A 1,153,433-nucleotide genomic window follows, 5' to 3' on the forward strand; every position below is an offset into this window, starting at 1 on the left:
AACTATTCGATCTGGTTGAACAACGCCCTAGAGTGAAGCCTAGGTTGCCTATAACGTTGAAATGACCATCACATTCACAAGTGTTGCAATTATTCCTGTTATAGGATGGAAAGACGGTTGTATTTTTATTGTATTTTATACTTCGGGCGTAGCATTCTATGGCCCTACCTATTCGATCTGGTGGAGCAACACCGTACAGTGAAGCCACGGTTGCCCGGAACGTAGATATGTTCATAACCTTCACACAGGTTGCAATTATACGTTTTCTGCGATGGAAAAGCTGTTGTATTTATATTGCATTTTATGCTTCCGGTGTTGACTTCTTAGACCCTAACTCTTCGATCTGGTGGAGCAACGCCTCAGAGTTAAGTCTAGGATGCCCGAAACGTCGAAATGATCGTTACTTTCGCACTGGTTGCAGTTGGTCATGCTATACAATGGAAAATCTGTTGCATTTATACTGTATTTTATGCTTCTGGCGTAGACTTCTAAAGCCGTAGCTATCCGATGTGGTGGAGCAACGCCCTAGAGTGAAGCCTAGGTTGCCCGGAACGTAGAAATGCCCATTACTTTCACACTGGTTGCAATTATTAGTTTTATGCGATGGAAAAACTGTTCAATTTATTTTGTATTTTATGCTTCGGGCGTTGACTTCTAAGGCCCTAACAATTCGAACTGGTGGAACAGCGCCCTAGGGTGAAGCCTAGGTTGCCCGGAACGTAGAAATGACCATAACTTTTACACAGGTACTAATTATTCGTTTTATACAATGGAAAAACTGTTCTATTTATTTTGTATTTTATGCTTCGGGCGTTGACTTCTAAGGCCCTAACTGTTTGATCTGGTGGAGCAACGCCCTAGAGTGAAGCCTAGGTTGCCCGGAACGTAGAAATGGCCATAACTTTCACACTGGTTGCAATTATTCGTTTTATATGATGGAAGAACTGTTGTATTTATATTGTATTTTATGCTGCTGGCTTTCATTTCTTAGGCCCTAACTATTCAATCTGGTGAAACAACGCGCTAGAGTGAGGCCTAGGTTGCCCGGAACGTAGAAATGACCATAACTTTCATACTGGTTGCAATTATTCGTTTTATACGATGGAAAAACTGTTGTATTCATATTGTATTTTATGCTTCAGGCGTTGACTTCTGAGGCCGTAGCTATTCGATGTGGTGGAAGAACGCCATAGAGTGAAGCCTGGGTTTCCCGGAACGTAGAAATGACCATAACCTTCATACTGGTTGCAATTATTCGTTTTATATGATGGAAGAACTGATGTATTTATATTGTATTTTATGCTGCTGGCGTTGACTTCTAAGGTCCCAGCTGTTTGATCTGGTGGAACAACGCCCTAGAGTGAAGCCTAGGTTGCCTGGAACGTACAAATGACCATCTCTTACACACGGGTTGCAATTATTCCTGTTATAGGACGGAAAGACTGTTGTATTTTTATTGTATTTTATGCTTCAGGCGTTGACTTCTGAGGCCGTTGCTATTCGATGTAGTGGAAGAACGCCATAGAGTGAAGCCTAGGTTGCCCGAAACGTAGAAATGACCATAACTTTCATACTGGTTGCAATTATTCGTTTTATACGTCGGAAAAACTGTTGTATTTATATTGTATTTTATGCTTCTGGCGTTGACTTCTGAGGCACTAACTATTCGATCTGGTGGAGCAACGCCCTAGAGTGAAGCCTAGGTTGCCCGGAACGTAGAAATGACCATCACTTTCAAACTGGTTGCAATTATTCCTGTTATATGATGGAAAAACTGTTGTATTTATATTGTATTTTCTGCTTCGGGCGTTGACTGCTAAGGCCCTAACTATTCAGTCTGTAGGATCAACGCCCTAGAGTGAAGCCTAGGTTGCTCGGAATGTAGAAATGACCATAACATTCACACTGGTTGAAATTATTCGTTTAATACGATGGAAAAGCTGTTGCACCTTCATTGTATTTTATGATTCTGGCGTTGACTTCTAAGGCCCTAACTATTCGATCTGGTGGAGCAACGCCCTAGAGTGAAGCCTAGGTTGCCCGCAACGTAGAAATGTCCATCACTTTCAAGCTGGTTGCAATTAATCCATTTATACGATGGAAAAACTGTTGTATTTTTGTTGCATTTTACGCTTCGGCCATTGACTTCTAAGGCCCTAACTATTCAATCTGTTGAAGCAACGCCCTGGGGTGTAGCCTAGGTTGCCCGGAAAGTAGAAATGACCACAACTTTCATACAGGTTGCAATTACTCGTTTTATATGATAGAAAAACTGTTGTACTTATATCGTCTTTTATGCTTCTGGCATTGACTTCTTATGCCCTAACTATTCCATCTGGTGGAACAACGCCCTAGGGTGAAGCCTAGGTTGCCCGGAACGTAGACATGGAAATAACTTTCATACCGGTAGCAATTAGTCGTTTTATACGATGGAAAAACAGTTCTATTTATTTTGTATTTTATGCTTCGGCCGCTGACTTCTAAGGCACTAACTACTCGATCTGTTGGAGCAACGCCCTAGGGTGAAGCCTAGGTTGCCCGGAACGTAGAAATGACCATAACTTTCACACTGGTTGCTATTATTCGTTTTATACGATGGAAAAACTGTTATATTTATATTGTATTTTATGCTTCTGGCGCTGACTTCTTAGGCCCTAACTATTCGATCTGGTGGAACAACGCCGTAGAGTGAAGCCTAGGTTGCCCGGAACGTACAAGTGACCATCACTTTCAAACTGGTTGCAAATATTCCTGTTATATGATGGAAAAACTGTTGTATTTTTATTGCATTTGATGCTTCGGGCATTGACTTCTAAGGCCCTAACTATTCACTCTGTAGGAGCAACGCCCTAGGGTGTAGCCTAGGTTGCCCGTAAAGTAGAAATGACCATAGCCTTCATACTGGTTGCAATTATTCGTTTTATATGATGGAAAAACTGTTGCATCTTCATTAAATTTTATGCTTCTGGCGTTGACTTCTAAGGCCCTCACTATTCTATCTGGTGGATCAACGACCTAGAGTGAAGCCTAGGTTGCTCGGAATGTAGAAATGACCATAACATTCACACTGGTTGAAATTATTCGTTTTACACGATGGAAAAACAGTTATATTTATATTGTATTTTATGCTTCTGCCGTTGATTTCTTAGACCCTCACTATTCAATCTGGGGGAACAACGCCCTAGAGTGAGGCCTAGGTTGCCCGGAACGTAGAAATGAGCATCACTACCATACTGGTAGCAATTATTCGTTTTATACGATGGAAAAACTGTTGTGTTTATATTGTATTTTATGCTTCTGGCGTTGACTTCTAAGGCACTAACTATTCGATCTGGTGGAGCAACGCCCTAGAGTAAAGCCTAGGTTGCCCGGAACGTAGAAGTGACCATCACTTTCAAACTGTTTGCAATTAATCCTTTTATACGATGTAAAAACTGATGTATTTTTATTGCATTTTATGCTTCCGGCGTTGACTTCTAAGGCCCTAACTATTCAATCTGGTGGAACAACGCCCTAGAGTGAGGCCTAGGATGCCCGGAACGTAGAAATGACCATAACTTTCATACTGGTTGCAATTATTCGTTATATACGTTGGAAAAACTGTTGTATTTATATTGTATTTTATGCTTCTGGCGTTGACTTCTGAGGCACTAACTATTCGATCTGCTGGAACGACGCCCTAGAGTGAAGCCTAGGTTGCCCGGAACGTAGAAATGACCATCACTTTCAAACTGTTTGCAATTAATCCTTTTATACGATGTAAAAACTGATGTATTTTTATTGCATTTTATGCGTCGGTCGTTTACTTCTAAGGCCCTAACCATTCAATCTGTTGGAGCGACGCCCTAGGGTGAAGCCTAGGTTGCCCGGAACTTAGAAATGACCATAACTTTCACACTGATTGCTATTATTCGTTTTATACGATGGAAAAACTGTTATATTTATATTGTATTTTATGCTCCTGGCGGTGCCTTCTTAGGCCCTAAGTGTTCGATCTGTTGGAACAACGCCCTAGAGTGAAGCCTACGTTGCCCGGAACGTAGAAATGACCATCACTTTCACACTGGTTGCAATTATTCCTGATATACGATGGAAAAACTCTTGTATATTTATTGTATTTTATGCTTCTGGCGTTGACTTCTAAGGCCGTAGCTATTCGATGTGGTAGAGCAACGCCCTAGAGTGAAGCCTAGGTTGTCCGGAACGTAGAAATGCCCATTACTTTCACACTGGTTGAAATTACTAGTTTTATACGATGGAAAAACTGTTCTATTTATTTTGTATTTTATGCTTCTGGCGCTGACTTCTTAGGCCCTAACTATTCGATCTGGTGGAACAACGCCGTAGAGTGAAGCCTAGGTTGCCCGGAACGTAGAAGTGACCATAACTTTCACACTGGTTGCTATTATTCGTTCTATACGATGGAAAAACTGTTACCTTTATATTGTATCTTATGCTTCTGGCGTTGACTTCTTAGGCCCTAACAATTCGATCTGGTGGAACAACGCCCTAGAGTGAAGATTAGGTTGCCTGGAACGTCCAAATGACCATCACTTTCACACGGGTTGCAATCATTCCTGTTATAGGACGGAAAGACTGTTGTATCTTTATTGTATTTTATGCTTCGGGCGTTGACTTCTAAGGCCCTAACTATTCGATCTGGTGGAGCAACGCCCTAGAGTGAAACCTAGGTTGCCCGGAACGTAGAAATGACCATCACTTTCAAGCTGGTTGCAACTAATCCTTTTATACGATGGAAAAACTGTTGCATTTATATTGCATTTTATGCTTCGGCCATTCACTTCTAAGGCCCTAACTATTCAATCTGTTGGAGCAACGCCCTAGGGTGTAGCCTAGGTTGCCCGGAAAGTAGAAATGACCACAACCTTCATACTGGTTGCAATTACTCGTTTTATATGATAGAAAAACTGTTGTATTTATATTGTATTTTATGCTTCTGGCGTTGACTTCTAAAGCCCTAACTATTCAATCTGTTGGAACAGCGCCCTGGGGTGAAGCCTAGGTTGTCCGGAACGTAGAAGTGACCATCATTTTCGAACTGTTTGCAATTAATCCTTTTATACGATGTAAAAACTGATGTATTTTTATTGCATTTTATGCTTCCGGCGTTGACTTCTAAGGCCCTAACTATTCAATCTGGTGGAACAACGCCCTAGAGTGAGGCCTAGGTTGCCCGGAACGTAGAAATGACCATAACTTTCATACTGGTTGCAATTATTCGTTTTATACGTTGGAAAAACTGTTGTATTTATATTGTATTTTATGCTTCTGGCGTTGACTTCTGAGGCACTAACTATTCGATCTGCTGGAACAACGCCCTAGAGTGAAGCCTAGGTTGCCCGGAACGTAGAAATGACCATCACTTTCAAACTGTTTGCAATTAATCCTTTTATACGATGTAAAAACTGATGTATTTTTATTGCATTTTATGCGTCGGTCGTTGACTTCTAAGGCCCTAACCATTCAATCTGTTGGAGCGACGCCCTAGGGTGAAGCCTAGGTTGCCCGGAACTTAGAAATGACCATAACTTTCACACTGATTGCTATTATTCGTTTTATACGATGGAAAAACTGTTATATTTATATTGTATTTTATGCTCCTGGCGGTGCCTTCTTAGGCCCTAAGTGTTCGATCTGTTGGAACAACGCCCTAGAGTGAAGCCTACGTTGCCCGGAACGTAGAAATGACCATCACTTTCACACTGGTTGCAATTATTCCTGATATACGATGGAAAAACTCTTGTATATTTATTGTATTTTATGCTTCTGGCGTTGACTTCTAAGGCCGTAGCTATTCGATGTGGTAGAGCAACGCCCTAGAGTGAAGCCAAGGTTGTCCGGAACGTAGAAATGCCCATTACTTTCACACTGGTTGAAATTACTAGTTTTATACGATGGAAAAGCTGTTCTATTTATTTTGTATTTTATGCTTCTGGCGCTGACTTCTTAGGCCCTAACTATTCGATCTGGTGGAACAACGCCGTAGAGTGAAGCCTAGGTTGCCCGGAACGTAGAAGTGACCATAACTTTCACACTGGTTGCTATTATTCGTTCTATACGATGGAAAAACTGTTACCTTTATATTGTATCTTATGCTTCTGGCGTTGACTTCTTAGGCCCTAACAATTCGATCTGGTGGAACAACGCCCTAGAGTGAAGATTAGGTTGCCTGGAACGTCCAAATGACCATCACTTTCACACGGGTTGCAATCATTCCTGTTATAGGACGGAAAGACTGTTGTATCTTTATTGTATTTTATGCTTCGGGCGTTGACTTCTAAGGCCCTAACTATTCGATCTGGTGGAGCAACGCCCTAGAGTGAAACCTAGGTTGCCCGGAACGTGGAAATGACCATCACTTCCATACTGGTAGCAATTGTTCGTTTTATACGATGGAAAAACTGTTGTGTTTATATTGTATTTTATGCTTCTGGCGTTGACTTCTAAGGCACTAACTATTCGATCTGGTGGAGCAACGACCTAGAGTAAAGCCTAGGTTGCCCGGAACGTAGAAGTGACCATCACTTTCAAACTGTTTGCAATTAATCCTTTTATACGATGGAAAAACTGATGTATTATTATTGCATTTTATGCTTCCGGCGTTGACTTCTAAGGCCCTAACTATTCAATCTGTTGGGGCAACGCCCTAGGCTGAAGCCTAGGTTGCCCGGAAGGTAGAAATGACGTTATCTTTCATACTGGTTGCAATTATTCGTTTTATATGATGGAAAAACTGTTGTATTTATATTGTATTTTATGCTTCTGTCGTTGACGTCTAAGGCCGTAGCTATTAGAGGTGGTGGAGCAACGCACTAGAGTGACGCCTAGGCTGCCCGGAACGTAGAAATGACCATTACTTTCGCAATGTTTGCAATTATACATTTTATACGATGGAAAAACTGTTGTACTTATATCGTCTTTTATGCTTCTGGCGTTGACTTCTTATGCCCTAACTATTCCATCTGGTGGAACAACGCCCTAGGGTGAAGCCTAGGTTGCCCGGAACGTAGAGATGGAAGTAACTTGCACACCGGTAGCAATTATTCGTTTTATACGATGGAAAAACTGTTCTATTTATTTTGTATTTTATGCATCGGGCGTTGACGTCTAAGGCCCTAACTATTCAATCTGTTGCAGCAACGCCCTAGGGTGAAGCCTAGGTTGCCCGGAAAGTAGAAATGACGTTAACTTTCACACTGGTTGCTATTATTCGTTCTATACGATGGAAAAACTGTTATATTTATATTGTATTTTATGCTTCGGGCGTTGACTTCTAAGGCCCTAGCTGTTTGGTCTGGTGGAGCAACGCCCTAGAGTGAAGCCCAGGTTGCCCGAACGTAGAAATGACCATAACTTTCACACTGGTTGCTATTATTCGTTTTATACAATGGAAAAACTGTTCTATTTATTTTGTATTTTATGCTTCGGTCGTTGACTGCTAAGGCCCTAACTATTCGATCTGGTGGAGCACCGCCCTAGAGTGAAGCCTAGGTTGCCCGGAACGTAGAAATGACCATCACTTTCAAACTGGTTGCAATTATTCCTGTTATATGATGGAAAAACTGTTGTATTTTTATTGCATTTTATGCTTCGGGCATTGACTTCTAAGGTCCTAGCTATTCAATCTGTTGGGGCAACGCCCTAGGGTGAAGCCTAGGTTGCGCGGAAAGTAGAAATGACAGTAACTTTCACACTGGGTGCAATTATTCGTTTTATACGATGGAAAAGCTGTTGCATCTTTATTGTATTTTATGCTTCTGTCGTTGACGTCTAAGGCCGTAGCTGTTAGATGTTGTGGAGCAACGCACTATAGTGACGCCTAGGTTGCCCGGAACGTGGAATGACCATTACTTTCGCAATGTTTGCAATTATTCATTTTATACGATGGAAAAACTGTTGTACTTATATTGTATTTTATGCTTCTGGCGTTGACTTCTAAGGCCCTCACTATTCTATCTGGTGGATCAACGACCTAGAGTGAAGCCTAGGTTGCTCGGAATGTAGAAATGACCATAACATTCACACTGGTTGAAATTATTCGTTTTACACGATGGAAAAACAGTTATATTTATATTGTATTTTATGCTTCTGCCGTTGATTTCTTAGACCCTCACTATTCAATCTGGGGGAACAACGCCCTAGAGTGAGGCCTAGGTTGCCCGGAACGTAGAAATGAGCATCACTACCATACTGGTAGCAATTATTCGTTTTATACGATGGAAAAACTGTTGTGTTTATATTGTATTTTATGCTTCTGGCGTTGACTTCTAAGGCACTAACTATTCGATCTGGTGGAGCAACGCCCTAGAGTAAAGCCTAGGTTGCCCGGAACGTAGAAGTGACCATCACTTTCAAACTGTTTGCAATTAATCCTTTTATACGATGTAAAAACTGATGTATTTTTATTGCATTTTATGCTTCCGGCGTTGACTTCTAAGGCCCTAACTATTCAATCTGGTGGAACAACGCCCTAGAGTGAGGCCTAGGATGCCCGGAACGTAGAAATGACCATAACTTTCATACTGGTTGCAATTATTCGTTATATACGTTGGAAAAACTGTTGTATTTATATTGTATTTTATGCTTCTGGCGTTGACTTCTGAGGCACTAACTATTCGATCTGCTGGAACGACGCCCTAGAGTGAAGCCTAGGTTGCCCGGAACGTAGAAATGACCATCACTTTCAAACTGTTTGCAATTAATCCTTTTATACGATGTAAAAACTGATGTATTTTTATTGCATTTTATGCGTCGGTCGTTTACTTCTAAGGCCCTAACCATTCAATCTGTTGGAGCGACGCCCTAGGGTGAAGCCTAGGTTGCCCGGAACTTAGAAATGACCATAACTTTCACACTGATTGCTATTATTCGTTTTATACGATGGAAAAACTGTTATATTTATATTGTATTTTATGCTCCTGGCGGTGCCTTCTTAGGCCCTAAGTGTTCGATCTGTTGGAACAACGCCCTAGAGTGAAGCCTACGTTGCCCGGAACGTAGAAATGACCATCACTTTCACACTGGTTGCAATTATTCCTGATATACGATGGAAAAACTCTTGTATATTTATTGTATTTTATGCTTCTGGCGTTGACTTCTAAGGCCGTAGCTATTCGATGTGGTAGAGCAACGCCCTAGAGTGAAGCCTAGGTTGTCCGGAACGTAGAAATGCCCATTACTTTCACACTGGTTGAAATTACTAGTTTTATACGATGGAAAAACTGTTCTATTTATTTTGTATTTTATGCTTCTGGCGCTGACTTCTTAGGCCCTAACTATTCGATCTGGTGGAACAACGCCGTAGAGTGAAGCCTAGGTTGCCCGGAACGTAGAAGTGACCATAACTTTCACACTGGTTGCTATTATTCGTTCTATACGATGGAAAAACTGTTACCTTTATATTGTATCTTATGCTTCTGGCGTTGACTTCTTAGGCCCTAACAATTCGATCTGGTGGAACAACGCCCTAGAGTGAAGATTAGGTTGCCTGGAACGTCCAAATGACCATCACTTTCACACGGGTTGCAATCATTCCTGTTATAGGACGGAAAGACTGTTGTATCTTTATTGTATTTTATGCTTCGGGCGTTGACTTCTAAGGCCCTAACTATTCGATCTGGTGGAGCAACGCCCTAGAGTGAAACCTAGGTTGCCCGGAACGTAGAAATGACCATCACTTTCAAGCTGGTTGCAACTAATCCTTTTATACGATGGAAAAACTGTTGCATTTATATTGCATTTTATGCTTCGGCCATTCACTTCTAAGGCCCTAACTATTCAATCTGTTGGAGCAACGCCCTAGGGTGTAGCCTAGGTTGCCCGGAAAGTAGAAATGACCACAACCTTCATACTGGTTGCAATTACTCGTTTTATATGATAGAAAAACTGTTGTATTTATATTGTATTTTATGCTTCTGGCGTTGACTTCTAAAGCCCTAACTATTCAATCTGTTGGAACAGCGCCCTGGGGTGAAGCCTAGGTTGTCCGGAACGTAGAAGTGACCATCATTTTCGAACTGTTTGCAATTAATCCTTTTATACGATGTAAAAACTGATGTATTTTTATTGCATTTTATGCTTCCGGCGTTGACTTCTAAGGCCCTAACTATTCAATCTGGTGGAACAACGCCCTAGAGTGAGGCCTAGGTTGCCCGGAACGTAGAAATGACCATAACTTTCATACTGGTTGCAATTATTCGTTTTATACGTTGGAAAAACTGTTGTATTTATATTGTATTTTATGCTTCTGGCGTTGACTTCTGAGGCACTAACTATTCGATCTGCTGGAACAACGCCCTAGAGTGAAGCCTAGGTTGCCCGGAACGTAGAAATGACCATCACTTTCAAACTGTTTGCAATTAATCCTTTTATACGATGTAAAAACTGATGTATTTTTATTGCATTTTATGCGTCGGTCGTTGACTTCTAAGGCCCTAACCATTCAATCTGTTGGAGCGACGCCCTAGGGTGAAGCCTAGGTTGCCCGGAACTTAGAAATGACCATAACTTTCACACTGATTGCTATTATTCGTTTTATACGATGGAAAAACTGTTATATTTATATTGTATTTTATGCTCCTGGCGGTGCCTTCTTAGGCCCTAAGTGTTCGATCTGTTGGAACAACGCCCTAGAGTGAAGCCTACGTTGCCCGGAACGTAGAAATGACCATCACTTTCACACTGGTTGCAATTATTCCTGATATACGATGGAAAAACTCTTGTATATTTATTGTATTTTATGCTTCTGGCGTTGACTTCTAAGGCCGTAGCTATTCGATGTGGTAGAGCAACGCCCTAGAGTGAAGCCTAGGTTGTCCGGAACGTAGAAATGCCCATTACTTTCACACTGGTTGAAATTACTAGTTTTATACGATGGAAAAGCTGTTCTATTTATTTTGTATTTTATGCTTCTGGCGCTGACTTCTTAGGCCCTAACTATTCGATCTGGTGGAACAACGCCGTAGAGTGAAGCCTAGGTTGCCCGGAACGTAGAAGTGACCATAACTTTCACACTGGTTGCTATTATTCGTTCTATACGATGGAAAAACTGTTACCTTTATATTGTATCTTATGCTTCTGGCGTTGACTTCTTAGGCCCTAACAATTCGATCTGGTGGAACAACGCCCTAGAGTGAAGATTAGGTTGCCTGGAACGTCCAAATGACCATCACTTTCACACGGGTTGCAATCATTCCTGTTATAGGACGGAAAGACTGTTGTATCTTTATTGTATTTTATGCTTCGGGCGTTGACTTCTAAGGCCCTAACTATTCGATCTGGTGGAGCAACGCCCTAGAGTGAAACCTAGGTTGCCCGGAACGTGGAAATGACCATCACTTCCATACTGGTAGCAATTGTTCGTTTTATACCATGGAAAAACTGTTGTGTTTATATTGTATTTTATGCTTCTGGCGTTGACTTCTAAGGCACTAACTATTCGATCTGGTGGAGCAACGACCTAGAGTAAAGCCTAGGTTGCCCGGAACGTAGAAGTGACCATCACTTTCAAACTGTTTGCAATTAATCCTTTTATACGATGGAAAAACTGATGTATTATTATTGCATTTTATGCTTCCGGCGTTGACTTCTAAGGCCCTAACTATTCAATCTGTTGGGGCAACGCCCTAGGCTGAAGCCTAGGTTGCCCGGAAGGTAGAAATGACGTTATCTTTCATACTGGTTGCAATTATTCGTTTTATATGATGGAAAAACTGTTGTATTTATATTGTATTTTATGCTTCTGTCGTTGACGTCTAAGGCCGTAGCTATTAGAGGTGGTGGAGCAACGCACTAGAGTGACGCCTAGGCTGCCCGGAACGTAGAAATGACCATTACTTTCGCAATGTTTGCAATTATACATTTTATACGATGGAAAAACTGTTGTACTTATATCGTCTTTTATGCTTCTGGCGTTGACTTCTTATGCCCTAACTATTCCATCTGGTGGAACAACGCCCTAGGGTGAAGCCTAGGTTGCCCGGAACGTAGAGATGGAAGTAACTTGCACACCGGTAGCAATTATTCGTTTTATACGATGGAAAAACTGTTCTATTTATTTTGTATTTTATGCATCGGGCGTTGACGTCTAAGGCCCTAACTATTCAATCTGTTGCAGCAACGCCCTAGGGTGAAGCCTAGGTTGCCCGGAAAGTAGAAATGACGTTAACTTTCACACTGGTTGCTATTATTCGTTCTATACGATGGAAAAACTGTTATATTTATATTGTATTTTATGCTTCGGGCGTTGACTTCTAAGGCCCTAGCTGTTTGGTCTGGTGGAGCAACGCCCTAGAGTGAAGCCCAGGTTGCCCGAACGTAGAAATGACCATAACTTTCACACTGGTTGCTATTATTCGTTTTATACAATGGAAAAACTGTTCTATTTATTTTGTATTTTATGCTTCGGTCGTTGACTGCTAAGGCCCTAACTATTCGATCTGGTGGAGCACCGCCCTAGAGTGAAGCCTAGGTTGCCCGGAACGTAGAAATGACCATCACTTTCAAACTGGTTGCAATTATTCCTGTTATATGATGGAAAAACTGTTGTATTTTTATTGCATTTTATGCTTCGGGCATTGACTTCTAAGGTCCTAGCTATTCAATCTGTTGGGGCAACGCCCTAGGGTGAAGCCTAGGTTGCGCGGAAAGTAGAAATGACAGTAACTTTCACACTGGGTGCAATTATTCGTTTTATACGATGGAAAAGCTGTTGCATCTTTATTGTATTTTATGCTTCTGTCGTTGACGTCTAAGGCCGTAGCTGTTAGATGTTGTGGAGCAACGCACTATAGTGACGCCTAGGTTGCCCGGAACGTGGAATGACCATTACTTTCGCAATGTTTGCAATTATTCATTTTATACGATGGAAAAACTGTTGTACTTATATTGTATTTTATGCTTCTGGCGTTGACTTCTAAGGCCCTAACTATTCGATCTGGTGGAGCAACGCCCTAGAGTGAAGCCTAGGTTGCCCGGAACGTAGAAATGACCATCACTTTCAAACTGGTTGCAATTAATCCTTTTATACGATGTAAAAACTGATGTATTTATATTGTATTTTATGCGTCGGTCGTTGACTTCTAAGGCCCTAACCATTCAATCTGTTGGAGCGACGCCCTAGGGTGAAGCCTAGGTTGCCCGGAACTTAGAAATGACCATAACTTTCACACTGATTGCTATTATTCGTTTTATACGATGGAAAAACTGTTATATTTATATTGTATTTTATGCTCCTGGCGGTGCCTTCTTAGGCCCTAAGTGTTCGATCTGTTGGAACAACGCCCTAGAGTGAAGCCTACGTTGCCCGGAACGTAGAAATGACCATCACTTTCACACTGGTTGCAATTATTCCTGATATACGATGGAAAAACTCTTGTATATTTATTGTATTTTATGCTTCTGGCGTTGACTTCTAAGGCCGTAGCTATTCGATGTGGTAGAGCAACGCCCTAGAGTGAAGCCTAGGTTGTCCGGAACGTAGAAATGCCCATTACTTTCACACTGGTTGAAATTACTAGTTTTATACGATGGAAAAGCTGTTCTATTTATTTTGTATTTTATGCTTCTGGCGCTGACTTCTTAGGCCCTAACTATTCGATCTGGTGGAACAACGCCGTAGAGTGAAGCCTAGGTTGCCCGGAACGTAGAAGTGACCATAACTTTCACACTGGTTGCTATTATTCGTTCTATACGATGGAAAAACTGTTACCTTTATATTGTATCTTATGCTTCTGGCGTTGACTTCTTAGGCCCTAACAATTCGATCTGGTGGAACAACGCCCTAGAGTGAAGATTAGGTTGCCTGGAACGTCCAAATGACCATCACTTTCACACGGGTTGCAATCATTCCTGTTATAGGACGGAAAGACTGTTGTATCTTTATTGTATTTTATGCTTCGGGCGTTGACTTCTAAGGCCCTAACTATTCGATCTGGTGGAGCAACGCCCTAGAGTGAAACCTAGGTTGCCCGGAACGTGGAAATGACCATCACTTCCATACTGGTAGCAATTGTTCGTTTTATACGATGGAAAAACTGTTGTGTTTATATTGTATTTTATGCTTCTGGCGTTGACTTCTAAGGCACTAACTATTCGATCTGGTGGAGCAACGCCCTAGAGTAAAGCCTAGGTTGCCCGGAACGTAGAAGTGACCATCACTTTCAAACTGTTTGCAATTAATCCTTTTATACGATGGAAAAACTGATGTATTATTATTGCATTTTATGCTTCCGGCGTTGACTTCTAAGGCCCTAACTATTCAATCTGTTGGGGCAACGCCCTAGGCTGAAGCCTAGGTTGCCCGGAATGTAGAAATGACGTTATCTTTCATACTGGTTGCAATTATTCGTTTTATATGATGGAAAAACTGTTGTATTTATATTGTATTTTATGCTTCTGTCGTTGACGTCTAAGGCCGTAGCTATTAGATGTGGTGGAGCAACGCACTAGAGTGACGCCTAGGCTGCCCGGAACGTAGAAATGACCATTACTTTCGCAATGTTTGCAATTATACATTTTATACGATGGAAAAACTGTTGTACTTATTTCGTCTTTTATGCTTCTGGCGTTGACTTCTTATGCCCTAACTATTCCATCTGGTGGAACAACGCCCTAGGGTGAAGCCTGGGTTGCCCGGAACGTAGAGATGGAAGTAACTTGCACACCGGTAGCAATTATTCGTTTTATACGATGGAAAAACTGTTCTATTTATTTTGTATTTTATGCATCGGGCGTTGACGTCTAAGGCCCTAACTATTCAATCTGTTGCAGCAACGCCCTAGGGTCAAGCCTAGGTTGCCCGGAAAGTAGAAATGACGTTAACTTTCACACTGGTTGCTATTATTCTTTCTATACGATGGAAAAACTGTTATATTTATATTGTATTTTATGCTTCGGGCGTTGACTTCTAAGGCCCTAGCTGTTTGGTCTGGTGGAGCAACGCCCTAGAGTGAAGCCCAGGTTGCCCGAACGTAGAAATGACCATAACTTTCACACTGGTTGCTATTATTCGTTTTATACAATGGAAAAACTGTTCTATTTATTTTGTATTTTATGCTTCGGTCGTTGACTGCTAAGGCCCTAACTATTCGATCTGGTGGAGCACCGCCCTAGAGTGAAGCCTAGGTTGCCCGGAACGTAGAAATGACCATCACTTTCAAACTGGTTGCAATTATTCCTGTTATATGATGGAAAAACTGTTGTATTTTTATTGCATTTTATGCTTCGGGCATTGACTTCTAAGGTCCTAGCTATTCAATCTGTTGGGGCAACGCCCTAGGGTGAAGCCTAGGTTGCGCGGAAAGTAGAAATGACAGTAACTTTCACACTGGGTGCAATTATTCGTTTTATACGATGGAAAAGCTGTTGCATCTTTATTGTATTTTATGCTTCTGTCGTTGACGTCTAAGGCCGTAGCTGTTAGATGTTGTGGAGCAACGCACTATAGTGACGCCTAGGTTGCCCGGAACGTGGAATGACCATTACTTTCGCAATGTTTGCAATTATTCATTTTATACGATGGAAAAACTGTTGTACTTATATTGTATTTTATGCTTCTGGCGTTGACTTCTTAGGCCCTAACAATTCGATCTGGTGGAACAACGCCCTAGAGTGAAGATTAGGTTGCCTGGAACGTCCAAATGACCATCACTTTCACACGGGTTGCAATCATTCCTGTTATAGGACGGAAAGACTGTTGTATCTTTATTGTATTTTATGCTTCGGGCGTTGACTTCTAAGGCCCTAACTATTCGATCTGGTGGAGCAACGCCCTAGAGTGAACCCTACGTTGCTCGGAATGTAGAAATGACCATAACATTCACACTGGTTGAAATTATTCGTTTAATACGATGGAAAAGCTGTTGCATCTTCATTGTATTTTATGATTCTGGCGTTGACTTCTAAGGCCCTAACTATTCGATCTGGTGGAGCAACGCCCTAGAGTGAAGCCTAGGTTGCCCGGAACGTAGAAATGACCATCACTTTCAAACTGGTTGCAATTAATCCTTTTATACGATGTAAAAACTGATGTATTTATATTGTATTTTATGCTTCTGGCGTTGACTTCTGAGGCACTAACTATTCGATCTGCTGGAACGACGCCCTAGAGTGAAGCCTAGGTTGCCCGGAACGTAGAAATGACAATCACTTTCAAACTGTTTGCAATTAATCCTTTTATACGATGTAAAAACTGATGTATTTTTATTGCATTTTATGCGTCGGTCGTTTACTTCTAAGGCCCTAACCATTCAATCTGTTGGAGCGACGCCCTAGGGTGAAGCCTAGGTTGCCCGGAACTTAGAAATGACCATAACTTTCACACTGATTGCTATTATTCGTTTTATACGATGGAAAAACTGTTATATCTATACTGTATTTTATGCTCCTGGCGGTGCCTTCTTAGGCCCTAAGTGTTCGATCTGTTGGAACAACGCCCTAGAGTGAAGCCTACGTTGCCCGGAACGTAGAAATGACCATCACTTTCACACTGGTTGCAATTACTCCTGATATACGATGGAAAAACTCTTGTATATTTATTGTATTTTATGCTTCTGGCGTTGACTTCTAAGGCCGTAGCTATTCGATGTGGTAGAGCAACGCCCTAGTGTGAAGCCTAGGTTGTCCGGAACGTAGAAATGCCCATTACTTTCACACTGGTTGAAATTACTAGTTTTATACGATGGAAAAACTGTTCTATTTATTTTGTATTTTATGCTTCTGGCGCTGACTTCTTAGGCCCTAACTATTCGATCTGGTGGAACAACGCCGTAGAGTGAAGCCTAGGTTGCCCGGAACGTAGAAGTGACCATAACTTTCACACTGGTTGCTATTATTCGTTCTATACGATGGAAAAACTGTTACCTTTATATTGTATCTTATGCTTCTGGCGTTGACTTCTTAGACCCTAACAATTCGATCTGGTGGAACAACGCCCTAGAGTGAAGATTAGGTTGCCTGGAACGTCCAAATGACCATCACTTTCACACGGGTTGCAATCATTCCTGTTATAGGACGGAAAGACTGTTGTATCTTTATTGTATTTTATGCTTCGGGCGTTGACTTCTAAGGCCCTAACTATTCGATGTGGTGGAGCAACGCCCTAGAGTGAAGCCTAGGTTGCCCGGAACGTGGAAATGACCATCACTTCCATACTGGTAGCAATTATTCGTTTTATACGATGGAAAAACTGTTGTGTTTATATTGTATTTTATGCTTCTGGCGTTGACTTCTAAGGCACTAACTATTCGATCTGGTGGAGCAACGCCCTAGAGTAAAGCCTAGGTTGCCCGGAACGTAGAAGTGACCATCACTTTCAAACTGTTTGCAATTAATCCTTTTATACGATGGAAAAACTGATGTATTATTATTGCATTTTATGCTTCCGGCGTTGACTTCTAAGGCCCTAACTATTCAATCTGTTGGGGCAACGCCCTAGGCTGCAGCCTAGGTTTCCCGGAAGGTAGAAATGACGTTATCTTTCATACTGGTTGCACTTATTCGTTTTATATGATGGAAAAACTGTTGTATTTATATTGTATTTTATGCTTCTGTCGTTGACGTCTAAGGCCGTAGCTATTAGATGTGGTGGAGCAACGCACTAGAGTGACGCCTAGGCTGCCCGGAACGTAGAAATGACCATTACTTTCGCAATGTTTGCAATTATACATTTTATACGATGGAAAAACTGTTGTACTTATATCGTCTTTTATGCTTCTGGCGTTGACTTCTTATGCCCTAACTATTCCATCTGGTGGAACAACGCCCTAGGGTGAAGCCTAGGTTGCCCGGAACGTAGAGATGGAAGTAACTTGCACACCGGTAGCAATTATTCGTTTTATACGATGGAAAAACTGTTCTATTTATTTTGTATTTTATGCATCGGGCGTTGACTTCTAAGGCCCTAACTATTCAATCTGTTGCAGCAACACCCTAGGGTGAAGCCTAGGTTGCCCGGAAAGTAGAAATGACGTTAACTTTCACACTGGTTGCTATTATTCGTTCTATACGATGGAAAAACTGTTATATTTATATTGTATTTTATGCTTCGGGCGTTGACTTCTAAGGCCCTAGCTGTTTGGTCTGGTGGAGCAACGCCCTAGAGTGAAGCCCAGGTTGCCCGAACGTAGAAATGACCATAACTTTCACACTGGTTGCTATTATTCGTTTTATACAATGGAAAAACTGTTCTATTTATGTGTATTTTATGCTTCGGTCGTTGACTTCTGAGGCCCTAACTGTTTGATCTGGTGGAGCAACGCCCTAGAGTGAAGCCTAGGTTGCCCGGAACGTAGAAGTGACCATAACTTTCACACTGGTTGCTATTATTCGTTCTATACGATGGAAAAACTGTTACCTTTATATTGTATCTTATGCTTCTGGCGTTGACTTCTTAGGCCCTAACAATTCGATCTGGTGGAACAACGCCCTAGAGTGAAGATTAGGTTGCCTGGAACGTCCAAATGACCATCACTTTCACACGGGTTGCAATCATTCCTGTTATAGGACGGAAAGACTGTTGTATCTTTATTGTATTTTATGCTTCGGGCGTTGACTTCTAAGGCCCTAACTATTCGATCTGGTGGAGCAACGCCCTAGAGTGAAGCCTAGGTTGCCCGGAACGTAGAAATGACCATCACTTTCAAGCTGGTTGCAACTAATCCTTTTATACGATGGAAAAACTGTTGCATTTTTATTGCATTTTATGCTTCGGCCATTCACTTCTAAGGCCCTAACTATTCAATCTGTTGGAGCAACGCCCTAGGGTGTAGCCTAGGTTGCCCGGAAAGTAGAAATGACCACAACCTTCATACTGGTTGCAATTACTCGTTTTATATGATAGAAAAACTGTTGTATTTATATTGTAGTTTATGCTTCTGGCGTTGACTTCTAAGGCCCTAACTATTCAATCTGTTGGAACAGCGCCCTGGGGTGAAGCCTAGGTTGTCCGGAACGCAGAAGTGACCATCATTTTCGAACTGTTTGCAATTAATCCTTTTATACGATGTAAAAACTGATGTATTTTTATTGCATTTTATGCTTCCGGCGTTGACTTCTAAGGCCCTAACTATTCAATCTGGTGGAACAACGCCCTAGAGTGAGGCCTAGGTTGCCCGGAACGTAGAAATGACCATAACTTTCATACTGGTTGCAATTATTCGTTTTATACGTTGGAAAAACTGTTGTATTTATATTGTATTTTATGCTTCTGGCGTTGACTTCTGAGGCACTAACTATTCGATCTGCTGGAACAACGCCCTAGAGTGAAGCCTAGGTTGCCCGGAACGTAGAAATGACCATCACTTTCAAACTGTTTGCAATTAATCCTTTTATACGATGTAAAAACTGATGTATTTTTATTGCATTTTATGCGTCGGTCGTTGACTTCTAAGGCCCTAACCATTCAATCTGTTGGAGCGACGCCCTAGGGTGAAGCCTAGGTTGCCCGGAACTTAGAAATGACCATAACTTTCACACTGATTGCTATTATTCGTTTTATACGATGGAAAAACTGTTATATTTATATTGTATTTTATGCTCCTGGCGGTGCCTTCTTAGGCCCTAAGTGTTCGATCTGTTGGAACAACGCCCTAGAGTGAAGCCTACGTTGCCCGGAACGTAGAAATGACCATCACTTTCACACTGGTTGCAATTATTCCTGATATACGATGGAAAAACTCTTGTATATTTATTGTATTTTATGCTTCTGGCGTTGACTTCTAAGGCCGTAGCTATTCGATGTGGTAGAGCAACGCCCTAGTGTGAAGCCTAGGTTGTCCGGAACGTAGAAATGCCCATTACTTTCACACTGGTTGAAATTACTAGTTTTATACGATGGAAAAGCTGTTCTATTTATTTTGTATTTTATGCTTCTGGCGCTGACTTCTTAGGCCCTAACTATTCGATCTGGTGGAACAACGCCGTAGAGTGAAGCCTAGGTTGCCCGGAACGTAGAAGTGACCATAACTTTCACACTGGTTGCTATTATTCGTTCTATACGATGGAAAAACTGTTACCTTTATATTGTATCTTATGCTTCTGGCGTTGACTTCTTAGGCCCTAACAATTCGATCTGGTGGAACAACGCCCTAGAGTGAAGATTAGGTTGCCTGGAACGTCCAAATGACCATCACTTTCACACGGGTTGCAATCATTCCTGTTATAGGACGGAAAGACTGTTGTATCTTTATTGTATTTTATGCTTCGGGCGTTGACTTCTAAGGCCCTAACTATTCGATCTGGTGGAGCAACGCCCTAGAGTGAAACCTAGGTTGCCCGGAACGTGGAATTGACCATCACTTCCATACTGGTAGCAATTGTTCGTTTTATACGATGGAAAAACTGTTGTGTTTATATTGTATTTTATGCTTCTGGCGTTGACTTCTAAGGCACTAACTATTCGATCTGGTGGAGCAACGCCCTAGAGTAAAGCCTGGGTTGCCCGGAACGTAGAAGTGACCATCACTTTCAAACTGTTTGCAATTAATCCTTTTATACGATGGAAAAACTGATGTATTATTATTGCATTTTATGCTTCCGGCGTTGACTTCTAAGGCCCTAACTATTCAATCTGTTGGGGCAACGCCCTAGGCTGAAGCCTAGGTTGCCCGGAAGGTAGAAATGACGTTATCTTTCATACTGGTTGCAATTATTCGTTTTATATGATGGAAAAACTGTTGTATTTATATTGTATTTTATGCTTCTGTCGTTGACGTCTAAGGCCGTAGCTATTAGATGTGGTGGAGCAACGCACTAGAGTGACGCCTAGGCTGCCCGGAACGTAGAAATGACCATTACTTTCGCAATGTTTGCAATTATACATTTTATACGATGGAAAAACTGTTGTACTTATATCGTCTTTTATGCTTCTGGCGTTGACTTCTTATGCCCTAACTATTCCATCTGGTGGAACAACGCCCTAGGGTGAAGCCTAGGTTGCCCGGAACGTAGAGATGGAAGTAACTTGCACACCGGTAGCAATTATTCGTTTTATACGATGGAAAAACTGTTATATTTATTTTGTATTTTATGCATCGGGCGTTGACGTCTAAGGCCCTAACTATTCAATCTGTTGCAGCAACGCCCTAGGGTGAAGCCTAGGTTGCCCGGAAAGTAGAAATGACGTTAATTTTCACACTGGTTGCTATTATTCGATCTATACGATGGAAAAACTGTTATATTTATATTGTATTTTATGCTTCGGGCGTTGACTTCTAAGGCCCTAGCTGTTTGGTCTGGTGGAGCAACGCCCTAGAGTGAAGCCCAGGTTGCCCGAACGTAGAAATGACCATAACTTTCACACTGGTTGCTATTATTCGTTTTATACAATGGAAAAACTGTTCTATTTATTTTGTATTTTATGCTTCGGTCGTTGACTGCTAAGGCCCTAACTATTCGATCTGGTGGAGCACCGCCCTAGAGTGAAGCCTAGGTTGCCCGGAACGTAGAAATGACCATCACTTTCAAACTGGTTGCAATTATTCCTGTTATATGATGGAAAAACTGTTGTATTTTTATTGCATTTTATGCTTCGGGCATTGACTTCTAAGGTCCTAGCTATTCAATCTGTTGGGGCAACGCCCTAGGGTGAAGCCTAGGTTGCGCGGAAAGTAGAAATGACAGTAACTTTCACACTGGGTGCAATTATTCGTTTTATACGATGGAAAAGCTGTTGCATCTTTATTGTATTTTATGCTTCTGTCGTTGACGTCTAAGGCCGTAGCTGTTAGATGTTGTGGAGCAACGCACTAGAGTGACGCCTAGGTTGCCCGGAACGTGGAATGACCATTACTTTCGCAATGTTTGCAATTATTCATTTTATACGATGGAAAAACTGTTGTACTTATATTGTATTTTATGCTTCTGGCGTTGACTTCTAAGGCCCTAACTATTCGATCTGGTGGAGCAACGCCCTAGAGTGAAGCCTAGGTTGCCCGGAACGTAGAAATGACCATCACTTTCAAACTGGTTGCAATTAATCCTTTTATACGATTTAAAAACTGTTGTATATTTATTGCATTTTATGCTTCGGGCATTAACTTCTAAGGCCCTAGCTATTCAATCTGTAAGAGCAACGCCCTAGGGTGAAGCCTAGGTTGACCGGAACGTAGAAATGACCATAATTTTCACACCGGTAGCAATTATTCGTTTTACACGATGGAAAAACTGTTCTATTTATTTTGTATTTTATGCATCGGGCGTTGACTTCTAAGGCTCTAACTATTCAATCTGTTGGAGCAACGCCCTAGGGTGAAGCCTAGGTTGCCCGGAAAGTAGAAATGACGTTAACTTTCACACTGGTTGCTATTATTCGTTCTATACGATGGAAAAACTGTTATATTTATATTGTATTTTATGCTTCGGGCGTTGACTTCTAAGGCCCTAGCTGTTTGATCTGTTGGAGCAACGCCCTAGAGTGAAGCCCAGGTTGCCCGAACGTAGAAATGACCATAACTTTCACACTGGTTGCTATTATTCGTTTTATACAATGGAAAAACTGTTCTATTTATGTGTATTTTATGCTTCGGTCGTTGACTTCTGAGGCCCTAACTGTTTGATCTGGTGGAGCAACGCCCTAGAGTGAAGCCTAGGTTGCCCGGAACGTAGAAGTGACCATAACTTTCACACTGGTTGCTATTATTCGTTCTATACGATGGAAAAACTGTTACCTTTATATTGTATCTTATGCTTCTGGCGTTGACTTCTTAGGCCCTAACAATTCGATCTGGTGGAACAACGCCCTAGAGTGAAGATTAGGTTGCCTGGAACGTCCAAATGACCATCACTTTCACACGGGTTGCAATCATTCCTGTTATAGGACGGAAAGACTGTTGTATCTTTATTGTATTTTATGCTTCGGGCGTTGACTTCTAAGGCCCTAACTATTCGATCTGGTGGAGCAACGCCCTAGAGTGAAGCCTAGGTTGCCCGGAAAGTAGAAATGACCACAACCTTCATACTGGTTGCAATTACTCGTTTTATATGATAGAAAAGCTGTTGTATTTATATTGTATTTTATGCTTCTGGCGTTGACTTCTAAGGCCCTAACTATTCAATCTGTTGGAACAGCGCCCTGGGGTGAAGCCTAGGTTGTCCGGAACGTAGAAGTGACCATCACTTTCACACTGGTTGCAATTATTCCTGATATACGATGGAAAAACTCTTGTATATTTATTGTATTTTATGCTTCTGGCGTTGACTTCTAAGGCCGTAGCTATTCGATGTGGTAGAGCAACGCCCTAGAGTGAAGCCTAGGTTGTCCGGAACGTAGAAATGCCCATTACTTTCACACTGGTTGAAATTACTAGTTTTATACGATGGAAAAACTGTTCTATTTATTTTGTATTTTATGCTTCTGTCGTTGACGTCTAAGGCCGTAGCTATTAGATGTGGTGGAGCAACGCACTAGAGTGACGCCTAGGCTGCCCGGAACGTAGAAATGACCATTACTTTCGCAATGTTTGCAATTATACATTTTATACGATGGAAAAACTGTTGTACTTATATCGTCTTTTATGCTTCTGGCGTCGACTTCTTATGCCCTAACTATTCCATCTGGTGGAACAACGCCCTAGGGTGAAGCCTAGGTTGCCCGGAACGTAGAAATGCAAGTAACTTTCACACCGGTAGCAATTATTCGTTTTATACGATGGAAAAACAGTTCTATTTATTTTGTATTTTATGCTTCGGCCGTTGACTTCTAAGGCACTAACTATTCGATCTGTTGGAGCAACGCCCTAGGGTGAAGCCTAGGTTGCCCGGAACGTAGAAATGACCATCATTTTCACACCGGTAGCAATTATTCGTTTTACACGATGGAAAAACTGTTCTATTTATTTTGTATTTTATGCATCGGGCGTTGACTTCTAAGGCCCTAACTATTCAATCTGTTGGAGCAACGCCCAAGGGTGTAGCCTAGGTTGCCCGGAAAGTCGAAATGACGTTAACTTTCACACTGGTTGCTATTATTCGTTCTATACGATGGAAAAACTGTTATATTTATATTGTATTTTATGCTTCGGGCGTTGACTTCTAAGCCCCTAGCTGTTTGGTCTGGTGGAGCAACGCCCTAGAGTGAAGCCCAGGTTGCCCGAACGTAGAAATGACCATAACTTTCACACTGGTTGCTATTATTCGTTTTATACAATGGAAAAACTGTTCTATTTATTTTGTATTTTATGCTTCGGTCGTTGACTGCTAAGGCCCTAACTATTCGATCTGGTGGAGCACCGCCCTAGAGTGAAGCCTAGGTTGCCCGGAACGTTGAAATGACCATCACTTTCAAACTGGTTGCAATTATTCCTGTTATATGATGGAAAAACTGTTGTATTTTTATTTCATTTTATGCTTCGGGCATTGACTTCTAAGGTCCTAGCTATTCAATCTGTTGGAGCAACGCCCTAGGGTGAAGCCTAGGTTGCGCGGAAAGTAGAAATGACAATAACTTTCACACTGGGTGCAATTATTCGTTTTATACGATGGAAAAGCTGTTGCATCTTTATTGTATTTTATGCTTCTGTCGTTGACGTCTAAGGCCGTAGCTGTTAGATGTTGTGGAGCAACGCACTAGAGTGACGCCTAGGTTGCCCGGAACGTGGAATGACCATTACTTTCGCAATGTTTGCAATTATTCATTTTATACGATGGAAAAACTGTTGTACTTATATTGTTTTTTATGCTTCTGGCGTTGACTTCTTATGCCCTAACTATTCCATCTGGTGGAACAACGCCCTAGGGTGAAGCCTAGGTTGCCCGGAACGTAGAAATGGAAGTAACTTTCACACCGGTAGCAATTATTCGTTTTATACGATGGAAAAACAGTTCTATTTATTTTGTATTTTATGCTTCGGCCGTTGACTTCTAAGGCACTAACTATTCGATCTGTTGGAGCAACGCGCTAGGGTGAAGCCTAGGTTGCCCGGAACGTAGAAATGACCATCATTTTCACACCGGTAGCAATTATTCGTTTTACACGATGGAAAAACTGTTCTATTTATTTTGTATTTTATGCTTCTGGCGTTGACTTCTAAGGCCCTAACTATTCAATCTGTTGGAGCAACGCCCTAGGTGATGCCTAGGTTGCCCGGAAAGTAGAAATGACGTTATCTTTCATACTGGTTGCAATTATTCGTTTTATATGATGGAAAAACTGTTGTATTTATATTGTATTTTATGCTTCGGCCGTTGACTTCTAAGGCGCTAACTATTCGATCTGTTGGAGCAAAGCCCTAGGGTGAAGCCTAGGTTGCCCGGAACGTAGAAATGACCATAACTTTCACACTGGTTGCAATAATTCGTTTTTTATGATGGAAAAACTGTTGTATTTATATTGTATTTTATGCTTCTGGGGTCCTTTTCTTAGGCCCTAACTATTCGATCTGGTGGAGTAACGCCCTATGGTGAAGCCTAGGTTGCCCGGAACGTATAAATGACCATAACTTTCACACCGGTAGCAATTATTCGTTTTGTACGATGGAAAAACTGTTCTATTTATTTTGTATTTTATGCTTCTGTCGTTGACGTCTAAGGCCGTAGCTATTAGATGTGGTGGAGCAACGCACTAGAGTGACGCCTAGGCTGCCCGGAACGTAGAAATGACCAATACTTTCGCAATGTTTGCAATTATACATTTTATACGATGGAAAAACTGTTGTACTTATATCGTCTTTTATGCTTCTGGCGTTGACTTCTTATGCCCTAACTATTCCATCTGGTGGAGCAACGCCCTAGGGTGAAGCCTAGGTTGCCCGGAACGTAGAAATGCAAGTAACTTTCACACCGGTAGCAATTATTCGTTTTATACGATGGAAAAACAGTTCTATTTATTTTGTATTTTATGCTTCGGCCGTTGACTTCTAAGGCACTAACTATTCGATCTGTTGGAGCAACGCCCTAGGGTGAAGCCTAGGTTGCCCGGAACGTAGAAATGACCATCATTTTCACACCGGTAGCAATTATTCGTTTTACACGATGGAAAAACTATTCTATTTATTTTGTATTTTATGCATCGGGCGTTGACTTCTAAGGCCCTAACTATTCAATCTGTTGGAGCAACGCCATAGGGTGAAGCCTAGGTTGCCCGGAAAGTAGAAATGACGTTAACTTTCACACTGGTTGCTATTATTCGTTCTATACGATGGAAAAACTGTTATATTTATATTGTATTTTATGCTTCGGGCGTTGACTTCTAAGGCCCTAGCTGTTTGGTCTGGTGGAGCAACGCCCTAGAGTGAAGCCCAGGTTGCCCGAACGTAGAAATGACCATAACTTTCACACTGGTTGCAATTAATCCTTTTATACGATGTAAAAACTGATGTATTTTTATTGCATTTTATGCGTCGGTCGTTGACTTCTAAGGCCCTAACCATTCAATCTGTTGGAGCGACGCCCTAGGGTGAAGCCTAGGTTGCCCGGAACTTAGAAATGACCATAACTTTCACACTGATTGCTATTATTCGTTTTATACGATGGAAAAACTGTTATATTTATATTGTATTTTATGCTCCTGGCGGTGCCTTCTTAGGCCCTAAGTGTTCGATCTGTTGGAACAACGCCCTAGAGTGAAGCCTACGTTGCCCGGAACGTAGAAATGACCATCACTTTCACACTGGTTGCAATTATTCCTGATATACGATGGAAAAACTCTTGTATATTTATTGTATTTTATGCTTCTGGCGTTGACTTCTAAGGCCGTAGCTATTCGATGTGGTAGAGCAACGCCCTAGAGTGAAGCCTAGGTTGTCCGGAACGTAGAAATGCCCATTACTTTCACACTGGTTGAAATTACTAGTTTTATACGATGGAAAAGCTGTTCTATTTATTTTGTATTTTATGCTTCTGGCGCTGACTTCTTAGGCCCTAACTATTCGATCTGGTGGAACAACGCCGTAGAGTGAAGCCTAGGTTGCCCGGAACGTAGAAGTGACCATAACTTTCACACTGGTTGCTATTATTCGTTCTATACGATGGAAAAACTGTTACCTTTATATTGTATCTTATGCTTCTGGCGTTGACTTCTTAGGCCCTAACAATTCGATCTGGTGGAACAACGCCCTAGAGTGAAGATTAGGTTGCCTGGAACGTCCAAATGACCATCACTTTCACACGGGTTGCAATCATTCCTGTTATAGGACGGAAAGACTGTTGTATCTTTATTGTATTTTATGCTTCGGGCGTTGACTTCTAAGGCCCTAACTATTCGATCTGGTGGAGCAACGCCCTAGAGTGAAACCTAGGTTGCCCGGAACGTGGAATTAACCATCACTTCCATACTGGTAGCAATTGTTCGTTTTATACGATGGAAAAACTGTTGTGTTTATATTGTATTTTATGCTTCTGGCGTTGACTTCTAAGGCACTAACTATTCGATCTGGTGGAGCAACGCCCTAGAGTAAAGCCTGGGTTGCCCGGAACGTAGAAGTGACCATCACTTTCAAACTGTTTGCAATTAATCCTTTTATACGATGGAAAAACTGATGTATTATTATTGCATTTTATGCTTCCGGCGTTGACTTCTAAGGCCCTAACTATTCAATCTGTTGGGGCAACGCCCTAGGCTGAAGCCTAGGTTGCCCGGAAGGTAGAAATGACGTTATCTTTCATACTGGTTGCAATTATTCGTTTTATATGATGGAAAAACTGTTGTATTTATATTGTATTTTATGCTTCTGTCGTTGACGTCTAAGGCCGTAGCTATTAGATGTGGTGGAGCAACGCACTAGAGTGACGCCTAGGCTGCCCGGAACGTAGAAATGACCATTACTTTCGCAATGTTTGCAATTATACATTTTATACGATGGAAAAACTGTTGTACTTATATCGTCTTTTATGCTTCTGGCGTTGACTTCTTATGCCCTAACTATTCCATCTGGTGGAACAACGCCCTAGGGTGAAGCCTAGGTTGCCCGGAACGTAGAGATGGAAGTAACTTGCACACCGGTAGCAATTATTCGTTTTATACGATGGAAAAACTGTTATATTTATTTTGTATTTTATGCATCGGGCGTTGACGTCTAAGGCCCTAACTATTCAATCTGTTGCAGCAACGCCCTAGGGTGAAGCCTAGGTTGCCCGGAAAGTAGAAATGACGTTAACTTTCACACTGGTTGCTATTATTCGATCTATACGATGGAAAAACTGTTATATTTATATTGTATTTTATGCTTCGGGCGTTGACTTCTAAGGCCCTAGCTGTTTGGTCTGGTGGAGCAACGCCCTAGAGTGAAGCCCAGGTTGCCCGAACGTAGAAATGACCATAACTTTCACACTGGTTGCTATTATTCGTTTTATACAATGGAAAAACTGTTCTATTTATTTTGTATTTTATGCTTCGGTCGTTGACTGCTAAGGCCCTAACTATTCGATCTGGTGGAGCACCGCCCTAGAGTGAAGCCTAGGTTGCCCGGAACGTAGAAATGACCATCACTTTCAAACTGGTTGCAATTATTCCTGTTATATGATGGAAAAACTGTTGTATTTTTATTGCATTTTATGCTTCGGGCATTGACTTCTAAGGTCCTAGCTATTCAATCTGTTGGGGCAACGCCCTAGGGTGAAGCCTAGGTTGCGCGGAAAGTAGAAATGACAGTAACTTTCACACTGGGTGCAATTATTCGTTTTATACGATGGAAAAGCTGTTGCATCTTTATTGTATTTTATGCTTCTGTCGTTGACGTCTAAGGCCGTAGCTGTTAGATGTTGTGGAGCAACGCACTAGAGTGACGCCTAGGTTGCCCGGAACGTGGAATGACCATTACTTTCGCAATGTTTGCAATTATTCATTTTATACGATGGAAAAACTGTTGTACTTATATTGTATTTTATGCTTCTGGCGTTGACTTCTAAGGCCCTAACTATTCGATCTGGTGGAGCAACGCCCTAGAGTGAAGCCTAGGTTGCCCGGAACGTAGAAATGACCATCACTTTCAAACTGGTTGCAATTAATCCTTTTATACGATTTAAAAACTGTTGTATATTTATTGCATTTTATGCTTCGGGCATTAACTTCTAAGGCCCTAGCTATTCAATCTGTAAGAGCAACGCCCTAGGGTGAAGCCTAGGTTGACCGGAACGTAGAAATGACCATAATTTTCACACCGGTAGCAATTATTCGTTTTACACGATGGAAAAACTGTTCTATTTATTTTGTATTTTATGCATCGGGCGTTGACTTCTAAGGCTCTAACTATTCAATCTGTTGGAGCAACGCCCTAGGGTGAAGCCTAGGTTGCCCGGAAAGTAGAAATGACGTTAACTTTCACACTGGTTGCTATTATTCGTTCTATACGATGGAAAAACTGTTATATTTATATTGTATTTTATGCTTCGGGCGTTGACTTCTAAGGCCCTAGCTGTTTGATCTGTTGGAGCAACGCCCTAGAGTGAAGCCCAGGTTGCCCGAACGTAGAAATGACCATAACTTTCACACTGGTTGCTATTATTCGTTTTATACAATGGAAAAACTGTTCTATTTATGTGTATTTTATGCTTCGGTCGTTGACTTCTGAGGCCCTAACTGTTTGATCTGGTGGAGCAACGCCCTAGAGTGAAGCCTAGGTTGCCCGGAACGTAGAAGTGACCATAACTTTCACACTGGTTGCTATTATTCGTTCTATACGATGGAAAAACTGTTACCTTTATATTGTATCTTATGCTTCTGGCGTTGACTTCTTAGGCCCTAACAATTCGATCTGGTGGAACAACGCCCTAGAGTGAAGATTAGGTTGCCTGGAACGTCCAAATGACCATCACTTTCACACGGGTTGCAATCATTCCTGTTATAGGACGGAAAGACTGTTGTATCTTTATTGTATTTTATGCTTCGGGCGTTGACTTCTAAGGCCCTAACTATTCGATCTGGTGGAGCAACGCCCTAGAGTGAAGCCTAGGTTGCCCGGAAAGTAGAAATGACCACAACCTTCATACTGGTTGCAATTACTCGTTTTATATGATAGAAAAGCTGTTGTATTTATATTGTATTTTATGCTTCTGGCGTTGACTTCTAAGGCCCTAACTATTCAATCTGTTGGAACAGCGCCCTGGGGTGAAGCCTAGGTTGTCCGGAACGTAGAAGTGACCATCACTTTCACACTGGTTGCAATTATTCCTGATATACGATGGAAAAACTCTTGTATATTTATTGTATTTTATGCTTCTGGCGTTGACTTCTAAGGCCGTAGCTATTCGATGTGGTAGAGCAACGCCCTAGAGTGAAGCCTAGGTTGTCCGGAACGTAGAAATGCCCATTACTTTCACACTGGTTGAAATTACTAGTTTTATACGATGGAAAAACTGTTCTATTTATTTTGTATTTTATGCTTCTGTCGTTGACGTCTAAGGCCGTAGCTATTAGATGTGGTGGAGCAACGCACTAGAGTGACGCCTAGGCTGCCCGGAACGTAGAAATGACCATTACTTTCGCAATGTTTGCAATTATACATTTTATACGATGGAAAAACTGTTGTACTTATATCGTCTTTTATGCTTCTGGCGTCGACTTCTTATGCCCTAACTATTCCATCTGGTGGAACAACGCCCTAGGGTGAAGCCTAGGTTGCCCGGAACGTAGAAATGCAAGTAACTTTCACACCGGTAGCAATTATTCGTTTTATACGATGGAAAAACAGTTCTATTTATTTTGTATTTTATGCTTCGGCCGTTGACTTCTAAGGCACTAACTATTCGATCTGTTGGAGCAACGCCCTAGGGTGAAGCCTAGGTTGCCCGGAACGTAGAAATGACCATCATTTTCACACCGGTAGCAATTATTCGTTTTACACGATGGAAAAACTGTTCTATTTATTTTGTATTTTATGCATCGGGCGTTGACTTCTAAGGCCCTAACTATTCAATCTGTTGGAGCAACGCCCAAGGGTGTAGCCTAGGTTGCCCGGAAAGTCGAAATGACGTTAACTTTCACACTGGTTGCTATTATTCGTTCTATACGATGGAAAAACTGTTATATATATATTGTATTTTATGCTTCGGGCGTTGACTTCTAAGCCCCTAGCTGTTTGGTCTGGTGGAGCAACGCCCTAGAGTGAAGCCCAGGTTGCCCGAACGTAGAAATGACCATAACTTTCACACTGGTTGCTATTATTCGTTTTATACAATGGAAAAACTGTTCTATTTATTTTGTATTTTATGCTTCGGTCGTTGACTGCTAAGGCCCTAACTATTCGATCTGGTGGAGCACCGCCCTAGAGTGAAGCCTAGGTTGCCCGGAACGTTGAAATGACCATCACTTTCAAACTGGTTGCAATTATTCCTGTTATATGATGGAAAAACTGTTGTATTTTTATTTCATTTTATGCTTCGGGCATTGACTTCTAAGGTCCTAGCTATTCAATCTGTTGGAGCAACGCCCTAGGGTGAAGCCTAGGTTGCGCGGAAAGTAGAAATGACAATAACTTTCACACTGGGTGCAATTATTCGTTTTATACGATGGAAAAGCTGTTGCATCTTTATTGTATTTTATGCTTCTGTCGTTGACGTCTAAGGCCGTAGCTGTTAGATGTTGTGGAGCAACGCACTAGAGTGACGCCTAGGTTGCCCGGAACGTGGAATGACCATTACTTTCGCAATGTTTGCAATTATTCATTTTATACGATGGAAAAACTGTTGTACTTATATTGTTTTTTATGCTTCTGGCGTTGACTTCTTATGCCCTAACTATTCCATCTGGTGGAACAACGCCCTAGGGTGAAGCCTAGGTTGCCCGGAACGTAGAAATGGAAGTAACTTTCACACCGGTAGCAATTATTCGTTTTATACGATGGAAAAACAGTTCTATTTATTTTGTATTTTATGCTTCGGCCGTTGACTTCTAAGGCACTAACTATTCGATCTGTTGGAGCAACGCCCTAGGGTGAAGCCTAGGTTGCCCGGAACGTAGAAATGACCATCATTTTCACACCGGTAGCAATTATTCGTTTTACACGATGGAAAAACTGTTCTATTTATTTTGTATTTTATGCTTCTGGCGTTGACTTCTAAGGCCCTAACTATTCAATCTGTTGGAGCAACGCCCTAGGTGATGCCTAGGTTGCCCGGAAAGTAGAAATGACGTTATCTTTCATACTGGTTGCAATTATTCGTTTTATATGATGGAAAAACTGTTGTATTTATATTGTATTTTATGCTTCGGCCGTTGACTTCTAAGGCGCTAACTATTCGATCTGTTGGAGCAAAGCCCTAGGGTGAAGCCTAGGTTGCCCGGAACGTAGAAATGACCATAACTTTCACACTGGTTGCAATAATTCGTTTTTTATGATGGAAAAACTGTTGTATTTATATTGTATTTTATGCTTCTGGGGTCCTTTTCTTAGGCCCTAACTATTCGATCTGGTGGAGTAACGCCCTATGGTGAAGCCTAGGTTGCCCGGAACGTATAAATGACCATAACTTTCACACCGGTAGCAATTATTCGTTTTGTACGATGGAAAAACTGTTCTATTTATTTTGTATTTTATGCTTCTGTCGTTGACGTCTAAGGCCGTAGCTATTAGATGTGGTGGAGCAACGCACTAGAGTGACGCCTAGGCTGCCCGGAACGTAGAAATGACCAATACTTTCGCAATGTTTGCAATTATACATTTTATACGATGGAAAAACTGTTGTACTTATATCGTCTTTTATGCTTCTGGCGTTGACTTCTTATGCCCTAACTATTCCATCTGGTGGAGCAACGCCCTAGGGTGAAGCCTAGGTTGCCCGGAACGTAGAAATGACCATCATTTTCACACCGGTAGCAATTATTCGTTTTACACGATGGAAAAACTGTTCTATTTATTTTGTATTTTATGCATCGGGCGTTGACTTCTAAGGCCCTAACTATTCAATCTGTTGGAGCAACGCCATAGGGTGAAGCCTAGGTTGCCCGGAAAGTAGAAATGACGTTAACTTTCACACTGGTTGCTATTATTCGTTCTATACGATGGAAAAACTGTTATATTTATATTGTATTTTATGCTTCGGGCGTTGACTTCTAAGGCCCTAGCTGTTTGGTCTGGTGGAGCAACGCCCTAGAGTGAAGCCCAGGTTGCCCGAACGTAGAAATGACCATAACTTTCACACTGGTTGCTATTATTCGTTTTATACAATGGAAAAACTGTTCTATTTATTTTGTATTTTATGCTTCGGTCGTTGACTGCTAAGGCCCTAACTATTCGATCTGGTGGAGCACCGCCCTAGAGTGAAGCCTAGGTTGCCCGGAACGTAGAAATGACCATCACTTTCAAACTGGTTGCAATTATTCCTGTTATATGATGGAAAAACTGTTGTATTTTTATTGCATTTTATGTTTCGGGCATTGACTTCTAAGGTCCTAGCTATTCAATCTGTTGGAGCAACGCCCTAGGGTGAAGCCTAGGTTGCGCGGAAAGTAGAAATGACAATAACTTTCACACTGGGTGCAATTATTCGTTTTATACGATGGAAAAGCTGTTGCATCTTTATTGTATTTTATGCATCTGTCGTTGACGTCTAAGGCCGTAGCTGTTAGATGTTGTGGAGCAACGCACTAGAGTGACGCCTAGGTTGCCCGGAACGTGGAATGACCATTACTTTCGCAATGTTTGCAATTATTCATTTTATACGATGGAAAAACTGTTGTACTTATATTGTATTTTATACTTCTGGCGTTGACTTCTTATGCCCTAACTATTCCATCTGGTGGAACAACGCCCTAGGGTGAAGCCTAGGTTGCCCGGAACGTAGAAATGGAAGTAACTTTCACACCGGTAGCAATTATTCGTTTTATACGATGGAAAAACAGTTCTATTTATTTTGTATTTTATGCTTCGGCCGTTGACTTCTAAGGCACTAACTATTCGATCTGTTGGAGCAACGCCCTAGGGTGAAGCCTAGGTTGCCCGGAACGTAGAAATGACCATCATTTTCACACCGGTAGCAATTATTCGTTTTACACGATGGAAAAACTGTTCTATTTATTTTGTATTTTATGCTTCTGGCGTTGACTTCTAAGGCCCTAACTATTCAATCTGTTGGAGCAACGCCCTAGGTGATGCCTAGGTTGCCCGGAAAGTAGAAATGACGTTATCTTTCATACTGGTTGCAATTATTCGTTTTATATGATGGAAAAACTGTTGTATTTATATTGTATTTTATGCTTTGGCCGTTGACTTCTAAGGCACTAACTATTCGATCTGTTGGAGCAAAGCCCTAGGGTGAAGCCTAGGTTGCCCGGAACGTAGAAATGACCATAACTTTCACACTGGTTGCAATAATTCGTTTTTTATGATGGAAAAACTGTTGTATTTATATTGTATTTTATGCTTCTGGGGTCCTTTTCTTAGGCCCTAACTATTCGATCTGGTGGAGTAACGCCCTATGGTGAAGCCTAGGTTGCCCGGAACGTATAAATGACCATAACTTTCACACCGGTAGCAATTATTCGTTTTGTACGATGGAAAAACTGTTCTATTTATTTTGTATTTTATGCTTCTGTCGTTGACGTCTAAGGCCGTAGCTATTAGATGTGGTGGAGCAACGCACTAGAGTGAAGCCCAGGTTGCCCGAACGTAGAAATGACCATAACTTTCACACTGGTCGCTATTATTCGTTTTATACAATGGAAAAACTGTTCTATTTATTTTGTATTTTATGCTTCGGTCGTTGACTGCTAAGGCCCTAACTATTCGATCTGGTGGAGCACCGCCCTAGAGTGAAGCCTAGGTTGCCCGGAACGTAGAAATGACCATCACTTTCAAACTGGTTGCAATTATTCCTGTTATATGATGGAAAAACTGTTGTATTTTTATTTCATTTTATGCTTCGGGCATTGACTTCTAAGGTCCTAGCTATTCAATCTGTTGGAGCAACGCCCTAGGGTGAAGCCTAGGTTGCGCGGAAAGTAGAAATGACAATAACTTTCACACTGGGTGCAATTATTCGTTTTATACGATGGAAAAGCTGTTGCATCTTTATTGTATTTTATGCTTCTGTCGTTGACGTCTAAGGCCGTAGCTGTTAGATGTTGTGGAGCAACGCACTAGAGTGACGCCTAGGTTGCCCGGAACGTGGAATGACCATTACTTTCGGTATGTTTGCAATTATTCATTTTATACGATGGAAAAACTGTTGTACTTATATTGTATTTTATGCTTCTGGCGTTGACTTCTTATGCCCTAACTATTCCATCTGGTGGAACAACGCCCTAGGGTGAAGCCGAGGTTGCCCGGAACGTAGAAATGGAAGTAACTTTCACACCGGTAGCAATTATTCGTTTTATACGATGGAAAAACAGTTCTATTTATTTTGTATTTTATGCTTCGGCCGTTGACTTCTAAGGCACTAACTATTCGATCTGTTGGAGCAACGCCCTAGGGTGAAGCCTAGGTTGCCCGGAACGTAGAAATGACCATCATTTTCACACCGGTAGCAATTATTCGTTTTACACGATGGAAAAACTGTTCTATTTATTTTGTATTGTATGCATCGGGCGTTGACTTCTAAGGCCCTAACTATACAATCTGTTGGAGCAACGCCCTAGGGTGAAGCCTAGGTTGCCCGGAAAGTAGAAATGACGTTAACTTTCACACTCGTTGCTATTATTCGTTCTATACGATGGAAAAACTGTTATATTTATATTGTATTTTATGCTTCGGGCGTTGACTTCTAAGGCCCTAGCTGTTTGGTCTGGTGGAGCAACGCCCTAGAGTGAAGCCCAGGTTGCCCGAACGTAGAAATGACCATAACTTTCACACTGGTTGCTATTATTCGTTTTATACAATGGAAAAACTGTTCTATTTTTATTGCATTTTATGCTTCGGGCATTGACTTCTAAGGTCCTAGCTATTCAATCTGTTGGAGCAACGCCCTAGGGTGAAGCCTAGGTTGCGCGGAAAGTAGAAATGACAATAACTTTCACACTGGGTGCAATTATTCGTTTTATACGATGGAAAAGCTGTTGCATCTTCATTGTATTTTATGATTCTGGCGTTGACTTCTAAGGCCCTAACTATTCGATCTGGTGGAGCAACGCCCTAGAGTGAAGCCTAGGTTGCCCGGAACGTAGAAATGACCATCACTTTCAAACTGGTTGCAATTAATCCTTTTATACGATGGAAAAACTGTTGTATTTTTATTGCATTTTATGCTTCGGGCATTAACTTCTAAGGCCCTAACTATTCAATCTGTAAGAGCAACGCCCTAGGGTGAAGCCTAGGTTGACCGGAACGTAGAAATGACCATAATTTTCACACCGGTAGCAATTATTCGTTTTACACGATGGGAAAACTGTTCTATTTATTTTGTATTTTATGCATCGGGCGTTGACTTCTAAGGCCCTGACTATTCAATCTGTTGGAGCAACGCCCTAGGGTGAAGCCTAGGTTGCCCGGAAAGTAGAAATGACGTTAACTTTCACACTGGTTGCTATTATTCGTTCTATACGATGGAAAAACTGTTATATTTATATTGTATTTTATGCTTCGGGCGTTGACTTCTAAGGCCCTAGCTGTTTGATCTGGTGGAGCAACGCCCTAGAGTGAAGCCCAGGTTGCCCGAACGTAGAAATGACCATAACTTTCACACTGGTTGCTATTATTCGTTTTATACAATGGAAAAACTGATCTATTTATTTTGTATTTTATGCTTCGGTCGTTGACTTCTTAGGCCCTAACTGTTTGGTCTGGTGGAGCAACGCCCTAGAGTGAAGCCTAGGTTGCCCGGAACGTAGAAGTGACCATAGCTTTCACACTGGTTGCTATTATTCGTTCTATACGATGGAAAAACTGTTATCCTTATATTGTATCTTATGCTTCTGGCGTTGACTTCTTAGGCCCTAACAATTCGATCTGGTGGAACAACGCTCTAGAGTGAAGACTAGGTTGCCTGGAACGTACAAATGACCATCTCTTTCACACGGGTTGCAATTATTCCTGTTATAGGACGGAAAGACTGTTTTATTTTTATTGTATTTTATGCTTCAGGCGTTGACTTCTGCGGCCGTTGCTATTCGATGTAGTGGAAGAACGCCATAGAGTGAAGCCTAGGTTGCCCGAAACGTAGAAATGACCATAACTTTCATACTGGTTGCAATTATTCGTTTTATACGTTGGAAAAACTGTTGTATTTATATTGTATTTTATGCTTCTGGCGTTGACTTCTGAGGCACTAACTATTCGATCTGCTGGAGCAACGCCCTAGAGTGAAGCCTAGGTTGCCCGGAACGTAGAAATGACCATCACTTTCAAACTGGTTGCAATTATTCCTGTTATATGATGGAAAAACTGTTGTATTTATATTGTATTTTACGCTTCGGGCGTTGACTGCTAAGGCCCTAACTATTCAATCTATTGGATCAACGCTCTAGAGTGAAGCCTAGGTTGCTCGGAATGTAGAAATGACCATAACATTCACACTGGTTGAAATTATTCGTTTAATACGATGGAAAAGCTGTTGCATCTTCATTGTATTTTATGATTCTGGCGTTGACTTCTAAGGCCCTAACTATTCGATCTGGTGGAGCAACGCCCTAGAGTGAAGCCTAGGTTGCCCGGAACGTAGAGATGACCATCACTTTCAAGCTGGTTGCAACTAATCCTTTTATACGATGGAAAAACTGTTGCATTTTTATTGCATTTTATGCTTCGGCCATTCACTTCTAAGGCCCTAACTATTCAATCTGTTGGAGCAACGCCCTAGGGTGTAGCCTAGGTTGCCCGGAAAGTAGAAATGACCACAACCTTCATACTGGTGGCAATTGCTCGTTTTATATGATAGAAAAACTGTTGTATTTATGTTGTATTTTATGCCTCTGGCGTTCACTTCTTAGGCCCTAACTATTCGATCTGGTGGAACAACGCCCTGGTGTGAAGCCTAGGTTGCCGGAACGTAGAAATGACCATAACTTTCACACTGGTTGTTATTATTCGTTTTATACGATGGAAAAACTGTTCTATTTATTTTGTATTTTGTGCTTCGGGCGTTGACTTCTAAGGAACTAACTGTTTGATCTGGTGGAGCAACGCCCTAGAGTGAAGCCTAGGTTGCCTGGAACGTTCAAATGACCTTCACTTCCACACGGGTTGCAATTATTCCTGTTATAGGATGGAACGTCTGTTGTATTTTTATTGTATTTTATCCTTCAGGCGTTGACTTCTGAGGCCGTAGCTGTTCGACGTGGTGGAAGAACGCCATAGAGTGAAGCCTAGGTTGCCCGGAACGTAGCAAATACCATCACTTTCAAACTGGTTGCAAATACTCCTGTTATATGATGGAAAAACTGTTGTATTTTTATTGCATTTTATGCTTCGGGCATTGACTTCTGAGGCCCTAACTATTCAATCTGTAGGAGCAACGCCCTAGGGTGTAGTCTAGGTTGCCCGTAAAGTAGAAATGACCATAGCTTTCATACTGGTTGCTATTATTCGTTTTATACGATGGAAAAACTGTTATATTTATATTGTATCTTATGCTTCTGGCGTTGACTTCTTAGGCCCAAACAATTCGATCTGGTGGAACAACGCCCTAGAGTGAAGCCTAGGTTGCCTGGAACGTACAAATGACCATCACTTCCACACGGGTTGCAATTATTCCTGCTATTGGATGGAAAGACTGTTGTATTTTTCTCGTATTTTATGCTTCAGTCGTTGACTTCTGAGGCCGTAGCTATTCGATGTGGTGGAAGAACGCCATAGAGTGAAGCCTAGGTTGCCCGGAACGTTGAAATGACCATAACTTTCACACCGGAAGCAATTATACGTTTTATACAATGGAAAAACTGTACTATTTATTTTGTATTTTATGCTTCGGGCGTTGACTTCTAAGGCCCTAGCTATTCGATCTGGTGGAGCAACGCCCTAGAGTGAAGCCTAGGTTGCCCGGAACGTAGAAATGACCATCACTTTCAAACTGGTTGCAATTATTCCTGTTATATGATGGAAAAACTGTTATATTTATATTGTATTTTATGCTTCGGGCGTTGACTTCTAAGGCCCTAACTATTCTCTCTGCACGATCAACGCCCTAGAGTGTAGCCTAGGTTGCCCGGAATGTAGAAATGACCATAACATTCACACTGGTTGAAATTATTCGTTTTATACGATGGAAAAGCTGTTATATTTATATTGTATTTTATGCTTCTGGCGTTGATTTCTTAGGCCCTAACTATTCGATCTGGTGGAACAACGCCCTAGAGTGAGGCCTAGGTTGCCCGGAACGTAGAAATGACCATCACTTCCATACTGGTAGCAATTATTCGTTTTATACGATGGAAAAACTGTTGTGTTTATATTGTATTTTATGCTTCTGGCGTTGACTTCTAAGGCACTAACTATTCGATCTGGTGGAGCAACGCCCTAGAGTAAAGCCTAGGTTGCCCGGAACGTAGAAGTGACCATCACTTTCAAACTGGTTGCAATTAATCCTTTTATACGATGGAAAAACTGTTGCATTTTTATTGCATTTTATGCGTCGGGGGTTGCCTTCTTATGCCCTAACTACTCCATCTGGCGGAACAACGCCCTAGGGTGAAGCCTAGGTTGCCCGGAACGTAGAAATGACCATAACTTTCACACCGGTAGCAATTATACGTTTTATACAATGGAAAAACTGTACTATTTATTTTGTATTTTATGCTTCGGGCGTTGACATCTAAGGCCCTAGCTATTCGATCTGGTGGACCAACGCCGTAGAGTGTAGCCTAGGTTGCCCGGAACGTAGAAATGACCATCACTTTCAAACTGGTTGCAATTATTCCTGTTATATGATGGAAAAACTGTTATATTTATATTGTATTTTATGCTTCGGGCGTTGACTTCTAAGGCCCTAACTATTCTCTCTGGACGATCAACGCCCTAGAGTGTAGCCTAGGTTGCCCGGAATGTAGAAATGACCATAACATTCACACTGGTTGAAATTATTCGTTTTATACGATGGAAAAGCTGTTATATTTATATTGTATTTTATGCTTCTGGCGTTGATTTCTTAGGCCCTAACTATTCGATCTGGTGGAGCGACGCCCTAGGGTGAAGCCTAGGTTGCCCGGAGCATAGAAATGGCCATAACTTTCACACTGATTGCTATTATTCGTTTTATACGATGGAAAAACTGTTATATTTATATTGTATTTTATGCTTCTGGCGGTGCCTTCTTAGGCCCTAAGTGTTCGATCTGTTCGAACAACGCCCTAGAGTGAAGCCTACGTTGTCCGGAACGTAGAAATGACCATCACTTTCACACTGGTTGCAATTATTCCTGATATACGATGGAAAAACTCTTGTATATTTATTGTATTTTATGCTTCTGGCGTTGACTTCTAAGGCCGTAGCTATTCGATGTGGTGGAGCAACGCCCTAGAGTGAAGCCTAGGTTGTCCGGAACGTAGAAATGCCCATTACTTTCACACTGGTTGAAATTATTAGTTTTATACGATGGAAAAACTGTTCTATTTATTTTGTATTTTATACTTCGGGCGTTGACTTCTAAGGCCCTAACTATTCCATCTGGTGGAACAACGACCTAGGGTGAAGCCTAGGTTGCCCGGAACGTAGAAATGACCATAACTTTCACACCGGTAGCAATTATACGTTTTATACAATGGAAAAACTGTACTATTTATTTTGTATTTTATGCTTCGGGCGTTGACATCTAAGGCCCTAGCTATTCGATCTGGTGGACCAACGCCGTAGAGTGTAGCCTAGGTTGCCCGGAACGTAGAAATGACCATCACTTTCAAACTGGTTGCAATTAATCCTTTTATACGATGGAAAAACTGTTGTATTTTTATTGCATTTTATGCTTCGGGCATTAACTTCTAAGGCCCTAACTATTCAATCTGTAAGAGCAACGCCCTAGGGTGTAGCCTAGGTTTCCCGTAAAGTAGAAATGACCCTAGCTTTCATACTTTTTGCAATAATTCGTTTTTTATGATGGAAAAACTGTTGTATTTATATTGTATTTTATGCTTCTGGGGTCCTCTTCTTAGGCCCTAACTATTCGATCTGGTGGAGTAACGCCCTATGGTGAAGCCTAGGTTGCCCGGAACGTATAAATGACCATAAGTTTCACACCGGTAGCAATTATTCGTTTTATACGATGGAAAAACTGTTCTATTTATTTTGTATTTTATGCTTCGGGCGTTGACTTCTAAGGCCCTAAATATTCAATCTGTTGAAGCAACGCCATAGGGTGATGCCTAGGTTGCCAGGAAAGTAGAAATGACGTTATCTTCCATACTGTTTGCAATTATTCGTTTTATGCGATGGAAAAACTGTTGTATTTATATTGTGTTTTATGCTTCTGGCGTTGACTTCTAAGGCACTAACTATTCGATCTGGTGGAGCAACGCCCTAGAGTTAAGCCTAAGTTGCCCGGAACGTAGCTAATACCATCACTTTCAAACAGGTTGCAAATACTCCTGTTATATGATGGAAAAACTGTTGTATTTTTATCGTATTTTATGCTTCTGGCGTTGACTTCTAAGGCACTAACTATTCGATCTCGTGGACCAACGCCCTAGAGTGAAGCCTAGGTTGCCCGGAACGTAGAAATGACCATCACTTCCATACTGGTAGCAATTATTCGTTTTATACGATGGAAAAACTGTTGTGTTTATATTGTATTTTATGCTTCTGGCGTTGACTTCTAAGGCACTAACTATTCGATCTGGTGGAGCAACGCCCTAGAGTAAAGCCTAGGTTGCCCGGAACGTAGAAGTGACCATCACTTTCAAACTGGTTGCAATTAATCCTTTTATACGATGGAAAAACTGTTGCATTTTTATTGCATTTTATGCGTCGGGGGTTGCCTTCTTATGCCCTAACTACTCCATCTGGCGGAACAACGCCCTAGGGTGAAGCCTAGGTTGCCCGGAACGTAGAAATGACCATCACTTTCAAACTGGTTGCAATTAATCCTTTTATACGATGGAAAAACTGTTGCATTTTTATTGCATTTTATTCGTCGGGCGTTGACTTCTAAGGCCCTAACTATTCAATCTGTTGGAGCGACGCCCTAGGGTGAAGCCTAGGTTGCCCGGAACATAGAAATGGCCATAACTTTCACACTGATTGCTATTATTCGTTTTATACGATGGAAAAACTGTTATATTTATATTGTATTTTATGCTTCTGGCGGTGCCTTCTTAGGCCCTAAGTGTTCGATCTGTTCGAACAACGCCCTAGAGTGAAGCCTACGTTGTCCGGAACGTAGAAATGACCATCACTTTCACACTGGTTGCAATTATTCCTGATATACGATGGAAAAACTCTTGTATATTTATTGTATTTTATGCTTCTGGCGTTGACTTCTAAGGCCGTAGCTATTCGATGTGGTGGAGCAACGCCCTAGAGTGAAGCCTAGGTTGTCCGGAACGTAGAAATGCCCATTACTTTCACACTGGTTGAAATTATTAGTTTAATACGATGGAAAAACTGTTCTATTTATTTTGTATTTTATACTTCGGGCGTTGACTTCTAAGGCCCTAACTATTCCATCTGGTGGAACAACGACCTAGGGTGAAGCCTAGGTTGCCCGGAACGTAGAAATGACCATAACTTTCACACCGGTAGCAATTATACGTTTTATACAATGGAAAAACTGTACTATTTATTTTGTATTTTATGCTTCGGGCGTTGACATCTAAGGCCCTAGCTATTCGATCTGGTGGAGCAACGCCGTAGAGTGTAGCCTAGGTTGCCCGGAACGTAGAAATGACCATCACTTTCAAACTGGTTGCAATTAATCCTTTTATACGATGGAAAAACTGTTGTATTTTTATTGCATTTTATGCTTCGGGCATTAACTTCTAAGGCCCTAACTATTCAATCTGTAAGAGCAACGCCCTAGGATGTAGCCTAGGTTTCCCGTAAAGTAGAAATGACCCTAGCTTTCATACTTTTTGCAATAATTCGTTTTTTATGATGGAAAAACTGTTGTATTTATATTGTATTTTATGCTTCTGGGGTCCTCTTCTTAGGCCCTAACTATTCGATCTGGTGGAGTAACGCCCTATGGTGAAGCCTAGGTTGCCCGGAACGTATAAATGACCATAAGTTTCAGACCGGTAGCAATTATTCGTTTTATACGATGGAAAAACTGTTCTATTTATTTTGTATTTTATGCTTCGGGCGTTGACTTCTAAGGCCCTAAATATTCAATCTGTTGAAGCAACGCCCTAGGGTGATGCCTAGGTTGCCAGGAAAGTAGAAATGACGTTATCTTCCATACTGTTTGCAATTATTCGTTTTATGCGATGGAAAAACTGTTGTATTTATATTGTGTTTTATGCTTCTGGCGTTGACTTCTAAGGCACTAACTATTCGATCTGGTGGAGCAACGCCCTAGAGTTAAGCCTAAGTTGCCCGGAACGTAGCTAATACCATCACTTTCAAACAGGTTGCAAATACTCCTGTTATATGATGGAAAAACTGTTGTATTTTTATCGTATTTTATGCTTCTGGCGTTGACTTCTAAGGCACTAACTATTCGATCTCGTGGACCAACGCCCTAGAGTGAAGCCTAGGTTGCCCGGAACGTAGAAATGACCATCACCTTCAAACTGGTTGCAATTATTCCTGTTATATGATGGAAAAACTGTTGCATTTTTATTGCATTTTATGCGTCGGGGGTTGACTTCTTATGCCCTAACTACTCCATCTGGCGGAACAACGCCCTAGGGTGAAGCCTAGGTTGCCCGGAACGTAGAAATGACCATCACTTTCAAACTGGTTGCAATTAATCCTTTTATACGATGGAAAAACTGTTGCATTTTTATTGCATTTTATTCGTCGGGCGTTGACTTCTTATGCCCTAACTACTCCATCTGGCGGAACAACGCCCTAGGGTGAAGCCTAGGTTGCCCGGAACGTAGAAATGACCATCACTTTCAAACTGGTTGCAATTAATCCTTTTATACGATGGAAAAACTGTTGTATTTATATTGCATTTTATGCTGCTGGCGTTCACTTCTAAGGCTCTAACTATTCCATCTGGTGGAGCAACGCCCTAGGGTGTAGCCTAGGTTGCCCGTAAAGTAGAAATGACCATGGCCTTCATACTGGTTGCAATTATTCGTTTTATATGATGGAAAAACTGTTGCATCTTTATTAAATTTTATGCTTCTGACGTTGACTTCTAAGGCCCTCACTATTCTATCTGGAGGATCAACGACCTAGAGTGAAGCCTATGTTGCTCGGAATGTAGAAATGACCATAACATTCACACTGGTTGAAATTATTCGTTTTACACGATGGAAAAACAGTTATATTTATATTGTATTTTATGCTTCTGCCGTTGATTTCTTAGGCCCTAACTATTCAATCTGGAGGAACAACGCCCTAGAGTGAGGCCTAGGTTGCCCGGAACGTAGAAATGAGCATCACTTCCATACTGGTAGCAATTATTCGTTTTATACGATGGAAAAACTGTTGTATTTATATTGTATTTTATGCTTCTGGCGTTGACATCTAAGGCACTAACTATTCGATCTCGTGGACCAACGCCCTAGAGTGAAGCCTAGGTTGCCCGGAACGTAGAAATGACCATCACCTTCAAACTGGTTGCAATTATTCCTGTTATATGATGGAAGAACTGTTATATTTATATTGTATTTTATGCTTCGGGCGTTGACTCCTAAGGCCCTAACTGTTCAATCTGTTGGATCAACGCCCTTGAGTGAAGCCTAGGTTGCTCGGAATGTAGAAATGACCCTAACATTCACACTGGTTGAAATTATTCGTTTAATACGATGGAAAAGCTGTTGCATCTTCATTGCATTTTATGCTTCTGGCGTTGACCTCTAAGGCCCCAACTATTCGATCTGTTGGAGCAACGCCCTAGAGTAAAGCCTAGGTTGCCCGGAACGTAGAAGTGACCATCACTTTCAAACTGTTTGCAATTAATCCTTTTATACGATGGAAAAACTGATGTATTATTATTGCATTTTATGCTTCCGGCGTTGACTTCTAAGGCCCTAACTATTCAATCTGTTGGGGCAACGCCCTAGGCTGAAGCCTAGGTTGTCCGGAACGTAGAAATGACGTTAACTTTCGTACTGGTTGCGATTACTCGTTTTATACGATTGAAAAACTGTTGTATTTATATTGTATTTTATGCTTCTGGCGTTGACTTCTAAGGCCCTAACTATTCAATCTGTTGGAGCAACGCCCTAGGGTGAAGCCTAGGTTGCCCTGAAAGTAGAAATGACGTTAACTTTCACACTGGTTGCTATTATTCGTTCTATACGATGGAAAAACTGTTATATTTATATTGTATTTTATGCTTCGGGCGTTGACTTCTAAGGCCCTAGCTGTTTGGTCTGGTGAAGCAACGCCCTAGAGTGAAGCCCAGGTTGCCCGAACGTAGAAATGACCATAACTTTCACACTGGTTGCTATTATTCGTTTTATACAATGGAAAAACTGTTATATTTATATTGTATTTTATGCTTCTGGCGGTGCCTTCTTAGGCCCCAAGTGTTCGATCTGTTGGAACAACGCCCTAGAGCGAAGCCTACGTTGCCCGGAACGTAGAAATGACCATCACTTTCACACTGGTTGCAATTATTCCTGATATACGATGGAAAAACTCTTGTATATTTATTGTATTTTATGCTTCTGGCGTTGACTTCTAAGGCCGTAGCTATTCGATGTGGTGGAGCAACGCCCTAGAGTGAAGCCTAGGTTGTCCGGAACGTAGAAATGCCCATTACTTTCACACTGGTTGAAATTATTAGTTTTATACGATGGAAAAACTGTTCTATTTATTTTGTATTTTATACTTCGGGCGTTGACTTCTAAGGCCCTAACTATTCCATCTGGTGGAACAACGACCTAGGGTGAAGCCTAGGTTGCCCGGAACGTAGAAATGACCATAACTTTCACACCGGTAGCAATTATACGTTTTATACAATGGAAAAACTGTACTATTTATTTTGTATTTTATGCTTCGGGCGTTGACATCTAAGGCCCTAGCTATTCGATCTGGTGGACCAACGCCGTAGAGTGTAGCCTAGGTTGCCCGGAACGTAGAAATGACCATCACTTTCAAACTGGTTGCAATTAATCCTTTTATACGATGGAAAAACTGTTGTATTTTTATTGCATTTTATGCTTCGGGCATTAACTTCTAAGGCCCTAACTATTCAATCTGTAAGAGCAACGCCCTAGGGTGTAGCCTAGGTTTCCCGTAAAGTAGAAATGACCCTAGCTTTCATACTTTTTGCAATAATTCGTTTTTTATGATGGAAAAACTGTTGTATTTATATTGTATTTTATGCTTCTGGGGTCCTCTTCTTAGGCCCTAACTATTCGATCTGGTGGAGTAACGCCCTATGGTGAAGCCTAGGTTGCCCGGAACGTATAAATGACCATAAGTTTCACACCGGTAGCAATTATTCGTTTTATACGATGGAAAAACTGTTCTATTTATTTTGTATTTTATGCTTCGGGCGTTGACTTCTAAGGCCCTAAATATTCAATCTGTTGAAGCAACGCCATAGGGTGATGCCTAGGTTGCCAGGAAAGTAGAAATGACGTTATCTTCCATACTGTTTGCAATTATTCGTTTTATGCGATGGAAAAACTGTTGTATTTATATTGTGTTTTATGCTTCTGGCGTTGACTTCTAAGGCACTAACTATTCGATCTGGTGGAGCAACGCCCTAGAGTTAAGCCTAAGTTGCCCGGAACGTAGCTAATACCATCACTTTCAAACAGGTTGCAAATACTCCTGTTATATGATGGAAAAACTGTTGTATTTTTATCGTATTTTATGCTTCTGGCGTTGACTTCTAAGGCACTAACTATTCGATCTCGTGGACCAACGCCCTAGAGTGAAGCCTAGGTTGCCCGGAACGTAGAAATGACCATCACTTCCATACTGGTAGCAATTATTCGTTTTATACGATGGAAAAACTGTTGTGTTTATATTGTATTTTATGCTTCTGGCGTTGACTTCTAAGGCACTAACTATTCGATCTGGTGGAGCAACGCCCTAGAGTAAAGCCTAGGTTGCCCGGAACGTAGAAGTGACCATCACTTTCAAACTGGTTGCAATTAATCCTTTTATACGATGGAAAAACTGTTGCATTTTTATTGCATTTTATGCGTCGGGGGTTGCCTTCTTATGCCCTAACTACTCCATCTGGCGGAACAACGCCCTAGAGTGAAGCCTAGGTTGCCCGGAACGTAGAAATGACCATCACTTTCAAACTGGTTGCAATTAATCCTTTTATACGATGGAAAAACTGTTGCATTTTTATTGCATTTTATTCGTCGGGCGTTGACTTCTAAGGCCCTAACTATTCAATCTGTTGGAGCGACGCCCTAGGGTGAAGCCTAGGTTGCCCGGAACATAGAAATGGCCATAACTTTCACACTGATTGCTATTATTCGTTTTATACGATGGAAAAACTGTTATATTTATATTGTATTTTATGCTTCTGGCGGTGCCTTCTTAGGCCCTAAGTGTTCGATCTGTTCGAACAACGCCCTAGAGTGAAGCCTACGTTGTCCGGAACGTAGAAATGACCATCACTTTCACACTGGTTGCAATTATTCCTGATATACGATGGAAAAACTCTTGTATATTTATTGTATTTTATGCTTCTGGCGTTGACTTCTAAGGCCGTAGCTATTCGATGTGGTGGAGCAACGCCCTAGAGTGAAGCCTAGGTTGTCCGGAACGTAGAAATGCCCATTACTTTCACACTGGTTGAAATTATTAGTTTAATACGATGGAAAAACTGTTCTATTTATTTTGTATTTTATACTTCGGGCGTTGACTTCTAAGGCCCTAACTATTCCATCTGGTGGAACAACGACCTAGGGTGAAGCCTAGGTTGCCCGGAACGTAGAAATGACCATAACTTTCACACCGGTAGCAATTATACGTTTTATACAATGGAAAAACTGTACTATTTATTTTGTATTTTATGCTTCGGGCGTTGACATCTAAGGCCCTAGCTATTCGATCTGGTGGAGCAACGCCGTAGAGTGTAGCCTAGGTTGCCCGGAACGTAGAAATGACCATCACTTTCAAACTGGTTGCAATTAATCCTTTTATACGATGGAAAAACTGTTGTATTTTTATTGCATTTTATGCTTCGGGCATTAACTTCTAAGGCCCTAACTATTCAATCTGTAAGAGCAACGCCCTAGGATGTAGCCTAGGTTTCCCGTAAAGTAGAAATGACCCTAGCTTTCATACTTTTTGCAATAATTCGTTTTTTATGATGGAAAAACTGTTGTATTTATATTGTATTTTATGCTTCTGGGGTCCTCTTCTTAGGCCCTAACTATTCGATCTGGTGGAGTAACGCCCTATGGTGAAGCCTAGGTTGCCCGGAACGTATAAATGACCATAAGTTTCAGACCGGTAGCAATTATTCGTTTTATACGATGGAAAAACTGTTCTATTTATTTTGTATTTTATGCTTCGGGCGTTGACTTCTAAGGCCCTAAATATTCAATCTGTTGAAGCAACGCCCTAGGGTGATGCCTAGGTTGCCAGGAAAGTAGAAATGACGTTATCTTCCATACTGTTTGCAATTATTCGTTTTATGCGATGGAAAAACTGTTGTATTTATATTGTGTTTTATGCTTCTGGCGTTGACTTCTAAGGCACTAACTATTCGATCTGGTGGAGCAACGCCCTAGAGTTAAGCCTAAGTTGCCCGGAACGTAGCTAATACCATCACTTTCAAACAGGTTGCAAATACTCCTGTTATATGATGGAAAAACTGTTGTATTTTTATCGTATTTTATGCTTCTGGCGTTGACTTCTAAGGCACTAACTATTCGATCTCGTGGACCAACGCCCTAGAGTGAAGCCTAGGTTGCCCGGAACGTAGAAATGACCATCACCTTCAAACTGGTTGCAATTATTCCTGTTATATGATGGAAAAACTGTTGCATTTTTATTGCATTTTATGCGTCGGGGGTTGACTTCTTATGCCCTAACTACTCCATCTGGCGGAACAACGCCCTAGGGTGAAGCCTAGGTTGCCCGGAACGTAGAAATGACCATCACTTTCAAACTGGTTGCAATTAATCCTTTTATACGATGGAAAAACTGTTGCATTTTTATTGCATTTTATTCGTCGGGCGTTGACTTCTTATGCCCTAACTACTCCATCTGGCGGAACAACGCCCTAGGGTGAAGCCTAGGTTGCCCGGAACGTAGAAATGACCATCACTTTCAAACTGGTTGCAATTAATCCTTTTATACGATGGAAAAACTGTTGTATTTATATTGCATTTTATGCTGCTGGCGTTCACTTCTAAGGCTCTAACTATTCCATCTGGTGGAGCAACGCCCTAGGGTGTAGCCTAGGTTGCCCGTAAAGTAGAAATGACCATGGCCTTCATACTGGTTGCAATTATTCGTTTTATATGATGGAAAAACTGTTGCATCTTTATTAAATTTTATGCTTCTGACGTTGACTTCTAAGGCCCTCACTATTCTATCTGGAGGATCAACGACCTAGAGTGAAGCCTATGTTGCTCGGAATGTAGAAATGACCATAACATTCACACTGGTTGAAATTATTCGTTTTACACGATGGAAAAACAGTTATATTTATATTGTATTTTATGCTTCTGCCGTTGATTTCTTAGGCCCTAACTATTCAATCTGGAGGAACAACGCCCTAGAGTGAGGCCTAGGTTGCCCGGAACGTAGAAATGAGCATCACTTCCATACTGGTAGCAATTATTCGTTTTATACGATGGAAAAACTGTTGTATTTATATTGTATTTTATGCTTCTGGCGTTGACATCTAAGGCACTAACTATTCGATCTCGTGGACCAACGCCCTAGAGTGAAGCCTAGGTTGCCCGGAACGTAGAAATGACCATCACCTTCAAACTGGTTGCAATTATTCCTGTTATATGATGGAAGAACTGTTATATTTATATTGTATTTTATGCTTCGGGCGTTGACTCCTAAGGCCCTAACTGTTCAATCTGTTGGATCAACGCCCTTGAGTGAAGCCTAGGTTGCTCGGAATGTAGAAATGACCCTAACATTCACACTGGTTGAAATTATTCGTTTAATACGATGGAAAAGCTGTTGCATCTTCATTGCATTTTATGCTTCTGGCGTTGACCTCTAAGGCCCCAACTATTCGATCTGTTGGAGCAACGCCCTAGAGTAAAGCCTAGGTTGCCCGGAACGTAGAAGTGACCATCACTTTCAAACTGTTTGCAATTAATCCTTTTATACGATGGAAAAACTGATGTATTATTATTGCATTTTATGCTTCCGGCGTTGACTTCTAAGGCCCTAACTATTCAATCTGTTGGGGCAACGCCCTAGGCTGAAGCCTAGGTTGTCCGGAACGTAGAAATGACGTTAACTTTCGTACTGGTTGCGATTACTCGTTTTATACGATTGAAAAACTGTTGTATTTATATTGTATTTTATGCTTCTGGCGTTGACTTCTAAGGCCCTAACTATTCAATCTGTTGGAGCAACGCCCTAGGGTGAAGCCTAGGTTGCCCTGAAAGTAGAAATGACGTTAACTTTCACACTGGTTGCTATTATTCGTTCTATACGATGGAAAAACTGTTATATTTATATTGTATTTTATGCTTCGGGCGTTGACTTCTAAGGCCCTAGCTGTTTGGTCTGGTGAAGCAACGCCCTAGAGTGAAGCCCAGGTTGCCCGAACGTAGAAATGACCATAACTTTCACACTGGTTGCTATTATTCGTTTTATACAATGGAAAAACTGTTATATTTATATTGTATTTTATGCTTCTGGCGGTGCCTTCTTAGGCCCCAAGTGTTCGATCTGTTGGAACAACGCCCTAGAGCGAAGCCTACGTTGCCCGGAACGTAGAAATGACCATCACTTTCACACTGGTTGCAATTATTCCTGATATACGGTGGAAAAACTCTTGTATATTTATTGTATTTTATGCTTCTGGCGTTGACTTCTAAGGCCGTAGCTATTCGATGTGGTGGAGCAACGCCCTAGAGTGAAGCCTAGGTTGTCCGGAACGTAGAAATGCCCCTTACTTTCACACTGGTTGAAATTATTAGTTTTATACGATGGAAAAACTGTTCTTTTTATTTTGTATTTTATACTTCGGGCGTTGTATTCTAAGGCCCTAACTATTCGATCTGGTGGAACAACGCCCTAGAGTGAGGCCTAGGTTGCCCGGAACGTAGAAATGACCATCACTTCCATACTGGTAGCAATTATTCGTTTTATACGATGGAAAAGCTGTTGTACTTATATCGTCTTTTATGCTTCTGGCGTTGACTTCTTATGCCCTAACTATTCCATCTGGTGGAACAACGCCCTGGGGTGAAGCCTAGGTTGCCCGGACCGTAGAAATGGAAATAACTTTCACACCGGTAGCAATTATTCGTTTTATACGATGGAAAAACAGTTCTATTTATTTTGTATTTTATGCTTCGGCCGAGGACTTCTAAGGCACTAACTGTTCGATCTGTTGGAGCAACGCCCTAGGGTGAAGCCTAGGTTGCCCGGAACGTAGAAATGACCATAACTATCACACTGGTTGCTATTATTCGTTTTATACGATGGAAAAACTGTTATATTTATATTGTATTTTATGCTTCTGGCGCTGACTTCTTAGGCCCTAACTATTCGATCTGGTGGAACAACGCCGTAGAGTGAAGCCTAGGTTCCTCGCAACGTAGAAATGCCCATAACTTTCACACTGATTGCTATTATTCGTTCTATACGATGGAAAAACTGTTATATTTATATTGTATTTTATGCTTCTGGCGGTGCCTTCTTAGGCCCTAAGTGTTCGATCTGTTGGAACAACGCCCTAGAGTGAAGCCTACGTTGCCCGGAACGTAGAAATGACCATCACTTTCACACTGGTTGCAATCATTCCTGATATACGATGGAAAAACTCTTGTATATTTATTGTATTTTATGCTTCTGGCGTTGACTTCTAAGGCCGTAGCTATTCGATGTGGTGGAGCAACGCCCTAGAGTGAAGCCTAGGTTGTCCGGAACGTAGAAATGCCCATTACTTTCACACTTGTTGAAATTATTAGTTTCATACGATGGAAAAACTGTTCTATTTATTTTGTATTTTATGCATCGGGCGTTGACTTCTAAGGCCCTAACTATTCAATATGGTGGATCAACGACCTAGAGTGAAGCCTAGGTTGCTCGGAATGTAGAAATGACCATAACATTCACACTGGTTGAAATTATTCGTTTTACACGATGGAAAAACAGGAATATTTATATTGTATTTTATGCTTCTGCCGTTGATTTCTTAGGCCCTAACTATTCAATCTGGAGGAACAACGCCCTAGAGTGAGGCCTAGGTTGCCCGGAACGTAGAAATGAGCATCACTTCCATACTGGTAGCAATTATTCGTTTTATACGATGGAAAAACTGTTGTATTTATATTGTATTTTATGCTTCTGGCGTTGACTTCTAAGGCACTAACTATTCGATCTCGTGGAGCAACGCCCTAGAGTGAAGCCTAGGTTGCCCGGAACGTAGAAAGGACCATCACTTTCAAACTGGTTGCAATTATTCCTGTTATATGATGGAGAACTGTTATATTTATATTGTATTTTATGCTTCGGGCGTTCACTCCTAAGGCCCTAACTGTTCAATCTGTTGGATCAACGCCCCAGAGTGAAGCCTAGGTTGCCCGGAAAGTAGAAATGACGTTAACTTTCATACTGGTTGCAATTATTCGTTTTATACGATGGAAGAACTGTTGTATTTATACTGTATTTTATGCTTCTGGCGTTGACTTCTAATGCACTAACTATTCGACCTGGCGGAGCAACGCCCTAGAGTGAAGCCGAGGTTTCCCGGAACGTAGAAATGACCATCACTTTCAAACTGGTTGCAATTATTCCTGTTGTATGATGGAAAAACTGTTGTATTTTTATTGCATTTTATGCTTCGGGCGTTGACTTCTAAGGCCCTAACTATTCAAACTGCTGGAGCAACGCCCTATTGTGTAGCCTAGGTTGCCCGGAAAGTAGAAATGACCATAACTTTCATACTGGTTGCAATTATTCGTTTTATATGATGGAAAAACTATTGTATTTATATTGCATTTTATGCTGCTGGCGTTCACTTCTTAGGCCCTAACTATTCGATCTGGTGGCACAACGCCCTGTGGTGAACCCTAGGTTGCCCGGAACGTAGAAATGACCATAACTATCACACTGGTTGCTATTATTCGTTTTATACGATGGAAAAACTGTTCTATTTATTTTGTATTTTATGCTTCGGGCGTTGACTTCTAAGGAACTAACTGTTTGATCTGGTGGAGCAACGCCCTAGAGTGAAGCCTAGGTTGCCCGGAACGTAGAAATGACCATAACTTTCACACTGGTTGCTATTATTCGTTTTATACGATGGAAAAACTGTTATATTTATATTGTATTTTATGCTTCTGGCGCTGACTTCTTAGGCCCTAACTATTCGATCTGGTGGAACAGCGCCCTAGAGTGAAGCCTAGGTTGCCTGGAACGTACAAATGACCATCACTTCCACACGGGTTGCAATTATTACTGTTATAGAATGGAAAGACTGTTGTATTTTTATCGTATTTTATGCTTCAGGCGTTGACTTCTGAGTACGTAGCTATTCGATGTGGTGGAAGAACGCCATAGAGTGAAGCCTAGGTTGCCCGGAACGTAGAAATGGCCATAACTTTCATACTGGTTGCAATTATTCGTTTTATATGATGGAAGAACTGTTGTATTTATATTGTATTTTATGCTGCTGGCGTTCACTTCTAAGGCCCTAACTATTCCATCCGGTGGAACAACGACCTAGGGTGAAACCTAGGTTGCCCGGGACGTAGAAATGACCATAACTTTCACACCGGTAGCAATTATACGTTTTATACAATGGAAAAACTGTACTATTTATTTTGTATTTTATGCTTCGGGCTTTGACTTCTAAGGCCCTAGCTATCCGATCTGGTGGAGCAACGCCCTCGAGTGAAGCCTAGGTTGCCCGGAACGTACAAGTGACCATCACTTTCAAACTGGTTGCAAATATTCCCGTTATATGATGGAAAAACTGTTGTATTTTTATTGCATTTGATGCTTCGGGCATTGACTTCTAAGGCCCTAACTATTCAATCTGTAGGAGCAACGCCCTAGGGTGTAGCCTAGGTTGCCCGTAAAGTAGAAATGACCATAGCTTTCATACTGGTTGCAATTAATCGTTTTATATGATGGAAAAACTGTTGCATCTTTATTGAATTTTATGCTTCTGGCGTTGACTTCTAAGGCCCTCACTATTCTATCTGGTGGATCAACGACCTAGATTGAAGCCCAGGTTGTTCGGAATGTAGAAATGACCATAACATTCACACTGGTTGAAATTATTCGTTTTACAGGATGGAAAAACAGTTATGTTTATATTGTATTTTATGCTTCTGCCGTTGATTTCTTAGGCCCTAACTATTCAATCTGGAGGAACAACGCCCTAGAGTGAGGCCTAGGTTGCCCGGAACGTAGAAATGACCATCACTTCCATACTGGTAGCAATTATTCGTTTTATACGATGGAAAAACTGTTGTGTTTATATTGTATTTTATGCTTCTGGCCTTGCCTTCTTATGCCCTAACTGTTCGATCTGGTGGAACAACGCCCTAGAGTGAAGCCTAGGTTACCCGGAACGTAGAAATGACCAGTACTTTCACACTGTTTGCAATTATTCCTGCTATACGATGGAAAAACTGTTGCATCTTTATTGAATTTTATGCTTCTGGCGTTGACTTCTAAGGCCCTAACTATTCTCTCTGGTGGACCAACGCCCTAGAGTGTAGCCTAGGTTGCTCGGAATGTAGAAATGACCATAACATTCACACTGGTTGAAATTATTCGTTTTATACGATGGAAAAACAGATATATTTATATTGTATTTTATGCTTCTGTCGTTGACGTCTAAGGCCGTAGCTATTAGATGTGGTGGAGTAACGCACTAGAGTGACACCTAGGTTGCCCGGAACGTAGAAATGACCATTACTTTCGCAATGTTTGCAATTATACATTTTATACGATGGAAAAGCTGTTGTATTTATACCGTATTTTATGCTTCTGACGTTGACTTCTTATTGCCTAGCTATTCCATCTGGTGGAACAACGCCCTAGGGTGAAGCCTAGGTTGCCCGGAACGTAGAAATGACCATCACTTTCAAACTGGTTGCAATTAATCCTTTTAAACGATGGAAAAACTGTTGCATTTTTATTGCATTTTATGCGTCGGGCGTTGACTTCTAAGGCCCTAACTATTCCATCTGTTGGAGCGACGCCCTAGGGTGAAGCCTAGGTTGCCCGGAACTTAGAAATGACCATAACTTTCACACTGATTACTATTATTCGTTTTATACGATGGAAAAACTGTTATATTTATATTGTATTTTATGCTTCTGGCGGTGCCTTCTTAGGCCCCAAGTGTTCGATCTGTTGGAACAACGCCCTAGAGCGAAGCCTACGTTGCCCGGAACGTAGAAATGACCATCACTTTCACACTGGTTGCAATTATTCCTGATATACAGTGGAAAAACTCTTGTATATTTATTGTATTTTATGCTTCTGGCGTTGACTTCTAAGGCCGTAGCTATTCGATGTGGTGGAGCAACGCCCTAGAGTGAAGCCTAGGTTGTCCGGAACGTAGAAATGCCCATTTCTTTCACACTGGTTGAAATTATTAGTTTTATACGATGGAAAAACTGTTCTTTTTATTTTGTATTTTATACTTCGGGCGTTGTATTCTAAGGCCCTAACTATTCGATCTGGTGGAACAACGCCCTAGAGTGAGGCCTAGGTTGCCCGGAACGTAGAAATGACCATCACTTCCATACTGGTAGCAATTATTCGTTTTATACGATGGAAAAACTGTTGTACTTATATCGTCTTTTATGCTTCTGGCGTTGACTTCTTATGCCCTAACTATTCCATCTGGTGGAACAACGCCCTGGGGTGAAGCCTAGGTTGCCCGGACCGTGGAAATGGAAATAACTTTCACACCGGTAGCAATTATTCGTTTTATACGATGGAAAAACAGTTCTATTTATTTTGTATTTTATGCTTCGGCCGAGGACTTCTAAGGCACTAACTGTTCGATCTGTTGGAGCAACGCCCTAGGGTGAAGCCTAGGTTGCCCGGAACGTAGAAATGACCATAACTATCACACTGGTTGCTATTATTCGTTTTATACGATGGAAAAACTGTTATATTTATATTGTATTTTATGCTTCTGGCGCTGACTTCTTAGGCCCTACCTATTCGATCTGGTGGAGCAACGCCGTAGAGTGAAGCCTAGGTTCCTCGCAACGTAGAAATGCCCATAACTTTCACACTGATTGCTATTATTCGTTCTATACGATGGAAAAACTGTTATATTTATATTGTATTTTATGCTTCTGGCGGTGCCTTCTTAGGCCCTAAGTGTTCGATCTGTTGGAACAACGCCCTAGAGTGAAGCCTACGTTGCCCGGAACGTAGAAATGACCATCACTTTCACACTGGTTGCAATTATTCCTGATATACGGTGGAAAAACTCTTGTATATTTAATGTATTTTATGCTTCTGGCGTTGACTTCTAAGGCCGTAGCTATTCGATGTGGTGGAGCAACGCCCTAGAGTGAAGTCTAGGTTGTCCGGAACGTAGAAATGCCCATTACTTTCACACTTGTTGAAATTATTAGTTTCATACGATGGAAAAACTGTTCTATTTATTTTGTATTTTATGCATCGGGCGTTGACTTCTAAGGCCCTAACTATTCAATATGGTAGATCAACGACCTAGAGTGAAGCCTAGGTTGCTCGGAATGTAGAAATGACCATAACATTCACACTGGTTGAAATTATTCGTTTTACACGATGGAAAAACAGGAATATTTATATTGTATTTTATGCTTCTGCCGTTGATTTCTTAGGCCCTAACTATTCAATCTGGAGGAACAACGCCCTAGAGTGAGGCCCAGGTTGCCCGGAACGTAGAAATGAGCATCACTTCCATACTGGTAGCAATTATTCGTTTTATACGATGGAAAAACTGTTGTATTTATATTGTATTTTATGCTTCTGGCGTTGACTTCTAAGGCACTAACTATTCGATCTCGTGGAGCAACGCCCTAGAGTGAAGCCTGGGTTGCCCGGAACGTAGAAAGGACCATCACTTTCAAACTGGTTGCAATTATTCCTGTTATATGATGGAGAACTGTTATATTTATATTGTATTTTATGCTTCGGGCGTTCACTCCTAAGGCCCTAACTGCTCAATCTGTTGGATCAACGCCCCAGAGTGAAGCCTAGGTTGCCCGGAAAGTAGAAATGACGTTAACTTTCATACTGGTTGCAATTATTCGTTTTATACGATGGAAGAACTGTTGTATTTATACTGTATTTTATGCTTCTGGCGTTGACTTCTAATGCACTAACTATTCGACCTGGCGGAGCAACGCCCTAGAGTGAAGCCGAGGTTTCCCGGAACGTAGAAATGACCATCACTTTCAAACTGGTTGCAATTATTCCTGTTGTATGATGGAAAAACTGTTGTATTTTTATTGCATTTTATGCTTCGGGCGTTGACTTCTAAGGCCCTAACTATTCAAACTGCTGGAGCAACGCCCTATTGTGTAGCCTAGGTTGCCCGGAAAGTAGAAATGACCATAACTTTCATACTGGTTGCAATTATTCGTTTTATATGATGGAAAAACTATTGTATTTATATTGCATTTTATGCTGCTGGCGTTCACTTCTTAGGCCCTAACTATTCGATCTGGTGGCACAACGCCCTGTGGTGAACCCTAGGTTGCCCGGAACGTAGAAATGACCATAACTATCACACTGGTTGCTATTATTCGTTTTATACGATGGAAAAACTGTTCTATTTATTTTGTATTTTATGCTTCGGGCGTTGACTTCTAAGGAACTAACTGTTTGATCTGGTGGAGCAACGCCCTAGAGTGAAGCCTAGGTTGCCTGGAACGTACAAATGACCATCACTTCCACACGGGTTGCAATTATTACTGTTATAGAATGGAAAGACTGTTGTATTTTTATCGTATTTTATGCTTCAGGCGTTGACTTCTGAGTACGTAGCTATTCGATGTGGTGGAAGAACGCCATAGAGTGAAGCCTAGGTTGCCCGGAACGTAGAAATGGCCATAACTTTCATACTGGTTGCAATTATTCGTTTTATATGATGGAAGAACTGTTGTATTTATATTGTATTTTATGCTGCTGGCGTTCACTTCTAAGGCCCTAACTATTCCATCCGGTGGAACAACGACCTAGGGTGAAACCTAGGTTGCCCGGGACGTAGAAATGACCATAACTTTCACACCGGTAGCAATTATACGTTTTATACAATGGAAAAACTGTACTATTTATTTTGTATTTTATGCTTCGGGCTTTGACTTCTAAGGCCCTAGCTATTCGATCTGGTGGAGCAACGCCCTCGAGTGAAGCCTAGGTTGCCCGGAACGTACAAGTGACCATCACTTTCAAACTGGTTGCAAATATTCCCGTTATATGATGGAAAAACTGTTGTATTTTTATTGCATTTGATGCTTCGGGCATTGACTTCTAAGGCCCTAACTATTCAATCTGTAGGAGCAACGCCCTAGGGTGTAGCCTAGGTTGCCCGTAAAGTAGAAATGACCATAGCTTTCATACTGGTTGCAATTAATCGTTTTATATGATGGAAAAACTGTTGCATCTTTATTGAATTTTATGCTTCTGGCGTTGACTTCTAAGGCCCTCACTATTCTATCTGGTGGATCAACGACCTAGATTGAAGCCCAGGTTGTTCGGAATGTAGAAATGACCATAACATTCACACTGGTTGAAATTATTCGTTTTACAGGATGGAAAAACAGTTATGTTTATATTGTATTTTATGCTTCTGCCGTTGATTTCTTAGGCCCTAACTATTCAATCTGGAGGAACAACGCCCTAGAGTGAGGCCTAGGTTGCCCGGAACGTAGAAATGACCATCACTTCCATACTGGTAGCAATTATTCGTTTTATACGATGGAAAAACTGTTGTGTTTATATTGTATTTTATGCTTCTGGCCTTGCCTTCTTATGCCCTAACTGTTCGATCTGGTGGAACAACGCCCTAGAGTGAAGCCTAGGTTACCCGGAACGTAGAAATGACCAGTACTTTCACACTGTTTGCAATTATTCCTGCTATACGATGGAAAAACTGTTGCATCTTTATTGAATTTTATGCTTCTGGCGTTGACTTCTAAGGCCCTAACTATTCAATCTGTAGGAGCAACGCCCTAGGGTGTAGCCTAGGTTGCCCGTAAAGTAGAAATGACCATAGCTTTCATACTGGTTGCAATTATTCGTTTTATATGATGGAAAAACTGTTGCATCTTTATTGAATTTTATGCTTCTGGCGTTGACTTCTAAGGCCCTCACTATTCTATCTGGTGGATCAACGACCTAGATTGAAGCCCAGGTTGTTCGGAATGTAGAAATGACCATAACATTCACACTGGTTGGAATTATTCGTTTTACAGGATGGAAAAACAGTTATGTTTATATTGTATTTTATGCTTCTGCCGTTGATTTCTTAGGCCCTAACTATTCAATCTGGAGGAACAACGCCCTAGAGTGAGGCCTAGGTTGCCCGGAACGTAGAAATGACCATCACTTCCATACTGGTAGCAATTATTCGTTTTATACGATGTAAAAACTGTTGTGTTTATATTGTATTTTATGCTTCTGGCCTTGCCTTCTTATGCCCTAACTGTTCGATCTGGTGGAACAACGCCCTAGAGTGAAGCCTAGGTTACCCGGAACGTAGAAATGACCAGTACTTTCACACTGTTTGCAATTATTCCTGCTATACGATGGAAAAACTGTTGCATCTTTATTGAATTTTATGCTTCTGGCGTTGACTTCTAAGGCCCTAACTATTCAATATGGTGGATCAACGACCTAGAGTGTAGCCTAGGTTGCTCGGAATGTAGAAATGACCATAACATTCACACTGGTTGAAATTATTCGTTTTACACGATGGAAAAACAGGAATATTTATATTGTATTTTATGCTTCTGCCGTTGATTTCTTAGGCCCTAACTATTCAATCTGGAGGAACAACGCCCTAGAGTGAGGCCTAGGTTGCCCGGAACGTAGAAATGACCATCACTTCCATACTGGTAGCAATTATTCGTTTTATACGATGGAAAAACTGTTGTATTTATATTGTATTTTATGCTTCTGGCGTTGACTTCTAAGGCACTAACTATTCGATCTCGTGGAGCAACGCCCTAGAGTAAAGCCTAGGTTGCCCGGAACGTAGAAGTGACCATCACTTTCAAACTGTTTGCAATTAATCCTGTTATACGATGGAAAAACTCTTGTATATTTATTGTATTTTATGCTTCTGGCGTTGACTTCTAAGGCCGTAGCTATTCGATGTGGTGGAGCAACGCCCTAGAGTGAAGCCTAGGTTGTCCGGAACGTAGAAATGCCCATTACTTTCACACTTGTTGAAATTATTAGTTTTATACGATGGAAAAACTGTTCTATTTATTTTGTATTTTATGCATCGGGCGTTGACTTCTAAGGCCCTAACTATTCAATCTGTTGGAGCAACGCCCTAGGGTGAAGCCTAGGTTGCCCGGAAAGTGGAAAAGACGTGAACTTTCACACTGGATGCTATTATTCGTTCTATACGATGGAAAAACTGTACTATTTATTTTGTATTTTATGCTTCGGGCGTTGACTTCTAATGCCCTAGCTATTCGATCTGGTGGAGCAACGCCCTAGAGTGAAGCCTAGGTTGCCCGGAACGTAGAAATGACCATCACTTTCAAACTGGTTGCAATTAATCCTTTTATACGATGGAAAAACTGTTGTATTTTTATTGCATTTTATGCTTCGGGCATTAACTTCTAAGGCCCTAACTATTCAATCTGTAAGAGCAACGCCCTAGGGTGTAGCCTAGGTTGCCCGTAAAGTAGAAATGACCCTAGCTTTCATACTGGTTGCAATTATTCGTTTTGTATGTTGGAAAAACTGTTGTATTTATATTGTGTTTTATGCTTCTGGGGTTCACTTCTTAGGCCCTAACTACTCCATCTGGCGGAACAACGCCCTAGAGTGAGGCCTAGGTTGCCCGGAACGTAGAACTGACCATCACTTCCATACTGGTAGCAATTATTCGTTTTATACGATGGAAAAACTGTTGTGTTTATATTGTATTTTATGCTTCTGGCGTTGCCTTCTTATGCCCTAACTGTTCGATCTGGTGGAACAACGCCCTAGAGTGAAGCCTAGGTTACCCGGAACGTAGAAATGACCAGTACTTTCACACTGTTTGCAATTATTCCTGCTATCCGATGGAAAAACTGTTGCATCTTTATTGAATTTTATGCTTCTGGCATTGACTTCTAAGGCCCTAACTATTCTCTCTGGTGGATCAACGCCCTAGAGTTTAGCCTAGGTTGCTCGGAATATAGAAATGACCATAACATTCACACTGGTTGAAATTATTCGTTTTATACGATGGAAAAACTGTTATATTTATATTGTATTTTATGCTTCTGGCGTTGATTTCTTAGGCCCTAACTATTCAATCTGGTGGAACAACGCCCTAGAGTGAGGCCTAGGTTGCCCGGAACGTAGAAATGACCATCACTTCCATACTGGTAGCAATTATTCGTTTTATACGATGGAAAAACTGTTGTGTTTATATTGTATTTTATGCTTCTGGCGTTGCCTTCTTATGCCCTAACTGTTCGATCTGGTGGAACAACGCCCTAGAGTGAAGCCTAGGTTACCCGGAACGTAGAAATGACCAGTACTTTCACACTGTTTGCAATTATTCCTTTTATACGATGGAAAAACTGATGTATTATTATTGCATTTTATGCTTCCGGCGTTGACTTCTAAGGCCCTAACTATTCAATCTGTTGGAGCATCGCCCTAGGGTGTAGCCTAGGTTGCCCGTAAAGTAGAAATGACCATAGCTTTCATACTGGTTGCAATTATTCGTTTTATATGATGGAAAAACTGTTGCATCTTTATTGAATTTTATGCTTCTGGCGTTGACTTCTAAGGCCCTAACTATTCTCTCTGGTGGATCAACGCCCTAGAGTGTAGCCTAGGTTGCTCGGAATATAGAAATGACCATAACATTCACACTGGTTGAAATTATTCGTTTTATACGATGGTAAAACTGTTATATTTATATTGTATTTTATGCTTCTGGCGTTGATTTCTTAGGCCCTAACTATTCAATCTGGTGGAACAACGCCCTAGAGTGAGGCCTAGGTTGCCCGGAACGTAGAAATGACCATCACTTCCATACTGGTAGCAATTATTCGTTTTATACGATGGAAAAACTGTTGTGTTTATATTGTATTTTATGCTTCCTGGCGTTGCCTTCTTATGCCCTAACTGTTCGATCTGGTGGAGCAACGCCCTAGAGTGAAGCCTAGGTTACCCGGAACGTAGAAATGACCATCACTTTCACACTGGTTGCAATTATTCCTGTTATATGGTGGAAAAACTGTTATATTTATATTGTATTTTATGCTTCGGGCGTTGACTCCTAAGGCCCTAACTATTCAATCTGTTGGATCAACGCCCTAGAGTGAAGCCTAGGTTGCTCGGAATGTAGAAATGACAATAACATTCACACTGGTTGAAATTATTCGTTTAATACGATGGAAAAGCTGTTGCATCTTTATTGTATTTTATGCTTCTGTCATTGACTTCTAAGGCCCCAACTATTCGATCTGGTGGAGCAACGCCCTAGAGTGAAGCCTAGGTTGCCCGGAACGTAGAAATGACCATCACTTCCATACTGGTAGCAATTATTCGTTTTATACGATGGAAAAACTGTTGTGTTTATATTGTATTTTATGCTTCTGGCGTTGACTTCTAAGGCACTAACTATTCGATCTGGTGGAGCAACGCCCTAGAGTAAAGCCTAGGTTGCCCGGAACGTAGAAGTGACCATCACTTTCAAACTGTTTGCAATTAATCCTTTTATACGATGGAAAAACTGATGTATTATTATTGCATTTTATGCTTCCGGCGTTGACTTCTAAGGCCCTAACTATTCAATCTGTTGGAGCAACGCCCTAGGGTGAAGCCTAGGTTGTCCGGAACGTAGAAATGACGTTAACTTTCGTACTGGTTGCAATTACTCGTTTTATACGATTGAAAAACTGTTGTATTTATATTGTATTTTATGCTTCTGGCGTTGACTTCTAAGGCCCTAACTATTCAATCTGTGGGAGCAACGTCCTAGGTGATGCCTAGGTTGCCCAGAAAGTAGAAATGACGTTATCTTTCATACTGGTTGCAATTATTCGTTTTATATGATGGAAAAACTGTTGTATTTATATTGTATTTTATGCTTCTGTCGTTGACGTCTAAGGCCGTAGCTATTAGATGTGGTGGAGCAACGCCCTAGAGTGAAGCCTAGGTTGCCCGGAACGTAGAAATGACCATCACTTTCAAACTGGTTGCAATTATTCCTGCTATATGATGGAAAAACTGTTGTATTTATATTGTATTTTATGCTTCGGGCGTTGACTGCTAAGGCCCTAACTATTCAATCTGTTGGATCAACGCCCCAGAGTGAAGCCTAGGTTGCTCGGAATGTAGAAATGACCATAACATTCACACTGGTTGAAATTATTCGTTTAATACGATGGAAAAGCTGTTGCATCTTCATTGTATTTTATGATTCTGGCGTTGACTTCTAAGGCCGTAACTATTCGATCTGGTGGAGCAACGCCCTAGAGTGAAGCCTAGGTTGCCCGGTACGTAGAAATGACCACCACTTTCAAACTGGTTGCAATTAATCCTTTTATACGATGGAAAAACTGTTGTATTTTTATTGCATTTTATGCTTCGGGCATTGACTTCTATGGCCCTAAGTATTCAATCTGTTGGAGCAACGCCCTAGGGTGTAGCCTAGGTTGCCCGGAAAGTAGAAATGACCATAACTTTCATACTGGTTGCAATTACTCGTTTTATATGATAGAAAAACTGTTGTATTTATATTTTATTTTATGCTTCTGGCGTTCACTTCTTACGCCCTAACTATTCGATCTGGTGGAACAACGCCCTGGGGTGGAGCCTAGGTTGCCGGAACGTAGAAATGACCATCACTTCCATACTGGTAGCAATTATTCGTTTTATACGATGGAAAAACTGTTGTGTTTATATTGTATTTTATGCTTCTGGCGTTGCCTTCTTATGCCCTAACTGTTCGATCTGGTGGAACAACGCCCTAGAGTGAAGCCTAGGTTACCCGGAACGTAGAAATGACCAGTACTTTCACACTGTTTGCAATTATTCCTGCTATACGATGGAAAAACTGTTGCATCTTTATTGAATTTTATGCTTCTGGCGTTGACTTCTAAGGCCCTAACTATTCTCTCTGGTGGACCAACGCCCTAGAGTGTAGCCTAGGTTGCTCGGAATGTAGAAATGACCATAACATTCACACTGGTTGAAATTATTCGTTTTATACGATGGAAAAACTGTTATATTTATATTGTATTTTATGCTTCTGGCGTTGATTTCATAGGCCCTAACTATTCAATCTGTTGGATCAACGCCCTAGAGTGAAGCCTAGGTTGCTCGGAATGTAGAAATGACAATAACATTCACACTGGTTGAAATTATTCGTTTAATACGATGGAAAAGCTGTTGCATCTTTATTGTATTTTATGCTTCTGGCGTTGACTTCTAAGGCCCCATCTATTCGATCTGGTGGAGCAACGCCCTAGAGTGAAGCCTAGGTTGCCCGGAACGTAGAAATGACCATCACTTTCAAACTGGTTGCAATTAATCCTTTTATACGATAGAAAAACTGTTGTATTTTTATTGCATTTTATGCTTCCGGCGTTGACTTCTAAGGCCCTAACTATTCAATCTGTTGGAGCGATGCCCTAGGGTGAAGCCTAGGTTGCCCGGAACTTAGAAATGACCATAACTTTCTCACTGATTGCTATTATTCGTTCTATACGATGGAAAAACTGTTATATTTATATTGTATTTTATGCTTCTGGCGGTGCCTTCTTAGGCCCTAAGTGTTCGATTTGTTGGAACAACGCCCTAGAGTGAAGCCTACGTTGCCCGGAACGTAGAAATGATCATAACTTTCACACTGGATGCTATTATTCGTTCTATACGATGGAAAAACTGTTATATTTATATTGTATCTTATGCTTCTGGCGGTGACTTCTTAGGCCCTAACAATTCGATCTGGTGGAACAACGCCCTAGAGTGAAGCCTAGGTTGCCTGGAACGTACAAATGACCATCACTTCCACACGGGTTGCAATTATTCCTGTCATAGGATGGAAAGACTGTTGTATTTTTATCGTATTTTATGCTTCAGGCGTTGACTTCTGAGGCCGTAGCTATTCGATGTGGTGGAAGAACGCCATAGAGTGAAGCCTAGGTTGCCCGGAACGTAGAAATGACCATAACAGTCATACTGGTTGCAATTATACGTTTTATATGATGGAAGAACTGTTGTATTTATATTGTATTTTATGCTGCTGGCGTTCACTTCTTAGGCCCTAACTATTCGATCTGGTGGAACAACGACCTGGGGTGAAGCCTAGGTTGCCCGGAACGTAGAAATGACCATAACTTTCACACTGGTTGCTATTATTCGTTTTATACGATGGAAAAACTGTTATATTTATATTGAATTTTATGCTTCTGGCGTTGCCTTCTTATGCCCTAACTGTTCGATCTGGTGGAACAACGCCCTAGAGTGAAGCCTAGGTTACCCGGAACGTAGAAATGACCAGTACTTTCACACTGTTTGCAATTATTCCTGCTATACGATTGAAAAACTGTTGCATCTTTATTGAATTTTATGCTTCTGGCGTTGACTTCTAAGGCCCTAACTATTCTCTCTGGTGGACCAACGCCCTAGAGTGTAGCCTAGGTTGCTCGGAATGTAGAAATGACCATAACATTCACACTGGTTGAAATTATTCGTTTTATACGATGGAAAAACTGTTATATTCATATTGTATTTTATGCTTCTGGCGTTGATTTCTTAGGCCCTAACTATTCAATCTGGTGGAACAACGCCCTAGAGTGAGGCCTAGGTTGCCCGGAACGTAGAAATGACAATCACTTCCATACTGGTAGCAATTATTCGTTTTATACGATGGAAAAACTGTTGTATTTATATTGTATTTTATGCTTCTGGCGTTGGCTTCTAAGGCACTAACTATTCAATCTGTTGGAGCAACGCGCAAGGGTGAAGCCTAGGTTGTCCGGAAAGTAGAAATGACGTTAACTTTCATACTGGTTGCAATTATTCGTTTTATACGATGGAAAAACTGTTGTATTTATATTGCATTTTATGCTTCTGGCGTTGACTTCTAATGCACTAACTATTCGATCTGGCGGAGCAACGCCCTAGAGTGAAGCCGAGGTTTCCCGGAACGTAGAAATGACCATCACTTTCAAACTGGTTGCAATTATTCCTGTTATATGATGGAAAAACTGTTGTATTTTTATTGCATTTTATGCTTCGGGCATTGACTTCTAAGGCCCTAACTATTCAAACTGCTGGAGCAACGCCCTATGGTGTAGCCTAGGTTGCCCGGAAAGTAGAAATGGCCATAACTTTCGTACTGGTTGCAATTACTCGTTTTATACGATTGAAAAGCTGTTGTATTTATATTGTATTTTATGCTTCTGGCGTTGACTTCTAAGGCCCTAACTATTCAATCTGTTGGAGCAACGCCCTAGGTGATGCCTAGGTTGCCCGGAAAGTAGAAATGACGTTATCTTTCATACTGGTTGCAATTATTCGTTTTATATGATGGAAAAACTGTTGTATTTATATTGTATTTTATGCTTCTGTCGTTGACGTCTAAGGCAGTTGCTATTTGATGTGGTGGAGCAACGCACTAGAGTGACGCCTACGTTGCCCGGTACGTAGAAATGACCATTACTTTCGCAATGTTTGCAATTATACATTTTATACGATGGAAAAACTGTTGTACTTATATCGTCTTTTATGCTTCTCGCGTTGACTTCTTATGCCCTAACTATTCCATCTGGTGGAACAACGCCCTACGGTGAAGCCTAGGTTGCCCGGAACGTAGAAATGGAAATAACTTTAACACCGGTAGCAATTATTCGTTTTATACGATGGAAAAACAGTTCTATTTATTTTGTATTTTATGCTTCGGCCGTTGACTTCTAAGGCACTAACTATTCGATCTGTTGGAGCAACGCCCTAGGGTGAAGCCTAGGTTGCCCGGAACTTAGAAATGACCATAACTTTCATACTAGTTGCAATTATTCGTTTTATACGATGGAAAAACTGTTGTATTTATATTGTATTTTATGCTTCGGGCGTTGACTGCTAAGGCCCTAACTATTCAATCTGTTGGATCAACGCCCTAGAGTGAAGCCTAGGTTGCTCGGAATGTAGAAATGACCATAACATTCACACTGGTTGAAATTATTCGTTTAATACGATGGAAAAGCTGTTGCATCTTCATTGTATTTTATGATTCTGGCGTTGACTTCTAAGGCCCTAACTATTCGATCTGGTGGAGCAACGCCCTAGAGTGAGCCTAGGTTGCCCGGAACGTAGAAATGACCATCACTTTCAAACTGGTTGCAATTAATCCTTTTATACGTTGGAAAAACTGTTGCACTTTTATTGCATTTTATGCGTCGGGGGTTGACTTCTTATGCCCTAACTACTCCATCTGGCGGAACAACGCCTTAGGGTGAAGCCTCGGTTGCCCGGAACGTAGAAATAACCATCACTTTCAAACTGGTTGCAATTAATCCTTTTATACGATGGAAAAACTGTTGCATTTTTATTGCATTTTATGCGTCGGGCGTTGACTTCTAAGGCCCTAACTATTCAATCTGTTGGAGCGACGCCCTAGGGTGAAGCCTAGGTTGCCCGGAACTTAGAAATGACCATAACTTTCTCACTGGTTGCTATTATTCGTTCTATACGATGGAAAAACTGTTATATTTATATTGTATTTTATGCTTCTGGCGGTGCCTTCTTAGGCCCTAAGTGTTCGATTTGTTGGAACAACGCCCTAGAGTGAAGCCTACGTTGCCCGGAACGTAGAAATGACCATCACTTTCACACTGGTTGCAATTATTCCTGTCATAGGATGGAAAGACTGTTGTATTTTTATCGTATTTTATGCTTCAGGCGTTGACTTCTGAGGCCGTAGCTATTCGATGTGGTGGAAGAACGCCATAGAGTGAAGCCTAGGTTGCCCGGAACGTAGAAATGACCATAACATTCATAGTGGTTGCAATTATACGTTTTATATGATGGATGAACTGTTGTATTTATATTGTATTTTATGCTGCTGGCGTTCACTTCTTAGGCCCTAACTATTCGATCTGGTGGAACAACGACCTGGGGTGAAGCCTAGGTTGACCGGAACGTAGAAATGACCATAACTTTCACACTGGTAGCTATTATTCGTTTTATACGATGGAAAAACTGTTATATTTATATTGAATTTTATGCTTCTGGCGTTGCCTTCTTATGACCTAACTGTTCGATCTGGTGGAACAACGCCCTAGAGTGAAGCCTAGGTTACCCGGAACGTAGAAATGACCAGTACTTTCACACTGTTTGCAATTATTCCTGCTATACGATTGAAAAACTGTTGCATCTTTATTGAATTTTATGCTCCTGGCGTTGACTTCTAAGGCCCTAACTATTCTCTCTGGTGGATCAACGCCCTAGAGTGTAGCCTAGGTTGCTCGGAATGTAGAAATGACCATAACATTCACACTGGTTGAATTTATTCGTTTTATACGATGGAAAAACTGTTACATTTATATTGTATTTTATGCTTCTGGCGTTGATTTCTTAGGCCCTAACTATTCAATCTGGTGGAACAAGGCCCTAGAGTGAGGCCTAGGTTGCCCGGAACGTAGAAATGACCATCACTTCCATACTGGTAGCAATTATTCGTTTTATACGATGGAAAAACTGTTGTGTTTATATTGTATTTTATGCTTCTGGCGTTGACTTCTAAGGCACTAACTATTCGATCTGGTGGAGCAACGCCCTAGAGTAAAGCCTAGGTTGCCCGGAACGTAGAAGTGACCATCACTTTCAAACTGTTTGCAATTAATCCTTTTATACGATGGAAAAACTGATGTATTTTTATTGCATTTTATGTTTCCGGCGTTGACTTCTAAGCCCCTAACTATTTAATCTGTTGGAACAACGCCCTGGTGTGAAGCCTAGGTTGCCGGAACGTAGAAATGACCATAACTTTCACACTGGTTGCTATTATTCGTTTTATACGATGGAAAAACTGTTCTACTTATTTTGTATTTTATGCTTCGGGCGTTGACTTCTAAGGCCCTAGCTATTCGATCTGGTGGAGCAACGCCCTAGAGTGAAGCCTAGGTTGCCCAGAACGTAGAAATGACCATCACTTTCAAACTGGTTGCAATTAATCCTTTTATACGATGGAAAAACTGTTGTATTTTTATTGCATTTTATGCTTCGGGCATTAACTTCTAAGGCCCTAACTATTCAATCTATAAGAGCAACGCCCTAGGGTGTAGCCTAGGTTGCCGGTAAAGTAGAAATGACCCTAGCTTTCATACTGGTTGCAATTATTCGTTTTTTATGATGGAAAAACTGTTGTATTTATATTGTATTTTATGCTTCTGGGGTTCACTTCTTAGGCCCTAACTATTCGATCTGGTGGAGTAACGCCCTATGGTGCAGCCTAGGTTGACCGGAACGTAGAAATGACCATAATTTTCACACCTGTAGCAATTATTCGTTTTACACGATGGAAAAACTGTTCTATTTATTTTGTATTTTATGCATCGGGCGTTGACTTCTAAGGCCCTAACTATTCAATCTGTTGGAGCAACGCCCTAGGGTGAAGCCTAGGTTGCCCGGAAAGTAGAAATGACGTTAACTTTCACACTGGTTGCTATTATTCGTTCTATACGATGGAAAAACAGTTATATTTACATTGTATTTTATGCTTCGGGCGTTGACTTCTAAGGCCCTAGCTGTTTGATCTGGTGGAGCAACGCCCTAGAGTGAGGCCTAGGTTGCCCGGAACGTAGAAATGACCATCACTTCCATACTGGTAGCAATTATTCGTTTTATTCGATGGAAAAACTGTTATATTTATATTTTATTTTATGCTTCTGGCGGTGCCTTCTTAGGCCCTAAGTGTTCGATTTGTTGGAACAACGCCCTAGAGTGAAGCCTACGTTGCCCGGAACGTAGAAATGACCATCACTTTCACACTGGTTGCAATTATTCCTGATATACGATGGAAAAACTCTTGTATATTTATTGTATTTTATCCTTCTGGCGTTGACTTCTAAGGCCGTAGCTATTCGATGTGGTGGAGCAACGCCCTAGAGTGAAGCCTAGGTTGTCCGGAGCGTAGAAATGCCCATTACTTTCACACTTGTTGAAATTATTAGTTTTATACGATGGAAAAACTGTTCTATTTATTTTGTATTTTATACTTCGGGCGTTGACTTCTAAGGCCCTAACTATTCCATTTGGCGGAACAACGACCTAGGGTGAAGCCTAGGTTGCCCGGAACGTAGAAATGACCATAACTTTCACACCGGTAGCAATTATACGTTTTATACAATGGAAAAACTGTACTATTTATTTTGTATTTTATGCTTCGAGCGTTGACTTCTAATGCCCTAGCTATTCGATCTGGTGGAGCAACGCCCTAGAGTGAAGCCTAGGTTGCCCGGAACGTAGAAATGACCATCACTTTCAAACTGGTTGCAATTAATCCTTTTATACGATGGAAAAACTGTTGTATTTTTATTGCATTTTATGCTTCGCGCATTAACTTCTAAGGCCCTAACTATTCAATCTGTAAGAGCAACGCCCTAGGGTGTAGCCTAGGTTGCCCGTAAAGTAGAAATGACCCTAGCTTTCATACTGGTTGCAATTATTCGTTTTGTATGATGGAAAAACTGTTGTATCTATATTGTGTTTTATGCTTCTGGGGTTCACTTCTTAGGCCCTAACTATTCGATCTGGTGGAGTAACGCCCTGCGGTGAAGCCTAGGTTGACCGGAACGTAGAAATGACCATAATTTTCACACCGGTAGCAATTATTCGTTTTACACGATGGAAAAACTGTTCTATTTATTTTGTATTTTATGCATCGGGCGTTGACTTCTAAGGCCCTAACTATTCAATCTGTTGGAGCAACGCCCTGGAGTGAAGCCCAGGTTGCCCGAACGTAGAAATGACCATAACTTTCACACTGGTTGCTATTATTCGTTTTATACAATGGAAAAACTGTTCTATTTATTTTGTATTTTATGCTTCGGTCGTTGACTGCTAAGGCCCTAACTGTTTGATCTGGTGGAGCAACGCCCTAGAGTGAAGCCTAGGTTGCCCGGAACGTAGAAGTGACCATAACTTTCACACTGGTTGCTATTATTCGTTTTATACGATGGAAAAACTGTTCTAATTATTTTGTATTTTATGCTTCGGGCGTTGACTTCTAAGGCCCAAAATATTCAATCTGTTGAAGCAACGCCCTAGGGTGATGCCTATGTTGCCCGGAAAGTAGAAATGACGTTATCTTTCACACCGGTAGCAATTATACGTTTTATACAATGGAAAAACTGTACTATTTATTTTGTATTTTATGCTTCGGGCGTTGACTTCTAAGGCCCTAGCTATTCGATCTGGAGGAGCAACGCCCTAGAGTGAAGCCTAGGTTGCCCGGAACGTACAAGTGACCATCACTTTCAAACTGGTTGCAAATATTCCTGTTATATGATGGAAAAACTGTTGTATTTTTATTGCATTTAATGCTTCGGGCATTGACTTCTAAGGCCCTAACTATTCAATCTGTAGGAGCAACGCCCTAGGGTGTAGCCTAGGTTGCCCGTAAAGTAGAAATGACCATAGCTTTCATACTGGTTGCAATTATTCGGTTTATATGATGGAAAAGCTGATGCATCTTTATTGAATTTTATGCTTCTGGCGTTGACTTCTAAGGCCCTCACTATTCTATCTGGTGGATCAACGACCTAGGGTGAAGCCTAGGTTGCTCGGAATGTAGAAATGACCATAACATTCACACTGGTTGAAATTATTCGTTTTACACGATGGAAAAACAGTTATATTTATATTGTATTTTATGCTTCTGCCGTTGATTTCTTAGGCCCTAACTATTCAATCTGGAGTAACAACGCCCTAGAGTGAGGCCTAGGTTGCCCGGAACGTAGAAATGACCATCACTTCCATACTGGTAGCAATTATTCGTTTTATACGATGGAAAAACTGTTCTATTTATTTTGTATTTTATGCTTCGTGCGTTGACTTCTAAGGAACTAACTGTTTGATCTGGTGGAGCGACGCCCTAGAGTGAAGCCTAGGTTGCCTGGAACGTACAAATGACCATCACTTCCACACGGGTTGCAATTATTCCTGTCATAGGATGGAAAGACTGTTGTATTTTTATCGTATTTTATGCTTCAGGCGTTGACTTCTGAGGCCGTAGCTATTCGATGTGGTGGAAGAACGCCATAGAGTGAAGCCTAGGTTGCCCGGAACGTAGAAATGACCCTAGCTTTCATACTGGTTGCAATTATTCGTTTTGTATGGTGGAAAAACTGTTGTATTTATATTGTATTTTATGCTTCTGGGGTTCACATCTTAGGCCCTAACTATTCGATCTGGTGGAGTAACGCCCTATGGTGAAGCCTAGGTTGACAAGAACGTAGAAATGACCATAACTTTCACACTGGTTGCTTTTATTCGTTTTATACGATGGAAAAACTGTTATATTTATATTGTATTTTATGCTTCTGGCGGTGCCTTCTTACGCCCTAAGTGTTCGATCTGTTGGAACAACGCCCTAGAGTGAAGCCTACGTTGCCCGGAACGTAGAAATGACCATCACTTTCACACTGGTTGCAATTATTCCTGAAATACGATGGAAAAACTCTTGTATATTTATTGTATTTTATGCTTCAGGCGTTGACTTCTGAGGCCGTTGCTATTCGATGTAGTGGAAGAACGCCATAGAGTGAAGCCTAGGTTGCCCCGAACGTAGAAATGACCATAACTTTCATACTAGTTGCAATTATTCGTTTTATACGTTGGAAAAACTGTTGTATTTATATTGTATTTTATGCTTCGGGCGTTGACTGCTAAGGCCCTAACTATTCAATCTGTTGGATCAACGCCCTAGAGTGAAGCCTAGGTTGCTCGGAATGTAGAAATGACCATGACATTCACACTGGTTGAAATTATTCGTTTAATACGATGGAAATGCTGTTGCATCTTCATTGTATTTTATGATTCTGGCGTTGACTTCTAAGGCCCTAACTATTCGATCTGGTGGAGCAACGCCCTAGAGTGAGCCTAGGTTGCCCGGAACGTAGAAATGACCATCACTTTCAAACTGGTTGCAATTAATCCTTTTATACGATGGAAAAACTGTTGTATTTTTATTGCATTTTATGCTTCGGGCATTGACTTCTAAGGCCCTAACTATTCAATCTGTTGGAGCAACGCCCTAGGGTGTAGCCTAGGTTGCCCGGAAAGTAGAAATGACCACACCTTTCATACTGGTTGCAATTACTCGTTTTATATGATAGAAAAACTGTTGTATTTATATTTTATTTTATGCTTCTGGCGTTCACTTCTTACGCCCTAACTATTCGATCTGGTGGAACAACGCCCTGGGGTGAAGCCTAGGTTGCCGGAACGTAGAAATGACCATAACTTTCACACTGGTTGCTTTTATTCGTTTTATACGATGGAAAAACTGTTCTATTTATTTTGTATTTTATGCTTCGGGCGTTGACTGCTAAGGCCCTAACTATTCAATCTGTTGGATCAACGCCCTAGAGTGAAGCCTAGGTTGCTCGGAATGTAGAAATGACCATAACATTCACACTGGTTGAAATTATTCGTTTAATACGATGGAAAAGCTGTTGCATCTTCATTGTATTTTATGATTCTGGCGTTGACTTCTAAGGCCCTAACTATTCGATCTGGTGGAGCAACGCCCTAGAGTGAGCCTAGGTTGCCCGGAACGTAGAAATGACCATAACTTTCACACTGGTTGCTTTTATTCGTTTTATACGATGGAAAAACTGTTCTATTTATTTTGTATTTTATGCTTCGGGCGTTGACTTCTAAGGCCCTAGCTATACGATCTGGTGGAGCAACGCCCTAGAGTGAAGGCTAGGTTGCCCGGAACGTAGAAATGACCATCACTTTCAAACTGGTTGCAATTAATCCTTTTATACGATGAAAAAACTGTTGTATTTTTATGGCATTTTATGCTTCGGGCATTAACTTCTAAGGCCCTAACTATTCAATCTGTAGGAGCAACGCCCTAGGGTGTAGCCTAGGTTGCCCGTAAAGTAGAAATGACCATAGCTTTCATACTGGTTGCAATTATTCGGTTTATATGATGGAAAAACTGTTGCATCTTTATTGAATTTTATGCTTCTGGCGTTGACTTCTAAGGCCCTCACTATTCTATCTGGTGGATCAACGACCTAGGGTGAAGCCTAGGTTGCTCGGAATGTAGAAATGACCATAACATTCACACTGGTTGAAATTATTCGTTTTACACGATGGAAAAACAGTTATATTTATATTGTATTTTATGCTTCTGCCGTTGATTTCTTAGGCCCTAACTATTCAATTTGGAGTAACAACGCCCTAGAGTGAGGCCTAGGTTGCCCGGAACGTAGAAATGACCATCACTTCCATACTGGTAGCAATTATTCGTTTTATACGATGGAAAAACTGTTCTATTTATTTTGTATTTTATGCTTCGGGCGTTGACTTCTAAGGAACTAACTGTTTGATCAGGTGGAACGACGCCCTAGAGTGAAGCCTACATTGCCCGGAACGTAGAAATGACCATAACTTTCACACTGGATGCTATTATTCGTTCTATACGATGGAAAAACTGTTATATTTATATTGTATCTTATGCTTCTGGCGTTGACTTCTTAGGCCCTAACAATTCGATCTGGTGGAACAACGCCCTAGAGTGAAGCCTAGGTTGCCTGGAACGTACAAATGACCATCACTTCCACACGGGTTGCAATTATTCCTGTCATAGGATGGAAAGACTGTTGTATTTTTATCGTATTTTATGCTTCAGGCGTTGACTTCTGAGGCCGTAGCTATTCGATGTGGTGGAAGAACGCCATAGAGTGAAGCCTAGGTTGCCCGGAACGTAGAAATGACCCTAGCTTTCATACTGGTTGCAATTATTCGTTTTGTATGATGGAAAAACTGTTGTATTTATATTGTATTTTATGCTTCTGGGGTTCACATCTTAGGCCCTAACTATTCGATCTGGTGGAGTAACGCCCTATGGTGAAGCCTAGGTTGACAAGAACGTAGAAATGACCATAACTTTCACACTGGTTGCTTTTATTCGTTTTATACGATGGAAAAACTGTTATATTTATATTGTATTTTATGCTTCTGGCGGTGCCTTCTTACGCCCTAAGTGTTCGATCTGTTGGAACAACGCCCTAGAGTGAAGCCTACGTTGCCCGGAACGTAGAAATGACCATCACTTTCACACTGGTTGCAATTATTCCTGAAATACGATGGAAAAACTCTTGTATATTTATTGTATTTTATGCTTCAGGCGTTGACTTCTGAGGCCGTTGCTATTCGATGTAGTGGAAGAACGCCATAGAGTGAAGCCTAGGTTGCCCCGAACGTAGAAATGACCATAACTTTCATACTAGTTGCAATTATTCGTTTTATACGTTGGAAAAACTGTTGTATTTATATTGTATTTTATGCTTCGGGCGTTGACTGCTAAGGCCCTAACTATTCAATCTGTTGGATCAACGCCCTAGAGTGAAGCCTAGGTTGCTCGGAATGTAGAAATGACCATAACATTCACACTGGTTGAAATTATTCGTTTAATACGATGGAAAAGCTGTTGCATCTTCATTGTATTTTATGATTCTGGCGTTGACTTCTAAGGCCCTAACTATTCGGTCTGGTGGAGCAACGCCCTAGAGTGAGCCTAGGTTGCCCGGAACGTAGAAATGACCATCACTTTCAAACTGGTTGCAATTAATCCTTTTATACGATGGAAAAACTGTTGTATTTTTATTGCATTTTATGCTTCGGGCATTGACTTCTAAGGCCCTAACTATTCAATCTGTTGGAGCAACGCCCTAGGGTGTAGCCTAGGTTGCCCGGAAAGTAGAAATGACCACCCCTTTCATACTGGTTGCAATTACTCGTTTTATATGATAGAAAAACTGTTGTATTTATATTTTATTTTATGCTTCTGGCGTTCACTTCTTACGCCCTAACTATTCGATCTGGTGGAACAACGCCCTGGGGTGAAGCCTAGGTTGCCGGAACGTAGAAATGACCATAACTTTCACACTGGTTGCTTTTATTCGTTTTATACGATGGAAAAACTGTTCTATTTATTTTGTATTTTATGCTTCGGGCGTTGACTGCTAAGGCCCTAACTATTCAATCTGTTGGATCAACGCCCTAGAGTGAAGCCTAGGTTGCTCGGAATGTAGAAATGACCATAACATTCACACTGGTTGAAATTATTCGTTTAATACGATGGAAAAGCTGTTGCATCTTCATTGTATTTTATGATTCTGGCGTTGACTTCTAAGGCCCTAACTATTCGATCTGGTGGAGCAACGCCCTAGAGTGAGCCTAGGTTGCCCGGAACGTAGAAATGACCATCACTTTCAAACTGGTTGCAATTAATCCTTTTATACGTTGGAAAAACTGTTGTATTTTTATTGCATTTTATGCTTCGGGCATTGACTTCTAAGGCCCTAACTATTCAATCTGTTGGAGCAACGCCCTAGGGTGTAGCCTAGGTTGCCCGGAAAGTAGAAATGTCCACACCTTTCATACTGGTTGCAATTACTCGTTTTATATGATAGAAAAACTGTTGTATTTATATTTTATTTTATGCTTCTGGCGTTCACTTCTTACGCCCTAACTATTCGATCTGGTGGAACAACGCCCTGGGGTGAAGCCTAGGTTGCCGGAACGTAGAAATGACCATAACTTTCACACTGGTTGCTTTTATTCGTTTTATACGATGGAAAAACTGTTCTATTTATTTTGTATTTTATGCTTCGGGCGTTGACTTCTAAGGAACTAACTGTTTGACCTGGTGGAGTAACGCCCTATGGTGAAGCCTAGGTTGACCGGAACGTAGAAATGACCATAATTTTCACACCGGTAGCAATTATTCGTTTTACACGATGGAAAAGCTGTTCTATTTATTTTGTATTTTATGCATCGGGCGTTGACTTCTAAGGCCCTAACTATTCACTCTGTTGGAGCAACGCCCTAGGGTGAAGCCTAGGTTGCCCGGAAAGTAGAAATGACGTTAACTTTCACACTGGTTGCTATTATTCGTTCTATACGATGGAAGAACTGTTATATTTGTATTGTATTTTATGCTTCGGGCGTTGACTTCTAAGGCCCTAGCTGTTTGATCTGGTGGATCAACGCCCTAGGGTGAAGCCTAGGTTGCCCGGAACGTAGAAATGCCCATCACTTTCAAACTGGTTGCAATTAATCCTTTTATACGATGGATAAACTGTTGCATTTTTATTGCATTTTATGCGTCGGCCGTTGACTTCTAAGGCACTAACTATTCGATCTGTTGGAGCAACGCCCTAGGGTGAAGCCTAGGCTGCCCGGAACGTAGGAATGACCATAACTTTCACACTGGCTGCTATTATTCGTTTTATACGATGGAAAAACTGTTATATTTATATTGTATTTTATGCTTCTGGCGCTGACTTCTTAGGCCCTAACTATTCGATCTGGTGGAACAACGCCGTAGTGTGTAGCCTAGGTTGCCCGGAACGTAGAAATGCCCATAACTTTCACACTGGTTGCTATTATACGTTTTATACGATGGAAAAGCTGTTGTATTTATAGCGTATTTTATGCTTCTGGCGTTGACTTCTTATGCCCGAACTATTCCATCTGGTGGAACAACGCCCTAGGGTGAAGCCTAGGTTGCCCGGAACGTAGAAATGACCATCACTTTCAAACTGGTTGCAATTAATCCTTTTATACGATGGAAAAACTGTTGCATTTTTATTGCATTTTATGCGTCGGGGGTTGACTTCTTATGCCCTAACCACTCCATCTGGCGGAACAACGCCCTAGGGTGAAGCCTAGGTTGCCCGGAACGTAGAAATGACCATCACTTTCAAACTGGTAGCAATTAATCCTTTTATACGATGGATAAACTGTTGCATTTTTATTGCATTTTATGCGTCGGGCGTTGACTTCTCAGGCCCTAACTATTCAATCTGTTGGAGCGACGCCCTAGGGTGAAGCCTAGGTTGCCCGGAACTTAGAAATGACCATAACTTTCACACTGATTGCTATTATTCGTTTTCTACGATGGAAAAACTGTTATATTTATATTGTATTTTATGCTTCTGGCGGTGCCTTCTTAGGCCCTAAGTGTTCGATCTGTTGGAACAACGCCCTAGAGTGAAGCCTACGTTGCCCGGAACGTAGAAATGACCATCACTTTCACACTGGTTGCAATTATTCCTGATATACGATGGAAAAACTCTTGTATATTTATTGTATTTTATGCTTCTGGCGTTGACTTCTAAGGCCGTAGCTATTCGATGTGGTGGAGCAACGCCCTAGAGTGAAGCCTAGGTTGCCCGGAACGTAGAAATGGCCATTACTCTCACACTGGTTGAAATTATTAGTTTTATACGATGGAAAAACTGTTCTATTTATTTTGTATTTTATACTTCGGGCGTTGACTTCTAAGGCACTAACTATTCGATCTGGTGGAGCAACGCCCTAGAGTGAAGCCTAGGTTGCCCGGAACGTAGAAATGACCATCACTTTCAAACTGGTTGCAATTATTCCTGTTATATGATGGAAAAACTGTTGTATTTATATTGTATTTTATGCTTCGGGCGTTGACTGCTAAGGCCCTAACTATTCAATCTGTTGGATCAACGCCCTAGAGTGAAGCCTAGGTTGCTCGGAATGTAGAAATGACCATGACATTCACACTTGTTGAAATTATTCGTTTAATACGATGGAAAAGCTGTTGCATCTTCATTGTATTTTATGATTCTGGCGTTGACTTCTAAGGCCCTAACTATTCGATCTGGTGGAGCAACGCCCTAGAGTGAAGCCTAGGTTGCCCGGAACGTTGAAATGACCATCACTTTCAAACTGGTTGCAATTAATCCTTTTATACGATGGAAAAACTGTTGTATTTTTATTGCATTTTATGCTTCGGGCATTGACTTCTAAGGCCCTAACTATTCAATCTGTTGGAGCAACGCCCTAGGGTGAAGCCTAGGTTGCCCGGAAAGTAGAAATGACGTTAACTTTCACACTGGTTGCTATTATTCGTTCTATACGATGGAAAAACTGTAATATTTATATTGTATTTTATGCTTCGGGCGTTGACTTCTAAGGCCCCAGCTGTTTGATCTGGTGGAGCAACGCCCTAGAGTGAAGCCCAGGTTGCCCGAACGTAGAAATGACCATAACTTTCACACTGGTTGCTATTATTCGTTTTATACAATGGAAAAACTGTTCTATTTATTTTGTATTTTATGCTTCGGTCGTTGACTTCTGAGGCACTATCTATTCGATCTGTTGGAGCAACGCCCTAGGGTGAAGCCTAGGTTGCCCGGAACGTAGAAATGACCATAACTTTCACACTGGCTGCTATTATTCGTTCTATTCGATGGAAAAACTGTTATATTTATATTGTATTTTATGCTTCTGGCGCTGACTTCTTATGCCCTAACTATTCCATCTGGTGGAACAACGCCCTAGGGTGAAGCCTAGGTGGCCCGGAACGTAGAAATAGAAATAACTTTCACACCGGTAGCAATTATTCGTTTTATACGATGGAAAAACAGTTCTATTTATTTTGTATTTTATGCTTCGGCCGTTGACTTCTAAGGCACTAACTATTCGATCTGTTGGAGCAACGCCCTAGGGTGAAGCCTAGGTTGCCCGGAACGTAGAAATGACCATAACTTTCACACTGGCTGCTATTATTCGTTTTATACGATGGAAAACCTGTTATATTTATATTCTATTTTATGCTTCTGGCGCTGACTTCTTAGGCCCTAACTATTCGATCTGGTGGAACAACGCCGTAGAGTGTAGCCTAGGTTGCCCGGAACGTAGAAATGCCCATAACTTTCACACTGGTTGCTATTATACGTTTTATACGATGGAAAAGCTGTTGTATTTATAGCGTATTTTATGCTTCTGGCGTTGACTTCTTATGCCCGAACTATTCCATTTGGTGGAACAACGCCCTAGGGTGAAGCCTAGGTTGCCCGGAACGTAGAAATGACCATCACTTTCAAACTGGTTGCAATTAATCCTTTTATACGATGGATAAACTGTTGCATTTTTATTGCATTTTATGCGTCGGTGGTTGACTTCTTATGCCCTAACTACTCCATCTGGCGGAACAACGCCCTAGGGTGAAGCCTAGGTTGCCCGGAACGTAGCAATGACCATCACTTTCAAACTGATTGCAATTAATCCTTTTATACGATGGATAAACTGTTGCATTTTTATTGCATTTTATGCGTCGGGCGTTGACTTCTCAGGCCCTAACTATTCAATCTGTTGGAGCGACGCCCTAGGGTGAAGCCTAGGTTGCCCGGAACTTAGAAATGACCATAACTTTCACACTGATTGCTATTATTCGTTTTCTACGATGGAAAAACTGTTATATTTATATTGTATTTTATGCTTCTGGCGGTGCCTTCTTAGGCCCTAAGTGTTCGATCTGTTGGAACAACGCCCTAGTTTGAAGCCTACGTTGCCCGGAACGTAAAAATGACCATCACTTTCACACTGGTTGCAATTATTCCTGATATACAATGGAAAAACTCTTGTATATTTATTGTATTTTATGCTTCGGGCGTTGACTTCTACGGCCCTAGCTATTCGATCTGGTGGAGCAACGCCCTAGAGTGAAGGCTAGGTTACCCGGAACGTAGAAATGACCATCACTTTCAAACTGGTTGCAATTAATCGTTTTATACGATGGAAAAACTGTTGTATTTTTATTGCATTTTATGCTTCGGGCATTAACTTCTAAGGCCCTAGCTATTCAATCTGTAAGAGCAACGCCCTAGGGTGTAGCCTAGGTTGCCCGTAAAGTAGAAATGACCCTAGCTTTCATACTGGTTGCAATTATTCGTTTTGTATGATGGAAAAACTGTTGTATTTATATTGTATTTTATGCTTCTGGGGTTCACATCTTAGGCCCTAACTATTCGATCTGGTGGAGCAACGCCCTAAGGTGAAGCCTAGGTTGCCCGGAAAGTAGAAATGACGTTAACTTTCACACTGGTTGCTATTATTCGTTCTATACGATGGAAAAACTGTTATATTTATATTGTATTTTATGCTTCGGGCGTTGACTTCTAAGGCCCCAGCTGTTTGATCTGGTGGAGCAACGCCCTAGAGTGAAGCCCAGGTTGCCCGAACGTAGAAATGACCATAACTTTCACACTGGTTGCTATTATTCGTTTTATACAATGGAAAAACTGTTCTATTTATTTTGTATTTTATGCTTCGGTCGTTGACTTCTGAGGCACTAACTATTCGATCTGTTGGAGCAACGCCCTAGGGTGAAGCCTAGGTTGCCCGGAACGTAGAAATGACCATAACTTTCACACTGGCTGCTATTATTCGTTCTATACGATGGCAAAACTGTTACCTTTATATTGTATCTAATGCTTCTGGCGTTGACTTCTTAGGCCCTAACAATTCGATCTGGTGGAACAACGCGCTAGAGTGAAGATTAGGTTGCCTGGAACGTCCAAATGACCATCACTTTCACACGGGTTGCAATTATTCCTGTTATAGGACGGAAAGACTGTTGTATTTTTATTGTATTTTATGCTTCAGGCGTTGACTTCTGAGGCCGCTGCTATTCGATGTAGTGGAAGAACGCCATAGAGTGAAGCCTAGGTTGCCCCGAACGTAGAAATGACCATAACTTTCATACTGGTTGCAATTATTCGTTTTATACGTTGGAAAAACTGTTGTATTTATATTGTATTTTATGCTTCTGGCGTTGACTTCTAAGGCACTAACTATTCGATCTGGTGGAGGAACGCCCTAGAGTGAAGCCTAGGTTGCCCGAACGTCGAAATGTCCATCACTTTCAAACTGGTTGCAATTATTCCTGTTATATGATGGAAAAACTGTTGTATTTAAATTGTATTTTATGCCTCGGGCGTTGACTGCTAAGGCCCTAACTTTTCAATCTGTTGGATCAACGCCCTAGAGTGAAGCCTAGGTTGCTCGGAATGTAGAAATGACCATAACATTCACACTGGTTGAAATTATTCGTTTAATACGATGGAAAAGCTGTTGCATCTTCATTGTATTTTATGATTCTGGCGTTGACTTCTAAGGCTCTAACTATTCTGTCTGGTGGAGCAACGCCGTAGAGTGAGCGTAGGTTGCCCGGAACGTAGAAATGACCATCACTTTCAAACTGGTTGCAATTAATCCTTTTATACGATGGAAAAACTGTTGTATTGTTATTGCATTTTATGCTTCGGGCATTGACTTCTAAGGGCCTAACTATTCAATCTGTTGGAGCAACGCCCTAGGGTGAAGCCTAGGTTGCCCGGAACGTAGAAATGACCATCACTTTCAAACTGGTTGCAATTAATCCTTTTATACGATGGAAAAACTGTTGCATTTTTATTGCATTTTATGCGTCGGGGTTGACTTCTTATGCCCTAACTACTCCATCTGGCGGAACAACGCCCTAGGGTGAAGCCTAGGTTGCCCGGAACGTAGAAATGACCATCACTTTCAAACTGGTTGCGTTTAATCCTTTTATACGATGGAAAAACTGTTGTATTTTTATTGCATTTTATGCTTCGGGCATTAACTTCTAAGGCCCTAACTATTCAATCTGTAAGAGCAACGCCCTAGGGTGTAGCCTAGGTTGCCCGTAAAGTAGAAATGACCCTAGCTTTCATACTGGTAGCAATTATTAATTTTGTATGATGGAAAAACTGTTGCATTTATATTGTATTTTATGCTTCTGGGGTTCACATCTTAGGCCCTAACTATTCGATCTGGTGGAGTAACGCCATATGGTGAAGCCGAGGTTGACCGGAACGTAGAAATGACCATAATTTTCACACCGGTAGCAATTATTCGTTATACACGATGGAAAAACTGTTCTACTTATTTTGTATTTTATGCATCGGGCGTTGACTTCTAAGGCCCTAACTATTCAATCTGTTGGAGCAACGCCCTAGGGTGAAGCCTAGGTTGCCCGGAAAGTAGAAATGACGTTAACTTTCACACTGGTTGCTATTATTCGTTCTATACGATGGAAAAACTGTTATATTTATATTGTATTTTATGCTTCGGGCGTTGACTTCTAAGGCCCCAGCTGTTTGATCTGGTGGAGCAACGCCCTAGAGTGAAGCCCAGGTTGCCCGAACGTAGAAATGACAATAACTTTCACACTGGTTGCTATTATTCGTTTTATACAATGGAAAAACTGTTCTATTTATTTTGTATTTTATGCTTCGGTCGTTGACTTCTGAGGCACTAACTATTCGATCTGTTGGAGCAACGCCCTAGGGTGAAGCCTAGGTTGCCCGGAACGTAGAAATGACCATAACTTTCACACTGGCTGCTATTATTCGTTCTATACGATGGAAAAACTGTTGTATTTTTATTGCATTTTATGCTTCGGGCATTAACTTCTAAGGCCCTAACTATTCAATCTGTAAGAGCAACGCCCTAGGGTGTAGCCTAGGTTGCCCGTAAAGTAGAAATGACCCTAGCTTTCATACTGGTTGCAATTATTCGTTTTGTATGATGGAAAAACTGTTGTATTTATATTGTATTTTATGCTTCTGGGGTTCACATCTTAGGCCCTAACTATTCGATCTGGTGGAGCAACGCCCTAAGGTGAAGCCTAGGTTGCCCGGAAAGTAGAAATGACGTTAACTTTCACACTGGTTGCTATTATTCGTTCTATACGATGGAAAAACTGTTATATTTATATTGTATTTTATGCTTCGGGCGTTGACTTCTAAGGCCCCAGCTGTTTGATCTGGTGGAGCAACGCCCTAGAGTGAAGCCCAGGTTGCCCGAACGTAGAAATGACCATAACTTTCACACTGGTTGCTATTATTCGTTTTATACAATGGAAAAACTGTTCTATTTATTTTGTATTTTATGCTTCGGTCGTTGACTTCTGAGGCACTAACTATTCGATCTGTTGGAGCAACGCCCTAGGGTGAAGCCTAGGTTGCCCGGAACGTAGAAATGACCATAACTTTCACACTGGCTGCTATTATTCGTTCTATACGATGGAAAAACTGTTACCTTTATATTGTATCTAATGCTTCTGGCGTTGACTTCTTAGGCCCTAACAATTCGATCTGGTGGAACAACGCGCTAGAGTGAAGATTAGGTTGCCTGGAACGTCCAAATGACCATCACTTTCACACGGGTTGCAATTATTCCTGTTATAGGACGGAAAGACTGTTGTATTTTTATTGTATTTTATGCTTCAGGCGTTGACTTCTGAGGCCGCTGCTATTCGATGTAGTGGAAGAACGCCATAGAGTGAAGCCTAGGTTGCCCCGAACGTAGAAATGACCATAACTTTCATACTGGTTGCAATTATTCGTTTTATACGTTGGAAAAACTGTTGTATTTATATTGTATTTTATGCTTCTGGCGTTGACTTCTAAGGCACTAACTATTCGATCTGGTGGAGGAACGCCCTAGAGTGAAGCCTAGGTTGCCCGAACGTCGAAATGTCCATCACTTTCAAACTGGTTGCAATTATTCCTGTTATATGATGGAAAAACTGTTGTATTTAAATTGTATTTTATGCCTCGGGCGTTGACTGCTAAGGCCCTAACTATTCAATCTGTTGGATCAACGCCCTAGAGTGAAGCCTAGGTTGCTCGGAATGTAGAAATGACCATAACATTCACACTGGTTGAAATTATTCGTTTAATACGATGGAAAAGCTGTTGCATCTTCATTGTATTTTATGATTCTGGCGTTGACTTCTAAGGCTCTAACTATTCTGTCTGGTGGAGCAACGCCGTAGAGTGAGCGTAGGTTGCCCGGAACGTAGAAATGACCATCACTTTCAAACTGGTTGCAATTAATCCTTTTATACGATGGAAAAACTGTTGTATTGTTATTGCATTTTATGCTTCGGGCATTGACTTCTAAGGGCCTAACTATTCAATCTGTTGGAGCAACGCCCTAGGGTGAAGCCTAGGTTGCCCGGAACGTAGAAATGACCATCACTTTCAAACTGGTTGCAATTAATCCTTTTATACGATGGAAAAACTGTTGCATTTTTATTGCATTTTATGCGTCGGGGTTGACTTCTTATGCCCTAACTACTCCATCTGGCGGAACAACGCCCTAGGGTGAAGCCTAGGTTGCCCGGAACGTAGAAATGACCATCACTTTCAAACTGGTTGCGTTTAATCCTTTTATACGATGGAAAAACTGTTGTATTTTTATTGCATTTTATGCTTCGGGCATTAACTTCTAAGGCCCTAACTATTCAATCTGTAAGAGCAACGCCCTAGGGTGTAGCCTAGGTTGCCCGTAAAGTAGAAATGACCCTAGCTTTCATACTGGTGGCAATTATTAATTTTGTATGATGGAAAAACTGTTGCATTTATATTGTATTTTATGCTTCTGGGGTTCACATCTTAGGCCCTAACTATTCGATCTGGTGGAGTAACGCCATATGGTGAAGCCGAGGTTGACCGGAACGTAGAAATGACCATAATTTTCACACCGGTAGCAATTATTCGTTATACACGATGGAAAAACTGTTCTACTTATTTTGTATTTTATGCATCGGGCGTTGACTTCTAAGGCCCTAACTATTCAATCTGTTGGAGCAACGCCCTAGGGTGAAGCCTAGGTTGCCCGGAAAGTAGAAATGACGTTAACTTTCACACTGGTTGCTATTATTCGTTCTATACGATGGAAAAACTGTTATATTTATATTGTATTTTATGCTTCGGGCGTTGACTTCTAAGGCCCTAGCTGTTTGATCTGGTGGAGCAACGCCCTAGAGTGAACCCCAGGTTGCCCGAACGTAGAAATGACCATAACTTTCACACTGGTTGCTATTATTCGTTTTATACAATGGAAAAACTGTTCTATTTATTTTGTATTTTATGCTTCGGTCGTTGACTGCTAAGGCCCTAACTGTTTGATCTGGTGGAGCAACGCCCTAGAGTGAAGCCTAGGTTGCCCGGAACGTAGAAGTGACCATAACTTTCACACTGGTTGCTATTATTCATTCTATACGATGGAAAAACTGTTACCTTTATATTGTATCTTATGCTTCTGGCGTTGACTTCTTAGGCCCTAACAATTCGATCTGGTGGAACAACGCCCTAGAGTGAAGATTAGGTTGCCTGGTACGTCCAAATGAAAATCACTTTCACACGGGTTGCAATTATTCCTGTTATAGGACGGAAAGACTGTTGTATTTTTATTGCATTTTATGCTTCCGGCGTTGACTTCTAAGGCCCTAACTATTCAATCTGTCGGAGCAACGCGCAAGGGTGAAGCCTAGGTTACCCGGAAAGTAGAAATGACGTTAACTTTCATACTGGTTGCAATTATTCGTTTTATACAATGGAAAAACTGTTGTATTTATATTGTATTTTATGCTTCTGGCGTTGACTTCTAATGCACTAACTATTCGATCTGGCGGAGCAACGCCCTAGAGTGAAGCTGAGGTTTCCCGGAACGTAGAAATGACCATCACTTTCAAACTGGTTGCAATTATTCCTGTTATATGATGGAAAAACTGTTGTAGTTTTATTGCATTTTATGCTTCGGGCATTGACTTCTAAGGCCCTAACTATTCAAACTGCTGGAGCAACGCCCTATGGTGTAGCATAGGTTGCCCGGAAAGTAGAAATGACCATAACTTTCATACTGGTTGCAATTATTCGTTTTATATGCTGGAAAAACTGTTGTAATTATATTGCATTTTATGCTGCTGGCGTTCACTTCCTAGGCCCTAACTATTCGATCTGGTGGAACAACGACCTGGGGTGAAGCCTAGGTTGCCCGGAACGTAGAAATGACCATAACTTTCACACTGGTTGCTATTATTCGTTTTATACGATGGAAAAACTGTTATATTTATATTGAATTTTATGCTTCTGGCGTTGCCTTCTTATGCCCTATCTGTTCGATCTGGTGGAACAACGCCCTAGAGTGAAGCCTAGGTTACCCGGAACGTAGAAATGACCAGTACTTTCACACTGTTTGCAATTATTCCTGCTATACGATGGAAAAACTGTTGCATCTTTATTCAATTTTATGCTTCTGGCGTTGACTTCTAAGGCCCTAACTATTCTCTCTGGTGGATCAACGCCCTAGAGTGTAGCCTAGGTTGCCCGGAACGTAGAAATGACCATAAGTTTCACACCCGTAGCAATTATTCGTTTTATACGATGGAAAAACTGTTTTATTTATTTTGTATTTTATGCTTCGGGCGTTGACTTCTAAGGCCCTAAATATTCAATCTTTTGAAGCAACGCCCTAGGGTGAAGCCTAGGTTGCCCGGAAAGTAGAAATGACCATAACTTTCATACTGGTTGCAATTATTCGTTTTAGACGATGGAAAAACTGTTGTATTTTTATTGCATTTTATGCTTCCGGCGTTGACTTCTAAGGCCCTAACTATCCAATCTGTTGGAGCAACGCCCTAGGTGATGCCTAGGTTGCCCGGAAAGTAGAAATGACGTTATTTTTCATACTGGTTGCAATTATTCGTTTTATACGATAGAAAAACTGTTGTATTTATATTGTATTTAATGCTTCTAGCATTGACTTCTAAGGCACTAACTATTCGATCTGGTGGAGCAGCGCCCTAGAGTGAAGCCTAAGTTGCCCGGAACGTAGCAATTACCATCACTTTCAAACTGGTTGCAAATACTCCTGTTATATGATGGAAAAGCTGTTGTATTTTTATTGCATTTTATGCTTCGGGCATTTACTTCTAAGGCCCTTACTATTCAATCTGTAGGAGCAACGCCCTAGGGTGTAGCCTAGGTTGCCCGTAAAGTAGAAATGACCATAGCTTTCATACTGGTTGCAATTATTCGTTTTATATGATGGAAAAACTGTTGTATTTATATCGTCTTTTATGCTTCTGGCGCTGACTTCTTAGGCCCTAACTATTCGATCTGGTGGAGCAACGCCCTAGAGTGAAGCCTAGGTTGCCCGGAACGTAGAAATGACCATAACTTTCACACTGGATGCTATTATTCGTTCTATACGATGGAAAAACTGTTATATTTATATTGTATCTTATGCTTTTGGCGTTGACTTCTAAGGCCCTAACTATTCTCTCTGGTGGATCAACGCCCTAGAGTGTAGCCTAGGTTGCTCGGAATGTAGAAATGACCATAACATTCACACTGGTTGAAATTATTCGTTTTATACGATGGAAAAACTGTTATATTTATATTGTATTTTATGCTTCTGGCGTTGATTTCTTAGGCCATAACTATTCAGTCTGGTGGATCAACGCCCTAGAGTGTAGCCTAGGTTGCTCGGAATGTAGAAATGACCATAACATTCACACTGATTGCTATTATTCGTTTTATACGATGGAAAAGCTGTTAGATTTATATTGTATTTTATGCTTCTGGCGGTGCCTTCTTAGGCCCTAAGTGTTCGATCTGTTGGAACAACGCCCTAGAGTGAAGCATACGTGGCCCGGAACGTAGAAATGACCATCACTTTCACACTGGTTGCAATTATTCCTGATATACGATGGAAAAACTCTTGTATATTTATTGTATTTAATGCTTCTGGCGTTGACTTCTAAGGCCGTAGCTATTCGATGTGGTGGAGCGACGCCCTAGAATGAAGCCTAGGTTGTCCGGAACGTAGAAATGCCCATTACTTTCACACTGGTTGAAATTATTAGTTTTATACGATGGAAAAACTGTTCCATTTATTTTGTACTTTATACTTCGGGCGTTGACTTCTAAGGCCCTAACAATTCCATCTGGTGGAACAACGACCTAGGGTGAAGCCTAGGTTGCCCGGAACGTAGAAATGACCATAACTTTCACACCGGTAGCAATTATACGTTTTATACAATGGAAAAACTGTACTATTTATTTTGTATTTTATGCTTCGGGCGTTGACTTCTAAGGCCCTAGCTATACGATCTGGTGGAGCAACGCCCCAGAGTGAAGCCTAGGTTGCCCGGAACGTAGAAGTGACCATCACTTTCAAACTGGTTGCAAATATTCCTGTTATATGATGGAAAAACTGTTGTATTTTTATTGCATTTTATGCTTCGGGCATTGACTTCTAAGGCCCTAACTATTCAATCTGTAGGAGCAGCGCCCTAGGGTGTAGCCTAGGTTGCCCGTAAAGTAGAAATGACCATAGCTTTCTACTGGTTGCAATTATTCGTATTATATGATGGAAAAACTGTTGCATCTTTATTGAATTTTATGCTTCTGGCGTTGACTTCTAAGGCCCTCACTATCCTGTCTGGTGGATCAACGACCTAGAGTGAAGTCTAGGTTGCTCGGAATGTAGAAATGACCATAACATTCACACTGGTTGAAATTATTCGTTTTACACGATGGAAAAACGGTTATATTTATATTGTATTTTATGCTTCAGCCGCTGATTTCTTAGGCCCTAACAATTCAATCTGGAGGAACAACGCCCTAGAGTGAGGCCTAGGTTGCCCGTAAAGTAGAAATGACCATAGCTTTCATACTGGTTGCAATTATTCGTATTATATGACGGAAAAACTGTTGCATCTTTATTGAATTTTATGCTTCTGGCGTTCACTTCTAAGGCCCTCACTATTCTGTCTGGTGGATCAACGACCTAGAGTGAAGCCTAGGTTGCTCGGAATGTAGAAATGACCATAACATTCACACTGGTTGAAATTATTCGTTTTACACGATGGAAAAACAGTTATATTTATATTGTATTTTATGCTTCTGCCGCTGATTTCTTAGGCCCTAACAGTTCAATCTGGAGGAACAACGCCCTAGAGTGAGGCCTAGGTTGCCCGGAACGTAGAAATGACCATCACTTCCATACTGGTAGCAATTATTCGTTTTATACGATGGAAAAACTGTTGTATCTATATTGTATTTTATGCTTCTGGCGTTGACTTCTAAGGCCCTAACTATTCAATCTGCTGGAGCAACGCCCTGTGGTGTAGCCTAGGTTGCCCGGAAAGTGGAAATGACCATTACTTTCATACTGGTTGCAATTATTCGTTTTATATGATGGAAAAACTGTTGTATTTATATTGTATTTTATGCTTCTGTCTTTGACGTCAAAGGCCGTAGCTATTAGATGTGGTGGAGCAACGCACTAGAGTGACGCCTAGGTTGCCCGGAACGTAGAAATCACCATTACTTTCGCAATGTTTGCAATTATACATTTTATAGGATGGAAAAATTGTTGTACTTATATCGTATTTTATGCTTCTGGCGTTGACTTATTATGCCCTAACTATTCCATCTGGTCGAACAACGCTCTACGGTGAAGCCTAGGTTGCCCGAAATGAACAAATGGAAATAACTTTCACACCTGTAGCAATTATTCGTTTTATACGATGGAAAAACATTTCTATTTATTTTGTATTTTATGCTTCGACCGTTGACTTCTAAGGCACTAAATATTCGATTGTTGGAGCAACGCCCTAGGGTGAAGCCTAGGTTGCCCGGAACGTAGAAATGACCATAACTTTCACACCGGTAGAAATTATACGTTTTATACAATGGAAAAACTGTTCTATTTATTTTGTATTTTATGCTTCGAGCGTTGACTTCTAAGGCCCTAGCTATTTGATCTGTTGGAGCAACGCCCTAGAGTAAAGCCTAGGTTGCACGGAACGTAGAAGTGACCATCACTTTCAAACTGGTTGCAATTAATCCTTTTATACGTTGGAAAAACTGATATATTTTTATTGCATTTTATGTTTCCGGCGTTGACTTCTAAGGCCCTAACTATTCAATCTGTTGGAGCAACGCCCTAGGGTGAAGCCTAGGTTGCCGGGAACGTAGAAATGACGTCAACTTTCGTACTGGTGGCAATTACTCGTTTTATACGATTGAAAAACTGTTGTATTTATATTGTATTTTATGCTTCTCGCGTTGACTTCTTATGCCCTAACTATACCATCTGGTGGAACAACGCCATATGGTGAAGCCTAGGTTGCCCGGAACGTAGAAATGACCATAACTTTCACACCGGTAGCAATTATTCGTTTGATATGATGGAAAAACTGTTCTATTTATTTTGTATTTTATGCTTCGGGCGTTGACTTCTAAGGCCCTAAATATTCAATCTGTTGAAGCAACGCCCTAGGGTGAAGCCTAGGTTGCCCGGAATGTAGAAATGACCATAACTTTCATACTGGTTGCAATTATTCGTATTATATGATGGAAAAACTGTTGCATCTTTATTGAATTTTATGCTTCTGGCGTTGACTTCTAAGGCCCTCACTATCCTGTCTGGTGGATCAACGACCTAGAGTGAAGTCTAGGTTGCTCGGAATGTAGAAATGACCATAACATTCACACTGGTTGAAATTATTCGTTTTACACGATGGAAAAACGGTTATATTTATATTGTATTTTATGCTTCAGCCGCTGATTTCTTAGGCCCTAACAATTCAATCTGGAGGAACAACGCCCTAGAGTGAGGCCTAGGTTGCCCGTAAAGTAGAAATGACCATAGCTTTCATACTGGTTGCAATTATTCGTATTATATGACGGAAAAACTGTTGCATCTTTATTGAATTTTATGCTTCTGGCGTTCACTTCTAAGGCCCTCACTATTCTGTCTGGTGGATCAACGACCTAGAGTGAAGCCTAGGTTGCTCGGAATGTAGAAATGACCATAACATTCACACTGGTTGAAATTATTCGTTTTACACGATGGAAAAACAGTTATATTTATATTGTATTTTATGCTTCTGCCGCTGATTTCTTAGGCCCTAACAATTCAATCTGGAGGAACAACGCCCTAGAGTGAGGCCTAGGTTGCCCGGAACGTAGAAATGACCATCACTTCCATACTGGTAGCAATTATTCGTTTTATACGATGGAAAAACTGTTGTATCTATATTGTATTTTATGCTTCTGGCGTTGACTTCTAAGGCCCTAACTATTCAATCTGCTGGAGCAACGCCCTGTGGTGTAGCCTAGGTTGCCCGGAAAGTGGAAATGACCATTACTTTCATACTGGTTGCAATTATTCGTTTTATATGATGGAAAAACTGTTGTATTTATATTGCATTTTATGCTGCTGGCGTTCACTTCTTAGGCCCTAACTATTCGATCTGGTGGAACAACTCTCTGTGGTGAACCCTAGGTTGCCCGGAACGTAGAAATGACCATAACTTTCACACTGGTTGCTATTATTCGTTTTATACGATGTAAAAACTGTTCTATTTATTTTGTATTTTATGCTTCGGGCGTTGACTTCTAAGGCCCTAACTATTCAATCTGTAGGAGCAACGCCCTAGGGTGTAGCCTAGGTTGCCCGTAAAGTAGAAATGACCATAGCTTTCATACTGGTTGCAATTATTCGTTTTATATGATGGAAAAACTGTTGTATTTATATTGTATTTTATGCTTCTGTCTTTGACGTCAAAGGCCGTAGCTATTAGATGTGGTGGAGCAACGCACTAGAGTGACGCCTAGGTTGCCCGGAACGTAGAAATCACCATTACTTTCGCAATGTTTGCAATTATACATTTTATAGGATGGAAAAATTGTTGTACTTATATCGTATTTTATGCTTCTGGCGTTGACTTATTATGCCCTAACTATTCCATCTGGTCGAACAACGCTCTACGGTGAAGCCTAGGTTGCCCGAAATGAAGAAATGGAAATAACTTTCACACCTGTAGCAATTATTCGTTTTATACGATGGAAAAACATTTCTATTTATTTTGTATTTTATGCTTCGACCGTTGACTTCTAAGGCACTAAATATTCGATTGTTGGAGCAACGCCCTAGGGTGAAGCCTAGGTTGCCCGGAACGTAGAAATGACCATAACTTTCACACCGGTAGAAATTATACGTTTTATACAATGGAAAAACTGTTCTATTTATTTTGTATTTTATGCTTCGAGCGTTGACTTCTAAGGCCCTAGCTATTTGATCTGTTGGAGCAACGCCCTAGAGTAAAGCCTAGGTTGCACGGAACGTAGAAGTGACCATCACTTTCAAACTGGTTGCAATTAATCCTTTTATACGTTGGAAAAACTGATATATTTTTATTGCATTTTATGTTTCCGGCGTTGACTACTAACGCCCTAACTATTCAATCTGTTGGAGCAACGCCCTAGGGTGAAGCCTAGGTTGCCGGGAACGTAGAAATGACGTCAACTTTCGTACTGGTTGCAATTACCCGTTTTATACGATTGAAAAACTGTTGTATTTATATTGTATTTTATGCTTCTCGCGTTGACTTCTTATGCCCTAACTATTCCGTCTGGTGGAACAACGCCATATGGTGAAGCCTAGGTTGCCCGGAACGTAGAAATGACCATAACTTTCACACCGGTAGCAATTATTCGTTTGATATGATGGAAAAACTGTTCTATTTATTTTGTATTTTATGCTTCGGGCGTTGACTTCTAAGGCCCTAAATATTCAATCTGTTGAAGCAACGCCCTAGGGTGAAGCCTAGGTTGCCCGGAATGTAGAAATGACCATAACTTTCATACTGGTTGCAATTATTCGTTTTATACGAAGGAAAAACTATTGTATTTATATTGTATTTTATGCTTCTGGCGTTGACTTCTAAGGCCCTAGTTATTCGATATGGTGGAGCAACGCCCTAGAGTGATGCCTAGGTTGGCCGGAACGTAGAAATGACCACCACTTTCAAACTGGATGCAATTAATCCTTTTATACGATGGAAAATCTGTTGTATTTTTATTGCATTTGATGCTTCCGGCGTTGACTTCTAAGGCCCTAACTATTCAATCTGTTGGAGCAACGCCCTAGGGTGAAGCCTAGGTTGCATGGATAGTAGAAATGACGTTATCTTTCATACTGGTTGCAATTATTCGTTTTATACGATGGAAAAACTGTTGTATTTATATTGTATTTTATGCTTCTGGCGTTGACTTCTAGGGGACTAACCATTCTATCTGGTGGAGCAACGCCCTAGAGTGAAGCCTAAGTTGCCCGGAACGTAGCAATTACCATCACTTTCAAACTGGTTGCAAATATTCCTGTTATATGATGGAAAAACTGTTGTATTTATATTGTATTTTATGCTTCTGTCGTTGACGTCTAAGGCCGTAGCTATTAGATGTGGTGGAGCAGCGCACTAGAGTGACGCCTAGGTTGCCCGGAACGTAGAAATGACCATAACTTTTACACTGGTAGCAATTATTCTTTTTATACAATGGAAAAACTGTTCTATTTATTATGTATTTTATGCTTCGGGCGTTGAATTCTAAGGCCCTCACTGTTTGATCTGGTGGAGCAACGCCCTAGAGTGAAGCCTAGTTTGCCCGGAACGTAGAAATGACCATCACTTTCAAACTGGTTGCAATTATTCCTGTTATATGATGGAAAAACTGTTGTATTTTTATTGCATTTTATGCTTCCGGCATTGACTTCTAAGGCCCTAACTATTCAATCTGTTAGAGCAACGCACTAGGGTGTAGCCTAGGTTGCCCGGAAAGTAGAAATGACCATAACTTTCACACTGGTTGCTATTATTCGTTCTATACGATGGAAAAACTGTTATATTTACATTGTATCTTATGCTTCTGGCGTTGGCTTCTTAGGCCCTAACAATTCGATCTGGTGGAACAACGCCCTAGAGTGATGCCTAGGTTGCCTGGAACGTACAAATGACCATCACTTTCACAAGGGGTGCAATTATTCCTGTTATAGGACGGAAAGGCTGTTGTATTTTTATTGTATTTTATGCTTCAGGCGTTGACTTCTGAGGCCGTTTCTTTTCGATGTAGTGGAAGAACGCCATAGAGTGAAGCCTAGGTTGCCCGGAACTTTGAAATGACCATAACTTTCATACTGGTTGCAATTATTCGTTTTATACGATGGAAAAACTGTTGTATTTATATTGTATTTTATGCTTCTGGCGTTGACTTCTAAGTCACTAACTATTCGATCTGGTGGAGCAACGCTCTAGAGTGAAGCCTAGGTTGCCCGGAACGTAGAAATGACCACAACATTCATACTGGTTGCAATTACTCGTTTTATATGATGGAAAAACTGTTGTATTTATATTGTATTTTATGCTTCTGGCGTTCACTTCTTAGGCCCTAACGATTCGATCTGGTGGAACAACGCCCTAGGGTGAAGCCTAGGTTGCCCGGAACGTAGAAATGACCATAACTTTTACACTGGTAGCAATTACTCGTTTTATATGATAGAAAAACTGTTGTACTTATATCGTCTTTTATGCTTCTGGCGTTGGCTTCTTATGCCCTAACTATTCCATTTGGTGGAACAACGACCTAGGGTGAAGCCTACGTTGCTCGGAACGTAGAAATGGAAATAACTTTCACACCGGTAGCAATTAGTCGTTCTATACGATGGAAAAACAGTTCTATTTATTTTGTATTTTATGCTTCTGGCGCTGACTTCTTAGGCCCTAACTATTCGATCTGGTGGAACAACGCCGTAGAGTGAAGCCTAGGTTGCCCGGAACGTAGAAATGCCCATAACTTTCACACTGGTTGCTATTATTCGTTTTATACGATGGAAAAGCTGTTGTATTTATACCGTATTTTATGATTCTGGCGTTGACATCTTATGCCCTAACTATTCCATCTGGTGGAACAACGCCCTAAGGTGAAGCCTAGGTTGCCCGGAACATAGAAATGACCATCACTTTCAAACTGGTTGCAATTAATCCTTTTATACGATGGAAAAACTGTTGCATTTTTATTGCATTTTATGCGTCGGGCGTTGACTTCTAAGGCCCTAACTATTGAATCTGTTGGAGCGACGCCCTAGGGTGAAGCCTAGGTTGCCCGGAACTTAGATATGACCATAACCTTCACGCAGGTTGCAATTATTCGTTTTCTACGATGGAAAAGCTGTTGTTTTTATACTGTATTTTATGCTTCCGGTGTTGACTTCTTAGACCCTAACTCTCCGATCTGGTGGAGCAACGCCTCAGAGATAAGTCTAGGATGCCCGAAACGTCGAAATGATCGTTACTTTCGCACTGGTTGCAATTGGTCATGCTATACAATGGAAAAACTGTTGTATTTATACTGTATTTTATGCTTCTGGCGTTGACTTCTAAGGCCGTAGCTATTCGATGTGGTGGAGCAACGCCCTAGAGTGAAGCCTAGGTTGCCCGGAACGTAGAAATGCCCATTACTTTCATACTGGTTGCAATTACTCGTTTTATATGATGGAAAAACTGTTGTATTTATATTGTATTTTATGCTTCTGGCGTTGATTTCTTAGGCCCTAACTATTCAATCTGGTGGAACAACGCCCTAGGGTGAGGCCTAGGTTGCCCGGAACTTAGAAATGTCCATCACTTCCAAACTGGCAGCAATTATTCGTTTTATACGATGGAAAAACTGTTGTGTTTATATTGTATTTTATGCTCCTGGCGTTGACTTCTGTGGCCGTAGCTATTCGATGTGGTGGGAGAACGCCATAGAGTGAAGCCTGGGTTGCCCGGAACGTAGAAATGACCATAACTTTCATACTGGATGCTATTATTCGTTCTATACGATGGAAAAACTGTTATATTTATATTGTATCTTATGCTTCTGGCGTTGACCTCTTAGGCCCTAACAATTCGATCTGGTGGAACAACGCCCTAGAGTGAAGCCTAGGTTGCCTGGAACGTACAAATGACCATCACTTTCACACGGGTTGCAATTATTCCTGTTATAGGACGGAAAGGCTGTTGTATTTTTTTTGTATTTTATGCTTCAGGCGTTGACTTCTGAGGCCGTTGCTATTCGATGTAGTGGAAGAACGCCATAGAGTGAAGCCTAGGTTGCCCGAAACGTAGAAATGACCATAACTTTCATACTGGTTGCAATTATTCGTTTTATACGTCGGAAAAACTGTTGTATTTATATTGTATTTTATGCTTCTGGCGTTGACTTCTGAGGCACTAACTATTCGATCTGGTGGAGCAACGCCCTAGAGTGAAGCCTAGGTTGCCCGGATCGTAGAAATGACCATCACTTTCAAACTGGTTGCAATTATTCCTGTTATATGATGGAAAAACTGTTGTATTTATATCGTATTTTCTGCTTCGGGCGTTAACTGCTAAGGCCCTAACTATTCAATCTGTTGGATCAACGTCCTAGAGTGAAGCCTAGGTTGCTCGGAATGTAGAAATGACCATAACATTCACACGGGTTGAAATTATTCGTTTAAGACGATGGAAAAGCTGTTGCACCTTCATTGTATTTTATGATTCTGGCGTTGACTTCTAAGGCCCTAACTATTCAATCTGGTGGAGCAACGCCCTAGAGTGAAGCCTAGGTTGCCCGGAACGCAGAAATGACCATCACTTTCAAGCTGGTTGCAATTAATCCTTTTATACGATGGAAAAACTGTTGTATTTTTATTGCATTTTACGCTTCGGCCATTGACTTCTAAGGCCCTAACTATTCAATCTGTTGAAGCAACGCCCTAGGGTGTAGCCTAGGTTGCCCGGAAAGTAGAAATGACCACAACTTTCATACTGGTTGCAATTACTCGTTTTATATGATAGAAAAACTGTTGTACTTATATCGTCTTTTATGCTTCTGGCGTTGACTTCTTATGCCCTAACTATTCCATCTGGTGGAACAACGCCCTAGGGTGAAGCCCAGGTTGCCCGGAACGTAGAAATGGAAATAACTTTCACACTGGTTGCTATTATTCGTTTTATATGATGGAGGAGCTGTTGTATTTATATTGTATTTTATGCTTCTGGTGTTGACTTCTTAGGCCGTAACTATTCGATCTGGTGGAGCACCGCCCTAGAGTGAAGCCTAGGTTGCCCGGAACGTAGAAATGACCATCACTTTCAAACTGGTTGCAATTATTCCTGTTATATGATGGAAAAACAGTTGTACTTTTATTGCATTTTATGCTTCAGGCATTGACTTCTAAGGTCCTAACTATTCAATCTGTTGGAGCAACGCCCTAGGCTGAAGCCTAGGTTGCGCGGAAAGTAGAAATGACAATAACTTTCACACTGGGTGCAATTATTCGTTTTATACGAAGGAAAAGCTGTTGCATCTTTATTGTATTTTATGCTTCTGTCGTTGACGTCTAAGGCCGTAGCTATTAGATGTGGTGTAGCAACGCACTAGAGTGACGCCTAGGTTGCCCGGAACGTGGAATGACCATTACTTTCGCAATGTTTGCAATTATTCATTTTATACGATGGAAAAACTGTTGTACTTATATTGTATTTTATGCTTCTGGCGTTGACTTCTAAGGCCCTAACTATTCGACCTGGTGGAGCAACGCCCTACAGTGAAGCCTAGGTTGCCCGGAACGTAGAAATGACCGTCACTTTCAAACTGGTTGCAATTAATCCTTTTATACGATGTAAAAACTGTTGTATTTTTATTGCATTTTATGCTTCGGGCATTAACTTATAGGGCCCTAACTATTCAATCTGTAAGAGCAACGCCCTAGGGTGTAGCCTAGGTTGCCGGTAAAGTAGAAATGACCCTAGCTTTCATACTGGTTGCAATTATTCGTTGTGTATGATGGAAAAACTGTTGTATTTATATTGTATTTTATGCTTCTGGCGTTCACTTATTCGGCCGAAACTATTCGATCTGGTGGAGTAACGCCCTATGGTGAAGCCTAGGTTGACCGGAACGTAGAAATGACCATAATTTTCACACCGGTAGCAATTATTCGTTTTACACGATGGAAAAACTGTTCTATTTATTTTGTATTTTATGCATCGGGCGTTGACTTCTAAGGCCCTAACTACTCAATCTGTTGGAGCAACGCCCTAGGGTGAAGCCTAGGTTGCCCGGAAAGTAGAAATGACGTTAACTTTCACACTGGTTGCTATTATTAGTTCTATACGATGGCAAAACTGTTATATTTATATTGTATTTTATGCTTCGGGCGTTGACTTCTAAGGCCCTAGCTGTTTGATCTGGTGGAGCAAAGCCGTAGAGTGAAGCCTAGGTTGCCCGGAACGTAGAAATGACCATAACTCTCACACTGGTTGCTATTATTCGTTTTATACAATGGAAAATCTGTTCTATTTATTTTGTGTTTTATGCTTCGGGCGTTGACTTCTAAGGCGCTAACTGTTTTATCTGGTGGAGCAACGCCCTAGAGTGAAGCCTAGGTTGCCCGGAACGTAGAAGTGACCATAACTTTCACACTGGTTGCTATTATTCGTTCTATACGATGGAAAAACTGTTATATTTATATTGTATCTTATGCTTCTGGCGTTCACTTCTTAGGCCCTAACAATTCTATCTGGTGGAACAACGCCCTAGAGTGAATCCTAGGTTGCCTGGAACGTCCAAATGACCATCACTTTCACACGGGTTGCAATTATTCCTGTTATAGGACGGAAAGACTGTTGTATTTTTATTGTATTTTATGCTTCAGGCGTTGACTTCTGAGGCCGTAGCTATTCGATGTGGTGGAAGAACGCCATAGAGTGAAGCCTAGGTTGCCCGGAACGTAGAAGTGACCATAACTTTCATACTGGTTGAAATTATTCGTTTTATATGATGGAAGAACTGTTGTATTTATATTGTATTTTATGCTTCTGGCGTTGATTTCTTAGGACCTAACTATTCAATCTGGTGGAACAACGCCATATAGTGAGGCCTAGGTTGCCCGGAACGTAGAAATGACCATCACTTCCATACTGATAGCAATTATTCGTTTTATACGATGGAAAAACTGTTGTGTTTATATTGTATTTTAAGCTTCTGGCGTTGACTTCTGTGGCCGTAGCTATTCGATGTGGTGGAAGAACACCCAAGAGTGAAGCCTAGGTTGCCCAGAACGTAGAAATGACCATCACTTTCAAACTGGTTGCAACTAATCCTTTTATACGATGGAAAAGCTGTTGTATTTTTATTGCATTTTATGCTTCGGGCATTGACTTCTAAGGCCCTAACTATTCAATCTGTTGGAGCAACGCCCTAGGGTGTAGCCTAGGTTGCCCGGAAAGTAGAAATGACCACAACTTTCATACTGGTTGCAATTACTCGTTTTATACGATGGAAAAACTGTTCTATTTATTTTGTATTTTATGCTTCGGGCGTTGACTTCTAAGGAACTAACTGTTTGATCTGGTGGAGTAACGCCCTATGGTGAAGCCTAGGTTGACCGGAACGTAGAAATGACCATAATTTTCACACCGGTAGCAATTATTCGTTTTACACGATGGAAAAACTGTTCTATTTATTTTGTATTTTATGCATCGGGCGTTGACTTCTAAGGCCCTAACTAGTCAATCTGTTGGAGCAATGCCCTAGGGTGAAGCCTAGGTTGCCCGGAAAGTAGAAATGACGTTAACTTTCACACTGGTTGCTATTATTCGTTCTGTACGATGGAAAAACTGTTATATTTATATTGTATTTTATGCTTCGGGCGTTGATTTCTAAGGCCCTAGCTGTTTCATCTGGTGGAGCAACGCCCTAGAGTGAAGCCCAGGTTGCCCGAACGTAGAAATGACCATAACTTTCACACTGGTTGCTATTATTCGTTTTATACGATGGAAAAGCTGATGTATTTTTATTGCATTTTATGCTTCCGGCGTTGACTTCTAAGGCCCTAACTATTCAGTCTGGTGGAACAACGCCCTAGAGTGAGGCCTAGGTTGCCCGGAACGTAGAAATGACCATAACTTTCATACTGGTTGCAATTATTCGTTTTATACGTTGGAAAAACTGTTGTATTTATCTTGTATTTTATGCTTCTGGCGTTGACTTCTGAGGCACTAACTAGTCGATCTGGTGGAGCAACGCCCTAGAGTGAAGCCTAGGTTGCCCGGAACGTAGAAATGACCATCACTTTCAAACTGGTTGCAATTATTCCTGTTATATGATGGAAAAACTGTTGTATTTATACTGTATTTTATGCTTCGGGCGTTGACTGCTAAGGCCCTAACTATTCAATCTGTTGGATCAACGCCCTAGAGTGAACCCTACGTTGCTCGGAATGTAGAAATGACCATAACATTCACACTGGTTGAAATTATTCGTTTAATACGATGGAAAAGCTGTTGCATCTTCATTGTATTTTATGATTCTGGCGTTGACTTCTAAGGCCCTAACTATTCGATCTGGTGGAGCAACGCCCTAGAGTGAAGCCTAGGTTGCCCGGAACGTAGAAATGTCCATCACTTTCAAGCTGGTTGCAACTAATCCTTTTATACGATGGAAAAACTGTTGCACTTTTATTGCATTTTATGCTTCTGCCATTCACTTCTAAGGCCCTAGCTATTCAATCTGTTGGAGCAACGCCCTAGGGTGTAGCCTAGGTTGCCCGGAAAGTAGAAACGACCACAACCTTCATACTGGTTGCAATTACTCGTTTTATATGATAGAAAAACTGTTGTATTTATATTGTATTTTATGCTTCTGGCGTTGACTTCTAAGGCCCTAACTATTCAATCTGTTGGAACAACGCCCTGGGGTGAAGCCTAGGTTGTCCGGAACGTAGAAGTGACCATCACTTTCAAACTGTTTGCAATTAATCCTTTTATACGATGTAAAAACTGATGCATTTTTATTGCATTTTATGCTTCCGGCGTTGACTTCTAAGGCCCTAACTATTCAATCTGGTGGAACAACGCCCTAGAGTGAGGTCTAGGTTGCCCGGAACGTAGAAATGACCATAACTTTCATACTGGTTGCAATTATTCGTTTTATACGTTGGAAAAACTGTTGTATTTATATTGTATTTTATGCTTCTGGCGTTGACTTCTGAGGCACTAACTATTCGATCTGGTGGAGCAAGGCCCTAGAGTGAAGCCTAGGTTGCCCGGAACGTAGCAAATACCATCACTTTCAAACTGGTTGCAAATACTCCTGTTATATGATGGAAAAACTGTTGTATTTTTATTGCATTTTATGCTTCGGGCATTGACTTCTAAGTCCCTAACTATTCAATCTGTAGGAGCAACGCCCTAGGGTGTACCCTAGGTTGCCCGTAAAGTAGAAATGACCATAGCTTTCATACTGGTTGCAATTATTCGTTTTATATGATGGAAAAAATGTTGTATTTATATTGTATTTTATGCTTCTGTCGTTGACGTCTAAGGCCGTAGCTATTAGATGTGGTGGAGCAACGCAATAGAGTGACGCCTAGGTTGCCCGGAACGTAGAAATGACCATCACTTTCAAACTGGTTGCAATTATTCCTGTTATATGATGGAAAAACCGTTGTATTTTTATTGCATTTTATGCTTCAGGCATTGACTTCTAAGGTCCTAACTATTCAATCTGTTGGAGCAACGCCCTAGGCTGAAGCCTAGGTTGCGCGGAAAGTAGAAATGACAATAACTTTCACACTGGGTGCAATTATTCGTTTTATACGAAGGAAAAGCTGTTGCATCTTTATTGTATTTTATGCTTCTGTCGTTGACGTCTAAGGCCGTAGCTATTAGATGTGGTGTAGCAACGCACTAGAGTGACGCCTAGGTTGCCCGGAACGTGGAATGACCATTACTTTCGCAATGTTTGCAATTATTCATTTTATACGATGGAAAAACTGTTGTACTTATATTGTATTTTATGCTTCTGGCGTTGACTTCTAAGGCCCTAACTATTCGACCTGGTGGAGCAACGCCCTACAGTGAAGCCTAGGTTGCCCGGAACGTAGAAATGACCGTCACTTTCAAACTGGTTGCAATTAATCCTTTTATACGGTGTAAAAACTGTTGTATTTTTATTGCATTTTATGCTTCGGGCATTAACTTATAGGGCCCTAACTATTCAATCTGTAAGAGCAACGCCCTAGGGTGTAGCCTAGGTTGCCGGTAAAGTAGAAATGACCCTAGCTTTCATACTGGTTGCAATTATTCGTTTTGTATGATGGAAAAACTGTTGTATTTATATTGTATTTTGTGCTTCTGGCGTTCACTTATTAGGCCGAAACTATTCGATCTGGTGGAGTAACGCCCTATGGTGAAGCCTAGGTTGACCGGAACGTAGAAATGACCATAATTTTCACACCGGTAGCAATTATTCGTTTTACACGATGGAAAAACTGTTCTATTTATTTTGTATTTTATGCATCGGGCGTTGACTTCTAAGGCCCTAACTACTCAATCTGTTGGAGCAACGCCCTAGGGTGAAGCCTAGGTTGCCCGGAAAGTAGAAATGACGTTAACTTTCACACTGGTTGCTATTATTAGTTCTATACGATGGCAAAACTGTTATATTTATATTGTATTTTATGCTTCGGGCGTTGACTTCTAAGGCCCTAGCTGTTTGATCTGGTGGAGCAAAGCCGTAGAGTGAAGCCTAGGTTGCCCGGAACGTAGAAATGACCATAACTCTCACACTGGTTGCTATTATTCGTTTTATACAATGGAAAATCTGTTCTATTTATTTTGTGTTTTATGCTTCGGGCGTTGACTTCTAAGGCGCTAACTGTTTTATCTGGTGGAGCAACGCCCTAGAGTGAAGCCTAGGTTGCCCGGAACGTAGAAGTGACCATAACTTTCACACTGGTTGCTATTATTCGTTCTATACGATGGAAAAACTGTTATATTTATATTGTATCTTATGCTTCTGGCGTTCACTTCTTAGGCCCTAACAATTCTATCTGGTGGAACAACGCCCTAGAGTGAATCCTAGGTTGCCTGGAACGTCCAAATGACCATCACTTTCACACGGGTTGCAATTATTCCTGTTATAGGACGGAAAGACTGTTGTATTTTTATTGTATTTTATGCTTCAGGCGTTGACTTCTGAGGCCGTAGCTATTCGATGTGGTGGAAGAACGCCATAGAGTGAAGCCTAGGTTGCCCGGAACGTAGAAGTGACCATAACTTTCATACTGGTTGAAATTATTCGTTTTATATGATGGAAGAACTGTTGTATTTATATTGTATTTTATGCTTCTGGCGTTGATTTCTTAGGCCCTAACTATTCAATCTGGTGGAACAACGCCATATAGTGAGGCCTAGGTTGCCCGGAACGTAGAAATGACCATCACTTCCATACTGATAGCAATTATTCGTTTTATACGATGGAAAAACTGTTGTGTTTATATTGTATTTTAAGCTTCTGGCGTTGACTTCTGTGGCCGTAGCTATTCGATGTGGTGGAAGAACACCCAAGAGTGAAGCCTAGGTTGCCCAGAACGTAGAAATGACCATCACTTTCAAACTGGTTGCAACTAATCCTTTTATACGATGGAAAAGCTGTTGTATTTTTATTGCATTTTATGCTTCGGGCATTGACTTCTAAGGCCCTAACTATTCAATCTGTTGGAGCAACGCCCTAGGGTGTAGCCTAGGTTGCCCGGAAAGTAGAAATGACCACAACTTTCATACTGGTTGCAATTACTCGTTTTATACGATGGAAAAACTGTTCTATTTATTTTGTATTTTATGCTTCGGGCGTTGACTTCTAAGGAACTAACTGTTTGATCTGGTGGAGTAACGCCCTATGGTGAAGCCTAGGTTGACCGGAACGTAGAAATGACCATAATTTTCACACCGGTAGCAATTATTCGTTTTACACGATGGAAAAACTGTTCTATTTATTTTGTATTTTATGCATCGGGCGTTGACTTCTAAGGCCCTAACTAGTCAATCTGTTGGAGCAATGCCCTAGGGTGAAGCCTAGGTTGCCCGGAAAGTAGAAATGACGTTAACTTTCACACTGGTTGCTATTATTCGTTCTGTACGATGGAAAAACTGTTATATTTATATTGTATTTTATGCTTCGGGCGTTGATTTCTAAGGCCCTAGCTGTTTCATCTGGTGGAGCAACGCCCTAGAGTGAAGCCCAGGTTGCCCGAACGTAGAAATGACCATAACTTTCACACTGGTTGCTATTATTCGTTTTATACGACGGAAAAGCTGATGTATTTTTATTGCATTTTATCCTTCCGGCGTTGACTTCTAAGGCCCTAACTATTCAGTCTGGTGGAACAACGCCCTAGAGTGAGGCCTAGGTTGCCCGGAACGTAGAAATGACCATAACTTTCATACTGGTTGCAATTATTCGTTTTATACGTTGGAAAAACTGTTGTATTTATCTTGTATTTTATGCTTCTGGCGTTGACTTCTGAGGCACTAACTAGTCGATCTGGTGGAGCAACGCCCTAGAGTGAAGCCTAGGTTGCCCGGAACGTAGAAATGACCATCACTTTCAAACTGGTTGCAATTATTCCTGTTATATGATGGAAAAACTGTTGTATTTATACTGTATTTTATGCTTCGGGCGTTGACTGCTAAGGCCCTAACTATTCAATCTGTTGGATCAACGCCCTAGAGTGAAGCCTACGTTGCTCGGAATGTAGAAATGACCATAACATTCACACTGGTTGAAATTATTCGTTTAATACGATGGAAAAGCTGTTGCATCTTCATTGTATTTTATGATTCTGGCGTTGACTTCTAAGGCCCTAACTATTCGATCTGGTGGAGCAACGCCCTAGAGTGAAGCCTAGGTTGCCCGGAACGTAGAAATGTCCATCACTTTCAAGCTGGTTGCAACTAATCCTTTTATACGATGGAAAAACTGTTGCACTTTTATTGCATTTTATGCTTCTGCCATTCACTTCTAAGGCCCTAGCTATTCAATCTGTTGGAGCAACGCCCTAGGGTGTAGCCTAGGTTGCCCGGAAAGTAGAAACGACCACAACCTTCATACTGGTTGCAATTACTCGTTTTATATGATAGAAAAACTGTTGTATTTATATTGTATTTTATGCTTCTGGCGTTGACTTCTAAGGCCCTAACTATTCAATCTGTTGGAACAACGCCCTGGGGTGAAGCCTAGGTTGTCCGGAACGTAGAAGTGACCATCACTTTCAAACTGTTTGCAATTAATCCTTTTATACGATGTAAAAACTGATGCATTTTTATTGCATTTTATGCTTCCGGCGTTGACTTCTAAGGCCCTAACTATTCAATCTGGTGGAACAACGCCCTAGGGTGTACCCTAGGTTGCCCGTAAAGTAGAAATGACCATAGCTTTCATACTGGTTGCAATTATTCGTTTTATATGATGGAAAAAATGTTGTATTTATATTGTATTTTATGCTTCTGTCGTTGACGTCTAAGGCCGTAGCTATTAGATGTGGTGGAGCAACGCACTAGAGTGGCGCCTAGGTTGCCCGGAACGTAGAAATGACCATCACTTTCAAACTGGTTGCAATTAATCCTTTTATACGATGGAAAAACTGTTGCATTTTTATTGCATTTTATGCGTCGGGCGTTGACTTCTAAGGCCCTAACTATTCAATCTGTTGGAGCGACGCCCTAGGGTGAAGCCTAGGTTGCCCGGAACTTAGAAATGACCATAACTTTCACACTGATTGCTATTATTCGTTTTATACGATGGAAAAACTGTTATATTTATATTGTATTTTATGCTTCGGGCGGTGCCTTCTTAGGCCCTAAGTGTTCGATCTGTTGGAACAACGCCCTAGAGTGAAGCCTACGTTGCCCGGAACGTAGAAATGACCATCACTTTCACACTGGTTGCAATTATTCCTGATATACGATTGAAAAACTCTTGTATATTTATTGTATTTTATGCTTCTGGCGTTGACTTCTAAGGCCGTAGCTATTCGATGTGGTGGAGCAACGCCCTAGAGCGAAGCCTAGGTTGTCCGGAACGTAGAAATGCCCATTACTTTCACACTGGTTGAAATTATTAGTTTTATACGATGTAAAAACTGTTCTATTTATTTTGTATTTTATACTTCGGGCGTTGACTTCTAAGGCCCTAACTATTCCTTCTGGTGGAACAACGACCTAGGGTGAAGCCTAGGTTGCCCGGAACGTAGAAATGACCACAACTTTCACACTGGTTGCTATTATTCGTTTTATACGATGGAAAAACTGTTCTATTTATTTTGTATTTTATGCTTCGGGCGTTGACTTCTAAGGAACTAACTGTTTGATCTGGTGGAGTAACGCCCTATGGTGAAGCCTAGGTTGACCGGAACGTAGAAATGACCATAATTTTCACACCGGTAGCAATTATTCGTTTTACACGATGGAAAAACTGTTCTATTTATTTTGTATTTTATACATCGGGCGTTGACTTCTAAGGCCCTAACTATTCAATCGGTTGGAGCAACGCCCTAGGGTGAAGCCTAGGTTGCCCGGAAAGTAGAAATGACGTTAACTTTCACACTGGTTGCTATAATTCGTTCTATACGATGGAAAAACTGTTATATTTATATTGTATTTTATGCTTCGGGCGTTGACTTCTAAGGCCCTAGCTGTTTGATCTGGTGGAGCAACGCCCTAGAGTGAAGCCCAGGTTGCCCGAACGTAGAAATGACCATAACTTTCACACTGGTTGCTATTACTCGTTTTATACAATGGAAAAACTGTTCTATTTATTTTGTATTTTATGCTTCGGTCGTTGACTTCTAAGGCCCTAACTGTTTGATCTGGTGGAGCAACGCCCTAGAGTGAAGCCTAGGTTGCCCGGAACGTAGAAGTGACCATAACTTTCACACTGGTTGCTATTATTCGTTCTATACGATGGAAAAACTGTTATCCTTATATTGTATCTTATGCTTCTGGCGTTGACTTCTTAGGCCCTAACAATTCGATCTGGTGGAACAACGCCCTAGAGTGAAGACTAGGTTGCCTGGAACGTACAAATGACCATCTCTTTCACACGGGTTGCAATTATTCCTGTTATAGGACGGAAAGACTGTTGTATTTTTATTGTATTTTATGCTTCAGGCGTTGACTTCTGAGGCCGTAGCTATTCGATGTGGTGGAAGAACGCCATAGAGTGAAGCCTAGGTTGCCCGGAACGTAGAAGTGACCATAACTTTCATACTGGTTGAAATTATTCGTTTTATATGATGGAAGAACTGTTGTATTTATATTGTATTTTATGCTTCTGGCGTTGATTTCTTAGGCCCTAACTATTCAATCTGGTGGAACAACGCCATATAGTGAGGCCTAGGTTGCCCGGAACGTAGAAATGACCATCACTTCCATACTGATAGCAATTATTCGTTTTATACGATGGAAAAACTGTTGTGTTTATATTGTATTTTAAGCTTCTGGCGTTGACTTCTGTGGCCGTAGCTATTCGATGTGGTGGAAGAACACCCAAGAGTGAAGCCTAGGTTGCCCAGAACGTAGAAATGACCATCACTTTCAAACTGGTTGCAACTAATCCTTTTATACGATGGAAAAGCTGTTGTATTTTTATTGCATTTTATGCTTCGGGCATTGACTTCTAAGGCCCTAACTATTCAATCTGTTGGAGCAACGCCCTAGGGTGTAGCCTAGGTTGCCCGGAAAGTAGAAATGACCACAACTTTCATACTGGTTGCAATTACTCGTTTTATACGATGGAAAAACTGTTCTATTTATTTTGTATTTTATGCTTCGGGCGTTGACTTCTAAGGAACTAACTGTTTGATCTGGTGGAGTAACGCCCTATGGTGAAGCCTAGGTTGACCGGAACGTAGAAATGACCATAATTTTCACACCGGTAGCAATTATTCGTTTTACACGATGGAAAAACTGTTCTATTTATTTTGTATTTTATGCATCGGGCGTTGACTTCTAAGGCCCTAACTAGTCAATCTGTTGGAGCAATGCCCTAGGGTGAAGCCTAGGTTGCCCGGAAAGTAGAAATGACGTTAACTTTCACACTGGTTGCTATTATTCGTTCTGTACGATGGAAAAACTGTTATATTTATATTGTATTTTATGCTTCGGGCGTTGATTTCTAAGGCCCTAGCTGTTTCATCTGGTGGAGCAACGCCCTAGAGTGAAGCCCAGGTTGCCCGAACGTAGAAATGACCATAACTTTCACACTGGTTGCTATTATTCGTTTTATACGACGGAAAAGCTGATGTATTTTTATTGCATTTTATCCTTCCGGCGTTGACTTCTAAGGCCCTAACTATTCAGTCTGGTGGAACAACGCCCTAGAGTGAGGCCTAGGTTGCCCGGAACGTAGAAATGACCATAACTTTCATACTGGTTGCAATTATTCGTTTTATACGTTGGAAAAACTGTTGTATTTATCTTGTATTTTATGCTTCTGGCGTTGACTTCTGAGGCACTAACTAGTCGATCTGGTGGAGCAACGCCCTAGAGTGAAGCCTAGGTTGCCCGGAACGTAGAAATGACCATCACTTTCAAACTGGTTGCAATTATTCCTGTTATATGATGGAAAAACTGTTGTATTTATACTGTATTTTATGCTTCGGGCGTTGACTGCTAAGGCCCTAACTATTCAATCTGTTGGATCAACGCCCTAGAGTGAAGCCTACGTTGCTCGGAATGTAGAAATGACCATAACATTCACACTGGTTGAAATTATTCGTTTAATACGATGGAAAAGCTGTTGCATCTTCATTGTATTTTATGATTCTGGCGTTGACTTCTAAGGCCCTAACTATTCGATCTGGTGGAGCAACGCCCTAGAGTGAAGCCTAGGTTGCCCGGAACGTAGAAATGTCCATCACTTTCAAGCTGGTTGCAACTAATCCTTTTATACGATGGAAAAACTGTTGCACTTTTATTGCATTTTATGCTTCTGCCATTCACTTCTAAGGCCCTAGCTATTCAATCTGTTGGAGCAACGCCCTAGGGTGTAGCCTAGGTTGCCCGGAAAGTAGAAACGACCACAACCTTCATACTGGTTGCAATTACTCGTTTTATATGATAGAAAAACTGTTGTATTTATATTGTATTTTATGCTTCTGGCGTTGACTTCTAAGGCCCTAACTATTCAATCTGTTGGAACAACGCCCTGGGGTGAAGCCTAGGTTGTCCGGAACGTAGAAGTGACCATCACTTTCAAACTGTTTGCAATTAATCCTTTTATACGATGTAAAAACTGATGCATTTTTATTGCATTTTATGCTTCCGGCGTTGACTTCTAAGGCCCTAACTATTCAATCTGGTGGAACAACGCCCTAGGGTGTACCCTAGGTTGCCCGTAAAGTAGAAATGACCATAGCTTTCATACTGGTTGCAATTATTCGTTTTATATGATGGAAAAAATGTTGTATTTATATTGTATTTTATGCTTCTGTCGTTGACGTCTAAGGCCGTAGCTATTAGATGTGGTGGAGCAACGCACTAGAGTGGCGCCTAGGTTGCCCGGAACGTAGAAATGACCATCACTTTCAAACTGGTTGCAATTAATCCTTTTATACGATGGAAAAACTGTTGCATTTTTATTGCATTTTATGCGTCGGGCGTTGACTTCTAAGGCCCTAACTATTCAATCTGTTGGAGCGACGCCCTAGGGTGAAGCCTAGGTTGCCCGGAACTTAGAAATAACCATAACTTTCACACTGATTGCTATTATTCGTTTTATACGATGGAAAAACTGTTATATTTATATTGTATTTTATGCTTCGGGCGGTGCCTTCTTAGGCCCTAAGTGTTCGATCTGTTGGAACAACGCCCTAGAGTGAAGCCTACGTTGCCCGGAACGTAGAAATGACCATCACTTTCACACTGGTTGCAATTATTCCTGATATACGATTGAAAAACTCTTGTATATTTATTGTATTTTATGCTTCTGGCGTTGACTTCTAAGGCCGTAGCTATTCGATGTGGTGGAGCAACGCCCTAGAGCGAAGCCTAGGTTGTCCGGAACGTAGAAATGCCCATTACTTTCACACTGGTTGAAATTATTAGTTTTATACGATGTAAAAACTGTTCTATTTATTTTGTATTTTATACTTCGGGCGTTGACTTCTAAGGCCCTAACTATTCCTTCTGGTGGAACAACGACCTAGGGTGAAGCCTAGGTTGCCCGGAACGTAGAAATGACCACAACTTTCACACTGGTTGCTATTATTCGTTTTATACGATGGAAAAACTGTTCTATTTATTTTGTATTTTATGCTTCGGGCGTTGACTTCTAAGGAACTAACTGTTTGATCTGGTGGAGTAACGCCCTATGGTGAAGCCTAGGTTGACCGGAACGTAGAAATGACCATAATTTTCACACCGGTAGCAATTATTCGTTTTACACGATGGAAAAACTGTTCTATTTATTTTGTATTTTATACATCGGGCGTTGACTTCTAAGGCCCTAACTATTCAATCGGTTGGAGCAACGCCCTAGGGTGAAGCCTAGGTTGCCCGGAAAGTAGAAATGACGTTAACTTTCACACTGGTTGCTATAATTCGTTCTATACGATGGAAAAACTGTTATATTTATATTGTATTTTATGCTTCGGGCGTTGACTTCTAAGGCCCTAGCTGTTTGATCTGGTGGAGCAACGCCCTAGAGTGAAGCCCTGGTTGCCCGAACGTAGAAATGACCATAACTTTCACACTGGTTGCTATTACTCGTTTTATACAATGGAAAAACTGTTCTATTTATTTTGTATTTTATGCTTCGGTCGTTGACTTCTAAGGCCCTAACTGTTTGATCTGGTGGAGCAACGCCCTAGAGTGAAGCCTAGGTTGCCCGGAACGTAGAAGTGACCATAACTTTCACACTGGTTGCTATTATTCGTTCTATACGATGGAAAAACTGTTATCCTTATATTGTATCTTATGCTTCTGGCGTTGACTTCTTAGGCCCTAACAATTCGATCTGGTGGAACAACGCCCTAGAGTGAAGACTAGGTTGCCTGGAACGTACAAATGACCATCTCTTTCACACGGGTTGCAATTATTCCTGTTATAGGACGGAAAGACTGTTGTATTTTTATTGTATTTTATGCTTCAGGCGTTGACTTCTGAGGCCGTTGCTATTCGATGTAGTGGAAGAACGCCATAGAGTGAAGCCTAGGTTGCCCGAAACGTAGAAATGACCATAACTTTCATACTGGTTGCAATTATTCGTTTTATACGTTGGAAAAACTGTTGTATTTATATTGTATTATATGCTTCTGGCGTTGACTTCTGAGGCACTAACTATTCGATCTGCTGGAGCAACGCCCTAGACTGAAGCCTAGGTTGCCCGGAACGTAAAAATGACCATCACTTTCAAACTGGTTGCAATTACTCCTGTTATATGATGGAAAAACTGTTGTATTTATATTGTATTTTATGCTTCGGGCGTTACTGCTAAGGCCCTAACCATTCAATCTGTTGGATCGACGCCCTAGAGTGAAGCCTAGGTTCCTCGGAATGTAGAAATGACCATAACATTCACACTGGTTGAAATTATTCGTTTAATACGATGGAAAAGCTGTTGCATCTTCATTGTATTTTATGATTCTGGCGTTGACTTCTAGGGCCCTAACTATTCGATCTGGTGGAGCAACGCCCTAGAGTGAAGCCTAGGTTGCCCGGAACGTACAAATGACCATCACTTTCAAGCTGGTTGCAACTAATCCTTTTATACGATGGAAAAACTGTTGCTTTTTTATTGCATTTTATGCTTCGGCCATTCACTTCTATGGCCCTAATTATTCAATCTGTTGGAGCAACGCCCTAGGGTGTAGCCTAGGTTGCCCGGAAAGTAGAAATGACCACAACCTTCATACTGGTGGCAATTACTCGTTTTATATGATAGAAAAACTGTTGTATTTATGTTGTATTTTATGCTTCTGGCGGTGCCTTCTTAGGCCCTAAGTGTTCGATCTGTTGGAACAACGCCCTAGAGTGAAGCCTACGTTGCCCGGAACGTAGAAATGACCATCACTTTCACACTGGTTGCAATTATTCCTGATATACGATGGAAAAACTCTTGTATTTTTATTGTATTTTATGCTTCAGGCGTTGACTTCTGAGGCCGTTGCTATTCGATGTAGTGGAAGAACGCCATAGAGTGAAGCCTAGGTTGCCCGAAACGTAGAAATGACCATAACTTTCATACTGGTTGCAATTATTCGTTTTATACGTTGGAAAAACTGTTGTATTTATATTGTATTTTATGCTTCTGGCGTTGACTTCTGAGGCACTAACTATTTGATCTGCTGGAGCAACGCCCTAGAGTGAAGCCTAGGTTGCCCGGAACGTAGAAATGACCATCACTTTCAAACTGGTTGCAATTACTCCTGTTATATGAAGGAAAAACTGTTGTATTTATATTGTATTATATGCTTCGGGCGTTGACTGCTAAGGCCCTAACTATTCAATCTGTTGGATCAACGCCCTAGAGTGAAGCCTAGGTTCCTCGGAATGTAGAAATGACCATAACATTCACACTGGTTGAAATTATTCGTTTAATACGATGGAAAAGCTGTCGCATCTTCATTGTATTTTATGATTCTGGCGTTGACTTCTAGGGCCCTAACTATTCGATCTGGTGGAGCAACGCCCTAGAGTGAAGCCTAGGTTGCCCGGAACGTAGAAATGTCCATCACTTTCAAACTGGTTGCAATTATTCCTGTTATATGATGGAAAAACTGTTGCACTTTTATTGCATTTTATGCTTCTGCCATTCACTTCTAAGGCCCTAGCTATTCAATCTGTTGGAGCAACGCCCTAGGGTGTAGCCTAGGTTGCCCGGAAAGTAGAAACGACCACAACCTTCATACTGGTTGCAATTACTCGTTTTATATGATAGAAAAACTGTTGTATTTATATTGTATTTTATGCTTCTGGCGTTGACTTCTAAGGCCCTAACTATTCAATCTGTTGGAACAACGCCCTGGGGTGAAGCCTAGGTTGTCCGGAACGTAGAAGTGACCATCACTTTCAAACTGTTTGCAATTAATCCTTTTATACGATGTAAAAACTGATGCATTTTTATTGCATTTTATGCTTCCGGCGTTGACTTCTAAGGCCCTAACTATTCAATCTGGTGGAACAACGCCCTAGAGTGAGGTCTAGGTTGCCCGGAACGTAGAAATGACCATAACTTTCATACTGGTTGCAATTATTCGTTTTATACGTTGGAAAAACTGTTGTATTTATATTGTATTTTATGCTTCTGGCGTTGACTTCTGAGGCACTAACTATTCGATCTGGTGGAGCAAGGCCCTAGAGTGAAGCCTAGGTTGCCCGGAACGTAGCAAATACCATCACTTTCAAACTGGTTGCAAATACTCCTGTTATATGATGGAAAAACTGTTGTATTTTTATTGCATTTTATGCTTCGGGCATTGACTTCTAAGTCCCTAACTATTCAATCTGTAGGAGCAACGCCCTAGGGTGTACCCTAGGTTGCCCGTAAAGTAGAAATGACCATAGCTTTCATACTGGTTGCAATTATTCGTTTTATATGATGGAAAAAATGTTGTATTTATATTGTATTTTATGCTTCTGTCGTTGACGTCTAAGGCCGTAGCTATTAGATGTGGTGGAGCAACGCAATAGAGTGACGCCTAGGTTGCCCGGAACGTAGAAATGACCATCACTTTCAAACTGGTTGCAATTATTCCTGTTATATGATGGAAAAACCGTTGTATTTTTATTGCATTTTATGCTTCAGGCATTGACTTCTAAGGTCCTAACTATTCAATCTGTTGGAGCAACGCCCTAGGCTGAAGCCTAGGTTGCGCGGAAAGTAGAAATGACAATAACTTTCACACTGGGTGCAATTATTCGTTTTATACGAAGGAAAAGCTGTTGCATCTTTATTGTATTTTATGCTTCTGTCGTTGACGTCTAAGGCCGTAGCTATTAGATGTGGTGTAGCAACGCACTAGAGTGACGCCTAGGTTGCCCGGAACGTGGAATGACCATTACTTTCGCAATGTTTGCAATTATTCATTTTATACGATGGAAAAACTGTTGTACTTATATTGTATTTTATGCTTCTGGCGTTGACTTCTAAGGCCCTAACTATTCGACCTGGTGGAGCAACGCCCTACAGTGAAGCCTAGGTTGCCCGGAACGTAGAAATGACCGTCACTTTCAAACTGGTTGCAATTAATCCTTTTATACGGTGTAAAAACTGTTGTATTTTTATTGCATTTTATGCTTCGGGCATTAACTTATAGGGCCCTAACTATTCAATCTGTAAGAGCAACGCCCTAGGGTGTAGCCTAGGTTGCCGGTAAAGTAGAAATGACCCTAGCTTTCATACTGGTTGCAATTATTCGTTTTGTATGATGGAAAAACTGTTGTATTTATATTGTATTTTATGCTTCTGGCGTTCACTTATTAGGCCGAAACTATTCGATCTGGTGGAGTAACGCCCTATGGTGAAGCCTAGGTTGACCGGAACGTAGAAATGACCATAATTTTCACACCGGTAGCAATTATTCGTTTTACACGATGGAAAAACTGTTCTATTTATTTTGTATTTTATGCATCGGGCGTTGACTTCTAAGGCCCTAACTACTCAATCTGTTGGAGCAACGCCCTAGGGTGAAGCCTAGGTTGCCCGGAAAGTAGAAATGACGTTAACTTTCACACTGGTTGCTATTATTAGTTCTATACGATGGCAAAACTGTTATATTTATATTGTATTTTATGCTTCGGGCGTTGACTTCTAAGGCCCTAGCTGTTTGATCTGGTGGAGCAAAGCCGTAGAGTGAAGCCTAGGTTGCCCGGAACGTAGAAATGACCATAACTCTCACACTGGTTGCTATTATTCGTTTTATACAATGGAAAATCTGTTCTATTTATTTTGTGTTTTATGCTTCGGGCGTTGACTTCTAAGGCGCTAACTGTTTTATCTGGTGGAGCAACGCCCTAGAGTGAAGCCTAGGTTGCCCGGAACGTAGAAGTGACCATAACTTTCACACTGGTTGCTATTATTCGTTCTATACGATGGAAAAACTGTTATATTTATATTGTATCTTATGCTTCTGGCGTTCACTTCTTAGGCCCTAACAATTCTATCTGGTGGAACAACGCCCTAGAGTGAATCCTAGGTTGCCTGGAACGTCCAAATGACCATCACTTTCACACGGGTTGCAATTATTCCTGTTATAGGACGGAAAGACTGTTGTATTTTTATTGTATTTTATGCTTCAGGCGTTGACTTCTGAGGCCGTAGCTATTCGATGTGGTGGAAGAACGCCATAGAGTGAAGCCTAGGTTGCCCGGAACGTAGAAGTGACCATAACTTTCATACTGGTTGAAATTATTCGTTTTATATGATGGAAGAACTGTTGTATTTATATTGTATTTTATGCTTCTGGCGTTGATTTCTTAGGCCCTAACTATTCAATCTGGTGGAACAACGCCATATAGTGAGGCCTAGGTTGCCCGGAACGTAGAAATGACCATCACTTCCATACTGATAGCAATTATTCGTTTTATACGATGGAAAAACTGTTGTGTTTATATTGTATTTTAAGCTTCTGGCGTTGACTTCTGTGGCCGTAGCTATTCGATGTGGTGGAAGAACACCCAAGAGTGAAGCCTAGGTTGCCCAGAACGTAGAAATGACCATCACTTTCAAACTGGTTGCAACTAATCCTTTTATACGATGGAAAAGCTGTTGTATTTTTATTGCATTTTATGCTTCGGGCATTGACTTCTAAGGCCCTAACTATTCAATCTGTTGGAGCAACGCCCTAGGGTGTAGCCTAGGTTGCCCGGAAAGTAGAAATGACCACAACTTTCATACTGGTTGCAATTACTCGTTTTATACGATGGAAAAACTGTTCTATTTATTTTGTATTTTATGCTTCGGGCGTTGACTTCTAAGGAACTAACTGTTTGATCTGGTGGAGTAACGCCCTATGGTGAAGCCTAGGTTGACCGGAACGTAGAAATGACCATAATTTTCACACCGGTAGCAATTATTCGTTTTACACGATGGAAAAACTGTTCTATTTATTTTGTATTTTATGCATCGGGCGTTGACTTCTAAGGCCCTAACTAGTCAATCTGTTGGAGCAATGCCCTAGGGTGAAGCCTAGGTTGCCCGGAAAGTAGAAATGACGTTAACTTTCACACTGGTTGCTATTATTCGTTCTGTACGATGGAAAAACTGTTATATTTATATTGTATTTTATGCTTCGGGCGTTGATTTCTAAGGCCCTAGCTGTTTCATCTGGTGGAACAACGCCCTAGAGTGAAGCCCAGGTTGCCCGAACGTAGAAATGACCATAACTTTCACACTGGTTGCTATTAATCGTTTTATACGACGGAAAAGCTGATGTATTTTTATTGCATTTTATCCTTCCGGCGTTGACTTCTAAGGCCCTAACTATTCAGTCTGGTGGAACAACGCCCTAGAGTGAGGCCTAGGTTGCCCGGAACGTAGAAATGACCATAACTTTCATACTGGTTGCAATTATTCGTTTTATACGTTGGAAAAACTGTTGTATTTATCTTGTATTTTATGCTTCTGGCGTTGACTTCTGAGGCACTAACTAGTCGATCTGGTGGAGCAACGCCCTAGAGTGAAGCCTAGGTTGCCCGGAACGTAGAAATGACCATCACTTTCAAACTGGTTGCAATTATTCCTGTTATATGATGGAAAAACTGTTGTATTTATACTGTATTTTATGCTTCGGGCGTTGACTGCTAAGGCCCTAACTATTCAATCTGTTGGATCAACGCCCTAGAGTGAAGCCTACGTTGCTCGGAATGTAGAAATGACCATAACATTCACACTGGTTGAAATTATTCGTTTAATACGATGGAAAAGCTGTTGCATCTTCATTGTATTTTATGATTCTGGCGTTGACTTCTAAGGCCCTAACTATTCGATCTGGTGGAGCAACGCCCTAGAGTGAAGCCTAGGTTGCCCGGAACGTAGAAATGTCCATCACTTTCAAGCTGGTTGCAACTAATCCTTTTATACGATGGAAAAACTGTTGCACTTTTATTGCATTTTATGCTTCTGCCATTCACTTCTAAGGCCCTAGCTATTCAATCTGTTGGAGCAACGCCCTAGGGTGTAGCCTAGGTTGCCCGGAAAGTAGAAACGACCACAACCTTCATACTGGTTGCAATTACTCGTTTTATATGATAGAAAAACTGTTGTATTTATATTGTATTTTATGCTTCTGGCGTTGACTTCTAAGGCCCTAACTATTCAATCTGTTGGAACAACGCCCTGGGGTGAAGCCTAGGTTGTCCGGAACGTAGAAGTGACCATCACTTTCAAACTGTTTGCAATTAATCCTTTTATACGATGTAAAAACTGATGCATTTTTATTGCATTTTATGCTTCCGGCGTTGACTTCTAAGGCCCTAACTATTCAATCTGGTGGAACAACGCCCTAGGGTGTACCCTAGGTTGCCCGTAAAGTAGAAATGACCATAGCTTTCATACTGGTTGCAATTATTCGTTTTATATGATGGAAAAAATGTTGTATTTATATTGTATTTTATGCTTCTGTCGTTGACGTCTAAGGCCGTAGCTATTAGATGTGGTGGAGCAACGCACTAGAGTGGCGCCTAGGTTGCCCGGAACGTAGAAATGACCATCACTTTCAAACTGGTTGCAATTAATCCTTTTATACGATGGAAAAACTGTTGCATTTTTATTGCATTTTATGCGTCGGGCGTTGACTTCTAAGGCCCTAACTATTCAATCTGTTGGAACGACGCCCTAGGGTGAAGCCTAGGTTGCCCGGAACTTAGAAATGACCATAACTTTCACACTGATTGCTATTATTCGTTTTATACGATGGAAAAACTGTTATATTTATATTGTATTTTATGCTTCGGGCGGTGCCTTCTTAGGCCCTAAGTGTTCGATCTGTTGGAACAACGCCCTAGAGTGAAGCCTACGTTGCCCGGAACGTAGAAATGACCATCACTTTCACACTGGTTGCAATTATTCCTGATATACGATTGAAAAACTCTTGTATATTTATTGTATTTTATGCTTCTGGCGTTGACTTCTAAGGCCGTAGCTATTCGATGTGGTGGAGCAACGCCCTAGAGCGAAGCCTAGGTTGTCCGGAACGTAGAAATGCCCATTACTTTCACACTGGTTGAAATTATTAGTTTTATACGATGTAAAAACTGTTCTATTTATTTTGTATTTTATACTTCGGGCGTTGACTTCTAAGGCCCTAACTATTCCTTCTGGTGGAACAACGACCTAGGGTGAAGCCTAGGTTGCCCGGAACGTAGAAATGACCACAACTTTCACACTGGTTGCTATTATTCGTTTTATACGATGGAAAAACTGTTCTATTTATTTTGTATTTTATGCTTCGGGCGTTGACTTCTAAGGAACTAACTGTTTGATCTGGTGGAGTAACGCCCTATGGTGAAGCCTAGGTTGACCGGAACGTAGAAATGACCATAATTTTCACACCGGTAGCAATTATTCGTTTTACACGATGGAAAAACTGTTCTATTTATTTTGTATTTTATACATCGGGCGTTGACTTCTAAGGCCCTAACTATTCAATCGGTTGGAGCAACGCCCTAGGGTGAAGCCTAGGTTGCCCGGAAAGTAGAAATGACGTTAACTTTCACACTGGTTGCTATAATTCGTTCTATACGATGGAAAAACTGTTATATTTATATTGTATTTTATGCTTCGGGCGTTGACTTCTAAGGCCCTAGCTGTTTGATCTGGTGGAGCAACGCCCTAGAGTGAAGCCTAGGTTGCCCGAACGTAGAAATGACCATAACTTTCACACTGGTTGCTATTACTCGTTTTATACAATGGAAAAACTGTTCTATTTATTTTGTATTTTATGCTTCGGTCGTTGACTTCTAAGGCCCTAACTGTTTGATCTGGTGGAGCAACGCCCTAGAGTGAAGCCTAGGTTGCCCGGAACGTAGAAGTGACCATAACTTTCACACTGGTTGCTATTATTCGTTCTATACGATGGAAAAACTGTTATCCTTATATTGTATCTTATGCTTCTGGCGTTGACTTCTTAGGCCCTAACAATTCGATCTGGTGGAACAACGCCCTAGAGTGAAGACTAGGTTGCCTGGAACGTACAAATGACCATCTCTTTCACACGGGTTGCAATTATTCCTGTTATAGGACGGAAAGACTGTTGTATTTTTATTGTATTTTATGCTTCAGGCGTTGACTTCTGAGGCCGTTGCTATTCGATGTAGTGGAAGAACGCCATAGAGTGAAGCCTAGGTTGCCCGAAACGTAGAAATGACCATAACTTTCATACTGGTTGCAATTATTCGTTTTATACGTTGGAAAAACTGTTGTATTTATATTGTATTATATGCTTCTGGCGTTGACTTCTGAGGCACTAACTATTCGATCTGCTGGAGCAACGCCCTAGACTGAAGCCTAGGTTGCCCGGAACGTAGAAATGACCATCACTTTCAAACTGGTTGCAATTATTCCTGTTATATGATGGAAAAACTGTTGTATTTATACTGTATTTTATGCTTCGGGCGTTGACTGCTAAGGCCCTAACTATTCAATCTGTTGGATCAACGCCCTAGAGTGAACCCTACGTTGCTCGGAATGTAGAAATGACCATAACATTCACACTGGTTGAAATTATTCGTTTAATACGATGGAAAAGCTGTTGCATCTTCATTGTATTTTATGATTCTGGCGTTGACTTCTAAGGCCCTAACTATTCGATCTGGTGGAGCAACGCCCTAGAGTGAAGCCTAGGTTGCCCGGAACGTAGAAATGTCCATCACTTTCAAGCTGGTTGCAACTAATCCTTTTATACGATGGAAAAACTGTTGCACTTTTATTGCATTTTATGCTTCTGCCATTCACTTCTAAGGCCCTAGCTATTCAATCTGTTGGAGCAACGCCCTAGGGTGTAGCCTAGGTTGCCCGGAAAGTAGAAACGACCACAACCTTCATACTGGTTGCAATTACTCGTTTTATATGATAGAAAAACTGTTGTATTTATATTGCATTTTATGCTTCCGGCGTTGACTTCTAAGGCCCTAACTATTCAATCTGGTGGAACAACGCCCTAGAGTGAGGTCTAGGTTGCCCGGAACGTAGAAATGACCATAACTTTCATACTGGTTGCAATTATTCGTTTTATACGTTGGAAAAACTGTTGTATTTATATTGTATTTTATGCTTCTGGCGTTGACTTCTGAGGCACTAACTATTCGATCTGGTGGAGCAAGGCCCTAGAGTGAAGCCTAGGTTGCCCGGAACGTAGCAAATACCATCACTTTCAAACTGGTTGCAAATACTCCTGTTATATGATGGAAAAACTGTTGTATTTTTATTGCATTTTATGCTTCGGGCATTGACTTCTAAGTCCCTAACTATTCAATCTGTAGGAGCAACGCCCTAGGGTGTACCCTAGGTTGCCCGTAAAGTAGAAATGACCATAGCTTTCATACTGGTTGCAATTATTCGTTTTATATGATGGAAAAAATGTTGTATTTATATTGTATTTTATGCTTCTGTCGTTGACGTCTAAGGCCGTAGCTATTAGATGTGGTGGAGCAACGCAATAGAGTGACGCCTAGGTTGCCCGGAACGTAGAAATGACCATCACTTTCAAACTGGTTGCAATTATTCCTGTTATATGATGGAAAAACCGTTGTATTTTTATTGCATTTTATGCTTCAGGCATTGACTTCTAAGGTCCTAACTATTCAATCTGTTGGAGCAACGCCCTAGGCTGAAGCCTAGGTTGCGCGGAAAGTAGAAATGACAATAACTTTCACACTGGGTGCAATTATTCGTTTTATACGAAGGAAAAGCTGTTGCATCTTTATTGTATTTTATGCTTCTGTCGTTGACGTCTAAGGCCGTAGCTATTAGATGTGGTGTAGCAACGCACTAGAGTGACGCCTAGGTTGCCCGGAACGTGGAATGACCATTACTTTCGCAATGTTTGCAATTATTCATTTTATACGATGGAAAAACTGTTGTACTTATATTGTATTTTATGCTTCTGGCGTTGACTTCTAAGGCCCTAACTATTCGACCTGGTGGAGCAACGCCCTACAGTGAAGCCTAGGTTGCCCGGAACGTAGAAATGACCGTCACTTTCAAACTGGTTGCAATTAATCCTTTTATACGGTGTAAAAACTGTTGTATTTTTATTGCATTTTATGCTTCGGGCATTAACTTATAGGGCCCTAACTATTCAATCTGTAAGAGCAACGCCCTAGGGTGTAGCCTAGGTTGCCGGTAAAGTAGAAATGACCCTAGCTTTCATACTGGTTGCAATTATTCGTTTTGTATGATGGAAAAACTGTTGTATTTATATTGTATTTTATGCTTCTGGCGTTCACTTATTAGGCCGAAACTATTCGATCTGGTGGAGTAGTGCCCTATGGTGAAGCCTAGGTTGACCGGAACGTAGAAATGACCATAATTTTCACACCGGTAGCAATTATTCGTTTTACACGATGGAAAAACTGTTCTATTTATTTTGTATTTTATGCATCGGGCGTTGACTTCTAAGGCCCTAACTACTCAATCTGTTGGAGCAACGCCCTAGGGTGAAGCCTAGGTTGCCCGGAAAGTAGAAATGACGTTAACTTTCACACTGGTTGCTATTATTAGTTCTATACGATGGCAAAACTGTTATATTTATATTGTATTTTATGCTTCGGGCGTTGACTTCTAAGGCCCTAGCTGTTTGATCTGGTGGAGCAAAGCCGTAGAGTGAAGCCTAGGTTGCCCGGAACGTAGAAATGACCATAACTCTCACACTGGTTGCTATTATTCGTTTTATACAATGGAAAATCTGTTCTATTTATTTTGTGTTTTATGCTTCGGGCGTTGACTTCTAAGGCGCTAACTGTTTTATCTGGTGGAGCAACGCCCTAGAGTGAAGCCTAGGTTGCCCGGAACGTAGAAGTGACCATAACTTTCACACTGGTTGCTATTATTCGTTCTATACGATGGAAAAACTGTTATATTTATATTGTATCTTATGCTTCTGGCGTTCACTTCTTAGGCCCTAACAATTCTATCTGGTGGAACAACGCCCTAGAGTGAATCCTAGGTTGCCTGGAACGTCCAAATGACCATCACTTTCACACGGGTTGCAATTATTCCTGTTATAGGACGGAAAGACTGTTGTATTTTTATTGTATTTTATGCTTCAGGCGTTGACTTCTGAGGCCGTAGCTATTCGATGTGGTGGAAGAACGCCATAGAGTGAAGCCTAGGTTGCCCGGAACGTAGAAGTGACCATAACTTTCATACTGGTTGAAATTATTCGTTTTATATGATGGAAGAACTGATGCATTTTTATTGCATTTTATGCTTCCGGCGTTGACTTCTAAGGCCCTAACTATTCAATCTGGTGGAACAACGCCCTAGGGTGTACCCTAGGTTGCCCGTAAAGTAGAAATGACCATAGCTTTCATACTGGTTGCAATTATTCGTTTTATATGATGGAAAAACTGTTGTGTTTATATTGTATTTTAAGCTTCTGGCGTTGACTTCTGTGGCCGTAGCTATTCGATGTGGTGGAAGAACACCCAAGAGTGAAGCCTAGGTTGCCCAGAACGTAGAAATGACCATCACTTTCAAACTGGTTGCAACTAATCCTTTTATACGATGGAAAAGCTGTTGTATTTTTATTGCATTTTATGCTTCGGGCATTGACTTCTAAGGCCCTAACTATTCAATCTGTTGGAGCAACGCCCTAGGGTGTAGCCTAGGTTGCCCGGAAAGTAGAAATGACCACAACTTTCATACTGGTTGCAATTACTCGTTTTATACGATGGAAAAACTGTTCTATTTATTTTGTATTTTATGCTTCGGGCGTTGACTTCTAAGGAACTAACTGTTTGATCTGGTGGAGTAACGCCCTATGGTGAAGCCTAGGTTGACCGGAACGTAGAAATGACCATAATTTTCACACCGGTAGCAATTATTCGTTTTACACGATGGAAAAACTGTTCTATTTATTTTGTATTTTATGCATCGGGCGTTGACTTCTAAGGCCCTAACTAGTCAATCTGTTGGAGCAATGCCCTAGGGTGAAGCCTAGGTTGCCCGGAAAGTAGAAATGACGTTAACTTTCACACTGGTTGCTATTATTCGTTCTGTACGATGGAAAAACTGTTATATTTATATTGTATTTTATGCTTCGGGCGTTGATTTCTAAGGCCCTAGCTGTTTCATCTGGTGGAGCAACGCCCTAGAGTGAAGCCCAGGTTGCCCGAACGTAGAAATGACCATAACTTTCACACTGGTTGCTATTATTCGTTTTATACGACGGAAAAGCTGATGTATTTTTATTGCATTTTATCCTTCCGGCGTTGACTTCTAAGGCCCTAACTATTCAGTCTGGTGGAACAACGCCCTAGAGTGAGGCCTAGGTTGCCCGGAACGTAGAAATGACCATAACTTTCATACTGGTTGCAATTATTCGTTTTATACGTTGGAAAAACTGTTGTATTTATCTTGTATTTTATGCTTCTGGCGTTGACTTCTGAGGCACTAACTAGTCGATCTGGTGGAGCAACGCCCTAGAGTGAAGCCTAGGTTGCCCGGAACGTAGAAATGACCATCACTTTCAAACTGGTTGCAATTATTCCTGTTATATGATGGAAAAACTGTTGTATTTATACTGTATTTTATGCTTCGGGCGTTGACTGCTAAGGCCCTAACTATTCAATCTGTTGGATCAACGCCCTAGAGTGAAGCCTACGTTGCTCGGAATGTAGAAATGACCATAACATTCACACTGGTTGAAATTATTCGTTTAATACGATGGAAAAGCTGTTGCATCTTCATTGTATTTTATGATTCTGGCGTTGACTTCTAAGGCCCTAACTATTCGATCTGGTGGAGCAACGCCCTAGAGTGAAGCCTAGGTTGCCCGGAACGTAGAAATGTCCATCACTTTCAAGCTGGTTGCAACTAATCCTTTTATACGATGGAAAAACTGTTGCACTTTTATTGCATTTTATGCTTCTGCCATTCACTTCTAAGGCCCTAGCTATTCAATCTGTTGGAGCAACGCCCTAGGGTGTAGCCTAGGTTGCCCGGAAAGTAGAAACGACCACAACCTTCATACTGGTTGCAATTACTCGTTTTATATGATAGAAAAACTGTTGTATTTATATTGTATTTTATGCTTCTGGCGTTGACTTCTAAGGCCCTAACTATTCAATCTGTTGGAACAACGCCCTGGGGTGAAGCCTAGGTTGTCCGGAACGTAGAAGTGACCATCACTTTCAAACTGTTTGCAATTAATCCTTTTATACGATGTAAAAACTGATGCATTTTTATTGCATTTTATGCTTCCGGCGTTGACTTCTAAGGCCCTAACTATTCAATCTGGTGGAACAACGCCCTAGGGTGTACCCTAGGTTGCCCGTAAAGTAGAAATGACCATAGCTTTCATACTGGTTGCAATTATTCGTTTTATATGATGGAAAAACTGTTATATTTATATTGTATTTTATGCTTCGGGCGGTGCCTTCTTAGGCCCTAAGTGTTCGATCTGTTGGAACAACGCCCTAGAGTGAAGCCTACGTTGCCCGGAACGTAGAAATGACCATCACTTTCACACTGGTTGCAATTATTCCTGATATACGATTGGAAAACTCTTGTATATTTATTGTATTTTATGCTTCTGGCGTTGACTTCTAAGGCCGTAGCTATTCGATGTGGTGGAGCAACGCCCTAGAGCGAAGCCTAGGTTGTCCGGAACGTAGAAATGCCCATTACTTTCACACTGGTTGAAATTATTAGTTTTATACGATGTAAAAACTGTTCTATTTATTTTGTATTTTATACTTCGGGCGTTGACTTCTAAGGCCCTAACTATTCCTTCTGGTGGAACAACGACCTAGGGTGAAGCCTAGGTTGCCCGGAACGTAGAAATGACCACAACTTTCACACTGGTTGCTATTATTCGTTTTATACGATGGAAAAACTGTTCTATTTATTTTGTATTTTATGCTTCGGGCGTTGACTTCTAAGGAACTAACTGTTTGATCTGGTGGAGTAACGCCCTATGGTGAAGCCTAGGTTGACCGGAACGTAGAAATGACCATAATTTTCACACCGGTAGCAATTATTCGTTTTACACGATGGAAAAACTGTTCTATTTATTTTGTATTTTATACATCGGGCGTTGACTTCTAAGGCCCTAACTATTCAATCGGTTGGAGCAACGCCCTAGGGTGAAGCCTAGGTTGCCCGGAAAGTAGAAATGACGTTAACTTTCACACTGGTTGCTATAATTCGTTCTATACGATGGAAAAACTGTTATATTTATATTGTATTTTATGCTTCGGGCGTTGACTTCTAAGGCCCTAGCTGTTTGATCTGGTGGAGCAACGCCCTAGAGTGAAGCCCAGGTTGCCCGAACGTAGAAATGACCATAACTTTCACACTGGTTGCTATTACTCGTTTTATACAATGGAAAAACTGTTCTATTTATTTTGTATTTTATGCTTCGGTCGTTGACTTCTAAGGCCCTAACTGTTTGATCTGGTGGAGCAACGCCCTAGAGTGAAGCCTAGGTTGCCCGGAACGTAGAAGTGACCATAACTTTCACACTGGTTGCTATTATTCGTTCTATACGATGGAAAAACTGTTATCCTTATATTGTATCTTATGCTTCTGGCGTTGACTTCTTAGGCCCTAACAATTCGATCTGGTGGAACAACGCCCTAGAGTGAAGACTAGGTTGCCTGGAACGTACAAATGACCATCTCTTTCACACGGGTTGCAATTATTCCTGTTATAGGACGGAAAGACTGTTGTATTTTTATTGTATTTTATGCTTCAGGCGTTGACTTCTGAGGCCGTTGCTATTCGATGTAGTGGAAGAACGCCATAGAGTGAAGCCTAGGTTGCCCGAAACGTAGAAATGACCATAACTTTCATACTGGTTGCAATTATTCGTTTTATACGTTGGAAAAACTGTTGTATTTATATTGTATTATATGCTTCTGGCGTTGACTTCTGAGGCACTAACTATTCGATCTGCTGGAGCAACGCCCTAGACTGAAGCCTAGGTTGCCCGGAACGTAGAAATGACCATCACTTTCAAACTGGTTGCAATTATTCCTGTTATATGATGGAAAAACTGTTGTATTTATACTGTATTTTATGCTTCGGGCGTTGACTGCTAAGGCCCTAACTATTCAATCTGTTGGATCAACGCCCTAGAGTGAACCCTACGTTGCTCGGAATGTAGAAATGACCATAACATTCACACTGGTTGAAATTATTCGTTTAATACGATGGAAAAGCTGTTGCATCTTCATTGTATTTTATGATTCTGGCGTTGACTTCTAAGGCCCTAACTATTCGATCTGGTGGAGCAACGCCCTAGAGTGAAGCCTAGGTTGCCCGGAACGTAGAAATGTCCATCACTTTCAAGCTGGTTGCAACTAATCCTTTTATACGATGGAAAAACTGTTGTATTTATCTTGTATTTTATGCTTCTGGCGTTGACTTCTGAGGCACTAACTAGTCGATCTGGTGGAGCAACGCCCTAGAGTGAAGCCTAGGTTGCCCGGAACGTAGAAATGACCATCACTTTCAAACTGGTTGCAATTATTCCTGTTATATGATGGAAAAACTGTTGTATTTATACTGTATTTTATGCTTCGGGCGTTGACTGCTAAGGCCCTAACTATTCAATCTGTTGGATCAACGCCCTAGAGTGAAGCCTACGTTGCTCGGAATGTAGAAATGACCATAACATTCACACTGGTTGAAATTATTCGTTTAATACGATGGAAAAGCTGTTGCATCTTCATTGTATTTTATGATTCTGGCGTTGACTTCTAAGGCCCTAACTATTCGATCTGGTGGAGCAACGCCCTAGAGTGAAGCCTAGGTTGCCCGGAACGTAGAAATGTCCATCACTTTCAAGCTGGTTGCAACTAATCCTTTTATACGATGGAAAAACTGTTGCACTTTTATTGCATTTTATGCTTCTGCCATTCACTTCTAAGGCCCTAGCTATTCAATCTGTTGGAGCAACGCCCTAGGGTGTAGCCTAGGTTGCCCGGAAAGTAGAAACGACCACAACCTTCATACTGGTTGCAATTACTGGTTTTATATGATAGAAAAACTGTTGTATTTATATTGTATTTTATGCTTCTGGCGTTGACTTCTAAGGCCCTAACTATTCAATCTGTTGGAACAACGCCCTGGGGTGAAGCCTAGGTTGTCCGGAACGTAGAAGTGACCATCACTTTCAAACTGTTTGCAATTAATCCTTTTATACGATGTAAAAACTGATGCATTTTTATTGCATTTTATGCTTCCGGCGTTGACTTCTAAGGCCCTAACTATTCAATCTGGTGGAACAACGCCCTAGGGTGTACCCTAGGTTGCCCGTAAAGTAGAAATGACCATAGCTTTCATACTGGTTGCAATTATTCGTTTTATATGATGGAAAAACTGTTATATTTATATTGTATTTTATGCTTCGGGCGGTGCCTTCTTAGGCCCTAAGTGTTCGATCTGTTGGAACAACGCCCTAGAGTGAAGCCTACGTTGCCCGGAACGTAGAAATGACCATCACTTTCACACTGGTTGCAATTATTCCTGATATACGATTGGAAAACTCTTGTATATTTATTGTATTTTATGCTTCTGGCGTTGACTTCTAAGGCCGTAGCTATTCGATGTGGTGGAGCAACGCCCTAGAGCGAAGCCTAGGTTGTCCGGAACGTAGAAATGCCCATTACTTTCACACTGGTTGAAATTATTAGTTTTATACGATGTAAAAACTGTTCTATTTATTTTGTATTTTATACTTCGGGCGTTGACTTCTAAGGCCCTAACTATTCCTTCTGGTGGAACAACGACCTAGGGTGAAGCCTAGGTTGCCCGGAACGTAGAAATGACCACAACTTTCACACTGGTTGCTATTATTCGTTTTATACGATGGAAAAACTGTTCTATTTATTTTGTATTTTATGCTTCGGGCGTTGACTTCTAAGGAACTAACTGTTTGATCTGGTGGAGTAACGCCCTATGGTGAAGCCTAGGTTGACCGGAACGTAGAAATGACCATAATTTTCACACCGGTAGCAATTATTCGTTTTACACGATGGAAAAACTGTTCTATTTATTTTGTATTTTATACATCGGGCGTTGACTTCTAAGGCCCTAACTATTCAATCGGTTGGAGCAACGCCCTAGGGTGAAGCCTAGGTTGCCCGGAAAGTAGAAATGACGTTAACTTTCACACTGGTTGCTATAATTCGTTCTATACGATGGAAAAACTGTTATATTTATATTGTATTTTATGCTTCGGGCGTTGACTTCTAAGGCCCTAGCTGTTTGATCTGGTGGAGCAACGCCCTAGAGTGAAGCCCAGGTTGCCCGAACGTAGAAATGACCATAACTTTCACACTGGTTGCTATTACTCGTTTTATACAATGGAAAAACTGTTCTATTTATTTTGTATTTTATGCTTCGGTCGTTGACTTCTAAGGCCCTAACTGTTTGATCTGGTGGAGCAACGCCCTAGAGTGAAGCCTAGGTTGCCCGGAACGTAGAAGTGACCATAACTTTCACACTGGTTGCTATTATTCGTTCTATACGATGGAAAAACTGTTATCCTTATATTGTATCTTATGCTTCTGGCGTTGACTTCTTAGGCCCTAACAATTCGATCTGGTGGAACAACGCCCTAGAGTGAAGACTAGGTTGCCTGGAACGTACAAATGACCATCTCTTTCACACGGGTTGCAATTATTCCTGTTATAGGACGGAAAGACTGTTGTATTTTTATTGTATTTTATGCTTCAGGCGTTGACTTCTGAGGCCGTTGCTATTCGATGTAGTGGAAGAACGCCATAGAGTGAAGCCTAGGTTGCCCGAAACGTAGAAATGACCATAACTTTCATACTGGTTGCAATTATTCGTTTTATACGTTGGAAAAACTGTTGTATTTATATTGTATTATATGCTTCTGGCGTTGACTTCTGAGGCACTAACTATTCGATCTGCTGGAGCAACGCCCTAGACTGAAGCCTAGGTTGCCCGGAACGTAGAAATGACCATCACTTTCAAACTGGTTGCAATTATTCCTGTTATATGATGGAAAAACTGTTGTATTTATACTGTATTTTATGCTTCGGGCGTTGACTGCTAAGGCCCTAACTATTCAATCTGTTGGATCAACGCCCTAGAGTGAACCCTACGTTGCTCGGAATGTAGAAATGACCATAACATTCACACTGGTTGAAATTATTCGTTTAATACGATGGAAAAGCTGTTGCATCTTCATTGTATTTTATGATTCTGGCGTTGACTTCTAAGGCCCTAACTATTCGATCTGGTGGAGCAACGCCCTAGAGTGAAGCCTAGGTTGCCCGGAACGTAGAAATGTCCATCACTTTCAAGCTGGTTGCAACTAATCCTTTTATACGATGGAAAAACTGTTGCACTTTTATTGCATTTTATGCTTCTGCCATTCACTTCTAAGGCCCTAGCTATTCAATCTGTTGGAGCAACGCCCTAGGGTGTAGCCTAGGTTGCCCGGAAAGTAGAAACGACCACAACCTTCATACTGGTTGCAATTACTCGTTTTATATGATAGAAAAACTGTTGTATTTATATTGTATTTTATGCTTCTGGCGTTGACTTCTAAGGCCCTAACTATTCAATCTGTTGGAACAACGCCCTGGGGTGAAGCCTAGGTTGTCCGGAACGTAGAAGTGACCATCACTTTCAAACTGTTTGCAATTAATCCTTTTATACGATGTAAAAACTGATGCATTTTTATTGCATTTTATGCTTCCGGCGTTGACTTCTAAGGCCCTAACTATTCAATCTGGTGGAACAACGCCCTAGAGTGAGGTCTAGGTTGCCCGGAACGTAGAAATGACCATAACTTTCATACTGGTTGCAATTATTCGTTTTATACGTTGGAAAAACTGTTGTATTTATATTGTATTTTATGCTTCTGGCGTTGACTTCTGAGGCACTAACTATTCGATCTGGTGGAGCAAGGCCCTAGAGTGAAGCCTAGGTTGCCCGGAACGTAGCAAATACCATCACTTTCAAACTGGTTGCAAATACTCCTGTTATATGATGGAAAAACTGTTGTATTTTTATTGCATTTTATGCTTCGGGCATTGACTTCTAAGTCCCTAACTATTCAATCTGTAGGAGCAACGCCCTAGGGTGTACCCTAGGTTGCCCGTAAAGTAGAAATGACCATAGCTTTCATACTGGTTGCAATTATTCGTTTTATATGATGGAAAAAATGTTGTATTTATATTGTATTTTATGCTTCTGTCGTTGACGTCTAAGGCCGTCGCTATTAGATGTGGTGGAGCAACGCAATAGAGTGACGCCTAGGTTGCCCGGAACGTAGAAATGACCATCACTTTCAAACTGGTTGCAATTATTCCTGTTATATGATGGAAAAACCGTTGTATTTTTATTGCATTTTATGCTTCAGGCATTGACTTCTAAGGTCCTAACTATTCAATCTGTTGGAGCAACGCCCTAGGCTGAAGCCTAGGTTGCGCGGAAAGTAGAAATGACAATAACTTTCACACTGGGTGCAATTATTCGTTTTATACGAAGGAAAAGCTGTTGCATCTTTATTGTATTTTATGCTTCTGTCGTTGACGTCTAAGGCCGTAGCTATTAGATGTGGTGTAGCAACGCACTAGAGTGACGCCTAGGTTGCCCGGAACGTGGAATGACCATTACTTTCGCAATGTTTGCAATTATTCATTTTATACGATGGAAAAACTGTTGTACTTATATTGTATTTTATGCTTCTGGCGTTGACTTCTAAGGCCCTAACTATTCGACCTGGTGGAGCAACGCCCTACAGTGAAGCCTAGGTTGCCCGGAACGTAGAAATGACCGTCACTTTCAAACTGGTTGCAATTAATCCTTTTATACGGTGTAAAAACTGTTGTATTTTTATTGCATTTTATGCTTCGGGCATTAACTTATAGGGCCCTAACTATTCAATCTGTAAGAGCAACGCCCTAGGGTGTAGCCTAGGTTGCCGGTAAAGTAGAAATGACCCTAGCTTTCATACTGGTTGCAATTATTCGTTTTGTATGATGGAAAAACTGTTGTATTTATATTGTATTTTATGCTTCTGGCGTTCACTTATTAGGCCGAAACTATTCGATCTGGTGGAGTAACGCCCTATGGTGAAGCCTAGGTTGACCGGAACGTAGAAATGACCATAATTTTCACACCGGTAGCAATTATTCGTTTTACACGATGGAAAAACTGTTCTATTTATTTTGTATTTTATGCATCGGGCGTTGACTTCTAAGGCCCTAACTACTCAATCTGTTGGAGCAACGCCCTAGGGTGAAGCCTAGGTTGCCCGGAAAGTAGAAATGACGTTAACTTTCACACTGGTTGCTATTATTAGTTCTATACGATGGCAAAACTGTTATATTTATATTGTATTTTATGCTTCGGGCGTTGACTTCTAAGGCCCTAGCTGTTTGATCTGGTGGAGCAAAGCCGTAGAGTGAAGCCTAGGTTGCCCGGAACGTAGAAATGACCATAACTCTCACACTGGTTGCTATTATTCGTTTTATACAATGGAAAATCTGTTCTATTTATTTTGTGTTTTATGCTTCGGGCGTTGACTTCTAAGGCGCTAACTGTTTTATCTGGTGGAGCAACGCGCTAGAGTGAAGCCTAGGTTGCCCGGAACGTAGAAGTGACCATAACTTTCACACTGGTTGCTATTATTCGTTCTATACGATGGAAAAACTGTTATATTTATATTGTATCTTATGCTTCTGGCGTTCACTTCTTAGGCCCTAACAATTCTATCTGGTGGAACAACGCCCTAGAGTGAATCCTAGGTTGCCTGGAACGTCCAAATGACCATCACTTTCACACGGGTTGCAATTATTCCTGTTATAGGACGGAAAGACTGTTGTATTTTTATTGTATTTTATGCTTCAGGCGTTGACTTCTGAGGCCGTAGCTATTCGATGTGGTGGAAGAACGCCATAGAGTGAAGCCTAGGTTGCCCGGAACGTAGAAGTGACCATAACTTTCATACTGGTTGAAATTATTCGTTTTATATGATGGAAGAACTGTTGTATTTATATTGTATTTTATGCTTCTGGCGTTGATTTCTTAGGCCCTAACTATTCAATCTGGTGGAACAACGCCATATAGTGAGGCCTAGGTTGCCCGGAACGTAGAAATGACCATCACTTCCATACTGATAGCAATTATTCGTTTTATACGATGGAAAAACTGTTGTGTTTATATTGTATTTTAAGCTTCTGGCGTTGACTTCTGTGGCCGTAGCTATTCGATGTGGTGGAAGAACACCCAAGAGTGAAGCCTAGGTTGCCCAGAACGTAGAAATGACCATCACTTTCAAACTGGTTGCAACTAATCCTTTTATACGATGGAAAAGCTGTTGTATTTTTATTGCATTTTATGCTTCGGGCATTGACTTCTAAGGCCCTAACTATTCAATCTGTTGGAGCAACGCCCTAGGGTGTAGCCTAGGTTGCCCGGAAAGTAGAAATGACCACAACTTTCATACTGGTTGCAATTACTCGTTTTATACGATGGAAAAACTGTTCTATTTATTTTGTATTTTATGCTTCGGGCGTTGACTTCTAAGGAACTAACTGTTTGATCTGGTGGAGTAACGCCCTATGGTGAAGCCTAGGTTGACCGGAACGTAGAAATGACCATAATTTTCACACCGGTAGCAATTATTCGTTTTACACGATGGAAAAACTGTTCTATTTATTTTGTATTTTATGCATCGGGCGTTGACTTCTAAGGCCCTAACTAGTCAATCTGTTGGAGCAATGCCCTAGGGTGAAGCCTAGGTTGCCCGGAAAGTAGAAATGACGTTAACTTTCACACTGGTTGCTATTATTCGTTCTGTACGATGGAAAAACTGTTATATTTATATTGTATTTTATGCTTCGGGCGTTGATTTCTAAGGCCCTAGCTGTTTCATCTGGTGGAGCAACGCCCTAGAGTGAAGCCCAGGTTGCCCGAACGTAGAAATGACCATAACTTTCACACTGGTTGCTATTATTCGTTTTATACGACGGAAAAGCTGATGTATTTTTATTGCATTTTATCCTTCCGGCGTTGACTTCTAAGGCCCTAACTATTCAGTCTGGTGGAACAACGCCCTAGAGTGAGGCCTAGGTTGCCCGGAACGTAGAAATGACCATAACTTTCATACTGGTTGCAATTATTCGTTTTATACGTTGGAAAAACTGTTGTATTTATCTTGTATTTTATGCTTCTGGCGTTGACTTCTGAGGCACTAACTAGTCGATCTGGTGGAGCAACGCCCTAGAGTGAAGCCTAGGTTGCCCGGAACGTAGAAATGACCATCACTTTCAAACTGGTTGCAATTATTCCTGTTATATGATGGAAAAACTGTTGTATTTATACTGTATTTTATGCTTCGGGCGTTGACTGCTAAGGCCCTAACTATTCAATCTGTTGGATCAACGCCCTAGAGTGAAGCCTACGTTGCTCGGAATGTAGAAATGACCATAACATTCACACTGGTTGAAATTATTCGTTTAATACGATGGAAAAGCTGTTGCATCTTCATTGTATTTTATGATTCTGGCGTTGACTTCTAAGGCCCTAACTATTCGATCTGGTGGAGCAACGCCCTAGAGTGAAGCCTAGGTTGCCCGGAACGTAGAAATGTCCATCACTTTCAAGCTGGTTGCAACTAATCCTTTTATACGATGGAAAAACTGTTGCACTTTTATTGCATTTTATGCTTCTGCCATTCACTTCTAAGGCCCTAGCTATTCAATCTGTTGGAGCAACGCCCTAGGGTGTAGCCTAGGTTGCCCGGAAAGTAGAAACGACCACAACCTTCATACTGGTTGCAATTACTCGTTTTATATGATAGAAAAACTGTTGTATTTATATTGTATTTTATGCTTCTGGCGTTGACTTCTAAGGCCCTAACTATTCAATCTGTTGGAACAACGCCCTGGGGTGAAGCCTAGGTTGTCCGGAACGTAGAAGTGACCATCACTTTCAAACTGTTTGCAATTAATCCTTTTATACGATGTAAAAACTGATGCATTTTTATTGCATTTTATGCTTCCGGCGTTGACTTCTAAGGCCCTAACTATTCAATCTGGTGGAACAACGCCCTAGGGTGTACCCTAGGTTGCCCGTAAAGTAGAAATGACCATAGCTTTCATACTGGTTGCAATTATTCGTTTTATATGATGGAAAAAATGTTGTATTTATATTGTATTTTATGCTTCTGTCGTTGACGTCTAAGGCCGTAGCTATTAGATGTGGTGGAGCAACGCACTAGAGTGGCGCCTAGGTTGCCCGGAACGTAGAAATGACCATCACTTTCAAACTGGTTGCAATTAATCCTTTTATACGATGGAAAAACTGTTGCATTTTTATTGCATTTTATGCGTCGGGCGTTGACTTCTAAGGCCCTAACTATTCAATCTGTTGGAGCGACGCCCTAGGGTGAAGCCTAGGTTGCCCGGAACTTAGAAATGACCATAACTTTCACACTGATTGCTATTATTCGTTTTATACGATGGAAAAACTGTTATATTTATATTGTATTTTATGCTTCGGGCGGTGCCTTCTTAGGCCCTAAGTGTTCGATCTGTTGGAACAACGCCCTAGAGTGAAGCCTACGTTGCCCGGAACGTAGAAATGACCATCACTTTCACACTGGTTGCAATTATTCCTGATATACGATGGAAAAACTCTTGTATATTTATTGTATTTTATGCTTCTGGCGTTGACTTCTAAGGCCGTAGCTATTCGATGTGGTGGAGCAACGCCCTAGAGCGAAGCCTAGGTTGTCCGGAACGTAGAAATGCCCATTACTTTCACACTGGTTGAAATTATTAGTTTTATACGATGTAAAAACTGTTCTATTTATTTTGTATTTTATACTTCGGGCGTTGACTTCTAAGGCCCTAACTATTCCTTCTGGTGGAACAACGACCTAGGGTGAAGCCTAGGTTGCCCGGAACGTAGAAATGACCACAACTTTCACACTGGTTGCTATTATTCGTTTTATACGATGGAAAAACTGTTCTATTTATTTTGTATTTTATGCTTCGGGCGTTGACTTCTAAGGAACTAACTGTTTGATCTGGTGGAGTAACGCCCTATGGTGAAGCCTAGGTTGACCGGAACGTAGAAATGACCATAATTTTCACACCGGTAGCAATTATTCGTTTTACACGATGGAAAAACTGTTCTATTTATTTTGTATTTTATACATCGGGCGTTGACTTCTAAGGCCCTAACTATTCAATCGGTTGGAGCAACGCCCTAGGGTGAAGCCTAGGTTGCCCGGAAAGTAGAAATGACGTTAACTTTCACACTGGTTGCTATAATTCGTTCTATACGATGGAAAAACTGTTATATTTATATTGTATTTTATGCTTCGGGCGTTGACTTCTAAGGCCCTAGCTGTTTGATCTGGTGGAGCAACGCCCTAGAGTGAAGCCCAGGTTGCCCGAACGTAGAAATGACCATAACTTTCACACTGGTTGCTATTACTCGTTTTATACAATGGAAAAACTGTTCTATTTATTTTGTATTTTATGCTTCGGTCGTTGACTTCTAAGGCCCTAACTGTTTGATCTGGTGGAGCAACGCCCTAGAGTGAAGCCTAGGTTGCCCGGAACGTAGAAGTGACCATAACTTTCACACTGGTTGCTATTATTCGTTCTATACGATGGAAAAACTGTTATCCTTATATTGTATCTTATGCTTCTGGCGTTGACTTCTTAGGCCCTAACAATTCGATCTGGTGGAACAACGCCCTAGAGTGAAGACTAGGTTGCCTGGAACGTACAAATGACCATCTCTTTCACACGGGTTGCAATTATTCCTGTTATAGGACGGAAAGACTGTTGTATTTTTATTGTATTTTATGCTTCAGGCGTTGACTTCTGAGGCCGTTGCTATTCGATGTAGTGGAAGAACGCCATAGAGTGAAGCCTAGGTTGCCCGAAACGTAGAAATGACCATAACTTTCATACTGGTTGCAATTATTCGTTTTATACGTTGGAAAAACTGTTGTATTTATATTGTATTATATGCTTCTGGCGTTGACTTCTGAGGCACTAACTATTCGATCTGCTGGAGCAACGCCCTAGACTGAAGCCTAGGTTGCCCGGAACGTAAAAATGACCATCACTTTCAAACTGGTTGCAATTACTCCTGTTATATGATGGAAAAACTGTTGTATTTATATTGTATTTTATGCTTCGGGCGTTGACTGCTAAGGCCCTAACCATTCAATCTGTTGGATCGACGCCCTAGAGTGAAGCCTAGGTTCCTCGGAATGTAGAAATGACCATAACATTCACACTGGTTGAAATTATTCGTTTAATACGATGGAAAAGCTGTTGCATCTTCATTGTATTTTATGATTCTGGCGTTGACTTCTAGGGCCCTAACTATTCGATCTGGTGGAGCAACGCCCTAGAGTGAAGCCTAGGTTGCCCGGAACGTACAAATGACCATCACTTTCAAGCTGGTTGCAACTAATCCTTTTATACGATGGAAAAACTGTTGCTTTTTTATTGCATTTTATGCTTCGGCCATTCACTTCTATGGCCCTAATTATTCAATCTGTTGGAGCAACGCCCTAGGGTGTAGCCTAGGTTGCCCGGAAAGTAGAAATGACCACAACCTTCATACTGGTGGCAATTACTCGTTTTATATGATAGAAAAACTGTTGTATTTATGTTGTATTTTATGCTTCTGGCGGTGCCTTCTTAGGCCCTAAGTGTTCGATCTGTTGGAACAACGCCCTAGAGTGAAGCCTACGTTGCCCGGAACGTAGAAATGACCATCACTTTCACACTGGTTGCAATTATTCCTGATATACGATGGAAAAACTCTTGTATTTTTATTGTATTTTATGCTTCAGGCGTTGACTTCTGAGGCCGTTGCTATTCGATGTAGTGGAAGAACGCCATAGAGTGAAGCCTAGGTTGCCCGAAACGTAGAAATGACCATAACTTTCATACTGGTTGCAATTATTCGTTTTATACGTTGGAAAAACTGTTGTATTTATATTGTATTTTATGCTTCTGGCGTTGACTTCTGAGGCACTAACTATTTGATCTGCTGGAGCAACGCCCTAGAGTGAAGCCTAGGTTGCCCGGAACGTAGAAATGACCATCACTTTCAAACTGGTTGCAATTACTCCTGTTATATGAAGGAAAAACTGTTGTATTTATATTGTATTATATGCTTCGGGCGTTGACTGCTAAGGCCCTAACTATTCAATCTGTTGGATCAACGCCCTAGAGTGAAGCCTAGGTTCCTCGGAATGTAGAAATGACCATAACATTCACACTGGTTGAAATTATTCGTTTAATACGATGGAAAAGCTGTCGCATCTTCATTGTATTTTATGATTCTGGCGTTGACTTCTAGGGCCCTAACTATTCGATCTGGTGGAGCAACGCCCTAGAGTGAAGCCTAGGTTGCCCGGAACGTAGAAATGACCATCACTTTCAAGCTGGTTGCAACTAATCCTTTTATACGATGGAAAAACTGTTGCTTTTTTATTGCATTTTATGCTTCGGCCATTCACTTCTATGGCCCTAATTATTCAATCTGTTGGAGCAACGCCCTAGGGTGTAGCCTAGGTTGCCCGGAAAGTAGAAATGACCACAACCTTCATACTGGTGGCAATTACTCGTTTTATATGATAGAAAAACTGTTGTATTTATGTTGTATTTTATGCTTCTGGCGTTCACTTCTTAGGCCCTAACTATTCGATCTGGTGGAACAACGCCCTGGTGTGAAGCCTAGGTTGCCGGAACGTAGAAATGACCATAACTTTCACACTGGTTGTTATTATTCGTTTTATACGATGGAAAAACTGTTCTATTTATTTTGTATTTTGTGCTTCGGGCGTTGACTTCTAAGGAACTAACTGTTTGATCTGGTGGAGCAACGCCCTAGAGTGAAGCCTAGGTTGCCTGGAACGTACAAATGACCATCACTTCCACACGGGTTGCAATTATTCCTGTTATAGGATGGAAAGGCTGTTGTATTTTTATTGTATTTTATGCTTCAGGGGTTGACTTCTGAGGCCGTAGCTGTTCGATGTGGTGGAAGAACGCCATAGAGTGAAGCCTAGGTTGCCTGGAACGTACAAATGACCATAACATTCACACTGGTTGAAATTATTCGTTTTATATGATGGAAAAACTGTTATATTAATATTGTATTTTATGCTTCTGGCATTGACTTCTAAGGCACTAACTATTCGATCTGGTGGAGCAACGCTCTAGAGTTAAGCCTAAGTTGCCCGGAACGTAGCAAATACCATCACTTTCAAACTGGTTGCAAATACTCCTGTTATATGATGGAAAAACTGTTGTATTTTTATTGCATTTTATGCTTCGGGCATTGACTTCTGAGTCCCTAACTATTCAATCTGTAGGAGCAACGCCCTAGGGTGTAGTCTAGGTTGCCCGTAAAGTAGAAATGACCATAGCTTTCATACTGGTTGCAATTATTCGTTTTATATGATGGAAAAAATGTTGTATTTATATTGTATTTTATGCTTCTGTCGTTGACGTCTAAGGCCGTAGCTATTAGATGTGGTGGAGCAACGCAATAGAGTGACGCCTAGGTTGCCCGGAACGTAGAAATGACCATTACTTTAGCAATGTTTGCAATTATACATTTTATACGATGGAAAAGCTGTTGTATTTATACCGTATTTTATGCTTCTGGCGTTGACTTCTTATGGACCACCTATTCCATCTGGTGGAACAACGCCCTAGGGTGAAGCCTAGGTTGCCCGGAACGTAGAAATGACCATCACTTTCAAACTGGTTGCAATTAATCCTTTTATACGATGGAAAAACTGTTGCATTATTATTGCATTTTATGCGTCGGGCGTTGACTTCTAAGGCCCTAACTATTCAATCTGTTGGAGCGACGCCCTAGGGTGAAGCCTAGGTTGCCCGGAACTTAGAAATGACCATAACTTTCACACTGATTGCTATTATTCGTTTTATACGATGGAAAAACTGTTATATTTATATTGTATTTTATGCTTCTGGCGGTGCCTTCTTAGGCCCTAAGTGTTCGATCTGTTGGAACAACGCCCTAGAGTGAAGCCTACGTTGCCCGGAACGTAGAAATAACCATCACTTTCACACTGGTTGCAATTATTCCTGATATACGATGGAAGAACTCTTGTATATTTATTGTATTTTATGCTTCTGGCGTTGACTTCTAAGGCCGTAGCTATTCGATGTGTTGGAGCAGCGCCCTAGAGTGAAGCCTAGGTTGTCCGGAACGTAGAAATGCCCATTACTTTCACACTGGTTGAAATTATTAGTTTTATACGATGGAAAAACAATTCTATTTATTTTGTATTTTATACTTCGGGCGTCGACTTCTAAGACCCTAACTATTCCATCTGGTGGAACAACGACCTAGGGTGAAGCCTAGGTTGCCCGGAACGTAGAAATGACCATAACTTTCACACCGGTAGCAATTATAAGTTTTATACAATGGAAAAACTGTACTATTTATTTTGTATTTTATGCTTCGGGCGTTGACTTCTAAGGCCCTAGCTATTCGATCTGGTGGAGCAACGCCCTAGAGTGAAGCCTAGGTTGCCCGGAACGTAGAAGTGACCATCACTTTCAAACTGGTTGCAAATATTCCTGTTATATGATGGAAAAACTGTTGTATTTTTATTGCATTTGATGCTTCGGGCATTGACTTCTAAGGCCCTAACTATTCAATCTGTAGGAGCAACGCCCTAGCGTGTAGCCTAGGTTGCCCGTAAAGTAGAAATGACCATAGCTTTCATACTGGTTGCAATTATTCGTTTTATATGATGGAAAAACTGTTGCATCTTTATTGAATTTTATGCTTCTGGCGTTGACTTCTAAGGCCCTCACTATTCTATCTGGTGGATCAATGACCTAGAGTGAAGCCTAGGTTGCTCGGAATGTAGAAATGACCATAACATTCACACTGGTTGAAATTATTCGTTTTACACGATGGAAAAACTGTTGTATTTATATTGTATTTTATGCTTCTGGCGTTGACTTCTAAGGCACTAACTATTCGATCTCGTGGAGCAACGCCCTAGAGTGAAGCCTAGGTTGCCCGGAACGTAGAAATGACCATCACTTTCAAACTGGTTGCAATTATTCCTGTTATATGACGGAAAAACTGTTATATTTATATTGTATTTTATGCTTCTGGCGTTGACTTCTAAAGCCCCAACTATTCGATCTGGTGGAGCAACGCCCTAGAGTGAAACCTAGGTTGCCCGGGACGTAGAAATGACCATCACTTTCAAACTGGTTGCATGTAATCCTTTTGTACGATGGAAAAACTGTTGTATTTTTATTGCATTTTATGCTTCCGGCGTTTACTTCTAAGGCCCTAACTATTCAATCTGTTGGAGCAACGCCCTAGAGTGAAGCCTCGGTTGCCCGGAACGTAGAAATGACCATCACTTTCAAGCTGGTTGCAATTAATCCTTTTATACGATGGAAAAACTGTTGCATTTTTATTGCATTTTATGCGTCGGGCGTTGACTTCTAAGGCCCTAACTATTCAATCTGTTGGAGCGACGCCCTAGGGTGAAGCCTAGGTTGCCCGGAACTTAGAAATGACCATAACTTTCACACTGATTGCTATTATTCGTTTTATACGATGGAAAAACTGTTATATTTATATTGTATTTTATGCTTCTGGCGGTGCCTTCTTAGGCCCTAAGTGTTCGATCTGTTGGAACAACGCCCTAGAGTGAAGCCTACGTTGCCCGGAACGTAGAAATAACCATCACTTTCACACTGGTTGCAATTATTCCTGATATACGATGGAAGAACTCTTGTATATTTATTGTATTTTATGCTTCTGGCGTTGACTTCTAAGGCCGTAGCTATTCGATGTGTTGGAGCAGCGCCCTAGAGTGAAGCCTAGGTTGTCCGGAACGTAGAAATGCCCATTACTTTCACACTGGTTGAAATTATTAGTTTTATACGATGGAAAAACAATTCTATTTATTTTGTATTTTATACTTCGGGCGTCGACTTCTAAGACCCTAACTATTCCATCTGGTGGAACAACGACCTAGGGTGAAGCCTAGGTTGCCCGGAACGTAGAAATGACCATAACTTTCACACCGGTAGCAATTATAAGTTTTATACAATGGAAAAACTGTACTATTTATTTTGTATTTTATGCTTCGGGCGTTGACTTCTAAGGCCCTAGCTATTCGATCTGGTGGAGCAACGCCCTAGAGTGAAGCCTAGGTTGCCCGGAACGTAGAAGTGACCATCACTTTCAAACTGGTTGCAAATATTCCTGTTATATGATGGAAAAACTGTTGTATTTTTATTGCATTTGATGCTTCGGGCATTGACTTCTAAGGCCCTAACTATTCAATCTGTAGGAGCAACGCCCTAGCGTGTAGCCTAGGTTGCCCGTAAAGTAGAAATGACCATAGCTTTCATACTGGTTGCAATTATTCGTTTTATATGATGGAAAAACTGTTGCATCTTTATTGAATTTTATGCTTCTGGCGTTGACTTCTAAGGCCCTCACTATTCTATCTGGTGGATCAATGACCTAGAGTGAAGCCTAGGTTGCTCGGAATGTAGAAATGACCATAACATTCACACTGGTTGAAATTATTCGTTTTACACGATGGAAAAACTGTTGTATTTATATTGTATTTTATGCTTCTGGCGTTGACTTCTAAGGCACTAACTATTCGATCTCGTGGAGCAACGCCCTAGAGTGAAGCCTAGGTTGCCCGGAACGTAGAAATGACCATCACTTTCAAACTGGTTGCAATTATTCCTGTTATATGACGGAAAAACTGTTATATTTATATTGTATTTTATGCTTCTGGCGTTGACTTCTAAAGCCCCAACTATTCGATCTGGTGGAGCAACGCCCTAGAGTGAAACCTAGGTTGCCCGGGACGTAGAAATGACCATCACTTTCAAACTGGTTGCATGTAATCCTTTTGTACGATGGAAAAACTGTTGTATTTTTATTGCATTTTATGCTTCCGGCGTTTACTTCTAAGGCCCTAACTATTCAATCTGTTGGAGCAACGCCCTAGAGTGAAGCCTCGGTTGCCCGGAACGTAGAAATGACCATCACTTTCAAGCTGGTTGCAATTAATCCTTTTATACGATGGAAAAACTGTTGTATTTTTATTGCATTTTACGCTTCGGCCATTGAATTCTAAGGCGCTAACTATTCAATCTGCTGAAGCAACGCCCTAGGGTGTAGCCTAGGTTGCCCGGAAAGTAGAAATGACCATAACTTTCACACTGGTTGCAATTATTCGTTTTATACGATGGAAAACCTGTTTTATTTATATCGTATTTTATGCTTCTGGCGTTGACTTCTTAGGCCGTAACTTTTCGATCTGGTGGAGCAACGCCCTGGAGTGAAGCCTAGGTTGCGCGGAACGCAGAATTGGCCATCACTTTCAAACTGGTTGCAATTATTCCTCTTATATGATGGAAACACTGTTGTACTTTTATTGCATTATGCTTCGGGCGTTGACTTCTAAGGCCCTAACTATTCGATCTGGTGGAGCACCGCCCTAGAGTGAAGCCTAGGTTGCCCGGAACGTAGAAATGACCATCACTTTCAAACTGGTTGCAATTAATCCTTTTATACGATGGAAAAACTGTTGTATTTTTATTGCATTTTATGCTTCGGGCATTAACTTCTAAGGCCCTAACTATTCAATCTGTTGGAGCAACGCCCTAGGGTGAAGCCTAGGTTGCCCGGAAGTAGAAATAACGTTAACTTTCACACTGGTTGCTATTATTCGTTCTATACGATGGAAAAACTGTTATATTTATATTGTATTTTATGCTTCGGGCGTTGACTTCTAAGGCCCTAGCTGTTTGATCTGTTGGAGCAACGCCCTAGAGTGAAGCCCAGGTTGCCCGAACGTAGAAATGACCATAACTTTCACACTGGTTGCTATTATTCGTTTTATACAATGGAAAAACTGTTCTATTTATTTTGTATTTTATGCTTCGGTCGTTGACTTCTGAGGCCCTAACTGTTTGATCTGGTGGAGCAACGCCCTAGAGTGAATCCTAGGTTGCCCGGAACGTAGAAGTGACCATAACTTTCACACTGGTTGCTGTTATTCGTTCTATACGATGGAAAAACTGTTACCTTTATATTGTATCTTATGCTTCTGGCGTTGACTTCTTAGGCCCTAACAATTCGAGCTGGTGGAACAACGCCCTAGAGTGAAGATTAGGTTGCCTGGAACGTCCAAATGACCATCACTTTCACACGGGTTGCAATCATTCCTATTATAGGACGGAAAGACTGTTGTATCTTTATTGTATTTTATGCTTCAGGCGTTGACTTCTGTGGCCGTTGCTATTCGATGTAGTGGAAGAACGCCATAGAGTGAAGCCTAGGTTGCCCCGAACGTAGAAATGACCATAAATTTCATACTGGTTGCAATTATTCGTTTTATACGTTGGAAAAACTGTTGTATTTATATTGTATTTTATGCTTCTGGCGTTGACTTCTAAGGCACTAACTATTCGAACTGGTGGAGCAACGCCCTAGAGTGAAGCCTAGGTTGCCCGGAACGTAGAAATGACCATCACTTTCAAACTGGTTGCAATTATTCCTGTTATATGATGGAAAAACTGTTGTATTTATATTGTATTTTATGCTTCGGGCGTTGACTGCTAAGGCCCTAACTATTCAATCTGTTGGATCAACGCCGTAGAGTGAAGCCTAGGTTGCTCGGAATGTAGAAATGACCATAACATTCACACTGGTTGAAATTATTCGTTTAATACGATGGAAAAGCTGTTGCATCTTCATTGTATTTTATGATTCTGGCGTTGACTTCTAAGGCCCTAACTATTCGATCTGGTGGACCAACACCCTAGAGTGAAGCCTAGGTTGCCCAGAACGTAGAAATGACCATCACTTTCAAACTGGTTGCAACTAATCCTTTTATACGATGGAAAAACTGTTGCATTTTTATTGCATTTTATGCTTCGGCCATTCACTTCTAAGGCCCTAACTATTGAATCTGTTGGAGCAACGCCCTAGGGTGTAGCCTAGGTTGCCCGGAAAGTAGAAATGACCACAACCTTCATACTGGTTGCAATTACTCGTTTTATATGATAGAAAAACTGTTGTATTTATATTGTATTTTATGCTTCTGGCGTTGACTTCTAAGGCCCTAACTATTCAATCTGTTGGAACAACGCCCTGGGGTGAAGCCTAGGTTGTACGGAACGTAGAAGTGACCATCACTTTCAAACTGTTTGCAATTAATCCTTTTATACGATGTAAAAGCTGATGTATTTTTATTGCATTTTATGCTTCCGGCGTTGACTTCTAAGGCCCTAACTATTCAATCTGGTGGAACAACGCCCTAGAGTGAGGCCCAGGTTGCCCGGAACGTAGAAATGACCATAACTTTCATACTGGTTGCAATTATTCGTTTTACACGTTGGAAAAACTGTTGTATTTATATTGTATTTTATGCTTCTGGCGTTGACTTCTGAGGCACTAGCCATTCGATCTGGTGGAGCAACGCCCTAGAGTGAAGCCTAGGTTGCCCGGAACGTAGCAAATACCATCACTTTCAAACTGGTTGCAAATACTCCTGTTATATGATGGAAAAACTGTTGTATTTTTATTGCATTTTATGCTTCGGGCATTGACTTCTAAGGCCCTAACTATTCAATCTGTAGGAGCAACGCCCCAGGGTGTACCCTAGGTTGCCCGTAAAGTAGAAATGACCATAGCTTTCATACTGGTTGCAATTATTCGTTTTATATGATGGAAAAAATGTTGTATTTATATTGTATTTTATGCTTCTGTCGTTGACGTCTAAGGCCGTAGCTATTAGATGTGGTGGAGCAACGCACTAGAGTGACGCCTAGGTTGCCCGGAACGTAGAAATGACCATCACTTTCAAACTGGTTGCAATTAATCCTTTTATACGATGGAAAAACTGTTGCATTTTTATTGCATTTTATGCGTCGGGCGCTGACTTCTAAGGCCCTAACAATTCAATCTGTTGGAGCGACGCCCTATGGTGAAGCCTAGGTTGCCCGGAACTTAGAAATGACCATAACTTTCACACTGATTGCTATTATTCGTTTTATACGATGGAAAAACTGTTATATTTATATTGTATTTTATGCTTCTGGCGGTGCCTTCTTAGGCCCTAAGTGTTCGATCTGTGGAACAACGCCCTAGAGTGAAGCCTACGTTGCCCGGAACGTAGAAATGACCATCACTTTCACACTGGTTGCAATTATTCCTGATATACGATGGAAAAACACTTGTATATTTATTGTATTTTATGCTTCTGGCGTTGACTTCTAAGGCCGTAGCTATTCGATGTGGTGGAGCAACGCCCTAGAGTGAAGCCTAGGTTGACCGGAACGTAGAAATGCCCATTACTTTCACACTGGTTGAAATTATTAGTTTTATACGATGGAAAAACTGTTCTATTTATTTTGTATTTTATACTTCGGGCGTTGACTTCTAAAGCCCTAACTATTCCTTCTGGTGGAACAACGACCTAGGGTGAAGCCTAGGTTGCCCGGAACGTAGAAATGACCACAACTTTCACACTGGTTTCTATTATTCGTTTTATACGATGGAAAAACTGTTCTATTTATTTTGTATTTTATGCTTCGGGCGTTGACTTCTAAGGAACTAACTGTTTGATCTGGTGGAGTAACGCCCTATGGTGAAGCATAGGTTGACCGGAACGTAGAAATGACCATAACATTCACACTGGTTGAAATTATTCGTTTTACACGATGGAAAAACTGTTCTATTTATTTTGTATTTTATGCATCGGGCGTTGACTTCTAAGGCTCTAACTATTCAATCTGTTGGAGCAACGCCCTAGGGTGAAGCCTAGGTTGCCCGGAAAGTAGAAATGACGTTAACTTTCACACTGGTTGCTATTATTCGTTCTATACGATGGAACAACTGTTATATTTATATTGAATTTTATGCTTCGGGCGTTGACTTCTAAGGCCCTAGCTGTTTGATCTGGTGGAGCAACGCCCTAGAGTGAAGCCCAGGTTGCCCGAACGTAGAAATGACCATAACTTTCACACTGGTTGCTATTATTCGTTTTATACAATGGAAAAACTGTTCTATTTATTTTGTATTTTATGCTTCGGTCGTTGACTTCTAAGGCCCTAACTGTTTGATCTGGTGGAGCAACGCCCTAGAGTGAAGCCTAGGTTGCCCGGAACGTAGAAGTGACCATAACTTTCACACGGGTTGCAATTATTCCTGTTATAGGACGGAAAGACTGTTGTATTTTTATTGTATTTTATGCTTCGGGCGTTGACTGCTAAGGCCCTAACTATTCAATCCGTTGGATCAACGCCCTAGAGTGAAGCCTAGGTTTCTCGGAATGTAGAAATGACCATAACATTCACAGTGGTTGCAATTACTCGTTTTATATGATAGAAAAACTGTTGTACTTATATCGTCTTTTATGCTTCTGGCGTTGACTTCTTATGCCCTAACTATTCCATCTGGTGGAACAACGCCCTAGGGTGAAGCCTAGGTTGCCCGGAACGTAGAAATGGAAATAACTTTCACACCGGTAGCAATTAGTCATTTTATACGATGGAAAAACAGTTCTATTCATTTTGTATTTTATGCTTCGGCCGCTGACTTCTAAGGCACTAACTATTCGATCTTTTGGAGCAACGCCGTAGGGTGAAGCCTAGGTTGCCCGGAACGTAGAGATGACCATAACTTTCACACTGGTTGCTATTATTCGTTTTATACGATGGAAAAACTGTTATATTTATATTGTATTTTATGCTTCTGGCGCTGACTTCTTAGGCCCTAACTATTCGATCTGGTGGAACAACGCCGTAGAGTGAAGCCTAGGTTGCCCGGAATGTAGAAATGCCCATAACTTTCACACTGGTTGCTATTATTCATTTTATACGATGGAAAAGCTGTTGTATTTTTATTGCATTTTATGCGTCGGGCGTTGACTTCTAAGGCCCTAACTATTGAATCTGTTGGAGCGACGCCCTAGGGTGAAGCCTAGGTTGCCCGGAACTTAGATATGACCATAAACTTCACACAGGTTGCAATTATTCATTTTCTACGATGGAAAAGCTGTTGTTTTTATATTGTATTTTATGCTTCCGGTGTTGACTTCTTAGACCCTAACTCTCCGATCTGGTGGAGCAACGCCTCAGAGTTAAGTCCAGGATGCCCGATACGTCGAAATGATAGTTACTTTCGCACTGGTTGCAATTGGTCATGCTATACAACGGAAAAACTGTTGTATTTATACTGTATTTTATGCTTCTGGCGTTGACTTCTAAGGCCGTAGCTATTCGATGTGGTGGAGCAACGCCCTAGAGTGAAGCCTAGGTTGCCCGGAACGTAGAAATGCCCATTACTTTCACACTGGTTGAAATTATTAGTTTTATACGATGGAAAAACTGTTCTATTTATTTTGTATTTTATACTTCGGGCGTTGACTTCTAAGGCCCTAGCTATTCGATCTGGTGGAGCAACGCCCTAGAGTGAAGCCTAGGTTGCCCGGAACGTAGAAGTGACCATCACTTTCAAACTGGTTGCAATTAATCCTTTTATACGATGGAAAAACTGTTATATTTATATTGTATTTTATGCTTCTGGCGTTGATTTCTTAGGCCCTAACTATTCAATCTGGTGGAACAACGCCCTAGGGTGAGGCCTAGGTTGCCCGGAACTTAGAAATGACCATCACTTCCAAACTGGTAGCAATTATTCGTTTTATACGATGGAAAAACTGTTGTGTTTATATTGTATTTTATGCTCCTGGCGTTGACTTCTGTGGCCGTAGCTATTCGATGTGGTGGAAGAACGCCATAGAGTGAAGCCTGGGTTGCCCGGAACGTAGAAATGACCATAACTTTCATACTGGTTGCAATTATTCGTTTTCTATGATGGAAGATCTGTTGTATTTATATTGTATTTTATGCTGCTGGCGTTGACTTCTAAGGCCCTAACTATTCGATCTGGTGGAGCAACACCCTAGAGTGAAGCCTAGGTTGCCCAGAACGTAGAAATGGCCATCACTTTCAAACTGGTTGCATTTAATCCTTTTATACGATGGAAAAACTGTTGTATTTTTACTGCATTTTATGCTTCGGGCATTGACTTCTAAGGCCCTAGCTATTCAATCTGTTGGAGTAACGCCCTATGGTGAAGCCTAGGTTGACCGGAACGTAGAAATGACCGCAATTTTCACACCGGTAGCAATTATTCGTTTTACACGATGGCAAAACTGTTGTATTTATTTTGTATTTTATGCATCGGGCGTTGACTTCTAAGGCCCTAACTATTCGATCTGGTGGAGCAACGCCCTAGAGTGAAGCCTAGGTTGCCCGGAACGTAGAAATGACCATCACTTTCAAACTGGTTGCAATTATTCCTGTTATATGATGGAAAAACTGTTGTATTTATACTGTATTTTATGCTTCGGGCGTTGACTGCTAAGGCCCTAACTATTCAATCTGTTGGATCAACGCCCTAGAGTGAAGCCTAGGTTGCTCGGAATGTAGAAATGACCATAACATTCACACTGGTTGAAATTATTCGTTTAATACGATGGAAAAGCTGTTGCATCTTCATTGTATTTTATGATTCTGGCGTTGACTTCTAAGGCCCTAACTATTCGATCTGGTGGAGCAACGCCCTAGAGTGAAGCCTAGGTTGCCCGGAACGTAGCAAATACCATCACTTTCAAACTGGTTGCAAATACTCCTGTTATATGATGGAAAAACTGTTGTATTTTTATTGCATTTTGTGCTTCTGTCGTTGACTTCTAAGGCCGTAGCTATTCGATGTGGTGGAGCAACGCCCTAGAGTGAAGCCTAGGTTGTCCGGAACGTAGAAATGCCCATTACTTTCACACTGGTTGAAATTATTAGTTTTATACGATGGAAAAACTGTTCTATTTATTTTGTATTTTATACTTCGGGCGTTGACTTCTAAAGCCCTAACTATTCCTTCTGGTGGAACAACGACCTAGGGTGAAGCCTAGGTTGCCCGAACGTAGAAATGACCATAACTTTCACACTGGTTGCTATTATTCGTTTTATACACTGGAAAAACTGTTCTATTTATTTTGTATTTTATGCTTCGGTCGTTGACTTCTAAGGCCCTAACTGTTTGATCTGGTGGAGCAACGCCCTAGAGTGAAGCCTAGGTTGCCCGGAACGTAGAAGTGACCATAACTTTCACACTGGTTGCTATTATTCGTTCTACACGATGGAAAAACTGTTATCCTTATATTGTATCTTATGCTTCTGGCGTTGACTTCTTAGGCCCTAACAATTCGATCTGGTGGAACAACGCCCTAGAGTGAAGCCTAGGTTGCCCGGAACGTAGAAATGACCATCAGTTTCAAACTGGTTGCAATTATTCCTGTTATATGATGGAAAAACTGTTGTATTTATATTGTATCTTATGCTTCGGGCGTTGACTGCTAAGGCCCTAACTATTCAATCTGTTGGATCAACGCCCTAGAGTGAAGCCTAGGTTCCTCGGAATGTAGAAATGACCATAACATTCACACTGGTTGAAATTATTCGTTTAATACGATGGAAAAGCTGTTGCATCTTCATTGTATTTTATGATTCTGGCGTTGACTTCTAGGGCCCTAACTATTCGATCTGGTGGAGCAACGCCCTAGAGTGAAGCCTAGGTTGCCCGGAACGTAGAAATGACCATCACTTTCAAGCTGGTTGCAACTAATCCTTTTATACGATGGAAAAACTGTTGCATTTTTATTGCATTTTAAGCTTCGGCCATTCACTTCTAAGGCCCTAACTATTCAATCTGTTGGAGCAACGCCCTAGGGTGTAGCCTAGGTTGCCCGGAAAGTAGAAATGACCACAACCTTCATACTGGTGGCAATTACTCGTTGTATATGATAGAAAAACTGTTGTATTTATGTTGTATTTTATGCTTCTGGCGTTTACTTCTTACGCCCTAACTATTCGATCTGGTGGAACAACGCCCTGGGGTGAAGCCTAGGTTGCCGGAACGTAGAAATGACCATAACTTTCACACTGGTTGTTATTATTCGTTTTATACGATGGAAAAACTGTTCTATTTATTTTGTATTTTGTGCTTCGGGCGTTGACTTCTAAGGAACTAACTGTTTGATCTGGTGGAGCAACGCCCTAGAGTGAAGCCTAGGTTGCCTGGAACGTACAAATGACCATCACTTCCGCACGGGTTGCAATTATCCCTGTTGTAGGATGGAAACACTGTTGTATTTTTATTGCATTTTATGCTTCGGGCATTGACTTCTGAGGCCCTAACTATTCAATCTGTAGGAGCAACGCCCTAGGGTGTAGTCTAGGTTGCCCGTAAAGTAGAAATGACCATAGCTTTCATACTGGTTGCAATTATTCGTTTTATATTTAGGAAAAAATGTTGTATTTATATTGTATTTTATGCTTCTGTCGTTGACGTCTAAGGCCGTAGCTATTAGATGTGGTGGAGCAACGCAATAGAGTGACGCCTAGGTTGCCCGGAACGTAGAAATGACCATTACTTTAGCAATGTTTGCAATTATACATTTTATACGATGGAAAAGCTGTTGTATTTATACCGTATTTTATGCTTCTGGCGATAACTTCTTATGGCCCAGCTATTCCATCTGGTGGAACAACGCCCTAGGGTGAAGCCTAGGTTGCCCTGAACGTCGAAATGACCATCACTTTCAAACTGGTTGCAATTAATCCTTTGATACGATGGAAAAACTGTTGCATTTTTATTGCATTTTATGCGTCGGGGTTCACTTCTTATGCCCTAACTACTCCATCTGGCGGAACAACGCCCTAGGGTGAAGCCTAGGTTGCCCGGAACGTAGAAATGACCATCACTTTCAAACTGGTTGCAATTAATCCTTTTATACGATGGAAAAACTGTTGCATTTTTATTGCATTTTATGCGTCGGGCGTTGACTTCTAAGGCCCTAACTATTCAATCTGTTGGAGCGACGCCCTAGGGTGAAGCCTAGGTTGCCCGGAACTTAGAAATGACCATAACTTCCACACTGACTGCTATTATTCGTTTTATACGATGGAAAAACTGTTATATTTATATTGTATTTTATGCTTCTGGCGGTGCCTTCTTAGGCCCTAAGTGTTAGATCTGTTGGACCAACGCCCTAGAGTGAAGCCTGCGTTGCCCGGAACGTAGAAATGACCATCACTTTCACACTGGTTGCAATTATTCCTGATATACGATGGAAAAACTCTTGTATATTTATTGTATTTTATGCTTCTGGCGTTGACTTCTAAGGCCCTAACTATTCAATCTGTTGGAACAACGCCCTGGGGTGAAGCCTAGGTTGTCCGGAACGTAGAAGTGACCATCACTTTCAAACTGTTTGCAATTAATCCTTTTATACGATGTAAAAACTGATGTATTTTTATTGCATTTTATGCTTCCGGCGTTGACTTCTAAGGCCCTAACTATTCAATCTGGTGGAACAACGCCCTAGAGTGAGGCCTAGGTTGCCCGGAACGTAGAAATGACCATAACTTTCATACTGGTTGCAATTATTCGTTTTATACGTTGGAAAAACTGTTGTATTTATATTGTATTTTATGCTTCTGGCGTTGACTTCTGAGGCACTAACTATTCGATCTGGTGGAGCAGCGCCCTAGAGTGAAGCCTAGGTTGCCCGGAACGTAGCAAATACCATCACTTTCAAACTGGTTGCAAATACTCCTGTTATATGATGGAAAAACTGTTGTATTTTTATTGCATTTTATGCTTCGGGCATTGACTTCTAAGGCCCTAACTATTCAATCTGTAGGAGCAGCGCCCTAGGGTGTACCCTAGGTTGCCCGTAAAGTAGAAATGACCATAGCTTTCATACTGATTGCAATTATTCGTTCTATATGATGGAAAAAATGTTGTATTTATATTGTATTTTATGCTTCTGTCGTTGACCTCTAAGGCCGTAGCTATTAGATGTGGTGGAGCAACGCACTAGAGTGACGCCTAGGTTGCCCGGAACGTAGAAATGACCATCACTTTCAAACTGGTTTCAATTAATCCTTTTATACGATGGAAGAACTGTTGCATTTTTATTGCATTTTATGCGTCGGGCGTTGACTTCTAAGGCCCTAACTATTCCTTCTGGTGGAACAACGACCTAGGGTGAAGCCTAGGTTGCCCGGAACTTAGAAATGACCATAACTTTCACACTGATTGCTATTATTCGTTTTATACGATGGAAAAACTGTTATATTTATATTGTATTTTATGCTTCTGGCGGTGCCTTCTTAGGCCCTAAGTGTTCGATCTGTTGGAACAACGCCCTAGAGTGAAGCCTACGTTGCCCGGAACGTAGAAATGACCATCACTTTCACACTGGTTGCAATTATTCCTGATATACGATGGAAAAACTCTTGTATATTTATTGTATTTTATGCTTCTGGCGTTGACTTCTAAGGCCGTAGCTATTCGATGAGGTGGAGCAACGCCCTAGGGTGTACCCTAGGTTGCCCGTAAAGTAGAAATGACCATAGCTTTCATACTGGTTGCAATTATTCGTTTTATATGATGGAAAAAATGTTGTATTTATATTGTATTTTATGCTTCTGTCGTTGACGTCTAAGGCCGTAGCTATTAGATGTGGTGGAGCAACGAACTAGAGTGACGCCCAGGTTGCCCGGAACGTAGAAATGACCATCACTTTCAAACTGGTTGCAATTAATCCTTTTATACGATGGAAAAACTGTTGCATTTTTATTGCATTTTATGCGTCGGGCGTTGACTTCTAAGGCCCTAACTATTCCTTCTGGTGGAACAACGACCTAGGGTGAAGCCTAGGTTGCCCGGAACGTAGAAATGACCACAACTTTCACACTGGTTGCTATTATTCGTTTTATACGATGGAAAAACTGTTCTATTTATTTTGTATTTTATGCTTCGGGCGTTGACTTCTAAGGAACTAACTGTTTGATCTGGTGGAGTAACGCCCTATGGTGAAGCCTAGGTTGACCGGAACGTAGAAATGACCATAATTTTCACACCGGTAGCAATTATTCGTTTTACACGATGGAAAAACTGTTCTATTTATTTTGTATTTTATGCATCGGGCGTTGACTTCTAAGGCTCTAACTATTCAATCTGTTGGAGCAACGCCCTAGGGTGAAGCCTAGGTTGCCTGTAACGTACAAATGACCATCACTTCCACACGGGTTGCAATTATTCCTGTTATAGGATGGAAACACTGTTGTATTTTTATCGTATTTTATGCTTCAGTTGTTGACTTCTGAGGCCGTAGCTATTCGATGTGGTGGAAGAACGCCATAGAGTGAAGCCTAGGTTGCCCGGAACGTTGAAATGACCATAACTTTCATACTGGTTGCAATTATTCGTTTGATATGTTGGAAGAACTGTTGTATTTATATTGTATTTTATGCTGCTGGCGTTCACTTCTAAGGCCCTAACTATTCCATCTGGTGGAACAATGACCTAGGGTGAAGCCTAGGTTGCCCGGGACGTAGAAATGACCATAACTTTCACACCGGAAGCAATTATACGTTTTATACAATGGAAAAACTGTACTATTTATTTTGTATTTTATGCTTCGGGCGTTGACTTCTAAGGCCCTAGCTATTCGATCTGGTGGAGCAACGCCCTAGAGTGAAGCCTAGGTTGCCCGGAACGTACAAGTGACCATCACCTTCAAACTGGTTGCAAATATTCCTGTTATATGATGGAAAAACTGTTGTATTTTTATTGCATTTGATGCTTCGGGCATTGACTTCTAAGGCCCTAACTATTCAATCTGTAGGAGCAACGCCCTAGGGTGAAGCCTAGGTTGCCCGTAAAGTAGAAATGACCATAGCTTTCATACTGGTTGCAATTATTCGTTTTATATGATGGAAAAACTGTTGCATTTTTATTGAATTTTATGCTTCTGGCGTTGACTTCTTAGGCCCTAACTATTCAATCTGGAGGAACAACGCCCTAGAGTGAGGCCTAGGTTGCCCGGAACGTAGAAATGACCATCACTTCCATACTGGTAGCAATTATTCGTTTTATACGATGGAAAAACTGTTTTATTTATATTGCATTTTATGCTTCGGGCATTGACTTCTAAGGCCCTAACTATTCAATCTGTAGGAGCAACGCCCTAGGGTGTACCCTAGGTTGCCCGTAAAGTAGAAATGACCATAGCTTTCATACTGGTTGCAATTATTCGTTTTATATGATGGAAAAAATGTTGTATTTATATTGTATTTTATGCTTCTGTCGTTGACGTCTAAGGCCGTAGCTATTAGATGTGGTGGAGCAACGCACTAGAGTGACGCCTAGGTTGCCCGGAACGTAGAAATGACCATCACTTTCAAACTGGTTGCAATTAATCCTTTTATGCGATGGAAAAACTGTTGCATTTTTATTGCATTTTATGCGTCGGGCGTTGACTTCTAAGGCCCTAACTATTCAATCTGTTGGAGCGACGCCCTAGGGTGAAGCCTACGTTGCCCGGAACTTAGAAATGACCATAACTTTCACACTGATTGCTATTATTCGTTTTATACGATGGAAAAACTGTTATATTTATATTGTATTTTATGCTTCTGGCGGTGCCTTCTTAGGCCCTAAGTGTTCGATCTGTTGGAACAACGCCCTAGAGTGAAGCCTACGTTGCCCGGAACGTAGAAATGACCATCACTTTCACACTGGTTGCAATTATTCCTGATATACGATGGAAAAACTCTTGTATATTTATTGTATTTTATGCATCTGGCGTTGACTTCTAAGGCCGTAGCTATTCGATGTGGTGGAGCAACGCCCTAGAGTGAAGCCTAGGTTGTCCGGAACGTAGAAATGCCCATTACTTTCACACTGGTTGAAATTATTAGTTTTATACGATGGAAAAACTGTTCTATTTATTTTGTATTTTATACTTCGGGCGTTGACTTCTAAGGCCCTAACTATTCCTTCTGGTGGAACAACGACCTAGGGTGAAGCCTAGGTTGCCCGGAACGTAGAAATGACCACAACTTTCACACTGGTTGCTATTATTCGTTTTATACGATGGAAAAACTGTTCTATTTATTTTGTATTTTATGCTTCGGGCGTTGACTTCTAAGGAACTAACTGTTTGATCTGGTGGAGTAACGCCCTATGGTGAAGCCTAGGTTGACCGGAACGTAGAAATGACCATAATTTTCACACCGGTAGCAATTATTCGTTTTACACGATGGAAAAACTGTTCTATTTATTTTGTATTTTATGCATCGGGCGTTGACTTCTAAGGCTCTAACTATTCAATCTGTTGGAGCAACGCCCTAGGGTGAAGCCTAGGTTGCCTGGAACGTACAAATGACCATCACTTCCACACGGGTTGCAATTATTCCTGTTATATGATGGAAAAACTGTTGTATTTTTATTGCATTTGATGCTTCGGGCATTGACTTCTAAGGCCCTAACTATTCAATCTGTAGGAGCAACGCCCTAGGGTGTAGCCTAGGTTGCCCGTAAAGTAGAAATGACCATAGCTTTCATACTGGTTGCAATTATTCGTTTTATATGATGGAAAAACTGTTGCATCTTTATTGAATTTTATGCTTCTGGCGTTGACTTCTAAGGCCCTCACTATTCTATCTGGTGGATCAACGACCTAGAGTGAAGCCTGGGTTGCTCGGAATGTAGAAATGACCGTATCATTCACACTGGTTGAAATTATTCGTTTTACACGATGGAAAAACAGTTATATTTATATTGTATTTTATGCTTCTGCCGTTGATTTCTTAGGCCCTAACTATTCAATCTGGAGGAACAACGCCCTAGCGTGAGGCCTAGGTTGCCCGGAACGTAGAAATGACCATCACTTCCATACTGGTAGCAATTATTCGTTTTATACGATGGAAAAACTGTTTTATTTATATTGTATTTTATGCTTCTGGCGTTGACTTCTAAGGCACTAACTATTCGATCTCGTGGAGCAACGCCCTAGAGTGAAGCCGAGGTTTCCCGGAACGTAGAAATGACCATCACTTTCAAACTGGTTGCAATTAATCCTTTTATACGATGGAAAAGCTGTTGTATTTTTATTGAATTTTATGCTTCGGGCGTTGACTTCTAAGGCCCTAGCTGTTTGATCTGGTGGAGCAACGCCCTAGAGTGAAGCCCAGGTTGCCCGAACGTAGAAATGACCATAACTTTCACACTGGTTGCTATTATTCGTTTTATACAATGGAAAAACTGTTCTATTTATTTTGTATTTTATGCTTCGGTCGTTGACTTCTAAGGCCCTAACTGTTTGATCTGGTGGAGCAACGCCCTAGAGTGAAGCCTAGGTTGCCCGGAACGTAGAAGTGACCATAACTTTCACACGGGTTGCAATTATTCCTGTTATAGGACGGAAAGACTGTTGTATTTTTATTGTATTTTATGCTTCGGGCGTTGACTGCTAAGGCCCTAACTATTCAATCTGTTGGATCAACGCCCTAGAGTGAAGCCTAGGTTCCTCGGAATGTAGAAATGACCATAACATTCACAGTGGTTGCAATTACTCGTTTTATATGATAGAAAAACTGTTGTACTTATATCGTCTTTTATGCTTCTGGCGTTGACTTCTTATGCCCTAACTATTCCATCTGGTGGAACAACGCCCTAGGGTGAAGCCTAGGTTGCCCGGAACGTAGAAATGGAAATAACTTTCACACCGGTAGCAATTAGTCATTTTATACGATGGAAAAACAGTTCTATTCATTTTGTATTTTATGCTTCGGCCGCTGACTTCTAAGGCACTAACTATTCGATCTTTTGGAGCAACGCCGTAGGGTGAAGCCTAGGTTGCCCGGAACGTAGAGATGACCATAACTTTCACACTGGTTGCTATTATTCGTTTTATACGATGGAAAAACTGTTATATTTATATTGTATTTTATGCTTCTGGCGCTGACTTCTTAGGCCCTAACTATTCGATCTGGTGGAACAACGCCGTAGAGTGAAGCCTAGGTTGCCCGGAATGTAGAAATGCCCATAACTTTCACACTGGTTGCTATTATTCATTTTATACGATGGAAAAGCTGTTGTATTTATACTGTATTTTATGCTTCTGGCGTTGACTTCTAAGGCCGTAGCTATTCGATGTGGTGGAGCAACGCCCTAGAGTGAAGCCTAGGTTGCCCGGAACGTAGAAATGCCCATTACTTTCACACTGGTTGAAATTATTAGTTTTATACGATGGAAAAACTGTTCTATTTATTTTGTATTTTATACTTCGGGCGTTGACTTCTAAGGCCCTAGCTATTCGATCTGGTGGAGCAACGCCCTAGAGTGAAGCCTAGGTTGCCCGGAACGTAGAAGTGACCATCACTTTCAAACTGGTTGCAATTAATCCTTTTATACGATGGAAAAACTGTTATATTTATATTGTATTTTATGCTTCTGGCGTTGATTTCTTAGGCCCTAACTATTCAATCTGGTGGAACAACGCCCTAGGGTGAGGCCTAGGTTGCCCGGAACTTAGAAATGACCATCACTTCCAAACTGGTAGCAATTATTCGTTTTATACGATGGAAAAACTGTTGTGTTTATATTGTATTTTATGCTCCTGGCGTTGACTTCTGTGGCCGTAGCTATTCGATGTGGTGGAAGAACGCCATAGAGTGAAGCCTGGGTTGCCCGGAACGTAGAAATGACCATAACTTTCATACTGGTTGCAATTATTCGTTTTCTATGATGGAAGATCTGTTGTATTTATATTGTATTTTATGCTGCTGGCGTTGACTTCTAAGGCCCTAACTATTCGATCTGGTGGAGCAACACCCTAGAGTGAAGCCTAGGTTGCCCAGAACGTAGAAATGACCATCACTTTCAAACTGGTTGCATTTAATCCTTTTATACGATGGAAAAACTGTTGTATTTTTACTGCATTTTATGCTTCGGGCATTGACTTCTAAGGCCCTAGCTATTCAATCTGTTGGAGTAACGCCCTATGGTGAAGCCTAGGTTGACCGGAACGTAGAAATGACCGTAATTTTCACACCGGTAGCAATTATTCGTTTTACACGATGGCAAAACTGTTGTATTTATTTTGTATTTTATGCATCGGGCGTTGACTTCTAAGGCCCTAACTATTCAATCTGTTGGAGCAATGCCCTAGGGTGAAGCCTAGGTTGCACGGAAAGTAGAAATGACGTTAACTTTCACACTGGTTGCTATTATTCGTTCTATACGATGGAAAAACTGTTATATTTATATTGTATTTTATGCTTCGGGCGTTGACTTCTAAGGCCCTAGCTGTTTGATCTGGTGGAGCAACGCCCTAGAGTGAAGCCCAGGTTGCCCGAACGTAGAAATGACCATAACTTTCACACTGGTTGCTATTATTCGGTTTATACGATGGAAAAGCTGATGTATTTTTATTGCATTTTATGCTTCCGGCGTTGACTTCTAAGGCCCTAACTATTCGATCTGGTGGAGCAACACCCTAGAGTGAAGCCTAGGTTGCCCAGAAGGTAGAAATGACCATCACTTTCAAACTGGTTGCAATTAATCCTTTTATACGATGGAAAAACTGTTGTATTTTTATTGCATTTTATGCTTCGGGCATTGACTTCTAAGGCCCCAGCTATTCAATCTGTTGGAGTAACGCCCTATGGTGAAGCCTAGGTTGACCGGAACGTAGAAATGACCATAATTTTCACACCGGTAGCAATTATTCGTTTTACACGATGGCAAAACTGTTGTATTTATTTTGTATTTTATGCATCGGGCGTTGACTTCTAAGGCCCTAACTATTCAATCTGTTGGAGCAATGCCCTAGGGTGAAGCCTAGGTTGCCCGGAAAGTAGAAATGACGTTAACTTTCACACTGGTTGCTATTATTCGTTCTATACGATGGAAAAACTGTTATATTTATATTGTATTTTATGCTTCGGGCGTTGACTTCTAAGGCCCTAACTATTCGATCTGGTGGAGCAACGCCCTAGAGTGAAGCCTAGGTTGCCCGGAACGTAGAAATGACCATCACTTTCAAACTGGTTGCAATTATTCCTGTTATATGATGGAAAAACTGTTGTATTTATACTGTATTTTATGCTTCGGGCGTTGACTGCTAAGGCCCTAACTATTCAATCTGTTGGATCAACGCCCTAGAGTGAAGCCTAGGTTGCTCGGAATGTAGAAATGACCATAACATTCACACTGGTTGAAATTATTCGTTTAATACAATGGAAAAGCTGTTGCATCTTCATTGTATTTTATGATTCTGGCGTTGACTTCTAAGGCCCTAACTATTCGATCTGGTGGAGCAACGCCCTAGAGTGAAGCCTAGGTTGCCCGGAACGTAGCAAATACCATCACTTTCAAACTGGTTGCAAATACTCCTGTTATATGATGGAAAAACTGTTGTATTTTTATTGCATTTTGTGCTTCTGTCGTTGACTTCTAAGGCCGTAGCTATTCGATGTGGTGGAGCAACGCCCTAGAGTGAAGCCTAGGTTGTCCGGAACGTAGAAATGCCCATTACTTTCACACTGGTTGAAATTATTAGTTTTATACGATGGAAAAACTGTTCTATTTATGTTGTATTTTATACTTCGGGCGTTGACTTCTAAAGCCCTAACTATTCCTTCTGGTGGAACAACGACCTAGGGTGAAGCCTAGGTTGCCCGAACGTAGAAATGACCATAACTTTCACACTGGTTGCTATTATTCGTTTTATACACTGGAAAAACTGTTCTATTTATTTTGTATTTTATGCTTCGGTCGTTGACTTCTAAGGCCCTAACTGTTTGATCTGGTGGAGCAACGCCCTAGAGTGAAGCCTAGGTTGCCCGGAACGTAGAAGTGACCATAACTTTCACACTGGTTGCTATTATTCGTTCTACACGATGGAAAAACTGTTATCCTTATATTGTATCTTATGCTTCTGGCGTTGACTTCTTAGGCCCTAACAATTCGATCTGGTGGAACAACGCCCTAGAGTGAAGCCTAGGTTGCCCGGAACGTAGAAATGACCATCACTTTCAAACTGGTTGCAATTATTCCTGTTATATGATGGAAAAACTGTTGTATTTATATTGTATTTTATGCTTCGGGCGTTGACTGCTAAGGCCCTAACTATTCAATCTGTTGGATCAACGCCCTAGAGTGAAGCCTAGGTTCCTCGGAATGTAGAAATGACCATAACATTCACACTAGTTGAAATTATTCGTTTAATACGATGGAAAAGCTGTTGCATCTTCATTGTATTTTATGATTCTGGCGTTGACTTCTAGGGCCCTAACTATTCGATCTGGTGGAGCAACGCCCTAGAGTGAAGCCTAGGTTGCCCGGAACGTAGAAATGACCATCACTTTCAAGCTGGTTGCAACTAATCCTTTTATACGATGGAAAAACTGTTGCATTTTTATTGCATTTTAAGCTTCGGCCATTCACTTCTAAGGCCCTAACTATTCAATCTGTTGGAGCAACGCCCTAGGGTGTAGCCTAGGTTGCCCGGAAAGTAGAAATGACCACAACCTTCATACTGGTGGCAATTACTCGTTGTATATGATAGAAAAACTGTTGTATTTATGTTGTATTTTATGCTTCTGGCGTTTACTTCTTACGCCCTAACTATTCGATCTGGTGGAACAACGCCCTGGGGTGAAGCCTAGGTTGCCGGAACGTAGAAATGACCATAACTTTCACACTGGTTGTTATTATTCGTTTTATACGATGGAAAAACTGTTCTATTTATTTTGTATTTTGTGCTTCGGGCGTTGACTTCTAAGGAACTAACTGTTTGATCTGGTGGAGCAACGCCCTAGAGTGAAGCCTAGGTTGCCTGGAACGTACAAATGACCATCACTTCCGCACGGGTTGCAATTATCCCTGTTGTAGGATGGAAACACTGTTGTATTTTTATTGCATTTTATGCTTCGGGCATTGACTTCTGAGGCCCTAACTATTCAATCTGTAGGAGCAACGCCCTAGGGTGTAGTCTAGGTTGCCCGTAAAGTAGAAATGACCATAGCTTTCATACTGGTTGCAATTATTCGTTTTATATTTAGGAAAAAATGTTGTATTTATATTGTATTTTATGCTTCCTTCGTTGACGTCTAAGGCCGTAGCTATTAGATGTGGTGGAGCAACGCAATAGAGTGACGCCTAGGTTGCCCGGAACGTAGAAATGACCATTACTTTAGCAATGTTTGCAATTATACATTTTATACGATGGAAAAGCTGTTGTATTTATACCGTATTTTATGCTTCTGGCGATAACTTCTTATGGCCCAGCTATTCCATCTGGTGGAACAACGCCCTAGGGTGAAGCCTAGGTTGCCCTGAACGTCGAAATGACCATCACTTTCAAACTGGTTGCAATTAATCCTTTGATACGATGGAAAAACTGTTGCATTTTTATTGCATTTTATGCGTCGGGGTTCACTTCTTATGCCCTAACTACTCCATCTGGCGGAACAACGCCCTAGGGTGAAGCCTAGGTTGCCCGGAACGTAGAAATGACCATCACTTTCAAACTGGTTGCAATTAATCCTTTTATACGATGGAAAAACTGTTGCATTTTTATTGCATTTTATGCGTCGGGCGTTGACTTCTAAGGCCCTAACTATTCAATCTGTTGGAGCGACGCCCTAGGGTGAAGCCTAGGTTGCCCGGAACTTAGAAATGACCATAACTTCCACACTGATTGCTATTATTCGTTTTATACGATGGAAAAACTGTTATATTTATATTGTATTTTATGCTTCTGGCGGTGCCTTCTTAGGCCCTAAGTGTTAGATCTGTTGGACCAACGCCCTAGAGTGAAGCCTGCGTTGCCCGGAACGTAGAAATGACCATCACTTTCACACTGGTTGCAATTATTCCTGATATACGATGGAAAAACTCTTGTATATTTATTGTATTTTATGCTTCTGGCGTTGACTTCTAAGGCCCTAACTATTCAATCTGTTGGAACAACGCCCTGGGGTGAAGCCTAGGTTGTCCGGAACGTAGAAGTGACCATCACTTTCAAACTGTTTGCAATTAATCCTTTTATACGATGTAAAAACTGATGTATTTTTATTGCATTTTATGCTTCCGGCGTTGACTTCTAAGGCCCTAACTATTCAATCTGGTGGAACAACGCCCTAGAGTGAGGCCTAGGTTGCCCGGAACGTAGAAATGACCATAACTTTCATACTGGTTGCAATTATTCGTTTTATACGTTGGAAAAACTGTTGTATTTATATTGTATTTTATGCTTCTGGCGTTGACTTCTGAGGCACTAACTATTCGATCTGGTGGAGCAGCGCCCTAGAGTGAAGCCTAGGTTGCCCGGAACGTAGCAAATACCATCACTTTCAAACTGGTTGCAAATACTCCTGTTATATGATGGAAAAACTGTTGTATTTTTATTGCATTTTATGCTTCGGGCATTGACTTCTAAGGCCCTAACTATTCAATCTGTAGGAGCAGCGCCCTAGGGTGTACCCTAGGTTGCCCGTAAAGTAGAAATGACCATAGCTTTCATACTGATTGCAATTATTCGTTCTATATGATGGAAAAAATGTTGTATTTATATTGTATTTTATGCTTCTGTCGTTGACCTCTAAGGCCGTAGCTATTAGATGTGGTGGAGCAACGCACTAGAGTGACGCCTAGGTTGCCCGGAACGTAGAAATGACCATCACTTTCAAACTGGTTTCAATTAATCCTTTTATACGATGGAAGAACTGTTGCATTTTTATTGCATTTTATGCGTCGGGCGTTGACTTCTAAGGCCCTAACTATTCCTTCTGGTGGAACAACGACCTAGGGTGAAGCCTAGGTTGCCCGGAACTTAGAAATGACCATAACTTTCACACTGATTGCTATTATTCGTTTTATACGATGGAAAAACTGTTATATTTATATTGTATTTTATGCTTCTGGCGGTGCCTTCTTAGGCCCTAAGTGTTCGATCTGTTGGAACAACGCCCTAGAGTGAAGCCTACGTTGCCCGGAACGTAGAAATGACCATCACTTTCACACTGGTTGCAATTATTCCTGATATACGATGGAAAAACTCTTGTATATTTATTGTATTTTATGCTTCTGGCGTTGACTTCTAAGGCCGTAGCTATTCGATGAGGTGGAGCAACGCCCTAGGGTGTACCCTAGGTTGCCCGTAAAGTAGAAATGACCATAGCTTTCATACTGGTTGCAATTATTCGTTTTATATGATGGAAAAAATGTTGTATTTATATTGTATTTTATGCTTCTGTCGTTGACGTCTAAGGCCGTAGCTATTAGATGTGGTGGAGCAACGAACTAGAGTGACGCCCAGGTTGCCCGGAACGTAGAAATGACCATCACTTTCAAACTGGTTGCAATTAATCCTTTTATACGATGGAAAAACTGTTGCATTTTTATTGCATTTTATGCGTCGGGCGTTGACTTCTAAGGCCCTAACTATTCCTTCTGGTGGAACAACGACCTAGGGTGAAGCCTAGGTTGCCCGGAACGTAGAAATGACCACAACTTTCACACTGGTTGCTATTATTCGTTTTATACGATGGAAAAACTGTTCTATTTATTTTGTATTTTATGCTTCGGGCGTTGACTTCTAAGGAACTAACTGTTTGATCTGGTGGAGTAACGCCCTATGGTGAAGCCTAGGTTGACCGGAACGTAGAAATGACCATAATTTTCACACCGGTAGCAATTATTCGTTTTACACGATGGAAAAACTGTTCTATTTATTTTGTATTTTATGCATCGGGCGTTGACTTCTAAGGCTCTAACTATTCAATCTGTTGGAGCAACGCCCTAGGGTGAAGCCTAGGTTGCCTGTAACGTACAAATGACCATCACTTCCACACGGGTTGCAATTATTCCAGTTATAGGATGGAAACACTGTTGTATTTTTATCGTATTTTATGCTTCAGTTGTTGACTTCTGAGGCCGTAGCTACTCGATGTGGTGGAAGAACGCCATAGAGTGAAGCCTAGGTTGCCCGGAACGTTGAAATGACCATAACTTTCATACTGGTTGCAATTATTCGTTTGATATGATGGAAGAACTGTTGTATTTATATTGTATTTTATGCTGCTGGCGTTCACTTCTAAGGCCCTAACTATTCCATCTGGTGGAACAATGACCTAGGGTGAAGCCTAGGTTGCCCGGGACGTAGAAATGACCATAACTTTCACACCGGAAGCAATTATACGTTTTATACAATGGAAAAACTGTACTATTTATTTTGTATTTTATGCTTCGGGCGTTGACTTCTAAGGCCCTAGCTATTCGATCTGGTGGAGCAACGCCCTAGAGTGAAGCCTAGGTTGCCCGGAACGTACAAGTGACCATCACCTTCAAACTGGTTGCAAATATTCCTGTTATATGATGGAAAAACTGTTGTATTTTTATTGCATTTGATGCTTCGGGCATTGACTTCTAAGGCCCTAACTATTCAATCTGTAGGAGCAACGCCCTAGGGTGAAGCCTAGGTTGCCCGTAAAGTAGAAATGACCATAGCTTTCATACTGGTTGCAATTATTCGTTTTATATGATGGAAAAACTGTTGCATTTTTATTGAATTTTATGCTTCTGGCGTTGACTTCTTAGGCCCTAACTATTCAATCTGGAGGAACAACGCCCTAGAGTGAGGCCTAGGTTGCCCGGAACGTAGAAATGACCATCACTTCCATACTGGTAGCAATTATTCGTTTTATACGATGGAAAAACTGTTTTATTTATATTGCATTTTATGCTCCGGGCATTGACTTCTAAGGCCCTAACTATTCAATCTGTAGGAGCAACGCCCTAGGGTGTACCCTAGGTTGCCCGTAAAGTAGAAATGACCATAGCTTTCATACTGGTTGCAATCATTCGTTTTATATGATGGAAAAAATGTTGTATTTATATTGTATTTTATGCTTCTGTCGTTGACGTCTAAGGCCGTAGCTATTAGATGTGGTGGAGCAACGCACTAGAGTGACGCCTGGGTTGCCCGGAACGTAGAAATGACCATCACTTTCAAACTGGTTGCAATTAATCCTTTTATGCGATGGAAAAACTGTTGCATTTTTATTGCATTTTATGCGTCGGGCGTTGACTTCTAAGGCCCTAACTATTCAATCTGTTGGAGCGACGCCCTAGGGTGAAGCCTACGTTGCCCGGAACTTAGAAATGACCATAACTTTCACACTGATTGCTATTATTCGTTTTATACGATGGAAAAACTGTTATATTTATATTGTATTTTATGCTTCTGGCGGTGCCTTCTTAGGCCCTAAGTGTTCGATCTGTTGGAACAACGCCCTAGAGTGAAGCCTACGTTGCCCGGAACGTAGAAATGACCATCACTTTCACACTGGTTGCAATTATTCCTGATATACGATGGAAAAACTCTTGTATATTTATTGTATTTTATGCTTCTGGCGTTGACTTCTAAGGCCGTAGCTATTCGATGTGGTGGAGCAACGCCCTAGAGTGAAGCCTAGGTTGTCCGGAACGTAGAAATGCCCATTACTTTCACACTGGTTGAAATTATTAGTTTTATACGATGGAAAAACTGTTCTATTTATTTTGTATTTTATACTTCGGGCGTTGACTTCTAAGGCCCTAACTATTCCTTCTGGTGGAACAACGACCTAGGGTGAAGCCTAGGTTGCCCGGAACGTAGAAATGACCACAACTTTCACACTGGTTGCTATTATTCGTTTTATACGATGGAAAAACTGTTCTATTTATTTTGTATTTTATGCTTCGGGCGTTGACTTCTAAGGAACTAACTGTTTGATCTGGTGGAGTAACGCCCTATGGTGAAGCCTAGGTTGACCGGAACGTAGAAATGACCATAATTTTCACACCGGTAGCAATTATTCGTTTTACACGATGGAAAAACTGTTCTATTTATTTTGTATTTTATGCATCGGGCGTTGACTTCTAAGGCTCTAACTATTCAATCTGTTGGAGCAACGCCCTAGGGTGAAGCCTAGGTTGCCTGGAACGTACAAATGACCATCACTTCCACACGGGTTGCAATTATTCCTGTTATATGATGGAAAAACTGTTGTATTTTTATTGCATTTGATGCTTCGGGCATTGACTTCTAAGGCCCTAACTATTCAATCTGTAGGAGCAACGCCCTAGGGTGTAGCCTAGGTTGCCCGTAAAGTAGAAATGACCATAGCTTTCATACTGGTTGCAATTATTCGTTTTATATGATGGAAAAACTGTTGCATCTTTATTGAATTTTATGCTTCTGGCGTTGACTTCTAAGGCCCTCACTATTCTATCTGGTGGATCAACGACCTAGAGTGAAGCCTGGGTTGCTCGGAATGTAGAAATGACCGTATCATTCACACTGGTTGAAATTATTCGTTTTACACGATGGAAAAACAGTTATATTTATATTGTATTTTATGCTTCTGCCGTTGATTTCTTAGGCCCTAACTATTCAATCTGGAGGAACAACGCCCTAGCGTGAGGCCTAGGTTGCCCGGAACGTAGAAATGACCATCACTTCCATACTGGTAGCAATTATTCGTTTTATACGATGGAAAAACTGTTTTATTTATATTGTATTTTATGCTTCTGGCGTTGACTTCTAAGGCACTAACTATTCGATCTCGTGGAGCAACGCCCCAGAGTGAAGCCTAGGTTGCCCGGAACGTAGAAATGACCATCACTTTCAAACTGGTTGCAATTATTCCTGTTATATGATGGAAAAACTGTTATATTTATATTGTATTTTATGCTTCGGGCGTTGACTCCTAAGGCCCTAACTATTCAGTCTGTTGGATGAACGCCCTAGAGTGAAGCCTAGGTAGCTCGGAATGTAGAAATGACAATAACATTCACACTGGTTGAAATTATTCGTTTAATACGATGGAAAAGCTGTTGCATCTTTATTGTATTTTATGCTTCTGGCGTTGACTTCTAAGGCCCCAACTATTCGATCTGGTGGAGCAACGCCCTAGAGTGAAGCCTAGGTTGCCCGGAACGTAGAAATGACCATCACTTTCAAACTGGTTGCAATTAATCCTTTTATACGATGGAAAAGCTGTTGTATTTTTATTGCATTTTATGCTTCCGGCGTTGACTTCTAAGGCCCTAACTATTCAATCTGTTGGAGCAACGCGCAAGGGTGAAGCCTAGGTTGCCCGGAAAGTAGAAATGACGTTAACTTTCATACTGGTTGCAATTATTCGTTTTATACGATGGAAAAATTGTTGTATTTATATTGTATTTTATGCTTCTGGCGTTGACTTCTAATGCACTACCTATTCGATCTGACGGAGCAACGCCCTAGAGTGAAGACGAGGTTTCCCGGAACGTAGAAATGACCATCACTTTCAAACTGGTTGCAATTATTCCTGTTATATGATGGAAAAACTGTTGTATTTTTATTGCATTTTAAGCTTCGGGCATTGACTTCTAAGGCCCTAACTATTCAAACTGCTGGAGCAACGCCCTATGGTGTAGCCTAGGTTGCCCGGAAAGTAGAAATGACCATAACTTTCATACTGGGTGCAATTATTCGTTTTATATGATGGAAAAACTGTTGTATTTATATTGTATCTTATGCTGCTGGCGTTCACTTCTTAGGCCCTAACTATTCGATCTGGTGGAACAACGCCCTGTGGTGAACCATAGGTTGCCCGGAACGTAGAAATGACCATAACTTTCACACTGGTTGATATTATTCGTTTTATACGATGGAAAAACTGTTCAATTTATTTTGTATTTTATGCTTCGGGCGTTGACTTCTAAGGAACTAACTGTTTGATCTGGTGGAGCAACGCCCTAGAGTGAAGCCTAGGTTGCCCGGAACGTAGAAATGACCATAACTTTCACACTGGATGCTATTATTCGTTCTATACGCTGGAAAAACTGTTATATTTATATTGCATCTTATGCTTCTGGCGTTGACTTCTTAGGCCCTAACAATTCGATCTGGTGGAACAACGCCCTAGAGTGATGCCTAGGTTGCCCGGAACGTAGAAATGACCATCACTTCCATACTGGTAGCAATTATTCGTTTTATACGGTGGAAAAACTGTTGTGTTTATATTGTATTTTATGCTTCTGGCGTTGACTTCTAATGCACTAGCTATTCGATCTGGCGGAGCAACGCCCTAGAGTGAAGCCGAGGTTTCCCGGAACGTAGAAATGACCATCACTTTCAAACTGGTTGCAATTATTCCTGTTATATGATGGAAAAACTGTTGTATTTTTATTGCATTTTATGCTTCGGGCGTTGACTCCCAAGGCCCTAACTATTCAATCTGTTGGATCAACGCCCTAGAGTGAAGCCTAGGTTGCTCGGAATGTAGAAATGCCAATAACATTCACACTGGTTGAAATTATTCGTTTAATACGATGGAAAAGCTGTTGCATCTTTATTGTATTTTATGCTGCTGGCGTTCACTTCTAAGGACCTAACTATTCCATCTGGTGGAACAACGACCTAGGGTGAAGCCTAGGTTGCCCGGGACGTAGAAATGACCATAACTTTCACACCGGAAGCAATTATACGTTTTATACAATGGAAAAACTGTACTATTTATTTTGTATTTTATGCTTCGGGCGTTGACTTCTAAGACCCTAGCTATTCGATCTGGTGGAGCAACGCCCTAGAGTGAAGCCTAGGTTGCCCGGAACGTACAAGTGACCATCACTTTCAAACTGGTTGCAAATATTCCTGTTATATGATGGAAAAACTGTTGTATTTTTATTGCATTTGATGCTTCGGGCATTGACTTCTAAGGCCCTAACTATTCAATCTGTAGGAGCAACGCCCTAGGGTGTAGCCTAGGTTGCCCGTAAAGTGGAAATGACCATAGCTTTCATACTGGTTGCAATTATTCGTTTTATATGAAGGAAAAACTGTTGCATCTTTATTGAATTTTATGCTTCTGGCGTTGACTTCTAAGGCCCTCACTATTCTATCTGGTGGATCAACGACCTAGAGTGAAGCCTAGGTTGCTCGGAATGTAGAAATGACCATAACATTCACACTGGTTGAAATTATTCGTTTTACACGATGGAAAAACAGTTATATTTATATTGTATTTTATGCTTCTGCCGTTGATTTCTTAGGCCCTAAATATTCAATCTGGAGGAACAACGCCCTAGAGTGAGGCCTAGGTTGCCCGGAACGTAGAAATGGCCATCACTTCCATACTGGTAGCAATTATTCGTTTTATACGGTGGAAAAACTGTTGTGTTTATATTGTATTTTATGCTTCTGGCGTTGACTTCTAATGCACTAGCTATTCGATCTGGCGGAGCAACGCCCTAGAGTGAAGCCGAGGTTTCCCGGAACGTAGAAATGACCATCACTTTCAAACTGGTTGCAATTATTCCTGTTATATGATGGAAAAACTGTTGTATTTTTATTGCATTTTATGCTTCGGGCGTTGACTCCCAAGGCCCTAACTATTCAATCTGTTGGATCAACGCCCTAGAGTGAAACCTAGGTTGCTCGGAATGTAGAAATGACAATAACATTCACACTGGTTGCTATTATTCGTTTTATACGATGGAAAAACTGTTCTATTTATTTTGTATTTTATGCTTCGGGCGTTGACTTCTAAGGAACTAACTGTTTGATCTGGTGGAGTAACGCCCTATGGTGAAGCCTAGGTTGACCGGAACGTAGAAATGACCATAATTTTCACACCGGTATCAATTATTCGTGTTACACGATGGAAAAACTGTTCTATTTATTTTGTATTTTATGCATCGGGCGTTGACTTCTAAGGCTCTAACTATTCAATCTGTTGGAGCAACGCCCTAGGGTGAAGCCTAGGTTGCCTGGAACGTACAAATGACCATCACTTCCACACGGGTTGCAATTATTCCTGTTATAGGATGGAAAGACTGTTGTATTTTTATCGTATTTTATGCTTCAGGCGTTGACTTCTGAGGCCGTAGCTATTCGATGTGGTGGAAGAACGCCATAGAGTGAAGCCTAGGTTGCCCGGAACGTACAAGTGACCATCACTTTCAAACTGGTTGCAAATATTCCTGTTATATGATGGAAAAACTGTTGTATTTTTATTGCACTTGATGCTTCGGGCATTGACTTCTAAGGCCCTAACTATTCAAACTGCTGGAGCAACGCCCTATGGTGTAGCCTAGGTTGCCCGGAAAGTAGAAATGACCATAACTTTCATACTGGTTGCAATTATTCGTTTTATATGATGGAAAAACTGTTGTATTTATATTGCATTTTATGCTGCTGGCGTTCACTTCTTAGGCCCTAACTATTCGATCTGGTGGAACAACGCCCTGTGGTGAACACTAGGTTGCCCGTAAAGTAGAAATGACCATAGCTTTCACACTGGTTGAAATTATTCGTTTAATACGATGGAAAAGCTGTTGCATCTTTATTGTATTTTATGCTTCTGGCGTTGACTTCTAAGGCCCCAACTATTCGATCTGGTGGAGCAACGCCCTAAAGTGAAGCCTAGGTTGCCCGGAACGTAGAAATGACCATCACTTTCAAACTGGTTGCAATTAATCCTTTTATACGATGGAAAAGCTGTTGTATTTTTATTGCATTTTATGCTTCCGGCGTTGACTTCTAAGGCCCTAACTATTCAATCTGTTGGAATAACGCGCAAGGGTGAAGCCTAGGTTGCCCGGAAAGTAGAAATGACGTTAACTTTCATACTGGTTGCAATTATTCGTTTTATACGATGGAAAAACTGTTGTATTTATATTGTATTTTATGCTTCTGGCGTTGACTTCTAATGCACTACCTATTCGATCTGACGGAGCAACGCCCTAGAGTGAAGCCGAGGTTTCCCGGAACGTAGAAATGACCATCACTTTCAAACTGGTTGCAATTATTCCTGTTATATGATGGAAAAACTGTTGTATTTTTATTGCATTTTAAGCTTCGGGCATTGACTTCTAAGGCCCTAACTATTCAAACTGCTGGAGCAACGCCCTATGGTGTAGCCTAGGTTGCCCGGAAAGTAGAAATGACCATAACTTTCATACTGGGTGCAATTATTCGTTTTATATGATGGAAAAACTGTTGTATTTATATTGTATCTTATGCTGCTGGCGTTCACTTCTTAGGCCCTAACTATTCGATCTGGTGGAACAACGCCCTGTGGTGAACCATAGGTTGCCCGGAACGTAGAAATGACCATAACTTTCACACTGGTTGATATTATTCGTTTTATACGATGGAAAGACTGTTCAATTTATTTTGTATTTTATGCTTCGGGCGTTGACTTCTAAGGAACTAACTGTTTGATCTGGTGGAGCAACGCCCTAGAGTGAAGCCTAGGTTGCCCGTAAAGTAGAAATGACCATAGCTTTCATACTGGTTGCAATTATTCGTTTTATATGATGGAAAAACTGTTGCATCTTTATTGAATTTTATGCTTCTGGCGTTGACTTCTAAGGCCCTCACTATTCTATCTGGTGGATCAACGACCTAGAGTGAAGCCTGGGTTGCTCGGAATGTAGAAATGACCGTATCATTCACACTGGTTGAAATTATTCGTTTTACACGATGGAAAAACAGTTATATTTATATTGTATTTTATGCTTCTGCCGTTGATTTCTTAGGCCCTAACTATTCAATCTGGAGGAACAACGCCCTAGCGTGAGGCCTAGGTTGCCCGGAACGTAGAAATGACCATCACTTCCATACTGGTAGCAATTATTCGTTTTATACGATGGAAAAACTGTTTTATTTATATTGTATTTTATGCTTCTGGCGTTGACTTCTAAGGCACTAACTATTCGATCTCGTGGAGCAACGCCCTAGAGTGAAGCCGAGGTTTCCCGGAACGTAGAAATGACCATCACTTTCAAACTGGTTGCAATTAATCCTTTTATACGATGGAAAAGCTGTTGTATTTTTATTGAATTTTATGCTTCGGGCGTTGACTTCTAAGGCCCTAGCTGTTTGATCTGGTGGAGCAACGCCCTAGAGTGAAGCCCAGGTTGCCCGAACGTAGAAATGACCATAACTTTCACACTGGTTGCTATTATTCGTTTTATACAATGGAAAAACTGTTCTATTTATTTTGTATTTTATGCTTCGGTCGTTGACTTCTAAGGCCCTAACTGTTTGATCTGGTGGAGCAACGCCCTAGAGTGAAGCCTAGGTTGCCCGGAACGTAGAAGTGACCATAACTTTCACACGGGTTGCAATTATTCCTGTTATAGGACGGAAAGACTGTTGTATTTTTATTGTATTTTATGCTTCGGGCGTTGACTGCTAAGGCCCTAACTATTCAATCTGTTGGATCAACGCCCTAGAGTGAAGCCTAGGTTCCTCGGAATGTAGAAATGACCATAACATTCACAGTGGTTGCAATTACTCGTTTTATATGATAGAAAAACTGTTGTACTTATATCGTCTTTTATGCTTCTGGCGTTGACTTCTTATGCCCTAACTATTCCATCTGGTGGAACAACGCCCTAGGGTGAAGCCTAGGTTGCCCGGAACGTAGAAATGGAAATAACTTTCACACCGGTAGCAATTAGTCATTTTATACGATGGAAAAACAGTTCTATTCATTTTGTATTTTATGCTTCGGCCGCTGACTTCTAAGGCACTAACTATTCGATCTTTTGGAGCAACGCCGTAGGGTGAAGCCTAGGTTGCCCGGAACGTAGAGATGACCATAACTTTCACACTGGTTGCTATTATTCGTTTTATACGATGGAAAAACTGTTATATTTATATTGTATTTTATGCTTCTGGCGCTGACTTCTTAGGCCCTAACTATTCGATCTGGTGGAACAACGCCGTAGAGTGAAGCCTAGGTTGCCCGGAATGTAGAAATGCCCATAACTTTCACACTGGTTGCTATTATTCATTTTATACGATGGAAAAGCTGTTGTATTTATACTGTATTTTATGCTTCTGGCGTTGACTTCTAAGGCCGTAGCTATTCGATGTGGTGGAGCAACGCCCTAGAGTGAAGCCTAGGTTGCCCGGAACGTAGAAATGCCCATTACTTTCACACTGGTTGAAATTATTAGTTTTATACGATGGAAAAACTGTTCTATTTATTTTGTATTTTATACTTCGGGCGTTGACTTCTAAGGCCCTAGCTATTCGATCTGGTGGAGCAACGCCCTAGAGTGAAGCCTAGGTTGCCCGGAACGTAGAAGTGACCATCACTTTCAAACTGGTTGCAATTAATCCTTTTATACGATGGAAAAACTGTTATATTTATATTGTATTTTATGCTTCTGGCGTTGATTTCTTAGGCCCTAACTATTCAATCTGGTGGAACAACGCCCTAGGGTGAGGCCTAGGTTGCCCGGAACTTAGAAATGACCATCACTTCCAAACTGGTAGCAATTATTCGTTTTATACGATGGAAAAACTGTTGTGTTTATATTGTATTTTATGCTCCTGGCGTTGACTTCTGTGGCCGTAGCTATTCGATGTGGTGGAAGAACGCCATAGAGTGAAGCCTGGGTTGCCCGGAACGTAGAAATGACCATAACTTTCATACTGGTTGCAATTATTCGTTTTCTATGATGGAAGATCTGTTGTATTTATATTGTATTTTATGCTGCTGGCGTTGACTTCTAAGGCCCTAACTATTCGATCTGGTGGAGCAACACCCTAGAGTGAAGCCTAGGTTGCCCAGAACGTAGAAATGACCATCACTTTCAAACTGGTTGCATTTAATCCTTTTATACGATGGAAAAACTGTTGTATTTTTACTGCATTTTATGCTTCGGGCATTGACTTCTAAGGCCCTAGCTATTCAATCTGTTGGAGTAACGCCCTATGGTGAAGCCTAGGTTGACCGGAACGTAGAAATGACCGTAATTTTCACACCGGTAGCAATTATTCGTTTTACACGATGGCAAAACTGTTGTATTTATTTTGTATTTTATGCATCGGGCGTTGACTTCTAAGGCCCTAACTATTCAATCTGTTGGAGCAATGCCCTAGGGTGAAGCCTAGGTTGCACGGAAAGTAGAAATGACGTTAACTTTCACACTGGTTGCTATTATTCGTTCTATACGATGGAAAAACTGTTATATTTATATTGTATTTTATGCTTCGGGCGTTGACTTCTAAGGCCCTAGCTGTTTGATCTGGTGGAGCAACGCCCTAGAGTGAAGCCCAGGTTGCCCGAACGTAGAAATGACCATAACTTTCACACTGGTTGCTATTATTCGGTTTATACGATGGAAAAGCTGATGTATTTTTATTGCATTTTATGCTTCCGGCGTTGACTTCTAAGGCCCTAACTATTCGATCTGGTGGAGCAACACCCTAGAGTGAAGCCTAGGTTGCCCAGAAGGTAGAAATGACCATCACTTTCAAACTGGTTGCAATTAATCCTTTTATACGATGGAAAAACTGTTGTATTTTTATTGCATTTTATGCTTCGGGCATTGACTTCTAAGGCCCCAGCTATTCAATCTGTTGGAGTAACGCCCTATGGTGAAGCCTAGGTTGACCGGAACGTAGAAATGACCATAATTTTCACACCGGTAGCAATTATTCGTTTTACACGATGGCAAAACTGTTGTATTTATTTTGTATTTTATGCATCGGGCGTTGACTTCTAAGGCCCTAACTATTCAATCTGTTGGAGCAATGCCCTAGGGTGAAGCCTAGGTTGCCCGGAAAGTAGAAATGACGTTAACTTTCACACTGGTTGCTATTATTCGTTCTATACGATGGAAAAACTGTTATATTTATATTGTATTTTATGCTTCGGGCGTTGACTTCTAAGGCCCTAACTATTCGATCTGGTGGAGCAACGCCCTAGAGTGAAGCCTAGGTTGCCCGGAACGTAGAAATGACCATCACTTTCAAACTGGTTGCAATTATTCCTGTTATATGATGGAAAAACTGTTGTATTTATACTGTATTTTATGCTTCGGGCGTTGACTGCTAAGGCCCTAACTATTCAATCTGTTGGATCAACGCCCTAGAGTGAAGCCTAGGTTGCTCGGAATGTAGAAATGACCATAACATTCACACTGGTTGAAATTATTCGTTTAATACAATGGAAAAGCTGTTGCATCTTCATTGTATTTTATGATTCTGGCGTTGACTTCTAAGGCCCTAACTATTCGATCTGGTGGAGCAACGCCCTAGAGTGAAGCCTAGGTTGCCCGGAACGTAGCAAATACCATCACTTTCAAACTGGTTGCAAATACTCCTGTTATATGATGGAAAAACTGTTGTATTTTTATTGCATTTTGTGCTTCTGTCGTTGACTTCTAAGGCCGTAGCTATTCGATGTGGTGGAGCAACGCCCTAGAGTGAAGCCTAGGTTGTCCGGAACGTAGAAATGCCCATTACTTTCACACTGGTTGAAATTATTAGTTTTATACGATGGAAAAACTGTTCTATTTATTTTGTATTTTATACTTCGGGCGTTGACTTCTAAAGCCCTAACTATTCCTTCTGGTGGAACAACGACCTAGGGTGAAGCCTAGGTTGCCCGAACGTAGAAATGACCATAACTTTCACACTGGTTGCTATTATTCGTTTTATACACTGGAAAAACTGTTCTATTTATTTTGTATTTTATGCTTCGGTCGTTGACTTCTAAGGCCCTAACTGTTTGATCTGGTGGAGCAACGCCCTAGAGTGAAGCCTAGGTTGCCCGGAACGTAGAAGTGACCATAACTTTCACACTGGTTGCTATTATTCGTTCTACACGATGGAAAAACTGTTATCCTTATATTGTATCTTATGCTTCTGGCGTTGACTTCTTAGGCCCTAACAATTCGATCTGGTGGAACAACGCCCTAGAGTGAAGCCTAGGTTGCCCGGAACGTAGAAATGACCATCACTTTCAAACTGGTTGCAATTATTCCTGTTATATGATGGAAAAACTGTTGTATTTATATTGTATTTTATGCTTCGGGCGTTGACTGCTAAGGCCCTAACTATTCAATCTGTTGGATCAACGCCCTAGAGTGAAGCCTAGGTTCCTCGGAATGTAGAAATGACCATAACATTCACACTGGTTGAAATTATTCGTTTAATACGATGGAAAAGCTGTTGCATCTTCATTGTATTTTATGATTCTGGCGTTGACTTCTAGGGCCCTAACTATTCGATCTGGTGGAGCAACGCCCTAGAGTGAAGCCTAGGTTGCCCGGAACGTAGAAATGACCATCACTTTCAAGCTGGTTGCAACTAATCCTTTTATACGATGGAAAAACTGTTGCATTTTTATTGCATTTTAAGCTTCGGCCATTCACTTCTAAGGCCCTAACTATTCAATCTGTTGGAGCAACGCCCTAGGGTGTAGCCTAGGTTGCCCGGAAAGTAGAAATGACCACAACCTTCATACTGGTGGCAATTACTCGTTGTATATGATAGAAAAACTGTTGTATTTATGTTGTATTTTATGCTTCTGGCGTTTACTTCTTACGCCCTAACTATTCGATCTGGTGGAACAACGCCCTGGGGTGAAGCCTAGGTTGCCGGAACGTAGAAATGACCATAACTTTCACACTGGTTGTTATTATTCGTTTTATACGATGGAAAAACTGTTCTATTTATTTTGTATTTTGTGCTTCGGGCGTTGACTTCTAAGGAACTAACTGTTTGATCTGGTGGAGCAACGCCCTAGAGTGAAGCCTAGGTTGCCTGGAACGTACAAATGACCATCACTTCCGCACGGGTTGCAATTATCCCTGTTGTAGGATGGAAACACTGTTGTATTTTTATTGCATTTTATGCTTCGGGCATTGACTTCTGAGGCCCTAACTATTCAATCTGTAGGAGCAACGCCCTAGGGTGTAGTCTAGGTTGCCCGTAAAGTAGAAATGACCATAGCTTTCATACTGGTTGCAATTATTCGTTTTATATTTAGGAAAAAATGTTGTATTTATATTGTATTTTATGCTTCTGTCGTTGACGTCTAAGGCCGTAGCTATTAGATGTGGTGGAGCAACGCAATAGAGTGACGCCTAGGTTGCCCGGAACGTAGAAATGACCATTACTTTAGCAATGTTTGCAATTATACATTTTATACGATGGAAAAGCTGTTGTATTTATACCGTATTTTATGCTTCTGGCGATAACTTCTTATGGCCCAGCTATTCCATCTGGTGGAACAACGCCCTAGGGTGAAGCCTAGGTTGCCCTGAACGTCGAAATGACCATCACTTTCAAACTGGTTGCAATTAATCCTTTGATACGATGGAAAAACTGTTGCATTTTTATTGCATTTTATGCGTCGGGGTTCACTTCTTATGCCCTAACTACTCCATCTGGCGGAACAACGCCCTAGGGTGAAGCCTAGGTTGCCCGGAACGTAGAAATGACCATCACTTTCAAACTGGTTGCAATTAATCCTTTTATACGATGGAAAAACTGTTGCATTTTTATTGCATTTTATGCGTCGGGCGTTGACTTCTAAGGCCCTAACTATTCAATCTGTTGGAGCGACGCCCTAGGGTGAAGCCTAGGTTGCCCGGAACTTAGAAATGACCATAACTTCCACACTGATTGCTATTATTCGTTTTATACGATGGAAAAACTGTTATATTTATATTGTATTTTATGCTTCTGGCGGTGCCTTCTTAGGCCCTAAGTGTTAGATCTGTTGGACCAACGCCCTAGAGTGAAGCCTGCGTTGCCCGGAACGTAGAAATGACCATCACTTTCACACTGGTTGCAATTATTCCTGATATACGATGGAAAAACTCTTGTATATTTATTGTATTTTATGCTTCTGGCGTTGACTTCTAAGGCCCTAACTATTCAATCTGTTGGAACAACGCCCTGGGGTGAAGCCTAGGTTGTCCGGAACGTAGAAGTGACCATCACTTTCAAACTGTTTGCAATTAATCCTTTTATACGATGTAAAAACTGATGTATTTTTATTGCATTTTATGCTTCCGGCGTTGACTTCTAAGGCCCTAACTATTCAATCTGGTGGAACAACGCCCTAGAGTGAGGCCTAGGTTGCCCGGAACGTAGAAATGACCATAACTTTCATACTGGTTGCAATTATTCGTTTTATACGTTGGAAAAACTGTTGTATTTATATTGTATTTTATGCTTCTGGCGTTGACTTCTGAGGCACTAACTATTCGATCTGGTGGAGCAGCGCCCTAGAGTGAAGCCTAGGTTGCCCGGAACGTAGCAAATACCATCACTTTCAAACTGGTTGCAAATACTCCTGTTATATGATGGAAAAACTGTTGTATTTTTATTGCATTTTATGCTTCGGGCATTGACTTCTAAGGCCCTAACTATTCAATCTGTAGGAGCAGCGCCCTAGGGTGTACCCTAGGTTGCCCGTAAAGTAGAAATGACCATAGCTTTCATACTGATTGCAATTATTCGTTCTATATGATGGAAAAAATGTTGTATTTATATTGTATTTTATGCTTCTGTCGTTGACCTCTAAGGCCGTAGCTATTAGATGTGGTGGAGCAACGCACTAGAGTGACGCCTAGGTTGCCCGGAACGTAGAAATGACCATCACTTTCAAACTGGTTTCAATTAATCCTTTTATACGATGGAAGAACTGTTGCATTTTTATTGCATTTTATGCGTCGGGCGTTGACTTCTGAGGCCCTAACTATTCCTTCTGGTGGAACAACGACCTAGGGTGAAGCCTAGGTTGCCCGGAACTTAGAAATGACCATAACTTTCACACTGATTGCTATTATTCGTTTTATACGATGGAAAAACTGTTATATTTATATTGTATTTTATGCTTCTGGCGGTGCCTTCTTAGGCCCTAAGTGTTCGATCTGTTGGAACAACGCCCTAGAGTGAAGCCTACGTTGCCCGGAACGTAGAAATGACCATCACTTTCACACTGGTTGCAATTATTCCTGATATACGATGGAAAAACTCTTGTATATTTATTGTATTTTATGCTTCTGGCGTTGACTTCTAAGGCCGTAGCTATTCGATGAGGTGGAGCAACGCCCTAGGGTGTACCCTAGGTTGCCCGTAAAGTAGAAATGACCATAGCTTTCATACTGGTTGCAATTATTCGTTTTATATGATGGAAAAAATGTTGTATTTATATTGTATTTTATGCTTCTGTCGTTGACGTCTAAGGCCGTAGCTATTAGATGTGGTGGAGCAACGAACTAGAGTGACGCCCAGGTTGCCCGGAACGTAGAAATGACCATCACTTTCAAACTGGTTGCAATTAATCCTTTTATACGATGGAAAAACTGTTGCATTTTTATTGCATTTTATGCGTCGGGCGTTGACTTCTAAGGCCCTAACTATTCCTTCTGGTGGAACAACGACCTAGGGTGAAGCCTAGGTTGCCCGGAACGTAGAAATGACCACAACTTTCACACTGGTTGCTATTATTCGTTTTATACGATGGAAAAACTGTTCTATTTATTTTGTATTTTATGCTTCGGGCGTTGACTTCTAAGGAACTAACTGTTTGATCTGGTGGAGTAACGCCCTATGGTGAAGCCTAGGTTGACCGGAACGTAGAAATGACCATAATTTTCACACCGGTAGCAATTATTCGTTTTACACGATGGAAAAACTGTTCTATTTATTTTGTATTTTATGCATCGGGCGTTGACTTCTAAGGCTCTAACTATTCAATCTGTTGGAGCAACGCCCTAGGGTGAAGCCTAGGTTGCCTGTAACGTACAAATGACCATCACTTCCACACGGGTTGCAATTATTCCAGTTATAGGATGGAAACACTGTTGTATTTTTATCGTATTTTATGCTTCAGTTGTTGACTTCTGAGGCCGTAGCTATTCGATGTGGTGGAAGAACGCCATAGAGTGAAGCCTAGGTTGCCCGGAACGTTGAAATGACCATAACTTTCATACTGGTTGCAATTATTCGTTTGATATGATGGAAGAACTGTTGTATTTATATTGTATTTTATGCTGCTGGCGTTCACTTCTAAGGCCCTAACTATTCCATCTGGTGGAACAATGACCTAGGGTGAAGCCTAGGTTGCCCGGGACGTAGAAATGACCATAACTTTCACACCGGAAGCAATTATACGTTTTATACAATGGAAAAACTGTACTATTTATTTTGTATTTTATGCTTCGGGCGTTGACTTCTAAGGCCCTAGCTATTCGATCTGGTGGAGCAACGCCCTAGAGTGAAGCCTAGGTTGCCCGGAACGTACAAGTGACCATCACCTTCAAACTGGTTGCAAATATTCCTGTTATATGATGGAAAAACTGTTGTATTTTTATTGCATTTGATGCTTCGGGCATTGACTTCTAAGGCCCTAACTATTCAATCTGTAGGAGCAACGCCCTAGGGTGAAGCCTAGGTTGCCCGTAAAGTAGAAATGACCATAGCTTTCATACTGGTTGCAATTATTCGTTTTATATGATGGAAAAACTGTTGCATTTTTATTGAATTTTATGCTTCTGGCGTTGACTTCTTAGGCCCTAACTATTCAATCTGGAGGAACAACGCCCTAGAGTGAGGCCTAGGTTGCCCGGAACGTAGAAATGACCATCACTTCCATACTGGTAGCAATTATTCGTTTTATACGATGGAAAAACTGTTTTATTTATATTGCATTTTATGCTCCGGGCATTGACTTCTAAGGCCCTAACTATTCAATCTGTAGGAGCAACGCCCTAGGGTGTACCCTAGGTTGCCCGTAAAGTAGAAATGACCATAGCTTTCATACTGGTTGCAATTATTCGTTTTATATGATGGAAAAAATGTTGTATTTATATTGTATTTTATGCTTCTGTCGTTGACGTCTAAGGCCGTAGCTATTAGATGTGGTGGAGCAACGCACTAGAGTGACGCCTGGGTTGCCCGGAACGTAGAAATGACCATCACTTTCAAACTGGTTGCAATTAATCCTTTTATGCGATGGAAAAACTGTTGCATTTTTATTGCATTTTATGCGTCGGGCGTTGACTTCTAAGGCCCTAACTATTCAATCTGTTGGAGCGACGCCCTAGGGTGAAGCCTACGTTGCCCGGAACTTAGAAATGACCATAACTTTCACACTGATTGCTATTATTCGTTTTATACGATGGAAAAACTGTTATATTTATATTGTATTTTATGCTTCTGGCGGTGCCTTCTTAGGCCCTAAGTGTTCGATCTGTTGGAACAACGCCCTAGAGTGAAGCCTACGTTGCCCGGAACGTAGAAATGACCATCACTTTCACACTGGTTGCAATTATTCCTGATATACGATGGAAAAACTCTTGTATATTTATTGTATTTTATGCTTCTGGCGTTGACTTCTAAGGCCGTAGCTATTCGATGTGGTGGAGCAACGCCCTAGAGTGAAGCCTAGGTTGTCCGGAACGTAGAAATGCCCATTACTTTCACACTGGTTGAAATTATTAGTTTTATACGATGGAAAAACTGTTCTATTTATTTTGTATTTTATACTTCGGGCGTTGACTTCTAAGGCCCTAACTATTCCTTCTGGTGGAACAACGACCTAGGGTGAAGCCTAGGTTGCCCGGAACGTAGAAATGACCACAACTTTCACACTGGTTGCTATTATTCGTTTTATACGATGGAAAAACTGTTCTATTTATTTTGTATTTTATGCTTCGGGCGTTGACTTCTAAGGAACTAACTGTTTGATCTGGTGGAGTAACGCCCTATGGTGAAGCCTAGGTTGACCGGAACGTAGAAATGACCATAATTTTCACACCGGTAGCAATTATTCGTTTTACACGATGGAAAAACTGTTCTATTTATTTTGTATTTTATGCATCGGGCGTTGACTTCTAAGGCTCTAACTATTCAATCTGTTGGAGCAACGCCCTAGGGTGAAGCCTAGGTTGCCTGGAACGTACAAATGACCATCACTTCCACACGGGTTGCAATTATTCCTGTTATATGATGGAAAAACTGTTGTATTTTTATTGCATTTGATGCTTCGGGCATTGACTTCTAAGGCCCTAACTATTCAATCTGTAGGAGCAACGCCCTAGGGTGTAGCCTAGGTTGCCCGTAAAGTAGAAATGACCATAGCTTTCATACTGGTTGCAATTATTCGTTTTATATGATGGAAAAACTGTTGCATCTTTATTGAATTTTATGCTTCTGGCGTTGACTTCTAAGGCCCTCACTATTCTATCTGGTGGATCAACGACCTAGAGTGAAGCCTGGGTTGCTCGGAATGTAGAAATGACCGTATCATTCACACTGGTTGAAATTATTCGTTTTACACGATGGAAAAACAGTTATATTTATATTGTATTTTATGCTTCTGCCGTTGATTTCTTAGGCCCTAACTATTCAATCTGGAGGAACAACGCCCTAGCGTGAGGCCTAGGTTGCCCGGAACGTAGAAATGACCATCACTTCCATACTGGTAGCAATTATTCGTTTTATACGATGGAAAAACTGTTTTATTTATATTGTATTTTATGCTTCTGGCGTTGACTTCTAAGGCACTAACTATTCGATCTCGTGGAGCAACGCCCCAGAGTGAAGCCTAGGTTGCCCGGAACGTAGAAATGACCATCACTTTCAAACTGGTTGCAATTATTCCTGTTATATGATGGAAAAACTGTTATATTTATATTGTATTTTATGCTTCGGGCGTTGACTCCTAAGGCCCTAACTATTCAGTCTGTTGGATGAACGCCCTAGAGTGAAGCCTAGGTAGCTCGGAATGTAGAAATGACAATAACATTCACACTGGTTGAAATTATTCGTTTAATACGATGGAAAAGCTGTTGCATCTTTATTGTATTTTATGCTTCTGGCGTTGACTTCTAAGGCCCCAACTATTCGATCTGGTGGAGCAACGCCCTAGAGTGAAGCCTAGGTTGCCCGGAACGTAGAAATGACCATCACTTTCAAACTGGTTGCAATTAATCCTTTTATACGATGGAAAAGCTGTTGTATTTTTATTGCATTTTATGCTTCCGGCGTTGACTTCTAAGGCCCTAACTATTCAATCTGTTGGAGCAACGCGCAAGGGTGAAGCCTAGGTTGCCCGGAAAGTAGAAATGACGTTAACTTTCATACTGGTTGCAATTATTCGTTTTATACGATGGAAAAATTGTTGTATTTATATTGTATTTTATGCTTCTGGCGTTGACTTCTAATGCACTACCTATTCGATCTGACGGAGCAACGCCCTAGAGTGAAGACGAGGTTTCCCGGAACGTAGAAATGACCATCACTTTCAAACTGGTTGCAATTATTCCTGTTATATGATGGAAAAACTGTTGTATTTTTATTGCATTTTAAGCTTCGGGCATTGACTTCTAAGGCCCTAACTATTCAAACTGCTGGAGCAACGCCCTATGGTGTAGCCTAGGTTGCCCGGAAAGTAGAAATGACCATAACTTTCATACTGGGTGCAATTATTCGTTTTATATGATGGAAAAACTGTTGTATTTATATTGTATCTTATGCTGCTGGCGTTCACTTCTTAGGCCCTAACTATTCGATCTGGTGGAACAACGCCCTGTGGTGAACCATAGGTTGCCCGGAACGTAGAAATGACCATAACTTTCACACTGGTTGATATTATTCGTTTTATACGATGGAAAAACTGTTCAATTTATTTTGTATTTTATGCTTCGGGCGTTGACTTCTAAGGAACTAACTGTTTGATCTGGTGGAGCAACGCCCTAGAGTGAAGCCTAGGTTGCCCGGAACGTAGAAATGACCATAACTTTCACACTGGATGCTATTATTCGTTCTATACGCTGGAAAAACTGTTATATTTATATTGCATCTTATGCTTCTGGCGTTGACTTCTTAGGCCCTAACAATTCGATCTGGTGGAACAACGCCCTAGAGTGATGCCTAGGTTGCCCGGAACGTAGAAATGACCATCACTTCCATACTGGTAGCAATTATTCGTTTTATACGGTGGAAAAACTGTTGTGTTTATATTGTATTTTATGCTTCTGGCGTTGACTTCTAATGCACTAGCTATTCGATCTGGCGGAGCAACGCCCTAGAGTGAAGCCGAGGTTTCCCGGAACGTAGAAATGACCATCACTTTCAAACTGGTTGCAATTATTCCTGTTATATGATGGAAAAACTGTTGTATTTTTATTGCATTTTATGCTTCGGGCGTTGACTCCCAAGGCCCTAACTATTCAATCTGTTGGATCAACGCCCTAGAGTGAAGCCTAGGTTGCTCGGAATGTAGAAATGCCAATAACATTCACACTGGTTGAAATTATTCGTTTAATACGATGGAAAAGCTGTTGCATCTTTATTGTATTTTATGCTGCTGGCGTTCACTTCTAAGGACCTAACTATTCCATCTGGTGGAACAACGACCTAGGGTGAAGCCTAGGTTGCCCGGGACGTAGAAATGACCATAACTTTCACACCGGAAGCAATTATACGTTTTATACAATGGAAAAACTGTACTATTTATTTTGTATTTTATGCTTCGGGCGTTGACTTCTAAGGCCCTAGCTATTCGATCTGGTGGAGCAACGCCCTAGAGTGAAGCCTAGGTTGCCCGGAACGTACAAGTGACCATCACTTTCAAACTGGTTGCAAATATTCCTGTTATATGATGGAAAAACTGTTGTATTTTTATTGCATTTGATGCTTCGGGCATTGACTTCTAAGGCCCTAACTATTCAATCTGTAGGAGCAACGCCCTAGGGTGTAGCCTAGGTTGCCCGTAAAGTGGAAATGACCATAGCTTTCATACTGGTTGCAATTATTCGTTTTATATGAAGGAAAAACTGTTGCATCTTTATTGAATTTTATGCTTCTGGCGTTGACTTCTAAGGCCCTCACTATTCTATCTGGTGGATCAACGACCTAGAGTGAAGCCTAGGTTGCTCGGAATGTAGAAATGACCATAACATTCACACTGGTTGAAATTATTCGTTTTACACGATGGAAAAACAGTTATATTTATATTGTATTTTATGCTTCTGCCGTTGATTTCTTAGGCCCTAAATATTCAATCTGGAGGAACAACGCCCTAGAGTGAGGCCTAGGTTGCCCGGAACGTAGAAATGGCCATCACTTCCATACTGGTAGCAATTATTCGTTTTATACGGTGGAAAAACTGTTGTGTTTATATTGTATTTTATGCTTCTGGCGTTGACTTCTAATGCACTAGCTATTCGATCTGGCGGAGCAACGCCCTAGAGTGAAGCCGAGGTTTCCCGGAACGTAGAAATGACCATCACTTTCAAACTGGTTGCAATTATTCCTGTTATATGATGGAAAAACTGTTGTATTTTTATTGCATTTTATGCTTCGGGCGTTGACTCCCAAGGCCCTAACTATTCAATCTGTTGGATCAACGCCCTAGAGTGAAGCCTAGGTTGCTCGGAATGTAGAAATGACAATAACATTCACACTGGTTGCTATTATTCGTTTTATACGATGGAAAAACTGTTCTATTTATTTTGTATTTTATGCTTCGGGCGTTGACTTCTAAGGAACTAACTGTTTGATCTGGTGGAGTAACGCCCTATGGTGAAGCCTAGGTTGACCGGAACGTAGAAATGACCATAATTTTCACACCGGTATCAATTATTCGTGTTACACGATGGAAAAACTGTTCTATTTATTATGTATTTTATGCATCGGGCGTTGACTTCTAAGGCTCTAACTATTCAATCTGTTGGAGCAACGCCCTAGGGTGAAGCCTAGGTTGCCTGGAACGTACAAATGACCATCACTTCCACACGGGTTGCAATTATTCCTGTTATAGGATGGAAAGACTGTTGTATTTTTATCGTATTTTATGCTTCAGGCGTTGACTTCTGAGGCCGTAGCTATTCGATGTGGTGGAAGAACGCCATAGAGTGAAGCCTAGGTTGCCCGGAACGTACAAGTGACCATCACTTTCAAACTGGTTGCAAATATTCCTGTTATATGATGGAAAAACTGTTGTATTTTTATTGCACTTGATGCTTCGGGCATTGACTTCTAAGGCCCTAACTATTCAAACTGCTGGAGCAACGCCCTATGGTGTAGCCTAGGTTGCCCGGAAAGTAGAAATGACCATAACTTTCATACTGGTTGCAATTATTCGTTTTATATGATGGAAAAACTGTTGTATTTATATTGCATTTTATGCTGCTGGCGTTCACTTCTTAGGCCCTAACTATTCGATCTGGTGGAACAACGCCCTGTGGTGAACACTAGGTTGCCCGTAAAGTAGAAATGACCATAGCTTTCACACTGGTTGAAATTATTCGTTTAATACGATGGAAAAGCTGTTGCATCTTTATTGTATTTTATGCTTCTGGCGTTGACTTCTAAGGCCCCAACTATTCGATCTGGTGGAGCAACGCCCTAAAGTGAAGCCTAGGTTGCCCGGAACGTAGAAATGACCATCACTTTCAAACTGGTTGCAATTAATCCTTTTATACGATGGAAAAGCTGTTGTATTTTTATTGCATTTTATGCTTCCGGCGTTGACTTCTAAGGCCCTAACTATTCAATCTGTTGGAATAACGCGCAAGGGTGAAGCCTAGGTTGCCCGGAAAGTAGAAATGACGTTAACTTTCATACTGGTTGCAATTATTCGTTTTATACGATGGAAAAACTGTTGTATTTATATTGTATTTTATGCTTCTGGCGTTGACTTCTAATGCACTACCTATTCGATCTGACGGAGCAACGCCCTAGAGTGAAGCCGAGGTTTCCCGGAACGTAGAAATGACCATCACTTTCAAACTGGTTGCAATTATTCCTGTTATATGATGGAAAAACTGTTGTATTTTTATTGCATTTTAAGCTTCGGGCATTGACTTCTAAGGCCCTAACTATTCAAACTGCTGGAGCAACGCCCTATGGTGTAGCCTAGGTTGCCCGGAAAGTAGAAATGACCATAACTTTCATACTGGGTGCAATTATTCGTTTTATATGATGGAAAAACTGTTGTATTTATATTGTATCTTATGCTGCTGGCGTTCACTTCTTAGGCCCTAACTATTCGATCTGGTGGAACAACGCCCTGTGGTGAACCATAGGTTGCCCGGAACGTAGAAATGACCATAACTTTCACACTGGTTGATATTATTCGTTTTATACGATGGAAAGACTGTTCAATTTATTTTGTATTTTATGCTTCGGGCGTTGACTTCTAAGGAACTAACTGTTTGATCTGGTGGAGCAACGCCCTAGAGTGAAGCCTAGGTTGCCCGGAACGTAGAAATGACCATAGCTTTCACACCGGAAGCAATTATACGTTTTATACAATGGAAAAACTGTACTATTTATTTTGTATTTTATGCTTCGGGCGTTGACTTCTAAGGCCCTAGCTATTCGATCTGGTGGAGCAACGCCCTAGAGTGAAGCCTAGGTTGCCCGGAACGTACAAGTGACCATCACTTTCAAACTGGTTGCAAATATTCCTGTTATATGATGGAAAAACTGTTGTATTTTTATTGCATTTGATGCTTCGGGCATTGACTTCTAAGGCCCTAACTATTCAATCTGTAGGAGCAACGCCCTAGGGTGTAGCCTAGGTTGCCCGTAAAGTGGAAATGACCATAGCTTTCATACTGGTTGCAATTATTCGTTTTATATGAAGGAAAAACTGTTGCATCTTTATTGAATTTTATGCTTCTGGCGTTGACTTCTAAGGCCCTCACTATTCTATCTGGTGGATCAACGACCTAGAGTGAAGCCTAGGTTGCTCGGAATGTAGAAATGACCATAACATTCACACTGGTTGAAATTATTCGTTTTACACGATGGAAAAACAGTTATATTTATATTGTATTTTATGCTTCTGCCGTTGATTTCTTAGGCCCTAAATATTCAATCTGGAGGAACAACGCCCTAGAGTGAGGCCTAGGTTGCCCGGAACGTAGAAATGGCCATCACTTCCATACTGGTAGCAATTATTCGTTTTATACGATGGAAAAACTGTTTTATTTATATTGTATTTTATGCTTCTGGCGTTGACTTCTAAGGCCCCAACTATTCGATCTGGTGGAGCAACGCCCTAGAGTGAAGCCTAGGTTGCCCGGAACGTAGAAATGACCATCACTTTCAAACTGGTTGCAATTAATCCTTTTATACGATGGAAAAACTGTTGTATTTTTATTGCATTTTATGCTTCCGGTGTTGACTTCTAAGGCCCTAACTATTCAATCTGTTGGAGCAACGCGCAAGTGTGAAGCCTAGGTTGCCGGAAAGTAGAAATGACGTTAACTTTCATACTGGTTGCAATTATTCGTTTTATACGATGGAAAAACTGTTGTATTTATATTGTATTTTATGCTTCTGGCGTTGACTTCTAATGCACTACCTATTCGATCTGACGGAGCAACGCCCTAGAGTGAAGCCGAGGTTTCCCGGAACGTAGAAATGACCATCACTTTCAAACTGGTTGCAATTATGCCTGTTATATGATGGAAAAACTGTTGTATTTTTATTGCATTTTAAGCTTCGGGCATTGACTTCTAAGGCCCTAACTATTCAAACTGCTGGAGCAACGCCCTATGGTGTAGCCTAGGTTGCCCGGAAAGTAGAAATGACCATAACTTTCATACTGGGTGCAATTATTCGTTTTATATGATGGAAAAACTGTTGTATTTATATTGCATTTTATGCTGCTGGCGTTCACTTCTTAGGCCCTAACTACTCGATCTGGTGGAACAACGCCCTGTGGTGAACCATAGGTTGCCCGGAACGTAGAAATGACCATAACTTTCACACTGGATGCTATTATTCGTTCTATACGATGGAAAAACTGTTATATTTATATTGTATCTTATGCTTCTGGCGTTGACTTCTTAGGCCCTAACAATTCGATCTGGTGGAACAACGCCCTAGAGTGATGCCTAGGTTGCCCGGAACGTAGAAATGACCATCACTTCCATACTGGTAGCAATTATTCGTTTTATACGGTGGAAAAACTGTTGTGTTTATATTGTATTTTATGCTTCTGGCGTTGACTTCTAATGCACTAGCTATTCGATCTGGCGGAGCAACGCCCTAGAGTGAAGCCGAGGTTTCCCGGAACGTAGAAATGACCATCACTTTCAAACTGGTTGCAATTATTCCTGTTATATGATGGAAAAACTGTTGTATTTTTATTGCATTTTATGCTTCGGGCTTTGACTCCCAAGGCCCTAACTATTCAATCTGTTGGATCAACGCCCTAGAGTGAAGCCTAGGTTGCTCGGAATGTAGAAATGACAATAACATTCACACTGGTTGCTATTATTCGTTTTATACGATGGAAAAACTGTTCTATTTATTTTGTATTTTATGCTTCGGGCGTTGACTTCTAAGGAACTAACTGTTTGATCTGGTGGAGTAACGCCCTATGGTGAAGCCTAGGTTGACCGGAACGTAGAAATGACCATAATTTTCACACCGGTATCAATTATTCGTGTTACACGATGGGAAAACTGTTCTATTTATTTTGTATTTTATGCATCGGGCGTTGACTTCTAAGGCTGTAACTATTCAATCTGTTGGAGCAACGCCCTAGGGTGAAGCCTAGGTTGCCTGGAACGTACAAATGACCATCACTTCCACACGGGTTGCAATTATTCCTGTTATAGGATGGAAAGACTGTTGTATTTTTATCGTATTTTATGCTTCAGGCGTTGACTTCTGAGGCCGTAGCTATTCGATGTGGTGGAAGAACGCCATAGAGTGAAGCCTAGGTTGCCCGGAACGTTGAAATGACCATAACTTTCATACTGGTTGCAATTATTCGTTTTATATGATGGAAGAACTGTTGTATTTATATTGTATTTTATGCTGCTGGCGTTCACTTCTAAGGCCCTAACTATTCCATCTGGTGGAACAACGACCTAAGGTGAAGCCTAGGTTGCCCGGGACGTAGAAATGACCAAAACTTTCACACCGGAAGCAATTATACGTTTTATACAATGGAAAAACTGTACTATTTATTTTGTATTTTATGCTTCGGGCGTTGACTTCTAAGGCCCTAGCTATTCGATCTGGTGGAGCAACGCCCTAGAGTGAAGCCTAGGTTGCCCGGAACGTACAAGTGACCATCACTTTCAAACTGGTTGCAAATATTCCTGTTATATGATGGAAAAACTGTTGTATTTTTATTGCACTTGATGCTTCGGGCATTGACTTCTAAGGCCCTAACTATTCAAACTGCTGGAGCAACGCCCTATGGTGTAGCCTAGGTTGCCCGGAAAGTAGAAATGACCATAACTTTCATACTGGTTGCAATTATTCGTTTTATATGATGGAAAAACTGTTGTATTTATATTGCATTTTATGCTGCTGGCGTTCACTTCTTAGGCCCTAACTATTCGATCTGGTGGAACAACGCCCTGTGGTGAACACTAGGTTGCCCGTAAAGTAGAAATGACCATAGCTTTCACACTGGTTGAAATTATTCGTTTAATACGATGGAAAAGCTGTTGCATCTTTATTGTATTTTATGCTTCTGGCGTTGACTTCTAAGGCCCCAACTATTCGATCTGGTGGAGCAACGCCCTAGAGTGAAGCCTAGGTTGCCCGGAACGTAGAAATGACCATCACTTTCAAACTGGTTGCAATTAATCCTTTTATACGATGGAAAAGCTGTTGTATTTTTATTGCATTTTATGCTTCCGGCGTTGACTTCTAAGGCCCTAACTATTCAATCTGTTGGAATAACGCGCAAGGGTGAAGCCTAGGTTGCCCGGAAAGTAGAAATGACGTTAACTTTCATACTGGTTGCAATTATTCGTTTTATACGATGGAAAAACTGTTGTATTTATATTGTATTTTATGCTTCTGGCGTTGACTTCTAATGCACTACCTATTCGATCTGACGGAGCAACGCCCTAGAGTGAAGCCGAGGTTTCCCGGAACGTAGAAATGACCATCACTTTCAAACTGGTTGCAATTATTCCTGTTATATGATGGAAAAACTGTTGTATTTTTATTGCATTTTAAGCTTCGGGCATTGACTTCTAAGGCCCTAACTATTCAAACTGCTGGAGCAACGCCCTATGGTGTAGCCTAGGTTGCCCGGAAAGTAGAAATGACCATAACTTTCATACTGGGTGCAATTATTCGTTTTATATGATGGAAAAACTGTTGTATTTATATTGTATCTTATGCTGCTGGCGTTCACTTCTTAGGCCCTAACTATTCGATCTGGTGGAACAACGCCCTGTGGTGAACCATAGGTTGCCCGGAACGTAGAAATGACCATAACTTTCACACTGGTTGATATTATTCGTTTTATACGATGGAAAGACTGTTCAATTTATTTTGTATTTTATGCTTCGGGCGTTGACTTCTAAGGAACTAACTGTTTGATCTGGTGGAGCAACGCCCTAGAGTGAAGCCTAGGTTGCCCGGAACGTAGAAATGACCATAGCTTTCACACTGGATGCTATTATTCGTTCTATACGATGGAAAAACTGTTATATTTATATTGTATCTTATGCTTCTGGCGTTGACTTCTTAGGCCCTAACAATTCGATCTTGTGGAACAACGCCCTAGAGTGATGCCTAGGTTGCCCGGAACGTAGAAATGACCATCACTTCCATACTGGTAGCAATTATTCGTTTTATACGGTGGAAAAACTGTTGTGTTTATATTGTATTTTATGCTTCTGGCGTTGACTTCTAATGCACTAGCTATTCGATCTGGCGGAGCAACGCCCTAGAGTGAAGCCGAGGTTTCCCGGAACGTAGAAATGACCATCACTTTCAAACTGGTTGCAATTATTCCTGTTATATGATGGAAAAACTGTTGTATTTTTATTGCATTTTATGCCTCGGGCGTTGAGTCCCAAGGCCCTAACTATTCAATCTGTTGGATCAACGCCCTAGAGTGAAGCCTAGGTTGCTCGGAATGTAGAAATGACAATAACATTCACACTGGTTGAAATTATTCGTTTAATACGATGGAAAAGCTGTTGCATCTTTATTGTATTTTATGCTGCTGGCGTTCACTTCTAAGGCCCTAACTATTCCATCTGGTGGAACAACGACCTAGGGTGAAGCCTAGGTTGCCCGGGACGTAGAAATGACCATAACTTTCACACCGGAAGCAATTATACGTTTTATACAATGGAAAAACTGTACTATTTATTTTGTATTTTATGCTTCGGGCGTTGACTTCTATGGCCCTAGCTATTCGATCTGGTGGAGCAACGCCCTAGAGTGAAGCCTAGGTTGCCCGGAACGTACAAGTGACCATCACTTTCAAACTGGTTGCAAATATTCCTGTTATATGATGGAAAAACTGTTGTATTTTTATTGCATTTGATGCTTCGGGCATTGACTTCTAAGGCCCTAACTATTCAATCTGTAGGAGCAACGCCCTAGGGTGTAGCCTAGGTTGCCCGTAAAGTGGAAATGACCATAGCTTTCATACTGGTTGCAATTATTCGTTTTATATGAAGGAAAAACTGTTGCATCTTTATTGAATTTTATGCTTCTGGCGTTGACTTCTAAGGCCCTCACTATTCTATCTGGTGGATCAACGACCTAAAGTGAAGCCTAGGTTGCTCGGAATGTAGAAATGACCATAACATTCACACTGGTTGAAATTATTCGTTTTACACGATGGAAAAACAGTTATATTTATATTGTATTTTATGCTTCTGCCGTTGATTTCTTAGGCCCTAACTATTCAATCTGGAGGAACAACGCCCTAGAGTGAGGCCTAGGTTGCCCGGAACGTAGAAATGGCCATCACTTCCGTACTGGTAGCAATTATTCGTTTTATACGATGGAAAAACTGTTTTATTTATATTGTATTTTATGCTTCTGGCGTTGACTTCTGAGGCACTAACTATTCGATCTCGTGGAGCAACGCCCTGTGGTGAACCATAGGTTGCCCGGAACGTAGAAATGACCATAACTTTAACACTGGTTGATATTATTCGTTTTATACGATGGAAAGACTGTTCAATTTATATTGTATTTTATGCTTCGGGCGTTGACTTCTAAGGAACTAACTGTTTGATCTGGTGGAGCAACGCCCTTGAGTGAAGCCTAGGTTGCCCGGAACGTAGAAATGACCATAACTTTCACACTGGATGCTATTATTCGTTCTATACGATGGAAAAACTGTTATATTTATATTGTATCTTATGCTTCTGGCGTTGACTTCTTAGGCCCTAACAATTCGATCTGGTGGAACAACGCCCTAGAGTGATGCCTAGGTTGCCCGGAACGTAGAAATGACCATCACTTCCATACTGGTAGCAATTATTCGTTTTATACGGTGGAAAAACTGTTGTGTTTATATTGTATTTTATGCTTCTGGCGTTGACTTCTAATGCACTAGCTCTTCGATCTGGCGGAGCAACGCCCTAGAGTGAAGCCGAGGTTTCCCGGAACGTAGAAATGACCATCACTTTCAAACTGGTTGCAATTATTCCTGTTATATGATGGAAAAACTGTTGTATTTTTATTGCATTTTATGCTTCAGGCGTTGACTCCCAATGCCCTAACTATTCAATCTGTTGGATCAACGCCCTAGAGTGAAGCCTAGGTTGCTCGGAATGTAGAAATGACAATAACATTCACACTGGTTGAAATTATTCGTTTAATACGATGGAAAAGCTGTTGCATCTTTATTGTATTTTATGCTTCTGCCGTTGACTTCTAAGGCCCCAACTATTCGATCTGGTGGAGCAACGCCCTAGAGTGAAGCCTAGGTTGCCCGGAACGTAGAAATGACCATCACTTTCAAACTGGTTGCAATTAATCCTTTTATACGATGGAAAAACTGTTGTATTTTTATTGCATTTTATGCTTCCGGCGTTGACTTCTAAGGCCCTAACTATTCAATCTGTTGGAGCAACGCGCAAGTGTGAAGCCTAGGTTGCCCGGAAAGTAGAAATGACGTTAACTTTCATACTGGTTGCAATTATTCGTTTTATACGATGGAAAAACTGTTGTATTTATATTGTATTTTATGCTTCTGGCGTTGACTTCTAATGCACTACCTATTCGATCTGACGGAGCAACGCCCTAGAGTGAAGCCGAGGTTTCCCGGAACGTAGAAATGACCATCATTTTCAAACTGGTTGCAATTATTCCTGTTATATGATGGAAAAACTGTTGTATTTTTATTGCATTTTAAGTTCGGGCATTGACTTCTAAGGCCCTAACTATTCAAACTGCTGGAGCAACGCCCTATGGTGTAGCCTAGGTTGCCCGGAAAGTAGAAATGACCATAACTTTCATACTGGTTGCAATTATTCGTTTTATACGATGGAAAAACTGTTGTATTTATATTGCATTTTATGCTGCTGGCGTTCACTTCTTAGGCCCTAACTATTCGATCTGGTGGAACAACGCCCTGTGGTGAACCCTAGGTTGCCCGGAACGTAGAAATGACCATAACTTTCACACTGGTTGATATTATTCGTTTTATACGATGGAAAGACTGTTCTATTTATTTTGTATTTTATGCTTCGGGCGTTGACTTCTAAGGAACTAACTGTTTGATCTGGTGGAGCAACGCCCTAGAGTGAAGCCTAGGTTGCCCGGAACGTAGAAATGACCATAACTTTCACAATGGATGCTATTATTCGTTCTATACGATGGAAAAACTGTTATATTTATATTGTATCTTATGCTTCTGGCGTTGACTTCTTAGGCCCTAACAATTCGATCTGTTGGTGCAACGCCCTAGGGTGAAGCCTAGGTTGCCTGGAACGTACAAATGACCATCACTTCCACACGGGTTGCAATTATTCCTGTTATAGGATGGAAAGACTGTTTTATTTTTATCGTATTTTACGCTTCAGGCGTTGACTTCTGAGGCCGTAGCTATTCGATGTGGTGGAAGAACGCCATAGAGTGAAGCCTAGGTTGCCCGGAACGTTGAAATGACCATAACTTTCATACTGGTTGCAATTATTCGTTTTATATGATGGAAGAACTGTTGTATTTATATTGTATTTTATGCTGCTGACGTTCACTTCTAAGGCCCTAACTATTCCATCTGGTGGAACAACGACCTAGGGTGAAGCCTAGGTTGCCCGGGACGTAGAAATGACCATAACTTTCACACCGGAAGCAATTATACGTTTTATACAATGGAAAAACTGTAATATTTATTTTGTATTTTATGCTTCGGGCGTTGACTTCTAAGGCCCTAGCTATTCGATCTGGTGGAGCAACGCCCTAGAGTGAAGCCGAGGTTTCCCGGAACGTAGAAATGACCATCACTTTCAAACTGGTTGCAATTATTCCTGTTATATGATGGAAAAACTGTTGCATTTTTATTGCATTTGATGATTCGGGCATTGACTTCTAAGGCCCTAACTATTCAATCTGTAGGAGCAACGCCCTAGGGTGTAGCCTAGGTTGCCCGTAAAGTAGAAATGACAATAGCTTTCATACTGGTTGCAATTATTCGTTTTATATGATGGAAAAACTGTTGCATCTTTATTGAATTTTATGCTTCTGGCGTTGACTTCTAAGGCCCTCACTATTCTATCTGGTGGATCAACGACCTAGAGTGAAGCCTAGGTTGCTCGGAATGTAGAAATGACCATAACCTTCACACTGGTTGAAATTATTCGTTTTACACGATGGAAAAGCAGTTATATTTATATTGTATTTTATGCCTCTGCCGTTGATTTCTTAGGCCCTAACTACTCAATCTGGAGGAACAACGCCCTAGAGTGAGGCCTAGGTTGCCCGGAACGTAGAAATGACCATCACTTCCATACTGGTAGCAATTATTCGTTTTATACGATGGAAAAACTGTTTTATTTATATTGTATTTTATGCTTCTGGCGTTGACTTCTAAGGCACTAACTATTCGATCTCGTGGAGCAACGCCCTAGAGTGAAGCCCAGGTTGCCCGGAACGTAGAAATGACCTTCACTTTCAAACTGGTTGCAATTATTCCTGTTATATGATGGAAAAACTGTTATATTTATATTGTATTTTATGCTTCGGGCGTTGACTCCTAAGGCCCTAACTATTCAATCTGTTGGATCAACGCCCTAGAGTGAAGCCTAGGTTGCTCGGAATGTAGAAATGACAATAACATTCACACTGGTTGAAATTATTCGTTTAATACGATGGAAAAGCTGTTGCATCTTTATTGCATTTTATGCTTCTGGCGTTGACTTCTAAGGCCCCAACTATTCGATCTGGTGGAGCAACGCCCTAGAGTGAAGCCTAGGTTGCCCGGAACGTAGAAATGACCATCACTTTCAAACTGGTTGCAATTAATCCTTTTATACAATGGAAAAACTGTTGTATTTTTATTGCATTTTATGCTTCCGGCGTTGACTTCTAAGGCCCTAACTATTCAATCTGTAGGAGCAACGCCCTAGGGTGTAGCCTAGGTTGCCCGTAAAGTAGAAATGACCATAGCTTTCATACTGGTTGCAATTATTCGTTCTATATGATGGAAAAACTGTTGCATCTTTATTGAATTTTATGCTTCTGGCGTTGACTTCTATGGCCCTCACTATTCTATCTGGTGGATCAACGACCTAGAGTGAAGCCTAGGTTGCTCGGAATGTAGAAATGACCATAACATTCACACTGGTTGAAATTATTCGTTTTACACGATGGAAAAACAGTTATATTTATATTGTATTTTATGCTTCTGCCGTTGATTTCTTAGGCCCTAACTACTCAATCTGGAGGAACAACGCCCTAGAGTGAGGCCTAGGTTGCCCGGAACGTAGAAATGACCATCACTTCCATACTGGTTGCAATTATTCGTTTTATACGATGGAAAAACTGTTTTATTTATATTGTATTTTATGCTTTTAGCGTTGACTTCTAAGGCACTAACTATTCGATCTCGTGGAGCAACGCCCTAGAGTGAAGCCCAGGTTGCCCGGAACGTAGAAATGACCATCACTTTCAAACTGGTTGCAATTATTCCTGTTATATGATGGAAAAACTGTTATATTTATATTGTATTTTATGCTTCAGGCGTTGACTCCTAAGGCCCTAACTATTCAATCTGTTGGATCAACGCCCTAGAGTGAAGCCTAGGTTGCTCGGAATGTAGAAATGACAATAACATTCACACTGGTTGAAATTATTCGTTTAATACGATGGAAAAGCTGTTGCATCTTTATTGTATTTTATGCTTCTGGCGTTGACTTCTAAGGCCCCAACTATTCGATCTGGTGGAGCAACGCCCTAGAGTGAAGCCTAGGTTGCCCGGAACGTAGAAATGACCATCACTTTCAAACTGGTTGCAATTAATCCTTTTATACGATGGAAAAACTGTTGTATTTTTATTGCATTTTATGCTTCCGGCGTTGACTTCTAAGGCCCTAACTATTCAATCTGTTGGAGCAACGCGCAAGTGTGAAGCCTAGGTTGCCCGGAAAGTAGAAATGACGTTAACTTTCATACTGGTTGCAATTATTCGTTTTATACGATGGAAAAACTGTTGTATTTATATTGTATTTTATGCTTCTGGCGTTGGCTTCTAATGCACTACCTATTCGATCTGACGGAGCAACGCCCTAGAGTGAAGCCGAGGTTTCCCGGAACGTAGAAATGACCATCACTTTCAAACTGGTTGCAATTATTCCTGTTATATGATGGAAAAACTGTTGTATTTTTATTGCATTTTAAGCTTCGGGCATTGACTTCTAAGGCCCTAACTATTCAAACTGCTGGAGCAACGCCCTATGGTGTAGCCTAGGTTGCCCGGAAAGTAGAAATGACCATAACTTTCATACTGGTAGCAATTATTCGTTTTATATGATGGAAAAACTGTTGTATTTATATTGCATTTTATGCTGCTGGCGTTCACTTCTTAGGCCCTAACAATTCGATCTGGTGGAACAACGCCCTAGAGTGATGCCTAGGTTGCCCGGAACGTAGAAATGACCATCACTTCCATACTGGTAGCAATTATTCGTTTTATACGGTGGAAAAACTGTTGTGTTTATATTGTATTTTATGCTTCTGGCGTTGACTTCTAATGCACTAGCTATTCGATCTGGCGGAGCAACGCCCTAGAGTGAAGCCGAGGTTTCCCGGAACGTAGAAATGACCACCACTTTCAAACTGGTTGCAATTATTCCTGTTATATGATGGAAAAACTGTTGTCTTTTTATTGCATTTTATGCTTCGGGCGTTGACTCCCAAGGCCCTAACTATTCAATCTGTTGGATCAACGCCCTAGAGTGAAGCCTAGGTTGCTCGGAATGTAGAAATGACAATAACATTCACACTGGTTGAAATTATTCGTTTAATACGATGGAAAAGCTGTTGCATCTTTATTGTATTTTATGCTTCTGGCGTTGACTTCTAAGGCCCCAACTATTCGATCTGGTGGAGCAACGCCCTAGAGTGAAGCCTAGGTTGCCCGGAACGTAGAAATGACCATCACTTTCAAACTGGTTGCAATTAATCCTTTTATACGATGGAAAAACTGTTGTATTTTTATTGCATTTTATGCTTCCGGCGTTGACATCTAAGGCCCTAACTATTCAATCTGTTGGAGCAACGCGCAAGTGTGAAGCCTAGGTTGCCCGGAAAGTAGAAATGACGTTAACTTTCATACTGGTTGCAATTATTCGTTTTATACGATGGAAAAACTGTTGTATTTATATTGTATTTTATGCTTCTGGCGTTGACTTCTAATGCACTACCTATTCGATCTGACGGAGCAACGCCCTAGAGTGAAGCCGAGGTTTCCCGGAACGTAGAAATGACCATCACTTTCAAACTGGTTGCAATTATTCCTGTTATATGATGGAAAAACTGTTGTATTTTTATTGCATTTTAAGCTTCGGGCATTGACTTCTAAGGCCCTAACTATTCAAACTGCTGGAGCAACGCCCTATGGTGTAGCCTAGGTTGCCCGGAAAGTAGAAATGACCATAACTTTCATACTGGTTGCAATTATTCGTTTTATACGATGGAAACACTGTTGTATTTATATTGCATTTTATGCTGCTGGCGTTCACTTCTTAGGCCCTAACTATTCGATCTGGTGGAACAACGCCCTGTGGTGAACCCTAGGTTGCCCGGAACGTAGAAATGACCATAACTTTCACACTGGTTGATATTATTCGTTTTATACGATGGAAAGACTGTTATATTTATATTGTATCTTATGCTTCTGGCGTTGACTTCTTAGGCCCTAACAATTCGATCTGTTGGTGCAACGCCCTAGGGTGAAGCCTACGTTGCCTGGAACGTACAAATGACCATCACTTCCACACGGGTTGCAATTATTCCTGTTATAGGATGGAAAGACTGTTGTATTTTTATCGTATTTTACGCTTCAGGCGTTGACTTCTGAGGCCGTAGCTATTCGATGTGGTGGAAGAACGCCATAGAGTGAAGCCTAGGTTGCCCGGAACGTTGAAATGACCATAACTTTCATACTGGTTGCAATTATTCGTTTTATATGATGGAAGAACTGTTGTATTTATATTGTATTTTATGCTGCTGGCGTTCACTTCTAAGGCCCTAACTATTCCATCTGGTGGAACAACGACCTAGGGTGAAGCCTAGGTTGCCCGGGACGTAGAAATGACCATAACTTTCACACCGGAAGCAATTATACGTTTTATACAATGGAAAAACTGTAATATTTATTTTGTATTTAATCTTCGGGCGTTGACTTCTAAGGCCCTAGCTATTCGATCTGGTGGAGCAACGCCCTAGAGTGAAGCCGAGGTTTCCCGGAACGTAGAAATGACCATCACTTTCAAACTGGTTGCAATTATTCCTGTTATATGATGGAAAAACTGTTGTATTTTTATTGCATTTGATGCTTCGGGCATTGACTTCTAAGGCCCTAACTATTCAATCTGTAGGAGCAACGCCCTAGGGTGTAGCCTAGGTTGCCCGTAAAGTAGAAATGACCATAGCTTTCATACTGGTTGCAATTATTCGTTTTATATGATGGAAAAACTGTTGCATCTTTATTGAATTTTATGCTTCTGGCGTTGACTTCTAAGGCCCTCACTATTCTATCTGGTGGATCAACGACCTAGAGTGAAGCCTAGGTTGCTCGGAATGTAGAAATGACCATAACATTCACACTGGTTGAAATTATTCGTTTTACACGATGGAAAAACAGTTATATTTATATTGTATTTTATGCTTCTGCCGTTGATTTCTTAGGCCCTAACTACTCAATCTGGAGGAACAACGCCCTAGAGTGAGGCCTAGGTTGCCCGGAACGTAGAAATGACCATCACTTCCATACTGGTAGCAATTATTCGTTTTATACGATGGAGAAACTGTTTTATTTATATTGTATTTTATGCTTCTGGCGTTGACTTCTAATGCACTAACTATTCGATCTCGTGGAGCAACGCCCTAGAGTGAAGCCCAGGTTGCCCGGAACGTAGAAATGACCATCACTTTCAAACTGGTTGCAATTATTCCTGTTATATGATGGAAAAACTGTTATATTTATATTGTATTTTATGCTTCGGGCGTTGACTCCTAAGGCCCTAACTATTCAATCTGTTGGATCAACGCCCTAGAGTGAAGCCTAGGTTGCTCGGAATGTAGAAATGACAATAACATTCACACTGGTTGAAATTATTCGTTTAATACGATGGAAAAGCTGTTGCATCTTTATTGCATTTTATGCTTCTGGCGTTGACTTCTAAGGCCCCAACTATTCGATCTGGTGGAGCAACGCCCTAGAGTGAAGCCTAGGTTGCCCGGAACGTAGAAATGACCATCACTTTCAAACTGGTTGCAATTAATCCTTTTATACAATGGAAAAACTGTTGTATTTTTATTGCATTTTATGCTTCCGGCGTTGACTTCTAAGGCCCTAACTATTCAATCTGTTGGAGCAACGCGCAAGTGTGAAGCCTAGGTTGCCCGGAAAGTAGAAATGACGTTAACTTTCATACTGGTTGCAATTATTCGTTTTATACGATGGAAAAACTGTTGTATTTATATTGTATTTTATGCTTCTGGCGTTGACTTCTAATGCACTACCTATTCGATCTGACGGAGCAACGCCCTAGAGTGAAGCCGAGGTTTCCCGGAACGTAGAAATGACCATCACTTTCAAACTGGTTGCAATTATTCCTGTTATATGATGGAAAAACTGTTGTATTTTTATTGCATTTTAAGCTTCGGGCATTGACTTCTAAGGCCCTAACTATTCAAACTGCTGGAGCAACGCCCTATGGTGTAGCCTAGGTTGCCCGGAAAGTAGAAATGACCATAACTTTCATACTGGTTGCAATTATTCGTTTTATATGATGGAAAAACTGTTGTATTTATATTGCATTTTATGCTGCTGGCGTTCACTTCTTAGGCCCTAACTATTCGATCTGGTGGAACAACGCCCTGTGGTGAACCCTAGGTTGCCCGGAACGTAGAAATGACCATAACTTTCACACTGGTTGATATTATTCGTTTTATACGATGGAAAGACTGTTCTATTTATTTTGTATTTTATGCTTCGGGCGTTGACTTCTAAGGAACTAACTGTTTGATCTGGTGGAGCAACGCCCTAGAGTGAAGCCTAGGTTGCCCGGAACGTAGAAATGACCATAACTTTCACACTGGATGCTATTATTCGTTCTATACGATGGAAAAACTGTTATATTTATATTGTATCTTATGCTTCTGGCGTTGACTTCTTAGGCCCTAACAATTCGATCTGGTGGAACAACGCCCTAGAGTGATGCCTAGGTTGCCCGGAACGTAGAAATGACCATCACTTCCATACTGGTAGCAATTATTCGTTTTACACGGTGGAAAAACTGTTGTGTTTATATTGTATTTTATGCTTCTGGCGGTGACTTCTAATGCACTAGCTATTCGATCTGGCGGAGCAACGCCCTAGAGTGAAGCCGAGGTTTCCCGGAACGTAGAAATGACCATCACTTTCAAACTGGTTGCAATTATTCCTGTTATATGATGGAAAAACTGTTGTATTTTTATTGCATTTTATGCTTCGGGCGTTGACTCCCAAGGCCCTAACTATTCAATCTGTTGGATCAACGCCCTAGAGTGAAGCCTAGGTTGCTGGGAATGTAGAAATGACAATAACATTCACACTGGTTGAAATTATTCGTTTAATACGATGGAAAAGCTGTTGCATCTTTATTGTATTTTATGCTTCTGGCGTTGACTTCTAAGGCCCCAACTATTCGATCTGGTGGAGCAACGCCCTAGAGTGAAGCCTAGGTTGCCCGGAACGTAGAAATGACCATCACTTTCAATCTGGTTGCAATTAATCCTTTTATACGATGGAAAAACTGTTGTATTTTTATTGCATTTTATGCTTCCGGCGTTGACTTCTAAGGCCCTAACTATTCAATCTGTTGGAGCAACGCGCAAGTGTGAAGCCTAGGTTGCCCGGAAAGTAGAAATGACGTTAACTTTCATACTGGTTGCAATTATTCGTTTTATACGATGGAAAAACTGTTGTATTTATATTGTATTTTATGCTTCTGGCGTTGACTTCTAATGCACTACCTATTCGATCTGATGGAGCAACGCCCTAGAGTGAAGCCGAGGTTTCCCGGAACGTAGAAATGACCATCACTTTCAAACTGGTTGCAATTATTCCTGTTATATGATGGAAAAACTGTTGTATTTTTATTGCATTTTAAGCTTCGGGCATTGACTTCTAAGGCCCTAACTATTCAAACTGCTGGAGCAACGCCCTATGGTGTAGCCTAGGTTGCCCGGAAAGTAGAAATGACCATAACTTTCATACTGGTTGCAATTATTCGTTTTATACGATGGAAACACTGTTGTATTTATATTGCATTTTATGCTGCTGGCGTTCACTTCTTAGGCCCTAACTATTCGATCTGGTGGAACAACGCCCTGTGGTGAACCCTAGGTTGCCCGGAACGTGAAATGACCATAACTTTCACACTGGTTGATATTATTCGTTTTATACGATGGAAAGACTGTTCTATTTATTTTGTATTTTATGCTTCGGGCGTTGACTTCTAAGGAACTAACTGTTTGATCTGGTGGAGCAACGCCCTAGAGTGAAGCCTAGGTTGCCCGGAACGTAGAAATGACCATAACTTTCACACTGGATGCTATTATTCGTTCTATACGATGGAAAAACTGTTATATTTATATTGTATCTTATGCTTCTGGCGTTGACTTCTTAGGCCCTAACAATTCGATCTGTTGGAGCAACGCCCTAGGGTGAAGCCTAGGTTGCCTGGAACGTACAAATGACCATCACTTCCACACGGGTTGCAATTATTCCTGTTATAGGATGGAAAAACTCTTGTATATTTATTGTATTTTATGCTTCTGGCGTTGACTTCTAAGGCCGTAGCTATTCGATGTGGTGGAGCAACGCCCTAGAGTGAAGCCTAGGTTGTCCGGAACGTAGAAATGCCCATTACTTTCACACTGGTTGAAATTATTAGTTTTATACGATGGAAAAACTGTTCTATTTATTTTGTATTTTATACTTCGGGCGTTGACTTCTAAGGCCCTAACTATTCCTTCTGGTGGAACAACGACATAGGGTGAAGCCTAGGTTGCCCGGAACGTAGAAATGACCACAACTTTCACACTGGTTGCTATTATTCGTTTTATACTATGGAAAAACTGTTCTATTTATTTTGTATTTTATGCTTCGGGCGTTGACTTCTAAGGAACTAACTGTTTGATCTGGTGTAGTAACGCCCTATGGTGAAGCCTAGGTTGACCGGAACGTAGAAATGACCATAATTTTCACACCGGTAGCAATTATTCGTTTTACACGATGGAAAAACTGTTCTATTTATTTTGTATTTTATGCATCGGGCGTTGACTTCTAAGGCTCTAACTATTCAATCTGTTGGAGCAACGCCCTAGGGTGAAGCCTAGGTTGCCTGGAACGTACAAATGACCATCACTTCCACACGGGTTGCAATTATTCCTGTTATAGGATGGAAAGACTGTTGTATTTTAATCGTATTTTATGTTTCAGGCGTTGACTTCTGAGGCCGTAGCTATTCGATGTGGTGGAAAAACGCCATAGAGTGAAGCCTAGGTTGCCCGGAACGTTGAAATGACCATAACTTTCATACTGGTTGCAATTATTCGTTTTATATGATGGAAGAACTGTTGTATTTATATTGTATTTTATGCTGCTGGCGTTCACTTCTAAGGCCCTAACTATTCCATCTGGTGGAACAACGACCTAGGGTGAAGCCTAGGTTGCCCGGGACGTAGAAATGACCATAACTTTCACACCGGAAGCAATTATACGTTTTATACAATGGAAAAACTGTACTATTTATTTTGTATTTTATGCTTCGGGCGTTGACTTCTAGGGCCCTAGCTATTCGATCTGGTGGAGCAACGCCCTAGAGTGAAGCCTAGGTTGCCCGGAACGTACAAGTGACCATCACTTTCAAACTGGTTGCAAATATTCCTGTTATATGATGGAAAAACTGTTGTATTTTTATTGCGTTTGATGCTTCGGGCATTGACTTCTAAGGCCCTAACTATTCAATCTGTAGGAGCAACGCCCTAGGGTGTAGCCTAGGTTGCCCGTAAAGTAGAAATGACCATAGCTTTCATACTGGTTGCAATTATTCGTTTTATATGATGGAAAAACTGTTGCATCTTTATTGAATTTTATGCTTCTGGCGTTGACTTCTAAGGCCCTCACTATTCTATCTGGTGGATCAACGACCTAGAGTGAAGCCTAGGTTGCTCGGAATGTAGAAATGACCATAACATTCACACTGGTTGAAATTATTCGTTTTACACGATGGAAAAACAGTTATATTTATATTGTATTTTATGCTTCTGCCGTTGATTTCTTAGGCCCTAACCATTGAATCTGGAGGAACAACGCCCTAGAGTGAGGCCTAGGTTGCCCGGAACGTAGAAATGACCATCACTTTCAAACTGGTTGCAATTATTACTGTTGTATGATGGAAAAACTGTTGTATTTTTATTGCATTTTAAGCTTCGGGCATTGACTTCTAAGGCCCTAACTATTCAAACTGCTGGAGCAACGCCCTATGGTGTAGCCTAGGTTGCCCGGAAAGTAGAAATGACCATAACTTTCATACTGGTTGATATTATTCGTTTTATACGATGGAAAGACTGTTCTATTTATTTTGTATTTTATGCTTCGGGCGTTGACTTCTAAGGAACTAACTGTTTGATCTGGTGGAGCAACGCCCTAGAGTGAAGCCTAGGTTGCCCGGAACGTAGAAATGACCATAACTTTCGCACTGGATGCTATTATTCGTTCTATACGATGGAAAAACTGTTATATTTATATTGTATCTTATGCTTCTGGCGTTGACTTCTTAGGCCCTAACAATTCGATCTGGTGGAACAACGCCCTAGAGTGATGCCTAGGTTGCCCGGAACGTAGAAATGACCATCACTTCCATACTGGTAGCAATTATTCGTTTTATACGGTGGAAAAACTGTTGTGTTTATATTGTATTTTATGCTTCGGGCGTTGACTCCCAAGGCCCTAACTATTCAATCTGTTGGATCAACGCCCTAGCGTGAAGCCTAGGTTGCTCGGAATGTAGAAATGACAATAACATTCACACTGGTTGAAATTATTCGTTTAATACGATGGAAAAGCTGTTGCATCTTTATTGTATTTTATGCTTCTGGCGTTGACTTCTATGGCCCCAACTATTCGATCTGGTGGAGCAACGCCCTAGAGTGAAGCCTAGGTTGCCCGGAACGTAGAAATGACCATCACTCTCAAACTGGTTGCAATTAATCCTTTTATACGATGGAAAAACTGTTGTATTTTTATTGCATTTTATGCTTCCGGCGTTGACTTCTAAGGCCCTAACTATTCAATCTGTTGGAGCAACGCGCAAGTGTGAAGCCTAGGTTGCCCGGAAAGTAGAAATGACGTTAACTTTCATACTGGTTGCAATTATTCGTTTTATACGATGGAAAAACTGTTGTATTTATATTGTATTTTATGCTTCTGGCGTTGACATCTAATGCACTACCTATTCGATCTGACGGAGCAACGCCCTAGAGTGAAGCCGACGTTTCCCGGAACGTAGAAATGACCATCACTTTCAAACTGGTTGCAATTATTCCTGTTATATGATGGAAAAACTGTTGTATTTTTATTGCATTTTAAGCTTCGGGCATTGACTTCTAAGGCCCTAACTATTCAAACTGCAGGAGCAACGCCCTATGGTGTAGCCTAGGTTGCCCGGAAAGTAGAAATGTCCATAACTTTCATACTGGTTGCAATTATTCGTTTTATACTTTGGAAAAGCTGTTGTATTTATATTGTATTTTATGCTTCTGGCGTTGACTTCTAAGGCACTAACTATTCGATCTGGTGGAGCAACGCCCTAGAGTGAAGCCTAGGTTGCCCGGAACGTAGAAATGACCATCACTTTCAAACTGGTTGCAATTATTCCTGTTATATGATGGAAGAACTGTTGTATTTATATTGTATTTTATGCTTCGGGCGTTGACTGCTAAGGCCCTAACTATTCAATCTGTTGGATCAACGCCCTAGAGTGAAGCCTAGGTTGCTCGGAATGTAGAAATGACCATAACATTCACACTGGTTGAAATTATCCGTTTAATACGATGGAAAAGCTGTTGCATCTTCATTGTATTTTATGATACTGGCGTTGGCTTCTAAGGCCCTAACTATTCGATCTGGTGGAGCAACGCCCTAGAGTGAAGCCTAGGTTGCCCGGAACGTAGAAATGACCATCACTTTCAAACTGGTTGCAATTAATCCTTTTATACGATGGAAAAACTGTTGTATTTTTATTGCATTTTATGCGTCGGGGGTTGACTTCTTATGCCCTAACTACTCCATCTGGCGGAACAACGCCCTAGGGTGAAGCCTAGGTTGCCCGGAACGTAGAAATGACCATCACTTTCAAACTGGTTGCAATTAATCCTTTTATACGATGGAAAAACTGTTGTATTTTTATTGCATTTTAAGCTTCGGGCATTGACTTCTAAGGCCCTAACTATTCAAACTGCTGGAGCAACGCGCTATGGTGTAGTCTAGGTTGCCCGGAAAGTAGAAATGACCATAACTTTCATACTGGTTGCAATTATTCGTTTTATACGATGGAAAAACTGTTGTATTTATATTGAATTTTATGCTTCTGGCGTTGACTTCTAAGGCCCTAACTATTCTCTCTGGTGGACCAACGCCCTAGAGTGTAGCCTAGGTTGCTCGGAATGTAGAAATGACCATAACATTCACACTGGTTGAAATTATTCGTTTTACACGATGGAAAAACAGTTATATTTATATTGTATTTTATGCTTCTGCCGTTGATTTCTTAGGCCCTAACTATTCAATCTGGAGGAACAACGCCCTAGAGTGAGGCCTAGGTTGCCCGGAACGTAGAAATGACCATCACTTCCATACTGGTAGCAATTATTCGTTTTATACGATGGAAAAACTGTTGTATTTTTATTGCATTTTATGCTTCCGGCGTTGACTTCTAAGGCCCTAACTATTCAATCTGTTGGAGCAACGCGCAAGTGTGAAGCCTAGGTTGCCCGGAAAGTAGAAATGACGTTAACTTTCATACTGGTTGCAATTATTCGTTTTATACGATGGAAAAACTGTTGTATTTATATTGTATTTTATGCTTCTGGCGTTGACTTCTAATGCACTACCTATTCGATCTGATGGAGCAACGCCCTAGAGTGAAGCCGAGGTTTCCCGGAACGTAGAAATGACCATCACTTTCAAACTGGTTGCAATTATTCCTGTTATATGATGGAAAAACTGTTGTATTTTTATTGCATTTTAAGCTTCGGGCATTGACTTCTAAGGCCCTAACTATTCAAACTGCTGGAGCAACGCCCTATGGTGTAGCCTAGGTTGCCCGGAAAGTAGAAATGACCATAACTTTCATACTGGTTGCAATTATTCGTTTTATACGATGGAAACACTGTTGTATTTATATTGCATTTTATGCTGCTGGCGTTCACTTCTTAGGCCCTAACTATTCGATCTGGTGGAACAACGCCCTGTGGTGAACCCTAGGTTGCCCGGAACGTGAAATGACCATAACTTTCACACTGGTTGATATTATTCGTTTTATACGATGGAAAGACTGTTCTATTTATTTTGTATTTTATGCTTCGGGCGTTGACTTCTAAGGAACTAACTGTTTGATCTGGTGGAGCAACGCCCTAGAGTGAAGCCTAGGTTGCCCGGAACGTAGAAATGACCATAACTTTCACACTGGATGCTATTATTCGTTCTATACGATGGAAAAACTGTTATATTTATATTGTATCTTATGCTTCTGGCGTTGACTTCTTAGGCCCTAACAATTCGATCTGTTGGAGCAACGCCCTAGGGTGAAGCCTAGGTTGCCTGGAACGTACAAATGACCATCACTTCCACACGGGTTGCAATTATTCCTGTTATAGGATGGAAAAACTCTTGTATATTTATTGTATTTTATGCTTCTGGCGTTGACTTCTAAGGCCGTAGCTATTCGATGTGGTGGAGCAACGCCCTAGAGTGAAGCCTAGGTTGTCCGGAACGTAGAAATGCCCATTACTTTCACACTGGTTGAAATTATTAGTTTTATACGATGGAAAAACTGTTCTATTTATTTTGTATTTTATACTTCGGGCGTTGACTTCTAAGGCCCTAACTATTCCTTCTGGTGGAACAACGACATAGGGTGAAGCCTAGGTTGCCCGGAACGTAGAAATGACCACAACTTTCACACTGGTTGCTATTATTCGTTTTATACTATGGAAAAACTGTTCTATTTATTTTGTATTTTATGCTTCGGGCGTTGACTTCTAAGGAACTAACTGTTTGATCTGGTGTAGTAACGCCCTATGGTGAAGCCTAGGTTGACCGGAACGTAGAAATGACCATAATTTTCACACCGGTAGCAATTATTCGTTTTACACGATGGAAAAACTGTTCTATTTATTTTGTATTTTATGCATCGGGCGTTGACTTCTAAGGCTCTAACTATTCAATCTGTTGGAGCAACGCCCTAGGGTGAAGCCTAGGTTGCCTGGAACGTACAAATGACCATCACTTCCACACGGGTTGCAATTATTCCTGTTATAGGATGGAAAGACTGTTGTATTTTAATCGTATTTTATGTTTCAGGCGTTGACTTCTGAGGCCGTAGCTATTCGATGTGGTGGAAAAACGCCATAGAGTGAAGCCTAGGTTGCCCGGAACGTTGAAATGACCATAACTTTCATACTGGTTGCAATTATTCGTTTTATATGATGGAAGAACTGTTGTATTTATATTGTATTTTATGCTGCTGGCGTTCACTTCTAAGGCCCTAACTATTCCATCTGGTGGAACAACGACCTAGGGTGAAGCCTAGGTTGCCCGGGACGTAGAAATGACCATAACTTTCACACCGGAAGCAATTATACGTTTTATACAATGGAAAAACTGTACTATTTATTTTGTATTTTATGCTTCGGGCGTTGACTTCTAGGGCCCTAGCTATTCGATCTGGTGGAGCAACGCCCTAGAGTGAAGCCTAGGTTGCCCGGAACGTACAAGTGACCATCACTTTCAAACTGGTTGCAAATATTCCTGTTATATGATGGAAAAACTGTTGTATTTTTATTGCGTTTGATGCTTCGGGCATTGACTTCTAAGGCCCTAACTATTCAATCTGTAGGAGCAACGCCCTAGGGTGTAGCCTAGGTTGCCCGTAAAGTAGAAATGACCATAGCTTTCATACTGGTTGCAATTATTCGTTTTATATGATGGAAAAACTGTTGCATCTTTATTGAATTTTATGCTTCTGGCGTTGACTTCTAAGGCCCTCACTATTCTATCTGGTGGATCAACGACCTAGAGTGAAGCCTAGGTTGCTCGGAATGTAGAAATGACCATAACATTCACACTGGTTGAAATTATTCGTTTTACACGATGGAAAAACAGTTATATTTATATTGTATTTTATGCTTCTGCCGTTGATTTCTTAGGCCCTAACCATTGAATCTGGAGGAACAACGCCCTAGAGTGAGGCCTAGGTTGCCCGGAACGTAGAAATGACCATCACTTTCAAACTGGTTGCAATTATTACTGTTATATGATGGAAAAACTGTTGTATTTTTATTGCATTTTAAGCTTCGGGCATTGACTTCTAAGGCCCTAACTATTCAAACTGCTGGAGCAACGCCCTATGGTGTAGCCTAGGTTGCCCGGAAAGTAGAAATGACCATAACTTTCATACTGGTTGATATTATTCGTTTTATACGATGGAAAGACTGTTCTATTTATTTTGTATTTTATGCTTCGGGCGTTGACTTCTAAGGAACTAACTGTTTGATCTGGTGGAGCAACGCCCTAGAGTGAAGCCTAGGTTGCCCGGAACGTAGAAATGACCATAACTTTCGCACTGGATGCTATTATTCGTTCTATACGATGGAAAAACTGTTATATTTATATTGTATCTTATGCTTCTGGCGTTGACTTCTTAGGCCCTAACAATTCGATCTGGTGGAACAACGCCCTAGAGTGATGCCTAGGTTGCCCGGAACGTAGAAATGACCATCACTTCCATACTGGTAGCAATTATTCGTTTTATACGGTGGAAAAACTGTTGTGTTTATATTGTATTTTATGCTTCGGGCGTTGACTCCCAAGGCCCTAACTATTCAATCTGTTGGATCAACGCCCTAGCGTGAAGCCTAGGTTGCTCGGAATGTAGAAATGACAATAACATTCACACTGGTTGAAATTATTCGTTTAATACGATGGAAAAGCTGTTGCATCTTTATTGTATTTTATGCTTCTGGCGTTGACTTCTATGGCCCCAACTATTCGATCTGGTGGAGCAACGCCCTAGAGTGAAGCCTAGGTTGCCCGGAACGTAGAAATGACCATCACTCTCAAACTGGTTGCAATTAATCCTTTTATACGATGGAAAAACTGTTGTATTTTTATTGCATTTTATGCTTCCGGCGTTGACTTCTAAGGCCCTAACTATTCAATCTGTTGGAGCAACGCGCAAGTGTGAAGCCTAGGTTGCCCGGAAAGTAGAAATGACGTTAACTTTCATACTGGTTGCAATTATTCGTTTTATACGATGGAAAAACTGTTGTATTTATATTGTATTTTATGCTTCTGGCGTTGACTTCTAATGCACTACCTATTCGATCTGACGGAGCAACGCCCTAGAGTGAAGCCGACGTTTCCCGGAACGTAGAAATGACCATCACTTTCAAACTGGTTGCAATTATTCCTGTTATATGATGGAAAAACTGTTGTATTTTTATTGCATTTTAAGCTTCGGGCATTGACTTCTAAGGCCCTAACTATTCAAACTGCAGGAGCAACGCCCTATGGTGTAGCCTAGGTTGCCCGGAAAGTAGAAATGTCCATAACTTTCATACTGGTTGCAATTATTCGTTTTATACTTTGGAAAAGCTGTTGTATTTATATTGTATTTTATGCTTCTGGCGTTGACTTCTAAGGCACTAACTATTCGATCTGGTGGAGCAACGCCCTAGAGTGAAGCCTAGGTTGCCCGGAACGTAGAAATGACCATCACTTTCAAACTGGTTGCAATTATTCCTGTTATATGATGGAAGAACTGTTGTATTTATATTGTATTTTATGCTTCGGGCGTTGACTGCTAAGGCCCTAACTATTCAATCTGTTGGATCAACGCCCTAGAGTGAAGCCTAGGTTGCTCGGAATGTAGAAATGACCATAACATTCACACTGGTTGAAATTATCCGTTTAATACGATGGAAAAGCTGTTGCATCTTCATTGTATTTTATGATACTGGCGTTGACTTCTAAGGCCCTAACTATTCGATCTGGTGGAGCAACGCCCTAGAGTGAAGCCTAGGTTGCCCGGAACGTAGAAATGACCATCACTTTCAAACTGGTTGCAATTAATCCTTTTATACGATGGAAAAACTGTTGTATTTTTATTGCATTTTATGCGTCGGGGGTTGACTTCTTATGCCCTAACTACTCCATCTGGCGGAACAACGCCCTAGGGTGAAGCCTAGGTTGCCCGGAACGTAGAAATGACCATCACTTTCAAACTGGTTGCAATTAATCCTTTTATACGATGGAAAAACTGTTGTATTTTTATTGCATTTTAAGCTTCGGGCATTGACTTCTAAGGCCCTAACTATTCAAACTGCTGGAGCAACGCGCTATGGTGTAGTCTAGGTTGCCCGGAAAGTAGAAATGACCATAACTTTCATACTGGTTGCAATTATTCGTTTTATACGATGGAAAAACTGTTGTATTTATATTGAATTTTATGCTTCTGGCGTTGACTTCTAAGGCCCTAACTATTCTCTCTGGTGGACCAACGCCCTAGAGTGTAGCCTAGGTTGCTCGGAATGTAGAAATGACCATAACATTCACACTGGTTGAAATTATTCGTTTTACACGATGGAAAAACAGTTATATTTATATTGTATTTTATGCTTCTGCCGTTGATTTCTTAGGCCCTAACTATTCAATCTGGAGGAACAACGCCCTAGAGTGAGGCCTAGGTTGCCCGGAACGTAGAAATGACCATCACTTCCATACTGGTAGCAATTATTCGTTTTATACGATGGAAAAACTGTTGTATTTTTATTGCATTTTATGCTTCCGGCGTTGACTTTTAAGGCCCTAACTATTCAATCTGTTGGAGCAACGCGCAAGTGTGTAGCCTAGGTTGCCCGGAAAGTAGAAATGACGTTAACTTTCATACTGGTTGCAATTATTCGTTTTATACGATGGAAAAACTGTTATATTTATATTGTATTTTATGCTTCTGGCGTTGGTTTCTTAGGCCCTAACTATTCAATCTGGAGGAACAACGCCCTAGAGTGAGGCCTAGGTTGCCCGGAACGTAGAAATGACCATTACCTTCGCAATGATTGCAATTATACATTTTATACGATGGAAAAACTGTTGTACTTATATCGTCTTTTATGCTTCTGGCGTTTACTTCTTATGCCCTAACTATTCCATCTGGTGGAACAACGCCCTATGGTAAAGCCTAGGTTGCCCGGAACGTATAAATGACCATAACTTTCACACCGGTAGCAATTATTCGTTTTATACGATGGAAAAACTGTTCTATTTATTTTGTATTTTATGTTTCGGGCGTTGACTTCTAACGCCCTAAATATTCAATCTGTTGAAGCAACGCCCTAGGGTGATGCCTAGGTTGCCCGGAAAGTAGAAATGACGTTATCTTTCACACCGGTAGCAATTATACGTTTTATACAATGGAAAAACTGTACTATCTATTTTGTATTTTATGCTTCGGGCGTTGACTTCTAAGGCCCTAGCTATTCGATCTGGTGGAGCAACGCCCTAGAGTGAAGCCTAGGTTGCCCGGAACGTACAAGTGACCATCACTTTCAAACTGGTTGCAAATATTCCTGTTATATGATGGAAAAACTGTTGTATTTTTATTGCATTTAATGCTTCGGGCATTGACTTCTAAGGCCCTAACTATTCAATCTGTAGGAGCAACGCCCTAGTGTGTAGCCTAGGTTGCCCGTAAACTAGAAATGACCATAGCTTTCATACTGGTTGCAATTATTCGTTTTATATGATGGAAAAACTGTTGCATCTTTATTGAATTTTATGCTTCTGGCGTTGATTTCTAAGGCCCTCACTATTCTATCTGGTGAAACAACGACCTAGAGTGAAGCCTAGGTTGCTCGGAATGTAGAAATGACCATAACATTCACACTGGTTGAAATTATTCGTTTTACACGATGGAAAAACAGTTACATTTATATTGTATTTTATGCTTCTGCCGTTGATTTCTTGGGCCCTAACTATTCAATCTGGTGGAGCAACGCCCTAGAGTGAAGCCTAGGTTGCCCGGAACGTAGAAATGACCATCACTTTCAAACTGGTTGCAATTATTCCTGTTATATGATGGAAGAACTGTTGTATTTATATTGTATTTTATGCTTCGGGCGTTGACTGCTAAGGCCCTAACTATTCAATCTGTTGGATCAACGCCCTAGAGTGAAGCCTAGGTTGCTCGGAATGTAGAAATGACCATTACATTCACACTGGTTGAAATTATCCGTTTAATACGATGGAAAAGCTGTTGCATCTTCATTGTATTTTATGATACTGGCGTTGACTTCTAAGGCCCTAACTATTCGATCTGGTGGAGCAACGCCCTAGAGTGAAGCCTGGGTTGCCCGGAACGTTGAAATGACCAGTACTTTCACACTGTCTGCAATTATTCCTGCTATACGATGGAAAAACTGTTGCATCTTTATTGAATTTTATGCTTCTGGCGTTGACTTCTAAGGCCCTAACTATTCTCTCTGGTGGATCAACGCCCTAGAGTGTAGCCTAGGTTGCTCGGAATGTAGAAGTGACCATAACATTCACACTGGTTGAAATTATTCGTTTTATACGATGGAAGAACTGTTATATTTATATTGTATTTTATGCTTCTGGCGGTGCCTTCTTAGGCCCTAAGTGTTCGATCTGTTGGAACAACGCCCTAGAGTGAAGCCTACGTTGCCCGGAACGTAGAAATTACCATCACTTTCACACTGGTTGCAATTATTCCTGATATACGATGGGAAAACTCTTGTATATTTATTGTATTTTATGCTTCTGGCGTTGACTTCTAAGGCCGTAGCTATTCGATGTGGTGGAGCAACGCCCTAGAGTGAAGCCTAGGTTGTCCGGAACGTAGAAATGCCCATTACTTTCACACTGGTTGAAATTATTAGTTTTATACGATGGAAAAACTGTTCTATTTATTTTGTATTTTATACTTCGGGCGTTGACTTCTAAGGCCCTAACTATTCCATCTGTTGGAACAACGACCTAGGGTGAAGCCTAGGTTGCCCGGAACGTAGAAATGACCATAACTTTCACACCGGTAGCAATTATACGTTTTATACAATGGAAAAACTGTACTATTTATTTTGTATTTTATGCTTCGGGCGTTGACTTCTAAGGCCCTAGCTATTCGATCTGGTGGAGCAACGCCCTAGAGTGAAGGCTAGGTTGCCCGGAACGTAGAAATGACCATCACTTTCAAACTGGTTGCAATTAATCCTTTTATACGATGGAAAAACTGTTGTATTTTTATCGCATTTTATGCTTCTGGCATTAACTTGTAAGGCCCTAACTATTCAATCTGTAAGAGCAACGCCCTAGGGTGTAGCCTAGGTTGCCCGTAAAGTAGAAATGACCCTAGCTTTCACACTGGTTGCAATTATTCGTTTTGTATGATGGAAAAACTGTTGTACTTATATTGTATTTTATGCTTCTGGGGTTCACATCTTAGGCCCTAACTATTCGATCTGGTGGAGTAACGCCCTATGGTGAAGCCTAGGTTGACCGGAAAGTAGAAATGACCATAATTTTCACACCGGTAGCAATTATTCGTTTTATACGATGGAAAAGCTGTTGTATTTATACCGTATTTTATGCTTCTGGCGTTGACTTCTTATGCCCTAACTATTCCATCTGGTGGAACAACGCCCTAGGGTGAAGCCTAGGTTGCCCGGAAAGTACAAATGACCACAACTTTCATACTGGTTGCAATTACTCGCTTTATATGATAGAAAAACTGTTGTATTTATATTTTATTTTATGCTTCTGGCGTTCACTTCTTACGCCCTAACTATTCGATCTGGTGGAACAACGCCCTGGGGTGAAGCCTAGGTTGCCCGGAACGGAGAAATGCCCATAACTATCACACTGGTTGCTATTATACGTTTTATACGATGGAAAAGCTGTTGTATTTATACCGTATTTTATGCTTCTGGCGTTGACTTCTTATGCCCTAACTATTCCATCTGGTGGAACAACGCCCTAGGGTGAGGCCTAGGTTGCCCGGAACGTAGAAATGACCATCACTTTCAAACTGGTTGCAATTAATCCTGTTATACGATGGAAAAACTGTTGCATTTTTATTGCATTTTATGCGTCGGGGGTTGACTTCTTATGCCCTAACTACTCCATCTGGCGGAACAACGCCCTAGGGTGAAGCCTAGGTTGCCCGGAACGTAGAAATGACCATCACTTTCAAAAAGTTGCAATTAATCCTTTTATACGATGGAAAAACTGTTGCATTTTTATTGCATTTTATGCGTCGGGCGTTGACTTCTAAGGCCCTAACTATTCGATCTGTTGGAGCAACGCCCTAGGGTTAAGCCTAGGTTGCCCGGAACGTAGAAATGACCATAACTTTCACACTGGCTGCTATTATTCGTTTTATACGATTGAAAAACTGTTATATTTATATTGTATTTTATGCTTCTGGCGCTGACTTCTTAGGCCCTAACTATTCGATCTGGTGGAACAACGCCGTAGAGTGTAGCCTAGGTTGCCCGGAACGTAGAAATGACCATCACTTTCACAAAGGTTGCTATTATACGTTTTATACGATGGAAAAGCTGTTGTATTTATACCGTATTTTATGCGTCGGGGGTTGACTTCTTATGCCCTAACTACTCCATCTGGCGGAACAACGCCCTAGGGTGAAGCCTAGGTTGCCCGGAACGTAGAAATGATCATCACTTTCAAACTGGTTGCAATTAATCCTTTTATACGATGGAAAAACTGTTGTATTTTTATTGCATTTTATGCTTCGGGCATTAACTTCTAAGGCCCTAACTATTCAATCTGTAAGGGCAACGACCTAGGGTGTAGCCTAGGTTGCCCGTAAAGTAGAAATGACCCTAGCTTTCATACTGGTTGCAATTATTCGTTTTGTATGATGGAAAAACTGTTGTATTTATATTGTATTTTATGCTTCTGGGGTTCACATCTTAGGCCCTAACTATTCGATCTGGTGGAGTAACGCCCTATGGTGAAGCCTAGGTTGACCGGAACGTAGAAATGACCATAATTTTCACACCGGTAGCAATTATTCGTTTTACACGATGGAAAAACTGTTCTATTTATTTTGTATTTTATGCATCGGGCGTTGACTTCTAAGGCCCTAACTATTCAATCTGTTGGAGCAACGCCCTAGGGTGAAGCCTAGGTTGCCCGGAAAGTAGAAATGACGTTAACTTTCACACTGGTTGCTATTATTCGTTCTATACGATGGAAAATCTGTTATATTTATATTGTATTTTATGCTTCGGTCGTTGACTGCTAAGGCCCTAACTGTTTGATCTGGTGTAGCAACGCCCTAGAGTGAAGCCTAGGTTGCCCGGAACGTAGAAGTGACCATAACTTTCACACTGGTTGCTATTATTCGTTCTATACGATGGAAAAACTGTTACCTTTATATTGTATCTTATGCTTCTGGCGTTGACTTCTTAGGCCCTAAAAATTCGATCTGGTGGAACAACGCCCTAGAGTGAAGATTAGGTTGCCTGGAACGTCCAAATGACCATCACTTTCACACGGGTTGCAATTATTCCTGTTATAGGACGGAAAGACTGTTGTATTTTTATTGTATTTTATGCTTCAGGCGTTGACTTCTGAGGCCGTTGCTATTCGATGTAGTGGAAGAACGCCATAGAGTGAAGCCTAGGTTGCCCCGAACGTAGAAATGACCATAACTTTCATACTGGTTGCAATTATTCGTTTTATACGTTGGAAAAACTGTTGTATTTATATTGTATTTTATGCTTCTGGCGTTGACTTCTAAGGCACTAACTATTCGATCTGGTGGAGCAACGCCATAGAGTGAAGCCTAGGTAGCCCGGAACGTAGAAATGACCATCACTTTCAAACTGGTTGCAATTATTCCTGTTATACGGTGGAAAAGCTGTTGTATTTATATTGTATTTTATGCTTCGGGCGTTGACTGCTAAGGCCCTAACCATTCAATCTGTTGGATCAACGCCCTAGAGTGAAGCCTAGGTTGCTCGGAATGTAGAAATGACCATAACATTCACACTGGTTGAAATTATTCGTTTAATACGATGGAAAAGCTGTTGCATCTTCATTGTATTTTATGATTCTGGCGTTTACTTCTAAGGCCCTAACTATTCGATCTGGTGGAGCAACGCCCTAGAGTGAGCCTAGGTTGCCCGGAACGTAGAAATGACCATCACTTTCAAACTGGTTGCAATTAATCCTTTTATACGATGGAAAAACTGTTGTATTTTTATTGCATTTTATGCTTCGGGCGTTGACTTCTAAGGCCCTAACTATTCAATCTGTTGGAGCAACGCCCTAGGGTGAAGCCTAGGTTGCCCGGAAAATAGAAATGACGTTAACTTTCACACTGGTTGCTATTATTCGTTCTATACGATGGAAAAACTGTTATATTTATATTGTATTTTATGCTTCGGGCGTTGACTTCGAAGGCCCTAGCTGTTTGATCTGGTGGAGCAACGCCCTAGAGTGAAGCCCAGGTTGCCCGGAACGTAGAAATGACCATAACTTTCACACTGGCTGCTATTATTCGTTTTATACGATGGAAAAACTGTTATATTTATCTTGTATTTTATGCTTCTGGCGCTGACTTCTTAGGCCCTAACTATTCGATCTGGTGGAACAGCGCCGTAGAGTGTAGCCTAGGTTGCCCGGAACGGAGAAATGCCCATAACTTTCACACTGGTTGCTATTATACGTTTTATACGATGGAAAAGCTGTTGTATTTATACCGTATTTTATGCTTCTGGCGTTGACTTCTTATGCCCTAACTATTCCATCTGGTGGAACAATGCCCTAGGGTGAAGCCTAGGTTGCCCGGAACGTAGAAATGACCATCACTTTCAAACTGGTTGCAATTAATCCTGTTGTACGATGGAAAAACTGTTGCATTTTTATTGCATTTTATGCGTCGGGGGTTGACTTCTTATGCCCTAACTACTCCATCTGGCGGAACAACGCCCTAGGGTGAAGCCTAGGTTGCCCGGAACGTAGAAATGACCATCAGTTTCAAAAAGTTGCAATTAATCCTTTTATACGATGGAAAAACTGTTGCATTTTTATTGCATTTTATGCGTCGGGCGTTGACTTCTAAGGCCCTAACTATTCGATCTGTTGGAGCAACGCCCTAGGGTTAAGCCTAGGTTGCCCGGAACGTAGAAATGACCATAACTTTCACACTGGCTGCTATTATTCGTTTTATACGATTGAAAAACTGTTATATTTATATTGTATTTTATGCTTCTGGCGCGGACTTCTTAGGCCCTAACTATTCGATCTGGTGGAACAACGCCGTAGAGTGTAGCCTAGGTTGCCCGGAACGTAGAAATGACCATCACTTTCACACTGGTTGCTATTATACGTTTTATACGATGGAAAAGCTGTTGTATTTATACCGTATTTTATGCTTCTGGCGTTGACTTCTTATGCCCTAACTATTCCATCTGGTTGTACAACGCCCTAGGGTGAAGCCTAGGTTGCCGGGAACGTAGAAATGACCATCACTTTCAAACTGGTTGCAATTAATCCTTTTATACGATGGAAAAACTGTTGCATTTTTATTGCATTTTATGCGTCGGGGGTTGACTTCTTATGCCCTAACTACTCCATCTGGCGGAACAACGCCCTAGGGTGAAGCCTAGGTTGCCCGGAACGTAGAAATGACCATCACTTTCAAACTGGTTGCAATTAATCCTTTTATACGATGGAAAAACTGTTGCATTTTTATTGCATTTTATGCGTCGGGCGTTGACTTCTAAGGCCCTAACTATTCAATCTGTTGGAGCGACGCCCTAGGGTGAAGCCTACGTTGCCCGGAACGTAGAAATGACCATCACTTTCACACTGGTTGCAATTATTCCTGATATACGATGGAAAAACTCTTGTATACTTATTGTATTTTATGCTTCTGGCGTTGACTTCTAAGGCCGCAGCTATTCGATGTGGTGGAGCAACGCCCTAGGGTGAAGCCTAGGTTGTCCGGAACGTAGAAATGACCATAACTTTCACACTGGCTGCTATTATTCGTTTTATACGATGGAAAAACTGTTATATTTATCTTGTATTTTATGCTTCTGGCGCTGACTTCTAAGGCACTAACTATTCGATCTGGTGGAGCAACGCCCTAGGGTGAAGCCTAGTTTGCCCGGAACGTAGAAATGACCATCACTTTCAAACTGGTTGCAATTAATCATTTTATACCATGGACAATCTGTTGCATTCTTATTGCATTTTATGCGTCGGGCGTTGACTTCTAAGGCCCTAACTATTCAATCTGTTGGAGCGACGCCCTAGGGTGAAGCCTAGGTTGCCCGGAACTTAGAAATGACCATAAGCTTCACACTGATTGCTATTATTCGTTTTATAAGATGGAAAAACTGTTATATTTATATTGTATTTTATGCTTCTGGCGGTGCCTTCTTAGGCCCTAAGTGTTCGATCTGTTGGAACAACGCCCTAGAGTGAAGCCTACGTTGCCCGGAACGTAGAAATGCCCATTACTTTCACACTGGTTGAAATTATTAGTTTTATACGATGGAAAAACTGTTCTATTTATTTTGTATTTTATACTTCGGGCGTTGACTTCTAAGGCCCTAACTATTCCATCTGGTGGAACAACGACCTAGGGTGAAGCCTAGGTTGCCCGGAACGTAGAAATGACCATAACTTTCACACCGGTAGCAATTATACGTTTTATACAATGGAAAAGCTGTACTATTTATTTTGTATGTTATGCTTCGGGCATTGACTTCTAAGGCCCCAGCTGTTTGATCTGGTGGAGCAACGCCCTAGAGTGAAGCCCAGGTTGCCCGAACGTAGAAATGACCATCACTTTCAAACTGGTTGCAATTATTCCTGTTATACGATGGAAAAGCTGTTGTATTTATATTGTATTTTATGCTTCGGGCGTTGACTGCTAAGGCCCTAACCATTCAATCTGTTCGATCAACGCCCTAGAGTGAAGCCTAGGTTGCTCGGAATGTAGAAATGACCATAACATTCACACTGGTTGAAATTATTCGTTTAATACGATGGAAAAGCTGTTGCATCTTCATTGTATTTTATGATTCTGGCGTTTACTTCTAAGGCCCTAACTATTCGATCTGGTGGAGCAACGCCCTAGAGTAAGCCTAGGTTGCCCGGAACGTATAAATGACCATCACTTTCAAACTGGTTGCAATTAATCCTTTTATACGATGGAAAAACTGTTGTATTTATTTTGTATTCTATGCATCGGGCGTTGACTTCTAAGGCCCTAACTATTCAATCTGTTGGAGCAACGCCCTAGGGTGAAGTCTAGGTTGCCCGCAAAGTAGAAATGACGTTAACTTTCACACTGGTTGCTATTATTCGTTTTACACGATGGAAAAACTGTTCTATTTATTTTGTATTTTATGCATCGGGCGCTGACTTCTAAGGCCCTAACTATTCAATCTGTTGGAGCAACGCCCTAGGGTGAAGCCTAGGTTGCCCGGAAAGTAGAAATGACGTTAACTTTCACACTGGTTGCTATTATTCGTTCTATACGATGGAAAAACTGTTATATTTATATTGTATTTTATGCTTCGGGCGTTGACTTCTAAGGCCCTAGCTGTTTGATCTGGTGGAGCAACGCCCTAGAGTGAAGCCCAGGTTGCCCGGAACGTAGAAATGACCATAACTTTCACACTGGCTGCTATTATTCATTTTATACGATGGAAAAACTGTTATATTTATCTTGTATTTTATGCTTCTGGCGCTGACTTCTTAGGCCCTAACTATTCGATCTGGTGGAACAACGCCGTAGAGTGTAGCCTAGGTTGCCCGGAACGCAGAAATGCCCATAACTTTCACACTGGTTGCTATTATACGTTTTATACGATGGAAAATCTGTTGTATTTATACCGTATTTTATGCTTCTGGCGTTGACTTCTTATGCCCTAACTATTCCATCTGGTGGAACAACGCCCTAGGGTGAAGCCTAGGTTGCCCGGAACGTAGAAATGACCATCACTTTCAAACTGGTTGCAATTAATCCTGTTATACGATGGAAAAACTGTTGCATTTTTATTGCATTTTATGCGTCGGGGGTTGACTTCTTATGCCCTAACTACTCCATCTGGCGGAACAACGCCCTAGGGTGAAGCCTAGGTTGCCCGGAACGTTGAAATGACCATCACTTTCAAAAAGTTGCAATTAATCCTTTTATACGATGGAAAAACTGTTGCATTTTTATTGCATTTTATGCGTCGGGCGTTGACTTCTAAGGCCCTAACTATTCGATCTGTTGGAGCAACGCCCTAGGGTTAAGCCTAGGTTGCCGGGAACGTAGAAATGACCATAACTTTCACACTGGCTGCTATTATTCGTTTTATACGATTGAAAAACTGTTATATTTATATTGTATTTTATGCTTCTGGCGCTGACTTCTTAGGCCCTAACTATTCGATCTGGTGGAACAACGCCGTAGAGTGTAGCCTAGGTTGCCCGGAACGTAGAAATGACCATCACTTTCACACTGGTTGCTATTATACGTTTTATACGATGGAAAAGCTGTTGTATTTATACCGTATTTTATGCTTCTGGCGTTGACTTCTTATGCCCTAACTATTCCATCTGGTTGTACAACGCCCTAGGGTGAAGCCTAGGTTGCCCGGAACGTAGAAATGACCATCACTTTCAAACTGGTTGCAATTAATCCTTTTATACGATGGAAAAACTGTTGCATTTTTATTGCATTTTATGCGTCGGGGGTTGACTTCTTATGCCCTAACTACTCCATCTGGCGGAACAACGCCCTAGGGTGAAGCCTAGGTTGCCCGGAACGTAGAAATGACCATCACTTTCAAACTGGTTGCAATTAATCCTTTTATACGATGGAAAAACTGTTGCATTTTTATTGCATTTTATGCGTCGGGCGTTGACTTCTAAGGCTCTAACTATTCAATCTGTTGGAGCGACGCCCTAGGGTGAAGCCTAGGTTGCCCGGAACTTAGAAGTGACCATAACTTTCACACTGATTGCTATTATTCGTTTTATACGATGGAAAAACTGTTATATTTACATTGTATTTTATGCTTCTGGCGGTGCCTTCTTAGGCCCTAAGTGTTCGATCTGTTGGAACAACGCCCTAGAGTGAAGCCTACGTTGCCCGGAACGTAGAAATGACCATCACTTTCACACTGGTTGCAATTATTCCTGATATACGATGGAAAAACTATTGTATATTTATTGTATTTTATGCTTCTGGCGTTGACTTCTAAGGCCGTAGCTATTCGACGTGGTGGAGCAGCGCCCTAGGGTGAAGCCTAGGTTGTCCGGAACGTAGAAATGCCCATTACTTTCACACTGGTTGAAATTATTAGTTTTATACGATGGAAAGACTGTTCTATTTATTTTGTATTTTATACTTCGGGCGTTGACTTCTAAGGCCCTAACTATTCCATCTGGTGGAACAACGACCTAGGGTGAAGCCCAGGTTGCCCAGAACGTAGAAGTGACCATAACTTTCACACTGGTTGCTATTATTCGTTCTATACGATGGAAAAACTGTTACCTTTATATTGTATCTTATGATTCTGGCGTTGACTTCTTCGGCCCTAAAAATTCGATCTGGTGGAACAACGCCCTAGAGTGAAGATTAGGTTGCCTGGAACGTCCAAATGACCATCACTTTCACACGGGTTGCAATTATTCCTGTTATAGGTCGGAAAGACTGTTGTATTTTTATTGTATTTTATGCTTCAGGCGTTGACTTCTGAGGCCGTTGCTATTCGATGTAGTGGAAGAACGCCATAGAGTGAAGCGTAGGTTGCCCCGAACGTAGAAATGACCATAACTTTCATACTGGTTGCAATTATTCGTTTTATACGTTGGAAAAACTGTTGTATTTATATTGTATTTTATGCTTCTGGCGTTGACTACTAAGGCACTAACTATTCGATCTGGTGGAGCAACGCCATAGAGTGAAGCCTAGGTAGCCCGGAACGTAGAAATGACCATCACTTTCAAACTGGTTGCAATTATTCCTGTTATACGATGGAAAAGCTGTTGTATTTATATTGTATTTTATGCTTCGGGCGTTGACTGCTAAGGCCCTAACCATTCAATCTGTTGGATCAACGCCCTAGAGTGAAGCCTAGGTTGCTCGGAATGTAGAAATGACCATAACATTCACACCGGTTGAAATTATTCGTTTAATACGATGGAAAAGCTGTTGCATCTTCATTGTATTTTATGATTCTGGCGTTTACTTCTAAGGCCCTAACTATTCGATCTGGTGGAGCAACGCCCTAGAGTGAGCCTAGGTTGCCCGGAACGTAGAAATGACCATCACTTTCAAACTGGTTGCAATTAATCCTTTTATACGATGGAAAAACTGTTGCATTTTTATTGCATTTTATGCGTCGGGGGTTGACTTCTTATGCCCTAACTACTCCATCTGGCGGAACAACGCCCTAGGGTGAAGCCTAGGTTGCCCGGAACGTAGAAATGACCATCACTTTCAAACTGGTTGCAATTAATCCTTTTATACGATGGAAAAACTGTTGCATTTTTATTGCATTTTATGCGTCGGGCGTTGACTTCTAAGGCCCTAACTATTCAATCTGTTGGAGCGACGCCCTAGGGTGAAGCCTACGTAGCCCGGAACGTAGAAATGACCATCACTTTCACACTGGTTGCAATTATTCCTGATATACGATGGAAAAACTCTTGTATATTTATTGTATTTTATGCTTCTGGCGTTGACTTCTAAGGCCGCAGCTATTCGATGTGGTGGAGCAACGCCCTAGGGTGAAGCCTAGGTTGTCCGGAACGTAGAAATGACCATAACTTTCACACTGGCTGCTATTATTCGTTTTATACGATGGAAAAACTGTTATATTTATCTTGTATTTTATGATTCTGGCGCTGACTTCTAAGGCACTATCTATTCGATCTGGTGGAGCAACGCCCTAGGGTGAAGCCTAGTTTGCCCGGAACGTAGAAATGACCATCACTTTCAAACTGGTTGCAATTAATCATTTTATACCATGGACAATCTGTTGCATTCTTATTGCATTTTATGCGTCGGGCGTTGACTTCTAAGGCCCTAACTATTCAATCTGTTGGAGCGACGCCCTAGGGTGAAGCCTAGGTTGCCCGGAACTTAGAAATGACCATAACCTTCACACTGATTGCTATTATTCGTTTTATAAGATGGAAAAACTGTTATATTTATATTGTATTTTATGCTTCTGGCGGTGCCTTCTTAGGCTCTAAGTGTTCGATCTGTTGGAACAACGCCCTAGAGTGAAGCCTACGTTGCCCGGAACGTAGAAATGACCATCACTTTCACACTGGTTGCAATTATTCCTGATATACGATGGAAAAACTCTTGTATATTTATTGTATTTTATGCTTCTGGCGTTGACTTCTAAGGCCGTAGCTATTCGATGTGGTGGAGCAACGCCCTAGAGTGAAGCCTAGGTTGTCCGGAACGTAGAAATGCCCATTACTTTCACACTGGTTGAAATTATTAGTTTTATACGATGGAAAAACTGTTCTATTTATTTTGTATTTTATACTTCGGGCGTTGACTTCTAAGGCCCTAACTATTCCATCTGGTGGAACAACGACCTAGGGTGAAGCCTAGGTTGCCCGGAACGTAGAAATGACCATAACTTTCACACCGGTAGCAATTATACGTTTTATACAATGGAAAAGCTGTACTATTTATTTTGTATTTTATGCTTCGGGCGTTGACTTCTAAGGAACTAACTGTTTGACCTGGTGGAGTAACGCCCTATGCTGAAGCCTAGGTTGACCGGAACGTAGAAATGACCATAATTTTCACACCGGTAGCAATTATTCGTTTTACACGATGGAAAAGCTGTTCTATTTATTTTGTATTCTATGCATCGGGCGTTGACTTCTAAGGCCCTAACTATTCAATCTGTTGGAGCAACGCCCTAGGGTGAAGCCTAGGTTGCCCGGAAAGTAGAAATGACGTTAACTTTCACACTGGTTGCTATTATTCGTTCTATACAATGGAAAAACTGTTCTATTTATTTTGTATTTTATGCTTCGGTCGTTGACTTCTGAGGCACTAACTATTCGATCTGGTGGAACAACGCCGTAGAGTGTAGCCTAGGTTGCCCGGAACGTAGAAATGCCCATAACTTTCACACTGGTTGCTATTGTACGTTTTATACGATGGAAAAGCTGTTGTATTTATACCGTATTTTATGCTTCTGGCGTTGACTTCTTATGCCCTAACTATTCCATCTGGTGGCACAACGCCCTAGGGTGAAGCCTAGGTTGCCCGGAACGTAGAAATGACCATCACTTTCAAACTGGTTGCAATTAATCCTTTTATACGATGGAAAAACTGTTGCATTTTTATTGCATTTTATGCGTCGGGGGTTGACTTCTTATGCCCTAACTACTCCATCTGGCGGAACAACGCCCTAGGGTGAAGCCTAGGTTGCCCGGAACGTAGAAATGACCATCACTTTCACACGGGTTGCAATTATTCCTGTTATAGGTCGGAAAGACTGTTGTATTTTTATTGTATTTTATGCTTCAGGCGTTGACTTCTGAGGCCGTTGCTATCCGATGTAGTGGAAGAACGCCATAGAGTGAAGCCTAGGTTGCCCCGAACGTAGAAATGACCATAACTTTCATACTGGTTGCAATTATTCGTTTTATACGTTGGAAAAACTGTTGTATTTATATTGTATTTTATGCTTCTGGCGTTGACTACTAAGGCACTAACTATTCGATCTGGTGGAGCAACGCCATAGAGTGAAGCCTAGGTAGCCCGGAACGTAGAAATGACCATCACTTTCAAACTGGTTGCAATTATTCCTGTTATACGATGGAAAAGCTGTTGTATTTATTTTGTATTTTATGCTTCGGGCGTTGACTGCTAAGGCTCTAACCATTCAATCTGTTGGATCAACGCCCTAGAGTGAAGCCTAGGTTGCTCGGAATGTAGAAATGACCATAACATTCACACCGGTTGAAATTATTCGTTTAATACGATGGAAAAGCTGTTGCATCTTCATTGTATTTTATGATTCTGGCGTTTACTTCTAAGGCCCTAACTATTCGATCTGGTGGAGCAACGCCCTAGAGTGAGCCTAGGTTGCCCGGAACGTAGAAATGACCATCACTTTCAAACTGGTTGCAATTAATCCTTTTATACGATGGAAAAACTGTTGCATTTTTATTGCATTTTATGCGTCGGGGGTTGACTTCTTATGCCCTAACTACTCCATCTGGCGGAACAACGCCCTAGGGTGAAGCCTAGGTTGCCCGGAACGTAGAAATGACCATCACTTTCAAACTGGTTGCAATTAATCCTTTTATACGATGGAAAAACTGTTGCATTTTTATTGCATTTTATGCGTCGGGCGTTGACTTCTAAGGCCCTAACTATTCAATCTGTTGGAGCGACGCCCTAGGGTGAAGCCTACGTTGCCCGGAACGTAGAAATGACCATAATTTTCACACCGGTAGCAATTATTCGTTTTACACGATGGAAAAGCTGTTCTATTTATTTTGTATTCTATGCATCGGGCGTTGACTTCTAAGGCCCTAACTATTCAATCTGTTGGAGCAACGCCCTAGGGTGAAGCCTAGGTTGCCCGGAAAGTAGAAATGACGTTAACTTTCACACTGGTTGCTATTATTCGTTCTATACAATGGAAAAACTGTTCTATTTATTTTGTATTTTATGCTTCGGTCGTTGACTTCTGAGGCACTAACTATTCGATCTGGTGGAACAACGCCGTAGAGTGTAGCCTAGGTTGCCCGGAACGTAGAAATGCCCATAACTTTCACACTGGTTGCTATTGTACGTTTTATACGATGGAAAAGCTGTTGTATTTATACCGTATTTTATGCTTCTGGCGTTGACTTCTTATGCCCTAACTATTCCATCTGGTGGCACAACGCCCTAGGGTGAAGCCTAGGTTGCCCGGAACGTAGAAATGACCATCACTTTCAAACTGGTTGCAATTAATCCTTTTATACGATGGAAAAACTGTTGCATTTTTATTGCATTTTATGCGTCGGGGGTTGACTTCTTATGCCCTAACTACTCCATCTGGCGGAACAACGCCCTAGGGTGAAGCCTAGGTTGCCCGGAACGTAGAAATGACCATCACTTTCAAACTGGTTGCAATTAATCATTTTATACGATGGACAATCTGTTGCATTTTTATTGCATTTTATGCGACGGGCGTTGACTTCTAAGGCCCTAACTATTCAATCTGTTGGACCGACGCCCTAGGGTGAAGCCTAGGTTGCCCGGAACGTAGAAATGACCATAACTTTCACACCGGTAGCAATTATACGTTTTATACAATGGAAAAGCTGTACTATTTATTTTGTATTTTATGCTTCGGGCGTTGACTTCTAAGGCCCCAGCTGTTTGATCTGGTGGAGCAACGCCCTAGAGTGAAGCCCAGGTTGCCCGAACGTAGAAATGACCATAACTTTCACACTGGTTGCTATTATTCGTTCTATACGATGGAAAAACTGTTACCTTTATATTGTATCTTATGCTTCTGGCGTTGACTTCTTAGGCCCTAAAAATTCGATCTTGTGGAACAACGCCCTAGAGTGAAGATTAGGTTGCCTGGAACGTCCAAATGACCATCACTTTCACACGGGTTGCAATTATTCCTGTTGTAGGACGGAAAGACTGTTGTATTTTTATTGTATTTTATGCTTCAGGCGTTGACTTCTGAGGCCGTTGCTATTCGATGTAGTGGAAGAACGCCATAGAGTGAAGCCTAGGTTGCCCCGAACGTAGAAATGACCACAACTTTCATACTGGTTGCAATTATTCGTTTTATACGTTGGAAAAACTGTTGTATTTATATTGTATTTTATGCTACTGGCGTTGACTTCTAAGGCACTAACTATTCGATCTGGTGGAGCAACGCCCTAGAGTGAAGCCTAGGTTGCCCGGAACGTAGAAATGACCATCACTTTCAAACTGGTTGCAATTATTCCTGTTATATGATGGAAAAACTGTTCTATTTATTTTGTATTTTATGCTTCGGGCGTTGACTTCTAAGGAACTAACTGTTTTATCTGGTGGAGTAACGCCCTATGGTGAAGCCTAGGTTGACCGGAACGTAGAAATGACCATAATTTTGACACCGGTAGCAATTATTCGTTTTACACGATGGAAAAACTGTTCTATTTATTTTGTATTTTATGCATCGGGCGTTGACTTCTAAGGCCCTAACTATTCAATCTGTTGGAGCAACGCCCTAGGGTGAAGCCTAGGTTGCCCGGAAAGTAGAAATGACGTTAACTTTCACACTGGTTGCTATTATTCGTTCCATAAGATGGAAAAACTGTTTTATTTATATTGTATTTTATGCTTCGGGCGTTGACTTCTAAGGCCCTAGCTGTTTGATCTGGTGGAGCAACGCCCTAGAGTGAAGCCCAGGTTGCCCGGAACATAGAAATGACCATAACTTTCACACTGGCTGCTATTTTTCGATTTATACGATGGAAAAACTGTTATATTTATCTGGTATTTTATGCTTCTGGCGCAGACTTCTTAGGCCCTAACTATTCGATCTGGTGGAACAACGCCCTAGGGTGAAGCCTAGGTTGCCCGGAACGTAGAAATGACCATCACTTTCAAACTGGTTGCAATTAATCCTGTTGTACGATGGAAAAACTGTTGCATTTTTATTGCATTTTATGCGTCGGGGGTTGACTTCTTATGCCCTAACTACTCCATCTGGCGGAACAACGCCCTAGGGTGAAGCCTAGGTTGCCCGGAACGTAGAAATGACCATCACTTTCAAAAAGTTGCAATTAATCCTTTTATACGATGGAAAAACTGTTGCATTTTTATTACATTTTATGCTTCGGGCATTGACTTCTTAGGCCCTAACTATTCGATCTGGTGGAACAACGCCGTAGAGTGTAGCCTAGGTTGCCCGGAACGTAGAAGTGACCATAACTTTCACACTGATTGCTATTATTCGTTTTATACGATGGAAAAACTGTTATATTTATATTGTATTTTATGCTTCTGGCGGTGCCTTCTTAGGCCCTAAGTGTTCGATCTGTTGGAACAACGCCCTAGAGTGAAGCCTACGTTGCCCGGAACGTAGAAATGACCATCACTTTCACACTGGTTGCAATTATTCCTGATATACGATGGAAAAACTCTTGTATATTTATTGTATTTTATGCTTCTGGCGTTGACTTCTAAGGCCGTAGCTATTCGACGTGGTGGAGCAGCGCCCTAGGGTGAAGCCTAGGTTGTCCGGAACGTAGAAATGCCCATTACTTTCACACTGGTTGAAATTATTAGTTTTATACGATGGAAAGACTGTTCTATTTATTTTGTATTTTATACTTCGGGCGTTGACTTCTAAGGCCCTAACTATTCCATCTGGTGGAACAACGACCTATGGTGAAGCCTAGGTTGCCCGGAACGTAGAAGTGACCATAACTTTCACACTGGTTGCTATTATTCGTTCTATACGATGGAAAAACTGTTACCTTTATATTGTATCTTATGCTTCTGGCGTTGACTTCTTAGGCCCTAAAAATTCGATCTTGTGGAACAACGCCCTAGAGTGAAGATTAGGTTGCCTGGAACGTCCAAATGACCATCACTTTCACACGGGTTGCAATTATTCCTGTTGTAGGACGGAAAGACTGTTGTATTTTTATTGTATTTTATGCTTCAGGCGTTGACTTCTGAGGCCGTTGCTATTCGATGTAGTGGAAGAACGCCATAGAGTGAAGCCTAGGTTGCCCCGAACGTAGAAATGACCACAACTTTCATACTGGTTGCAATTATTCGTTTTATACGTTGGAAAAACTGTTGTATTTATATTGTATTTTATGCTACTGGCGTTGACTTCTAAGGCACTAACTATTCGATCTGGTGGAGCAACGCCCTAGAGTGAAGCCTAGGTTGCCCGGAACGTAGAAATGACCATCACTTTCAAACTGGTTGCAATTATTCCTGTTATATGATGGAAAAACTGTTCTATTTATTTTGTATTTTATGCTTCGGGCGTTGACTTCTAAGGAACTAACTGTTTTATCTGGTGGAGTAACGCCCTATGGTGAAGCCTAGGTTGACCGGAACGTAGAAATGACCATAATTTTGACACCGGTAGCAATTATTCGTTTTACACGATGGAAAAACTGTTCTATTTATTTTGTATTTTATGCATCGGGCGTTGACTTCTAAGGCCCTAACTATTCAATCTGTTGGAGCAACGCCCTAGGGTGAAGCCTAGGTTGCCCGGAAAGTAGAAATGACGTTAACTTTCACACTGGTTGCTATTATTCGTTCCATAAGATGGAAAAACTGTTTTATTTATATTGTATTTTATGCTTCGGGCGTTGACTTCTAAGGCCCTAGCTGTTTGATCTGGTGGAGCAACGCCCTAGAGTGAAGCCCAGGTTGCCCGGAACATAGAAATGACCATAACTTTCACACTGGCTGCTATTTTTCGATTTATACGATGGAAAAACTGTTATATTTATCTGGTATTTTATGCTTCTGGCGCAGACTTCTTAGGCCCTAACTATTCGATCTGGTGGAACAACGCCCTAGGGTGAAGCCTAGGTTGCCCGGAACGTAGAAATGACCATCACTTTCAAACTGGTTGCAATTAATCCTGTTGTACGATGGAAAAACTGTTGCATTTTTATTGCATTTTATGCGTCGGGGGTTGACTTCTTATGCCCTAACTACTCCATCTGGCGGAACAACGCCCTAGGGTGAAGCCTAGGTTGCCCGGAACGTAGAAATGACCATCACTTTCAAAAAGTTGCAATTAATCCTTTTATACGATGGAAAAACTGTTGCATTTTTATTACATTTTATGCTTCGGGCATTGACTTCTTAGGCCCTAACTATTCGATCTGGTGGAACAACGCCGTAGAGTGTAGCCTAGGTTGCCCGGAACGTAGAAGTGACCATAACTTTCACACTGATTGCTATTATTCGTTTTATACGATGGAAAAACTGTTATATTTATATTGTATTTTATGCTTCTGGCGGTGCCTTCTTAGGCCCTAAGTGTTCGATCTGTTGGAACAACGCCCTAGAGTGAAGCCTACGTTGCCCGGAACGTAGAAATGACCATCACTTTCACACTGGTTGCAATTATTCCTGATATACGATGGAAAAACTCTTGTATATTTATTGTATTTTATGCTTCTGGCGTTGACTTCTAAGGCCGTAGCTATTCGACGTGGTGGAGCAGCGCCCTAGGGTGAAGCCTAGGTTGTCCGGAACGTAGAAATGCCCATTACTTTCACACTGGTTGAAATTATTAGTTTTATACGATGGAAAGACTGTTCTATTTATTTTGTATTTTATACTTCGGGCGTTGACTTCTAAGGCCCTAACTATTCCATCTGGTGGAACAACGACCTATGGTGAAGCCTAGGTTGCCCGGAACGTAGAAGTGACCATAACTTTCACACTGGTTGCTATTATTCGTTCTATACGATGGAAAAACTGTTACCTTTATATTGTATCTTATGATTCTGGCTTTGACTTCTTAGGCCCTAAAAATTCGATCTGGTGGAACAACGCCCTAGAGTGAAGATTAGGTTGCCTGGAACGTCCAAATGACCATCACTTTCACACGGGTTGCAATTATTCCTGTTATAGGACGGAAAGACTGTTGTATTTTTATTGTATTTTATGCTTCAGGCGTTGACTTCTGAGGCCGTTGCTATTCGATGTAGTGGAAGAACGCCATAGAGTGAAGCCTAGGTTGCCCCGAACGTAGAAATGACCATAACTTTCATACTGGTTGCAATTATTCCTGTTATACGATGGAAAAGCTGTTGTATTTATATTGTATTTTATGCTTCGGGCGTTGACTGCTAAGGCCCTAACCATTCAATCTGTTGGATCAACGCCCTAGAGTGAAGCCTAGGTTGCTCGGAATGTAGAAATGACCATAACATTCACACTGGTTGAAATTATTCGTTTAATACGATGGAAAAGCTGTTGCATCTTCATTGTATTTTATGATTCTGGCGTTTACTTCTAAGGCCCTAACTATTCGATCTGGTGGAGCAACGCCCTAGAGTGAGCCTAGGTTGCCCGGAACGTAGAAATGACCATCACTTTCAAACTGGTTGCAATTAATCCTTTTATACGATGGAAAAACTGTTGTATTTTTATTGCATTTTATGCGTCGGGCGTTGACTTCTAAGGCCCTAACTATTCAATCTGTTGGACCGACGCCCTAGGGTGAAGCCTAGGTTGCCCGGAACGTAGAAATGACCATAACTTTCACACCGGTAGCAATTATACGTTTTATACAATGGAAAAGCTGTACTATTTATTTTGTATTTTATGCTTCGGGCGTTGACTTCTAAGGCCCCAGCTGTTTGATCTGGTGGAGCAACGCCCTAGAGTGAAGCCCAGGTTGCCCGAACGTAGAAATGACCATAACTTTCACACTGGTTGCTATTATTCGTTCTATACGATGGAAAAACTGTTACCTTTATATTGTATCTTATGCTTCTGGCGTTGACTTCTTAGGCCCTAAAAATTCGATCTTGTGGAACAACGCCCTAGAGTGAAGATTAGGTTGCCTGGAACGTCCAAATGACCATCACTTTCACACGGGTTGCAATTATTCCTGTTGTAGGACGGAAAGACTGTTGTATTTTTATTGTATTTTATGCTTCAGGCGTTGACTTCTGAGGCCGTTGCTATTCGATGTAGTGGAAGAACGCCATAGAGTGAAGCCTAGGTTGCCCCGAACGTAGAAATGACCACAACTTTCATACTGGTTGCAATTATTCGTTTTATACGTTGGAAAAACTGTTGTATTTATATTGTATTTTATGCTACTGGCGTTGACTTCTAAGGCACTAACTATTCGATCTGGTGGAGCAACGCCCTAGAGTGAAGCCTAGGTTGCCCGGAACGTAGAAATGACCATCACTTTCAAACTGGTTGCAATTATTCCTGTTATATGATGGAAAAACTGTTCTATTTATTTTGTATTTTATGCTTCGGGCGTTGACTTCTAAGGAACTAACTGTTTTATCTGGTGGAGTAACGCCCTATGGTGAAGCCTAGGTTGACCGGAACGTAGAAATGACCATAATTTTGACACCGGTAGCAATTATTCGTTTTACACGATGGAAAAACTGTTCTATTTATTTTGTATTTTATGCATCGGGCGTTGACTTCTAAGGCCCTAACTATTCAATCTGTTGGAGCAACGCCCTAGGGTGAAGCCTAGGTTGCCCGGAAAGTAGAAATGACGTTAACTTTCACACTGGTTGCTATTATTCGTTCTATAAGATGGAAAAACTGTTATATTTATATTGTATTTTATGCTTCGGGCGTTGACTTCTAAGGCCCTAGCTGTTTGATCTGGTGGAGCAACGCCCTAGAGTGAAGCCCAGGTTGCCCGGAACATAGAAATGACCATAACTTTCACACTGGCTGCTATTTTTCGATTTATACGATGGAAAAACTGTTATATTTATCTGGTATTTTATGCTTCTGGCGCAGACTTCTTAGGCCCTAACTATTCGATCTGGTGGAACAACGCCGTAGAGTGTAGCCTAGGTTGCCCGGAACGGAGAAATGCCCATAACTTTCACACTGGTTGCTATTATACGTTTTATACGATGGAAAATCTGTTGTATTTATACCGTATTTTATGCTTCTGGCGTTGACTTCTTATGCCCTAACTATTCCATCTGGTGGAACAACGCCCTAGGGTGAAGCCTAGGTTGCCCGGAACGTAGAAATGACCATCACTTTCAAACTGGTTGCAATTAATCCTGTTGTACGATGGAAAAACTGTTGCATTTTTATTGCATTTTATGCGTCGGGGGTTGACTTCTTATGCCCTAACTACTCCATCTGGCGGAACAACGCCCTAGGGTGAAGCCTAGGTTGCCCGGAACGTAGAAATGACCATCACTTTCAAAAAGTTGCAATTAATCCTTTTATACGATGGAAAAACTGTTGCATTTTTATTACATTTTATGCTTCGGGCATTGACTTCTTAGGCCCTAACTATTCGATCTGGTGGAACAACGCCGTAGAGTGTAGCCTAGGTTGCCCGGAACGTAGAAGTGACCATAACTTTCACACTGATTGCTATTATTCGTTTTATACGATGGAAAAACTGTTATATTTATATTGTATTTTATGCTTCTGGCGGTGCCTTCTTAGGCCCTAAGTGTTCGATCTGTTGGAACAACGCCCTAGAGTGAAGCCTACGTTGCCCGGAACGTAGAAATGACCATCACTTTCACACTGGTTGCAATTATTCCTGATATACGATGGAAAAACTCTTGTATATTTATTGTATTTTATGCTTCTGGCGTTGACTTCTAAGGCCGTAGCTATTCGACGTGGTGGAGCAGCGCCCTAGGGTGAAGCCTAGGTTGTCCGGAACGTAGAAATGCCCATTACTTTCACACTGGTTGAAATTATTAGTTTTATACGATGGAAAGACTGTTCTATTTATTTTGTATTTTATACTTCGGGCGTTGACTTCTAAGGCCCTAACTATTCCATCTGGTGGAACAACGACCTAGGGTGAAGCCTAGGTTGCCCGGAACGTAGAAGTGACCATAACTTTCACACTGGTTGCTATTATTCGTTCTATACGATGGAAAAACTGTTACCTTTATATTGTATCTTATGATTCTGGCTTTGACTTCTTAGGCCCTAAAAATTCGATCTGGTGGAACAACGCCCTAGAGTGAAGATTAGGTTGCCTGGAACGTCCAAATGACCATCACTTTCACACGGGTTGCAATTATTCCTGTTATAGGACGGAAAGACTGTTGTATTTTTATTGTATTTTATGCTTCAGGCGTTGACTTCTGAGGCCGTTGCTATTCGATGTAGTGGAAGAACGCCATAGAGTGAAGCCTAGGTTGCCCCGAACGTAGAAATGACCATAACTTTCATACTGGTTGCAATTATTCCTGTTATACGATGGAAAAGCTGTTGTATTTATATTGTATTTTATGCTTCGGGCGTTGACTGCTAAGGCCCTAACCATTCAATCTGTTGGATCAACGCCCTAGAGTGAAGCCTAGGTTGCTCGGAATGTAGAAATGACCATAACATTCACACTGGTTGAAATTATTCGTTTAATACGATGGAAAAGCTGTTGCATCTTCATTGTATTTTATGATTCTGGCGTTTACTTCTAAGGCCCTAACTATTCGATCTGGTGGAGCAACGCCCTAGAGTGAGCCTAGGTTGCCCGGAACGTAGAAATGACCATCACTTTCAAACTGGTTGCAATTAATCCTTTTATACGATGGAAAAACTGTTGTATTTTTATTGCATTTTATGCTTCGGGCATTGACTTCTAAGGCCCTAACTATTCAATCTGTTGGAGCAACGCCCTAGGGTGAAGCCTAGGTTGCCCGGAAAGTAGAAATAACGTTAACTTTCACACTGGTTGCTATTATTCGTTCTATACGATGGAAAAACTGTTCTATTTATTTTGTATTTTATGCTTCGGGCGATGACTTCTAAGGAACTAACTGTTTGACCTGGTGGAGTAACGCCCTATGCTGAAGCCTAGGTTGACCAGAACGTAGAAATGACGATAATTTTCACACCGGTAGCAATTATACGTTTTATACAATGGAAAAGCTGTACTATTTATTTTGTATTTTATGCTTCGGGCGTTGACTTCTAAGGCCCCAGCTGTTTGATCTGGTGGAGCAACGCCCTAGAGTGAAGCCCAGGTTGCCCGAGCGTAGAAATGACCATAACTTTCACACTGGTTGCTATTATTCGTTCTATACGATGGAAAAACTGTTACCTTTATATTGTATCTTATGCTTCTGGCGTTGACTTCTTAGGCCCTAAAAATTCGATCTTGTGGAACAACGCCCTAGAGTGAAGATTAGGTTGCCTGGAACGTCCAAATGACCATCACTTTCACACGGGTTGCAATTATTCCTGTTGTAGGACGGAAAGACTGTTGTATTTTTATTGTATTTTATGCTTCAGGCGTTGACTTCTGAGGCCGTTGCTATTCGATGTAGTGGAAGAACGCCATAGAGTGAAGCCTAGGTTGCCCCGAACGTAGAAATGACCACAACTTTCATACTGGTTGCAATTATTCGTTTTATACGTTGGAAAAACTGTTGTATTTATATTGTATTTTATGCTACTGGCGTTGACTTCTAAGGCACTAACTATTCGATCTGGTGGAGCAACGCCCTAGAGTGAAGCCTAGGTTGCCCGGAACGTAGAAATGACCATCACTTTCAAACTGGTTGCAATTATTCCTGTTATATGATGGAAAAACTGTTCTATTTATTTTGTATTTTATGCTTCGGGCGTTGACTTCTAAGGAACTAACTGTTTTATCTGGTGGAGTAACGCCCTATGGTGAAGCCTAGGTTGACCGGAACGTAGAAATGACCATAATTTTGACACCGGTAGCAATTATTCGTTTTACACGATGGAAAAACTGTTCTATTTATTTTGTATTTTATGCATCGGGCGTTGACTTCTAAGGCCCTAACTATTCAATCTGTTGGAGCAACGCCCTAGGGTGAAGCCTAGGTTGCCCGGAAAGTAGAAATGACGTTAACTTTCACACTGGTTGCTATTATTCGTTCTATAAGATGGAAAAACTTTTATATTTATATTGTATTTTATGCTTCGGGCGTTGACTTCTAAGGCCCTAGCTGTTTGATCTGGTGGAGCAACGCCCTAGAGTGAAGCCCAGGTTGCCCGGAACATAGAAATGACCATAACTTTCACACTGGCTGCTATTTTTCGATTTATACGATGGAAAAACTGTTATATTTATCTGGTATTTTATGCTTCTGGCGCAGACTTCTTAGGCCCTAACTATTCGATCTGGTGGAACAACGCCGTAGAGTGTAGCCTAGGTTGCCCGGAACGGAGAAATGCCCATAACTTTCACACTGGTTGCTATTATACGTTTTATACGATGGAAAATCTGTTGTATTTATACCGTATTTTATGCTTCTGGCGTTGACTTCTTATGCCCTAACTATTCCATCTGGTGGAACAACGCCCTAGGGTGAAGCCTAGGTTGCCCGGAACGTAGAAATGACCATCACTTTCAAACTGGTTGCAATTAATCCTGTTGTACGATGGAAAAACTGTTGCATTTTTATTGCATTTTATGCGTCGGGGGTTGACTTCTTATGCCCTAACTACTCCATCTGGCGGAACAACGCCCTAGGGTGAAGCCTAGGTTGCCCGGAACGTAGAAATGACCATCACTTTCAAAAAGTTGCAATTAATCCTTTTATACGATGGAAAAACTGTTGCATTTTTATTACATTTTATGCTTCGGGCATTGACTTCTTAGGCCCTAACTATTCGATCTGGTGGAACAACGCCGTAGAGTGTAGCCTAGGTTGCCCGGAACGTAGAAGTGACCATAACTTTCACACTGATTGCTATTATTCGTTTTATACGATGGAAAAACTGTTATATTTATATTGTATTTTATGCTTCTGGCGGTGCCTTCTTAGGCCCTAAGTGTTCGATCTGTTGGAACAACGCCCTAGAGTGAAGCCTACGTTGCCCGGAACGTAGAAATGACCATCACTTTCACACTGGTTGCAATTATTCCTGATATACGATGGAAAAACTCTTGTATATTTATTGTATTTTATGCTTCTGGCGTTGACTTCTAAGGCCGTAGCTATTCGACGTGGTGGAGCAGCGCCCTAGGGTGAAGCCTAGGTTGTCCGGAACGTAGAAATGCCCATTACTTTCACACTGGTTGAAATTATTAGTTTTATACGATGGAAAGACTGTTCTATTTATTTTGTATTTTATACTTCGGGCGTTGACTTCTAAGGCCCTAACTATTCCATCTGGTGGAACAACGACCTAGGGTGAAGCCTAGGTTGCCCGGAACGTAGAAGTGACCATAACTTTCACACTGGTTGCTATTATTCGTTCTATACGATGGAAAAACTGTTACCTTTATATTGTATCTTATGATTCTGGCTTTGACTTCTTAGGCCCTAAAAATTCGATCTGGTGGAACAACGCCCTAGAGTGAAGATTAGGTTGCCTGGAACGTCCAAATGACCATCACTTTCACACGGGTTGCAATTATTCCTGTTATAGGACGGAAAGACTGTTGTATTTTTATTGTATTTTATGCTTCAGGCGTTGACTTCTGAGGCCGTTGCTATTCGATGTAGTGGAAGAACGCCATAGAGTGAAGCCTAGGTTGCCCCGAACGTAGAAATGACCATAACTTTCATACTGGTTGCAATTATTCCTGTTATACGATGGAAAAGCTGTTGTATTTATATTGTATTTTATGCTTCGGGCGTTGACTGCTAAGGCCCTAACCATTCAATCTGTTGGATCAACGCCCTAGAGTGAAGCCTAGGTTGCTCGGAATGTAGAAATGACCATAACATTCACACTGGTTGAAATTATTCGTTTAATACGATGGAAAAGCTGTTGCATCTTCATTGTATTTTATGATTCTGGCGTTTACTTCTAAGGCCCTAACTATTCGATCTGGTGGAGCAACGCCCTAGAGTGAGCCTAGGTTGCCCGGAACGTAGAAATGACCATCACTTTCAAACTGGTTGCAATTAATCCTTTTATACGATGGAAAAACTGTTGTATTTTTATTGCATTTTATGCTTCGGGCATTGACTTCTAAGGCCCTAACTATTCAATCTGTTGGAGCAACGCCCTAGGGTGAAGCCTAGGTTGCCCGGAAAGTAGAAATAACGTTAACTTTCACACTGGTTGCTATTATTCGTTCTATACGATGGAAAAACTGTTCTATTTATTTTGTATTTTATGCTTCGGGCGATGACTTCTAAGGAACTAACTGTTTGACCTGGTGGAGTAACGCCCTATGCTGAAGCCTAGGTTGACCAGAACGTAGAAATGACGATAATTTTCACACCGGTAGCAATTATTCGTTTTACACGATGGAAAAGCTGTTCTATTTATTTTGTATTCTATGCATCGGGCGTTGACTTCTAAGGCCCTAACTATTCAATCTGTTGGAGCAACGCCCTAGGGTGAAGCCTAGGTTGCCCGGAAAGTAGAAATGACGTTAACTTTCACACTGGTTGCTATTATTCGTTCTATACGATGGAAAAACTGTTCTATTTATTTTGTATTTTATGATTCGGTCGTTGACTTCTGAGGCACTAACTATTCGATCTGGTGGAACAACGCCGTAGAGTGTAGCCTAGGTTGCCCGGAACGTAGAAATACCCATAACTTTCACACTGGTTGCTATTATACGTTTTATACGATGGAAAAGCTGTTGTATTTATACCGTATTTTATGCTTCTGGCGTTGACTTCTTATGCCCTAACTATTCCATCTGGTGGAACAACGCCCTAGGGTGAAGCCTAGGTTGCCCGGAAAGTAGAAATGACCATCACTTTCAAACTGGTTGCAATTAATCCTTTTATACGATGGAAAAACTGTTGCATTTTTATTGCATTTTATGCGTCGGGGGTTGACTTCTTATGCCCTAACTACTCCATCTGGCGGAACAACGCCCTAGGGTGAAGCCTAGGTTGCCCGGAACGTAGAAATGACCATCACTTTCAAACTGGTTGCAATTAATCATTTTATACGATGGACAATCTGTTGCATTTTTATTGCATTTTATGCGTCGGGCGTTGACTTCTAAGGCCCTAACTATTCGATCTGTTGGAGCAACGCCCTAGGGTTAAGCCTCGGTTGCCCGGAACGTAGAAATGACCATAACTTTCACACTGGCTGCTATTATTCGTTTTATACGATGGAAAAACTGTTGCATTTTTATTGCATTTTATGCGTCGGGGGCTGACTTCTTATGCCCTAACTACTCCATCTGGCGGAACAACGCCCTAGGGTGAAGCCTAGGTTGCCCGGAACGTAGAAATGACCATCACTTTCAAACTGGTTGCAATTAATCCTTTTATACGATGGAAAAACTGTTGCATTTTTATTGCATTTTATGCGTCGGGCGTTGACTTCTAAGGCCCTAACTATTCAATCTGTTGGAGCGACGCCCTAGGGTGAAGCCTAGGTTGCCCGGAACTTAGAAGTGACCATAACTTTCACACTGATTGCTATTATTCGTTTTATACGATGGAAAAACTGTTATATTTATATTGTATTTTATGCTTCTGGCGGTGCCTTCTTAGGCCCTAAGTGTTCGATCTGTTGGAACAACGCCCTAGAGTGAAGCCTACGTTGCCCGGAACGTAGAAATGACCATCACTTTCACACTGGTTGCAATTATTCCTGATATACGATGGAAAAACTCTTGTATATTTATTGTATTTTATGCTTCTGGCGTTGACTTCTAAGGCCGTAGCTATTCGATGTGGTGGAGCAACGCCCTAGGGTGAAGCCTAGGTTGTCCGGAACGGAGAAATGCCCATTACTTTCACACTGGTTGAAATTATTAGTTTTATACGATGGAAAAACTGTTCTATTTATTTTGTATTTTATACTTCGGGCGTTGACTTCTAAGGCCCTAACTATTCCATCTGGTGGAACAACGACCTAGGGTGAAGCCTAGGTAGCCCGGAACGTAGAAATGACCATAACTTTCACACCGGTAGCAATTATACGTTTTATACAATGGAAAAACTGTACTCTTTATTTTGTATTTTATGCTTCGGGCGTTGACTTCTAAGGCCCTAGCTATTCGATCTGGTGGAGCAACGCCCTAGAGTGAAGGCTAGGTTGCCCGGAACGTAGAAATGACCATCACTTTCAAACTGGTTGCAATTAATCCTTTTATACGATGGAAAAACTGTTGTATTTTTATTGCATTTTATGCTTCGGGCATTAACTTCTAAGGCCCTAACTATTCAATCTGTAAGAGCAACGACCTAGGGTGTAGCCTAGGTTGCCCGTAAAGTAGAAATGACCCTAGCTTTCATACTGGTTGCAATTATTCGTTTTGTATGATGGAAAAACTGTTGTATTTATATTGTATTTTATGCTTCTGGGGTTCACATCTTAGGCCCTAACTATTCGATCTGGTGGAGTAACGCCCTATGGTGAAGCCTAGGTTGACCGGAACGTTGAAATGACCATAATTTTCACACCGGTAGCAATTATTCGTTTTACACGATGGATAAACTGTTCTATTTATTTTGTATTTTATGCTTCTGGCGTTGACTTCTAAGGCCCTAACTATTCAATCTGTTGGAGCAACGCCCTAGGGTGAAGCCTAGGTTGCCCGGAAAGTAGAAATGACGTTAACTTTCACACTGGTTGCTATTATTCGTTCTATACGATGGAAAAACTGTTATATTTATATTGTATTTTATGCTTCGGTCGTTGACTGCTAAGGCCCTAACTGTTTGATCTGGTGCAGCAACGCCCTAGAGTGAAGCCTAGGTTGCCCGGAACGTAGAAGTGACCATAACTTTCACACTGGTTGCTATTATTCGTTCTATACGATGGAAAAACTGTTACCTTTATATTGTATCTTATGCTTCTGGCGTTGACTTCTTAGGCCCTAAAAATTCGATCTGGTGGAACAACGCCCTAGAGTGAAGATTAGGTTGCCTGGAACGTCCAAATGACCAACACTTTCACACGGGTTGCAATTATTCCTGTTGTAGGACGGAAAGACTGTTGTATTTTTATTGTATTTTATGCTTCAGGCGTTGACTTCTGAGGCCGTTGCTATTCGATGTAGTGGAAGAACGCCATAGAGTGAAGCCTAGGTTGCCCCGAACGTAGAAATGACCACAACTTTCATACTGGTTGCAATTATTCGTTTTATACGTTGGAAAAACTGTTGTATTTATATTGTATTTTATGCTACTGGCGTTGACTTCTAAGGCACTAACTATTCGATCTGGTGGAGCAACGCCCTAGAGTGAAGCCTAGGTTGCCCGGAACGTAGAAATGACCACAACTTTCATACTGGTTGCAATTACTCGTTTTATATGATAGAAAAACTGTTGTATTTATATTTTATTTTATGCTTCTGGCGTTCACTTCTTACGCCCTAACTATTCGACCTGGTGGAACAACGGCCTGGGGTGAAGCCTAGGTTGCCGGAACGTAGAAATGACCATAACTTTCACACTGGTTGCTACCATTCGTTTTATACGATGGAAAAACTGTTCTATTTATTTTGTATTTTATGCTTCGGGCGTTGACTTCTAAGGAACTAACTGTTTGACCTGGTGGAGTAACGCCCTATGGTGAAGCCTAGGTTGACCGGAACGTAGAAATGACCATAATTTTCACACCGGTAGCAATTATTCGTTTTACACGATGGAAAAGCTGTTCTATTTATTTTGTATTTTATGCATCGGGCGTTGACTTCTAAGGCCCTAACTATTCAATCTGTTGGAGCAACGCCCTAGGGTGAAGCCTAGGTTGCCCGGAAAGTAGAAATGACGTTAACTTTCACACTGGTTGCTATTATTCGTTCTATACGATGGAAAAACTGTTATATTTATATTGTATTTTATGCTTCGGGCGTTGACTTCTAAGACCCTAGCTGTTTGATCTGGTGGAGCAACGCCCTAGAGTGAAGCCCAGCTTGCCCGAACGTAGAACTGACCATAACTTTCACACTGGTTGCTATTATACGTTTTATACGATGGAAAAGCTGTTGTATTTATACCGTATTTTATGCTTCTGGCGTTGACTTCTTATGCCCTAACTATTCCATCTGGTTGTACAACGCCCTAGGGTGAAGCCTAGGTTGCCCGGAACGTTGAAATGACCATCACTTTCAAACTGGTTGCAATTAATCCTTTTATACGATGGAAAAACTGTTGCATTTTTATTGCATTTTATGCGTCGGGGGTTGACTTCTTATGCCCTAACTACTCCATCTGGCGGAACAACGCCCTAGCGTGAAGCCTAGGTTGCCCGGAAAGTAGAAATGACCATCACTTTCAAAAAGTTGCAATTAATCCTTTTATACGATGGAAAAACTGTTGCATTTTTATTGCATTTTATGCGTCGGGCGTTGACTTCTAAGGCCCTAACCATTCAATCTGTTGGATCAACGCCCTAGAGTGAAGCCTAGGTTGCTCGGAATGTAGAAATGACCATAACACTCACACTGGTTGAAATTATTCGTTTAATACGATGGAAAAGCTGTTGCATCTTCATTGTATTTTATGATTCTGGCGTTTACTTCTAAGGCCCTAACTATTCGATCTGTTGGAGCAACGCCCTAGGGTGAAGCCTAGGTTGCCCGGAAAGTAGAAATGACGTTAACTTTCACACTGGTTGCTATTATTCGTTCTATACGATGGAAAAACTGTTCTATTTATTTTGTATTTTATGCTTCGGGCGTTGACTTCAAAGGAACTAACTGTTTGACCTGGTGGAGTAACGCCCTATGCTGAAGCCTAGGTTGACCGGAACGTAGAAATGACCATAATTTTCACACCGGTAGCAATTATTCGTTTTACACGATGGAAAAGCTGTTCTATTTATTTTGTATTCTATGCATCGGGCGTTGACTTCTAAGGCCCTAACTATTCAATCTGTTGGAGCAACGCCCTAGGGTGAAGCCTAGGTTGCCCGGAAAGTAGAAATGACGTTAACTTTCACACTGGTTGCTATTATTCGTTCTATACGATGGAAAAACTGTTATATTTATATTGTATTTTATGCTTCGGGCGTTGACTTCTAAGGCCCTAGCTGCTTGATCTGGTGGAGCAACGCCCTAGAGTGAAGCCCAGGTTGCCCGGAACGTAGAAATGACCATAACTTTCACACTGGCTGCTATTATTCGTTTTATACGATGGAAAAACTGTTATATTTATCTTGTATTTTATGCTTCTGGCGCTGACTTCTTAGGCCCTAACTATTCGATCTGGTGGAACAACGCCGTAGAGTGTAGCCTAGGTTGCCCGGAACGTAGAAATGCCCATTACTTTCACACTGGTTGAAATTATTAGTTTTATACGATGGAAAAACTGTTCTATTTATTTTGTATTTTATACTTCGGGCGTTGACTTCTAAGGCCCTAACTATTCCATCTGGTGGAACAACGACCTAGGGTGAAGCCTAGGTTGCCCGGAACGTAGAAATGACCATAACTTTCACACCGGTAGCAATTATACGTTTTATACAATGGAAAAACTGTACTCTTTATTTTGTATTTTATGCTTCGGGCGTTGACTTCTAAGGCCCTAGCTATTCGATCTGGTGGAGCAACGCCCTAGAGTGAAGGCTAGGTTGCCCGGAACGTAGAAATGACCATCACTTTCAAACTGGTTGCAATTAATCCTTTTATACGATGGAAAAACTGTTGTATTTTTATTGCACCTTATGCTTCGGGCATTAACTTCTAAGGCCCTAACTATTCAATCTGTAAGGGCAACGACCTAGGATGAAGCCTAGGTTGCCCGGAACGTAGAAGTGACAATAACTTTCACACTCGTTGCTATTATTCGTTCTATACGATGGAAAAACTGTTACCTTTATATTGTATCTTATGCTTCTGGCGTTGACTTCTTAGGCCCTAAAAATTCGATCTGGTGGAACAACGCCCTAGAGTGAAGACTAGGTTGCCTGGAACGTTCAAATGACCATCACTTTCACACGGGTTGCAATTATTCCTGTTATACGATGGAAAAGCTGTTGTATTTATATTGTATTTTATGCTTCGGGCGTTGACTGCTAAGGCCCTAACCATTCAATCTGTTGGATCAACGCCCTAGAGTGAAGCCTAGGTTGCTCGGAATGTAGAAATGACCATAACATTCACACTGGTTGAAATTATTCGTTTAATACGATGGAAAAGCTGTTGCATCTTCACTGTATTTTATGATTCTGGCGTTTACTTCTAAGGCCCTAACTATTCGATCTGGTGGAGCAACGCCCTAGAGTGAAGCCTAGGTTGCCCGGAACGTAGAAGTGACCATAACTTTCACACTGGTTGCTATTATTCGTTCTATACGATGGAAAAACTGTTACCTTTATATTGTATCTTATGCTTCTGGCGTTGACTTCTTAGGCCCTAAAAATTCGATCTGGTGGAACAACGCCCTAGAGTGAAGATTAGGTTGCCTGGAACGTCTAAATGACCATCACTTTCACACGGGTTGCAATTATTCCTGTTATAGGACGGAAAGACTGTTGTATTTTTATTGTATTTTATGCTTCAGGCGTTGACTTCTGAGGCCGTTGCTATTCGATGTAGTGGAAGAACGCCATAGAGTGAAGCCTAGGTTGCCCCGAACGTAGAAATGACCATAACTTTCATACAGGTTGCAATTATTCGTTTTATACGTTGGAAAAACTGTTGTATTTATATTGTATTTTATGCTTCTGGCGTTGACTTCTAAGGCACTAACTATTCGATCTGGTGGAGCAACGCCATAGAGTGAAGCCTAGGTAGCCCGGAACGTAGAAATGACCATCACTTTCAAACTGGTTGCAATTATTCCTGTTATACGATGGAAAAACTGTTGCATTTTTATTGCATTTTATGCGTCGGGCGTTGACTTCTAAGGCCCTAACCATTCAATCTGTTGGATCAACGCCCTAGAGTGAAGCCTAGGTTGCTCGGAATGTAGAAATGACCATAACATTCACACTGGTTGAAATTATTCGTTTAATACGATGGAAAAGCTGTTGCATCTTCATTGTATTTTATGATTCTGGCGTTTACTTCTAAGGCCCTAACTATTCGATCTGTTGGAGCAACGCCCTAGGGTGAAGCCTAGGTTGCCCGGAAAGTAGAAATGACGTTAACTTTCACACTGGTTGCTATTATTCGTTCTATACGATGGAAAAACTGTTCTATTTATTTTGTATTTTATGCTTCGGGCGTTGACTTCTAAGGAACTAACTGTTTGACCTGGTGGAGTAACGCCCTATGCTGAAGCCTAGGTTGACCGGAACGTAGAAATGACCATAATTTTCACACCGGTAGCAATTATTCGTTTTACACGATGGAAAAGCTGTTCTATTTATTTTGTATTTTATGCATCGGGCGTTGACTTCTAAGGCCCTAACTATTCAATCTGTTGGAGCAACGCCCTAGGGTGAAGCCTAGGTTGCCCGGAAAGTAGAAATGACGTTAACTTTCACACTGGTTGCTATTATTCGTTCTATACGATGGAAAAACTGTTATATTTATATTGTATTTTATGCTTCGGGCGTTGACTTCTAAGGCCCTAGCTGCTTGATCTGGTGGAGCAACGCCCTAGAGTGAAGCCCAGGTTGCCCGGAACGTAGAAATGACCATAACTTTCACACTGGCTGCTATTATTCGTTTTATACGATGGAAAAACTGTTATATTTATCTTGTATTTTATGCTTCTGGCGCTGACTTCTTAGGCCCTAACTATTCGATCTGGTGGAACAACGCCGTAGAGTGTAGCCTAGGTTGCCCGGAACGTAGAAATGCCCATTACTTTCACACTGGTTGAAATTATTAGTTTTATACGATGGAAAAACTGTTCTATTTATTTTGTATTTTATACTTCGGGCGTTGACTTCTAAGGCCCTAACTATTCCATCTGGTGGAACAACGACCTAGGGTGAAGCCTAGGTTGCCCGGAACGTAGAAATGACCATAACTTTCACACCGGTAGCAATTATACGTTTTATACAATGGAAAAACTGTACTCTTTATTTTGTATTTTATGCTTCGGGCGTTGACTTCTAAGGCCCTAGCTATTCGATCTGGTGGAGCAACGCCCTAGAGTGAAGGCTAGGTTGCCCGGAACGTAGAAATGACCATCACTTTCAAACTGGTTGCAATTAATCCTTTTATACGATGGAAAAACTGTTGTATTTTTATTGCACCTTATGCTTCGGGCATTAACTTCTAAGGCCCTAACTATTCAATCTGTAAGGGCAACGACCTAGGATGAAGCCTAGGTTGCCCGGAACGTAGAAGTGACAATAACTTTCACACTCGTTGCTATTATTCGTTCTATACGATGGAAAAACTGTTACCTTTATATTGTATCTTATGCTTCTGGCGTTGACTTCTTAGGCCCTAAAAATTCGATCTGGTGGAACAACGCCCTAGAGTGAAGACTAGGTTGCCTGGAACGTTCAAATGACCATCACTTTCACACGGGTTGCAATTATTCCTGTTATACGATGGAAAAGCTGTTGTATTTATATTGTATTTTATGCTTCGGGCGTTGACTGCTAAGGCCCTAACCATTCAATCTGTTGGATCAACGCCCTAGAGTGAAGCCTAGGTTGCTCGGAATGTAGAAATGACCATAACATTCACACTGGTTGAAATTATTCGTTTAATACGATGGAAAAGCTGTTGCATCTTCACTGTATTTTATGATTCTGGCGTTTACTTCTAAGGCCCTAACTATTCGATCTGGTGGAGCAACGCCCTAGAGTGAAGCCTAGGTTGCCCGGAACGTAGAAGTGACCATAACTTTCACACTGGTTGCTATTATTCGTTCTATACGATGGAAAAACTGTTACCTTTATATTGTATCTTATGCTTCTGGCGTTGACTTCTTAGGCCCTAAAAATTCGATCTGGTGGAACAACGCCCTAGAGTGAAGATTAGGTTGCCTGGAACGTCTAAATGACCATCACTTTCACACGGGTTGCAATTATTCCTGTTATAGGACGGAAAGACTGTTGTATTTTTATTGTATTTTATGCTTCAGGCGTTGACTTCTGAGGCCGTTGCTATTCGATGTAGTGGAAGAACGCCATAGAGTGAAGCCTAGGTTGCCCCGAACGTAGAAATGACCATAACTTTCATACAGGTTGCAATTATTCGTTTTATACGTTGGAAAAACTGTTGTATTTATATTGTATTTTATGCTTCTGGCGTTGACTTCTAAGGCACTAACTATTCGATCTGGTGGAGCAACGCCATAGAGTGAAGCCTAGGTAGCCCGGAACGTAGAAATGACCATCACTTTCAAACTGGTTGCAATTATTCCTGTTATACGATGGAAAAGCTGTTGTATTTATATTGTATTTTATGCTTCGGGCGTTGACTGCTAAGGCCCTAACCATTCAATCTGTTGGATCAACGCCCTAGAGTGAAGCCTAGGTTGCTCGGAATGTAGAAATGACCATAACATTCACACTGGTTGAAATTATTCGTTTAATACGATGGAAAAGCTGTTGCATCTTCATTGTATTTTATGATTCTGGCGTTTACTTCTAAGGCCCTAACTATTCGATCTGTTGGAGCAACGCCCTAGGGTGAAGCCTAGGTTGCCCGGAAAGTAGAAATGACGTTAACTTTCACACTGGTTGCTATTATTCGTTCTATACGATGGAAAAACTGTTCTATTTATTTTGTATTTTATGCTTCGGGCGTTGACTTCTAAGGAACTAACTGTTTGACCTGGTGGAGTAACGCCCTATGCTGAAGCCTAGGTTGACCGGAACGTAGAAATGACCATAATTTTCACACCGGTAGCAATTATTCGTTTTACACGATGGAAAAGCTGTTCTATTTATTTTGTATTCTATGCATCGGGCGTTGACTTCTAAGGCCCTAACTATTCAATCTGTTGGAGCAACGCCCTAGGGTGAAGCCTAGGTTGCCCGGAAAGTAGAAATGACGTTAACTTTCACACTGGTTGCTATTATTCGTTCTATACGATGGAAAAACTGTTATATTTATATTGTATTTTATGCTTCGGGCGTTGACTTCTAAGGCCCTAGCTGCTTGATCTGGTGGAGCAACGCCCTAGAGTGAAGCCCAGGTTGCCCGGAACGTAGAAATGACCATAACTTTCACACTGGCTGCTATTATTCGTTTTATACGATGGAAAAACTGTTATATTTATCTTGTATTTTATGCTTCTGGCGCTGACTTCTTAGGCCCTAACTATTCGATCTGGTGGAACAACGCCGTAGAGTGTAGCCTAGGTTGCCCGGAACGTAGAAATGCCCATTACTTTCACACTGGTTGAAATTATTAGTTTTATACGATGGAAAAACTGTTCTATTTATTTTGTATTTTATACTTCGGGCGTTGACTTCTAAGGCCCTAACTATTCCATCTGGTGGAACAACGACCTAGGGTGAAGCCTAGGTTGCCCGGAACGTAGAAATGACCATAACTTTCACACCGGTAGCAATTATACGTTTTATACAATGGAAAAACTGTACTCTTTATTTTGTATTTTATGCTTCGGGCGTTGACTTCTAAGGCCCTAGCTATTCGATCTGGTGGAGCAACGCCCTAGAGTGAAGGCTAGGTTGCCCGGAACGTAGAAATGACCATCACTTTCAAACTGGTTGCAATTAATCCTTTTATACGATGGAAAAACTGTTGTATTTTTATTGCACCTTATCCTTCGGGCATTAACTTCTAAGGCCCTAACTATTCAATCTGTAAGGGCAACGACCTAGGATGAAGCCTAGGTTGCCCGGAACGTAGAAGTGACCATAACTTTCACACTGGTTGCTATTATTCGTTCTATACGATGGAAAAACTGTTACCTTTATATTGTATCTTATGCTTCTGGCGTTGACTTCTTAGGCCCTAAAAATTCGATCTGGTGGAACAACGCCCTAGAGTGAAGACTAGGTTGCCTGGAACGTTCAAATGACCATCACTTTCACACGGGTTGCAATTATTCCTGTTATACGATGGAAAAGCTGTTGTATTTATATTGTATTTTATGCTTCGGGCGTTGACTGCTAAGGCCCTAACCATTCAATCTGTTGGATCAACGCCCTAGAGTGAAGCCTAGGTTGCTCGGAATGTAGAAATGACCATAACATTCACACTGGTTGAAATTATTCGTTTAATACGATGGAAAAGCTGTTGCATCTTCATTGTATTTTATGATTCTGGCGTTTACTTCTAAGGCCCTAACTATTCGGTCTGGTGGAGCAACGCCCTAGAGTGAGCCTAGGTTGCCCGGAACGTAGAAATGACCATCACTTTCAAACTGGTCGCAATTAATCCTTTTATACGATGGAAAAACTGTTGTATTTTTATTGCATTTTATGCTTCGGGCATTGACTTCTAAGGCCCTAACTATTCAATCTGTTGGAGCAACGCCCTAGGGTGAAGCCTAGGTTGCCCGGAAAGTAGAAATGACGTTAACTTTCACACTGGTTGCTATTATTCGTTCTATACGATGGAAAAACTGTTCTATTTATTTTGTATTTTATGCTTCGGGCGTTGACTTCTAAGGAACTAACTGTTTGACCTGGTGGAGTAACGCCCTATGCTGAAGCCTAGGTTGACCGGAACGTAGAAATGACCATAATTTTCACACCGGTAGCAATTATTCGTTTTACACGATGGAAAAGCTGTTCTATTTATTTTGTATTCTATGCATCGGGCGTTGACTTCTAAGGCCCTAACTATTCAATCTGTTGGAGCAACGCCCTAGGGTGAAGCCTAGGTTGCCCGGAAAGTAGAAATGACGTTAACTTTCACACTGGTTGCTATTATTCGTTCTATACGATGGAAAAACTGTTATATTTATATTGTATTTTATGCTTCGGGCGTTGACTTCTAAGGCCCTAGCTGCTTGATCTGGTGGAGCAACGCCCTAGAGTGAAGCCCAGGTTGCCCGGAACGTAGAAATGACCATAACTTTCACACTGGCTGCTATTATTCGTTTTATACGATGGAAAAACTGTTATATTTATCTTGTATTTTATGCTTCTGGCGCTGACTTCTTAGGCCCTAACTATTCGATCTGGTGGAACAACGCCGTAGAGTGTAGCCTAGGTTGCCCGGAACGTAGAAATGCCCATTACTTTCACACTGGTTGAAATTATTAGTTTTATACGATGGAAAAACTGTTCTATTTATTTTGTATTTTATACTTCGGGCGTTGACTTCTAAGGCCCTAACTATTCCATCTGGTGGAACAACGACCTAGGGTGAAGCCTAGGTTGCCCGGAACGTAGAAATGACCATAACTTTCACACCGGTAGCAATTATACGTTTTATACAATGGAAAAACTGTACTCTTTATTTTGTATTTTATGCTTCGGGCGTTGACTTCTAAGGCCCTAGCTATTCGATCTGGTGGAGCAACGCCCTAGAGTGAAGGCTAGGTTGCCCGGAACGTAGAAATGACCATCACTTTCAAACTGGTTGCAATTAATCCTTTTATACGATGGAAAAACTGTTGTATTTTTATTGCACCTTATGCTTCGGGCATTAACTTCTAAGGCCCTAACTATTCAATCTGTAAGCGCAACGACCTAGGATGAAGCCTAGGTTGCCCGGAACGTTGAAGTGACCATAACTTTCACACTGGTTGCTATTATTCGTTCTATACGATGGAAAAGCTGTTACCTTTATATTGTATCTTATGCTTCTGGCGTTGACTTCTTAGGCCCTAAAAATTCGATCTGGTGGAACAACGCCCTAGAGTGAAGACTAGGTTGCCTGGAACGTTCAAATGACCATCACTTTCACACGGGTTGCAATTATTCCTGTTATAGGACGGAAAGACTGTTGTATTTTTATTGTATTTTATGCTTCAGGCGTTGACTTCTGAGGCCGTTGCTATTCGATGTAGTGGAAGAACGCCATAGAGTGAAGCCTAGGTTGCCCCGAACGTAGAAATGACCATAACTTTCATACAGGTTGCAATTATTCGTTTTATACGTTGGAAAAACTGTTGTATTTATATTGTATTTTATGCTTCTGGCGTTGACTTCTAAGGCACTAACTATTCGATCTGGTGGAGCAACGCCATAGGGTGAAGCCTAGGTTGCCCGGAAAGTAGAAATGACGTTAACTTTCACACTGGTTGCTATTATTCGTTCTATACGATGGAAAAACTGTTCTATTTATTTTGTATTTTATGCTTCGGGCGTTGGCTTCTAAGGAACTAACTGTTTGACCTGGTGGAGTAACGCCCTATGCTGAAGCCTAGGTTGACCGGAACGTAGAAATGACCATAATTTTCACACCGGTAGCAATTATTCGTTTTACACGATGGAAAAACTGTTCTATTTATTTTGTATTTTATGCTTCGGTCGTTGACTTCTGAGGCACTAACTATTCGATCTGGTGGAACAACGCCGTAGAGTGTAGCCTAGGTTGCCCGGAACGTAGAAATGCCCATAACTTTCACACTGGTTGCTATTATACGTTTTATACGATGGAAAAGCTGTTGTATTTATACCGTATTTTATGCTTCTGGCGCTGACTTCTTAGGCCCTAACTATTCGATCTGGTGGAACAACGCCGTAGAGTGTATCCTAGGTTGCCCGGAACGTAGAAATGACCATCACTTTCACACTGGTTGCAATTATTCCTGATATACGATGAAAAACTGTTGTATTTATATTGTATTTTATGCTTCTGGCGTTGACTTCTAAGGCCCTAACTGTTCAATCTGTTGGATCAACGCCCTAGAGTGAAGCCTAGTTTGCTCGGAATGTAGAAATGACAATAACATTCACACTGGTTGAAATTATTCGTTTAATACGATGGAAAAGCTGTTGCATCTTTATTGTATTTTATGCTTCTGGCGTTGACTTCTAAGGATCCAACTATTCGAGCTGGTGGAGCAACGCCCTAGAGTGAAGCCTAGGTTGCCCGGAACGTAGAAATGACCATCACTTTCAAACTGGTTGCAATTATTCCTGTTATATGATGGAGTACTGTTATATTTATATTGTATTTTATGCTTCGGGCGTTCACCCCTAAGGCCCTAACTGTTCAATCTGTTGGATCAACGCCCTAGAGTGAAGCCTAGGTTGCCCGGAAAGTAGAAATGACGTTAACCTTCATACTGGTTGCAATTATTCGTTTTATACGATGGAAGAACTGTTGTATTTATACTGTATTTTATGCTTCTGGCGTTGACTTCTAATGCACTAACTATTCGACCTGGCGGAGCAACGCCCTAGAGTGAGGCCGAGGTTTCCCTGAACGTAGAAATGACCATCACTTTCAAACTGGTTGCAATTATTCCTGTTATATGATGGAAAAACTGTTGTATTTTTATTGCATTTTATGCTTCGGGCATTGACTTCTAAGGCCCTAACTATTCAAACTGCTGGAGCAACGACCTATTGTGTAGCCTAGGTTGCCCGGAAAGTAGAAATGACCATAACTTTCATACTGGTTGCAATTATTCGTTTTATATGATGGAAAAACTGTTGTATTTATATTGCATTTTATGCTGCTGGCGTTCACTTCTTAAGCCCTAACTATTCGATCTGGTGGCACAACGCCCTGTGGTGAACCCTAGGTTGCCCGGAACGTAGAAATGACCATAACTATCACACTGGTTGCTATTATACGTTTTATACGATGGAAAAACTGTTCTATTTATTTTGTATTTTATGCTTCGGGCGTTGACTTCGAAGGAACTAACTGTTTGATCTGGTGGAGCAACGCCCTAGAGTGAAGCCTAGGTTGCCCGGAACATAGAAATGACCATAACTTTCACACTGGATGCTATTATTCGTTCTATACGATGGAAAAACGGTTATATTTATATTGTATCTTATGCTTCTGGCGTTGACTTCTTAGGCCCTAACAATTCGATCTGGTGGCACAACGCCCTAGAGTGAAGCCTAGGTTGCCTGGAACGTACAAATGACCATCACTTCCACACGGGTTGCAATTATTCCTGTTATAGGATGGAAAGACTGTTGTATTTTTATCGTATTTTATGCTTCAGGCGTTGACTTCTGAGGCCGTAGCTATTGGATGTGGTGGAAGAACGCCATAGAGTGAAGCCTAGGTTGCCCGGAACGTAGAAATGACCATAACTTTCATACTGGTTGCAATTATTCGTTTTATATGATGGAAGAACTGTTGTATTTATATTGTATTTTATGCTGCTGGCGTTCACTTCTAAGGCCCTAACTATTCCATCTGGTGGAACAACGACCTCGGGTGAAACCTAGGTTGCCCGGGACGTAGAAATGACCATAACTTTCACACCGGTAGCAATTATACGTTTTATACAATGGAAAAACTGTACTATTTATTTTGTATTTTATGCTTCGGGCTTTGACTTCTAAGGCCCTAGCTATTCGATCTGGTGGAGCAACGCCCTAGAGTGAAGCCTAGGTTGCCCGGAACGTACAAGTGACCATCACTTTCAAACTGGTTGCAAATATTCCTGTTATATGATGGAAAAACTGTTGTATTTTTATTGCATTTGATGCTTCGGGCATTGACTTCTAAGGCCCTAACTGTTCAATCTGTAGGAGCAACGCCCTAGGGTGTAGCCTAGGTTGCCCGTAAAGTAGAAATGACCATAGCTTTCATACTGGTTGCAATTATTCGTTTTATATGATGGAAAAACTGTTGCATCTTTATTGAATTTTATGCTTCTGGCGTTGACTTCTAAGGCCCTCACTATTCTATCTGGTGGATCAACGACCTAGATTGAAGCCTAGGTTGTTCGGAATGTAGAAATGACCATAACATTCACACTGGTTGAAATTATTCGTTTTACACGATGGAAAAACAGTTATATTTATATTGTATTTTATGCTTCTGCCGTTGATTTATTAGGCCCTAGCTATTCCATCTGGTGGAACAACGCCCTAGGGTGAAGCCTAGGTTGCCCGGAACGTAGAAATGACCATCACTTTCAAACTGGTTGCAATTAATCCTTTTATACGATGGAAAAACTGTTGCATTTTTATTGCATTTTATGCGTCGGGGTTGACTTCTTATGCCCTAACTACTCCACCTGGCGGAACAACGCCCTAGGGTGAAGCCTAGGTTGCCCGGAACGTAGAAATGACCATCACTTTCAAACTGGTTGCAATTAATCCTTTTATAGGATGGAAAAACTGTTGCATTTTTATTGCATTTCATGCGTCGGGCGTTGACTTCTAAGGCCCTAACTATTCAATCTGTTGGAGCGACGCCCTAGGGTGAAACCTAGGTTGCCCGGGACGTAGAAATGACCATAACTTTCACACCGGTAGCAATTATACGTTTTATACAATGGAAAAACTGTACTATTTATTTTGTATTTTATGCTTCGGGCTTTGACTTCTAAGGCCCTAACTATTCAATCTGTTGGAGCAACGCCCTAGGGTGAAGCCTAGGTTGCCCGGAAAGTAGAAATGACGTTAACTTTCAAACTGGTTGCAAATATTCCTGTTATATGATGGAAAAACTGTTGTTTTTTTATTGCATTTGATGCTTCGGGCATTGACTTCTAAGGCCCTAACTATTCTATCTGTAGGAGCAACGCCCTAGGGTGTAGCCTAGGTTGCCCGTAAAGTAGAAATGACCATAGCTTTCATACTGGTTGCAATTATTCGTTTTATATGATGGAAAAACTGTTGCATCTTTATTGAATTTTATGCTTCTGGCGTTGACTTCTAAGGCCCTCACTATTCTATCTGGTGGATCAACGACCTAGGGTGAAGCCTAGGTTGCTCGGAATGTAGAAATGACCATCACTTTCAAACTGGTTGCAATTATTCCTGTTATAGGATGGAGTACTGTTATATTTATATTGTATTTTATGCTTCGGGCGTTCACTCCTAAGGCCCTAACTGTTCAATCTGTTGGATCAACGCCCTAGAGTGAAGCCTAGGTTGCCCGGAAAGTAGAAATGACGTTAACCTTCATACTGGTTGCAATTATTCGTTTTATACGATGGAAGAACTGTTGTATTTATACTGTATTTTATGCTTCTGGCGTTGACTCCTAATGCACTAACTATTCGACCTGGTGGAACAACGCCCTAGAGTGAAGCCTAGGTTGCCTGGAACGTACAAATGACCATCACTTCCACACGGGTTGCAATTATTCCTGTTATAGGATGGAAAGACTGTTGTATTTTTATCGTATTTTATGCTTCAGGCGTTGACTTCTGAGGCCGTAGCTATTGGATGTGGTGGAAGAACGCCATAGAGTGAAGCCTAGGTTGCCCGGAACGTTGAAATGACCATAACTTTCATACTGGTTGCAATTATTCGTTTTATATGATGGAAGAACTGTTGTATTTATATTGTATTTTATGCTGCTGGCGTTCACTTCTAAGGCCCTAACTATTCCATCTGGTGGAACAACGACCCAGGGTGAAACCTAGGTTGCCCGGGACGTAGAAATGACCATAACTTTCACACCGGTAGCAATTATACGTTTTATACAATGGAAAAACTGTACTATTTATTTTGTATTTTATGCTTCGGGCTTTGACTTCTAAGGCCCTAACTATTCAATCTGTTGGAGCAACGCCCTAGGGTGAAGCCTAGGTTGCCCGGAAAGTAGAAATGACATTAACTTTCACACTGGTTGCTATTATTCGTTCTATACGATGGAAAAACTGTTATATTTATATTGTATTTTATGCTTCGGGCGTTGACTTCTAAGGCCCTAGCTGCTTGATCTGGTGGAGCAACGCCCTAGAGTGAAGCCCAGGTTGCCCGGAACGTAGAAATGACCATAACTTTCACACTGGCTGCTATTATTCGTTTTATACGATGGAAAAACTGTTATATTTATCTTGTATTTTATGCTTCTGGCGCTGACTTCTTAGGCCCTAACTATTCGATCTGGTGGAACAACGCCGTAGAGTGTAGCCTAGGTTGCCCGGAACGTAGAAATGCCCATTACTTTCACACTGGTTGAAATTATTAGTTTTATACGATGGAAAAACTGTTCTATTTATTTTGTATTTTATACTTCGGGCGTTGACTTCTAAGGCCCTAACTATTCCATCTGGTGGAACAACGACCTAGGGTGAAGCCTAGGTTGCCCGGAACGTAGAAATGACGTTAACTTTCACACTGGTTGCTATTATTCGTTCTATACGATGGAAAAACTGTTCTATTTATTTTGTATTTTATGCTTCGGTCGTTGACTTCTGAGGCACTAACTATTCGATCTGGTGGAACAACGCCGTAGAGTGTAGCCTAGGTTGCCCGGAACGTAGAAATGCCCATAACTTTCACACTGGTTGCTATTATACGTTTTATACGATGGAAAAGCTGTTGTATTTATACTGTATTTTATGCTTCTGGCGTTGACTTCTTATGCCCTAACTATTCCATCTGGTGGAACAACGCCCTAGGGTGAAGCCTAGGTTGCCCGGAACGTAGAAATGAATATCACTTTCAAACTGGTTGCAATTAATCCTTTTATACGATGGAAAAACTGTTGCATTTTTATTGCATTTTATGCGTCGGGGGTTGACTTCTTATGCCCTAACTACTCCATCTGGCGGAACAACGCCCTAGGGTGAAGCCTAGGTTGCCCGGAACGTAGAAATGACCATCACTTTCAAACTGGTTGCAATTAATCATTTTATACGATGGACAATCTGTTGCATTTTTATTGCATTTTATGCGTCGGGCGTTGACTTCTAAGGCACTAACTATTCGATCTGGTGGAGCAACGCCCTAGAGTGAAGCCTAGGTTGCCCGGAACGTAGAAATGACCATCACTTTCAAACTGGTTGCAATTATTCCTGTTATATGATGGAAAAACTGTTCTATTTATTTTGTATTTTATGCTTCGGGCGTTGACTTCTAAGGAACTAACTGTTTGATCTGGTGGAGTAACGCCCTATGGTGAAGCCTAGGTTGACCGGAACGTAGAAATGACCATAATTTTGACACCGGTAGCAATTATTCGTTTTACACGATGGAAAAACTGTTCTATTTATTTTGTATTTTATGCATCGGGCGTTGACTTCTAAGGCCCTAACTATTCAATCTGTTGGAGCAACGCCCTAGGGTGAAGCCTAGGTTGCCCGGAAAGTAGAAATGACGTTAACTTTCACACTGGTTGCTATTATTCGTTCTATACGATGGAAAAACTGTTATATTTGTATTGTATTTTATGCTTCGGGCGTTGACTTCTAAGGCCCTAGCTGTTTGATCTGGTGGAGCAACGCCCTAGAGTGAAGCCCAGGTTGCCCGGAACGTAGAAATGACCATAACTTTCACACTGGCTGCTATTATTCGTTTTATACGATGGAAAAACTGTTATATTTATCTTGTATTTTATGCTTCTGGCGCTGACTTCTTAGGCCCTAACTATTCGATCTGGTGGAACAACGCCGTAGAGTATAGCCTAGGTTGCCCGGAACGTAGAAATGACCATAACTTTCAAACTGGCTGCTATTATTCGCTTTATACGATTGAAAAACTGTTATATTTATATTGTATTTTATGCTTCTGGCGCTGACTTCTTAGGCCCTAACTATTCGATCTGGTGGAAGAACGCCGTAGAGTGTATCCTAGGTTGCCCGGAACGTAGAAATGACCATCACTTTCACACTGGTTGCAATTATTCCTGATATACGATGGAAAAACTGTTGTATTTATATTGTATTTTATGCTTCTGGCGTTGACTTCTAAGGCCCTAACTGTTCAATCTGTTGGATCAACGCCCTAGAGTGAAGCCTAGGTTGCTCGGAATGTAGAAATGACAATAACATTCACACTGGTTGAAATTATTCGTTTAATACGATGGAAAAGCTGTTGCATCTTTATTGTATTTTATGCTTCTGGCGTTGACTTCTAAGGCCCCAACTATTCGATCTGGTGGAGCAACGCCCTAGAGTGAAGCCTAGGTTGCCCGGAACGTAGAAATGACCATCACTTTCAAACTGGTTGCAATTATTCCTGTTATATGATGGAGTACTGTTATATTTATATTGTATTTTATGCTTCGGGCGTTCACTCCTAAGGCCCTAACTGTTCAATCTGTTGGATCAACGCCCTAGAGTGAAGCCTAGGTTGCCCGGAATGTAGAAATGACAATAACATTCACACTGGTTGAAATTATTCGTTTAATACGATGGAAAAGCTGTTGCATCTTTATTGTATTTTATGCTTCTGGCGCTGACTTCTTAGGCCCTAACTATTCGATCTGGTGGAACAACGCCGTAGAGTGTAGCCTAGGTTGCCCGGAACGTAGAAATGCCCATTACTTTCACACTGGTTGAAATTATTAGTTTTATACGATGGAAAAACTGTTCTATTTATTTTGTATTTTATACTTCGGGCGTTGACTTCTAAGGCCCTAACTATTCCATCTGGTGGAACAACGACCTAGGGTGAAGCCTAGGTTGCCCGGAACGTAGAAATGACGTTAACTTTCACACTGGTTGCTATTATTCGTTCTATACGATGGAAAAACTGTTCTATTTATTTTGTATTTTATGCTTCGGTCGTTGACTTCTGAGGCACTAACTATTCGATCTGGTGGAACAACGCCGTAGAGTGTAGCCTAGGTTGCCCGGAACGTAGAAATGCCCATAACTTTCACACTGGTTGCTATTATACGTTTTATACGATGGAAAAGCTGTTGTATTTATACTGTATTTTATGCTTCTGGCGTTGACTTCTTATGATCTAACTATTCCATCTGGTGGAACAACGCCCTAGGGTGAAGCCTAGGTTGCCCGGAACGTAGAAATGAATATCACTTTCAAACTGGTTGCATTTAATCCTTTTATACGATGGAAAAACTGTTGCATTTTTATTGCATTTTATGCGTCGGGGGTTGACTTCTTATGCCCTAACTACTCCATCTGGCGGAACAACGCCCTAGGGTGAAGCCTAGGTTGCCCGGAACGTAGAAATGACCATCACTTTCAAACTGGTTGCAATTAATCATTTTATACGATGGACAATCTGTTGCATTTTTATTGCATTTTATGCGTCGGGCGTTGACTTCTAAGGCACTAACTATTCGATCTGGTGGAGCAACGCCCTAGAGTGAAGCCTAGGTTGCCCGGAACGTAGAAATGACCATCACTTTCAAACTGGTTGCAATTATTCCTGTTATATGATGGAAAAACTGTTCTATTTATTTTGTATTTTATGCTTCGGGCGTTGACTTCTAAGGAACTAACTGTTGATCTGGTGGAGTAACGCCCTATGGTGAAGCCTAGGTTGACCGGAACGTAGAAATGACCATAATTTTGACACCGGTAGCAATTATTCGTTTTACACGATGGAAAAACTGTTCTATTTATTTTGTATTTTATGCATCGGGCGTTGACTTCTAAGGCCCTAACTATTCAATCTGTTGGAGCAACGCCCTAGGGTGAAGCCTAGGTTGCCCGGAAAGTAGAAATGACGTTAACTTTCACACTGGTTGCTATTATTCGTTCTATACGATGGAAAAACTGTTATATTTGTATTGTATTTTATGCTTCGGGCGTTGACTTCTAAGGCCCTAGCTGTTTGATCTGGTGGAGCAACGCCCTAGAGTGAAGCCCAGGTTGCCCGGAACGTAGAAATGACCATAACTTTCACACTGGCTGCTATTATTCGTTTTATACGATGGAAAAACTGTTATATTTATCTTGTATTTTATGCTTCTGGCGCTGACTTCTTAGGCCCTAACTATTCGATCTGGTGGAACAACGCCGTAGAGTATAGCCTAGGTTGCCCGGAACGTAGAAATGACCATAACTTTCACACTGGCTGCTATTATTCGCTTTATACGATTGAAAAACTGTTATATTTATATTGTATTTTATGCTTCTGGCGCTGACTTCTTAGGCCCTAACTATTCGATCTGGTGGAAGAACGCCGTAGAGTGTATCCTAGGTTGCCCGGAACGTAGAAATGACCATCACTTTCACACTGGTTGCAATTATTCCTGATATACGATGGAAAAACTGTTGTATTTATATTGTATTTTATGCTTCTGGCGTTGACTTCTAAGGCCCTAACTGTTCAATCTGTTGGATCAACGCCCTAGAGTGAAGCCTAGGTTGCTCGGAATGTAGAAATGACAATAACATTCACACTGGTTGAAATTATTCGTTTAATACGATGGAAAAGCTGTTGCATCTTTATTGTATTTTATGCTTCTGGCGTTGACTTCTAAGGCCCCAACTATTCGATCTGGTGGAGCAACGCCCTAGAGTGAAGCCTAGGTTGCCCGGAACGTAGAAATGACCATCACTTTCAAACTGGTTGCAATTATTCCTGTTATATGATGGAGTACTGTTATATTTATATTGTATTTTATGCTTCGGGCGTTCACTCCTAAGGCCCTAACTGTTCAATCTGTTGGATCAACGCCCTAGAGTGAAGCCTAGGTTGCCCGGAAAGTAGAAATGACGTTAACCTTCATACTGGTTGCAATTATTCGTTTTATACGATGGAAGAACTGTTGTATTTATACTGTATTTTATGCTTCTGGCGTTGACTTCTAATGCACTAACTATTCGACCTGGCGGAGCAACGCCATAGTGTGAGGCCGAGGTTTCCCGGAACGTAGAAATGACCATCACTTTCAAACTGGTTGCAATTATTCCTGTTATATGATGGAAAAACTGTTGTATTTTTATTGCATTTTATGCTTCGGGCTTTGACTTCTAAGGCCCTAACTATTCAAACTGCTGGAGCAACGACCTATTGTGTAGCCTAGGTTGCCCGGAAAGTAGAAATGACCATAACTTTCATACTGGTTGCAATTATTCGTTTTATATGATGGAAAAACTGTTGTATTTATATTGCATTTTATGCTGCTGGCTTTCACTTCTTAAGCCCTAACTATTCGATCTGGTGGCACAACGCCCTGTGGTGAACCCTAGGTTGTCCGGAACGTAGAAATGACCATAACTATCACACTGGTTGCTATTATTCGTTTTATACGATGGAAAAACTGTTGCATCTTTATTGAATTTTATGCTTCTGGCGTTGACTTCTAAGGCCCTCACTATTCTATCTGGTGGATCAACGACCTAGATTGAAGCCTAGGTTGTTCGGAATGTAGAAATGACCATAACATTCACACTGGTTGAAATTATTCGTTTTACACGATGGAAAAACAGTTATATTTATATTGTATTTTATGCTTCTGCCGTTGATTTATTAGGCCCTAGCTATTCCATCTGGTGGAACAACGCCCTAGGGTGAAGCCTAGGTTGCCCGGAACGTAGAAATGACCATCACTTTCAAACTGGTTGCAATTAATCCTTTTATACGATGGAAAAACTGTTGCATTTTTATTGCATTTTATGCGTCGGGGTTGACTTCTTATGCCCTAACTACTCCACCTGGCGGAACAACGCCCTAGGGTGAAGCCTAGGTTGCCCGGAACGTAGAAATGACCATCACTTTCAAACTGGTTGCAATTAATCCTTTTATAGGATGGAAAAACTGTTGCATTTTTATTGCATTTTATGCGTCGGGCGTTGACTTCTAAGACCCTAACTATTCAATCTGTTGGAGCGACGCCCTAGGGTGAAACCTAGGTTGCCCGGGACGTAGAAATGACCATAACTTTCACACCGGTAGCAATTATACGTTTTATACAATGGAAAAACTGTACTATTTATTTTGTATTTTATGCTTCGGGCTTTGACTTCTAAGGCCCTAACTATTCAATCTGTTGGAGCAACGCCCTAGGGTGAAGCCTAGGTTGCCCGGAAAGTAGAAATGACGTTAACTTTCAAACTGGTTGCAAATATTCCTGTTATATGATGGAAAAACTGTTGTTTTTTTATTGCATTTGATGCTTCGGGCATTGACTTCTAAGGCCCTAACTATTCTATCTGTAGGAGCAACGCCCTAGGGTGTAGCCTAGGTTGCCCGTAAAGTAGAAATGACCATAGCTTTCATACTGGTTGCAATTATTCGTTTTATATGATGGAAAAACTGTTGCATCTTTATTGAATTTTATGCTTCTGGCGTTGACTTCTAAGGCCCTCACTATTCTATCTGGTGGATCAACGACCTAGGGTGAAGCCTAGGTTGCTCGGAATGTAGAAATGACCATCACTTTCAAACTGGTTGCAATTATTCCTGTTATAGGATGGAGTACTGTTATATTTATATTGTATTTTATGCTTCGGGCGTTCACTCCTAAGGCCCTAACTGTTCAATCTGTTGGATCAACGCCCTAGAGTGAAGCCTAGGTTGCCCGGAAAGTAGAAATGACGTTAACCTTCATACTGGTTGCAATTATTCGTTTTATACGATGGAAGAACTGTTGTATTTATACTGTATTTTATGCTTCTGGCGTTGACTTCTAATGCACTAACTATTCGACCTGGTGGAACAACGCCCTAGAGTGAAGCCTAGGTTGCCTGGAACGTACAAATGACCATCACTTCCAAACGGGTTGCAATTATTCCTGTTATAGGATGGAAAGACTGTTGTATTTTTATCGTATTTTATGCTTCAGGCGTTGACTTCTGAGGCCGTAGCTATTGGATGTGGTGGAAGAACGCCATAGAGTGAAGCCTAGGTTGCCCGGAACGTTGAAATGACCATAACTTTCATACTGGTTGCAATTATTCGTTTTATATGATGGAAGAACTGTTGTATTTATATTGTATTTTATGCTGCTGGCGTTCACTTCTAAGGCCCTAACTATTCCATCTGGTGGAACAACGACCCAGGGTGAAACCTAGGTTGCCCGGGACGTAGAAATGACCATAACCTTCACACCGGTAGCAATTATACGTTTTATACAATGGAAAAACTGTACTATTTATTTTGTATTTTATGCTTCGGGCTTTGACTTCTAAGGCCCTAACTATTCAATCTGTTGGAGCAACGCCCTAGGGTGAAGCCTAGGTTGCCCGGAAAGTAGAAATGACGTTAACTTTCACACTGGTTGCTATTATTCGTTCTATACGATGGAAAAACTGTTATATTTATATTGTATTTTATGCTTCGGGCGTTGACTTCTAAGGCCCTAGCTGCTTGATCTGGTGGAGCAACGCCCTAGAGTGAAGCCCAGGTTGCCCGGAACGTAGAAATGACCATAACTTTCACACTGGCTGCTATTATTCGTTTTATACGATGGAAAAACTGTTATATTTATCTTGTATTTTATGCTTCTGGCGCTGACTTCTTAGGCCCTAACTATTCGATCTGGTGGAACAACGCCGTAGAGTGTAGCCTAGGTTGCCCGGAACGTAGAAATGCCCATTACTTTCACACTGGTTGAAATTATTAGTTTTATACGATGGAAAAACTGTTCTATTTATTTTGTATTTTATACTTCGGGCGTTGACTTCTAAGGCCCTAACTATTCCATCTGGTGGAACAACGACCTAGGGTGAAGCCTAGGTTGCCCGGAACGTAGAAATGACGTTAACTTTCACACTGGTTGCTATTATTCGTTCTATACGATGGAAAAACTGTTCTATTTATTTTGTATTTTATGCTTCGGTCGTTGACTTCTGAGGCACTAACTATTCGATCTGGTGGAACAACGCCGTAGAGTGTAGCCTAGGTTGCCCGGAACGTAGAAATGCCCATAACTTTCACACTGGTTGCTATTATACGTTTTATACGATGGAAAAGCTGTTGTATTTATACTGTATTTTATGCTTCTGGCGTTGACTTCTTATGCCCTAACTATTCCATCTGGTGGAACAACGCCCTAGGGTGAAGCCTAGGTTGCCCGGAACGTAGAAATGAATATCACTTTCAAACTGGTTGCATTTAATCCTTTTATACGATGGAAAAACTGTTGCATTTTTATTGCATTTTATGCGTCGGGGGTTGACTTCTTATGCCCTAACTACTCCATCTGGCGGAACAACGCCCTAGGGTGAAGCCTAGGTTGCCCGGAACGTAGAAATGACCATCACTTTCAAACTGGTTGCAATTAATCATTTTATACGATGGACAATCTGTTGCATTTTTATTGCATTTTATGCGTCGGGCGTTGACTTCTAAGGCACTAACTATTCGATCTGGTGGAGCAACGCCCTAGAGTGAAGCCTAGGTTGCCCGGAACGTAGAAATGACCATCACTTTCAAACTGGTTGCAATTATTCCTGTTATATGATGGAAAAACTGTTCTATTTATTTTGTATTTTATGCTTCGGGCGTTGACTTCTAAGGAACTAACTGTTTGATCTGGTGGAGTAACGCCCTATGGTGAAGCCTAGGTTGACCGGAACGTAGAAATGACCATAATTTTGACACCGGTAGCAATTATTCGTTTTACACGATGGAAAAACTGTTCTATTTATTTTGTATTTTATGCATCGGGCGTTGACTTCTAAGGCCCTAACTATTCAATCTGTTGGAGCAACGCCCTAGGGTGAAGCCTAGGTTGCCCGGAAAGTAGAAATGACGTTAACTTTCACACTGGTTGCTATTATTCGTTCTATACGATGGAAAAACTGTTATATTTGTATTGTATTTTATGCTTCGGGCGTTGACTTCTAAGGCCCTAGCTGTTTGATCTGGTGGAGCAACGCCCTAGAGTGAAGCCCAGGTTGCCCGGAACGTAGAAATGACCATAACTTTCACACTGGCTGCTATTATTCGTTTTATACGATGGAAAAACTGTTATATTTATCTTGTATTTTATGCTTCTGGCGCTGACTTCTTAGGCCCTAACTATTCGATCTGGTGGAACAACGCCGTAGAGTATAGCCTAGGTTGCCCGGAACGTAGAAATGACCATAACTTTCACACTGGCTGCTATTATTCGCTTTATACGATTGAAAAACTGTTATATTTATATTGTATTTTATGCTTCTGGCGCTGACTTCTTAGGCCCTAACTATTCGATCTGGTGGAACAACGCCGTAGAGTGTATCCTAGGTTGCCCGGAACGTAGAAATGACCGTCACTTTCACACTGGTTGCAATTATTCCTGATATACGATGGAAAAACTGTTGTATTTATATTGTATTTTATGCTTCTGGCGTTGACTTCTAAGGCCCTAACTGTTCAATCTGTTGGATCAACGCCCTAGAGTGAAGCCTAGGTTGCTCGGAATGTAGAAATGACAATAACATTCACACTGGTTGAAATTATTCGTTTAATACGATGGAAAAGCTGTTGCATCTTTATTGTATTTTATGCTTCTGGCGTTGACTTCTAAGGCCCCAACTATTCGATCTGGTGGAGCAACGCCCTAGAGTGAAGCCTAGGTTGCCCGGAACGTAGAAATGACCATCACTTTCAAACTGGTTGCAATTATTCCTGTTATATGATGGAGTACTGTTATATTTATATTGTATTTTATGCTTCGGGCGTTCACTCCTAAGGCCCTAACTGTTCAATCTGTTGGATCAACGCCCTAGAGTGAAGCCTAGGTTGCCCGGAAAGTAGAAATGACGTTAACCTTCATACTGGTTGCAATTATTCGTTTTATACGATGGAAGAACTGTTGTATTTATACTGTATTTTATGCTTCTGGCGTTGACTTCTAATGCACTAACTATTCGACCTGGCGGAGCAACGCCATAGTGTGAGGCCGAGGTTTCCCGGAACGTAGAAATGACCATCACTTTCAAACTGGTTGCAATTATTCCTGTTATATGATGGAAAAACTGTTGTATTTTTATTGCATTTTATGCTTCGGGCTTTGACTTCTAAGGCCCTAGCTATTCAAACTGCTGGAGCAACGACCTATTGTGTAGCCTAGGTTGCCCGGAAAGTAGAAATGACCATAACTTTCATACTGGTTGCAATTATTCGTTTTATATGATGGAAAAACTGTTGTATTTATATTGCATTTTATGCTGCTGGCTTTCACTTCTTAAGCCCTAACTATTCGATCTGGTGGCACAACGCCCTGTGGTGAACCCTAGGTTGTCCGGAACGTAGAAATGACCATAACTATCACACTGGTTGCTATTATTCGTTTTATACGATGGAAAAACTGTTCTATTTATTTTGTATTTTATGCTTCGGGCGTTGACATCTAAGGAACTAACTGTTTGATCTGGTGGAGCAACGCCCTAGAGTGAAGCCTAGGTTGCCCGGAACATAGAAATGACCATAACTTTCACACTGGATGCTATTATTCGTTCTATACGATGGAAAAACTGTTATATTTATATTGTATCTTATGCTTCTGGCGTTGACTTCTTATGCCCTAACAATTCGATCTGGTGGAACAACGCCCTAGAGTGAAGCCTAGGTTGCCTGGAACGTACAAATGACCATCACTTCCACACGGGTTGCAATTATTCCTGTTATAGGATGGAAAGACTGTTGTATTTTTATCGTATTTTATGCTTCAGGCGTTGACTTCTGAGGCCGTAGCTATTGGATGTGGTGGAAGAACGCCATAGAGTGAAGCCTAGGTTGCCCGGAACGTTGAAATGACCATAACTTTCATACTGGTTGCAATTATTCGTTTTATATGATGGAAGAACTGTTGTATTTATATTGCATTTTATGCTGCTGGCTTTCACTTCTTAAGCCCTAACTATTCGATCTGGTGGCACAACGCCCTGTGGTGAACCCTAGGTTGTCCGGAACGTAGAAATGACCATAACTATCACACTGGTTGCTATTATTCGTTTTATACGATGGAAAAACTGTTCTATTTATTTTGTATTTTATGCTTCGGGCGTTGACATCTAAGGAACTAACTGTTTGATCTGGTGGAGCAACGCCCTAGAGTGAAGCCTAGGTTGCCCGGAACATAGAAATGACCATAACTTTCACACTGGATGCTATTATTCGTTCTATACGATGGAAAAACTGTTATATTTATATTGTATCTTATGCTTCTGGCGTTGACTTCTTATGCCCTAGCTATTCCATCTGGTGGAACAACGCCCTAGGGTGAAGCCTAGGTTGCCCGGAACGTAGAAATGACCATCACTTTCAAACTGGTTGCAATTAATCCTTTTATACGATGGAAAAACTGTTGCATTTTTATTGCATTTTATGCGTCGGGGTTGACTTCTTATGCCCTAACTACTCCACCTGGCGGAACAACGCCCTAGGGTGAAGCCTAGGTTGCCCGGAAAGTAGAAATGACGTTAACTTTCAAACTGGTTGCAAATATTCCTGTTATATGATGGAAAAACTGTTGTTTTTTTATTGCATTTGATGCTTCGGGCATTGACTTCTAAGGCCCTAACTATTCTATCTGTAGGAGCAACGCCCTAGGGTGAAGCCCAGGTTGCCCGGAACGTAGAAATGACCATAACTTTCACACTGGCTGCTATTATTCGTTTTATACGATGGAAAAACTGTTATATTTATCTTGTATTTTATGCTTCTGGCGCTGACTTCTTAGGCCCTAACTATTCGATCTGGTGGAACAACGCCGTAGAGTGTAGCCTAGGTTGCCCGGAACGTAGAAATGCCCATTACTTTCACACTGGTTGAAATTATTAGTTTTATACGATGGAAAAACTGTTCTATTTATTTTGTATTTTATACTTCGGGCGTTGACTTCTAAGGCCCTAACTATTCCATCTGGTGGAACAACGACCTAGGGTGAAGCCTAGGTTGCCCGGAACGTAGAAATGACGTTAACTTTCACACTGGTTGCTATTATTCGTTCTATACGATGGAAAAACTGTTCTATTTATTTTGTATTTTATGCTTCGGTCGTTGACTTCTGAGGCACTAACTATTCGATCTGGTGGAACAACGCCGTAGAGTGTAGCCTAGGTTGCCCGGAACGTAGAAATGCCCATAACTTTCACACTGGTTGCTATTATACGTTTTATACGATGGAAAAGCTGTTGTATTTATACTGTATTTTATGCTTCTGGCGTTGACTTCTTATGCCCTAACTATTCCATCTGGTGGAACAACGCCCTAGGGTGAAGCCTAGGTTGCCCGGAACGTAGAAATGAATATCACTTTCAAACTGGTTGCATTTAATCCTTTTATACGATGGAAAAACTGTTGCATTTTTATTGCATTTTATGCGTCGGGGGTTGACTTCTTATGCCCTAACTACTCCATCTGGCGGAACAACGCCCTAGGGTGAAGCCTAGGTTGCCCGGAACGTAGAAATGACCATCACTTTCAAACTGGTTGCAATTAATCATTTTATACGATGGACAATCTGTTGCATTTTTATTGCATTTTATGCGTCGGGCGTTGACTTCTAAGGCACTAACTATTCGATCTGGTGGAGCAACGCCCTAGAGTGAAGCCTAGGTTGCCCGGAACGTAGAAATGACCATCACTTTCAAACTGGTTGCAATTATTCCTGTTATATGATGGAAAAACTGTTCTATTTATTTTGTATTTTATGCTTCGGGCGTTGACTTCTAAGGAACTAACTGTTTGATCTGGTGGAGTAACGCCCTATGGTGAAGCCTAGGTTGACCGGAACGTAGAAATGACCATAATTTTGACACCGGTAGCAATTATTCGTTTTACACGATGGAAAAACTGTTCTATTTATTTTGTATTTTATGCATCGGGCGTTGACTTCTAAGGCCCTAACTATTCAATCTGTTGGAGCAACGCCCTAGGGTGAAGCCTAGGTTGCCCGGAAAGTAGAAATGACGTTAACTTTCACACTGGTTGCTATTATTCGTTCTATACGATGGAAAAACTGTTATATTTGTATTGTATTTTATGCTTCGGGCGTTGACTTCTAAGGCCCTAGCTGTTTGATCTGGTGGAGCAACGCCCTAGAGTGAAGCCCAGGTTGCCCGGAACGTAGAAATGACCATAACTTTCACACTGGCTGCTATTATTCGTTTTATACGATGGAAAAACTGTTATATTTATCTTGTATTTTATGCTTCTGGCGCTGACTTCTTAGGCCCTAACTATTCGATCTGGTGGAACAACGCCGTAGAGTATAGCCTAGGTTGCCCGGAACGTAGAAATGACCATAACTTTCACACTGGCTGCTATTATTCGCTTTATACGATTGAAAAACTGTTATATTTATATTGTATTTTATGCTTCTGGCGCTGACTTCTTAGGCCCTAACTATTCGATCTGGTGGAACAACGCCGTAGAGTGTATCCTAGGTTGCCCGGAACGTAGAAATGACCGTCACTTTCACACTGGTTGCAATTATTCCTGATATACGATGGAAAAACTGTTGTATTTATATTGTATTTTATGCTTCTGGCGTTGACTTCTAAGGCCCTAACTGTTCAATCTGTTGGATCAACGCCCTAGAGTGAAGCCTAGGTTGCTCGGAATGTAGAAATGACAATAACATTCACACTGGTTGAAATTATTCGTTTAATACGATGGAAAAGCTGTTGCATCTTTATTGTATTTTATGCTTCTGGCGTTGACTTCTAAGGCCCCAACTATTCGATCTGGTGGAGCAACGCCCTAGAGTGAAGCCTAGGTTGCCCGGAACGTAGAAATGACCATCACTTTCAAACTGGTTGCAATTATTCCTGTTATATGATGGAGTACTGTTATATTTATATTGTATTTTATGCTTCGGGCGTTCACTCCTAAGGCCCTAACTGTTCAATCTGTTGGATCAACGCCCTAGAGTGAAGCCTAGGTTGCCCGGAAAGTAGAAATGACGTTAACCTTCATACTGGTTGCAATTATTCGTTTTATACGATGGAAGAACTGTTGTATTTATACTGTATTTTATGCTTCTGGCGTTGACTTCTAATGCACTAACTATTCGACCTGGCGGAGCAACGCCATAGTGTGAGGCCGAGGTTTCCCGGAACGTAGAAATGACCATCACTTTCAAACTGGTTGCAATTATTCCTGTTATATGATGGAAAAACTGTTGTATTTTTATTGCATTTTATGCTGCTGGCTTTCACTTCTTAAGCCCTAACTATTCGATCTGGTGGCACAACGCCCTGTGGTGAACCCTAGGTTGTCCGGAACGTAGAAATGACCATAACTATCACACTGGTTGCTATTATTCGTTTTATACGATGGAAAAACTGTTCTATTTATTTTGTATTTTATGCTTCGGGCGTTGACATCTAAGGAACTAACTGTTTGATCTGGTGGAGCAACGCCCTAGAGTGAAGCCTAGGTTGCCCGGAACATAGAAATGACCATAACTTTCACACTGGATGCTATTATTCGTTCTATACGATGGAAAAACTGTTATATTTATATTGTATCTTATGCTTCTGGCGTTGACTTCTTATGCCCTAACAATTCGATCTGGTGGAACAACGCCCTAGAGTGAAGCCTAGGTTGCCTGGAACGTACAAATGACCATCACTTCCACACGGGTTGCAATTATTCCTGTTATAGGATGGAAAGACTGTTGTATTTTTATCGTATTTTATGCTTCAGGCGTTGACTTCTGAGGCCGTAGCTATTGGATGTGGTGGAAGAACGCCATAGAGTGAAGCCTAGGTTGCCCGGAACGTTGAAATGACCATAACTTTCATACTGGTTGCAATTATTCGTTTTATATGATGGAAGAACTGTTGTATTTATATTGTATTTTATGCTGCTGGCGTTCACTTCTAAGGCCCTAACTATTCCATCTGGTGGAACAACGACCTAGGGTGAAACCTAGGTTGACCGGGACGTAGAAATGACCATAACTTTCACACCGGTAGCAATTATACGTTTTATACAATGGAAAAACTGTACTATTTATTTTGTATTTTATGCTTCGGGCTTTGACTTCTAAGGCCCTAGCTATTCGATCTGGTGGAGCAACGCCCTAGAGTGAAGCCTAGGTTGCCCGGAACGTACAAGTGACCATCAGTTTCAAACTGGTTGCAAATATTCCTGTTATATGATGGAAAAGCTGTTGTATTTTTATTGCATTTGATGCTTCGGGCATTGACTTCTAAGGCCCTAACTGTTCAATCTGTAGGAGCAACGCCCTAGGGTGTAGCCTAGGTTGCCCGTAAAGTAGAAATGACCATAGCTTTCATACTGGTTGCAATTATTCGTTTTATATGATGGAAAAACTGTTGCATCTTTATTGAATTTTATGCTTCTGGCGTTGACTTCTAAGGCCCTCACTATTCTATCTGGTGGATCAACGACCTAGATTGAAGCCTAGGTTGTTCGGAATGTAGAAATGACCATAACATTCACACTGGTTGAAATTATTCGTTTTACACGATGGAAAAACAGTTATATTTATATTGTATTTTATGCTTCTGCCGTTGATTTATTAGGCCCTAGCTATTCCATCTGGTGGAACAACGCCCTAGGGTGAAGCCTAGGTTGCCCGGAACGTAGAAATGACCATCACTTTCAAACTGGTTACAATTAATCCTTTTATACGATGGAAAAACTGTTGCATTTTTATTGCATTTTATGCGTCGGGGTTGACTTCTTATGCCCTAACTACTCCATCTGGCGGAACAACGCCCTAGGGTGAAGCCTAGGTTGCCCGGAACGTAGAAATGACCATCACTTTCAAACTGGTTGCAATTAATCCTTTTATACGATGGAAAAACTGTTGCATTTTTATTGCATTTTATGCGTCGGGCGTTGACTTCTAAGGCCCTAACTATTCAATCTGTTGGAGCGACGCCCTAGGGTGAAGCCTAGGTTGCCCGGAACTTAGAAATGACCATAACTTTCACACTGATTGCTATTATTCGTTTTATACAATGGAAAAACTGAACTATTTATTTTGTATTTTATGCTTCGGGCGTTGACTTCTAAGGCCCTAGCTATTCGATCTGGTGGAGCAACGCCCTAGCGTGTAGCCTAGGTTGCCCGGAAAGTAGAAATGACCATAACTTTCATACTGGTTGCAATTATTCGTTTTATATGATGGAAAAACTGTTGTATTTATATTGCATTTTATGCTGCTGGCGTTCACTTCTTAAGCCCTAACTATTCGATCTGGTGGCACAACGCCCTGTGGTGAACCCTAGGTTGCCCGGAACGTAGAAATGACCATAACTATCACACTGGTTGCTATTATTCGTTTTATACGACGGAAAAACTGTTCTATTTATCTTGTATTTTATGCTTCGGGCGTTGACTTCTAAGGAACTTACTGTTTGATCTGGTGGAGCAACGCCCTAGAGTGAAGCCTAGGTTGCCCGGAACGTAGAAATGACCATAACTTTCACACTGGATGCTATTATTCGTTCTATACGATGGAAAAACTGTTATATTTATATTGTATCTTATGCTTCTGGCGTTGACTTCTTAGGCCCTAACAATTCGATCTGGTGGAACAACGCCCTAGAGTGAAGCCTAGGTTGCCTGGAACGTACAAATGACCATCACTTCCACACGGGTTGCAATTATTCCTGTTATAGGATGGAAAGACTGTTGTATTTTTATCGTATTTTATGCTTCAGGCGTTGACTTCTGAGGCCGTAGCTATTGGATGTGGTGGAAGAACGCCATAGAGTGAAGCCTAGGTTGCCCGGAACGTAGAAATGACCATAACTTTCATACTGGTTGCAATTATTCGTTTTATATGATGGAAGAACTGTTGTATTTATATTGTATTTTATGCTGCTGGCGTTCACTTCTAAGGCCCTAACTATTCCATCTGGTGGAACAACGACCTAGGGTGAAACCTAGGTTGCCCGGGGCGTAGAAGTGACCATAACTTTCACACCGGTAGCAATTATACGTTTTATACAATGGAAAAACTGTACTACTTATTTTGTATTTTATGCTTCGGGCTTTGACTTCTAAGGCCCTAGCTATTCGATCTGGTGGAGCAACGCCCTAGAGTGAAGCCTAGGTTGCCCGGAACGTACAAGTGACCATCACTTTCAAACTGGTTGCAAATATTCCTGTTATATGATGGAAAAACTGTTGTATTTTTATTGCATTTGATGCTTCGGGCATTGACTTCTAAGGCCCTAACTGTTCAATCTGTAGGAGCAACGCCCTAGGGTGTAGCCTAGGTTGCCCGTAAAGTAGAAATGACCATAGCTTTCATACTGGTTGCAATTATTCGTTTTATATGATGGAAAAACTGTTGCATCTTTATTGTATTTTATGCTTCTGGCGTTGACTTCTAAGGCCCCAACTATTCGATCTGGTGGAGCAACGCCCTAGAGTGAAGCCTAGGTTGCCCGGAACGTAGAAATGATCATCACTTTCAAACTGGTTGCAATTAATCCTTTTATACAATGGAAAAACTGTACTATTTGTTTTGTATTTTATGCTTCGGGCTTTGACTTCTAAGGCCCTAGCTATTCGATCTGGTGGAGCAACGCCCCAGAGTGAAGCCTAGGTTGCCCGGAACGTACAAGTGACCATCACTTTCATACTGGTTGCAAATATTCCTGTTATATGATGGAAAAACTGTTGTATTTTTATTGCATTTGATGCTTCGGGCATTGACTTCTAAGGCCCTAACTGTTCAATCTGTAGGAGCAACGCCTTGGGTGTAGCCTAGGTTGCCCGTAAAGTAGAAATGACCATAGCTTTCATACTGGTAGCAATTATTCGTTTTATACGATGGAAAAACTGAACTATTTATTTTGTATTTTATGCTTCGGGCGTTGACTTCTAAGGCCCTAGCTATTCGATCTGGTGGAGCAACGCCCTAGCGTGAAGCCTAGGTTGCCCGGAACTTAGAAATGACCATAACTTTCACACTGATTGCTATTATTCGTTTTATACAATGGAAAAACTGAACTATTTATTTTGTATTTTATGCTTCGGGCGTTGACTTCTAAGGCCCTAGCTATTCGATCTGGTGGAGCAACGCCCTAGCGTGAAGCCTAGGTTCCCCGGAACGTAGAAGTGACCATCACTTTCAAACTGGTTGCAAATATTCCTGTTATATGATGGAAAAACTGTTGTTTTTTTATTGCATTTGATGCTTCGGGCATTGACTTCTAAGGCCCTAACTATTCTATCTGTAGGAGCAACGCCCTAGAGTGAGGCCTAGGTTGCCCGAAACGTAGAAATGAACATCACTTCCATACTGGTAGCAATTATTCGTTTTATACGATGGAAAAACTGTTGTATTTATATTGTATTTTATGCTTCTGGCGTTGACTTCTAAGGCACTAACTATTCGATCTCGTGGAGCAACGCCCTAGAGTGAAGCCTAGGTTGCCCGGAACGTAGAAATGAGCATCACTTCCATACTGGTAGCAATTATTCGTTTTATACGATGGAAAAACTGTTGTATTTATATTGTATTTTATGCTTCTGGCGTTGACTTCTAAGGCACTAACTATTCGATCTCGTGGAGCAACGCCCTAGAGTGAAGCCTAGGTTGCCCGGGACGTAGAAATGACCATCACTTTCAAACTGGTTGCAATTATTCCTGTTATATGATGGAGAACTGTTATATTTATATCGTATTTTATGCTTCGGGCGTTGACTCCTAAGGCCCTAACTGTTCAATCTGTTGGATCAACGCCCTAGAGTGAAGCCTAGGTTGCTCGGAATGTAGAAATGACAATAACATTCACACTTGTTGAAATTATTCGTTTAATACGATGGAAAAGCTGTTGCATCTTTATTGTATTTTATGCTTCTGGCGTTGACTTCTAAGGCCCCAACTATTCGACCTGGTGGAGCAACGCCCTAGAGTGAAGCCTGGGTTGCCCGGAACGTAGAAATGACCATCACTTTCAAACTGGTTGCAATTATTCCAGTTATATGATGGAGAACTGTTATATTTATATTGTATTTTATGCTTCGGGCGTTCACTCCTAAGGCCCTAACTGTTCAATCTGTTGGATCAACGCCCTAGACTGAAGCCTAGGTTGCCCGGAAAGTAGAAATGACGTTAACCTTCATACTGGTTGCAATTATTCGTTTTATACGATGGAAGAACTGTTGTATTTATACTGTATTTTATGCTTCTGGCGTTGACTTCTAATGCACTAACTATTCGACCTGGCGGAGCAACGCCCTAGAGTGAAGCCGAGGTTTCCCGGAACGTAGAAATGACCATCACTTTCAAACTGGTTGCAATTATTCCTGTTATATGATGGAAAAACTGTTGTATTTTTATTGCATTTTATGCTTCGGGCATTGTCTTCTAAGGCCCTAACTATTCAAACTGCTGGAGCAACGACCTATTGTGTAGCCTAGGTTGCCCGGAAAGTAGAAATGACCATAACCTTCATACTGGTTGCAATTATTCGTTTTATATGATGGAAAAACTGTTGTATTTATATTGCATTTTATGCTGCTGGCGTTCACTTCTTAAGCCCTAACTATTCGATCTGGTGGCACAACGCCCTGTGGTGAACCCTAGGTTGCCCGGAACGTAGAAATGACCATAACTATCACACTGGTTGCTATTATACGTTTTATACGATGGAAAAACTGTTCTATTTATTTTGTATTTTATGCTTCGGGCGTTGACTTCTAAGGAACTAACTGTTTGATCTGGTGGAGCAACGCCCTAGAGTGAAGCCTAGGTTGCCCGGAACGTAGAAATGACCATAACTTTCACACTGGATGCTATTATTCGTTCTATACGATGGAAAAACTGTTATATTTATATTGTATCTTATGCTTCTGGCGTTGACTTCTTAGGCCCTAACAATTCGATCTGGTGGAACAACGCCCTAGAGTGAAGCCTAGGTTGCCTGGAACGTACAAATGACCATCACTTCCACACGGGTTGCAATTATTCCTGTTATAGGATGGAAAGACTGTTGTATTTTTATCGTATTTTATGCTTCAGGCGTTGACTTCTGAGGCCGTAGCTATTGCATGTGGTGGAAGAACGCCATAGAGTGAAGCCTAGGTTGCCCGGAACGTAGAAATGACCATAACTTTCATACTGGTTGCAATTATTCGTTTTATATGATGGAAGAACTGTTGTATTTATATTGTATTTTATGCTGCTGGCGTTCACTTCGAAGGCCCTAACTATTCCATCTGGTGGAACAACGACCTAGGGTGAAACCTAGGTTGCCCGGGGCGTAGAAATGATCATAACTTTCACACCGGTAGCAATTATACGTTTTATACAATGGAAAAACTGTACTACTTATTTTGTATTTTATGCTTCGGGCTTTGACTTCTAAGGCCCTAGCTATTCGATCTGGTGGAGCAACGCCCTAGAGTGAAGCCTAGGTTGCCCGGAACGTACAAGTGACCATCACTTTCAAACTCGTTGCAAATATTCCTGTTATATGATGGAAAAACTGTTGTATTTTTATTGCATTTGATGCTTCGGGCATTGACTTCTAAGGCCCTAACTGTTCAATCTGTAGGAGCAACGCCCTAGGGTGTAGCCTAGGTTGGCCGTAAAGTAGAAATGACCATAGCTTTCATACTGGTTGCAATTATTCGTTTTATATGATGGAAAAACTGTTGCATCTTTATTGTATTTTATGCTTCTGGCGTTGACTTCTAAGGCCCCAACTATTCGATCTGGTGGAGCAACGCCCTAGAGTGAAGCCTAGGTTGCCCGGAACGTAGAAATGACCATCACTTTCAAACTGGTTGCAATTAATCCTTTTATACGATGGAAAAACTGTTGTATTTTTATTGCATTTTATGCTTCCGGCGTTGACTTCTAAGGCCCTAACCATTCAATCTGTTGGAGCAAGGAGCAAGGGTGAAGCCTACGTTGCCCGGAAAGTAGAAATGACGTTAGCTTTCATACTGGTTGCAATTATTCGTTTTATACGATGGAAAAATTGTTGTATTTATATTGTATTTTATGCTTCTGGCGTTGACTTCTAATGCACTAACTATTCGATCTGGCGTAGCAACGCCCTAGTGTGAAGCCGAGGTTTCCCGGAACGTAGAAATGACCATCACTTTCAAACTGGTTGCAATTATTCCTGTTATATGATGGAAAAACTGTTGTATTTTTATTGCATTTTATGCTTCGGGCATTGACTTCTAAGGCCCTAACTATTCAAACTGCTGGAGCAACGCCCTATGGTGTAGCCTAGGTTGCCCGGAAAGTAGAAATGACCATAACTTTCGTACTGGATGCAATTACTCGTTTTATACGATTGAAAAACTGTTGTATTTATATTGTAATTTATGCTTCTGGCGTTGACTTCTAAGGCCCTAACTATTCAATCTGTTGGAGCAACGCCCTAGGGTGAAGCCTAGGTTGCCCGGAACGTAGAAATGACCATCACTTTCTAACTGGTTGCAATTAATCCTTTTATACGATGGAAAAACTGTTGCATTTTTATTGCATTTTATGCGTCGGGGTTGACTTCTTATGCCCTAACTACTCCATCTGGCGGAACAACGCCCTAGGGTGAAGCCTAGGTTGCCCGGAACGTAGAAATGACCATCACTTTCAAACTGGTTGCAATTAATCCTTTTATACGATGGAAAAACTGTTGCATTTTTATTGCATTTTATGCGTCGGGCGTTGACTTCTAAGGCCCTAACTATTCAATCTGTTGGAGCGACGCCCTAGGGTGAAGCCTAGGTTGCCCGGAACTTAGAAATGACCATAACTTTCACACTGATTGCTATTATTCGTTTTATACAATGGAAAAACTGAACTATTTATTTTGTATTTTATGCTTCGGGCGTTGACTTCTAAGGCCCTAGCTATTCGATCTGGTGGAGCAACGCCCTAGCGTGAAGCCTAGGTTGCCCGGAACGTAGAAGTGACCATCACTTTCAAACTGGTTGCAAATATTCCTGTTATATGATGGAAAAACTGTTGTTTTTTTATTGCATTTGATGCTTCGGGCATTGACTTCTAAGGCCCTAACTATTCTATCTGTAGGAGCAACGCCCTAGAGTGAGGTCTAGGTTGCCCGGAACGTAGAAATGAGCATCACTTCCATACTGGTAGCAATTATTCGTTTTATACGATGGAAAAACTGTTGTATTTATATTGTATTTTATGCTTCTGGCGTTGACTTCTAAGGCACTAACTATTCGATCTCGTGGAGCAACGCCCTAGAGTGAAACCTAGGTTGCCCGGAACGTAGAAATGACCATCACTTTCAAACTGGTTGCAATTATTCCTGTTATATGATGGAGAACTGTTATATTTATATTGTATTTTATGCTTCGGGCGTTCACTCCTAAGGCCCTAACTGTTCAATCTGTTGGATCAACGCCCTAGACTGAAGCCTAGGTTGCCCGGAAAGTAGAAATGACGTTAACCTTCATACTGGTTGCAATTATTCGTTTTATACGATGGAAGAACTGTTGTATTTATACTGTATTTTATGCTTCTGGCGTTGACTTCTAATGCACTAACTATTCGACCTGGCGGAGCAACACCCTAGAGTGAAGCCGAGGTTTCCCGGAACGTAGAAATGACCATCACTTTCAAACTGGTTGCAATTATTCCTGTTATATGATGGAAAAACTGTTGTATTTTTATTGCATTTTATGCTTCGGGCATTGACTTCTAAGGCCCTAACTATTCAAACTGCTGGAGCAACGACCTATTGTGTAGCCTAGGTTGCCCGGAAAGTAGAAATGACCATAACTTTCATACTGGTTGCAATTATTCGTTTTATATGATGGAAAAACTGTTGTATTTATATTGCATTTTATGCTGCTGGCGTTCACTTCTTAGGCCCTAACTATTCGATCTGGTGGCACAACGCCCTGTGGTGAACCCTAGCTTGCCCGGAACGTAGAAATGGCCATAACTATCACACTGGTTGAAATTATTCGTTTTACACGATGGAAAAACAGGTATATTTATATTGTATTTTATGCTTCTGCCGTTCACTTCTAAGGCCCTAACTATTCCATCTGGTGGAACAACGACCTAGGGTGAAACCTAGGTTGCCCGGGACGTAGAAATGACCATAACTTTCACACCGGTAGCAATTATACGTTTTATACAATGGAAAAACTGTACTATTTGTTTTGTATTTTATGCTTCGGGCTTTGACTTCTAAGGCCCTAGCTATTCGATCTGGTGGAGCAACGCCCCAGAGTGAAGCCTAGGTTGCCCGGAACGTACAAGTGACCATCACTTTCATACTGGTTGCAAATATTCCTGTTATATGATGGAAAAACTGTTGTATTTTTATTGCATTTGATGCTTCGGGCATTGACTTCTAAGGCCCTAACTGTTCAATCTGTAGGAGCAACGCCTTGGGTGTAGCCTAGGTTGCCCGTAAAGTAGAAATGACCATAGCTTTCATACTGGTAGCAATTATTCGTTTTATACGATGGAAAAACTGAACTATTTATTTTGTATTTTATGCTTCGGGCGTTGACTTCTAAGGCCCTAGCTATTCGATCTGGTGGAGCAACGCCCTAGCGTGAAGCCTAGGTTGCCCGGAACTTAGAAATGACCATAACTTTCACACTGATTGCTATTATTCGTTTTATACAATGGAAAAACTGAACTATTTATTTTGTATTTTATGCTTCGGGCGTTGACTTCTAAGGCCCTAGCTATTCGATCTGGTGGAGCAACGCCCTAGCGTGAAGCCTAGGTTCCCCGGAACGTAGAAGTGACCATCACTTTCAAACTGGTTGCAAATATTCCTGTTATATGATGGAAAAACTGTTGTTTTTTTATTGCATTTGATGCTTCGGGCATTGACTTCTAAGGCCCTAACTATTCTATCTGTAGGAGCAACGCCCTAGAGTGAGGCCTAGGTTGCCCGAAACGTAGAAATGAACATCACTTCCATACTGGTAGCAATTATTCGTTTTATACGATGGAAAAACTGTTGTATTTATATTGTATTTTATGCTTCTGGCGTTGACTTCTAAGGCACTAACTATTCGATCTCGTGGAGCAACGCCCTAGAGTGAAGCCTAGGTTGCCCGGAACGTAGAAATGAGCATCACTTCCATACTGGTAGCAATTATTCGTTTTATACGATGGAAAAACTGTTGTATTTATATTGTATTTTATGCTTCTGGCGTTGACTTCTAAGGCACTAACTATTCGATCTCGTGGAGCAACGCCCTAGAGTGAAGCCTAGGTTGCCCGGAACGTAGAAATGACCATCACTTTCAAACTGGTTGCAATTATTCCTGTTATATGATGGAGAACTGTTATATTTATATTGTATTTTATGCTTCGGGCGTTGACTCCTAAGGCCCTAACTGTTCAATCTGTTGGATCAACGCCCTAGAGTGAAGCCTAGGTTGCTCGGAATGTAGAAATGACAATAACATTCACACTTGTTGAAATTATTCGTTTAATACGATGGAAAAGCTGTTGCATCTTTATTGTATTTTATGCTTCTGGCGTTGACTTCTAAGGCCCCAACTATTCGACCTGGTGGAGCAACGCCCTAGAGTGAAGCCTGGGTTGCCCGGAACGTAGAAATGACCATCACTTTCAAACTGGTTGCAATTATTCCAGTTATATGATGGAGAACTGTTATATTTATATTGTATTTTATGCTTCTGGCGTTGACTTCTAAGGCACTAACTATTCGATCTCGTGGAGCAACGCCCTAGCGTGAAGCCTAGGTTGCCCGGAACGTAGAAGTGACCATCACTTTCAAACTGGTTGCAAATATTCCTGTTATATGATGGAAAAACTGTTGTTTTTTTATTGCATTTGATGCTTCGGGCATTGACTTCTAAGGCCCTAACTATTCTATCTGTAGGAGCAACGCCCTAGAGTGAGGTCTAGGTTGCCCGGAACGTAGCAATGAGCATCACTTCCATACTGGTAGCAATTATTCGTTTTATACGATGGAAAAACTGTTGTATTTATATTGTATTTTATGCTTCTGGCGTTGACTTCTAAGGCACTAACTATTCGATCTCGTGGAGCAACGCCCTAGAGTGAAGCCTAGGTTGCCCGGAACGTAGAAATGACCATCACTTTCAAACTGGTTGCAATTATTCCTGTTATATGATGGAGAACTGTTATATTTATATTGTATTTTATGCTTCGGGCGTTGACACCTAAGGCCCTAACTGTTCAATCTGTTGGAACAACGCCCTAGAGTGAAGCCTAGGTTGTTCGGAATGTAGAAATGACAATAACATTCACACTGGTTGAAATTATTCGTTTAATACGATGGAAAAGCTGTTGCATCTTTATTGTATTTTATGCTTCTGGCGTTGACTTCTAAGGCCCCAACTATTCGATCTGGTGGAGCAACGCCCTAGAGTGAAGCCTAGGTTGCCCGGAACGTAGAAATGACCATCACTTTCAAACTGGTTGCAATTATTCCTGTTATATGATGGAGAACTGTTATATTTATATTGTATTTTATGCTACGGGCGTTCACTCCTAAGGCCCTAACTGTTCAATCTGTTGGATCAACGCCCTAGACTGAAGCCTAGTTTGCCCGGAAAGTAGAAATGACGTTAACCTTCATACTGGTTGCAATTATTCGTTTTATACGATGGAAGAACTGTTGTATTTATACTGTATTTTATGCTTCTGGCGTTGACTTCTAATGCACTAACTATTCGACCTGGCGGAGCAACGCCCTAGAGTGAAGCCGAGGTTTCCCGGAACGTAGAAATGACCATCACTTTCAAACTGGTTGCAATTATTCCTGTTATATGATGGAAAGACTGTTGTATTTTTATTGCATTTTATGCTTCGGGCATTGACTTCTAAGGCCCTAACTATTCAAACTGCTGGAGCAACGACCTATTGTGTAGCCTAGGTTGCCCGGAAAGTAGAAATGACCATAACTTTCATACTGGTTGCAATTATTCGTTTTATATGATGGAAAAACTGTTGTATTTTTATCGTATTTTATGCTTCAGGCGTTGACTTCTGAGGCCGTAGCTATTGGGTGTGGTGGAAGAACGCCATAGAGTGAAGCCTAGGTTGCCCGGAACGTAGAAATGACCATAACTTTCACACTGGATGCTATTATTCGTTCTATACGATGGAAAAACTGTTATATTTATATTGTATCTTATGCTTCTGGCGTTGACTTCTTAGGCCCTAACAATTCGATCTGGTGGAACAACGCCCTAGAGTGAAGCCTAGGTTGCCTGGAACGTACAAATGACCATCACTTCCACACGGGTTGCAATTATTCCTGTTATAGGATGGAAAGACTGTTGTATTTTTATCGTATTTTATGCTTCAGGCGTTGACTTCTGAGGCCGTAGCTATTGGATGTGGTGGAAGAACGCCATAGAGTGAAGCCTAGGTTGCCCGGAACGTAGAAATGACCATAACTTTCATACTGGTTGCAATTATTCGTTTTATATGATGGAAGAACTGTTGTATTTATATTGTATTTTATGCTGCTGGCGTTCACTTCTAAGGCCCTAACTATTCCATCTGGTGGAACAACGACCTAGGGTGAAACCTAGGTTGCCCGGGGCGTAGAAATGACCATAACTTTCACACCGGTAGCAATTATACGTTTTATACAATGGAAAATCTGTACTACTTATTTTGTATTTTATGCTTCGGGCTTTCACTTCTAAGGCCCTAGCTATTCGATCTGGTGGAGCAACGCCCTAGAGTGAAGCCTAGGTTGCCCGGAACGTACAAGTGACCATCACTTTCAAACTGGTTGCAAATATTCCTGTTATATGATGGAAAAACTGTTGTATTTTTATTGCATTTGATGCTTCGGGCATTGACTTCTAAGGCCCTAACTGTTCAATCTGTAGGAGCAACGCCCTAGGGTGTAGCCTAGGTTGCCCGTAAAGTAGAAATGACCATAGCTTTCATACTGGTTGCAATTATTCGTTTTATATGATGGAAAAACTGTTGCATCTTTATTGTATTTTATGCTTCTGGCGTTGACTTCTAAGGCCCCAACTATTCGATCTGGTGGAGCAACGCCCTAGAGTGAAGCCTAGGTTGCCCGGAACGTAGAAATGACCATCACTTTCAAACTGGTTGCAATTAATCCTTTTATACGATGGAAAAACTGTTGTATTTTTATTGCATTTTATGATTCGGGCGTTGACTTCTGAGGCCGTAGCTATTGGATGTGGTGGAAGAACGCCATAGAGTGAAGCCTAGGTTGCCCGGAACGTAGAAATGACCATAACTTTCATACTGGTTGCAATTATTCGTTTTATATGATGGAAGAACTGTTGTATTTATATTGTATTTTATGCTGCTGGCGTTCACTTCTAAGGCCCTAACTATTCCATCTGGTGGAACAACGACCTAGGGTGAAACCTAGGTTGCCCGGGACGTAGAAATGACCATAACTTTCACACCGGTAGCAATTATACGTTTTATACAATGGAAAAACTGTACTATTTATTTTGTATTTTATGCTTCGGGCTTTGACTTCTAAGGCCCTAGCTATTCGATCTGGTGGAGCAACGCCCTAGAGTGAAGCCTAGGTTGCCCGGAACGTACAAGTGACCATCACTTTCAAACTGGTTGCAAATATTCCTGTTATATGATGGAAAAACTGTTGTATTTTTATTGCATTTGATGCTTCGGGCATTGACTTCTAAGGCCCTAACTGTTCAATCTGTAGGAGCAACGCCCTAGGGTGTAGCCTAGGTTGCCCGTAAAGTAGAAATGACGTTAACCTTCATACTGGTTGCAATTATTCGTTTTATACGATGGAAAAACTGTTGTATTTATATTGTATTTTATGCTTCTGGCGTTGACTTCTAATGCACTAACTATTCGATCTGGCGGAGCAACGCCCTAGTGTGAAGCCGAGGTTTCCCGGAACGTAGAAATGACCATCACTTTCAAACTGGTTGCAATTATTCCTGTTATATGATGGAAAAACTGTTGTATTTTTATTGCATTTTATGCTTCGGGCATTGACTTCTAAGGCCCTAACTATTCAAACTGCTGGAGCAACGCCCTATGGTGTAGCCTAGGTTGCCCGGAAAGTAGAAATGACCATAACTTTCGTACTGGATGCAATTACTCGTTTTATACGATTGAAAAACTGTTGTATTTATATTGTAATTTATGCTTCTGGCGTTGACTTCTAAGGCCCTAACTATTCAATCTGTTGGAGCAACGCCCTAGGGTGAAGCCTAGGTTGCCCGGAACGTAGAAATGACCATCACTTTCTAACTGGTTGCAATTAATCCTTTTATACGATGGAAAAACTGTTGCATTTTTATTGCATTTTATGCGTCGGGGTTGACTTCTTATGCCCTAACTACACCATCTGGCGGAACAACGCCCTAGGGTGAAGCCTAGGTTGCCCGGAACGTAGAAATGACCATCACTTTCAAACTGGTTGCAATTAATCCTTTTATACGATGGAAAAACTGTTGCATTTTTATTGCATTTTATGCGTCGGGGTTGACTTCTTATGCCCTAACTACTCCATCTGGCGGAACAACGCCCTAGGGTGAAGCCTAGGTTGCCCGGAACGTAGAAATGACCATCACTTTCAAACTGGTTGCAATTAATCCTTTTATACGATGGAAAAAGTGTTGCATTTTTATTGAATTTTATGCGTCGGGCGTTGACTTCTAAGGCCCTAACTATTCAATCTGTTGGAGCGACGCCCTAGGGTGAAGCCTAGGTTGCCCGGAACTTAGAAATGACCATAACTTTCACACTGATTGCTATTATTCGTTTTATACAATGGAAAAACTGAACTATTTATTTTGTATTTTATGCTTCGGGCGTTGACTTCTAAGGCCCTAGCTATTCGATCTGGTGGAGCAACGCCCTAGCGTGAAGCCTAGGTTGCCCGGAACGTAGAAGTGACCATCACTTTCAAACTGGTTGCAAATATTCCTGTTATATGATGGAAAAACTGTTGTTTTTTTATTGCATTTGATGCTTCGGGCATTGACTTCTAAGGCCCTAACTATTCTATCTGTAGGAGCAACGCCCTAGAGTGAGGTCTAGGTTGCCCGGAACGTAGAAATGAGCATCACTTCCATACTGGTAGCAATTATTCGTTTTATACGATGGAAAAACTGTTGTATTTATATTGTATTTTATGCTTCTGGCGTTGACTTCTAAGGCACTAACTATTCGATCTCGTGGAGCAACGCCCTAGAGTGAAGCCTAGGTTGCCCGGAACGTAGAAATGACCATCACTTTCAAACTGGTTGCAATTATTCCTGTTATATGATGGAGAACTGTTATATTTATATTGTATTTTATGCTTCGGGCGTTGACTCCTAAGGCCCTAACTGTTCAATCTGTTGGATCAACGCCCTAGAGTGAAGCCTAGGTTGTTCGGAATGTAGAAATGACAATAACATTCACACTGGTTGAAATTATTCGTTTAATACGATGGAAAAGCTGTTGCATCTTTATTGTATTTTATGCTTCTGGCGTTGACTTCTAAGGCCCCAACTATTCGATCTGGTGGAGCAACGCCCTAGAGTGAAGCCTAGGTTGCCCGGAACGTAGAAATGACCATCACTTTCAAACTGGTTGCAATTATTCCTGTTATATGATGGAGAACTGTTATATTTATATTGTATTTTATGCTTCGGGCGTTCACTCCTAAGGCCCTAACTGTTCAATCTGTTGGATCAACGCCCTAGACTGAAGCCTAGGTTGCCCGGAAAGTAGAAATGACGTTAACCTTCATACTGGTTGCAATTATTCGTTTTATACGATGGAAGAACTGTTGTATTTATACTGTATTTTATGCTTCTGGCGTTGACTTCTAATGCACTAACTATTCGACCTGGCGGAGCAACGCCCTAGAGTGAAGCCGAGGTTTCCCGGAACGTAGAAATGACCATCACTTTCAAACTGGTTGCAATTATTCCTGTTATATGATGGAAAAACTGTTGTATTTTTATTGCATTTTATGCTTCGGGCATTGACTTCTAAGGCCCTAACTATTCAAACTGCTGGAGCAACGACCTATTGTGTAGCCTAGGTTGCCCGGAAAGTAGAAATGACCATAACTTTCATACTGGTTGCAATTATTCGTTTTATATGATGGAAAAACTGTTGTATTTATATTGCATTTTATGCTGCTGGCGTTCACTTCTTAGGCCCTAACTATTCGATCTGGTGGCACAACGCCCTGTGGTGAACCCTAGCTTGCCCGGAACGTAGAAATGGCCATAACTATCACACTGGTTGAAATTATTCGTTTTACACGATGGAAAAACAGGTATATTTATATTGTATTTTATGCTTCTGCCGTTCACTTCAAAGGCCCTAACTATTCCATCTGGTGGAACAACGACCTAGGGTGAAACCTAGGTTGCCCGGGACGTAGAAATGACCATAACTTTCACACCGGTAGCAATTATACGTTTTATACAATGGAAAAACTGTACTATTTGTTTTGTATTTTATGCTTCGGGCTTTGACTTCTAAGGCCCTAGCTATTCGATCTGGTGGAGCAACGCCCCAGAGTGAAGCCTAGGTTGCGCGGAACGTACAAGTGACCATCACTTTCAAACTGGTTGCAAATATTCCTTTTATATGATGGAAAAACTGTTGTATTTTTATTGCATTTGATGCTTCGGGCATTGACTTCTAAGGCCCTAACTATTCTATCTGTAGGAGCAACGCCCTAGGGTGTAGCCTAGGTTGCCCGTAAAGTAGAAATGACCATAGCTTTCATACTGGTTGCAATTATTCGTTTTATATGATGGAAAAACTGTTGCATCTTTATTGAATTTTATGCTTCTGGCGTTGACTTCTAAGGCCCTAACTATTCAATATGGTGGATCAACGACCTAGAGTGAAGCCTAGGTTGCTCGGAATGTAGAAATGACCATAACATTCACACTGGTTGAAATTATTCGTTTTACACGATGAAAAACAGGTATATTTATATTGTATTTTATGCTTCTGCCGTTGATTTCTTAGGCCGTAACTATTCAATGTGGAAGAACAACGCCCTAGAGTGAGGCCTAGGTTGCCCGGAACGTAGAAATGACCATAACTATCACACTAGTTGCTATTATTCGTTTTATACGATGGAAAAACTGTTCTATTTATTTTGTATTTTATGCTTCGGGCGTTGACTTCTAAGGAACTAACTGTTTGATCTGGTGGAGCAACGCCCTAGAGTGAAGCCTAGGCTGCCCGGAACGTAGAAATGACCACAACTTTCACACTGGATGCTATTATTCGTTCTATACGATGGAAAAACTGTTATATTTATATTGTATCTTATGCTTCTGGCGTTGACTTCTTAGGCCCTAACAATCCAATCTGGTGGAACAACGCCCTAGAGTGAAGCCTAGGTTGCCTGGAACGTACAAATGACCATCACTTCCACACGGGTTGCAATTATTCCTGTTATAGGATGGAAAGACTGTTGTATTTTTATCGTATTTTATGCTTCAGGCGTTGACTTCTGAGGCCGTAGCTATTGGATGTGGTGGAAGAACGCCATAGAGTGAAGCCTAGGTTGCCCGGAACGTAGAAATGACCATAACTTTCATACTGGTTGCAATTATTCGTTTTATATGATGGAAGAACTGTTGTATTTATATTGTATTTTATGCTGCTGGCGTTCACTTCTAAGGCCCTAACTATTCCATCTGGTGGAACAACGACCTAGGGTGAAACCTAGGTTGCCCGGGACGTAGAAATGACCATAATTTTCACACCGGTAGCAATTATTCGTTTTACACGATGGAAAAACTGTTCTATTTATTTTGTATTTTATGCATCGGGCGTTGACTTGTAAGGCCCTAACTATTCACTCTGCTGGAGCAACGCCCTAGGGTGAAGCCTAGGTTGCCCGGAAAGTGGAAATGACGTTAACTTTCACACTGGTTGCTATTATTCGTTCTATACGGTGGAAAAACTGTTATATTTATATTGTATTTTATGCTTCGGGCGTTGACTTCTAAGGAACTAACTGTTTGATCTGGTGGAGCAACGCCCTAGAGTGAAGCCTAGGCTGCCCGGAACGTAGAAGTGACCATAACTTTCACACTGGTTGCTATTATTCGTTCTATACGATGGAAAAACTGTTACCTTTATATTGTATCTTATGCTTCTGGCGTTGACTTCTTAGGCCCTAAAAATTCGATCTGGTGGAACAACGCCCTAGGGTGAAGCCTAGGTTGCCCGGAACGTAGAAATGACCATCACTTTCACACGGGTTTCAATTATTCCTGTTATAGGACGGAAAGACTGTTCTTTTTTTATTGCATTTTATGCGTCGGGCGTTGACTTCTAAGGCCGTAACTATTCGATCTGCTGGAGCAACGCCCTAGGGTGAAGCCTAGGTTGCCCGGAAAGTAGAAATGACTTTAACTTTCACACTGGTTGCTATTATTCGTTCTATACGATGGAAAAACTGTTATATTTATATTGTATTTTATGCTTCGGGCGTTGACTTCTAAGGCCCTAGCTGTTTGATCTGGTGGAGCAACGCCCTAGAGTGAAGCCCAGGTTGCCCGAACGTAGAAATGACCATAACTTTCACACTGGTTGCTATCATTCGTTTTATACAATGGAAAAACTGTTCTATTTATTTTGTATTTTAGGCTTCGGTCGTTGACTTCTGAGGCACTAACTATTCGATCTGTTGGAGCAACGCCCTAGGGTGAAGCGTAGGTTGCCCGGAACGTAGAAATGACCATAACTTTCACACTGGCTGCTATTATTCGTTTTATACGATGGAAAAACTGTTATATTTATATAGTATTTTATGCTTCTGGCGCTGACTTCTTATGCCCTAACTATTCCATCTGGTCGAACAACGCTCTAGGGTGAAGCCTAGGTTGCCCGGAACGTAGAAATAGAAATAACTTTCACACCGGTAGCAATTATTCGTTTTATACGATGGAAAAACAGTTCTATTTATTTTGTATTTTATGCTTCGGCCGTTGACTTCTAAGGCACTAACTATTCGATCTGTTGGAGCAACGCCGTAGAGTGTAGCCTAGGTTGCCCGGAACGTAGAAATGCCCATAACTTTCACACTGGTTGCTATTATACGTTTTATACGATGGAAAAGCTGTTGTATTTATACCGTATTTTATGCTTCTGGCGTTGACTTCTTATGCCCTAACTATTCCATCTGGTGGAACAACGCCCTAGGGTGAAGCCTAGGTTGCCCGGAACGTAGAAATGACCATCACTTTCAAACTGGTTGCAATTAATCCTTTCATACGATGGAAAAACTGTTGCATTTTTATTGCATTTTATGCGTCGGGGGTTGACTTCTTATGCCCTAACTACTCCATCTGACGGAACAACGCCCTAGGGTGAAGCCTAGGTTGCCCGGAACGTAGAAATGACCATCACTTTCAAACTGGTTGCAATTAATCCTTTTAAACGATGGAAAAACTGTTGCATTTTTATTGCATTTTATGCGTCGGGCGTTGACTTCTAAGGCCCTAACTATTCAATCTGTTGGAGCGACGCCCTAGGGTGAAGCCTAGGTTGCCCGGAACTTAGAAATGACCATAACTTTCACACTGATTGCTATTATTCGTTTTATACGATGGAAAAACTGTTCTATTTATTTTGTATTTTATACTTCGGGCGTTGACTTCTAAGGCCCTAACTATTCCATCTGGTGGAACAACGACCTAGGGTGAAGCCTACGTTGCCCGGAACGTAGAAATGACCATCACTTTCACACTGGTTGCAATTATTCCTGATATACGATGGAAAAACTCTTGTATATTTATTGTATTTTATGCTTCTGGCGTTGACTTCTAAGGCCGTAGCTATTCGATGTGGTGGAGCAACGCCCTAGAGTGAAGCCTAGGTTGTCCGGAACGTAGAAATGCCCATTACTTTCACACTGGTTGAAATTATTAGTTTTATACGATGGAAAAACTGTTCTATTTATTTTGTATTTTATACTTCGGGCGTTGACTTCTAAGGCCCTAACTATTCCATCTGGTGGAACAACGACCTAGGGTGAAGCCGAGGTTGCCCGGAACGTAGAAATGACCATCACTTTCACACTGGTTGCAATTATTCCTGATATACGATGGAAAAACTCTTGTAAATTTATTGTATTTTATGCTTCTGGCGTTGACTTCTATGGCCGTAGCTATTCGATGTGGTGGAGCAACGCCCTAGAGTGAAGCCTAGGTTGTCCGGAATGTAGAAATGCCCATTACTTTCACACTGGTTGAAATTATTAGTTTTATACTATGGAAAAACTGTTCTATTTATTTTGTATTTTATACTTCGGGCGTTGACTTCTAAGGCCCCAACTATTCCATCTGGTGGAACAAAGACCTAGGGTGAAGCCGAGGTTGCCCGGAACGTAGAAATGACCATAACTTTCACACCGGTAGCAATTATACGTTTTATACAATGGAAAAACTGTACTCTTTATTTTGTATTTTATGCTTCGGGCGTTGACTTCTAAGGCCCTAGCTATTCGATCTGGTGGAGCAACGTCCTAGAGTGCAGGCTAGGTTGCCCGGAACGTAGAAATGACCATCACTTTCAAACTGGTTGCAATTAATCCTTTTATACGATGGAAAAACTGTTGTATTTTTATTGCATTTTATGCTTCGGGCATTAACTTCTAAGGCCCTAACTATTCAATCTGTAAGAGCAACGCCCTAGGGTGTAGCCTAGGTTGCCCGTAAAGTAGAAATGACCCTAGCTTTCATACTGGTTGCAATTATTCGTTTTGTATGATGGAAAAACTGTTGTATTTATATTGTATTTTATGCTTCTGGGGTTCACATCTTAGGCCCTAACTATTCGATCTGGTGGAGTAACGCCCTATGGTGAAGCCTAGGTTGACCGGAACGTAGAAATGACCATAATTTTCACACCGGTAGCAATTATTCGTTTTACACGATGGAAAAACTGTTCTATTTATTTTGTATTTTATGCATCGGGCGTTGACTTCTAAGGCCCTAACTATTCAATCTGTTGGAGCAACGCCCTAGGGTGAAGCCCAGGTTGCCCGGAAAGTAGAAATGACGTTAACTTTCACACTGGTTGCTATTATTCGTTCTATACGATGGAAAAACTGTTATATTTATATTGTATTTTATGCTTCGGGCGTTGACTTCTAAGGCCCTAGCTGTTTGATCTGGTGGAGCAACGCCCTAGAGTGAAGCCCAGTTTACCCGAACGTAGAAATGACCATAACTTTCACACTGGTTGCTATTATTCGTTTTATACAATGGAAAAACTGTTCTATTTATTTTGTATTTTATGCTTCGGCCGTTGACTGCTAAGGCCCTAACTGTTTGATCTGGTGGAGCAACGCCCTAGAGTGAAGCCTAGGTTGCCCGGAACGTAGAAGTGACCATAACTTTCACACTGGTTGCTATTATTCGTTCTATACGATGGAAAAACTGTTACCTTTATATTGTATCTTATGCTTCTGGCGTTGACTTCTTGGGCCCTAAAAATTCGATCTGGTGGAACAACGCCCTAGAGTGAAGATTAGGTTGCCTGGAACGTCCAAATGACCATCACTTTCACACGGGTTGCAATTATTCCTGTTATAGGACGGAAAGACTGTTGTATTTTTATTGTACTTTATGCTTCAGGCGTTGACTTCTGAGGCCGTTGCTATTCGATGTAGTGGAAGAACGCCATAGAGTGAAGCCTAGGTTGCCCCGAACGTAGAAATTACCATAACTTTCATACTGGTTGCAATTATTCGTTTTATACGCTGGAAAAACTGTTCTATTTATTTTGTATTTTATGCTTCGGGCGTTGACTTCTAAGGAACTAACTGTTTGACCTGGTGGAGTAACGCCCTATGGTGAAGCCTAGGTTGACCGGAACGTAGAAATGACCATAATTTTCACACTGGCTGCTATTATTCGTTTTATACAATGGAAAAACTGTTCTATTTATTTTGTATTTTATGCTTCGGTCGTTGACTTCTGAGGCACTAACTATTCGATCTCTTGGAGCAACGCCCTAGGGTGAAGCCTAGGTTGCCCGGAACGTATAAATGACCATAACTTTCACACTGGCTGCTATTATTCGTTTTATACAATGGAAAAACTGTTATATTTATATTGTATTTTATGCTTCTGGCGCTGACTTCTTATGCCCTAACTATTGCATCTGGTGGAACAACGCCCTAGGGTGAAGCCTAGGTTGCCCGGAACGTAGAAATAGAAATAACTTTCACACCGGTAGCAATTATTCGTTTTCTACGATGGAAAAACAGTTCTATTTATTTTGTATTTTATGCTTCGGCCGTTGACTTCTAAGGCACTAACTATTCGATCTGTTGAAGCAACGCCCTAGGGTGAAGCCTAGGTTGCCCGGAACGTAGAAATGACCATAACTTTCACACTGGCTGCTATTATTCGTTTTGTATGATGGAAAAACTGTTGTATTTATATTGTATTTTATGCTTCCGGGGTTCACATCTTAGGCCCTAACTATTCGATCTGGTGGAGTAACGCCCTATGGTGATGCCTAGGTTGACCGGAACGTAGAAATGACCATAATTTTCACACCGGTAGCAATTATTCGTTTTACACGATGGAAAAACTGTTCTATTTATTTTGTATTTTATGCATCGGGCGTTGACTTGTAAGGCCCTAACTATTCACTCTGCTGGAGCAACGCCCTAGGGTGAAGCCTAGGTTGCCCGGAAAGTGGAAATGACGTTAACTTTCACACTGGTTGCTATTATTCGTTCTATACGGTGGAAAAACTGTTATATTTATATTGTATTTTATGCTTCGGGCGTTGACTTCTAAGGCCCTAGCTGTTTGATCTGGCGGAGCAACGCGCTAGAGTGAAGCCCAGGTTGCCCGAACGTAGAAATGACCATAACTTTCACACTGGTTGCTATTATTCGTTTTATACAATGGAAAAACTGTTCTATTTATTTTGTATTTTAAGCTTCGGTCGTTGACTGCTAAGGCCCTAACTGTTTGATCTGGAGCAGCAACGCCCTAGAGTGAAGCCTAGGTTGCCCGGAACGTAGAAGTGAACATAACTTTCACACTGGTTGCTATTATTCGTTCTATACGATGGAAAAACTGTTACCTTTATATTGTATCTTATGCTTCTGGCGTTGACTTCTTAGGCCCTAAAAATTCGATCTGGTGGAACAACGCCCTAGGGTGAAGCCTAGGTTGCCCGGAACGTAGAAATGACCATCACTTTCACACGGGTTGCAATTATTCCTGTTATAGGACGGAAAGACTGTTGTATTTTTATTGCATTTTATGCGTCGGGCGTTGACTTCTAAGGCCCTAACTATTCGATCTGCTGGAGAAACGCCCTAGGGTGAAGCCTAGGTTGCCCGGAAAGTAGAAATGACTTTAACTTTCACACTGGTTGCTATTATTCGTTCTATACGATGGAAAAACTGTTATATTTATATTGTATTTTATGCTTCGGCCGTTGACTTCTAAGGCACTAACTATTCGATCTGTTGGAGCAACGCCGTAGAGTGTAGCCTAGGTTGCCCGGAACGTAGAAATGACCATCACTTTCACACTGGTTGCTATTATACGTTTTATACGATGGAAAAGCTGTTGTATTTATACCGTATTTTATGCTTCTGGCGTTGACTTCTTATGCCCTAACTATTCCATCTGGTTGAACAACGCCCTAGGGTGAAGCCTAGGTTGCCCGGAACGTAGAAATGACCATCACTTTCAAACTGGTTGCAATTAATCCTTTTATACGATGGAAAGACTGCTGCATTTTTATTGCATTTTATGCGTCGGGGGTTGACTTCTTATGCCCTAACTACTCCATCTGGCGGAACAACGCCCTAGGGTGAAGCCTAGGTTGCCCGGAACGTAGAAATGACCATCACTTTCAAACTGGTTGCAATTAATCCTTTTATACGATGGAAAAACTGTTGCATTTTTATTGCATTTTATGCGTCGGGCGTTGACTTCTAAGGCCCTAACTATTCAATCTGTTGGATCGACGCCCTAGGGTGAAGCTTAGGTTGCCCGGAACTTAGAAATGACCATAACTTTCACACTGATTGCTATTATTCGTTTTATACGATGGAAAAACTGTTATATTTATATTGTATTTTATGCTTCTGGCGGTGCCTTCTTAGGCCCTAAGTGTTCGATCTGATGGAACAACGCCCTAGAGTGAAGCCTACGTTGCCCGGAACGTCGAAATGACCATCACTTTCACACTGGTTGCAATTATTCCTGATATACGATGGAAAAACTCTTGTATATTTATTGTATTTTATGCTTCTGGCGTTGACTTCTAAGGCCGTAGCTATTCGATGTGGTGGAGCAACGCCCTAGAGTGAAGCCTAGGTTGTCCGGAACGTAGAAATGCCCATTACTTTCACACTGGTTGAAATTATTAGTTTTATACGATGGAAAAACTGTTCTATTTATTTTGTATTTTATACTTCGGGCGTTGACTTCTAAGGCCCTAACTATTCCATCTGGTGGAACAACGACCAAGAGTGAAGCCTAGGTTGCCCGGAACGTAGAAATGACCATAACTTTCACACCGGAAGCAATTATACGTTTTATACAATGGAAAAACTGTACTCTTTATTTTGTATTTTATGCTTCTGGCGTTGACTTCTTATGCCCTAACTATTCCATCTGGTGGAACAACGCCCTATGGTGAAGCCTAGGTTGCCCGGAACGTAGAAATGACCATAACTTTCACACTTGCTGCTATTATTCGTTTTATACGAAGGAAAAACTGTTATATTTATATTGTATTTTATGCTTCTGGCGCTGACTTCTTAGGCCCTAACTATTCGATCTGGTGGAACAACGCCGTAGAGTGTAGCCTAGGTTGCCCAGAACGTAGAAATGCCCATAACTTTCACACTGGTTGCTATTATACGTTTTATACGATGGAAAAGCTGTTGTATTTATACCGTATTTTATGCTTCTGGCGTTGATTTCTTATGCCCTAACTATTCCATCTGGTGGTACAACGCCCTATGGTGAAGCCTAGGTTGCCCGGAACGTAGAAATGACCACCACTTTCAAACTGGTTGCAATTAATCCTTTTATACGATGGAAAAACTGTTGCATTTTTATTGCATTTTATGCGTCGGGCGTTTACTTCTAAGGCCCTAACTATTCAATCTGTTGGAGCGACGCCCTAGGGTGAAGCCTAGGTTGCCCGGAACTTAGAAATGACCATAACTTTCACACTGATTGCTATTATTCGTTTTATACGATGGAAAAACTGTTATATCTATATTGTATTTTATGCTTCTGGCGGTGCCTTCTTAGGCCCTAAGTGTTCGATCTGTTGGAACAACGCCCTAGAGTGAAGCCTACGTTGCCCGGAACGTACAAATGACCATCACTTTCACACTGGTTGCAATTATTCCTGATATACGATGGAAAAACTCTTGTATATTTATTGTATTTTATGCTTCTGGCGTTGACTTCTAAGGCCGTAGCTATTCGATGTGGTGGAGCAACGCCCTAGAGTGAAGCCTAGGTTGTCCGGAACGTAGAAATGCCTATTACTTTCACACTGGTTGAAATTATTAGTTTTATACGATGGAAAAACTGTTCTATTTATTTTGTATTTTATACTTCGGGCGTTGACTTCTAAGGCCCTAACTATTCCATCTGGTGGAACAAGGACCTAGGGTGAAGCCTAGGTTGCCCGGAACGTAGAAATGACCATAACTTTCACACCGGTAGCAATTATACGTTTTATACAATGGAAAAACTGTACTCTTTATTTTGTATTTTATGCTTTGGGCGTTGACTTCTAAGGCCCTAGCTATTCGATCTGGTGGAGCAACGCCCTAGAGTGAAGGCTAGGTTGCCCGGAACGTAGAAATTACCATCACTTTCAAACTGGTTGCAATTAATCCTTTTATACGATGGAAAAACTGTTGCATTTTTATTGCATTTTATGCGGCGGGGGTTGACTTCTTATGCCCTAACTACTCCATCTGGCGGAACAACGCCCTAGGGTGAAGCCTAGGTTGCCCGGAACGTAGAAATGACCATCACTTTCAAACTGGTTGCAATTAATCCTTTTATACGATGGAAAAACTGTTGCATTTTTATTGCATTTTATGCGTCGGGCGTTGACTTCTAAGGCCCTAACTATTCGATCTGTTGGAGCAACGCCCTAGGGTTAAGCCTAGGTTGCCCGGAACGTAGAAATGACGATAACTTTCACACTGGCTGCTATTATTCGTTTTATACGATGGAAAAACTGTTATATTTATATTGTATTTTATGCTTCTGGCGCTGACTTCTTAGGCCCTAACTATTCGATCTGGTGGAACAACGCCGTAGAGTGTAGCCCAGGTTGCCCGGAACGTAGAAATGACCATCACTTTCACACTGCTTGCTATTATACGTTTTATACGATGGAAAAGCTGTTGCATTTTTATTGCATTTTATGCGTCGGGCGTTGACTTCTTATGCCCTAACTACTCCATCTGGCGGAACAACGCCCTAGGGTGAAGCCTAGGTTGCCCGGAACGTAGAAATGACCATCACTTTCAAACTGGTTGCAATTAATCCTTTTATACGATGGAAAAACTGTTGCATTTTTATTGCATTTTATGCGTCAGGCGTTGATTTCTAAGGCCCTAACTATTCAATCTGTTGGAGCGACGCCCTAGGGTGAAGCCTAGGTTGCCCGGAACTTAGAAATGACCATAACTCTCACACTGATTGCTATTATTCGTTTTATACGATGGAAAAACTGTTATATTTATATTGTATTTTATGCTTCTGGCGGTGCCTTCTTAGGCCCTAAGTGTTCGATCTGTTGGAACAACGCCCGAGAGTGAAGCCTACGTTGCCCGGAACGTAGAAATGACCATCACTTTCACACTGGTTGCAATTATTCCTGATATACGATGGAAAAACTCTTGTATATTTATTGTATTTTATGTTTCTGGCGTTGACTTCCAAGGCCGTAGCTATTCGATGTGGTGGAGCAACGCCCTAGAGTGAAGCCTAGGTTGTCCGGAATGTAGAAATGCCCATTACTTTCACACTGGTTGAAATTATTAGTTTTATACTATGGAAAAACTGTTCTATTTATTTTGTATTTTATACTTCGGGCGTTGACTTCTAAGGCCCTAACTATTCGATCTGTTGGAGCAACGCCCTAGGGTTAAGCCTAGGTTGCCCAGAACGTAGAAGTGACCATAACTTTCACACTGGCTGCTATTATTCGTTTTATACGATGGAAAAACTGTAATATTTATATTGTATTTTATGCTTCTGGCGCTGACTTCTTAGGCCCTAACTATTCGATCTGGTGGAGTAACGCCCTATGGTGATGCCTAGGTTGACCGGAACGTAGAAATGACCATAATTTTCACACCGGTAGCAATTATTCGTTTTACGCGATGGAAAAACTGTTCTATTTATTTTGTATTTTATGCATCGGGCGTTGACTTCTAAGGCCCTAACTATTCACTCTGCTGGAGCAACGCCCTAGGGTGAAGCCTAGGTTGCCCGGAAAGTAGAAATGACGTTAACTTTCACACTGGTTGCTATTATTCGTTCTATACGATGGAAAAACTGTTATATTTATATTGTATTTTATGCTTCGGGCGTTGACTTCTAAAGCCCTAGCTGTTTGATCTGGTGGAGCAACGCCCTAGAGTGAAGCCCAGGATGCCCGAACGTAGAAATGACCATAACTTTCACACTGGTTGCTATTATTCGTTTTATACAATGGAAAAACTGTTCTATTTATTTTGTATTTTATGCTTCGGTCGTTGACTGCTAAGGCCCTAACTGTTTGATCTGGTGCAGCAACGCCCTAGAGTGAAGCCTAGGTTGCCCGGAACGTAGAAGTGACCATAACTTTCACACTGGTTGCTATTATTCGTTCTATACGATGGAAAAACTGTTACCTTTATATTGTATCTTATGCTTCTGGCGTTGACTTCTTAGGCCCTAAAAATTCGATCTGGTGGAACAACGCCCTAGAGAGAAGATTAGGTTGCCTGGAACGTCCAAATGACCATCACTTTCACACGGGTTGCAATTATTCCTGTTATAGGACGGAAAGACTGTTGTATTTTTATTGTATTTTATGCTTCAGGCATTGACTTCTGAGGCCGTTGCTATTCGATGTAGTGGAAGAACGCCATAGAGTGAAGCCTAGGTTGCCCCGAACGTAGAAATGACCATAACTTTCATACTGGTTGCAATTATTCGTTTTATACGTTGGAAAAACTGTTGTATTTATATTGTATTTTATGCTTCTGGCGTTGACTTCTAAGGCACTAGCTATTCCATCTGGTGGAACAACGACCTAGGGTGAAGCCTAGGTTGCCCGGAACGTAGAAATGACCATAGCTTTCGCACCGGTAGCAATTATACGTTTTATACAATGGAAAAACTGTACTATTTATTTTGTATTTTATGCTTCGGGCGTTGACTTCTAAGGCCCTAGCTATTCGATCTGGTGGAGCAACGCCCTAGAGTGAAGGCTAGGTTGCCCGGAACGTAGAAATAGAAATAACTTTCACACCGGTAGCAATTATTCGTTTTATACGATGGAAAAACAGTTCTATTTATTTTGTATTTTATGCTTCGGCCGTTGACTTCTAAGGCACTAACTATTCGATCTGTTGAAGCAACGCCCTAGGGTGAAGCCTAGGTTGCCCGGAACGTAGAAATGACCATAACTTTCACACTGGCTGCTATTATTCGTTCTATACGATGGAAAAACTGATATATTTATATTGTATTTTATGCTTCTGGCGCTGACTTCTTAGGCCCTAACTATTCGATCTGGTGGAACAACGCCCTAGGGTGAAGCCTAGGTTGCCCGAAACGTAGAAATGACCATCACTTTCAAACTGGTTGCAATTAATCCTTTTATACGATGGAAAAACTGTTGCATTTTTATTGAATTTTATGCGTCGGGGGTTGACTTCTTATGCCCTAACTACTCCATCTGGCGGAACAACGCCCTAGGGTGAAGCCTAGGTTGCCCGGAACGTAGAAATGACCATCACTTTCAAACTGGTTGCAATTAATCCTTTTATACGATGGAAAAACTGTTGCATTTTTATTGCATTTTATGCGTCGGGCGTTGACTTCTAAGGCCCTAACTACTCGATCTGTTGGAGCAACGCCCTAGGGTTAAGCCTAGGTTGCCCGGAACGTAGAAATGACCATCACTTTCAAACTGGTTGCAATTAATCCTTTTATACGATGGAAAAACTGTTGCATTTTTATTGCATTTTATGCGTCGGGCGTTGACTTCTAAGGCCCTAACTATTCAATCTGTTGGAGCAACGCCCTAGGGTGAAGCCTAGGTTGCCCGGAACTTAGAAATGACCATAACTTTCACACTGATTGCTATTATTCGTTTTATACGATGGAAAAACTGTTATATTTATATTGTATTTTATGCTTCTGGCGGTGCCTTCTTAGGCCCTAAGTTTTCGATCTGTTGGAACAACGCCCTAGAGTGAAGCCTACGTTGCCCGGAACGTAGAAATGACCATCACTTTCACACTGGTTGCAATTATTCCTGATATACGATGGAAAAACTCTTGTATATTTATTGTATTTTATGCTTCTGGCGTTGACTTCTAAGGCCGTAGCTATTCGATGTGGTGGAGCAACGCCCTAGAGTGAAGCCTAGGTTGTCCGGAATGTAGAAATGCCCATTACTTTCACACTGGTTGAAATTATTAGTTTTATACTATGGAAAAACTGTTCTATTTATTTTGTATTTTATACTTCGGGCGTTGACTTCTAAGGCCCTAACTATTCCATCTGGTGGAACAACGACCTAGGGTGAAGCCGATGTTGCCCGGAACGTAGAAATGACCATCACTTTCAAACTGGTTGCAATTAATCCTTTTATACGATGGAAAAACTGTTGTGTTTTTATTGCATTTTATGCTTCGGGCATTGACTTCTAAGGCCCTAACTATTCAATCTGATGGAACAACGCCCTAGGGTGTAGCCTAGGTTGCCCGGAAAGTAGAAATGACCACAACTTTCATACTGGTTGCAATTACTCGTTTTATATGATAGAAAAACTGTTGTATTTATATTTTATTTTATGCTTCTGGCGTTCACTTCTTAGGCCCTAACTATTCGATCTGGTGGAACAACGCCCTGGGGTGAAGCCTAGGTTGCCGGAACGTAGAAATGACCATAACTTTCACACTGGTTGCTATTATTCGTTTTATACGATGGAAAAACTGTTCTATTTATTTTGTATTTTATGCTTCGGGCGTTGACTTCTAAGGAACTAACTGTTTGATCTGGTGGAGTAACGCCCTATGGTGAAGCCTAGGTTGACCGGAACGTAGAAATGACCATAATTTTCACACCGGTAGCAATTATTCGTTTTACACGATGGAAAAACTGTTCTATTTATTTTGTATTTTATGCATCGGGCGTTGACTTCTAAGGCCCTAACTATTCAATCTGTTGGAGCAACGACCTAGGGTGAAGCCTAGGTTGCCCGGAAAGTAGAAATGACGTTAACTTTCACACTGGTTGCTATTATTCGTTCTATACGATGGAAAAACTGTTATATTTATATTGTATTTTATGCTTCGGGCGTTGACTTCTAAGGCCCTAAATGTTTGATCTGGTGGAGCAACGTCCTAGAGTGAAGCCTAGGTTGCCCGGAACGTAGAAGTGACCATAACTTTCACACTGGTTGCTATTATTCGATCTATACGATGGAAAAACTGTTATCTTTATATTGTATCTTATGGTTCTGGCGTTGACTTCTTAGGCCCTAACAATTCGATCTGGTGGAACAACGCCCTAGAGTGAAGACTAGGTTGCCTGGAACGTACAAATGACCATCTCTTTCACACGGGTTGCAATTATTCCTGTTATAGGACGGAAAGACTGTTGTATTTTTATTGTATTTTATGCTTCAGGCGTTGACTTCTGAGGCCGTTGCTATTCGATGTAGTGGAAGAACGCCATAGAGTGAAGCCTAGGTTGCCCGGAAAGTAGAAATGACCACACCTTTCATACTGGTTGCAATTACTCGTTTTATATGATAGAAAAACTGTTGTATTTATATTTTATTTTATGCTTCTGGCGTTCACTTCTTACGCCCTAACTACTCGATCTGGTGGAACAACGCCCTGGGGTGAAGCCTAGGTTGCCGGAACGTAGAAATGACCATAACTTTCACACTGGTTGCTATTATTCGTTTTATACGATGGAAAAACTGTTCTATTTATTTTGTATTTTATGCTTCGGGCGTTGACTTCTAAGAAACTAACTATTTGTCCTGGTGGAGTAACGCCCTATGGTGAAGCCTAGGTTGACCGGAACGTAGAAATGACCATAATTTTCACACCGGTAGCAATTATTCGTTTTACACGATGGAAAAGCTGTTCTATTTATTTTGTATTTTATGCATCGGGCGTTGACTTCTAAGGCCCTAACTATTCAATCTGTTGGAGCAACGCCCTAGGGTGATGCCTAGGTTGCCCGGAAAGTAGAAATGACGTTAACTTTCACACTGGTTGCTATTATTCGTTCTATACGATGGAAAAACTGTTATATTTATATTGTATTTTATGCTTCGGGCGTTGACTTCTAAGGCCCTAGCTGCTTGATCTGGTGGAGCAACGCCCTAGAGTGAAGCCCAGGTTGCCCGAACGTAGAAATGACCATCACTTTCAAACTGGTTGCAATTATTCCTGTTATATGATGGAAAAACTGTTGTATTTATATTGTATTTTATGCTTCGGGCGTTGACTGCTAAGGCCCTAACTATTCAATCTGTTGGATCAACGCCCTAGAGTGAGGCCTAGGTTGCCCGGAACGTAGAAGTGACCATCACTTTCAAACTGTTTGCAATTAATCCGTTTATACGATGGAAAAACTGATGTATTTTCATTGCATTTTATGCTTCCGGCGTTGACTTCTAAGGCTCTAACTATTCAATCTGTTGGAGCAACGCCCTAGGGTGAAGCCTAGGTTGTCCGGAACGTAGCAAGTACCATCACTTTCAAACTGGTTGCAAATACTCCTGTTATATGATGGAAAAACTGTTGTATTTTTATTGCATTTTATCCTTCGGGCATTGACTTCTAAGGCCCTAACTATTCAATCTGCAGGAGCAACGCCCTAGTGTGTAGCCTAGGTTGCCCGTAAAGTAGAAATGACCATAGCTTTCATACTGGTTGCAATTATTCGTTTTATATGATGGAAAAAATGTTGTATTTATATTGTATTTTATGCTTCTGTCGTTGACGTCTGAGGCCGTAGCTATTAGATGTGGTGGAGCAACGCACTAGAGTGACGCCTAGGTTGCCCGGAACGTAGAAATGACCATTACTTTCGCAATGTTTGCAATTATACATTTTATACGATGGAAAAGCTGTTGTATTTATACCGTATTTTATGCTTCTGGCGTTGACTTCTTATGGCCTAGCTATTCCATCTGGTGGAACAACGCCCTAGGGTGAAGCCTAGGTTGCCCGGTACGTAGAAATGACCATCACTTTCAAACTGGTTGCAATTAATCCTTTTATACGATGGAAAAACTGTTGCATTTTTATTGCATTTTATGCGTCGGGCGTTGACTTCTAAGGCCCTAACTATTCAATCTGTAAGAGCAACGCCCTAGGGTGTAGCCTAGGTTGCCCGTAAAGTAGAAATGACCCTAGCTTTCATACTGGTTGCAATTATTCGTTTTGTATGATGGAAAAACTGTTGTATTTATATTGTATTTTATGCTTCTGGGGTTCACACCTTAGGCCCTAACTATTCGATCTGGTGGAGTAACGCCCTATGGTGAAGCCTAGGTTGACTGGAACGTAGAAATGACCATAATTTTCACACCGGTAGCAATTATTCGTTTTACACGATGGAAAAACTGTTCTATTTATTTTGTATTTTATGCATCGGGCGTTGACTTCTAAGGCCCTAACTATTCAATCTGTTGGAGCAACGCCCTAGGGTGAAGCCTAGGTTGCCCGGAAAGTAGAAATGACGTTAACTTTCACACTGGTTGCTATTATTCGTTCTATACGATGGAAAAACTGTTATATTTATATTGTATTTTATGCTTCGGGCGTTGACTTCTAAGGCCCTAGCTGTTTGATCTGGTGGAGCAACGCCCTAGAGTGAAGCCCAGGTTGCCCGAACGTATAAATGACCATAACATTCACACTTGTTGCTATTATTCGTTTTATACAATGGAAAAACTGTTCTATTTATTTTGTATTTTATGCTTCTGGCGTTGACATCTTACGCCCTAACTATTGAATCTGGTAGAGCACCGCCCTAGAGAGAGGCATAGTTTGCCCGGGACGTAGAACATACCATTACCTTCACACTGGTTGCAATTATTCCTGTTATACGATGGAAAAACTGTTGCATCTTTATTGTATTTTATGCTCCTGGCATTGACTTCTAAGGCCCCAACTATTCGATCTGGTGGAGCAACGCCCTAGAGTGAAGCCTAGGTTGCCCAGAACGTAGAAATGACCATAACTTTCACACCGGTAGCAACTATTCGCTTTAGACGATGGAAAAACTGTTCTATTTATTTTGTATTTTATGCTTGGCGCGTTGACTTCAAAGGCCCTAACTATTCAATCTGTTGGTGCAACGCCCTAGAGTGAAGCCTAGATTGCCTGGAACGTAGAAATGAACATAACATTCACACTGATTGCTATTATTCGTTTTATACGATGGAAAAACTGTTATATTTATATTTTATTTTATGCTTCTGGCGTTGACTACTAAGGCTCTAACTATTCGATCTGGTGGAACAACGCCCTAGAGTGAAGCCTAGGGTGCCCGGTACGTAGAAATGACCATCACTTTCAAACTGCTTGCAATTATTCCTGTTATATGATGGAAAAACTGTTGTATTTTTATTGCATTTCATGCTTCGAGCGTTGACTTCTAAGGAACTAACTATTCAATCTGTTGGAGCAACGCCCTATCGTGAAGCCTAGGTTGCCCGGAACGTAGAAGTGACCATCACTTTAATACTGGTTGCAATTATTCGTTTTATATGATGGGAGAACTGTTGTATTTATATTGTATTTTATGCTTCGGGCGTTGACTTCTAAGGAACTAACTGTTTGATCTGGTGGAGCAACGCCCTAGGGTGAAGCCTAGGTTGCCCCGAACGTAGAAATGACCATAACTTTTACACTTGTTGCAATTATTCGTTTTATACAATGGAAAATCTGTTCTATTTGTTTTGTATTTAATGCTTCGGGCGTAGACTTCTAAGGCCCTAAGTGTTTGATCTGGTGGAGCATCGCCCTAGAGTGAAGCCTATGTTGCCCGGAACGTAGAAATGACCATAACTTTCACACTGGATGCTATTATTCGTTTTAGACGATGGAAAAACTGTTGTACTTATATTGTATTTTATTCTTATGGCGTTGAATTCTAAGTCCCTAGCTATTCGATCTGGTGGAACAACGCCCTAGGGTGAAGCCTAGGTTGCCCGGAACGGAGAAATGACCATAACTTTCACACTGGTTGCTATCATTCGTTTTATACGATGGAAAAACTGTTATATTTAGATTGTATTTTATGCTTCTGGCGTTGACATCTTAGGCCCTAACTGTTCGATCTGGTGGAACAACGCCCTAGGGTGAAGCCTAGGTTGCCCTGAACGTAGAAATGACCATAACTTTCACACTGGTAGCAATTATTCGTTTTATACGATGGAAATACTGTTCTATTTACATATTATTTTATGCTTCGGGCGTTGACTTCTTAGGCCCTAACTATTTGATCTGGTGGAGCAACGCCCTATAGTGAAGCCCAGGTTGCCGGCAACGTAGAAATGACCATAACTTCCACACTGGTAGCAATTATTCGTTTTATACGATGGAAAAAGTGTTTTATTTATTTTGTATTTTATGCTTCGGGCGTTGACTTCTTTGGCCCTAACTATTCGATCTGGTGGAACAACGACCTGGGGTGAAGCCTAGGTTGCCCGGAACGTAGAAATGACAATAACTTTTACACTGGTAGCAATTATTCGTTTTATACAATTGAAAAACTGTTCTATTTAGTTTGCATTTTATGCTTCGGGCGTTGACTTCTAAGGCCCTAACTGATTGATCTGGTTGAGCAACGCCCTAGAGTGAAGCCGAGGTTGCCCGGAACGTAGAAATGACCATAACTTTCACACTGGATGCTATTATTCGTTCTATACGATGGAAAAACAGTTATATTTATATTGTATCTTATGCTTCTGGCGTTGACTTCTTAGGCCCTAACAATTCGATCTGGTGGAACAACGCCCTAGAGTGAAGCCTAGGTTGCCTGGAACGTACAAATGACCATCACTTCCACACGGGTTGCAATTATTCCTGTTATAGGATGGAAAGACTGTTGCATTTTTATTGTATTATATGCCTCAGGCGTTGACTTCTGAGGTCGTAGCTATTCGATGTGGTGGAAGAACGCCATAGAGTGAAGCCTAGGTTGCCCGGAACGTAGAAATGACCATAACTTTCATACTGGTTGCAATTATTCGTTTTTATGATGGAAGAACTGTTGTAGTTATATTGTATTTTATGCTGCTGGCATTCACTTCTTAGGCCCTAACTATTCGATCTGGTGGAACAACGACCTGGGGTGAAGCCTAGGTTGCCCGGAACGTAGATATGACCATAACTTTCACACTGGATGCTATTATTCGTTCTATACGATGGAAAAACAGTTATATTTATAATGTATCTTATGCTTCGGGCGTAGACTTCTAAGGCCCTAACTGTTTGATCTGGTGGAGCATCGCCCTAGAGTGAAGCCTATGTTGCCCGGAACGTAGAAATGACCATAACTTTCACACTGGTTGCTATTATTCGTTTTAGACGATGGAAAAACTGTTATACTTATATTGTATTTTATTCTTATGGCGTTGAATTCTAAGTCCCTAGCTATTCGATCTGGTGGAGCAACGCCCTAGAGTGAAACCTATGTTATGCGGAACGTAGAAATGACCACTACTATCACACTGGTTACAAATTATTCCTGCTATACGGTGGAAAAACTGTAGTATTTTTATTGCATTTTATGCTTCGGGCATTGACTTCTAAGGCCCTATCTATTCAATCTGTTGGTGCAACGCACTAGGGTGAAGCCTAGGTTGCCCGGAACGCAGAAATGACCATCACTTTCACACTGGTTGCAATTATTCGTTTTATACGATGGAAAAGCTGTTGCATCTTTATTGTATTTTATTCATCTGGGGTTGACTTCTAAGGCCGTAGCTATTAGATGTGGTGGAGCAACGCCCTAGGGTGAAGCCTAGGTTGCCCGGAACATGGAAATGACCATTACTTTCACACTGTTTGCAAATATACATTATATACGATGGAAAAGCTGTTGTATTTATATTGTATTTTATGCTTCTGGCGTTGACTTCTTACGCCCTAACTATTTAGTCTGGTAGAGCACCGCCCTAGGGAGAAGCATAGGTTGCCCGGGACGTAGAATATACCATTACCTTCACACTGGTTGGAATTATTCCTGTTATACGATGGAAAAACTGTTGCATCTTTATTGTATTTTATGCTTCGCGCGTTGACTTCAAAGGCCCTAACTATTCAATCTGTTGGTGCAACGCCCTAGAGTTAAGCCTAGGTTGCCTGGAACGTAGAAATGAACATAACTTTCACACTGATTGCTATTATTCGTTTTATACGATGGAAAAACTGTTACATTTATATTGTATTTTATGCTTCTGGCGTTGACTTCTAAGGCCCTAACTATTCGATCTGGTGGAGCAACGGCCTAGAGTGAAGCCTAGGGTGCCCGGTACGTAGAAATGACCATCACTTTCAAACTGCTTCCAATTATTCCTGTTATATGATGGAAAAACTGTTGTATTTTTATTGCATTTTATGCTTCGGGCGTTGACTTCTAAGGCCCTAACTATTCAATCTGTTGGAGCAACGCCCTATCGTGAAGCCTAGGTTGCCCGGAAAGTAGAAATGACCATAACTTTCATACTGGTTGCAATTATTCGTTTTATATGATGGAAAAACAGTTGTATTTATATTGTATTTTATGCTTCTGGCGTTCACTTCTTATGCCCTAACTATTCGATCTGGTGGAACAACGCCCTAGGGTGAAGCCTAGGTTGCCCGGAACGTAGAAATGACAATAACTTTTACACTGGTAGCAATTATTCGTTTTATACAATGGAAAAACTGTTCTATTTAGTTTGCATGTTATGCTTCGGGCGTTGACTTCTAAGGCCCTAACTGATTGATCTGGTGGAGCAACGCCCTAGAGTGAAGCCTAGATTGCCCGGAACGTTGAAATGACCATAACCTTCAGACTGGTTGCAATTACTCGTGTTATACGATGGAAAAACTGTTGTACTTATATTGTATTTTATTCTTATGGCGTTGAATTCTAAGTCCCTAGCTATTCGATCTGGTGGAGCAACGCCCTAGAGTGAAACCTAGGTTACCCGGAACGTAGAAATTACCAGTACTTTCATACTGTTTGCAGTTATTCCTGTTATACGATGGAAAAACTGTTGCATCTTTATTGTATTTTATGCTTCTGGCGTTGACTTCTTAGGCCCTAACTATTCGATCTGGTGGAGCAACGCCCTAGGGTGAATGGTAGGTTGCCCTGAACGTAGAAATGACCATAACTTTCACACTGGTAGCAATTATTCGTTTTATACGATGGAAATACTGTTCTATTTACATATTATTTTATGCTTCGGGCGTTGACTTCTTAGGCCCTAACTATTTGATCTGGTGGAGCAACGCCCTATAGTGAAGCCCAGGTTGCCCGGAACGTAGAAATGACCATAACTTCCACACTGGTAGCAATTATTCGTTTTATACGATGGAAAAAGTGTTTTATTTATATTGTATTTTATGCTTCTGGCGTTGACTTCTTAGGCCCTAACTGATTGATCTGGTTGAGCAACGCCCTAGAGTGAAGCCGAGGTTGCCCGGAACGTAGAAATGACCATAACTTTCACACAGGATGCTATTATTCGTTCTATACGATGGAAAAACTGTTATATTTATATTGTATCTTATGCTTCTGGCGTTGACTTCTTAGGCCCTAACAATTCGATCTGGTGGAACAACGCCCTAGAGTGAAGCCTAGGTTGCCTGGAACGTACAAATGACCATCACTTCCACACGGGTTGCAATTATTCCTGTTATAGGATGGAAAGACTGTTGCATTTTTATTGTATTTTATGCCTCAGGCGTTGACTTCTGAGGTCGTAGCTATTCGATGTGGTGGAAGAACGCCATAGAGTGAAGCCTAGGTTGCCCGGAACGTAGAAATGACCATAACTTTCATACTGGTTGCAATTATTCGTTTTTATGATGGAAGAACTGTTGTAGTTATATTGTATTTTATGCTGCTGGCATTCACTTCTTAGGCCCTAACTATTCGATCTGGTGGAACAACGACCTGGGGTGAAGCCTAGGTTGCCCGGAACGTAGATATGACCATAACTTTCACACTGGATGCTATTATTCGTTCTATACGATGGAAAAACAGTTATATTTATAATGTATCTTATGCTTCGGGCGTAGACTTCTAAGGCCCTAACTGTTTGATCTGGTGGAGCATCGCCCTAGGGTGAAGCCTAGGTTGCCCGGAACGTAGAAATGACAATAACTTTTACACTGGTAGCAATTATTCGTTTTATACGATGGAAATACTGTTCTATTTACATATTATTTTATGCTTCGGGCGTTGACTTGTTAGGCCCTGACTATTTGATCTGGTGGAGCAACGCCCTATAGTGAAGCCCAGGTTGCCCGGAACGTAGAAATGACCATAACTTCTACACTGGTAGCAATTATTCGTTTTATACGATGGAAAAACTGTTCTATTTGTTTTGTATTTAATGCTTCGGGCGTAGACTTCTAAGGCCCTAACTGTTTGATCTGGTGGAGCATCGCCCTAGAGTGAAGCCTATGTTGCCCGGAACGTAGAAATGACCATAACTTTCACACTGGATGCTATTATTCGTTTTAGACGATGGAAAAACTGTTGTACTTATATTGTATTTTATTCTTATGGCGTTGAATTCTAAGTCCCTAGCTATTCGATCTGGGGAACAACGCCCTAGGGTGAAGCCTAGGTTGCCCGGAACGGAGAAATGACCATAACTTTCACACTGGTTGCTATCATTCGTTTTATACGATGGAAAAACTGTTATATTTAGATTGTATTTTATGCTTCTGGCGTTGGCATCTTAGGCCCTAACTGTTCGATCTGGTGGAACAGCGCCCTAGGGTGAAGCCTAGGTTGCCCTGAACGTAGAAATGACCATAACTTTCACACTGGTAGCAATTATTCGTTTTATGCGATGGAAATACTGTTCTATTTACATATTATTTTATGCTTCGGGCGTTGACTTCTTAGGCCCTAACTATTTGATCTGGAGGAGCAACGCCCTATAGTGAAGCCCAGGTTGCCGGCAACGTAGAAATGACCATAACTTCCACACTGGTAGCAATTATTCGTTTTATACGATGGAAAAAGTGTTTCATTTATTTTGTATTTTATGCTTCGGGCGTTGACTTCTTTGGCCCTAACTATTCGATCTGGTGGAACAACGACCTGGGGTGAAGCCTAGGTTGCCCGGAACGTAGAAATGACCATAACTTTCACACTGGATGCTATTATTCGTTCTATACGATGGAAAAACTGTTATATTTATATTGCATTTTACGCTTCTGGCGTTCACTTCTTAGGCCCTAACTATTCGATCTGGTGGAACAACGCCCTAGGGTGAAGCCTAGGTTGCCCGGAACGTAGAAATGACAATAACTTTTACACTGGTAGCAATTATTCGTTTTACACAATTGAAAAACTGTTCTATTTGTTTTGTATTTAGTGCTTCGGGCGTAGACTTCTAAGGCCCTAACTGTTTGATCTGGTGGAGCATCGCCCTAGAGTGAAACCTAGGTTACCCGGAACGTAGAAATTACCAGTACTTTCATAGTGTTTGCAGTTATTCCTGTTATACGATGGAAAAACTGTTGCATCTTTATTGTATTTTATGCTTCTGGCGTTGACTTCTTAGGCCCTAACTATTCCATCTGGTGGAGCAACGCCCTAGGGTGAATGGTAGGTTGCCCTGAACGTAGAAATGACCATAACTTTCACACTGGTAGCAATTATTCGTTTTATACGATGGAAATACTGTTCTATTTACATATTATTTTATGCTTCGGGCGTTGACTTGTTAGGCCCTGACTATTTGATCTGGTGGAGCAACGCCCTATAGTGAAGCCCAGGTTGCCCGGAACGTAGAAATGACCATAACTTCTACACTGGTAGCAATTATTCGTTTTATACGATGGAAAAAGTGTTCTATTTATTTTGTATTTTATGCTTCGGGCGTTGACTTCTAAGGCCCTAACTATTCGATCTGGTGGAGCAACAACCTAGAGTGAAGTCTAGGTTGCCCGAACATGGAAATGACCATTACTTTCACACTGTGTGCAAATATACATTATATACGATGGAAAATCTGTTGTATTTATGTTGTATTTTATGCTTCTGGCGTTGACCTCTTAGGCCCTAACTATTTGATCTGGTGGAGCACCGCCCTAGAGTGAAGCCTATGTTGCCCGGAACGTAGAAATGACCATAACTTTCACACTGGTTGCTATTATTCGTTTTAGACGATGGAAAAACTGTTGTACTTATATTGTATTTTATTCATCTGGCGTTGACTTCTTAGGCCCTAAGTATTCGAACTGGTGGAACAACGCCCTAGGGTGTAGCCTAGGTTGCCCGGAACATGGAAATGACCATTACTTTCACACTGTTTGCAAATATACATTATATACGATGGAAAAGCTGTTGTATTTATATTGTATTTTATGCTTCTGGCGTTGACATCTTACGCCCTAACTATTTAATCTGGTAGAGCACCGCCCTAGAGAGAGGCATAGTTTGCCCGGGACGTAGAACATACCATTACCTTCACACTGGTTGCAATTATTCCTGTTATACGATGGAAAAACTGTTGCATCTTTATTGTATTTTATGCTCCTGGCATTGACTTCTAAGGCCCCAACTATTCGATCTGGTGGAGCAACGCCCTAGAGTGAAGCCTAGGTTGCCCAGAACGTAGAAATGACCATAACTTTCACACCCGTAGCAACTATTCGCTTTATACGATGGAAAAACTGTTCTATTTATTTTGTATTTTATGCTTCGCACGTTGACTTCAAAGGCCCTAACTATTCAATCTGTTGGTGCAACGCCCTAGAGTGAAGCCTAGATTGCCTGGAACGTAGAAATGAACATAACTTTCACACTGATTGCTATTATTCGTTTTATACGATGGAAAAACTGTTACATTTATATTTTATTTTATGCTTCTGGCGTTGACTACTAAGGCTCTAACTATTCGATCTGGTGGAACAACGCCTTAGAGTGAAGCCTAGGGTGCCCGGTACGTAGAAATGACCATCACTTTCAAACTGCTTGCAATTATTCCTGTTATATGATGGAAAAACTGTTGTATTTTTATTGCATTTTATGCTTCGGGCGTTGACTTCTAAGGAACTAACTATTCAATCTGTTGGAGCAACGCCCTATCGTGAAGCCTAGGTTGCCCGGAACGTAGAAGTGACCATCACTTTAATACTGGTTGCATTTATTCGTTTTATATGATGGAACAACTGTTGTATTTATATTGTATTTTATGCTTCGGGCGTTGACTTCTAAGGAACTAACTGTTTGATCTGGTGGAGCAACGCCCTAGAGTGAAGCCGAGGTTGCCCGGAACGTAGAAATGACCATAACTTTCACACTGGATGCTATTATTCGTTCTATACGATGGAAAAACTGTTATATTTATATTGTATCTTATGCTTCTGGCGTTGACTTCTTAGGCCCTAACAATTCGATCTGGTGGAACAACGCCCTAGAGTGAAGTCTAGGTTGCCTGGAACGTACAAATGACCATCACTTCCACACGGGTTGCAATTATTCCTGTTATAGGATGGAAAGACTGTTGCATTTTTATTGTATTTTATGCTTCAGGCGTTGACTTCTGAGGCCGTAGCTATTCGATGTGGTGGAAGAACGCCATAGAGTGAAGCCTAGGTTGCCCGGAACGTAGAAATGACCATAACTTTCATACTGGTTGCAATTATTCGTTTTTATGATGGAAGAACTGTTGTAGTTATATTGTATTTTATGCTGCTGGCATTCACTTCTTAGGCCCTAACTATTCAATCTGGTGGAACAACGACCTGGGGTGAAGCCTAGGTTGCCCGGAACGTAGATATGACCATAACTTTCACACTGGATGCTATTATTCGTTCTATACGATGGAAAAACTGTTGTATTTATATTGTATCTTATGCTTCGGGCGTAGACTTCTAAGGCCCTAACTGTTTGATCTGGTGGAGCATCGCCCTAGAGTGAAGCCAATGTTGCCCGGAACGTAGAAATGACCATAACTTTCACACTGGTTGCTATTATTCCTGATATACGATGGAAAAACTCTTGTATATTTATTGTATTTTATGCTTCTGGCGTTGACTTCTAAGTCCCTAGCTATTCGATCTGGTGGAGCAACGCCCTAGAGTGAAACCTATGTTATGCGGAACGTAGAAATGACAATTACTATCACACTGGTTACAAATTATTCCTGCTATACGGTGGAAAAACTGTAGTATTTTTATTGCATTTTATGCTTCGGGCATTGACTTCTAAGGCCCTAACTATTCAATCTGTTGGTGCAACGCCCTAGGGTGAAGCCTAGGTTGCCCGGAACGCAGAAATGACCATCACTTTCACTCTGGTTGCAATTATTCGTTTTATACGATGGAAAAGCTGTTGCATCTTTATTGAATTTTACTCATCTGGGGTTGACTTCTAAGGCCGTAGCTATTAGATGTGGTGGAGCAACGCCCTAGGGTGAAGCCTAGGTTGCCCGGAACATGGAAATGACCATTACTTTCACACTGTTTGCAAATATACATTATATACGATGGAAAAGCTGTTGTATTTATATTGTATTTTATGCGCTTGGCGTTGACTTCTTACGCCCTAACTATTTAATCTGGTAGAGCACCGCCCTAGAGAGAAGCATAGGTTGCCCGGGACGTAGAACATACCATTACCTTCACACTGGTTGCAATTATTCCTGTTATACGATGGAAAAACTGTTGCATCTTTATTGTATTTTATGCTTCGCGCGTTGACTTCAAAGGCCCTAACTATTCAATCTGTTGGTGCAGCGCCCTAGAGTTAAGCCTAGGTTGCCTGGAACGTAGAAATGAACATAACTTTCACACTGATTGCTATTATTCGTTTTATACGATGGAAAAACTGTTACATTTATATTGTATTTTATGCATCTGGCGTTGACTTCTAAGGCCCTAACTATTCGATCTGGTGGAGCAACGGCCTAGAGTGAAGCCTAGGGTGCCCGGTACGTAGAAATGAACATCACTTTCAAACTGCTTGCAATTATTCCTGTTATATGATGGAAAAACTGTTGTATTTTTATTGCATTTTATGCTTCGGGCGTTGACTTCTAAGGCCCTAACTATTCAATCTGTTGGAGCAAAGCCCTATCGTGAAGCCTAGGTTGCACGGAAAGTAGAAATGACCATAACTTTCATACTGGTTGCTATTATTCGTTCTATACGATGGAAAAACTGTTGTATTTATATTGTATCTTATGCTTCGGGCGTAGACTTCTAAGGCCCTAACTGTTTAATCTGGTGGAGCATCGCCCTAGAGTGAAGCCTATGTTGCCCGGAACGTAGAAATGACCATTACTTTCACACTGTTTGCAAATATACATTATATACGATGGAAAAGCTGTTGTATTTATATTGTATTTTATGCTTCTGGCGTTGACTTCTTACGCCCTAACTATTTAATCTGGTGGAGCAACGCCCTAGAGTGAAGCCTAGATTGCCCGGAACGTTGAAATGACCATAACCTTCACACTGGTTGCAATTACTCGTGTTATACGATGGAAAAACTGTTGTACTTATATTGTATTTTATTCTTATGGCGTTGAATTCTAAGTCCCTAGCTATTCGATCTGGTGGTGCAACGCCCTAGAGTGAAACCTAGGTTACCCGGAACGTAGAAATTACCAGTACTTTCATACTGTTTGCAGCTATTCCTGTTATACGATGGAAAAACTGTTGCATCTTTATTGTATTTTATGCTTCTGGCGTTGACTTCTTAGGCCCTAACTATTCCATCTGGTGGAGCAACGCCCTAGGGTGAATGGTAGGTTGCCCTGAACGTAGAAATGACCATAACTTTCACACTGGTAGCAATTATTCGTTTTATACGATGGAAATACTGTTCTATTTACATATTATTTTATGCTTCGGGCGTTGACTTCTTAGGCCCTAACTATTTGATCTGGTGGAGCAACGCCCTATAGTGAAGCCCAGGTTGCCCGGAACGTAGAAATGACCATAACTTCCACACTGGTAGCAATTATTCGTTTTATACGATGGAAAAAGTGTTTTATTTATTTTGTATTTTATGCTTCGGGCGTTGACTTCTAAGGCCCTAACTATTCGATCTGGTGGAGCAACAACCTAGAGTGAGGTCTAGGTTGCCCGGAACATGGAAATGACCATTACTTTCACACTGTTTGCAAATATACATTATATACGATGGAAAATCGGTTGTATTTATGTTGTATTTTATGCTTCTGGCGTTGACTTCTTAGGCCCTAAATATTTGATCTGGTGGAGCACCGCCCTAGAGTGAAGCCTATGTTGCCCGGAACGTAGAAATGACCATAACTTTTACACTGGTTGCTATCATTCGTTTTATACGATAGAAAAACTGTTATATTTATATTGTATTTTATGCTTCTGGCGTTGACGTCTTAGGCCCTAACTGTTTGATCTGGTGGAACAACGCCCTAGGGTGAAGCCTAGGTTGCCCGGAACGTAGAAATGACCATCACTTTCAAACTGCTTGCAATTATTCCTGTTATATGATGGAAAAACTGTTGCATTTTTATTGTATTTTATGCTTCAGGCGTTGACTTCTGAGGCCGTAGCTATTCGATGTGGTGGAAGAACGCCATAGAGTGAAGCCTAGGTTGCCCGGAACGTAGAAATGACCATAACTTTCATACTGGTTGCAATTATTCGTTTTTATGATGGAAGAACTGTTGTAGTTATATTGTATTTTATGCTGCTGGCATTCACTTCTTAGGCCCTAACTATTCGATCTGGTGGAACAACGACCTGGGGTGAAGTCTAGGTTGCCCGGAACGTAGATATGACCATAACTTTCACACTGGATGCTATTATTCGTTCTATACGATGGAAAAACTGTTGTATTTATATTGTATCTTATGCTTCGGGCGTAGACTTCTAAGGCCCTAACTGTTTGATCTGGTGGAGCATCGCCCTAGAGTGAAGCCAATGTTGCCCGGAACGTAGAAATGACCATAACTTTCACACTGGTTGCTATTATTCCTGATATACGATGGAAAAACTCTTGTATATTTATTGTATTTTATGCTTCTGGCGTTGACTTCTTAGGCCCTAAATATTTGATCTGGTGGAGCACCGCCCTAGAGTGAAGCCTATGTTGCCCGGAACGTAGAAATGACCATAACTTTTACACTGGTTGCTATCATTCGTTTTATACGATAGAAAAACTGTTATATTTATATTGTATTTTATGCTTCTGGCGTTGACGTCTTAGGCCCTAACTGTTTGATCTGGTGGAACAACGCCCTAGGGTGAAGCCTAGGTTGCACGGAACGTAGAAATGACCATCACTTTCAAACTGCTTGCAATTATTCCTGTTATATGAAGGAAAAACTGTTGTATTTTTATTGCATTTTATGCTTCGGGCGTTGACTTCTAAGGCCCTAACTATTCAATCTGCTGGAGCAACGCCCTATCGTGAAGCCTAGGTTGCCCGGAAAGTAGAAATGACCATAACTTTCATACTGGTTGCAATTATTCGTTTTATATGATGGAAAAACTGTTGTATTTATATTGTATTTTATGCTTCTGGCGTTGACTTCTTATGCCCTAACTATTCCATCTGGTGGAACAACGCCCTAGGGTGAAGCCTTGGTTGCCCGGAACGTAGAAATGACCATCACTTTCAAACTGGTTGCAATTAATCCTTTTATACGATGGAAAAACTGTTATACTTATATTGTATTTTATGCTTCTGGAGTTGCCTTCTTAGGCCCTAACTGTTCGATCTGGTGGAACAACGCCCTAGAGTGAAGCCTAGGTTACCCGGAACGTAGAAATGTCCAGTACTTTCACACTGTTTTCAGTTACTCCTGTTATACGATGGAAATACTGTTGCATCTTTATTGAATTTTATGCTTCTGGCGTTGACTTCTAAGGCCCTAACTATTCTATCTGGTGGATCAACGCCCTAGAGTGAAGCCTAGGTTGCTCGGAATGTAAAAATGACCATAACATTCACACTGGTTGAAATTATTCGTTTTATAGGATGGAAAAGCTGTTGCATCTTTATTGTATTTTATGCTTCTAGCGTTGACTTCTAAGGCACTAACTATTCGATCTGGTGGAGCAACGCCCTAGAGTAAAGCCTAGGTTGCCCGGAACGTAGAAATGACCATCACTTTCAAACTGGCTGCAATTAATCCTTTTATACGATAGAAAAACTGTTGTATTTTTATTGCATTTTATGCTTCCGGCGTAGACTTTTAAGGCCCTAACTATTCAATCTGGTGGAGCAGCACCCTACAGTGAAGCCAAGGTTACCCGGAACGTAGAAATGACCATAACTTTTACACTGGTAGCAATTATTCGTTTTATACAATGGAAAAACTGTTCTGTTTATTTTGTATTTTATGCTTCGGGCGTTGAATTCTTAGGCCCTAACTGTTTGATCTGGTGGAGCAACGCCCTAGAGTGAAGCCTAGGTTGCCCGGAACGTAGAAATGACCATAACTTTCACACTGGATGCTATTATTCGTTCTATACGATGGAAAAACTGTTATATTTATTATGTATCTTATGCTTCTGGCGTTGACTTCTTGGGCCCTAACAATTCGATCTGGTGGAACAACGCCCTAGAGTGACGCCTAGGTTGCCCGGAAAGTAGAAATGACCATAACTTTCATCCTGGTTGCAATTATTCGTTTTATATGATGGAAAAACTGTTGTATTTATATTGTATTTTATGCTTCTGGCGTTGACTTCTTATGCCCTAACTATTCCATCTGGTGGAACAACGCCCTATGGTGAAGCCTAGGTTGCCCGGAACGTAAAAATGACCATAACTTTCACACCGGTAGCAATTATTCGTTTTATACGATGGAAAAACTGTTCTATTTATTTTGTATTTTATGCTTCGGGTGATGACTTCTAAGGCCCTAACTATTCAATCTGTTGGAGCAACGCCCTAGGATGAAGCCTAGGTTGCCCGGAAAGTAGATATGACGTTAACCTTCATACTGGTTGCAATTATTCGTTCTATACGATGGAAAAACTGTTGCATTTATATTGTATTTTATGCTTCTGGCTTTGACTTCTAAGGGCCTAGTTATTCGATCTGGTGGAGCAACGCCCTAGAGTGATGCCTAGGTTGCCCGGAACGTAGAAATGACCATCACTTTCAAACTGGTTGCAATTAATCGTTTTATACGATGGAAAAACTGTTGTATTTATATTGTATTTTATGCTTCTGGCGTTGACTTCTAAGGGCCTAGTTATTCGATCTGGTGGAGCAATGCCCTAGAGTGATGCCTAGGTTGCCCGGAACGTAGAAATGACCATCACTTTCAAACTGGTTGCAAATATTCCTGTTATATGATGGAAAAACTGTTGTATTTTTATTGCATTTTATGCTTCCGGCATTGACTTCTAAGGCCCTCACTATTCAATCTGTAGCAGCAACGGCCTAGGGTGTAGCCTAGGTTGCCCGGAAAGTAGAAATGACCATAACTTTCATACTGGTTGCAATTATTCGTTTTATATGATGGAAAAACTGTTGTATTTATATTGTATTTTATTCTTCTGGCGTTGACTTCTTATGCCCTAACTATTCCATCTGGTGGAACAACGCCCTATGGTGAAGCCTAGGTTGCCCGGAACGTAAAAATGACCATAACTTTCACACCGATAGCAATTATTCGTTTTATACGATGGAAAAACTGTTCTATTTATTTTGTATTTTATGCTTCGGGTGTTGACTTCTAAGGCCCTAACTATTCAATCTGTTGGAGCAACGCCCTAGGATGAAGCCTAGGTTGCCCGGAAAGTAGAAATGACGTTAACCTTCATACTGGTTGCAATTATTCGTTCTATACGATGGAAAAACTGTTGCATTTATATTGTATTTTATGCTTCTGGCTTTGACTTCTTATGCCCTAACTATTCCATCTGGTGGAACAACGCCCTATGGTGAAGCCTAGGTTGCCCGGAACGTAGAAATGACCATAACTTTCACACCGGTAGCAATTATTCGTTTTATACGATGGAAAAACTGTTCTATTTATTTTGTATTTTATACTTCGGGTGTTGACTTCTAAGGCCCTAACTATTCAATCTGTTGGAGCAACGCCCTAGGATGAATCCTAGGTTGCCCGGAAAGTAGACATGACGTTAACCTTCATACTAGTTGCAATTATTCGTTCTATACGATGGAAAAACTGTTGCATTTATATTGTATTTTATGCTTCTGGCTTTGACTTCTTATGCCCTAACTATTCCATCTGGTGGAACAACGCCCTATGGTGAAGCCTAGGTTGCCCGGAACGTAGAAATGACCATAACTTTCACACCGGTAGCAATTATTCGTTTTATACGATGGAAAAACTGTTATATTTATATTGTATTTTATGCTTCGGGTGTTGACTTCTAAGGCCCTAACTATTCTATCTGTTGGAGCAACGCCCTAGGGTGAAGCCTAGGTTGCCCGGAAAGTAGAAATGACGTTAACTTTCATACTGGTTGCAATTATTCGTTTTATACGATGGAAAAACTGTTGTATTTATATTGTATTTTATGCTTCGGGCGTAGACTTCTTAGGCCCTAACTATTCGATCTGGTGGAACAACGTCCTAGGGTGATGCCTAGGTTGCCCGGAACGTAGAAATGACCATAACTTTTACACTGGTAGCAAATATTCCTGTTATATGATGGAAAAACTGTTGTATTTTTATTGTATTTTATGCTTCGGGTATTGACTTCGAAGGCCCTAACTATTCCATCTGGTGGAACAACGCCCTAGGGTGGAGCCTAGGTTGCCCGGAACTTAGAAATGACCATAACTTTCACACCGGTAGAAATTATACGTTTTATACAATGGAAAAACTGTTGTATTTATACTATATTTTATGCTTCTGGCGTTGACTTGTAAGGCCGTAGCTATTCGATGTGGTGGTGCAACGCCGTAGAGTGAAGCCTATGTTGCCCGGAACGTAGAAATGACCATAACTTTCACACCGGTAGCAATTATACGTTTTATACAATGGAAAAACTGTACTATTTATTTTGTATTTTATGCTTCGGGCGTTGACTTCTAAGGCCCTAACTATTCAATCTGTTGGAGCAACGCCCTAGGGTGAAGCCTAGGTTGCCCGGAAGGTAGAAATGACGTTAACTTTCATACTGGTTGCAATTACTCGTTTTATACGATTGAAAAACTGTTGTATTTATATTGTATTTTATGCTTCTGGCGTTGACTTCTAAGGCCGTAGCTATTCGATGTGGTAGACCAGCGCCGTAGAGTGAAGCCTAGGTTGCCCGTAACGTAGAAATGACCATAACTTTCACACCGGTAGCAATTATTCGTTTTATACGATGGAAAAACTGTCTATTTATTTTGTATTTTATGCTTCGGGTGTTGACTTCTAAGGCCCTAACTATTCAATCTGTTGGAGCAACGCCCTAGGGTGAAGCCTAGGTTGCCCGGAAAGTAGAAATGACGTTAACTTTCATACTGGTTGCAATTATTCGTTTTATACGATGGAAAAACTGTTGTATTTATATTGTATTTTATGCTTCTGGCGTTGACTTCTAAGGCACTAACTATTCGATCTGGTGGAGCAACGCCCTAGAGTGAAGCCTAAGTTGCCCGGAACGTAGCAATTACCATCACTTTCAAACTGGTTGCAAAAATTCCTGTTATATGATGGAAATACTGTTGTATTTTTATTGTATTTTATGCTTCGGGTATTGACTTCTAAGGCTCGAACTATTCCATCTGGTGGAACAAAGCCCTAGGGTGGAGCCTAGGTTGCCCGGAACGTAGAAATGACCATAACTTTCACACCGGTAGAAATTATACGTTTTATACAATGGAAAAACTGTTGTATTTATTTTGTATTTTATGCTTCTGGCTTTGACTTCTTATGCCCTAACTATTCCATCTGGTGGAACAACGCCCTATGGTGAAGCCTAGGTTGCCCGGAAAGTAGAAATGACCATAACTTTCACACCGGTAGCAATTATTCGTTTTATACGATGGAAAAACTGTTCTATTTATTTTGTATTTTATGCTTCGGGTGTTGACTTCTAAGGCCCTAACTATTCAATCTGTTGGAGCAACGCCCTAGGGTGAAGCCTTGGTTGCCCGGAAAGTAGAAATGACGTTAACTTTCATACTGGTTGCAATTATTCGTTTTATACGATGGAAAAACTGTTGTATTTATATTGTATTTTAAGCTTCTGGCGTTGACTTCTAGGGCACTAACTGTTCGATCTGGTGGAGCAACGCCCTAGAGTGAAGCCTAAGTTGCCCGGAACGTAGCAATTACCATCACTTTCAAACTGGTTGCAAATATTCCTGTTATATGATGGAAAAACTGTTGTATTTTTATTGTATTTTATGCTTCGGGTATTGACTTCTAAGGCCCTAACTATTCCATCTGGTGGAACAAAGCCCTAGGGTGGAGCCTAGGTTGCCCGGAACGTAGAAATGACCATAACTTTCACACAGGTCGCAATTATTCGATATCTACGATGGCAAAGCAGTTGTCTTTATATTGTATTTTAAGCTTCCGGTGTTGACTTCTTAGACCCTAACTCTTCGATCTGGTGGAGCAACGCCTCAGAGTTAAGTCTAGGATGCCCGAAACGTCGAAATGATCGTTACTTTCGCACTGGTTGCAATTGGTCATGCTATACAATGGAAAAACTGTTGTATTTATACTGTATTTTATGCTTCTGGCGTTGACTTCTTATGCCCTAACTATTCCATCTGGTGGAGCAACGCCCTATGGTGAAGCCTAGGTTGCCCGGAACGTAAAAATGACCATAACTTTCACACCGGTAGCAATTACTCGTTTTATACGATGGAAAAACTGTTCTATTTATTTTGTATTTTATGCTTCGGGTGTTGACTTCTAAGGCCCTAACTATTCAATCTGTTGGAGCAACGCCCTAGGGTGAAGCCTAGGTTGCCCGGAAAGTAGAAATGACGTTAACTTTCATACAGGTTGCAATTATTCGTTTTATACGATGGATAAACTGTTGCATTTATATTGTATTTTATGCTTCTGGCTTTGACTTCTAAGGGCCTAGTTATTCGATCTGGTGGAGCAACGCCCTAGAGTGATGCCTAGGTTGCCCGGAACGTAGAAATGACCATCACTTTCAAACTGGTTGCAATTAATCGTTTTATACGATGGAAAAACTGTTGTATTTATATTGTATTTTATGCTTCTGGCGTTGACTTCTAAGGGCCTAGTTATTCGATCTGGTGGAGCAACGCCCTAGAGTGATGCCTAGGTTGCCCGGAACGTAGAAATGACCATCACTTTCAAACTGGTTGCAAATATTCCTGTTATACGATGGAAAAACTGTTGTATTTTTATTGCATTTTATGCTTCCGGCATTGACTTCTAAGGCCCTCACTATTCAATCTGTAGCAGCAACGGCCTAGGGTGTAGCCTAGGTTGCCCGGAAAGTAGAAATGACCATAACTTTCATACTGGTTGCAATTATTCGTTTTATATGATGGAAAAACTGTTGTATTTATATTGTATTTTATGCTTCTGGCGTTGACTTCTTATGCCCTAACTATTCCATCTGGTGGAACAACGCCCTATGGTGAAGCCTAGGTTGCCCGGAACGTAAAAATGACCATAACTTTCACACCGGTAGCAATTACTCGTTTTATACGATGGAAAAACTGTTCTATTTATTTTGTATTTTATGCTTCGGGTGTTGACTTCTAAGGCCCTAACTATTCAATCTGTTGGAGCAACGCCCTAGGGTGAAGCCTAGGTTGCCCGGAAAGTAGAAATGACGTTAACTTTCATACAGGTTGCAATTATTCGTTTTATACGATGGAAAAACTGTTGCATTTATATTGTATTTTATGCTTCTGGCTTTGACTTCTAAGGGCCTAGTTATTCGATCTGGTGGAGCAACGCCCTAGAGTGATGCCTAGGTTGCCCGGAACGTAGAAATGACCATCACTTTCAAACTGGTTGCAATTAATCGTTTTATACGATGGAAAAACTGTTGTATTTATATTGTATTTTATGCTTCTGGCGTTGACTTCTAAGGTCCTAGTTATTCGATCTGGTGGAGCAACGCCCTAGAGTGATGCCTAGGTTGCCCGGAACGTAGAAATGACCATCACTTTCAAACTGGTTGCAAATATTCCTGTTATATGATGGAAAAACTGTTGTATTTTTATTGCATTTTATGCTTCCGGCATTGACTTCTAAGGCCCTCACTATTCAATCTGTAGCAGCAACGGCCTAGGGTGTAGCCTAGGTTGCCCGGAAAGTAGAAATGACCATAACTTTCATACTGGTTGCAATTATTCGTTTTATATGATGGAAAAACTGTTGTATTTATATTGTATTTTATGCTTCTGGCGTTGACTTCTTATGCCCTAACTATTCCATCTGGTGGAACAACGCCCTATGGTGAAGCCTAGGTTGCCCGGAACGTAAAAATGACCATAACTTTCACACCGGTAGCAATTATTCGTTTTATACGATGGAAAAACTGTTCTATTTATTTTGTATTTTATGCTTCGGGTGTTGACTTCTAAGGCCCTAACTATTCAATCTGTTGGAGCAACGCCCTAGCATGAAGCCTAGGTTGCCCGGAAAGTAGAAATGACGTTAACCTTCATACTGGTTGCAATTACTCGTTTTATACGATTGAAAAACTGTTGTATTTATATTGTATTTTATGCTTCTGGCGTTGACTTCTTATGCCCTAACTATTCCATCTGGTGGAACAACGCCCTATGGTGAAGCCTAGGTCGCCCGGAACGTAAAAATGACCATAACTTTCACACCGGTAGCAATTACTCGTTTTATACGATGGAAAAACTGTTCTATTTATTTTGTATTTTATGCTTCGGGTGTTGACTTCTAAGGCCCTAACTGTTCAATCTGTTGGAGCAACGCCCTAGGGTAAAGCCTAGGTTGCCCGGAACGTAGAAGTGACCATCACTTTCAAACTGTTTGCAATTAATCCTTTTATACGTTGGAAAAACTGATGCATTTTTATTGCATTTTATGCTTCCGGCGTTGACTTCTAAGGCCCTAACTATTCAATCTGTTGGAGCAACGCCCTAGGGTGAAGCCTAGGTTGCCCGGAACGTAGAAATGACGTTAACTTTCGTACCGGTTGCAATTACTCGTATTATACGATTGAAAAACTGTTGTATTTATATTGTATTTTATGCTTCTGGCGTTGACTTCTTATGCCCTAACTATTCCATCTGGTGGACCAAAGCCATATGGTGAAGCCTAGGTTGCCCGGAACGTAGAAATGACCATAACTTTCACACCGGTAGCAATTATTCGTTTTATACGATGGAAAAACTGTTCTATTTATTTTGTATTTTATGCTTCGGGCGTTGACTTCTAAGGCCCTAAATATTCAATCTGTTGAAGCAACGCCCTGGGGCGAAGCCTAGGTTGCCCGGAAAGTAGAAATGACCATAACCTTCATACTGGTTGCAATTATTCGTTTTATACGATGGAAAAACTGTTGTATTTATATTGTATTTTATGCTTCTGGCGTTGACTTCTAAGGGCCTAGTTATTCGATCTGGTGGAGCAACGCCCTAGAGTGATGCCTAGGTTGCCCGGAACGTAGAAATGACCATCACTTTCAAACTGGTTGCAATTAATCCTTTTATACGATGGAAAAACTGTTATATTTATATTGTATTTTATGCTCCTGGAGTTGCCTTCTTAGGCCCTAACTGTTCGATCTGGTGGAACAACGCCCTAGAGTGAAGCCTAGGTTACCCGGAACGTAGAAATGACCAGTACTTTCACACTGTTTTCAGTTACTCCTGTTATACGATGGAAAAGCTGTTGCATCTTTATTGAATTTTATGCTTCTGGCGTTGACTTCTAAGGCCCTAACTATTCTATCTGGTGGATCAACGCCCTAGAGTGAAGCCTAGGTTGCTCGGAATGTAAAAATGACCATAACATTCACACTGGTTGAAATTATTCGTTTTATACGATGGAAAAGCTGTTGCATCTTTATTGTATTTTATGCTTCTGGCGTTGACTTCTAAGGCCCTTACTATTCGATCTGGTGGAGCAACGCCCTAGTGTGAAGCCTAGGTTTCCCGGAACGTAGAAATGACCATCACATTCAAACTGGTTGCAATTATTCCTGTTATATGATGGTAAAACTGTTGTATTTTTATTGCATTTTATGCTTCGGGCATTGACTTCTAAGGCCGTAACTATTCAATCTGTTGGAGTAACGCCCTAGGGTGTAGCCTAGGTTGCCCGGAAAGTAGAAATAACCATAACTTTTATACTGGATGCAATTATTCGTTTTATATGATGGAAAAACTGTTGTATTTATATTGTATTTTATGCTGCTGGCGTTCACTTCATAGGCCCTAACTATTCGATCTGGTGGAACAACGCCCTGTGGTGAATCCTAGGTTGCCCGGAACGTAGAAATGCCCATAACGTTCACACTGGTTGCTATTATTCGTTTTATGCGATGGAAAAGCTGTTGTATTTATACCGTATTTTATGCTTCTGGCGTTGACTTCTTATGCCCTAACTATTCCATCTGGTGGAACCACGCCCTAGGGTGAAGCCTAGGTTGCCCGGAACGGAGAAATGACCATCACTTTCAAACTGGTTGCAATTAATCCTTTTATACGATGGAAAAACTGTTGCATTTTTATTGCATTCTATGCGTCGGGCGTTGACTTCTAAGGCCCTATCTATTCAATCTGTTGGAGCAACGCCCTAGGGTGAAGCCTAGGTTGCCCGGAACGAAGAAATGACCATAACTTTTACACTGGTAGCAATTATTCGTTTTATACAATGGAAAAACTGTTGTATTTATATTGTATTTTATGCTTCTGGCGGTGCCTTCTTAGGCCCTAAGTGTTCGATCTGGTGGAACAACGCCCTAGAGTGAAGCCTACGTTGCCCGGAACGTAGAAATGACCATCACTTTCACACTGGTTGCAATTATTCCTGATATACGATGGAAACACTCTTGTATATTTATTGTATTTTATGCTTCGGGCGTAGACTTCTTAGGCCCTAACTATTCGATCTGGTGGAACAACGTCCTAGGGTGATGCCTAGGTTGCCCGGAACGAAGAAATGACCATAACTTTTACACTGGTAGCAATTATTCGTTTTATACAATGGAAAAACTGTTGTATTTATATTGTATTTTATGCATCTGGCGTTGCCTTCTCAGGCCCTACCTATTCGATCTGGTGGAGCAACACCCTACAGTGAAGCCAAGGTTGCCCGGAACGTAGAAATGACCATCACTTACAAACTGGTTGCAAATATTCCTGTTATATGATGGAAAAACTGTTGTATTTTTATTGCATTTTATGCTTCCGGCATTGACTTCTAAGGCCCTCACTATTCAATCTGTAGCAGCAACGGCCTAGGGTGTAGCCTAGGTTGCCCGGAAAGTAGAAATGACCATAACTTTCATACTGGTTGCAATTATTCGTTTTATATGATGGAAAAACTGTTGTATTTATATTGTATTTAATGCTTCTGGCGTTGACTTCTTATGCCCTAACTATTCCATCTGGTGGAACAACGCCCTATGGTGAAGCCTAGGTTGCCCGGAACGTAAAAATGACCATAACTTTCACACCGGTAGCAATTATTCGTTTTATACGATGGAAAAACTGTTCTATTTATTTTGTATTTTATGCTTCGGGTGTTGACTTCTAAGGCCCTAACTATTCAATCTGTTGGAGCAACGCCCTAGGATGAAGCCTAGGTTGCCCGGAAAGTAGAAATGACGTTAACCTTCATACTGGTTGCAATTATTCGTTCTATACGATGGAAAAACTGTTGCATTTATATTGTATTTTATGCTTCTGGCTTTGACTTCTTATGCCCTAACTATTCCATCTGGTGGAACAACGCCCTATGGTGAAGCCCAGGTTGCCCGGAACGTAGAAATGACCATAACTTTCACACCGGTAGCAATTATACGTTTTATACAATGGAAAAACTGTACTATTTATTTTGTATTTTATGCTTCGGGCGTTGACTTCTAAGGCCCTAACTATTCAATCTGTTGGAGCAACGCCCTAGGGTGAAGCCTAGGTTGCCCGGAAGGTAGAAATGACGTTAACTTTCATACTGGTTGCAATTACTCGTTTTATACGATTGAAAAACTGTTGTATTTATATTGTATTTTATGCTTCTGGCGTTGACTTCTTATGCCCTAACTATTCCATCTGGTGGTACAACGCCCTATGGTGAAGCCTAGGTTGCCCGGAACGTAAAAATGACCATAACTTTCACACCGGTAGCAATTACTCGTTTTATACGATGGAAAAACTGTTCTATTTATTTTGTATTTTATGCTTCGGGTGTTGACTTCTAAGGCCCTAACTGTTCAATCTGTTGGAGCAACGCCCTAGGGTGAAGCCTAGGTTGCCCGGAAAGTAGAAATGACGTTAACTTTCATACTGGTTGCAATTATTCGTTTTATACGATGGAAAAACTGTTGCATTTATATTGTATTTTATGCTTCTGGCGTTGACTTCTTAGGCCCTAACTATTCCATCTGGTGGTACAACGCCCTATGGTGAAGCCTAGGTTGCCCGGAACGTAAAAATGACCATAACTTTCACACCGGTAGCAATTACTCGTTTTATACGATGGAAAAACTGTTCTATTTATTTTGTATTTTATGCTTCGGGTGTTGACTTCTAAGGCCCTAACTGTTCAATCTCTTGGAGCAACGCCCTAGGGTGAAGCCTAGGTTGCCCGGAAAGTAGAAATGACGTTAACTTTCATACTGGTTGCAATTATTCGTTTTATACGATGGAAAAACTGTTGCATTTATATTGTATTTTATGCTTCTGGCTTTGACTTCTTATGCCCTAACTATTCCATCTGGTGGAACAACGCCCTATGGTGAAGCCTAGGTTGCCCGGAAAGTAGAAATGACCATAACTTTCACACCGGTAGCAATTATTCGTTTTATACGATGGAAAAACTGTTCTATTTATTTTGTATTTTATGCTTCGGGTGTTGACTTCTAAGGCCCTAACTATTCAATCTGTTGGAGCAACGCCCTAGGGTGAAGCCTAGGTTGCCCGGAAAGTAGAAATGACGTTAACTTTCATACTGGTTGCAATTATTCGTTTTATACGATGGAAAAACTGTTGTATTTATATTGTATTTTATGCTTCTGGCGTTGACTTCTAAGGCACTAACTATTCCATCTGGTGGAACAACGCCCTATGGTGAAGCCTAGGTTGCCCGGAAAGTAGAAATGACCATAACTTTCACACCGGTAGCAATTATTCGTTTTATACGATGGAAAAACTGTTCTATTTATTTTGTATTTTATGCTTCGGGTGTTGACTTCTAAGGCCCTAACTATTCAATCTGTTGGAGCAACGCCCTAGGGTGAAGCCTAGGTTGCCCGGAAAGTAGAAATGACGTTAACTTTCATACTGGTTGCAATTATTCGTTTTATACGATGGAAAAACTGTTGTATTTATATTGTATTTTAAGCTTCTGGCGTTGACTTCTAGGGCACTAACTATTCGATCTGGTGGAGCAACGCCCTAGAGTGAAGCCTAAGTTGCCCGGAACGTAGCAATTACCATCACTTTCAAACTGGTTGCAAATATTCCTGTTATATGATGGAAAAACTGTTGTATTTTTATTGTATTTGATGCTTCGGGTATTGACTTCTAAGGCCCTAACTATTCCATCTGGTGGAACAAAGCCCTAGGGTGGAGCCTAGGTTGCCCGGAACGTAGAAATGACCATAACTTTCACACCGGTAGAAATTATACGTTTTATACAATGGAAAAACGGTTCTTTTTATTTTGTATTTTATGCTTCGAGCGTTGACTTCTAAGGCCCTAGCTATTTGATCTGGTGAAGCAACGCCCTAGGGTAAAGCCTAGGTTGCCCGGAACGTAGAAATGACGTTAACTTTCGTACCGGTTGCAATTACTCGTTTTATACGATTGAAAAACTGTTGTATTTATATTGTATTTTATGCTTCTGGCGATGACTTCTTATGCCCTAACTATTCCATCTGGTGGACCAAAGCCATATGGTGAAGCCTAGGTTGCCCGGAACGTAGAAATGACCATAACTTTCACACCGGTAGCAATTATTCGTTTTATACGATGGAAAAACTGTTCTATTTATTTTGTATTTTATGCTTCGGGCGTTGACTTCTAAGGCCCTAAATATTCAATCTGTTGAAGCAACGCCCTGGGGCGAAGCCTAGGTTGCCCGGAAAGTAGAAATGACCATAACCTTCATACTGGTTGCAATTATTCGTTTTATACGATGGAAAAACTGTTGTATTTATATTGTATTTTATGCTTCTGGCGTTGACTTCTAAGGGCCTAGTTATTCGATCTGGTGGAGCAACGCCCTAGAGTGATGCCTAGGTTGCCCGGAACGTAGAAATGACCATCACTTTCAAACTGGTTGCAATTAATCCTTTTATACGATGGAAAAACTGTTATATTTATATTGTATTTTATGCTCCTGGAGTTGCCTTCTTAGGCCCTAACTGTTCGATCTGGTGGAACAACGCCCTAGAGTGAAGCCTAGGTTACCCGGAACGTAGAAATGACCAGTACTTTCACACTGTTTTCAGTTACTCCTGTTATACGATGGAAAAGCTGTTGCATCTTTATTGAATTTTATGCTTCTGGCGTTGACTTCTAAGGCCCTAACTATTCTATCTGGTGGATCAACGCCCTAGAGTGAAGCCTAGGTTGCTCGGAATGTAAAAATGACCATAACATTCACACTGGTTGAAATTATTCGTTTTATACGATGGAAAAGCTGTTGCATCTTTATTGTATTTTATGCTTCTGGCGTTGACTTCTAAGGCCCTAACTATTCGATCTGGTGGAGCAACGCCCTAGTGTGAAGCCTAGGTTGCCCGGAACGTAGAAATGACCATCACATTCAAACTGGTTGCAATTATTCCTGTTATATGATGGTAAAACTGTTGTATTTTTATTGCATTTTATGCTTCGGGCATTGACTTCTAAGGCCCTAACTATTCAATCTGTAGGAGCAACGCCCTAGGGTGTTGCCTAGGTTGCCCGCAAAGTAGAAATGACCATAACTTTCATACTGGTTGCAATTATTCGTTTTATATGATGGAAAGACTGTTGTATTTATATTGTATTTTATGCTTCTGTCGTTGACGTCTAAGGCCGTAGCTATTAGATGTGGTGGAGCAACGCACTAGAGCGACGCCTAGGTTGCCCGGAACGTAGAAATGACCATTACTTTCGCAATGGTTGCAATTATACATTTTATAAGAAGGAAAAACCGTTGTGCTTATATCGTATTTTATGCTTCTGGCGTTGACTTCTTAGGCCCTAACTATTCCATCTGGTGGAACAACGCCCTAGGGTGAAGCCTAGGTTGCCCGGAACGTAGAAATGGAAATAACTTTCACACCGGTAGCAATTATTCGCTTTATACGATGCAAAAACAGTTCTATTTATTTTGTATTTTATGCTTCGGCCGTTGACTTCTAAGGCACTAACTATTCGATCTGTTGGAGCAACGCCCTAGGGTGAAGCCTAGGTTGCCGGAACGTAGGAATGACCATAACTTTCACACTGGTTGCAAATATTCGTTTTATACGATGGAAAAACTGTTATATTTATATTGTATTTTATGCTTCTGGCGCTGACTTCTTAGGCCCTAACTATTCGATCTGGTGGAACGACGCCGTAGAGTGAAGCCTAGGTTGCCCGGAACGTAGAAATGCCCATAACTTTCACACTGGTTGCAATTATTCGTTTTATACGATGGAAAAACTGTTGTATTTATATTGTATTTTATGCTTCTGGCGTTGACTTCTAAGTCACTAACTATTCGATCTGGTGGAGCAACGCCCTAGAGTGAAGCCTAAGTTGGCCGGAACGTAGCAATTACCATCACTTTCAAACTGGTTGCAAATATTCCTGTTATATGATGGAAAAACTGTTGTATTTTTATTGTATTTTATGCTTCGGGTATTGACTTCTAAGGCCCTAACTATTCCATCTGGTGGAACAAAGCCCTAGGGTGGAGCCTAGGTTGCCCGGAACGTAGAAATGACCATAACTTTCACACCGGTAGCAATTATTCGTTTTATACGATGGAAAAACTGTTCTATTTATTTTGTATTTTATGCTTCGGGCGTTGACTTCTAAGGCCCTAAATATTCAATCTGTTGAAGCAACGCCCTGGGGCGAAGCCTAGGTTGCCCGGAAAGTAGAAATGACCATAACCTTCATACTGGTTGCAATTATTCGTTTTATACGATGGAAAAACTGTTGTATGTATATTGTATTTTATGCTTCTGGCGTTGACTTCTAAGAGCCTAGTTATTCGATCTGGTGGAGCAACGCCCTAGAGTGATGCCTAGGTTGCCCGGAACGTAGAAATGACCATCACTTTCAAACTGGTTGCAATTAATCCTTTTATACGATGGAAAAACTGTTATATTTATATTGTATTTTATGCTCCTGGAGTTGCCTTCTTAGGCCCTAACTGTTCGATCTGGTGGAACAACGCCCTAGAGTGAAGCCTAGGTTACCCGGAACGAAGAAATGACCAGTACTTTCACACTGTTTTCAGTTACTCCTGTTATACGATGGAAAAGCTGTTGCATCTTTATTGAATTTTATGCTTCTGGCGTTGACTTCTAAGGCCCTAACTATTCTATCTGGTGGATCAACGCCCTAGAGTGAGGCCTAGGTTGCTCGGAATGTAAAAATGACCATAACATTCACACTGGTTGAAATTATTCGTTTTATACGATGGAAAAGCTGTTGCATCTTTATTGTATTTTATGCTTCTGGCGTTGACTTCTAAGGCCCTAACTATTCGATCTGGTGGAGCAACGCCCTAGTGTGAAGCCTAGGTTGCCCGGAACGTAGAAATGACCATCACATTCAAACTGGTTGCAATTATTCCTGTTATATGATGGTAAAACTGTTGTATTTTTATTGCATTTTATGCTTCGGGCATTGACTTCTAAGGCCGTAACTATTCAATCTGTTGGAGCAACGCCCTAGGGTGTAGAGTAGGTTGCCCGGAAAGTAGAAATAACCATAACTTTTATACTGGATGCAATTATTCGTTTTATATGATGGAAAAACTGTTGTATTTATATTGTATTTTATGCTGCTGGCGTTCACTTCATAGGCCCTAACTATTCCATCTGGTGGAACAGCGCCCTGTGGTGAAGCCTAGGTTGCCCGGAACGTAGAAATGCCCATAACGTTCACACTGGTTGCTATTATTCGTTTTATGCGATGGAAAAGCTGTTGTATTTATACCGTATTTTATGCTTGTGGCGTTGACTTCTTATGCCCTAACTATTCCGTCTGGTGGAACCACGCCCTAGGGTGAAGCCTAGGTTGCCCGGAACGGAGAAATGACCATCACTTTCAAACTGGTTGCAATTAATCCTTTTATACGATGGAAAAACTGTTGCATTTTTATTGCATTCTATGCGTCGGGCGTTGACTTCTAAGGCCCTATCTATTCAATCTGTTGGAGCAACGCCCTAGGGTGGAGCCTAGGTTGCCCGGAACTTAGAAATGACCATAACTTTCACACTCATTGCTATTATTCGTTTTATACGATGGAAAAACTGTTATATTTATATTGTATTTTATGCTTCTGGCGGTGCCTTCTTAGGCCCTAAGTGTTCGATCTGGTGGAACAACGCCCTAGAGTGAAGCCTACGTTGCCCGGAACGTAGAAATGACCATCACTTTCACACTGGTTGCAATTATTCCTGATATACGGTGGAAACACTCTTGTATATTTATTGTATTTTATGCTTCGGGCGTAGACTTCTTAGGCCCTAACTATTCGATCTGGTGGAACAACGTCCTAGGGTGATGCCTAGGTTGCCCGGAACGAAGAAATGACCATAACTTTTACACTGGTAGCAATTATTCGTTTTATACAATGGAAAAACTGTTGTATTTATATTGTATTTTATGCATCTGGCGTTGCCTTCTCAGGCCCTACCTATTCGATCTGGTGGAGCAACACCCTACAGTGAAGCCAAGGTTGCCCGGAACGTAGAAATGACCATCACTTTCAAACTGGTTGCAAATATTCCTGTTATATGATGGAAAAACTGTTGTATTTTTATTGCATTTTATGCTTCCGGCATTGACTTCTAAGGCCCTCACTATTCAATCTGTAGCAGCAACGGCCTAGGGTGTAGCCTAGGTTGCCCGGAAAGTAGAAATGACCATAACTTTCATACTGGTTGCAATTATTCGTTTTATATGATGGAAAAACTGTTGTATTTATATTGTATTTTATGCTTCTGGCGTTGACTTCTTTTGCCCTAACTATTCCATCTGGTGGAACAACGCCCTATGGTGAAGCCTAGGTTGCCCGGAACGTAAAAATGACCATAACTTTCACACCGGTAGCAATTATTCGTTTTATACGATGGAAAAACTGTTCTATTTATTTTGTATTTTATGCTTCGGGTGTTGACTTCTAAGGCCCTAACTATTCAATCTGTTGGAGCAACGCCCTAGGATGAAGCCTAGGTTGCCCGGAAAGTAGAAATGACGTTAACCTTCATACTGGTTGCAATTATTCGTTCTATACGATGGAAAAACTGTTGCATTTATATTGTATTTTATGCTTCTGGCTTTGACTTCTTATGCCCTAACTATTCCATCTGGTGGAACAACGCCCTATGGTGAAGCCTAGGTTGCCCGGAACGTAGAAATGACCATAACTTTCACACCGGTAGCAATTATACGTTTTATACAATGGAAAAACTGTACTATTTATTTTGTATTTTATGCTTCGGGCGTTGACTTCTAAGGCCCTAACTATTCAATCTGTTGGAGCAACGCCCTAGGGTGAAGCCTAGGTTGCCCGGAAGGTAGAAATGACGTTAACTTTCATACTGGTTGCAATTACTCGTTTTATACGATTGAAAAACTGTTGTATTTATATTGTATTTTATGCTTCTGGCGTTGACTTCTTATGCCCTAACTATTCCATCTGGTGGTACAACGCCCTATGGTGAAGCCTAGGTTGCCCGCAACGTAAAAATGACCATAACTTTCACACCGGTAGCAATTACTCGTTTTATACGATGGAAAAACTGTTCTATTTATTTTGTATTTTATGCTTCGGGTGTTGACTTCTAAGGCCCTAACTGTTCAATCTGTTGGAGCAACGCCCTAGGGTGAAGCCTAGGTTGCCCGGAAAGTAGAAATGACGTTAACTTTCATACTGGTTGCAATTATTCGTTTTATACGATGGAAAAACTGTTGCATTTATATTGTATTTTATGCTTCTGGCGTTGACATCTTAGGCCCTAACTATTCCATCTGGTGGTACAACGCCCTATGGTGAAGCCTAGGTAGCCCGGAACGTAAAAATGACCATAACTTTCACACCGGTAGCAATTACTCGTTTTATACGATGGAAAAACTGTTCTATTTATTTTGTATTTTATGCTTCGGGTGTTGACTTCTAAGGCCCTAACTGTTCAATCTCTTGGAGCAACGCCCTAGGGTGAAGCCTAGGTTGCCCGGAAAGTAGAAATGACGTTAACTTTCATACTGGTTGCAATTATTCGTTTTATACGATGGAAAAACTGTTGCATTTATATTGTATTTTATGCTTCTGGCTTTGACTTCTTATGCCCTAACTATTCCATCTGGTGGAACAACGCCCTATGGTGAAGCCTAGGTTGCCCGGAAAGTAGAAATGACCATAACTTTCACACCGGTAGCAATTATTCGTTTTATACGATGGAAAAACTGTTCTATTTATTTTGTATTTTATGCTTCGGGTGTTGACTTCTAAGGCCCTAACTATTCAATCTGTTGGAGCAACGCCCTAGGGTGAAGCCTAGGTTGCCCGGAAAGTAGAAATGACGTTAACTTTCATACTGGTTGCAATTATTCGTTTTATACGATGGAAAAACTGTTGTATTTATATTGTATTTTATGCTTCTGGCGTTGACTTCTAAGGCACTAACTATTCGATCTGGTGGAGCAACGCCCTAGAGTGAAGCCTAAGTTGCCCGGAACGTAGCAATTACCATCACTTTCAAACTGGTTGCAAATATTCCTGTTATATGATGGAAAAACTGTTGTATTTTTATTGTATTTTATGCTTCGGGTATTGACTTCTAAGGCCCTAACTATTCCATCTGGTGGAACAAAGCCCTAGGGTGGAGCCTAGGTTGCCCGGAACGTAGAAATGACCATAACTTTCACACCGGTAGAAATTATACGTTTTATACAATGGAAAAACTGTTGTATTTATTTTGTATTTTATGCTTCTGGCTTTGACTTCTTATGCCCTAACTATTCCATCTGGTGGAACAACGCCCTATGGTGAAGCCTAGGTTGCCCGGAAAGTAGAAATGACCATAACTTTCACACCGGTAGCAATTATTCGTTTTATACGATGGAAAAACTGTTCTATTTATTTTGTATTTTATGCTTCGGGTGTTGACTTCTAAGGCCCTAACTATTCAATCTGTTGGAGCAACGCCCTAGGGTGAAGCCTAGGTTGCCCGGAAAGTAGAAATGACGTTAACTTTCATACTGGTTGCAATTATTCGTTTTATACGATGGAAAAACTGTTGTATTTATATTGTATTTTAAGCTTCTGGCGTTGACTTCTAGGGCACTAACTATTCGATCTGGTGGAGCAACGCCCTAGAGTGAAGCCTAAGTTGCCCGGAACGTAGCAATTACCATCACTTTCAAACTGGTTGCAAATATTCCTGTTATATGATGGAAAAACTGTTGTATTTTTATTGTATTTGATGCTTCGGGTATTGACTTCTAAGGCCCTAACTATTCCATCTGGTGGAACAAAGCCCTAGGGTGGAGCCTAGGTTGCCCGGAACGTAGAAATGACCATAACTTTCACACCGGTAGAAATTATACGTTTTATACAATGGAAAAACGGTTCTTTTTATTTTGTATTTTATGCTTCGAGCGTTGACTTCTAAGGCCCTAGCTATTTGATCTGGTGAAGCAACGCCCTAGGGTAAAGCCTAGGTTGCCCGGAACGTAGAAGTGACCATCACTTTCAAACTGTTTGCAATTAATCCTTTTATACGTTGGAAAAACTGATGCATTTTTATTGCATTTTATGCTTCCGGCGTTGACTTCTAAGGCCCTAACTATTCAATCTGTTGGAGCAACGCCCTAGGGTGAAGCCTAGGTTGCCCGGAACGTAGAAATGACGTTAACTTTCGTACCGGTTGCAATTACTCGTTTTATACGATTGAAAAACTGTTGTATTTATATTGTATTTTATGCTTCTGGCGATGACTTCTTATGCCCTAACTATTCCATCTGGTGGACCAAAGCCATATGGTGAAGCCTAGGTTGCCCGGAACGTAGAAATGACCATAACTTTCACACCGGTAGCAATTATTCGTTTTATACGATGGAAAAACTGTTCTATTTATTTTGTATTTTATGCTTCGGGCGTTGACTTCTAAGGCCCTAAATATTCAATCTGTTGAAGCAACGCCCTGGGGCGAAGCCTAGGTTGCCCGGAAAGTAGAAATGACCATAACCTTCATACTGGTTGCAATTATTCGTTTTATGCGATGGAAAAGCTGTTGTATTTATACCGTATTTTATGCTTCTGGCGTTGACTTCTTATGCCCTAACTATTCCATCTGGTGGAACAATGCCCTAGGGTCAAGCCTAGGTTGCCCGGAAAGTAGAAATGACCATAACTTTCATACTGGTTGCAATTATTCGTTTTATATGATGGAAAAACTGTTGTATTTATATTGTATTTTATGCTGCTGGCGTTCACTTCTTAGGCCCTAACTATTCGATCTGGTGGAACAACGCCCTGTGGTGAAGCCTAGGTTGCCCGGAACGTAGAAATGCCCATAACGTTCACACTGGTTGCTATTATTCGTTTTATGCGATGGAAAAGCTGTTGTATTTATACCGTATTTTATGCTTCTGGCGTTGACTTCTTATGCCCTAACTATTCCATCTGGTGGAACCACGGCCTAGGGTGAAGCCCAGGTTGCCCGGAACGTAGAAATGACCATCACTTTCAAACTGGTTGCAATTAATCCTTTTATACGATGGAAAAACTGTTTCATTTTTATTGCATTCTATGCGTCGGGCGTTGACTTCTAAGGCCCTATCTATTCAATCTGTTGGAGCGACGACCTAGGGTGAAGCCTAGGTTGCCCGGAACTTAGAAAGGACCATAACTTTTACACTCATTGCTATTATTCGTTTTATACGATGGAAAAACTGTTATATTTATATTGTATTTTATGCTTCTGGCGGTGCCTTCTTAGGCCCTAAGTGTTCGATCTGGTGGAACAACGCCCTAGAGTGAAGCCTACGTTGCCCGGAACGTAGAAATGACCATCAGTTTCACACTGGTTGCAATTATTCCTGATATACGATGGAAAAACTGTTGTATTTTTATTGCATTTTATGCTTCGGGCATTGACTTCTAAGTCCCTAACTATTCAATCTGTAGGAGCAACTCCCTAGGGTGTAGCCTAGGTTGCCCGTAACCTAGAAATGACCATAGCTTTCATACTGGTTGCAATTATTCGTTTTATATGATGGAAAAACTGTTGTATTTATATTGTATTTTATGCATCTGGCGTTGCCTTCTTAGGCCCTAGCTGTTCGTTCTGGTCGAGCAACGCCCTAGAATGGAGCCTAGGTTGCCCGGAAAGTGGAATGACCATTACTTTCGCAATGTTTGCAATTATTCATTTTATACGATGGAAAAACTGTTGTACTTATATTGTATTTTATGCTTCTGGCGTTGACTGCTAAGGCCCTAACTATTCAATCTGTTGGATCAACGCCCTAGAGTGAAGCCTAGGTTGCTCGGAATGTAGAAATGACCATAACATTCACACTGGTTGAAATTATTCGTTTAATACGATGGAAAAACTGTTATATTTATATTGCATTTAATGCTTCTGGCGTTGACTTCTTAGCCCCTAACTATTCGATCTGGTGGAACAACACAATAGAGTGAAGCCTAGGTTGCCCGGAAGGTAGAGTTGGCCATCACTTTCAAACTGGTTGCAATTATTCCTGTTATATGATGGTAACACTGTTGTATTTTTTTTGCATTTTATGGTACGGGCGTTGACTTCTACGGCCCTAACTATTCAATCTGTTGGAGCAACGCCCTAGGGTGATGCCTAGGTTGCTCGGAAAGTAGAAATGACCATAAGTTTCATACTGGTTGCAATTATTCGTTTTATACGATGGAAAATCTGTCGTGTTTATATTGTATTTTAAGCTTCTGACGTCGACTTCTAAGGCACTAACTATTCGATCTGGTGGAGCAACGCAATAGAGTGAAGCCTAGGTTGCCCGGAACGTAGAATTGGCCATCACTTTCAAACTGGTTGCAATTATTCCTGTTCTATGATGGAAACACTGTTGTATTTTTATTGCATTTTATGCTTCTGGCGTTGACTTGTAAGGTCCTACTTGTTTGATCTGGTGGAGCAACGCCCTAGAGTGAAGCCTAGGTTGCCCGGAACGTAGAAATGACCATAACATTCACACTGGTTGCTATTATTCGTTTTATACGATGGAAAAACTGTTATATTTATATTGTATTTTATGCTCCTGGCGTTGACTTCTTAGGCCCTAACTAGTCGATCTGGTGGAACAACGCCGTAGAGTGAAGCCTAGATTGCCCGGAACGTAGAAGTGACCATTACTTTCACACTGTTTGCAATTATTCCTTTTATACGATGGAAAAGCTGTTGTATTTATATCGTATTTTATGCTTCAGGTGTTGACTTCTGTGGTCGTAGCTATTCGATGTGGTGGAAGAACGCCATAGAGTGAAGCCTAGGTAGCCCGGAACGTAGAAATGTCTATATCTTTCGCACTGTTTGCAATTATTCATTTTATACGATGGCAAAGCTGTTGTATTTATATTGTATTTTATGCTTCTGGCGTTGCCTTCTTAGGCCCTAACTATTCGATCTGGTGGAGCAATGCCTCAGAGATAAGTCTAGGATGCCCGAAACGCCGAAATGATCATTACTATCGCGCTTGTTGCAATTATTCCTGTTATACGATGAAAAGACTGTTGTATTTTTATTGTGTTTTATGCTTCAGTCGTAGACCTCTAAGGCCGTAGCTATTCGATATGTTGGAGCACCGCCCTAGAGTGAAGCCTAGATTGCTCGGAACGTAGAAATGACCACTACTTTCACACTGTTTGCAATTATTCATTTAATACGATGGAAATGCTGTTGTATTTATATCGTATTTTATGCTTCGGGCGTTGATTTCTTAGGCCCTAACATTTCGATCTGGTGGAGCAACGCCCTACAGTGTAGCCTAGGTTGCCCGGAACGTAGATATGACCATAACCTTCACACAGGTTGCAATTATTCGTTTTATACGGTGTAAAGGCTGTTGTATTTATTTTGTATTTTATTCTTCTGGTGTTGAGTACTTAGGCCCAAACTATTCGATCTGGTGGAGCAACGCAATAGAGTGAAGCCTAGGTTGCCCGGAACTTAGAGTTGTCTATCACTTTCAAACTGGTTGCAATTATTCCTGTTATATGATGGAAACACTGTTGTATTTTTATTGCATTTTATGCTTCTGGCGTTGACTTCTAAGGGCCTAGTTATTCGATCTGGTGGAGCAACGCCCTAGAGTGATGCCTAGGTTGCCCGGAACGTAGAAATGACCATCACTTCCAAACTGGTTGCAAATATTCCTGTTATGTGATGGAAAAACTGTTGTATTTTTATTGCATTTTATGCTTCGGGCATTGACTTCTAAGGCCCTAACTATTCAATCTGTAGCAGCAACGGCCTAGGGTGTAGCCTAGGTTGCCCGCAAAGTAGAAATAACCATAGCTTTCATACTGGTTGCAATTATTCGTTTTATATGATGGAAAAACTGTTGTATTTATATTGTATTTTATGCTGCTGGCGTTCACTTCTTAGGCCCTAACTATTCGATCTGGTGGAACAACGCCCTGTGGTGAAGCCTGGGTTGCCCGGAACGTAGAAATGCCCATAACGTTCACACTGGTTGCTATTATTCGTTTTATGCGATGGAAAAGCTGTTGTATTTATACCGTATTTTATGCTTCTGGCGTTGACTTCTTATGCCCTAACTATTCCATCTGGTGGAACCACGACCTAGGGTGAAGCCTATGTTGCCCGGAACGTAGAAATGACCATCACTTTCAAACTGGTTGCAATTAATCCTTTTATACGATGGAAAAACTGTTATATTTATATTGTATTTTATGCTCCTGGAGTTGCCTTCTTAGGCCCTAACTGTTCGATCTGGTGGAACAACGCCCTAGAGTGAAGCCTAGGTTACCCGGAACGTAGAAATGACCAGTACTTTCACACTGTTTTCAGTTACTCCTGTTATACGATGGAAAAGCTGTTGCATCTTTATTGAATTTTATGCTTCTGGCGTTGACTTCTAAGGCCCTCACTATTCTATCTGGTGGATCAACGCCCTAGAGTGAAGCCTAGGTTGCTCGGAATGTAAAAATGACCATAACATTCACACTGGTTGAAATTATTCGTTTTATACGATGGAAAAGCTGTTGCATCTTTATTGTATTTTATGCTTCTGGCGTTGACTTCTAAGGCCCTAACTATTCGATCTGGTGGAGCAACGCCCTAGTGTGAAGCCTAGGTTGCCCGGAACGTAGAAATGACCATCACATTCAAACTGGTTGCAATTATTCCTGTTATATGATGGTAAAACTGTTGTATTTTTATTGCATTTTATGTTTCGGGCATTGACTTCTAAGGCCGTAACTATTCAATCTGTTGGAGCAACGCCCTAGGGTGTAGCCTAGGTTGCCCGGAAAGTAGAAATGACCATCACTTTCACACTGGTTGCAATTATTCCTGATATACGATGGAAAAACTCTTGTATATTTATTGTATTTTATGCTTCGGGCGTAGACTTCTTAGGCCCTAACTATTCGATCTGGTGGAACATCGTCCTAGGGTGATGCCTAGGTTGCCCGGAACGTAGAAATGACCATAACTTTTACACTGGTAGCAATTATTCGTTTTATACAATGGAAAAACTGTTGTATTTATATTGTATTTTATGCATCTGGCGTTGCCTTCTTAGGCCCTACCTATTCGATCTGGTGGAGCAACACCCTACAGTGAAGCCAAGGTTGCCCGGAACGTAGATATGACCATAACCTTCACACAGGTTGCAATTATTCGATATCTACGATGGCAAAGCAGTTGTCTTTATATTGTATTTTGAGCTTCCGGTGTTGACTTCTTAGACCCTAACTCTTCGATCTGGTGGAGCAACGCCTCAGAGTTAAGTCTAGGATGCCCGAAACGTCGAAATGATCGTCACTTTCACACTGGTTGCAATTGGTCATGCTATACAATGGAAAAACTGTTGTATTTATACTGTATTTTATGCTTCTGGCGTTGACTTCTAAGGCCGTAGCTATTCGATGTGGTGGAGCAACGCCGTAGAGTGAAGCCTAGGTTGCCCGGAACGTAGAAATGACCATAACTTTCACACCGGTAGCAATTATACGTTTTATACAATGGAAAAACTGTACTATTTATATTGTATTTTATGCTTCTGGCGTTGACTTCTTATGCCCTAACTATTCAATCTGTTGGAGCAACGCCCTAGGGTGAAGCCTAGGTTGCCCGGAAAGTAGAAATGACGTTAACTTTCATACTGGTTGCAATTATTCGTTTTATACGATGGAAAAACTGTTGCATTTATATTGTATTTTATGCTTCTGGCTTTGACTTCTAAGGGCCTAGTTATTCGATCTGGTGGAGCAACGCCCTAGAGTGTTGCCTAGGTTGTCCGGAACGTAGAAATGACCATCACTTTCAAACTGGTTGCAATTAATCGTTTTATACGATGGAAAAACTGTTGTATTTTTATTGCATTTTATGCTTCTGTCGTTGACGTCTAAGGCCGTAGCTATTAGATGTGGTGGAGCAACGCACTAGAGCGACGCCTAGGTTGCCCGGAACGTAGAAGTGACCATTACTTTCGCAATGGTTGCAATTATACATTTTATAAGAAGGAAAAACCGTTGTACTTATATCGTATTTTATGCTTCTGGCGTTGACTTCTTAGGCCCTAACTATTCCATCTGGTGGAACAACGCCCTAGGGTGAAGCCTAGGTTGCCCGGAACGTAGAAATGGAAATAACTTTCACACCGGTAGCAATTATTCGTTTTATACGATGGAAAAACAGTTCTATTTATTTTGTATTTTATGCTTCGGCCGTTGACTTCTAAGGCACTAACTATTCGATCTGTTGGAGCAACGCCCTAGGGTGAAGCCTAGGTTGCCGAAACGTATGAATGACCATAACTTTCACACTGGTTGCAATTATTCGTTTTATACGATGGAAAAACTGTTATATTTATATTGTATTTTATGCTTCTGGCGCTGACTTCTTAGGCCCTAACTATTCGATCTGGTGGAACGACGCCGTAGAGTGAAGCCTAGGTTGCCCGGAACGTAGAAATGCCCATAACTTTCACACTGGTTGCAATTATTCGTTTTATGCGATGGAAAAGCTGTTGTATTTATACCGTATTTTATGCTTCTGGCGTTGACTTCTTATGCCCTAACTATTCCATCTGGTGGAACAATGCCCTAGGGTGAAGCCTAGGTTGCCCGGAAAGTAGAAATGACCATAACTTTCATACTGGTTGCAATTATTCGTTGTATATGATGGAAAAACTGTTGTATTTATATTGTATTTTATGCTGCTGGCGTTCACTTCTTAGGCCCTAACTATTCGATCTGGTGGAACAACGCCCTAGAGTGAAGCCTAGGTTGCCCGGAACGTAGAAATGACCATAACATTCACACTGGTTGCTATTATTCGTTTTATACGATGGAAAAACTGTTATATTTATATTGTATTTTATGCTCCTGGCGTTGACTTCTTAGGCCCTAACTAGTCGATCTGGTGGAACAACGCCGTAGAGTGAAGCCTAGATTGCCCGGAACGTAGAAGTGACCATTACTTTCACACTGTTTGCAATTATTCCTTTTATACGATGGAAAAGCTGTTGTATTTATATCGTATTTTATGCTTCAGGAGTTGACTTCTGTGGTCGTAGCTATTCGATGTGGTGGAAGAACGCCATAGAGTGAAGCCTAGGTAGCCCGGAACGTAGAAATGTCTATATCTTTCGCACTGTTTGCAATTATTCATTTTATACGATGGCAAAGCTGTTGTATTTATATTGTATTTTATGCTTCTGGCGTTGACTTCTTAGGCCCTAACTATTCGATCTGGTGGAGCAATGCCTCAGAGATAAGTCTAGGATGCCCGAAACGCCGAAATGATCATTACTATCGCGCTTGTTGCAATTATTCCTGTTATACGATGAAAAGACTGTTGTATTTTTATTGTGTTTTATGCTTCAGTCGTAGACTTCTAAGGCCGTAGCTATTCGATATGTTGGAGCACCTCCCTAGAGTGAAGCCTAGGTTGCTCGGAACGTAGAAATGACCACTACTTTCACACTGTTTGCAATCATTCATTTAATACGATGGAAATGCTGTTGTATTTATATCGTATTTTATGCTTCGGGCGTTGATTTCTTAGGCCCTAACATTTCGATCTGGTGGAGCAACACCCTACAGTGTAGCCTAGGTTGCCCGGAACGTAGATATGACCATAACCTTCACACAGGTTGCAATTATTCGTTTTATACGGTGTAAAGGCTGTTGTATTTATTTTGTATTTTATTCTTCTGGTGTTGAGTTCTTAGGCCCAAACTATTCGATCTGGTGGAGCAACGCAATAGAGTGAAGCCTAGGTTGCCCGTAAAGTTGAAATGACCATAGCTTTCACACTGGTTGCAATTATTCGTTTTATATGATGGAAAAACTGTTGTATTTATATTGTATTTTAGGCTTCTGGCGTTCACTTCTTAGGCCCTAACTATTCGATCTGGTGGAACAACGCCCTATGGTGAAGCCTAGGTTGACCGGAACGTAGAAATGACCATAACTATCACACCGGTAGCAGTTATTCGTTTTACACTATGGAAAAACTGTTCTATTTATTTTGTATTTTATGCATCGTGCGTTGACTTCTAATTCCCTAACTATTCAATCTGTTGGAGCAACGACCGAGGGTGAAGCCTAGGTTGCCCGGAAAGTAGAAATGACGTTAACTTTCACACTGGTTGCTATTATTCGTTCTATACGATGGAAAAACTGTTATATTTATATTGTATCTTATGCTTCTGGCGTTGACTTCTTAGGCCCTAACAATTCGATCTGGTGGAAAAACGACCTAGAGTGAGGCCTAGGTTGCCTGGAACGTAGAAATGACCATTACTCTCACACTGTTTGCAATTATTCGTTTTATAAGATGGAAAAACTGTTGCACCTTTATTGTATTTTATGCTTCCGGCGTTGACTTCTAAGGCCCTAACTATTCGATCAGGTGGAGCATCGCCCTAGAGTGGAGCCTAGGTTGCTCGGAAAGTAGAAATGACCATAAGTTTCATACTGGTTGCAATTATTCGTTTTATACGATGGAAATGCTGTTGTATTTATATTGTATTTTATGCTTCTGGCGTTGACTTCTAAGGCACTAAGTATTCAATCTGTTGGTGCAACGCCCTAGGGTGAAGCCTAGGTTGCCTGGAACGTAGAAATGACCATAACTTTCACACTGGTTGCTATTATTCGTTTTATACGATGGAAAAACTGTTGCATCTTTATTGTATTTTATGCTTCTGGCGTTGACTTCTAAGGCACTAACTATTCGATCTGGTGGAACAACGGCCTAGGGAGAAGCCTAGGTTGCCCGGAACGTAGAAATGACCATAACTTTTACACTGGTAGCAATTATTCGTTTTATACAATGGAAAAACTGTTCTATTTATTTTGTATTTTATGCTTCGGGCGTTGACTTCTAAGGTCCTACCTGTTTGATCTGGTGGAGCAACGCCCTAGAGTGAAGCCTAGGTTGCCCGGAACGTAGAAATGACCATAACATTCACACTGGTTGCTATTATTCGTTTTATACGATGGAAAAACTGTTATATTTATATTGTATTTTATGCTCCTGGCGTTGACTTCTTATGCCCTAACTAGTCGATCTGGTGGAACAACGCCGTAGAGTGAAGCCTAGGTTTCCCGGAACGTAGAAATGACCATAACATTCACACTGGTTGCTATTATTCGTTTTATACGATGGAAAAACTGTTATATTTATATTGTATTTTATGCTCCTGGCGTTGACTTCTTAGGCCCTAACTAGTCGATCTGGTGGAACAACGCCGTAGAGTGAAGCCTAGATGGCCCGGAACGTAGAAGTGACCATTACTTTCACACTGTTTGCAATTATTCCTTTTATACGATGGAAAAGCTGTTGTATTTATATCGTATTTTATGCTTCAGGAGTTGACTTCTGTGGTCGTAGCTATTCGATGTGGTGGAAGAACGCCATAGAGTGAAGCCTAGGTAGCCCGGAACGTAGAAATGTCTATATCTTTCGCACTGTTTGCAATTATTCATTTTATACGATGGCAAAGCTGTTGTATTTATATTGTATTTTATGCTTCTGGCGTTGACTTCTTAGGCCCTAACTATTCGATCTGGTGGAGCAATGCCTCAGAGATAAGTCTAGGATGCCCGAAACGCCGAAATGATCATTACTATCGCGCTTGTTGCAATTATTCCTGTTATACGATGAAAAGACTGTTGTATTTTTATTGTGTTTTATGCTTCAGTCGTAGACTTCTAAGGCCGTAGCTATTCGATATGTTGGAGCACCTCCCTAGAGTGAAGCCTAGGTTGCTCGGAACGTAGAAATGACCACTACTTTCACACTGTTTGCAATTATTCATTTAATACGATGGAAATGCTGTTGTATTTATATCGTATTTTATGCTTCGGGCGTTGATTTCTTAGGCCCTAACATTTCGATCTGGTGGAGCAACACCCTACAGTGTAGCCTAGGTTGCCCGGAACGTAGATATGACCATAACCTTCACACAGGTTGCAATTATTCGTTTTATACGGTGTAAAGGCTGTTGTATTTATTTTGTATTTTATTCTTCTGGTGTTGAGTTCTTAGGCCCAAACTATTCGATCTGGTGGAGCAACGCAATAGAGTGAAGCCTAGGTTGCCCGTAAAGTTGAAATGACCATAGCTTTCATACTGGTTGCAATTATTCGTTTTATATGATGGAAAAACTGTTGTATTTATATTGTATTTTAGGCTTCTGGCGTTCACTTCTTAGGCCCTAACTATTCGATCTGGTGGAACAACGCCCTATGGTGAAGCCTAGGTTGACCGGAACGTAGAAATGACCATAACTATCACACCGGTAGCAGTTATTCGTTTTAAACTATGGAAAAACTGTTCTATTTATTTTGTATTTTATGCATCGTGCGTTGACTTCTAAGTCCCTAACTATTCAATCTGTTGGAGCAACGACCGAGGGTGAAGCCTAGGTTGCCCGGAAAGTAGAAATGACGTTAACTTTCACACTGGTTGCTATTATTCGTTCTATACGATGGAAAAACTGTTATATTTATATTGTATCTTATGCTTCTGGCGTTGACTTCTTAGGCCCTAACAATTCGATCTGGTGGAAAAACGACCTAGAGTGAGGCCTAGGTTGCCTGGAACGTAGAAATGACCATTACTCTCACACTGTTTGCAATTATTCGTTTTATAAGATGGAAAAACTGTTGCACCTTTATTGTATTTTATGCTTCCGGCGTTGACTTCTAAGGCCCTAACTATTCGATCAGGTGGAGCATCGCCCTAGAGTGAAGCCTAGGTTGCTCGGAAAGTAGAAATGACCATAAGTTTCATACTGGTTGCAATTATTCGTTTTATACGATGGAAATGCTGTTGTATTTATATTGTATTTTATGCTTCTGGCGTTGACTTCTAAGGCACTAAGTGTTCAATCTGTTGGTGCAACGCCCTAGGGTGAAGCCTAGGTTGCCTGGAACGTAGAAATGACCATAACTTTCACACTGGTTGCTATTATTCGTTTTATACGATGGAAAAACGGTTGCATCTTTATTGTATTTTATGCTTCTGGCGTTGACATCTAAGGCACTAACTATTCGATCTGGTGGAACAACGGCCTAGGGAGAAGCCTAGGTTGCCCGGAACGTAGAAGTGACCATAACTTTTACACTGGTAGCAATTATTCGTTTTATACAATGGAAAAACTGTTCTATTTATTTTGTATTTTATGCTTCGGGCGCTGACTTCTAAGGTCCTACCTGTTTGATCTGGTGGAGCAACGCCCTAGAGTGAAGCCTAGGTTGCCCGGAACGTAGAAATGACCATAACATTCACACTGGTTGCTATTATTCGTTTTATACGATGGAAAAACTGTTATATTTATATTGTATTTTATGCTCCTGGCGTTGACTTCTTAGGCCCTAACTAGTCGATCTGGTGGAACAACGCCGTAGAGTGAAGCCTAGATTGCCCGGAACGTAGAAGTGACCATTACTTTCACACTGTTTGCAATTATTCCTTTTATACGATGGAAAAGCTGTTGTATTTATATCGTATTTTATGCTTCAGGAGTTGACTTCTGTGGTCGTAGCTATTCGATGTGGTGGAAGAACGCCATAGAGTGAAGCCTAGGTAGCCCGGAACGTAGAAACGTCTATATCTTTCGCACTGTTTGCAATTATTCATTTTATACGATGGCAAAGCTGTTGTATTTATATTGTATTTTATGCTTCTGGCGTTGACTTCTAAGGCACTAAGTATTCAATCTGTTGGTGCAACGCCCTAGGGTGAAGCCTAGGTTGCCTGGAACGTAGAAATGACCATAACTTTCACACTGGTTGCTATTATTCGTTTTATACGATGGAAAAACTGTTACATTTATATTGTATTTTATGCTTCTGGCGTTGACTTCTTAGGCCCTAACTATTCGATCTGGAGGAACAACGCCCTAGAGTGAAGCCTAGGTTGCCTGGAACGTAGAAATGACCATTACTCTCACACTGTTTGCAATTATTCGTTTTATACGATGGAAAAGCTGTTGTATTTATATTGTATTTTATGCTTCTGGCGTTGACTTCTTAGGGCCTAACTTTTCGATCTGGTGGAACAACGCCCTGGAGTGAAGCCTAGGTTACCCGGAACGTAGAAATGGCCATCACTTTCAAACTGTTTGCAGTTATTCCTGTTATATGATGGAAAAACTGATGTATTTTTATTGCATTTTATGCTTCGGTCATTGACTTTTAAGGACCTAACTATTCAATCTATTGGGGCAACGCCCTAGAGTGAAGCCTAGGTTGCCTGGAACGTACAAATGACCATCACTTCCACACGGGTTGCAATTATTCCTGTTATAGGATGGAAAGACTGTTGCATTTTTATTGTATTTTATGCTTCAGGCGTTGACTTCTGAGGCCGTAGCTATTCGATGTGGTGGAAGAACGCCATAGAGTGACGCCTAGGTTGCTCGGAACGCAGAAATGACCATTACTTTCACACTGGTTGCAATTATTCCTGTTATACGATGGAAAAACTGTTGTATTTTTATTGCATTTTATGCTTCGGGCATTGACTTTTAAGGCCCTAACTATTCGATCTGGTGGAGCAACACCCTACAGTGAAGCCAAGGTTGCCCGGAACGTAGATATGACCATAACCTTCACACAGGTTGCAATTATTCGATATCTACGATGGCAAAGCAGTTGTCTTTATATTGTATTTTAAGCTTCCGGTGTTGACTTCTTAGACCCTAACTCTTCGATCTGGTGGAGCAACGCCTCAGAGTTAAGTCTAGGATGCCCGAAACGTAAAAATGACCATAACTTTCACACCGGTAGCAATTACTCGTTTTATACGATGGAAAAACTGTTCTATTTATTTTGTATTTTATGCTTCGGGTGTTGACTTCTAAGGCCCTAACTATTCAATCTGTTGGAGCAACGCCCTAGGGTGAAGCCTAGGTTGCCCGGAAAGTAGAAATGACCATAACTATCACACCGGTAGCAGTTATTCGTTTTACACTATGGAAAAACTGTTATATTTATATTGTATTTTATGCTTCTGGCGCTGACTTCTTAGGCCCTAACTATTCGATCTGGTGGAACGACGCCGTAGAGTGAAGCCTAGGTTGCCCGGAACGTAGAAATGCCCATAACTTTCACACTGGTTGCAATTATTCGTTTTATGCGATGGAAAAGCTGTTGTATTTATACCGTATTTTATGCTTCTGGGGTTGACTTCTTATGCCCTAACTATTCCATCTGGTGGAACAATGCCATAGGGTGAAGCCTAGGTTGCCCGGAAAGTAGAAATGACCATAACTTTCATACTGGTTGCAATTATTCGTTTTATATGATGGAAAAACTGTTGTATTTATATTGTATTTTATGCTGCTGGCGTTCACTTCTTAGGCCCTAACTATTCGATCTGGTGGAACAACGCCCTAGAGTGAAGCCTAGGTTGGCCGGAACGTAGAAATGACCATAACATTCACACTGGTTGCTATTATTCGTTTTATACGATGGAAAAACTGTTATATTTATATTGTATTTTATGCTCCTGGCGTTGACTTCTTAGGCCCTAACTAGTCGATCTGGTGGAACAACGCCGTAGAGTGAAGCCTAGATTGCCCGGAACGTAGAAGTGACCATTACTTTCACACTGTTTGCAATTATTCCTTTTATACGATGGAAAAGCTGTTGTATTTATATCGTATTTTATGCTTCAGGAGTTGACTTCTGTGGTCGTAGCTATTCGATGTGGTGGAAGAACGCCATAGAGTGAAGCCCAGGTAGCCCGGAACGTAGAAATGTCTATATCTTTCGCACTGTTTGCAATTATTCATTTTATACGATGGCAAAGCTGTTGTATTTATATTGTATTTTATGCTTCTGGCGTCGTCTTCTTAGGCCCTAACAATTCGATCTGGTGGAAAAACGACCTAGAGTGAGGCCTAGGTTGCCTGGAACGTAGAAATGTCCATTACTCTCACACTGTTTGCAATTATTCGTTTTATAAGATGGAAAAACTGTTGCACCTTTATTGTATTTTATGCTTCCGGCGTTGACTTCTAAGGCCCTAACTATTCGATCAGGTGGAGCATCGCCCTAGAGTGAAGCCTAGGTTGCTCGGAAAGTAGAAATGACCATAAGTTTCATACTGGTTGCAATTATTCGTTTTATATGATGGAAATGCTGTTGTATTTATATTGTATTTTATGCTTCTGGCGTTGACTTCTTAGGGCCTAACTTTTCGATCTGGTGGAACAACGCCCTGGAGTGAAGCCTAGGTTACCCGGAACGTAGAAATGGCCATCACTTTCAAACTGTTTGCAGTTATTCCTGTTATATGATGGAAAAACTGATGTATTTTTATTGCATTTTATGCTTCGGTCATTGACTTTTAAGGACCTAACTATTCAATCTATTGGGGCAACGCCCTAGAGTGAAGCCTAGGTTGCCTGGAACGTACAAATGACCATCACTTCCACACGGGTTGCAATTATTCCTGTTATAGGATGGAAAGACTGTAGCATTTTTATTGTATTTTATGCTTCAGGCGTTGACTTCTGAGGCCGTAGCTATTCGATGTGGTGGAAGAACGCCATAGAGTGACGCCTAGGTTGCTCGGAACGCAGAAATGACCATTACTTTCACACTGGTTGCAATTATTCCTGTTATACGATGGAAAAACAGTTGTATTTTTATTGCATTTTATGCTTCGGGCATTGACTTTTAAGGCCCTAACTATTCAATCTGTTGGAGCAACGCCCTAGGGTGAAGCCTAGGTTGCCCGGAACGTAGAAATGAGAATAACTATCATACTGGTTGCAATTATTCGTTTTATACGATGGAAAAGCTGCTTTATTTATATCGTATTTTATGCTTCTGGGGTTGACTTCTTAGGTTCTTACTATTCCATCTGGTGGATCAACGCCCTAGGGTGAAGCCTACGTTGCCCGGAAAGTAGAAATGACCATAACTTTCACACTCGTAGCAATTATTCCTGTTATACGATGGAAAAACTGTTGTATTTTTATTTTATTCTATACTTCTGGCGTTTAATTCTAAGTCGCTAGCTATTTGATCTGGTGGAGCAACGCCCTAGAGTGAAGCCTAGATTGCCCGGAACGTTGAAATAACCATAACTTTCACACTCGTTGTTATTATTCGTTTTATACGATGGAAAAGCTCTTGTATTTATATCGTATTTTATGCTTCTGGCGTTGACTTCTAAGGATCTGACTACTCGATCTGGTGGAGCAACGCCCTAGGGTGAAGCCTAGGTTGCTCGGAATGTAGAAATGACCATAACCTTCACACTGGTTGCAATTATTCGTTTTATACGATGGAAAAGCTGTTGCATCTTTATCGTATTTTATGCTTCTGGCGTTGACTTCTTAGGCCGTAACTATTCGATCTGGTGGAGCAACGCCCTGGAGTGAAACCTAGGTTGCCCGGTACGTAGAAATGACCATAACTTTCACACTGGTTGCTATCATTCGTTTTATACGATGGAAAAACTGTTATATTTATATTGTATTTTATGCTTCTGGCGTTGACTTCTTAGGGCCTAACTTTTCGATCTGGTGGAGCAACGCCCTAGAGTGACGCCTAGGTTGCTCGGAACGCAGAAATGACCATTACTTTCACACTGGTTGCAATTATTCCTGTTATACGATGGAAAAACTGTTGTATTTTTATTGCATTTTATGCTTCGGGCATTGACTTTTAAGGCCCTAACTATTCAATCTGGTGGAGCAACAACCTAGAGTGAAGTCTAGGTTGCCCGGAACATGGAAATGACCATTACTTTCACACGGTTTGCTAATATACATTATATACGATGGAAAATCTGTTGTATTTATGTTGTATTTTATGCTTCTGGCGTTGACTTCTTAGGCCCTAACTATTTGATCTGGTGGAGCACCGCCCTAGAGTGAAGCCTATGTTGCGCGGAACGTAGAAATGACCATAACTTGTACACTGGTTGCTATCATTCGTTTTATACGATAGAAAAACTGTTATATTTATATTGTATTTTATGCTTCTGGCGTTGACTTCTTTGGCCCTAACTGTTCGATCTGGTGGAACAACGCCCTAGGGTGAAGCCTAGGATGCCCGGAACGTAGAAATGACCATAACTTTTACACTTGTAGCAATTATTCGTTTTATACAATGGAAAATCTGTTCTATTTGTTTTGTATTTAATGCTTCGGGCGTAGACTTCTAAGGCCCTAACTGTTTGATCTGGTGGAGCATCGCCCTAGAGTGAAGCCTATGTTGCCCGGAACGTAGAAATGACCATAACTTTCACACTGGTTGCTATTATTCGTTTTAGACGATGGAAAAACTGTTGTACTTATATTGTATTTTACTCATCTGGCGTTGACTTCTTAGGCCCTAAGTATTCGAACTGGTGGAACAACGCCCTAGGGTGAAGCCTAGGTTGCCCGGAACATGGAAATGACCATTACTTTCAAACTGTTTGCAAATATACATTATATACGATGGAAAAGCTGTTGTATTTATACTGTATTTTATGCTTCTGGCGTTGACTTCTTACGCCCTAACTATTTAATCTGGTAGAGCACCGCCCTAGAGAGAAGCATAGTTTGCCCGGGACGTAGAACATACCATTACCTTCACACTGGTTGCAATTATTCCTGTTATACGATGGAAAAACTGTTGCATCTTTATTGTATTTTATGCTCCTGGCATTGACTTCTAAGGCCCCAACTATTCGATCTGGTGGAGCAACGCCCTAGAGTGAAGCCTAGGTTGCCCAGAACGTAGAAATGACCATAACTTTCACACCGGTAGCAACTATTCGCTTTATACGATGGAAAAACTGTTCTATTTATTTTGTATTTTATGCTTCGCGCGTTGACTTCAAAGGCCCTAACTATTCAATCTGTTGGTGCAACGCCCTAGAGTGAAGCCTAGGTTGCCTGGAACGTAGAAATGAACATAACTTTCACACTGATTGCTATTATTCGTTTTATACGATGGAAAAACTGTTACATTTATATTGTATTTTATGCTTCTGGCGTTGACTTTTAAGGCACTAACTATTCGATCTGGTGGAGCAACGCCCTAGAGTGAAGCCTAGGGTGCCCGGTACGTAGAAATGACCATCACTTTCAAACTGCTTGCAATTATTCCTGTTATATGATGGAAAAACTGTTGTATTTTTATTGCATTTTATGCTTCTGGCGTTGACTTCTAAGGCCCTAGCTATTCGACCTAGTGGAGCAACGCCCTAGAGTGAAGCCTAGGTTGCCCGGAAAGGAGAAATGACTATCACTTTCAAACTGGTTGCAATTAATCTTGTTATACGATGGAAAAACTGTTGTATTTTTATTGCATTTTATTCTTCTGGCGTTCACTTCTTAGGCCCTAACTATTCGATCTGGTGGAACAACAGCCTAGGGTGAAGCCTAGCTCGCCCGGAACGTAGAAATGACCATTACTTTCACACTGTTTGCAATTATTCCTTTTATACAATGGAAAAGCTGTTGTATTTATATCGTATTTTATGCTTCTGGCGTTTACTTCTAAGGACCTAACTATTCGATCTGGTGGAGCAACGCCCTAGAGTGAATCCTAGGTTGCTCGGAATGTAGAAATGACCATAACTTTCACACTGGTTGCAATTATTCGTCTTATACGATGGAAACGCTGTTGTAGTTATATCGTATTTTATGCTTCTGGCGTTTACTTCTAAGGACCTAACTATTCGATCTGGTGGAGCAGCGCCCTAGAGTGAATCCTAGGTTGCTCGGAATGTAGAAATGACCGTAACTTTCACACTTGTTGCAATTATTCGTTTTATACGATGGAAACGCTGTTGTATTTATATCGTATTTTATTCTTCTGGCGTTTACTTCTAAGGACCTAACAATTCGATCTGGTGGAGCAACGACCTAGAGTGAATCCTAGGTTGCTCGGAATGTAGAAATGACCATAACTTTCACAATGGCTGCAATTATTCGGTTTATACGATGGAAACGCTGTTGTATTTATATCGTATTTTATGCTTCTGGCGTTTACTTCTAAGTACCTAACTATTCGATCTGGTGGAGCAACGCCCTAGAGTGAATCCTAGGTTGCTCGGAATGTAGAAATGACCATAACTTTCACACTTGTTGCAATTATTCGTTTTATACGATGGAAACGCTGTTGTATTTATATTGTATTTTATGCTCCTGGCGTTGACTTCTTAGGCCCTAACTAGTCGATCTGGTGGAACAACGCCGTAGAGTGAAGCCTAGATTGCCCGGAACGTAGAAGTGACCATTACTTTCACACTGTTTGCAATTATTCCTTTTATACGATGGAAAAGCTGTTGTATTTATATCGTATTTTATGCTTCAGGAGTTGACTTCTGTGGTCGTAGCTATTCGATGTGGTGGAAGAACGCCATAGAGTGAAGCCTAGGTAGCCCGGAACGTAGAAATGTCTATATCTTTCGCACTGTTTGCAATTATTCATTTTATACGATGGCAAAGCTGTTGTATTTATATTGTATTTTATGCTTCTGGCGTTGACTTCTTAGGCCCTAACTATTCGATCTGGTGGAGCAATGCCTCAGAGATAAGTCTAGGATGCCCGAAACGCCGAAATGATCATTACTATCGCGCTTGTTGCAATTATTCCTGTTATACGATGAAAAGACTGTTGTATTTTTATTGTGTTTTATGCTTCAGTCGTAGACTTCTAAGGCCGTAGCTATTCGATATGTTGGAGCACCGCCCTAGAGTGAAGCCTAGGTTGCTCGGAACGTAGAAATGACCACTACTTTCACACTGTTTGCAATCATTCATTTAATACGATGGAAATGCTGTTGTATTTATATCGTATTTTATGCTTCGGGCGTTGATTTCTTAGGCCCTAACATTTCGATCTGGTGGAGCAACGCCCTACAGTGTAGCCTAGGTTGCCCGGAACGTAGATATGACCATAACCATCACACAGGTTGCAATTATTCGTTTTATACGGTGTAAAGGCTGTTGTATTTATTTTGTATTTTACTCATCTGGCGTTGACTTCTTAGGCCCTAAGTATTCGAACTGGTGGAACAACGCCCTAGGGTGAAGCCTAGGTTGCCCGGAACATGGAAATGACCATTACTTTCAAACTGTTTGCAAATATAGATTATATACGATGGAAAAGCTGTTGTATTTATACTGTATTTTATGCTTCTGGCGTTGACTTCTTACGCCCTAACTATTTAATCTGGTAGAGCACCGCCCTAGAGAGAAGCATAGTTTGCCCGGGACGTAGAACATACCATTACCTTCACACTGGTTGCAATTATTCCTGTTATACGATGGAAAAACTGTTGCATCTTTATTGTATTTTATGCTCCTGGCATTGACTTCTAAGGCCCCAACTATTCGATCTGGTGGAGCAACGCCCTAGAGTGAAGCCTAGGTTGCCCAGAACGTAGAAATGACCATAACTTTCACACCGGTAGCAACTATTCGCTTTATACGATGGAAAAACTGTTCTATTTATTTTGTATTTTATGCTTCGCGCGTTGACTTCAAAGGCCCTAACTATTCAATCTGTTGGTGCAACGCCCTAGAGTGAAGCCTAGGTTGCCTGGAACGTAGAAATGAACATAACTTTCACACTGATTGCTATTATTCGTTTTATACGATGGAAAAACTGTTACATTTATATTGTATTTTATGCTTCTGGCGTTGACTTTTAAGGCACTAACTATTCGATCTGGTGGAGCAACGCCCTAGAGTGAAGCCTAGGGTGCCCGGTACGTAGAAATGACCATCACTTTCAAACTGCTTGCAATTATTCCTGTTATATGATGGAAAAACTGTTGTATTTTTATTGCATTTTATGCTTCTGGCGTTGACTTCTAAGGCCCTAGCTATTCGACCTAGTGGAGCAACGCCCTAGAGTGAAGCCTAGGTTGCCCGGAAAGGAGAAATGACTATCACTTTCAAACTGGTTGCAATTAATCTTGTTATACGATGGAAAAACTGTTGTATTTTTATTGCATTTTATTCTTCTGGCGTTCACTTCTTAGGCCCTAACTATTCGATCTGGTGGAACAACAGCCTAGGGTGAAGCCTAGCTCGCCCGGAACGTAGAAATGACCATTACTTTCACACTGTTTGCAATTATTCCTTTTATACAATGGAAAAGCTGTTGTATTTATATCGTATTTTATGCTTCTGGCGTTTACTTCTAAGGACCTAACTATTCGATCTGGTGGAGCAACGCCCTAGAGTGAATCCTAGGTTGCTCGGAATGTGGAAATGACCATAACTTTCACACTGGTTGCAATTATTCGTCTTATACGATGGAAGCGCTGTTGTAGTTATATCGTATTTTATGCTTCTGGCGTTTACTTCTAAGGACCTAACTATTCGATCTGGTGGAGCAACGCCCTAGAGTGAATCCTAGGTTGCTCGGAATGTAGAAATGACCGTAACTTTCACACTTGTTGCAATTATTCGTTTTATACGATGGAAACGCTGTTGTATTTATATCGTATTTTATTCTTCTGGCGTTTACTTCTAAGGACCTAACAATTCGATCTGGTGGAGCAACGACCTAGAGTGAATCCTAGGTTGCTCGGAATGTAGAAATGACCATAACTTTCACAATGGCTGCAATTATTCGGTTTATACGATGGAAACGCTGTTGTATTTATATCGTATTTTATGCTTCTGGCGTTTACTTCTAAGTACCTAACTATTCGATCTGGTGGAGCAACACCCTAGAGTGAATCCTAGGTTGCTCGGAATGTAGAAATGACCATAACTTTCACACTTGTTGCAATTATTCGTTTTATACGATGGAAACGCTGTTGTATTTATATTGTATTTTATGCTCCTGGCGTTGACTTCTTAGGCCCTAACTAGTCGATCTGGTGGAACAACGCCGTAGAGTGAAGCCTAGATTGCCCGGAACGTAGAAGTGACCATTACTTTCACACTGTTTGCAATTATTCCTTTTATACGATGGAAAAGCTGTTGTATTTATATCGTATTTTATGCTTCAGGAGTTGACTTCTGTGGTCGTAGCTATTCGATGTGGTGGAAGAACGCCATAGAGTGAAGCCTAGGTAGCCCGGAACGTAGAAATGTCTATATCTTTCGCACTGTTTGCAATTATTCATTTTATACGATGGCAAAGCTGTTGTATTTATATTGTATTTTATGCTTCTGGCGTTGACTTCTTAGGCCCTAACTATTCGATCTGGTGGAGCAATGCCTCAGAGATAAGTCTAGGATGCCCGAAACGCCGAAATGATCATTACTATCGCGCTTGTTGCAATTATTCCTGTTATACGATGAAAAGACTGTTGTATTTTTATTGTGTTTTATGCTTCAGTCGTAGACTTCTAAGGCCGTAGCTATTCGATATGTTGGAGCACCGCCCTAGAGTGAAGCCTAGGTTGCTCGGAAAGTAGAAATGACCATAAGTTTCATACTGGTTGCAATTATTCGTTTTATACGATGGAAATGCTGTTTTATTTATATTGTATTTTATGCTTCTGGCGTTGACTTCTAAGGCACTAAGTGTTCAATCTGTTGGTGCAACGCCCTAGGGTGAAGCCTAGGTTGCCTGGAACGTAGAAATGACCATAACTTTCACACTGGTTGCTATTATTCGTTTTATACGATGGAAAAACGGTTGCATCTTTATTTTATTTTATGCTTCTGGCGTTGACATCTAAGGCACTAACTATTCGATCTGGTGGAACAACGGCCTAGGGAGAAGCCTAGGTTGCCCGGAACGTAGAAATGACCATAACTTTTACACTGGTAGCAATTATTCGTTTTATACAATGGAAAAACTGTTCTATTTATTTTGTATTTTATGCTTCGGGCGTTGACTTCTAAGGTCCTACCTGTTTGATCTGGTGGAGCAACGCCCTAGAGTGAAGCCTAGGTTGCCCGGAACGTAGAAATGACCATAACATTCTCACTGGTTGCTATTATTCGTTTTATACGATGGAAAAACTGTTATATTTATATTGTATTTTATGCTCCTGGCGTTGACTTCTTAGGCCCTAACTAGTCGATCTGGTGGAACAACGCCGTAGAGTGAAGCCTAGATTGCCCGGAACGTAGAAGTGACCATTACTTTCACACTGTTTGCAATTATTCCTTTTATACGATGGAAAAGCTGTTGTATTTATATCGTATTTTATGCTTCAGGAGTTGACTTCTGTGGTCGTAGCTATTCGATGTGGTGGAAGAACGCCATAGAGTGAAGCCCAGGTAGCCCGGAACGTAGAAATGTCTATATCTTTCGCACTGTTTGCAATTATTCATTTTATACGATGGCAAAGCTGTTGTATTTATATTGTATTTTATGCTTCTGGCGTCGTCTTCTTAGGCCCTAACAATTCGATCTGGTGGAAAAACGACCTAGAGTGAGGCCTAGGTTGCCTGGAACGTAGAAATGTCCATTACTCTCACACTGTTTGCAATTATTCGTTTTATAAGATGGAAAAACTGTTGCACCTTTATTGTATTTTATGCTTCCGGCGTTGACTTCTAAGGCCCTAACTATTCGATCAGGTGGAGCACCGCCCTAGAGTGAAGCCTAGGTTGCTCGGAAAGTAGAAATGACCATAAGTTTCATACTGGTTGCAATTATTCGTTTTATATGATGGAAATGCTGTTGTATTTATATTGTATTTTATGCTTCTGGCGTTGACTTCTTAGGGCCTAACTTTTCGATCTGGTGGAACAACGCCCTGGAGTGAAGCCTAGGTTACCCGGAACGTAGAAATGGCCATCACTTTCAAACTGTTTGCAGTTATTCCTGTTATATGATGGAAAAACTGATGTATTTTTATTGCATTTTATGCTTCGGTCATTGACTTTTAAGGACCTAACTATTCAATCTATTGGGGCAACGCCCTAGAGTGATGCCTAGGTTGCCTGGAACGTACAAATGACCATCACTTCCACACGGGTTGCAATTATTCCTGTTATAGGATGGAAGGACTGTTGCATTTTTATTGTATTTTATGCTTCAGGCGTTGACTTCTGAGGCCGTAGCTATTCGATGTGCTGGAAGAACGCCATAGAGTGACGCCTAGGTTGCTCGGAACGCAGAAATGACCATTACTTTCACACTGGTTGCAATTATTCCTGTTATACGATGGAAAAACTGTTGTATTTTTATTGCATTTTATGCTTCGGGCATTGACTTTTAAGGCCCTAACTATTCAATCTGTTGGAGCAACGCCCTAGGGTGAAGCCTAGGTTGCCCGGAACGTAGAAATGAGCATCACTATCATACTGGTTGCAATTATTCGTTTTATACGATGGAAAAGCTGCTTTATTTATATCGTATTTTATGCTTCTGGGGTTGACTTCTTAGGTTCTTACTATTCCATCTGGTCGATCAACGCCCTAGGGTGAAGCCTACGTTGCCCGGAAAGTAGAAATGACCATAACTTTCACACTCGTAGCAATTATTACTGTTATACGATGGAAAAACTGTTGTATTTTTAATTTATTCTATGCTTCTGGCGTTTAATTCTAAGTCGCTAGCTATTTGATCTGGTGGAGCAACGCCCTAGAGTGAAGCCTAGGTTGCCCGGAACGTAGAATAGGCCATCACTTTCAAACTGGTTGCAATTAATCCTTTTATACGATGGAAAAACTGTTATATTTATATTGTATTTTATGCTCCTGGAGTTGCCTTCTTAGGCCCTAACTGTTCGATCTGGTGTAACAACGCCCTAGAGTGAAGCCTAGGTTAGCCGGAACGTAGAAATGACCAGTACTTTCACACTGTTTTCAGTTACTCCTGTTATACGATGGAAAAGCTGTTGCATCTTTATTGAATTTTATGCTTCTGGCGTTGACTTCTAAGGCCCTAACTATTCTATCTGGTGGATCAACGCCCTAGAGTGAAGCCTAGGTTGCTCGGAATGTAAAAATGACCATAACATTCACACTGGTTGAAATTATTCGTTTTATACGATGGAAAAGCTGTTGCATCTTTATTGTATTTTATGCTTCTGGCGTTGACTTCTAAGGCCCTAACTATTCGATCTGGTGGAGAAACGCCCTAGTGTGAAGCCTAGGTTGCCCGGAACGTAGAAATGACCATCACATTCAAACTGGTTGCAATTATTCCTGTTATATGATGGTAAAGCTGTTGTATTTTTATTGCATTTTATGCTTCGGGCATTGACTTCTAAGGCCGTAACTATTCAATCTGTTGGAGCAACGCCCTAGGGTGTAGCCTAGGTTGCCCGGAAAGTAGAAATGACCATCACTTTCACACTGGTTGCAATTATTCCTGATATACGATGGAAAAACTCTTGTATATTTATTGTATTTTATGCTTCGGGCGTAGACTTCTTAGGCCCTAACTATTCGATCTGGTGGAACAACGTCCTAGGGTGATGCCTAGGTTGCCCTGATCGTAGAAATGACCATAACTTTTACACTGGTAGCAATTATTCGTTTTATACAATGGAAAAACTGTTGTATTTATATTGTATTTTATGCATCTGGCGTTGCCTTCTAAGTCCCTAACTATTCAATCTGTTGGAGCAACGACCGAGAGTGAAGCCTAGGTTGCCCGGAAAGTAGAAATGACCATAAGTTTCATACTGGTTGCAATTATTCGTTTTATACGATGGAAATGCTGTTGTATTTATATTGTATTTTATGCTTCTGGCGTTGACTTCTAAGGCACTAAGTGTTCAATCTGTTGGTGCAACGCCCTAGGGTGAAGCCTAGGTTGCCTGGAACGTAGAAGTGACCATAACATTCACACTGGTTGCTATTATTCGTTTTATACGATGGAAAAACTGTTATATTTATATTGTATTTTATGCTCCTGGCGTTGACTTCTTAGGCCCTAACTAGTCGATCTGGTGGAACAACGCCGTAGAGTGAAGCCTAGATTGCCCGGAACGTAGAAGTGACCATTACTTTCACACTGTTTGCAATTATTCCTTTTATACGATGGAAAAGCTGTTGTATTTATATCGTATTTTATGCTTCAGGAGTTGACTTCTGTGGTCGTAGCTATTCGATGTGGTGGAAGAACGCCATAGAGTGAAGCCTAGGTAGCCCGGAACGTAGAAATGTCTATATCTTTCGCACTGTTTGCAATTATTCATTTTATACGATGGCAAAGCTGTTGTATTTATATTGTATTTTATGCTTCTGGCGTTGTCTTCTTAGGCCCTAACAATTCGATCTGGTGGAAAAACGACCTAGAGTGAGGCCTAGGTTGCCTGGAACGTAGAAATGACCATTACTCTCACACTGTTTGCAATTATTCGTTTTATAAGATGGAAAAACTGTTGCACCTTTATTGTATTTTATGCTTCCGGCGTTGACTTCTAAGGCCCTAACTATTCGATCAGGTGGAGCATCGCCCTAGAGTGAAGCCTAGGTTGCTCGGAAAGTAGAAATGACCATAAGTTTCATACTGGTTGCAATTATTCGTTTTATACGATGGAAATGCTGTTGTATTTATATTGTATTTTATGCTTCTGGCGTTGACTTCTAAGGCACTAAGTATTCAATCTGTTGGTGCAACGCCCTAGGGTGAAGCCTAGGTTACCTGGAACGTAGAAATGACCATAACTTTCACACTGGTTGCTATTATTCGTTTTATACGATGGAAAAACTGTTACATTTATATTGTATTTTATGCTTCTGGCGTTGACTTCTTAGGCCCTAACTATTCGATCTGGAGGAACAACGCCCTAGAGTGAAGCCTAGGTTGCCTGGAACGTAGAAATGACCATTACTCTCACACTGTTTGCAATTATTCGTTTTATACGATGGAAAAGCTGTTGTATTTATATTGTATTTTATGCTTCTGGCGTTGACTTCTTAGGGCCTAACTTTTCGATCTGGTGGAACAACGCCCTGGAGTGAAGCCTAGGTTACCCGGAACGTAGAAATGGCCATCACTTTCAAACTGTTTGCAGTTATTCCTGTTATATGATGGAAAAACTGATGTATTTTTATTGCATTTTATGCTTCGGTCATTGACTTTTAAGGACCTAACTATTCAATCTATTGGGGCAACGCCCTAGAGTGAAGCCTAGGTTGCCTGGAACGTACAAATGACCATCACTTCCACACGGGTTGCAATTATTCCTGTTATAGGATGGAAAGACTGTTGCATTTTTATTGTATTTTATGCTTCAGGCGTTGACTTCTGAGGCCGTAGCTATTCGATGTGGTGGAAGAACGCCATAGAGTGACGCCTAGGTTGCTCGGAACGCAGAAATGACCATTACTTTCACACTGGTTGCAATTATTCCTGTTATACGATGGAAAAACTGTTGTATTTTTATTGCATTTTATGCTTCGGGCATTGACTTTTAAGGCCCTAACTCTTCGATCTGGTGGAGCAACACCCTACAGTGAAGCCAAGGTTGCCCGGAACGTAGATATGACCATAACCTTCACACAGGTTGCAATTATTCGATATCTACGATGGCAAAGCAGTTGTCTTTATATTGTATTTTAAGCTTCCGGTGTTGACTTCTTAGACCCTAACTCTTCGATCTGGTGGAGCAACGCCTCAGAGTTAAGTCTAGGATGCCCGAAACGTCGAAATGATCGTTACTTTCACACTGGTTGCAATTGGTCATGCTATACAATGGAAAAACTGTTGTATTTATACTGTATTTTATGCTTCTGGCGTTGACTTCTAAGGCCGTAGCTATTCGATGTGGTGGAGCAACGCCGTAGAGTGAAGCCTAGGTTGCCCGGAACGTAGAAATGACCATAACTTTCACACCGGTAGCAATTATACGTTTTATACAATGGAAAAACTGTACTATTTATTTTGTATTTTATGCTTCGGGCGTTGACTTCTAAGGCCCTAACTATTCAATCTGTTGGAGCAACGCCCTAGGGTGAAGCCTAGGTTGCCCGGAAGGTAGAAATGACGTTAACTTTCATACTGGTTGCAATTACTCGTTTTATACGATTGAAAAACTGTTGTATTTATATTGTATTTTATGCTTCTGGCGTTGACTTCTTATGCCCTAACTATTCCATCTGGTGGAACAACGCCCTATGGTGAAGCCTAGGTTGCCCGGAACGTAAAAATGACCATAACTTTCACACCGGTAGCAATTACTCGTTTTATACGATGGAAAAACTGTTCTATTTATTTTGTATTTTATGCTTCGGGTGTTGACTTCTAACGCCCTAACTATTCAATCTGTTGGAGCAACGCCCTAGGGTGAAGCCTAGGTTGCCCGGAAAGTAGAAATGACCATAACTATCACACCGGTAGCAGTTATTCGTTTTACACTATGGAGAAACTGTTCTATTTATTTTGTATTTTATGCATCGTGCGTTGACTTCTAAGTCCCTAACTATTCAATCTGTTGGAGCAACGACCGAGGGTGAAGCCTAGGTTGCCCGGAAAGTAGAAATGACGTTAAATTTCACACTGGTTGCTATTATTCGTTCTATACGATGGAAAAACTGTTATATTTATATTGTATCTTATGCTTCTGGCGTTGACTTCTTAGGCCCTAACAATTCGATCTGGTGGAAAAACGACCTAGAGTGAGGCCTAGGTTGCCTGGAACGTAGAAATGACCATTACTCTCACACTGTTTGCAATTATTCGTTTTATAAGATGGAAAAACTGTTGCACCTTTATTGTATTTTATGCTTCCGGCGTTGACTTCAAAGGCCCTAACTATTCGATCAGGTGGAGCATCGCCCTAGAGTGAAGCCTAGGTTGCTCGGAAAGTAGAAATGACCATAAGTTTCATACTGGTTGCAATTATTCGTTTTATACGATGGAAATGCTGTTGTATTTATATTGTATTTTATGCTTCTGGCGTTGACTTCTAAGGCACTAAGTATTCAATCTGTTGGTGCAACACCCTAGGGTGAAGCCTAGGTTGTCTGGAACGTAGAAATGACCATAACTTTCACACTGGTTGCTATTATTCGTTTTATACGATGGAAAAACTGTTGCATCTTTATTGTATTTTATGCTTCTGGCGTTGACTTCTAAGGCACTAACTATTCGATCTGGTGGAACAACGGCCTAGGGAGAAGCCTAGGTTGCCCGGAACGTAGAAATGACCATAACTTTTACACTGGTAGCAATTATTCGTTTTATACAATGGAAAAACTGTTCTATTTATTTTGTATTTTATGCTTCGGGCGTTGACTTCTAAGGTCCTACCTGTTTGATCTGGTGGAGCAACGCCCTAGAGTGAAGCCTAGGTTGCCCGGAACGTAGAAATGACCATAACATTCACACTGGTTGCTATTATTCGTTTTACACGATGGAAAAACTGTTATATTTATATTGTATTTTATGCTCCTGGCGTTGACTTCTTAGGCCCTAACTAGTCGATCTGGTGGAACAACGCCGTAGAGTGAAGCCTAGATTGCCCGGAACGTAGAAGTGACCATTACTTTCACACTGTTTGCAATTATTCCTTTTATACGATGGAAAAGCTGTTGTATTTATATCGTATTTTATGCTTCAGGAGTTGACTTCTGTTGTCGTAGCTATTCGATGTGGTGGAAGAACGCCATAGAGTGAAGCCTAGGTAGCCCGGAACGTAGAAATGTCTATATCTTTCGCACTGTTTGCAATTATTCATTTTATACGATGGCAAAGCTGTTGTATTTATATTGTATTTTATGCTTCTGGCGTTGTCTTCTTAGGCCCTAACAATTCGATCTGGTGGAAAAACGCCCTAGAGTGAAGCCTAGGTTACCCGGAACGTAGAAATGACCAGTACTTTCACACTGTTTTCAGTTACTCCTGTTATACGATGGAAAAGCTGTTGCATCTTTATTGAATTTTATGCTTCTGGCGTTGACTTCTAAGGCCCTAACTATTCTATCTGGTAGATCAACGCCCTAGAGTGAAGCCTAGGTTGCTCGGAATGTAAAAATGACCATAACATTCACACTGGTTGAAATTATTCGTTTTATACGATGGAAAAGCTGTTGCATCTTTATTGTATTTTATGCTTCTGGCGTTGACTTCTAAGGCCCTAACTATTTCTTCTGGTGGAGAAACGCCCTAGTGTGAAGCATAGGTTGCCCGGAACGTAGAAATGACCATCACATTCAAACTGGTTGCAATTATTCCTGTTATATGATGGTAAAACTGTTGTATTTTTATTGCATTTTATGCTTCGGGCATTGACTTCTAAGGCCGTAACTATTCAATCTGTTGGAGCAACGCCCTAGGGTGTAGCCTAGGTTGCCCGGAAAGTAGAAATGACCATCACTTTCACACTGGTTGCAATTATTCCTGATATACGATGGAAGAACTCTTGTATATTTATTGTATTTTATGCTTCGGGCGTAGACTTCTTAGGCCCTAACTATTCGATCTGGTGGAACAACGTCCTAGGGTCATGCCTAGGTTGCCCGGAACGTAAAAATGACCATAACTTTTACTCTGGTAGCAATTATTCGTTTTATACAATGGAAAAACTGTTGTATTTATATTGTATTTTATGCATCTGGCGTTGCCTTCTTAGGCCCTACCTATTCGATCTGGTGGAGCAACACCCTACAGTGAAGCCAAGGTTGCCCGGAACGTAGATATGACCATAACCTTCACACAGGTTGCAATTATTCGATATCTACGATGGCAAAGCAGTTGTCTTTATATTGTATTTTAAGCTTCCGGTGTTGACTTCTTAGACCCTAACTCTTCGATCTGGTGGAGCAACGCCTCAGAGTTAAGTCTAGGATGCCCGAAACGTCGAAATGATCGTTACTTTCACACTGGTTGCAATTGGTCATGCTATACAATGGAAAAACTGTTGTATTTATACTGTATTTTATGCTTCTGGCGTTGACTTCTAAGGCCGTAGCTATTCGATGTGGTGGAGCAACGCCGTAGAGTGAAGCCTAGGTTGCCCGGAACGTAGAAATGACCATAACTTTCACACCGGTAGCAATTATACGTTTTATACAATGGAAAAACTGTACTATTTATTTTGTATTTTATGCTTCGGGCGTTGACTTCTAAGGCCCTAACTATTCAATCTGTTGGAGCAACGCCCTAGGGTGAAGCCTAGGTTGCCCGGAAGGTAGAAATGACGTTAACTTTTATACTGGTTGCAATTACTCGTTTTATACGATTGAAAAACTGTTGTATTTATATTGTATCTTATGCTTCTGGCGTTGACTTCTTATGCCCTAACTATTCCATCTGGTGGAAAAACGCCCTATGGTGAAGCCTAGGTTGCCCGGAACGTAAAAATGACCATAACTTTCACACCGGTAGCAATTACTCGTTTTATACGATGGAAAAACTGTTCTATTTATTTTGTATTTTATGCTTCGGGTATTGACTTCTAAGGCCCTAACTATTCAATCTGTTGGAGCAACGCCCTAGGGTGTAGCCTAGGTTGCCCGCAAAGTAGAAATGACCATAACTTTCATACTGGTTGCAATTATTCGTTTTATATGATGGAAAAACTGTTGTATTTATATTGTATTTTATGCTTCTGTCGTTGATGTCTAAGGCCGTAGCTATTAGATGTGGTGGAGCAACGCACTAGAGCGACGCCTAGGTTGCCCGGAACGTAGAAATGACCATTACTTTCGCAATGGTTGCAATTATACATTTTATAAGAAGGAAAAACCGTTGTACTTATATCGTATTTTATGCTTCTGGCGTTGACTTCTTAGGCCCTAACTATTCCATCTGGTGGAACAACGCCCTAGGGTGAAGCCTAGGTTGCCCGGAACGTAGAAATGGAAATAACTTTCACACCGGTAGCAATTATTCGTTTTATACGATGGAAAAACAGTTCTATTTATTTTGTATTTTATGCTTCGGCCGTTGACTTCTAAGGCACTAACTATTCGATCTGTTGAGCAACGCCCTAGGGTGAAGCCTAGGTTGCCGAAACGTAGGAATGACCATAACTTTCACACTGGTTGCAATTATTCGTTTTATACGATGGAAAAACTGTTAGATTTATATTGTATTTTATGCTTCTGGCGCTGACTTCTTAGGCCCTAACTATTCGATCTGGTGGAACGACGCCGTAGAGTGAAGCCTAGGTTGCCCGGAACGTAGAAATGCCCATAACTTTCACACTGGTTGCAATTATTCGTTTTATGCGATGGAAAAGCTGTTGTATTTATACCGTATTTTATGCTTCTGGGGTTGACTTCTTATGCCCTAACTATTCCATCTGGTGGAACAATGCCATAGGGTGAAGCCTAGGTTGCCCGGAAAGTAGAAATGACCATAACTTTCATACTGGTTGCAATTATTCGTTTTATATGATGGAAAAACTGTTGTATTTATATTGTATTTTATGCTGCTGGCGTTCACTTCTTAGGCCCTAACTATTCGATCTGGTGGAACAACGCCCTAGAGTGAAGCCTAGGTTGCCCGGAACGTAGAAATGACCATAACATTCACACTGGTTGCTATTATTCGTTTTATACGATGGAAAAACTGTTATATTTATATTGTATTTTATGCTCCTGGCGTTGACTTCTTAGGCCCTAACTAGTCGATCTGGTGGAACAACGCCGTAGAGTGAAGCCTAGATTGCCCGGAACGTAGAAGTGACCATTACTTTCACACTGTTTGCAATTATTCCTTTTATACGATGGAAAAGCTGTTGTATTTATATCGTATTTTATGCTTCAGGAGTTGACTTCTGTGGTCGTAGCTATTCGATGTGGTGGAAGAACGCCATAGAGTGAAGCCCAGGTAGCCCGGAACGTAGAAATGTCTATATCTTTCGCACTGTTTGCAATTATTCATTTTATACGATGGCAAAGCTGTTGTATTTATATTGTATTTTATGCTTCTGGCGTCGTCTTCTTAGGCCCTAACAATTCGATCTGGTGGAAAAACGACCTAGAGTGAGGCCTAGGTTGCCTGGAACGTAGAAATGTCCATTACTCTCACACTGTTTGCAATTATTCGTTTTATAAGATGGAAAAACTGTTGCACCTTTATTGTATTTTATGCTTCCGGCGTTGACTTCTAAGGCCCTAACTATTCGATCAGGTGGAGCATCGCCCTAGAGTGAAGCCTAGGTTGCTCGGAAAGTAGAAATGACCATAAGTTTCATACTGGTTGCAATTATTCGTTTTATATGATGGAAATGCTGTTGTATTTATATTGTATTTTATGCTTCTGGCGTTGACTTCTTAGGGCCTAACTTTTCGATCTGGTGGAACAACGCCCTGGAGTGAAGCCTAGGTTACCCGGAACGTAGAAATGGCCATCACTTTCAAACTGTTTGCAGTTATTCCTGTTATATGATGGAAAAACTGATGTATTTTTATTGCATTTTATGCTTCGGTCATTGACTTTTAAGGACCTAACTATTCAATCTATTGGGGCAACGCCCTAGAGTGAAGCCTAGGTTGCCTGGAACGTACAAATGACCATCACTTCCACACGGGTTGCAATTATTCCTGTTATAGGATGGAAAGACTGTTGCATTTTTATTGTATTTTATGCTTCAGGCGTTGACTTCTGAGGCCGTAGCTATTCGATGTGGTGGAAGAACGCCATAGAGTGACGCCTAGGTTGCTCGGAACGCAGAAATGACCATTACTTTCACACTGGTTGCAATTATTCCTGTTATACGATGGAAAAACAGTTGTATTTTTATTGCATTTTATGCTTCGGGCATTGACTTTTAAGGCCCTAACTATTCAATCTGTTGGAGCAACGCCCTAGGGTGAAGCCTAGGTTGCCCGGAACGTAGAAATGAGAATAACTATCATACTGGTTGCAATTATTCGTTTTATACGATGGAAAAGCTGCTTTATTTATATCGTATTTTATGCTTCTGGGGTTGACTTCTTAGGTTCTTACTATTCCATCTGGTGGACCAACGCCCTAGGGTGAAGCCTACGTTGCCCGGAAAGTAGAAATGACCATAACTTTCACACTCGTAGCAATTATTCCTGTTATACGATGGAAAAACTGTTGTATTTTTATTTTATTCTATGCTTCTGGCGTTTAATTCTAAGTCGCTAGCTATTTGATCTGGTGGAGCAACGCCCTAGAGTGAAGCCTAGATTGCCCGGAACGTTGAAATAACCATAACTTTCACACTCGTTGTTATTATTCGTTTTATACGATGGAAAAGCTCTTGTATTTATATCGTATTTTATGCTTCTGGCGTTGACTTCTAAGGATCTGACTATTCGATCTGGTGGAGCAACGCCCTAGGGTGAAGCCTAGGTTGCTCGGAATGTAGAAATGACCATAACCTTCACACTGGTTGCAATTATTCGTTTTATACGATGGAAAAGCTGTTGCATCTTTATCGTATTTTATGCTTTTGGCGTTGACTTCTTAGGCCGTAACTATTCGATCTGGTGGAGCAACGCCCTGGAGTGAAACCTAGGTTGCCCGGTACGTAGAAATGACCATAACTTTCACACTGGTTGCTATCATTCGTTTTATACGATGGAAAAACTGTTATATTTATATTGTATTTTATGCTTCTGGCGTTGACTTCTTAGGGCCTAACTTTTCGATCTGGTGGAGCAACGCCCTAGAGTGACCCCTAGGTTGCTCGGAACGCAGAAATGACCATTACTTTCACACTGGTTGCAATTATTCCTGTTATACGATGGAAAAACTGTTGTATTTTTATTGCATTTTATGCTTCGGGCATTGACTTTTAAGGCCCTAACTATTCAATCTGGTGGAGCAACAACCTAGAGTGAAGTCTAGGTTGCCCGGAACATGGAAATGACCATTACTTTCACACGGTTTGCTAATATACATTATATACGATGGAAAATTTGTTGTATTTATGTTGTATTTTATGCTTCTGGCGTTGACTTCTTAGGCCCTAACTATTTGATCTGGTGGAGCACCGCCCTAGAGTGAAGCCTATGTTGCCCGGAACGTAGAAATGACCATAACTTTTACACTGGTTGCTATCATTCGTTTTATACGATAGAAAAACTGTTATATTTATATTGTATTTTATGCTTCTGGCGTTGACTTCTTTGGCCCTAACTGTTCGATCTGGTGGAACAACGCCCTAGGGTGAAGCCTAGGATGCCCGGAACGTAGAAATGACCATAACTTTTACACTTGTAGCAATTATTCGTTTTATACAATGGAAAATCTGTTCTATTTGTTTTGTATTTAATGCTTCGGGCGTAGACTTCTAAGGCCCTAACTGTTTGATCTGGTGGAGCATCGCCCTAGAGTGAAGCCTATGTTGCCCGGAACGTAGAAATGACCATAACTTTCACACTGGTTGCTATTATTCGTTTTAGACGATGGAAAAACTGTTGTACTTATATTGTATTTTACTCATCTGGCGTTGACTTCTTAGGCCCTAAGTATTCGAACTGGTGGAACAACGCCCTAGGGTGAAGCCTAGGTTGCCCGGAACATGGAAATGACCATTACTTTCAAACTGTTTGCAAATATACATTATATACGATGGAAAAGCTGTTGTATTTATACTGTATTTTATGCTTCTGGCGTTGACTTCTTACGCCCTAACTATTTAATCTGGTAGAGCACCGCCCTAGAGAGAAGCATAGTTTGCCCGGGACGTAGAACATACCATTACCTTCACACTGGTTGCAATTATTCCTGTTATACGATGGAAAAACTGTTGCATCTTTATTGTATTTTATGCTCCTGGCATTGACTTCTAAGGCCCCAACTATTCGATCTGGTGGAGCAACGCCCTAGAGTGAAGCCTAGGTTGCCCAGAACGTAGAAATGACCATAACTTTCACACCGGTAGCAACTATTCGCTTTATACGATGGAAAAACTGTTCTATTTATTTTGTATTTTATGCTTCGCGCGTTGACTTCAAAGGCCCTAACTATTCAATCTGTTGGTGCAACGCCCTAGAGTGAAGCCTCGGTTGCCTGGAACGTAGAAATGAACATAACTTTCACACTGATTGCTATTATTCGTTTTATACGATGGAAAAACTGTTACATTTATATTGTATTTTATGCTTCTGGCGTTGACTTTTAAGGCACTAACTATTCGATCTGGTGGAGCAACGCCCTAGAGTGAAGCCTAGGGTGCCCGGTACGTAGAAATGACCATCACTTTCAAACTGCTTGCAATTATTCCTGTTATATGATGGAAAAACTGTTGTATTTTTATTGCATTTTATGCTTCTGGCGTTGACTTCTAAGGCCCTAGCTATTCGATCTAGTGGAGCAACGCCCTAGAGTGAAGCCTAGGTTGCCCGGAAAGGAGAAATGACTATCACTTTCAAACTGGTTGCAATTAATCTTGTTATACGATGGAAAAACTGTTGTATTTTTATTGCATTTTATTCTTCTGGCGTTCACTTCTTAGGCCCTAACTATTCGATCTGGTGGAACAACAGCCTAGGGTGAAGCCTAGCTCGCCCGGAACGTAGAAATGACCATAAGTTTCATACTGGTTGCAGTTATTCGTTTTATACGATTGAAAAGCTGTTGTATTTATATTGTATTTTATGCTTCTGGCGTTGACTTCTAAGGACCTAACTATTCGATCTGGTGGAGCAACGCCCTAGAGTGAATCCTAGGTTGCTCGGAATGTAGAAATGACCATAACTTTCACACTGGCTGCAATTATTCGTTTTATACGATGGAAACGCTGTTGTAGTTATATCGTATTTTATGCTTCTGGCGTTTACTTCTAAGGACCTAACTATTCGATCTGGTGGAGCAACGCCCTAGAGTGAATCCTAGGTTGCTCGGAATGTAGAAATGACCATAACTTTCACACTTGTTGCAATTATTCGTTTTATACGATGGAAACGCTGTTGTATTTATATCGTACTTTATGTTTCTGGCGTTTACTTCTAAGGACCTAATTGTTCGATCTGGTGGAGCAACGCCCTAGAGTGAATCCTAGGTTGCTCGGAATGTAGAAATGACAATAACTTTCACACTGGTTGCAATTATTCGTTTTATACGATGGAAAAGCTGTTGTATTTATATTGTATTTTAGGCTTCTGGCGTTGACTTCTAAGGCACTATCTATACGATCTGTTGGAGCAACGCCCTAGAGTGAAGCCTAGGTTGCCCGGAACGTAGAATTGGCCATCACTTTCAAACTGGTCGCAATTATTCCTGTTATATGATGGAAACAATGTTGTATTTTAATTGCATTTTAAGCTTCGGGCGTTGACTTCTAAGGCCCTAACTAATCAATCTGTTGGAGCAATGCCCTAGGGTGAAGCCTAGCTTGCTCGGAAAGTAGAAATGAACATAACTTTCATACTGGTCGCAATTATTCGTTTTATACGATGGAAAAGCTGTTGCATTTATATTGTATCTTATGCTTCTGGCGTTGACTTCGAAGGCCCTAGCTGTTCGACCTAGTGATACAACGCCCTAGAATGAAGCCTAGGTTGCCCGGAAAGGAGAAATGACCATAACTTTCACACTGGCTGCAATTATTCGTTTTATACGATGGAAAAGCTGTTGTATTTATATCGTATTTTATGCTTCTGGCGTTTACTTCTAAGGACCTAACTATTCGATCTGGTAGAGCAACGCCCTAGAGTGAATCCTAGGTTGCTCGGAATGTAGAAATGACCATAACTTTCACACTGGTTGCAATTATTCGTTTTATACGATGGAAACGCTGTTGCAGTTACATCGTATTTTATTCTTCTGGCGTTTACTTCTAAGGACCTAACAATTCGATCTGGTGGAGCAACGCCCTAGAGTGAATCCTAGGTTGCTCGGATTGTAGAAATGACCATAACTTTCACAATGGCTGCAATTATTCGTTTTATACGATGGAAACGCTGTTGTATTTATATCGTATTTTATGCTTCTGGCGTTTACTTCTAAGGACCTAACTATTCGATCTGGTGGAGCAACGCCCTAGAGTGAATCCTAGGTTGCTCGGAATGTAGAAATGACCATAACTTTCACACTTGTTGCAATTATTCGTTTTATACGATGGAAACGCTGTTGTATTTATATTGTATTTTATGCTTCTGGCGTTGACTTCTAAGGCTCTAACTATTCGATCTGGTGGAGCAACGCCCTAGAGTGAAGCCTGGGTTGCTCGAAATGTAGAAATGACCATAACTTTCACACTTGTTGCAATTATTCGTTTTATACGATGGAAACGCTGTTGTATTTTTTTTGCATTTTATGGTTCGGGCGTTGACTTCTAAGGCCCTAACTATTCAATCCGTTGGAGCAACGCCCTAGGGTGAAGCCTAGGTTGCTCGGAAAGTAGAAATGACCATAAGTTTCATACTGATTGCAATTATTTGTTTTATACGATGGAAAAACTGTTGTATTTATATTGTATTTTATGCTTCTGGCGTTGACTTCTAAGGCACTAACTATTCGATCTGGTGGAGCAACGCAATAGAGTGAAGCCTAGCTTGCCCGGAACGTAGAATTGGCCATCACTTTCAAACTGGTTGCAATTATTCCTGTTATATGATGGAAGCACTGTTTTATTTTTTTTGCTTTTTATGGTTCGGGCGTTGACTTCTAAGGCTCTAACTATTCAATCTGCTGGAGCAGCGCCCTAGGGTGAAGCCTAGGTTGCTCGGAAAGTAGAAATGACCATAAGTTTCATACTGGTTGCAGTTATTCGTTTTATACGATTGAAAAGCTGTTGTATTTATATTGTATTTTATGCTTCTGGCGTTGCCTTCTAAGGACCTAACTATTCGATCTGGTGGAGCAACGCCCTAGAGTGAATCCTAGGTTGCTCGGAATGTAGAAATGACCATAACTTTCACACTGGCTGCAATTATTCGTTTTATACGATGGAAACGCTGTTGTAGTTATATCGTATTTTATGCTTCTGGCGTTTACTTCTAAGGACCTAACTATTCGATCTGGTGGAGCAACGCCCTAGAGTGAATCCTAGGTTGCTCGGAAAGTAGAAATGATCATAAGTTTCATACTGGTTGCAATTATTCGTTTTATACGATGGAAAAGCTGTTGCATTTATATTGTATCTTATGCTTCTGGCGTTGACTTCGAAGGCCCTAGCTGTTCGACCTAGTGATACAACGCCCTAGAATGAAGCCTAGGTTGCCCGGAAAGGAGAAATGACCATAACTTTCACACTGGTTGCAATTATTCGTTTTATACGATGGAAACGCTGTTGTATTTAAATTGTACTTTATGCCTCTGGCGTTGACTTCTAAGGACCTAACTATTCGATCTGGTGGAGCAACGCCCTAGAGTGAATCCTAGGTTGCTCGGACTGTAGAAATGACCATAACTTTCACACTGGCTGCAATTATTCGTTTTATACGATGGAAACGCTGTTGTAGTTATATCGTATTTTATGCTTCTGGCGTTTACTTCTAAGGACCTAACTATTCGATCTGGTGGAGCAACGCCCTAGAGTGAATCCTAGGTTGCTCGGAATGTAGAAATGACCATAACTTTCACACTTGTTGCAATTATTCGTTTTATACGATGGAAACGCTGTTGTATTTATATCGTACTTTATGTTTCTGGCGTTTACTTCTAAGGACCTAATTGTTCGATCTGGTGGAGCAACGCCCTAGAGTGAAGCCTAGGTTGCCCGGAACGTAGAATTGGCCATCACTTTCAAACTGGTCGCAATTATTCCTGTTATATGATGGAAACACTGTTGTATTTTAATTGCATTTTAAGCTTCGGGCGTTGACTTCTAAGGCCCTAACTAATCAATCTGTTGGAGCAATGCCCTAGGGTGAAGCCTAGCTTGCTCGGAAAGTAGAAATGAACATAACTTTCATACTGGTCGCAATTATTCGTTTTATACGATGGAAAAGCTGTTGCATTTATATTGTATCTTATGCTTCTGGCGTTGACTTCGAAGGCCCTAGCTGTTCGACCTAGTGATACAACGCCCTAGAATGAAGCCTAGGTTGCCCGGAAAGGAGAAATGACCATAACTTTCACACTGGCTGCAATTATTCGTTTTATACGATGGAAAAGCTGTTGTATTTATATCGTATTTTATGCTTCTGGCGTTTACTTCTAAGGACCTAACTATTCGATCCGGTAGAGCAACGCCCTAGAGTGAATCCTAGGTTGCTCGGAATGTAGAAATGACCATAACTTTCACACTGGTTGCAATTATTCGTTTTATACGATGGAAACGCTGTTGTATTTATATTGTATTTTATGCTTCTGGCGTTGACTTCTAAGGCTCTAACTATTCGATCTGGTGGAGCAACGCCCTAGAGTGAAGCCTGGGTTGCTCGAAATGTAGAAATGACCATAACTTTCACACTTGTTGCAATTATTCGTTTTATACGATGGAAACGCTGTTGTATTTTTTTTGCATTTTATGGTTCGGGCGTTGACTTCTAAGGCCCTAACTATTCAATCCGTTGGAGCAACGCCCTAGGGTGAAGCCTAGGTTGCTCGGAAAGTAGAAATGACCATAAGTTTCATACTGATTGCAATTATTTGTTTTATACGATGGAAAAACTGTTGTATTTATATTGTATTTTATGCTTCTGGCGTTGACTTCTAAGGCACTAACTATTCGATCTGGTGGAGCAACGCAATAGAGTGAAGCCTAGGTTGCCCGGAACGTAGAATTGGCCATCACTTTCAAACTGGTTGCAATTATTCCTGTTATATGATGGAAGCACTGTTTTATTTTTTTTGCTTTTTATGGTTCGGGCGTTGACTTCTAAGGCTCTAACTATTCAATCTGCTGGAGCAGCGCCCTAGGGTGAAGCCTAGGTTGCTCGGAAAGTAGAAATGACCATAAGTTTCATACTGGTTGCAGTTATTCGTTTTATACGATTGAAAAGCTGTTGTATTTATATTGTATTTTATGCTTCTGGCGTTGCCTTCTAAGGACCTAACTATTCGATCTGGTGGAGCAACGCCCTAGAGTGAATCCTAGGTTGCTCGGAATGTAGAAATGACCATAACTTTCACACTGGCTGCAATTATTCGTTTTATACGATGGAAACGCTGTTGTAGTTATATCGTATTTTATGCTTCTGGCGTTTACTTCTAAGGACCTAACTATTCGATCTGGTGGAGCAACGCCCTAGAGTGAATCCTAGGTTGCTCGGAAAGTAGAAATGACCATAAGTTTCATACTGGTTGCAATTATTCGTTTTATACGATGGAAAAGCTGTTGCATTTATATTGTATCTTATGCTTCTGGCGTTGACTTCGAAGGCCCTAGCTGTTCGACCTAGTGATACAACGCCCTAGAATGAAGCCTAGGTTGCCCGGAAAGGAGAAATGACCATAACTTTCACACTGGTTGCAATTATTCGTTTTATACGATGGAAACGCTGTTGTATTTATATTGTACTTTATGCCTCTGGCGTTGACTTCTAAGGCCGTAGGTATTAGATGTGGTGGAGCAACGCCCTAGAGTAAAGCCTAGGGTGCTCGGAACGTAGAAATGACCATTACTTTCACACTGGTTGCAGTTATTCGTTTTATACGATGGAAAAGCTGTTGTATTTATATCGTATTTTATGCTTCTGGCGTTTACTTCTAAGGACCTAACTATTCGATCTGGTGGAGCAACGCCCTAGAGTGAATCCTAGGTTGCTCGGAATGTAGAAATGACCATAACTTTCACACTGGTTGCAATTATTCGTTTTATACGATGGAAACGCTGTTGTATTTAAATTGTACTTTATGCCTCTGGCGTTGACTTCTAAGGCCGTAGCTATTAGATGTGGTGGAGCAACGCCCTAGAGTGACGCCTAGGGTGCTCGGAACGTAGGAATGACCATTACTTTCACACTGGTTGCAATTATTCGTTTTATACGATGGAAAAGCTGTTGTATTTATATCGTATTTTATGCTTCTGGCGTTGACTTCTAAGGCACTAACTATTCGATATGGTGGAGCAACGCCCTAGAGTGAAGCCTAGGTTGCCCGAAACGTAGAATTGGCCATCACTTTCAAACTGGTCGAAATTATTCCTGTTATATGATGGAAACACTGTTGTATCTTTTTGGATTTTATGGTTCGGGCGTAGACTTCTAAGGCCCTAACTATTCAATCTGTTGGAGCAACGCCCTAGGGTGACGCCTAGGTTGCTCGGAAAGTAGAAATGACCATAACTTTCACACTGGTTGCAATTATTCGTCTTATACGATGGAAACGCTGTTGTAGTTATATCGTATTTTATGCTTCTGGCGTTTACTTCTAAGGACCTAACTATTCGATCTGGTAGAGCAACGCCCTAGAGTGAATCCTAGGTTGCTCGGAATGTAGAAATGACCATAACTTTCACACTGGCTGCAATTATTCGTTTTATACGATGGAAACGCTGTTGTATTTATATTGTATTTTATGCTTCTGGCGTTGACTTCTAAGGCACTATCTATTCGATCTGTTGGAGCAACGCCCTAGAGTGAAGCCTAGGTTGCCCGGAACGTAGAATTGGCCATCACTTTCAAACTGGTCGCAATTATTCCTGTTATATGATGGAAACACTGTAGTATTTTAATTGCATTTTAAGCTTCGGGCGTTGACTTCTAAGGCCCTAACTAATCAATCTGTTGGAGCAACGCCCTAGGGTGAAGCCTAGCTTGCTCGGAAAGTAGAAATGAACATAAGATTCATACTGGTCGCAATTATTCGTTTTATACGATGGAAAAGCTGTTGTATTTATATCGTATTTTATGCTTCTCGCGTTTACTTCTAAGGACCTAACTATTCGATCTGGTGGAGCAACGCCCTAGAGTGAATCCTAGGTTGCTCGGAATGTAGAAATGACCATAACTTTCACACTTGTTGCAATTATACGTTTTATACGATGGAAACGCTGTTGAATTTATATCGTATTTTATGCTTCTGGCGTTTACTTCTAAGGACCTAACTATTCGATCTGGTGGAGCAACGCCCTAGAGTGAATAATAGGCTGCTCGGAATGTAGAAATGACCATAACTTTCACACTGGTTGCAATTATTCGTTTTATACGATGGAAAAGCTGTTGTATTTATATTGTATTTTATGCTTCTGGCGTTGACTTCTAAGGCACTAACTATTCGATCTGTTGGAGCAACGCCCTAGAGTGAAGCCTAGGTTGCCCGGAACGTAGAATTTGCCATCACTTTCAAACTGGTCGCAATTATTCCTGTTATATGATGGAAACACTGTTGTATTTTTTTTGCATTTTATGCCGCGGGCGTAGAGTTCTAAGGCCCTAACTATTCAATCTGTTGGAACAACGACCTAGGGTGAAGCCTAGGTTGCTAGGAAAGTAGAAATGACCATAGGTTTCATACTGGTTGCAATTATTCGTTTTATACGATGGAAAAGCTGTTGTATTTATATCGTATTTTATGCTTCTGGCGTTTACTTCTAAGGACCTAACTATTCGATCTGGTAGAGCAACGCCCTAGAGTGAATCCTAGGTTGCTCGGAATGTAGAAATGACCATAACTTTCACACTGGTTGCAATTATTCGTTTTATACGATGGAAACGCTGTTGCAGTTACATCGTATTTTATTCTTCTGGCGTTTACTTCTAAGGACCTAACAATTCGATCTGGTGGAGCAACGCCCTAGAGTGAATCCTAGGTTGCTCGGAATGTAGAAATGACCATAACTTTCACAATGGCTGCAATTATTCGTTTTATACGATGGAAACGCTGTTGTATTTATATCGTATTTTATGCTTCTGGCGTTTACTTCTAAGGACCTAACTATTCGATCTGGTGGAGCAACGCCCTAGAGTGAATCCTAGGTTGCTCGGAATGTAGAAATGACCATAACTTTCACACTTGTTGCAATTATTCGTTTTATACGATGGAAACGCTGTTGTATTTATATTGTATTTTATGCTTCTGGCGTTGACTTCTAACGCTCTAACTATTCGATCTGGTGGAGCAACGCCCTAGAGTGAAGCCTGGGTTGCTTGAAATGTAGAAATGACCATAACTTTCACACTTGTTGCAATTATTCGTTTTATACGATGGAAACGCTGTTGTATTTTTTTTGCATTTTATGGTTCGGGCGTTGACTTCTAAGGCCCTAACTATTCAATCCGTTGGAGCAACGCCCTAGGGTGAAGCCTAGGTTGCTCGGAAAGTAGAAATGACCATAAGTTTCATACTGATTGCAATTATTTGTTTTATACGATGGAAAAACTGTTGTATTTATATTGTATTTTATGGTTCTGGCGTTGACTTCTAAGGCACTAACTATTCGTTCTGGTGGAGCAACGCAATAGAGTGAAGCCTAGGTTGCCCGGAACGTAGAATTGGCCATCACTTTCAAACTGGTTGCAATTATTCCTGTTATATGATGGAAGCACTGTTTTATTTTTTTTGCTTTTTATGGTTCGGGCGTTGACTTCTAAGGCTCTAACTATTCAATCTGTTGGAGCAGCGCCCTAGGGTGAAGCCTAGGTTGCTCGGAAAGTAGAAATGACCATAAGTTTCATACTGGTTGCAGTTATTCGTTTTATACGATTGAAAAGCTGTTGTATTTATATTGTATTTTATGCTTCTGGCGTTGCCTTCTAAGGACCTAACTATTCGATCTGGTGGAGCAACGCCCTAGAGTGAATCCTAGGTTGCTCGGAATGTAGAAATGACCATAACTTTCACACTGGCTGCAATTATTCGTTTTATACGATGGAAACGCTGTTGTAGTTATATCGTATTTTATGCTTCTGGCGTTTACTTCTAAGGACCTAACTATTCGATCTGGTGGAGCAACGCCCTAGAGTGAATCCTAGGTTGCTCGGAAAGTAGAAATGACCATAAGTTTCATACTGGTTGCAATTATTCGTTTTATACGATGGAAAAGCTGTTGCATTTATATTGTATCTTATGCTTCTGGCGTTGACTTCGAAGGCCCTAGCTGTTCGACCTAGTGATACAACGCCCTAGAATGAAGCCTAGGTTGCCCGGAAAGGAGAAATGACCATAACTTTCACACTGGTTGCAATTATTCGTTTTATACGATGGAAACGCTGTTGTATTTATATTGTACTTTATGCCTCTGGCGTTGACTTCTAAGGCCGTAGGTATTAGATGTGGTGGAGCAACGCCCTAGAGTAAAGCCTAGGGTGCTCGGAACGTAGAAATGACCATTACTTTCACACTGGTTGCAGTTATTCGTTTTATACGATGGAAAAGCTGTTGTATTTATATCGTATTTTATGCTTCTGGCGTTTACTTCTAAGGACCTAACTATTCGATCTGGTGGAGCAACGCCCTAGAGTGAATCCTAGGTTGCTCGGAATGTAGAAATGACCATAACTTTCACACTGGTTGCAATTATTCGTTTTATACGATGGAAACGCTGTTGTATTTAAATTGTACTTTATGCCTCTGGCGTTGACTTCTAAGGCCGTAGCTATTAGATGTGGTGGAGCAACGCCCTAGAGTGACGCCTAGGGTGCTCGGAACGTAGGAATGACCATTACTTTCACACTGGTTGCAATTATTCGTTTTATACGATGGAAAAGCTGTTGTATTTATATCGTATTTTATGCTTCTGGCGTTGACTTCTAAGGCACTAACTATTCGATATGGTGGAGCAACGCCCTAGAGTGAAGCCTAGGTTGCCCGAAACGTAGAATTGGCCATCACTTTCAAACTGGTCGAAATTATTCCTGTTATATGATGGAAACACTGTTGTATCTTTTTGGATTTTATGGTTCGGGCGTAGACTTCTAAGGCCCTAACTATTCAATCTGTTGGAGCAACGCCCTAGGGTGACGCCTAGGTTGCTCGGAAAGTAGAAATGACCATAACTTTCACACTGGTTGCAATTATTCGTCTTATACGATGGAAACGCTGTTGTAGTTATATCGTATTTTATGCTTCTGGCGTTTACTTCTAAGGACCTAACTATTCGATCTGGTAGAGCAACGCCCTAGAGTGAATCCTAGGTTGCTCGGAATGTAGAAATGACCATAACTTTCACACTGGCTGCAATTATTCGTTTTATACGATGGAAACGCTGTTGTATTTATATTGTATTTTATGCTTCTGGCGTTGACTTCTAAGGCACTATCTATTCGATCTGTTGGAGCAACGCCCTAGAGTGAAGCCTAGGTTGCCCGGAACGTAGAATTGGCCATCACTTTCAAACTGGTCGCAATTATTCCTGTTATATGATGGAAACACTGTAGTATTTTAATTGCATTTTAAGCTTCGGGCGTTGACTTCTAAGGCCCTAACTAATCAATCTGTTGGAGCAACGCCCTAGGGTGAAGCCTAGCTTGCTCGGAAAGTAGAAATGAACATAAGATTCATACTGGTCGCAATTATTCGTTTTATACGATGGAAAAGCTGTTGTATTTATATCGTATTTTATGCTTCTCGCGTTTACTTCTAAGGACCTAACTATTCGATCTGGTGGAGCAACGCCCTAGAGTGAATCCTAGGTTGCTCGGAATGTAGAAATGACCATAACTTTCACACTTGTTGCAATTATACGTTTTATACGATGGAAACGCTGTTGAATTTATATCGTATTTTATGCTTCTGGCGTTTACTTCTAAGGACCTAACTATTCGATCTGGTGGAGCAACGCCCTAGAGTGAATAATAGGCTGCTCGGAATGTAGAAATGACCATAACTTTCACACTGGTTGCAATTATTCGTTTTATACGATGGAAAAGCTGTTGTATTTATATTGTATTTTATGCTTCTGGCGTTGACTTCTAAGGCACTAACTATTCGATCTGTTGGAGCAACGCCCTAGAGTGAAGCCTAGGTTGCCCGGAACGTAGAATTTGCCATCACTTTCAAACTGGTCGCAATTATTCCTGTTATATGATGGAAACACTGTTGTATTTTTTTTGCATTTTATGCCGCGGGCGTAGAGTTCTAAGGCCCTAACTATTCAATCTGTTGGAACAACGACCTAGGGTGAAGCCTAGGTTGCTAGGAAAGTAGAAATGACCATAGGTTTCATACTGGTTGCAATTATTCGTTTTATACGATGGAAAAGCTGTTGTATTTATATCGTATTTTATGCTTCTGGCGTTTACTTCTAAGGACCTAACTATTCGATCTGGTAGAGCAACGCCCTAGAGTGAATCCTAGGTTGCTCGGAATGTAGAAATGACCATAACTTTCACACTGGTTGCAATTATTCGTTTTATACGATGGAAACGCTGTTGCAGTTACATCGTATTTTATTCTTCTGGCGTTTACTTCTAAGGACCTAACAATTCGATCTGGTGGAGCAACGCCCTAGAGTGAATCCTAGGTTGCTCGGAATGTAGAAATGACCATAACTTTCACAATGGCTGCAATTATTCGTTTTATACGATGGAAACGCTGTTGTATTTATATCGTATTTTATGGTTCTGGCGTTTACTTCTAAGGACCTAACTATTCGATCTGGTGGAGCAACGCCCTAGAGTGAATCCTAGGTTGCTCGGAATGTAGAAATGACCATAACTTTCACACTTGTTGCAATTATTCGTTTTATACGATGGAAACGCTGTTGTATTTATATTGTATTTTATGCTTCTGGCGTTGACTTCTAAGGCTCTAACTATTCGATCTGGTGGAGCAACGCCCTAGAGTGAAGCCTGGGTTGCTCGAAATGTAGAAATGACCATAACTTTCACACTTGTTGCAATTATTCGTTTTATACGATGGAAACGCTGTTGTATTTTTTTTGCATTTTATGGTTCGGGCGTTGACTTCTAAGGCCCTAACTATTCAATCCGTTGGAGCAACGCCCTAGGGTGAAGCCTAGGTTGCTCGGAAAGTAGAAATGACCATAAGTTTCATACTGATTGCAATTATTTGTTTTATACGATGGAAAAACTGTTGTATTTATATTGTATTTTATGGTTCTGGCGTTGACTTCTAAGGCACTAACTATTCGTTCTGGTGGAGCAACGCAATAGAGTGAAGCCTAGGTTGCCCGGAACGTAGAATTGGCCATCACTTTCAAACTGGTTGCAATTATTCCTGTTATATGATGGAAGCACTGTTTTATTTTTTTTGCTTTTTATGGTTCGGGCGTTGACTTCTAAGGCTCTAACTATTCAATCTGTTGGAGCAGCGCCCTAGGGTGAAGCCTAGGTTGCTCGGAAAGTAGAAATGACCATAAGTTTCATACTGGTTGCAGTTATTCGTTTTATACGATTGAAAAGCTGTTGTATTTATATTGTATTTTATGCTTCTGGCGTTGCCTTCTAAGGACCTAACTATTCGATCTGGTGGAGCAACGCCCTAGAGTGAATCCTAGGTTGCTCGGAATGTAGAAATGACCATAACTTTCACACTGGCTGCAATTATTCGTTTTATACGATGGAAACGCTGTTGTAGTTATATCGTATTTTATGCTTCTGGCGTTTACTTCTAAGGACCTAACTATTCGATCTGGTGGAGCAACGCCCTAGAGTGAATCCTAGGTTGCTCGGAAAGTAGAAATGACCATAAGTTTCATACTGGTTGCAATTATTCGTTTTATACGATGGAAAAGCTGTTGCATTTATATTGTATCTTATGCTTCTGGCGTTGACTTCGAAGGCCCTAGCTGTTCGACCTAGTGATACAACGCCCTAGAATGAAGCCTAGGTTGCCCGGAAAGGAGAAATGACCATAACTTTCACACTGGTTGCAATTATTCGTTTTATACGATGGAAACGCTGTTGTATTTATATTGTACTTTATGCCTCTGGCGTTGACTTCTAAGGCCGTAGGTATTAGATGTGGTGGAGCAACGCCCTAGAGTAAAGCCTAGGGTGATCGGAACGTAGAAATGACCATTACTTTCACACTGGTTGCAGTTATTCGTTTTATACGATGGAAAAGCTGTTGTATTTATATCGTATTTTATGCTTCTGGCGTTTACTTCTAAGGACCTAACTATTCGATCTGGTGGAGCAACGCCCTAGAGTGAATCCTAGGTTGCTCGGAATGTAGAAATGACCATAACTTTCACACTGGTTGCAATTATTCGTTTTATACGATGGAAACGCTGTTGTATTTAAATTGTACTTTATGCCTCTGGCGTTGACTTCTAAGGCCGTAGCTATTAGATGTGGTGGAGCAACGCCCTAGAGTGACGCCTAGGGTGCTCGGAACGTAGGAATGACCATTACTTTCACACTGGTTGCAATTATTCGTTTTATACGATGGAAAAGCTGTTGTATTTATATCGTATTTTATGCTTCTGGCGTTGACTTCTAAGGCACTAACTATTCGATATGGTGGAGCAACGCCCTAGAGTGAAGCCTAGGTTGCCCGAAACGTAGAATTGGCCATCACTTTCAAACTGGTCGAAATTATTCCTGTTATATGATGGAAACACTGTTGTATCTTTTTGGATTTTATGGTTCGGGCGTAGACTTCTAAGGCCCTAACTATTCAATCTGTTGGAGCAACGCCCTAGGGTGACGCCTAGGTTGCTCGGAAAGTAGAAATGACCATAACTTTCACACTGGTTGCAATTATTCGTCTTATACGATGGAAACGCTGTTGTAGTTATATCGTATTTTATGCTTCTGGCGTTTACTTCTAAGGACCTAACTATTCGATCTGGTAGAGCAACGCCCTAGAGTGAATCCTAGGTTGCTCGGAATGTAGAAATGACCATAACTTTCACACTGGCTGCAATTATTCGTTTTATACGATGGAAACGCTGTTGTATTTATATTGTATTTTATGCTTCTGGCGTTGACTTCTAAGGCACTATCTATTCGATCTGTTGGAGCAACGCCCTAGAGTGAAGCCTAGGTTGCCCGGAACGTAGAATTGGCCATCACTTTCAAACTGGTCGCAATTATTCCTGTTATATGATGGAAACACTGTAGTATTTTAATTGCATTTTAAGCTTCGGGCGTTGACTTCTAAGGCCCTAACTAATCAATCTGTTGGAGCAACGCCCTAGGGTGAAGCCTAGCTTGCTCGGAAAGTAGAAATGAACATAAGATTCATACTGGTCGCAATTATTCGTTTTATACGATGGAAAAGCTGTTGTATTTATATCGTATTTTATGCTTCTCGCGTTTACTTCTAAGGACCTAACTATTCGATCTGGTGGAGCAACGCCCTAGAGTGAATCCTAGGTTGCTCGGAATGTAGAAATGACCATAACTTTCACACTTGTTGCAATTATACGTTTTATACGATGGAAACGCTGTTGAATTTATATCGTATTTTATGCTTCTGGCGTTTACTTCTAAGGACCTAACTATTCGATCTGGTGGAGCAACGCCCTAGAGTGAATAATAGGCTGCTCGGAATGTAGAAATGACCATAACTTTCACACTGGTTGCAATTATTCGTTTTATACGATGGAAAAGCTGTTGTATTTATATTGTATTTTATGCTTCTGGCGTTGACTTCTAAGGCACTAACTATTCGATCTGTTGGAGCAACGCCCTAGAGTGAAGCCTAGGTTGCCCGGAACGTAGAATTTGCCATCACTTTCAAACTGGTCGCAATTATTCCTGTTATATGATGGAAACACTGTTGTATTTTTTTTGCATTTTATGCCGCGGGCGTAGAGTTCTAAGGCCCTAACTATTCAATCTGTTGGAACAACGACCTAGGGTGAAGCCTAGGTTGCTAGGAAAGTAGAAATGACCATAGGTTTCATACTGGTTGCAATTATTCGTTTTATACGATGGAAAAGCTGTTGTATTTATATCGTATTTTATGCTTCTGGCGTTTACTTCTAAGGACCTAACTATTCGATCTGGTAGAGCAACGCCCTAGAGTGAATCCTAGGTTGCTCGGAATGTAGAAATGACCATAACTTTCACACTGGTTGCAATTATTCGTTTTATACGATGGAAACGCTGTTGCAGTTACATCGTATTTTATTCTTCTGGCGTTTACTTCTAAGGACCTAACAATTCGATCTGGTGGAGCAACGCCCTAGAGTGAATCCTAGGTTGCTCGGAATGTAGAAATGACCATAACTTTCACAATGGCTGCAATTATTCGTTTTATACGATGGAAACGCTGTTGTATTTATATCGTATTTTATGCTTCTGGCGTTTACTTCTAAGGACCTAACTATTCGATCTGGTGGAGCAACGCCCTAGAGTGAATCCTAGGTTGCTCGGAATGTAGAAATGACCATAACTTTCACACTTGTTGCAATTATTCGTTTTATACGATGGAAACGCTGTTGTATTTATATTGTATTTTATGCTTCTGGCGTTGACTTCTAAGGCTCTAACTATTCGATCTGGTGGAGCAACGCCCTAGAGTGAAGCCTGGGTTGCTCGAAATGTAGAAATGACCATAACTTTCACACTTGTTGCAATTATTCGTTTTATACGATGGAAACGCTGTTGTATTTTTTTTGCATTTTATGGTTCGGGCGTTGACTTCTAAGGCCCTAACTATTCAATCCGTTGGAGCAACGCCCTAGGGTGAAGCCTAGGTTGCCCGGAAAGTAGAAATGACCATAAGTTTCATACTGATTGCAATTATTTGTTTTATACGATGGAAAAACTGTTGTATTTATATTGTATTTTATGCTTCTGGCGTTGACTTCTAAGGCACTAACTATTCGTTCTGGTGGAGCAACGCAATAGAGTGAAGCCTAGGTTGCCCGGAACGTAGAATTGGCCATCACTTTCAAACTGGTTGCAATTATTCCTGTTATATGATGGAAGCACTGTTTTATTTTTTTTGCTTTTTATGGTTCGGGCGTTGACTTCTAAGGCTCTAACTATTCAATCTGTTGGAGCAGCGCCCTAGGGTGAAGCCTAGGTTGCTCGGAAAGTAGAAATGACCATAAGTTTCATACTGGTTGCAGTTATTCGTTTTATACGATTGAAAAGCTGTTGTATTTATATTGTATTTTATGCTTCTGGCGTTGCCTTCTAAGGACCTAACTATTCGATCTGGTGGAGCAACGCCCTAGAGTGAATCCTAGGTTGCTCGGAATGTAGAAATGACCATAACTTTCACACTGGCTGCAATTATTCGTTTTATACGATGGAAACGCTGTTGTAGTTATATCGTATTTTATGCTTCTGGCGTTTACTTCTAAGGACCTAACTATTCGATCTGGTGGAGCAACGCCCTAGAGTGAATCCTAGGTTGCTCGGAAAGTAGAAATGACCATAAGTTTCATACTGGTTGCAATTATTCGTTTTATACGATGGAAAAGCTGTTGCATTTATATTGTATCTTATGCTTCTGGCGTTGACTTCTAAGGCCCTAGCTGTTCGACCTAGTGATACAACGCCCTAGAATGAAGCCTAGGTTGCCCGGAAAGGAGAAATGACCATAACTTTCACACTGGTTGCAATTATTCGTTTTATACGATGGAAACGCTGTTGTATTTATATTGTACTTTATGCCTCTGGCGTTGACTTCTAAGGCCGTAGGTATTAGATGTGGTGGAGCAACGCCCTAGAGTAAAGCCTAGGGTGCTCGGAACGTAGAAATGACCATTACTTTCACACTGGTTGCAGTTATTCGTTTTATACGATGGAAAAGCTGTTGTATTTATATCGTATTTTATGCTTCTGGCGTTTACTTCTAAGGACCTAACTATTCGATCTGGTGGAGCAACGCCCTAGAGTGAATCCTAGGTTGCTCGGAATGTAGAAATGACCATAACTTTCACACTGGTTGCAATTATTCGTTTTATACGATGGAAACGCTGTTGTATTTAAATTGTACTTTATGCCTCTGGCGTTGACTTCTAAGGCCGTAGCTATTAGATGTGGTGGAGCAACGCCCTAGAGTGACGCCTAGGGTGCTCGGAACGTAGCAATGACCATTACTTTCACACTGGTTGCAATTATTCGTTTTATACGATGGAAAAGCTGTTGTATTTATATCGTATTTTATGCTTCTGGCGTTGACTTCTAAGGCACTAACTATTCGATATGGTGGAGCAACGCCCTAGAGTGAAGCCTAGCTTGCCCGAAACGTAGAATTGGCCATCACTTTCAAACTGGTCGAAATTATTCCTGTTATATGATGGAAACACTGTTGTATCTTTTTGGATTTTATGGTTCGGGCGTAGACTTCTAAGGCCCTAACTATTCAATCTGTTGGAGCAACGCCCTAGGGTGACGCCTAGGTTGCTCGGAAAGTAGAAATGACCATAACTTTCACACTGGTTGCAATTATTCGTCTTATACGATGGAAACGCTGTTGTAGTTATATCGTATTTTATGCTTCTGGCGTTTACTTCTAAGGACCTAACTATTCGATCTGGTGGAGCAACGCCCTAGAGTGAATCCTAGATTGCTCGGAATGTAGAAATGACCATAACTTTCACACTTGTTGCAATTATTCGTTTTATACGATGGAAACGCTGTTGTATTTATATCGTACTTTATGTTTCTGGCGTTTACTTCTAAGGACCTAACTGTTCGATCTGGTGGAGCAACGCCCTATAGTGAATCCTAGGTTGCTCGGAATGTAGAAATGACCATAACTTTCACACTGGTTGCAATTATTCGTTTTATACGATGGAAACGCTGTTGTATTTATATTGTACTTTATGCCTCTGGCGTTGACTTCTAAGGCCGTAGGTATTAGATGTGGTGGAGCAACGCCCTAGAGTAAAGCCTAGGGTGCTCGGAACGTAGAAATGACCATTACTTTCACACTGGTTGCAGTTATTCATTTTATACGATGGAAAAGCTGTTGTATTTATATCGTATTTTATGCTTCTGGCGTTTACTTCTAAGGACCTAACTATTCGATCTGGTGGAGCAACGCCCTAGAGTGAAACCTAGGTTGCTCGGAATGTAGAAATGACCATAACTTTCACACTGGTTGCAATTATTCGTTTTATACGATGGAAACGCTGTTGTATTTAAATTGTACTTTATGCCTCTGGCGTTGACTTCTAAGGCCGTAGCTATTAGATGTGGTGGAGCAACGCCCTAGAGTGACGCCTAGGGTGCTCGGAACGTAGGAATGACCATTACTTTCACACTGGTTGCAATTATTCGTTTTATACGATGGAAAAGCTGTTGTATTTATATCGTATTTTATGCTTCTGGCGTTGACTTCTAAGGCACTAACTATTCGATCTGGTGGAGCAACGCCCTAGAGTGAAGCCTAGGTTGCCCGAAACGTAGAATTGGCCATCACTTTCAAACTGGTCGAAATTATTCCTGTTATATGATGGAAACACTGTTGTATCTTTTTGGATTTTATGGTTCGGACGTAGACTTCTAAGGCCCTAACTATTGAATCTGTTGGAGCAACGCCCTAGGGTGACGCCTAGGTTGCTCGGAAAGTAGAAATGAGCATAACTATCACACTGGTTGCAATTATTCGTCTTATACGATGGAAACGCTGTTGTATTTATATCGTACTTTATGTTTCTGGCGTTTACTTCTAAGGACCTAACTGTTCGATCTGGTGGAGCAACGCCCTAGAGTGAATCCTAGGTTGCTCGGAATGTAGAAATGACTATAACTTTCACACTGGTTGCAATTATTCGTTTTATACGATGGAAAAGCTGTTGTATTTATATTGTATTTTATGCTTCTGGCGTTGACTTCTAAGGCACTAACTATTCGATCTGGTGGAGCAACGCAATAGAGTGAAGCCTAGGTTGCCCGGAACGTAGAATTGGACATCACTTTCAAACTGGTTGCTATTATTCCTGTTATATGATGGAAGCACTGTTTTATTTTTTTTGCTTTTTATGGTTCGGGCGTTGACTTCTAAGGCCCTAACTATTCAATCTGTTGGAGCAGCGCCCTAGGGTGAAGCCTAGGTTGCTCGGAAAGTAGAAATGACCATAAGTTTCATACTGGTTGCAGTTATTCGTTTTATACGATGGAAAAGCTGTTGTATTTATATTGTATTTTATGCTTCTGGCGTTGACTTCTAAGGACCTAACTATTCGATCTGGTGGAGCAACGCCCTAGAGTGAATCCTAGGTTGCTCGGAATGTAGAAATGACCATAACTTTCACACTGGCTGCAATTATTCGTTTTATACGATGGAAACGCTGTTGTAGTTATATCGTATTTTATGCTTCTGGCGTTTACTTCTAAGGACCTAACTATTCGATCTGGTGGAGCAACGCCCTAGAGTGAATCCTAGGTTGCTCGGAATGTAGAAATGACCATAACTTTCACACTTGTTGCAATTATTCGTTTTATACGATGGAAACGCTGTTGTATTTATATCGTACTTTATGTTTCTGGCGTTTACTTCTAAGGACCTAACTATTCGATCTGGTGGAGCAACGCCCTAGAGTGAAGCCTAGGTTGCCCGGAAAGGAGAAATGACCATCACTTTCAAACTGGTTGCAATTAATCTTGTTATACGATGGAAAAACTGTTGTATTTATATTGTATTTTATGCTTCTGGCGTTGACTTCTAAGGACCTAACTATTCGATCTGGTGGAGCAACGCCCTAGAGTGAATCCTAGGTTGCTCGGAATGTAGAAATGACCATAACTTTCACACTCGTTGCAATTATTCGTTTTATACGATGGAAACGCTGTTGCAGTTACATCGTATTTTATGCTTCTGGCGTTTACTTCTAAGGACCTAACTATTCGATCTGGTGGAGCAACGCCCTAGAGTGAATCCTAGGTTGCTCGGAATGTAGAAATGACCATAACTTTCACACTGGTTGCAATTATTCGTTTTATACGATGGAAAAGCTGTTGTATTTATATCGTATTTTATGCTTCTGGCGTTTGCTTCTAAGGACCTAACTATTCGATCTGGTAGAGCAACGCCCTAGAGTGAATCCTAGGCTGCTCGGAATGTAGAAATGACCATAACTTTCACACTGGTTGCAATTATTCGTTTTATACGATGGAAAAGCTGTTGTATTTATATTGTATTTTATGCTTCTGGCGTTGACATCTAAGGCACTAACTATTCGATCTGTTGGAGCAACGCCCTAGAGTGAAGCCTAGGTTGCCCGGAACGTAGAATTGGCCATCACTTCCAAACTGGTCGCAATTATTCCTGTTATATGATGGAAACACTGTTGTATTTTTTTTTGCATTTTATGGCATGGGCGTAGTGTTCTACGGCCCTAACTATTCAATCTGTTGGAGCAACGCCCTAGGGTGAAGCCTAGGTTGCTAGGAAAGTAGAAATGACCATAAGTTTCATACTGGTTGCAATTATTCGTTTTATACGATGGAAAAGCTGTTGTATTTATATTGTATATTATGCTTCTGGCGTTGACTTCTAACGCACTAACTATTCGATCTGGTGGAGCAACGCAATAGAGTGAAGCCTAGTTTGCCCGGAAAGTAGAATTGGCCATCACTTTCAAACTGGTTGCAATTATTCCTGTTATATGATGGAAGCACTGTTTTATTTTTTTTGCTTTTTATGGTTCGGGCGTTGACTTCTAAGGCCCTAACTATTCAATCTGTTGGAGCAGCGCCCTAGGGTGAAGCCTAGGTTGCTCGGAAAGTAGAAATGACCATAAGTTTCATACTGGTTGCAGTTATTCGTTTTATACGATTGAAAAGCTGTTGTATTTATATTGTATTTTATGCTTCTGGCGTTGACTTCTAAGGACCTAACTATTCGATCTGGTGGAGCAACGCCCTAGAGTGAATCCTAGGATGCTCGGAATGTAGAAATGACCATAACTTTCACACTGGCTGCAATTATTCGTTTTATACGATGGAAACGCTGTTGTAGTTATATCGTATTTTATGCTTCTGGCGTTTACTTCTAAGGACCTAACTATTCGATCTGGTGGAGCAACGCCCTAGAGTGAATCCTAGGTTGCTCGGAATGTAGAAATGACCATAACTTTCACACTTGTTGCAATTATTCGTTTTATACGATGGAAACGCTGTTGTATTTATATCGTACTTTATGTTTCTGGCGTTTACTTCTAAGGACCTAATTGTTCGATCTGGTGGAGCAACGCCCTAGAGTGAATCCTAGGTTGCTCGGAATGTAGAAATGACTATAACTTTCACACTGGTTGCAATTATTCGTTTTATACGATGGAAAAGCTGTTGTATTTATATTGTATTTTATGCTTCTGGCGTTGACTTCTAAGGCACTATCTATTCGATCTGTTGGAGCAACGCCCTAGAGTGAAGCCTAGGTTGCCCGGAACGTAGAATTGGCCATCACTTTCCAAATTGGTTGCAATTATTCCTGTTATATGATGGAAACACTGTTGTATTTTTTTTGCATTTTATGGTTCGGGCGTTGACTTCTAAGGCCCTAACTATTCAATCTGCTGGAGCAAGGCCCTAGGGTGAAGCCTAGGTTGCTCGGAAAGTAGAAATGACCATAAGTTTCATACTGTTTGCAATTATTCGTTTTATACGATGGAAAAACTGTTGTATTTATATTTTAATTTATGCTTCTGGCGTTGCCTTCTAAGGCACTATCTATTCGATCTGGTGGAGCAACGCCCTAGATAGAATCCTAGTTTGCCCGGAACGTAGAATTGGCCATCACTTTCAAACTGGTTGCAATTATTCCTGATATATGATGGAAACACTGTTGTATTTTTTTGCATTTTATGGTTTGGGCGTTCACTTCTAAGGTCCTAACTATTCAATCTGTTGGAGCAACGCCCTATGGTGAAGCCTAGCTTGCTCAGAAAGTAGAAATGACCATAAGTTTCATACTGGTTGCAATTATTCGTTTTATACGATGGAAACACTGTTGTATTTAAATTGTATTTTATGCTTCTGGCGTTGACTTCTAAGGCCCTAGCTATTCGATCTAGTGGAGCAACGCCCTAGAGTGAAGCCTTGGTTGCCCGGAAAGGAGAAATGACCATCACTTTCAACCTGGTTGCTACTAATCTTGTTACACGATGGAAAAACTGTTGTATTTATATCGTATTTTATGCTTCTGGCGTTGACTTCTAAGGACCTAACTATTCGCTCTGGTGGAGCAACGCCCTGGAGTGAATCCTAGGTTGCTCGGAATGTAGAAATGACCATAACTTTCACACTGGTTGCAATTATTCGTTTTATACGATGGAAACGCTGTTGTAGTTATATCGTATTTTATGCTTCTGGCGTTTACTTCTAAGGGCCTAACTATTCGATCTGGTGGAGCAACGCCCTAGAGTGAATCCTAGGTTGCTCGGAATGTAGAAATGACCATAACTTTCACACTTGTTGCAATTATTCGTTTTATACGATGGAAACGCTGTTGTAGTTATATCGTATTTTATGCTTCTGGCGTTTACTTCTAAGGACCTAACTATTCGACCTGGTGGAGAAACGCCCTAGAGTGAATCCGAGGTTGCTCGGTATGTAGAAATGACCATAACTTTCACACGTGTTGCAATTATTCGTTTTATACGATGGAAACGCTGTTGTATTTATGTCGTACTTTATGCTTCTGGCGTTTACTTCTAAGGACCTAACTATTCGGTCTGGTGGAGCAACGCCCTAGAGTGAATCCTAGGTTGCTCGGAATGTAGAAATGACCATAACTTTCACACTGGTTGCAATTATTCGTTTTATACGATGGAAAAGCTGTTGTATTTATATTGTATTTTATGCTTCTGGCGTTGACTTCTAAGGCGCTAACTATTCGATCTGTTGGAGCAACGCCCTAGAGTGAAGCCTAGGTTGCCCGGAACGTAGAATGGGCCATCACTTTCAAACTGGTCGCAATTATTCCTGTTATATGATGGAAACACTGTTGTATTTTTTTTGCATTTTACGGCTCGGGCGTAGAGTTCTAAGGCCCTAACTATTCAATCTGTTGGAGCAACGCCCTAGGGTGAAGCCTATGTTGCTAGGAAAGTAGAAATGACCATAAGTTTCATACTGGTTGCAATTATTCGTTTTATACGATGGAAAAGCTGTTGCATTTATATTGTATTTTATGCTTCTAGCGTTGACTTCTAAGGCACTAACTATTCGATATGGTGGAGCAACGCCCCAGAGTGAAGCCTAGGTTGCCCGGAACGTAGAATTGGCCATCACTTTCAAACTGGTTGCAATTATTCCTGATATATGATGGAAACACTGTTGTATTTTTTTGCATTTTATGCTTCTGGCGTTTACTTCTAAGGACCTAACTATCCGATCTGGTGGAGCAACGCCCTAGAGTGAATCCTAGGTTGCTCGGAATGTAGAAATGACCATAACTTTCACACTTGTTGCAATTATTCGTTTTATACGATGGAAACGCTGTTGTAGTTATATCGTATTTTATGCTTCTGGCGTTTACTTCTAAGGACCTAACTATTCGACCTGGTGGAGCAACGCCCTAGAGTGAAACCGAGGTTGCTCGGAATGTAGAAATGACCATAACTTTCACACGTGTTGCAATTATTCCTTTTATACGATGGAAACGCTGTTGTATTTATGTCGTACTTTATGCTTCTGGCGTTTACTTCTAAGGACCTAACTATTCGGTCTGGTGGAGCAACGCCCTAGAGTGAATCCTAGGTTGCTCGGAATGTAGAAATGACCATAACTTTCACACTGGTTGCAATTATTCGTTTTATACGATGGAAAAGCTGTTGTATTTATATTGTATTTTATGCTTCTGGCGTTGACTTCTAAGGCACTAACTATTCACTCTGTTGGAGCAAGGCCCTAGAGTGAAGCCTAGGTTGCTCGGAAAGTAGAAATGACCATAAGTTTCATACTGGTTGCAATTATTCGTTTTATACGATGGATACACTGTTGTATTTTTATTGCATTTTATGCTTCGGGCGTTGACTTCTAAGGCCCGAACTATTCAATCTGTTGGAGCAACGCCCTATGGTGAAGCCTAGGTTGCTCGGAATGTAGAAATGACCATCAGTTTCATACTGGTTGCAATTATTCGTTTTATACGATGGAAACGCTGTTGCAGTTACATCGTATTTTATGCTTCTGGCGTTTACTTCTAAGGACCTAACTATTCGATCTGGTGGAGCAACGCCCTAGAGTGAAGCCTAGGTTGCCCGGAAAGGAGAAATGACCATCACTTTCAAACTGGTTGCAATTAATCTTGTTATACGATGGAAAAACTGTTGTATTTATATTGTATTTTATGCTTCTGGCGTTGACTTCTAAGGACCTAACTATTCGATCTGGTGGAGCAACGCCCTAGAGTGAATCCTAGGTTGCTCGGAATGTAGAAATGACCATAACTTTCACACTGGTTGCAATTATTCGTTTTATACGATGGAAACGCTGTTGCAGTTACATCGTATTTTATGCTTCTGGCGTTTACTTCTAAGGACCTAACTATTCGATCTGGTGGAGCAACGCCCTATAGTGAATCCTAGGTTGCTCGGAATGTAGAAATGACCATAACTTTCACACTTGTTGCAATTATTCGTTTTATACGATGGAAACGCTGTTGTATTTATATCGTATTTTATGCTTCTGGCGTTTACTTCTAAGGACCTAACAATTCGATCTGGCGGAGCAACGCCCTAGAGTGAATCCTAGGTTGCTCGGAATGTAGAAATGACCATAACTTTCACACTGGTTGCAATTATTCGTTTTATACGATGGAAACGCTGTTGTATTTTATCGGATTTTATGCTTCTGGCGTTTACTTCTAAGGACCTAACTATTCGATCTGGTGGAGCAACGCCCTAGAGTGAAGCCTAGGTTGCCCGGAACGTAGAATTGGCCATCACTTTCCAAATTGGTTGCAATTATCCCTGTTATATAATGGAAACACTGTTGTATTTTTTTTGCATTTTATGGTTCGGGCGTTGACTTCTAAGGACCTAACTATTCGATCTGGTGGAGCAACGCCCTAGAGTGAATCCTAGGTTGCTCGGAATGTAGAAATGACCATAACTTTCACACTTGTTGCAATTATTCGTTTTATACGATGGAAAAGCTGTTGTATTTATATTGTATTTTATGCTTCTGGCATTGACATCTAAGGCACTAACTATTCGATCTGTTGGAGCAACGCCCTAGAGTGAAGCCTAGGTTGCCCGGAACGTAGAATTGGCCATCACTTCCAAACTGGTCGCAATTATTCCTGTTAAATGATGGAAACACTGTTGTATTTTTTTTGCATTTTATGGCTTGGGCGTAGAGTTCTAAGGCGCTAACTATTCAATCTGTTGGAGCAACGCCCTAGGGTGAAGCCTAGGTTGCTAGGAAAGTAGAAATGACCATAAGTTTCATACTGGTTGAAATTATTCGTTTTATACGATGGAAAAGCTGTTGTATTTATATTGTATATTATGCTTCTGGCGTTGACTTCTAAGGCACTAACTATTCCATACGGTGGAGCAACGCCCTAGAGTGAAGCCTAGGTTGCCCGGAACGTAGAATTGGCCATCACTTTCCAAATAGGCTGCAATTATTCCTGTTATATGATGGAAACACTGTTGTATTTTTTTTGCATTTTATGGTTCGGGCGTTGACTTCTAAGGCCCTAACTATTCAATCTGTTGGAGCAAGGCCCTAGGGTGAAGCCTATGTTGCTCGGAAAGTAGAAATGACCATAAGTTTCATACTGGTTGCAATTATTCGTTTTATACGATGGAAAAACTGTTGTATTTATATTTTATTTTATGCTTCTGGCGTTGACTTCTAAGGCACTATCTATTCGATCTGGTGGAGCAACGCCCTAGATAGAAGCCTAGTTTGCCCGGAACGTAGAATTGGCCATCACTTTCAAACTGGTTGCAATTATTCCTGTTATATGATGGAAACACTGTTGTATTTTTTTTGCATTTTATGGTTCGGGCGTTCACTTCTAAGGTCCTAACTATTCAATCTGTTGGAGCAACGCCCTATGGTGATGCCTAGCTTGCTCGGAAAGTAGAAATGACCATAAGTTTCATACTGGTTGCAATTATTCGTTTTATACGATGGAAACACTGTTGTATTTTTATTGCATTTTATGCTTCGGGCGTTGACTTCGAAGGCCCGAACTATTCAATCTGTTGGAGCAACGCCCTATGGTGAAGCCTAGGTTGCTCGGAATGTAGAAATGACCATCAGTTTCATACTGGTTGCAATTATTCGTTTTATACGATGGAAACGCTGTTGCAGTTACATCGTATTTTGTGCTTCTGGCGTTTACTTCTAAGGACCTAACTATTCGATCTGTTGGAGCAACGCCCTAGAGTGAAGCCTAGGTTGCCCGAAAAGGAGAAATGACCATCACTTTCAAACTGCTTGCAATTAATCTTGTTATACGATGGAAAAACTGTTGTGTTTATATTGTGTTTTATGCTTCTGGCGTTGACTTCTAAGGACCTAACTATTCGATCTGGTTGAGCAACGCCCTAGAGTGAATCCTAGGTTGCTCGGAATGTAGAAATGACCATAACTTTCACACTGGTTGCAATTATTCGTTTTATACGATGGAAACGCTGTTGCAGTTATATCGTATTTTATGCTTCTGGCGTTTACTTCTAAGGACCTAACTGTTCGATCTGGTGGAGCAACGCCCTAGAGTGAAGCCTAGGTTGCCCGAAACGTAGAATTGGCCATCACTTTCAAACTGGTCGAAATTATTCCTGTTATATGATGGAAACACTGTTGTATTTTTTTTGTATTTTATGGTTCGGGCGTAGACTTCTACGGCCCTAACTATTCAATCTGTTGGAGCAACGCCCTAGGGTGAAGCCTAGGTTGCTCGGAAAGTAGAAATGACCATAAGTTTAATACTGGTTGCAGTTATTCGTTTTATACGATGGAAAAGCTGTTGTATTTATATTGTATTTTATGCTTCTGGCGTTGACTTCTAAGGACCTAACTATTCGATCTGGTGGAGCAACGCCCTAGAGTGAATCCTAGGTTGCTCGGAATGTAGAAATGACCATAACTTTCACACTGGCTGCAATTATTCGTTTTATACGATGGAAACGCTGTTGTAGTTATATCGTATTTTATGCTCCTGGCGTTTACTTCTAAGGACCGAACTATTCGATCTGGTGGAGCAACGCCCTAGAGTGAATCCTAGGTTGCTCGGAATGTAGAAATGACCACAACTTTCACACTTGTTGCAATTATTCGTTTTATACGATGGAAACGCTGTTGTATTTATATCGTACTTTATGTTTCTGGCGTTTACTTCTAAGGACCTAACTATTCGATCTGGTGGAGCAACGCCCTAGAGTGAATCCTAGGTTGCCCGGAATGTAGAAATGACCATAACTTTCACACTGGTTGCAATTATTCGTTTTATACGATGGAAAAGCTGTTGTATTTATATTGTATTTTATGCTTCTGGCGTTGACTTCTAAGGCACTAACTATTCGATCTGTTGGAGCAACGCCCTAGAGTGAAGCCTAGGTTGCCCGGAACGTAGATTGGGCCATCACTTTCAAACTGGTCGCAATTATTCCTGTTATATGATGGAAACACTGTTGTATTTTTTTTGCATTTTATGGCTCGGGCGTAGAGTTCTAAGGCCCTAACTATTCAATCTGTTGGAGCAACGCCCTAGGGTGAAGCCTAGGTTGCTAGGAAAGTAGAAATGACCATAAGTTTCATACTGGTTGCAATAATTCGTTTTATACGATGGAAAAGCTGTTGTATTTATATTGTATTTTATGCTTCAGGCGTTGACTTCTAAGGCACTAACTATTCGATATGGTGGAGCAACGCCTTAGAGTGAAGCCTAGGTTGCCCGGAACGTAGAATTGGCCATCACTTTCAAAATTGGTTGCAATTATTCCTGTTATATGATGGAAACACTGTTGTATTTTTTTTGCATTTTATGGTTCGGGCGTTGACTTCTAAGGCCCTAACTATTCAATCTGTTGGAGCAAGGCCCTAGGGTGAAGCCTAGGTTGCTCGGAAAGTAGAAATGACCATAAGTTTCATACTGTTTGCAATTATTCGTTTTATACGATGGAAAAACTGTTGTATTTATATTTCAATTTATGCTTCTGGCGTTGACTTCTAAGGCACTATCTATTCGATCTGGTGGAGCAACGCCCTAGATAGAATCCTAGTTTGCCCGGAACGTAGAATTGGCCGTCACTTTCAAACTGGTTGCAATTATACCTGATATATGATGGAAACACTGTAGTATTTTTTTGCATTTTATGGTTCGGGCGTTCACTTCTAAGGTCCTAACTATTCAATCTGTTGGAGCAACGCCCTAGGGTGAAGCCTAGGTTGCTCTGAAAGTAGAAATGACCATAAGTTTCATACTGGTTGCAATTATTCGTTTTATACGATGGAAACACTGTTGTATTTAAATTGTATTTTATGCTTCTGGCGTTGACTTCTAAGGCCCTAGCTATTCGATCTAGTGGAGCAACGCCCTAGAGTGAAGCCTAGGTTGCCCGGAAAGGAGAAATGACCATCACTTTCAACCTGGTTGCTACTAATCTTGTTACACGATGGAAAAACTGTTGTATTTATATCGTATTTTATGCTTCTGGCGTTGACTTCTAAGGACCTAACTATTCGATCTGGTGGAGCAACGCCCTAGAGTGAAGCCTAGGTTGCCCGGAAAGGAGAAATGACCATCACTTTCAAACTGGTTGCAATTAATCTTGTTATACGATGGAAAAACTGTTGTATTTATATTGTATTTTATGCTTCTGGCGTTGACTTCTAAGGACCTAACTATTCGATCTGGTGGAGCAACGCCCTAGAGTGAATCCTAGGTTGCTCGGAATGTAGAAATGACCATAACTTTCACACTGGTTGCAATTATTCGTTTTATACGATGGAAACGCTGTTGCAGTTACATCGTATTTTATGCTTCTGGCGTTTACTTCTAAGGACCTAACTATTCGATCTGGTGGAGCAACGCCCTAGAGTGAATCCTAGGTTGCTCGGAATGTAGAAATGACCATAACTTTCACACTGGTTGCAATTATTCGTTTTATACGATGGAAACGCTGTTGGATTTATATCGTATTTTATGCTTCTGGCGTTTACTTCTAAGGACCTAACTATTCGACCTGGTGGAGCAACGCCCTAGAGTGAATCCGAGGTTGCTCGGAATGTAGAAATGACCATAACTTTCACACTGGCTGCAATTATTCGTTTTATACGATGGAAACGCTGTTGTAGTTATATCGTATTTTATGCTTCTGGCGTTGACTTCTAAGGCACTAACTATTCGATCTGTTGGAGCAACGCCCTAGAGTGAAGCCTAGGTTGCCCGGAACGTAGAATTGGCCATCACTTTCAAACTGGTCGCAATTATTCCTGTTATATGATGGAAACACTGTTGTATTTTTTTTGCATTTTATGGCTCGGGCCTAGAGTTCTAAGGCCCTAACTATTCAATCTGTTGGAGCAACGCCCTAGGGTGAAGCCTAGGTTGCTCGGAAAGTAGAAATGACCATAAGTTTAATACTGGTTGCAGTTATTCGTTTTATACGATGGAAAAGCTGTTGTATTTATATTGTATTTTATGCTTCTGGCGTTGACTTCTAAGGACCTAACTATTCGATCTGGTGGAGCAACGCCCTAGAGTGAATCCTAGGTTGCTCGGAATGTAGAAATGACCATAACTTTCACACTGGCTGCAATTATTCGTTTTATACGATGGAAACGCTGTTGTAGTTATATCGTATTTTATGCTCCTGGCGTTTACTTCTAAGGACCGAACTATTCGATCTGGTGGAGCAACGCCCTAGAGTGAATCCTAGGTTGCTCGGAATGTAGAAATGACCACAACTTTCACACTTGTTGCAATTATTCGTTTTATACGATGGAAACGCTGTTGTATTTATATCGTACTTTATGTTTCTGGCGTTTACTTCTAAGGACCTAACTATTCGATCTGGTGGAGCAACGCCCTAGAGTGAATCCTAGGATGCCCGGAATGTAGAAATGACCATAACTTTCACACTGGTTGCAATTATTCGTTTTATACGATGGAAAAGCTGTTGTATTTATATTGTATTTTATGCTTCTGGCGTTGACTTCTAAGGCACTAACTATTCGATCTGTTGGAGCAACGCCCTAGAGTGAAGCCTAGGTTGCCCGGAACGTAGATTGGGCCATCACTTTCAAACTGGTCGCAATTATTCCTGTTATATGATGGAAACACTGCTGTATTTTTTTTGCATTTTATGGCTCGGGCGTAGAGTTCTAAGGCCCTAACTATTCAATCTGTTGGAGCAACGCCCTAGGGTGAAGCCTAGGTTGCTAGGAAAGTAGAAATGACCATAAGTTTCATACTGGTTGCAATAATTCGTTTTATACGATGGAAAAGCTGTTGTATTTATATTGTATTTTATGCTTCAGGCGTTGACTTCTAAGGCACTAACTATTCGATATGGTGGAGCAACGCCTTAGAGTGAAGTCTAGGTTGCCCGGAACGTAGAATTGGCCATCACTTTCAAAATTGGTTGCAATTATTCCTGTTATATGATGGAAACACTGTTGTATTTTTTTTGCATTTTATGGTTCGGGCGTTGACTTCTAAGGCCCTAACTATTCAATCTGTTGGAGCAAGGCCCTAGGGTGAAGCCTAGGTTGCTCGGAAAGTAGAAATGACCATAAGTTTCATACTGTTTGCAATTATTCGTTTTATACGATGGAAAAACTGTTGTATTTATATTTTAATTTATGCTTCTGGCGTTGACTTCTAAGGCACTATCTATTCGATCTGGTGGAGCAACGCCCTAGATAGAATCCTAGTTTGCCCGGAACGTAGAATTGGCCATCACTTTCAAACTGGTTGCAATTATACCTGATATATGATGGAAACACTGTAGTATTTTTTTGCATTTTATGGTTCGGGCGTTCACTTCTCAGGCCCTAACTATTCAATCTGTTGGAGCAAGGCCCTAGGGTGAAGCCTAGGTTGCTCTGAAAGTAGAAATGACCATAAGTTTCATACTGGTTGCAATTATTCGTTTTATACGATGGAAAAACTGTTGTATTTATATTTTATTTTATGCTTCTGGCGTTGACTTCTAAGGCACTATCTATTCGATCTGGTGGAGCAACGCCCTAGATAGAAGCCTAGTTTGCCCGGAACGTAGAATTGGCCATCACTTTCAAACTGGTTGCAATTATTCCTGTTATATGGTGGAAACACTGTTGTATTTTTTTGCATTTTATGGTTCGGGCGTTCACTTCTAAGGTCCTAACTATTCAATCTGTTGGAGCAACGCCCTATGGTGAAGACTAGCTTGCTCGGAAAGTAGAAATGACCATAAGTTTCATACTGGTTGCAATTATTCGTTTTATACGATGGAAACACTGTTGTATTTAAATTGTATTTTATGCTTCTGGCGTTGACTTCTAAGGCCCTAGCTATTCGATCTAGTGGAGCAACGCCCTTGAGTGAAGCCTAGGTTGCCCGGAAAGGAGAAATGACCATCACTTTCAACCTGGTTGCTACTAATCTTGTTACACGATGGAAAAACTGTTGTATTTATATCGTATTTTATGCTTCTGGCGTTGACTTCTAAGGACCTAACTATTCGATCTGGTGGAGCAACGCCCTAGAGTGAAGCCTAGGTTGCCCGGAAAGGAGAAATGACCATCACTTTCAAACTGGTTGCAATTAATCTTGTTATACGATGGAAAAACTGTTGTATTTATATTGTATTTTATGCTTCTGGCGTTGACTTCTAAGGACCTAACTATTCGATCTGGTGGAGCAACGCCCTAGAGTGAATCCCAGGTTGCTCGGAATGTAGAAATGACCATAACTTTCACACTGGTTGCAATTATTCGTTTTATACGATGGAAACGCTGTTGCAGTTACATCGTATTTTATGCTTCTGGCGTTTACTTCTAAGGACCTAACTATTCGATCTGGTGGAGCAACGCCCTAGAGTGAATCCTAGGTTGCTCGGAATGTAGAAATGACCATAACTTTCACACTTGTTGCAATTATTCGTTTTATACGATGGAAACGCTGTTGGATTTATATCGTATTTTATGCTTCTGGCATTTACTTCTAAGGACCTAACTATTCGACCTGGTGGAGCAACGCCCTAGAGTGAATCCTAGGTTGCTCGGAATGTAGAAATGACCACAACTTTCACACTTGTTGCAATTATTCGTTTTATACGATGGAAACGCTGTTGTATTTATGTCGTACTTTATGCTTCTGGCGTTTACTTCTAAGGACCTAACTATTCGGTCTGGTGGAGCAACGCCCTAGAGTGAATCCTAGGTTGCTCGGAATGTAGAAATGACCATAACTTTCACACTGGTTGCAATTATTCGTTTTATACGATGGAAAAGCTGTTGTATTTATATTGTATTTTATGCTTCTGGCGTTGACTTCTAAGGCACTAACTATTCGATCTGTTGGAGCAACGCCCTAGAGTGAAGCCTAGGTTGCCCGGAACGTAGAATTGGCCATCACTTTCAAACTGGTCGCAATTATTCCTGTTATATGATGGAAACACTGTTGTATTTTTTTTGCATTTTATGGCTCGGGCCTAGAGTTCTAAGGCCCTAACTATTCAATCTGTTGGAGCAACGCCCTAGGGTGAAGCCTAGGTTGCTAGGAAAGTAGAAATCACCATAAGTTTCATACTGGTTGCAATTATTCGTTTTATACGATGGAAAAGCTGTTGTATTTATATTGTATTTTATGCTTCTGGCGTTGACTTCTAAGGCACTAACTATTCGATATGGTGGAGCAACGCAATAGACTGAAGCCTAGGTTGCCCGGAACGTAGAATTGGCCATCACTTTCAAACTGGTTGCAATTATTCCTGTTATATGATGGAAGCACTGTTGTATTTTTTTTGCATTTTATGGTTCGGGCGTTCACTTCTTAGGACCTAACTATTCGATCTGGTGGAGCAACGCCCTAGAGTGAAGCCTAGGTTGCCCGGAAAGGAGAAATGACCATCACTTTCAAACTGGTTGCAATTAATCTTGTTATACGATGGAAAAACTGTTGTATTTATATTGTATTTTATGCTTCTGGCGTTGACTTCTAAGGACCTAACTATTCGATCTGGTGGAGCAACGCCCTAGAGTGAATCCTAGGTTGCTCGGAATGTAGAAATGACCATAACTTTCACACTGGTTGCAATTATTCGTTTTATACGATGGAAACGCTGTTGCAGTTACATCGTATTTTATGCTTCTGGCGTTTACTTCTAAGGACCTAACTGTTCGATCTGGTGGAGCAACGCCCTAGAGTGAAGCCTAGGTTGCCCGAAACGTAGAATTGGCCATCACTTTCAAACTGGTCGAAATTATTCCTGTTATATGATGGAAACACTGTTGTATTTTTTTTGTATTTTATGGTTCGGGCGTAGACTTCTACGGCCCTAACTATTCAATCTGTTGGAGCAACGCCCTAGGGTGAAGCCTAGGTTGCTCGGAAAGTAGAAATGACCATAAGTTTAATACTGGTTGCAGTAATTCGTTTTATACGATGGAAACGCTGTTGTAGTTATATCGTATTTTATGCTTCTGGCGTTTACTTCTAAGGACCTAACTATTCGACCTTGTGGAGCAACGCCCTAGAGTGAATCCTAGGTTGCTCGGAATGTAGAAATGACCATAACTTTCACACTTGTTGCAATTATTCGTTTTATACGATGGAAACGCTGTTGTATTTATGTCGTACTTTATGCTTCTGGCGTTTACTTCTAAGGACCTAACTATTCGATCTGGTGGAGCAACGCCCTAGAGTGAATCCTAGGTTGCTCGCAATGTAGAAATGACCATAACTTTCACACTGGTTGCAATTATTCGTTTTATACGATGGAAAAGCTGTTGTATTTATATTGTATTTTATGCTTCTGGCGTTGACTTCTAAGGCACTAACTATTCGATCTGTTGGAGCAACGCCCTAGAGTGAAGCCTAGGTTGCCCGGAACGTAGAATTGGCCATCACTTTCAAACTGGTCGCAATTATTCCTGTTATATGATGGAAACACTGTTGTATTTTTTTTTGCATTTTATGGCTCGGGCGTAGAGTTCTAAGGCCCTAACTATTCAATCTGTTGGAGCAACGCCCTAGGGTGAAGCCTAGGTTGCTAGGAAAGTAGAAATGACCATAACTTTCACACTGGTTGCAATTATTCGTTTTGTACGATGGAAACACTGTTGTATTTTTTTTGCATTTTATGGTTCGGGCGTTCACTTCTTAGGACCTAACTATTCGATCTGGTGGAGCAACGCCCTAGAGTGAAGCCTAGGTTGCCCGGAAAGGAGAAATGACCATCACTTTCAAACTGGTTGCAATTAATCTTGTTATACGATGGAAAAACTGTTGTATTTATATTGTATTTTATGCTTCTGGCGTTGACTTCTAAGGACCTAACTATTCGATCTGGTGGAGCAACGCCCTAGAGTGAATCCTAGGTTGCTCGGAATGTAGAAATGACCATAACTTTCACACTGGTTGCAATTATTCGTTTTATACGATGGAAACGCTGTTGCAGTTACATCGTATTTTATGCTTCTGGCGTTTACTTCTAAGGACCTAACTATTCGATCTGGTGGAGCAACGCCCTGGAGTGAATCCTAGGTTGCTCGGAATGTAGAAATGACCATAACTTTCACACTTGTTGCAATTATTCGTTTTATACGATGGAAACGCTGTTGGATTTATATCGTATTTTATGCTTCTGGCGTTTACTTCTAAGGACCTAACAATTCGATCTGGTGGAGCAACGCCCTAGAGTGAATCCTAGGTTGCTCGGAATGTAGAAATGACCATAACTTTCACACTGGTTGCAATTATTCGTTTTATACGATGGAAACGCTGTTGTATTTTATCGGATTTTATGCTTCTGGCGTTTACTTCTAAGGACCTAACTATTCGATCTGGTGGAGCAACGCCCTAGAGTGAATCCTAGGTTGCTCGGAATGTAGAAATGACCATAACTTTCACACTGGTTGCAATTATTCGTTTTATACGATGGAAACGCTATTGCAGTTATATCGTATTTTATGCTTCTGGCGTTTACTTCTAAGGACCTAACTGTTCGATCTGGTGGAGCAACGCCCTAGAGTGAAGCCTAGGTTGCCCGAAACGTAGAATTGGCCATCACTTTCAAACTGGTCGAAATTATTCCTGTTATATGATGGAAACACTGTTGTATTTTTTTTGTATTTTATGGTTCGGGCGTAGACTTCTACGGCCCTAACTATTCAATCTGTTGGAGCAACGCCCTAGGGTGAAGCCTAGGTTGCTCGGAAAGTAGAAATGACCATAAGTTTAATACTGGTTGCAGTAATTCGTTTTATACGATGGAAACGCTGTTGTAGTTATATCGTATTTTATGCTTCTGGCGTTTACTTCTAAGGACCTAACTATTCGACCTGGTGGAGCAACGCCCTAGAGTGAATCCTAGGTTGCTCGGAATGTAGAAATGACCATAACTTTCACACTTGTTGCAATTATTCGTTTTATACGATGGAAACGCTGTTGTATTTATGTCGTACTTTATGCTTCTGGCGTTTACTTCTAAGGACCTAACTATTCGATCTGGTGGAGCAACGCCCTAGAGTGAATCCTAGGTTGCTCGCAATGTAGAAATGACCATAACTTTCACACTGGTTGCAATTATTCGTTTTATACGATGGAAAAGCTGTTGTATTTATATTGTATTTTATGCTTCTGGCGTTGACTTCTAAGGCACTAACTATTCGATCTGTTGGAGCAACGCCCTAGAGTGAAGCCTAGGTTGCCCGGAACGTAGAATTGGCCATCACTTTCAAACTGGTCGCAATTATTCCTGTTATATGATGGAAACACTGTTGTATTTTTTTTTGCATTTTATGGCTCGGGCGTAGAGTTCTAAGGCCCTAACTATTCAATCTGTTGGAGCAACGCCCTAGGGTGAAGCCTAGGTTGCTAGGAAAGTAGAAATGACCATAACTTTCACACTGGTTGCAATTATTCGTTTTGTACGATGGAAACACTGTTGTATTTTTTTTGCATTTTATGGTTCGGGCGTTGACTTCTAAGGCCCTAACTATTCAATCTTTTGGAGCAAGGCCCTAGGGTGAAGCCTAGGTTGCTCGGAAAGTAGAAATGACCATAAGTTTCATACTGGTTGCAATTATTCGTTTTATACGATGGAAACACTGTTGTATTTATATTTTATTTTATGCTTCTGGCGTTGACTTCTAAGGCACTATCTATTCGATCTGGTGGAGCAACGCCCTAGATAGAAGCCTAGTTTGCCCGGAACGTAGAATTGGCCATCACTTTCAAACTGGTTGCAATTATTCCTGTTATATGATGGAAACACTGTTGTATTTTTTTGCATTTTATGGTTCGGGCGTTCACTTCTAAGGTCCTAACTATTCAATCTGTTGGAGCAACGCCCTATGGTGAAGACTAGCTTGCTCGGAAAGTAGAAATGACCATAAGTTTCATACTGGTTGCAATTATTCGTTTTATACGATGGTAACACTGTTGTATTTATATTGTATTTTATGCTTCTGGCGTTGACTTCTAAGGCCCTAGCTATTCGATCTAGTGGAGCAACGCCCCAGAGTGAAGCCTAGGTTGCCCGGAAAGGAGAAATGACCATCACTTTCAAACTGGTTGCTACTAATCTTGATATACGATTGAAAAACTGTTGTATTTATATCGTATTTTATGCTTCTGGCGTTGAGTTCTAAGGACCTAACTATTCGATCTGGTGGAGCAACGCCCTAGAGTGAAGCCTAGGTTGCTCGGAATGTAGAAATGACCATAACTTTCACACTTGTTGCAATTATTCGTTTTATACGATGGAAACGCTGTTGGATTTATATCGTATTTTATACTTCTGGCGTTTACTTCTAAGGACCTAACAATTCGATCTGGTGGAGCAACGCCCTAGAGTGAATCCTAGGTTGCTCGGAATGTAGAAATGACCATAACTTTCACACTGGTTGCAATTATTCGTTTTATACGATGGAAACGCTGTTGTAGTTATATCGTATTTTATGCTTCTGGCGTTTACTTCTAAGGACCTAACTATTCGACCTGGTGGAGCAACGCCCTAGAGTGAATCCGAGGTTGCTCGGAATGTAGAAATGACCATAACTTTCACACGTGTTGCAATTATTCGTTTTATACGATGGAAACGCTGTTGTATTTAAATTGTATTTTATGCTTCAGGCGTTGACTTCTAAGGCCCTAGCTATTCGATCTAGTGGAGCAACGCCCTAGAGTGAAGCCTAGGTTGCCCGGAAAGGAGAAATGACCATCACTTTCAACCTGGTTGCTACTAATCTTGTTACACGATGGAAAAACTGTTGTATTTATATCGTATTTTATGCTTCTGGCGTTGACTTCTAAGGACCTAACTATTCGATCTGGTGGAGCAACGCCCTGGAGTGAAGCCTAGGTTGCCCGGAACGTAGAATTGGCCATCACTTTCAAACTGGTCGCAATTATTCCTGTTATATGATGGAAACACTGTTGTATTTTTTTTGCATTTTATGGCTCGGGCGTAGAGTTCTAAGGCCCTAACTATTCAATCTGTTGGAGCAACGCCCTAGGGTGAAGCCTAGGTTGCTAGGAAAGTAGAAATGACCATAAGTTTCATACTGGTTGCAATTATTCGTTTTATACGATGGAAAAGCTGTTGTATTTATATTGTATTTTATGCTTCTGGCGTTGACTTCTAAGGCACTAACTATTCGATATGGTGGAGCAACGCCTTAGAGTGAAGCCTAGGTTGCCCGGAACGTAGAATTGGCCATCACTTTCCAAATTGGTTGCAATTATTCCTGTTATATGATGGAAACACTGTTGTATTTTTTTTGCACTTTATGGTTCGGGCGTTGACTTCTAAGGCCCTAACTATTCAATCTGTTGGAGCAAGGCCCTAGGGTGAAGCCTAGGTTGCTCGGAAAGTAGAAATGACCATAAGTTTCATACTGGTTGCAATTATTCGTTTTATACGATGGATACACTGTTGTATTTTTATTGCATTTTATGCTTCGGGCGTTGACTTCTAAGGCCCGAACTATTCAATCTGTTGGAGCAACGCCCTATGGTGAAGCCTAGGTTGCTCGGAATGTAGAAATGACCACCAGTTTCATACTGGTTGCAATTATTCGTTTTATACGATCGATACGCTTTTGCAGTTACATCGTATTTTATGCTTCTGGCGTTTACTTCTAAGGACCTAACTATTCGATCTGGTGGAGCAACGCCCTAGAGTGAATCCTAGGTTGCTCGGAATGTAGAAATGACCATAACTTTCACACTTGTTGCAATTATTCGTTTTATACGATGGATACGCTGTTGGATTTATATCGTATTTTATGCTTCTGGAGTTTACTTCTAAGGACCTAACAATTCGATCTAGTGGCGCAACGCCCTAGAGTGAAGCCTAGGTTGCCCGGAAAGGAGAAATGACTACCACTTTCGAACTGGTTGCAATTAATCTTGTTATACGATGGAAAAACTGTTGTATTTTTATTGCATTTTATGCTTCTGGCGTTCACTTCTTAGGCCCTAACTATTCGATCTGGTGGAACAACAGCCTAGGGTGAAGCCTAGCTTGCCCGGAACGTAGAAATGACCATTACTTTCACACTGTATCCAATTATTCCTTTTATACGATGGAAAAGCTGTTGTAATTATGTCGTATTTTATGCTTCTGGCGTTTACTTCAAAGGACCTAACTATTCGATCTGGTGGAGCAACGCCCTAGAGTGAATCCTAGGTTGCTCGGAATGTAGAAATGACCATAACTTTCACACTGGTTGCAATTATTCGTTTTATACGATGGAAACGCTGTTGTAGTTATATCGTATTTTATGCTTCTGGCGTTTACTTCTAAGGACCTAACTATTCGATCTGGTGGAGCAACGCCCTAGAGTGAATCGTAGGTTGCTCGGAAAGTAGAAATGACCATCAGTTTCATACTGGTTGCAATTATTCGTTTTATACGATGGAAAAACTGTTGTATTTATATTGTATTTTATGCTTCTGGCGTTGACTTCTAAGTCCCCAGCTATTCGATCTAGTGGAGCAACGCCCTAGAGTGAAGCCTAGGTTGCCCGGAAAGGAGAAATGACCATCACCTTCAAACTGGTTGCAATTCATCTTGTTATACGATGGAAAAACTGTTGTATTTTTATTGCATTTAATGCTTCTGGCGTTCACTTCTTAGGCCCTAACTATTCGATCTGGTGGAACAACAGCCTAGGGTGAAGCCCAGCTTGCCCGGAACGTAGAAATGACCATTACTTTCACACTGTTTGCAATTATTCCTTTTATACGATCGAAAAGCTATTGTATTTATATCGTATTTTATGCTTCTGGCGTTTACTTCTAAAGACCTAACTATTCGATCTGGAGGAGCAACGCCCTAGAGTGAATCCTAGGTTGCTGGGAATGTAGAAATGACCATAACTTTCACACTGGTTGCAATTATTCGTTTTATACGATGGAAACGCTGTTGTATTTATATCGTATTTTATGCTTCTGGCGTTTACTTCTAAGGACCTAACTATTCGATCTGGTGGAGCAACGCCCTAGAGTGAATCCTAGGTTGCTCGGAATGTAGAAATGACCATAACTTTCACACTGGTTGCAATTATTCGTTTTATACGATGGAAACGCTGTTGTAGTTATATCGTATTTTATGCTTCTGGCGTTTACTTCTAAGGACCTAACTATTCGATCTGGTGGATCAACGCCCTAGAGTGAAGCCTAGGTTGCTCGGAATGTAGAAATGACCATAACATTCACACTGGTTGAAATTAATCCTTTTATACGATGGAAAAACAGTTCTATTTATTTTGTATTTTATGCTTCGCGGTTGACTTCTAAGGCACTAACTATTCGATCTGTTGGAGCAGCGCCCTAGGGTGTAGCCTAGGTTGCCCGGAAAGTAGAAATGACCACAACTTTCATACTGGTTGCAATTACTCGATTTATATGATGGAAAAACTGTTGTATTTATATTGTTTTTTATGCTTCTGGCGTTCACTTCTTAGGCCCTAACTATTCGGTCTGGTGGAACAACGCCCTAGGGTGAAGCCTAGGTTGCCCGGAACGTAGAAATGACCATAACTTTTACACAGGTACTAATTATTCGTTTTATACAATGGAAAAACTGTTCTATTTATTTTGTATTTTATGCTTCGGGCGTTGACTTCTAAGGCCCTAACTGTTTGATCTGGTGGAGCAACGCCCTCGAGTGAAGCCTAGGTTGCCCGGAACGTAGAAATGACCATCACTTTCAAACTGGTTGCAATTATTCCTGTTATATGATGGAAAAACTGTTGTATTTTTATTGCATTTTATGCTTCGGGCATTGACTTCTAAGGTCCTAACTATTCAATCTGTTGGAGCAACGCCCTAGGGTGAAGCCTAGGTTGCGCAGAAAGTAGAAATGACAATAACTTTCACACTGGGTGCAGTTATTCGTTTTATACGATGGAAAAGCTGTTGCATCTTTATTGTATTTTATGCTTCTGTCGTTGACGTCTAAGGCCGTAGCAATTAGATGTGGTGGAGCAACGCACTAGAGTGACGCCTAGGTTGCCCGGAACGTGGAATGACCATTACTTTCGCAATGTTTGCAATTATTCATTTTATACGATGGAAAAACTGTTGTACTTATATTGCATTTTATGCTTCTGGCGTTGACTTCCAAGGCCCTAACTATTCGATCTGGTGGAGCAACGCCCTAGAGTGAAGCCTGGGTTGCCCGGAAAGTAGAAATGACGTTAACTTTCATACTGGTTGCACTTAGTCGTTTTATACGATGGAAAAACTGTTGTATTTATATTGCATTTTATGCTTCTGGCGTTGACTTCTAAGGCCCTAACTATTCAATCTGTTGAATCAACGCCCTAGAGTGAAGCCTAGGTTGCCCGGAAAGTAGAAATGACGTTAACTTTCATACTGGTTGCAATTATTCGTTTTATACGATGAAAAACTGTTGTATTTATATTGTATTTTATGCTTCTGGCGTTGACTTCTAAGGCACTAACTATTCGATCTGGTGGAGCAACGCCCTAGAGTGAAGTCTAAGTTGCCCGGAACGTAGCAATTACCATCACTTTCAAACTGGTTGCAAATATTCCTGTTATATGAAGGAAAAACTGTTGTATTTTTATTGCATTTTATGCTTCGGGCATTAACTTCTAAGGCGCTAACTATTCAATCTGTAAGAGCAACGCCCTATGGTGTAGCCTAGGTTGCCCGTAAAGTAGAAATGACCATAGCTTTCATACTGGTTGCAATTATTCGTTTTGTATGATGGAAAAACTGTTGTATTTATATTGTATTTTATGCATCTGGTGTTCACTTCTTAGGCCCTAACTATTCGGTCTTGTGGAACAACGCCCTATGGTGAAGCCTAGGTTGCCTGGAACGTACAAATGACCATAACTTTCATACTGGTTGCAATTATTCGTTTTATATGATGGAAGAACTGTTGTATTTATATTGTATTTTATGCTGCTGGCGTTCATTTCTTAGGCCCTAACTATTCAATCTGGTGGAACAACGCGCTAGAGAGAGGCCTAGGTTGCCCGGAACGTAGAAATGACCATCACTTTCAAACTGGTTGCAATTATTCCTGTTATATGATGGAAAAACTGTTGTATTTTTCTTGTATTTTATGCTTCAGGCGTTGACTTCTGAGGCCGTTGCCATTCGATGTAGTGGAAGAACGCCATAGAGTGAAGCCTAGGTTGCCCGGAACGTAGAAATGACGTTAACTTTCATACTGGTTGCACTTAGTCGTTTTATACGATGGAAAAACTGTTGTAGTTATATTGCATTTTATGCTTCTGGCGTTGACTTCTAAGGCACTAACTATTCGATCTGGTGGAGCAACGCCCTAGAGTGAAGCATAAGTTGCCCGGAACGTAGCAATTACCATCACTTTCAAACTGGTTGCAAATATTCCTGTTATATGATGGAAAAACTGTTGTATTTTTATTGCATTTTATGCTTCGGGCATTAACTTCTAAGGCCCTAACTATTCAATCTGTAGGAGCAACGCCCAAATGTGTAGCCTAGGTTGCCCGTAAAGTAGAAATGACCCTAGCTTTCATACTGGTTGCAATTATTCGTTTTGTATGATGGAAAAGCTGTTGTATTTATATTGTATTTTATGCTTCTGGCGTTCACTTCTTAGGCCCTAAATATTCTATCTGGTGGAATAACGCCCTATGGTGAAGCCTAGGTTGACCGGAGCGTAGAAATGACCATAACTTTCACACCGGTTGCAATTATTCGTTTTACACGATTGAAAAACTGTTCTACTTATTTTGTATTTTATGCATCGGGCGTTGACTCCTAAGGAACTAACTATTCAATCTGTTGAATCAATGCCCTAGAGTGAAGCCTAGGTTGCCCGGAAAGTAGAAATGACGTTAACTTTCATACTGGTTGCAATTATTCGTTTTATACGATGAAAAACTGTTGTATTTATATTGTATTTTATGCTTCTGGCGTTGACTTCTAAGGCACTAACTATTCGATCTGGTGGAGCAACGCCCTAGAGTGAAGTCTAAGTTGCCCGGAACGTAGCAATTACCATCACTTTCAAACTGGTTGCAAATATTCCTGTTATATGAAGGAAAAACTGTTGTATTTTTATTGCATTTTATGCTTCGGGCATTAACTTCTAAGGCCCTAACTATTCAATCTGTAAGAGCAACGCCCTATGGTGTAGCCTAGGTTGCCTGGAACGTACAAATGACCATCACTTTCACACGGGTTGCAATTATTCCTGTTATAGGACGGAAAGACTGTTGTACTTTTAAAGTATTTTATGCTTCAGGCGTTGACTTCTAAGGCCCTAACTATTCTATCTGGTGGATCAACGCCCTAGAGTGAAGCCTAGGTTGCTCGGAATGTAGAAATGACCATAACATTCACACTGGTTGAAATTATTCGTTTAATACGATGGAAAAGCCGTTGCATCTTTATTGTATTTTATGATTCTGGCGTTGACTTCTAAGGCCCTAACTATTCGATCTGGTGGTGCAACGCCCTCGAGTGTAGCCTAGGTTGCCCGGAAAGTAGAAATGACCACAACTTTCATACTGGTTGCAATTACTCGATTTATATGATGGAAAAACTGTTGTATTTATATTGTTTTTTATGCTTCTGGCGTTCACTTCTTAGGCCCTAACTATTCGGTCTGGTGGAACAACGCCCTAGGGTGAAGCCTAGGTTGCCCGGAACGTAGAAATGACCATAACTTTTACACAGGTACTAATTATTCGTTTTATACAATGGAAAAACTGTTCTATTTATTTTGTATTTTATGCTTCGGGCGTTGACTTCTAAGGCCCTAACTGTTTGATCTGGTGGAGCAACGCCCTAGAGTGAAGCCTAGGTTGCCCGGAACGTAGAAATGGCCATAACTTTCACACTGGATGCTATTATTCGTTCTATACGATGGAAAAACTGTTATATTTATATTGTATCTTATGCTTCTGGCGTTGTCTTCTTAGGCCCTAACAATTCGATCTGGTGGAACAACGCCCTAGAGTGAAGCCTAGGTTGCCTGGAACGTACAAATGACCATAACTTACATACTGGTTGCAATTATTCGTTTTATATGATGGAAGAACTGTTGTATTTATATTGTATTTTATGCTGCTGGCGTTCATTTCTTAGGCCCTAACTATTCAATCTGGTGGAACAACGCGCTAGAGAGAGGCCTAGGTTGCCCGTAACGTAGAAATGACCATCACTTTCAAACTGGTTGCAATTATTCCTGTTATATGATGGAAAAACTGTTGTACTTTTATTGTATTTTATGCTTCAGGCGTTGACTTCTGAGGCCGTTGCCATTCGATGTAGTGGAAGAACGCCATAGAGTGAAGCCTAGGTTGCCCGTAAAGTAGAAATGACCATAGCTTTCATACTGGTTGCAATTATTCGTTTTGTATGATGGAAACACTGTTGTATTTATATTGTATTTTATGCATCTGGTGTTCACTTATTAGGCCCTAACTATTCGGTCAGGTGGAACAACGCCCTATGGTGAAGCCTAGGTTGACCGGAACGTAGAAATGACCATAACTTTCACACCGGTGGCAATTATTCGTTTTACACGATGGAAAAACTGTTCTATTAATTTTGTGTTTTATGCATCGGGCGTTGACTTCTAAGGCCCTAACTATTCAATCTGTTGGAGCAACGCCCTAGGGTGAAGCCTAGGTTGCCCGGAAAGTAGAAATGACGATAACTTTCACGCTGGTTGCTATTATTCGTTCTATACGATGGAAAAACTGTTATATTTATATTGTATTTTATGCTTCGGGCGTTGACTTCTAAGGCCCTAGCTGTTTGATCTGGTGGAGCAACGCCGTAGAGTGAATCCTAGTTTGCCCGGAACGTAGAAGTGACTATAACTTTCACACTGGTTGCTATTATTCGTTTTACACAATGGAAAAACTGTTCTACTTATTTTGTATTTTATGCTTCGTACGTTGACTTCTAAGGCCCTAACTGTTTGATCTGGTGGAGCAACGCCCTAGAGTGAAGCCTAGGTTGCCGGGAACGTAGAAATGACGTTAACTTTCATACTGGTTGCAATTATTCGTTTTATACGATGGAGAAACAGTTCTATTTATTTTGTATTTTATGCTTCGGCCGTTGACTTCTAAGGCACTAACTATTCGATCTGTTGGAGCAACGCCCTAGAGTGAAGCCTAGGTTGCCCGGAACGTTGAAATGACCATAACTTTCATACTGGTTGCAATTATTCGTTTTATATGATGGAAGAACTGTTGTATTTATATTGTATTTTATGCTGCTGGCGTTCACTTCTTAGGCCCTAACTATTCGATCTGGTGGAACAACGCCCTGGGGTGAAGCCTAGGTTGCCAGAACGTAGAAATGATCATAACTTTCACACTGGTTGCTATTATTCGTTTTATACGATGGAAAAACTGTTCTATTTATTTTGTATTTTATGCTTCGGGCGTTGACTTCTAAGGAACTAACTGTTTGACCTGGTGGAGCAACGCCCTAGAGTGAAGCCTAGGTTGCTCGGAACGTAGAAATGACCATCACTATCAAACTGGTTGCAATTATTCCTGTTATAGGATGGAAAGGCTGTTGTATTTTTATTGTATTTTATGCTTCAGGCGTTGACTTCTGAGGCCGTAGCTATTCGATGTGGTGGAAGAACGCCATAGAGTGAAGCCTGGGTTTCCCGGAACGTAGAAATGACCATAACTTTCATACTGGTTGCAATTATTCGTTTTATATGATGGAAGAACTGTTGTATTTATATTGTATTTTATGCTGCTGGCGTTCACTTCTTAGGCCCTAACTATTCGATCTGGTGGAGCAACGCCCTAGAGTGAAGCCTAGGTTGCCCGGAACGTAGAAATGACCATCACTTTCAAACTGGTTGCAATTAATCCTTTTATACGATGGAAAAACTGTTGTATTTTTATTGCCTTTTATGCATCCGGCGTTGACTTCTAAGGCCCTAACTATTCAATCTGTTGGAGCAACGCCCTAGGGTGAAGCCTGGGTTGCCCGGAAAGTAGAAATGACGTTAACTTTCATACTGGTTGCAATTATTCGTTTTATACGATGAAAAACTGTTGTATTTATATTGTATTTTATGCTTCTGGCGTTGACTTCTAAGGCACTAACTATTCGATCTGGTGGAGCAACGCCCTAGAGTGAAGTCTAAGTTGCCCGGAACGTAGCAATTACCATCACTTTCAAACTGGTTGCAAATATTCCTGTTATATGAAGGAAAAACTGTTGTATCTTTATTGCATTTTATGCTTCGGGCATTAACTTCTAAGGCCCTAACTATTCAATCTGTAAGAGCAACGCCCTATGGTGTAGCCTAGGTTGCCCGTAAAGTAGAAATGACCATAGCTTTCACACCGGTGGCTATTATTCGTTTTACACGATGGAAAAGCTGTTCTATTAATTTTGTGTTTTATGCATCGGGCGTTGACTTCTAAGGCCCTAACTATTCAATCTGTTGGAGCAACGCCCTAGGGTGAAGCCTAGGTTGCCCGGAAAGTAGAAATGACGATAACTTTCACGCTGGTTGCTATTATTCGTTCTATACGATGGAAGAACTGTTATATTTATATTGTATTTTATGCTTCGGGCGTTGACTTCTAAGGCCCTAGCTGTTTGATCTGGTGGAGCAACGCCGTAGAGTGAAGCCTAGTTTGCCCGGAACGTAGAAATGACTATAACTTTCACACTGGTTGCTATTATTCGTTTTACACAATGGAAAAACTGTTCTACTTATTTTGTATTTTATGCTTCGTACGTTGACTTCTAAGGCCCTAACTGTTTGATCTGGTGGAGCAACGCCCTAGAGTGAAGCCTAGGTTGCCCGGAACGTAGAAATGACGCTAACCTTCATACTGGTTGCAATTATTCGTTTTATACGATGGAGAAACAGTTCTATTTATTTTGTATTTTATGCTTCGGCCGTTGACTTCTAAGGCACTAACTATTCGATCTGTTGGAGCAACGCCCTAGAGTGAAGCCTAGGTTGCCTGGAGCGTACAAATGACCATCACTTTCACACGGGTTGCAATTATTCCTGTTATAGGACGGAAAGACTGTTGTATTTTTATTGTATTTTATGCTTCAGGCGTTGACTTCTGAGGCCGTTGCCATTCGATATAGTGGAAGAACGCCATAGAGTGAAGCCTAGGTTGCCCGGAACGTAGAAATGACCATAACTTTCATACTGGTTGCAATTATTCGTTCTATACGATGGAAAAACTGTTGTATTTATATTGTATTTTATGCTTCTGACGTTGACTTCTAAGGCACTAACTATTCGATCTGGTGGAGCAACGCTCTAGGGTGAAGCCTAGGTTGCCCGGAACGTAGAAATGACCATAACTTTCATACTGGTTGCAATTATTCGTTTTATACGATGGAAAGACTGTTGTATTCATATTGTATTTTATGCTTCTGGCGTTGACTTCTAATGCACTAACTATTCGATCTGGTGGATCAACGCCCTAGAGTGAAGCCTAGGTTGCTCGGAATGTAGAAATGACCATAACATTCACACTGGTTGTAATTATTCGTTTAATACGATGGAAAAGCTGTTGCATCTTTATTGTATTATATGATTCTGGCGTTGACTTCTAAGGCCCTAACTATTCGATCTGGTGGAGCAACGCCCAAGAGTGAAGCCTAGGTTGCCCGGAACGTAGAAATGACGTTAACTTTCATACTGGTTGCAATTATTCGTTTTATACGATGGAAAAACAGTTCTACTTATTTTGTATTTTATGCTTCGGCCGTTGACTTCTAAGGCACTAACTATTCGATCTGTTGGAGCAACGCCCTAGGGTGTAGCCTAGGGTGCCCGGAAAGTAGAAATGACCACAACTTTCATACTGGTTGCAATTACTCGTTTTATATGATGGAAAAACTGTTGTATTTATTTTGTATTTTATGCTTCGGGCGTTGACTTCTAAGGCTCTAACTGTTTGATCTGGTGGAGCAACGCCCTAGAGTGAAGCCTAGGTTGCCCGGAACGTAGAAATGGCCATAACTTTCACACTGGATGCTATTATTCGTTCTATACGATGGAAAAACTGTTCTATTAATTTTGTGTTTTATGCATCGGGCGTTGACTTCTAAGGCCCTAACTATTCAATCTGTTGGAGCAACGCCCTAGGGTGAAGCCTAGGTTGCCCGGAAAGTAGAAATGACGATAACTTTCACGCTGGTTGCTATTATTCGTTCTATACGATGGAAGAACTGTTATATTTATATTGTATTTTATGCTTCGGGCGTTGACTTCTAAGGCCCTAGCTGTTTGATCTGGTGGAGCAACGCCGTAGAGTGAAGCCTAGTTTGCCCGGAACGTAGAAATGACTATAACTTTCACACTGGTTGCTATTATTCGTTTTACACAATGGAAAAACTGTTCTACTTATTTTGTATTTTATGCTTCGTACGTTGACTTCTAAGGCCCTAACTGTTTGATCTGGTGGAGCAACGCCCTAGAGTGAAGCCTAGGTTGCCCGGAACGTAGAAATGACGCTAACCTTCATACTGGTTGCAATTATTCGTTTTATACGATGGAGAAACAGTTCTATTTATTTTGTATTTTATGCTTCGGCCGTTGACTTCTAAGGCACTAACTATTCGATCTGTTGGAGCAACGCCCTAGAGTGAAGCCTAGGTTGCCTGGAGCGTACAAATTACCATCACTTTCACACGGGTTGCAATTATTCCTGTTATAGGACGGAAAGACTGTTGTATTTTTATTGTATTTTATGCTTCAGGCGTTGACTTCTGAGGCCGTTGCCATTCGATATAGTGGAAGAACGCCATAGAGTGAAGCCTAGGTTGCCCGGAACGTAGAAATGACCATAACTTTCATACTGGTTGCAATTATTCGTTCTATACGATGGAAAAACTGTTGTATTTATATTGTATTTTATGCTTCAGGCTTTGACTTCTGAGGCCGCAGGTATTCGGTGTGGTGGAAGAACGCCATAGAGTGAAGCCTAGGTTGCCCGGAACGTAGAAATGACCATAACTTTCATACTGGTTGCAATTACTCGTTTTATATGAAAGAAAAACTGTTGTACTTATATCGTCTTTTATGCTTCTGGCGTTGACTTCTTATGCCCTAACTATTCCATCTGGTGGAACAACGCCCTAGGGTGAAGCCTAGGTTGCCCGGAACGTAGACATGGAAATAACTTTCACACCGGTAGCAATTAGTCGTTTTATACGATGGAAAAACAGTTCTATTTATTTTGTATTTTATGCTTCGGCCGCTGACTTCTAAGTCACTAACTATTCGATCTGTTGGAGCAACGCCCTAGGGTGAAGCCTAGGTTGCCCGGAACGTAGAAATGCCCATAACTTTCACACTGGTTGCTATTATTCGTTTTATACGATGGAAAAGCTGTTGTATTTATACCGTATTTTATGATTCTGGCGTTGACATCTTATGCCCTAACTATTCGATCTGGTGGAGCAACGGCCTAGAGTGAAGCCGAGGTTTCCCGGAACGTAGAAATGACCATCACTTTCAAACTGGTTGCAATTATTCCTGTTATATGATGGAAAAACTGTTGTATTTTTATTGCATTTTATGCTTCGGGCATTGACTTCTAAGGCCCTAACAATTCAAACTGCTGGAGCAACGCCCTATGATGTAGCCTAGGTTGCCCGGAAAGTAGAAATGACCATAACTTTCATACTGGTTGCAATTATTCGTTTTATATGATGGAAAAACTGTTGTATCTATATTGCATTTTATGCTGCTGGCGTTCACTTCTTAGGCCCTAACTATTCGATCTGGTGGAACAACGCCCTGTGGTGAACCCTAGGTTGCCCGGAACGTAGAAATAACCATAACTTTCACACTGGTTGCTATTATTCGTTCTATACGATGGAAAAACTGTTATATTTAATTTGTATTTTATGCTTCGGGCGTTGACTTCTAAGGAACTAACTGTTTGATCTGGTGGAGCAACGCCCTAGAGTGAAGCCTAGGTTGCCCGGAACGTAGAAATGGCCATAACTTTCACACTGGATGCTATTATTCGTTCTATACGATGGAAAAACTGTTACATTTATATTGTATCTTATGCTTCTGGCGTTGACTTCTTAGGCCCTAGCAATTCGATCTGGTGGAACAACGCCCTAGAGTGAAGCCTAGGTTGCCTGGAACGTACAAATGACCATCACTTCCACACGGGTTGCAACTATTCCTGTTATAGGATGGAAAGACTGTTGTATTTTTATCGTATTTTATGCTTCAGGCGTTGACTTCTAAGGCCCTAACTATTCTCTCTGGACGATCAACGCCCTAGAGTGTAGCCTAGGTTGCCTGGAACGTACAAATGACCATAACATTCACACTGGTTGTAATTATTCGTTTTATATGATGGAAAAACTGTTAAATTTATACTGTATTTTATGCTTCTGGCGTTGATTTCTTAGGCCCGAACTATTCAATCTGGTGGAACAACGCCCTAGAGTGAGGCGCAGGTTGCCCGGAACGTAGAAATGACCATCACTTCCATACAGGTAGCAATTATTCGTTTTATACGATGGAAAAACTGTTGTGTTTATATTGTATTTTATGCTTCTGGCGTTGACTTCTAAGGCACTAGCTATTCGATCTGGTGGGGCAACGCCCTAGAGTAAAGCCTAGGTTGCCTGGAACGTACAAATGACCATAACATTCACACTGGTTGAAATTATTCGTTTTATATGATGGAAAAACTGTTGCATCTTTATTGTATTTTATGCTTCTGGCGTTGACTTCTAAGGCCCCAACTATTAGATCTGGTGGAGCAACGCTCTAGAGTGAAGCCTAGGTTGCCCGGAACGTAGAAACGACCTTCACTTTCAAACTGGTTGCAATTATTCGTTTTATACGATGGAAAAACTGTTGTGTTTATATTGCATTTTATGCTTCCGGCGTTGACTTCTAAGGCCCTAACTATTCAATCTGTTCTAGCAACGCCCTAGGGTGAAGCCTAGGTTGTCCGGAACGTAGAAATGACGTTAACTTTCGTACTGGTTGCAATTACTCGTTTTATACGATTGAAAAACTGTTGTATTTATATTGTATTTTATGCTTCTGGCGTTGACTTCTTATGCCCTAACTATTCCATCTGGTGGAACAACGCCCTATGGTAAAGCCTAGGTTGCCCGGAACGCATAAATGACCATAACTTTCACACCGGTAGCAATTATTTGTTTTATACGATGGAAAAACTCTTCTATTTATTTTGTATTTTATGCTTCGGGCGTTGACTTCTAAGGCCCTAAATATTCAATCTGTTGAAGCAACGCCCTAGGGTGATGCCTAGGTTGCTCGGAATGTAGAAATGACCGTAACATTCACACTGGTTGAAATTATTAGTTTAATACGATGGAAAAGCTGTTGCATCTTTATTGTATTTTATGCTTCTGGCGTTGACTTCTAAGGCCCTAACTATTCGATCTGGTGGAGCAACGCCCTAGGGTGAAGCCTAGGTTGCCCGGAACATAGAAATGGCCATAACTTTCACACTGGATGCTATTATTCGTTCTATACGATGGAAAAACTGTTACATTTATATTGTACCTTATGCTTCTGGCGTTGACTTCTTAGGCCCTAGCAATTCGATCTGGTGGAACAACGCCCTAGAGTGAAGCCTAGGTTGCCTGGAACGTACAAATGACCATCACTTTCACAAGGGTTGCAATTATTCCTGTTATGGGATGGAAAGACTGTTTTTTTTTATTGTATTTTCTGCTTTAGGCGTTGACTTCTGAGGCCGTAGCTATTCGTTGTGGTGGAAGAACGCCATTGAGTGAAGCCTAGGTGGCCCGGAACGTAGAAATGACCATAACTTTCATACTGGTTGCAATTATTCGTTTTATATGATGGAAGAACTGTTGTATTTATATTGTATTTTATGCTGCTGGCGTTCATTTCTTAGGCCCTAACTATTCAATCTGTTGGAGCAACGCCCTAGGGTGAAGCCTAGGTTGTCCGGAACGTAGAAATGACGTTAACTTTCGTACTGGTTGCAATTACTCGATTTATACGATTGAAAAACTGTTGTATTTATATTGTATTTTATGCTTCTGGCGTTGACTTCTTATGCCCTAACTATTCCATCTGGTGGAACAACGCCCTATGGTAAAGCCTAGGTTGCCCGGAACGCATAAATGACCATAACTTTCACACCGGTAGCAATTATTTGTTTTATACGGTGGAAAAACTCTTCTATTTATTTTGTATTTTATGCTTCGGGCGTTGACTTCTAAGGCCCTAAATATTCAATCTGTTGAAGCAACGCCCTAGGGTGATGCGTAGGTTGCTCGGAATGTAGAAATGACCGTAACATTCACACTGGTTGAAATTATTAGTTTAATACGATGGAAAAGCTGTTGCATCTTTATTGTATTTTATGCTTCTGGCGTTGACTTCAAAGGCCCTAACTATTCGATCTGGTGGAGCAACGCCCTAGGGTGAAGCCTAGGTTGCCCGGAACATAGAAATGACCATCACTTTCAAACTGGTTGCAATTAATCCTTTTATACGATGGAAAAACTGTTGTATTTATATTTTGTTTTATGCTTCTGGCGTTCACTTCTTAGGCCCTAACTATTCGATCTGGTGGAACAACGCCCTAGAGTGAAGCCTAGGTTGCCTGGAACGTACAAATGACCGTCGCTTTCACACGGGTTGCAATTATTCCTGTTATAGGACGGAAAGACTGTTGTATTTTTATTGTATTTTATGCTTCAGGCGTTGACTTCTGAGGCCGTTGCCATTCGATGTAGTGGAAGAACGCAATAGAGTGAAGCCTAGGTTGCCCGGAACGTAGAAATGACCATAACTTTCGTACTGGTTGCAATTATTCGTTTTATACGATGGAAAGACTGTTGTATTCATATTGTATTTTATGCTTCTGGCGTTGACTTCTAGTGCACTAACTATTCGATCTGGTGGATCAACGCCCTAGAGTGAAGCCTAGGTTGCTCGGAATGTAGAAATGACCATAACATTCACACTGGTTGAAATTATTCGTTTAATACGATGGAAAAGCTGTTGCATCTTTATTGTATTTTATGATTCTGGCGTTGACTTCTAAGGCCCTAACTATTCGATCTGGTGGAGCAACGCCCTAGAGTGAAGCCTAGGTTGCCCGGAACGTAGAAATGACGTTAACTTTCATACTGGTTGCAATTATTCGTTTTATACGATGGAAAAACAGTTCTATTTATTTTGTATTTTATGCTTCGGCCGTTGACTTCTAAGGCACTAACTATTCGATCTGTTGGAGCAACGCCCTAGGGTGTAGCCTAGGGTGCCCGGAAAGTAGAAATGACCACAACTTTCATACTGGTTGCAATTACTCGTTTTATATGATGGAAAAACTGTTGTATTCATTTTGTATTTTATGCTTCGGGCGTTGACTTCTAAGGCCCTAACTGTTTGATCTGGTGGAGCAACGCCCTAGAGTGAAGCCTAGGTTGCCCGGGACGTAGAAATGACCATCACTTTCAAACTGGTTGCAATTATTCCTGTTATATGATGGAAAAACTGTTGTATTTTTATTGCATTTTATGCTTCGGGCATTGACTTCTAAGGCCCTAACAATTCAAACTGCTGGAGCAACGCCCTATGATGTAGCCTAGGTTGCCCGGAAAGTAGAAATGACCATAACTTTCATACTGGTTGCAATTATTCGTTTTATATGATGGAAAAACTGTTGTATCTATATTGCATTTTATGCTGCTGGCGTTCACTTCTTAGGCCCTAACTATTCGATCTGGTGGAACAACGCCCTGTGGTGAACCCTAGGTTGCCCGGAACGTAGAAATAACCATAACTTTCACACTGGTTGCTATTATTCGTTCTATACGATGGAAAAACTGTTATATTTAATTTGTATTTTATGCTTCGGGCGTTGACTTCTAAGGAACTAACTGTTTGATCTGGTGGAGCAACGCCCTAGAGTGAAGCCTAGGTTGCCCGGAACGTAGAAATGGCCATAACTTTCACACTGGATGCTATTATTCGTTCTATACGATGGAAAAACTGTTACATTTATATTGTATCTTATGCTTCTGGCGTTGACTTCTTAGGCCCTAGCAATTCGATCTGGTGGAGCAACGCTCTAGAGTGAAGCCTAGGTTGCCCGGAACGTAGAAACGACCTTCACTTTCAAACTGGTTGCAATTATTCGTTTTATACGATGGAAAAACTGTTGTGTTTATATTGCATTTTATGCTTCCGGCGTTGACTTCTAAGGCCCTAACTATTCAATCTGTTCTAGCAACGCCCTAGGGTGAAGCCTAGGTTGTCCGGAACGTAGAAATGACGTTAACTTTCGTACTGGTTGCAATTACTCGTTTTATACGATTGAAAAACTGTTGTATTTATATTGTATTTTATGCTTCTGGCGTTGACTTCTTATGCCCTAACTATTCCATCTGGTGGAACAACGCCCTATGGTAAAGCCTAGGTTGCCCGGAACGCATAAATGACCATAACTTTCACACCGGTAGCAATTATTTGTTTTATACGATGGAAAAACTCTTCTATTTATTTTGTATTTTATGCTTCGGGCGTTGACTTCTAAGGCCCTAAATATTCAATCTGTTGAAGCAACGCCCTAGGGTGATGCCTAGGTTGCTCGGAATGTAGAAATGACCGTAACATTCACACTGGTTGAAATTATTAGTTTAATACGATGGAAAAGCTGTTGCATCTTTATTGTATTTTATGCTTCTGGCGTTGACTTCTAAGGCCCTAACTATTCGATCTGGTGGAGCAACGCCCTAGGGTGAAGCCTAGGTTGCCCGGAACATAGAAATGACCATCACTTTCAAACTGGTTGCAATTAATCCTTTTATACGATGGAAAAACTGTTGTATTTATATTGTATTTTATGCTTCTGGCGTTCACTTCTTAGGCCCTAACTATTCGATCTGGTGGAACAACGCCCTAGAGTGAAGCCTAGGTTTCCTGGAACGTACAAATGACCGTCGCTTTCACACGGGTTGCAATTATTCCTGTTATAGGACGGAAAGACTGTTGTATTTTTATTGTATTTTATGCTTCAGGCGTTGACTTCTGATGCCGTTGCCATTCGATGTAGTGGAAGAACGCAATAGAGTGAAGCCTAGGTTGCCCGGAACGTAGAAATGACCATAACTTTCATACTGGTTGCAATTATTCGTTTTATACGATGGAAAGACTGTTGTATTCATATTGTATTTTATGCTTCTGGCGTTGACTTCTAATGCACTAACTATTCGATCTGGTGGATCAACGCCCTAGAGTGAAGCCTAGGTTGCTCGGAATGTAGAAATGACCATAACATTCACACTGGTTGTAATTATTCGTTAAATACGATGGAAAAGCTGTTGCATCTTTATTGTATTATATGATTCTGGCGTTGACTTCTAAGGCCCTAACTATTCGATCTGGTGGAGCAACGCCCAAGAGTGAAGCCTAGGTTGCCCGGAACGTAGAAATGACGTTAACTTTCATACTGGTTGCAATTATTCGTTTTATACGATGGAAAAACAGTTCTACTTATTTTGTATTTTATGCTTCGGCCGTTGACTTCTAAGGCACTAACTATTCGATCTGTTGGAGCAACGCCCTAGGGTGTAGCCTAGGGTGCCCGGAAAGTAGAAATGACCACAACTTTCATACTGGTTGCAATTACTCGTTTTATATGATGGAAAAACTGTTGTATTTATTTTGTATTTTATGCTTCGGGCGTTGACTTCTAAGGCTCTAACTGTTTGATCTGGTGGAGCAACGCCCTAGAGTGAAGCCTAGGTTGCCCGGAACGTAGAAATGGCCATAACTTTCACACTGGATGCTATTATTCGTTCTATACGATGGAAAAACTGTTACATTTATATTGTATCTTATGCTTCTGGCGTTGACTTCTTAGGCCCTAGCAATTCGATCTGGTGGAACAACGCCCTAGAGTGAAGCCTAGGTTGCCTGGAACGTACAAATGACCATCACTTTCACAAGGGTTGCAATTATTCCTGTTATGGGATGGAAAGACTGTTTTTTTTTATTGTATTTTCTGCTTTAGGCGTTGACTTCTGAGGCCGTAGCTATTCGTTGTGGTGGAAGAACGCCATTGAGTGAAGCCTAGGTGGCCCGGAACGTAGAAATGACCATAACTTTCATACTGGTTGCAATTATTCGTTTTATATGATGGAAGAACTGTTGTATTTATATTGTATTTTATGCTGCTGGCGTTCATTTCTTAGGCCCTAACTATTCAATCTGTTGGAGCAACGCCCTAGGGTGAAGCCTAGGTTGTCCGGAACGTAGAAATGACGTTAACTTTCGTACTGGTTGCAATTACTCGATTTATACGATTGAAAAACTGTTGTATTTATATTGTATTTTATGCTTCTGGCGTTGACTTCTTATGCCCTAACTATTCCATCTGGTGGAACAACGCCCTATGGTAAAGCCTAGGTTGGCCGGAACGCATAAATGACCATAACTTTCACACCGGTAGCAATTATTTGTTTTATACGGTGGAAAAACTCTTCTATTTATTTTGTATTTTATGCTTCGGGCGTTGACTTCTAAGGCCCTAAATATTCAATCTGTTGAAGCAACGCCCTAGGGTGATGCGTAGGTTGCTCGGAATGTAGAAATGACCGTAACATTCACACTGGTTGAAATTATTAGTTTAATACGATGGAAAAGCTGTTGCATCTTTATTGTATTTTATGCTTCTGGCGTTGACTTCTAAGGCCCTAACTATTCGATCTGGTGGAGCAACGCCCTAGGGTGAAGCCTAGGTTGCCCGGAACATAGAAATGACCATCACTTTCAAACTGGTTGCAATTAATCCTTTTATACGATGGAAAAACTGTTGTATTTATATTTTGTTTTATGCTTCTGGCGTTCACTTCTTAGGCCCTAACTATTCGATCTGGTGGAACAACGCCCTAGAGTGAAGCCTAGGTTGCCTGGAACGTACAAATGACCGTCGCTTTCACACGGGTTGCAATTATTCCTGTTATAGGACGGAAAGACTGTTGTATTTTTATTGTATTTTATGCTTCAGGCGTTGACTTCTGAGGCCGTTGCCATTCGATGTAGTGGAAGAACGCAATAGAGTGAAGCCTAGGTTGCCCGGAACGTAGAAATGACCATAACTTTCATACTGGTTGCAATTATTCGTTTTATACGATGGAAAGACTGTTGTATTCATATTGTATTTTATGCTTCTGGCGTTGACTTCTAATGCACTAACTATTCGATCTGGTGGATGAACGCCCTAGAGTGAAGCCTAGGTTGCTCGGAATGTAGAAATGACCATAACATTCACACTGGTTGAAATTATTCGTTTAATACGATGGAAAAGCTGTTGCATCTTTATTGTATTTTATGATTCTGGCGTTGACTTCTAAGGCCCTAACTATTCGATCTGGTGGAGCAACGCCCTAGAGTGAAGCCTAGGTTGCCCGGAACGTAGAAATGACGTTAACTTTCATACTGGTTGCAATTATTCGTTTTATACGATGGAAAAACAGTTCTATTTATTTTGTATTTTATGCTTCGGCCGTTGACTTCTAAGGCACTAACTATTCGATCTGTTGGAGCAACGCCCTAGGGTGTAGCCTAGGGTGCCCGGAAAGTAGAAATGACCACAACTTTCATACTGGTTGCAATTACTCGTTTTATATGATGGAAAAACTGTTGTATTCATTTTGTATTTTATGCTTCGGGCGTTGACTTCTAAGGCCCTAACTGTTTGATCTGGTGGAGCAACGCCCTAGAGTGAAGCCTAGGTTGCCCGGGACGTAGAAATGACCATCACTTTCAAACTGGTTGCAATCATTCCTGTTATATGATGGAAAAACTGTTGTATTTTTATTGCATTTTATGCTTCGGGCATTGACTTCTAAGGCCCTAACAATTCAAACTGCTGGAGCAACGCCCTATGATGTAGCCTAGGTTGCCCGGAAAGTAGAAATGACCATAACTTTCATACTGGTTGCAATTATTCGTTTTATATGATGGAAAAACTGTTGTATCTATATTGCATTTTATGCTGCTGGCGTTCACTTCTTAGGCCCTAACTATTCGATCTGGTGGAACAACGCCCTGTGGTGAACCCTAGGTTGCCCGGAACGTAGAAATAACCATAACTTTCACACTGGTTGCTATTATTCGTTCTATACGATGGAAAAACTGTTATATTTAATTTGTATTTTATGCTTCGGGCGTTGACTTCTAAGGAACTAACTGTTTGATCTGGTGGAGCAACGCCCTAGAGTGAAGCCTAGGTTGCCCGGAACGTAGAAATGGCCATAACTTTCACACTGGATGCTATTATTCGTTCTATACGATGGAAAAACTGTTACATTTATATTGTATCTTATGCTTCTGGCGTTGACTTCTTAGGCCCTAGCAATTCGATCTGGTGGAACAACGCCCTAGAGTGAAGCCTAGGTTGCCTGGAACGTACAAATGACCATCACTTTCACAAGGGTTGCAATTATTCCTGTTATGGGATGGAAAGACTGTTTTTTTTTATTGTATTTTCTGCTTTAGGCGTTGACTTCTGAGGCCGTAGCTATTCGTTGTGGTGGAACAACGCCATTGAGTGAAGCCTAGGTTGCCCGGAACGTAGAAATGACCATAACTTTCATACTGGTTGCAATTATTCGTTTTATATGATGGAAGAACTGTTGTATTTATATTGTATTTTATGCTGCTGGCGTTCATTTCTTAGGCCCTAACTATTCAATCTGTTGGAGCAACGCCCTAGGGTGAAGCCTAGGTTGTCCGGAACGTAGAAATGACGTTAACTTTCGTACTGGTTGCAATTACTCGATTTATACGATTGAAAAACTGTTGTATTTATATTGTATTTTATGCTTCTGGCGTTGACTTCTTATGCCCTAACTATTCCATCTGGTGGAACAACGCCCTATGGTAAAGCCTAGGTTGCCCGGAACGCATAAATGACCATAACTTTCACACCGGTAGCAATTATTTGTTTTATACGGTGGAAAAACTCTTCTATTTATTTTGTATTTTATGCTTCGGGCGTTGACTTCTAAGGCCCTAAATATTCAATCTGTTGAAGCAACGCCCTAGGGTGATGCGTAGGTTGCTCGGAATGTAGAAATGACCGTAACATTCAAACTGGTTGAAATTATTAGTTTAATACGATGGAAAAGCTGTTGCATCTTTATTGTATTTTATGCTTCTGGCGTTGACTTCTAAGGCCCTAACTATTCGATCTGGTGGAGCAACGCCCTAGGGTGAAGCCTAGGTTGCCCGGAACATAGAAATGACCATCACTTTCAAACTGGTTGCAATTAATCCTTTTATACGATGGAAAAACTGTTGTATTTATATTGTGTTTTATGCTTCTGGCGTTCACTTCTTAGGCCCTAACTATTCGATCTGGTGGAACAACGCCCTAGAGTGAAGCCTAGGTTGCCTGGAACGTACAAATGACCGTCGCTTTCACACGGGTTGCAATTATTCCTGTTATAGGACGGAAAGACTGTTGTATTTTTATTGTATTTTATGCTTCAGGCGCTGACTTCTGAGGCCGTTGCCATTCGATGTAGTGGAAGAACGCAATAGAGTGAAGCCTAGGTTGCCCGGAACGTAGAAATGACCATAACTTTCATACTGGTTGCAATTATTCGTTTTATACGATGGAAAGACTGTTGTATTCATATTGTATTTTATGCTTCTGGCGTTGACTTCTAATGCACTAACTATTCGATCTGGTGGATCAACGCCCTAGAGTGAAGCCTAGGTTGCTCGGAATGTAGAAATGACCATAACATTCACACTGGTTGAAATTATTCGTTTAATACGATGGAAAAGCTGTTGCATCTTTATTGTATTTTATGATTCTGGCGTTGACTTCTAAGGCCCTAACTATTCGATCTGGTGGAGCAACGCCCTAGAGTGAAGCCTAGGTTGCCCGGAACGTAGAAATGACGTTAACTTTCATACTGGTTGCAATTATTCGTTTTATACGATGGAAAAACAGTTCTATTTATTTTGTATTTTATGCTTCGGCCGTTGACTTCTAAGGCACTAACTATTCGATCTGTTGGAGCAACGCCCTAGGGTGTAGCCTAGGGTGCCCGGAAAGTAGAAATGACCACAACTTTCATACTGGTTGCAATTACTCGTTTTATATGATGGAAAAACTGTTGTATTCATTTTGTATTTTATGCTTCGGGCGTTGACTTCTAAGGCCCTAACTGTTTGATCTGGTGGAGCAACGCCCTAGAGTGAAGCCTAGGTTGCCCGGGACGTAGAAATGACCATCACTTTCAAACTGGTTGCAATTATTCCTGTTATATGATGGAAAAACTGTTGTATTTTTATTGCATTTTATGCTTCGGGCATTGACTTCTAAGGCCCTAACAATTCAAACTGCTGGAGCAACGCCCTATGATGTAGCCTAGGTTGCCCGGAAAGTAGAAATGACCATAACTTTCATACTGGTTGCAATTATTCGTTTTATATGATGGAAAAACTGTTGTATCTATATTGCATTTTATGCTGCTGGCGTTCACTTCTTAGGCCCTAACTATTCGATCTGGTGGAACAACGCCCTGTGGTGAACCCTAGGTTGCCCGGAACGTAGAAATAACCATAACTTTCACACTGGTTGCTATTATTCGTTCTATACGATGGAAAAACTGTTATATTTAATTTGTATTTTATGCTTCGGGCGTTGACTTCTAAGGAACTAACTGTTTGATCTGGTGGAGCAACGCCCTAGAGTGAAGCCTAGGTTGCCCGGAACGTAGAAATGGCCATAACTTTCACACTGGATGCTATTATTCGTTCTATACGATGGAAAAACTGTTACATTTATATTGTATCTTATGCTTCTGGCGTTGACTTCTTAGGCCCTAGCAATTCGATCTGGTGGAACAACGCCCTAGAGTGAAGCCTAGGTTGCCTGGAACGTACAAATGACCGTCGCTTTCACACGGGTTGCAATTATTCCTGTTATAGGACGGAAAGACTGTTGTATTTTTATTGTATTTTATGCTTCAGGCGCTGACTTCTGAGGCCGTTGCCATTCGATGTAGTGGAAGAACGCAATAGAGTGAAGCCTAGGTTGCCCGGAACGTAGAAATGACCATAACTTTCATACTGGTTGCAATTATTCGTTTTATACGATGGAAAGACTGTTGTATTCATATTGTATTTTATGCTTCTGGCGTTGACTTCTAATGCACTAACTATTCGATCTGGTGGATCAACGCCCTAGAGTGAAGCCTAGGTTGCTCGGAATGTAGAAATGACCATAACATTCACACTGGTTGAAATTATTCGTTTAATACGATGGAAAAGCTGTTGCATCTTTATTGTATTTTATGATTCTGGCGTTGACTTCTAAGGCCCTAACTATTCGATCTGGTGGAGCAACGCCCTAGAGTGAAGCCTAGGTTGCCCGGAACGTAGAAATGACGTTAACTTTCATACTGGTTGCAATTATTCGTTTTATACGATGGAAAAACAGTTCTATTTATTTTGTATTTTATGCTTCGGCCGTTGACTTCTAAGGCACTAACTATTCAAACTGCTGGAGCAACGCCCTATGATGTAGCCTAGGTTGCCCGGAAAGTAGAAATGACCATAACTTTCATACTGGTTGCAATTATTCGTTTTATATGATGGAAAAACTGTTGTATCTATATTGCATTTTATTCTGCTGGCGTTCACTTCTTAGGCCCTAACTATTCGATCTGGTGGAACAACGCCCTGTGGTGAACCCTAGGTTGCCCGGAACGTAGAAATAACCATAACTTTCACACTGGTTGCTATTATTCGTTCTATACGATGGAAAAACTGTTATATTTAATTTGTATTTTATGCTTCGGGCGTTGACTTCTAAGGAACTAACTGTTTGATCTGGTGGAGCAACGCCCTAGAGTGAAGCCTAGGTTGCACGGAACGTAGAAATGACCATAACTTTCACACTGGATGCTATTATTCGTTCTATACGATGGAAAAATTGTTATATTTATATTGTATCTTATGCTTCTGGCGTTGACTTCTTAGGCCCTAACAATTCTATCTGGTGGAACAACGCCCTAGAGTGAAGCCTAGGTTGCCTGGAACGTACAAATGACCATCACTTCCACACGGGTTGCAACTATTCCTGTTATAGGATGGAAAGACTGTTGTATTTTTATCGTATTTTATGCTTCAGGCGTTGACTTCTGAGGCCGTTGCTATTCGATGTGGTGGAAGAACGCCATAGAGTGAAGCCTAGGTTGCCCGGAACGTAGAAATGACCATAACTTTCATACTGGTTGCAATTATTCGTTTTATATGATGTAAAAACTGTTGGATTTATATTGCATTTTATGCTTCTGGCGTTGCCTTCGAATGCCCTAACTGTTCGATCTGGTGGAACAACGCCCTAGAGTGAAGCCTGGGTTACCCGGAACGTAGAAATGACCAGTACTTTCACACTGTTTGCAATTATTCCTGCTATACGATGGAAAAACTGTTGCATCTTTATTGAATTTTATGCTTCTGGCGTTGACTTCTAAGGCCCTAACTATTCTCTCTGGACGATCAACGCCCTAGAGTGTAGCCTAGGTTGCCTGGAACGTACAAATGACCATAACATTCACACTGGTTGTAATTATTCGTTTTATATGATGGAAAAACTGTTATATTTATATTGTATTTTATGCTTCTGGCGTTGATTTCTTAGGCCCGAACTATTCAATCTGGTGGAACAACGCCCTAGAGTGAGGCCTAGGTTGCCCGGAACGTAGAAATGACCATCACTTCCATACAGGTAGCAATTATTCGTTTTATACGATGGAAAAACTGTTGTGTTTATATTGTATTTTATGCTTCTGGCGTTGACTTCTAAGGCACTAACTATTCGATCTGGTGGCGCAACGCCCTAGAGTAAAGCCTAGGTTGCCTGGAACGTACAAATGACCATAACATTCACACTGGTTGAAATTATTCGTTTTATATGATGGAAAAACTGTTGCATCTTTATTGTATTTTATGCTTCTGGCGTCGACTTCTAAGGCCCCAACTATTCGATCTGGTGGAGCAACGCTCTAGAGTGAAGCCTAGGTTGCCCGGAACGTAGAAATGACGTTAACTTTCGTACTGGTTGCAATTACTCGTTTTATACGATTGAAAAACTGTTGTATTTATATTGTATTTTATGCTTCTGGCGTTGACTTCTTATGCCCTAACTATTCCATCTGGTGGAACAACGCCCTATGGTAAAGCCTAGGTTGCCCGGAACGCATAAATGACCATAACTTTCACACCGGTAGCAATTATTTGTTTTATACGATGGAAAAACTCTTCTATTTATTTTGTATTTTATGCTTCGGGCGTTGACTTCTAAGGCCCTAAATATTCAATCTGTTGAAGCAACGCCCTAGGGTGATGCCTAGGTTGCTCGGAATGTAGAAATGACCGTAACATTCACACTGGTTGAAATTATTAGTTTAATACGATGGAAAAGCTGTTGCATCTTTATTGTATTTTATGCTTCTGGCGTTGACTTCTAAGGCCCTAACTATTCGATCTGGTGGAGCAACGCCCTAGGGTGAAGCCTAGGTTGCCCGGAACATAGAAATGACCATCACTTTCAAACTGGTTGCAATTAATCCTTTTATACGATGGAAAAACTGTTGTATTTATATTGTATTTTATGCTTCTGGCGTTCACTTCTTAGGCCCTAACTATTCGATCTGGTGGAACAACGCCCTAGAGTGAATCCTAGGTTGCCTGGAACGTACAAATGACCGTCGCTTTCACACGGGTTGCAATTATTCCTGTTATAGGACGGAAAGACTGTTGTATTTTTATTGTATTTTATGCTTCAGGCGTTGACTTCTGAGGCCGTTGCCATTCGATGTAGTGGAAGAACGCAATAGAGTGAAGCCTAGGTTGCCCGGAACGTAGAAATGACCATAACTTTCATACTGGTTGCAATTATTCGTTTTATACGATGGAAAGACTGTTGTATTCATATTGTATTTTATGCTTCTGGCGTTGACTTCTAATGCACTAACGATTCGATCTGGTGGATCAACGCCCTAGAGTGAAGCCTAGGTTGCTCGGAATGTAGAAATGACCATAACATTCACACTGGTTGAAATTATTCGTTTAATACGATGGAAAAGCTGTTGCATCTTTATTGTATTTTATGATTCTGGCGTTGACTTCTAAGGCCCTAACTATTCGATCTGGTGGAGCAACGCCCTAGAGTGAAGCCTAGGTTGCCCGGAACGTAGAAATGACGTTAACTTTCATACTGGTTGCAATTATTCGTTTTATACGATGGAAAAACAGTTCTATTTATTTTGTATTTTATGCTTCGGCCGTTGACTTCTAAGGCACTAACTATTCGATCTGTTGGAGCAACGCCCTATGATGTAGCCTAGGTTGCCCGGAAAGTAGAAATGACCATAACTTTCATACTGGTTGCAATTATTCGTTTTATATGATGGAAAAACTGTTGTATCTATATTGCATTTTATGCTGCTGGCGTTCACTTCTTAGGCCCTAACTATTCGATCTGGTGGAACAACGCCCTGTGGTGAACCCTAGGTTGCCCGGAACGTAGAAATAACCATAACTTTCACACTGGTTGCTATTATTCGTTTTATACGATGGAAAAACTGTTATATTTAATTTGTATTTTATGCTTCGGGCGTTGACTTCTAAGGAACTAACTGTTTGATCTGGTGGAGCAACGCCCTAGAGTGAAGCCTAGGTTGCCCGGAACGTAGAAATGACCATAACTTTCACACTGGATGCTATTATTCGTTCTATACGATGGAAAAATTGTTATATTTATATTGTATCTTAAGCTTCTGGCGTTGACTTCTTAGGCCCTAACAATTCTATCTGGTGGAACAACGCCCTAGAGTGAAGCCTAGGTTGCCTGGAACGAACAAATGACCATCACTTCCACACGGGTTGCAACTATTCCTGTTATAGGATGGAAAGACTGTTGTATTTTTATCGTATTTTATGCTTCAGGCGTTGACTTCTGAGGCCGTTGCTATTCGATGTGGTGGAAGAACGCCATAGAGTGAAGCCTAGGTTGCCCGGAACGTAGAAATGACCATAACTTTCATACTGGTTGCAATTATTCGTTTTATATGATGGAAAAACTGTTGTATTTATATTGCATTTTATGCTTCTGGCGTTGCCTTCGAATGCCCTAACTGTTCGATCTGGTGGAACAACGCCCTAGAGTGAAGCCTGGGTTACCCGGAACGTAGAAATGACCATCACTTTCAAACTGGTTGCAATTATTCGTTTTATACGATGGAAAAACTGTTGTGTTTATATTGCATTTTATGCTTCCGGCGTTGACTTCTAAGGCCCTAACTATTCAATCTGTTGGAGCAACGCCCTAGGGTGAAGCATAGGTTGTCCGGAACGTAGAAATGACGTTAACTTTCGTACTGGTTGCAATTACTCGTTTTATACGATTGAAAAACTGTTGTATTTATATTGTATTTTATGCTTCTGGCGTTGACTTCTTATGCCCTAACTATTCCATCTGGTGGAACAACGCCCTATGGTAAAGCCTAGGTTGCCCGGAACGCATAAATGACCATAACTTTCACACCGGTAGCAATTATTTGTTTTATACGATGGAAAAACTCTTCTATTTATTTTGTATTTTATGCTTCGGGCGTTGACTTCTAAGGCCCTAAATATTCAATCTGTTGAAGCAACGCCCTAGGGTGATGCCTAGGTTGCTCGGAATGTAGAAATGACCGTAACATTCACACTGGTTGAAATTATTAGTTTAATACGATGGAAAAGCTGTTGCATCTTTATTGTATTTTATGCTTCTGGCGTTGACTTCTAAGGCCCTAACTATTCGATCTGGTGGAGCAACGCCCTAGGGTGAAGCCTAGGTTGCCCGGAACATAGAAATGACCATCACTTTCAAACTGGTTGCAATTAATCCTTTTATACGATGGAAAAACTGTTGTATTTATATCGTATTTTATGCTTCTGGCGTTCACTTCTTAGGCCCTAACTATTCGATCTGGTGGAACAACGCCCTAGAGTGAAGCCTAGGTTGCCTGGAACGTACAAATGACCATCACTTTCACACGGGTTGCAATTATTCCTGTTATAGGACGGAAAGACTGTTGTATTTTTTTTGTATTTTATGCTTCAGGCGTTGACTTCTGAGGCCGTTGCTATTCGATGTAGTGGAAGAACGCCATAGAGTGAAGCCTAGGTTGCCCGAAACGTAGAAATGACCATAACTTTCATACTGGTTGCAATTATTCGTTTTATACGTCGGAAAAACTGTTGTATTTATATTGTATTTTATGCTTCTGGCGTTTATTTCTTAGGCCCGAACTTTTCAATCTGGTGGAACAACGCCCTAGAGTGAGGCCTAGGTTGCCCGGAACGTAGAAATGACCATCACTTCCATACAGGTAGCAATTTTTCGTTTTATACGATGGAAAAACTGTTGTGTTTATATTGTATTTTATGCTTCTGGCGTTGACTTCTAAGGCACAAACTATTCGATCTGGTGGAGCAACGCCCTAGAGTAAAGCCTAGGTTGCCCGGAACGTAGAAGTGACCATCACTTTCAAACTGTTTGCAATTAATCCTTTTATACGATGGAAAAACTTATGTATTTTTATTGCATTTTATGCTTCCGGCGTTGAGTTCTAAGGCCCTAACTATTCGATCTGTTGGAGCAACGCCCTAGGGTGAAGCCTAGGTTGTCCGGAACGTAGAAATGACGTTAACTTTCGTACTGGTTGCAATTACTCGTTTTATACGATTGAAAAACTGTTGTATTTATATTGTATTTTATGCTTCTGGCGTTGACTTCTTATGCCCTAACTATTCCATCTGGTGGAACAACGCTCTATGGTAAAGCCTAGGTTGCCCGGAACGTATAAATGACCATAACTTTCACACCGGTAGCAATTATTTGTTTTATACGATGGAAAAACTCTTCTATTTATTTTGTATTTTATGCTTCTGGCGTTGACTTCTAAGGCCCTAAATATTCAATCTGTTGAAGCAACGCCCTAGGGTGATGCATAGGTTGCTCGGAATGTAGAAATGACAATAACATTCACACTGGTTGAAATTATTCGTTTAATACGATGGAAAAGCTGTTGCATCTTTATTGTATTTTATACTTCTGGCGTTGACTTCTATGGCCCCAACTATTCGATCTGGTGGAGCAACGCTCTAGAGTGAAGCCTAGGTTGCCCGGAACGTAGAAATGACCATCACTTTCAAACTGGTTGCAAGTAATCCTTTTGTACGATGGAAAAACTGTTGTATTTTTATTGCATTTTATGCTTCCGGCGTTGACTTCTAAGGCCCTAACTATTCAATCTGTTGGAGCAACGCGCAAGGGTGAAGCCTAGGTTGCCCGGAAAGTAGAAATGACGTTAACTTTCATACTGGTTGCAATTATTCGTTTTATACGATGGAAAATCTGTTGTATTTATATTGTATTTTATGCTTCTGGCGTTGACTTCTAATGCACTAGCTATTCGATCTGGCGGAGCAACGCCCTAGAGTGAAGCCGAGGTTTCCCGGAACGTAGAAATGACCATCACTTTCAAACTGGTTGCAATTATTCCTGTTATATGATGGAAAAACTGTTGTATTTTTATTGCATTTTATGCTTCGGGCATTGACTTCTAAGGCCCTAACAATTCAAACTGCTGGAGCAACGCCCTATGATGTAGCCTAGGGTGCCCGGAAAGTAGAAATGACCATAACTTTCATACTGGTTGCAATTATTCGTTTTATATGATGGAAAAACTGTTGTATCTATATTGCATTTTATGCTGCTGGCGTTGCCTTCGTATGCCCTAACTGTTCGATCTGGTGGAACAACGGCCTAGAGTGAAGCCTGGGTTACCCGGAACGTAGAAATGACCAGTACTTTCACACTGTTTGCAATTATTCCTGCTATACGATGGAAAAACTGTTGCATCTTTATTGAATTTTATGCTTCTGGCGTTGACTTCTAAGGCCCTAACTATTCAATCTGTTGGATCAACGCCCTAGAGTGAAGCCTAGGTTGCTCGGAATGTAGAAATGACCATAACATTCACACTGGTTGAAATTATTCGTTTAATACGATGGAAAAGCTGTTGCACCTTCATTGTATTTTATGATTCTGGCGTTGACTTCTAAGGCCCTAACTATTCGATCTGGTGGAGCAACGCCCTAGAGTGAAGCCTAGGTTGCCCGGAACGTAGAAATGACCATCACTTTCAAGCTGGTTGCAATTAATCCATTTATACGATGGAAAAACTGTTGTATTTTTGTTGCATTTTACGCTTCGGCCATTGACTTCTAAGGCCCTAACTATTCAATCTGTTGAAGCAACGCCCTAGGGTGTAGCCTAGGTTGCCCGGAAAGTAGAAATGACCACAACTTTCATACTGGTTGCAATTACTCGTTATATATGATAGAAAAACTGTTGTACTTATATCGTCTTTTATGCTTCTGGCGTTGACTTCTTATGCCCTAACTATTCCATCTGGTGGAACAACGCCCTAGGGTGAAGCCTAGGTTGCCCGGAACGTAGACATAGAAATAGCTTTCATACCGGTAGCAATTAGTCGTTTTATACGATGGAAAAACAGTTCTATTTATTTTGTATTTTATGCTTCGGCCGCTGACTTCTAAGGCACTAACTATTCGATCTGTTGGAGCAACGCCCTAGGGTGAAGCCTAGGTTGCCCGGAACGTAGAAATGACCATAACTTTCACACTGGTTGCTATTATTCGTTTTATACGATGGAAAAACTGTTATATTTATATTGTATTTTATGCTTCTGGCGCTGACTTCTTAGGCCCTAACTATTCGATCTGGTGGAACAACGCCGTAGAGTGAAGCCTAGGTTGCCCGGAACGTAGAAATGCCCATAACTTTCACACTGGTTGCTATTATTCGTTTTATATGATGGAAAAGCTGTTGTATTTATACCGTATTTTATGCTTCTGGCGTTAACTTCTGCGGCCGTAGCTATTCGATGTGGTGGAAGAACGCCATAGAGTGAAGCCTGGGTTGCCCGGAGCGTAGAAATGACCATAACTTTCATACTGGTTGCAATTATTCGTTTTATATGATGGAAGAACTGTTATATTTATATTGTATTTTATGCTGCTGGCGTTCACTTCTTAGGCCCTAACTGTTCAATCTGTTGGATCAACGCCCTAGAGTGAAGCCTAGGTTCCTCGGAATGTAGAAATGACCATAACATTCACACTGGTTGAAATTTTTCGTTTAATACGATGGAAAAGCTGTTGCATCTTCATTGTATTTTATGATTCTGGCGTTGACTCCTAGGGCCCTAACTATTCGATCTGGTGGAGCAACGCCCTAGAGTGAAGCCTAGGTTGCCCGGAACGTAGAAATGACCATCACTTTCAAGCTGGTTGCAACTAATCCTTTTATACGATGGAAAAACTGATGTATTTTTATTGCATTTTATGCTTCCGGCGTTGACTTCTAAGGCCCTAACTATTCAATCTGTTGGAGCAGCACCCTAGGGTGAAGCCTAGGTTGTCCGGAACGTAGAAATGACGTTAACTTTCGTACTGGTTGCAATTATTCGTTTTATACGATGGAAAATCTGTTGTATTTATATTGTATTTTATGCTTCTGGCGTTGACTTCTAATGCACTAGCTATTCGATCTGGCGGAGCAACGCCCTAGAGTGAAGCCGAGGTTTCCCGGAACGTAGAAATGACCATCACTTTCAAACTGGTTGCAATTATTCCTGTTATATGATGGAAAAACTGTTGTATTTTTATTGCATTTTATGCTTCGGGCATTGACTTCTAAGGCCCTAACAATTCAAACTGCTGGAGCAACGCCCTATGATGTAGCCTAGGTTGCCCGGAAAGTAGAAATGACCATAACTTTCATACTGGTTGCAATTATTCGTTTTATATGATGGAAAAACTGTTGTATCTATATTGCATTTTATGCTGCTGGCGTTCACTTCTTAGGCCCTAACTATTCGATCTGGTGGAACAACGCCCTGTGGTGAACCCTAGGTTGCCCGGAACGTAGAAATAACCATAACTTTCACACTGGTTGCTATTATTCGTTTTATACGATGGAAAAACTGTTATATTTAATTTGTATTTTATGCTTCGGGCGTTGACTTCTAAGGAACTAACTGTTTGATCTGGTGGAGCAACGCCCTAGAGTGAAGCCTAGGTTGCCCGGAACGTAGAAATGACCATATCCTTCACACTGGATGCTATTATTCGTTCTATACGATGGAAAAATTGTTATATTTATATTGTATCTTATGCTTCTGGCGTTGACTTCTAAGGCCCTAACAATTCTATCTGGTGGAACAACGCCCTAGAGTGAAGCCTAGGTTGCCTGGAACGTACAAATGACCATCACTTCCACACGGGTTGCAACTATTCCTGTTATAGGATGGAAAGACTGTTGTATTTTTATCGTATTTTATGCTTCAGGCGTTGACTTCTGAGGCCGTTGCTATTCGATGTGGTGGAAGAACGCCATAGAGTGAAGCCTAGATTGCCCGGAACGTAGAAATGACCATAACTTTCATACTGGTTGCAATTATTCGTTTTATATGATGGAAAAACTGTTGTATTTATATTGCATTTTATGCTTCTGGCGTTGCCTTCGTATGCCCTAACTGTTCGATCTGGTGGAACAACGCCCTAGAGTGAAGCCTGGGTTACCCGGAACGTAGAAATGACCAGTACTTTCACACTGTTAGCAATTATTCCTGCTATACGATGGAAAAACTGTTGCATCTTTATTGAATTTTATGCTTCTGGCGTTGACTTCTAAGGCCCTAACTATTCTCTCTGGACGATCAACGCCCTAGAGTGTAGCCTAGGTTGCTCGGAATGTAGAAATGACATTAACATTCACACTGGTTGAAATTATTCGTTTTATACGATGGAAAAACTGTTATATTTATATTGTATTTTATGCTTCTGGCGCTGACTTCTTAGGCCCTAACTATTCGATCTGGTGGAACAACGCCGTAGAGTGAAGCCTAGGTTGCCCGGAACGTAGAAATGCCCATAACTTTCACACTGGTTGCTATTATTCGTTTTCCACGATGGAAAAGCTGTTGTATTTATACCGTATTTTATGATTCTGGCGTTGACATCTTATGCCCTAACTATTCCATCTGGTGGAACAACGCCCTATGGTGAAGCCTAGGTTGACCGGAACGTAGAAATGACCATCACTTTCAAGCTGGTTGCAACTAATCCTTTTATACGATGGAAAAACTGTTGCATTTTTATTGCATTTTATGCTTCGGCCATTCACTTCTAAGGCCCTAACTATTCAATCTGTTGGAGCAACGCCCTAGGGTGTAGCCTAGGTTGCCCGGAAAGTAGAAATGACCACAACCTTCATACTGGTGGCAATTACTCGTTTTATATGATAGAAAAACTGTTGTATTTATGTTGTATTTTATGCTTCTGGCGTTCACTTCTTAGGCCCTAACTATTCGATCTGGTGGAACAACGCCCTGGGGTGAAGCCTAGGTTGCCGGAACGTAGAAATGACCATAACTTTCACACTGGTTGTTATTATTCGTTTTATACGATGGAAAAACTGTTCTATTTATTTTGAATTTTGTGCTTCGGGCGTTGACTTCTAAGGAACTAACTGTTTGATCTGGTGGAGCAACGCCCTAGAGTGAAGCCTAGGTTGCCTGGAACGTACAAATGACCATCACTTCCACACGGGTTGCAATTATTCCTGTTATAGGATGGAAAGACTGTTGTATTTTTATTGTATTTTATGCTTCAGGCGTTGACTTCTGAGGCCGTAGCTATTCGATGTGGTGGAAGAACGCCATAGAGTGAAGCCTAGGTTGCCTGGAACGTACAAATGACCATAACATTCACACTGGTTGAAATTATTCGTTTTATATGATGGAAAAACTGTTATATTTAATTTGTATTTTATGCTTCGGGCGTTGACTTCTAAGGAACTAACTGTTTGATCTGGTGGAGCAACGCCCTAGAGTGAAGCCTAGGTTGCCCGGAACGTAGAAATGACCATATCCTTCACACTGGATGCTATTATTCGTTCTATACGATGGAAAAATTGTTATATTTATATTGTATCTTATGCTTCTGGCGTTGACTTCTAAGGCCCTAACAATTCTATCTGGTGGAACAACGCCCTAGAGTGAAGCCTAGGTTGCCTGGAACGTACAAATGACCATCACTTCCACACGGGTTGCAACTATTCCTGTTATAGGATGGAAAGACTGTTGTATTTTTATCGTATTTTATGCTTCAGGCGTTGACTTCTGAGGCCGTTGCTATTCGATGTGGTGGAAGAACGCCATAGAGTGAAGCCTAGATTGCCCGGAACGTAGAAATGACCATAACTTTCATACTGGTTGCAATTATTCGTTTTATATGATGGAAAAACTGTTGTATTTATATTGCATTTTATGCTTCTGGCGTTGCCTTCGGATGCCCTAACTGTTCGATCTGGTGGAACAACGCCCTAGAGTGAAGCCTGGGTTACCCGGAACGTAGAAATGACCAGTACTTTCACACTGTTAGCAATTATTCCTGCTATACGATGGAAAAACTGTTGCATCTTTATTGAATTTTATGCTTCTGGCGTTGACTTCTAAGGCCCTAACTATTCTCTCTGGACGATCAACGCCCTAGAGTGTAGCCTAGGTTGCTCGGAATGTAGAAATGACATTAACATTCACACTGGTTGAAATTATTCGTTTTATACGATGGAAAAACTGTTATATTTATATTGTATTTTATGCTTCTGGCGCTGACTTCTTAGGCCCTAACTATTCGATCTGGTGGAACAACGCCGTAGAGTGAAGCCTAGGTTGCCCGGAACGTAGAAATGCCCATAACTTTCACACTGGTTGCTATTATTCGTTTTCCACGATGGAAAAGCTGTTGTATTTATACCGTATTTTATGATTCTGGCGTTGACATCTTATGCCCTAACTATTCCATCTGGTGGAACAACGCCCTATGGTGAAGCCTAGGTTGACCGGAACGTAGAAATGACCATCACTTTCAAGCTGGTTGCAACTAATCCTTTTATACGATGGAAAAACTGTTGCATTTTTATTGCATTTTATGCTTCGGCCATTCACTTCTAAGGCCCTAACTATTCAATCTGTTGGAGCAACGCCCTAGGGTGTAGCCTAGGTTGCCTGGAACGTACAAATGACCATAACATTCACACTGGTTGAAATTATTCGTTTTATATGATGGAAAAACTGTTATATTTATATTGTATTTTATGCTTCTGGCGTTGATTTCTTAGGCCCGAACTATTCAATCTGGTGGAACAACGCCCTAGAGTGAGGCCTAGGTTGCCCGGAACGTAGAAATGACCATCACTTCCATACAGGTAGCAATTATTCGTTTTATACGATGGAAAAACTGTTGTGTTTATATTGTATTTTATGCTTCTGGCGTAGACTTCTAAGGTACAAACTATTCGATCTGGTGGAGCAACGCCCTAGAGTAAAGCCTAGGTTGCCCGGAACGTAGAAGTGACCATCACTTTCAAACTGTTTGCAATTAATCCTTTTATACGATGGAAAAACTGATGTATTTTTATTGCATTTTATGCTTCCGGCGTTGACTTCTAAGGCCCTAACTATTCAATCTGTTGGAGCAACGCCCTAGGGCGAAGCCTAGGTTGTCCGGAACGTAGAAATGACGTTAACTTTCGTACTGGTTGCAATTACTCGTTTTATACGATTGAAAAACTGTTGTATTTATATTGTATTTTATGCTTCTGGCGTTGACTTCTTATGCCCTAACTATTCCATCTGGTGGAACAACGCCCTATGGTAAAGCCTATGTTGCCCGGAACGTATAAATGACCATAACTTTCACACCGGTAGCAATTATTTGTTTTATACGATGGAAAAACTCTTCTATTTATTTTGTATTTTATGCTTCTGGCGTTGACTTCTAAGGCCCTAAATATTCAATCTGTTGAAGCAACGCCCTAGGGTGATGCATAGGTTGCTCGGAATGTAGAAATGACAATAACATTCACACTGGTTGAAATTATTCGTTTAATACGATGGAAAAGCTGTTGCATCTTTATTGTATTTTATACTTCTGGCGTTGACTTCTATGGCCCCAACTATTCGATCTGGTGGAGCAACGCTCTAGAGTGAAGCCTAGGTTGCCCGGAACGTAGAAATGACCATCACTTTCAAACTGGTTGCAAGTAATCCTTTTGTACGATGGAAAAACTGATGTATTTTTATTGCATTTTATGCTTCCGGCGTTGACTTCTAAGGCCCTAACTGTTTGATCTGGTGGAGCAACGCCCTAGAGTGAAGCCTAGGTTGCCTGGAACGTACAAATGACCATCACTTTCACAAGGGTTGCAATTATTCCAGTTATGGGATGGAAAGACTGTTTTTTTTTATTGTATTTTCTGCTTTAGGCGTTGACTTCTGAGGCCGTAGCTATTCGATGTGGTGGAAGAACGCCATTGAGTGAAGCCTAGGTTGCCCGGAACGTAGAAATGACCATAACTTTCATTCTGGTTGCAATTATTCGTTTTATATGATGGAAGAACTGTTGTATTTATATTGTATTTTATGCTGCTGGCGTTCATTTCTTAGGCCCTAACTATTCGATGTGGTGGAATAACGACCTGGGCTGAAGCCTAGGTTGCCCGGAAAGTAGAAATGACGTTAACTTTCATACTGGTTGCAATTATTCGTTTTATACGATGGAAAATCTGTTGTATTTATATTGTATTTTATGCTTCTGGCGTTGACTTCTAATGCACTAGCTACTCGATCTGGCGGAGCAACGCCCTAGAGTGAAGCCGAGGTTTCCCGGAACGTAGAAATGACCATCACTTTCAAACTGGTTGCAATTATTCGTTTTATACGATGGAAAAACTGTTGTGTTTATATTGCATTTTATGCTTCCGGCGTTGACTTCTAAGGCCCTAACTATTCAATCTGTTGGAGCAACGCCCTAGGGTGAAGCCTAGGTTGTCCGGAACGTAGAAATGACGTTAACTTTCGTACTGGTTGCAATTACTCGTTTTATACGATTGAAAAACTGTTGTATTTATATTGTATTTTATGCTTCTGGCGTTGACTTCTTATGCCCTAACTATTCCATCTGGTGGAACAACACCCTATGGTAAAGCCTAGGTTGCCCGGAACGCATAAATGACCATAACTTTCACACCGGTAGCAATTATTTGTTTTATACGATGGAAAAACTCTTCTATTTATTTTGTATTTTATGCTTCGGGCGTTGACTTCTAAGGCCCTAAATATTCAATCTGTTGAAGCAACGCCCTAGGGTGATGCCTAGGTTGCTCGGAATGTAGAAATGACCGTAACATTCACACTGGTTGAAATTATTAGTTTAATACGATGGAAAAGCTGTTGCATCTTTATTGTATTTTATGCTTCTGGCGTTGACTTCTAAGGCCCTAACTATTCGATCTGGTGGAGCAACGCCCTAGGGTGAAGCCTAGGTTTCCCGGAACATAGAAATGACCATCACTTTCAAACTGGTTGCAATTAATCCTTTTATACGATGGAAAAACTGTTGTATTTATATTGTATTTTATGCTTCTGGCGTTCACTTCTTAGGCCCTAACTATTCGATCTGGTGGAACAACGCCCTAGAGTGAAGCCTAGGTTGCCTGGAACGTACAAATGACCGTCGCTTTCACACGGGTTGCAATTATTCCTGTTATAGGACGGAAAGACTGTTGTATTTTTATTGTATTTTATGCTTCAGGCGTTGACTTCTAATGCACTAACTATTCGATCTGGTGGATCAACGCCCTAGAGTGAAGCCTAGGTTGCTCGGAATGTAGAAATGACCATAACATTCACACTGGTTGAAATTATTCGTTTAATACGATGGAAAAGCTGTTGCATCTTTATTGTATTTTATGATTCTGGCGTTGACTTCTAAGGCCCTAACTATTCGATCTGGTGGAGCAACGCCCTAGAGTGAAGCCTAGGTTGCCCGGAACGTAGAAATGACGTTAACTTTCATACTGGTTGCAATTATTCGTTTTATACGATGGAAAAACAGTTCTATTTATTTGGTATTTTATGCTTCGGCCGTTGACTTCTAAGGCACTAACTATTCGATCTGTTGGAGCAACGCCCTAGGGTGTAGCCTAGGGTGCCCGGAAAGTAGAAATGACCACAACTTTCATACTGGTTGCAATTACTCGTTTTATATGATGGAAAAACTGTTGTATTTATTTTGTATTTTATGCTTCGGGCGTTGACTTCTAAGGCCCTAACTGTTTGATCTGGTGGAGCAACGCCCTAGAGTGAAGCCTAGGTTGCCTGGAACGTACAAATGACCATCACTTTCACAAGGGTTGCAATTATTCCAGTTATGGGATGGAAAGACTGTTTTTTTTTATTGTATTTTCTGCTTTAGGCGTTGACTTCTGAGGCCGTAGCTATTCGATGTGGTGGAAGAACGCCATTGAGTGAAGCCTAGGTTGCCCGGAACGTAGAAATGACCATAACTTTCATACTGGTTGCAATTATTCGTTTTATATGATGGAAGAACTGTTGTATTTATATTGTATTTTATGCTGCTGGCGTTCATTTCTTAGGCCCTAACTATTCGATGTGGTGGAATAACGACCTGGGCTGAAGCCTAGGTTGCCCGGAACGTAGAAATGACCATAACTTTCACACTGGCTGCTATTATTCGTTTTATACGATGGAAAAACTGTTATATTTATATTGTATTTTATGCTTCTGGCGTTGACTTCTTAGCCCCTAACTATTCGATCTGGTGGAACAACGCCCTAGAGTGAAGCCTAGGTTGCCTATAACGTTGAAATGACCATCACTTTCACAAGGGTTGCAATTATTCCTGTTATAGGATGGAAAGACGGTTGTATTTTTATTGTATTTTATACTTCGGGCGTAGACTTCTATGGCCCTACCTATTCGATCTGGTGGAGCAACACCCTACAGTGAAGCCACGGTTGCCCGGAACGTAGATATGTCCATAACCTTCACACAGGTTGCAATTAGTCGTTTTCTACGATGGAAAAGCTGTTGTATTTATATTGCATTTTATGCTTCCGGTGTTGACTTCTTAGACCCTAACTCTTCGATCTGGTGGAGCAACGCCTCAGAGTTAAGTCTAGGATGCCCGAAACGTCGAAATGATCGTTACTTTCGCACTGGTTGCAATTGGTCATGCTATACAATGGAAAATCTGTTGCATTTATACTGTATTTTATGCTTCTGGCGTTGACTTCTAAAGCCGTAGCTATCCGATGTGGTGGAGCAACGCCCTAGAGTGAAGCCTTGGTTGCCCGGAACGTAGAAATGCCCATTACTTTCACACTGGTTGCAATTATTAGTTTTATGCGATGGAAAAACTGTTCAATTTATTTTGTATTTTATGCTTCGGGCGTTGACTTCTAAGGCCCTATCTATTCCATCTGTTGGAGCAACGCCCTAGAGTGAAGCCTAGGTTGCCCGGAACGTAGAAATGACCATAATGTTCACACTGGATGCTATTATTCGTTCTATACGATGGAAAAACTGTCATATTTATATTGTATCGTATGCTTATGGCGTTGACTTCTTAGGCCGTTGCTATTCGATGTGGTGGAAGAACGCCATAGAGTGAAGCCTAGATTGCCCGGAACGTAGAAATGACCATAACTTTCATACTGGTTGCAATTATTCGTTTTATATGATGGAAAAACTGTTGTATTTATATTGCATTTTATGCTTCTGGCGTTGCCTTCGTATGCCCTAACTGTTCGGTCTGGTGGAACAACGCCCTAGAGTGAAGCCTGGGTTACCCGGAACGTAGAAATGACCAGTACTTTCACACTGTTAGCAATTATTCCTGCTATACGATGGAAAAACTGTTGCATCTTTATTGAATTTTATGCTTCTGGCGTTGACTTCTAAGGCCCTAACTATTCTCTCTGGACGATCAACGCCCTAGAGTGTAGCCTAGGTTGCTCGGAATGTAGAAATGACATTAACATTCACACTGGTTGAAATTATTCGTTTTATACGATGGAAAAACTGTTATATTTATATTGTATTTTATGCTTCTGGCGCTGACTTCTTAGGCCCTAACTATTCGATCTGGTGGAACAACGCCGTAGAGTGAAGCCTAGGTTGCCCGGAACGTAGAAATGCCCATAACTTTCACACTGGTTGCTATTATTCGTTTTCCACGATGGAAAAGCTGTTGTATTTATACCGTATTTTATGATTCTGGCGTTGACATCTTATGCCCTAACTATTCCATCTGGTGGAACAACGCCCTATGGTGAAGCCTAGGTTGACCGGAACGTAGAAATGACCATCACTTTCAAGCTGGTTGCAACTAATCCTTTTATACGATGGAAAAACTGTTGCATTTTTATTGCATTTTATGCTTCGGCCATTCACTTCTAAGGCCCTAACTATTCAATCTGTTGGAGCAACGCCCTAGGGTGTAGCCTAGGTTGCCCGGAAAGTAGAAATGACCACAACCTTCATACTGGTGGCAATTACTCGTTTTATATGATAGAAAAACTGTTGTATTTATGTTGTATTTTATGCTTCTGGCGTTCACTTCTTAGGCCCTAACTATTCGATCTGGTGGAACAACGCCCTGGGGTGAACCCTAGGTTGCCCGGAACGTACAAATAACCATAACTTTCACACTGGTTGCTATTATTCGTTTTATACGATGGAAGAACTGTTATATTTAATTTGTATTTTATGCTTCGGGCGTTGACTTCTTAGGCCCTAACAATTCTATCTGGTGGAACAACGCCCTAGAGTGAAGCCTAGGTTGCCTGGAACGTACAAATGACCATCACTTCCACACGGGTTGCAACTATTCCTGTTATAGGATGGAAAGACTGTTGTATTTTTATCGTATTTTATGCTTCAGGCGTTGACTTCTGAGGCCGTTGCTATTCGATGTGGTGGAAGAACGCCATAGAGTGAAGCCTAGGTTGCCCGGAACGTAGAAATGACCATAACTTTCATACTGGTTGCAATTATTCGTTTTATATGATGGAAAAACTGTTGTATTTTTGTTGCATTTTACGCTTCGGCCATTGACTTCTAAGGCCCTAACTATTCAATCTGTTGAAGCAAAGCCCTAGGGTGTAGCCTAGGTTGCCCGGAAAGTAGAAATGACCACAACTTTCATACTGGTTGCAATTACTCGTTTTATATGATAGAAAAACTGTTATATTTATATTGTATCTTATGCTTCTGGCGTTGACTTCTTAGGCCCTAACAATTCGATCTTGTGGAACAACGCCCTAGAGTGAAGCCTAGGTTGCCTGGAATGTACAAATGACCATCACTTTCACACGGGTTGCAATTATTCCTGTTATAGGACGGAAAGACTGTTGTATTTTTTTTGTATTTTATGCTTCAGGCGTTGACTTCTGAGGCCGTTGCAATTCGATGTAGTGGAAGAACGCCATAGAGTGAAGCCTAGGTTGCCCGAAACGTAGAAATGACCATAACTTTCATACTGGTTGCAATTATTCGTTTTATACGTCGGAAAAACTGTTGTATTTATATTGTATTTTATGCTTCTGGCGTTGACTTCTGAGGCACTAACTATTCGATCTGGTGGAGCAACGCCCTAGAGTGAAGCCTAGGTTGCCCGGAACGTAGAAATGACCATCACTTTCAAACTGGTTGCAATTATTCCTGTTATACGATGGAAAAACTGTTGTATTTATATTGTATTTTCTGCTTCGGGCGTTGACTGCTAAGGCCCTAACTATTCAATCTGTTGGATCAACGCCCTAGAGTGAAGCCTAGGTTGCTCGGAATGTAGAAATGACCATAACATTCACACTGGTTGAAATTATTCGTTTAATACGATGGAAAAGCTGTTGCACCTTCATTGTATTTTATGATTCTGGCGTTGACTTCTAAGGCCCTAACTATTCGATCTGGTGGAGCAACGCCCTAGAGTGAAGCCTAGGTTGCCCGGAACGTAGAAATGACCATCACTTTCAAGCTGGTTGCAATGAATCCATTTATACGATGGAAAAACTGTTGTATTTGTGTTGCATTTTACGCTTCGGCCATTGACTTCTAAGGCCCAAACTATTCAATCTGTTGAAGCAACGCCCTAGGGTGTAGCCTAGGTTGCCCGGAAAGTAGAAATGACCACAACTTTCATACTGGTTGCAATTACTCGTTTTATATGATAGAAAAACTGTTGTACTTATATCGTCTTTTATGCTTCTGGCGTTGACTTCTTATGCCCTAACTATTCCATCTGGTGGAACAACGCCCTAGGGTGAAGCCTAGGTGGCCCGGAACGTAGACATGGAAATAACTTTCATACCGGTAGCAATTAGTCGTTTTATACGATGGAAAAACAGTTCTATTTATTTTGTATTTTATGCTTCGGCCGCTGACTTCTAAGGCACTAACTATTCGATCTGCTGGAGCAACGCCCTAGGGTGAAGCCTAGGTTGCCCGGAACGTAGAAATGACCATAACTTTCACACTGGTTGCTATTATTCGTTTTATACGATGGAAAAACTGTTATATTTATATTGTATTTTATGCTTCTGGCGCTGACTTCTTAGGCCCTAACGATTCGATCTGGTGGAACAACGCCGTAGAGTGAAGCCTAGGTTGCCCGGAACGTAGAAATGCCCATAACTTTCACACTGGTTGCTATTATTCGTTTTATACGATGGAAAAGCTGTTGTATTTATACCGTATTTTATGATTCTGGCGTTGACATCTTATGCCCTAACTATTCCATCTGGCGGAACAACGCCCTATGGTGAAGCCTAGGTTGACCGGAACGCAGAAATGACCATCACTTCCATACTGGTAGCAATTATTCGTTTTATACGATGGAAAAACTGTTGTGTTTATATTGTATTTTATGCTTCTGGCGTTGACTTCTGCGGCCGTAGCTATTCGATGTGGTGGAAGAACGCCATAGAGTGAAGCCTAGGTTGCCCGAAACGTAGAAATGACCATAACTTTCATACTGGTTGCAATTATTCGTTTTATACGTCGGAAAAACTGTTGTATTTATATTGTATTTTATGCTTCTGGCGTTGACTTCTTAGGCCCTAACAATTCGATCTTGTGGAACAACGCCCTAGAGTGAAGCCTAGGTTGCCTGGAATGTACAAATGACCATCACTTTCACACGGGTTGCAATTATTCCTGTTATAGGACGGAAAGACTGTTGTATTTTTTTTGTATTTTATGCTTCAGGCGTTGACTTCTGAGGCCGTTGCTATTCGATGTAGTGGAAGAACGCCATAGAGTGAAGCCTAGGTTGCCCGAAACGTAGAAATGACCATAACATTCACACTGGTTGAAATTATTCGTTTAATACGATGGAAAAGCTGTTGCACCTTCATTGTATTTTATGATTCTGGCGTTGACTTCTAAGGCCCTAACTATTCGATCTGGTGGAGCAACGCCCTAGAGTGAAGCCTAGGTTGCCCGGAACGTAGAAATGACCATCACTTTCAAGCTGGTTGCAATGAATCCATTTATACGATGGAAAAACTGTTGTATTTGTGTTGCATTTTACGCTTCGGCCATTGACTTCTAAGGCCCAAACTATTCAATCTGTTGAAGCAACGCCCTAGGGTGTAGCCTAGGTTGCCCGGAAAGTAGAAAGGACCACAACTTTCATACTGGTTGCAATTACTCGTTTTATATGATAGAAAAACTGTTGTACTTATATCGTCTTTTATGCATCTGGCGTTGACTTCTTATGCCCTAACTATTCCATCTGGTGGAACAACGCCCTAGGGTGAAGCCTAGGTGGCCCGGAACGTAGACATGGAAATAACTTTCATACCGGTAGCAATTAGTCGTTTTATACGATGGAAAAACAGTTCTATTTATTTTGTATTTTATGCTTCGGCCGCTGACTTCTAAGGCACTAACTATTCGATCTGTTGGAGCAACGCCCTAGGGTGAAGCCTAGGTTGCCCGGAACGTAGAAATGACCATAACTTTCACACTGGTTGCTATTATTCGTTTTATACGATGGAAAAACTGTTATATTTATATTGTATTTTATGCTTCTGGCGCTGACTTCTTAGGCCCTAACGATTCGATCTGGTGGAACAACGCCGTAGAGTGAAGCCTAGGTTGCCCGGAACGTAGAAATGCCCATAACTTTCACACTGGTTGCTATTATTCGTTTTATACGATGGAAAAGCTGTTGTATTTATACCGTATTTTATGATTCTGGCGTTGACATCTTATGCCCTAACTATTCCATCTGGCGGAACAACGCCCTATGGTGAAGCCTAGGTTGACCGGAACGCAGAAATGACCATCACTTCCATACTGGTAGCAATTATTCGTTTTATACGATGGAAAAACTGTTGTGTTTATATTGTATTTTATGCTTCTGGCGTTGACTTCTGCGGCCGTAGCTATTCGATGTGGTGGAAGAACGCCATAGAGTGAAGCCTAGGTTGCCCGAAACGTAGAAATGACCATAACTTTCATACTGGTTGCAACTATTCGTTTTATACGTCGGAAAAACTGTTGTATTTATATTGTATTTTATGCTTCTGGCGTTGACTTCTTAGGCCCTAACAATTCGATCTTGTGGAACAACGCCCTAGAGTGAAGCCTAGGTTGCCTGGAACGTACAAATGACCATCACTTTCACACGGGTTGCAATTATTCCTGTTATAGGACGGAAAGACTGTTGTATTTTTTTTGTATTTTATGCTTCAGGCGTTGACTTCTGAGGCCGTTGCTATTCGATGTAGTGGAAGAACGCCATAGAGTGAAGCCTAGGTTGCCCGAAACGTAGAAATGACCATAACTTTCATACTGGTTGCAATTATTCGTTTTATACGTCGGAAAAACTGTTGTATTTATATTGTATTTTATGCTTCTGGCGTTGACTTCTGAGGCACTAACTATTCGATCTGGTGGAGCAACGCCCTAGAGTGAAGCCTAGGTTGCCTGGAACGTACAAATGACCATCACTTCCACACGGGTTGCAATTATTCCTGTTATAGGATGGAAAGACTGTTGTATTTTTATTGTATTTTATGCTTCAGGCGTTGACTTCTGAGGCCGTAGCTATTTGATGTGGTGGAAGAACGGCATAGAGTGAAGCCTAGGTTGCCTGGAACGTACAAATGACCATAACATTCACACTGGTTGAAATTATTCGTTTTATATGATGGAAAAACTGTTATATTTATATTGTATTTTATGCTTCTGGCGTTTATTTCTTAGGCCCGAACTTTTCAATCTGGTGGAACAACGCCCTAGAGTGAGGCCTAGGTTGCCCGGAACGTAGAAATGACCATCACTTCCATACAGGTAGCAATTTTTCGTTTTATACGATGGAAAAACTGTTGTGTTTATATTGTATTTTATGCTTCTGGCGTTGACTTCTAAGGCACAAACTATTCGATCTGGTGGAGCAACGCCCTAGAGTAAAGCCTAGGTTGCCCGGAACGTAGAAGTGACCATCACTTTCAAACTGTTTGCAATTAATCCTTTTATACGATGGAAAAACTTATGTATTTTTATTGCATTTTATGCTTCCGGCGTTGAGTTCTAAGGCCCTAACTATTCGATCTGTTGGAGCAACGCCCTAGGGTGAAGCCTAGGTTGTCCGGAACGTAGAAATGACGTTAACTTTCGTACTGGTTGCAATTACTCGTTTTATACGATTGAAAAACTGTTGTATTTATATTGTATTTTATGCTTCTGGCGTTGACTTCTTATGCCCTAACTATTCCATCTGGTGGAACAACGCTCTATGGTAAAGCCTAGGTTGCCCGGAACGTATAAATGACCATAACTTTCACACCGGTAGCAATTATTTGTTTTATACGATGGAAAAACTCTTCTATTTATTTTGTATTTTATGCTTCTGGCGTTGACTTCTAAGGCCCTAAATATTCAATCTGTTGAAGCAACGCCCTAGGGTGATGCATAGGTTGCTCGGAATGTAGAAATGACAATAACATTCACACTGGTTGAAATTATTCGTTTAATACGATGGAAAAGCTGTTGCATCTTTATTGTATTTTATACTTCTGGCGTTGACTTCTATGGCCCCAACTATTCGATCTGGTGGAGCAACGCTCTAGAGTGAAGCCTAGGTTGCCCGGAACGTAGAAATGACCATCACTTTCAAACTGGTTGCAAGTAATCCTTTTGTACGATGGAAAAACTGTTGTATTTTTATTGCATTTTATGCTTCCGGCGTTGACTTCTAAGGCCCTAACTATTCAATCTGTTGGAGCAACGCGCAAGGGTGAAGCCTAGGTTGCCCGGAAAGTAGAAATGACGTTAACTTTCATACTGGTTGCAATTATTCGTTTTATACGATGGAAAATCTGTTGTATTTATATTGTATTTTATGCTTCTGGCGTTGACTTCTAATGCACTAGCTATTCGATCTGGCGGAGCAACGCCCTAGAGTGAAGCCGAGGTTTCCCGGAACGTAGAAATGACCATCACTTTCAAACTGGTTGCAATTATTCCTGTTATATGATGGAAAAACTGTTGTATTTTTATTGCATTTTATGCTTCGGGCATTGACTTCTAAGGCCCTAACAATTCAAACTGCTGGAGCAACGCCCTATGATGTAGCCTAGGTTGCCCGGAAAGTAGAAATGACCATAACTTTCATACTGGTTGCAATTATTCGTTTTATATGATGGAAAAACTGTTGTATCTATATTGCATTTTATGCTGCTGGCGTTGCCTTCGTATGCCCTAACTGTTCGATCTGGTGGAACAACGGCCTAGAGTGAAGCCTGGGTTACCCGGAACGTAGAAATGACCAGTACTTTCACACTGTTTGCAATTATTCCTGCTATACGATGGAAAAACTGTTGCATCTTTATTGAATTTTATGCTTCTGGCGTTGACTTCTAAGGCCCTAACTATTCAATCTGTTGGATCAACGCCCTAGAGTGAAGCCTAGGTTGCTCGGAATGTAGAAATGACCATAACATTCACACTGGTTGAAATTATTCGTTTAATACGATGGAAAAGCTGTTGCACCTTCATTGTATTTTATGATTCTGGCGTTGACTTCTAAGGCCCTAACTATTCGATCTGGTGGAGCAACGCCCTAGAGTGAAGCCTAGGTTGCCCGGAACGTAGAAATGACCATCACTTTCAAGCTGGTTGCAATTAATCCATTTATACGATGGAAAAACTGTTGTATTTTTGTTGCATTTTACGCTTCGGCCATTGACTTCTAAGGCCCTAACTATTCAATCTGTTGAAGCAACGCCCTAGGGTGTAGCCTAGGTTGCCCGGAAAGTAGAAATGACCACAACTTTCATACTGGTTGCAATTACTCGTTATATATGATAGAAAAACTGTTGTACTTATATCGTCTTTTATGCTTCTGGCGTTGACTTCTTATGCCCTAACTATTCCATCTGGTGGAACAACGCCCTAGGGTGAAGCCTAGGTTGCCCGGAACGTAGACATAGAAATAGCTTTCATACCGGTAGCAATTAGTCGTTTTATACGATGGAAAAACAGTTCTATTTATTTTGTATTTTATGCTTCGGCCGCTGACTTCTAAGGCACTAACTATTCGATCTGTTGGAGCAACGCCCTAGGGTGAAGCCTAGGTTGCCCGGAACGTAGAAATGACCATAACTTTCACACTGGTTGCTATTATTCGTTTTATACGATGGAAAAACTGTTATATTTATATTGTATTTTATGCTTCTGGCGCTGACTTCTTAGGCCCTAACTATTCGATCTGGTGGAACAACGCCGTAGAGTGAAGCCTAGGTTGCCCGGAACGTAGAAATGCCCATAACTTTCACACTGGTTGCTATTATTCGTTTTATATGATGGAAAAGCTGTTGTATTTATACCGTATTTTATGCTTCTGGCGTTAACTTCTGCGGCCGTAGCTATTCGATGTGGTGGAAGAACGCCATAGAGTGAAGCCTGGGTTGCCCGGAGCGTAGAAATGACCATAACTTTCATACTGGTTGCAATTATTCGTTTTATATGATGGAAGAACTGTTATATTTATATTGTATTTTATGCTGCTGGCGTTCACTTCTTAGGCCCTAACTGTTCAATCTGTTGGATCAACGCCCTAGAGTGAAGCCTAGGTTCCTCGGAATGTAGAAATGACCATAACATTCACACTGGTTGAAATTTTTCGTTTAATACGATGGAAAAGCTGTTGCATCTTCATTGTATTTTATGATTCTGGCGTTGACTCCTAAGGCCCTAACTATTCGATCTGGTGGAGCAACGCCCTAGAGTGAAGCCTAGGTTGCCCGGAACGTAGAAATGACCATCACTTTCAAGCTGGTTGCAACTAATCCTTTTATACGATGGAAAAACTGATGTATTTTTATTGCATTTTATGCTTCCGGCGTTGACTTCTAAGGCCCTAACTATTCAATCTGTTGGAGCAGCACCCTAGGGTGAAGCCTAGGTTGTCCGGAACGTAGAAATGACGTTAACTTTCGTACTGGTTGCAATTATTCGTTTTATACGATGGAAAATCTGTTGTATTTATATTGTATTTTATGCTTCTGGCGTTGACTTCTAATGCACTAGCTATTCGATCTGGCGGAGCAACGCCCTAGAGTGAAGCCGAGGTTTCCCGGAACGTAGAAATGACCATCACTTTCAAACTGGTTGCAATTATTCCTGTTATATGATGGAAAAACTGTTGTATTTTTATTGCATTTTATGCTTCGGGCATTGACTTCTAAGGCCCTAACAATTCAAACTGCTGGAGCAACGCCCTATGATGTAGCCTAGGTTGCCCGGAAAGTAGAAATGACCATAACTTTCATACTGGTTGCAATTATTCGTTTTATATGATGGAAAAACTGTTGTATCTATATTGCATTTTATGCTGCTGGCGTTCACTTCTTAGGCCCTAACTATTCGATCTGGTGGAACAACGCCCTGTGGTGAACCCTAGGTTGCCCGGAACGTAGAAATAACCATAACTTTCACACTGGTTGCTATTATTCGTTTTATACGATGGAAAAACTGTTATATTTAATTTGTATTTTATGCTTCGGGCGTTGACTTCTAAGGAACTAACTGTTTGATCTGGTGGAGCAACGCCCTAGAGTGAAGCCTAGGTTGCCCGGAACGTAGAAATGACCATATCCTTCACACTGGATGCTATTATTCGTTCTATACGATGGAAAAATTGTTATATTTATATTGTATCTTATGCTTCTGGCGTTGACTTCTAAGGCCCTAACGATTCTATCTGGTGGAACAACGCCCTAGAGTGAAGCCTAGGTTGCCTGGAACGTACAAATGACCATCACTTCCACACGGGTTGCAACTATTCCTGTTATAGGATGGAAAGACTGTTGTATTTTTATCGTATTTTATGCTTCAGGCGTTGACTTCTGAGGCCGTTGCTATTCGATGTGGTGGAAGAACGCCATAGAGTGAAGCCTAGATTGCCCGGAACGTAGAAATGACCATAACTTTCATACTGGTTGCAATTATTCGTTTTATATGATGGAAAAACTGTTGTATTTATATTGCATTTTATGCTTCTGGCGTTGCCTTCGTATGCCCTAACTGTTCGATCTGGTGGAACAACGCCCTAGAGTGAAGCCTGGGTTACCCGGAACGTAGAAATGACCAGTACTTTCACACTGTTAGCAATTATTCCTGCTATACGATGGAAAAACTGTTGCATCTTTATTGAATTTTATGCTTCTGGCGTTGACTTCTAAGGCCCTAACTATTCTCTCTGGACGATCAACGCCCTAGAGTGTAGCCTAGGTTGCTCGGAATGTAGAAATGACATTAACATTCACACTGGTTGAAATTATTCGTTTTATACGATGGAAAAACTGTTATATTTATATTGTATTTTATGCTTCTGGCGCTGACTTCTTAGGCCCTAACTATTCGATCTGGTGGAACAACGCCGTAGAGTGAAGCCTAGGTTGCCCGGAACGTAGAAATGCCCATAACTTTCACACTGGTTGCTATTATTCGTTTTCCACGATGGAAAAGCTGTTGTATTTATACCGTATTTTATGATTCTGGCGTTGACATCTTATGCCCTAACTATTCCATCTGGTGGAACAACGCCCTATGGTGAAGCCTAGGTTGACCGGAACGTAGAAATGACCATCACTTTCAAGCTGGTTGCAACTAATCCTTTTATACGATGGAAAAACTGTTGCATTTTTATTGCATTTTATGCTTCGGCCATTCACTTCTAAGGCCCTAACTATTCAATCTGTTGGAGCAACGCCCTAGGGTGTAGCCTAGGTTGCCCGGAAAGTAGAAATGACCACAACCTTCATACTGGTGGCAATTACTCGTTTTATATGATAGAAAAACTGTTGTATTTATGTTGTATTTTATGCTTCTGGCGTTCACTTCTTAGGCCCTAACTATTCGATCTGGTGGAACAACGCCCTGGGGTGAAGCCTAGGTTGCCGGAACGTAGAAATGACCATAACTTTCACACTGGTTGTTATTATTCGTTTTATACGATGGAAAAACTGTTCTATTTATTTTGAATTTTGTGCTTCGGGCGTTGACTTCTAAGGAACTAACTGTTTGATCTGGTGGAGCAACGCCCTAGAGTGAAGCCTAGGTTGCCTGGAACGTACAAATGACCATCACTTCCACACGGGTTGCAATTATTCCTGTTATAGGATGGAAAGACTGTTGTATTTTTATTGTATTTTATGCTTCAGGCGTTGACTTCTGAGGCCGTAGCTATTCGATGTGGTGGAAGAACGCCATAGAGTGAAGCCTAGGTTGCCTGGAACGTACAAATGACCATAACATTCACACTGGTTGAAATTATTCGTTTTATATGATGGAAAAACTGTTATATTTAATTTGTATTTTACGCTTCGGGCGTTGACTTCTAAGGAACTAACTGTTTGATCTGGTGGAGCAACGCCCTAGAGTGAAGCCTAGGTTGCCCGGAACGTAGAAATGACCATATCCTTCACACTGGATGCTATTATTCGTTCTATACGATGGAAAAATTGTTATATTTATATTGTATCTTATGCTTCTGGCGTTGACTTCTAAGGCCCTAACAATTCTATCTGGTGGAACAACGCCCTAGAGTGAAGCCTAGGTTGCCTGGAACGTACAAATGACCATCACTTCCACACGGGTTGCAACTATTCCTGTTATAGGATGGAAAGACTGTTGTATTTTTATCGTATTTTATGCTTCAGGCGTTGACTTCTGAGGCCGTTGCTATTCGATGTGGTGGAAGAACGCCATAGAGTGAAGCCTAGATTGCCCGGAACGTAGAAATGACCATAACTTTCATACTGGTTGCAATTATTCGTTTTATATGATGGAAAAACTGTTGTATTTATATTGCATTTTATGCTTCTGGCGTTGCCTTCGTATGCCCTAACTGTTCGATCTGGTGGAACAACGCCCTAGAGTGAAGCCTGGGTTACCCGGAACGTAGAAATGACCAGTACTTTCACACTGTTAGCAATTATTCCTGCTATACGATGGAAAAACTGTTGCATCTTTATTGAATTTTATGCTTCTGGCGTTGACTTCTAAGGCCCTAACTATTCTCTCTGGACGATCAACGCCCTAGAGTGTAGCCTAGGTTGCTCGGAATGTAGAAATGACATTAACATTCACACTGGTTGAAATTATTCGTTTTATACGATGGAAAAACTGTTATATTTATATTGTATTTTATGCTTCTGGCGCTGACTTCTTAGGCCCTAACTATTCGATCTGGTGGAACAACGCCGTAGAGTGAAGCCTAGGTTGCCCGGAACGTAGAAATGCCCATAACTTTCACACTGGTTGCTATTATTCGTTTTCCACGATGGAAAAGCTGTTGTATTTATACCGTATTTTATGATTCTGGCGTTGACATCTTATGCCCTAACTATTCCATCTGGTGGAACAACGCCCTATGGTGAAGCCTAGGTTGACCGGAACGTAGAAATGACCATCACTTTCAAGCTGGTTGCAACTAATCCTTTTATACGATGGAAAAACTGTTGCATTTTTATTGCATTTTATGCTTCGGCCATTCACTTCTAAGGCCCTAACTATTCAATCTGTTGGAGCAACGCCCTAGGGTGTAGCCTAGGTTGCCCGGAAAGTAGAAATGACCACAACCTTCATACTGGTGGCAATTACTCGTTTTATATGATAGAAAAACTGTTGTATTTATGTTGTATTTTATGCTTCTGGCGTTCACTTCTTAGGCCCTAACTATTCGATCTGGTGGAACAACGCCCTGGGGTGAAGCCTAGGTTGCCGGAACGTAGAAATGACCATAACTTTCACACTGGTTGTTATTATTCGTTTTATACGATGGAAAAACTGTTCTATTTATTTTGAATTTTGTGCTTCGGGCGTTGACTTCTAAGGAACTAACTGTTTGATCTGGTGGAGCAACGCCCTAGAGTGAAGCCTAGGTTGCCTGGAACGTACAAATGACCATCACTTCCACACGGGTTGCAATTATTCCTGTTATAGGATGGAAAGACTGTTGTATTTTTATTGTATTTTATGCTTCAGGCGTTGACTTCTGAGGCCGTAGCTATTCGATGTGGTGGAAGAACGCCATAGAGTGAAGCCTAGGTTGCCTGGAACGTACAAATGACCATAACATTCACACTGGTTGAAATTATTCGTTTTATATGATGGAAAAACTGTTATATTTATATTGTATTTTATGCTTCTGGCGTTGATTTCTTAGGCCCGAACTATTCAATCTGGTGGAACAACGCCCTAGAGTGAGGCCTAGGTTGTCCGGAACGTAGAAATGACCATCACTTCCATACAGGTAGCAATTATTCGTTTTATACGATGGAAAAACTGTTGTGTTTATATTGTATTTTATGCTTCTGGCGTAGACTTCTAAGGTACAAACTATTCGATCTGGTGGAGCAACGCCCTAGAGTAAAGCCTAGGTTGCCCGGAACGTAGAAGTGACCATCACTTTCAAACTGTTTGCAATTAATCCTTTTATACGATGGAAAAACTGATGTATTTTTATTGCATTTTATGCTTCCGGCGTTGACTTCTAAGGCCCTAACTATTCAATCTGTTGGAGCAACGCCCTAGGGCGAAGCCTAGGTTGTCCGGAACGTAGAAATGACGTTAACTTTCGTACTGGTTGCAATTACTCGTTTTATACGATTGAAAAACTGTTGTATTTATATTGTATTTTATGCTTCTGGCGTTGACTTCTTATGCCCTAACTATTCCATCTGGTGGAACAACGCCCTATGGTAAAGCCTATGTTGCCCGGAACGTATAAATGACCATAACTTTCACACCGGTAGCAATTATTTGTTTTATACGATGGAAAAACTTTTCTATTTATTTTGTATTTTATGCTTCTGGCGTTGACTTCTAAGGCCCTAAATATTCAATCTGTTGAAGCAACGCCCTAGGGTGATGCATAGGTTGCTCGGAATGTAGAAATGACAATAACATTCACACTGGTTGAAATTATTCGTTTAATACGATGGAAAAGCTGTTGCATCTTTATTGTATTTTATACTTCTGGCGTTGACTTCTATGGCCCCAACTATTCGATCTGGTGGAGCAACGCTCTAGAGTGAAGCCTAGGTTGCCCGGAACGTAGAAATGACCATCACTTTCAAACTGGTTGCAAGTAATCCTTTTGTACGATGGAAAAACTGATGTATTTTTATTGCATTTTATGCTTCCGGCGTTGACTTCTAAGGCCCTAACTGTTTGATCTGGTGGAGCAACGCCCTAGAGTGAAGCCTAGGTTGCCTGGAACGTACAAATGACCATCACTTTCACAAGGGTTGCAATTATTCCAGTTATGGGATGGAAAGACTGTTTTTTTTTATTGTATTTTCTGCTTTAGGCGTTGACTTCTGAGGCCGTAGCTATTCGATGTGGTGGAAGAACGCCATTGAGTGAAGCCTAGGTTGCCCGGAACGTAGAAATGACCATAACTTTCATTCTGGTTGCAATTATTCGTTTTATATGATGGAAGAACTGTTGTATTTATATTGTATTTTATGCTGCTGGCGTTCATTTCTTAGGCCCTAACTATTCGATGTGGTGGAATAACGACCTGGGCTGAAGCCTAGGTTGCCCGGAAAGTAGAAATGACGTTAACTTTCATACTGGTTGCAATTATTCGTTTTATACGATGGAAAATCTGTTGTATTTATATTGTATTTTATGCTTCTGGCGTTGACTTCTAATGCACTAGCTGTTGGAATATGGAACAATTTTAAATAAAAAGAAATTTGATTTTTTAACTCAACGCACGGAAGAAGTCTGTACGATATCTGATCTCACATGAATATATTCAAAAGTAAATAAAAAAACCATAGAAACAAGACAGAACACTTTCTGTATCCTTCGATACTTTCGATACTTGTTTTTGTTCCTTGATTATATAATCTAACAGGCCCCCTCAAAAACAAGTCGGTGCTGTTCATATTAATTGTACATTAATAAGTCTAATAAGTGTACTACGAGTATTACCGTACAGACTGTCTACCTTGTGTTTTATTTTGACTCTAATTCTGGGAACAAAATACAAATGGTCCAACATTCGTTGCAAGGGAATGGGGAAACCCAGAAAAACCCATCCAGACCATACAAAGTATATACAAAATAATAATAATTTTTATGCTTATATTAATCTTATTATTCTAATCCCATTTTTGCTCTAAATTCCAAATATTTGCTTGCTGGCAACGGCTTCGTTAAAGCATCTGCTAGTTGATCACCTGTAGGAATATATTCAAGTTTTATTACATTCTTTTCAACTTGTTCTCTTGAAAAGTGGTATTTTATGTCTATATGTTTTGAACGCTTATGGCTACTTGGATTACTCGCAATATTAATGCAACCCATATTGTCTTCGTAAATTATTATTGGATCAAAGACATTTATATTAATACTGATTGCCAAGGATTTTAACCATAATGCCTCTCTCACAGCTTCAAAAAGAGCCATGTACTCTGCTTCTGTGGACGAGACAGCCACTGATGTTTGCCTTTTCGTATTCCAGCAGATTGTACATTGTTCATATAACTTAAATAAATATCCCGTTGTGCTCTTACGATCTGTATTTTCATTACCTCCCCAATCAGAATCGACATATCCACTAAATAGATTTTTATAATCAGTTTTAACATATGTTAATTTAATATCAGCAGACCCTTTAAGATACCTCAGAACCCTTTTAAGATTTTGCCACAGTTCTCTGTTATTTTTACTTGAGTATCGACTTAAAATATTTACCGCTATGCTTAAATCGGGTCTCGTACAAATCATTATATACATCAAGCATCCAATTAAATTACGACAAGGTGCATTATATTCTTCTTCTGAATTCAAAGCTATATGATCTAATACACTTGGAAGAGGTGTACTTACGGGTTTGCAATCTAACATATTAAATTTCATAAGAACAGTCTTAATATATGCACTTTGATCCAATGTTACTTGTCCATTAGTTCTTTCCACTTTTATTCCAAGAAATAACTTAATTTCATTTAAATCTGTCATGCAAAATCTATTTTTCAAATAATTTTTGAAATTTTGCATTGTCTCAGATTCAGCAGTCATAATCACTAGATCATCCACATATAGTACTACATATATATTCTTTAATATATTCTTTCTATCTAATATATAAATACAACGATCCGCTGATGAATTTCGGAAACCTTTCTCTAAAAGAGCTTTTTCGAACATCTCAAACCAGCATCTGGCTGATTGCTTGAGACCATACAAAGCTTTATTCAATTTACACACTTGATTATTACTATCACATTTAACACCTTCGGGAATTCGCATATAAATTTCTTCCCTTAAAATACCATTTAAAAATGCCGTCTTAACATCCATTTGATGCACTAGCAAATTATGCTGATTAGAAAAAGCCATAAGAAATCTAAAGCTTGACATTCTAGCTACAGGTGCAAATGTTTCATTATAATCTTCTAAATATTTCTGACTGAAACCACGGGCCACTAATCGAGCTTTGTATTTTAACGGATTTCCGAATTCATCATTTTTGATCGTGAATACCCATTTACAATCAACAATGTTCTTATTCTTTGGCTTCGATACCAAATCCCAAGTTTTATTTATGACTAACGAGTTTATTTCATCGGCAATAGCTTGTTCCCACTTAGCTCTGTCATCTCTAGTTTTAATTTCATCAAATGAGTTGGGTATTTTACAAATTATCGATTGAGCGCATAAAAGATAATCATCGTCATTATTAAATTCATTATATGACATAGGAGACTGTCGCTTAATCCTATCACTCCTTCTAGGTTCTATACTATCTTTTAATTCTACCACTTGATTATTTTCTGGTCCCGATACTCCTGTTACATCTGTTTTAGTTACAGATTTACTTTTCTCTTGATCTACCATTACTTTAATTCTCGGCTCTATCATATCTGATTTATTGTTATCAGATTTTTTTCTTTTTAACACATCTGATTTTTGATTATCAGATTTATTTACTTCACACTGTATATCTACTGATTTCGGCACTTCACGAGATGCATCAGTTTCACATAAACCACGTTTTAAACCTATTCCCTTTATTACCGGCCGAGATTCTAAGTAATTAATTTCATCAACTATTACATCTCTTACTATCTCAAATTTCCCATTTTCTACGTTCCACACTTTGTATCCATTTGGTGTAAACCCTACCAATATACATTTATAAGACTTTTCGTCAAATTTCGATTTCCTAACTTTATCATGCACATACACTGTGGAACCAAACACTTTTAAATACTTCAATTTGGGCCTTTTATTATGCCACAATTCAAATGGGGTTTTATTAACATTAAGAGCTTTCGATGGGGTTAAATTAATTAAATATGTAGCAGTTAAAACTGCTTCTCCCCAGAACTCTTTTCCTAAACCTGCACCGTTTATCATTGCACGTGCTTTTTCAGTTATAGTTCTATTCATGCGTTCTGCAACACCATTTAACTGAGGAGTTCGCGGAACCGTTAAGTGATAGCTTATACCCTTTTGTATACAATAATTTTTCATCTCATTAGATAAATATTCCTTGCCATTATCACAGTATATATTGACAATCTTTAAATTAAAACGTGCTTCACTTTTAGCAACGTAATCCTTAAAGATTGTAAAAACATCTGATTTATTTTCAAGTAAATACGTCACACAATAATGCGTAAATTCATCTATGAAAGTTATAAAATACTTTTTATCATTAATTGTAGAAGGAGTGATCGGCCCACAAACGTCTGTGTGAACAATAAACAATGGCTGCCTAATGTGACTTTTATCTTTTGCCTTTTTAAATGGCAATTGTGTTTGTTTTCCTTTAATACAAGCTTCACATATATTATCGTCTGGAATTACTTTTTCAAGATACGTCACATCCTCCACCATCTGCTTATTCTTCAACTGTAAAAATTTTGCCTTTCCTATATGCCCTAAGCGCCTATGCCATAATTCATAATTATTAACTATCTTATTAGAAATATAAGAATTAAGTGAATTTACTCCTTTTTCGATGACATCAAAATCTATAAATATTAAATTATTTGAAGGCTTACCAATCATCATCATTTTACCGTTTTTGATTATTTCGACGCCCCTCTCATTGAAAGTTATACTCATTCCTTTTTGCTGCAATTTTCTAACAGATAGTAAGTTGTACGGCACGTCCGGGCAGTACAATACGTCCTCCAAAACGCCTTCAATTCCCATATTGGTGGTCACAGGTATCTGCCCCTTCTTCGATGCAATTATATATTCTCCATTTTTCGCTATCGAAATCCTGATGGGTGGATCAAGTATGGTCATATTTGAAAATACATTATCTTCTTTGACTATATGATCCGATGCTCCAGAATCCAGGATAAATGTTAATTTTCCGGTTTTCATGACCTGGTAGTCTCCGGTCATAAAGGCATATCCCGACACGTTGTCGCTTGTAACAGCTTGCGCCGTCTGAATTGTATGTATATTTTGATTTTTGTTTCTTTGTTCTGCTCTATATTGGAGCCTCTTCTTATAGTAATAACACTCTTTAATCTTGTGTCCTGTTCTTCCACACTGATGACATTTTCCGGTAAAAGATTGTCTATTCGGCTTGAATGTATTTCCTCTTCTAATGTTACCTCTTCTATTACTTCCTCTTTTAAAGCGTGTACTTCCAAAATTATGTGGTCTTTGATTTTCCACTTCAGCTTGGAGTACTTTCGCGCTGGTATCCAAATTTTCACTTTTAATTTTCGTTTCATGATCCAACAGTCTCTTTTTAACTATGTCAAGTGTAATTCTCGCTTCTGTCATCATCGTCTCAATGACAGTTGACACCGTATCATATACTTCGGGCAAACTAGATAACAAAATTGAAATAGTTTCGTTTTCCCGCACAGTCACACCCGCAGCTGATAAATCTGTGACTAAATCGTCAAATACTTCGAAATGATCTTTCAACGAACTGTCACTTTTCATTTTCAATCTTAAGAGCTTTTTCCTAATGGATAATTCCGTAGCCGTACTTTGACTCTCATACACTGAATCTAAACTTAATATTATTGATTTTGCTGTACTTCCCGGAGTGTCATACTTCAAATGCGTATCAGATAAATATTGCACAACAGTGCATTTGGCAATGCGTTCCGCCTTCGACCATACTGCGGTGACAGGAACTGGTGGTTGCTCGTCAAGAACTTTTAACACATCGAGCTCATATAATAAATTACGAACTCTATGCTTCCACGCGTTGTATTTCGTACCACTGAATTGCTGAATGTTTCTCCTGTCTTTGGACATCTCCATCGTCACGCAGTTTAAAGTATTTTACACTTAATTGATTAAAAAAAAACTAAACTAATTAACACGCGATACACTTAATTATTATAGAATGAATTCTGGGCCCATAACCTGTTGGAATATGGAACAATTTTAAATAAAAAGAAATTTGATTTTTTAACTCAACGCACGGAAGAAGTCTGTACGATATCTGATCTCACATGAATATATTCAAAAGTAAATAAAAAAACCATAGAAACAAGACAGAACACTTTCTGTATCCTTCGATACTTTCGATACTTGTTTTTGTTCCTTGATTATATAATCTAACACTAGCTACTCGATCTGGCGGAGCAACGCCCTAGAGTGAAGCCGAGGTTTCCCGGAACGTAGAAATGACCATCACTTTCAAACTGGTTGCAATTATTCCTGTTATATGATGGAAAAACTGTTGTATTTTTATTGCATTTTATGCTTCGGGCATTGACTTCTAAGGCCCTAACAATTCAAACTGCTGGAGCAACGCCCTATGATGTAGCCTAGGTTGCCCGGAAAGTAGAAATGACCATAACTTTCATACTGGTTGCAATTATTCGTTTTATACGATGGAAAAATTGTTATATTTATATTGTATCTTATGCTTCTGGCGTTGACTTCTTAGGCCCTAACAATTCTATCTGGTGGAACAACGCCCTAGAGTGAAGCCTAGGTTGCCTGGAACGTACAAATGACCATCACTTCCACACGGGTTGCAACTATTCCTGTTATAGGATGGAAAGACTGTTGTATTTTTATCGTATTTTATGCTTCAGGCGTTGACTTCTGAGGCCGTTGCTATTCGATGTGGTGGAAGAACGCCATAGAGTGAAGCCTAGATTGCCCGGAACGTAGAAATGGCCATAACTTTCATACTGGTTGCAATTATTCGTTTTATATGATGGAAAAACTGTTGTATTTATATTGCATTTTATGCTTCTGGCGTTGCCTTCGTATGCCCTAACTGTTCGATCTGGTGGAACAACGCCCTAGAGTGAAGCCTGGGTTACCCGGAACGTAGAAATGACCAGTACTTTCACACTGTTAGCAATTATTCCTGCTATACGATGGAAAAACTGTTGCATCTTTATTGAATTTTATGCTTCTGGCGTTGACTTCTAAGGCCCTAACTATTCTCTCTGGACGATCAACGCCCTAGAGTGTAGCCTAGGTTGCTCGGAATGTAGAAATGACATTAACATTCACACTGGTTGAAATTATTCGTTTTATACGATGGAAAAACTGTTATATTTATATTGTATTTTATGCTTCTGGCGCTGACTTCTTAGGCCCTAACTATTCGATCTGGTGGAACAACGCCGTAGAGTGAAGCCTAGGTTGCCGGGAACGTAGAAATGCCCATAACTTTCACACTGGTTGCTATTATTCGTTTTCCACGATGGAAAAGCTGTTGTATTTATACCGTATTTTATGATTCTGGCGTTGACATCTTATGCCCTAACTATTCCATCTGGTGGAACAACGCCCTATGGTGAAGCCTAGGTTGACCGGAACGTAGAAATGACCATCACTTTCAAGCTGGTTGCAACTAATCCTTTTATACGATGGAAAAACTGTTGCATTTTTATTGCATTTTATGCTTCGGCCATTCACTTCTAAGGCCCTAACTATTCAATCTGTTGGAGCAACGCCCTAGGGTGTAGCCTAGGTTGCCCGGAAAGTAGAAATGACCACAACCTTCATACTGGTGGCAATTACTCGTTTTATATGATAGAAAAACTGTTGTATTTATGTTGTATTTTATGCTTCTGGCGTTCACTTCTTAGGCCCTAACTATTCGATCTGGTGGAACAACGCCCTGGGGTGAAGCCTAGGTTGCCGGAACGTAGAAATGACCATAACTTTCACACTGGTTGTTATTATTCGTTTTATACGATGGAAAAACTGTTCTATTTATTTTGAATTTTGTGCTTCGGGCGTTGACTTCTAAGGAACTAACTGTTTGATCTGGTGGAGCAACGCCCTAGAGTGAAGCCTAGGTTGCCTGGAACGTACAAATGACCATCACTTCCACACGGGTTGCAATTATTCCTGTTATAGGATGGAAAGACTGTTGTATTTTTATTGTATTTTATGCTTCAGGCGTTGACTTCTGAGGCCGTAGCTATTCGATGTGGTGGAAGAACGCCATAGAGTGAAGCCTAGGTTGCCTGGAACGTACAAATGACCATAACATTCACACTGGTTGAAATTATTCGTTTTATATGATGGAAAAACTGTTATATTTATATTGTATTTTATGCTTCTGGCGTTGATTTCTTAGGCCCGAACTATTCAATCTGGTGGAACAACGCCCTAGAGTGAGGCCTAGGTTGCCCGGAACGTAGAAATGACCATCACTTCCATACAGGTAGCAATTATTCGTTTTATACGATGGAAAAACTGTTGTGTTTATATTGTATTTTATGCTTCTGGCGTAGACTTCTAAGGTACAAACTATTCGATCTGGTGGAGCAACGCCCTAGAGTAAAGCCTAGGTTGCCCGGAACGTAGAAGTGACCATCACTTTCAAACTGTTTGCAATTAATCCTTTTATACGATGGAAAAACTGATGTATTTTTATTGCATTTTATGCTTCCGGCGTTGACTTCTAAGGCCCTAACTATTCAATCTGTTGGAGCAACGCCCTAGGGCGAAGCCTAGGTTGTCCGGAACGTAGAAATGACGTTAACTTTCGTACTGGTTGCAATTACTCGTTTTATACGATTGAAAAACTGTTGTATTTATATTGTATTTTATGCTTCTGGCGTTCACTTCTTATGCCCTAACTATTCCATCTGGTGGAACAACGCCCTATGGTAAAGCCTATGTTGCCCGGAACGTATAAATGACCATAACTTTCACACCGGTAGCAATTATTTGTTTTATACGATGGAAAAACTCTTCTATTTATTTTGTATTTTATGCTTCTGGCGTTGACTTCTAAGGCCCTAAATATTCAATCTGTTGAAGCAACGCCCTAGGGTGATGCATAGGTAGCTCGGAATGTAGAAATGACAATAACATTCACACTGGTTGAAATTATTCGTTTAATACGATGGAAAAGCTGTTGCATCTTTATTGTATTTTATACTTCTGGCGTTGACTTCTATGGCCCCAACTATTCGATCTGGTGGAGCAACGCTCTAGAGTGAAGCCTAGGTTGCCCGGAACGTAGAAATGATCATCACTTTCAAACTGGTTGCAAGTAATCCTTTTGTACGATGGAAAAACTGTTGTATTTTTATTGCATTTTATGCTTCCGGCGTTGACTTCTAAGGCCCTAACTATTCAATCTGTTGGAGCAACGCGCAAGGGTGAAGCCTAGGTTGCCCGGAAAGTAGAAATGACGTTAACTTTCATACTGGTTGCAATTATTCGTTTTATACGATGGAAAATCTGTTGTATTTAAATTGTATTTTATGCTTCTGGCGTTGACTTCTAATGCACTAGCTACTCGATCTGGCGGAGCAACGCCCTAGAGTGAAGCCGAGGTTTCCCGGAACGTAGAAATGACCATCACTTTCAAACTGGTTGCAATTATTCCTGTTATATGATGGAAAAACTGTTGTATTTTTATTGCATTTTATGCTTCGGGCATTGACTTCTAAGGCCCTAACAATTCAAACTGCTGGAGCAACGCCCTATGATGTAGCCTAGGTTGCCCGGAAAGTAGAAATGACCATAACTTTCATACTGGTTGCAATTATTCGTTTTATATGATGGAAAAACTGTTGTATCTATATTGCATTTTATGCTGCTGGCGTTGCCTTCGTATGCCCTAACTGTTCGATCTGGTGGAACAACGGCCTAGAGTGAAGCCTGGGTTACCCGGAACGTAGAAATGACCAGTACTTTCACACTGTTTGCAATTATTCCTGCTATACGATGGAAAAACTGTTGCATCTTTATTGAATTTTATGCTTCTGGCGTTGACTTCTAAGGCCCTAACTATTCAATCTGTTGGATCAACGCCCTAGAGTGAAGCCTAGGTTGCTCGGAATGTAGAAATGACCATAACATTCACACTGGTTGAAATTATTCGTTTAATACGATGGAAAAGCTGTTGCACCTTCATTGTATTTTATGATTCTGGCGTTGACTTCTAAGGCCCTAACTATTCGATCTGGTGGAGCAACGCCCTAGAGTGAAGCCTAGGTTTCCCGGAACGTAGAAATGACCATCACTTTCAAGCTGGTTGCAATTAATCCATTTATACGATGGAAAAACTGTTGTATTTTTGTTGCATGTTACGCTTCGGCCATTGACTTCTAAGGCCCTAACTATTCAATCTGTTGAAGCAACGCCCTAGGGTGTAGCCTAGGTTGCCCGGAAAGTAGAAATGACCACAACTTTCATACTGGTTGCAATTACTCGTTATATATGATAGAAAAACTGTTGTACTTATATCGTCTTTTATGCTTCTGGCGTTGACTTCTTATGCCCTAACTATTCCATCTGGTGGAACAACGCCCTAGGGTGAAGCCTAGGTTGCCCGGAACGTAGACATGGAAATAACTTTCATACCGGTAGCAATTAGTCGTTTTATACGATGGAAAAACAGTTCTATTTATTTTGTATTTTATGCTTCGGCCGCTGACTTCTAAGGCACTAACTATTCGATCTGTTGGAGCAACGCCCTAGGGTGAAGCCTAGGTTGCCCGGAACGTAGAAATGACCATAACTTTCACACTGGTTGCTATTATTCGTTTTATACGATGGAAAAACTGTTATATTTATATTGTATTTTATGCTTCTGGCGCTGACTTTTTAGGCCCTAACTATTCGATCTGGTGGAACAACGCCTTAGAGTGAAGCCTAGGTTGCCCGGAACGTAGAAATGCCCATAACTTTCACACTGGTTGCTATTATTCGTTTTATATGATGGAAAAGCTGTTGTATTTATACCGTATTTTATGCTTCTGGCGTTGACTTCTGCGGCCGTAGCTATTCGATGTGGTGGAAGAACGCCATAGAGTGAAGCCTGGGTTGCCCGGAGCGTAGAAATGACCATAACTTTCATACTGGTTGCAATTATTCGTTTTATATGATGGAAGAACTGTTGTATTTATATTGTATTTTATGCTGCTGGCGTTCACTTCTTAGGCCCTAACTATTCAATCTGTTGGATCAACGCCCTAGAGTGAAGCCTAGGTTCCTCGGAATGTAGAAATGACCATAACATTCACACTGGTTGAAATTATTCGTTTAATACGATGGAAAAGCTGTTGCATCTTCATTGTATTTTATGATTCTGGCGTTGACTCCTAAGGCCCTAACTATTCGATCTGGTGGAGCAACGCCCTAGAGTGAAGCCTAGGTTGCCCGGAACGTAGAAATGACCATCACTTTCAAGCTGGTTGCAACTAATCCTTTTATACGATGGAAAAACTGATGTATTTTTATTGCATTTTATGCTTCCGGCGTTGACTTCTAAGGCCCTAACTATTCAATCTGTTGGAGCAACACCCTAGGGTGAAGCCTAGGTTGTCCGGAACGTAGAAATGACGTTAACTTTCGTACTGGTTGCAATTATTCGTTTTATACGATGGAAAATCTGTTGTATTTATATTGTATTTTATGCTTCTGGCGTTGACTTCTAATGCACTAGCTATTCGATCTGGCGGAGCAACGCCCTAGAGTGAAGCCGAGGTTTCCCGGAACGTAGAAATGACCATCACTTTCAAACTGGTTGCAATTATTCCTGTTATATGATGGAAAAACTGTTGTATTTTTATTGCATTTTATGCTTCGGGCATTGACTTCTAAGGCCCTAACAATTCAAACTGCTGGAGCAACGCCCTATGATGTAGCCTAGGTTGCCCGGAAAGTAGAAATGACCATAACTTTCATACTGGTTGCAATTATTCGTTTTATATGATGGAAAAACTGTTGTATCTATATTGCATTTTATGCTGCTGGCGTTGCCTTCGTATGCCCTAACTGTTCGATCTGGTGGAACAACGGCCTAGAGTGAAGCCTGGGTTACCCGGAACGTAGAAATGACCAGTACTTTCACACTGTTTACAATTATTCCTGCTATACGATGGAAAAACTGTTGCATCTTTATTGAATTTTATGCTTCTGGCGTTGACTTCTAAGGCCCTAACTATTCAATCTGTTGGATCAACGCCCTAGAGTGAAGCCTAGGTTGCTCGGAATGTAGAAATGACCATAACATTCACACTGGTTGAAATTATTCGTTTAATACGATGGAAAAGCTGTTGCACCTTCATTGTATTTTATGATTCTGGCGTTGACTTCTAAGGCCCTAACTATTCGATCTGGTGGAGCAACGCCCTAGAGTGAAGCCTAGGTTGCCCGGAACGTAGAAATGACCATCACTTTCAAGCTGGTTGCAATTAATCCATTTATACGATGGAAAAACTGTTGTATTTTTGTTGCATTTTACGCTTCGGCCATTGACTTCTAAGGCCCTAACTATTCAATCTGTTGAAGCAACGCCCTAGGGTGTAGCCTAGGTTGCCCGGAAAGTAGAAATGACCACAACTTTCGTACTGGTTGCAATTACTCGTTATATATGATAGAAAAACTGTTGTACTTATATCGTCTTTTATGCTTCTGGCGTTGACTTCTTATGCCCTAACTATTCCATCTGGTGGAACAACGCCCTAGGGTGAAGCCTAGGTTGCCCGGAACGTAGACATAGAAATAGCTTTCATACCGGTAGCAATTAGTCGTTTTATACGATGGAAAAACAGTTCTATTTATTTTGTATTTTATGCTTCGGCCGCTGACTTCTAAGGCACTAACTATTCGATCTGTTGGAGCAACGCCCTAGGGTGAAGCCTAGGTTGCCCGGAACGTAGAAATGACCATAACTTTCACACTGGTTGCTATTATTCGTTTTATACGATGGAAAAACTGTTATATTTATATTGTATTTTATGCTTCTGGCGCTGACTTCTTAGGCCCTAACTATTCGATCTGGTGGAACAACGCCGTAGAGTGAAGCCTAGGTTGCCCGGAACGTAGAAATGCCCATAACTTTCACACTGGTTGCTATTATTCGTTTTATATGATGGAAAAGCTGTTGTATTTATACCGTATTTTATGCTTCTGGCGTTGACTTCTGCGGCCGTAGCTATTCGATGTGGTGGAAGAACGCCATAGAGTGAAGCCTGGGTTGCCCGGAGCGTAGAAATGACCATAACTTTCATACTGGTTGCAATTATTCGTTTTATATGATGGAAGAACTGTTGTATTTATATTGTATTTTATGCTGCTGGCGTTCACTTCTTAGGCCCTAACTATTCAATCTGTTGGATCAACGCCCTAGAGTGAAGCCTAGGTTCCTCGGAATGTAGAAATGACCATAACATTCACACTGGTTGAAATTATTCGTTTAATACGATGGAAAAGCTGTTGCATCTTCATTGTATTTTATGATTCTGGCGTTGACTCCTAAGGCCCTAACTATTCGATCTGGTGGAGCAACGCCCTAGAGTGAAGCCTAGGTTGCCCGGAACGTAGAAATGACCATCACTTTCAAGCTGGTTGCAACTAATCCTTTTATACGATGGAAAAACTGATGTATTTTTATTGCATTTTATGCTTCCGGCGTTGACTTCTAAGGCCCTAACTATTCAATCTGTTGGAGCAACACCCTAGGGTGAAGCCTAGGTTGTCCGGAACGTAGAAATGACGTTAACTTTCGTACTGGTTGCAATTATTCGTTTTATACGATGGAAAATCTGTTGTATTTATATTGTATTTTATGCTTCTGGCGTTGACTTCTAATGCACTAGCTATTCGATCTGGCGGAGCAACGCCCTAGAGTGAAGCCGAGGTTGCCCGGAACGTAGAAGTGACCATCACTTTCAAACTGTTTGCAATTAATCCTTTTATACGATGGAAAAACTGATGTATTATTATTGCATTTTATGCTTCCGGCGTTGACTTCTAAGGCCCTAACTATTCAATCTGTTGGAGCAACGCCCTAGGGTGAAGCCTAGGTTGTCCGGAACGTAGAAATGACGTTAACTTTCGTACTGGTTGCAATTACTCGTTTTATACGATTGACAAACTGTTGTATTTATATTGTATTTTATGCTTCAGGCGTTGGCTTCTAAGGCCCTAACTATTCAATCTGTTGGAGCAACGCCCTAGGGTGAAGCCTATGTTGCCCGGAAAGTAGAAATGACGTTAATTTTAACACTGGTTGCTATTATTCGTTCTACACGATGGAAAAACTGTTATATTTATATTGTATTTTATGCTTCGCGCGTTGACTTCTAAGGCCCTAGCTGTTTGATCTGGTGGAGCAACGCCCTAGAGTGAAGCCCAGGTTGCCCGAACGTATAAATGACCATAACTTTCACACTGGTTGCTATTATTCGTTTTATACAAAGTAAAAACTGTTCTATTTATTTTGTATTTTATGCTTCGGTCGTTGACTTCTAAGGCCCTAACTGTTTGATCTGGAGGAGCAACGCCCTAGAGTGAAGCCTAGGTTGCCCGGAACGTAGAAGTGACCATAACTTTCACACTGGGTGCTATTATTCGTTCTATACGATGGAAAAACTGTTATATTTATATTGTATCTTATGCTTCTGGCGTTGACTTCTTAGGCCCTAACAATTCGATCTTGTGGAACAACGCCCTAGAGTGAAGCCTAGGTTGCCTGGAATGTACAAATGACCATCACTTTCACACGGGTTGCAATTATTCCTGTTATAGGACGGAAAGACTGTTGTATTTTTTTTGTATTTTATGCTTCAGGCGTTGACTTCTGAGGCCGTTGCTATTCGATGTAGTGGAAGAACGCCATAGAGTGAAGCCTAGGTTGCCCGAAACGTAGAAATGACCATAACTTTCATACTGGTTGCAATTATTCGTTTTATACGTCGGAATAACTGTTGTATTTATATTGTATTTTATGCTTCTGGCGTTGACTTCTGAGGCACTAACTATTCGATCTGGTGGAGCAACACCCTAGAGTGAAGCCTAGGTTGCCCGGAACGTAGAAATGACCATCACTTTCAAACTGGTTGCAATTATTCCTGTTATATGATGGAAAAACTGTTGTATTTATATTGTATTTTCTGCTTCGGGCGTTGACTGCTAAGGCCCTAACTATTCAATCTGTTGGATCAACGCCCTAGAGTGAAGCCTAGGTTGCTCGGAATGTAGAAATGACCATAACATTCACACTGGTTGAAATTATTCGTTTAATACGATGGAAAAGCTGTTGCATCTTCATTGTATTTTATGATTCTGGCGTTGACTCCTAAGGCCCTAACTATTCGATCTGGTGGAGCAACGCCCTAGAGTGAAGCCTAGGTTGCCCGGAACGTAGAAATGACCATCACTTTCAAGCTGGTTGCAACTAATCCTTTTATACGATGGAAAAACTGTTGCATTTTTATTGCATTTTATGCTTCGGCCATTCACTTCTAAGGCCCTAACTATTCAATCCGTTGGAGCAACGCCCTAGGGTGTAGCCTAGGTTGCCCGGAAAGTAGAAATGACCACAACCTTCATACTGGTGGCAATTACTCGTTTTATATGATAGAAATACTGTTGTATTTATATTGTATTTTATGATTCTGGCGTTGACATCTTATGCCCTAACTATTCCATCTGGTGGAACAACGCCCTATGGTGAAGCCTAGGTTGACCGGAACGCAGAAATGACCATCACTTCCATACTGGTTGAAATTATTCGTTTAATACGATGGAAAAGCTGTTGCATCTTCATTGTATTTTATGATTCTGGCGTTGACTCCTAAGGCCCTAACTATTCGATCTGGTGGAGCAACGCCCTAGAGTGAAGCCTAGGTTGCCCGGAACGTAGAAATGACCATCACTTTCAAGCTGGTTGCAACTAATCCTTTTATACGATGGAAAAACTGTTGCATTTTTATTGCATTTTATGCTTCGGCCATTCACTTCTAAGGCCCTAACTATTCAATCCGTTGGAGCAACGCCCTAGGGTGTAGCCTAGGTTGCCCGGAAAGTAGAAATGACCACAACCTTCATACTGGTGGCAATTACTCGTTTTATATGATAGAAAAACTGTTGTATTTATGTTGTATTTTATGCTTCTGGCGTTCACTTCTTAGGCCCTAACTATTCGATCTGGTGGAACAACGCCCTGGGGTGAAGGCTAGGTTGCCGGGACGTAGAAATGACCATAACTTTCACACTGGTTGTTATTATTCGTTTTATACGATGGAAAAACTGTTCTATTTATTTTGAATTTTGTGCTTCGGGCGTTGACTTCTAAGGAACTAACTGTTTGATCTGGTGGAGCAACGCCCTAGAGTGAAGCCTAGGTTGCCTGGAACGTACAAATGACCATCACTTCCACACGGGTTGCAATTATTCCTGTTATAGAATGGAAAGACTGTTGTATTTTTATTGTATTTTATGCTTCAGGCGTTGACTTCTGAGGCCGTAGCTATTCGATGTGGTGGAAGAACGCCATAGAGTGAAGCCTAGGTTGCCTGGAACGTACAAATGACCATAACATTGACACTGGTTGAAATTATTCGTTTTATATGATGGAAAAACTGTTATATTTATATTGTATTTTATGCTTCTGGCGTTGATTTCTTAGGCCCGAACTATTCAATCTGGTGGAACAACGCCCTAGAGTGAGGCCTAGGTTGCCCGGAACGTAGAAATGACCATCACTTCCATACAGGTAGCAATTATTCGTTTTATACGATGGAAAAACTGTTGTGTTTATATTGTATTTTATGCTTCTGGCGTTGACTCCTAAGGCACTAACTATTCGATCTGGTGGAGCAACGCCCTAGAGTAAAGCCTATGTTGCCCGGAACGTAGAAGTGACCATCACTTTCAAACTGTTTGCAATTAATCCTTTTATACGATGGAAAAACTGATGTATTTTTATTGCATTTTATGCTTCCGGCGTTGACTTCTAAGGCCCTAACTATTCAATCTGTTGGAGCAACGCCCTAGGGTGAAGCCTAGGTTGTCCGGAACGTAGAAATGACGTTAACTTTCGTACTGGTTGCAATTACTCGATCTATACGATTGAAAAACTGTTGTATTTATATTGTATTTTATGCTTCTGTCGTTGACTTCTTATGCCCTAACTATTCCATCTGGTGGAACAACGCCCTATGGTAAAGCCTAGGTTGCCCGGAACGTATAAATGACCATAACTTTCACACCGGTAGCAATTATTCGTTTTATACGATGGAAAAACTCTTCTATTTATTTTGTATTTTATGCTTCGGGCGTTGACTACTAAGGCCCTAAATATTCAATCTGTTGAAGCAACGCCCTAGGGTGATGCCTAGGTTGCTCGGAATGTAGAAATGACAATAACATTCACACTGGTTGAAGTTATTCGTTTAATACGATGGAAAAGCTGTTGCATCTTTATTGTATTTTATGCTTCTGGCGTTGACTTCTAAGGCCCCAACTATTCGATCTGGTGGAGCAACGCCCTAGAGTGAAGCCTAGGTTGCCCGGAACGTAGAAATGACCATCACTTTCAAACTGGTTGCAATTAATCCTTTTATACGATGGAAAAACTGTTGCATTTTTATTGCATTTTATGCGTCGGGCGTTGACTTCTAAGGCCCTAACTATTCATTCTGTTGGAGCGACGCCCTAGGGTGAAGCCTAGGTTGCCCGGAACTTAGAAATGACCATAACTTTCACACTGATTGCTATTATTCGTTTTATACGATGGAAAAACTGTTATATTTATATTGTATTTTATGCGTCTGGGGTTGACTTCTAAGGCCCCAACTATTCGATCTGGTGGAGCAACGCCCTACAGTGAAGCCTAGGTTGCCCGGAACGTAGAAATGACCATCACTTTCAAACTGTTTGCAATTAATCCTTTTATACGATGGAAAAACTGATGTATTATTATTGCATTTTATGCTTCCGGCGTTGACTTCTAAGGCCCTAACTATTCAATCTGTTGGAGCAACGCCCTAGGGTGAAGCCTAGGTTGTCCGGAACGTAGAAATGACGTTAACTTTCGTACTGGTTGCAATTACTCGTTTTATACGATTGAAAAACTGTTGTATTTATATTGTATTTTATGCTTCAGGCGTTGACTTCTAAGGCCCTAACTATTCAATCTGTTGGAGCAACGCCCTAGGTGATGCCTAGGTTGCCCGGAAAGTAGAAATGACGTTATCTTTCATACTGGTTGCAATTATTCGTTTTATACGATGGAAAAACTGTTGTATTTATATTGTATTTTATGCTTCTGGCATTGACTTCTTAGGCCCTAACTATTCGATCTGGTGGAGTAACGCCCTATGGTGAAGCCTAGGTTGACCGGAACGTAGAAATGACCATAATTTTCACACCGGTAGCAATTATTCGTTTTACACGATGGTAAAACTGTTCTATTTATTTTGTATTTTATGCATCGGGCGTTGACTTCTAAGGCCCTAACTATTCAACCTGTTGGAGCAACGCCCTAGGGTGAAGCCTATGTTGCCCGGAAAGTAGAAATGACGTTAATTTTAACACTGGTTGCTATTATTCGTTCTACACGATGGAAAAACTGGTATATTTATATTGTATTTTATGCTTCGCGCGTTGACTTCTAAGGCCCTTGCTGTTTGATCTGGTGGAGCAACGCCCTAGAGTGAAGCCCAGGTTGCCCGAACGTAGAAATGACCATAACTTTCACACTGGTTGCTATTATTCGTTTTATACAAAGTAAAAACTGTTCTATTTATTTTGTATTTTATGCTTCGGTCGTTGACTTCTAAGGCGCTAACTGTTTGATCTGGAGGAGCAACGCCCTAGAGTGAAGCCTAGGTTGCCCGGAACGTAGAAGTGACCATAACTTTCACACTGGGTGCTATTATTCGTTCTATACGATGGAAAAACTGTTATATTTATATTGTATCTTATGCTTCTGGCGTTGACTTCTTAGGCCCTAACAATTCGATCTTGTAGAACAACGCCCTAGAGTGAAGCCTAGGTTGCCTGGAATGTACAAATGACCATCACTTTCACACGGGATGCAATTATTCCTGTCATAGGACGGAAAGACTGTTGTATTTTTTTTGTATTTTATGCTTCAGGCGTTCACTTCTGAGGCCGTTGCTATTCGATGTAGTGGAAGAACGCCATAGAGTGAAGCCTAGGTTGCCCGAAACGTAGAAATGACCATAACTTTCATACTGGTTGCAATTATTCGTTTTATACGTCGGAAAAACTGTTGTATTTATATTGTATTTTATGCTTCTGGCGTTGACTTCTGAGGCACTAACTATTCGATCTGGTGGAGCAACGCCCTAGAGTGAAGCCTAGGTTGCCCGGAACGTAGAAATGACCATCACTTTCAAACTGGTTGCAATTACTCCTGTTATACGATGGAAAAACTGTTGTATTTATATTGTATTTTCTGCTTCGGGCGTTGACTGCTAAGGCCCTAACTATTCAATCTGTTGGATCAACGCCCTAGAGTGAAGCCTAGGTTGCTCGGAATGTAGAAATGACCATAACATTCACACTGGTTGAAATTATTCGTTTAATACGATGTAAAAGCTGTTGCACCTTCATTGTATTTTATGATTCTGGCGTTGACTTCTAAGGCCCTAACTATTCGATCTGGTGGAGCAACGCCCTAGAGTGAAGCCTAGGTTGCCCGGAACGTAGAAATGACCATCACTTTCAAGCTGGTTGCAATGAATCCATTTATACGATGGAAAAACTGTTGTATTTGTGTTGCATTTTACGCTTCGGCCATTGACTTCTAAGGCCCAAACTATTCAATCTGTTGAAGCAACGCCCTAGGGTGTAGCCTAGGTTGCCCGGAAAGTAGAAATGACCACAACTTTCATACTGGTTGCAATTACTCGTTTTATATGATAGAAAAACTGTTGTACTTATATCGTCTTTTATGCTTCTGGCGTTGACTTCTTATGCCCTAACTATTCCATCTGGTGGAACAACGCCCTAGGGTGAAGCCTAGGTGGCCCGGAACGTAGACATGGAAATAACTTTCATACCGGTAGCAATTAGTCGTTTTATACGATGGAAAAACAGTTCTATTTATTTTGTATTTTATGCTTCGGCCGCTGACTTCTAAGGCACTAACTATTCGATCTGTTGGAGCAACGCCCTAGGGTAAAGCCTAGGTTGCCCGGAACGTAGAAATGACCATAACTTTCACACTGGTTGCTATTATTCGTTTTATACGATGGAAAAACTGTTATATTTATATTGTATTTTATGCTTCTGGCGCTGACTTCTTAGGCCCTAACTATTCGATCTGGTGGAACAACGCCGTAGAGTGAAGCCTAGGTTGCCCGGAACGTAGAAATGCCCATAACTTTCACACTGGTTGCTATTATTCGTTTTATACGATGGAAAAGCTGTTGTATTTATACCGTATTTTATGATTCTGGCGTTGACATCTTATGCCCTAACTATTCCATCTGGCGGAACAACGCCCTATGGTGAAGCCTAGGTTGACCGGAACGCAGAAATGACCATCACTTCCATACTGGTAGCAATTATTCGTTTTATACGATGCAAAAACTGTTGTGTTTATATTGTATTTTATGCTTCTGGCGTTGACTTCTGCGGCCGTAGCTATTCGATGTGGTGGAAGAACGCCATAGAGTGAAGCCTGGGTTGCCCGGAGCGTAGAAATGACCATAACATTCCCACTGGTTGAAATTATTCGTTTAATACGATGGAAAAGCTGTTGCATCTTCATTGTATTTTATGATTCTGGCGTTGACTCCTAAGGCCCTAACTATTCGATCTGGTGGAGCAACGCCCTAGAGTGAAGCCTAGGTTGCCCGGAACGTAGAAATGACCATCACTTTCAAGCTGGTTGCAACTAATCCTTTTATACGATGGAAAAACTGTTGCATTTTTATTGCATTTTATGCTTCGGCCATTCACTTCTAAGGCCCTAACTATTCAATCCGTTGGAGCAACGCCCTAGGGTGTAGCCTAGGTTGCCCGGAAAGTAGAAATGACCACAACCTTCATACTGGTGGCAATTACTCGTTTTATATGATAGAAAAACTGTTGTATTTATGTTGTATTTTATGCTTCTGGCGTTCACTTCTTAGGCCCTAACTATTCGATCTGGTGGAACAACGCCCTGGGGTGAAGGCTAGGTTGCCGGGACGTAGAAATGACCATAACTTTCACACTGGTTGTTATTATTCGTTTTATACGATGGAAAAACTGTTCTATTTATTTTGAATTTTGTGCTTCGGGCGTTGACTTCTAAGGAACTAACTGTTTGATCTGGTGGAGCAACGCCCTAGAGTGAAGCCTAGGTTGCCTGGAACGTACAAATGACCATCACTTCCACACGGGTTGCAATTATTCCTGTTATAGAATGGAAAGACTGTTGTATTTTTATTGTATTTTATGCTTCAGGCGTTGACTTCTGAGGCCGTAGCTATTCGATGTGGTGGAAGAACGCCATAGAGTGAAGCCTAGGTTGCCTGGAACGTACAAATGACCATAACATTGACACTGGTTGAAATTATTCGTTTTATATGATGGAAAAACTGTTATATTTATATTGTATTTTATGCTTCTGGCGTTGATTTCTTAGGCCCGAACTATTCAATCTGGTGGAACAACGCCCTAGAGTGAGGCCTAGGTTGCCCGGAACGTAGAAATGACCATCACTTCCATACAGGTAGCAATTATTCGTTTTATACGATGGAAAAACTGTTGTGTTTATATTGTATTTTATGCTTCTGGCGTTGACTCCTAAGGCACTAACTATTCGATCTGGTGGAGCAACGCCCTAGAGTAAAGCCTAGGTTGTCCGGAACGTAGAAATGACAATAACATTCACACTGGTTGAAGTTATTCGTTTAATACGATGGAAAAGCTGTTGCATCTTTATTGTATTTTATGCTTCTGGCGTTGACTTCTAAGGCCCCAACTATTCGATCTGGTGGAGCAACGCCCTAGAGTGAAGCCTAGGTTGCCCGGAACGTAGAAATGACCATCACTTTCAAACTGGTTGCAATTAATCCTTTTATACGATGGAAAAACTGTTGCATTTTTATTGCATTTTATGCGTCGGGCGTTGACTTCTAAGGCCCTAACTATTCATTCTGTTGGAGCGACGCCCTAGGGTGAAGCCTAGGTTGCCCGGAACTTAGAAATGACCATAACTTTCACACTGATTGCTATTATTCGTTTTATACGATGGAAAAACTGTTATATTTATATTGTATTTTATGCGTCTGGGGTTGACTTCTAAGGCCCCAACTATTCGATCTGGTGGAGCAACGCCCTACAGTGAAGCCTAGGTTGCCCGGAACGTAGAAATGACCATCACTTTCAAACTGTTTGCAATTAATCCTTTTATACGATGGAAAAACTGATGTATTATTATTGCATTTTATGCTTCCGGCGTTGACTTCTAAGGCCCTAACTATTCAATCTGTTGGAGCAACGCCCTAGGGTGAAGCCTAGGTTGTCCGGAACGTAGAAATGACGTTAACTTTCGTACTGGTTGCAATTACTCGTTTTATACGATTGAAAAACTGTTGTATTTATATTGTATTTTATGCTTCAGGCGTTGACTTCTAAGGCCCTAACTATTCAATCTGTTGGAGCAACGCCCTAGGTGATGCCTAGGTTGCCCGGAAAGTAGAAATGACGTTATCTTTCATACTGGTTGCAATTATTCGTTTTATACGATGGAAAAACTGTTGTATTTATATTGTATTTTATGCTTCTGGCATTGACTTCTTAGGCCCTAACTATTCGATCTGGTGGAGTAACGCCCTATGGTGAAGCCTAGGTTGACCGGAACGTAGAAATGACCATAATTTTCACACCGGTAGCAATTATTCGTTTTACACGATGGTAAAACTGTTCTATTTATTTTGTATTTTATGCATCGGGCGTTGACTTCTAAGGCCCTAACTATTCAACCTGTTGGAGCAACGCCCTAGGGTGAAGCCTATGTTGCCCGGAAAGTAGAAATGACGTTAATTTTAACACTGGTTGCTATTATTCGTTCTACACGATGGAAAAACTGGTATATTTATATTGTATTTTATGCTTCGCGCGTTGACTTCTAAGGCCCTTGCTGTTTGATCTGGTGGAGCAACGCCCTAGAGTGAAGCCCAGGTTGCCCGAACGTAGAAATGACCATAACTTTCACACTGGTTGCTATTATTCGTTTTATACAAAGTAAAAACTGTTCTATTTATTTTGTATTTTATGCTTCGGTCGTTGACTTCTAAGGCGCTAACTGTTTGATCTGGAGGAGCAACGCCCTAGAGTGAAGCCTAGGTTGCCCGGAACGTAGAAGTGACCATAACTTTCACACTGGGTGCTATTATTCGTTCTATACGATGGAAAAACTGTTATATTTATATTGTATCTTATGCTTCTGGCGTTGACTTCTTAGGCCCTAACAATTCGATCTTGTAGAACAACGCCCTAGAGTGAAGCCTAGGTTGCCTGGAATGTACAAATGACCATCACTTTCACACGGGATGCAATTATTCCTGTCATAGGACGGAAAGACTGTTGTATTTTTTTTGTATTTTATGCTTCAGGCGTTCACTTCTGAGGCCGTTGCTATTCGATGTAGTGGAAGAACGCCATAGAGTGAAGCCTAGGTTGCCCGAAACGTAGAAATGACCATAACTTTCATACTGGTTGCAATTATTCGTTTTATACGTCGGAAAAACTGTTGTATTTATATTGTATTTTATGCTTCTGGCGTTGACTTCTGAGGCACTAACTATTCGATCTGGTGGAGCAACGCCCTAGAGTGAAGCCTAGGTTGCCCGGAACGTAGAAATGACCATCACTTTCAAACTGGTTGCAATTACTCCTGTTATACGATGGAAAAACTGTTGTATTTATATTGTATTTTCTGCTTCGGGCGTTGACTGCTAAGGCCCTAACTATTCAATCTGTTGGATCAACGCCCTAGAGTGAAGCCTAGGTTGCTCGGAATGTAGAAATGACCATAACATTCACACTGGTTGAAATTATTCGTTTAATACGATGTAAAAGCTGTTGCACCTTCATTGTATTTTATGATTCTGGCGTTGACTTCTAAGGCCCTAACTATTCGATCTGGTGGAGCAACGCCCTAGAGTGAAGCCTAGGTTGCCCGGAACGTAGAAATGACCATCACTTTCAAGCTGGTTGCAATGAATCCATTTATACGATGGAAAAACTGTTGTATTTGTGTTGCATTTTACGCTTCGGCCATTGACTTCTAAGGCCCAAACTATTCAATCTGTTGAAGCAACGCCCTAGGGTGTAGCCTAGGTTGCCCGGAAAGTAGAAATGACCACAACTTTCATACTGGTTGCAATTACTCGTTTTATATGATAGAAAAACTGTTGTACTTATATCGTCTTTTATGCTTCTGGCGTTGACTTCTTATGCCCTAACTATTCCATCTGGTGGAACAACGCCCTAGGGTGAAGCCTAGGTGGCCCGGAACGTAGACATGGAAATAACTTTCATACCGGTAGCAATTAGTCGTTTTATACGATGGAAAAACAGTTCTATTTATTTTGTATTTTATGCTTCGGCCGCTGACTTCTAAGGCACTAACTATTCGATCTGTTGGAGCAACGCCCTAGGGTAAAGCCTAGGTTGCCCGGAACGTAGAAATGACCATAACTTTCACACTGGTTGCTATTATTCGTTTTATACGATGGAAAAACTGTTATATTTATATTGTATTTTATGCTTCTGGCGCTGACTTCTTAGGCCCTAACTATTCGATCTGGTGGAACAACGCCGTAGAGTGAAGCCTAGGTTGCCCGGAACGTAGAAATGCCCATAACTTTCACACTGGTTGCTATTATTCGTTTTATACGATGGAAAAGCTGTTGTATTTATACCGTATTTTATGATTCTGGCGTTGACATCTTATGCCCTAACTATTCCATCTGGCGGAACAACGCCCTATGGTGAAGCCTAGGTTGACCGGAACGCAGAAATGACCATCACTTCCATACTGGTAGCAATTATTCGTTTTATACGATGCAAAAACTGTTGTGTTTATATTGTATTTTATGCTTCTGGCGTTGACTTCTGCGGCCGTAGCTATTCGATGTGGTGGAAGAACGCCATAGAGTGAAGCCTGGGTTGCCCGGAGCGTAGAAATGACCATAACATTCCCACTGGTTGAAATTATTCGTTTAATACGATGGAAAAGCTGTTGCATCTTCATTGTATTTTATGATTCTGGCGTTGACTCCTAAGGCCCTAACTATTCGATCTGGTGGAGCAACGCCCTAGAGTGAAGCCTAGGTTGCCCGGAACGTAGAAATGACCATCACTTTCAAGCTGGTTGCAACTAATCCTTTTATACGATGGAAAAACTGTTGCATTTTTATTGCATTTTATGCTTCGGCCATTCACTTCTAAGGCCCTAACTATTCAATCCGTTGGAGCAACGCCCTAGGGTGTAGCCTAGGTTGCCCGGAAAGTAGAAATGACCACAACCTTCATACTGGTGGCAATTACTCGTTTTATATGATAGAAAAACTGTTGTATTTATGTTGTATTTTATGCTTCTGGCGTTCACTTCTTAGGCCCTAACTATTCGATCTGGTGGAACAACGCCCTGGGGTGAAGGCTAGGTTGCCGGGACGTAGAAATGACCATAACTTTCACACTGGTTGTTATTATTCGTTTTATACGATGGAAAAACTGTTCTATTTATTTTGAATTTTGTGCTTCGGGCGTTGACTTCTAAGGAACTAACTGTTTGATCTGGTGGAGCAACGCCCTAGAGTGAAGCCTAGGTTGCCTGGAACGTACAAATGACCATCACTTCCACACGGGTTGCAATTATTCCTGTTATAGAATGGAAAGACTGTTGTATTTTTATTGTATTTTATGCTTCAGGCGTTGACTTCTGAGGCCGTAGCTATTCGATGTGGTGGAAGAACGCCATAGAGTGAAGCCTAGGTTGCCTGGAACGTACAAATGACCATAACATTGACACTGGTTGAAATTATTCGTTTTATATGATGGAAAAACTGTTATATTTATATTGTATTTTATGCTTCTGGCGTTGATTTCTTAGGCCCGAACTATTCAATCTGGTGGAACAACGCCCTAGAGTGAGGCCTAGGTTGCCCGGAACGTAGAAATGACCATCACTTCCATACAGGTAGCAATTATTCGTTTTATACGATGGAAAAACTGTTGTGTTTATATTGTATTTTATGCTTCTGGCGTTGACTCCTAAGGCACTAACTATTCGATCTGGTGGAGCAACGCCCTAGAGTAAAGCCTAGGTTGTCCGGAACGTAGAAATGACAATAACATTCACACTGGTTGAAGTTATTCGTTTAATACGATGGAAAAGCTGTTGCATCTTTATTGTATTTTATGCTTCTGGCGTTGACTTCTAAGGCCCCAACTATTCGATCTGGTGGAGCAACGCCCTAGAGTGAAGCCTAGGTTGCCCGGAACGTAGAAATGACCATCACTTTCAAACTGGTTGCAATTAATCCTTTTATACGATGGAAAAACTGTTGCATTTTTATTGCATTTTATGCGTCGGGCGTTGACTTCTAAGGCCCTAACTATTCATTCTGTTGGAGCGACGCCCTAGGGTGAAGCCTAGGTTGCCCGGAACTTAGAAATGACCATAACTTTCACACTGATTGCTATTATTCGTTTTATACGATGGAAAAACTGTTATATTTATATTGTATTTTATGCGTCTGGGGTTGACTTCTAAGGCCCCAACTATTCGATCTGGTGGAGCAACGCCCTACAGTGAAGCCTAGGTTGCCCGGAACGTAGAAATGACCATCACTTTCAAACTGTTTGCAATTAATCCTTTTATACGATGGAAAAACTGATGTATTATTATTGCATTTTATGCTTCCGGCGTTGACTTCTAAGGCCCTAACTATTCAATCTGTTGGAGCAACGCCCTAGGGTGAAGCCTAGGTTGTCCGGAACGTAGAAATGACGTTAACTTTCGTACTGGTTGCAATTACTCGTTTTATACGATTGAAAAACTGTTGTATTTATATTGTATTTTATGCTTCAGGCGTTGACTTCTAAGGCCCTAACTATTCAATCTGTTGGAGCAACGCCCTAGGTGATGCCTAGGTTGCCCGGAAAGTAGAAATGACGTTATCTTTCATACTGGTTGCAATTATTCGTTTTATACGATGGAAAAACTGTTGTATTTATATTGTATTTTATGCTTCTGGCATTGACTTCTTAGGCCCTAACTATTCGATCTGGTGGAGTAACGCCCTATGGTGAAGCCTAGGTTGACCGGAACGTAGAAATGACCATAATTTTCACACCGGTAGCAATTATTCGTTTTACACGATGGTAAAACTGTTCTATTTATTTTGTATTTTATGCATCGGGCGTTGACTTCTAAGGCCCTAACTATTCAACCTGTTGGAGCAACGCCCTAGGGTGAAGCCTATGTTGCCCGGAAAGTAGAAATGACGTTAATTTTAACACTGGTTGCTATTATTCGTTCTACACGATGGAAAAACTGGTATATTTATATTGTATTTTATGCTTCGCGCGTTGACTTCTAAGGCCCTTGCTGTTTGATCTGGTGGAGCAACGCCCTAGAGTGAAGCCCAGGTTGCCCGAACGTAGAAATGACCATAACTTTCACACTGGTTGCTATTATTCGTTTTATACAAAGTAAAAACTGTTCTATTTATTTTGTATTTTATGCTTCGGTCGTTGACTTCTAAGGCGCTAACTGTTTGATCTGGAGGAGCAACGCCCTAGAGTGAAGGCTAGGTTGCCCGGAACGTAGAAGTGACCATAACTTTCACACTGGGTGCTATTATTCGTTCTAAACGATGGAAAAACTGTTATATTTATATTGTATCTTATGCTTCTGGCGTTGACTTCTTAGGCCCTAACAATTCGATCTTGTAGAACAACGCCCTAGAGTGAAGCCTAGGTTGCCCGGAACGTAGAAATGACCATCACTTTCAAACTGGTTGCAATTACTCCTGTTATACGATGGAAAAACTGTTGTATTTATATTGTATTTTCTGCTTCGGGCGTTGACTGCTAAGGCCCTAACTATTCAATCTGTTGGATGAACGCCCTAGAGTGAAGCCTAGGTTGCTCGGAATGTAGAAATGACCATAACATTCACACTGGTTGAAATTATTCGTTTAATACGATGTAAAAGCTGTTGCACCTTCATTGTATTTTATGATTCTGGCGTTGACTTCTAAGGCCCTAACTATTCGATCTGGTGGAGCAACGCCCTAGAGTGAAGCCTAGGTTGCCCGGAACGTAGAAATGACCATCACTTTCAAGCTGGTTGCAATGAATCCATTTATACGATGGAAAAACTGTTGTATTTGTGTTGCATTTTACGCTTCGGCCATTGACTTCTAAGGCCCAAACTATTCAATCTGTTGAAGCAACGCCCTAGGGTGTAGCCTAGGTTGCCCGGAAAGTAGAAATGACCACAACTTTCATACTGGTTGCAATTACTCGTTTTATATGATAGAAAAACTGTTGTACTTATATCGTCTTTTATGCTTCTGGCGTTGACTTCTTATGCCCTAACTATTCCATCTGGTGGAACAACGCCCTAGGGTGAAGCCTAGGTGGCCCGGAACGTAGACATGGAAATAACTTTCATACCGGTAGCAATTAGTCGTTTTATACGATGGAAAAACAGTTCTATTTATTTTGTATTTTATGCTTCGGCCGCTGACTTCTAAGGCACTAACTATTCGATCTGTTGGAGCAACGCCCTAGGGTAAAGCCTAGGTTGCCCGGAACGTAGAAATGACCATAACTTTCACACTGGTTGCTATTATTCGTTTTATACGATGGAAAAACTGTTATATTTATATTGTATTTTATGCTTCTGGCGCTGACTTCTTAGGCCCTAACTATTCGATCTGGTGGAACAACGCCGTAGAGTGAAGCCTAGGTTGCCCGGAACGTAGAAATGCCCATAACTTTCACACTGGTTGCTATTATTCGTTTTATACGATGGAAAAGCTGTTGTATTTATACCGTATTTTATGATTCTGGCGTTGACATCTTATGCCCTAACTATTCCATCTGGCGGAACAACGCCCTATGGTGAAGCCTAGGTTGACCGGAACGCAGAAATGACCATCACTTCCATACTGGTAGCAATTATTCGTTTTATACGATGCAAAAACTGTTGTGTTTATATTGTATTTTATGCTTCTGGCGTTGACTTCTGCGGCCGTAGCTATTCGATGTGGTGGAAGAACGCCATAGAGTGAAGCCTGGGTTGCCCGGAGCGTAGAAATGACCATAACATTCCCACTGGTTGAAATTATTCGTTTAATACGATGGAAAAGCCGTTGCATCTTCATTGTATTTTATGATTCTGGCGTTGACTCCTAAGGCCCTAACTATTCGATCTGGTGGAGCAACGCCCTAGAGTGAAGCCTAGGTTGCCCGGAACGTAGAAATGACCATCACTTTCAAGCTGTTTGCAATTAATCCATTTATACGATGGAAAAACTGTTGTATTTTTGTTGCATTTTACGCTTCGGCCATTGACTTCTAAGGCCCTAACTATTCAATCTGTTGAAGCAACGCCCTAGGGTGTAGCCTAGGTTGCCCGGAAAGTAGAAATGACCACAACTTTCATACTGGTTGCAATTACTCGTTTTATATGATAGAAAAACTGTTATATTTATATTGTATCTTATGCTTCTGGCGTTGACTTCTTAGGCCCTAACAATTCGATCTTGTGGAACAACGCCCTAGAGTGAAGCCTAGGTTGCCTGGAATGTACAAATGACCATCACTTTCACAAGGGTTGCAATTATTCCTGTTATAGGACGGAAAGACTGTTGTATTTTTTTTGTATTTTATGCTTCAGGCGTTGACTTCTGAGGCCGTTGCTATTCGATGTAGTGGAAGAACGCCATAGAGTGAAGCCTAGGTTGCCCGAAACGTAGAAATGACCATAACTTTCATACTGGTTGCAATTATTCGTTTTATACGTCGGAAAAACTGTTGTATTTATATTGTATTTTATGCTTCTGGCGTTGACTTCTGAGGCACTAACTATTCGATCTGGTGGAGCAACGCCCTAGAGTGAAGCCTAGGTTGCCTGGAACGTACAAATGACCATCACTTCCACACGGGTTGCAATTATTCCTGTTATAGGATGGAAAGATTGTTGTATTTATATTGTATTTTCTGCTTCGGGCGTTGACTGCTAAGGCCCTAACTATTCAATCTGTTGGATCAACGCCCTAGAGTGAAGCCTAGGTTGCTCGGAATGTAGAAATGACCATAACATTCACACTGGTTGAAATTATTCGATTAATACGATGGAAAAGCTGTTGCACCTTCTTTGTATTTTATGATTCTGGCGTTGACTTCTAAGGCCCTAACTATTCGATCTGGTGGAGCAACGCCCTAGAGTGAAGCCTAGGTTGCCCGGAACGTAGAAATGACCATCACTTTCAAGCTGGTTGCAATGAATCCATTTATACGATGGAAAAACTGTTGTATTTGTGTTGCATTTTACGCTTCGGCCATTGACTTCTAAGGCCCTAACTATTCAATCTGTTGTAGCAACGCCCTAGGGTGTAGCCTAGGTTGCCCGGAAAGTAGAAATGACCACAACTTTCATACTGGTTGCAATTACTCGTTTTATATGATAGAAAAACTGTTGTACTTATATCGTCTTTTATGCTTCTGGCGTTGACTTCTTATGCCCTAACTATTCCATCTGGTGGAACAACGCCCTAGGGTGAAGCCTAGGTGGCCCGGAACGTAGACATGGAAATAACTTTCATACCGGTAGCAATTAGTCGTTTTATACGGTGGAAAAACAGTTCTATTTATTTTGTATTTTATGCTTCGGCCGCTGACTTCTAAGGCACTAACTATTCGATCTGTTGGAGCAACGCCCTAGGGTGAAGCCTAGGTTGCCCGGAACGTAGAAATGACCATAACTTTCACACTGGTTGCTATTATTCGTTTTATACGATGGAAAAACTGTTATATTTATATTGTATTTTATGCTTCTGGCGCTGACTTCTTAGGCCCGAACTATTCGATCTGGTGGAACAACGCCGTAGAGTGAAGCCTAGGTTGCCGGAACGTAGAAATGCCCATAACTTTCACACTGGTTGCTATTATTCGTTTTATACGATGGAAAAGCTGTTGTATTTATACCGTATTTTATGATTCTGGCGTTGACATCTTATGCCCTAACTATTCCATCTGGCGGAACAACGCCCGATGGTGAAGCCTAGGTTGACCGGAACGCAGAAATGACCATCACTTCCATACTGGTAGCAATTATTCGTTTTATACGATGGAAAAACTGTTGTGTTTATATTGTATTTTATGCTTCTGGCGTTGACTTCTGCGGCCGTAGCTATTCGATGTGGTGGAAGAACGCCATAGAGTGAAGCCTGGGTTGCCCGGAGCGTAGAAATGACCATAACATTCCCACTGGTTGAAATTATTCGTTTAATACGATGGAAAAGCTGTTGCATCTTCATTGTATTTTATGATTCTGGCGTTGACTCCTAAGGCCCTAACTATTCGATCTGGTGGAGCAACGCCCTAGAGTGAAGCCTAGGTTGCCCGGAACGTAGAAATGACCATCACTTTCAAGCTGGTTGCAATTAATCCATTTATACGATGGAAAAACTGTTGTATTTTTGTTGCATTTTACGCTTCGGCCATTGACTTCTAAGGCCCTAACTATTCAATCTGTTGAAGCAACGCCCTAGGGTGTAGCCTAGGTTGCCCGGAAAGTAGAAATGACCACAACTTTCATACTGGTTGCAATTACTCGTTTTATATGATAGAAAAACTGTTATATTTATATTGTATCTTATGCTTCTGGCGTTGACTTCTTAGGCCCTAACAATTCGATCTTGTGGAACAACGCCCTAGAGTGAAGCCCAGTTTGCCTGGAATGTACAAATGACCATCACTTTCACACGGGTTGCAATTATTCCTGTTATAGGACGGAAAGACTGTTGTATTTTTTTTGTATTTTATGCTTCAGGCGTTGACTTCTGAGGCCGTTGCTATTCGATGTAGTGGAAGAACGCCATAGAGTGAAGCCTAGGTTGCCCGAAACGTAGAAATGACCATAACTTTCATACTGGTTGCAATTATTCGTTTTATACGTCGGAAAAACTGTTGTACTTATATTGTATTTTATGCTTCTGGCGTTGACTTCTGAGGCACTAACTATTCGATCTGGTGGAGCAACGCCCTAGAGTGAAGCCTAGGTTGCCCGGAACGTAGAAATGACCATCACTTTCAAACTGGTTGCAATTATTCCTGTTATACGATGGAAAAACTGTTGTATTTATATTGTATTTTCTGCTTCGGGCGTTGACTGCTAAGGCCCTAACTATTCAATCTGTTGGATCAACGCCCTAGAGTGAAGCCTAGGTTGCTCGGAATGTAGAAATGACCATAACATTCACACTGGGTGAAATTATTCGTTTAATACGATGGAAAAGCTGTTGCACCTTCATTGTATTTTATGATTCTGGCGTTGACTTCTAAGGCCCTAACTATTCGATCTGGTGGAGCAACGCCCTAGAGTGAAGCCTAGGTTGCCCGGAACGTAGAAATGACCATCACTTTCAAGCTGGTTGCAATGAATCCATTTATACGATGGAAAAACTGTTGTATTTGTGTTGCATTTTACGCTTCGGCCATTGACTTCTAAGGCCCAAACTATTCAATCTGTTGAAGCAACGCCCTAGGGTGTAGCCTAGGTTGCCCGGAAAGTAGAAATGACCACAACATTCATACTGGTTGCAATTACTCGTTTTATATGATAGAAAAACTGTTGTACTTATATCGTCTTTTATGCTTCTGGCGTTGACTTCTTATGCCCTAACTATTCCATCTGGTGGAACAACGCCCTAGGGTGAAGCCTAGGTGGCCCGGAACGTAGACATGGAAATAACTTTCATACCGGTAGCAATTAGTCGTTTTATACGATGGAAAAACAGTTCTATTTATTTTGTATTTTATGCTTCGGCCGCTGACTTCTAAGGCACTAACTATTCGATCTGTTGGAGCAACGCCCTAGGGTGAAGCCTAGGTTGCCCGGAACGTAGAAATGACCATAACTTTCACACTGGTTGCTATTATTCGTTTTATACGATGGAAAAACTGTTATATTTATATTGTATTTTATGCTTCTGGCGCTGACTTCTTAGGCCCTAACTATTCGAACTGGTGGAACAACGCCGTAGAGTGAAGCCTAGGTTGCCCGGAACGTATAAATGCCCATAACTTTCACACTGGTTGCTATTATTCGTTTTATACGATGGAAAAGCTGTTGTATTTATACCGTATTTTATGATTCTGGCGTTGACATCTTATGCCCTAACTATTCCATCTGGCGGAACAACGCCCTATGGTGAAGCCTAGGTTGACCGGAACGCAGAAATGACCATCACTTCCATACTGGTAGCAATTATTCGTTTTATACGATGGAAAAACTGTTGTGTTTATATTGTATTTTATGCTTCTGGCGTTGACTTCTGCGGCCGTAGCTATTCGATGTGGTGGAAGAACGCCATAGAGTGAAGCCTGGGTTGCCCGGAGCGTAGAAATGACCATAACATTCCCACTGGTTGAAATTATTCGTTTAATACGATGGAAAAGCTGTTGCATCTTCATTGTATTTTATGATTCTGGCGTTGACTCCTAAGGCCCTAACTATTCGATCTGGTGGAGCAACGCCCTAGAGTGAAGCCTAGGTTGCCCGGAACGTAGAAATGACCATCACTTTCAAGCTGGTTGCAATTAATCCATTTATACGATGGAAAAACTGTTGTATTTTTGTTGCATTTTACGCTTCGGCCATTGACTTCTAAGGTCCTAACTATTCAATCTGTTGAAGCAACGCCCTAGGGTGTAGCCTAGGTTGCCCGGAAAGTAGAAATGACCACAACTTTCATACTGGTTGCAATTACTCGTTTTATATGATAGAAAAACTGTTATATTTATATTGTATCTTATGCTTCTGGCGTTGACTTCTTAGGCCCTAACAATTCGATCTTGTGGAACAACGCCCTAGAGTGAAGCCCAGGTTGCCTGGAATGTACAAATGACCATCACTTTCACACGGGTTGCAATTATTCCTGTTATAGGACGGAAAGACTGTTGTATTTTTTTTGTATTTTATGCTTCAGGCGTTGACTTCTGAGGCCGTTGCTATTCGATGTAGTGGAAGAACGCCATAGAGTGAAGCCTAGGTTGCCCGAAACGTAGAAATGACCATAACTTTCATACTGGTTGCAATTATTCGTTTTATACGTCGGAAAAACTGTTGTATTTATATTGTATTTTATGCTTCTGGCGTTGACTTCTGAGGCACTAACTATTCGATCTGGTGGAGCAACGCCCTAGAGTGAAGCCTAGGTTGCCCGGAACGTAGAAATGACCATCACTTTCAAACTGGTTGCAATTATTCCTGTTATACGATGGAAAAACTGTTGTATTTATATTGTATTTTCTGCTTCGGGCGTTGACTGCTAAGGCCCTAACTATTCAATCTGTTGGATCAACGCCCTAGAGTGAAGCCTAGGTTGCTCGGAATGTAGAAATGACCATAACATTCACACTGGGTGAAATTATTCGTTTAATACGATGGAAAAGCTGTTGCACCTTCATTGTATTTTATGATTCTGGCGTTGACTTCTAAGGCCCTAACTATTCGATCTGGTGGAGCAACGCCCTAGAGTGAAGCCTAGGTTGCCCGGAACGTAGAAATGACCATCACTTTCAAGCTGGTTGCAATGAATCCATTTATACGATGGAAAAACTGTTGTATTTGTGTTGCATTTTACGCTTCGGCCATTGACTTCTAAGGCCCAAACTATTCAATCTGTTGAAGCAACGCCCTAGGGTGTAGCCTAGGTTGCCCGGAAAGTAGAAATGACCACAACATTCATACTGGTTGCAATTACTCGTTTTATATGATAGAAAAACTGTTGTACTTATATCGTCTTTTATGCTTCTGGCGTTGACTTCTTATGCCCTAACTATTCCATCTGGTGGAACAACGCCCTAGGGTGAAGCCTAGGTGGCCCGGAACGTAGACATGGAAATAACTTTCATACCGGTAGCAATTAGTCGTTTTATACGTTGGAAAAACAGTTCTATTTATTTTGTATTTTATGCTTCGGCCGCTGACTTCTAAGGCACTAACTATTCGATCTGTTGGAGCAACGCCCTAGGGTGAAGCCTAGGTTGCCCGGAACGTAGAAATGACCATAACTTTCACACTGGTTGCTATTATTCGTTTTATACGATGGAAAAACTGTTATATTTATATTGTATTTTATGCTTCTGGCGCTGACTTCTTAGGCCCTAACTATTCGATCTGGTGGAACAACGCCGTAGAGTGAAGCCTAGGTTGCCCGGAACGTATAAATGCCCATAACTTTCACACTGGTTGCTATTATTCGTTTTATACGATGGAAAAGCTGTTGTATTTATACCGTATTTTATGATTCTGGCGTTGACATCTTATGCCCTAACTATTCCATCTGGCGGAACAACGCCCTATGGTGAAGCCTAGGTTGACCGGAACGCAGAAATGACCATCACTTCCATACTGGTAGCAATTATTCGTTTTATACGATGGAAAAACTGTTGTGTTTATATTGTATTTTATGCTTCTGGCGTTGACTTCTGCGGCCGTAGCTATTCGATGTGGTGGAAGAACGCCATAGAGTGAAGCCTGGGTTGCCCGGAGCGTAGAAATGACCATAACATTCCCACTGGTTGAAATTATTCGTTTAATACGATGGAAAAGCTGTTGCATCTTCATTGTATTTTATGATTCTGGCGTTGACTCCTAAGGCCCTAACTATTCGATCTGGTGGAGCAACGCCCTAGAGTGAAGCCTAGGTTGCCCGGAACGTAGAAATGACCATCACTTTCAAGCTGGTTGCAATTAATCCATTTATACGATGGAAAAACTGTTGTATTTTTGTTGCATTTTACGCTTCGGCCATTGACTTCTAAGGCCCTAACTATTCAATCTGTTGAAGCAACGCCCTAGGGTGTAGCCTAGGTTGCCCGGAAAGTAGAAATGACCACAACTTTCATACTGGTTGCAATTACTCGTTTTATATGATAGAAAAACTGTTATATTTATATTGTATCTTATGCTTCTGGCGTTGACTTCTTAGGCCCTAACAATTCGATCTTGTGGACCAACGCCCTAGAGTGAAGCCTAGGTTGCCTGGAATGTACAAATGACCATCACTTTCACACGGGTTGCAATTATTCCTGTTATAGGGCGGAAAGACTGTTGTATTTTTTTTGTATTTTATGCTTCAGGCGTTGACTTCTGAGGCCGTTGCTATTCGATGTAGTGGAAGAACGCCATAGAGTGAAGCCTAGGTTGCCCGAAACGTAGAAATGACCATAACTTTCATACTGGTTGCAATTATTCGTTTTATACGTCGGAAAAACTGTTGTATTTATATTGTATTTTATGCTTCTGGCGTTGACTTCTGAGGCACTAACTATTCGATCTGGTGGAGCAACGCCCTAGAGTGAAGCCTAGGTTGCCTGGAACGTACAAATGACCATCACTTCCACACGGGTTGCAATTATTCCTGTTATAGGATGGAAAGACTGTTGTATTTTTATTGTATTTTATGCTTCAGGCGTTGACTTCTGAGGCCGTAGCTATTCGATGTGGTGGAAGAACGCCATAGAGTGAAGCCTAGGTTGCCTGGAACGTACAAATGACCATAACATTCACACTGGTTGAAATTATTCGTTTTATATGATGGAAAAACTGTTATATTTATATTGTATTTTATGCTTCTGGCGTTTATTTCTTAGGCCCGAACTTTTCAATCTGGTGGAACAACGCCCTAGAGTGAGGCCTAGGTTGCCCGGAACGTAGAAATGACCATCACTTCCATACAGGTAGCAATTATTCGTTTTATACGATGGAAAAGCTGTTGTGTTTATATTGTATTTTATGCTTCTGGCGTTGACTTCTAAGGCACAAACTATTCGATCTGGTGGAGCAACGCCCTAGAGTAAAGCCTAGGTTGCCCGGAACGTAGAAGTGACCATCACTTTCAAACTGTTTGCAATTAATCCTTTTATACGATGGAAAAACTGATGTATTTTTATTGCATTTTATGCTTCCGGCGTTGACTTCTAAGGCCCTAACTATTCAATCTGTTGGAGCAACGCCCTAGGGTGAAGCCTAGGTTGTCCGGAACGTAGAAATGACGTTAACTTTCGTACTGGTTGCAATTACTCGTTTTATACGATTGAAAAACTGTTGTATTTATATTGTATTTTATGCTTCTGGCGTTGACTTCTTATGCCCTAACTATTCCATCTGGTGGAACAACGCCCTATGGTAAAGCCTAGGTTGCCCGGAACGTATAAATGACCATAACTTTCACACCGGTAGCAATTATTTGTTTTATACGATGGTAAAACTGTTCTATTTATTTTGTATTTTATGCATCGGGCGTTGACTTCTAAGGCCCTAACTATTCAATCTGTTGGAGCAACGCCCTAGGGTGAAGCCTATGTTGCCCGGAAAGTAGAAATGACGTTAATTTTAACACTGGTTGCTATTATTCGTTCTACACGATGGAAAAACTGTTATATTTATATTGTATTTTATGCTTCGCGCGTTGACTTCTAAGGCCCTAGCTGGTTGATCTGGTGGAGCAACGCCCTAGAGTGAAGCCCAGGTTGCCCGAACGTAGAAATGACCATAACTTTCACACTGGTTGCTATTATTCGTTTTATACAAAGTAAAAACTGTTCTATTTATTTTGTATTTTATGCTTCGGTCGTTGACTTCTAAGGCCCTAACTGTTTGATCTGGAGGAGCAACGCCCTAGAGTGAAGCCTAGGTTGCCCGGAACGTAGAAGTGACCATAACTTTCACACTGGGTGCTATTATTCGTTCTATACGATGGAAAAACTGTTATATTTATATTGTATCTTATGCTTCTGGCGTTGACTTCTTAGGCCCTAACAATTCGATCTTGTGGAACAACGCCCTAGAGTGAAGCCTAGGTTGCCTGGAATGTACAAATGACCATCACTTTCACACGGGTTGCAATTATTCCTGTTATAGGGCGGAAAGACTGTTGTATTTTTTTTGTATTTTATGCTTCGGGCGTTGACTTCTAAGGCCCTAAATATTCAATCTGTTGAAGCAACGCCCTAGGGTGATGCCTAGGTTGCTCGGAATGTAGAAATGACAATAACATTCACACTGGTTGAAATTACTCGTTTAATACGATGGAAAAGCTGTTGCATATTTATTGTATTTTATGCTTCTGGCGTTGACTTCTAAGGCCCCAACTATTCGATCTGGTGGAGCAACGCTCTAGAGTGAAGCCTAGGTTGCCCGGAACGTAGAAATGACCATCACTTTCAAACTGGTTGCAAGTAATCCTTTTGTACGATGGAAAAACTGTTGTATATTTATTGCATTTTATGCTTCCGGCGTTGACTTCTAAGGCCCTAACTATTCAATCTGTTGGAGCAACGCGCAAGGGTCAAGCCTAGGTTGCCCGGAAAGTAGAAATGACGTTGACTTTCATACTGCTTGCAATTATTCGTTTTATACGATGGAAAATCTGTTGTATTTATATTGTATTTTATGCTTCTGGCGTTGACTTCTAATGCACTAGCTATTCGATCTGGCGGAGCAACGCCCTAGAGTGAAGCCGAGGTTTCCCGGAACGTAGAAATGACCATCACTTTCAAACTGGTTGCAATTATTCCTGTTATATGATGGAAAAACTGTTGTATTTTTATTGCATTTTATGCTTCGGGCATTGACTTCTAAGGCCCTAACAATTCAAACTGCTGGAGCAACGCCCTATGATGTAGCCTAGGTTGCCCGGAAAGTAGACATGACCACAACTTTCATACTGGTTGCAATTATTCGTTTTATATGATGGAAAAACTGTTGTATCTATATTGCATTTTATGCTGCTGGCGTTCACTTCTTAGGCCCTAACTATTCGATCTGGTGGAACAACGCCCTGTGGTGAACCCTAGGTTGCCCGGAACGTAGAAATAACCATAACTTTCACACTGGTTGCTATTATTCGTTTTATACGATGGAAAAACTGTTATATTTAATTTGTATTTTATGCTTCGGGCGTTGACTTCTGAGGCCGTTGCTATTCGATGTAGTGGAAGAACGCCATAGAGTGAAGCCTAGGTTGCCCGAAACGTAGAAATGACCATAACTTTCATACTGGTTGCAATTATTCGTTTTATATGATGGAAAAACTGTTGTATTTATATTGCATTTTATGCTTCTGGCGTTGCCTTCGTATGCCCTAACTGTTCGATCTGGTGGAACAACGCCCTAGAGTGAAGCCTGGGTTACCCGGAACGTAGAAATGACCAGTACTTTCACACTGTTTGCAATTATTCCTGCTATACGATGGAAAAACTGTTGCATCTTTATTGAATTTTATGCTTCTGGCGTTGACTTCTAAGGCCCTAACTATTCTCTCTGGACGATCAACGCCCTAGAGTGTAGCCTAGGTTGCCCGGAACGTAGAAATGACCATAACTTTCACACTGGTTGCAATTACTCGTTTTATACGATTGAAAAACTGTTGTATTTATATTGTATTTTATGCTTCAGGCGTTGACTTCTAAGGCCCTAACTATTCAATCTGTTGGAGCAACGCCCTAGGTGATGCCTAGGTTGCCCGGAAAGTAGAAATGACGTTATCTTTCATACTGGTTGCAATTATTCGTTTTATACGATGGAAAAACTGTTGTATTTATATTGTATTTTATGCTTCTGGCATTGACTTCTTAGGCCCTAACTATTCGATCTGGTGGAGTAACGCCCTATGGTGAAGCCTAGGTTGACCGGAACGTAGAAATGACCATAACTTTCACACTGGGTGCTATTATTCGTTCTATACGATGGAAAAACTGTTATATTTATATTGTATCTTATGCTTCTGGCGTTGACTTCTTAGGCCCTAACAATTCGATCTTGTGGAACAACGCCCTAGAGTGAAGCCTAGGTTGCCTGGAATGTACAAATGACCATCACTTTCACACGGGTTGCAATTATTCCTGTTATAGGACGGAAAGACTGTTGTATTTTTTTTGTATTTTATGCTTCAGGCGTTGACTTCTGAGGCCGTTGCTATTCGATGTAGTGGAAGAACGCCATAGAGTGAAGCCTAGGTTGCCCGAAACGTAGAAATGACCATAACTTTCATACTGGTTGCAATTATTCGTTTTATACGTCGGAAAAACTGTTGTATTTATATTGTATTTTATGCTTCTGGCGTTGACTTCTGAGGCACTAACTATTCGATCTGGTGGAGCAACGCCCTAGAGTGAAGCCTAGGTTGCCCGGAACGTAGAAATGACCATCACTTTCAAACTGGTTGCAATTATTCCTGTTATATGATGGAAAAACTGTTGTATTTATATTGTATTTTCTGCTTCGGGCGTTGACTGCTAAGGCCCTAACTATTCAATCTGTTGGATCAACGCCCTAGAGTGAAGCCTAGGTTGCTCGGAATGTAGAAATGACCATAACATTCACACTGGTTGAAATTATTCGTTTAATACGATGGAAAAGCTGTTGCACCTTCATTGTATTTTATGATTCTGGCGTTGGCTTCTAAGGCCCTAACTATTCGATCTGGTGGAGCAACGCCCTAGAGTGAAGCCTAGGTTGCCCGGAACGTAGAAATGACCATCACTTTCAAGCTGGTTGCAATTAATCCATTTATACGATGGAAAAACTGTTGTATTTTTGTTGCATTTTACGCTTCGGCCATTGACTTCTAAGGCCCTAACTATTCAATCTGTTGAAGCAACGCCCTAGGGTGTAGCCTAGGTTGCCCGGAAAGTAGAAATGACCACAACTTTCATACTGGTTGCAATTACTCGTTTTATATGATAGAAAAACTGTTGTACTTATATCGTCTTTTATGCTTCTGGCGTTGACTTCTTATGCCCTAACTATTCCATCTGGTGGAACAACGCCCTAGGGTGAAGCCTAGGTGGCCCGGAACGTAGACATGGAAATAACTTTCATACCGGTAGCAATTAGTCGTTTTATACGATGGAAAAACAGTTCTATTTATTTTGTATTTTATGCTTCGGCCGCTGACTTCTAAGGCACTAACTATTCGATCTGTTGGAGCAACGCCCTAGGGTGAAGCCTAGGTTGCCCGGAACGTAGAAATGACCATAACTTTCACGCTGGTTTCTATTATTCGTTTTATACGATGGAAAAACTGTTATATTTATATTGTATTTTATGCTTCTGGCGCTGACTTCTTAGGCCCTAACTATTCGATCTGGTGGAACAACGCCGTAGAGTGAAGCCTAGGTTGCCCGGAACGTAGAAATGCCCATAACTTTCACACTGGTTGCTCTTATTCGTTTTATACGATGGAAAAGCTGTTGTATTTATACCGTATTTTATGATTCTGGCGTTGACATCTTATGCCCTAACTATTCCATCTGGTGGAACAACGCCCTATGGTGAAGCCTAGGTTGACCGGAACGTAGAAATGACCATCACTTTCAAGCTGGTTGCAAGTAATCCTTTTATACGATGGAAAAACTGTTGCATTTTTATTGCATTTTATGCTTCGGCCATTCACTTCTAAGGCCCTAACTATTCAATCTGTTGGAGCAACGCCCTAGGGTGTAGCCTAGGTTGCCCGGAAAGTAGAAATGACCACAACCTTCATACTGGTGGCAATTACTCGTTTTATATGATAGAAAAACTGTTGTATTTATGTTGTATTTTATGCTTCTGGCGTTCACTTCTTAGGCCCTAACTATTCGATCTGGTGGAACAACGCCCTGGGGTGAAGCCTAGGTTGCCGGAACGTAGAAATGACCATAACTTTCACACTGGTTGTTATTATTCGTTTTATACGATGGAAAAACTGTTCTATTTATTTTGAATTTTGTGCTTCGGGCGTTGACTTCTAAGGAACTAACTGTTTGATCTGGTGGAGCAACGCCCTAGAGTGAAGCCTAGGTTGCCTGGAACGTACAAATGACCATCACTTCCACACGGGTTGCAATTACTCCTGTTATAGGATGGAAAGACTGTTGTGTTTTTATTGTATTTTATGCTTCAGGCGTTGACTTCTGAGGCCGTAGCTATTCGATGTGGTGGAAGAACGCCATAGAGTGAAGCCTAGGTTGCCTGGAACGTACAAATGACCATAACATTCACACTGGTTGAAATTATTCGTTTTATATGATGGAAAAACTGTTATATTTATATTGTATTTTATGCTTCTGGCGTTGATTTCTTAGGCCCGAACTATTCAATCTGGTGGAACAACGCCCTAGAGTGAGGCCTAGGTTGCCCGGAACGTAGAAATGACCATCACTTCCATACAGGTAGCAATTATTCGTTTTATACGATGGAAAAACTGTTGTGTTTATATTGTATTTTATGCTTCTGGCGTAGACTTCTAAGGTACAAACTATTCGACCTGGTGGAGCAACGCCCTAGAGTAAAGCCTAGGTTGCCCGGAACGTAGAAGTGACCATCACTTTCAAACTGTTTGCAATTAATCCTTTTATACGATGGAAAAACTGATGTATTTTTATTGCATTTTATGCTTCCGGCGTTGACTTCTAAGGCCCTAACTATTCAATCTGTTGGAGCAACGCCCTAGGGTGAAGCCTAGGTTGTCCGGAACGTAGAAATGACGTTAACTTTCGTACTGGTTGCAATTACTCGTTTTATACGATTGAAAAACTGTTGTATTTATATTGTATTTTATGCTTCTGGCGTTGACTTCTTATGCCCTATCTATTCCATCTGGTGGAACAACGCCCTATGGTAAAGCCTAGGTTGCCCGGAACGTATAAATGACCAAAACTTTCACACCGGTAGCAATTATTTGTTTTATACGATGGAAAAACTCTTCTATTTATTTTGTATTTTATGCTTCGGGCGTTGACTTCTAAGGCCCTAAATATTCAATCTGTTGAAGCAACGCCCTAGGGTGATGCATAGGTTGCTCGGAATGTAGAAATGACAATAACATTCACACTGGTTGAAATTATTCGTTTAATACGATGGAAAAGCTGTTGCATCTTTATTGTATTTTATACTTCTGGCGTTGACTTCTATGGCCCCAACTATTCGATCTGGTGGAGCAACGCTCTAGAGTGAAGCCTAGGTTGCCCGGAACGTAGAAATGACCATCACTTTCAAACTGGTTGCAAGTAATCCTTTTGTACGATGGAAAAACTGTTGTATTTTTATTGCATTTTATGCTTCCGGCGTTGACTTATAAGGCCCTAACTATTCAATCTGTTGGAGCAACGCGCAAGGGTGAAGCCTAGGTTGCCCGGAAAGTAGAAATGACGTTAACTTTCATACTGGTTGCAGTTATTCGTTTTATACGATGGAAAATCTGTTGTATTTATATCGTATTTTATGCTTCTGGCGTTGACTTCTGAGGCACTAACTATTCGATCTTGTGGAACAACGCCCTAGAGTGAAGCCTAGGTTGCCTGGAATGTACAAATGACCATCACTTTCACACGGGTTGCAATTATTCCTGTTATAGGACGGAAAGACTGTTGTATTTTTTTTGTATTTTATGCTTCAGGCGTTGACTTCTGAGGCCGTTGCTATTCGATGTAGTGGAAGAACGCCATAGAGTGAAGCCTAGGTTGCCCGAAACGTAGAAATGACCATAACTTTCATACTGGTTGCAATTATTCGTTTTATACGTCGGAAAAACTGTTGTATTTATATTGTATTTTATGCTTCTGGCGTTGACTTCTGAGGCACTAACTATTCGATCTGGTGGAGCAACGCCCTAGAGTGAAGCCTAGGTTGCCCGGAACGTAGAAATGACCATCACTTTCAAACTGGTTGCAATTATTCCTGTTATATGATGGAAAAACTGTTGTATTTATATTGTATTTTCTGCTTCGGGCGTTGACTGCTAAGGCCCTAACTATTCAATCTGTTGGATCAACGCCCTAGAGTGAAGCCTAGGTTGCTCGGAATGTAGAAATGACCATAACATTCACACTGGTTGAAATTATTCGTTTAATACGATGGAAAAGCTGTTGCACCTTCATTGTATTTTATGATTCTGGCGTTGGCTTCTAAGGCCCTAACTATTCGATCTGGTGGAGCAACGCCCTAGAGTGAAGCCTAGGTTGCCCGGAACGTAGAAATGACCATCACTTTCAAGCTGGTTGCAATTAATCCATTTATACGATGGAAAAACTGTTGTATTTTTGTTGCATTTTACGCTTCGGCCATTGACTTCTAAGGCCCTAACTATTCAATCTGTTGAAGCAACGCCCTAGGGTGTAGCCTAGGTTGCCCGGAAAGTAGAAATGACCACAACTTTCATACTGGTTGCAATTACTCGTTTTATATGATAGAAAAACTGTTGTACTTATATCGTCTTTTATGCTTCTGGCGTTGACTTCTTATGCCCTAACTATTCCATCTGGTGGAACAACGCCCTAGGGTGAAGCCTAGGTGGCCCGGAACGTAGACATGGAAATAACTTTCATACCGGTAGCAATTAGTCGTTTTATACGATGGAAAAACAGTTCTATTTATTTTGTATTTTATGCTTCGGCCGCTGACTTCTAAGGCACTAACTATTCGATCTGTTGGAGCAACGCCCTAGGGTGAAGCCTAGGTTGCCCGGAACGTAGAAATGACCATAACTTTCACACTGGTTTCTATTATTCGTTTTATACGATGGAAAAACTGTTATATTTATATTGTATTTTATGCTTCTGGCGCTGACTTCTTAGGCCCTAACTATTCGATCTGGTGGAACAACGCCGTAGAGTGAAGCCTAGGTTGCCCGGAACGTAGAAATGCCCATAACTTTCACACTGGTTGCTCTTATTCGTTTTATACGATGGAAAAGCTGTTGTATTTATACCGTATTTTATGATTCTGGCGTTGACATCTTATGCCCTAACTATTCCATCTGGTGGAACAACGCCCTATGGTGAAGCCTAGGTTGACCGGAACGTAGAAATGACCATCACTTTCAAGCTGGTTGCAAGTAATCCTTTTATACGATGGAAAAACTGTTGCATTTTTATTGCATTTTATGCTTCGGCCATTCACTTCTAAGGCCCTAACTATTCAATCTGTTGGAGCAACGCCCTAGGGTGTAGCCTAGGTTGCCCGGAAAGTAGAAATGACCACAACCTTCATACTGGTGGCAATTACTCGTTTTATATGATAGAAAAACTGTTGTATTTATGTTGTATTTTATGCTTCTGGCGTTCACTTCTTAGGCCCTAACTATTCGATCTGGTGGAACAACGCCCTGGGGTGAAGCCTAGGTTGCCGGAACGTAGAAATGACCATAACTTTCACACTGGTTGTTATTATTCGTTTTATACGATGGAAAAACTGTTCTATTTATTTTGAATTTTGTGCTTCGGGCGTTGACTTCTAAGGAACTAACTGTTTGATCTGGTGGAGCAACGCCCTAGAGTGAAGCCTAGGTTGCCTGGAACGTACAAATGACCATCACTTCCACACGGGTTGCAATTACTCCTGTTATAGGATGGAAAGACTGTTGTGTTTTTATTGTATTTTATGCTTCAGGCGTTGACTTCTGAGGCCGTAGCTATTCGATGTGGTGGAAGAACGCCATAGAGTGAAGCCTAGGTTGCCTGGAACGTACAAATGACCATAACATTCACACTGGTTGAAATTATTCGTTTTATATGATGGAAAAACTGTTATATTTATATTGTATTTTATGCTTCTGGCGTTGATTTCTTAGGCCCGAACTATTCAATCTGGTGGAACAACGCCCTAGAGTGAGGCCTAGGTTGCCCGGAACGTAGAAATGACCATCACTTCCATACAGGTAGCAATTATTCGTTTTATACGATGGAAAAACTGTTGTGTTTATATTGTATTTTATGCTTCTGGCGTAGACTTCTAAGGTACAAACTATTCGACCTGGTGGAGCAACGCCCTAGAGTAAAGCCTAGGTTGCCCGGAACGTAGAAGTGACCATCACTTTCAAACTGTTTGCAATTAATCCTTTTATACGATGGAAAAACTGATGTATTTTTATTGCATTTTATGCTTCCGGCGTTGACTTCTAAGGCCCTAACTATTCAATCTGTTGGAGCAACGCCCTAGGGTGAAGCCTAGGTTGTCCGGAACGTAGAAATGACGTTAACTTTCGTACTGGTTGCAATTACTCGTTTTATACGATTGAAAAACTGTTGTATTTATATTGTATTTTATGCTTCTGGCGTTGACTTCTTATGCCCTAACTATTCCATCTGGTGGAACAACGCCCTATGGTAAAGCCTAGGTTGCCCGGAACGTATAAATGACCAAAACTTTCACACCGGTAGCAATTATTTGTTTTATACGATGGAAAAACTCTTCTATTTATTTTGTATTTTATGCTTCGGGCGTTGACTTCTAAGGCCCTAAATATTCAATCTGTTGAAGCAACGCCCTAGGGTGATGCATAGGTTGCTCGGAATGTAGAAATGACAATAACATTCACACTGGTTGAAATTATTCGTTTAATACGATGGAAAAGCTGTTGCATCTTTATTGTATTTTATACTTCTGGCGTTGACTTCTATGGCCCCAACTATTCGATCTGGTGGAGCAACGCTCTAGAGTGAAGCCTAGGTTGCCCGGAACGTAGAAATGACCATCACTTTCAAACTGGTTGCAAGTAATCCTTTTGTACGATGGAAAAACTGTTGTATTTTTATTGCATTTTATGCTTCCGGCGTTGACTTATAAGGCCCTAACTATTCAATCTGTTGGAGCAACGCGCAAGGGTGAAGCCTAGGTTGCCCGGAAAGTAGAAATGACGTTAACTTTCATACTGGTTGCAGTTATTCGTTTTATACGATGGAAAATCTGTTGTATTTATATTGTATTTTATGCTTCTGGCGTTGACTTCTAATGCACTAGCTATTCGATCTGGCGGAGCAACGCCCTAGAGTGAAGCCGAGGTTTCCCGGAACGTAGAAATGACTATCACTTTCAAACTGGTTGCAATTATTCCTGTTATATGATGGAAAAACTGTTGTATTTTTATTGCATTTTATGCTTCGGGCATTGACTTCTAAGGCCCTAACAATTCAAACTGCTGGAGCAACGCCCTATGATGTAGCCTAGGTTGCCCGGAAAGTAGAAATGACCATAACTTTCATACTGGTTGCAATTATTTTTTTATATGATGGAAAAACTGTTGTATCTATATTGCATTTTATGCTGCTGGCGTTGCCTTCGTATGCCCTAACTGTTCGATCTGGTGGAACAACGGCCTATAGTGAAGCCTGGGTTACCCGGAACGTAGAAATGACCAGTACTTTCACACTGTTTGCAATTATTCCTGCTATACGATGGAAAAACTGTTGCATCTTTATTGAATTTTATGCTTCTGGCGTTGACTTCTAAGGCCCTAACTATTCTCTCTGGACGATCAACGCCCTAGAGTGTAGCCTAGGTTGCTCGGAATGTAGAAATGACCATAACATTCAAACTGGTTGAAATTATTCGTTTTATACGATGGAAAAACTGTTATATTTATATTGTATTTTATGCTTCTGGCGTTGATTTCTTAGGCCCTAACTATTCAATCTGGTGGAACAACGCCCTAGAGTGAGGCCTAGGTCGCCCGGAAAGTAGAAATGACCATCACTTCCATACTGGTAGCAATTATTCGTTTTATACGATGGAAAAACTGTTGTGTTTATATTGTATTTTATGCTTTTGGCGTTGATTTCTTAGTCCCTAACTATTCAATCCGTTGGAGCAACGCCCTAGGGTGTAGCCTAGGTTGCCCGGAAAGTAGAAATGACCACAACCTTCATACTGGTGGCAATTACTCGTTTTATATGATAGAAAAACTGTTGTATTTATGTTGTATTTTATGCTTCTGGCGTTCACTTCTTAGGCCCTAACTATTCGATCTGGTGGAACAACGCGCTGGGGTGAAGCCTAGGTTGCCGGGACGTAGAAATGACCATAACTTTCACACTGGTTGTTATTATTCGTTTTATACGATGGAAAAACTGTTCTATTTATTTTGAATTTTGTGTTTCGGGCGTTGACTTCTAAGGAACTAACTGTTTGATCTGGTGGAGCAACGCCCTAGAGTGAAGCCTAGGTTGCCTGGAACGTACAAATGACCATCACTTCCACACGGGTTGCAATTATTCCTGTTATAGGATGGAAAGACTGTTGTATTTTTATTGTATTTTATGCTTCAGGCGTTGACTTCTGAGGCCGTAGCTGTTCGATGTGGTGGAAGAACGCCATAGAGTGAAGCCTAGGTTGCCTGGAACGTACAAATGACCATAACATTCACACTGGTTGAAATTATTCGTTTTATATGATGGAAAAACTGTTATATTTATATTGTATTTTATGCTTCTGGCGTTGATTTCTTAGGCCCGAACTATTCAATCTGGTGGAACAACGCCCTAGAGTGAGGCCTAGGTTGCCCGGAACGTAGAAATGACCATCACTTCCATACAGGTTGCAATTATTCGTTTTATACGATGGAAAAACTGTTGTGTTTATATTGTATTTTATGCTTCTGGCGTTGACTTCTAAGGCACTAACTATTCGATCTGGTGGAGCAACGCCCTAGAGTAAAGCCTAGGTTGCCCGGAACGTAGAAGTGACCATCACTTTCAAACTGTTTGCAATTAATCCTTTTATACGATGGAAAAACTGATGTATTTTTATTGCATTTTATGCTTCCGGCGTTGACTTCTAAGGCCCTAACTATTCAATCTGTTGGAGCAACGCGCAAGGGTGAAGCCTAGGTTGCCCGGAAAGTAGAAATGACGTTAACTTTCATACTGGTTGCAATTATTCGTTTTATACGATGGAAAATCTGTTGTATTTATACTGTATTTTGTGCTTCTGGCGTTGACTTCTAATGCACTAGCTATTCGATCTGGCGGAGCAACGCCCTAGAGTGAAGCCGAGGTTTCCCGGAACGTAGAAATGACCATCACTTTCAAACTGGTTGCAATTATTCCTGTTATATGATGGAAAAACTGTTGTATTTTTATTGCATTTTAAGCTTCGGGCATTGACTTCTAAGGCCCTAACAATTCAAACTGCTGCAGCAACGCCCTATGATGTAGCCTAGGTTGCCCGGAAAGTAGAAATGACCATAACTTTCATACTGGTTGCAATTATTCGTTTTATATGATGGAAAAACTGTTGTATCTATATTGCATTTTATGCTGCTGGCGTTCACTTCTTAGGCCCTAACTATTCGATCTGGTGGAACAACGCCCTGTGGTGAACCCTAGGTTGACCGGAACGTAGAAATAACCATAACTTTCACACTGGTTGCTATTATTCGTTTTATACGATGGAAAAACTGTTATATTTAATTTGTATTTTATGCTTCGGGCGTTGACTTCTAAGGAACTAACTGTTTGATCTGGTGGAGCAACGCCCTAGAGTGAAGCCTAGGTTGCCCGGAACGTAGAAATGACCATAACTTTCACACTGGATGCTATTATTCGTTCTATACGATGGAAAAATTGTTATATTTATATTGTACCTTATGCTTCTGGCGTTGACTTCTTAGGCCCTAACTATTCTATCTGGTGGAACAACGCCCTAGAGTGAAGCCTAGGTTGCCTGGAACGTACAAATGACCATCACTTCCACACGGGTTGCAACTATTCCTGTTATAGGATGGAAAGACTGTTGTATTTTTATCGTATTTTATGCTTCAGGCGTTGACTTCTGAGGCCGTTGCTATTCGATGTGGTGGAAGAACGCCATAGAGTCAAGCCTAGGTTGCCCGGAACGTAGAAATGACCATAACTTTCATACTGGTTGCAATTATTCGTTTTATATGATGGAAAAACTGTTGTATTTATATTGCATTTTATGCTTCTGGCGTTGCCTTCGTATGCCCTAACTGTTCGATCTGGTGGAACAACGCCCTAGAGTGAAGCCTGGGTTACCCGGAACGTTGAAATGACCAGTACTTTCACACTGTTTGCAATTATTCCTGCTATACGATGGAAAAACTGTTGCATCTTTATTGAATTTTATGCTTCTGGCGTTGACTTCTAAGGCCCTAACTATTCTCTCTGGACGATCAACGCCCTAGAGTGTAGCCTAGGTTGCTCGGAATGTAGAAATGACCATAACATTCACACTGGTTGAAATTATTCGTTTTATACGATGGAAAAACTGTTATATTTATATTGTATTTTATGCTTCTGGCGTTGATTTCTTAGGCCCTAACTATTCAATCTGGTGGAACAACGCCCTAGAGTGAGGCCTAGGTTGCCCGGAACGTAGAAATGACCATCACTTCCATACTGGTAGCAATTATTCGTTTTATACGATGGAAAAACTGTTGTGTTTATATTGTATTTTATGCTTCTGGCGTTGACTTCTAAGGCACTAGCTATTCGATATGGTGCAGCAACGCCCTAGAGTAAAGCCTAGGTTGCCCGGAACGTAGAAGTGACCATCACTTTCAAACTGTTTGCAATTAATCCTTTTATACGATGGAAAAACTGATGTATTTTTATTGCATTTTATGCTTCCGGCGTTGACTTCTAAGGCCCTAACTATTCAATCTGTTGGAGCAACGCCCTAGGGTGAAGCCTAGGTTGTCCGGAACGTAGAAATGACGTTAACTTTCGTACTGGTTGCAATTACTCGATCTATACGATTGAAAAACTGTTGTATTTATATTGTATTTTATGCTTCTGGCGTTGACTTCTTATGCCCTAACTATTCCATCTGGTGGAACAACGCCCTATGGTAAAGCCTAGGTTGCCCGGAACGTATAAATGACCATAACTTTCACACCGGTAGCAATTATTCGTTTTATACGATGGAAAAACTCTTCTATTTATTTTGTATTTTATGCTTCGGGCGTTGACTTCTAAGGCCCTAAATATTCAATCTGTTGAAGCAACGCCCTAGGGTGATGCCTAGGTTGCTCGGAATGTAGAAATGACAATACAATTCACACTGGTTGAAGTTATTCGTTTAATACGATGGAAAAGCTGTTGCATCTTTATTGTATTTTATGCTTCTGGCGTTGACTTCTAAGGCCCCAACTATTCGATCTGGTGGAGCAACGCCCTAGAGTGAAGCCTAGGTTGCCCGGAACGTAGAAATGACCATCACTTTCAAACTGGTTGCAAGTAATCCTTTTGTACGATGGAAAAACTGTTGTATTTTTATTGCATTTTATGCTTCCGGCGTTGACTTCTAAGGCCCTAACTATTCAATCTGTTGGAGCAACGCGCAAGGGTGAAGCCTAGGTTGCCCGGAAAGTAGAAATGACGTTAACTTTCATACTGGTTGCAATTATTCGTTTTATACGATGGAAAATCTGTTGTATTTATATTGTATTTTATGCTTCTGGCGTTGACTTCTAATGCACTAGCTATTCGATCTGGCGGAGCAACGCCCTAGAGTGAAGCCGAGGTTTCCCGGAACGTAGAAATGACCATCACTTTCAAACTGGTTGCAATTATTCCTGTTATATGATGGAAAAACTGTTGTATTTTTATTGCATTTTATGCTTCGGGCATTGACTTCTAAGGCCCTAACAATTCAAACTGCTGCAGCAACGCCCTATGATGTAGCCTAGGTTGCCCGGAAAGTAGAAATGACCATAACTTTCATACTGGTTGCAATTATTCGTTTTATATGATGGAAAAACTGTTGTATCTATATTGCATTTTATGCTGCTGGCGTTCACTTCTTAGGCCCTAACTATTCGATCTGGTGGAACAACGCCCTGTGGTGAACCCTAGGTTGCCCGGAACGTAGAAATAACCATAACTTTCACACTGGTTGCTATTATTCGTTTTATACGATGGAAAAACTGTTATATTTAATTTGTATTTTATGCTTCGGGCGTTGACTTCTAAGGAACTAACTGTTTGATCTGGTGGAGCAACGCCCTAGAGTGAAGCCTAGGTTGCCCGGAACGTAGAAATGACCATAACTTTCACACTGGATGCTATTATTCGATCTATACGATGGAAAAATTGTTATATTTATATTGTATCTTATGCTTCTGGCGTTGACTTCTTAGGCCCTAACAATTCTATCTGGTGGAACAACGCCCTAGAGTGAAGCCTAGGTTGCCTGGAACGTACAAATGACCATCACTTCCACACGGGTTGCAACTATTCCTGTTATAGGATGGAAAGACTGTTGTATTTTTATCGTATTTTATGCTTCAGGCGTTGACTTCTGAGGCCGTTGCTATTCGATGTGGTGGAAGAACGCCATAGAGTGAAGCCTAGGTTGCCCGGAACGTAGAAATGACCATAACTTTCATACTGGTTGCAATTATTCGTTTTATATGATGGAAAAACTGTTGTATTTATATTGCATTTTATGCTTCTGGCGTTGCCTTCGTATGCCCTAACTGTTCGATCTGGTGGAACAACGCCCTAGAGTGAAGCCTGGGTTACCCGGAACGTAGAAATGACCAGTACTTTCACACTGTTTGCAATTATTCCTGCTATACGATGGAAAAACTGTTGTATCTTTATTGAATTTTATGCTTCTGGCATTGACTTCTAAGGCCCTAACTATTCTCTCTGGACGATCAACGCCCTAGAGTGTTGCCTAGGTTGCTCGGAATGTAGAAATGACCATAACATTCACACTGGTTGAAATTATTCGTTTTATACGATGGAAAAACTGTTATATTTATATTGTATTTTATGCTTCTGGCGTTGATTTCTTAGGCCCTAACTATTCAATCTGGTGGAACAACGCCCTAGAGTGAGGCCTAGGTTGCCCGGAACGTAGAAATGACCATCACTTCCATACTGGTAGCAATTATTCGTTTTATACGATGGAAAAACTGTTGTGTTTATATTGTATTTTATGCTTCTGGCGTTGACTTCTAAGGCACTAACTATTCGATATGGTGCAGCAACGCCCTAGAGTAAAGCCTAGGTTGCCCGGAACGTAGAAGTGACCATCACTTTCAAAATGTTTTCAATTAATCCATTTATACGATGGAAAAACTGATGTATTTTTATTGCATTTTATGCTTCCGGCGTTGACTTCTAAGGCCCTAACTATTCAATCTGTTGGAGCAACGCCCTAGGGTGAAGCCTAGGTTGTCCGGAACGTAGAAATGACGTTAACTTTCGTACTGGTTGCAATTACTCGATTTATACGATTGAAAAACTGTTGTATTTATATTGTATTTATGCTTCTGGCGTTGACTTCTTATGCCCTAACTATTCCATCTGGTGGAACAACGCCCTATGGTAAAGCCTAAGTTGCCCGGAACGTATAAATGACCATAACTTTCACACCGGTAGCAATTATTCGTTTTATACGATGGAAAAACTCTTCTATTTATTTTGTATTTTATGCTTCGGGCGTTGACTTCTAAGGCCCTAAATATTCAATCTGTTGAAGCAACGCCCTAGGGTGATGCCTAGGTTGCTCGGAATGTAGAAATGACAATAACATTCACACCGGTTGAAATTATTCGTTTAATACGATGGAAAAGCTGTTGCATCTTTATTGTATTTTATGCTTCTGGCGTTGACTTCTAAGGCCCTAAATACTCCATCTGGCGGAACAACGCCGTAGGGTGAAGCCTAGGTTGCCCGGAACGTAGAAATGACCATCACTTTCAAACTGGTTGCAATTAATCCTTTTATACGATGGAAAAACTGTTGCATTTTTATTGCATTTTATGCTTCGGGCATTGACTTCTAAGGCCCTAACTATTCAATCTGTTGGAGCGACGCCCTAGGGTGAAGCCTAGGTTGCCTGGAACTTAGAAATGACCATAACTTTCACACTGATTGCTATTATTCGTTTTATACGATGGAAAAACTGTTATATTTATATTGTATTTTATGCTTCTGGGGTTGACTTCTAAGGCCCCAACTATTCGATCTGGTGGAGCAACGCCCTACAGTGAAGCCTAGGTTGCCCGGAACGTAGAAATGACCATCACTTTCAAACTGGTTGCAATTAATCCTTTTATACGATGGAAAAACTGTTGTATTTTTATTGCATTTTATGCTTCCGGCGTTGACTTCTAAGGCCCTAACTATTCAATCTGTTGGAGCAACGCGGAAAGTAGAAATGACGTTAACTTTCATACTGGTTGCAATTATTCGTTTTATACGATGGAAAATTTGTTGTATTTATATTGTATTTTATGCTTCTGGCGTTGACTTCTAATGCACTAGCTATTCGATCTGGCGGAGCAACGCCCTAGAGTGAAGCCGAGGTTTCCCGGAACGTAGAAATGACCATCACTTTCAAACTGGTTGCAATTAATCCTTTTATACGATGGAAAAACTGTTGCATTTTTATTGCATTTTATGCGTCGGGGTTGACTTCTTATGCCCTAACTACTCCATCTGGCGGAACAACGCCCTAGGGTGAAGCCTAGGTTGACCGGAACGTAGAAATGACCATCACTTTCAAACTGGTTGCAATTAATCCTTTTATACGATGGAAAAACTGTTGCATTTTTATTGCATTTTATGCGTCGGGCGTTGACTTCTAAGGCCCTAACTATTCAATCTGTTGGAGCAACGCCCTAGAGTGAAGCGCAGGTTGCCCGAACGTAGAAATGACCATAACTTTCACACTGGTTGCTATTATTCGTTTTATACAAAGTCAAAACTGTTCTATTTATTTTGTATTTTATGCTTCGGTCGTTGACTTCTAAGGCCCTAACTGTTTGATCTGGAGGAGCAACGCCCTAGAGTGAAGCCTAGGTTGCCCGGAACGTAGAAGTGACCATAACTTTCACACTGGGTGCTATTATTCGTTCTATACGATGGAAAAACTGTTATATTTATATTGTATCTTATGCTTCTGGCGTTGACTTCTTAGGCCCTAACAATTCGATCTTGTGGAACAACGCCCTAGAGTGAAGCCTAGGTTGCCTGGAATGTACAAATGACCATCACTTTCACACGGGATACAATTATTCCTGTTATAGGACGGAAAGACTGTTGTATTTTTTTTGTATTTTATGCTTCAGGCGTTGACTTCTGAGGCCGTTGCTATTCGATGTAGTGGAAGAACGCCATAGAGTGAAGCCTAGGTTGCCCGAAACGTAGAAATGACCATAACTTTCAAGCTGGTTGCAATTAATCCATTTATACGATGGAAAAACTGTTGTATTTTTGTTGCATTTTACGCTTCGGCCATTGACTTCTAAGGCCCTAACTATTCAATCTGTTGAAGCAACGCCCTAGGGTGTAGCCTAGGTTGCCCGGAAAGTAGAAATGACCATAACTTTCATACTGGTTGCAATTACTCGTTATATATGATAGAAAAACTGTTGTACTTATGTGGTCTTTTATGCTTCTGGCGTTGACTTCTTATGCCCTAACTATTCCATCTGGTGGAACAACGCCCTAGGGTGAAGCCTAGGTTGCCCGGAACGTAGACATGGAAATAACTTTCATACCGGTAGCAATTAGTCGTTTTATACGATGGAAAAACAGTTCTATTTATTTTGTATTTTATGCTTCGGCCGCTGACTTCTAAGGCACTAACTATTCGATCTGTTGGAGCAACGCCCTAGGGTGAAGCCTAGGTTGCCCGGAACGTAGAAATGACCATAACTTTCACACTGGTTGCTATTATTCGTTTTATACGATGGAAAAACTGTTATATTTATATTGTATTTTATGCTTCTGGCGCTGACTTCTTAGGCCCTAACTATTCGATCTGGTGGAACAACGCCGTAGAGTGAAGCCTAGGTTGCCCGGAACGTAGAAATGCCCATAACTTTCACACTGGTTGCTATTATTCGTTTTATACGATGGAAAAGCTGTTGTATTTATACCGTATTTTATGATTCTGGCGTTGACATCTTATGCCCTAACTATTCCATCTGGTGGAACAACGCCCTATGGTGAAGCCTAGGTTGACCGGAACGCAGAAATGACCATCACTTCCATACTGGTAGCAATTATTCGTTTTATACGATGGAAAAACTGTTGTGTTTATATTGTATTTTATGCTTCTGGCGTTGACTTCTGCGGCCGTAGCTAGTCGATGTGGTGGAAGAACGCCATAGAGTGAAGCCTGGGTTGCCCGGAGCGTAGAAATGACCATAACTTTCACACTGGTTGAAATTATTCGTTTAATACGATGGAAAAGCTGTTGCATCTTCATTGTATTTTATGATTCTGGCGTTGACTCCTAAGGCCCTAACTATTCGATCTGGTGGAGCAACGCCCTAGAGTGAAGCCTAGGTTGCCCGGAACGTAGAAATGACCATCACTTTCAAGCTGGTTGCAATCATTCCTGTTATAGGATGGAAAGACTGTTGTATTTTTATTGTATTTTATGCTTCAGGCGTTGACTTCTGAGGCCGTAGCTATTCGATGTGGTGGAAGAACGCCATAGAGTGAAGCCTAGGTTGCCTGGAACGTACAAATGACCATAACATTCACACTGGTTGAAATTATTCGTTTTATATGATGGAAAAACTGTTATATTTATATTGTATTTTATGCTTCTGGCGTTGATTTCTTAGGCCCGAACTATTCAATCTGGTGGAACAACGCCCTAGAGTGAGGCCTAGGTTGCCCGGAACGTAGAAATGACCATCACTTCCATACAGGTAGCAATTATTCGTTTTATACGATGGAGAAACTGTTGTATTTTTATTGCATTTTATGCTTTCGGCGTTGACTTCTAAGGCCCTAACTATTCAATCTGTTGGAGCAACGCGCAAGGGTGAAGCCTAGGTTGCCCGGAAAGTAGAAATGACGTTAACTTTCATACTGGAAGCAATTATTCGTTTTATACGATGGAAAATCTGTTGTATTTATATTGTATTTTATGCTTCTGGCGTTGACTTCTAATGCACTAGCTATTCGATCTGGCGGAGCAACGCCCTAGAGTAAAGCCTAGGTTGCCCGGAACGTAGAAGTGACCATCACTTTCAAACTGTTTGCAATTAATCCTTTTATACGATGGAAAAACTGATGTATTTTTATTGCATTTTATGCTTCCGGCGTTGACTTCTAAGGCCCTAACTATTCAATCTGTTGGAGCAACGCCCTAGGGTGAAGCCTAGGTTGTCCGGAACGTAGAAATGACGTTAACTTTCGTACTGGTTGCAATTACTCGATCTATACGATTGAAAAACTGTTGTATTTATATTGTATTTTATGCTTCTGGCGTTGACTCCTTATGCCCTAACTATTCCATCTGGTGGAACAACGCCCTATGGTAAAGCCTAGGTTGCCCGGAACGTATAAATGACCATAGCTTTCACACCGGTAGCAATTATTCGTTTTATACGATGGAAAAACTGATGTATTTTTATTGCATTTTATGCTTCCGGCGTTGACTTCTAAGGCCCAAACTATTCAATCTGTTGGAGCAACGCCCTAGGGTGAAGCCTAGGTTGTCCGGAACGTAGAAATGACGTTAACTTTCGTACTGGTTGCAATTACTCGATCTATACGATTGAAAAACTGTTGTATTTATTTTGTATTTTATGCTTCGGGCGTTGACTTCTAAGGCCCTAAATATTCAATCTGTTGAAGCAACGCCCTAGGGTGATGCCTAGGTTGCTCGGAATGTAGAAATGACAATAACATTCACACTGGTTGAAGTTATTCGTTTAATACGATGGAAAAGCTGTTGCATCTTTATTGTATTTTATGCTTCTGGCGGTGACTTCTAAGGCCCCAACTATTCGATCTGGTGGAGCAACGCCCTAGAGTGAAGCCTAGGTTGCCCGGAACGTAGAAATGACCATCACTTTCAAACTGGCTGCAAGTAATCCTTTTGTACGATGGAAAAACTGTTGTATTTTTATTGCATTTTATGCTTCCGGCGTTGACTTCTAAGGCCCTAACTATTCAATCTGTTGGAGCAACGCGCAAGGGTGAAGCCTAGGTTGCCCGGAAAGTAGAAATGACGTTAACTTTCATACTGGTTGCAATTATTCGTTTTATACGATGGAAAATCTGTTGTATTTATATTGTATTTTATGCTTCTGGCGTTGACTTCTAATGCACTAGCTATTCGATCTGGCGGAGCAACGCCCTAGAGTGAAGCCGAGGTTTCCCGGAACGTAGAAATGACCATCACTTTCAAACTGGTTGCAATTATTCCTGTTATATGATGGAAAAACTGTTGTATTTTTATTGCATTTTATGCTTCGGGCATTGACTTCTAAGGCCCTAACAATTCAAACTGCTGCAGCAACGCCCTATGATGTAGCCTAGGTTGCCCGGAAAGTAGAAATGACCATAACTTTCATACTGGTTGCAATTATTCGTTTTATATGATGGAAAAACTGTTGTATCTATATTGCATTTTATGCTGCTGGCGTTCACTTCTTAGGCCCTAACTATTCGATCTGGTGGAACAACGCCCTGTGGTGAACCCTAGGTTGCCCGGAACGTAGAAATAACCATAACTTTCACACTGGTTGCTATTATTCGTTTTATACGATGGAAAAACTGTTATATTTAATTTGTATTTTATGCTTCGGGCGTTGACTTCTAAGGAACTAACTGTTTGATCTGGTGGAGCAACGCCCTAGAGTGAAGCCTAGGTTGCCCGGAACGTAGAAATGACCATAACTTTCACACTGGACGCTATTATTCGTTCTATACGATGGAAAAATTGTTATATTTATATTGTATCTTATGCTTCTGGCGTTGACTTCTTAGGCCCTAACAATTCTATCTGGTGGAACAACGCCCTAGAGTGAAGCCTAGGTTGCCTGGAACGTACAAATGACCATCACTTCCACACGGGTTGCAACTAATCCTGTTATAGGATGGAAAGACTGTTGTATTTTTATCGTATTTTATGCTTCAGGCGTTGACTTCTGAGGCCGTTGCTATTCGATGTGGTGGAAGAACGCCATAGAGTGAAGCCTAGGTTGCCCGGAACGTACAAATGACCATAACTTTCATACTGGTTGCAATTATTCGTTTTATACGTCGGAAAAGCTGTTGTATTTATATTGTGTTTTATGCTTCTGGCGTTGACTTCTGAGGCACTAGCTATTCGATCTGGTGGAGCAACACCCTAGAGTGAAGCCTAGGTTGCCCGGAACGTAGAAATGACCATCACTTTCAAGCTGGTTGCAATTAATCCATTTATACGATGGAAAAACTGTTGTATTTTTGTTGCATTTTACGCTTCGGCCAATGACTTCTAAGGCCCTAACTATTCAATCTGTTGAAGCAACGCCCTAGGGTGTAGCCTAGGTTGCCCGGAAAGTAGAAATGACCATAACTTTCATACTGGTTGCAATTACTCGTTATATATGATAGAAAAACTGTTGTACTTATGTCGTCTTTTATGCTTCTGGCGTTGACTTCTTATGCCCTAACTATTCCATCTGGTGGAACAACGCCCTAGGGTGAAGCCTAGGTTGCCCGGGACGTAGACATGGAAATAACTTTCATACCGGTAGCAATTAGTCGTTTTATACGATGGAAAAACAGTTCTATTTATTTTGTATTTTATGCTTCGGCCGCTGACTTCTAAGGCACTAACTATTCGATCTGTTGGAGCAACGCCCTCGGGTGAAGCCTAGGTTGCCCGGAACGTAGAAATGACCATAACTTTCACACTGGTTGCTATTATTCGTTTTATACGATGGAAAAACTGTTATATTTATATTGTATTTTATGCTTCTGGCGCTGACTTCTTAGGCCCTAACTATTCGATCTGGTGGAACAACGCCCTAGAGTGAAGCCGAGGTTTCCCGGAACGTAGAAATGACCATCACTTTCAAACTGGTTGCAAGTAATCCTTTTGTACGATGGAAAAACTGTTGTATTTTTATTGCATTTTATGCTTCCGGCGTTGACTTCTAAGGCCCTAACTATTCAATCTGTTGGAGCAACGCGCAAGTGTGAAGCCTAGGATGCCCGGAAAGTAGAAATGACGTTAACTTTCATACTGGTTGCAATTATTCGTTTTATACGATGGAAAATCTGTTGTATTTATATTGTATTTTATGCTTCTGGCGTTGACTTCTAATGCACTAGCTATTCGATCTGGCGGAGCAACGCCCTAGAGTGAAGCCGAGGTTTCCCGGAACGTAGAAATGACCATCACTTTCAAACTGGTTGCAATTAATCCTTTTATACGATGGAAAAACTGTTGCATTTTTATTGCATTTTATGCGTCGGGGTTGACTTCTTATGCCCTAACTACTCCATCTGGCGGAACAACGCCCTAGGGTGAAGCCTAGGTTGACCGGAACGTAGAAATGACCATCACTTTCAAACTGGTTGCAATTAATCCTTTTATACGATGGAAAAACTGTTGCATTTTTATTGCATTTTATGCGTCGGGCGTTGACTTCTAAGGCCCTAACTATTCAATCTGTTGGAGCAACGCCCTAGAGTGAAGCCCAGGTTGCCCGAACGTAGAAATGACCATAACTTTCACACTGGTTGCTATTATTCGTTTTATACAAAGTCAAAACTGTTCTATTTATTTTGTATTTTATGCTTCGGTCGTTGACTTCTAAGGCCCTAACTGTTTGATCTGGAGGAGCAACGCCCTAGAGTGAAGCCTAGGTTGCCCGGAACGTAGAAGTGACCATAACTTTCACACTGGGTGCTATTATTCGTTCTATACGATGGAAAAACTGTTATATTTATATTGTATCTTATGCTTCTGGCGTTGACTTCTTAGGCCCTAACAATTCGATCTTGTGGAACAACGCCCTAGAGTGAAGCCTAGGTTGCCCGGAACGTAGAAATGACCATCACTTTCAAGCTGGTTGCAATTAATCCATTTATACGATGGAAAAACTGTTGTATTTTTGTTGCATTTTACGCTTCGGCCAATGACTTCTAAGGCCCTAACTATTCAATCTGTTGAAGCAACGCCCTAGGGTGTAGCCTAGGTTGCCCGGAAAGTAGAAATGACCATAACTTTCATACTGGTTGCAATTACTCGTTATATATGATAGAAAAACTGTTGTACTTATGTCGTCTTTTATGCTTCTGGCGTTGACTTCTTATGCCCTAACTATTCCATCTGGTGGAACAACGCCCTAGGGTGAAGCCTAGGTTGCCCGGAACGTAGACATGGAAATAACTTTCATACCGGTAGCAATTAGTCGTTTTATACGATGGAAAAACAGTTCTATTTATTTTGTATTTTATGCTTCGGCCGCTGACTTCTAAGGCACTAACTATTCGATCTGTTGGAGCAACGCCCTAGGGTGAAGCCTAGGTTGCCCGGAACGTAGAAATGACCATAACTTTCACACTGGTTGCTATTATTCGTTTTATACGATGGAAAAACTGTTATATTTATATTGTATTTTATGCTTCTGGCGCTGACTTCTTAGGCCCTAACTATTCGATCTGGTGGAACAACGCCGTAGAGTGAAGCCTAGGTTGCCCGGAACGTAGAAATGCCCATAACTTTCACACTGGTTGCTATTATTCGTTTTATACGATGGAAAAGCTGTTGTATTTATACCGTACTTTATGATTCTGGCGTTGACATCTTATGCCCTAACTATTCCATCTGGTGGAACAACGCCCTATGGTGAAGCCTAGGTTGACCGGAACGCAGAAATGACCATCACTTCCATACTGGTAGCAACTATTCGTTTTATACGATGGAAAAACTGTTGTGTTTATATTGTATTTTATGCTTCTGGCGTTGACTTCTGCGGCCGTAGCTAGTCGATGTGGTGGAAGAACGCCATAGAGTGAAGCCTGGGTTGCCCGGAGCGTAGAAATAACCATAACTTTCATACTGGTTGCAATTATTCGTTTTATATGATGGAAGAACTGTTGTATTTATATTGTATTTTATGCTGCTGGCGTTCACTTCTCAGGCCCTAACTATTCAATCTGTTGGATCAACGCCCTAGAGTGAAGCCTAGGTTCCTCGGAATGTAGAAATGACCATAACATTCACACTGGTTGAAATTATTCGTTTAATACGATGGAAAAGCTGTTGCATCTTCATTGTATTTTATGATTCTGGCGTTGACTCCTAAGGCCCTAACTATTCGATCTGGTGGAGCAACGCCCTAGAGTGAAGCCTAGGTTGCCCGGAACGTAGAAATGACCATCACTTTCAAACTGGTTGCAATTATTCCTGTTATAGGATGGAAAAACTGTTATATTTATATTGTATTTTATGCTTCTGGGGTTGACTTCTAAGGCCCCAACTATTCGATCTGGTGGAGCAACGCCCTACAGTGAAGCCTAGGTTGCCCGGAACGTAGAAATGACCATCACTTTCAAACTGGTTGCAATTAATCCTTTTATACGATGGAAAAACTGTTGTATTTTTATTGCATTTTATGCTTCCGGCGTTGACTTCTAAGGCCCTAACTATTCAAACTGCTGGAGCAACGCCCTATGGTGTAGCCTGGGTTGCCCGGAAAGTAGAAATGACCATAACTTTCATACTGGTTGCAATTATTCGTTTTATAGGATGGAAAACCTGTTGTATTAATATTGCATTTTATGCTGCTGGCGTTCACTTCTAAGGCCCTAACTATTCCATCTGGTGGAACAACGACCTAGAGTGAAGCCTAGGTTGCCCGGAAAGAAGAAATGACGTTAACTTTCATACTGGTTGCAATTATTCGTTTTATACGATGGAAAATCTGTTGTATTTATATTGTATTTTATGCTTCTGGCGTTGACTTCTAATGCACTAGCTATTCGATCTGGCGGAGCAACGCCCTAGAGTGAAGCCGAGGTTTCCCGGAACGTAGAAATGACCATCACTTTCAAACTGGTTGCAAGTAATCCTTTTGTACGATGGAAAAACTGTTGTATTTTTATTGCATTTTATGCTTCCGGCGTTGACTTCTAAGGCCCTAACTATTCAATCTGTTGGAGCAACGCGCAAGTGTGAAGCCTAGGATGCCCGGAAAGTAGAAATGACGTTAACTTTCATACTGGTTGCAATTATTCGTTTTATACGATGGAAAATCTGTTGTATTTATATTGTATTTTATGCTTCTGGCGTTGACTTCTAAGGCCCTAACAATTCTATCTGGTGGAACAACGCCCTAGAGTGAAGCCTAGGTTGCCTGGAACGTACAAATGACCATCACTTCCACACGGGTTGCAACTATTCCTGTTATAGGATGGAAAGACTGTTGTATTTTTATCGTATTTTATGCTTCAGGCGTTGACTTCTGAGGCCGTTGCTATTCGATGTGGTGGAAGAACGCCATAGAGTGAAGCCTAGGTTGCCCGGAACGTAGAGATGACCATAACTTTCATACTGGTTGCAATTATTCGTTTTATATGATGGAAAAACTGTTGTATTTATATTGCATTTTATGCTTCTGGCGTTGCCTTCGTATGCCCTAACTGTTCGATCTGGTGGAACAACGCCCTAGAGTGAAGCCTGGGTTACCCGGAACGTAGAATTGACCAGTACTTTCACACTGTTTGCAATTATTCCTGCTATACGATGGAAAAACTGTTGCATCTTTATTGAATTTTATGCTTCTGGCGTTGACTTCTAAGGCCCTAACTATTCTCTCTGGACGATCAACGCCCTAGAGTGTAGCCTAGGTTGCTCGGAATGTAGAAATGACCATAACATTCACACTGGTTGAAATTATTCGTTTTATACGATGGAAAAACTGTTATATTTATATTGTATTTTATGCTTCTGGCGTTGATTTCTTAGGCCCTAACTATTCAATCTGGTGGAACAACGCCCTAGGGTGTAGCCTAGGTTGCCCGGAAAGTAGAAATGACGTTATCTTTCATACTGGTTGCAATTATTCGTTTTATAGGATGGAAAAACTGTTGTATTTATATTGTATTTTATGCTTCGGCCGTTGACTTCTAAGGCACCAACTATTCGATCTGTTGGAGCAACGCCCTAGGGTGAAGCCTAGGTTGCCCGGAACGTAGAAATGACCATAACCTTCACACTGGTTGCTATTATTCGTTTTATACGATGGAAAAACTGTTATATTTATATTGTATTTTATGCTTCTGGCGCTGACTTCTTAGGCCCTAACTATTCGATCTGGTCGAACAACGCCGTAGAGTGAAGCATAGGTTGCCCGGAACGTAGAAATGCCCATAACTTTCACACTGGTTGCTATTATACGTTTTATACGATGGAAAAGCTGTTGTATTTATACCGTATTTTATGCTTCTGGCGTTGACTTCTTATGCCCTAACTATTCCATCTGGTGGAACAACGCCCTAGGGTGAAGCCTAGGTTGCCCGGAACGTAGAAATGACCATCACTTTCAAACTGGTTGCAATTAATCCTTTTATACGATGGAAAAACTGTTGCATTTTTATTGCATTTTATGCGTCGGGGGTTGCCTTCTTATGCCCTAACTACTCCATCTGGCGGAACAACGCCCTAGGGTGAAGCCTAGGTTGCCCGGAACGTAGAAATGACCATCACTTTCAAACTGGTTGCAATTAATCCTTTTATACGATGGCAAAACTGTTGCATTTTTATTGCATTTTATTCGTCGGGCGTTGACTTCTAAGGCCCTAACTATTCAATCTGGTGGAGCGACGCCCTAGGGTGAAGCATAGGTTGCCCGGAACATAGAAATGACCATAACTTTCACACTGATTGCTATTATTCGTTTTATACGATGGAAAAACTGTTATATTTATATTGTATTTTATGCTTCTGGCGGTGCCTTCTTAGGACCTAAGTGTTCGATCTGTTCGAACAACGCCCTAGAGTGAAGCCTAGGTTGCCTGGAACGTAGAAATGACCATCACTTCCACACGGGTTGCAACTATTCCTGTTAGAGGATGGAAAGACTGTTGTATTTTTATCGTATTTTATGCTTCAGGCGTTGACTTCTGAGGCCGTTGCTATTCGATGTGGTGGAAGAACGCCATAGAGTGAAGCCTAGGTTGCCCGGAACGTAGAGATGACCATAACTTTCATACTGGTTGCAATTATTCGTTTCATATGATGGAAAAACTGTTGTATTTATATTGCATTTTATGCTTCTGGCGTTGCCTTCGTATGCCCTAACTGTTCGATCTGGTGGAACAACGCCCTAGAGTGAAGCCTGGGTTACCCGGAACGTAGAAATGACCAGTACTTTCACACTGTTTGCAATTATTCCTGCTATACGATGGAAAAACTGTTGCATCTTTATTGAATTTTATGCTTCTGGCGGTGACTTCTAAGGCCCTAACTATTCTCTCTGGACGATCAACGCCCTAGAGTGTAGCCTAGGTTGCTCGGAATGTAGAAATGACCCTAGCTTTCATACTGGTTGCAATTATTCGTTTTGTATGATGGAAAGACTGTTGTATTTATATTGTATTTTATGCTTCTGGGGTCCACTTCTTAGGCCCTAACTATTCCATCTGGTGGAGTAACGCCCTATGGTGAAGCCTAGGTTGCCCGGAACGTAGAAATGACCATCATTTTCACACCGGTAGCAATTATTCGTTTTACACGAAGGAAAAACTGTTCCATTTATTTTGTATTTTTGGCATCGGGCGTTGACTTCTAAGGCCCTAACTATTCAATCTGTTGGAGCAACGCCCTAGGGTGAAGCCTAGGTTGCCCGGAAAGTAGAAATGACGTTAACTTTCACACTGGTTGCTATTATTCGTTCTATACGATGGAAAGACTGTTATATTTATAATGTATTTTATGCTTCGGGCGTTGACTTCTATGGCCCTAGCTGTTTGGTCTGGTGGAGCAACGACCTAGAGTGAAGCCCAGGTTGCCCGAACGTAGAAATGACCATAACTTTCACACTGGTTACTATTATTCGTTTTATACAATGGAAAAACTGTTCTATTTATTTTGTATTTTATGCTTCGGTCGTTGACTGCTAAGGCCCTAACTATTCGATCTGGTGGAGCACCGCCCTAGAGTGAAGCCTAGGTTGCCCGGAACGTAGGAATGACCATCACTTTCAAACTGGTTGCAATTATTCCTGTTATATGATGGAAAAACTGTTGTATTTTTATTGCATTTTATGCGTCGGGGTTGACTTCTTATGCCCTAACTACTCCATCTGGCGGAACAACGCCCTAGGGTGAAGCCTAGGTTGCCCGGAAAGTAGAAATGACGTTATCTTTCATACTGGTTGCAATTATTCGTTTTATATGATGGAAAAACTGTTGTATTTATATTGTATTTTATGCTTCGGCCGTTGACTTCTAAGGCACCAACTATTCGATCTGTTGGAGCAACGCCCTAGGGTGAAGCCTAGGTTGCCCGGAACGTAGAAATAACCATAACCTTCACACTGGTTGCTATTATTCGTTTTATACGATGGAAAAACTGTTATATTTATATTGTATTTTATGCTTCTGGCGCTGACTTCTTAGGCCCTAACTATTCGATCTGGTCGAACAACGCCGTAGAGTGAAGCATAGGTTGCCCGGAACGTAGAAATGCCCATAACTTTCACACTGGTTGCTATTATACGTTTTATACGATGGAAAAGCTGTTGTATTTATACCGTATTTTATGCTTCTGGCGTTGACTTCTTATGCCCTAACTATTCCATCTGGTGGAACAACGCCCTAGGGTGAAGCCTAGGTTGCCCGGAACGTAGAAATGACCATCACTTTCAAACTGGTTGCAATTAATCCTTTTATACGATGGAAAAACTGTTGCATTTTTATTGCATTTTATGCGTCGGGGTTGACTTCTTATGCCCTAACTACTCCATCTGGCGGAACAACGCCCTAGGGTGAAGCCTAGGTTGCCCGGAAAGTAGAAATGACGTTATCTTTCATACTGGTTGCAATTATTCGTTTTATATGATGGAAAAACTGTTGTATTTATATTGTATTTTATGCTTCGGCCGTTGACTTCTAAGGCACCAACTATTCGATCTGTTGGAGCAACGCCCTAGGGTGAAGCCTAGGTTGCCCGGAACGTAGAAATAACCATAACCTTCACACTGGTTGCTATTATTCGTTTTATACGATGGAAAAACTGTTATATTTATATTGTATTTTATGCTTCTGGCGCTGACTTCTTAGGCCCTAACTATTCGATCTGGTCGAACAACGCCGTAGAGTGAAGCATAGGTTGCCCGGAACGTAGAAATGCCCATAACTTTCACACTGGTTGCTATTATACGTTTTATACGATGGAAAAGCTGTTGTATTTATACCGTATTTTATGCTTCTGGCGTTGACTTCTTATGCCCTAACTATTCCATCTGGTGGAACAACGCCCTAGGGTGAAGCCTAGGTTGCCCGGAACGTAGAAATGACCATCACTTTCAAACTGGTTGCAATTAATCCTTTTATACGATGGAAAAACTGTTGCATTTTTATTGCATTTTATGCGTCGGGGGTTGCCTTCTTATGCCCTAACTACTCCATCTGGCGGAACAACGCCCTAGGGTGAAGCCTAGGTTGCCCGGAACGTAGAAATGACCATCACTTTCAAACTGGTTGCAATTAATCCTTTTATACGATGGCAAAACTGTTGCATTTTTATTGCATTTTATTCGTCGGGCGTTGACTTCTAAGGCCCTAACTATTCAATCTGGTGGAGCGACGCCCTAGGGTGAAGCCTAGGTTGCCCGGAACATAGAAATGACCATAACTTTCACACTGATTGCTATTATTCGTTTTATACGATGGAAAAACTGTTATATTTATATTGTATTTTATGCTTCTGGCGGTGCCTTCTTAGGCCCTAAGTGTTCGATCTGTTCGAACAACGCCCTAGAATGAAGCCTAGGTTGCCTGGAACGTAGAAATGACCATCACTTCCACACGGGTTGCAACTATTCCTGTTAGAGGATGGAAAGACTGTTGTATTTTTATCGTATTTTATGCTTCAGGCGTTGACTTCTGAGGCCGTTGCTATTCGATGTGGTGGAAGAACGCCATAGAGTGAAGCCTAGGTTGCCCGCAACGTAGAGATGACCATAACTTTCATACTGGTTGCAATTATTCGTTTCATATGATGGAAAAACTGTTGTATTTATATTGCATTTTATGCTTCTGGCGTTGCCTTCGTATGCCCTAACTGTTCGATCTGGTGGAACAACGCCCTACAGTGAAGCCTAGGTTGCCCGGAACGTAGAAATGACCATCACTTTCAAACTGGTTGCAATTAATCCTTTTATACGATGGAAAAACTGTTGTATTTTTATTGCATTTTATGCTTCCGGCGTTGACTTCTAAGGCCCTAACTATTCAATCTGTTGGAGCAACGCGCAAGGGTGAAGCCTAGGTTGCCCGGAAAGTAGAAATGACGTTAACTTTCATACTGGTTGCAATTATTCGTTTTATACGATGGAAAAACTGTTGAATTTATATTGTATTTTATGCTTCTGGCGTTGACTTCTAATGCACTAACTATTCGATCTGGCGGAGCAACGCCCTAGAGTGAAGCCGAGGTTTCCCGGAACGTAGAAATGACCATCACTTTCAAACTGGTTGCAATCATTCCTGTTATATGATGGAAAAACTGTTGTATTTTTATTGCATTTTATGCTTCGGGCATTGACTTCTAAGGCCCTAACTATTCAAACCGCTGGAGCAACGCCCTATGGTGTAGCCTGGGTTGCCCGGAAAGTAGAAATGACCATAACTTTCATACTGGTTGCAATTATTCGTTTTATAAGATGGAAAAACTGTCGTATTTATATTGCATTTTATGCTGCTGGCGTTCACTTCTAAGGCCCTAACTATTCCATCTGGTGGAACAACGACCTAGGGTGAAGCCTAGGTTGCCCGGGACGTAGAAATGACCATAACTTTCACACCGGTAGCAATTATACGTTTTATACAATGGAAAAACTGTACTATTTATTTTGTATTTTATGCTTCTGGCGTTGACTTCTTAGGCCCTAACAATTCTATCTGGTGGAACAACGCCCTAGAGTGAAGCCTAGGTTGCCTGGAACGTACAAATGACCATCACTTCCACACGGGTTGCAACTACTCCTGTTATAGGATGGAAAGACTGTTGTATTTTTATCGTATTTTATGCTTCTGGCGTTGACTTCTAAGGCACTAACTATTCGATATGGTGCAGCAACGCCCTAGAGTAAAGCCTAGGTTGCCCGGAACGTAGAAGTGACCATCACTTTCAAACTGTTTGCAATTAATCCTTTTATACGATGGAAAAACTGATGTATTTTTATTGCATTTTATGCTTCCGGCGTTGACTTCTAAGGCCCTAACTATTCAATCTGTTGGAGCAACGCCCTAGGGTGAAGCCTAGGTTGTCCGGAACGTAGAAACGACGTTAACTTTCGTACTGGTTGCAATTACTCGTTCTATACGATTGAAAAACTGTTGTATTTATATTGTATTTTATGCTTCTGGCGTTGACTTCTTATGCCCTAACTATTCCATCTGGTGGAACAACGCCCTATGGTCAAGCCTAGGTTGCCCGGAACGTATAAATGACCATAACTTTCACACCGGTAGCAATTACTCGTTTTATACGATGGAAAAACTCTTCTATTTATTTTGTATTTTATGCTTCGGGCGTTGACTTCTAAGGCCCCAACTATTCGATCTGGTGGAGCAACGCCCTAGAGTGAAGCCTAGGTTGCCCGGAACGTAGAAATGACCATCACTTTCAAACTGGTTGCAAGTAATCCTTTTGTACGATGGAAAAACTGTTGTATTTTTATTGCATTTTATGCTTCCGGCGTTGACTTCTAAGGCCCTAACTATTCAATCTGTTGGAGCAACGCGCAAGGGTGAAGCCTAGGTTGCCCGGAAAGTAGAAATGACGTTAACTTTCATCCTGGTTGCAATTATTCGTTTTATACGATGGAAAATCTGTTGTATTTATATTGTATTTTATGCTTCTGGCGTTGACTTCTAATGCACTAGCTATTCGATCTGGCGGAGCAACGCCCTAGAGTGAAGCCGAGGTTTCCCGGAACGTAGAAATGACCATCACTTTCAAACTGGTTGCAATTAATCCTTTTATACGATGGAAAAACTGTTGCATTTTTATTGCATTTTATGCGTCGGGGTTGACTTCTTATGCCCTAACTACTCCATCTGGCGGAACAACGCCCTAGGGTGAAGCCTAGGTTGGCCGGAACGTAGAAATGACCATCACTTTCAAACTGGTTGCAATTAATCATTTTATACGATGGAAAAACTGTTGCATTTTTATTGCATTTTATGCGTCGGGCGTTGACTTCTAAGGCCCTAACTATTCAATCTGTTGGAGCGACGCCCTAGGGTGAAGCCTAGGTTGCCCGGAACTTAGAAATGACCATAACTTTCACACTGATTGCTATTATTCGTTTTATACGATGGAAAAACTGTTATATTTATATTGTATTTTATGCTTCTGGGGTTGACTTCTAAGGCCCCAACTATTCGATCTGGTGGAGCAACGCCCTACAGTGAAGCCTAGGTTGCCCGGAACGTAGAAATGACCATCACTTTCAAACTGGTTGCAATTAATCCTTTTATACGATGGAAAAACTGTTGTATTTTTATTGCATTTTATGCTTCCGGCGTTGACTTCTAAGGCCCTAACTATTCAATCTGTTGGAGCAACGCGCAAGGGTGAAGCCTAGGTTGCCCAGAAAGTAGAAATGACGTTAACTTTCATACTGGTTGCAATTATTCGTTTTATACGATGGAAAAACTGTTGTATTTATATTGTATTTTATGCTTCTGGCGTTGACTTCTAATGCACTAACTATTCGATCTGGCGGAGCAACGCCCTAGAGTCAAGCCGAGGTTTCCCGGAACGTAGAAATGACCATCACTTTCAAACTGGTTGCAATTATTCCTGTTATATGATGGAAAAACTGTTGTATTTTTATTGCATTTTATGCTTCGGGCATTGACTTCTAAGGCCCTAACTATTCAAACTGCTGGAGCAACGCCCTATGGTGTAGCCTGGGTTGCCCGGAAAGTAGAAATGACCATAACTTTCATACTGGTTGCAATTATTCGTTTTATACAATGGAAAAACTGTACTATTTATTTTGTATTTTATGCTTCTGGCGTTGACATCTTAGGCCCTAACAATTCTATCTGGTGGAACAACGCCCTAGAGTGAAGCCTAGGTTGCCTGGAACGTACAAATGACCATCACTTCCACACGGGTTGCAACTATTACTGTTATAGGGTGGAAAGACTGTTGTATTTTTATCGTATTTTATGCTTCAGGCGTTGACTTCTGAGGCCGTTGCTATTCGATGTGGTGGAAGAACGCCATAGAGTGAAGCCTAGGTTGCCCGGAACGTAGAGATGACCATAACATTCATACTGGTTGCAATTATTCGTTTTATATGATGGAAAAACTGTTGTATTTATATTGCATTTTATGCTTCTGGCGTTGCCTTCGTATGCCCTAACTGTTCGATCTGGTGGAACAACGCCCTAGAGTGAAGCCTCGGTTACCCGGAACGTAGAATTGACCAGTACTTTCACACTGTGTGCAATTATTCCTGCTATACGATGGAAAAACTGTTGCATCTTTATTGAATTTTATGCTTCTGTCGTTGACTTCTAAGGCCCTAACTATTCTCTCTGGACGATCAACGCCCTAGAGTGTAGCCTAGGTTGCTCGGAATGTAGAAATGACCATAACATTCACACTGGTTGAAATTATTCGTTTTATACGATGGAAAAACTGTTATATTTATATTGTATTTTATGCTTCTGGCGTTGATTTCTTAGGCCCTAACTATTCAATCTGGTGGAACAACGCCCTAGGGTGTAGCCTAGGTTGCCCGGAAAGTAGAAATGACGTTATCTTTCATACTGGTTGCAATTATTCGTTTTATATGATGGAAAAACTGTTGTATTTATATTGTATTTTATGCTTCGGCCGTTGACTTCTAAGGCACCAACTATTCGATCTGTTGGAGCAACGCCCTAGGGTGAAGCCTAGGTTGCCCGGAACGTAGAAATGACCATAACCTTCACACTGGTTGCTATTATTCGTTTTATACGATGGAAAAACTGTTATATTTATATTGTATTTTATGCTTCTGGCGCTGACTTCTTAGGCCCTAACTATTCGATCTGGTCGAACAGCGCCGTAGAGTGAAGCCTAGGTTGCCCGGAACGTAGAAATGCCCATAACTTTCACACTGGTTGCTATTATACGTTTTATACGATGGAAAAGCTGTTGTATTTATACCGTATTTTATGCTTCTGGCGTTGACTTCTTATGCCCTAACTATTCCATCTGGTGGAACAACGCCCTAGGGTGAAGCCTAGGTTGCCCGGAACGTAGAAATGACCATCACTTTCAAACTGGTTGCAATTAATCCTTTTATACGATGGAAAAACTGTTGCATTTTTATTGCATTTTATGCGTCGGGGGTTGCCTTCTTATGCCCTAACTACTCCATCTGGCGGAACAACGCCCTAGGGTGAAGCCTAGGTTGCCCGGAACGTAGAAATGACCATCACTTTCAAACTGGTTGCAATTAATCCTTTTATACGATGGAAAAACTGTTGCACTTTTATTGCATTTTATTCGTCGGGCGTTGACTTCTAAGGCCCTAACTATTCAATCTGGTGGAGCGACGCCCTAGGGTGAAGCCTAGGTTGCCCAGAACATAGAAATGACCATAACTTTCACACTGATTGCTATTATTCGTTTTATACGATGGAAAAACTGTTATATTTATATTGTATTTTATGCTTCTGGCGGTGCCTTCTTAGGCCCTAAGTGTTCGATCTGTTCGAACAACGCCCTAGAGTGAAGCCTAGGTTGCCTGGAACGTAGAAATGACCAGTACTTTCACACTGTTTGCAATTATTCCTGCTATACGATGGAAAAACTGTTGCATCTTTATTGAATTTTATGCTTCTGGCGGTGACTTCTAAGGCCCTAACTATTCTCTCTGGACGATCAACGCCCTAGAGTGTAGCCTAGGTTGCTCGGAATGTAGAAATGACCATAACATTCACACTGGTTGAAATTATTCGTTTTATACGATGGAAAAACTGTTATATTTATATTGTATTTTATGCTTCTGGCGTTGATTTCTTAGGCCCTAACTATTCAATCTGGTGGAACAACGCCCTAGGGTGTAGCCTAGGTTGCCCGTAAAGTAGAAATGACCCTAGCTTTCATACTGGTTGCAATTATTCGTTTTGTATGATGGAAAAACTGTTGTATTTATATTGTATTTTATTCTTCTGGGGTCCACTTCTTAGGCCCTAACTATTCCATCTGGTGGAGTAACGCCCTATGGTGAAGCCTAGGTTGCCCGGAACGTAGAAATGACCATCATTTTCACACCGGTAGCAATTATTCGTTTTACACGAAGGAAAAACTGTTCTATTTATTTTGTATTTTATGCATCGGGCGTTGACTTCTAAGGCCCTAACTATTCAATCTGTTGGAGCAACGCCCTAGGGTGAAGCCTAGGTTGCCCGGAAAGTAGAAATGACGTTAACTTTCACACTGGTTGCTATTATTCGTTCTATACGATGGAAAGACTGTTATATTTATAATGTATTTTATGCTTCGGGCGTTGACTTCTAAGGCCCTAGCTGTTTGGTCTGGTGGAGCAACGCCCTAGAGTGAAGCCCAGGTTGCCCGAACGTAGAAATGACCATAACTTTCACACTGGTTACTATTATTCGTTTTATACAATGGAAAAACTGTTCTATTTATTTTGTATTTTATGCTTCGGTCGTTGACTGCTAAGGCCCTAACTATTCGATCTGGTGGAGCACCGCCCTAGAGTGAAGCCTAGGTTGCCCGGAACGTAGGAATGACCATCACTTTCAAACTGGTTGCAATTATTCCTGTTATATGATGGAAAAACTGTTGTATTTTTATTGCATTTTATGCTTCGGGCATTGACTTCTAAGGTCCTAGCTATTCAGTCTGTTGGAGCAACGCCCTAGGGTGAAGCCTAGGTTGCGCGGAAAGTAGAAATGACAATAACTTTCACACTGGGTGCAATTATTCGTTTTATACGATGGAAAAGCTGTTGCATCTTTATTGTATTTTATGCTTCTGTCGTTGACGTCTAAGGCCGTAGCTGTTAGATGTTGTGGAGCAACGCACTAGAGTGACGCCTAGGTTGCCCGGAACGTGGAATGACCATTACTTTCGCAATGCTTGCAATTATTCATTTTATACGATGGAAAAACTGCTGTACTTATATTGTATTTTATGCTTCTGGCGGTGCCTTCTTAGGCCCTAAGTGTTCGATCTGTTCGAACAACGCCCTAGAGTGAAGCCTACGTTGCCCGGTACGTAGAAATGACCATCACTTTCACACTGGTTGCAATTATTCCTGATATACGATGGAAAAACTCTTGTATATTTATTGTATTTTATGCTTCTGGCGTTGACTTCTAAGGCCGTGGCTATTCGTTGTGGTGGAGCAACGCCCTAGAGTGAAGCCTAGGTTGTCCGGAACGTAGAAATGCCCATCACTTTCACACTGGTTGAAATTATTAGTTTTATACGCTGGAAAAACTGTTCTATTTATTTTGTATTTTATACTTCGGGCGTTGACTTCTAAGGCCCTAACTATTCCATCTGGTGGAACAACGACCTAGGGTGAAGCCTAGGTTGCCCGGAACGTAGAAATGACCATAACTTTCACACCGGTAGCAATTATACGTTTTATACAATGGAAAAACTGTACTATTTATTTTGTATTTTATGCTTCGGGCGTTGACTTCTAAGGCCCTAGCTATTCGATCTGGTGGAGCAACGCCCTAGAGTGAAGGCTAGGTTGCCCGGAACGTAGAAATGACCATCACTTTCAAACTGGTTGCAATTAATCCTTTTATACGATGGAAAAACTGTTGTATTTTTATTGCATTTTATGCTTCGGGCATTAGCTTCTAAGGCCCTAACTATTCAATCTGTAAGAGCAACGCCCTAGGGTGTAGCCTAGGTTGCCCGTAAAGTAGAAATGACCCTAGCTTTCATACTGGTTGCAATTATTCGTTTTGTATGATAGAAAAACTGTTGTATTTATATTGTATTTTATGCTTCTGGGGTCCACTTCTTAGGCCCTAACTATTCGATCTGGTGGAGTAACGCCCTATGGTGAAGCCTAGGTTGACCGGAACGTAGAAATGACCATAATTTTCACACCGGTAGCAATTATTCGTTTTACACGATGGAAAAACTGTTCTATTTATTTTGTATTTTATGCATCGGGCGTTGACTTCTAAGGCCCTAACTATTCAATCTGTTGGAGCAACGCCCTAGGGTGAAGCCTAGGTTGCCCGGAAAGTAGAAATGACGTTAACTTTCACACTGGTTGCTATTATTCGTTCTATACGATGGAAAAACTGTTATATTTATATTGTATATTATGCTTCGGGCGTTGACTTCTAAGGCCCTAGCTGTTTGGTCTGGTGGAGCAACGCCCTAGCGTGAAGCCCAGGTTGCCCGAACGTAGAAATGACCATAACTTTCACACTGGTTGCTATTATTCGTTTTATACAATGGAAAAACTGTTCTATTTATTTTGTATTTTATGCTTCGGTCGTTGACTGCTAAGGCCCTAACTGTTTGATCTGGTGGAGCAACGCCCTAGGGTGTAGCCTAGGTTGCCCGTAAAGTAGAAATGACCATAGCTTTCATACTGGTTGCAATTATTCGTTTTATATGTATTATTCGTTTTTAGACTGATTATTCGTTTTTAAACTGTTGCATCTTTATTGAATTTTATGCTTCTGGCGTTGATTTCTAAGGCCCTCACTGTTCTATCTGGTGGATCAACGACCTAGAGTGAAGCCTAGGGTGCTCGGAATGTAGAAATGACCATAACATTCACACTGTTTGAAATTATTCGTTTTACACGATGGAAAAACAGTTATATTTATATTGTATTTTATGCTTCTGCCGTTGATTTCTTAGGCCCTATCTATTCAATCTGGAGGAACAACGCCCTAGAGTGAGGCCTAGGTTGCCCGGAACGTAGAAATGACCATCACTTCCATACTGGTAGCAATTATTCGTTTTATACGATGGAAAAACTGTTGTATTTATATTGTATTTTATGCTTCTGGCGTTGACTTCTAAGGCACTAACTATTCGATCTCGTGGTGCAACGCCCTAGAGTGAAGCCTAGGTTGCCCGGAACGTAGAAATGACCATCACTTTCAAACTGGTTGCAATTATTCCTGTTATATGATGGAAGAACTGTTGTATTTATATTGTATTTTATGCTTCGGGCGTTGACTGCTAAGGCCCTAACTATTCAATCTGTTGGATCAACGCCATAGAGTGAAGCCTAGGTTGCTCGGAATGTAGAAATGACCATAACATTCACACTGGTTGCAATTATTCCTGTTATACGATGGAAAAGCTGTTGTATTTATATTGTATTTTATGCTTCGGGCGTTGACTGCTAAGGCCCTAACTATTCAATCTGTTTGATCAACGCCCTAGAGTGAAGCCTAGGTTGCTCGGAATGTAGAAATGACCATAACATTCACACTGGTTGTAATTATTCGTTTATTACGATGGAAAAGCTGTTGCATCTTCATTGTATTTTATGATTCTGGCGTTTACTTCTAAGGCCCTAACTATTCGATCAGGTGGAGCAACGCCCTAGAGTGAGCCTAGGTTGCCCGGAACGTAGAAATGACCATCACTTTCAAACTGGTTGCAATTAATCCTTTTATACGATGGAAAAACTGTTGTATTTTTATTGCATTTTATGCTTCGGGCATTGACTTCTAAGGCCCTAAATATTCAATCTGTGGGAGCAACGCCCTAGGGTGAAGCCTAGGTTGCCCGGAAAGTAGAAATGACGTTAACTTTCACACTGGTTGCTATTATTCGTTCTATACGATGGAAAAACTGTTCTATTTATTTTGTATTTTATGCTTCGGGCGTTGACTTCTAAGGAACTAACTGTTTGATCTGGTGGAGCAACGCCCTAGAGTGAAGCCCAGGTTGCCCGAACGTAGAAATGACCATAACTTTCACACTGGTTGCTATTATTCGTTTTATACAGTGGAAAAACTGTTCTATTTATTTTGTATTTTATGCTTCGGTCGTTGACTTCTGAGGCACTAACTATTCCATCTGGTGGAACAATGCCCTAGGGTGAAGCCTAGGTTGCCCGGAACGTAGAAATGACCATCACTTTCAAACTGGTTGCAATTAATCCTTTTATACGATGGAAAAACTGTTGCATTTTTATTGCATTTTATGCGTCGGGGGTTGACTTCTTATGCCCTAGCCACTCCATCTGGCGGAACAACGCCCTAGGGTGAAGCCTAGGTTGCCCGGAACGTAGAAATGACCATCACTTTCAAACTGGTTGCAATTAATCCTTTTATACGATGGATAATCTGTTGCATTTTTATTGCATTTTATGCGTCGGGCGTTGACTTCTAAGGCCCTAACTATTCAATCTGTTGGAGCGACGCCCTAGGGTGAAGCCTAGGTTGCCCGGAACTTAGAAATGACCATAACTTTCACACTGATTGCTATTATTCGTTTTATACGATGGAAAAACTGTTATATTTATATTGTATTTTATGCTTGTGGCGGTGCCTTCTTAGGCCCTAAGTGTTCGATCTGTTGGAACAACGCCCTAGAGTGAAGCCTACGTTGCCCGGAACGTAGAAATGACCACCACTTTCACACTGGTTGCAATTATTCCTGATATACGATGGAAAAACTCTTGTATATTTATTGTATTTTATGCTTCTGGCGTTGACTTCTAAGGCCGTAGCTATTCGATGTGGTGGAGCAACGCCCTAGGGTGAAGCCTAGGTTGTCCAGAACGTAGAAATACCCATTACTTTCACACTGGTTGAAATTATTAGTTTTATACAATGGAAAAACTGTTCTATTTATTTTGTATTTTATACTTCGGGCGTTGACTTCTAAGGCCCTAACTATTCCATCTGGTGGAACAACGACCTAGGGTGAAGCCTAGGTTGCCCGGAACGTAGAAATGACCATAACTTTCACACCGGTAGCAATTATACGTTTTATACAATGGAAAAACTGTACTATTTATTTTGTATTTTATGCTTCTGGGGTTCACATCTTAGGCCCTAACTATTTGATCTGGTGGAGTAACGCCCTATGGTGAAGCCTAGGTTGACCGGAACGTAGAAATGACCATAATTTTCACACCGGTAGCAATTATTCGTTTTACACGATGGAAAAGCTGTTCTATTTATTTTGTATTTTATGCTTCGGGCGTTGACTTCTAAGGCCCCAGCTGTTTGATCTGGTGGAGCAGCGCCCTAGAGTGAAGCCCAGGTTGCCCGAACGTAGAAATGACCATAACTTTCACACTGGTTGCTATTATTCGTTTTATACAATGGAAAAACTGTTCTATTTATTTTGTATTTTATGCTTCGGTCGTTGACTGTTAAGGCCCTAACTGTTTGATCTGGTGCAGCAACGCCCTAGAGTGAAGCCTAGGTTGCCCGGAACGTAGAAGTGACCATAACTTTCACACTGGTTGCTATCATTCGTTCGATACGATGGAAAAACTGTTACCTTTATATTGTATCTTATGCTTCTGGCGTTGACTTCTTAGGCCCTAAAAATTCGATCTGGTGGAACAGCGCCCTAGAGTGAAGATTAGGTTGCCTGGAACGTCCAAATGACCATCACTTTCACACGGGTTGCAATTATTCCTGTTGTAGGACGGAAAGACTGTTGTATTTTTATTGTATTTTATGCTTCAGGCGTTGACTTCTGAGGCCGTTGCTATTCGATGTAGTGGAAGAACGCCATAGAGTGAAGCCTAGGTTGCCGGGAACGTAGAAATGACCATCACTTTCAAACTGGTTGCAATTATTCCTGTTATATGATGGAAAAACTGTTGCATTTTTATTGCATTTTATGCTTCGGGCATTGACTTCTAAGGCCCTAACTATTCAATCTGTTGGAGCAACGCCTTAGGGTGTAGCCTAGGTTGCCCGGAAAGTAGAAATGACCACAACTTTCATACTGGTTGCAATTACTCGTTTTATATGATAGAAAAACTGTTGTATTTATATTTTATTTTATGCTTCTGGCGTTCACTTCTTAGGCCCTAACTATTCGATCTGGTGGAACAACGCCCTGGGGTGAAGCCTAGTTTGCCGGAACGTAGAAATGACCATAACTTTCACACTGGTTGCTATTATTCGTTTTATACGATGGAAAAACTGTTCTATTTATTTTGTATTTTAGGCTTCGGGCGTTGACTTCTAAGAAACTAACTGTTTGATCTGGTGGAGTAACGCCCTATGGTGAAGCCGAGGTTGACCGGAACGTTGAAATGACGTTAACTTTCACACTGGTTGCTATTATTCGTTCTATACGATGGAAAAACTGTTCTATTTATTTTGTATTTTATGCTTCGGGCGTTGACTTCTAAGGAACTAACTGTTTGACCTGGTGGAGTAACGCCCTATGCTGAAGCCTAGGTTGACCGGAACGTAGAAATGACCATAATTTTCACACCGGTAGCAATTATTCGTTTTACACGATGGAAAAGCTGTTCTATTTATTTTGTATTCTATGCATCGGGCGTTGACTTCTAAGGCCCTGACTATTCAATCTGTTGGAGCAACGCCCTAGGGTGAAGCCTAGGTTGCCCGGAAAGTAGAAATGACGTTAACTTTCACACTGGTTGCTATTATTCGTTCTATACGATGGAAAAACTGTTATATTTATAATGTATTTTATGCTTCGGGCGTTGACTTCTTATGCCCTAACTATTCCATCTGGTGGAACAACGCCCTAGGGTGAAGCCTAGGTTGCCCGGAACGTAGAAGTGGTAATAACTTTCACACCGGTAGCAATTATTCGTTTTATACGATGGAAAAACAGTTCTATTTATTTTGTATTTTATGCTTCGGCCGTTGACTTCTAAGGCACTAACTATTCGATCTGTTGGAGCAACGCCCTAGGGTGAAGCCTAGGTTGCCCGGAACGTAGAAATGACCATAACTTTCACACTGGTTGCTATTATTCGTTTTATACGATGGAAAAACTGTTATATTTATGTTGTATTTTATGCTTCTGGCGCTGACTTCTTAGGCCCTAACTATTCGATCTGGTGGAGCAACGCCCTAGAGTGAAGCCTAGGTTGCCCGGAACGTAGAAATGACCATAACTTTCACACTGGATGCTATTATTCGTTCTACACGATGGAAAAACTGTTATATTTATATTGTATCTTATGCTTTTGGCGTTGACTTCTTAGGCCCTAACAATTCGATCTGGTGGAATAACGCCCTAGAGTGAAGCCTAGGTTGCCTGGAACGTACAAATGACCATCACTTCCACACGGGTTGCAATTATTCCTGTTATAGGATGGAAAGACTGTTGTATTTTTATTGTATTTTATGCTTCAGGCGTTGACTTCTGAGGCCGTAGCTATTCGATGTGTTGGAAGAACGCCATAGAGTGAAGCCTAGGTTGCCCGGAAAGTAGAAATGACGATAACTTTCATACTGGTTGCAATTAGTCGTTTTATATGATGGAAGAACTGTTGCATTTATATTGTATTTTATGCTGCTGGCGTTCACTTCTTAGGCCCTAACTATTCGATCTGGTGAAACAACGACCTGGGGTGAAGCCTAGGTTGCCCGGATCGTAGAAATGACCATAACCTTCACACTGGTTGCTATTATTCGTTTTATACGATGGAAAAACTGTTATATTTATATTGAATTGTATGCTTCTGGCGTTGCCTCCTTATGCCCTATCTGTTCGATCTGGTGGAACAACGCCCTAGAGTGAAGCCCAGGTTACCCGGAACGTAGAAATGACCAGTACTTTCACACTGTTTGCAATTATTCCTGCTATACGATGGAAAAACTGTTGCATCTTTAATGAATTTTGTGCTTCTGGCGTTGACTTCTAAGGCCCTAACTATTCTCTCTGGTGGATGAACGCCCTAGAGTGTAGCCTAGGTTGCTCGGAATGTAGAAATGACCATAATATTCACACTGGTTGAAATTATTCGTTTTATACGATGGAAAAACTGTTATATTTATATTGTATTTTATGCTTCTGGCGTTGATTTCTTAGGCCCTAACTATTCAAACAGCTGGAGCAACGCCCTATGGTGTAGCATAGGTTGCCCGGAAAGTAGAAATGACCATAACTTTCATACTGGTTGCAATTATTCGTTTTATATGCTGGAAAAACTGTTGTATTTATATTGCATTTTATGCTGCTGGCGTTCACTTCTTAGGCCCTAACTATTCGATCTGGTGGAACAACGACCTAGAGTAAAGCCTAGGTTGCCCGGAACGTAGAAGTGACCATCACTTTCAAACTGTTTGCAATTAATCCTCTTATACGATGGAAAAACTGATGTATTATTATTGCATTTTATGCTTCCGGCGTTGACTTCTAAGGCCCTAACTATTCAATCTGTTGGAGCAACGCCCTAGGGTGAAGCCTAGGTTGTCCGGAACGTAGAAATGACGTTAACTTTCGTACTGGTTTCAATTACTCGTTTTATACGATTGAAAAACTGTTGTATTTATATTGTATTTTATGCTTCTGGCGTTGACTTCTTATGCCCTAACTATTCCATCTGGTGGAACAACGCCCTATGGTAAAGCCTAGGTTGCCCGGAACGTAGAAATGCCCATAACTTTCACACCCGTAGCAATTATTCGTTTTATACGATGGAAAAACTGTTTTATTTATTTTGTATTTTATGCTTCGGGCGTTGACTTCTAAAGCCCTAAATATTCAATCTTTTGAAGCAACGCCCTAGGGTGAAGCCTAGGTTGCCCGGAAAGTAGAAATGACCATAACTTTCATACTGGTTGCAATTATTCGTTTTATGCGATGGAAAAACAGTTGTATTTATATTGTATTTTATGCTTCTGGCGTTGACTTCTAAGGCCCTAGTTATTCGATCTGGTGGAGCAACGCCCTAGAGTGAAGCCTAGGTTGCCCGGAACGTAGAAATGGCTATCACTTTCAAACGGGTTGCATATAATCCTTTTATACGATGGAAAAACTGTTGTATTTTTATTGCATTTTATGCTTCCGGCGTTGACTTCTAAGGCCCTAACTATTCAATCTGTTGGAGCAACGCCCTAGGTGATGCCTAGGTTGCCCGGAAAGTAGAAATGACGTTATTTTTCATACTGGTTGCAATTATTCGTTTTATACGATGGAAAAACTGTTGTATTTATATTGTATTTTATGCTTCTGGCATTGACTTCTAAGGCACTAACTATTCGATCTGGTGGAGCAGCGCCCTAGAGTGAAGCCTAAGTTGCCCGGAACGTGGCAATTACCATCACTTTCAAACTGGTTGCAAATACTCCTGTTATATGATGGAAAAGCTGTTGTATTTTTATTGCATTTTATGCTTCGGGCATTTACTTCTAAGGCCCTAACTATTCAATCTGTAGGAGCAACGCCCTAGGGTGTAGCCTAGGTCGCCCGTAAAGTAGAAATGACCATAGCTTTCATACTGCTTGCAATTATTCGTTTTATATGATGGAAAAACTGTTGTATTTATATTGTATTTTATGCTTCTGTCGTTGACGTCTAAGGCCGTAGCTATTAGATGTGGTGGAGCAACGCACTAGAGTGACGCCTAGGTTGCCCGGAACGTAGAAATGACCATTACTTTCGCAATGTTTGCAATTATACATTTTATACGATGGAAAAACTGTTGTACTTATATCGTCTTTTATGCTTCTGGCGTTGACTTCTTATGCCCTAACTATTCCATCTGGTGGAACAACGCCCTAGGGTGAAGCCTAGGTTGCCCGGAACGTAGAAATGGAAATAACTTTCACACCGGTAGCAATTATTCGTTTTATACGATGGAAAAACAGTTCTATTTATTTTGTATTTTATGCTTCGGCCGTTGACTTCTAAGGCACTAACTATTCGATCTGTTGGAACAACGCCCTAGGGTGAAGCCTAGGTTGCCCGGAACGTAGAAATGACCATAACTTTCACACTGGTTGCTATTATTCGTTTTATACGATGGAAAAACTGTTATATTTATGTTGCATTTTATGCTTCTGGCGCTGACATCTTAGGCCCTAACTATTCGATCTGGTGGAGCAACGCCCTAGAGTGAAGCCTAGGTTGCCCGGAACGTAGAAATGACCATAACTTTCACACTGGATGCTATTATTCGTTCTATACGATGGAAAAACTGTTATATTTATATTGTATCTTATGCTTTTGGCGTTGACTTCTTAGGCCCTAACAATTCGATCTGGTGGAATAACGCTCTAGAGTGAAGCCTAGGTTGCCTGGAACGTACAAATGACCATCAATTCCACACGGGTTGCAATTATTCCTGTTATAGGATGGAAAGACTGTTGTATTTTTATCGTATTTTATGCTTCAGGCGTTGACTTCTGAGGCCGTAGCTATTCGATGTGGTGGAAGAACGCCATAGAGTGAAGCCTAGGTTGCCCGGAAAGTAGAAATGACCATAACTTTCATACTGGTTGCAATTATTCGTTTTATATGATGGAAGAACTGTTGTATTTATATTGTATTTTATGCTGCTGGCGTTCACTTCTTAGGGCCTAACTATTCGATCTGGTGGAACAACGACCTGGGGTGAAGCCTAGGTTGCCCGGAACGTAGAAATGACCATAACCTTCAAACTGGTTGCTATTATTCGTTTTATACGATGGAAAAACTGTTATATTTATATTGAATTTTATGCTTCTGGCGTTGCCTTCTTATGCCGTATCTGTTCGATCTGGTGGAACAACGCCCTAGAGTGAAGCCCAGGTTACCCGGAACGTAGAAATGACCAGTACTTTCACACTGTTTGCAATTATTCCTGCTATACGATGGAAAAACTGTTGCATCTTTAATGAATTTTGTGCTTCTGGCGTTGACTTCTAAGGCCCTAACTATTCTCTCTGGTGGATCAACGCCCTAGAGTGTAGCCTAGTTTGCTCGGAATATAGAAATGACCATAACATTCACACTGGTTGAAATTATTCGTTTTATACGATGGAAAACCTGTTATATTTATATTGTATTTTATGCTTCTGGCGTTGATTTCTTAGGCCCTAACTATTCAATCTGGTGGAACAACGCCCTAGAGTGAGGCCTAGGTTTCCCGGAACGTAGAAATGACCATCACTTCCATATTGGTAGCAATTATTCGTTTTATACGATGGAAAAACTGTTGTGTTTATATTGTATTTTATGCTTCTGGCGTTGACTTCTAAGGCACTAACTATTCGATCTGGTGGAGCAACGCCCTAGAGTAAAGCCTAGGTTGCCCGGAACGTAGAAGTGACCATCACTTTCAAACTGTTTGCAATTAATCCTTTTATACGATGGAAAAACTGATGTATTATTATTGCATTTTATGCTTCCGGCGTTGACTTCTAAGGCCCTAACTATTCAATCTGTTGGAGCAACGCCCTAGGGTGAAGCCTAGGTTGCCCGGAACGTAGAAATGGAAATAACTTTCACACCGGTAGCAATTATTCGTTTTATACGATGGAAAAACAGTTCTATTTATTTTGTACTTTATGCTTCGGCCGTTGACTTCTAAGGCACTAACTATTCGATGTGTTGGAGCAAGGCCCTAGGGTGAAGCCTAGGTTGCCCGGAACGTAGAAATGACCATAACTTTCACACTGGTTGCTATTATTCGTTTTATACGATGGAAAAACTGTTATATTTATATTGTATTTTATGCTTCTGGCGCTGACTTCTTAGGCCCTAACTATTCGATCTGGTGGAACAACGCCGTAGAGTGAAGCCTAGGTTGACCGGAACGTAGAAATGCCCATAACTTTCACACTGGTTGCTATTATACGTATTATACGATGGAAAAGCTGTTGTATTTATACCGTGTTTTATGCTTCTGGCGTTGACTTCTTATGCCCTAACTATTCCATCTGGTGGAACAACGCCCTACGGTGAAGCCTAGGTTGCCCGGAACGTAGAAATGACCATCACTTTCAAACTGGTTGCAATTAATCATTTTATACGATGGAAAAACAGTTGCATTTTTATTGCATTGTATGCGTCGGGCGTTGACTTCTAAGGCCCTAACTATTCAATCTGCTGGAGCGACGCCCTAGGGTGTAGCCTAGGTTGCCCGTAAAGTAGAAATGACCATAGCTTTCATACTGGTTGCAATTATTCGTTTTATATGATGGAAAAACTGTTGTATTTATATTGTATTTTATGCTTCTGTCGTTGACGTCAAAGGCCGTAGCTATTAGATGTGGTGGAGCAACGCACTAGAGTGACGCCTAGGTTGCCCGGAACGTAGAAATCACCATTACTTTCGCAATGTGTGCAATTATACATTTTATACGATGGAAAAATTGTTGTACTTATATCGTATTTTATGCTTCTGGCGTTGACTTATTATGCCCCAACTATTCCATCTGGTGGAACAACGCTCTACGGTGAAGCCTAGGTTGCCCGAAATGAAGAAATGGAAATAACTTTCACACCTGTAGCAATTATTCGTTTTATACGATGGAAAAACAGTTCTATTTATTTTGTATTTTATGCTTCGGCCGTTGACTTCTAAGGCACTAAATATTCGATTGTTGGAGCAACGCCCTAGGGTGAAGCCTAGGTTGCCCGGAATGTAGAAATGACCATAACTTTCACACCGGTAGAAATTATACGTTTTATACAATGGAAAAACTGTTCTATTTATTTTGTATTTTATGCTTCGGGCGTTGACTTCTAAGGCCCTAACTGTTTGATCTGGTGGAGCAACGCCCTAGAGTAAAGCCTAGGTTGCCCGGAAAGTAGAAATGACCATAACTTTCATACTGGTTGCAATTATTCGTTTTATATGATGGAAAAACTGTTGTATTTACATTGTATTTTATGCTGCTGGCGATCACTTCTTAGGCCCTAACTATTCGATCTGGTGGAACAACGCCCTGTGGTGAAGCCTAGGTTGCCCGGAACGTAGAAATGACCATCACTTTCAAACTGGTTGCAATTATTCGTTTTCTAGAATGGAAAAACCGTTTTATTTATTTTGTGTTTTATGCTTCGGGCGTTGACTTCTAAGCGCCTAACTGTTTGATCTGGTGGAACAACGCCCTAGAGTGAAACCTATGTTACCCGGAACGTAGAAATGACCAGTACTTTCACACTGTTTGCAGTTATTCCTGTTATACGATGGAAAAACTTTTGCATCTTTATTGCATTTTATGCTTCTGGCGTTCACTCCTTATGCCCTAGCTATTCGATTTGGTGGAGCAACATCCTAGAGTGGAGCCTAGGTTGCCCGGTACGTAGAAGTGACCATTACTTTCACACTGGTTGCAATTATTCGTTTTATACAATGGAAAAACTGTTGCATTTTTATTGCATTTTATGCGTCGGGGGTTGACTTCTTATGCCCTAACTACTCCATCTGGCGGAACAACGCACTAGGGTGAAGCCTAGGTTGCCCGGAACGTAGAAATGACCATCACTTTCAAACTGGTTGCAATTAATCCTTTTATACGATGGAAGAACTGTTGCATTTTTATTGCATTTTATGCGTCGGGCGTTGACTTCTAAGGCCCTAACTATTCAATCTGTAGGAGCAGCGCCCTAGGGTGTAGCCTAGGTTGCCCGTAAAGTAGAAATGACCATAGCTTTTATACTGGTTGCAATTATTCGTATTATATGATGGAAAATCTGTTGCATCTTTATTGAATTTTATGCTTCTGGCGTTGACTTCTAAGGCCCTCACTATTCTGTCTGGTGGATCAACGACCTAGAGTGAAGCCTAGGTTGCTCGGAATGTAGAAATGACCATAACATTCACACTGGCTGAAATTATTCGTTTTACACGATGGAAAAACTGTTATATTTATATTGTATTTTATGCTTCAGCCGCTGATTTCTTAGGCCCTAACAATTCAATCTGGAGGAACAACGCCCTAGAGTGAGGCCTAGGTTGCCCGAAACGTAGAAATGACCATAACTTTCACACCGGTAGCAATTATACGTTTTATACAATGGCAAAACTGTACTATTTATTTTGTATTTTATGCTTCGGACGTTGACTTCTAAGGCCCTAGCTATACGATCTGGTGGAGCAACGCCCTAGAGTAAAGCCTAGGTTGCCCGGAACGTAGAAGTGACCACCACTTTCAAACTGGTTGCAATTAATCCTTTTATACGATGGAAAATCTGTTGTATTTTTATTGCATTTTATGCTTCCGGCGTTGACTTCTAAGGCCCTAACTATTCAATCTTTTGGAGCAACGCCCTAGGGTGAAGCCTAGGTTGCCCGGATAGTAGAAATGACGTTATCTTTCATACTGGTTGCAATTATTCGTTTTATACGATGGAAAAACTGTTGGATTTATATTGTATTTTATGCTTCTGGCGTTGACTTCTAGGGCACTAACTATTCGATCTGGTGGAGCAACGCCCTAGAGTGAAGCCTAAGTTGCACGGAACGTAGCAATTACCATCACTTTCAAACTGGTTGCAAATATTCCTGTTATATGATGGAAAAACTGTTGTATTTAAATTGTATTTTATGCTTCTGGCGTTGACTTCTAATGCACTAACTATTCGATCTGGCAGAGCAACGCCCTAGAGTGAAGCCGAGGTTTCCCGGAACGTAGAAATGACCATCACTTTCAAACTGGTTGCAATTATTCCTGTTATATGATGGAAAAACTGTTTTATTTTTATTGCATTTTATGCTTCCGGCATTGACTTCTAAGGCCCTAACTATTCAATCTGTTAGAGCAACGCCCTAGGGTGTAGCCTAGATTGCCCGGAAAGTAGAAATGACCATAACTTTCATACCTCGTTGCAATTATTCGTTTTATATGATGGAAAAACTGTTGTATTTACATTGTATTTTATGCTGCTGGCGATCACTTCTTAGGCCCTAACTATTCGATCTGGTGGAACAACGCCCTGTGGTGAAGCCTAGGTTGCCCGGAACGTAGAAATGCCCATAACGTTCAGACTGGTTGCTATTATTCGTTTTATGCGATGGAAAAACTGTTGTATTTATACCGTATTTTATGCTTCTGGCGTTGACTTCTTATGCCCTAACTATTCCATCTGGTGGAACCACGCCCTAGGGTGAAGCCTAGGTAGACCGGAACGTAGAAATGACCATCACTTTCAAACTGGTTGCAATTAATCCTTTTATACGATGGAAAAACTGTTGCATTTTTATTGCATTCTATGCGTCGGGCGTTGACTTCTAAGGCCCTGACTATTCAATCTGTTGGAGCGACGCCCTAGGCTGAAGCCTAGGTTGCCCGGAACTTAGAATTGACCATAAGTTTCATACTGGTTGCAATTATTCGTTTTATACGATGGAAAAACTGTTGTATTTATATTGTATTTTATGCTTCTGGCGTTGACTTCTAAGGTACTAACTATTCGATCTGGTGGAGCAACGCAATAGAGTGAAGCCTAGGTTGCCCGGAACGTAGAAATGACCATAACTTTCACACTGGTTGCTATTATTCGTTTTATACGATGGAAAAACTGTTATATTTATATTGTATTTTATGCTTCTGGCGCTGACTTCTTAGGCCCTAACTATTCGATCTGGTGGAACAACGCCGTAGAGTGAAGCCTAGGTTGACCGGAGCGTAGAAATGCCCATAACTTTCACACTGGTTGCTATTATACGTATTATACGATGGAAAAGCTGTTGTATTTATACCGTGTTTTATGCTTCTGGCGTTGACTTCTTATGCCCTAACTATTCCATCTGGTGGAACAACGCCCTACGGTGAAGCCTAGGTTGCCCGGAACGTAGAAATGACCATCACTTTCAAACTGGTTGCAATTAATCGTTTTATACGATGGAAAAACTGTTGCATTTTTATTGCATTTTATGCTTCCGGCGTTGACTTCTAAGGCCCTAACTATTCAATCTGTTGGAGCATCGCCCTAGGGTGAAGCCTAGGTTGTCCGGAACGTAGAAATGACGTTAACTTTCGTACTGGTTGCAATTACTCGATCTATACGATTGAAAAACTGTTGTATTTATATTGTATTTTATGCTTCTGGCGTTGACTTCTTATGCCCCAACTATTCCATCTGGTGGAACAACGCCCTATGGTAAAGCCTAGGTTGCCCGGAACGTATAAATGACCATAACTTTCACACCGGTAGCAATTATTCGTTTTATACGATGGAAAAACTCTTCTATTTATTTTGTATTTTATGCTTCGGGCGTTGACTTCTAAGGCCCTAAATATTCAATCTGTTGAAGCAACGCCCTAGGGTGATGCCTAGGTTGCTCGGAATGTAGAAATGACAATAACATTCACACTGGTTGAAGTTATTCGTTTAATACGATGGAAAAGCTGTTGCATCTTTATTGTATTTTATGCTTCTGGCGTTGACTTCTAAGGCCCCAACTATTGGATCTGGTGGAGCAACGCCCTAGAGTGAAGCCTAGGTTGCCCGGAACGTAGAAGTGACCACCACTTTCAAACTGGTTGCAATTAATCCTTTTATACGATGGAAAATCTGTTGTATTTTTATTGCATTTTATGCTTCCGGCGTTGACTTCTAAGGCCCTAACTATTCAATCTTTTGGAGCAACGCCCTAGGGTGAAGCCTAGGTTGCCCGGATAGTAGAAATGACGTTATCTTTCATACTGGTTGCAATTATTCGTTTTATACGATGGAAAAACTGTTGGATTTATATTGTATTTTATGCTTCTGGCGTTGACTTCTAGGGCACTAACTATTCGATCTGGTGGAGCAACGCCCTAGAGTGAAGCCTAAGTTGCACGGAACGTAGCAATTACCATCACTTTCAAACTGGTTGCAAATATTCCTGTTATATGATGGAAAAACTGTTGTATTTAAATTGTATTTTATGCTTCTGGCGTTGACTTCTAATGCACTAACTATTCGATCTGGCGGAGCAACGCCCTAGAGTGAAGCCGAGGTTTCCCGGAACGTAGAAATGACCATCACTTTCAAACTGGTTGCAATTATTCCTGTTATATGATGGAAAAACTGTTGTATTTTTATTGCATTTTATGCTTCCGGCATTGACTTCTAAGGCCCTAACTATTCAATCTGTTAGAGCAACGCCCTAGGGTGTAGCCTAGGTTGCCCGGAAAGTAGAAATGACCATAACTTTCATACCTCGTTGCAATTATTCGTTTTATATGATGGAAAAACTGTTGTATTTATATTGCATTTTATGCTTCTGGCGTTGCCTTCGTATGCCCTAACTGTTCGATCTGGTGGAACAACGCCCTAGAGTGAAGCCTGGGTTACCCGGAACGTAGAAATGACCAGTACTTTCACACTGTTTGCAATTATTCCTGCTATACGATGGAAAAACTGTTGCATCTTTATTGAATTTTATGCTTCTGGCATTGACTTCTAAGGCCCTAACTATTCTCTCTGGACGGTCAACGCCCTAGAGTGTAGCCTAGGTTGCTCGGAATGTAGAAATGACCATAACATTCACACTGGTTGAAATTATTCGTTTTATACGATGGAAAAACTGTTATATTTATATTGTATTTTATGCTTCTGGCGTTGATTTCTTAGGCCCTAACTATTCAATCTTCTGGAACAACGCCCTAGAGTGAGGCCTAGGTTGCCCGGAACGTAGAAATGACCATCACTTCCATACTGGTAGCAATTATTCGTTTTATACGATGGAAAAACTGTTGTGTTTATATTGTATTTTATGCTTCTGGCGTTGACTTCTAAGGCACTAACTATTCGATATGGTGCAGCAACGCCCTAGAGTAAAGCCTAGGTTGCCCGGAACGTAGAAGTGACCATCACTTTCAAACTGTTTGCAATTAATCCTTTTATACGATGGAAAAACTGATGTATTTTTATTGCATTTTATGCTTCCGGCGTTGACTTCTAAGGCCCTAACTATTCAATCTGTTGGAGCAACGCCCTAGGGTGAAGCCTAGGTTGTCCGGAACGTAGAAATGACGTTAACTTTCGTACTGGTTGCAATTACTCGTTTTATACGATTGAAAAACTGTTGTATTTATATTGTATTTTATGCTTCTGGCGTTGACTTCTTATGCCCTAACTATTCCATCTGGTGGAACAACGCCCTATGGTAAAGCCTAAGTTGCCCGGAACGTATAAATGACCATAACTTTCACACCGGTAGCAATTATTCGTTTTATACGATGGAAAAACTCTTCTATTTATTTTGTATTTTATGCTTCGGGCGTTGACTTCTAAGGCCCTAAATATTCAATCTGTTGAAGCAACGCCCTAGGGTGATGCCTAGGTTGCTCGGAATGTAGAAATGACAATAACATTCACACCGGTTGAAATTATTCGTTTAATACGATGGAAAAGCTGTTGCATCTTTATTGTATTTTATGCTTCTGGCGTTGACTTCTAAGGCCCTAACTACTCCATCTGGCGGAACAACGCCCTACGGTGAAGCCTAGGTTGCCCGGAACGTAGAAATGACCATCACTTTCAAACTGGTTGCAATTAATCGTTTTATACGATGGAAAAACTGTTGCATTTTTATTGCATTTTATGCTTCCGGCGTTGACTTCTAAGGCCCTAACTATTCAATCTGTTGGAGCATCGCCCTAGGGTGAAGCCTAGGTTGTCCGGAACGTAGAAATGACGTTAACTTTCGTACTGGTTGCAATTACTCGATCTATACGATTGAAAAACTGTTGTATTTATATTGTATTTTATGCTTCTGGCGTTGACTTCTTATGCCCCAACTATTCCATCTGGTGGAACAACGCCCTATGGTAAAGCCTAGGTTGCCCGGAACGTATAAATGACCATAACTTTCACACCGGTAGCAATTATTCGTTTTATACGATGGAAAAACTCTTCTATTTATTTTGTATTTTATGCTTCGGGCGTTGACTTCTAAGGCCCTAAATATTCAATCTGTTGAAGCAACGCCCTAGGGTGATGCCTAGGTTGCTCGGAATGTAGAAATGACAATAACATTCACACTGGTTGAAGTTATTCGTTTAATACGATGGAAAAGCTGTTGCATCTTTATTGTATTTTATGCTTCTGGCGTTGACTTCTAAGGCCCCAACTATTCGATCTGGTGGAGCAACGCCCTAGAGTGAAGCCTAGGTTGCCCGGAACGTAGAAGTGACCACCACTTTCAAACTGGTTGCAATTAATCCTTTTATACGATGGAAAATCTGTTGTATTTTTATTGCATTTTATGCTTCCGGCGTTGACTTCTAAGGCCCTAACTATTCAATCTTTTGGAGCAACGCCCTAGGGTGAAGCCTAGGTTGCCCGGATAGTAGAAATGACGTTATCTTTCATACTGGTTGCAATTATTCGTTTTATACGATGGAAAAACTGTTGGATTTATATTGTATTTTATGCTTCTGGCGTTGACTTCTAGGGCACTAACTATTCGATCTGGTGGAGCAACGCCCTAGAGTGAAGCCTAAGTTGCACGGAACGTAGCAATTACCATCACTTTCAAACTGGTTGCAAATATTCCTGTTATATGATGGAAAAACTGTTGTATTTAAATTGTATTTTATGCTTCTGGCGTTGACTTCTAATGCACTAACTATTCGATCTGGCGGAGCAACGCCCTAGAGTGAAGCCGAGGTTTCCCGGAACGTAGAAATGACCATCACTTTCAAACTGGTTGCAATTATTCCTGTTATATGATGGAAAAACTGTTGTATTTTTATTGCATTTTATGCTTCCGGCATTGACTTCTAAGGCCCTAACTATTCAATCTGTTAGAGCAACGCCCTAGGGTGTAGCCTAGGTTGCCCGGAAAGTAGAAATGACCATAACTTTCATACCTCGTTGCAATTATTCGTTTTATATGATGGAAAAACTGTTGTATTTATATTGCATTTTATGCTTCTGGCGTTGCCTTCGTATGCCCTAACTGTTCGATCTGGTGGAACAACGCCCTAGAGTGAAGCCTGGGTTACCCGGAACGTAGAAATGACCAGTACTTTCACACTGTTTGCAATTATTCCTGCTATACGATGGAAAAACTGTTGCATCTTTATTGAATTTTATGCTTCTGGCATTGACTTCTAAGGCCCTAACTATTCTCTCTGGACGGTCAACGCCCTAGAGTGTAGCCTAGGTTGCTCGGAATGTAGAAATGACCATAACATTCACACTGGTTGAAATTATTCGTTTTATACGATGGAAAAACTGTTATATTTATATTGTATTTTATGCTTCTGGCGTTGATTTCTTAGGCCCTAACTATTCAATCTTCTGGAACAACGCCCTAGAGTGAGGCCTAGGTTGCCCGGAACGTAGAAATGACCATCACTTCCATACTGGTAGCAATTATTCGTTTTATACGATGGAAAAACTGTTGTGTTTATATTGTATTTTATGCTTCTGGCGTTGACTTCTAAGGCACTAACTATTCGATATGGTGCAGCAACGCCCTAGAGTAAAGCCTAGGTTGCCCGGAACGTAGAAGTGACCATCACTTTCAAACTGTTTGCAATTAATCCTTTTATACGATGGAAAAACTGATGTATTTTTATTGCATTTTATGCTTCCGGCGTTGACTTCTAAGGCCCTAACTATTCAATCTGTTGGAGCAACGCCCTAGGGTGAAGCCTAGGTTGTCCGGAACGTAGAAATGACGTTAACTTTCGTACTGGTTGCAATTACTCGTTTTATACGATTGAAAAACTGTTGTATTTATATTGTATTTTATGCTTCTGGCGTTGACTTCTTATGCCCTAACTATTCCATCTGGTGGAACAACGCCCTATGGTAAAGCCTAAGTTGCCCGGAACGTATAAATGACCATAACTTTCACACCGGTAGCAATTATTCGTTTTATACGATGGAAAAACTCTTCTATTTATTTTGTATTTTATGCTTCGGGCGTTGACTTCTAAGGCCCTAAATATTCAATCTGTTGAAGCAACGCCCTAGGGTGATGCCTAGGTTGCTCGGAATGTAGAAATGACAATAACATTCACACCGGTTGAAATTATTCGTTTAATACGATGGAAAAGCTGTTGCATCTTTATTGTATTTTATGCTTCTGGCGTTGACTTCTAAGGCCCTAACTACTCCATCTGGCGGAACAACGCCCTAGGGTGAAGCCTAGGTTGCCCGGAACGTAGAAATGACCATCACTTTCAAACTGGTTGCAATTAATCCTTTTATACGATGGAAAAACTGTTGTATTTTTATTGCATTTTATGCGTCGGGCGTTGACTTCTAAGGCCCTAACTATTCAATCTGTTGGAGCGACGCCCTAGGGTGAAGCCTAGGTTGCCCGGAACTCAGAAATGACCATAACTTTCACACTGATTGCTCCTATTCGTTTTATACGATGGAAAAACTGTTATATTTATATTGTATTTTATGCTTCTGGGGTTGACTTCTAAGGCCCCAACTATTCGATCTGGTGGAGCAACGCCCTACAGTGAAGCCTAGGTTGCCCGGAACGTAGAAATGACCATCACTTTCAAACTGGTTGCAATTAATCCTTTTATACGATGGAAAAACTGTTGTATTTTTATTGCATTTTATGCTTCCGGCGTTGACTTCTAAGGCCCTAACTATTCAATCTGTTGGAGCAACGCGCAAGGGTGAAGCCTAGGTTGCCCGGAAAGTAGAAATGACGTTAACTTTCATACTGGTTGCAATTATTCGTTTTATACGATGGAAAAACTGTTGAATTTATATTGTATTTTATGCTCCTGGCGTTGACTTCTAATGCACTAACTATTCGATCTGGCGGAGCAACGCCCTAGAGTGAAGCCGAGGTTTCCCGGAACGTAGAAATGACCATCACTTTCAAACTGGTTGCAATTATTCCTGTTATATGATGGAAAAACTGTTGTATTTTTATTGCATTTTATGCTTCGGGCATTGACTTCTAAGGCCCTAACTATTCAAACTGCTGGAGCAACGCCCTATGGTGTAGCCTGGGTTGCCCGGAAAGTAGAAATGACCATAACTTTCATACTGGTTGCAATTATTCGTTTTATAAGATGGAAAACCTGTTGTATTTATATTGCATTTTATGCTGCTGGCGTTCACTTCTAAGGCCCTAACTATTCCATCTGGTGGAACAACGACCTAGGGTGAAGCCTAGGTTGCCAGGGACGTAGAAATGACCATAACTTTCACACCGGTAGCAATTATACGTTTTATACAATGGAAAAACTGTACTATTTATTTTGTATTTTATGCTTCTGGCGTTGACTTCTTAGGCCCTAACAATTCTATCTGGTGGAACAACGCCCTAGAGTGAAGCCTAGGTTGCCTGGAACGTACAAATGACCATCACTTCCACACGGGTTGCAACTACTCCTGTTATAGGATGGAAAGACTGTTGTATTTTTATCGTATTTTATGCTTCGGGCGTTGACTTCTAAGGCCCTAAATATTCATTCTGTTGAAGCAACGCCCTAGGGTGATGCGTAGGTTGCTCGGAATGTAGAAATGACAATAACATTCACACTGGTTGAAATTATTCGTTTAATACGATGGAAAAGCTGTTGCATCTTTATTGTATTTTATGCTTCTGGCGTTGACTTCTAAGGCCCTAACTACTCCATCTGGCGGAACAACGCCCTAGGGTGAAGCCTAGGTTGCCCGGAACGTAGAAATGACCATCACTTTCATACTGGTTGCAATTAATCCTTTTATACGATGGAAAAACTGTTGCATTTTTATTGCATTTTATGCGTCGGGCGTTGACTTCTAAGGCCCTAACTATTCAATCTGTTGGAGCGACGCCCTAGGGTGAAGCCGAGGTTTCCCGGAACGTAGAAATGACCATCACTTTCAAACTGGTTGCAATTATTCCTGTTATATGATGGAAAAACTGTTGTATTTTTATTGCATTTTATGCTTCGGGCATTGACTTCTAAGGCCCTAACTATTCAAACTGCTGGAGCAACGCCCTATGGTGTAGCCTGGGTTGCCCGGAAAGTAGAAATGACCATAACTTTCATACTGGCTGCAATTATTCGTTTTATAAGATGGAAAACCTGTTGTATTTATATTGCATTTTATGCTGCTGGCGTTCACTTCTAAGGCCCTAACTATTCCATCTGGTGGAACAACGCCCTAGAGTGAAGCCGAGGTTTCCCGGAACGTAGAAATGACCATCACTTTCAAACTGGTTGCAAGTATTCCTGTTATATGATGGAAAAACTGTTGTATTTTTATTGCATTTTATGCTTCGGGCATTGACTTCTAAGGCCCTAACTATTCAAACTGCTGGAGCAACGCCCTATGGTGTAGCCTGGGTTGCCCGGAAAGTAGAAATGACCATAACTTTCATACTGGTTGCAATTATTCGTTTTATATGATGGAAAAACTGTTGTATTTATATTGCATTTTATGCTTCTGGCGTTGCCTTCGTATGCCCTAACTGTTCGATCTGGTGGAACAACGCCCTAGAGTGAAGCCTGGGTTACCCGGAACGTAGAAATGACCAGTACTTTCACACTGTTTGCAATTATTCCTGCTATACGATGGAAAAACTGTTGCATCTTTATTGAATTTTATGCTTCTGGCGTTGACTTCTAAGGCCCTAACTATTCTCTCTGGACGATCAACGCCCTAGAGTGTAGCCTAGGTTGCTCGGAATGTAGAAATGACCATAACATTCACACTGGTTGAAATTATTCGTTTTATACGATGGAAAAACTGTTATATTTATATTGTATTTTATGCTTCTGGCGTTGATTTCTTAGGCCCTAACTATTCAATCTGGTGGAACAACGCACTATAGTGAGGCCTAGGTTGCCCGGAACGTAGAAATAACCATCACTTCCATACTGGTAGCAATTATTCGTTTTATACGATGATAAAACTGTTGTGTTTATATTGTATTTTATGCTTCTGGCGTTGACTTCTAAGGCACTAACTATTCGATATGGTGCAGCAACGCCCTAGAGTAAAGCCTAGGTTGCCCGGAACGTAGAAGTGACCATCACTTTCAAACTGATTGCAATTAATCCTTTTATACGATGGAAAAACTGATGTAATTTTATTGCATTTTATGCTTCCGGCGTTGACTTCTAAGGCCCTAACTATTCAATCTGTTGGAGCAACGCCCTAGGTGATGCCTAGGTTGCCCGGAAAGTAGAAATGACGTTATCTTTCATACTGGTTGCTATTATTCGTTTTATACGATGGAAAAACTGTTATATTTATATTGTATTTTATGCTTCGCGCGTTGACTTCTAAGGCCCTAGCTGTTTGATCTGGTGTAGCAACGCCCTAGAGTGAAGCCCAGGTTGCCCGAACGTAGAAATGACCATAACTTTCACACTGGTTGCTATTATTCGTTTTATACAAAGTAAAAACTGTTCTATTTATTTTGTATTTTATGCTTCGGTCGTTGACTTCTAAGGCCCTAACTGTTTGATCTGGAGGAGCAACGCCCTAGAGTGAAGCCTAGGTTGCCCGGAACGTAGAAGTGACCATAACTTTCACACTGGGTGCTATTATTCGTTCTATACGATGGAAAAACTGTTATATTTATATTGTATCTTATGCTTCTGGCGTTCACTTCTTAGGCCCTAACAATTCGATCTTGTGGAACAACGCCCTAGAGTGAAGCCTAGGTTGCCTGGAATGTACAAATGACCATCACTTTCACACGGGATGCAATTATTCCTGTTATAGGACGGAAAGACTGTTGTATTTTTTTTGTATTTTATGCTTCAGGCGTTGACTTCTGAGGCCGTTGCTATTCGATGTAGTGGAAGAACGCCATAGAGTGAAGCCTAGGTTGCCCGAAACGTAGAAATGACCATAACTTTCATACTGGTTGCAATTATTCGTTTTATACGTCGGAAAAACTGTTGTATTTATATTGTATTTTATGCTTCTGGCGTTGACTTCTGAGGCACTAACTATTCGATCTGGTGGAGCAACGCCCTAGAGTGAAGCCTAGGTTGCCCGGAACGTAGAAATGACCATCACTTTCAAACTGGTTGCAATTGTTCCTGTTATACGATGGAAAAACTGTTGTATTTATATTGTATTTTCTGCTTCGGGCGTTGACTGCTAAGGCCCTAACTATTCAATCTGTTGGATCAACGCCCTAGAGTGAAGCCTGGGTTGCCCGGAAAGTAGAAATGACCATAACTTTCATACTGGCTGCAATTATTCGTTTTATAAGATGGAAAACCTGTTGTATTTATATTGCATTTTATGCTGCTGGCGTTCACTTCTAAGGCCCTAACTATTCCATCTGGTGGAACAACGCCCTAGAGTGAAGCCGAGGTTTCCCGGAACGTAGAAATGACCATCACTTTCAAACTGGTTGCAAGTATTCCTGTTATATGATGGAAAAACTGTTGTATTTTTATTGCATTTTATGCTTCGGGCATTGACTTCTAAGGCCCTAACTATTCAAACTGCTGGAGCAACGCCCTATGGTGTAGCCTGGGTTGCCCGGAAAGTAGAAATGACCATAACTTTCATACTGGTTGCAATTATTCGTTTTATATGATGGAAAAACTGTTGTATTTATATTGCATTTTATGCTTCTGGCGTTGCCTTCGTATGCCCTAACTGTTCGATCTGGTGGAACAACGCCCTAGAGTGAAGCCTGGGTTACCCGGAACGTAGAAATGACCAGTACTTTCACACTGTTTGCAATTATTCCTGCTATACGATGGAAAAACTGTTGCATCTTTATTGAATTTTATGCTTCTGGCGTTGACTTCTAAGGCCCTAACTATTCTCTCTGGACGATCAACGCCCTAGAGTGTAGCCTAGGTTGCTCGGAATGTAGAAATGACCATAACATTCACACTGGTTGAAATTATTCGTTTTATACGATGGAAAAACTGTTATATTTATATTGTATTTTATGCTTCTGGCGTTGATTTCTTAGGCCCTAACTATTCAATCTGGTGGAACAACGCACTATAGTGAGGCCTAGGTTGCCCGGAACGTAGAAATAACCATCACTTCCATACTGGTAGCAATTATTCGTTTTATACGATGATAAAACTGTTGTGTTTATATTGTATTTTATGCTTCTGGCGTTGACTTCTAAGGCACTAACTATTCGATATGGTGCAGCAACGCCCTAGAGTAAAGCCTAGGTTGCCCGGAACGTAGAAGTGACCATCACTTTCAAACTGATTGCAATTAATCCTTTTATACGATGGAAAAACTGATGTAATTTTATTGCATTTTATGCTTCCGGCGTTGACTTCTAAGGCCCTAACTATTCAATCTGTTGGAGCAACGCCCCAGGTGATGCCTAGGTTGCCCGGAAAGTAGAAATGACGTTATCTTTCATACTGGTTGCTATTATTCGTTTTATACGATGGAAAAACTGTTATATTTATATTGTATTTTATGCTTCGCGCGTTGACTTCTAAGGCCCTAGCTGTTTGATCTGGTGTAGCAACGCCCTAGAGTGAAGCCCAGGTTGCCCGAACGTAGAAATGACCATAACTTTCACACTGGTTGCTATTATTCGTTTTATACAAAGTAAAAACTGTTCTATTTATTTTGTATTTTATGCTTCGGTCGTTGACTTCTAAGGCCCTAACTGTTTGATCTGGAGGAGCAACGCCCTAGAGTGAAGCCTAGGTTGCCCGGAACGTAGAAGTGACCATAACTTTCACACTGGGTGCTATTATTCGTTCTATACGATGGAAAAACTGTTATATTTATATTGTATCTTATGCTTCTGGCGTTCACTTCTTAGGCCCTAACAATTCGATCTTGTGGAACAACGCCCTAGAGTGAAGCCTAGGTTGCCTGGAATGTACAAATGACCATCACTTTCACACGGGATGCAATTATTCCTGTTATAGGACGGAAAGACTGTTGTATTTTTTTTGTATTTTATGCTTCAGGCGTTGACTTCTGAGGCCGTTGCTATTCGATGTAGTGGAAGAACGCCATAGAGTGAAGCCTAGGTTGCCCGAAACGTAGAAATGACCATAACTTTCATACTGGTTGCAATTATTCGTTTTATACGTCGGAAAAACTGTTGTATTTATATTGTATTTTATGCTTCTGGCGTTGACTTCTGAGGCACTAACTATTCGATCTGGTGGAGCAACGCCCTAGAGTGAAGCCTAGGTTGCCCGGAACGTAGAAATGACCATCACTTTCAAACTGGTTGCAATTGTTCCTGTTATACGATGGAAAAACTGTTGTATTTATATTGTATTTTCTGCTTCGGGCGTTGACTGCTAAGGCCCTAACTATTCAATCTGTTGGATCAACGCCCTAGAGTGAAGCCTAGGTTGCTCGGAATGTAGAAATGACCATAACATTCACACTGGTTGAAATTATTCGTTTAATACGATGGAAAAGCTGTTGCACCTTCATTGTATTTTATGATTCTGGCGTTGACTTCTAAGGCCCTAACTATTCGATCTGGTGGAGCAACGCCCTAGAGTGAAGCCTAGGTTGCCCGGAACGTAGAAATGACCATCACTTTCAAGCTGGTTACAATGAATCCATTTATACGATGGAAAAACTGTTGTATTTGTGTTGCATTTTACGCTTCGGCCATTGACTTCTAAGGCCCTAACTATTCAATCTGTTGAAGCAACGCCCTAGGGTGTAGCCTAGGTTGCCCGGAAAGTAGAAATGACCACAACTTTCATACTGGTTGCAATTACTCGTTTTATATGATAGAAAAACTGTTGTACTTATATCGTCTTTTATGCTTCTGGCGTTGACTTCTTATGCCCTAACTATTCCATCTGGTGGAACAACGCCCTAGGGTGAAGCCTAGGTGGCCCGGAACGTAGACATGGAAATAACTTTCATACCGGTAGCAATTAGTCGTTTTATACGATGGAAAAACAGTTCTATTTATTTTGTATTTTATGCTTCGGCCGCTGACTTCTAAGGCACTAACTATTCGATCTGTTGGAGCAACGCCCTAGGGTGAAGCCTAGGTTGCCCGGAACGTAGAAATGACCATAACTTTCACACTGGTTGCTATTATTCGTTTTATACGATGGAAAAACTGTTATATTTATATTGTATTTTATGCTTCTGGCGCTGACTTCTTAGGCCCTAACTATTCGATCTGGTGGAACAACGCCGTAGAGTGAAGCCTAGGTTGCCCGGAACGTAGAAATGCCCATAACTTTCGCACTGGTTGCTATTATTCGTTTTATACGATGGAAAAGCTGTTGTATTTATACCGTATTTTATGATTCTGGCGTTGACATCTTATGCCCTAACTATTCCATCTGGCGGAACAACGCCCTATGGTGAAGCCTAGGTTGACCGGAACGCAGAAATGACCATCACTTCCATACTGGTAGCAATTATTCGTTTTATACGATGGAAAAACTGTTGTGTTTATATTGTATTTTATGCTTCTGGCGTTGACTTCTGCGGCCGTAGCTATTCGATGTGGTGGAAGAACGCCATAGAGTGAAGCCTGGGTTGCCCGGAGCGTAGAAATGACCATAACATTCCCACTGGTTGAAATTATTCGTTTAATACGATGGAAAAGCTGTTGCATCTTCATTGTATTTTATGATTCTGGCGTTGACTCCTAAGGCCCTAACTATTCGATCTGGTGGAGCAACGCCCTAGAGTGAAGCCTAGGTTGCCCGGAACGTAGAAATGACCATCACTTTCAAGCTGGTTGCAATTAATCCATTTATACGATGGAAAAACTGTTGTATTTTTGTTGCATTTTACGCTTCGGCCATTGACTTCTAAGGCCCTAACTATTCAATCTGTTGAAGCAACGCCCTAGGGTGTAGCCTAGGTTGCCCGGAAAGTAGAAATGACCACAACTTTCATACTGGTTGCAATTACTCGTTTTATATGATAGAAAAACTGTTATATTTATATTGTATCTTATGCTTCTGGCGTTGACTTCTGAGGCCGTTGCTATTCGATGTAGTGGAAGAACGCCATAGAGTGAAGCCTAGGTTGCCCGAAACGTAGAAGTGACCATAACTTTCATACTGGTTGCAATTATTCGTTTTATACGTCGGAAAAACTGTTGTATTTATATTGTATTTTATGCTTCTGGCGTTGACTTCTGAGGCACTAACTATTCGATCTCGTGGAGCAACGCCCTAGAGTGAAGCCTAGGTTGCCTGGAACGTACAAATGACCATCACTTCCACACGGGTTGCAATTATTCCTGTTATAGGATGGAAAGACTGTTGTATTTTTATTGTATTTTATGCTTCAGGCGTTGACTTCTGAGGCCGTAGCTATTCGATGTGGTGGAAGAACGCCATAGAGTGAAGCCTAGGTTGCCTGGAACGTACAAATGACCAGTACTTTCACACTGTTTGCAATTATTCCTGCTATACGATGGAAAAACTGTTGCATCTTTATTGAATTTTATGCTTCTGGCGTTGACTTCTAAGGCCCTAACTATTCAATCTGTTGGATCAACGTCCTAGAGTGAAGCCTAGGTTGCTCGGAATGTAGAAATGACCATAACATTCACACTGGTTGAAATTATTCGTTTAATACGATGGAAAAGCTGTTGCACCTTCATTGTATTTTATGATTCTGGCGTTGACTTCTAAGGCCCTAACTATTCGATCTGGTGGAGCAACGCCCTAGAGTGAAGCCTAGGTTGCCCGGAACGTAGAAATGACCATCACTTTCAAGCTGGTTGCAATTAATCCATTTATACGATGGAAAAACTGTTGTATTTTTGTTGCATTTTACGCTTCGGCCATTGACTTCTAAGGCCCTAACTATTCAATCTGTTGAAGCAACGCCCTAGGGTGTAGCCTAGGTTGCCCGGAAAGTAGAAATGACCACAACTTTCATACTGGTTGCAATTACTCGTTATATATGATAGAAAAACTGTTGTACTTATATCGTCTTTTATGCTTCTGGCGTTGACTTCTTATGCCCTAACTATTCCATCTGGTGGAACAACGCCCTAGGGTGAAGCCTAGGTTGCCCGGAACGTAGACATGGAAATAACTTTCATACCGGTAGCAATTAGTCGTTTTATACGATGGAAAAACAGTTCTATTTATTTTGTATTTTATGCTTCTGGCGTTGCCTTCGTATGCCCTAACTGTTCGATCTGGTGGAACAACGCCCTAGAGTGAAGCCTGGGTTACCCGGAACGTAGAAATGACCAGTACTTTCACACTGTTTGCAATTATTCCTGCTATACGATGGAAAAACTGTTGCATCTTTATTGAATTTTATGCTTCTGGCGTTGACTTCTAGGGCCCTAACTATTCTCTCTGGACGATCAACGCCCTAGAGTGTAGCCTAGGTTGCTCGGAATGTAGAAATGACCATAACATTCACACTGGTTGAAATTATTCGTTTTATACGATGGAAAAACTGTTATATTTATATTGTATTTTATGCTTCTGGCGTTGATTTCTTAGGCCCTAACCATTCAATCTGGTGGAACAACGCCCTAGAGTGAGGCCTAGGTTGCCCGGAAAGTAGAAATGACCATCACTTCCATACTGGTAGCAATTATTCGTTTTATACGATGGAAAAACTGTTGTGTTTATATTGTATTTTATGCTTCTGGCGTTGACTTCTAAGGCACTAACTATTCGATATGGTGGAGCAACGCCCTAGAGTAAAGCCTAGGTTGTCCGGAACGTAGAAGTGACCATCACTTTCAAACTGTTTGCAATTAATCCTTTTATACGATGGAAAAACTGATGTATTATTATTGCATTTTATGCTTCCGGCGTTGACTTCTAAGGCCCTAACTATTCAATCTGTTGGAGCAACGCCCTAGGGTGAAGCCTAGGTTGTCCGGAACGTAGAAATGACGTTAACTTTCGTACTGGTTGCAATTACTCGTTTTATACGATTGAAAAACTGTTGTATTTATATTGTATTTTATGCTTCAGGCGTTGACTTCTAAGGCCCTAACTATTCAATCTGTTGGAGCAACGCCCCAGGTGATGACTAGGTTGCCCGGAAAGTAGAAATGACGTTATCTTTCATACTGGTTGCAATTATTCGTTTTATACGATGGAAAAACTGTTGTATTTATATTGTATTTTATGCTTCTGGCATTGACTTCTTAGACCCTAACTATTCGATCTGGTGGAGTAACGCCCTATGGTGAAGCCTAGGTTGACCGGAACGTAGAAATGACCATAATTTTCACACCGGTAGCAATTATTCGTTTTACACGATGGTAAAACTGTTCTATTTATTTTGTATTTTATGCATCGGGCGTTGACTTCTAAGGCCCTAAGTATTCAATCTGTTGGAGCAACGCCCTAGGGTGAAGCCTATGTTGCCCGGAAAGTAGAAATGACGTTAATTTTAACACTGGTTGCTATTATTCGTTCTACACGATGGAAAAACTGTTATATTTATATTGTATTTTATGCTTCGCGCGTTGACTTCTAAGGCCCTAGCTGTTTGATCTGGTGGAGCAACGCCCTAGAGTGAAGCCCAGGTAGCCCGAACGCAGAAATGACCATAACTTTCACACTGGTTGCTATTATTCGTTTTATACAAAGTAAAAACTGTTCTATTTATTTTGTATTTTATGCTTCGGTCGTTGACTTCTAAGGCCCTAACTGTTTGATCTGGAGGAGCAACGCCCTAGAGTGAAGCCTAGGTTGCCCGGAACGTAGAAGTGACCATAACTTTCACACTGGGTGCTATTATTCGTTCTATACGATGGAAAAACTGTTATATTTATATTGTATCTTATGCTTCTGGCGTTGACTTCTTAGGCCCTAACAATTCGATCTTGTGGAACAACGCCCTAGAGTGAAGCCTAGGTTGCCTGGAATGTACAAATGACCATCACTTTCACACGGGTTGCAATTATTCCTGTTATAGGACGGAAAGACTGTTGTATTTTTTTTGTATTTTATGCTTCAGGCGTTGACTTCTGAGGCCGTTGCTATTCGATGTAGTGGAAGAACGCCATAGAGTGAAGCCTAGGTTGCCCGAAACGTAGAAATGACCATAACTTTCATACTGGTTGCAATTATTCGTTTTATACGTCGGAAAAACTGTTGTATTTATATTGTATTTTATGCTTCTGGCGTTGACTTCTGAGGCACTAACTATTCGATCTGGTGGAGCAACACCCTAGAGTGAAGCCTAGGTTGCCCGGAACGTAGAAATGACCATCACTTTCAAACTGGTTGCAATTATTCCTGTTATATGATGGAAAAACTGTTGTATTTATATTGTATTTTCTGCTTCGGGCGTTGACTGCTAAGGCCCTAACTATTCAATCTGTTGGATCAACGCCCTAGAGTGAAGCCTAGGTTGCTCGGAATGTAGAAATGACCATAACATTCACACTGGTTGAAATTATTCGTTTAATACGATGGAAAAGCTGTTGCACCTTCATTGTATTTTATGATTCTGGCGTTGACTTCTAAGGCCCTAACTATTCGATCTGGTGGAGCAACGCCCTAGAGTGAAGCCTAGGTTGCCCGGAACGTAGAAATGACCATCACTTTCAAGCTGGCTGCAATTAATCCATTTATACGATGGAAAAACTGTTGTATTTTTGTTGCATTTTACGCATCGGCCATTGACATCTAAGGCCCTAACTATTCAATCTGTTGAAGCAACGCCCTAGGGTGTAGCCTAGGTTGCCCGGAAAGTAGAAATGACCATAACTTTCATACTGGTTGCAATTACTCGTTATATATGATAGAAAAACTGTTGTACTTATATCGTCTTTTATGCTTCTGGCGTTGACTTCTTATGCCCTAACTATTCCATCTGGTGGAACAACGCCCTGGGGTGAAGCCTAGGTTGCCGGGACGTAGAAATGACCATAACTTTCACACTGGTTGTTATTATTCGTTTTATACGATGGAAAAACTGTTCTATTTATTTTGAATTTTGTGCTTCGGGCGTTGACTTCTAAGGAACTAACTGTTTGATCTGGTGGAGCAACGCCCTAGAGTGAAGCCTAGGTTGCCTGGAACGTACAAATGACCATCACTTCCACACGGGTTGCAATTATTCCTGTTATAGGATGGAAAGACTGTTGTATTTTTATTGTATTTTATGCTTCAGGCGTTGACTTCTGAGGCCGTAGCTATTCGATGTGGTGGAAGAACGCCATAGAGTGAAGCCTAGGTTGCCTGGAACGTACAAATGACCATAACATTCACACTGGTTGAAATTTTTCGTTTTATATGATGGAAAAACTGTTATATTTATATTGTATTTTATGCTTCTGGCGTTGATTTCTTAGGCCCGAACTATTCAATCTGGTGGAACAACGCCCTAGAGTGAGGCCTAGGTTGCCCGGAGCGTAGAAATGACCATCACTTCCATACAGGTAGCAATTATTCGTTTTATACGATGGAAAAACTGTTGTGTTTATATTGTATTTTATGCTTCTGGCGTTGACTTCTAAGGCACTAACTATTCGATCTGGTGGAGCAACGCCCTAGAGTAAAGCCTAGGTTGCCCGGAACGTAGAAGTGACCATCACTTTCAAACTGTTTGCAATTAATCCTTTTATACGATGGAAAAACTGATGTATTTTTATTGCATTTTATGCTTCCGGCGTTGACTTCTAAGGCCCTAACTATTCAATCTGTTGGAGCAACGCGCAAGGGTGAAGCCTAGGTTGCCCGGAAAGTAGAAATGACGTTAACTTTCATACTGGTTGCAATTATTCGTTTTATACGATGGAAAATCTGTTGTATTTATATTGTATTTTGTGCTTCTGGCGTTGACTTCTAATGCACTAGCTATTCGATCTGGCGGAGCAACGCCCTAGAGTGAAGCCGAGGTTTCCCGGAACGTAGAAATGACCATCACTTTCAAACTGGTTGCAATTATTCCTGTTATATGATGGAAAAACTGTTGTATTTTTATTGCATTTTATGCTTCGGGCATTGACTTCTAAGGCCCTAACAATTCAAACTGCTGGAGCAACGCCCTATGATGTAGCCTAGGTTGCCCGGAAAGTAGAAATGACCATAACTTTCATACTGGTTGCAATTATTCGTTTTATATGATGGAAAAACTGTTGTATCTATATTGCATTTTATGCTGCTGGCGTTCACTTCTTAGGCCCTAACTATTCGATCTGGTGGAACAACGCCCTGTGGTGAACCCTAGGTTGACCGGAACGTAGAAATAACCAAAACTTTCACACTGGTTGCTATTATTCGTTTTATACGATGGAAAAACTGTTATATTTAATTTGTATTTTATGCTTCGGGCGTTGACTTCTAAGGAACTAACTGTTTGATCTGGTGGAGCAACGCCCTAGAGTGAAGCCTAGGTTGCCCGGAACGTAGAAATGACCATAACTTTCACACTGGATGCTATTATTCGTTCTATACGATGGAAAAATTGTTATATTTATATTGTATCTTATGCTTCTGGCGTTGACTTCTTAGGCCCTAACTATTCTATCTGGTGGAACAACGCCCTAGAGTGAAGCCTAGGTTGCCTGGAACGTACAAATGACCATCACTTCCACACGGGTTGCAACTACTCCTGTTATAGGATGGAAAGACTGTTGTATTTTTATCGTATTTTATGCTTCAGGCGTTGACTTCTGAGGCCGTTGCTATTCGATGTGGTGGAAGAACGCCATAGAGTGAAGCCTAGGTTGCCCGGAACGTAGAAATGACCATAACATTCATACTGGTTGCAATTATTCGTTTTATATGATGGAAAAACTGTTGTATTTATATTGCATTTTATGCTTCTGGCGTTGCCTTCGTATGCCCTAACTGTTCGATCTGGTGGAACAACGCCCTAGAGTGAAGCCTGGGTTACCCGGAACGTAGAAATGACCAGTACTTTCACACTGTTTGCAATTATTCCTGCTATACGATGGAAAAACTGTTGCATCTTTATTGAATTTTATGCTTCTGGCGTTGACTTCTAAGGCCCTAACTATTCTCTCTGGACGATCAACGCCCTAGAGTGTAGCCTAGGTTGCTCGGAATGTAGAAATGACCATAACATTCACACTGGTTGAAATTATTCGTTTTATACGATGGAAAAACTGTTATATTTATATTGTATTTTATGCTTCTGGCGTTGATTTCTTAGGCCCTAACTATTCAATCTGGTGGAACAACGCACTAGAGTGAGGCCTAGGTTGCCCGGAACGTAGAAATGACCATCACTTCCATACTGGTAGCAATTATTCGTTTTATACGATGGAAAAACTGTTGTGTTTATATTGTATTTTATGCTTCTGGCGTTGACTTCTAAGGCACTAACTATTCGATATGGTGCAGCAACGCCCTAGAGTAAAGCCTAGGTTGCCCGGAACGTAGAAGTGACCATCACTTTCAAACTGTTTGCAATTAATCCTTTTATACGATGGAAAAACTGATGTATTTTTATTGCATTTTATGCTTCCGGCGTTGACTTCTAAGGCCCTAACTATTCAATCTGTTGGAGCAACGCCCTAGGGTGAAGCCTAGGTTGTCCGGAACGTAGAAATAACGTTAACTTTCGTACTGGTTGGAATTACTCGTTCTATACGATTGAAAAGCTGTTGTATTTATATTGTATTTTATGCTTCTGGCGTTGACTTCTTATGCCCTAACTATTCCATCTGGTGGAACAACGCCCTATGGTAAAGCCTAGGTTGCCCGGAACGTATAAATGACCATAACTTTCACACCGGTAGCAATTATTCGTTTTATACGATGGAAAAACTCTTCTATTTATTTTGTATTTTATGCTTCGGGCGTTGACTTCTAAGGCCCTAAATATTCAATCTGTTGAAGCAACGCCCTAGGGTGATGCCTAGGTTGCTCGGAATGTAGAAATGACAATAACATTCACACTGGTTGAAATTATTCGTTTAATACGATGGAAAAGCTGTTGCATCTTTATTGTATTTTATGCTTCTGGCGTTGACTTCTAAGGCCCCAACTATTCGATCTGGTGGAGCAACGCCCTAGAGTGAAGCCTAGGTTGCCCGGAACGTAGAAATGACCATCACTTTCAAACTGGTTGCAAGTAATCCTTTTATACGATGGAAAAACTGTTGCATTTTTATTGCATTTTATGCGTCGGGCGTTGACTTCTAAGGCCCTAACTATTCAATCTGTTGGAGCAACGCCCTAGAGTGAAGCCCAGGTTGCCCGAACGTAGAAATGACCATAACTTTCACACTGGTTGCTATTATTCGTTTTATACAAAGTCAAAACTGTTCTATTTATTTTGTATTTTATGCTTCGGTCGTTGACTTCTAAGGCCCTAACTGTTTGATCTGGAGGAGCAACGCCCTAGAGTGAAGCCTAGGTTGCCCGGAACGTAGAAGCGACCATAACTTTCACACTGGGTGCTATTATTCGTTCTATACGATGGAAAAACTGTTATATTTATATTGTATCTTATGCTTCTGGCGTTGACTTCTTAGGCCCTAACAATTCGATCTTGTGGAACAACGCCCTAGAGTGAAGCCTAGGTTGCCTGGAATGTACAAATGACCATCACTTTCACACGGGATGCAATTATTCCTGTTATAGGACGGAAAGACTGTTGTATTTTTTTTGTATTTTATGCTTCAGGCGTTGACTTCTGAGGCCGTTGCTATTCGATGTAGTGGAAGAACGCCATAGAGTGAAGCCTAGGTTGCCCGAAACGTAGAAATGACCATAACTTTCATACTGGTTGCAATTATTCGTTTTATACGTCGGAAAAACTGTTGTATTTATATTGTGTTTTATGCTTCTGGCGTTGACTTCTGAGGCACTAACTATTCGATCTGGTGGAGCAACACCCTAGAGTGAAGCCTAGGTTGCCCGGAACGTAGAAATGACCATCACTTTCAAGCTGGTTGCAATTAATCCATTTATACGATGGAAAAACTGTTGTATTTTTGTTGCATTTTACGCTTCGGCCATTGACTTCTAAGGCCCTAACTATTCAATCTGTTGAAGCAACGCCCTAGGGTGTAGCCTAGGTTGCCCGGAAAGTAGAAATGACCATAACTTTCATACTGGTTGCAATTAATCGTTATTTATGATAGAAAAACTGTTGTACTTATGTCGTCTTTTATGCTTCTGGCGTTGACTTCTTATGCCCTAACTATTCCATCTGGTGGAACAACGCCCTAGGGTGAAGCCTAGGTTGCCCGGAACGTAGACATGGAAATAACTTTCATACCGGTAGCAATTAGTCGTTTTATACGATGGAAAAACAGTTCTATTTATTTTGTATTTTATGCTTCGGCCGCTGACTTCTAAGGCACTAACTATTCGATCTGTTGGAGCAACGCCCTAGGGTGAAGCCTAGGTTGCCCGGAACGTAGAAATGACCATAACTTTCACACTGGTTGCTATTATTCGTTTTATACGATGGAAAAACTGTTATATTTATATTGTATTTTATGCTTCTGGCGCTGACTTCTTAGGCGCTAACTATTCGATCTGGTGGAACGACGCCGTAGAGTGAAGCCTAGGTTGCCCGGAACGTAGAAATGCCCATAACTTTCACACTGGTTGCGATTATTCGTTTTATACGATGGAAAAGCTGTTGTATTTATACCGTATTTTATGATTCTGGCGTTGACATCTTATGCCCTAACTATTCCATCTGGTGGAACAACGCCCTATGGTGAAGCCTAGGTTGACCGGAACGCAGAAATGACCATCACTTCCATACTGGTAGCAATTATTCGTTTTATACGATGGAAAAACTGTTGTGTTTATATCGTATTTTATGCTTCTGGCGTTGACTTCTGCGGCCGTAGCTAGTCGATGTGGTGGAAGAACGCCATACAGTGAAGCCTGGGTTGCCCGGAGCGTAGAAATGACCATAACTTTCATACTGGTTGCAATTATTCGTTTTATATGATGGAAGAACTGTTGTATTTATATTGTATTTTATGCTGCTGGCGTTCACTTCTTAGGCCCTAACTATTCAATCTGTTGGATCAACGCCCTAGAGTGAAGCCTAGGTTCCTCGGAATGTAGAAATGACCATAACATTCACACTGGTTGAAATTATTCGTTTAATACGATGGAAAAGCTGTTGCATCTTCATTGTATTTTATGATTCTGGCGTTGACTCATAAGGCCCTAACTATTCGATCTGGTGGAGCAACGCCCTAGAGTGAAGCCTAGGTTGCCCGGAACGTAGAAATGACCATCACTTTCAAGCTGGTTGCAATTATTCCTGTTATAGGATGGAAAGACTGTTGTATTTTTATTGTATTTTATGCTTCAGGCGTTGACTTCTGAGGCCGTAGCTATTCGATGTGGTGGAAGAACGCCATAGAGTGAAGCCTAGGTTGCCTGGAACGTACAAATGACCATAACATTCACACTGGTTGAAATTATTCGTTTTATATGATGGAAAAGCTGTTATATTTATATTGTATTTTATGCTTCTGGCGTTGATTTCTTAGGCCCGAACTATTCAATCTGGTGGAACAACGCCCTAGAGTGAGGCCTAGGTTGCCCGGAACGTAGAAATGACCATCACTTCCATACAGGTAGCAATTATTCGTTTTATACGATGGAAAAACTGTTGTATTTTTATTGCATTTTATGCTTTCGGCGTTGACTTCTAAGGCCGTTACTATTCAATCTGTTGGAGCAACGCGCAAGGGTGAAGCCTAGGTTGCCCGGAAAGTAGAAATGACGTTAACTTTCATACTGGAAGCAATTATTCGTTTTATACGATGGAAAATCTGTTGTATTTATATTGTATTTTATGCTTCTGGCGTTGACTTCTAATGCACTAGCTATTCGATCTGGCGGAGCAACGCCCTAGAGTGAAGCCGAGGTTTCCCGGAAGGTAGAAATGACCATCACTTTCAAACTGGTTGCAATTATTCCTGTTATATGATGGAAAAACTGTTGTATTTTTATTGCATTTTATGCTTCGGGCATTGACTTCTAAGGCCCTAACAATTCAAACTGCTGGAGCAACGCCCTATGATGTAGCCTAGGTTGCCCGGAAAGTAGAAATGACCATAACTTTCGTACTGGTTGCAATTATTCGTTTTATATGATGGAAAAACTGTTGTATCTATATTGCATTTTATGCTGCTGGCGTTCACTTCTTAGGCCCTAACTATTCGATCTGGTGGAACAACGCCCTGTGGTGAACCCTAGGTTGACCGGAACGTAGAAATAACCATAACTTTCACACTGGTTGCTATTATTCGTTTTATACGATGGAAAAACTGTTATATTTAATTTGTATTTTGTGCTTCGGGCGTTGACTTCTAAGGAACTAACTGTTTGATCTGGTGGAGCAACGCCCTAGAGTGAAGCCTAGGTTGCCCGGAACGTAGAAATGACCATAACTTTCACACTGGATGCTATTATTCGTTCTATACGATGGAAAAATTGTTATATTTATATTGTATCTTATGCTTCTGGCGTTGACTTCTTAGGCCCTAACTATTCTATCTGGTGGAACAACGCCCTAGAGTGAAGCCTAGGTTGCCTGGAACGTACAAATGACCATCACTTCCACACGGGTTGCAACTATTCCTGTTATAGGATGGAAAGACTGTTGTATTTTTATCGTATTTTATGCTTCAGGCGTTGACTTCTGAGGCCGTTGCTATTCGATGTGGTGGAAGAACGCCATAGAGTGAAGCCTAGGTTGCCCGGAACGTAGAAATGAACATAACTTTCATACTGGTTGCAATTATTCGTTTTATATGATGGAAAAACTGTTGTATTTATATTGCATTTTATGCTTCTGGCGTTGCCTTCGTATGCCCTAACTGTTCGATCTGGTGGAACAACGCCCTAGAGTGAAGCCTGGGTTACCCGGAACGTAGAAATGACCAGTACTTTCACACTGTTTGCAATTATTCCTGCTATACGATGGAAAAACTGTTGCATCTTTATTGAATTTTATGCTTCTGGCGTTGACTTCTAAGGCCCTAACTATTCTCTCTGGACGATCAACGCCCTAGAGTGTAGCCTAGGTTGCTCGGAATGTAGAAATGACCATAACATTCACACTGGTTGAAATTATTCGTTTTATACGATGGAAAAACTGTTCTATTTATATTGTATTTTATGCTTCTGGCGTTGATTTCTTAGGCCCTAACTATTCAATCTGGTGGAACAACGCCCTAGAGTGAGGCCTAGGTTGCCCGGAACGTAGAAATGACCATCACTTCCATACTGGTAGCAATTATTCGTTTTATACGATGAAAAACTGTTGTGTTTATATTGTACTTTATGCTTCTGGCGTTGACTTCTAAGGCACTAACTATTCGATATGGTGCAGCAACGCCCTAGAGTAAAGCCTAGGTTGCCCGGAACTTAGAAATGACCATAACTTTCACACTGATTGCTATTATTCGTTTTATACGATGGAAAAACTGTTATATTTATATTGTATTTTATGCTTCTGGGGTTGACTTCTAAGGCCCCAACTATTCGATCTGGTGGAGCAACGCCCTAGAGTGAAGCCTGGGTTACCCGGAACGTAGAAATGACCAGTACTTTCACACTGTTTGCAATTATTCCTGCTATACGATGGAAAAACTGTTGCATCTTTATTGAATTTTATGCTTCTGGCGTTGACTTCTAAGGCCCTAACTATTCTCTCTGGACGATCAACGCCCTAGAGTGTAGCCTAGGTTGCTCGGAATGTAGAAATGACCATAACATTCACACTGGTTGAAATTATTCGTTTTATACGATGGAAAAACTGTTATATTTATATTGTATTTTATGCTTCTGGCGTTGATTTCTTAGGCCCTAACTATTCAATCTGGTGGAACAACGCACTAGAGTGAGGCCTAGGTTGCCCGGAACGTAGAAATGACCATCACTTCCATACTGGTAGCAATTATTCGTTTTATACGATGGAAAAACTGTTGTGTTTATATTGTATTTTATGCTTCTGGCGTTGACTTCTAAGGCACTAACTATTCGATATGGTGCAGCAACGCCCTAGAGTAAAGCCTAGGTTGCCCGGAACGTAGAAGTGACCATCACTTTCAAACTGTTTGCAATTAATCCTTTTATACGATTGAAAAACTGTTGTATTTATATTGTATTTTATGCTTCTGGCTTTGACTTCTTATGCCCTAACTATTCCATCTGGTGGAACAACGCCCTATGGTAAAGCCTAGGTTGCCCGGAACGTATAAATGACCATAACTTTCACACCGGTAGCAATTATTCGTTTTATACGTAGGAAAAACTCTTCTATTTATTTTGTATTTTATGCTTCGGGCGTTGACTTCTAAGGCCCTAAATATTCAATCTGTTGAAGCAACGCCCTAGGGTGATGCCTAGGTTGCTCGGAATGTAGAAATGAAAATAACATTCACACTGGTTGAAATTATTCGTTTAATACGATGGAAAAGCTGTTGCATCTTTATTGTATTTTATGCTTCTGGCGTTGACTTCCAAGGCCCCAACTATTCGATCTGGTGGAGCAACGCCCTAGAGTGAAGCCTAGGTTGCCCGGAACGTAGAAATGACCAACACTTTCAAACTGGTTGCAAGTAATCCTTTTGTACGATGGAAAAACTGTTGTATTTTTATTGCATTTTATGCTTCCGGCGTTGACTTCTAAGGCCCTAACTATTCAATCTGTTGGAGCAACGCGCAAGGGTGAAGCCTAGGATGCCCGGAAAGTAGAAATGACGTTAACTTTCATACTGGTTGCAATTATTCGTTTTATACGATGGAAAATCTGTTTTATTTATATTGTATTTTATGCTTCTGGCGTTGACTTCTAATGCACTAGCTATTCGATCTGGCGGAGCAACGCCCTAGAGTGAAGCCGAGGTTTCCCGGAACGTAGAAATGACCATCACTTTCAAACTGGTTGCAATTAATCCTTTTATACGATGGAAAAACTGTTGCATTTTTATTGCATTTTATGCGTCGGGGTTGACTTCTTATGCCCTAACTACTCCATCTGGCGGAACAACGCCCTAGGGTGAAGCCTAGGTTGACCGGAACGTAGAAATGACCATCACTTTCAAACTGGTTGCAATTAATCCTTTTATACGATGGAAAAACTGTTGCATTTTTATTGCATTTTATGCGTCGGGCGTTGACTTCTAAGGCCCTAACTATTCAATCTGTTGGAGCGACGCCCTAGGGTGGAGCCTAGGTTGCCCGGAACTTAGAAATGACCATAACTTTCACACTGATTGCTATTATTCGTTTTATACGATGGAAAAACTGTTATATTTATATTGTATTTTATGCTTCTGGGGTTGACTTCTAAGGCCCCAACTATTCGATCTGGTGGAGCAACGCCCTACAGTGAAGCCTAGGTTGCCCGGAACGTAGAAATGACCATCACTTTCAAACTGGTTGCAATTAATCCTTTTATACGATGGAAAAACTGTTGTATTTTTATTGCATTTTATGCTTCCGGCGTTGACTTCTAAGGCCCTAACTATTCAATCTGTTGGAGCAACGCGCAAGGGTGAAGCCTAGGTTGCCCAGAAAGTAGAAATGACGTTAACTTTCATACTGGTTGCAATTATTCGTTTTATACGATGGAAAAACTGTTGTATTTATATTGTATTTTATGCTTCTGGCGTTGACTTCTAATGCACTAACTATTCGATCTGGCGGAGCAACGCCCTAGAGTCAAGCCGAGGTTTCCCGGAACGTAGAAATGACCATCACTTTCAAACTGGTTGCAATTATTCCTGTTATATGATGGAAAAACTGTTGTATTTTTATTGCATTTTATGCTTCCGGCATTGACTTCTAAGGCCCTAACTATTCAAACTGCTGGAGCAACGCCCTATGGTGTAGCCTGGGTTGCCCGGAAAGTAGAAATGACCATAACTTTCATACTGGTTGCAATTATTCGTTTTATATGATGGAAAAACTGTTGTATTTATATTGTATTTTATGCTTCGGCCGTTGACTTCTAAGGCACCAACTATTCGATCTGTTGGAGCAACGCCCTAGGGTGAAGCCTAGGTTGCCCGGAACGTAGAAATGACCATAACTTTCACACTGGATGCTATTATTCGTTCTATACGATGGAAAAACTGTTATATTTATATTGTATCTTATGCTTTTGGCGTTGACTTCTTAGGCCCTAACAATTCGATCTGGTGGAATAACGCTCTAGAGTGAAGCCTAGGTTGCCTGGAACGTACAAATGACCATCAATTCCACACGGGTTGCAATTATTCCTGTTATAGGATGGAAAGACTGTTGTATTTTTATCGTATTTTATGCTTCAGGCGTTGACTTCTGAGGCCGTAGCTATTCGATGTGGTGGAAGAACGCCATAGAGTGAAGCCTAGGTTGCCCGGAAAGTAGAAATGACCATAACTTTCATACTGGTTGCAATTATTCGTTTTATATGATGGAAGAACTGTTGTATTTATATTGTATTTTATGCTGCTGGCGTTCACTTCTTAGGGCCTAACTATTCGATCTGGTGGAACAACGACCTGGGGTGAAGCCTAGGTTGCCCGGAACGTAGAAATGACCATAACCTTCAAACTGGTTGCTATTATTCGTTTTATACGATGGAAAAACTGTTATATTTATATTGAATTTTATGCTTCTGGCGTTGCCTTCTTATGCCGTATCTGTTCGATCTGGTGGAACAACGCCCTAGAGTGAAGCCCAGGTTACCCGGAACGTAGAAATGACCAGTACTTTCACACTGTTTGCAATTATTCCTGCTATACGATGGAAAAACTGTTGCATCTTTAATGAATTTTGTGCTTCTGGCGTTGACTTCTAAGGCCCCAACTATTCTCTCTGGTGGATCAACGCCCTAGAGTGTAGCCTAGGTTGCTCGGAATATAGAAATGACCATAACATTCACACTGGTTGAAATTATTCGTTTTATACGATGGAAAACCTGTTATATTTATATTGTATTTTATGCTTCTGGCGTTGATTTCTTAGGCCCTAACTATTCAATCTGGTGGAACAACGCCCTAGAGTGAGGCCTAGGTTTCCCGGAACGTAGAAATGACCATCACTTCCATATTGGTAGCAATTATTCGTTTTATACGATGGAAAAACTGTTGTGTTTATATTGTATTTTATGCTTCTGGCGTTGACTTCTAAGGCACTAACTATTCGATCTGGTGGAGCAACGCCCTAGAGTAAAGCCTAGGTTGCCCGGAACGTAGAAGTGACCATCACTTTCAAACTGTTTGCAATTAATCCTTTTATACGATGGAAAAACTGATGTATTATTATTGCATTTTATGCTTCCGGCGTTGACTTCTAAGGCCCTAACTATTCAGTCTGTTGGAGCAACGCCCTAGGGTGAAGCCTAGGTTGCCCGGAACGTAGAAATGGAAATAACTTTCACACCGGTAGCAATTATTCGTTTTATACGATGGAAAAACAGTTCTATTTATTTTGTACTTTATTCTTCGGCCGTTGACTTCTAAGGCACTAACTATTCGATGTGTTGGAGCAAGGCCCTAGGGTGAAGCCTAGGTTGCCCGGAACGTAGAAATGACCATAACTTTCACACTGGTTGCTATTATTCGTTTTATACGATGGAAAAACTGTTGCATTTTTATTGCATTTTATGCGTCGGGGGTTGACTTCTTATGCCCTAACTACTCCATCTGGCGGAACAACGCACTAGGGTGAAGCCTAGGTTGCCCGGAACGTAGAAATGACCATCACTTTCAAACTGGTTGCAATTAATCCTTTTATACGATGGAAAAACTGTTGCATTTTTATTGCATTTTATGCGTCGGGCGTTGACTTCTAAGGCCCTAACTATTCAATCTGTAGGAGCAGCGCCCTAGGGTGTAGCCTAGGTTGCCCGTAAAGTAGAAATGACCATAGCTTTTATACTGGTTGCAATTATTCGTATTATATGATGGAAAATCTGTTGCATCTTTATTGAATTTTATGCTTCTGGCGTTGACTTCTAAGGCCCTCACTATTCTGTCTGGTGGATCAACGACCTAGAGTGAAGCCTAGGTTGCTCGGAATGTAGAAATGACCATAACATTCACACTGGCTGAAATTATTCGTTTTACACGATGGAAAAACTGTTATATTTATATTGTATTTTATGCTTCAGCCGCTGATTTCTTAGGCCCTAACAATTCAATCTGGAGGAACAACGCCCTAGAGTGAGGCCTAGGTTGCCCGGAACGTAGAAATGACCATAACTTTCACACCGGTAGCAATTATACGTTTTATACAATGGCAAAACTGTACTATTTATTTTGTATTTTATGCTTCGGACGTTGACTTCTAAGGCCCTAGCTATACGATCTGGTGGAGCAACGCCCTAGAGTAAAGCCTAGGTTGCCCGGAACGTAGAAGTGACCACCACTTTCAAACTGGTTGCAATTAATCCTTTTATACGATGGAAAATCTGTTGTATTTTTATTGCATTTTATGCTTCCGGCGTTGACTTCTAAGGCCCTAACTATTCAATCTGTTGGAGCAACGCCCTAGGGTGAAGCCTAGGTTGCCCGGATAGTAGAAATGACGTTATCTTTCATACTGGTTGCAATTATTCGTTTTATACGATGGAAAAACTGTTGGATTTATATTGTATTTTATGCTTCTGGCGTTGACTTCTAGGGCACTAACTATTCGAACTGGTGGAGCAACGCCCTAGAGTGAAGCCTAAGTTGCACGGAACGTAGCAATTACCATCACTTTCAAACTGGTTGCAAATATTCCTGTTATATGATGGAAAAACTGTTGTATTTAAATTGTATTTTATGCTTCTGGCGTTGACTTCTAATGCACTAACTATTCGATCTGGCGGAGCAACGCCCTAGAGTGAAGCCGAGGTTTCCCGGAACGTAGAAATGACCATCACTTTCAAACTGGTTGCAATTATTCCTGTTATATGATGGAAAAACTGTTGTATTTTTATTGCATTTTATGCTTCCGGCATTGACTTCTAAGGCCCTAACTATTCAATCTGTTAGAGCAACGCCCTAGGGTGTAGCCTAGGTTGCCCGGAAAGTAGAAATGACCATAACTTTCATACCTCGTTGCAATTATTCGTTTTATATGATGGAAAAACTGTTGTATTTACATTGTATTTTATGCTGCTGGCGATCACTTCTTAGGCCCTAACTATTCGATCTGGTGGAACAACGCCCTGTGGTGAAGCCTAGGTTGCCCGGAACGTAGAAATGCCCATAACGTTCAGACTGGTTGCTATTATTCGTTTTATGCGATGGAAAAACTGTTGTATTTATACCGTATTTTATGCTTCTGGCGTTGACTTCTTATGCCCTAACTATTCCATCTGGTGGAACCACGCCCTAGGGTGAAGCCTAGGTAGACCGGAACGTAGAAATGACCATCACTTTCAAACTGGTTGCAATTAATCCTTTTATACGATGGAAAAACTGTTGCATTTTTATTGCATTTTATGCTTCCGGCGTTGACTTCTAAGGCCCTAACTATTCAATCTGTTGGAGCATCGCCCTAGGGTGAAGCCTAGGTTGTCCGGAACGTAGAAATGACGTTAACTTTCGTACTGGTTGCAATTACTCGATCTATACGATTGAAAAACTGTTGTATTTATATTGTATTTTATGCTTCTGGCGTTGACTTCTTATGCCCCAACTATTCCATCTGGTGGAACAACGCCCTATGGTAAAGCCTAGGTTGCCCGGAACGTATAAATGACCATAACTTTCACACCGGTAGCAATTATTCGTTTTATACGATGGAAAAACTCTTCTATTTATTTTGTATTTTATGCTTCGGGCGTTGACTTCTAAGGCCCTAAATATTCAATCTGTTGAAGCAACGCCCTAGGGTGATGCCTAGGTTGCTCGGAATGTAGAAATGACAATAACATTCACACTGGTTGAAGTTATTCGTTTAATACGATGGAAAAGCTGTTGCATCTTTATTGTATTTTATGCTTCTGGCGTTGACTTCTAAGGCCCCAACTATTCGATCTGGTGGAGCAACGCCCTAGAGTGAAGCCTAGGTTGCCCGGAACGTAGAAATGACCATCACTTTCAAACTGGTTGCAAGTAATCCTTTTGTACGATGGAAAAACTGTTGTATTTTTATTGCATTTTATGCTTCCGGCGTTGACTTCTAAGGCCCTAACTATTCAATCTGTTGGAGCAACGCGCAAGGGTGAAGCCTAGGTTGCCCGGAAAGTAGAAATGACGTTAACTTTCATACTGGTTGCAATTATTCGTTTTATACGATGGAAAATCTGTTGTATTTATATTGTATTTTATGCTTCTGGCGTTGACTTCTAATGCACTAGCTATTCGATCTGGCGCAGCAACGCCCTAGAGTGAAGCCGAGGTTTCCCGGAACGTAGAAATGACCATCACTTTCAAACTGGTTGCAATTATTCCTGTTATATGATGGAAAAACTGTTGTATTTTTATTGCATTTTATGCTTCGGGCATTGACTTCTAAGGCCCTAACAATTCAAACTGCTGCAGCAACGCCCTATGATGTAGCCTAGGTTGCCCGGAAAGTAGAAATGACCATAACTTTCATACTGGTTGCAATTATTCGTTTTATATGATGGAAAAACTGTTGTATCTATATTGCATTTTATGCTGCTGGCGTTCAATTCGTAGGCCCTAACTATTCGATCTGGTGGAACAACGCCCTGTGGTGAACCCTAGGTTGCCCGGAACGTAGAAATAACCATAACTTTCACACTGGTTGCTATTATTCGTTTTATACGATGGAAAAACTGTTATATTTAATTTGTATTTTATGCTTCGGGCGTTGACTTCTAAGGAACTAACTGTTTGATCTGGTGGAGCAACGCCCTAGAGTGAAGCCTAGGTTGCCCGGAACGTAGAAATGACCATAACTTTCACACTGGATGCTATTATTCGTTCTATACAATGGAAAAATTGTTATATTTATATTGTATCTTATGCTTCTGGCGTTGACTTCTTAGGCCCTAACAATTCTATCTGGTGGAACAACGCCCTAGAGGGAAGCCTAGGTTGCCTGGAACGTACAAATGACCATCACTTCCACACGGGTTGCAACTATTCCTGTTATAGGATGGAAAGACTGTTGTATTTTTATCGTATTTTATGCTTCAGGCGTTGACTTCTTAGGCCGTTGCTATTCGATGTGGTGGAAGAACGCCATAGAGTGAAGCCTAGGTTGCCCGGAACGTAGAAATGACCATAACTTTCATACTGGTTGCAATTACTCGTTTTATATTATGGAAAAACTGTTGTATTTATATTGCATTTTATGCTTCTGGCGTTGCCTTCGTATGCCCTAACTGTTCGATCTGGTGGAACAACGCCCTAGAGTGAAGCCTGGGTTACCCGGAACGTAGAAATGACCAGTACTTTCACACTGTTTGCAATTATTCCTGCTATACGATGGAAAAACTGTTGCATCTTTATTGAATTTTATGCTTCTGGCATTGACTTCTAAGGCCCTAACTATTCTCTCTGGACGGTCAACGCCCTAGAGTGTAGCCTAGGTTGCTCGGAATGTAGAAATGACCATAACATTCACACTGGTTGAAATTATTCGTTTTATACGATGGAAAAACTGTTATATTTATATTGTATTTTATGCTTCTGGCGTTGATTTCTTAGGCCCTAACTATTCAATCTGGTGGAACAACGCCCTAGAGTGAGGCCTAGGTTGCCCGGAACGTAGAAATGACCATCACTTCCATACTGGTAGCAATTATTCGTTTTATACGATGGAAAAACTGTTGTGTTTATATTGTATTTTATGCTTCTGGCGTTGACTTCTAAGGCACTAACTATTCGATCTGGCGGAGCAACGCCCTAGAGTGAAGCCGAGGTTTCCCGGAACGTAGAAATGACCATCACTTTCAAACTGGTTGCAATTATTCCTGTTATATGATGGAAAAACTGTTGTATTTTTATTGCATTTTATGCTTCGGGCATTGACTTCTAAGGCCCTAACTATTCAAACTGCTGGAGCAACGCCCTATGGTGTAGCCTGGGTTGCCCGGAAAGTAGAAATGACCATAACTTTCATACTGGTTGCAATTATTCGTTTTATAAGATGGAAAACCTGTTGTATTTATATTGCATTTTATGCTGCTGGCGTTCACTTCTAAGGCCCTAACTATTCCATCTGGTGGAACAACGCCCTAGAGTGAAGCCGAGGTTTCCCGGAACGTAGAAATGACCATCACTTTCAAACTGGTTGCAAGTATTCCTGTTATATGATGGAAAAACTGTTGTATTTTTATTGCATTTTATGCTTCGGGCATTGACTTCTAAGGCCCTAACTATTCAAACTGCTGGAGCAACGCCCTATGGTGTAGCCTGGGTTGCCCGGAAAGTAGAAATGACCATAACTTGCATACTGGTTGCAATTATTCGTTTTATAAGATGGAAAACCTGTTGTATTTATATTGCATTTTATGCTGCTGGCGTTCACTTCTAAGGCCCTAACTATTCCATCTGGTGGAACAACGCCCTAGAGTGAAGCCGAGGTTTCCCGGAACGTAGAAATGACCATCACTTTCAAACTGGTTGCAAGTATTCCTGTTATATGATGGAAAAACTGTTGTATTTTTATTGCATTTTATGCTTCGGGCATTGACTTCTAAGGCCCTAACTATTCAAACTGCTGGAGCAACGCCCTATGGTGTAGCCTGGGTTGCCCGGAAAGTAGAAATGACCATAACTTGCATACTGGTTGCAATTATTCGTTTTATAAGATGGAAAACCTGTTGTACTTATATTGCATTTTATGCTGCTGGCGTTCACTTCTAAGGCCCTAACTATTCCATCTGGTGGAACAACGACCTAGGGTGAAGCCTAGGTTGCCCGGGACGTAGAAATGACCATAACTTTCACACCGGTAGCAATTATACGTTTTATACAATGGAAAAACTGTACTATTTATTTTGTATTTTATGCTTCTGGCGTTGACTTCTTAGGCCCTAACAATTCTATCTGGTGGAACAACGCCCTAGAGTGAAGCCTAGGTTGCCTGGAACGTACAAATGACCATCACTTCCACACGGGTTGCAACTATTCCTGTTATAGGATGGAAAGACTGTTGTATTTTTATCGTATTTTATGCTTCAGGCGTTGACTTCTGAGGCCGTTGCTATTCGATGTGGTGGAAGAACGCCATAGAGTGAAGCCTAGGTTGCCCGGAACGTAGAAATGACCATAACTTTCATACTGGTTGCAATTATTCGTTTTATATGATGGAAAAACTGTTGTATTTATATTGCATTTTATGCTTCTGGCGTTGCCTTCGTATGCCCTAACTGTTCGATCTGGTGGAACAACGCCCTAGAGTGAAGCCTGGTTTACCCGGAACGTAGAAATGACCAGTACTTTCACACTGTTTGCAATTATTCCTGCTATACGATGGAAAAACTGTTGCATCTTTATTGAATTTTATGCTTCTGGCGTTGACTTCTAAGGCCCTAACTATTCTCTCTGGACGATCAACGCCCTAGAGTGTAGCCTAGGTTGCTCGGAATGTAGAAATGACCATAACATTCACACTGGTTGAAATTATTCGTTTTATACGATGGAAAAACTGTTATATTTATATTGTATTTTATGCTTCTGGCGTTGATTTCTTAGGCCCTAACTATTCAATCTGTTGGATCAACGCCCTAGAGTGAAGCCTAGGTTGCTCGGAATGTAGAAATGACCATAACATTCACACTGGTTGAAATTATTCGTTTAATACGATGGAAAAGCTGTTGCACCTTCATTGTATTTTATGATTCTGGCGTTGACTTCTAAGGCCCTAACTATTCGATCTGGTGGAGCAACGCCCTAGAGTGAAGCCTAGGTTGCCCGGAACGTAGAAATGACCATCACTTTCAAGCTGGTTGCAATGAATCCATTTATACGATGGAAAAACTGTTGTATTTGTGTTGCATTTTACGCTTCGGCCATTGACTTCTAAGGCCCTAACTATTCAATCTGTTGAAGCAACGCCCTAGGGTGTAGCCTAGGTTGCCCGGAAAGTAGAAATGACCACAACTTTCATACTGGTTGCAATTACTCGTTTTATATGATAGAAAAACTGTTGTACTTATATCGTCTTTTATGCTTCTGGCGTTGACTTCTTATGCCCTAACTATTCCATCTGGTGGAACAACGCCCTAGGGTGAAGCCTAGGTGGCCCGGAACGTAGACATGGAAATAACTTTCATACCGGTAGCAATTAGTCGTTTTATACGATGGAAAAACAGTTCTATTTATTTTGTATTTTATGCTTCGGCCGCTGACTTCTAAGGCATTAACTATTCGATCTGTTGGAGCAACGCCCTAGGGTGAAGCCTAGGTTGCCCGGAACGTAGAAATGACCATAACTTTCACACTGGTTGCTATTATTCGTTTTATACGATGGAAAAACTGTTATATTTATATTGTATTTTATGCTTCTGGCGCTGACTTCTTAGGCCCTAACTATTCGATCTGGTGGAACAACGCCGTAGAGTGAAGCCTAGGTTGCCCGGAACGTAGAAATGCCCATAACTTTCACACTGGTTGCTATTATTCGTTTTATACGATGGAAAAGCTGTTGTATTTATACCGTATTTTATGATTCTGGCGTTGACATCTTATGCCCTAACTATTCCATCTGGCGGAACAACGCCCTATGGTGAAGCCTAGGTTGACCGGAACGCAGAAATGACCATCACTTCCATACTGGTAGCAATTATTCGTTTTATACGATGGAAAAACTGTTGTGTTTATATTGTATTTTATGCTTCTGGCGTTGACTTCTGCGGCCGTAGCTATTCGATGTGGTGGAAGAACGCCATAGAGTGAAGCCTGGGTTGCCCGGAGCGTAGAAATGACCATAACATTCCCACTGGTTGAAATTATTCGTTTAATACGATGGAAAAGCTGTTGCATCTTCATTGTATTTTATGATTCTGGCGTTGACTCCTAAGGCCCTAACTATTCGATCTGGTGGAGCAACGCCCTAGAGTGAAGCCTAGCTTGCCCGGAACGTAGAAATGACCATCACTTTCAAGCTGGTTGCAATTAATCCATTTATACGATGGAAAAACTGTTGTATTTTTGTTGCATTTTACGCTTCGGCCATTGACTTCTAAGGCCCTAACTATTCAATCTGTTGAAGCAACGCCCTAGGGTGTAGCCTAGGTTGCCCGGAAAGTAGAAATGACCACAACTTTCATACTGGTTGCAATTACTCGTTTTATATGATAGAAAAACTGTTATATTTATATTGTATCTTATGCTTCTGGCGTTGACTTCTTAGGCCCTAACAATTCGATCTTGTGGAACAACGCCCTAGAGTGAAGCCTAGGTTGCCTGGAATGTACAAATGACCATCACTTTCACACGGGTTGCAATTATTCCTGTTATAGGACGGAAAGACTGTTGTATTTTTTTTGTATTTTATGCTTCAGGCGTTGACTTCTGAGGCCGTTGCTATTCGATGTAGTGGAAGAACGCCATAGAGTGAAGCCTAGGTTGCCCGAAACGTAGAAATGACCATAACTTTCATACTGGTTGCAATTATTCGTTTTATACGTCGGAAAAACTGTTGTATTTATATTGTATTTTATGCTTCTGGCGTTGACTTCTGAGGCACTAACTATTCGATCTGGTGGAGCAACGCCCTAGAGTGAAGCCTAGGTTGCCCGGAACGTAGAAATGACCATCACTTTCAAACTGGTTGCAATTATTCCTGTTATACGATGGAAAAACTATTGTATTTATATTGTATTTTCTGCTTCGGGCGTTGACTGCTAAGGCCCTAACTATTCAATCTGTTGGATCAACGCCCTAGAGTGAAGCCTAGGTTGCTCGGAATGTAGAAATGACCATAACATTCACACTGGTTGAAATTATTCGTTTAATACGATGGAAAAGCTGTTGCACCTTCATTGTATTTTATGATTCTGGCGTTGACTTCTAAGGCCCTAACTATTCGATCTGGTGGAGCAACGCCCTAGAGTGAAGCCTAGGTTGCCCGGAACGTAGAAATGACCATCACTTTCAAGCTGGTTGCAATGAATCCATTTATACGATGGAAAAACTGTTGTATTTGTGTTGCATTTTACGCTTCGGCCATTGACTTCTAAGGCCCAAACTATTCAATCTGTTCAAGCAACGCCCTAGGGTGTATCCTAGGTTGCCCGGAAAGTAGAAATGACCACAACTTTCATACTGGTTGCAATTACTCGTTTTATATGATAGAAAAACTGTTGTACTTATATCGTCTTTTATGCTTCTGGCGTTGACTTCTTATGCCCTAACTATTCCATCTGGTGGAACAACGCCCTAGGGTGAAGCCTAGGTGGCCCGGAACGTAGACATGGAAATAACTTTCATACCGGTAGCAATTAGTCGTTTTATACGATGGAAAAACAGTTCTATTTATTTTGTATTTTATGCTTCGGCCGCTGACTTCTAAGGCACTAACTATTCGATCTGTTGGAGCAACGCCCTAGGGTGAAGCCTAGGTTGCCCGGAACGTAGAAATGACCATAACTTTCACACTGGTTGCTATTATTCGTTTTATACGATGGAAAAACTGTTATATTTATATTGTATTTTATGCTTCTGGCGCTGACTTCTTAGGCCCTAACTATTCGATCTGGTGGAACAACGCCGTAGAGTGAAGCCTAGGTTGCCCCGAACGTAGAAATGCCCATAACTTTCACACTGGTTGCTATTATTCGTTTTATACGATGGAAAAGCTGTTGTATTTATACCGTATTTTATGATTCTGGCGTTGACATCTTATGCCCTAACTATTCCATCTGGCGGAACAACGCCCTATGGTGAAGCCTAGGTTGACCGGAACGCAGAAATGACCATCACTTCCATACTGGTAGCAATTATTCGTTTTATACGATGGAAAAACTGTTGTGTTTATATTGTATTTTATGCTTCTGGCGTTGACTTCTGCGGCCGTAGCTATTCGATGTGGTGGAAGAACGCCATAGAGTGAAGCCTGGGTTGCCCGGAGCGTAGAAATGACCATAACATTCCCACTGGTTGAAATTATTCGTTTAATACGATGGAAAAGCTGTTGCATCTTCATTGTATTTTATGATTCTGGCGTTGACTCCTAAGGCCCTAACTATTCGATCTGGTGGAGCAACGCCCTAGAGTGAAGCCTAGGTTGCCCGGAACGTAGAAATGACCATCACTTTCAAGCTGGTTGCAATTAATCCATTTATACGATGGAAAAACTGTTGTATTTTTGTTGCATTTTACGCTTCGGCCATTGACTTCTAAGGCCCTAACTATTCAATCTGTTGCAGCAACGCCCTAGGGTGTAGCCTAGGTTGCCCGGAAAGTAGAAATGACCACAACTTTCATACTGGTTGCAATTACTCGTTTTATATGATAGAAAAACTGTTATATTTATATTGTATCTTATGCTTCTGGCGTTGACTTCTTAGGCCCTAACAATTCGATCTTGTGGAACAACGCCCTAGAGTGAAGCCTAGGTTGCCTGGAATGTACAAATGACCATCACTTTCACACGGGTTGCAATTATTCCTGTTATAGGACGGAAAGACTGTTGTATTTTTTTTGTATTTTATGCTTCAGGCGTTGACTTCTGAGGCCGTTGCTATTCGATGTAGTGGAAGAACGCCATAGAGTGAAGCCTAGGTTGCCCGAAACGTAGAAGTGACCATAACTTTCATACTGGTTGCAATTATTCGTTTTATATGATGGAAAAACTGTTGTATTTATATTGCATTTTATGCTTCTGGCGTTGCCTTCGTATGCCCTAACTGTTCGATCTGGTGGAACAACGCCCTAGAGTGAAGCCTGGGTTACCCGGAACGTAGAAATGACCAGTACTTTCACACTGTTTGCAATTATTCCTGCTATACGATGGAAAAACTGTTGCATCTTTATTGAATTTTATGCTTCTGGCGTTGACTTCTAAGGCCCTAACTATTCTCTCTGGACGATCAACGCCCTAGAGTGTAGCCTAGGTTGCTCGGAATGTAGAAATGACCATAACATTCACACTGGTTGAAATTATTCGTTTTATACGATGGAAAAACTGTTATATTTATATTGTATTTTATGCTTCTGGCGTTGATTTCTTAGGCCCTAACTATTCAATCTGGTGGAACAACGCACTATAGTGAGGCCTAGGTTGCCCGGAACGTAGAAATAACCATCACTTCCATACTGGTAGCAATTATTCGTTTTATACGATGATAAAACTGTTGTGTTTATATTGTATTTTATGCTTCTGGCGTTGACTTCTAAGGCACTAACTATTCGATATGGTGCAGCAACGCCCTAGAGTAAAGCCTAGGTTGCCCGGAACGTAGAAGTGACCATCACTTTCAAACTGTTTGCAATTAATCCTTTTATACGATGGAAAAACTGATGTAATTTTATTGCATTTTATGCTTCCGGCGTTGACTTCTAAGGCCCTAACTATTCAATCTGTTGGAGCAACGCCCTAGGTGATGCCTAGGTTGCCCGGAAAGTAGAAATGACGTTATCTTTCATACTGGTTGCAATTATTCGTTTTAGACGATGGAAAAACTGTTGTATTTATATTGTATTTTATGCTTCTGGCATTGACTTCTTAGGCCCTAACTATTCGATCTGGTGGAGTAACGCCCTATGGTGAAGCCTAGGTTGACCGGAACGTAGAAATGACCATAATTTTCACACCGGTAGCAATTATTCGTTTTACACGATGGTAAAACTGTTCTATTTATTTTGTATTTTATGCATCGGGCGTTGACTTCTAAGTCCCTAACTATTCAATCTGTTGGAGCAACGCCCTAGGGTGAAGCCTATGTTGCCCGGAAAGTAGAAATGACGTTAATTTTAACACTGGTTGCTATTATTCGTTCTACACGATGGAAAAACTGTTATATTTATATTGTATTTTATGCTTCGCGCGTTGACTTCTAAGGCCCTAGCTGTTTGATCTGGTGTAGCAACGCCCTAGAGTGAAGCCCAGGTTGCCCGAACGTAGAAATGACCATAACTTTCACACTGGTTGCTATTATTCGTTTTATACAAAGTAAAAACTGTTCTATTTATTTTGTATTTTATGCTTCGGTCGTTGACTTCTAAGGCCCTAACTGTTTGATCTGGAGGAGCAACGCCCTAGAGTGAAGCCTAGGTTGCCCGGAACGTAGAAGTGACCATAACTTTCACACTGGGTGCTATTATTCGTTCTATACGATGGAAAAACTGTTATATTTATATTGTATCTTATGCTTCTGGCGTTCACTTCTTAGGGCCTAACAATTCGATCTTGTGGAACAACGCCCTAGAGTGAAGCCTAGGTTGCCTGGAATGTACAAATGACCATCACTTTCACACGGGATGCAATTATTCCTGTTATAGGACGGAAAGACTGTTGTATTTTTTTTGTATTTTATGCTTCAGGCGTTGACTTCTGAGGCCGTTGCTATTCGATGTAGTGGAAGAACGCCATAGAGTGAAGCCTAGGTTGCCCGAAACGTAGAAATGACCATAACTTTCATACTGGTTGCAATTATTCGTTTTATACGTCGGAAAAACTGTTGTATTTATATTGTATTTTATGCTTCTGGCGTTGACTTCTGAGGCACTAACTATTCGATCTGGTGGAGCAACGCCCTAGAGTGAAGCCTAGGTTGCCCGGAACGTAGAAATGACCATCACTTTCAAACTGGTTGCAATTATTCCTGTTATACGATGGAAAAACTGTTGTATTTATATTGTATTTTCTGCTTCGGGCGTTGACTGCTAAGGCCCTAACTATTCAATCTGTTGGATCAACGCCCTAGAGTGAAGCCTAGGTTGCTCGGAATGTAGAAATGACCATAACATTCACACTGGTTGAAATTATTCGTTTAATACGATGGAAAAGCTGTTGCACCTTCATTGTATTTTATGATTCTGGCGTTGACTTCTAAGGCCCTAACTATTCGATCTGGTGGAGCAACGCCCTAGAGTGAAGCCTAGGTTGCCCGGAACGTAGAAATGACCATCACTTTCAAGCTGGTTGCAATGAATCCATTTATACGATGGAAAAACTGTTGTATTTGTGTTGCATTTTACGCTTCGGCCATTGACTTCTAAGGCCCTAACTATTCAATCTGTTGAAGCAACGCCCTAGGGTGTAGCCTAGGTTGCCCGGAAAGTAGAAATGACCACAACTTTCATACTGGTTGCAATTACTCGTTTTATATGATAGAAAAACTGTTGTACTTATATCGTCTTTTATGCTTCTGGCGTTGACTTCTTATGCCCTAACTATTCCATCTGGTGGAACAACGCCCTAGGGTGAAGCCTAGGTGGCCCGGAACGTAGACATGGAAATAACTTTCATACCGGTAGCAATTAGTCGTTTTATACGATGGAAAAACAGTTCTATTTATTTTGTATTTTATGCTTCGGCCGCTGACTTCTAAGGCATTAACTATTCGATCTGTTGGAGCAACGCCCTAGGGTGAAGCCTAGGTTGCCCGGAACGTAGAAATGACCATAACTTTCACACTGGTTGCTATTATTCGTTTTATACGATGGAAAAACTGTTATATTTATATTGTATTTTATGCTTCTGGCGCTGACTTCTTAGGCCCTAACTATTCGATCTGGTGGAACAACGCCGTAGAGTGAAGCCTAGGTTGCCCGGAACGTAGAAATGCCCATAACTTTCACACTGGTTGCTATTATTCGTTTTATACGATGGAAAAGCTGTTGTATTTATACCGTATTTTATGATTCTGGCGTTGACATCTTATGCCCTAACTATTCCATCTGGCGGAACAACGCCCTATGGTGAAGCCTAGGTTGACCGGAACGCAGAAATGACCATCACTTCCATACTGGTAGGAATTATTCGTTTTATACGATGGAAAAACTGTTGTGTTTATATTGTATTTTATGCTTCTGGCGTTGACTTCTGCGGCCGTAGCTATTCGATGTGGTGGAAGAACGCCATAGAGTGAAGCCTGGGTTGCCCGGAGCGTAGAAATGACCATAACATTCCCACTGGTTGAAATTATTCGTTTAATACGATGGAAAAGCTGTTGCATCTTCATTGTATTTTATGATTCTGGCGTTGACTCCTAAGGCCCTAACTATTCGATCTGGTGGAGCAACGCCCTAGAGTGAAGCCTAGGTTGCCCGGAACGTAGAAATGACCATCACTTTCAAGCTGGTTGCAATTAATCCATTTATACGATGGAAAAGCTGTTGTATTTTTGTTGCATTTTACGCTTCGGCCATTGACTTCTAAGGCCCTAACTATTCAATCTGTTGAAGCAACGCCCTAGGGTGTAGCCTAGGTTGCCCGGAAAGTAGAAATGACCACAACTTTCATACTGGTTGCAATTACTCGTTTTATATGATAGAAAAACTGTTATATTTATATTGTATCTTATGCTTCTGGCGTTGACTTCTTAGGCCCTAACAATTCGATCTTGTGGAACAACGCCCTAGAGTGAAGCCTAGGTTGCCTGGAATGTACAAATGACCATCACTTTCACACGGGTTGCAATTATTCCTGTTATAGGACGGAAAGACTGTTGTATTTTTTTTGTATTTTATGCTTCAGGCGTTGACTTCTGAGGCCGTTGCTATTCGATGTAGTGGAAGAACGCCATAGAGTGAAGCCTAGGTTGCCCGAAACGTAGAAATGACCATAACTTTCATACTGGTTGCAATTATTCGTTTTATACGTCGGAAAAACTGTTGTATTTATATTGTATTTTATGCTTCTGGCGTTGACTTCTGAGGCACTAACTATTCGATCTGGTGGAGCAACGCCCTAGAGTGAAGCCTAGGTTGCCCGGAACGTAGAAATGACCATCACTTTCAAACTGGTTGCAATTATTCCTGTTATACGATGGAAAAACTATTGTATTTATATTGTATTTTCTGCTTCGGGCGTTGACTGCTAAGGCCCTAACTATTCAATCTGTTGGATCAACGCCCTAGAGTGAAGCCTAGGTTGCTCGGAATGTAGAAATGACCATAACATTCACACTGGTTGAAATTATTCGTTTAATACGATGGAAAAGCTGTTGCACCTTCATTGTATTTTATGATTCTGGCGTTGACTTCTAAGGCCCTAACTATTCGATCTGGTGGAGCAACGCCCTAGAGTGAAGCCTAGGTTGCCCGGAACGTAGAAATGACCATCACTTTCAAGCTGGTTGCAATGAATCCATTTATACGATGGAAAAACTGTTGTATTTGTGTTGCATTTTACGCTTCGGCCATTGACTTCTAAGGCCCAAACTATTCAATCTGTTGAAGCAACGCCCTAGGGTGTATCCTAGGTTGCCCGGAAAGTAGAAATGACCACAACTTTCATACTGGTTGCAATTACTCGTTTTATACGATGGAAAAACTGTTATATTTATATTGTATTTTATGCTTCTGGCGCTGACTTCTTAGGCCCTAACTATTCGATCTGGTGGAACAACGCCGTAGAGTGAAGCCTAGGTTGCCCCGAACGTAGAAATGCCCATAACTTTCACACTGGTTGCTATTATTCGTTTTATACGATGGAAAAGCTGTTGTATTTATACCGTATTTTATGATTCTGCCGTTGACATCTTATGCCCTAACTATTCCATCTGGCGGAACAACGCCCTATGGTGAAGCCTAGGTTGACCGGAACGCAGAAATGACCATCACTTCCATACTGGTAGCAATTATTCGTTTTATACGATGGAAAAACTGTTGTGTTTATATTGTATTTTATGCTTCTGGCGTTGACTTCTGCGGCCGTAGCTATTCGATGTGGTGGAAGAACGCCATAGAGTGAAGCCTGGGTTGCCCGGAGCGTAGAAATGACCATAACATTCCCACTGGTTGAAATTATTCGTTTAATACGATGGAAAAGCTGTTGCATCTTCATTGTATTTTATGATTCTGGCGTTGACTCCTAAGGCCCTAACTATTCGATCTGGTGGAGCAACGCCCTAGAGTGAAGCCTAGGTTGCCCGGAACGTAGAAATGACCATCACTTTCAAGCTGGTTGCAATTAATCCATTTATACGATGGAAAAACTGTTGTATTTTTGTTGCATTTTACGCTTCGGCCATTGACTTCTAAGGCCCTAACTATTCAATCTGTTGAAGCAACGCCCTAGGGTGTAGCCTAGGTTGCCCGGAAAGTAGAAATGACCACAACTTTCATACTGGTTGCAATTACTCGTTTTATATGATAGAAAAACTGTTATATTTATATTGTATCTTATGCTTCTGGCGTTGACTTCTTAGGCCCTAACAATTCGATCTTGTGGAACAACGCCCTAGAGTGAAGCCTAGGTTGCCTGGAATGTACAAATGACCATCACTTTCACACGGGTTGCAATTATTCCTGTTATAGGACGGAAAGACTGTTGTATTTTTTTTGTATTTTATGCTTCAGGCGTTGACTTCTGAGGCCGTTGCTATTCGATGTAGTGGAAGAACGCCATAGAGTGAAGCCTAGGTTGCCCGAAACGTAGAAGTGACCATAACTTTCATACTGGTTGCAATTATTCGTTTTATACGTCGGAAAAACTGTTGTATTTATATTGTATTTTATGCTTCTGGCGTTGACTTCTGAGGCACTAACTATTCGATCTGGTGGAGCAACGCCCTAGAGTGAAGCCTAGGTTGCCTGGAACGTACAAATGACCATCACTTCCACACGGGTTGCAATTATTCCTGTTATAGGATGGAAAGACTGTTGTATTTTTATTGTATTTTATGCTTCAGGCGTTGACTTCTGAGGCCGTAGCTATTCGATGTGGTGGAAGAACGCCATAGAGTGAAGCCTAGGTTGCCTGGAACGTACAAATGACCAGTACTTTCACACTGTTTGCAATTATTCCTGCTATACGATGGAAAAACTGTTGCATCTTTATTGAATTTTATGCTTCTGGCGTTGACTTCTAAGGCCCTAACTATTCAATCTGTTGGATCAACGCCCTAGAGTGAAGCCTAGGTTGCTCGGAATGTAGAAATGACCATAACATTCACACTGGTTGAAATTATTCGTTTAATACGATGGAAAAGCTGTTGCACCTTCATTGTATTTTATGATTCTGGCGTTGACTTCTAAGGCCCTAACTATTCGATCTGGTGGAGCAACGCCCTAGAGTGAAGCCTAGGTTGCCCGGAACGTAGAAATGACCATCACTTTCAAGCTGGTTGCAATTAATCCATTTATACGATGGAAAAACTGTTGTATTTTTGTTGCATTTTACGCTTCGGCCATTGACTTCTAAGGCCCTAACTATTCAATCTGTTGAAGCAACGCCCTAGGGTGTAGCCTAGGTTGCCCGGAAAGTAGAAATGACCACAACTTTCATACTGGTTGCAATTACTCGTTATATATGATAGAAAAACTGTTGTACTTATATCGTCTTTTATGCTTCTGGCGTTGACTTCTTATGCCCTAACTATTCCATCTGGTGGAACAACGCCCTAGGGTGAAGCCTAGGTTGCCCGGAACGTAGACATGGAAATAACTTTCATACCGGTAGCAATTAGTCGTTTTATACGATGGAAAAACAGTTCTATTTATTTTGTATTTTATGCTTCTGGCGTTGCCTTCGTATGCCCTAACTGTTCGATCTGGTGGAACAACGCCCTAGAGTGAAGCCTGGGTTACCCGGAACGTAGAAATGACCAGTACTTTCACACTGTTTGCAATTATTCCTGCTATACGATGGAAAAACTGTTGCATCTTTATTGAATTTTATGCTTCTGGCGTTGACTTCTAGGGCCCTAACTATTCTCTCTGGACGATCAACGCCCTAGAGTGTAGCCTAGGTTGCTCGGAATGTAGAAATGACCATAACATTCACACTGGTTGAAATTATTCGTTTTATACGATGGAAAAACTGTTATATTTATATTGTATTTTATGCTTCTGGCGTTGATTTCTTAGGCCCTAACTATTCAATCTGGTGGAACAACGCCCTAGAGTGAGGCCTAGGTTGCCCGGAAAGTAGAAATGACCATCACTTCCATACTGGTAGCAATTATTCGTTTTATACGATGGAAAAACTGTTGTGTTTATATTGTATTTTATGCTTCTGGCGTTGACTTCTAAGGCACTAACTATTCGATATGGTGGAGCAACGCCCTAGAGTAAAGCCTAGGTTGCCCGGAACGTAGAAGTGACCATCACTTTCAAACTGTTTGCAATTAATCCTTTTATACGATGGAAAAACTGATGTATTATTATTGCATTTTATGCTTCCGGCGTTGACTTCTAAGGCCCTAACTATTCAATCTGTTGGAGCAACGCCCTAGGGTGAAGCCTAGGTTGTCCGGAACGTAGAAATGACGTTAACTTTCGTACTGGTTGCAATTACTCGTTTTATACGATTGAAAAACTGTTGTATTTATATTGTATTTTATGCTTCAGGCGTTGACTTCTAAGGCCCTAACTATTCAATCTGCTGGAGCAACGCCCCAGGTGATGACTAGGTTGCCCGGAAAGTAGAAATGACGTTATCTTTCATACTGGTTGCAATTATTCGTTTTATACGATGGAAAAACTGTTGTATTTATATTGTATTTTATGCTTCTGGCATTGACTTCTTAGACCCTAACTATTCGATCTGGTGGAGTAACGCCCTATGGTGAAGCCTAGGTTGACCGGAACGTAGAAATGACCATAATTTTCACACCGGTAGCAATTATTCGTTTTACACGATGGTAAAACTGTTCTATTTATTTTGTATTTTATGCATCGGGCGTTGACTTCTAAGGCCCTAACTATTCAATCTGTTGGAGCAACGCCCTAGGGTGAAGCCTATGTTGCCCGGAAAGTAGAAATGACGTTAATTTTAACACTGGTTGCTATTATTCGTTCTACACGATGGAAAAACTGTTATATTTATATTGTATTTTATGTTTCGCGCGTTGACTTCTAAGGCCCTAGCTGTTTGATCTGGTGGAGCAACGCCCTAGAGTGAAGCCCAGGTTGCCCGAACGTAGAAATGACCATAACTTTCACACTGGTTGCTATTATTCGTTTTATACAAAGTAAAAACTGTTCTATTTATTTTGTATTTTATGCTTCGGTCGTTGACTTCTAAGGCCCTAACTGTTTGATCTGGAGGAGCAACGCCCTAGAGTGAAGCCTAGGTTGCCCGGAACGTAGAAGTGACCATAACTTTCACACTGGGTGCTATTATTCGTTCTATACGATGGAAAAACTGTTATATTTATATTGTATCTTATGCTTCTGGCGTTGACTTCTTAGGCCCTAACAATTCGATCTTGTGGAACAACGCCCTAGAGTGAAGCCTAGGTTGCCTGGAATGTACAAATGACCATCACTTTCACACGGGTTGCAATTATTCCTGTTATAGGACGGAAAGACTGTTGTATTTTTTTTGTATTTTATGCTTCAGGCGTTGACTTCTGAGGCCGTTGCTATTCGATGTAGTGGAGGAACGCCATAGAGTGAAGCCTAGGTTGCCCGAAACGTAGAAATGACCATAACTTTCATACTGGTTGCAATTATTCGTTTTATACGTCGGAAAAACTGTTGTATTTATATTGTATTTTATGCTTCTGGCGTTGACTTCTGAGGCACTAACTATTCGATCTGGTGGAGCAACACCCTAGAGTGAAGCCTAGGTTGCCCGGAACGTAGAAATGACCATCACTTTCAAACTGGTTGCAATTATTCCTGTTATATGATGGAAAAACTGTTGTATTTATATTGTATTTTCTGCTTCGGGCGTTGACTGCTAAGGCCCTAACTATTCAATCTGTTGGATCAACGCCCTAGAGTGAAGCCTAGGTTGCTCGGAATGTAGAAATGACCATAACATTCACACTGGTTGAAATTATGCGTTTAATACGATGGAAAAGCTGTTGCACCTTCATTGTATTTTATGATTCTGGCGTTGACTTCTAAGGCCCTAACTATTCGATCTGGTGGAGCAACGCCCTAGAGTGAAGCCTAGGTTGCCCGGAACGTAGAAATGACCATCACTTTCAAGCTGGTTGCAATTAATCCATTTATACGATGGAAAAACTGTTGTATTGTTGTTGCATTTTACGCTTCGGCCATTGACATCTAAGGCCCTAACTATTCAATCTGTTGAAGCAACGCCCTAGGGTGTAGCCTAGGTTGCCCGGAAAGTAGAAATGACCATAACTTTCATACTGGTTGCAATTACTCGTTATATATGATAGAAAAACTGTTGTACTTATATCGTCTTTTATGCTTCTGGCGTTGACTTCTTATGCCCTAACTATTCCATCTGGTGGAACAACGCCCTGGGGTGAAGCCTAGGTTGCCGGGACGTAGAAATGACCATAACTTTCACACTGGTTGTTATTATTCGTTTTATACGATGGAAAAACTGTTCTATTTATTTTGAATTTTGTGCTTCGGGCGTTGACTTCTAAGGAACTAACTGTTTGATCTGGTGGAGCAACGCCCTAGAGTGAAGCCTAGGTTGCCTGGAACGTACAAATGACCATCACTTCCACACGGGTTGCAATTATTCCTGTTATAGGATGGAAAGACTGTTGTATTTTTATTGTATTTTATGCTTCAGGCATTGACTTCTGAGGCCGTAGCTATTCGATGTGGTGGAAGAACGCCATAGAGTGAAGCCTAGGTTGCCTGGAACGTACAAATGACCATAACATTCACACTGGTTGAAATTATTCGTTTTATATGATGGAAAAACTGTTATATTTATATTGTATTTTATGCTTCAGGCGTTGATTTCTTAGGCCCGAACTATTCAATCTGGTGGAACAACGCCCTAGAGTGAGGCCTAGGTTGCCCGGAACGTAGAAATGACCATCACTTCCATACAGGTAGCAATTATTCGTTTTATACGATGGAAAAGCTGTTGTGTTTATATTGTATTTTATGCTTCTGGCGTTGACTTCTAAGGCACTAACTATTCGATCTGGTGGAGCAACGCCCTAGAGTAGAGCCTAGGTTGCCCGGAACGTAGAAGTGACCATCACTTTCAAACTGTTTGCAATTAATCCTTTTATACGATGGAAAAACTGATGTATTTTTATTGCATTTTATGCTTCCGGCGTTGACTTCTAAGGCCCTAACTATTCAATCTGTTGGAGCAACGCGCAAGGGTGAAGCCTAGGTTGCCCGGAAAGTAGAAATGACGTTAACTTTCATACTGGTTGCAATTATTCGTTTTATACGATGGAAAATCTGTTGTATTTATATTGTATTTTGTGCTTCTGGCGTTGACTTCTAATGCACTAGCTATTCGATCTGGCGGAGCAACGCCCTAGAGTGAAGCCGAGGTTTCCCGGAACGTAGAAATGACCATCACTTTCAAACTGGTTGCAATTATTCCTGTTATATGATGGAAAAACTGTTGTATTTTTATTGCATTTTATGCTTCGGGCATTGACTTCTAAGGCCCTAACAATTCAAACTGCTGGAGCAACGCCCTATGATGTAGCCTAGGTTGCCCGGAAAGTAGAAATGACCATAACTTTCATACTGGTTGCAATTATTCGTTTTGTATGATGGAAAAACTGTTGTATCTATATTGCATTTTATGCTGCTGGCGTTCACTTCTTAGGCCCTAACTATTCGATCTGGTGGAACAACGCCCTGTGGTGAACCCTAGGTTGACCGGAACGTAGAAATAACCATAACTTTCACACTGGTTGCTATTATTCGTTTTATACGATGGAAAAACTGTTATATTTATATTGTATTTTATGCTTCTGGCGTTGATTTCTTAGGCCCGAACTATTCAATCTGGTGGAACAACGCCCTAGAGTGAGGCCTAGGTTGCCCGGAACGTAGAAATGACCATCACTTCCATACAGGTAGCAATTATTCGTTTTATACGATGGAAAAACTGTTGTGTTTATATTGTATTTTATGCTTCTGGCGTTGACTTCTAAGGCACTAACTATTCGATCTGGTGGAGCAACGCCCTGTGGTGAACCCTAGGTTGCCCGGAACGTAGAAATGACCATCACTTTCAAGCTGGTTGCAATTAATCCATTTATACGATGGAAAAACTGTTGTATTTTTGTTGCATTTTACGCTTCGGCCATTGACATCTAAGGCCCTAACTATTCAATCTGTTGAAGCAACGCCCTAGGGTGTAGCCTAGGTTGCCCGGAAAGTAGAAATGACCATAACTTTCATACTGGTTGCAATTACTCGTTATATATGATAGAAAAACTGTTGTACTTATATCGTCTTTTATGCTTCTGGCGTTGACTTCTTATGCCCTAACTATTCCATCTGGTGGAACAACGCCCTGGGGTGAAGCCTAGGTTGCCGGGACGTAGAAATGACCATAACTTTCACACTGGTTGTTATTATTCGTTTTATACGATGGAAAAACTGTTCTATTTATTTTGAATTTTGTGCTTCGGGCGTTGACTTCTAAGGAACTAACTGTTTGATCTGGTGGAGCAACGCCCTAGAGTGAAGCCTAGGTTGCCTGGAACGTACAAATGACCATCACTTCCACACGGGTTGCAATTATTCCTGTTATAGGATGGAAAGACTGTTGTATTTTTATTGTATTTTATGCTTCAGGCGTTGACTTCTGAGGCCGTAGCTATTCGATGTGGTGGAAGAACGCCATAGAGTGAAGCCTAGGTTGCCTGGAACGTACAAATGACCATAACATTCACACTGGTTGAAATTATTCGTTTTATATGATGGAAAAACTGTTATATTTATATTGTATTTTATGCTTCTGGCGTTGATTTCTTAGGCCCGAACTATTCAATCTGGTGGAACAACGCCCTAGAGTGAGGCCTAGGTTGCCCGGAACGTAGAAATGACCATCACTTCCATACAGGTAGCAATTATTCGTTTTATACGATGGAAAAACTGTTGTGTTTATATTGTATTTTATGCTTCTGGCGTTGACTTCTAAGGCACTAACTATTCGATCTGGTGGAGCAACGCCCTGTGGTGAACCCTAGGTTGACCGGAACGTAGAAATAACCAAAACTTTCACACTGGTTGCTATTATTCGTTTTATACGATGGAAAAACTGTTATATTTAATTTGTATTTTATGCTTCGGGCGTTGACTTCTAAGGAACTAACTGTTTGATGTGGTGGAGCAACGCCCTAGAGTGAAGCCTAGGTTGCCCGGAACGTAGAAATGACCATAACTTTCACACTGGATGCTATTATTCGTTCTATACGATGGAAAAATTGTTATATTTATATTGTATCTTATGCTTCTGGCGTTGACTTCTTAGGCCCTAACTATTCTATCTGGTGGAACAACGCCCTAGAGTGAAGCCTAGGTTGCCTGGAACGTACAAATGACCATCACTTCCACACGGGTTGCAACTATTCCTGTTATAGGATGGAAAGACTGTTGTATTTTTATCGTAGTTTATGCTTCAGGCGTTGACTTCTGAGGCCGTTGCTATTCGATGTGGTGGAAGAACGCCATAGAGTGAAGCCTAGGTTGCCCGGAACGTAGAAATGACCATAACTTTCATACTGGTTGCAATTATTCGTTTTATATGATGGAAAAACTGTTGTATTTATATTGCATTTTATGCTTCTGGCGTTGCCTTCGTATGCCCTAACTGTTCGATCTGGTGGAACAACGCCCTAGAGTGAAGCCTGGGTTACCCGGAACGTAGAAATGACCAGTACTTTCACACTGTTTGCAATTATTCCTGCTATACGATGGAAAAACTGTTGCATCTTTATTGAATTTTATGCTTCTGGCGTTGACTTCTAAGGCCCTAACTATTCTCTCTGGACGATCAACGCCCTAGAGTGTAGCCTAGGTTGCTCGGAATGTAGAAATGACCATAACATTCACACTGGTTGAAATTATTCGTTTTATACGATGGAAAAACTGTTATATTTATATTGTATTTTATGCTTCTGGCGTTGATTTCTTAGGCCCTAACTATTCAATCTGGTGGAACAACGCACTAGAGTGAGGCCTAGGTTGCCCGGAACGTAGAAATGACCATCACTTCCATACTGGTAGCAATTATTCGTTTTATACGATGGAAAAACTGTTGTGTTTATATTGTATTTTATGCTTCTGGCGTTGACTTCTAAGGCACTAACTATTCGATATGGTGCAGCAACGCCCTAGAGTAAAGCCTAGGTTGCCCGGAACGTAGAAGTGACCATCACTTTCAAACTGTTTGCAATTAATCCTTTTATACGATGGAAAAACTGATGTATTTTTATTGCATTTTATGCTTCCGGCGTTGACTTCTAAGGCCCTAACTATTCAATCTGTTGGAGCAACGCCCTACGGTGAAGCCTAGGTTGTCCGGAACGTAGAAATGACGTTAACTTTCGTACTGGTTGCAATTACTCGATCTATACGATTGAAAAACTGTTGTATTTATATTGTATTTTATGCTTCTGGCGTTGACTTCTTATGCCCTAACTATTCCATCTGGTGGAACAACGCCCTATGGTAAAGCCTAGGTTGCCCGGAACGTATAAATGACCATAACTTTCACACCGGTAGCAATTATTCGTTTTATACGATGGAAAAACTCTTCTATTTATTTTGTATTTTATGCTTCGGGCGTTGACTTCTAAGGCCCTAAATATTCAATCTGTTGAAGCAACGCCCTAGGGTGATGCCTAGGTTGCTCGGAATGTAGAAATGACAATAACATTCACACTGGTTGAAGTTATTCGTTTAATACGATGGAAAAGCTGTTGCATCTTTATTGTATTTTATGCTTCTGGCGTTGACTTCTAAGGCCCCAACTATTCGATCTGGTGGAGCAACGCCCTAGAGTGAAGCCTAGGTTGCCCGGAACGTAGAAATGACCATCACTTTCAAACTGGTTGCAAGTAATCCTTTTGTACGATGGAAAAACTGTTGTATTTTTATTGCATTTTATGCTTCCGGCGTTGACTTCTAAGGCCCTAACTATTCAATCTGTTGAAGCAACGCGCAAGGGTGAAGCCTAGGTTGCCCCTAAGGTAGAAATGACGTTAACTTTCATACTGGTTGCAATTATTCGTTTTATACGATGGAAAATCTGTTGTATTTATATTGTATTTTATGCTTCTGGCGTTGACTTCTAATGCACTAGCTATTCGATCTGGCGGAGCAACGCCCTAGAGTGAAGCCGAGGTTTCCCGGAACGTAGAAATGACCATCACTTTCAAACTGGTTGCAATTATTCCTGTTATATGATGGAAAAACTGTTGTATTTATATTGTATTTTCTGCTTCGGGCGTTGACTGCTAAGGCCCTAACTATTCAATCTGTTGGATCAACGCCCTAGAGTGAAGCCTAGGTTGCTCGGAATGTAGAAATGACCATAACATTCACACTGGTTGAAATTATTCGTTTAATACGATGGAAAAGCTGTTGCACCTTCATTGTATTTTATGATTCTGGCGTTGACTTCTAAGGCCCTAACTATTCGATCTGGTGGAGCAACGCCCTAGAGTGAAGCCTAGGTTGCCCGGAACGTAGAAATGACCATCACTTTCAAGCTGGTTGCAATTAATCCATTTATACGATGGAAAAACTGTTGTATTTTTGTTGCATTTTACGCTTCGGCCATTGACTTCTAAGGCCCTAACTATTCAATCTGTTGAAGCAACGCCCTAGGGTGTAGCCTAGGTTGCCCGGAAAGTAGAAATGACCATAACTTTCATACTGGTTGCAATTACTCGTTATATATGTTAGAAAAACTGTTGTACTTATATCGTCTTTTATGCTTCTGGCGTTGACTTCTTATGCCCTAACTATTCCATCTGGTGGAACAACGCCCTAGGGTGAAGCCTAGGTTGCCCGGAACGTAGACATGGAAATAACTTTCATACCGGTAGCAATTAGTCGTTTTATACGATGGAAAAACAGTTCTATTTATTTTGTATTTTATGCTTCGGCCGCTGACTTCTAAGGCACTAACTATTCGATCTGTTGGAGCAACGCCCTAGGGTGAAGCCTAGGTTGCCCGGAACGTAGAAATGACCATAACTTTCACACTGGTTGCTATTATTCGTTTTATACGATGGAAAAACTGTTATATTTATATTGTATTTTATGCTTCTGGCGCTGACTTCTTAGGCCCTAACTATTCGATCTGGTGGAACAACGCCGTAGTGTGAAGCCTAGGTTGCCCGGAACGTAGAAATGCCCATAACTTTCATACTGGTTGCAATTATTCGTTTTATATGATGGAAGAACTGTTGTATTTATATTGTATTTTATGATTCTGGCGTTGACATCTTATGCCCTAACTATTCCATCTGGTGGAACAACGCCCTATGGTGAAGCCTAGGTTGACCGGAACGCAGAAATGACCATCACTTCCATACTGGTTGAAATTATTCGTTTAATACGATGGAAAAGCTGTTGCATCTTCATTGTATTTTATGATTCTGGCGTTGACTCCTAAGGCCCTAACTATTCGATCTGGTGGAGCAACGCCCTAGAGTGAAGCCTAGGTTGCCCGGAACGTAGAAATGACCATCACTTTCAAGCTGGTTGCAACTAATCCTTTTATACGATGGAAAAACTGTTGCATTTTTATTGCATTTTATGCTTCGGCCATTCACTTCTAAGGCCCTAACTATTCAATCCGTTGGAGCAACGCCCTAGGGTGTAGCCTAGGTTGCCCGGAAAGTAGAAATGACCACAACCTTCATACTGGTGGCAATTACTCGTTTTATATGATGGAAGAACTGTTGTATTTATATTGTATTTTATGCTGCTGGCGTTCACTTCTTAGGGCCTAACTATTCGATCTGGTGGAACAACGCCCTAGAGTGAAGCCTAGGTTGCCCGGAACGTAGAAATGACCATCACTTTCAAACTGGTTGCAATTATTCCTGTTATATGATGGAAAAACTGTTGTATTTTTATTGCATTTTATGCTTTGGGCATTGACTTCTAAGGCCCTAACTATTCAAACTGCTGGAGCAACGCCCTATGGTGTAGCCTGGGTTGCCCGGAAAGTAGAAATGACCATAACTTTCATACTGGTTGCAATTATTCGTTTTATAAGATGGAAAACCTGTTGTATTTATATTGCATTTTATGCTGCTGGCGTTCACTTCTAAGGCCCTAACTATTCCATCTGGTGGAACAACGACCTAGGGTGAAGCCTAGGTTGCCCGGGACGTAGAAATGACCATAACTTTCACACCGGTAGCAATTATACGTTTTATACAATGGAAAAACTGTACTATTTATTTTGTATTTTATGCTTCTGGCGTTGACTTCTTAGGCCCTAACAATTCTATCTGGTGGAACAACGCCCTAGAGTGAAGCCTAGGTTGCCTGGAACGTACAAATGACCATCACTTCCACACGGGTTGCAACTACTCCTGTTATAGGATGGAAAGACTGTTGTATTTTTATCGTATTTTATGCTTCAGGCGTTGACTTCTGAGGCCGTTGCTATTCGATGTGGTGGAAGAACGCCATAGAGTGAAGCCTAGGTTGCCCGGAACGTAGAAATGACCATAACATTCATACTGGTTGCAATTATTCGTTTTATATGATGGAAAAACTGTTGTATTTATATTGCATTTTATGCTTCTGGCGTTGCCTTCGTATGCCCTAACTGTTCGATCTGGTGGAACAACGCCCTAGAGTGAAGCCTGGGTTACCCGGAACGTAGAAATGACCAGTACTTTCACACTGTTTGCAATTATTCCTGCTATACGATGGAAAAACTGTTGCATCTTTATTGAATTTTATGCTTCTGGCGTTGACTTCTAAGGCCCTAACTATTCTCTCTGGACGATCAACGCCCTAGAGTGTAGCCTAGGTTGCTCGGAATGTAGAAATGACCATAACATTCACACTGGTTGAAATTATTCGTTTTATACGATGGAAAAACTGTTATATTTATATTGTATTTTATGCTTCTGGCGTTGATTTCTTAGGCCCTAACTATTCAATCTGGTGGAACAACGCACTAGAGTGAGGCCTAGGTTGCCCGGAACGTAGAAATGACCATCACTTCCATACTGGTAGCAATTATTCGTTTTATACGATGGAAAAACTGTTGTGTTTATATTGTATTTTATGCTTCTGGCGTTGACTTCTAAGGCACTAACTATTCGATATGGTGCAGCAACGCCCTAGAGTAAAGCCTAGGTTGCCCGGAACGTAGAAGTGACCATCACTTTCAAACTGTTTGCAATTAATCCTTTTATACGATGGAAAAACTGATGTATTTTTATTGCATTTTATGCTTCCGGCGTTGACTTCTAAGGCCCTAACTATTCAATCTGTTGGAGCAACGCCCTAGGGTGAAGCCTAGGTTGTCCGGAACGTAGAAATAACGTTAACTTTCGTACTGGTTGGAATTACTCGTTCTATACGATTGAAAAGCTGTTGTATTTATATTGTATTTTATGCTTCTGGCGTTGACTTCTTATGCCCTAACTATTCCATCTGGTGGAACAACGCCCTATGGTAAAGCCTAGGTTGCCCGGAACGTATAAATGACCATAACTTTCACACCGGTAGCAATTATTCGTTTTATACGATGGAAAAACTCTTCTATTTATTTTGTATTTTATGCTTCGGGCGTTGACTTCTAAGGCCCTAAATATTCAATCTGTTGAAGCAACGCCCTAGGGTGATGCCTAGGTTGCTCGGAATGTAGAAATGACAATAACATTCACACTGGTTGAAATTATTCGTTTAATACGATGGAAAAGCTGTTGCATCATTATTGTATTTTATGCTTCTGGCGTTGACTTCTAAGGCCCCAACTATTCGATCTGGTGGAGCAACGCCCTAGAGTGAAGCCTAGGTTGCCCGGAACGTAGAAATGACCATCACTTTCAAACTGGTTGCAAGTAATCCTTTTATACGATGGAAAAACTGTTGCATTTTTATTGCATTTTATGCGTCGGCCGTTGACTTCTAAGGCCCTAACTATTCAATCTGTTGGAGCAACGCCCTAGAGTGAAGCCCAGGTTGCCCGAACGTAGAAATGACCATAACTTTCACACTGGTTGCTATTATTCGTTTTATACAAAGTCAAAACTGTTCTATTTATTTTGTATTTTATGCTTCGGTCGTTGACTTCTAAGGCCCTAACTGTTTGATCTGGAGGAGCAACGCCCTAGAGTGAAGCCTAGGTTGCCTGGAATGTACAAATGACCATCACTTTCACACGGGATGCAATTATTCCTGTTATAGGACGGAAAGACTGTTGTATTTTTTTTGTATTTTATGCTTCAGGCGTTGACTTCTGAGGCCGTTGCTATTCGATGTAGTGGAAGAACGCCATAGAGTGAAGCCTAGGTTGCCCGAAACGTAGAAATGACCATAACTTTCATACTGGTTGCAATTATTCGTTTTATACGTCGGAAAAACTGTTGTATTTATATTGTGTTTTATGCTTCTGGCGTTGACTTCTGAGGCACTAACTATTCGATCTGGTGGAGCAACACCCTAGAGTGAAGCCTAGGTTGCCCGGAACGTAGAAATGACCATCACTTTCAAGCTGGTTGCAATTAATCCATTTATACGATGGAAAAACTGTTGTATTTTTGTTGCATTTTACGCTTCGGCCATTGACTTCTAAGGCCCTAACTATTCAATCTGTTGAAGCAACGCCCTAGGGTGTAGCCTAGGTTGCCCGGAAAGTAGAAATGACCATAACTTTCATACTGGTTGCAATTAATCGTTATTTATGATAGAAAAACTGTTGTACTTATGTCGTCTTTTATGCTTCTGGCGTTGACTTCTTATGCCCTAACTATTCCATCTGGTGGAACAACGCCCTAGGGTGAAGCCTAGGTTGCCCGGAACGTAGACATGGAAATAACTTTCATACCGGTAGCAATTAGTCGTTTTATACGATGGAAAAACAGTTCTATTTATTTTGTATTTTATGCTTCGGCCGCTGACTTCTAAGGCACTAACTATTCGATCTGTTGGAGCAACGCCCTAGGGTGAAGCCTAGGTTGCCCGGAACGTAGAAATGACCATCACTTTCAAACTGGTTGCAATTATTCCTGTTATATGATGGAAAAACTGTTGTATTTTTATTGCATTTTATGCTTCGGGCATTGACTTCTAAGGTCCTAGCTATTCAGTCTGTTGGAGCAACGCCCTAGGGTGAAGCCTAGGTTGCGCGGAAAGTAGAAATGACAATAACTTTCACACTGGGTGCAATTATTCGTTTTATACGATGGAAAAGCTGTTGCATCTTTATTGTATTTTATGCTTCTGGCGTTGACTTCTTATGCCCTAACTATTCCATCTGGTGGAACAACGCCCTATGGTCAAGCCTAGGTTGCCCGGAACGTATAAATGACCATAACTTTCACACCGGTAGCAATTACTCGTTTTATACGATGGAAAAACTCTTCTATTTATTTTGTATTTTATGCTTCGGGCGTTGACTTCTAAGGCCCTAAATATTCAATCTGTTGAAGCAACGCCCTAGGTTGATGCCTAGGTTGCTCGGAATGTAGAAATGACAATAACATTCACACTGGTTGAAATTATTCGTTTAATACGATGGAAAAGCTGTTGCATCTTTATTGTATTTTATGCTTCTGGCGTTGACTTCTAAGGCCCCAACTATTCGATCTGGTGGAGCAACGCCCTAGAGTGAAGCCTAGGTTGCCCGGAACGTAGAAATGACCATCACTTTCAAACTGGTTGCAAGTAATCCTTTTGTACGATGGAAAAACTGTTGTATTTTTATTGCATTTTATGCTTCCGGCGTTGACTTCTAAGGCCCTAACTATTCAATCTGTTGGAGCAACCCGCAAGGGTGAAGCCTAGGTTGCCCGGAAAGTAGAAATGACGTTAACTTTCATACTGGTTGCAATTATTCGTTTTATACGATGGAAAATCTGTTGTATTTATATTGTATTTTATGCTTCTGGCGTTGACTTCTAATGCACTAGCTATTCGATCTGGCGGAGCAACGCCCTAGAGTGAAGCCGAGGTTTCCCGGAACGTAGAAATGACCATCACTTTCAAACTGGTTGCAATTAATCCTTTTATACGATGGAAAAACTGTTGCATTTTTATTGCATTTTATGCGTCGGGGTTGACTTCTTATGCCCTAACTACTCCATCTGGCGGAACAACGCCCTAGGGTGAAGCCTAGGTTGGCCGGAACGTAGAAATGACCATCACTTTCAAACTGGTTGCAATTAATCATTTTATACGATGGAAAAACTGTTGCATTTTTATTGCATTTTATGCGTCGGGCGTTGACTTCTAAGGCCCTAACTATTCAATCTGTTCGAGCGACGCCCTAGGGTGAAGCCTAGGTTGCCCGGAACTTAGAAATGACCATAACTTTCACACTGATTGCTATTATTCGTTTTATACGATGGAAAAACTGTTATATTTATATTGTATTTTATGCTTCTGGGGTTGACTTCTAAGGCCCCAACTATTCGATCTGGTGGAGCAACGCCCTACAGTGAAGCCTAGGTTGCCCGGAACGTAGAAATGACCATCACTTTCAAACTGGTTGCAATTAATCCTTTTATACGATGGAAAAACTGTTGTATTTTTATTGCATTTTATGCTTCCGGCGTTGACTTCTAAGGCCCTAACTATTCAATCTGTTGGAGCAACGCGCAAGGGTGAAGCCTAGGTTGCCCAGAAAGTAGAAATGACGTTAACTTTCATACTGGTTGCAATTATTCGTTTTATACGATGGAAAAACTGTTGTATTTATATTGTATTTTATGCTTCTGGCGTTGACTTCTAATGCACTAACTATTCGATCTGGCGGAGCAACGCCCTAGAGTCAAGCCGAGGTTTCCCGGAACGTAGAAATGACCAGTACTTTCACACTGTTTGCAATTATTCCTGCTATACGATGGAAAAACTGTTGCATCTTTATTGAATTTTATGCTTCTGGCGGTGACTTCTAAGGCCCTAACTATTCTCTCTGGACGATCAACGCCCTAGAGTGTAGCCTAGGTTGCTCGGAATGTAGAAATGACCATAACATTCACACTGGTTGAAATTAATCGTTTTATACGATGGAAAAACTGTTATATTTATATTGTATTTTATGCTTCTGGCGTTGATTTCTTAGGCCCTAACTATTCAATCTGGTGGAACAACGCCCTAGGGTGTAGCCTAGGTTGTCCGTAAAGTAGAAATGACCCTAGCTTTCATACTGGTTGCAATTATTCGTTTTGTATGATGGAAAAACTGTTGTATTTTTATTGCATTTTATGCTTCGGGCATTGACTTCTAAGGTCCTAGCTATTCAGTCTGTTGGAGCAACGCCCTAGGGTGAAGCCTAGGTTGCGCGGAAAGTAGAAATGACAATAACTTTCACACTGGGTGCAATTATTCGTTTTATACGATGGAAAAGCTGTTGCATCTTTATTGTATTTTATGCTTCTGTCGTTGACGTCTAAGGCCGTAGCTGTTAGATGTTGTGGAGCAACGCACTAGAGTGACGCCTAGGTTGCCCGGAACGTGGAATGACCATTACTTTCGCAATGCTTGCAATTATTCATTTTATACGATGGAAAAACTGTTGTACTTATATTGTATTTTATGCTTCTGGCGGTGCCTTCTTAGGCCCTAAGTGTTCGATCTGTTCGAACAACGCCCTAGAGTGAAGCCTACGTTGCCCGGAACGTAGAAATGACCATCACTTTCACACTGGTTGCAATTATTCCTGATATACGATGGAAAAACTCTTGTATATTTATTGTATTTTATGCTTCTGGCGTTGACTTCTAAGGCCGTAGCCATTCGTTGTGGTGGAGCAACGCCCTAGAGTGAAGCCTAGGTTGTGCGGAACGTAGAAATGCCCATCACTTTCACACTGGTTGAAATTATTAGTTTTATACGCTGGAAAAACTGTTCTATTTATTTTGTATTTTATACTTCGGGCGTTGACTTCTAAGGCCCTAACTATTCCATCTGGTGGAACAACGACCTAGGGTGAAGCCTAGGTTGCCCGGAACGTAGAAATGACCATAACTTTCACACCGGTAGCAATTATACGTTTTATACAATGGAAAAACTGTACTATTTATTTTGTATTTTATGCTTCGGGCGTTGACTTCTAAGGCCCTAGCTATTCGAACTGGTGGAGCAACGCCCTAGAGTGAAGGCTAGGTTGCCCGGAACGTAGAAATGACCATCACTTTCAAACTGGTTGCAATTAATCCTTTTATACGATGGAAAAACTGTTGTATTTTTATTGCATTTTATGCTTCGGGCATTAGCTTCTAAGGCCCTAACTATTCAATCTGTAAGAGCAACGCCCTAGGGTGTAGCCTAGGTTGCCCGTAAAGTAGAAATGACCCTAGCTTTCATACTGGTTGCAATTATTCGTTTTGTATGATAGAAAAACTGTTGTATTTATATTGTATTTTATGCTTCTGGGGTCCACTTCTTAGGCCCTAACTATTCGATCTGTTGGAGTAACGCCCTATGGTGAAGCCTAGGTTGACCGGAACGTAGAAATGACCATAATTTTCACACCGGTAGCAATTATTCGTTTTACACGATGGAAAAACTGTTCTAATTATTTTGTATTTTATGCATCGGGCGTTGACTTCTAAGGCCCTAACTATTCAATCTGTTGGAGCAACGCCCTAGGGTGAAGCCTAGGTTGCCCGGAAAGTAGAAATGACGTTAACTTTCACACTGGTTGCTATTATTCGTTCTATACGATGGAAAAACTGTTATATGTATATTGTATTTTATGCTTCGGTCGTTGACTGCTAAGGCCCTTACTGTTTGATCTGGTGGAGCAACGACCTAGAGTGAAGCCTAGGTTGCCCGGAACGTAGAAGTGACCATAACTTTCACACTGGTTGCTATTATTCGTTCAATACGATGGAAAAACTGTTACCTTTATATTGTGTCTTATGCTTCTGACGTTGACTTCTTAGGCCCTAACAATTCGATCTGGTGGAACAACGCCCTAGAGTGAAGATTAGGTTGCCTGGAACGTCCAAATGACCATCACTTTCACACGGGTTGCAATTATTCCTGTTATAGGACGGAAAGACTGTTGTATTTTTATTGTATTTTATGCTTCAGGCGTTGACTTCTGAGGCCGTTGCTATTCGATGTAGTGGAAGAACGCCATAGAGTGAAGCCTAGGTTGCCCCGAACGTAGAAATGACCATAACTTTCATACTGGTTGCAATTATTCGTTTTATACGTTGGAAAAACTGTTGTATTTATATTGTGTTTTATGCTTCTGGCGTTCACTTCTGAGGCACTAACTATTCGATCTGGTGGAGCAACGCCCTAGAGAGAAGCCTAGGTTGCCCGAAACGTAGATATGACCATAACTTTCACACTGGATGCTATTATTCGTTCTATACGATGGAAAAACTGTTATATTTATATTGTATCTTATGCTTCTGGCGTTGACATCTTAGGCCCTAACAATTCGATCTGGTGGAACAACGCCCTAGAGTGAAGCCTAGGTTGCCTGGAACGTACAAATGACCATCACTTCCACACGGGTTGCAATTATTCCTGTTATAGGATGGAAAGACTGTTGTATTTTTATTGTATTTTATGCTTCAGGCGTTGACTTCTGAGGCCGTAGCTATTCGATGTGGTGGAAGAACGCCATAGAGTGAAGCCTAGGTTGCCTGGAACGTACAAATGACCATAAAATTCACACTGGTTGAAATTATTCGTTTTATACGATGGAAAAACTGTTGTATTTTTATTGCATTTAATGCTTCGGGCATTGACTTCTAAGGCCCTAACTATTCAATCTGTAGGAGCAACGCCCTAGGGTGTAGCCTAGGTTGCCCGTAAAGTAGAAATGACCATAGCTTTCATACTGGTTGCAATTATTCGTTTTATATGATGGAAAGCTGTTGCATCTTTATTGAATTTTATGCTTCTGGCGTTGATTTCTAAGGCCCTCACTGTTCTATCTGGTGGATCAACGACCTAGAGTGAAGCCTAGGTTGCTCGGAATGTACAAATGACCATAACATTCACACTGTTTGAAATTATTCGTTTTACACGATGGAAAAACAGTTATATTTATATTGTATTTTATGCTTCTGCCGTTGATTTCTGAGGCCCTATCTATTCAATCTGGAGGAACAACGCCCTAGAGTGAGGCCTAGGTTGCCCGGAACGTAGAAATGACCATCACTTCCATACTGGTAGCAATTATTCGTTTTATACGATGGAAAAACTGTTGTATTTATATTGTATTTTATGCTTCTGGCGTTGACTTCTAAGGCACTAACTATTCGATCTCGTGGTGCAACGCCCTAGAGTGAAGCCTAGGTTGCCCGGAACGTAGAAATGACCATCACTTTCAAACTGGTTGCAATTATTCCTGTTATATGATGGAAGAACTGTTGTATTTATATTGTATTTTATGCTTCTGGCGTTGACTGCTAAGGCCCTAACTATTCAATCTGTTGGATCAACGCCATAGAGTGAAGCCTAGGTTGCTCGGAATGTAGAAATGACCATAACATTCACACTGGTTGCAATTATTCCTGTTATACGATGGAAAAGCTGTTGTATTTATATTGTATTTTATGCTTCGGGCGTTGACTGCTAAGGCCCTAACTATTCAATCTGTTGGATCAACGCCCTAGAGTGAAGCCTAGGTTGCTCGGAATGTAGAAATGACCATAACATTCACACTGGTTGTAATTATTCGTTTATTACGATGGAAAAGCTGTTGCATCTTCATTGTATTTTATGATTCTGGCGTTTACTTCTAAGGCCCTAACTATTCGATCAGGTGGAGCAACGCCCTAGAGTGAGCCTAGGTTGCCCGGAACGTAGAAATGACCATCACTTTCAAACTGGTTGCAATTAATCCTTTTATACGATGGAAAAACTGTTGCATTTTTATTGCATTTTATGCTTCGGGCATTGACTTCTAAGGCCCTAACTATTCAATCTGTTGGAGCAACGCCCTAGGGTGAAGCCTAGGTTGCCCGGAAAGTAGAAATGACGTTAACTTTCACACTGGTTGCTATTATTCGTTCTATACGATGGAAAAACTGTTCTATTTATTTTGTATTTTATGCTTCGGGCGTTGACTTCTAAGGAACTAACTGTTTGATCTGGTGGAGCAACGCCCTAGAGTGAAGCCCAGGTTGCCCGAACGTAGAAATGACCATAACTTTCACACTGGTTGCTATTATTCGTTTTATACAGTGGAAAAACTGTTCTATTTATTTTGTATTTTATGCTTCGGTCGTTGACTTCTGAGGCACTAACTATTCCATCTGGTGGAACAATGCCCTAGGGTGAAGCCTAGGTTATCCGGAACGTAGAAATGACCATCACTTTCAAACTGGATGCAATTAATCCTTTTATACGATGGAAAAACTGTTGCATTTTTATTGCATTTTATGCGTCGGGGGTTGACTTCTTATGCCCTAGCTACTCCATCTGGCGGAACAACGCCCTAGGGTGAAGCCTAGGTTGCCCGGAACGTAGAAATGACCATCACTTTCAAACTGGTTGCAATTAATCCTTTTATACGATGGATAATCTGTTGCATTTTTATTGCATTTTGTGCGTCGGGCGTTGACTTCTAAGGCCCTAACTATTCAATCTGTTGGAGCGACGCCCTAGGGTGAACCCTAGGTTGCCCGGAACTTATAAATGACCATAACTTTCACACTGATTGCTATTATTCGTTTTATACGATGGAAAAACTGTTATATTTATAGTGTATTTTATGCTTGTGGCGGTGCCTTCTTAGGCCCTAAGTGTTCGATCTGTTGGAACAACGCCCTAGAGTGAAGCCTACGTTGCCCGGAACGTAGAAATGACCATCACTTTCACACTGGTTGCAATTATTCCTGATATACGATGGAAAAACTCTTGTATATTTATTGTATTTTATGCTTCTGGCGTTGACTTCTAAGGCCGTAGCTATTCGATGTGGTGGAGCAACGCCCTAGGGTGAAGCCTAGGTTGTCCGGAACGTAGAAATAACCATTACTTTCACACTGGTTGAAATTATTAGTTTTATACGATGGAAAAACTGTTCTATTTATTTTGTATTTTATACTTCGGGCGTTGACTTCTAAGGCACTAACTATTCCATCTGGTGGAACAACGACCTAGGGTGAAGCCTAGGTTGCCCGGAACGTAGAAATGACCATAACTTTCACACTGGTTGCTATTATTCGTTTTATACGATGGAAAAACTGTTATATTTATATTGTATTTTATGCTTCTGGCGCTGACTTCTTAGGCCCTAACTATTCGATCTGGTGGAACAACGCCGTAGAGTGAAGCCTAGGTTGCCCGGAACGTAGAAATGCCCATAACTTTCATACTGGTTGCAATTATTCGTTTTATATGATGGAAGAACTGTTGTATTTATATTGTATTTTATGATTCTGGCGTTGACATCTTATGCCCTAACTATTCCATCTGGTGGAACAACGCCCTATGGTGAAGCCTAGGTTGACCGGAACGCAGAAATGACCATCACTTCCATACTGGTTGAAATTATTCGTTTAATACGATGGAAAAGCTGTTGCATCTTCATTGTATTTTATGATTCTGGCGTTGACTCCTAAGGCCCTAACTATTCGATCTGGTGGAGCAACGCCCTAGAGTGAAGCCTAGGTTGCCCGGAACGTAGAAATGACCATCACTTTCAAGCTGGTTGCAACTAATCCTTTTATACGATGGAAAAACTGTTGCATTTTTATTGCATTTTATGCTTCGGCCATTCACTTCTAAGGCCCTAACTATTCAATCCGTTGGAGCAACGCCCTAGGGTGTAGCCTAGGTTGCCCGGAAAGTAGAAATGACCACAACCTTCATACTGGTGGCAATTACTCGTTTTATATGATGGAAGAACTGTTGTATTTATATTGTATTTTATGCTGCTGGCGTTCACTTCTTAGGGCCTAACTATTCGATCTGGTGGAACAACGGCCTGGGGTGAAGCCTAGGTTGCCCGGAACGTAGAAATGACCATAACCTTCACACTGGTTGCTATTATTCGTTTTATACGATGGAAAAACTGTTGTGTTTATATTGTATTTTATGCTTCTGGCGTTGACTTCTAAGGCACTAACTATTCGATCTGGTGGAGCAACGCCCTAGAGTAAAGCCTAGGTTGCCCGGAACGTAGAAGTGACCATCACTTTCAAACTGTTTGCAATTAATCCTTTTATACGATGGAAAAACTGATGTATTTTTATTGCATTTTATGCGTCGGGGTTGACTTCTTATGCCCTAACTACTCCATCTGGCGGAACAACGCCCTAGGGTGAAGCCTAGGTTGACCGGAACGTAGAAATGACCATCACTTTCAAACTGGTTGCAATTAATCCTTTTATACGATGGAAAAACTGTTGCATTTTTATTGCATTTTATGCGTCGGGCGTTGACTTCTAAGGCCCTAACTATTCAATCTGTTGGAGCAACGCCCTAGAGTGAAGCCCAGGTTGCCCGAACGTAGAAATGACCATAACTTTCACACTGGTTGCTATTATTCGTTTTATACAAAGTCAAAACTGTTCTATTTATTTTGTATTTTATGCTTCGGTCGTTGACTTCTAAGGCCCTAACTGTTTGATCTGGAGGAGCAACGCCCTAGAGTGAAGCCTAGGTTGCCCGGAACGTAGAAGTGACCATAACTTTCACACTGGGTGCTATTATTCGTTCTATACGATGGAAAAACTGTTATATTTATATTGTAACTTATGCTTCTGGCGTTGACTTCTTAGGCCCTAACAATTCGATCTTGTGGAACAACGCCCTAGAGTGAAGCCTAGGTTGCCTGGAATGTACAAATGACCATCACTTTCACACGGGATGCAATTATTCCTGTTATAGGACGGAAAGACTGTTGTATTTTTTTTGTATTTTATGCTTCAGGCGTTGACTTCTGAGGCCGTTGCTATTCGATGTAGTGGAAGAACGCCATAGAGTGAAGCCTAGGTTGCCCGAAACGTAGAAATGACCATAACTTTCATACTGGTTGCAATTATTCGTTTTATACGTCGGAAAAACTGTTGTATTTATATTGTGTTTTATGCTTCTGGCGTTGACTTCTGAGGCACTAACTATTCGATCTGGTGGAGTAACGCCCTATGGTGAAGCCTAGGTTGACCGGAACGTAGAAATGACCATAATTTTCACACCGGTAGCAATTATTCGTTTTACACGATGGAAAAACTGTTCTATTTATTTTGTATTTTATGCATCGGGCGTTGACTTCTAAGGCCCTAACTATTCAATCTGTTGGAGCAACGCCCTAGGGTGAAGCCTAGGTTGCCCGGAAAGTAGAAATGACGTTAACTTTCACACTGGTTGCTATTATTCGTTCTATACGATGGAAAAACTGTTATATTTATATTGTATTTTATGCTTCGGGCGTTGGCTTCTAAGGCCCTAGCTGTTTGATCTGGTGGAGCAAAGCCGTAGAGTGAAGCCTAGGTTGCCCGGAACGTAGAAATGACCATAACTCTCACACTGGTTGCTATTATTCGTTTTATACAATGGAAAATCTGTTCTATTTATTTTGTGTTTTATGCTTCGGGCGTTGACTTCTAAGGCGCTAACTGTTTTATCTGGTGGAGCAACGCCCTAGAGTGAAGCCTAGGTTGCCCGGAACGTAGAAGTGACCATAACTTTCAGACTGGTTGCTATTATTCGTTCTATACGATGGAAAAACTGTTATATTTATATTGTATCTTATGCTTCTGGCGTTCACTTCTTAGGCCCTAACAATTCTATCTGGTGGAACAACGCCCTAGAGTGAAGCCTAGGTTGCCTGGAACGTCCAAATGACCATCACTTTCACACGGGTTGCAATTATTCCTGTTATAGGACGGAAAGACTGTTGTACTTTTATTGTATTTTATGCTTCAGGCGTCGACTTCTGAGGCCGTAGCTATTCGATGTGGTGGAAGAACGCCATAGAGTGAAGCCTAGGTTGGCCGGAACGTAGAAATGACCATAACTTTCATACTGGTTGAAATTATTCGTTTTATATGATGGAAGAACTGTTGTATTTATATTGTATTTTATGCTTCTGGCGTTGATTTCTTAGGCCCTAACTATTCAATCTGGTGGAACAACGCCATATAGTGAGGCCTAGGTTGCCCGGAACGTAGAAATGACCATCACTTCCATACTGGTAGCAATTATTCGTTTTATACGATGGAAAAACTGTTGTGTTTATATTGTATTTTAAGCTTCTGGCGTTGACTTCTGTGGCCGTAGCTATTCGATGTGGTGGAAGAACGCCATAGAGTGAAGCCTGGGTTGCCCGGAACGTAGAAATTGCCATAACTTTCATACTGGTTGCAATTATTCGTTTTATATGATGGGAGAACTGTTGTATTTATATTGTATTTTATGCTGCTGGCGTTCACTTCTTAGGCCCTAACTATTCGATCTGGTGGAGCAACGCCCCGGAGTAAAGCCTAGGCTGCGCGGAACGTAGAATTGGACATCACTTTCAAACTGGTTGCAATTATTCCTGTTATATGATGGAAACACTGTTGTATTTTTATTGCATTTTATGCTTCGGGCGTTGACTTCTAAGGCCCTAACTATTCGATCTGGTGGAGCACCGCCCTAGAGTGAAGCCTAGGTTGCCCGGAACGTAGAAATGACCATCACTTTCAAACTGGTTGCAATTATTCCTGTTATATGATGGAAAAACTGTTGTATTTTGATTGCATTTTATGCTTCGGGCATTGACTTCTAAGGTCCTAGCTATTCAATCTGTTGTAGCAACGCCCTAGGGTGAAGCCTAGGTTGCGCGGAAAGTAGAAATGACAATAACTTTCACACTGGGTGCAATTATTCGTTTTATAAGATGGAAAAGCTGTTGCATCTTTATTGTATTTTATGCTTCTGTCGTTGACGTGTAAGGCCGTAGCTGTTAGATGTGGTGGAGCAACGCACTAGAGTGACGCCTAGGTTGCCCGGAACGTGGAATGACCATTACTCTCGCAATGTTTGCAATTATTCATTTTATACGATGGAAAAACTGTTCTACTTATATTGTATTTTATGCTTCTGGCGTTGACTTCTAAGGCCCTAGCTATTCGATCTGGTGGAGCAACGCCCTAGAGTGAAGCCTAGGTTGCCCGGAACGTAGAAATGACCATCACTTTCAAACTGGTTGCAATTAATCCTTTTCTACGATGGAAAAACTGTTGTATTTTTATTGCATTTTATGCTTCGGGCATTAACTTCTAAGGCCCTAACTATTCAATCTGTAAGAGCAACGCCCTAGGGTGAAGCCTAGGTTGACCGGAACGTAGAAATGACCATAATTTTCACACCGGTAGCAATTATTCGATTTACACGATGGAAAAACTGTTCTATTTATTCTGTATTTTATGCATCGGGCGTTGACTTCTAAGGCCCTAACTATTCAATCTGTTGGAGCAACGCCCTATGGTGAAGCCTAGGTTGCCCGGAAAGTTGAAATGACGTTAACTTTCACACTGGTTGCTATTATTCGTTCTATACGATGGAAAAACTGTTATATTTATATTGTATTTTATGCTTCGGGCGTTGACTTCTAAGGCCCTAGCTGTTTGATCTGTTGGAGCAACGCCCTAGAGTGAAGCCCAGGTTGCCCGAACGTAGAAATGACCATAACTTTCACACCGGTTGCTATTATTCGTTTTATACAATGGAAAAACTGTTCTATTTATTTTGTATTTTATGCTTCGGTCGTTGACTTCTGAGGCCCTAGCTGTTTGATCTGGTGGAGCAACGCCCTAGAGTGAAGCCTAGGTTGCCCGGAACGTAGAAGTGACCATAACTTTCACACTGGTTGCTATTATTCGTTCTATACGATGGAAAAACTGTTACCTTTATATTGTATCTTATGCTTCTGGCGTTGACTTCTTAGGCCCTAACAATTCGATCTAGTGGAACAACGCCCTAGAGTGAAGATTAGGTTGCCTGGAACGTCCAAATGACCATCACTTTCACCCGGGTTGCAATCATTCCTGTTATAGGACGGAAAGACTGTTGTATCATTATTGTATTTTATGCTTCAGGCGTTGACTTCTGTGGCCGTTGCTATTCGATGTAGTGGAAGAACGCCATAGAGTGAAGCCTAGGTTGCCCCGAACGTAGAAATGACCATAAATTTAATACTGGTTGCAATTATTCGTTTTATACGTTGGAAAAACTGTTGTATTTATATTGTATTTTATGCTTCTGGCGTTGACTTCTAAGGTACTAACTATTCGAACTGGTGGAGCAACGCCCTAGAGTGAAGCCTAGGTTGCCCGGAACGTAGAAATGACCATCACTTTCAAACTGGTTGCAATTATTCCTGTTATATGATGGAAAAACTGTTGTATTTATATTGTATTTTATGCTTCGGGCGTTGACTGCTAAGGCCCTAACTATTCAATCTGTTGGATGAACGCCCTAGAGTGAAGCCTAGGTTGCTCGGAATGTAGAAATGACCATAACATTCACACTGGTTGAAATTATTCGTTTAATACGATGGAAAAGCTGTTGCATCTTCATTGTATTTTATGATTCTGGCGTTGACTTCTAAGGCCCTAACTATTCGATCTGGTGGAGCAACACCCTAGAGTGAAGCCTAGGTTGCCCAGAACGTAGAAATAACCATCACTTTCAAACTGGTTGCAATTAATCCTTTTATACGATGGAAAAACTGTTGTATTTTTCTTGCATTTTATGCTTCGGGCATTGACTTCTAAGGCCCTAACTATTCAATCTGTTGGAGCAACGCCCTAGGGTGTAGCCTAGGTTGCCCGGAAAGTAGAAATGACCACAACTTTCATACTGGTTGCAATTACTCGTTTTATATGATAGAAAAACTGTTGTATTTATATTTTATTTTATGCTTCTGGCGTTCACTTCTTAGGCCCTAACTATTCGATCTGGTGGAACAACGCCCTGGGGTGAAGCCTAGGTTGCCGGAACGTAGAAATGACCATAACTTTCACACTGGTTGCTATTATTCGTTTTATACGATGGAAAAACTGTTCTATTTATTTTGTATTTTATGCTTCGGGCGTTGACTTCTAAGGAACTAACTGTTTGAGCTGGTGGAGTAACGCCCTATGGTGAAGCCTAGGATGACCGGAACGTAGAAATGACCATAATTTTCACACCGGTAGCAATTATTCGTTTTACTCGATGGAAAAACTGTTCTATTTATTTTGTATTTTATGCATCGGGCGTTGACTTCTAAGGCCCTAACTATTCAATCTGTTGGAGCAATGCCCTAGGGTGAAGCCTAGGTTGCCCGGAAAGTAGAAATGACGTTAACTTTCACACTGGTTGCTATTATTCGTTCTATACGATGGAAAAACTGTTATATTTATATTGTATTTTATGCTTCGGGCGTTGACTTCTAAGGCCCTAGCTGTTTGATCTGGTGGAGCAACGCCCTAGAGTGAAGCCCAGGTTGCCCGAACGTAGAAATGACCATAACTTTCACACTGGTTGCTATTATTCGTTTTATACGATGGAAAAGCTGATGTATTTTTATTGCATTTTATGCTTCCGGCGTTGACTTCTAAGGCCCTAACTATTCAATCTGGTGGAACAACGCCCTAGAGTGAGGCCTAGGTTGCCCGGAACGTAGAAATGACCATAACTTTCATACTGGTTGCAATTATTCGTTTTATACGTTGGAAAAACTGTTGTATTTATATTGTATTTTATGCTTCTGGCGTTGACTTCTAAGGCCCTAACTATTCAATCTGTTGGAACAACGCCCTGGGGTGAAGCCTAGGTTGTCCGGAACGTAGAAGTGACCATCACTTTCAAACTGTTTGCAATTAATCCTTTTATACGATGTAAAAACTGATGTATTTTTATTGCATTTTATGCTTCCGGCGTTGACTTCTAAGGCCCTAACTATTCAATCTGGTGGAACAACGCCCTAGAGTGAGGCCTAGGTTGCCCGGAACGTAGAAATGACCATAACTTTCATACTGGTTGCAATTATTCGTTTTATACGTTGGAAAAACTGTTCTATTTATTTTGTATTTTATGCTTCGGGCGTTGAGTTCTTAGGCCCTAACTATTCGATCTGGTGGAATAACGCCCTATGGTGAAGCCTGGGTTGCCCTGAACGTAGAAATGACCATAACTTTCATACTGGATGCAATTATTCGTTTTATATGATGGAAAAACTGTTGTATTTATATTGTATTTTATGCTTCTGGCGTTGACTTCTAAGGCACTAACTATTCGATCTGGTGGAGCAACGCTCTAGAGTCAAGCCTAGGATGCCCGGAACGTAGAAATGAACATCACTTTCACACGGGCTGCAATTATTCCTGTTATAGGACGGAATGACTGTTGTATTTTTATTGTATTTTATGCTTCAGGCGTTGACTTCTGAGGCCGTTGCTATTCGATGTAGTGGAAGAACGCCATACAGTGAAGCCTAGGTTGCCCAGAACGTAGAAATGACCATAACTTTCATACTGGTTGCAAGTGTTCGTTTTATACCATGGAAAAACTGTTCTATTTATTTTGTGTTTTTATGCTTCGGGCGTTGACTGCTAAGGCCCTAACTATTCAATCTGTTGGATCAACGCCCTAGAGTGGAGCCTAGGTTGCTGGCAATGCAGAAATGACCATAACATTCACACTGGTTGAAATTATTCGTTTAATACGATGGAAAAGCTGTTGCATCTTTATTGTATTTTATGATTTTGGCGTTGACTTCTAAGGCCCTAACTATTCGATCTGGTGTAGCAACGCCCTAGAGTGAAGCCTAGGTTGCCCGGAACGTAGAAATGACGTTAACTTTCATACTGGTTGCAATTAATCCTTTTATACGATGGAAAAACTGTTATATTTATATTGTATTTTATGCTTCTGGCGTTGATTTCTTAGGCCCTAACTATTCAATCTGGTGGAACAACGCCCTAGGGTGAGGCCTAGGTTGCCCGGAACTTAGAAATGACCATCACTTCCAAACTGGCAGCAATTATTCGTTTTATACGATGGAAAAACTGTTGTGTTTATATTGTATTTTATGCTCCTGGCGTTGACTTCTGTGGCCGTAGCTATTCGATGTGGTGGAAGAACGCCATAGAGTGAAGCCTGGGTTGCCCGGAACGTAGAAATGACCGTCACTTTCAAACTGGTTGCAATTAATCCTTTTATACGATGTAAAAACTGTTGTATTTTTATTGCATTTTATGCTTCGGGCATTAACTTATAAGGCCCTAACTATTCAATCTGTAAGAGCAACGCCCTAGGGTGTAGCCTAGGTTGCCGGTAAAGTAGAAATGGCCCTAGCTTTCATACTGGTTGCAATTATTCGTTTTGTATGATGGAAAAACTGTTGTATTTATCTTGTATTTTATGCTTCTGGCGTTCACTTCTTAGGCCCTAACTATTCGATCTGGTGGAGCAACGCCCCGGAGTAAAGCCTAGGCTGCGCGGAACGTAGAATTGGACATCACTTTCAAACTGGTTGCAATTATTCCTGTTATATGATGGAAACACTGTTGTATTTTTATTGCGTTTTATGCTTCGGGCGTTGACTTCTAAGGCCCTAACTATTCGATCTGGTGGAGCACCGCCCTAGAGTGAAGCCTAGGTTGCCCGGAACGTAGAAATGACCATCACTTTCAAACTGGTTGCAATTATTCCTGTTATATGATGGAAAAACTGTTGTATTTTTATTGCATTTTATGCTTCGGGCATTGACTTCTAAGGTCCTAGCTATTCAATCTGTTGTAGCAACGCCCTAGGGTGAAGCCTAGGTTGCGCGGAAAGTAGAAATGACAATAACTTTCACACTGGGTGCAATTATTCGTTTTATAAGATGGAAAAGCTGTTGCATCTTTATTGTATTTTATGCTTCTGTCGTTGACGTGTAAGGCCGTAGCTGTTAGATGTGGTGGAGGAACGCACTAGAGTGACGCCTAGGTTGCCCGGAACGTGGAATGACCATTACTCTCGCAATGTTTGCAATTATTCATTTTATACGATGGAAAAACTGTTCTACTTATATTGTATTTTATGCTTCTGGCGTTGACTTCTAAGGCCCTAGCTATTCGATCTGGTGGAGCAACGCCCTAGAGTGAAGCCTAGGTTGCCCGGAACGTAGAAATGACCATCACTTTCAAACTGGTTGCAATTAATCCTTTTCTACGATGGAAAAACTGTTGTATTTTTATTGCATTTTATGCTTCGGGCATTAACTTCTAAGGCCCTAACTATTCAATCTGTAAGAGCAACGCCCTAGGGTGAAGCCTAGGTTGACCGGAACGTAGAAATGACCATAATTTTCACACCGGTAGCAATTATTCGATTTACACGATGGAAAAACTGTTCTATTTATTCTGTATTTTATGCATCGGGCGTTGACTTCTAAGGCCCTAACTATTCAATCTGTTGGAGCAACGCCCTATGGTGAAGCCTAGGTTGCCCGGAAAGTTGAAATGACGTTAACTTTCACACTGGTTGCTATTATTCGTTCTATACGATGGAAAAACTGTTATATTTATATTGTATTTTATGCTTCGGGCGTTGACTTCTAAGGCCCTAGCTGTTTGATCTGTTGGAGCAACGCCCTAGAGTGAAGCCCAGGTTGCCCGAACGTAGAAATGACCATAACTTTCACACCGGTTGCTATTATTCGTTTTATACAATGGAAAAACTGTTCTATTTATTTTGTATTTTATGCTTCGGTCGTTGACTTCTGAGGCCCTAGCTGTTTGATCTGGTGGAGCAACGCCCTAGAGTGAAGCCTAGGTTGCCCGGAACGTAGAAGTGACCATAACTTTCACACTGGTTGCTATTATTCGTTCTATACGATGGAAAAACTGTTACCTTTATATTGTATCTTATGCTTCTGGCGTTGACTTCTTAGGCCCTAACAATTCGATCTAGTGGAACAACGCCCTAGAGTGAAGATTAGGTTGCCTGGAACGTCCAAATGACCATCACTTTCACCCGGGTTGCAATCATTCCTGTTATAGGACGGAAAGACTGTTGTATCATTATTTTATTTTATGCTTCAGGCGTTGACTTCTGTGGCCGTTGCTATTCGATGTAGTGGAAGAACGCCATAGAGTGAAGCCTAGGTTGCCCCGAACGTAGAAATGACCATAAATTTAATGCTGGTTGCAATTATTCGTTTTATACGTTGGAAAAACTGTTGTATTTATATTGTATTTTATGCTTCTGGCGTTGACTTCTAAGGTACTAACTATTCGAACTGGTGGAGCAACGCCCTAGAGTGAAGCCTAGGTTGCCCGGAACGTAGAAATGACCATCACTTTCAAACTGGTTGCAATTATTCCTGTTATATGATGGAAAAACTGTTGTATTTATATTGTATTTTATGCTTCGGGCGTTGACTGCTAAGGCCCTAACTATTCAATCTGTTGGATCAACGCCCTAGAGTGAAGCCTAGGTTGCTCGGAATGTAGAAATGACCATAACATTCACACTGGTTGAAATTATTCGTTTAATACGATGGAAAAGCTGTTGCATCTTCATTGTATTTTATGATTCTGGCGTTGACTTCTAAGGCCCTAACTATTCGATCTGGTGGAGCAACACCCTAGAGTGAAGCCTAGGTTGCCCAGAACGTAGAAATGACCATCACTTTCAAACTGGTTGCAATTAATCCTTTTATACGATGGAAAAACTGTTGTATTTTTCTTGCATTTTATGCTTCGGGCATTGACTTCTAAGGCCCTAACTATTCAATCTGTTGGAGCAACGCCCTAGGGTGTAGCCTAGGTTGCCCGGAAAGTAGAAATGACCACAACTTTCATACTGGTTGCAATTACTCGTTTTATATGATAGAAAAACTGTTGTATTTATATTTTATTTTATGCTTCTGGCGTTCACTTCTTAGGCCCTAACTATTCGATCTGGTGGAACAACGCCCTGGGGTGAAGCCTAGGTTGCCGGAACGTAGAAATGACCATAACTTTCACACTGGTTGCTATTATTCGTTTTATACGATGGAAAAACTGTTCTATTTATTTTGTATTTTATGCTTCGGGCGTTGACTTCTAAGGAACTAACTGTTTGAGCTGGTGGAGTAACGCCCTATGGTGAAGCCTAGGATGACCGGAACGTAGAAATGACCATAATTTTCACACCGGTAGCAATTATTCGTTTTACTCGATGGAAAAACTGTTCTATTTATTTTGTATTTTATGCATCGGGCGTTGACTTCTAAGGCCCTAACTATTCAATCTGTTGGAGCAATGCCCTAGGGTGAAGCCTAGGTTGCCCGGAAAGTAGAAATGACGTTAACTTTCACACTGGTTGCTATTATTCGTTCTATACGATGGAAAAACTGTTATATTTATATTGTATTTTATGCTTCGGGCGTTGACTTCTAAGGCCCTAGCTGTTTGATCTGGTGGAGCAACGCCCTAGAGTGAAGCCCAGGTTGCCCGAACGTAGAAATGACCATAACTTTCACACTGGTTGCTATTATTCGTTTTATACGATGGAAAAGCTGATGTATTTTTATTGCATTTTATGCTTCCGGCGTTGACTTCTAAGGCCCTAACTATTCAATCTGGTGGAACAACGCCCTAGAGTGAGGCCTAGGTTGCCCGGAACGTAGAAATGACCATAACTTTCATACTGGTTGCAATTATTCGTTTTATACGTTGGAAAAACTGTTGTATTTATATTGTATTTTATGCTTCTGGCGTTGACTTCTAAGGCCCTAACTATTCAATCTGTTGGAACAACGCCCTGGGGTGAAGCCTAGGTTGTCCGGAACGTAGAAGTGACCATCACTTTCAAACTGTTTGCAATTAATCCTTTTATACGATGTAAAAACTGATGTATTTTTATTGCATTTTATGCTTCCGGCGTTGACTTCTAAGGCCCTAACTATTCAATCTGGTGGAACAACGCCCTAGAGTGAGGCCTAGGTTGCCCGGAACGTAGAAATGACCATAACTTTCATACTGGTTGCAATTATTCGTTTTATACGTTGGAAAAACTGTTGTATTTATATTGTATTTTATGCTTCTGGCGTTGACTTCTGAGGCACTAACTATTCGATCTGGTGGAGCAACGCCCTAGAGTGAAGCCTAGGTTGCCCGGAACGTAGCAAATACCATCACTTTCAAACTGGTTGCAAATACTCCTGTTATATGATGGAAAAACTGTTGTATTTTTATTGCATTTTATGCTTCGGGCATTGACTTCTAAGTCCCTAACTATTCAATCTGTAGGAGCAACGCCCTAGGGTGTACCCTAGGTTGCCCGTAAAGTAGAAATGACCATAGCTTTCATACTGGTTGCAATTATTCGTTTTATATGATGGAAAAAATGTTGTATTTATATTGTATTTTATGCCTCTGTCGTTGACGTCTAAGGCCGTAGCTATTAGATGTGGTGGAGCAACGCACTAGAGTGACGCCTAGGTTGCCCGGAACGTAGAAATGACCATCACTTTCAAACTGGTTGCAATTAATCCTTTTATACGATGGAAAAACTGTTGCATTTTTATTGCATTTTATGCGTCGGGCGTTGACTTCTAAGGCCCTAACTATTCAATCTGTTGGAGCAACGCCCTAGGGTGAAGCCTAGGTTGCCCGGAACTTAGAAATGGCCATAACTTTCACACTCATTGCTATTATTCGTTTTATACGATGGAAAAACTGTTATATTTATTTTGTATTTTATGCTTCTGGCGGTGCCTTCTTAGGCCCTAAGTGTTCGATCTGTTGGAACAACGCCCTGGAGTGAAGCCTACGTTGCCCAGAACGTAGAAATGACCATCACTTTCACACTGGTTGCAATTATTCCTGATATACGATGGAAAAACTCTTGTATATTTATTGTATTTTATGCTTCTGGCGTTGACTTCTAAGGCCGTAGCTATTCGATGTGGTGGAGCAACTCCCTAGAGTGAAGCCTAGGATGTCCGGAACGTAGAAATGCCCATTACTTTCACACTGGTTGCTATTATTCGTTCTATACGATGGAAAAACTGTTATATTTATATTGTATTTTATGCTTCGGACGTTGACTGCTAAGGCCCTAGCTGTTTGATCTGGTGGAGCAACGCCCTAGAGTGAAGCCCAGGTTGCCCGAACGTAGAAATGACCATAACTTTCACACTGGTTGCTATTATTCGTTTTATACAATGGAAAAACTGTTCTATTTATTTTGTATTTTATGCTTCGGGCGTTGACTTCTAAGGAACTAACTGTTTGATCTGGTGGAGTAACGCCCTATGGTGAAGCCTAGGTTGACCGGAACGTAGAAATGACTATAATTTTCACACCGGTAGCAATTATTCGTTTTACACGATGGAAAAACTGTTCTATTTATTTTGTATTTTATGCATCGGGCGTTGACTTCTAAGGCTCTAACTATTCAATCTGTTGGAGCAACGCCCTAGGGTGAAGCCTAGGTTGCCTGGAACGTACAAATGACCATCACTTCCACACGGGTTGCAATTATTCCTGTTATAGGAAGGAAAGACTGTTGTATTTTTATCGTATTTTATGCTTCAGGCGTTGACTTCTGAGGCCGTAGCTATTCGATGTGGTGGAAGAACGCCATAGAGTGAAGCCTAGGTTGCCCGGAACGTTGAAATGATCATAACTTTCATACTGGTTGCAATTATTCGTTTTATATGATGGAAGAACTGTTGTATTTATATTGTATTTTATGCTGCTGGCGTTCACTTCTAAGGCCCTAACTATTCCATCTGGTGGAACAACGACCTAGGGTGAAGCCTAGGTGGCCCGGGACGTAGAAATGACCATAACTTTCACACCGGAAGCAATTATACGTTTTATACAATGGAAAAACTGTACTATTTATTTTGTATTTTATGCTTCGGGCCTTGACTTCTAAGGCCCTAGCTATTCGATCTGGTGGAGCAACGCCCTAGAGTGAAGCCTAGGTTGCCCGGTACGTACAAGTGACCATCACTTTCAAACTGGTTGCAAATATTCCTGTTATATGATGGAAAAACTGTTGTATTTTTATTGCATTTGATGCTTCGGGCATTGACTTCTAAGGCCCTAACTATTCAATCTGTAGGACCAACGCCCTAGGGTGTAGCCTAGGTTGCCCGTAAAGTAGAAATGACCATAGCTTTCATACTGGTTGCAATTATTCGTTTTATATGATGGAAAAACTGTTGCATCTTTATTGAATTTTATGCTTCTGGCGTTGACTTCTAAGGCCCTCACTATTCTATCTGGTGGATCAACGACCTAGAGTGAAGCCTAGGTTGCTCGGAATGTAGAAATGACCATAACATTCACACTGGTTGAAATTATTCGTTTTACACGATGGAAAAACAGTTATATTTATATTGTATTTTATGCTTCTGCCGTTGATTTCTTAGGCCCTAACTATTCAATCTGGAGGAACAACGCCCTAGAGTGAGGCATAGGTTGCCCGGAACGTAGAAATGACCATCACTTCCATACTGGTAGCAATTATTCGTTTTATACGATGGAAAAACTGTTTCATTTATATTGTATTTTATGCTTCTGGCGTTGACTTCTAAGGCACTAACTATTCGATCTCGTGGAGCAACGCCCTAGAGTGAAGCCTAGGTTGCCCGGAACGTAGAAATGACCATCACTTTCAAACTGGTTGCAATTATTCCTGTTATATGATGGAAAAACTGTTATATTTATATTGTATTTTATGCTTCGGGCTTTGACTCCTAAGGCCCTAACTATTCAATCTGTTGGATCAACGCCCTAGAGTGAAGCCTAGGTTGCTCGGAATGTAGAAATGACAATAACATTCACACTGGTTGAAATTATTCGTTTAATACGATGGAAAAGCTGTTGCATCTTTATTGTATTTTATGCTTCTGGCGTTGACTTCTAAGGCCCCAACTATTCGATCTGGTGGAGCAACGCCCTAGAGTGAAGCCTAGGTTGCCCGGAACGTAGAAATGACCATCACTTTCAAACTGGTTGCAATTAATCCTTTTATACGATGGAAAAGCTGTTGTATTTTTATTGCATTTTATGCTTCCGGCGTTGACTTCTAAGGACCTAACTATTCAATCTGTTGGAGCAACGCGCAAGGGTGAAGCCTAGGTTGCCCGGAAAGTAGAAATGACGTTAACTTTCATACTGGTTGCAATTATTCGTTTTATACGATGGAAAAACCGTTGTATTTATATTGTATTTTATGCTTCTGGCGTTGACTTCTAATGCACTAGCTATTCGATCTGGCGGAGCAACGCCCTAGAGTGAAGCCGAGGTTTCCCGGAACGTAGAAATGACCATCACTTTCAAACTGGTTGCAATTATTCCTGTTATATGATGGAAAAACTGTTGTATTTTTATTGCATTTTATGCTTCGGGCGTTGACTCCCAAGGCCCTAACCATTCAATCTGTTGGAGCAACGCCCTAGGGTGAAGCCTAGGTTGCTCGGAATGTAGAAATGACAATAACATTCACACTGGTTGAAATTATTCGTTTAATACGATGGAAAAGCTGTTGCATCTTTATTGTATTTTATGCTTCTGGCGTTGACTTCTTAGGCCCTAACTATTCGATCTGGTGGAACAACGCCCTGTGGTGAACCCTAGGTTGCCCGGAACGTAGAAATGACCATAACTTTCACACTGGTTGATATTATTCGTTTTATACGATGGAAAGACTGTTCTATTTATTTTGTATTTTATGCTTCGGGCGTTGACTTCTAAGGAACTAACTGTTTGATCTGGTGGAGCAACGCCCTAGAGTGAAGCCTAGGTTGCCCGGAACGTAGAAATGACCATAACTTTCACACTGGATGCTATTATTCGTTCTATACGATGGAAAAACTGTTATATTTATATTGTATCTTATGCTTCTGGCGTTGACTTCTTAGGCCCTAACAATTCGATCTGGTGGAACAACGCCCTACAGTGAGGCCTAGGTTGCCCGGAAAGTAGAAATGACCATCACTTCCATACTGGTAGCAATTATTCGTTTTATACGGTGGAAAAACTGTTGTGTTTATATTGTATTTTATGCTTCTGGCGTTGACTTCTAATGCACTAGCTATTCGATCTGGCGGAGCAACGCCCTAGAGTGAAGCCGAGGTTTCCCGGAACGTAGAAATGACCATCACTTTCAAACTGGTTGCAATTATTCCTGTTATATGATGGAAAAACTGTTGTATTTTTGTTGCATTTTATGCTTCGGGCGTTGACTCCCAAGGCCCTAACTATTCAATCTGTTGGATCAACGCCCTAGAGTGAAGCCTAGGTTGCTCGGAATGTAGAAATGACAATAACATTCACACTGGTTGAAATTATTCGTTTAATACGATGGAAAAGCTGTTGCATCTTTATTGTATTTTATGCTTCTGGCGTTGACTTCTAAGGCCCCAACAATTCGATCTGGTGGAGCAACGCCCTAGAGTGAAGCCTAGGTTGCCCGGAACGTAGAAATGACCATCACTTTCAAACTGGTTGCAATTAATCCTTTTATACGATGGAAAAACTGTTGTATTTTTATTGCATTTTATGCTTCCGGCGTTGACTTCTAAGGCCCTAACTATTCAATCTGTTGGAGGAACGTGCAAGTGTGAAGCCTAGGTTGCCCGGAAAGTAGAAATGACGTTAACTTTCATACTGGTTGCAATTATTCGTTTTATACGATGCAAAAACTGTTGTATTTATATTGCATTTTATGCTGCTGGCGTTCACTTCTTAGGCCCTAACTATTCGATCTGGTGGAACAACGCCCTGTGGTGAACCCTAGGTTGCCCGGAACGTAGAAATGACCATAACTTTCACACTGGTTGATATTATTCGTTTTATACGATGGAAAGACTGTTCTATTTATTTTGTATTTTATGCTTCGGGCGTTGACTTCTAAGGAACTAACTGTTTGATCTGGTGGAGCAACGCCCTAGAGTGAAGCCTAGGTTGCCCGGAACGTAGAAATGACCATAACTTTCACACTGGTTGCAATTATTCGTTTTGTATGATGGAAAAACTGTTGTATTTATATTGTATTTTATGCTTCTGGGGTCCACTTCTTAGGCCCTAACTATTCGATCTGGTGGAGTAACGCCCTATGGTGAAGCCTAGGTTGACCGGAACGTAGAAATGACCATCATTTTCACACCGGTAGCAATTATTCGTTTTACACGATGGAAAAACTGTTCTATTAATTTTGTATTTTATGCATCGGGCGTTGACTTCTAAGGCCCTAACTATTCAATCTGTTGGAGCAACGCCCTAGGGTGAAGCCTAGGTTGCTCGGAATGTAGAAATGACAATAACTTTCACACTGGTTGAAATTATTCGTTTAATACGATGGAAAAGCTGTTGCATCTTTATTGTATTTTATGCTTCTGGCGATGACTTCTAAGGCCCCAACTATTCGATCTGGTGGAGGAACGCCCTAGAGTGAAGCCTAGGTTGCCCGGAACGTAGAAATGACCATCACTTTCAAACTGGTTGCAATTAATCCTTTTATACGATGGAAAAACTGTTGTATTTTTATTGCATTTTATGCTTCCGGCGTTGACTTCTAAGGCCCTAACTATTCAATCTGTTGGAGCAACGCGCAAGTGTGAAGCCTAGGTTGCCCGGAAAGTAGAAATGACGTTAACTTTCATACTGGTTGCAATTATTCGTTTTATACGATGGAAAAACTGTTGTATTTATATTGTATTTTATGCTTCTGGCGTTGCCTTCTAATGCACTATCTATTCGATCTGACGGAGCAACGCCCTAGAGTGAAGCCGAGGTTTCCCGGAACGTAGAAATGACCATCACTTTCAAACTGGTTGCAATTATTCCTGTTATATGATGGAAAAACTGTTGTATTTTTATTGCATTTTAAGCTTCGGGCATTGACTTCTAAGGCTCTAACTATTCAAACTGCTGGAGCAACGCCCTATGGTGTAGCCTAGGTTGCCCGGAAAGTAGAAATGACCATTACTTTCATACTGGTTGCAATTATTCGTTTTATATGATGGAAAAACTGTTGTATTTATATTGCATTTTATGCTGCTGGCGTTCACTTCTTAGGCCCTAACTATTCGATCTGGTGGAACAACGCCCTGTGGTGAACCCTAGGTTGCCCGGAACGTAGAAATGACCATAACTTTCACACTGGATGCTATTATTCGTTCTATACGATGGAAAAACTGTTATATTTATATTGTATCTTATGCTTCTGGCGTTGACTTCTTAGGCCCTAACAATTCGATCTGGTGGAACAACGCCCTATGGTGAAGCCTAGGTTGACCGGAACGTAGAAATGACCATCATTTTCACACCGGTAGCAATTATTCGTTTTACACGATGGAAAAACTGTTCTATTTATTTTGTATTTTATGCTTCTGGGGTCCACTTCTTAGGCTCTAACTATTCGATCTGGTGGAGTAACGCCCTATGGTGAAGCCTAGGTTGACCGGAACGTAGAAATGACCATCATTTTCACACCGGTAGCAATTATTCGTTTTACACGATGGAAAAACTGTTCTATTTATTTTGTATTTTATGCTTCGGGCGTTGACTTCTAAGGCCCTAGCTGTTTGGTCTGGTGGAGCAACGTCCTAGAGTGAAGCCCAGGTTGCCCGAACGTAGAAATGACCATAACTTTCACACTGGTTGCTATTATTCGTTTTATACAATGGAAAAACTGTTCTATTTATATTGTATTTTATGCTTCGGTCGTTGACTGCTAAGGCCCTAACTGTTTGATCTGGTGGAGCAACGCCCTAGAGTGAAGCCTAAGTTGCCCGGAACGTAGTAAATACCATCACTTTCAAACAGGTTGCAAATACTCCTGTTATATGATGGAAAATCTGTTGTATTTCTATTGCATTTTATGCTTCGGGCATTGACTTCTAAGGCGCTAACTATTCAATCTGTAGGATCAACGCCCTAGGGTGTAGCCTAGGTTGCCCGTAAAGTAGAAATGACCATAGCTTTCATACTGGTTGCAATTATTCGTTTTATATGATGGAAAAAATGTTGTATTTATATTGTATTTTATGCTTCTGTCGTTGACGTCTAATGCCGTAGCTATTAGATGTGGTGGAGCAACGCACTAGAGTGACGCCTAGGTTGCCCGGAACGTAGAAATGACCATTACTTTCGCAATGTTTGCAATTATACATTTTATACGATGGAAAAGCTGTTGTATTTATACCGTATTTTATGCTTCTGGCGTTGACTTCTTATGGCCTAGCTATTCCATCTGGTGGAACAACGCCCTAGGGTGAAGCCTAGGTTGCTCGGAATGTAGAAATGACCATAACATTCACACTGGTTGAAATTATTCCTGTTATATGATGGAAAAACTGTTATATATATATTGTATTTTATGCTTCGGGCGTTGACTCCTATGGCCCTAACTATTCAATCTGTTGGATCAACGCCCTAGAGTTAAGCCTAGGTTGCTCGGAATGTAGAAATGACAATAACATTCACACTGGTTGAAATTATTCGTTTAATACGATGGAAAAGCTGTTGCATCTTTATTGTATTTTATGCTTCTGGCGTTGACTTCTAAGGCCCCAACTATTCGATCTGGTGGAGCAACGCCCTAGAGTGAAGCCTAGGTTGCCCGGAACGTAGAAATGACCATCACTTTCAAACTGGTTGCAATTAATCCTTTTATACGATGGAAAAACTGTTGAATTTTTATTGCATTTTATGCTTCCGGCGTTGACTTCTAAGGCCCTAACTATTCAATCTGTTGGAGCAAGGCGCAAGGGTGAAGCCTAGGTTGCCCGGAAAGTAGAAATGACGTTAACTTTCATAATGGTTGCAATTATTCGTTTTATACGATGGAAAAACTGTTGTATTTATATTGTATTTTATGCTTCTGGCGTTGACTTCTAATGCACTAACTATTCGATCTGGCGGAGCGACGCCCTAGAGTCAAGCCGAGGTTTCCGGGATCGTAGAAATGACCATCACTTTTAAACTGGTTGCAATTATTCCTGTTATATGATGGAAAAAGTGTTGTATTTTTATTGCATTTTATGCTTCGGGCATTGACTTCTAAGGCCCTAACTATTCAAACTGCTGGAGCAACGCCCTATGGTGTAGCCTAGGTTGCCCGGAAAGTAGAAATGATCATAACTTTCATACTGGTTGCAATTATTCGTTTTATATGATGGAAAAACTGTTGTATTTATATTGCATTTTATGCTGCTGGCGTTCACTTCTTAGGCCCTAACTATTCGATCTGGTGGAACAACGCCCTGTGGTGAACCCTAGGTTGCCCGGAACGTAGAAATGACCATAGCTTTCACACTGGTTGCTATTATTCGTTTTATACGATGGAAAAACTGTTCTATTTATTTTGTATTTTATGCTTCGGGCGTTGACTTCTAAGGAACTAACTGTTTGATCTGGTGGAGCAACGCTCTGGAGTGAAGCCTAGGTTGCCCGGAACGTAGAAATGACCATCACAACCACACGGGTTGCAATTATTCCTGTTATAGGATGGAAAGACTGTTGTATTTTTATCGTATTTTATGCTTCAGGCGTTGACTTCTGAGGCCGTAGCTATTCGGTGTGGTGGAAGAACGCCATAGGGTGAAGCCTAGGTTACCCGGAACGTAGAAATGACCAGTACTTTCACACTGTTTGCAATTATTCCTGCTATACGATGGAAAAACTGTTGCATCTTTATTTCATTTTATGCTTCTGGCGTTAACTTCTAAGGCCCTAACTATTCTCTCTGGTGGACCAACGCCCTAGAGTGTAGCCTAGGTTGCTCGGAATGTAGAAATGACCATAACATTCACACTGGTTGAAATTATTCGTTTTATAGGATGGAAAAACTGTTATATTTATATTGTCTTTTATGCTTCTGGCGTTGATTTCTTAGGCCCTAACTATTCAATCTGGTGGAACAACGCCCTAGAGTGAGGCCTAGGTTGCCCGGAACGTAGAAATGACCATCACTTCCATACTGTTTGCAATTAATCCTTTTATACGATGGAAAAACTGATGCATTATTATTGCATTTTATGCTTCCGGCGTTGACTTCTAAGGCCCTAACTATTCAATCTGTTGGAGCGACGCCCTAGGGTGAATCCTAGGTTGTCCGGAACGTAGAAATGACGTTAACTTTCGTACTGGTTGCAATTACTCGTTTTATACGATTGAAAAACTGTTGTATTCATATTGTATTTTATGCTTCTGTCGTTGACGTCTAAGGCCGTAGCTATTAGATGTGGTGGAGCAACGCACTAGAGTGACGCCTAGGTTGCCCGGAACGTAGAAATGACCATTACCTTCGCAATGTTTGCAATTATACATTTTATACGATGGAAAAACTGTTGTACTTATATCGTCTTTTATGCTTCTGGCGTTGACTTCTTATGCCTTAACTATTCCATCTGGTGGAACAACGCCCTAGGGTGAAGCCTAGGTTGCCCGGACCGTAGAAATGGATATAACTTTCACACCGGTAGCAATTATTCGTTTTATACGATGGAAAAACAGTTCTATTTATTTTGTATTTTATGCTTCGGCCGTTGACTTCTAAGGCACTAACTGTTCGATCTGTTGGAGCAACGCCCTAGGGTGAAGCCTAGGTTGCCCGGAACGTAGAAATGACCATAACTTTCACACTGGTTGCTATTATTCGTTTTATACGATGGAAAAACTGTTATATTTATTTTGTATTTTATGCTTCTGGGGTCCACTTCTTAGGCTCTAACTATTCGATCTGGTGGAGTAACGCCCTATGGTGAAGCCTAGGTTGACCGGAACGTAGAAATGACCATCATTTTCACACCGGTAGCAATTATTCGTTTTACACGATGGAAAAACTGTTCTATTTATTTTGTATTTTATGCTTCGGGCGTTGACTTCTAAGGCCCTAGCTGTTTGGTCTGGTGGAGCAACGCCCTAGAGTGAAGCCCAGGTTGCCCGAACGTAGAAATGACCATAACTTTCACACTGGTTGCTATTATTCGTTTTATACAATGGAAAAACTGTTCTATTTATATTGTATTTTATGCTTCGGTCGTTGACTGCTAAGGCCCTAACTGTTTGATCTGGTGGAGCAACGCCCTAGAGTGAAGCCTAAGTTGCCCGGAACGTAGTAAATACCATCACTTTCAAACAGGTTGCAAATACTCCTGTTATATGATGGAAAATCTGTTGTATTTCTATTGCATTTTATGCTTCGGGCATTGACTTCTAAGGCGCTAACTATTCAATCTGTAGGATCAACGCCCTAGGGTGTAGCCTAGGTTGCCCGTAAAGTAGAAATGACCATAGCTTTCATACTGGTTGCAATTATTCGTTTTATATGATGGAAAAAATGTTGTATTTATATTGTATTTTATGCTTCTGTCGTTGACGTCTAATGCCGTAGCTATTAGATGTGGTGGAGCAACGCACTAGAGTGACGCCTAGGTTGCCCGGAACGTAGAAATGACCATTACTTTCGCAATGTTTGCAATTATACATTTTATACGATGGAAAAGCTGTTGTATTTATACCGTATTTTATGCTTCTGGCGTTGACTTCTTATGGCCTAGCTATTCCATCTGGTGGAACAACGCCCTAGGGTGAAGCCTAGGTTGCTCGGAATGTAGAAATGACCATAACATTCACACTGGTTGAAATTATACCTGTTATATGATGAAAAAACTGTTATATATATATTGTATTTTATGCTTCGGGCGTTGACTCCTAAGGCCCTAACTATTCAATCTGTTGGATCAACGCCCTAGAGTTAAGCCTAGGTTGCTCGGAATGTAGAAATGACAATAACATTCACACTGGTTGAAATTATTCGTTTAATACGATGGAAAAGCTGTTGCATCTTTATTGTATTTTATGCTTCTGGCGTTGACTTCTAAGGCCCCAACTATTCGATCTGGTGGAGCAACGCCCTAGAGTGAAGCCTAGGTTGCCCGGAACGTAGAAATGACCATCACTTTCAAACTGGTTGCAATTAATCCTTTTATACGATGGAAAAACTGTTGAATTTTTATTGCATTTTATGCTTCCGGCGTTGACTTCTAAGGCCCTAACTATTCAATCTGTTGGAGCAAGGCGCAAGGGTGAAGCCTAGGTTGCCCGGAAAGTAGAAATGACGTTAACTTTCATAATGGTTGCAATTATTCGTTTTATACGATGGAAAAACTGTTGTATTTATATTGTATTTTATGCTTCTGGCGTTGACTTCTAATGCACTAACTATTCGATCTGGCGGAGCGACGCCCTAGAGTCAAGCCGAGGTTTCCGGGATCGTAGAAATGACCATCACTTTTAAACTGGTTGCAATTATTCCTGTTATATGATGGAAAAAGTGTTGTATTTTTATTGCATTTTATGCTTCGGGCATTGACTTCTAAGGCCCTAACTATTCAAACTGCTGGAGCAACGCCCTATGGTGTAGCCTAGGTTGCCCGGAAAGTAGAAATGATCATAACTTTCATACTGGTTGCAATTATTCGTTTTATATGATGGAAAAACTGTTGTATTTATATTGCATTTTATGCTGCTGGCGTTCACTTCTTAGGCCCTGACTATTCGATCTGGTGGAACAACGCCCTGTGGTGAACCCTAGGTTGCCCGGAACGTAGAAATGACCATAGCTTTCACACTGGTTGCTATTATTCGTTTTATACGATGGAAAAACTGTTCTATTTATTTTGTATTTTATGCTTCGGGCGTTGACTTCTAAGGAACTAACTGTTTGATCTGGTCGAGCAACGCTCTGGAGTGAAGCCTAGGTTGCCCGGAACGTAGAAATGACCATCACATCCACACGGGTTGCAATTATTCCTGTTATAGGATGGAAAGACTGTTGTATTTTTATCGTATTTTATGCTTCAGGCGTTGACTTCTGAGGCCGTAGCTATTCGGTGTGGTGGAAGAACGCCATAGGGTGAAGCCTAGGTTACCCGGAACGTAGAAATGACCAGTACTTTCACACTGTTTGCAATTATTCCTGCTATACGATGGAAAAACTGTTGCATCTTTATTTCATTTTATGCTTCTGGCGTTGACTTCTAAGGCCCTAACTATTCTCTCTGGTGGACCAACGCCCTAGAGTGTAGCCTAGGTTGCTCGGAATGTAGAAATGACCATAACATTCACACTGGTTGAAATTATTCGTTTTATAGGATGGAAAAACTGTTATATTTATATTGTATTTTATGCTTCTGGCGTTGATTTCTTAGGCCCTAACTATTCAATCTGGTGGAACAACGCCCTAGAGTGAGGCCTAGGTTGCCCGGAACGTAGAAATGACCATCACTTCCATACTGGTAGCAATTATTCGTTTTATACGATGGAAAAACTGTTGTGTTTATATTGTATTTTATGCTTCTGGCGTTGACTTCTAAGGCACTAACTATTCGATCTTGTGGAGCAACGCCCTTGAGTAAAGCCTAGGTTGCCCGGAACGTAGAAGTGACCATCACTTTCATACTGTGTGCAATTAATCCTTTTATACGATGGAAAAACTGATGCATTATTATTGCATTTTATGCTTCCGGCGTTGACTTCTAAGGCCCTAACTATTCAATCTGTTGGAGCGACGCCCTAGGGTGAATCCTAGGTTGTCCGGAACCTAGAAATGACGTTAACTTTCGTACTGGTTCCAATTACTCGTTTTATACGATTGAAAAACTGTTGTATTTATATAGTATTTTATGCTTCTGGCGTTGACTTCTTATGCCCTAACTATTCCATCTGGTGGAACAACGCCCTATGGTAAAGCCTAGGTTGCCCGGAACGTATAAATGACCATAACTTTCACACCGGTAGCAATTATTCGTTTTATACGATGGAAAAACTGTTCTATTTATTTTGTATTTTATGCTTCGGGCGTTGACTTCTAACGCCCTAAATATTCAATCTGTTGAAGCAACGCCCTAGGGTGATGCCTAGGTTGCCCGGAAAGTAGAAATGACGTTATCTTTCACACCGGTAGCAATTATACGTTTTATACAATGGAAAAACTGTACTATCTATTTTGTATTTTATGCTTCGGGCGTTGACTTCTAAGGCCCTAGCTATTCGATCTGGTGGAGCAACGCCCTAGAGTGAAGCCTAGGTTGCCCGGAACGTACAAGTGACCATCACTTTCAAATTGGTTGCAAATATTCCTGTTATAGGATGGAAAAACTGTTGTATTTTTATTGCATTTAATGCTTCGGGCATTGACTTCTAAGGCCCTAACTATTCAATCTGTTGGAGCGACGCCCTAGGGTGAAGCCTAGGTTGTCCGGAACGTAGAAATGACGTTAACTTTCGTACTGGTTGCAATTACTCGTTTTATACGATTGAAAAACTGTTGTATTCATATTGTATTTTATGCTTCTGTCGTTGACGTCTAAGGCCGTAGCTATTAGATGTGGTGGAGCAACGCACTAGAGTGACGCCTAGGTTGCCCGGAACGTAGAAATGACCATTACCTTCGCAATGTTTGCAATTATACATTTTATACGATGGAAAAACTGTTGTACTTATATCGTCTTTTATGCTTCTGGCGTTGACTTCTTATGCCTTAACTATTCCATCTGGTGGAACAACGCCCTAGGGTGAAGCCTAGGTTGCCCGGACCGTAGAAATGGAAATAACTTTCACACCGGTAGCAATTATTCGTTTTATACGATGGAAAAACAGTTCTATTTATTTTGTATTTTATGCTTCGGCCGTTGACTTCTAAGGCACTAACTGTTCCATCTGTTGGAGCAACGCCCTAGGGTGAAGCCTAGGTTGCCCGGAACGTAGAAATGACCATAACTTTCACACTGGTTGCTATTATTCGTTTTATACGATGGAAAAACTGTTATATTTATATTGTATTTTATGATTCTGGCGCTGACTTCTTAGGCCCTAACTATTCGATCTGGTGGAACAACGCCGTAGAGTGAAGCCTAGGCTGCTCGGTACGTAGAAATGACGTTAACTTTCGTACTGGTTGCAATTACTCGTTTTATACGATTGAAAAACTGTTGTATTTATATAGTCTTTTATGCTTCTGGCGTTGACTTCTTATGCCCTAACTATTCCATCTGGTGGAACAACGCCCTATGGTAAAGCCTAGGTTGCCCGGAACGTATAAATGACCATAACTTTCACACCGGTAGCAATTATTCGTTTTATACGATGGAAAAACTGTTCTATTTATTTTGTATTTTATGCTTCGGGCGTTGACTTCTAACGCCCCAAATATTCAATCTGTTGAAGCAACGCCCTAGAGTGAAGCCTACGTTGCCCGGAACGTAGACATGACCATCACTTTCACACTGGTTGCAATTATTCCTGATATACGATGGAAAAACTCTTGTATATTTATTGTATTTTATGCTTCTGGCGTTGACTTCTAAGGCCGTAGCTATTCGATGTGGTGGAGCAACGCCCTAGAGTGAAGCCTAGGTTGCCCGGAAAGTAGAAATGACGTTAACTTTCATACTGGTTGCAATTATTCGTTTTATACGATGGAAAAACTGTTGTATTTATATTGTATTTTATGCTTCTGGCGTTGACTTCTAATGCACTACCTATTCGATCTGGTGGAGCAACGCCCTGGAGTGAAGCCTAGGTTGCCCGGAACGTACAAGTGACCATCACTTTCAAACTGGTTGCAAATATTCCTGTTATATGATGGAAAAACAGTTGTATTTTTATTGCATTTGATGCTTCGGGCATTGACTTCTAAGGCCCTAACTATTCAATCTGTAGGAGCAACGCCCTAGGGTGTAGCCTAGGTTGCCCGTAAAGTAGAAATAACCATAGCTTTCATACTGGTTGCAATTATTCGTTTTATATGATGGAAAAACTGTTGCATCTTTATTGAATTTTATGCTTCTGGCGTTGACTTCTAAGGCCCTCACTATTCTATCTGGAGGATCAACGACCTAGAGTGAAGCCTAGGTTGCTCGGAATGTAGAAATGACCATAACATTCACACTGGTTGAAATTATTCGTTTTACACGATGGAAAAACAGTTATATTTATATTGTATTTTATGCTTCTGCCGTTGATTTCTTAGGCCCTAACTATTCAATCTGGAGGAACAACGCCCTAGAGTGAGGCATAGGTTGCCCGGAACGTAGAAATGACCATCACTTCCATACTGGTAGCAATTATTCGTTTTATACGATGGAAAAACTGTTTTATTTATATTGTATTTTATGCTTCTGGCGTTGACTTCTAAGGCACTAACTATTCGATCTCGTGGAGCAACGCCCTAGAGTGAAGCCTAGGTTGCCCGGAACGTAGAAATGACCATCACTTTCAAACTGGTTGCAATTATTCCTGTTATATGATGGAAAAACTGTTGTATTTTTATTGCATTTTAAGCTTCGGGCATTGACTTCTAAGGCACTAACTATTCAAACTGCTGGAGCAACGCCCTATGGTGTAGCCTAGGTTGCCCGGAAAGTAGAAATGACCATAACTTTCATACTGGTTGCAATTATTCGTTTTATACGATGGAAAAACTGTTGTATTTATATTGCATTTTATGCTGCTGGCGTTCACTTCTTAGGCCCTAACTATTCGATCTGGTGGAACAACGCCCTGTGGTGAACCCTAGGTTGCCCGGAACGTAGAAATGACCATAACTTTCACACTGGCTGATATTATTCGTTTTATACGATGGAAAGACTGTTCTATTTATTTTGTATTTTATGCTTCGGGCGTTGACTTCTAAGGAACTAACTGTTTGATCTGGTGGAGCAACGCCCTAGAGTGAAGCCTAGGTTGCCCGGAACGTAGAAATGACCATAACTTTCACACTGGATGCTATTATTCGTTCTATACGATGGAAAAACTGTTATATTTATATTGTATCTTATGCTTCTGGCGTTGACTTCTTAGGCCCTAACAATTCGATCTGGTGGAACAACGCCCTACAGTGAGGCCTAGGTTGCCCGGAACGTAGAAATGACCGTCACTTCCATACTGGTAGCAATTATTCGTTTTATACGGTGGAAAAACTGTTGTGTTTATATTGTATTTTATGCTTCTGGCGTTGACTTCTAATGCACTAGCTATTCGATCTGGCGGAGCAACGCCCTAGAGTGAAGCCGAGGTTTCCCGGAACGTAGAAATGACCATCACTTTCAAACTGGTTGCAATTATTCCTGTTATATGATGGAAAAACTGTTGTATTTTTGTTGCATTTTATGCTTCGGGCGTTGACTCCCAAGGCCCTAACTATTCAGTCTGTTGGATCAACGCCCTAGAGTGAAGTCTAGGTTGCTCGGAATGTAGAAATGACAATAACATTCACACTGGTTGAAATTATTCGTTTAATACGATGGAAAAGCTGTTGCATCTTTATTGTATTTTATGCTTCTGGCGTTGACTTCTAAGGCCCCAACAATTCGAGCTGGTGGAGCAACGCCCTAGAGTGAAGCCTAGGTTGCCCGGAGCGTAGAAATGACCATCACTTTCAAACTGGTTGCAATTAATCCTTTTATACGATGGAAAAACTGTTGAATTTTTATTGCATTTTATGCTTCCGGCGTTGACTTCTAAGGCCCTAACTATTCAATCTGTTGGAGCAAGGCGCAAGGGTGAAGCCTAGGTTGCCCGGAAAGTAGAAATGACGTTAACTTTCATAATGGTTGCAATTATTCGTTTTATACGATGGAAAAACTGTTGTATTTATATTGCATTTTATGCTGCTGGCGTTCACTTCTTAGGCCCTAACTATTCGATCTGGTGGAACAACGCCCTGTGGTGAACCCTAGGTTGCCCGGAACGTAGAAATGACCATAACTTTCACACTGGTTGCTATTATTCGTTTTATACGATGGAAAAACTGTTCTATTTATTTTGTATTTTATGCTTCGGGCGTTGACTTCTAAGGAACTAACTGTTTGATCTGGTGGAGCAACGCTCTAGAGTGAAGCCTAGGTTGCCCGGAACGAAGAAATGACCATCACATCCACACGGGTTGCAATTATTTCTGTTATAGGATGGAAAGACTGTTGTATTTTTATCGTATTTTATGCTACAGGCGTTGACTTCTGAGGCCGTAGCTATTCGATGTGGTGGAAGAACGCCCTAGGGTGAAGCCTAGGTTGCCCGGAACGTAGAAATGACCATAACATTCACACTGGTTGAAATTATTCGTTTTATAGGATGGAAAAACTGTTATATTTATATTGTATTTTATGCTTCTGGCGTTGATTTCTTAGGCCCTAACTATTCAATCTGGTGGAACAACGCCCTAGAGTGAGGCCTAGGTTGCCCGGAACGTAGAAATGACCATCACTTCCATACTGGTAGCAATTATTCGTTTTATACGATGGAAAAACTGTTGTGTTTATATTGTATTTTATGCTTCTGGCGTTGACTTCTAAGGCACTAACTATTCGATCTTGTGGAGCAACGCCCTTGAGTAAAGCCTAGGTTGCCCGGAACGTAGAAGTGACCATCACTTTCATACTGTTTGCAATTAATCCTTTTATACGATGGAAAAACTGATGCATTATTATTGAATTTTATGCTTCCGGCGTTGACTTCTAAGGCCCTAACTATTCAATCTGTTGGAGCGACGCCCTAGGGTGAATCCTAGGTTGTCCGGAACGTAGAAATGACGTTAACTTTCGTACTGGTTCCAATTACTCGTTTTATACGATTGAAAAACTGTTGTATTCATATTGTATTTTATGCTTCTGTCGTTGACGTCTAAGGCCGTAGCTATTAGATGTGGTGGAGCAACGCACTAGAGTGACGCCTAGGTTGCCCGGAACGTAGAAATGACCATTACCTTCGCAATGTTTGCAATTATACATTTTATACGATGGAAAAACTGTTGTACTTATATCGTCTTTTATGCTTCTGGCGTTGACTTCTTATGCCTTAACTATTCCATCTGGTGGAACAACGCCCTAGGGTGAAGCCTAGGTTGCCCGGACCGTAGAAATGGAAATAACTTTCACACCGGTAGCAATTATTCGTTTTATACGATGGAAAAACAGTTCTATTTATTTTGTATTTTATGCTTCGGCCGTTGACTTCTAAGGCACTAACTGTTCGATCTGTTGGAGCAACGCCCTAGGGTGAAGCCTAGGTTGCCCGGAACGTAGAAATGACCATAACTTTCACACTGGTTGCTATTATTCGTTTTATACGATGGAAAAACTGTTATATTTATATTGTATTTTATGATTCTGGCGCTGACTTCTTAGGCCCTAACTATTCGATCTGGTGGAACAACGCCGTAGAGTGAAGCCTAGGTTGCTCGGAACGTAGAAATGACATTAACTTTCGTACTGGTTGCAATTACTCGTTTTATACGATTGAAAAACTGTTGTATTTATATAGTATTTTATGCTTCTGGCGTTGACTTCTTATGCCCTAACTATTCCATCTGGTGGAACAACGCCCTATGGTAAAGCCTAGGTTGCCCGGAACGTATAAATGACCATAACTTTCACACCGGTAGCAATTATTCGTTTTATACGATGGAAAAACTGTTCTATTTATTTTGTATTTTATGCTTCGGGCGTTGACTTCTAACGCCCTAAATATTCAATCTGTTGAAGCAACGCCCTAGGGTGATGCCTAGGTTGCCCGGAAAGTAGAAATGACGTTATCTTTCACACCGGTAGCAATTATACGTTTTATACAATGGAAAAACTGTACTATCTATTTTGTATTTTATGCTTCGGGCGTTGACTTCTAAGGCCCTAGCTATTCGATCTGGTGGAGCAACGCCCTAGAGTGAAGCCTAGGTTGCCCGGAACGTACAAGTGACCATCACTTTCAAATTGGTTGCAAATATTCCTGTTATAGGATGGAAAAACTGTTGTATTTTTATTGCATTTAATGCTTCGGGCATTGACTTCTAAGGCCCTAACTATTCAATCTGTTGGAGCGACGCCCTAGGGTGAAGCCTAGGTTGTCCGGAACGTAGAAATGACGTTAACTTTCGTACTGGTTGCAATTACTCGTTTTATACGATTGAAAAACTGTTGTATTCATATTGTATTTTATGCTTCTGTCGTTGACGTCTAAGGCCGTAGCTATTAGATGTGGTGGAGCAACGCACTAGAGTGACGCCTAGGTTGCCCGGAACGTAGAAATGACCATTACCTTCGCAATGTTTGCAATTATACATTTTATACGATGGAAAAACTGTTGTACTTATATCGTCTTTTATGCTTCTGGCGTTGACTTCTTATGCCTTAACTATTCCATCTGGTGGAACAACGCCCTAGGGTGAAGCCTAGGTTGCCCGGACCGTAGAAATGGAAATAAGTTTCACACCGGTAGCAATTATTCGTTTTATACGATGGAAAAACAGTTCTATTTATTTTGTATTTTATGCTTCGGCCGTTGACTTCTAAGGCACTAACTGTTCCATCTGTTGGAGCAACGCCCTAGGGTGAAGCCTAGGTTGCCCGGAACGTAGAAATGACCATAACTTTCACACTGGTTGCTATTATTCGTTTTATACGATGGAAAAACTGTTATATTTATATTGTGTTTTATGATTCTGGCGCTGACTTCTTAGGCCCTAACTATTCGATCTGGTGGAACAACGCCGTAGAGTGAAGCCTAGGCTGCTCGGTACGTAGAAATGACGTTAACTTTCGTACTGGTTGCAATTACTCGTTTTATACGATTGAAAAACTGTTGTATTTATATAGTATTTTATGCTTCTGGCGTTGACTTCTTATGCCCTAACTATTCCATCTGGTGGAACAACGCCCTATGGTAAAGCCTAGGTTGCCCGGAACGTATAAATGACCATAACTTTCACACCGGTAGCAATTATTCGTTTTATACGATGGAAAAACTGTTCTATTTATTTTGTATTTTATGCTTCGGGCGTTGACTTCTAACGCCCCAAATATTCAATCTGTTGAAGCAACGCCCTAGGGTGATGCCTAGGTTGCCCGGAAAGTAGAAATGACGTTATCTTTCACACCGGTAGCAATTATACGTTTTATACAATGGAAAAACTGTACTATCTATTTTGTATTTTATGCTTCGGGCGTTGACTTCTAAGGCCCTAGCTATTCGATCTGGTGGAGCAACGCCCTAGAGTGAAGCCTAGGTTGCCCGGAACGTACAAGTGACCATCACTTTCAAACTGGTTGCAAATATTCCTGTTATAGGATGGAAAAACTGTTGTATTTTTATTGCATTTAATGCTTCGGGCATTGACTTCTAAGGCCCTAACTATTCCTTCTGGTGGAACAACGACCTAGGGTGAAGCCTAGGTTGCCCGTAACGTAGAAATGACCACAACTTTCACACTGGTTGCTATTATTCGTTTTATACGATGGAAAAACTGTTATATTTATATTGTATTTTATGCTTCTGGCGGTGCCTTCTTAGGCCCTAAGTGTTCGATCTGTTGGAACAACGCCCTAGAGTGAAGCCTACGTTGCCCGGAACGTAGAAATGACCATCACTTTCACACTGGTTGCAATTATTCCTGATATACGATGGAAAAACTCTTGTATATTTATTGTATTTTATGCTTCTGGCGTTGACTTCTAAGGCCGTAGCTATTCGATGTGGTGGAGCAACGCCCTAGAGTGAAGCCTAGGTTGCCCGGAAAGTAGAAATGACGTTAACTTTCATACTGGTTGCAATTATTCGTTTTATACGATGGAAAAACTGTTGTATTTATATTGTATTTTATGCTTCTGGCGTTGACTTCTAATGCACTACCTATTCGATCTGACGGAGCAACGCCCTAGAGTGAAGCCTAGGTTGCCCGGAACGTAGAAATGACCACAACTTTCACACTGGTTGCTATTATTCGTTTTATACGATGGAAAAACTGTTCTATTTATTTTGTATTTTATGCTTCGGGCGTTGACTTCTAAGGAACTAACTGTTTGATCTGGTGGAGTAACGCCCTATGGTGAAGCCTAGGTTGACCGGAACGTAGAAATGACCATAATTTTCACACCGGTAGCAATTATTCGTTTTACACGATGGAAAAACTGTTCTATTTATTTTGTATTTTATGCATCGGGCGTTGACTTCTAAGGCTCTAACTATTCAATCTGTTGGAGCAACGCCCTAGGGTGATGCCTAGGTTGCCTGGAACGTACAAATGTCCATCACTTCCACACGGGTTGCAATTATTCCTGTTATAGGATGGAAAGACTGTTGTATTTTTATCGTATTTTATGCTTCAGGCGTTGACGTCTGAGGCCGTAGCTATTCGATCTGGTGGAACAACGCCCTGTGGTGAACCCTAGGTTGCCCGGAACGTAGAAATGACCATAACTTTCACACTGGCTGATATTATTCGTTTTATACGATGGAAAGACTGTTCTATTTATTTTGTATTTTATGCTTCGGGTGTTGACTTCTAAGGAACTAACTGTTTGATCTGGTGGAGCAACGCCCTAGAGTGAAGCCTAGGTTGCCCGGAACGTAGAAATGCCCATAACTTTCACACTGGATGCTATTATTCGTTCTATACGATGGAAAAACTGTTATATTTATATTGTATCTTATGCTTCTGGCGTTGACTTCTTAGGCCCTAACAATTCGATCTGGTGGAACAACGCCCTACAGTGAGGCCTAGGTTGCCCGGAACGTAGAAATGACCGTCACTTCCATACTGGTAGCAATTATTCGTTTTATACGGTGGAAAAACTGTTGTGTTTATATTGTATTTTAGGCTTCTGGCGTTGACTTCTAATGCACTAGCTATTCGATCTGGCGGAGCAACGCCCTAGAGTGAAGCCGAGGTTTCCCGGAACGTAGAAATGACCATCACTTTCAAACTGGTTGCAATTATTCCTGTTATATGATGGAAAAACTGTTGTATTTTTGTTGCATTTTATGCTTCGGGCGTTGACTCCCAAGGCCCTAACTATTCAGTCTGTTGGATCAACGCCCTAGAGTGAAGCCTAGGTTGCTCGGAATGTAGAAATGACAATAACATTCACACTGGTTGAAATTATTCGTTTAATACGATGGAAAAGCTGTTGCATCTTTATTGTATTTTATGCTTCTGGCGTTGACTTCTAAGGCCCCAACAATTCGAGCTGGTGGAGCAACGCCCTAGAGTGAAGCCTAGGTTGCCCGGAACGTAGAAATGACCATCACTTTCAAACTGGTTGCAATTAATCCTTTTATACGATGGAAAAACTGTTGAATTTTTATTGCATTTTATGCTTCCGGCGTGGACTTCTAAGGCCCTAACTATTCAATCTGTTGGAGCAAGGCGCAAGGGTGAAGCCTAGGTTGCCCGGAAAGTAGAAATGACGTTAACTTTCATAATGGTTGCAATTATTCGTTTTATACGATGGAAAAACTGTTGTATTTATATTGTATTTTATGCTTCTGGCGTTGACTTCTAATGCACTAACTATTCGATCTGGCGGAGCGACGCCCTAGAGTGAAGCCGAGGTTCCCCGGATCGTAGAAATGACCATCACTTTCAAACTGGTTGCAATTATTCCTGTTATATGATGGAAAAAGTGTTGTATTTTTATTGCATTTTATGCTTCGGGCATTGACTTCTAAGGCCCTAACTATTCAAACTGCTGGAGCAACGCCCTATGGTGTAGCCTAGGTTGCCCGGAAAGTAGAAATGATCATAACTTTCATACTGGTTGCAATTATTCGTTTTATATGATGGAAAAACTGTTGTATTTATATTGCATTTTATGCTGCTGGCGTTCACTTCTTAGGCCCTAACTATTCGATCTGGTGGAACAACGCCCTGTGGTGAACCCTAGGTTGCCCGGAACGTAGAAATGACCATAACTTTCACACTGGTTGCTATTATTCGTTTTATACGATGGAAAAACTGTTCTATTTATTTTGTATTTTATGCTTCGGGCGTTGACTTCTAAGGAACTAACTGTTTGATCTGGTGGAGCAACGCTCTAGAGTGAAGCCTAGGTTGCCCGGAACGAAGAAATGACCATCACATCCACACGGGTTGCAATTATTTCTGTTATAGGATGGAAAGACTGTTGTATTTTTATCGTATTTTATGCTACAGGCGTTGACTTCTGAGGCCGTAGCTATTCGATGTGGTGGAAGAACGCCCTAGGGTGAAGCCTAGGTTGCCCGGAACGTAGAAATGACCATAACTTTCATACTGGTTACAATTATTCGTTTTATATGATGAAAGAACTGTTGTATTTATATTGTATTTTATGCTGCTGGCGTTCACTTCTTAGGCCCTAACTATTCGATCTGGTGGAACAACGACCTGGGGTGAAGCCTAGGTTGCCCGGAACGTAGAAATGACCATAACTTTCACACTGGTTGCTATTATTCGTTTTATACGATGGAAACACTGTTATATTTATATTGAATTTTATGCTTCTGGCGTTGCCTTCTTATGCCCTAACTGTTCGATCTGGTGGAACAACGCCCTAGAGTGAAGCCTAGGTTACCCGGAACGTAGAAATGACCAGTACTTTCACACTGTTTGCAATTATTCCTGCTATACGATGGAAAAACTGTTGCATCTTTATTGAATTTTATGCTTCTGGCGTTGACTTCTAAGGCCCTAACTATTCCCTCTGGTGGACGAACGCCCTAGAGTGTAGCCTAGGTTGCTCGGAATGTAGAAATGACCATAACATTCACACTGGTTGAAATTATTCGTTTTATACGATGGAAAAACTGTTATATTTATATTGTATTTTATGCTTCTGGCGTTGATTTCTTAGGCCCTAACTATTCAATCTGGTGGAACAACGCCCTAGAGTGAGGCCTAGGTTGCCCGGAACGTAGAAATGACCATCACTTCCATACTGGTAGCAATTATTCGTTTTATACGATGGAAACACTGTTGTGTTTATATTGTATTTTATGCTTCTGGCGTTGACTTCTAAGGCACTAACTATTCGATCTTGTGGAGCAACGCCCTTGAGTAAAGCCTAGGTTGCCCGGAACGTAGAAGTGACCATCACTTTCATACTGTTTGCAATTAATCCTTTTATACGATGGAAAAACTGATGTATTATTATTGCATTTTATGCTTCCGGCGTTAACTTCTAAGGCCCTAACTATTCAATCTGTTGGAGCAACGCCCTAGGGTGAAGCCTAGGTTGTCCGGAACGTAGAAATGACGTTAACTTTCGTACTGGTTGCAATTACTCGTTTTATACGATTGAAAAACTGTTGTATTTATATTGTATTTTATGCTTCTGGCGTTGACTTCTAAGGCCCTAACTATTCAATCTGTTGGAGCAACGCCCTATGGTAAAGCCTAGGTTGCCCGGAACGTAGAAATGACCATAACTTTCACACCCGTAGCAATTATTCGTTTTATACGATGGAAAAACTGTTCTATTTATTTTGTATTTTATGCTTCGGGCGTTGACTTCTAAGGCCCTAGATATTCAATCTGTTGAAGCAACGCCCTAGGGTGAAGCCTAGGTAGCCCGGAACGTAGAAATGACCATCACTTTCAAACTGGTTGCAATTATTCCTGTTATACGATGGAAAAGCTGTTGTATTTATATTGTATTTTATGCTTCGGGCGTTGACTGCTAAGGCCCTAACTATTCAATCTGTTGGATCAACGCCCTAGGGTGAAGCCTAGGTTGCCCGGATCTTAGAAATGACCATAACTTTCACACTGGTTGCTATTATTCGTTTTATACAATGGAAAAACTGTTCTATTTATTTTGTATTTTATGCTTCGGTCGTTGACTGCTAAGGCCCTAACTGTTTGATCTGGTGGAGCAACGCCCTAGAGTGAAGCCTAGGTTGCCCGGAACGTAGAAGTGACCATAACTTTCACACTGGTTGCTATTATTCGTTCTATACGATGGAAAAACTGTTACCTTTATATTGTATCTTATGCTTCTGGCGTTGACTTCTTAGGCCCTAAAAATTCGATCTGGTGGAACAACGCCCTAGAGTGAAGATTAGGTTGCCTGGAACGTCCAAATGACCATCACTTTCACACGGGTTGCAACTATTCCTGTTGTAGGACGGAAAGACTGTTGTATTTTTATTGTATTTTATGCTTCAGGCGTTGACTTCTGAGGCCGTTGCTATTCGATGTAGTGGAAGAACGCCATAGAGTGAAGCCTAGGTTGCCCCGAACGTAGAAATGACCACAACTTTCATACTGGTTGCAATTATTCGTTTTATACGTCGGAAAAACTGTTGTATTTATATTGTATTTTATGCTTCTGGCTTTGACTTCTGAGGCACTAACTATTCGATCTGGTGGAGCAACGCCCTAGAGTGAAGCCTAGGTTGCCCGGAACGTAGAAATGACCATCACTTTCAAACTGGTTGCAATTATTCCTGTTATATGATGGAAAAACTGTTGTATTTATATTGTATTTTATGCTTCGGGCGTTGACTCCTAAGGCCCTAACTATTCAATCTGTTGAATCAACGCCCTAGAGTGAAGCCTAGGTTGCTCGGAATGTAGAAATGACCATAACATTCACACTTGTTGAAATTATTCGTTTAATACGATGGAAAAGCTGTTGCATCTTCATTGTATTTTATGATTCTGGCGTTGACTTCTAAGGCCCTAGCTATTCGATCTGGTGGAGCAACGCCCTAGAGTGAAGCCTAGGTTGCCCGGAACGTAGAAGTGACCATAACTTTCACACCGGTTGCTATTATTCCTTCTATAAGATGGAAAAACTGTTATCTTTATATTGTATCTTATGCTTCTGGCGTTGACTTCTTAGGCCCTAACAATTCGATCTGGTGGAACAACGCCCTAGAGTGAAGACTAGGTTGCCTGGAGCGTACAAATGACCATCTCTTTCACACGGGTTGCAATTATTCCTGTTATAGGACGGAAAGATTGTTGTATTTTTATTGTATTTTATGCTTCAGGCGTTGACTTCTGAGGCCGTTGCTATTCGATGTAGTGGAAGAACGCCATAGAGTGAAGCCTAGGTTGCCCGAAACGTAGAAATGACCATAACATTCACACTGGTTGAAATTATTCGTTTTATACGATGGAAAAACTGTTATATTTATATTGTATTTTATGCTTCTGGCGTTGATTTCTTAGGCCCTAACTATTCAATCTGGTGGAACAACGCCCTAGAGTGAGGCCTAGGTTGCCCGGAACGTAGAAATGACCATCACTTCCATACAGCTAGCAATTATTCGTTTTATACGATGGAAAAACTGTTGTGTTTATATTGTATTTTATGCTTCTGGCGTTGACTTCTAAGGCACTAACTATTCGATCTGGTGGAGCAACGCCCTAGGGTGAAGCCTTGGTTGCCCGGAACTTAGAAATGACCATAACTTTCACACTGATTGCTATTAATGGAAAAACTGTACTATTTATTTTGTATTTTATGCTTCGGGCGTTGACTTCTAAGGCCCTAGCTATTCGATCTGGTGGAGCAACGCCCTAGCGTGAAGCCTAGGTTGCCCGGAACGTAGAAATGACCATCACTTTCAAACTGGTTGCAATTAATCCTTTTATACGATGGAAAAACTGTTGTATTTTTATTGCATTTTATGCTTCGGGCATTGACTTCTAAGGCCCTAACTATTCAATCTGTTGGAGCAACGCCCTAGGGTGAAGCCTAGGTTGCCCGGAAAGTAGAAATGACGTTAACTTTCACACTGGTTGCTATTATTCGTTCTATACGATGGAAAAACTGTTCTATTTATTTTGTATTTTATGCTTCGGGCGTTGACTTCTAAGGAACTAACTGTTTGACCTGGTGGAGTAACGCCCTATGCTGAAGCCTAGGTTGACCGGAACGTAGAAATGACCATAATTTTCACACCGGTAGCAATTATTCGTTTTACACGATGGAAAAGCTGTTCTATTTATTTTGTATTCTATGCATCGGGCGTTGACTTCTAAGGCCCTAACTATTCAATCTGTTGGAGCAACGCCCTAGGGTGAAGCCTAGGTTGCCCGGAAAGTAGAAATGACGTTAACTTTCACACTGGTTGCTATTATTCGTTCTATACGATGGAAAAACTGTTCTATTTATTTTGTATTTTATGCTTCGGTCGTTGACTTCTGAGGCACTAACTATTCGATCTGGTGGAACAACGCCGTAGAGTGTAGCCTAGGTTGCCCGGAACGTAGAAATGCCCATAACTTTCACACTGGTTGCTATTATACGTTTTATACGATGGAAAAGCTGTTGTATTTATACCGTATTTTATGCTTCTGGCGTTGACTTCTTATGCCCTAACTATTCCATCTGGTGGAACAACGCCCTAGGGTGAGGCCTAGGTTGCCCGGAACGTAGAAATGACCATCACTTTCAAACTGGTTGCAATTAATCCTTTTATACGATGGAAAAACTGTTGCATTTTTATTGCATTTTATGCGTCGGGGGTTGACTTCTTATGCCCTAACTACTCCATCTGGCGGAACAACGCCCTAGGGTGAAGCCTAGGATGCCCGGAACGTAGAAATGACCATCACTTTCAAACTGGTTGCAATTAATCCTTTTATACGATGGATAATCTGTTGCATTTTTATTGCATTTTATGCGTCGGGCGTTGACTTCTAAGGCCCTAACTATTCAATCTGTTGGAGCGACCCCCTAGGGTGAAGCCTAGGTTGCCCGGATCTTAGAAATGACCATAACTTTCACACTGATTGCTATTATTCGTTTTATACGATGGAAAAACTGTTATATTTATATTGTATTTTATGCTTCTGGCGGTGCCTTCTTAGGCCCTAAGTGTTCGATCTGTTGGAACAACGCCCTAGAGTGAAGCCTACGTTGCCCGGAACGTAGAAATGACCATCACTTTCACACTGGTTGCAATTATTCCTGATATACGATGGAAAAACTCTAGTATATTTATTGTATTTTATGCTTCTGGCGTTGACTTCTAAGGCCGTAGCTGTTCGATGTGGTGGAGCAACGCCCTAGAGTGAAGCCTAGGTTGTCCGGATCGTAGAAATGCCCATTACTTTCACACTGGTTGAAATTATTCGTTTTATAGGATGGAAAAACTGTTATATTTATATTGTATTTTATGCTTCTGGCGTTGATTTCTTAGGCCCTAACTATTCGATCTGGTGGAACAACGCCCTGTGGTGAACCCTAGGTTGCCCGGAACGTAGAAATGACCATAACTTTCACACTGGTTGCTATTATTCGTTTTATACGATGGAAAAACTGTTCTATTTATTTTGTATTTTATGCTTCGGGCGTTGACTTCTAAGGAACTAACTGTTTGATCTGGTGGAGCAACGCTCTAGAGTGAAGCCTAGGTTGCCCGGAACGAAGAAATGACCATCACATCCACACGGGTTGCAATTATTTCTGTTATAGGATGGAAAGACTGTTGTATTTTTATCGTATTTTATGCTACAGGCGTTGACTTCTGAGGCCGTAGCTATTCGATGTGGTGGAAGAACGCCCTAGGGTGAAGCCTAGGTTGCCCGGAACGTAGAAATGACCATAACATTCACACTGGTTGAAATTATTCGTTTTATAGGATGGAAAAACTGTTATATTTATATTGTATTTTATGCTTCTGGCGTTGATTTCTTAGGCCCTAACTATTCAATCTGGTGGAACAACGCCCTAGAGTGAGGCCTAGGTTGCCCGGAACGTAGAAATGACCATCACTTCCATACTGGTAGCAATTATTCGTTTTATACGATGGAAAAACTGTTGTGTTTATATTGTATTTTATGCTTCTGGCGTTGACTTCTAAGGCACTAACTATTCGATCTTGTGGAGCAACGCCCTTGAGTAAAGCCTAGGTTGCCCGGAACGTAGAAGTGACCATCACTTTCATACTGTTTGCAATTAATCCTTTTATACGATGGAAAAACTGATGCATTATTATTGAATTTTATGCTTCCGGCGTTGACTTCTAAGGCCCTAACTATTCAATCTGTTGGAGCGACGCCCTAGGGTGAATCCTAGGTTGTCCGGAACGTAGAAATGACGTTAACTTTCGTACTGGTTCCAATTACTCGTTTTATACGATTGAAAAACTGTTGTATTCATATTGTATTTTATGCTTCTGTCGTTGACGTCTAAGGCCGTAGCTATTAGATGTGGTGGAGCAACGCACTAGAGTGACGCCTAGGTTGCCCGGAACGTAGAAATGACCATTACCTTCGCAATGTTTGCAATTATACATTTTATACGATGGAAAAACTGTTGTACTTATATCGTCTTTTATGCTTCTGGCGTTGACTTCTTATGCCTTAACTATTCCATCTGGTGGAACAACGCCCTAGGGTGAAGCCTAGGTTGCCCGGACCGTAGAAATGGAAATAACTTTCACACCGGTAGCAATTATTCGTTTTATACGATGGAAAAACAGTTCTATTTATTTTGTATTTTATGCTTCGGCCGTTGACTTCTAAGGCACTAACTGTTCGATCTGTTGGAGCAACGCCCTAGGGTGAAGCCTAGGTTGCCCGGAACGTAGAAATGACCATAACTTTCACACTGGTTGCTATTATTCGTTTTATACGATGGAAAAACTGTTATATTTATATTGTATTTTATGATTCTGGCGCTGACTTCTTAGGCCCTAACTATTCGATCTGGTGGAACAACGCCGTAGAGTGAAGCCTAGGTTGCTCGGAACGTAGAAATGACATTAACTTTCGTACTGGTTGCAATTACTCGTTTTATACGATTGAAAAACTGTTGTATTTATATAGTATTTTATGCTTCTGGCGTTGACTTCTTATGCCCTAACTATTCCATCTGGTGGAACAACGCCCTATGGTAAAGCCTAGGTTGCCCGGAACGTATAAATGACCATAACTTTCACACCGGTAGCAATTATTCGTTTTATACGATGGAAAAACTGTTCTATTTATTTTGTATTTTATGCTTCGGGCGTTGACTTCTAACGCCCTAAATATTCAATCTGTTGAAGCAACGCCCTAGGGTGATGCCTAGGTTGCCCGGAAAGTAGAAATGACGTTATCTTTCACACCGGTAGCAATTATACGTTTTATACAATGGAAAAACTGTACTATCTATTTTGTATTTTATGCTTCGGGCGTTGACTTCTAAGGCCCTAGCTATTCGATCTGGTGGAGCAACGCCCTAGAGTGAAGCCTAGGTTGCCCGGAACGTACAAGTGACCATCACTTTCAAATTGGTTGCAAATATTCCTGTTATAGGATGGAAAAACTGTTGTATTTTTATTGCATTTAATGCTTCGGGCATTGACTTCTAAGGCCCTAACTATTCAATCTGTTGGAGCGACGCCCTAGGGTGAAGCCTAGGTTGTCCGGAACGTAGAAATGACGTTAACTTTCGTACTGGTTGCAATTACTCGTTTTATACGATTGAAAAACTGTTGTATTCATATTGTATTTTATGCTTCTGTCGTTGACGTCTAAGGCCGTAGCTATTAGATGTGGTGGAGCAACGCACTAGAGTGACGCCTAGGTTGCCCGGAACGTAGAAATGACCATTACCTTCGCAATGTTTGCAATTATACATTTTATACGATGGAAAAACTGTTGTACTTATATCGTCTTTTATGCTTCTGGCGTTGACTTCTTATGCCTTAACTATTCCATCTGGTGGAACAACGCCCTAGGGTGAAGCCTAGGTTGCCCGGACCGTAGAAATGGAAATAAGTTTCACACCGGTAGCAATTATTCGTTTTATACGATGGAAAAACAGTTCTATTTATTTTGTATTTTATGCTTCGGCCGTTGACTTCTAAGGCACTAACTGTTCCATCTGTTGGAGCAACGCCCTAGGGTGAAGCCTAGGTTGCCCGGAACGTAGAAATGACCATAACTTTCACACTGGTTGCTATTATTCGTTTTATACGATGGAAAAACTGTTATATTTATATTGTGTTTTATGATTCTGGCGCTGACTTCTTAGGCCCTAACTATTCGATCTGGTGGAACAACGCCGTAGAGTGAAGCCTAGGCTGCTCGGTACGTAGAAATGACGTTAACTTTCGTACTGGTTGCAATTACTCGTTTTATACGATTGAAAAACTGTTGTATTTATATAGTATTTTATGCTTCTGGCGTTGACTTCTTATGCCCTAACTATTCCATCTGGTGGAACAACGCCCTATGGTAAAGCCTAGGTTGCCCGGAACGTATAAATGACCATAACTTTCACACCGGTAGCAATTATTCGTTTTATACGATGGAAAAACTGTTCTATTTATTTTGTATTTTATGCTTCGGGCGTTGACTTCTAACGCCCCAAATATTCAATCTGTTGAAGCAACGCCCTAGGGTGATGCCTAGGTTGCCCGGAAAGTAGAAATGACGTTATCTTTCACACCGGTAGCAATTATACGTTTTATACAATGGAAAAACTGTACTATCTATTTTGTATTTTATGCTTCGGGCGTTGACTTCTAAGGCCCTAGCTATTCGATCTGGTGGAGCAACGCCCTAGAGTGAAGCCTAGGTTGCCCGGAACGTACAAGTGACCATCACTTTCAAACTGGTTGCAAATATTCCTGTTATAGGATGGAAAAACTGTTGTATTTTTATTGCATTTAATGCTTCGGGCATTGACTTCTAAGGCCCTAACTATTCCTTCTGGTGGAACAACGACCTAGGGTGAAGCCTAGGTTGCCCGTAACGTAGAAATGACCACAACTTTCACACTGGTTGCTATTATTCGTTTTATACGATGGAAAAACTGTTATATTTATATTGTATTTTATGCTTCTGGCGGTGCCTTCTTAGGCCCTAAGTGTTCGATCTGTTGGAACAACGCCCTAGAGTGAAGCCTACGTTGCCCGGAACGTAGAAATGACCATCACTTTCACACTGGTTGCAATTATTCCTGATATACGATGGAAAAACTCTTGTATATTTATTGTATTTTATGCTTCTGGCGTTGACTTCTAAGGCCGTAGCTATTCGATGTGGTGGAGCAACGCCCTAGAGTGAAGCCTAGGTTGCCCGGAAAGTAGAAATGACGTTAACTTTCATACTGGTTGCAATTATTCGTTTTATACGATGGAAAAACTGTTGTATTTATATTGTATTTTATGCTTCTGGCGTTGACTTCTAATGCACTACCTATTCGATCTGACGGAGCAACGCCCTAGAGTGAAGCCTAGGTTGCCCGGAACGTAGAAATGACCACAACTTTCACACTGGTTGCTATTATTCGTTTTATACGATGGAAAAACTGTTCTATTTATTTTGTATTTTATGCTTCGGGCGTTGACTTCTAAGGAACTAACTGTTTGATCTGGTGGAGTAACGCCCTATGGTGAAGCCTAGGTTGACCGGAACGTAGAAATGACCATAATTTTCACACCGGTAGCAATTATTCGTTTTACACGATGGAAAAACTGTTCTATTTATTTTGTATTTTATGCATCGGGCGTTGACTTCTAAGGCTCTAACTATTCAATCTGTTGGAGCAACGCCCTAGGGTGATGCCTAGGTTGCCTGGAACGTACAAATGTCCATCACTTCCACACGGGTTGCAATTATTCCTGTTATAGGATGGAAAGACTGTTGTATTTTTATCGTATTTTATGCTTCAGGCGTTGACGTCTGAGGCCGTAGCTATTCGATCTGGTGGAACAACGCCCTGTGGTGAACCCTAGGTTGCCCGGAACGTAGAAATGACCATAACTTTCACACTGGCTGATATTATTCGTTTTATACGATGGAAAGACTGTTCTATTTATTTTGTATTTTATGCTTCGGGTGTTGACTTCTAAGGAACTAACTGTTTGATCTGGTGGAGCAACGCCCTAGAGTGAAGCCTAGGTTGCCCGGAACGTAGAAATGCCCATAACTTTCACACTGGATGCTATTATTCGTTCTATACGATGGAAAAACTGTTATATTTATATTGTATCTTATGCTTCTGGCGTTGACTTCTTAGGCCCTAACAATTCGATCTGGTGGAACAACGCCCTACAGTGAGGCCTAGGTTGCCCGGAACGTAGAAATGACCGTCACTTCCATACTGGTAGCAATTATTCGTTTTATACGGTGGAAAAACTGTTGTGTTTATATTGTATTTTAGGCTTCTGGCGTTGACTTCTAATGCACTAGCTATTCGATCTGGCGGAGCAACGCCCTAGAGTGAAGCCGAGGTTTCCCGGAACGTAGAAATGACCATCACTTTCAAACTGGTTGCAATTATTCCTGTTATATGATGGAAAAACTGTTGTATTTTTGTTGCATTTTATGCTTCGGGCGTTGACTCCCAAGGCCCTAACTATTCAGTCTGTTGGATCAACGCCCTAGAGTGAAGCCTAGGTTGCTCGGAATGTAGAAATGACAATAACATTCACACTGGTTGAAATTATTCGTTTAATACGATGGAAAAGCTGTTGCATCTTTATTGTATTTTATGCTTCTGGCGTTGACTTCTAAGGCCCCAACAATTCGAGCTGGTGGAGCAACGCCCTAGAGTGAAGCCTAGGTTGCCCGGAACGTAGAAATGACCATCACTTTCAAACTGGTTGCAATTAATCCTTTTATACGATGGAAAAACTGTTGAATTTTTATTGCATTTTATGCTTCCGGCGTGGACTTCTAAGGCCCTAACTATTCAATCTGTTGGAGCAAGGCGCAAGGGTGAAGCCTAGGTTGCCCGGAAAGTAGAAATGACGTTAACTTTCATAATGGTTGCAATTATTCGTTTTATACGATGGAAAAACTGTTGTATTTATATTGTATTTTATGCTTCTGGCGTTGACTTCTAATGCACTAACTATTCGATCTGGCGGAGCGACGCCCTAGAGTGAAGCCGAGGTTCCCCGGATCGTAGAAATGACCATCACTTTCAAACTGGTTGCAATTATTCCTGTTATATGATGGAAAAAGTGTTGTATTTTTATTGCATTTTATGCTTCGGGCATTGACTTCTAAGGCCCTAACTATTCAAACTGCTGGAGCAACGCCCTATGGTGTAGCCTAGGTTGCCCGGAAAGTAGAAATGATCATAACTTTCATACTGGTTGCAATTATTCGTTTTATATGATGGAAAAACTGTTGTATTTATATTGCATTTTATGCTGCTGGCGTTCACTTCTTAGGCCCTAACTATTCGATCTGGTGGAACAACGCCCTGTGGTGAACCCTAGGTTGCCCGGAACGTAGAAATGACCATAACTTTCACACTGGTTGCTATTATTCGTTTTATACGATGGAAAAACTGTTCTATTTATTTTGTATTTTATGCTTCGGGCGTTGACTTCTAAGGAACTAACTGTTTGATCTGGTGGAGCAACGCTCTAGAGTGAAGCCTAGGTTGCCCGGAACGAAGAAATGACCATCACATCCACACGGGTTGCAATTATTTCTGTTATAGGATGGAAAGACTGTTGTATTTTTATCGTATTTTATGCTACAGGCGTTGACTTCTGAGGCCGTAGCTATTCGATGTGGTGGAAGAACGCCCTAGGGTGAAGCCTAGGTTGCCCGGAACGTAGAAATGACCATAACTTTCATACTGGTTACAATTATTCGTTTTATATGATGAAAGAACTGTTGTATTTATATTGTATTTTATGCTGCTGGCGTTCACTTCTTAGGCCCTAACTATTCGATCTGGTGGAACAACGACCTGGGGTGAAGCCTAGGTTGCCCGGAACGTAGAAATGACCATAACTTTCACACTGGTTGCTATTATTCGTTTTATACGATGGAAACACTGTTATATTTATATTGAATTTTATGCTTCTGGCGTTGCCTTCTTATGCCCTAACTGTTCGATCTGGTGGAACAACGCCCTAGAGTGAAGCCTAGGTTACCCGGAACGTAGAAATGACCAGTACTTTCACACTGTTTGCAATTATTCCTGCTATACGATGGAAAAACTGTTGCATCTTTATTGAATTTTATGCTTCTGGCGTTGACTTCTAAGGCCCTAACTATTCCCTCTGGTGGACGAACGCCCTAGAGTGTAGCCTAGGTTGCTCGGAATGTAGAAATGACCATAACATTCACACTGGTTGAAATTATTCGTTTTATACGATGGAAAAACTGTTATATTTATATTGTATTTTATGCTTCTGGCGTTGATTTCTTAGGCCCTAACTATTCAATCTGGTGGAACAACGCCCTAGAGTGAGGCCTAGGTTGCCCGGAACGTAGAAATGACCATCACTTCCATACTGGTAGCAATTATTCGTTTTATACGATGGAAACACTGTTGTGTTTATATTGTATTTTATGCTTCTGGCGTTGACTTCTAAGGCACTAACTATTCGATCTTGTGGAGCAACGCCCTTGAGTAAAGCCTAGGTTGCCCGGAACGTAGAAGTGACCATCACTTTCATACTGTTTGCAATTAATCCTTTTATACGATGGAAAAACTGATGTATTATTATTGCATTTTATGCTTCCGGCGTTAACTTCTAAGGCCCTAACTATTCAATCTGTTGGAGCAACGCCCTAGGGTGAAGCCTAGGTTGTCCGGAACGTAGAAATGACGTTAACTTTCGTACTGGTTGCAATTACTCGTTTTATACGATTGAAAAACTGTTGTATTTATATTGTATTTTATGCTTCTGGCGTTGACTTCTAAGGCCCTAACTATTCAATCTGTTGGAGCAACGCCCTATGGTAAAGCCTAGGTTGCCCGGAACGTAGAAATGACCATAACTTTCACACCCGTAGCAATTATTCGTTTTATACGATGGAAAAACTGTTCTATTTATTTTGTATTTTATGCTTCGGGCGTTGACTTCTAAGGCCCTAGATATTCAATCTGTTGAAGCAACGCCCTAGGGTGAAGCCTAGGTAGCCCGGAACGTAGAAATGACCATCACTTTCAAACTGGTTGCAATTATTCCTGTTATACGATGGAAAAGCTGTTGTATTTATATTGTATTTTATGCTTCGGGCGTTGACTGCTAAGGCCCTAACTATTCAATCTGTTGGATCAACGCCCTAGGGTGAAGCCTAGGTTGCCCGGATCTTAGAAATGACCATAACTTTCACACTGGTTGCTATTATTCGTTTTATACAATGGAAAAACTGTTCTATTTATTTTGTATTTTATGCTTCGGTCGTTGACTGCTAAGGCCCTAACTGTTTGATCTGGTGGAGCAACGCCCTAGAGTGAAGCCTAGGTTGCCCGGAACGTAGAAGTGACCATAACTTTCACACTGGTTGCTATTATTCGTTCTATACGATGGAAAAACTGTTACCTTTATATTGTATCTTATGCTTCTGGCGTTGACTTCTTAGGCCCTAAAAATTCGATCTGGTGGAACAACGCCCTAGAGTGAAGATTAGGTTGCCTGGAACGTCCAAATGACCATCACTTTCACACGGGTTGCAACTATTCCTGTTGTAGGACGGAAAGACTGTTGTATTTTTATTGTATTTTATGCTTCAGGCGTTGACTTCTGAGGCCGTTGCTATTCGATGTAGTGGAAGAACGCCATAGAGTGAAGCCTAGGTTGCCCCGAACGTAGAAATGACCACAACTTTCATACTGGTTGCAATTATTCGTTTTATACGTCGGAAAAACTGTTGTATTTATATTGTATTTTATGCTTCTGGCTTTGACTTCTGAGGCACTAACTATTCGATCTGGTGGAGCAACGCCCTAGAGTGAAGCCTAGGTTGCCCGGAACGTAGAAATGACCATCACTTTCAAACTGGTTGCAATTATTCCTGTTATATGATGGAAAAACTGTTGTATTTATATTGTATTTTATGCTTCGGGCGTTGACTCCTAAGGCCCTAACTATTCAATCTGTTGAATCAACGCCCTAGAGTGAAGCCTAGGTTGCTCGGAATGTAGAAATGACCATAACATTCACACTTGTTGAAATTATTCGTTTAATACGATGGAAAAGCTGTTGCATCTTCATTGTATTTTATGATTCTGGCGTTGACTTCTAAGGCCCTAGCTATTCGATCTGGTGGAGCAACGCCCTAGAGTGAAGCCTAGGTTGCCCGGAACGTAGAAGTGACCATAACTTTCACACCGGTTGCTATTATTCCTTCTATAAGATGGAAAAACTGTTATCTTTATATTGTATCTTATGCTTCTGGCGTTGACTTCTTAGGCCCTAACAATTCGATCTGGTGGAACAACGCCCTAGAGTGAAGACTAGGTTGCCTGGAGCGTACAAATGACCATCTCTTTCACACGGGTTGCAATTATTCCTGTTATAGGACGGAAAGATTGTTGTATTTTTATTGTATTTTATGCTTCAGGCGTTGACTTCTGAGGCCGTTGCTATTCGATGTAGTGGAAGAACGCCATAGAGTGAAGCCTAGGTTGCCCGAAACGTAGAAATGACCATAATATTCACACTGGTTGAAATTATTCGTTTTATACGATGGAAAAACTGTTATATTTATATTGTATTTTATGCTTCTGGCGTTGATTTCTTAGGCCCTAACTATTCAATCTGGTGGAACAACGCCCTAGAGTGAGGCCTAGGTTGCCCGGAACGTAGAAATGACCATCACTTCCATACAGCTAGCAATTATTCGTTTTATACGATGGAAAAACTGTTGTGTTTATATTGTATTTTATGCTTCTGGCGTTGACTTCTAAGGCACTAACTATTCGATCTGGTGGAGCAACGCCCTAGGGTGAAGCCTTGGTTGCCCGGAACTTAGAAATGACCATAACTTTCACACTGATTGCTATTAATGGAAAAACTGTACTATTTATTTTGTATTTTATGCTTCGGGCGTTGACTTCTAAGGCCCTAGCTATTCGATCTGGTGGAGCAACGCCCTAGCGTGAAGCCTAGGTTGCCCGGAACGTAGAAATGACCATCACTTTCAAACTGGTTGCAATTAATCCTTTTATACGATGGAAAAACTGTTGTATTTTTATTGCATTTTATGCTTCGGGCATTGACTTCTAAGGCCCTAACTATTCAATCTGTTGGAGCAACGCCCTAGGGTGAAGCCTAGGTTGCCCGGAAAGTAGAAATGACGTTAACTTTCACACTGGTTGCTATTATTCGTTCTATACGATGGAAAAACTGTTCTATTTATTTTGTATTTTATGCTTCGGGCGTTGACTTCTAAGGAACTAACTGTTTGACCTGGTGGAGTAACGCCCTATGCTGAAGCCTAGGTTGACCGGAACGTAGAAATGACCATAATTTTCACACCGGTAGCAATTATTCGTTTTACACGATGGAAAAGCTGTTCTATTTATTTTGTATTCTATGCATCGGGCGTTGACTTCTAAGGCCCTAACTATTCAATCTGTTGGAGCAACGCCCTAGGGTGAAGCCTAGGTTGCCCGGAAAGTAGAAATGACGTTAACTTTCACACTGGTTGCTATTATTCGTTCTATACGATGGAAAAACTGTTCTATTTATTTTGTATTTTATGCTTCGGTCGTTGACTTCTGAGGCACTAACTATTCGATCTGGTGGAACAACGCCGTAGAGTGTAGCCTAGGTTGCCCGGAACGTAGAAATGCCCATAACTTTCACACTGGTTGCTATTATACGTTTTATACGATGGAAAAGCTGTTGTATTTATACCGTATTTTATGCTTCTGGCGTTGACTTCTTATGCCCTAACTATTCCATCTGGTGGAACAACGCCCTAGGGTGAGGCCTAGGTTGCCCGGAACGTAGAAATGACCATCACTTTCAAACTGGTTGCAATTAATCCTTTTATACGATGGAAAAACTGTTGCATTTTTATTGCATTTTATGCGTCGGGGGTTGACTTCTTATGCCCTAACTACTCCATCTGGCGGAACAACGCCCTAGGGTGAAGCCTAGGATGCCCGGAACGTAGAAATGACCATCACTTTCAAACTGGTTGCAATTAATCCTTTTATACGATGGATAATCTGTTGCATTTTTATTGCATTTTATGCGTCGGGCGTTGACTTCTAAGGCCCTAACTATTCAATCTGTTGGAGCGACCCCCTAGGGTGAAGCCTAGGTTGCCCGGATCTTAGAAATGACCATAACTTTCACACTGATTGCTATTATTCGTTTTATACGATGGAAAAACTGTTATATTTATATTGTATTTTATGCTTCTGGCGGTGCCTTCTTAGGCCCTAAGTGTTCGATCTGTTGGAACAACGCCCTAGAGTGAAGCCTACGTTGCCCGGAACGTAGAAATGACCATCACTTTCACACTGGTTGCAATTATTCCTGATATACGATGGAAAAACTCTAGTATATTTATTGTATTTTATGCTTCTGGCGTTGACTTCTAAGGCCGTAGCTGTTCGATGTGGTGGAGCAACGCCCTAGAGTGAAGCCTAGGTTGTCCGGATCGTAGAAATGCCCATTACTTTCACACTGGTTGAAATTATTAGTTTTATACGATGGAAAAACTGTTCTATTTATTTTGTATTTTATACTTCGGGCGTTGACTTCTAAGGCCCTAACTATTCCATCTGTTGGAACAATGACCTAGGGTGAAGCCTAGGTTGCCCGGAACGTAGAAATGACCATAACTTTCACACCGGTAGCAATTATACGTTTTATACAATGGAAAAACTGTACTATTTATTTTGTATTTTATGCTTCGGGCGTTGACTTCTAAGTCCCTAGCTATTCGATCTGGTGGAGCAACGCCCTAGAGTGAAGGCTAGGTTGCCCGGAACGTAGAAATGACCATCACTTTCAAACTGGTTGCAATTAATCCTTTTATACGATGGAAAAACTGTTGTATTTTTATTGCATTTTATGCTTCTGGCATTAGCTTCTAAGGCCCTAACTATTCAATCTGTAAGAGCAACGCCCTAGGGTGTAGCCTAGGTTGCCCGTAAAGTAGAAATAACCCTAGCTTTCATACTGGTTGCAATTATTCGTTTTGTATGACGGAAAAACTGTTGTATTTATATTGTATTTTATGCTTCTGGCGTTGACTTCTAAGGCCCTCACTATTCTATCTGGAGGATCAACGACCTAGAGTGAAGCCTAGGTTGCTCGGAATGTAGAAATGACCATAACATTCACACTGGTTGAAATTATTCGTTTTACACGATGGAAAAACAGTTATATTTATATTGTATTTTATGCTTCTGCCGTTGATTTCTTAGGCCCTAACTATTCAATCTGGAGGAACAACGCCCTAGAGTGAGGCATAGGTTGCCCGGAACGTAGAAATGACCATCACTTCCATACTGGTAGCAATTATTCGTTTTATACGATGGAAAAACTGTTTTATTTATATTGTATTTTATGCTTTTGGCGTTGACTTCTAAGGCACTAACTATTCGATCTCGTGGAGCAACGCCCTAGAGTGAAGCCTAGGTTGCCCGGAACGTAGAAATGACCATCACTTTCAAACTGGTTGCAATTATTCCTGTTATATGATGGAAAAACTGTTGTATTTTTATTGCATTTTAAGCTTCGGGCATTGACTTCTAAGGCACTAACTATTCAAACTGCTGGAGCAACGCCCTATGGTGTAGCCTAGGTTGCCCGGAAAGTAGAAATGACCATAACTTTCATACTGGTTGCAATTATTCGTTTTATACGATGGAAAAACTGTTGTATTTATATTGCATTTTATGCTGCTGGCGTTCACTTCTTAGGCCCTAACTATTCGATCTGGTGGAACAACGCCCTGTGGTGAACCCTAGGTTGCCCGGAACGTAGAAATGACCATAACTTTCACACTGGTTGCTATTATTCGTTTTATACGATGGAAAAACTGTTCTATTTATTTTGTATTTTATGCTTCGGGCGTTGACTTCTAAGGAACTAACTGTTTGATCTGGTGGAGCAACGCTCTAGAGTGAAGCCTAGGTTGCCCGGAACGAAGAAATGACCATCACATCCACACGGGTTGCAATTATTTCTGTTATAGGATGGAAAGACTGTTGTATTTTTATCGTATTTTATGCTACAGGCGTTGACTTCTGAGGCCGTAGCTATTCGATGTGGTGGAAGAACGCCCTAGGGTGAAGCCTAGGTTGCCCGGAACGTAGAAATGACCATAACTTTCATACTGGTTACAATTATTCGTTTTATATGATGAAAGAACTGTTGTATTTATATTGTATTTTATGCTGCTGGCGTTCACTTCTTAGGCCCTAACTATTCGATCTGGTGGAACAACGACCTGGGGTGAAGCCTAGGTTGCCCGGAACGTAGAAATGACCATAACTTTCACACTGGTTGCTATTATTCGTTTTATACGATGGAAACACTGTTATATTTATATTGAATTTTATGCTTCTGGCGTTGCCTTCTTATGCCCTAACTGTTCGATCTGGTGGAACAACGCCCTAGAGTGAAGCCTAGGTTACCCGGAACGTAGAAATGACCAGTACTTTCACACTGTTTGCAATTATTCCTGCTATACGATGGAAAAACTGTTGCATCTTTATTGAATTTTATGCTTCTGGCGTTGACTTCTAAGGCCCTAACTATTCTCTCTGGTGGACGAACGCCCTAGAGTGTAGCCTAGGTTGCTCGGAATGTAGAAATGACCATAACATTCACACTGGTTGAAATTATTCGTTTTATACGATGGAAAAACTGTTATATTTATATTGTATTTTATGCTTCTGGCGTTGATTTCTTAGGCCCTAACTATTCAATCTGGTGGAACAACGCCCTAGAGTGAGGCCTAGGTTGCCCGGAACGTAGAAATGACCATCACTTCCATACTGGTAGCAATTATTCGTTTTATACGATGGAAACACTGTTGTGTTTATATTGTATTTTATGCTTCTGGCGTTGACTTCTAAGGCACTAACTATTCGATCTTGTGGAGCAACGCCCTTGAGTAAAGCCTAGGTTGCCCGGAACGTAGAAGTGACCATCACTTTCATACTGTTTGCAATTAATCCTTTTATACGATGGAAAAACTGATGTATTATTATTGCATTTTATGCTTCCGGCGTTAACTTCTAAGGCCCTAACTATTCAATCTGTTGGAGCAACGCCCTAGGGTGAAGCCTAGGTTGTCCGGAACGTAGAAATGACGTTAACTTTCGTACTGGTTGCAATTACTCGTTTTATACGATTGAAAAACTGTTGTATTTATATTGTATTTTATGCTTCTGGCGTTGACTTCTAAGGCCCTAACTATTCAATCTGTTGGAGCAACGCCCTATGGTAAAGCCTAGGTTGCCCGGAACGTAGAAATGACCATAACTTTCACACCCGTAGCAATTATTCGTTTTATACGATGGAAAAACTGTTCTATTTATTTTGTATTTTATGCTTCGGGCGTTGACTTCTAAGGCCCTAGATATTCAATCTGTTGAAGCAACGCACTAGGGTGAAGCCTAGGTAGCCCGGAACGTAGAAATGACCATCACTTTCAAACTGGTTGCAATTATTCCTGTTATACGATGGAAAAGCTGTTGTATTTATATTGTATTTTATGCTTCGGGCGTTGACTGCTAAGGCCCTAACTATTCAATCTGTTGGATCAACGCCCTAGGGTGAAGCCTAGGTTGCCCGGATCTTAGAAATGACCATAACTTTCACACTGGTTGCTATTATTCGTTTTATACAATGGAAAAACTGTTCTATTTATTTTGTATTTTATGCTTCGGTCGTTGACTGCTAAGGCCCTAACTGTTTGATCTGGTGGAGCAACGCCCTAGAGTGAAGCCTAGGTTGCCCGGAACGTAGAAGTGACCATAACTTTCACACTGGTTGCTATTATTCGTTCTATACGATGGAAAAACTGTTACCTTTATATTGTATCTTATGCTTCTGGCGTTGACTTCTTAGGCCCTAAAAATTCGATCTGGTGGAACAACGCCCTAGAGTGAAGATTAGGTTGCCTGGAACGTCCAAATGACCATCACTTTCACACGGGTTGCAACTATTCCTGTTGTAGGACGGAAAGACTGTTGTATTTTTATTGTATTTTATGCTTCAGGCGTTGACTTCTGAGGCCGTTGCTATTCGATGTAGTGGAAGAACGCCATAGAGTGAAGCCTAGGTTGCCCCGAACGTAGAAATGACCACAACTTTCATACTGGTTGCAATTATTCGTTTTATACGTCGGAAAAACTGTTGTATTTATATTGTATTTTATGCTTCTGGCTTTGACTTCTGAGGCACTAACTATTCGATCTGGTGGAGCAACGCCCTAGAGTGAAGCCTAGGTTGCCCGGAACGTAGAAATGACCATCACTTTCAAACTGGTTGCAATTATTCCTGTTATATGATGGAAAAACTGTTGTATTTATATTGTATTTTATGCTTCGGGCGTTGACTCCTAAGGCCCTAACTATTCAATCTGTTGAATCAACGCCCTAGAGTGAAGCCTAGGTTGCTCGGAATGTAGAAATGACCATAACATTCACACTTGTTGAAATTATTCGTTTAATACGATGGAAAAGCTGTTGCATCTTCATTGTATTTTATGATTCTGGCGTTGACTTCTAAGGCCCTAGCTATTCGATCTGGTGGAGCAACGCCCTAGAGTGAAGCCTAGGTTGCCCGGAACGTAGAAATGACCATCACTTTCAAACTGGTTGCAATTAATCCTTTTGTACGATGGAAAAACTGTTGTATTTTTATTGCATTTTATGCTTCGGGCATTGACTTCTAAGGCCCTAACTATTCAATCTGTTGGAGCAACGCCCTAGGGTGTAGCCTAGGTTGCCCGGAAAGTAGAAATGACCACAACTTTCATACTGGTTGCAATTACTCGTTTTATATGATAGAAAAACTGTTGTATTTATATTTTATTTTATGCTTCTGGCGTTCACTTCTTAGGCCCTAACTATTCGATCTGGTGGAACAACGCCCTGGTGTGAAGCCTAGTTTGCCGGAACGTAGAAATGACCATAACTTTCACACTGGTTGCTATTATTCGTTTTATACGATGGAAAAACTTTTCTATTTATTTTGTATTTTATGCTTCGGGCGTTGACTTCTAAGGAACTAACTGTTTGATCTGGTGGAGTAACGCCCTATGGTGAAGCCTAGGTTGACCGGAACGTAGAAATGACCATAATTTTCACACCGGTAGCAATTATTCGTTTTACACGATGGAAAAACTGTTGTATTTATTTTGTATTTTATGCATCGGGCGTTGACTTCTAAGGCCCTAACTATTCAATCTGTTGGAGCAACGCCCTAGGGTGAAGCCTAGGTTGCCCGGAAAGTAGAAATGACGTTAACTTTCACACTGGTTGCTATTATTCGTTCTATACAATGGAAAAACTGTTATATTTATATTGTATTTTATGCTTCGGGCGTTGACTTCTAAGGCCCTAGCTGTTTGATCTGGTGGAGCAACGCCCTAGAGTGAAGCCCAGGTTGCCCGAACGTAGAAATGACCATAACTTTCACACTGGTTGCTATTATTCGTTTTATACAATGGAAAAACTGTTCTATTTATTTTGTATTTTATGCTTCGGTCGTTGACTTCTAAGGCCCTAACTGTTTGATCTGGTGGAGCAACGCCCTAGAGTGAAGCCTAGGTTGCCCGGAACGTAGAAGTGACCATAACTTTCACACTGGTTGCTATTATTCCTTCTATAAGATGGAAAAACTGTTATCTTTATATTGTATCTTATGCTTCTGGCGTTGACTTCTTAGGCCCTAACAATTCGATCTGGTGGAACAACGCCCTAGAGTGAAGACTAGGTTGCCTGGAACGTACAAATGACCATCTCTTTCACACGGGTTGCAATTATTCCTGTTATAGGACGGAAAGATTGTTGTATTTTTATTGTATTTTATGCTTCAGGCGTTGACTTCTGAGGCCGTTGCTATTCGATGTAGTGGAAGAACGCCATAGAGTGAAGCCTAGGTTGCCCGAAACGTAGAAATGACCATAACATTCACACTGGTTGAAATTATTCGTTTTATACGATGGAAAAACTGTTATATTTATATTGTATTTTATGCTTCTGGCGTTGATTTCTTAGGCCCTAACTATTCAATCTGGTGGAACAACGCCCTAGAGTGAGGCCTAGGTTGCCCGGAACGTAGAAATGACCATCACTTCCATACAGGTAGCAATTATTCGTTTTATACGATGGAAAAACTGTTGTGTTTATATTGTATTTTATGCTTCTGGCGTTGACTTCTAAGGCACTAACTATTCGATCTGGTGGAGCAACGCCCTAGGGTGAAGCCTTGGTTGCCCGGAACTTAGAAATGACCATAACTTTCACACTGATTGCTATTAATGGAAAAACTGTACTATTTATTTTGTATTTTATGCTTCGGGCGTTGACTTCTAAGGCCCTAGCTATTCGATCTGGTGGAGCAACGCCCTAGCGTGAAGCCTAGGTTGCCCGGAACGTAGAAATGACCATCACTTTCAAACTGGTTGCAATTAATCCTTTTATACGATGGAAAAACTGTTGTATTTTTATTGCATTTTATGCTTCGGGCATTGACTTCTAAGGCCCTAACTATTCAATCTGTTGGAGCAACGCCCTAGGGTGAAGCCTAGGTTGCCCGGAAAGTAGAAATGACGTTAACTTTCACACTGGTTGCTATTATTCGTTCTATACGATGGAAAAACTGTTCTATTTATTTTGTATTTTATGCTTCGGGCGTTGACTTCTAAGGAACTAACTGTTTGACCTGGTGGAGTAACGCCCTATGCTGAAGCCTAGGTTGACCGGAACGTAGAAATGACCATAATTTTCACACCGGTAGCAATTATTCGTTCTACACGATGGAAAAGCTGTTCTATTTATTTTGTATTCTATGCATCGGGCGTTGACTTCTAAGGCCCTAACTATTCAATCTGTTGGAGCAACGCCCTAGGGTGAAGCCTAGGTTGCCCGGAAAGTAGAAATGACGTTAACTTTCACACTGGTTGCTATTATTCGTTCTATACGATGGAAAAACTGTTCTATTTATTTTGTATTTTATGCTTCGGTCGTTGACTTCTGAGGCACTAACTATTCGATCTGGTGGAACAACGCCGTAGAGTGTAGCCTAGGTTGCCCGGAACGTAGAAATGCCCATAACTTTCACACTGGTTGCTATTATACGTTTTATACGACGGAAAAGCTGTTGTATTTATACCGTATTTTATGCTTCTGGCGTTGACTTCTTATGCCCTAACTATTCCATCTGGTGGAACAACGCCCTAGGGTGAAGCCTAGGTTGCCCGGAACGTAGAAATGACCATCACTTTCAAACTGGTTGCAATTAATCCTTTTATACGATGGAAAAACTGTTGCATTTTTATTGCATTTTATGCGTCGGGGGTTGACTTCTTATGCCCTAACTACTCCATCTGGCGGAACAACGCCCTAGGGTGAAGCCTAGGATGCCCGGAACGTAGAAATGACCATCACTTTCAAACTGGTTGCAATTACTCCTTTTATACGATGGATAATCTGTTGCATTTTTATTGCATTTTATGCGTCGGGCGTTGACTTCTAAGGCCCTAACTATTCAATCTGTTGGAGCGACCCCCTAGGGTGAAGCCTAGGTTGCCCGGATCTTAGAAATGACCATAACTTTCACACTGATTGCTATTATTCGTTTTATACGATGGAAAAACTGTTATATTTATATTGTATTTTATGCTTCTGGCGGTGCCTTCTTAGGCCCTAAGTGTTCGATCTGTTGGAACAACGCCCTAGAGTGAAGCCTACGTTGCCCGGAACGTAGAAATGACCATCACTTTCACACTGGTTGCAATTATTCCTGATATACGATGGAAAAACTCTAGTATATTTATTGTATTTTATGCTTCTGGCGTTGACTTCTAAGGCCGTAGCTATTCGATGTGGTGGAGCAACGCCCTAGAGTGAAGCCTAGGTTGTCCGGATCGTAGAAATGCCCATTACTTTCACACTGGTTGAAATTATTAGTTTTATACGATGGAAAAACTGTTCTATTTATTTTGTATTTTATACTTCGGGCGTTGACTTCTAAGGCCCTAACTATTCCATCTGTTGGAACAATGACCTAGGGTGAAGCCTAGGTTGCCCGGAACGTAGAAATGACCATAACTTTCACACCGGTAGCAATTATACGTTTTATACAATGGAAAAACTGTACTATTTATTTTGTATTTTATGCTTCGGGCGTTGACTTCTAAGTCCCTAGCTATTCGATCTGGTGGAGCAACGCCCTAGAGTGAAGGCTAGGTTGCCCGGAACGTAGAAATGACCATCACTTTCAAACTGGTTGCAATTAATCCTTTTATACGATGGAAAAACTGTTGTATTTTTATTGCATTTTATGCTTCTGGCATTAGCTTCTAAGGCCCTAACTATTCAATCTGTAAGAGCAACGCCCTAGGGTGTAGCCTAGGTTGCCCGTAAAGTAGAAATAACCCTAGCTTTCATACTGGTTGCAATTATTCGTTTTGTATGACGGAAAAACTGTTGTATTTATATTGTATTTTATGCTTCTGGGGTTCACATCTTAGGCCCTAACTATTCGATCTGGTGGAGTAACGCCCTATGGTGAAGCCTAGGTTGACCGGAACGTAGAAATGACCATAATTTTCACACCGGTAGCAATTATTCGTTTTACACGATGGAAAAGCTGTTCTTTTTATTTTGTATTTTATGCATCGGGCGTTGACTTCTAAGGCCCTAACTATTCAATCTGTTGGAGCAACGCCCTAGGGTGAAGCCTAGGTTGCCCGGAAAGTAGAAATGACGTTAACTTTCACACTGGTTGCTATTATTCGTTCTATACGATGGAAAAACTGTTCTATTTATTTTGTATTTTATGCTTCGGTCGTTGACTTCTGAGGCACTAACTATTCGATCTGGTGGAACAACGCCGTAGAGTGTAGCCTAGGTTGCCCGGAACGTAGAAATGCCCATTACTTTCACACTGGTTGAAATTATTAGTTTTATACGATGGAAAAACTGTTCTATTTATTTTGTATTTTATACTTCGGGCGTTGACTTCTAAGGCCCTAACTATTCCATCTGTTGGAACAATGACCTAGGGTGAAGCCTAGGTTGCCCGGAACGTAGAAATGACCATAACTTTCACACCGGTAGCAATTATACGTTTTATACAATGGAAAAACTGTACTATTTATTTTGTATTTTATGCTTCGGGCGTTGACTTCTAAGTCCCTAGCTATTCGATCTGGTGGAGCAACGCCCTAGAGTGAAGGCTAGGTTGCCCGGAACGTAGAAATGACCATCACTTTCAAACTGGTTGCAATTAATCCTTTTATACGATGGAAAAACTGTTGTATTTTTATTGCATTTTATGCTTCTGGCATTAGCTTCTAAGGCCCTAACTATTCAATCTGTAAGAGCAACGCCCTAGGGTGTAGCCTAGGTTGCCCGTAAAGTAGAAATAACCCTAGCTTTCATACTGGTTGCAATTATTCGTTTTGTATGACGGAAAAACTGTTGTATTTATATTGTATTTTATGCTTCTGGGGTTCACATCTTAGGCCCTAACTATTCGATCTGGTGGAGTAACGCCCTATGGTGAAGCCTAGGTTGACCGGAACGTAGAAATGACCATAATTTTCACACCGGTAGCAATTATTCGTTTTACACGATGGAAAAGCTGTTCTTTTTATTTTGTATTTTATGCATCGGGCGTTGACTTCTAAGGCCCTAACTATTCAATCTGTTGGAGCAACGCCCTAGGGTGAAGCCTAGGTTGCCCGGAAAGTAGAAATGACGTTAACTTTCACACTGGTTGCTATTATTCGTTCTATACGATGGAAAAACTGTTATATTTATACTGTATTTTATGCTTCGGGCGTTGACTTCTAAGGCCCCAGCTGTTTGATCTGGTGGAGCAACGCCCTAGCGTGAAGCCCAGGTTGCCCGAACGTAGAAATGACCATAACTTTCACACTGGTTGCTATTATTCGTTTTATACAATGGAAAAACTGTTCTATTTATTTTGTATTTTATGCTTCGGTCGTTGACTGCTAAGGCCCTAACTGTTTGATCTGGTGGAGCAACGCCCTAGAGTGAAGCCTAGGTTGCCCGGAACGTAGAACTGACCATAACTTTCACACTGGTTGCTATTATTCGTTCTATACGATGGTAAAACTGTTACCTTTATATTGTATCTTATGCTTCTGGCGTTGACTTCTTAGGCCCTAAAAATTCGATCTGGTGGAACAACGCCCTAGAGTGAAGATTAGGTTGCCTGGAACGTCCAAATGACCATCACTTTCACACGGGTTGCAACTATTCCTGTTGTAGGACGGAAAGACTGTTGTATTTTTATTGTATTTTATGCTTCAGGCGTTGACTTCTGAGGCCGTTGCTATTCGATGTAGTGGAAGAACGCCATAGAGTGAAGCCTAGGTTGCCCCGAACGTAGAAATGACCACAACTTTCATACTGGTTGCAATTATTCGTTTGATACGTTGGAAAAACTGTTGTATTTATATTGTATTTTATGCTACTGGCGTTGACTTCTAAGGCATTAACTATTCGATCTGGTGGAGCAACGCCCTAGAGTGAAGCCTAGGTTGCCCGGAACGTAGAAATGACCATCACTTTCAAACTGGTTGCAATTATTCCTGTTATATGATGGAAAAACTGTTGTATTTATATTGTATTTTATGCTTCGGGCGTTGACTGCTAAGGCCCTAACTATTCAATCTGTTGAACCAACGCCCTAGAGTGAAGCCTAGGTTGCTCGGAATGTAGAAATGACCATAACATTCACACTTGTTGAAATTATTCGTTTAATACGATGGAAAAGCTGTTGCATCTTCATTGTATTTTATGATTCTGGCGTTGACTTCTAAGGCCCTAGCTATTCGATCTGGTGGAGCAACGCCTCAGAGTGAAGCCTAGGTTGCCCGGAACGTAGAAATGACCATCACTTTCAAACTGGTTGCAATTAATCCTTTTATACGGTGGAAAAACTGTTGTATTTTTATTGCATTTTATGCTTCGGGCATTGACTTCTAAGGCCCTAACTATTCAATCTGTTGGAGCAACGCCCTAGGGTGTAGCCTAGGTTGCCCGGAAAGTAGAAATGACCACAACTTTCATACTGGTTGCAATTACTCGTTTTATATGATAGAAAAACTGTTGTATTTATATTTTATTTTATGCTTCTGGCGTTCACTTCTTAGGCCCTAACTATTCGATCTGGTGGAACAACGCCCTGGGGTGAAGCCTAGTTTGCCGGAACGTAGAAATGACCATAACTTTCACACTGGTTGCTATTATTCGTTTTATACGATGGAAAAACTGTTCTATTTATTTTGTATTTTATGCGTCGGGCGTTGACTTCTAAGGAACTAACTGTTTGATCTGGTGGAGTAACGCCCTATGGTGAAGCCTAGGTTGACCGGAACGTAGAAATGACCATAATTTTCACACCGGTAGCAATTATTCGTTTTACACGATGGAAAAACTGTTCTATTTATTTTGTATTTTATGCATCGGGCGTTGACTTCTAAGGCCCTAACTATTCAATCTGTTGGAGCAACGCCCTAGGGTGAAGCCTAGGTTGCCCGGAAAGTAGAAATGACGTTAACTTTCACACTGGTTGCTATTATTCGTTCTATACAATGGAAAAACTGTTATATTTATATTGTATTTTATGCTTCGGGCGTTGACTTCTAAGGCCCTAGCTGTTTGATCTGGTGGAGCAACGCCCTAGAGTGAAGCCCAGGTTGCCCGAACGTAGAAATGACCATAACTTTCACACTGGTTGCTATTATTCGTTTTATACAATGGAAAAACTGTTCTATTTATTTTGTATTTTATTCTTCGGGCATTGACTTCTAAGGCCCTAACTATTCAATCTGTTGGAGCAACGCCCTAGGGTGAAGCCTAGGTTGCCCGGAAAGTAGAAATGACGTTAACTTTCACACTGGTTGCTATTATTCGTTCTATACGATGGAAAAACTGTTCTATTTATTTTGTATTTTATGCTTCAGGCGTTGACTTCTAAGGAACTAACTGTTTGACCTGGTGGAGTAACGCCCTATGCTGAAGCCTAGGTTGACCGGAACGTAGAAATGACCATAATTTACACACCGGTAGCAATTATTCGTTTTACACGATGGAAAAGCTGTTCTATTTATTTTGTATTTTATGCATCGGGCGTTGACTTCTAAGGCCCTAACTATTCAATCTGTTGGAGCAACGCCCTAGGGTGAAGCCTAGGTTGCCCGGAAAGTAGAAATGACGTTAACTTTCACACTGGTTGCTATTATTCGTTCTATACGATGGAAAAACTGTTCTATTTATTTTGTATTTTATGCTTCGGTCGTTGACTTCTGAGGCACTAACTATTCGATCTGGTGGAACAACGCCGTAGAGTGTAGCCTAGGTTGCCCGGAACGTAGAAATGCCCATAACTTTCACACTGGTTGCTATTATACGTTTTATACGATGGAAAAGCTGTTGTATTTATACCGTATTTTATGCTTCTGGCGTTGACTTCTTATGCCCTAACTATTCCATCTGGTGGAACAACGCCCTAGGGTGAAGCCTAGGTTGCCCGGAACGTAGAAATGACCATCACTTTCAAACTGGTTGCAATTAATCCTTTTATACGATGGAAAAACTGTTGCATTTTTATTGCATTTTATGAGTCGGGGGTTGACTTCTTATGCCCTAACTACTCCATCTGGCGGAACAACGCCCTAGGGTGAAGCCTAGGATGCCCGGAACGCAGAAATGACCATCACTTTCAAACTGGTTGCAATTAATCCTTTTATACGATGGATAATCTGTTGCATTTTTATTGCATTTTATGCGTCGGGCGTTGACTTCTAAGGCCCTAACTATTCAATCTGTTGGAGCGACGCCCTAGGGTGAAGCCTAGGTTGCCCGGATCTTAGAAATGACCATAACTTTCACACTGATTGCTATTATTCGTTTTATACGATGGAAAATCTGTTATATTTATATTGTATTTTATGCTTCTGGCGGTGCCTTCTTAGGCCCTAAGTGTTCGATCTGTTGGAACAACGCCCTAGAGTGAAGCCTACGTTGCCCGGAACGTAGAAATGACCATCACTTTCACACTGGTTGCAATTATTCCTGATATACGATGGAAAAACTCTTGTATATTTATTGTATTTTATGCTTCTGGCGTTGACTTCTAAGGCCGTAGCTATTCGATGTGGTGGAGCAACGCCCTAGAGTGAAGCCTAGGTTGTCCGGATCGTAGAAATGCCCATTACTTTCACACTGGTTGAAATTATTAGTTTTATACGATGGAAAAACTGTTCTATTTATTTTGTATTTTATACTTCGGGCGTTGACTTCTAAGGCCCTAACTATTCCATCTGTTGGAACAATGACCTAGGGTGAAGCCTAGGTTGCCCGGAACGTAGAAATGACCATAACTTTCACACCGGTAGCAATTATACGTTTTATACAATGGAAAAACTGTACTATTTATTTTGTATTTTATGCTTCGGGCGTTGACTTCTAAGTCCCTAGCTATTCGATCTGGTGGAGCAACGCCCTAGAGTGAAGGCTAGGTTGCCCGGAACGTAGAAATGACCATCACTTTCAAACTGGTTGCAATTAATCCTTTTATACGATGGAAAAACTGTTGTATTTTTATTGCATTTTATGCTTCTGGCATTAACTTCTAAGGCCCTAACTATTCAATCTGTAAGAGCAACGCCCTAGGTTGTAGCCTAGGTTGCCCGTAAAGTAGAAATAACCCTAGCTTTCATACTGGTTGCAATTATTCGTTTTGTATGATGGAAAAACTGTTGTATTTATATTGTATTTTATGCTTCTGGGGTTCACATCTTAGGCCCTAACTATTCGATCTGGTGGAGTAACGCCCTATGGTGAAGCCTAGGTTGACCGGAACGTAGAAATGACCATAATTTTCACACCGGTACCAATTATTCGTTTTACACGATGGAAAAGCTGTTCTTTTTATTTTGTATTTTATGCATCGGGCGTTGACTTCTAAGGCCCTAACTATTCAATCTGTTGGAGCAACGCCCTAGGGTGAAGCCTAGGTTGCCCGGAAAGTAGAAATGACCACAACTTTCACACTGGTTGCTATTATTCGTTCTATACGATGGAAAAACTGTTATATTTATACTGTATTTTATGATTCGGGCGTTGACTTCTAAGGCCCCAGCTGTTTGATCTGGTGGAGCAACGCCCTAGAGTGAAGCCTAGGTTGCCCGGAACGTAGAAATGACCATAACTTTCACACTGGTTGCTATTATTCGTTCTATACGATGGTAAAACTGTTACCTTTATATTGTATCTTATGCTTCTGGCGTTGACTTCTTAGGCCCTAAAAATTCGATCTGGTGGAACAACGCCCTAGAGTGAAGATTAGGTTGCCTGGAACGTCCAAATGACCATCACTTTCACACGGGTTGCAACTATTCCTGTTGTAGGACGGAAAGACTGTTGTATTTTTATTGTATTTTATGCTTCAGGCGTTGACTTCTGAGGCCGTTGCTATTCGATGTAGTGGAAGAACGCCATAGAGTGAAGCCTAGGTTGCCCCGAACGTAGAAATGACCACAACTTTCATACTGGTTGCAATTATTCGTTTGATACGTTGGAAAAACTGTTGTATTTATATTGTATTTTATGCTACTGGCGTTGACTTCTAAGGCATTAACTATTCGATCTGGTGGAGCAACGCCCTAGAGTGAAGCCTAGGTTGCCCGGAACGTAGAAATGACCATCACTTTCAAACTGGTTGCAATTATTCCTGTTATATGATGGAAAAACTGTTGTATTTATATTGTATTTTATGCTTCGGGCGTTGACTGCTAAGGCCCTAACTATTCAATCTGTTGAATCAACGCCCTAGAGTGAAGCCTAGGTTGCTCGGAATGTAGAAATGACCATAACATTCACACTTGTTGAAATTATTCGTTTAATACGATGGAAAAGCTGTTGCATCTTCATTGTATTTTATGATTCTGGCGTTGACTTCTAAGGCCCTAGCTATTCGATCTGGTGGAGCAACGCCCTAGAGTGAAGCCTAGGTTGCCCGGAACGTAGAAATGACCATCACTTTCAAACTGGTTGCAATTAATCCTTTTATACGGTGGAAAAACTGTTGTATTTTTATTGCATTTTATGCTTCGGGCATTGACTTCTAAGGCCCTAACTATTCAATCTGTTGGAGCAACGCCCTAGGGTGTAGCCTAGGTTGCCCGGAAAGTAGAAATGACCACAACTTTCATACTGGTTGCAATTACTCGTTTTATATGATAGAAAGACTGTTGTATTTATATTTTATTTTATGCTTCTGGCGTTCACTTCTTAGGCCCTAACTATTCGATCTGGTGGAACAACGCCCTGGGGTGAAGCCTAGTTTGCCGGAACGTAGAAATGACCATAACTTTCACACTGGTTGCTATTATTCGTTTTATACGATGGAAAAACTGTTCTATTTATTTTGTATTTTATGCTTCGGGCGTTGACTTCTAAGGAACTAACTGTTTGATCTGGTGGAGTAACGCCCTATGGTGAAGCCTAGGTTGACCGGAACGTAGAAATGACCATAATTTTCACACCGGTAGCAATTATTCGTTTTACACGATGGAAAAACTGTTCTATTTATTTTGTATTTTATGCATCGGGCGTTGACTTCTAAGGCCCTAACTATTCAATCTGTTGGAGCAACGCCCTAGGGTGAAGACTAGGTTGCCCGGAAAGTAGAAATGACGTTAACTTTCACACTGGTTGCTATTATTCGTTCTGTACGATGGAAAAACTGTTATATTTATATTGTATTTTATGCTTCGGGCGTTGACTTCTAAGGCCCTAGCTGTTTGATCTGGTGGAGCAACGCCCTAGAGTGAAGCCCAGGTTGCCCGAACGTAGAAATGACCATAACTTTCACACTGGTTGCTATTATTCGTTTTATACAATGGAAAAACTGTTCTATTTATTTTGTATTTTATGCTTCGGTCGTTGACTTCTAAGGCCCTAACTGTTTGATCTGGTGGAGCAACACCCTAGAGTGAAGCCTATGTTGTTCGGAATGTAGAAATGACCATAACATTCACACTGGTTGAAATTATTCGTTTTACACGATGGAAAAACAGGTATATTTATATTGTATTTTATGCTTCTGCCGTTGATTTCTTAGGCCCTAACTATTCAATCTGGAGGAACAACGCCCTCGAGTGAGGCCTAGGTTGCCCGGAACGTAGAAGTGACCATCACTTCCATACTGGTAGCAATTATTCGTTTTATACGATGGAAAAACTGTTGTATTTATATTGTATTTTATGCTTCTGGCGTTGACTTCTAAGGCACTAACTATTCGATCTCGTGGAGCAACGCCCTAGAGTGAAGCCTAGGTTGCCCGGAACGTAGAAATGACCATCACTTTCAAACTGGTTGCAATTATTCCTGTTATATGATGGAAAAACTGTTGTATTTATATTGTATTTTATGCTTCGGGCGTTGACTGCTAAGGCCCTAACTATTCAATCTGTTGAATCAACGCCCTAGAGTGAAGCCTAGGTTGCTCGGAATGTAGAAATGACCATAACATTCACACTTGTTGAAATTATTCGTTTAATACGATGGAAAAGCTGTTGCATCTTCATTGTATTTTATGATTCTGGCGTTGACTTCTAAGGCCCTACCTATTCGATCTGGTGGAGCAACGCCCTAGAGTGAAGCCTAGGTTGCCCGGAACGTAGAAATGACCATCACTTTCAAACTGGTTGCAATTAATCCTTTTATACGGTGGAAAAACTGTTGTATTTTTATTGCATTTTATGCTTCGGGCATTGACTTCTAAGGCCCTAACTATTCAATCTGTTGGAGCAACGCCCTAGGGTGTAGCCTAGGTTGCCCGGAAAGTAGAAATGACCACAACTTTCATACTGGTTGCAATTACTCGTTTTATATGATAGAAAAACTGTTGTATTTATATTTTATTTTATGCTTCTGGCGTTCACTTCTTAGGCCCTAACTATTCGATCTGGTGGAACAACGCCCTGGGGTGAAGCCTAGTTTGCCGGAACGTAGAAATGACCATAACTTTCACACTGGTTGCTATTATTCGTTTTATACGATGGAAAAACTGTTCTATTTATTTTGTATTTTATGCGTCGGGCGTTGACTTCTAAGGAACTAACTGTTTGATCTGGTGGAGTAACGCCCTATGGTGAAGCCTAGGTTGACCGGAACGTAGAAATGACCATAATTTTCACACCGGTAGCAATTATTCGTTTTACACGATGGAAAAACTGTTCTATTTATTTTGTATTTTATGCATCGGGCGTTGACTTCTAAGGCCCTAACTATTCAATCTGTTGGAGCAACGCCCTAGGGTGAAGCCTAGGTTGCCCGGAAAGTAGAAATGACGTTAACTTTCACACTGGTTGCTATTATTCGTTCTATACAATGGAAAAACTGTTATATTTATATTGTATTTTATGCTTCGGGCGTTGACTTCTAAGGCCCTAGCTGTTTGATCTGGTGGAGCAACGCCCTAGAGTGAAGCCCAGGTTGCCCGAACGTAGAAATGACCATAACTTTCACACTGGTTGCTATTATTCGTTTTATACAATGGAAAAACTGTTCTATTTATTTTGTATTTTATTCTTCGGGCATTGACTTCTAAGGCCCTAACTATTCAATCTGTTGGAGCAACGCCCTAGGGTGAAGCCTAGGTTGCCCGGAAAGTAGAAATGACGTTAACTTTCACACTGGTTGCTATTATTCGTTCTATACGATGGAAAAACTGTTCTATTTATTTTGTATTTTATGCTTCAGGCGTTGACTTCTAAGGAACTAACTGTTTGACCTGGTGGAGTAACGCCCTATGCTGAAGCCTAGGTTGACCGGAACGTAGAAATGACCATAATTTTCACACCGGTAGCAATTATTCGTTTTACACGATGGAAAAGCTGTTCTATTTATTTTGTATTTTATGCATCGGGCGTTGACTTCTAAGGCCCTAACTATTCAATCTGTTGGAGCAACGCCCTAGGGTGAAGCCTAGGTTGCCCGGAAAGTAGAAATGACGTTAACTTTCACACTGGTTGCTATTATTCGTTCTATACGATGGAAAAACTGTTCTATTTATTTTGTATTTTATGCTTCGGTCGTTGACTTCTGAGGCACTAACTATTCGATCTGGTGGAACAACGCCGTAGAGTGTAGCCTAGGTTGCCCGGAACGTAGAAATGCCCATAACTTTCACACTGGTTGCTATTATACGTTTTATACGATGGAAAAGCTGTTGTATTTATACCGTATTTTATGCTTCTGGCGTTGACTTCTTATGCCCTAACTATTCCATCTGGTGGAACAACGCCCTAGGGTGAAGCCTAGGTTGCCCGGAACGTAGAAATGACCATCACTTTCAAACTGGTTGCAATTAATCCTTTTATACGATGGAAAAACTGTTGCATTTTTATTGCATTTTATGAGTCGGGGGTTGACTTCTTATGCCCTAACTACTCCATCTGGCGGAACAACGCCCTAGGGTGAAGCCTAGGATGCCCGGAACGCAGAAATGACCATCACTTTCAAACTGGTTGCAATTAATCCTTTTATACGATGGATAATCTGTTGCATTTTTATTGCATTTTATGCGTCGGGCGTTGACTTCTAAGGCCCTAACTATTCAATCTGTTGGAGCGACGCCCTAGGGTGAAGCCTAGGTTGCCCGGATCTTAGAAATGACCATAACTTTCACACTGATTGCTATTATTCGTTTTATACGATGGAAAATCTGTTATATTTATATTGTATTTTATGCTTCTGGCGGTGCCTTCTTAGGCCCTAAGTGTTCGATCTGTTGGAACAACGCCCTAGAGTGAAGCCTACGTTGCCCGGAACGTAGAAATGACCATCACTTTCACACTGGTTGCAATTATTCCTGATATACGATGGAAAAACTCTTGTATATTTATTGTATTTTATGCTTCTGGCGTTGACTTCTAAGGCCGTAGCTATTCGATGTGGTGGAGCAACGCCCTAGAGTGAAGCCTAGGTTGTCCGGATCGTAGAAATGCCCATTACTTTCACACTGGTTGAAATTATTAGTTTTATACGATGGAAAAACTGTTCTATTTATTTTGTATTTTATACTTCGGGCGTTGACTTCTAAGGCCCTAACTATTCCATCTGTTGGAACAATGACCTAGGGTGAAGCCTAGGTTGCCCGGAACGTAGAAATGACCATAACTTTCACACCGGTAGCAATTATACGTTTTATACAATGGAAAAACTGTACTATTTATTTTGTATTTTATGCTTCGGGCGTTGACTTCTAAGTCCCTAGCTATTCGATCTGGTGGAGCAACGCCCTAGAGTGAAGGCTAGGTTGCCCGGAACGTAGAAATGACCATCACTTTCAAACTGGTTGCAATTAATCCTTTTATACGATGGAAAAACTGTTGTATTTTTATTGCATTTTATGCTTCTGGCATTAACTTCTAAGGCCCTAACTATTCAATCTGTAAGAGCAACGCCCTAGGTTGTAGCCTAGGTTGCCCGTAAAGTAGAAATAACCCTAGCTTTCATACTGGTTGCAATTATTCGTTTTGTATGATGGAAAAACTGTTGTATTTATATTGTATTTTATGCTTCTGGGGTTCACATCTTAGGCCCTAACTATTCGATCTGGTGGAGTAACGCCCTATGGTGAAGCCTAGGTTGACCGGAACGTAGAAATGACCATAATTTTCACACCGGTACCAATTATTCGTTTTACACGATGGAAAAGCTGTTCTTTTTATTTTGTATTTTATGCATCGGGCGTTGACTTCTAAGGCCCTAACTATTCAATCTGTTGGAGCAACGCCCTAGGGTGAAGCCTAGGTTGCCCGGAAAGTAGAAATGACCACAACTTTCACACTGGTTGCTATTATTCGTTCTATACGATGGAAAAACTGTTATATTTATACTGTATTTTATGATTCGGGCGTTGACTTCTAAGGCCCCAGCTGTTTGATCTGGTGGAGCAACGCCCTAGAGTGAAGCCTAGGTTGCCCGGAACGTAGAAATGACCATAACTTTCACACTGGTTGCTATTATTCGTTCTATACGATGGTAAAACTGTTACCTTTATATTGTATCTTATGCTTCTGGCGTTGACTTCTTAGGCCCTAAAAATTCGATCTGGTGGAACAACGCCCTAGAGTGAAGATTAGGTTGCCTGGAACGTCCAAATGACCATCACTTTCACACGGGTTGCAACTATTCCTGTTGTAGGACGGAAAGACTGTTGTATTTTTATTGTATTTTATGCTTCAGGCGTTGACTTCTGAGGCCGTTGCTATTCGATGTAGTGGAAGAACGCCATAGAGTGAAGCCTAGGTTGCCCCGAACGTAGAAATGACCACAACTTTCATACTGGTTGCAATTATTCGTTTGATACGTTGGAAAAACTGTTGTATTTATATTGTATTTTATGCTACTGGCGTTGACTTCTAAGGCATTAACTATTCGATCTGGTGGAGCAACGCCCTAGAGTGAAGCCTAGGTTGCCCGGAACGTAGAAATGACCATCACTTTCAAACTGGTTGCAATTATTCCTGTTATATGATGGAAAAACTGTTGTATTTATATTGTATTTTATGCTTCGGGCGTTGACTGCTAAGGCCCTAACTATTCAATCTGTTGAATCAACGCCCTAGAGTGAAGCCTAGGTTGCTCGGAATGTAGAAATGACCATAACATTCACACTTGTTGAAATTATTCGTTTAATACGATGGAAAAGCTGTTGCATCTTCATTGTATTTTATGATTCTGGCGTTGACTTCTAAGGCCCTAGCTATTCGATCTGGTGGAGCAACGCCCTAGAGTGAAGCCTAGGTTGCCCGGAACGTAGAAATGACCATCACTTTCAAACTGGTTGCAATTAATCCTTTTATACGGTGGAAAAACTGTTGTATTTTTATTGCATTTTATGCTTCGGGCATTGACTTCTAAGGCCCTAACTATTCAATCTGTTGGAGCAACGCCCTAGGGTGTAGCCTAGGTTGCCCGGAAAGTAGAAATGACCACAACTTTCATACTGGTTGCAATTACTCGTTTTATATGATAGAAAGACTGTTGTATTTATATTTTATTTTATGCTTCTGGCGTTCACTTCTTAGGCCCTAACTATTCGATCTGGTGGAACAACGCCCTGGGGTGAAGCCTAGTTTGCCGGAACGTAGAAATGACCATAACTTTCACACTGGTTGCTATTATTCGTTTTATACGATGGAAAAACTGTTCTATTTATTTTGTATTTTATGCTTCGGGCGTTGACTTCTAAGGAACTAACTGTTTGATCTGGTGGAGTAACGCCCTATGGTGAAGCCTAGGTTGACCGGAACGTAGAAATGACCATAATTTTCACACCGGTAGCAATTATTCGTTTTACACGATGGAAAAACTGTTCTATTTATTTTGTATTTTATGCATCGGGCGTTGACTTCTAAGGCCCTAACTATTCAATCTGTTGGAGCAACGCCCTAGGGTGAAGACTAGGTTGCCCGGAAAGTAGAAATGACGTTAACTTTCACACTGGTTGCTATTATTCGTTCTGTACGATGGAAAAACTGTTATATTTATATTGTATTTTATGCTTCGGGCGTTGACTTCTAAGGCCCTAGCTGTTTGATCTGGTGGAGCAACGCCCTAGAGTGAAGCCCAGGTTGCCCGAACGTAGAAATGACCATAACTTTCACACTGGTTGCTATTATTCGTTTTATACAATGGAAAAACTGTTCTATTTATTTTGTATTTTATGCTTCGGTCGTTGACTTCTAAGGCCCTAACTGTTTGATCTGGTGGAGCAACACCCTAGAGTGAAGCCTATGTTGTTCGGAATGTAGAAATGACCATAACATTCACACTGGTTGAAATTATTCGTTTTACACGATGGAAAAACAGGTATATTTATATTGTATTTTATGCTTCTGCCGTTGATTTCTTAGGCCCTAACTATTCAATCTGGAGGAACAACGCCCTCGAGTGAGGCCTAGGTTGCCCGGAACGTAGAAGTGACCATCACTTCCATACTGGTAGCAATTATTCGTTTTATACGATGGAAAAACTGTTGTATTTATATTGTATTTTATGCTTCTGGCGTTGACTTCTAAGGCACTAACTATTCGATCTCGTGGAGCAACGCCCTAGAGTGAAGCCTAGGTTGCCCGGAACGTAGAAATGACCATCACTTTCAAACTGGTTGCAATTATTCCTGTTATATGATGGAAAAACTGTTGTATTTATATTGTATTTTATGCTTCGGGCGTTGACTGCTAAGGCCCTAACTATTCAATCTGTTGAATCAACGCCCTAGAGTGAAGCCTAGGTTGCTCGGAATGTAGAAATGACCATAACATTCACACTTGTTGAAATTATTCGTTTAATACGATGGAAAAGCTGTTGCATCTTCATTGTATTTTATGATTCTGGCGTTGACTTCTAAGGCCCTACCTATTCGATCTGGTGGAGCAACGCCCTAGAGTGAAGCCTAGGTTGCCCGGAACGTAGAAATGACCATCACTTTCAAACTGGTTGCAATTAATCCTTTTATACGATGGAAAAACTGTTGTATTTTTATTGCATTTTATGCTTCGGGCATTGACTTCTAAGGCCCTAACTATTCAATCTGTTGGAGCAACGCCCTAGGGTGTAGCCTAGGTTGCCCGGAAAGTAGAAATGACCACAACTTTCATACTGGTTGCAATTACTCGTTTTATATGATAGAAAAACTGTTGTATTTATATTTTATTTTATGCTTCTGGCGTTCACTTCTTAGGCCCTAACTATTCGATCTGGTGGAACAACGCCCTAGGGTGAAGCCTAGTTTGCCGGAACGTGGAAATGACCATAACTTTCACACTGGTTGCTATTATTCGTTTTATACGATGGAAAAACTGTTCTATTTATTTTGTATTTTATGCTTCGGGCGTTGACTTCTAAGGAACTAACTGTTTGATCTGGTGGAGTAACGCCCTATGGTGAAGCCTAGGTTGACCGGAGCGTAGAAATGACCATAATTTTCACACCGGTAGCAATTATTCGTTTCACACGATGGAAAAACTGTTCTATTTATTTTGTATTTTATGCTTCGGTCGTTGACTTCTAAGGCCCTAACTGTTTGATCTGGTGGAGCAACGCCCTAGAGTGAAGCGTAGGTTGCCCGGAACGTAGAAGTGACCATAACTTTCACACTGGTTGCTATTATTCGTTCTATAAGATGGAAAAACTGTTATCTTTATATTGTATCTTATGCTTCTGGCGTTGACTTCTTAGGCCCTGACAATTCGATCTGGTGGAACAACGCCCTAGAGTGAAGATTAGGTTGCCCGGAACGTCCAAATGACCATCACTTTCACACGGGTTGCAATTATTCCTGTTATAGGACGGAAAGACTGTTGTATTTTTATTGTATTTTATGCTTCAGGCGTTGACTTCTGAGGCCGTTGCTATTCGATGTAGTGGAAGAACGCCATAGAGTGAAGCCTAGGTTGCCCCGAACGTAGAAGTGACCATAACTTTCATACTGGTTGCAATTATTCGTTTTATACGTTGGAAAAACTGTTGTATTTATATTGTATTTTATGCTTCTGGCGTTGACTTCTAAGGCACTAACTATTCCATCTGGTGGAGCAACACCCTAGAGTGAAGACTAGGTTGCCCGGAACGTAGAAATGACCATCACTATCAAACTGGTTGCAATTATTCCTGCTATATGATGGAAAAACTGTTGTATTTATATTGTATTTTATGCTTCGGGCGTTGACTGCTAAGGCCCTAACTATTCAATCTGTTGGATCAACGCCCTAGAGTGAAGCCTAGGTTGCTCGGAATGTAGAAATGACCATAACATTCACACTGGTTGAAATTATTCGTTTAATACGATGGAAAAGCTGTTGCATCTTCATTGTATTTTATGATTCTGGCGTTGACTTCTAAGGCCCTAACTATTCAATCTGTTGGAGCAACGCCCTAGGGTGTAGCCTAGGTTGGCCGGAAAGTAGAAATGACCACAACTTTCATACTGGTTGCAATTACTCGTTTTATATGATAGAAAAACTGTTGTATTTATATTTTATTTTATGCTTCTGGCGTTCACTTCTTACGCCCTAACTATTCGATCTGGTGGAACAACGCCCTGGGGTGAAGCCTAGGTTGCCGGAACGTAGAAATGACCATAACTTTCACACTGGTTGCTATTATTCCTGCTATACGATGGAAAAACTGTTGCATCTTTATAGAATTTTATGCTTCTGGCGTTGACTTCTAAGGCCCTAACTATTCTCTCTGGTGGATCAACGCCCTAGAGTGTAGCCTAGGTTGCTCGGAATATAGAAATGACCATCACTTCCATACTGGTAGCAATTATTCGTTTTATACGATGGAAAAACTGTTGTGTTTATATTATATTTTATGCATCTGGCGTTGCCTTCTTATGCCCTAACTGTTCGACCTGGTGGAACAACGCCCTAGAGTGAAGCCTAGGTTACCCGGAACGTAGAAATGACCAGTGCTTTCACACTGTTTGCAATTATTCCTGCTATACGATGGAAAAACTGTTGCATCTTTATTGAATTTTATGCTTCTGGCGTTGACTTCTAAGGCCCTAACTATTCTCTCTGGTGGACCAACGCCCTAGAGTGTAGCCTAGGTTGCTCGGAATGTAGAAATGACCATAACATTCACACTGGTTGAAATTATTCGTTTTATACGATGGAAAAACTATTATATTTATATTGTATTTTATGCTTCTGGCGTTGATTTCTTAGGCCCTAACTATTCAATCTGGTGGAACAACGCCCTAGAGTGAGGCCTAGGTTGCCAGGAACGTAGAAATGACCATCACTTCCATACTGGTAGCAATTATTCGTTTTATACGATGGAAAAACTGTTGTGTTTATATTGTATTTTATGCTTCTGGCGTTGACTTCTAAGGCTCTAACTATTCGATCTGGTGGAGCAACGCCGTAGGGTGTAGCCTAGGTTGCCCGTAAAGTAGAAATGACCATAGCTTTCATACTGGTTGCAATTATTCGTTTTATATGATGGAAAAACTGTTGCATCTTTATTGAATTTTATGCTTCTGGCGCTGACTTCTAAGGCCCTCACTATTCTATCTGGTGGATCAACGACCTAGATTGAAGCCTATGTTGTTCGGAATGTAGAAATGACCATAACATTCACACTGGTTGAAATTATTCGTTTTACACGATGGAAAAACAGGTATATTTATATTGTATTTTATGCTTCTGCCGTTGATTTCTTAGGCCCTAACTATTCAATCTGGAGGAACAACGCCCTAGAGTGAGGCCTAGGTTGCCCGGAACGTAGAAGTGACCATCACTTCCATACTGGTAGCAATTATTCGTTTTATACGATGGAAAAACTGTTGTATTTATATTGTATTTTATGCTTCTGGCGTTGACTTCTAAGGCACTAACTATTCGATCTCGTGGAGCAACGCCCTAGAGTGAAGCCTAGGTTGCCCGGAACGTAGAAATGACCATCACTTTCAAACTGGTTGCAATTATTCCTGTTATATGATGGAAAAACTGTTATATTTATATTGTATTTTATGCTTCGGGCGTTGACTCCTAAGGCCCTAACTATTCAATCTGTTGGATCAACGCCCTAGAGTGAAGCCTAGGTTGCTCGGAATGTAGAAATGACAATAACATTCACACTGGTTGAAATTATTCGTTTAATACGATGGAAAAGCTGTTGCATCTTTATTGTATTTTATGCTTCTGGCATTGACTTCTTAGGCCCTAAGTGTTCGATCTGTTGGAACAACGCCCTAGAGTGAAGCCTACGTTGCCCGGAACGTAGAAATGACCATCACTTTCACACTGGTTGCAATTATTCCTGATATACGATGGAAAAACTCTTGTATATTTATTGTATTTTATGCTTCTGGCGTTGACTTCTAAGGCCGTAGCTATTCGATGTGGTGGAGCAACGCCCTAAAGTGAAGCCTAGGTTGTCCGGAACGTAGAAATGGAAACAACTTTCACACCGGTAGCAATTATTCGTTTTATACGATGGAAAAACAGTTCTATTTATTTTGTATTCTATGCTTCGGCCGTTGACTTCTAAGGCACTAACTGTTCGATCTGTTGGAGCAACGCCCTAGGGTGAAGCCTAGGTTGCCCGGAACGTAGAAATGACCATAACTTTCACACTGGTTGCTATTATTCGTTTTATACGATGGAAAAACTGTTATGTTTATATTGTATTTTATGCTTCTGGCGCTGACTTCTTAGGCCCTAACTATTCGATCTGGTGGAACAACGCCGTAGAGTGAAGCCTAGGTTGCTCGGAACGTAGAAATGCCCATAACTTTCACACTGGTTGCTATTATACGTTTTATACGATGGAAAAGCTGTTGTATTTATACCGTATTTTATGCTTCTGGCGTTGACTTCTTATGCCCTAACAATTCCATCTGGTGGAACAACGCCCTAGGGTGAAGCCTAGGTTGCCCGGAACGTAGAAATGACCATCACTTTCAAACTGGTTGCAATTAATCCTTTCATACGATGGAAAAACGGTTGCATTTTTATTGCATTTTATGCGTCGGGGGTTGACTTCTTATGCCCTAACTACTCTATCTGGCGGAACAACGCCCTAGGGTGAAGCCTAGGTTGCCCGGAACGTAGAAATGACCATCACTTTCAAACTGGTTGCAATTAATCCTTTTATACGATGGAAAAACTGTTGCATTTTTATTGCATTTTATGCGTCGGGCGTTGACGTCTAAGGCCCTAACTATTCAATCTGTTGGAGTGACGCCCTAGGGTGAAGCCTAGGTTGCCCGGAACTTAGAAATGACCATAACTTTCACACTGATTGCTATTATTCGTTTTATACGAAGGAAAAACTGTTATATTTATATTGTATTTTATGCTTCTGGCGGTGCCTTCTTAGGCCCTAAGTGTTCGATCTGTTCGAACAACGCCCTAGAGTGAAGCCTACGTTGCCCGGAACGTAGAAATGACCATCACTTTCACACTGGTTGCAATTATTCCTGATATACGATGGAAAAACTCTTGTATATTTATTGTATTTTATGCTTCTGGCGTTGACTTCTAAGGCCGTAGCTATTCGTTGTGGTGGAGCAACGCCATAGAGTGAAGCCTAGGTTGTCCGGAACGTAGAAATGCCCATTACTTTCACACTGGTTGAAATTATTAGTTTTATACGCTGGAAAAACTGTTCTATTTATTTTGTATTTTATACTTCGGGCGTTGACTTCTAAGGCCCTAACTATTCCATCTGGTGGAACAACGACCTAGGGTGAAGCCTAGGTTGCCCGGAACGTAGAAATGACCAAAGCTTTCACACCGGTAGCAATTATACGTTTTATACAATGGAAAAACTGTACTATTTATTTTGTATTTTATGCTTCGGGCGTTGACTTTTAAGGCCCTAGCTATTCGATCTGGTGGAGCAACGCCCTAGAGTGAAGCCTAGGTTGCCCGGAACGTAGAAATGACCATCACTTTCAAACTGGTTGCAATTAATCCTTCTATACGATGGAAAAACTGTTGTATTTTTATTGCATTTTATGCTTCGGGCATTAACTTCTAAGGCCCTAACTATTCAATCTGTAAGAGCAACGCCCTAGGGTGTAGCCTAGGTTGCCCGTGAAGTAGAAATGACCCTAGCTTTCATACTGGTTGCAATTATTCGTTCTGTATGATGGAAAAACTGTTGTATTTATATTGTATTTTATGCTTGTGGGGTCCACTTCTTAGGCCCTAACTATTCGATCTGGTGGAGTAACGCCCTATGGTGAAGCCTAGGTTGACCGGAACGTAGAAATGACCATAATTTTCACACCGGTAGCAATTATTCGTTTTACACGATGGAAAAACTGTTACCTTTATATTGTATCTTATGCTTCTGGCGTTGACTTCTTAGGCCCTAACAATTCGATCTGGTGGAGCAACGCCCTAGAGTGAAGATTAGGTTGCCTGGAACGTCCAAATGACCATCACTTTCACACGGGTTGCAATTATTCCTGTTATAGGACGGAAAGACTGTTGTATTTTTATTGTATTTTATGCTTCAGGCGTTGACTTCTGAGGCCGTTGCTATTCGATGTAGTGGAAGAACGCCATAGAGTGAAGCCTAGGTTGCCCCGAACGAAGAAATGACCATAACTTTCATACTGGTTGCAATTATTCGTTTTATGCGTTGGAAAAACTGTTGTATTTATATTGTATTTTATGCTTCTGGCGTTGACTTCTGAGGCACTAATTATTCGATCTGGTGGAGCAACGCCCTAGAGTGAAGCATAGGTTGCCCGGAACGTAGAAATGACCATAACTTTCAAACTGGTTGCAATTAATCCTTTTATACGATGGAAAAACTGTTGTATTTTTAATGCATTTTATGCTTCCGGCGTTGACTTCTAAGGCCCTAACTATTCAACATGGTGGATCAACGACCTAGAGTCAAGCCTAGGTTGCTCGGAATGTAGAAATGACCATAACATTCACACTGGTTGAAATTATTCGTTTTACACGATGGAAAAACAGGTATATTTATATTGTATTTTATGCTTCTGCCGTTGATTTCTTAGGCCCTAACTATTCAATCTGGAGGAACAACGCCCTAGAGTGAGGCCTAGGTTGCCCGGAACGTAGAAATGAGCATCACTTCCATACTGGTAGCAATTATTCGTTTTATACGATGGAAAAACTGTTGTATTTATATTGTATTTTATGCGTCTGGCGTTGACTTCTAAGGCACTAACTATTCGATCTCGTGGAGCAACGCCCTAGAGTGAAGCCTAGGTTGCCCGGAACGTAGAAAGGAGCATCACTATCAAACTGGTTGCAATTATTCCTGCTATATGATGGAAAAACTGTTGTATTTATATTGTATTTTATGCTTCGGGCGTTGACTGCTGAGGCCCTAACTATTCAATCTGTTGGATCAACGCCCTAGAGTGAAGCCTAGGTTGCTCGGAATGTAGAAATGACAATAACATTCACACTGGTTGAAATTATTCGTTTAATACGATGGAAAAGCTGTTGCATCTTTATTGTATTTTATGCTTCTGGCATTGACTTCTAAGGCCCCAACTATTCGATCTGGTGGAGCAACGCCCTAGAGTGAAGCCTAGGCTGCCCGGAACGTAGAAATGACCATCACTTTCAAACTGGTTGCAATTAATCCTTTTATACGATGGAAAAACTGTTGTATTTTTATTGCATTTTATGCTTCCGGCATTGACTTCTAAGGCCCTAACTATTCAATCTGTTGGAGCAACGCGCAAGGGTGAAGCCTAGGTTGCCCGGAAAGTAGAAATGACGTTAACTTTCATACTGGTTGCAATTATTCGTTTTATACGATGGAGAAACTGTTGTATTTATATTGTATTTTATGCTTCTGGCGTTGACTTCTAATGCACTAACTATTCGATCTGGCGGAGCAACGCCCTAGAGTGAAGCCGAGGTTTCCCGGAACGTAGAAATGACCATCACTTTCAAACTGGTTGCAATTATTCGTGTTATATGATGCAAAAACTGTTGTATTTTTATTGCATTTTATGCTTCGGGCATTGACTTCTAAGGCCCTAACTATTCAAACTGCTGGAGCAACGCCCTATGGTGTAGCCTAGGTTGCCCGGATAGTAGAAATGACCATAACTTTCGTACTGGCTGCAGTTACTCGTTTTATACGATTGAAAAACTGTTGTATTTAAATTCTATTTTATGCTGCTGGCGTTCACTTCCTAGGCCCTAACTATTCAATCTGTTGGAGCAACGCCCTAGGGTGTACCCTAGGTTGCCCGTAAAGTAGAAATGACCATCACTTTCAAGCTGGTTGCAACTAATCCTTTTATACGATGGAAAAACTGTTGTATTTTTATTGCATTTTATGCTTCGGGCATTGACTTCTAAGGCCCTAACTATTCAATCTGTAAGAGCAACGCCCTAGGGTGTAGCCTAGGTTGCCCGTAAAGTAGAAATGACCATCACTTTCAAGCTGGTTGCAACTAATCCTTTTATACGATGGAAAACCTGTTGCATCTTCATTGTATTTTATGATTCTGGCGTTGACTTCTAAGGCCCAAACTATTCGATCTGGTGGAGCAACGCCCTAGAGTGAAGCCTAGGTTGCCCGGAACGTAGAAATGACCATCACTTTCAAGCTGGTTGCAACTAATCCTTTTATACGATGGAAAAACTGTTGCATTACGATTGCATTTTATGCTTCGGCCATTCACTTCTAAGGCACTAACTATACAATCTGTTGGAGCAACGCCCTAGGGTGTAGCCCAGGTTGCCCGGAAAGTAGAAATGACCACAACCTTCATACTGGTTGCAATTACTCGTTTTATATGATAGAAAAACTGTTGTATTTATATTGTATTTTATGCTTCTGGCGTTCACTTCTTAGGCCCTAACTATTCGATCTGGTGGAACAACACCCTGGGGTGAAGCCTAGGTTGCCGGAACGTAGAAATGACCATAACTTTCACACTGGTTGTTATTATTCGTTTTATACGATGGAAAAACTGTTCTATTTATTTTGTATTTTATGCTTCGGGCGTTGACCTCTAAGGAACTAACTGTTTGATCTGGTGGAGCAACGCCCTAGAGTGAAGCCTAGGTTGCCCGGAACGTAGAAATGACCATAACTTTCACACTGGTTGCTATTATTCGTTCTATACGATGGAAAAACTGTTATATTTATATTGTATCTTATGCTTCTGGCGTTGACATCTTAGGCCCTAACAATTCGATCTGGTGGAACAACGCCCTGTGGTGAACCCTAGGTTGCCCGGAACGTAGAAATGACCATCACTTTCACACTGGTTGCTATTATTCGTTTTAAACGATGGAAAAACTGTTCTATTTATTTTGTATTTTATGCTTCGGGCGTTGACTTCTAAGGAACTAACTGTTTGATCTGGTGGAGCAACGCCCTAGAGTGAAGCCTACGTTGCCCGGAACGTAGAAATGACCATAACTTTCACACTGGATGCTATTATTCGTTCTATACGATGGAAAAACTGTTGTATTTATATTGTATTTTATGCTGCTGGCGTTCACTTCTTAGGCCCTAACTATTCGATCTGGTGGAACAACGACCTGGGGTGAAGCCTAGGTTGCCCGGAACGTAGAAATGACCAGTACTTTCACACTGTTTGCAATTATTCCTGCTATACGATGGAAAAACTGTTGCATCTTTATTGAATTTTATTCTTCTGGCGTTGACTTCTAAGGCCCTAACTATTCTCTCTGGTGGATCAACGCCCTAGAGTGTAGCCTAGGTTGCTCGGAATGTAGATATGACCATAACATTCACACTGGTTGAAATTATTCGTTTTATACGATGGAAAAACTGTTATATTTATATTGTATTTTATGCTTCTGGCGTTGATTTCTTAGGCCCTAACTATTCAATCTGGTGGAACAACCCCCTAGAGTGAGGCCTAGGTTGCCCGGAACGTAGAAATGACCATCACTTCCATACTGGTAGCAATTATTCGTTTTATACGATGGAAAAACTGTTGTGTTTATATTGTATTTTATGCTTCTGGCGTTGACTTCTAAGGCACTAACTATTCGATCTGGTGGAGCAACGCCCTAGAGTAATGCCTAGGTTGCCCGGAACGTAGAAGCGACCATCACTTTCAAACTGTTTGCAATTAATCCTTTTATACGATGGAAAAACTGATGTATTTTCATTGCATTTTAAGCTTCCGGCGTTGACTTCTAAGGCCCTAACTATTCCATCTGGTGGAACAACGCCCTAGGGTGAAGCCTAGGTTGCCCGGAACGTAGAAATGACCATAACTTTCACACTGGATGCTATTATTCGTTCTATACGATGGAAAAACTGTTGTATTTATATTGTATTTTATGCTGCTGGCGTTCACTTCTTAGGCCCTAACTATTCGATCTGGTGGAACAACGACCTGGGGTGAAGCCTAGGTTGCCCGGAACGTAGAAATGACCAGTACTTTCACACTGTTTGCAATTATTCCTGCTATACGATGGAAAAACTGTTGCATCTTTATTGAATTTTATTCTTCTGGCGTTGACTTCTAAGGCCCTAACTATTCTCTCTGGTGGATCAACGCCCTAGAGTGTAGCCTAGGTTGCTCGGAATGTAGATATGACCATAACATTCACACTGGTTGAAATTATTCGTTTTATACGATGGAAAAACTGTTATATTTATATTGTATTTTATGCTTCTGGCGTTGATTTCTTAGGCCCTAACTATTCAATCTGGTGGAACAACCCCCTAGAGTGAGGCCTAGGTTGCCCGGAACGTAGAAATGACCATCACTTCCATACTGGTAGCAATTATTCGTTTTATACGATGGAAAAACTGTTGTGTTTATATTGTATTTTATGCTTCTGGCGTTGACTTCTAAGGCACTAACTATTCGATCTGGTGGAGCAACGCCCTAGAGTAATGCCTAGGTTGCCCGGAACGTAGAAGCGACCATCACTTTCAAACTGTTTGCAATTAATCCTTTTATACGATGGAAAAACTGATGTATTTTCATTGCATTTTAAGCTTCCGGCGTTGACTTCTAAGGCCCTAACTATTCCATCTGGTGGAACAACGCCCTAGGGTGAAGCCTAGGTTGCCCGGAACGTAGAAATAGAAATTACTTTCACACCGGTAGCAATTATTCGTTTTATACGATGGAAAAACAGTTCTATTTATTTTGTATTTTATGCTTCGGCCGTCGACTTCTAAGGCACTAACTATTCGATCTGTTGAAGCAACGCCCTAGGGTGAAGCCTAGGTTGCCCGGAACGTAGAAATGACCATCACTTTCAAACTGGTTGCAACTAATCATTTTATACGATGGAAAAACTGTTGCATTTTTATTGCATTTTATGCGTCGGGGGTTGACTTCTTATGCCCTAACTACTCCATCTGGCGGAACAACGCCCTAGGGTGAAGCCTAGGTTGCCCGGAACGTAGAAATGACCATCACTTTCAAAGTGGTTGCAATTAATCCTTTTATACGATGGAAAAACTGTTGCATTTTTATTGCATTTTATGCGTCGGGCGTTGACTTCTAAGGCCCTAACTATTCGATCTGTTGGAGCAATGCCCTAGGGTTAAGCCTAGGTTACCCGGAACGTAGAAATGACGATAACTTTCACACTGGCTGCTATTATTCGTTTTATACGATGGAAAAACTGTTATATTTATATTGTATTTTATGCTTCTGGCGCTGACTTCTTAGGCCCTAACTATTCGATCTGGTGGAACAACGCCGTAGAGTGTAGCCCAGGTTGCCCGGAACGTAGAAATGACCATAACTTTCACACGGGTTGCAATTGTTCCTGTTATAGGACGGAATGACTGTTGTATTTTTATTGTATTTTATGCTTCAGGCGTTGACTTCTGAGGCCGTTGCTATTCGATGTAGTGGAAGAACGCCTTAGAGTGAAGCCTAGGTTGCCCCGAACGTAGAAGTGACCATAACTTTCCTACTGGTTGCAATTATTCGTTTTATACGTTGGAAAAACTGTTGTATTTATATTGTATTTTATGCTTCTGGCGTTGACTTCTAAGGCACTAACTGTTCCATCTGGTGGAGCAACACCCTAGAGTGAAGACTAGGTTGCCCGGAACGTAGAAATGACCATCACTATCAAACTGGTTGCAATTATTCCTGCTATATGATGGAAAAACTGTTGTATTTTTATTGCATTTTATGCTTCGGGCATTAACTTCTAAGGCCCTAACTATTCAATCTGTAAGAGCAACGCCCTAGGGTGTAGCCTAGGTTGCCCGTAAAGTAGAAATGACCCTAGCTTTCATACTGGTTGCAATTATTCGTTTTGTATGATGGAAAAACTGTTGTATTTATAATGTATTTTATGCTTGTGGGGTCCACTTCTTAGGCCCTAACTATTCGATCTGGTGGAGTAACGCCCTCTGGTGAAGCCTAGGTTGACCGGAACGTAGAAATGACCATAACTTTCAAACTGGTTGCAACTAATCCTTTTATACGATGGAAAAGCTGTTGCATCTTCATTGTATTTTATGATTCTGGCGTTGACTTCTAAGGCCCAAACTATTCGATCTGGTGGAGCAACGCCCTAGAGTGAAGCCTAGGTTGCCCGGAACGTAGAAATGACCATCACTTTCAAGCTGGTTGCAACTAATCCTTTTATACGATGGAAAAACTGTTGCATTTTGATTGCATTTTATGCTTCGGCCATTCACTTCTAAGGCACTAACTATACAATCTGTTGGAGCAACGCCCTAGGGTGTAGCCTAGGTTGCCCGGAAAGTAGAAATGACCACAACCTTCATACTGGTTGCAATTACTCGTTTTATGTGATAGAAAAACTGTTGTATTTATATTGTATTTTATGCTTCTGGCGTTCACTTCTTAGGCCCTAACTATTCGATCTGGTGGAACAACACCCTGGGGTGAAGCCTAGGTTGCCGGAACGTAGAAATGACCATAACTTTCACACTGGTTGTTATTATTCGTTTTATACGATGGAAAAACTGTTCTATTTATTTTGTATTTTATGCTTCGGGCGTTGACCTCTAAGGAACTAACTGTTTGATCTGGTGGAGCAACGCCCTAGAGTGAAGCCTAGGTTGCCCGGAACGTAGAAATGACCATAACTTTCACACTGGATGCTATTATTCGTTCTATACGATGGAAAAACTGTTATATTTATATTGTATCTTATGCTTCTGGCGTTGACATCTTAGGCCCTAACAATTCGATCTGGTGGAACAACGCCCTGTGGTGAACCCTAGGTTGCCCGGAACGTAGAAATGACCATCACTTTCACACTGGTTGCTATTATTCGTTTTAAACGATGGAAAAACTGTTCTATTTATTTTGTATTTTATGCTTCGGGCGTTGACTTCTAAGGAACTAACTGTTTGATCTGGTGGAGCAACGCCCTAGAGTGAAGCCTACGTTGCCCGGAACGTAGAAATGACCATAACTTTCACACTGGATGCTATTATTCGTTCTATACGATGGAAAAACTGTTATATTTATATTGTATCTTATGCTTCTGGCGTTGACTTCTTAGGCCCTAACAATTCGATCTGGTGGAACAACGCCCTAGAGTGAAGCCTAGGTTGCCTGGAACGTACAAATGACCATCACTTCCACACGGGTTGCAACTTTCCTGTCATAGGATGGAAAGACTGTTGTATTTTTATCATATTTTATGCTTCAGGCGTTGACTTCTGAGGCCGTAGCTATTCGATGAGGTGGAAGAACGCCATAGAGTGAAGCCTAGGTTGCCCGGAACGTAGAAATGACCATAACATTCATACTGGTTGCAATTATACGTTTTATATGATGGAAGAACTGTTGTATTTATATAGTATTTTATGCTGCTGGCGTTCACTTCTTAGGCCCTAACTATTCGATCTGGTGGAACAACGACCTGGGGTGAAGCCTAGGTTGCCCGGAACGTAGAAATGACCAGTACTTTCACACTGTTTGCAATTATTCCTGCTATACGATGGAAAAACTGTTGCATCTTTATTGAATTTTATTCTTCTGGCGTTGACTTCTAAGGCCCTAACTATTCTCTCTGGTGGATCAACGCCCTAGAGTGTAGCCTAGGTTGCTCGGAATGTAGATATGACCATAACATTCACACTGGTTGAAATTATTCGTTTTATACGATGGAAAAACTGTTATATTTATATTGTATTTTATGCTTCTGGCGTTGATTTCTTAGGCCCTAACTATTCAATCTGGTGGAACAACCCCCTAGAGTGAGGCCTAGGTTGCCCGGAACGTAGAAATGACCATTACTTCCATACTGGTAGCAATTATTCGTTTTATACGATGGAAAAACTGTTGTGTTTATATTGTATTTTATGCTTCTGGCGTTGACTTCTAAGGCACTAACTATTCGATCTGGTGGAGCAACGCCCTAGAGTAATGCCTAGGTTGCCCGGAACGTAGAAGCGACCATCACTTTCAAACTGTTTGCAATTAATCCTTTTATACGATGGAAAAACTGATGTATTTTCATTGCATTTTAAGCTTCCGGCGTTGACTTCTAAGGCCCTAACTATTCCATCTGGTGGAACAACGCCCTAGGGTGAAGCCTAGGTTGCCCGGAACGTAGAAATAGAAATAACTTTCACACCGGTAGCAATTATTCGTTTTATACGATGGAAAAACAGTTCTATTTATTTTGTATTTTATGCTTCGGCCGTCGACTTCTAAGGCACTAACTATTCGATCTGTTGAAGCAACGCCCTAGGGTGAAGCCTAGGTTGCCCGGAACGTAGAAATGACCATCACTTTCAAACTGGTTGCAACTAATCCTTTTATACGATGGAAAAACTGTTGCATTTTTATTGCATTTTATGCGTCGGGGGTTGACTTCTTATGCCCTAACTACTCCATCTGGCGGAACAACGCCCTAGGGTGAAGCCTAGGTTGCCCGGAACGTAGAAATGACCATCACTTTCAAAGTGGTTGCAATTAATCCTTTTATACGATGGAAAAACTGTTGCATTTTTATTGCATTTTATGCGTCGGGCGTTGACTTCTAAGGCCCTAACTATTCGATCTGTTGGAGCAACGCCCTAGGGTTAAGCCTAGGTTACCCGGAACGTAGAAATGACGATAACTTTCACACTGGCTGCTATTATTCGTTTTATACGATGGAAAAACTGTTATATCTATATTGTATTTTATGCTTCTGGCGCTGACTTCTTAGGCCCTAACTATTCGATCTGGTGGAACAACGCCGTAGAGTGTAGCCCAGGTTGCCCGGAACGTAGAAATGACCATAACTTTCACACGGGTTGCAATTGTTCCTGTTATAGGACGGAAAGACTGTTGTATTTTTATTGTATTTTATGCTTCAGGCGTTGACTTCTGAGGCCGTTGCTATTCGATGTAGTGGAAGAACGCCATAGAGTGAAGCCTAGGTTGCCCCGAACGTAGAAGTGACCATAACTTTCCTACTGGTTGCAATTATTCGTTTTATACGTTGGAAAAACTGTTGTATTTATATTGTATTTTATGCTTCTGGCGTTGACTTCTAAGGCACTAACTGTTCCATCTGGTGGAGCAACACCCTAGAGTGAAGACTAGGTTGCCCGGAACGTAGAAATGACCATCACTATCAAACTGGTTGCAATTATTCCTGCTATATGATGGAAAAACTGTTGTATTTTTATTGCATTTTATGCTTCGGGCATTAACTTCTAAGGCCCTAACTATTCAATCTGTAAGAGCAACGCCCTAGGGTGTAGCCTAGGTTGCCCGTAAAGTAGAAATGACCCTAGCTTTCATACTGGTTGCAATTATTCGTTTTGTATGATGGAAAAACTGTTGTATTTATAATGTATTTTATGCTTGTGGGGTCCACTTCTTAGGCCCTAACTATTCGATCTGGTGGAGTAACGCCCTATGGTGAAGCCTAGGTTGACCGGAACGTAGAAATGACCATAATTTTCACACCGGTAGCAATTATTCGTTTTACACGATGGAAAAACTGTTACCTTTATATTGTATCTTATGCTTCTGGCGTTGACTTCTTAGGCCCTAACAATTCGATCTGGTGGAACAACGCCCTAGAGTGAAGATTAGGTTGCCTGGAACGTCCAAATGACCATCACTTTCACACGGGTTGCAATTATTCCTGTTATAGGAAGGAAAGACTGTTGTATTTTTATTGTATTTTATGCTTCAGGCGTTGACTTCTGAGGCCGTTGCTATTCGATGTAGTGGAAGAACGCCATAGAGTGAAGCCTAGGTTGCCCCGAACGTAGAAATGACCATAACTTTCATACTGGTTGCAATTATTCGTTTTATGCGTTGGAAAAACTGTTGTATTTATATTGTATTTTATGCTTCTGGCGTTGACTTCTGAGGCACTAACTATTCGATCTGGTGGAGCAACGCCCTAGAGTGAAGCCTAGGTTGCCCGGAACGTAGAAATGACCATAACTTTCAAACTGGTTGCAACTAATCCTTTTATACGATGGAAAAGCTGTTGCATCTTCATTGTATTTTATGATTCTGGCGTTGACTTCTAAGGCCCAAACTATTCGATCTGGTGGAGCAACGCCCTAGAGTGAAGCCTAGGGTGCCCGGAACGTAGAAATGACCATCACTTTCAAGCTGGTTGCAACTAATCCTTTTATACGATGGAAAAACTGTTGCATTTTGATTGCATTTTATGCTTCGGCCATTCACTTCTAAGGCACTAACTATTCAATCTGTTGGAGCAACGCCCTAGGGTGTAGCCTAGGTTGCCCGGAAAGTAGAAATGACCACAACCTTCATACTGGTTGCAATTACTCGTTTTATATGATAGAAAAACTGTTGTATTTATATTGTATTTTATGCTTCTGGCGTTCACTTCTTGGGCCCTAACTATTCGATCTGGTGGAACAACGCCCTGGTGTGAAGCCTAGGTTGCCGGAACGTAGAAATGACCATAACTTTCACACTGGTTGTTATTATTCGTTTTATACGATGGAAAAACTGTTCTATTTATTTTGTATTTTATGCTTCGGGCGTTGACCTCTAAGGAACTAACTGTTTGATCTGGTGGAGCAACGCCCTAGAGTGAAGCCTAGGTTGCCCGGAACGTAGAAATGACCATAACTTTCACACTGGATGCTATTATTCGTTCTATACGATGGAAAAACTGTTATATTTATATTGTATCTTATGCTTCTGGCGTTGACATCTTAGGCCCTAACAATTCGATCTGGTGGAACAACGCCCTGTGGTGAACCCTAGGTTGCCCGGAACGTAGAAATGACCATAACTTTCACACTGGTTGCTATTATTCGTTTTATACGATGGAAAAACTGTTCTATTTATTTTGTATTTTATGCTTCTGGCGTTGACTTCTTAGGCCCTAACAATTCGATCTGGTGGAACAACGCCCTAGAGTGAAGCCTAGGTTGCCTGGAACGTACAAATGACCATCACTTCCACACGGGTTGCAACTTTCCTGTCATAGGATGGAAAGACTGTTGTATTTTTATCATATTTTTAGCTTCAGTTGTTGACTTCTGAGGCCGTAGCTATTCGATGTGGTGGAAGAACGCCATAGAGTGAAGCCTAGGTTGCCCGGAACGTAGAAATGACCATAACTTTCATACTGGTTGCAATTATACGTTTTATATGATGGAAGAACTGTTGTATTTATATTGTATTTTATGCTGCTGGCGTTCACTTCTTAGGCCCTAACTATTCGATCTGGTGGAACAACGACCTGGGGTGAAGCCTAGGTTGCCCGGAACGTAGAAATGACCAGTACTTTCACACTGTTTGCAATTATTCCTGCTATACGATGGAAAAACTGTTGCATCTTTATTGAATTTTATGCTTCTGGCGTTGACTTCTAAGGCCCTAACTATTCTCTCTGGTGGATCAACGCCCTAGAGTGTAGCCTAGGTTGCTCGGAATGTAGATATGACCATAACATTCACACTGGTTGAAATTATTCGTTTTATACGATGGAAAAGCTGTTATATTTATATTGTATTTTATGCTTCTGGCGTTGATTTCTTAGGCCCTAACTATTCAATCTGGTGGAACAACCCCCTAGAGTGAGGCCTAGGTTGCCCGGAACGTAGAAATGACCATCACTTCCATACTGGTAGCAATTATTCGTTTTATACGATGGAAAAACTGTTGTGTTTATATTGTATTTTATGCTTCTGGCGTTGACTTCTAAGGCACTAACTATTCGATCTGGTGGAGCAACGCCCTAGAGTAATGCCTAGGTTGCCCGGAACGTAGAAGTGACCATCACTTTCAAACTGTTTGCAATTAATCCTTTTATACGATGGAAAAACTGATGTATTTTTATTGCATTTTATGCTTCCGGCGTTGACTTCTAAGGCCCTAACTATTTAATCTGTTGAAACAGCGCCCTGGGGTGATGCCTAGGTAGCCGGAACGTAGAAATGACCATAACTTTCACACTGGTTGCTATTATTCGTTTTATACGATGGAAAAACTGTTCTACTTATTTTGTATTTTATGTTTCGGGCGTTGACTTCTAAGGCCCTAGCTATTCGATCTGGTGGAGCAACGCCCTAGAGTGAAGCCTAGGTTGCCCGGAACGTAGAAATGACCATCACTTACAAACTGGTTGCAATTATTCGTTTTATACGATGGAAAAACTGTTCTATTTATTTTGTATTTTATGCTTCGGGCGTTGACTTCTAAGGAACTAACTGTTTGACCTGGTGGAGTAACGCCCTATGGTGAAGCCTAGGTTGACCGGAACGTAGAAATGACCTTAATTTTCACACCGGTAGCAATTATTCGTTTTACACGATGGAAAAGCTGTTCTATTTATTTTGTATTTTATGCATCGGGCGTTGACTTCTAAGGCCCTAACTATTCAATCTGTTGGAGCAACGCCCTAGGGTGATGCCTAGGTTGCCCGGAAAGTAGAAATAGAAATAACTTTCACACCGGTAGCAATTATTCGTTTTATACGATGGAAAAACAGTTCTATTTATTTTGTATTTTATGCTTCGGCCGTCGACTTCTAAGGCACTAACTATTCGATCTGTTGAAGCAACGCCCTAGGGTGAAGCCTAGGTTGCCCGGAACGTAGAAATGACCATCACTTTCAAACTGGTTGCAATTAATCCTTTTATACGATGGAAAAACTGTTGCATTTTTATTGCATTTTATGCGTCGGGGGTTGACTTCTTATGCCCTAACTACTCCATCTGGCGGAACAACGACCTAGGGTGAAGCCTAGGTTGCCCGGAACGTAGAAATGACCATCACTGTCAAAGTGGTTGCAATTAATCCTTTTATACGATGGAAAAACTGTTGCATTTTTATTGCATTTTATGCGTCGGGCGTTGACTTCTAAGGCCCTAACTATTCGATCTGTTGGAGCAACGCCCTAGGGTTAAGCCTAGGTTGCCCGGAACGTAGAAATGACGATAACTTTCACACTGGCTGCTATTATTCGTTTTATACGATGGAAAAACTGTTATATTTATATTGTATTTTATGCTTCTGGCGCTGACTTCTTAGGCCCTAACTATTCGATCTGGTGGAACAACGCCGTAGAGTGTAGCCCAGGTTGCCCGGAACGTAGAAATGACCATCACTTTCACACTGGTTGCTATTATACGTTTTATACGATGGAAAAGCTGTTGTATTTATTCCGTATTTTATGCTTCTGGCATTGACTTCTTATGCCCTAACTATTCCATCTGGTTGAACAACGCCCTGGGGTGAAGCCTAGGTTGCCCGGAACGTAGAAATGACCATCACTTTCAAACTGGTTGCAATTAATCCTTTTATACGATGGAAAAACTGTTGCATTTTTATTGCATTTTATGCGTCGGGGGTTGACTTCTTATGCCCTAACTACTCCATCTGGCGTAACAACGCCCTAGGGTGAAGCCTAAGTTGCCCGGAACGTAGAAATGACCATCACTTTCAAACGGGTTGCAATTAATCCTTTTATACGATGGAAAAACTGTTGCATTTTTATTGCATTTTATGCGTCGGGCGTTGACTTCTAAGGCCCTAACTATTCAATCTGTTGGAGCGACGCCCTAGGGTGAAGCCTAGGTTGCCCGGAACTTAGAAATGACCATAACTTTCACACTGATTGCTATTATTCGTTTTATACGATGGAAAAGCTGTTATATTTATATTGTATTTTATGCATCTGGCGGTGCCTTCTTAGGCCCTAAGTGTTCGATCTGTTGGAACAACGCCCTAGAGTGAAGCCTACGTTGCCCGGAACGTAGAAATGACCATCACTTTCACACTGGTTGCAATTATTCCTTATATACGATGGAAAAACACTTGTATATTTATTGTATTTTATGCTTCTGGCGTTGACTTCTAAGGCCGTAGCTATTCGATGTGGTGGAGCAACGCCCTAGAGTGAAGCCTAGGTTGTCCGGAACGTAGAAATGCCCATTACTTTCACACTGGTTGAAATTATTAGTTTTATACGATGGAAAAACTGTTCTATTTATTTTGTATTTTATACTTCGGGCGTTGACTTCTAAGGCCCTAACTATTCCATCTGGTGGAACAACAACCTAGGGTGAAGCCGAGGAGGCCCGGAACGTAGAAATGACCATAACTTTCTCACCGGTTGCAATTAATCCTTTTATACGATGGAAAAACTGTTGTATTTTTATTGCATTTTATGCTTCGGGCATTGACTTCTAAGGCCCTAACTATTCAATCTGTTGGAGCAACGCCCTAGGGTGAAGCCTAGGTCGCCCGGAAAGTAGAAATGACGTTAACTTTCACACTGGTTGCTATTATTCGTTCTATACGATGGAAAAACTGTTCTATTTATTTTGTATTTTATGCTTCGGGCGTTGACTTCTAAGGAACTAACTGTTTGACCTGGTGGAGTAACGCCCTATGCTGAAGCCTAGGTTGACCGGAACGTAGAAATGACCATAATTTTCACACCGGTAGCAATTATTCGTTTTACACGATGGAAAAGCTGTTCTATTTATTTTGTATTTTATGCATCGGGCGTTGACTTCTAAGGCCCTAACTATTCAATCTGTTGGAGCAACGCCCTAGGGTGAAGCCTAGGTTGCCCGGAAAGTAGAAATGACGTTAACTTTCACACTGGTTGCTATTATTCGTTCTATACGATGGAAAAACTGTTATATTTATATTGTATTTTATGCTTCGGGCGTTGACTTCTAAGGCCCTAGCTGTTTGATCTGGTGGAGCAACGCCCTAGAGTGAAGCCCAGGTTGCCCGAACGTGGAAATGACCATAATTTTCACACTGGTTGCTATTACTCGTTTTATACAATGGAAAAACTGTTCTATTTATTTTGTATTTTAGGCTTCGGTCGTTGACTTCTGAGGCACTAACTATTCGATCTGTTGGAGCAACGCCCTAGGGTGAAGCGTAGGTTGCCCGGAACGTTGAAATGACCATAACTTTCACACTGGCTGCTATTATTCGTTTTATACGATGGAAAGACTCTTATATTTATATTGTATTTTATGCTTCTGGCGCTGACTTCTTATGCCCTAACTATTCCATCTGGTGGAACAACGCCCTAGGGTGAAGCCTAGGTTGCCCGGAACGTAGAAATAGAAATAACTTTCACACCGGTAGCAATTATTCGTTTTATACGATGGAAAAACAGTTCTATCTATTTTGTATTTTATGCTTCGGCCGTTGACTTCTAAGGCACTAACTATTCGATCTGTTGGAGCAACGCCCTAGGGTGAAGCCTAGGTTGCCCGGAACGTAGAAATGACCATAACTTTCACACTGGCTGCTATTATTCGTTTTATACGATGGAAAAACTGTTATATTTATATTGTATTTTATGCTTCTGGCGCTGACTTCTTAGGCCCTAACTAATCGATCTGGTGGAACAACGCCGTAGAGTGTAGCCTAGGTTGCCCGGAACGTAGAAATGCCCATAACTTTCACACTGGTTGCTATTATACGTTTTATACGATGGAAAAGCTGTTGTATTTATACCGTATTTTATGCTTCTGGCGTTGACTTCTTATGCCCTAACTATTCCATCTGGTGGAACAACGCCCTAGGGTGAAGCCTAGGTTGCCCGGAACGTAGAAATAGAAATAACTTTCACACCGGTAGCAATTATTCGTTTTATACGATGGAAAAACAGTTCTATTTATCTTGTATTTTATGCTTCGGCCGTCGACTTCTAAGGCACTAACTATTCGATCTGTTGAAGCAACGCCCTAGGGTGAAGCCTAGGTTGCCCGGAACGTAGAAATGACCATCACTTTCAAACTGGTTGCAATTAATCCTTTTATACGATGGAAAAACTGTTGCATTTTTATTGCATTTTATGCGTCGGGGGTTGACTTCTTATGCCCTAACTACTCCATCTGGCGGAACAACGCCCTAGGGTGAAGCCTAGGTTGCCCGGAACGTAGAAATGACCATCACTTTCAAAGTGGTTGCAATTAATCCTTTTATACGATGGAAAAACTGTTGCATTTTTATTGCATTTTATGCGTCGGGCGTTGACTTCTAAGGCCCTAACTATTCGATCTGTTGGAGCAACGCCCTAGGGTTAAGCCTAGGTTGCCCGGAACGTAGAAATGACGATAACTTTCACACTGGCTGCTATTATTCGTTTTATACGATGGAAAAACTGTTCTACTTATTTTGTATTTTATGTTTCGGGCGTTGACTTCTAAGGCCCTAGCTATTCGATCTGGTGGAGCAACGCCCTAGAGTGAGGCCTAGGTTGCCCGGAACGTAGGAATGACCATCACTTACAAACTGGTTGCAATTATTCGTTTTATACGATGGAAAAACTGTTCTATTTATTTTGTATTTTATGCTTCGGGCGTTGACTTCTAAGGAACTAACTGTTTGACTTGGTGGAGTAACGCCCTATGGTGAAGCCCAGTTTGACCGGAACGTAGAAATGACCATAATTTTCACACCGGTAGCAATTATTCGTTTTACACGATGGAAAAGCTGTTCTATTTATTTTGTATTTTATGCATCGGGCGTTGACTTATAAGGCACTAACTATTCAATCTGTTGGAGCAACGCCCTAGGGTGATGCCTAGGTCGCCCGGAAAGTAGAAATGACGTTAACTTTCACACTGGTTGCTATTATTCGTTCTATACGATGGAAAAACTGTTCTATTTATTTTGTATTTTATGCTTCGGGCGTTGACTTCTAAGGCCCTAGCTGTTTGATCTGGTGGAGCAACGCCCTAGAGTGAAGCCCAGGTTGCCCGAACGTGGAAATGACCATAACTTTCACACTGGTTGCTATTATTCGTTTTATACAATGGAAAAACTGTTCTATTTATTTTGTATTTTAGGCTTCGGTCGTTGACTTCTGAGGCACTAACTATTCGATCTGTTGGAACAACGCCCTAGGGTGAAGCCTAGGTTGTCCGGAACGTAGAAATGACCATCACTTTCAAACTGGTTGCAATTAATCCTTTTATACGATGGAAAAACTGTTGCATTTTTATTGCATTTTATGCGTCGGGGGTTGACTTCTTATGCCCTAACTACTCCATCTGGCGGAACAACGCCCTAGGGTGAAGCCTAGGTTGCCCGGAACGTAGAAATGACCATAACTTTCAAACTGGTTGCAATTAATCCTTTTATACGATGGAAAAACTGTTATATTTATATTGCATTTTATGCTTCTGGCGGTGCCTTCTTAGGCCCTAAGTGTTCGATCTGTTGGAACAACGCCCTAGAGTGAAGCCTAGGTTGCCCGGAACTTAGAAATGACCATAACTTTCACACTGATTGCTATTATTCGTTTTATACGATGGAAAAGCTGTTATATTTATATTGTATTTTATGCATCTGGCGGTGCCTTCTTAGGCCCTAAGTGTTCGATCTGTTGGAACAACGCCCTAGAGTGAAGCCTACGTTGCCCGGAACGTAGAAATGACCATCACTTTCACACTGGTTGCAATTATTCCTTATATACGATGGAAAAACACTTGTATATTTATTGTATTTTATGCTTCTGGCGTTGACTTCTAAGGCCGTAGCTATTCGATGTGGTGGAGCAACGCCCTAGAGTGAAGCCTAGGTTGTCCGGAACGTAGAAGTGCCCATTACTTTCACACTGGTTGAAATTATTAGTTTTATACGATGGAAAAACTGTTGTGTTTATATTGTATTTTATACTTCGGGCGTTGACTTCTAAGGCCCTAACTATTCGATCTGGTGGAGCAACGCCCTAGAGTAATGCCTAGGTTGCCCGGAACGTAGAAGTGACCATCACTTTCAAACTGTTTGCAATTAATCCTTTTATACGATGGAAAAACTGATGTATTTTTATTGCATTTTATGCTTCCGGCGTTGACTTCTAAGGCCCTAACTATTTAATCTGTTGGAACAACGCCCTGGGGTGAAGCCTAGGTAGCCGGAACGTAGAAATGACCATAACTTTCACACTGGTTGCTATTATTCGTTTTATACGATGGAAAAACTGTTCTACTTATTTTGTATTTTATGTTTCGGGCGTTGACTTCTAAGGCCCTAGCTATTCGATCTGGAGGAGCAACGCCCTAGAGTGAAGCCTAGGTTGCCCGGAACGTAGGAATGACCATCACTTACAAACTGGTTGCAATTATTCGTTTTATACGATGGAAAAACTGTTCTATTTATTTTGTATTTTATGCTTCGGGCGTTGACTTCTAAGGAACTAACTGTTTGACTTGGTGGAGTAACGCCCTATGGTGAAGCCCAGGTTGACCGGAACGTAGAAATGACCATAATTTTCACACCGGTAGCAATTATTCGTTTTACACGATGGAAAAGCTGTTCTATTTATTTTGTATTTTATGCATCGGGCGTTGACTTCTAAGGCCCTAACTATTCAATCTGTTGGAGCAACGCCCTAGGGTGATGCCTAGGTTGCCCGGAAAGTAGAAATGACGTTAACTTTCACACTGGTTGCTATTATTCGTTCTATACGATGGAAAAACTGTTATATTTATATTGTATTTTATGCTTCGGGCGTTGACTTCTAAGGCCCTAGCTGTTTGATGTGGTGGAGCAACGCCCTAGAGTGAAGCCCAGGTTGCCCGAACGTAGAAATGACTATAACTTTCACACTGGTTGCTATTATTCGTTTTATACAATGGAAAAACTGTTCTATTTATTTTGTATTTTATGCTTCGGTCGTTGACTTCTGAGGCACTAACTATTCGATCTGTTGGAGCAACGCCCTAGGGTGTAGCCTAGGTTGCCCGGAACGTAGAAATGACCATAACTTTCACACTGGCTGCTATTATTCGTTTTATACGATGGAAAAACTGTTATATTTATATTGTATTTTATGCTTCTGGCGCTGACTTCTTATGCCCTAACTATTCCATCTGGTGGAACAACGCCCTAGGGTGAAGCCTAGGTTGCCCGGAACGTAGAAATAGAAATAACTTTCACACCGGTAGCAATTATTCGTTTTATACGATGGAAAAACAGTTCTATTTATATTGTATTTTATGCTTCGGCCGTCGACTTCTAAGGCGCTAACTATTCGATCTGTTGAAGCAACGCCCTAGGGTGAAGCCTAGGTTGCCCGGAACGTAGAAATGACCATCACTTTCAGACTGGTTGTAATTAATCCTTTTATACGATGGAAAAACTGTTGCATTTTTATTGCATTTTATGCGTCGGGGGTTGACTTCTTATGCCCTAACTACTCCATCTGGCGGAACAACGCCCTAGGGTGAAGCCTAGGTTGCCCGGAACGTCGAAATGACCATCACTTTCAAACTGGTTGCAATTAATCCTTTTATACGATGGAAAAACTGTTGTATTTTTATTGCATTTTATGCTTCGGGCATTGACTTCTAAGGCCCTAACTATTCAATCTGTTGGAGCAACGCCCTAGGGTGAAGCCTAGGTCGCCCGGAAAGTAGAAATGACGTTAACTTTCACACTGGTTGCTATTATTCGTTCTATACGATGGAAAAACTGTTCCATTTATTTTGTATTTTATGCTTCGGGCGTTGACTTCTAAGGCCCTAGCTGTTTGATCTGGTGGAGCAACGCCCTAGAGTGAAGCCCAGGTTGCCCGAACGTGGAAATGACCATAACTTTCACACTGGTTGCTATTATTCGTTTTATACAATGGAAAAACTGTTCTATTTATTTTGTATTTTAGGCTTCGGTCGTTGACTTCTGAGGCACTAACTATTCGATCTGTTGGAACAACGCCCTAGGGTGAAGCCTAGGTTGTCCAGAACGTAGAAATGACCATCACTTTCAAACTGGTTGCAATTAATCCTTTTATACGATGGAAAAACTGTTGCATTTTTATTGCATTTTATGCGTCGGGGGTTGACTTCTTATGCCCTAACTACTCCATCTGGCGGAACAACGCCCTAGGGTGAAGCCTAGGTTGCCCGGAACGTAGAAATGACCATAACTTTCAAACTGGTTGCAATTAATCCTTTTATACGATGGAAAAACTGTTATATTTATATTGCATTTTATGCTTCTGGCGGTGCCTTCTTAGGCCCTAAGTGTTCGATCTGTTGGAACAACGCCCTAGAGTGAAGCCTACGTTGCCCGGAACGTAGAAATGACCATCACTTTCACACTGGTTGCAATTATTCCTGATATACGATGGAAAAACTCTTGTATATTTATTGTATTTTATGCTTCTGGCGTTGACTTCTAAGGCCGTAGCTATTCGATGTGGTGGAGCAACGCCCTAGAGTGAAGCCTAGGTTGTCCGGAACGTAGAAATGCCCATTACTTTCACACTGGTTGAAATTATTAGTTTTATACGATGGAAAAACTGTTCTATTTTTTTGTATTTTATTCTTCGGGCGTTGACTTCTAAGGCCCTAACTATTCCATCTGGTGGAACAACGACCTAGGGTGAAGCCTAGGTTGCCCGGAACGTAGAAATGACCATAACTTTCAAACTGGTTGCAATTAATCCTTTTATACGATGGAAAAACTGTTATATTTATATTGCATTTTATGCTTCGGGCGTTGACTTCTAAGGCCCTAGCTGTTTGATCTGGTGGAGCAACGCGCTAGAGTGAAGCCCAGGTTGCCCGAACGTGGAAATGACCATAACTTTCACACTGGTTGCTATTATTCGTTTTATACAATGGAAAAACTGTTCTATTTATTTTGTATTTTAGGCTTCGGTCGTTGACTTCTGAGGCACTAACTATTCGATCTGTTGGAACAACGCCCTAGGGTGAAGCCTAGGTTGTCCAGAACGTAGAAATGACCATCACTTTCAAACTGGTTGCAATTAATCCTTTTATACGATGGAAAAACTGTTGCATTTTTATTGCATTTTATGCGTCGGGGGTTGACTTCTTATGCCCTAACTACTCCATCTGGCGGAACAACGCCCTAGGGTGAAGCCTAGGTTGCCCGGAACGTAGAAATGACCATAACTTTCAAACTGGTTGCAATTAATCCTTTTATACGATGGAAAAACTGTTATATTTATATTGCATTTTATGCTTCTGGCGGTGCCTTCTTAGGCCCTAAGTGTTCGATCTGTTGGAACAACGCCCTAGAGTGAAGCCTACGTTGCCCGGAACGTAGAAATGACCATCACTTTCACACTGGTTGCAATTATTCCTGATATACGATGGAAAAACTCTTGTATATTTATTGTATTTTATGCTTCTGGCGTTGACTTCTAAGGCCGTAGCTATTCGATGTGGTGGAGCAACGCCCTAGAGTGAAGCCTAGGTTGTCCGGAACGTAGAAATGCCCATTACTTTCACACTGGTTGAAATTATTAGTTTTATACGATGGAAAAACTGTTCTATTTTTTTGTATTTTATTCTTCGGGCGTTGACTTCTAAGGCCCTAACTATTCCATCTGGTGGAACAACGACCTAGGGTGAAGCCTAGGTTGCCCGGAACGTAGAAATGACCATAACTTTCACACCGGTAGCAATTATACGTTTTATACAATGGAAAAACTGTACTATTTATTTTGTATTTTATGCTTCGGGCGTTGACTTCTAAGGCCCCAGCTATTCGATCTGGTGGAGCAACGCCCTAGAGTGAAGGCTAGGTTGCCCGGAACGTAGAAATGACCATCACTTTCAAACTGGTTGCAATTAATCCTTTTATACGATGGAAAAACTGTTGTATTTTTATCGCATTTTATGCTTCGGGCATTAACTTCTAAGGCCCTAACTATTCAATCTGTAAGAGCAACGCCCTAGGGTGTAGCCTAGGTTGCCCGTAAAGTAGAAATGACCCTAGCTTTCATACTGGTTGCAATTATTCGTTTTGTATGATGGAAAAACTGTTGTATTTATATTGTATTTTATGCTTCTGGGGTTCACATCTTAGGCCCTAACTATTCGATCTGGTGGAGTAACGCCCTATGGTGAAGCCTAGGTTGCCCGGAACGTAGAAATGACCATAACTTTCACACCGGTAGCGATTATACGTTTTATACAATGGAAAATCTGTACTATTTATTTTGTATTTTATGCTTCGGGCGTTCACTTCTTAGGCCCTAACTATTCGATCTGGTGGCACAACGCCCTGTGGTGAACCCTAGGTTGCCCGGAACGTAGAAATGACCATAACTATCACACTGGTTGCTATTATTCGTTTTATACGATGGAAAAACTGTTCTATTTATTTTGTATTTTATGCTTCGGTCGTTGACTGCTAAGGCCCTAACTGTTTGATCTGGTGCAGCAACGCCCTAGAGTGAAGCCTAGGTTGCTCGGAACGTAGAAGTGACCATAACTTTCACACTGGTTGCTATTATTCGTTCTATACGATGGAAAAACTGTTACCTTTATATTGTATCTTATGTTTCTGGCGTTGACTTCTTAGGCCCTAAAAATTCGATCTGGTGGAACAACGCCCTAGAGAGAAGATTAGGTTGCCTGGAACGTCCAAATGACCATCACTTTCACACGGGTTGCAATTATTCCTGTTATAGGACGGAAAGACTGTTGTATTTTTATCGTATTTTATGCTTCAGGCGTTGACTTCTGAGGCCGTTGCTATTCGATGTAGTGGAAGAACGCCATAGAGTGAAGCCTAGGTTGCCCCGAACGTAGAAATTACCATAACTTTCATACTGGTTGCAATTATTCGTTTTATACTTTGGAAAAACTGTTGTATTTGTATTGTATTTTATGCTTCTGGCGTTGACTTCTAAGGCTCTAACTATTCGATCTGGTGGAACAACGCACTAGAGTGAAGCCTAGGTTGCCCGGAACGTAGAAATGACCATTACTTTCAAACTGTTTGCAATTAATCCTTTTATACGATGGAAAAACTGTTGTATTTTTATTGCATTTTATGCTTCGGGCATTGACTTCTAAGGCCCTAACTATTCAATCTGTTGGAGCAACGCCCTAGGGTGAAGCCTAGGTTGCCCGGAAAGTAGAAATGACGTTAACTTTCACACTGGTTGCTATTATTCGTTCTATACGATGGAAAAACTGTTCCATTTATTTTGTATTTTATGCTTCGGGCGTTGACTTCTAAGGAACTAACTGTTTGATCTGGTGGAGTAACGCCCTATGGTGAAGCCTAGGTTGACCGGAACGTAGAAATGACCATAATTTTCACACCGGTAGCAATTATTCGTTTTACACGATGGAAAAACTGTTCTATTGATTTTGTATTTTATGCATCGGGCGTTGACTTCTAAGGCCCTAACTATTCAATCTGCTGGAGCAACGCCCTAGGGTGAAGCCTAGGTTGCCCGGAAAGTAGAAATGACGTTAACTTTCACACTGGTTGCTATTATTCGTTTTATACAATGGAAAAACTGTTCTATTTATTTTGTATTTTATGCTTCGGTCGTTGACTTCTAAGGCCCTAACTGTTTGATCTGGGGGAGCAACGCCCTAGAGTGAAGCCTAGGTTGCCCGGAACGTAGAAACGACCATCACTTTCAAACTGGTTGCAATTAATCCTTTTATACGATGGAAAAACTGTTGTATTTTTATTGCATTTTATGCTTCGGGCATTAACTTCTAAGGCCCTAACTATTTAATCTGTAAGAGCAACGCCCTAGGGTGTAGCCTAGGTTGCCCGTAAAGTAGAAATGACCCTAGCTTTCATACTGGTTGCAATTATTCGTTTTGTATGATGGAAAAACTGTTGTATTTATATTGTATTTTATGCTTCTGGGGTTCACATCTTAGGCCCTAACTATTCGATCTGGTGGAGTAACGCCCTATGGTGAAGCCTAGGTTGACCGGAACGTAGAAATGACCATAATTTTCACACCGGTAGCAATTATTCGTTTTACACGATGGAAAAACTCTTCTATTTATTTTGTATTTTATGCATCGGGCGTTGACTTCTAAGGCCCTAACTATTCAATCTGTTGGAGCAACGCCCTAGGGTGAAGCCCATTTTGCCCGGAAAGTAGAAATGACGTTAACTTTCACACTGGTTGCTATTATTAGTTCTATACGATGGAAAAACTGTTATATTTATATTGTATTTTATGCTTCGGGCGTTGACTTCTAAGGCCCTAGCTGTTTGATCTGGTGGAGCAACGCCCTAGAGTGAAGCCCAGTTTACCCGAACGTAGAAGTGACCATAACTTTCACACTGGTTGCTATTATTCGTTCTATACGATGGAAAAACTGTTACCTTTATATTGTATCTTATGCTTCTGGCGTTGACTCCTTGGGCCCTAAAAATTCGATCTGGTGGAACAACGCCCTAGAGTGAAGATTAGGTTGCCTGGAACGTCCAAATGACCATCACTTTCACACGGGTTGCAATTATTCCTGTTATAGGACGGAAAGACTGTTGTATTTTTATTGTATTTTATGCTTCTGGCGTTGACTTCTAAGGCCGTAGCTATTCGATGTGGTGGAGCAACGCCCTAGAGTGAAGCCTAGGTTGTCCGGAACGTAGAAATGCCTATTACTTTCACACCGGTTGAAATTATTAGTTTTATACGATGGAAAAACTGTTCTATTTATTTTGTATTTTATGCTTCGGGCGTTGACTTCTAAGGCCATAGCTATTCGATCTGGTGGAGCAACGCCCTAGCGTGAAGCCTAGCTTGCCCGGACCGTAGAAGTGACCATCACTTTCAAACTGGTTGCAAATATTCCTGTTATATGATGGAAAAACTGTTGTATTTTTATTGCATTTGATGCTTCGGGCATTGACTTCTAAGGCACTAACTATTCTATCTGTAGGAGCAACGCTCTAGGGTGTAGCCTAGGTTGCCCGTAAAGTAGAAATGACCATAGCTTTCATACTGGTTGCAATTATTCGTTTTATATGATGGAAAAACTGTTGCATCTTTATTGAATTTTGTGCTTCTGGCTTTGACTTCTAAGGCCCTCACTATTCTATCTGGTGGATCAACGACCTAGAGTGAAGCCTAGGTTGCTCGGAATGCAGAAATGACCATAACATTCACACTGGTTGAAATTATTCGTTTTACACGATGGAAAAACAGGTATATTTATATTGTATTTTATGCTTCTGCCGTTGATTTCTTAGGCCCTAACTATTCAATCTGGAGGAACAACGCCCTAGAGTGAGGCCTAGGTTGCCCGGAACGTAGAAATGAGCATCACTTCCATACTGGTAGCAATTATTCGTTTTATACGATGGAAGAACTGTTGTATTTATACTGTATTTTATGCTTCTGGCGTTGACTTCTAATGCACTAACTATTCGACCTGGCGGAGCAACGCCCTAGAGTGAAGCCGAGGTTTCCCGGAACGTAGAAATGACCATCACTTTCAAACTGGTTGCAATTATTCCTGTTATATGATGGAAAAAGTGTTGTATTTTTATTGCATTTTATGCTTCGGGCATTGACTTCTAAGGCCCTAACTATTCAAACTGCTGGAGCAACGCCCTATTGTGTAGCCTAGGTTGCCCGGAAAGTAGAAATGACCATAACTTTCATACTGGTTGCAATTATTCGTTTTATATGATGGAAAAACTGTTGTATTTATATTGCATTTTATGCTGCTGGCGTTCACTTCTTAGGCCCTAACTATTCGATCTGGTGGCACAACGCCCTGTGGTGAAGCCTATGTTGCCCGGAACGTAGAAATAGAAATAACTTTCACACCGGTCGCAATTATTCGTTTTATACGATGGAAAAACAGTTCTATTTATTTTGTATTTTATGCTTCGGCCGTTGACTTCTAAGGCACTAACTATTCGATCTGTTGGAGCAACGCCCTAGGGTGAAGCCTAGGTTGCCCGGAACGTAGAAATGACCATAACTTTCACACTGGCTGCTATTATTCGTTTTATACGAAGGAAAAACTGTTATATTTATATTGGATTTTATGCTTCTGGCGCTGACTTCTTAGGCCCTAACTATTCGATCTGGTGGAACAACGCCGTAGAGTGTGCCTAGGTTGCCCGGAACGTAGAAATGCCCATAACTTTCACACTGGTTGCTATTATACGTTTTATACGATGGAAAAGCTGTTGTATTTATACCGTATTTTATGCTTCTGGCGTTGACTTCTTATGCCCTAACTATTCCATCTGGTGGAACAACGCCCTGGGGTGAAGCCTAGGTTGCCCGGAACGTAGAAATGACCATCACTTTCACACTGGTTGCAATTATTCCTGATATACGATGGAAAAACTCTTGTATATTTATTGTATTTTATGCTTCTGGCGTTGACTTCTAAGGCCGCAGCTATTCGATGTGGTGGAGCAACTCCCTAGAGTGAAGCCTAGGTTGTCCGGAACGTAGAAATGCCTATTACTTTCACACTGGTTGAAATTATTAGTTTTATACGATGGAAAAACTGTTCTATTTATTTTGTATTTTATACTTCGGGCGTTGACTTCTAAGGCCCTAACTATTCCATCTGGTGGAACAAGGACCTAGGGTGAAGCCTAGGTTGCCCGGAACGTAGAAATGACCATAACTTTCACACCGGTAGCAATTATACGTTTTATACAATGGAAAAACTGTTATATTTATATTGTATTTTATGTTGCGGGCGTTGACTTCTAAGGCCCTAGCTATTCGATCTGGTGGAGCAACGCCCTAGAGTGAAGGCTAGGTTGCCCGGAACGTAGAAATTACCATCACTTTCAAACTGGTTGCAATTAATCCTTTTATACGATGGAAAAACTGTTGTATTTTTATTGCATTTTATGCTTCGGGCATTAACTTCTAAGGCCCTAACTATTCAATCTGTAAGAGCAACGCCCTAGGGTGTAGCCTAGGTTGCCCGTAAAGTAGAAATGACCCTAGCTTTCATACTGGTTGCAATTATTCGTTTTGTATGATGGAAAAACTGTTGTATTTATATTGTATTTTATGCTTCTGGGGTTCACATCTTAGGCCCTAACTATTCGATCTGGTGGAGTAACGCCCTATGGTGAAGCCTAGGTTGCCCGGAACGTAGAAATGACCATAACTTTCACACCGGTAGCAATTATACGTTTTATACAATGGAAAATCTGTACTATTTATTTTGTATTTTATGCTTCGGGCGTTCACTTCTTAGGCCCTAACTATTCCATCTGGTGGCACAACGCCCTGTGGTGAACCCTAGGTTGCCCGGAACGTAGAAATGACCATAACTATCACACTGGTTGCTATTATTCGTTTTATACGATGGAAAAACTGTTCTATTCATTTTGTATTTTATGCTTCGGTCGTTGACTGCTAAGGCCCTAACTGTTTGATCTGGTGCAGCAACGCCCTAGAGTGAAGCCTAGGTTGCCCGGAACGTAGAAATGGAAATAACTTTCACACCGGTAGCAATTATTCGTTTTATACGATTGAAAAACAGTTCTATTTATTTTGTATTTTATGCTTCGGCCGTTGACTTCTAAGGCACTAACTATTCGATCTGTTGGAGCAACGCCCTAGGGTGAAGCCTAGGTTTCCCGGAACGTAGAAATGACCATATCTTTCACACTGGTTGCTATTATTCGTTTTATACGATGGAAAAACTGTTATATTTATATTGTATTTTATGCTTCTGGCGCTGACTTCTTAGGCCCTAACTATTCGATCTGGTGGAACAACGCCGTAGAGTGAAGACTAGGTTGCCCGGAACGTAGAAATGCCCATAACTTTCACACTGGTTGCTATTATACGTTTTATACGATGGAAACGCTGTTGTATTTATACCGTATTTTATGCTTCTGGCGTTGACTTCTTAGGCCCTAACTATTCCATCTGGTGGACCAACGCCCTAGTGTGAAACCTAGGTTGCGCGGAACGTAGAAATGACCATAACTTTCACACTGGTAGCAATTATTCGTTTTATACGGTGGAAAAACTGTGTTATTTATTTTGTATTTTATGCTTCGGGCGTTGACTTCTAAGGCGCTAACTATTCAATCTGTTGGTGCAACGCCCTAGGGTGAAGCCTAGGTTGCCCGGAAAGTAGAAATGACGTTAACTTTCATACTGGTTGCAACTATTCGTTTTTTACGATGGAAAAACTGTTTTATTTATTTTGTATTTTATGCTTCGGGCGTTGACTTCTAAGACCCTAACTATTCGATCTGGTGGAGCAACGCCCTAGAGTGAAGCCTAGGTTGCCCGGAACGTAGAAATGACCATAACTTTCACACTGGTTGCTATCAGTCGTTTTATACGATGGAAGAACTGTTATATTTAAATTGTCTTTTATGCTTCTGGCTTTGACTTCTTAGGCCCTAACTGTTCGATCTGGTTGTACAATGCCCTAGGGTGAAGCCTAGGTTGCCCGGAAAGTAGAAATGACCATAACTTTCACACTGGTTGCAATTATTCGTTTTATACGATGGAAAATCTGTGGCACCTTTATTGTATTTTATTCATCTGTGGTTGCCTTCTAAGGCCGTACCTATTAGATGTGGTGGAGCAACGCGCTAGAGTGACACCTTGGTTGCCCGGAACGTAGAAATGACCATTACTTTCACAATGTTTGCAATTATTCATTTTATAGGATGGAAAAACTTTTGTACTTATATTGTATTTTATTCTTGTGGCGTTGACGTCTTAGGCCCTAACTATTCCATCTGGTGGAACAACGCCCTAGGGTGAAGGGTAGGTTGCGCGGAACGTAGCAATGACCATAACTTTCACACTGGTAGCAATTATACGTTTTATACGATGGAAAAACTGTTCTATTTATTTTGTATTTTATGCTTCGGGCGTTGACTTCTCAGGCTCTAGCTATTCCATCTGGTGGAACAACGCCCTAGGGTGAAGCCTATGTTGCGCGGAATGTAGAAATGAGCATAACTTTCACACTGGTAGCAATTATTCGTTTTATACGATGGAAAAACTGTTCTATTTATTTTGTATTTTATGCTTGGGGCGTTGACTTCTAAGGTCCTAACTATTCGATCTGGTGGAGCAACGCCCTAGAGTGAAGCCTAGGTTGCCCGGTTCCTAGAAATGACCATCACTTTCAGACTGCTTGCAATTATTCCTGTTATATGATGGAATAACTGTTGCATTTTTATTGCATTTTATGCATCGGGCATTGGCTTCCTAGGGACTAACTATTCCATCTGGTGGAACAACGACCTTGGGTGAAGGCTAGGTTGCGCGGAACGTAGCAATGACCATAACTTTCACACTGGTAGCAATTATTCGATTTATGCGATGGAAAAACTGTTCTATTTATTTTGTATTTTATGCTTCTGGCGTTGATTTCTTAGGCCCTAACTATTCAATCTGGTGGAACAACGTCCTAGAGTGAGGCCTAGGTTGCCCGGAACGTAGAAATGACCATCACTTCCATACTGGTTGCAATTATTCGTTTTATACGATGGAAAAACTGTTGTATTTATATCGTATTTTATGCTTCGGGCATTGACTTCTAAGGCCCTACCTATTCAATCTGTTGGAGCAACGCCCTAGGGTGAAGCCTAGGTTGCCCGGAAAGTAGAAATGAACATAGCTTTCACACTGGTAGCAATTATTCGTTTTATACGATGGAAAAACTGTTCTATTTATTTTGTATTTTATGCTTGGGGCGTTGACTTCTAAGACCCTAACTATTCGATCTGGTGGAGCAACGCCCTAGAGTGAAGCCTAGGTTGCGCGGAACGTAGCAATGACCATAACTTTCACACTGGTAGCAATTATTCGTTTTATACGATGGAAAATCTGTTCTATTTATTTTGTATTTTATGCTTCGGGCGTTGACTTCTAAGGCCCTAGCTATTCGGTCTGGTCCAGCAACGACCTAGAGTGAAGCCTAGGTTGCCCGGAACGTAGAAATGACCATAACTTCCACACTGGTTGCAATTATTCGTTTTATACGATGGAAAAGCTGTTGTATTTATATCGTATTTTATGCTTCTGGCGTTGACTTCTTAGGCCCTAACTATTCCATCTGGTGGACCAACGCCCTAGTGTGAAGCCTAGGTTGCGCGGAACGTAGAAATGACCATAACTTTCACACTGGTAGCAATTATTCGTTTTATACGATGGAAAAACTGTGTTATTTATTTTGTATTTTATGCTTCGGGCGTTGACTTCTAAGGCGCTAACTATTCAATCTGTTGGTGCAACGCCCTAGTGTGAAGCCTAGGTTGCCCGGAAAGTAGAAATGACGTTAACTTTCATACTGGTTGCAACTATTCGTTTTTTACGATGGAAAAACTGTTTTATTTATTTTGTATTTTATGCTTCGGGCGTTGACTTCTAAGACCCTAACTATTCGATCTGGTGGAGCAACGCCCTAGAGTGAAGCCTAGGTTGCCCGGAACGTAGAAATGACCATAACTTTCACACTGGTTGCTATCAGTCGTTTTATACGATGGAAGAACTGTTATATTTAAATTGTCTTTTATGCTTCTGGCTTTGACTTCTTAGGCCCTAACTGTTCGATCTGGTTGTACAATGCCCTAGGGTGAAGCCTAGGTTGCCCGGAAAGTAGAAATGACCATAACTTTCACACTGGTTGCAATTATTCGTTTTATACGATGGAAAAGCTGTGGCACCTTTATTGTATTTTATTCATCTGTGGTTGACTTCTAAGGCCGTAGCTATTAGATGTGGTGGAGCAACGCGCTAGCGTGACGCCTTGGTTGCCCGGAACGTAGAAATGACCATTACTTTCACAATGTTTGCAATTATTCATTTTATAGGATGGAAAAACTTTTGTACTTATATTGTATTTTATTCTTGTGGCGTTGACTTCTTAGGCCCTAACTATTCCATCTGGTGGAACACCGCCCTAGGGTGAAGGGTAGGTTGCGCGGAACGTAGCAATGACCATAACTTTCACACTGGTAGCAATTATACGTTTTATACGATGGAAAAACTGTTCTATTTATTTTGTATTTTATGCTTCGGGCGTTGACTTCTTAGGCCCTAACTATTCCATCTGGTGGAACAACGCCCTTGGGTGAAGCCTAGGTTGCGCGGAACGTAGCAATGACCATAACTTTCACACTGGTAGCAATTATTCGTTTTATACGATGGAAAAACTGTTCTATTTATTTTGTATTTTATGCTTCGGGCGTTGACTTCTAAGGCCCTAGCTATTCGATCTGGTAGAGCAACGCCCTAGTGTGAAGCCTAGGTTGCCCGGAACGTAGAAATGACCATAACTTCCACACTGGTTGCAATTATTCGTTTTATACGATGGAAAATCTGTTGTATTTATATCGTATTTTATGCTTCTGGCGTTGACTTCTTAGGCCCTAACTATTCCATTTGGTGGCACAACGCCCTAGGGTGAAGCCTAGGTTGCCCGGAACGGAGAAATGACCATAACTTTCACACTGGTTGCTATCATTCGTTTTATACGATGGAAAAACTGTTATATTTAGATTGTATTTTATGCTTCTGGCGTTGACATCTTAGGCCCTAACTATTCGATCTGGTGGAACAACGACCTGGGGTGAAGCCTAGGTTGCCCGGAACGTAGAAATGACCATAACTTTCACACTGGATGCTATTATTCATTCTATACGATGGAAAAACTGTTATATTTATATTGCATTTTACGCTTCTGGCGTTCACTTCTTAGGCCCAAACTATTCCATCTGGTGGAACAACGACCTAGGGTGAAACCTAGGTTGCCCGGGACGTAGAAATGACCATAACTTTCACACCGGTAGCAATTATTCGTTTTATACGATGGAAATACTGTTCTATTTACATATTATTTTATGCTTCGGGCGTTGACTTCTTAGGCCCTAACTATTTGATCTGGTGGAGCAACGCCCTATAGTGAAGCCCAGGTTGCCGGCAACGTAGAAATGACCATAACTTCCACACTGGTAGCAATTATTCGTTTTATACAATTGAAAAACTGTTCTATTTAGTTTGCATTTTATGCTTCGGGCGTTGACTTCTAAGGCCCTAACTGATTGATCTGGTGGAGCAACGCCCTAGAGTGAAGCCTAGATTGCCCGGAACGTTGAAATGACCATAACCTTCACACTGGTTGCAGTTACTCGTGTTATACGATGGAAAAACTGTTGTACTTATATTGTATTTTATTCTTATGGCTTTGAATTCTAAGTCCCTAGCTATTCGATCTGGTGGAGCAACGACCTAGAGTGAAACCTAGGTTACCCGGAACGTAGAAATTACCAGTACTTTCATACTGTTTGCAGTTATTCCTGTTATACGATGGAAAAACTGTTGCATCTTTATTGTATTTTATGCTTCTGGCGTTGACTTCTTAGGCCCTAACTATTCCATCTGGTGGAGCAACGCCCTAGGGTGAATGGTAGGTTGCCCTGAACGTAGAAATGACCATAACTTTCACACTGGTAGCAATTATTCGTTTTATACGATGGAAATACTGTTCTATTTACATATTATTTTATGCTTCGGGCGTTGACTTGTTAGGCCCTGACTATTTGATCTGGTGGAGCAACGCCCTATAGTGAAGCCCAGGTTGCCCGGAACGTAGAAATGACCATAACTTCCACACTGGTAGCAATTATTCGTTTTATACGATGGAAAAAGTGTTCTATTTATTTTGTATTTTATGCTTCGGGCGTTGACTTCTAAGGCCCTAACTATTCGATCTGGTGGAGCAACAACCTAGAGTGAAGTCTAGGTTGCCCAGACATGGAAATGACCATTACTTTCACACTGTGTGCAAATATACATTATATACGATGGAAAATCTGTTGTATTTATGTTGTATTTTATGCTTCTGGCGTTGACTTCTTAGACCCTAACTATTTGATCTGGTGGAGCACCGCCCTAGAGTGAAGCCTATGTTGCCCGGAACGTAGAAATGACCATAACTTTTACACTGGCTGCTATCATTCGTTTTATACGATGGAAATACTGTTCTATTTACATATTATTTTATGCTTCGGGCGTTGACTTCTTAGGCCCTAACTATTTGATCTGGTGGAGCAACGCCCTATAGTGAAGCCCAGGTTGCCGGCAACGTAGAAATGACCATAACTTCCACACTGGTAGCAATTATTCGTTTTATACAATTGAAAAACTGTTCTATTTAGTTTGCATTTTATGCTTCGGGCGTTGACTTCTAAGGCCCTAACTGATTGATCTGGTGGAGCAACGCCCTAGAGTGAAGCCTAGATTGCCCGGAACGTTGAAATGACCATAACCTTCACACTGGTTGCAATTACTCGTGTTATACGATGGAAAAACTGTTGTACTTATATTGTATTTTATTCTTATGGCTTTGAATTCTAAGTCCCTAGCTATTCGATCTGGTGGAGCAACGACCTAGAGTGAAACCTAGGTTACCCGGAACGTAGAAATTACCAGTACTTTCATACTGTTTGCAGTTATTCCTGTTATACGATGGAAAAACTGTTGCATCTTTATTGTATTTTATGCTTCTGGCGTTGACTTCTTAGGCCCTAACTATTCCATCTGGTGGAGCAACGCCCTAGGGTGAATGGTAGGTTGCCCTGAACGTAGAAATGACCATAACTTTCACACTGGTAGCAATTATTCGTTTTATACGATGGAAATACTGTTCTATTTACATATTATTTTATGCTTCGGGCGTTGACTTGTTAGGCCCTGACTATTTGATCTGGTGGAGCAACGCCCTATAGTGAAGCCCAGGTTGCCCGGAACGTAGAAATGACCATAACTTCCACACTGGTAGCAATTATTCGTTTTATACGATGGAAAAAGTGTTCTATTTATTTTGTATTTTATGCTTCGGGCGTTGACTTCTAAGGCCCTAACTATTCGACCTGGTGGAGCAACAACCTAGAGTGAAGTCTAGGTTGCCCAGACATGGAAATGACCATTACTTTCACACTGTGTGCAAATATACATTATATACGATGGAAAATCTGTTGTATTTATGTTGTATTTTATGCTTCTGGCGTTGACTTCTTAGACCCTAACTATTTGATCTGGTGGAGCACCGCCCTAGAGTGAAGCCTATGTTGCCCGGAACGTAGAAATGACCATAACTTTTACACTGGCTGCTATCATTCGTTTTATACGATGGAAATACTGTTCTATTTACATATTATTTTATGCTTCGGGCGTTGACTTCTTAGGCCCTAACTATTTGATCTGGTGGAGCAACGCCCTATAGTGAAGCCCAGGTTGCCGGCAACGTAGAAATGACCATAACTTCCACACTGGTAGCAATTATTCGTTTTATACAATTGAAAAACTGTTCTATTTAGTTTGCATTTTATGCTTCGGGCGTTGACTTCTAAGGCCCTAACTGATTGATCTGGTGGAGCAACGCCCTAGAGTGAAGCCTAGATTGCCCGGAACGTTGAAATGACCATAACCTTCACACTGGTTGCAATTACTCGTGTTATACGATGGAAAAACTGTTGTACTTATATTGTATTTTATTCTTATGGCTTTGAATTCTAAGTCCCTAGCTATTCGATCTGGTGGAGCAACGACCTAGAGTGAAACCTAGGTTACCCGGAACGTAGAAATTACCAGTACTTTCATACTGTTTGCAGTTATTCCTGTTATACGATGGAAAAACTGTTGCATCTTTATTGTATTTTATGCTTCTGGCGTTGACTTCTTAGGCCCTAACTATTCCATCTGGTGGAGCAACGCCCTAGGGTGAATGGTAGGTTGCCCTGAACGTAGAAATGACCATAACTTTCACACTGGTAGCAATTATTCGTTTTATACGATGGAAATACTGTTCTATTTACATATTATTTTATGCTTCGGGCGTTGACTTGTTAGGCCCTGACTATTTGATCTGGTGGAGCAACGCCCTATAGTGAAGCCCAGGTTGCCCGGAACGTAGAAATGACCATAACTTCCACACTGGTAGCAATTATTCGTTTTATACGATGGAAAAAGTGTTCTATTTATTTTGTATTTTATGCTTCGGGCGTTGACTTCTAAGGCCCTAACTATTCGATCTGGTGGAGCAACAACCTAGAGTGAAGTCTAGGTTGCCCGGACATGGAAATGACCATTACTTTCACACTGTGTGCAAATATACATTATATACGATGGAAAATCTGTCGTATTTATGTTGTATTTTATGCTTCTGGCGTTGACTTCTTAGACCCTAACTATTTGATCTGGTGGAGCACCGCCCTAGAGTGAAGCCTATGTTGCCCGGAACGTAGAAATGACCATAACTTTTACACTGGCTGCTATCATTCGTTTTATACGATAGAAAAACTGTTATATTTATATTGTATTTTATGCTTCTGGCGTTGACTTCTAAGGCCCTAACTGTTCGATCTGGTGGAACAACGCCCTAGGGTGAAGCCTAGGTTGCCCGGAACGTAGAAATGACCATATCTTTTACACTTGTAGCAATTATTCGTTTTATACAATGGAAAATCTGTTCTATTTGTTTTGTATTTAGTGCTTCGGGCGTAGACTCCTAAGGCCCTAACTGTTTGATCTGGTGGAGCATCGCCCTAGAGTGAAGCCTATGTTGCCTGGAACGTAGAAATGACCATAACTTTCACACTGGTTGCTATTATTCGTTTTAGACGATGGAAAAACTGTTGTACTTATATTGTATTTTATTCATCTGGCGTTGACTTCTTAGGCCCTAAGTATTCGAACTGATGGAACAACGCCCTAGGGTGAAGCCTAGGTTGCCCGGAACATGGAAATGACCATTACTTTCACACTGTTTGCAAATATACATTATACACGATGGAAAAGCTGTTGTATTTATATTGTATTTTATGCTTCTGGCGTTGACATCTTACGCCCTAACTATTTAATCTGGTAGAGCACCGCCCTAGAGAGAGGCATAGTTTGCCCGGGACGTAGAACATACCATTACCTTCACACTGGTTGCAATTATTCCTGTTATACGATGGAAAAACTGTTGCATCTTTATTGTATTTTATGCTCCTGGCATTGACTTCTAAGGCCCCAACTATTCGATCTGGTGGAGCAACGCCCTAGAGTGAAGCCTAGGTTGCCCAGAACGTAGAAATGACCATAACTTTCACACCGGTAGCAACTATTCGCTTTATACGATGGAAAAACTGTTCTATTTATTTTGTATTTTATGCTTCGCGCGTTGACTTCAAAGGCCCTAACTATTCAATCTGTTGGTGCAACGCCCTAGAGTGAAGCCTAGATGGCCTGGAACGTAGAAATGAACATAACTTTCACACTGATTGCTATTATTCGTTTTATACGATGGAAAAACTGTTACATTTATATTTTATTTTATGCTTCTGGCGTTGACTACTAAGGCTCTAACTATTCGATCTGGTGGAACAACGCCCTAGAGTGAAGCCTAGGGTGCCCGGTACGTAGAAATGACCATCACTTTCAAACTGCTTGCAATTATTCCTGTTATATGGTGGAAAAACTGTTGTATTTTTATTGCATTTTATGCTTCGGGCGTTGACTTCTAAGGAACTAACAATTCAATCTGTTGGAGCAACGCCCTATCGTGAAGCCTAGGTTGCCCGGAACGTAGAAGTGACCATCACTTTAATACTGGTTGCAATTATTCGTTTTATATGATGGAACAACTGTTGTATTTATATTGTATTTTATGCTTTGCGCGTTGACTTCTAAGGAACTAACTGTTTGGTCTGGTGGAGCAACGCCCCAGAGTGAAGCCGAGGTTGCCCGGAACGTAGAAATGACCATAACTTTCACACTGGATGCTATTATTCGTTCTATACGATGGAAAAACTGTTATATTTATATTGTATCATATGCTTCTGGCGTTGACTTCTTAGGCCCTAACAATTCGATCTGGTGGAACAACGCCCTAGAGTGAAGCCTAGGTTGCCTGGAACGTACAAATGACCATCACTTGCACACGGGTTGCAATTATTCCTGTTATAGGATGGAAAGACTGTTGCATTTTTATTGTATTTTATGCCTCAGGCGTTGACTTCTGAGGCCGTAGCTATTCGATGTGGTGGAAGAACGCCATAGAGTGAAGCGTAGGTTGCCCGCAACGTAGAAATGACCATAACTTTCATACTGGTTGCAATTATTCGTTTTTATGATGGAAGAACTGTTGTAGTTATATTGTATTTTATGCTGCTGGCATTCACTTCTTAGGCCCTAACTATTCGATCTGGTGGAACAACGACCTGGGGTGAAGCCTAGGTTGCCCGGAACGTAGATATGACCATAACTTTCACACTGGATGCTATTATTCGTTCTATACGATGGAAAAACTGTTATATTTATATTGTATCTTATGCTTCGGGCGTAGACTTCTAAGGCCCTAACTGTTTGATCTGGTCGAGCATCGCCCTAGAGTGAAGCCTATGTTGCCCGGAACGTAGAAATGACCATAACTTTCACACTGGTTGCTATTATTCGTTTTAGACGATGGAAAAACTGTTATACTTCTATTGTATTTTATTCTTATGGCGTTGAATTCTAAGTCCCTAGCTATTCGATCTGGTGGAGCAACGCCCTAGAGTGAAACCTATGTTATGCGGCACGTAGAAATGACCACTACTATCACACTGGTTACAAATTATTCCTGCTATACGGTGGAAAAACTGTAGTATTTTTATTGCATTTTATGCTTCGGGCATTGACTTCTAAGGCCCTAACTATTCAATCTGTTGGTGCAACGCCCTAGGGTGAAGCCTAGGTTGCCCGGAACGCAGAAATGACCATCACTTTCACACTGGTTGCAATTATTCGTTTTATACGATGGAAAAAGTGTTCTATTTATTTTGTATTTTATGCTTCGGGCGTTGACTTCTAAGGCCCTAACTATTCGATCTGGTGGAGCAACAACCTAGAGTGAAGTCTAGGTTGCCCGAACATGGAAATGACCATTACTTTCACACTGTGTGCAAATATACATTAGATACGATGGAAAATCTGTTGTATTTATGTTGTATTTTATGCTTCTGGCGTTGACTTCTTAGGCCCTAACTATTTGATCTGGTGGAGCAACGCCCTAGAGTGAAGCGTAGGTTGCCTGGAACGTAGAAATGAACATAACTTTCACACTGATTGCTATTATTCGTTTTATACGATGGAAAAACTGTTCTATTTATTTTGTATTTTATGCTTCGCGCGTTGACTTCAAAGGCCCTAATTATTCAATCTGTTGGTGCAACGCCCTAGAGTTAAGCCTAGGTTGCCTGGAACGTAGAAATGAACATAACTTTCACACTGATTGCTATTATTCGTTTTATACGATGGAAAAACTGTTACATTTATATTGCATTTTATGCTTCTGGCGTTGACTTCTAAGGCCCTAACCATTCGATCTGGTGGAGCAACGACCTAGAGTGAAGCCTAGGTTGCCCGGAAAGTAGAAATGACCATAACTTTCATACTGGTTGCAATTATTCGTTTTATATGATGGAAAAACTGTTGTATTTATATTGTATTTTAAGCTTCTGGCGTTCACTTCCTAGGCCCTAACTATTCGATCTGGTGGAACAACGCCCTAGAGTGAAGCCTAGGTTGCTTGGGACGTACAAATGACCATCACTTCCACACGGGTTGCAATTATTCCTGTTATAGGATGGAAAGACTGTTGCATTTTTATTGTATTTTATGCTTCAGGCGTTGACTTCTGAGGCCGTAGCTATTCGATGTGGTGGAAGAACGCCATAGAGTGAAGCCTAGGTTGCCCGGAACGTAGAAATGACCATAACTTTCATACTGGTTGCAATTATTCGTTTTATATGATGGAAGAACTGTTGTATTTATATTGTACTTTATGCTGCTGGCGTTCACTTCTTAGGCCCTAACTATTCGATCTGGTGGAACAACGACCTGGGGTGATGCCTAGGTTGCCCGGAACGTAGAAATGTCCATAACTTTCAAACTGGTTGGTATTATTCGTTTCATACGATGGAAAAACTGTTATATTTATAATGTATTTTATGCTTCTGGCGTTGCCTTCTTATGCCCTAACTGTTCGATCTGGTGGAACAACGCCCTAGAGTGAAGCCTAGGTTACCCGGAACGTAGAAATGACCAGTACTTTCACACTGTTTGCAAATATACATTATATACGATGGAAAATCTGTTGTATTTATGTTGTATTTTATGCTTCTGGCGTTGACTTCTTAGGCCCTAACTATTTGATCTGGTGGAGCACCGCCCTAGAGTGAAGCCTATGTTGCCCGGAACGTATAAATGACCATAACTTTTACACTGGTTGCTATCATTCGTTTTATACGATAGAAAAACTGTTATATTTATATTGTATTTTATGCTTCTGGCGTTGACGTCTTAGGCCCTAACTGTTTGATCTGGTGGAACAACGCCCTAGGGTGAAGCCTAGGTTGCCCGGAACGTAGAAATGACCATCACTTTCAAACTGCTTGCAATTATTCCTGTTATATGATGGAAAAACTGTTGTATTTTTATTGCATTTTATGCTTCGGGCGTTGACTTCTAAGGCCCTAACTATTCAATCTGTTGGAGCAACTCCCTATCGTGAAGCCTAGGTTGCCCGGAAAGTAGAAATGACCATAACTTTCATACTGGTTGCAATTATTCGTTTTATATGATGGAAAAACAGTTGTATTTATATTGTATTTTATGCTTCTGGCGTTCACTTCTTAGGCCCTAACTATTCGATCTGGTAGAACAACGCCCTTGGGTGAAGCCTAGGTTGCCCGGAACGTAGAAATGACGATAACTTTTACACTGGTAGCAATTATTCGTTTTATACAATGGAAAAACTGTTCTATTTAGTTTGCATTTTATGCTTCGGGCGTTGACTTCTAAGGCCCTAACTGATTGATCTGGTGGAGCAACGCCCTAGAGTGAAGCCTAGGTTACCCGGAACTTAGAAATTACCATAACTTCCACACTGGTAGCAACTATTCGTTTTATACGATGGAAAAAGTGTTTTATTTATTTTGTACTTTATGCTTCGGGCGTTGACATCTAAGGCCCTAACTATTCGATCTGGTGGAGCAACAACCTAGAGTGAAGTCTAGGTTGCCCGGAACATGGAAATGACCATTACTTTCACACTGTTTGCCAATATACATTATATACGATGGAAAATCTGTTGTATTTATGTTGTATTTTATGCTTCTGGCGTTGACTTCTTAGGTCCTAACTATTTGATCTGGTGGAGCACCGCCCTAGAGTGAAGCCTATGTTGCCCGGAACGTAGAAATGACCACAACTTTTACACTGGTTGCTATCATTCGTTTTATACGATAGAAAAACTGTTATATTTATATTGCATTTTATGCTTCGGGCATTGACTTCTAAGGCCCTAACTATTCAATCTGTTGGTGCAACGCCCTAGGGTGAAGCCTAGGTTGCCCGGAACGTAGAAATGGCCATCACTTTCAAACTGTTTTGCAGTTATTCCTGTTATATGATGGAAAAACTGATGTATTTTTATTGCATTTTATGCTTCGGTCATTGACTCTTAAGGACCTAACTATTCAATCTATTGGGGCAACGCTCTAGAGTGAGTCCTAGGTTGCCCGGAACGTAGAAATGACCATTACATTCACACTGGTTGCAATTATTCCTGTTATACGATGGAAAAACTGTTGTATTTTAATTGTATTTTATGCTTTTAGCGATGAATTATAAGTCCCTAGCTATTCGATCTGGTGGAGCAACGCCCTAGAGTGACGCCTAGGTTGCTCGGAACGTAGAAATGACCATAACTTTCACACTGGTTGCAATTATTCCTGTTATACGATGGAAAAACTGTTGTATTTTTATTGCATTTTATGCTTCGGGCATTGACTTTTAAGGCCCTAACTATTCAATCTGTTGGAGCAACGCCCTAGGGTGAAGCCTAGGTTGTCCGAAACGTAGAAATGACCATAACTTCCACACTGGTTGCAATTATTCTCTTTATACGATGGAAAAGGTGTTGTATTTATATCGTATTTTATGCTTCTGGCGTTTACTTCTAAGGCCCTAACTATTCCATCTGGTGGAGCAACGCCCTAGGGTGAATGGTAGGTTGCCCTGAACGTAGAAATGACCATAACTTTCACTCTGGTAGCAATTATTCGTTTTATACGATGGAAATACTGTTCTATTTACATATTATTTTATGCTTCGGGCGTTGACTTCATAGGCCCTAACTATGTGATCTGGTGGAGCAACGCCCTATAGTGAAGCCCAGGTTGCCCGGAACGTAGAAATGACCATAACTTCCACACTGGTAGCAATTATTCGTTTTATACGATGGAAAAAGTGTTTTATTTATTTTGTATTTTATGCTTCGGGCGTTGACTTCTAAGGCCCTAACTATTCGATCTGGTGGAGCAACAACCTAGAGTGAAGTCTAGGTTGCCCGGAACGTGGAAATGACCATTACTTTCACACGGTTTGCAAATATACATTATATACGATGGAAAATCTGTTGTATTTATGTTGTATTTTATGCTTCTGGCGTTGACTTCTTAGGCCCTAACTATTTGATCTGGTGGAGCACCGCCCTAGAGTGAAGCCTATGTTGCCCGGAACGTAGAAATGACCATAACTTTTACACTGGTTGCTATCATTCGTTTTATACGATAGAAAAACTGTTATATTTATATTGTATTTTATGCTTCTGGCGTTGACTTTTTAGGCCCTAACTGTTCGATCTGGTGGAACAACGCCCTAGGGTGAAGCCTAGGATGCCCGGAACGTAGAAATGACCATAACTATTACACTTGTAGCAATTATTCGTTTCATACAATGGAAAACCTGTTCTATTTGTTCTGTCTTTAATGCTTCGGGCGTAGACTTCTAAGGCCCTAACTGTTTCATCTGGTGGAGCATCGCCCTAGAGTGAAGCCTATGTTGCCCGGAACGTAGAAATGACCATAACTTTCACACTGGATGCTATTATTCGTTCTATACGATGGAAAAACTGTTATATTTATATTGTATCTTATGCTTCTGGCGTTGACTTCTTAGGCCCTAACAATTCGATCTGGTGGAACAACGCCCTAGAGTGAAGCCTAGGTTGCTTGGGACGTACAAATGACCATCACTTCCACACGGGTTGCAATTATTCCTGTTATAGGATGGAAAGACTGTTGCATTTTTATTGTATTTTATGCTTCAGGCGTTGACTTCTGAGGCCGTAGCTATTCGATGTGGTGGAAGAACGCCATAGAGTGAAGCCTAGGTTGCCCGGAACGTAGAAATGACCATAACTTTCATACTGGTTGCAATTATTCGTCTTATATGATGGAAGAACTGTTGTATTTATATTGTACTTTATGCTGCTGGCGTTCACTTCTTAGGCCCTAACTATTCGATCTGGTGGAACAACGACCTGGGGTGATGCCTAGGTTGCCCGGAACGTAGAAATGTCCATAACTTTCAAACTGGTTGGTATTATTCGTTTCATACGATGGAAAAACTGTTATATTTATAATGTATTTTATGCTTCTGGCGTTGCCTTCTTATGCCCTAACTGTTCGATCTGGTGGAACAACGCCCTAGAGTGAAGCCTAGGTTACCCGGAACGTAGAAATGACCAGTACTTTCACACTGTTTGCAAATATACATTATATACGATGGAAAATCTGTTGTATTTATGTTGTATTTTATGCTTCTGGCGTTGACTTCTTAGGCCCTAACTATTTGATCTGGTGGAGCACCGCCCTAGAGTGAAGCCTATGTTGCCCGGAACGTATAAATGACCATAACTTTTACACTGGTTGCTATCATTCGTTTTATACGATAGAAAAACTGTTATATTTATATTGTATTTTATGCTTCTGGCGTTGACGTCTTAGGCCCTAACTGTTTGATCTGGTGGAACAACGCCCTAGGGTGAAGCCTAGGTTGCCCGGAACGTAGAAATGACCATCACTTTCAAACTGCTTGCAATTATTCCTGTTATATGATGGAAAAACTGTTGTATTTTTATTGCATTTTATGCTTCGGGCATTTTCTTCTAAGGCCCTAACTATTCAATCTGTAGGAGCAACGCCATAGGGTGTAGCCTAGGTTGCCCGCAAAGTAGAAATGACCATAACTTTCATACTGGTTGCAATTATTCGTTTTATACGATAGAAAATCTGTTGTATTTATATTGTATTTTATGCTTCTGGCGTTGACTTCTAAGGCACTAACTATTCGATCTTGTGGAGCAACGCCCTAGAGTGAAGCCTAGGTTGCCCGGAACGTAGAAATGACCATAACTTTCACACTGGTTGCAATTACTCGTTTTATGCGATGGAAAAACTGTTATATTTATATTGTATTTTATGCTTCTGGCGTTGCCTTCTTAGGCCCTAGCTATTCGATCTGGTGGAACAACGCCCTAGACTGAAGCCTGGGTTGCCTGGAACGTTGAAATGACCATCACTTTCTCACGGGTTGCAATTATTCCTGTTATAGGATGGAAAGACTGTTGTATTTATATTGTATTTTATGCTTCTGGCGTTCACTTCCTAGGGCCTAACTATTCGATCTGGTGGAACAACGCCCTCGGGTGAAGCCTAGGTTGCCCGGAACGTAGAAATGACCATAACTTTTACACTGGTAGCAATTATTCGTTTTATGCAATGGAAAACCTGTTCTATTTGTTCTGTCTTTAATGCTTCGGGCGTAGACTTCTAAGGCCCTAACTGTTTCATCTGGTGGAGCATCGCCCTAGAGTGAAGCCTATGTTGCCCGGAACGTAGAAATGACCATAACTTTCACACTGGATGCTATTATTCGTTCTATACGATGGAAAAACTGTTATATTTATATTGTATCTTATGCTTCTGGCGTTGACTTCTTAGGCCCTAACAATTCGATCTGGTGGAACAACGCCCTAGAGTGAAGCCTAGGTTGCTTGGGACGTACAAATGACCATCACTTCCACACGGGTTGCAATTATTCCTGTTATAGGATGGAAAGACTGTTGCATTTTTATTGTATTTTATGCTTCAGGCGTTGACTTCTGAGGCCGTAGCTATTCGATGTGGTGGAAGAACGCCATAGAGTGAAGCCTAGGTTGCCCGGAACGTAGAAATGACCATAACTTTCATACTGGTTGCAATTATTCGTCTTATATGATGGAAGAACTGTTGTATTTATATTGTACTTTATGCTGCTGGCGTTCACTTCTTAGGCCCTAACTATTCGATCTGGTGGAACAACGACCTGGGGTGATGCCTAGGTTGCCCGGAACGTAGAAATGTCCATAACTTTCAAACTGGTTGGTATTATTCGTTTCATACGATGGAAAAACTGTTATATTTATAATGTATTTTATGCTTCTGGCGTTGCCTTCTTATGCCCTAACTGTTCGATCTGGTGGAACAACGCCCTAGAGTGAAGCCTAGGTTACCCGGAACGTAGAAATGACCAGTACTTTCACACTGTTTGCAAATATACATTATATACGATGGAAAATCTGTTGTATTTATGTTGTATTTTATGCTTCTGGCGTTGACTTCTTAGGCCCTAACTATTTGATCTGGTGGAGCACCGCCCTAGAGTGAAGCCTATGTTGCCCGGAACGTATAAATGACCATAACTTTTACACTGGTTGCTATCATTCGTTTTATACGATAGAAAAACTGTTATATTTATATTGTATTTTATGCTTCTGGCGTTGACGTCTTAGGCCCTAACTGTTTGATCTGGTGGAACAACGCCCTAGGGTGAAGCCTAGGTTGCCCGGAACGTAGAAATGACCATCACTTTCAAACTGCTTGCAATTATTCCTGTTATATGATGGAAAAACTGTTGTATTTTTATTGCATTTTATGCTTCGGGCATTTTCTTCTAAGGCCCTAACTATTCAATCTGTAGGAGCAACGCCATAGGGTGTAGCCTAGGTTGCCCGCAAAGTAGAAATGACCATAACTTTCATACTGGTTGCAATTATTCGTTTTATACGATAGAAAATCTGTTGTATTTATATTGTATTTTATGCTTCTGGCGTTGACTTCTAAGGCACTAACTATTCGATCTTGTGGAGCAACGCCCTAGAGTGAAGCCTAGGTTGCCCGGAACGTAGAAATGACCATAACTTTCACACTGGTTGCAATTACTCGTTTTATGCGATGGAAAAACTGTTATATTTATATTGTATTTTATGCTTCTGGCGTTGCCTTCTTAGGCCCTAGCTATTCGATCTGGTGGAACAACGCCCTAGACTGAAGCCTGGGTTGCCTGGAACGTTGAAATGACCATCACTTTCTCACGGGTTGCAATTATTCCTGTTATAGGATGGAAAGACTGTTGTATTTATATTGTATTTTATGCTTCTGGCGTTCACTTCCTAGGGCCTAACTATTCGATCTGGTGGAACAACGCCCTCGGGTGAAGCCTAGGTTGCCCGGAACGTAGAAATGACCATAACTTTTACACTGGTAGCAATTATTCGTTTTATGCAATGGAAAAACTGATGTATTTATTTTGTATTTAATGCTTCGGGCGTTGGTTTCTAAGGCCCTAACTGTTTGATCTGGTGGGGCAACGCCCTAGAGTGAAGCCTAGGTTGCCCGGAACGTAGAAATGACCATAACTTTCACACTGGTTGCTATTATTCGTTTTATACGATGGAAAGACTGTTATATTTATATTGCATTTTATGCTTCTAGCGTTGACTTCTTAGGCCCTAACTATTCGATCTGGTGGAACAACACCCTAGAGTGAATCCTAGGTTGCCTGGAACGTAGAAATGACCATCACTTTCACACGGGTTGCAATTATTCCTGTTATAGGGTGTAAAGACTGTTGTATTTCTATTGTATTTTATACTTCAGGCGGTGACATCTGAGGCCGTAGCTATTCGATGTGGTGGATGAACGCCATAGAGTGACGCCTAGGTTGCCCGGAACGTAGCAATGACCATAACTTTCACACTGGTTGCAATTATTCGTTTTATACGATGGAAAAGCAGTTGCACTTCTATCGTATTTTATGCTTCTGGCGTTGACTTCTTAGGCCGTAACAATTCGGTCTGGTGGAGCAACGCCCTGGAGTGAAACCTAGGGTGCCCGGAACGTAGAATTGGCCATCACTTTCAAACTGGATGCAATTATTCCTGTTATATGATGGAAACACTGTTGTATTTTTTTTGCATTTGATGGTTCGGGCGTTGACTTCTAAGGCCCTAACTATTCAACCTCTTGGAGCAACGCCCTAGGGTGAAGCCTAGGTTGACTGGAACGTAGAAATGACATTAACTTTCACACTGGTTGCAATTATTCGTTTTATACGATAGAAAATCTGTTGTATTTATATTGTATTTTATGCTTCTGGCGTTGACTTCTAAGGCACTAACTATTCGATCTGGTGGAGCAACGCCCTGGAGTGAAACCTAGGTTGCCCGGAACGTAGAATTGGCCATCACTTTCAAACTGGTTGTAATTATTCCTGCTATATGATGGAAACACTGTGGTATTTTTATTGTATTTTATAATCCAGGCGTTGACTTCTGAGGCCGTAGCTATTCGATGTGGTGGAAGAACGCCATACAGTGAACCCTAGGTTGCCCGGAACGTAGAAATGACCTAAAGTTTCATACTGGTTGCAATTATTCGTGTTATACGATGGAAAAACTATTGTATTTATATTGTATTTTATGCTTCTGGCGTGCACTTCTTAGGCCCTAACTATTGCATCTGGTGGAACAACGCCCTAGGGTGAAGCCTAGGTTGCCCGGAACGTAGAAATGACCATAACTTTTACACTGGTAGCAATTATTCGTTTTATACAATGGAAAAACCGATCTATTTATTTTGTGTTTTATGCTTCGGGCGTTGACTTCTAAGGCCCTAACTGTTTGATCTGGTGGAGCAACGCCCTAGAGTGAAGCCTAGGTTGCCCGGAACGTAGAAATGACCATAACTTTCACACTGGTTGCTATTATTCGTTTTAACCGATGGAAAAACTGTTATATTTATATTGTATTTTATGCTTCTGGCGTTGACTTCTGAGGCCGTTGCTATTCGAGGTGGTGGAAGAACGCCATAGAGTGAAGCCTAGGTAGCCCGGAAAGTAGAAATGTCCATAACTTTCACACTGGTTGCAATTATTCGCTTTATACAATGGAAGAGCTGCGCCATCTTTATTGTATTTTATTCATCTGGGGTTGACTTCTAAGGCCGTAGCTATTAGATGTGGTGGAGCAACGCCCTAGAGTGACGCCTAGGTTGCCCGGAGCGTAGAAATGACCATTACTCTCACAATGTTTGCAATTATTCATTTTATACGATGGAAAAACTTTTGTACTTATATTGTATTTTATTTTTCTGGCGTTGACTTCTTAGGCCCTAACTATTCGATCTGGTGGAACCTCGCCCTAGAGCGAAGACTAGGAGGCCCGGAACATGGAAATGACCATTACCTTCACACTGTTTGCAGTTATTCCTGTTATACGATGGAAAAACTATTGCATCTTTATTGTATTTTATTATTCTGGCGTTGACTTCTAAGGCCCTAGCTATTCGATTTGGTGGAGCAACGCCCGAGAGTGGAGCCTAGGTGGCCCGGTACGTAGAAATGACCATTACTTTCACACTGTTTGCAAATATACATTATATACGATGGAAAATCTGTTGTATTTATGTTGTATTTTATGCTTCTGGCGTTGACTTCTAAGGCCCTAGCTATTCGATCTGGTCGAGCAACGCCCTAGAGTGAAGCCTAGGTTGCCCGGAACGTAGAAATGACCATAACTTTCATCCTGGTTGCAATTATTCGTTTTATATGATGGAAAAACTGTTGTCTTTATATAGTGTTTTATGCTTCTGGCGTTGACTTCTTAGGCCCTAACTGTTCGATCTGGAGGAAGAACGCCCTAGGGTGAGGCCTAGGGTGCCCGGAAAGTAGAAATGACGTTAACTTTCATACTGGTTGCAATTATTCGTTTTATACGATGGAAAAACTGTTGTATTTTTATTGTATTCTATGCTTCTGGCGTTTAATTCTAAGTCGCTAGCTATTTGATCTGGTGGAGCAACGACCTAGTGTGAAGCCTAGGTTGCCCGGAACGTAGAAATGACCATTACTTTCACACTGACTGCTATTATTCATTTTGTACGATGGAAAAACTTTTGCATCTTTACTGTATTTTATGCTTCTGGCGTTGACTTCTAAGGCCCTAACCATTCGATCTGGTGGAGCAACGCCCTAGGGTGAAGCCTAGGTTGGCCGGAATGTAGAAATGTCCATTACTTTCACACTGGTTGCAACTATTCCTGTTATACGATGGAAAGCTGTTGCACTTTAATCGTATTTTATGCTTTTAGCGATGAATTCTAAGTGCCTAGCTATTCGATGTGGTGGAGCAACGCCCTAGAGTGACGCCTAGGTTGCTCGGAACGTAGAAATGACCATTACTTTCACACTGGTTGCAATTATTCGTTTTATACGATGGAAAGGCTGTTGTATTTATATCGTATTTTATGCATCTGGCGTTGACTTCTTAGGAACTAACTATTCGATCTGGTGGAGGAGCGGCCTGGAGAGAAACCTAGGTTGCCGAAACGTAGAAATGACCATTACATTCACACTGGTTGCAATTATTCCTGTTACACGGTGGAAAAACTGTTGTATTTTTATTGTATTCTATGCTTCTGGCGTTTAATTCTAAGTCGCTAGCTATTGGATCTGGTGGAGCAACGACCTAAAGTGAAGCCTAGGTTGCGCGGAACGTAGAAATGACCATTACTTTCACACTGTTTGCTATTATTCATTTTGTACGATGGAAAAGCTGTTGTATTTATATTGTATTTTATCCTTCTGGCGATGAATTCTAAGTCCCTAGCTATTCGATCTGCTAGAGCAACGCCCTAGAGTGAAACCTAGGTTATCCGGAACGTAGAAATGACCAGTACATTCTCACTGGTTGCAGTTACTCCTCTAAACGATGGAAAAACTGTTGCATCTTTATTGTATTTTATGCTTCTGGCGTTGACTTCTAAGGTCCTAACTATTCGATCTGGTGGAGCAACGCCCTAGGGTGAAGCCTAGGTTGGCCGGAACGTAGAAATGACCATTACATTCACACCGGTTGCAATTATTCCTGTTATACGATGGAAAAACTGTTGTATTTTTATTGTATTCTATGCTTCTGGCGTTTAATTCTAAGACGCTAGCTATTTGATCTGGTAGAGCAACGACCTAGAGTGAAGCCTAGGTTGCCCGGACCGTAGAAATGACCATTACCTTCACACTGTTTGCAATTATTCATTTTGTACGATGGAAAAGCTGTTGTATTTATAATGTATTTTATGCCTCAGGCGTTGACTTCTTAGGCCCTAACTATTCGATCTGGTGGAACAACGCCCTAGAGTGAAGCCTAGGTTTCCCGGAACATGGAAATGACCAGTACATTCACACTGGTTGCAGTTATTCCTGTAAAACGATGGAAAAACTGTTGTATCTTTATTGTATTTTATGCTTCTGGCGTTGACTTCTAAGGCCCTAACTATTCAATCTGGTGGAGCAACGCCCTAGGGAGAAGCCTAGGTTGGCCGGAATGTAGAAATGTCCATAACTTTCACACTGGTTGCAATTATTCGTTTTATACGATTGAAAAGCTGTTGTATTTATATTGTATTTTATGCTTCGGGCATTGACTTTTAAGGCCCTAACTATTCGATCTGTTGGAGCAACGCCCTAGGGTGAAGCATAGGTTGCCCGGAACGTAGAAATGATACATAACTATCACACTGGCTGCAATTATTCGTTTTATACGGTGGTAAAGCTGCTGTATTTACATCGTATTTTATGATTCTGGCGTTGACTTCTTAGGCCCTAACTATTCCATCTGGTTGAAGAACGCCCTAGGGTGAAGCCTAGGTTGCCCGGAAAGTTGAAATGACCATAACTTTCACACTGGTAGCAATTATTCGTTTTATACGATGGAAAAACTGTTCTATTTATTTTGTATTTTATGCTTCGGGCGTTGACTTCTAAGGCCCTAACTATTCGATATGGTGGTGCAACACACTAGGGTGAAGACTAGGTTGCCCGGAACGTAGAAATGACCATAACTTCCACACTGGTTGCAATTATTCCTGTTCTACGATGGACAAACTGTTGTATTTATATCGTATTTTATGCTTCTGGCGTTGACGACGAAGGACCTAACTATTTGATCTTGTGGGGCAACGCTCTAGAGTGAAGCCTAGGTTGCTCGAAATGTAGGAATGACCATAAATTTCACACTCGTTGCAATCATTCGTTTTATACGATGGAAAAACTGTTGCATCTTTATCGTACTTTATGCTTCGGGCGTGGGCTTCTAAGGCCCTATCTATTCGATCTGGTGGAGCAACTCCCCAGAGTGAAGCCTAGGTTGCCCGGAACGTAGAAATGACCATAACTTTTACACTGGTTGCAATTATTCGTTTTATACAATGGAAAAACTGTTCTATTTATTTTGCATTTTATGCTTTGGGCGTTGACTTCTAAGGCCCTAACTGATTGATCTGGTGGAGCAACGCCCTAGAGTGAACCCTAGATTGCCCGGAACGTTGAAATGACCATAACTTTCATACTGGTTGATATTATTCGTTTTATACGATGGAAAAACTGTTACATATATATTGTATTTTATTCTTATGGCGTGGAATTCTAAGTCCCTAGCTACTCAATCTGGTGGAGCAACGCCCTAGAGTGAAACCTAGGTTACCCGGAACGTAGAAATGACCATAACTTTCACACTGGTAGCAATTTTTCGTTTTACACGATGGAAAAACTGTTCTATTTATTTTATATTTTATGCTTCTGGCGTTGACTTCTAAGGCCCTAACTATTCGATCTGGTGGAGCAACGCCCTAGGGTGAAGCCTAGGTTGGTAGGAATGTAGAAATGTCCATAACTGTCACACTGGTTGCAATTATTCGTTTTATGCGATTGAAAAGCTGTTGTATTTATATTGTATTTTATGCTTCTGGCGTCGACTTCTTAGGCCCTAACTATTCCCTCTGGTGGATCGACGCCCTAGAGTGAAACCTACGTTGCCCGGAACGTAGAAATGACCATTACTTTCACACTGGTTGCAATTATTCGTTTTATTCGATGGAAAGACTGTTGTATTTATATTGTATTTTATGCTTCGGGCATTGACTTCTAAGGCCCTAACTGTTTGATCCGGTGGAGCAACGCCCTAGAGTGAAGCCTAGGTTATCCGGAACGTAGAAATGACCAGTACATTCACACTGGTTGCAGTTGTTCCTGTAAAACGGTGGAAAAACTGTTGCATCTTTATTGTATTTTATGCTTCTGGCGTTGACTTCTTAGGCCCTAACTATTCGATCTGGTGGAACAACGCCCCAGAGTCAAGCCTAGGTTGCCTGGACCGTAGAGATGACCATTACTTTCACACTGTTTGCAGTTATTCCTGTTACACGATGGAAAAACTTTTGCATCTTTACTGTATTTTATGCTTCTGGCGTTGACGTCTAAGGCCCTAACTATTCGATCTGGTGGAGCAACGCCCTAGGGTGAAGCCTAGGTTGGCCGGAATGTAGAAATGACCATTACATTCACACTGGTTGCAATTATTCCTGTTACACGATGGAAAAACTGTTGTATTTTTATTGTATTCTATGCTTCTGGCGTTTAATTCTAAGTCGCTAGCTATTGTATCTGGTGGAGCAACGACCTAAAGTGAAGCCTAGGTTGCCCGGAACGTAGAAATGACCATTACTTTCACACTGTTTGCTATTATTCATTTTGTACGATGGAAATCTGTTGTATTTATATTGTATTTTATGACTCTGGCGTTGACTTCTAAGGCCGTAGCTATTAGATGTGGCCGAGCAACGCCGTAGAGTGAGCCCTATGTTGCCCGGAACGTAGAAATGACCATTACTTTCACAATGTTTGCAACTACTCATTTTGTACGATGGAATAACTGTTGTACTTATATTGTATTTTATCCTTCTGGCGTTGAATTCTAAGTCCCTATCTATTCGATCTGGTAGAGCAACGCCCTAGAGTGAAACCTAGGTTATCCGGAACGTAGAAATGACCAGTACATTCACACTGGTTGCAGTTACTCCTGTAAAACGATGGAAAAACTGTTGCATCTTTATTGTATATTATGCTTCTGGCGTTGACTTCTAAGGCCCTAACTATTCGATCTGGTGGAACAACGCCCTAGAGTGAAGCCTAGGTTGCCTGGACCGTAGAGATGACCATTACTTTTACACTGTTTGCAGTTATTCCTGTTACACGATGGAAAAACTTTTGCATCTTTACTGTATTTTATGCTTCTGGCGTTGACTTCTAAGGCCCTAACTATTCAATCTGTTGGAGCAACGCCCTAGGGTGAAGCCTAGGTTGCCCGGAAAGTAGAAATGACGTTAACTTTCAGACTGGTTGCAATTATTCGTTTTATTCGATGGAAAAACTGTTGTAATTATATTGTATTTTATGCTTCGGGCATTGACTTCTGAGGCCCTAACTGTTTGATCTGGTGGAGCAACGCCCTAGAGTGAAGCCTAGGTTGCCCGGAACGCAGAAATGACCATAACTTTCACACTGGTTGCAATTATTCCTGTTCTACGATGGTCAGACTGTTTTATTTATATCGTATTTTATGCTTCTGGCGTTGACGTCTAAGGACCTAACTATTCGTTCTTGTGGAGCAACGCTCTAGAGTGAAGCCTATGTTGCTCGGAATGTAGAAATGACCATAAATTTCACACTGGTTGCAATCATTCGTTTTATACGATGGAAAAACTATTGCATCTTTATCGTATTTTACGCTTCTGGCGTGGACTTCGAAGGCCCTAACTATTCGATCTGGTGGAGCAACGCCCTAGAGTGAAGCCTAGGTTGCCCGGAACGTAGAAATGACCATTACTTTCACAATATTTGCAACTACTCATTTTATACGATGGAATAACTGTTGTACTTATATTGTATTTTATCCTTCTGGCGTTGAATTCTTAGGCCCTAACTATTCCCTCTGGCGGATCAACGCCGTAGTGTGAAACCTACGTTGCCCGGAACGTAGAAATGACCATTACATTCACATTGGTTGCAATTATTCGTTTTATACGATGGAAAATCTGTTGTATTTATATCGTATTTTATGCTTCTGGCGTTGACTTCTTAGGACCTAACTAATCGATCTGGTGGAGCAACGCCCTAGAGTGATGCCTAGGTTTCCCGGAACGTAGAAATGACCATTACATTCACACTGGTTGCAATCATTCGTTTTATACGATGGAAAAACTGTTGTATTTATTTTGTATTTTATGCTTCGGGCGTTGACTTCTAAGGCCCTAACTATTCGATCTGGTGGTGCAACACACTAGGGTGAAGACTAGGTTGCCCGGAACGTAGAAATGACCATAACTTTCACACTGGTTGCAATTATTCCTGTTCTACGATGGACAAACTGTTGTATTTATATCGTATTCTATGCTTCTGGCGTTGACGACTAAGGACCTAACTATTCGATCTTGTGGGGCAACGCTCTAGAGTGAAGCCTAGGTTGCTCGGAATGTAGGAATGACCATAAATTTCACACTGGTTGCAATCATTCGTTTTATACGATGGAAAAACTGTTGCATCTTTATCGTACTTTATGCTTCGGGCGTGGACTTCTTAGGCCCTAACTATTCGATATGGTGGAGCAACTCCCTAGAGTGAAGCCTAGGTTGCCCTGAACGTAGAAATGAGCATAACTTTTACACTGGTAGCAATTATCCGTTTTATACGATGGAAAAACTGTTCTATTTATTTTGCATTTTATGCTTTGGGCGTTGACTTCTTAGGCCCTAACTATTCGATCTGGTGGTGCAACGCCCTAGAGTGAAGCCTAGATTGCCCGGAACGTTGAAATGACCACAACTTTCACACTGGTTGATATTATTCGTTTTATACGATGGAAAAACTGTTATATTTATATTGTATTTTATTCTTATGGCGTTGAATTCTAAGTCCCTAGCTACTCAATCTGGTGGAGCAACGCCCTAGAGTGAAACCTAGGTTACCCGGAACGTAGAAATGACCAGTACTTTCACAATGTTTGCAGTTATTCCTGTTATACGATGGAAAAACTGTTGCATCTTTATTGCATTTTATGCTTCTGGCGTTGACTTCTAAGGCCCTAACTATTCGATCTGGTGGAGCGACGCCCTAGGGTGAAGCCTTGGTTGGCCGGAATGTAGAAATGTCCATAACTTTCACACTGGTTGCAATCACTCGTTTGATACGATGGAAAAACTATTGCATCTTTATCGTATTTTACGCTTCTGGCGAGGACTTCGAAGGCCCTAACCATTCGATCTGGTGGAGCAACGCCCTAGAGTGAAGCCTAGGTTGCCCGGAACGTAGAAATGACCATAACTTTTGCACTGGTAGCAATTATTCGTTTTATACAATGGAAAAACTGTTCTATTTATTTTGTATTTAATGCTTCGGGCGTTGGCTTCTAAGGCCCTAACTGTTTGATCTAGTGGACCAACGCCCTAGAGTGAAGCCTAGGTTGCCCGGAACGTAGAAATGACCATAACTTTCACACTGGTTGCGATTACTCGTTTTATGCGATGCAAAAACTGTTATATTTATATTGTATTTTATGCTTCTGGCGTTGCCTTCTTAGGCCCTAGCTATTCGATCTGGTGGAACAACGCCCTAGAAAGAAGCCTGGGTTGTCTGGAACGTTGAAATGACCATCACTTTCTCACGGGTTGCAATTATTCCTGTTATAGGATGGAAAGACTGTTGTATTTATATTGTATTTTATGCTTCTGGCGGTCACTTCCTAGGCCCTAACTATTCGATCTGGTGGAACAACGCCCTCGGGTGAAGCCTAGGTTGCCCGGAACGTAGAAATGACCATAACTTTTACACTGGTAGCAATTATTCGTTTTATACAATGGAAAAACTGATGTATTTATTTTGTATTTAATGCTTCGGGCGTTGGTTTCTAAGGCCCTAACTGTTTGATCTGGTGGGGCAACGCCCTAGAGTGAAGCCTAGGTTGCCCGGAACGTAGAAATGACCATAACTTTCACACTGGTTGCTATTATTCGTTTTATACGATGGAAAGACTGTTATATTTATATTGCATTTTATGCTTCTAGCGTTGACTTCTTAGGCCCTAACTATTCGATCTGGTGGAACAACACCCTAGAGTGAAGCCTAGGTTGCCTGGAACGTAGAAATGACCATCACTTTCACACGGGTTGCAATTATTCCTGTTATAGGGTGTAAAGACTGTTGTATTTCTATTGTATTTTATACTTCAGGCGGTGACATCTGAGGCCGTAGCTATTCGATGTGGTGGATGAACGCCATAGAGTGACGCCTAGGTTGCCCGGAACGTAGCAATGACCATAACTTTCACACTGGTTGCAATTATTCGTTTTATACGATGGAAAAGCAGTTGCACTTCTATCGTATTTTATGCTTCTGGCGTTGACTTCTTAGGCCGTAACAATTCGGTCTGGTGGAGCAACGCCCTGGAGTGAAACCTAGGATGCCCGGAACGTAGAATTGGCCATCACTTTCAAACTGGATGCAATTATTCCTGTTATATGATGGAAACACTGTTGTATTTTTTTTGCATTTGATGGTTCGGGCGTTGACTTCTAAGGCCCTAACTATTCAACCTCTTGGAGCAACGCCCTAGGGTGAAGCCTAGGTTGCTCGGAAAGTAGAAATGACCATAAGTTTCAAACTGGTTGCAATTATTCGTTTTATACGATAGAAAATCTGTTGTATTTATATTGTATTTTATGCTTCTGGCGTTGACTTCTAAGGCACTAACTATTCGATCTGGTGGAGCAACGCCCTGGAGTGAAACCTAGGTTGCCCGGAACGTAGAATTGGCCATCACTTTCAAACTGGTTGTAATTATTCCTGTTATATGATGGAAACACTGTGGTATTTTTATTGTATTTTATAATCCAGGCGTTGACTTCTGAGGCCGTAGCTATTCGATGTGGTGGAAGAACGCCATACAGTGAACCCTAGGTTGCCCGGAACGTGGAAATGACCTAAAGTTTCATACTGGTTGCAATTATTCGTGTTATACGATGGAAAAACTATTGTATTTATATTGTATTTTATGCTTCTGGCGTGCACTTCTTAGGCCATAACTATTGCATCTGGTGGAACAACGCCCTAGGGTGAAGCCTAGGTTGCCCGGAACGTAGAAATGACGTTAACTTTCAGACTGGTTGCAATTATTCGTTTTATTCGATGGAAAAACTGTTGTAATTATATTGTATTTTATGCTTCGGGCATTGACTTCTGAGGCCCTAACTGTTTGATCTGGTGGAGCAACGCCCTAGAGTGAAGCCTAGGTTGCCCGGAACGCAGAAATGCCCATAACTTTCACACTGGTTGCAATTATTCCTGTTCTACGATGGACAGACTGTTTTATTTATATCGTATTTTATGCTTCTGGCGTTGACGTCTAAGGACCTAACTATTCGATCTTGTGGAGCAACGCTCTAGAGTGAAGCCTAGGTTGCTCGGAATGTAGAAATGACCATAAATTTCACACTGGTTGCAATCATTCGTTTTATACGATGGAAAAACTATTGCATCTTTATCGTATTTTACGCTTCTGGCGTGGACTTCGAAGGCCCTAACTATTCGATCTGGTGGAGCAACGCCCTAGAGTGAAGCCTAGGTTGCCCGGAACGTAGAAATGACCATTACTTTCACAATATTTGCAACTACTCATTTTATACGATGGAATAACTGTTGTACTTATATTGTATTTTATCCTTCTGGCGTTGAATTCTTAGGCCCTAACTATTCCCTCTGGCGGATCAACGCCGTAGTGTCAAGCCTACGTTGCCCGGAACGTAGAAATGACCATTACTTTCACATTGGTTGCAATTATTCGTTTTATACGATGGAAAAGCTGTTGTATTTATATCGTATTTTATGCTTCTGGCGTTGACTTCTTAGGACCTAACTAATCGATCTGGTGGAGCAACGCCCTAGAGTGATGCCTAGGTTTCCCGGAACGTAGAAATGACCATTACATTCACACTGGTTGCAATCATTCGGTTGATACGATGGAAAAACTATTGCATCTTTATCGTATGTTACGCTTCTGGCGAGGACTTCGAAGGCCCTAACTATTCGATCTGGTGGAGCAACGCCCTAGGGTGAAGCCTAGGTTGCCAGGAACGTAGAAATGACCATTACTTTCACAATATTTGCAACTACTCATTTTATACGATGGAATAACTGTTGTACTTATATTGTATTTTATCCTTCTGGCGTTGAATTCTTGGGCCCTTACTATTCCCTCTGGTGGATCAACGCCGTAGTGTGAAACCTACGTTGCCCGGAACGTAGAAATGACCATTACTTTCACACTGGTTGCAATTATTCGTTTTATACGGTGGAAAAGCTGCTTTATTTATATTGTATTTTATGATTCTGGCGTTGACTTCTTAGGCCCTAACTATTCCATCTGGTTGAACAACGCCCTAGGGTGAAGCCTAGGTTGCCCGGAAAGTAGAAATGACCATAACTTTCACACTGGTAGCAATAATTCGTTTTATACGATGGAAAAACTGTTGCATCTTTATCGTACTTTATGCTTCTGGCGTTGTCTTCTTAGGCCCTAACTATTGCCTCTGGTGGATCGACGCCCTAGAGTGAAACCTACGTTGCCCGGAACGTAGAAATGGCCATTACTTTCACACTGGTTGCAACTATTCCTGTTATACGATGGAAAGCTGTTGGACTTTAATCGTATTTTATGCTTTTAGCGATGAATTCTAAGTCCCTAGCTATTCGATCTGGTGGAACAGCGCCCTAGAGTGACGCCTAGGTTGCTCGGAACGTAGAAATGACCATTACTTTCACACTGGTTGCAATTATTCGTTTTATACGATGGAAAGGTTGTTGTATTTATATCGTATTTTATGCATCTGGCGTTGACTTCTTAGGAACTAACTATTCGATCTGGTGGAGCAACGCCCTGGAGAGAAACCTAGGTTGCCGGAACGTAGAAATGACCATTACATTCACACTGGTTGCAATTATTCCTGTTACACGATGGAAAAACTGTTGTATTTTTATTGTATTCTATGCTTCTGGCGTTTAATTCTAAGTCGCTAGCTATTGGATCTGGTGCAGCAACGACCTAGAGTGAAGCCTAGGTTGCCCGGAACGTAGAAATGACCATTACTTTCACACTGTTTGCTATTATTCATTTTGTACGATGGAAAAGCTGTTGTATTTATATTGTATTTTATGACTCTGGCGTTGACTTCTAAGGCCGTAGCTATTAGATGTGGTGGAGCAACGCCGTAGAGTGAGGCCTATGTTGCCCGGAACGCAGAAATGACCATAACTTTCACACTGGTTGCAATTATTCCTGTTCTACGATGGACAGACTGTTTTATTTATATCGTATTTTATGCTTCTGGCGTTGACGTCTAAGGACCTAACTATTCGATCTTGTAGAGCAACGCTCTAGAGTGAAGCCTAGGTTGCTCGGAATGTAGAAATGACCATAAATTTCACACTGGTTGCAATCATTCGTTTTATACTATGGAAAAACTATTGCATCTTTATCGTATTTTACGCTTCTGGCGAGGACTTCGAAGGCCCTAACTATTCGATCTGGTGGAGCAACGCCCTAGAGTGAAGCCTAGGTTGCCCGGAACGTAGAAATGACCATTACATTCACAATATTTGCAACTACTCATTTTATTCGATGGAATAACTGTTGTACTTATATTGTATTTTATCCTTCTGGCGTTGAATTCTTAGGCCCTAACTATTCCCTCTGGTGGATCAACGCCGCAGTGTGAAACCTACGTTGCCCGGAACGTAGAAATGACCGTTACTTTCACACTGGTTGCAATTATTCGTTTTATACGATGGAAAAGCTGTTGTATTTATATCGTATTTTATGCTTCTGGCGTTGACTTCTTAGGACCTAACTAACCGATGTGGTGGAGCAACGCCCTAGAGTGAAGCCTAGGTTGCCCGGAACGTAGAAATGACCATTACATTCACACTGGTTGCAATTATTCCTTTTATACGATGGAAAAACTGTTGTATTTTTATTGTATTCTATGCTTCTGGCGTTTAATTCTAAGACGCTAGCTATTTGATCTGGTGGAGCAACGACCTAGAGTGAAGCCTAGGTTGCCCGGACCGTAGTAATGACCATTACCTTCACACTGTTTGCAATTATTCATTTTGTACGATGGAAAAGCTGTTGTATTTATATTGTATTTTATGCCTCTGGCGTTGACTTCTTAGGCCCTAACTATTCCCTCTGGTGGATCAGCGTCCTAGAGTGAAGCCTAGGTTGCCCGGACCGTAGAAATGACCATTACCTTCACACTGTTTGCAATTATTCATTTTGTACGATGGAAAAGCTGTTGTATTTATAATGTATTTTATGCCTCAGGCGTTGACTTCTTAGGCCCTAACTATTCGATCTGGTGGAACAACGCCCTAGAGTGAAGCCTAGGTTTCCCGGAACATGGAAATGACCAGTACATTCACACTGGTTGCAGTTATTCCTGTAAAACGATGGAAAAACTGTTGTATCTTTATTGTATTTTATGCTTCTGGCGTTGACTTCTAAGGCCCTAACTATTCGATCTGGTGGAGCAACGCCCTAGGGAGAAGCCTAGGTTGGCCGGAATGTAGAAATGTCCATAACTTTCACACTGGTTGCAATTATTCGTTTTATACGATTGAAAAGCTGTTGTATTTATATTGTATTTTATGCTTCGGGCATTGACTTTTAAGGCCCTAACTATTCGATCTGTTGGAGCAACGCCCTAGGGTGAAGCATAGGTTGCCCGGAACGTAGAAATGATACATAACTATCACACTGGCTGCAATTATTCGTTTTATACGGTGGAAAAGCTGCTGTATTTACATCGTATTTTATGATTCTGGCGTTGACTTCTTAGGCCCTAACTATTCCATCTGGTTGAAGAACGCCCTAGGGTGAAGCCTAGGTTGCCCGGAAAGTAGAAATGACCATAACTTTCACACTGGTAGCAATTATTCGTTTTATACGATGGAAAAACTGTTCTATTTATTTTGTATTTTATGCTTCGGGCGTTGACTTCTAAGGCCCTAACTATTCGATATGGTGGTGCAACACACTAGGGTGAAGACTAGGTTGCCCGGAACGTAGAAATGACCATAACTTCCACACTGGTTGCAATTATTCCTGTTCTACGATGGACAAACTGTTGTATTTATATCGTATTTTATGCTTCTGGCGTTGACGACTAAGGACCTAACTATTTGATCTTGTGGGGCAACGCTCTAGAGTGAAGCCTAGGTTGCTCGGAATGTAGGAATGACCATAAATTTCACACTCGTTGCAATCATTCGTTTTATACGATGGAAAAACTGTTGCATCTTTATCGTACTTTATGCTTCGGGCGTGGACTTCTTAGGCCCTATCTATTCGATCTGGTGGAGCAACTCCCTAGAGTGAAGCCTAGGTTGCCCGGAACGTATAAATGACCATAACTTTTACACTGGTTGCAATTATTCGTTTTATACAATGGAAAAACTGTTCTATTTATTTTGCATTTTATGCTTTGGGCGTTGACTTCTAAGGCCCTAACTGATTGATCTGGTGGAGCAACGCCCTAGAGAGAAGCCTAGATTGCCCGGAACGTTGAAATGACCATAGCTTTCATACTGGTTGATATTATTCGTTTTATACGATGGAAAAACTGTTAGATATATATTGTATTTTATTCTTATGGCGTTGAATTCTAAGTCCCTAGCTACTCAGTCTGGTGGAGCAACGCCCTAGAGTGAAACCTAGGTTACCCGGAACGTAGAAATGACCATAACTTTCACACTGGTAGCAATTTTCCGTTTTACACGATGGAAAAACTGTTCTATTTATTTTATATTTTATGCTTCTGGCGTTGACTTCTAAGGCCCTAACTATTCGATCTGGTGGAGGAACGCCCTAGGGTGAAGCCTAGGTTGGTAGGAATGTAGAAATGTCCATAACTGTCACACTGGTTGCAATTATTCGTTTTATACGATTGAAAAGCTGTTGTATTTATATTGTATTTTATGCTTCTGGCGTTGACTTCTTAGGCCCTAACTATTCCCTCTGGTGGATCGACGCCCTAGAGTGAAACCTACGTTGCCCGGAACGTAGAAATGACCATTACTTTCACACTGGTTGCAATTATTCGTTTTATTCGATGGAAAAACTGTTGTATTTATATTGTATTTTATGCTTCGGGCATTGACTTCTAAGGCCCTAACTGTTTGATCCGGTGGAGCAACGCCCTAGAGTGAAGCCTAGGTTATCCGGAACGTAGAAATGACCAGTACATTCACACTGGTTGCAATTATTCCTGTTACACGATGGAAAAACTGTTGTATTTTTATTGTATTCTATGCTTCTGGCGTTTAATTCTAAGTCGCTGGCTATTGTATCTGGTGGAGCAACGACCTAAAGTGAAGCCTAGGTTGCCCGGAACGTAGAAATGACCATTACTTTCACACTGTTTGCTATTATCCATTTTGTACGATGGAAAAGCTGTTGTATTTATATTGTATTTTATGACTCTGGCGTTGACTTCTAAGGCCGTAGCTATTAGATGTGGCGGAGCAACGCCGTAGAGTGAGGCCTATGTTGCCCGGAACGTAGAAATGACCATTACTTTCACAATGTTTGCAACTACTCATTTTGTACGATGGAATAACTGTTGTACTTATTTTGTATTTTATCCTTCTGGCGTTGAATTCTAAGTCCCTAGCTATTCGATCTGGTAGAGCAACGCCCTAGAGTGAAACCTAGGTTATCCGGAACGTAGAAATGACCATTACTTTCACACTGTTTGCAGTTATTCCTGTTACACGATGGAAAAACTTTTGCATCTTTACTGTATTTTACGCTTCTGGCGTGGACTTCGAAGGCCCTAACTATTCGATCTGGTGGAGCAACGCCCTAGAGTGAAGCCTAGGTTGCCCGGAACGTAGAAATGACCATTACTTTCACAATATTTGCAACTACTCATTTTATACGATGGAATAACTGTTGTACTTATATTGTATTTTATCCTTCTGGCGTTGAATTCTTAGGCCCTAACTATTCCCTCTGGCGGATCAACGCCGTAGTGTCAAGCCTACGTTGCCCGGAACGTAGAAATGACCATTACTTTCACATTGGTTGCAATTATTCGTTTTATACGATGGAAAAGCTGTTGTATTTATATCGTATTTTATGCTTCTGGCGTTGACTTCTTAGGACCTAACTAATCGATCTGGTGGAGCAACGCCCTAGAGTGATGCCTAGGTTTCCCGGAACGTAGAAATGACCATTACATTCACACTGGTTGCAATCATTCGGTTGATACGATGGAAAAACTATTGCATCTTTATCGTATGTTACGCTTCTGGCGAGGACTTCGAAGGCCCTAACTATTCGATCTGGTGGAGCAACGCCCTAGGGTGAAGCCTAGGTTGCCAGGAACGTAGAAATGACCATTACTTTCACAATATTTGCAACTACTCATTTTATACGATGGAATAACTGTTGTACTTATATTGTATTTTATCCTTCTGGCGTTGAATTCTTGGGCCCTTACTATTCCCTCTGGTGGATCAACGCCGTAGTGTGAAACCTACGTTGCCCGGAACGTAGAAATGACCATTACTTTCACACTGGTTGCAATTATTCGTTTTATACGGTGGAAAAGCTGCTTTATTTATATTGTATTTTATGATTCTGGCGTTGACTTCTTAGGCCCTAACTATTCCATCTGGTTGAACAACGCCCTAGGGTGAAGCCTAGGTTGCCCGGAAAGTAGAAATGACCATAACTTTCACACTGGTAGCAATAATTCGTTTTATACGATGGAAAAACTGTTGTATTTATTTTGTATTTTATGCTTCGGGCGTTGACTTCTAAGGCCCTAACTATTCGATCTGGTGGTGCAACACACTAGGGTGAAGACTAGGTTGCCCGGAACGTAGAAATGACCATAACTTTCACACTGGTTGCAATTATTCCTGTTCTACGATGGACAAACTGTTGTATTTATATCGTATTTTATGCTTCTGGCGTTGACGACTAAGGACCTAACTATTCGATCTTGTGGGGCAACGCTCTAGAGTGAAGCCTAGGTTGCTCGGAATGTAGGAATGACCATAAATTTCACACTGGTTGCAATCATTCGTTTAATACGATGGAAAAACTGTTGCATCTTTATCGTACTTTATGCTTCTGGCGTTGTCTTCTTAGGCCCTAACTATTGCCTCTGGTGGATCGACGCCCTAGAGTGAAACCTACGTTGCCCGGAACGTAGAAATGGCCATTACTTTCACACTGGTTGCAACTATTCCTGTTATACGATGGAAAGCTGTTGGACTTTAATCGTATTTTATGCTTTTAGCGATGAATTCTAAGTCCCTAGCTATTCGATCTGGTGGAACAACGCCCTAGAGTGACGCCTAGGTTGCTCGGAACGTAGAAATGACCATTACTTTCACACTGGTTGCAATTATTCGTTTTATACGATGGAAAGGTTGTTGTATTTATATCGTATTTTATGCATCTGGCGTTGACTTCTTAGGAACTAACTATTCGATCTGGTGGAGCAACGCCCTGGAGAGAAACCTAGGTTGCCGGAACGTAGAAATGACCATTACATTCACACTGGTTGCAATTATTCCTGTTACACGATGGAAAAACTGTTGTATTTTTATTGTATTCTATGCTTCTGGCGTTTAATTCTAAGTCGCTAGCTATTGGATCTGGTGGAGCAACGACCTAGAGTGAAGCCTAGGTTGCCCGGAACGTAGAAATGACCATTACTTTCACACTGTTTGCTATTATTCATTTTGTACGATGGAAAAGCTGTTGTATTTATATTGTATTTTATGACTCTGGCGTTGACTTCTAAGGCCGTAGCTATTAGATGTGGTGGAGCAACGCCGTAGAGTGAGGCCTATGTTGCCCGGAACGCAGAAATGACCATAACTTTCACACTGGTTGCAATTATTCCTGTTCTACGATGGACAGACTGTTTTATTTATATCGTATTTTATGCTTCTGGCGTTGACGTCTAAGGACCTAACTATTCGATCTTGTAGAGCAACGCTCTAGAGTGAAGCCTAGGTTGCTCGGAATGTAGAAATGACCATAAATTTCACACTGGTTGCAATCATTCGTTTTATACTATGGAAAAACTATTGCATCTTTATCGTATTTTACGCTTCTGGCGAGGACTTCGAAGGCCCTAACTATTCGATCTGGTGGAGCAACGCCCTGGAGTGAAGCCTAGGTTGCCCGGAACGTAGAAATGACCATTACATTCACAATATTTGCAACTACTCATTTTATTCGATGGAATAACTGTTGTACTTATATTGTATTTTATCCTTCTGGCGTTGAATTCTTAGGCCCTAACTATTCCCTCTGGTGGATCAACGCCGTAGTGTGAAACCTACGTTGCCCGGAACGTAGAAATGACCGTTACTTTCACACTGGTTGCAATTATTCGTTTTATACGATGGAAAAGCTGTTGTATTTATATCGTATTTTATGCTTCTGGCGTTGACTTCTTAGGACGTAACTAACCGATGTGGTGGAGCAACGCCCTAGAGTGAAGCCTAGGTTGCCCGGAACGTAGAAATGACCATTACATTCACACTGGTTGCAATTATTCCTTTTATACGATGGAAAAACTGTTGTATTTTTATTGTATTCTATGCTTCTGGCGTTTAATTCTAAGACGCTAGCTATTTGATCTGGTGGAGCAACGACCTAGAGTGAAGCCTAGGTTGCCCGGAACGTTGAAACGACCATAACTTTCACACTGGTTGATATTATTCGTTTTATACGATGGAAAAACTGTTATATTTATATTGTATTTTATTCTTATGGCGTTGAATTCTAAGTCCCTAGCGACTCAATCTGGTGGAGCAACGCCCTAGAGTGAAACCTAGGTTACCCGGAACGTAGAAATGACCAGTACTTTCACAATGTTTGCAGTTATTCCTGTTATACGATGGAAAAACTGTTGCATCTTTATTGCATTTTATGCTTCTGGCGTTGACTTCTAAGGCCCTAACTATTCGATCTGGTGGAGCAACGCCCTAGGGTGAACCCTTGGTTGGCCGGAATGTAGAAATGTCCATAACTTTCACACTGGTTGCAATTATTCGTTTTATACGATTGAAAAGCTGTTGTATTTATATTGTATTTTATGCTTCTGGCGTGGACTTCGAAGGCCCTAACTATTCGATCTGGTGGAGCAACGCCCTAGAGTGAAGCCTAGGTTGCCCGGAACGTAGAAATGACCATTACATTCACAATATTTGCAACTACTCATTTTATTCGATGGAATAACTGTTGTACTTATATTGTATTTTATCCTTCTGACGTTGAATTCTTAGGCCCTAACTATTCCCTCTGGTGGATCAACGCCGTAGTGTGAAACCTACGTTGCCCGGAACGTAGAAATGACCATTACTTTCACACTGGTTGCAATTATTCGTTTTATACGATGGAAAAGCTGTTGTATTTATATCGTATTTTATGCTTCTGGCGTTGACTTCTTAGGACCTAACTAATCGATGTGGTGGAGCAACGCCCTAGAGTGAAGCCTAGGTTGCCCGGAACGTAGAAATGACCATCACATTCACACTGGTTGCAATTATTCCTTTTATACGATGGAAAAACTGTTGTATTTTTATTGTATTCTATGCTTCTGGCGTTTAATTCTAAGACGCTAGCTATTTGATCTGGTGGAGCAACGACCTAGAGTGAAGCCTAGGTTGCCCGGACCGTAGTAATGACCATTACCTTCACACTGTTTGCAATTATTCATTTTGTACGATAGAAAAGCTGTTGTATTTATATTGTATTTTATGCCTCTGGCGTTGACTTCTTAGGCCCTAACTATTCGATCTGGTGGAACAACGCCCTAGAGTGAAGCCTAGGTTGCCCGGAACATGGAAATGACCAGTACATTCACACTGTTTGCAGCTATTCCTGTTACACGATGGAAAAACTTTTGCATCTTTACTGTATTTTATGCTTCTGGCGTTGACTTCTAAGGCCCTAACTATTCGATCTGGTGGAGCAACGCCCTAGGGTGAAGCCTAGGTTGCCCGGAAAGTAGAAATGACGTTAACTTTCACACTGGTTGCAATTATTCGTTTTATACGATTGAAAAGCTGTTGTATTTATATTGTATTTTATGCTTCGGGCATTGACTTCTAAGGCCCTAACTGTTTGATCTGGTGGAGCAACGCCCTAGAGTGAAGCCTAGGTTGCCCGGAACGCAGAAATGACCATAACTTTCACACTGGTTGCAATTATTCCTGTTCTACGATGGACAGACTGTTTTATTTATATCGTATTTTATGCTTCTGGCGTTGACGTCTAAGGACCTAACTATTCGATCTTGTGGAGAAACGCTCTCGAGTGAAGCCTAGGTTGCTCGGAATGTAGAAATGACCATAAATTTCACACTGGTTCCTATTATGCGTTTTATACGATGGAAAAACTGTTATATTTATATTGTATTTTATGCTTCTGGCGTTGCCTTCTTAGGCCCTAACTATTCCATCTGGTGAAACAACGCCCTTGGGTGAAGCCTAGGTTGCCCGGAACGTAGAAATGACCATAACTTTCACACTTGTAGCAATTATTCGTTTTATTCGATGGAAAAACTGTTCTATTTATTTTGTATTTTATGCTTCGGGCATTGACTTCTAAGGCCCTAGCTATTCGATTTGGTGGAGCACCACCCTAGAGTGAAGCCTAGGTTACCCGGAACGTAGAAATGACCATAACTTTTACACTGGTAGCAATTATTCGTTTTATACGATGGAAAAACTGTTATATTTATAATGTATTTTATGCTTCTGGCGTTGACTTCTGAGGCCGTTGCTATTCGATGTGGAGGAAGAACGCCATAGAGTGAAGCCTAGGTAGCCCTGAACGTAGAAATGTCCATATCTTTCACACTGTTTGCAATTATTCATTTTATACGATGGCAAAGCTGTTGTATTTATATTGTATTTTATGCTTCTGGCGTTGAGTTCTTAGGCCCTAACTATTCGATCTGGTGGAGCAATAATTTATTTTGTATTTAAAGCCTCAGAGTTAAGTCTAGGATGCCAGAAACGCCGAAATGATCATTACTTTCACGCTTGTTGCAATTATTCCTGTTATACGATGAAAAGACTGTTGTATTTTTACTGTATTTTATGCTTCAGGCGTGGACTTCTGAGGCCGTAGCTATTCCATGTGGTGGAAGAACGCCTTACAGTGAAGCCTAGGTTGCCCGGAACGTAGAAATGAACATAAGTTTAATACTGGTGTCAATTATTGCTTTTATACGATGGAAAAGCTGTTGTATTTATATGGTATTTTATGCTTCTGGCATTCACTTCTTAGGCACTAACTATTCGATCTGGTGGTACAACGCCCTAGAGTGAAGCCCAGGTTGCTCGGAATGTAGAAATGACCATCACTTTCATACTGGTTGCAATTATTCGTTTTATACGATGGAAAAACTGTTGCATCTCTATCGTATTTTATGCTTCTGGCGTTGACTTCTTAGGCCGTAACTATTCGACCTGGTGGAACAACGCCCTAGGGTAAAGCTCAGGTTGCGTGGAACGTAGAAATGACCATAACTTTCACACTGGTAGCAATTATTCGTTTTATACGATGGAAGAACTGTTATATTTATATTGCATTTTATGCTTCGGGCATTGACTTCTAAGGCCCTAACTATTCAATCTGTTGGAGCAACGCCCTAGGGTGAAGCCAAGGTTGCCCGGAAAGTAGACATGACCATAACTTTCATACTGGTTGCAATTATTCGTTTTATATGACGGAAAAGCTGCGGCATCATTAATGTATTTTATTCATCTGGGGTTGACTTCTAAGGCCCTACCTATTCGATCAGGTGGAGCACAGCCCTAGAGTGATGCCTAGGTTGCCCGGAACGTAGAAATGACCATAACTTTTACACTGGTTGCAATTATTCGTTTTATTCGATGGAAAAGCTGTTGTATTTATATTGTATTTTATGCTTCGGGCATCTACTTTTAAGGCCCTAACTATTCGAACTGTTGGAGGAACGCCCTAGGGTGAAGCCTTGGTTGCCCGGAACGTTGAAATGACCATAACTTTGACACTGGTTGATATTATTCGTTTTATACGATTGAAAAGCTGTTATATTTATATTGTATTTTATTCTTATGGCGTTGAATTCTAAGTCCCTTGCTACTCAATCTGGTGGATCAACGCCCTAGAGTGAAACCTACGTTGCCCGGAACGTAGAAATGACCATTACCTTCACACTGGTTGCTATTATTCGTTTTATACGTTGGAGAAACTGTTATATTTATATAGTATTTTATGCTTCGGGCGTTGACTTCTAAGGTCCTAACTATTCAATCTGTTGGAGCAACGCCCTAGGGTGAAGCCTAGGTTGCCCGGAAAGTAGAAATGACCATAACTTTCACACTGGTTGCAATTATTCGTTTTATACGATGGAAAAGCTGTTGCATCTTTATTGTATTTTATTCTTCTGGCGTTGACTTCTAAGGCCGTAGCTATTAGATGTGGTGGAGCAACGCCCTAGAGTGACACCTAGGTTGCCCGGAACGTAGAAGTGACCATTACTTTCACAATGTTTGCAATTATTCATTTGATACGATGGAAAAACTGTTGTACTTATATTGATTTTATTCTTCTGCCGTTGACTTCTTAGGCCCTAACTATTCGATCTGGTGGAGCAACGCCCTAGGGTGAAGACCAGGTTGGCCGGAATGTAGAATTGTCCATAACTTTCATACTGGTTGCAATTATTCGTTTTATACGATTGAAAAGCAGTTGTGTTTATATTGTATTTTATGCTTCTGGCGTTGACTTCTTAGGCCCTAACTATTCCCTCTGGTGGATCAACGCCCTAGAGTGAAACCTACGTTGCCCGGAACGTAGAAATGACCATTACCTTCACACTGGTTGCAATTATTCCTGTTATACGATGGAGAAACTGTTGTATGTTAATTGTATTTTATGCTTTTAGCGATGAATTCTAAGTCACTATCTATTCGATCTGGTGGAGCAACGCCCTAGAGTGTCGCCAAGGTTTCTCGGAACGTAGAAATGACCATTACTTTCTCACTGGTTGCAATTATTCGTTTTATACGATGGAAAAGCTGTTGTATTTATTTCGTATTTTATGCTTCTGGCGTTGACTTCTTAGGACCTAACTATTCCATCTGGTGGAACAACGCCCTCGGGTAAAGCCCAGGTTGCGCGGAACGTAGAAATGAACATAACTTTCACACTGGTAGCAATTATTCGTTTTATACGATGGAAAAACTGTCTTATTTATTTTGTATTTTATGCTTCGGACGTTGACTTCTAAGGCCCTAACTATTCGATATGGTGGAGCAACGCCGTAGAGTGCAGCCTAGGTTGCCCGGAACGTAGAAATGACCATAACTTTTACACAGGTAGCAATTATTCGTTTTATACAATGGAAATACTGTTCTATTTATTTTGTATTTAATGCTTCGGGCGTTGACTTCAAAGGCCCTAACTGTTTCATCTGGTGGAGCAACGCCCTAGGGTAAAGCCCAGGTTGCGCGGAACGTAGAAATGAACATAACTTTCACACTCGTAGCAATTATTCGTTTTATACGATGGAAAGACTGTTGTATTTTTATTGTATTTTATACTTCAGGCGTTGACATCTGAGGCCGTAGCTATTCGATGTGGTGGAAGAACGCCATACAGTGAAGCCTAGGTTGCACTGAACGTAGAAATGACCATAAGTTTCATACTGGTTGCAATTATTCGGTTTATACGATGGAAAAACTGTTGTATTATATTGTATTTTATGCTTCTGGCGTTCACGTCTTAGGCCCTAACTATTCGAACTGGTGGAACAGCGCCCTAGAGTGAAGCCTAGGTTGCCCGGGACGTAGAAATGACCAAAGCTTTTACACTCGTAGCAATTATTCGTTTTATACAATGGAAAAACCGTTCTATTTATTTTGTATTTTATGCTTCGGGCGTTGACTTCTAAGGCCCTAACTATTCAATCTGTTGGAGCAACGCCCTAGGGTGAAGCCTAGGTTGCGCGGAAAGTAGAAATGACCATAAGTTTCATACTGGTTGCAATTATTCGTTTTATACGATGGAAAAACTGTTGTATTTATATTGTATTTTATGCTTCTGGCGTTGACTTCTAAGGCCCTAATTATTCGGTCTGCTGGAGCAATGCCTCAGAGTTAAGTCTAGGATGCCCGAAACACCGAAATGATCATTACTTTCACGCTTGCTGCAATTATAGCTGTTAAACGATGAAAAGACTGTTGTATTTTTATTGTATTTTATGCTTCAGGCGTGGACTTCTGAGGCCGTAGCTATTCGATGCGGTGGAAGAACGCCATACAGTGAAGCCTAGGTTGCCCGGAACGTGGAAATGACCACTACTTTCACACTGTTTGCAATTATTCATTTAATACGAAGGAAATGCTGTTGTATTTATATCGTATTTTATGCTTCGGGCGATGACTTCTTAGGCCGTAACTATTCGATCTGGTGGAGCAACGCTCTGGAGTGAAACCTGGGTTGCCCGGAACGAACAAATGACCACTACTATCACAATGGTTGCAAATCATTCCTGCTATACGATGGAAAAACTGTTGTATTTTTATTGCATTTTATGCTTCTGGCGTTCACTTCTTAGGCCCTAACTATTCGATCTGGTGGAACAACGACCTAGGGTGAAGCCTAGGTTGCCCGGAACGTAGAAATGACCATAGCTTTTACACTCGTAGCAATTATTCGTTTTATCCAATGAAAAAACCGTTCTATTTATTTTGTATTTTATGCTTTGGGCGTTGACTTCTAAGGCCCTAACTATTCAATCTGTTGGAGCAACGCCCTAGGGTGAAGCCTAGGTTGCTCGGAAAGTAGAAATGACCATAGCTTTCACACTGGTAGCTATTATTCGTTTTATACGATGGAAAAACTGTTATATTTATATTGTATTTTATGCTTCTGGCGTTGACTTCTTAGGCCCTAACTATTCGATCTTGTGGAACAACACCCTAGGGTAAAGCCTAGGTTGCCTCAAACGTAGAAATGACCATCACTTTCACAAGGGTTGCAATTATTACTGTTATAGGAGGGAAACACTGTAGTATTTTTATTGTATTTTATAGTTCAGGCGTTGATTTCTGAGGACGTAGCTATTCGATGTGTGTGGAAGAACGCCATACAGTGAAGCCTAGGTTGCCCGGAACGTAGAAATGGCCATAAGTTTCATACTGGTTGCAATTATTCGGTTTATTCGATGGAAATACTGTTGTATTTATATTGTATTTTATGCTTCTGGCGTTCAATTCTTAGGCCCTAACTATTCGATCTGGTGGAACAACGGCCTAGGGTGAAGCCTAGGTTGCCCGGAACGTAGAAATGACCATAACTTTCACACTGGTTGCAATTATTTGTTTTATACGATGGAAAAGCTGTTGTATTTATATCGTATTTTATGCTTCTGGCGTTGACTTCTTAGGCCCTAACTATTCCATCTGGTTGAACAACGCCCTAGAGTAAAGCCCAGGTTGCGCGGAACGTAGAAATGACCATATCTTTCACACTGGTAGCAATTATTCGTTTTATACAATGGAAAAACTGTTCTATTTATATTGTATTTTATGCTTCTGGCGCTGACTTCTTAGGCCCTAACTATTCGATCTTGTGGAACAACGCCCTACAGTGAAGCCTAGGTTGCCTGGAACGTAGAAATGCCCATCACTTTCACACGGGTTGCAATTATTCCTGTTATAGGATGGAAAGACTGTTATATTTTTATTGTATTTTATTCTTCTGGTGTTGACTTCTTAGGCCCTAACTATTCGATCTGGTGGAACAACGCCGTAGAGTGAAGCCTAGGTTGCCCGGAACGTAGAAATGACCATAACTTTTACACTGGCAGCAATTATTCGTTTTATACAATGGAAAAACCGTTCTATTTATTTTGTATTTTATGCTTCGGGCGTTGACTTCTAAGGCCCTAACTGTTTGATCTGGTGGAGCATCGCCGTAGAGTAAAGCCTAGGTTGCCCGGAACGTAGAAATGACCATAACTTTCACACTGGTTGCTATTATTCGTTTTATACGATGGAAAAACTGTTATATTTATATTGTATTTAAGCTTCTGGCGTTGACTTCTGAGGCCGTTGCTATTCGATGTGGTGGAAGAACGCCATAGAGTGAAGCCTAGGTTGCCCGGAACGTAGAAACGACCATAACTTTCACACTGGTTGCAATTATTTGTTTTATACGATGGAAACCTGTTGTATTTATATCGTATTTTATGCTTCTGGCGTTCACTTCTTAGGCCCTGACTATTCGATCTGGTGGAACAACGCCCTATGGCGAAGCCTAGGTTGACCGGAACGTAGAAATGACCATAACTTTCACACCGGTAGCAATTATTCGTTTTACACGATGGAAAAACTGTTCTATTTATATTGTATTTTATGCTGCTGGCGTTCAGTTCTTAGGCCCTAACTATTCGATCTGGTGGCACAACGCCCTGGGGTGAAGCCTAGGTTGCCCGGAACGTAGAAATGGAAGTAACTTTCACACCGGTAGCAATTATTCGTTTTATACGATGGAAAAACAGTTCTATTTATTTTGTATTTAACGCTTCGGCCGTTGACTTCTAAGGCCCTAACTATTCGATCTGTTGGAGCAACGCCCTAGGGTGAAGCCTAGGTTGCCGGAAAGTAGAAATGACCATAACTTTCATACTGGTTGCAATTATTCGTTTTATACGAAGGAAAAACTGTTGTATTTATATTGTATTTTATGCTTCGGGCGTTGACTTCTAAGGCCCTAACTATTCAATCTGTTGGGTCAACGCCCTAGAGTGAAGCCTAGGTTGCCGGAAAGTACAAATGACCATAACTTTCATACTGGTTGCAATTATTCGTTTTATACGAAGGAAAAACTGTTGTATTTATATTGTATTTTATGCTTCGGGCGTTGACTTCTAAGGCCCTAACAATTCGATCTGGTGGAACAACGCCCTAGAGTGAAGCCTAGGTTGCCTGGAACGTACAAATGACCATCACTTTCACACGGGTTGCAATTATTCCTGTTATAGGATGGGAAGACTGTTGTATTTTTATTGTATTTTATGCTTCAGGCGTTGACTCCTGAGGCCGTAGCTATGCGATGTGGTGGAAGAACGCCATAGAGTGAAGCCTAGGTTGCCCCGAACGTAGAAATGACCATAACTTTCATACTGGTGGCAATTATTCGTTTTATACGATGGAAAAACTGTTGTATTTATATTGTATTTTATGCTTCTGGCGTTCACTTCTTAGGCCCTGACTATTCGATCTGGTAGAACAACGCCCTATGGTGAAGCCTAGGTTGACCGGAACGTAGAAATGACCATAACTTTCACACCGGTAGCAATTATTCGTTTTACACGGTGGAAAAACTGTTGTATTTATTTTGTATCTTATGCTTCTGGCGTTGACTTCTAAGGCACTAACTATTCGATCTGGTGGAGCAACGCCCTAGAGTGAAGCCTAAGTTGCCCAGAACGTAGAAAGTACCATCACTTTCAAACTGGATGCAAATATTCCTGTTATATGATGGAAAAACTATTGTATTTTTATTGCATTTTATGCTCCGGGCAATGACTTCTAAGGCCCTAACTATTCAATCTGTAGGAGCAACGCCCTAGGGTGTAGCCTAGGTTGCCCGTAAAGTAGAAATGACCATAGCTTTCATACTGGTTGCAATTATTCGTTTTATATGATGGAAAAACTGTTGTATTTATATTGTATTTTATGCTTCTGGCGTTCACTTCTTAGGCCCTAGATATTCGATCTGGTGGAACAACGCCCTGGGGTGAAGCCTAGGTTGCCGCGAACGTAGAAATGACCATAACTTTCACACTGGTCGCTATTATTCGTTTTATACGATGGAGAAACTGTTATATTTATATTGTATTTTATGCTTCTGGCCTTGCCTTCTTAGGCCCTAGCTGTTCGATCTGGTGGAACAGCGCCCTAGAGTGAAGCCTAGGTTGCACGGAACGTAGAAATGACCATAACTTTCAATCTGGTTGCTATTATTCGTTCTATACGATGAAAAACTGTTATATTTATATTGTATCTTATGCTTCTGGCGTTGACTGCTTAGGCCCTAACAATTCGATCTGGTGGAACAACGCCCTAGAGTGAAGCCTAGGTTGCCTGGAACGTACAAATGACCATCACTTTCACACGGGTTGCAATTATTCCTGTTATAGGATGGGAAGACTGTTGTATTTGTGTTGTATTTTATGCTTCTGGCGTTCACTTCTTAGGCCCTGACTATTCGATCTGGTGGAACAACGCCCTATGGCGAAGCCTAGGTTGACCGGAACGTAGAAATGACCATAACTTTCACACCGGTAGCAATTATTCGTTTTACACGATGGAAAAACTGTTCTATTTATATTGTATTTTATGCTGCTGGCGTTCAGTTCTTAGGCCCTAACTATTCGATCTGGTGGCCCAACGCCCTGGGGTGAAGCCTAGGTTGCCCGGAACGTAGAAATGGAAGTAACTTTCACACCGGTAGCAATTATTCGTTTTATACGATGGAAAAACAGTTCTATTTATTTTGTATTTAACGCTTCGGCCGTTGACTTCTAAGGCCATAACTATTCGATCTGTTGGAGCAACGCCCTAGGGTGAAGCCTAGGTTGCCGGAAAGTAGAAATGACCATAACTTTCATACTGGTTGCAATTATTCGTTTTATACGAAGGAAAAACTGTTGTATTTATATTGTATTTTATGCTTCGGTCGTTGACTTCTAAGGCCCTAACTATTCAATCTGTTGGGTCAACGCCCTAGAGTGAAGCCTAGGTTGCTCGGAATGTCGAAATGACCATAACATTCACACTGGTTGAAATTATTTGTTTTATGCGATGGAAAAGCTGTTGCATCTTTATTCTATTTTACGCTTCTGGCGTTCACTTCTAAGGCCCTAACTAGTCGATCTGGTGGAGCAACGCCCTAGAGTGTAGCCTAGGTTGCCCGGAACGTAGAAATGACCATCACTTTCAAACTGGTTGCAATTAATCCTTTTATACGATGGAAAAACTGTCGTATTTTTATTGCATTTTATGCTTCCGGCGTTGACTTCTAAGGCCCTAACTATTCAATCTGTTGGACCAACGCCCTAGGGTGAAGCCTAGGTTGCCCGGAAAGTAGAAATGACATTAACCTTCATACTGGTTGCAATTATTCGTTTTATACGATGGAAAAACTGTTGCATTTATATTGTTTTTTATGCTTCTGGCGTTGACTCCTAAGGCACTAACTATTCAATCTGGTGGAGCAACGCCCTAGAGTGAAGCCTAGGTTTCCTGGAACGTACAAATGACCATCACTTTCACACGGGTTGCAATTATTCCTGTTATAGGATGGGAAGACTGTTGTATTTTTATTGTATTTTATGCTTCAGGCGTTGACTCCTGAGGCCGTAGCTATGCGATGTGGTGGAAGAACGCCATAGAGTGAAGCCTAGGTTGACCGGAACGTAGAAATGACCATAACTTTCACACCGGTAGCAATTATTCGTTTTACACGATGGAAAAACTGTTCTATTTATATTGTATTTTATGCTGCTGGCGTTCAGTTCTTAGGCCCTAACTATTCGATCTGGTGGCACAACGCCCTGGGGTGAAGGCTAGGTTGCCCGGAACGTAGAAATGGAAGTAACTTTCACACCGGTAGCAATTATTCGTTTTATACGATGGAAAAACAGTTCTATTTATTTTGTATTTAACGCTTCGGCCGTTGACTTCTAAGGCCATAACTATTCGATCTGTTGGAGCAACGCCCTAGGGTGAAGCCTAGGTTGCCGGAAAGTAGAAATGACCATAACATTCACACTGGTTGAAATTATTTGTTTTATACGATGGAAAAGCTGTTGCATCTTTATTCTATTTTACGCTTCTGGCGTTGACTTCTAAGGCCCTAACTAGTCGATCTGGTGGAGCAACGCCCTAGAGTGTAGCCTAGGTTGCCCGGAACGTAGAAATGACCATCACTTTCAAACTGGTTGCAATTAATCCTTTTATACGATGGAAAAACTGTCGTATTTTTATTGCATTTTATGCTTCCGGCGTTGACTTCTAAGGCCCAAACTATTCAATCTGTTGGACCAACGCCCTAGGGTGAAGCCTAGGTTGCCCGGAAAGTAGAAATGACATTAACCTTCATACTGGTTGCAATTATTCGTTTTATACGATGGAAAAACTGTTGTATTTATATTGTTTTTTATGCTTCTGGCGTTGACTCCTAAGGCACTAACTATTCAATCTGGTGGAGCAACGCCCTAGAGTGAAGCCTAGGTTTCCTGGAACGTACAAATGACCATCACTTTCACACGGGTTGCAATTATTCCTGTTATAGGATGGGAAGACTGTTGTATTTTTATTGTATTTTATGCTTCAGGCGTTGACTCCTGTGGCCGTAGCTATGCGATGTGGTGGAAGAACGCCATAGAGTGAAGCCTAGGTTGCCCCGAACGTAGAAATGACCATAACTTTCATACTGGTGGCAATTATTCGTTTTATACGATGGAAAGGTTGTTGTATTTATATCGTATTTTATGCATCTGGCGTTGACTTCTTAGGAACTAACTATTCGATCTGGTGGAGCAACGCCCTGGAGAGAAACCTAGGTTGCCGGAACGTAGAAATGACCATTACATTCACACTGGTTGCAATTATTCCTGTTACACGATGGAAAAACTGTTGTATTTTTATTGTATTCTATGCTTCTGGCGTTTAATTCTAAGTCGCTAGCTATTGGATCTGGTGGAGCAACGACCTAGAGTGAAGCCTAGGTTGCCCGGAACGTAGAAATGACCATTACTTTCACACTGTTTGCTATTATTCATTTTGTACGATGGAAAAGCTGTTGTATTTATATTGTATTTTATGACTCTGGCGTTGACTTCTAAGGCCGTAGCTATTAGATGTGGTGGAGCAACGCCGTAGAGTGAGGCCTATGTTGCCCGGAACGCAGAAATGACCATAACTTTCACACTGGTTGCAATTATTCCTGTTCTACGATGGACAGACTGTTTTATTTATATCGTATTTTATGCTTCTGGCGTTGACGTCTAAGGACCTAACTATTCGATCTTGTAGAGCAACGCTCTAGAGTGAAGCCTAGGTTGCTCGGAATGTAGAAATGACCATAAATTTCACACTGGTTGCAATCATTCGTTTTATACTATGGAAAAACTATTGCATCTTTATCGTATTTTACGCTTCTGGCGAGGACTTCGAAGGCCCTAACTATTCGATCTGGTGGAGCAACGCCCTGGAGTGAAGCCTAGGTTGCCCGGAACGTAGAAATGACCATTACATTCACAATATTTGCAACTACTCATTTTATTCGATGGAATAACTGTTGTACTTATATTGTATTTTATCCTTCTGGCGTTGAATTCTTAGGCCCTAACTATTCCCTCTGGTGGATCAACGCCGTAGTGTGAAACCTACGTTGCCCGGAACGTAGAAATGACCGTTACTTTCACACTGGTTGCAATTATTCGTTTTATACGATGGAAAAGCTGTTGTATTTATATCGTATTTTATGCTTCTGGCGTTGACTTCTTAGGACCTAACTAACCGATGTGGTGGAGCAACGCCCTAGAGTGAAGCCTAGGTTGCCCGGAACGTAGAAATGACCATTACATTCACACTGGTTGCAATTATTCCTTTTATACGATGGAAAAACTGTTGTATTTTTATTGTATTCTATGCTTCTGGCGTTTAATTCTAAGACGCTAGCTATTTGATCTGGTGGAGCAACGACCTAGAGTGAAGCCTAGGTTGCCCGGAACGTTGAAACGACCATAACTTTCACACTGGTTGATATTATTCGTTTTATACGATGGAAAAACTGTTATATTTATATTGTATTTTATTCTTATGGCGTTGAATTCTAAGTCCCTAGCGACTCAATCTGGTGGAGCAACGCCCTAGAGTGAAACCTAGGTTACCCGGAACGTAGAAATGACCAGTACTTTCACAATGTTTGCAGTTATTCCTGTTATACGATGGAAAAACTGTTGCATCTTTATTGCATTTTATGCTTCTGGCGTTGACTTCTAAGGCCCTAACTATTCGATCTGGTGGAGCAACGCCCTAGGGTGAACCCTTGGTTGGCCGGAATGTAGAAATGTCCATAACTTTCACACTGGTTGCAATTATTCGTTTTATACGATTGAAAAGCTGTTGTATTTATATTGTATTTTATGCTTCTGGCGTGGACTTCGAAGGCCCTAACTATTCGATCTGGTGGAGCAACGCCCTAGAGTGAAGCCTAGGTTGCCCGGAACGTAGAAATGACCATAACATTCACAATATTTGCAACTACTCATTTTATTCGATGGAATAACTGTTGTACTTATATTGTATTTTATCCTTCTGACGTTGAATTCTAAGGCCCTAACTATTCCCTCTGGTGGATCAACGCCGTAGTGTGAAACCTACGTTGCCCGGAACGTAGAAATGACCATTACTTTCACACTGGTTGCAATTATTCGTTTTATACGATGGAAAAGCTGTTGTATTTATATCGTATTTTATGCTTCTGGCGTTGACTTCTTAGGACCTAACTAATCGATGTGGTGGAGCAACGCCCTAGAGTGAAGCCTAGGTTGCCCGGAACGTAGAAATGACCATCACATTCACACTGGTTGCAATTATTCCTTTTATACGATGGAAAAACTGTTGTATTTTTATTGTATTCTATGCTTCTGGCGTTTAATTCTAAGACGCTAGCTATTTGATCTGGTGGAGCAACGACCTAGAGTGAAGCCTAGGTTGCCCGGACCGTAGTAATGACCATTACCTTCACACTGTTTGCAATTATTCATTTTGTACGATAGAAAAGCTGTTGTATTTATATTGTATTTTATGCCTCTGGCGTTGACTTCTTAGGCCCTAACTATTCGATCTGGTGGAACAACGCCCTAGAGTGAAGCCTAGGTTGCCCGGAACATGGAAATGACCAGTACATTCACACTGTTTGCAGCTATTCCTGTTACACGATGGAAAAACTTTTGCATCTTTACTGTATTTTATGCTTCTGGCGTTGACTTCTAAGGCCCTAACTATTCGATCTGGTGGAGCAACGCCCTAGGGTGAGGCCTAGGTTGCCCGGAAAGTAGAAATGACGTTAACTTTCACACTGGTTGCAATTATTCGTTTTATACGATTGAAAAGCTGTTGTATTTATATTGTATTTTATGCTTCGGGCATTGACTTCTAAGGCCCTAACTGTTTGATCTGGTGGAGCAACGCCCTAGAGTGAAGCCTAGGTTGCCCGGAACGCAGAAATGACCATAACTTTCACACTGGTTGCAATTATTCCTGTTCTACGATGGACAGACTGTTTTATTTATATCGTATTTTATGCTTCTGGCGTTGACGTCTAAGGACCTAACTATTCGATCTTGTGGAGAAACGCTCTCGAGTGAAGCCTAGGTTGCTCGGAATGTAGAAATGACCATAAATTTCACACTGGTTCCTATTATGCGTTTTATACGATGGAAAAACTGTTATATTTATATTGTATTTTATGCTTCTGGCGTTGCCTTCTTAGGCCCTAACTATTCCATCTGGTGAAACAACGCCCTTGGGTGAAGCCTAGGTTGCCCGGAACGTAGAAATGACCATAACTTTCACACTTGTAGCAATTATTCGTTTTATTCGATGGAAAAACTGTTCTATTTATTTTGTATTTTATGCTTCGGGCATTGACTTCTAAGGCCCTAGCTATTCGATTTGGTGGAGCACCACCCTAGAGTGAAGCCTAGGTTACCCGGAACGTAGAAATGACCATAACTTTTACACTGGTAGCAATTATTCGTTTTATACGATGGAAAAACTGTTATATTTATAATGTATTTTATGCTTCTGGCGTTGACTTCTGAGGCCGTTGCTATTCGATGTGGAGGAAGAACGCCATAGAGTGAAGCCTAGGTAGCCCTGAACGTAGAAATGTCCATATCTTTCACACTGTTTGCAATTATTCATTTTATACGATGGCAAAGCTGTTGTATTTATATTGTATTTTATGCTTCTGGCGTTGAGTTCTTAGGCCCTAACTATTCGATCTGGTGGAGCAATAATTTATTTTGTATTTAAAGCCTCAGAGTTAAGTCTAGGATGCCAGAAACGCCGAAATGATCATTACTTTCACGCTTGTTGCAATTATTCCTGTTATACGATGAAAAGACTGTTGTATTTTTACTGTATTTTATGCTTCAGGCGTGGACTTCTGAGGCCGTAGCTATTCCATGTGGTGGAAGAACGCCTTACAGTGAAGCCTAGGTTGCCCGGAACGTAGAAATGAACATAAGTTTAATACTGGTGTCAATTATTGCTTTTATACGATGGAAAAGCTGTTGTATTTATATGGTATTTTATGCTTCTGGCATTCACTTCTTAGGCACTAACTATTCGATCTGGTTGTACAACGCCCTAGAGTGAATCCCAGGTTGCTCGGAATGTAGAAATGACCATCACTTTCATACTGGTTGCAATTATTCGTTTTATACGATGGAAAAACTGTTATATTTATATTGCATTTTATGCTTCGGGCATTGACTTCTAAGGCCCTAACTATTCAATCTGTTGGAGCAACGCCCTAGGGTGAAGCCAAGGTTGCCCGGAAAGTAGACATGACCATAACTTTCATACTGGTTGCAATTATTCGTTTTATATGACGGAAAAGCTGCTGCATCATTAATGTATTTTATTCATCTGGGGTTGACTTCTAAGGCCCTACCTATTCGATCAGGTGGAGCACAGCCCTAGAGTGATGCCTAGGTTGCCCGGAACGTAGAAATGACCATAACTTTTACACAGGTAGCAATTATTCGTTTTATACAATGGAAAAACTGTTCTATTTATTTTGTATTTAATGCTTCGGGCGTTGACTTTTAAGGCCCTAACTGTTTGATCTGGTGGAGCAACGCCCTAGAGTGAAGCCTAGGTTGCCCGGAACGTAGAAATGACCATAACTTTTACACTGGTAGCATTTATTCGTTCTATACGATGGAAAAACTGTTATATTTATATTGTATTTTATGCTTCTGGCGTTGACTTCTGAGGCCGCTGCTATTCGATGTGGAGGAAGAACGCCATAGAGTGAAGCCTAGGTAGCCCTGAACGTAGAAATGTCCATATCTTTCACACTGTTTGCAATTATTCGTTTTATACGATGGCAAAGCTGTTGTATTTATATTGTATTTTATGCTTCTGGCGTTGAGTTCTTAGGCCCTAACTATTCGATCTGGTGGAGCAATGCCTCAGAGTAAAGTCTAGGATGCCAGAAACGCCGAAATGATCATTACTTTCACGCTTGTTGCAATTATTCCTGTTATACGATGAAAAGACTGTTGTATTTTTATTGTATTTTATGCTTCAGGCGTTGACTTCTGTGGCCGTAGCTATTCGATGTGGTGGAAGAACGCCTTACAGTGAAGCCTAGGTTGACCGGAACGCAGAAATGAACATAAGTTTCATACTGGTGTCAATTATTCCTTTTATACGCTGGAAAAGCTGTTGTATTTATATCGTATTTTATGCTTCTGGCGTTCACTTCTTAGGCCCTAACTATTCGATCTGGTGGAACAACGCCCTGTAGTGAAACCTGGGTTGCCCGGAACGTAGAAATGACCACTACTGTCACACTGGTTGCAAATTATTCCTGCTATACGATGGAAAAACTGTTGTATTTCTATTGCATTTTATGCTTCTGGCGTTCACTTCTTAGGCCCTAACTATTCCATCTGGTGGAACAACGCCCTAGAGTAAAGCCCAGGTTGCGCGGAACGTAGAAATGACCATATCTTTCACACTGGTAGCAATTATTCGTTTTATACAATGGAAAAACTGTTCTATTTATATTGTATTTTATGCTTCTGGCGCTGACTTCTTAGGCCCTAACTATTCGATCTTGTGGAACAACGCCCTAGAGTGAAGCCTAGGTTGCCTGGAACGTAGAAATGCCCATCACTTTCACACGGGTTGCAATTATTCCTGTTATAGGATGGAAAGACTGTTATATTTTTAGTGTATTTTATTCTTCTGGTGTTGACTTCTTAGGCCCTAACTATTCGATCTGGTGGAACAACGCCGTAGAGTGAAGCCTAGGTTGCCCGGAACGTAGAAATGACCATAACTTTCACACTGGTTGCTATTATTCGTTTTATACGATGGAAAAACTGTTATATTTTTATTGTATTTTATGCTTCAGGCGTGGACTTCTGAGGCCGTAGCTATTCCATGTGGTGGAAGAACGCCTTACAGTGAAGCCTAGGTTGCCCGGAACGTAGAAATGAACATAAGTTTAATACTGGTGTCAATTATTGCTTTTATACGATGGAAAAGCTGTTGTATTTATATGGTATTTTATGCTTCTGGCATTCACTTCTTAGGCACTAACTATTCGATCTGGTGGTACAACGCCCTAGAGTGAAGCCCAGGTTGCTCGGAATGTAGAAATGACCATCACTTTCATACTGGTTGCAATTATTCGTTTTATACGATGGAAAAACTGTTGCATCTCTATCGTATTTTATGCTTCTGGCGTTGACTTCTTAGGCCGTAACTATTCGACCTGGTGGAACAACGCCCTAGGGTAAAGCCCAGGTTGCGTGGAACGTAGAAATGACCATAACTTTCACACTGGTAGCAATTATTCGTTTTATACGATGGAAGAACTGTTATATTTATATTGCATTTTATGCTTCGGGCATTGACTTCTAAGGCCCTAACTATTCAATCTGTTGGTGCAACGGCCTAGGGTGAAGCCAAGGTTGCCCGGAAAGTAGACATGACCATAACTTTCATACTGGTTGCAATTATTCGTTTTATATGACGGAAATGCTGCTGCATCATTAATGTATTTTATTCATCTGGGGTTGACTTCTAAGGCCCTACCTATTCGATCAGGTGGAGCACAGCCCTAGAGTGATGCCTAGGTTGCCCGGAACGTAGAAATGACCATAACTTTTACACAGGTAGCAATTATTCGTTTTATACAATGGAAAAACTGTTCTATTTATTTTGTATTTAATGCTTCGGGCGTTGACTTCTAAGGCCCTAACTGTTTGATCTGGTGGAGCAACGCCCTAGAGTGAAGCCTAGGTTGCCCGGAACGTAGAAATGACCATAACTTTTACACTGGTAGCATTTATTCGTTCTATACGATGGAAAAACTGTTATATTTATATTGTATTTTATGCTTCTGGCGTTGACTTCTGAGGCCGCTGCTATTCGATGTGGAGGAAGAACGCCATAGAGTGAAGCCTAGGTAGCCCTGAACGTAGAAATGTCCATATCTTTCACACTGTTTGCAATTATTCGTTTTATACGATGGCAAAGCTGTTGTATTTATATTGTATTTTATGCTTCTGGCGTTGAGTTCTTAGGCCCTAACTATTCGATCTGGTGGAGCAATGCCTCAGAGTAAAGTCTAGGATGCCAGAAACGCCGAAATGATCATTACTTTCACGCTTGTTGCAATTATTCCTGTTATACGATGAAAAGACTGTTGTATTTTTATTGTATTTTATGCCTCTGGCGTTGACTTCTAAGGCCGTAGCTATTAGATGTGGTGGAGCAACGCCGTAGAGTGAGGCCTAGGTTGCCCGGAACGTAGAAATGACCGTTACTTTCACAATGTTTGCAACTACTCATTTTATACGATGGAATAACTGTTGTACTTATATTGTATTTTATCCTTCTGGCGTTGAATTCTAAGTCCCTAGCTATTCGATCTGGTAGAGCAACGCCCTAGAGTGAAACCTAGGTTATCCGGAACGTAGAAATGACCAGTACATTCACAATGGTTGCAGTTATTCCTGTAAAACGATGGAAAAACTATTGCATCTTTATCGTATTTTATGCTTCTGGCGTTGACTTCTAAGGCCCTAACTATTCGATCTGGTGGAGCAACGCCATAGGGTGAAGCCTAGGTTGGCCGGAATGTAGAAATGTCCATAGCTTTCACACTGGTTGCAATTATTCGTTTTATACGATTGAAAAGCTGTTGTATTTATATTGTATTTTATGCTTCTGGCGTTGACTTCTTAGGCCCTAACTATTCCCTCTGGTGTATCAACGCCCTAGAGTGAAACCTACGTTGCCCGGAACGTAGAAATGACCATTACTTTCACACTGGTTGCAGTTATTCCTGTTATACGATGGAAAAACAGTTGCATCTTTATTGCATTTTATTCTTCTGGCGTTGACTTCTAAGGCCCGAACTATTCGATCTGGAGGAGCAACGCCCTAGGGTGAAGCCTAGGTTGGCCGGAATGTAGAAATGTCCGTAACTTTCACACTGGTTGCAATTATTCGTTTTATACGATTGAAAAGCTATTGTATTTATATTGTATTTTATGCTTCTGGCGTTCACTTCTTAGGCCCTAACTATTCCCTCTGGTGGATCAGCGCCCTAGAGAGGAACCTACGTTGCCCGGAACGTAGAAATGTCCATAGCTTTCACACTGGTTCCTATTATTCGGTTTATACGATGGAAAAACTGTTATATTTATATTGAATTTTATGCTTCTGACGTTGACTTCTTAGGCCCTAACTATTCGACCTGGTGGAACAACGCCCTAGAGTGAAGCCTAGGTTGCCTGGAACGTAGAAATGACCATTACTTTCACACTGTTTGCAGTTATTCCTGTTATACGCTGGAAAAACTGTTGCATCTTTATTGTATTTTATGATACTGGCGTTGATTTCTAAGGCCCTAACTATTCGATCTGGTGGAGCAACGCCCTAGAGTGACGCCAAGGTTTCTCGGAACGTAGAAATGACCATTACTTTCACACTGGTTGCAATTATTCCTTTTTGTACGATGGAAACGCTGTTGTATTTATATTGTACTTTATGCCTCTGGCGTTGACTTCTAAGGCCGTAGCTATTAGATGTGGTGGAGCATCGCCGTAGAGTAAAGCCTAGGTTGCCCGGAACGTAGAAATGACCATAACTTTCACACTGGTTGCTATTATTCGTTTTATACGATGGAAAAACTGTTATATTTATATTGTATTTAAGCTTCTGGCGTTGACTTCTGAGGCCGTTGCTATTCGATGTGGTGGAAGAACGCCATAGAGTGAAGCCTAGGTTGCCCGGAACGTAGAAACGACCATAACTTTCACACTGGTTGCAATTATTTGTTTTATACGATGGAAACCTGTTGTATTTATATCGTATTTTATGCTTCTGGCGTTCACTTCTTAGGCCCTGACTATTCGATCTGGTGGAACAACGCCCTATGGCGAAGCCTAGGTTGACCGGAACGTAGAAATGACCATAACTTTCACACCGGTAGCAATTATTCGTTTTACACGATGGAAAAACTGTTCTATTTATATTGTATTTTATGCTGCTGGCGTTCAGTTCTTAGGCCCTAACTATTCGATCTGGTGGCACAACGCCCTGGGGTGAAGCCTAGGTTGCCCGGAACGTAGAAATGGAAGTAACTTTCACACCGGTAGCAATTATTCGTTTTATACGATGGAAAAACAGTTCTATTTATTTTGTATTTAACGCTTCGGCCGTTGACTTCTAAGGCCCTAACTATTCGATCTGTTGGAGCAACGCCCTAGGGTGAAGCCTAGGTTGCCGGAAAGTAGAAATGACCATAACTTTCATACTGGTTGCAATTATTCGTTTTATACGAAGGAAAAACTGTTGTATTTATATTGTATTTTATGCTTCGGGCGTTGACTTCTAAGGCCCTAACTATTCAATCTGTTGGGTCAACGCCCTAGAGTGAAGCCTAGGTTGCCGGAAAGTACAAATGACCATAACTTTCATACTGGTTGCAATTATTCGTTTTATACGAAGGAAAAACTGTTGTATTTATATTGTATTTTATGCTTCGGGCGTTGACTTCTAAGGCCCTAACAATTCGATCTGGTGGAACAACGCCCTAGAGTGAAGCCTAGGTTGCCTGGAACGTACAAATGACCATCACTTTCACACGGGTTGCAATTATTCCTGTTATAGGATGGGAAGACTGTTGTATTTTTATTGTATTTTATGCTTCAGGCGTTGACTCCTGAGGCCGTAGCTATGCGATGTGGTGGAAGAACGCCATAGAGTGAAGCCTAGGTTGCCCCGAACGTAGAAATGACCATAACTTTCATACTGGTGGCAATTATTCGTTTTATATGATGGAAAAACTGTTGTATTTATATTATATTTTATGCTGCTGGCGTCCAGTTCTTAGGCCCTAACTATTCGATCTGGTGGCACAACGCCCTGGGGTGAAGCCTAGGTTGCCCGGAACGTAGAAATGGTAGTAACTTTCACACCGGTAGCAATTATTCGTTTTATACGATGGAAAAACAGTTCTATTTATTTTGTATTTTATGCTTCGGCCGTTGACTTCTAAGGCCCTAACTATTCGATCTGTTGGAGCAACGCCATAGGGTGAAGCCTAGGTTGCCGGAAAGTAGAAATGACGTTAACTCTCATACTGGTTGCAATTATTCGTTTTATACGATGGAAAAACTGTTGTATTTATATTGTATTTTATGCTTCTGGCGTTCACTTCTTAGGCCCTGACTATTCGATCTGGTAGAACAACGCCCTATGGTGAAGCCTAGGTTGACCGGAACGTAGAAATGACCATAACTTTCACACCGGTAGCAATTATTCGTTTTACACGATGGAAAAACTGTTGTATTTATTTTGTATCTTATGCTTCTGGCGTTGACTTCTAAGGCACTAACTATTCGATCTGGTGGAGCAACGCCCTAGAGTGAAGCCTAAGTTGCCCAGAACGTAGAAAGTACCATCACTTTCAAACTGGATGCAAATATTCCTGTTATATGATGGAAAAACTATTGTATTTTTATTGCATTTTATGCTCCGGGCAATGACTTCTAAGGCCCTAACTATTCAATCTGTAGGAGCAACGCCCTAGGGTGTAGCCTAGGTTGCCCGTAAAGTAGAAATGACCATAGCTTTCATACTGGTTGCAATTATTCGTTTTATATGATGGAAAAACTGTTGTATTTATATTGTATTTTATGCTTCTGGCGTTCACTTCTTAGGCCCTAGATATTCGATCTGGTGGAACAACGCCCTGGGGTGAAGCCTAGGTTGCCGCGAACGTAGAAATGACCATAACTTTCACACTGGTCGCTATTATTCGTTTTATACGATGGAGAAACTGTTATATTTATATTGTATTTTATGCTTCTGGCCTTGCCTTCTTAGGCCCTAGCTGTTCGATCTGGTGGAACAGCGCCCTAGAGTGAAGCCTAGGTTGCACGGAACGTAGAAATGACCATAACTTTCAATCTGGTTGCTATTATTCGTTCTATACGATGAAAAACTGTTATATTTATATTGTATCTTATGCTTCTGGCGTTGACTGCTTAGGCCCTAACAATTCGATCTGGTGGAACAACGCCCTAGAGTGAAGCCTAGGTTGCCTGGAACGTACAAATGACCATCACTTTCACACGGGTTGCAATTATTCCTGTTATAGGATGGGAAGACTGTTGTATTTGTGTTGTATTTTATGCTTCTGGCGTTCACTTCTTAGGCCCTGACTATTCGATCTGGTGGAACAACGCCCTATGGCGAAGCCTAGGTTGACCGGAACGTAGAAATGACCATAACTTTCACACCGGTTGCAATTATTCGTTTTACACGATGGAAAAACTGTTCTATTTATATTGTATTTTATGCTGCTGGCGTTCAGTTCTTAGGCCATAACTATTCGATCTGGTGGCCCAACGCCCTGGGGTGAAGCCTAGGTTGCCCGGAACGTAGAAATGGAAGTAACTTACACACCGGTAGCAATTATTCGTTTTATACGATGGAAAAACAGTTCTATTTATTTTGTATTTAACGCTTCGGCCGTTGACTTCTAAGGCCATAACTATTCGATCTGTTGGAGCAACGCCCTAGGGTGAAGCCTAGGTTGCCGGAAAGTAGAAATGACCATAACTTTCATACTGGTTGCAATTATTCGTTTTATACGAAGGAAAAACTGTTGTATTTATATTGTATTTTATGCTTCGGTCGTTGACTTCTAAGGCCCTAACTATTCAATCTGTTGGGTCAACGCCCTAGAGTGAAGCCTAGGTTGCTCGGAATGTCGAAATGACCATAACATTCACACTGGTTGAAATTATTTGTTTTATGCGATGGAAAAGCTGTTGCATCTTTATTCTATTTTACGCTTCTGGCGTTCACTTCTAAGGCCCTAACTAGTCGATCTGGTGGAGCAACGCCCTAGAGTGTAGCCTAGGTTGCCCGGAACGTAGAAATGACCATCACTTTCAAACTGGTTGCAATTAATCCTTTTATACGATGGAAAAACTGTCGTATTTTTATTGCATTTTATGCTTCCGGCGTTGACTTCTAAGGCCCTAACTATTCAATCTGTTGGACCAACGCCCTAGGGTGAAGCCTAGGTTGCCCGGAAAGTAGAAATGACATTAACCTTCATACTGGTTGCAATTATTCGTTTTATACGATGGAAAAACTGTTGTATTTATATTGTTTTTTATGCTTCTGGCGTTGACTCCTAAGGCACTAACTATTCAATCTGGTGGAGCAACGCCCTAGAGTGTAGCCTAGGTTTCCTGGAACGTACAAATGACCATCACTTTCACACGGGTTGCAATTATTCCTGTTATAGGATGGGAAGACTGTTGTATTTTTATTGTATTTTATGCTTCAGGCGTTGACTCCTGAGGCCGTAGCTATGCGATGTGGTGGAAGAACGCCATAGAGTGAAGCCTAGGTTGACCGGAACGTAGAAATGACCATAACTTTCACACCGGTAGCAATTATTCGTTTTACACGATGGAAAAACTGTTCTATTTATATTGTATTTTATGCTGCTGGCGTTCAGTTCTTAGGCCCTAACTATTCGATCTGGTGGCACAACGCCCTGGGGTGAAGGCTAGGTTGCCCGGAACGTAGAAATGGAAGTAACTTTCACACCGGTAGCAATTATTCGTTTTATACGATGGAAAAACAGTTCTATTTATTTTGTATTTAACGCTTCGGCCGTTGACTTCTAAGGCCATAACTATTCGATCTGTTGGAGCAACGCCCTAGGGTGAAGCCTAGGTTGCCGGAAAGTAGAAATGACCATAACATTCACACTGGTTGAAATTATTTGTTTTATACGATGGAAAAGCTGTTGCATCTTTATTCTATTTTACGCTTCTGGCGTTGACTTCTAAGGCCCTAACTAGTCGATCTGGTGGAGCAACGCCCTAGAGTGTAGCCTAGGTTGCCCGGAACGTAGAAATGACCATCACTTTCAAACTGGTTGCAATTAATCCTTTTATACGATGGAAAAACTGTCGTATTTTTATTGCATTTTATGCTTCCGGCGTTGACTTCTAAGGCCCAAACTATTCAATCTGTTGGACCAACGCCCTAGGGTGAAGCCTAGGTTGCCCGGAAAGTAGAAATGACATTAACCTTCATACTGGTTGCAATTATTCGTTTTATACGATGGAAAAACTGTTGTATTTATATTGTTTTTTATGCTTCTGGCGTTGACTCCTAAGGCACTAACTATTCAATCTGGTGGAGCAACGCCCTAGAGTGAAGCCTAGGTTTCCTGGAACGTACAAATGACCATCACTTTCACACGGGTTGCAATTATTCCTGTTATAGGATGGGAAGACTGTTGTATTTTTATTGTATTTTATGCTTCAGGCGTTGACTCCTGTGGCCGTAGCTATGCGATGTGGTGGAAGAACGCCATATAGTGAAGCCTAGGTTGCCCCTAACGTAGAAATGACCATAACTTTCATACTGGTGGCAATTATTCGTTTTATACGATGGAAAAACAGTTCTATTTATTTTGTATTTGACGCTTCGGCCGTTGACTTCTAAGGCCCTAACTATTCAATCTGTTGGGTCAACGCCCTAGAGTGAAGCCTAGGTTGCTCGGAATGTCGAAATGACCATAACATTCACACTGGTTGAAATTATTTGTTTTATGCGATGGAAAAGCTGTTGCATCTTTATTCTATTTTACGCTTCTGGCGTTCACTTCTAAGGCCCTAACTAGTCGATCTGGTGGAGCAACGCCCTAGAGTGTAGCCTAGGTTGCCCGGAACGTAGAAATGACCATCACTTTCAAACTGGTTGCAATTAATCCTTTTATACGATGGAAAAACTGTCGTATTTTTATTGCATTTTATGCTTCCGGCGTTGACTTCTAAGGCCCTAACTATTCAATCTGTTGGACCAACGCCCTAGGGTGAAGCCTAGGTTGCCCGGAAAGTAGAAATGACATTAACCTTCATACTGGTTGCAATTATTCGTTTTATACGATGGAAAAACTGTTGTATTTATATTGTTTTTTATGCTTCTGGCGTTGACTCCTAAGGCACTAACTATTCAATCTGGTGGAGCAACGCCCTAGAGTGAAGCCTAGGTTTCCTGGAACGTACAAATGACCATCACTTTCACACGGGTTGCAATTATTCCTGTTATAGGATGGGAAGACTGTTGTATTTTTATTGTATTTTATGCTTCAGGCGTTGACTCCTGAGGCCGTAGCTATGCGATGTGGTGGAAGAACGCCATAGAGTGAAGCCTAGGTTGACCGGAACGTAGAAATGACCATAACTTTCACACCGGTAGCAATTATTCGTTTTACACGATGGAAAAACTGTTCTATTTATATTGTATTTTATGCTGCTGGCGTTCAGTTCTTAGGCCCTAACTATTCGATCTGGTGGCACAACGCCCTGGGGTGAAGGCTAGGTTGCCCGGAACGTAGAAATGGAAGTAACTTTCACACCGGTAGCAATTATTCGTTTTATACGATGGAAAAACAGTTCTATTTATTTTGTATTTAACGCTTCGGCCGTTGACTTCTAAGGCCATAACTATTCGATCTGTTGGAGCAACGCCCTAGGGTGAAGCCTAGGTTGCCGGAAAGTAGAAATGACCATAACATTCACACTGGTTGAAATTATTTGTTTTATACGATGGAAAAGCTGTTGCATCTTTATTCTATTTTACGCTTCTGGCGTTGACTTCTAAGGCCCTAACTAGTCGATCTGGTGGAGCAACGCCCTAGAGTGTAGCCTAGGTTGCCCGGAACGTAGAAATGACCATCACTTTCAAACTGGTTGCAATTAATCCTTTTATACGATGGAAAAACTGTCGTATTTTTATTGCATTTTATGCTTCCGGCGTTGACTTCTAAGGCCCAAACTATTCAATCTGTTGGACCAACGCCCTAGGGTGAAGCCTAGGTTGCCCGGAAAGTAGAAATGACATTAACCTTCATACTGGTTGCAATTATTCGTTTTATACGATGGAAAAACTGTTGTATTTATATTGTTTTTTATGCTTCTGGCGTTGACTCCTAAGGCACTAACTATTCAATCTGGTGGAGCAACGCCCTAGAGTGAAGCCTAGGTTTCCTGGAACGTACAAATGACCATCACTTTCACACGGGTTGCAATTATTCCTGTTATAGGATGGGAAGACTGTTGTATTTTTATTGTATTTTATGCTTCAGGCGTTGACTCCTGTGGCCGTAGCTATGCGATGTGGTGGAAGAACGCCATAGAGTGAAGCCTAGGTTGCCCCGAACGTAGAAATGACCATAACTTTCATACTGGTGGCAATTATTCGTTTTATACGATGGAAAAACAGTTCTATTTATTTTGTATTTGACGCTTCGGCCGTTGACTTCTAAGGCCCTAACTATTCGATCTGTTGGAGCAACGCCCTAGGGTGAAGCCTAGGTTGCCGGAAAGTAGAAATGACCATAACTTTGATACTGGTTGCAATTATTCGTTTTATACGAAGGAAAAACTGTTGTATTTATATTGTATTTTATGCTTCGGGCGTTGACTTCTAAGGCCCTAACTATTCAATCTGTTGGGTCAACGCCCTATAGTGAAGCCTAGGTTGCTCGGAATTTAGAAATGACCATAACATTCACACTGGTTGAAATTATTCGTTTTATACGATGGAAAAGCTGTTGCATCTTTATTCTATTTTACGCTTCTGGCGTTGACTTCTAAGGCCCTAACTAGTCGATCTGGTGGAGCAACGCCCTAGAGTGTAGCCTAGGTTGCCCGGAACGTAGAAATGACCATCACTTTCAAACTGGTTGCAATTAATCCTTTTATACGATGGAAAAACTGTCGTATTTTTATTGCATTTTATGCTTCCGGCGTTGACTTCTAAGGCCCTAACTATTCAATCTGTTGGAGCAACGCCCCAGGGTCAAGCGTAGGTTGCCCGGAAAGTAGAAATGACGTTAACCTTCATACTGGTCGCAATTATTCGTTTTATACGATGGAAAAACTGTTGTATTTATATTGTTTTTTATGCTTCTGGCGTTGACTCCTAAGGCACTAACTATTCAATCTGGTGGAGCAACGCCCTAGAGTGAAGCCGAGGTTGCCCGGAACGTAGAAATGACCATCACGTTCAAACTGGTTGCAATTATTCCGGTTATATGATGGAAAAACTGTTGTATTTTTATTGCATTTTATGCTTCGGGCATTGACTTCTAAGGCCCTAACTATTCAATCTGTTGGAGCAACACTCTAGGGCGAAGCCTAGGTTGCCCGGAAAGTAGAAATGACGTCAACTTTCATACTGGTTGCAATTATTCGTTTTATACGATGGAAAAACTGTTGTATTTGTATTGTATTTTATGCTTCTGGCGTTCACTTCTTAGGACCTGACTATTCGATCTGGTGGAACAACGCCCTATGGCGAAGCCTAGGTTGACCGGAACGTAGAAATGACCATAACTTTCACACCGGTAGCAATTATTCGTTTTACACGATGGAAAAACTGTTCTATTTATATTGTATTTTATGCTGCTGGCGTTCAGTTCTTAGGCCCTAACTATTCGATCTGGTGGCACAACGCCCTGGGGTGAAGCCTAGGTTGCCCGGAACGTAGAAATGGAAGTAACTTTCACACCGGTAGCAATTATTCGTTTTATACGATGGAAAAACAGTTCTATTTATTTTGTATTTAACGCTTCGGCCGTTGACTTCTAAGGCCCTAACTATTCGATCTGTTGGAGCAACGCCCCAGGGTGAAGCCTAGGTTGCCGGAAAGTAGAAATGACCATAACTTTCATACTGGTTGCAATTATTCGTTTTATACGAAGGAAAAACTGTTGTATTTATATTGTATTTTATGCTTCGGGCGTTGACTTCTAAGGCCCTAACTATTCAATCTGTTGGGTCAACGCCCTAGAGTGAAGCCTAGGTTGCCGGAAAGTAGAAATGACCATAACTTTCATACTGGTTGCAATTATTCGTTTTATACGAAGGAAAAACTGTTATATTTATATTGTATTTTATGCTTCTGGTGTTCACTTCTTAGGCCCTAACTGTTCGATCTGGTGGAACAACGACCTAGAGTGAGGCCTAGGTAGCCCGGAACGTAGAAATGACCATCACTTCCATCCTGGTAGCAATTATTCGTTTTATACGATGGAAAAACGGTTTTATTTATATTGTATTTTATGCTTCTGGCGTTGACTTCTAAGGCTCTAACTATTCGATCTGGTGGAGCAACGCCCTAGAGTGAAGCCTAGGTTGCCCGGAACGTAGAAGTGACCATCACTTTCAAACTGGTTGCAATTATTCCTGTTATATGATGGAAAAACTGTTGTATTTTTATTGCATTTTATGCTTCGGGCATTAACTTCTAAGGCCCTATCTATTCAATCTGTAAGAGCAACGCCCTAGGGTGTACCCTAGGTTGCCCGTAAAGTAGAAATGACCATAGCTTTCATACTGGTTGCAATTATTCGTTTTGTATGATGGAAAAACTGTTGTATTTATATTGTATTTTATGCTTCTGGCGTTCACTTCTTAGGCCCTAACTATTCGATCTGGTGGAACAACGCCCTATGGTGAAGCCTAGGTTGACCGGAACGTAGAAATGACCATAACTTTCACACCGGTAGCAATTATTCGTTTTACACGATGGAAAAACTGTTGTATTTATTTTGTATTTTATGCATCGGGCGTTGACTTCTAAGTCCCTAACTATTCAATCTGTTGGAGCAACGCCCTAGGGTGAAGCCTAGGTTGCCTGGAAAGTAGAAATGACGTTAACTTTCACACTGGTTGCTATTATTCGTTCTATACGATGGAAAAACTGTTATATTTATAATGTATTTTATGCTTCGGGCGTTGACTTCTAAGGCCCTAGCTGTTTGATCTGGTGGAGCAACGCCCTAGAGTGAAGCCTAGGTTGCCCGGAACGTAGAAATGACCATAACTTTCACACTGGTTGCTATTATTCGTTCTATACGATGGAAAAGCTGATATATTTATATTGTATCTTATGCTTCTGGCGCTGACTTCTTTGGGCCTAACAATTCGATCTGGTGGAACAACGCCCTAGAGTGAAGCCTAGGTTGCCTGGAACGTACAAATGACCATCACTTTCACACGGGTTGCAATTATTCCTGTTATAGGACGGAAAGACTGTTTTATTTTTATTGTATTTTATGGTTGGGGCGTTGACTTCTAAGTCCCTAACTATTCAATCTGTTGGAGCAACGCCCTAGGGTGAAGCCTAGGTTGCTCGGATCGTAGAAATGACCATTACTTTCACACTGTTTGCAATTATTCATTTTATACGATGGAAAAACTGTTGTACATATATTGTATTTTATGCTTCTGGCGTTGACTTCTAAGGCCCTAACTATTCGACCTGGCGGCGCAACGCCCTAGAGTGAAGCCTAGGTTGCCCGGAACGTAGAAATGACAATCACTTTCAAACTGGTTGCAATTAATCCTATTATACGATGGAAAAACTGTTGTATTTTTATTGCATTTTATGCTTCTGGCGTTGACTTCTAAGGCCCTAACTATTCAATCCGTTGGAGCAACGCCCCAGGGTGTAGCCTAGGTTACCAGGAACGTAGCAATGACCATCACTTTCAATCTGGTTGCAATTATTCGTTTTATACGATGGAAAAGCTATTGTATTTATATCGTATTTTATGCTTCTGCCGTTGACTTCTTAGGCCCTAACTACTCCATCAGGTGGAACAACGCCCTGGGGTGAAGCCTAGGTTGCCCGATACGTAGAAATGACTATAACTTTTACACTGGCAGCTATTATTCGTTTTATACAATGGAAAAACTGTTGTATTTATTTTGTATTTTATGCTTCGGGCGTTGACTTCTAAGGCCCTAACTGTTTGATCTGGTGGAGCAAAGACCTAGAGTGAAGCCTAGGTTGCCCGGAACGTAGAAATGACCATAACTTTCACACTGGTTGCTGTTATTCGTTTTATACAACGGAAAAACTGTTCTATTTATTTTGTATTTTATGCTTCGCGCGTTGACTTCTAAGGCCCTAACTGTTTGATCTGGTGGAGCAACGCCTTAGAGTGAAGCCTAGGTTGCCCGGAACGTAGAAATGACCATAACTTTCACACTGGTTGCTATTATTCGTTTTATACGATGGAAAAACTGTTTTATTTATATTGTATTTTATGCTTCTGGCGTTGACTTCTAAGGCTCTAACTATTCGATCTGGTGGAGCAACGCCCTAGAGTGAAGCCTAGGTTGCCCGGAACGTAGAAGTGACCATCAGTTTCAAACTGGTTGCAATTATTCCTGTTATATGATGGAAAAACTGTTGTATTTTTATTGCATTTTATGCTTCGGGCATTAACTACTAAGGTCCTAACTATTCAATCTGTTGGAGCAACGCCCTAGGGTGAAGCCTAGGATGCGCGGAAAGTAGAAATGACAATAACTTTCACACTGGGTGCAATGATTCGTTTTATACGATGGAAAAGCTGTTGTATTTATATTGTATTTTATGCTTCTGGCGTTGACTTCTAAGGCTCTAACTATTCGATCTGGTGGAGCAACGCCCTAGAGTGAAGCCTAGGTTGCCCGGAACGTAGAAGTGACCATCAGTTTCAAACTGGTTGCAATTATTCCTGTTATATGATGGAAAAACTGTTGTATTTTTATTGCATTTTATGCTTCGGGCATTAACTACTAAGGTCCTAACTATTCAATCTGTTGGAGCAACGCCCTAGGGTGAAGCCTAGGATGCGCGGAAAGTAGAAATGACAATAACTTTCACACTGGGTGCAATGATTCGTTTTATACGATGGAAAAGCTGTTGCATCTTTATTGTATTTTATGCTTCTGTCGTTGACGTCTAAGGCCGTAGCTATTAGATGTGGTGGAGCAACGCACTAGAGTGACGCCTAGGTTGCCCGGAACGTGGAATGACCATTACTTTCGCAATGTTTGCAGTTATTCATTTTATACGATGGAAAAACTGTTGTACTTATATGCTATTTTATGCTTCTGGCGTTGACTTCTAAGGCCCTAACTATTCGACCTGGTGGAGCAACGCCATAGAGTGAAGCCTAGGTTGCCCGGAACGTAGAAATGACCATAACTTTCATACTGGTTGCAATTATTCGTTTTATACGATGTAAAAACTGTTGTATATATATTGTATTTTATGCTTCTGGCGTTGACTTCTAAGGCACTAACTATTCGATCTGGTGGAGCAACGCCCTAGAGTGAAGCCTAGGTTGCCCGGAACGTAGAAATGACCATCACTTTCAAACTGGTTGCAATTATTCCTGTTATATGATGGAAAAACTGTTGTATTTATATTGTATTTTATGCTTCTGGCGTTGACTGCTAAGGCCCTGACTATTCAATCTGTTGCATCAACGCCCTAGAGTGAAGCCTAGGTTGCTCGGAATGTAGAAATGACCATAACATTCACACTGGTTGAAATTATTCGTTTAATACGATGGTAAAGCTGTTGCATCTTTATTGTATTTTATGCTTCTGCCGTTCACTTCTTAGGCCGTAACTATTCGATCTGGTGGAACAACGACCTAGAGTGCGGCCTAGGTTGCCCGAAACGTAGAAATGACCATCACTTCCATACTGGTAGCAATTATTCGTTTTATACGATGGAAAAACTGTTTTACTTATATTGCATTTTATGCTTCTGGCGTTGACTTCTAAGGCTCTAACTATTCGATCTGGTGGAGCAACGCCCGAGGGTGAAGCCTAGGTTGCCCGGAAAGTAGAAATGACGCTAACTTTCACACTGGTTGCTATTATTCGTTCTATACGATGGAAAAACTGTTATATTTATATTGTATCTTATGCTTCTGGCGTTGACTTCTTAGGCCCTAACAATTCGATCTGGTGGAAAAACGACCTAGAGTGAGGCCTAGGTTGCACGGAACGTAGAACTGACCATAACTTTTACACTGGTAGCAATTATTCGTTTTATACGATGGAAAAACTGTTATATTTATATTGTATTTTATGCTTCTGGCGTTCACTTCTTAGGCGCTAACTATTCGATCTGGTGGAACAACGCCCTATGGTGAAGCCTAGGTTGACCGGAACGTAGAAATGACCATAACTTTCACACCGGTAGCAATTATTCGTTTTACACGATGGAAAAACTGTTGTATTTATTTTGTATTTTATGCATCGGGCGTTGACTTCTAAGGCCCTAACTATTGAATCTGTTGGAGCAACGCCCTAGGGTGAAGCCTAGGTTGCCTGGAAAGTAGAAATGACGTTAACTTTCACACTGGTTGCTATTATTCGTTCTATACGATGGAAAAACTGTTATATTTATATTGTATTTTATGCTTCGGGCGTTGACTTCTAAGGCGCTAGCTGTTTGATCTGGTGGAGCAACACCCTAGAGTGTAGCCTAGGTTGCCCGGAACGTAGAAATGACCATAACTTTCACACTGGTTGCTATTATTCGTTCTATACGATGGAAAAACTGTTATATTTATATTGTATCTTATGCTTCTGGCGTTGACTTCTTAGGGCCTAACAATTCGATCTGGTGGAACAACGCCCTACAGTGAAGCCTAGGTTGCCTAGAACGTATAAATGACCATCACTTTCACACGGGTTGCAATTATTCCTGTTATAGGACGGAAAGACTGTTGTATTTTTATTGTATTTTATGCTTCAGGCGTTGACTTCTGAGGCCGTTGCTATTCGATGTAGAGGAAGAACGCCATAGAGTGAAGCCTAGGTTGCCCGGAACGTAGAAGTGACCATAACTTTCATACTGGCTGCAATTATTCGTTTTATACGATGGAAAAACTGTTGTATTTATATTGTACTTTATGCTTCTGGCGTTGACTTCTAAGGCACTAACTATTCGATCTGGTGGAGCAACGCCCTAGAGTGAAGCCTAGGTTGCCCGGAACGTAGAAATGACCATAACTTTCACACTGGTTGCTTTTATTCGTTCTATACGATGGAAAATCTGTTATATTTATATTGTATCTTATGCTTCTGGCGTTGACTTCTTAGGGCCTAACAATTCGATCTGGTGGAACAACGCCCTACAGTGAAGCCTAGGTTGCCTAGAACGTATAAATGACCATCACTTTCACACGGGTTGCAATTATTCCTGTTATAGGACGGAAAGACTGTTGTATTTTTATTGTATTTTATGCTTCAGGCGTTGACTTCTGAGGCCGTTGCTAGTCGATGTAGAGGAAGAACGCCATAGAGTGAAGCCTAGGTTGCCCGGAACGTAGAAGTGACCATAGCTTTCATACTGGTTGCAATTATTCGTTTTATACGATGGAAAAACTGTTGTATTTATATTGTATTTTATGCTTCTGGCGTTGACTTCTAAGGCACTAACTAATCGATCTGGTGGAGCAACGCCCTAGAGTGAAGCCTAGGTTGCCCGGAACGTAGAAATGACCATCACTTTCAAACTGGTTGCAATTATTCCTGTTATATAATGGAAAAACTGTTGTATTTATATTGTATTTTATGTTTCGGGCGTTGACTGCTAAGGCCCTGACTATTCAATCTGTTCGATCAACGCCCTAGAGTGAAGCCTAGGTTGCTCGGAATGTAGAAATGACCATAACATTCACACTGGTTGAAATTATTCGTTTAATACAATGGTAAAGCTGTTGCATCTTTATTGTATTTTCTGATTCTGACGTTGACTTCTAAGGCCCTAACTATTGGATCTGGTGGAGCAACGCCCTAGAGTGAAGCCTAGGTTGCCCGGAACGTAGAAATGACCATCACTTTCAAACTGGTTGCAACTAATCCTTTTATACGATGGAAAAACTGTTGTATTTTTATTGCATTTTATGCTTCCGGCGTTGACTTCTAAGGCCCTAACTATTCAATCTGTTGGAGCAACGCCCAAGCCTGAAGCCTAGGTTGCCCGGAAAGAAGAAATGACGTTAACTTTCATACTGGTTGCAATTATTCCTTTTTATACGAAGGAAAAACTGTTGTATTTATATTGTATTTTATGCTTCTGGCGTTCACTTCTTAGGCCCTAACTATTCGATCTGGTGGAACAACACCGTAGAGTGAAGCCTAGGTTGCCCGGAACGTAGAAATGACCATAACTTTCACACTGGTTGCTATTATTCGTGTTATACGATGGAAAAACTGTTATATTTATTTTGTATTTTATGCTTCGGGCGTTGACTTCTAAGGCCCTAACTGTTTGATCTGGTGGAGCAACGCCCCAGAGTGAAGCCTAGGTTGCCCGGGACGTAGAAATGGCCATAACTTTCACACTGGTTGCTATTATTCGTTTTATACGATGGAAAAACTGTTATATTTATATTGTATTTTATGCTTCTGGCGTTGACTTCTTAGGCCCAAACTATTCGATCTGGTGGAACAACGCCGTAGAGTGAAGCCTAGGTTGCCCGGATCGTAGAAATAACCATTACTTTCACACTGTTTGCAATTATTCCTTTTATACGATGGAAAAGCTGTTGTATTTATATCGTATTTTATGCTCTTGGCGTTGACATCTAAGGACCTAACTATTCGATCTGGTGGAGCAGCGCCCTAGAGTGAAGCCTAGGTTGCCCGGAACGTAGAAATGACCATATCTTTCACACTGGTTGCAATTATTCGTTTTATACGATGGAAAAGCTGTTGTATTTATATCGTATTTTATGCTTCTGGCGTTGACTTCTTAGGCCGTAACTATTCGATCTGGTGGAGCAACGCCCTGGAGTGAAACCTAGGTTACCCTGAACGTAGAATTGACCATCACTTTCAAACTGGTTGCAATTACTCCTGTTATATGATGGAAACACTCTCGTATTTTTTTTGCATTTTATGGTTGGGGCGTTGACTTCTAAGTCCCTAACCATTCAATCTGTTGGAGCAACGCCCTAGGGTGAAGCCTAGGTTGCCCGGAACGTAGAAATGACTATAACTTTTACACTTGCAGCAATTATTCGTTTTATACAATGGAAAAACTGTTCTATTTATTTTGTATTTTATGCTTCGGGCGTTGACTTGTAAGGCCCTAACTGTTTGATCTGGTGGAGCAACGCCCTAGAGTTAAGCCTAGGTTGCCCGGAACGTAGAAATGACCATAACTTTCACACTGGTTGCAATTATTCGTTTTATACAATGGAAAAACTGTTCTATTTATTTTGTATTTTATGCATCGGGCGTTGACATCTAAGGCCCTAACTATTCAATCTGTTGGAGCAACGCCCTAGGGTGAAGCCTAGGTTGCCTGGAAAGTAGAAATGACGTTAACTCTCACACTGGTTGCTATTATTCGTTCTATACGATGGAAAAACTGTTATATTTATATTGTATTTTATGCTTCGGGCGTTGACTTCTAAGGCCCTAGCTGTTTGATCTGGTGGAGCAACGCCCAAGGGTGAAGCCTAGGTTGCCCGGAAAGAAGAAATGACGTTAACTTTCATACTGGTTGCAATTATTCGTTTTACACGATGGAAAATCTGTTGTATTTATATTGTATTTTATGCTTCTGGCGTTGACTTCTAATGCACTAACTATTCGATCTGGCGGAGCAACGCCCTAGAGTGAAGCCGAGGTTTCCCGGAACGTAGAAATGACCATCACTTTCAAACTGGTTGCAATTATTCCTGTTATATGACGGAAAAACTGTTGTATATATATTGTATTTTATGCTTCTGGCGTTGACTTCTAAGGCACTAACTACTCGATATGGTGGAGCAACGCCCTACAGTGAAGCCTAGGTTGCCCGGAACGTAGAAATGACCATCACTTTCAAACTGGTTGCAATTAATCCTTTTATACGATGGAAAAACTGTTGAATTTTTATTGCATTTTATGCTTCCGGCGTTGACTTCTAAGGCCCTAACTATTCTATCTGTTGCAGCAACGCCCAAGGGTGAAGCCTAGGTTGCCCGGAACGTAGAAATGACCATAACTTTCACACTGGTTGCTATTATTCGTTTTATACGATGGAAAAACTGTTATATTTATATTGTATTTTATGCTTCTGGCGTTGACTTCTTAGGCCCTAACTATTCGATCTGGTGGAACAACGCCGTAGAGTGAAGCCTAGGTTGCCCGGATCGTAGAAATGACCATTACTTTCACACTGTTTGCAATTATTCCTTTTATACGATGGAAAGGTTGTTGTATTTATATCGTATTTTATGCTTCTGGCGTTGACTTCTAAGGCCCTGACTATTCAATCTGTCGGATCAACGCCCTAGAGTGAAGCCTAGGTTGCTCGGAATGTAGAAATGACGATTCATTCACACTGGTTGAAAGTATTCGTTTAATACGATGGAATATCTGTTGTATATATATTGTATTTTATGCTTCTGGCGTTGACTTCTAAGGCCCTAACTATTGGATCTGGTGGAGCAACGCCTCAGAGTGAAGCCTAGGTTGCCCGGAACGTAGAAATGACCATCACTTTCAAACTGGTTGCAATTATTCCTGTTATATGACGGAAAAACTGTTGTATTTTTATTGCATTTTATGCTTCGGGCATTGACTTCTAAGGCCCTAACTATTCATCTGTTGGAGCAACGCCCCAGGGTGTAGCCTAGGTTGCGCGGAACGTAGAAATGACCATCACTTTCAAACAGGTTGCAATTATTCCGGTTATATGATGGAAAAACTGTTGTATTTTTATTGCATTTTATGCTTCGGGCATTGACTTCTAAGGCCCTAACTGTTTGATCTGCTGGAGCAACGCCCTAGAATGAAGCCTAGGTTGCCCGGTACGTAGAAATGACCATCACTATCAAACTGGTTGCAATTATTCGTTTTATACGATGGAAAAGCTGTTGTATTTATATCGTATTTTATGCTTCTGGCGTTGACTTCTTAGGCCCTAACTATTCCATCATGTGGAGCAACGCCCTACAGAGAAGCGTAGGTTGCCCGGAACGTAGAAATGACCATAACTTTCACACTGGTTGCTATTATTCGTTTTATACGATGGAAAAACAGTACTATTTATTTTGTATTTTATGCTTCGGCCGTGGACTTCTACGGCACTAACTATTCGATCTGTTGGAGCAACGCCCTAGGGTGTAGCCTGGGTTGCCCGGAAAGTAGAAATGACCACAACTTTCATACTGGTTGCAATTACTCGTTTTATATGATGGAAGCACTGTTGTACTTATATTGTATTTTATGCTGCTGGCGTTCACTTCTTATGCCCTAACTATTCGATCTGGTGGAACAACGACCTGGGGTGAAGCCTAGGTTGCCCGGAACGTAGAAATGACCATAACTTTCACACTGGTTGCAATTATTCGTTTTATATGATGGAAAAGCTGTTTTATTTATATCGTATTTTAAGCTTCTGGCGTTGACTTCTTAGGCCGTAACTATTCGATCTGGTGGAGCAACGCCCTGGAGTGAAGCCTAGGTTGCGCGGAACGTAGAAGTGACCATAACTTTCACACTGGTTGCTATTATTCGTTCTATACGATGGAAAAACTGTTATATTTATATACTATCTTATGCTTCTGGCGTTGACTTCTTAGGCCCTAACAATTCGATCTGGTGGAACAACGCCCTAGAGTGAAGCCTAGGCTGCCCGGAACGTAGAAATGACCATCACTTTCAAACTGGTTGCAATTATTCCTGTTATATGATGGAAAAACTGTTGTATTTATATTGTATTTTATGCTTCTGGCGTTGACTTCTAAGGCACTAACTATTCGATCTGGTGGAGTAACGCCCTAGAGTGAAGCCTAGGTTGCCCGGAACGTAGAAATGACGTTAACTTTCATACTGGTTGCAATTATTCGTTTTATACGATGGAAAAACTGTTCTATTTATTTTGTATTTTATGCTTCTGGCGTTGCCTTCTTAGGCCCTAACTGTTCGATCTGGTGGAACAACGCCCTAGAGCGAAGCCTAGATTACCCGGAACGTAGATATGACCAGTACTTTCACACTGTTTGCAGTTATTCCTGCTATACGATGGAAAAACTGTTGCATCTTTATTGAATTTTATGCTTCTGGTGTTGACTTCTAAGGCCCTAACTATTCTATCTGGTGGATCAACGCCCTAGAGTGAAGCCTAGGTTGCTCCGAATGTAGAAATGATCATAACATTCACACTGGTTGAAATTATTCGTTTTATACGATGGAAAAACTGTTATATTTATATTGTATTTTATGCTTCTGGCGTTGATTTCTTAGGCCCTAACTATTCAATCTGGTGGAACAACGCCCTAGAGTGAGGCCTAGGTTGCCCGGAACGTAGAAATGAGCATCACTTCCATACTGGTAGCAATTATTCGTTTTATACGATGGAAAAACTGTTGTGTTTATATTGTATTTTATGCATCGGGCGTTGACTTCAAAGGCCCCAACTATTCCATCTGTTGGAGCAACGCCCTAGAGTGAAGCCTAGGCTGCCCGGAACGTAGAAATGACCATAACTTTCACACTGGTTGCTATTATTCGTTCTACACGATGGAAAAACTGTTGTATTTATATTGCATCTTATGCTTCTGGCGTTGACTTCTTAGGCCCTAACAATTCGATCTGGTGGAACAACGCCCTAGAGTGAAGCCTAGGTTGCCTGGAACGTACAAATGACCATCACTTTCACACGGGTTGCAATTATTCCTGTTATAGGATGGAAAGACTGTTGTATTTTTATTGTATTTTATGCATCAGGCGTTGACTTCAGAGGCCGTAGCTATTCGATGTGGTGGAAGAACGCCATAGAGTGAAGCCTGGGTTGCCCGGAACGTAGAAATGACCATAACTTTCATACTGGTTGCAATTATTCGTTTTATATGATGGAAGAACTGTTGAACTTATATTGTATTTTATTCTGCTGGCGTTCACTTCTTAGCCCCTAACTATTCGATCTGGTGGAACAACGACCTGGGGTGATGCCTAGGTTGCCCGGTACGTAGAAATGACCATAACTTTCACACTGGTTGCAATTATTCGTTTTATACGATGGAAAAGCTGTTGTATTTATATCGTATTTTATGCTTCTGGCGTTGACTTCTTAGGCCGTAACTATTCGATCTGGTGGAGCAACGCCCTGGAGTGAAGCCTAGGTTGCGCGGAACGTAGAAATGACCATCACTTTCAAACTGGTTGCAATTAATCCTTTTATACGATGGAAAAACTGTTGCATTTTTATTGTATTTTATGCTTCGGGCGTTGACTTCTAATGGCCTAACCATTCAATCTGTTGGAGCAACGCCCTAGTGTGAAGCCTAGGTTGCCCGGAACTTAGAAATGACCATAAGTTTCATACTGGTTGCAATTATTCGTTTTATACAATGGAAAAACTGTTGTATTTTTATTGCATTTTACGCTTCTGGCGTTCACTTCTTAGGCCCTAACTATTCGATCTGGTGGACCAACGCCCTAGAGTGAAGCCTAGTCTGCCCGGAACGTAGAAATGACCATAACTTTCACACTGGTTGCTATTATTCGTTCTATACGATGGAAAAACTGTTATATTTATATTGAATCTTATGCTTCTGGAGTTGACTTCTTAGCCCCTAACAATTCGATCTGGTGGAACAACGCCCTAGAGTGAAGCCTAGGTTGCCTGGAACTTACAAATGACCATCACTTTCACACGGGTTGCAATTATTCCTGTTATAGGATGGAAAGACTGTTGTATTTTTATTGTATTTTATGCTTCAGGCGTTGACTTCTGAGGCCGTAGCTATTCGATGTGGTGGAAGAACGCCATAGAGTGAAGCCTAGGTTGCCCGGAACGTAGAAATGACCATAACTTTCATACTGGTTGCAATTATTCGTTTTATATGATGGAAAAACTGTTGTATTCATATTGTATTTTATGCTGCTGGCGTTCACTCCTTAGGCCCTAATTATTCAGTCTGGTGGAACAACGCGCTAGAGTGAGGCCTAGGTTGCCCGGAACTTAGAAATGACCATAAGTTTCATACTGGTTGCAATTATTCGTTTTATACGATGGAAAACCTGTTGTATTTATATTGTATTTTATGCTTCTGGCGTTGACTTCTAAGGCACTAACTATTCGATCTGGTGGAGCAACGCTCTAGAGTGAAGCCTAGGTTGCCCGGAACGTAGAAATGACCATCATCTTCAAACTGGTTGCAATTATTCCTGTTATAGGATGGAAAGACTGTTGTATTTTTATTGTATTTTATGCTTCAGGCGTTGACTTCTGAGGCCGCAACTATTCGATGTGGTGGAAGAACGCCATAGAGTGAAGCCTAGGTTGCCCGGAACGTAGAAATGACCATAACTTTCATACTGGTTGCAATTATTCGTTTTATATGATGGAAGAACAGTTGTATTTATATTGTATTTTATGCTGCTGGCGTTCACTTCTTAGGCCCTAACTATTCGATCTGGTGGAACAACGCCCTGGGGTGAAGCCTAGGTTGCCAGAACGTAGAAATGATCATAACTTTCACACTGGTTGCTATTATTCGTTTTATACGATGGAAAAACTGTTCTATTTATTTTGTATTTTATGCTTCGGGCGTTGACTTCTAAGGAACTAACTGTTTGATCTGGTGGAGCAACGCCCTAGAGTGAAGCCTAGGTTGCCCGGAACGTAGAAATGACCATAACTTTCACACTGGATGCTATTATTCGTTCTATACGATGGTAAAACTGTTATATTTATATTGTATCTTATGCTTCTGGCGTTGACTTCTTAGGCCCTAACAATTCGAACTGGTGGAACAACGCCCTAGAGTGAAGCCTAGGTTGCTCGGAACGTAGAAATGACCATCACTATCAAACTGGTTGCAATTATTCCTGTTATAGGATGGAAAGGCTGTTGTATTGTTATTGTATTTTATGCTTTAGGCGTTGACTTCTGAGGCCGTAGCTATTCGATGTGGTGGAAGAACGCCATAGAGTGAAGCCTGGGTTTCCCGGAACGTAGAAATGACCATAACTTTCATACTGGTTGCAATTATTCGTTTTATATGATGGAAGAACTGTTGTATTTATATTGTATTTTATGCTGCTGGCGTTCACTTCTTAGGCCCTAACTATTCGATCTGGTGGAACAACGACCTGGGGTGAAGCCCAGGTTGCCCGGAACGTAGCAATGACCATAACTTTCACACTGGTTGCAATTGTTCGTTTTATACGATGGAAAAACTGTTGTGTTTATATTGTATTTTATGTTTCTGGCGTTGACTTCTAAGGCACTAACTATTCGATCTGGTGGAGCAACGCCCTAGAGTGAAGCTTAGGATCCCCGGAACGTAGAAATGACCATCACTATCAAACTGGTTGCAATTATTCCTGTTATAGGATGGAAAGGCTGTTGTATTTTTATTGTATTTTATGCTTCAGGCGTTGACTTCTGAGGCCGTAGCTATTCGATGTGGTGGAAGAACGCCATAGAGTGAAGCCTGGGTTGCCCGGAACGTAGAAATGACCATAACTTTCATACTGGTTGCAATTATTCGTTTTATACGATGGAAGAACTGTTGCATTTATATTGTATTTTATGCTGCTGGCGTTCACTTCTTAGGCCCTAACTATTCGATCTGGTGGAACAACGGCCTGGGGTGAAGCCTAGGTTGCCGGAACGTAGAAATGACCATAACTTTCACACTGGTTGCAATTATTCGTTTTATACGATGGAAAGGCTGTTGTATTTATTTCGTATTTTATGCTTCTGGCGTTGTCTTCTTCGGCCGTAACTATTCGATCTGGTGGAGCAACGCCCTGGAGTGAAGCCTAGGTTGCGCGGAACATAGAATTGGCCATCACTTTCAAACTGGTTGCAATTATTCCTGTTAGATGATGGAAACACTGTTGTATTTTTATTGCATTTTATGCTTCGGGCGTTGACTTCTAAGGCCCTAACTATTCGATCTGGTGGAGCACCGCCCTAGAGTGAAGCCTAGGTTGCCCGGAACGTAGAAATGACCCACACTTTCAAACTGGTTGCAATTATTCCTGTTATATGACGGAAAAACTGTTGTATTTTTATTGCATTTTATGCTTCGGGCATTGACTTCTAAGGCCCTAACTATTCATCTGTTGGAGCAACGCCCCAGGGTGTAGCCTAGGTTGCGCGGAACGTAGAAATGACCATCACTTTCAAACAGGTTGCAATTATTCCGGTTATATGATGGAAAAACTGTTGTATTTTTATTGCATTTTATGCTTCGGGCATTGACTTCTAAGGCCCTAACTGTTTGATCTGCTGGAGCAACGCCCTAGAATGAAGCCTAGGTTGCCCGGTACGTAGAAATGACCATCACTATCAAACTGGTTGCAATTATTCGTTTTATACGATGGAAAAGCTGTTGTATTTATATCGTATTTTATGCTTCTGGCGTTGACTTCTTAGGCCCTAACTATTCCATCATGTGGAGCAACGCCCTACAGAGAAGCGTAGGTTGCCCGGAACGTAGAAATGACCATAACTTTCACACTGGTTGCTATTATTCGTTTTATACGATGGAAAAACAGTACTATTTATTTTGTATTTTATGCTTCGGCCGTGGACTTCTACGGCACTAACTATTCGATCTGTTGGAGCAACGCCCTAGGGTGTAGCCTGGGTTGCCCGGAAAGTAGAAATGACCACAACTTTCATACTGGTTGCAATTACTCGTTTTATATGATGGAAGCACTGTTGTACTTATATTGTATTTTATGCTGCTGGCGTTCACTTCTTATGCCCTAACTATTCGATCTGGTGGAACAACGACCTGGGGTGAAGCCTAGGTTGCCCGGAACGTAGAAATGACCATAACTTTCACACTGGTTGCAATTATTCGTTTTATATGATGGAAAAGCTGTTTTATTTATATCGTATTTTAAGCTTCTGGCGTTGACTTCTTAGGCCGTAACTATTCGATCTGGTGGAGCAACGCCCTGGAGTGAAGCCTAGGTTGCGCGGAACGTAGAAGTGACCATAACTTTCACACTGGTTGCTATTATTCGTTCTATACGATGGAAAAACTGTTATATTTATATACTATCTTATGCTTCTGGCGTTGACTTCTTAGGCCCTAACAATTCGATCTGGTGGAACAACGCCCTAGAGTGAAGCCTAGGCTGCCCGGAACGTAGAAATGACCATCACTTTCAAACTGGTTGCAATTATTCCTGTTATATGATGGAAAAACTGTTGTATTTATATTGTATTTTATGCTTCTGGCGTTGACTTCTAAGGCACTAACTATTCGATCTGGTGGAGTAACGCCCTAGAGTGAAGCCTAGGTTGCCCGGAACGTAGAAATGACGTTAACTTTCATACTGGTTGCAATTATTCGTTTTATACGATGGAAAAACTGTTCTATTTATTTTGTATTTTATGCTTCTGGCGTTGCCTTCTTAGGCCCTAACTGTTCGATCTGGTGGAACAACGCCCTAGAGCGAAGCCTAGATTACCCGGAACGTAGATATGACCAGTACTTTCACACTGTTTGCAGTTATTCCTGCTATACGATGGAAAAACTGTTGCATCTTTATTGAATTTTATGCTTCTGGTGTTGACTTCTAAGGCCCTAACTATTCTATCTGGTGGATCAACGCCCTAGAGTGAAGCCTAGGTTGCTCCGAATGTAGAAATGATCATAACATTCACACTGGTTGAAATTATTCGTTTTATACGATGGAAAAACTGTTATATTTATATTGTATTTTATGCTTCTGGCGTTGATTTCTTAGGCCCTAACTATTCAATCTGGTGGAACAACGCCCTAGAGTGAGGCCTAGGTTGCCCGGAACGTAGAAATGAGCATCACTTCCATACTGGTAGCAATTATTCGTTTTATACGATGGAAAAACTGTTGTGTTTATATTGTATTTTATGCATCGGGCGTTGACTTCAAAGGCCCCAACTATTCCATCTGTTGGAGCAACGCCCTAGAGTGAAGCCTAGGCTGCCCGGAACGTAGAAATGACCATAACTTTCACACTGGTTGCTATTATTCGTTCTACACGATGGAAAAACTGTTGTATTTATATTGCATCTTATGCTTCTGGCGTTGACTTCTTAGGCCCTAACAATTCGATCTGGTGGAACAACGCCCTAGAGTGAAGCCTAGGTTGCCTGGAACGTACAAATGACCATCACTTTCACACGGGTTGCAATTATTCCTGTTATAGGATGGAAAGACTGTTGTATTTTTATTGTATTTTATGCATCAGGCGTTGACTTCAGAGGCCGTAGCTATTCGATGTGGTGGAAGAACGCCATAGAGTGAAGCCTGGGTTGCCCGGAACGTAGAAATGACCATAACTTTCATACTGGTTGCAATTATTCGTTTTATATGATGGAAGAACTGTTGAACTTATATTGTATTTTATTCTGCTGGCGTTCACTTCTTAGCCCCTAACTATTCGATCTGGTGGAACAACGACCTGGGGTGATGCCTAGGTTGCCCGGTACGTAGAAATGACCATAACTTTCACACTGGTTGCAATTATTCGTTTTATACGATGGAAAAGCTGTTGTATTTATATCGTATTTTATGCTTCTGGCGTTGACTTCTTAGGCCGTAACTATTCGATCTGGTGGAGCAACGCCCTGGAGTGAAGCCTAGGTTGCGCGGAACGTAGAAATGACCATCACTTTCAAACTGGTTGCAATTAATCCTTTTATACGATGGAAAAACTGTTGCATTTTTATTGTATTTTATGCTTCGGGCGTTGACTTCTAATGGCCTAACCATTCAATCTGTTGGAGCAACGCCCTAGTGTGAAGCCTAGGTTGCCCGGAACTTAGAAATGACCATAAGTTTCATACTGGTTGCAATTATTCGTTTTATACAATGGAAAAACTGTTGTATTTTTATTGCATTTTACGCTTCTGGCGTTCACTTCTTAGGCCCTAACTATTCGATCTGGTGGACCAACGCCCTAGAGTGAAGCCTAGTCTGCCCGGAACGTAGAAATGACCATAACTTTCACACTGGTTGCTATTATTCGTTCTATACGATGGAAAAACTGTTATATTTATATTGAATCTTATGCTTCTGGAGTTGACTTCTTAGCCCCTAACAATTCGATCTGGTGGAACAACGCCCTAGAGTGAAGCCTAGGTTGCCTGGAACTTACAAATGACCATCACTTTCACACGGGTTGCAATTATTCCTGTTATAGGATGGAAAGACTGTTGTATTTTTATTGTATTTTATGCTTCAGGCGTTGACTTCTGAGGCCGTAGCTATTCGATGTGGTGGAAGAACGCCATAGAGTGAAGCCTAGGTTGCCCGGAACGTAGAAATGACCATAACTTTCATACTGGTTGCAATTATTCGTTTTATATGATGGAAAAACTGTTGTATTCATATTGTATTTTATGCTGCTGGCGTTCACTCCTTAGGCCCTAATTATTCAGTCTGGTGGAACAACGCGCTAGAGTGAGGCCTAGGTTGCCCGGAACTTAGAAATGACCATAAGTTTCATACTGGTTGCAATTATTCGTTTTATACGATGGAAAACCTGTTGTATTTATATTGTATTTTATGCTTCTGGCGTTGACTTCTAAGGCACTAACTATTCGATCTGGTGGAGCAACGCTCTAGAGTGAAGCCTAGGTTGCCCGGAACGTAGAAATGACCATCATCTTCAAACTGGTTGCAATTATTCCTGTTATAGGATGGAAAGACTGTTGTATTTTTATTGTATTTTATGCTTCAGGCGTTGACTTCTGAGGCCGCAACTATTCGATGTGGTGGAAGAACGCCATAGAGTGAAGCCTAGGTTGCCCGGAACGTAGAAATGACCATAACTTTCATACTGGTTGCAATTATTCGTTTTATATGATGGAAGAACAGTTGTATTTATATTGTATTTTATGCTGCTGGCGTTCACTTCTTAGGCCCTAACTATTCGATCTGGTGGAACAACGCCCTGGGGTGAAGCCTAGGTTGCCAGAACGTAGAAATGATCATAACTTTCACACTGGTTGCTATTATTCGTTTTATACGATGGAAAAACTGTTCTATTTATTTTGTATTTTATGCTTCGGGCGTTGACTTCTAAGGAACTAACTGTTTGATCTGGTGGAGCAACGCCCTAGAGTGAAGCCTAGGTTGCCCGGAACGTAGAAATGACCATAACTTTCACACTGGATGCTATTATTCGTTCTATACGATGGTAAAACTGTTATATTTATATTGTATCTTATGCTTCTGGCGTTGACTTCTTAGGCCCTAACAATTCGAACTGGTGGAACAACGCCCTAGAGTGAAGCCTAGGTTGCTCGGAACGTAGAAATGACCATCACTATCAAACTGGTTGCAATTATTCCTGTTATAGGATGGAAAGGCTGTTGTATTGTTATTGTATTTTATGCTTTAGGCGTTGACTTCTGAGGCCGTAGCTATTCGATGTGGTGGAAGAACGCCATAGAGTGAAGCCTGGGTTTCCCGGAACGTAGAAATGACCATAACTTTCATACTGGTTGCAATTATTCGTTTTATATGATGGAAGAACTGTTGTATTTATATTGTATTTTATGCTGCTGGCGTTCACTTCTTAGGCCCTAACTATTCGATCTGGTGGAACAACGACCTGGGGTGAAGCCCAGGTTGCCCGGAACGTAGCAATGACCATAACTTTCACACTGGATGCTATTATTCGTTCTATACGATGGTAAAACTGTTATATTTATATTGTATCTTATGCTTCTGGCGTTGACTTCTTAGGCCCTAACAATTCGAACTGGTGGAACAACGCCCTAGAGTGAAGCCTAGGTTGCTCGGAACGTAGAAATGACCATCACTATCAAACTGGTTGCAATTATTCCTGTTATAGGATGGAAAGGCTGTTGTATTGTTATTGTATTTTATGCTTTAGGCGTTGACTTCTGAGGCCGTAGCTATTCGATGTGGTGGAAGAACGCCATAGAGTGAAGCCTGGGTTTCCCGGAACGTAGAAATGACCATAACTTTCATACTGGTTGCAATTATTCGTTTTATATGATGGAAGAACTGTTGTATTTATATTGTATTTTATGCTGCTGGCGTTCACTTCTTAGGCCCTAACTATTCGATCTGGTGGAACAACGACCTGGGGTGAAGCCCAGGTTGCCCGGAACGTAGCAATGACCATAACTTTCACACTGGTTGCAATTGTTCGTTTTATACGATGGAAAAACTGTTGTGTTTATATTGTATTTTATGTTTCTGGCGTTGACTTCTAAGGCACTAACTATTCGATCTGGTGGAGCAACGCCCTAGAGTGAAGCTTAGGATCCCCGGAACGTAGAAATGACCATCACTATCAAACTGGTTGCAATTATTCCTGTTATAGGATGGAAAGGCTGTTGTATTTTTATTGTATTTTATGCTTCAGGCGTTGACTTCTGAGGCCGTAGCTATTCGATGTGGTGGAAGAACGCCATAGAGTGAAGCCTGGGTTGCCCGGAACGTAGAAATGACCATAACTTTCATACTGGTTGCAATTATTCGTTTTATATGATGGAAGAACTGTTGCATTTATATTGTATTTTATGCTGCTGGCGTTCACTTCTTAGGCCCTAACTATTCGATCTGGTGGAACAACGGCCTGGGGTGAAGCCTAGGTTGCCGGAACGTAGAAATGACCATAACTTTCACACTGGTTGCAATTATTCGTTTTATACGATGGAAAGGCTGTTGTATTTATTTCGTATTTTATGCTTCTGGCGTTGTCTTCTTCGGCCGTAACTATTCGATCTGGTGGAGCAACGCCCTGGAGTGAAGCCTAGGTTGCGCGGAACATAGAATTGGCCATCACTTTCAAACTGGTTGCAATTATTCCTGTTAGATGATGGAAACACTGTTGTATTTTTATTGCATTTTATGCTTCGGGCGTTGACTTCTAAGGCCCTAACTATTCGATCTGGTGGAGCACCGCCCTAGAGTGAAGCCTAGGTTGCCCGGAACGTAGAAATGACCCACACTTTCAAACTGGTTGCAATTATTCCTGTCATATGATGGAAAAACTGTTGTATTTTTATTGCATTTTATGCTTCGGGCATTGACTTCTAAGGTCCTAACTATTCAATCTGTTGGAGCAACGCCGCAGGGTGAAGCCTCGGTTGCGCGGAATGTAGAAATGACCATAACATTCACACTGGTTGAAATTATTCGTTTTATACGATGGAAAAACTGTTATATTTATATTGTATTTTATGCTTCTGGCGTTGATTTCTTAGGCCCTAACTACTCAATCTGGTGGAACAACGCCCTAGAGTGAGGCCTAGGGTGCCCGGAACGTAGAAATGACCATCACTTCCATACTGGTAGCAATTATTCGTTTTACATGATGGAAAAACTGTTCTATTTATTTTGTATTTTATGCATCGGGCGTTGACTTCAAAGGCCCCAACTATTCCATCTGTTGCAGCAACGCCCTAGTGTGAAGCCTAGGTTGCCCGGAACTTAGAAATGACCATAAGTTTCATACTGGTTGCAATTATTCGTTTTATACAATGGAAAAACTGTTGTATTTATATTGTATTTTACGCTTCTGGCGTTGACTTCTAAGGCCCTAGCTATTCGACCTAGTGGAGCAACGCCCCAGAGTGAAGCCTAGGTTGCCCGGAAAGGAGAAATGACCATCACTTTCAAACTGGTTGCAATTAATCCTGTTATACGATGGAAAAACTGTTGTATTTTTATTGCATTTTACGCTTCTGGCGTTCACTTCTTAGGCCCTAACTATTCGATCTGGTGGACCAACGCCCTAGAGTGAAGCCTAGTCTGCCCGGAACGTAGAAATGACCATAACTTTCACACTGGTTGCTATTATTCGTTCTATACGATGGAAAGACTGTTATATTTATATTGAATCTTATGCTTCTGGAGTTGACTTCTTAGCCCCTAACAATTCGATCTGGTGGAACAACGCCCTAGAGTGAAGCCTAGGTTGCCTGGAACTTACAAATGACCATCACTTTCACACGGGTTGCAATTATTCCTGTTATAGGATGGAAAGACTGTTGTATTTTTATTGTATTTTATGCTTCAGGCGTTGACTTCTGAGGCCGTAGCTATTCGATGTGGTGGAAGAACGCCATAGAGTGAAGCCTAGGTTGCCCGGAACGTAGAAATGACCATAACTTTCATACTGGTTGCAATTATTCGTTTTATATGATGGAAAAACTGTTGTATTTATATTGTATTTTATGCTTCTGGCGTTGACTTCTAAGGCACTAACTATTCGATCTGGTGGAGCAACGCTCTAGAGTGAAGCCTAGGTTGCCCGGAACGTAAAAATGACCATCATCTTCAAACTGGTTGCAATTATTCCTGTTATAGGATGGAAAGACTGTTGTATTTTTATTGTATTTTATGCTTCAGGCGTTGACTTCTGAGGCCGCAACTATTCGATGTGGTGGAAGAACGCCATAGAGTGAAGCCTAGGTTGCCCGGAACGTAGAAATGACCATAACTTTCATACTGGTTGCAATTATTCGTTTTATATGATGGAAGAACTGTTGTATTTATATTGTATTTTATGCTGCTGGCGTTCACTTCTTAGGCCCTAACTATTCGATCTGGTGGAACAACGCCCTGGGGTGAAGCCTAGGTTGCCAGAACGTAGAAATGATCATAACTTTCACACTGGTTGCTATTATTCGTTTTATACGATGGAAAAACTGTTCTATTTATTTTGTATTTTATGCTTCGGGCGTTGACTTCTAAGGAACTAACTGTTTGATCTGGTGGAGCAACGCCCTAGAGTGAAGCCTAGGTTGCCCGGAACGTAGAAATGACCATAACTTTCACACTGGATGCTATTATTCGTTCTATACGATGGAAAAACTGTTATATTTATATTGTATCTTATGCTTCTGGCGTTGCATTCTTAGGCCCTAACAATTCGAACTGGTGGAACAACGCCCTAGAGTGAAGCCTAGGTTGCTCGGAACGTAGAAATGACCATCACTATCAAACTGGTTGCAATTATTCCTGTTATAGGATGGAAAGGCTGTTGTATTTTTATTGTATTTTATGCTTCAGGCGTTGACTTCTGAGGCCGTAGCTATTCGATGTGGTGGAAGAACGCCATAGAGTGAAGCCTGGGTTTCCCGGAACGTAGAAATGACCATAACTTTCATACTGGTTGCAATTATTCGTTTTATATGATGGAAGAACTGTTGTATTTATATTGTATTTTATGCTGCTGGTGTTCACTTCTTAGGCCCTAACTATTCGATCTGGTGGAACAACGACCTGGGGTGAAGCCCAGGTTGCCCGGAACGTAGCAATGACCATAACTTTCACACTGGTTGCAATTGTTCGTTTTATACGATGGAAAAACTGTTGTGTTTATATTGTATTTTATGTTTCTGGCGTTGACTTCTAAGGCACTAACTATTCGATCTGGTGGAGCAACGCCCTAGAGTGAAGCCTAGGATCCCCGGAACGTAGAAATGACCATCACTATCAAACTGGTTGCAATTATTCCTGTTATAGGATGGAAAGGCTGTTGTATTTTTATTGTATTTTATGCTTCAGGCGTTGACTTCTGAGGCCGTAGCTATTCGATGTGGTGGATGAACGCCATAGAGTGAAGCCTGGGTTGCCCGGAACGTAGAAATGACCATAACTTTCATACTGGTTGCAATTATTCGTTTTATATGATGGAAGAACTGTTGCATTTATATTGTATTTTATGCTGCTGGCGTTCACGTCTAAGGCCCTAGCTATTCGACCTAGTGGAGCAACGCCCCAGAGTGAAGCCTAGGTTGCCCGGAAAGGAGAAATGACCATCACTTTCAAACTGGTTGCAATTAATCCTGTTATACGATGGAAAAACTGTTGTATTTTTATTGCATTTTACGCTTCTGGCGTTCACTTCTTAGGCCCTAACTATTCGATCTGGTGGACCAACGCCCTAGAGTGAAGCCTAGTCTGCCCGGAACGTAGAAATGACCATAACTTTCACACTGGTTGCTATTATTCGTTCTATACGATGGAAAAACTGTTATATATATATTGAATCTTATGCTTCTGGAGTTGACTTCTTAGCCCCTAACAATTCGATCTGGTGGAACAACGCCCTAGAGTGAGGACTAGGTTGCCTGGAACTTACAAATGACCATCACTTTCACACGGGTTGCAATTATTCCTGTTATAGGATGGAAAGACTATTGTATTTTTATTGTATTTTATGCTTCAGGCGTTGACTTCTGAGGCCGTAGCAATTCGATGTGGTGGAAGAACGCCATAGAGTGAAGCCTAGGTTGCCCGGAACGTAGAAATGACCATAACTTTCATACTGGTTGCAATTATTCGTTTTATATGATGGAAAAACTGTTGTATTCATATTGTATTTTATGCTGCTGGCGTTCACTCCTTAGGCCCTAATTATTCAGTCTGGTGGAACAACGCGCTAGAGTGAGGCCTAGGTTGCCCGGAACTTAGAAATGACCATAAGTTTCATACTGGTTGCAATTATTCGTTTTATACGATGGAAAACCTGTTGTATTTATATTGTATTTTATGCTTCTGGCGTTGACTTCTAAGGCACTAACTATTCGATCTGGTGGAGCAACGCTCTAGAGTGAAGCCTAGGTTGCCCGGTACGTAGAAATGACCATCATCTTCAAACTGGTTGCAATTATTCCTGTTATAGGATGGAAAGACTGTTGTATTTTTATTGTATTTTATGCTTCAGGCGTTGACTTCTGAGGCCGCAACTATTCGATGTGGTGGAAGAACGCCATAGAGTGAAGCCTAGGTTGCCCGGAACGTAGAAATGACCATAACTTTCATACTGGTTGCAATTATTCGTTTTATATGATGGAAGAACTGTTGTATTTATATTGTATTTTATGCTGCTGGCGTTCACTTCTTAGGCCATAACTATTCGATCTGGTGGAACAACGCCCTGGGGTGAAGCCTAGGTTGCCAGAACGTAGAAATGATCATAACTTTCACACTGGTTGCAATTATTCGTTTTATACGATGGAAAAACAGTTCTATTTATTTTGTATTTTATGCTTCGGCCGTTGACTTCTAAGGCACTAACTATTCGATCTGTTGGAGCAACGCCCTAGGCTGTAGCCTAGGTTGCCCGGAAAGTAGAAATGACCACAACTTTCATACTGGTTGCAATTACTCGTTTTATATGATGGAAAAACTGTTGTATTTATATTGTATTTTATGCTTCAGGCGTTGACTTCTGAGGCCGTAGCTATTCGATGTGGTGGAAGAACGCCATAGAGTGAAGCCTGGGTTTCCCGGAACGTAGAAATGACCATAACTTTCATACTGGTTGCAATTATTCGTTTTATATGATGGAAGAACTGTTGTATTTATATTGTATTTTATGCTGCTGGCGTTCACTTCTTAGGCCCTAACTATTCGATCTGGTGGAACAACGACCTGGGGTGAAGCCCAGGTTGCCCGGAACGTAGCAATGACCATAACTTTCACACTGGTTGCAATTGTTCGTTTTATACGATGGAAAAGCTGTTGTATTTATATCGAATTTTATGCTTCTGGCGTTGTCTTCTTAGGCCGTAACTATTCGATCTGGTGGAGCAACGCCCTGGAGTGAAGCCTAGGTTGCGCGGAACGTAGAATAGGCCATCACTTCCAAACTGGTTGCTATTATTCTTGTTATATGATGGAAACACTGTTGTATTTTTATTGCATTTTATGCTTCGGGCGTTGACTTCTAAGGCCCTAACTATTCGATCTGGTGGAGCAACGCCCTCGAGTGAAGCCTAGGTTGCCCGGAACGTAGAAATGACCATCACTTTCAAACTGGTTGCAATTATTCCTGTTATATGATGGAAAAACTGTTGTATTTTTATTGCATTTTATGCTTCGGGCATTGACTTCTAAGGTCCTAACTATTCAATCTGTTGGAGCAACGCCCTGGGGTGAAGCCTAGGTTGCGCAGAAAGTAGAAATGACAATAACTTTCACACTGGGTGCAATTATTCGTTTTATACGATGGAAAAGCTGTTGCATCTTTATTGTATTTTATGCTTCTGTCGTTGACGTTTAAGGCCGTAGCAATTAGATGTGGTGGAGCAACGCACTAGAGTGACGCCTAGGTTGCCCGGAACGTGGAATGACCATTACTTTCGCAATGTTTGCAATTATTCATTTTATACGATGGAAAAACTGTTGTACTTATATTGCATTTTATGCTTCTGGCGTTGACTTCTAAGGCCCTAACTATTCGATCTGTTGGAGCAACGCCCTAGAGTGAAGCCTAGGTTGCCCGGAACGTAGAAATGACCATCACTTTCAAACTGGTTGCAATTAATCCTTTTATACGATGGAAAAACTGTTGTATTTCTATTGCATTTTATGCATCCGGCGTTGACTTCTAAGGCCCTAACTATTCAATCTGTTGGAACAACGCCCTAGGGTGAAGCCTGGGTTGCGCGGAAAGTAGAAATGACGTTAACTTTCATACTGGTTGCACTTAGTCGTTTTATACGATGGAAAAACTGTTGTATTTATATTGCATTTTATGCTTGTGGCGTTGACTTCTAAGGCTCTAACTATTCGATATGGTGGAGCAACGCCCTAGAGTGAAGCATAAGTTGCCCGGAACGTAGCAATTACCATCACTTTCAAACTGGTTGCAAATATTCCTGTTATATGATGGAAAAGCTGTTGTATTTTTATTGCATTTTATGCTTCGGGCATTAACTTCTAAGGCCCTAACTATTCAATCTGTAAGAGCAACGCCCAAATGTGTAGCCTAGGTTGCCCGTAAAGTAGAAATGACCCTAGCTTTCATACTGGTTGCAATTATTCGTTTTGTATGATGGAAAAACTGTTGTATTTATATTGTATTTTATGCTTCTGGCGTTCACTGCTTAGGCCCTAAATATTCGATCTGGTGGAATAACGCCCTATGGTGAAGCCTAGGTTGACCGGAGCGTAGAAATGACCATAACTTTCACACCGGTAGCAATTATTCGTTTTACACGATTGAAAAACTGTTCTACTTATTTTGTATTTTATGCATCGGGCGTTGACTTCTACGGCCCTAACTATTCAATCTGTTGAATCAACGCCCTAGAGTGAAGCCTAGGTTGACCGGAACGTAGAAATGACCATAACTTTCACACCGGTGGCAATTATTCGTTTTACACGATGGAAAAACTGTTCTATTAATTTTGTGTTTTATGCATCGGGCGTTGACTTCTAAGGCCCTAACTATTCAATCTGTTGGAGCAACGCCCTAGGGTGAAGCCTAGGTTGCCCGGAAAGTAGAAATGACGGTAACTTTCACGCTGGTTGCTATTATTCGTTCTATACGATGGAAAAACTGTTATATTTATATTGTATTTTATGCTTCGGGCGTTGACTTCTAAGGCCCTAGCTGTTTGATCTGGTGGAGCAACGCCGTAGAGTGAAGCCTAGTTTGCCCGGAACGTAGAAATGACTATAACTTTCACACTGGTTGCTATTATTCGTTTTACACAATGGAAAAACTGTTCTACTTATTTTGTATTTTATGCTTCGTACGTTGACTTCTAAGGCCCTAACTGTTTGATCTGGTGGAGCAACGCCCTAGAGTGAAGCCTAGGTTGCCCGGAACGTAGAAGTGACCATAACTTTCACACTGGTTGCTATTATTCGTTCTATACGATGGAAAAACTGTTATATTTATATTGTATCTTATGCTTCTCGCGTTGACTTCTTAGGCCCTAACAATTCGATCTGGTGGAACAACGCTCTTGAGTGAAGCCTAGGTTGCCTGGAACGTACAAATGACCATCACTTTCACACGGGTTGCAATTATTCCTGTTATAGGACGGAAAGACTGTTGTACTTTTAAAGTATTTTATGCTTCAGGCGTTGACTTCTAAGGCCCTAACTATTCAATCTGTTGGAGCGACGCCCTAGGGTGAAGCCTAGGTTGCCCGGAACTTAGAAATGACCATAACTTTCACACTGATTACTATTATTCGTTTTATACGATGGAAAAACTGTTATATTTATATTGTATTTTATGCTTCTGGCGGTGCCTTCTTAGGCCCCAAGTGTTCGATCTGTTGGAACAACGCCCTAGAGTGAAGCCTAGGTTGCCCGGAACGTAGAAATGACGTTAACTTTCATACTGGTTGCAATTATTCGTTTTATACGATGGAAAAACAGTTCTATTTATTTTGTATTTTATGCTTCGGCCGTTGACTTCTAAGGCACTAACTATTCGATCTGTTGGAGCAACGCCCTAGGGTGTAGCCTAGGTTGCCCGGAAAGTAGAAATGACCACAACTTTCATACTGGTTGCAATTACTCGATTTATATGATTGAAAAACTGTTGTATTTATATTGTTTTTTATGCTTCTGGCGTTCACTTCTTAGACCCTAACTATTCGGTCTGGTGGAACAACGCCCTAGGGTGAAGCCTAGGTTGCCCGGAACGTAGAAATGACCATAACTTTTACACAGGTACTAATTATTCGTTTTATACAATGGAAAAACTGTTCTATTTATTTTGTATTTTATGCTTCGGGCGTTGACTTCTAAGGCCCTAACTGTTTGATCTGGTGGAGCAACGCCGTAGAGTGAAGCCTAGGTTCCCCGGAACGTAGAAATGGCCATAACTTTCACACTGGATGCTATTATTCGTTTTATACAATGGAAAAACTGTTGTATTTATATTGTATTTTACGCTTCTGGCGTTGACTTCAAAGGCCCTAGCTATTCGACCTAGTGGAGCAACGCCCCAGAGTGAAGCCTAGGTTGCCCGGAAAGGAGAAATGACCATCACTTTCAAACTGGTTGCAATTAATCCTTATATACGATGGAAAAACTGTTGTATTTTTATTGCATTTTACGCTTCTGGCGTTCACTTCTTAGGCCCTAACTATTCGATCTGGTGGACCAACGCCCTAGAGTGAAGCCTAGTCTGCCCGGAACGTAGAAATGACCATAACTTTCACACTGGTTGCTATTATTCGTTCTATACGATGGAAAAACTGTTATATTTATATTGAATCTTATGCTTCTGGAGTTGACTTCTTAGCCCCTAACAATTCGATCTGGTGGAGCAACGCCCTAGAGTGAAGCCTAGGTTGCCTGGAACTTACAAATGATCATCACTTTCACACGGGTTGCAATTATTCCTGTTATAGGATGGATAGACTGTTGTATTTTTATTGTATTTTATGCTTCAGGCGTTGACTTCTGAGGCCGTAGCTATTCGATGTGGTGGAAGAACGCCATAGAGTGAAGCCTAGGTTGCCCGGAACGTAGAAATGACCATAACTTTCATACTGGTTGCAATTATTCGTTTTATATGATGGAAGAACTGTTGTATTTATATTGTATTTTATGCTGCTGGCGTTCACTTCTTAGGCCCTAACTATTCGATCTGGTGGAACAACGCCCTGGGGTGAAGCCTAGGTTGCCAGAACGTAGAAATGATCATAACTTTCACACTGGTTGCTATTATTCGTTTTATACGATGGAAAAACTGTTCTATTTATTTTGTATTTTATGCTTCGGGCGTTGACTTCTAAGGAACTAACTGTTTGATCTGGTGGAGCAACGCCCTAGAGTGAAGCCTAGGTTGCCCGGAACGTAGAAATGACCATAACTTTCACACTGGATGCTATTATTCGTTCTATACGATGGAAAAACTGTTATATTTATATTGTATCTTATGCTTCTGGCGTTGACTTCTTAGGCCCTAACAATTCGAACTGGTGGAACAACGCCCTAGAGTGAAGCCTAGGTTGCTCGGAACGTAGGAATGACCATCACTGTCAAACTGGTTGCAATTATTCCTGTTATAGGATGGAAAGGCTGTTGTATTTTTATTGTATTTTATGCTTCAGGCGTTGACTTCTGAGGCCGTAGCTATTCGATGTGGTGGAAGAACGCCATAGAGTGAAGCCTGGGTTTCCCGGAACGTAGAAATGACCATAACTTTCATACTGGTTGCAATTATTCGTTTTATATGATGGAAGAACTGTTGTATTTATATTGTATTTTATGCTGCTGGCGTTCACTTCTTAGGCCCTAACTATTCGATCTGGTGGAACAACGACCTGGGGTGAAGCCCAGGTTGCCCGGAACGTAGCAATGACCATCACTATCAAACTGGTTGCAATTATTCCTGTTATAGGATGGAAAGGCTGTTGTATTTATATTGTATTTTACGCTTCTGGCGTTGCTTTCTAAGGCACTAACTATTCGATCTGGTGGAGTAACGCCCTAGAGTGAAGCCTAGGTTGCCCGGAACGTAGAAATGACGTTAACTTTCATACTGGTTGCAATTATACGTTTTATACGATGGAAAAACTGTTCTATTTATTTTGTATTTTATGCTTCTGGCGTTGCCTTCTTAGGCCCTAACTGTTCGATCTGGTGGAACAACGCCCTAGAGTGAAGCCTAGGTTACCCGGAACGTAGATATGACCAGTACTTTCACACTGTTTGCAGTTATTCCTGCTATACGATGGAAAAACTGTTGCATCTTTATTGAATTTTATGCTTCTGGTGTTGACTTCTAAGGCCCTAACTATTCTATCTGGTGGATCAACGCCCTAGAGTGAAGCCTAGGTTGCTCCGAATGTAGAAATGATCATAACATTCACACTGGTTGAAATTATTCGTTTTATACGATGGAAAAACTGTTATATTTATATTGTATTTTATGCTTCTGGCGTTGATTTCTTAGGCCCTAACTATTCAATCTGGTGGAACAACGCCCTAGAGTGAGGCCTAGGTTGCCCGGAACGTAGAAATGAGCATCACTTCCATACTGGTAGCAATTATTCGTTTTATACGATGGAAAAACTGTTGTGTTTATATTGTATTTTATGTTTCTGGCGTTGACTTCTAAGGCACTAACTATTCGATCTGGTCGAGCAACGCCCTAGAGTGAAGCCTAGGATCCCCGGAACGTAGAAATGACCATCACTATCAAACTGGTTGCAATTATTCCTGTTATAGGATGGAAAGGCTGTTGTATTTTTATTGTATTTTATGCTTCAGGCATTGACTTCTGAGGCCGTAGCTATTCGATGTGGTGGAAGAACGCCATAGAGTGAAGCCTGGGTTGCCCGGAACGTAGAAATGACCATAACTTTCATACTGGTTGCAATTATTCGTTTTATATGATGGAAGAACTGTTGAACTTATATTGTATTTTATTCTGCTGGCGTTCACTTCTTAGGCCCTAACTATTCGATCTGGTGGAACAACGACCTGGGGTGATGCCTAGGTTGCCCGGAACGTAGAAATGACCATCACTTTCAAACTGGTTGCAATTAATCCTTTTATACGATGGAAAAACTGTTGTATTTCTATTGCATTTTATGCATCCGGCGTTGACTTCTAAGGCCCTAACTATTCAATCTGTTGGAACAACGCCCGAGGGTGAAGCCTGTGTTGCCCGGAAAGTAGAAATGACGTTAACTTTCATACTGGTTGCACTTAGTCGTTTTATACGATGGAAAAACTGTTGTATTTATATTGCATTTTATGCTTCTGGCGTTGACTTCTAAGGCACTAACTATTCGATCTGGTGGAGCAACGCCCTAGAGTGAAGCATAAGTTGCCCGGAACGTAGCAATTACCATCACTTTCAAACTGGTTGCAAATATTCCTGTTATATGATGGAAAAACTGTTGTATTTTTATTGCATTTTATGCTTCGGGCATTAACTTCTAAGGCCCTAACTATTCAATCTGTAAGAGCAACGCCCAAATGTGTAGCCTAGGTTGCCCGTAAAGTAGAAATGACCCTAGCTTTCATACTGGTTGCAATTATTCGTTTTGTATGATGGAAAAACTGTTGTATTTATATTGTATTTTATGCTTCTGGCGTTCACTTCTTAGGCCCTAAATATTCGATCTGGTGGAATAACGCCCTATGGTGAAGCCTAGGTTGACCGAAGCGTAGAAATGACCATAACTTTCACACCGGTAGCAATTATTCGTTTTACACGATTGAAAAACTGTTCTACTTATTTTGTATTTTATGCATCGGGCGTTGACTTCTAAGGCCCTAACTATTCAATCTGTTGAATCAACGCCCTAGAGTGAAGCCTAGGTTGCCCGGAAAGTAGAAATGACGTTAACTTTCATACTGGTTGCAATTACTCGTTTTATACGATGGAAAAACTGTTGTATTTATATCGAATTTTATGCTTCTGGCGTTGTCTTCTTAGGCCGTAACTATTCGATCTGGTGGAGCAACGCCCTGGAGTGAAGCCTAGGTTGCGCGGAACGTAGAATAGGCCATCACTTCCAAACTGGTTGCTATTATTCCTGTTATATGATGGAAACACTGTTGTATTTTTATTGCATTTTATGCTTCGGGCGTTGACTTCTAAGGCCCTAACTATTCGATCTGGTGGAGCAACGCCCTCGAGTGAAGCCTAGGTTGCCCGGAACGTAGAAATGACCATCACTTTCAAACTGGTTGCAATTATTCCTGTTATATGATGGAAAAACTGTTGTATTTTTATTGCATTTTATGCTTCGGGCATTGACTTCTAAGGTCCTAACTATTCAATCTGTTGGAGCAACGCCCTAGGGTGAAGCCTAGGTTGCGCAGAAAGTAGAAATGACAATAACTTTCACACTGGGTGCAATTATTCGTTTTATACGATGGAAAAGCTGTTGCATCTTTATTGTCTTTTATGCTTCTGTCGTTGACGTCTAAGGCCGTAGCAATTAGATGTGGTGGAGCAACGCACTAGAGTGACGCCTAGGTTGCCCGGAACGTGGAATGACCATTACTTTCGCAATGTTTGCAATTATTCATTTTATACGATGGAAAAACTGTTGTACTTATATTGCATTTTATGCTTCTGGCGTTGACTTCTAAGGCCCTAACTATTCGATCTGTTGGAGCAACGCCCTAGAGTGAAGCCTAGGTTGCCCGGAACGTAGAAATGACCATCACTTTCAAACTGGTTGCAATTAATCCTTTTATACGATGGAAAAACTGTTGTATTTCTATTGCATTTTATGCATCCGGCGTTGACTTCTAAGGCCCTAACTATTCAATCTGTTGGAACAACGCCCTAGGGTGAAGCCTGGGTTGCGCGGAAAGTAGAAATGACGTTAACTTTCATACTGGTTGCACTTAGTCGTTTTATACGATGGAAAAACTGTTGTATTTATATTGCATTTTATGCTTCTGGCGTTGACTTCTAAGGCACTAACTATTCGATCTGGTGGAGCAACGCCCTAGAGTGAAGCATAAGTTGCCCGGAACGTAGCAATTACCATCACTTTCAAACTGGTTGCAAATATTCCTGTTATATGATGGAAAAACTGTTGTATTTTTATTGCATTTTATGCTTCGGGCATTAACTTCTAAGGCCCTAACTATTCAATCTGTAAGAGCAACGCCCAAATGTGTAGCCTAGGTTGCCCGTAAAGTAGAAATGACCCTAGCTTTCATACTGGTTGCAATTATTCGTTTTGTATGATGGAAAAACTGTTGTATTTATATTGTATTTTATGCTTCTGGCGTTCACTTCTTAGGCCCTAAATATTCGATCTGGTGGAATAACGCCCTATGGTGAAGCCTAGGTTGACCGGAGCGTAGAAATGACCATAACTTTCACACCGGTAGCAATTATTCGTTTTACACGATTGAAAAACTGTTCTACTTATTTTGTATTTTATGCATCGGGCGTTGACTTCTAAGGCCCTAACTATTCAATCTGTTGAATCAACGCCCTAGAGTGAAGCCTAGGTTGCCCGGAAAGTAGAAATGACGTTAACTTTCATACTGGTTGCAATTACTCGTTTTATATGATGGAAAAACTGTTGTATTTATATTGTATTTTATGCTTCAGGCGTTGACTTCTGAGGCCGTAGCTATTCGATGTGGTGGAAGAACGCCATAGAGTAAAGCCTGGGTTTCCCGGAACGTAGGAATGACCATAACTTTCATACTGGTTGCAATTATTCGTTTTATATGATGGAAGAACTGTTGTATTTATATTGTATTTTATGCTGCTGGCGTTCACTTCTTAGGCCCTAACTATTCGATCTGGTGGAACAACGACCTGGGGTTAAGCCCAGGTTGCCCGGAACGTAGCAATGACCATAACTTTCACACTGGTTGCAATTGTTCGTTTTATACGATGGAAAAGCTGTTGTATTTATATCGAATTTTATGCTTCTGGCGTTGTCTTCTTAGGCCGTAACTATTCGATCTGGTGGAGCAACGCCCTGGAGTGAAGCCTAGGTTGCGCGGAACGTAGAATAGGCCATCACTTCCAAACTGGTTGCTATTATTCTTGTTATATGATGGAAACACTGTTGTATTTTTATTGCATTTTATGCTTCGGGCGTTGACTTCTAAGGCCCTAACTATTCGATCTGGTGGAGCAACGCCCTCGAGTGAAGCCTAGGTTGCCCGGAACGTAGAAATGACCATCACTTTCAAACTGGTTGCAATTATTCCTGTTATATGATGGAAAAACTGTTGTATTTTTATTGCATTTTATGCTTCGGGCATTGACTTCTAAGGTCCTAACTATTCAATCTGTTGGAGCAACGCCCTAGGGTGAAGCCTAGGTTGCGCAGAAAGTAGAAATGACAATAACTTTCACACTGGGTGCAATTATTCGTTTTATACGATGGAAAAGCTGTTGCATCTTTATTGTATTTTATGCTTCTGTCGTTGACGTCTAAGGCCGTAGCAATTAGATGTGGTGGAGCAACGCACTAGAGTGACGCCTAGGTTGCCCGGAACGTGGAATGACCATTACTTTCGCAATGTTTGCAATTATTCATTTTATACGATGGAAAAACTGTTGTACTTATATTGCATTTTATGCTTCTGGCGTTGACTTCTAAGGCCCTAACTATTCGATCTGGTGGAGCAACGCCCTAGAGTGAAGCCTAGGTTGCCCGGAACGTAGAAATGACCATCACTTTCAAACTGGTTGCAATTAATCCTTTTATACGATGGAAAAACTGTTGTATTTCTATTGCATTTTATGCATCCGGCGTTGACTTCTAAGGCCCTAACTATTCAATCTGTTGGAACAACGCCCTAGGGTGAAGCCTGGGTTGCCCGGAAAGTAGAAATGACGTTAACTTTCATACTGGTTGCACTTAGTCGTTTTATACGATGGAAAAACTGTTGTATTTATGTTGCATTTTATGCTTCTGGCGTTGACTTCTAAGGCACTAACTATTCGATCTGGTGGAGCAACGCCCAAATGTGTAGCCTAGGTTGCCCGTAAAGTAGAAATGACCCTAGCTTTCATACTGGTTGCAATTATTCGTTTTGTATGATGGAAAAACTGTTGTATTTATATTGTATTTTATGCTTCTGGCGTTCACTTCTTAGGCCCTAAATATTCGATCTGGTGGAATAACGCCCTATGGTGAAGCCTAGGTTGACCGGAGCGTAGAAATGACCATAACTTTCACACCGGTAGCAATTATTCGTTTTACACGATTGAAAAACTGTTCTACTTATTTTGTATTTTATGCATCGGGCGTTGACTTCTAAGGCCCTAACTATTCAATCTGTTGAATCAACGCCCTAGAGTGAAGCCTAGGTTGCCCGGAAAGTAGAAATGACGTTAACTTTCATACTGGTTGCAATTATTCGTTTTATACGATGAAAAACTGTTGTATTTATATTGTATTTTATGCTTCTGGCGTTGACTTCTAAGGCACTAACTATTCGATCTGGTGGTGCAACGTCCTAGAGTGAAGCCTAGGTTGCCCGGAACGTAGAAGTGACGTTAACTTTCATACTGGTTGCAATTATTCGTTTTATACGATGGAAAAACAGTTCTATTTATTTTGTATTTTACGCTTCGGCCGTTGACTTCTAAGGCACTAACTATTCGATCTGTTGGAGCAACGCCCTAGGGTGTAGCCTAGGTTGCCCGGAAGGTAGAAATGACCACAACTTTCATACTGGTTGCAATTACTCGATTTATATGAGGGAAAAACTGTTGTATTTATATTGTTTTTTATGCTTCTGGCGTTCACTGCTTAGACCCTAACTATTCGGTCTGGTGGAACAACGCCCTAGGGTGAAGCCTAGGTTGCCCGGAACGTAGAAATGACCATAACTTTTACACAGGTACTAATTATTCGTTTTATACAATGGAAAAACTGTTCTATTTATTTTGTATTTTATGCTTCGGGCGTTGACTTCTAAGGCCCTAACTGTTTGATCTGGTGGAGCAACGCCGTAGAGTGAAGCCTAGGTTGCCCGGAACGTAGAAATGGCCATAACTTTCACACTGGATGCTATTATTCGTTTTATACAATGGAAAAACTGTTGTATTTATATTGTATTTTACGCTTCTGGCGTTGACTTCTAAGGCCCTAGCTATTCGACCTAGTGGAGCAACGCCCCAGAGTGAAGCCTAGGTTGCCCGGAAAGGAGAAATGACCATCACTTTCAAACTGGTTGCAATTAATCCTGTTATACGATGGAAAAACTGTTGTATTTTTATTGCATTTTACGCTTCTGGCGTTCACTTCTTAGGCCCTAACTATTCGATCTGGTGGACCAACGCCCTAGAGTGAAGCCTAGTCTGCCCGGAACGTAGAAATGACCATAACTTTCACACTGGTTGCTATTATTCGTTCTATACGATGGAAAAACTGTTATATTTATATTGAATCTTATGCTTCTGGAGTTGACTTCTTAGCCCCTAACAATTCGATCTGGTGGAACAACGCCTTAGAGTGAAGCCTAGGTTGCCTGGAACTCACAAATGACCATCACTTTCACACGGGTTGCAATTATTCCTGTTATAGGATGGATATACTGTTGTATTTTTATTGTATTTTATGCTTCAGGCGCTGACTTCTGAGGCCGTAGCTATTCGATGTGGTGGAAGAACGCCATAGAGTGAAGCCTAGGTTGCCCGGAACGTAGAAATGACCATAACTTTCATACTGGTTGCAATTATTCGTTTTATATGATGGAAAAACTGTTGTATTCATATTGTATTTTATGCTGCTGGCGTTCACTCCTTAGGCCCTAATTATTCAGTCTGGTGGAACAACGCGCTAGAGTGAGGCCTAGGTTGCCCGGAACTTAGAAATGACCATAAGTTTCATACTGGTTGCAATTATTCGTTTTATACGATGGAAAACCTGTTGTATTTATATTGTATTTTATGCTTCTGGCGTTGACTTCTAAGGCACTAACTGTTCGATCTGGTGGAGCAACGCTCTAGAGTGAAGCCTAGGTTGCCCGGAACGTAGAAATGACCATCATCTTCAAACTGGTTGCAATTATTCCTGTTATAGGATGGAAAGACTGTTGTATTTTTATTGTATTTTATGCTTCAGGCGTTGACTTCTGAGGCCGCAACTATTCGATGTGTTGGAAGAACGCCATAGAGTGAAGCCTAGGTTGCCCGGAACGTAGAAATGACCATAACTTTCATACTGGTTGCAATTATTCGTTTTATATGATGGAAGAACTGTTGTATTTATATTGTATTTTATGCTGCTGGCGTTCACTTCTTAGGCCCTAACTATTCGATCTGGTGGAACAACGCCCTGGGGTGAAGCCTAGGTTGCCAGAACGTAGAAATGATCATAACTTTCACACTGGTTGCTATTATTCGTTTTATACGATGGAAAAACTGTTCTATTTATTTTGTATTTTATGCTTCGGGCGTTGACTTCTAAGGAACTAACTGTTTGATCTGGTGGAGCAACGCCCTAGAGTGAAGCCTAGGTTGCCCGGAACGTAGAAATGACCATAACTTTCACACTGATTGCAATTATTCGTTTTGTATGATGGAAAAACTGTTGTATTTATATTGTATTTTATGCTTCTGGCGTTCACTTCTTAGGCCCTAAATATTCGATCTGGTGGAATAACGCCCTATGGTGAAGCCTAGGTTGATCGGAGCGTAGAAATGACCATAACTTTCACACCGGTAGCAATTATTCGTTTTACACGATTGAAAAACTGTTCTACTTATTTTGTATTTTATGCATCGGGCGTTGACTTCTAAGGCCCTAACTATTCAATCTGTTGAATCAACGCCCTAGAGTGAAGCCTAGGTTGCCCGGAAAGTAGAAATGACGTTAACTTTCATACTGGTTGCAATTATTCGTTTTATACGATGAAAAACTGTTGTATTTATATTGTATTTTATGCTTCTGGCGTTGACTTCTAAGGCACTAACTATTCGATCTGGTGGAGCAACGCCCTAGAGTGAAGTCTAAGTTGCGCGGAACGTAGCAATTACCATCACTTTCAAACTGGTTGCAAATATTCCTGTTATATGAAGGAAAAACTGTTGTATTTTTATTGCATTTTATGCTTCGGGCATTAACTTCTAAGGCCCTAACTATTCAATCTGTAAGAGCAACGCCCTATGGTGTAGCCTAGGTTGCCCGTAAAGTAGAAATGACCATAGCTTTCATACTGGTTGCAATTATTCGTTTTGTATGATGGAAAAACTGTTGTATTTATATTGTACTTTATGCATCTGGTGTTCACTTCTTAGGCCCTAACTATTCGGTCTGGTGGAACAACGCCCTATGGTGAAGCCTAGGTTGACCGGAACGTAGAAATGACCATAACTTTCACACCGGTGGCAATTATTCGTTTTACACAATGGAAAAACTGTTCTACTTATTTTGTATTTTATGCTTCGTACGTTGACTTCTAAGGCCCTAACTGTTTGATCTGGTGGAGCAACGCCCTAGAGTGAAGCCTAGGTTGCCCGGAACGTAGAAATGACGTTAACTTTCTTACTGGTTGCAATTATTCGTTTTATACGACGGAGAAAGAGTTCTATTTATTTTGTATTTTATGCTTCGGCCGTTGACTTCTAAGGCACTAACTATTCGATCTGTTGGAGCAACGCCCTAGAGTGAAGCCTAGGTTGCCTGGAACGTACAAATGACCATCACTTTCACACGGGTTGCAATTATTCCTGTTATAGGACGGAAAGACTGTTGTATTTTTATTGTATTTTATGCTTCAGGCGTTGACTTCTGAGGCCGTTGCCGTTCGATGTAGTGGAAGAACGCCATAGAGTGAAGCCTAGGTTGCCCGGAACGTAGAAATGACCATAACTTTCATACTGGTTGCAATTATTCGTTCTATACGATGGAAAAACTGTTGTATTTATATTGTATTTTATGCTTCTGGCGTTGACTTCTAAGGCACTAACTATTCGATCTGGTGGAGCAACGCTCTAGAGTGAAGCCTAGGTTGCCCGGAACGCAGAAATGACCATCACCTTCAAACTGGTTGCAATTATTCCTGTTATATGATGGAAAAACTGTTGTATTTATATTGTATTTTATGCTTCGGGCGTTGACTTCTAAGGCCCTAACTATTCGATCTGGTGGAGCAACGCCCTAGGGTGAAGCCTAGGTTGCGCAGAAAGTAGAAATGACAATAACTTTCACACTGGGTGCAATTATTCGTTTTATACGATGGAAAAGCTGTTGCATCTTTATTGTATTTTATGCTTCTGTCGTTGACGTCTAAGGCCGTAGCAATTAGATGTGGTGGAGCAACGCACTAGAGTGACGCCTAGGTTGCCCGGAACGTGGAATGACCATTACTTTCGCAATGTTTGCAATTATTCATTTTATACGATGGAAAAACTGTTGTACTTATATTGCATTTTATGCTTCTGGCGTTGACTTCTAAGGCCCTAACTATTCGATCTGGTGGAGCAACGCCCTAGAGTGAAGCCTAGGTTGCCCGGAACGTAGAAATGACCATCACTTTCAAACTGGTTGCAATTAATCCTTTTATACGATGGAAAAACTGTTGTATTTCTATTGCATTTTATGCATCCGGCGTTGACTTCTAAGGCCCTAACTATTCAATCTGTTGGAACAACGCCCTAGAGTGAAGCCTGGGTTGCCCGGAAAGTAGAAATGACGTTAACTTTCATACTGGTTGCAATTATTCGTTTTATACGATGGAAAAACAGTTCTATTTATTTTGTATTTTATGCTTCGGCCGTTGACTTCTAAGGCACTAACTATTCGATCTGTTGGAGCAACGCCCTAGGGTGTAGCCTAGGTTGCCCGGAAAGTAGAAATGACCACAACTTTCATACTGGTTGCAATTACTCGATTTATATGATGGAAAAACTGTTGTATTTATATTGTTTTTTATGCTTCTGGCGTTCACTTCATAGGCCCTAACTATTCGGTCTGGTGGAACAACGCCCTAGGGTGAAGCCTAGGTTGCCCGGAACGTAGAAATGACCATAACTTTTACACAGGTACTAATTATTCGTTTTATACAATGGAAAAACTGTTCTATTTATTTTGTATTTTATGCTTCGGGCGTTGACTTCTAAGGCCCTAACTGTTTGATCTGGTGGAGCAACGCCCTAGAGTGAAGCCTAGGTTGCCCGGAACGTAGAAATGGCCATAACTTTCACACTGGATGCTATTATTCGTTCTATACGATGGAAAAACTGTTATATTTATATTGTATCTTATGCTTCTGGCGTTGTCTTCTTAGGCCCTAACAATTCGATCTGGTGGAACAACGCCCTAGAGTGAAGCCTAGGTTGCCTGGAACGTACAAATGACCATAACTTTCATACTTGTTGCAAGTATTCGTATTATATGATGGAAGAACTGTTGTATTTATATTGTATTTTATGCTGCTGGCGTTCATTTCTTAGGCCCTAACTATTCAATCTGGTGGAACAACGCGCTAGAGTGAGGCCTAGGTTGCCCGGAACGTAGAAATGACCATCACTTTCAAACTGGTTGCAATTAATCCTTTTATACGATGGAAAAACTGTTGTATTTTTATTGCATTTTATGCATCCGGCGTTGACTTCTAAGGCCCTAACTATTCAATCTGTTGGAACAACGCCCTAGGGTGAAGCCTGGGTTGCCCGGAAAGTAGAAATGACGTTAACTTTCATACTGGTTGCACTTAGTCGTTTTATACGATGGAAAAACTGTTGTATTTATATTGCATTTTATGCTTCTGGCGTTGACTTCTAAGGCACTAACTATTCGATCTGCTGGAGCAACGCCCTAGAGTGAAGCATAAGTTGCCCGGAACGTAGCAATTACCATTACTTTCAAACTGGTTGCAAATATTCCTGTTATATGATGGAAAAACTGTTGTATTTTTATTGCATTTTATGCTTCGGGCATTAACTTCTAAGGCCCTAACTATTCAATCTGTAAGAGCAACGCCCTCGAGTGAAGCCTAGGTTGCCCGGAACGTAGAAATAACCATCACTTTCAAACTGGTTGCAATTACTCGTTTTATATGATGGAAAAACTGTTGTATTTATTTTGTATTTTATGCTTCGGGCGTTGACTTCTAAGGCCCTAACTGTTTGATCTGGTGGAGCAACGCCCTAGAGTGAAGCCTAGGTTGCCCGGAACGTAGAAATGGCCATAACTTTCACACTGGATGCTATTATTCGTTCTATACGATGGAAAAACTGTTATATTTATATTGTATCTTATGCTTCTGGCGTTGACTTCTTAGGCCCTAACAATTCGATCTGGTGGAACAACGCCCTAGAGTGAAGCCTAGGTTGCCTGGAACGTACAAATGACCATCACTTTCACAAGGGTTGCAATTATTCCTGTTATGGGATGGAAAGACTGTTTTTTTTTATTGTATTTTCTGCTTTAGGCGTTGAGTTCTGAGGCCGTAGCTATTCGATGTGGTGGAAGAACGCCATAGAGTTAAGCCTAGGTTGCCCGGAACGTAGAAATGACCATCACTTTCAAACTGGTTGCAATTATTCGTTTTATATGATGGAAGAACTGTTGTATTTATATTGTATTTTATGCTGCTGGCGTTCACTTCTTAGGCCCTAACTATTCGATCTGGTGGAACAACGACCTGGGGTGAAGCCGAGGTTGCCCGGAACGTAGCAATGACCATAACTTTCACACTGGTTGCAATTGTTCGTTTTATACGATGGAAAAGCTGTTGTATTTATATCGAATTTTATGCTTCTGGCGTTGTCTTCTTAGGCCGTAACTATTCGATCTGGTGGAGCAACGCCCTGGAGTGAAGCCTAGGTTGCGCGGAACGTAGAATAGGCCATCACTTCCAAACTGGTTGCTATTATTCCTGTTATATGATGGAAACACTGTTGTATTTTTATTGCATTTTATGCTTCGGGCGTTGACTTCTAAGGCCCTAACTATTCGATCTGGTGGAGCAACGCCCTAGGGTGAAGCCTAGGTTGCGCAGAAAGTAGAAATGACAATAACTTTCACACTGGGTGCAATTATTCGTTTTATACGATGGAAAAACTGTTGTATTTCTATTGCATTTTATGCATCCGGCGTTGACTTCTAAGGCCCTAACTATTCAATCTGTTGGAACAACGCCCTAGAGTGAAGCCTGGGTTGCCCGGAAAGTAGAAATGACGTTAACTTTCATACTGGTTGCAATTATTCGTTTTATACGATGGAAAAACAGTTCTATTTATTTTGTATTTTATGCTTCGGCCGTTGACTTCTAAGGCACTAACTATTCGATCTGTTGGAGCAACGCCCTAGGGTGTAGCCTAGGTTGCCCGGAAAGTAGAAATGACCACAACTTTCATACTGGTTGCAATTACTCGATTTATATGATGGAAAAACTGTTGTATTTATATTGTTTTTTATGCTTCTGGCGTTCACTTCTTAGACCCTAACTATTCGGTCTGGTGGAACAACGCCCTAGGGTGAAGCCTAGGTTGCCCGGAACGTAGAAATGACCATAACTTTTACACTGGATGCTATTATTCGTTCTATACGATGGAAAAACTGTTATATTTATATTGTATCTTATGCTTCTGGCGTTGTCTTCTTAGGCCCTAACAATTCGATCTGGTGGAACAACGCCCTAGAGTGAAGCCTAGGTTGCCTGGAACGTACAAATGACCATAACTTTCATACTTGTTGCAAGTATTCGTACTATATGATGGAAGAACTGTTGTATTTATATTGTATTTTATGCTGCTGGCGTTCATTTCTTAGGCCCTAACTATTCAATCTGGTGGAACAACGCGCTAGAGTGAGGCCTAGGTTGCCCGGAACGTAGAAATGACCATCACTTTCAAACTGGTTGCAATTAATCCTTTTATACGATGGAAAAACTGTTGTATTTTTATTGCATTTTATGCATCCGGCGTTGACTTCTAAGGCCCTAACTATTCAATCTGTTGGAACAACGCCCTAGGGTGAAGCCTGGGTTGCCCGGAAAGTAGAAATGACGTTAACTTTCATACTGGTTGCACTTAGTCGTTTTATACGATGGAAAAACTGTTGTATTTATATTGCATTTTATGCTTCTGGCGTTGACTTCTAAGGCACTAACTATTCGATCTGGTGGAGCAACGCCCTAGAGTGAAGCATAAGTTGCCCGGAACGTAGCAATTACCATTACTTTCAAACTGGTTGCAAATATTCCTGTTATATGATGGAAAAACTGTTGTATTTTTATTGCATTTTATGCTTCGGGCATTAACTTCTAAGGCCCTAACTGTTCAATCTGTAAGAGCAACGCCCAAATCTGTAGCCTAGGTTGCCCGTAAAGTAGAAATGACCCTAGCTTTCATACTGGTTGCAATTATTCGTTTTGTATGATGGAAAAACTGTTGTATTTATATTGTATTTTATGCATCTGGTGTTCACTTCTTAGGCCCTAACTATTCGGTCTGGTGGAGCAACGCCCTAGAGTGAAGCCTAGGTTGCCTGGAACGTACAAATGACCATCACTTTCACACGGGTTGCAATTATTCCTGTTATAGGACGGAAAGACTGTTGTATTTTTATTGTATTTTATGCTTCAGGCGTTGACTTCTGAGGCCGTTACCATTCGATGTAGTGGAAGAACGCTATAGAGTGAGGCCTAGGTTGCCCGGAACGTAGAAATGACCATAACTTTCATACTGGTTGCAATTATTCGTTCTATACGATGGAAAAACTGTTGTATTTATTTTGTATTTTATGCTTCGGCCGTTGACTTCTAAGGCACTAACTATTCGATCTGGTGGAGCAACGCTCTAGAGTGAAGCCTAGGTTGCCCGGAACGTAGAAATGACCATCATCTTCAAACTGGTTGCAATTATTCCTGTTATAGGATGGAAAGGCTGTTGTATTTTTATTGTATTTTATGCTTCAGGCGTTGACTTCTGAGGCCGTAGCTATTCGATGTGGTGGAAGAACGCCATAGAGTGAAGCCTGGGTTTCCCGGAACGTAGAAATGACCATAACTTTCATACTGGTTGCAATTATTCGTTTTATATGATGGAAGAACTGTTGTATTTATATTGTATTTTATGCTTCTGGCGTTGTCTTCTTAGGCCCTAACAATTCGATCTGGTGGAACAACGCCCTAGAGTGAAGCCTAGGTTGCCTGGAACGTACAAATGACCATAACTTTCATACTTGTTGCAAGTATTCGTATTATATGATGGAAGAACTGTTGTATTTATATTGTATTTTATGCTGCTGGCGTTCATTTCTTAGGCCCTAACTATTCAATCTGGTGGAACAACGCGCTAGAGTGAGGCCTAGGTTGCCCGGAACGTAGAAATGACCATCACTTTCAAACTGGTTGCAATTAATCCTTTTATACGATGGAAAAACTGTTGTATTTTTATTGCATTTTATGCATCCGGCGTTGACTTCTAAGGCCCTAACTATTCAATCTGTTGGAACAACGCCCTAGGGTGAAGCCTGGGTTGCCCGGAAAGTAGAAATGACGCTAACTTTCATACTGGTTGCACTTAGTCGTTTTATACGATGGAAAAACTGTTGTATTTATATTGCATTTTATGCTTCTGGCGTTGACTTCTAAGGCACTAACTATTCGATCTGGTGGAGCAACGCCCTAGAGTGAAGCATAAGTTGCCCGGAACGTAGCAATTACCATTACTTTCAAACTGGTTGCAAATATTCCTGTTATATGATGGAAAAACTGTTGTATTTTTATTGCATTTTATGCTTCGGGCATTAACTTCTAAGGCCCTAACTGTTCAATCTGTAAGAGCAACGCCCAAATCTGTAGCCTAGGTTGCCCGTAAAGTAGAAATGACCCTAGCTTTCATACTGGTTGCAATTATTCGTTTTGTATGATGGAAAAACTGTTGTATTTATATTGTATTTTATGCATCTGGTGTTCACTTCTTAGGCCCTAACTATTCGGTCTGGTGGAGCAACGCCCTAGAGTGAAGCCTAGGTTGCCTGGAACGTACAAATGACCATCACTTTCACACGGGTTGCAATTATTCCTGTTATAGGACGGAAAGACTGTTGTATTTTTATTGTATTTTATGCTTCAGGCGTTGACTTCTGAGGCCGTTACCATTCGATGTAGTGGAAGAACGCCATAGAGTGAGGCCTAGGTTGCCCGGAACGTAGAAATGACCATAACTTTCATACTGGTTGCAATTATTCGTTCTATACGATGGAAAAACTGTTGTATTTATTTTGTATTTTATGCTTCGGCCGTTGACTTCTAAGGCACTAACTATTCGATCTGGTGGAGCAACGCTCTAGAGTGAAGCCTAGGTTGCCCGGAACGTAGAAATGACCATCATCTTCAAACTGGTTGCAATTATTCCTGTTATAGGATGGAAAGGCTGTTGTATTTTTATTGTATTTTATGCTTCAGGCGTTGACTTCTGAGGCCGTAGCTATTCGATGTGGTGGAAGAACGCCATAGAGTGAAGCCTGGGTTTCCCGGAACGTAGAAATGACCATAACTTTCATACTGGTAGCAATTATTCGTTTTATATGATGGAAGAACTGTTGTATTTATATTGTATTTTATGCTGCTGGCGTTCACTTCTTAGGCCCTAACTATTCGATCTGGTGGAACAACGACCTGGGGTGAAGCCTAGGTTGCCGGGAACGTAGCAATGACCATAACTTTCACACTGGTTGCAATTGTTCGTTTTATACGATGGAAAAGCTGTTGTATTTATATCGAATTTTATGCTTCTGGCGTTGTCTTCTTAGGCCGTAACTACTCGATCTGATGGAGCAACGCCCTGGAGTGAAGCCTAGGTTGCGCGGAACGTAGAATAGGCCATCACTTCCAAACTGGTTGCTATTATTCCTGTTATATGATGGAAACACTGTTGTATTTTTATTGCATTTTATGCTTCGGGCATTGACTTCTAAGGTCCTAACTATTCAATCTGTTGGAGCAACGCCCTAGGGTGAAGCCTAGGTTGCGCAGAAAGTAGAAATGACAATAACTTTCACACTGTGTGCAATTATTCGTTTTATACGATGGAAAAGCTGTTGCATCTTTATTGTATTTTATGCTTCTGTCGTTGACGTCTAAGGCCGTAGCAATTAGATGTGGTGGAGCAACGCACTAGAGTGACGCCTAGGTTGCCCGGAACGTAGAAATGACGTTAACTTTCATACTGGTTGCAATTATTCGTTTTATACGATGGAAAAACAGTTCTATTTATTTTGTATTTTATGCTTCGGCCGTTGACTTCTAAGGCACTAACTATTCGATCTGTTGGAGCAACGCCCTAGGGTGTAGCCTAGGTTGCCCGGAAAGTAGAAATGACCACAACTTTCATACTGGTTGCAATTACTCGATTTATATGATGGAAAAACTGTTGTATTTATATTGTTTTTTATGCTTCGGGCGTTGACTTCTAAGGCTCTAACTGTTTGATCTGGTGGAGCAACGCCCTAGAGTGAAGCCTAGGTTGCCCGGAACGTAGAAATGGCCATAACTTTCACACTGGATGCTATTATTCGTTCTATACGATGGAAAAACTGTTATATTTATATTGTATCTTATGCTTCTGGCGTTGTCTTCTTAGGCCCTAACAATTCGATCTGGTGGAACAACGCCCTAGAGTGAAGCCTAGGTTGCCTGGAACGTACAAATGACCATAACTTTCATACTTGTTGCAAGTATTCGTATTATATGATGGAAGAACTGTTGTATTTATATTGTATTTTATGCTGCTGGCGTTCATTTCTTAGGCCCTAACTATTCAATCTGGTGGAACAACGCGCTAGAGTGAGGCCTAGGTTGCCCGGAACGTAGAAATGACCATCACTTTCAAACTGGTTGCAATTAATCCTTTTATACGATGGAAAAACTGTTGTATTTTTATTGCATTTTATGCATCCGGCGTTGACTTCTAAGGCCCTAACTATTCAATCTGTTGGAACAACGCCCTAGGGTGAAGCCTGGGTTGCCCGGAAAGTAGAAATGACGTTAACTTTCATACTGGTTGCACTTAGTCGTTTTATACGATGGAAAAACTGTTGTATTTATATTGCATTTTATGCTTCTGGCGTTGACTTCTAAGGCACTAACTATTCGATCTGGTGGAGCAACGCCCTAGAGTGAAGCATAAGTTGCCCGGAACGTAGCAATTACCATTACTTTCAAACTGGTTGCAAATATTCCTGTTATATGATGGAAAAACTGTTGTATTTATATTGTATTTTATGCATCTGGTGTTCACTTCTTAGGCCCTAACTATTCGGTCTGGTGGAACAACGCCCTATGGTGAAGCCTAGGTTGACCGGAACGTAGAAATGACCATAACTTTCACACCGGTGGCAATTATTCGTTTTACACGATGGAAAAACTGTTCTATTTATTTTGTATTTTATGCTTCGGGCGTTGACTTCTAAGGCCCTAGCTGTTTGATCTGGTGGAGCAACGCCGTAGAGTGAAGCCTAGTTTGCCCGGAACGTACAAATGACTATAACTTTCACACTGGTTGCTATTATTCGTTTTACGCAATGGAAAAACTGTTCTACTTATTTTGCATTTTATGCTTCGTACGTTGACTTCTAAGGCCCTAACTGTTTGATCTGGTGGAGCAACGTCCTAGAGTGAGGCCTAGGTTGCCCGGAACGTAGAAATGACGTTAACTTTCATACTGGTTGCAATTATTCGTTTTATACGATGGAGAAACAGTTCTATTTATTTTGTATTTTATGCTTCGGCCGTTGACTTCTAAGGCACTAACTATTCGATCTGTTGGAGCAACGCCCTAGAGTGAAGCCTAGGTTGCCTGGAACGTACAAATGACCATCACTTTCACACGGGTTGCAATTATTCCTGTTATAGGACGGAAAGACTGTTGTATTTTTATTGTATTTTATGCTTCAGGCGTTGACTTCTGAGGCCGTTACCATTCGATGTAGTGGAAGAACGCCATAGAGTGAGGCCTAGGTTGCCCGGAACGTAGAAATGACCATAACTTTCATACTGGTTGCAATTATCCGTTCTATACGATGGAAAAACTGTTGTATTTATTTTGTATTTTATGCTTCGGCCGTTGACTTCTAAGGCACTAACTATTCGATCTGTTGGAGCAACGCCCTAGGGTGTAGCCTAGGGTGCCCGGAAAGTAGAAATGACCACAACTTTCATACTGGTTGCAATTACTCGTTTTATATGATGGAAAAACTGTTGTATTTATTTTGTATTTTATGCTTCGGGCGTTGACTTCTAAGGCCCTAACTGTTTGATCTGGTGGAGCAACGCCCTAGAGTGAAGCCTAGGTTGCCCGGAACGTAGAAATGGCCATAACTTTCACACTGGATGCTATTATTCGTTCTATACGATGGAAAAACTGTTATATTTATATTGTATCTTATGCTTCTGGCGTTGACTTCTTAGGCCCTAACAATTCGATCTGGTGGAACAACGCCCTAGAGTGAAGCCTAGGTTGCCTGGAACGTACAAATGACCATCACTTTCACAAGGGTTGCAATTATTCCTGTTATGGGATGGAAAGACTGTTTTTTTTTATTGTATTTTCTGCTTTAGGCGTTGAGTTCTGAGGCCGTAGCTATTCGATGTGGTGGAAGAACGCCATAGAGTGAAGCCTAGGTTGCCCGGAACGTAGAAATGACCATCACTTTCAAACTGGTTGCAATTATTCGTTTTATATGATGGAAGAACTGTTGTATTTATATTGTATTTTATGCTGCTGGCGTTCACTTCTTAGGCCCTAACTATTCGATCTGGTGGAACAACGACCTGGGGTGAAGCCGAGGTTGCCCGGAACGTAGCAATGACCATAACTTTCACACTGGTTGCAATTGTTCGTTTTATACGATGGAAAAGCTGTTGTATTTATATCGAATTTTATGCTTCTGGCGTTGTCTTCTTAGGCCGTAACTATTCGATCTGGTGCAGCAACGCCCTGGAGTGAAGCCTAGGTTGCGCGGAACGTAGAATAGGCCATCACTTCCAAACTGGTTGCTATTATTCCTGTTATATGATGGAAACACTGTTGTATTTTTATTGCATTTTATGCTTCGGGCGTTGACTTCTAAGGCCCTAACTATTCGATCTGGTGGAGCAACGCCCTAGGGTGAAGCCTAGGTTGCGCAGAAAGTAGAAATGACAATAACTTTCACACTGGGTGCAATTATTCGTTTTATACGATGGAAAAGCTGTTGCATCTTTATTGTATTTTATGCTTCTGTCGTTGACGTCTAAGGCCGTAGCAATTAGATGTGGTGGAGCAACGCACTAGAGTGACGCCTAGGTTGCCCGGAACGTAGAAATGACGTTAACTTTCATACTGGTTGCAATTATTCGTTTTATACGATGGAAAAACAGTTCTATTTATTTTGTATTTTATGCTTCGGCCGTTGACTTCTAAGGCACTAACTATTCGATCTGTTGGAGCAACGCCCTAGGGTGTAGCCTAGGTTGCCCGGAAAGTAGAAATGACCACAACTTTCATACTGGTTGCAATTACTCGATTTATATGATGGAAAAACTGTTGTATTTATATTGTTTTTTATGCTTCGGGCGTTGACTTCTAAGGCTCTAACTGTTTGATCTGGTGGAGCAACGCCCTAGAGTGAAGCCTAGGTTGCCCGGAACGTAGAAATGGCCATAACTTTCACACTGGATGCTATTATTCGTTCTATACGATGGAAAAACTGTTATATTTATATTGTATCTTATGCTTCTGGCGTTGTCTTCTTAGGCCCTAACAATTCGATCTGGTGGAACAACGCCCTAGAGTGAAGCCTAGGTTGCCTGGAACGTACAAATGACCATAACTTTCATACTTGTTGCAAGTATTCGTATTATATGATGGAAGAACTGTTGTATTTATATTGTATTTTATGCTGCTGGCGTTCATTTCTTAGGCCCTAACTATTCAATCTGGTGGAACAACGCGCTAGAGTGAGGCCTAGGTTGCCCGGAACGTAGAAATGACCATCACTTTCAAACTGGTTGCAATTAATCCTTTTATACGATGGAAAAACTGTTGTATTTTTATTGCATTTTATGCATCCGGCGTTGACTTCTAAGGCCCTAACTATTCAATCTGTTGGAACAACGCCCTAGGGTGAAGCCTGGGTTGCCCGGAAAGTAGAAATGACGTTAACTTTCATACTGGTTGCACTTAGTCGTTTTATACGATGGAAAAACTGTTGTATTTATATTGCATTTTATGCTTCTGGCGTTGACTTCTAAGGCACTAACTATTCGATCTGGTGGAGCAACGCCCTAGAGTGAAGCATAAGTTGCCCGGAACGTAGCAATTACCATTACTTTCAAACTGGTTGCAAATATTCCTGTTATATGATGGAAAAACTGTTGTATTTTTATTGCATTTTATGCTTCGGGCATTAACTTCTAAGGCCCTAACTATTCAATCTGTAAGAGCAACGCCCAAATGTGTAGCCTAGGTTGCCCGTAAAGTAGAAATGACCCTAGCTTTCATACTGGTTGCAATTATTCGTTTTGTATGATGGAAAAACTGTTGTATTTATATTGTATTTTATGCATCTGGTGTTCACTTCTTAGGCCCTAACTATTCGGTCTGGTGGAACAACGCCCTATGGTGAAGCCTAGGTTGACCGGAACGTAGAAATGACCATAACTTTCACACCGGTGGCAATTATTCGTTTTACACGATGGAAAAACTGTTCTATTTATTTTGTATTTTATGCTTCGGGCGTTGACTTCTAAGGCCCTAGCTGTTTGATCTGGTGGAGCAACGCCGTAGAGTGAAGCCTAGTTTGCCCGGAACGTACAAATGACTATAACTTTCACACTGGTTGCTATTATTCGTTTTACGCAATGGAAAAACTGTTCTACTTATTTTGCATTTTATGCTTCGTACGTTGACTTCTAAGGCCCTAACTGTTTGATCTGGTGGAGCAACGTCCTAGAGTGAGGCCTAGGTTGCCCGGAACGTAGAAATGACGTTAACTTTCATACTGGTTGCAATTATTCGTTTTATACGATGGAGAAACAGTTCTATTTATTTTGTATTTTATGCTTCGGCCGTTGACTTCTAAGGCACTAACTATTCGATCTGTTGGAGCAACGCCCTAGAGTGAAGCCTAGGTTGCCTGGAACGTACAAATGACCATCACTTTCACACGGGTTGCAATTATTCCTGTTATAGGACGGAAAGACTGTTGTATTTTTATTGTATTTTATGCTTCAGGCGTTGACTTCTGAGGCCGTTACCATTCGATGTAGTGGAAGAACGCCATAGAGTGAGGCCTAGGTTGCCCGGAACGTAGAAATGACCATAACTTTCATACTGGTTGCAATTATCCGTTCTATACGATGGAAAAACTGTTGTATTTATTTTGTATTTTATGCTTCGGCCGTTGACTTCTAAGGCACTAACTATTCGATCTGTTGGAGCAACGCCCTAGGGTGTAGCCTAGGGTGCCCGGAAAGTAGAAATGACCACAACTTTCATACTGGTTGCAATTACTCGTTTTATATGATGGAAAAACTGTTGTATTTATTTTGTATTTTATGCTTCGGGCGTTGACTTCTAAGGCCCTAACTGTTTGATCTGGTGGAGCAACGCCCTAGAGTGAAGCCTAGGTTGCCCGGAACGTAGAAATGGCCATAACTTTCACACTGGATGCTATTATTCGTTCTATACGATGGAAAAACTGTTATATTTATATTGTATCTTATGCTTCTGGCGTTGACTTCTTAGGCCCTAACAATTCGATCTGGTGGAACAACGCCCTAGAGTGAAGCCTAGGTTGCCTGGAACGTACAAATGACCATCACTTTCACAAGGGTTGCAATTATTCCTGTTATGGGATGGAAAGACTGTTTTTTTTTATTGTATTTTCTGCTTTAGGCGTTGAGTTCTGAGGCCGTAGCTATTCGATGTGGTGGAAGAACGCCATAGAGTGAAGCCTAGGTTGCCCGGAACGTAGAAATGACCATCACTTTCAAACTGGTTGCAATTATTCGTTTTATATGATGGAAGAACTGTTGTATTTATATTGTATTTTATGCTGCTGGCGTTCACTTCTTAGGCCCTAACTATTCGATCTGGTGGAACAACGACCTGGGGTGAAGCCGAGGTTGCCCGGAACGTAGCAATGACCATAACTTTCACACTGGTTGCAATTGTTCGTTTTATACGATGGAAAAGCTGTTGTATTTATATCGAATTTTATGCTTCTGGCGTTGTCTTCTTAGGCCGTAACTATTCGATCTGGTGCAGCAACGCCCTGGAGTGAAGCCTAGGTTGCGCGGAACGTAGAATAGGCCATCACTTCCAAACTGGTTGCTATTATTCCTGTTATATGATGGAAACACTGTTGTATTTTTATTGCATTTTATGCTTCGGGCGTTGACTTCTAAGGCCCTAACTATTCGATCTGGTGGAGCAACGCCCTAGGGTGAAGCCTAGGTTGCGCAGAAAGTAGAAATGACAATAACTTTCACACTGGGTGCAATTATTCGTTTTATACGATGGAAAAGCTGTTGCATCTTTATTGTATTTTATGCTTCTGTCGTTGACGTCTAAGGCCGTAGCAATTAGATGTGGTGGAGCAACGCACTAGAGTGACGCCTAGGTTGCCCGGAACGTGGAATGACCATTACTTTCGCAATGTTTGCAATTATTCATTTTATACGATGGAAAAACTGTTGTACTTATATTGCATTTTATGCTTCTGGCGTTGACTTCTAAGGCCCTAACTATTCGATCTGGTGGAGCAACGCCCTAGAGTGAAGCCTAGGTTGCCCGGAACGTAGAAATGACCATCACTTTCAAACTGGTTGCAATTAATCCTTTTATACGATGGAAAAACTGTTGTATTTCTATTGCATTTTATGCATCCGGCGTTGACTTCTAAGGCCCTAACTATTCAATCTGTTGGAACAACGCCCTAGAGTGAAGCCTGGGTTGCCCGGAAAGTAGAAATGACGTTAACTTTCATACTGGTTGCAATTATTCGTTTTATACGATGGAAAAACAGTTCTATTTATTTTGTATTTTATGCTTCGGCCGTTGACTTCTAAGGCACTAACTATTCGATCTGTTGGAGCAACGCCCTAGGGTGTAGCCTAGGTTGCCCGGAAAGTAGAAATGACCACAACTTTCATACTGGTTGCAATTACTCGATTTATATGATGGAAAAACTGTTGTATTTATATTGTTTTTTATGCTTCTGGCGTTCACTTCTTAGGCCCTAACTATTCGGTCTGGTGGAACAACGCCCTAGGGTGAAGCCTAGGTTGCCCGGAACGTAGAAATGACCATAACTTTTACACAGGTACTAATTATTCGTTTTATACAATGGAAAAACTGTTCTATTTATTTTGTATTTTATGCTTCGGGCGTTGACTTCTAAGGCCCTAACTGTTTGATCTGGTGGAGCAACGCCCTAGAGTGAAGCCTAGGTTGCCCGGAACGTAGAAATGGCCATAACTTTCACACTGGATAATATTATTCGTTCTATACGATGGAAAAACTGTTATATTTATATTGTATCTTATGCTTCTGGCGTTGTCTTCTTAGGCCCTAACAATTCGATCTGGTGGAACAACGCCCTAGAGTGAAGCCTAGGTTGCCTGGAACGTACAAATGACCATAACTTTCATACTTGTTGCAAGTATTCGTATTATATGATGGAAGAACTGTTGTATTTATATTGTATTTTATGCTGCTGGCGTTCATTTCTTAGGCCCTAACTATTCAATCTGGTGGAACAACGCGCTAGAGTGAGGCCTAGGTTGCCCGGAACGTAGAAATGACCATAACTTTCATACTGGTTGCAATTATCCGTTCTATACGATGGAAAAACTGTTGTATTTATTTTGTATTTTATGCTTCGGCCGTTGACTTCTAAGGCACTAACTATTCGATCTGTTGGAGCAACGCCCTAGGGTGTAGCCTAGGGTGCCCGGAAAGTAGAAATGACCACAACTTTCATACTGGTTGCAATTACTCGTTTTATATGATGGAAAAACTGTTGTATTTATTTTGTATTTTATGCTTCGGGCGTTGACTTCTAAGGCCCTAACTGTTTGATCTGGTGGAGCAACGCCCTAGAGTGAAGCCTAGGTTGCCCGGAACGTAGAAATGGCCATAACTTTCACACTGGATGCTATTATTCGTTCTATACGATGGAAAAACTGTTATATTTATATTGTATCTTATGCTTCTGGCGTTGACTTCTTAGGCCCTAACAATTCGATCTGGTGGAACAACGCCCTAGAGTGAAGCCTAGGTTGCCTGGAACGTACAAATGACCATCACTTTCACAAGGGTTGCAATTATTCCTGTTATGGGATGGAAAGACTGTTTTTTTTTATTGTATTTTCTGCTTTAGGCGTTGAGTTCTGAGGCCGTAGCTATTCGATGTGGTGGAAGAACGCCATAGAGTGAAGCCTAGGTTGCCCGGAACGTAGAAATGACCATCACTTTCAAACTGGTTGCAATTATTCGTTTTATATGATGGAAGAACTGTTGTATTTATATTGTATTTTATGCTGCTGGCGTTCACTTCTTAGGCCCTAACTATTCGATCTGGTGGAACAACGACCTGGGGTGAAGCCGAGGTTGCCCGGAACGTAGCAATGACCATAACTTTCACACTGGTTGCAATTGTTCGTTTTATACGATGGAAAAGCTGTTGTATTTATATCGAATTTTATGCTTCTGGCGTTGTCTTCTTAGGCCGTAACTATTCGATCTGGTGCAGCAACGCCCTGGAGTGAAGCCTAGGTTGCGCGGAACGTAGAATAGGCCATCACTTCCAAACTGGTTGCTATTATTCCTGTTATATGATGGAAACACTGTTGTATTTTTATTGCATTTTATGCTTCGGGCGTTAACTTCTAAGGCCCTAACTATTCGATCTGGTGGAGCAACGCCCTAGGGTGAAGCCTAGGTTGCGCAGAAAGTAGAAATGACAATAACTTTCACACTGGGTGCAATTATTCGTTTTATACGATGGAAAAGCTGTTGCATCTTTATTGTATTTTATGCTTCTGTCGTTGACGTCTAAGGCCGTAGCAATTAGATGTGGTGGAGCAACGCACTAGAGTGACGCCTAGGTTGCCCGGAACGTGGAATGACCATTACTTTCGCAATGTTTGCAATTATTCATTTTATACGATGGAAAAACTGTTGTACTTATATTGCATTTTATGCTTCTGGCGTTGACTTCTAAGGCCCTAACTATTCGATCTGGTGGAGCAACGCCCTAGAGTGAAGCCTAGGTTGCCCGGAACGTAGAAATGACCATCACTTTCAAACTGGTTGCAATTAATCCTTTTATACGATGGAAAAACTGTTGTATTTCTATTGCATTTTATGCATCCGGCGTTGACTTCTAAGGCCCTAACTATTCAATCTGTTGGAACAACGCCCTAGAGTGAAGCCTGGGTTGCCCGGAAAGTAGAAATGACGTTAACTTTCATACTGGTTGCAATTATTCGTTTTATACGATGGAAAAACAGTTCTATTTATTTTGTATTTTATGCTTCGGCCGTTGACTTCTAAGGCACTAACTATTCGATCTGTTGGAGCAACGCCCTAGGGTGTAGCCTAGGTTGCCCGGAAAGTAGAAATGACCACAACTTTCATACTGGTTGCAATTACTCGATTTATATGATGGAAAAACTGTTGTATTTATATTGTTTTTTATGCTTCTGGCGTTCACTTCTTAGGCCCTAACTATTCGGTCTGGTGGAACAACGCCCTAGGGTGAAGCCTAGGTTGCCCGGAACGTAGAAATGACCATAACTTTTACACAGGTACTAATTATTCGTTTTATACAATGGAAAAACTGTTCTATTTATTTTGTATTTTATGCTTCGGGCGTTGACTTCTAAGGCCCTAACTGTTTGATCTGGTGGAGCAACGCCCTAGAGTGAAGCCTAGGTTGCCCGGAACGTAGAAATGGCCATAACTTTCACACTGGATAATATTATTCGTTCTATACGATGGAAAAACTGTTATATTTATATTGTATCTTATGCTTCTGGCGTTGTCTTCTTAGGCCCTAACAATTCGATCTGGTGGAACAACGCCCTAGAGTGAAGCCTAGGTTGCCTGGAACGTACAAATGACCATAACTTTCATACTTGTTGCAAGTATTCGTATTATATGATGGAAGAACTGTTGTATTTATATTGTATTTTATGCTGCTGGCGTTCATTTCTTAGGCCCTAACTATTCAATCTGGTGGAACAACGCGCTAGAGTGAGGCCTAGGTTGCCCGGAACGTAGAAATGACCATAACTTTCATACTGGTTGCAATTATCCGTTCTATACGATGGAAAAACTGTTGTCTTTATTTTGTATTTTATGCTTCGGCCGTTGACTTCTAAGGCACTAACTATTCGATCTGTTGGAGCAACGCCCTAGGGTGTAGCCTAGGGTGCCCGGAAAGTAGAAATGACCACAACTTTCATACTGGTTGCAATTACTCGTTTTATATGATGGAAAAACTGTTGTATTTATTTTGTATTTTATGCTTCGGGCGTTGACTTCTAAGGCCCTAACTGTTTGATCTGGTGGAGCAACGCCCTAGAGTGAAGCCTAGGTTGCCCGGAACGTAGAAATGGCCATAACTTTCACACTGGATGCTATTATTCGTTCTATACGATGGAAAAACTGTTATATTTATATTGTATCTTATGCTTCTGGCGTTGACTTCTTAGGCCCTAACAATTCGATCTGGTGGAACAACGCCCTAGAGTGAAGCCTAGGTTGCCTGGAACGTACAAATGACCATCACTTTCATAAGGGTTGCAATTATTCCTGTTATGGGATGGAAAGACTGTTTTTTTTTATTGTATTTTCTGCTTTAGGCGTTGAGTTCTGAGGCCGTAGCTATTCGATGTGGTGGAAGAACGCCATAGAGTGAAGCCTAGGTTGCCCGGAACGTAGAAATGACCATCACTTTCAAACTGGTTGCAATTATTCGTTTTATATGATGGAAGAACTGTTGTATTTATATTGCATTTTATGCTGCTGGCGTTCACTTCTTAGGCCCTAACTATTCGATCTGGTGGAACAACGACCTGGGGTGAAGCCGAGGTTGCCCGGAACGTAGCAATGACCATAACTTTCACACTGGTTGCAATTGTTCGTTTTATACGATGGAAAAGCTGTTGTATTTATATCGAATTTTATGCTTCTGGCGTTGTCTTCTTAGGCCGTAACTATTCGATCTGGTGGAGCAACGCCCTGGAGTGAAGCCTAGGTTGCGCGGAACGTAGAATAGGCCATCACTTCCAAACTGGTTGCTATTATTCCTGTTATATGATGGAAACACTGTTGTATTTTTATTGCATTTTATGCTTCGGGCGTTGACTTCTAAGGCCCTAACTATTCGATCTGGTGGAGCAACGCCCTTGGGTGAAGCCTAGGTTGCGCAGAAAGTAGAAATGACAATAACTTTCACACTGGGTGCAATTATTCGTTTTATACGATGGAAAAGCTGTTGCATCTTTATTGTATTTTATGCTTCTGTCGTTGACGTCTAAGGCCGTAGCAATTAGATGTGGTGGAGCAACGCACTAGAGTGACGCCTAGGTTGCCCGGAACGTGGAATGACCATTACTTTCGCAATGTTTGCAATTATTCATTTTATACGATGGAAAAACTGTTGTACTTATATTGCATTTTATGCTTCTGGCGTTGACTTCTAAGGCCCTAACTTTTCGATCTGGTGGAGCAACGCCCTAGAGTGAAGCCTAGGTTGCCCGGAACGTAGAAATGACCATCACTTTCAAACGGGTTGCAATTAATCCTTTTATACGATGGAAAAACTGTTGTATTTCTATTGCATTTTATGCATCCGGCGTTGACTTCTAAGGCCCTATCTATTCAATCTGTTGGAACAACGCCCTAGAGTGAAGCCTGGGTTGCCCGGAAAGTAGAAATGACGTTAACTTTCATACTGGTTGCAATTATTCGTTTTATACGATGGAAAAACAGTTCTATTTATTTTGTATTTTATGCTTCGGCCGTTGACTTCTAAGGCACTAACTATTCGATCTGTTGGAGCAACGCCCTAGGGTGTAGCCTAGGTTGCCCGGAAAGTAGAAATGACCACAACTTTCATACTGGTTGCAATTACTCGATTTATATGATCGAAAAACTGTTGTATTTATATTGTTTTTTATGCTTCTGGCGTTCACTTCTTAGGCCCTAACTATTCGGTCTGGTGGAACAACGCCCTAGGGTGAAGCCTAGGTTGCCCGGAACGTAGAAATGACCATAACTTTTACACAGGTACTAATTATTCGTTTTATACAATGGAAAAACTGTTCTATTTATTTTGTATTTTATGCTTCGGGCGTTGACTTCTAAGGCCCTAACTGTTTGATCTGGTGGAGCAACGCCCTAGAGTGAAGCCTAGGTTGCCCGGAACGTAGAAATGGCCATAACTTTCACACTGGATAATATTATTCGTTCTATACGATGGAAAAACTGTTATATTTATATTGTATCTTATGCTTCTGGCGTTGTCTTCTTAGGCCCTAACAATTCGATCTGGTGGAACAACTCCCAAGAGTGAAGCCTAGGTTGCCTGGAACGTACAAATGACCATAACTTTCATACTTGTTGCAAGTATTCGTATTATATGATGGAAGAACTGTTGTATTTATATTGTATTTTATGCTGCTGGCGTTCATTTCTTAGGCCCTAACTATTCAATCTGGTGGAACAACGCGCTAGAGTGAGGCCTAGGTTGCCCGGAACGTAGCAATTACCATTACTTTCAAACTGGTTGCAAATACTCCTGTTATATGATGGAAAAACTGTTGTATTTTTATTGCATTTTATGCTTCGGGCATTAACTTCTAAGGCCCTAACTATTCAATCTGTAAGAGCAACGCCCAAATCTGTAGCCTAGGTTGCCCGTAAAGTAGAAATGACCCTAGCTTTCATACTGGTTGCAATTATTCGTTTTGTATGATGGAAAAACTGTTGTATTTATATTGTATTTTATGCATCTGGTGTTCACTTCTTAGGCCCTAACTATTCGGTCTGGTGGAGCAACGCCCTAGAGTGAAGCCTAGGTTGCCTGGAACGTACAAATGACCATCACTTTCACACGGGTTGCAATTATTCCTGTTATAGGACGGAAAGACTGTTGTATTTTTATTGTATTTTATGCTTCAGGCGTTGACTTCTGAGGCCGTTACCATTCGATGTAGTGGAAGAACGCCATAGAGTGAGGCCTAGGTTGCCCGGAACGTAGAAATGACCATAACTTTCATACTGGTTGCAATTATTCGTTCTATACGATGGAAAAACTGTTGTATTTATTTTGTATTTTATGCTTCGGCCGTTGACTTCTAAGGCACTAACTATTCAATCTGTTGGAGCAACGCCCTAGGGTGTAGCCTAGGGTGCCCGGAAAGTAGAAATGACCACAACTTTCATACTGGTTGCAATTACTCGTTTTATATGATGGAAAAACTGTTGTATTTATTTTGTATTTTATGCTTCGGGCGTTGACTTCTAAGGCCCTAACTGTTTGATCTGGTGGAGCTACGCCCTAGAGTGAAGCCTAGGTTGCCCGGAACGTAGAAATGGCCATAACTTTCACACTGGATGCTATTATTCGTTCCATACGATGGAAAAACTGTTATATTTATATTGTATCTTATGCTTCTGGCGTTGACTTCTTAGGCCCTAACAATTCGATCTGGTGGAACAACGCCCTAGAGTGAAGCCTAGGTTGCCTGGAACGTACAAATGACCATCACTTTCACAAGGGTTGCAATTATTCCTGTTATGGGATGGAAAGACTTTTTTTTTTTATTGTATTTTCTGCTTTAGGCGTTGACTTCTAGGGCCGTAGCTATTCGATGTGGTGGAAGAACGCCATAGAGTGAAGCCTAGGTTGCCCGGAACGTAGAAATGACCACCACTTTCAAACTGGTTGCAATTATTCGTTTTATATGATGGAAGAACTGTTGTATTTATATTGTATTTTATGCTGCTGGCGTTCACTTCTTAGGCCCTAACTATTCGATCTGGTGGAACAACGACCTGGGGTGAAGCCGAGGTTGCCCGGAACGTAGCAATGACCATAACTTTCACACTGGTTGCAATTGTTCGTTTTATACGATGGAAAAGCTGTTGTATTTATATCGAATTTTATGCTTCTGGCGTTGTCTTCTTAGGCCGTAACTATTCGATCTGGTGGAGCAATGCCCTGGAGTGAAGCCTAGGTTGCGCGGAACGTAGAATAGGCCATCACTTCCAAACTGGTTGCTATTATTCCTGTTATATGATGGAAACACTGTTGTATTTTTATTGCATTTTATGCTTCGGGCGTTGACTTCTAAGGCCCTAACTATTCGATCTGGTGGAGCAACGCCCTAGGGTGAAGCCTAGGTTGCGCAGAAAGTAGAAATGACAATAACTTTCACACTGGGTGCAATTATTCGTTTTATACGATGGAAAAGCTGTTGCATCTTTATTGTATTTTATGCTTCTGTCGTTGACGTCTAAGGCCGTAGCAATTAGATGTGGTGGAGCAACGCACTAGAGTGACGCCTAGGTTGCCCGGAACGTGGAATGACCATTACTTTCGCAATGTTTGCAATTATTCATTTTATACGATGGAAAAACTGTTGTACTTATATTGCATTTTATGCTTCTGGCGTTGACTTCTAAGGCCCTAACTATTCGATCTGGTGGAGCAACGCCCTAGAGTGAAGCCTAGGTTGCCCGAAACGTAGAAATGACCATCACTTTCAAACTGGTTGCAATTAATCCTTTTATACGATGGAAAAACTGTTGTATTTCTATTGCATTTTATGCATCCGGCGTTGACTTCTAAGGCCCTAACTATTCAATCTGTTGGAACAACGCCCTAGAGTGAAGCCTGGGTTGCCCGGAAAGTAGAAATGACGTTAACTTTCATACTGGTTGCAATTATTCGTTTTATACGATGGAAAAACAGTTCTATTTATTTTGTATTTTATGCTTCGGCCGTTGACTTCTAAGGCACTAACTATTCGATCTGTTGGAGCAACGCCCTAGGGTGTAGCCTAGGTTGCCCGGAAAGTAGAAATGACCACAACTTTCATACTGGTTGCAATTACTCGATTTATATGATGGAAAAACTGTTGTATTTATATTGTTTTTTATGCTTCTGGCGTTCACTTCTTAGGCCCTAACTATTCGGTCTGGTGGAACAACGCCCTAGGGTGAAGCCTAGGTTGCCCGGAACGTAGAAATGACCATAACTTTTACACAGGTACTAATTATTCGTTTTATACAATGGAAAAACTGTTCTATTTATTTTGTATTTTATGCTTCGGGCGTTGACTTCTAAGGCCCTAACTGTTTGATCTGGTGGAGCAACGCCCTAGAGTGAAGCCTAGGTTGCCCGGAACGTAGAATAGGCCATCACTTCCAAACTGGTTGCTATTATTCCTGTTATATGATGGAAACACTGTTGTATTTTTATTGCATTTTATGCTTCGGGCGTTGACTTCTAAGGCCCTAACTATTCGATCTGGTGGAGCAACGCCCTAGGGTGAAGCCTAGGTTGCGCAGAAAGTAGAAATGACAATAACTTTCACACTGGGTGCAATTATTCGTTTTATACGATGGAAAAGCTGTTGCATCTTTATTGTATTTTATGCTTCTGTCGTTGACGTCTAAGGCCGTAGCAATTAGATGTGGTGGAGCAACGCACTAGAGTGACGCCTAGGTTGCCCGGAACGTGGAATGACCATTACTTTCGCAATGTTTGCAATTATTCATTTTATACGATGGAAAAACTGTTGTACTTATATTGCATTTTATGCTTCTGGCGTTGACTTCTAAGGCCCTAACTATTCGATCTGGTGGAGCAACGCCCTAGGGTGTAGCCTAGGTTGCCCGGAAAGTAGAAATGACCACAACTTTCATACTGGTTGCAATTACTCGATTTATATGATGGAAAAACTGTTGTATTTATATTGTTTTTTATGCTTCTGGCGTTCACTTCTTAGGCCCTAACTATTCGGTCTGGTGGAACAACGCCCTAGGGTGAAGCCTAGGTTGCCCGGAACGTAGAAATGACCATAACTTTTACACAGGTACTAATTATTCGTTTTATACAATGGAAAAACTGTTCTATTTATTTTGTATTTTATGCTTCGGGCGTTGACTTCTAAGGCCCTAACTGTTTGATCTGGTGGAGCAACGCCCTAGAGTGAAGCCTAGGTTGCCCGGAACGTAGAAATGGCCATAACTTTCACACTGGATAATATTATTCGTTCTATACGATGGAAAAACTGTTATATTGATATTGTATCTTATGCTTCTGGCGTTGTCTTCTTAGGCCCTAACAATTCGATCTGGTGGAACAACGCCCTAGAGTGAAGCCTAGGTTGCCTGGAACGTACAAATGACCATAACTTTCATACTTGTTGCAAGTATTCGTATTATATGATGGAAGAACTGTTGTATTTATATTGTATTTTATGCTGCTGGCGTTCATTTCTTAGGCCCTAACTATTCAATCTGGTGGAACAACGCGCTAGAGTGAGGCCCAGGTTGCCCGGAACGTAGAAATGACCATCACTTTCAAACTGGTTGCAATTAATCCTTTTATACGATGGAAAAACTGTTGTATTTTTATTGCATTTTATGCATCCGGCGTTGACTTCTAAGGCCCTAACTATTCAATCTGTTGGAACAACGCCCTAGGGTGAAGCCTGGGTTGCCCGGAAAGTAGAAATGACGTTAACTTTCATACTGGTTGCACTTAGTCGTTTTATACGATGGAAAAACTGTTGTATTTATATTGCATTTTATGCTTCTGGCGTTGACTTCTAAGGCACTAACTATTCGATCTGGTGGAGCAACGCCCTAGAGTGAAGCATAAGTTGCCCGGAACGTAGCAATTACCATTACTTTCAAACTGGTTGCAAATATTCCTGTTATATGATGGAAAAACTGTTGTATTTTTATTGCATTTTATGCTTCAGGCGTTGACTTCTGAGGCCGTTACCATTCGATGGAGTGGAAGAACGCCATAGAGTGAGGCCTGGGTTGCCCGGAACGTAGAAATGACCATAACTTTCATACTGGTTGCAATTATTCGTTCTATACGATGGAAAAACTGTTGTATTTATTTTGTATTTTATGCTTCGGCCGTTGACTTCTAAGGCACTAACTATTCGATCTGTTGGAGCAACGCCCTAGGGTGTAGCCTAGGGTGCCCGGAAAGTAGAAATGACCACAACTTTCATACTGGTTGCAATTACTCGTTTTATATGATGGAAAAACTGTTGTATTTATTTTGTATTTTATGCTTCGGGCGTTGACTTCTAACGCCCTAACTGTTTGATCTGGTGGAGCTACGCCCTAGAGTGAAGCCTAGGTTGCCCGGAACGTAGAAATGGCCATAACTTTCACACTGGATGCTATTATTCGTTCCATACGATGGAAAAACTGTTATATTTATATTGTATCTTATGCTTCTGGCGTTGACTTCTTAGGCCCTAACAATTCGATCTGGTGGAACAACGCCCTAGAGTGAAGCCTAGGTTGCCTGGAACGTACAAATGACCATCACTTTCACAAGGGTTGCAATTATTCCTGTTATATGATGGAAAAACTGTTGTATTTTTATTGCATTTTATGCTTCGGGCATTGACTTCTAAGGCCCTAACAATTCAAGCTGCTGGAGCAACGCCCTATGATGTAGCCTAGGTTGCCCTGAAAGTAGAAATGACCATAACTTTCATACTGGTTGCAATTATTCGTTTTATATGATGGAAAAACTGTTGTATCTATATTGCATTTTATGCTGCTGGCGTTCACTTCTTAGGCCCTAACTATTCGATCTGGTGGAACAACGCCCTGTGGTGAACCCTAGGTTGCCCGGAACGTAGAAATAACCATAACTTTCACACTGGCTGCTATTATTCGTTTTATACGATGGAAAAACTGTTATATTAATATTGTATTTTATGCTTCTGGCGTTGACTTCTTAGCCCCTAACTATTCGATCTGGTGGAACAACGCCCTAGAGTGAAGCCTAGGTTGCCTATAACGTTGAAATGACCATCACTTTCACAAGGGTTGCAATTATTCCTGTTATAGGATGGAAAGACGGTTGTATTTTTATTGTATTTTATACTTGGGGCGTAGACTTCTATGGCCCTACCTATTCGATCTGGTGGAGCAACGCCCTAGAGTGAAGCCTAGGTTGCCCGGAACGTAGAAATGACCATCACTTTCAAACTGGTTGCAATTATTCCTGTTATATGATGGTAAAACTGTTGTATTTATATTGTATTTTATGCTTCGGGCGTTGACTGCTAAGGCCCTAACTATTCAATCTGTTGGATCAACGCCCTAGAGTGAAGCCTAGGTTGCTCGGAATGTAGAAATGGCCATAAAATTCACACTGGTTGAAATTATACGTTTAATACGATGGAAAAGCTGATGCATCTTCATTGTATTTTATGATTCTGGCGTTGACTTCTCAGGCCGCAGCTATTCGATGTGGTGGAAGAACGCCATAGAGTGAAGCCTAGGTTGCCCGGAACGTAGAAATGATCATAACTTTCATACTGGTTGCAATTATTCGTTTTATATGATGGAAGAACTGTTGTATTTATATTGTATTTTATGCTTTGGGCGTTGACTTCTAAGGCCTTAACTATTCAATCTGTTGGAGCAACGCCCTAGGGTGAAGCCTAGGTTGCCCGGAAAGTAGAAATGACGTTAACTTTCACACTGGTTGCTATTATTCGTTCTATACGATGGAAAAACTGTTATATTTATATTGTATTTTATGCTTCGGGCGTTGACTTCTAAGGCCCTAGCTGTTTGATCTGGTGGAACAACGCCCTAGAGTGAAGCCCAGGTTGCCCGAACGTAGGAATGACCATAACTCTCACACTGGTTGCTATTATTCGTTTTATACGATGGAAAAACTGTTCTATTTATTTTGTACTTTATGCTTCGGGCGTTGACTTCTAAGGAACTAACTGTTTGATCTGTTGGAGCAACGCCCTAGAGTGAAGCCTAGGTTGCCCGGAACGTAGAAATGACCATAATGTTCACACTGGATGCTATTATCCGTTCTATACGATGGAAAAACTGTCATGTTTATATTGTATCTTATGCTTCTGGCGTTGACTTCTTAGGCCCTAACAATTCGATCTGGTGGAACAACGCCCTAGAGTGAAGCCTAGCTTGCCTGGAACGTACAAATGACCATCACTTTCACACGGGTTGCAATTATTCCTGTTATAGGATGGACAGACTGTTGTATTTTTAGTGTATTTTATGCCTCAGGCGTTGACTTCTGAGGCCGTAGCTATTCGATGTTGTGGAAGAACGCCATAGAGTGAAGCCTAGGTTGCCCGGAACGTAGAAATGACCATAACTTTCATACTGGTTGCAATTATTCGTTTTATATGATGGAAGAACTGTTGTATTTATATTGTATTTTATGCTGCTGGCGTTCACTTCTTAGGCCCTAACAATTCGATCTGGTGGAACACCGCCCTACAGTGAAGCCTAGGTTGCCTGGAACGTACAAATGACCATCACTTTCACACGGGTTGCAAATATTCCTGTTATAGGACGGAAAGACTGTTGTATTTTTACTGTATTTTATGCTTCAGGCGTTGACTTCTGAGGCCGTTGCTATTCGATGTAGTGGAAGAACGCCATAGAGGGAAGCCTAGGTTGCGCGGAACGTAGAAATGACCATAACTTAAATACTGGTTGCCATTATTCGTTTTATACGTCGGAAAAACTGTTGTATTTATATTGTATATTATGCTTCTGCCGTTGACTTCTAAGGCACTAACTATTCGATCTGATGGAGCAACGCCCTAGAGTGAAGCCTAGGTTGCCCGGAACGTAGAAATGACCATCACTTTCAAACTGGTTGCAATTATTCCTGTTATATGATGGTAAAACTGTTGTACTTATATTGTATTTTATGCTTCGGGCGTTGACTGCTAAGGCCCTAACTATTCAATCTGTTGGATCAACGCCCTAGAGTGAAGCCTAGGTTGCTCGGAATGTAGAAATGGCCATAAAATTCACACTGGTTGAAATTATTCGTTTAATACGATGGAAAAGCTGTTGCATCTTCATTGTATTTTATGATTCTGGCGTTGACTTCTGAGGCCGCAGCTATTCGATGTGGTGGAAGAACGCCATAGAGTGAAGCCTAGGTTGCCCGGAACGTAGAAATGATCATAACTTTCACACTGATTGCTATTATTCGTTTTATACGATGGAAAAACTGTTATATTTATATTGTATTTTATGCTCCTGGCGGTGCCTTCTTAGGCCCTAAGTGTTCGATCTGTTGGAACAACGCCCTAGAGTGAAGCCTACGTTGCCCGGAACGTAGAAATGACCATCACTTTCACACTGGTTGCAATTATTCCTGATATACGATGGAAAAACTCTTGTATATTTATTGTATTTTATGCTTCTGGCGTTGACTTCTAAGGCCGTAGCTATTCGATGTGGTAGAGCAACGCCCTAGAGTGAAGCCTAGGTTGTCCGGAACGTAGAAATGCCCATTACTTTCACACTGGTTGAAATTACTAGTTTTATACGATGGAAAAACTGTTCTATTTATTTTGTATTTTATACTTCGGGCGTTGACTTCTAAGGCCCTAACTATTCCTTCTGGTGGAACAACGACCTAGGGTGAAGCCTAGGTTGCCCGGAACGTAGAAATGACCACAGCTTTCACACTGGTTGCTATTATTCGTTTTATGCGATGAAAAAACTGTTCTATTTATTTTGTATTTTATGCTTCGGGCGTTGACTTCTAAGGAACTAACTGTTTGATCTGGTGGAGTAACGCCCTATGGTGAAGCCTAGGTTGACCGGAACGTAGAAATGACCATAATTTTCACACCGGTAGCAATTATTCGTTTTACACGATGGGAAAACTGTTCTATTTATTTTGTATTTTATGCATCGGGCGTTGACTTCTAAGGCCTTAACTATTCAATCTGTTGGAGCAACGCCCTAGGGTGAAGCCTAGGTTGCCCGGAAAGTAGAAATGACGTTAACTTTCACACTGGTTGCTATTATTCGTTCTATACGATGGAAAAACTGTTATATTTATATTGTATTTTATGCTTCGGGCGCTGACTTCTAAGGCCCTAGCTGTTTGATCTGGTGGAACAACGCCCTAGAGTGAAGCCCAGGTTGCCCGAACGTAGAAATGACCATAACTCTCACACTGGTTGCTATTATTCGTTTTATACGATGGAAAAACTGTTCTATTTATTTTGTACTTTATGCTTCGGGCGTTGACTTCTAAGGAACTAACTGTTTGATCTGTTGGATCAACGCCCTAGAGTGAAGCCTAGGTTGCTCGGAATGTAGAAATGGCCATAAAATTCACACTGGTTGAAATTATTCGTTTAATACGATGGAAAAGCTGTTGCATCTTCATTGTATTTTATGATTCTGGCGTTGACTTCTGAGGCCGCAGCTATTCGATGTGGTGGAAGAACGCCATAGAGTGAAGCCTAGGTTGCCCGGAACGTAGAAATGATCATAACTTTCATACTGGTTGCAATTATTCGTTTTATATGATGGAAAAACTGTTATATTTATATTGTATCTTATGCTTCTGGCGTTGACTTCTTAGGCCCTAACAATTCGATCTGGTGGAACAACGCCCTAGAGTGAAGCCCAGGTTGCCTGGAACGTACAAATGACCATCACTTTCACACGGGTTGCAATTATTCCTGTTATAGGATGGAAAGACTGTTGTATTTTTATTGTATTTTATGCTTCAGGCGTTGACTTCTGTGGCCGTAGCTATTCGATGTGGTGGAAGAACGCCATAGAGTGAAGCCTGGGTTGCCCGGAACGTAGAAATGACCATAACTTTCATACTGGTTGCAATTATTCGTTTTATATGATGGAAGAACTGTTGTATTTATATTGTATTTTATGCTGCTGGCGTTCACTTCTTAGGCCCTAGCTATTCGATCTGGTGGAACAACGACCTGGGGTGAAGACTAGGTTGCCCGGAACGTAGAAATGACTATAACTTTCGCACTGGTTGCAATTATTCGTTTTATACGATGGAAAATCTCTTGTATTTATATCGTATTTTATGCTTCTGGCGTTGACTTCTTAGGCCGTAACATTTCGATGTGGTGGAGCTACGCCCTCGAGTGAAGCCTAGGTTGCCCGGAACGTAGAAATGACCATCACTTTCAAACTGGTTGCAACTAATCCTTTTATACGATGGAAAAACTGTTGTATTTTTATTGCATTTTATGCTTCGGGCATTAACTTCTAGGGCCCCAACTATTCAATCTGTAAGAGAAACGCCCTAGGTTGTAGCCTAGGTTGTCCGGAACGTAGAAATGACGTTAACTTTCGTACTGGTTGCAATTACTCGTTTTATACGATTGAAAAACTGTTGTATTTATATTGTATTTTATGCTTCTGGCGTTGACTTCTAAGGCCCTAACTATTCAATCTGTTGGAGCAACGCCCTAGGTGATGCCTAGGTTGCCCGGAAAGTAGAAATGACGTTATCTTTCATACTGGTTGCAATTATTCGTTTTATATGATGGAAAAACTGTTGTATTTATATTGTATTTTATGCTTCGGCCGTTGACTTCTAAGGCACTAACTATTCGATCTGTTGGAGCAAAGCCCTAGGGTGAAGCCTAGGTTGCCCGGAACGTAGAAATGCCCATAACTTTCACACTGGTTGCTATTATACGTTTTATACGATGGAAAAGCTGTTGTATTTATACCGTATTTTATGCTTCTGGCGTTGACTTCTTATGCCCTAACTATTCCATCTGGTGGAACAACGCCCTAGGGTGAAGCCTAGGTTGCCCGGAACGTAGAAATGACCATCACTTTCAAACTGGTTGCAATTAATCCTTTTATACGATGGAAAAACTGTTGCATTTTTATTGCATTTTATGCGTCGGGGGTTGCCTTCTTATGCCCTAACTACTCCATCTGGCGGAACAACGCCCTAGGGTGAAGCCTAGGTTGCCCGGAACGTAGAAATGACCATCACTTTCAAACTGGTTGCAATTAATCCTTTTATACGATGGAAAAACTGTTGCATTTTTATTGCATTTTAATCGTCGGGCGTTGACTTCTAAGGCCCTAACTATTCAATCTGTTGGAGCGACGCCCTAGGGTGAAGCCTAGGTTGCCCGGAACTTAGAAATGACCATAACTTTCACACTGATTGCTATTATTCGTTTTATACGATGGAAAAACTGTTATATTTATATTGTATTTTATGCTCCTGGCGGTGCCTTCTTAGGCCCTAAGTGTTCGATCTGTTGGAACAACGCCCTAGAGTGAAGCCTACGTTGCCCGGAACGTAGAAATGACCATCACTTTCACACTGGTTGCAATTATTCCTGATATACGATGGAAAAACTCTTGTATATTTATTGTATTTTATGCTTCTGGCGTTGACTTCTAAGGCCGTAGCTATTCGATGTGGTAGAGCAACGCCCTAGAGTGAAGCCTAGGTTGTCCGGAACGTAGAAATGCCCATTACTTTCACACTGGTTGAAATTACTAGTTTTATACGATGGAAAAACTGTTCTATTTATTTTGTATTTTATACTTCGGGCGTTGACTTCTAAGGCCCTAACTATTCCTTCTGGTGGAACAACGACCTAGGGTGAAGCCTAGGTTGCCCGGAACGTAGAAATGACCACAGCTTTCACACTGGTTGCTATTATTCGTTTTATGCGATGGAAAAACTGTTCTATTTATTTTGTATTTTATGCTTCGGGCGTTGACTTCTAAGGAACTAACTGTTTGATCTGGTGGAGTAACGCCCTATGGTGAAGCCTAGGTTGACCGGAACGTAGAAATGACCATAATTTTCACACCGGTAGCAATTATTCGTTTTACACGATGGGAAAACTGTTCTATTTATTTTGTATTTTATGCATCGGGCGTTGACTTCTAAGGCCTTAACTATTCAATCTGTTGGAGCAACGCCCTAGGGTGAAGCCTAGGTTGCCCGGAAAGTAGAAATGACGTTAACTTTCACACTGGTTGCTATTATTCGTTCTATACGATGGAAAAACTGTTATATTTATATTGTATTTTATGCTTCGGGCGTTGACTTCTAAGGCCCTAGCTGTTTGATCTGGTGGAACAACGCCCTAGAGTGAAGCCCAGGTTGCCCGAACGTAGAAATGACCATAACTCTCACACTGGTTGCTATTATTCGTTTTATACGATGGAAAAACTGTTCTATTTATTTTGTACTTTATGCTTCGGGCGTTGACTTCTAAGGAACTAACTGTTTGATCTGTTGGAGCAACGCCCTAGAGTGAAGCCTAGGTTGCCCGGAACGTAGAAATGACCATAATGTTCAAACTGGATGCTATTATCCGTTCTATACGATGGAAAAACTGTCATGTTTATATTGTATCTCATGCTTCTGGCGTTGACTTCTTAGGCCCTAACAATTCGATCTGGTGGAACAACGCCCTAGAGTGAAGCCTAGCTTGCCTGGAACGTACAAATGACCATCACTTTCACACGGGTTGCAATTATTCCTGTTATAGGATGGAAAGACTGTTGTATTTTTAGTGTATTTTATGCCTCAGGCGTTGACTTCTGAGGCCGTAGCTATTCGATGTTGTGGAAGAACGCCATAGAGTGAAGCCTAGGTTGCCCGGAACGTAGAAATGACCATAACTTTCATACTGGTTGCAATTATTCGTTTTATATGATGGAAGAACTGTTGTATTTATATTGTATTTTATGCTGCTGGCGTTCACTTCTTAGGCCCTAACAATTCGATCTGGTGGAACACCGCCCTAGAGTGAAGCCTAGGTTGCCTGGAACGTACAAATGACCATCACTTTCACACGGGTTGCAAATATTCCTGTTATAGGACGGAAAGACTGTTGTATTTTTACTGTATTTTATGCTTCAGGCGTTGACTTCTGAGGCCGTTGCTATTCGATGTAGTGGAAGAACGCCATAGAGGGAAGCCTAGGTTGCGCGGAACGTAGAAATGACCATAACTTAAATACTGGTTGCAATTATTCGTTTTATACGTCGGAAAAACTGTTGTATTTATATTGTATATTATGCTTCTGCCGTTGACTTCTAAGGCACTAACTATTCGATCTGGTGGAGCAACGCCCTAGAGTGAAGCCTAGGTTGCCCGGAACGTAGAAATGACCATCACTTTCAAACTGGTTGCAATTATTCGTTTTATATGATGGAAAAACTGTTATATTTATATTGTATCTTATGCTTCTGGCGTTGACTTCTTAGGCCCTAACAATTCGATCTGGTGGAACAACGCCCTAGAGTGAAGCCCAGGTTGCCTGGAACGTACAAATGACCATCACTTTCACACGGGTTGCAATTATTACTGTTATAGGATGGAAAGACTGTTGTATTTTTATTGTATTTTATGCTTCAGGCGTTGACTTCTGTGGCCGTAGCTATTCGATGTGGTGGAAGAACGCCATAGAGTGAAGCCTGGGTTGCCCGGAACGTAGAAATGACCATAACTTTCATACTGGTTGCAATTATTCGTTTTATATGATGGAAGAACTGTTGTATTTATATTGTATTTTATGCTGCTGGCGTCCACTTCTTAGGCCCTAGCTATTCGATCTGGTGGAACACCGCCCTAGAGTGAAGCCTAGGTTGCCTGGAACGTACAAATGACCATCACTTTCACACGGGTTGCAAATATTCCTGTTATAGGACGGAAAGACTGTTGTATTTTTACTGTATTTTATGCTTCAGGCGTTGACTTCTGAGGCCGTTGCTATTCGATGTAGTGGAAGAACGCCATAGAGGGAAGCCTAGGTTGCGCGGAACGTAGAAATGACCATAACTTAAATACTGGTTGCAATTATTCGTTTTATACGTCGGAAAAACTGTTGTATTTATATTGTATATTATGCTTCTGCCGTTGACTTCTAAGGCACTAACTATTCGATCTGGTGGAGCAACGCCCTAGAGTGAAGCCTAGGTTGCCCGGAACGTAGAAATGACCATCACTTTCAAACTGGTTGCAATTATTCGTTTTATATGATGGAAAAACTGTTATATTTATATTGTATCTTATGCTTCTGGCGTTGACTTCTTAGGCCCTAACAATTCGATCTGGTGGAACAACGCCCTAGAGTGAAGCCCAGGTTGCCTGGAACGTACAAATGACCATCACTTTCACACGGGTTGCAATTATTACTGTTATAGGATGGAAAGACTGTTGTATTTTTATTGTATTTTATGCTTCAGGCGTTGACTTCTGTGGCCGTAGCTATTCGATGTGGTGGAAGAACGCCATAGAGTGAAGCCTGGGTTGCCCGGAACGTAGAAATGACCATAACTTTCATACTGGTTGCAATTATTCGTTTTATATGATGGAAGAACTGTTGTATTTATATTGTATTTTATGCTGCTGGCGTCCACTTCTTAGGCCCTAGCTATTCGATCTGGTGGAACAACGACCTGGGGTGAAGACTAGGTTGCCCGGAACGTAGAAATGACTATAACTTTCGCACTGGTTGCAATTATTCGTTTTATACGATGGAAAATCTCTTGTATTTATATCGTATTTTATGCTTCTGGCGTTGACTTCTTAGGCCGTAACATTTCGATGTGGTGGAGCAACGCCCTCGAGTGAAGCCTAGGTTGCCCGGAACGTAGAAATGACCATCACTTTCAAACTGGTTGCAACTAATCCTTTTATACGATGGAAAAACTGTTGTATTTTTATTGCATTTTATGCTTCGGGCATTAACTTCTAGGGCCCCAACTATTCAATCTGTAAGAGAAACGCCCTAGGTTGTAGCCTAGGTTGTCCGGAACGTAGAAATGACGTTAACTTTCGTACTGGTTGCAATTACTCGTTTTATACGATTGAAAAACTGTTGTATTTATATTGTATTTTATGCTTCTGGCGTTGACTTCTAAGGCCCTAACTATTCAATCTGTTGGAGCAACGCCCTAGGTGATGCCTAGGTTGCCCGGAAAGTAGAAATGACGTTATCTTTCATACTGGTTGCAATTATTCGTTTTATATGATGGAAAAACTGTTGTATTTATATTGTATTTTATGCTTCGGCCGTTGACTTCTAAGGCACTAACTATTCGATCTGTTGGAGCAAAGCCCTAGGGTGAAGCCTAGGTTGCCCGGAACGTAGAAATGCCCATAACTTTCACACTGGTTGCTATTATACGTTTTATACGATGGAAAAGCTGTTGTATTTATACCGTATTTTATGCTTCTGGCGTTGACTTCTTATGCCCTAACTATTCCATCTGGTGGAACAACGCCCTAGGGTGAAGCCTAGGTTGCCCGGAACGTAGAAATGACCATCACTTTCAAACTGGTTGCAATTAATCCTTTTATACGATGGAAAAACTGTTGCATTTTTATTGCATTTTATGCGTCGGGGGTTGCCTTCTTATGCCCTAACTACTCCATCTGGCGGAACAACGCCCTAGGGTGAAGCCTAGGTTGCCCGGAACGTAGAAATGACCATCACTTTCAAACTGGTTGCAATTAATCCTTTTATACGATGGAAAAACTGTTGCATTTTTATTGCATTTTAATCGTCGGGCGTTGACTTCTAAGGCCCTAACTATTCAATCTGTTGGAGCGACGCCCTAGGGTGAAGCCTAGGTTGCCCGGAACTTAGAAATGACCATAACTTTCACACTGATTGCTATTATTCGTTTTATACGATGGAAAAACTGTTATATTTATATTGTATTTTATGCTCCTGGCGGTGCCTTCTTAGGCCCTAAGTGTTCGATCTGTTGGAACAACGCCCTAGAGTGAAGCCTACGTTGCCCGGAACGTAGAAATGACCATCACTTTCACACTGGTTGCAATTATTCCTGATATACGATGGAAAAACTCTTGTATATTTATTGTATTTTATGCTTCTGGCGTTGACTTCTAAGGCCGTAGCTATTCGATGTGGTAGAGCAACGCCCTAGAGTGAAGCCTAGGTTGTCCGGAACGTAGAAATGCCCATTACTTTCACACTGGTTGAAATTACTAGTTTTATACGATGGAAAAACTGTTCTATTTATTTTGTATTTTATACTTCGGGCGTTGACTTCTAAGGCCCTAACTATTCCTTCTGGTGGAACAACGACCTAGGGTGAAGCCTAGGTTGCCCGGAACGTAGAAATGACCACAGCTTTCACACTGGTTGCTATTATTCGTTTTATGCGATGGAAAAACTGTTCTATTTATTTTGTATTTTATGCTTCGGGCGTTGACTTCTAAGGAACTAACTGTTTGATCTGGTGGAGTAACGCCCTATGGTGAAGCCTAGGTTGACCGGAACGTAGAAATGACCATAATTTTCACACCGGTAGCAATTATTCGTTTTACACGATGGGAAAACTGTTCTATTTATTTTGTATTTTATGCATCGGGCGTTGACTTCTAAGGCCTTAACTATTCAATCTGTTGGAGCAACGCCCTAGGGTGAAGCCTAGGTTGCCCGGAAAGTAGAAATGACGTTAACTTTCACACTGGTTGCTATTATTCGTTCTATACGATGGAAAAACTGTTATATTTATATTGTATTTTATGCTTCGGGCGTTGACTTCTAAGGCCCTAGCTGTTTGATCTGGTGGAACAACGCCCTAGAGTGAAGCCCAGGTTGCCCGAACGTAGAAATGACCATAATGTTCAAACTGGATGCTATTATCCGTTCTATACGATGGAAAAACTGTCATGTTTATATTGTATCTTATGCTTCTGGCGTTGACTTCTTAGGCCCTAACAATTCGATCTGGTGGAACAACGCCCTAGAGTGAAGCCTAGCTTGCCTGGAACGTACAAATGACCATCACTTTCACACGGGTTGCAATTATTCCTGTTATAGGATGGAAAGACTGTTGTATTTTTAGTGTATTTTATGCCTCAGGCGTTGACTTCTGAGGCCGTAGCTATTCGATGTTGTGGAAGAACGCCATAGAGTGAAGCCTAGGTTGCCCGGAACGTAGAAATGACCATAACTTTCATACTGGTTGCAATTATTCGTTTTATATGATGGAAGAACTGTTGTATTTATATTGTATTTTATGCTGCTGGCGTTCACTTCTTAGGCCCCAACAATTCGATCTGGTGGAACACCGCCCTAGAGTGAAGCCTAGGTTGCCTGGAACGTACAAATGACCATCACTTTCACACGGGTTGCAAATATTCCTGTTATAGGACGGAAAGACTGTTGTATTTTTACTGTATTTTATGCTTCAGGCGTTGACTTCTGAGGCCGTTGCTATTCGATGTAGTGGAAGAACGCCATAGAGGGAAGCCTAGGTTGCGCGGAACGTAGAAATGACCATAACTTAAATACTGGTTGCAATTATTCGTTTTATACGTCGGAAAAACTGTTGTATTTATATTGTATATTATGCTTCTGCCGTTGACTTCTAAGGCACTAACTATTCGATCTGGTGGAGCAACGCCCTAGAGTGAAGCCTAGGTTGCCCGGAACGTAGAAATGACCATCACTTTCAAACTGGTTGCAATTATTCCTGTTATATGATGGTAAAACTGTTGTACTTATATTGTATTTTATGCTTCGGGCGTTGACTGCTAAGGCCCTAACTATTCAATCTGTTGGATCAACGCCCTAGAGTGAAGCCTAGGTTGCTCGGAATGTAGAAATGGCCATAAAATTCACACTGGTTGAAATTATTCGTTTAATACGATGGAAAAGCTGTTGCATCTTCATTGTATTTTATGATTCTGGCGTTGACTTCTGAGGCCGCAGCTATTCGATGTGGTGGAAGAACGCCATAGAGTGAAGCCTAGGTTGCCCGGAACGTAGAAATGATCATAACTTTCATACTGGTTGCAATTATTCGTTTTATATGATGGAAAAACTGTTATATTTATATTGTATCTTATGCTTCTGGCGTTGACTTCTTAGGCCCTAACAATTCGATCTGGTGGAACAACGCCCTAGAGTGAAGCCCAGGTTGCCTGGAACGTACAAATGACCATCACTTTCACACGGGTTGCAATTATTACTGTTATAGGATGGAAAGACTGTTGTATTTTTATTGTATTTTATGCTTCAGGCGTTGACTTCTGTGGCCGTAGCTATTCGATGTGGTGGAAGAACGCCATAGAGTGAAGCCTGGGTTGCCCGGAACGTAGAAATGACCATAACTTTCATACTGGTTGCAATTATTCGTTTTATATGATGGAAGAACTGTTGTATTTATATTGTATTTTATGCTGCTGGCGTCCACTTCTTAGGCCCTAGCTATTCGATCTGGTGGAACAACGACCTGGGGTGAAGACTAGGTTGCCCGGAACGTAGAAATGACTATAACTTTCGCACTGGTTGCAATTATTCGTTTTATACGATGGAAAATCTCTTGTATTTATATCGTATTTTATGCTTCTGGCGTTGACTTCTTAGGCCGTAACATTTCGATGTGGTGGAGCAACGCCCTCGAGTGAAGCCTAGGTTGCCCGGAACGTAGAAATGACCATCACTTTCAAACTGGTTGCAACTAATCCTTTTATACGATGGAAAAACTGTTGTATTTTTATTGCATTTTATGCTTCGGGCATTAACTTCTAGGGCCCCAACTATTCAATCTGTTGGAGCAACGCCCTAGGTGATGCCTAGGTTGCCCGGAAAGTAGAAATGACGTTATCTTTCATACTGGTTGCAATTGTTCGTTTTATATGATGGAAAAACTGTTGTATTTATATTGTATTTTATGCTTCGGCCGTTGACTTCTAAGGCACTAACTATTCGATCTGTTGGAGCAAAGCCCTAGGGTGAAGCCTAGGTTGCCCGGAACGTAGAAATGCCCATAACTTTCACACTGGTTGCTATTATACGTTTTATACGATGGAAAAGCTGTTGTATTTATACCGTATTTTATGCTTCTGGCGTTGACTTCTTATGCCCTAACTATTCCATCTGGTGGAACAACGCCCTAGGGTGAAGCCTAGGTTGCCCGGAACGTAGAAATGACCATCACTTTCAAACTGGTTGCAATTAATCCTTTTATACGATGGAAAAACTGTTGCATTTTTATTGCATTTTATGCGTCGGGGGTTGCCTTCTTATGCCCTAACTACTCCATCTGGCGGAACAACGCCCTAGGGTGAAGCCTAGGTTGCCCGGAACGTAGAAATGACCATCACTTTCAAACTGGTTGCAATTAATCCTTTTATACGATGGAAAAACTGTTGCATTTTTATTGCATTTTAATCGTCGGGCGTTGACTTCTAAGGCCCTAACTATTCAATCTGTTGGAGCGACGCCCTAGGGTGAAGCCTAGGTTGCCCGGAACATAGAAATGACCATAACTTTCACACTGATTGCTATTATTCGTTTTATACGATGGAAAAACTGTTATATTTATATTGTATTTTATGCTTCTGGCGGTGCCTTCTTAGGCCCTAAGTGTTCGATCTGTTCGAACAACGCCCTAGAGTGAAGCCTACGTTGTCCGGAACGTAGAAATGACCATCACTTTCACACTGGTTGCAACTATTCCTGATATACGATGGAAAAACTCTTGTATATTTATTGTATTTTATGCTTCTGGCGTTGACTTCTAAGGCCGTAGCTATTCGATGTGGTGGAGCAACGCCCTAGAGTGAAGCCTAGGTTGTCCGGAACGTAGAAATGCCCATTACTTTCACACTGGTTGAAATTATTAGTTTTATACGATGGAAAAACTGTTCTATTTATTTTGTATTTTATACTTCGGGCGTTGACATCTAAGGCCCTAGCTATTCGATCTGGTGGAGCAACGCCGTAGAGTGAAGCCTAGGTTGCCCGGAACGTAGAAATGACCATCACTTTCAAACTGGTTGCAATTAATCCTTTTATACGATGGAAAAACTGTTGTATTTTTATTGCATTTTATGCTTCGGGCATTAACTTCTAAGGCCCTAACTATTCAATCTGTAAGAGCAACGCCCTAGGGTGTAGCCTAGCTTTCCCGTAAAGTAGAAATGACCCTAGCTTTCATACTGGTTGCAATAATTCGTTTTTTATGATGGAAAAACTGTTGTATTTATATTGTATTTTATGCTTCTGGGGTCCTCTTCTTAGGCCCTAACTATTCGATCTGGTGGAGTAACGCCCTATGGTGAAGCCTAGGTTGCCCGGAACGTATAAATGACCATAACTTTCACACCGGTAGCAATTATTCGTTTTATACGATGGAAAAACTGTTCTATTTATTTTGTATTTTATGCTTCGGGCGTTGACTTCTAAGGCCCTAAATATTCAATCTGTTGAAGCAACGCCCTAGGGTGATGCCTAGGTTGCCAGGAAAGTAGAAATGACGTTATCTTCCATACTGGTTGCAATTATTCGTTTTATGCGATGGAAAAACCGTTGTATTTATATTGTATTTTATGCTTCTGGCATTGACTTCTAAGGCACTAACTATTCGATCTGGTGGAGCAACGCCCTAGAGTTAAGCCTAAGTTGCCCGGAACGTAGCTAATACCATCACTTTCAAACAGGTTGCAAATACTCCTGTTATATGATGGAAAAACTGTTGTATTTTTATTGCATTTTATGCTTCGGGCATTGACTTCTAAGGCCCTAACTATTCAATCTGTAGGAGCAACGCCCTAGGGTGTAGCCTAGGTTGCCCGTAAAGTAGAAATGACCATAGCTTTCATACTGGTTGCAATTATTCGTTTTATATGATGGAAAAAATGTTGTATTTATATTGTATTTTATGCTTCTGTCGTTGACGTCTAAGGCCGTAGCTATTAGATGTGGTGGAGCAACGCTCTAGAGTGACGCCTAGGTTGCCCGGAACGTAGAAATGACCATTACTTTCATACTGGTTGCAATTATTCGTTTTATATGATGGAAGAACTGTTGTATTTATATTGTATTTTATGCTGCTGGCGTCCACTTCTTAGGCCCTAGCTATTCGATCTGGTGGAACAACGACCTGGGGTGAAGACTAGGTTGCCCGGAACGTAGAAATGACTATAACTTTCGCACTGGTTGCAATTATTCGTTTTATACGATGGAAAATCTCTTGTATTTATATCGTATTTTATGCTTCTGGCGTTGACTTCTTAGGCCGTAACATTTCGATGTGGTGGAGCAACGCCCTCGAGTGAAGCCTAGGTTGCCCGGAACGTAGAAATGACCATCACTTTCAAACTGGTTGCAACTAATCCTTTTATACGATGGAAAAACTGTTGTATTTTTATTGCATTTTATGCTTCGGGCATTAACTTCTAGGGCCCCAACTATTCAATCTGTAAGAGAAACGCCCTAGGTTGTAGCCTAGGTTGTCCGGAACGTAGAAATGACGTTAACTTTCGTACTGGTTGCAATTACTCGTTTTATACGATTGAAAAACTGTTGTATTTATATTGTATTTTATGCTTCTGGCGTTGACTTCTAAGGCCCTAACTATTCAATCTGTTGGAGCAACGCCCTAGGTGATGCCTAGGTTGCCCGGAAAGTAGAAATGACGTTATCTTTCATACTGGTTGCAATTGTTCGTTTTATATGATGGAAAAACTGTTGTATTTATATTGTATTTTATGCTTCGGCCGTTGACTTCTAAGGCACTAACTATTCGATCTGTTGGAGCAAAGCCCTAGGGTGAAGCCTAGGTTGCCCGGAACGTAGAAATGCCCATAACTTTCACACTGGTTGCTATTATACGTTTTATACGATGGAAAAGCTGTTGTATTTATACCGTATTTTATGCTTCTGGCGTTGACTTCTTATGCCCTAACTATTCCATCTGGTGGAACAACGCCCTAGGGTGAAGCCTAGGTTGCCCGGAACGTAGAAATGACCATCACTTTCAAACTGGTTGCAATTAATCCTTTTATACGATGGAAAAACTGTTGCATTTTTATTGCATTTTATGCGTCGGGGGTTGCCTTCTTATGCCCTAACTACTCCATCTGGCGGAACAACGCCCTAGGGTGAAGCCTAGGTTGCCCGGAACGTAGAAATGACCATCACTTTCAAACTGGTTGCAATTAATCCTTTTATACGATGGAAAAACTGTTGCATTTTTATTGCATTTTAATCGTCGGGCGTTGACTTCTAAGGCCCTAACTATTCAATCTGTTGGAGCGACGCCCTAGGGTGAAGCCTAGGTTGCCCGGAACATAGAAATGACCATAACTTTCACACTGATTGCTATTATTCGTTTTATACGATGGAAAAACTGTTATATTTATATTGTATTTTATGCTTCTGGCGGTGCCTTCTTAGGCCCTAAGTGTTCGATCTGTTCGAACAACGCCCTAGAGTGAAGCCTACGTTGTCCGGAACGTAGAAATGACCATCACTTTCACACTGGTTGCAACTATTCCTGATATACGATGGAAAAACTCTTGTATATTTATTGTATTTTATGCTTCTGGCGTTGACTTCTAAGGCCGTAGCTATTCGATGTGGTGGAGCAACGCCCTAGAGTGAAGCCTAGGTTGTCCGGAACGTAGAAATGCCCATTACTTTCACACTGGTTGAAATTATTAGTTTTATACGATGGAAAAACTGTTCTATTTATTTTGTATTTTATACTTCGGGCGTTGACATCTAAGGCCCTAGCTATTCGATCTGGTGGAGCAACGCCGTAGAGTGAAGCCTAGGTTGCCCGGAACGTAGAAATGACCATCACTTTCAAACTGGTTGCAATTAATCCTTTTATACGATGGAAAAACTGTTGTATTTTTATTGCATTTTATGCTTCGGGCATTAACTTCTAAGGCCCTAACTATTCAATCTGTAAGAGCAACGCCCTAGGGTGTAGCCTAGGTTTCCCGTAAAGTAGAAATGACCCTAGCTTTCATACTGGTTGCAATAATTCGTTTTTTATGATGGAAAAACTGTTGTATTTATATTGTATTTTATGCTTCTGGGGTCCTCTTCTTAGGCCCTAACTATTCGATCTGGTGGAGTAACGCCCTATGGTGAAGCCTAGGTTGCCCGGAACGTATAAATGACCATAACTTTCACACCGGTAGCAATTATTCGTTTTATACGATGGAAAAACTGTTCTATTTATTTTGTATTTTATGCTTCGGGCGTTGACTTCTAAGGCCCTAAATATTCAATCTGTTGAAGCAACGCCCTAGGGTGATGCCTAGGTTGCCAGGAAAGTAGAAATGACGTTATCTTCCATACTGGTTGCAATTATTCGTTTTATGCGATGGAAAAACCGTTGTATTTATATTGTATTTTATGCTTCTGGCATTGACTTCTAAGGCACTAACTATTCGATCTGGTGGAGCAACGCCCTAGAGTTAAGCCTAAGTTGCCCGGAACGTAGCTAATACCATCACTTTCAAACAGGTTGCAAATACTCCTGTTATATGATGGAAAAACTGTTGTATTTTTATTGCATTTTATGCTTCGGGCATTGACTTCTAAGGCCCTAACTATTCAATCTGTAGGAGCAACGCCCTAGGGTGTAGCCTAGGTTGCCCGTAAAGTAGAAATGACCATAGCTTTCATACTGGTTGCAATTATTCGTTTTATATGATGGAAAAAATGTTGTATTTATATTGTATTTTATGCTTCTGTCGTTGACGTCTAAGGCCGTAGCTATTAGATGTGGTGGAGCAACGCTCTAGAGTGACGCCTAGGTTGCCCGGAACGTAGAAATGACCATTACTTTCGCAATGTTTGCAAATATACATTTTATACGATGGAAAAGCTGTTGTATTTATACCGTATTTTATGCTTCTGGCGTTGACTTCTTATGGCCTAGCTACTCCATCTGGCGGAACAACGCCCTAGGGTGAAGCCTAGGTTGCCCGGAAAGTAGAAATGACCATAACTTTCATACTGGCTGCAATTATTCGTTTTATATGATGGAAAAACTGTTGTATTTATATTGCATTTTATGCTGCTGGCGTTCACTTCTTAGGCCCTAACTATTCGATCTGGTGGAACAACGCCCTGTTGTGAACCCTAGGTTGCCCGGAACGTACAAATGACCATAACTTTCACACTGGTTGCTATTATTCGTTTTATACGATGGAAAAACTGTTAAATTTTTATTGTATCTTATGCTTCTGGCGTTGACTTCTTAGGCCCTAACAATTCGATCTCGTGGAACAACGCCCTAGAGTGAAGCCTAGGTTGCCTGGAACGTACAAATGACCATCACTTCCACACGGGTTGCAATTATTCCTGTTATAGGATGGAAAGACTGTTGTATTTTTATCTTATTTTATGCTTCTGGCGTTCACTTCTTAGGCCCTAACTATTCGATCTGGTGGAACAACGCCCTGTGGTGAACCCTAGGTTGCCCGGAACGTAGAAATGACCATCACTTTCAAACTGTTTGCAATTAATCCTTTTATACGATGGAAAAACTGTTGCATTTTTATTGCATTTTATTCGTCGGGCGTTGACTTCTTATGCCCTAACTACTCCATCTGGAGGAACAACGCCCTAGGGTGAAGCCTAGGTTGCCCGGAACGTAGAAATGACCATCACTTCCAAACTGGTTGCAATTAATCCTTTTATACGATGGAAAAACTGTTGTATTTATATTGCATTTTATGCTGCTGGCGTTCACTTCTAAGGCCCTAACTATTCCATCTGGTGGAACAACGCCCTAGGGTGTAGCCTAGGTTGCCCGTAAAGTAGAAATGACCATGGCCTTCATACTGGTTGCAATTATTCGTTTTATATGATGGAAAAACTGTTGCATCTTTATTAAATTTTATGCTTCTGGCGTTGACTTCTAAGGCCCTCACTATTCTATCTGGAGGATCAACGACCTAGAGTGAAGCCTAGGTTGCTCGGAATGTAGAAATGACCATAACATTCACACTGGTTGAAATTATTCGTTTTACACGATGGAAAAACAGTTATATTTATATTGTATTTTATGCTTCTGCCGTTGATTTCTTAGGCCCTAACTATTCAATCTGGAGGAACAACGCCCTAGAGTGAGGCCTAGGTTGCCCGGAACGTAGAAATGAGCATCACTTCCATACTGGTAGCAATTATTCGTTTTATACGATGGAAAAACTGTTGTATTTATATTGTATTTTATGCTTCTGGCGTTGACTTCTAAGACACTAACTATTCGATCTCGTGGACCAACGCCCTAGAGTGAAGCCTAGGTTGCCCGGAACGTAGAAATGACCATCACCTTCAAACTGGTTGCAATTATTCCTGTTATATGATGGAAGAACTGTTATATTTATATTGTATTTTATGCTTCGGGCGTTGACTCCTAAGGCCCTAACTGTTCAATCTGTGGATCAACGCCCTTGAGTGAAGCCTAGGTTGCTCGGAATGTAGAAATGACAATAACATTCACACTGGTTGAAATTATTCGTTTAATACGATGGAAAAGCTGTTGCATCTTTATTGCATTTTATGCTTCTGGCGTTGACCTCTAAGGCCCCAACTATTCGATCTGTTGGAGCAACGCCCTAGAGTAAAGCCTAGGTTGCCCGGAACGTAGAAGTGACCATCACTTTCAAACTGTTTGCAATTAATCCTTTTATACGATGGAAAAACTGATGTATTATTATTGCATTTTATGCTTCCGGCGTTGACTTCTAAGGCCCTAACTATTCGATCTGGTGGAACAACGCCGTAGAGTGAAGCCTAGGTTGCCGGGAAAGTAGAAATGACGTTAACTTTCAAACTGGTTGCAATTAATCCTTTTATACGATGGAAAAACTGTTGTATTTTTATTGCATTTTATGCTTCGGGCATTAACTTCTAAGGCCCTAACTATTCAATCTGTAAGAGCAACGCCCTAGGGTGTAGCCTAGGTTGCCCGTAAAGTAGAAATGACCCTAGCTTTCATACTGGTTGCAATTATTCGTTTTGTAGGATGGAAGAGCTGTTGTATTTATATTGTATTTTATGCTTCTGGGGTCCACTTCTTAGGCCCTAACTATTCGATCTTGTGGAGTAACGCCCTATGGTGAAGCCTAGGTTGACCGGAACGTAGAAATGACCAACATTTTCACACCGGTAGCAATTATTCGTTTTACACGATGGAAAAACTGTTCTATTTATTTTGTATTTTGTGCATCGGGCGTTGACTTCTAAGGCCCTAACTATTCAATCTGTTGGAGCAACGCCCTAGGGTGAAGCCTAGGTTGCCCTGAAAGTAGAAATGACGTTAACTTTCACACTGGTTGCTATTATTCGTTCTATACGATGGAAAAACTGTTATATTTATATTGTATTTTATGCTTCGGGCGTTGACTTCGAAGGCCCTAGCTGTTTGGTCTGGTGAAGCAACGCCCTAGAGTGAAGCCCAGGTTGCCCGAACGTAGAAATGACCATAACTTTCACACTGGTTGCTATTATTCGTTTTATACAATGGAAAAACTGTTCTACTTATTTTGTATTTTATGCTTCGGTCGTTGACTGCTAAGGCCCTAATTGCTTGATATGGTGTAGCAACGCCCTAGAGTGAAGCCTAAGTTGCCCGGAACGTAGCAAATACCATCACTTTCAAACAGGTTGCAAATACTCCTGTTATATGATGGAAAAACTGTTGTATTTCTATTGCATTTTACGCTTCTGGCATTGACTTCTAAGGCCCTAACTATTCAATCTGTAGGAGCAACGCCCTAGGGTGTAGCCTAGGTTGCCCGTAAAGTAGAAATGACCATAGCTTTCATACTGGTTGCAATTATTCGTTTTATATGATGGAAAAAATGTTGTATTTATATTGTATTTTATGTTTCTGTCGTTGACGTCTAAGGCCGTAGCTATTAGATGTGGTGGAGCAACGCACTAGAGTGACGCCTAGGTTGCCCGGAACGTAGAAATGACCATTACTTTCGCAATGTTTGCAATTATACATTTTATACGATGGAAAAGCTGTTGTATTTATACCGTATTTTATGCTTCTGGCGTTGACTTCTTATTGCCTAGCTATTCCATCTGGTGGAACAACGCCCTAGGGTGAAGCCTAGGTTGCCCGGAACGTAGAAATGACCATCACTTTCAAACTGGTTGCAATTAATCCTTTTAAACGATGGAAAAACTATTGCATTTTAATTGCATTTTATGCGTCGGGCGTTGACTTCTAAGGCCCTAACTATTCAATCTGTTGGAGCGACGCCCTAGGGTGAAGCCTAGGTTGCCCGGAAAGTGGAAATGACGTTAACTTTCACACTGGATGCTATTATTCGTTCTATACGATGGAAAAACTGTACTATTTATTTTGTATTTTATGCTTCGGGCGTTGACTTCTAATGCCCTAGCTATTCGATCTGGTGGAGCAACGCCCTAGAGTGAAGCCTAGGTTGCCCGGAACGTAGAAATGACCATCACTTTCAAACTGGTTGCTATTATTCGTTTTATACAATGGAAAAACTGTTCTACTTATTTTGTATTTTATGCTTCGGTCGTTGACTGCTAAGGCCCTAATTGCTTGATCTGGTGGAGCAACGCCCTAGAGTGAAGCCTAAGTTGCCCGGAACGTAGAAATGACCATCACTTTCAAACTGGTTGCAATTAATCCTTTTAAACGATGGAAAAACTGTTGCATTTTTATTGCATTTTATGCGTCGGGCGTTGACTTCTAAGGCCCTAACTATTCAATCTGTTGGAGCGACGCCCTAGGGTGAAGCCTAGGTTGCCCGGAACTTAGAAATGACCATAACTTTCACACTGATTACTATTATTCGTTTTTTACGATGGAAAAACTGTTATATTTATATTGTATTTTATGCTTCTGGCGGTGCCTTCTTAGGCCCCAAGTGTTCGATCTGTTGGAACAACGCCCTAGAGTGAAGCCTACGTTGCCCGGAACGTAGAAATGACCATCACTTTCACACTGGTTGCAATTATTCCTGATATACGATGTAAAAACTCTTGTATATTTATTGTATTTTATGCTTCTGGCGTTGACTTCTAAGGCCGTAGCTATTCGATGTGGTGGAGCAACGCCCTAGAGTGAAGCCTAGGTTGTCCGGAACGTAGAAATGCCCATTACTTTCACACTGGTTGAAATTATTAGTTTTATACGATGGAAAAACTGTTCTTTTTATTTTGTATTTTATACTTCGGGCGTTGTATTCTAAGGCCCTAACTATTCCATCTGGTGGAACAACGCCCTAGAGTGAGGCCTAGGTTGCCCGGAACGTAGAAATGACCATCACTTCCATACTGGTAGCAATTATTCGTTTTATACGATGGAAAAGCTGTTGTGTTTATATTTTATTTTAAGCTTCTGGCGTTGACTTCTAAGGCCCTAACTATTCAATCTGTTGGAGCAACGCCCTAGAGTAAAGCCTAGGTTGCCCGGAACGTAGAAGTGACCATCACTTTCAAACTGTTTGCAATTAATTCTTTTATACGATGGAAAAACTGATGTATTATTATTGCATTTTATGCTTCCGGCGTTGACTTCTAAGGCCCTAACTATTCAATCTGTTGGAGCAACGCCCTAGGGTGAAGCCTAGGTTGTCCGGAACGTAGAAATGACGTTAACTTTCGTACTGGTTGCAATTACTCGTTTTATACGATTGAAAAACTGTTGTATTTATACTGTATTTTATGCTTCTGGCGTTGACTTCTAATGCACTAACTATTCGACCTGGCGGAGCAACGCCCTAGAGTGAAGCCGAGGTTTCCCGGAACGTAGAAATGACCATCACTTTCAAACTGGTTGCAATTATTCCTGTTATATGGTGGAAAAACTGTTGTATTTTTATTGCATTTTATGCTTCGGGCATTGACTTCTAAGGCCCTAACTATTCAAACTGCTGGAGCAACACCCTATTGTGTAGCCTAGGTTGCCCGGAAAGTAGAAATGACCATAACTTTCATACTGGTTGCAATTATTCGTTTTATATGATGGAAAAACTGTTGTATTTATATTGCATTTTATGCTGCTGGCGTTCACTTCTTAGGCCCTAACTATTCGATCTGGCGGAACAACGCCCTAGGGTGAAGCCTAGGTTGCCCGGAACGTAGAAATGACCATCACTTTCAAACTGGTTGCAATTAATCCTTTTATACGATGGAAAAACTGTTGTATTTATATTGCATTTTATGCTGCTGGCGTTCACTTCTAAGGCCCTAACTATTCCATCTGGTGGAACAACGCCCTAGGGTGTAGCCTAGGTTGCCCGTAAAGTAGAAATGACCATGGCCTTCATACTGGTTGCAATTATTCGTTTTATATGATGGAAAAACTGTTGCATCTTTATTAAATTTTATGCTTCTGGCGTTGACTTCTAAGGCCCTCACTATTCTATCTGGAGGATCAACGACCTAGAGTGAAGCCTAGGTTGCTCGGAATGTAGAAATGACCATAACATTCACACTGGTTGAAATTATTCGATTTACACGATGGAAAAGCAGTTATATTTATATTGTATTTTATGCTTCTGCCGTTGATTTCTTAGGCCCTAACTATTCAATCTGGAGGAACAACGCCCTAGAGTGAGGCCTAGGTTGCCCGGAACGTAGAAATGAGCATCACTTCCATACTGGTAGCAATTATTCGTTTTATACGATGGAAAAACTGTTGTATTTATATTGTATTTTATGCTTCTGGCGTTGACTTCTAAGACACTAACTATTCGATCTCGTGGACCAACGCCCTAGAGTGAAGCCTAGGTTGCCCGGAACGTAGAAATGACCATCACCTTCAAACTGGTTGCAATTATTCCTGTTATATGATGGAAGAACTGTTATATTTATATTGTATTTTATGCTTCGGGCGTTGACTCCTAAGGCCCTAACTGTTCAATCTGTTGGATCAACGCCCTTGAGTGAAGCCTAGGTTGCTCGGAATGTAGAAATGACAATAACATTCACACTGGTTGAAATTATTCGTTTAATACAATGGAAAAGCTGTTGCATCTTTATTGCATTTTATGCTTCTGGCGTTGACCTCTAAGGCCCCAACTATTCGATCTGTTGGAGCAACGCCCTAGAGTAAAGCCTAGGTTGCCCGGAACGTAGAAGTGACCATCACTTTCAAACTGTTTGCAATTAATCCTTTTATACGATGGAAAAACTGATGTATTATTATTGCATTTTATGCTTCCGGCGTTGACTTCTAAGGCCCTAACTATTCAATCTGTTGGGGCAACGCCCTAGGCTGAAGCCTAGGTTGTCCGGAACGTAGAAATGACGTTAACTTTCGTACTGGTTGCGATTACTCGTTTTATACGATTGAAGAACTGTTGTATTTATATTGTATTTTATGCTTCTGGCGTTGACTTCTAAGGCCCTAACTATTCAATCTGTTGGAGCAACGCCCTAGGTGATGCCTAGGTTGCCCGGAACGTAGAAATGGAAATAACTTTCACACCGGTAGCAATTATTCGTTTTATACGATGGAAAAACAGTTCTATTTATTTTGTATTTTATGCTTCGGCCGTTAACTTCTAAGGCACTAACTATTCGATCTGTTGGAGCAACGCCCTAGGGTGAAGCCTAGGATTCCCGGAACGTAGAAATGACCATAACTTTCACACTGGTTGCTATTATTCGTTTTATACGATGGAAAAACTGTTATATTTATATTGTATTTTATGCTTCTGGCGCTGACTTCTTAGGCCCTAACTATTCGATCTGGTGGAACAACGCCGTAGAGTGAAGCCTAGGTTGCCCGGAAAGTAGAAATGACGTTAACTTTCAAACTTGTTGCAATTAATCCTTTTATACGATGGAAAAACTGTTGTATTTTTATTGCATTTTATGCTTCGGGCATTAACTTCTAAGGCCCTAAATATTCAATTTGTAAGAGCAACGGCCTAGGGTGTAGCCTAGGTTGCCCGTAAAGTAGAAATGACCCTAGCTTTCATACTGGTTGCAAATATTCGTTTTGTATGATGGAAAAACTGTTGTATTTATATTGTATTTTAAGCTTCTGGGGTCCACTTCTTAGGCCCTAACTATTCGATCTGGTGGAGTAACGCCCTATGGTGAAGCCTAGGTTGACCGGAACGTAGAAATGACCAACATTTTCACACCGGTAGCAATTATTCGTTTTACACGATGGAAAAACTGTTCTATTTATTTTGTATTTTATGCATCGGGCGTTGACTTCTAAGGCCCTAACTATTCAATCTGTTGGAGCAACGCCCTAGGGTGAAGCCTAGGTTGCCCTGAAAGTAGAAATGACGTTAACTTTCACACTGGTTGCTATTATTCGTTCTATACGATGGAAAAACTGTTATATTTATATTGTATTTTATGCTTCTGGCGCTGACTTCTTAGGCCCTAACTATTCAATCTGTTGGAGCAACGCCCTAGGGTGAAGCCTAGGTTGCCCGGAAAGTGGAAATGACGTTAACTTTCACACTGGATGCTATTATTCGTTCTATACGATGGAAAAACTGTACTATTTATTTTGTATTTTATGCTTCGGGCGTTGACTTCTAATGCCCTAGCTATTCGATCTGGTGGAGCAACGCCCTAGAGTGAAGCCTAGGTTGCCCGGAACGTAGAAATGACCATCACTTTCAAACTGGTTGCAATTAATCCTTTTATACGATGGAAAAACTGTTGTATTTTTATTGCATTTTATGCTTCGGGCATTAGCTTCTAAGGCCCTAACTATTCAATCTGTAAGAGCAACGCCCTAGGGTGTAGCCTAGGTTGCCCGTAAAGTAGAAATGACCCTAGCTTTCATACTGGTTGCAATTATTCGTTTTGTATGTTGGAAATACTGTTGTATTTATATTGTGTTTTATGCTTCTGGGGTTCACTTCTTAGGCCCTAACTACTCCATCTGGCGGAACAACGCCCTAGGGTGAAGCCTAGGTTGCCCGGAACGTAGAAATGACCATCACTTTCAAACTGGTTGCAATTAATCCTTTTATACGATGGAAAAAATGTTGCATTTTTATTGCATTTTATGCGTCGGGCGTTGACTTCTAAGGCCCTAACTATTGAATCTGTTGGAGCGACGCCCTAGGGTGAAGCCTAGTTTGCCCGGGACGTAGAAATGACCATAACTTTCACACCGGTAGCAATTATACGTTTTATACAATGGAAAAACTGTACTATTTATTTTGTATTTTATGCTTCGGGCTTTGACTTCTAAGGCCCTAGCTATTCGATCTGGTGGAGCAACGCCCTAGGTGATGCCTAGGTTGCCCGGAACGTAGAAATGGAAATAACTTTCACACCGGTAGCAATTATTCGTTTTATACGATGGAAAAACAGTTCTATTTATTTTGTATTTTATGCTTCGGCCGTTAACTTCTAAGGCACTAACTATTCGATCTGTTGGAGCAACGCCCTAGGGTGAAGCCTAGGATTCCCGGAACGTAGAAATGACCATAACTTTCACACTGGTTGCTATTATTCGTTTTATACGATGGAAAAACTGTTATATTTATATTGTATTTTATGCTTCTGGCGCTGACTTCTTAGGCCCTAACTATTCGATCTGGTGGAACAACGCCGTAGAGTGAAGCCTAGGTTGCCCGGAAAGTAGAAATGACGTTAACTTTCAAACTTGTTGCAATTAATCCTTTTATACGATGGAAAAACTGTTGTATTTTTATTGCATTTTATGCTTCGGGCATTAACTTCTAAGGCCCTAAATATTCAATTTGTAAGAGCAACGGCCTAGGGTGTAGCCTAGGTTGCCCGCAAAGTAGAAATGACCCTAGCTTTCATACTGGTTGCAAATATTCGTTTTGTATGATGGAAAAACTGTTGTATTTATATTGTATTTTAAGCTTCTGGGGTCCACTTCTTAGGCCCTAACTATTCGATCTGGTGGAGTAACGCCCTATGGTGAAGCCTAGGTTGACCGGAACGTAGAAATGACCAACATTTTCACACCGGTAGCAATTATTCGTTTTACACGATGGAAAAACTGTTCTATTTATTTTGTATTTTATGCATCGGGCGTTGACTTCTAAGGCCCTAACTATTCAATCTGTTGGAGCAACGCCCTAGGGTGAAGCCTAGGTTGCCCTGAAAGTAGAAATGACGTTAACTTTCACACTGGTTGCTATTATTCGTTCTATACGATGGAAAAACTGTTATATTTATATTGTATTTTATGCTTCGGGCGTTGACTTCTAAGGCCCTAGCTGTTTGGTCTGGTGAAGCAACGCCCTAGAGTGAAGCCCAGGTTGCCCGAACGTAGAAATGACCATAACTTTCACACTGGTTGCTATTATTCGTTTTATACAATGGAAAAACTGTTCTATTTATTTTGTATTTTATGCTTCGGTCGTTGACTGCTAAGGCCCTAATTGCTTGATCTGGTGGAGCAACGCCCTAGGGTGAAGCCTAGGTTGCCCGGAACGTAGAAATGACCATAACTTTCACACTGGTTGCTATTATTCGTTTTATACGATGGAAAAACTGTTATATTTATATTGTATTTTATGCTTCTGGCGCTGACTTCTTAGGCCCTAACTATTCAATCTGTTGGAGCAACGCCCTAGGGTGAAGCCTAGGTTGCCCGGAAAGTGGAAATGACGTTAACTTTCACACTGGATGCTATTATTCGTTCTATACGATGGAAAAACTGTACTATTTATTTTGTATTTTATGCTTCGGGCGTTGACTTCTAATGCCCTAGCTATTCGATCTGGTGGAGCAACGCCCTAGAGTGAAGCCTAGGTTGCCCGGAACGTAGAAATGACCATCACTTTCAAACTGGTTGCAATTAATCCTTTTATACGATGGAAAAACTGTTGTATTTTTATTGCATTTTATGCTTCGGGCATTAGCTTCTAAGGCCCTAACTATTCAATCTGTAAGAGCAACGCCCTAGGGTGTAGCCTAGGTTGCCCGTAAAGTAGAAATGATCCTAGCTTTCATACTGGTTGCAATTATTCGTTTTGTATGTTGGAAATACTGTTGTATTTATATTGTGTTTTATGCTTCTGGGGTTCACTTCTTAGGCCCTAACTACTCCATCTGGCGGAACAACGCCCTAGGGTGAAGCCTAGGTTGCCCGGAACGTAGAAATGACCATCACTTTCAAACTGGTTGCAATTAATCCTTTTATACGATGGAAAAAATGTTGCATTTTTATTGCATTTTATGCGTCGGGCGTTGACTTCTAAGGCCCTAACTATTGAATCTGTTGGAGCGACGCCCTAGGGTGAAGCCTAGTTTGCCCGGGACGTAGAAATGACCATAACTTTCACACCGGTAGCAATTATACGTTTTATACAATGGAAAAACTGTACTATTTATTTTGTATTTTATGCTTCGGGCTTTGACTTCTAAGGCCCTAGCTATTCGATCTGGTGGAGCAACGCCCTAGAGTGAAGCCTAGGTTGCCCGGAACGTACAAGTGACCATCACTTTCAAACTGGTTGCAAATATTCCTGTTATATGATGGAAAAACTGTTGTATTTTTATTGCATTTGATGCTTCGGGCATTGACTTCTAAGGCCCTAGCTATTCGATCTGGTGGAGCAACGCCCTAGAGTGAAGCCTAGGTTGCCCGGAACGTAGAAATGACCATCACTTTCAAACTGGTTGCAATTATTCCTGTTATATGGTGGAGAACTGTTATATTTATATTGTATTTTATGCTTCGGGCGTTGACTCCTAAGGCCCTAACTGTTCAATCTGTTGGATCAACGCCCTAGAGTGAAGCCTAGGTTGCTCGGAATGTAGAAATGACAATAACATTCACACTGGTTGAAATTATTCGTTTAATACGATGGAAAAGCTGTTGCATCTTTATTGTATTTTATGCTTCTGGCGTTGACTTCTAAGGCCCCAACTATTCGATCTGGTGGAGCAACGCCCTAGAGTGTAGCCTAGGTTGCCCGGAACGTAGAAATGACCATCACTTTCAAACTGGTTGCAATTAATCCTTTTATACGATGGAAAAAATGTTGCATTTTTATTGCATTTTATGCGTCGGGCGTTGACTTCTAAGGCCCTAACTATTGAATCTGTTGGAGCGACGCCCTAGGGTGAAGCCTAGTTTGCCCGGGACGTAGAAATGACCATAACTTTCACACCGGTAGCAATTATACGTTTTATACAATGGAAAAACTGTACTATTTATTTTGTATTTTATGCTTCGGGCTTTGACTTCTAAGGCCCTAGCTATTCGATCTGGTGGAGCAACGCCCTAGAGTGAAGCCTAGGTTGCCCGGAACGTACAAGTGACCATCACTTTCAAACTGGTTGCAAATATTCCTGTTATATGATGGAAAAACTGTTGTATTTTTATTGCATTTGATGCTTCGGGCATTGACTTCTAAGGCCCTAGCTATTCGATCTGGTGGAGCAACGCCCTAGAGTGAAGCCTAGGTTGCCCGGAACGTAGAAATGACCATCACTTTCAAACTGGTTGCAATTATTCCTGTTATATGATGGAGAACTGTTATATTTATATTGTATTTTATGCTTCGGGCGTTGACTCCTAAGGCCCTAACTGTTCAATCTGTTGGATCAACGCCCTAGAGTGAAGCCTAGGTTGCTCGGAATGTAGAAATGACAATAACATTCACACTGGTTGAAATTATTCGTTTAATACGATGGAAAAGCTGTTGCATCTTTATTGTATTTTATGCTTCTGGCGTTGACTTCTAAGGCCCCAACTATTCGATCTGGTGGAGCAACGCCCTAGAGTGTAGCCTAGGTTGCCCGGAACGTAGAAATGACCATCACTTTCAAACTGGTTGCAATTAATCCTTTTATACGATGGAAAAACTGTTGTATATTTAATGCATTTTATGCTTCCGGCGTTGACTTCTAAGGCCCTAACTATTCAATATGGTGGATCAACGACCTAGAGTGAAGCCTAGGTTGCTCGGAATGTAGAAATGACCATAACATTCACACTGGTTGAAATTATTCGTTTTACACGATGGAAAAACAGGTATATTTATATTGTATTTTATGCTTCTGCCGTTGATTTCTTAGGCCCTAACTACTCAATCTGGAGGCACAACGCCCTAGAGTGAGGCCTAGGTTGCCCGGAACGTAGAAATGAGCATCACTTCCATACTGGTAGCAATTATTCGTTTTATACGATGGAAAAACTGTTGTATTTATATTGTATTTTATGCTTCTGGCGTTGACTTCTAAGGCACTAACTATTCGATCTCGTGGAGCAACGCCCTAGAGTGAAGCCTAGGTTGCCCGGAACGTAGAAAGGACCATCACTTTCAAACTGGTTGCAATTATTCCTGTTATATGATGGAGAACTGTTATATTTATATTGTATTTTATGCTTCGGGCGTTCACTCCTAAGGCCCTAACTGTTCAATCTGTTGGATCAACGCCCTAGAGTGAAGCCTAGGTTGCCCGGAAAGTAGAAATGACGTTAACTTTCATACTGGTTGCAATTATTCGTTTTATACGATGGAAGAACTGTTGTATTTATACTGTATTTTAAACTTCTGGCGTTGACTTCTAATGCACTAACTATTCGACCTGGCGGAGCAACGCCCTAGAGTGAAGCCGAGGTTTCCCGGAACGTAGAAATGACCATCACTTTCAAACTGGTTGCAATTATTCCTGTTGTATGATGGAAAAACTGTTGTATTTTTATTGCATTTTATGCTTCGGGCATTGACTTCTAAGGCCCTAACTATTCAAACTGCTGGAGCAACGCCCTATTGTGTAGCCTAGGTTGCCCGGAAAGTAGAAATGAGCATAACTTTCATACTGGTTGCAATTATTCGTTTTATATGATGGAAAAACTATTGTATTTATATTGCATTTTATGCTGCTGGCGTTCACTTCTTAGGCCCTAACTATTCGATCTGGTGGCACAACGCCCTGTGGTGAACCCTAGGTTGCCCGGAACGTAGAAATGACCATAACTATCACACTGGTTGCTATTATTCGTTTTATACGATGGAAAAACTGTTCTATTTATTTTGTATTTTATGCTTCGGTCGTTGACTTCTAAGGAACTAACTGTTTGATCTGGTGGAGCAACGCCCTAGAGTGAAGCCTAGGTTGCCCGGAACGTAGAAATGACCATAACTTTCACACTGGATGCTATTATTCGTTCTATACGATGGAAAAACTGTTACATTTATATTGTATCTTATGCTTCTGGCGTTGACTTCTTAGGCCCTAACAATTCGATCTGGTGGAACAACGCCCTAGAGTGAAGCCTAGGTTGCCTGGAACGTACAAATGACCATCACTTCCACACGGGTTGCAATTATTCCTGTTATAGGATGGAAAGACTGTTGTATTTTTATCGTATTTTATGCTTCAGGCGTTGACTTCTGAGGCCGTAGCTATTCGATGTGGTGGAAGAACGCCATAGAGTGAAGCCTAGGTTGCCCGGAACGTAGAAATGGCCATAACTTTCATACTGGTTGCAATTATTCGTTTTATATGATGGAAGAACTGTTGTATTTATATTGTATTTTATGCTGCTGGCGTTCACTTCTAAGGCCCTAACTATTCCATCCGGTGGAACAACGACCTAGGGTGAAACCTAGGTTGCCCGGGACGTAGAAATGACCATAACTTTCACACCGGTAGCAATTATACGTTTTATACAATGGAAAAACTGTACTATTTATTTTGTATTTTATGCTTCGGGCTTTGACTTCTAAGGCCCTAGCTATTCGATCTGGTGGAGCAACGCCCTCGAGTGAAGCCTAGGTTGCCCGGAACGTACAAGTGACCATCACTTTCAAACTGGTTGCAATTATTCCTGTTATATGATGGAGAACTGTTATATTTATATTGTATTTTATGCTTCGGGCGTTGACTCCTAAGGGCCTAACTGTTCAATCTGTTGGATCAACGCCCTAGAGTGAAGCCTAGGTTGCTCGGAATGTAGAAATGACAATAACATTCACACTGGTTGAAATTATTCGTTTAATACGATGGAAAAGCTGTTGCATCTTTATTGTATTTTATGCTTCTGGCGTTGACTTCTAAGGCCCCAACTATTCGATCTGGTGGAGCAACGCCCTAGAGTGTAGCCTAGGTTGCCCGGAACGTAGAAATGACCATTACTTTCGCAATGTTTGCAATTATTCATTTTATACGATGGAAAAACTGTTGTACTTATATTGCATTTTATGCTTCTGGCGTTGACTTCTAAGGCCCTAACTATTCGATCTGGTGGAGCAACGCCCTAGAGTGAAGCCTAGGTTGCCCGGAACGTAGAAATGACCATCACTTTCAAACTGGTTGCAATTAATCCTTTTATACGATGGAAAAACTGTTGTATTTCTATTGCATTTTATGCATCCGGCGTTGACTTCTAAGGCCCTAACTATTCAATCTGTTGGAACAACGCCCTAGAGTGAAGCCTGGGTTGCCCGGAAAGTAGAAATGACGTTAACTTTCATACTGGTTGCAATTATTCGTTTTATACGATGGAAAAACAGTTCTATTTATTTTGTATTTTATGCTTCGGCCGTTGACTTCTAAGGCACTAACTATTCGATCTGTTGGAGCAACGCCCTAGGGTGTAGCCTAGGTTGCCCGGAAAGTAGAAATGACCACAACTTTCATACTGGTTGCAATTACTCGATTTATATGATGGAAAAACTGTTCTATTTATTTTGTATTTTATGCTTCGGGCGTTGACTTCTAAGGCCCTAACTGTTTGATCTGGTGGAGCAACGCCCTGGAGTGAAGCCTAGGTTGCCCGGAACGTAGAAATGGCCATAACTTTCACACTGGATGCTATTATTCGTTCTATACGATGGAAAAACTGTTATATTTATATTGTATCTTATGCTTCTGGCGTTGTCTTCTTAGGCCCTAACAATTCGATCTGGTGGAACAACGCCCTAGAGTGAAGCCTAGGTTGCCTGGAACGTACAAATGACCATAACTTTCATACTTGTTGCAAGTATTCGTATTATATGATGGAAGAACTGTTGTATTTATATTGTATTTTATGCTGCTGGCGTTCATTTCTTAGGCCCTAACTATTCAATCTGGTGGAACAACGCGCTAGAGTGAGGCCTAGGTTGCCCGGAACGTAGAAATGACCATCACTTTCAAACTGGTTGCAATTAATCCTTTTATACGATGGAAAAACTGTTGTATTTTTATTGCATTTTATGCATCCGGCGTTGACTTCTAAGGCCCTAACTATTCAATCTGTTGGAACAACGCCCTAGGGTGAAGCCTGGGTTGCCCGGAAAGTAGAAATGACGTTAACTTTCATACTGGTTGCACTTAGTCGTTTTATACGATGGAAAAACTGTTGTATTTATATTGCATTTTATGCTTCTGGCGTTGACTTCTAAGGCACTAACTATTCGATCTGGTGGAGCAACGCCCTAGAGTGAAGCATAAGTTGCCCGGAACGTAGCAATTACCATTACTTTCAAACTGGTTGCAAATATTCCTGTTATATGATGGAAAAACTGTTGTATTTTTATTGCATTTTATGCTTCGGGCATTAACTTCTAAGGCCCTAACTGTTCAATCTGTAAGAGCAACGCCCAAATCTGTAGCCTAGGTTGCCCGTAAAGTAGAAATGACCCTAGCTTTCATACTGGTTGCAATTATTAGTTTTGTATGATGGAAAAACTGTTGTATTTATATTGTATTTTATGCATCTGGTGTTCACTTCTTAGGCCCTAACTATTCGGTCTGGTGGAGCAACGCCCTAGAGTGAAGCCTAGGTTGCCTGGAACGTACAAATGACCATCACTTTCACACGGGTTGCAATTATTCCTGTTATAGGACGGAAAGACTGTTGTATTTTTATTGTATTTTATGCTTCAGGCGTTGACTTCTGAGGCCGTTACCATTCGATGTAGTGGAAGAACGCCATAGAGTGAGGCCTAGGTTGCCCGGAACGTAGAAATGACCATAACTTTCATACTGGTTGCAATTATTCGTTCTATACGATGGAAAAACTGTTGTATTTATTTTGTATTTTATGCTTCGGCCGTTGACTTCTAAGGCACTAACTATTCGATCTGTTGGAGCAACGCCCTAGGGTGTAGCCTAGGGTGCCCGGAAAGTAGAAATGACCACAACTTTCATACTGGTTGCAATTACTCGTTTTATATGATGGAAAAACTGTTGTATTTATTTTGTATTTTATGCTTCGGGCGTTGACTTCTAAGGCCCTAACTGTTTGATCTGGTGGAGCTACGCCCTAGAGTGAAGCCTAGGTTGCCCGGAACGTAGAAATGGCCATAACTTTCACACTGGATGCTATTATTCGTTCCATACGATGGAAAAACTGTTATATTTATATTGTATCTTATGCTTCTGGCGTTGACTTCTTAGGCCCTAACAATTCGATCTGGTGGAACAACGCCCTAGAGTGAAGCCTAGGTTGCCTGGAACGTACAAATGACCATCACTTTCACAAGGGTTGCAATTATTCCTGTTATGGGATGGAAAGACTGTTTTTTTTTATTGTATTTTCTGCTTTAGGCGTTGACTTCTGAGGCCGTAGCTATTCGATGTGGTGGAAGAACGCCATAGAGTGAAGCCTAGGTTGCCCGGAACGTAGAAATGACCATCACTTTCAAACTGGTTGCAATTATTCGTTTTATATGATGGAAGAACTGTTGTATTTATATTGTATTTTATGCTGCTGGCGTTCATTTCTTAGGCCCTAACTATTCGATGTGGTGGAACAACGACCTGGGCTGAAGCCTAGGTTGCCCGGAACGTAGAAATGACCATAACTTTCATACTGGTTGCAATTATTCGTTTTATACGATGGAAAATCTGTTGTATTTATATTGTATTTTATGCTTCTGGCGTTGACTTCTAATGCACTAGCTATTCGATCTGGCGGAGCAACGCCCTAGAGTGAAGCCGAGGTTTCCCGGAACGTAGAAACGACCATCACTTTCAAACTGGTTGCAATTATTCCTGTTATATGATGGAAAAACTGTTGTATTTTTATTGCATTTTATGCTTCGGGCATTGACTTCTAAGGCCCTAACAATTCAAGCTGCTGGAGCAACGCCCTATGATGTAGCCTAGGTTGCCCTGAAAGTAGAAATGACCATAACTTTCATACTGGTTGCAATTATTCGTTTTATATGATGGAAAAACTGTTGTATCTATATTGCATTTTATGCTGCTGGCGTTCACTTCTTAGGCCCTAACTATTCGATCTGGTGGAACAACGCCCTGTGGTGAACCCTAGGTTGCCCGGAACGTAGAAATAACCATAACTTTCACACTGGCTGCTATTATTCGTTTTATACGATGGAAAAACTGTTATATTAATATTGTATTTTATGCTTCTGGCGTTGACTTCTTAGCCCCTAACTATTCGATCTGGTGGAACAACGCCCTAGAGTGAAGCCTAGGTTGCCTATAACGTTGAAATGACCATCACTTTCACAAGGGTTGCAATTATTCCTGTTATAGGATGGAAAGACGGTTGTATTTTTATTGTATTTTATACTTGGGGCGTAGACTTCTATGGCCCTACCTATTCGATCTGGTGGAGCAACGCCCTAGAGTGAAGCCTAGGTTGCCCGGAACGTAGAAATGACCATCACTTTCAAACTGGTTGCAATTATTCCTGTTATATGATGGTAAAACTGTTGTATTTATATTGTATTTTATGCTTCGGGCGTTGACTGCTAAGGCCCTAACTATTCAATCTGTTGGATCAACGCCCTAGAGTGAAGCCTAGGTTGCTCGGAATGTAGAAATGGCCATAAAATTCACACTGGTTGAAATTATACGTTTAATACGATGGAAAAGCTGATGCATCTTCATTGTATTTTATGATTCTGGCGTTGACTTCTCAGGCCGCAGCTATTCGATGTGGTGGAAGAACGCCATAGAGTGAAGCCTAGGTTGCCCGGAACGTAGAAATGATCATAACTTTCATACTGGTTGCAATTATTCGTTTTATATGATGGAAGAACTGTTGTATTTATATTGTATTTTATGCTGCTGGCGTTCACTTCTTAGGCACTAACTATTCGATCTGTTGGAACAACGCCCTGGGGTGAAGCCTAGGTTTCCGGAACGTAGAAATGATCGTAACTTTCACACTGGTTGCTATTATTCGTTTTATACGATGGAAAAACTGTTGTATTTTTATTGCATTTTATGCTTCGGGCATTAACTTCTAGGGCCCTAACTATTCAATCTGTAAGAGAAACGCCCTTGGTTGTAGCCTAGGTTGCGCGTAAAGTAGAAATGACCCTAGCTTTCATACTGGTTGCAATTATTCGTTTTGTATGATGGAAAAACTGTTGTACTTATATTGTATTTTATGCTTCTGGCGTTCACTTCTTAGGCCCTAACTATTCGATCTGGTGGAGTAACGCCCTATGGTGAAGCCTAGGTTGACCGGAACGTAGAAATGACCATAATTTTCACACCGGTAGCAATTATTCGTTTTACACGATGGTAAAACTGTTCTATTTATTTTGTATTTTATGCATCGGGCGTTGACTTCTAAGGCCCTAACTGTTCAATCTGTTGGAGCAACGCCCTAGGGTGAAGCCTATGTTGCCCGGAAAGTAGAAATGACGTTAACTTTCACACTGGTTGCTATTATTCGTTCTACACGATGGAAAAACTGTTATATTTATATTGTATTTTATGCTTCGCGCGTTGACTTCTAAGGCCCTAGCTGTTTGATCTGGTGGAACAACGCCCTAGAGTGAAGCCTAGGTTGCCCGAAACGTAGAAATGACCATAACTTTCATACTGGTTGCAATTATTCGTTCTATACGTCGGAAAAACTGTTGTATTTATATTGTATTTTATGCTTCTGGCGTTGACTTCTGAGGCACTAACTATTGGATCTGGTGGAGCAATGCCCTAGAGTGAAGCCTAGGTTGCCCGGAACGTAGAAATGACCATCACTTTCAAACTGGTTGCAATTATTCCTGTTATATGATGGAAAAACAGTTGTATTTTTGTTGCATTTTACGCTTCGGCCATTGACTTCTAAGGCCCTAACTATTCAATCTGTTGAAGCAACGCCCTGGGGTGTAGCCTAGGTTGCCCGGAAAGTAGAAATGACCACAACTTTCATACTGGTTGCAATTACTCGTTTTATATGATAGAAAAACTGTTGTACTTATATCGTCTTTTATGCTTCTGGCATTGACTTCTTATGCCCTAACTATTCCATCTGGTGGAACAACGCCCTAGGGTGAAGCCTAGGTTGCCCGGAACTTAGACATGGAAATAACTTTCATACCGGTAGCAATTAGTCGTTTTATACGATGGAAAAACAGTTCTATTTATTTTGTATTTTATGCTTCGGCCGCTGACTTCTAAGGCACTAACTACTCGATCTGTTGGAGCAACGCACTAGGGTGAAGCCTAGGTTGCCCGGAACGTAGAAATGACCATAACTTTCACACCGGTTGCTATTATTCGTTTTATACGATGGAAAAACTGTTATATTTATATTGTATTTTATGCTTCTGGCGCTGACTTCTTAGGCCCTAACTATTCGATCTGGTGGAACAACGCCGTAGAGTGAAGCCTAGGTTGCCCGGAACGTAGAAATGCCCATAACTTTCACACCGGTAGCAATTATTCGTTTTATACGATGGGAAAACTGTTCTATTTATTTTGTATTTTATGCTTCGGGCGTTGACTTCTAAGGCCTTAACTATTCAATCTGTTGGAGCAACGCCCTAGGGTGAAGCCTAGGTTGCCCGGAAAGTAGAAATGACGTTAACTTTCACACTGGTTGCTATTATTCGTTCTATACGATGGAAAAACTGTTATATTTATATTGTATTTTATGCTTCGGGCGTTGACTTCTAAGGCCCTAGCTGTTTGATCTGGTGGAACAACGCCCTAGAGTGAAGCCCAGGTTGCCCGAACGTAGAAATGACCATAACTCTCACACTGGTTGCTATTATTCGTTTTATACGATGGAAAAACTGTTCTATTTATTTTGTACTTTATGCTTCGGGCGTTGACTTCTAAGGAACTAACTGTTTGATCTGTTGGAGCAACGCCCTAGAGTGAAGCCTAGGTTGCCCGGAACGTAGAAATGACCATAATGTTCACACTGGATGCTATTATCCGTTCTATACGATGGAAAAACTGTCATGATTATATTGTATCTTATGCTTCTGGCGTTGACTTCTTAGGCCCTAACAATTCGATCTGGTGGAACAACGCCCTAGAGTGAAGCCTAGCTTGCCTGGAACGTACAAATGACCATCACTTTCACACGGGTTGCAATTATTCCTGTTATAGGATGGAAAGACTGTTGTATTTTTAGTGTATTTTATGCCTCAGGCGTTGACTTCTGAGGCCGTAGCTATTCGATGTTGTGGAAGAACGCCATAGAGTGAAGCCTAGGTTGCCCGGAACGTAGAAATGACCATAACTTTCATACTGGTTGCAATTATTCGTTTTATATGATGGAAGAACTGTTGTATTTATATTGTATTTTATGCTGCTGGCGTTCACTTCTTAGGCCCTAACAATTCGATCTGGTGGAACACCGCCCTAGAGTGAAGCCTAGGTTGCCTGGAACGTACAAATGACCATCACTTTCACACGGGTTGCAAATATTCCTGTTATAGGACGGAAAGACTGTTGTATTTTTACTGTATTTTATGCTTCAGGCGTTGACTTCTGAGGCCGTTGCTATTCGATGTAGTGGAAGAACGCCATAGAGGGAAGCCTAGGTTGCGCGGAACGTAGAAATGACCATAACTTAAATACTGGTTGCCATTATTCGTTTTATACGTCGGAAAAACTGTTGTATTTATATTGTATATTATGCTTCTGCCGTTGACTTCTAAGGCACTAACTATTCGATCTGGTGGAGCAACGCCCTAGAGTGAAGCCTAGGTTGCCCGGAACGTAGAAATGACCATCACTTTCAAACTGGTTGCAATTATTCCTGTTATATGATGGTAAAACTGTTGTACTTATATTGTATTTTATGCTTCGGGCGTTGACTGCTAAGGCCCTAACTATTCAATCTGTTGGATCAACACCCTAGAGTGAAGCCTAGGTTGCTCGGAATGTAGAAATGGCCATAAAATTCACACTGGTTGAAATTATTCGTTTAATACGATGGAAAAGCTGTTGCATCTTCATTGTATTTTATGATTCTGGCGTTGACTTCTGAGGCCGCAGCTATTCGATGTGGTGGAAGAACGCCATAGAGTGAAGCCTAGGTTGCCCGGAACGTAGAAATGATCATAACTTTCATACTGGTTGCAATTATTCGTTTTATATGATGGAAAAACTGTTATATTTATATTGTATCTTACGCTTCTGGCGTTGACTTCTTAGGCCCTAACAATTCGATCTGGTGGAACAACGCCCTAGAGTGAAGCCCAGGTTGCCTGGAACGTACAAATGACCATCACTTTCACACGGGTTGCAATTATTCCTGTTATAGGATGGAAAGACTGTTGTATTTTTATTGTATTTTATGCTTCAGGCGTTGACTTCTGTGGCCGTAGCTATTCCATGTGGTGGAAGAACGCCATAGAGTGAAGCCTGGGTTGCCCGGAACGTAGAAATGACCATAACTTTCATACTGGTTGCAATTATTCGTTTTATATGATGGAAGAACTGTTGTATTTATATTGTATTTTATGCTGCTGGCGTTCACTTCTTAGGCCCTAGCTATTCGATCTGGTGGAACAACGACCTGGGGTGAAGACTAGGTTGCCCGGAACGTAGAAATGACTATAACTTTCGCACTGGTTGCAATTATTCGTTTTATACGATGGAAAATCTCTTGTATTTATATCGTATTTTATGCTTCTGGCGTTGACTTCTTAGGCCGTAACATTTCGATGTGGTGGAGCAACGCCCTCGAGTGAAGCCTAGGTTGCCCGGAACGTAGAAATGACCATCACTTTCAAACTGGTTGCAACTAATCCTTTTATACGATGGAAAAACTGTTGTATTTTTATTGCATTTTATGCTTCGGGCATTAACTTCTAGGGCCCCAACTATTCAATCTGTAAGAGAAACGCCCTAGGTTGTAGCCTAGGTTGTCCGGAACGTAGAAATGACGTTAACTTTCGTACTGGTTGCAATTACTCGTTTTATACGATTGAAAAACTGTTGTATTTATATTGTATTTTATGCTTCTGGCGTTGACTTCTAAGGCCCTAACTATTCAATCTGTTGGAGCAACGCCCTAGGTGATGCCTAGGTTGCCCGGAAAGTAGAAATGACGTTATCTTTCATACTGGTTGCAATTATTCGTTTTATATGATGGAAAAACTGTTGTATTTATATTGTATTTTATGCTTCGGCCGTTGACTTCTAAGGCACTAACTATTCGATCTGTTGGAGCAAAGCCCTAGGGTGAAGCCTAGGTTGCCCGGAACGTAGAAATGCCCATAACTTTCACACTGGTTGCTATTATACGTTTTATACGACGGAAAAGCTGTTGTATTTATACCGTATTTTATGCTTCTGGCGTTGACTTCTTATGCCCTAACTATTCCATCTGGTGGAACAACGCCCTAGGGTGAAGCCTAGGTTGCCTGGAACGTAGAAATGACCATCACTTTCAAACTGGTTGCAATTAATCCTTTTATACGATGGAAAAACTGTTGCATTTTGATTGCATTTTATGCGTCGGGGGTTGCCTTCTTATGCCCTAACTACTCCATCTGGCGGAACAACGCCCTAGGGTGAAGCCTAGGTTGCCCGGAACGTAGAAATGACCATCACTTTCAAACTGGTTGCAATTAATCCTTTTATACGATGGAAAAACTGTTGCATTTTTATTGCATTTTAATCGTCGGGCGTTGACTTCTAAGGCCCTAACTATTCAATCTGTTGGAGCGACGCCCTAGGGTGAAGCCTAGGTTGCCCGGAACTTAGAAATGACCATAACTTTCACACTGATTGCTATTATTCGTTTTATACGATGGAAAAACTGTTATATTTATATTGTATTTTATGCTCCTGGCGGTGCCTTCTTAGGCCCTAAGTGTTCGATCTGTTGGAACAACGCCCTAGAGTGAAGCCTACGTTGCCCGGAACGTAGAAATGACCATCACTTTCACACTGGTTGCAATTATTCCTGATATACGATGGAAAAACTCTTGTATATTTATTGTATTTTATGCTTCTGGCGTTGACTTCTAAGGCCGTAGCTATTCGATGTGGTAGAGCAACGCCCTAGAGTGAAGCCTAGGTTGTCCGGAACGTAGAAATGCCCATTACTTTCACACTGGTTGAAATTACTAGTTTTATACGATGGAAAAACTGTTCTATTTATCTTGTATTTTATACTTCGGGCGTTGACTTCTAAGGCCCTAACTATTCCTTCTGGTGGAACAACGACCTAGGGTGAAGCCTAGGTTAACCGGAACGTAGAAATGACCACAGCTTTCACACTGGTTGCTATTATTCGTTTTATGCGATGGAAAAACTGTTCTATTTATTTTGTATTTTATGCTTCGGGCGTTGACTTCTAAGGAACTAACTGTTTGATCTGGTGGAGTAACGCCCTATGGTGAAGCCTAGGTTGACCGGAACGTAGAAATGACCATAATTTTCACACCGGTAGCAATTATTCGTTTTACACGATGGGAAAACTGTTCTATTTATTTTGTATTTTATGCATCGCGCGTTGACTTCTAAGGCCTTAACTATTCAATCTGTTGGAGCAACGCCCTAGGGTGAAGCCTAGGTTGCCCGGAAAGTAGAAATGACGTTAACTTTCACACTGGTTGCTATTATTCGTTCTATACGATGGAAAAACTGTTATATTTATATTGTATTTTATGCTTCGGGCGCTGACTTCTAAGGCCCTAGCTGTTTGATCTGGTGGAACAACGCCCTAGAGTGAAGCCCAGGTTGCCCGAACGTAGAAATGACCATAACTCTCACACTGGTTGCTATTATTCGTTTTATACGATGGAAAAACTGTTCTATTTATTTTGTACTTTATGCTTCGGGCGTTGACTTCTAAGGAACTAACTGTTTGATCTGTTGGATCAACGCCCTAGAGTGAAGCCTAGGTTGCTCGGAATGTAGAAATGGCCATAAAATTCACACTGGTTGAAATTATTCGTTTAATACGATGGAAAAGCTGTTGCATCTTCATTGTATTTTATGATTCTGGCGTTGACTTCTGAGGCCGCAGCTATTCGATGTGGTGGAAGAACGCCATAGAGTGAAGCCTAGGTTGCCCGGAACGTAGAAATGATCATAACTTTCATACTGGTTGCAATTATTCGTTTTATATGATGGAAAAACTGTTATATTTATATTGTATCTTATGCTTCTGGCGTTGACTTCTTAGGCCCTAACAATTCGATCTGGTGGAACAACGCCCTAGAGTGAAGCCCAGGTTGCCTGGAACGTACAAATGACCATCACTTTCACACGGGTTGCAATTATTCCTGTTATAGGATGGAAAGACTGTTGTATTTTTATTGTATTTTATGCTTCAGGCGTTGACTTCTGTGGCCGTAGCTATTCGATGTGGTGGAAGAACGCCATAGAGTGAAGCCTGGGTTGCCCGGAACGTAGAAATGACCATAACTTTCATACTGGTTGCAATTATTCGTTTTATATGATGGAAGAACTGTTGTATTTATATTGTATTTTATGCTGCTGGCGTTCACTTCTTAGGCCCTAGCTATTCGATCTGGTGGAACAACGACCTGGGGTGAAGACTAGGTTGCCCGGAACGTAGAAATGACTATAACTTTCGCACTGGTTGCAATTATTCGTTTTATACGATGGAAAATCTCTTGTATTTATATCGTATTTTATGCTTCTGGCGTTGACTTCTTAGGCCGTAACATTTCGATGTGGTGGAGCAACGCCCTCGAGTGAAGCCTAGGTTGCCCGGAACGTAGAAATGACCATCACTTTCAAACTGGTTGCAACTAATCCTTTTATACGATGGAAAAACTGTTGTATTTTTATTGCATTTTATGCTTCGGGCATTAACTTCTAGGGCCCCAACTATTCAATCTGTAAGAGAAACGCCCTAGGTTGTAGCCTAGGTTGTCCGGAACGTAGAAATGACGTTAACTTTCGTACTGGTTGCAATTACTCGTTTTATACGATTGAAAAACTGTTGTATTTATATTGTATTTTATGCTTCTGGCGTTGACTTCTAAGGCCCTAACTATTCAATCTGTTGGAGCAACGCCCTAGGTGATGCCTAGGTTGCCCGGAAAGTAGAAATGACGTTATCTTTCATACTGGTTGCAATTATTCGTTTTATATGATGGAAAAACTGTTGTATTTATATTGTATTTTATGCTTCGGCCGTTGACTTCTAAGGCACTAACTATTCGATCTGTTGGAGCAAAGCCCTAGGGTGAAGCCTAGGTTGCCCGGAACGTAGAAATGCCCATAACTTTCACACTGGTTGCTATTATACGTTTTATACGATGGAAAAGCTGTTGTATTTATACCGTATTTTATGCTTCTGGCGTTGACTTCTTATGCCCTAACTATTCCATCTGGTGGAACAACGCCCTAGGGTGAAGCCTAGGTTGCCCGGAACGTAGAAATGACCACAGCTTTCACACTGGTTGCTATTATTCCTGATATACGATGGAAAAACTCTTGTATATTTATTTTATTTTATGCTTCTGGCGTTGACTTCTAAGGCCGTAGCTATTCGATGTGGTAGAGCAACGCCCTAGAGTGAAGCCTAGGTTGTCCGGAACGTAGAAATGCCCATTACTTTCACACTGGTTGAAATTACTAGTTTTATACGATGGAAAAACTGTTCTATTTATTTTGTATTTTATACTTCGGGCGTTGACTTCTAAGGCCCTAACTATTCCTTCTGGTGGAACAACGACCTAGGGTGAAGCCTAGGTTGCCCGGAACGTAGAAATGACCACAGCTTTCACACTGGTTGCTATTATTCGTTTTATGCGATGGAAAAACTGTTCTATTTATTTTGTATTTTATGCTTCGGGCGTTGACTTCTAAGGAACTAACTGTTTGATCTGGTGGAGTAACGCCCTATGGTGAAGCCTAGGTTGACCGGAACGTAGAAATGACCATAATTTTCACACCGGTAGCAATTATTCGTTTTACACGATGGGAAAACTGTTCTATTTATTTTGTATTTTATGCATCGGGCGTTGACTTCTAAGGCCTTAACTATTCAATCTGTTGGAGCAACGCCCTAGGGTGAAGCCTAGGTTGCCCGGAAAGTAGAAATGACGTTAACTTTCACACTGGTTGCTATTATTCGTTCTATACGATGGAAAAACTGTTATATTTATATTGTATTTTATGCTTCGGGCGTTGACTTCTAAGGCCCTAGCTGTTTGATCTGGTGGAACAACGCCCTAGAGTGAAGCCCAGGTTGCCCGAACGTAGAAATGACCATAACTCTCACACTGGTTGCTATTATTCGTTTTATACGATGGAAAAACTGTTCTATTTATTTTGTACTTTATGCTTCGGGCGTTGACTTCTAAGGAACTAACTGTTTGATCTGTTGGAGCAACGCCCTAGAGTGAAGCCTAGGTTGCCCGGAACGTAGAAATGACCATAATGTTCAAACTGGATGCTATTATCCGTTCTATACGATGGAAAAACTGTCATGTTTATATTGTATCTTATGCTTCTGGCGTTGACTTCTTAGGCCCTAACAATTCGATCTGGTGGAACAACGCCCTAGAGTGAAGCCTAGCTTGCCTGGAACGTACAAATGACCATCACTTTCACACGGGTTGCAATTATTCCTGTTATAGGATGGAAAGACTGTTGTATTTTTAGTGTATTTTATGCCTCAGGCGTTGACTTCTGAGGCCGTAGCTATTCGATGTTGTGGAAGAACGCCATAGAGTGAAGCCTAGGTTGCCCGGAACGTAGAAATGACCATAACTTTCATACTGGTTGCAATTATTCGTTTTGTATGATGGAAGAACTGTTGTATTTATATTGTATTTTATGCTGCTGGCGTTCACTTCTTAGGCCCTAACAATTCGATCTGGTGGAACACCGCCCTAGAGTGAAGCCTAGGTTGCCTGGAACGTACAAATGACCATCACTTTCACACGGGTTGCAAATATTCCTGTTATAGGACGGAAAGACTGTTGTATTTTTACTGTATTTTATGCTTCAGGCGTTGACTTCTGAGGCCGTTGCTATTCGATGTAGTGGAAGAACGCCATAGAGGGAAGCCTAGGTTGCGCGGAACGTAGAAATGACCATAACTTAAATACTGGTTGCAATTATTCGTTTTATACGTCGGAAAAACTGTTGTATTTATATTGTATATTATGCTTCTGCCGTTGACTTCTAAGGCACTAACTATTCGATCTGGTGGAGCAACGCCCTAGAGTGAAGCCTAGGTTGCCCGGAACGTAGAAATGACCATCACTTTCAAACTGGTTGCAATTATTCCTGTTATATGATGGTAAAACTGTTGTACTTATATTGTATTTTATGCTTCGGGCGTTGACTGCTAAGGCCCTAACTATTCAATCTGTTGGATCAACGCCCTAGAGTGAAGCCTAGGTTGCTCGGAATGTAGAAATGGCCATAAAATTCACACTGGTTGAAATTATTCGTTTAATACGATGGAAAAGCTGTTGCATCTTCATTGTATTTTATGATTCTGGCGTTGACTTCTGAGGCCGCAGCTATTCGATGTGGTGGAAGAACGCCATAGAGTGAAGCCTAGGTAGCCCGGAACGTAGAAATGATCATAACTTTCATACTGGTTGCAATTATTCGTTTTATATGATGGAAAAACTGTTATATTTATATTGTATCTTATGCTTCTGGCGTTGACTTCTTAGGCCCTAACAATTCGATCTGGTGGAACAACGCCCTAGAGTGAAGCCCAGGTTGCCTGGAACGTACAAATGACCATCACTTTCACACGGGTTGCAATTATTACTGTTATAGGATGGAAAGACTGTTGTATTTTTATTGTATTTTATGCTTCAGGCGTTGACTTCTGTGGCCGTAGCTATTCGATGTGGTGGAAGAACGCCATAGAGTGAAGCCTGGGTTGCCCGGAACGTAGAAATGACCATAACTTTCATACTGGTTGCAATTATTCGTTTTATATGATGGAAGAACTGTTGTATTTATATTGTATTTTATGCTGCTGGCGTCCACTTCTTAGGCCCTAGCTATTCGATCTGGTGGAACAACGACCTGGGGTGAAGACTAGGTTGCCCGGAACGTAGAAATGACTATAACTTTCGCACTGGTTGCAATTATTCGTTTTATACGATGGAAAATCTCTTGTATTTATATCGTATTTTATGCTTCTGGCGTTGACTTCTTAGGCCGTAACATTTCGATGTGGTGGAGCAACGCCCTCGAGTGAAGCCTAGGTTGCCCGGAACGTAGAAATGACCATCACTTTCAAACTGGTTGCAACTAATCCTTTTATACGATGGAAAAACTGTTGTATTTTTATTGCATTTTATGCTTCGGGCATTAACTTCTAGGGCCCCAACTATTCAATCTGTAAGAGAAACGCCCTAGGTTGTAGCCTAGGTTGTCCGGAACGTAGAAATGACGTTAACTTTCGTACTGGTTGCAATTACTCGTTTTATACGATTGAAAAACTGTTGTATTTATATTGTATTTTATGCTTCTGGCGTTGACTTCTAAGGCCCTAACTATTCAATCTGTTGGAGCAACGCCCTAGGTGATGCCTAGGTTGCCCGGAAAGTAGAAATGACGTTATCTTTCATACTGGTTGCAATTATTCGTTTTATATGATGGAAAAACTGTTGTATTTATATTGTATTTTATGCTTCGGCCGTTGACTTCTAAGGCACTAACTATTCGATCTGTTGGAGCAAAGCCCTAGGGTGAAGCCTAGGTTGCCCGGAACGTAGAAATGCCCATAACTTTCACACTGGTTGCTATTATACGTTTTATACGATGGAAAAGCTGTTGTATTTATACCGTATTTTATGCTTCTGGCGTTGACTTCTTATGCCCTAACTATTCCATCTGGTGGAACAACGCCCTAGGGTGAAGCCTAGGTTGCCCGGAACGTAGAAATGACCATCACTTTCAAACTGGTTGCAATTAATCCTTTTATACGATGGAAAAACTGTTGCATTTTTATTGCATTTTATGCGTCGGGGGTTGCCTTCTTATGCCCTAACTACTCCATCTGGCGGAACAACGCCCTAGGGTGAAGCCTAGGTTGCCCGGAACGTAGAAATGACCATCACTTTCAAACTGGTTGCAATTAATCCTTTTATACGATGGAAAAACTGTTGCATTTTTATTGCATTTTAATCGTCGGGCGTTGACTTCTAAGGCCCTAACTATTCAATCTGTTGGAGCGACGCCCTAGGGTGAAGCCTAGGTTGCCCGGAACTTAGAAATGACCATAACTTTCACACTGATTGCTATTATTCGTTTTATACGATGGAAAAACTGTTATATTTATATTGTATTTTATGCTCCTGGCGGTGCCTTCTTAGGCCCTAAGTGTTCGATCTGTTGGAACAACGCCCTAGAGTGAAGCCTACGTTGCCCGGAACGTAGAAATGACCATCACTTTCACACTGGTTGCAATTATTCCTGATATACGATGGAAAAACTCTTGTATATTTATTGTATTTTATGCTTCTGGCGTTGACTTCTAAGGCCGTAGCTATTCGATGTGGTAGAGCAACGCCCTAGAGTGAAGCCTAGGTTGTCCGGAACGTAGAAATGCCCATTACTTTCACACTGGTTGAAATTACTAGTTTTATACGATGGAAAAACTGTTCTATTTATTTTGTATTTTATACTTCGGGCGTTGACTTCTAAGGCCCTAACTATTCCTTCTGGTGGAACAACGACCTAGCGTGAAGCCTAGGTTGCCCGGAACGTAGAAATGACCACAGCTTTCACACTGGTTGCTATTATTCGTTTTATGCGATGGAAAAACTGTTCTATTTATTTTGTATTTTATGCTTCGGGCGTTGACTTCTAAGGAACTAACTGTTTGATCTGGTGGAGTAACGCCCTATGGTGAAGCCTAGGTTGACCGGAACGTAGAAATGACCATAATTTTCACACCGGTAGCAATTATTCGTTTTACACGATGGGAAAACTGTTCTATTTATTTTGTATTTTATGCATCGGGCGTTGACTTCTAAGGCCTTAACTATTCAATCTGTTGGAGCAACGCCCTAGGGTGAAGCCTAGGTTGCCCAAACGTAGAAATGACCATAACTCTCACACTGGTTGCTATTATTCGTTTTATACGATGGAAAAACTGTTCTATTTATTTTGTACTTTATGCTTCGGGCGTTGACTTCTAAGGAACTAACTGTTTGATCTGTTGGAGCAACGCCCTAGAGTGAAGCCTAGGTTGCCCGGAACGTAGAAATGACCATAATGTTCAAACTGGATGCTATTATCCGTTCTATACGATGGAAAAACTGTCATGTTTATATTGTATCTTATGCTTCTGGCGTTGACTTCTTAGGCCCTAACAATTCGATCTGGTGGAACAACGCCCTAGAGTGAAGCCTAGCTTGCCTGGAACGTACAAATGACCATCACTTTCACACGGGTTGCAATTATTCCTGTTATAGGATGGAAAGACTGTTGTATTTTTAGTGTATTTTATGCCTCAGGCGTTGACTTCTGAGGCCGTAGCTATTCGATGTTGTGGAAGAACGCCATAGAGTGAAGCCTAGGTTGCCCGGAACGTAGAAATGACCATAACTTTCATACTGGTTGCAATTATTCGTTTTATATGATGGAAGAACTGTTGTATTTATATTGTATTTTATGCTGCTGGCGTTCACTTCTTAGGCCCTAACAATTCGATCTGGTGGAACACCGCCCTAGAGTGAAGCCTAGGTTGCCTGGAACGTACAAATGACCATCACTTTCACACGGGTTGCAAATATTCCTGTTATAGGACGGAAAGACTGTTGTATTTTTACTGTATTTTATGCTTCAGGCGTTGACTTCTGAGGCCGTTGCTATTCGATGTAGTGGAAGAACGCCATAGAGGGAAGCCTAGGTTGCGCGGAACGTAGAAATGACCATAACTTAAATACTGGTTGCAATTATTCGTTTTATACGTCGGAAAAACTGTTGTATTTATATTGTATATTATGCTTCTGCCGTTGACTTCTAAGGCACTAACTATTCGATCTGGTGGAGCAACGCCCTAGAGTGAAGCCTAGGTTGCCCGGAACGTAGAAATGACCATCACTTTCAAACTGGTTGCAATTATTCCTGTTATATGATGGTAAAACTGTTGTACTTATATTGTATTTTATGCTTCGGGCGTTGACTGCTAAGGCCCTAACTATTCAATCTGTTGGATCAACGCCCTAGAGTGAAGCCTAGGTTGCTCGGAATGTAGAAATGGCCATAAAATTCACACTGGTTGAAATTATTCGTTTAATACGATGGAAAAGCTGTTGCATCTTCATTGTATTTTATGATTCTGGCGTTGACTTCTGAGGCCGCAGCTATTCGATGTGGTGGAAGAACGCCATAGAGTGAAGCCTAGGTTGCCCGGAACGTAGAAATGATCATAACTTTCATACTGGTTGCAATTATTCGTTTTATATGATGGAAAAACTGTTATATTTATATTGTATCTTATGCTTCTGGCGTTGACTTCTTAGGCCCTAACAATTCGATCTGGTGGAACAACGCCCTAGAGTGAAGCCCAGGTTGCCTGGAACGTACAAATGACCATCACTTTCACACGGGTTGCAATTATTACTGTTATAGGATGGAAAGACTGTTGTATTTTTATTGTATTTTATGCTTCAGGCGTTGACTTCTGTGGCCGTAGCTATTCGATGTGGTGGAAGAACGCCATAGAGTGAAGCCTGGGTTGACCGGAACGTAGAAATGACCATAACTTTCATACTGGTTGCAATTATTCGTTTTATATGATGGAAGAACTGTTGTATTTATATTGTATTTTATGCTGCTGGCGTCCACTTCTTAGGCCCTAGCTATTCGATCTGGTGGAACAACGACCTGGGGTGAAGACTAGGTTGCCCGGAACGTAGAAATGACTATAACTTTCGCACTGGTTGCAATTATTCGTTTTATACGATGGAAAATCTCTTGTATTTATATCGTATTTTATGCTTCTGGCGTTGACTTCTTAGGCCGTAACATTTCGATGTGGTGGAGCAACGCCCTCGAGTGAAGCCTAGGTTGCCCGGAACGTAGAAATGACCATCACTTTCAAACTGGTTGCAACTAATCCTTTTATACGATGGAAAAACTGTTGTATTTTTATTGCATTTTATGCTTCGGGCATTAACTTCTAGGGCCCCAACTATTCAATCTGTAAGAGAAACGCCCTAGGTTGTAGCCTAGGTTGTCCGGAACGTAGAAATGACGTTAACTTTCGTACTGGTTGCAATTACTCGTTTTATACGATTGAAAAACTGTTGTATTTATATTGTATTTTATGCTTCTGGCGTTGACTTCTAAGGCCCTAACTATTCAATCTGTTGGAGCAACGCCCTAGGTGATGCCTAGGTTGCCCGGAAAGTAGAAATGACGTTATCTTTCATACTGGTTGCAATTATTCGTTTTATATGATGGAAAAACTGTTGTATTTATATTGTATTTTATGCTTCGGCCGTTGACTTCTAAGGCACTAACTATTCGATCTGTTGGAGCAAAGCCCTAGGGTGAAGCCTAGGTTGCCCGGAACGTAGAAATGCCCATAACTTTCACACTGGTTGCTATTATACGTTTTATACGATGGAAAAGCTGTTGTATTTATACCGTATTTTATGCTTCTGGCGTTGACTTCTTATGCCCTAACTATTCCATCTGGTGGAACAACGCCCTAGGGTGAAGCCTAGGTTGCCCGGAACGTAGAAATGACCATCACTTTCAAACTGGTTGCAATTAATCCTTTTATACGATGGAAAAACTGTTGCATTTTTATTGCATTTTATGCGTCGGGGGTTGCCTTCTTATGCCCTAACTACTCCATCTGGCGGAACAACGCCCTAGGGTGAAGCCTAGGTTGCCCGGAACGTAGAAATGACCATCACTTTCAAACTGGTTACAATTAATCCTTTTATACGATGGAAAAACTGTTGCATTTTTATTGCATTTTAATCGTCGGGCGTTGACTTCTAAGGCCCTAACTATTCAATCTGTTGGAGCGACGCCCTAGGGTGAAGCCTAGGTTGCCCGGAACATAGAAATGACCATAACTTTCACACTGATTGCTATTATTCGTTTTATACGATGGAAAAACTGTTATATTTATATTGTATTTTATGCTTCTGGCGGTGCCTTCTTAGGCCCTAAGTGTTCGATCTGTTCGAACAACGCCCTAGAGTGAAGCCTACGTTGTCCGGAACGTAGAAATGACCATCACTTTCACACTGGTTGCAACTATTCCTGATATACGATGGAAAAACTCTTGTATATTTATTGTATTTTATGCTTCTGGCGTTGACTTCTAAGGCCGTAGCTATTCGATGTGGTGGAGCAACGCCGTAGAGTGAAGCCTAGGTTGCCCGGAACGTAGAAATGACCATCACTTTCAAACTGGTTGCAATTAATCCTTTTATACGATGGAAAAACTGTTGTATTTTTATTGCATTTTATGCTTCGGGCATTAACTTCTAAGGCCCTAACTATTCAATCTGTAAGAGCAACGCCCTAGGGTGTAGCCTAGGTTTCCCGTAAAGTAGAAATGACCCTAGCTTTCATACTGGTTGCAATAATTCGTTTTTTATGATGGAAAAACTGTTGTATTTATATCGTATTTTATGCTTCTGGGGTCCTCTTCTTAGGCCCTAACTATTCGATCTGGTGGAGTAACGCCCTATGGTGAAGCCTAGGTTGCCCGGAACGTATAAATGACCATAACTTTCACACCGGTAGCAATTATTCGTTTTATACGATGGAAAAACTGTTCTATTTATTTTGTATTTTATGCTTCGGGCGTTGACTTCTAAGGCCCTAAATATTCAATCTGTTGAAGCAACGCCCTAGGGTGATGCCTAGGTTGCCAGGAAAGTAGAAATGACGTTATCTTCCATACTGGTTGCAATTATTCGTTTTATGCGATGGAAAAACCGTTGTATTTATATTGTATTTTATGCTTCTGGCATTGACTTCTAAGGCACTAACTATTCGATCTGGTGGAGCAACGCCCTAGAGTTAAGCCTAAGTTGCCCGGAACGTAGCTAATACCATCACTTTCAAACAGGTTGCAAATACTCCTGTTATATGATGGAAAAACTGTTGTATTTTTATTGCATTTTATGCTTCGGGCATTGACTTCTAAGGCCCTAACTATTCAATCTGTAGGAGCAACGCCCTAGGGTGTAGCCTAGGTTGCCCGTAAAGTAGAAATGACCATAGCTTTCATACTGGTTGCAATTATTCGTTTTATATGATGGAAAAAATGTTGTATTTATATTGTATTTTATGCTTCTGTCGTTGACGTCTAAGGCCGTAGCTATTAGATGTGGTGGAGCAACGCACTAGAGTGACGCCTAGGTTGCCCGGAACGTAGAAATGACCATTACTTTCGCAATGTTTGCAAATATACATTTTATACGATGGAAAAGCTGTTGTATTTATACCGTATTTTATGCTTCTGGCGTTGACTTCTTATGGCCTAGCTATTCCATCTGGTGGAACAACGCCCTAGGGTGAAGCCTAGGTTGCCCGGAACGTAGAAATGACCATCACTTTCAAACTGGTTGCAATTAATCCTTTTATACGATGGAAAACTGTTGCATTTTTATTGCATTTTATGCGTCGGGGTTGACTTCTTATGCCATAACTACTCCATCTGGCGGAACAACGCCCTAGGGTGAAGCCTAGGTTGCCCGGAAAGTAGAAATGACCATAACTTTCATACTGGCTGCAATTATTCGTTTTATATGATGGAAAAACTGTTGTATTTATATTGCATTTTATGCTGCTGGCGTTCACTTCTTAGGCCCTAACTATTCGATCTGGTGGAACAACGCCCTGTTGTGAACCCTAGGTTGCCCGGAACGTACAAATGACCATAACTTTCACACTGGTTGCTATTATTCGTTTTATACGATGGAAAAACTGTTAAATTTTTATTGTATCTTATGCTTCTGGCGTTGACTTCTTAGGCCCTAACAATTCGATCTGGTGGAACAACGCCCTAGAGTGAAGCCTAGGTTGCCTGGAACGTACAAATGACCATCACTTCCACACGGGTTGCAATTATTCCTGTTATAGGATGGAAAGACTGTTGTATTTTTATCTTATTTTATGCTTCTGGCGTTCACTTCTTAGGCCCTAACTATTCGATCTGGTGGAACAACGCCCTGTGGTGAACCCTAGGTTGCCCGGAACGTAGAAATGACCATCACTTTCAAACTGTTTGCAATTAATCCTTTTATACGATGGAAAAACTGTTGCATTTTTATTGCATTTTATTCGTCGGGCGTTGACTTCTTATGCCCTAACTACTCCATCTGGAGGAACAACGCCCTAGGGTGAAGCCTAGGTTGCCCGGAACGTAGAAATGACCATCACTTCCAAACTGGTTGCAATTAATCCTTTTATACGATGGAAAAACTGTTGTATTTATATTGCATTTTATGCTGCTGGCGTTCACTTCTAAGGCCCTAACTATTCCATCTGGTGGAACAACGCCCTAGGGTGTAGCCTAGGTTGCCCGTAAAGTAGAAATGACCATGGCCTTCATACTGGTTGCAATTATTCGTTTTATATGATGGAAAAACTGTTGCATCTTTATTAAATTTTATGCTTCTGGCGTTGACTTCTAAGGCCCTCACTATTCTATCTGGAGGATCAACGACCTAGAGTGAAGCCTAGGTTGCTCGGAATGTAGAAATGACCATAACATTCACACTGGTTGAAATTATTCGTTTTACACGATGGAAAAACAGTTATATTTATATTGTATTTTATGCTTCTGCCGTTGATTTCTTAGGCCCTAACTATTCAATCTGGAGGAACAACGCCCTAGAGTGAGGCCTAGGTTGCCCGGAACGTAGAAATGAGCATCACTTCCATACTGGTAGCAATTATTCGTTTTATACGATGGAAAAACTGTTGTATTTATATTGTATTTTATGCTTCTGGCGTTGACTTCTAAGACACTAACTATTCGATCTCGTGGACCAACGCCCTAGAGTGAAGCCTAGGTTGCCCGGAACGTAGAAATGACCATCACCTTCAAACTGGTTGCAATTATTCCTGTTATATGATGGAAGAACTGTTATATTTATATTGTATTTTATGCTTCGGGCGTTGACTCCTAAGGCCCTAACTGTTCAATCTGTGGATCAACGCCCTTGAGTGAAGCCTAGGTTGCTCGGAATGTAGAAATGACAATAACATTCACACTGGTTGAAATTATTCGTTTAATACGATGGAAAAGCTGTTGCATCTTTATTGCATTTTATGCTTCTGGCGTTGACCTCTAAGGCCCCAACTATTCGATCTGTTGGAGCAACGCCCTAGAGTAAAGCCTAGGTTGCCCGGAACGTAGAAGTGACCATCACTTTCAAACTGTTTGCAATTAATCCTTTTATACGATGGAAAAACTGATGTATTATTATTGCATTTTATGCTTCCGGCGTTGACTTCTAAGGCCCTAACTATTCGATCTGGTGGAACAACGCCGTAGAGTGAAGCCTAGGTTGCCGGGAAAGTAGAAATGACGTTAACTTTCAAACTGGTTGCAATTAATCCTTTTATACGATGGAAAAGCTGTTGTATTTTTATTGCATTTTATGCTTCGGGCATTAACTTCTAAGGCCCTAACTATTCAATCTGTAAGAGCAACGCCCTAGGGTGTAGCCTAGGTTGCCCGTAAAGTAGAAATGACCCTAGCTTTCATACTGGTTGCAATTATTCGTTTTGTAGGATGGAAGAGCTGTTGTATTTATATTGTATTTTATGCTTCTGGGGTCCACTTCTTAGGCCCTAACTATTCGATCTGGTGGAGTAACGCCCTATGGTGAAGCCTAGGTTGACCGGAACGTAGAAATGACCAACATTTTCACACCGGTAGCAATTATTCGTTTTACACGATGGAAAAACTGTTCTATTTATTTTGTATTTTGTGCATCGGGCGTTGACTTCTAAGGCCCTAACTATTCAATCTGTTGGAGCAACGCCCTAGGGTGAAGCCTAGGTTGCCCTGAAAGTAGAAATGACGTTAACTTTCACACTGGTTGCTATTATTCGTTCTATACGATGGAAAAACTGTTATATTTATATTGTATTTTATGCTTCGGGCGTTGACTTCGAAGGCCCTAGCTGTTTGGTCTGGTGAAGCAACGCCCTAGAGTGAAGCCTAGGTTGCCCGAACGTAGAAATGACCATAACTTTCACACTGGTTGCTATTATTCGTTTTATACAATGGAAAAACTGTTCTACTTATTTTGTATTTTATGCTTCGGTCGTTGACTGCTAAGGCCCTAATTGCTTGATCTGGTGGAGCAACGCCCTAGAGTGAAGCCTAAGTTGCCCGGAACGTAGCAAATACCATCACTTTCAAACAGGTTGCAAATACTCCTGTTATATGATGGAAAAACTGTTGTATTTCTATTGCATTTTACGCTTCGGGCATTGACTTCTAAGGCCCTAACTATTCAATCTGTAGGAGCAACGCCCTAGGGTGTAGCCTAGGTTGCCCGTAAAGTAGAAATGACCATAGCTTTCATACTGGTTGCAATTATTCGTTTTATATGATGGAAAAAATGTTGTATTTATATTGTATTTTATGTTTCTGTCGTTGACGTCTAAGGCCGTAGCTATTAGATGTGGTGGAGCAACGCACTAGAGTGACGCCTAGGTTGCCCGGAACGTAGAAATGACCATTACTTTCGCAATGTTTGCAATTATACATTTTATACGATGGAAAAGCTGTTGTATTTATACCGTATTTTATGCTTCTGGCGTTGACTTCTTATTGCCTATCTATTCCATCTGGTGGAACAACGCCCTAGGGTGAAGCCTAGGTTGCCCGGAACGTAGAAATGACCATCACTTTCAAACTGGTTGCAATTAATCCTTTTAAACGATGGAAAAACTGTTGCATTTTAATTGCATTTTATGCGTCGGGCGTTGACTTCTAAGGCCCTAACTATTCAATCTGTTGGAGCGACGCCCTAGGGTGAAGCCTAGGCTGCCCGGAACTTAGAAATGACCATAACTTTCACACTGATTACTATTATTCGTTTTATACGATGGAAAAACTGTTATATTTATATTGTATTTTATGCTTCTGGCGGTGCCTTCTTAGGCCCCAAGTGTTCGATCTGTTGGAACAACGCCCTAGAGTGAAGCCTACGTTGCCCGGAACGTAGAAATGACCATCACTTTCACACTGGTTGCAATTATTCCTGATATACGATGGAAAAACTCTTGTATATTTATTGTATTTTATGCTTCTGGCGTTGACTTCTAAGGCCGTAGCTATTCGATGTGGTGGCGCAACGCCCTAGAGCGAAGCCTAGGTTGTCCGGAACGCAGAAATGCCCATTACTTTCACACTGGTTGAAATTATTAGTTTTATACGATGGAAAAACTGTTCTTTTTATTTTGTATTTTATACTTCGGGCGTTGTATTCTAAGGCCCTAACTATTCCATCTGGTGCAACAACGCCCTAGAGTGAGGCCTAGGTTGCCCGGAACGTAGAAATGACCATCACTTCCATACTGGTAGCAATTATTCGTTTTATACGATGGAAAAACTGTTTTATTTATATTGTATTTTATGCTTCTGGCGTTGACTTCTAAGGCACTAACTATTCGATCTCGTGGAGCAACGCCCTAGAGTGAAGCCTAGGTTGCCCGGAACGTAGAAGTGACCATCACTTTCAAACTGTTTGCAATTAATTCTTTTATACGATGGAAAAACTGATGTATTATTATTGCATTTTATGCTTCCGGCGTTGACTTCTAAGGCCCTAACTATTCAATCTGTTGGAGCAACGCCCTAGGGTGAAGCCTAGGTTGTCCGGAACGTAGAAATGACGTTAACTTTCGTACTGGTTGCAATTACTCGTTTTATACGATTGAAAAACTGTTGTATTTATATTGTATTTTATGCTTCTGGCGTTGACTTCTAAGGCCCTAACTATTCAATCTGTTGGAGCAACGCCCTAGGTGATGCCTAGGTTCCCCAGAAAGTAGAAGTGACGTTATCTTTCATACTGGTTGCAATTATACGTTTTATATGGTGGAAAAACTGTTGTATTTATAGTGTATTTTATGCTTCTGTCCTTGACGTCTAAGGCCGTAGCTATTATATGTGGTGGAGCAACGCACTAGAGTGACGCCTAGGTTGCCCGGAACGTAGAAATGACCATTACCTTCGCAATGTTTGCAATTATACATTTTATACGATGGAAAAACTGTTGTACTTATATCGTCTTTTATGCTTCTGGCGTTGACTTCTTATGCCCTAACTATTCCATCTGGTGGAACAACGCCCTAGGGTGAAGCCTAGGTTGCCCGGACCGTAGAAATGGAAATAACTTTCACACCGGTAGCAATTATTCGTTTTATACGATGGAAAAACAGTTCTATTTATTTTGTATTTTATGCTTCGGCCGAGGACTTCTAAGGCACTAACTGTTCGATCTGTTGGAGCAACGCCCTAGGGTGAAGCCTAGGTTGCCCGGAAAGTGGAAATGACGTTAACTTTCACACTGGATGCTATTATTCGTTCTATACGATGGAAAAACTGTACTATTTATTTTGTATTTTATGCTTCGGGCGTTGACTTCTAATGCCCTAGCTATTCGATCTGGTGGAGCAACGCCCTAGAGTGAAGCCTAGGTTGCCCGGAACGTAGAAATGACCATCACTTTCAAACTGGTTGCTAATATTCGTTTTATACAATGGAAAAACTGTTCTACTTATTTTGTATTTTATGCTTCGGTCGTTGACTGCTAAGGCCCTAATTGCTTGATCTGGTGGAGCAACGCCCTAGAGTGAAGCCTAAGTTGCCCGGAACGTAGAAATGACCATCACTTTCAAACTGGTTGCAATTAATCCTTTTAAACGATGGAAAAACTGTTGCATTTTTATTGCATTTTATGCGTCGGGCGTTGACTTCTAAGGCCCTAACTATTCAATCTGTTGGAGCGACGCCCTAGGGTGAAGCCTAGGTTGCCCGAAACTTAGAAATGACCATAACTTTCACAATGTTTACTATTATTCGTTTTATACGATGGAAAAACTGTTATATTTATATTGTATTTTATGCTTCTGGCGGTGCCTTCTTAGGCCCCAAGTGTTCGATCTGTTGGAACAACGCCCTAGAGTGAAGCCTACGTTGCCGGGAACGTAGAAATGACCATCACTTTCACACTGGTTGCAATCATTCCTGATATACGATGGAAAAACTCTTGTATATTTATTGTATTTTATGCTTCTGGCGTTGACTTCTAAGGCCGTAGCTATTCGATGTGGTGGAGCAACGCCCTAGAGTGAAGCCTAGGTTGTCCGGAACGTAGAAATGCCCATTACTTTCACACTGGTTGAAATTATTAGTTTTATACGATGGAAAAACTGTTCTTTTTATTTTGTATTTTATACTTCGGGCGTTGTATTCTAAGGCCCTAACTATTCCATCTGGTGGAACAACGCCCTAGAGTGAGGCCTAGGTTGCCCGGAACGTAGAAATGACCATCACTTCCATACTGGTAGCAATTATTCGTTTTATACGATGGAAAAGCTGTTGTGTTTATATTTTATTTTAAGCTTCTGGCGTTGACTTCTAAGGCCCTAACTATTCAATCTGTTGGAGCAACGCCCTAGAGTAAAGCCTAGGTTGCCCGGAACGTAGAAGTGACCATCACTTTCAAACTGTTTGCAATTAATTCTTTTATACGATGGAAAAACTGATGTATTATTATTGCATTTTATGCTTCCGGCGTTGACTTCTAAGGCCCTAACTATTCAATCTGTTGGAGCAACGCCCTAGGGTGAAGCCTAGGTTGTCCGGAACGTAGAAATGACGTTAACTTTCGTACTGGTTGCAATTACTCGTTTTATACGATTGAAAAACTGTTGTATTTATATTGTATTTTATGCTTCTGGCGTTGACTTCTAAGGCCCTAACTATTCAATCTGTTGGAGCAACGCCCTAGGTGATGCCTAGGTTCCCCAGAAAGTAGAAGTGACGTTATCTTTCATACTGGTTGCAATTATTCGTTTTATATGGTGGAAAAACTGTTGTATTTATAGTGTATTTTATGCTTCTGTCCTTGACGTCTAAGGCCGTAGCTATTATATGTGGTGGAGCAACGCACTAGAGTGACGCCTAGGTTGCCCGGAACGTAGAAATGACCATTACCTTCGCAATGTTTGCAATTATACATTTTATACGATGGAAAAACTGTTGTACTTATATCGTCTTTTATGCTTCTGGCGTTGACTTCTTATGCCCTAACTATTCCATCTGGTGGAACAACGCCCTACGGTGAAGCCTAGGTTGCCCGGAGCGTAGAAATGGAAATAACTTTAACACCGGTAGCAATTATTCGTTTTATACGATGGAAAAACGGTTCTATTTATTTTGTATTTTATGCTTCGGCCGTTGACTTCTAAGGCACTAACTATTCGATCTGTTGGAGCAACGCCCTAGGGTGAAGCCTAGGTTGCCCGGAACGTAGAAATGACCATAACATTCACACTGGTTGCTATTATTCGTTTTATACGATGGAAAAACTGTTCTTTTTATTTTGTATTTTATACTTCGGGCGTTGTATTCTAAGGCCCTAACTATTCCATCTGGTGGAACAACGCCCTAGAGTGAGGCCTAGGTTGCCCGGAACGTAGAAATGACCATCACTTCCATACTGGTAGCAATTATTCGTTTTATACGATGGAAAAGCTGTTGTGTTTATATTTTATTTTAAGCTTCTGGCGTTGACTTCTAAGGCCCTAACTATTCAATCTGTTGGAGCAACGCCCTAGAGTAAAGCCTAGGTTGCCCGGAACGTAGAAGTGACCATCACTTTCAAACTGTTTGCAATTAATTCTTTTATACGATGGAAAAACTGATGTATTATTATTGCATTTTATGCTTCCGGCGTTGACTTCTAAGGCCCTAACTATTCAATCTGTTGGAGCAACGCCCTAGGGTGAAGCCTAGGTTGTCCGGAACGTAGAAATGACGTTAACTTTCGTACTGGTTGCAATTACTCGTTTTATACGATTGAAAAACTGTTGTATTTATACTGTATTTTATGCTTCTGGCGTTGACTTCTAATGCACTAACTATTCGACCTGGCGGAGCAACGCCCTAGAGTGAAGCCGATGTTTCCCGGAACGTAGAAATGACCATCACTTTCAAACTGGTTGCAATTATTCCTGTTATATGATGGAAAAACTGTTGTATTTTTATTGCATTTTATGCTTCGGGCATTGACTTCTAACTCCCTAACTATTCAAACTGCTGGAGCAACACCCTATTGTGTAGCCTAGGTTGCCCGGAAAGTAGAAATGACCATAACTTTCATACTGGTTGCAATTATTCGTTTTATATGATGGAAAAACTGTTGTATTTATATTGCATTTTATGCTGCTGGCGTTCACTTCTTAGGCCCTAACTATTCGATCTGGCGGAACAACGCCCTAGGGTGAAGCCTAGGTTGCCCGGAACGTAGAAATGACCATCACTTTCAAACTGGTTGCAATTAATCCTTTTATACGATGGAAAAACTGTTGTATTTATATTGCATTTTATGCTGCTGGCGTTCACTTCTAAGGCCCTAACTATTCCATCTGGTGGAACAACGCCCTAGGGTGTAGCCTAGGTTGCCCGTAAAGTAGAAATGACCATGGCCTTCATACTGGTTGCAATTATTCGTTTTATATGATGGAAAAACTGTTGCATCTTTATTAAATTTTATGCTTCTGGCGTTGACTTCTAAGGCCCTCACTATTCTATCTGGAGGATCAACGACCTAGAGTGAAGCCTAGGTTGCTCGGAATGTAGAAATGACCATAACATTCACACTGGTTGAAATTATTCGTTTTACACGATGGAAAAGCAGTTATATTTATATTGTATTTTATGCTTCTGCCGTTGATTTCTTAGGCCCTAACTATTCAATCTGGAGGAACAACGCCCTAGAGTGAGGCCTAGGTTGCCCGGAACGTAGAAATGAGCATCACTTCCATACTGGTAGCAATTATTCGTTTTATACGATGGAAAAACTGTTGTATTTATATTGTATTTTATGCTTCTGGCGTTGACTTCTAAGACACTAACTATTCGATCTCGTGGACCAACGCCCTAGAGTGAAGCCTAGGTTGCCCGGAACGTAGAAATGACCATCACCTTCAAACTGGTTGCAATTATTCCTGTTATATGATGGAAGAACTGTAATATTTATATTGTATTTTATGCTTCGGGCGTTGACTCCTAAGGCCCTAACTGTTCAATCTGTTGGATCAACGCCCTTGAGTGAAGCCTAGGTTGCTCGGAATGTAGAAATGACAATAACATTCACACTGGTTGAAATTATTCGTTTAATACAATGGAAAAGCTGTTGCATCTTTATTGCATTTTATGCTTCTGGCGTTGACCTCTAAGGCCCCAACTATTCGATCTGTTGGAGCAACGCCCTAGAGTAAAGCCTAGGTTGCCCGGAACGTAGAAGTGACCATCACTTTCAAACTGTTTGCAATTAATCCTTTTATACGATGGAAAAACTGATGTATTATTATTGCATTTTATGCTTCCGGCGTTGACTTCTAAGGCCCTAACTATTCAATCTGTTGGGGCAACGCCCTAGGCTGAAGCCTAGGTTGTCCGGAACGTAGAAATGACGTTAACTTTCGTACTGGTTGCGATTACTCGTTTTATACGATTGAAGAACTGTTGTATTTATATTGTATTTTATGCTTCTGGCGTTGACTTCTAAGGCCCTAACTCTTCAATCTGTTGGAGCAACGCCCTAGGTGATGCCTAGGTTGCCCGGAACGTAGAAATGGAAATAACTTTCACACCGGTAGCAATTATTCGTTTTATACGATGGAAAAACAGTTCTATTTATTTTGTATTTTATGCTTCGGCCGTTAACTTCTAAGGCACTAACTATTCGATCTGTTGGAGCAACGCCCTAGGGTGAAGCCTAGGATTCCCGGAACGTAGAAATGACCATAACTTTCACACTGGTTGCTATTATTCGTTTTATACGATGGAAAAACTGTTATATTTATATTGTATTTTATGCTTCTGGCGCTGACTTCTTAGGCCCTAACTATTCGATCTGGTGGAACAACGCCGTAGAGTGAAGCCTAGGTTGCCCGGAAAGTAGAAATGACGTTAACTTTCAAACTTGTTGCAATTAATCCTTTTATACGATGGAAAAACTGTTGTATTTTTATTGCATTTTATGCTTCGGGCATTAACTTCTAAGGCCCTAAATATTCAATTTGTAAGAGCAACGGCCTAGGGTGTAGCCTAGGTTGCCCGTAAAGTAGAAATGACCCTAGCTTTCATACTGGTTGCAAATATTCGTTTTGTATGATGGAAAAACTGTTGTATTTATATTGTATTTTAAGCTTCTGGGGTCCACTTCTTAGGCCCTAACTATTCGATCTGGTGGAGTAACGCCCTATGGTGAAGCCTAGGTTGACCGGAACGTAGAAATGACCAACATTTTCACACCGGTAGCAATTATTCGTTTTACACGATGGAAAAACTGTTCTATTTATTTTGTATTTTATGCATCGGGCGTTGACTTCTAAGGCCCTAACTATTCAATCTGTTGGAGCAACGCCCTAGGGTGAAGCCTAGGTTGCCCTGAAAGTAGAAATGACGTTAACTTTCACACTGGTTGCTATTATTCGTTCTATACGATGGAAAAACTGTTATATTTATATTGTATTTTATGCTTCGGGCGTTGACTTCTAAGGCCCTAGCTGTTTGGTCTGGTGAAGCAACGCCCTAGAGTGAAGCCCAGGTTGCCCGAACGTAGAAATGACCATAACTTTCACACTGGTTGCTATTATTCGTTTTATACAATGGAAAAACTGTTCTATTTATTTTGTATTTTATGCTTCGGTCGTTGACTGCTAAGGCCCTAATTGCTTGATCTGGTGGAGCAACGCCCTAGGGTGAAGCCTAGGTTGCCCGGAACGTAGAAATGACCATAACTTTCACACTGGTTGCTATTATTCGTTTTATACGATGGAAAAACTGTTATATTTATATTGTATTTTATGCTTCTGGCGCTGAATTCTTAGGCCCTAACTATTCAATCTGTTGGAGCAACGCCCTAGGGTGAAGCCTAGGTTGCCCGGAAAGTGGAAATGACGTTAACTTTCACACTGGATGCTATTATTCGTTCTATACGATGGAAAAACTGTACTATTTATTTTGTATTTTATGCTTCGGGCGTTGACTTCTAATGCCCTAGCTATTCGATCTGGTGGAGCAACGCCCTAGAGTGAAGCCTAGGTTGCCCGGAACGTAGAAATGACCATCACTTTCAAACTGGTTGCAATTAATCCTTTTATACGATGGAAAAACTGTTGTATTTTTATTGCATTTTATGCTTCGGGCATTAGCTTCTAAGGCCCTAACTATTCAATCTGTAAGAGCAACGCCCTAGGGTGTAGCCTAGGTTGCCCGTAAAGTAGAAATGACCCTAGCTTTCATACTGGTTGCAATTATTCGTTTTGTATGTTGGAAATACTGTTGTATTTATATTGTGTTTTATGCTTCTGGGGTTCACTTCTTAGGCCCTAACTACTCCATCTGGCGGAACAACGCCCTAGGGTGAAGCCTAGGTTGCCCGGAACGTAGAAATGACCATCACTTTCAAACTGGTTGCAATTAATCCTTTTATACGATGGAAAAAATGTTGCATTTTTATTGCATTTTATGCGTCGGGCGTTGACTTCTAAGGCCCTAACTATTGAATCTGTTGGAGCGACGCCCACAGGGTGAAGCCTAGTTTGCCCGGGACGTAGAAATGACCATAACTTTCACACCGGTAGCAATTATACGTTTTATACAATGGAAAAACTGTACTATTTATTTTGTATTTTATGCTTCGGGCTTTGACTTCTAAGGCCCTAGCTATTCGATCTGGTGGAGCAACGCCCTAGAGTGAAGCCTAGGTTGCCGGGAACGTACAAGTGACCATCACTTTCAAACTGGTTGCAAATATTCCTGTTATATGATGGAAAAACTGTTGTATTTTTATTGCATTTGATGCTTCGGGCATTGACTTCTAAGGCCCTAGCTATTCGATCTGGTGGAGCAACGCCCTAGAGTGAAGCCTAGGTTGCCCGGAACGTAGAAATGACCATCACTTTCAAACTGGTTGCAATTATTCCTGTTATATGGTGGAGAACTGTTATATTTATATTGTATTTTATGCTTCGGGCGTTGACTCCTAAGGCCCTAACTGTTCAATCTGTTGGATCAACGCCCTAGAGTGAAGCCTAGGTTGCTCGGAATGTAGAAATGACAATAACATTCACACTGGTTGAAATTATTCGTTTAATACGATGGAAAAGCTGTTGCATCTTTATTGTATTTTATGCTTCTGGCGTTGACTTCTAAGGCCCCAACTATTCGATCTGGTGGAGCAACGCCCTAGAGTGTAGCCTAGGTTGCCCGGAACGTAGAAATGACCATCACTTTCAAACTGGTTGCAATTAATCCTTTTATACGATGGAAAAAATGTTGCATTTTTATTGCATTTTATGCGTCGGGCGTTGACTTCTAAGGCCCTAACTATTGAATCTGTTGGAGCGACGCCCTAGGGTGAAGCCTAGTTTGCCCGGGACGTAGAAATGACCATAACTTTCACACCGGTAGCAATTATACGTTTTATACAATGGAAAAACTGTACTATTTATTTTGTATTTTATGCTTCGGGCTTTGACTTCTAAGGCCCTAGCTATTCGATCTGGTGGAGCAACGCCCTAGAGTGAAGCCTAGGTTGCCCGGAACGTACAAGTGACCATCACTTTCAAACTGGTTGCAAATATTCCTGTTATATGATGGAAAAACTGTTGTATTTTTATTGCATTTGATGCTTCGGGCATTGACTTCTAAGGCCCTAGCTATTCGATCTGGTGGAGCAACGCCCTAGAGTGAAGCCTAGGTTGCCCGGAACGTAGAAATGACCATCACTTTCAAACTGGTTGCAATTATTCCTGTTATATGATGGAGAACTGTTATATTTATATTGTATTTTATGCTTCGGGCGTTGACTCCTAAGGCCCTAACTGTTCAATCTGTTGGATCAACGCCCTAGAGTGAAGCCTAGGTTGCTCGGAATGTAGAAATGACAATAACATTCACACTGGTTGAAATTATTCGTTTAATACGATGGAAAGGCTGTTGCATCTTTATTGTATTTTATGCTTCTGGCGTTGACTTCTAAGGCCCCAACTATTCGATCTGGTGGAGCAACGCCCTAGAGTGTAGCCTAGGTTGCCCGGAACGTAGAAATGACCATCACTTTCAAACTGGTTGCAATTAATCCTTTTATACGATGGAAAAACTGTTGTATATTTAATGCATTTTATGCTTCCGGCGTTGACTTCTAAGGCCCTAACTATTCAATATGGTGGATCAACGACCTAGAGTGAAGCCTAGGTTGCTCGGAATGTAGAAATGACCATAACATTCACACTGGTTGAAATTATTCGTTTTACACGATGGAAAAACAGGTATATTTATATTGTATTTTATGCTTCTGCCGTTGATTTCTTAGGCCCTAACTATTCAATCTGGAGGAACAACGCCCTAGAGTGAGGCCTAGGTTGCCCGGAACGTAGAAATGAGCATCACTTCCATACTGGTAGCAATTATTCGTTTTATACGATGGAAAAACTGTTGTATTTATATTGTATTTTATGCTTCTGGCGTTGACTTCTAAGGCACTAACTATTCGATCTCGTGGAGCAACGCCCTAGAGTGAAGCCTAGGTTGCCCGGAACGTAGAAAGGACCATCACTTTCAAACTGGTTGCAATTATTCCTGTTATATGATGGAGAACTGTTATATTTATATTGTATTTTATGCTTCGGGCGTTCACTCCTAAGGCCCTAACTGTTCAATCTGTTGGATCAACGCCCTAGAGTGAAGCCTAGGTTGCCCGGAAAGTAGAAATGACGTTAACTTTCATACTGGTTGCAATTATTCGTTTTATACGATGGAAGAACTGTTGTATTTATACTGTATTTTATGCTTCTGGCGTTGACTTCTAATGCACTAACTATTCGACCTGGCGGAGCAACGCCCTAGAGTGAAGCCGAGGTTTCCCGGAACGTAGAAATGACCATCACTTTCAAACTGGTTGCAATTATTCCTGTTGTATGATGGAAAAACTGTTGTATTTTTATTGCATTTTATGCTTCGGGCATTGACTTCTAAGGCCCTAACTATTCAAACTGCTGGAGCAACGCCCTATTGTGTAGCCTAGGTTGCCCGGAAAGTAGAAATGAGCATAACTTTCATACTGGTTGCAATTATTCGTTTTATATGATGGAAAAACTATTGTATTTATATTGCATTTTATGCTGCTGGCGTTCACTTCTTAGGCCCTAACTATTCGATCTGGTGGCACAACGCCCTGTGGTGAACCCTAGGTTGCCCGGAACGTAGAAATGACCATAACTATCACACTGGTTGCTATTATTCGTTTTATACGATGGAAAAACTGTTCTATTTATTTTGTATTTTATGCTTCGGTCGTTGACTTCTAAGGAACTAACTGTTTGATCTGGTGGAGCAACGCCCTAGAGTGAAGCCTAGGTTGCCCGGAACGTAGAAATGACCATAACTTTCACACTGGATGCTATTATTCGTTCTATACGATGGAAAAACTGTTACATTTATATTGTATCTTATGCTTCTGGCGTTGACTTCTTAGGCCCTAACAATTCGATCTGGTGGAACAACGCCCTAGAGTGAAGCCTAGGTTGCCTGGAACGTACAAATGACCATCACTTCCACACGGGTTGCAATTATTCCTGTTATAGGATGGAAAGACTGTTGTATTTTTATCGTATTTTATGCTTCAGGCGTTGACTTCTGAGGCCGTAGCTATTCGATGTGGTGGAAGAACGCCATAGAGTGAAGCCTAGGTTGCCCGGAACGTAGAAATGGCCATAACTTTCATACTGGTTGCAATTATTCGTTTTATATGATGGAAGAACTGTTGTATTTATATTGTATTTTATGCTGCTGGCGTTCACTTCTAAGGCCCTAACTATTCCATCCGGTGGAACAACGACCTAGGGTGAAACCTAGGTTGCCCGGGACGTAGAAATGACCATAACTTTCACACCGGTAGCAATTATACGTTTTATACAATGGAAAAACTGTACTATTTATTTTGTATTTTATGCTTCGGGCTTTGACTTCTAAGGCCCTAGCTATTCGATCTGGTGGAGCAACGCCCTCGAGTGAAGCCTAGGTTGCCCGGAACGTACAAGTGACCATCACTTTCAAACTGGTTGCAATTATTCCTGTTATATGATGGAGAACTGTTATATTTATATTGTATTTTATGCTTCGGGCGTTGACTCCTAAGGCCCTAACTGTTCAATCTGTTGGATCAACGCCCTAGAGTGAAGCCTAGGTTGCTCGGAATGTAGAAATGACAATAACATTCACACTGGTTGAAATTATTCGTTTAATACGATGGAAAAGCTGTTGCATCTTTATTGTATTTTATGCTTCTGGCGTTGACTTCTAAGGCCCCAACTATTCGATCTGGTGGAGCAACGCCCTAGAGTGTAGCCTAGGTTTCCCGGAACGTAGAAATGACCATCACTTTCAAACTGGTTGCAATTATTCCTGTTGTATGATGGAAAAACTGTTGTATATTTAATGCATTTTATGCTTCCGGCGTTGACTTCTAAGGCCCTAACTATTCAAACTGCTGGAGCAACGCCCTATTGTGTAGCCTAGGTTGCCCGGAAAGTAGAAATGACCATAACTTTCATACTGGTTGCAATTATTCGTTTTATATGATGGAAAAACTATTGTATTTATATTGCATTTTATGCTGCTGGCGTTCACTTCTTAGGCCCTAACTATTCGATCTGGTGGCACAACGCCCTGTGGTGAACCCTAGGTTGCCCGGAACGTAGAAATGACCATAACTATCACACTGGTTGCTATTATTCGTTTTATACGATGGAAAAACTGTTCTATTTATTTTGTATTTTATGCTTCGGGCGTTGACTTCTAAGGAACTAACTGTTTGATCTGGTGGAGCAACGCCCTAGAGTGAAGCCTAGGTTGCCCGGAACGTAGAAATGACCATAACTTTCACACTGGATGCTATTATTCGTTCTATACGATGGAAAAACTGTTACATTTATATTGTATCTTATGCTTCTGGCGTTGACTTCTTAGGCCCTAACAATTCGATCTGGTGGAACAACGCCCTAGAGTGAAGCCTAGGTTGCCTGGAACGTACAAATGACCATCACTTCCACACGGGTTGCAATTATTCCTGTTATAGGATGGAAAGACTGTTGTATTTTTATCGTATTTTATGCTTCAGGCGTTGACTTCTGAGGCCGTAGCTATTCGATGTGGTGGAAGAACGCCATAGAGTGAAGCCTAGGTTGCCCGGAACGTAGAAATGGCCATAACTTTCATACTGGTTGCAATTATTCGTTTTATATGATGGAAGAACTGTTGTATTTATATTGTATTTTATGCTGCTGGCGTTCACTTCTAAGGCCCTAACTATTCCATCCGGTGGAACAACGACCTAGGGTGAAACCTAGGTTGCCCGTAAAGTAGAAATGACCATAGCTTTCATACTGGTTGCAATTATTCGTTTTATATGATGGAAAAACTGTTGCATCTTTATTGAATTTTATGCTTCTGGCGTTGACTTCTAAGGCCCTCACTATTCTATCTGGTGGATCAACGACCTAGATTGAAGCCCAGGTTGTTCGGAATGTAGAAATGACCATAACATTCACACTGGTTGAAATTATTCGTTTTACAGGATGGAAAAACAGTTATATTTATATTGTATTTTATGCTTCTGCCGTTGATTTCTTAGGCCCTAACTATTCAATATGGAGGAACAACGCCCTAGAGTGAGGCCTAGGTTGCCCGGAACGTAGAAATGACCATCACTTCCATACTGGTAGCAATTATTCGTTTTATACGATGGAAAAACTGTTGTATATTTAATGCATTTTATGCTTCCGGCGTTGACTTCTAAGGCCCTAACTATTCAATATGGTGGACCAACGCCCTAGAGTGTAGCCTAGGTTGCTCGGAATGTAGAACTGACCATAACATTCACACTGGTTGAAATTATTCGTTTTATACGATGGAAAAACAGTTATATTTATATTGTATTTTATGCTTCTGGCGTTGATTTCTTAGGCCCTAACTATTCATGTCTGGTGGAACAACGCCCAAGAGTGAGGCCTAGGTTGCCCGGAACGTAGAAATGACCATCACTTCCATACTGGTAGCAATTATTCGTTTTATACGATGGAAAAACTGTTATGTTTATATTGTATTTTATGCTTCTGGCGTTGGATTCTAAGGCACTAACTATTCGATCTGGTGGAGCAACGCCCTAGAGTAAAGCCTAGGTTGCCCGGAACCTAGAAGTGACCGTCACTTTCAAACTGTTTGCAATTAATCCTTTTATACGATGGAAAAACTGATGTATTATTATTGCATTTTATGCTTCCGGCGTTGACTTCTAAGGCCCTAACTATTCAATCTGTTGGAGCAACGCCCTAGGGTGTAGCCTAGGTTGCTCGGAATATAGAAATGACCATAACATTCACACTGGTTGAAATTATTCGTTTTATACGATGGAAAAACTGTTATATTTATATTGTATTTTATGCTTCTGGCGTTGATTTCTTAGGCCCTAACTATTCAATCTGGTGGAACAACGCCCTAGAGTGAGGCCTAGGTTGCCCGGAACGTAGAAATGACCATCACTTCCATACTGGTAGCAATTATTCGTTTTATACGATGGAAAAACTGTTGTGTTTATATTGTATTTTATGCTTCTGGCGTTGCCTTCTTATGCCCTAACTGTTCGATCTGGTGGAACAACGCCCTAGAGTGCAGCCTAGGTTACCCGGAACGTAGAAATGACCAGTGCTTTCACACTGTTTGCAATTATTCCTGCTATACGATGGAAAAACTGTTGCATCTTTATTGAATTTTATGCTTCTGGCGTTGACTTCTAAGGCCCTAACTATTCTCTCTGGTGGACCAACGCCCTAGAGTGTAGCCTAGGTTGCTCGGAATGTAGAAATGACCATAACATTCACACTGGTTGAAATTATTCGTTTTATACGATGGAAAAACTGTTATATTTATATTGTATTTTATGCTTCTGGCGTTGATTTCTTAGGCCCTAACTATTCAATCTGGTGGAACAACGCCCTAGAGTGAGGCCTAGGTTGCCCGGAACGTAGAAATGACCATCACTTCCATACTGGTAGCAATTATTCGTTTTATACGATGGAAAAACTGTTGTGTTTATATTGTACTTTATGCTTCTGGCGTTGACTTCTAAGGCACCAACTATTCGATCTGGTGGAGCAACGCCCTAGAGTAAAGCCTTGGTTGCCCGGAACGTAGAAGTGACCATCACTTTCAAACTGTTTGCAATTAATCCTTTTATACGATGGAAAAACTGATGTATTATTATTGCATTTTATGCTTCCGGCGTTGACTTCTAAGGCCCTAACTATTCAATCTGTTGGAGCAACGCCCTAGGGTGTCGCCTAGGTTGCCCGTAAAGTAGAAATGACCATAGCTTTCATACTGGTTGCAATTATGCGTTTTATATGATGGAAAAACTGTTGCATCTTTATTGATTTTTATGCTTCTGGCGTTGACTTCTAAGGCCCTCACTATTCTATCTGGTGGATCAACGACCTAGATTGAAGCCTAGGTTGTTCGGAACGTAGAAATGACCATCACTTCCATACTGGTAGCAATTATTCGTTTTATACGATGGAAAAACTGTTGTATTTATATTGTATTTTATGCTTCTGGCGTTGACTTCTAAGGCACTAACTATTCGATCTCGTGGAGCAACGCCCTAGAGTGAAGCCTAGGTTACCCGGAACGTAGAAATGACCATCACTTTCAAACTGGTTGCAATTATTCCTGTTATATGATGGAAAAACTGTTATATTTATATTGTATTTTATGCTTCGGGCGTTGACTCCTATGGCCCTAACTATTCAATCTGTTGGAGCAACGCGCAAGGGTGAAGCCTAGGTTGCCCGGAAAGTAGAAATGACGTCAACTTTCATACTGGTTGCAATTATTCGTTTTATACGATGGAAAAACTGTTGTATTTATATTGTATTTTATGCTTCTGGCGTTGACTTCTAATGCACTAACTATTCGATCTGGCGGAGCAACGCCCTAGAGTGAAGCCGAGGTTTCCCGGAACGTAGAAATGACCATCACTTTCAAACTGGTTGCAATTATTCCTGTTATATGATGGAAAAACTGTTGTATTTTTATTGCATTTTATGCTTCGGGCATTGACTTCTAAGGCCCTAACTATTCAAACTGCTGGAGCAACGCCCTATGGTGTAGCCTAGGTTGCCCGGAAAGTAGAAATGACCATAACTTTCGTACTGGTTGCAATTACTCGTTTTATACGATTGAAAAACTGTTGTATTTATATTGTATTTTATGCTTCTGGCGTTGACTTCTAAGGCCCTAACTATTCAATCTGTTGGAGCAACGCCCTAGGTGATGCCTAGGTTGCCCGGAAAGTAGAAATGACCATCACTTTCAAACTGGTTGCAATTATTCCTGTTATATGATGGAAAAACTGTTGTATTTTTATTGCATTTTATGCGTCGGGCGTTGACGTCTAAGGCCCTAACTATTGAATCTGTTGGAGCGACGCCCTAGGGTGAAGCCTAGGTTGCCCGGAACTTAGAAATGACCATAACTTTCTCACTGATTGCTATTATTCGTTCTATTCGATGGAAAAACTGTTATATTTATATTGTATTTTATGCTTCTGGCGGTGCCTTCTTAGGCCCTAAGTGTTCGATCTGTTGGAACAACGCCCTAGAGTGAAGCCTACGTTGCCCGGAACGTAGAAATGACCATCACTTTCACACTGGTTGCAATTATTCCTGATATACGATGGAAAAACTCTTGTATATTTATTGTATTTTATGCTTCTGGCGTTGACTTCTAAGGCCGTAGCTATTCGATGTGGTGGAGCAACGCCCTAGAGTGAAGCCTAGGTTGCCCGGAAAGTAGAAATGACCACAACTTTCATACTGGTTGCAATTACTCGTTTTATATGATAGAAAAACTGTTGTATTTATATTTTATTTTATGCTTCTGGCGTTCACTTCTTACGCCCTAACTATTCGATCTGGTGGAGCAACGCCCTGGGGTGAAGCCTAGGTTGCCGGAACGTAGAAATGACCATCACTTCCATACTGGTAGCAATTATTCGTTTTATACGATGGAAAATCTGTTGTGTTTATATTGTATTTTATGCTTCTGGCGTTGCCTTCTTATGCCCTAACTGTTCGATCTGGTGGAACAACGCCCTAGAGTGAAGCCTAGGTTACCCGGAACGTAGAAATGACCAGTACTTTCACACTGTTTGCAATTATTCATGCTATACGATGGAAAAACTGTTGCATCTTTATTGAATTTTATGCTTCTGGCGTTGACTTCTAAGGCCCTAACTATTCTCTCTGGTGGACCAACGCCCTAGAGTGTAGCCTAGGTTGCTCGGAATGTAGAAATGACCATAACATTCACACTGGTTGAAATTATTCGTTTTATACGATGGAAAAACTGTTATATTTATATTGTATTTTATGCTTCTGGCGTTGATTTCTTAGGCCCTAACTATTCAATCTGGTGGAACAACGCCCTAGAGTGAGGCCTAGGTTGCCCGGAACGTAGAAATGACCATCACTTCCATACTGGTAGCAATTATTCGTTTTATACGATGGAAAAACTGTTGTGTTTATATTGTATTTTATGCTTCTGGCGTTGGATTCTAAGGCACTAACTATTCGATCTGGTGGAGCAACGCCCTAGAGTAAAGCCTAGCTTGCCCGGAACGTAGAGGTGACCATCACTTTCAAACTGTTTGCAATTAATCCTTTTATACGATGGAAAAACTGATGTATTATTATTGCATTTTATGCTTCCGGCGTTGACTTCTAAGGCCCTAACTATTCAATCTGTTGGAGCAACGCCCTAGGGTGTAGCCTAGGTTGCCCGTAAAGTAGAAATGACCATAGCTTTCATACTGGTTGCAATTATTCGTTTTATATGATGGAAAAACTGTTGCATCTTTATTGAATTTTATGCTTCTGGCGTTGACTTCTAAGGCCCTAACTATTCTCTCTGGTGGATCAACGCCCTAGAGTGTAGCCTAGGTTGCTCGGAATATAGAAATGACCATAACATTCACACTGGTTGAAATTATTCGTTTTATACGATGGTAAAACTGTTATATTTATATTGTATTTTATGCTTCTGGCGTTGATTTCTTAGGCCCTAACTATTCAATCTGGTGGAACAACGCCCTAGAGTGAGGCCTAGGTTGCCCGGAACGTAGAAATGACCATCACTTCCATACTGGTAGCAATTATTCGTTTTATACGATGGAAAAACTGTTGTGTTTATATTGTATTTTATGCTCTGGCGTTGGATTCTAAGGCACTAACTATTCGATCTGGTGGAGCAACGCCCTAGAGTAAAGCCTAGCTTGCCCGGAACGTAGAAGTGACCATCACTTTCAAACTGTTTGCAATTAATCCTTTTATACGATGGAAAAACTGATGTATTATTATTGCATTTTATGCTTCCGGCGTTGACTTCTAAGGCCCTAACTATTCAATCTGTTGGAGCAACGCCCTAGGGTGTAGCCTAGGTTGCCCGTAAAGTAGAAATGACCATAGCTTTCATACTGGTTGCAATTATTCGTTTTATATGATGGAAAAACTGTTGCATCTTTATTGAATTTTATGCTTCTGGCGTTGACTTCTAAGGCCCTAACTATTCTCTCTGGTGGATCAACGCCCTAGAGTGTAGCCTAGGTTGCTCGGAATATAGAAATGACCATAACAATCACACTGGTTGAAATTATTCGTTTTATACGATGGAAAAACTGTTATATTTATATTGTATTTTATGCTTCTGGCGTTGATTTCTTAGGCCCTAACTATTCAATCTGGTGGAACAACGCCCTAGAGTGAGACCTAGGTTGCCCGGAACGTAGAAATGACGTCAACTTTCATACTGGTTGCAATTATTCGTTTTATACGATGGAAAAACTGTTGTATTTATATTGTATTTTATGCTTCTGGCGTTGACTTCTAATGCACTAACTATTCGATCTGGCGGAGCAACGCCCTAGAGTGAAGCCGAGGTTTCCCGGAACGTAGAAATGACCATAACTTTCGTACTGGTTGCAATTACTCGTTTTATACGATTGAAAAACTGTTGTATTTATATTGTATTTTATGCTTCTGGCGTTGACTTCTAAGGCCCTAACTATTCAATCTGTTGGAGCAACGCCCTAGGTGATGCCTAGGTTGCCCGGAAAGTAGAAATGACCATCACTTTCAAACTGGTTGCAATTATTCCTGTTATATGATGGAAAAACTGTTGTATTTTTATTGCATTTTATGCGTCGGGCGTTGACGTCTAAGGCCCTAACTATTGAATCTGTTGGAGCGACGCCCTAGGGTGAAGCCTAGGTTGCCCGGAACTTAGAAATGACCATAACTTTCTCACTGATTGCTATTATTCGTTCTATTCGATGGAAAAACTGTTATATTTATATTGTATTTTATGCTTCTGGCGGTGCCTTCTTAGGCCCTAAGTGTTCGATCTGTTGGAACAACGCCCTAGAGTGAAGCCTACGTTGCCCGGAACGTAGAAATGACCATCACTTTCACACTGGTTGCAATTATTCCTGATATACGATGGAAAAACTCTTGTATATTTATTGTATTTTATGCTTCTGGCGTTGACTTCTAAGGCCGTAGCTATTCGATGTGGTGGAGCAACGCCCTAGAGTGAAGCCTAGGTTGCCCGGAAAGTAGAAATGACCACAACTTTCATACTGGTTGCAATTACTCGTTTTATATGATAGAAAAACTGTTGTATTTATATTTTATTTTATGCTTCTGGCGTTCACTTCTTACGCCCTAACTATTCGATCTGGTGGAGCAACGCCCTGGGGTGAAGCCTAGGTTGCCGGAACGTAGAAATGACCATCACTTCCATACTGGTAGCAATTATTCGTTTTATACGATGGAAAATCTGTTGTGTTTATATTGTATTTTATGCTTCTGGCGTTGCCTTCTTATGCCCTAACTGTTCGATCTGGTGGAACAACGCCCTAGAGTGAAGCCTAGGTTACCCGGAACGTAGAAATGACCAGTACTTTCACACTGTTTGCAATTATTCATGCTATACGATGGAAAAACTGTTGCATCTTTATTGAATTTTATGCTTCTGGCGTTGACTTCTAAGGCCCTAACTATTCTCTCTGGTGGACCAACGCCCTAGAGTGTAGCCTAGGTTGCTCGGAATGTAGAAATGACCATAACATTCACACTGGTTGAAATTATTCGTTTTATACGATGGAAAAACTGTTATATTTATATTGTATTTTATGCTTCTGGCGTTGATTTCTTAGGCCCTAACTATTCAATCTGGTGGAACAACGCCCTAGAGTGAGGCCTAGGTTGCCCGGAACGTAGAAATGACCATCACTTCCATACTGGTAGCAATTATTCGTTTTATACGATGGAAAAACTGTTGTGTTTATATTGTATTTTATGCTTCTGGCGTTGGATTCTAAGGCACTAACTATTCGATCTGGTGGAGCAACGCCCTAGAGTAAAGCCTAGCTTGCCCGGAACGTAGAAGTGACCATCACTTTCAAACTGTTTGCAATTAATCCTTTTATACGATGGAAAAACTGATGTATTATTATTGCATTTTATGCTTCCGGCGTTGACTTCTAAGGCCCTAACTATTCAATCTGTTGGAGCAACGCCCTAGGGTGTAGCCTAGGTTGCCCGTAAAGTAGAAATGACCATAGCCTTCATACTGGTTGCAATTATTCGTTTTATATGATGGAAAAACTGTTGCATCTTTATTGAATTTTATGCTTCTGGCGTTGACTTCTAAGGCCCTAACTATTCTCTCTGGTGGATCAACGCCCTAGAGTGTAGCCTAGGTTGCTCGGAATATAGAAATGACCATAACAATCACACTGGTTGAAATTATTCGTTTTATACGATGGAAAAACTGTTATATTTATATTGTATTTTATGCTTCTGGCGTTGATTTCTTAGGCCCTAACTATTCAATCTGGTGGAACAACGCCCTAGAGTGAGACCTAGGTTGCCCGGAACGTAGAAATGACGTCAACTTTCATACTGGTTGCAATTATTCGTTTTATACGATGGAAAAACTGTTGTATTTATATTGTATTTTATGCTTCTGGCGTTGACTTCTAATGCACTAACTATTCGATCTGGCGGAGCAACGCCCTAGAGTGAAGCCGAGGTTTCCCGGAACGTAGAAATGACCATCACTTTCAAACTGGTTGCAATTATTCCTGTTATATGATGGAAAAACTGTTGTATTTTTATTGCATTTTATGCTTCGGGCATTGACTTCTAAGGCCCTAACTATTCAAACTGCTGGAGCAACGCCCTATGGTGTAGCCTAGGTTGCCCGGAAAGTAGAAATGACCATAACTTTCGTACTGGTTGCAATTACTCGTTTTATACGATTGTAAAACTGTTGTATTTATATTGTATTTTATGCTTCTGGCGTTGACTTCTAAGGCCCTAACTATTCAATCTGTTGGAGCAACGCCCTAGGTGATGCCTAGGTTGCCCGGAAAGTAGAAATGACCATCACTTTCAAACTGGTTGCAATTATTCCTGTTATATGATGGAAAAACTGTTGTATTTTTATTGCATTTTATGCGTCGGGCGTTGACGTCTAAGGCCCTAACTATTGAATCTGTTGGAGCGACGCCCTAGGGTGAAGCCTAGGTTGCCCGGAACTTAGAAATGACCATAACTTTCTCACTGATTGCTATTATTCGTTCTATTCGATGGAAAAACTGTTATATTTATATTGTATTTTATGCTTCTGGCGGTGCCTTCTTAGGCCCTAAGTGTTCGATCTGTTGGAACAACGCCCTAGAGTGAAGCCTACGTTGCCCGGAACGTAGAAATGACCATCACTTTCACACTGGTTGCAATTATTACTGATATACGATGGAAAAACTCTTGTATATTTATTGTATTTTATGCTTCTGGCGTTGACTTCTAAGGCCGTAGCTATTCGATGTGGTGGAGCAACGCCCTAGAGTGAAGCCTAGGTTGCCCGGAAAGTAGAAATGACCACAACTTTCATACTGGTTGCAATTACTCGTTTTATATGATAGAAAAACTGTTGTATTTATATTTTATTTTATGCTTCTGGCGTTCACTTCTTACGCCCTAACTATTCGATCTGGTGGAGCAACGCCCTGGGGTGAAGCCTAGGTTGCCGGAACGTAGAAATGACCATCACTTCCATACTGGTAGCAATTATTCGTTTTATACGATGGAAAATCTGTTGTGTTTATATTGTATTTTATGCTTCTGGCGTTGCCTTCTTATGCCCTAACTGTTCGATCTGGTGGAACAACGCCCTAGAGTGAAGCCTAGGTTACCCGGAACGTAGAAATGACCAGTACTTTCACACTGTTTGCAATTATTCATGCTATACGATGGAAAAACTGTTGCATCTTTATTGAATTTTATGCTTCTGGCGTTGACTTCTAAGGCCCTAACTATTCTCTCTGGTGGACCAACGCCCTAGAGTGTAGCCTAGGTTGCTCGGAATGTAGAAATGACCATAACATTCACACTGGTTGAAATTATTCGTTTTATACGATGGAAAAACTGTTATATTTATATTGTATTTTATGCTTCTGGCGTTGATTTCTTAGGCCCTAACTATTCAATCTGGTGGAACAACGCCCTAGAGTGAGGCCTAGGTTGCCCGGAACGTAGAAATGACCATCACTTCCATACTGGTAGCAATTATTCGTTTTATACGATGGAAAAACTGTTGTGTTTATATTGTATTTTATGCTTCTGGCGTTGGATTCTAAGGCACTAACTATTCGATCTGGTGGAGCAACGCCCTAGAGTAAAGCCTAGCTTGCCCGGAACGTAGAAGTGACCATCACTTTCAAACTGTTTGCAATTAATCCTTTTATACGATGGAAAAACTGATGTATTATTATTGAATTTTATGCTTCCGGCGTTGACTTCTAAGGCCCTAACTATTCAATCTGTTGGAGCAACGCCCTAGGGTGTAGCCTAGGTTGCCCGTAAAGTAGAAATGACCATAGCTTTCATACTGGTTGCAATTATTCGTTTTATATGATGGAAAAACTGTTGCATCTTTATTGAATTTTATGCTGCTGGCGTTCACTTCTTAGGCCCTAACTATTCGATCTGGTGGAACAACGCCCTCTGGTGAACCCTAGGTTGCCCGGAACGTAGAAATGACCATAACTTTCACACTGGTTGCTATTATTCGTTTTATACGATGGAAAAACTGTTCTATTTATTTTGTATTTCATGCTTCGGGCGTTGACTTCTAAGGAACTAACTGTTTGATCTGGTGGAGCAACGGCCTAGAGTGAAGGCTACGTTGCCCGGAACGTAGAAATGACCATAACTTTCACACTGGATGCTATTATTCGTTCTATACGATGGAAAAACTGTTATATTTATATTGTATCTTATGCTTCTGGCGTTGACTTCTTAGGCCCTAACAATTCGATCTGGTGGAACAACGCCCTAGAGTGAAGCCTAGGTTGCCTGGAACGTACAAATGACCATCACTTCCACACGGGTTGCAATTATTCCTGTCATAGGATGGAAAGACTGTTGTATTTTTATCGTATTTTATGCTTCAGGCGTTGACTTCTGAGGCCGTAGCTATTCCATGTGGTGGAAGAACGCCATAGAGTGAAGCCTAGGTTGCCCGGAACGTAGAAATGACCATAACATTCATACTGGTTGCAATTATACGTTTTATATGATGGAAGAACTGTTGTATTTATATTGTATTTTATGCTGCTGGCGTTCACTTCTTAGGCCCTAACTATTCGATCTGGTGGAACAACGCCCTAGAGTGAGGCCTAGGTTGCCCGGAACGTAGAAATGACCATCACTTCCATACTGGTAGCAATTATTCGTTTTATACGATGGAAAGACTGTTGTGTTTATATTGTATTTTATGCTTCTGGCGTTGCCTTCTTATGCCCTAACCGTTCGATCTGGTGGAACAACGCCCTAGAGTGAAGCCTAGGTTACCGGGAACGTAGAAATGACCAGTGCTTTCACACTGTTTGCAATTATTCCTGCTATACGATGGAAAAACTGTTGCATCTTTATTGAATTTTATGCTTCTGGCGTTGACTTCTAAGGCCCTAACTATTCTCTCTGGTGGACCAACGCCCTAGAGTGTAGCCTAGGTTGCTCGGAATGTAGAAATGACCATAACATTCACACTGGTTGAAATTATTCGTTTTATACGATGGAAAAACTGTTATATTTATATTGTATTTTATGCTTCTGGCGTTGATTTCTTAGGCCCTAACTATTCAATCTGGTGGAACAACGCCCTAGAGTGAGGCCTAGGTTGCCCGGAACGTAGAAATGACGTCAACTTTCATACTGGTTGCAATTATTCGTTTTATACGATGGAAAAACTGTTGTATTTATATTGTATTTTATGCTTCTGGCGTTGACTTCTAAGGCCCTAACTATTCAATCTGTTGGAGCAACGCCCTAGGTGATGCCTAGGTTGCCCGGAAAGTAGAAATGACGTTATCTTTCATACTGGTTGCAATTATTCGTTTTATATGATGGAAAAACTGTTGTATTTATATTGTATTTTATGCTTCTGTCGTTGACGTCTAAGGCAGTAGCTATTTGATGTGGTGGAGCAACGCACTAGAGTGACGCCTACGTTGCCCGGAACGTAGAAATGACCATTACTTTCGCAATGTTTGCAATTATACATTTTATACGATGGAAAAACTGTTGTACTTATATCGTCTTTTATGCTTCTGGCGTTGACTTCTTATGCCCTAACTATTCCATCTGGTGGAACAACGCCCTACGGTGAAGCCTAGGTTGCCCGGAGCGTAGAAATGGAAATAACTTTAACACCGGTAGCAATTATTCGTTTTATACGATGGAAAAACGGTTCTATTTATTTTGTATTTTATGCTTCGGCCGTTGACTTCTAAGGCACTAACTATTCGATCTGTTGGAGCAACGCCCTAGGGTGAAGCCTAGGTTGCCCGGAACGTAGAAATGACCATAACATTCACACTGGTTGCTATTATTCGTTTTATACGATGGAAACACTGTTGCATTTTTATTGCATTTTATGCGCCGGGCGTTGACTTCTAAGGCCCTAACTATTCAATCTGTTGGAGCGACGCCCTAGGGTGAAGCCTAGGTTGCCAGGATCTTAGAAATGACCATAACTTTCTCACTGATTGCTATTATTCGTTCTATACGATGGAAAAACTGTTATATTTGTATTGTATTTTATGCTTCTGGCGGTGCCTTCTTAGGCCCTAAGTGTTCGATTTGTTGGAACAACGCCCTAGAGTGAAGCCTACGTTGCCCGGAACGTAGAAATGACCATCACTTTCACACTGGTTGCAATTATTCCTGTCATAGGATGGAAAGACTGTTGTATTTTTATCGTATTTTATGCTTCAGGCGTTGACTTCTGAGGCCGTAGCTATTCGATGTGGTGGAAGAACGCCATAGAGTGAAGCCTAGGTTGCCCGGAACGTAGAAATGACCATAACATTCATACTGGTTGCAATTATACGTTTTATATGATGGAAGAACTGTTGTATTTATATTGTATTTTATGCTGCTGGCGTTCACTTCTTAGGCCCTAACTATTCGATCTGGTGGAACAACGACCTGGGGTGAAGCCTAGGTTGCCCGGAACGTAGAAATGACCATAACTTTCACACTGGTTGCTATTATTCGTTTTATACGATGGAAAAACTGTTATATTTATATTGAATTTTATGCTTCTGGCGTTGCATTCTTTTGCCCTAACTGTTCGATCTGGTGGAACAACGCCCTAGAGTGAAGCCTAGGTTACCCGGAACGTTGAAATGACCAGTACTTTCACACTGTTTGCAATTATTCCTGCTATACGATTGAAAAACTGTTGCATCTTTATTGAATTTTATGCTTCTGGCGTTGACTTCTAAGGCCCTAACTATTCTCTCTGGTGGATCAACGCCCTAGAGTGTAGCCTAGGTTGCTCGGAATGTAGAAATGACCATAACATTCACACTGGTTGAAATTACTCGTTTTATATGATAGAAAAACTGTTGTATTTATAGTGTATTTTATGCTTCTGGCGTTCACTTCTTAGGCCCTAACTATTCGATCTGGTGGAACAACGCCCTGGCGTGAAGCCTAGGTTGCCGGAACGTAGAAATGACCATAACTTTCACACTGGTTGTTATTATTCGTTTTATACGATGGAAAAACTGTTCTATTTATTTTGTATTTTATGCTTCGGGCGTTGACTTCTAAGGAACTAACTGTTTGATCTGGTGGAGCAACGCCCTAGAGTGAAGCCTAGGTTGCCCGGAACGTAGAAATGCCCATAACTTTCACACTGGATGCTATTATTCGTTCCATACGATGGAAAAATTGTTATATTTATATTGTATCTTATGCTTCTGGCGTTGACATCTTAGGCCCTAACAATTCGATCTGGTGGAACAACGCCCTAGAGTGAAGCCTAGGTTGCCTGGAACGTACAAATGACCATCACTTCCACACGGGTTGCAATTATTCCTGTTATAGGATGGAAAGACTGTTGTATTTTTATTGTATTTTATGTTTCAGGCGTTGACTTCTGAGGCCGTAGCTATTCGATGTGGTGGAACACCGCCCTATGGTAAAGCCTAGGTTGCCCGGAACGTAGAAATGACCACAACTTTCACACTGGATGCTATTATTCGTTCCATACGATGGAAAAACTGTTGGGTTTATATTGTATTTTACGCTTCTGGCGTTGACTTCTAAGGCACTAACTATTCAATCTGTGGGAGCAACGCCCTAGGGTGTAGCCTAGGTTGCCCGTAAAGTAGAAATGACCATAGCTTTCATACTGGTTGCAATTATTCGGTTTATATGATGGAAAAACTGTTGCATCTTTATTGAATTTTATGCTTCTGGCGTTGACTTCTATGGCCCTCACTATTCTATCTGGTGGATCAACGACCTAGGGTGAAGCCTAGGATGCCTGGAACGTACAAATGACCATAACATTCACACTGGTTGAAATTATTCGTTTTATACGATGGAAAAACTGTTATATTTATATTGTATTTTATGCTTCTGGCGTTGATTTCGTAGGCCCTAACTATTCAATCTGGTGGAACAACGCCCTAGAGTGAGGCCTAGGTTGCCCGGAACGTAGAAATGACAATCACTTCCATACTGGTAGCAATTATTCGTTTTATACGATGGAAAAACTGTTGTATTTATATTGTATTTTATGCTTCTGGCGTTGGCTTCTAAGGCACTAACTATTCAATCTGTTGGAGCAACGCGCAAGGGTGAAGCCTAGGTTGCCCGGAAAGTAGAAATGACGTTAACTTTCATACTGGTTGCAATTATTCGTTTTATACGATGGAAAAACTGTTGTATTTATATTGTATTTTATGCTTCTGGCGTTGACTTCTAATGCACTAACTATTCGATCTGGCGGAGCAACGCCCTAGAGTGAAGCCGAGGTTTCCCGGAACGTAGAAATGACCATCACTTTCAAACTGGTTGCAATTATTCCTGTTATATGATGGAAAAACTGTTGTATTTTTATTGCATTTTATGCTTCGGGCATTGACTTCTAAGGCCCTAACTATTCAAACTGCTGGAGCAACGCCCTATGGTGTAGCCTAGGTTGCCCGGAAAGTAGAAATGACCATAACTTTCGTACTGGTTGCAATTACTCGTTTTATACGATTGAAAAACTGTTGTATTTATATTGTATTTTATGCTTCTGGCGTTGACTTCTAAGGCCCTAACTATTCAATCTGTTGAAGCAACGCCCTAGGTGATGCCTAGGTTGCCGGGAAAGTAGAAATGACGTTATCTTTCATACTGGTTGCAATTATTCGTTTTATATGATGGAAAAACTGTTGTATTTATATTGTATTTTATGCTTCTGTCGTTGACGTCTAAGGCAGTAGCTATTTGATGTGGTGGAGCAACGCACTAGAGAGACGCCTACGTTGCCCGGAACGTAGAAATGACAATCACTTTCACACTGGTTGCAATTATTCCTGTCATAGGATGGAAAGACTGTTGTATTTTTATCGTATTTTATGCTTCAGGCGTTGACTTCTGAGGCCGTAGCTATTCGATGTGGTGGAAGAACGCCATAGAGTGAAGCCTAGGTTGCCCGGAACGTAGAAATGACCATAACATTCATAGTGGTTGCAAATATACGTTTTATATGATGGAAGAACTGTTGTATTTATATTGTATTTTATGCTGCTGGCGTTCACTTCTTAGGCCCTAACTATTCGATCTGGTGGAACAACGACCTGGGGTGAAGCCTAGGTTGCCCGGAACGTAGAAATGACCATAACTTTCACACTGGTTGCTATTATTCGTTTTATACGATGGAAAAACTGTTATATTTATATTGAATTTTATGCTTCTGGCGTTGCCTTCTTATGCCCTAACTGTTCGATCTGGTGGAACAACGCCCTAGAGTGAAGCCTAGGTTACCCGGAACGTAGAAGTGACCAGTACTTTCACACTGTTTGCAATTATTCCTGCTATACGATTGAAAAACTGTTGCATCTTTATTGAATTTTATGCTTCTGGCGTTGACCTCTAAGGCCCTAACTATTCTCTCTGGTGGATCAACGCCCTAGAGTGTAGCCTAGATTGCTCGGAATGTAGAAATGACCATAACATTCACACTGGTTGAAATTACTCGTTTTATATGATAGAAAAACTGTTGCATTTATAGTGTATTTTATGCTTCTGGCGTTCACTTCTTAGGCCCTAACTATTTGATCTGGTGGAACAACGACCTGGGGTGAAGCCTAGGTTGCCCGGAACGTAGAAATGACCATAACTTTCACACTGGTTGCTATTATTCGTTTAATACGATGGAAAAACTGTTATATTTATATTGAATTTTATGCTTCTGGCGTTCACTTCTTAGGCCCTAACTATTCGATCTGGTGGAACAACGCCCTGGGGTGAAGCCTAGGTTGCCGGAACGTAGAAATGACCATAACTTTCACACTGGTTGTTATTATTCGTTTTATACGATGGAAAAACTGTTCTATTTATTTTGTATTTTATGCTTCGGGCGTTGACTTCTAAGGAACTAACTGTTTGATCTGGTGGAGCAACGCCCTAGAGTGAAGCCTAAGTTGCCCGGAACGTAGAAATGATCATAACTTTCACACTGGATGCTATTATTCGTTCTATACGATGGAAAAACTGTTATATTTATATTGTATCTTATGCTTCTGGCGTTGACTTCTTAGGCCCTAACAATTCGATCTGGTGGAACAACGCCCTAGAGTGAAGCCTAGGTTGCCTGGAACGTACAAATGACCATCACTTCCACACGGGTTGCAATTATTCCTGTCATAGGATGGAAAGACTGATTTATTTTTATCGTATTTTATGCTTCAGGCGTTGACTTCTGATGCCGTAGCTATTCGATGTGGTGGAAGAACGCCATAGAGTGAAGCCTAGGTTGCCCGGAACGTAGAAATGACCATAACAGTCATACTGGTTGCAATTATACGTTTTATATGATGGAAGAATTGTTGTTTTTATATTGTATTTTATGCTGCTGGCGTTCACTTCTTAGGCCCTAACTATTCGATCTGGTGGAACAACGACCTGGGGTGAAGCCTAGGTTGCCCGGAACGTAGAAATGACCATAACTTTCACACTGGTTGCTATTATTCGTTTTATACGATGGAAAAACTGTTATATTTATATTGAATTTTATGCTTCTGGCGTTGCCTTCTTATGCCCTAACTGTTCGATCTGGTGGAACAACGCCCCTGAGTGAAGCCTAGGTTACCCGGAACGTAGAAATGACCAGTACTTTCACACTGTTTGCAATTATTCCTGCTATACGATTGAAAAACTGTTGCATCTTTATTGAATTTTATGCTTCTGGCGTTGACTTCTAAGGCCCTAACTATTCTCTCTGGTGGATCAACGCCCTAGAGTGTAGCAAAGGTTGCTCGGAATGTAGAAATGAACATAACATTCACACTGGTTGAAATTATTCGTTTTATACGATGGAAAAACTGTTATATTTATATTGTATTTTATGTTTCTGGCGTTGATTTCTTAGGCCCTAACTATTCAATCTGGTGGAACAACGCCCTAGAGTGAGGCCTAGGTTGCCCGGAACGTAGAAATGACCATCACTTCCATACTGGTAGCAATTATTCGTTTTATACGATGGAAAAACTGTTGTGTTTATATTGTATTTTATGCTTCTGGCGTTGACTTCTAAGGCACTAACTATTCGATCTGGTGGAGCAACGCCCTAGAGTAAAGCCTAGGTTACCCGGAACGTAGAAGTGACCATCACTTTCAAACTGTTTGCAATTAATCCTTTTATACGATGGAAAAACTGATGTATTTTTATTGCATTTTATGCTTCCGGCGTTGACTTCTAAGGCCCTAACTATTGAATCTGTTGGAACAACGCCCTGGTGTGAAGCCTAGGTTGCCGGAACGTAGAAATGACCATAAGTTTCACACTGGTTGCTATTATTCGTTTTATACGATGGAAAAACTGTTCTACTTATTTTGTATTTTATGCTTCGGGCGTTGACTTCTAAGGCCCTAGCTATTCGATCTGGTGGAGCAACGCCCTAGAGTGAAGCCTAGGTTGCCCAGAACGTAGAAATGACCATCACTTTCAAACTGGTTGCTATTAATCCTTTTATACGATGGAAAAACTGTTGTATTTTTATGGCATTTTATGCTTCGGGCATTAACTTCTAAGGCCCTAACTATTCAATCTGTAAGAGCAACGCCCTAGGGTGTAGCCTAGGTTGCCCGTAAAGTAGAAATGACCCTAGCTTTCATACTGGTTGCAATTATTCGTTTTTTATGATGGAAAAACTGTTCTATTTATTTTGTATTTTATGCTTCGGTCGTTGACTGCTAAGGCCCTAACTGTTTGATCTGGTGGAGCAACGCCCTAGAGTGAAGCCTAGGTTGCCCGGAACGTAGAAGTGACCATAACTTTCACACTGGTTGCTATTATTCGTTTTATACGATGAAAAACTGTTCTAATTATTTTGTATTTTATGCTTCGGGCGTTGACTTCTAAGGCCCTAAATATTCAATCTGTTGAAGCAACGCCCTAGGGTGATGCCTAGGTTGCCCGGAAAGTAGAAATGACGTTATCTTTCACACCGGTAGCAATTATACGTTTTATACCATGGAAGAACTGTACTATTTATTTTGTATTTTATGCTTCGGGCGTTGACTTCTAAGGCCCTAGCTATTCGATCTGGAGGAGCAACGCCCTAGGGTGAAGCCTAGGTTGCCCGGAAAGTAGAAATGACGTTAACTTTCACACTGGTTGCTATTATTCGTTCTATACGATGGAAAAACAGTTATATTTACATTGTATTTTATGCTTCGGGCGTTGACTTCTAAGGCCCTAGCTGTTTGATCTGGTGGAGCAACGCCCTAGAGTGAAGCCCAGGTTGCCCGGAACGTACAAGTGACCATCACTTTCAAACTGGTTGCAAATATTCCTGTTATATGATGGAAAAACTGTTGTATTTTTATTGCATTTAATGCTTCGGGCATTGACTTCTAAGGCCCTAACTATTCAATCTGTAGGAGCAACGCCCTAGGGTGTAGCCTAGGTTGCCCGTAAAGTAGAAATGACCATAGCTTTCATACTGGTTGCAATTATTCGGTTTATATGATGGAAAAACTGTTGCATCTTTATTGAATTTTATGCTTCTGGCGTTGACTTCTAAGGCCCTCACTATTCTATCTGGTGGATCAGCGACCTAGGGTGAAGCCTAGGTTGCTCGGAATGTAGAAATGACCATAACATTCACAGTGGTTGAAATTATTCGTTTTACACGATGGAAAAACTGTTCTATTTATTTTGTATTTTATGCATCGGGCGTTGACTTCTAAGGCCCCAACTATTCAATCTGTTGGAGCAACGCCCTAGGGTGAAGCCTAGGTTGCCCGGAAAGTAGAAATGACGTTAACTTTCACACTGGTTGCTATTATTCGTTCTAAACGATGGAAAAACAGTTATATTTACATTGTATTTTATGCTTCGGGCGTTGACTTCTAAGGCCCTAGCTGTTTGATCTGGTGGAGCAACGCCCTAGAGTGAAGCCCAGGTTGCCCGAACGTAGAAATGACCATAACTTTCACACTGGTTGCTATTACTCGTTTTATACAATGGAAAAACTGTTCTATTTATTTTGTATTTTATGCTTCGGTCGTTGACTGCTAAGGCCCTAACTGTTTGATCTGGTGGAGCAACGCCCTAGAGTGAAGCCTAGGTTGCCCGGAACGTAGAAGTGACCATAACTTTCACACTGGTTGCTATTATTCGTTCTATACGATGGAAAAACTGTTACCTTTATATTGTATCTTATGCTTCTGGCGTTGACTTCTTAGAACCTAACAATTCGATCTGGTGGAACACCGCCCTAGAGTGACGATTAGGTTGCCTGGAACGTCCAAATGACCATCACTTTCACACGGGTTGCAATTATTCCTGTTATAGGACGGAAAGACTGTTGTATTTTTATTGTATTTTATGCTTCAGGCGTTGACTTCTGAGGCCGTTGCTATTCGATGTAGTGGAAGAACGGCATAGAGTGAAGCCTAGGTTGCCTCGAACGTAGAAATGACCATAACTTTCATACTGGTTGCAATTATTCGTTTTATACTTTGGAAAAGCTGTTATATTTATATTGAATTTTATGCTTCTGGCGTTGCCTTCTTATGCCCTAACTGTTCGATCTGGTGGAACATCGCCCTAGAGTGAAGCCTAGGTTACCCGGAACGTAGAAATGACCAGTACTTTCACACTGTTTGCAATTATTCCTGCTATACGATTGAAAAACTGTTGCATCTTTATTGAATTTTATGCTTCTGGCGTTAACTTCTAAGGCCCTAACTATTCTCTCTGGTGGATCAACGCCCTAGAGTGTAGCCTAGGTTGCTCGGAATGTCGAAATGACCATAACATTCACACTGGTTGAAATTATTCGTTTTATACGATGGAAAAACTGTTACATTTATATTGTATTTTATGCTTCTGCCGTTGATTTCTTAGGCCCTAACTATTCAATCTGGTGGAACAACGCCCTAGAGTGAGGCCTAGGTTGCCCGGAACGTAGAAATGACGTCAACTTTCATACTGGTTGCAATTATTCGTTTTATACGATGGAAAAACTGTTGTATTTATATTGTATTTTATGCTTCTGGCGTTGACTTCTAAGGCCCTAACTATTCAATCTGTTGGAGCAACGCCCTAGGTGATGCCTAGGTTGCCCGGAAAGTAGAAATGACGTTATCTTTCATACTGGTTGCAATTATTCGTTTTATATGATGGAAAAACTGTTGTATTTATATTGTATTTTATGCTTCTGTCGTTGACGTCTAAGGCAGTTGCTATTTGATGTGGTGGAGCAACGCACTAGAGTGACGCCTACGTTGCCCGGAACGTAGAAATGACCATTACTTTCGCAATGTTTGCAATTATACATTTTATACGATGGAAAAACTGTTGTACTTATATCGTCTTTTATGCTTCTGGCGTTGACTTCTTATGCCCTAACTATTCCATCTGGTGGAACAACGCCCTACGGTGAAGCCTAGGTTGCCCGGAGCGTAGAAATGGAAATAACTTTAACACCGGTAGCAATTATTCGTTTTATACGATGGAAAAACGGTTCTATTTATTTTGTATTTTATGCTTCGGCCGTTGACTTCTAAGGCACTAACTATTCGATCTGTTGGAGCAACGCCCTAGGGTGAAGCCTAGGTTGCCCGGAACGTAGAAATGACCATAACATTCACACTGGTTGCTATTATTCGTTTTATACGATGGAAACACTGTTGCATTTTTATTGCATTTTATGCGCCGGGCGTTGACTTCTAAGGCCCTAACTATTCAATCTGTTGGAGCGACGCCCTAGGGTGAAGCCTAGGTTGCCAGGATCTTAGAAATGACCATAACTTTCTCACTGATTGCTATTATTCGTTCTATACGATGGAAAAACTGTTATATTTGTATTGTATTTTATGCTTCTGGCGGTGCCTTCTTAGGCCCTAAGTGTTCGATTTGTTGGAACAACGCCCTAGAGTGAAGCCTACGTTGCCCGGAACGTAGAAATGACCATCACTTTCACACTGGTTGCAATTATTCCTGTCATAGGATGGAAAGACTGTTGTATTTTTATCGTATTTTATGCTTCAGGCGTTGACTTCTGAGGCCGTAGCTATTCGATGTGGTGGAAGAACGCCATAGAGTGAAGCCTAGGTTGCCCGGAACGTAGAAATGACCATAACATTCATACTGGTTGCAATTATACGTTTTATATGATGGAAGAACTGTTGTATTTATATTGTATTTTATGCTGCTGGCGTTCACTTCTTAGGCCCTAACTATTCGATCTGGTGGAACAACGACCTGGGGTGAAGCCTAGGTTGCCCGGAACGTAGAAATGACCATAACTTTCACACTGGTTGCTATTATTCGTTTTATACGATGGAAAAACTGTTATATTTATATTGAATTTTATGCTTCTGGCGTTGCCTTCTTTTGCCCTAACTGTTCGATCTGGTGGAACAACGCCCTAGAGTGAAGCCTAGGTTACCCGGAACGTTGAAATGACCAGTACTTTCACACTGTTTGCAATTATTCCTGCTATACGATTGAAAAACTGTTGCATCTTTATTGAATTTTATGCTTCTGGCGTTGACTTCTAAGGCCCTAACTATTCTCTCTGGTGGATCAACGCCCTAGAGTGTAGCCTAGGTTGCTCGGAATGTAGAAATGACCATAACATTCACACTGGTTGAAATTACTCGTTTTATATGATAGAAAAACTGTTGTATTTATAGTGTATTTTATGCTTCTGGCGTTCACTTCTTAGGCCCTAACTATTCGATCTGGTGGAACAACGCCCTGGCGTGAAGCCTAGGTTGCCGGAACGTAGAAATGACCATAACTTTCACACTGGTTGTTATTATTCGTTTTATACGATGGAAAAACTGTTCTATTTATTTTGTATTTTATGCTTCGGGCGTTGACTTCTAAGGAACTAACTGTTTGATCTGGTGGAGCAACGCCCTAGAGTGAAGCCTAGGTTGCCCGGAACGTAGAAATGACCACAACTTTCACACTGGATGCTATTATTCGTTCCATACGATGGAAAAATTGTTATATTTATATTGTATCTTATGCTTCTGGCGTTGACATCTTAGGCCCTAACAATTCGATCTGGTGGAACAACGCCCTAGAGTGAAGCCTAGGTTGCCTGGAACGTACAAATGACCATCACTTCCACACGGGTTGCAATTATTCCTGTTATAGGATGGAAAGACTGTTGTATTTTTATTGTATTTTATGTTTCAGGCGTTGACTTCTGAGGCCGTAGCTATTCGATGTGGTGGAACACCGCCCTATGGTAAAGCCTAGGTTGCCCGGAACGTAGAAATGACCACAACTTTCACACTGGATGCTATTATTCGTTCCATACGATGGAAAAACTGTTGGGTTTATATTGTATTTTACGCTTCTGGCGTTGACTTCTAAGGCACTAACTATTCAATCTGTGGGAGCAACGCCCTAGGGTGTAGCCTAGGTTGCCCGTAAAGTAGAAATGACCATAGCTTTCATACTGGTTGCAATTATTCGGTTTATATGATGGAAAAACTGTTGCATCTTTATTGAATTTTATGCTTCTGGCGTTGACTTCTATGGCCCTCACTATTCTATCTGGTGGATCAACGACCTAGGGTGAAGCCTAGGATGCCTGGAACGTACAAATGACCATAACATTCACACTGGTTGAAATTATTCGTTTTATACGATGGAAAAACTGTTATATTTATATTGTATTTTATGCTTCTGGCGTTGATTTCGTAGGCCCTAACTATTCAATCTGGTGGAACAACGCCCTAGAGTGAGGCCTAGGTTGCCCGGAACGTAGAAATGACAATCACTTCCATACTGGTAGCAATTATTCGTTTTATACGATGGAAAAACTGTTGTATTTATATTGTATTTTATGCTTCTGGCGTTGGCTTCTAAGGCACTAACTATTCAATCTGTTGGAGCAACGCGCAAGGGTGAAGCCTAGGTTGCCCGGAAAGTAGAAATGACGTTAACTTTCATACTGGTTGCAATTATTCGTTTTATACGATGGAAAAACTGTTGTATTTATATTGTATTTTATGCTTCTGGCGTTGACTTCTAATGCACTAACTATTCGATCTGGCGGAGCAACGCCCTAGAGTGAAGCCGAGGTTTCCCGGAACGTAGAAATGACCATCACTTTCAAACTGGTTGCAATTATTCCTGTTATATGATGGAAAAACTGTTGTATTTTTATTGCATTTTATGCTTCGGGCATTGACTTCTAAGGCCCTAACTATTCAAACTGCTGGAGCAACGCCCTATGGTGTAGCCTAGGTTGCCCGGAAAGTAGAAATGACCATAACTTTCGTACTGGTTGCAATTACTCGTTTTATACGATTGAAAAACTGTTGTATTTATATTGTATTTTATGCTTCTGGCGTTGACTTCTAAGGCCCTAACTATTCAATCTGTTGAAGCAACGCCCTAGGTGATGCCTAGGTTGCCGGGAAAGTAGAAATGACGTTATCTTTCATACTGGTTGCAATTATTCGTTTTATATGATGGAAAAACTGTTGTATTTATATTGTATTTTATGCTTCTGTCGTTGACGTCTAAGGCAGTAGCTATTTGATGTGGTGGAGCAACGCACTAGAGAGACGCCTACGTTGCCCGGAACGTAGAAATGACAATCACTTTCACACTGGTTGCAATTATTCCTGTCATAGGATGGAAAGACTGTTGTATTTTTATCGTATTTTATGCTTCAGGCGTTGACTTCTGAGGCCGTAGCTATTCGATGTGGTGGAAGAACGCCATAGAGTGAAGCCTAGGTTGCCCGGAACGTAGAAATGACCATAACATTCATAGTGGTTGCAAATATACGTTTTATATGATGGAAGAACTGTTGTATTTATATTGTATTTTATGCTGCTGGCGTTCACTTCTTAGGCCCTAACTATTCGATCTGGTGGAACAACGACCTGGGGTGAAGCCTAGGTTGCCCGGAACGTAGAAATGACCATAACTTTCACACTGGTTGCTATTATTCGTTTTATACGATGGAAAAACTGTTATATTTATATTGAATTTTATGCTTCTGGCGTTGCCTTCTTATGCCCTAACTGTTCGATCTGGTGGAACAACGCCCTAGAGTGAAGCCTAGGTTACCCGGAACGTAGAAGTGACCAGTACTTTCACACTGTTTGCAATTATTCCTGCTATACGATTGAAAAACTGTTGCATCTTTATTGAATTTTATGCTTCTGGCGTTGACCTCTAAGGCCCTAACTATTCTCTCTGGTGGATCAACGCCCTAGAGTGTAGCCTAGATTGCTCGGAATGTAGAAATGACCATAACATTCACACTGGTTGAAATTACTCGTTTTATATGATAGAAAAACTGTTGCATTTATAGTGTATTTTATGCTTCTGGCGTTCACTTCTTAGGCCCTAACTATTTGATCTGGTGGAACAACGACCTGGGGTGAAGCCTAGGTTGCCCGGAACGTAGAAATGACCATAACTTTCACACTGGTTGCTATTATTCGTTTAATACGATGGAAAAACTGTTATATTTATATTGAATTTTATGCTTCTGGCGTTCACTTCTTAGGCCCTAACTATTCGATCTGGTGGAACAACGCCCTGGGGTGAAGCCTAGGTTGCCGGAACGTAGAAATGACCATAACTTTCACACTGGTTGTTATTATTCGTTTTATACGATGGAAAAACTGTTCTATTTATTTTGTATTTTATGCTTCGGGCGTTGACTTCTAAGGAACTAACTGTTTGATCTGGTGGAGCAACGCCCTAGAGTGAAGCCTAAGTTGCCCGGAACGTAGAAATGATCATAACTTTCACACTGGATGCTATTATTCGTTCTATACGATGGAAAAACTGTTATATTTATATTGTATCTTATGCTTCTGGCGTTGACTTCTTAGGCCCTAACAATTCGATCTGGTGGAACAACGCCCTAGAGTGAAGCCTAGGTTGCCTGGAACGTACAAATGACCATCACTTCCACACGGGTTGCAATTATTCCTGTCATAGGATGGAAAGACTGATTTATTTTTATCGTATTTTATGCTTCAGGCGTTGACTTCTGATGCCGTAGCTATTCGATGTGGTGGAAGAACGCCATAGAGTGAAGCCTAGGTTGCCCGGAACGTAGAAATGACCATAACAGTCATACTGGTTGCAATTATACGTTTTATATGATGGAAGAATTGTTGTTTTTATATTGTATTTTATGCTGCTGGCGTTCACTTCTTAGGCCCTAACTATTCGATCTGGTGGAACAACGACCTGGGGTGAAGCCTAGGTTGCCCGGAACGTAGAAATGACCATAACTTTCACACTGGTTGCTATTATTCGTTTTATACGATGGAAAAACTGTTATATTTATATTGAATTTTATGCTTCTGGCGTTGCCTTCTTATGCCCTAACTGTTCGATCTGGTGGAACAACGCCCCTGAGTGAAGCCTAGGTTACCCGGAACGTAGAAATGACCAGTACTTTCACACTGTTTGCAATTATTCCTGCTATACGATTGAAAAACTGTTGCATCTTTATTGAATTTTATGCTTCTGGCGTTGACTTCTAAGGCCCTAACTATTCTCTCTGGTGGATCAACGCCCTAGAGTGTAGCAAAGGTTGCTCGGAATGTAGAAATGAACATAACATTCACACTGGTTGAAATTATTCGTTTTATACGATGGAAAAACTGTTATATTTATATTGTATTTTATGTTTCTGGCGTTGATTTCTTAGGCCCTAACTATTCAATCTGGTGGAACAACGCCCTAGAGTGAGGCCTAGGTTGCCCGGAACGTAGAAATGACCATCACTTCCATACTGGTAGCAATTATTCGTTTTATACGATGGAAAAACTGTTGTGTTTATATTGTATTTTATGCTTCTGGCGTTGACTTCTAAGGCACTAACTATTCGATCTGGTGGAGCAACGCCCTAGAGTAAAGCCTAGGTTACCCGGAAGGTAGAAGTGACCATAACTTTCACACTGGTTGCTATTATTCGTTTTATACGATGGAAAAACTGTTCTAATTATTTTGTATTTTATGCTTCGGGCGTTGACTTCTAAGGCCCTAAATATTCAATCTGTTGAAGCAACGCCCTAGGGTGATGCCTAGGTTGCCCGGAAAGTAGAAATGACGTTATCTTTCACACCGGTAGCAATTATACGTTTTATACCATGGAAGAACTGTACTATTTATTTTGTATTTTATGCTTCGGGCGTTGACTTCTAAGGCCCTAGCTATTCGATCTGGAGGAGCAACGCCCTAGGGTGAAGCCTAGGTTGCCCGGAAAGTAGAAATGACGTTAACTTTCACACTGGTTGCTATTATTCGTTCTATACGATGGAAAAACAGTTATATTTACATTGTATTTTATGCTTCGGGCGTTGACTTCTAAGGCCCTAGCTGTTTGATCTGGTGGAGCAACGCCCTAGAGTGAAGCCCAGGTTGCCCGGAACGTACAAGTGACCATCACTTTCAAACTGGTTGCAAATATTCCTGTTATATGATGGAAAAACTGTTGTATTTTTATTGCATTTAATGCTTCGGGCATTGACTTCTAAGGCCCTAACTATTCAATCTGTAGGAGCAACGCCCTAGGGTGTAGCCTAGGTTGCCCGTAAAGTAGAAATGACCATAGCTTTCATACTGGTTGCAATTATTCGGTTTATATGATGGAAAAACTGTTGCATCTTTATTGAATTTTATGCTTCTGGCGTTGACTTCTAAGGCCCTCACTATTCTATCTGGTGGATCAGCGACCTAGGGTGAAGCCTAGGTTGCTCGGAATGTAGAAATGACCATAACATTCACAGTGGTTGAAATTATTCGTTTTACACGATGGAAAAACTGTTCTATTTATTTTGTATTTTATGCATCGGGCGTTGACTTCTAAGGCCCCAACTATTCAATCTGTTGGAGCAACGCCCTAGGGTGAAGCCTAGGTTGCCCGGAAAGTAGAAATGACGTTAACTTTCACACTGGTTGCTATTATTCGTTCTAAACGATGGAAAAACAGTTATATTTACATTGTATTTTATGCTTCGGGCGTTGACTTCTAAGGCCCTAGCTGTTTGATCTGGTGGAGCAACGCCCTAGAGTGAAGCCCAGGTTGCCCGAACGTAGAAATGACCATAACTTTCACACTGGTTGCTATTACTCGTTTTATACATTGGAAAAACTGTTCTATTTATTTTGTATTTTATGCTTCGGTCGTTGACTGCTAAGGCCCTAACTGTTTGATCTGGTGGAGCAACGCCCTAGAGTGAAGCCTAGGTTGCCCGGAACGTAGAAGTGACCATAACTTTCACACTGGTTGCTATTATTCGTTCTATACGATGGAAAAACTGTTACCTTTATATTGTATCTTATGCTTCTGGCGTTGACTTCTTAGAACCTAACAATTCGATCTGGTGGAACACCGCCCTAGAGTGACGATTAGGTTGCCTGGAACGTCCAAATGACCATCACTTTCACACGGGTTGCAATTATTCCTGTTATAGGACGGAAAGACTGTTGTATTTTTATTGTATTTTATGCTTCAGGCGTTGACTTCTGAGGCCGTTGCTATTCGATGTAGTGGAAGAACGGCATAGAGTGAAGCCTAGGTTGCCTCGAACGTAGAAATGACCATAACTTTCATACTGGTTGCAATTATTCGTTTTATACTTTGGAAAAGCTGTTATATTTATATTGAATTTTATGCTTCTGGCGTTGCCTTCTTATGCCCTAACTGTTCGATCTGGTGGAACATCGCCCTAGAGTGAAGCCTAGGTTACCCGGAACGTAGAAATGACCAGTACTTTCACACTGTTTGCAATTATTCCTGCTATACGATTGAAAAACTGTTGCATCTTTATTGAATTTTATGCTTCTGGCGTTAACTTCTAAGGCCCTAACTATTCTCTCTGGTGGATCAACGCCCTAGAGTGTAGCCTAGGTTGCTCGGAATGTCGAAATGACCATAACATTCACACTGGTTGAAATTATTCGTTTTATACGATGGAAAAACTGTTACATTTATATTGTATTTTATGCTTCTGGCGTTGATTTCTTAGGCCCTAACTATTCAATCTGGTGGAACAACGCCCTAGGGTGATGCCTAGGTTGCCCGGAAAGTAGAAATGACGTTATCTTTCACACCGGTAGCAATTATACGTTTTATACCATGGAAGAACTGTACTACTTATTTTGTATTTTATGCTTCGGGCGTTGACTTCTAAGGCCCTAGCTATTCGATCTGGAGGAGCAACGCCCTAGGGTGAAGCCTAGGTTGCCCGGAAAGTAGAAATGACGTCAACTTTCACACTGGTTGCTATTATTCGTTCTATACGATGGAAAAACAGTTATATTTACATTGTATTTTATGCTTCGGGCGTTGACTTCTAAGGCCCTAGCTGTTTGATCTGGTGGAGCAACGCCCTAGAGTGAAGCCCAGGTTGCCCGGAACGTACAAGAGACCATCACTTTCAAACTGGTTGCAAATATTCCTGTTATATGATGGAAAAACTGTTGTATTTTTATTGCATTTAATGCTTCGGGCATTGACTTCTAAGGCCCTAACTATTCAATCTGTTGGAGCAACGCCCTAGGGTGAAGCCTAGGTTGCCCGGAAAGTAGAAATGACGTTAACTTTCACACTGGTTGCTATTATTCGTTCTATACGATGGAAAAACAGTTATATTTACATTGTATTTTATGCTTCGGGCGTTGACTTCTAAGGCCCTAGCTGTTTGATCTGGTGGAGCAACGCCCTAGAGTGAAGCCCAGGTTGCCCGAACGTAGAAATGACCATAACTTTCACACTGGTTGCTATTATTCGTTTTATACAATGGAAAAACTGTTCTATTTATTTTGTATTTTATGCTTCGGTCGTTGACTGCTAAGGCCCTAACTGTTTGATCTGGTGGAGCAACGCCCTAGAGTGAAGCCTATGTTGCCCGGAACGTAAAAGTGACCATAACTTTCACACTGGTTGCTATTATTCGTTCTATACGATGGAAAAACTGTTACCTTTATATTGTATCTTATGCTTCTGGCGTTGACTTCTTAGAACCTAACAATTCGATCTGGTGGAACACCGCCCTGGAGTGAAGATTAGGTTGCCTGGAACGTCCAAATGACCATCACTTTCACACGGGTTGCAATTATTCCTGTTATAGGACGGAAAGACTGTTGTATTTTTATTGTATTTTATGCTTCAGGCGTTGACTTCTGAGGCCGTTGCTATTCGATGTAGTGGAAGAACGCCATAGAGTGAAGCCTAGGTTGCCTCGAACGTAGAAATGACCATAACTTTCATACTGGTTGCAATTATTCGTTTTATACTTTGGAAAAGCTGTTGTATTTATATTGTATTTTATGCTTCTGGCGTTGACTTCTAAGACACTAACTATTCAATCTGTTGGAGCAACGCCCTAGGGTGTAGCCTAGGTTGCCCGTAAAGTAGAAATGACCATAGCTTTCATACTGGTTGCAATTATTCGTTTTATATGATGGAAAAGCTGTTGCATCTTTATTGAATTTTATGCTTCTGGCGTTGACTTCTAAGGCCCTAACTATTCTCTCTGGTGGGTCAACGCCCTAGAGTGTAGCCTAGGTTTCTCGGAATATAGAAATGACCATAACATTCACACTGGTTGAAATTATTCGTTTTATACGATGGAAAAACTGTTATATTTATATTGTATTTTATGCTTCTGGCGTTGATTACTTAGGCCCTAACTATTCAATCTGGTGGAACGACGCCCTAGAGTGAGGCCTAGGTTGCCCGGAACGTAGAAATGACCATCACTTCCATACTGGTAGCAATTATTCGTTTTATTCGATGGAAAAACTGTTATATTTATATTTTATTTTATGCTACTGGCGGTGCCTTCTTAGGCCCTAAGTGTTCGATTTGTTGGAACAACGCCCTAGAGTGAAGCCTACGTTGCCCGGAACGTAGAAATGACCATCACTTTCACACTGGTTGCAATTATTCCTGATATACGATGGAAAAACTCTTGTATATTTATTGTATTTTATCCTTCTGGCGTTGACTTCTAAGGCCGTAGCTGTTCGATGTGGTGGAGCAACGCCCTAGAGTGAAGCCTAGGTTGTCCGGAACGTAGAAATGCCCATTACTTTCACACTTGTTGAAATTATTAGTTTTATACGATGGAAAAACTGTTCTATTTATTTTGTATTTTATACTTCGGGCGTTGACTTCTAAGGCCCTAACTATTCCATCTGGTGGAACAACGACCTAGGGTGAAGCCTAGGTTGCCCGGAACGTAGAAATGACCATAACTTTCACACCGGTAGCAATTATACGTTTTATACAATGGAAAAACTGTACTATTTATTTTGTATTTTATGCTTTGGGCGTTGACTTCTAATGCCCTAGCTATTCGATCTGGTGGAGCAACGCCCTAGAGTGAAGCCTAGGTTGCCCGGAACGTAGAAATGACCATCACTTTCAAACTGGTTGCAATTAATCCTTTTATACGATGGAAAAACTGTTGTATTTTTATTGCATTTTATGCTTCGGGCATTAACTTCTAAGGCCCTAACTATTCAATCTGTAAGAGCAACGCCCTAGGGTGTAGCCTAGGTTGCCCGTAAAGTAGAAATGACCCTAGCTTTCATACTGGTTGCAATTATTCGTTTTGTATGATGGAAAAACTGTTGTATTTATATTGCGTTTTATGCTTCTGGGGTTCACTTCTTAGGCCCTAACTATTCCATCTGGTGGAACAACGCCCTATGGTAAAGCCTAGGTTGCCCGGAACGTATAAATGACCATAACTTTCACACCGGTAGCAATTATTCGTTTTATACGATGGAAAAACTCTTCTATTTATTTTGTATTTTATGCTTCGGGCGTTAACTTCTAAGGCCCTAGCTATTCGATCTGGTGGAGCAACGCCCTAGAGTGAAGGCTAGGTTGCCCGGAACGTAGAAATGACCATCACTTTCAAACTGGTTGCAATTAATCCTTTTATACGATGAAAAAACTGTTGTATTTTTATGGCATTTTATGCTTCGGGCATTAACTTCTAAGGCCCTAACTATTCAATCTGTAAGAGCAACGCCCTAGGGTGTAGCCTAGGTTGCCCGTAAAGTAGAAATGACCCTAGCTTTCGTACTGGTTGCAATTATTCGTTTTGTATGATGGAAAAACTGTTGTATTTATATTGTATTTTATGCTTCTGGGGTTCACATCTTAGGCCCTAACTATTCGATCTGGTGGAGTAACGCCCTATGGTGAAGCCTAGGTTGACCGGAACGTAGAAATGACCATAACTTTCACACTGGTTGCTTTTATTCGTTTTATACGATGGAACAACTGTTATATTTATATTGTATTTTATGCTTCTGGCGGTGCCTTCTTAGGCCCTAAGTGTTCGATCTGTTGGAACAACGCCCTAGAGTGAAGCCTACGTTGCCCGGAACGTAGAAATGACCATCACTTTCACACTGGTTGCAATTATTCCTGATATACGATGGAAAAACTCTTGTATATTTATTGTATTTTATGCTTCAGGCGTTGACTTCTGAGGCCGTTGCTATTCGATGTAGTGGAAGAACGCCATAGAGTGAAGCCTAGGTTGCCCCGAACGTAGAAATGACCATAACTTTCATACTAGTTGCAATTATTCGTTTTATACGTTGGAAAAACTGTTGTATTTATATTGTATTTTATGCTTCGGGCGTTGACTGCTAAGGCCCTAACTATTCAATCTGTTGGATCAACGCCCTAGAGTGAAGCCTAGGTTGCTCGGAATGTAGAAATGACCATAACATTCACACTGGTTGAAATTATTCGTTTAATACGATGGAAAAGCTGTTGCATCTTCATTGTATTTTATGATTCTGGCGTTGACTTCTAAGGCCCTAACTATTCGATCTGGTGGAGCAACGCCCTAGAGTGAGCCTAGGTTGCCCGGAACGTAGAAATGACGATCACTTTCAAACTGGTTGCAATTAATCCTTTTATACGATGGAAAAACTGTTGTATTTTTATTGCATTTTATGCTTCGGGCATTGACTTCTAAGGCCCTAACTATTCAATCTGTTGGAGCAACGCCCTAGGGTGTAGCCTAGGTTGCCCGGAAAGTAGAAATGACCACACCTTTCATACTGGTTGCAATTACTCGTTTTATATGATAGAAAAACTGTTGTATTTATATTTTATTTTATGCTTCTGGCGTTCACTTCTTACGCCCTAACTATTCGATCTGGTGGAACAACGCCCTGGTGTGAAGCCTAGGTTGCCGGAACGTAGAAATGACCATAACTTTCACACTGGTTGCTTTTATTCGTTTTATACGATGGAAAAACTGTTCTATTTATTTTGTATTTTATGCTTCGGGCGTTGACTTCTAAGGAACTAACTGTTTGACCTGGTGGAGTAACACCCTATGGTGAAGCCTAGGTTGACCGGAACGTAGAAATGACCATAATTTTCACACCGGTAGCAATTATTCGTTTTACACGATGGAAAAGCTGTTCTATTTATTTTGTATTTTATGGATCGGGCGTTGACTTCTAAGGCCCTAACTATTCAATCTGTTGGAGCAACGCCCTAGGGTGATGCCTAGGTTGCCCGGAAAGTAGAAATGACCTTAACTTTCACACTGGTTGCTATTATTCGTTCTATACGATGGAAAAACAGTTCTATTTATTTTGTATTTTATGCTTCGGCCGTTGACTTCTAAGGCACTAACTATTCGACCTGTTGGAGCAACGCCCTAGGGTGAAGCCTAGGTTGCCCGGAACGTAGTAATGACCATCACTTTAAAACTGGTTGCAATTAACCCTTTTATACGATTCGAAAAACTGTTGCATTTTTATTGCATTTTATGCGTCGGGGGTTGACTTCTTATGCCCTAACTACTCCATCTGGCGGAACAACGCCCTAGGGTGAAGCCTAGGTTGCCCGGAACGTAGAAATGAACATCACTTTCAAACTGGTTGCAATTAATCCTTTTATACGATGGATAAACTGTTGCATTTTTATTGCATTTTATGCGTCGGGCGTTGACTTCTCAGGCCCTAACTATTCAATCTGTTGGAGCGACGCCCTAGGGTGAAGCTTAGGTTGCCCGGAACTTAGAAATGACCATAACTTTCACACTGATTGCTATTATTCGTTTTCTACGATGGAAAAACTGTTATATTTATATTGTATTTTATGCTTCTGGCGGTGCCTTCTTAGGCCCTAAGTGTTCGATCTGTTGGAACAACGCCCTAGAGTGAAGCCTACGTTGCCCGGAACGTAGAAATGACCATCACTTTCACACTGGTTGCAATTGTTCCTGATATACGATGGAAAAACTGTTGTATATTTATTGTATTTTATGCTTCTGGCGTTGACTTCTAAGGCCGTAGCTATTCGATGAGGTGGAGCAACGCCCGAGAGTGAAGCGTAGGTTGTCCGGAACGTAGAAATGGCCATTACTTTCACACTGGTTGAAATTATTAGTTTTATACGATGGAAAAACTGTTCTATTTATTTTGTATTTTATACTTTGGGCGTTGACTTCTAAGGCACTCACTATTCGATCTGGTGGAGCAACGCCCTAGAGTGAAGCCTAGGTTGCCCGGAACGTAGAAATGACAATCACTTTCAAACTGGTTGCAATTAATCCTTTTATACGATGGAAAAACTGTTGTATTTTTATTGCATTTTATGCTTCGGGCATTGACTTCTAAGGCCCTAACTATTCAATCTGTCGGAGCAACGCCCTAGGGTGTAGCCTAGGTTGCCCGGAAAGTAGAAATGACCACACCTTTCATACTGGTTGCAATTACTCGTTTTATATGATAGAAAAACTGTTGTATTTATTTTGTATTTTATGCTTCGGGCGTTGACTTCTAAGGAACTAACTGTTTGATCTGGTGGAGTAACGCCCCATGGTGAAGCCTAGGTTGACCGGAACGTAGAAATGACCATAATTTTCACACCGGTAGCAATTATTCGTTTTACACGATGGAAAAACTGTTCTATTTATTTTGTATTTTATACTTCGGGCGTTGACTTCTAAGGCCCTAACTATTCCATCTGGTGGAACAACGACCTAGGGTGAAGCCTAGGTTGCCCGGAACGTAGAAATGACCATAACTTTCACACCGGTAGCAATTATACGTTTTATACAATGGAAAAACTGTACTATTTATTTTGTATTTTATGCTTCGGGCGTTGACTTCTGAGGCCCTAGCTATTCGATCTGGTGGAGCAACGCCCTAGAGTGAAGGCTAGGTTGCCCGGAACGTAGAAATGACCATCACTTTCAAACTGGTTGCAATTAATCCTTTTATACGATGAAAAAACTGTTGTATTTTTATGGCATTTTATGCTTCGGGCATTAACTTCTAAGGCCCTAACTATTCAATCTGTAAGAGCAACGCCGTAGGGTGTAGCCTAGGTTGCCCGTAAAGTAGAAATGACCCTAGCTTTCATACTGGTTGCAATTATTCGTTTTGTATGATGGAAAAACTGTTGTATTTATATTGTATTTTATGCTTCTGGGGTTCACATCTTAGGCCCTAACTATTCGATCTGGTGGAGTAACGCCCTATGGTGAAGCCTAGGTTGACCGCAACGTAGAAATGACCATAACTTTCACACTGGTTGCTTTTATTCGTTTTATACGATGGAAAAACTGTTATATTTATTTTGTATTTTATGCTTCGGGCGTTGACTTCTAATTAACTAACTGTTTGATCTGGTGGAGTAACGCCCCATGGTGAAGCCTAGGTTGACCGGAACGTAGAAATGACCATAATTTTCACACCGGTAGCAATTATTCGTTTTACACGATGGAAAAGCTGTTCTATTTATTTTGTATTTTATGCATCGGGCGTTGACTTCTAAGGCCCTAACTATTCAATCTGTTGGAGCAACGCCCTAGGGTGATGCCTAGGTTGCCCGGAAAGTAGAAATGACCTTAACTTTCACACTGGTTGCTATTATTCGTTCTATACGATGGAAAAACTGTTATATTTATATTGTATTTTATGCTTCGGGCATTGACTCCTAAGGCCCTAGCTGTTTGATCTGGTGGAGCAACGCCCTAGAGTGAAGCCCAGGTTGCCCGAACGTAGAAATGACCATAACTTTCACACTGGCTGCTATTATTCGTTTTATACGATGGAAAAACTGTTATATTTATATTGTATTTTATGCTTCTGGCGCTGACTTCTTAGGCCCTAACTATTCGATCTGGTGGAACAACGCCGTAGAGTGTAGCCCAGGTTGCCCGGAACGTAGAAATGACCATCACTTTCACACTGGTTGCAATTATTCCTGATATACGATGGAAAAACTCTTGTATATTTATTGTATTTTATGCTTCAGGCGTTGACTTCTGAGGCCGTTGCTATTCGATGTAGTGGAAGAACGCCATAGAGTGAAGCCTAGGTTGCCCCGAACGTAGAAATGACCATAACTTTCATACTAGTTGCAGTTATTCGTTTTATACGTTGGAAAAACTGTTGTATTTATATTGTATTTTATGCTTCGGGCGTAGACTGCTAAGGCCCTAACTATTCAATCTGTTGGATCAACGCCCTAGAGTGAAGCCTAGGTTGCTCGGAATGTAGAAATGACCACAACATTCACACTGGTTGAAATTATTCGTTTAATACGATGGAAAAGCTGTTGCATCTTCATTGTATTTTATGATTCTGGCGTTGACTTCTAAGGCCCTAACTATTCGATCTGGTGGAGCAACGCCCTAGAGTGAGCCTAGGTTGCCCGGAACGTAGAAATGACCATCACTTTCAAACTGGTTGCAATTAATCCTTTTATACGATGGAAAAACTGTTGTATTTTTATTGCATTTTATGCTTCGGGCATTGACTTCTAAGGCCCTAACTATTCAATCTGTTGGAGCAACGCCCTAGGGTGTAGCCTAGGTTGCCCGGAAAGTAGAAATGACCACACCTTTCATACTGGTTGCAATTACTCGTTTTATATGATAGAAAAACTGTTGTATTTATATTTTATTTTATGCTTCTGGCGTTCACTTCTTACGCCCTAACTATTCGATCTGGTGGAACAACGCCCTGGTGTGAAGCCTAGGTTGCCGGAACGTAGAAATGACCATAACTTTCACACTGGTTGCTTTTATTCGTTTTATACGATGGAAAAACTGTTCTATTTATTTTGTATTTTATGCTTCGGGCGTTGACTTCTAAGGAACTAACTGTTTGACCTGGTGGAGTAACGCCCTATGGTGATGCCTAGGTTGACCGGAACGTAGAAATGACCATAATTTTCACACCGGTAGCAATTATTCGTTTTACACGATGGAAAAGCTGTTCTATTTATTTTGTATTTTATGCATCGGGCGTTGACTTCTAAGGCCCTAACTATTCAATCTGTTGGAGCAACGCCCTAGGGTGATGCCTAGGTTGCCCGGAAAGTAGAAATGACCTTAACTTTCACACTGGTTGCTATTATTCGTTCTATACGATGGAAAAACTGTTATATTTATTTTGTATTTTATGCTTCGGTCGTTGACTGGTAAGGCCCTAACCGTTTGATCTGGTGGAACAACGACCTAGAGTGAAGCCTGTGTTGCCCGGAACGTAGAAATGACCATAACTTTCACAGCGGTAGCAATTATACGTTTTACACAATGGAAAAACTGTACTCTTTATTTTGTAATTTATGATTCGGGCGTTGACTTCTAAGGCCCTAGCTATTCGATCTGGTGGAGCAACGCCCTAGAGTGAAGGCTAGGTTGCCCGGAACGTAGAAATGACCATCACTTTCAAACTGGTTGCTATTAATCCTTTTATACGATGGAAAGACTGTTGCATTTTTATTGCATTTTATGCGTCTGGGTTGACTTCTTATGCCCTAACTACTCCATCTGGCGGAACAACGCCCTAGGGTGAAGCCTAGGTTGCCCGGAACGTAGAAATGACCATCACTTTCAAACTGGTTGCAATTAATCCTTTTATACGATGGATAAACTGTTGCATTTTTATTGCATTTTATGCGTCGGCCGTTGACTTCTAAGGCACTAACTATTCGATCTGTTGGAGCAACGCCCTAGGGTGAAGCCTAGGTTGCCCGGAACGTAGAAATGACCATAACTTTCACACTGGCTGCTATTATTCGTTTTATACGATGGAAAACCTGTTATATTTATATTCTATTTTATGCTTCTGGCGCTAACTTCTTAGGCCCTAACTATTCGATCTGGTGGAACAACGCCGTAGAGTGTAGCCTAGGTTGCCCGGAACGTAGAAATGCCCATAACTTTCACACTGGTTGCTATTATACGTTTTATACGATGGAAAAGCTCTTGTATTTATAGCGTATTTTATGCTTCTGGCGTTGACTTCTTATGCCCTAACTATTCCATCTGGTGGAACAACGCCCTAGGGTGAAGCCTATGTTGCCCGGAACGTAGAAATGACCATCACTTTCAAACTGGTTGCAATTAATCCTTTTATACGATGGAAAGACTGTTGCATTTTTCTTGCATTTTATGCGTCTGGGTTGACTTCTTATGACCTAACTACTCCATCTGGCGGAACAACGCCCTAGGGTGAAGCCTAGGTTGCCCGGAACATAGAAATGACCATCACTTTCAAACTGGTTGCAATTAATCCTTTTATACGATGGATAAACTGTTGCATTTTTATTGCATTTTATGCGTCGGCCGTTGACTTCTAAGGCACTAACTATTCGATCTGTTGGAGCAACGCCCTAGGGTGAAGCCTAGGTTGCCCGGAACGTAGAAATGACCATAACTTTCACACTGGCTGCTATTATTCGTTTTATACGATGGAAAAACTGTTATATTTATATTGTATTTTATGCTTCTGGCGCTGACTTCTTAGGCCCTAACTATTCGATCTGGTGGAACAACGCCGTAGAGAGTAGCCTAGGATGCCCGGAACGTAGAAATGCCCATAACTTTCACACTGGCTGCTATTATTCGTTTTATACGATGGAAAAACTGTTATATTTATATTGTATTTTATGCTTCTGGCGCTGACTTCTTAGGCCCTAACTATTCGATCTGGTGGAACAACGCCGTAGAGTGTAGCCTAGGATGCCCGGAACGTAGAAATGCCCATAACTTTCACACTGGTTGCTATTATACGTTTTATACGATGGAAAAGCTGTTGTATTTATAGCGTATTTTATGCTTCTGGCGTTGACTTCTCAGGCCCTAACTATTCAATCTGTTGGAGCGACGCCCTAGGGTGAAGCCTAGGTTGCCCGGAACTTAGAAATGACCATAACTTTCACACTGATTGCTATTATTCGTTTTCTACGATGGAAAAACTGTTATATTTATATTGTATTTTATGCTTCTGGCGGTGCCTTCTTAGGCCCTAAGTGTTCGATCTGTTGGAACAACGCCCTAGAGTGAAGCCTACGTTGCCCGGAACGTAGAAATGACCATCACTTTCACACTGGTTGCAATTATTCCTGATATACGATGGAAAAACTCTTGTATATTTATTGTATTTTATGCTTCTGGCGTTGACTTCTAAGGCCGTAGCTATTCGATGTGGTGGAGCAACGCCCTAGAGTGAAGCCTAGGTTGTCCGGAACGTAGAAATGGCCATTACTTTCACACTGGTTGAAATTATTAGTTTTATACGATGGAAAAACTGTTCTAATTATTTTGTATTTTATACTTCGGGCGTTGACTTCTAAGGCACTAGCTATTCGATCTGGTGGAGCAACGCCCTAGAGTGAAGCCTAGGTTGCCCGGAACGTAGAAATGACCATCACTTTCAAACTGGTTGCAATTATTCCTGTTATATGATGGAAAAACTGTTGTATTTATATTGTATTTTATGCTTCGGGCGTTGACTGCTAAGGCCCTAACTATTCAATCTGTTGGATCAACGCCCTAGAGTGAAGCCTAGGTTGCTCGGTATGTAGAAATGACCATAACATTCACACTTGTTGAAATTATTCGTTCTATACGATGGAAAAACTGTTATATTTATATTGTATTTTATGCTTCGGGCGTTGACTTCTAAGGCCCTAACTATTCCATCTGGCGGAACAACGACCTAGGGTGAAGCCTAGGTTGCCCGGAACGTAGAAATGACCATAATTTTCACACCGGTAGCAATTATTCGTTTTACACGATGGAAAAACTGTTCTATTTATTTTGTATTTTATGCATCGGGCGTTGACTTCTAACGCCCTAACTATTCAATCTGTTGGAGCAACGCCCTAGGGTGAAGCCTAGGTTGCCCGGAAAGTAGAAATGACGTTAACTTTCACACTGGTTGCTATTATTCGTTCTATACGATGGAAAAACTGTTATATTTATATTGTATTTTATGCTTCGGGCGTTGACTTCTAAGGCCCTAGCTGTTTGATCTGGTGGAGCAACGCCCTAGAGTGAAGCCCAGGTTGCCCGAACGTAGAAATGACCATAACTTTCACACTGGTTGCTATTATTCGTTTTATACGATGGAAAAACTGTTGTATTTTTATTGCATTTTATGCTTCGGGCATTAACTTCTAAGGCCCTAACTATTCAATCTCTAAGAGCAACCCCCTAGGGTGTAGCCTAGGTTGCCCGTAAAGTAGAAATGACCCTAGCTTTCATACTGGTTGCAATTATTCGTTTTGTATGATGGAAAAACTGTTGCATTTATATTGTATTTTATGCTTCTGGGGTTCACATCTTAGGCCCTAACTATTCGATCTGGTGGAGTAACGCCATATGGTGAAGCCGAGGTTGACCGGAACGTAGAAATGACCATAATTTTCACACCGGTAGCAATTATTCGTTATACACGATGGAAAAACTGTTCTATTTATTTTGTATTTTATGCATCGGGCGTTGACTTCTAAGGCCCTAACTATTCAATCTGTTGGAGCAACGCCCTAGGGTGAAGCCTAGGTTGCCCGGAAAGTAGAAATGACTTTAACTTTCACACTGGTTGCTATTATTCGTTCTATACGATGGAAAAACTGTTATATTTATATTGTATTTTATGCTTCGGGCGTTGACTTCTAAGGCCCTAGCTGTTTGATCTGGTGGAGCAACGCCCTAGAGTGAAGCCCAGGTTGCCCGAACGTAGAAATGACCATAACTTTCACACTGGTTGCTATTATTCGTTTTATACAATGGAAAAACTGTTCTATTTATTTTGTATTTTATGCTTCGGTCGTTGACTGCTAAGGCCCTAACTGTTTGATCTGGTGGAGCAACGACCTAGAGTGAAGCCTAGGTTGCCCGGAACGTAGAAGTGACCATAACTTTCACACTGGTTGCTATTATTCGTTCTACACGATGGAAAAACTGTTACCTTTATATTGCATCTTATGCTTCTGGCGTTGACTTCTTAGGCCCTAACAATTCGATCTGGTGGAACAACGCCCTAGAGTGAAGATTAGGTTGCCTGGAACGTCCAAATGACCATCACTTTCACACGGGTTGCAATTATTCCTGTTATAGGACGGAAAGACTGTTGTATTTTTATTGTATTTTATGCTTCAGGCGTTGACTTCTGAGGCCGTTGCTATTCGATGTAGTGGAAGAACGCCATAGAGTGAAGCCTAGGTTGCCCCGAACGTACAAATGACCATAACTTTCATACTGGTTGCAATTATTCGTTTTATACGTTGGAAAAACTGTTGTATTTATATTGTATTTTATGCTTCTGGCGTTGACTTCTAAGGCACTAACTATTCGATCTGGTGGAGCAACGCCCTAGAGTGAAGCCTAGGTTGCCGGAACGTAGAAATGACCATCACTTTCAAACTGGTTGCAATTATTCCTGTTATATGATGGAAAAACTGTTGTATTTATATTGTATTTTATGCCTCGGGCGTTAGCTGCTAAGGCCCTAACTATTCAATCTGTTGGATCAACGCCCTAGAGAGAAGCCTAGGTTGCTCGGAATGTAGAAATGACCATAACATTCACACTGGTTGAAATTATTCGTTTAATACGATGGAAAAGCTGTTGCATCTTCATTGTATTTTATGATTCTGGCGTTGACTTCTAAGGCCCTAACTATTCTATCTGGTGGAGCAACGCCCTAGAGTGAGCGTAGGTTGCCCGGAACGTAGAAATGACCATCACTTTCAAACTGGTTGCATTTAATCCTTTTATACGATGGAAAAACTGTTGTATTTTTATTGCACTTTATGCTTCGGGCATTAACTTCTAAGGCCCTAACTATTCAATCTGTAAGAGCAACGCCCTAGGGTGTAGCCTAGGTTGCCCGTAAAGTAGAAATGACCCTAGCTTTCATACTGGTTGCAATTATTCGTTTTGTATGATGGAAAAACTGTTGCATTTATATTGTATTTTATGCTTCTGGGGTTCACATCTTAGGCCCTAACTACTCGATCTGGTGGAGTAACGCCATATGGTGAAGCCGAGGTTGACCGGAACGTAGAAATGACCATAATTTTCACACCGGTAGCAATTATTCGTTATACACGATGGAAAAACTGTTCTATTTATTTTGTATTTTATGCATCGGGCGTTGACTTCTAAGGCCCTAACTATTCAGTCTGTTGGAGCAACGCCCTAGGGTGAAGCCTAGGTTGCCCGGAAAGTAGAAATGACATTAACTTTCACACTGGTTGCTATTATTCGTTCTATACGATGGAAAAACTGTTATATTTATATTGTATTTTATGCTTCGGGCGTTGACTTCTAAGGCCCTAGCTGTTTGATCTGGTGGAGCAACGCCCTAGAGTGAAGCCCAGGTTGCCCGAACGTAGAAATGACCATAACTTTCACACTGGTTGCTATTATTCGTTTTATACAATGGAAAAACTGTTCTATTTATTTTGTATTTTATGCTTGGGTCGTTGACTGCTAAGGCCCTAACTGTTTGATCTGGTGGAGCAACGCCCTAGAGTGAAGCCTAGGTTGCCCGGAACGTAGAAGTGACCATAACTTTCACACTGGTTGCTATTATTCGTTCTATACGATGGAAAAACTGTTACCTTTATATTGTATCTAATGCTTCTGGCGTTGACTTCTTAGGCCCTAACAATTCGATCTGGTGGAACAACGCGCTAGGGTGAAGATTAGGTTGCCTGGAACGTCCAAATGACCATCACTTTCACACGGGTTGCAATTATTCCTGTTATAGGACGGAAAGACTGTTGTATTTTTATTGTATTTTATGCTTCAGGCGTTGACTTCTGAGGCCGTTGCTATTCGATGTAGTGGAAGAACGCCATAGAGTGAAGCCTAGGTTGCCCCGAACGTAGAAATGACCATAACTTTCATACTGGTTGCAATTATTCGTTTTATACGTTGGAAAAACTGTTGTATTTATATTGTATTTTATGCTTCTGGCGTTGACTTCTAAGGCACTAACTATTCGATCTGGTGGAGCAACGCCCTAGAGTGAAGCCTAGGTTGCCGGAACGTAGAAATGACCATCACTTTCAAACTGGTTGCAATTATTCCTGTTATATGATGGAAAAACTGTTGTATTTATATTGTATTTTATGCCTCGGGCGTTAGCTGCTAAGGCCCTAACTATTCAATCTGTTGGATCAACGACCTAGAGTGAAGCCTAGGTTGCTCGGAATGTAGAAATGACCATAACATTCACACTGGTTGAAATTATTCGTTCAATACGATGGAAAAGCTGTTGCATCTTCATTGTATTTTATGATTCTGGCGTTGACTTCTAAGGCCCTAACTATTCTATCTGGTGGAGCAACGCCCTAGAGTGAGCGTAGGTTGCCCGGAACGTAGAAATGACCATCACTTTCAAACTGGTTGCAATTAATCCTTTTATAACATGGAAAAACTGTTGTATTTTTATTGCACTTTATGCTTCGGGCATTAACTTCTAAGGCCCTAACTATTCAATCTGTAAGAGCAACGCCCTAGGGTGTAGCCTAGGTTGCCCGTAAAGTAGAAATGACCCTAGCTTTCATACTGGTTGCAATTATTCGTTTTGTATGATGGAAAAACTGTTGCATTTATATTGTATTTTATGCTTCTGGGGTTCACATCTTAGGCCCTAACTATTCGATCTGGTGGAGTAACGCCATATGGTGAAGCCGAGGTTGACCGGAACGTAGAAATGACCATAATTTTCACACCGGTAGCAATTATTCGTTATACACGATGGAAAAACTGTTCTATTTATTTTGTATTTTATGCATCGGGCGTTGACTTCTAAGGCCCTAACTATTCAATCTGTTGGAGCAACGCCCTAGGGTGAAGCCTAGGTTGCCCGAACGTAGAAATGACCATAACTTTCACACTGGTTGCTATTATTCGTTTTATACAATGGAAAAACTGTTCTATTTATTTTGTATTTTATGCTTCGGTCGTTGACTGCTTGGGCCCTAACTGTTTGATCTGGTGGAGCAACGCCCTAGAGTGAAGCCTAGGTTGACCGGAACGTAGAAGTGACCATAACTTTCACACTGGTTGCTATTATTCGTTCTATACGATGGAAAAACTGTTACCTTTATATTGTATCTAATGCTTCTGGCGTTGACTTCTTAGGTCCTAACAATTCGATCTGGTGGAACAACGCGCTAGAGTGAAGATTAGGTTGCCTGGAACGTCCAAATGACCATCACTTTCACACGGGTTGCAATTATTCCTGTTATAGGACGGAAAGACTGTTGTATTTTTATTGTATTTTATGCTTCAGGCGTTGACTTCTGAGGCCGTTGCTATTCCATGTAGTGGAAGAACGCCATAGAGTGAAGCCTAGGTTGCCCCGAACGTAGAAATGACCATAACTTTCATACTGGTTGCAATTATTCGTTTTATACGTTGGAAAAACTGTTGTATTTATATTGTATTTTATGCTTCTGGCGTTGACTTCTAAGGCACTAACTATTCGATCTGGTGGAGGAACGCCCTAGAGTGAAGCCTAGGTTGCCCGAACGTCGAAATGTCCATCACTTTCAAACTGGTTGCAATTATTCCTGTTATATGATGGAAAAACTGTTGTATTTATATTGTATTTTATGCCTCGGGCGTTGACTGCTAAGGCCCTAACTATTCAATCTGTTGGACCAACGCCCTAGAGTGAAGCCTAGGTTGCTCGGAATGTAGAAATGACCATAACATTCACACTGGTTGAAATTATTCGTTTAATACGATGGAAAAGCTGTTGCATCTTCATTGTATTTTATGATTCTGGCGTTGACTTCTAAGGCTCTAACTATTCTGTCTGGTGGAGCAACGCCGTAGAGTGAGCGTAGGTTGCCCGGAACGTAGAAATGACCATCACTTTCAAACTGGTTGCAATTAATCCTTTTATACGATGGAAAAACTGTTGTATTGTTATTGCATTTTATGCTTCGGGCATTGACTTCTAAGGGCCTAACTATTCAATCTGTTGGAGCAACGCCCTAGGGTGAAGCCTAGGTTGCCCGGAACGTAGAAATGACCATCACTTTCAAACTGGTTGCAATTAATCCTTTTATACGATGGAAAAACTGTTGCATTTTTATTGCATTTTATGCGTCGGGGTTGACTTCTTATGCCCTAACTACTCCATCTGGCGGAACAACGCCCTAGGGTGAAGCCTAGGTTGCCCGGAACGTAGAAATGACCATCACTTTCAAACTGGTTGCATTTAATCCTTTTATACGATGGAAAAACTGTTGTATTTTTATTGCATTTTATGCTTCGGGCATTAACTTCTAAGGCCCTAACTATTCAATCTGTAAGAGCAACGCCCTAGGGTGTAGCCTAGGTTGCCCGTAAAGTAGAAATGACCCTAGCTTTCATACTGGTTGCAATTATTAATTTTGTATGATGGAAAAACTGTTGCATTTATATTGTATTTTATGCTTCTGGGGTTCACATCTTAGGCCCTAACTATTCGATCTGGTGGAGTAACGCCATATGGTGAAGCCGAGGTTGACCGGAACGTAGAAATGACCATAATTTTCACACCGGTAGCAATTATTCGTTATACACGATGGAAAAACTGTTCTATTTATTTTGTATTTTATGCATCGGGCGTTGACTTCTAAGGCCCTAACTATTCAATCTGTTGGAGCAACGCCCTAGGGTGAAGCCTAGGTTGCCCGGAAAGTAGAAATGACGTTAACTTTCACACTGGTTGCTATTATTCGTTCTATACGATGGAAAAACTGTTATATTTATATTGTATTTTATGCTTCGGGCGATGACATCTAAGGCCCTAGCTGTTTGATCTGGTGGAGCAACGCCCTAGAGTGAACCCCAGGTTGCCCGAACGTAGAAATGACCATAACTTTCACACTGGTTGCTATTATTCGTTTTATACAATGGAAAAACTGTTCTATTTATTTTGTATTTTATGCTTCGGTCGTTGACTGCTAAGGCCCTAACTGTTTGATCTGGTGGAGCAACGCCCTAGAGTGAAGCCTAGGTTGCCCGGAACGTAGAAGTGACCATAACTTTCACACTTGTTGCTATTATTCGTTCTATACGATGGAAAAACTGTTACCTTTATATTGTATCTTATGCTTCTGGCGTTGACTTCTTAGGCCCTAACAATTCGATCTGGTGGAACAACGCCCTAGAGTGAAGATTAGGTTACCTGGAACGTCCAAATGACCATCACTTTCACACGGGTTGCAATTATTCCTGTTATAGGACGGAAAGACTGTTGTATTTTTATTGTATTTTATGCTTCAGGCGTTGACTTCTGAGGCCGTTGCTATTCGATGTAGTGGAAGAACGCCATAGAGTGAAGCCTAGGTTTCCCCGAACGTAGAAATGACCATAACTTTCATACTGGTTGCAATTATTCGTTTTATACGTTGGAAAAACTGTTGTATTTATATTGTATTTTATGCTTCTGGCGTTGACTTCTAAGGCACTAACTATTCGATCTGGTGGAGCAACGCCCTAGAGTGAAGCCTAGGTTGCCGGAACGTAGAAATGACCATCACTTTCAAACTGGTTGCAATTATTCCTGTTATATGATGGAAAAACTGTTGTACTGATATTGTATTTTATGCCTCGGGCGTTAACTGCTAAGGCCCTAACTATTCAATCTGTTGGATCAACGCCCTAGAGTGAAGCCTAGGTTGCTCGGAATGTAGAAATGACCATAACATTCACACTGGTTGAAATTATTCGTTTAATACGATGGAAAAGCTGTTGCATCTTCATTGTATTTTATGATTCTGGCGTTGACTTCTAAGGCCCTAACTATTCTATCTGGTGGAGCAACGCCCTAGAGTGAGCGTAGGTTGCCCGGAACGTAGAAATGACCATCACTTTCAAACTGGTTGCAATTAATCCTTTTATACGATGGAAAAACTGTTGTATTTTTATTGCACTTTATGCTTCGGGCATTAACTTCTAAGGCCCTAACTATTCAATCTGTAAGAGCAACGCCCTAGGGTGTAGCCTAGGTTGCCCGTAAAGTAGAAATGACCCAAGCTTTCATACTGGTTGCAATTATTCGTTTTGTATGATGGAAAAACTGTTGCATTTATATTGTATTTTATGCTTCTGGGGTTCACATCTTAGGCCCTAACTATTCGATCTGGTGGAGTAACGCCATATGGTGAAGCCAAGGTTGACCGGAACGTAGAAATGACCATAATTTTCACACCGGTAGCAATTATTCGTTATACACGATGGAAAAACTGTTCTATTTATTTTGTATTTTATGCATCGGGCGTTGACTTCTAAGGCCCTAACTATTCAATCTGTTGGAGCAACGCCCTAGGGTGAAGCCTACGTTGCCCGGAAAGTAGAAATGACGTTAACTTTCACACTGGTTGCTATTATTCGTTCTATACGATGGAAAAACTGTTATATTTATATTGTATTTTATGCTTCGGGCGTTGACTTCTAAGGCCCTAGCTGTTTGATCCGGTGGAGCAACGCCCTAGAGTGAAGCCCAGGTTGCCCGAACGTAGAAATGACCATAACTTTCACACTGGTTGCTATTATTCGTTTTATACAATGGAAAAACTGTTCTATTTATTTTGTATTTTATGCTTCGGTCGTTGACTGCTAAGGCCCTAACTGTTTGATCTGGTGGAGCAACGCCCTAGAGTGAAGCCTAGGTTGCCCGGAACGTAGAAGTGACCATAACTTTCACACTGGTTGCTATTATTCGTTCTATACGATGGAAAAACTGTTACCTTTATATTGTATCTTATGCTTCTGGCGTTGACTTCTTAGGCCCTAACAATTCGATCAGGTGGAACAACGCCCTAGAGTGAAGATTAGGTTGCCTGGTACGTCCAAATGACCATCACTTTCACACGGGTTGCAATTATTCCTGTTATAGGACGGAAAGACTGTTGTATTTTTATTGCATTTTATGCTTCCGGCGTTGACTTCTAAGGCCCTAACTATTCAATCTGTCGGAGCAACGCGCAAGGGTGAAGCCTAGGTTGCCCGGAAAGTAGAAATGACGTTAACTTTCATACTGGTTGCAATTATTCGTTTTATACAATGGAAAAACTGTTGTATTTATATTGTATTTTATGCTTCTGGCGTTGACTTCTAATGCACTAACTATTCGATCTGGCGGAGCAACGCCCTAGAGTGAAGCTGAGGTTTCCCGGAACGTAGAAATGACCATCACTTTCAAACTGGTTGCAATTATTCCTGTTATATGATGGAAAAACTGTTGTATTTTTATTGCATTTTATGCTTCGGGCATTGACTTCTAAGGCCCTAACTATTCAAACTGCTGGAGCAACGCCCTATGGTGTAGCATAGGTTGCCCGGAAAGTAGAAATGACCATAACTTTCATACTGGTTGCAATTATTCGTTTTATATGCTGGAAAAACTGTTGTAATTATATTGCATTTTATGCTGCTGGCGTTCACTTCCTAGGCCCTAACTATTCGATCTGGTGGAACAACGACCTGGGGTGAAGCCTAGGTTGCCCGGAACGTAGAAATGACCATAACTTTCACACTGGTTGCTATTATTCGTTTTATACGATGGAAAAACTGTTATATTTATATTGAATTTTATGCTTCTGGCGTTGCCCTCTTATGCCCTATCTGTTCGATCTGGTGGAAGAACGCCCTAGAGTGAAGCCTAGGTTACCCGGAACGTAGAAATGACCAGTACTTTCACACTGTTTGCAATTATTCCTGCTATACGATGGAAAAACTGTTGCATCTTTATTGAATTTTATGCTTCTGGCGTTGACTTCTAAGGCCCTAACTATTCTCTCTGGTGGATCAACGCCCTAGAGTGTAGCCTAGGTTGCTCGGAATGTAGAAATGACCATAAGATTCACACTGGTTGAAATTATTCGTTTTATACGATGGAAAAACTGTTATATTTATATTGTATTTTATGCTTCTGGCGTTGATTTCTTAGGCCCTAACTATTCAATCTGGTGGAAGAACGCCCTAGAGTGAGGCCTAGGTTGCCCGGAACGTAGAAATGACCATCACTTCCATATTGGTAGCAATTATTCGTTTTATACGATGGAAAAACTGTTGTGTTTATATTGTATTTTATGCTTCTGGCGTTGACTTCTAAGGCACTAACTGTTCGATCTGGTGGAGCAACGCCCTAGAGTAAAGCCTAGGTTGCCCGGAGCGTAGAAATAACCATCACTTTCAAACTGGTTGCAATTAATCCTTTTATACGATGGAAAAACTGTTGCATTTTTATTGCATTTTATGCGTCGGGCGTTGACTTCTAAGGCCCTAACTATTCAATCTGTTGGAGCGACGCCCCAGGGTGAAGCCTAGGTTGCCCGGAACTTAGAAATGACCATAACTTTCACACCGGTAGCAATTATACGTTTTATACAATGGAAAAACTGTACTATTTATTTTGTATTTTATGCTTCGGGCGTTGACTTCTAAGGCCCTAGCTATTCGATCTGGTGGAGCAACGACCTAGGGTGAAGCCTAGGTTGCCCGGAACGTAGAAATGACAATAACTTTCACACCGGTAGCAATTATACGTTTTATACAATGGAAAAACTGTACTATTTATTTTGTATTTTATGCTTCGGGCGTTGACTTCTAAGGCCCTAGCTATTCGATCTGGTGGAGCAACGCCCTAGAGTGAAGGCTAGGTTGCCCGGAACGTAGCAATTACCATCACTTTCAAACTGGTTGCAAATACTCCTGTTATATGATGGAAAAGCTGTTGTATTTTTATTGCATTTTATGCTTCGGGCATTTACTTCTAAGGCCCTAACTATTCAATCTGTAGGAGCAACGCCCTAGGGTGTAGCCTAGGTTGCCCGTAAAGTAGAAATGACCATAGCTTTCATACTGGTTGCAATTATTCGTTTTATATGATGGAAAAACTGTTGTATTTATATTGTATTTTATGCTTCTGTCGTTGACGACTAAGGCCGTAGCTATTCGATCTGGCGGAGCAACGGCCTAGAGTGAAGCCGAGGTTTCCCGGAACGTAGAAATGACCATCACTTTCAAACTGGTTGCAATTATACCTGTTATATCATGGAAAAACTGTTGTATTTTTATTGCATTTTATGCTTCGTCCATTGACTTCTAAGGCCCTAACTATTCAAACTGCTGGAGCAACGCCCTATGGTGTAGCATAGGTTGCCCGGAAAGTAGAAATGACCATAACTTTCATACTGGTTGCAATTATTCGTTTTATATGCTGGAAAAACTGTTGTATTTATATTGCATTTTATGCTGCTGGCGTTCACTTCTTAGGCCCTAACTATTCGATCTGGTGGAACAACGACCTGGGGTGAAGCCTAGGTTGCCCGGAACGTAGAAATGACCATAACTTTCACACTGGTTGCTATTATTCGTTTTATACGATGGAAAAACTGTTTTATTTATTTTGTATTTTATGCTTCGGGCGTTGACTTCTAAGGCCCTAAATATTCAATCTTTTGAAGCAACGCCCTAGGGTGAAGCCTAGGTTGCCCGGAAAGTAGAAATGACCATAAATTTCATACTGGTTGCAATTATTCGTTTTATGCGATGGAAAAACTGTTGTATTTATATTGTATTTTATGCTTCTGGCGTTGACTTCTAAGGCCCTAGTTATTCGATCTGGTGGAGCAACGCCCTAGAGTGAAGCCTAGGTTGCCCGGAACGTAGAAATGGCTATCACTTTCAAACTGGTTGCAATTAATCCTTTTAGACGATGGAAAAACTGTTGTATTTTTATTGCATTTTATGCTTTCGGCGTTGACTTCTAAGGCCCTAACTATCCAATCTGTTGGAGCAACGCCCTAGGTGATGCCTAGGTTGCCCGGAAAGTAGAAATGACGTTATTTTTCATACTGGTTGCAATTATTCGTTTTATACGATAGAAAAACTGTTGTATTTATATTGTATTTTATGCTTCTGGCATTGACTTCTAAGGCACTAACTATTCAATCTGTCGGAGCAACGCGCAAGGGTGAAGCCTAGGTTGCCCGAAAAGTAGAAATGACGTTAACTTTCATACTGGTTGCAATTATTCGTTTTATACAATGGAAAAACTGTTGTATTTATATTGTATTTTATGCTTCTGGCGTTGACTTCTAATGCACTAACTATTCGATCTGGCGGAGCAACGCCCTAGAGTGAAGCTGAGGTTTCCCGGAACGTAGAAATGACCATCACTTTCAAACTGGTTGCAATTATTCCTGTTATATGATGGAAAAACTGTTGTATTTTTATTGCATTTTATGCTTCGGGCATTGACTTCTAAGGCCCTAACTATTCAAACTGCTGGAGCAACGCCCTATGGTGTAGCATAGGTTGCCCGGAAAGTAGAAATGACCATAACTTTCATACTGGTTGCAATTATTCGTTTTATATGCTGGAAAAACTGTTGTAATTATATTGCATTTTATGCTGCTGGCGTTCACTTCCTAGGCCCTAACTATTCGATCTGGTGGAACAACGACCTGGGGTGAAGCCTAGGTTGCCCGGAACGTAGAAATGACCATAACTTTCACACTGGTTGCTATTATTCGTTTTATACGATGGAAAAACTGTTCTATTTATATTGAATTTTATGCTTCTGGCGTTGCCTTCTTATGCCCTATCTGTTCGATCTGGTGGAAGAACGCCCTAGAGTGAAGCCTAGGTTACCCGGAACGTAGAAATGACCAGTACTTTCACACTGTTTGCAATTATTCCTGCTATACGATGGAAAAACTGTTGCATCTTTATTGAATTTTATGCTTCTGGCGTTGACTTCTAAGGCCCTAACTATTCTCTCTGGTGGATCAACGCCCTAGAGTGTAGCCTAGGTTGCTCGGAATGTAGAAATGACCATAAGATTCACACTGGTTGAAATTATTCGTTTTATACGATGGAAAAACTGTTATATTTATATTGTATTTTATGCTTCTGGCGTTGATTTCTTAGGCCCTAACTATTCAATCTGGTGGAAGAACGCCCTAGAGTGAGGCCTAGGTTGCCCGGAACGTAGAAATGACCATCACTTCCATACTGGTAGCAATTATTCGTTTTATACGATGGAAAAACTGTTGTGTTTATATTGTATTTTATGCTTCTGGCGTTGACTTCCAAGGCACTAACTATTCGATCTGGTGGAGCAACGCCCTAGACTATAGCCTAGGTTGCCCGGAACGTAGAAGTGACCATCACTTTCAAACTGTTTGCAATTAATCCTCTTATACGATGGAAAAACTGATGTATTATTATTGCATTTTATGCTTCCGGCGTTGACTTCTAAGGCCCTAACTATTCAATCTGTTGGAGCAACGCCCTAGGGTGAAGCCTAGGTTGTCCGGAACGTAGAAATGACGTTAACTTTCGTACTGGTTTGAATTACTCGTTTTATACGATTGAAAAACTGTTGTATTTATATTGTATTTTATGCTTCTGGCGTTGACTTCTTATGCCCTAACTATTCCATCTGGTGGAACAACGCCCTATGGTAAAGCCTAGGTTGCCCGGAACGTAGAAATGACCATAACTTTCACACCCGTAGCAATTATTCGTTTTATACGATGGAAAAACTGTTTTATTTATTTTGTATTTTATGCTTCGGGCGTTGACTTCTAAGGCCCTAAATATTCAATCTTTTGAAGCAACGCCCTAGGGTGTAGCCTAGGTTGCCCGGAAAGTAGAAATGACCATAACTTTCATACTGGTTGCAATTATTCGTTTTATGCGATGGAAAAACTGTTGTATTTATATTGTATTTTATGCTTCTGGCGTTGACTTCTAAGGCCCTAGTTATTCGATCTGGTGGAGCAACGCCCTAGAGTGAAGCCTAGGTTGCCCGGAGCGTAGTAATGGCTATCACTTTCAAACTGGTTGCAATTAATCCTTTTATACGATGGAAAGACTGTTGTATTTTTATTGCATTTTATGCTTCCGGCGTTGACTTCTAAGGCCCTAACTATTCAATCTGTTGGAGCAACGCCCTAGGTGATGCCTAGGTTGCCCGGAAAGTAGAAATGTCGTTATTTTTCATACTGGTTGCAATTATTCGTTTTATACGATGGAAAAACTGTTGTATTTATATTGTATTTTATGCTTCTGGCATTGACTTCTAAGGCACTAACTATTCGATCTGGTGGAGCAGCGCCCTAGAGTGAAGCCTAAGTTGCCCGGAACGTAGCAATTACCATCACTTTCAAACTGGTTGCAAATACTCCTGTTATATGATGGAAAAGCTGTTGTATTTTTATTGCATTTTATGCTTCGGGCATTTACTTCTAAGGCCCTAACTATTCAATCTGTAGGAGCAACGCCCTAGGGTGTAGCCTAGGTTGCCCGTAAAGTAGAAATGACCATAGCTTTCATACTGGTTGCAATTATTCGTTTTATATGATGGAAAAACTGTTGTATTTATATTGTATTTTATGCTTCTGTCGTTGACGTCTAAGGCCGTAGCTATTCGATCTGGCGGAGCAACGCCCTAGAGTGAAGCCGAGGTTTCCCGGAACGTAGAAATGACCATCACTTTCAAACTGTTTGCAATTATTCCTGTTATATGATGGAAAAACTGTTGTATTTTTATTGCATTTTATGCTTCGGGCATTGACTTCTAAGGCCCTAACTATTCAAACTGCTGGAGCAACGCCCTATGGTGTAGCATAGGTTGCCCGTAAAGTAGAAATGACCATAGCTTTCATACTGGTTGCAATTATTCGTTTTATATGATGGAAAAACTGTTGTATATATATTGTATTTTATGCTTCTGTCGTTGACGTCTAAGGCCGTAGCTATTAGATGTGGTGGAGCAACGCACCAGAGTGACGCCTAGGTTGCCCGGAACGTAGAAATGACCATTACTTTCGCAATGTTTGCAATTATACATTTTATACGATGGAAAAACTGTTGTACTTATATCGTCTTTTATGCTTCTGGCGTTGACTTCTTATGCCCTAACTATTCCATCTGGTGGAACAACGCCCTAGGGTGAAGCCTAGGTTGCCCGGAACGTAGAAATGGAAATAACTTTCACACCGGTAGGAATTATTCGTTTTATACGATGGAAAAACAGTTCTATTTATTTTGCATTTTATGCTTCAGCCGTTGACTTCTAAGGCACTAACTATTCGATCTGTTGGAACAACGCCCTAGGGTGAAGCCTAGGTTGCCCGGAACGTAGAAATGACCATAACTTTCACACTGGTTGCTATTATTCGTTTTATACGATGGAAAAACCGTTATATTTATGTTGTATTTTATGCTTCTGGCGCTGACTTCTTAGGCCCTAACTATTCGATCTGGTGGAGCAACGCCCTAGAGTGAAGCCTAGGTTGCCCGGAACGTAGAAATGACCATAACTTTCACACTGGATGCTATTATTCGTTCTATACGATGGAAAAACTGTTATATTTATATTGTATCTTATGCTTTTGGCATTGACTTCTAAGGCCCTAACTATTCTCTCTGGTGGATCAACGCCCTAGTGTGTAGCCTAGGTTCCTCGGAATGTAGAAATGACCATAACATTCACACTGGTTGAAATTATTCGTTTTATACGATGGAAAAACTGTTATATTTATATTGTATTTTATGCTTCTGGCGTTGATTTCTTAGGCCATAACTATTCAATCTGGTGGAACAACGCCCTAGAGTGAGGCCTAGGTTGCCCGGAACGTAGAAATGACCATCACTTCCATATTGGTAGCAATTAATCCTTTTATACGATGGAAAAACTGATGTATTATTATTGCATTTTATGCTTCCGGCGTTGACTTCTAAGGCCCTAACTATTCAATCTGTTGGAGCAACGCCCTAGGGTGAAGCCTAGGTTGCCCGGAACGTAGAAATGGAAATAACTTTCACACCGGTAGCAATTATTCGTTTTATACGATGGAAAAACAGTTCTATTTATTTTGTATTTTATGCTTCGGCCGTTGACTTCTAAGGCACTAACTATTCGATCTGTTGGAGCAACGCCCTAGGGTGAAGCCTAGGTTGCCCGGAACGTAGAAATGACCATAACTTTCACACTGGTTGCTATTATTCGTTTTATACGATGGAAAAACTGTTATATTTATATTGTATTTTATGCTTCTGGCGCTGACTTCTTAGGCCCTAACTATTCGATCTGGTGGAACAACGCCGTAGAGTGAAGCCTAGGTTGACCGGAACGTAGAAATGCCCATAACTTTCACACTGGTTGCTATTATACGTATTATACGATGGAAAAGCTGTTGTATTTATACCGTGTTTTATGCTTCTGGCGTTGACTTCTTACGCCCTAACTATTCCATCTGGTGGAACAACGCCCTACGGTGAAGCCTAGGTTGCCCGGAACGTAGAAATGACCATCACTTTCAAACTGGTTGCAATTAATCATTTTATACGATGGAAAAACTGTTGCATTTTTATTGCATTTTATGCGTCGGGGGTTGACTTCTTATGCCCTAACTACTCCATCTGGCGGAACAACGCACTAGGGTGAAGCCTAGGTTGCCCGGAACGTAGAAATGACCATCACTTTCAAACTAGTTGCAATTAATCCTTTTATACGATGGAAAAACTGTTGCATTTTTATTGCATTTTATGCGTCGGGCGTTGACTTCTAAGGCCCTAACTATTCAATCTGTTGGAGCGACGCCCTAGGGTGCAGCCTAGGTTGCCCGGAACTTAGAAATGACCATAACTTTCACACTGATTGCTATTATTCGTTTTATACGATGGAAAAGCTGTTAGATTTATATTGTATTTTATGCTTCTGGCGGTGCCTTCTTAGGCCCTATGTGTTCGATCTGTTGGAACAACGCCCTAGAGTGAAGCATACGTGGCCCGGAACGTAGAAATGACCATCACTTTCACACTGGTTGCAATTATTCCTGATATACGATGGAAAAACTCTTGTATATTTATTGTATTTAATGCTTCTGGCGTTGACTTCTAAGGCCGTAGCTATTCGATGTGGTGGAGCAACGCCCTAGAGTGAAGCCTAGGTTGTCCGGATCGTAGAAATGCTCATTACTTTCACACTGGTTGAAATTATTAGTTTTATACGATGGAAAAACTGTTCTATTTATTTTGTATTTTATACTTCGGGCGTTGACTTCTAAGGCCCTAACTATTCCATCTGGTGGAACAACGACCTAGTGTGAAGCCTAGGTTGCCCGGAACGTAGAAATGACCATAACTTTCACACCGGTAGCAATTATACGTTTTATACAATGGAAAAACTGTACTATTTATTTTGTATTTTATGCTTCGGGCGTTGACTTCTAAGGCCCTAGCTATACGATCTGGTGGAGCAACGCCCCAGAGTGAAGCCTAGGTTGCCCGGAACGTAGAAGTGACCATCACTTTCAAACTGGTTGCAAATATTCCTGTTATATGATGGAAAAACTGTTGTATTTTTATTGCATTTTATGCTTCGGGCATTGACTTCTAAGGCCCTAACTATTCAATCTGTAGGAGCAGCGCCCTAGGGTGTAGCCTAGGTTGCCCGTAAAGTAGAAATGACCATAGCTTTCATACTGGTTGCAATTATTCGTATTATATGATGGAAAAACTGTTGCATCTTTATTGAATTTTATGCTTCTGGCGTTGACTTCTAAGGCCCTCACTATTCTGTCTGGTGGATCAACGACCTAGAGTGAAGCCTAGGTTGCTCGGAATGTAGAAATGACCATAACATTCACACTGGTTGAAATTATTCGTTTTACACGATGGAAAAACGGTTATATTTATATTGTATTTTATGCTTCAGCCGCTGATTTCTTAGGCCCTAACAATTCAATCTGGAGGAACAACGCCCTAGAGTGAGGCCTAGGTTGCCCGGAACGTAGAAATGACCATAACTTTCACACCGGTAGCAATTATACGTTTTATACAATGGAAAAACTGTTCTATTTATTTTGTATTTTATGCTTCGAGCGTTGACTTCTAAGGCCCTAGCTATTTGATCTGTTGGAGCAACGCCCTAGAGTAAAGCCTAGGTTGCACGGAACGTAGAAGTGACCATCACTTTCAAACTGGTTGCAATTAATCCTTTTATACGTTGGAAAAACTGATATATTTTTATTGCATTTTATGTTTCCGGCGTTGACTTCTAAGGCCCTAACTATTCAATCTGTTGGAGCAACGCCCTAGGGTGAAGCCTAGGTTGCCGGGAACGTAGAAATGACGTTAACTTTCGTACTGGTTGCAGTTACTCGTTTTATACGATTGAAAAACTGTTGTATTTATATTGTATTTTATGCTTCTCGCGCTGACTTCTTATGCCCTAACTATTCCATCTGGTGGAACAACGCCACATGGTGAAGCCTAGGTTGCCCGGAACGTAGAAATGACCATAACTTTCACACCGGTAGCAATTATTCGTTTGATACGATGGAAAAACTGTTCTATTTATTTTGTATTTTATGCTTCGGGTGTTGACTTCTAAGGCCCTAAATATTCAATCTGTTGAAGCAACGCCCTAGGGTGAAGCCTAGGTTGCCCGGAATGTAGAAATGACCATAACTTTCATACTGGTTGCAATTATTCGTTTTATACGAAGGAAAAACTATTGTATTTATATTGTATTTTATGCTTCTGGCGTTGACTTCTAGGGGACTAACTATTCGATCTGGTGGAGCAACGCCCTAGAGTGAAGCCTAAGTTGCCCGGAACGTAGCAATTACCATCACTTTCAAACTGGTTGCAAATATTCCTGTTATATGATGGAAAAACTGTTGTATTTTTATTGCATTTTATGCTTCGGGCATTGACTTCTAAGGCCCTAACTATTCAATCTGTAGGAGCAACGCCCTAGGGTGTAATGTAGGTTGCACGGAAAGTAGAAATGACCATAGCTTTCATACTGGTTGCAATTATTCGTTTTATATGATGGAAAAACTGTTGTATTTATATTGTATTTTATGCTTCTGTCGTTGACGTCTAAGGCCGTAGCTATTAGATGTGGTGGAGCAGCGCACTAGAGTGACGCCTAGGTTGCCCGGAACGTAGAAATGACCATAACTTTTACACTGGTAGCAATTATTCTTTTTATACAATGGAAAAACTGTTCTATTTATTTTGTATTTTATGCTTCGGGCGTTGAATTCTAAGGCCCTCACTGTTTGATCTGGTGGAGCAACGCCCTAGAGTGAAGCCTAGGTTGCCCGGAACTTAGAATTGACCATAACTTTCATACTGGTTGCAATTATTCGTTTTATATGATGGAAAAACTGTTGTATTTACATTGTATTTTATGCTGCTGGCGATCACTTCTTAGGCCCTAACTATTCGATCTGGTGGAACAACGCCCTAGAGTGGAGCCTAGGTTGCCCGGTACGTAGAAATGACCATTACTTTCACACTGGTTGCAATTATTCGTTTTATACGATGGAAAAGCTGTTGCATCTTTATTGTATTTTATTCATCTGGGGTTGACTTCTAAGGCCGTAGCTATTAGATCTGGTGGAGCAACACCCTAGACTGATGCCTAGGTTGCCCGGAACGTAGCAATGACCATTACTTTCACATTGTTTGCAATTATTCATTTTATACGATGGAAAAACTTTTGTACTTATATTGTATTTTATTCTTCTGGCGTTGACTTCTTAGGCCCTGAGTATTCGATCTGGTGGAACAACGCCCTAGAGTGAAGCCTAGGTTGCCCGGAACATGGAAATGACCATTACTTTCACACTGTTTGCAAATATACATTATATACGATGGAAAAGCTGTTGTATTTATATTGTATTTTATGCTTCTGGCGTTGACTTCTTACGCCCTAACTATTTAATCTGGTAGAGCACCGCCCTAGAGAGGAGCATAGGTTGCCCGGAACGTAGAACATACCATTACCTTCACACTGGTTGCAATTATTCCTGTTTTACGATGGAAAAACTGTTGTATTTTTATTGTATTTTATGCTTCTGGCGTTGACTTCTAAGTCACTAACTATTCGATCTGGTGGAGCAACGCTCTAGAGTGAAGCCTAGGTTGCCCGGAACGTAGAAATGACCACAACATTCATAGTGGTTGCAATTACTCGTTTTATATGATGGAAAAACTGTTGTATTTATATTGTATTTTATGCTTCTGGCGTTCACTTCTTAGGCCCTAACTATTCGATCTGGTGGAACAACGCCCTAGGGTGAAGCCTAGGTTGCCCGGAACGTAGAAATGACCATAACTTGTACACTGGTAGCAATTGTTCGTTTTATACCATGGAAAAACTGTTCTATTTATTTTGTATTTTATGCTTCGGGCGTTGACTTCCAAGGCCCTAACTGTTTGATCTGGTGGAGCAACGCACTAGGCGTGAAGCCTAGGTTGCCCGGAAAGTAGAAATGACCATAACTTTCACAATGGTTGCTATTATTCGTTCTATACGATGGAAAAACTGTTATATTTATATTGTATCTTATGCTTCTGGCGTTGACTTCTTAGACCCTAACAATTCGATCTGGTGGAACAACGCCCTAGAGTGATGCCTAGGTTGCCTGGAACGTACAAATGACCATCACTTTCACAAGGGTTGCAATTATTCCTGTTATAGGATGGAAAGACCGTTGTATTTTTATTGTATTTTATGCTTCAGGCGTTGACTTCTGAGGCCGCAGCTATTCGATGTGGTGGAAGAACGCCATAGAGTGAAGCCTAGGTCGCCCGGAACGTAGAAATGACCATAACTTTCATACTGGTTGCAATTATTCGTTTTATATGATGGAAGAGCTGTTGTATTTATATTGTATTTTATGCTTCTGGCGTTGACTTCTAAGGCACTAACTATTCGATCTGGTGGAGCAAAGCTCTAGAGTGAAGCCTAGGTTGCCCGGAACGTAGAAATGATAATCACTTTCAAACTGGTTGCTATTATTCCTGTTATATGATGGAAAGACTGTTGTATTTATATTGTATTTTATGCTTCGGGCGTTGACTGCTAAGGCCCTAACTATTCAATCTGTTGGATCAACGCCATAGAGTGAAGCCTAGGTTGCTCGGAATGTAGAAATGACCATAACATTCACACTGGTTGAAATTATTCATTTAATACGATGGAAAAGCTGTTGCATCTTTATTGTATTTTATGATTCTGGCGTTGACTTCTAAGGCCCTAACTATTCAGTCTGGTGGAACAACGCCCTAGAGTGAGGCCTAGGTTGCCCGGAACGTAGAAATGACCATCACTTCCATACTGGTAGCAATTATTCGTTTTATACGATGGAAAAACTGTTGTGTTTATATTGTATTTTATGCTTCGGCCGTGGACTTCTAAGGCACTAACTATTCGATCTGCTAGAGCAACGCCCTAGGGTGTAGCCTGGGTTGCCCGGAAAGTAGAAATGACCACAACTTTCATACTGGTTGCAATTACTCGTTTTATATGATGGAAAAGCTGTTGTATTTATATTGTATTTTATGCTTCTGGCGTTCACTTCTTAGGCCCTAACTATTCGATCTGGTGGAACAACGCCCTAGGGTGAAGCCTAGGTTGTCCGGAACGTAGAAATGACCATAACTTTTACACTGGTAGCATGTGTTCGTTTTATACCATGGAAAAACTGTTCTATTTATTTTGTATTTTATGCTTCGGGCGTTGAGTTCTTAGGCCCTAACTATTCGATCTGGTGGAATAACGCCCTATGGTGAAGCCTGGGTTGCCCTGAACGTAGAAATGACCATAACTTTCATACTGGATGCAATTATTCGTTTTATATGATGGAAAAACTGTTGTATTTTTATTGTATTTTATGCTTGAGGCGTTGACTTCTGAGGCCGTTGCTATTCGATGTAGTGGAAGAACGCCATAGAGTGAAGCCTAGGTTGCCCGGAACGTAGAAATGACCATAACTTTCATACTGGTTGCAAGTGTTCGTTTTATACCATGGAAAAACTGTTCTATTTATTTTGTGTTTTATGCTTCGGGCGTTGACTGCTAAGGCCCTAACTATTCAATCTGTTGGATCAACGCCCTAGAGTGAAGCCTAGGTTGCTGGCAATGCAGAAATGACCATAACATTCACACTGGTTGAAATTATTCGTTTAATACGATGGAAAAGCTGTTGCATCTTTATTGTATTTTATGATTTTGGCGTTGACTTCTAAGGCCCTAACTATTTGATCTGGTGGAGCAACGCCCTAGAGTGAAGCCTAGGTTGCCCGGAACGTAGAAATGACGTTAACTTTCATACTGGTTGCAATTATTCGTTTTATACGACGGAAAAACAGTTCTATTTATTTTGTATTTTATGCTTCGGCCATGGACTTCTAAGGCACTAACTATTCGATCTGTTGGAGCAACGGCCTAGGGTGTAGCCTGGGATGCCCGGAATGTAGAAATGACCACAACTTTCATACTGGTTGCAATTACTCGTTTTATATGACGGAAGAACTGTTGTATTTATATCGTATTTTATGCTTCTGGCGTTCACTTCTTAGGCCCTAACTATTCGATCTGCTGGAGCAACGCCCTAGTGTGAAGGCTAGGTTGCCCGGAACTTAGAAATGACCATAACTTTCATACTGGTTGCAAGTGTTCGTTTTATACCATGGAAAAACTGTTCTATTTATTTTGTGTTTTATGCTTCGGGCGTTGACTGCTAAGGCCCTAACTATTCAATCTGTTGGATCAACGCCCTAGAGTGAAGCCTAGGTTGCTGGCAATGCAGAAATGACCATAACATTCACACTGGTTGAAATTATTCGTTTAATACGATGGAAAAGCTGTTGCATCTTTATTGTATTTTATGATTTTGGCGTTGACTTCTAAGGCCCTAACTATTCGATCTGGTGGAGCAACGCCCTAGAGTGAAGCCTAGGTTGCCCGGAACGTAGAAATGACGTTAACTTTCATACTGGTTGCAATTATTCGTTTTATACGACGGAAAAACAGTTCTATTTATTTTGTATTTTATGCTTCGGCCGTGGACTTCTAAGGCACTAACTATTCGATCTGTTGGAGCAACGGCCTAGGGTGTAGCCTGGGATGCCCGGAATGTAGAAATGACCACAACTTTCATACTGGTTGCAATTACTCGTTTTATATGACGGAAAAACTGTTGTATTTATATCGTATTTTATGCTTCTGGCGTTCACTTCTTAGGCCCTAACTATTCGATCTGCTGGAGCAACGCCCTAGTGTGAAGGCTAGGTTGCCCGGAACTTAGAAATGACCATAAGTTTCATACTGGTTGCAGTTATTCGTTTTATACAATGGAAAAACTGTTGTATTTATATTGTATTTTATGCTTCTGGCGTTGACTTCTAAGGCCCTAGCTATTCGACCTAGTGGAGCAACGCCCTAGAGTGAAGCCTAGGTTGCCCGGAAAGGAGAAATGACCATAACTTTCACACTGGTTGCTATTATTCGTTTTATACGATGGAAAAACTGTTATATTTATATTGTATTTTTTGCTTCTGGCGCTGACTTCTTAGGCCCTAACTATTCGATCTGGTGGAACAACGCCGTAGAGTGAAGCCTAGGTTGACCGGAACGTAGAAATGCCCATAACTTTCACACTGGTTGCTATTATACGTATTATACGATGGAAAAGCTGTTGTATTTATACCGTGTTTTATGCTTCTGGCGTTGACTTCTTACGCCCTAACTATTCCATCTGGTGGAACAACGCCCTACGGTGAAGCCTAGGTCGCCCGGAACTTAGAAATGACCATAACTTTCACACTGATTGCTATTATTCGTTTTATACGATGGAAAAGCTGTTAGATTTATATTGTATTTTATGCTTCTGGCGGTGCCTTCTTAGGCCCTATGTGTTCGATCTGTTGGAACAACGCCCTAGAGTGAAGCATACGTGGCCCGGAACGTAGAAATGACCATCACTTTCACACTGGTTGCAATTATTCCTGATATACGATGGAAAAACTCTTGTATATTTATTGTATTTAATGCTTCTGGCGTTGACTTCTAAGGCCGTAGCTATTCGATGTGGTGGAGCAACGCCCTAGAGTGAAGCCTAGGTTGTCCGGATCGTAGAAATGCTCATTACTTTCACACTGGTTGAAATTATTAGTTTTATACGATGGAAAAACTGTTCTATTTATTTTGTATTTTATACTTCGGGCGTTGACTTCTAAGGCCCTAACTATTCCATCTGGTGGAACAACGACCTAGTGTGAAGCCTAGGTTGCCCGGAACGTAGAAATGACCATAACTTTCACACCGGTAGCAATTATACGTTTTATACAATGGAAAAACTGTACTATTTATTTTGTATTTTATGCTTCGGGCGTTGACTTCTAAGGCCCTAGCTATACGATCTGGTGGAGCAACGCCCCAGAGTGAAGCCTAGGTTGCCCGGAACGTAGAAGTGACCATCACTTTCAAACTGGTTGCAAATATTCCTGTTATATGATGGAAAAACTGTTGTATTTTTATTGCATTTTATGCTTCGGGCATTGACTTCTAAGGCCCTAACTATTCAATCTGTAGGAGCAGCGCCCTAGGGTGTAGCCTAGGTTGCCCGTAAAGTAGAAATGACCATAGCTTTCATACTGGTTGCAATTATTCGTATTATATGATGGAAAAACTGTTGCATCTTTATTGAATTTTATGCTTCTGGCGTTGACTTCTAAGGCCCTCACTATTCTGTCTGGTGGATCAACGACCTAGAGTGAAGCCTAGGTTGCTCGGAATGTAGAAATGACCATAACATTCACACTGGTTGAAATTATTCGTTTTACACGATGGAAAAACGGTTATATTTATATTGTATTTTATGCTTCAGCCGCTGATTTCTTAGGCCCTAACAATTCAATCTGGAGGAACAACGCCCTAGAGTGAGGCCTAGGTTGCCCGGAACGTAGAAATGACCATAACTTTCACACCGGTAGCAATTATACGTTTTATACAATGGAAAAACTGTTCTATTTATTTTGTATTTTATGCTTCGAGCGTTGACTTCTAAGGCCCTAGCTATTTGATCTGTTGGAGCAACGCCCTAGAGTAAAGCCTAGGTTGCACGGAACGTAGAAGTGACCATCACTTTCAAACTGGTTGCAATTAATCCTTTTATACGTTGGAAAAACTGATATATTTTTATTGCATTTTATGTTTCCGGCGTTGACTTCTAAGGCCCTAACTATTCAATCTGTTGGAGCAACGCCCTAGGGTGAAGCCTAGGTTGCCGGGAACGTAGAAATGACGTTAACTTTCGTACTGGTTGCAATTACTCGTTTTATACGATTGAAAAACTGTTGTATTTATATTGTATTTTATGCTTCTCGCGCTGACTTCTTATGCCCTAACTATTCCATCTGGTGGAACAACGCCACATGGTGAAGCCTAGGTTGCCCGGAACGTAGAAATGACCATAACTTTCACACCGGTAGCAATTATTCGTTTGATACGATGGAAAAACTGTTCTATTTATTTTGTATTTTATGCTTCGGGTGTTGACTTCTAAGGCCCTAAATATTCAATCTGTTGAAGCAACGCCCTAGGGTGAAGCCTAGGTTGCCCGGAATGTAGAAATGACCATAACTTTCATACTGGTTGCAATTATTCGTTTTATACGAAGGAAAAACTATTGTATTTATATTGTATTTTATGCTTCTGGCGTTGACTTCTAGGGGACTAACTATTCGATCTGGTGGAGCAACGCCCTAGAGTGAAGCCTAAGTTGCCCGGAACGTAGCAATTACCATCACTTTCAAACTGGTTGCAAATATTCCTGTTATATGATGGAAAAACTGTTGTATTTTTATTGCATTTTATGCTTCGGGCATTGACTTCTAAGGCCCTAACTATTCAATCTGTAGGAGCAACGCCCTAGGGTGTAATGTAGGTTGCACGGAAAGTAGAAATGACCATAGCTTTCATACTGGTTGCAATTATTCGTTTTATATGATGGAAAAACTGTTGTATTTATATTGTATTTTATGCTTCTGTCGTTGACGTCTAAGGCCGTAGCTATTAGATGTGGTGGAGCAGCGCACTAGAGTGACGCCTAGGTTGCCCGGAACGTAGAAATGACCATAACTTTTACACTGGTAGCAATTATTCTTTTTATACAATGGAAAAACTGTTCTATTTATTTTGTATTTTATGCTTCGGGCGTTGAATTCTAAGGCCCTCACTGTTTGATCTGGTGGAGCAACGCCCTAGAGTGAAGCCTAGGTTGCCCGGAACTTAGAATTGACCATAACTTTCATACTGGTTGCAATTATTCGTTTTATATGATGGAAAAACTGTTGTATTTACATTGTATTTTATGCTGCTGGCGTTGACTTCTTAGGCCCTGAGTATTCGATCTGGTGGAACAACGCCCTAGAGTGAAGCCTAGGTTGCCCGGAACATGGAAATGACCATTACTTTCACACTGTTTGCAAATATACATTATATACGATGGAAAAGCTGTTGTATTTATATTGTATTTTATGCTTCTGGCGTTGACTTCTTACGCCCTAACTATTTAATCTGGTAGAGCACCGCCCTAGAGAGGAGCATAGGTTGCCCGGAACGTAGAACATACCATTACCTTCACACTGGTTGCAATTATTCCTGTTTTACGATGGAAAAACTGTTGTATTTTTATTGTATTTTATGCTTCTGGCGTTGACTTCTAAGTCACTAACTATTCGATCTGGTGGAGCAACGCTCTAGAGTGAAGCCTAGGTTGCCCGGAACGTAGAAATGACCACAACATTCATAGTGGTTGCAATTACTCGTTTTATATGATGGAAAAACTGTTGTATTTATATTGTATTTTATGCTTCTGGCGTTCACTTCTTAGGCCCTAACTATTCGATCTGGTGGAACAACGCCCTAGGGTGAAGCCTAGGTTGCCCGGAACGTAGAAATGACCATAACTTGTACACTGGTAGCAATTGTTCGTTTTATACCATGGAAAAACTGTTCTATTTATTTTGTATTTTATGCTTCGGGCGTTGACTTCCAAGGCCCTAACTGTTTGATCTGGTGGAGCAACGCCCTAGGCGTGAAGCCTAGGTTGCCCGGAAAGTAGAAATGACCATAACTTTCACAATGGTTGCTATTATTCGTTCTATACGATGGAAAAACTGTTATATTTATATTGTATCTTATGCTTCTGGCGTTGACTTCTTAGACCCTAACAATTCGATCTGGTGGAACAACGCCCTAGAGTGATGCCTAGGTTGCCTGGAACGTACAAATGACCATCACTTTCACAAGGGGTGCAATTATTCCTGTTATAGGATGGAAAGACCGTTGTATTTTTATTGTATTTTATGCTTCAGGCGTTGACTTCTGAGGCCGCAGCTATTCGATGTGGTGGAAGAACGCCATAGAGTGAAGCCTAGGTCGCCCGGAACGTAGAAATGACCATAACTTTCATACTGGTTGCAATTATTCGTTTTATATGATGGAAGAGCTGTTGTATTTATATTGTATTTTATGCTTCTGGCGTTGACTTCTAAGGCACTAACTATTCGATCTGGTGGAGCAAAGCTCTAGAGTGAAGCCTAGGTTGCCCGGAACGTAGAAATGATAATCACTTTCAAACTGGTTGCTATTATTCCTGTTATATGATGGAAAGACTGTTGTATTTATATTGTATTTTATGCTTCGGGCGTTGACTGCTAAGGCCCTAACTATTCAATCTGTTGGATCAACGCCATAGAGTGAAGCCTAGGTTGCTCGGAATGTAGAAATGACCATAACATTCACACTGGTTGAAATTATTCATTTAATACGATGGAAAAGCTGTTGCATCTTTATTGTATTTTATGATTCTGGCGTTGACTTCTAAGGCCCTAACTATTCAGTCTGGTGGAACAACGCCCTAGAGTGAGGCCTAGGTTGCCCGGAACGTAGAAATGACCATCACTTCCATACTGGTAGCAATTATTCGTTTTATACGATGGAAAAACTGTTGTGTTTATATTGTATTTTATGCTTCGGCCGTGGACTTCTAAGGCACTAACTATTCGATCTGCTAGAGCAACGCCCTAGGGTGTAGCCTGGGTTGCCCGGAAAGTAGAAATGACCACAACTTTCATACTGGTTGCAATTACTCGTTTTATATGATGGAAAAGCTGTTGTATTTATATTGTATTTTATGCTTCTGGCGTTCACTTCTTAGGCCCTAACTATTCGATCTGGTGGAACAACGCCCTAGGGTGAAGCCTAGGTTGTCCGGAACGTAGAAATGACCATAACTTTTACACTGGTAGCATGTGTTCGTTTTATACCATGGAAAAACTGTTCTATTCATTTTGTATTTTATGCTTCGGGCGTTGAGTTCTTAGGCCCTAACTATTCGATCTGGTGGAATAACGCCCTATGGTGAAGCCTGGGTTGCCCTGAACGTAGAAATGACCATAACTTTCATACTGGATGCAATTATTCGTTTTATATGATGGAAAAACTGTTGTATTTTTATTGTATTTTATGCTTGAGGCGTTGACTTCTGAGGCCGTTGCTATTCGATGTAGTGGAAGAACGCCATAGAGTGAAGCCTAGGTTGCCCGGAACGTAGAAATGACCATAACTTTCATACTGGTTGCAAGTGTTCGTTTTATACCATGGAAAAACTGTTCTATTTATTTTGTGTTTTATGCTTCGGGCGTTGACTGCTAAGGCCCTAACTATTCAATCTGTTGGATCAACGCCCTAGAGTGAAGCCTAGGTTGCTGGCAATGCAGAAATGACCATAACATTCACACTGGTTGAAATTATTCGTTTAATACGATGGAAAAGCTGTTGCATCTTTATTGTATTTTATGATTTTGGCGTTGACTTCTAAGGCCCTAACTATTTGATCTGGTGGAGCAACGCCCTAGAGTGAAGCCTAGGTTGCCCGGAACGTAGAAATGACGTTAACTTTCATACTGGTTGCAATTATTCGTTTTATACGACGGAAAAACAGTTCTATTTATTTTGTATTTTATGCTTCGGCCGTGGACTTCTAAGGCACTAACTATTCGATCTGTTGGAGCAACGGCCTAGGGTGTAGCCTGGGATGCCCGGAATGTAGAAATGACCACAACTTTCATACTGGTTGCAATTACTCGTTTTATATGACGGAAAAACTGTTGTATTTATATCGTATTTTATGCTTCTGGCGTTCACTTCTTAGGCCCTAACTATTCGATCTGCTGGAGCAACGCCCTAGTGTGAAGGCTAGGTTGCCCGGAACTTAGAAATGACCATAAGTTTCATACTGGTTGCAGTTATTCGTTTTATACAATGGAAAAACTGTTGTATTTATATTGTATTTTATGCTTCTGGCGTTGACTTCTAAGGCCCTAGCTATTCGACCTAGTGGAGCAACGCCCTAGAGTGAAGCCTAGGTTGCCCGGAAAGGAGAAATGACCATCACTTTCAAACTGGTTGCAATTAATCCTGTTATACGATGGAAAAACAGCTGTATTTTTATTGCATTTTACGCTTCTGGCGTTCACTTCTTAGGCCCTAACTATTCGATCTGGTGGAGCAACGCCCTAGAGTGAAGCCGAGGTTGCCCGGAACGTAGAAATGACCATAACATTCACACTGGTTGAAATTATTCGATTAATACGATGGAAAAGCTGTTGCATCTTTATTGTATTTTATGATTCTGGCGTTGACTTCTAAGGCCCTAACTATTCAATCTGGTGGAACAACGCCCTAGAGTGAGGCCTAGGTTGCGCGGAACGTAGAAATGACCATCACTTCCATACTGGTAGCAATTATTCGTTTTATACGATGGAAAAACTGTTGTGTTTATATTGTATTTTATGCATCTGGCGTTGACTTCTAAGGCACTAACTATTCGATCTGGTGGAGCAACGCCCTAGAGTGAAGCCTGGTTTGCCCGGAACGTAGAAATGACCATAACTTGTACACTGGTAGCAATTGTTCGTTTTATACCATGGAAAAACTATTCTATTTATTTTGTATTTTATGCTTCGGGCGTTGACTTCTAAGGCCCTAACTGTTTGATCTGGTGGAGCAACGCCCTAGGCGTGAAGCCTAGGTTGCCCGGGACGTAGAAATGACCATCACTTTCACACGGGTTGCAATTATTCCTGTTAAAGGACGGAAAGACTGTTGTATTTTTATTGTATTTTATGCTTCAGGCGTTGACTTCTGAGGCCGTTGCTTTTCGATGTAGTGGAAGAACGCCATAGAGTGAAGCCTAGGTTGCCCGGAACTTTGAAATGACCATAACTTTCATACTGGTTGCAATTATTCGTTTTATACGATGGAAAAACTGTTGTATTTATATTGTATTTTATGCTTCTGGCGTTGACTTCTAAGTCACTAACTATTCGATCTGGTGGAGCAACGCTCTAGAGTGAAGCCTAGGTTGCCCGGAACGTAGAAATGACCACAACATTCATACTGGTTGCAATTACTCGCTTTATATGATGGAAAAACTGTTGTATTTATATTGTATTTTATGCTTCTGGCGTTCACTTCTTAGGCCCTAACTATTCGATCTGGTGGAACAACGACCTAGGGTGAAGCCTAGGTTGCCCGGAACGTAGAAATGACCATAACTTTTACACTGGAAGCAATTGTTCGTTTTATATCATGGAAAAACTGTTCTATTTATTTTGTATTTTATGCTTCGGGCGTTGACTTCCAAGGCCCTAACTGTTTGACCTGGTGGAGCAACGCCCTAGGCGAGAAGCCTAGGTTGCCCGGAAAGTAGAAATGACCATAACTTTCACACTGTTTGCTATTATTCGTTCTATACGATGGAAAAACTGTTATATTTATATTGTATCTTATGCTTCTGGCGTTTACTTCTTAGGCCCTAACAATTTGATCTGGTGGAACAACGCCCTAGAGTGATGCCTAGGTTGCCTGGAACGTACAAATGACCATCACTTTCACAAGGGTTGCAATTATTCCTGTTATAGGATGGAAAGACCGTTGTATTTTTATTGTATTTTATGCTTCAGGCGTTGACTTCTGAGGCCGCAGCTAATCGATGTGGTGGAAGAACGCCATAGAGTGAAGCCTAGGTCGCCCGGAACGTAGAAATGACCATAACTTTCAAACTGGTTGCAATTAATCCTTTTATACGATGGAAAAGCTGTTGCATTTTTATTGCATTCTATGCGTCGGGCGTTGACTTCTAAGGCCCTAACTATTCAATCTGTTGGAGCGACGCCCTAGGGTGAAGCCTAGGTTGCCCGGAACTTAGAATTGACCATAACTTTCACACTCATTGCTATTATTCGTTTTATACGATGGAAAAACTGTTATATTTATATTGTATTTTATGCTCCTGGCGGTGCCTTCTTAGGCCCTAAGTGCTCGATCTGGTGGAACAACGCCCTAGAGTGAAGCCTACGTTGCCCGGAACGTAGAAATGACCATCACTTTCACACTGGTTGCAATTATTCCTGATATACGATGGAAAAATTGAGGTATTTATATTGTATTTTATGCTTCTAGCGTTGACATCTAAGCCACTAACTATTCGATCTGGTGGAGCAACGCAATAGAGTGAAGCCTAGGTTGCCCGGAACGTACAATTGTCCATCACTTTCAAACTGGTTGCAATTATTCCTGTTATATGACGGAAACACTGTTGTATTTTTATTGCATTTTATGCTTCGGGCGCTGACTTCTAAGGCCCTAACTATTCGATCTGGTGGAACAACGCCCTAGGGTGAAGCTTAGGTTGCCCGGAACGTAGAAATGACCGTAACTTTTACACTGGTAGCAATTATTCGTTTTATACAATGGAAAAACCGTTTTATTTATTTTGTGTTTTATGCTTCGGACGTTGACTTCTAAGCGCCTAACTGCTTGATCTGGTGGAACAACGCCCTAGAGTGAAACCTATGTTACCCGGAACGTAGAAATGACCAGCACTTTCACACTGTTTGCAGTTATTCCTGTTATACGATGGAAAAACTTTTGCATCTTTATTGCATTTTATGCTTCTGGCGTTCACTCCTTATGCCCTAGCTATTCGATTTGGTGGAGCAACGCCCTAGAGTGGAGCCTAGGTTGCCCGGTACGTAGAAATGACCATTACTTTCACACTGGTTGCAATTATTCGTTTTATAGGATGGAAAAGCTGTTGCATCTTTATTGTATTTTATTCATCTGGGGTTGACTTCTAAGGCCGTAGCTATTAGATCTGGTGGAGCAACACCCTAGACTGATGCCTAGGTTGCCCGGAACGTAGCAATGACCATTACTTTCACATTGTTTGCAATTATTCATTTTATACGATGGAAAAACTTTTGTACTTATATTGTATTTTATTCTTCTGGCGTTGACTTCTTAGGCCCTAAGTATTCGATCTGGTGGAACAACGCCCTAGAGTGAAGCCTAGGTTGCCCGGAACATGGAAATGACCATTACTTTCACACTGTTTGCAAATATACATTATATACGATGGAAAAGCTGTTGTATTTATATTGTATTTTATGCTTCTGGCGTTGACTTCTTACGCCCTAACTATTTAATCTGGTAGAGCACCGCCCTAGAGAGGAGCATAGGTTGCCCGGAACGTAGAACATACCATTACCTTCACACTGGTTGCAATTATTCCTGTTTTACGATGGAAAAACTGTTGCACCTTTATTGTATTTTATGCTTCAGGCGTTGACTTCTGAGGCCGTAGCTATTCGATGTGGTGGAAGAACGCCATAGAGTGAAGCCTGGGTTGCCCGGAATGTAGAAATGCCCATAACTTTCATACTGGTTGCAATTATTCGTTTTATATGACGGAAAAACTGTTGTATTTTTATTGTATTTTATGCTTCTGGCGTTGGCTTCTAAGTCACTAACTATTCGATCTGGTGGAGCAACGCTCTAGAGTGAAGCCTAGGTTGCCCGGAACGTAGAAATGACCACAACATTCTTACTGGTTGCAATTACTCGTTTTATATGATGGAAAAACTGTTGTATTTATATTGTATTTTATGCTTCTGGCGTTCACTTCTTAGGCCCTAACTATTCGATCTGGTGGAACAACGCCCTAGGGTGAAGCCTAGGTTGCCCGGAACGTAGAAATGACCATAACTTTTACACTGGTAGCTATTGTTTGTTTTATACCATGGAAAAACTGTTCTATTTATTTTGTATTTTATGCTTCGGGCGTTGACTTCCAAGGCCCTAACTGTTTGATCTGGTGGAGCAACGCCCTAGGCGTGAAGCCTAGGTTGCCCGGAAAGTAGAAATGACCATAACTTTCACACTGGTTGCTATTATTCGTTCTATACGATGGAAAAACTGTTATATTTACATTGTATCTTATGCTTCTGGCGTTGACTTCTTAGGCCCTAACAATTCGATCTGGTGGAACAACGCCCTAGAGTGATGCCTAGGTTGCCTGGAACGTACAAATGACCATCACTTTCACAAGGGGTGCAATTATTCCTGTTATAGGACGGAAAGACTGTTGTATTTTTATTGTATTTTATGCTTCAGGCGTTGACTTCTGAGGCCGTTGTTTTTCGATGTAGTGGAAGAACGCCATAGAGTGAAGCCTAGGTTGCCCGGAACTTTGAAATGACCATAACTTTCATACTGGTTGCAATTATTCGTTTTATACGATGGAAAAACTGTTGTATTTATATTGTATTTTATGCTTCTGGCGTTGACTTCTAAGTCACTAACTATTCGATCTGGTGGAGCAACGCTCTAGAGTGAAGCCTAGGTTGCCCGGAACGTAGAAATGACCACAACATTCATACTGGTTGCAATTACTCGTTTTATATGATGGAAAAACTGTTGTATTTATATTGTATTTTATGCTTCTGGCGTCGACTTCTAAGGCCCTAACTATTCCATCTGGTGGGGCAACGCCCTAGAGTGAAGTCTAGGTTGCCCGGAACGTAGAAATGACCATAACTTTCACACTGGTTGCTATTATTCGTTTTATACGATGGAAAAACTGTTACATTTATATTGTATTTTATGCTTCTGGCGTTGACTTCTTAGGCCCTAACTATTCAATCTGGTGGAACAACGCCCTAGAGTGAAGCCTAGGTTGCCCGGAACGTAGAAATGATAATCACTTTCAAACTGGTTGCTATTATTCCTGTTATATGATGGAAAGACTGTTGTGTTTATATTCTATTTTATGCTTCGGGCGTTGACTGCTAAGGCCCTAACTATTCAATCTGTTGGATCAACGCCCTAGAGTGAAGCCCAGGTTGCTCGGAATGTAGAAATGACCATAACATTGACACTGGTTGAAATTATTCGTTTAATACGGTGGAAAAGCTGTTGCATCTTTATTGTATTTTATGATTCTGGCGTTGACTTCTAAGGCCCTAACTATTCAATCTGGTGGAACAACGCCCTAGAGTGAGGCCTAGGTTGCCCGGAACGTAGAAATGACCATCACTTCCATACAGGTAGCAATTATTCGTTTTATACGATGGAAAAACTGTTGTGTTTACATTGTATTTTATGTTTCTGGCACTGACTTCTAAGGCACTAACTATTCGATCTGGTGGAGCAACGCCCTAGAGTGAAGCCTAGGTTCCCCGGAACGTAGAAATGACCATCACTTTGAAACTGGTTGCAATTATTCCTGTTATAGGATGGAAAGACTGTTGCATTTTTATTGTATTTTATGCTTCAGGCGTTGACTTCTGAGGCCGTAGCTATTCGATGTGGTGGAAGAACGAAATAGAGTGAAGCCTGGGTTGCCCGGAATGTAGAAATGCCCATAACTTTCATACTGGTTGCAATTATTCGTTTTATATGACGGAAAAACTGTTGTATTTTTATTGTATTTTATGCTTCTGGCGTTGACTTCTAAGTCACTAACTATTCGATCTGGTGGAGCAACGCTCTAGAGTGAAGCCTAGGTTGCCCGGAACGTAGAAATGACCACAACATTCATAGTGGTTGCAATTACTCGTTTTATATGATGGAAAAACTGTTGTATTTATATTGTATTTTATGCTTCGGGCGTTGACTTGCAAGGCCCTAACTGTTTGATCTGGTGGAGCAACGCCCTAGGCGTGAAGCCTAGGTTGCCCGGAAAGTAGAAATGACCATAACTTTCACACTGGTTGCTATTATTCGTTCTATACGATGGAAAAACTGTTATATTTATATTGTATCTTATGCTTCTGGCGTTGACTTCTTAGACCCTAACAATTCGATCTGGTGGAACAACGCCCTAGAGTGATGCCTAGGTTGCCTGGAACGTACAAATGACCATCACTTTCACAAGGGTTGCAATTATTCCTGTTATAGGATGGATAGACCGTTGTATTTTTATTGTATTTTATGCTTCAGGCGTTGACTTCTGAGGCCGCAGCTATTCGATGTGGTGGAAGAACGCCATAGAGTGAAGCCTAGGTCGCCTGGAACGTAGAAATGACCATAACTTTCATACTGGTTGCAATTATTCGTTTTATATGATGGAAGAGCTGTTGTATTTATATTGTATTTTATGCTTCTGGCGTTGACTTCTAAGGCACTAACTATTCGATCTGGTGGAGCAAAGCTCTAGAGTGAAGCCTAGGTTGCCCGGAACGTAGAAATGATAATCACTTTCAAACTGGTTGCTATTATTCCTGTTATATGATGGAAAGACTGTTGTATTTATATTGTATTTTATGCTTCGGGCGTTGACTGCTAAGGACCTAACTACTCAATCTGTTGGATCAACGCCCTAGAGTGAAGCATAGGTTGCTCGGAATGTAGAAATGACCATAACATTCACACTGGTTGAAATTATTCATTTAATACGATGGAAAAGCTGTTGCATCTTTATTGTATTTTATGATTCTGGCGTTGACTTCTAAGGCCCTAACTATTCAATCTGGTGGAACAACGCCCTAGAGTGAGGCCTAGGTTGCCCGGAACGTAGAAATGACCATCACTTCCATACTGGTAGCAATTATTCGTTTTATACGATGGAAAAACTGTTGTGTTTATATTGTATTTTATGCTTCGGCCGTGGACTTCTAAGGCACTAACTATTCGATCTGCTAGAGCAACGCCCTAGGGTGTAGCCTGGGTTGCCCGGAAAGTAGAAATGACCACAACTTTCATACTGGTTGCAATTACTCGTTTTATATGATGGAAAAGCTGTTGTATTTATATTGTATTTTATGCTTCTGGCGTTCACTTCTTAGGCCCTAACTATTCGATCTGGTGGAACAACGCCCTAGGGTGAAGCCTAGGTTGCCCGGAACGTAGAAATGACCATAACTTTTACACTGGTAGCATGTGTTCGTTTTATACCATGGAAAAACTGTTCTATTTATTTTGTATTTTATGCTTCGGGCGTTGAGTTCTTAGGCCCTAACTATTCGATCTGGTGGAATAACGCCCTATGGTGAAGCCTGGGTTGCCCTGAACGTAGAAATGACCATAACTTTCATACTGGATGCAATTATTCGTTTTATATGATGGAAAAACTGTTGTATTTTTATTGTATTTTATGCTTCAGGCGTTGACTTCTGAGGCCGTTGCTATTCGATGTAGTGGAAGAACGCCATAGAGTGAAGCCTAGGTTGCCCGGAACGTAGAAATGACCATAACTTTCATACTGGTTGCAAGTGTTCGTTTTATACCATGGAAAAACTGTTCTATTTATTTTGTGTTTTATGCTTCTGGCGTTCACTTCTTAGGCCCTAACTATTCGATCTGCTGGAGCAACGCCCTAGTGTGAAGGCTAGGTTGCCCGGAACTTAGAAATGACCATAAGTTTCATACTGGTTGCAGTTATTCGTTTTATACAATGGAAAAACTGTTGTATTTATATTGTATTTTATGCTTCTGGCGTTGACTTCTAAGGCCCTAGCTATTCGACCTAGTGGAGCAACGCCCTAGAGTGAAGCCTAGGTTGCCCGGAAAGGAGAAATGACCATAACTTTCACACTGGTTGCTATTATTCGTTTTATACGATGGAAAAACTGTTATATTTATATTGTATTTTATGCTTCTGGCGCTGACTTCTTAGGCCCTAACTATTCGATCTGGTGGAACAACGCCGTAGAGTGAAGCCTAGGTTGACCGGAACGTAGAAATGCCCATAACTTTCACACTGGTTGCTATTATACGTATTATACGATGGAAAAGCTGTTGTATTTATACCGTGTTTTATGCTTCTGGCGTTGACTTCTTACGCCCTAACTATTCCATCTGGTGGAACAACGCCCTACGGTGAAGCCTAGGTTGCCCGGAACGTAGAAATGACCATCACTTTCAAACTGGTTGCAATTAATCATTTTATACGATGGAAAAACTGTTGCATTTTTATTGCATTTTATGCGTCGGGGGTTGACTTCTTATGCCCTAACTACTCCATCTGGCGGAACAACGCACTAGGGTGAAGCCTAGGTTGCCCGGAACGTAGAAATGACCATCACTTTCAAACTAGTTGCAATTAATCCTTTTATACGATGGAAAAACTGTTGCATTTTTATTGCATTTTATGCGTCGGGCGTTGACTTCTAAGGCCCTAACTATTCAATCTGTTGGAGCGACGCCCTAGGGTGCAGCCTAGGTTGCCCGGAACTTAGAAATGACCATAACTTTCACACTGATTGCTATTATTCGTTTTATACGATGGAAAAGCTGTTAGATTTATATTGTATTTTATGCTTCTGGCGGTGCCTTCTTAGGCCCTATGTGTTCGATCTGTTGGAACAACGCCCTAGAGTGAAGCATACGTGGCCCGGAACGTAGAAATGACCATCACTTTCACACTGGTTGCAATTATTCCTGATATACGATGGAAAAACTCTTGTATATTTATTGTATTTAATGCTTCTGGCGTTGACTTCTAAGGCCGTAGCTATTCGATGTGGTGGAGCAACGCCCTAGAGTGAAGCCTAGGTTGTCCGGATCGTAGAAATGCTCATTACTTTCACACTGGTTGAAATTATTAGTTTTATACGATGGAAAAACTGTTCTATTTATTTTGTATTTTATACTTCGGGCGTTGACTTCTAAGGCCCTAACTATTCCATCTGGTGGAACAACGACCTAGTGTGAAGCCTAGGTTGCCCGGAACGTAGAAATGACCATAACTTTCACACCGGTAGCAATTATACGTTTTATACAATGGAAAAACTGTACTATTTATTTTGTATTTTATGCTTCGGGCGTTGACTTCTAAGGCCCTAGCTATACGATCTGGTGGAGCAACGCCCCAGAGTGAAGCCTAGGTTGCCCGGAACGTAGAAGTGACCATCACTTTCAAACTGGTTGCAAATATTCCTGTTATATGATGGAAAAACTGTTGTATTTTTATTGCATTTTATGCTTCGGGCATTGACTTCTAAGGCCCTAACTATTCAATCTGTAGGAGCAGCGCCCTAGGGTGTAGCCTAGGTTGCCCGTAAAGTAGAAATGACCATAGCTTTCATACTGGTTGCAATTATTCGTATTATATGATGGAAAAACTGTTGCATCTTTATTGAATTTTATGCTTCTGGCGTTGACTTCTAAGGCCCTCACTATTCTGTCTGGTGGATCAACGACCTAGAGTGAAGCCTAGGTTGCTCGGAATGTAGAAATGACCATAACATTCACACTGGTTGAAATTATTCGTTTTACACGATGGAAAAACGGTTATATTTATATTGTATTTTATGCTTCAGCCGCTGATTTCTTAGGCCCTAACAATTCAATCTGGAGGAACAACGCCCTAGAGTGAGGCCTAGGTTGCCCGGAACGTAGAAATGACCATAACTTTCACACCGGTAGCAATTATACGTTTTATACAATGGAAAAACTGTTCTATTTATTTTGTATTTTATGCTTCGAGCGTTGACTTCTAAGGCCCTAGCTATTTGATCTGTTGGAGCAACGCCCTAGAGTAAAGCCTAGGTTGCACGGAACGTAGAAGTGACCATCACTTTCAAACTGGTTGCAATTAATCCTTTTATACGTTGGAAAAACTGATATATTTTTATTGCATTTTATGTTTCCGGCGTTGACTTCTAAGGCCCTAACTATTCAATCTGTTGGAGCAACGCCCTAGGGTGAAGCCTAGGTTGCCGGGAACGTAGAAATGACGTTAACTTTCGTACTGGTTGCAATTACTCGTTTTATACGATTGAAAAACTGTTGTATTTATATTGTATTTTATGCTTCTCGCGCTGACTTCTTATGCCCTAACTATTCCATCTGGTGGAACAACGCCACATGGTGAAGCCTAGGTTGCCCGGAACGTAGAAATGACCATAACTTTCACACCGGTAGCAATTATTCGTTTGATACGATGGAAAAACTGTTCTATTTATTTTGTATTTTATGCTTCGGGTGTTGACTTCTAAGGCCCTGAATATTCAATCTGTTGAAGCAACGCCCTAGGGTGAAGCCTAGGTTGCCCGGAATGTAGAAATGACCATAACTTTCATACTGGTTGCAATTATTCGTTTTATACGAAGGAAAAACTATTGTATTTATATTGTATTTTATGCTTCTGGCGTTGACTTCTAGGGGACTAACTATTCGATCTGGTGGAGCAACGCCCTAGAGTGAAGCCTAAGTTGCCCGGAACGTAGCAATTACCATCACTTTCAAACTGGTTGCAAATATTCCTGTTATATGATGGAAAAACTGTTGTATTTTTATTGCATTTTATGCTTCGGGCATTGACTTCTAAGGCCCTAACTATTCAATCTGTAGGAGCAACGCCCTAGGGTGTAATGTAGGTTGCACGGAAAGTAGAAATGACCATAGCTTTCATACTGGTTGCAATTATTCGTTTTATATGATGGAAAAACTGTTGTATTTATATTGTATTTTATGCTTCTGTCGTTGACGTCTAAGGCCGTAGCTATTAGATGTGGTGGAGCAGCGCACTAGAGTGACGCCTAGGTTGCCCGGAACGTAGAAATGACCATAACTTTTACACTGGTAGCAATTATTCTTTTTATACAATGGAAAAACTGTTCTATTTATTTTGTATTTTATGCTTCGGGCGTTGAATTCTAAGGCCCTCACTGTTTGATCTGGTGGAGCAACGCCCTAGAGTGAAGCCTAGGTTGCCCGGAACTTAGAATTGACCATAACTTTCATACTGGTTGCAATTATTCGTTTTATATGATGGAAAAACTGTTGTATTTACATTGTATTTTATGCTGCTGGCGTTGACTTCTTAGGCCCTGAGTATTCGATCTGGTGGAACAACGCCCTAGAGTGAAGCCTAGGTTGCCCGGAACATGGAAATGACCATTACTTTCACACTGTTTGCAAATATACATTATATACGATGGAAAAGCTGTTGTATTTATATTGTATTTTATGCTTCTGGCGTTGACTTCTTACGCCCTAACTATTTAATCTGGTAGAGCACCGCCCTAGAGAGGAGCATAGGTTGCCCGGAACGTAGAACATACCATTACCTTCACACTGGTTGCAATTATTCCTGTTTTACGATGGAAAAACTGTTGTATTTTTATTGTATTTTATGCTTCTGGCGTTGACTTCTAAGTCACTAACTATTCGATCTGGTGGAGCAACGCTCTAGAGTGAAGCCTAGGTTGCCCGGAACGTAGAAATGACCACAACATTCATAGTGGTTGCAATTACTCGTTTTATATGATGGAAAAACTGTTGTATTTATATTGTATTTTATGCTTCTGGCGTTCACTTCTTAGGCCCTAACTATTCGATCTGGTGGAACAACGCCCTAGGGTGAAGCCTAGGTTGCCCGGAACGTAGAAATGACCATAACTTGTACACTGGTAGCAATTGTTCGTTTTATACCATGGAAAAACTGTTCTATTTATTTTGTATTTTATGCTTCGGGCGTTGACTTCCAAGGCCCTAACTGTTTGATCTGGTGGAGCAACGCCCTAGGCGTGAAGCCTAGGTTGCCCGGAAAGTAGAAATGACCATAACTTTCACAATGGTTGCTATTATTCGTTCTATACGATGGAAAAACTGTTATATTTATATTGTATCTTATGCTTCTGGCGTTGACTTCTTAGACCCTAACAATTCGATCTGGTGGAACAACGCCCTAGAGTGATGCCTAGGTTGCCTGGAACGTACAAATGACCATCACTTTCACAAGGGGTGCAATTATTCCTGTTATAGGATGGAAAGACCGTTGTATTTTTATTGTATTTTATGCTTCAGGCGTTGACTTCTGAGGCCGCAGCTATTCGATGTGGTGGAAGAACGCCATAGAGTGAAGCCTAGGTCGCCCGGAACGTAGAAATGACCATAACTTTCATACTGGTTGCAATTATTCGTTTTATATGATGGAAGAGCTGTTGTATTTATATTGTATTTTATGCTTCTGGCGTTGACTTCTAAGGCACTAACTATTCGATCTGGTGGAGCAAAGCTCTAGAGTGAAGCCTAGGTTGCCCGGAACGTAGAAATGATAATCACTTTCAAACTGGTTGCTATTATTCCTGTTATATGATGGAAAGACTGTTGTATTTATATTGTATTTTATGCTTCGGGCGTTGACTGCTAAGGCCCTAACTATTCAATCTGTTGGATCAACGCCATAGAGTGAAGCCTAGGTTGCTCGGAATGTAGAAATGACCATAACATTCACACTGGTTGAAATTATTCATTTAATACGATGGAAAAGCTGTTGCATCTTTATTGTATTTTATGATTCTGGCGTTGACTTCTAAGGCCCTAACTATTCAGTCTGGTGGAACAACGCCCTAGAGTGAGGCCTAGGTTGCCCGGAACGTAGAAATGACCATCACTTCCATACTGGTAGCAATTATTCGTTTTATACGATGGAAAAACTGTTGTGTTTATATTGTATTTTATGCTTCGGCCGTGGACTTCTAAGGCACTAACTATTCGATCTGCTAGAGCAACGCCCTAGGGTGTAGCCTGGGTTGCCCGGAAAGTAGAAATGACCACAACTTTCATACTGGTTGCAATTACTCGTTTTATATGATGGAAAAGCTGTTGTATTTATATTGTATTTTATGCTTCTGGCGTTCACTTCTTAGGCCCTAACTATTCGATCTGGTGGAACAACGCCCTAGGGTGAAGCCTAGGTTGTCCGGAACGTAGAAATGACCATAACTTTTACACTGGTAGCATGTGTTCGTTTTATACCATGGAAAAACTGTTCTATTCATTTTGTATTTTATGCTTCGGGCGTTGAGTTCTTAGGCCCTAACTATTCGATCTGGTGGAATAACGCCCTATGGTGAAGCCTGGGTTGCCCTGAACGTAGAAATGACCATAACTTTCATACTGGATGCAATTATTCGTTTTATATGATGGAAAAACTGTTGTATTTTTATTGTATTTTATGCTTGAGGCGTTGACTTCTGAGGCCGTTGCTATTCGATGTAGTGGAAGAACGCCATAGAGTGAAGCCTAGGTTGCCCGGAACGTAGAAATGACCATAACTTTCATACTGGTTGCAAGTGTTCGTTTTATACCATGGAAAAACTGTTCTATTTATTTTGTGTTTTATGCTTCGGGCGTTGACTGCTAAGGCCCTAACTATTCAATCTGTTGGATCAACGCCCTAGAGTGAAGCCTAGGTTGCTGGCAATGCAGAAATGACCATAACATTCACACTGGTTGAAATTATTCGTTTAATACGATGGAAAAGCTGTTGCATCTTTATTGTATTTTATGATTTTGGCGTTGACTTCTAAGGCCCTAACTATTTGATCTGGTGGAGCAACGCCCTAGAGTGAAGCCTAGGTTGCCCGGAACGTAGAAATGACGTTAACTTTCATACTGGTTGCAATTATTCGTTTTATACGACGGAAAAACAGTTCTATTTATTTTGTATTTTATGCTTCGGCCGTGGACTTCTAAGGCACTAACTATTCGATCTGTTGGAGCAACGGCCTAGGGTGTAGCCTGGGATGCCCGGAATGTAGAAATGACCACAACTTTCATACTGGTTGCAATTACTCGTTTTATATGACGGAAAAACTGTTGTATTTATATCGTATTTTATGCTTCTGGCGTTCACTTCTTAGGCCCTAACTATTCGATCTGCTGGAGCAACGCCCTAGTGTGAAGGCTAGGTTGCCCGGAACTTAGAAATGACCATAAGTTTCATACTGGTTGCAGTTATTCGTTTTATACAATGGAAAAACTGTTGTATTTATATTGTATTTTATGCTTCTGGCGTTGACTTCTAAGGCCCTAGCTATTCGACCTAGTGGAGCAACGCCCTAGAGTGAAGCCTAGGTTGCCCGGAAAGGAGAAATGACCATCACTTTCAAACTGGTTGCAATTAATCCTGTTATACGATGGAAAAACAGCTGTATTTTTATTGCATTTTACGCTTCTGGCGTTCACTTCTTAGGCCCTAACTATTCGATCTGGTGGAGCAACGCCCTAGAGTGAAGCCGAGGTTGCCCGGAACGTAGAAACGACCATAACTTTCACACTGGTTGCTATTATTCGTTCTATACGATGGAAAAACTGTTGTATTCATATTGTATTTTATGCTTCTGGCGTTGACTTCTAAGGCACTAACTATTCGATCTGGTGGAGCAACCCTCTAGAGTGAAGCCTAGGTTGCTCGGAATGTAGAAATGACCATAACATTCACACTGGTTGAAATTATTCGATTAATACGATGGAAAAGCTGTTGCATCTTTATTGTATTTTATGATTCTGGCGTTGACTTCTAAGGCCCTAACTATTCAATCTGGTGGAACAACGCCCTAGAGTGAGGCCTAGGTTGCGCGGAACGTAGAAATGACCATCACTTCCATACTGGTAGCAATTATTCGTTTTATACGATGGAAAAACTGTTGTGTTTATATTGTATTTTATGCATCTGGCGTTGACTTCTAAGGCACTAACTATTCGATCTGGTGGAGCAACGCCCTAGAGTGAAGCCTGGTTTGCCCGGAACGTAGAAATGACCATAACTTGTACACTGGTAGCAATTGTTCGTTTTATACCATGGAAAAACTATTCTATTTATTTTGTATTTTATGCTTCGGGCGTTGACTTCTAAGGCCCTAACTGTTTGATCTGGTGGAGCAACGCCCTAGGCGTGAAGCCTAGGTTGCCCGGGACGTAGAAATGACCATCACTTTCACACGGGTTGCAATTATTCCTGTTAAAGGACGGAAAGACTGTTGTATTTTTATTGTATTTTATGCTTCAGGCGTTGACTTCTGAGGCCGTTGCTTTTCGATGTAGTGGAAGAACGCCATAGAGTGAAGCCTAGGTTGCCCGGAACTTTGAAATGACCATAACTTTCATACTGGTTGCAATTATTCGTTTTATACGATGGAAAAACTGTTGTATTTATATTGTATTTTATGCTTCTGGCGTTGACTTCTAAGTCACTAACTATTCGATCTGGTGGAGCAACGCTCTAGAGTGAAGCCTAGGTTGCCCGGAACGTAGAAATGACCACAACATTCATACTGGTTGCAATTACTCGCTTTATATGATGGAAAAACTGTTGTATTTATATTGTATTTTATGCTTCTGGCGTTCACTTCTTAGGCCCTAACTATTCGATCTGGTGGAACAACGACCTAGGGTGAAGCCTAGGTTGCCCGGAACGTAGAAATGACCATAACTTTTACACTGGAAGCAATTGTTCGTTTTATATCATGGAAAAACTGTTCTATTTATTTTGTATTTTATGCTTCGGGCGTTGACTTCCAAGGCCCTAACTGTTTGACCTGGTGGAGCAACGCCCTAGGCGAGAAGCCTAGGTTGCCCGGAAAGTAGAAATGACCATAACTTTCACACTGTTTGCTATTATTCGTTCTATACGATGGAAAAACTGTTATATTTATATTGTATCTTATGCTTCTGGCGTTTACTTCTTAGGCCCTAACAATTTGATCTGGTGGAACAACGCCCTAGAGTGATGCCTAGGTTGCCTGGAACGTACAAATGACCATCACTTTCACAAGGGTTGCAATTATTCCTGTTATAGGATGGAAAGACCGTTGTATTTTTATTGTATTTTATGCTTCAGGCGTTGACTTCTGAGGCCGCAGCTAATCGATGTGGTGGAAGAACGCCATAGAGTGAAGCCTAGGTCGCCCGGAACGTAGAAATGACCATAACTTTCAAACTGGTTGCAATTAATCCTTTTATACGATGGAAAAGCTGTTGCATTTTTATTGCATTCTATGCGTCGGGCGTTGACTTCTAAGGCCCTAACTATTCAATCTGTTGGAGCGACGCCCTAGGGTGAAGCCTAGGTTGCCCGGAACTTAGAATTGACCATAACTTTCACACTCATTGCTATTATTCGTTTTATACGATGGAAAAACTGTTATATTTATATTGTATTTTATGCTCCTGGCGGTGCCTTCTTAGGCCCTAAGTGCTCGATCTGGTGGAACAACGCCCTAGAGTGAAGCCTACGTTGCCCGGAACGTAGAAATGACCATCACTTTCACACTGGTTGCAATTATTCCTGATATACGATGGAAAAATTGAGGTATTTATATTGTATTTTATGCTTCTAGCGTTGACATCTAAGCCACTAACTATTCGATCTGGTGGAGCAACGCAATAGAGTGAAGCCTAGGTTGCCCGGAACGTACAATTGTCCATCACTTTCAAACTGGTTGCAATTATTCCTGTTATATGACGGAAACACTGTTGTATTTTTATTGCATTTTATGCTTCGGGCGCTGACTTCTAAGGCCCTAACTATTCGATCTGGTGGAACAACGCCCTAGGGTGAAGCTTAGGTTGCCCGGAACGTAGAAATGACCGTAACTTTTACACTGGTAGCAATTATTCGTTTTATACAATGGAAAAACCGTTTTATTTATTTTGTGTTTTATGCTTCGGACGTTGACTTCTAAGCGCCTAACTGCTTGATCTGGTGGAACAACGCCCTAGAGTGAAACCTATGTTACCCGGAACGTAGAAATGACCAGCACTTTCACACTGTTTGCAGTTATTCCTGTTATACGATGGAAAAACTTTTGCATCTTTATTGCATTTTATGCTTCTGGCGTTCACTCCTTATGCCCTAGCTATTCGATTTGGTGGAGCAACGCCCTAGAGTGGAGCCTAGGTTGCCCGGTACGTAGAAATGACCATTACTTTCACACTGGTTGCAATTATTCGTTTTATAGGATGGAAAAGCTGTTGCATCTTTATTGTATTTTATTCATCTGGGGTTGACTTCTAAGGCCGTAGCTATTAGATCTGGTGGAGCAACACCCTAGACTGATGCCTAGGTTGCCCGGAACGTAGCAATGACCATTACTTTCACATTGTTTGCAATTATTCATTTTATACGATGGAAAAACTTTTGTACTTATATTGTATTTTATTCTTCTGGCGTTGACTTCTTAGGCCCTAAGTATTCGATCTGGTGGAACAACGCCCTAGAGTGAAGCCTAGGTTGCCCGGAACATGGAAATGACCATTACTTTCACACTGTTTGCAAATATACATTATATACGATGGAAAAGCTGTTGTATTTATATTGTATTTTATGCTTCTGGCGTTGACTTCTTACGCCCTAACTATTTAATCTGGTAGAGCACCGCCCTAGAGAGGAGCATAGGTTGCCCGGAACGTAGAACATACCATTACCTTCACACTGGTTGCAATTATTCCTGTTTTACGATGGAAAAACTGTTGCACCTTTATTGTATTTTATGCTTCAGGCGTTGACTTCTGAGGCCGTAGCTATTCGATGTGGTGGAAGAACGCCATAGAGTGAAGCCTGGGTTGCCCGGAATGTAGAAATGCCCATAACTTTCATACTGGTTGCAATTATTCGTTTTATATGACGGAAAAACTGTTGTATTTTTATTGTATTTTATGCTTCTGGCGTTGGCTTCTAAGTCACTAACTATTCGATCTGGTGGAGCAACGCTCTAGAGTGAAGCCTAGGTTGCCCGGAACGTAGAAATGACCACAACATTCTTACTGGTTGCAATTACTCGTTTTATATGATGGAAAAACTGTTGTATTTATATTGTATTTTATGCTTCTGGCGTTCACTTCTTAGGCCCTAACTATTCGATCTGGTGGAACAACGCCCTAGGGTGAAGCCTAGGTTGCCCGGAACGTAGAAATGACCATAACTTTTACACTGGTAGCTATTGTTTGTTTTATACCATGGAAAAACTGTTCTATTTATTTTGTATTTTATGCTTCGGGCGTTGACTTCCAAGGCCCTAACTGTTTGATCTGGTGGAGCAACGCCCTAGGCGTGAAGCCTAGGTTGCCCGGAAAGTAGAAATGACCATAACTTTCACACTGGTTGCTATTATTCGTTCTATACGATGGAAAAACTGTTATATTTACATTGTATCTTATGCTTCTGGCGTTGACTTCTTAGGCCCTAACAATTCGATCTGGTGGAACAACGCCCTAGAGTGATGCCTAGGTTGCCTGGAACGTACAAATGACCATCACTTTCACAAGGGGTGCAATTATTCCTGTTATAGGACGGAAAGACTGTTGTATTTTTATTGTATTTTATGCTTCAGGCGTTGACTTCTGAGGCCGTTGTTTTTCGATGTAGTGGAAGAACGCCATAGAGTGAAGCCTAGGTTGCCCGGAACTTTGAAATGACCATAACTTTCATACTGGTTGCAATTATTCGTTTTATACGATGGAAAAACTGTTGTATTTATATTGTATTTTATGCTTCTGGCGTTGACTTCTAAGTCACTAACTATTCGATCTGGTGGAGCAACGCTCTAGAGTGAAGCCTAGGTTGCCCGGAACGTAGAAATGACCACAACATTCATACTGGTTGCAATTACTCGTTTTATATGATGGAAAAACTGTTGTATTTATATTGTATTTTATGCTTCTGGCGTCGACTTCTAAGGCCCTAACTATTCCATCTGGTGGGGCAACGCCCTAGAGTGAAGTCTAGGTTGCCCGGAACGTAGAAATGACCATAACTTTCACACTGGTTGCTATTATTCGTTTTATACGATGGAAAAACTGTTACATTTATATTGTATTTTATGCTTCTGGCGTTGACTTCTTAGGCCCTAACTATTCAATCTGGTGGAACAACGCCCTAGAGTGAAGCCTAGGTTGCCCGGAACGTAGAAATGATAATCACTTTCAAACTGGTTGCTATTATTCCTGTTATATGATGGAAAGACTGTTGTGTTTATATTCTATTTTATGCTTCGGGCGTTGACTGCTAAGGCCCTAACTATTCAATCTGTTGGATCAACGCCCTAGAGTGAAGCCCAGGTTGCTCGGAATGTAGAAATGACCATAACATTGACACTGGTTGAAATTATTCGTTTAATACGGTGGAAAAGCTGTTGCATCTTTATTGTATTTTATGATTCTGGCGTTGACTTCTAAGGCCCTAACTATTCAATCTGGTGGAACAACGCCCTAGAGTGAGGCCTAGGTTGCCCGGAACGTAGAAATGACCATCACTTCCATACAGGTAGCAATTATTCGTTTTATACGATGGAAAAACTGTTGTGTTTACATTGTATTTTATGTTTCTGGCACTGACTTCTAAGGCACTAACTATTCGATCTGGTGGAGCAACGCCCTAGAGTGAAGCCTAGGTTCCCCGGAACGTAGAAATGACCATCACTTTGAAACTGGTTGCAATTATTCCTGTTATAGGATGGAAAGACTGTTGCATTTTTATTGTATTTTATGCTTCAGGCGTTGACTTCTGAGGCCGTAGCTATTCGATGTGGTGGAAGAACGAAATAGAGTGAAGCCTGGGTTGCCCGGAATGTAGAAATGCCCATAACTTTCATACTGGTTGCAATTATTCGTTTTATATGACGGAAAAACTGTTGTATTTTTATTGTATTTTATGCTTCTGGCGTTGACTTCTAAGTCACTAACTATTCGATCTGGTGGAGCAACGCTCTAGAGTGAAGCCTAGGTTGCCCGGAACGTAGAAATGACCACAACATTCATAGTGGTTGCAATTACTCGTTTTATATGATGGAAAAACTGTTGTATTTATATTGTATTTTATGCTTCGGGCGTTGACTTGCAAGGCCCTAACTGTTTGATCTGGTGGAGCAACGCCCTAGGCGTGAAGCCTAGGTTGCCCGGAAAGTAGAAATGACCATAACTTTCACACTGGTTGCTATTATTCGTTCTATACGATGGAAAAACTGTTATATTTATATTGTATCTTATGCTTCTGGCGTTGACTTCTTAGACCCTAACAATTCGATCTGGTGGAACAACGCCCTAGAGTGATGCCTAGGTTGCCTGGAACGTACAAATGACCATCACTTTCACAAGGGTTGCAATTATTCCTGTTATAGGATGGATAGACCGTTGTATTTTTATTGTATTTTATGCTTCAGGCGTTGACTTCTGAGGCCGCAGCTATTCGATGTGGTGGAAGAACGCCATAGAGTGAAGCCTAGGTCGCCTGGAACGTAGAAATGACCATAACTTTCATACTGGTTGCAATTATTCGTTTTATATGATGGAAGAGCTGTTGTATTTATATTGTATTTTATGCTTCTGGCGTTGACTTCTAAGGCACTAACTATTCGATCTGGTGGAGCAAAGCTCTAGAGTGAAGCCTAGGTTGCCCGGAACGTAGAAATGATAATCACTTTCAAACTGGTTGCTATTATTCCTGTTATATGATGGAAAGACTGTTGTATTTATATTGTATTTTATGCTTCGGGCGTTGACTGCTAAGGACCTAACTACTCAATCTGTTGGATCAACGCCCTAGAGTGAAGCATAGGTTGCTCGGAATGTAGAAATGACCATAACATTCACACTGGTTGAAATTATTCATTTAATACGATGGAAAAGCTGTTGCATCTTTATTGTATTTTATGATTCTGGCGTTGACTTCTAAGGCCCTAACTATTCAATCTGGTGGAACAACGCCCTAGAGTGAGGCCTAGGTTGCCCGGAACGTAGAAATGACCATCACTTCCATACTGGTAGCAATTATTCGTTTTATACGATGGAAAAACTGTTGTGTTTATATTGTATTTTATGCTTCGGCCGTGGACTTCTAAGGCACTAACTATTCGATCTGCTAGAGCAACGCCCTAGGGTGTAGCCTGGGTTGCCCGGAAAGCAGAAATGACCACAACTTTCATACTGGTTGCAATTACTCGTTTTATATGATGGAAAAGCTGTTGTATTTATATTGTATTTTATGCTTCTGGCGTTCACTTCTTAGGCCCTAACTATTCGATCTGGTGGAACAACGCCCTAGGGTGAAGCCTAGGTTGCCCGGAACGTAGAAATGACCATAACTTTTACACTGGTAGCATGTGTTCGTTTTATACCATGGAAAAACTGTTCTATTTATTTTGTATTTTATGCTTCGGGCGTTGAGTTCTTAGGCCCTAACTATTCGATCTGGTGGAATAACGCCCTATGGTGAAGCCTGGGTTGCCCTGAACGTAGAAATGACCATAACTTTCATACTGGATGCAATTATTCGTTTTATATGATGGAAAAACTGTTGTATTTTTATTGTATTTTATGCTTCAGGCGTTGACTTCTGAGGCCGTTGCTATTCGATGTAGTGGAAGAACGCCATAGAGTGAAGCCTAGGTTGCCCGGAACGTAGAAATGACCATAACTTTCATACTGGTTGCAAGTGTTCGTTTTATACCATGGAAAAACTGTTCTATTTATTTTGTGTTTTATGCTTCGGGCGTTGACTGCTAAGGCCCTAACTATTCAATCTGTTGGATCAACGCCCTAGAGTGAAGCCTAGGTTGCTGGCAATGCAGAAATGACCATAACATTCACACTGGTTGAAATTATTCGTTTAATACGATGGAAAAGCTGTTGCATCTTTATTGTATTTTATGATTTTGGCGTTGACTTCTAAGGCCCTAACTATTCGATCTGGTGGAACAACGCCCTAGAGTGAAGCCTAGGTTGCCCGGAACATGGAAATGACCATTACTTTCACACTGTTTGCAAATATACATTATATACGATGGAAAAGCTGTTGTATTTATATTGTATTTTATGCTTCTGGCGTTGACTTCTTACGCCCTAACTGTTTAATCTGGTAGAGCACCGCCCTAGAGAGGAGCATAGGTTGCCCGGAACGTAGAACATACCATTACCTTCACACTGGTTGCAATTATTCCTGTTTTACGATGGAAAAACTGTTGCACCTTTATTGTATTTTATGCTTCTGGCGTCGACTTCTAAGGCCCTAGCTATTCGATCTGGTGGCGCAACGCCCTAGAGTGAAGTCTAGGTTGCCCGGAACGTAGAAATGACCATTACTTTCACACTGGTTGCTATTATTCGTTTTATACGATGGAAAAACTGTTACATTTATATTGTATTTTATGCTTCTGGCGTTGACTTCTTAGGCCCTAACTATTCAATCTGGTGGAACAACGCCCTAGAGTGAAGCCTAGGTTGCCCGGAACGTAGAAATGATAATCACTTTCAAACTGGTTGCTATTATTCCTGTTATATGATGGAAAGACTGTTGTGTTTATATTCTATTTTATGCTTCGGGCGTTGACTGCTAAGGCCCTAACTATTCAATCTGTTGGATCAACGCCCTAGAGTGAAGCCCAGGTTGCTCGGAATGTAGAAATGACCATAACATTCACACTGGTTGAAATTATTCGTTTAATACGGTGGAAAAGCTGTTGCATCTTTATTGTATTTTATGATTCTGGCGTTGACTTCTAAGGCCCTAACTATTCAATCTGGTGGAACAACGCCCTACAGTGAGGCCTAGGTTGCCCGGAACGTAGAAATGACCATCACTTCCATACAGGTAGCAATTATTCGTTTTATACGATGGAAAAACTGTTGTATTTTTATTGTATTTTATGCTTCAGGCGTTGACTTCTGAGGCCGTAGCTATTCGATGTGGTGGAAGAACGCCATAGAGTGAAGCCTGGGTTGCCCGGAATGTAGAAATGCCCATAACTTTCATACTGGTTGCAATTATTCGTTTTATATGACGGAAAAACTGTTGTATTTTTATTGTATTTTATGCTTCTGGCGTTGACTTCTAAGTCGCTAACTATTCGATCTGGTGGAGCAACGCTCTAGAGTGAAGCCTAGGTTGCCCGGAACGTAGAAATGACCACAACATTCATAGTGGTTGCAATTACTCGTTTTATATGATGGAAAAACTGTTGTATTTATATTGTATTTTATGCTTCTGGCGTTCACTTCTTAGGCCCTAACTATTCGATCTGGTGGAACAACGCCCTAGGGTGAAGCCTAGGTTGCCCGGAACGTAGAAATGACCATAACTTTTACACTGGTAGCTATTGTTTGTTTTATACCATGGAAAAACTGTTCTATTTATTTTGTATTTTATGCTTCGGGCGTTGACTTCCAAGGCCCTAACTGTTTGATCTGGTGGAGCAACGCCCTAGGCGTGAAGCCTAGGTTGCCCGGAAAGTAGAAATGACCATAACTTTCACACTGGTTGCTATTATTCGTTCTATACGATGGAAAAACTGTTATATTTACATTGTATCTTATGCTTCTGGCGTTGACTTCTTAGGCCCTAACAATTCGATCTGGTGGAACAACGCCCTAGAGTGATGCCTAGGTTGCCTGGAACGTACAAATGACCATCACTTTCACAAGGGGTGCAATTATTCCTGTTATAGGACGGAAAGACTGTTGTATTTTTATTGTATTTTATGCTTCAGGCGTTGACTTCTGAGGCCGTTGTTTTTCGATGTAGTGGAAGAACGCCATAGAGTGAAGCCTAGGTTGCCCGGAACTTTGAAATGACCATAACTTTCATACTGGTTGCAATTATTCGTTTTATACGATGGAAAAACTGTTGTATTTATATTGTATTTTATGCTTCTGGCGTTGACTTCTAAGTCACTAACTATTCGATCTGGTGGAGCAACGCTCTAGAGTGAAGCCTAGGTTGCCCGGAACGTAGAAATGACCACAACATTCATACTGGTTGCAATTACTCGTTTTATATGATGGAAAAACTGTTGTATTTATATTGTATTTTATGCTTCTGGCGTCGACTTCTAAGGCCCTAACTATTCCATCTGGTGGGGCAACGCCCTAGAGTGAAGTCTAGGTTGCCCGGAACGTAGAAATGACCATAACTTTCACACTGGTTGCTATTATTCGTTTTATACGATGGAAAAACTGTTACATTTATATTGTATTTTATGCTTCTGGCGTTGACTTCTTAGGCCCTAACTATTCAATCTGGTGGAACAACGCCCTAGAGTGAAGCCTAGGTTGCCCGGAACGTAGAAATGATAATCACTTTCAAACTGGTTGCTATTATTCCTGTTATATGATGGAAAGACTGTTGTGTTTATATTCTATTTTATGCTTCGGGCGTTGACTGCTAAGGCCCTAACTATTCAATCTGTTGGATCAACGCCCTAGAGTGAAGCCCAGGTTGCTCGGAATGTAGAAATGACCATAACATTGACACTGGTTGAAATTATTCGTTTAATACGGTGGAAAAGCTGTTGCATCTTTATTGTATTTTATGATTCTGGCGTTGACTTCTAAGGCCCTAACTATTCAATCTGGTGGAACAACGCCCTAGAGTGAGGCCTAGGTTGCCCGGAACGTAGAAATGACCATCACTTCCATACAGGTAGCAATTATTCGTTTTATACGATGGAAAAACTGTTGTGTTTACATTGTATTTTATGTTTCTGGCGTTGACTTCTAAGGCACTAACTATTCGATCTGGTGGAGCAACGCCCTAGAGTGAAGCCTAGGTTCCCCGGAACGTAGAAATGACCATCACTTTGAAACTGGTTGCAATTATTCCTGTTATAGGATGGAAAGACTGTTGCATTTTTATTGTATTTTATGCTTCAGGCGTTGACTTCTGAGGCCGTAGCTATTCGATGTGGTGGAAGAACGAAATAGAGTGAAGCCTGGGTTGCCCGGAATGTAGAAATGCCCATAACTTTCATACTGGTTGCAATTATTCGTTTTATATGACGGAAAAACTGTTGTATTTTTATTGTATTTTATGCTTCTGGCGTTGACTTCTAAGTCACTAACTATTCGATCTGGTGGAGCAACGCTCTAGAGTGAAGCCTAGGTTGCCCGGAACGTAGAAATGACCACAACATTCATAGTGGTTGCAATTACTCGTTTTATATGATGGAAAAACTGTTGTATTTATATTGTATTTTATGCTTCGGGCGTTGACTTGCAAGGCCCTAACTGTTTGATCTGGTGGAGCAACGCCCTAGGCGTGAAGCCTAGGTTGCCCGGAAAGTAGAAATGACCATAACTTTCACACTGGTTGCTATTATTCGTTCTATACGATGGAAAAACTGTTATATTTATATTGTATCTTATGCTTCTGGCGTTGACTTCTTAGACCCTAACAATTCGATCTGGTGGAACAACGCCCTAGAGTGATGCCTAGGTTGCCTGGAACGTACAAATGACCATCACTTTCACAAGGGTTGCAATTATTCCTGTTATAGGATGGATAGACCGTTGTATTTTTATTGTATTTTATGCTTCAGGCGTTGACTTCTGAGGCCGCAGCTATTCGATGTGGTGGAAGAACGCCATAGAGAGAAGCCTAGGTCGCCTGGAACGTAGAAATGACCATAACTTTCATACTGGTTGCAATTATTCGTTTTATATGATGGAAGAGCTGTTGTATTTATATTGTATTTTATGCTTCTGGCGTTGACTTCTAAGGCACTAACTATTCGATCTGGTGGAGCAAAGCTCTAGAGTGAAGCCTAGGTTGCCCGGAACGTAGAAATGATAATCACTTTCAAACTGGTTGCTATTATTCCTGTTATATGATGGAAAGACTGTTGTATTTATATTGTATTTTATGCTTCGGGCGTTGACTGCTAAGGACCTAACTACTCAATCTGTTGGATCAACGCCCTAGAGTGAAGCATAGGTTGCTCGGAATGTAGAAATGACCATAACATTCACACTGGTTGAAATTATTCATTTAATACGATGGAAAAGCTGTTGCATCTTTATTGTATTTTATGATTCTGGCGTTGACTTCTAAGGCCCTAACTATTCAATCTGGTGGAACAACGCCCTAGAGTGAGGCCTAGGTTGCCCGGAACGTAGAAATGACCATCACTTCCATACTGGTAGCAATTATTCGTTTTATACGATGGAAAAACTGTTGTGTTTATATTGTATTTTATGCTTCGGCCGTGGACTTCTAAGGCACTAACTATTCGATCTGCTAGAGCAACGCCCTAGGGTGTAGCCTGGGTTGCCCGGAAAGTAGAAATGACCACAACTTTCATACTGGTTGCAATTACTCGTTTTATATGATGGAAAAGCTGTTGTATTTATATTGTATTTTATGCTTCTGGCGTTCACTTCTTAGGCCCTAACTATTCGATCTGGTGGAACAACGCCCTAGGGTGAAGCCTAGGTTGCCCGGAACGTAGAAATGACCATAACTTTTACACTGGTAGCATGTGTTCGTTTTATACCATGGAAAAACTGTTCTATTTATTTTGTATTTTATGCTTCGGGCGTTGAGTTCTTAGGCCCTAACTATTCGATCTGGTGGAATAACGCCCTATGGTGAAGCCTGGGTTGCCCTGAACGTAGAAATGACCATAACTTTCATACTGGATGCAATTATTCGTTTTATATGATGGAAAAACTGTTGTATTTTTATTGTATTTTATGCTTCAGGCGTTGACTTCTGAGGCCGTTGCTATTCGATGTAGTGGAAGAACGCCATAGAGTGAAGCCTAGGTTGCCCGGAACGTAGAAATGACCATAACTTTCATACTGGTTGCAAGTGTTCGTTTTATACCATGGAAAAACTGTTCTATTTATTTTGTGTTTTATGCTTCGGGCGTTGACTGCTAAGGCCCTAACTATTCAATCTGTTGGATCAACGCCCTAGAGTGAAGCCTAGGTTGCTGGCAATGCAGAAATGACCATAACATTCACACTGGTTGAAATTATTCGTTTAATACGATGGAAAAGCTGTTGCATCTTTATTGTATTTTATGATTTTGGCGTTGACTTCTAAGGCCCTAACTATTCGATCTGGTGGAACAACGCCCTAGAGTGAAGCCTAGGTTGCCCGGAACATGGAAATGACCATTACTTTCACACTGTTTGCAAATATACATTATATACGATGGAAAAGCTGTTGTATTTATATTGTATTTTATGCTTCTGGCGTTGACTTCTTACGCCCTAACTGTTTAATCTGGTAGAGCACCGCCCTAGAGAGGAGCATAGGTTGCCCGGAACGTAGAACATACCATTACCTTCACACTGGTTGCAATTATTCCTGTTTTACGATGGAAAAACTGTTGCACCTTTATTGTATTTTATGCTTCTGGCGTCGACTTCTAAGGCCCTAGCTATTCGATCTGGTGGCGCAACGCCCTAGAGTGAAGTCTAGGTTGCCCGGAACGTAGAAATGACCATAACATTCACACTGGTTGAAATTATTCGTTTAATACGGTGGAAAAGCTGTTGCATCTTTATTGTATTTTATGATTCTGGCGTTGACTTCTAAGGCCCTAACTATTCAATCTGGTGGAACAACGCCCTACAGTGAGGCCTAGGTTGCCCGGAACATGGAAATGACCATAACATTCACACTGGTTGAAATTATTCGATTAATACGATGGAAAAGCTGTTGCATCTTTATTGTATTTTATGATTCTGGCGTTGACTTCTAAGGCCCTAACTATTCAATCTGGTGGAACAACGCCCTAGAGTGAGGCCTAGGTTGCGCGGAACGTAGAAATGACCATCACTTCCATACTGGTAGCAATTATTCGTTTTATACGATGGAAAAACTGTTGTGTTTATATTGTATTTTATGCATCTGGCGTTGACTTCTAAGGCACTAACTATTCGATCTGGTGGAGCAACGCCCTAGAGTGAAGCCTAGGTTCCCCGGAACGTAGAAATGACCATCACTTTCAAACTGGTTGCAATTATTCCTGTTATAGGATGGAAAGACTGTTGTATTTTTATTGTATTTTATGCTTCAGGCGTTGACTTCTGAGGCCGTAGCTATTCGATGTGGTGGAAGAACGCCATAGAGTGAAGCCTGGTTTGCCCGGAACGTAGAAATGACCATAACTTGTACACTGGTAGCAATTGTTCGTTTTATACCATGGAAAAACTGTTCTATTTATTTTGTATTTTATGCTTCGGGCGTTGACTTCTAAGGCCCTAACTGTTTGATCTGGTGGAGCAACGCCCTAGGCGTGAAGCCTAGGTTGCCCGGGACGTAGAAATGACCATCACTTTCACACGGGTTGCAATTATTCCTGTTAAAGGACGGAAAGACTGTTGTATTTTTATTGTATTTTATGCTTCAGGCGTTGACTTCTGAGGCCGTTGCTTTTCGATGTAGTGGAAGAACGCCATAGAGTGAAGCCTAGGTTGCCCGGAACTTTGAAATGACCATAACTTTCATACTGGTTGCAATTATTCGTTTTATACGATGGAAAAACTGATGTATTTATATTGTATTTTATGCTTCTGGCGTTGACTTCTAAGTCACTAACTATTCGATCTGGTGGAGCAACGCTCTAGAGTGAAGCCTAGGTTGCCCGGAACGTAGAAATGACCACAACATTCATACTGGTTGCAATTACTTGCTTTATATGATGGAAAAACTGTTGTATTTATATTGTATTTTATGCTTCTGGCGTTCACTTCTTAGGCCCTAACTATTCGATCTGGTGGAACAACGCCCTAGGGTGAAGCCTAGGTTGCCCGGAACGTAGAAATGACCATAACTTTTACACTGGAAGCAATTGTTCGTTTTATATCATGGAAAAACTGTTCTATTTATTTTGTATTTTATGCTTCGGGCGTTGACTTCCAAGGCCCTAACTGTTTGATCTGGTGGAGCAACGCCCTAGGCGTGAAGCCTAGGTTGCCCGGAAAGTAGAAATGACCATAACTTTCACACTGGTTGCTATTATTCGTTCTATACGATGGAAAAACTGTTATATTTATATTGTATCTTATGCTTCTGGCGTTGACTTCTTAGGCCCTAACAATTTGATCTGGTGGAACAACGCCCTAGAGTGATGCCTAGGTTGCCTGGAACGTACAAATGACCATCACTTTCACAAGGGTTGCAATTATTCCTGTTATAGGATGGAAAGACCGTTGTATTTTTATTGTATTTTATACTTCAGGCGTTGACTTCTGAGGCCGCAGCTAATCGATGTGGTGGAAGAACGCCATAGAGTGAAGCCTAGGTCGCCCGGAACGTAGAAATGACCATAACTTTCAAACTGGTTGCAATTAATCCTTTTATACGATGGAAAAGCTGTTGCATTTTTATTGCATTCTATGCGTCGGGCGTTGACTTCTAAGGCCCTAACTATTCAATCTGTTGGAGCGACGCCCTAGGGTGAAGCCTAGGTTGCCCGGAACTTAGAATTGACCATAACTTTCACACTCATTGCTATTATTCGTTTTATACGATGGAAAAACTGTTATATTTATATTGTATTTTATGCTCCTGGCGGTGCCTTCTTAGGCCCTAAGTGTTCGATCTGGTGGAACAACGCCCTAGAGTGAAGCCTACGTTGCCCGGAACGTAGAAATGACCATCACTTTCACACTGGTTGCAATTATTCCTGATATACGATGGAAAAATTGAGGTATTTATATTGTATTTTATGCTTCTAGCGTTGACATCTAAGCCACTAACTATTCGATCTGGTGGAGCAACGCAATAGAGTGAAGCCTAGGTTGCCCGGAACGTACAATTGTCCATCACTTTCAAACTGGTTGCAATTATTCCTGTTATATGACGGAAACACTGTTGTATTTTTATTGCATTTTATGCTTCGGGCGCTGACTTCTAAGGCCCTAACTATTCGATCTGGTGGAACAACGCCCTAGGGTGAAGCTTAGGTTGCCCGGAACGTAGAAATGACCGTAACTTTTACACTGGTAGCAATTATTCGTTTTATACAATGGAAAAACCGTTTTATTTATTTTGTGTTTTATGCTTCGGGCGTTGACTTCTAAGCGCCTAACTGCTTGATCTGGTGGAACAACGCCCTAGAGTGAAACCTATGTTACCCGGAACGTAGAAATGACCAGCACTTTCACACTGTTTGCAGTTATTCCTGTTATACGATGGAAAAACTTTTGCATCTTTATTGCATTTTATGCTTCTGGCGTTCACTCCTTATGCCCTAGCTATTCGATTTGGTGGAGCAACGCCCTAGAGTGGAGCCTAGGTTGCCCGGTACGTAGAAATGACCATTACTTTCACACTGGTTGCAATTATTCGTTTTATACGATGGAAAAGCTGTTGCATCTTTATTGTATTTTATTCATCTGGGGTTGACTTCTAAGGCCGTAGCTATTAGATCTGGTGGAGCAACACCCTAGACTGATGCCTAGGTTGCCCGGAACGTAGCAATGACCATTACTTTCACATTGTTTGCAATTATTCATTTTATACGATGGAAAAACTTTTGTACTTATATTGTATTTTATTCTTCTGGCGTTGACTTCTTAGGCCCTAAGTATTCGATCTGGTGGAACAACGCCCTAGAGTGAAGCCTAGGTTGCCCGGAACATGGAAATGACCATTACTTTCACACTGTTTGCAAATATACATTATATACGATGGAAAAGCTGTTGTATTTATATTGTATTTTATGCTTCTGGCGTTGACTTCTTACGCCCTAACTATTTAATCTGGTAGAGCACCGCCCTAGAGAGGAGCATAGGTTGCCCGGAACGTAGAACATACCATTACCTTCACACTGGTTGCAATTATTCCTGTTTTACGATGGAAAAACTGTTGCACCTTTATTGTATTTTATGCTTCAGGCGTTGACTTCTGAGGCCGTAGCTATTCGATGTGGTGGAAGAACGCCATAGAGTGAAGCCTGGGTTGCCCGGAATGTAGAAATGCCCATAACTTTCATACTGGTTGCAATTATTCGTTTTATATGACGGAAAAACTGTTGTATTTTTATTGTATTTTATGCTTCTGGCGTTGACTTCTAAGTCACTAACTATTCGATCTGGTGGAGCAACGCTCTAGAGTGAAGCCTAGGTTGCCCGGAACGTAGAAATGACCACAACATTCATAGTGGTTGCAATTACTCGTTTTATATGATGGAAAAACTGTTGTATTTATATTGTATTTTATGCTTCTGGCGTTCACTTCTTAGGCTATAACTATTCGATCTGGTGGAACAACGCCCTAGGGTGAAGCCTAGGTTGCCCGGAACGTAGAAATGACCATAACTTGTACACTGGTAGCAATTGTTCGTTTTATACCATGGAAAAACTGTTCTATTTATTTTGTATTTTATGCTTCGGGCGTTGACTTCTAAGGCCCTAACTGTTTGATCTGGTGGAGCAACGCCCTAGGCGTGAAGCCTAGGTTGCCCGGGACGTAGAAATGACCATCAGTTTCACACGGGTTGCAATTATTCCTGTTATAGGACGGAAAGACTGTTGTATTTTTATTGTATTTTATGCTTCAGGCGTTGACTTCTGAGGCCGTTGCTTTTCGATGTAGTGGAAGAACGCCATAGAGTGAAGCCTAGGTTGCCCGGAACTTTGAAATGACCATAACTTTCATACTGGCTGCAATTATTCGTTTTATACGATGGAAAAACTGTTGTATTTATATTGTATTTTATGCTTCTGGCGTTGACTTCTAAGTCACTACCTATTCGATCTGGTGGAGCAACGCTCTAGAGTGAAGCCTAGGTTGCCCGGAACGTAGAAATGACCACAACATTCTTACTGGTTGCAATTACTCGTTTTATATGATGGAAAAACTGTTGTATTTATATTGTATTTTATGCTTCTGGCGTTCACTTCTTAGGCCCTAACTATTCGATCTGGTGGAACAACGCCCTAGGGTGAAGCCTAGGTTGCCCGGAACGTAGAAATGACCATAACTTTTACACTGGTAGCTATTGTTTGTTTTATACCATGGAAAAACTGTTCTATTTATTTTGTATTTTATGCTTCGGGCGTTGACTTCCAAGGCCCTAACTGTTTGATCTGGTGGAGCAACGCCCTAGGCGTGAAGCCTAGGTTGCCCGGAAAGTAGAAATGACCATAACTTTCACACTGGTTGCTATTATTCGATCTATACGATGGAAAAACTGTTATATTTACATTGTATCTTATGCTTCTGGCGTTGACTTCTTAGGCCCTAACAATTCGATCTGGTGGAACAACGCCCTAGAGTGATGCCTAGGTTGCCTGGAACGTACAAATGACCATCACTTTTACAAGGGGTGCAATTATTCCTGTTATAGGACGGAAAGACTGTTGTATTTTTATTGTATTTTATGCTTCAGGCGTTGACTTCTGAGGCCGTTGTTTTTCGATGTAGCGGAAGAACGCCATAGAGTGAAGCCTAGGTTGCCCGGAACTTTGAAATGACCATAACTTTCATACTGGTTGCAATTATTCGTTTTATACGATGGAAAAACTGTTGTATTTATATTGTATTTTATGCTTCTGGCGTCGACTTCTAAGGCCCTAACTATTCGATCTGGTGGAGCAACGCCCTAGAGTGAAGCCTAGGTTCCCCGGAACGTAGAAATGACCATCACTTTGAAACTGGTTGCAATTATTCCTGTTATAGGATGGAAAGACTGTTGCATTTTTATTGTATTTTATGCTTCAGGCGTTGACTTCTAAGTCACTAACTATTCGATCTGGTGGAGCAACGCTCTAGAGTGAAGCCTAGGTTGCCCGGAACGTAGAAATGACCACAACATTCATAGTGGTTGCAATTACTCGTTTTATATGATGGAAAAACTGTTGTATTTATATTGTATTTTATGCTTCGGGCGTTGACTTGCAAGGCCCTAACTGTTTGATCTGGTGGAGCAACGCCCTAGGCGTGAAGCCTAGGTTGCCCGGAAAGTAGAAATGACCATAACTTTCACACTGGTTGCTATTATTCGTTCTATACGAAGGAAAAACTGTTATATTTATATTGTATCTTATGCTTCTGGCGTTGACTTCTTAGACCCTAACAATTCGATCTGGTGGAACAACGCCCTAGAGTGATGCCTAGGTTGCCTGGAACGTACAAATGACCATCACTTTCACAAGGGCTGCAATTATTCCTGTTATAGGATGGATAGACCGTTGTATTTTTATTGTATTTTATGCTTCAGGCGTTGACTTCTGAGGCCGCAGCTATTCGATGTGGTGGAAGAACAACATAGAGTGAAGCCTAGGTCGCCTGGAACGTAGAAATGACCATAACTTTCATACTGGTTGCAATTATTCGTTTTATATGATGGAAGAGCTGTTGTATTTATATTGTATTTTATGCTTCTGGCGTTGACTTCTAAGGCACTAACTATTCGATCTGGTGGAGCAAAGCTCTAGAGTGAAGCCTAGGTTGCCCGGAACGTAGAAATGATAATCACTTTCAAACTGGTTGCTATTATTCCTGTTATATGATGGAAAGACTGTTGTATTTATATTGTATTTTATGCTTCGGGCGTTGACTGCTAAGGCCCTAACTACTCAATCTGTTGGATCAACGCCCTAGAGTGAAGCATAGGTTGCTCGGAATGTAGAAATGACCATAACATTCACACTGGTTGAAATTATTCATTTAATACGATGGAAAAGCTGTTGCATCTTTATTGTATTTTATGATTCTGGCGTTGACTTCTAAGGCCCTAACTATTCAATCTGGTGGAACAACGCCCTAGAGTGAGGCCTAGGTTGCCCGGAACGTAGAAATGACCATCACTTCCATACTGGTAGCAATTATTCGTTTTATACGATGGAAAAACTGTTGTGTTTATATTGTATTTTATGCTTCGGCCGTGGACTTCTAAGGCACTAACTATTCGATCTGCTAGAGCAACGCCCTAGGGTGTAGCCTGGGTTGCCCGGAAAGTAGAAATGACCACAACTTTCATACTGGTTATAATTACTCGTTTTATATGATGGAAAAGCTGTTGTATTTATATTGTATTTTATGCTTCTGGCGTTCACTTCTTAGGCCCTAACTATTCGATCTGGTGGAACAACGCCCTAGGGTGAAGCCTAGGTTGCCCGGAACGTAGAAATGACCATAACTTTTACACTGGTAGCATGTGTTCGTTTTATACCATGGAAAAACTGTTCTATTTATTTTGTATTTTATGCTTCGGGCGTTGAGTTCTTAGGCCCTAACTATTCGATCTGGTGGAATAACGCCCTATGGTGAAGCCTGGGTTGCCCTGAACGTAGAAATGACCATAACTTTCATACTGGATGCAATTATTCGTTTTATATGATGGAAAAACTGTTGTATTTTTATTGTATTTTATGCTTCAGGCGTTGACTTCTGAGGCCGTTGCTATTCGATGTAGTGGAAGAACGCCATAGAGTGAAGCCTAGGTTGCCCGGAACGTAGAAATGACCATAACTTTCATACTGGTTGCAAGTGTTCGTTTTATACCATGGAAAAACTGTTCTATTTATTTTGTGTTTTATGCTTCGGGCGTTGACTGCTAAGGCCCTAACTATTCAATCTGTTGGATCAACGCCCTAGAGTGAAGCCTAGGTTGCTGGCAATGCAGAAATGACCATAACATTCACACTGGTTGAAATTATTCGTTTAATACGATGGAAAAGCTGTTGCATCTTTATTGTATTTTATGATTTTGGCGTTGACTTCTAAGGCCCTAACTATTCGATCTGGTGGAACAACGCCCTAGAGTGAAGCCTAGGTTGCCCGGAACATGGAAATGACCATTACTTTCACACTGTTTGCAAATATACATTATATACGATGGAAAAGCTGTTGTATTTATATTGTATTTTATGCTTCTGGCGTTGACTTCTTACGCCCTAACTGTTTAATCTGGTAGAGCACCGCCCTAGAGAGGAGCATAGGTTGCCCGGAACGTAGAACATACCATTACCTTCACACTGGTTGCAATTATTCCTGTTTTACGATGGAAAAACTGTTGCACCTTTATTGTATTTTATGCTTCTGGCGTCGACTTCTAAGGCCCTAACTATTCGATCTGGTGGCGCAACGCCCTAGAGTGAAGTCTAGGTTGCCCGGAACGTAGAAATGACCATTACTTTCACACTGGTTGCTATTATTCGTTTTATACGATGGAAAAACTGTTACATTTATATTGTATTTTATGCTTCTGGCGTTGACTTCTTAGGCCCTAACTATTCAATCTGGTGGAACAACGCCCTAGAGTGAAGCCTAGGTTGCCCGGAACGTAGAAATGATAATCACTTTCAAACTGGTTGCTATTATTCCTGTTATATGATGGAAAGACTGTTGTGTTTATATTCTATTTTATGCTTCGGGCGTTGACTGCTAAGGCCCTAACTATTGAATCTGTTGGATCAACGCCCTAGAGTGAAGCCCAGGTTGCTCGGAATGTAGAAATGACCATAACATTCACACTGGTTGAAATTATTCGTTTAATACGGTGGAAAAGCTGTTGCATCTTTATTGTATTTTATGATTCTGGCGTTGACTTCTAAGGCCCTAACAATTCAATCTGGTGGAACAACGCCCTAGAGTGAGGCCTAGGTTGCCCGGAACGTAGAAATGACCATCACTTCCATACAGGTAGCAATTATTCGTTTTATACGATGGAAAAACTGTTGTATTTTTATTGTATTTTATGCTTCAGGCGTTGACTTCTGAGGCCGTAGCTATTCGATGTGGTGGAAGAACGCCATAGAGTGAAGCCTGGGTTGCCCGGAATGTAGAAATGCCCATAACTTTCATACTGGTTGCAATTATTCGTTTTATATGACGGAAAAACTGTTGTATTTTTATTGTATTTTATGCTTCTGGCGTTGACTTCTAAGTCACTAACTATTCGATCTGGTGGAGCAACGCTCTAGAGTGAAGCCTAGGTTGCCCGGAACGTAGAAATGACCACAACATTCATAGTGGTTGCAATTACTCGTTTTATATGATGGAAAAACTGTTGTATATATATTGTATTTTATGCTTCTGGCGTTCACTTCTTAGGCCCTAACTATTCGATCTGGTGGAACAACGCCCTAGGGTGAAGCCTAGGTTGCCCGGAACGTAGAAATGACCATAACTTTTACACTGGTAGCAATTGTTCGTTTTATACCACGGAAAAACTGTTCTATTTATTTTGTATTTTATGCTTCGGGCGTTGACTTCCAAGGCCCTAACTGTTTGATCTGGTGGAGCAACGCCCTAGGCGTGAAGCCTAGGTTGCCCGGAAAGTAGAAATGACCATAACTTTCACACTGGTTGCTATTATTCGTTCTATACGATGGAAAAACTGTTATATTTATATTGTATCTTATGCTTCTGGCGTTGACTTCTTAGACCCTAACAATTCGATCTGGTGGAACAACGCCCTAGAGTGATGCCTAGGTTGCCTGGAACGTACAAATGACCATCACTTTCACAAGGGTTGCAATTATTCCTGTTATAGGATGGAAAGACCGTTGTATTTTTATTGTATTTTATGCTTCAGGCGTTGACTTCTGAGGCCGCAGCTATTCGATGTGGTGGAAGAACGCCATAGAGTGAAGCCTAGGTCGCCCGGAACGTAGAAATGACCATAACTTTCATACTGGTTGCAATTATTCGTTTTATATGATGGAAGAGCTGTTGTATTTATATTGTATTTTATGCTTCTGGCGTTGACTTCTAAGGCACTAACTATTCGATCTGGTGGGGCAAAGCTCTAGAGTGAAGCCTAGGTTGCCCGGAACGTAGAAATGATAATCACTTTCAAACTGGTTGCTATTATTCCTGTTATATGATGGAAAGACTGTTGTATTTATATTGTATTTTATGCTTCGGGCGTTGACTGCTAAGGCGCTAACTATTCAATCTGTTGGATCAACGCCCTAGAGTGAAGCCTAGGTTGCTCGGAATGTAGAAATGACCATAACATTCACACTGGTTGAAATTATTCATTTAATACGATGGAAAAGCTGTTGCATGTTTATTGTATTTTATGATTCTGGCGTTGACTTCTAAGGCCCTAACTATTCAATCTGGTGGAACAACGCCCTAGAGTGAGGCCTAGGTTGCCCGGAACGTAGAAATGACCATCACTTCCATACTGGTAGCAATTATTCGTTTTATACGATGGAAAAACTGTTGTGTTTATATTGTATTTTATGCTTCGGCCGTGGACTTCTAAGGCACTAACTATTCGATCTGCTAGAGCAGCGCCCTAGGGTGTAGCCTGGGTTGCCCGGAAAGTAGAAATGACCACAACTTTCATACTGGTTGCAATTACTCGTTTTATATGATGGAAAAGCTGTTGTATTTATATTGTATTTTATGCTTCTGGCGTTCACTTCTTAGGCCCTAACTATTCGATCTGGTGGAACAACGCCCTAGGGTGAAGCCTAGGTTGCCCGGAACGTAGAAATGACCATAACTTTTACACTGGTAGCATGTGTTCGTTTTATACCATGGAAAAACTGTTCTATTTATTTTGTATTTTATGCTTCGGGCGTTGAGTTCTTAGGCCCTAACTATTCGATCTGGTGGAATAACGCCCTATGGTGAAGCCTTGGTTGCCCTGAACGTAGAAATGACCATAACTTTCATACTGGATGCAATTATTCGTTTTATATGATGGAAAAACTGTTGTATTTTTATTGTATTTTATGCTTCAGGCGTTGACTTCTGAGGCCGTTGCTATTCGATGTAGTGGAAGAACGCCATAGAGTGAAGCCTAGGTTGCCCGAACGTAGAAATGACCATAACTTTCATACTGGTTGCAAGTGTTCGTTTTATACCATGGAAAAACTGTTCTATTTATTTTGTGTTTTATGCTTCGGGCGTTGACTGCTAAGGCCCTAACTATTCAATCTGTTGGATCAACGCCCTAGAGTGAAGCCTAGGTTGCTGGCAATGCAGAAATGACCATAACATTCACACTGGTTGAAATTATTCGTTTAATACGATGGAAAAGCTGTTGCATCTTTATTGTATTTTATGATTTTGGCGTGGACTTCTAAGGCACTAACTATTCGATCTGCTAGAGCAGCGCCCTAGGGTGTAGCCTAGGTTGCCCGGAACGTAGAAATGACCATCACTTTCAAACTGGTTGCAATTAATCCTTTTATACGATGGAAAAACTGTTGTATTTTTATTGCATTTTATGCTTCGGGCGTTGACTGCTAAGGCCCTAACTATTCAATCTGTTGGATCAACGCCCTAGAGTGAAGCCTAGGTTGCTCGGAATGTAGAAATGACCATAACATTCACACTGGTTGAAATTATTCGTTTAATACGATGGAAAAGCTGTTGCATCTTCATTGTATTTTATGATTCTGGCGTTGACTTCTAAGGCCCTAACTATTCGATCTGGTGGAGCAACACCCTAGAGTGAAGCCTAGGTTGCCCAGAACGTAGAAATGACCATCACTTTCAAACTGGTTGCAATTAATCCTTTTATACGATGGAAAAACTGTTGTATTTTTATTGCATTTTATGCTTCGGGCATTGACTTCTAAGGCCCTAGCTATTCAATCTGTTGGAGTAACGCCCTATGGTGAAGCCTAGGTTGACCGGAACGTAGAAATGACCATAATTTTCACACCGGTAGCAATTATTCGTTTTACACGATGGCAAAACTGTTGTATTTATTTTGTATTTTATGCATCGGTCGTTGACTTCTAAGGCCCTAACTATTCAATCTGTTGGAGCAATGCCCTAGGGTGAAGCCTAGGTTGCCCGGAAAGTAGAAATGACGTTAACTTTCACACTGGTTGCTATTATTCGTTGTATACGATGGAAAAACTGTTATATTTATATTGTATTTTATGCTTCGGGCGTTGACTTCTAAGGCCCTAGCTGTTTGATCTGGTGGAGCAACGCCCTAGAGTGAAGCCCAGGTTGCCCGAACGTAGAAATGACCATAACTTTCACACTGGTTGCTATTATTCGTTTTATACGATGGAAAAGCTGATGTATTTTTATTGCATTTTATGCTTCCGGCGTTGACTTCTAAGGCCCTAACTATTCAATCTGGTGGAGCAACGCCCTAGAGTGAGGCCTAGGTTGCCCGGAACGTAGAAATGACCATAACTTTCATACTGGTTGCAATTATTCGTTTTATACGTTGGAAAAACTGTTGTATTTATATTGTATTTTATGCTTCTGGCGTTGACTTCTGAGGCACTAACTATTCGATCTGGTGGAGCAACGCCCTAGAGTGAAGCCTAGGTTGCCCGGAACGTAGAAATGACCATTACTTTCAAACTGGTTGAAATTATTCGTTTTATACGATGGAAAAACTGTTATATTTATATTGTATTTTATGCTTCTGGCGGTGCCTTCTTAGGCCCTAAGTGTTAGATCTGTTGGACCAACGCCCTAGAGTGAAGCCTGCGTTGCCCGGAACGTAGAAATGACCATCACTTTCACACTGGTTGCAATTATTCCTGATATACGATGGAAAAACTCTTGTATATTTATTGTATTTTATGCTTCTGGCGTTGACTTCTAAGGCCCTAACTATTCAATCTGTTGGAACAACGCCCTGGGGTGAAGCCTAGGTTGTCCGGAACGTAGAAGTGACCATCACTTTCAAACTGTTTGCATTTAATCCTTTTATACGATGTAAAAACTGATGTATTTTTATTGCATTTTATGCTTCCGGCGTTGACTTCTAAGGCCCTAACTATTCAATCTGGTGGAACAACGCCCTAGAGTGAGGCCTAGGTTGCCCGGAACGTAGAAATGACCATAACTTTCATACTGGTTGCAATTATTCGATTTATACGTTGGAAAAACTGTTGTATTTATATTGTATTTTATGCTTCTGGCGTTGACTTCTGAGGCACTAACTATTCGATCTGGTGGAGCAACGCCCTAGAGTGAAGCCTAGGTTGCCCGGAACGTAGCAAATACCATCACTTTCAAACTGGTTGCAAATACTCCTGTTATATGATGGAAAAACTGTTGTATTTTTATTGCATTTTATGCTTCGGGCATTGACTTCTAAGGCCCTAACTATTCAATCTGTAGGAGCAGCGACCTAGGGTGTACCCTAGGTTGCCCGTAAAGTAGAAATGACCATAGCTTTCATACTGGTTGCAATTATTCGTTTTATATGATGGAAAAAATGTTGTATTTATATTGTATTTTATGCTTCTGTCGTTGACGTCTAAGGCCGTAGCTATTATATGTGGTGGAGCAACGCACTAGAGTGACGCCTAGGTTGCCCGGAACGTAGAAATGACCATCACTTTCAAACTGGTTGCAATTAATCCTTTTATACGATGGAAGAACTGTTGCATTTTTATTGCATTTTATGCGTCGGGCGTTGACTTCTAAGGCCCTAACTATTCAGTCTGTTGGAGCGACGCCCTAGGGTGAAGCCTAGGTTGCCCGGAACTTAGAAATGACCATAACTTTCACACTGATTGCTATTATTCGTTTTATACGATGGAAAAACTGTTATATTTATATTGTATTTTATGCTTCTGGCGTTGACTTCTGAGGCACTAACTATTCGATCTGCTGGAGCAACGCCCTAGAGTGAAGCCTAGGTTGCCCGGAACGTAGAAATGACCATCACTTTCAAACTGGTTGCAATTATTCCTGTTATATGATGGAAAAACTGTTGTATTTATATTGTATTTTATGCTTCTAGCGTTTACTTCTTACGCCCTAACTATTCGATCTGGTGGAACAACGCCCTGGGGTGAAGCCTAGGTTGCCGGAACGTAGAAATGACCATAACTTTCACACTGGTTGTTATTATTCGTTTTATACGATGGAAAAACTGTTCTATTTATTTTGTATTTTGTGCTTCGGGCGTTGACTTCTAAGGAACTAACTGTTTGATCTGGTGGAGCAACGCCCTAGAGTGAAGCCTAGGTTGCCTGGAACGTACAAATGACCATCACTTCCACACGGGTTGCAATTATTCCTGTTATAGGATGGAAAGACTGTTGTATTTTTATTGCATTTTATGCTTCGGGCATTGACTTCTGAGGCCCTAACTATTCAATCTGTAGGAGCAACGCCCTAGGGTGTAGTCTAGGTTGCCCGTAAAGTAGAAATGACCATAGCTTTCATACTGGTTGCAATTATTCGTTTTATATTTAGGAAAAAATGTTGTATTTATATTGTATTTTATGCTTCTGTCGTTGACGTCTAAGGCCGTAGCTATTAGATGTGGTGGAGCAACGCAATAGAGTGAAGCCTAGGTTGCGCGGAACGTAGAAATGACCATTACTTTAGCAATGTTTGCAATTATACATTTTATACGATGGAAAAGCTGTTGTATTTATACCGTATTTTATGCTTCTGGCGTTAACTTCTTATGGCCCAGCTATTCCATCTGGTGGAACAACGCCCTAGGGTGAAGCCTAGGTTGCCCGGAACGTCGAAATGACCATCACTTTCAAACTGGTTGCAATTAATCCTTTGATACGATGGAAAAGCTGTTGCATTTTTATTGCATTTTATGCGTCGGGGTTGACTTCTTATGCCCTAACTACTCCATCTAGCGGAACAACGCCCTAGGGTGAAGCCTAGGTTGCCCGGAACGTAGAAATGACCATCACTTTCAAACTGGTTGCAATTAATCCTTTTATACGATGGAAAAACTGTTGCATTTTTATTGCATTTTATGCGTCGGGCGTTGACTTCTAAGGCCCTAACTATTCAATCTGTTGGAGCGACGCCCTAGGGTGAAGCCTAGGTTGCCCGGAACTTAGAAATGACCATAACTTCCACACTGATTGCTATTATTCGTTTTATACGATGGAAAAACTGTTATATTTATATTGTATTTTATGCTTCTGGCGGTGGCTTCTTAGGCCCTAAGTGTTAGATCTGTTGGACCAACGCCCTAGAGTGAAGCCTGCGTTGCCCGGAACGTAGAAATGACCATCACTTTCACACTGGTTGCAATTATTCCTGATATACGATGGAAAAACTCTTGTATATTTATTGTATTTTATGCTTCTGGCGTTGACTTCTAAGGCCCTAACTATTCAATCTGTTGGAACAACGCCCTGGGGTGAAGCCTAGGTTGTCCGGAACGTAGAAGTGACCATCACTTTCAAACTGTTTGCATTTAATCCTTTTATACGATGTAAAAACTGATGTATTTTTATTGTATTTTATGCTTCCGGCGTTGACTTCTAAGGCCCTAACTATTCAATCTGGTGGAACAACGCCCTAGAGTGAGGCCTAGGTTGCCCGGAACGTAGAAATGACCATAGCTTTCATACTGGTTGCAATTATTCGTTTTATACGTTGGAAAAACTGTTGTATTTATATTGTATTTTATGCTTCTGGCGTTGACTTCTGAGGCACTAACTATTCGATCTGGTGGAGCAACGCCCTAGAGTGAAGCCTAGGTTGCCCGGAACGTAGCAAATACCATCACTTTCAAACTGGTTGCAAATACTCCTGTTATATGATGGAAAAACTGTTGTATTTTTATTGCATTTTATGCTTCGGGCATTGACTTCTAAGGCCCTAACTATTCAATCTGTAGGAGCAGCGCCCTAGGGTGTACCCTAGGTTGCCCGTAAAGTAGAAATGACCATAGCTTTCATACTGGTTGCAATTATTCGTTTTATATGATGGAAAAAATGTTGTATTTATATTGTATTTTATGCTTCTGTCGTTGACGTCTAAGGCCGTAGCTATTATATGTGGTGGAGCAACGCACTAGAGTGACGCCTAGGTTGCCCGGAACGTAGAAATGACCATCACTTTCAAACTGGTTGCAATTAATCCTTTTATACGATGGAAGAACTGTTGCATTTTTATTACATTTTATGCGTCGGGCGTTGACTTCTAAGGCCCTAACTATTCAGTCTGTTGGAGCGACGCCCTAGGGTGAAGCCTAGGTTGCCCGGAACTTAGAAATGACCATAACTTTCACACTGATTGCTATTATTCGTTTTATACGATGGAAAAACTGTTATATTTATATTGTATTTTATGCTTCTGGCGTTGACTTCTAAGGCCCTAACTATTCAATCTGTTGGAACAACGCCCTGGGGTGAAGCCTAGGTTGTCCGGAACGTAGAAGTGACCATCACTTTCAAACTGTTTGCATTTAATCCTTTTATACGATGTAAAAACTGATGTATTTTTATTGTATTTTATGCTTCCGGCGTTGACTTCTAAGGCCCTAACTATTCAATCTGGTGGAACAACGCCCTAGAGTGAGGCCTAGGTTGCCCGGAACGTAGAAATGACCATAACTTTCATACTGGTTGCAATTATTCGTTTTATACGTTGGAAAAACTGTTGTATTTATATTGTATTTTATGCTTCTGGCGTTGACTTCTGAGGCACTAACTATTCGATCTGGTGGAGCAACGCCCTAGAGTGAAGCCTAGGTTGCCCGGAACGTAGCAAATACCATCACTTTCAAACTGGTTGCAAATACTCCTGTTATATGATGGAAAAACTGTTGTATTTTTATTGCATTTTATGCTTCGGGCATTGACTTCTAAGGCCCTAACTATTCAATCTGTAGGAGCAGCGCCCTAGGGTGTACCCTAGGTTGCCCGTAAAGTAGAAATGACCATAGCTTTCATACTGGTTGCAATTATTCGTTTTATATGATGGAAAAAATGTTGTATTTATATTGTATTTTATGCTTCTGTCGTTGACGTCTAAGGCCGTAGCTATTATATGTGGTGGAGCAACGCACTAGAGTGACGCCTAGGTTGCCCGGAACGTAGAAATGACCATCACTTTCAAACTGGTTGCAATTAATCCTTTTATACGATGGAAGAACTGTTGCATTTTTATTACATTTTATGCGTCGGGCGTTGACTTCTAAGGCCCTAACTATTCAGTCTGTTGGAGCGACGCCCTAGGGTGAAGCCTAGGTTGCCCGGAACTTAGAAATGACCATAACTTTCACACTGATTGCTATTATTCGTTTTATACGATGGAAAAACTGTTATATTTATATTGTATTTTATGCTTCTGGCGTTGACTTCTAAGGCCCTAACTATTCAATCTGTTGGAACAACGCCCTGGGGTGAAGCCTAGGTTGTCCGGAACGTAGAAGTGACCATCACTTTCAAACTGTTTGCATTTAATCCTTTTATACGATGTAAAAACTGATGTATTTTTATTGTATTTTATGCTTCCGGCGTTGACTTCTAAGGCCCTAACTATTCAATCTGGTGGAACAACGCCCTAGAGTGAGGCCTAGGTTGCCCGGAACGTAGAAATGACCATAACTTTCATACTGGTTGCAATTATTCGTTTTATACGTTGGAAAAACTGTTGTATTTATATTGTATTTTATGCTTCTGGCGTTGACTTCTGAGGCACTAACTATTCGATCTGGTGGAGCAACGCCCTAGAGTGAAGCCTAGGTTGCCCGGAACGTAGCAAATACCATCACTTTCAAACTGGTTGCAAATACTCCTGTTATATGATGGAAAAACTGTTGTATTTTTATTGCATTTTATGCTTCGGGCATTGACTTCTAAGGCCCTAACTATTCAATCTGTAGGAGCAGCGCCCTAGGGTGTACCCTAGGTTGCCCGTAAAGTAGAAATGACCATAGCTTTCATACTGGTTGCAATTATTCGTTTTATATGATGGAAAAAATGTTGTATTTATATTGTATTTTATGCTTCTGTCGTTGACGTCTAAGGCCGTAGCTATTATATGTGGTGGAGCAACGCACTAGAGTGACGCCTAGGTTGCCCGGAACGTAGAAATGACCATCACTTTCAAACTGGTTGCAATTAATCCTTTTATACGATGGAAGAACTGTTGCATTTTTATTACATTTTATGCGTCGGGCGTTGACTTCTAAGGCCCTAACTATTCAGTCTGTTGGAGCGACGCCCTAGGGTGAAGCCTAGGTTGCCCGGAACTTAGAAATGACCATAACTTTCACACTGATTGCTATTATTCGTTTTATACGATGGAAAAACTGTTATATTTATATTGTATTTTATGCTTCTGGCGTTGACTTCTGAGGCACTAACTATTCGATCTGCTGGAGCAACGCCCTAGAGTGAAGCCTAGGTTGCCCGGAACGTAGAAATGACCATCACTTTCAAACTGGTTGCAATTATTCCTGTTATATGATGGAAAAACTGTTGTATTTATATTGTATTTTATGCTTCTAGCGTTTACTTCTTACGCCCTAACTATTCGATCTGGTGGAACAACGCCCTGGGGTGAAGCCTAGGTTGCCGGAACGTAGAAATGACCATAACTTTCATACTGGTTGCAATTAATCCTTTTATACGATGTAAAAGCTGATGTATTTTTATTGTATTTTATGCTTCAGGCGTTGACTTCTGAGGCCGTTGCTATTCGATGTAGTGGAAGAACGCCATAGAGTGAAGCCTAGGTTGCCCGAAACGTAGAAATGACCATAACTTTCATACTGGTTGCAATTATTCGTTTTATACGTTGGAAAAACTGTTGTATTTATATTGTATTTTATGCTTCTGGCGTTGACTTCTGAGGCACTAACTATTCGATCTGCTGGAGCAACGCCCTAGAGTGAAGCCTAGGTTGCCCGGAACGTAGAAATGACCATCGCTTTCAAACTGGTTGCAATTATTCCTGTTATATGATGGAAAAACAGTTGTATTTATATTGTATTTTATGCTTCTAGCGTTTACTTCTTACGCCCTAACTATTCGATCTGGTGGAACAACGCCCTGGGGTGAAGCCTAGGTTGCCGGAACGTAGAAATGACCATAACTTTCATACTGGTTGCAATTATTCGTTTTATACGATGGAAAAACTGTTCTATTTATTTTGTATTTTGTGCTTCGGGCGTTGACTTCTAAGGAACTAACTGTTTGATCTGGTGGAGCAACGCCCTAGAGTGAAGCCTAGGTTGCCTGGAACGTACAAATGACCATCACTTCCACACGGGTTGCAATTATTCCTGTTATAGGATGGAAAGACTGTTGTATTTTTATTGCATTTTATGCTTCGGGCATTGACTTCTGAGGCCCTAACTATTCAATCTGTAGGAGCAACGCCCTAGGGTGTAGTCTAGGTTGCCCGTAAAGTAGAAATGACCATAGCTTTCATACTGGTTGCAATTATTCGTTTTATATTTAGGAAAAAATGTTGTATTTATATTGTATTTTATGCTTCTGTCGTTGACGTCTAAGGCCGTAGCTATTAGATGTGGTGGAGCAACGCAATAGAGTGAAGCCTAGGTTGCGCGGAACGTAGAAATGACCATTACTTTAGCAATGTTTGCAATTATACATTTTATACGATGGAAAAGCTGTTGTATTTATACCGTATTTTATGCTTCTGGCGTTAACTTCTTATGGCCCAGCTATTCCATCTGGTGGAACAACGCCCTAGGGTGAAGCCTAGGTTGCCCGGAACGTCGAAATGACCATCACTTTCAAACTGGTTGCAATTAATCCTGTGATACGATGGAAAAACTGTTGCATTTTTATTGCATTTTATGCGTCGGCGTTGACTTCTTATGCCCTAACTACTCCATCTAGCGGAACAACGCCCTAGGGTGAAGCCTAGGTTGCCCGGAACGTAGAAATGACCATCACTTTCAAACTGGTTGCAATTAATCCTTTTATACGATGGAAAAACTGTTATATTTATATTGTATTTTATGCTTCTGGCGGTGCCTTCTTAGGCCCTAAGTGTTAGATCTGTTGGACCAACGCCCTAGAGTGAAGCCTGCGTTGCCCGGAACGTAGAAATGACCATCACTTTCACACTGGTTGCAATTATTCCTGATATACGATGGAAAAACTCTTGTATATTTATTGTATTTTATGCTTCTGGCGTTGACTTCTAAGGCCCTAACTATTCAATCTGTTGGAACAACGCCCTGGGGTGAAGCCTAGGTTGTCCGGAACGTAGAAGTGACCATCACTTTCAAACTGTTTGCATTTAATCCTTTTATACGATGTAAAAACTGATGTATTTTTATTGCATTTTATGCTTCCGGCGTTGACTTCTAAGGCCCTAACTATTCAATCTGGTGGAACAACGCCCTAGAGTGAGGCCTAGGTTGCCCGGAACGTAGAAATGACCATAACTTTCATACTGGTTGCAATTATTCGTTTTATACGTTGGAAAAACTGTTGTATTTATATTGTATTTTATGCTTCTGGCGTTGACTTCTGAGGCACTAACTATTCGATCTGGTTGAGCAACGCCCTAGAGTGAAGCCTAGGTTGCCCGGAACGTAGCAAATACCATCACTTTCAAACTGGTTGCAAATACTCCTGTTATATGATGGAAAAACTGTTGTATTTTTATTGCATTTTATGCTTCGGGCATTGACTTCTAAGGCCCTAACTATTCAATCTGTAGGAGCAGCGACCTAGGGTGTACCCTAGGTTGCCCGTAAAGTAGAAATGACCATAGCTTTCATACTGGTTGCAATTATTCGTTTTATATGATGGAAAAAATGTTGTATTTATATTGTATTTTATGCTTCTGTCGTTGACGTCTAAGGCCGTAGCTATTATATGTGGTGGAGCAACGCACTAGAGTGACGCCTAGGTTGCCCGGAACGTAGAAATGACCATCACTTTCAATCTGGTTGCAATTAATCCTTTTATACGATGGAAGAACTGTTGCATTTTTATTGCATTTTATGCGTCGGGCGTTGACTTCTAAGGCCCTAACTATTCAGTCTGTTGGAGCGACGCCCTAGGGTGAAGCCTAGGTTGCCCGGAACTTAGAAATGACCATAACTTTCACACTGATTGCTATTATTCGTTTTATACGATGGAAAAACTGTTATATTTATATTGTATTTTATGCTTCTGGCGTTGACTTCTGAGGCACTAACTATTCGATCTGCTGGAGCAACGCCCTAGAGTGAAGCCTAGGTTGCCCGGAACGTAGAAATGACCATCACTTTCAAACTGGTTGCAATTATTCCTGTTATATGATGGAAAAACTGTTGTATTTATATTGTATTTTATGCTTCTAGCGTTTACTTCTTACGCCCTAACTATTCGATCTGGTGGAACAACGCCCTGGGGTGAAGCCTAGGTTGCCGGAACGTAGAAATGACCATAACTTTCACACTGGTTGTTATTATTCGTTTTATACGATGGAAAAACTGTTCTATTTATTTTGTATTTTGTGCTTCGGGCGTTGACTTCTAAGGAACTAACTGTTTGATCTGGTGGAGCAACGCCCTAGAGTGAAGCCTAGGTTGCCTGGAACGTACAAATGACCATCACTTCCACACGGGTTGCAATTATTCCTGTTATAGGATGGAAAGACTGTTGTATTTTTATTGCATTTTATGCTTCGGGCATTGACTTCTGAGGCCCTAACTATTCAATCTGTAGGAGCAACGCCCTAGGGTGTAGTCTAGGTTGCCCGTAAAGTAGAAATGACCATAGCTTTCATACTGGTTGCAATTATTCGTTTTATATTTAGGAAAAAATGTTGTATTTATATTGTATTTTATGCTTCTGTCGTTGACGTCTAAGGCCGTAGCTATTAGATGTGGTGGAGCAACGCAATAGAGTGAAGCCTAGGTTGCGCGGAACGTAGAAATGACCATTACTTTAGCAATGTTTGCAATTATACATTTTATACGATGGAAAAGCTGTTGTATTTATACCGTATTTTATGCTTCTGGCGTTAACTTCTTATGGCCCAGCTATTCCATCTGGTGGAACAACGCCCTAGGGTGAAGCCTAGGTTGCCCGGAACGTCGAAATGACCATCACTTTCAAACTGGTTGCAATTAATCCTGTGATACGATGGAAAAACTGTTGCATTTTTATTGCATTTTATGCGTCGGCGTTGACTTCTTATGCCCTAACTACTCCATCTAGCGGAACAACGCCCTAGGGTGAAGCCTAGGTTGCCCGGAACGTAGAAATGACCATCACTTTCAAACTGGTTGCAATTAATCCTTTTATACGATGGAAAAACTGTTATATTTATATTGTATTTTATGCTTCTGGCGGTGCCTTCTTAGGCCCTAAGTGTTAGATCTGTTGGACCAACGCCCTAGAGTGAAGCCTGCGTTGCCCGGAACGTAGAAATGACCATCACTTTCACACTGGTTGCAATTATTCCTGATATACGATGGAAAAACTCTTGTATATTTATTGTATTTTATGCTTCTGGCGTTGACTTCTAAGGCCCTAACTATTCAATCTGTTGGAACAACGCCCTGGGGTGAAGCCTAGGTTGTCCGGAACGTAGAAGTGACCATCACTTTCAAACTGTTTGCATTTAATCCTTTTATACGATGTAAAAACTGATGTATTTTTATTGCATTTTATGCTTCCGGCGTTGACTTCTAAGGCCCTAACTATTCAATCTGGTGGAACAACGCCCTAGAGTGAGGCCTAGGTTGCCCGGAACGTAGAAATGACCATAACTTTCATACTGGTTGCAATTATTCGTTTTATACGTTGGAAAAACTGTTGTATTTATATTGTATTTTATGCTTCTGGCGTTGACTTCTGAGGCACTAACTATTCGATCTGGTTGAGCAACGCCCTAGAGTGAAGCCTAGGTTGCCCGGAACGTAGCAAATACCATCACTTTCAAACTGGTTGCAAATACTCCTGTTATATGATGGAAAAACTGTTGTATTTTTATTGCATTTTATGCTTCGGGCATTGACTTCTAAGGCCCTAACTATTCAATCTGTAGGAGCAGCGACCTAGGGTGTACCCTAGGTTGCCCGTAAAGTAGAAATGACCATAGCTTTCATACTGGTTGCAATTATTCGTTTTATATGATGGAAAAAATGTTGTATTTATATTGTATTTTATGCTTCTGTCGTTGACGTCTAAGGCCGTAGCTATTATATGTGGTGGAGCAACGCACTAGAGTGACGCCTAGGTTGCCCGGAACGTAGAAATGACCATCACTTTCAAACTGGTTGCAATTAATCCTTTTATACGATGGAAGAACTGTTGCATTTTTATTGCATTTTATGCGTCGGGCGTTGACTTCTAAGGCCCTAACTATTCAGTCTGTTGGAGCGACGCCCTAGGGTGAAGCCTAGGTTGCCCGGAACTTAGAAATGACCATAACTTTCACACTGATTGCTATTATTCGTTTTATACGATGGAAAAACTGTTATATTTATATTGTATTTTATGCTTCTGGCGTTGACTTCTGAGGCACTAACTATTCGATCTGCTGGAGCAACGCCCTAGAGTGAAGCCTAGGTTGCCCGGAACGTAGAAATGACCATCACTTTCAAACTGGTTGCAATTATTCCTGTTATATGATGGAAAAACTGTTGTATTTATATTGTATTTTATGCTTCTAGCGTTTACTTCTTACGCCCTAACTATTCGATCTGGTGGAACAACGCCCTGGGGTGAAGCCTAGGTTGCCGGAACGTAGAAATGACCATAACTTTCACACTGGTTGTTATTATTCGTTTTATACGATGGAAAAACTGTTCTATTTATTTTGTATTTTGTGCTTCGGGCGTTGACTTCTAAGGAACTAACTGTTTGATCTGGTGGAGCAACGCCCTAGAGTGAAGCCTAGGTTGCCTGGAACGTACAAATGACCATCACTTCCACACGGGTTGCAATTATTCCTGTTATAGGATGGAAAGACTGTTGTATTTTTATTGCATTTTATGCTTCGGGCATTGACTTCTGAGGCCCTAACTATTCAATCTGTAGGAGCAACGCCCTAGGGTGTAGTCTAGGTTGCCCGTAAAGTAGAAATGACCATAGCTTTCATACTGGTTGCAATTATTCGTTTTATATTTAGGAAAAAATGTTGTATTTATATTGTATTTTATGCTTCTGTCGTTGACGTCTAAGGCCGTAGCTATTAGATGTGGTGGAGCAACGCAATAGAGTGAAGCCTAGGTTGCGCGGAACGTAGAAATGACCATTACTTTAGCAATGTTTGCAATTATACATTTTATACGATGGAAAAGCTGTTGTATTTATACCGTATTTTATGCTTCTGGCGTTAACTTCTTATGGCCCAGCTATTCCATCTGGTGGAACAACGCCCTAGGGTGAAGCCTAGGTTGCCCGGAACGTCGAAATGACCATCACTTTCAAACTGGTTGCAATTAATCCTTTGATACGATGGAAAAACTGTTGCATTTTTATTGCATTTTATGCGTCTGGGTTGACTTCTTATGCCCTAACTACTCCATCTAGCGGAACAACGCCCTAGGGTGAAGCCTAGGTTGCCCGGAACGTAGAAATGACCATCACTTTCAAACTGGTTGCAATTAATCCTTTTATACGATGGAAAAACTGTTGCATTTTTATTGCATTTTATGCGTCGGGCGTTGACTTCTAAGGCCCTAACTATTCAATCTGTTGGAGCGACGCCCTAGGGTGAAGCCTAGGTTGCCCGGAACTTAGAAATGACCATAACTTTCACACTGATTGCTATTATTCGTTTTATACGATGGAAAAACTGTTATATTTATATTGTATTTTATGCTTCTGGCGTTGACTTCTAAGGCCCTAACTATTCAATCTGTTGGAACAACGCCCTGGGGTGAAGCCTAGGTTGTCCGGAACGTAGAAGTGACCATCACTTTCAAACTGTTTGCATTTAATCCTTTTATACGATGTAAAAACTGATGTATTTTTATTGTATTTTATGCTTCCGGCGTTGACTTCTAAGGCCCTAACTATTCAATCTGGTGGAACAACGCCCTAGAGTGAGGCCTAGGTTGCCCGGAACGTAGAAATGACCATAACTTTCATACTGGTTGCAATTATTCGTTTTATACGTTGGAAAAACTGTTGTATTTATATTGTATTTTATGCTTCTGGCGTTGACTTCTGAGGCACTAACTATTCGATCTGGTGGAGCAACGCCCTAGAGTGAAGCCTAGGTTGCCCGGAACGTAGCAAATACCATCACTTTCAAACTGGTTGCAAATACTCCTGTTATATGATGGAAAAACTGTTGTATTTTTATTGCATTTTATGCTTCGGGCATTGACTTCTAAGGCCCTAACTATTCAATCTGTAGGAGCAGCGCCCTAGGGTGTACCCTAGGTTGCCCGTAAAGTAGAAATGACCATAGCTTTCATACTGGTTGCAATTATTCGTTTTATATGATGGAAAAAATGTTGTATTTATATTGTATTTTATGCTTCTGTCGTTGACGTCTAAGGCCGTAGCTATTATATGTGGTGGAGCAACGCACTAGAGTGACGCCTAGGTTGCCCGGAACGTAGAAATGACCATCACTTTCAAACTGGTTGCAATTAATCCTTTTATACGATGGAAGAACTGTTGCATTTTTATTACATTTTATGCGTCGGGCGTTGACTTCTAAGGCCCTAACTATTCAGTCTGTTGGAGCGACGCCCTAGGGTGAAGCCTAGGTTGCCCGGAACTTAGAAATGACCATAACTTTCACACTGATTGCTATTATTCGTTTTATACGATGGAAAAACTGTTATATTTATATTGTATTTTATGCTTCTGGCGTTGACTTCTAAGGCCCTAACTATTCAATCTGTTGGAACAACGCCCTGGGGTGAAGCCTAGGTTGTCCGGAACGTAGAAGTGACCATCACTTTCAAACTGTTTGCATTTAATCCTTTTATACGATGTAAAAACTGATGTATTTTTATTGTATTTTATGCTTCCGGCGTTGACTTCTAAGGCCCTAACTATTCAATCTGGTGGAACAACGCCCTAGAGTGAGGCCTAGGTTGCCCGGACCGTAGAAATGACCATAACTTTCATACTGGTTGCAATTATTCGTTTTATACGTTGGAAAAACTGTTGTATTTATATTGTATTTTATGCTTCTGGCGTTGACTTCTGAGGCACTAACTATTCGATCTGGTGGAGCAACGCCCTAGGGTGAAGCCTAGGTTGCCCGGAACGTAGCAAATACCATCACTTTCAAACTGGTTGCAAATACTCCTGTTATATGATGGAAAAACTGTTGTATTTTTATTGCATTTTATGCTTCGGGCATTGACTTCTAAGGCCCTAACTATTCAATCTGTAGGAGCAGCGCCCTAGGGTGTACCCTAGGTTGCCCGTAAAGTAGAAATGACCATAGCTTTCATACTGGTTGCAATTATTCGTTTTATATGATGGAAAAAATGTTGTATTTATATTGTATTTTATGCTTCTGTCGTTGACGTCTAAGGCCGTAGCTATTATATGTGGTGGAGCAACGCACTAGAGTGACGCCTAGGTTGCCCGGAACGTAGAAATGACCATCACTTTCAAACTGGTTGCAATTAATCCTTTTATACGATGGAAGAACTGTTGCATTTTTATTACATTTTATGCGTCGGGCGTTGACTTCTAAGGCCCTAACTATTCAGTCTGTTGGAGCGACGCCCTAGGGTGAAGCCTAGGTTGCCCGGAACTTAGAAATGACCATAACTTTCACACTGATTGCTATTATTCGTTTTATACGATGGAAAAACTGTTATATTTATATTGTATTTTATGCTTCTGGCGTTGACTTCTGAGGCACTAACTATTCGATCTGCTGGAGCAACGCCCTAGAGTGAAGCCTAGGTTGCCCGGAACGTAGAAATGACCATCACTTTCAAACTGGTTGCAATTATTCCTGTTATATGATGGAAAAACTGTTGTATTTATATTGTATTTTATGCTTCTGGCGTTGACTTCTGAGGCACTAACTATTCGATCTGCTGGAGCAACGCCCTAGAGTGAAGCCTAGGTTGCCCGGAACGTAGAAATGACCATCACTTTCAAACTGGTTGCAATTATTCCTGTTATATGATGGAAAAACTGATGTATTTTTATTGCATTTTATGCCTCCGGCGTTGACTTCTAAGGCCCTAACTATTCAATCTGGTGGAACAACGCCCTAGAGTGAGGCCTAGGTTGCCCGGAACGTAGAAATGACCATAACTTTCATACTGGTTGCAATTATTCGTTTTATACGTTGGAAAAACTGTTGTATTTATATTGTATTTTATGCTTCTGGCGTTGACTTCTGAGGCACTAACTATTCGATCTGGTGGAGCAACGCCCTAGAGTGAAGCCTAGGTTGCCCGGAACGTAGCAAATACCATCACTTTCAAACTGGTTGCAAATACTCCTGTTATATGATGGAAAAACTGTTGTATTTTTATTGCATTTTATGCTTCGGGCATTGACTTCTAAGGCCCTAACTATTCAATCTGTAGGAGCAGCGACCTAGGGTGTACCCTAGGTTGCCCGTAAAGTAGAAATGACCATAGCTTTCATACTGGTTGCAATTATTCGTTTTATATGATGGAAAAAATGTTGTACTTATATTGTATTTTATGCTTCTGTCGTTGACGTCTAAGGCCGTAGCTATTATATGTGGTGGAGCAACGCACTAGAGTGACGCCTAGGTTGCCCGGAACGTAGAAATGACCATCACTTTCAAACTGGTTGCAATTAATCCTTTTATACGATGGAAGAACTGTTGCATTTTTATTGCATTTTATGCGTCGGGCGTTGACTTCTAAGGCCCTAACTATTCAGTCTGTTGGAGCGACGCCCTAGGGTGAAGCCTAGGTTGCCCGGAACTTAGAAATGACCATAACTTTCACACTGATTGCTATTATTCGTTTTATACGATGGAAAAACTGTTATATTTATATTGTATTTTATGCTTCTGGCGTTGACTTCTGAGGCACTAACTATTCGATCTGCTGGAGCAACGCCCTAGAGTGAAGCCTAGGTTGCCCGGAACGTAGAAATGACCATCACTTTCAAACTGGTTGCAATTATTCCTGTTATATGATGGAAAAACTGTTGTATTTATATTGTATTTTATGCTTCTAGCGTTTACTTCTTACGCCCTAACTATTCGATCTGGTGGAACAACGCCCTGGGGTGAAGCCTAGGTTGCCGGAACGTAGAAATGACCATAACTTTCACACTGGTTGTTATTATTCGTTTTATACGATGGAAAAACTGTTCTATTTATTTTGTATTTTGTGCTTCGGGCGTTGACTTCTAAGGAACTAACTGTTTGATCTGGTGGAGCAACGCCCTAGAGTGAAGCCTAGGTTGCCTGGAACGTACAAATGACCATCACTTCCACACGGGTTGCAATTATTCCTGTTATAGGATGGAAAGACTGTTGTATTTTTATTGCATTTTATGCTTCGGGCATTGACTTCTGAGGCCCTAACTATTCAATCTGTAGGAGCAACGCCCTAGGGTGTAGTCTAGGTTGCCCGTAAAGTAGAAATGACCATAGCTTTCATAATGGTTGCAATTATTCGTTTTATATTTAGGAAAAAATGTTGTATTTATATTGTATTTTATGCTTCTGTCGTTGACGTCTAAGGCCGTAGCTATTAGATGTGGTGGAGCAACGCAATAGAGTGAAGCCTAGGTTGCGCGGAACGTAGAAATGACCATTACTTTAGCAATGTTTGCAATTATACATTTTATACGATGGAAAAGCTGTTGTATTTATACAGTATTTTATGCTTCTGGCGTTAACTTCTTATGGCCCAGCTATTCCATCTGGTGGAACAACGCCCTAGGGTGAAGCCTAGGTTGCCCGGAACGTCGAAATGACCATCACTTTCAAACTGGTTGCAATTAATCCTTTGATACGATGGAAAAACTGTTGCATTTTTATTGCATTTTATGCGTCGGGGTTGACTTCTTATGCCCTAACTACTCCATCTAGCGGAACAACGCCCTAGGGTGAAGCCTAGGTTGCCCGGAACGTAGAAATGACCATCACTTTCAAACTGGTTGCAATTAATCCTTTTATACGATGGAAAAACTGTTGCATTTTTATTGCATTTTATGCGTCGGGCGTTGACTTCTAAGGCCCTAACTATTCAATCTGTTGGAGCGACGCCCTAGGGTGAAGCCTAGGTTGCCCGGAACTTAGAAATGACCATAACTTCCACACTGATTGCTATTATTCGTTTTATACGATGGAAAAACTGTTATATTTATATTGTATTTTATGCTTCTGGCGGTGGCTTCTTAGGCCCTAAGTGTTAGATCTGTTGGACCAACGCCCTAGAGTGAAGCCTGCGTTGCCCGGAACGTAGAAATGACCATCACTTTCACACTGGTTGCAATTATTCCTGATATACGATGGAAAAACTCTTGTATATTTATTGTATTTTATGCTTCTGGCGTTGACTTCTAAGGCCCTAACTATTCAATCTGTTGGAACAACGCCCTGGGGTGAAGCCTAGGTTGTCCGGAACGTAGAAGTGACCATCACTTTCAAACTGTTTGCATTTAATCCTTTTATACGATGTAAAAACTGATGTATTTTTATTGTATTTTATGCTTCCGGCGTTGACTTCTTATGCCCTAACTACTCCATCTAGCGGAACAACGCCCTAGGGTGAAGCCTAGGTTGCCCGGAACGTAGAAATGACCATCACTTTCAAACTGGTTGCAATTAATCCTTTTATACGATGGAAAAACTGTTGCATTTTTATTGCATTTTATGCGTCGGGCGTTGACTTCTAAGGCCCTAACTATTCAATCTGTTGGAGCGACGCCCTAGGGTGAAGCCTAGGTTGCCCGGAACTTAGAAATGACCATAACTTCCACACTGATTGCTATTATTCGTTTTATACGATGGAAAAACTGTTATATTTATATTGTATTTTATGCTTCTGGCGGTGGCTTCTTAGGCCCTAAGTGTTAGATCTGTTGGACCAACGCCCTAGAGTGAAGCCTGCGTTGCCCGGAACGTAGAAATGACCATCACTTTCACACTGGTTGCAATTATTCCTGATATACGATGGAAAAACTCTTGTATATTTATTGTATTTTATGCTTCTGGCGTTGACTTCTAAGGCCCTAACTATTCAATCTGTTGGAACAACGCCCTGGGGTGAAGCCTAGGTTGTCCGGAACGTAGAAGTGACCATCACTTTCAAACTGTTTGCATTTAATCCTTTTATACGATGTAAAAACTGATGTATTTTTATTGTATTTTATGCTTCCGGCGTTGACTTCTAAGGCCCTAACTATTCAATCTGGTGGAACAACGCCCTAGAGTGAGGCCTAGGTTGCCCGGAACGTAGAAATGACCATAACTTTCATACTGGTTGCAATTATTCGTTTTATACGTTGGAAAAACTGTTGTATTTATATTGTATTTTATGCTTCTGGCGTTGACTTCTGAGGCACTAACTATTCGATCTGGTGGAGCAACGCCCTAGAGTGAAGCCTAGGTTGCCCGGAACGTAGCAAATACCATCACTTTCAAACTGGTTGCAAATACTCCTGTTATATGATGGAAAAACTGTTGTATTTTTATTGCATTTTATGCTTCGGGCATTGACTTCTAAGGCCCTAACTATTCAATCTGTAGGAGCAGCGCCCTAGGGTGTACCCTAGGTTGCCCGTAAAGTAGAAATGACCATAGCTTTCATACTGGTTGCAATTATTCGTTTTATATGATGGAAAAAATGTTGTATTTATATTGTATTTTATGCTTCTGTCGTTGACGTCTAAGGCCGTAGCTATTATATGTGGTGGAGCAACGCACTAGAGTGACGCCTAGGTTGCCCGGAACGTAGAAATGACCATCACTTTCAAACTGGTTGCAATTAATCCTTTTATACGATGGAAGAACTGTTGCATTTTTATTACATTTTATGCGTCGGGCGTTGACTTCTAAGGCCCTAACTATTCAGTCTGTTGGAGCGACGCCCTAGGGTGAAGCCTAGGTTGCCCGGAACTTAGAAATGACCATAACTTTCACACTGATTGCTATTATTCGTTTTATACGATGGAAAAACTGTTATATTTATATTGTATTTTATGCTTCTGGCGGTGCCTTCTTAGGCCCTAAGTGTTCGATCTGTTGGAACAACGCCCTAGAGTGAAGCCTACGTTGCCCGGAACGTAGAAATGACCATCACTTTCACACTGGTTGCAATTATTCCTGATATACGATGGAAAAACTCTTGTATATTTATTGTATTTTATGCTTCTGGCGTTGACTTCTAAGGCCGTAGCTATTCGATGAGGTGGAGCAACGCCCTAGAGTGAAGCCTAGGTTGTCCGGAACGTAGAAATGCCCATTACTTTCACACTGGTTGAAATTATTAGTTTTATACGATGGAAAAACTGTTCTATTTATTTTGTATTTTATACTTCGGGCGTTGACTTCTAAGGCCCTAACTATTCCTTCTGGTGGAACAACGACCTAGGGTGAAGCCTAGGTTGTCCGGAACGTAGAAATGACCACAACTTTCACACTGGTTGCTATTATTCGTTTTATACGATGGAAAAACTGTTCTATTTATTTTGTATTTTATGCTTCGGGCGTTGACTTCTAAGGAACTAACTGTTTGATCTGGTGGAGTAACGCCCTATGGTGAAGCCTAGGTTGACCGGAACGTAGAAATGACCATAATTTTCACACCGGTAGCAATTATTCGTTTTACACGATGGAAAAACTGTTCTATTTATTTTGTATTTTATGCATCGGGCGTTGACTTCTAAGGCTCTAACTATTCAATCTGTTGGAGCAACGCCCTAGGGTGAAGCCTAGGTTGCCTGGAACGTACAAATGACCATCACTTCCACACGGGTTGCAATTATTCCTGTTATAGGATGGAAAGACTGTTATATTTTTATCGTATTTTATGCTTCAGGCGTTGACTTCTGAGGCCGTAGCTATTCGATGTGGTGGAAGAACGCCATAGAGTGAAGCCTAGGTTGCCCGGAACGTTGAAATGACCATAACCTTCATACTGGTTGCAATTATTCGTTTGATATGATGGAAGAACTGTTGTATTTATATTGTATTTTATGCTGCTGGCGTTCACTTCTAAGGCCCTAACTATTCCATCTGGTGGAACAACGACCTAGGGTGAAGCCTAGGTTGCCCGGGACGTAGAAATGACCATAACTTTCACACCGGAAGCAATTATACGTTTTATACAATGGAAAAACTGTACCATTTATTTTGTATTTTATGCTTCGGGCGTTGACTTCTAAGGCCCTAGCTATTCGATCTGGTGGAGCAACGCCCTAGAGTGAAGCCTAGGTTGCCCGGAACGTACAAGTGACCATCACTTTCAAACTGGTTGCAAATATTCCTGTTATATGATGGAAAAACTGTTGTATTTTTATTGCATTTGATGCTTCGGGCATTGACTTCTAAGGCCCTAACTATTCAATCTGTAGGAGCAACGCCCTAGGGTGTAGCCTAGGTTGCCCGTAAAGTAGAAATGACCATAGCTTTCATACTGGTTGCAATTATTCGTTTTATATGATGGAAAAACTGTTGCATCTTTATTGAATTTTATGCTTCTGGCGTTGACTTCTTAGGCCCTAACTATTCAATCTGGAGGAACAACGCCCTAGAGTGAGGCCTAGGTTGCCCGGAACGTAGAAATGACCATCACTTCCATACTGGTAGCAATTATTCGTTTTATACGATGGAAAAACTGTTTTATTTATATTGCATTTTATGCTTCGGGCATTGACTTCTAAGGCCCTAACTATTCAATCTGTAGGAGCAACGCCCTAGGGTGTACCCTAGGTTGCCCGTAAAGTAGAAATGACCATAGCTTTCATACTGGTTGCAATTATTCGTTTTATATGATGGAAAAAATGTTGTACTTATATTGTATTTTATGCTTCTGTCGTTGACGTCTAAGGCCGTAGCTATTATATGTGGTGGAGCAACGCACTAGAGTGACGCCTAGGTTGCCCGGAACGTAGAAATGACCATCACTTTCAAACTGGTTGCAATTAATCCTTTTATACGATGGAAGAACTGTTGCATTTTTATTGCATTTTATGCGTCGGGCGTTGACTTCTAAGGCCCTAACTATTCAGTCTGTTGGAGCGACGCCCTAGGGTGAAGCCTAGGTTGCCCGGAACTTAGAAATGACCATAACTTTCACACTGATTGCTATTATTCGTTTTATACGATGGAAAAACTGTTATATTTATATTGTATTTTATGCTTCTGGCGTTGACTTCTGAGGCACTAACTATTCGATCTGCTGGAGCAACGCCCTAGAGTGAAGCCTAGGTTGCCCGGAACGTAGAAATGACCATCACTTTCAAACTGGTTGCAATTATTCCTGTTATATGATGGAAAAACTGTTGTATTTATATTGTATTTTATGCTTCTAGCGTTTACTTCTTACGCCCTAACTATTCGATCTGGTGGAACAACGCCCTGGGGTGAAGCCTAGGTTGCCGGAACGTAGAAATGACCATAACTTTCACACTGGTTGTTATTATTCGTTTTATACGATGGAAAAACTGTTCTATTTATTTTGTATTTTGTGCTTCGGGCGTTGACTTCTAAGGAACTAACTGTTTGATCTGGTGGAGCAACGCCCTAGAGTGAAGCCTAGGTTGCCTGGAACGTACAAATGACCATCACTTCCACACGGGTTGCAATTATTCCTGTTATAGGATGGAAAGACTGTTGTATTTTTATTGCATTTTATGCTTCGGGCATTGACTTCTGAGGCCCTAACTATTCAATCTGTAGGAGCAACGCCCTAGGGTGTAGTCTAGGTTGCCCGTAAAGTAGAAATGACCATAGCTTTCATAATGGTTGCAATTATTCGTTTTATATTTAGGAAAAAATGTTGTATTTATATTGTATTTTATGCTTCTGTCGTTGACGTCTAAGGCCGTAGCTATTAGATGTGGTGGAGCAACGCAATAGAGTGAAGCCTAGGTTGCGCGGAACGTAGAAATGACCATTACTTTAGCAATGTTTGCAATTATACATTTTATACGATGGAAAAGCTGTTGTATTTATACAGTATTTTATGCTTCTGGCGTTAACTTCTTATGGCCCAGCTATTCCATCTGGTGGAACAACGCCCTAGGGTGAAGCCTAGGTTGCCCGGAACGTCGAAATGACCATCACTTTCAAACTGGTTGCAATTAATCCTTTGATACGATGGAAAAACTGTTGCATTTTTATTGCATTTTATGCGTCGGGGTTGACTTCTTATGCCCTAACTACTCCATCTAGCGGAACAACGCCCTAGGGTGAAGCCTAGGTTGCCCGGAACGTAGAAATGACCATCACTTTCAAACTGGTTGCAATTAATCCTTTTATACGATGGAAAAACTGTTGCATTTTTATTGCATTTTATGCGTCGGGCGTTGACTTCTAAGGCCCTAACTATTCAATCTGTTGGAGCGACGCCCTAGGGTGAAGCCTAGGTTGCCCGGAACTTAGAAATGACCATAACTTCCACACTGATTGCTATTATTCGTTTTATACGATGGAAAAACTGTTATATTTATATTGTATTTTATGCTTCTGGCGGTGGCTTCTTAGGCCCTAAGTGTTAGATCTGTTGGACCAACGCCCTAGAGTGAAGCCTGCGTTGCCCGGAACGTAGAAATGACCATCACTTTCACACTGGTTGCAATTATTCCTGATATACGATGGAAAAACTCTTGTATATTTATTGTATTTTATGCTTCTGGCGTTGACTTCTAAGGCCCTAACTATTCAATCTGTTGGAACAACGCCCTGGGGTGAAGCCTAGGTTGTCCGGAACGTAGAAGTGACCATCACTTTCAAACTGTTTGCATTTAATCCTTTTATACGATGTAAAAACTGATGTATTTTTATTGTATTTTATGCTTCCGGCGTTGACTTCTTATGCCCTAACTACTCCATCTAGCGGAACAACGCCCTAGGGTGAAGCCTAGGTTGCCCGGAACGTAGAAATGACCATCACTTTCAAACTGGTTGCAATTAATCCTTTTATACGATGGAAAAACTGTTGCATTTTTATTGCATTTTATGCGTCGGGCGTTGACTTCTAAGGCCCTAACTATTCAATCTGTTGGAGCGACGCCCTAGGGTGAAGCCTAGGTTGCCCGGAACTTAGAAATGACCATAACTTCCACACTGATTGCTATTATTCGTTTTATACGATGGAAAAACTGTTATATTTATATTGTATTTTATGCTTCTGGCGGTGGCTTCTTAGGCCCTAAGTGTTAGATCTGTTGGACCAACGCCCTAGAGTGAAGCCTGCGTTGCCCGGAACGTAGAAATGACCATCACTTTCACACTGGTTGCAATTATTCCTGATATACGATGGAAAAACTCTTGTATATTTATTGTATTTTATGCTTCTGGCGTTGACTTCTAAGGCCCTAACTATTCAATCTGTTGGAACAACGCCCTGGGGTGAAGCCTAGGTTGTCCGGAACGTAGAAGTGACCATCACTTTCAAACTGTTTGCATTTAATCCTTTTATACGATGTAAAAACTGATGTATTTTTATTGTATTTTATGCTTCCGGCGTTGACTTCTAAGGCCCTAACTATTCAATCTGGTGGAACAACGCCCTAGAGTGAGGCCTAGGTTGCCCGGAACGTAGAAATGACCATAACTTTCATACTGGTTGCAATTATTCGTTTTATACGTTGGAAAAACTGTTGTATTTATATTGTATTTTATGCTTCTGGCGTTGACTTCTGAGGCACTAACTATTCGATCTGGTGGAGCAACGCCCTAGAGTGAAGCCTAGGTTGCCCGGAACGTAGCAAATACCATCACTTTCAAACTGGTTGCAAATACTCCTGTTATATGATGGAAAAACTGTTGTATTTTTATTGCATTTTATGCTTCGGGCATTGACTTCTAAGGCCCTAACTATTCAATCTGTAGGAGCAGCGCCCTAGGGTGTACCCTAGGTTGCCCGTAAAGTAGAAATGACCATAGCTTTCATACTGGTTGCAATTATTCGTTTTATATGATGGAAAAAATGTTGTATTTATATTGTATTTTATGCTTCTGTCGTTGACGTCTAAGGCCGTAGCTATTATATGTGGTGGAGCAACGCACTAGAGTGACGCCTAGGTTGCCCGGAACGTAGAAATGACCATCACTTTCAAACTGGTTGCAATTAATCCTTTTATACGATGGAAGAACTGTTGCATTTTTATTACATTTTATGCGTCGGGCGTTGACTTCTAAGGCCCTAACTATTCAGTCTGTTGGAGCGACGCCCTAGGGTGAAGCCTAGGTTGCCCGGAACTTAGAAATGACCATAACTTTCACACTGATTGCTATTATTCGTTTTATACGATGGAAAAACTGTTATATTTATATTGTATTTTATGCTTCTGGCGGTGCCTTCTTAGGCCCTAAGTGTTCGATCTGTTGGAACAACGCCCTAGAGTGAAGCCTACGTTGCCCGGAACGTAGAAATGACCATCACTTTCACACTGGTTGCAATTATTCCTGATATACGATGGAAAAACTCTTGTATATTTATTGTATTTTATGCTTCTGGCGTTGACTTCTAAGGCCGTAGCTATTCGATGAGGTGGAGCAACGCCCTAGAGTGAAGCCTAGGTTGTCCGGAACGTAGAAATGCCCATTACTTTCACACTGGTTGAAATTATTAGTTTTATACGATGGAAAAACTGTTCTATTTATTTTGTATTTTATACTTCGGGCGTTGACTTCTAAGGCCCTAACTATTCCTTCTGGTGGAACAACGACCTAGGGTGAAGCCTAGGTTGTCCGGAACGTAGAAATGACCACAACTTTCACACTGGTTGCTATTATTCGTTTTATACGATGGAAAAACTGTTCTATTTATTTTGTATTTTATGCTTCGGGCGTTGACTTCTAAGGAACTAACTGTTTGATCTGGTGGAGTAACGCCCTATGGTGAAGCCTAGGTTGACCGGAACGTAGAAATGACCATAATTTTCACACCGGTAGCAATTATTCGTTTTACACGATGGAAAAACTGTTCTATTTATTTTGTATTTTATGCATCGGGCGTTGACTTCTAAGGCTCTAACTATTCAATCTGTTGGAGCAACGCCCTAGGGTGAAGCCTAGGTTGCCTGGAACGTACAAATGACCATCACTTCCACACGGGTTGCAATTATTCCTGTTATAGGATGGAAAGACTGTTATATTTTTATCGTATTTTATGCTTCAGGCGTTGACTTCTGAGGCCGTAGCTATTCGATGTGGTGGAAGAACGCCATAGAGTGAAGCCTAGGTTGCCCGGAACGTTGAAATGACCATAACCTTCATACTGGTTGCAATTATTCGTTTGATATGATGGAAGAACTGTTGTATTTATATTGTATTTTATGCTGCTGGCGTTCACTTCTAAGGCCCTAACTATTCCATCTGGTGGAACAACGACCTAGGGTGAAGCCTAGGTTGCCCGGGACGTAGAAATGACCATAACTTTCACACCGGAAGCAATTATACGTTTTATACAATGGAAAAACTGTACCATTTATTTTGTATTTTATGCTTCGGGCGTTGACTTCTAAGGCCCTAGCTATTCGATCTGGTGGAGCAACGCCCTAGAGTGAAGCCTAGGTTGCCCGGAACGTACAAGTGACCATCACTTTCAAACTGGTTGCAAATATTCCTGTTATATGATGGAAAAACTGTTGTATTTTTATTGCATTTGATGCTTCGGGCATTGACTTCTAAGGCCCTAACTATTCAATCTGTAGGAGCAACGCCCTAGGGTGTAGCCTAGGTTGCCCGTAAAGTAGAAATGACCATAGCTTTCATACTGGTTGCAATTATTCGTTTTATATGATGGAAAAACTGTTGCATCTTTATTGAATTTTATGCTTCTGGCGTTGACTTCTTAGGCCCTAACTATTCAATCTGGAGGAACAACGCCCTAGAGTGAGGCCTAGGTTGCCCGGAACGTAGAAATGACCATCACTTCCATACTGGTAGCAATTATTCGTTTTATACGATGGAAAAACTGTTTTATTTATATTGCATTTTATGCTTCGGGCATTGACTTCTAAGGCCCTAACTATTCAATCTGTAGGAGCAACGCCCTAGGGTGTACCCTAGGTTGCCCGTAAAGTAGAAATGACCATAGCTTTCATACTGGTTGCAATTATTCGTTTTATATGATGGAAAAAATGTTGTATTTATATTGTATTTTATGCTTCTGTCGTTGACGTCTAAGGCCGTAGCTATTAGATGTGGTGGAGCAACGCACTAGAGTGACGCCTTGGTTGCCCGGAACGTAGAAATGACCATCACTTTCAAACTGGTTGTAATTAATCCTTTTATACGATGGAAAAACTGTTGCATTTTTATTGCATTTTATGCGTCGGGCGTTGACTTCTAAGGCCCTAACTATTCAATCTGTTGGAGCGACGCCCTAGGGTGAAGCCTAGGTTGCACAAAACTTAGAAATGACCATAACTTTCACACTGATTGCTATTATTCCTTTTATATGATGGAAAAACTGTTATATTTATATTGTATTTTATGCTTCTGGCGGTGCCTTCTTAGGCCCTAAGTGTTCGATCTGTGGAACAACGCCCTAGAGTGAAGCCTACGTTGCCCGGAACGTAGAAATGACCATCACTTTCACACTGGTTGCAATTATTCCTGATATACGATGGAAAAACTCTTGTATATTTATTGTATTTTATGCTTCTGGCGTTGACTTCTAAGGCCGTAGCTATTCGATGTGGTGGAGCAACGACCTAGAGTGAAGCCTAGGTTGTCCGGAACGTAGAAATGCCCATTACTTTCACACTTGTTGAAATTATTAGTTTTATACGATTGAAAAACTGTTCTATTTATTTGGTATTTTATACTTCGGGCGTTGACTTCTAAAGCCCTAACTATTCCTTCTGGTGGAACAACGACCTAGGGTGAAGCCTAGGTTGCCCGGAACGTAGAAATGACCACAACTTTCACACTGGTTGCTATTATTCGTTTTATACGATGGAAAAACTGTTCTATTTATTTTGTATTTTATGCTTCGGGCGTTGACTTCTAAGGAACTAACTGTTTGATCTGGTGGAGTAACGCCCTATGGTGAAGCCTAGGTTGACCGGAACGTAGAAATGACCATAATTTTCACACCGGTATCAATTATTCGTTTTACACGATGGAAAAACTGTTCTATTTATTTTGTATTTTATGCATCGGGCGTTGACTTCTAAGGCTCTAACTATTCAATCTGTTGGAGCAACGCCCTAGGGTGAAGCCTAGGTTGCCTGGAACGTACAAATGACCATCACTTCCACACGGGTTGCAATTATTCCTGTCATAGGATGGAAAGACTGTTGTATTTTTATCGTATTTTATGCTTCAGGCGTTGACTTCTGAGGCCGTAGCTATTCGATGTGGTGGAAGAACGCCATAGAGTGAAGCCTAGGTTGCCCGGAACGTTGAAATGACCATAACTTTCATACTGGTTGCAATTATTCGTTTTATATGATGGAAGAACTGTTGTATTTATATTGTATTTTATGCTGCTGGCGTTCACTTCTAAGGCCCTAACTATTCCATCTGGTGGAACAACGACCTAGGGTGAAGCCTAGGTTGCCCGGGACGTAGAAATGACCATAACTTTCACACCGGAAGCAATTATACGTTTTATACAATGGAAAAACTGTTTTATTTATATTGCATTTTATGCTTCGGGCATTGACTTCTAAGGCCCTAACTATTCAATCTGTAGGAGCAACGCCCTAGGGTGTACCCTAGGTTGCCCGTAAAGTAGAAATGACCATAGTTTTCATACTGGTTGCAATTATTCGTTTTATATGATGGAAAAAATGTTGTATTTATATTGTATTTTATGCTTCTGTCGTTGACGTCTAAGGCCGTAGCTATTAGATGTGGTGGAGCAACGCACTAGAGTGACGCCTAGGTTGCCCGGAACGTAGAAATGACCATCACTTTCAAACTGGTTGCAATTATTCCTGTTATATGATGGAAAAACTGTTATATTTATATTGTATTTTATGCTTCGGGCGTTGACTCCTAAGGCCCTAACTATTCAATCTGTTGGATCAACGCCCTAGAGTGAAGCCTAGGTTGCTCGGAATGTAGAAATGACAATAACATTCACACTGGTTGAAATTATTCGTTTAATACGATGGAAAAGCTGTTGCATCTTTATTGTATTTTATGCTTCTGGCGTTGACTTCTAAGGCCCCAACTATTCGATCTGGTGGAGCAACGCCCTAGAGTGAAGCCTAGGTTGCCCGGAACGTAGAAATGACCATCACTTTCAAACTGGTTGCAATTAATCCTTTTATACGATGGAAAAGCTGTTGTATTTTTATTCCATTTTATGCTTCCGGCGTTGACTTCTAAGGCCCTAACTATTCAATCTGTTGGAGCAACGCGCAAGGGTGAAGCCTAGGTTGCCCGGAAAGTAGAAATGACGTTAACTTTCATACTGGTTGCAATTATTCGTTTTATACGATGGAAAAACTGTTGTATTTATATTGTATTTTATGCTTGTGGCGTTGACTTCTAATGCACTAGCTATTCGATCTGGCGGAGCAACGCCCTAGAGTGAAGCCGAGGTTTCCCGGAACGTAGAAATGACCATCACTTTCAAACTGGTTGCAATTATTCCTGTTATATGATGGAAAAACTGTTGTATTATTATTGCATTTTATGCTTCGGGCGTTGACTCCCAAGGCCCTAACCATTCAATCTGTTGGATCAACGCCCTAGAGTGAAGCCTAGGTTGCTCGGAATGTAGAAATGACAATAACATTCACACCGGTTGAAACTATTCGTTTAATACGATGGAAAAGCTGTTGCATCTTTACTGTATTTTATGCTTCTGGCGTTGACTTCTAAGGCCCCAACTATTCGATCTGGTGGAGCAACGCCCTAGAGTGAGGCCTAGGTTGCCCGGAACGTAGAAATGACCATCACTTTCAAACTGGTTGCAATTAATCCTTTTATACGATGGAAAAACTGTTGTATTTTTATTGCATTTTATGCTTCCGGCGTTGACTTCTAAGGCCCTAACTATTCAATCTGTTGGAGCAACGCGCAAGTGTGAAGCCTAGGTTGCCCGGAAAGTAGAAATGACGTTAACTTTCATACTGGTTGCAATTATTCGTTTTATACGATGGAAAAACTGTTGTATTTATATTGTATTTTATGCTTCTGGCGTTGACTTCTAATGCACTACCTATTCGATCTGACGGAGCAACGCCCTAGAGTGAAGCCGAGGTTTCCCGGAACGTAGAAATGACCATAACTTTCATACTGGTTGCAATTATTCGTTTTATATGATGGAAAAACTGTTGTATTTATATTGCATTTTATGCTGCTGGCGTTCACTTCTTAGGCCCTAACTATTCGATCTGGTGGAACAACGCCCTGTGGTGAACCCTAGGTTGCCCGTAAAGTAGAAATGACCATAGCTTTCATACTGGTTGCAATTATTCGTTTTATACGATGGAAAAACTGTTGCATTTTTATTGCATTTTATGCGTCGGGCGTTGACTTCTAAGGCCCTAACTATTCAATCTGTTGGAGCGACGCCCTAGGGTGAAGCCTAGGTTGCCCGGAACTTAGAAATGACCATAACTTTCACACTTATTGCTATTATTCGTTTTATACGATGGAAAAACTGTTATATTTATATTGTATTTTATGCTTCTGGCGGTGCCTTCTTAGGCCCTAAGTGTTCGATCTGTTGGAACAACGCCCTAGAGTGAAGCCTACGTTGCCCGGAACGTAGAAATGACCATCACTTTCACACTGGTTGCAATTATTCCTGATATACGATGGCAAAACTCTTGTATATTTATTGTATTTTATGCTTCTGGCGTTGACTTCTAAGGCCGTAGCTATTCGATGTGGTGGAGCAACGCCCTCGAGTGAAACCTAGGTTGTCCGGAACGTAGAAGTGCCCATTACTTTCACACTGGTTGAAATTATTAGTTTTATACGATGGAAAAACTGTTCTATTTATTTTGTATTTTATACTTCGGGCGTTGACTTCTAAGGCCCTAACTATTCCTTCTGGTGGAACAACGACCTAGGGTGAAGCCTAGGTTGCCCGGAACGTAGAAATGACCACAACTTTCACACTGGTTGCTATTATTCGTTTTATACGATGGAAAAACTGTTCTATTTATTTTGTATTTTATGCTTCGGGCGTTGACTTCTAAGGAACTAACTGTTTGATCTGGTGGAGTAACGCCCTATGGTGAAGCTTAGGTTGACCGGAACGTAGAAAGGACCATAATTTTCACACCGGTAGCAATTATTCGTTTTACACGATGGAAAAACTGTTCTATTTATTTTGTATTTTATGCATCGGGCGTTGACTTCTAAGGCTCTAACTATTCAATCTGTTGGAGCAACGCCCTAGGGTGAAGCCTAGGTTGCCTGGAACGTACAAATGACCATCACTTCCACACGGGTTGCAATTATTCCTGTTATAGGATGGAAAGACTGTTGTATTTTTGTCGTATTTTATGCTTCAGGCGAAGACTGCTGTGGCCGTAGCTATTGGATGTGGTGGAAGAACGCCATAGAGTGAAGCCTAGGTTGCCCGGAACGTTGAAATGACCATAACTTTCACACCGGAAGCAATTATACGTTTTATACAATGGAAAAACTGTACTATTTATTTTGTATTTTATGCTTCGGGCGTTGACTTCTAAGGCCCTAGCTATTCGATCTGGTGGAGCAACGCCCTAGAGTGAAGCCTAGGTTGCCCGGAACGTACAAGTGACCATCACTTTCAAACTGGTTGCAAATATTCCTGTTATATGATGGAAAAACTGTTGTATTTTTATTGCATTTGATGCTTCGGGCATTGACTTCTAAGGCCCTAACTATTCAATCTGTAGGAGCAACGCCCTAGGGTGTAGCCTAGGTTGCCCGTAAAGTAGAAATGACCATAGCTTTCATACTGGTTGCAATTATTCGTTTTATATGGTGGAAAAACTGTTGCATCTTTATTGAATTTTATGCTTCTGGCGTTGACTTCTAAGGCCCTCACTATTCTATCTGGTGGATCAACGACCTAGAGTGAAGCCTAGGTTGCTCGGAATGTAGAAATGACCATAACATTCACACTGGTTGAAATTATTAGTTTTACACGATGGAAAAACAGTTATATTTATATTGTATTTTATGCTTCTGCCGTTGATTTCTTAGGCCCTAACTATTCAATCTGGAGGAACAACGCCCTAGAGTGAGGCCTAGGTTGCCCGGAACGTAGAAATGACCATCACTTCCATACTGGTAGCAATTATTCGTTTTATACGATGGAAAAACTGTTTTATTTATATTGTATTTTATGCTTCTGGCGTTGACTTCTAAGGCACTAACTATTCGATCTCGTGGAGCAACGCCCTAGAGTGAAGCCTAGGTTGCCCGGAACGTAGAAATGACCATCACTTTCAAACTGGTTGCAATTATTCCTGTTATATGATGGAAAAACTGTTATATTTATATTGTATTTTATGCTTCGGGCGTTGACTCCTAAGGCCCTAACTATTCAATCTGTTGGATCAACGCCCTAGAGTGAAGCCTAGGTTGCTCGGAATGTAGAAATGACAATAACATTCACACTGGTTGAAATTATTCGTTTAATACGATGGAAAAGCTGTTGCATCTTTATTGTATTTTATGCTTCTGGCGTTGACTTCTAAGGCCCCAACTATTCGATCTGGTGGAGCAACGCCCTAGAGTGAAGCCTAGGTTGCCCGGAACGTAGAAATGACCATCACTTTCAAACTGGTTGCAATTAATCCTTTTATACGATGGAAAAACTGTTGCATTTTTATTGCATTTTATGCGTCGCGCGTTGACTTCTAAAGCCCTAACTATTCCTTCTGGTGGAACAACGACCTAGGGTGAAGCCTAGGTTGCCCGGAACGTAGAAATGACCACAACTTTCACACTGGTTGCTATTATTCGTTTTATACGATGGAAAAACTGTTCTATTTATTTTGTATTTTATGCTTCGGGCGTTGACTTCTAAGGAACTAACTGTTTGATCTGGTGGAGTAACGCCCTATGGTGAAGCCTAGGTTGACCGGAACGTAGAAATGACCATAATTTTCACACCGGTATCAATTATTCGTTTTACACGATGGAAAAACTGTTCTATTTATTTTGTATTTTATGCATCGGGCGTTGACTTCTAAGGCTCTAACTATTCAATCTGTTGGAGCAACGCCCTCGGGTGAAGCCTAGGTTGCCTGGAACGTACAAATGACCATCACTTCCACACGGGTTGCAATTATTCCTGTTATAGGATGGAAAGACTGTTGTATTTTTATCGTATTTTATGATTCAGGCGTTGACTTCTGAGGCCGTAGCTATTCGATGTGGTGGAAGAACGCCATAGAGTGAAGCCTAGGTTGCCCGGAACGTTGAAATGACCATAACTTTCATACTGGTTGCAATTATTCGTTTTATATGATGGAAGAACTGTTGTATTTATATTGTATTTTATGCTGCTGGCGTTCACTTCTAAGGCCCTAACTATTCCATCTGGTGGAACAACGACCTAGGGTGAAGCCTAGGTTGCCCGGGACGTAGAAATGACCATCACTTTCAAACTGGTTGCAATTAATCCTTTTATACGATGGAAAAACTGTTGCATTTTTATTGCATTTTATGCGTCGGGCGTTGACTTCTAAAGCCCTAACTATTCCTTCTGGTGGAACAACGACCTAGGGTGAAGCCTAGGTTGCCCGGAACGTAGAAATGACCACAACTTTCACACTGGTTGCTATTATTCGTTTTATACGATGGAAAAACTGTTCTATTTATTTTGTATTTTATGCTTCGGGCGTTGACTTCTAAGGAACTAACTGTTTGATCTGGTGGAGTAACGCCCTATGGTGAAGCCTAGGTTGACCGGAACGTAGAAATGACCATAATTTTCACACCGGTATCAATTATTCGTTTTACACGATGGAAAAACTGTTCTATTTATTTTGTATTTTATGCATCGGGTTGCTGTTGGAGCAACGCGCAAGGGTGAAGCCTAGGTTGCCCGGAAAGTAGAAATGACGTTAACTTTCATACTGGTTGCAATTATTCGTTTTATACGATGGAAAAACTGTTGTATTTATATTGTATTTTATGCTTCTGGCGTTGACTTCTAATGCACTATCTATTCGATCTGGAGGAACAACGCCCTAGCGTGAGGCCTAGGTTGCCCGGAACGTAGAAATGACCATCACTTCCATACTGGTAGCAATTATTCGTTTTATACGATGGAAAAACTGTTTTATTTATATTGCATTTTATGCTTCGGGCATTGACTTCTAAGGCCCTAACTATTCAATCTGTAGGAGCAACGCCCTAGGGTGTACCCTAGGTTGCCCGTAAAGTAGAAATGACCATAGCTTTCATACTGGTTGCAATTATTCGTTTTTTATGATGGAAAAAATGTTGTATATATATTGTATTTTATGCTTCTGTGGTTGACGTCTAAGGCCGTAGCTATTAGATGTGGTGGAGCAACGCACTAGAGTGACGCCTAGGTTGCCCGGAACGTAGAAATGACCATCACTTTCAAACTGGTTGCAATTAATCCTTTTATACGATGGAAAAACTGTTGCATTTTTATTGCATTTTATGCGTCGGGCGTTGACTTCTAAGGCCCTAACTATTCAGTCTGTTGGAGCGACGCCCTAGGGTGAAGCCTAGGTTGCCCGGAACTTAGAAATGACCATAACTTTCACACTGATTGCTATTATTCGTTTTATACGATGGAAAAACTGTTATATTTATATTGTATTTTATGCTTCTGGCGGTGCCTTCTTAGGCCCTAAGTGTTCTATCTGTTGGAACAACGCCCTAGAGTGAAGCCTACGTTGCCCGGAACGTAGAAATGACCATCACTTCCACACGGGTTGCAATTATTCCTGTTATAGGAAGGAAAGACTGTTGTATTTTTATCGTATTTTATGCTTCAGGCGTTGACTTCTGAGGCCGTAGCTATTCGATGTGGTGGAAGAACGCCATAGAGTGAAGCCTAGGTTGCCCGGAACGTTGAAATGACCATAACTTTCATACTGGTTGCAATTATTCGTTTTATATGATGGAAGAACTGTTGTATTTATATTGTATTTTATGCTGCTGGCGTTCACTTCTAAGGCCCTAACTATTCCATCTGGTGGAACAACGACCTAGGGTGAAGCCTAGGTTGCCCGGGACGTAGAAATGACCATAACTTTCACACCGGAAGCAATTATACGTTTTATACAATGGAAAAACTGTACTATTTATTTTGTATTTTATGCTTCGGGCGTTGACTTCTAAGGCCCTAGCTATTCGATCTGGTGGAGCAACGCCCTAGAGTGAAGCCTAGGTTGCCCGGAACGTACAAGTGACCATCACTTTCAAACTGGTTGCAAATATTCCTGTTATATGATGGAAAAACTGTTGTATTCTTATTGCACTTGATGCTTCGGGCATTGACTTCTAAGGCCCTAACTATTCAATCTGTAGGAGCAACGCCCTAGGGTGTAGCCTAGGTTGCCCGTAAAGTAGAAATGACCATAGCTTTCATACTGGTTGCAATTATTCGTTTTATATGATGGAAAAACTGTTGCATCTTTATTGAATTTTATGCTTCTGGCGTTGACTTCTTAGGCCCTAACTATTCAATCTGGAGGAACAACGCCCTAGAGTGAGGCCTCGGTTGCCCGGAACGTAGAAATGACCATCACTTCCATACTGGTAGCAATTATTCGTTTTATACGATGGAAAAACTGTTTTATTTATATTGTATTTTATGCTTCGGGCATTGACTTCTAAGGCCCTAACTATTCAATCTGTAGGAGCAACGCCCTAGGGTGTACCCTAGGTTGCCCGTAAAGTAGAAATGACCATAGCTTTCATACTGGTTGCAATTATTCGTTTTATATGATGGAAAAAATGTTGTATTTATATTGTATTTTATGCTTCTGTCGTTGACGTCTAAGGCCGTAGCTATTAGATGTGGTGGAGCAACGCACTAGAGTGACGCCTAGGTTGCCCGGAACGTAGAAATGACCATCACTTCCATACTGGTAGCAATTATTCGTTTTATACGATGGAAAAACTGTTTTATTTATATTGCATTTTATGCTTCGGGCATTGACTTCTAAGGCCCTAACTATTCAATCTGTAGGAGCAACGCCCTAGGGTGTACCCTAGGTTGCCCGTAAAGTAGAAATGACCATAGCTTTCATACTGGTTGCAATTATTCGTTTTATAGGATGGAAAAAATGTTGTATTTATATTGTATTTTATGCTTCTGTGGTTGACGTCTAAGGCCGTAGCTATTAGATGTGGTGGTGCAACGCACTAGAGTGACGCCTAGGTTGCCCGGAACGTAGAAATGACCATCACTTTCAAACTGGTTGCAATTAATCCTTTTATACGATGGAAAAACTGTTGCATTTTTATTGCATTTTATGCGTCGGGCGTTGACTTCTAAAGCCCTAACTATTCCTTCTGGTGGAACAACGACCTAGGGTGAAGCCTAGGTTGCCCGGAACGTAGAAATGACCACAACTTTCACACTGGTTGCTATTATTCGTTTTATACTATGGAAAAACTGTTCTATTTATTTTGTATTTTATGCTTCGGGCGTTGACTTCTAAGGAACTAACTGTTTGATCTGGTGGAGTAACGCCCTATGGTGAAGCCTAGGTTGACCGGAACGTAGAAATGACCATAATTTTCACACCGGTATCAATTATTCGTTTTACACGATGGAAAAACTGTTCTATTTATTTTGTATTTTATGCATCGGGCGTTGACTTCTAAGGCTCTAACTATTCAATCTGTTGGAGCAACGCCCTCGGGTGAAGCCTAGGTTGCCTGGAACGTACAAATGACCATCACTTCCACACGGGTTGCAATTATTCCTGTTATAGGATGGAAAGACTGTTGTATTTTTATCGTATTTTATGATTCAGGCGTTGACTTCTGAGGCCGTAGCTATTCGATGTGGTGGAAGAACGCCATAGAGTGAAGCCTAGGTTGCCCGGAACGTTGAAATGACCATAACTTTCATACTGGTTGCAATTATTCGTTTTATATGATGGAAGAACTGTTGTATTTATATTGTATTTTATGCTGCTGGCGTTCACTTCTAAGGCCCTAACTATTCCATCTGGTGGAACAACGACCTAGGGTGAAGCCTAGGTTGCCCGGGACGTAGAAATGACCATCACTTTCAAACTGGTTGCAATTAATCCTTTTATACGATGGAAAAGCTGTTGTATTTTTATTGCATTTCATGCTTCCGGCGTTGACTTCTAAGGCCCTAACTATTCAATCTGTTGGAGCAACGCGCAAGGGTGAAGCCTAGGTTGCCCGGAAAGTAGAAATGACGTTAACTTTCATACTGGTTGCAATTATTCGTTTTATACGATGGAAAAACTGTTGTATTTATATTGTATTTTATGCTTCTGGCGTTGACTTCTAATGCACTATCTATTCGATCTGGAGGAACAACGCCCTAGCGTGAGGCCTAGGTTGCCCGGAACGTAGAAATGACCATCACTTCCATACTGGTAGCAATTATTCGTTTTATACGATGGAAAAACTGTTTTATTTATATTGCATTTTATGCTTCGGGCATTGACTTCTAAGGCCCTAACTATTCAATCTGTAGGAGCAACGCCCTAGGGTGTACCCTAGGTTGCCCGTAAAGTAGAAATGACCATAGCTTTCATACTGGTTGCAATTATTCGTTTTATACGATGGAAAAACTGTTGCATTTTTATTGCATTTTATGCGTCGGGCGTTGACTTCTAAGGCCCTAACTATTCAATCTGTTGGAGCGACGCCCTAGGGTGATGCCTAGGTTGCCCGGAACTTAGAAATGACCATAACTTTCACACTTATTGCTATTATTCGTTTTATACGATGGAAAAACTGTTATATTTATATTGTATTTTATGCTTCTGGCGGTGCCTTCTTAGGCCCTAAGTGTTCGATCTGTTGGAACAACGCCCTAGAGTGAAGCCTACGTTGCCCGGAACGTAGAAATGACCATCACTTTCACACTGGTTGCAATTATTCCTGATATACGATGGAAAAACTCTTGTATATTTATTGTATTTTATGCTTCTGGCGTTGACTTCTAAGGCCGTAGCTATTCGATGTGGTGGAGCAACGCCCTCGAGTGAAACCTAGGTTGTCCGGAACGTAGAAGTGCCCATTACTTTCACACTGGTTGAAATTATTAGTTTTATACGATGGAAAAACTGTTCTATTTATTTTGTATTTTATACTTCGGGCGTTGACTTCTAAGGCCCTAACTATTCCTTCTGGTGGAACAACGACCTAGGGTGAAGCCTAGGTTGCCCGGAACGTAGAAATGACCACAACTTTCACACTGGTTGCTATTATTCGTTTTATACGATGGAAAAACTGTTCTATTTATTTTGTATTTTATGCTTCGGGCGTTGACTTCTAAGGAACTAACTGTTTGATCTGGTGGAGTAACGCCCTATGGTGAAGCCTAGGTTGACCGGAACGTAGAAATGACCATAATTTTCACACCGGTAGCAATTATTCGTTTTACACGATGGAAAAACTGTTCTATTTATTTTGTATTTTATGCATCGGGCGTTGACTTCTAAGGCTCTAACTATTCAATCTGTTGGAGCAACGCCCTAGGGTGAAGCCTAGGTTGCCTGGAACGTACAAATGACCATCACTTCCACACGGGTTGCAATTATTCCTGTTATAGGATGGAAAGACTGTTGTATTTTTGTCGTATTTTATGCTTCAGGCGAAGACTGCTGTGGCCGTAGCTATTGGATGTGGTGGAAGAACGCCATAGAGTGAAGCCTAGGTTGCCCGGAACGTTGAAATGACCATAACTTTCACACCGGAAGCAATTATACGTTTTATACAATGGAAAAACTGTACTATTTATTTTGTATTTTATGCTTCGGGCGTTGACTTCTAAGGCCCTAGCTATTCGATCTGGTGGAGCAACGCCCTAGAGTGAAGCCTAGGTTGCCCGGAACGTACAAGTGACCATCACTTTCAAACTGGTTGCAAATATTCCTGTTATATGATGGAAAAACTGTTGTATTTTTATTGCATTTGATGCTTCGGGCATTGACTTCTAAGGCCCTAACTATTCAATCTGTAGGAGCAACGCCCTAGGGTGTAGCCTAGGTTGCCCGTAAAGTAGAAATGACCATAGCTTTCATACTGGTTGCAATTATTCGTTTTATATGGTGGAAAAACTGTTGCATCTTTATTGAATTTTATGCTTCTGGCGTTGACTTCTAAGGCCCTCACTATTCTATCTGGTGGATCAACGACCTAGAGTGAAGCCTAGGTTGCTCGGAATGTAGAAATGACCATAACATTCACACTGGTTGAAATTATTAGTTTTACACGATGGAAAAACAGTTATATTTATATTGTATTTTATGCTTCTGCCGTTGATTTCTTAGGCCCTAACTATTCAATCTGGAGGAACAACGCCCTAGAGTGAGGCCTAGGTTGCCCGGAACGTAGAAATGACCATCACTTCCATACTGGTAGCAATTATTCGTTTTATACGATGGAAAAACTGTTTTATTTATATTGTATTTTATGCTTCTGGCGTTGACTTCTAAGGCACTAACTATTCGATCTCGTGGAGCAACGCCCTAGAGTGAAGCCTAGGTTGCCCGGAACGTAGAAATGACCATCACTTTCAAACTGGTTGCAATTATTCCTGTTATATGATGGAAAAACTGTTATATTTATATTGTATTTTATGCTTCGGGCGTTGACTCCTAAGGCCCTAACTATTCAATCTGTTGGATCAACGCCCTAGAGTGAAGCCTAGGTTGCTCGGAATGTAGAAATGACAATAACATTCACACTGGTTGAAATTATTCGTTTAATACGATGGAAAAGCTGTTGCATCTTTATTGTATTTTATGCTTCTGGCGTTGACTTCTAAGGCCCCAACTATTCGATCTGGTGGAGCAACGCCCTAGAGTGAAGCCTAGGTTGCCCGGAACGTAGAAATGACCATCACTTTCAAACTGGTTGCAATTAATCCTTTTATACGATGGAAAAACTGTTGCATTTTTATTGCATTTTATGCGTCGCGCGTTGACTTCTAAAGCCCTAACTATTCCTTCTGGTGGAACAACGACCTAGGGTGAAGCCTAGGTTGCCCGGAACGTAGAAATGACCACAACTTTCACACTGGTTGCTATTATTCGTTTTATACGATGGAAAAACTGTTCTATTTATTTTGTATTTTATGCTTCGGGCGTTGACTTCTAAGGAACTAACTGTTTGATCTGGTGGAGTAACGCCCTATGGTGAAGCCTAGGTTGACCGGAACGTAGAAATGACCATAATTTTCACACCGGTATCAATTATTCGTTTTACACGATGGAAAAACTGTTCTATTTATTTTGTATTTTATGCATCGGGTTGCTGTTGGAGCAACGCGCAAGGGTGAAGCCTAGGTTGCCCGGAAAGTAGAAATGACGTTAACTTTCATACTGGTTGCAATTATTCGTTTTATACGATGGAAAAACTGTTGTATTTATATTGTATTTTATGCTTCTGGCGTTGACTTCTAATGCACTATCTATTCGATCTGGAGGAACAACGCCCTAGCGTGAGGCCTAGGTTGCCCGGAACGTAGAAATGACCATCACTTCCATACTGGTAGCAATTATTCGTTTTATACGATGGAAAAACTGTTTTATTTATATTGCATTTTATGCTTCGGGCATTGACTTCTAAGGCCCTAACTATTCAATCTGTAGGAGCAACGCCCTAGGGTGTACCCTAGGTTGCCCGTAAAGTAGAAATGACCATAGCTTTCATACTGGTTGCAATTATTCGTTTTTTATGATGGAAAAAATGTTGTATATATATTGTATTTTATGCTTCTGTGGTTGACGTCTAAGGCCGTAGCTATTAGATGTGGTGGAGCAACGCACTAGAGTGACGCCTAGGTTGCCCGGAACGTAGAAATGACCATCACTTTCAAACTGGTTGCAATTAATCCTTTTATACGATGGAAAAACTGTTGCATTTTTATTGCATTTTATGCGTCGGGCGTTGACTTCTAAGGCCCTAACTATTCAGTCTGTTGGAGCGACGCCCTAGGGTGAAGCCTAGGTTGCCCGGAACTTAGAAATGACCATAACTTTCACACTGATTGCTATTATTCGTTTTATACGATGGAAAAACTGTTATATTTATATTGTATTTTATGCTTCTGGCGGTGCCTTCTTAGGCCCTAAGTGTTCTATCTGTTGGAACAACGCCCTAGAGTGAAGCCTACGTTGCCCGGAACGTAGAAATGACCATCACTTCCACACGGGTTGCAATTATTCCTGTTATAGGAAGGAAAGACTGTTGTATTTTTATCGTATTTTATGCTTCAGGCGTTGACTTCTGAGGCCGTAGCTATTCGATGTGGTGGAAGAACGCCATAGAGTGAAGCCTAGGTTGCCCGGAACGTTGAAATGACCATAACTTTCATACTGGTTGCAATTATTCGTTTTATATGATGGAAGAACTGTTGTATTTATATTGTATTTTATGCTGCTGGCGTTCACTTCTAAGGCCCTAACTATTCCATCTGGTGGAACAACGACCTAGGGTGAAGCCTAGGTTGCCCGGGACGTAGAAATGACCATAACTTTCACACCGGAAGCAATTATACGTTTTATACAATGGAAAAACTGTACTATTTATTTTGTATTTTATGCTTCGGGCGTTGACTTCTAAGGCCCTAGCTATTCGATCTGGTGGAGCAACGCCCTAGAGTGAAGCCTAGGTTGCCCGGAACGTACAAGTGACCATCACTTTCAAACTGGTTGCAAATATTCCTGTTATATGATGGAAAAACTGTTGTATTCTTATTGCACTTGATGCTTCGGGCATTGACTTCTAAGGCCCTAACTATTCAATCTGTAGGAGCAACGCCCTAGGGTGTAGCCTAGGTTGCCCGTAAAGTAGAAATGACCATAGCTTTCATACTGGTTGCAATTATTCGTTTTATATGATGGAAAAACTGTTGCATCTTTATTGAATTTTATGCTTCTGGCGTTGACTTCTTAGGCCCTAACTATTCAATCTGGAGGAACAACGCCCTAGAGTGAGGCCTCGGTTGCCCGGAACGTAGAAATGACCATCACTTCCATACTGGTAGCAATTATTCGTTTTATACGATGGAAAAACTGTTTTATTTATATTGTATTTTATGCTTCGGGCATTGACTTCTAAGGCCCTAACTATTCAATCTGTAGGAGCAACGCCCTAGGGTGTACCCTAGGTTGCCCGTAAAGTAGAAATGACCATAGCTTTCATACTGGTTGCAATTATTCGTTTTATATGATGGAAAAAATGTTGTATTTATATTGTATTTTATGCTTCTGTCGTTGACGTCTAAGGCCGTAGCTATTAGATGTGGTGGAGCAACGCACTAGAGTGACGCCTAGGTTGCCCGGAACGTAGAAATGACCATCACTTCCATACTGGTAGCAATTATTCGTTTTATACGATGGAAAAACTGTTTTATTTATATTGCATTTTATGCTTCGGGCATTGACTTCTAAGGCCCTAACTATTCAATCTGTAGGAGCAACGCCCTAGGGTGTACCCTAGGTTGCCCGTAAAGTAGAAATGACCATAGCTTTCATACTGGTTGCAATTATTCGTTTTATAGGATGGAAAAAATGTTGTATTTATATTGTATTTTATGCTTCTGTGGTTGACGTCTAAGGCCGTAGCTATTAGATGTGGTGGTGCAACGCACTAGAGTGACGCCTAGGTTGCCCGGAACGTAGAAATGACCATCACTTTCAAACTGGTTGCAATTAATCCTTTTATACGATGGAAAAACTGTTGCATTTTTATTGCATTTTATGCGTCGGGCGTTGACTTCTAAAGCCCTAACTATTCCTTCTGGTGGAACAACGACCTAGGGTGAAGCCTAGGTTGCCCGGAACGTAGAAATGACCACAACTTTCACACTGGTTGCTATTATTCGTTTTATACTATGGAAAAACTGTTCTATTTATTTTGTATTTTATGCTTCGGGCGTTGACTTCTAAGGAACTAACTGTTTGATCTGGTGGAGTAACGCCCTATGGTGAAGCCTAGGTTGACCGGAACGTAGAAATGACCATAATTTTCACACCGGTATCAATTATTCGTTTTACACGATGGAAAAACTGTTCTATTTATTTTGTATTTTATGCATCGGGCGTTGACTTCTAAGGCTCTAACTATTCAATCTGTTGGAGCAACGCCCTCGGGTGAAGCCTAGGTTGCCTGGAACGTACAAATGACCATCACTTCCACACGGGTTGCAATTATTCCTGTTATAGGATGGAAAGACTGTTGTATTTTTATCGTATTTTATGATTCAGGCGTTGACTTCTGAGGCCGTAGCTATTCGATGTGGTGGAAGAACGCCATAGAGTGAAGCCTAGGTTGCCCGGAACGTTGAAATGACCATAACTTTCATACTGGTTGCAATTATTCGTTTTATATGATGGAAGAACTGTTGTATTTATATTGTATTTTATGCTGCTGGCGTTCACTTCTAAGGCCCTAACTATTCCATCTGGTGGAACAACGACCTAGGGTGAAGCCTAGGTTGCCCGGGACGTAGAAATGACCATCACTTTCAAACTGGTTGCAATTAATCCTTTTATACGATGGAAAAGCTGTTGTATTTTTATTGCATTTCATGCTTCCGGCGTTGACTTCTAAGGCCCTAACTATTCAATCTGTTGGAGCAACGCGCAAGGGTGAAGCCTAGGTTGCCCGGAAAGTAGAAATGACGTTAACTTTCATACTGGTTGCAATTATTCGTTTTATACGATGGAAAAACTGTTGTATTTATATTGTATTTTATGCTTCTGGCGTTGACTTCTAATGCACTATCTATTCGATCTGGAGGAACAACGCCCTAGCGTGAGGCCTAGGTTGCCCGGAACGTAGAAATGACCATCACTTCCATACTGGTAGCAATTATTCGTTTTATACGATGGAAAAACTGTTTTATTTATATTGCATTTTATGCTTCGGGCATTGACTTCTAAGGCCCTAACTATTCAATCTGTAGGAGCAACGCCCTAGGGTGTACCCTAGGTTGCCCGTAAAGTAGAAATGACCATAGCTTTCATACTGGTTGCAATTATTCGTTTTATATGATGGAAAAAATGTTGTATTTATATTGTATTTTATGCTTCTGTGGTTGACGTCTAAGGCCGTAGCTATTAGATGTGGTGGAGCAACGCACTAGAGTGACGCCTAGGTTGCCCGGAACGTAGAAATGACCATCACTTTCAAACTGGTTGCAATTAATCCTTTTATACGATGGAAAAACTGTTGCATTTTTATTGCATTTTATGCGTCGGGCGTTGACTTCTAAGGCCCTAACTATTCAGTCTGTTGGAGCGACGCCCTAGGGTGAAGCCTAGGTTGCCCGGAACTTAGAAATGACCATAACTTTCACACTGATTGCTATTATTCGTTTTATACGATGGAAAAACTGTTATATTTATATTGTATTTTATGCTTCTGGCGGTGCCTTCTTAGGCCCTAAGTGTTCTATCTGTTGGAACAACGCCCTAGAGTGAAGCCTACGTTGCCCGGAACGTAGAAATGACCATCACTTCCACACGGGTTGCAATTATTCCTGTTATAGGAAGGAAAGACTGTTGTATTTTTATCGTATTTTATGCTTCAGGCGTTGACTTCTGAGGCCGTAGCTATTCGATGTGGTGGAAGAACGCCATAGAGTGAAGCCTAGGTTGCCCGGAACGTTGAAATGACCATAACTTTCATACTGGTTGCAAATATTCGTTTTATATGATGGAAGAACTGTTGTATTTATATTGTATTTTATGCTGCTGGCGTTCACTTCTAAGGCCCTAACTATTCCATCTGGTGGAACAACGACCTAGGGTGAAGCCTAGGTTGCCCGGGACGTAGAAATGACCATAACTTTCACACCGGAAGCAATTATACGTTTTATACAATGGAAAAACTGTACTATTTATTTTGTATTTTATGCTTCGGGCGTTGACTTCTAAGGCCCTAGCTATTCAATCTGGTGGAGCAACGCCCTAGAGTGAAGCCTAGGTTGCCCGGAACGTACAAGTGACCATCACTTTCAAACTGGTTGCAAATATTCCTGTTATATGATGGAAAAACTGTTGTATTCTTATTGCACTTGATGCTTCGGGCAATTGACTTCTAAGGCCCTAACTATTCAATCTGTAGGAGCAACGCCCTAGGGTGTAGCCTAGGTTGCCCGTAAAGTAGAAATGACCATAGCTTTCATACTGGTTGCAATTATTCGTTTTATATGATGGAAAAACTGTTGCATCTTTATTGAATTTTATGCTTCTGGCGTTGACTTCTTAGGCCCTAACTATTCAATCTGGAGGAACAACGCCCTAGAGTGAGGCCTCGGTTGCCCGGAACGTAGAAATGACCATCACTTCCATACTGGTAGCAATTATTCGTTTTATACGATGGAAAAACTGTTTTATTTATATTGTATTTTATGCTTCGGGCATTGACTTCTAAGGCCCTAACTATTCAATCTGTAGGAGCAACGCCCTAGGGTGTACCCTAGGTTGCCCGTAAAGTAGAAATGACCATAGCTTTCATACTGGTTGCAATTATTCGTTTTATATGATGGAAAAAATGTTGTATTCTTATTGCACTTGATGCTTCGGGCATTGACTTCTAAGGCCCTAACTATTCAATCTGTAGGAGCAACGCCCTAGGGTGTAGCCTAGGTTGCCCGTAAAGTAGAAATGACCATAGCTTTCATACTGGTTGCAATTATTCGTTTTATATGATGGAAAAACTGTTGCATCTTTATTGAATTTTATGCTTCTGGCGTTGACTTCTTAGGCCCTAACTATTCAATCTGGAGGAACAACGCCCTAGAGTGAGGCCTCGGTTGCCCGGAACGTAGAAATGACCATCACTTCCATACTGGTAGCAATTATTCGTTTTATACGATGGAAAAACTGTTTTATTTATATTGTATTTTATGCTTCGGGCATTGACTTCTAAGGCCCTAACTATTCAATCTGTAGGAGCAACGCCCTAGGGTGTACCCTAGGTTGCCCGTAAAGTAGAAATGACCATAGCTTTCATACTGGTTGCAATTATTCGTTTTATATGATGGAAAAAATGTTGTATTTATATTGTATTTTATGCTTCTGTCGTTGACGTCTAAGGCCGTAGCTATTAGATGTGGTGGAGCAACGCACTAGAGTGACGCCTAGGTTGCCCGGAACGTAGAAATGACCATCACTTTCAAACTGGTTGCAATTATTCCTGTTATATGATGGAAAAACTGTTATATTTATATTGTATTTTATGCTTCGGGCGTTGACTCCTAAGGCCCTAACTATTCAATCTGTTGGAGCAACGCGCAAGGGTGAAGCCTAGGTTACCCGGAAAGTAGAAATGACGTTAACTTTCATACTGGTTGCAATTATTCGTTTTATACGATGGAAAAACTGTTGTATTTATATTGTATTTTATGCTTGTGGCGTTGACTTCTAATGCACTAGCTATTCGATCTGGCGGAGCAACGCCCTAGAGTGAAGCCGAGGTTTCCCGGAACATAGAAATGACCATCACTTTCAAACTGGTTGCAATTATTCCTGTTATATGATGGAAAAACTGTTGTATTATTATTGCATTTTATGCTTCGGGCGTTGACTCCCAAGGCCCTAACCATTCAATCTGTTGGATCAACGCCCTGGAGTGAAGCCTAGGTTGCTCGGAATGTAGAAATGACAATAACATTCACACCGGTTGAAACTATTCGTTTAATACGATGGAAAAGCTGTTGCATCTTTACTGTATTTTATGCTTCTGGCGTTGACTTCTAAGGCCCCAACTATTCGATCTGGTGGAGCAACGCCCTAGAGTGAGGCCTAGGTTGCCCGGAACGTAGAAATGACCATCACTTTCAAACTGGTTGCAATTAATCCTTTTATACGATGGAAAAACTGTTGTATTTTTATTGCATTTTATGCTTCCGGCGTTGACTTCTAAGGCCCTGACTATTCAATCTGTTGCAGCAACGCGCAAGTGTGAAGCCTAGGTTGCCCGGAAAGTAGAAATGACGTTAACTTTCATACTGGTTGCAATTATTCGTTTTATACGATGGAAAAACTGTTGTATTTATATTGTATTTTATGCTTCTGGCGTTGACTTCTAATGCACTACCTATTCGATCTGACGGAGCAACGCCCTAGAGTGAAGCCGAGGTTTCCCGGAACGTAGAAATGACCATAACTTTCATACTGGTTGCAATTATTCGTTTTATATGATGGAAAAACTGTTGTATTTATATTGCATTTTATGCTGCTGGCGTTCACTTCTTAGGCCCTAACTATTCGATCTGGTGGAACAACGCCCTGTGGTGAACCCTAGGTTGCCCGTAAAGTAGAAATGACCATAGCTTTCATACTGGTTGCAATTATTCGTTTTATACGATGGAAAAACTGTTGCATTTTTATTGCATTTTATGCGTCGGGCGTTGACTTCTAAGGCCCTAACTATTCAATCTGTTGGAGCGACGCCCTAGGGTGAAGCCTAGGTTGCCCGGAACTTAGAAATGACCATAACTTTCACACTGATTGCTATTATTCGTTTTATACGATGGAAAAACTGTTATATTTATATTGTATTTTATGCTTCTGGCGGTGCCTTCTTAGGCCCTAAGTGTTCGATCTGTTGGAACAACGCCCTAGAGTGAAGCCTACGTTGCCCGGAACGTAGAAATGACCATCACTTTCACACTGGTTGCAATTATTCCTGATATACGATGGAAAAACTCTTGTATATTTATTGTATTTTATGCTTCTGGCGTTGACTTCTAAGGCCGTAGCTATTCGATGTGGTGGAGCAACGCCCTCGAGTGAAGCCTAGGTTGTCCGGAACGTAGAAATGCCCATTACTTTCACACTGGTTGAAATTATTAGTTTTATACGATGGAAAAACTGTTCTATTTATTTTGTATTTTATACTTCGGGCGTTGACTTCTAAGGCCCTAACTATTCCTGCTGGTGGAACAACGACCTAGGGTGAAGCCTAGGTTGCCCGGAACGTAGAAATGACCACAACTTTCACACTGGTTGCTATTATTCGTTTTATACGATGGAAAAACTGTTCTATTTATTTTGTATTTTATGCTTCGGGCGTTGACTTCTAAGGAACTAACTGTTTGATCTGGTGGAGTAACGCCCTATGGTGAAGCCTAGGTTGACCGGAACGTAGAAATGACCATAATTTTCACACCGGGAGCAATTATTCGTTTTACACGATGGAAAAACTGTTCTATTTATTTTGTATTTTATGCATCGGGCGTTGACTTCTAAGGCTCTAACTATTCAATCTGTTGGAGCAACGCCCTAGGGTGAAGCCTAGGTTGCCTGGAACGTACAAATGACTATCACTTCCACACGGGTTGCAATTATTCCTGTTATAGGATGGAAAGACTGTTGTATTTTTATCGTATTTTATGCTTCAGGCGAAGACTTCTGTGGCCGTAGCTATTCGATGTGGTGGAAGAACGCCATAGAGTGAAGCCTAGGTTGCCCGGAACGTTGAAATGACCATAACTTTCATACTGGTTGCAATTATTCGTTTTATATGATGGAAGAACTGTTGTATTTATATTGTATTTTATGCTGCTGGCGTTCACTTCTAAGGCCCTAACTATTCCATCTGGTGGAACAACGACCTAGGGTGAAGCCTAGGTTGCCCGGGACGTAGAAATGACCATAACTTTCACACCGGAAGCAATTATACGTTTTATACAATGGAAAAACTGTACTATTTATTTTGTATTTTATGCTTCGGGCGTTGACTTCTAAGGCCCTAGCTATTCGATCTGGTGGAGCAACGCCCTAGAGTGAAGCCTAGGTTGCCCGGAACGTACAAGTGACCATCACTTTCAAACTGGTTGCAAATATTCCTGTTATATGATGGAAAAACTGTTGTATTTTTATTGCATTTGATGCTTCGGGCATTGACTTCTAAGGCCCTAACTATTCAATCTGTAGGAGCAACGCCCTAGGGTGTAGCCTAGGTTGCCCGTAAAGTAGAAATGACCATAGCTTTCATACTGGTTGCAATTATTCGTTTTATATGATGGAAAAACTGTTGCATCTTTATTGAATTTTATGCTTCTGGCGTTGACTTCTAAGGCCCTCACTATTCTATCTGGTGGATCAACGACCTAGAGTGAAGCCTAGGTTGCTCGGAATGTAGAAATGACCATAACACTCACACTGGTTGAAATTATTCGTTTTACACGATGGAAAAATAGTTATATTTATATTGTATTTTATGCTTCTGCCGTTGATTTCTTAGGCCCTAACTATTCAATCTGGAGGAACAACGCCCTAGAGTGAGGGCTAGGTTGCCCGGAACGTAGAAATGACCATCACTTCCATACTGGTAGCAATTATTCGTTTTATACGATGGAAAAACTGTTTTATTTATATTGTATTTTATGCTTCTGGCGTTGACTTCTAAGGCACTAACTATTCGATCTCGTGGAGCAACGCCCTAGAGTGAAGCCTAGGTTGCCCGGAACGTAGAAATGACCATCACTTTCAAACTGGTTGCAATTATTCCTGTTATATGATGGAAAAACTGTTATATTTATATTGTATTTTATGCTTCGGGCGTTGACTCCTAAGGCCCTAACTATTCAATCTGTTGGATCAACGCCCTAGAGTGAAGCCTAGGTTGCTCGGAATGTAGAAATGACAATAACATTCACACTGGTTGAAATTATTCGTTTTATATGATGGAAGAACTCTTGTATTTATATTGTATTTTATGCTGCTGGCGTTCACTTCTAAGGCCCTAACTACTCCATCTGGTGGAACAACGACCTAGGGTGAAGCCTAGTTTGCCCGGGACGTAGAAATGACCATAACTTTCACACCGGAAGCAATTATACGTTTCATACAATGGAAAAACTGTACTATTTATTTTGTATTTTATGCTTCGGGCGTTGACTTCTAAGGCCCTAGCTATTCGATCTGGTGGAGCAACGCCCTAGAGTGAAGCCTAGGTTGCCCGGAACGTACAAGTGACCATCACTTTCAAACTGGTTGCAAATATTCCTGTTATATGATGGAAAAACTGTTGTATTTTTATTGCATTTGATGCTTCGGGCATTGACTTCTAAGGCCCTAACTATTCAATCTGTAGGAGCAACGCCCTAGGGTGTAGCCTAGGTTGCCCGTAAAGTAGAAATGACCATAGCTTTCATACTGGTTGCAATTATTCGTTTTATATGATGGAAAAACTGTTGCATCTTTATTGAATTTTATGCTTCTGGCGTTGACTTCTAAGGCCCTCACTATTCTATCTGGTGGATCAACGACCTAGAGTGAAGCCTAGGTTGCTCGGAATGTAGAAATGACCATAACATTCACACTGGTTGAAATTATTCGTTTTACACGATGGAAAAACAGTTATATTTATATTGTATTTTATGCTTCTGCCGTTGATTTCTTAGGCCCTAACTATTCAATCTGGAGGAACAAGGCCCTAGAGTGAGGCCTAGGTTGCCCGGAACGTAGAAATGACCATCACTTCCATACTGGTAGCAATTATTCGTTTTATACGATGGAAAAACTGTTTTATTTATATTGTATTTTATGCTTCTGGCGTTGACTTCTAAGGCACTAACTATTCGATCTCGTGGAGCAACGCCCTAGAGTGAAGCCTAGGTTGCCCGGAACGTAGAAATGACCATCACTTTCAAACTGGTTGCAATTATTCCTGTTATATGATGGAAAAACTGTTATATTTATATTGTATTTTATGCTTCGGGCGTTGACTCCTAAGGCCCTAACTATTCAATCTGTTGGATCAACGCCCTAGAGTGAAGCCTAGGTTGCCCGGAACGTAGAAATGACCATCACTTTCAAACTGGTTGCAATTAATCCTTTTATACGATGGAAAAGCTGTTGTATTTTTATTGCATTTCATGCTTCCGGCGTTGACTTCTAAGGCCCTAACTATTCAATCTGTTGGAGCAACGCGCAAGGGTGAAGCCTAGGTTGCCCGGAAAGTAGAAATGACGTTAACTTTCATACTGGTTGCAATTATTCGTTTTATACGATGGAAAAACTGTTGTATTTATATTGTATTTTATGCTTCTGGCGTTGACTTCTAATGCACTATCTATTCGATCTGGAGGAACAACGCCCTAGAGTGAGGCCTAGGTTGCCCGGATTGTAGAAATGACCATCACTTCCATACTGGTAGCAATTATTCGTTTTATACGATGGAAAAACTGTTTTATTTATATTGCATTTTATGCTTCGGGCATTGACTTCTAAGGCCCTAACTATTCAATCTGTAGGAGCAACGCCCTATGGTGTACCCTAGGTTGCCCGTAAAGTAGAAATGACCATAGCTTTCATACTGGTTGCAATTATTCGTTTTATATGATGGAAAAAATGTTGTATTTATATTGTATTTTATGCTTCTGTGGTTGACGTCTAAGGCCGTAGCTATTAGATGTGGTGGAGCAACGCACTAGAGTGACGCCTAGGTTGCCCGGAACGTAGAAATGACCATCACTTTCAAACTGGTTGCAATTAATCCTTTTATACGATGGAAAAACTGTTGCATTTTTATTGCATTTTATGCGTCGGGCGTTGACTTCCAAGGCCCTAACTATTCAGTCTGTTGGAGCGACGCCCTAGGGTGAAGCCTAGGTTGCCCGGAACTTAGAAATGACCATAACTTTCACACTGATTGCTATTATTCGTTTTATACGATGGAAAAACTGTTATATTTATATTGTATTTTATGCTTCTGGCGGTGCCTTCTTAGGCCCTAAGTGTTCGATCTGTTGGAACAACGCCCTAGAGTGAAGCCTACGTTGCCCGGAACGTAGAAATGACCATCACTTTCACACTGGTTGCAATTATTCCTGATATACGATGGAAAAACTCTTGTATATTTATTGTATTTTATGCTTCTGGCGTTGACTTCTAAGGCCGTAGCTATTCGATGAGGTGGAGCAACGCCCTAGAGTGAAGCCTAGGTTGTCCGGAACGTAGAAATGCCCATTACTTTCACACTGGTTGAAATTATTAGTTTTATACGATGGAAAAACTGTTCTATTTATTTTGTATTTTATACTTCGGGCGTTGACTTCTAAGGCCCTAACTATTCCTTCTGGTGGAACAACGACCTAGGGTGAAGCCTAGGTTGCCCGGAACGTAGAAATGACCACAACTTTCACACTGGTTGCTATTATTCGTTTTATACGATGGAAAAGCTGTTCTATTTATTTTGTATTTTATGCTTCGGGCGTTGACTTCTAAGGCCCTAACTATTCAGTCTGTAGGAGCAACGCCCTAGGGTGTAGCCTAGGTTGCCCGTAAAGTAGAAATGACCATAGCTTTCATACTGGTAGCAATTATTCGTTTTATACGATGGAAAAACTGTTTTATTTATATTGCATTTTATGCTTCGGGCATTGACTTCTAAGGCCCTAACTATTCAATCTGTAGGAGCAACGCCCTAGGGTGTACCCTAGGTTGCCCGTAAAGTAGAAATGACCATAGCTTTCATACTGGTTGCAATTATTCGTTTTATATGATGGAAAAAATGTTGTATTTATATTGTATTTTATGCTTCGGGCGTTGACTCCTAAGGCCCTAACTATTCAATCTGTTGGATCAACGCCCTAGAGTGAAGCCTAGGTTGCTCGGAATGTAGAAATGACAATAACATTCACACTGGTTGAAATTATTCGTTTAATACGATGGAAAAGCTGTTGCATCTTTATTGTATTTTATGCTTCTGGCGTTGACTTCTAAGGCCCCAACTATTCGATCTGGTGGAGCAACGCCCTAGAGTGAAGCCTAGGTTGCCCGGAACGTAGAAATGACCATCACTTTCAAACTGGTTGCAATTAATCCTTTTATACGATGGAAAAGCTGTTGTATTTTTATTGCATTTCATGCTTCCGGCGTTGACTTCTAAGGCCCTAACTATTCAATCTGTTGGAGCAACGCGCAAGGGTGAAGCCTAGGTTGCCCGGAAAGTAGAAATGACGTTAACTTTCATACTGGTTGCAATTATTCGTTTTATACGATGGAAAAACTGTTGTATTTATATTGTATTTTATGCTTCTGGCGTTGACTTCTAATGCACTATCCATTCGATCTGGAGGAACAACGCCCTAGAGTGAGGCCTAGGTTGCCCGGAACGTAGAAATGACCATCACTTCCATACTGGTAGCAATTATTCGTTTTATACGATGGAAAAACTGTTTTATTTATATTGCATTTTATGCTTCGGGCATTGACTTCTAAGGCCCTAACTATTCAATCTGTAGGAGCAACGCCCTAGGGTGTACCCTAGGTTGCCCGTAAAGTAGAAATGACCATAGCTTTCATACTGGTTGCAATTATTCGTTTTATATGATGGAAAAAATGTTGTATTTATATTGTATTTTATGCTTCTGTGGTTGACGTCTAAGGCCGTAGCTATTAGATGTGGTGGAGCAACGCACTAGAGTGACGCCTAGGTTGCCCGGAACGTAGAAATGACCATCACTTTCAAACTGGTTGCAATTAATCCTTTTATACGATGGAAAAACTGTTGCATTTTTATTGCATTTTATGCGTCGGGCGTTGACTTCTAAGGCCCTAACTATTCAGTCTGTTGGAGCGACGCCCTAGGGTGAAGCCTAGGTTGCCCGGAACTTAGAAATGACCATAACTTTCACACTGATTGCTATTATTCGTTTTATACGATGGAAAAACTGTTATATTTATATTGTATTTTATGCTTCTGGCGGTGCCTTCTTGGGCCCTAAGTGTTCGATCTGTTGGAACAACGCCCTAGAGTGAAGCCTACGTTGCCCGGAACGTAGAAATGACCATCACTTTCACACTGGTTGCAATTATTCCTGATATACGATGGAAAAACTCTTGTATATTTATTGTATTTTATGCTTCTGGCGTTGACTTCTAAGGCCGTAGCTATTCGATGAGGTGGAGCAACGCCCTAGAGTGAAGCCTAGGTTGTCCGGAACGTAGAAATGCCCATTACTTTCACACTGGTTGAAATTATTAGTTTTATACGATGGAAAAACTGTTCTATTTATTTTGTATTTTATACTTCGGGCGTTGACTTCTAAGGCCCTAACTATTCCTTCTGGTGGAACAACGACCTAGGGTGAAGCCTAGGTTGCCCGGAACGTGGAAATGACCACAACTTTCACACTGGTTGCTATTATTCGTTTTATACGATGGAAAAACTGTTCTATTTATTTTGTATTTTATGCTTCGGGCGTTGACTTCTAAGGAACTAACTGTTTGATCTGGTGGAGTAACGCCCTATGGTGAAGCCTAGGTTGACCGGAACGTAGAAATGACCATAATTTTCACACCGGTAGCAATTATTCGTTTTACACGATGGAAAAACTGTTCTATTTATTTTGTATTTTATGCATCGGGCGTTGACTTCTAAGGCTCTAACTATTCAATCTGTTGGAGCAACGCCCTAGGGTGAAGCCTAGGTTGCCTGGAACGTACAAATGACCATCACTTCCACACGGGTTGCAATTATTCCTGTTATAGGATGGAAAGACTGTTGTATTTTTATCGTATTTTATGCTTCAGGCGTTGACTTCTGAGGCCGTAGCTATTCGATGTGGTGGAAGAACGCCATAGAGTGAAGCCTAGGTTGCCCGGAACGTTGAAATGACCATAACTTTCATACTGGTTGCAATTATTCGTTTGATATGATGGAAGAACTGTTGTATTTATATTGTATTTTATGCTGCTGGCGTTCACTTCTAAGGCCCTAACTATTCCATCTGGTGGAACAACGACCTAGGGTGAAGCCTAGGTTGCCCGGGACGTAGAAATGACCATAACTTTCACACCGGAAGCAATTATACGTTTTATACAATGGAAAAACTGTACTATTTATTTTGTATTTTATGCTTCGGGCGTTGACTTCTAAGGCCCTAGCTATTCGATCTGGTGGAGCAACGCCCTAGAGTGAAGCCTAGGTTGCCCGGAACGTACAAGTGACCATCACTTTCAAACTGGTTGCAAATATTCCTGTTATATGATGGAAAAACTGTTGTATTTTTATTGCATTTGATGCTTCGGGCATTGACTTCTAAGGCCCTAACTATTCAATCTGTAGGAGCAACGCCCTAGGGTGTAGCCTAGGTTGCCCGTAAAGTAAAAATGACCATAGCTTTCATACTGGTTGCAATTATTCGTTTTATATGATGGAAAAACTGTTGCATCTTTATTGAATTTTATGCTTCTGGCGTTGACTTCTTAGGCCCTAACTATTCAATCTGGAGGAACAACGCCCTAGAGTGAGGCCTAGGTTGCCCGGAACGTAGAAATGACCATCACTTCCATACTGGTAGCAATTATTCGTTTTATACGATGGAAAAACTGTTTTATTTATATTGCATTTTATGCTTCGGGCATTGACTTCTAAGGCCCTAACTATTCAATCTGTAGGAGCAACGCCCTAGGGTGTACCCTAGGTTGCCCGTAAAGTAGAAATGACCATAGCTTTCATACTGGTTGCAATTATTCGTTTTATATGATGGAAAAAATGTTGTATTTATATTGTATTTTATGCTTCTGTCGTTGACGTCTAAGGCCGTAGCTATTAGATGTGGTGGAGCAACGCACTAGAGTGACGCCTTGGTTGCCCGGAACGTAGAAATGACCATCACTTTCAAACTGGTTGCAATTAATCCTTTTATACGATGGAAAAACTGTTGCATTTTTATTGCATTTTATGCGTCGGGCGTTGACTTCTAAGGCCCTAACTATTCAATCTGTTGGAGCGACGCCCTAGGGTGAAGCCTAGGTTGCCCGAAACTTAGAAATGACCATAACTTTCACACTGATTGCTATTATTCGTTTTATACGATGGAAAAACTGTTCTATTTATTTTGTATTTTATGCTTCGGGCGTTGACTTCTAAGGAACTAACTGTTTGATCTGGTGGAGTAACGCCCTATGGTGAAGCCTAGGTTGACCGGAACGTAGAAATGACCATAATTTTCACACCGGTATCAATTATTCGTTTTACACGATGGAAAAACTGTTCTATTTATTTTGTATTTTATGCATCGGGCGTTGACTTCTAAGGCTCTAACTATTCAATCTGTTGGAGCAACGCCCTAGGGTGAAGAATAGGTTGCCTGGAACGTACAAATGACCATCACTTCCACACGGGTTGCAATTATTCCTGTTATAGGATGGAAAGACTGTTGTATTTTTATCGTATTTTATGCTTCAGGCGTTGACTTCTGAGGCCGTAGCTATTCGATGTGGTGGAAGAACGCCATAGAGTGAAGCCTAGGTTGCCCGGAACGTTGAAATGACCATAACTTTCATACTGGTTGCAATTATTCGTTTTATATGATGGAAGAACTGTTGTATTTATATTGTATTTTATGCTGCTGGCGTTCACTTCTAAGGCCCTAACTATTCCATCTGGTGGAACAACGACCTAGGGTGAAGCCTAGGTTGCCCGGGACGTAGAAATGACCATAACTTTCACACCGGAAGCAATTATACGTTTTATACAATGGAAAAACTGTACTATTTATTTTGTATTTTATGCTTCGGGCGTTGACTTCTAAGGCCCTAGCTATTCGATCTGGTGGAGCAACGCCCTAGAGTGAAGCCTAGGTTGCCCGGAACGTACAAGTGACCATCACTTTCAAACTGGTTGCAAATATTCCTGTTATATGATGGAAAAACTGTTGTATTTTTATTGCATTTGATGCTTCGGGCATTGACTTCTAAGGCCCTAACTATTCAATCTGTAGGAGCAACGCCCTAGGGTGTAGCCTAGGTTGCCCGTAAAGTAGAAATGACCATAGCTTTCATACTGGTTGCAATTATTCGTTTTATATGATGGAAAAACTGTTGCATCTTTATTGAATTTTATGCTTCTGGCGTTGACTTCTTAGGCCCTAACTATTCAATCTGGAGGAACAACGCCCTAGAGTGAGGCCTAGGTTGCCCGGAACGTAGAAATGACCATCACTTCCATACTGGTAGCAATTATTCGTTTTATACGATGGAAAAGCTGTTTTATTTATATTGCATTTTATGCTTCGGGCATTGACTTCTAAGGCCCTAACTATTCAATCTGTAGGAGCAACGCCCTAGGGTGTACCCTAGGTTGCCCGTAAAGTAGAAATGACCATAGCTTTCATACTGGTTGCAATTATTCGTTTTATATGATGGAAAAAATGTTGTATTTATATTGTATTTTATGCTTCTGTCGTTGACGTCTAAGGCCGTAGCTATTAGATGTGGTGGAGCAACGCACTAGAGTGACGCCTTGGTTGCCCGGAACGTAGAAATGACCATCACTTTCAAACTGGTTGCAATTAATCCTTGTATACGATGGAAAAACTGTTGCATTTTTATAGCATTTTATGCGTCGGGCGTTGACTTCTAAGGCCCTAACTATTCAATCTGTTGGAGCGACGCCCTAGGGTGAAACCTAGGTTGCCCGAAACTTAGAAATGACCATAACTTTCACACTGATTGCTATTATTCGTTTTATACGATGGAAAAACTGTTATATTTATATTGTATTTTATGCTTCTGGTGGTGCCTTCTTAGGCCCTAAGTGTTCGATCTGTGGAACAACGCCCTAGAGTGAAGCCTACGTTGCCCGGAACGTAGAAATGACCATCACTTTCACACTGGTTGCAATTATTCCTGATATACGATGGAAAAACTCTTGTATATTTATTGTATTTTATGCTTCTGGCGTTGACTTCTAAGGCCGTAGCTATTCGATGTGGTGGAGCAACGACCTAGAGTGAAGCCTAGGTTGTCCGGAACGTAGAAATGCCCATTACTTTCACACTGGTTGAAATTATTAGTTTTATACGATGGAAAAACTGTTCTATTTATTTTGTATTTTATACTTCGGGCGTTGACTTCTAAAGCCCTAACTATTCCTTCTGGTGGAACAAGGACCTAGGGTGAAGCCTAGGTTGCCCGGAACGTAGAAATGACCACAACTTTCACACTGGTTGCTATTATTCGTTTTATACGATGGAAAAACTGTTCTATTTATTTTGTATTTTATGCTTCGGGCGTTGACTTCTAAGGAACTAACTCTTTGATCTGGTGGAGTAACGCCCTATGGTGAAGCCTAGGTTGACCGGAACGTAGAAATGACCATAATTTTCACACCGGTATCAATTATTCGTTTTACACGATGGAAAAACTGTTCTATTTATTTTGTATTTTATGCATCGGGCGTTGACTTCTAAGGCTCTAACTATTCAATCTGTTGCAGCAACGCCCTAGGGTGAAGCCTAGGTTGCCTGGAACGTACAAATGACCATCACTTCCACACGGGTTGCAATTATTCCTGTTATAGGATGGAAAGACTGTTGTATTTTTATCGTATTTTATGCTTCAGACGTTGACTTCTGAGGCCGTAGCTATTCGATGTGGTGGAAGAACGCCATAGAGTGAAGCCTAGGTTGCCCGGAACGTTGAAATGACCATAACTTTCATACTGGTTGCAATTATTCGTTTTATATGATGGAAGAACTGTTGTATTTATATTGTATTTTATGCTGCTGGCGTTCACTTCTAAGGCCCTAACTATTCCATCTGGTGGAACAACGACCTAGGGTGAAGCCTAGGTTGCCCGGGACGTAGAAATGACCATAACTTTCACACCGGAAGCAATTATACGTTTTATACAATGGAAAAACTGTACTATTTATTTTGTATTTTATGCTTCGGGCGTTGACTTCTAAGGCCCTAGCTATTCGATCTGGTGGAGCAACGCCCTAGAGTGAAGCCTAGGTTGCCCGGAACGTACAAGTGACCATCACTTTCAAACTGGTTGCAAATATTCCTGTTATATGATGGAAAAACTGTTGTATTCTTATTGCACTTGATGCTTCGGGCATTGACTTCTAAGGCCCTAACTATTCAATCTGTAGGAGCAACGCCCTAGGGTGTAGCCTAGGTTGCCCGTACAGTAGAAATGACCATAGCTTTCATACTGGTTGAAATTATTCGTTCTATATGATGGAAAAACTGTTGCATCTTTATTGAATTTTATGCTTCTGGCGTTGACTTCTTAGGCCCTAACTATTCAATCTGGAGGAACAACGCCCTAGAGTGAGGCCTAGGTTGCCCGGAACGTAGAAATGACCATCACTTCCATACTGGTAGCAATTATTCGTTTTATACGATGGAAAAACTGTTTTATTTATATTGCATTTTATGCTTCGGGCATTGACTTCTAAGGCCCTAACTATTCAATCTGTAGGAGCCACGCCCTAGGGTGTACCCTAGGTTGCCCGTAAAGTAGAAATGACCATAGCTTTCATACTGGTTGCAATTATTCGTTTTATATGATGGAAAAAATGTTGTATTTATATTGTATTTTATGCTTCTGTCGTTGACGTCTAAGGCCGTAGCTATTAGATGTGGTGGAGCAACGCACTAGAGTGACGCCTAGGTTGCCCGGAACGTAGAAATGACCATCACTTTCAAACTGGTTGCAATTATTCCTGTTATATGATGGAAAAACTGTTATATTTATATTGTATTTTATGCTTCGGGCGTTGACTCCTAAGGCCCTAACTATTCAATCTGTTGGATCAACGCCCTAGAGTGAAGCCTAGGTTGCTCGGAATGTAGAAATGACAATAACATTCACACTGGTTGAAATTATTCGTTTAATACGATGGAAAAGCTGTTGCATCTTTATTGTATTTTATGCTTCTGGCGTTGACTTCTAAGGCCCCAACTATTCGATCTGGTGGAGCAACGCCCTAGAGTGAAGCCTAGGTTGCCCGGAACGTAGAAATGACCATCACTTTCAAACTGGTTGCAATTAATCCTTTTATACGATGGAAAAGCTGTTGTATTTTTATTGCATTTCATGCTTCCGGCGTTGACTTCTAAGGCCCTAACTATTCAATCTGTTGGAGCAACGCGCAAGGGTGAAGCCTAGGTTGCCCGGAAAGTAGAAATGACGTTAACTTTCATACTGGTTGCAATTATTCGTTTTATACGATGGAAAAACTGTTGTATTTATATTGTATTTTATGCTTCTGGCGTTGACTTCTAATGCACTATCTATTCGATCTGACGGAGCAGCGCCCTAGAGTGAAGCCGAGGTTTCCCGGAACGTAGAAATGACCATCACTTTCAAACTGGTTGCAATTATTCCTGTTATATGATGGAAAAACTGTTGTATTTTTATTGCATTTTAAGCTTCGGGCATTGACTTCTAAGGCCCTAACTATTCAAACTGCTGGAGCAACGCCCTATGGTGTAGCCTAGGTTGCCCGGAAAGTAGAAATGACCATAACTTTCATACTGGTTGCAGTTATTCGTTTTATATGATGGAAAAACTGTTGTATTTATATTGCATTTTATGCTGCTGGCGTTCACTTCTTAGGCCCTAACTATTCGATCTGGTGGAACAACGCCCTGTGGTGAACCCTAGGTTGCCCGGAACGTAGAAATGACCATAACTTTCACACTGGTTGATATTATTCGTTTTATACGATGGAAAGACTGTTCAATTTATTTTGTATTTTATGCTTCGGGCGTTGACTTCTAAGGAACTAACTGTTTGATCTGGTGGAGCAACGCCCTAGAGTGAAGCCTAGGTTGCCCGGAACGTAGAAATGACCATAACTTTCACACTGGATGCTATTATTCGTTCTATACGATGGAAAAACTGTTATATTTATATTGTATTTTATGCTTCTGGCGTTGACTTCTAATGCACTAGCTATTCGATCTGGCGGAGCAACGCCCTAGAGTGAAGCCGAGGTTTCCCGGAACGTAGAAATGACCATCACTTTCAAACTGGTTGCAATTATTCCTGTTATATGATGGAAAAACTGTTGTATTTTTATTGCATTTTATGCTTCGGGCGTTGACTCCCAAGGCCCTAACTATTCAATCTGTTGGATCAACGCCCTAGAGTGAAGCCTAGGTTGCTCGGAATGTAGAAATGACAATAACATTCACACTGGTTGAAATTATTCGTTTAATACGATGGAAAAGCTGTTGCATCTTTATTGTATTTTATGCTTCTGCCGTTGACTTCTAAGGCCCCAACTATTCGATCTGGTGGAGCAACGCCCTAGAGTGAAGCCTAGGTTGCCCGGAACGTAGAAATGACCATCACTTTCAAACTGGTTGCAATTAATCCTTTTATACGATGGAAAAACTGTTGTATTTTTATTGCATTTTATGCTTCCGGCGTTGACTTCTAAGGCCCTAACTATTCAATCTGTTGGAGCAACGCGCAAGTGTGAAGCCTAGGTTGCCCGGAAAGTAGAAATGACGTTAACTTTCATACTGGTTGCAATTATTCGTTTTATACGATGGAAAAACTGTTGTATTTATATTGTATTTTATGCTTCTGGCGTTGACTTCTAATGCACTATCTATTCGATCTGACGGAGCAGCGCCCTAGAGTGAAGCCGAGGTTTCCCGGAACGTAGAAATGACCATCACTTTCAAACTGGTTGCAATTATTCCTGTTATATGATGGAAAAACTGTTGTATTTTTATTGCATTTTAAGCTTCGGGCATTGACTTCTAAGGCCCTAACTATTCAAACTGCTGGAGCAACGCCCTATGGTGTAGCCTAGGTTGCCCGGAAAGTAGAAATGACCATAACTTTCATACTGGTTGCAGTTATTCGTTTTATATGATGGAAAAACTGTTGTATTTATATTGCATTTTATGCTGCTGGCGTTCACTTCTTAGGCCCTAACTATTCGATCTGGTGGAACAACGCCCTGTGGTGAACCCTAGGTTGCCCGGAACGTAGAAATGACCATAACTTTCGCACTGGTTGATATTATTCGTTTTATACGATGGAAAGACTGTTCAATTTATTTTGTATTTTATGCTTCGGGCGTTGACTTCTAAGGAACTAACTGTTTGATCTGGTGGAGCAACGCCCTAGAGTGAAGCCTAGGTTGCCCGGAACGTAGAAATGACCATAACTTTCACACTGGATGCTATTATTCGTTCTATACGATGGAAAAACTGTTATATTTATATTGTATTTTATGCTTCTGGCGTTGACTTCTAATGCACTAGCTATTCGATCTGGCGGAGCAACGCCCTAGAGTGAAGCCGAGGTTTCCCGGAACGTAGAAATGACCATCACTTTCAAACTGGTTGCAATTATTCCTGTTATATGATGGAAAAACTGTTGTATTTTTATTGCATTTTATGCTTCGGGCGTTGACTCCCAAGGCCCTAACTATTCAATCTGTTGGATCAACGCCCTAGAGTGAAGCCTAGGTTGCTCGGAATGTAGAAATGACAATAACATTCACACTGGTTGAAATTATTCGTTTAATACGATGGAAAAGCTGTTGCATCTTTATTGTATTTTATGCTTCTGCCGTTGACTTCTAAGGCCCCAACTATTCGATCTGGTGGAGCAACGCCCTAGAGTGAAGCCTAGGTTGCCCGGAACGTAGAAATGACCATCACTTTCAAACTGGTTGCAATTAATCCTTTTATACGATGGAAAAACTGTTGTATTTTTATTGCATTTTATGCTTCCGGCGTTGACTTCTAAGGCCCTAACTATTCAATCTGTTGGAGCAACGCGCAAGTGTGAAGCCTAGGTTGCCCGGAAAGTAGAAATGACGTTAACTTTCATACTGGTTGCAATTATTCGTTTTATACGATGGAAAAACTGTTGTATTTATATTGTATTTTATGCTTCTGGCGTTGACTTCTAATGCACTACCTATTCGATCTGACGGAGCAACGCCCTAGAGTGAAGCCGAGGTTTCCCGGAACGTAGAAATGACCATCACTTTCAAACTGGTTGCAATTATTCCTGTTATATGATGGAAAAACTGTTGTATTTTTATTGCATTTTAAGCTTCGGGCATTGACTTCTAAGGCCCTAAATACTCAAACTGCTGGAGCAACGCCCTATGGTGTAGCCTAGGTTGCCCGGAAAGTAGAAATGACCATAACTTTCATACTGGTTGCAATTATTCGTTTTATACGATGGAAAAACTGTTGTATTTATATTGCATTTTATGCTGCTGGCGTTCACTTCTTAGGCCCTAACTATTCGATCTGGTGGAACAACGCCCTGTGGTGAACCCTAGGTTGCCCGGAACGTAGAAATGACCATAACTTTCACACTGGTTGATATTATTCGTTTTATACGATGGAAAGACTGTTCTATTTATTTTGTATTTTATGCTTCGGGCGTTGACTTCTAAGGAACTAACTGTTTGATCTGGTGGAGCAACGCCCTAGAGTGAAGCCTAGGTTGCCCGGAACGTAGAAATGACCATAACTTTCACACTGGATGCTATTATTCGTTCTATACGATGGAAAAACTGTTATATTTATATTGTATCTTATGCTTCTGGCGTTGACTTCTTAGGCCCTAACAATTCGATCTATTGGTGCAACGCCCTAGGGTGAAGCCTAGGTTGCCTGGAACGTACAAATGACCATCACTTCCACACGGGTTGCAATTATTCCTGTTATAGGATGGAAAGACTGTTGTATTTTTATCGTATTTTATGCTTCAGGCGTTGACTTCTGAGGCCGTAGCTATTCGATGTGGTGGAAGAACGCCATAGAGTGAAGCCTAGGTTGCCCGGAACGTTGAAATGACCATAACTTTCATACTGGTTGCAATTATTCGTTTTATATGATGGAAGAACTGTTGTATTTATATTTATTTTATGCTGCTGGCGTTCACTTCTAAGGCCCTAACTATTCCATCTGGTGGAACAACGACCTAGGGTGAAGCCTAGGTTGCCCGGGACGTAGAAATGACCATAACTTTCACACCGGAAGCAATTATACGTTTTATACAATGGAAAAACTGTACTATTTATTTTGTATTTTATGCTTCGGGCGTTGACTTCTAAGGCCCTAGCTATTCGATCTGGTGGAGCAACGCCCTAGAGTGAAGCCTAGGTTGCCCGGAACGTACAAGTGACCATCACTTTCAAACTGGTTGCAAATATTCCTGTTATATGATGGAAAAACTGTTGTATTCTTATTGCACTTGATGCTTCGGGCATTGACTTCTAAGGCCCTAACTATTCAATCTGTAGGAGCAACGCCCTAGGGTGTAGCCTAGGTTGCCCGTACAGTAGAAATGACCATAGCTTTCATACTGGTTGAAATTATTCGTTTTATATGATGGAAAAACTGTTGCATCTTTATTGAATTTTATGCTTCTGGCGTTGACTTCTTAGGCCCTAACTATTCAATCTGGAGGAACAACGCCCTAGAGTGAGGCCTAGGTTGCCCGGAACGTAGAAATGACCATCACTTCCATACTGGTAGCAATTATTCGTTTTATACGATGGAAAAACTGTTTTATTTATATTGCATTTTATGCTTCGGGCATTGACTTCTAAGGCCCTAACTATTCAATCTGTAGGAGCAACGCCCTAGGGTGTACCCTAGGTTGCCCGTAAAGTAGAAATGACCATAGCTTTCATACTGGTTGCAATTATTCGTTTTATATGATGGAAAAAATGTTGTATTTATATTGTATTTTATGCTTCTGTCGTTGACGTCTAAGGCCGTAGCTATTAGATGTGGTGGAGCAACGCACTAGAGTGACGCCTAGGTTGCCCGGAACGTAGAAATGACCATCACTTTCAAACTGGTTGCAATTATTCCTGTTATATGATGGAAAAACTGTTATATTTATATTGTATTTTATGCTTCGGGCGTTGACTCCTAAGGCCCTAACTATTCAATCTGTTGGATCAACGCCCTAGAGTGAAGCCTAGGTTGCTCGGAATGTAGAAATGACAATAACATTCACACTGGTTGAAATTATTCGTTTAATACGATGGAAAAGCTGTTGCATCTTTATTGTATTTTATGCTTCTGGCGTTGACTTCTAAGGCCCCAACTATTCGATCTGGTGGAGCAACGCCCTAGAGTGAAGCCTAGGTTGCCCGGAACGTAGAAATGACCATCACTTTCAAACTGGTTGCAATTAATCCTTTTATACGATGGAAAAGCTGTTGTATTTTTATTGCATTTCATGCTTCCGGCGTTGACTTCTAAGGCCCTAACTATTCAATCTGTTGGAGCAACGCGCAAGGGTGAAGCCTAGGTTGCCCGGAAAGTAGAAATGACGTTAACTTTCATACTGGTTGCAATTATTCGTTTTATACGATGGAAAAACTGTTGTATTTATATTGTATTTTATGCTTCTGGCGTTGACTTCTAATGCACTATCTATTCGATCTGACGGAGCAGCGCCCTAGAGTGAAGCCGAGGTTTCCTGGAACGTAGAAATGACCATCACTTTCAAACTGGTTGCAATTATTCCTGTTATATGATGGAAAAACTGTTGTATTTTTATTGCATTTTAAGCTTCGGGCATTGACTTCTAAGGCCCTAACTATTCAAACTGCTGGAGCAACGCCCTATGGTGTAGCCTAGGTTGCCCGGAAAGTAGAAATGACCATAACTTTCATACTGGTTGCAGTTATTCGTTTTATATGATGGAAAAACTGTTGTATTTATATTGCATTTTATGCTGCTGGCGATCACTTCTTAGGCCCTAACTATTCGATCTGGTGGAACAACGCCCTGTGGTGAACCCTAGGTTGCGCGGAACGTAGAAATGACCATAACTTTCACACTGGTTGATATTATTCGTTTTATACGATGGAAAGACTGTTCAATTTATTTTGTATTTTATGCTTCGGGCGTTGACTTCTAAGGAACTAACTGTTTGATCTGGTGGAGCAACGCCCTAGAGTGAAGCCTAGGTTGCCCGGAACGTAGAAATGACCATAACTTTCACACTGGATGCTATTACTCGTTCTATACGATGGAAAAACTGTTATATTTATATTGTATTTTATGCTTCTGGCGTTGACTTCTAATGCACTAGCTATTCGATCTGGCGGAGCAACGCCCTAGAGTGAAGCCGAGGTTTCCCGGAACATAGAAATGACCATCACTTTCAAACTGGTTGCATTTATTCCTGTTATATGATGGAAAAACTGTTGTATTTTTATTGCATTTTATGCTTCGGGCGTTGACTCCCAAGGCCCTAACTATTCAATCTGTTGGATCAACGCCCTAGAGTGAAGCCTAGGTTGCTCGGAATGTAGAAATGACAATAACATTCACATTGGTTGAAATTATTCGTTTAATACGATGGAAAAGCTGTTGCATCTTTATTGTATTTTATGCTTCTGCCGTTGACTTCTAAGGCCCCAACTATTCGATCTGGTGGAGCAACGCCCTAGAGTGAAGCCTAGGTTGCCCGGAACGTAGAAATGACCATCACCTTCAAACTGGTTGCAATTAATCCTTTTATACGATGGAAAAACTGTTGTATTTTTATTGGATTTTATGCTTCCGGCGTTGACTTCTAAGGCCCTAACTATTCAATCTGTTGGAGCAACGCACAAGTGTGAAGCCTAGGTTGCCCGGAAAGTAGAAATGACGTTAACTTTCATACTGGTTGCAATTATTCGTTTTATACGATGGAAAAACTGTTGTATTTATATTGTATTTTATGCTTCTGGCGTTGACTTCTAATGCACTACCTATTCGATCTGACGGAGCAACGCCCTAGAGTGAAGCCGAGGTTTCCCGGAACGTAGAAATGACCATCACTTTCAAACTGGTTGCAATTATTCCTGTTATATGATGGAAAAACTGTTGTATTTTTATTGCATTTTAAGCTTCGGGCATTGACTTCTAAGGCCCTAAATACTCAAACTGCTGGAGCAACGCCCTATGGTGTAGCCTAGGTTGCCCGGAAAGTAGAAATGACCATAACTTTCATACTGGTTGCAATTATTCGTTTTATACGATGGAAAAACTGTTGTATTTATATTGCATTTTATGCTGCTGGCGTTCACTTCTTAGGCCCTAACTATTCGATCTGGTGGAACAACGCCCTGTGGTGAACCCTAGGTTGCCCGGAACGTAGAAATGACCATAACTTTCACACTGGTTGATATTATTCGTTTTATACGATGGAAAGACTGTTCTATTTATTTTGTATTTTATGCTTCGGGCGTTGACTTCTAAGGAACTAACTGTTTGATCTGGTGGAGCAACGCCCTAGAGTGAAGCCTAGGTTGCCCGGAACGTAGAAATGACCATAACTTTCACACTGGATGCTATTATTCGTTCTATACGATGGAAAAACTGTTATATTTATATTGTATCTTATGCTTCTGGCGTTGACTTCTTAGGCCCTAACAATTCGATCTATTGGTGCAACGCCCTAGGGTGAAGCCTAGGTTGCCTGGAACGTACAAATGACCATCACTTCCACACGGGTTGCAATTATTCCTGTTATAGGATGGAAAGACTGTTGTATTTTTATCGTATTTTATGCTTCAGGCGTTGACTTCTGAGGCCGTAGCTATTCGATGTGGTGGAAGAACGCCATAGAGTGAAGCCTAGGTTGCCCGGAACGTTGAAATGACCATAACTTTCATACTGGTTGCAATTATTCGTTTTATATGATGGAAGAACTGTTGTATTTATATTGTATTTTATGCTGCTGGCGTTCACTTCTAAGGCCCTAACTATTCCATCTGGTGGAACAACGACCTAGGGTGAAGCCTAGGTTGCCCGGGACGTAGAAATGACCATAACTTTCACACCGGAAGCAATTATACGTTTTATACAATGGAAAAACTGAACTATTTATTTTGTATTTTATGCTTCGGGCGTTGACTTCTAAGGCCCTAGCTATTCGATCTGGTGGAGCAACGCCCTAGAGTGAAGCCTAGGTTGCCCGGAACGTACAAGTGACCATCACTTTCAAACTGGTTGCAAATATTCCTGTTATATGATGGAAAAACTGTTGTATTCTTATTGCACTTGATGCTTCGGGCATTGACTTCTAAGGCCCTAACTATTCAATCTGTAGGAGCAACGCCCTAGGGTGTAGCCTAGGTTGCCCGTACAGTAGAAATGACCATAGCTTTCATACTGGTTGAAATTATTCGTTTTATATGATGGAAAAACTGTTATATTTATATTGTATTTTATGCTTCGGGCGTTGACTCCTAAGGCCCTAACTATTCAATCTGTTGGATCAACGCCCTAGAGTGAAGCCTAGGTTGCTCGGAATGTAGAAATGACAATAACATTCACACTGGTTGAAATTATTCGTTTAATACGATGGAAAAGCTGTTGCATCTTTATTGTATTTTATGCTTCTGGCGTTGACTTCTAAGGCCCCAACTATTCGATCTGGTGGAGCAACGCCCTAGAGTGAAGCCTAGGTTGCCCGGAACGTAGAAATGACCATCACTTTCAAACTGGTTGCAATTAATCCTTTTATACGATGGAAAAGCTGTTGTATTTTTATTGCATTTCATGCTTCCGGCGTTGACTTCTAAGGCCCTAACTATTCAATCTGTTGGAGCAACGCGCAAGGGTGAAGCCTAGGTTGCCCGGAAAGTAGAAATGACGTTAACTTTCATACTGGTTGCAATTATTCGTTTTATACGATGGAAAAACTGTTGTATTTATATTGTATTTTATGCTTCTGGCGTTGACTTCTAATGCACTATCTATTCGATCTGACGGAGCAGCGCCCTAGAGTGAAGCCGAGGTTTCCCGGAACGTAGAAATGACCATCACTTTCAAACTGGTTGCAATTATTCCTGTTATATGATGGAAAAACTGTTGTATTTTTATTGCATTTTAAGCTTCGGGCATTGATTTCTAAGGCCCTAACTATTCAAACTGCTGGAGCAACGCCCTATGGTGTAGCCTAGGTTGCCCGGAAAGTAGAAATGACCATAACTTTCATACTGGTTGCAGTTATTCGTTTTATATGATGGAAAAACTGTTGTATTTATATTGCATTTTATGCTGCTGGCGATCACTTCTTAGGCCCTAACTATTCGATCTGGTGGAACAACGCCCTGTGGTGAACCCTAGGTTGCGCGGAACGTAGAAATGACCATAACTTTCACACTGGTTGATATTATTCGTTTTATACGATGGAAAGACTGTTCAATTTATTTTGTATTTTATGCTTCGGGCGTTGACTTCTAAGGAACTAACTGTTTGATCTGGTGGAGCAACGCCCTAGAGTGAAGCCATGGTTGCCCGGAACGTAGAAATGACCATAACTTTCACACTGGATGCTATTACTCGTTCTATACGATGGAAAAACTGTTATATTTATATTGTATTTTATGCTTCTGGCGTTGACTTCTAATGCACTAGCTATTCGATCTGGCGGAGCAACGCCCTAGAGTGAAGCCGAGGTTTCCCGGAACGTAGAAATGACCATCACTTTCAAACTGGTTGCAATTATTCCTGTTATATGATGGAAAAACTGTTGTATTTTTATTGCATTTTATGCTTCGGGCGTTGACTCCCAAGGCCCTAACTATTCAATCTGTTGGATCAACGCCCTAGAGTGAAGCCTAGGTTGCTCGGAATGTAGAAATGACAATAACATTCACACTGGTTGAAATTATTCGTTTAATACGATGGAAAAGCTGTTGCATCTTTATTGTATTTTATGCTTCTGCCGTTGACTTCTAAGGCCCCAACTATTCGATCTGGTGGAGCAACGCCCTAGAGTGAAGCCTAGGTTGCCCGGAACGTAGAAATGACCATCACTTTCAAACTGGTTGCAATTAATCCTTTTATACGATGGAAAAACTGTTGTATTTTTATTGCATTTTATGCTTCCGGCGTTGACTTCTAAGGCCCTAACTATTCAATCTGTTGGAGCAACGCGCAAGTGTGAAGCCTAGGTTGCCCGGAAAGTAGAAATGACGTTAACTTTCATACTGGTTGCAATTATTCGTTTTATACGATGGAAAAACTGTTGTATTTATATTGTATTTTATGCTTCTGGCGTTGACTTCTAATGCACTACCTATTCGATCTGACGGAGCAACGCCCTAGAGTGAAGCCGAGGTTTCCCGGAACGTAGAAATGACCATCACTTTCAAACTGGTTGCAATTATTCCTGTTATATGATGGAAAAACTGTTGTATTTTTATTGCATTTTAAGCTTCGGGCATTGACTTCTAAGGCCCTAAATACTCAAACTGCTGGAGCAACGCCCTATGGTGTAGCCTAGGTTGCCCGGAAAGTAGAAATGACCATAACTTTCATACTGGTTGCAATTATTCGTTTTATACGATGGAAAAACTGTTGTATTTATATTGCATTTTATGCTGCTGGCGTTCACTTCTTAGGCCCTAACTATTCGATCTGGTGGAACAACGCCCTGTGGTGAACCCTAGGTTGCCCGGAACGTAGAAATGACCATAACTTTCACACTGGTTGATATTATTCGTTTTATACGATGGAAAGACTGTTCTATTTATTTTGTATTTTATGCTTCGGGCGTTGACTTCTAAGGAACTAACTGTTTGATCTGGTGGAGCAACGCCCTAGAGTGAAGCCTAGGTTGCCCGGAACGTAGAAATGACCATAACTTTCACACTGGATGCTATTATTCGTTCTATACGATGGAAAAACTGTTATATTTATATTGTATCTTATGCTTCTGGCGTTGACTTCTTAGGCCCTAACAATTCGATCTATTGGTGCAACGCCCTAGGGTGAAGCCTAGGTTGCCTGGAACGTAGAAATGACCATCACTTTCAAACTGGTTGCAATTATTCCTGTTATATGATGGAAAAACTGTTGTATTTTTATTGCATTTTATGCTTCGGGCGTTGACTCCCAAGGCCCTAACTATTCAATCTGTTGGATCAACGCCCTAGAGTGAAGCCTAGGTTGCTCGGAATGTAGAAATGACAATAACATTCACACTGGTTGAAATTATTCGTTTAATACGATGGAAAAGCTGTTGCATCTTTATTGTATTTTATGCTTCTGCCGTTGACTTCTAAGGCCCCAACTATTCGATCTGGTGGAGCAACGCCCTAGAGTGAAGCCTAGGTTGCCCGGAACGTAGAAATGACCATCACTTTCAAACTGGTTGCAATTAATCCTTTTATACGATGGAAAAACTGTTGTATTTTTATTGCATTTTATGCTTCCGGCGTTGACTTCTAAGGCCCTAACTATTCAATCTGTTGGAGCAACGCGCAAGTGTGAAGCCTAGGTTGCCCGGAAAGTAGAAATGACGTTAACTTTCATACTGGTTGCAATTATTCGTTTTATACGATGGAAAAACTGTTGTATTTATATTGTATTTTATGCTTCTGGCGTTGACTTCTAATGCACTACCTATTCGATCTGACGGAGCAACGCCCTAGAGTGAAGCCGAGGTTTCCCGGAACGTAGAAATGACCATCACTTTCAAACTGGTTGCAATTATTCCTGTTATATGATGGAAAAACTGTTGTATTTTTATTGCATTTTAAGCTTCGGGCATTGACTTCTAAGGCCCTAAATACTCAAACTGCTGGAGCAACGCCCTATGGTGTAGCCTAGGTTGCCCGGAAAGTAGAAATGACCATAACTTTCATACTGGTTGCAATTATTCGTTTTATACGATGGAAAAACTGTTGTATTTATATTGCATTTTATGCTGCTGGCGTTCACTTCTTAGGCCCTAACTATTCGATCTGGTGGAACAACGCCCTGTGGTGAACCCTAGGTTGCCCGGAACGTAGAAATGACCATAACTTTCACACTGGTTGATATTATTCGTTTTATAGGATGGAAAGACTGTTCTATTTATTTTGTATTTTATGCTTCGGGCGTTGACTTCTAAGGAACTAACTGTTTGATCTGGTGGAGCAACGCCCTAGAGTGAAGCCTAGGTTGCCCGGAACGTAGAAATGACCAGAACTTTCACACTGGATGCTATTATTCGTTCTATACGATGGAAAAACTGTTATATTTATATTGTATCTTATGCTTCTGGCGTTGACTTCTTAGGCCCTAACAATTCGATCTATTGGTGCAACGCCCTAGGGTGAAGCCTAGGTTGCCTGGAACGTACAAATGACCATCACTTCCACACGGGTTGCAATTATTCCTGTTATAGGATGGAAAGACTGTTGTATTTTTATCGTATTTTCCGCTTCAGGCGTTGACTTCTGAGGCCGTAGCTATTCGATGTGGTGGAAGAACGCCATAGAGTGAAGCCTAGGTTGCCCGGAACGTTGAAATGACCATAACTTTCATACTGGTTGCAATTATTCGTTTTATATGATGGAAGAACTGTTGTATTTATATTGTATTTTATGCTGCTGGCGTTCACTTCTAAGGCCCTAACTATTCCATCTGGTGGAACAACGACCTAGGGTGAAGCCTAGGTTGCCCGGGACGTAGAAATGACCATAACTTCCACACCGGAAGCAATTATACGTTTTATACAATGGAAAAACTGTAATATTTATTTTGTATTTTATGCTTCGGGCGTTGACTTCTAAGGCCCTAGCTATTCGATCTGGTGGAGCAACGCCCTAGAGTGAAGCCGAGGTTTCCCGGAACGTAGAAATGACCATCACTTTCAAACTGGTTGCAATTATTCCTGTTATATGATGGAAAAACTGTTGTATTTTTATTGCATTTGATGCTTCGGGCATTGACTTCTAAGGCCCTAACTATTCAATCTGTAGGAGCAACGCCCTAGGGTGTAGCCTAGGTTGCCCGTAAAGTAGAAATGACCATAGCTTTCATACTGGTTGCAATTATTCGTTTTATATGATGGAAAAACTGTTGCATCTTTATTGAATTTTATGCTTCTGGCGTTGACTTCTAAGGCCCTCACTATTCTATCTGGTGGATCAACGACCTAGAGTGAAGCCTAGGTTGCTCGGAATGTAGAAATGACCATAACATTCACACTGGTTGAAATTATTCGTTTTACACGATGGAAAAACAGTTATATTTATATTGTATTTTATGCTTCTGCCGTTGATTTCTTAGGCCCTAACTACTCAATCTGGAGGAACAACGCCCTAGAGTGAGGCCTAGGTTGCCCGGAACGTAGAAATGACCATCACTTCCATACTGGTAGCAATTATTCGTTTTATACGATGGAAAAACTGTTTTATTTATATTGTATTTTATGCTTCTGGCGTTGACTTCTAAGGCACTAACTATTCGATCTCGTGGAGCAACGCCATAGAGTGAAGCCCAGGTTACCCGGAACGTAGAAATGACCATCACTTTCAAACTGGTTGCAATTATTCCTGTTATATGATGGAAAAACTGTTATATTTATATTGTATTTTATGCTTCGGGCGTTGACTCCTAAGGCCCTAACTATTCAATCTGTTGGATCAACGCCCTAGAGTGAAGCCGAGGTTGCTCGGAATGTAGAAATGACAATAACATTCACACTGGTTGAAATTATTCGTTTAATACGATGGAAAAGCTGTTGCATCTTTATTGTATTTTATGCTTCTGGCGTTGACTTCTAAGGCCCCAACTATTCGATCTGGTGGAGCAACGCTCTAGAGTGAAGCCTAGGTTGCCCGGAAAGTAGAAATGACCATCACTTTCAAACTGGTTGCAATTATTCCTGTTATATGATGGAAAAACTGTTGTATTTTTATTGCATTTTAAGCTTCGGGCATTGACTTCTAAGGCCCTAACTATTCAAACTGCTGGAGCAACGCCCTATGGTGTAGCCTAGGTTGCCCGGAAAGTAGAAATGACCATAACTTTCATACTGGTTGCAATTATTCGTTTTATATGATGGAAAAACTGTTGTATTTATATTGCATTTTATGCTGCTGGCGTTCACTTCTTAGGCCCTAACTATTCGATCTGGTGGAACAACGCCCTGTGGTGAACCCTAGGTTGCCCGGAACGTAGAAATGACCATAACTTTCACACTGGTTGATATTATTCGTTTTATACGATGGAAAGACTGTTCTATTTATTTTGTATTTTATGCTTCGAGTGTTGACTTCTAAGGAACTAACTGTTTGATCTGGTGGAGCAACGCCCTAGAGTGAAGCCTAGGTTGCCCGGAACGTAGAAATGACCATAACTTTCACACTGGATGCTATTATTCGTTCTATACGATGGAAAAACTGTTATATTTATATTGTATCTTATGCTTCTGGCGTTGACTTCTTAGGCCCTAACAATTCGATCTGGTGGAACAACGCCCTAGAGTGATGCCTAGGTTGCCCGGAACGTAGAAATGACCATCACTTCCATACTGGTAGCAATTATTCGTTTTATACGGTGGAAAAACTGTTGTGTTTATATTGTATTTTATGCTTCTGGCGTTGACTTCTAATGCACTAGCTATTCGATCTGGCGGAGCAACGCCCTAGAGTGAAGCCCAGGTTGCCCGGAACGTAGAAATGACCATCACTTTCAAACTGGTTGCAATTATTCCTGTTATATGATGGAAAAACTGTTATATTTATATTGTATTTTATGCTTCGGGCGTTGACTCCTAAGGCCCTAACTATTCAATCTGTTGGATCAACGCCCTAGAGTGAAGCCTAGGTTGCGCGGAATGTAGAAATGACAATAACATTCACACTGGTTGAAATTATTCGTTTAATACGATGGAAAAGCTGTTGCATCTTTATTGTATTTTATGCTTCTGGCGTTGACTTCTAAGGCCCCAACTATTCGATCTGGTGGAGCAACGCCCTAGAGTGAAGCCTAGGTTGCCCGGAACGTAGAAATGACCATCACTTTCAAACTGGTTGCAATTAATCCTTTTATACAATGGAAAAACTGTTGTATTTTTATTGCATTTTATGCTTCCGGCGTTGACTTCTAAGGCCCTAACTATTCAATCTGTTGGAGCAACGCGCAAGTGTGAAGCCTAGGTTGCCCGGAAAGTAGAAATGACGTTAATTTTCATACTGGTTGCAATTATTCGTTTTATACGATGGAAAAACTGTAGTATTTATATTGTATTTTATGCTTCTGGCGTTGACTTCTAATGCACTACCTATTCGATCTGACGGAGCAACGCCCTAGAGTGAAGCCGAGGTTTCCCGGAACGTAGAAATGACCATCACTTTCAAACTGGTTGCAATTATTCCTGTTATATGATGGAAAAACTGTTGTATTTTTATTGCATTTTAAGCTTCGGGCATTGACTTCTAAGGCCCTAACTATTCAAACTGCTGGAGCAACGCCCTATGGTGTAGCCTAGGTTGCCCGGAAAGTAGAAATGACCATAACTTTCATACTGGTTGCAATTATTCGTTTTATATGATGGAAAAGCTGTTGTATTTATATTGCATTTTATGCTGCTGGCGTTCACTTCTTAGGCCCTAACTATTCGATCTGGTGGAACAACGCCCTGTGGTGAACCCTAGGTTGCCCGGAACGTAGAAATGACCATAACTTTCACACTGGTTGATATTATTCGTTTTATACGATGGAAAGACTGTTCTATTTATTTTGTATTTTATGCTTCGGGCGTTGACTTCTAAGGAACTAACTGTTTGATCTGGTGGAGCAACGCCCTAGAGTGAAGCCTAGGTTGCCCGGAACGTAGAAATGACCATAACTTTCACACTGGATGCTATTATTCGTTCTATACAATGGAAAAACTGTTATATTTATATTGTATCTTATGCCTCTGGCGTTGACTTCTTAGGCCATAACAATTCGATCTGTTGGAGCAACGCCCTAGGGTGAAGCCTAGGTTGCCTGGAACGTACAAATGACCATCACTTCCACACGGGTTGCAATTATTCCTGTTATAGGATGGAAAGGCTGTTGTATTTTTATCGTATTTTATGCTTCAGGCGTTGACTTCTGAGGCCGTAGCTATTCGATGTGGTGGAAGAACGCCATAGAGTGAAGCCTAGGTTGCCCGGAACGTTGAAATGACCATAACTTTCATACTGGTTGCAATTATTCGTTTTATATGATGGAAGAACTGTTGTATTTATATTGTATTTTATGCTGCTGGCGTTCACTTCTAAGGCCCTAACTATTCCATCTGGTGGAACAACGACCTAGGGTGAAGCCTAGGTTGCCCGGGACGTAGAAATGACCATAACTTTCACACCGGAAGCAATTATACGTTTTATACAATGGAAAAACTGTACTATTTATTTTGTATTTTATGCTTCGGGCGTTGACTTCTAAGTCCCTAGCTATTCGATCTGGTGGAGCAACGCCCTAGAGTGAAGCCCAGGTTGCCCGGAACGTACAAGTGACCATCACTTTCAAACTGGTTGCAAATATTCCTGTTATATGATGGAAAAACTGTTGTATTTTTATTGCATTTGATGCTTCGGGCATTGACTTCTAAGGCCCTAACTATTCAATCTGTAGGAGCAACGCCCTAGGGTGTAGCCTAGGTTGCCCGTAAAGTAGAAATGACCATAGCTTTCATACTGGTTGCAATTATTCGTTTTATATGATGGAAAAACTGTTGCATCTTTATTGAATTTTATGCTTCTGGCGTTGACTTCTAAGGCCCTCACTATTCTATCTGGTGGATCAACGACCTAGAGTGAAGCCTAGGTTGCTCGGAATGTAGAAATGACCATAACATTCACACTGGTTGAAATTATTCGTTTTACACGATGGAAAAACAGTTATATTTATATTGTATTTTATGCTTCTGCCGTTGATTTCTTAGGCCCTAACTACTCAATCTGGAGGAACAACGCCCTAGAGTGAGGCCTAGGTTGCCCGGAACGTAGAAATGACCATCACTTGCATACTGGTAGCAATTATTCGTTTTATACGATGGAAAAACTGTTTTATTTATATTGTATTTTATGCTTCTGGCGTTGACTTCTAAGGCACTAACTATTCGATCTCGTGGAGCAACGCCCTAGAGTGAAGCCTAGGTTGCCCGGAACGTAGAAATGACCATCACTTTCAAACTGGTTGCAATTATTCCTGTTATATGATGGAAAAACTGTTATATTTATATTGTATTTTATGCATCGGGCGTTGACTCCTAAGGCCCTAACTATTCAATCTGTTGGATCAACGCCCTAGAGTGAAGCCTAGGTTGCTCGGAATGTAGAAATGACAATAACATTCACACTGGTTGAAATTATTCGTTTAATACGATGGAAAAGCTGTTGCATCTTTATTGTATTTTATGCTTCTGGCGTTGACTTCTAAGGCCACAACTATTCGATCTGGTGGAGCAACGCCCTAGAGTGAAGCCTAGGTTGCCCGGAACGTAGAAATGACCATCACTTTCAAACTGGTTGCAATTAATCCTTTTATACAATGGAAAAACTGTTGTATTTTTATTGCATTTTATGCTTCCGGCGTTGACTTCTAAGGCCCTAACTATTCAATCTGTTGGAGCAACGCGCAAGTGTGAAGCCTAGGTTGCCCGGAAAGTAGAAATGACGTTAACTTTCATACTGGTTGCAATTATTCGTTTTATACGATGGAAAAACTGTTGTATTTATATTGTATTTTATGCTTCTGGCGTTGACTTCTAATGCACTAGCTATTCGATCTGGCGGAGCAACGCCCTAGAGTGAAGCCGAGGTTTCCCGGAACGTAGAAATGACCATCACTTTCAAACTGGTTGCAATTATTCCTGTTATATGATGGAAAAACTGTTGTATTTTTATTGCATTTTATGCTTCGGGCATTGACTTCTAAGGCCCTAACTATTCCATCTGTAGGAGCAACGCCCTAGGGTGTAGCCTAGGTTGCCCGTAAAGTAGAAATGACCATAGCTTTCATACTGGTTGCAATTATTCGTTTTATATGACGGAAAAACTGTTGCATCTTTATTGAATTTTATGCTTCTGGCGTTGACTTCTAAGGCCCTCACTATTCTATCTGGTGGATCAACGACCTAGAGTGAAGCCTAGGTTGCTCGGAATGTAGAAATGACCATAACATTCACACTGGTTGAAATTATTCGTTTTACACGATGGAAAAACAGTTATATTTATATTGTATTTTATGCTTCTGCCGTTGATTTCTTAGGCCCTAACTACTCAATCTGGAGGAACAACGCCCTAGAGTGAGGCCTAGGTTGCCCGGAACGTAGAAATGACCATCACTTCCATACTGGTAGCAATTATTCGTTTTATACGATGGAAAAACTGTTTTATTTATATTGTATTTTATGCTTCTGGCGTTGACTTCTAAGGCACTAACTATTCGATCTCGTGGAGCAACGCCCTAGAGTGAAGCCTAGGTTGCCCGGAACGTAGAAATGACCATCACTTTCAAACTGGTTGCAATTATTCCTGTTATATGATGGAAAAACTGTTATATTTATATTGTATTTTATGCATCGGGCGTTGACTCCTAAGGCCCTAACTATTCAATCTGTTGGATCAACGCCCTAGAGTGAAGCCTAGGTTGCTCGGAATGTAGAAATGACAATAACATTCACACTGGTTGAATTTATTCGTTTAATACGATGGAAAAGCTGTTGCATCTTTATTGTATTTTATGCTTCTGGCGTTGACTTCTAAGGCCACAACTATTCGATCTGGTGGAGCAACGCCCTAGAGTGAAGCCTAGGTTGCCCGGAACGTAGAAATGACCATCACTTTCAAACTGGTTGCAATTAATCCTTTTATACAATGGCAAAGCTGTTGTATTTTTATTGCATTTTATGCTTCCGGCGTTGACTTCTAAGGCCCTAACTATTCAATCTGTTGGAGCAACGCGCAAGTGTGAAGCCTAGGTTGCCCGGAAAGTAGAAATGACGTTAACTTACATACTGGTTGCAATTATTCGTTTTATACGATGGAAAAACTGTTGTATTTATATTGTATTTTATGCTTCTGGCGCTGACTTCTAATGCACTAGCTATTCGATCTGGCGGAGCAACGCCCTAGAGTGAAGCCGAGGTTTCCCGGAACGTAGAAATGACCATCACTTTCAAACTGGTTGCAATTATTCCTGTTATATGATGGAAAAAATGTTGTATTTTTATTGCATTTTATGCTTCGGGCGTTGACTCCCAAGGCCCTAACTATTCAATCTGTTGGATCAACGCCCTAGAGTGAAGCCTAGGTTGCTCGGAATGTAGAAATGACAATAACATTCACACTGGTTGAAATTATTCGTTTAATACGATGGAAAAGCTGTTGCATCTTTATTGTATTTTATGCTTCTGGCGTTGACTTCTAAGGCCACAACTATTCGATCTGGTGGAGCAACGCCCTAGAGTGAAGCCTAGGTTGCCCGGAACGTAGAAATGACCATCACTTTCAAACTGGTTGCAATTAATCCTTTTATACAATGGAAAAACTGTTGTATTTTTATTGCATTTTATGCTTCCGGCGTTGACTTCTAAGGCCCTAACTATTCAATCTGTTGGAGCAACGCGCAAGTGTGAAGCCTAGGTTGCCCGGAAAGTAGAAATGACGTTAACTTTCATACTGGTTGCAATTATTCGTTTTATACGATGGAAAAACTGTTGTATTTATATTGTATTTTATGCTTCTGGTGTTGACTTCTAATGCACTACCTATTCGATCTGACGGAGCAACGCCCTAGAGTGAAGCCGAGGTTTCCCGGAACGTAGAAATGACCATCACTTTCAAACTGGTTGCAATTATTCCTGTTATATGATGGAAAAACTGTTGTATTTTTATTGCATTTTAAGCTTCGGGCATTGACTTCTAAGGCCCTAACTATTCAAACTGCTGGAGCAACGCCCTATGGTGTATCCTAGGTTGCCCGGAAAGTAGAAATGACCATAACTTTCATACTGGTTGCAATTATTCGTTTTATATGATGGAAAAACTGTTGTATTTATATTGTATTTTATGCTTCTGGCGTTGACTTCTAATGCACTAGCTATTCGATCTGGCGGAGCAACGCCCTAGAGTGAAGCCGAGGTTTCCCGGAACGTAGAAATGACCATCACTTTCAAACTGGTTGCAATTATTCCTGTTATATGATGGAAAAACTGTTGTATTTTTATTGCATTTTAAGCTTCGGGCGTTGACTTCTAAGGCCCTAACTATTCAATCTGTTGGAGCAACGCGCAAGTGTGAAGCCTAGGTTGCCCGGAAAGTAGAAATGACCATAACTTTCATACTGGTTGCAATTATTCGTTTTATATGATGGAAAAACTGTTGTATTTATATTGCATTTTATGCTGCTGGCGTTCACTTCTTACGCCCTAACTATTCGATCTGGTGGAGCAACGCCCTGTGGTGAACCCTAGGTTGCCCGGAACGTAGAAATGACCATAACTTTCACACTGGTTGATATTATTCGTTTTATACGATGGAAAGACTGTTCTATTTATTTTGTATTTTATGCTTCGGGCGTTGACTTCTAAGGAACTAACTGTTTGATCTGGTGGAGCAACGCCCTAGAGTGAAGCCTAGGTTGCCCGGAACGTAGAAATGACCAACACTTTCAAACTGGTTGCAATTAATCCTTTTATACGATGGAAAAACTGTTGCATTTTTATTGCATTTTATGCGTCGGGCGTTGACTTCTAAGGCCCTAACTATTCAATCTGTTGGAGCGACGCCCTAGGGTGAAGCCTAGGTTGCCCGGAACTTAGAAATGACCATAACTTTCACACTGATTGCTATTATTCGTTTTATACGATGGAAAAACTGTTATATTTATATTGTATTTTATGCTTCTGGCGGTGCCTTCTTAGGCCCTAAGTGTTCGATCTGTTGGAACAACGCCCTAGAGTGAAGCCTACGTTGCCCGGAACGTAGAAATGACCATCACTTTCACACTGGTTGCAATTATTCCTGATATACGATGGAAAGACTCTTGTATATTTATTGTATTTTATGCTTCTGGCGTTGACTTCTAAGGCCGTAGCTATTCGATGTGGTGGAGCAACGCCCTAGAGTGAAGCCTAGGTTGTCCGGAACGTAGAAATGCCCATTACTTTCACACTGCTTGAAATTATTAGTTTTATACGATGGAAAAACTGTTCTATTTATTTTGTATTTTATACTTCGGGCGTTGACTTCTAAGGCCCTAACTATTCCCTCTGGTGGAACAACGACCTAGGGTGAAGCCTAGGTTGCCCGGAACGTAGAAATGACCACAACTTTCACACTGGTTGCTATTATTCGTTTTATACGATGGAAAAACTGTTCTATTTATTTTGTATTTTATGCTGCTGGCGTTCACTTCTTAGGCCCTAACTATTCGATCTGGTGGAACAACGCCCTGTGGTGAACCCTAGGTTGCCCGGAACGTAGAAATGACCATAACTTTCACACTGGTTGATATTATTCGTTTTATACGATGGAAAGACTGTTCTATTTATTTTGTATTTTATGCTTCGGGCGTTGACTTCTAAGGAACTAACTGTTTGATCTGGTGGAGCAACGCCCTAGAGTGAAGCCTAGGTTGCCCGGAACGTAGAAATGACCATAACTTTCACACTGGATGCTATTATTCGTTCTATACAATGGAAAAACTGTTATATTTATATTGTATCTTATGCTTCTGGCGTTGACTTCTTAGGCCATAACAATTCGATCTGTTGGAGCAACGCCCTAGGGTGAAGCCTAGGTTGCCTGGAACGTACAAATGACCATCACATCCACACGGGTTGCAATTATTCCTGTTATAGGATGGAAAGGCTGTTGTATTTTTATCGTATTTTATGCTTCAGGCGTTGACTTCTAAGGCCCTAACTATTCCATCTGGTGGAACAACGACCTAGGGTGAAGCCTAGGTTGCCCGGAAAGTAGAAATGACCATAACTTTCATACTGGTTGCAATTATTCGTTTTATATGATGGAAAAACTGTTGTATTTATATTGCATTTTATGCTGCTGGCGTTCACTTCTTACGCCCTAACTATTCGATCTGGTGGAGCAACGCCCTGTGGTGAACCCTAGGTTGCCCGGAACGTAGAAATGACCATAACTTTCACACTGGTTGATATTATTCGTTTTATACGATGGAAAGACTGTTCTATTTATTTTGTATTTTATGCTTCGGGCGTTGACTTCTAAGGAACTAACTGTTTGATCTGGTGGAGCAACGCCCTAGAGTGAAGCCTAGGTTGCCCGGAACGTAGAAATGACCATCACTTTCAAACTGGTTGCAATTAATCCTTTTATACGATGGAAAAACTGTTGCATTTTTATTGCATTTTATGCGTCGGGCGTTGACTTCTAAGGCCCTAACTATTCAATCTGTTGGAGCGACGCCCTAGGGTGAAGCCTAGGTTGCCCGGAACTTAGAAATGACCATAACTTTCACACTGATTGCTATTATTCGTTTTATACGATGGAAAAACTGTTATATTTATATTGTATTTTATGCTTCTGGCGGTGCCTTCTTAGGCCCTAAGTGTTCGATCTGTTGGAACAACGCCCTAGAGTGAAGCCTACGTTGCCCGGAACGTAGAAATGACCATCACTTTCACACTGGTTGCAATTATTCCTGATATACGATGGAAAGACTCTTGTATATTTATTGTATTTTATGCTTCTGGCGTTGACTTCTAAGGCCGTAGCTATTCGATGTGGTGGAGCAACGCCCTAGAGTGAAGCCTAGGTTGTCCGGAACGTAGAAATGCCCATTACTTTCACACTGCTTGAAATTATTAGTTTTATACGATGGAAAAACTGTTCTATTTATTTTGTATTTTATACTTCGGGCGTTGACTTCTAAGGCCCTAACTATTCCCTCTGGTGGAACAACGACCTAGGGTGAAGCCTAGGTTGCCCGGAACGTAGAAATGACCACAACTTTCACACTGGTTGCTATTATTCGTTTTATACGATGGAAAAACTGTTCTATTTATTTTGTATTTTATGCTGCTGGCGTTCACTTCTTAGGCCCTAACTATTCGATCTGGTGGAACAACGCCCTGTGGTGAACCCTAGGTTGCCCGGAACGTAGAAATGACCATAACTTTCACACTGGTTGATATTATTCGTTTTATACGATGGAAAGACTGTTCTATTTATTTTGTATTTTATGCTTCGGGCGTTGACTTCTAAGGAACTAACTGTTTGATCTGGTGGAGCAACGCCCTAGAGTGAAGCCTAGGTTGCCCGGAACGTAGAAATGACCATAACTTTCACACTGGATGCTATTATTCGTTCTATACAATGGAAAAACTGTTATATTTATATTGTATCTTATGCTTCTGGCGTTGACTTCTTAGGCCATAACAATTCGATCTGTTGGAGCAACGCCCTAGGGTGAAGCCTAGGTTGCCTGGAACGTACAAATGACCATCACATCCACACGGGTTGCAATTATTCCTGTTATAGGATGGAAAGGCTGTTGTATTTTTATCGTATTTTATGCTTCAGGCGTTGACTTCTAAGGCCCTAACTATTCCATCTGGTGGAACAACGACCTAGGGTGAAGCCTAGGTTGCCCGGGACGTAGAAATGACCATAACTTTCACACCGGAAGCAATTATACGTTTTATACAATGGAAAAACTGTACTATTTATTTTGTATTTTATGCTTCGGGCGTTGACTTCTAAGTCCCTAGCTATTCGATCTGGTGGAGCAACGCCCTAGAGTGAAGCCCAGGTTGCCCGGAACGTACAAGTGACCATCACTTTCAAACTGGTTGCAAATATTCCTGTTATATGATGGAAAAACTGTTGTATTTTTATTGCATTTGATGCTTCGGGCATTGACTTCTAAGGCCCTAACTATTCCATCTGTAGGAGCAACGCCCTAGGGTGTAGCCTAGGTTGCCCGTAAAGTAGAAATGACCATAGCTTTCATACTGGTTGCAATTATTCGTTTTATATGATGGAAAAACTGTTGCATCTTTATTGAATTTTATGCTTCTGGCGTTGACTTCTAAGGCCCTCACTATTCTATCTGGTGGATCAACGACCTAGAGTGAAGCCTAGGTTGCTCGGAATGTAGAAATGACCATAACATTCACACTGATTGCTATTATTCGTTTTATACGATGGAAAAACTGTTATATTTATATTGTATTTTATGCTTCTGGCGGTGCCTTCTTAGGCCCTAAGTGTTCGATCTGTTGGAACAACGCCCTAGAGTGAAGCCTACGTTGCCCGGAACGTAGAAATGACCATCACTTTCACACTGGTTGCAATTATTCCTGATATACGATGGAAAGACTCTTGTATATTTATTGTATTTTATGCTTCTGGCGTTGACTTCTAAGGCCGTAGCTATTCGATGTGGTGGAGCAACGCCCTAGAGTGAAGCCTAGGTTGTCCGGAACGTAGAAATGCCCATTACTTTCACACTGCTTGAAATTATTAGTTTTATACGATGGAAAAACTGTTCTATTTATTTTGTATTTTATACTTCGGGCGTTGACTTCTAAGGCCCTAACTATTCCCTCTGGTGGAACAACGACCTAGGGTGAAGCCTAGGTTGCCCGGAACGTAGAAATGACCACAACTTTCACACTGGTTGCTATTATTCGTTTTATACGATGGAAAAACTGTTCTATTTATTTTGTATTTTATGCTTCGGGCGTTGACTTCTAAGGAACTAACTGTTTGATCTGGTGGAGTAACGCCCTAGAGTGAAGCCTAGGTTGCCCGGAACGTAGAAATGACCATCACTTTCAAACTGGTTGCAATTATTCCTGTTATATGATGGAAAAACTGTTGTATTTTTATTGCATTTGATGCTTCGGGCATTGACTTCTAAGGCCCTAACTATTCAATCTGTAGGAGCAACGCCCTAGGGTGTAGCCTAGGTTGCCCGTAAAGTAGAAATGACCATAGCTTTCATACTGGTTGCAATTATTCGTTTTATATGATGGAAAAACTGTTGCATCTTTATTGAATTTTATGCTTCTGGCGTTGACTTCTAAGGCCCTCACTATTCTATCTGGTGGATCAACGACCTAGAGTGAAGCCTAGGTTGCTGGGAATGTAGAAATGACCATAACATTCACACTGGTTGAAATTATTCGTTTTACACGATGGAAAAACAGTTATATTTATATTGTATTTTATGCTTCTGTCGTTGATTTCTTAGGCCCTAACTATTCAATCTGGAGGAACAACGCCCTAGAGTGAGGCCTAGGTTGCCCGGAACGTAGAAATGACCATCACTTCCATACTGGTAGCAATTATTCGTTTTATACGATGGAAAAACTGTTTTATTTATATTGTATTTTATGCTTCTGGCGTTGACTTCTAAGGCACTAACTATTCGATCTCGTGGAGCAACGCCCTAGAGTGAAGCCTAGGTTGCCCGGAACGTAGAAATGACCATCACTTTGAAACTGGTTCCAATTATTCCTGTTATATGATGGAAAAACTGTTATATTTATATTGTATTTTATGCTTCGGGCGTTGACTCCTAAGGCCCTAACTATTCAATCTGTTGGATCAACGCCCTAGAGTGAAGCCTAGGTTGCTCGGAATGTAGAAATGACAATAACATTCACACTGGTTGAAATTATTCGTTTAATACGATGGAAAAGCTGTTGCATCTTTATTGTATTTTATGCTTCTGGCGTTGACTTCTAAGGCCCCAACTATTCGATCTGGTGGAGCAACGCCCTAGAGTGAAGCCTACGTTGCCCGGAACGTAGAAATGACCATCACTTTCACACTGGTTGCAATTAATCCTTTTATACGATGGAAAAGCTGTTGTATTTTTATTGCATTTTATGCTTCCGGCGTTGACTTCTAAGGCCCTAACTATTCAATCTGTTGGAGCAACGCGCAAGGGTGAAGCCTAGGTTGCCCGGAAAGTAGAAATGACGTTAACTTTCATACTGGTTGCAATTATTCGATTTATACGATGGAAAAACTGTTGTATTTATATTGCATTTTATGCTTCGGGCGTTGACTCCCAAGGCCCTAACCATTCAATCTGTTGGATCAGCGCCCTAGAGTGAAGCCTAGGTTGCTCGGAATGTAGAAATAACAATAACATTCACACTGGTTGAAATTATTCGTTTTATATGATGGAAGAACTCTTGTATTTATATTGTATTTTATGCTGCTGGCGTTCACTTCTAAGGCCCTAACTATTCCATCTGGTGGAACAACGACCTAGGGTGAAGCCTAGGTTGCCCGGGATGTAGAAATGACCATAACTTTCACACCGGAAGCAATTATACGTTTTATACAATGGAAAAACTGTACTATTTATTTTGTATTTTATGCTTCGGGCGTTGACTTCTAAGGCCCTAGCTATTCGATCTGGTGGAGCAACGCCCTAGAGTGAAGCCTAGGTTGCCCGGAACGTACAAGTGACCATCACTTTCAAACTGGTTGCAAATATTCCTGTTATATGATGGAAAAACTGTTGTATTTTTATTGCATTTGATGCTTCGGGCATTGACTTCTAAGGCCCTAACTATTCAATCTGTAGGAGCAACGCCCTAGGGTGTAGCCTACGTTGCCCGTAAAGTAGAAATGACCATAGCTTTCATACTGGTTGCAATTATTCGTTTTATATGATGGAAAAACTGTTGCATCTTTATTGAATTTTATGCTTCTGGCGTTGACTTCTAAGGCCCTCACTATTCTATCTGGTGGATCAACGACCTAGAGTGAAGCCTAGGTAGCTCGGAATGTAGAAATGACCATAACATTCACACTGGTTGAAATTATTCGTTTTACACGATGGAAAAACAGTTATATTTATATTGTATTTTATGCTTCTGCCGTTGATTTCTTAGGCCCTAACTATTCAATCTGGAGGAACAACGCCCTAGAGTGAGGCCTAGGTTGCCCGGAACGTAGAAATGACCATCACTTCCATACTGGTAGCAATTATTCGTTTTATACGATGGAAAAACTGTTTTATTTATATTGTATTTTATGCTTCTGGCGTTGACTTCTAAGGCACTAACTATTCGATCTCGTGGAGCAACGCCCTAGAGTGAAGCCTAGGTTGCCCGGAACGTAGAAATGACCATCACTTTCAAACTGGTTGCAATTATTCCTGTTATATGATGGAAAAACTGTTATATTTATATTGTATTTTATGCTTCGGGCGTTGACTCCTAAGGCCCTAACTATTCAATCTGTTGGATCAACGCCCTAGAGTGAAGCCTAGGTTGCTCGGAATGTAGAAATGACAATAACATTCACACTGGTTGAAATTATTCGTTTAATACGATGGAAAAGCTGTTGCATCTTTATTGTATTTTATGCTTCTGGCGTTGACTTCTAAGGCCCCAACTATTCGATCTGGTGGAGCAACGCCCTAGCGTGAAGCCTAGGTTGCCCGGAACGTAGAAATGACCATCACTTTCAAACTGGTTGCAATTAATCCTTTTATACGATGGAAAAGCTGTTGTATTTTTATTGCATTTCATGCTTCCGGCGTTGACTTCTAAGGCCCTAACTATTCAATCTGTTGGAGCAACGCGCAAGGGTGAAGCCTAGGTTGCCCGGAAAGTAGAAATGACGTTATCTTTCATACTGGTTGCAATTATTCGTTTTATACGATGGAAAAACTGTTGTATTTATATTGTATTTTATGCTTCTGGCGTTGACTTCTAATGCACTAGCTATTCGATCTGGCGGAGCAACGCCCTAGAGTGAAGCCGAGGTTTCCCGGAACGTAGAAATGACCATCACTTTCAAACTGGTTGCAATTATTCCTGTTATATGATGGAAAAACTGTTGTATTTTTATTGCATTTTATGCTTCGGGCGTTGACTCCCAAGGCCCTAACCATTCAATCTGTTGGATCAACGCCCTAGAGTGAAGCCTAGGTTGCTCGGAATGTAGAAATGACAATAACATTCACACTGGTTGAAATTATTCGTTTAATACGATGGAAAAGCTGTTGCATCTTTATTGTATTTTATGCTTCTGGCGTTGACTTCTAAGGCCCCAACTATTCGATCTGGTGGAGCAACGCCCTAGAGTGAAGCCTAGGTTGCCCGGAACGTAGAAATGACCATCACTTTCAAACTGGTTGCAATTAATCCTTTTATACGATGGAATAACTGTTGTATTTTTATTGCATTTTATGCTTCCGGCGTTGACTTCTAAGGTCCTAACTATTCAATCTGTTGGAGCAACGCGCAAGTGTGAAGCCTAGGTTGCCCGGAAAGTAGAAATGACGTTAACTTTCATACTGGTTGCAATTATTCGTTTTATACGATGGAAAAACTGTTGTATTTATATTGTATTTTATGCTTCTGGCGTTGACTTCTAATGCACTAGCTATTCGATCTGGCGGAGCAACGCCCTAGAGTGAAGCCGAGGTTTCCCGGAACGTAGAAATGACCATCACTTTCAAACTGGTTGCAATTATTCCTGTTATATGATGGAAAAACTGTTGTATTTTTATTGCATTTTATGCTTCGGGCGTTGACTCCCAAGGCCCTAACCATTCAATCTGTTGGATCAACGCCCTAGAGTGAAGCCTAGGTTGCTCGGAATGTAGAAATGACAATAACATTCACACTGGTTGAAATTATTCGTTTAATACGATGGAAAAGCTGTTGCATCTTTATTGTATTTTATGCTTCTGGCGTTGACTTCTAAGGCCCCAACTATTCGATCTGGTGGAGCAACGCCCTAGAGTGAAGCCTAGGTTGCCCGGAACGTAGAAATGACCATCACTTTCAAACTGGTTGCAATTAATCCTTTTATACGATGGAATAACTGTTGTATTTTTATTGCATTTTATGCTTCCGGCGTTGACTTCTAAGGTCCTAACTATTCAATCTGTTGGAGCAACGCGCAAGTGTGAAGCCTAGGTTGCCCGGAAAGTAGAAATGACGTTAACTTTCATACTGGTTGCAATTATTCGTTTTATACGATGGAAAAACTGTTGTATTTATATTGTATTTTATGCTTCTGGCGTTGACTTCTAATGCACTACCTATTCGATCTGACGGAGCAACGCCCTAGAGTGAAGCCGAGGTTTCCCGGAACGTAGAAATGACCATCACTTTCAAACTGGTTGCAATTATTCCTGTTATATGATGGAAAAACTGTTGTATTTTTATTGCATTTTAAGCTTCGGGCATTGACTTCTAAGGCCCTAACTATTCAAACTGCTGGAGCAACGCCCTATGGTGTAGCCTAGGTTGCCCGAAAAGTAGAAATGACCATAACTTTCATACTGGTTGCAATTATTCGTTTTATATGATGGAAAAACTGTTGTATTTATATTGCATTTTATGCTGCTGGCGTTCACTTCTTAGGCCCTAACTATTCGATCTGGTGGAACAACGCCCTGTGGTGAACCCTAGGTTGCCCGGAACGTAGAAATGACCATAACTTTCACACTGGTTGATATTATTCGTTTTATACGATGGAAAGAATGTTCAATTTATTTTGTATTTTATGCTTCGGGCGTTGACTTCTAAGGAACTAACTGTTTGATCTGGTGGAGCAACGCCCTAGAGTGAAGCCTAGGTTGCCCGGAACGTAGAAATGACCATAACTTTCACACTGGATGCTATTATTCGTTCTATACGATGGAAAAACTGTTATATTTATATTGTATCTTATGCTTCTGGCGTTGACTTCTTAGGCCCTAACAATTCGATCTGGTAGAACAACGCCCTAGAGTGATGCCTAGGTTGCCCGGAACGTACAAATGACCATCACTTCCATACTGGTAGCAATTATTCGTTTTATACGGTGGAAAAACTGTTGTGTTTATATTGTATTTTATGCTTCTGGCGTTGACTTCTAATGCACTAGCTATTCGATCTGGCGGAGCAACGCCCTAGAGTGAAGCCGAGGTTTCCCGGAACGTAGAAATGACCATCACTTTCAAACTGGTTGCAATTATTCCTGTTATATGATGGAAAAACTGTTGTATTTTTATTGCATTTTATGCTTCGGGCGTTGACTCCCAAGGACCTAACTATTCAATCTGTTGGATCAACGCCCTAGAGTGAAGCCTAGGTTGCTCGGAATGTAGAAATGACAATAACATTCACACTGGTTGAAATTATTCGTTTAATACGATGGAAAAGCTGTTGCATCTTTATTGTATTTTATGCTTCTGCCGTTGACTTCTAAGGCCCCAACTATTCGATCTGGTGGAGCAACGCCCTAGAGTGAAGCCTAGGTTGCCCGGAACGTAGAAATGACCATCACTTTCAAACTGGTTGCAATTATTCCTGTTATATGATGGAAAAACTGTTGTATTTTTATTGCATTTTATGCTTCGGGCGTTGACTCCCAAGGACCTAACTATTCAATCTGTTGGATCAACGCCCTAGAGTGAAGCCTAGGTTGCTCGGAATGTAGAAATGACTATAACATTCACACTGGTTGAAATTATTCGTTTAATACGATGGAAAAGCTGTTGCATCTTTATTGTATTTAATGCTTCTGGCGTTGACTTCTAAGGCCCCAACTATTCGATCTGGTGGAGCAACGCCCTAGAGTGAAGCCTAGGTTGCCCGGAACGTAGAAATGACCATCACTTTCAAACTGGTTGCAATTAATCCTTTTATACGATGGAAAAGCTGTTGTATTTTTATTGCATTTCATGCTTCCGGCGTTGACTTCTAAGGCCCTAACTATTCAATCTGTTGGAGCAACGCGCAAGGGTGAAGCCTAGGTTGCCCGGAAAGTAGAAATGACGTTAACTTTCATACTGGTTGCAATTATTCGTTTTATACGATGGAAAAACTGTTGTATTTATATTGTATTTTATGCTTCTGGCGTTGACTTCTAATGCACTAGCTATTCGATCTGGCGGAGCAACGCCCTAGAGTGAAGCCGAGGTTTCCCGGAACGTAGAAATGACCATCACTTTCAAACTGGTTGCAATTATTCCTGTTATATGATGGAAAAACTGTTGTATTTTTATTGCATTTTATGCTTCGGGCGTTGACTCCCAAGGCCCTAACCATTCAATCTGTTGGATCAACGCCCTAGAGTGAAGCCTAGGTTGCTCGGAATGTAGAAATGACAATAACATTCACACTGGTTGAAATTATTCGTTTAATACGATGGAAAAGCTGTTGCATCTTTATTGTATTTTATGCTTCTGGCGTTGACCTCTAAGGCCCCAACTATTCGATCTGGTGGAGCAACGCCCTAGAGTGAAGCCTAGGTTGCCCGGAACGTAGAAATGACCATCACTTTCAAACTGGTTGCAATTAATCCTTTTATACGATGGAATAACTGTTGTATTTTTATTGCATTTTATGCTTCCGGCGTTGACTTCTAAGGTCCTAACTATTCAATCTGTTGGAGCAACGCGCAAGTGTGAAGCCTAGGTTGCCCGGAAAGTAGAAATGACGTTAACTTTCATACTGGTTGCAATTATTCGTTTTATACGATGGAAAAACTGTTGTATTTATATTGTATTTTATGCTTCTGGCGTTGACTTCTAATGCACTACCTATTCGATCTGACGGAGCAACGCCCTAGAGTGAAGCCGAGGTTTCCCGGAACGTAGAAATGACCATCACTTTCAAACTGGTTGCAATTATTCCTGCTATATGATGGAAAAACTGTTGTATTTTTATTGCATTTTAAGCTTCGGGCATAGACTTCTAAGGCCCTAACTATTCAAACTACTGGAGCAACGCCCTATGGTGTAGCCTAGGTTGCCCGGAAAGTAGAAATGACCATAACTTTCATACTGGTTGCAATTATTCGTTTTATACGATGGAAAAACTGTTGTATTTATATTGCATTTTATGCTGCTGGCGTTCACTTCTTAGGCCCTAACTATTCGATCTGGTGGAACAACGCCCTGTGGTGAACCCTAGGTTGCCCGGAACGTAGAAATGACCATAACTTTCACACTGGTTGATATTATTCGTTTTATACGATGGAAAGACTGTTCTATTTATTTTGTATTTTATGCTTCGGGCGTTGACTTCTAAGGAACTAACTGTTTGATCTGGTGGAGCAACGCCCTAGAGTGAAGCCTAGGTTGCCCGGAACGTAGAAATGACCATAACTTTCACACTGGATGCTATTATTCGTTCTATACGATGGAAAAACTGTTATATTTATATTGTATCTTATGCTTCTGGCGTTGACTTCTTAGGCCCTAACAATTCGATCTGTTGGTGCAACGCCCTAGGGTGAAGCCTAGGTTGCCTGGAACGTACAAATGACCATCACTTCCACACGGGTTGCAATTATTCCTGTTATAGGATGGAAAGACTGTTGTATTTTTATCGTATTTTACGCTTCAGGCGTTGACTTCTGAGGCCGTAGCTATTCGATGTGGTGGAAGAACGCCATAGAGTGAAGCCTAGGTTGCCCGGAACGTTGAAATGACCATAACTTTCATACTGGTTGCAATTATTTGTTTTATATGATGGAAGAACTGTTGTATTTATATTGTATTTTATGCTGCTGGCGTTCACTTCTAAGGCCCTAACTATTCCATCTGGTGGAACAACGACCTAGGGTGAAGCCTAGGTTGCCCGGGACGTAGAAATGACCATAACTTTCACACCGGAAGCAATTATACGTTTTATACAATGGAAAAACTGTAATATTTATTTTGTATTTTATGCTTCGGGCGTTGACTTCTAAGGCCCTAGCTATTCGATCTGGTGGAGCAACGCCCTAGAGTGAAGCCGAGGTTTCCCGGAACGTAGAAATGACCATCACTTTCAAACTGGTTGCAATTATTCCTGTTATATGATGGAAAAACTGTTATATTTATATTGTATTTTATGCTTCGGGCGTTGACTCCTAAGGCCCTAACTATTCAATCTGTTGGATCAACGCCCTAGAGTGAAGCCTAGGTTGCTCGGAATGTAGAAATGACAATAACATTCACACTGGTTGAAATTATTCGTTTAATACGATGGAAAAGCTGTTGCATCTTTATTGTATTTTATGCTTCTGGCGTTGACTTCTAAGGCCCCAACTATTCGATCTGGTGGAGCAACGCCCTAGAGTGAAGCCTAGGTTGCCCGGAACGTAAAAATGACCATCACTTTCAAACTGGTTGCAATTAATCCTTTTATACAATGGAAAAACTGTTGTATTTTTATTGCATTTTATGCTTCCGGCGTTGACTTCTAAGGCCCTAACTATTCAATCTGTTGGAGCAACGCGCAAGTGTGAAGCCTAGGTTGCCCGGAAAGTAGAAATGACGTTAACTTTCATACTGGTTGCAATTATTCGTTTTATACGATGGAAAAACTGTTGTATTTATATTGTATTTTATGCTTCTGGCGTTGACTTCTAATGCACTACCTATTCGATCTGACGGAGCAACGCCCTAGAGTGAAGCCGAGGTTTCCCGGAACGTAGAAGTGACCATCACTTTCAAACTGGTTGCAATTATTCCTGTTATGTGATGGAAAAACTGTTGTATTTATATTGCATTTTAAGCTTCGGGCATTGACTTCTAAGGCCCTAACTATTCAAACTGCTGGAGCAACGCCCTATGGTGTAGCCTAGGTTGCCCGGAAAGTAGAAATGACCATAACTTTCATACTGGTTGCAATTATTCGTTTTATATGATGGAAAAACTGTTGTATTTATATTGCATTTTATGCTGCTGGCGTTCACTTCTTAGGCCCTAACTATTCGATCTGGTGGAACAACGCCCTGTGGTGAACCCTAGGTTGCCCGGAACGTAGAAATGACCATAACTTTCACACTGGTTGATATTATTCGTTTTATACGATGGAAAGACTGTTCTATTTATTTTGTATTTTATGCTTCGGGCGTTGACTTCTAAGGAACTAACTGTTTGATCTGGTGGAGCAACGCCCTAGAGTGAAGCCTAGGTTGCCCGGAACGTAGAAATGACCATAACTTTCACACTGGATGCTATTATTCGTTCTATACGATGGAAAAACTGTTATATTTATATTGTATCTTATGCTTCTGGCGTTGACTTCTTAGGCCCTAACAATTCGATCTGTTGGAGCATCGCCCTAGGGTGAAGCCTAGGTTGCCTGGAACGTACAAATGACCATCACTTCCACACGGGTTGCAATTATTCCTGTTATAGGATGGAAAGACTGTTGTATTTTTATCGTATTTTATGCTTCAGGCGTTGACTTCTGAGGCCGTAGCTATTCGATGTGGTGGAAGAACGCCATAGAGTGAAGCCTAGGTTGCCCGGAACGTTGAAATGACCATAACTTTCATACTGGTTGCAATTATTCGTTTTATACGATTTAAGGACTGTTGTATTTATATTGTATTTTATGCTGCTGGCGTTCACTTCTAAGGCCCTAACTATTCCATCTGGTGGAACAACGACCTAGGGTGAAGCCTAGGTTGCCCGGGACGTAGAAATGGCCATAACTTTCACACCGGAAGCAATTATACGTTTTATACAATGGAAAAACTGTAATATTTATTTTGTATTTTATGCTTCGGGCGTTGACTTCTAAGGCCCTAGCTATTCGATCTGGTGGAGCAACGCCCTAGAGTGAAGCCGAGGTTTCCCGGATATTGTATTTTATGCTTCTGGCGTTGACTTCTAATGCACTAGCTATTCGATCTGGCGGAGCAACGCCCTAGAGTGAAGCCGAGGTTTCCCGGAACGTAGAAATGACCATCACTTTCAAATTGGTTGCAATTATTCCTGTTATATGATGGAAAAACTGTTGTATTTTTATTGCATTTTATGCTTCGGGCGTTGACTCCCAAGGCCCTAACTATTCAATCTGTTGGATCAACGCCCTAGAGTGAGGCCTGGGTTGCCCGGAACGTAGAAATGACCATTACTTTCGCAATGTTTGCAATTATACATTTTATACGATGGAAAAACTGTTGTACTTATATCGTCTTTTATGCTTCTGGCGTTGACTTCTTATGCCCTAACTATTCCATCTGGTGGAACAACGCCCTATGGTTAAGCCTAGGTTGCCCGGAACGTATAAATGACCATAACTTTCACACCGGTAGCAATTATTCGTTTTATACGATGGAAAAACTGTTCTATTTATTTTGTATTTTATGTTTCGGGCGTTGACTTCTAACGCCCTAAATATTCAATCTGTTGAAGCAACGCCCTAGGGTGATGCCTAGGTTGCCCGGAAAGTAGAAATGACGTTATCTTTCACACCGGTAGCAATTATACGTTTTATACAATGGAAAAACTGTACTATCTATTTTGTATTTTATGCTTCGGGCGTTGACTTCTAAGGCCCTAGCTATTCGATCTGGTGGAGCAACGCCCTAGAGTGAAGCCTAGGTTGCCCGGAACGTACAAGTGACCATCACTTTCAAACTGGTTGCAAATATTCCTGTTATATGATGGAAAAACTGTTGTATTTTTATTGCATTTAATGCTTCGGGCATTGACTTCTAAGGCCCTAACTATTCAATCTGTAGGAGCAACGCCCTAGGGTGTAGCCTAGGTTGCCCGTAAACTAGAAATGACCATAGCTTTCATACTGGTTGCAATTATTCGTTTTATATGATGGAAAAACTGTTGCATCTTTATTGAATTTTATGCTTCTGGCGTTGATTTCTAAGGCCCTCACTATTCTATCTGGTGGATCAACGACCTAGAGTGAAGCCTAGGTTGCTCGGAATGTAGAAATGACCATAACATTCACACTGGTTGAAATTATTCGTTTTACACGATGGAAAAACAGTTATATTTATATTGTATTTTATGCTTCTGCCGTTGATTTCTTAGGCCCTAACTATTCAATCTGGAGGAACAACGCCCTAGAGTGAGGCCTAGGTTGCCCGGAACGTAGAAATGACCATCACTTCCATACTGGTAGCAATTATTCGTTTTATACGATGGAAAAACTGTTGTATTTATATTGTATTTTATGCTTCTGGCGTTGACTTCTAAGGCACTAACTATTCGATCTGGTGGAACAACGCCGTAGAGTGTAGCCTAGGTTGCCCGGAACGTAGAAATGCCCATAACTTTCACACTGGTTTTATTATACGTTTTATACGATGGAAAAGCTGTTGTATTTATACCGTGTTTTATGCTTCTGGCGTTGACTTCTTATGCCCTAACTATTCCATCTGGTGGAACAACGCCCTAGGGTGAAGCCTAGGTTGCCCGGAACGTAGAAATGACCACCACTTTCAAACTGGTTGCAATTAATCCTTTTATGCAATGGAAATACTGTTGCATTTTTATTGCATTTTATGCGTCGGGCGTTGACTTCTAAGACCCTAACTATTCAATCTGTTGGAGCGACGCCCTAGGGTGAAGCCTAGGTTGCCCGGAACTTAGAAATGACCATAACTTTCATACTGGTTGCAATTATTCGTTTTGTATGATGGAAAAACTGTTGTATTTATATTGTATTTTATGCTTCTGGGGTTCACATCTTAGGCCCTAACTATTCGATCTGGTGGAGTAACGCCCTATGGTGAAGCCTAGGTTGACCGGAACGTAGAAATGACCATAATTTTCACACCGGTAGCAATTATTCGTTTTACACTATGGAAAAACTGTTCTATTTATTTTGTATTTTATGCATCGGGCGTTGACTTCTAAGGCCCTAACTATTCAATCTGTTGGAGCAACGCCCCAGGGTGCAGCCTAGGTTGCCCGGAAAGTAGAAATGACGTTAAGTTTCACACTGGTTGCTATTATTCGTTCTATACGATGGAAAAACTGTTATATTTATATTGTATTTTATGCTTCGGGCGTTGACTTCTAAGGCCCTAGCTGTTTGATCTGGTGAAGCAACGCCCTAGAGTGAAGCCCAGGTTGCCAGAACGTAGAAATGACCATAACTTTCACACTGGTTGCTATTATTCGTTTTATACAATGGAAAAACTGTTCTATTTATTTTGTACTTTATGCTTCGGTCGTTGACTGCTAAGGCCCTAACTGTTTGATCTGGTGGAGCAACGACCTAGAGTGAAGCCTAGGTTGCCCGGAACGTAGAAGTGACCATAACTTTCACACTGGTTGCTATTATTCGTTCTATACGATGGAAAAACTGTTACCTTTATATTGTATCTTATGCTTCTGGCGTTGACTTCTTGGGCCCTAAAAATTCGATATGGTGGAACAACGCCCTGGAGTGAAGATTAGGTTGTCTGGAACGTCCAAATGACCATCACTTTCACACGGGTTGTAATTATTCCTGTTATAGGACGGAATGACTGTTGTATTTTTATTGTATTTTATGCTTCAGGCGTTGACTTCTGAGGCCGTTGCTATTCGATGTAGTGGAAGAACGCCATAGAGTGAAGCCTAGGTTGCCCCGAACGTAGAAATGACCATAACTTTCATACTGGTTGCAATTATTCGTTTTATACGTTGGAAAAACTGTTGTATTTATATTGTATTTTATGCTTCTGGCGTTGACTTCTAAGGCACTAACTATTCGATCTGGTGGAGCAACGCCCTAGAGTGAAGCCTAGGTTGCCCGGAACGTAGAAATGACCATCACTTTCAAACTGGTTGCAATTAATCCTTTTATACGATGGAAAAACTGTTGTATTTTTATTGGATTTTATGCTTCGGGCATTGACTTCTAAGGCCCTAACTATTCAATCTGTTGGAGCAACGCCCTAGGGTGTAGCCTAGGTTGCACGGAATGTAGAAATGACCATAACATTCACACTGGTTGAAATTATTCGTTTAATACGATGGAAAAGCTGTTGCATCTTCATTGTATTTTATGATTCTGGCGTTGACTTCTAAGGCCCTAACTATTCGATCTGGTGGAACAACGCCCTAGAGTGAGCCTAGGTTGCCCGGAAAGTAGAAATGACCACAACTTTCATACTGGTTGCAATTACTCGTTTTATATGATAGAAAAACTGTTGTATTTATATTGTATTTTATGCTTCTGGCGTTGACTTCTAAGGCACTAACTATTCGATCTGGTGGAACAACGCCGTAGAGTGTAGCCTAGGTTGCCCGGAACGTAGAAATGCCCATAACTTTCACACTGGTTTTATTATACGTTTTATACGATGGAAAAGCTGTTGTATTTATACCGTGTTTTATGCTTCTGGCGTTGACTTCTTATGCCCTAACTATTCCATCTGGTGGAACAACGCCCTAGGGTGAAGCCTAGGTTGCCCGGAACGTAGAAATGACCACCACTTTCAAACTGGTTGCAATTAATCCTTTTATGCGATGGAAATACTGTTGCATTTTTATTGCATTTTATGCGTCGGGCGTTGACTTCTAAGACCCTAACTATTCAATCTGTTGGAGCGACGCCCTAGGGTGAAGCCTAGGTTGCCCGGAACTTAGAAATGACCATAACTTTCATACTGGTTGCAATTATTCGTTTTGTATGATGGAAAAACTGTTGTATTTATATTGTATTTTATGCTTCTGGGGTTCACATCTTAGGCCCTAACTATTCGATCTGGTGGAGTAACGCCCTATGGTGAAGCCTAGGTTGACCGGAACGTAGAAATGACCATAATTTTCACACCGGTAGCAATTATTCGTTTTACACGATGGAAAAACTGTTCTATTTATTTTGTATTTTATGCATCGGGCGTTGACTTCTAAGGCCCTAACTATTCAATCTGTTGGAGCAACGCCCCAGGGTGCAGCCTAGGTTGCCCGGAAAGTAGAAATGACGTTAAGTTTCACACTGGTTGCTATTATTCGTTCTATACGATGGAAAAACTGTTATATTTATATTGTGTTTTATGCTTCGGGCGTTGACTTCTAAGGCCCTAGCTGTTTGATCTGGTGAAGCAACGCCCTAGAGTGAAGCCCAGGTTGCCAGAACGTAGAAATGACCATAACTTTCACACTGGTTGCTATTATTCGTTTTATACAATGGAAAAACTGTTCTATTTATTTTGTACTTTATGCTTCGGTCGTTGACTGCTAAGGCCCTAACTGTTTGATCTGGTGGAGCAACGACCTAGAGTGAAGCCTAGGTTGCCCGGAACGTAGAAGTGACCATAACTTTCACACTGGTTGCTATTATTCGTTCTATACGACGGAAAAACTGTTACCTTTATATTGTATCTTATGCTTCTGGCGTTGACTTCTTGGGCCCTAAAAATTCGATATGGTGGAACAACGCCCTAGAGTGAAGATTAGGTTGTCTGGAACGTCCAAATGACCATCACTTTCACACGGGTTGTAATTATTCCTGTTATAGGACGGAATGACTGTTGTATTTTTATTGTATTTTATGCTTCAGGCGTTGACTTCTGAGGCCGTTGCTATTCGATGTAGTGGAAGAACGCCATAGAGTGAAGCCTAGGTTGCCCCGAACGTAGAAATGACCATAACTTTCATACTGGTTGCAATTATTCGTTTTATACGTTGGAAAAACTGTTGTATTTATATTGTATTTTATGCTTCTGGCGTTGACTTCTAAGGCACTAACTATTCGATCTGGTGGAGCAACGCCCTAGAGTGAAGCCTAGGTTGCCCGGAACGTAGAAATGACCATCACTTTCAAACTGGTTGCAATTAATCCTTTTATACGATGGAAAAACTGTTGTATTTTTATTGGATTTTATGCTTCGGGCATTGACTTCTAAGGCCCTAACTATTCAATCTGTTGGAGCAACGCCCTAGAGTGAGCCTAGGTTGCCCGGAAAGTAGAAATGACCACAACTTTCATACTGGTTGCAATTACTCGTTTTATATGATAGAAAAACTGTTGTATTTATATTTTATTTTATGCTTCTGGCGTTCACTTCTTACGCCCTAACTATTCGACCTGGTGGAACAACTCCCTGGGGTGAAGCCTAGGTTGCCGGAACGTAGAAATGACCATAACTTTCACACTGGTTGCTACTATTCGTTTTATACGATGGAAAAACTGTTCTATTTATTTTGTATTTTATGCTTCGGGCGTTGACTTCTAAGGAACTAACTGTTTGACCTGGTGGAGTAACGCCCTATGGTGAAGCCTAGGTTGACCGGAACGTAGAAATGACCATAATTTTCACACCGGTAGCAATTATTCGTTTTACACGATGGAAAAGCCGTTCTATTTATTTTGTATTTTATGCATCGGGCGTTGACTTCTAAGGCCCTAACTATTCAATCTGTTGGAGCAACGCCCTAGGGTGAAGCCTAGGTTGCCCGGAAAGTAGAAATGACGTTAACTTTCACACTGGTTGCTATTATTCGTTCTATACGATGGAAAAACTGTTATATTTATATTGTATTTTATGCTTCGGGCGTTGACTTCTAAGACCCTAGCTGTTTGATCTGGTGGAGCAACGCCCTAGAGTGAAGCCCAGCTTGCCCGAACGTAGAAATGACCATAACTTTCACACTGGCTGCTATTATTCGTTTTATACGATGGAAAAACTGTTATATTTATCTTGTATTTTATGCTTCTGGCGCTGACTTCTAAGGCACTAACTATTCGATCTGGTGGAGCAGCGCCCTAGGGTGAAGCCTAGGTTGCCCGGAACGTAGAAATGACCATCACTTTCAAACTGGTTGCAATTAATCATTTTATACCATGGACAATCTGTTGCATTTTTATTGCATTTTATGCGTCGGGCGTTGACTTCTAAGGCCCTAACTATTCAATCTGTTGGAGCGACGCCCTAGGGTGAAGCCTAGGTTGCCCGGAACTTAGAAATGACCATAACCTTCACACTGATTGCTATTATTCGTTTTATACGATGGAAAAACTGTTATATTTATATTGTATTTTATGCTTCTGGCGGTGCCTTCTTAGGCCCTAAGTGTTCGATCTGTTGGAACAACGCCCTAGAGTGAAGCCTACGTTGCCCGGAACGTAGAAATGACCATCACTTTCACACTGGTTGCAATTATTCCTGATATACGATGGAAAAACTCTTGTATATTTATTGTATTTTATGCTTCTGGCGATGACTTCTAAGGCCGTAGCTATTCGATGTGGTGGAGCAACGCCCTAGAGTGAAGCCTAGGTTGTCCGGAACGTAGAAATGCCCATTACTTTCACACTGGTTGAAATTATTAGTTTTATACGATGGAAAAACTGTTCTATTTATTTTGTATTTTATACTTCGGGCGTTGACTTCTAAGGCCCTAACTATTCCATCTGGTGGAACAACGACCCAGGGTGAAGCCTAGGTTGCCCGGAACGTAGAAATGACCATAACTTTCACACCGGTAGCAATTATACGTTTTATACAATGGAAAAGCTGTACTATTTATTTTGTATTTTATGCTTCGGGCGTTTACTTCTAAGGCCCTAACTATTCGATCTGGTGGAGCAACGCCCTAGAGTGAGCCTAGGTTGCCCGGAACGTAGAAATGACCATCACTTTCAAACTGGTTGCAATTAATCCTTTTATACGATGGAAAAACTGTTGTATTTTTATTGCATTTTATGCTTCGGGCATTGACTTCTAAGGCCCTAACTATTCAATCTGTTGGAGCAACGCCCTAGGGTGAAGCCTAGGTTGCCCGGAAAGTAGAAATGACGTTAACTTTCACACTGGTTGCTATTATTCGTTCTATACGATGGAAAAACTGTTCTATTTATTTTGTATTTTATGTTTCGGGCGTTGACTTCTAAGGAACTAACTGTTTGACCTGGTGGAGTAACGCCCTATGCTGAAGCCTAGGTTGACCGGAACGTAGAAATGACCATAATTTTCACACCGGTAGCAATTATTCGTTTTACACGATGGAAAAGCTGTTCTATTTATTTTGTATTCTATGCATCGGGCGTTGACTTCTAAGGCCCTAACTATTCAATCTGTTGGAGCAACGCCCTAGGGTGAAGCCTAGGTTGCCCGGAAAGTAGAAATGACGTTAACTTTCACACTGGTTGCTATTATTCGTTCTATACGATGGAAAAGCTGTTGTATTTATACCGTATTTTATGCTTCTGGCGTTGACTTCTTATGCCCTAACTATTCCATCTGGTGGCACAACGCCCTAGGGTGAAGCCTAGGTTGCCCGGAACGTAGAAATGACCATCACTTTCAAACTGGTTGCAATTAATCCTTTTATACGATGGAAAAACTGTTGCATTTTTATTGCATTTTATGCGTCGGGGGTTGACTTCTTATGCCCTAACTACTCCATCTGGCGGAACAACGCCCTAGGGTGAAGCCTAGGTTGCCCGGAACGTAGAAATGACCATCACTTTCAAACTGGTTGCAATTAATCATTTTATACGATGGACAATCTGTTGCATTTTTATTGCATTTTATGTGTCGGGCGTTGACTTCTAAGGCCCTAACTATTCAATCTGTTGGACCGACGCCCTAGGGTGAAGCCTAGGTTGCCCGGAACGTAGAAATGACCATAACTTTCACACCGGTAGCAATTATACGTTTTATACAATGGAAAAGCTGTACTATTTATATTGTATTTTATGCTTCGGGCGTTGACTTCTAAGGCCCCAGCTGTTTGATCTGGTGGAGCAACGCCCTAGAGTGAAGCCCAGGTTGCCCGAACGTAGAAATGACCATAACTTTCACACTGGTTGCTATTATTCGTTTTATACAAGGGAAAAACTGTTCTATTTATTTTGTATTTTATGCTTCGGACGTTGACTGCTAAGGCCCTAACTGTTTGATCTGGTGGAGCAACGCCCTAGAGTGAAGCCTAGGTTGCCCGGAACGTAGAAGTGACCATAACTTTCACACTGGTTGCTATTATTCGTTCTATACGATGGAAAAACTGTTACCTTTATATTGTATCTTATGCTTCTGGCGTTGACTTCTTAGGCCCTAAAAATTCGATCTGGTGGAGCAACGCCCTATGGTGAAGCCTAGGTTGACCGGAACGTAGAAATGACCATAATTTTGACATCGGTAGCAATTATTCGTTTTACACGATGGAAAAACTGTTCTATTTATTTTGTATTTTATGCATCGGGCGTTGACTTCTAAGGCCCTAACTATTCAATCTGTTGGAGCAACGCCCTAGGGTGAAGCCTAGGTTGCCCGGAAAGTAGAAATGACGTTAACTTTCACACTGGTTGCTATTATTCGTTCTATACGATGGAAAAACTGTTATATTTATATTGTATTTTATGCTTCGGGCGTTGACTTCTAAGGCCCTAGCCGTTTGATCTGGTGGAGCAACGCCCTAGAGTGAAGCCCAGGTTGCCCGGAACGTAGAAATGACCATAACTTTCACACTGGCTGCTATTATTCGTTTTATACGATGGAAAAACTGTTATATTTACCTTGTATTTTATGCTTCTGGCGCTGACTTCTTAGGCCCTAACTATTCGATCTGGTGGAACAACGCCGTAGAGTGTAGCCTAGGTTGCCCGGAACGGAGAAGTGCCCATAACTTTCACACTGGTTGCTGTTATACGTTTTATACGATGGAAAAGCTGTTGTATTTATACCGTATTTTATGCTTCTGGCGTTGACATCTTATGCCCTAACTATTCCATCTGGTGGAACAACGCCCTAGGGTGAAGCCTAGGTTGCCCGGAACGTAGAAATGACCATCACTTTCAAACTGGTTGCAATTAATCCTGTTATACGATGGAAAAACTGTTGCATTTTTATTGCATTTTATGCGTCGGGGGTTGAGTTCTTATGCCCTAACTACTCCATCTGGCGGAACAACGCCCTAGGGTGATGCCTAGGTTGCCCGGAACGTAGAAATGACCATCACTTTCAAAAAGTTGCAATTAATCCTTTTATACGATGGAAAAACTGTTGCATTTTTATTGCATTTTATGCGTCGGGCGTTGACTTCTAAGGCCCTAACTATTCGATCTGTTGGAGCAACGCCCTAGGGTTAAGCCTAGGTTGCCCGGAACGTAGAAATGACCATAACTTTCACACTGGCTGCTATTATTCGTTTTATACGATTGAAAAAATGTTATATTTATATTGTATTTTATGCTTCTGGCGCTGACTTCTTAGGCCCTAACTATTCGATCTGGTGGAACAACGCCGTAGAGTGTAGCCTAGGTTGCCCGGAACGTAGAAATGACCATCACTTTCACACTGGTTGCTATTATACGTTTTATACGATGGAAAAGCTGTTGTATTTATACCGTATTTTATGCTTCTGGCGTTGACTTCTTATGCCCTAACTATTCCATCTGGTTGTACAACGCCCTAGGGTGAAGCCTAGGTTGCCCGGAACGTAGAAATGACCACAACTTTCATACTGGTTGCAATTACTCGTTTTATATGATAGAAAAACTGTTGTATTTATATTTTATTTTATGCTTCTGGCGTTCACTTCTTACGCCCTAACTATTCGACCTGGTGGAACAACGCCCTGGGGTGAAGCCTAGGTTGCCGGAACGTAGAAATGACCATAACTTTCACACTGGTTGCTACTATTCGTTTTATACGATGGAAAAACTGTTCTATGTATTTTGTATTTTATGCTTCGGGCGTTGACTTCTAAGGAACTAACTGTTTGACCTGGTGGAGTAACGCCCTATGGTGAAGCCTAGGTTGACCGGAACGTAGAAATGACCATAATTTTCACACCGGTAGCAATTATTCGTTTTACACGATGGAAAAGCTGTTCTATTTATTTTGTATTTTATGCATCGGGCGTTGACTTCTAAGGCCCTAACTATTCAATCTGTTGGAGCGACGCCCTAGAGTGAAGCCTAGGTTGCCCGGAACGTAGAAATGACCTTAACTTTCACACCGGTAGCAATTATACGTTTTATACAATGGAAAAGCTGTACTATTTATTTTGTATTTTATGCTTCGGGCGTTGACTTCTAAGGCCCAAGCTGTTTGATCTGGTGGAGCAACGCCCTAGAGTGAAGCCTAGGTTGCCCGAACGTAGAAATGACCATAATTTTCACACCGGTAGCAATTATTCGTTTTACACGATGGAAAAGCTGTTCTATTTATTTTGTATTTTATGCATCGGGCGTTGACTTCTAAGGCCCTAACTATTCAATCTGTTGGAGCAACGCCCTAGGGTGAAGCCTAGGTTGCCCGGAAAGTAGAAATGACGTTAACTTTCACACTGGTTGCTATTATTCGTTCTATACGATGGAAAAACTGTTATATTTATATTGTATTTTATGCTTCGGGCGTTGACTTCTAAGGCCCTAGCTGTTTGATCTGGTGGAGCAACGCCCTAGAGTGAAGCCCAGGTTGCCCGAACGTAGAAATGACCATAACTTTCACACTGGTTGCTATTATTCGTTTTATACAATGGAAAAACTGTTCTATTTATTTTGTATTTTATGCTTCGGTCGTTGACTTCTAAGGCCCTAACTGTTTGATCTGGTGGAGCAACGCTCTAGAGTGAAGCCTAGGTTGCCCGGAACTTAGAAGTGACCATAACTTTCACACTGATTGCTATTATTCGTTTTATACGATGGAAAAACTGTTATATTTATATTGTATTTTATGCTTCTGGCGGTGCCTACTTAGGCCCTAAGTGTTCGATCTGTTGGAACAACGCCCTAGAGTGAAGCCTACGTTGCCCGGAACGTAGAAATGACCATCACTTTCACACTGGTTGCAATTATTCCTGTTATATGATGGAAAAACTGTTGTATTTTTATTGCATTTTAAGCTTCGGGCATTGACTTCTAAGGCCCTAACTATTCAAACTGCTGGAGCAACGCCCTAGGGTTAAGCCTAGGTTGCCCGGAACGTAGAAATGGCCATAACTTTCACACTGGCTGCTATTATTCGTTTTATACGATTGAAAAACTGTTATATTTATATTGTATTTTATGCTTCTGGCGCTGACTTCTTAGGCCCTAACTATTCGATCTGGTGGAACAACGCCGTAGAGTGTAGCCTAGGTTGCCCGGAACGTAGAAATGACCATCACTTTCACACTGGTTGCTATTGTACGTTTTATACGATGGAAAAGCTGTTGCATTTATACCGTATTTTATGCTTCTGGCGTTGACTTCTTATGCCCTAACTATTCCATCTGGTTGTACAACGCCCTAGGGTGAAGCCTAGGTTGCCCGGAACGTAGAAATGACCATCACTTTCAAACTGGTTGCAATTAATCCTTTTATACGATGGGAAAACTGTTCCATTTTTATTGCATTTTATGCGTCGGGGGTTGACTTCTTATGCCCTAACTACTCCATCTGGCGGAACAACGCACTAGGGTGAAGCCTAGGTTGCCCGGAACGTAGAAATGACCATCACTTTCAAACTGGTTGCAATTAATCCTTTTATACGATGGAAAAACTGTTGCATTTTTATTGCATTTTATGCGTCGGGCGTTGACTTCTAAGGCTCTAACTATTCAATCTGTTGGAGCGACGCCCTAGGGTGAAGCCTAGGTTGCCCGGAACTTAGAAGTGACCATAACTTTCACACTGATTGCTATTATTCGTTTTATACGATGGAAAAACTGTTATATTTATATTGTATTTTATGCTTCTGGCGGTGCCTACTTAGGCCCTAAGTGTTCGATCTGTTGGAACAACGCCCTAGAGAGAAGCCTACGTTGCCCGGAACGTAGAAATGACCATCACTTTCACACTGGTTGCAATTATTCCTGATATACGATGGAAAAACTCTTGTATATTTATTGTATTTTATGCTTCTGGCGTTGACTTCTAAGGCCGTAGCTATTCGACGTGGTGGAGCAGCGCCCTAGGGTGAAGCCTGGGTTGTCCGGAACGTAGAAATGCCCATTACTTTCACACTGGTTGAAATTATTAGTTTTATACGATGGAAAAACTGTTCTATTTAGTTTGTATTTTATACTTCGGGCGTTGACTTCTAAGGCCCTAACTATTCCATCTGGTGGAACAACGACCTAGGGTGAAGCCTAGGTTGCCCGGAACGTAGAAGTGACCATAACTTTCACACTGGTTGCTATTATTCGTTCTATACGATGGAAAAACTGTTACCTTTATATTGTATCTTATGCTTCTGGCGTTGACTTCTTAGGCCCTAAAAATTCGATCTGGTGGAACAACGCCCTAGAGTGAAGATTAGGTTGCCTGGAACGTCCAAATGACCATCACTTTCACACGGGTTGCAATTATTCCTGTTATAGGACGGAAAGACTGTTGTATTTTTATTGTATTTTATGCTTCAGACGTTGACTTCTGAGGCCGTTGCTATTCGATGTAGTGGAAGAACGCCATAGAGTGAAGCCTAGGTTGCCCCGAACGTAGAAATGACCACAACTTTCATACTGGTTGCAATTATTCGTTTTATACGTTGGAAAAACTGTTGTATTTATATTGTATTTTATGCTACTGGCGTTGACTTCTAAGGCACTAACTATTCGATCTGGTGGAGCAACGCCCTAGAGTGAAGCCTAGGTTGCCCGGAACGTAGAAATGACCATCACTTTCAAACTGGTTGCAATTATTCCTGTTATATGATGGAAAAACTGTTCTATTTATTTTGTATTTTATGCTTCGGGCGTTGACTTCTAAGGAACTAACTGTTTGATCTGGTGGAGTAACGCCCTATGGTGAAGCCTAGGTTGACCGGAACGTAGAAATGACCATAATTTTGACACCGGTAGCAATTATTCGTTTTACACGATGGAAAAACTGTTCTATTTATTTTGTATTTTATGCATCGGGCGTTCACTTCTAAGGCCCTAACTATTCAATCTGTTGGAGCAACGCCCTACGGTGAAGCCTAGGTTGCCCGGAACGTAGAAATGACCATCACTTTCAAACTGGTTGCAATTATTCCTGTTATATGATGGAGTACTGTTATATTTATATTGTATTTTATGCTTCGGGCGTTCACTCCTAAGGCCCTAACTGTTCAATCTGTTGGATCAACGCCCTAGAGTGAAGCCTAGGTTGCCCGGAAAGTAGAAATGACGTTAACCTTCATACTGGTTGCAATTATTCGTTTTATACGATGGAAGAACTGTTGTATTTATACTGTATTTTATGCTTCTGGCGTTGACTTCTAAGGCCCTAACTATTCAATCTGTTGGAGCGACGCCCTAGAGTGAAGCCTAGGTTGCCCGGAACGTAGAAATGACCTTAACTTTCACACCGGTAGCAATTATACGTTTTATACAATGGAAAAGCTGTACTATTTATTTTGTATTTTATGCTTCGGGCGTTGACTTCTAAGGCCCAAGCTGTTTGATCTGGTGGAGCAACGCCCTAGAGTGAAGCCTAGGTTGCCCGAACGTAGAAATGACCATAATTTTCACACCGGTAGCAATTATTCGTTTTACACGATGGAAAAGCTGTTCTATTTATTTTGTATTTTATGCATCGGGCGTTGACTTCTAAGGCCCTAACTATTCAATCTGTTGGAGCAACGCCCTAGGGTGAAGCCTAGGTTGCCCGGAAAGTAGAAATGACGTTAACTTTCACACTGGTTGCTATTATTCGTTCTATACGATGGAAAAACTGTTATATTTATATTGTATTTTATGCTTCGGGCGTTGACTTCTAAGGCCCTAGCTGTTTGATCTGGTGGAGCAACGCCCTAGAGTGAAGCCCAGGTTGCCCGAACGTAGAAATGACCATAACTTTCACACTGGTTGCTATTATTCGTTTTATACAATGGAAAAACTGTTCTATTTATTTTGTATTTTATGCTTCGGTCGTTGACTTCTAAGGCCCTAACTGTTTGATCTGGTGGAGCAACGCTCTAGAGTGAAGCCTAGGTTGCCCGGAACTTAGAAGTGACCATAACTTTCACACTGATTGCTATTATTCGTTTTATACGATGGAAAAACTGTTATATTTATATTGTATTTTATGCTTCTGGCGGTGCCTACTTAGGCCCTAAGTGTTCGATCTGTTGGAACAACGCCCTAGAGTGAAGCCTACGTTGCCCGGAACGTAGAAATGACCATCACTTTCACACTGGTTGCAATTATTCCTGTTATATGATGGAAAAACTGTTGTATTTTTATTGCATTTTAAGCTTCGGGCATTGACTTCTAAGGCCCTAACTATTCAAACTGCTGGAGCAACGCCCTAGGGTTAAGCCTAGGTTGCCCGGAACGTAGAAATGGCCATAACTTTCACACTGGCTGCTATTATTCGTTTTATACGATTGAAAAACTGTTATATTTATATTGTATTTTATGCTTCTGGCGCTGACTTCTTAGGCCCTAACTATTCGATCTGGTGGAACAACGCCGTAGAGTGTAGCCTAGGTTGCCCGGAACGTAGAAATGACCATCACTTTCACACTGGTTGCTATTATACGTTTTATACGATGGAAAAGCTGTTGCATTTATACCGTATTTTATGCTTCTGGCGTTGACTTCTTATGCCCTAACTATTCCATCTGGTTGTACAACGCCCTAGGGTGAAGCCTAGGTTGCCCGGAACGTAGAAATGACCATCACTTTCAAACTGGTTGCAATTAATCCTTTTATACGATGGGAAAACTGTTCCATTTTTATTGCATTTTATGCGTCGGGGGTTGACTTCTTATGCCCTAACTACTCCATCTGGCGGAACAACGCACTAGGGTGAAGCCTAGGTTGCCCGGAACGTAGAAATGACCATCACTTTCAAACTGGTTGCAATTAATCCTTTTATACGATGGAAAAACTGTTGCATTTTTATTGCATTTTATGCGTCGGGCGTTGACTTCTAAGGCTCTAACTATTCAATCTGTTGGAGCGACGCCCTAGGGTGAAGCCTAGGTTGCCCGGAACTTAGAAGTGACCATAACTTTCACACTGATTGCTATTATTCGTTTTATACGATGGAAAAACTGTTATATTTATATTGTATTTTATGCTTCTGGCGGTGCCTACTTAGGCCCTAAGTGTTCGATCTGTTGGAACAACGCCCTAGAGAGAAGCCTACGTTGCCCGGAACGTAGAAATGACCATCACTTTCACACTGGTTGCAATTATTCCTGATATACGATGGAAAAACTCTTGTATATTTATTGTATTTTATGCTTCTGGCGTTGACTTCTAAGGCCGTAGCTATTCGACGTGGTGGAGCAGCGCCCTAGGGTGAAGCCTGGGTTGTCCGGAACGTAGAAATGCCCATTACTTTCACACTGGTTGAAATTATTAGTTTTATACGATGGAAAAACTGTTCTATTTAGTTTGTATTTTATACTTCGGGCGTTGACTTCTAAGGCCCTAACTATTCCATCTGGTGGAACAACGACCTAGGGTGAAGCCTAGGTTGCCCGGAACGTAGAAGTGACCATAACTTTCACACTGGTTGCTATTATTCGTTCTATACGATGGAAAAACTGTTACCTTTATATTGTATCTTATGCTTCTGGCGTTGACTTCTTAGGCCCTAAAAATTCGATCTGGTGGAACAACGCCCTAGAGTGAAGATTAGGTTGCCTGGAACGTCCAAATGACCATCACTTTCACACGGGTTGCAATTATTCCTGTTATAGGACGGAAAGACTGTTGTATTTTTATTGTATTTTATGCTTCAGACGTTGACTTCTGAGGCCGTTGCTATTCGATGTAGTGGAAGAACGCCATAGAGTGAAGCCTAGGTTGCCCCGAACGTAGAAATGACCACAACTTTCATACTGGTTGCAATTATTCGTTTTATACGTTGGAAAAACTGTTGTATTTATATTGTATTTTATGCTACTGGCGTTGACTTCTAAGGCACTAACTATTCGATCTGGTGGAGCAACGCCCTAGAGTGAAGCCTAGGTTGCCCGGAACGTAGAAATGACCATCACTTTCAAACTGGTTGCAATTATTCCTGTTATATGATGGAAAAACTGTTCTATTTATTTTGTATTTTATGCTTCGGGCGTTGACTTCTAAGGAACTAACTGTTTGATCTGGTGGAGTAACGCCCTATGGTGAAGCCTAGGTTGACCGGAACGTAGAAATGACCATAATTTTGACACCGGTAGCAATTATTCGTTTTACACGATGGAAAAACTGTTCTATTTATTTTGTATTTTATGCATCGGGCGTTCACTTCTAAGGCCCTAACTATTCAATCTGTTGGAGCAACGCCCTACGGTGAAGCCTAGGTTGCCCGGAACGTAGAAATGACCATCACTTTCAAACTGGTTGCAATTATTCCTGTTATATGATGGAGTACTGTTATATTTATATTGTATTTTATGCTTCGGGCGTTCACTCCTAAGGCCCTAACTGTTCAATCTGTTGGATCAACGCCCTAGAGTGAAGCCTAGGTTGCCCGGAAAGTAGAAATGACGTTAACCTTCATACTGGTTGCAATTATTCGTTTTATACGATGGAAGAACTGTTGTATTTATACTGTATTTTATGCTTCTGGCGTTGACTTCTAATGCACTAACTATTCGACCTGGCGGAGCAACGCCCTAGAGTGAGGCCGAGGTTTCCCGGAACGTAGAAATGACCATCACTTTCACACTGATTGCTATTATTCGTTTTATACGATGGAAAAACTGTTGCATCTTTATTGAATTTTATGCTTCTGGCGTTGACTTCTAAGGCCCTCACTATTCTATCTGGTGGATCAACGACCTAGAGTGAAGCCTAGGTTGCTCGGAATGTAGAAATGACCATAACATTCACACTGGTTGAAATTATTCGTTTTACACGATGGAAAAACAGGTATATTTATATTGTATTTTATGCTTCTGCCGTTGATTTCTTAGGCCCTAACCATTCAATCTGGAGGAACAACGCCCTAGAGTGAGGCCTAGGTTTGCCCGGAACGTAGAAATGAGCATCACTTTCAAACTGGTAGCAATTATTCGTTTTATACGATGGAAAAACTGTTGTATTTATATTGTATTTTATGCTTCTGGCGTTGACTTCTAAGGCACTAACTATTCGATCTCGTGGAGCAACGCCCTAGAGTGAAGCCTAGGTTGCCCGGAACGTAGAAATGACCATCACTTTCAAACTGGTTGCAATTATTCCTGTTATATGATGGAGAACTCTTATATTTATATTGTATTTTATGCTTCGGGCGTTGACTCCTAAGGCCCTAACTGTTCAATCTGTTGGATCAACGCCCTAGAGTAAAGCCTAGGTTGCTCGGAATGTAGAAATGACAATAACATTCACACTGGTTGAAATTATTCGTTTAATACGATGGAAAAGCTGTTGCATCTTTATTGTATTTTATGCTTCTGGCGTTGACTTCTAAGGCCCCAACTATTCGATCTGGTGGAGCAACGCCCTAGAGTGAAGCCTAGGTTGCCCGGAACGTAGAAATGACAATCACCTTCAAACTGGTTGCAATTAATCCTTTTATACGATGGAAAAACTGTTGTATTTTTAATGCATTTTATGCTTCCGGCGTTGACTTCTAAGGCCCTAACTATTCAATATGGTGGATCAACGACCTAGAGTGAAGCCTAGGTTGCTCGGAATGTAGAAATGACCATAACATTCACACTGGTTGAAATTATTCGTTTTACACGATGGAAAAACAGGTATATTTATATTGTATTTTATGCTTCTGCCGTTGATTTCTTAGGCCCTAACTATTCAATCTGGAGGAACAACGCCCTAGAGTGAGGCCTAGGTTGCCCGGAACGTAGGAATGAGCATCACTTCCATACTGGTAGCAATTATTCGTTTTATATGATGGAAAAACTGTTGTATTTATATTGCATTTTATGCTGCTGGCGTTCACTTCTTAGGCCCTAACTATTCGATCTGGTGGCACAACGCCCTGTGGTGAACCCTAGGTTGCCCGGAACGTAGAAATGACCATAACTATCACACTGGTTGAAATTATTCGTTTTACACGATGGAAAAACAGGTATATTTATATTGTATTTTATGCTTCTGCCGTTGATTTCTTAGGCCCTAACTATTCAATCTGTAGGAACGACGCCCTAGAGTGAGGCCTAGGTTGCCCGGAACGTAGGAATGAGCATCACTTCCATACTGGTAGCAATTATTCGTTTTATACGATGGAAAAACTGTTGTATTTATATTGTATTTTATGCTTCTGGCGTTGACTTCTTAGGCCCTAACAATTCGATCTGGTGGAGCAATGCCCTAGAGTGAAGCCTAGGTTGCTCGGAATGTAGAAATGACAATAACATTCACACCGGTTGAAATTATTCGTTTAATACGATGGAAGATCTGTTGTATTTATACTGTATTTTATGCTTCTGGCGTTGACTTCTAATGCACTAACTATTCGACCTGGCGGAGCAACGCCCTAGAGTGAAGCCGAGGTTTCCCGGAACGTAGAAATGACCATCACTTTCAAACTGGTTGCAATTATTCCTGTTATATGATGGAAAAACTGTTGTATTTTTATTGCATTTTATGCTTCGGGCATTGACTTCTAAGGCCCTAACTATTCAAACTGCTGGAGCAACGCCCTAGTGTGTAGCCTAGGTTGCCCGGAAAGTAGAAATGACCATAACTTTCATACTGGTTGCAATTATTCGTTTTATATGATGGAAAAACTGTTGTATTTATATTGCATTTTATGCTGCTGGCGTTCACTTCTTAGGCCCTAACTATTCGATCTGGTGGCACAACGCCCTGTGGTGAACCCTAGGTTGCCCGGAACGTAGAAATGACCATAACTATCACACTGGTTGCTATTATTCGTTTTATACGATGGAAAAACTGTTCTATTTATTTTGTATTTTATGCTTCGGGCGTTGACTTCTAAGGAACTAACTGTTTGATCTGGTGGAGCAACGCCCTAGAGTGAAGCCTAGGTTGCCCGGAACGTAGAAATGGCCATAACTTTCACACTGGATGCTATTATTCGTTCTATACGATGGAAAAACTGTTGTATTTATATTGTATCTTATGCTTCTGGCGTTGACTTCTTAGGCCCTAACAATTCGATCTGGTGGAACAACGCCCTAGAGTGAAGCCTAGGTTGCCTGGAACGTACAAATGACCATCACTTCCACACGGGTTGCAATTATTCCTGTTATAGGATGGAAAGACTGTTGCATTTTTATCGTATTTTATGCTTCAGGCGTTGACTTCTGAGGCCGTAGCTATTCGATGTGGTGGAAGAACGCCATAGAGTGAAGCCTAGGTTGCCCGGAACGTAGAAATGACCATAACTTTCATACTGGTTGCAATTATACGTTTTATATGATGGAAGAACTGTTGTATTTATATTGTATTTTATGCTGCTGGCGTTCACTTCTAAGGCCCTAACTATTCCATCTGGTGGAACAGCGACCTAGGGTGAAACCTAGGTTGCCCGGGACGTAGAAATGACCATAACTTTCACACCGGTAGCATTTATACGTTCTATACAATGGAAAAACTGTACTATTTATTTTGTATTTTATGCTTCGGGCTTTGACTTCTAAGGCCCTAGCTATTCGATCTGGTGGAGCAACGCCCTAGAGTGAAGCCTAGGTTGCCCGGAACGTAGAAATGACCATCACCTTCAAACTGGTTGCAATTAATCCTTTTATACGATGGAAAAACTGTTGTATTTTTAATGCATTTTATGCTTCCGGCGTTGACTTCTAAGGCCCTAACTATTCAATATGGTGGATCAACGACCTAGAGTGAAGCCTAGGTTGCTCGGAATGTAGAAATGACCATAACATTCACACTGGTTGAAATTATTCGTTTTACACGATGGAAAAACAGGTATATTTATATTGTATGTTATGCTTCTGCCGTTGATTTCATAGGCCCTAACTATTCAATCTGGAGGAACAACGCCCTAGAGTGAGGCCTAGGTTGCCCGGAACGTATAAATGAGCATCACTTTCAAACTGGTAGCAATTATTCCTGTTATATGATCGAAAAACTGTTGTATTTTTATTGCATTTTATGCTTCGGGCATTGACTTCTAAGGCCCTAACTATTCAAACTGCTGGAGCAACGCCCTATTGTGTAGCCTAGGTTGCCCGGAAAGTAGAAATGACCATAACTTTCATACTGGTTGCAATTATTCGTTTTATATGATGGAACAACTGTTGTATTTATATTGCATTTTATGCTGCTGGCGTTCACTTCTTAGGCCCTAACTATTCGATCTGGTGGCACAACGCCCTGTGGTGAACCCTAGGTTGCCCGGAACGTAGAAATGACCATAACTATCACACTGGTTGCTATTATTCGTTTTATAGGATGGAAAAACTGTTCTATTTATTTTGTATTTTATGCTTCGGGCGTTGACTTCTAAGGAACTAACTGTTTGATCTGGTGGAGCAACGCCCTAGAGTGAAGCCTAGGTTGCCCGGAACGTAGAAATGGCCATAACTTTCACACTGGATGCTATTATTCGTTCTATACGATGGAAAAACTGTTGTATTTATATTGTATCTTATGCTTCTGGCGTTGACTTCTTAGGCCCTAACAATTCGATCTGGTGGAACAACGCCCTAGAGTGAAGCCTAGGTTGCCTGGAACGTACAAATGACCATCACTTCCACACGGGTTGCAATTATTCCTGTTATAGGATGGAAAGACTGTTGCATTTTTATCGTATTTTATGCTTCAGGCGTTGACTTCTGAGGCCGTAGCTATTCGATGTGGTGGAAGAACGCCATAGAGTGAAGCCTAGGTTGCCCGGAACGTAGAAATGACCATAACTTTCATACTGGTTGCAATTATACGTTTTATATGATGGAAGAACTGTTGTATTTATATTGTATTTTATGCTGCTGGCGTTCACTTCTAAGGCCCTAACTATTCCATCTGGTGGAACAGCGACCTAGGGTGAAACCTAGGTTGCCCGGGACGTAGAAATGACCATAACTTTCACACCGGTAGCATTTATACGTTCTATACAATGGAAAAACTGTACTATTTATTTTGTATTTTATGCTTCGGGCTTTGACTTCTAAGGCCCTAGCTATTCGATCTGGTGGAGCAACGCCCTAGAGTGAAGCCTAGGTTGCCCGGAACGTAGAAATGACCATCACCTTCAAACTGGTTGCAATTAATCCTTTTATACGATGGAAAAACTGTTGTATTTTTAATGCATTTTATGCTTCCGGCGTTGACTTCTAAGGCCCTAACTATTCAATATGGTGGATCAACGACCTAGAGTGAAGCCTAGGTTGCTCGGAATGTAGAAATGACCATAACATTCACACTGGTTGAAATTATTCGTTTTACACGATGGAAAAACAGGTATATTTATATTGTATGTTATGCTTCTGCCGTTGATTTCATAGGCCCTAACTATTCAATCTGGAGGAACAACGCCCTAGAGTGAGGCCTAGGTTGCCCGGAACGTATAAATGAGCATCACTTTCAAACTGGTAGCAATTATTCCTGTTATATGATCGAAAAACTGTTGTATTTTTATTGCATTTTATGCTTCGGGCATTGACTTCTAAGGCCCTAACTATTCAAACTGCTGGAGCAACGCCCTATTGTGTAGCCTAGGTTGCCCGGAAAGTAGAAATGACCATAACTTTCATACTGGTTGCAATTATTCGTTTTATATGATGGAACAACTGTTGTATTTATATTGCATTTTATGCTGCTGGCGTTCACTTCTTAGGCCCTAACTATTCGATCTGGTGGCACAACGCCCTGTGGTGAAGCCTAGGTTGACCGGAACGTAGAAATGTCCATAACTTTCATACTGGTTGCAATTATACGTTTTATATGATGGAAGAACTGTTGTATTTATATTGTATTTTATGCTGCTGGCGTTCACTTCTAAGGCCCTAACTATTCCATCTGGTGGAACAACGTCCTAGGGTGAAACCTAGTTTGCCCGGGACGTAGAAATGACCATAACTTTCACACCGGTTGCAATTATACGTTCTATACAATGGAAAAACTGTACTATTTATTTTGTATTTTATGCTTCGGGCTTTGACTTCTAAGGCCCTAGCTATTCGACCTGGTGGAGCAACGCCCTAGAGTGAAGCCTAGGTTGCCCGGAACGTAGAAAGGACCATCACTTTCAAACTGGTTGCAATTATTCCTGCTATATGATGGAGAACTGTTATATTTATATTGTATTTTATGCTTCGGGCGTAGACTCCTAAGGCCCTAACTGCTCAATCTGTTGGATCAACGCCCTAGAGTGAAGCCTAGGTTGCCCGGAAAGTAGAAATGACGTTAACTTTCATACTGGTTGCAATTATTCGTTTTATACGATGGAAGAACTGTTGTATTTATACTGTATTTTATGCTTCTGGCGTTGACTTCTAATGCACTAACTATTCGACCTGGCGGAGCAACGCCCTAGAGTGAATCCGACGTTTCCCGGAACGTAGAAATGACCATCACTTTCAAACTGGTTGCAATTATTCCTGTTATATGATGGAGAACTGTTATATTTATATTGTATTTTATGCTTCGGGCGTAGACTCCTAAGGCCCTAACTGTTCAATCTGTTGGATCAACGCCCTAGAGTGAAGCCTAGGTTGCTCGGAATGTAGTAATGACAATAACATTCACACTGGTTGAAATTATTCGTTTAATACGATGGAAAAGCTGTTGCATCTTTATTGTATTTTATGCTTCTGGCGTTGACTTCTAAGGCCCCAACTATTAGATCTGGTGGAGCAACGCCCTAGAGTGAAGCCTAGGTTTCCCGGAACGCAGAAATGACCATCACTTTCAAACTGGTTGCAATTAATCCTTTTATACGATGGAAAAACTGTTGTATTTTTAATGCATTTTATGCTTCCGGCGTTGACTTCTAAGGCCCTAGCTATTCAATATGGTGGATCAACGACCTAGAGTGAAGCCTAGGTTGCTCGGAATGTAGAAATGACCATAACATTGACACTGGTTGAAATTATTCGTTTTACACGATGGAAAAACAGGTATATTTATATTGTATTTTATGCTTCTGCCGTTGATTTCTTAGGCCCTAACTATTCAATCTGGAGGAACAACGCCCTAGAGTGAGGCCTTGGTTGCCCGGAACGTATAAATGAGCATCACTTCCATACTGGTAGCAATTATTCGTTTTATACGATGGAAAAACTGTTGTATTTATACTGTATTTTATGCTTCTGGCATTGACTTCTAAGGCCCTAACTATTCAAACTGCTGGAGCAACGCCCTATTGTGTAGCCTAGGTTGCCCGGAAAGTAGAAATGACCATAACTTTCATACTGGTTGCAATTATTCGTTTTATATGATGGAACAACTGTTGTATTTATATTGCATTTTATGCTGCTGGCGTTCACTTCTTAGGCCCTAACTATTCGATCTGGTGGCACAACGCCCTGTGGTGAACCCTAGGTTGCCCGGAACGTAGAAATGACCATAACTATCACACTGGTTGCTATTATTTGTTTTATAGGATGGAAAAACTGTTCTATTTATTTTGTATTTTATGCTTCGGGCGTTGACTTCTAAGGAACTAACTGTTTGATCTGGTGGAGCAACGCCCTAGAGTGAAGCCTAGGTTGCCCGGAACGTAGAAATGGCCATAACTTTCACACTGGATGCTATTATTCGTTCTATACGATGGAAAAACTGTTGTATTTATATTGTATCTTATGCTTCTGGCGTTGACTTCTTAGGCCCTAACAATTCGATCTGGTGGAACAACGCCCTAGAGTGAAGCCTAGGTTGCCTGGAACGTACAAATGACCATCACTTCCACACGGGTTGCAATTATTCCTGTTATAGGATGGAAAGACTGTTGCATTTTTATCGTATTTTATGCTTCAGGCGTTGACTTCTGAGGCCGTAGCTATTCGATGTGGTGGAAGAACGCCATAGAGTGAAGACTAGGTTGCCCGGAACGTAGAAAGGACCATCACTTTCAAACTGGTTGCAATTATTCCTGTTATATGATGGAGAACTGTTATATTTATATTGTATTTTATGCTTCGGGCGTAGACTCCTAAGGCCCTAACTGCTCAATCTGTTGGATCAACGCCCTAGAGTGAAGCCTAGGTTGCCCGGAAAGTAGAAATGACGTTAACTTTCATACTGGTTGCAATTATTCGTTTTATACGATGGAAGAACTGTTGTATTTATACTGTATTTTATGCTTCTGGCGTTGACTTCTAATGCACTAACTATTCGACCTGGCGGAGCAACGCCCTAGAGTGAATCCGACGTTTCCCGGAACGTAGAAATGACCATCACTTTCAAACTGGTAGCAATTATTCCTGTTATATGATGGAAAAACTGTTGTATTTTTACTGCATTTTATGCTTCGGGCATTGACTTCTAAGGCCCTAACTATTCAAACTGCTGGAGCAACGCCCTATTGTGTAGCCTAGGTTGCCCGGAAAGTAGAAATGACCATAACTTTCATACTGGTTGCAATTATTCGTTTTATATGATGGAAGAACTGTTGTATTTATATTGTATTTTATGCTGCTGGCGTTCACTTCTAAGGCCCTAACTATTCCATCTGGTGGAACAACGACCTAGGGTGAAACCTAGGTTGCCCGGGACGTAGAAATGACCATAACTTTCACACTGGTAGCAATTATACGTTCTATACAATGGAAAAACTGTACTATTTATTTTGTATTTTATGCTTCGGGCTTTGACTTCTAAGGCCCTAGCTATTCGATCTGGTGGAGCAACGCCCTAGAGTGCAGCCTAGGTTGCCCGGAACGTAGAAATGACCATCACCTTCAAACTGGTTGCAATTAATCCTTTTATACGATGGAAAAACTGTTGTATTTTTAATGCATTTTATGCTTCCGGCGTTGACTTCTAAGGCCCTAACTATTCAATATGGTGGATCAACGACCTAGAGTGAAGCCTAGGTTGCTCGGAATGTAGAAATGACAATAACATTCACACTGGTTGAAATTATTCGTTTAATACGATGGAAAAGCTGTTGCATCTTTATTGTATTTTATGCTTCTGGCGTTGACTTCTAAGGCCCCAACTATTCGATCTGGTGGAGCAACGCCCTAGAGTGAAGCCTAGGTTGCCCGGAACGCAGAAATGACCATCACTTTCAAACTGGTTGCAATTAATCCTTTTATACGATGGAAAAACTGTTGTATTTTTAATGCATTTTATGCTTCCGGCGTTGACTTCTAAGGCCCTAGCTATTCAATATGATGGATCAACGACCTAGAGTGAAGCCTAGGTTGCTCGGAATGTAGAAATGACCATAACATTCACACTGGTTGAAATTATTCGTTTTACACGATGGAAAAACAGGTATATTTATATTGTATTTTATGCTTCTGCCGTTGATTTCTTAGGCCCTAACTATTCAATCTGGAGGAACAACGCCCTGGAGTGAGGCCTAGGTTGCCCGGAACGTATAAATGAGCATCACTTCCATACTGGTAGCAATTATTCGTTTTATACGATGGAAAAACTGTTGTATTTATATTGTGTTTTATGCTTCTGGCGTTGACTTCTAAGGCACTAACTATTCGATCTCGTGGAGCAACGCCCTAGAGTGAAGCCCAGGTTGCCCGGAACGTAGAAATGACCATCACTTTCAAACTGGTTGCAATTATTCCTGTTATATGATGGAGAACTGTTATATTTATATTGTATTTTATGCTTCGGGCGTAGACTCCTAAGGCCCTAACTGTTCAATCTGTTGGATCAACGCCCTAGAGTGAAGCCTAGGTTGCTCGGAATGTAGTAATGACAATAACATTCACACTGGTTGAAATTATTCGTTTAATACGATGGAAAAGCTGTTGCATCTTTATTGTATTTTATGCTTCTGGCGTTGACTTCTAAGGCCCCAACTATTCGATCTGGTGGAGCAACGCCCTAGAGTGAAGCCTAGGTTGCCCGGAACGCAGAAATGACCATCACTTTCAAACTGGTTGCAATTAATCCTTTTATACGATGGAAAAACTGTTGTATTTTTAATGCATTTTATGCTTCCGGCGTTGACTTCTAAGGCCCTAGCTATTCAATATGATGGATCAACGACCTAGAGTGAAGCCTAGGTTGCTCGGAATGTAGAAATGACCATAACATTGACACTGGTTGAAATTATTCGTTTTACACGATGGAAAAACAGGTATATTTATATTGTATTTTATGCTTCTGCCGTTGATTTCTTAGGCCCTAACTATTCAATCTGGAGGAACAACGCCCTAGAGTGAGGCCTAGGTTGCCCGGAACGTATAAATGAGCATCACTTCCATACTGGTAGCAATTATTCGTTTTATACGATGGAAAAACTGTTGTACTTATATTGTATTTTATGATTCTGGCGTTGACTTCTAAGGCACTAACTATTCGATCTCGTGGAGCAACGCCCTAGAGTGAAGCCTAGGTTGCCCGGAACGTAGAAAGGACCATCACTTTCAAACTGGTTGCAATTATTCCTGTTATATGATGGAGAACTGTTATATTTATATTGTATTTTATGCTTCGGGCGTAGACTCCTAAGGCCCTAACTGCTCAATCTGTTGGATCAACGCCCTAGAGTGAAGCCTAGGTTGCCCGGAAAGTAGAAATGACGTTAACTTTCATACTGGTTGCAATTATTCGTTTTATACGATGGAAGAACTGTTGTATTTATACTGTATTTTATGCTTCTGGCGTTGACTTCTAATGCACTAACTATTCGACCTGGCGGAGCAACGCCCTAGAGTGAATCCGACGTTTCCCGGAACGTAGAAATGACCATCACTTTCAAACTGGTTGCAATTATTCCTGTTATATGATGGAGAACTGTTATATTTATATTGTATTTTATGCTTCGGGCGTAGACTCCTAAGGCCCTAACTGTTCAATCTGTTGGATCAACGCCCTAGAGTGAAGCCTAGGTTGCTCGGAATGTAGTAATGACAATAACATTCACACTGGTTGAAATTATTCGTTTAATACGATGGAAAAGCTGTTGCATCTTTATTGTATTTTATGCTTCTGGCGTTGACTTCTAAGGCCCCGACTATTCGATCTGGTGGAGCAACGCCCTAGAGTGAAGCCTAGGTTGCCCGGAACGCAGAAATGACCATCACTTTCAAACTGGTTGCAATTAATCCTTTTATACGATGGAAAAACTGTTGTATTTTTAATGCATTTTATGCTTCCGGCGTTGACTTCTAAGGCCCTAGCTATTCAATATGATGGATCAACGACCTAGAGTGAAGCCTAGGTTGCTCGGAATGTAGAAATGACCATAACATTGACACTGGTTGAAATTATTCGTTTTACACGATGGAAAAACAGGTATATTTATATTGTATTTTATGCTTCTGCCGTTGATTTCTTAGGCCCTAACTATTCAATCTGGAGGAACAACGCCCTAGAGTGAGGCCTAGGTTGCCCGGAACGTATAAATGAGCATCACTTCCATACTGGTAGCAATTATTCGTTTTATACGATGGAAAAACTGTTGTATTTATACTGTATTTTATGCTTCTGGCGTTGACTTCTAATGCACTAACTATTCGACCTGGCGGAGCAACGCCCTAGAGTGAATCCGACGTTTCCCGGAACGTAGAAATGACCATCACTTTCAAACTGGTAGCAATTATTCCTGTTATATGATGGAAAAACTGTTGTATTTTTACTGCATTTTATGCTTCGGGCATTGACTTCTAAGGCCCTAACTATTCAAACTGCTGGAGCAACGCCCTATTGTGTAGCCTAGGTTGCCCGGAAAGTAGAAATGACCATAACTTTCATACTGGTTGCAATTATTCGTTTTACATGATGGAAAAACTGTTGTATTTATATTGCATTTTATGCTGCTGGCGTTCACTTCTTAGGCCCTAACTATTCGATCTGGTGGCACAACGCCCTGTGGTGAACCCTAGGTTGCCCGGAACGTAGAAATGACCATAACTATCACACTGGTTGCTATTATTCGTTTTATAGGATGGAAAAACTGTTCTATTTATTTTGTATTTTATGCTTCGGGCGTTGACTTCTAAGGAACTAACTGTTTGATCTGGTGGAGCAACGCCCTAGAGTGAAGCCTAGGTTGCCCGGAACGTAGAAATGACCATAACTTTCACACTGGATGCTATTATTCGTTCTATACGATGGAAAAACTGTTATATTTATATTGTATCTTATGCTTCTGGCGTTGACTTCTTAGGCCCTAACAATTCGATCTGGTGGAACAACGCCCTAGAGTGAAGCCTAGGTTGCCTGGAACGTACAAATGACCATCACTTCCACACGGGTTGCAATTATTCCTGTTATAGGATGGAAAGACTGTTGTATTTTTATCGTATTTTATGCTTCAGGCGTTGACTTCTGAGGCCGTAGCTATTCGATGTGGTGGAAGAACGCCATAGAGTGAAGCCTAGGTTGCCCGGAACGTAGAAATGACCATAACTTTCATACTGGTTGCAATTATACGTTTTATATGATGGAAGAACTGTTGTATTTATATTGTATTTTATGCTGCTGGCGTTCACTTCTAAGGCCCTAACTATTCCATCTGGTGGAACAACGACCTAGGGTGAAACCCAGGTTGCCCGGGACGTAGAAATGACCATAACTTTCACACCGGTAGCAATTATACGTTCTATACAATGGAAAAACTGTACTATTTATTTTGTATTTTATGCTTCGGGCTTTGACTTCTAAGGCCCTAGCTATTCGATCTGGTGGAGCAACGCCCTAGAGTGAAGCCTAGGTTGCCCGGAACGTAGAAATGACCATCACCTTCAAACTGGTTGCAATTAATCCTTTTATACGATGGAAAAACTGTTGTATTTTTAATGCATTTTATGCTTCCGGCGTTGACTTCTAAGGCCCTAACTATTCAATATGGTGGATCAACGACCTAGAGTGAAGCCTAGGTTGCTCGGAATGTAGAAATGACAATAACATTCACACTGGTTGAAATTATTCGTTTAATACGATGGAAAAGCTGTTGCATCTTTATTGTATTTTATGCTTCTGGCGTTGACTTCTAAGGCCCCAACTATTCGATCTGGTGGAGCAACGCCCTAGAGTGAAGCCTAGGTTGCCCGGAACGCAGAAATGACCATCACTTTCAAACTGGTTCCAATTAATCCTTTTATACGATGGAAAAACTGTTGTATTTTTAATGCATTTTATGCTTCCGGCGTTGACTTCTAAGGCCCTAGCTATTCAATATGATGGATCAACGACCTAGAGTGAAGCCTAGGTTGCTCGGAATGTAGAAATGACCATAACATTCACACTGGTTGAAATTATTCGTTTTACACGATGGAAAAACAGGTATATTTATATTGTATTTTATGCTTCTGCCGTTGATTTCTTAGGCCCTAACTATTCAATCTGGAGGAACAACGCCCTGGAGTGAGGCCTAGGTTGCCCGGAACGTATAAATGAGCATCACTTCCATACTGGTAGCAATTATTCGTTTTATACGATGGAAAAACTGTTGTATTTATATTGTATTTTATGCTTCTGGCGTTGACTTCTAAGGCACTAACTATTCGATCTCGTGGAGCAACGCCCTAGAGTGAAGCCCAGGTTGCCCGGAACGTAGAAATGACCATCACTTTCAAACTGGTTGCAATTATTCCTGTTATATGATGGAGAACTGTTATATTTATATTGTATTTTATGCTTCGGGCGTAGACTCCTAAGGCCCTAACTGTTCAATCTGTTGGATCAACGCCCTAGAGTGAAGCCTAGGTTGCTCGGAATGTAGAAATGACAATAACATTCACACTGGTTGAAATTATTCGTTTAATACGATGGAAAAGCTGTTGCATCTTTATTGTATTTTATGCTTCTGGCGTTGACTTCTAAGGCCCCAACTATTCGATCTGGTGGAGCAACGCCCTAGAGTGAAGCCTAGGTCGCCCGGAACGCAGAAATGACCATCACTTTCAAACTGGTTGCAATTAATCCATTTATACGATGGAAAAACTGTTGTATTTTTAATGCATTTTATGCTTCCGGCGTTGACTTCTAAGGCCCTAGCTATTCAATATGATGGATCAACGACCTAGAGTGAAGCCTAGGTTGCTCGGAATGTAGAAATGACCATAACATTCACACTGGTTGAAATTATTCGTTTTACACGATGGAAAAACAGGTATATTTATATTGTATTTTATGCTTCTGCCGTTGATTTCTTAGGCCCTAACTATTCAATCTGGAGGAACAACGCCCTAGAGTGAGGCCTAGGTTGCCCGGAACGTATAAATGAGCATCACTTCCATACTGGTAGCAATTATTCGTTTAATACGATGGAAGAACTGTTGTATTTATACTGTATTTTATGCTTCTGGCGTTGACTTCTAATGCACTAACTATTCGACCTGGCGGAGCAACGCCCTAGAGTGAATCCGACGTTTCCCGGAACGTAGAAATGACCATCACTTTCAAACTGGTAGCAATTATTCCTGTTATATGATGGAAAAACTGTTGTATTTTTATTGCATTTTATGCTTCGGGCATTGACTTCTAAGGCCCTAAGTATTCAAACTGCTGGAGCAACGCCCTGTTGTGTAGCCTAGGTTGCCCGGAAAGTAGAAATGACCATAACTTTCATACTGGTTGCAATTATTCGTTTTATATGATGGAAAAACTGTTGTATTTATATTGCATTTTATGCTGCTGGCGTTCACTTCTTAGGCCCTAACTATTCGATCTGGTGGCACAACGCCCTGTGGTGAACCCTAGGTTGCCCGGAACGTAGAAATGACCATAACTATCACACTGGTTGCTATTATTCGTTTTATAGGATGGAAAAACTGTTCTATTTATTTTGTATTTTATGCTTCGGGCGTTGACTTCTAAGGAACTAACTGTTTGATCTGGTGGAGCAACGCCCTAGAGTGAAGCCTAGGTTGCCCGGAACGTAGAAATGACCATAACTTTCACACTGGATGCTATTATTCGTTCTATACGATGGAAAAACTGTTATATTTATATTGTATCTTATGCTTCTGGCGTTGACTTCTTAGGCCCTAACAATTCGATCTGGTGGAACAACGCCCTAGAGTGAAGCCTAGGTTGCCTGGAACGTGCAAATGACCATCACTTCCACACGGGTTGCAATTATTCCTGTTATAGGATGGAAAGACTGTTGTATTTTTATCGTATTTTATGCTTCAGGCGTTGACTTCTGAGGCCGTAGCTATTCGATGTGGTGGAAGAACGCCATAGAGTGAAGCCCAGGTTGCCCGGAACGTAGAAATGACCATAACTTTCATACTGGTTGCAATTATACGTTTTATATGATGGAAGAACTGTTGTATTTATATTGTATTTTATGCTGCTGGCGTTCACTTCTAAGGCCCTAACTATTCCATCTGGTGGAACAACGACCTAGGGTGAAACCTAGGTTGCCCGGGACGTAGAAATGACCATAACTTTCACACCGGTAGCAATTATACGTTCTATACAATGGAAAAACTGTACTATTTATTTTGTATTTTATGCTTCGGGCTTTGACTTCTAAGGCCCTAGCTATTCGATCTGGTGGAGCAACGCCCTAGAGTGAAGCCTAGGTTGCCCGGAACGTAGAAATGACCATAACTTTCACACTGGATGCTATTATTCGTTCTATACGATGGAAAAACTGTTATATTTATATTGTATCTTATGCTTCTGGCGTTGACTTCTTAGGCCCTAACAATTCGATCTGGTGGAACAACGCCCTAGAGTGAAGCCTAGGTTGCCTGGAACGTACAAATGACCATCACTTCCACACGGGTTGCAATTATTCCTGTTATAGGATGGAAAGACTGTTGTATTTTTATCGTATTTTATGCTTCAGGCGTTGACTTCTGAGGCCGTAGCTATTCGATGTGGTGGAAGAACGCCATAGAGTGAAGCCCAGGTTGCCCGGAACGTAGAAATGACCATAACTTTCATACTGGTTGCAATTATACGTTTTATATGATGGAAGAACTGTTGTATTTATATTGTATTTTATGCTGCTGGCGTTCACTTCTAAGGCCCTAACTATTCCATCTGGTGGAACAACGACCTAGGGTGAAACCTAGGTTGCCCGGGACGTAGAAATGACCATAACTTTCACACCGGTAGCAATTATACGTTCTATACAATGGAAAAACTGTACTATTTATTTTGTATTTTATGCTTCGGGCTTTGACTTCTAAGGCCCTAGCTATTCGATCTGGTGGAGCAACGCCCTAGAGTGAAGCCTAGGTTGCCCGGAACGTAGAAATGACCAACACCTTCAAACTGGTTGCAATTAATCCTTTTATACGATGGAAAAACTGTTGTATTTTTACTGCATTTTATGCTTCGGGCATTGACTTCTAAGGCCCTAACTATTCAAACTGCTGGAGCAACGCCCTATTGTGTAGCCTAGGTTGCCCGGAAAGTAGAAATGACCATAACTTTCATACTGGTTGCAATTATTCGTTTTATATGATGGAAAAACTGTTGTATTTATATTGCATTTTATGCTGCTGGCGTTCACTTCTTAGGCCCTAACTATTCGATCTGGTGGCACAACGCCCTGTGGTGAACCCTAGGTTGCCCGGAACGTAGAAGTGACCATAACTATCACACTGGTTGCTATTATTCGTTTTATAGGATGGAAAAACTGTTCTATTTATTTTGTATTTTATGCTTCGGGCGTTGACTTCTAAGGAACTAACTGTTTGATCTGGTGGAGCAACGCCCTAGAGTGAAGCCTAGGTTGCCCGGAACGTAGAAATGACCATAACTTTCACACTGGATGCTATTATTCGTTCTATACGATGGAAAAACTGTTATATTTATATTGTATCTTATGCTTCTGGCGTTGACTTCTTGGGCCCTAACAATTCGATCTGGTGGAACAACGCCCTAGAGTGAAGCCTAGGTTGCCTGGAACGTACAAATGACCATCACTTCCACACGGGTTGCAATTATTCCTGTTATAGGATGGAAAGACTGTTGTATTTTTATCGTATTTTATGCTTCAGGCGTTGACTTCTGAGGCCGTAGCTATTCGATGTGGTGGAAGAACGCCATAGAGTGAAGCCTAGGTTGCCCGGAACGTAGAAATGACCATAACTTTCATACTGGTTGCAATTATACGTTTTATATGATGGAAGAACTGTTGTATTTATATTGTATTTTATGCTGCTGGCGTTCACTTCTAAGGCCCTAACTATTCCATCTGGTGGAACAACGACCTAGGGTGAAACCTAGGTTGCCCGGGACGTAGAAATGACCATAACTTTCACACTGGTAGCAATTATACGTTCTATACAATGGAAAAACTGTACTATTTATTTTGTATTTTATGCTTCGGGCTTTGACTTCTAAGGCCCTAGCTATTCGATCTGGTGGAGCAACGCCCTAGAGTGAAGCCTAGGTTGCCCGGAACGTAGAAATGACCATAACTTTCATACTGGTTGCAATTATACGTTTTATATGATGGAAGAACTGTTGTATTTATATTGTATTTTATGCTGCTGGCGTTCACTTCTAAGGCCCTAACTATTCCATCTGGTGGAACAACGTCCTAGGGTGAAACCTAGTTTGCCCGGGACGTAGAAATGACCATAACTTTCACACCGGTAGCAATTATACGTTCTAAACAATGGAAAAACTGTACTATTTATTTTGTATTTTATGCTTCGGGCTTTGACTTCTAAGGCCCTAGCTATTCGACCTGGTGGAGCAACGCCCTAGAGTGAAGCCTAGGTTGCCCGGAACGTAGAAAGGACCATCACTTTCAAACTGGTTGCAATTATTCCTGTTATATGATGGAGAACTGTTATATTTATATTGTATTTTATGCTTCGGGCGTAGACTCCTAAGGCCCTAACTGCTCAATCTGTTGGATCAACGCCCTAGAGTGAAGCCTAGGTTGCCCGGAAAGTAGAAATGACGTTAACTTTCATACTGGTTGCAATTATTCGTTTTATACGATGGAAGAACTGTTGTATTTATACTGTATTTTATGCTTCTGGCGTTGACTTCTAATGCACTAACTATTCGACCTGGCGGAGCAACGCCCTAGAGTGAATCCGACGTTTCCCGGAACGTAGAAATGACCATCACTTTCAAACTGGTTGCAATTATTCCTGTTATATGATGGAGAACTGTTATATTTATATTGTATTTTATGCTTCGGGCGTAGACTCCTAAGGCCCTAACTGTTCAATCTGTTGGATCAACGCCCTAGAGTGAAGCCTAGGTTGCTCGGAATGTAGTAATGACAATAACATTGACACTGGTTGAAATTATTCGTTTTACACGATGGAAAAACAGGTATATTTATATTGTATTTTATGCTTCTGCCGTTGATTTCTTAGGCCCTAACTATTCAATCTGGAGGAACAACGCCCTAGAGTGAGGCCTAGGTTGCCCGGAACGTATAAATGAGCATCACTTCCATACTGGTAGCAATTATTCGTTTTATACGATGGAAAAACTGTTGTACTTATATTGTATTTTATGATTCTGGCGTTGACTTCTAAGGCACTAACTATTCGATCTCGTGGAGCAACGCCCTAGAGTGAAGCCTAGGTTGCCCGGAACGTAGAAAGGACCATCACTTTCAAACTGGTTGCAATTATTCCTGTTATATGATGGAGAACTGTTATATTTATATTGTATTTTATGCTTCGGGCGTAGACTCCTAAGGCCCTAACTGCTCAATCTGTTGGATCAACGCCCTAGAGTGAAGCCTAGGTTGCCCGGAAAGTAGAAATGACGTTAACTTTCATACTGGTTGCAATTATTCGTTTTATACGATGGAAGAACTGTTGTATTTATACTGTATTTTATGCTTCTGGCGTTGACTTCTAATGCACTAACTATTCGACCTGGCGGAGCAACGCCCTAGAGTGAATCCGACGTTTCCCGGAACGCAGAAATGACCATCACTTTCAAACTGGTAGCAATTATTCCTGTTATATGATGGAAAAACTGTTGTATTTTTACTGCATTTTATGCTTCGGGCATTGACTTCTAAGGCCCTAACTATTCAAACTGCTGGAGCAACGCCCTATTGTGTAGCCTAGGTTGCCCGGAAAGTAGAAATGACCATAACTTTCATACTGGTTGCAATTATTCGTTTTATATGATGGAAAAACTGTTGTATTTATATTGCATTTTATGCTGCTGGCGTTCACTTCTTAGGCCCTAACTATTCGATCTGGTGGCACAACGCCCTGTGGTGAACCCTAGGTTGCCCGGAACGTAGAAGTGACCATAACTATCACACTGGTTGCTATTATTCGTTTTATAGGATGGAAAAACTGTTCTATTTATTTTGTATTTTATGCTTCGGGCGTTGACTTCTAAGGAACTAACTGTTTGATCTGGTGGAGCAACGCCCTAGAGTGAAGCCTAGGTTGCCC

Source organism: Calliopsis andreniformis, unplaced genomic scaffold, assembly GCF_051401765.1.
Source record: "Calliopsis andreniformis isolate RMS-2024a unplaced genomic scaffold, iyCalAndr_principal scaffold0004, whole genome shotgun sequence".
NCBI lineage: Eukaryota > Metazoa > Arthropoda > Insecta > Hymenoptera > Andrenidae > Calliopsis > Calliopsis andreniformis.